Raw genomic sequence first — 1,144,525 nt, 5'->3', positions numbered from 1 at the left:
TATGGAACTGGCTCATGCAATTATGGGGGCTAAGAAGTCCTGAGAGTGTGTGTGTGTGTGTGTGTGTGTGTGTGTGTTATTATATGGAACTGGCTCATGCAATTATGGAGGCTAAGAAGTCCTGAGGGTATGTGTGTGTGTGTGTGTTATTATATGGAAGGGGCTCATGCAATTATGGAGGCTAAGAAGTCCTGAGTGTGTGTGTTTGTGTGTGTGTGTGTGTGTGTGTTATTATATGGAACTGGCTCATGCAATTATGGATGCTAAGAAGTCCTGAGTGTGTGTGTGTGTGTGTGTGTCTGTGTGTGTGTGTGTTATTATATGAAACTGGCTCATGCAATTATGGAGGCTAAGAAATCCTGAGTGTGTGTGTGTGTGTGTGTGTGTGTTATAATATGGAACTGGCTCATGCAATTATGGAGGCTAAGAAGTCCTGAGTGTGTGTGTGTGTGTGTGTGTGTGTGTGTGTGTGTGTGTGTGTGTGTGTGTGTGTGTGTTAGTATATGGAAATGGCTCATGCAATTATGGAGCCTAAGAAGTCCTGAGATCTACTGTAGGCAAGCTGGAGCAGATGTGTAGTTCTAGTCCAAGTCCAAAGGCCCCAGAACCAGGAGATTTGGTGAGCTGATGATGTGAGCTCCAGTCCAAAGTCTGTAAGGCTTGAGACCCAGGAAGAACTGATGTTTCAGTTAAAGTTCAAAGGTTGGAAAAGACTAATGTGCCAGCTCAAAGCAGTCAGGCAGGAGGAGTTTCCTCTTATTCAGTCTTTATGTTCTATCCAAGTCTATAACTGATTGAATGAGACCCACCCACATTGGGGAGGGCAATCTTATTTACTCAGTCTACTGATCCAAATGTTAATTTCATCCAGAAACATCTTCACAAACACACCCAAGGTAATGTTTGACTAAATTTCTGGGTACCCCATGGACCAGTCAAGTTGATACAAAATTAACCATCACAAAGTAGAATGACATGTTCAAAGAGATAAAAAAAAATTTCAACCAAAAATTCTATATTCAGAAAAAATATCATCCAAAAATAAAGATGAAATAAAGAAGTTCCAAGATAAAAAAGCACTGAAAGAATTCATGGCTATCAAAACTGCCTTACAAAAAATAATAAAAAATCCTTCTAGCTGAACGGAAGTGACATCCGATGGTAAATGAAGTCCACAGGAAGAAATGAAGAGCATCAGAAATGTTAAATATATGGGTAAGTATAAAATACTCCATATTTTCTCTTATTTCTCCTCTAAGCTTCTTTAAAAGACATAAGAACAATTAGAACATTATTCTGTAGGATTTATATCATATAGAATTACAATATATATAACAATAATAGTAAAAAAGAAGGGATAGGAAAAGGAGATTAACTGGAGCAAAATTTCTACAGTAAAGATAAAAATAGGATTCAAAAAAATGGCACAGACTCTTCCAGAATATAGAGAAGTAGCCAATACTTCCCAACTTATTGTATGAAGCCAATATCAAAGCCAGAAAAAGATACCACACACAAAAAAGGAAACCACAAACCAATATCCCTCATGAACATAGATGTAAAACTCCTTACAAAATATAATCAAATTTAATTCAGCAACTTGCAAAAAGAAAAACACAAGACGACCAAATGGAATATATCCTAAAATTGCAAGGTGTATATAACATGTTGGAAATCAATTAATTTAATGACCTGTAATAATAGAATAAAAGACAAAAAGTATGTAATCATCTCAATAGATGCAGAGAAAGCATTTAGCAAAATCTACCACCCATTCATGATAAAAATGCTCAGTTAAATAAGAATAGAAAGAAACTTCCTCATTTGAGAAAGGGCACAAAAAAACCCAAAACAAAAGAAAACAAAACAAAAAACCCTATAGCTAACACTATGACTAAAAGCTTTCCCCTGAGATCAAGAACAAAACAAGGATGCACACCCTTGCCATTTCTGTTTACAATTGTATTGGTGGCTCTAGTGGTGCAATAAAACTAAAAAAATGAAAGAAAAAAATGCAGAGTAGAAAAAGAAGACAAGCATTTATCTTGAAATTACATAATTCCACATGTAAAACATCCCAAAGATTACACAAAAAACTACTAGGACTCATAAACAAATTTAGCAATTTTGCAAAATACATGGCCAATATACAAAAATCAACTGTATTGCTATGAACTATCAATGAGAAATCTAAAAACACAATTTTAAAAAATTCATCCACGATATCACTTAAAAGAATAAAAAAACTAAGAGTAAATTTAACAAAAGAAGTGTGACAATTAAAACTACAAAACATTGCTGAGAGAATTAGGGGAAACTAAACAAACAGAAATATTCCATACTCATGACTTGAAAGACATAGTACTTGTAAAATGGAAATTCTCCCTATACCAGTCTACAGATTCAATATAATCCCTATTAAAATCTCACCAGACTGTTTTGTAGAAATTGACAAACTGATTCTAAAATTTATACAGAAGTGCAAAAGACCTAGAAGAGTTAAAAAATATTTTTTAAAAAGGAAGAACAAAGTTGGAGGGCTTACACTACCCAATTTCAAAGCTTACTGTAAAACTGCAGTAATCTAGACAATACGAGATTGGCTTAATGATAGACATGTAGATCAATGGAACAGAATTGAGAGACCAGAAATAAACCCTTTCATTTATGGTCAATTTACTTTCAAGAAAGGTACTGAGACAATTTAAAGTTGTCTTTAAACAAAGACAAAGACAAAAACAAAGACAAAAAAAAAAGTCTTTTCAACAAATGGTGCTGGGACAATTGAGAATCAATAAGAAAGAAAGAAAAAGGAAGGGAGGAAGGGAAGGACGGAGGGAGGGAGGGAGGGAGGGAGAAAGGAAGGAAGGAAAGAAAGGGAGGAAGGGAGGGAAGGAGTGGGGGAGGGAGGGAGGGAGTTACAGGAAAGAAGAGTAATAAGAACTGGGGAAAGCAGAGAAAGGTCAAAATGGCTGATAGGATAAAAGAGGAAATGAAGTAATGGGAGGGCAAGGAAAGAAGACAGGAAAGAGGAAGAAGAAAGTCACAAAAGAGAGAAAATCATCTGGTTCACCCAGCTATCTTCTTACTCGGGTCACCTGACCCTATAGTGCCCTTGCTCCGTGTGGCTGCTCCCAATGCCCCACCTCACATTCCACTTCCTATGATGCCACTTTGTACATGCCTATTTTTCATCCCCTGTATTTATGTACATATCTGTTCCTTCAGTCCTTCTGCTGTGGTGCTGTCTGGCTGCTTTGATAAAAAGAGGGAAGAAAGAGGGAAAGAAAGCCCGATAGTGATAAGATTAAATGGAAAAAGGCATTTGAGCTAAATGGAACAAGATGGCAATAACAGGCTCCCAGAGCCCCTCTGAACTTTCTGAGTGTACTTTTAAATTGCAGTGACCTTCTTGACTTCTGAGAAGCCATTGATTATTCCTTCATTTAAATACCTAGAGCAAGTTTTTTAAAGAGCCAAAAGATGGTAGGGTTTTATTCTTCCAACCCTCCCTTTTTTGGACTTTCTAAGTTCATAAAAAGGAAAAGAAGATAAAAAAGCTACTCCTTGCCTTGTGCTTTTGTAATTGAAAAAAATATGACAGATTTTTTTCTCCTTTTCTCACATTTTGTATTTTAAAAATTGCTGTCAGACTAAGGTTTTGCCAAGTTTCAACTCCCAAGTGAAATCGTACCAAAAAAAACTAAAAGATGTACAAAAAGCAGATAGATTATACGTATAATCATACAGTCTTATGCATTTCTTATGGGTTTCTAAACAAGTGCATTCCTCTTGTGTTAAACATATAATATTGGTTTTAATTATATTTATGTACTGAAATATATGTCCTTTCATCATTCTATTTTCTTACTGGGAAGGTTTCACTTTTGTAAAAATACATATATACTCATCTGGATAAAAACAGACACCCCAGATAAGGGAAGTAATTTGAAGGAACATGATTGCTTTCCATCTTCTGTTACCTTGAAGTCTACTACATAGAAGGAGAAGATATATTCACAACTCTAGAGAACGGAGATTGAAAAAAGAAACACAAGACAATTTTCATCAGGCACATTAAGCTTACTTAAAGAAAAACTTAATATCAGTTAGACCCTTCTAAAACTAGAATAGGCTGCCTTAGGCAGTAATTGTCAAATGAAGGATATTGTCACTGAGGGAGCTCAAGACTGGAGCCCTGGGATTAAGGAGACTCTGAGAAGTCATTGGAGAGCCAATGAAGAACTGGACAGAAGAGTGAACGTAAAGATTCTCACAGGGTCAACCACAAGGAATGAATTGGGGGGCTTGGGAAATCTTATTGACATGGGGAAGACTTCAAAAGCCCCAATGAGATGGGTCGGTTGCCAAATATACCTAAAGAGGTCTGAAGTTAAAGTTAAGCACAGATGTAGGAGGGAGTTCCAACTGGATGGAGAGAAAGGGACTGAGATCCAAGAGAGAACTTAAGGGTCAGCAAAGAGAAGTGTACGAGTCAGGTTAGGCTAGGCTATGTGGAAGTAACAAATTAACCCTGGAATCTCAGTGGCTTAACAAAACAAAGTTTATTCTTACCCAAGATGCATGTCCCAGTGTAGAGGGAGCTCTGTTCCACACAGTCATTCTGGGGCTCAAGCTCACAGAAGCTCTAGTCCCTTATAGTTGCTCCATCTGGACCACAGGGTACTCCAAAATCTCCAAATATAAGAAACAGAAAACAGAAGAAGCACATGGACTCTGCAGTGAGGCTTCATTTCTGCTTATATTCTCATTGGCCAGAGCTCAGGTATATGTCCCCAACCCAACTGCAATGGAGGCTGGGAAATGGAGAGGAGGAAATGAATATTCAGTGAGCTCTCTGCTGCAGAAGGGTGCACTGCCCAAAGCCCAGACAGAAATCTTTCTGTGTCTAGGTGGAGGAGCCAAAATAATTTTCTATCTCAGCTTAGTCCCCTATAAGGCCTTTCTTTCCCCAGCCACTAAATGTGTTCTGAATTTCTGACATGGTGAATTATCATTGTTGGAGCACTCGAAACAAAGTTGAGAATGAACAATATCAGAAACCAAATATTGGCCAAGATGTGAAGCAAAAGGAACTCTCATTCATTGCTGGTGGGAAAGCAAACTGGGACAGCCACTTTGGAGTACAGTTGTGCAATTTCTTACAAAACTAAACATGCTCATCATAGGATGCAGCAGTTGTGCTCCTTGATATTTACCCAAATAAATTAAAAATTTATGTTCACATAAAACCCCGCACATGGACCTGGTAGTTTGCATGTGTCCAGGAATTTATCCATTTCCTCCAGTTTTTCACATTTGTTGGTGCACAGTTGTTTATAATAATCTCTCATGAGTCTTTATATTTCTGTGGTATCAGTTGTAATGTCTCCTTTTTTCATTTCTGAGTTTTGTTATATGGTTTGGGCCTTTTCTTCTTCTTCTTCTTCTTTTTGGGTAACCTAGCTAATGGTTCTTCTATTTTATTTATCTTCTCAAAAAACCCAACTTTTTGTCTCATTGATCTTTTGTATAATTTTTGGGACCCTATTCCATTTAGTTCTGCTCTGATCTTAATTATTTCTTTACATCTACTATTTTTAGGATTGAATTGTTTTTCTAGTGCTCTGAGGTGTAGCATTAGGTTGTTTATTTGAAGTTTTTCTATTCTTTTGATGTAAGTGTTTATTGCAATAAACTTCCCTCTTAGTGATGCTTTTGCAGTATCCTACAGGTTTTGGTATGATGTATCTTTATTTTTCTTAGTTTCAAGAAATTTTTTTTATTTCCCATTTAATTTCTTCTTGGACCCATAGGTCATTCAGGAGCCTGTTGTTTAGATTCCATGCCAGGACTGAACCAAGAAGAAATAGAAAAACTGACAGACCAATAACAAGCAACAAGTTTGAAGCAATATTCAGCAATCTTCCAACAAAGAAAAGCCCAGGACCAGATGTCTTTGCAGCTGAATTCTATCAAACCTTTAAAGAGGAATTAATACCAACTCTCTTCAAACTATTCCAAAAAATTGAAACAGAAGCCATTCTCCCAAACTCATTCTATGAAACCAGCATCACCCTTATACCAAACCAGACAAAAATACAACAAAAAAAAGAAAATTACAGGCCAATTTCCTTGATGAACATAAATGTAAAAATCTTCAAACAAATATTAGCAATCAGAATATAGCAACACATCAAAAAAATTATACACCATGATCAAGTGGGATTCATCCCAGAGGTGCAAGGATGGTTCAACATATGCAAGTCAATAAAAGTGATACACGACATCAACAAAATCAAGGACAAAAACCATATGACTATCTCAATAGATGTAGAAAAAGCATTCAATGAAATTCAATATTGCTTCATGATAAAGACTCTCAGCAAATTAGGTATAGAAGGAAATTATCTCAACACAATAAAAGCCATATATAACAAACCAATTGCCAATATCATCCTGAATAAGGAAAAGCTGAAAGCTTTTCCCTTAAGAACAGGAACAAGACAATGATGCGCACTGTCACCACTCCTACTTAACATAGTATTTGAAGTACTAGCCAGAGCAATCAGGCAAGAGAAAGAAATAAAGGACATCCAGACTGGAAAGGATGAAGTCAAACTGTCCCTGTTTTCAGACAACATAATCTTATATATTGAAAAACCTAAAGACTCTACCAAAAAACTCTTAGAGCTGATTAACAATTTCAATAATGTTGCAGGATACAAAAGCAACACCCCAAAATTAGTAGCATTTTTATACTCCAATAACAAACTGGCAGAAAAATAAATCAAGAAACCAAGCCCATTTATAATAGTCATCAAAATAATAAAATACCTAAGGATTAATTTAACTAAGGAGGTGAAAGATCTCTACAATGAGAATTACAAAACACTATTGAAAGAAATTAAAGAGGACACAAAAAGGTGGAAATACATAACATGCTCTTGGATTGGAAGAATTAACATCATGAAGAATGTCCATTCCACCCAAAGCAATCTACAGATTCAATGCAATCCCCATCCAAATACCAATGACATTCTTTACAGAAATAGAAAAAGTAATCCTAGCATACATATAGAATAACAAAAGACCCCAAATAGCCAAAGAAATCCTGAGACGAAAAAATAAATGAATAAAGGCAGAGGCATAACACTACCCAAATTCAAGTTATATTACAAAACTATTGTAACCAAAACAGCACAGTACTGGAATAAATACAGACACTCGGGTCAATGGAACAGAATGGAAAACCCAGGAATCAACCCATATACTTACAGCCAACTGATCTTTGACAAAAGCAACAAAAACATACATTGGGGAAATGACTGCCTCTTCAATAAATGGTGCTGGGAAAATTGGTCATCCATATGCAGAAGAATGAAACTGGACTTGTACTTCTCACCATATACTCAAAATGGATTAAAACTTATATAAGACCCAAAACCATAAATTTACTAAAAGGAAACATAGGGGAAATACTCCAGGAAATAGGTCTGGGCAAAGACTTTATAAGTAAGAACCCAAAGCACAAGCAACAAAAGAAAAAATAAACAAATGGGATTATATCAAACTAAAAACCTTCTGCACAGCAAAGGAAACAATCAACAGAGTGGAAAGACAACCTACAGAATGGGAGAAAATATTTGCAAACTATACATCTGACAAGGGATTAATATCCAGAACATATAAGGAACTCAAACAACTATATGGTAAAAAAACCAAATAATCCCATTAAAAAATGAGCAAAGGAGGTGAATAGACATTTTTCAAAGGAAGACTACAAACGGACAACAGGTACATGAAAAAATTCTGAGCATCACTAAGCATTGAGGAAATGGAAATCAAAACCACACTGAAATGTCACCTCACCCCAGTTAGACCAGCCATTATCAAAAAGACCAAGAATAACAAATGCTGGTGAGGATGTGGGGAAAGGGGAACTCATCTACACTGTTGTGGGCCTGTAAATTAGCACAGCCATTATGGAAACAGTATGGAAGTTTCTCAAACAATGATAGATAGAACTACCATATGATCCAGCAATCCCACTACTGGGTATACATCCAAAGGAGTGGAAATCATCATGTCAAGGGGATACCTGCACTCCCATGTTCATTGCAGCTCTATTTATAATAGCCAAAATATGGAAACAACCTAAGTGTCCATGCCAAGTGCCGGGATAAGGACAGTATGGTATATATACACAACGGAATACTACTCAGCCATAAAAAAGAATGAAATTCTGCCATTTGCAGCAACATGGATAAGCCTGGAGAAAAATACATTAAGTGAAATAAGCCAGACTCAGAAAGAGAAATATCACATGTTCTCACTCATAACTGGGAGGGAGGGAGGGAGGAAGGAAGGGAGGGAGGGAGGGAGGGAGGGAGGGAGGGAGGGAGGGAGGGAGGGAGGAAGGAAGGAAGGAAGGAAGGAAGGAAGGAAGGAAGGAAGGAAGGAAGGAAGGAAGGAAGGAAGGAAGGAAGGAAGGAAGGAAGGAAAAGACCACAATAATACGTTGAACTTTCAAAAGGAGAGAACAAACATAAGGATGGTAGAGAGGGTGGGAAGGGAGGGAGGGAGGGGGATTAGGGAGTGATAGGTCGGGTGGATGGTTTGGGGAAAGATCATGATTTGTAACGATGAATATGGTTATAATAAAAAAGAAAAAGAAAATGTTCAGAAAGTAATTTTTTAATAACGTGCACACAGATATTTATAGCAGCTTTATTCATAATTGCTGAAACTGGGAAACAACAAAGACGTCCTTCAGTAGGTGAATGGATAAAGAAACTGTGGTACATTCAGTCGATGGAATATTAGCACTAAAAAGAAATGAGCTATGAAAAGACATAGAGGAAATATAAATGCATGTTACTCAGTGATAGAAGCCAATCTGAAAAGCCTACATACTGTATGAGTCTAACAATATGACATTCTGAAAACGGCAAAACTATGGATATAGTAAAAACATTAATGGTTGCCATGGGAGGGAGGGATGAATAGCCAGTACACATAGGATTTCTAGAGCAGTGATACTATTCTGTACATGTCATTATACATTCATCAAAACCCATATAGTGTACAACAACAAGAATGAAACCCTAATGTAAACCATGGACTTGGGGTGATGCAGTGTCACTATAGGTTCATCAATTGTTAACAAATGTACCACTCTGGTGGAGGATGTTGATAGTGGGGGAATCTGTGCTTGTGTACAAGAGTAGAGGATATATGGGAACTCTGTACTTCCCACTCAATTTTGCTGTGAACCTAAAATGGCTCTAAATAATAAAGTTTATTAATTAAAAAAAGCTGAGTATGCTCCTTTTCTATGATCTTCTTCCAATAAGGTAATAGAAGTGATGTAGGGATGTATTTATTTGGTAGGAAGTGAATCAGATGACCTCTTCCTACCCTGAGGTTCCTTGATTTCTATGCCGTGTCTGGTATCAGGAGAGCAGTGACTCTTAGGGGAGGAAGGGATTTTAAAGGTCATCAATGGATGAATTCTTTCCTCTGCAGCACAACTGCTGAAAGGTCATCTAGTCTGTGCTGAAAGATCTTCAGAAAATGGAAATTTGGTATCTCTTTGCTTAACTCTTTCAATACCTCCTCAAGTCCCTTTGTCTGCGAGTCATCCTTGCATTGAGACAATCTGACTCCCCACTAGCCCATTAGATATATCCATGGAAATCAGAAGGACAGTGGGTCTGGAAGCAGGTCTGGTATCTGTTCAACAGAGAATCCCACCAATAAATGTGAAGCCCTTGCCAGAGAAGTGAGCATTGTAAAAAAAAAATGAGGCAGGGATCAGCGACACCCTGACAGAACCAAAGAAGACAGTAAGTGGGCTCAGAGTGACCTCAAGGTCCTGGAGGACAAAGGCGGGGGTTCAGCCTAGGTGCTGGTGAGGTGATCACTGTGCAGGGCCACAGGCAAATGTAGGCAAAGGGCACATTTATTTGCTTGAGTCAGGCTCATCATCTTCTGGATGGATATTGAGTTTATTTCAACTAAACATTCCTAATTTATACCTTCCTCAAGAGGATCTTCTAAACGGTTTGCAGACAGAGAGATCCATCTTCTAAGGAGTTCACAGCCCTGTTTATGTAATATAAGAGAATTTTGCCAAATCAAGTGGATACTTTTCAGTCCTTATTTTATTTAGTATCTGCTATGGTCTGAATGTGCCCCCCAAATTCATATGTTGAAACTTAATTACCAATGTGATAATATTAGGAGGTGGGGCCTTTAGGAGGTAATTAAATCATGAGGGTGGAGCCCTCATGAATAAGATTAGTGACCTGATAAAAGAGGTGCAAGGGAGCTATTCACCCCTTCCACCATGTGAGGGCACAGCATTCACCCCTTCTGCCATGTGAAGATGCAGCTAGAAGGTACCAACTATGAGGAACAGGGCCCTCACCAGACACCAAATCTGCCGATGCCTTGATCTTGGACTTCCCAGCTTTCACAACTGTGAGAAAGAAATTTCTATTATTTATAAATTACCCAGTATAAGGTATTTTGCTATAGCAGACTTGAATAGACTAAGACAGAAATTGGTACCGAGAAGTTGGGTAATGCTGTAACAAATACCTAAAAATGTGAAAGCAGCTTTGGAATTACATAATGGGTAGAGGCTGGACCATAAAGGGCTATGCTGGTGAGGGCTCAGAAGAAGAAGAGCTATAGAGAGAGCCTTAATCTTCTTAGAGATGATCTAAGTGTTTTTAAATAGAATGTTGGTAGAAATATGGATAGTAAAACTCATTTTGATGAGGTCTTAGATGGAAATAAGGAACATCTTATTGGAAACAGGAAGGAAGGCCATCGTTATAAAGCAGCAGAGAACTTGGCTGAATTGTGCTTGTGTCCTACTATTTCGTGGAAGGCAGAACTGAAGAATGATAAAATAGGATATTTAGTGGAAGAAAATCCCTAAGCAAAGTGTTTAGGGTGGAGCACAGCTTCTATTGATTGCTTTTAGTAAAATGTGAGAGGAGAGAAACAAATTAAAGACAGAATTTATAATTAAAAGGGAAGCAGAATGTAAAGACTGGGAAAATTCTCAAACTGGCCATTGTAAAGAATGAGAAAGTGTGTTTGGGAGAGAACACCAAGGGTGTGGCCAAGTGAACGTTTGATAAGATTTTTATGGGTAGAAGGAATCCAGATGCTATTCATCAAGACAATGTAAGAATAATCCTTAAGGCATTTCAGAGATCTTTGAGGCTGCCATTCCCATTATAGGCTCAGAGAGCCAGGGCCTTGATGGTAGAACAGTTTCAAAGGAAGGACCCAGGCCACCTGTGGAACCTCAGGGTTCACTGTTCAGTTTCTGCTCCATGCATTCTAGTACAGCACTCCTTGGCCACCCCAAGTGTGGCTCCCCTGGGCCCAGGTGCGGTACAGTCTGCCAAGGTTTACAACAGAGTGCAAGAACTGTGTGGGCATGGCTACTTCCACCTAGATTTCAAAGGATGTCCTGAAAAGGCTCAGGGTCCAGGCAGATAACTACCACAGGGACAGGGCCACTACAGAGATCCTCCATTAAGGCAATACCCAACAAAGCCATGGGGTCAGGGCCACCACAGAGAGCCCCCACAAGGACAAGACCTAGTGGAGCTGTGGGGGGTGGGGCCATCCCCCAAGACACCAGATGTGTGGACCCACTGGAGTGTGATTCCAGTCCAGAAGAGCCACAGATCAGAGACTCCAACCTGTGAGAGCTGTGGCATGGGCGACGTCCAGCAAAGCCATGTGGGCAGGGCTGCTCACATCCTTGGGGTTCAACCTGCACCCCAGAAGACAGGATATGGAGTCAAAAAAGATTATTCTGGAGACTTAAGATTTAATGTTGTTTGCCTTGGTGGGTTTTTAGACTTACTTTGGATCTATTATCCCTTTCTTTTCCTATTTTTCCCTTTTGGAATGGGAATGTCTTTCCTGTGCCTTTCCCACCATTGTATACGTTTTGGAAGTGTATAACTTGTTTAATTTCACAGGTTCACAGCTGGAGAGAAACCTGCCTTAGGATGAATTGTACCTTGAGTCTTACCCATATTTAATTTAGATGAGACTGTGGATTTTAGACTTTTCAGTTGGTGCTGGAACAAGTTAAGATTTTGGGGGCTATTGGGATAGAATGAAAGTATTTTACATGTGAGAAGGACATGACTTTTGGGGGGCTAGAGGTGGAATGCTATGGTCTGAATGTGCCCCTCAAAATTCACGTGTTGAAACTTGATCACCCATGTGATAGTATTAAGGGGTGGGGTATTTAGGAGGTTATTAAGTCATGTAAATGACTTCTGGTTTTCCAACTTTGGAAACCAAATAAATATGGTGCAGAGTTAGAAATGCACAAACAGGGGAGTGAACAACAGTGCAATCCATTGTGAGCTAACACACTCTTGGTATCGGTGGACTATTCAGGTAAAGATGAGTCTGGGGCTCAGGAGAAAGGCTCTTGGGAGAGATACACATTTGAGGTTCATCAACGTATGAATATAGATACAGCCATGGGAGTGGATAGATTGCTCTGCAAGTGTTTTATGTAAGAGACCATGTCAGGGGATTGGACTTTGGGAAAACCATCAGTATAGATGGGGAGAGAATCCAATGAGAGAAAATGGGCCACAGATAAAGGACATCAAAACAAGGAAGGAGAAAGTGTCAACAAAAAGATATTAGCAGTGTAAGCCTTTGAAGAATACTGTCTTAGTTCAGGATACTATAACAAAATACCTTAGACTGGCTAATTTATAAATAATAGAAATTTCCTTTTTACAGTTCTGTAGGCTGGGGTGTCCAAGATCAAGGCACTGGCAGATTCAGTGTCTGGTTAGTGTTCCATTACTTATATGATGCCTTCTAGTTTCACTGTGACATAACAGAAAGATGAATAGCTCCCTCACACCTCTTATATTATAATGTCACTAATCCCATTCATGAGGGCGGAGCCCTGAATATTCCACAGATACCACGAGTGTGTGAGCTCACAATGGATTTACTTGTTGTCTGCATTCTAACCTCTTCATGAGCCCCCATAATCCAGGCACCACACCCAGGTACTCTACCCCCAGATAGCTCTAAAATCTGCCTATTTCATCCTCATCATCAATGACATGTTTCCTCACCTCTTCTTTAGACTATTATCATATTGTTTTAACTTAAACATTTTTTCTTTTTTAAAAAAAAATATTTATTTATTTATTTATTTTTGATTACACATATTTATGGGGTACAGAGTTGACTATCAGTATTTGTGTACGGTAAAAAACTTTTCATTGTAACATATTATAATTCAGGTGTTTTTATAATGAACAAGTTTCTTGACTCAGTCTAGCACCCCATAGTCACTAACTGAAGCCATCACTGTTTTTTGATCATCTAGTAGTCGCCTTAACTCTTTAGTTGGTATGCTTTATGTCACAATTCCTTGGTTTATCAAAATCAGATATTTCTGTTAATTTTCTGCTACTATAGATGAAGATTTAACCCACTTCTTTTATCCCCAGATTTCCACTAGCCTTTCTTTCCATAATTCTGTATGTACCCAGATATAAGGCAAGGTTTTTCCTCAAAATTATCCCATCAAAAATAAAGTTCTTATTAAGACTTTTGTATTACAGGCAGTCTCTCAATTACTTAATTTCAAACAACAAATTACTATTTGGGAAAGACACATGAACCTGAAATGACCTCAATCAAAGCTAGATTTGGATGCTTATAGAAGTCACCTGCCATTATGGGGGAAGGTAGACAAATTTAACACAGATTGAGTCATTACTTCTGGAGAAATGACTTCAAACTGCACTTCTGGGTGCCACTGCACACAAGCCTTTTAAAAATCACTTTATTAAAATACATTAAATGCTAATGTTGTGGAGATCACTAAATATTAATGTGTATATGTAAATCAGGATAAAATTTCTAATCCTCAGATTCAAAAAGCACTGCAGTCAACTTAGTGGAAGTGAATATGGCACTATATTTTCAAGTGGCTCTAGACAAAGGATAAATAAATGTCAATGAGGGGCATTTGAAAAATATTGTATCATGAAATATAAAAGTGAAAAAGAGCAATTTTGTATAACAATATAGTTTATATAACGTGGTTTTAAATATGCATATATAACTAGAGTTTAAGTTAAAATATTATAGGTAGACATTTGGCCATTTCAACTTTTTCTCTAAATGTTTATTCAAGTTGAAAAAAGAAAGATTTTCAACCTTCTTATTTAGGAAAATGATAGTTTGACTTATATTCAGGGTCCATTAATATACATTTAGGCATACTCATATTTGCTAGTTATATCTCCATATCAACACCTCCGTTAGTCAATGCCACCAGTAAGTACACTTCTATTTCTCTATTTCATGTTCTATCCACTATAGGCAATGGGTCTTGGCTCTCCAGTTTATAAGGGGAAGCAGTAATGTTCTTTCCTTTCCCTCCACCTCTCCTTCTCAGTCCCCGCCAACCTGATTTTGTAACAAGTAGTCTGTGATTTGTCCAGCAAAGTCATAAGCTGTTGGCTCCTGAGTGAAAGATGACATAGATTTAAAGAGAAATTTATAAATTAAATTAGTTTCCCTGTATTTTAAACTGAGAGATTTCACCCATAACAGAGATACTATTTTCCTAATATTTCTATTGTTTTACTCTTTTGCCTTTTCAATGACATGACCTTTACCCTAGAATGCTCAGTCATGCAGCTGTCTGGAGAGAAACCAGAATTCATTTCATAGGAAATTTAAAGAGAAAGTCCAAGAAAATATTTATCTTCTGATCTTCAAAAACAGGCTTATGAAGCAGGACACAAATCCTCCCAAACTAGCTATTTTCTTGAGAGAGGATTTTCTAGACTACTTTATGTTCCTCTTAAGTTTGCCAAGGGCCATGCTTCAAGGACCCAGCCTCATAAATTTCTACAGTGGTGTGACAATAGGTAATCAATTCTTTCATCTCTGCCAGCTGGATATATACTATGGTAGCTGAAGGTTATAAGTAAGGTCACCATATGGCCTGGTTTGACCTGTGCAGTCCCAGTTTACACTTGTCCATGCAACCCATCCAGCCAGTGCCATTTCTCACTCTCAAATGTGTTCCAGATTTGATGATATATTCTGCAGTCATCCTAGTTACAATAGAAGTTAAGGGAAAGCCTTCTGTCATGGTTAATTTTATTTGTCAACATGACTAGACCATGGGATGCCCAAATGTTTGGTCAAACATTATTCTAGGTGTTTCTGTGAGAGTGTTTTTGGATGAAATTAACATTTAAATCTATAGATTGAGTAAAGCAAATTACCCTCCCTAATGTGGGTGGGCCCGATCCAATCAGTTGAAGGCCTGAATAGACCACAAAGGCTGGTCCTCCCTTGAGTAAGAGAAAACTCCTGCCTGACTGCCTTCAAACTGGGACATTGGCTTTTTCCTGCTGATGGAGTTTGGATGTGGTGTCCCCTCCAAAACTCATGTGGAAATCTGATCCCCAATGTGGCAGTGTTGGAAACTGATTGAATCATGGGGGCGGATCCCTCATGAATGGATTAATGCTCTCCCTAGGTGGGGTGAGTAATGAGTGAGTTCTTACTCCTATTAGTTGCCACGAGAACTGGTTGTTTATAGGACCCTGGCACCTTCTTTCTTTCTCTCTTGCTTCCTCTCTCTTGCTTTCCTATTGCCATGTGATCTGCTTGTACCCGCCGGCTGCCTGCCACTTTTTGCCATGAGTAGAAGCAGCCTGAGGCCCGTGCCAGATGCAGCTGTCCCAGAATCATAAGCCAAATAAACCTCTTTCCTTTATAAATTACCCAGTCTCAGGTATTTCTGTTATAGCAACACAAAATGGACTAATACACCTGCCTTCAGATTTGAACTGAAATATCAGGTCTTCCTGGGTCTCGAGGCTGCTGGCTTTCAGACTGGACCCATACCATCAGCTCTCCTAGGTCTCCAGCTGGCCAGTTCATCCTACAGACCTTGGGACCTGTCAGCCTCCATAATGGCATGAGCCAATTCCTTATAGTAAATATCTATATCTATATACCAATCTACCTATAGCTATCTATATCTATATCTATACCTCTCCAATTGATTCTGTTTCTCTGGAGAACCCGGACTAATACACTCTCCTATCTTTTGATCCAAGAAGTTGCAAGGAGAGAAAGAAGCAGGAGAGCAAAGTCGGCAGTTGGGTCTCATGGTTTTCTCTCTTTAGCCTGTATGTGTCTGGAGACACATGATAAGACATGATAGACATATATAAAAGTAAAGGAGAAACATGATAGGAAAATTGGGGAGAAAACAGAGGATATGGAACACTGAGATGAAGCTGGCTCATGCCACTCTACAGTACATTCTTATCACCTTGCCTGACAATAAAGTAATGCAAAAGGAGACCTTGAAATTGAGCTTTCTCAAGTTTCCCTGGGTTCAACGATGGGAAAAATAGCTGAGCTTCTGAACATGAAGTTTGCCAAAGGCCATAGTAGGGGTAAGGTGGCTGTCCACTGAAGACCTCATAGAAGACCACTTGAATCCGAGGCAAATGGAAGTCAGGGTCAGACCTCAGCAGGCTCTCAAGTGACAACAGAAGCAGAGCTGAGGCCAAAGCAGCCACAGCAACAAAAGACACCCAAAAAGCTCAGAACAACCTGATCACCAGTTCTCCCATCAAAGACATGAGCAACAAACACCAGCCGAGCCAGAAGCAACCAAGTAGACAAGTGTAACGGTATAGGGAAGACCAAAATGTTCTACCTACTCGCTACTCTCTAACTCTCACACAGTCATTCAACACTTCTGACACCAGACAAGTGGGGATTTTTTCCCACACAACAAGCAATTCTCCAGATTCTTCAGCAGACACCAGTTGGGTGACCTCTAACTCAATTCAATTCCGACACTATCTACCTGGTGAGGGTGTTGGATCCCACGAGGTGAGGGTTCACTCACAAGACTGCCCACCACTTCAGATGCCAGTCTCAAGTTCAGGTTGGGACCTGTGCTTCTGAACGACCCGCTACACATCAGGGTTCTCATGACCCCTTCTTTGAGTTCGATTAATTTGCTAAAGCAGCTCATGGAACTCAGGGAAACACTTTACTTATGTGTACTGATTTATTAATAAAGGATACAATAAAGGATATAAACAAACAGCCAGATGAAGAGATACATAGGACAAGGTCTGGAATGGTTCTGAGCACAGAAGCTTCTGCCCCATAGAGTTGGGACACGCCCACGTGTTCACCAACCCAGAAGCTTTCAGAACTCAGTCCCTTTCAGTAATCAATTCAATCTTCAACCCCAGTCCCCTCCCTGGAGGGTAGGGAAGTGGGTCTGAAAGTTCCAACCTTCTAATCACAAAGTTGGTTCCCCTGGCAACCAGCTCCCATCCTCAGGCTATCCAGGAGACCCCAGCCACCAGTCAACTCACTAGCATACAAAAAGACAGTATCAGTTTGGAGATTCTAAAAGTTTTAGGAATTGTGTGCCAGGAAAGGGCCTGAAGACCAAATATATATATATAAATCTTATTATAAATCACATTATAACAAGTAACATTGCTTCAGAAGCCAAGAAGACCCAAAGAGCCTGACTCTTCCCTGCTATGAGGAGGTTGCAAAAGCTACCATCTACCCCACATACCTAAGTGCTCTTCTGGTGAAAAAAGAGGATGAGACTAGGTATTTTCATGTTAGTTTGAACCATATTAATTGCCAGTTTTCATCCATTTGTGACCTGCAAAAACTAGCAATCATATATTTCAAACTATATAAAAAGTAAGCATGCAACTCAACAATAAAAAGACAAATTATCCAATTTTTTAAATGGGTAAATCATTTAAGTAAACATTTCTCCAAAGTACACATACAAATGGCCAATAAACACATAAAAAGATGCTCAACATTATTAGTCACTAAGGAAATGAAAACCAAAACTACAATGAGATACAACTTCACTCCCACTAGGATGGCTGTAATCAAACAGACAGACAATAATAAGAGTTAGCAAGGATGTGGAAAAGTTGGAACACTTGTACAGTGCTGATAGGAATGTAAACTGAAGCATTCACTTTGGAAAAGTTTGGCAGTTCCTCAAAAAGTTAAGCAGAGTTCCCAAATGACCCAGCAATCCCATTCCTAGGCACATACTTAAGACAAGTGAGAACATGTCTACACAAAGACTTGTACACAAATGTTCATGGCAGCATTATTCATAATAGCCAAAAAGTGGAAACAACTCAAATGTTCAATGGATGAATGCATAAACAAAATGTGGTCTATCCATACAATGGGATATTACTCAGCCATGAAAAGAAATGGAGTATTTTTACATGTTATACAGACACATCTTGAAAACATTATACAAAGTGAAAGAGGCCAGATCCAAAGAGCCATATTTTATATGATTGCATTTGCTATATATGAAATGTTCGGAGTAGGCAAATCCATAGAGACAGAAAGCAGATTAGTGGTTGCCAGGGGCTGGGGCAGGAGAGGATGGGCAGTGACTGCTAATGGCTATGGGGTTTCTCCCTGGAGTGATAAGAACACTCCAGAATTAGTGGCAATCCTTGCACAACTTTGTGAATACGCTAAAACTACTGAATTGTAAACTTTACAAGAGTTCATTTCATGGTATGTGAATTATACCTTTATAATTTTTTTTCAAAAGTTTCCTTAATTTTCAGAGTGGACTAATACTTAGACACAATTAACTTTTAAGTGATGTTGGTGTTTTGTCATGTTTTTCCTCTAACCAGCAGAAGGGAGATTAGGAGAAGGCTGTGATTGCAGACTAAATAAAGAAATGAGGTGCACATTCACATCTGTAATGTGGTGTGAAAGGAATGCTGTGACCTTGCTCTATGCATAAAGATCCAGCTTCCTGGTTCTCTTGAAATGCTGTATCTTGTAATAGTGGGCTGGCAGTCCTGCAGGAAAACACCCCTCTCAGTTCAACAGCAGCAGCTCCTGCCCACTTTGGATGGGCCCACACTCCAGTTTTTGAGGCCCACCCCCATCAGAATCACTCATTCACATTGCTGGTCTAGTTCTGAATGTATTTGAATTCCTGATTCCTGGTTGATGGGTCAACACTAAAAGTTAAACACCAATATATAGTGTTTGTATTATGTTTCAGTTAGGAATATGTTCATCTGCAAATAACAAACACCTAAATAACAGTACCTTTAACAAGCAGGGGTTTTTTTTCTCATATATCAAAAAGTCTGGAAGTAGGTTGTTGCTGAAGTTGGACCAAGAGCTCAATGATATCAGACCTCGGTGTTGCGGAGGCTACTAGCCATCTACCAAATGTCTATATTCTCTTTTCTGTACAACTTGAACCCTGAGATTATTTGAAGGGACAATGTAACAAGCCACAAGCAAAATTTCCTGCCTCCCTTACAACTAGCAGTACCTGAGATACTCCTGGCCAATGAGATGTTAGTAAAAGTCACAGAAGGGGACTTCCAGGAAGGCAATTTTAAAGGGGTTAACACAGTTGGCATACGTCTTCTTTTCTCTTTGCTCTTCCCTTTCTTCATATCTGAAATGAACATGTGATGGCCGGAGCTCTGACAGCCATGTTGAGAACAGGAGGATTAGGGTCATGCCCAAAATATGACAAAACAGAAAGCCAAAAAAGCATCGGTCCCTGTTTATGTCATGTAACCACCAGGACAATCCTGAACTACCCACTGTGGATTTAATAAAGCCATAATTTTAGCCACTCTTGTATGGTTTTTTATTACTAGAAGCTGAATACAAGGTCTAACTAATACACTGTCGATGTATCCGTAGCTCTTTTGGCCTTTTCATTAAAGTTTTTAAAATGCTACTGCCTTGTTCATGGCAAGAATACAGAAAAGGAGGAAAGGGTCTGTCATGGGCACAGCTTTCCAGTTCCCTTAAAGGCAGGGTAAGCACTGGGCATTATTCAGGCACTATGTGGCTGTCTTGTCCATTTGTGGCTGGAAGTAGGAGCAGACAAATTCTTTATTAAATATGTACTACTATACACCCTATTAAAGAAGTGTTACTAGTCGGTACAAATAAAGATGGCATCTGTGCAAAACATTCACTGGAACTCAGAATACACCACTGATACTCCAGTTCAGGTTCTTTGAGTCCCATGTCCCCAACTATCCTGTGCTGTGGAATGGCTCAGTTCTCTTATCCACTTCCCTTGATTCCAACCAAAGCAAAACACTCATTTGAACAGTGTACACATACACGAAAGTCATATGGACATGAGTAGTCAATAAGATACAGAGTCATCCCGATGACTAGGAAAAAAGACGTGTGTGTGTGTGTGTGTGTGTGTGTGTGTGTGTGTGTGTGTGTGTAATTTCCATCTAAATAAAAACACAAATTTAAATTTTAAATTCTTGCAGCAAACTCAACCTGCCTCAAGAATACATCCTTCCACAGGCCCAGTTTGAGACACACTGTCCTAAACAGTTAATGACATCCCCCACCCCACCATACCCTTCTCTGAGCCTTGCCTGTGCCTCCCTCACTGCATTGCCATTTTGTAATCACTTTTGTTTTCTGTCTCTTTCCTCTTTGTCTGAGAGCTTTTTGAGGTCAGCAACGGCTCTTCTCTATTTCCTTACAGATAAATCTAATTACTTAACACTGGATAAATGCTCTATAAATACTGGGTGATTTGAATGAAGCTCTAGATAAAACATCACACTTTGAAGGAGGCCCATCAGAAAGGCAAATCCGAAATTATCTGTATTTGGCAATTTGCACAATACACAAAAAAGGAAAACCCATTAAAAAGTACTCAAGTCTTTAAGAACTTGATTTTGACGACCTGCAAAGAAGACCAAGGAAAACATCTAGTTCCCCTTGACAGGTGTTTATTATTTATCTTTCCTGTCAGAAATCATAGATTATGTTTATCCTTCCTGTTTAATCATAATGGTTGTGACAGGTCCCTAATGTCTTCGCACCCCCTCCGAGCCTCTTACTTTAAGGCAGAGCTGATGAGCTCATTTGCAGAGAGCCTCGCCAGGTTCTGCATATGGTTTGTAATATAAATAGATCACATCTTAGGCATATCAGCAAGATAGAGGAGGTTTGCCCTCCCCAAAGTCTGCTGAAGTAGAAATTCTCACCTTAAAAAGTAGGCAAGCCACCTCTACTTTCCGCTTCTCAGGGAATTTAGGGATGTGCTGTGTGAAAATTCCAGTCTTTGGCAAACTTAGATGAGTCCTGGACTATCCAAAAATAAAATATGCCAAAACTAAAGACTAAAGGTAGTCCTATTTAATTTCAGACTTTCACTTATCATTGGAGTGAATATTTATTAAGATCAATTTAGGTTCACGATCTGGATTATAACCTATTACATTAGCTTAAACATAAATTAATCAGCTTCTATTTTGTCATTTATAAACAAAACCCGATAACATGGCTTACTTATGATACAAATGTCCATTAAAACAAAAATGAATCTACAAGATGAAGTTGGCCATAAAACCAAATGATCCTGAGCTGCACAGTAGTCAGAATAGTTTTTACTGGGTATAGGTTAAGACTCACAAGAAGTTGCAGAAATAAAAGAGTTCTGTGTACCCTTCACCCAGCTTCCTCAAATGACAACATCTTACATAACTATAGCACATTGTCAAAACCAGGAAACGGATGTTGGTACAATACTATTAGCTCGACTAATGATCTTATTGGGATTTCACTTTTTCTGCACTCCTTTTTTGCATGGAGGAGAGGGAAAGTGCAGTGTATAAGTTCTATGAAATGTTATTACATGTTTAGACTTGTGTAACCACCAGCACAATCAGGACACACACTGTTATTACTTTTAGACATTTATGGAAGTCCAACTATGTACTAGTTACGTAATAGTTATATGCACTGTTAGGCACTTCCATATAACAACCTCATGAGGTAAGTTTATTATCTTCATTTTGGAGTGAGAAGGCCTAAAAAAAAGGAAAAAGCAGTAATTTCCCTTCTTTTGGTCTTTTATTAGGCATGTGGCTAAGAGACACTCTGGTCTAATGACATTAATTTCAATATGAAGAATTCAATTTTTTAACCTTTATATTGGGCCTTTATCAAGCCACAGCTCTTCAATTTTCAAACATATAAAGAGAAAGTTCACACAATCAGTTCACAATGTTTTTTAACTACAATTATGCATCAAGTGAGTGAAGAGACCCCAAAGAAAGAAGGTCCACCCTGCAGCTCAGGATGGTAAAAGCCGCAGGTCTTAAGTCCCTTTTGCTTTTCCTCAAAACTGCAACAACTCTATTTCTGTTCTTGTTTTTCTCCTGCACCCAGACCACAACAGTTTTATCCTCTGTGGATTATTTCTAAAAATAAAATGAGAAAGAATAAACAGATAAAGGTCTCTATCTTTGGATTCTAAATGTTACTTTTAACCTCCTATGTATTTTACTTATCATTCCCTACTAGAAAACACTGTGTCCACTGCTCTACCTTCAGGCTCCATGTAGTTAGAAAAGATAGGATCTGAGTGCTTCACATGGCCCTGTACCCTCTAGCACCACTGCGGATCCACACAGGAAAGATGGTGGCGCACCATGGGCTCAGTCCTGCCGACTGGGGCATTGCCTCTTGTCTGTCCTCCACTGCCGTCTCCCAACAAATATGAAACCGAGCCCGGTATGAGCAGGTGGGACCCCGCATATGAATTTTTCTCCTACTACACTCTCCACTCCTTTTCAGTCTCTTTTCCCATTTCCCCCTCCTCTTTCTGACTTCCAAAGTAGGAGTCATTGAGGACTCAAGACTGGACAGAGGGATGTGACTGGCACCTCGTGCATAGAGCCCAGGGATGCTGTTAAACATCCTACAACATACAGGACAGCCCCCATGAGAAAGGATTATCCCACCCCAAATGGCAATAGTGCCAAAGTTATGATACTCTGCCCTAAAAGATTTTATATAGTGCTACGATAGTCCCAGATACGGTCTATATGCTAATGACTCTCAAATTTGTCTCTAGTCCTCCTTTCTCTCTCAATTCTAGATTCCTCTAACTGTGTCCACTTAGGTGAGTCAAACATAACTTGTTCACAGCTAAACTCGACATTATCCACAGACCTGCTCTTCCCCCAGCCTTCCCCATATCACTGATGGCACCATCCAATTATCATCTTAGATCCGAATTTGATTTTATGAAAATCACTTGGTACAGGTATACTTTGATTAGAATCAAAGAATCATAGAGCTGTTAGAGACCTCATGTGGGAAAGGAGGAGAGCAAGACCCAGACATTTTTGTGGTGTGCCTAAATCTACACATATAATTTGATGGCAGAGCCAGAATGGGAACTATGGTCTCCTACAGCTTCAGTCCCATAAGCTTTCCCATAGCTGACTTGGCTCCCTTAAGTAAAATATGTAGCTCAGTTGCTATCACTTCATTATTTTCATAAGTTATTGTTAGAAAGGCAGTTTTGTATACTGCAGGGGTCAGCTGACTACAGCTTGTGGTCCAACCTGGGCTGCCACCTGTTTTATATGGTCTGTTTTATAAGCAGAAAGATTTTACCATTTTAAATCGTTGGGGAAAAAACCCCAAAGGACAGTAATAATTCATGACATATGAAAATTATATTAATTCATATTTATTGCCTGTGAATAAAGCTTTATCAGAACATAGCCACATTCATTCGTTTACATATTGTCTAGGGCTGTCTTCGTGCTACAGTAGCAGAGCTGAGTAGCTGCAACACACACTGTACAGCCAGCAAAGCTGAAAATATCTGCTATCTGGCCCTTTCCAGAAAAAGCTTGCCAACCCCAGTATACTGACAAGAGCTCATATTTTAGAGTTAGAAAAGAGAAGAAAAACTCAAATTTCAGTTTTGTCTCAGCTTGGCAGGGTAACCTCTGAGTATGATCTATGAGCCTCAGGTTAAATGGGGATAACAATACTTTCCCTGAAGGATTGTTAGGAGTATTAGAAGTAATACCTGTAAAGGTTTAGAATCAGTAGGAATGCAACAGATACTAGCAATAATAAGACTTATTAAAATTATTATTAGCACAAACTTACCCCTCAAAATTGCCCCTTTGGTATGCTTTGAGAGTTCCCATGTCAAATGCCTTTAATTGAAATCCAAGCAAATACACAACTTAGAATGACTGTCTTAGTCCCTTTCATCCATTACTTGGGTATGACAGAACAGGTTTCCATTATGTCATGGGTTGACAGTAAATTGGAAGGAGGTTAATATCTTTATAATTCGCATGTCATCCCACCAGATCGTGAATTCCCACAGTAATTAGTTTCCTAGAAAATTGCCTCCTGAGTGATGAAGGTGACAATATCTGAAATAGGAAACAGTCATGACCTACCCAATCTTCTTTCCAACTTTCTTATCCCAAGAATGTCAGAAAATAAGTTTAGTTAACAGAAAACAGGGGAAACTAGCATTAAACTAGTAAATGGCACACAAAGACAGCTGGACCCAAGCTTCCAGAGCCCACTCTGGGATTTCTTGGACAGCACTTACAATGTCCACTTAGGCAGAGACTGGCTTTCATTTTTGATTGGCCTCCCCATGAACTTCTGAGGATAAGATAAGGGGCATGCCTGACACTCACCTTGCCCGTGGCCTCCATCAGGACCTTGACCTCAGCCCCAGCCACCACCTCCAGTCCTTCAGGAGATCCTGCCATCCCTGTCGGAGCCTCAGCCTCAATTTGCCTTCTGGCTCACATCTCATTCCCGGAGTGGAAAAGAGGTCACCTCTAGCTCTTTTTCTTTGTGTGACCCCAGCCTTTACCCCTCTTGCATGCTGCCATTTTCTCCTGCTCTCTCAGGCAGTTCTTGCTGAGCAAAGAGTCACTTCCAGCCTCCTTAGACTTCCTCTTCGTGCCGAACTGTCCTTCCTATGGCACTTTCTGGGATAATCCATATCCCTCATGAGTGACAAGGCACAAGGCGTCATCCTGCTAATTAACATATGGCCTAATTATGGCTGTGTTACACTTTAGAAGACAGAATAAAAGTCTGAAGTGACCTAAGTAATTAGGAGGGGAAGACAGAGGCAAATAGAAGCAGCAGCGATGACGCTGGGGTGGATGTGGCCATGACCTGCGAGGATGACCACTGGCCATGACTCAGGTGCAGCAACCCCTCCGGATCCACTACAAGCTCTCCAAGCTGCTTTAAAAAGGGAGCTTCAGTGTAGGACAAGATAGGATCGTCTTTCCTCCTCCCTGTCTTTGTCGATGACGGCCACGGCTGAGATTGAGGGTATATGTTCTCTCCTCCACCATCCTGGTGCTCAGGTGGTACTTGGTAAGATAGAGTATATATGAGGGGTCTTCAAAAAGCTCATGGAAAGATTTGTATTATCTTCTAATTCCATTTTCCAAGAACTTTTTGAAGTATCTTCGTCTATAACAATGTCACTAAATATTGGGTTAGTGGGATAGTGAGAGAATATGTTCTATTCTGCTTTCCAACCCTTTCACAATGGCATATTACTCCCATAATCTTTTGCAGACAAAAGAGTGGTGGCCGATGGGGGCAAACCACAAGGAAGATTAACTAAATCTCAGCCTAATAAATGCCAGGCTAGCTCATGAAGGTCTATTGCACTGCCACAGTCCTCGCTTCGCTTTCTGAACATTTTTAGATGCTACCCAGTCCAGGACCTCTAAGTGCATCCAGACCCAATTCTTGCTAAGTAACCCCAACCGTACCCAGCACATGCACATCACCACCATTAATTTTCCCAGGTATTTAAATACATATCTGGAGCTTCCCTGGAACAGCACCCCACAGAGGTGGCACGTTGGCCTGTGGCATACTTGCTGAGGGAAGAGAAAGGGCTCAAAGCTGGCCTGGCTGAGGCAGGGAGTTGAAGGGGTGAGCAGTCTCCTCCAAGCAGGTGGCCACCTGCGTGCAGGGAAACAGGAAGGTGGGCAGATGTTGAGGCATTCACCCTCTTTACATTTTCAATACTAATATTCCAGAGCAGAGACGAGTCGTATTTCGCTTCAGCGGTGTAAAGAAGAGTATTCAAGAGAGAGCAGGTCATACTGAGGCAGGGGACAAGGTCAAGGTGGGGGCAGGCACAATGCTACACCAACAAGGTCAAAAGGAAGACCCAGCTCTAAAGTCTGCCCTCACTTCCAACAAGTTTGGAACAAGAGGAACAACTTCACATGGCTGTCCGACTCTTGCTATTCACAGGTCGTGATCTGCGGACACACAGCACACATATCATGTCATCTGGCATCATGTTAAAATGCAGATGCTGATACAGGTGGTCTGCAGTGGGACTGAGGATCCGTGAGGATCTGCCTTTATAACAAGCTCCCAGGTGATGCTGATGCTGCTGGCCCGTCATGGACCACACTCTGAGTAACAAGAGTCACCTAGGAACTTGCAAGAAATGCAAATATTTGTGACCCATCTTTGACCTACAGAATCAGGAACTCTGGGGGTGGGCCCCACAGTGACTCCACAGTGAGCAGGAGGCAGTCTCAATGCCTTTTAGAACACAGTCTCAGAAGTCATCTGTCACCACTTCCACCTTATTTTATTTAATAGAAGCAAATCGCTAAGTCAAACCCATACTCAAGGGGAGAGGCATTAGGCTTCACTTTTTGAATAAAGTGTCAAAAAATTCGTGGACATCTTTTAAACCATCACATAAGGCAGGAGAGACAGGCAGCCAAGCACGTGCTTCCTGGTTGTCCTAAAACAAACTCCACTTCTTGCAAGAAGCTGATGAGAAGCAGCACAAGCCCTTTCCCATTCGACAACCGCCACGAGGTCCAGGAACAGGCATTTAGAACTTGGGAAATAAATGAGGGATTATCTTTGATTTTAGGAACACTTTTGCTCCACAAATGTCTATCCACCTGCTTCCTGGAGGCTGAAATTATTTTGATATTGAGGCAAAAGCCACAACTGGAGCTAAGAGACAACAAAGGAAAACGGTAATCGAAATAAACACTGACACAGCTGAAAATGGAAAAGTTACCAGTCGGCAGGGAGAATCAGATTATGGAGTTCATCTTCTCAGGTAGGGGGAGGATGACATAAGGGAAGAGGATTAGGAGAAAGGGAACAGAAAGGTTAGGCTGAGAGCAAAGAGGACAAGACTTCAAAGACCCAGCTTTGCCCAGGTGGGGTTTTCAGGGGTTCAGTCATTAATCAGCTACTTCCGTATTTTTGCTTCATATGCTATACAGTGGGGAATCTCCAGCCAGACAGTTCAGATCTCGTGCCCTGGAGCTCCAGGGGTGACACTCTTTGCTTGCTGTGCACTTTAGCAAGCCCTGGAGACATCCCGTGCCTCTCCTTCCTTGTCTGGACAACAGGGAGCACAGTAGTGCCAACTTCATATGTCACTGCAGGGATTAGACAAGTTATCATTTTCTCATCATTAAAATAACACTTCTTGATAGTAAGCAAGATACCCAGAGACTCAAGCTTAACATTTCTGAACACTTGCTGATTAGAAGTAGTCACCAAACTTCTAGAAATCTCCTTCCTCAATCGCTATAGGTATTTGTCCTTCAACTGACTCTGTTGCAGGAGGGTTGGCTTTAGAGAAACTTCTTGTTCACATACGGAGGTTAAGAGCTGAATCATAATCCTTGGATAGCTCCTGACTACTCAAAAATACCAAGGTTAGATGTTAAATGTCAGGGAGTGCTTTTTGCTTCTTCTCAAATCAGTGTTTGCACACAAAAAATATTAAAAATTACTTTTGATATTAAAAAATAACTAATTTATTAAAATTTCCATTGCAAAAACTAGTTCTTCTCAACCTTTTAAGCTCAACTCACTAATCAAATTAGTATATTTATAAATCTACCAAATTTCGATAATCACTCTTGGGGGATATTTAATTAATGTATGTTCCCATTACCAATGTAGTTGATTAGATTCACTCTAGTATGTTAAACAGCATTTAAATTTTTAATATATTTTATTCCTTTTTTACATGCTTCAATTGTGTAAGAAACCTTCCCAAGTACTTAAGTACTGTTTATAAATCTAATAGATTAAATTTGTAAATATGCTGATAAACAAGTTTTCCTAAATTTTCTAATATTGCTGATAAACTTCACAAGATTTCAAGCTAAAATCACAAGTTTAAATCAATGAGTCAAATGTACATTTTATATTAAAATCACAAAACTGATTGGTTGTTTCCATAGGCCAAATTCTCTTAAATATAGTAAACACCTAAAATACCAAATATGTAGAGATTATTGTTAAACACAAAAATATTAATGCTATAGTTTTGATTCTCTTAATATTTTTTTTAAATTCTAATTTTCCTTTGGATTGAAAGATGATTATCCATTAAAGAAACATAACTTTCCTTAAGCATTAGGCATCTTAAAGATTTCATTCAAGAAGTTATGACATCTTTCGAGAATATTGGGTCACCTCCCCAGGTAACATTTTGGCTTGTCTTTTAGTTCCCTGAAAAGGGGACCATGCCTCAGCTCCTACAAGATCCTTGTTAAAGTTTATGTGTGGATTCTGGTTAAATTTTATGTGACAACTTGTCTAGACTACAGTTGGTTGTTTGGTCAAACACCAGTGTAGACGTTGCTGTGAAGGTATGTTGCAGATGTGCTTAATTTAACATCAATTATCACTTGTATTTAAGTAAAGAAAATTACTCTCCATAATGTGGGTGGGCCTCATCCAATCAGTTGAAGGACTTAAGAGCAAAAACTGAGGTTTCCCAGAGAAGAAGGAATTCTGCTTCAAGACTGTAACATACAAATCCTGCCTGAGTTTCCAGCCTGTCCTATAGATTTCAAACTTGTCAGGCCCTACAATCATGTGAGCCAATTCCTTAAAATAAATCTATCTATCAACAAGCACATAAATGAGGCCACTTCGAAAAGCTCATGGAAAGATTCATATTATCTCATAATATCTAATTCATATTATCTATTTTTATAAGTACACTTGTATGCATGTATGTGTGTGTGTGTATGTATATATAACCTATCGGTTCTGTTTCTCTGGAAAACCCTGACTGACAGTTATTTATTCACCCATTTCATGTAGGTAAAAATTAATAAGAGAATTGCATTTAATAATCAAGAAGGATCCTTTGGCTCCTCTAATGATGTGCACTACCCCTGGTACATCAGAGGTGCTTCATAAATCCTTAATGAGTTGGGGGGAGGGAGGAAGGGAGAGAGGAGATTTCATCTGCATACTGAACTTTTCTGGAGTCCTGCTGAATATGGAGAGGGAGTCATCTGTAGCAGCTGGCCTTGCTGCTGTTGAAGACCACCCTCAGCCCTCATGGAGGGCTCATGTGCCACTCATGACAGAAGAGAGCTGATGAGTTGTTATGCAGAGAAGCTGAGGAAAGAGATTTCCAAAACCAAAACTATTTCTAGAGACAATATGCCATTAATAAGAAATTATTTCAAATTGCGAAATGCATCTGTGTAAAGAAATGCATGTGAAAACCTGCACATTCTTTTGTTATCAAAACTGAATTCAGCTAGATAATCTTTTCCATATTATTATAAATGGAGTTTTACATTAATTAGCAAGCTCTCCCAACAGAATGAAAGGCAGCTGATTTTCTAAATCACTCGCTTACTAATACATGATTGCGATTTAATAGGCCACTATGAATAACTTATTTTTAGGACATATGTTTTGCATGCAATTATTTTCACAAAAGGCTGTGTTATCATACAAGGGTACTTCAAAAGTTCATAGAAAATAGAATTAAAAGATAATACAAATCTGTTTATGAACTTTTAGAAGTACCCTCGTATAAATTGTTTTTTCTGTCCTTGACAAATTTGTATATAAGCAGTAAATAAGAAATAACTTCATAGGATCATTGGTGTAAACTAAATGTAAAAGTAAAACTATAAACTTTATTGAGGAAATCATAAAAGTATCTTCTTGACCTTTTAGTAGACACAGATTTGTTTAAACAGGATACAAAAAGCATTATCCATAAAATAAAAAGTGTTAAGATAAAAAGTAATGGATCAGACCAATAGAATGAGGTGAAAGTGGCAGTGTGCTCATTCTGAGCCTAGGCCTCAAGGGGCCTTGAGTGCCTATGCCTGCCCTCTGATGCCTGTGCTGCTGCATTAGAACACACTTGGACTTCATCAAAATGGAAAACTTCTGCTCATCAAAAGACGCCATGAAGAAGCTGAAAAATCAAGCCACAGACTGTGATCATATTTACTACACATCACCTGTGACAAAGTACATTAATGCAGATGATAAGAACTACTATGAATCAATAACAAAAAGACAAAAGACTTCATTTTTAAAACGGGACTTGAAAATACACTTCAGCAAAGAAGACTATAGATGGCCAGTACGATCATGAAAAGATACTCAACGTCATTAGCCATCAGGAAATGCAAATTAAAACCACAATGAGATACTACTGTAAACCCAATAAAATGGTTAAAATGAATAGCCCTTAGCTAGGGTGTACAGCAGCCGAAATTCTCATACATTGCTGGTGGGGGTGTAAAATGGAGCAACACATTTGGAAAAGAGTCTGACACTTTCTAATAAAGTCTCCATACTCTTACTCCTAAGTATTCTGCTCCTGGGTATTTACCCAGTAGAAATGAAAATATATGTCTACACAAAGACATGTATGTAAATGTTCATAGGAACTTTATTCATGACAGCCCAAAACTGGAAACACCTAAATTTCCATCAGTGAGTGAGTGGATAATGAAATTGTGGTGTATTCAGACAATGTTATATTACTCAGCATAAATAGAAATGAACTTGTGATAGATGCAACATGAGTGAATCTCTAAACCAGAATGTTGAGTTGAACAAAGGCAGAAATGAAAGAGTACATATTACATAGCTCTATTTATATGAATTTTTAGAACAAACCAAACTTCTGCAGTGAAGAAATCAAATTGGTGGTGGCCTGGGGTTGGGGGTAGAGGAGTGGAGCACAGGATTCGACTAGAAAGGGACCTAAGGGAACTTTCTGGGGAGATAGAAATGTTCTATATCTTGATTGAGACAATGGATACATGGATGTATATCTTTGTCAAAACTCACCGAACTGTGCACTTAACGATCTTTACATTTACTGCCTGTAAATTATGCCTCAATCGAAATTTCTTCTTCCTAGGTAACATATGTTGTTGCTTCTGTGTTTTTCCCATTCATAAAAAATTTTCCAGAATCATCATAGGACAGTCGAGATTTTAGAATACAAGTTAGATTTTTTCAAAGTCTCCAAATAAAGCAATACCTTAAGAAATTACATCAACTGTTGTAACACCATTTTACTAATATTTACCTTCTATAAAAGAGGCAGAATGTGATAATAATAAGTTATGATTTCATGCTATCTTTCTCTGGGCTATACAGATGGTCCCCAACTTAACGATGGTTTGACTTAAGATTTTTCCACTTTATGGAGCCTGGGGAAGCCCAACCCAGCCACAACCAGACAAGCTGCCGTTGCCACCCCAGGGCCCCACTGGGGTCCCAAGGCATGGAACTGGAGGAAACTGAACCCAGCCACAACCAGGTAAAGAGCACACCAAAAACACCATTTCCATGCAGGTAGCCCATCATCACCACTGCAATCGCCACGGCTGTTGCAAAAGTGGCTAGTTGCTAGAGCAGTAGTCACGGCCACCACGCAGATGGCATGCTAGACACTCGACCGCACTGACACAAGGAGAATTGCCAGCCGAGACCAAAAAAATAAAAAAAGAGCTCCTCTCTACAAAGCACACTCCAGAGTAATAGAAGAAGCATCTGCTCTATGATAATAGTGAAGGATCTAAACACACCTCTCTCAGCACTGGACATCATCTAGGCAACAAGTCAACAGAGAAACAGTTAATCTATCAGAAGGAGAGAACAAATCTACTGTTATTAAGGGAGGAGTGGGAGGGGGATGGGGAGAGATTAGATAAGGGGCGTAAAGAATAAGTATGACTTGTAATAATGAATATGCTAGTAAAAAATAATATAAAAAAATTTTAAAACTTTTCCACTTTACAGTGGTGCAAAAGTGACACATGTTCAAAAGAAACTACACAGCCATCCTGCTTTTCACTTTCAGAACAGTGTTCATAAGCTACATGAGCCAGTCAGCACTTCAGTGTAAAATAGGCTCTGTGTTAGATGACTGTCCAACCGTAGGCTAATTTACATGTTCTGAGCACGTTTAAGGTGGGCTAGGCTAAGCTGTGATGTTCAGTAGGTTGGGTGTATTAAATGCATTTTCTTTTTGTTTTTAAATGCATTTTTGACTTATGATATTCTCAACGATGGGTTTATCGGGACATAACCCCTTCATCCATCGAGGAGCATCTGCAATAGCAGGGTGAGTGTCCAGGTGCCAGGTCTCACGAGAAAGAGCAAACAGCGCTCCTTACAGCCCACCTATCACCTCAGGAGAGCTTATGCTCATCGACGTAGTTACACCGGCGCCCCACCTCACGGTGTGTCACTTCTGTGTTCTCTTGTGACAGCCGTGCAGCTCTCAGTCGTCGACTGTGGGGCTCTGTGTCCAGATGGTGTGCTCTCCCTCTGAGAATGCTGTTGGCTCTGTGGCCCCCCAGGTTTCTGCAGTGACCCTGTCAGGCATCCTAACCAGTCTTTCCACAGAGCATGCGGGCGGTCTCCTTTCCTAGAGCTGCGGCATATATTCAGGAACTGGGACTGGAGGATAATCAAGAACATGCAAGGTGCAGTTCTTACAGCGGTTCCTCCACTCCGCCTTGTCCCAAACCTCCAGTCGTATTCTCACGGGGCTCTGAACTGGGAAGTCTTGAGGACCTGCTTCATCCTCCCCCAACCGTTTGGCTCTGTTTGAAAGGAAACATCAAGGTGTCTGTAGGTCAGCTGCTTCCCCTCAGCATGGACCTTAATAGACCCCCTGACTCAGCATCCCTCTTCCACCCTACAGATTCCAACCCCTATCCAGGTACTGGGTCCATTGCCCAGAGCGGCAAGCCCTGCTCTGCTCTCCATATTTTGTAAATGTAGTTGAAAATATCCAACCACACATAAAACTTTGTGTAGGCAGGTCATACTGGAATTTTTGATACATTGACATGTTTTTTTTTTTTTTTTTTTTCTCACCTCAGTGTTTTGAGGTATAAATCTGAATGGAAATTTTCTTTGAAATGTTGTTATTCCACATACAGGTACTCAGACTTCTGGGACAATAGTAAATTTTCATAAATGAAGGACTGGATCAGGAAAATAACAAGCTTTTCTATTATCTGAGAGAGGCAGTTTCTTTCAGATCCATCTACTGACCCTGAGCTAACTTATTATCTAAAAATAAAGAGGCCTTGTTTTGTTCTCCTACCCATCTATCTGTGTTGGAACCAACCTTAGTTTATAGCCAAACCCAAGTAGCACATCCTTATAGACTGAAATTAAAATATATATATAATATATATATATATATATATATATATATATTATATATATATATGTAGTTTCTGCAATATTAAGTATGCATCACACTTGAAAACACTGGCAGCGAAGAGACTCTAAAGAAACTCCTTTGTCCCAAGCTGAAACGCTACAGACTCAAGTTCACTGTAGAAGGCTGGAACCATAATCTATTATTTTTCACCCTAACCACTGCACTGTTAAAATGGAAAATGTGGCTAATCAATTACAGCAGCTGAGGTGGAATATTGGATAGCTTGCAATCTCTGAAGCTTAAAAGAAAATCCGTTTACAAAAATTCAGAGATGCATCAAAATGACAAGAGGAATAAAAGTTCTTTTGTTTTCAATTAATGCAAGTCCAGATTTTAGACCTATAATATCCTATTCCCCTTTTCCTCACCGCTTTTACGTTCTTCCCATTGGACCATAATCACACATGCCATGGAAAAGAATTGATGAGATGTTTACAAAACAGATGTTTTCAAGGGATCCTAATAATGTATTTAAACCCAAGATATACCTTTCCAAAGGGACATAAATTACAAGTGACAGAATACAAGGTACACAAGAATGCATTAAAATATATACCACAGAGCAGATAAAATTGCAGGAGATGTTGTCTAGTTGGTATTTATTGAACACACACTATATGATAGAAACTTCCCAAATTTCTCCTGAAGAATTAATATTCTTTCATTCTATTGAATTATGTACTATCTGTTAAAAAGATGATTCAGAAAGAAAAGGATAGTATTTTACCCTACTCAGAAGTAACAGTGGAAGAAACAAAAATATTCAGGGTACTATATTCTTATGAATGAATAGATAAACAATAGAAGGAATATATGTACATGTATGTGCACATGCATACATACACACCTCTTAATAATGACGAAGTGTTTTTTCTCAACTTCTTTACAAGTGAGATATGCCTGTGTCTTCCAATGGTGAGTGCCCTAAACAGGGAACTCTGGTTTGCTAGTGGCACAGAAGTCTGCTTGTTGTTGACATTCTGTTCTTCCTAATACTTTCCTTGCTTCTCTGTGTTGAAATCCCTTTTTCATACTACATACAGGTTTTTGACCTGCAACTCTTCACCCAGCACACAGCAGGAGACTATTCTTCAGGTATCCCATATTCAGTTTTGCTATCGCCACTCTCTATGTCAGTAGTTCTCAATCGGGTGTTACTCAGTACTCCTAAGGACATTCAGCAATGTCTGGAGGTATTTGGGACTGACACAACTGGGGAAGGAATTGTACTGGCATCTAGTTGGTAGAGGCCAGGAATTCTGCTAAATGTCCTACAATGCACAGGCCAGCTACCCACCCCCCATGCCACAATCCCCAACAAAGAATGATCCAGTCCAAAGTGTGAATAGTGCTGAGATTAAGAAGTCCTGCTCTAGGCCGGCCCGTGGCTCACTCGGTAGAGTGCGGTGCTGATAACACCAAGGCCACGGGTTCGGATCCTATATAGGGATGGCCGGTTTGCTCACTGGCTGAGCGTGGTGCTGACAACACCAAGCCAAGGGTTGAGATCCCCTTACTAGTCATCTTTTTTTTAAAAAAAAAAAAGAAGTCCTGCTCTAGAGTTAGCTATAACTAGGTCTACTCTTTGATTGGCTCACTGCTAAGCAATTTTATTCTGGGATCTAAGATGCAGAGAGTTGAATTAATCAAACTCCCCAGTTTATAGCACAATTTCATCATCGGAATCTATGAGGCTTTATTTTGTTTTATTTCTTCCTTTTCTATTCCCATTCCCCTACTCTGCCATTCTAATATATTTGATATGTATCCTTTTATTTGTATGTGTCCTTGTGTAACATTTAGGGGTGTCTTTCTGTACATTTGTGTTATGTTACATGTGTGGCATTGGGCTCTAGACCCACATCATTCTGTTTATGCCTTTTTTCTCAGCACTGTTTTTAAGATCTACCCACATTGCTGTTTGCAAATCCAGTATGCTCATTCTAACTACTAAGAGATATTCCAGAGCATGCTTTCACCACAATTTACTAACACACCACCACCACCACCCCCATCCCTGCCGGTGGTGGTGTTTCTAACACCCCACAACTATAAACGTCATGATGGACAGCCTCAGAAATGTTCTTTATGTGAGATCTTCCATGAGACATATATCCAGGAGAGAGAATACTCAGGGATTTTTCAGATATTATCACAATTGATCTTCAAGTAATGATGTCAGACAGGCATCACTGTTTTCCAGTGGTGGAGAAACTAAAGCTTAGAGGGATTATATAGGTTGCCCAAGGTCACCTTGCAGAGTTAGGATTCGACTGTTTATATTTTCTGAAGCTCACACCTCCCTTTCTCCTTAGACTCCTCCAGCTACAGTAGAGAATGAAGCCCAGAGCAGACCTGGCACTGACAGAAGGGAGGTTGGAGGGATTTGTGTGAGTCTGTACTCACATTATAGAGTCTTCCGCCCTTCCCCAGATGAGGTGTCTTCCTCTCCACTCTTTTCTTATTCTCCAGGATCTTCAGGAGCAAATCTCACAGGGACACCTGGACCCATCAAAGGGAGAATGAGGAGCACAAAGAAATTCAGTCCTCTCCTGGTGTGTGAGTGTCTTCACCAATCATTCTTTCATTCATTTGCAGGATTAATAATCAGCTACTATGTCTAGCACACTTCAAGCAAAACCTATCCTCTGGGGAAATGTGCTCCTATCTGTGACCCCACATTACAACCAGTGAGTGCCCTCGCTCGGGCTGCCAGCTGAGCCATCACACACAGAATCCTCAGGGAAAGAAGCCAGATGGCCATGGACCTAAAGGCCGGGACAGATGGCAGTGAAGCTGGGACCAGCTTCTTCCTTACATCCATGAGACCCCACTGCACAGGAGCATGTTGGAGACCTCTCGCACCTCGTGAGGTCAGAACTTGGTCAAGTAGGGACCCCACCAGCACCTTCCACACAACAGGGACACCACGGTGGCTGGGATTCCTGCACTTGACTGAACATAGTTGCCTGGTCCCAAACCAACATGCTAAGAGAACAGGTAAAAAAAAGTCATCTGGAGATGGAAGAAAGCTTGCTAACCTATCATTATGTTTGCATATTTTCAAGTGGAATCATGTTTAGAGGTTTCAAAAGTGGATTTGGCTGTGTCTCTTTGGACCCAGGAAGGCACAAGGAAAGGAGGAGGCTAGTGGAAATAGCTCTGGCCCAGAGGGCCAGATCCCCAGGACTGGGTCCTGGCATTATTACTGATCCGCTCTGTAACTATGAGCAGCTCCGCTTCTCTGAGTCTCCTGAATTCCCCTAGGAAAGAGGTGAGGTTTCAGATTATGTTCTGATGAGCCTTAAGGGTTAGTGAAGGTCCATGAAGGCCACTCGGGATGGGACATGAGGGTACTAGGAATGGGAGCTTGAGCACCTGCCCACTTTGACCATTTTGACCAATTTTATTTTTTAATTAAAAAAAAAAAAAAGATTTTTGGCAGCTGGCCAGTACAGGGATCTGAAGCCTTGACCTTGGTCTTATAACCAATTTTATATATTGACATTGCATACGAAAATTCATCTTTTTACAACAAAACGTTTCAATACTAAAGGAAGATTTCGAAAACCACTAATCACAATGACTGAAACTCAGCTCAGCTAAACATACTCTCTCTGCTTCTGTGATTCATTGCATTTCTCCTGACCCCAAAGCTCTGGCTGCCCTTGACTTTCCCCTCTCCCATAAAACCAAGAAATGGCAGGAGGAACCATAGGAGAGTGGACAGGGCCGACTTCTCCATGAGGCACAGTAAGCCTAGAGTTCAGGGCCCTCAGTATGTTTAGAAGCCCACACAAATAATTTTAATTTTAACCTTTTTAAATCAGAAGAAAAAAGAATAATAATTTGTGTATAAGAAGAAACCCAGCATGGACTACATTCATCGTTATGCCAAAACAATCATAAAATATAATGTTTAGTATATTTCGTGGAGGACAAGGCCCATGGAGACAACAAGGCATCATGGGCTCTGACAGCAGGAAACACGTGGTCTTTGGAGACGCCCAGGTCTGGGTTCAGAGTCCTGATTTAAAAGAACTGTGTGTCTCAGTCTCCCTGTCAGCCATGCAGGGGCACAGATTCCTGCAGGAGTTGCTGGGAGGCTTAAATGAGCACACATACGAAGCTCTGGCCCAGCAGGCCAGCTGGTCCTGCTCCTCCTCCGCGCACCAGCCCCAGCCAGACAGCGAGGCAAGCCTTTTAGGGGCACTTAGCCAAGAGCAGCTCCTTGACCTTGCCTCTAAGCTTCTGAAGTCTCCTGCCAAACGATTCAGCCTGCTTTGTTCTCTCTATACAAGAGAACAGAAATCATATAATAGTCTTATAATTACCTCCTGCTTCTCCAAGGAAAAATCCCAATTTTGACTGAAATAAACTAAGGTAAATGAAGGAGCCATGGCCTGAGCCTTATCCTTTCTCATTTGTATCCCCAAGAGCTGAAAGGTAGCAAGACCTGACAATAGAAAGAGTATTAACAGAATGCATGGTTTGGTTGACATAAAAGCTCTGTCCTTGAAACGGTGCAAATAAATCCAGTTTTCATAAATTGGATGGTGTTTACCTTTCCAAAATGCACAAAAAATTTTACACTTAAATATGATTATTTGAACACAGGTTGCTTTCATATCTTGGCTACCGTGCATAATGCTTCTATCAACGTGGGAGTGCAGATATCTCTTTGACATACTGATTTCATTCCCTTTGGATATGAATCCAGTAGGATTGCTGTATCATAAGAAAATTCTATTTTCAGTTTTTTGAGGAACCTCCATACTGTTTTCCATAATGAAAAAAGAAGGAAATCATGCCATTTGCAACAATATGTATGAACCTGGAGGACATCATGCTAAGTGAAATAAGCCTGGCACACAGAGACAAATACTGCATGATCTCACTTATACGTGGAACCTAAATAAGTCGAACTCATAGAAGCAGAGTAGAATGGTGGCTACTAGGGTCTAGGGGTAGGGGGTGGGCAGGGAAAGGGGAGATGTTGGTATAGGGTACAAAATTTCAGTTAGGAGAAATAAGTTTTAGTAATCTTCTGCACAGCATGGTGATTATAGTTAGTAATAATGTATTGTATATTTCAAAATAACAAAAGAATAGACTTTTAAAGTTCTTACCACAAGGAAATGATAAGTATGTGAGGTGATGAATATGTTAGCTTGATTTAGTCATACCACAATGTATACATATATCGTAACATCATATTGTAACCCATAAATATACACAGTTAGTATTTGTTGATTATAAATAAAAAATAATAAATTAATATAAATATTTGCTGTTCTAATTTTAAAATATGAATATAACACTAGCAAAATCACTCCAAGTTAAGAGCATACCAAAAATAAAGCAGAATTGATAGGATGCTTTAAAGGTGTAGCAGTAATATGAAGAACTCTGTGTCTGGAAGTGAATTAGAATTCACTTTAAAAACTGTGGAAAATATGTGTGTGTAATCTGTGTGTGTGCAGATAGATAGACCAAGAGATATTTACATAGTACATATTATATATGTATATAATATACATAAAATCAGAAGAGAAAAGAACATAGCAATAATGTAAATATAATATACATATGTATATGTAACCAACTGAAAGGACATTAGCATACAAAAGTGACTCCAGGAACCCACACCATCTGGGTCACCTGGACTAAACCCCAGCTGGGATCTTGGTTTGTGTCAGAAGGATGCTTCGGCCCCTTCTCCCCCAGTGAGAGGGGCCTCACCTGAACCCAGCTTCCCAGAGGCCCACTGGCTCAGTTGTGGGGTCCTAGGTAGCTGACATTTGCAGGCAAGTCCTGCAAACAGCTGGCACCCAAACCCAGACTTCTAGTACCAAACTTCCAATGATCTTAGCCTTGACTTGGTCGCTCTCACACCATCCCATAAGAATGAAAACTCACGAGGGGCAAGGTGACCCCACTAGAACATGGACCTCTGGTGCATATACAGCAAAAGCCTTGATGTTAGCACTCCTGCCTGTGGAATGCTGGAATGATGGGTGCCCATGCTGCTCATCTCTTGTCAATCTTGGTCTTATAGGGCCTACTTCTTACTCCATACTATGTAACATACAGTTTATCCCAAATCCTGATGGGTGACCCACAGACAGCCAAAGGAACCACCTGCATGACAAATGGAGGCTGTACGTTGGTGGTGATCGTGTCTGGACGGTGGGACCATAGGCAATGGCTGTTTTCTTCTTTCCACTTTTCTGACTGTCCAAATTTTCTACCTGACCCTTAGAATGTTGGGGGGGGAGGCATAGTTCTTACCTAAAATGAACTTGAAACCACCCAAATAGCAGCCCCTGAAAAGAAACAAATCTACTCAGTGATTTAGTCCACAATTAACCACTAGTTCCTTTAGAGATGAATCTATGAGACACCGATTTTAAAGGAAATCTAATCTCAGCTCTCAATTTATCACTCTAAAAGTTGCTAAAAGAAAAACTAGTCCATGTCTCTCTAGTTTAGGGGATGGCTGTCTCTGCTACTAAGGATTATGTCTTAGAAAATGTCTTGTTGAATCTTTATAAGGTTCCTTTCCCTCCAGGACTTCCAGGGAAAGCTATTCTTGTGAGAAATAATAAATCAAGCTAAATAAAATATGGCCTAAAAAAAGGATTTATGCTTGTATTTATAAGAATGGGTAGTGGCAGGAGATGAATCAAAGTCACCTCATTTAATTCACGGTCCTAACAAGGGTGGTTGTCTGGCTTCTCGGCCTATAGGAAATAAAAGATGTGAAATAGGAGAGGGATGGAGAGAGAAGTTTTGGAGCAGTAGCCAGCAAAGCCGGCAGCAGTAAGCAGATACAAATAAATGCGTGCCTGACCCAGAGGTACAAGAAAAGAGGTATCAAGAGATACTTGGAAAGTAGATAGAAACAATTTCAAACAAAATTTGTGAGGTACTATTGGACCAGATAAATAAAGCTAAGTTTTCTGATTTTGTTTTATGAACAGTACGTGGCACATGACAGGCACTTTACAAATGTTTGTTGAATGAATATTGAATGGATAAATGACACAGAGCTCTAAAAAGAGATAAAGCAAAAAAGCCACAGTGATATTGCTGGTGCTAGGAGAAACTGTATTTTCTTTTTGAAAAGTAATTTAGAAAAATTGCCCATAACTTTGGATTCAACAATTTTTAGGACTCTGACCTAAGGAAATAACCTTAAAGTCAAAAAAACCCTTAGGCAAAAATATTTTTAATTGATAGGCTATTAGCAGTAACATTGGAAACAAGTCAGGTTTCCAACAAAAAGGAAAGGTCAAGTAAATTTAGTGGGGTATTAGGCAAAGAGAACAAAGGATGTTCAGGACAACCTATAAAAATATAAGAAAAATGCTTTAAATTTTTTAATGTATCTATCCATCCATCTACACACACACGTACGTATCATCTTTCAATTCATTTTTCCATGAACTTATTGAAGTACCCTCATATACACATACATTGAAAGAATAAGTATCATTTCCTATACCAACTGTACCATAGGGTAATCAAATAATTGTTAAAGGAAAGTTTCTCTTTATAGAAGGATTCCAGCTAATAAGTGAAGATTGAATGAAAGAATTAGAATAACATTAAATTATTTATCTTTGCTGAGTAACAGATTACCTCAGAGCACAGAGGCATAAAACAACACTGTTTCTGTGGGTCAAGAATTCAGGAGTGGCCAAGCTAGGAGTTCTGGCTCAGGGTCTTTCACATGATGCCATCAAGATGCCAGCTGGGGCTGCAGCCATATGACAACTTGACTACCAGTCTCACTCCCACAGCTACTGGCAGGAGGCTTCACTTCCTCTCCACGTGGTTGTCACGGCATGGCTGCTGGCTTTTCCCAGAGTTAGTGGCCCAAGAGAGACAGGGGAAGAAGCCACACTGCCTTTAGGACCTAACCTCGCATTTCGCTCATATTCTACCAGGATTGGTCATGCAAACCAACCCTGATACAATAAAGGAGGACATTAATCAAGGGCATGAATTCCAGGAGGCAGGAGCAGTGGGGGACATCATCTGGGCTGGCCACCACAAGCACCCCTTTTCAGCCCTCAAAGAATTAATGGATCTATGCTCTAATCAGCAATGGCCACTGACATCAGAACAAGAGAAACCACCCGACACGAAGTGCCACTGATCTAAGTAACAACAGCAGCTATGAAGTCATTTTCCCCCAAATTTTGAGCTTGAATCTGATTAAGCCTCTGGTTCTGTATACTAATGTACAGCAACTAGAGGGGACAAAGGAACCGTGTTAAACAATACCATGTAAATGCAATCCGTGTAAATGCAAACCCAGACTGCAGGCAACTTCACAAGACAAAGAACTAATTTCTTCAAAAAACAAACTGCAAGGGGATTTAAAAAAAGAGAGAGGGAGGAGAAAACCTATAGATTACAAGAGACCAAAGGACATATCAACCATTGCAATGTTTGAACATTATTTCAATCCCAATATGAAAAACCAAATTGTAAAAAAATGACTAAGCATATAAATATAAATAAGGGAGAAACTTTAGAGCAGACAATCAAAGAAGACAACATTCTGAATCATTTGTCTTAAGGGGGAAAATAATCCTACATACCCAATGTCTTAAGAAAACATAGTAAGAACAAACATTCATTTATCCATGAGTTAACAAATGCTTACTGAGTACCCAATCTGACCAAGGCATGTGGTAAATATCCTGGCCAAAATAGAAAAGAATGTATTATGTTTCATAGCCAGTATATAAGAAGGCAGCTAAGCATTTTTGAAAATTGGTATAAAAAATGACTGAGCCTCAGTAATCTGAAAGTTGACTTGTACAGAAGACATCAAGTAAAATTTCATATCTTTCTTGCATGGTTTAATTTTGTAACAGACATTTTCTAAACATTTTACCATTCTACATTAATGATGAACATGCCTACCCTCACCCTTCAAGCTTTTAGTGGCAGAGCACACCTATCTACTTTCCTCTGGTGTGATCAGATATTATTTCCATAGCATATTTTAATTGAGATATGATTCAAATATCATAAAATTCATCCTTTGAAAGTATACAGTTCAGCAGTTTTTTATATATTCACAAAGTTGTGCAAATATTATCACTATTTAATTCCAGAACAATTTCATCACCCCTAAAAGAAACCTCATACCCATTCGCAGCCCCTCCCCAGAATCCCCCCAAACCTTAAAACACTGCTATGAACATTTGTACACAAATTTTTGTGTGGCTGTTTGTTTTTAATTCTCCTGGGTACACACCTAGGAGTGGAACTGCTGGGTCATATGGTAACTCTAGGTTGAACTTTTTGAGTAACTGCCCCATGCTTACAAATTTACATTTATTTACAAAATAAATATTTATTGAACAGTGAGTCAGTAACAGCTTAGCTGGGTATTATTTGAGGTCTCACAAGGTTGTGATCAAGTTGTTAGCCAGAGCTGAGTTCTCATCTGTTGGCTTGACTGGGGAAGGATCCACTTCTCCACTTGAGTGGTTGCTGCAGCATCCAGTTCCTTGTGATTGTAGGATTAAGAGCTCCCATTGGTCAGAGGCCACCCTCAACTGCTAGAGATTTCCCACAGGTCCTTGCCACGCGGGCTTTTTAAACTTGGCTTTTTATTTTATCAAGCAGCAAGGAGTATCTCTAGAGCCAATTGGCTAGCAAAATGGAGTATCACTACATAATCGTGAACATGACATTCCTTCTCCTTTGCCATATTCTACTGGTTAGAAGACAGTCAGTCACAGGCCCTGCTCACATTTAATGAAAGGGTATTATACAAGGGTGTGAACACCAGGAGGAGGGGGATGATCGTGGAACAGTTATGCTGGAGGGTATCCACCACAGTATCTGTCGGGTGTTCAGGAATGTGCCACATACTTTTGCATGTGTTGCCTCATTTAATCACTAAAACCACCTGTAAGGCAGGCATCACCCCATTGCACAGATGAGAAACTTGAGGCTCAGAGAAACAAGAACTTCCCCAAGGTCCTGCCAATGTTCAGACTGAAACTACCCTATCACGGCATGAAGTTAACGTGTGCAGTCTTAGAGGCTGAAGGGTCAGCACCCTTACAGTGAGGAGCAAGGCCTGAGCGAGCCAGGGGTTAGCAAGAGGGGGAGGCATATAGCTCCCCATGAGATGGGAGGCCAGGAGAGAAGGATGGGTGTGGATTACATTTTGAGAAAAAAGAAAACCGAGAGCATATTATGTCTGATGATCCCTATTTTTTCAATGAAGCAGAAAATGAGGGTGTCTCCTGAGAGGGTGGAGGGTGGGCTGGAGGGGAAGCAGAGCCAAGTTGGAATAGCAGCTGTGGGGAATGGGGAAGGGGAATGTTGCCAGACTGAGTACAACAAGGTTACGCGACAGGCTTGGTGGGTGGTCCCCATTCTCTCCCCAGCACTGTGTGTTCACTTTCATCAGCATGCCTGGTAGTGCTGTGATTTATGCCCATGCCCAGCTCTTTCATCAGAAGGAAAGTTCCTACAGGGCAGGAACCTAACAGGAGTCCATGTTGTGCCTCCCTGTACCCAGCACAGCATCTGGCACATGAGAATCCTCCCTAAATGGCTTTCTGATTCTAGACCCTGAATTTCAAAATCACTCCACTATGTTTCCTCTCATTCCCTCAAGGCTCACATGGTTCTAAAGAACTTTTCAAAGATATGTATTTTTACTTGTTTTCAAAGTTAAAATTCAATTGGTGCAGTAGAGTAGAAAGTGTGAGTCCTCCATCATGGAACATCATGGCCAGAGGTAAAGTTAGGGAAGTCTGTTGTATGCAGAACCTGGTGACAAAAGAACAGCTGTGCATTTTGGCCCAGTCTTTCTGATGTCAAGAAGTCAAAAGAACCATTTCAAAATATTCCATTTTGATTTATATTGATTTGCATTAAATATTGCCCTCAGTGTATTATTGCCTGAAAAATCCAGTTACAGTACAGACACTTATAGTACAATCCCAATTTGTATCAAATTATCTCATCAAGTAGCAGGAAACCTAAGTCAAACCATCTTAGGCAAAAAATGAAATGTGTGAGCTCACCTTATTGCCAAAGGGACTCTGCCATTGTGGCCTCATTCAGAGGCTCTGTGAGATGGCATATGGCTGTCAACAGCCTGTGGGGCTGCATGCTGCTCCAGGACTCCTTACACTGGCCCTGAGATCCACTCTGATTGGACCAGTGCAGGTCACACACCCATCACTCAACCCATCACTGTGGCCAGCGGGATTCCATCCTGTGATCAAGCCTTGGTCACAAAAGTGAGTCAAAAAAGGGAAGCAGGGTGCTGTGACCAAGAGAAAGACGAATGGATGCTAGGTGGCCATAAGTTCAGTTATATGTGTTGTTCTCATATCCACAGAAAAATAACTGGGTGCATGGATGCTCCAAGCCTGGGAGCTGCAGTTAGAGGCCCTATTTTTTGGTGACATCAGCCCCTAGCCTGACTAAGCAGCACCACTGGAGTTTCCTCCCGGCCCACTAAGAGCATCTAAGTCTTGCTAGAGGCTTAGTATCTGGAACAGCTAGAGAAACCCTGGATCCTCTCAGGCCCATCTAAACTCCAGCCTGGTCCCACCCACGGCATGAATTCCTGACTCGTGCCTGAAAGGGGAGCGTGAACGGAGCTCCAGGCCTTATGGCCCTGGCTGTATGCCCAGCCCTGCCACCCTCCGCACCAGAGCTTGACCTAGTGTTCCTGCACCTGATCTAAGTACGGTTCTCCAACCTGGATAACCACTTGTAATCAGGATATGCCCACCTCCTTTACAACTGGAAACTTCCACCCACCTGCCCCAACCGAGCCCTCCAGCCCCTGCTGCCACTTCTCCCAGAGCCAGCCACTCCCCAGGATCAGTTTCCCAGCCCCAAACTCTCCTCCTTTACCAAGCCCCTCACTTCCCCAAAGAAGCAGCTCGAATGCCACACACAACACCAGAGACAGGTAATACACCTCAATGGCATTTTATTTTTCGAACTGGATCCATCAGCTCTGGCTGGATGGCATTTTATTTTTTCGAACTGGATCCATCAGCTGTGTGCGGCTCAGCTCCGTCTGCGCGGGTTCCTAGCTGACACGCGGCCCTTCTTCCTGGTGCTGCGTTGTTCACAGTAGGCTTCACGTTCCTTTCGGTACTTGGCCCTTAGGACAGCTGCTCTCTGTTCGTATGGCTGCTTTTCCACATCTGTCATCGTACGCCACATCTTCCCCATGGCCTTGGCCACCTGCACCACGGACCAGTTCGGGTTCTTCCTCTTCAGCTTGGCAGAGTGGTCTTGGGAAAAGAGCAGGAAGGATGACGGAGGCCGTCTGGGTGCATGGGGGTCCCGCTTTCTTCTCTTCCTCCTCTTGCCCACGTAATTCATCATTTCTTCTTGATAGCGGGCTTTGTCAAGCTTGGCCAGGGCTTCGTATTTGGCCTTTTCACGCATTGAGATGGACTTCCATTTTTCTGAACACCTTCTAGATAAGTCTTTAAAGCCAAGGTAGGTATTTGGCTGCTGCTTCTTGAGTTTTTTTCTGTAGTTCAGAAAAAAGTGAATGTAAGAAGAGACATTTGCCTTCGGTCTTTGCTGGATTTCTTTTCCCATCTTCATAAGACCGTTTCTTTTTCCAGACTCAGGAACTTGGACAGCAGGGACTTTTGTCCCCACACCCCAGCAGCAGTCTTGAAGGTGCTCTCCTTGTGGTGAATTTTTCTCACTGCACAAGCTGCAGTCAGGGGCCGGCCTTTTAAATGGTGGTGGCATTGTTGGGTCAGAGGAGGGGATTTTGACATCACCCACAAGCTGGTCAATCCCAGCCAACACCTGTGAGCATTTGCATATAGGCAATTTTATTGGCTGGTTACTTAAGGGACAGTGTTTGAATCTCACAAAAGATGAGGGTTCATCCCCAAAAGACTATGAAACAGTTACTTCCCCTAAAAATACTTGTCCTAGGCTTCCTGGAGGCAGTGGCCTTTGCTCAGTTTGGGGGGCTATAAATCTCTTGGGTGTACTACAAGCCATGGGTCTGCCTTCCTCACTATAGACAGGCAGGATGTCCCCTCATCCCTTCCAAAAACAGGCTAGAAATAAGAATAGGAGGAGTTGGATGGCTCTGGAGCTGTCATAATAAAATGTGAAGTCTTTCTGTTTGCCTTGAACACTGGCAGTCCGTACCGTACAAAGGGTATAGCAGTAACTCTAAAAATAATCAGGTATGACAGCTGTGACTTGGTTCCTGTCAGGACAAAGTTGTCTAATTTAAAACCTGAGTACTTGGGCTACAAGTATGAACTCTTCATTTCTCTAAAGAAATTTGAGGTGGAGGAGGGAGATTTCACTAATTACACTTGAGTCTGTGACGATGAGATAGAGCTTTTAGCACACCAGGAGGCCTCCCCACTCTCATGTAAGGGGAGCCCATTTCTTAGGGTTAGAGCGCAAAGCTATAACAGCTACATTCAAACTAGTTGGCTTCTGGCTTTTTGTAAAAGCGGCTGCAAATATTCCACTAGTCTTTCAATTGGAGGGAAAAGAAAAGACAAGAAAAGCATAGTTTGTTGGACTTTGGATACTGCAAGGTACTTGCTTGTATGTATTGGATTTAATGCAGCTCAGTGACTGAGGATAGTATCAAATTTATAGGACTAGAAAACTGAGTCTCATTAACATAAAAAGTAACGGGGCCGGCCTGTGGCTCACTTGGGAGAGTGTGGTGCTGACAACACCAAGTCAAGGGTTAAGATCCCCTTACCAGTCATCTTAAAAAAAAAAAAAAAGACAGAAAAAGTAACATGTTCATGTTTAAACAGCTCCTACAGGTGGGAGTGTGGATTCTGACCACCAATTGCCTGCCCCAAGCCTGTGCTTCCCCCTGCCTGCACAGAACTGTTTCCAGGGGGGCTGAGGGTCCAGATATGTAGTCTCAGCATCTGAGACTGACAAGCAAACTGGCCTAAGACTAGACCACCTTTTGAAATTTTGCCAAGTTCATTCCCAGGGCTCCATGATTGACTTCAGCTTTTATTTTCTGTTTGTTGGATTTGAGCTGGGCTGCAGAGATGAACGGGACAGAGTTCCTTCCCTCAGCACGAGGTGTCTGTGGTAGGCACAATAATGACTCTCCTGGGGGGTCCACTTGTGTATACTTCATTTTGTCCAAGTTTTCAAAAATGCTTCTTTTTAGAAGGTTCTTTTACATGAGACGGTATCTGGAATTTACTTCAAAATAATGTGAGAGCGGGCTGAGAAGTGGATAAAAGTATAGACAAAGCAAGACAAAACAAGATTGGCTATGAGTCAGTAATAGTCAAAGCTGAAGATCATAGCTGGGGGCTCAGTGTTCTACTGGGTGAACTTCTGTATTCATCCCACATTTCCCATAATAAAACATTTTAAAATAAACATTTTTTACATTAGTTGTATAGATATAAGCCAAATATTTTTTAAAAAACACTGAATTTATACTCATTTTAGCTGAAAAATCATCATACCATCCTTTTCTGTTATAAAACAAGAAATATCTGTCACTGGACAGACCAACTTTCTCTTCTTTCTTTGTTCCAGAGGGACCTGAATACATAGTCTTTGTTTGTTTCCCATTTGACTTGGGAGTCCATGCGGAGAGGATTTCCTTGTTCCACCAATGCAAAATGAATATTGCAGTCATGTAGCACTGTCCAGGTTAAACCACTTAATTTAATGCAACCAAGAGCAGACTACATCTTGACAAATTGGCTACAGAACAGCCAACTGTGAAAATGGTGCTGCAGTTTGAGGGGCCCAGGCAGGGATTATTTGTCCACCTGGCCATTGTGAAACCAGGTTGGGCCCTGAGAGCACATTCAAGCTGACTGTGGGCCAAGTCACGATGCTAGCAAATCCTCAGCAGAAAGAACATGATCACTACTAATTACTAGGTATTATCTGTTGTATTAGTCTGTTTCTGTTGCTTATAACAAAATATCTGGAGCTGGGTGATTTATAAAGAAAACAAAATTTATTGCTTACAGTTTCAGAGGCTGGGAGGGAAGTCCAAAGTCCAGGGAACATATCTGGTGAGGGTCGTGGTGGTGGTAACAGTGACCCAGGGGTCTCACATGGCATAAAATGGCAGAGCAGAGAAAAAGTTTTGCTGCTCTCCTTTGAAAGCCCTCAGAACCACACCCATGACCACTATTATTAATTTATTCACTAGGCACGGTCATCAGAATCTAATTATCTCTTCAAGGCCCCACCTTTCAATTGCCATAATAGGATTTCCCACTCTCTTAACACTGTCACAGAGGGAACTAGGTTTTGGGGGGACATCAATCTACAGCATCTGTGTAATGCTGTCTTAAATAATATCATATTTTAAGGTGACAAAAATATGCTCAGATGCTCTTTGCTTGACTTGATCAAAGTATACAACTCAGTCATTAGCACTAAAAACAGTTCACATATGTCATTCTATTTGCAGACCCTAATGGCAAGCCAATTTTGCAGTACATCACAGGAAAAAATAGTACATTTGATTCAATTAGATACAGAAAATCTGGGAAATGGGGAAGTATCCTTGGGAAAAGAGTATGCTTAAGATGATCATTTGCAATGAGACATTAAAGATAAGATAATCAGGTTAGAAGTATGAACAGCCTATTGGAAGAATAATTTTTAAAAAATACATACTGTGAAGTGTTCATAAAAAGCATCCAGATGTTTCTGTGAAGGCAAGTAGGTTGAGAAGTGAATGGCATGATAAAAACTGTTCATTTTCCACCTGCCAAGACCCAGATCCTATGAGCTGGCAATTTACATGGTAATCTAGGAAATCAAAATGAAATAACTGTCATTTCTAAGTCTTCAACACATTCATTACTGGCACTTGCAAAACACTCTGTGCCTTTCAGAAAACACAGGAAAGGGGTGTGCTGTTTCAAGTTTGCTCCTCAGCTGCCCTCTCAAGACTGAGTCACCAACATGCACATATTTAATGTCTCAGTTTTGGTATCTATAAAGATGTTTCAATAGATGCTGGAAAGGAAATAGGACATGAGTCAGAGGAGATGGTTCTGAAAGGAAGCTTAGAGAAACTAACCCAATGCAAGGTAACTCCATATGTATAAAAAAGTGCCAGTCAGCTGGCTGCTCGGTGAAACAGAATAAAGTCTGTGTTTCTGTGAGATTTTCCTCAAGGAAGCATGAAAGAAAGGGGCCCCTCCCAGACACCCCGGCTCTGTGCTGGCTTCTAGAAGCCTGGTCCCATCAAGTTGGAGGCGAGGAGCCAGCCCCTAGTCTGAGTGCTCAGGGTTGCACAGAAAAGTCACAAAATGAAAAGATAATACAAAGGAAGCATCTGTTTGAAATGGCCGAAGAGAAAGGCAAGACCCACTTCCACACAAAGATGTTAGGGATGGATTCTGTTTCTCTTTATTTTGGAGCCAGTTCCTGGAGAGTCTCATGGCAGGCACAGGAGCTGAGAGAACTTTCTGTGGCAGGAGTAGGAGGTGCTCAGGCACCAACTGCTATTCTAGTGATGTTTACATTTTCAACCTAAAGCACTTAATGCATCATCTGTGGGCAGCCACCGAATGCCCTATGCTATGTGAATCAAACATGAGCTATACGAACAAGGACACACAAGAGGAGTGAATCAGATCCCTCTTTCCCACTTGTAAAGTCAGCACATTGTAAAAGCGACTCCCCAGGGAGGGGTGGGTTTCCCTCCCCTCGGTGCACACCTGGGCCACACACCACTCTCCAAACCTCTGCTGCACCCTCTCAGGAGGCAGAGGCCTGCGACTGTGCCGGTCCCCTCCCTCTGTGGGCAGTGGTGACAACCTAGCCCAGGTGGCAGGCTGCAAACATGAGGCCACCACCACAAAAGGCAGCATTTTCACATTAGCTCTTACAGACTCTTAGTACCTGTCATTCAACACCTGAGAAAACCAAAGCCCAGAGGGCAGTAAGATGAAAGAGTATTTCGGTTCTGGTGTCTCATTTGCAAGGAAAAAAATAAGATATGACCTCATAAAGCACTAATGCATCACGGATGAAATATGAGATGTTAAAAGTTTACAGAAAAGTGCAGAGGTCAAAAAATCATTAACTACTAAAAAGTGGTCAAGAGGGTTTTGAAATCACAACTCTCCTTCTGATTCATTACTCTGAACCCAACAACTCAAATATTTGGAGTCATGGGAACATAAAGCTAGTAAATGTATTTTGCAAATAGCAATGATCCCACTATTTGCCTTTTACTTACCAAATAGGATTTCACATTATCAAACATCCTTTCCCGCAGGGCACTGAGTGATTTTATAGGATCTAAAAGGCAATGGTAATCAGGTAAGGGAAAGCGCTGTGCCTGTATGCATGGCTCTCAAGTAATAAACAGATTCAGTACATGGTGCTTGATGCTATTAGTATGGGCTGATGATGATACAGAAATAACATGTTCAAGCTCACTATGTGCTCATTACTGTATTAACTTCAGTAGCTTCAGATCATTTATGTGGGTATTAGTAGAATCTGAGATCTCATTCCTACATAATTAACTTTAAATCCATTTAGAATGCAGCAAAAGCACTATTTCTCAGACCAGAGGTCAGCAAAACACACCCCCACAAGACAAATCCTCCCCACTGCCTGCTTTTGTAAATAAAGTTTAATTGCAACACAGCCACGCCCACTCACTTACATACTGCTTAAGGCCGCTTTCATGACAGAGATTGTATGGCCCACAAAGCCTGGAATATTAACTAACTGGTCCTCTGCAGACATCATGTGCCGACTAAGAAACGGGCATTTCATTATTTATCCTCACCATCACTATTACACAATAAAAAACAGATATGTAAAATTTCAGTATCTATTGCATTATTTTCCTGAATAAAAGTAAAGGCGTTTACATTAAGTTTTGGTAGATTTCCTGCAAATATGGCTGCCAAGTAGTTCACTCTCGCCATCAGGACACAGAGTTTATTTCCCCTTCCCTTGAATCTGTACTGGCCCTTCCACTTGCTTTGACAGTAGAATAAATATGGCAGAAGAGGTCTGGCAGCTTCTGCTGTCAGGCTTGGAGCTCTGAGTCACATTATGGAGTTTGCCTCCCCGGCTGGAGAAAGAGGCCCAGACAGTCCCAGACACACCAGCTGTGGGGCCAGTCTTTTAGTGAAACCATCTTGGAGGTTGCAGCTGAATACAGCCACAGGAGTGGCCACAGCCAACACTGCAACAATGCACAGAGCAGAGGCCCTTCCCAGCTCAGTCTGGGCAACTGACAGTGCGAGGGGATGAAATCATTGTTGTTTTAAACCACCAAGCTTTGTCATTACCCAGCAATAAAAGAACTCAACTTAAGGTTTTGATGGTCCATTTACTATTTTAAAACTTTCCTTAGGCTATTTAAAAATAATTCTAAATCAAGACAACTCCATCATCTTTTATATCTTAAAAGCAAGAAACATCATTCTATTCAAACAGCAGTGTGAGCAATTTGGATGAAAAATGTCTGTCCCTAAACTATGTGGAAGACACGGGGAATCATCTAAGAAAGAGCAAAATCATCTGGCAACGGCAATTATATCCAAAATATAATCTAAACACTGGGGGAAATTTTTTTTTAAATCCACTGTCTCAGTGATCAGGGGTTTTAGAATCTCATCTTTGAAGAAAGCATTTTTTCCCACTCTACTTGTCTTATTAAACAGCAAGCAGGCAGGAGAAAGAAAAGACTTCATGGATACCGAAAATGTATTGTTAAATTTAAGTCAGCTGATGAGAGGAGACTTGTAATTAACTAGTAATATAAGGATCAAAGTTGATAAACACTCCCAGAAAAAGAGAAAATGGTTAAGGAGAAAAAAACAGTGAGAGAAGAAATTGATGCAGATATGAGAATAAAAGTCTCTTTGGAGTCAGAGACAGTTGGGGCATGCGATTAGATTTCCTGTAGGGTACCAAAAAGGGGGCTCGGGCAAATTTATTTAAATTTTATTTGAAGAAAAGAGTGATTTTAATCACTGAAACATATGTGTTTCAAAAAGTAGACTAAATTGGTCCAGCACTGTGGAAAACAGTATAGATGTTCCTCGAAAAATGACAACAGAATTACCATATGATCCAACAATCCCACTTCTGGGTATAAATCAAAAAATCAAAAGCAGTATCTCAAAGAGATATTTGCACACCTATGTTCATAGCAGCACTATTCGCCATTGCTGGGGGGGGTGGGGGGTGGAAGCAACCCAAATGACTATCAGTGGATGAACGAACAAACAAAATGTGCTATGTCCATACAATGAAATATTAGTCGGTCTTAAAAAAGGAAGGAAATTCTGACACATGCTACAAAATGGGTGAACCTCAAGGACATTGTGCTAAGTAAATTAGCCAGTCACAGAAGGACAAATACTGTATTATTCCACCTGTATGAGGTACTGCAAGTAATCAAATTCACAGAGACAGAAAAGAAAGAAGGGTGGTTGCCAGGTGCTGAGGGGAGGGAGAAATGGGAGTTGTTATTTTACGGGTAGAGTTTCAGTTTTGCTAGATGAAAAGCTCTAGAGATCTGTTGCACAACAATGTGCATGTACTTAACACTACTGAATTGTACACTTAAAAATGGTTAAGATGGTAAATACTGCGTTATGTGGGTTTTTTTTTTTTAAATAACAATTACAAACATAAAAACAATGTTTTAAAAAAAAGAGAGACTAGGGGAAAAAAAATGTCCAAAATGATTATGGTGACTAGCTATGGCACTGGGATGATAAATTTTTTCCTCTCTTTTTATCTGTGCTTTGATGTGTCTGTGCCTTTCAGTTTTCAGTTTATTTTTTGTTTTTGTTTTTTGTGTTTTTTTTTAACTGAAGAGTTTAGCTTCTTGTGATTTGAAAAGAAATGGGGGCTTGGTTGGCTAGCTCAAAAATAATAATCTAAACATTTTTAGAAAGGGATTTTTAAGTCTAGGATAAATAGGATGAAGGAAATGATAATTAAAGCATAAAAATAAATATATTAGAAAACAGAAAAATATAGCATTATTTATAAATTTAAGAACAAGTTTCTTGAAAACAATAAAAATCAAAAGAGAACACCTTTGCCAAATATAATCAGTAAAAAGGGAGGAAAATAATGCCCGTTAAATTGTGTTACAACAACAGCTACAGAAAAAAAAAAAAAGAAAAAAAACCTTTGAAACTATAAGAAATAACTAGGCAGGCACAACTGTAATATATTTGAAAATCTAGATCAGGTCTGGCAAACATTTTCTGTAAAGGACCAGATAATAAATATTTTCAGCTTTGTGAGCCATACAGTCTCTATGGCAACCACTCAGCCTTTGCCATTATGACGTAAATGAATGGACATGGCTGTGTTCTTATAAGACTTTATTTACAAAAGCAGGCAGTGGGCCGGATTTGGCCCACGGGTCATAGTTTGCAGGCTAAGTGATAGAGGCTGGGTCCCTTTTCCCTCACGTTCTCTTTTCCCCTAAAATTTGCCCCCCCCCCCTTACTAATGCAATAAAGATCTAGAGCTATTGTCTTTTTTTTCCTGGGCCACTAACACACTCACCTACTGTACAGCATTCCTAATTAGACACCACTAAACGAACACTTTCTGATTCTAGATGCTCAGAATCCAGAGACATCCCCTTCAACATTTTGCATTTTATATTAAAAAACTAAAGTGTCATAAATCCTAGAGGACAAACAGAGGGAAAATAAAAACTACATCTCCACCTACCAGGACTCACAAGAGCTCTATTTTCAGGAAATATCTCAGGCCCACTCCTTGAGATAAGGAAAACTATGTACTATGAGAAATTGTCTTCCTAACAGCTTTTGAGCACGGGAAGCAAGGTCTTGGAGAAAGTATTAATTAGAATGAGGGACTTTAGCCAGGGCTCAAAGGGAGCACAAATACACAAACCAGGACTTCCCTTTGATATAGCTCTCCAGTGTGGTTACTCAATTCCGGGTGAGCATTTTAAGTCCTATCAAAAAAAAAAAAAAAAAAAAAGCCAACAGGAAGTAAACGATCTGAAAAGTCCCATAACTATTGAAGAAACTGGACAAGTCATACAACTGCCAAAAGAATTCTGGGCCCTGATGATTTAAAGGTAATTTGTTTCCAACTTTCAAGGCCAGGATAATTCCAGATCAACAATTCACAAGTTTGAAAACAAAAACATGAAAAAATTATGCAATTAATTTTGGAAAGCTTAAACAAAATTAGAATTTTTAGATCTAAGATCTGGGAATCTATACTCCCCGATGATTCTGATGCATGTGAGAACCGCTGAATTCAAGAGTTAAACGTAGGCTTGGCCCATTAGCTCCCCTGGTTAGAGTGTGGTGCTGATAACACCAAGGTCAAAGGTTCGAATTCCCTTTACCAGCCAGCCACCAAAAAATAACAATGATTTGTTCATTAACAACTGCATAGGAGAGGGCTTCCTAGAAGCATTTTTGCACATAACCAGTGAGAGTGGGCACCACAATAATTCGTCTGGAAAGCAATCTTACACACGTACCAAGGCCTTTTAAGATGTTTGTGCATGTTGATAACCTTGGAGGAGGGAGCGCTGCGCGGCTGCTGCGGCTGGGCCGGCGGTTTAGAGAAAGCTCCGCGCGGCGGCCCCAGGAGGACGCTCCTGCAAGTGCTCAAGGAAGGTGCGCGCTGCGACCGGCCGCTGCTGCCGGGGCGAGGCGCCACTGCGCGCGGACAGCACAAGCAAGCCCGTCGGGACGAAGCCGCTTCTCTCCCCGTCTTCCTTCTCCGGTGCCCCCTACCGGCAGGGAGCAAGCAGGCAACGGGACAACGTGGTTCAAGCGTACAAACTATGCCGGATACTTAAAAAAAGTCTTGACTCCAAAAATCTTCTCAAATGATAGAGCTAAAAACTAGCATCAGATGTTCCTTTTAAGAGTGATTCCTGGAAACAAGCAGGATTTCACTTTATTGATATCATTATTTTATTATTTGTGTTCATTATGATTTTGTCATCAGTCTGACTTGGGATTTTTGAGGACAAGAATGTAGTGTTCCAATATTTTTATTTCTCCTCATTTTTCTATACAAAATGATAGAGTATTACTTCTATAAACCAGCAATTCTATAGCCAGTTATATGAACTTAAAACAAAGAACATCTACATTATAGGGCATCTATAATGTAACCTGACATAAAACCGAAAAACCTCAGCAGCCCTCAGATATGGTTACAAATCGAAAGAAGTAGGATGATATTGACTTCACCCTGTCATGATCAGCTGGTCTGGGCTGAACCCAAAGAACAAAGGGTACAGACAATTTGTTGAGAAGAACATTTATTATGAGGGTAGGCTTCTTGTGTGCTACTTCACTTTTGACAGGGGATGTATAAAATCTAAGAGCCCTTAGCTACTTACTGCTTAAGCAACAAGAGTAATTGTCTCCTGTTTACAGAGGGAAACTTGATTGACTACCATGATCATGTCTTGGCATGGTTAGATACAGGCCTTTAAACTTGACCTCTCTACTGAGAAAACCAAAACAAAAGAGCTGGTTTACCTTATTGAATCATCTGAGACTCCTCAGAAATGATCTAATGTGGTGTGTTTGCCCCATTCAGCACAATATTTCAAATATTCCTTGGATGACCAATCAACTGCTTTTCTTAATGCCATTAATACTTGCCCTGGAAACCAATTAGCAAGCAAAGTAGCAGGCAATAACCTCCCACTCTGCTTTTTACCACCATAAAGTTATTGTTTTTTCTTTGGTTTTAATTTCTATGAGACCACCAAATAACCACATCCAATAGCTCATAAAAACACTGGGGAGGGGGCTAGATGAAGACACTTGGAGAACATTTCAAAGAGATTTCAAGTCTTCATCTAGTTTTTCTTTTCTTTTAGCTCCCCCTGTTATAAATCTGTCCTACACAAACACCACCCTGAAACTTAACACCTGGGAACTCTTATAAAGCCAGATAACTGTCTGATGGGGTAACTTTAGACTCTAGAATATGCGAAAAAGCGTGTATCCGACCATCCAGAATTCTGGGTCTATAACCTAGACAGAGGCTGGCATTAGAATACAAGGAACCACATACAAGTGCTATTCATTGTAGGACTGTTAGTAATAGGGGAACGTGGAAGCAATCTGAATGTTCAATAGTGGTAAAAGAATTAATACAGGGTATCATATCCATGTGATAGACTCTCAGGCAGCAGTCTCAAGAGGATTAAATGAAATGTGTTTATGTAAAAACACATATTTATGTATTTATGCATATATTTTGGATATATGTATGCATGCATACATGTAGATGCATGTATGAATAAATATACATCTATATGTATGTCACAAATATGATGATGGTGAAAGACTAAGAGGATCCACGTGTACAATATGAGTCCACACTACACCATACTCAGGCTATTATTGCCCCTGGGAGAGGGCAGCAGACTGAGACGCAGGTAATGGTTAAAGGGAACTTTAGCTAAGTACAAAATATTTTTCCTTTTTAAAACAGTGGCTGGAAACAAATATTAAAAAATACTAATAGCTGTTTAATTTTATGGTGAAAATGTATTTTACACTCTCCTTTCTAGTTTTCCATAAGCTTTCAATGTCTTACCAAAAAAAAAAAAAAAAAAAAAAAAAAAAACCCAAAAACCAAAACCCCAAACCTCATGCTAGCTACAAGGTCCCAAAGATGTGTTGCTGTCTTTATACATTTTCCTCCTTGTTACCTGAGTAGTAGCAATGACAGGTATATTGACCCTTGAGTATCTGATGGCTTCTGAATATGCCAGAGTTTCAGCAATTTCAGCCAAGGCAATGAAGTCTGAGCTGTTCCGTAGACAGTGTGTAAAACATACACACCGCAAAAGGCACATTGCAACGTTAGCTTTTGCTGTATAATAAACCACCCCAAAACTCAGTGGCTTAAAACAACAAGCATTTATTATTTATCAACAGTACATGGGGGGGTTCTGCTAACCTGGGCTGGGCGTGACTGATCCTGGCTTGTTTGTGTATGCATCTATTAGGGGCTGGTAGGTAGGCTGGGGGGTGGCTGGTCTGAAATGCTTTCTCTCAAATGTTGGCCAGTAGGCTGGTTGTTGGCTGGGGTCATGAGAATAACTGGGCCATGTGGTTCTTATCACCAGCAGGTTAATGCAGACTTGTTCACATCTCAGCAAGGGTCCAAGGGAGAGAATGAAAGGGAGTCACTTCTGCCATATTTTCTTGGCCAAAGTGAGCCACAAGGCCACACCAATTTCAAGAGGAAGGAAAATAGGCCCTACTTCTTTATTAGAGGAACTTCATACTCACATTTCAAAGGTTAGGGAAAGGGGTGTGGTGTGGTGGTGGTGAGTATAAAGATTGAGAAACATTTTTCAATCCATCTACCATGCCATGGCATGTTATGGACCAACAAATTAACAAAGAGTTTCAGTGCTCTGTTTGGTTAAGCTTTATATGCTACAGAATATAAAAGATAAGATGAAACGTCATACATCAAAAGAAAATCTTACTAGGTTTTTCTCCAATAGAGTGTTTTTGGTTTTCAGACTTTGTTTTATGTACTACCCAAGCACATTTACACAGCCTTTATCCTCTGATACTAATAAGTGTTTCTCTATACAGCTCACAAATCATCTCACCCCAAATTATTTTCTGGATGCTAATGGATAACTAACAGAGGCTGGTGACCTGGAACTGTCTCAAAAGTCACCTTTACAATAGTGAAGATTGAGCAGTAAATAGATCCTGCAAGCTGGTGTAATTTACCTTGTGCCAAAGCATATCTACAGAATGCCTTATTAAATCATTCCACTGAAAATTGTAAATCTAAGCAGGAAAAGTACAAATCAATAGAAAAACACAGTCAAGCACTTTACTACCTATGATTTCCACAACTTTCTGGAAGGATGAAGATTAATGTTGCAAAGAAATTCCAAAACATGGAGACCTATAAAGATTAACTGGCTCTGGTTTGCATTATTCTGAAAAATTCATTTTATTTTTGCTGTCACTAACCTCTCAGTTTATTAACCTTTTTTGCTTACATCATAGTATCAGTATATACTTACTCATTATACCCTGTCTTGTGATGCAGAAGAATTTGGAAGGCAAAGAACTCTGAAGATCTATCAACCCATTATTTGCTGACAAAGGAAATTGTATAAAGGCACAGCACTGGGTTTTCTGACCTTCAGAGGAAGTGTGAACTCAGAGTGACAAGAGGAACCTTGGCCTGCCCTAGGTAACGATGCATAAAAGAAGCCACACCAGAGTATTGGACTAAATAGCCTTTCAGCTCTCAAAAATGGGTTTTCATGGTGTATTTTCTTTGAGTTTTAGGCATAAGCAATCCCTAGATTCCCCTTTTTTTAAAACTGAGATATAATTCACATACCATAAAGTGCACTCTTTAAAAGCTTACAATTTAGTGGTTTTTAGTATATTCACAGAGTGGTGCAACAATCACTACTAATTCCAGAAATTTCCATCATCCCAAAGAGAAACCTCATACAGTTAGTCATTCCTCTTCCTATCCTCTGAAAAGCACTCATCTACTTTCTGTCCCTATTAATTTGCCTGTTCTGGACATTTCATATAACTGGAATCATACAATATGTGGCCTTTTGTTTCTGGCCTCCCTGAAATCCCTTTTGATGAGTGAAAGAACAGGAACCTGATGTTACCAACTCCAGGGGCGGTCTTGCTCTTTCTCTGCCCACTGGAGGCCAGTTTCAGCTGGCAACCCATCTCCACAAAAGCTCAGAAGCACAAACCCATCTCCTCAAACGTTCAGTGAATGGTCGACATTTGGGCAGAGATGAAGGGGCGGCTTACACAGCTGTCACCCAGGGAAAATGCCCCCACTCCCCATTCAAACCTTCTCTTCTTCTGAGGCAGACCCTTCATTGCTTTTCCTTTCCTTTCCTCCTCAGAAATCTCCGCCATCCCCTTGAGTCACAGCTCAACCTCCTCTCCAAATCCTCCTCCAAACCCTCCCTATGTGGATTTCATTTAACAGAAGGAAGCACAGGCCTGTTGTGGGCCAGATCATGTCCCACATTGCTCCCCAATGTCCTCCTGGGAGCTTTCCACTGGCCTCATTCCACACACACCCCAGTCCAGGAGCCATTCAGCTTTTGAGGGGTTTGAAATTTCTATAATCAGGGATGTCCTCTTTAAGAAATAGAGCACAGACGTATGAGTACAAAATTGAGGGCTGGGAAGAGGCACACTCAAGTGAGCGAGGGGTCCTGAGGTTTAAACTTCTGCCTGTTCCAAAGCCAACACCACTGAGTGTGGGGACATCTGAGAAACACAACATCTCCTGGCCTCACCAGGCTTGGACTCTACAGTAGGAAGAATAACAGTCCCCCAAAGATGTCCACATCCTAACCACAGAACCTGTGAACATGTTATCCTATGTGGCAAAAAGAACTTTGCAGATGTGATTCACGTTCAGCACCTAGAGAAGGGGAGGTATCCATGTGGGCCCACTGTAATCATGTGAGTCTTCATAAGCAGAGACCTTTTCCTGGCTGTGGTCAGAGATGGCAGTGTGAGAAGGACTCGACCCCAAATTGTCAGCTTTAAAGATGGACAAAAGGGCCACTAGTCAAGGACTGCAGGAAGCCCCTGGAAGCTTGAAAAGGCAGTGAAACAAATTTTCCCCTGAAGCCTCCAAGTAGAAACACAGCCCTCCAACATCTTGATCTCAGCCCAGTGAGACCTGTGTTGGACTGCTGACATCCAGAACTGTAAGCTAATAAATTCATGTTGTCTCAAGTCAGTGAATGTGTGGCACTCTGTTACAATAGCAATAGAAAACAAATTCGGGCTCAGAAATGTGAAAGTGTTATAATTTGGGCATCAGTGAAGAAGATGCTTATCCCCCTACACATCGGCCCTTGCAGGAACCCAACCCCTTAAAACAGGCCCCTCAGTTTTTTCTGGAAGTCATCACAAACCAGCTGGTCAGCTAGAAGTGCCACACTGTCTGCCAAGTTCTTCCTCTCGAAATGCCTTAGGAGCCTCTTGGGGGTGGTGGCAGGGGAGTAAGTAGGAAGACATGGACGCTGACTTGTAAGCTTCCTGGAGGAGACCCACCTCTCTCTGGGTGGTGACAGGTCGTTGTGGGAGTGTAGTACTATACTGCGGGCTGCCTCCAGATGGTTGCAAGCTTTAGACCTCACAGAGCCAGCCAAGTGGGGAGTGTGGGTCGCCTCTGTCATCTGGGCCTCCCAACAGTTCTGCTAGAGTCTCCCAGTGCTCTTGTGAGATTTCACCAGCTTCTGGCATTGGCCCAGAGGCGCAGGAAGTCCCTCAGGAAACACATCCCTCGGTTTCAGGCCTTCAGGCCTCTACTGTTGGGGGCTTGAGCCATCCTCAGAGGCAGACAGGGAACAGGTCATCCTCTCCATTCTCCTCCTCTGCACTCACCTGCCCTGGAGCCTCTCCTTCCAGAAACGAGCCGGAAATGATCCCATGAGTTTCAATACATACACCTGCCTTCCGGGGTGGGTGAAGACACACAGGAAGTGGTTTTCCAGGACAGCAGCCTCTGGGCCCTGCTTATCACCCAAAAGGCTTTGAGAACTGGGGCAGGGGACAGCAGAGGGAGCTAACTATTAATTAAACAATAATGCAAATGTAGACTTTTCTGATTTAAAAATTAAATACAGGTAGTAAATAAAAATAAAATAAATAATAGATAATTAAATACAATAAAAATTAAATAGTTATAGATAAAGTTAATAATCTTGAGCCCCCATTGCAGTCCCTAACCCACACTCAGAAATAATTTGGTAGATGACTGTCCATTTTTTTTTTTGGTGACTCTTACACATTTACACTCCCATACGAGTAAGTAGTTTTCTTTGTCTTTTTCATGCTTTTTGCTGTGGACGGGGCTGTCTCCTGCTTGCTCGAAACTGAGTAGAGAATTAGTCACAGAGAACTGCACTGCAGCCAGCCCAGAGGTGATCTGTAGACTCAGCACTCTAGATCCCCTGTGGAGGGCCACAGAAGAACAAGCATGCTGGCCCTGTCATACTGGGCTCTGCAGTGTAGACTAAAGCACGCTAGGGGTCGCCTCGGGTTTGAAGGTTATTGTGACCTGTGGGTTTGAGGTTGGTGCTGGGGAAGGTGGCCAGTGGCACAGTAGAGGGTCCTGAGGGCTGTGACAGAGACTGAAACGCTGAGAGAGCCTCTCAATCTTGACTCACAGCTGGTCTGGGAATGAAGTCCAAGTCCAAAGTGGTTTGTACTCAGCTCAGCAATTGAAAGACTTTCTTTGACCTTGCCTTTTGCATTTGGGGTTGCTGATAAGAAATGTGAAGTTCTTTTCTTCTCAGTCCACGCTCTCTCTAGGTGACCTCAGCTAACCTCAGTGTTTGCCACCTGTGTTCTAGTGACTTCCCAAACTATATTTCCCTCGCAGTTCCCCCTCCTGAGGTATAGTTTCCACCTCATGTAAGTCTCAAAATTCTCTCTCCCCATCCCCATCAGTACTTTTGTTGAGTCCACAATCTCCCAACTGGTCTACTTACATCTCATCTCTTTCTAATCCATCCTCCATGCTGCAGCCGAGTGACATTCAGAAAACACAAACTTATTTATGCCAACATTGGAATTCATTGCCCCCAGGAAAACCTACAGAGCCTTAATGAGTCTACATAGCCCTATACAGCCCTACATAGCCAGTGTGATCCTGATCGTGCAGCGGCCACACCGGCCTCCTTGTGCTACCTCCAGAGACGCCAAGAACACTTGTGCCTCAGGGCCTTGGCCTTGGCTGCTCCCTCTGCCTCAAGGCTCTTCCTCCAGATATCTCCACTCCCTTATGACCTTCAGATTTTTGTTAAGTGTCACCTTAGTGAGTGAGGCATCTCCATAGAACTATAACCACTTTAGCTTTAAGTATTAATTTTGACCTTGGAAATAAGGTCTATTAACTACTAATAAATTCACTGGAACTCAGAATAGTTAGATGATCACTTCAGTAAGACTAATAAAAAGGATGAAATGGTTGGAAGATAAAAATGTAAGATCCCACTGTTGTGTCCATTTAGACAGATCCTGTTGGTCCATAGATATCAGTAACTGTAAGCACAGCAGTGCCTTAAAATTAGTTCATGACAGTGACCTGAGTTACTTCTGCTAGGTTAGAGAGATCTATTACCTAGTATTCTTTGAATGTAGCTATGATTACCCTGTCCATGTAGCACTTATTCTATTTTACAGTTCTTATTATACCCTACCCAACAAAGGATTTGGATGCCAGAACTAAGATACTTTGTTAAATTCTCTAGGAAGCCAAACATCAATAAAACTTTTTAAAATGTGATTGGTAACGATGTTGTAATCGAATCTTGGATAAACTCAATATACGTATTTATTCTTTTGCAAATCAGCCCTCAAATTTTAAAACTATGAAAAATAAATCCAGCTTAGATCTAGCTAAAAAAATGAGAAAGCCTTAGACTAGGAACTGCCTATTCATTTAAGACCAGAGTCCAGCAAATGGTCAGGCAGATGGCAGATGAGAACAGTAAGAATGATGGGGACATGTGGGAAGGACGAGGAAGACGCAGAAAGTGAACGCAGAAAACACTTTCTCTACCCCTTCCCTCTACCCTCTTACCCATAAAACTTGCCTATTGTCTTGCCTTCACCTGAGAAAAATTGGGAGAAAATAACTTCAGAATCAAGATAGACCTCAGATTGAATTCTCTCCTGGCTTTAACTAATCTGAATTCTAATTCCTTGATTTATAGAAGAAATAATACCCTTTATGCAGCTGTCCTGAGAACAAAAAGAACAGCATCCAGAAAGTATGCCTGATGTTGTACATCCTATCCCCTCAAATGACACCTGATAACCTCCCCACTCACAGTGTGGGCAAGAGTCAGCAGTCTCAGCTCTTGGGAGCTCAGCCCAGACCTGCTAAGCCAAACCTGTGCTCTAGCAAGACTGTACATCCAAGTGGGAATGGCCTTGTCCTATAGCAAAAGTCTCCGTGGTTTCCAGCAATCCGTCTGTTCAACTACACATGAACGCTTGCTTATTCACCCACTTACAGTAATTGTGTTCCTTGCCATATGACGGAAGATGTAACACTTACATTTTCCACGTATGATGTGTGTTGGCGACACGTCCAGTCTGGAGATGATCTGGGATGGCCTTCCACTTGATGCACCTGTCACCATGCAGAAGGAATGCAGCTGGCCAGGCTCAACATCCAGGGCCTTGCAGACGATTCACTGGGGGCGGACATTCTGCTCACTGGTCAGATGTCCCACTGTTTACACCAATCAGAGGGAAAGCTGAAGCCAAGAAATGGCCATTGATAAATTCATATTGAGCTTAGTAGATGTATTCTAGGGAAGAGGGAGGCAGAGAATAGTATTCTCTATATTTTTACTGGAACTAGGTAAAAACAACACAATTCAATTAGCTTAAATATGCACTAAGTATTTATCCCATATGAACATCTGGAAGAATTTGGCTCATGCATAAGAAAAGCAGCAGCCAGAATAAAAAGGTGTCTCTCCAATTGCATTGTTTAAAAAATAAAAAAAATTTAAAAAAGATTTAACTGGTTTATTGGGGAGTCTCATATCTCTTCAGGGTATAAACGTAATTTCCTCACATTACTGCTCTTAATGTAATCTGTTGAAATCCTCCTTCCTACTGGATATCAAGTCCCTTAACACCATCTGGACCAGATTCTGTAACTGGTGAGAACTTTCAATGACCAAACCTACCTAAACTGACAACCAGGTAAATGAGTAGAACTGTACATTCTTTTCTGCACAATGGGAAGATTAACTTTGGAAACCACCACCCTGTATGGTTACATTATACTTTTGAATATTAAGAACTGGCTAAAGTAACACACTTCCTGAAAACAGAACTTGATTTAGTAAATGATGTTCCATGCCTGCAGAAATTCTCTGAACTGTATTCTTCCAAGGACCAGGCCTTATTCTTCCTCGTATTTCCAATACTTTGCAGTTCTTGGCACCACAGTAGGTCGTTGTCAGCAAACGTTCAGGTAGACTTATCTCTGACAAACTGTATCTTAAAGGGCAAAGGCTACTGAGTTATTAAAAAACAAATGGAAAACAGGGTAATTACACTTGCTTAAAAGTTTAGAGTTGATAATATAATCTAATGACAGATCATAAAACTAATAAATTTTCTTTGGCTTCTTTTGTGTGCCCTGTACCCTGGAATGATTTATATAATCTATTTCTGTTCAGAAGCGTTTTCTGTCTTCACATGTTTTTGTCAAAGACACAGTACAAGGATCTTATACAGAAATTATTGGAATATTATTTTCAACATACCTTTACATCACTACTAAAAGGAAAACATTGACACAATGAATGTGATACTTAAAAACTGCAAGATTTGGCAGTTTAGAAGAGTAATTTAAAAACCAATAAGAACTGATCGATTAGTTCAGTTGGTTAGAGCCCGGCCTTGAAACACCAAGGTCAAGGGTTCGGATCCCCAGCCGCTCCCCCTCCAAAAAAAAAAAAAAATGTGAGAAAACCAACAAAAGGAGGCTAATTTGTAACTTTTAAAAGAATTATCTATACATTTAAATATTTTTATCTGAGGAATGATCTGAATTATTAGTAATATACAATAGAGGGATGGATATTTTGAAGAAAAGTTATTATTTAAATCAACTTAAGCTGCACCTAATCAACTTTTAAAGTTATAATTAAGGAATGCTTTCAGGGGAAGAAAATAATTTTTCATTATTAGAAAATGAATTACCTTAAATTCAATGTATATGACTATTATTATGTTTCGAAAAACAGTGTGCTCATTGCATTGGGGGTATTTAAAGAAGATTCTTATAAGGCCATTTTTTTTTTTCTGTTCTTTCTTTTACAGTTCACAAGTAACCACTGACAACTTTTTCAACAATTCAGACACACTGCAGGTGCACCAGATTTAAACAGGCATTGCACAAACCAAATGGAGATGCAACCTACCATGAACCTGAATGCTACTCCAGATTAGACACCAAAAACTCGAGTCTTACTCAGCAACTAAGTGCACATTAGGGGACATCTACTTGGGAGATTTTGAGGTACCGATTCTCTCTGGTCAGTGTATGTACAAGCCACTTTGATGTAATGTGTTATAGATTCAAAAAAAATCCTTGTGGCCTTTGTTGTTCACAACCAGTGGTCTTTGAAAGTTAAGGTCAACTGAGCTGAGCTACAAGTAAAGACAGGTTCTATCTATATTCAATACTTGTACGGCGCTGGTACCCTTTCTACAGATTCAGAACTTTCTAACACATTCAGCAGGGCGGGGGGCATGTGAAAGACTAAAATGAGGATTAGAGGGGTGGCTGAAGAGGCCGTCAGCTGGTGATGACGGAGGAGGGTAAACCAGTGTTGGCCACAGACGAGCCCACAGTGCAGCAAAGAGACAGAGCAGAACCGCAGTAACTTCTAGTAACCACCATCCAGTCGTGCCATCTAGTGAGGCAAAACTGAAGAAGGAAAGGAAACCAAAAGGCCTTAACAAAAAAGGCACAAAGGTAAAAGAAAACAAAAAGCAAGAGGTCCAGAAGGTAGCCTACTACCGCCGTGCAATAAACAGAGGAGGACGAGGCCAGAGCACAAACTCTCTCCCGCTTCTTTCAAATAAGACAGGCGATGCTTTACAGGCGATGCTTTATTTGGATCACCAAAAATAACATTTTACAGAAAGGGAACTATAACATTATACAACAAAGTATAGCTGTAAAATCTCAAATGAGACAGACAATGCTTTATGTAGACCACCAAAAATAACTTTTCAGAAAAGAAACTGTGACAGGCAAATGTATAGCTGCAAGTCTTCTTCTGCCATCAATACTGATTCCCTCTAAAATACTTTGAGGCTACTTCACAGTTTCCAAGTACAAACTAAAATGTGTTGGACAGAGTTGCTCAGGCTCATTACAAACTTGAAAAGAGTTTGCAAAACAATTTTGTTTAATGCTAACAACTAAACAACCTAGTTCTCATTAATAACTAACTGCATTGTCTACTGGAACAGCCTGACCTACATACACTTTCAGGAACGTTTCACTGCGAACACAGCTGCTCTTTTCCTGCCATCACAGATGGCCTGTGCGGTGGCAGGTGTCATGTCAGAGCATTTTCAGGCACCTAGGAAGTAACTCTTAACAGAAGTAACTATAGAATGTGGGCAACTCAAGTAACAAGGCCACCTCTGCTGGAGCCGCCAGGGTGGGTGTCACATTTGCACTGTGTAAAGCAGACCACCATCTCCTTAGTTCTTCACCTGGGACCCAGAGCACAAAGCAAAACAGTGCAGCTGCTCTTACAGGACCGTCAGTGCTCTAATAAATTGCCCTGGGGTTTTTGGTGCTGTAATGCGCCTCACAGGCGGCGACATAAGCCGATTCTGGAAAGAAGTCATCATGGTATTCTGCTAAAAACCTGGAAAAAGAAAAAAATGGCCCTAATGAGCATCGCACTAAGGACTAAATACCAGTAAGCAAAATACTTTCAACAAACTTAACATTTCAACTCTTTTTTGGTATTAAGAATAAAAAAAAATGACTATAATCTTGATTTCTATATACTGATTACTTTCATTGCACTTATCTGGCTTCTACGTGAATTACTATTTATCTGAATCCCTTCACTATCATCTGGTGCACTAACAGAAATAAAACCTAAACTCCACTAGGTGGCAGTCTGGTTGTACAAACACTTCCGTGAAAAAAAAGCAACACTGAAATTTGTATATTTTCCTGTTTCACAAACGTGGTATGAGCAAACTTACACCAAAATTTAATGGAATATCCAGAAATAGCATTTCTAATTTGCCATGCCAAGAAGTGTTACATTCCCAGCTTACAGTACTGGCTGATTTATGTCTGAAGATAAATATTTAAATGGAGCTGGTCATTCAAGAGTCTGCAATATACAAATAACATCTTGACTCAAACTTCAACTGATTTTGTCATGGAGTGCTAAAATATTCTCAAAAGTGCAATATTAATAATTAGTTTCCTGCTTGTTTTCCCACTACCTCCCACCTGTCCAAATTCCTAAAAATGTACAATACCTTCTTTAGTAAACACTGAGTAAAAATTCATTCGACAGCTAACTCTTTTCTTCTACGATTGTACCCTTTCTACCGTCATTATTGAGTCTGTTGATTCTAGCTAATGTCTGATACATTTTTAAAATCTCTTACTATATTTATTTGTAAATCCTTCTAAGTTACCTCCTAAAATCCTAATTTCTGCTTTGTGTCGGGCGTACTTCAGAGTTCGCAGGCTTTCCTATGCTAACTTGCAGCTGCCTCTTCACCTTTTCTTGGCACTATTTGATTTCAGTTTACAAGGTTCTATGCCAAATAGAGCTGTGGGTTTGTTTGAGGGGGAGGCTGGGAGGGAAGAGGGTATTTTTGAAACTTGTTTCCAATAAAAAGTCTAATTCCACTCACAGACACTTTATTCAAAATACCTACAGGAAAGTATCTTTCAAAACCACAAGACTGATTTCTCTGGATGAGGTGCTATCCAATCTGTGGAAAATCCTTCCTTAGTCAGGGTGGGGCCTGACTACAAGGAAAAGGTTCTCTTGAAAGGTTCTCTTGGAAGGAGCAAGTTCAGGTAGCTAAGATGAGCCGGGTGAGGAGGTGATGACTAGCCTTGAAGGCCAAGGAGAGAAGGGGTCAATAGATGCCTGGATGGGAGAGGGACAGAGCTGGGCCACGGCAGGGGATGGGGGACAGAGCCTTGGTTCTGACTTGTCTTGACTACATTATCATCAACCTCAATTCCTTCTACTTTAGGAAATTCAGTTTCTACTGACAAGGTTATCCACCTGGATTCTAGTGACACAAAAACTTTACCTACGTACAATAAATACCCTTGACTCAGAAACTGAAAAAAGTTATGGAAAAAAGAAATACCAAAAACACCCCTATGTTACATTACAGTTAGAACCAACCATACCTAGGTAATACTGCTACTATTTAAAATACCACAGAGCTGACTTCCACATGCATTAAAGAGAAGTTTAGAAAAGCCACATATATGGTAGCAGAAAAGTTTTGAAAAAGTAATAAAAATACCTCAGAAAGAGATCAAAGTGCCTCAGTAATGCCTTCAGATTCTTCTTAGAAAAGGACATCTTTCCAAGGATTTCTGGAAGTTTTACTGCATTAAAAATAAAAGCAAAACCATTTACACATCAGAATCTGGCAGGTAGGATTCAGGGATTATCTGGATCCCTTTATCTTTAGTGGAATTGAAACTAAATTTAGTCCACATTATCAAACAAGACCAAAAACTCTGACTGAACAAGGATAGGGTAGTAGTACAAATATTACAAACACAATTTTTATGAAATTTAAGATTCATTCAGTGCCTTTTCTTTGAAGAGGTCACCTTTGGATGATTTTTCTTAGACCCCAAAATTTCCACATTAGATACTTACAAGCCAAACCAGAAGATGTACATAAGCTGACCAGAGTGTTGAAAACAAATCAAAATGAAAAATGGAAAGAAAGCAAGAGCCAGGAATTTTACCAAACAATCGCAGCAAATGTTGTGCCCCATAAATATAAGAGGGTGGAGGCGGCTGGTCCCCTGGGGGGTAACTGTCGGGCACGAGCTTCCAAGAGAGGACCTGGGAAAAGCACAAATGGAGCGCTTTCAGTGTTCTTCATGGCTACACTTCTAACCACCTACAAATTATGAAGCTAAATTGTATATAGAGGAAAAAGATATGCCACTATATCAAAATAAGCACAAGCTTATAAAAATAAAAGTGAGGGGCAGAAAGACTTAAAATCAGACTAAGGAAATAATTTGATTTCTTAATTCTCAACAAGCTGTTACTTATAAATAACTGTGACTGTTTTGGTCACTTAGCCCCTTTTCCTTTATTGGAAATCCTGATGTATTAGAGAGAGAATGAAGCATTAAAAAGTAACCAAAACATGTTTTGAGTAATATTACCGTTGTTTCATGATTCCCTAATTTCTTGCTCTTTGATTCACTATAGACACTAATTTGAATCTTTTCACTCCTTGAGTCAACTGAAAATAGACTTCAAAGCTGGTAACCAATTTCTCTGCCCTCCATCTGAATTTCAGAACTGCAAGTGGATTTGGGGCTTTTGTTAAAGTGAGAGCTGCATTTCAAAACTCTCTGATGACTTTCCACAGAAATACTTCAGCAAATTAGAGAACCAGAGCCTGTTCTACGGAGTTTCTACTTTGGCTTTTGGGACGTGTCAAATTTAATACAGAAATAGGCAGGTCAAGGAAACCCTCCATGAGATAAAGCAGAATGGTGCCCCCGAAACCCAGAGATGCAGACATAGTCAATTTGACAAAATGAAACCGCAGAAGCTAACAAGTGACAAGGTGGTTACATAGGACTCCAGGATGAAGGCCCAGCGTCACCTCAGCCCTGCCTAGCCACCTCTAGACCCTCATGTAGCCCCTACCCTCCATCCTGTACAGCACTGAGGGCAGGGATAGGTTCAGCGTCTTCACACCCCCCTGGACACCTAACCCAATGCATGTGGCTGAAGCTGGGAGTTGTTCCAACTGTGACACTCAAATGGAACAACGGACTCGCGATCATCAGAGGCAGGGACCACACAAGGTGTGTGCAAACGTTAGCAAGTGGATCTCCCTCAGACACATTTTATGGGGAAACACAGGAAGTTTCTGGTGGAGGGATTCTCAATGCCGCACGCACTAGCACATCTAGACCCTTCCCTCATGCAGCAGGACAGAGGCTGGTACTGGGAGAAAGAGCCACAGGGATCTGGAGAAAGAGCCCTGGTTAAAAACTCCGTGAGAGAGGCACTGAAGGAGGTGGGGATTCACTAAGGTCTTAGGAGTCCTCGTCCTCCTGAGAGGCAGCTCAACTCCAGCCCTTTACCAGAAAGCATACTTTTTTTTTTTTTTTTTTTTTTTTTGTCGTTTTTTCGTGACCGGCACTCAGCCAGTGAGTGCACTGGTCAGTCCTATATAGGATCCGAACCCGCGGCGGGAGCGTTGCCGCGCTCCCAGCGCAGCACTCTACCAAGTGCGCCACGGGCTCGGCCCTAGAAAGCATACTTTTCTACTTCAGCTTGCAGCTCTACCCATAACCACTAGATGGCAGACTCGCCCCACTGACCAGAAGGGCAAAGGCCCTTGCTTGCCTGATTACTCCCCTTCAATAATAAAACCTGCAGTGCCTTCTTATCTGAAAAATGGGAGTGTTAAGGACTGCTTGTCCTAGGAATTTCCCAATCTCCCCTCAGCAATTATCACAACACAAATCAGGCTCTCTAAGCTTCTATACCAGGGGTCCGTGACCTATAGCCTGTGAGCCAAATCCAGCCCGATGCTCCTGTGCTCAAAATGGTTGAAAAGAATCGAATGAATATTTCATGATATATAAAAATTGTATAAAATTCAATTCCCGGTGTCCACGAACGAATTCTAGGGAGGCACCAAGCCATGCCCATTCATTTATGGAATGTCTATGCTGCTTTCATGCTGTAACAGCCGAGCTGGGTAGTCCTGACCATATGGTACACACTCCTGAAAATACTGACAATCTGGCCATTCACAGAAAGTTTGCCACTCCCCGTTCCCATCATCAAAAGTTCTTTGCCTAACTAGTAAAGCCATCTTCCCCTGTGCAAATCCATTGTAAAGAAAGAAGGCATCCCCACCTCCTAGGGGAGATTCACAGAATACCCTAATGGACTTCTTCTGAACTCCTAAAATACCCACTACCTACATCACCTAACTGGCCTTAAAAATAGTTTTAAAATGAAAAGTTTCCTCAACTCTCAAATGGAAACCTGGTAGCAAGGTTGTTCTCAAGAATTCAAGGTAGGGGAGAGGGAGGGAAGGGTTTGGGAAGTGACAGTTCGGGCAAAGGGCATAAATAAATATCACAATTTGTAAGAATGAATATGCTAATAATAAATTTAAAAAAAGAATTCAAGGTAATCTGGTTCAAGTGTCTGGCACTATGTTGGCATACAGCACACCCTGAAAGGGATGGCTATTAGTGTTACTGTTAATGATGGAGGAGAATCAGATATTAAAGTAGGAGTCAGCAAACTACAGCCTGCTGGTCACATCTCGCCCAACCACCACGTTTATATATTGCCCACAAGCTAAGAATTGGTTTTACATTTTTAAATGCTTGGAAAACAAACAAAAGAGTAATATTTATTATACATAAAAAATATATGCTATTCAAATTTCAGTATCAGTAAATAAAGTTTTATTGGAACAACACAGCACACTCACTTTATTTACATGTCAGCTGTGGCTACTTTTGGACTTGTGTAGTCTTGACAGACATCATTTGGGCCATAAAGCCTCAAATATTTACTCTCTGGCCCTTTGCAGAAAACGTGTGTCAATGCCTGTTCTACAAAATGAAAATACTGGTATTTCAATAATTATTTAAGATATGACTGTAAGTGTAGGGCTGGAATCCTAACAACTTTTTCATTTTAGAAACCAAAAGTAGAATGTTAAGCATAATCCTATAAGCAATTCTGTTAACATTTACAGTAGTAGCGACATGATGCTTCAAGAACTCTGCCTTCCTCCCACAGGACTCAAGCACTTGCAAATGGGGGAGGAGTCACTGGGGATGAACATTAAACACTCACGCTTTACCTCATTTATTTCATTAGTTCTTCTCCCTTCAATGCCAGCAAACACAGCACTCCCTTCCTTGCTAGGAGTCAGAGGAACAGGTGAAGATGATCTGCTGTGCACAGGTGTCTCTTCAAAAGAAAAAGATGTAATCATTCCCCTAGAAGTTACGGAATTAAAGGCTGTCGTCATGACCATTATCAACAAAAATCTAAAATTGTTTCTTGGAATTATTAATCTTTAATAATAAGACTTTCCTCCTATAAAAGATAGCAGCTGGAGTATTATTTGGCAAAAAAAAAAAAACCCACAAAAGAATAAAGTACTGACACCATGCTACGATGTGGATGACCCTTGAAAATATCCTAAATGAAAGGATCCAATCGCAAAGGGCCACTTGTTGTACGATTCCATTCATACGAAATACCCAGAATAGGCAAATCCAGACACAGAAAGTAGATTCGTGGTTGCCAGGGGATGCAGGGAGGGGTGAATGAGGAGTAACTGCTAATGGATGTGGGGTTTCCTTCTTGGGGTGGTAAAAAACGTCTGGAACTAATTTTGGTGATGGTTGCACAACTCTGTGAATGCACTAAAAACCACTTTAAATGGGTGAATTGTACAGTAGTTGAATTATATCTCAATAAAAGCTGTTAAAAGTAGCACTTCATTTTAACACTTGATTATTCAAAAGGAGTTTTCAAAGGTATGTCTTCTTTTACTCTGCCCTTTTGAGCCTTCCCAATCTTGATTCCATCAGCAAATACTTACTAGCACCTAGAACTATGCCCCAGACTCAGAGCTGTGATGGGGGCAACACAGCCAGCAAGTCAGTCCTTTCTGCCAAGGAGCTTATGATGTGGTGGAGATAGAAGGTATGCAAGGAAACAGGCATCGGAACTTGAGAATGTCGCTGTGCTTTGGGATTCAGAGAGGGTGACCCTTAGGGCACGTCCTGAAAGTCGGCAGCAGAGGCTGGGTAAGAACAGGGACAGCAGAGTCCTGCACGAGGTACATCTACTCAGGCCTGATGAGTCGAGTCCGAAGAGTTTGACCCTGCCCTGAGCTGATGAGGCATTTTTGATACTTAGAAGGATCGTCTTGGATGTCACGGCCCAAGAGAAGAAGGCCTGCACCTCTGCAGTGGGGTGCCTGGGGCCTGCTGGTGCAGCTGTCTCCGACTCCACGCAGTGTTCGATGCCGGCCACCAACCCGTCTCCTCGACTGCCAGCTTCTTCCCTGAGCCCGACATCCGCTGGCTGCAGCACCTGCTGGCACTCACCTCTCACTCTAGTCTCTCTGGCAGTACAGGCAGAATTACATCGACACTGGCACCATATTCGGATTTGTGAATGTGGCCTTAGACGTAAAGTGAGTAGCACTAGTAAGAGGGCTCAATTAGCATGGTTAACCAGCCAAATTTTAATTGATTTGGGAAAATGCCTGGTCAGCATGTTATGACAGCTAATCTTAGCTTCCAAAGTAATCGTATCCAATGAACAGCACTTAACTGTTTCAGCAGTTTTTCAAAACTTTAAAGTGATTATTACTGGCTCACACCTAAGTTTCATAATTCACCAAATCAATCTATGTGTACTTTGAAAAAAAAACAAAAAATGTAAACTCTTCCATAATTTCATTTGGCCTTTAAAATATTCCAGCTCAAAAACACGGTGAGCAGATCTCATGGAGTCTGGGGTGGGACTGAGACGAGGTAAGAAGAGATAATGGATAGAAATGTGGATGTTCTCACTTTGATATTTTGGGATAGAACTTTCAAGATTAAACTTTAGAATGGAGAGACTACTGAGACAAAGTACAAAGAAAACCAGGGCAAAGTGACCTGCTAGAACTGCTCATGTGGTCTGATTGGTTAGGACTCTGTACAGAACCCTGGTTCTAATCACTCAATCTGCTCACAGAGAGTGGTAGAGAGTGACGGTGAAGAGAAAAGCAGAGGGGACAGCGCCCAGCCCTGCCTCCGCCGCAGCCTTGCCGTGCCATCTGTGCCAGCTGCTTCATCTGTCTATGCTCAGCGTCCTCTTCAGGAGAGCGGGTGGCGTTCAGTGCTCTGGACGTGTTGTGGGAATCACACGCATCGCACACGCATGCACAGAAACTCCACCCAGAGCCTGGCACCACGTGAGCCACAGGGCTCGGGGCGCCAGGAGTGAACCTACTCTTTTCCAGGTGCAGGAACAGCTTGGGCATGCTGGCGGACGTGTCCTGCTGCCGGCGCTTGGGCTGAGGCGAGGCGCTGCTCTCCGACAGCCTGTCACAGTTGGCAGTGTGGCGCGTGGACCGCCTCAGAGACTGCAGCGCTTCCGGCTCGGCTTTGCGCCTTTTGGGGGTGGCTGGCTCACCTGTGGTCGGCTGACTCTCTGTGGACTGCGGCGTGGACGGATTCAACAAAGGCGGGCTGGGAGAGAGCTCCTCCTGGCTCCTAGGGGAGAAGGAGAGGCCTCTGCAGAGCCTGGAGGGCTTCTTACAGGGCACCCTGAAGACAGAACAGAAAACACGCTCCCCACTCCCAGATGGCTGTAAATCAGCACCTCCAAATGTGCCAAAATACATACTTCCTGAAAGAGTAACACATTAGGTCGCTAAGTCATTTTAATCCTCTCCATGACTCTGTAAGGCATGCTGGCACTAAAAATTGTCATGCCCCTTTAATATTTGACAGCAGCTCTCAATTAGGAGCAATTTTGCCCCCACAGGGGTTGGCAATGTCTACAGACATTTTTGATTGTAGCAACCAAGGGAAGGGGACGCTACTGGCACCTGGTGGGTGGAGGTCAGAGGTGCTGCTCAACATCCTACAGTGCACAGGACACCCCCGCAGCCAAGAATGATCCAGTTCAAAACAAGGCCGAGTTGAGCGGCCCAGTCTAGAGAATAGGAATACCATATAATCCCATCAAAATGTCACTACTGGCAGGACTTGAAAAAGCCACAAGCATCGGGGAGCTTCGTGGAAACAGAGTCCACCCTGGCTATTAGGAATCTCGAGGTTTGGAGTAGGCCACAGGGACTTCAGCATGTCACCAGTGAGTCTCAAGAGCATCTCACCTGGAGTGAAACTGACGTGGGAAAAGGGGAGAGAGAAGCCACCAAAGACAGGCAGGCCAGGAGGAGACAGTGGTGAGGCAGACAGAGAACGAGGACAGCCAGGAGCCATGAAGCAAAGGGAGAAGGGGGGCGGGGAAAGGTGGCCAACGCATAGCACAGCAGGTGCCAAGTAGGAAGCTGCAGTGTCACTGGAGCAAGAGTTTAGCAGGGGCAGTGGTAGATAAAGGCAGCTGGTGCGTGGTTAAGAGAGGAGACAGATGAGTAGAAATCATGAGAAAAGACCTCTCTCTCAGGAAGAGGGACAAGAGGCAGACAGCGTAATAGCTTATAGACATTAAGGGTAAAGACTTTGGGTTAGGTTGGGTTGGGTCCCTTCCCCCAGTCCCCAAAAGGAAATTGGAGCATGCTTAGTCATTGAGGGGAGAAAAGAGGTGACACAGCCGAGAAGAAAGTAACCTTTACTAAAGGCCAAAGGTTGCTGGCCCTTCGCGAACATTCTCATCCAATACTACCAGGGAAGCAGACGTTCACTCCATTGTACAGATGCATAAGCAAGGGGCTCCGAAGGCACGTCCCCGAGTCACACAGCAGCCAGTGAGGGAGCTCCATTAACACCTACATCTTCCTCCTCCCCCACTGTCTCCTCAGAGACAGGGACAGCCACTCACAATCCCGCCTAAGTTCTCTATGCTGGAATCTTCACATGGGAAAATCTTTCAGAGCCATGGGAAAGTGGATGACGACTAAGCTAACCCAGGAAAACAGAAAACCACCAGGATGGGTACCTTCAACCTTTTCCCTCCTCCAAACACGTTGGCCCCCAAGCATCAGACTGAACTTTCAAAAAGAATTTAATTATTTCATCGCTGACATGGGAGGGTGAAGGTGCAGGCGGTCTAACTTACCTATTAGGATTGGTGGCACTCTCCTTAATTGGAAGAAAAAATTTAGACGAAGTCACCTTTTTATACTGAGCTTGTTCATATGGATAGAGCAAAACCAATGGGAGAGTGTAGTCAAAGGTTATTCTTAAACCATCCACCATCTCCTTACAAAGGTCAACACTGGGAGGATTAAAAAGAAGAGATTAGAGATGCAATAAAGTAATAGGTAATTCCCAAAATTTCACAATGAAGTTGCACATTTTTAATAGGGCAGAGTTTTAAACTTAAACATTATACAGCATATTAGACCTACATACATGAAGAATGAAATGAGTTTGTAGCTGCTAACAATCAAGACTTAATAATGAAAATAAGGGCTAGCCAATTAGCTCAGTTGGTCAGAAGGCAGTGTTACATCAAGATCAAGGGTTCGGATCCCCTTTCCAGCCAGCCATCAAAAATGATTAAGTAGATACACAGGTAGGTAAATAAATAAGAAAACAGACCCATAATATAAAGTGCAGAAAGTACGGTACTATCGTAATCTCAACACAAATGAATACGTTCGATGCCACATGAGGAGTCCAAGCAGCCAAAGCTACAGAAAGCGACAGACCACAAGCACTGCAAGCTGAAGTGGGCAGACCTCCATCAACTCCCAACCCTGTCTCAACTCCAACACTCTATCTTTCTGCCTCTGGTCCACCTGGGTCACAGGTGCAAGGCAAAATGTGAGGAAGGCTACTCTGACTGGAATGAAGTCCTGTTTGTAAACAAGCTTTGAGAAAAATCTCATCACCCATTCTGGTGCTTCTCGAGGAAAGAGTTCTCACCCTAAATGATACCACTGAAAAAACTGGTCTTAGCACTGAGACAGTGTACTCTCAATACATCCAGGTCTCATGCGTAAACAATTACTGGAGACTTCATAAAAGTGACAAGATTTTGATAGACTGATTATTCAATGGATTAATAAATTATTAAATAATATATTACATGAATTCAAAATAACTGAATGGAAACAAATGTCACCTTCTCTAAATGCAAGCCACTGCTCTGATGCACAAAGATGACCACGAGACACCACCCATGCTAGTACTCACTTCTTTTCTGCTGGGATATAATGCACATTCATGTGTGCGTGCATCATAGTGTGATGGTGACGAGGCCTCTCGTTGGCTGAAAAGGCTGCATTGATAGCAAAATGCTTCACGTAGGATTCCAAAATAGTGATGATGTTGGTCTGGCATGGAAGTTTCACTAACTGTTAATGAAAAAACAGACATCTGATGTATGCACCCCGTTGTAATAAACCACATAGTCCAAGAAACAGGAGTCGTGACTATATCATTTTTTTTTAACTCAAAAATAAAGTAAAGCCAATTCTGTTCAAATAGAAGTTCTTAGATAAATATGCTCTGAAATTCTTGGATCTTTTCTAACTCCACTGATCATATTCCCATGTTTATTACAATATTAATATTTTGAATGAATGTAAGCAGCGGCTCTTAACTTTAGTGATCCATTAGAATAATCTGGGAGCCTCTAAAAGTATACCCACACCTGGCCCCCACCACAGGTCAATTAAGTCGTAATCTCTTGGTTAAAGCCCAGGCATCAGAATTCTGGACAGCTTCCAGAGGATTCTAATGGTCGGCCAGGGCTGCATGAGTTTTAATTGAATCAGCAGCATAGCACCACTGTCAGAGAACATTAAAACCTGACTCAGTACAAAACTGAAAATATAAATTTCATTCCTCCAGGCTGCTCAATTGTTTGAGTCTGTGATTGCAAAATATGGCTAAATGAAAGTGTTATAACAAATCCATGTTTTACACGCTCTCCCTGTATACCCGTTTCCTCCTGTTAATATAGTAACAATCATCCTCAAGCTGCTTCTTCAGAACTTCAGGGATTTCTATAGTTACTGTTCTTTCTTCCATTTCCCTTTTTCTTTGCAGCTCCGGTTCTTCTTTCTGCAATATCACAATTCCATTTGTAACTACTTAAAATAGTGGGAAAGTCTACACCCAAAGAAGGACGCACACATGAAAGCCTGTTATGAAACGAACACAGTTAAGCCTCAACATTCACATTATGCTACATGATCTAATTAAAAGTATGTTAAAGGCCAAAAGTTAACTTGTTTTAGGGCACTAACCAGGATGCAAATGCTTATTTTGTTTCCTTCCCATTTAATTTTACCACTGGGACTTTCATTAACTTTGGAAGCAGGCAGAAGATGACAAACTCTGTTATGCACCATTAAAAAATTAAGCATCACCATAAAATAAAGTTCATAAACTGACTGGAAAAAAAGAGGTAGCTATAATTTGTGGAAACACTATGAGCATGAAGAGCCACTGAGAAGCTCATATGGTGACTATAAATAAGGGTGGTCTTTCTTTAAATGTCAAGTAAAATTTTATAATATTGGTTTTAAAAAAATGTACCTTTAGAAAATAATTCATGACTGGAGAATTTTACCACTAAAATATGCACCAAAGACAAAGAGTTTTTACAATAAAAACTTTATACCCTTTCGGTCTTTTCTTCAATATCACTTTCTCCACTTATTTCTTCATTTTTTTCTTCACTACTGTCATCAGAGGAACTGCTTATTGCTAGTGAAACAAAAATGTCAGGCAAACCCGGATTACATACTTCACCAACCCTCACGTTTACAAAATTTTAGGTATAGATTATATCCCGGTGTGAACAGTAAACTGCAGTCCTGCATATATTTTAAATGCTGAACACAAATACTGGACCTTTCTGAATAGAAATGTATTTCAACAATCAATTTTGTTTGTTTGTTTTTTTCATTTTGTTTTCTTTGGCAGCTGGCCTGTAGGGGGATCTGATCCCGTGACCTTAGTGTTATAAGGCTGTGTTCTAACCAACTGAGCTAACTGGCCAGCCCCTTGACAATCTATTTTTTATTGGTTATGAATATTCATGAGATACAAAGCTGATTGTCACTCCTTGGGCCCAAGATGTGAAGGCCAGATCCATACTGGCAGCATGCTCATTACCACAAATTGTGTTTGTACTCCATGTCCTCCCCCTTCCACCCCCTCCCCCTTCCACCCCACTCCTCTTTGTATCCCAAGGTATGTTCTCTCCCTCTGCAAGTCCAACCTATTTTAATGGATGTAAAAATCACACAAGCTGATGATCTGAAAGTGTTCTGTCAGTTCGATCCTATGGTTCCCTGTCACATTCACAAGTGGGGCCACGGTGACAAGAAGAGCAAGAGGGGCTCACGTAAAGACCCTGGCTGAGAAGGCAGGAGTCATGAACATGACTCTGGTAAGGTCCTATTACTGACTTATTGTGATACTGACTTATATTGACTGCTACTTTAATTGTCAAAAACAAAAGGGATCAAACATTATACATACTGAGTTTGAAATGTTTCCATGTCTACAATTTCACTGAATCCTCCCCTCAGTCTTAAAAAGACCAGTTGAAAGTTTGTTTAGCCTAAAAAAATGAAGTCAAAGCCACTCACAGTTTTCATCATTTTCATCTTTTTCTTCAACAGGGAGGTTTTTTAAGACAGAGTCAACACCAGGCAACCTGCAGCGCTTCCTCTTTCTTCCTGTGCTTCTCCTGAAAATGATAAACACAACTGAAATAAATTTTGATGTTGACTGATTTAGGTCTTGAGATCAAAACAAGATCTCATAAACAATAATTCTTAAATATCTAAAAAATAAACAGACTTTAGAACATAAATGGTAATCCCCATTTCAGAAAATTATGCAATAACTATTCTGAAAACCCTGCAGTTATTTAGAATACAATAGGAATGCTCTTTCTGTACACACTTTAAATATGTAAAATTATTTAACAAATGATGTTTGTCATTTTATTACTTTTATATCATAAAAATCCAAAATACTAAGAGAAAACGCATTACATAACATTTATGTCATTTTTTGTGTGCTTACAGGCGAGCTACAGCTTTTCTTGCCAATTTACGCTGTAATCTACGATTTTCATCGGTATCACGAAGCACATGATCTTCCGCTGCCCACCTATCCCAGCTAATTGAACAAAAAAAGAAAAGGATGTAAAATTCAATATTTTTGTTTAATATAAAACAAATGCTATAAGCACCTTACAGGTACAGAAGTACTCCAGAATTACATCTTAAAATCACAAAGAGGATGCAAATAAACTAAAAAAGTAACTCAGACACAGAACTGGGGTTTCTAGAATCACCCACAGAGAATCCAAATATAATCAACTTAAAAGTAATCAAACCTCAGAAAAAGCTAGCTTTGATAACAAAGCAAAAACAGGAAATGAAACTTCCCTACAAGTGTTTCTAAAATTGAAAGAAGTTTGCAATGCTCCTGAGCTGCAAAGATGACCAATTTTCAGTACAGTTTCACAAGAACACTCACCTTCTGTTCCAACCATTAAAATGGATCAGATATTCTGGGATCTTTCTGCCTTTTTCGTCTTTTCCAACAATAACATCGACAATCTGAAACCAGGAAATATTGCCCACAAATGATAGACCATACAGAAAATCAGAAGTTAGATCAGTAAAACTACATCAAATCTTTTTTAAAAGAAAAGAAAGCATTCTCTCCTTTTTCAGACCAAGAGCTGGGTTGAAACATTTTTCCTTTTAATACCATTTTTTTTTTCCTGAGTGGACGCCTCAAAATAGGAAACATCCGTCCAACCTCCCCGGGATTGGTCTCTAAGCGTGAGACAGGGTGATGCTTCTGAAGTCACTGGCTGGCCATTTGTCACTAACCACAGAGAGACAAGAGCTGCAGCCCTGAGACCTCTGGGAGTTGTAGTCTCTTGGGCTCCGAGTCCAGTACCAGGAAGGCTGTCAGGAGACTCTGGCTCCCCTCCCTGCGGTGTCCCCAGAGGGAACATAGAAGGCAAATGATGGGGCGTGTCCCCCCCTCCCCGGGAAAACTCAGAGGCGGAGAGAGAAGGGATAGCAGAGGGGGTTAGAAAATTGAGACAAGGGCCGCAGGGGAGGGCACCGAAGGTAGAACAGGCAACAGCCCGGAGACCGTGGGCTGTCCCCAAAGGGCAGCGCCGCCCCAACACTGTCGAAGACGCACCTGGGGGCCGCCCCTGTCCCTGCGGCCAAAGGCTTCGCCCAGGTGGTCCTAGGAACCGGGACGCTGAAATGCACTTTCCTTAGGGCTCCGGGAGGACTTCGGTGCCCACTCCTGCCCGCCACCCAGATCTGAGGAGCTGCACGATGTGGCTCGGCCCCCCGAGACTTAGGTGGACCGGCCCGGGGCGCGATTCTGCTCACACATGGTCAGACCCACACAAATCCTTCACAGGGACTGAAAACGTAAATGCTACAAAGCCCTGACGACCGAAGTCACCGGGCCAACTTTGCCCTCGGGGTGGGGGTCACGACCTAGGGAAGGGATCGGGCCTAGACTCGACTGGGGTGCCAAGGCAACGACATCGCGAGTCGGCGGCCAGCGCCGTGGAGCTACGGATAAGGACCTGGGTCAGGCGGCCAGCGAGCCCACACGGCGCTGGGCAGCACCGGATGAGGAGAGATCTAAGGCGAAAGTAGAAGTGGTTGCCTAGCGGCCTCCTCCGCGCACCGCCCGCGCCGGCCTCCCGCGCGCAAACCACCGGCCCCGCCTCGTTACCCAGCACGCGCGGTCGCAACACGCGCGAGGTTCCCGACCGCGCGTGCGCGACCCGGCAGTCCGGACGGAAGCGGAAGCGCCCCAGCCCCGCCTCCCGCGCGGCGTCCGGCGCGCGCCCCCTGCCGGCCGTGCGGCTCCTCGCAGGCCTGGGAGGCCGGCCGCTCTTTCGTTTCCGTGCCGTTGGCCACCCCTGCCCCTGCTGCCCACCCGGGGCCCCCGGCCCGCGCCTCCTCCCTGGCCCTCCGCGGCGGCACCTTGGCATCGTACAGCACTCGCGCCTTGGTGGGGTCAGGCTCGAAGCACAGCACTTTCTCCCCTGAGTGGAATTTAAATTTCATGCCCTCGCTCGCGCTCATTTGCTCATCGTGGCGGAGGGCGAGGCTCCGGGACGGGCGGGGGCGGGGAGGCGGCGCGCCGCGGCCGTGGGGGCTGGGGGGCCGCGAATGGCGGAGGCTGTGGCCGCTCCGCCCTCGGCCCCTCCTCTGCCCGCCCCGCGCCGCGGCGGGGACCTCGGAAAGGAAGGGCGAGCGCGCTCCCGATCCGGCTCGGGCGCGTCCCCGCGCGTCCCCGCTGGGGCTCCGGGAGGGGTGCGGGCTGGGACCGCGACCCCCGGGCCGAGGTCTTCTAGCGGAACGTCTCCCGTCGCCCCCGTGGCACAGCGTCCCCACGGCCTGCAGGCTGCATCCCGTGCGGGCGTGGTCATCGCTCTGGGGCGCGCTCTCCGGCCGCGGCGACAGGGCGCTTAGGAGACTGACAGCCGGTCTGGGTGGGCACCCTGCGGCGGGGAGGCTGGAGACGTCGGCGCCAGGGAGCTCCTGCCGCGCGCGCCGCTCCGACCCCCTTGGCTGAGCTGCGCGCCCTTGAGTGTGGTCACGCGAGGGGGACGCCGCGCTGGAGCGGGCTGCAGACGGGCATGGCTTTGGGCGAGGGGACAAGGGCATTCCGGACAGTGAATAGCACACTCAGTTATCCCTCGGAGAGGAGAAGCAGGTGGCAGGCCCGGAGTCTCCCAGTGACGGGGTGAGAGGGGGGCAGCGAGGCAGGCGGGTGCTTCAGGAGTGGTCAGCATCTGAAGTGACAGCTTCCAGCAGGGTTTCACAGCTCCCGGCCCTCCTAGCCTTGCTCCCTCGCGATGCCTTCTCCGATAGACCAGAAACTCATCAAAGGCCGCAAACTCCGTTGGGGCCACTGTTAGCAAGGGGCCTGCACGGGGCCGGGGCGGGGAGTGGGGGGGGGGGTGTCCTCTGTAAATGAACGAATGCCAAATGATGGGAGACTTTAAGGACAAAGCTCCAGAGACAGGAGGATGGTGCCGGGCCTTTTCTTCTGAGGAGTGAAAAGCCCTTGCGCAGTTTAGTTACTGGATTGAGACCGGGCCGGAGACCAGCTTCGGGGCTAATCTCTGCAGTGGCAGTGAACCTCCGGTTCTCCCTGCTCTGCCCTTGCCTCCAGAAATTTGCACTTTCCTACCCCTCCCCACTCCTCCTTCCCGGGGTTCCCGCTCTGTCCTTCGCATTTCAGCCTGTGCACTGCTGAGAGAAAACCCTTCAGGCTTCCCAAGATGAATCATGTTCCCCTCACTTCCGTCTCAGCACACTACTTACCCTTTCCTGCACTTACTACTCTGGTGTAGCATGGTTTGTTCATTTGCAAAATGCCCTCATTAAGATGGTAAGCTCGGGCTGGCTGGTTGCTCCATGGGTTAGAGCGTGGTGCCAGCAACACCAAGGTCCGGGGTTCGATCCCTTTGGCCAGCTTCCCAAAACAAAAAAAGACGGTGAATTCCTTGAAGCTGGGGTGGGAGTCTCATCCAGCTCATCATTGCATACTCCTGGCACACAATAAACATTTAATGAATGAACAGATTGCATATTTATGACATAGAATCCACGAAACTCAGGGGCCAATTGGATGTGAAGGGGAAGAAAGGAGGGATATTGGGAGGTTTCCAGGTTTTCTGGCATAAGGAGTTGGGTAAATGACAGCTGTATTGGCCAGAATAAGGACTACAGAGAGGAGGGACAGGTTGGGGGAGTATGGCCAAATAATGACCTGTTTCTGGGGTAAAACAGTGCAGAAGCCAGGACTGGATTCTTTTCCAGGTTGTGGTTTCTGAGGGATGAGGAGAAAAGTGGATGGTGGCGTTCCCCACACATGCAGCGGCAGCGCTGAAGCGCAGGTAATTGTGCCATGCGTCAGCCATAACTGAAGTATTAGCCTTTTTATTTTTCTTGCCCGTGAATGGGGAGTTCTGCTCCAGGCTCTAACCTTCTGGGAGCAGGACTTTCTTTTGTTTCTATTTCCACCCCTTTTCATGTTATTTAGCAATGCCTCTTTCCCTGTCTCCCTAAAAAGCCTGAGAATGCAAAAGCCTTCAGGAGCCTAAAAGCTACAAATCCTGCCAATGATAATATACCTTGCAGCTCTGCTTCTGGATTAGGATCCTTTAGAGAGAGCTCCATCTCTAATGCAGGTAAAGCATCTTTTCCCTCTTGGGTGTAAAAGTTAAGAACATGGTGGGCTCTGGAGTCACTCTCTGGGACCCAGTCCCACGCTTGTCACTTTGTAGCATGTGACCTTGGACAAGTGATTTGTCTCTCTGTGATGCAGTTTTCTTACATTTAAAAGGAAGGGAACAGTGGCTCCTACCCCGTAGGGTTGCTTTAGGAGTAATTCTATTCGGTGTAGATAACTTTGTGTAGTTCCTGGCATATAAGAAGCGCTGGGTAAATGTTTACTATTAATATTAGGCAATTCTCATCCATTTCTCTTTGTCCACCATTTTTTCGTTCGACAAATATTTATTGGGCCTCCTGCGTGCTAGGTGCTAGATACACGAAGTAGATAAAATTCATACCTTGCCCCTGGCCACCAAGAGGACACATTTCAGTAGGGCAGAGCAGCAGGCAAGCAAGTTCGAGCCTTAAGCGTGCTCTGGTAGAGCTGTCCTGGAACAGAAGAGACACTGTGCTTTTCCCTAGGAGGAGGGAGAGTGTCAGAAAAAGCTCCAGGGAGGAAGTTGCTGTTGAACTGAAATGTATAAGGTGTTTTCGTCATTTTTCACTTTTTGCAGGGGATTAAGATAGCCATCAAGTCTCTTATAATAAGGCTTTCTTATTTCTCATTATGGGTCACCTAGTGTGTGAGTGACGTCCAGGGATCCCTTTGCTTAGCTATACATCAAGGTGCATCCACGTGGCAGATGCAGTCAGTTGTGTTCTCTGCTCCTGCTGGCAGAGCTCCAATTTCATTCAGTGTTTACCTTCCCGCATTCTCAGAGCAGACCTCCCACCAGGGCTCAGGCAGGTGAAACCTGATTAGGCTAATATAGTAGAACTGCTTCTGGGTATACATTGTAACAGCTGGGGAACTATTAAAAGATACTGTTGCCAAGCATTGGCATTTTGTTTCCAAAGCTCCCGGCTGATTGCAATGACGGTGGGGGCCGCGCAGGGAACCACAGGTCTAAAGCAGTCATGGTAACCCCTTTCTCTTGCAGTGATTAGTTTAGGTATGGCCATGTGATACACTCCTTGCCAGTGAGAAATTTGACTTTACAACTAGACGACCTTATGATTAGATACTTTTATAAAGGTTGCAGTGCTTCTTAATCCTTAACCCTTTTGGGTGCTTCTCCAGTCAGTAGATGACCTTCATTGCTTCTTGGCTCCCATCCCTAATTCTTCAAATAATACAGGGATTTAGTTCCAAGGCCAAAATAGCCTCTCTACATTGTGCTCCTGTTACGAAGAAAGGGTTCCAGAGTAATACCGTCAATGCCCTTCGGCCAAAGACCACCAGGAACACACTTGTTGAACTTGAGTTGAGCAAGTTGGGTTTCTTGCTCATTTCAGCCAGGGAGAAAGCGCACAGTGGGAAGCCCACTGGGGGGCAGGGCAGCTCAGGGAGGGAGGGTGAGAAACGGCTTAGTGGAGGACTTAGGCAACTTGGGAAGGGTTAAGGAAGCAGGGCTTTGCTCTGGATTGGATGCTGTAAGAGGCAATTTTATGACCTAGAAAAAGGAAAGTCTATATTGAAGCTGAAGCTGTAATTGGTAAAGAATCAGCCGTCACTCGTATTAGCTAGGAGAAAGGACTGTTTCGGATTTTGTGGTTTGGACAGTAGTGGTGTTTTTTCTGTGTTCAGGCATGATTATAGAGTGGTCTTGATTTTGTCCTCATCACAGTCACAAAGTGGTTTTGTCTGATTTTCTGTGGCATTGTTTGTGGTCAGTAGGAGAAGAGCTAGGCCCACCTGTGAGTGCCTGGCCAGCTCCTGGATGTCAGAGGCTGCTTGCTTTGTTTTTCCTCAGTTGTTATTTATTGAGTGTTACTATGTGATAGGCACTGTGCTAATAAGCACATTACATATTCAGATAGAATCGTCCCACAACCTTATGTGGTGGTATATGATCATCCTCATTTAACAGGTGTGGAAATGGGGACCCGCATTGCTGACTTGCCCCAAGTAGAGTGCGAGTTCAGGCTGACACCTGAGCCAGTGGTGCTCTTGATCACTCCTCTCCACAAAACCACATGGCTGTGCTTGGGCAGCAAGACTCAAGACTCAAGTCACTGTCACATTAAAATAGCAAGGGTATAAATACATGTAATGTCTCTCTTGGACTAGAAGCCACTCACAAGTCTTAAACACATTGTAGCAGCACACATATATTATGAAGACATTCAAAATCATGTTGTAGAAAGATACTTACTGACATGGGAAAACTGCTAACAGTGTGGTTTCAAAGCAAAACAAAGAGAAAAGCAGATTACAAAACAGAACTTAGGTCATCTGAAGAGCTTTTTAAAGCTGCAATTTAGCCCAGGGAATCAAAATATCAGGATGGGGTTCCGGCATCTACCTACCTAAAAATTGCAACTCTTACTCTAAGGCTAAGCCTGGTGTTCTATTTGAGGGACAGACTAAGGCAGGTACTGATCAAGCTTTCCTGTTACACAATCAAGAACATTAGTGGCCAGCACTCAGTATGTAATTGGGTTCCAATGTGGTTATTTAGCATTCTCTCACAACACTATACTTAGTCAGGGTCAGTTGGTACTTTTGAAGATGGTGAGGGTGATTATTTACACCCATTGGCAATTCCTGTTGACAAGTTCAAAAAATAACTTTTGGTCCTCAACCTTCTTATTCAAGATTAAATGTTCAAAGCTGAGTCTTACTCAGTGTAGCGGAACCAAATAATAATCATGACTATGTTATCAAGTGGCTACATGTCAGGTTTTCTGTTTGTCATTTTATTTAGCCCCATAAACAATCCTCCAAGATAGATATTATTATCTCCACTTAAAAACAAGAAAACTAAGGCCCACAGATGTCAAGGGGTTTGCCCAAGGTAGCATGTGAATAAATGTCAGAATAACCAGGTGTTTTCCAATCTAATTCCCATGTCCTGCTTTCTCGGTTTACTTGTTAACAACCCAGTGAGTTTTACAAGCTTTGAAAAAGGCTTGTAAAACTCTAAAGAGGTTTCAAATATCTATGTCTTTCTACTGTTATATAATCTGTGCTTTTTGCACCTGTGACATATCAAATTAGCACTAGCACAGAAGATTATTTCCATAAAAAATGGCACTGAGTTTGCACTCATACAACCATTTTAGTCTTCACGATAATGGGAGTCATATCAGCTACAAAAGCCAGATTAGAAGAATATCCTTGCAGTTAGAATTCCAGAAAAATTTACAAATATACTTCTCTAAAAGGTCCAAATATCAAATCAGTTTTTTAAAAATTTGACATAAATAATAATGAGAGTCTCCAAATGCCCCAGCCTCTGAAATATTAAAGCCTAGTTGAAGTTTGGTGTAAGAATTTTATTTTATTTTGGCAGCTGGCCAGTTCAGGAATCTGAACATTTAACCTTAGTGTTATAACATCGCACTCTTACCAACTGACCTAACCGGCCAGCCCTGGCATAAGAATTTTAAAGGGAACATTGAATGTCTTATTACCTGAAATTTGCTCAGATGATGTTTCTGGGTAAAATGACTATATCCTTGACTAATGTCATGTAAAACAGACTTCATATTATGAATAATAAAACTACTCTTAATTGCATATTATAATTGTTGGTGAACCTTGACTGGGGAACGAAATGCACTGTGAGTTTTGCTGTTAACCATATTCTGAAAATTGTTAGTTTTTTGATCATTTAAGTGTTTATGTTCCAGTCAATAAATCTTGAAAACAGTGTTCTTTGGTTTTATCATAGTTGAAAAACTGCTTTTTGGTCCCTGTAATTAATTTGTTTTTTATGTTTTTGAATTGGTAAAGAGATTCAAACTACACTGAGTAATTGTAATTATTCTGCCAGGGACCATGGTGTTACGCACAGTTCCTCTTTACTCAGATCTGTAATTAACATTCGTAAAATGTCATGTTGACACTTTTTAAAACAGAATCTTACGAAGAAATTACCATGTGAAGCAGTGATTAATGGATCATGAAAATGTTAGCTCAGCCACCAAATTAAAAATTGTTGACCTAGATTATCCTTCATTATACTTGGATTGCATGTAGTAAAACCTAAACTAAAAATGGAAATTATGAATGCAAAAAGCAACTGAAAATTATTTTTATATTCTATATTTCAGAGATTAATGATTTCCTACAAATATGATGTTTTAAAAACTTTCTGACTCGTAGGGATGTTTGGTGATATATATGATTCAGCCCCCTACTTATTCTGTCTACATATTCATTTCTCTCCATGAGAATTATCATTCACAGCAATGATTCTGAGATTTTGTCAGGTATTTTTTCATGACACCCAAACTACTGGATTCTCATCAGCACTGTTGTGTGGATTGTATGGTAGTGATTATATTTAGTCTGCCTCACAATATCTGCCATCTTCTTTATTCTGGTAGCAGATCTTTCCTCTGGCCACAGGTTGGGCACATAGCCAGTCCTGGCCCAAAGTAACCTCTCATCTCCTCACTAAGGTGGTTGGGCAAAAAGGCAATCACCTTGGGGGGGTGCAGGGCCAATCAGAATCATTCCCTGTTCTTGCTACTAGGACGCAAGGAGAAAGCACGTCAAGTGGAAAGGAAGCAGCTAATGTTTCAGATAGTCTTCTGTCACTTGCAACCAAGAGTCATTATAAATGTAATAATCAACCTACTGAGCACGTGCCATGTGGCCACTATTTTATATGTAGTGAAGCAGGAAAGTGAACCAAGTTATTTTAGACATTTTTAACAAGGTTTGAAATAAAAAGGTTTACTCCCCAAGATTTGTGCCAAATTTAATTTTTTATTAGTAAACAATAAAAGCTTAATAATGAAAAATAAATAAATTTTAGCTATAGTGAGTATTTTAATCCCACTCTGGGTTTGCAGACAGTTTCCTGAGAATGGTACACACGAGCCTGGCTTGTGTGTACTGCTCTGTCAATGTTGATATGTCACAGTAGGAGGCTACAAAGGATGGTGAAAGACCGGTTCTTGGACAGGAACAGAAAGATTGCAAAAGAGGCTAAAATGTGAAAATAATTCTTCTGCTTTTCCTCACTTAATACTTGGTCTCACTTCATTGGAGGAAAATGGTGACTAGTAAATCTGATTCTTAGTCAATATGCCCCCCACCCTGTATCTTAGTTTGTTTTCTGTCACTTATAACAGAATACCTGAAACTAGGTAATTTATAAAGAAACAATTTATTTCTTACAGTTCTGGAGACTGAGAAGTCTAGGGTCAAGGGGCAACATCTGGTGAGGGCCTTCTTTCTGATAGGGACTCTGTGCAGAGTCCCTAGGTGGCACAGAGCACCACATGGCAAGAGGGCTGAGCATGCTAAAATACCACATCAGGTCTCTTCCTCTTCTTATAAAGCCACCGGTTCCACTCCCATGATAACCCATTAATCCATGAATGGGTTAATCCACTCATGGGGGCACAGCCCCATAATCCAATCACCTCTTAAAGATCCCACCTCTCAATACTGCCACATTTTGACATGAGTTTTGGAGGGGACATGGAAACCATAGCACCCAGGAAGGGCTGTAGTTAAACCTGGTGATGTTGCAGAAAGCTATATTAACATGTAGCTGAAAAGAGGCTGGATTCTTTCATTAATGTGGACTTTCATTAATTGTACTCTTTGCATTAATTGATGCAAGAGGTGGTCAAACCTGCAACCCTATTTCTTAGTGGTGGTTCTTCCCATCTCAACCCTGCTGATGGGGCCAACTGCAACCTGCAAAATGATGCTTTCCCATACCTGCATCTACTCCAGGCTTTTGCTGTGTGTCAGACTTCTGTCTCTAAACTATGTGCTTACCTTGTACCCATGGAAATACCCAAAGTGTCTAAGTGCGACAAGTCCAAAATGGAACCATAATCTTTCTTCCTAAACTTCCTGCTGTGTCTCAGTCAATTGCAGTGGCTGTATCACCATCCACCCTATTGTTAGGCCATGTATCTGGATACGACCCGATTGCTTTTCTTCCTCACCTCCAACATTCAATCAGTTCTGCTTCCTAAGTAGCTCTGAACGTTTAGAGTCATTCTTGACCCTCCCCCCTTTTCTCAGCCCTCTCAGTAATCCCTGATCATGTCCTCTCACGTAAATAGCTTTCCAACCATTCATTTTGCATTCCATTACTGCCACCACCCTGCTCTGAGCCACTGTCCCCCCTCCTGGATCAGCAGAGTAATCTTCTAACTGGATGCCTTGCATCCAATCTGGACTCTGTTCAATCTTTTTCCACATTGCAGGTGGGATGGGCTGTTTTAAAATGTAAATCTGTCATGATATTACACTGCTTTAAATCTCTCAGGGGCTTCCCTTTGCTATTAGAAAGAAATGGCATGGCTCACTCAGCACTGTGTAATAGGGACATGGCCTTCCTCTTGCCACTCTCCTCTCTTTCCTGCACCACCCATGCTGATCTTGTTCCAGTTCCTGTAACACCCTATCCAGAATGTTCTTCCTTCAACCCTTTGCCTGGTTGCCATGTTGATGTTCCCAGACCCCAGAGGTAGGATCCGGTACTTCATTATGTCTGCACTGGTCCCTTCGTTTTATAGCACTCATCACTGATTATTGCTATACATGCACTTATGTGATTGTCGAATTACTTGTCTCTTCTGCTGAATTGTAACTTCTATGAAACCCAGGACTGTGTTATCTGTTACAAACATGTATCCCCAGATCCTGGTATTTTTCCATAGATATGACATAATAGTGATTGAGTGTATTTGAAATAAAATTTTTAATACTTTATTTCACATGTATTATGGGTTAAATTGGCTTTGAGGGCTGGAAGGTAAACCTACCTACCATGTATAATACTGTTTCATTTAGAAACTATAGTCTAAGTTAGAACAATCCAACTATAAATGAATTTCTGAGATATCCCACTCAAAAATTAAAAACTGTCTCTGAAATTATAGCTATTCAATAGACATTGATTTTTTTCTTAGTAATGTAACAATTCTCAGATGGTATATACATTTATATATTTTTTTTTGAAATATAGTTGACTGTATATATCTGTGAGGTTCAGGGTTGAATATCAATACATGTGTGCAATAATGATTATGCAGACTATATTATAAGATGTGTTTGGAGGTTAGTGAATACTTGGACAAAAGGTCTCAAATATAATTTCATAAATCTCTCTTATCCTTAATGTGCAAGTTACTCAGGAGAGCAGGGACTATGCCTATTTTTGCTTATCAGTATCTTGTACCTAATACAATGTCTGTGACATAGGAGCAATCAATAAGTATTTGTTGAATGAATGAATACTGTTTTGTTTGTTTACTTTTGGCCATCTACTCATGATGCAATATTTCTACCTCTATTCCCCTTTGCCTAATTAATGCACATTTATTTCTTCTGCTTCATCTCAGGCATTCATTGCCTCTTATACAAAGTCTTCACAGATGTCAACTGCCCCTCACAAAGGGAGAGCTGGGCACCCCTCTGTATTTCCACATGTGCATGTCTGTCACTGCACCTACCATGCTGTGTGATAAGTATCTGTTTGGTCTCAGTCTGTCCCTTTACAATGGGAACTCCTTAGATCTCCTCCATATTCGCAAGGCCTTGCACGGTTCTAGGTACATTATAATTTCTCAAAAAAATGCTTGTTAAATGAAATAATTAGCTAATGTTCAGCCTTTAAAGTCCCCAGAGCCTAGTATGGTTCTTGGTTCATCATCATTGCTCCAAAACTGCTTGTTGAATGAAAAAATGATTCAATGGATCTTCTGTCTTTAGAAGTCATCTTGATTTCATTTTCAGAAGTTAAACACAATAAGTTGTTTTTTTTCAGAAGATAAAATAGACAAACCATTAGCCAGGCTAACTAAAAAAAGAAGACAGAAAAACCAAATAATAAAAATCAGCAATGAAGAAGGAGACATTACAACTGATACCACAGAAATACAAAAAATAATTAGACTGTTATAAACAACTATAACCCCAAAATTTGAAAACCTGGAAGAAATGGATAAACTTCTGGACACATACAAAGTACCAACACTGAACAAAGACATAGACATAGAAAACCTGAACAGACCAATAACAAGCAATGAGATTGAAGCAGTAATCAGCAGTCTCCCAACAATGAAGCTCAGGACTGGATGGCTTTAGTGCTGAATTCTACCAAACCTTTAAAGAGAGATTAATACCAATTCTCTTCAAACTTTTCCAAAAAATTGAAACAGAGGCCATTCTCCCAAATTCATTCTGTGAGGCCAGCATCACCCTGATACCAAAGCCAGACAAAGATACAAGAAAAAAGGAAAACTACAGACCAATATCTCTGATGAACATAGACGCAAAAAACCTCAACAAAATATTAGCAAACAGAATACAGCAACACATAAAAAAATTATACACCATGTTCAAGTGGGATTCATCTCAGGGATGCAAGGATGGCTCAACATACACAAGCCAATAAATGGGATACAGCACATCAACCAAATCAAGGGCAAAAACCATGATTATCTCAATAGACACAGAAAAAGCATTTGACAAAATTCAACATCCCTTCACGATAAGGACTCTCATGAAATTAGGTATAGAATGGAAGTATGTCAACACAGTAAAAGCCATATATGACAAACTCACCACCAATATCATCCTGAAAGGGGAACCCTTCTGCGCTGTTGATGGGACTGTAAATTATTGCAGCCATTATGGAAAACAGTATGGAGGTTCCTCAAACGACTACAGGTAGAACTACCATACAATCCAGTAATCCCATTGCTTGGTATATACCTAAAAGAGTGGAAATCATGTTGAAGGGATACCTGTACTCCATGTTTATTGCAGCCTTATTTACAATAGCCAAGAGATGGAACCAACCTAAATGTCCATTGAAGGATGACTGGATAAGAAAATATGGTGTGTGTGTGTGTATATATATATATACACACACACACAATGGAATACTACTCTGCCTTTAAAAAGAATAAAGTTCTGCCATTACAGCAACATAGATGAGTTAGTAAAAATTATGTTAAGTGAAAAAGCCAGGCACAGAGAAATAACACATGTGCTCACTCATAAGTGGGAGCTAGAAAAATAAATAAAATTTAAAAAGAAAGAAAGCTATGACAATCACAATAATTAGTTGAACTTTCAAAAGGAGAGAACAGAACTGAGGCCACCAAAAGTGGGAAAGGGGGAGGGAGAGTTAGCAAGAAATTGGTAAAGGGCTACAAAAAATGATTAAATTGTATAGTGTTGAGTATACTAATAATTCTGATTTGAGCATCACATATTCACAGAGGTATGGATATTTAATGCTGTATCCCACAGATATGTGTAATCAATTATGTTTCAATAAATTAAAAAGAAAAGAAAATGAAAAAATGTAGGGATAGGGCTGGCCAGTTAGCTCACTTGGTAGAGGATGGTGCTGATAACACCAAGGTCAAGGATTCGGACTCCTGTACTGGCCAGCCACCAAAAACAAGGAAATTTTTAAAAATTTAAAAATCTGGGGATAAAAAGTCATTGCAGAACATTGCACTTAGCAGTGAATTATGCAAAGCTTTTACCCTGAGATGGGGAATGAGACGAGCGTACTGACTATCCCTCAAATTCTATTCAATATTGAGGTCCTAGCCAGACAATAAGGCAAGTAAAAGAAATGAAAGGCATAAAGATTGAAAAGGAGGGACTAAAGCTATCATTATTCTCAAATGACACAATGATCTATTATAACAAAAAATCCAAAAGCTTTCTCCATAGATAAGCAATAAGAATTATATTTAATAAGGTTGCTGCATAGAAAGTCAACTGTATTTCTGTATGCAAGTTATAAGCAAGTAGAAAATGAAATTTAAAGTGCTATTTACAGCAGCATAAAAATGCCAAATACCAAGAATAAATCTAATAAAATATGCAAAAAACACTATTATCAAGAGAAATTAAAAAGGCCAAAATAAATGGAGGAATATATCTTGTTTATGGTCTGAGAAACTCAATATTATAAAGATGCCAGTTCTCCCCAAATTGATCGATAGATTCATAAATACACTGCAATCCTAAAAGTATTTTTGAAAATTGATGAACAGATTTAAAAATCTGTATGGAAAAGAAAAAGGCAAAGAACATTTTGAAGAAGCCTAGAAGACATTTAAGATATCACCAGATATCGTGACTTATTATAAATCTACACTATTTAAGATGCTGTGGTGTTATCATGAGAATAGACAAATAGGCAAGTTGAACAAAATAGAGTCCAGAAATAGGTGCACACATGTCACTTGAATTACAAGAATGTTCATAATAGCACTCTTTGGAATAGCCCTCCAACTGTCTGCTATCCGAATATCTATTGACAGTACACTGGATAAATAAATTGTAATATATTTATGCAATGAAATATAATATATCTAAGAGAACAATGTAGATAAATCTCTCAAGAATATTATGGAATGAAAGAAGCCACACACTGAGTATACAGTGGATAACTCCATTTATATAAAGTTCAAAAAAGGCAGAAATGATGCATAGTGGTAGGAGCTGGCATAGTGTTTGCCCTTGGAAGGGGGAACAAAAGGAGATATTCTGGATGCTGGTAATGAAAATTTGCTGATCTGTACACTTACGATCTATGTACTTTTCTGTGTGTTATATGTTAATTTAAAATTTTAAGGAATTTGCTTACAGGGGGAAAAGATGTGAAAGAAGAGTTTTTAGAGAATGCATAGAAATCAATAAAATAAAAATAGGCAAAGCAAAAAATAGGCAAGTAACACGGGAGAAAATTACAACGGAGGAAGCATTTGATAATATGTACAATGTTGGTAGTATTTAGGGAAATGTATATTCCAAAAACAATATGTTTCACATTTTCAAATTGGTAAAATGAAAAAGCTGGGTAATACAAAGTGCTGGTAGAGATACCAAGAAGTGAAAATTCCCATCTGCTACTAATGGGAGAGTAAATGGGGACAACTGCTTTGGAGGACAATTTGGCCAAATCTGGTAAAGATGAAGATGCACCTATCCTTTGATCACCAGTTCCATTTTTAGGTATGTGTCTAGACAAATTCTTGACTTTATGTAACAGGAAACAAGTATTAGAATGTTCTTTCTAATAGAACATGATCTAAATATATGATACAAAATGGATAAAATAAGTGTTATATGTTCATGCAATAGAATACAATACATCAAATAAAATAAATAAGGGCTATTGCATCAAAACCTTTGTAGCGAAACATAATTTTTTAAATATGTTTTATACAACTTTCATCTATACAATTCTTATTTTAATTGATAAACAGAAACAAAACTTTTAATAATGAAAACACTAAACATCTTACTATACGTTTTTTAATATCTAAATCTCTCTTTTTAAATTTATTTATTATGAATATTCATGAGATACAACGCTGATTGTCCCCCCTTCTGCCCATGATGTGAGGGCCATATTCATACTAGAGACATACCCATTACCAGAACTTACTTTTGTACCATTTGTCCCCTCCCAATTACCACCCAACTTCCCTCCCCCTCTCCCTCTCCCCTCTACTCCAATTTGTAGCCCTAGGAATGTTCCCTCGCTCTGTTGGATCACGGCCCTGCTGTGGTCTTTCTTTCCTGCCTTCCTTTCTCTCTTAGCTGCCACATATGAGTGAGCACATGCGGTACTTATCCCTCTGTGCTTTGCTTGTTTCACTCAACATAAGTTTCTCCAGGTTCATCCATGTTGTTGTAAATGGGAGAATTTCATTCTTTTTTATGGCATAATTTTAAAAACACACAAAACAATAGTGTATATGATATATGATGTTTGCATTAAAATGCATGGCAAAAATAAACAATACATTCAGAATGGGGGTTGCCTCCAAAAACAGAGAAATAGCATGAGGGAAGGGGTACATATTGGGGAAAGAGTGTTCCAACTGCATAACTATGTTTTACTTAAAAATAACTGAAACAAATAGGACAGAATATAAAGAATTGATAAAGTTGTGTGGTGAGTACACAGATACCTGTTATGTTATTCTAACTTTCTGTGTGTTTGTAATATTTTATAATTAAAAAGTTTTAACAGGAATAAGTGGTCAAACATTGGGCTGTCTTCCACACAAGTAACCCCCCTCCTCAGAGAAAGAGGTAGTTATACATATGTGTATTAGTCAGTTTTCTGTTGTTGATAACAGAATACCTGAGACTGCATGATATATAAAGGAATAAAATTTATTTCTTATACTTTTGGAGGCTGGGCAGTTCAAGGTCGAAGGGTGCATCTGGTGAGGGCCATCGTATTTGTTGGGGCTTTCAACAGAGTCCTGAGGTGATGCAGGATATCACATGGTGAGAATGGCCAAAAAGCACATTAATGTGCTCACTTGCTCTCTTTAGAAAGCCTCAAGTGCCACTCCCGTGATAACCCACTGAACTGTTAACCCATTACTCCATGAATGGATCAATCCGTTCACAAGGGCACAGTCCTCACGATCCATTCACCACTCAAAGGCCTCACCTTTTAAATACCACAGTCTGATTTCCCACCTTCTTAACACTGTCACATGGGGATCAAGCTTCAGTGAGTTTTGGGGGACACTGGATCCATAGCATTATGTATGTGCAGATGACACTTCATTGGATACATCTTATTGATCAATATCTTGTTGCTATATTTAAAGATGTATCCAGAAACATAGAAAATTGTTTTCGGATACTGTGATACTAGCTAACAGTTATATAATGCTCAGTTTCTGCTAGGCTCCTCCTTTCCTGACCCTTCCCTGCCCCACTTTTTCTCTCTCTTTTCTCTCCTTCCTTACCTCCCTCCTACTCTTCCTCCCTCCCTCATTTACTTCTTTTTTCTCTTTCAAACATTTTTTATTGTAAAATATGACACATACAAAAACCACATAAAACCTAAACATAAAGCTTAACGAATTATTGTAAGGTGCATGCTCGTGTAACCACAGCCGAGGTCAAGAACCACAGCAGGGTCAGCGCCCACAAAGCCCCTGTGTGCCAGGTTCTGTTCTAAAAGGCCCACAGAGGCAGTGAGGGGTGGAGCCTGTGTTCCAACCCAGGTCCTTTGGTTCCATGCTTCACATAACATTTGTGTGTGTGTGTGTGTGTGTGTGTGTGTGTGTGTATGGACATGCATGCATGCATGTGCAAACAAACATCTCAATATCTTCATCCATCCACTGCATAAGATATTCATGTGTAACTCATAGGATTGTTGGGAAGATCAAATGATAATATACCATGAAGTACATAGAACAGTGTCTGGTACATGTAATTGTCTGCTATCGTCATCATCATTGTTGTCATCAACCACTACTTTTTTCTGCTCCTCAGATCCCTTCTGAGCTTTGTCAAATATAAGCCCCCAAAGCAGAAATAAATACTACTTTCAAAACTTTCCTTTTCTGCAGCAACGTCTGGGCAGGCGGACCCGTGAAAAAGGTGTAAACCAAGGCACATATAAACTTTCCTTGTCTAATACTGAAATGAGCCCATAAAAGTTTATGGTGGGCATAATTCAGAACTTGCAAGTCTAAAGAGAACTGTACCTTTTCTATCCAGTGGTACTTTTACACTAAGGAGAAAAGTGCATTGCAATGAATCTGTAATAGAAATTCTGCAATTTGAAAGATATGTGTGCCCCAGGAGGAGAAATATAGTGACTGAGAGACACCAAGAATAGGAAAGAGAATTATGCGGTGGAGTCATTTTGAACATTAATTCAGACAAAAAGTATTTAGTAGGTACCAGGCACTGCAGGAGACACTTGGGAGATAACAGCACAAGAGCACACACAGTCCCTGGCCTCATGAAATCGACACTAGTCAGGTAGACAGGAATTTACAACTCAACAAAGAAAAAAACATGCAGTGAAAAAAGGAAGTGCAGAGTGCTGTAGGGGCACAGAGCAGAGGCCAGCAGCTTCAGGTCTGAGGGTCACAGAAGGTTTTTCTGGAGGAGATCATGTGCTGAAAGATCAGAAGGAGCTGGAGAGGAAAAGTTAGTCCTGGAGCTAAAGGGGGAAAGCATGGGCCAAAGTTGAGAAGACATGAACAAAGCCTGCTGTGGCTGATTTCTAGACAGTGGAGGGAGCTTCAGGAGTTGGGTAATGCCCAGCGTGGCCTTTCTGACCACAGCTGACAATGGAAAAATGTGGTCAAGCATGTCACATCAGCTGGCCATGTTCCCTAAAACATGATATGTGACTGATCTAAGTCCCTTATCTTATAAACATACTTAGCATATTTTGCATCTTCTCACTGAGATTGCTAGATTAAATGTGATAACTTTATAGTTTCCTATATTGGATCTTGTCTAACATTTTTTTGTTGTTTATATTTCAAAGGAAAAAATACAAATAATACTGAATTAAATTTAATAAACAGAAAGCTACTAAATTCCCTATAAAGACATTGTCTCTAACCAGATAAATTTGTGCTATTAAACTTCCCTTTTTTGGAAATCTTTTAAAATTTTTATCTAACAATGTTTGAGAAACAATTTTTAAGATTATAATAAACTTATGTTGTAAAATAGCCTTGGAACAAGCCAGGCATTCTTTATTCTCTGTTTAAACTGTGTCACTTAAACTAGACCTAAATATTAATTCGCTTTTATTAGCTTAATAACATTTTTCAGGCAGTTTTTAAGAGTACTGGTGATTTTCCAGATAGGTTTCTTACAGACCTGAGACCAATAGACATCTCAAAAGGAACATGAAAACAGCAAAATGTATATTCTGATTTTTAAATTCTTTCATAAGTAAGGATGATAAAGCCTATGCAATGAAATATATATTTTTTCAACTTGTATACTAATTTAAATTTTATGTTGTCTGTACCAATATATATTCACATCAATGTTGTTTATACTTGATTTTAAGTTTCAGGGGGTAAAAAATGTGGCTGATAAATTACTCTGAGTTATTTAATAAATTACTCTAGAAGACGAATGTGGAAGGATTTCTCATGGATTTAGTGATAGAATTTAAAATAAAATAAATCTAAAACCCATGGCATCATTCTGTCCTTCTAATGACCCTTCCTTTAGCTTTGAGAGCATGTTAATCCTTTGGCTCTCATTTTCCAGATAGAAAGTTGAGGCAGCCATGTGTGTCACCTTCCTGACTGCTAGCACTCATTGACCTTGAAAAGTCTTCATGATCTTCATCCTTTCTAACTATCCTTATGATGGGGAGGTGAAAGGCCAGATCTTGAGGAATAATCGTGTCCTAGGAAGTTATGTTAGCAGGTGTGTTCTAAATGTCATGTAGTGATATTTCATTTAGCAAGAAATGTAGAGGTTTTTTCATCATGACAGCTTATTAAGAAATCTACCAGTATGTGGGGGTCTTCAAATTGATTTGAATTTTTAAATTTATCTGATCATACTCTGAGCATTTGAACAAGCAATACAAACTTTAAAAAGTGTGCTGTGTTCCCTCTTTCAGTGCAGTAACCTCCTCGTGCCCTTCAGAGTGGTGCAGCATGCATTCCATTGAAACTTCTTTCACCAAGACCTCCGGTGACCTCAGTGCTAAACCAAGTGACAACTGAGTTTTCACTCTCGCCCTCCTTGACCCTGTCACAACATTTGTCCAGCCAGTGACTCTTGCTTCCTGAAACACTTTGCTTCTGTGTCCCCGTTCTTTCCTGTCCTTCCTTGAGTTCTCGGGGCGGTCGTTTTCTGTATCCTTTGAACACTCCTCTTATTTTATCTGTGGATGGTCCTTCCTTAGGGTTTTCTTCCAGGCTTTCTTTTCTTCTCACCCTGCATCAGAAGTTCTTTCTAATTTCTTCCATAAACAATTTTTGTTGGTATAATATGCTTTGTTGGTGAAAATTCCAAGGGTACAAAAAGTGTCAAGTGAAGGCGCTCCTTTGCTTTCCACATCCAGCCACACGGTTTCTCTTTTCAGGGGAGTCTCTGCCATGGGTTTCTTGTGTATCATTGTGGAGATATGTTATGCATACACAGGCAAACATACACATAAGACATTGTATAATACTATATGCATGTACTACTGTGCATCTTGCTTTTATTGTTTGATAACGTGTCGTGTAGCTTGTTCCATATATGTACACACAGAGCTGCATCTTTTGTGTGTGTGTGGACATGCAGCATGCCCACATACAGATGTACCATAGTTTATTTAACCAGGCCTCTATTCACTGGACTTCTGGCACAGAGGCTTAATAACGGGAATTAGGTGAGGTGAAGTATTTGAAAGGAACCAAGGAGTAGAAATCATGGGGTTGCCAGCATATTGCTGATTTCAAAGTTACACAACCATAGCTGTCATCCAGAGTTCCAGAAGCTGCTGTCACCATGGCCACAAGTGGCACTGCTATCTCAGGCCATGAAGCTGGTGAGTAGCCCTCGGAAGATGGATGGCCACACACACCTATGTGACTCACACCTATGTGACTTTGTAGGCAGCCAGCATATCAGAGATGGCCCTTGTCTCACTTTTAGTCTAGGTGCTCTTCAGCTTGGACTCAGTTTCCTGTTGTATAAGAGCATGGCAGAACCTAAATAAAATAGAAAGAGGAGTGGAAATGGATACCAAAGGCTGGTTGTCCACCCCTTTGGCTATTCAGCATAAATGCCCAGCCTTTCTCCTGTCCTTAATTGCAACAAAAACATGGTCACACTTTACGTAATGTCATTATATCTTATTCGAGTGAAGATACATTCACCCTCTCCCCATAAAAGAGAACCAATTCCATTAGCTGCAGAATCCGCCTCTGATTGATTTAAATTATTCTTTTAAATTAGTCACAATTGAACTTGTATAGCCTATAACCCAAGAACTAAATGATAAAAATAACTGCTACTTACATACCATGGTATTAATAATAGTAAAAAGAAGAAGGGAGAAAAGGAATTTGGTTAATATATAAAGGTATATGCATAAAATGGCAAGGAAAAACATATGTAGCTATTATACCCTTCAATTTCACAACTAATCCTGAGGTTATACTTGGTGTTTTCAGATTTCTGTCTTCATGTAGCATCCGTGTTTCCTTTGCCTTTGAGTAGTATTTCAGCTGGTCAGGGTAACTTATATGGTGAGATGATACAAACCCGTACAGTGTTGAGGTCATCGCTGCCACCAAATGCAAACAGGTCAGATAACTTATCCTAGCTTTCCATCTTGGTGCCAAATGCTGTTTTATTCAAGGTTACTGCAGAAAACAGAAAATGCTCCACATATTTCAAGTAGAAAGGGTTTCAATAGAGGAAATGAGATGCTTGGAAACTCATTGGAAGCTGTTCTGGAGTAGAATTCAGGGGGTTGCCATTGGGCTAATGGTTTAAAAGTCACATTATAACTGCTGTGATCACAAAGCAAGGAAGCTGCTACTGCTCCTGTTATTACTGCCACCACAAGTGAGCACCACCCTCATGTAGCTAGTGAGTAGACCCTGTAGAGCAGAGTCCAGCTGCTGCAAATGCTCATGTCTGCCTCACTTTCCTTTGCAGACTCCAAAGCATCAGGAAGGTGTCTCATTTCTAACTTAAATTTCATACACATGCAGCTCACTGGTGAAATCTAAATCATGTCACAAATCCTGGCTGCATGAGAGTCTGGTAAATGTAGTTTTGAGTCCTCTAAACCCTTGTAGCTATAGGGTAGGAACAAAGAAGGGTGAGAAAGTGCTAGCACCCTTCTGATGACAGAGATTTATATTGTTTACTGTCTTTTGTTTTTACACCCAATCCCATGAGGAATATCTTTGAGCACACGCCATTTCCCACAAATGTGAGAACATAAGTAGGATAAGCTCCTAGAAATGGTTGATGGTTTAAAAGAAATGTGCATCTAAAGTTTTATTAAGCACTGACAAATTACCGTGGCTTGTAACATATGGTGTGCTCTGCAGATCAGCAGTGTTGGCCTCACCTGGTAGCTTGTTAGAAATGCAACATCTCAGGCCCCACCCCTGACCAGCTGAACCAGAATCTGTATTTTAACAAGATCTCCATGTAGTGTGTGTGCACATTCCAGTTCAGTGAGCACTGGGCTGGAGGCTGTACACGTTGCATTCCCAGTAGCAGTGCATGTATGCAACTCTTCCTCTACCTTCACCAAGACTGTGCTCAGTCTCTTGATATTTTTCAAATCAGTATTTAAAAATGGCATTTCTCTTATGAAATTCAGCATCTTTTTAAGTATTAAAAAAGTTCTTATATCAATTTCTGTGAATTAGCTGATCACATTTGTTGAATTAATCTACTGGTCTTTTTCCTGTCAACTGAAGAATGTGCTTAATATTAAGAAAATTAGCACTTTGTCTTTGATATGAGTTGCAGTATTTTTCTCATTTTGTTATTTGCCTTTTGATTTTGTTATGGTTTTATTTCCCTGCAGAATACACACACACACACACACACACACACACACACACACACACACACACTTCTATGTGGTTGAATTTGTTAGTCTTTTCTTTCATGGATTAGAGTTTTGTATTTTGTTCAGAAAAGCTTTTGTCACCTCAAGATTATTTTTAAAACTCTCTCAAATTTTCTTTTGTAATGATCTAGTCCTTGATGTATCAGAATGTAATTTGATGAGAGGTGTGGTGTAAGAATCCAACTGAATAGTTTTCCTAGGTGACTATACATCAGGGGTTCTTAACCTGACTTCTATGAATGCCTGGAGAGTATTTAAGCCCCTGAAATCGCATGGCAAGTTGTATATGAATGTGCCACCTTCTGAAGTAAAGATCCATAGGGTCTATTAGATTCTCACCACCAACAACAAAAAACCCTAAGAACCATTGCTGTATGCTGCGTCCAGTCATCCAATATGGCTTCAGTTGCTTTTTGTATCTTTATTACTCCCAGGTGCCCAGTCAGAAACTTCTCCTACCTTCAGACTTGGGCATACCAAAGTGGAGGGAGCCCAATTGTATTAGCCCATTTACTGTTGCTCATAACATAATACCTGAAACTGGGTAATTTATAAAAATACAAAATTTATTTCATACAGTTTTGGAGACAGGCAAGTCCAAGGTGCAGGGGGTGCGTCTGGTGAGGTCTTCTTCTTGATGGAAATGCTCTACAGAGTCTGGTGGCAGTGCAGGCAATCACATGGTGAGAATGGCAAGAGCTCACATGCTCTCCTTATAAAGCCACCGGTCCGCACCCATGATAACTTATTAAACCATTAGCCCATTACTCCATGAACGGATTAGTCCATTCGTGAAAGTATAGTCTTCACAATCCAATCACTTCCTAAAGGCCCCACCTTTCAACACTGCCATCATCTGATTTCCTACCCTCTTGACACTGTTACAATGGGGATCAAGCTTCAGTGAGTTTTGGGGCAACATTCAATCTTATAGCACCAGTGTAATCATAAGAGTTCTTAGTAAGAGTGAGGCAAGAAGGTCAAAGAAGAAGGAGATGAAATGACAGAAGCAGCGGTTGGAATGATGCACTTTGAAGATGGAAGAAGGAGCCCGGAATCAAGGAATGCAGGTGGCCTTTAGAAGCTGAGAAAGCCAGGGAAAGGGATTCTCCCCCGGAGCTTACAGATGGAACCAGCCTTGCCAATACCTTGATTTTAGCCCCTTAAGACTCATTTTTGACTTTTGACCTCTAGAACTATAGGAGAATAAATTAGACTTGTTTTAAGCCACTAAGTTTTTGGTAGTTTTTTATAGCAGCAATAAAAAACTAATACATGGTATAACATCTAGAAGGCAGCAACAATCTAGCTCCAGGAACTTTACAAATTTCCTGATCTCATTATAACTACTGGTGCAGACAATACAATATTCAAGCCCATCTCAATGGGATGTATTTATATAAAGTTTTATAAAGTAAAAAAAAAAAAAGAAAGAAACAAAAAAACACAATCTACTTACAGATAAGCCCTCTTCTACTACCTTAAAATTGCAAGTGACTGGAGCATTATTGAAAGAGATGGAAGAACAGCCTGCAATGAACTTGGTCCTTGTGTCCCATTTAGCAATCTTGAATTCATCATGTTTAGACTCTCAGCATCTTTTGACATATAACACCTTTCTGCAAGTACTGAAAAAGTTCTAGCAGTGTCCTATTTCTCAAACAGAGGAAGAATGTAAGGAAGTATTCTCAGGAAAAAGAAAAAAAGGGCAGCAAGCTACACCCAAAGGTAAAGAAACATAAAGTACTAGAGAACTGTAATGGAGTTTAACTTGGGGGGTGGGGGACACTGGCCAACTCAGGTTTGAATTTAGTCACCCAACTCTTGAAACTGAGCACCTAGTATAGCTGAGCCCCATGCCATCTGACTATCTCTCTTCCAAAGCCTGTCCTAAAATAGTGTAGATGAGATAATATGGTCAGACAACCAGACTCCAGCAAGGCAGAACTCTGCAACCAGGGGTCAGCTCATAAGTCCAGCCTATGGATGCTCAGTGAAATCTGCAGAGGTAAGAGTGACAAATTTGCTAAAGGCTATCAGAAAGGAGACACTTTCAGGCAACTCTTAGTTCTAGAGCTATCTCCCCTGATCCCTAACTCCCTGATCCTTCATACAGAGAGTTCTATGATTCTCTAACCACAGTCAGGGAAAGCAATTTGTAGAAGATATTAACAGATAGAAGACATTAACCAAGCCAGCTGTATTTTGGTGTTTGGTGAGATGCACATAGGAACAGACATTGCCAGAGGGATGGTGAAGAGTCTAGAATGACTGAGGACAGTCATCACCTCTGTGGAGGAGCCTTGGACTGGGCACACTTGGCAGGAATATCAAAGGTGACTTTTGATGGAGCAGTATAGGTGACTTACAAATGAGAATGCATTCATGTAGTCATCATGTAATTAAAATTAAATTTGCAAAGTGAGTAGGAAAAACACACAGTCTTTTCTCTCACAGCACAATCACAGTCCACACAGAAGACAGACTTCTGTGACCAAATATGTGGGAATTTCTCCCAACCAGCAAGCCAGCTACCAGTTCCACAGTGGACACCGGCTGGGTGCCCTCAGTTCCCACACTATCTATCTGAAGATAGTTTCAGATCCCACAGATTGAGGGCTTAGTCCCCAAGACTGCCCCCCCACCACTTCTGATGACAATCACAAGCTACAGGTTATTTTACCTGTGCTTCTGACTGACTGGCTATAAATGGGTCTGCGCACCCCCCTCCTCAGGTTCAAGTAGTTTGCTAGAGTTCTTCACAGAACTCAGGGAAACACTTACTTACGTTTACCAGTTTATTACAAAGGATATGCAAAGGACACAGATGAAGAGACGCACAGGGCAGAGAAGGACGCACAGTATGGAGAAGGGGCATGGAGCTTCCATGCCCTCCCCGGGTGCCACCCTCCAGGAACTTCCACGTGTTCAGCTCTCCAGAAGCCCTCCAAACCCTGTGCTCTTGGGATTTTATGGAAGCTTCATTAGGTAGGCGTGACTGAAGCATGGACAACCATGTAGAAATGTGATCGGACAAAAAGGGTCTAATCTAGCACTAACAGACCACGTGGGGAAATCGAGCAAGCCCTGTTCAGATTCTTCTTGGCCTCTCTGTGCAGCATTCCTTCCTTCTGGGCAGGGGGTGGGACCCCTTCTGGAATGGGAGCCTTCTGACCTACAATCAGCTAAAGTAGATAAGAGAATTTCCTGCCACAAAGAGAAAAAGGAGCAGGTGAAAAGAGGGCAGGAGAAGACCAGAGAGTAGCATGAGCCAGGAACTGTGGATGAAAACCAATATGTAAATATCATGATGTCACATACAAAAAAGTGTCTGTACTTGAGAAGTGGAATGTTAATGAATTAAAGGCCAAGAAACAGAACTCTGCTATTCCTGAATCAAATCAGATAAAAGGAAGCAAATGCCTTTACATGCACCTTCATGATCAGCCTGGATGTGGATTAACAAGAGAAAAAGAAACATGTGACATCCAGATGATGAAAGAAGAAGAATCTGGAGCAGAGTCAGGCACATTGTGAATTTCCAGAGGGAGGAGACTCTGGGTTTTTCATCTTTATTCCTCTGGTCTTGGTGCAGTGCTGGTTCCTTGTAGTTGTGCGTGCCCCAAATGCTTGTGGCTGATTGGCTGGGTAGGCAATGGACAGAGGGCACAATCCTGTCCACACCCAGCTGAGCTCTCACGCAACCCTGATGGGAAGGGACATGTAAGCACTACTTGGCCTTTTGCAGTCCTTGTGGCCTCTGTGTGTCTATTCCTATTTGCATACTGTTTATCCATTCACATCCTAGACCAGAATCAGGACTGTCAATGAATCCTTTTGTTTATTTTATAAAAACCCACCTTAGTAGAATCATATTCAGGTATCCTGACCCTAACCCTAGCAAAAAATGTATGGAAAAATCTAAAAAATATTAACTACAAGTAAGGTTTAGCTAAAGAACTTGGAGGATCAAGCACTAGAGAAAATAAGGAAGTATTTCGGGTGCAATAGCACTCCAGGCAGATGTGATCTGTAATGACAGTCATTCAGAACCATGTGGCCAGCTCTTCGAGGCTGGGCCTGTGTCGCTGAGCTGCTCTTGGTGGGGCCAGTGTCTGTAACTGGGTCAGCTGTCCCACACAGCCCACCATTCTGGTTCCCTTAAGCACATCTTGCTTTTTTCTCTTGGTGGTGTTAATGGACGTGAACTGACCCATTATGTTCTCTCACAAGGTGCCCTTTCTCACCAGTGTTGCCAACTTACAAGAAGATAGGAAAACCAAGGTGCCCACCACCATACTGTGATCCTAAGTTTATTGAATTGAACAGAATGAAAAAATGACAAAAGGCCCAACGAGTCAAAATTCTGCCATTAATTTTGCTTTCGTATCAAAGAATTGAAGAATGCTATGCTATCTACCTAAGCAAAGCTATGCTATCTACCTAAGCAAAGCTATGCTATCTACCTAAGCAAATCAGTGTATAGTACATGCATGTATTGAAAAAATACACTGTGCCCCACAAATATGTATAAATAAACAGTAAAACACGATCTTTAAAAAGGAATTCAAGGGCTCTGTCAAACTGCATGTCACTGATGAACCATTACCAGGAGTTAGCCCGTCAGATTTTCTGTGCAGATACTTAACGATGGCATTGAGACAGTGAGGTAATGAACACGTAAGTATTGATAGTGAGGAGTAGGAAAGGAATGTCCAGAATAAGAACAGCAAATCCAAGGCATCCACTTCCCATGGCCATGGCAAACAGCAGACTCTTACCAGCCTAGACCACATAGAGCCCCAGAATCCTTCTCAACATAAAGCTCTAGAAAACCACTGTGGAGTCCTTGGTGTTGGCAAAGGAGTCAAAACCTAGTGGTCTTTTCCAGCCTAGAATATGAGGAAGAATGCCAGAAGGGTACCACAGTGGGGGAATGGAGGCAGGGGCAACAGGAACAGATTGAGCTGCTGGGGAACCTGGTGTTGCAAAGGACACTGCACAGTGACCAATTGGGTGATTATCTTTTCATGTCCATAGAGCTGGGCAGCAGTACTTCTCAACATTTTGTGTGCATAGGAATCATGGGGGTTTTGTTGGAATGCAGATTCTCATCCAGTAGATCCTGGGGGGAGCTCAGGGTTCTGCACTTCTAACAAACACACAGGTGTTGTTGAAGTTGCTGATCTAAGGATCACATTTTGAGTAATGAGGATGGAGTTACTTAATGAGAATTAAAACTCATGCCCTTCCTTCATGTGGTAGAGGAGGGAGACTGGAGTAGGAGTCAGAACACCCAAGTTCAAATTTGTGTCTGCCACTTATCTTGTGATCCTAGTCTCTGAGACCCATTTCTCTTATCTGTAAAATGGGAATAAAAACACATCTCTCATGTGATGCTCATAAAGATCAGATAGATATTGTATGCATGGTACTTGGTAAGGGCTCAGTAAGTGTTAACTCTGAACAAGCCATAGTCAATAGTGTTCCAAGAAAAAACAGAAGCTCTGGCTACACACCACCAACATATCCAGAAGAGAAGTTTTATCAGCCTTCCAGGTGGCTGTTGACATAATGCCAAACATCCAAATACTTGGAATGTCTTCAAAACATATTCAACAAGCATCTTTTTCCCTTTCAGATGGGTATTTTGGCTTGAAGAAGAGAAAGCAAGGGGGTTTTATGTAGAAAGATGTTATCTATCTAACATCACTGGCTTTTTTGTATACTTTGGAGAAGCTTACAGACACATTGGAAAATGGTAATGTGTGCAACATGGATAATCTCAATTTTCAGAAAGTCTTTGATACTTTTCCATATTCTGGGCTGCTTATACCTAAGACAGCGGGGATGCTTGATGAAACCCTGGGAAAAGGGAGAAATTGGCTAGAGAACAAAACAAAAAGTTGAGAAGGAAATGGAATGGAAAATAGATAGAAGATGGGGTTACATTCAAAGAGCGGGAGAGGAAGCCCAGATGTTGCAGTGGTGACTGAGACACAGGTTGTTGCACAAGCCTGAGCAACAGGAGAAGTGGCCATTGGAACTGTGGCTTAGCCGTGCATGAGCACCAGCCTTGACAGTGACCTGAGCTTTATGTGACAATATATTAACGTTAGGAGGGCTGCATATCAATTAGACTAGAAAGACTGTTAAGGACACTTGAAATGATGTGAAAGTAGTTCCAACTTAAGAATAAAGGTATCCAGATGCAGCGCAAGACTTTAGTAGAAATCTTATATTTCGAATTAATTGTATTCATTGTAACTCTGGGGAAATAAGAAATACATATTCTTCTAAATCAGTGGCTCTTAACTGGTGCGGTTTTCGCTCCCCAGCCCCCAGGCATATTTCACAATTTCTGGAGACATTTTTGGTTGTCACATCTTGGGGGGAGGTTGCCGCTGGTGTCTAGTGGGTGGAAGCCAAACATGCTGCTAAACATCCTCCAGTGCACAGGACACAGGGTTATCCAGCCCCAAACTGCACTAGTGCCAAGGTTGAGAAACCCTGGGCTAAACCATCATACCCTGATGTGTGCACAGGAGGGGAAAATTCATAAGGTAAGAATCTTCTACACAAAGCATTTGAAAAATAACTATCATTCGTGGAATGAAGTATTTATTATCACTAAACCGTGATATGATGCTCTAAAACTAGAAAGAGGAGCAAGGAGTAGGGACAGAAGAGAATAACAGAGAAATTTGAGAAGAAAGATAACAAGAGAGAAGAGAGAACAAAGACGTTTAACCTCTGCTGGGACTTCCTTGCCTCCTCATCTCCCCTCCCTCATGGGTCTTCTGCTCAATTCACTTCAGATGAATTCATCTGGAGTTTGCTACAAAACAGGATCTGTGAAAAACATCGGTTCCAATCTGGCACACAGATGTTTGAATTTGCACATGCCAGCTAGTCTTCCAGACATCATTTTCTTTTAGAGAAAAAAGCAGGACCAGGAAGAAAAGGAGGAAGGCAGTTGGAATAAAGAATTTCACGGCTTTTTAAAATGTGTGAAAGTGCTTATTTTCTCTTTCTAATGTAGACATCAAAAAGAAAGTAATTCTTCTGTCTGGATTTTCCTAGAGATACATTAGAAATCAAGAGTCCAACTTTCCTTACGAGGCAGCCCTGGATGGAGTGCATGGGATGGTTTCAGGGGTCCTGTTGTCAACCCTCTCTTGTCGTTTCTCAGTGATGACCTCCACCTTCATAAGTGTTGCCTCCTGTTGTGGCATAAATATTCTCGGCAAGGTTCCGTCTTAAGCAGCTTACTCAGCTAACTCTATTTATTAGTTAATGTGGAAGATGAACCGGAATGGAGCACAGCTTGGGAGAGCAAAAGAAGCTGGAGCAAAGAAATCTTGCTGAGAGTAGAAAGCAGAAAAAGCTTCCTTAATTTATGTTTTCCTCAAAAGTCAGACTTCTTTGTAAGAAGGCAGGGCCCAGAATCATTCAAAATTCCCTCTAATTTAATTCAGTGGGTTACAAAGCACACCTGTGACAGGTTCTTGGCTATCAACATGACACTTACGGGCCGAGCCCGTGGCGCACTTGGTAGAGTGCTGCACTGGGAGCGCGGCGACGCTCCCGCCGGGGTTCGGATCCTATATAGGAATGACCGGTGCACTCACTGGCTGAGTGCCGGTCACGAAAAAGACCAAAAAAAAAAAAAAAAAAAAAACATGACACTTACTAACCTTTGGTGAATTCCATTTAGGACGTGGTAACGTACATCCCAGGAACCTGGTCTGGTGTCCTAGAATGAAAGAGTTCCACAGGACAGGGGTGAATTCTGTCGGAATGATGACATGCTACAACAGCAAGGACCTGGAAAAGCAGCTGGCGCTGAAGACCCTTGAAGCAACGTGAAGAGAACCCTGCAACTAAGCCCATTCATGTGCACAGATGTTCACACACGTGGTATCGCCTTGAGTCTCAGCACCATTGCCATTCTTGGTTGGATTCTTTGTAAACATTAATTCATAGAACTCTTTGAATTCACTCATTTTTTCTTTTTCTTCTTTTTACTAAAGTGAATTTTAAAAATTAAATTGATAAAAATTGTATATGTTTATCATGTACAACATAATATTTAGAAATATGTTTAATCGTGGAATGGCTCAATCGAGCTATTAACATATGCACATACTTATTTTTTGTGGTAAAAATTCTTAAAACTTACTCTCAGTGACAACTGTAGTCACCATGTTGTGCCATAAATCTCTTGAACTTACTGTCCTGTCTAACTGAAATTTTGTACCCTTCAATCAACATCTCTCCAACCCCTACCTCCCAAGCCCCTGGTAACCACATTCTACTCTCCACTTCTATGAGTTCAACTTTTTTACATTCTACATGTAAATGAGATCATGTGGTATTTGTCTTTCTGTGCCTGGCTTATTTCACTTAACATATTGTCCTCTAAGTTCATCCACGTTGTTGCAAATGACAGGGTTTCCTTTTTTAAGGCTGAATAGTATTCCACTGTGTATATATACCACAGTTTCTTTATTCTTCCATTGATGGACACTTGGCTTGATTCCATATCTTGGCTGTTGTGAATAGTGCTGCAATGAACATGGGAGCACAGCTATCTCTTTGACATACCAATTTCATTTTCTTTGAGAATATACCCAGTAGTGGGATTGCTAGACCATACGGTAGTTTTATTTTTAATTTTTTAAGGAATTTCCACACTTTTCCATAATGGCTGTACTAATTTACATTCCCACCAGCAGTGTGCATGGGCACCCTTTTCTCTGCATCCTTGCCAGTACTTGTTATCTTTAATCTTTTTGATAATAGCCATTCCAACAGGTGTGAGGCGATATCTCATTCTGGTTTTAATTTTTCTGATGATTAGTGATGGTGAGCATTTTTCATATATCTGTTGGCCATTTGTATGTCTTCCTTTGAGAAATGTCTATTTAGGTCTTTTGTCCATTTTTTAATGAGGTTATTTGTTTTCTTGCTATTGAGTTGTTTGAGTTTCTTATATATTTTGAATATTAACCCCTTCTTCATCATATATATGATTTGCAAGTATTTTCTCTCATTCTGTAGGTCTTCTCTTCACTCTGTTGATTACTCCCTTTGCTGTGCAGAAGCTTTTAAATTTTATCTAAAATTTATTTGTTGATTTGGTTTGTGAGCTGTGTATGTGCACATGCATACACACACACACACACTGACATACCTCAACAGCTGAATTTGAGCCTTATTTTCATTCCTTTCTTCATATCTTATGTTATAGTTTGTTATGGTGTTAGTGAATTGAAAGGTCTGTATTTGATTTGTTAGGGCCAGGTACACTTTCCTTTATTTCTTACCTGTGGATCCCAGCTCGTCACTGAAAAATTCATACCTCTGGTCACAAGTGGGAAGCAGCAAAAAGAGAGTGATGAACCAGTGACCCCTTGGCAACAGGGGTCAGTAAAAACAACTCTCGACACAATGGGGAGGGCATCTTATATATTTAATAGAACAAAAATGTTCTCAAAGGAAATAGATGCACAGTATGGGTTTATATCAGCCACTAGCACTGAGCAGCCAAGAATCTACCTAGGTGCTCATTGTCTTGCAAATATTTCATGTAGTTCTATTAAAATGATAGTAGTGAGCAATTGGGGTGTCTTAATTATGAAGACATTTCCTTACAGGCCCTCCAAATGCTGGTGGTCTGTTCAGAAATCTATTTTGCATGTACACAAGCTTTGAAACCATTTTAAATCACCACTAAGACTCCATTTTTTCCCCATTCTTTTTCAGAATTCTTAAGGGGTTGCTGAGCAGCACTGATGATATGGAAACTCCAGAATTGGAATCCACTCTGTTTAAATATGTTGGTTGTCATAGTCCATTGTGGCCATACCTCATCATCACCATAAAGCACCTCTTAAGTGTTAGTATGTGACAAAAATTAACTTTCCACATGTGAGAGACTGACTCATGACCTAGAGTCAAGTCAAAGGAAATGTAGAATAGAGAAAACCCACAAGAAAAAAGAAAGAACTACCAGTTTCAAGCAGCTTAATAAGAAAGATTAAATATTTATTTTGTACATTGTTCTTTAACCACAACAGTTATTTGACAAATATGCTGTTGACCCTTTCCCTTATAAACTTTGTTGAAGTTGATGCATATGTTCTATGGAGGAAAATATCAAGGATCTATACCTGGATCATCCTCTAAATCCTCTAATGTAGTGTAATCTTTTTTTTGGCAGGGGGGTGGAGGTGGTTGGCCAGTATGGGGATCTGAACCCTTGACCTTGATTTTATAACACTGCACTCTAACCAGCTGAGCTAACCAGCCAGCTCTTCAGTGTAATGTTAGACAAAATCAAATTCGGTAAAAATTACTAAGCACCTACCATGTGTGAACTTGGAGGGGACAAAGGACTCCTAAAGGAATAGTCTTTACTGTCAAGGAAACTACATCAATAATGGTGGGGAGGAGACATTAACTTGAAAAAGTTAAATGGTAATAAAATGTTTTACTTATACACCAGGACATTAATAGAAGACTTGTCAATGGCAAGTACAACCAGTACTTCTGTGCGAGGCAGAATAATGGCCCCCAAAGATGTCCACATCCTAATCCCTGGAAACTGTGACTATGTTACCCTCTGGAGCAGAAGGAACATTGCAGGCATGGTTAACTTAAGAATCTTGCAATGAGGAGATTATCCTGTGTTATCTGGGTGGACCCATTGTAATCACAAAGGCCGTTGTAAGATGGAGGTGGGAGGGTCAGAGGCAGAGAACTCAGGCAACCTCTGGAATCTGGAAGAAACCAGGAAACAAATTCTCCCCTAGGGCCTCCGGAAGGAATGCAGTCCTGCTGACCCATTTTGGACTACTGACCTCCGCAACTGTAAGATGATAAATTTGTGTTGTTAAGCCACTGAGTTTGTGGTAATTTGTTACCGCAGCCATAGGAAGCTAATACACTTGCTATTATAATCTACCTTATTTCAAGGGGACCCAAAGTCCACTGCTGTGAAAGGGCAGGGCTGAGACTAAATTACTATTTCACCTTTATCCCCTTGACAAATGCAACAGCTAAGTATACTGTCTCCAGAGAAGGGGCAGGAACAGAGAAGAGCACCAGAAGTGCAGAGGAGAGGAGGTGGAGGGCTCCGGTCAGTTTCTCCCTTAGGGCCTCTGCTGGCTCATTTGCAAAGCACAGAGCAAAGACAGTATGCTTTCTAGATCTTAACTCTGTGGCAGGTGAAGTGCAAAAGAGCAAGGCCAAGGAGAATTGTGGCCCAAGGCTACCAAAGCCATCAATTGCTAGTTTGATTCTCAACAATGAACAGAGGATTCTCCTGGTTTCAGTTTGACTCCAACCATGTCCCCATTGTCAACTAATATTGGCATGAGCTTGTTTTTTCTAATTATCATTCTACACAAGTTCAATTGATTTTTTAGCAAAGGAATAATCTCGATTTATGGAAGATATTGTGGGTGGGGTGTGGGCAGACACAGAAGACGGCATCAAAGCAGAGATGCTCATCCAGGGACAACGGCACAGCCACAACGATGGCAGCCAATTCTTTGCTGTGAGCTCTGCACCTTTCCTGCTGAAATGCATGAGGGCGAGTGGCATTAACCCAGCTCCATAGAAGGAAAAAATTAAGAAATTCACTTAAGACTGAGAAAAAACTAGGTGTTCAAAGAAATGTGTTTTTATGTTTATTGCTCTTTATTTTTATTTTTTATTGATCTCCCAGGAATGGCTAAGTGATGATCATACTGAAGGAGGGCAATGAAGAAGTGAGACCAGGGGTCTGCAAACTATGGATCACAGGCCACCTCCCACTTGCTGCCTGTTTTTGCAATGCCTGTAAACTAAGAATGATTTTTGCATCTTTAAATGGATAGAAGCATATGAATAATATTTTTTGACTTGTGAAAATGACACAAAATTCAAATTTCTGTGTTCCTAAGCAAAGATGTACTGGGACGCACCATGCCCATTTGTGTACATATTGTCTGTGGCTGCTCTCATCCTACAATGGCAGAGTTGAGTGATTGCAACAGACATCATATGGCCCACAATGCCTAAAACATTTATTATCTGGCCCTTTGTAGAAAAAGTTTGTTCAGCTAGGTCAACTAATTGAAATCATTCCTGTTAGAAAGTGAGAGTACACTCCATAGCTCTGTGTCAAAATTCTCTGCTTCTATAAAGAAAAACTATATATATGAGCACACAAGATGAAAATGACTGTGATTGCTAATCCCTTAATTCAAGGAAACTTAAAAAAAAAAAATTCCTCTAGTTTTATGAAGTCACACCTCATTTTCTCATGAAAACATGCTATTCCCAACAATGACCACCAGATGGCGAAACCAATGATGGCTCAATGGTACATCAACACTTATGAAGATACCTCATGCGTAATTTAAAAACAATTTGTGAACAGTATGAATTTAGAGATCAGCGACACCATGCCAAACTCAGAACAGCCTTGGCAGGGAAACAGGCTTGGGGCCAAAGCTTAGCTTTTGGGGCGGTGGGAGCATCCCTGGAATAAGTAATCTGTGCTTGATCTTAGCCAGTGGTCTCAAACTGTACTGTGTAAAGAATCACCTAGAGTACTTAATAAAAAGGCAGATCCCAGCCACACTGTTAGAGAGTCTGCCTCAGCAATTCAAAGACTGCATTTTTTATCGACACTACATTTGATTCGGATGCAGATGATCTGAAGACCACAGATTTAAAGATATTCATTTCAGGAGATTTCTTGTCTGTAGGCCTGACTGAAAGGGTGGCTGATTGTCCAAATGACAAAGTTCAGTGAGGTACTAGGACATTGGAGCTCACTTCCTGAGCAGGGGTTCAAACTTGTGGGCAGGAGTGGAGAAAACCCTCTCTTAAATTTTAACACCCAGGGAGAGGGTCAGAAAGGATTGTCAAAGCCCCATCCAAGTGGAATGGCACTCAGACCAGGCTCCCAAAAACATACTATAGCTAGAACCTAACTTGGGGAGATGCTAGAGAGACTGAGGACCTTGATGTGAAGAGGTGCCAAGTGTAGAGGCAGCAAGAGCCATCCTAGATTGCTGTGATGCCAGACTTAGTTACGACTGGCTTAAGTAGGGTGGGCAGGGCTGAGCTGACAGCCTGCATGTTGAAGTTTCTCTAAATCTTCAGGATGAGAAAGGCAGAAAAGAAATTTCCTGGTGGTCTTTTTTTTTTTTTGCTTATAATCTTCTAGTGGATCTGTTTTCTTAATTCACTGACTTAAAGCAATACATCCATTCTGAAAACTATATAACCTCCTGTTATAAAGTGAAGTGTAAATGTAGAAACTCCTATATCTCATGTGTTGATCCTCCTAAGTGCCTTCTCTTTTCTTTTCCAAGTGTAATGTTCAAAGCAGCTTCCAAAATATAAACAAGCCTTTAACAGCCTGGTCTGAGGCATTTTTAAGTGATATTTGGTTGCAGGACCCTAGATGTCCTGTCTTAGAACTACTATGAGCAACTCATACAGGTGCTTAGTAAGTGGTCATTAAATGCATGAATCAAAGAATAAAGTTTAATTTTAAAAGGAACAAAATCCAACAAGTTTCATGCCTCTACGCTCTTTCTTTTTGCATCATTTCCTTCAAGAGCATAGAGAATGAAGAAGTGTACATGACTTCACTGTTCACTTCTTGGTTAAAAACTCCTACATCTTTATTTCCAGCCTTGTCCTTTCTTTAAACCTTCAGTTGCCTGCTAGATATTTCTACCTACGTGGGTACTTCCAAAAGTTTATGGAAAAATGGAATTAAAAGTTAATGTGAATCCTTCCCTGAACTTTTTGAAGTACGCTTGTATATGCCAAAGACTAAAGTCAGCCAAACTAAACTCACCATCTTCTTCCAGCACCCTCATCTCCTAGGATCACCACCATTTTTCTGGCCAAGCATGCACAAAATCTTGAAGTAATCTTCCCTTGCCTCCTCTTTCTCTCTGCTGTCCTGCTGACTTTAAGCACTGTCAACATGGCTCAACTAGGGCCATGTTTTCCAGCATTCCCTTGCCTTTTGGTTCTGGGTAGCACTGACCACCAAAGACATATTTGTGCAACTTGGGAGCTGGAATTGAAGCAGCAGTCACATCTTGCACACTCTGAAGGCTTGTGTAGGGCTTCTGCACACTGTCACCAGTCTGCTGGCATGGGGCAGCACTTGTACCACAGCTCCTCCAGTTCCTGCTGGATGCCCCGCTCAGCTCCCCAAGGCCTGGGCCAATTGTGCAGACAGCTGGCTCTGTTGCAAAGGGCACTGGTTTCACCAAAAGCATTGAGCTTTCCTTCCAGATTGCAGATCTTTGTAGAATGCTCCACTAGCTCCTACACTGCATAAATGTAATACCCCATAAATGCATCCCTTATTCTCTGTCCCTCTGTCTTAGTCTGCTCAGGCTTCCATAACAAAATACCATAGACTGGGTGGCTCAAACAACAGAATTTATTTCTCACATTTCTGGAAACTGGGAAGTCCAAGATGAGGGTGCCAGCATAGTTGAGTTCTAGTGAGGGCTCTCTTCCTGGTTTACAGACAGCCACCTTCTTGCTGTGTCCTCACATGGCAGAGAGCAGAGAGAGGAAGCATTCTGGTGTCTCTTCTCATGGGTGCTAATCCCATCATGAAGAGCCCATCCTCATGACGTCATCTAAACCCAGTTATCTTCCAAAGACCCCACCTCCAAATACCATCACATTGGGGTTTAGGGCTTCAACATATGAGTTTTGGGAGACACAGTTCAGTTCATAGTACCCTTCTAGCTGTTCTCCTTCTGTCATTGAACCCTAATTGTTATGGCTGCTGTCATTACTCAGGAAGTCCCACAGGACGTTGAGATTTTGTCTACCTGCTTTTCACCTCAACTGCTTTTGCCATTGCTCCAGTTCAGAATCTCTCACCTGTATGTGGCTATCTGCAGGACCTTTCTGGCTGAGCCCCCCACTCCTGGCCTCAAAGGCCTCTGACCCATCCTGCCCCTGCTGAATCATGCTGGACTCAAAAACCTCAGTGTCTCTCTATGTCTCACTAAATTCAGTTCAAATGTCTTTGGTTTTCAAGGAAGTTTTTTTTTTTTTCAATTACATATAACTTCCTACTCATTTGTTAATGCACATATATAGGCAAGTTACTTGGCCTGTCTGTGCCTCAGTTTCCTTAGCTATAAAATGGGGATACTAATGGTATCCACCTTAGAGCATTGTTGTGAACATTAAATGAGTTAATGCATGTGAAGTGCTTAGAAGGCTGCCTGTCTGCCACTTAGCAAGAACTCTGCAAGAGCAGGCTATTGGCATGAGCCATTATTATTCTCCTGACATAGCTTCTGAACTAGCCCACAGATATTCCGGGCTCTACGTTTGTGCCTTTACTCAGGTTGAGCAACCACACCATCTCAAATCAGGACTAAAGGGCTGTATTTGTCCAACCAGCTCCCCTCCCCTCAGCCCGCCATTTGCCATGCTTCTTTTAGCAAATATAAAGAATTACGTAAGTGTCAAAGAACAGGGGGCTGAAAAAGTGCTGGCATAACTATTTTGTACTATACGTGGGTATTTGATTGCTTTATTAGTTTTTTTATTTTTTAATTGAAACATAACTGATTGTACAGATCTGTGGGGTACAGCATTGAATATCAATACCTGTGTGCAATAAGTGATGCTCGAATCAGGATAATTATTTTATTTACCATTACTCAGTGGAATCATTTTTTGTGGTCCTTTGTCAATTTTTTGTTAACTCCCCCTTCCCCTTTCCCACCTCTAGAGGCCTCAGTTCTGTTCACTCCTTTTGAAAGTTCAATGAATTATTGTGATTGTTGCATCTTTCTTTCTTTTATTTATCTGGGTTTTGTTGTTGTTTTTGTTGTTGTTGAGCTCCCACTTATGAGTGAGGACATGCAGCATTTCTCTGTGCCTGGCTTATTTCACTTAACATAATTTTCTCTAAGTTCATCCACATTGCTGTGAATGGCAGAATTTCACTCTTTTTTATGGTGGAGTAGTATTCCATTATGTATATATACCACATTTTCCTTATCTAGTCATCCATCAATGGACATTTAAGTTGATTCCAACTCTTAGCTATTATAAATAGAGCTGCAATAAACCTGGGAGTACAGGTACAGGTATCCCTGATTTGACATGACGATTTCCATTTTTTTGAATATATACCCAGTAGTGGGATTTCTGGATCGTATGGCAGTTCTATCCGTAGTTGTCTGAGGAAACTCCATACTGTCTTCCATGATGGTTGCACTAACTTACAGTCCCACCAACAGTGTAGGAGGGTTCCCCTTTCTCCACATCCTCACCAGGATTTCTGTATTAGTTTCTCAGGGCAGCCATAGCAAAGTACCACAAACTGGATGGCTTAAAGCAGCAGACATTTATTGAATCACAGTTCTGGAGGCCAAAAGTCTAAAATGAAGATATCAGCAGGGCTGTGCTCACTCTGAATGCTCTAGGTAGGTTTCTTCCTTGCCTTTTCTAGCTTCTGGCGTTTGCTGGAAATTGTTTACATTCCTTGGCTTGCAGGTGCATCACTCCACTCTCTGCCCCTGTTGTCACTTGGCTATCTTCTCACTGTGTGTCTCTCCTCTTCTTACACGGACACTGGTCATATTGGATTAGGGGCCCACCCTACTCCAGTATGACCTCATCTTAAGTAATTACATCTGCAACAACCCTACTGTCAAATAAGGTCACATTCTGAGGTACTGGGACTGAGAACTTTAACATGTTTTTGTGGGTGGAGGGGCGGGAATTCGGTCCATAACAATTGCTAAATCTTTTGTCTTTTCAAATGGCTTTGAGTTAGAGAAGTCTATTCATGATGGCAGGATGCTACCTGCCCACGGACAATTGTGCTCCTCTTCCATCCTGTGGTGTGGTCACTGTGAGGCAGCTTCCCAGCCCAGCACTGCATTTTCCAGCTGCCCTTATTTTCAGGTATGACCACGTGACTAGTTCTCACCAATGACATGTGAATAGAATTGAGGTTTGTTAGTTCAGTTTGGATCTTCAGAGACACTGGTACCTTTTCTATTCCATATTCCCTGAGGCAGAGATCTTGAGACGTTAGGGGATGGCAGAGCATGGATTGAAATTGCTTGCCCAGTGACCAATAATATCCAAATTGTTTTGTTATGGGAGTAAGAGCTCAGCATCTGTCCTGTTTGATTTAGCCACTGAACTTTCGTGGTTTTCTTGTTACAGCAGCTAGCATCGCCCTAACTCATACATTCAGAAGGCATGACTGATTTTGCTTTCATTATATTCTCACAGAAGTTGATATTCTGCTAAATGCACCTTAAAATTCCAATATGATTTTTAGCTAATAGTGAAAGGAATACAAACAAAATTATCCCAACTTTAGACAAGCTATAAGGATATATACTATATACTAAGTTTCCTGCAAAATAAAAGATCCTTCTGTATTCCAGATATATCGGTTATATTGGTAACTTAATTAAAATGTTTTTTAAATTTTATGTTGCTATTACTAATGGAGCAGCTCATGGTCTTTATACTGCACAAGTAAGGAGAAGATTAAGGAGTGTGTTTTTCAGAATATTGAAGCAGTATGTTCTTCGTGGGTCATTTTACTTTCACTTGTTATTCCAAAATCATGTGGTCCTACCCGGTTTTTGGATGAGAATGGAGGATGTTTTAGTTTCCAAATATACAGTCTTTCAGCCAGATATCTTCATTATGTACCTCTTTGTTAAGTCCTTTTGGTTCAGATGTCTCTGGTGACTATTTCTGGCACCATCCACGTTTTAGGAGCTCAGAAAGAGCATGAAGAAGCTTAAGAGACTTCTCAAGAGAAAGGGCAACTTCACCCTGTACAAAGATTTTAGAATAAAACACTCAAGCTGAAGGCTCAAAGATGGCACAAGGTCTTTATAAAGGAATATTCTTATGGTTCTGACAGATTTATCTAGTGCAGAGGTTCTCCACCTGGAGCACTACCACCCTCCTTCCCACCTCCTAGAGCAGTTAGCAATGCCTGGGAACGTGTTTGATTGTGGTGACGGGGGAGCGGGTGGGGGCGCTACTAACATCTAGTGGGTAGAAACTAGGGATGCTGCTCAATACCCTACAATGAATGGGTTAGTCCCTCAGAAAAAGAATTATGCAGTTCCAAATTCCAGTCATGCAGAGGTTGAGAAACTCTGACATCAACTGACACATGAAAAGAATCTACATTTAGGTTCTCCTTTGATGGAGTTTGCTTCATTCTCAAAGTAGAAGTTTCAAACAGAATAAATCACAAGAATTCTAAGAATAATGACTAACTTTCATTGAAATCTGACTGTGTGCCAAGCACTGAAATAACTGCTTTACATAAGCATCAGTGATACACAGCAAAGAAGGATTTACAAATTCCCAAATCTCAGCTTTGCTTTTGATGCAGAAAATAAAGACAAGAATCGAGGACCTAGAAAACTAGAGACTATTTTTACAGTAAATTAAGATTTAATTTAAAAAATCATAGAAACATTAAATTAAGACATCAAAGAAGCTTAACTCCATAAGTGTCAACATTTCTAGAGAAAAAAGCATGAAAACAGTCAAGCATAATATTACCCAAACATGAATGAGTCGAGAATAATATATCTTTTTGAAGAATATTTAGCACTGTGAGAAAAGATGCGTGCTATAATATTCATTAAAAACAATTCAGATCCCAATCCATACCTATGGTTTTTTGATGAATGAATACATTTATAAAAATATTAGAGAGAATAAATGCTGCAGTGCAATACACTGAAGTATTGTCTCTGGGTATTGAGATTAGTTTTTTCTTTACTATTTCAGTTACTGTGTAAATTTTCCACATTGAGTATGTATTATGCACTACAAAGACAGGGAGGGAGAGAAAGGAACTGGGGGTAGAGAGATCAAATCTCCTTGGATGGAAAATATTTTAACACCATTGGTGAATAGAGATGTGCTTTTGATTAAACTATTCATGATTGTTCATATTGGCTGTATTCATAAATTATATAGAATACCTGTGGTAGGATAAATGACTTTTTTCATATTTAAGTAAATCTAAGCAAAACATGACTGATTAGTTCACCTAACCAAATGTGCTTTGGAAGCCTTCATTTTCGTTGTGCTGTATTTATATCTGTTTGGTTTTCTCTCGAAAACATATGAAAAAGAGAGAAATATTTCAAACATTAGATACAGCTATTTCAAGCATTCTCAGGCTAAATAGAAAACTTTTCTCACTTTTTTGTATTTATATTTAATGATTCCTTTACTAATGAATCTCAAAATCGATTGTTGAGAGAAATTTTCTTTCACCTACCTTTCTTTTTTTTTTATTCCAGTTTGAGAACTTTCACAACTCAAACATGTTAGAATTCTGGCTTCCAACCACAAAAGCCTAAGATAAATAGTATGGAACAGTTAAAAAATTAGCTCAGTAGTTTGAGCTTTGTAGTTGGTAATGCAGTAAGACACACTCAACCAGGAATCCTCTCTGTTCAGTTGCAAGCTTAGATTAAAAGATTCCAGACCAAATATAAAAACGGCTCCCTGAAAGATGAGAAATCAGCTTTTCCAAAATGAAGCCAACAGGATTTTAAAAACCAGTTAGAAATTTTATACTGAGTTACCGGAGAGGCCTTTCTGATTAGGGATGATAAAAATGAAAGGCCCATTTCTCATTTTTCTTCATCATCATTAAAAACATCTAATAAAAATCTGTGCTCATGTGGTGGTAGACCAGTGGTTCTCAAGCAGGGTAATTCTGTCCCCCAGGTGATATTTGGCAATGTCTGGAGCTATTTTTTGGTTGTCACAACTGGGGGCTGGCTGGGGGTGCTACTGGCATCTTGTGGGCAGAGGCCAGGAATGCTAACTTTGAGGCCTGTGTTCAGTAGATAAACATCTCGTCTACACTGATCCTATTCCCAAATTAGATTTAGAATTTTTAAGGCATCTGTTACTGGGAATCACTTGATAGGAGCCCTAAAATAATGAATCCAGGACATTCACACACAAATTATGTAATTTTATAATTAACTTATAATTGTAAAAAGCTGATAGGTTTTTATAGTTTAAATTTGTATACATCTGTTCCTACATGGGAATTTTTCTTATACCTAAACATGGACTTAAATATTACTAAAGCAGGATGCGTGCCCATCAGTAGAAAGACTCTTGTCTCTCAGCACATGGCCAGTCTTCCACACTCTTCTCTTGGATGTTGGGGCTGAGAGTCTGCAAACTTCATTTCTCCTTTTCCAGTTGGCTCCCTGTAAGGTTTGGCCAAAAGGGGTTGGGGGGACAGCTGCAGGGAAACTTTGAGGCTGGAGGAGGCAGAAGGGTCCTGCTTTTTACTGTTTGCTTGTTCCTGTCAGTGTTACTCCAGCAATGGCTCTTCACCTGGCAGTAGCAGCTGGATTAAGTTTCTGAGGGGTTTTATTGTTTTGTTTTGTTTCATATTTCTAGAACAAACCTCCTCAGAGATAGAAGCGCAAGACAATCAGTGTCCCCTCTTCAGAGGTTTGGCTCCCAGTTCTATGTGGTCCCTCCTCTGATCTCTTAGGCTCTGATAATCCCAACTCTTTTCTTTATTCCCTCAGCCCTAGAACAGCTGTTTCTTGAAGTTACTACTTTATCTTACCTCAGTGGGTCCTTTATGTCCCTTTAGTACTCCCATACCTGTTCCACCAATTCCTCATCATAAATTCTTTCTGTTAAAATATTCGATGTCATTTTCATTTTCCTGATTGAAAATTTAAACCTTTTACAAACATTTACCACAGTATAGTTGTTTATCCTGATCTGAAATATGAATTATGAAAAAAATAACTTCAACCCTGTTTGACCTTTGTTTATTAAACAAAACTGCCAGAAAATTAATGAGACAACAGACAAAGCTACAGTTATTGAAACTGCATTCCTGTACCAGCTCAGCACACAGGGGAGGAAGGTTGTGACCTTGAGCACTACAAGAACAAAGTTCCCCATCAGCAGAACCAAAAGGCTGGACACTTAACCGCTGGAGCCGATTCTAAAGAGAGAGAGTTCATACAGGAAGGAAGATCTGGTGTACTGGCCAATCAGACTCTGCCAGCTCGAAACTTCCTTGCTCCTCGGCCCCTTAAAACATGCCAAGACCAGTTTGGAGAGACATTTTTGAGTCTTGCTTCCTGTCTCCTTGTGGGTTGACCTTGCAGTAAAGCCATTTCTCTTCTCAAAACCTGGTGCCATAGCATTGGCTTCCATACGTGTTGGGCAGTGAGCCCTTGCTTGGTAACAGTATTGTTATTTATAGTCTGCTATTTTATACCTGACATCTTCAGGCTGATTTAAAATAATGGCACATGTTTGGATTTGTATTCTTTTGCTCCAGTGAAAGTCTTTGGACAGTCTTCCTTGGTCAGTCTGGTTTTGGTGAGTTTCTCCAGTTTCCTTTCAGACTTACAAAGCACTCCTTCAGGTTCATAAAAGACAAGCAGCCATAATTATTCTATCCTACATCACTAGGTACCCAGTCACTCTGCCCTATTATCTAGAGAGACCAGACACACAAGGAAAGGATATTAAATGATATCCCAACTTTGCTCCTGAATGTTGGGACTTTGGAAGAACATACTTAAGAAAGACTGTGAGAGTTTTGAATCTTTCTGGAAGGGGTCCGATTGCACAGTAGTGTATGTATTGGTGGAGCCTCCAAATAGAGCCCCAGGCTCTGAACTTTGGTCTCCCCATACATAAGATATATAAAGTACACAACTGACTAGATGATCTTGAAGTCATTTCCCACACTGACTTTTCTTCTAAGCCATGATAGTCACTCAAAACCCTCTGTTAGCTTTAGGATTTGCTGGAGTGGTAGGAGGGTAATTTGGAGCCTAATGTCTGGCTGGGTCATAATGAATGGAAAGAAAGATGGGCAAAGAGAAACATCTTCATGTGGTGTTGAGTATGAACAGAAGAGAAAGATGTGATAGGAAGTGGCATAGAAGAGAAAGATGTGATAGGAAGTCATGATGTAGAAACCAGGGATTACTCCAGAAAATTCATTTGCATAGCTCTCCACTGCTCCAGAGCCTTTTGGGAAAGATCAAAGCCTGGCACCTGCAGTTACACCTATATTGCCCTTAAAGGTTGTCTCCTCTGAACCCAGCTTCTGATAGACAGGGTTGCTGTCCTCAAGGACCTCATAGCATGGATGTGAAAGATTGAGATATAACTCAGTGTCTTAGTTTGTTCTGTGCTGCTTCAACCAAATACCTGAGACTGAGTAATTTAGAAACAGAGATTAATTTCCTTACGGTTCTGAGGGTTGAGAAGTCAAAGACCAAGGTGCTAGCATCTAGCCTGGTGAGGGCCTTCTTGCTGCATCCTCACATGGCAGAAGGCAGAAGAGCAAGCCAGCTAAACTCTGCACAGTCTCTTTTATAAGGGCCTTAATCCCATTAACTAGGAAGGAGCCCTCATAGCCTAATCATCTTTTAAAGGCCCCACCTCTTAATGCCATCACCTTAGCAACACCTGAATTAAGGAGGGGACACATTCAAATCATAGCACTCAATAAGAACATGATGTGACACATGCCATAATAGACAAGGATGAAGTAACACTCATTGTATCGGCAATGGTAGTGCATTTCAACCAAGGAGGGAATCAGAGATAATGTATCATTTGAGTTGAGTCTCGGGGAATGAGAGAAAGTGTTCTAGGTATACAGGGGCGGGGAGGAGCTGTTGAGATAAGGAACAGCATGAGCAAGAGGTTGGAGGTCAGATGCAGGGAAATGTCCTGTGTGGGGGAATGCTCGCGGGGAATTAGTTGGATGGGCAGCCCTGGAGGGGAGAGGTATATGTGATGCTCCTGCTAGAAACGTGGGCTATCATTAGGTCTGGAGACCTTATATGCCATGCTAGAAACAGAATTTCTTCTGCAGCCAAGGGGAAGCTACTGGAGGATTTTAATCAGGGAATTGACATAAACAGGTCTGTGCTTTGGAAATTTCTTCTGTAACTGTGAAGAGGAAGGATTGGAGGAGAAAGGGATTTGAGGCTGTGTGAGACCCCAGCAAGGAGCCATTTTATCCAAGTGGGGGAAGATGAAGCCACGAACCAAAGCAGTGGCTGTGGAGATGGAGAATAGGAGTTGCCAAGTGGTCCAGCATTACAGTAAAAAACTCAGTGAGTACCCAGGAGCTGAGAGAAATGGGAAATAACAACTGGATAAAGGATCCTGGAGAAAATGAGAAATACAGGAATAGTGGGTGGGGCAATTTCACTGTCTCTTTTGCCCCCGTGGCCCTCTTCCATTGCTTTCTCACCACGCCTTGCATGTATTAGGCACTCGGTAAGCATTTATTGAGTGATTTCCTTGATTAGGCTAACCTTCTCCCCTTGCCATTCTCACAACTCTATTTTAGTGAGAAATTGTTTTAACGTGGGTTTTATTTATAACATTTAAATTTTTATAGTAGATAAGGATCATTCATGACACATATGAAAATGTTGACATCAGGAATAGGAGGCATTTGCTGTCTTTTCTTTCTCTTTTCTCCAATTTTTTTCTCGCTTTTGGAAATTCACTTTGACATTCTAAGTAAAATGTAAAAACCAAAAGCAAATAGATGGCAGGATTTTTAAGTGTTTATAATAAATATGCAAATTGCGAGGTTTGCCTTCAGTAGTAGACAAGAAGGGAAGAACCTAGTGACAACCTAATGGGTGCTATAGGTCGGGACACTGTGGGAACATCAGTCAGCACTGTGCTTCTGCAGGGTCCGGGTTAGCCTCATAATAATAATAATAATAATAATAATAATAATAATAATAATAATAGTTGGTGGACACTGAGTTAAACAGTAGACACAAACAGCTAGAAATCATATTGTGGATATTGGTCACAAGTGCTGCCATAACAAGTGTTATTTAAAAACCAGTTTCAAGTTTTTCTCGGAATTCATGTTGTGCTTGAATGTTTTATAATATCTTAAAAAAAATAAAAGTGGACTGAGGGAAAGGAGAATGGGGAGTGACTGCTGATGAGCACAGGGTCTCTTTTTGGGGTGATGAAAAATTTCTGGAGTTAGTGTGATGGTTGCGCAACTTTGCGAGTATACTAAAACCCCCTAATTTGAATTTGAATAGTAGTTTTAGCTAATGTTTTAATTGTCATCTGATGTTCTATTAACCAAATCTGAAAGTTGTTTCATTTGATTTTTAATAGATTTTATTTTATTTTATTGTTATTTTTGAATAGTTCATCAATGTACTTGATGCCAAGTATATTGGCAAAATACATAAAACACTACTCCCTGAAAACTTTTACTCCTATAAATAGTTATTTTTATTTCCCATCTTAACTTCACAAAAGTTAGCATTCTATATATATGTCATATACACTGTTAAGTGCCTTGCATTTTTCATTCAACAATACAACCTGGGCATCTTCCTGTATTGGAACTTAGAGAATTTTTAGTCCTTCGATTTGCAGTTGCATTGTATTCCCTTAATGCAAGCAAGATAACTTAATCAGTCCCTTGCTTTATCTGATTTTTAAATATGACGATACAGTTAAATAGAGTTTTCAAATGTCAGTTGAACAGAACACAGACACAACGCACATATACATCTGATTTGAAATATTTTGTCCTATGCATGAGCGGTGAAAAGAAATCTCTTCTTTATAGGTTCCAAAATAATCACATATAGAAAATATCCTATAGAAAACTAATTTTGAATCAAAACACATAGCAGAACAGAAAAGAAAAAAATACGCATAGAGTAATTATTTTTCAATATTTTAAGTGAGGATATGTTTCTCATTAAAGCTTATTAAAAATTGAAATCATGTAATGGAACTTATCTGTAATTTTACATTTAACAGTAAAAGAATTAAAAGTCTGCATGATAGCAAACTTATTTTTTAAAATTTTATTCAGAGTTATCTTGGATTGATGTCAAGATTTTGAAAATAAAGACAGCAAGCTTTTATAGATGGCAGCAAAGTGGAAATATAGTCAAACATCAGATTAAAGTTCAAACTATGCAAAAGGAGCTAATTTTTTATTTTCACGTTTAAGAGGAAAAAAAATCAAAATCCTTTTCTGATAATAAAATTATTTTCTGAAGTCTTATTAAAAGGAATCCTAGATTAAAAAATCCAAGATTTTTATAACAAAGTGAACAGTTTTACATGCATTTGTAAATTGCAGCAAAGTTGAGATATAAATGTCGATCTTTGAAAATGAGCCAAGAGTTTATGTCAGCATATGAGATTCTTTTTCTATTCATCTTATAAAAAGTATTGACTTTGCATCATTTACATATCATGTTAGCCTGTTTCTGTTGCTTATAACAGAATATCTGAAACTGGCTGATTTATAGGAAATAAGATTTATTTCTTACAGTTTCAGAGGCTGGGAATTCCAAAGTCAATGGAATACATCTGGTGAGGGCCTTCTTCACAGAGTGTCAGTCACATGGTGAGAATGGGCTGAGCAAGAGAGCTAAACCTCCTCACTTGCTCTCCTTTTAAAGCCATCAGAACCAAGCCTATGACCACTTATTAAACCATCAGTGGATTAATCCATTCACAAGGGTACAGTCTTCACAGTCTAATCCCCTCTTAAGAGGCCCCACCTTTCAATGATCATAATTTGATTTCCCACCCTCTTAACACCATTATAGTGAGGATTAAGTTTCCAATATATGAAATTTGGGGGACACATTTGACCCATAGCATATATTTACAAATTGTATTCAGCTGGACAGAAAATGACAAAATGTGGGAAGCAATTATTGAATTAGATAACATTCCAGGAAGAACAGTCATTTCAGATATTTGTTAGGTAGCTATTAATGATTTGACCAAGCTAAAACTGGTTTGTGAGATTATTATCTATAATAAAATACATCCTGAGACAAATTCCCTCCAGCTGTGAGCCTGTGAAATCAAAACAAGTTTCATGCTTCCACAATACAGCTGTGGGACAGGCGTAACATAGACATTTCCATTCCAAAGGGGAGAAATAGGTAAGAAGAGAAGGATAATTTGTTCCAGGTAAGTCCAAAACCCAACAGGGAAGACAACATTAAATCTTAGAACACCAGAATAATATTCTTTGATTCCATGTCTCACATCCTGGGAATACTGGGATAGGGTAGGCCCCCAGGGCCTCAGGCAACCCTACTCCTATGGCTTTGCTGGGCTCATTCCACACTTCAGCTCTCTCAGATTGGAGACTCATGCCTGGAGCTCTCCCAGGCTGGAGTTTCACTCTGATAGCTCTATGGTTCTAGGGTTTTGGGGTTGGCCCCACTTTCATGGCTCCACTAAGCATTGCCCTAATGGGGACAGTCTGTGGTAGCCTTGTTTCCATGGTTCCACTAGGCATTGCCTTAGTGGGGCCTCTCTGCAGCAGCTTTGCCCCTGCAACAAGTCTCTGCCTGGGCTCCCAGGAGGTTCAAGATGTCCTCTGAAATCTAAATGGAGGAAGTCATGGCCCCACTGATCTTGCGTTCTGTGCACCTGTAAGATTAGCACCACATGTACTTTTTGGAACGGTGGGTCAAGCTGCACCTGGGCCTGCTTGAGCCACTGCTAGGGAAGTTGAGGAGCACTGCACTGGAATTCAGGGAGCAGAGACCTAAAGCAGATCTGGATAGTGAGTCCATGGAGGGCATCCAGGGCCTGTCCCCCAAAACCATTCTGCCTTCCTAGTTCTCTGGGCTTATGATGAAAGGGGAAGCCTTGAAGACCTCTGAAATGCCTTTGGAATCTTTCTCTTACTGTCTTGATGAATAGCACCTGGCTCCCTTCTATTCACACTAATCTCTTTAGCAAATGGCTGCTTGGATACATCCTTGGTTTTCTTTCCTAAAGCATGTTTAATGCCTTTTCACTCTTTACATGGCCAGGCTGTGCATTTTCCAAATCTTTCCATTCTGCTTCTCTTTTAATTATAAATTCCAACTTTAAGCAATTTCTTTTCTCTGTCATCTTACTATATGCAGTTAAAAGTAGCCACACAGCTCCTTCTGCCAGATTTCCTAGTTAGTTCATCACTCTTAAATTTTGCCCTGCATAAAGCCCTAAGGCACGGACATAATTTAGCAAAGTTCTTTGCCAAATTGTAATAGAAATGACCTTTACTCTAGTTTCAATGCATTATTCCTCATTTTTGTCTGAGACCTCATCAGAATGGCCATTACTGTCCATATTTCTACCAACATTCTGATTACAACCACTTAAATTTAAGAAGACTCAGACTTTCCCTATAGCTCTTCTATTTTTCTGAGCTCTCACCAGAATCACCCTTAATGCTTCATTTATGGCAATACAGACTTTTTCTAGCCTGCTTCTCCAAATTCTTCTGGCCTTTACCCATTACCCAATTCCCAAGTTGCTTCCACATTTTCAGGTATTTGTTATACCAACAGCCTTACTTCTAGGTACCAATTTTCTGTCTTAGTCAATTTTGTGCTGCTGTAACAGAATACCACAGACTGAGTAATTTATAAACAATAGAAATTTATTTGGATCACAGTTCTGGAGGGTGGGAAGTCCAAGAGCATGGTGCTGACATCTGGCAAGGACCTTCATGCTGCACCATCCCATGGGCAGAAGGGCAAGAGAGCATGTGAGACAGAGAGGATGGGGGCCAGACTTCATCCATTTGTCAGGGACCCACTTCCACAATAACAGCATTAATTCATTTATGACAAAAGAGCACTCATGATCTGATCACCTCTTAAAGGTCACACCTCTTAATATCTTTAGAATAGCAACTAATATTCAACGAGTTTTGGAGGGGCACTCAAACCACAGCAAGAGAGTAACACCAATCGTAAGATAATTCTTCTTATATTGCTCTCTTAAAATTCTCCATATGATAGGAAACGTCCTCCTCAGGCCCTTGTCATGATACCTTCTAAGTATTCATTAGCTAATTCAAACTATTATTCAATTAATGTCTTTAAAAAGTCTATTATATGAAAATCCCTGCGCAACTTGTGATTTGACAAAGGAAAAAAATGTGGCTGCTTGGTATACACATATTATAACTAAATAGAAAAACATGAAAATGTAAATAATAAATTTAAGTAAATAAATAATAAAAAGAAAACAAGGGTGTATCCAACACGTGGGCCTCCCCTGGATTCATACAGTGTTGGTGACTGCACAGTGTAGTGTGCAGTGTCCACTACATCCGGCCCCAGATGCTCCCTCATGGACACTTCCGCTGAGCATAAGTGTTTTTAAATAAAGGAAAAATAAATATGCCCTAACGATAGTTCCTTTGAGTCTGTGGGAATCAACGCTGTGTTAGGCAGTTCACATTTGCCCACGTGAGGCCCCTGACCAGATGTGCCATGCTAAGCCACAGTCAGCAAAACTGCCTATGGATATGAAAAAACATGAGTGTTTCAGGTAAGAAATGATCTTCTGGACTTCATGCCAGAAAACAAATTTGTGAGTTTAGAATTTCTGCTGGGGATTTCTGAAGCAAGTCGATTTCATGACATCGCTGGTTGCTTCTTTATCCTTAACAGCTTTAGTTTTTTCATCTGAATTCAGTGTGAGCCTGTAATTTACCATTTAAAATGTAAACTCCCTTCTCCCCCATATTTTCCCATCTTGTTCTCTTTTCCTCCAGGAGTCTTTGATCTCTGTAATCTCCCAGAGATGCAGACCTTAGCAGTTCATTCTATTGGTCCCTATCATTAAAGCACATCTTTCCTCCCCTGAAAAGTCTTATTCACTTGCCACTTCCATTCAACATGTAGCCTGAAAGTCAGTGTGGTATAGCAGAAAGAGGTGGCCTTTGAAGTCAGCAAGACCTAGTTTCCAAAAACAGCACCGACTGCATGGCTCTGGGAATCACTTCACTTTTTAAAGCCTCGTTTCCTCACCCATACCATGTGTATGATTGACAAAGCAAATGCTTACCACATCTGAAGTTTAATAAAATAATGAATATAGACTGTAGATAATATGTATGTATATAAATAGCTGACACACAGAACATGATATACAGAGAAATGTTTGAAATTAAGCCCCTAATCCACCTTCTTCCCCTGTAATTCCTTGTTTGGAAAAATTACTGTTATTCTATGTATGTACACAGGGTATTTTTCTCTCCATTTCCATAATGTCTTAGAACCATAATTTTCAAACTTTAACATGCATACAAATCATTTACGGGTCTCATGAAAATGTAGATTCTGATTCTGAGAGTCTTAGGTAGGCCTGAGATTCTGCGTTTCTAACAAGCTCCCAGGTGACACTGAGGCTGCTGGAGCGTGGACCATGCTTTGAGTGGCAAAGTCTTAGAAGGACAGTTCACAAGCTTAGCGTCAGGAGTGTATTCAACTGCACGTACCAGAACACCAGCTAGGACAGTGCTATTGGGATTTGCTTTCGCACATCCAGAAATCTCAAGGTGGTGGACGGCTGCTAGCACTGGTTCTTGTGTCCATCATAGCAAGCTCAGCATGACTGTGATTGCTTTGCTTTTCCCTCCTGCTTATCAGTGAATGGCCACAGAATGGATGCTGCAGTTTTGGACTTCACGTTCACATTTGCAGCAGTATGAAGAGAGACGGCCCATGCCAGGTGTCTTCTTTTATCTGGAGAGCAAAAGCTTTTTCAGAACCCCCTGAAAGCTTCAGCTTATGTCGTACTTATTATCTTGGTGTCACGTGGCCAACCCTCACCGAAGACACATTGGGAACATGAGTCTTCCAGGAAGAGGGCAGAGTGGGTGCTGAGTGGGCAACCAGCAGTCTGCCCCATCTGGGTTCTTCCTACCTGTGCTACCTAACTTCTATCTAGCTTTCCTCCGATACTCACCTTTTCATATATACTTCAAAGATTCTTAATAGCCCTGTGAAGATTTACTTAGCTGGCCCAATGGACCAGTTGCTTTTTGCAGATCTTATATCACAGAAGACTGATATGATCATCCTTATTCCACAAAATAGAATTGTGAGTGAATAAAGTTGGCTTTCAATTCCTTAAGAAAACATTCAAATACTGAACACAGACCACATCACTTAAGTAAGCTGGACTTTTAAATACTTTAATTTATATTTAAATTAGATCTCAGTGGAGGAATTAGATGTCAAGAATAATAGGTCAAAGAGAACATGGGAATGTTAATCCCCTGGCTATAAATAGAAGAGGAGTGATACACAGTAAACACAGATGAAAATTAAGTTCAAAAGGCATGCCTAAAATAGAATTTTGCAAATGGGGCTTCTAAGAAGGAATTACTTAAGCCAAAGTAACTCTAGCTCCTATTTTAAGACATCATGCATGTTACAGTTATATACTTAACTGGTAAATAATGGTAAATACAATTTTTATTTTTACTTTAATGGTAAATAAAATTTCATTAGCGGATATCTAATAAAATTATTGCCAAAAAAATTCTTAACAGGAAAAAGATAAGCACATTTACTTTGTAACACAGCTGAACAAACTCTGTGGAAATGGAAAATAGAAAAAATTTCCCATATCACAGAGTCAAATTAGAGGTCAATAATAAAATCAAACTTTAATGATTTGAGAGTGTATTGACACTTCCACCAACTTTACTAAATGAATCAGTTCCTCGATATACATGGGATCATTAAATAGTCTGTTAGAGGTTGAAAACTAAAATTTTAAGTCAACATAATTAACTCTATATCCCAGGACGGCATGAACCAAAAAAAAAAAAAAAAAAAAAAAAAAAATCCATTTGCAGAGATGATGTGGGAGGACATGGCTTGGGCTCTAGACACAGCTTTGGGATTAAACCTGCTTCTGCCACTTTCTTCAGCTGTTTGACCCCAGACCAGTCCTCACCGTGATGCCAGTGGTGACCATGTAGAATTGCTGTGAGGGTTAAGTGAGAGGATGCAGCGAAGGTGTCAGGCATGCAGCAGGCCCTCAAAACACTCCTTTCCTCCTCTGCACCCTGCACAGAACTCCCCCACTGCTTTCTGTTGTTGCCTGGTTTTCTGTTATTAGAAATGATGCTTTGAGGCAAAGCGTACTAAGGAAGACCATAAGATCCTACCAGGGTGATTCTGTTATTTTAAAGCATTGTTAAGTCCCCAGGACAGCTCAGATAAAGACAAAAATAACATGTAAAGGCAAATGTAAATGATTTGGCAATTCTCCACTGTTTCATCATGTGGAAGTCTCAACCTTCAGCAACCTTGGCTGTAGTGCAGAGAAGAGCTGATGAATTCCATAAACCATACTTTAAGTACCATCTTTTTAAAATTCATGTCAATTAGCATCTGAACATAAGAAGACTTACAGCAGACAGAACTCGAGCATCAAAAATTATTTTCAAAGAAAGTGGGTGTACCAACAGTATAGAAATGAGGAGCAACTTCCTATTTGATGTTTTGGACCAAAAATGGCACATTCACTGTAATAGCAATAGCACACAGACTGGTTTCTTTTTCTGCCACATGGTGATGATCATTCTTGCCAATTGTTCCTAAGGTTATAAAAATGATTGGTCGTATTCCTGAGGCAGGATTAGAGCAGGCAGGAGATGGAGGTAGGGACAACTAATTCATTAAGTCCTATGAGTGTTTGATCAAAGCTTTGGGGCTTTTCAGGGACTTAAATATATTTGAGACTTGAAATCAAATTTATGAGCTCAAAAATACGAAGTGAGAACTGTAAAATAGAAATGAACAAATGTTTAATCAAATGCCTACAAAGCCTAACATTATGTCAACTTCAATAATTAATAAATTTAGTATCTATAAATACTCCACTACATTTAAAAACCATCTGTAAAGTATATTTTCTCACTTTGTGAGAGTTGGCGTGTATGCATGGTGGCTGCTGAGAAATTGTAACCAATTCATAAATCACAAGTTACTTGTAGCCAAATATCATAAAATATAATTATATAATCTGAACTTTTTTAATAGCAATGAATCATGCTTCCTGTGGGATGTGGGTTTGTTTTAACATGCTTTACATAATGTGGAGGAGCGACCCCAAAATTAAGACAGCATGGGACTACAGCATGTTTAGACCTGCCCTGGGGGTAAAGACATGGCTGTATATTAAAAATTATGAGTTGGTGAGCACCTATCATATATAAATCCTGTAGTTGAATAATATTATTAGTATTTGCTACGCAATTGTTACAGTTTTTGGCAAAAAAAAAGTCTCTAAGTTTTATGCTTTAATGAAAACTTCATCTTTAAAATCTGCTCTTATCACCCCATCCTCTGTCCAAAGTTCTTACTGATTCCATATATTAAGGCTTTTCAAATATAAAATTCTAGGCTTATTTTTCATAAGTGTTATAATTTACTCGTAATTGATCCAGTTCTCCACCCCCCATCAGACTAACACTTTGTCTTCCAGGCCTCAGTGTTGCCCTTTCCCACGGCCCTTCTAGGTACATTCTTCACCTGGAATGACACTCCTTATCCTTAATCCTCCTTCACTCATGAGTTCATGTAGCATTTATCCAGCCTACCATGTGCCAGGCAGTCTGCTAGGTTCTGGGAATGCAAAGGTGAATGAAACATGATCCCAGCCTCAGAGAACTAATAACCCTATGACCTTGCAACTCAGAGTGTGGTCTTTGGACAAGCACCAGCATCTCAGATCCCACCCTGGACCCAGTGAACCAGAATCTGCCCTTTAACAAGACTCCTAGGTGATTCCTAGGCACATCAAAGTCTGAGAAGCACTGTGGAGTAAGCAGTAATAGACAGGAAAACAGCTAACTATTAAAAGACTGGTACTTTATGCCATGGGTGAAGGTGCTACTCATGTGGCTCAGCTTCTACATCTCCCATGAAGCCATTCCTGCCCACTCCAGCTCACACTGCCCATTTCTGAACATCCACAGTACAGCCTTCTACCACCAACTTAGCCCTCAGTCATAGACTTTTCTCTTGTTCACTGTTGCTTTTGCCATGGAATGCTCTTCTTCCCAAATGGAGTTTCCATTGGCCAAGAGCAGGGATAGAGACTTCTGTACTCTATGAAAGCAACCAACTTTGGCTGGGTCTATACAATTAGCAAATACGTTTGTGTCATTAGTTTAGTGAAACTACTAGGATAGAGTAACCTTCACCTGCTGAGGAGAAGTCCAGAGATTATACCAACTGATAGCATTCATGGTAGTTGTAATATCCTCAAGAAAGAGATTATTGGGAATGAAAACGAATAGAAGTCAGATATTTTTCCAACTACCTAGAGTTGCTGTTACGCAAACATGAGCAACCGTCCAAGCAGACATACTCCACGCCTGCTGGGGCACTGCTTACTGGGGGAAAACTCGAGGAAACAGAAACAATGGCCAGCATACAGGTCCGCAATGCACCACCACACTCTAGGGCAGTGCACAGCTGTCTGGAAAGACCAGGCATCAGACCCTAGGAGACGGGAAAAATAAAATAGGGAAGAACCTTAAACAATCCAAAGGACAGAAGGGATAGATAAAAGAAAAAAAAAGAAAAGAAAACCAAAAACTGGGACAAAGCCAAAGCATAAAATAAGATGGAAAAATAAACCCAAATAGTTTTGTAATCACAATAATTGTAACTAAAATCTCTACCTAAAATGGAGTGATCACAGCCTGAACAAAAAACAAACAAACGAAAACCTTCTTGTAAATTGTGTTTCCAAGAAACATATCTAAAACAAAAGAGTACAGAAATGTTGAAGATGATTGATTGGAAGAGTCATCCCCAAAAAACATTAATTGAAAGAAAGTTGGTACATCTATAGTATTATCAGACAAAATAGACTTTGAGGCGAAATATATTACTACTAAGAGGAATGTAGCAATATATTACTAAGAGTTATACATGTGTGTGTGTATACACACATGACACAAAACAATTGGAGAGTACATAATATGCTTTTCAAACAGACGTGGAACTTTACAAAGTCTGACTACATAGTGGAACCTAAAATAATCTCAGCAAACATCAAAACACCGTTATCATACAGTTAATCTCTTCTGATCACAACTATACTGGAAATCAAAACCAAACAAAACAATAGAAAACAAAAACATACCCCATACGTTTGGAAATTAAAAAAAAAAAAAACAACTTTAATATAGTCCAAAAAAGAGATAATATTGAAAATTACAAAATACTTATAACTGAAAGATATTTTTAAAACTACACATCACATTTGGGGGTGTAGCTAAGTGGTATTTGACAGGAAGTTTATAGACGCAAATGCTATTAGAAAATAAGACTAAAAGTAAATTAAACTTCCAAATTAGGAAGTCATAAAAGACACAGAATAAGCTCAAAGAACATAGAGTAATAAAGAAAAGAACATAAATAAAAGATATCATAGAGTAGATTAAAATAAAAGCCAAGTTATTTATTTTTAAAGTCTAACAGTAGTGACAAGCAACTGACAGACTCATAAGACAGAGAAGAGAAGGAAACGCCAACACAATTAGGAATATAAAAATGGAGAGCAACGGGTGCCACAGAGATTTGAAAGACAGTGAGAACTTTACAGTGTGGACGGCTCTTTTGCAAAAGGGTGGCAGAGAGTGTGTGGCATAGATTTAGTGCTGAGACGATTCAAGACAAAGTCTTCTGATTTTCTCAATGAAATAGGATCAAGAACAAAGCACTGTGATTGATCTTCCTTACGTAATTCCCCCAGAATTTACTCCTGTGAGAGAAGGACAAGTATTCCCTTTAACAAAGACCTGGAGGCATTAAACTTACTAGTGATGAAGGCTTTGCCCAAAGCCTTTGGGAACTCATCTTTTGAAATTGTGCTGAGCGCAGCAATGCTAAGTACTTTGAGAATGTACTTTATTTTTTGACTCAGATAAAAGCCACCTGAATCAGGTCTGATAAGGAAGATGAGTAAAAGAGAAAAACATATATTTTGAACCAAGATAACACGTAACTTGAAAGTAAAGAAACACGTGTTATTTGGCTCGAATCTGGCAGTGGAGGCCCTTTGTGTATAGGGCTTTTGCATATTTTAGGTGATAACAACATAATAGTAAGAAGGTTATCACTTTCGTGGGTGGTTATGTTAGAGACCCCACTCAGCTGGCAGGTTTTTAAAAAGAAAATCAAATGACCTTGCTCAAGATAATTAATCATTTAATTGAGGAAACAGATGAATAAACCCGTTGACTTAATACTTCATAGGTGCTCAATAAATGGTAGCTGTTTTATCAATGTTTAATATCTTGAATATAATATCCCTTGTATGTTAAAGAAAACATACGGTTTTTATTCTCAACAGCATATTTCTTTTTACTTTTTTATTGACAAATAATAATTGTGTATATTTATGGGGTACGATGTGATGTTTTAATATACGCTTACAATGTGTAATGATTAAATCGGGCTAATTATCAGATCTACCACCTCACATATTTATCATCTTTTGTGGTGAAAACATCTAAAATTTATTCTTTTAGCAATTTTGAAACATACGATGCATTACTATTTATTATAGTTTCTATTCTGTGCACTAGATCACTAGATCTTATTCCTCCTGTCTAACCAAAACTTTGAGCCCTCTGATCAATATCTCCTTTTTCCCCATCCACTACCTTCCCCCAGCTTCTGGTAACCACCATTCTACTCTCTACTTCTATGAGTTCAACTTTTTTAGATTCCACATATAAATGAGATCACATAGTATTTATCTTTCTATGCCTGGCTTATTTAACCTAGCATAATGTCCTCCAGGTTCATCCATGTTGTCACAAATGATAGGATTTCCTCCTTTTAAAAGGCTGAATAGTATTCCGTTGTATATATAACTACATTTTCCTTATCCATCCATCCAGTGATGGACACCTAGGTTGCTTCCATACCTCAGCTACTGTGAATAATGCTGCAGTGAACATGGGGGTCAAGATGTCTCTTTGGCATACTGATTTCTATTCCTTTGGCTATAGATAGACCCAGAAGTGGGATTAGTGGATCAAACAGTATCTCCTATTTTCAATTTTCTGAGGAACTTCCGTACTGTTTCCCATACTAGCTGTATTAGTTTACATTTCCACCCACAGTCCACAAGGGTTCCCTTTTCCACACTGTTACCAACACTTGTTCTCTTCTGTTTTTTCTTTTATAATAGCCATTTTACCAAGTGTGAAGTGATACCTCATTGAGGTTTTCATTCACATTTCCCTGATGATCAGTGATGTTGAGCATTTTTTCAAATGTGCTCAATGTTGAGCACATTTTTCACCTTTTGAGACGTGTCTATTTAGGTCCTTTGCCCATTTTTTAACTGGATTATTTGTTTTCTTGCTATTGAGTTGTTTGAGTTCTTTGTATACTTCGGATATTAGCCCCTTACCGACTGTATGGTTTGCAAATATTTTCTTCCAATCCGTGGGCTGTCTCTTCACTGTATTAATTGTGTCCTATGCTGTGCAGAAGCTTTTCAGTTTGGTACAATTTGATTTGTTCATTTCTGCTTTTGCAGCTTATGTTTTTGGGGTTACATCCAAGAAATCTTTGCCCAGACCAATATTATGCATAATTTCCCCAATGTTTTCTTCTAGTAGTTTCAGTTTCAGGTCTTGCATTTACGTCTTTAATCCATTTTGAGTTGATTTTTGTATACGGTGTGAGATAAGGAGCAATTTCTTGATGATCCATTAAATAAAGAGAGCAATAGACTGGGATACACACTATTATCTTTATTTTATTATTTAATACTTAATATCTGAGTGATATTTAAAGAAATTGCACACATCTCTAATACTCATAAAAGATCAAGCATGGTTCCATAAGGTGATTAATCCCTCTATTCTTCATCACAATTTTTTTCCGTGCCTGTCTTCCCAGATTAGGTTAACAACTAGTTGGTGGCTTGACCTAAATAGGCTGAAAACTGGAGTTTTAGTTTTCCTCCTACTGACAGTAAGCAATGATACTGGAGCCATCAGATTTATCTAGTTCAATTTATGTTACCACTATTCCTTTCCTGATGCTTTACAGTACAAAACTGTTTTCTGCTGTTGGAACGTGACTGTGTAAATTGGGTGGAAAGTAGGTGGTTTATTAATCACTTTAAGCTTATGGCCTCATGAGATCTGTGCAGAGAAAGAATGAACAGGACACCACATAACTGTAAATTCAGTCTAGAAATTGATTTGACCAAGTACTGTGTGCATGTTGGTCAGATAAACATTTGTATTCCATCTTCCTCTTTATGCTGCTAATAGCTAAAGGAGCAGTGCTTTTCCATTTGGATTCCATCATTTATGATGTTTATCACTTCCTGGCCCTTTCCCACGGGACAACCCCAAACTGATGACTCAGGTTTCAAAAAGCTGTTCAATAGGTCAAAGACAAAGTTACTTTTCTTCTCTAACTAGCCCTCTCCTCCTTGCCTGCTTTTTCTTCATGTGAACAACGTTTAGCTGCATCACAGCACATACACACACTCAACAACAACACATTAACAAACAAGCCTCCTGCCACTTGTCCCTACATCTGCTAATGCAGAGAGCACCACTTTTTTACTTTTAGCCCAAAGTCAGGGATTTTTGTATCGAGGAAAATATGAGGGAACTTCAAAAAGCCCATGGAAAAATTCGCATTTTCTTTTGATGTTGTTTTTCCATGAACTTTTTGAAGTACACTCGTATGCCTTTTTTGTTGTTGTTCCTGCATAGGCAGACTAATTGGTATCATAAAGCAACAAGATTTCTCAGCTTTCTAAGATCAACTCAGAGGCTTGGATTCTAGGCCCAGCTCTTACACTGATCAAATCTTGTGAGTAATTCCACTAGCCAATGTTCTTTTTCCTTCAAGACTTTTTCCATTGGTCACTCACTTGCCTCCAAGGCATGTCATACACTACGTAAGACATGACTTGCAACTGAGCCAAATTCCCAGGAAGAAAGCTAATGAATAAGGCATTATCAGCAGTAGCTCATGAAAAGACTTCAGAGTAAATAAATACTTCTGGAGGAGTTCATGTTTTTAACACAGCAGGTCAAATTATTAATGGTTAATTAAAAATTATAGTGCTCTTTGTCTGGATACAAGTAATTCTGGAGTTCTTTTAAAAATTAATTTCCCACATTTTATAAATATTTGACTTCAGTCTAAACTGTAGGACATGCTAACTATAAATTGTGTCAAAATAGCAATAATATTTAATAAATCCAGATGTGCTGTTTCACATAAAAGAATGAAGGTTTTCATTGTTTATGTTGGCAGATGCTAGAAACAGGTGAGCCTTCCATTTGGTCCCACAAAAGCAGTGAACAGTTTCTCATCCATCAAAGCAGGAAGGAATTTTCAAAGGCAACTCTCCTGTATGGGAACCATCTTCTCTTCAGGCCCTTGAAACATGGATCTTAGGCTGTTACCACGAGACCTCCATCCAACCCCATTTTCCAGAGATGAAATAGGAGTGGAGAAATGTCCAGAAAGTCAGAAGGTCCAGGTATGTTGACCACACATCCCCAGAATCTGGAAGGTCACCCAAACATACACAAAAGGCTGAGTGAGCTTCCACAGACAAAAGCTGGCAGATAGCAGTTAGGTGGACCCAATGGGTGGGCTGCTTCTCTCCCTCCTCCTCCCCCGCTAATTCCCATGCAAAAGCTGCTGGCTTCTGATAATGGGTAGCAGGCAACACTCTCTACCCGGGACCTGGAGTCCCCTCTGTTTGCTTGATGTATTTACTATTTGGAAGGAAAGGGGTCATTTGTAAGGTGCAGACTCTTCTGCTCGCTCCCCGCACAGCCCTCCCTAGTGATGTGTTGGTATTGTTATCTGTGACATTCTGATAAGGAAGCCAGACCCAGGGAAGTGGAGTGGCCTGTTGGGATCACACAGCAAGTTCCAGGCAGAGCAGGCATTAGAACCTTTTTTCCGCCCCTTGGCCTGTTCTACATCATCCCCTTCGCCAGGGCTCCACCCGTTGATCATCAGATGCCAGAGCTAGCCATCACACTACGAAGACACTGCTGTCCTGCAGATCCTACTACTTTCTAAGACCAAACTTAGAATGTTCTCTTGCATTTGTTTCAGCTTCTAATTTCATGATTTAGACCTTAGATCCACAACTGAGTTATTTATATTCTTCAGCTCGTAATATAACATCCCCTACAATACCTATTTAAGACATTTTATTATTTTTCCCTTTTGTTTTCCTCTCATACTACACCACACTAACAGGTTCAATATATGTCCTTAGATAGAAATCACCCTTGAATAATCCTTATTCATAGCGCACTATTATCATCAGTCCAAACAATCAATGTCTCTTTCTTGTTATATTTTGTTAATTTTCTTCTTCATTCTGTATCCCACCTCAGGCATCCAGCCTGACATGGTTAATACATGTCTTTGGCTAAGAATGTATCCTGGAGAAATATTCATTGTGGTTTCATGTTTTTATACTTATGATTTTAACTTACGTAAATGCTATTATAGTCTAGAGCTCGTTCTATTACTTACTATTTTTCTTAACCCTATGTTTTGAAGATCTGTTTATTTTTATGTACAAGGGCATTTCAAAAATTAGTGGGAAAATAGAATTAGAAGATAATACAAATCTTTCCATGAACTTTTTGAAGACCACTCATACTTTTGGTTCATTGCTTCTGATTACTACTTTGTTTTCCATCTTACACTTGTTTTACTAACTTGCTCTCTCAGTGATGGACGACTTTCATTTTGGGGTTTTAAATTCATTTTGAGGTCACTTTTGCACAATGTTTTGAGATAGTGATCCAAATTATTTTTCTTCATAAATTGAGCCAATTTTCTCAATACTATCCAGTAAACATTTTTGTCATTCATTTTGAACAAAATAAACTAGGCTCTTCTCTCCTCCCTTATTTAAAAATAATTAAGTTAAAATGCATTTAAAATGCGTTATTCCTTGATGTGGTTCACCAACCCTAAGTCTATAGAATTCAATTAAACGAATATTTATTTGTAAGCACCTACTCAGAGCTAAGTATGGTGCTGAGTACTAGGAACTCAGATGTATTACAGCTGGTGTTCCTTTTCACTGTGCAGTCTAGTAAGAGAGACACATCCACATGAACATAATGTGGAAACTGCAAAGTGAAGGCATGTACTGATGGTTATGAGAATCAAGAGGAAAGACTTCATAGAAGTGACATTTAAGCTGGGCCTTGATTCTTGTAGCAAGTGTAAGTGTTAGACATTTTTAAGGAGGTTATATGTCACATTCCAGAAAGAAGGAAAGTCCTCTTTAAGATACCAAGGTGTGGAAAGAGAAGATGTGTTTAAATAGCAGCCAGGAGATGCTGTTAGGAGAAGGGTAGGGTGTGAGGCTAAAATGGTAAGTCATCCCTAGATTGTGACTGGTGAAGACCACACGTGCTTCCGAGAGCTGGCGATGGGCACCTTGATGCTTAGCTGGGAGAGTGTCTTGATAAAGTTTGAATATTTGAAGCAAAACTTTGGGGACCAGGTGAATGGCAATTGGCAGAGAAAGAAACTGGTGTCAGAAAGACAAGCGTTAGGAGGCTGTGATCAGAGTCAAGGGTGAGATGGGCGGGCCTGGTCTGTGGCAATGGCAGCAGTGATGCAAAGGAGGGGATGGGTTGGACAGGTACCCAGGGAGCAAAATCATTTTCTACCAGTGGCTCTGAATATTGAGCTTCTGGATTGATGATTGGTTTTGGGTTTTTTTTTTTTTTTTCTTTTTTGGCGACTGGCCAGTATGTGTATGGGTTAGTATTATGGATTGATGATTTTGATAAGTCTGATTTTGACTTTCTTTAACACGGCCATGACCTAAGAAACAAATGGCACTGTATTTAAAAACCACAGTCATATGCGTATGCTAAGAGAAAGAATTCAGGAAAATAACTTCTCTTTGGTTTAGGAAAACACTTAATGAGCCTTTGGGTTTTGCAAAGGCCATGTCCCTGGACCGAGTGGCAGATCAGGAGTCTGAGGAACGTGGAGCTACCTGCTGTGTGCCCTGGGAGAAATGGAATTGGGTCTTAGAACTGTGGGAAGAGGAGGGAGGTGATATTCTGAGAGGCTGAGTCCTAAGGAAAGGGAATCAATAAGAGATTCCTCCATAGAAGTCATGGCTGAGGAAACCCATAGGAGTGTTGCTGTGGTTTGAATGTCCCCTCCAAAACTCATGTTGAAATTTATTTTTCTTTCTTTCTTTTTTATGTTTATTTATTTTAATCGACACATTGTAATTGTACATGCTTATGGGGTACAATCTGATGTTTTGATACATATATATATTCTATAATGATGGGGTCAGGGTAGTTAATGTAACCATCGCCTCATGCATTTATCATTTCTTTGTGGCAAAAACCTCTCCTCTAGCTGTTATGTAATATACAAAACTTAACTGTTAACCATAATTGCTCTACTGTGCAGTAGAACATCAGAACTTACTCCTCCTATCTAATTGTAATTTTGTATCTGTTGGCCAGCCTCTCCCTGTTTTCCCTCTGTCCCTTCTCCTCCCAGTCTCTGGTAACCACTGTTCCACTCTGTCTCTACAATATCACCTTTTTTTTTTTTTTTTTTTTTTTTAAGATTCCACATATGACTGAGATCATGTGGTATTTGTCTTTCTGCACCTGGCTTACTTCACTTAACATAATGACCTCCAAGTACACTCATGTTGCTGCAAATGACAGGATTTCATTCTTTTTTTGTAGCTGAATTGTATTCCATTGTGTATGTATATCACATTTCTTTTATCCATTAACCCATTGTTAGATACTTAGGTTGATTCCATATCTTGGTTATTGTGAATTGTGCTGCAGTAAACATGGGAATGCAGGTATCTCTTCAACATACCGACTTCATTTTCTTTGGGCATATACTCAATATTGGGATTACTGAATCATATGGTAATTCTATTTTTAATTTTTTAGGACCCTCCATACTGTTTTCCATAATGGCTGTACTAGTTTACACCCCCACCAACAGTGTGCAAGTGTTCCCTTTTCTCCACGTCCTCATCAACATTTGTCTTCTTTTGTGTTTTTGATAATAGCCATTCTAAGTGGGGTGATGTGGTATCTCATTGCTGTTTTGATTTCCATTTCCCTGATGATTAATGATGCTGAGCATTTTTTCATATGCCTGTTGGCCATTTGTATGTCTTCTTTTGAAAAATGTCTATTAAAATCCTTTGCCCATTTCTCTATTGGGTTATTTGGGGTTTTTTCACTGTTGAATTCCTTAGATATTCTTGATATTAATTGCTAGTCAGACGTATAGTTTGCAAATATTTTCTCCCATTCTGTAGGTTGTAGCTTCACTCTTTTAACAGTTTCCTTTTATGTGCAGAAGCTTTTTACTTTGATGTAATCCCACTTGTCTAGTTTTGTTTTTATTGCTTGCGCTTTTGAAGTCTCATTTAAAAATTCCATGGCTGGCCAGCTAGCTCAGTTGGTTACCACAAGGTGTTATAACACCAAAGTCAAGAGTTTGGATCCCTGTACTGGTCAGCTGGCAAAAAAATAAAAATAAAAATAAAAATTCCTTGTCCAGCCCCATTTTGTGAAACATTTCTCCTAAGTTTTCTTCTAGTACTTTCATTGTTTCAGGTCTAATATTTAAGTCTTTAATCCATTTTGAGTTGATTTGGGTATACGGTGAGAGATATAGGTCTAGTTTCATTTTTCTAAATATGGATGTCCAGTTTTCCCAGCACCATTTATTGAAGAGGCAGCCTTTTCCCCAATGTATGTCCTTGGTGGCTTTGTCAAAAATCAGTTGGCTGCAAGTATGTGGGTTGATTTCTGTGTTCTCTGTTCTGTTCCATTTGTCTGAGTGTCTATTTTTATGCCAGTATCATGCTGTTTTGGTTACTATAGCTTTTTAGTATAATTTGAAGTCAGATAGTGTGATGCCTACAGCTTTGTTAATTATTTTCAGGATTGGTTTGGCTTTTTGGAGTCTCTTTTGGTTCCATATGAATTTTAGGATTGTTTTTTCTATTTCAGTGAAGATATCATTGGTATTTTGATAGGGATTGCATTAATTCTGTAGATCACTTTGAGTAGAATAGCCATTTTAAAAATGTGATTTCATCCAATCCATAAGCATGGGATATTTTCCCATTTATTTGTGTACTCTTCAATTTCTTTCTTAAAAAGTTTATAGTTTTCACTGTAGAGGTCTTTCACCTCCTTAGCTAATTTTATTCCTAGGTATCTATTTTTTTTTTTTTTTTTTTGTAGTTACCATGAAACGAATTGCTTTCTTAATTTTTTTTTTCCAGATACCTGGCTGTTAGTATATAGAAATGCGACTGACTTTTGTATGTTGATTTTGTATCCTGCAACTTTACTGAATTTGTTTATTAGTTCTAACAGTTTTTGGGTGGAGTCTTTAAGGTTTTCTATATATAAGATCATGGCATCCGCAAACAGGGACAGTTTAACTTTCTCCTTTCCAATTTGGATGCCTTTTATTTCTTTCTCTTGTCTAATTGCTCTGACTAGGACTTCTAGTACCATGTTAAATAGAATAGGTGAAAGTGGGCATCTTTGTTTTGTTTCTGATCTAAGAGGGTACAGCTTTTCTCAATTCAGTACGATGTTAGCTGTGGGTTTATCATATATGGCGTTTAAGGTATTGAGGTACATACCTTCAATACCTAGTTTGCTAAGAATATTTATCATAAAGGAATGTTGAATTTTGTCAAATGCTTTTACTATGTCAATTGAAATGATCATATGATTTTTGTCTTTCTGTTAATGAGGTGTATTATATTTATTGATTTGCATATGTTAAACCATGCGTGCATCTCTGAGATAAATCCCACTTGATCATAGTGAATGATTTTCTTAATGTGCTGTTGGATTCAGTTTGCTAGTATCTTTTTGTGAATTCTTGTGTCTATGTTAATCAGGGATATTGGCCTGTAACTTTCTTTTTTTGTTATGTTCTTGTCTGGTGTTAGAATCAGAGTAATGCAGGCCACATAAAAACAGGTGGGAAGTATTCCCTCCTTCTCAATTTTTTGAAATAACCCAAAGAGAATTGATATTAGTTCTTCTTCAAATGTTTGATAGAATTCGGCAATGAAGCCATCAGCTCCTGGGCTTTTCTTTAATGGAAGTCTTTGTATTACTGAGTCAACTTCCTCAATTGTTATTGGTCTGTTCAGATTTTCTATTTTTCCATAATTTAATACTGGTAGATTGTATTTGTCCAGGAATTTATACATTTCTTCCGTGTTATCAAATATGTTGGCATATAGTTGTTCATAATCGTCTCTTAATGATCCTTTGCATTTCTGTGGTATCAGTTATATTGATTTTTTCCATTTCTGATTTTATTTATTGGAGTCTTCTCTCTTTTTTTCTTGGTTAGTCTAACTAAAGGTTTGTCAATTTGTTTATCTTTTCTGAAAACAAGTTCTTCATTTTGCTGATCTTTTCAAATATTTTTTAGTTTCTATTTCATTTATTTCTGCTCTGACCTTTATTATTTCTTTCTTGGTGCCAACTTTGGGTTTAGTTTGTTTTTCTAGTTACTTTAAGTGTGTTGATAGGTTCTTTATTAGAAATCTTTCTTCTTTTTTGATATAGGCATTTATTGCTATAAACTTTCCTCTTAGAACTGCTTTTGATGCAGCCCATAGGTTTTGGTATGATGTGTTTTCATTCTCATTTGTCTCAAGGAATTTTTTAATGTTCCTTTTAATTTATTCTTTGACCCATTGGTTGTATAGTAGCATGTTGTTTAATTTCCATGTATTTTTAAAGTTTGTGAAGGTTTTCTTGTTGTTGATTTCTAATTTTATAACAATGTGGTTAGTAAAGATACTTGATATGATCTCTATCACTTTAAATTTGTGTAGACTTGTTTCATGGCCTAATATATGATCTATCCTGAAGAATGTCATATGTGTAGTTGAGAAGAATGTGTATTCTGAAGCTATTGGATGGATTGTTCTGCAAATATCTGTAAGGTCCATTTGTCCTATGGTGCAGTTTAAGTCAGATGTTTCTTTGTTTATTTTCTGTCTAGATGATCTGTCCCTTGTTGAAAGCAGAGTGCTAAAGTTCCCTATTATTACTGAATTGCAATCTATCTCTCCCCTTAGGTCTAATAATGTTTGCTTTATATATCTGGATGCTCCAGTCTTGGGTGCATATCTATTAATAATTATATCCTCTTGTTGGATTAATCCCTTTATCATTATATAATGACTTTGTCTCTTTTTACAGTTTTTGATTTAAAGTCTATTTTATTTGAATAAGTATGGCTACTCCTGCTTGTTTTTTGTTTCCATTTGCATGGAATATCTTTTTCTATTCCTTCACTCTCAGTCTGTTTGTCTTTAACAGTTGGGTGAGTCTCTTGTGGGCAGCATACTGTTGGGTCTTTTTTTTTTTTTTATCAGTTCCGCCACTCTATATCTTTTAATTGGAGAGCTTAATCCATTCACATTCAAGGTTACTACTGATATGTGAAAACTTATTCCTGCTATTTTGTTAATTATTTTCTGGTTGTTTTGTAGATCTTTAGTTCCTTTCTTTTTCTCTTGTTATTTTACCTCTATGAAATGATGGCTTTCTGTGGTACTAAGTTTTGTTTTCTTTCTCTTTCTCATTTGTCTATGTGCCATAATTTCTTTTTGTGTGGTTACCTTGCAGCTAACATAAAGATTGTTATAGTTATAATAAACTATTTTAAGCTGATAGCAACTTAACTTTGGTAACACAAAAATACTCTCAACTGCCCTCCACATTATATTTTTGTTGCCTTAATCTACATTTGCATCCATTGTATTTTCCTTAGCCACTAATTATAGCTGTTGTTTTTTTGACCCTTTTGAGTTGAAACCTTCATATTAGAGGATTGAAGGATTTACATAGCACCATTACATCACTGGGGTGTTCTGAGTTTGAATTATGAATTTACCTCTAAAGGTGAATTTTGTACTTTTTTGTGTTTTCATGAGAGTAATTATCATATTTTCATTTCCAGTTGTAGCACTCCCTTAAGCATTTCTTATAAGGCTGGTCTAATCGTGATTAATTCCCTCAGCTTTTTCTTGTCTGAGAAGGTCTTTACTTCTCCCTTGTTTCAGAAGGACAGCTGTGCTGAATAAAATATTCTTGGCTGACAGTTGTTTCTTTCAGGACTTTGAATGTATCATCCCATTCTCTCCTGACCTGCAAGGTTTCTGAGAAATTTGCAGATAGTCTAACGGAGATTCTCTTATATGTGACTTGATGCTTTTCTCATGAAGCTTTTAGAATTCTCTCTTTGTCTTTGACTTTTGACAGCTTGATTATGATATGCCTCAGAGAAGACCTTTTTTGGTTGAGTTTAATTGGGGACCTTTGAGCTTCCTGAATCTGAATGTCCATATTTCTCCCAATTCTTTAGAAGTTTCAGCTATTATTTCATTAAATAGGGTTTCTATGCCTTTCTCCATCTCTTCTTCCTCTGGCACACCTATTATTTGAACATTTGTGCACTAAATGATGTTCCATAAGTCTCACTGGCTTTGTTTATTCTTTTTCATTCTTCTTTCTTTCTTTTTTTCCCTCTGACTGGACAGTTTCAAACAATCTGTCTCCAAGTTCAAAAATCCTCTCTTCTGCTTGATCTAGTCTGTTGTTGAAGTTCCCAATTGTATATTTTATTTCATTCATTGAATTCCTTGGCTCTAAGATTTCTGTCTTTTTGTTTGGTTCTTTTTTATATCTATATCTTTGTTAAATTTATTATTCAGATTATGAATTGTTTTCCTGATTTCATTTAATTATTTTTCTGTCTTCTGTTGTATCTCATTGAGTTTCCTTAAGATTGTTACTTGAAATTCTTTTACAGGTGTTTCATAACTGTCTATTTCTTTGGCATCTGTTACTGCAGACTTACTGTGTTCCTTTGGGGACATCCTGTTTCTTTGCTTTTTCATGTTTCTTGTGTTCCTACTTTGATATCTGCTCATCGAATGGAGTAGTTGCTTTTCCCAATTTTATGGCATAGATTATATAGAAATGACTTTTATCTGTTTGTGTGTCCCAGGGTGTCTGTTGGATATGTTGCATTGGCTTTGGTTTTGGGTGGACTCAGTAGTGTAATCTCTGCACAATTTCTATGGTTGTAATCCTTTTTAGCAATGTCTGAAAATGCTTCATTGGCCTTGCCTGTGGGAATTTGTGCCAACACTGGCTCTGTTTTGCTGGGTCAGAGACTCTAGGCCGGTTGTTAGGCCATGTGTATGTGAGCACAGAGGGCCAACCAGATGTTTGGTAGAATCTCTGAGGCACAGAATTGCTACCTGACCATCTATTAGGCCAGGCAGTGGCATGCAGCCCTGACATTGTCTCTCCCAGGGTGTGGTGTGCTGCCTGACCAGCTTTTGGGCTGGATATAAGTGTGCTTGGGTGCAAGGTGGGGGAAGGGGGTTGAAGCAGCTCTGTGAAGGCCTGCCAGAAGAGTGGATGCCACTGCCTGGCCAGGAGCTGTCATGGGGGGCACAGTAGGGTCAAGTAGCTCTACGGAGGCCTGCCAAAGTTGGCAATATCACTTCACGATTTGCTGTCAAGCAGGGATCAGGCATGCACAGGGGCAGCAGAGTCCAGTAGTTCTGTGGAGGGCTGCCAGATCAGCTCTTGAGCCCAGAGCATCCCTGCATACCTACAAGGATGCAGCAGGGCCCAGCAGCACTGTGGAGGGCTGCTGGGTAGAGGCGGAGCCACTGCTAGATCCATTGTCCAGCAGGGAGCAGGTGTGCACCACTGTAGCAGGGCCTGGCAGCTCCATGGAGGGTTGCCAGATCAACTGTCTAGCCTAGAGCAGACCTGCAAGAATGCAGCAGGGCCTAGAAGGTCTCTAGAGGCCCATCAGGTGGAGGCAATGCTGCCGCCCAGTCGGCTGTTAGACAAAGGGCAGGCGTGCATCAGTACTGCAGGGCCCAGCAGCTCTATGGGGCGCTGCCAGATTAGCTATGGAGCCTGGAGCAATTCTGCAAGGGTGTAGCCAGGTTTATCAGCTCTATAGAGGCCTGCCATGGAGAGGCAAAACCGTGGACTGATCACTGTCAGTCACAGGTATACAGTAGTGCAGCAGGGCCCAGTGGCTCCATGGAGGGCTGTGGGGTAGGTGGAGCTACTGCTGGACTGGCTGTTGAGCTGGCATGGACACCATGGGCTCAGCAGGCCAGCAGGTTGTGCCAGGCAGGGGCATGCTAATGTAGTTTAACACCACTTATTGGCAGCTTCTTCACTGAGCAGGTCTGCCTGTTCTCCTGGAGGTTTAGGGGGTGCCTCATGGATTCAGATGCTGGGGTCTTGGCCTTTCTTTCTGGCCTAGGCTTCAGGCAGCTGGGTTTGTGGTCCTGCCTGCATCCATGTGAACATGGTAGAATGAAGGTGGGGCCTCAGGATGGAGGGAGTCAGTTTTCATCAGCCCCCAGGTCAGGATGCACTTTAGCAGTGGTTTTGGTTTCCAGATGAGGCTGTGCCATAGCTGCTTAGGTCAGGAGGGTGGGGGTTGTTCTCTCTGCACTCCTACTACTGGGTTGTGCAGCTCCACAAACTCCCAGATACTCTTCAAACTGAGTTTGGGGCCTGAGAGGACTGGGGGACTCTCTTGTGGCAGGGATTGCTGGCGTTTGTGGAAGTAGTGGAGAGAGCTGGGGTTTTTCCAGCTTACCATTTCTCCTCCTGACTCGGAGCCAGTCCTGGTGGCAGACAGCAAGGCAGAGGGAGGATGCCTTGCTCTTCTCTTCATGGCTGTCCTGGTCTTCTGTGCTCCACACAGATTTCATCACTCCCCTGGTGCTTTGCAGTATATTTTTTCTGTCATTCCAGTGAAAATATAGTTGTTTATATTTTGTTTTGGTCTTTTTTTGTGAGGGGAATGAGCACCAGACAACTCAAGTCAGGCATCTTGCTCTGCCCTCACGTTGAAATTTAATTGCCATTGTAATGGTATTAACAGGTGGGGCCATTAAGAGGTGATTAGGTCATGAGGGCTCTGCCCTCATGAATGGATTAATGTCATTGTCATGAGAGTGGGTTGTTATGAGAGCAAGTTTGTCCCTTTCTGTTTCTCTGTTTCACATGTGCACTTCCTCACTATATGATGCCTTCTACCATGTTATGATGCACTCAGAAGGTTCTCACCAGGTGTGGCCTCTTTATCTTGGACTTCACAGCCTCCAGAACCATGAGCCAAATAAATTTTTTTTCTTTCTAAATTGCCCAGTCTGTGGTATTCTGTTATAGCAATAGAAAATGGACTAAGACAAGTGTTGATGCCCAATTTTAAGTGATTTCGAGGACTATGTGGAAATTCCTCTCTTTTTTTTTAATCTTTAGTAGACATTGTTATACAACATGGCATGTTTTTAGTTGCACCTTGGTAAGGAAGAGGAGACTCTGTGCATCCAACCTGGCACACAATGATTTGAAGACTATATTAGTCTGTTTCTGTTGCTTCTAACAGAATACCTGAAACAGGGTAATTTACAAATAAGTGAAATTTATTTCTTGTAGTTTGGAGGCTGGGAAGCCCAAAGTCCAGGGAGCACATCTGGTAAGGGTCTTCTTCTTCATGGGAACTCTCTACAAGGCCCTGTGGCGATCAGGGTGTCACATGGCAAGAATGACCTGAGCAAGGGAGAGCTAACCTCCTCACCTGCTCTCCTTTTGAAGCTATCAATACCACTCCCATTATTCCATGAATGGGTCAGTCATTCACAAGGGCACAGTGCTCACAATCCAATCACCTCTTAAAAGCCCTACCTTTCAAATACCATATTTGGATTTCCTACCATCTTAACACTGTCACAATGGAGATTAAGACTTCAATAGATGAACTTTTAGGGGACACATTTGACCCATAGCAAGGACACAGGTAGCAAGAAACTGGAGAGGTAACTTAGGATGGGTGGTGATCAGGACTTCAGGTATACAGTAACAGGTGCCCACCACTACAGTGTAGACACAGCCAGAAAATCTTAAAAATACTGGAACAAGTCTGGGTGTAGTGAAGTGAAAGAGACCCTAGACTCAACTTACTTGATTTGAATATTCAAGGACCAAGCAGGTCAGAAGACTTGGGTACCCCAGTTCTAAGTTAATTAAACTATTTAGACCAGAACCCAAGAGGCAAAGACTCTAAAACCCAGTTTAGGATGACATTCATGGAGTTATATATTGTGTGGCCCCAGCTTCCCGGCTGACTGAGGGAGATGGGTTATACTAGGTCCAAGATAACTTTGGATTCTGAAAGTCTGTTATTCTAAACTAACCTAGTTTTTGGCTGCTTTAAGTGCTAATGTGGTAAGTCTTGTAGATGGTTTCCAGAGTTTTATTTGGGGGCCACCATATTGTACACAAGTATCAAATATGTTTTCTTGGGGTTCCTTCTCATTCCCCCTTTGATGCTTGTATTTCACTTAAATGGGAGAGTGCGCCTAATTAATACCCCAAATCTCCAATCGGTCCTAATGATGTTCAAAAATTAGAAAAAGAAAATACTGAGTTTTGTTTTGTTTTGTTTTTTATAAACCTCAAAATGGCATAAATCATTCACTTTGTCACTGAAGGGGATTTAGTTCTTCTTTTACCAGTGGAGTCATATCTCCGAGTGCTGACGAGGGCCTTGTAAATTCTAAAGTGAAAAACAGATTTGCTCCCTCTGTTCCATTTTATGTGAATCATGCCCTTCCTCCCAAATCGTGCTGGAATTCCTGAGTGCCTTTCTCTAGGCTGAGCCCTTACTCCACTCCAGCCCTTTGGGGCTAATGCTTTTTTTCCCACTTGTGGACCTGAGATTTCTCTTAGAGTAACTTTTATTATGAAGCTTATATCTTACTGTGCCAGAAGTGAGATAGGCATACTTCTTTCCTTTCCTAAAACTTAAAAAAAAAAAAAAAAGTTGTAGAAGGAAAGTATTTTCTTTTACTTTTCTAGCCAGTCGTAGAAAGAAAATATGGCTTTATTTAACATCTGTAATTCTCATTAGTAGTTATAATCCCTAGAATGTGACTGTTGTTATATGCACTGAGGGGTATTATAAGGCCCCATATGTCCAGTCAAAATTTAAGGTCCAAATCAATCCACCTGCACCCCAAACATGCAGTTTGGAATATTTGAGTGAATTCTACAAAGAAAAAATGAAAGAGAATGGTGAGCTCTGTAAGGAACAGGTTACTGTTGATCTGACAAGTGGGAGCTCCTGGGAGCCAAGGGAGGCCGTTTGTTGTGTCCTTGGAAGACCATTCCCGGGCACTTAGTGTCAAGGGCCTGTGTGACGTGCTTCTTAGGTTTCATGCACCAGACTCTTGGCCACAGGCACAAAATAGGAATATAATTGTCTGGAGAAAAGTATACATTTAACCGCGTGTATACGCTAGCTCCCAGCGGAAAGTATGCCTTAGGAGGAAGGGCATTTGGCTAGAGGAGACGCCCCAGCTTACTCTCTGCAGCAAAGTTTATGCCAGCCTTTCAAGAAGACTTTGCATTTTCTGTAAAGTAATATGTTAAAGTGTAAAAACCTGCTTTGATGTCTTATGGCCTTTGGACACGATCGCCTGATATTTACCTTTCTTGTTGAGAGCCAAGGGTGAATTTTTAAAAGTGTCTGCATTGAAGTCCCCTAATATTGTTCACTGAAGAGAAGTTACTTCACCTTAAAAACCATTATGAAAACATTATATACAGAAGAAAGCTAGGGACATATTTATACCATCTATGCTGTATGTATGTGTGTGTGTGTGTGTGTGTGTGTGTGTATATATATATATATATATATATATGAGTATACATGTGTGTGCACATGTAGGTATGAGTATATGTATGTTCAGAAAATAATTTGGACACATTAGGGATTATTATTTAAAAGATAAATCTATTCTGATTTTTTCCTTTAAATAGCCTATAAGCCCAGCATTAAATCTATAAGAAATTATTGTAGCGATACAATTATTTTGGTCTGCCCCTTTGCTGAAATTTAGTGTAACACCATTTATAGCATTTTCTTTGAGGAAAAATTCACATCAAAATATGTTTGAGGAATTAAATTGGCCAAATGTAAGTCAGTTACAGAATATTCAAATCAAGGTTGCAAGAATGCCAGGCAACTAGAATAGAAGTAAAGTGGTGTAAAAACCAGAATCAACTCAAAGAGTAGTATTAACTTTAAACTATGTTTCCCAAAATGTGAAGAATAGTAAAACTGCTATTTTACATTCTGCAAAAACAGTTTTGAGTTAACAAGAGAAGTCTGGCTCCAATAAGGACCACCAGACTAGAAGCTAAAGATAGTGCTGAGGACACATTCAGTTCACCCAACTCACATTCCTGTGGCGACCAGTAACAAAGGGAAAGCTCGATGGCATCTTTTATGTCGTTGTTGAAAGGGATGTAGGTCTGAGCATTGAGGGCAAAGCTCATTTTCCAATATATCCTAACATCTTTGGTGCACATCTCTGGTGGACAAATGTGTAAATATTTTGTCCTACTTCTGAGGATTTTCCTGCTGTTTTCCTGCCAAGTTTACTTTTATTTTCCACAGAATGAATGTATGCAACTTCAAAAGCAGCCCCATACATTAGAAAAGTTTTCGTAAAATCACAAATGGATTCTTTGAAAGCCCCAGTGTGAAAGAAAGGCAGGGCAGTTCATAGCGGAGAAAAAAATCCTCAGTATTTACAATGCATTATTGTACACACGCAATGCAGGAAAAAATTATTGGGTGGCCATGATGGAATGAATCAACTTTCTGAATACCAAATTCATTTCAGAAAAAAAAATTTTTTTGGATAGGAATTTCTATTAGATATTTTTTTCAGAGATTATAAAAATTGTAAAAATAAACCAGTTGCTCTTTATAAACAGAAAAAGTTAGAAAGAAATAGAAGTATGAATTATGAGCCCTCAAAAATGTTCTTGTTTTCTCTCAGCTGCTAAAGTTACCAACGTGGAATAAAGAGTTGGGTGTAATTGTTCTTTCTAGTTTAACAAATGCTCAAGCAAACGCTGTGTGTCAGGCACAGTTTAAGCATTTTACAAGTATTAGCTCATTGAATTCTCATCATAACCCAGGAGCAAAGAATGCTGTTATCCCATTTCACAGTGGGGCAAATGGGGGACACAGAGCTGGGAAGGTGCAGAGCTTGAATTCAATCCTGGCCCTGACCTCAGTCCCGCGCTCTTCAGCCTTGCTCTAGCATCTCTCAGATATACCTTTGCAGAGTGTATTACTTGCTGGATGGTGACTCACAGAAAGAAAACAATGTGAGCTGTCCGGCATTGCAGTACCTATTGAAGGGTGGTGATGCTTGTCACAGGGGAACTGAGAGATTCCTCGTTTGTCACCTCTCATTGCATCCCCCCACCCCCCTCCTAACAGGGCGAAAACCTCTTGTAACTCATCAGCCTCAATTTCTGACCCTCCCCTCTTTCATTTCCCTCCCTTCCCTTGTTTCTATTCCTTAAACTCACTTGGGTAGAGAGGGAACAATCTGGGTTGATGGAGGGCACCCACCCCACTCCACCCCCTGCACTCAGCTCTCGATCTTTATTCTAAACAGTTATCTTTCCAGCAACTATAAATTTATCTCTGAGTGTCTTAGATGATTGGACTGAAAACCCTGGCCCCAGGACAAGTCCACTGATATGCATAAACTTTGTATGTTCCAAGAGCCAGTATCTTCATTAACTAATCCTGCTTGATTCAGCCACACTTTTCAAAAGCATTCTTCTATCATTTCTACAGTGCTGTGATACTCAGGAAATTATTTTTTTCCCAGCTGGCCGGTATGTGGATCTGAACCCTTAGACCTTGGTGCTATAACATCGTGCTCTAACCAACTGAGCTAACTGGCCAGCCAGGAAATTCTTTTAAAAGTTGCTGTTTTTCCATGTGAATTTGTCGTGTAACTACCCAGCTCTCCCGCTTAATTCCCCTTGTGGTTTCTGTGGAAACAGTGAGGCAAAAGGCTTAGAAATTGTGTTCTACAAATTATCCTTCAAAGCCTAACAAGAAATGAAAGTTATGTGTTAAAGCCTTGTTTTGTAAGACAAGTTTATTTTCTTTTAAAGCGAACTGATTCTACTACGAGGTCATTTGATATTTACATAGGTCACTCACTGTGATCTCACCATCAGACTAGCTAGCTCAAGAGGCTGCAATGTTTTAGAGATTTGACAAAGGAACACGGTTAGTTGAGGTCAGGAGTAGTTTCTTGAGTCTTGGATTCATATTTAATTCATCCATTTACTGCTGATCATTTGAGTTCTCTTAGACGTTTATGACCAAGAAATTATGACCTTAGGATTGGCCTTCATAGCCCAAGGTCAAATAGACTCCAGAAAATAACACGAAAGATTTGGGCAGATGAAAGATTCAGGTAATACTCATCAAGAGCTCTGTTATCAATTCCCCTCAAAATAGATACTTCCCTTGAATGTTTGTTTATTTTCCCTCCCCAAAATAGAGCGGTTTATTTCCCCCTTGAGTTATCGGGATAATTGTAGCTCTGTTGACCTGACCTCATAAAACTGGAGAGGATCCTGACTTCCATTTCAGCACCAGTTTCTGGATCTTGTCAAGTCTTATATTTGTTCAAAAGATGATATATTATGAAGCCAAATTAGTCTAAGCACCAAATTTAGGTTTTTGTGGAAAAAATATAAAGCACGAGGGCAAAGGTTTGCAAAACCTAATATGAACAGAAATGTTTGGGTAAAGTTTTTTAAGAATTAGTGAAAACATGGGAGGTCATTTAAACACTGCCCCTGCAGGGCTGTGAACTCAACTGGTGGCAGCGTCTGAATGCATGGGAACTAGAAAATGAACATGCCCTTAAAGGCAGACGTAATGCGGGAGGTCAGGCAATTGCGTACATGCCAAAACTAAATCTAGTTCTGGAAACAACATCTCAAATGTAAGAGAGGTGTTTTTCAAAGTTTTTTTTTTCTTTTGTTAAATCACAGAAGTATTGTCTTTTCAGGGTGATTATAGAGCTGTAGGTTGAGTTGGTACACCTGACCTCCTGAAGGTGAGAGCCACTGGATTAACTCAAGGCAGGTGATTAAGGCCTCTACAGGTCTCTTAAGAGAAGCCAGATGTGGGGAAAATAGGATAATTTAGTCAGGCTCTGTTTTAGTCTATAACAGAATTACCTGAGACTAGGTAATTTATAAAGAAGAGAGGTCTATTTGGCTTAGGATTCTGGGACAGCTGCATCTGGCATGGGCCTCAGGCTGCTTCTACTCATGGCAGAAAGTGGCAGGAAGCCAGCGGGTACAAGCAGATCACATGGCGAGAGGGAATGAGAGAGAGAGAGGAGGTGCCAGGGTCCTTTAAACAATCAGCTCTAGCGGGAACTAATAGAGCGAGAATTCACTCATTACTCCCCCCTACCCCAGGGAGAGCATTAATCCATTCATGAGGGATCTGCCCCCATGACTCAATCAGTTTCCAACACTGCCACATCGGGGATCAAATTTCCACATGAGTTTTGGAGGTGACAACACATCCAAACTCCATCAGGCTCCCTTGGCTCAAGTCTGGATGGGGGTCCAGCAGCACATTTCTTGTAAACAAATTGTGTGTGGGTGGAGTTGGTGCACATGTGCACCAATGTATCTTTTTAGTTTCCTTCCTATTGTGTGTTCTTCAGTTTGTGAAGCAGAGCTTGCCAGCAGAGCTGGCATGTAAAAATAGAGCATGTTTACTCCGCTGGCAGCTGCTCAGTTTTTCTTTGGACTTTGCTGGTAGCAGTTGAGTTTCTGAGTCTCTCTTTGGACTGTTTAGCCTAGACATGTGTGTGCTGAATAAAAGACTATTCCTACTTTAACGAAGGCTCCGAGGACCTTTTTGCCAGTTACCTAGGTCATAGACCTGCGTGTGAAGGGTTTGTGAATGGGCTCGAGGGGTCTGTGAGCTCCGGACCCTAGCTGTAGCTCTACACCAGACTCTGCGTTTCCTATAAGAACAGTGGAGCCAGGCTTTGGGAAAGCTTTAGGGTTATTAAAGCTCATGCTTTACATTTTAGGTTTTTCTTAGTTGCTAAGGGTATTTAGAATTACCATTATTGGCCTTTGGAATTATTTTCTTAGTCTGAGTTTCCCTACAGTCAAACTGAAATCAAATCAACTACCACCTCCTCAGAATGGTCTTTTCTCACCACTGTAGCTAAAGCAGCCCACCAGTCCCTCTGCTTTCTACTGCTCATAGCACTTATCAGTTCGTGAAAGTATACATTAACTTGTTTATGTATGTTATATGCCACCATTCACAATAGGGCAAACTCTCTGAAGGCAGGGACACTTTGTTTCCTGTTTACTGCTGTATTTCAGCACTTAAAAGAATTCCTGGTACGTAAGTGGTTGCTCAAAAAATATTTGGTGACTGTGACTAGGGATATAAAGCCCTGATCACTCATTGTGGGATGAAATATCTCAAGAGATACTTTGACTAGAATTTGGAGGCTCAAATCCACCTACTGAAAACTACCTAATTTGAGTCAGGTCATGTGTGACAAAAATGGGCTACATATTGGGATAAGTTTCATTTCCTTTAGCAATGGAACATAAAAGCTGACCAAAAAAAAAAAAAAAAAAGAAAAAAGGAACAGAAAGGGTCTTTCTCACCAGCATTTTTATTTTCTTTTTGATTTCAATCCTATAAAATGAAGGTTCCATTGTTTTCAGTGCCTTGCTTTAAAAATTTGATGATCTGCATTAGACTAATAATTTGAGCTCCTGGAAGAGAAAGGAACTGGATTAAATCTTCTCAAATAAAGACAGGCACCATCCAAATTGTCCTTAGGGCTCTGGTCTGTCCAGAGCTGCAGAAGGGGCTTGAGGTCACCATTATCCATTACTCTGCCCCTCCAGGGTGGTTTGGAATTATGTTTTATCTGGCCCTTTCATTTCTACTGTTTTTAATTTGCCTTTTAAAACAACAGCAAATGTCAAACCAGGACACTGAAGCAATCTGTGAAAACAAATGCTTTATCTCGCTGAAAATCGGTAATAATAAATCCATCTGGCTTCTCCTTAGAAGTCTGTAGCCTCTGGATCTGGTCGATCATCAGAAAATCCCATGGCTCTCCTTTGGAAGTTCTTCTGTACAGCAAGATACCGACCCAAAAAAGACATCTCCTCGTCATTATTGGGATTTCTACACTGACTTAAAAATGTATATCAAAATCCTCTTTTAGTGATTGCCAACATATATTTTGGAAAACACACTTAGTTCTCATTCTCATTTGGTAGTCTCAAGGGATGCATTAACAAATAAATCAAGACATAGATTCCAAAACTTGTTTTAACTGTGCACATTCACCTCATCTCCCAACAAATCTTTAAGCAGACTTTAAATAAACATATATAACTCACCACTATTTGGCTAAATTGGGTGACAATAAATTGAACTGGAAATAGGGGAATTTTATGGTATGTGTATTATATCTCAATAAAGATGTTTAAAACAATGAACAGAGCCAAATTAATGTCACAAATGCAAGTCAGAATAACATTATGAACAATGACCTTGGTGAATCAGGTGACAAGAATTCTAGTTCCAGAAATCTGTTATTCATTCGCTCACTCATTCATTTACTCATTTTAGTGAGTGCCTATGTTATGCCAGGCATTGTAGAATATTCTGGGAATAAAAACATGAGTAGAACACAATCTCTGATATCATGGGCATGTCACTTGCCATTTCCGTGCCTTAGCTTTCTCCATTTCTTAAATAAATTGACTAGACACTGTGCCTCCCTACTTGTATGTGTCTCATTGCTGGTGGAAGTGCTGACGATTAGGCATAGATTCGAGGACATGATGTATGTGTAAACGATTTCCTTGTCAGTTGCTGAGATGTAAGTACTTACTATCAATAAGGGATATTGTGTTGTTTATTTTTAAAAAATCATAATTTTTGAATAAAACGTTTATGCAATTAAATCAAAGTTTATTACGTATTTTCTCAAAGCAGGCTATCAAGTAGTTTAAACATATTTATTTCATTATCTTAATGACCCAGGTTGTGTCATATGCTCGAGCCAAATAGGTCCTTTCTCAGCCCGTCGCTTTATCTGATCAGTCTCCATTTGGAAAGACACCATTTGCTCCCGCATGCGATTTGGAATTGCTCCAAGTATCATCTGGCTCAAATACACTGACTTTCCATCGATGAGAACTCATTTGGGTAAAAGGAACTGTTCTGAACAATAAAAGGGAATTTAGCATACCTTCTCCTGACTTTGGAACCCAATTTGTCAAGATTGGCCTCCCTTCACTTTACAGATAAGAATGTGATGTACAAGATTTATTTACCACCACCCTAAGGACATCAGGCAAACCGTAAAAGGTAACTAAAAGCCTTTTTTTTTTTTTTTTTTTTTCCGTGACCGGCACTCAGCCAGTGAGTGCACCAGTCATTCTTATATAGGATCCGAACCCGCGGCGGGAGCGTGCCGCGCTCCCAGCGCAGCACTCTACCAAGTGCGCCACGGGCTCGGCCCCTAAAAGCCTTTTACACAACTTATTCAGCACACACAAGTCAAACTAAACACAGCTTGAATATGTCCCTTATAAGAGGACTATGTCCAGTTTGGGGCTTCACAACTTAAGAGGAACGTGCAGTGCATGAAAAATGCCCAAAAGAATGTGTTTAAAGCGCTAGATAGAGATACTGGGAAAAAAGCCATTAAAGATTTACCCTGGAAGAAAGAAGGCAGGAACTCTTTTTAATAAGTGAACATGCACACAGGAAACACAGAACTGCGGCTAATTCCCACTTGGGCTGGGAAAGTACGCAGGGCAAGTACAAGTTAGGGGTATGATGTTCCTGTTTGTGCTCGTGTTTTACGATGACTGTGATATTTCAGCTTTGCTAGCCAGATCCAACATCCAAGTAGTGTAGTGGGAAGCAGAAGGGTCTGACATCAGGCAGACATGAATGCGAGTCACTGATTTCTGTCATGGGAATAAGAGGCCTTACCTGCTAGCAATGTCATGTAGAAACGACGTATGTGAAGTTTTAAGCACAGAATAGATGTGTGGGAAATGCTAAACCCTCCTTCCTCCACACCTGACCACCACACCCCGACACTCCCAGGCCTGGCTCTGTGATCATGTGAATGGGGAGATTAGCATGACCTCTCTATTTGTCACACACTTTCCATAGAAAACATGTTTGCAAAATCGTGTTAGTAGAGTGTATGAGGATTAGCCTGCAGGCACCATCATTTTCTGGCTAACTTGGGCAAATCCTGGCTCCACCATTTACTAGCTCACTTAGTCAAGTTTTTAGCCTCTCAACGATTCAGTTTCCTCATTTGGACAATGAAGTTGATAAGAACTACCTCATGGAGTTGTGGAGATTAAATAAAATAATCCATGTAAAGGACTTAGCCCAGTACCTGATGCATATTAAAGGTTGGCTATTATTACTGTTGATGTTATTATAATTAGGTATTCAATAGATAGACAAGCCTAAACAAGCCATATATGTGCCGTATTTCTATAATTCATGCTAGTAAATGTTATAAATAATAGGTAACAGTTATTTTGTAGTTGTTCTATGCCAGAAAACATACTACATGCTTTACATTTTATAGCTAGCTATCAGAGGAAGAACTGAGCCTGAAAATTAAATAACTTTACCCAAGGTTGGTTGGTCTCTCTCTCTCTCTCTCTCACACCACACACATGCACTTAGGACTCGAGCTTGGAGAGGTCTGGCTCAAACACCATGCATTTATCAAAATATCAACAGTTCTGGTAAGCAGACACCTATGTCATTTGCTCATTTTGGTCCTTCTGCAAGAAGCCAAATCAATAAAGCTACTTCCCACTGATTCCCGAGGATAATTCCAAGGTTTCTGAGACACAGATGGTAAGATCTGGCAAGAGCCTGAAGAGCCAAGTTCCAGATGAGGAGACTGGACTGAGATGTTGAATTACGGTTATTGAGCCCTTCCTTATTCTTATGTGACATGAGCTGTTCCAGCACTAGGAATTCATTGGAAAGCAATCTCTGATGGCTCTTGCTTCATGCCACTTATGGTAAGAGATCGAGCATACGTAATTGCATTTGTGAATCTTATATGCTTACTAGGATGAAGGAAAGGCCTGAGAGCAGCAGAGTACAGTATATACCATGAGACCTAATTTACTGGGGTAGGAGCAGAAGACAGGGACAGCTTAGAATAGTGACGTTTAAGCCAAGACCTGAAAGGTGAGTAGAGGTTTACTTTGCACAATGTTAGTTGACTGAGCTAGTTAGTAGTCAAGCATATACTCAAAGCTGGATATATGATTCTCATTTCTGAGTTTTCCCACCGCTCCATAAACCTCCAACAACTTCCAGCACTTTGCACTTGTCAACTCCATGACATGCTTTATGAAGCTATTTCTATGTAAAGGAGGAAAACCCCTTATGTTTAGATCTCTGATCTACAACCTGCTTATTACATACAATCTTGTTTCTGTGTGTGTGTGTGTGTGTGTGTGTGTGTGTGTGTGTGTGTGTGTGTGTGTGTGTGATTTTCATTCCTATATCTTTAAAGGGGGGGTGGAAGTTCTTTGGTATGTCTCTAATCTGTGTCACGCCACAAAGCAGTGAACTGTGAAAAATACCCAAGGAATTCCCAGTAAATCGTACAGGAGGTAAATGAAGGGCACGCAGCTATGAACTTAAGCAGCTCTGCTTTGTCACTGCATCCCTGGAAGTTTTCCCTGGAGAAAGCCTTATCAGGCTCTGGTTCTCCATGCCTGGTGAGGAGTTTGAGCAGCTCCTAGCTGTCCTTTTAAAGGCATTTTTCTCTGGCCTGCTCTGGCACTCAAACTCATTTGTGTCTCAGGTGTGTACTCAGCCCCTTTAGTGCAGAGTGAATGAAACACCAAAAAAGGCAAACTAAAGCGTCACAGCCCTACAGATTTGAGTGTCTCTTTCTGACTTGAGCCTGCAACACACTTCCGCATGCTGCTGACCAATCACAAAACTGAGCCGAAAACACCTTTCATGTAACAAATGCACAGAAGTGCAGAAGTTTCCCGAGGGGAGATGTGAACTCCATTCTGAAGGAGAACTTGGAGGCATGCATGAGACCAAACTGTAGCTTAGCTGCTGACGTGACAATGACGACACCATGCTTAGCACTAGGCAAGATGTCCCATCCGTCGTACTTCTCCTTTCTTTGAAAATGATCACTTGGGAGAGTGTGGTGCTAGTGATATCAAGGTCATGGGTTCGGATCCCAGTACTGGCCAGCTGCCAAAAAAAAAAAACCCAAACAAACAACAAAACCAAAAAAAAAAAAAAAAGAAAAGAAAAAAGAAAAAAGAAAATGAAACACTGACGGGCATTTCTTAGCCATTCTCTTGCCTTATTTTAAAATTCTTTGGGATTGCTTTTTGCTCAATGAATTTCTTGGCTCTGGGTTTGATTAAATTGTTTGAAAAAACCAAGCTGTGGCATGCTGTGCTTTAAAAATGTCTAATTTTTCTGGGGCTGCCGTAACGAATCACCACAAAGTGGGTGGCTTAAAACAACAGAAGTTTATTTTCTCACAGTTCTGGAGGCTCTAAGCCCGAAATCAAGGTGTCAGCAGAGTTGGTTCCTTCTGCAGGCTCTAAAGGAGAGTCTGTTCTGCCTCTGTCTTAGCTTCTGGTGGCTGCTGGCAATCCTGGGCATTCCTTGGCTTGTATCTCCATCACTCCAATTTCTGCCTCCATTTGCCTAGGGCCTTCTTTCATGTGTGTGTGTGTGTGTGTATCCACATTGCCTTCTCCTTTCCCTCACAAAGACACCAGTCATTGGGTTTAGGGCCCATCCTAACCCCGTCTGACCTAATCTTAACTTGATTACATATGCAAGGATCTTATTTCCAAATAAGGTCACAGGTACCAGGGGTTAGGACTTGGACGTATCTTTTGCAGGAACACAATTCAACCTACAACAAGAAGTAAAAATGTTCTGCTCTCTGTTTTGTCCTTCCCCTCTCTCCCTTTCTCCTACCTCCCTTTCTGTATTGCCTGAAGGCACCATCCAACAATTACATGGTGCAAAATCAGCAAGTCAGTGTTCATCAAACGTTAATAAAAGCCTGCTCAGGAGGTGATGGGAATGTTCTGTATCTTGATTATGGTAGTGGTTTCATGGGTATACATAACTGTCAAAACTCATCTATGCAGTTTATTTTATGTAAATTATTTCTCAATAAAGTTGATGAGAACACACACACACACACACACACTTGTATACACACACCCCAGGCATAGTACCACTTGTTTTTTTTCTCCTCTCTCTTCCATTCCCCACCCCAACTTGTCACCACAATAATATATTGGGCAAAATAGGTCCTCCCATCTCCATTCAGTATAGAAAAGTGAAGATTCTGGAGGAAAAAAATTAAAATTTCAGAGGAAAAAAAATCCCACATTATTTAGTTACTTCTTAAAATTGGAAATATTGAAGAATGTTTAGATTATGAACATTTTAGAGTAATTAACAAATATCTATTCAAAATTGTTTAGATTATGCCATAACTCTATACGTAATGCTAAAACATATGCTGTGGAAGATATTTAAAATGAGTTTAAGTTGCTAGTACAGCTGAACTATATACCAAGTTCAGATAAAATTAACCTGTTTTGAGACTGTAAGTGCACCTTCACCCAAAAAAGATAGAAGAAAGTAAAACTAACAAGGAATGAATGCCGTGGGCACACAGTGTGTGTTCAAAAATGTTTTTTATCAACTGAAATTGAGTTTGGTTGTCAGCCAATTTATATTACTTAAAAGGCTCTTGAGATCAAGTTTCAAAGCCAAAAACAAAAGTGATGATCGTCACCATTTAGGATTTGATGTTTGAAGATTCTTTCAAATGCCTCAGATAAACAGTAACAATTGCTTTTTTCAGGAGCGGCCCCTGGGACCCCGCTAAGCACATCCATGCCTTGCTTTTCACCTGCCCCACTAACTTGGGTACCATGAAAACAGAGTGGTTGAATTTAGGAATATCATACTCACACCACCTCAAGAAATAAACATGCAAGTGAAAGGGCAGAAAATTGTGCCTATGCCAAACTCCTGCTTTTTAAGGTCTAGGAGAAGATAAACATAAAACACCAGAAAACATAGAACATGTTGCTAATATTTGCACGGCAAATGAGACAATGGACAGTGTTGCAAGTGGCTTTTTTGTATGTGTTCAATGCAGATGCTGACACAGACAGGGATTTTTTCTCTTGATTGAATCTCATTTTTTAAAGGTCACAATTGGTGAAGGATGGTGAAATTAAGCACGCAGAGTGGGGAAAAACTAGGAAGGATAAATAAAAATAGTCATTTAAATTTTTGAATATAATGTGAGAAGAAATTGTCTTTATGTCAACTAGATAAATATGAAAACCTCAGTTGGGTCCCTAGAGGGCTCAAGTTTCCAATTCTGGGCAATATGAAATTGATCCAAAATATTGAGCCAAAAAAACTTGCCTGTTGGTATACGAGGGTACTTCAAGAAGTTCGTGGAAAATGAAATTTAAAAATAATATGAATCTTTCCATGAACTTTTTGAAGTACCTTCAAATAAATGTAATAGAAGACCAAAAATTTCTAGTACTCATTGACTTTAGATTTACCTCTGCTGACATTCATCAATTGTAGTTTAAGTGCCTCAGCAGTTATATTTATCCAAAGATATTCTGGAATAGGAATCTAAAGAAATATTCTTAGTTCAGCTGCAAAAAATCCCTTGCTTACAATCAAGAAGTAGTTTAGGTACTGGGGTAGTCTGGCTCTTTAATGTAATTAGTATTCCCTTTATTGTTTTTTGGTTTGTTTGGCTGCCTGGTATGGGGATCAGAACCCATAACCTTGATGTTACAAGGTTATGCTCTAACCAACTGAGCTAACCAGCCAGCCTGTAATTAGCATGCTTAAGCCCTATAAAAGTTCTCTACACATTTCTAATATATTCCACATCACACAGATTAAAACGATGCCCCTTTTTCATGTTTCAGGAACCTGGAGGCAGAACCCTTGACTTCTACAGGTGAATGAGATGCTGTGAACTGTTTACCCACTAAGAACATAGAAATGACATCAGAGAGATCACAATCAGTTTGAGAGACAAGGGCTAAATAAAACAAAAATCAGCAGTGCTGAGAGTTGCAAGCCAATCAGATATAAGTCTTAATTATTATATGACACTCAGTCAGAAAGTTCGATGGGATTAGGGCTATTTAAGCAAAGGGATTATATAACAAACAAGAGTAAAATAGAACGTCCTACCTAGGAATGAATGAATACCCCATAAGCCATGGTGACTGTAATATAAGCCTAGTAGCAGTTAGGTTAAAAATCAAAATAGTTCTTAAAATATTTTTAAAGATCCAAATAATTTTCTTACAAAATCTTTCTTTCTAGAAAAGCCACTACATCCCCCCCCCCCGTGTTTTAAAAGCACACATACTTACATTGAGTTTTTAAGAAGAGCCCAGCTTAATTTAATAAATACTTAAAACGATTTGTTCATTGTTCCCAACATTGAAGCAAGTTCCAGGCTAAGGGAGGGTCAGGACCCATTGGAAACAAGATGATGAATTAAGTGGCACGTGTCTGTTCCAAGCCTAGGAGTGCCTTCTCCTCATTGGCTGCCAACATCCATGGCCAGGAATGTATGCCCTTGTGCCTGGAGGGCATTCATATTAGCCCTACCCAATCGTGGCATGTTGAACCCCGTGGTCATCAAATGGGCTTAGGGAAATAGAACTAATCTGAATCATAAATTACGTTTACTCAACTACCCTAAGTTATAAATGGCCCTGTGAAGTGCCACTTTGTTAACCATCTACCCCAAATGCCAAAACCCAATGAGGCAGAACCATGCAATGAGGCATATAACCATGGTATCCCAGTGGTAGAGACATTGTGTTTTCATTATAGTGACAAGTTACAAGGTATTGTTACTAAAGAAAGGGCAGGAGAGACCTACCCACTTTGACTTCTAATGTGACTTGTTTGAGGAGGAAAGAAAGTGAGAGGCAACCCACCCCCGTCCCCAAATGTAATTAGGCGTGTGTAATCAGGCGGAAGCAAGGGACCTCAATCGCTGCGCCTCTCAGCAGCACACCTCATTGGCAGCCACTGAAAATACTAAGTGATTCAGGGTGATAAGAGATGGACTGCGTGAGGGTGGCAGGAAATTAGAGTCTCACTCTGTCTCCAGGCAGCAGATAGCTCATTAAAGCCACCGGAAGGAACTTCCGGGGTGCAGTCCCGCTGCATTTACAAAAACAGTGCAGCCTAGAGATCCGGGCGTTCGACGCCCTTTGTAGAGGCATTGAATTCCTTTGCTAATTAGATTGTATGACCTGCCTCCTCCTAGATTGTCGAACACCCAGGAATATCGAAAACGCTTTTTAAAAAGGCAAAAATAAATTTAACTCCTGCCTACCCCCTCACCCCCCGAAAATGTCATAAGGAATAAAGGAAGTCTTCCCAAATCAAATTGGACAATTCTGGCACATACACAAGACAGACAACCTGTCAAACACCTGTATTTATACATTCATTGTAAGTTTTTCTTTTTCTTTTTTTTTTCCTTAACGAAGGAAATGGTAAGGAAAGTCACCTCTACAAATCTCCTCACCCTAAAATGGTAAAAGAGGACACACCAAGAAAGTACGCACGCATTTCAAACATTCTGTCCGCTCCCTGCCGAGGGGTTGTAAGATGCGTTGCAAAACTTAAGTGTTACGTACAAAAGCTGCTCCCACACTCATCTCCAAGCCGGGAATACTGACTTCGCTAGCGTTTTCCAGCTTCCCGGGACTGTGACCGCTGCGCTGTGCGCCCAGAGGAGACCCAGAGCGGAACCCGGAGACCGATCGCTTGGTGAGCGCCAATCTCCGCAGCCTCTGCACCGCCGCTGCCCCCGGCGCCAGGCCCCCGCCCAGCCTCATTCACCCCTCCTCCTAGCTTACATTTACACACGTGCCCACGACCCTTACACGGCGAGGATCTCTCCCCCTCCACTTTTCTTAGTATGTAACCATCACCATCCCATTCATCAGCAGCCACTGCATTGGAACTGAATCTCTACCCTTCCTTTCTAAAAACAAACAAACAAACAAACAAAAAAGGGCAGGGGCGGGGGGGGAGGGGAAGAAGAGGAAGGCAGGAGATTTAACTCTAACTTCAGAGCAACCATCCTGGGCTGCCCATCTGACACCAGTGGGTGGGGTGCAATCTGACACTTCCCTTCCTTTCCAGAAACGTGAGTGAAGCTGGAGCTCCCCCCTTCTAGGGGAGGAGAGACTGGGGAGAAGGTCCGCACTTCCGTCCTCACGACTTTCCCCCCAGGAGACCCGGTATCAGTGGCGAGCTGCCCTCTCTCTGCGCAGCTCCCAGGTTTGGCGCCTGGAAAACTTCACGTTCCGCTTTCTCCTGCTCCTGGCTCCGCCCCGGCTCCAGCACCGGCGTCCCTTCGGCCCTCTCCACCCCGGCCACCTCCTTCCCGCTGCCTCTAGCGCGAGCTTGCAGGGACATATCCGCGCCTGCCCTGGGCCCGAGGGTGGGCTGCGAATATCCAGTGTCCCTCTCCTGTGGAACTTGGGCACCCGCCCCTGGGGCTCTCTCCTGAGCTCCCTTCCTTACGAACAGGGTTGAGCGCAGCCGGGAATTCTCTCCCACCGTAGTCACTCCGCCCTCGGAAGGCCCTGGGCGCAGCGCGCTCGGCGTCTCCACTTTGCAGCGAGACGGAGACCCCCCAGGAATCTTGAGCTTGGAGACACCCTTGAGCCTCGCCAGTCGGAAGAGGGGGCGCAGCAGGCGGGCGGAGGCCAGACGCGCAGCCTCTGGCGCCGGGGCACGGCGAGGGTGCACCGAGGGCGCAGCTCGGGCGCAGGAGGAAGTTTCTCTCGCGGCGCAGGGAGCGCGGCGGCCGCGCCGTGGGCTCACGCCCAGGCAGCCTCCTCCCCAGCCCTCGGGACCGTCCTCAAGCCGCGAGGAGGAGCTTGCTGGAGACTTCGAGGCTGTCCAGAGCCAGCGAGCGGGAGCGCGGCGTCTCCTGCCCTGGCTGGGAAGGGGGAGTGGCGCTGACGGGCTGGAGCTGGGAACCAAGCGAGCGCCTGACCTTCCTCCTCCTCTTCCTTACCCTCTTGGCGACTCGAGCCCGAGGGAGGTTCTAGCGGCTTCAGGAGGCCCCCTGACCCCTTTTCCTAGAAGGCTGGTGATGGATCTCCTGCTTCTGCCCCTGCCTGGGCACTTGGAGCGCGCTGGCGGCGCGTGAGCCGGGCACTGCCCTCCTCTGCCCTCGGCTAGCCCCGGGCCGGCCCCGCTTGGCAGCTTGGCCTGAGACCCCTTCCTTTCTCGGCCCAAAGCCGCCAGCGTTCTGGGAGGGAGAAAAAGGTGGCTCTCGGGCACTGCCCCGCCGATATGTCTGCGCAAAGCCTGCTCCACAGCGTCTTCTCCTGCTCCTCGCCCGCCTCGGGCGGCGCGGCCTCGGCCAAGGGCTTCTCCAAGAGGAAGCTGCGCCAGACCCGCAGCCTGGACCCGGCTCTGATCGGCGGCTGCGGGGGCGAGGCGGGCGCGGAGGGCGGCGCGCTGGGGGCCACCGCGAGCCGCCTCTACTCCTCGCCGTCCCCAGCCGAGGGGCTCGGTCCCCGCTTGCCGTCCTCTCCCCGGGGCCCGTCCCCCCGGGCCACCCGGCTCCCGCCGCCCAGACCCCTCTGCTCGTCCTTCTCCACGCCCAGCACCCCACAGGAGAAGTCGCCGTCCGGCAGCTTCCACTTTGACTATGAGGTCCCCCTGGGTCGCGGCGGCCTCAAGAAGAGTATGGCCTGGGACTTGCCTTCTGTCCTGGCCGGGCCGGGCAGTGGCCGCAGTGCGGCGAGCATCCTCTGCTCCTCCGGGGGAGGCCCCAATGGCATCTTCGCTTCTCCCAGGAGGTGGCTGCAGCAAAGGAAGTTCCAGCCCCCACCTAACAGCCGCGGCCACCCCCACGTCGTGTGGAAGTCCGAGGTAGGGACAGGCATCGCGCGTCCTCACGGCCCAGGGCTGGGCACCCGGGCCGTTCCAGGGCACCGTTGTTAATTACATCATATTTACAGAGTCAGGCACCCGCCAAGGGGTTTCTATGGTGTGGCTCTTCCACTTCAGCCGGTTATATGGTACCTGGAAATGGGACGTCCCTAGTGGCCACCCGCGTGTGTGTCTTGTAGGACTCGTTGGCTCCACTTTGGAGAAGTCCTGGGAGCTGGAGGTCTGGTTTCCTGTTTAGGCTGCAGGCAATCTTATCCCTTCACCCAATCTTGATATTTTTCGGAACTCAAGTGATCTACTGCTAAACTGTTGGTATCAATTGGATGAAATATATTTTGACATATGTCTGCCATTTGGTTGTTCTACAGAGAATTCAGGAACATTATTCTGGAGGGTGCTGTTGATTGTGTGTCTGTGTGTTTGGGTGGCAGGGGGGAGTAACTACTAGAATTCTCTAATTTTGATATCTTCTTTTCCTTAAAGTTGTAATTTCAGAAATCTATGGTACTGAGTACTAGTTTAAGCTAGGAGAAGAAGAAAAAAATCGCTGCTTAGGGGCATGAAAGATCATGGAAATATGCTCAAATTCCACTGAGGACAGTTAGTAGTTAGCGAAATATACGTGAATACAGAATCAATTAATAAGGAACTTAGAGGAAGCTATTTGATACCCTTAAGATGTTTACTCCCTGGTTAAGTAGGATGGAAAATAGAGCTATTGGAAAACTGTGGATGATAGGTGCTTGGATAGCAGCACAATTTTAGAGAATAAATAGTAGTTGTTTTAAAAATGAACAACTCTTATCCCTTTCAGTCCACAAACTCTATAGGTTTGCCTTGGATCTGTTCCCATAAGGGAAGGGAGATTCTATCAGTTGTAACTAAATATTTTAAAGTACAGTTAGCATTACAGAAATGAAATGAAATACCATGTAATTGCTGGAGATTTAGGCTAAATAAAGGAAACACAACCAAACAACACAGTTTGCAAATAGCATCCAAGATCATACACAGCTCTGTTAACATGAGATAACTGTTAGATTTTGGCTTTAATATAATAGAACGCCTTAGAAAAATCACCATTATTTATCAGAAATATTAGCCTCACTTAAAAAAAATTCAAACGTATTGATTGCATATATTTGTGGCATACAGAGTTATGTTTCAACACATGTACACAAATGTGTAGCGATCAAATCAGGATAGTTAGCAAATTCATCATTGCAACAATTTATCATTTCTTTAGTATCACATATTATTAATGTTAGTTATTGTGTCAAAGTAATTGTTGCTGTTAGGTGGGTTGGGTATGGATTACAAAAAACCTAACAAACATTGCTAACAATTCTGTCCATTTTCTTGAGGAAGACAGGCAGTAGAAAGAAAAGTCAAGGGGGAGAGCAATATGCTACCTATAAACCAGGGAACTCAGCATTGAAAAGGGGATGGGAAATTGAAACACTGAAATTCTCTTAGTTCCTAGGAGTGGCTGGATTCCCGCTCTGTTTCAGAAGCACACATTATCAGATTAATTTGTAGGAGGTGAGAGAAAAAGAAATGCAAAAGCAAGCCAACTTTTTGGATTAGATAGTCACTGATGTTCAGGTTCAAAACAAATTGCATCATTAAGAATGTTCCTGCTTTTCTTAGCAACCATACCTACTTAGACTACTATATACAGATGCTGTTCATTGGTGTTGTGGCCCAAAGGAATTCAAATGTAGATGATCGCATTTGTTGCAAATGGTCTTCTTAGCCATTAAAATCTCATAATCAATACACAAATATCTGAACTGCAGCAACACTGGGTGGCTTCTAACTGTTCCATAAGGTGTTTGAGCAGTGTGCATGACGCTCACCTACCATGACTTTCACCTTTTTTCAGTGGCTAAATCATAGTACATACCATCTACCAAAAGAACAAAATTTTCTCATAAGGTGTCTATGTTTGGGTGTGTGTTGGGCGGAGTGGGGAGGGGAAATGTGGAAATCCCGTTATGCTCGAGCCAGACATGGAATGATTGGATGGAATCCTGGCATGTAGGTCCAATGCTGGTTTTGTTTAACACAGGCCAAGATATCCTAATATAACCCCTGGGTCTGGAATTTAATGGCCCGGATTACCTTTCAAAGGTTTAATGCCCTGGAACTCTGTCAAAAATCAAGAAAATTCGTTTTATTGGGCACTGCTTGTCCTTCTCATTTGCAAGCAAGCTGAGTCCTTTGTCCATAAAGAGAATCTTTTCTAATGATGTCTAAAGTCCAGCAAATGAGCACCTTGCAAGGCTGCTTGGAGGCCCTGGAGGAGAGATGTGGCGGATACAGATGTGCCCTTCCTGGTTGTTCTGGCTCAGGGTTTCTCACCCTTGGCACTATTGACATTTGAGGCCAAATGATTCTTTGTGATGAGGACTGTCCTGTGCACTGCAAGATGTTTAGTGGCATCCCTGGCCTCTACCCACTAGATGCCAGTAGCACTCCTCTCGACCAGTGTGACAGCAAACACTGTCTCTAGACACTGGGAATACCCACTGGGAGTAAAACTGGCCTCGGCTGAGAACCACTCCGCTAGTGAAGTTGAATGTGGCACCCCGTGCCAGCCATCTAGCGAGTGCCCACAGAAGTGCTTTCAGCTGGCCCGAAGTTTCCCTGGGGCCTTCGTCCAATTCGTAGCCATGAGGATCCATCTGGAGTCATGCTTATGGATTCCACGTACCTCATATGGTTTGTTCCAACGTTCTGTTTCCCTTCCATTGAATCCATAGGAAAGCCTGAGAATTCGCCTTCAGCTTTAGCCAGTGATGGATCACCTCCATTTCCACTTAGTTCTTTCAGCAGATTCTCTGGTTTTAAACTAAATTGTTCACACAACAGCTCCTGCTCCCAAGACTCTCATAAATGCCTGCAGCTCTATTACTTGTGCTCACTCACAGCTCACAAATGGCCGTTTTATGGCTTAAACCTGGGAGGTGTCAGACAAAGTCAGCTACAACTCTGTTAATATTTCCTCACCGTGTGTTTTAGGATTGCTTTAATAAAATCTGATTCATGGACATGCTGGACAGAATATTTGTAGAGTAGAAAAAGGGAGAAGACAAAAGGATAAATGGTCCACGGTGACACAATTCATACATGTTTCTCAGCGTGTGTTCTCAGCAGCCAAGCTCTGCCCTGACTCTGATCAAAGATCAAGGAATAAGGTCTCATTTCAGTCCTAGGGTTCTCCTAATTCTTGTGCATCAGAGCTGGGATTATGCCCATAGCTGACCTAGAGTTTGCCAGATTCTGTAACACATAAAATGATTTCTATATTTCCATGACTTCTATACTTTTCTTCATTCATATCATAAGCATTTCTAGGTACCAGGAATACAGAGAGACTAAAATATAGGGCCGGCCCTTACAGAGCCCACAGTCTAATGAGGGGATGGATGAGTCAACCGATAGGCATGGTGTAGAAGGATCAGCACAGTGAGGGACCACAGGAGGGTGGGTGACAATTCACTGTGCACCTTGGAAGTCTTTGCTGTACAGAGAACATTTGAACTTGATCTTCAAGAGTGACTGCCATTTACAAGGAGAAGAAGGAAGGTGATTCCTTGATGAGAGAGAAAAGAGTAGACATGGTAAGTCACAGAGGTGTTGGTGATGCCAGTTTCCAATAGAGAGGACCTAGAGGGGTTCATGCAATAATTTGTTTGGAGGAGAAGATGAGGACACCTGAACTTTAATATATGCAGTAACCACATGGCTTTGTATGTGGTAACCTAGTGAAAGCAGAAATCAGACCCGTTCGGGGGGTATAACTATGGCATGGACAAAAATGACAGGAGGGCCCAAGCACATTCCCCACACTGCAAGGAGCCCTTTGGTATCCCATCTGCAGAGAAGTGACAGCTGCTGAGTGTTTTCGAAGTGAGGCGTTTGGTGGGGCTGGTGCACAGCATGTGTCTCACTGCATGTTGGATGAGAGTGTTCAACAGGTACGATAGAGGTCATTTACAAGAGCCCCTTGTGCACTTCTCAGAAGTTTGGACTCTATGTTGTGTAGATGGTGATTCTCAGTCTGGAGGTGACTGTGTCCCCAGGAGACATTTGGCAATGTCTGAAGACATTTTGGGATGTCACATTTGGGGGTGGTGGTGTGTGAGTTTTCTATCATTGCTGTAAAAACAATAACCATGAACTTGCTGGTTTAAAGCAACCCAAATTTATTATCTTACAGTTCTGGAGGTCAGTAATCCCAACAGGTCTTACTGGCAGGGCTGTGCTCCTTCTGAAGGTTCTAGGATCTGTTGCCCTTCCTTTTCCAGTGGCCCTTTCCTTCATCTGCAAAGCCAACCGTGTTGCATTTCTGTAACTCTTCCTCTGTATCCATTTCTCCCTCTGACTCTCTTATAGACTCTTGTGAGTACACTGGGCTCACCTGGATAATCCAGAATAATCTCACTGTTTCAAGGTCAGTTGATTAGTGACATTTAGGTCCATCTGAAACCTTAATTATCTTTTGCTATGACATACTCACAGATTCCAGAGATTTGGGCTTGGACATCTTCTGTGGGACATTATTCTGCGTACTACAGAGGAGCTGCTATTGGCATCTACTGGGGAGGCCAGGTTTGCTCAACACCCTACAGTGTACAGGACAGCCCCACAAGGAAGAATCATCTGACCCTCAGTGTCCAGAGTGCCGAGGCTGAGAAACCCTGCCATGGAGAAGGGAAGAAATTGGTGGCTTTTAAGCACGAGGGTGAAACGTGATCAGACATGTGTTTTGGAGGGATTGCTCTGGTGTGTGGGGTGGCATGGGTTATAAGCAGGAAACAAGTGAAGGAAAAATACTCAGAGGAAGTGAGAATGGGGAAACCATGCCAAGTATCCTGGAAAAAAGTGGGAGTTGGTATGTAAACATAGTACTTCTGTATGAGGGCACTTCAAAAAGTTCATGGAAAGATTCATATTATCTTTTAATTCTGTTTTTTTCTCCAACTATTTGTATTTCCTAATTCTCCACTTTAGCACACTGTTTTCTTGCACTGTCGAACTACTTGAAAGTAGAACTCTTCCTTGCCATTATATACTCCAAATCTGGCCCATGCTGCAGAGTTTTAGCAGGATCATTCTACAGAGCAGTGGTTCTAAACCAGGAGGGAGTTTGGCAATGCTTGGTGGCATTTTTGATTGCCAAAACTGGGGCAGGGAGGTGCTACTGGCATCTAGTGGGTGGAGGCCAGGGATGATGCTAAACATCCTACAGTGCACAGGACAGTCCCCAGGACAGTCCCCACAAGAAAATATTTATCCCACTCAAAATGTCAGTAAGTGCTGAGGTTGAGACATCTTGTATACAAGAAACTGAATTCTAGGTTTTGCTTTCTGATACCATTTTCTCTCCGGCTTGTGGCTTCAGTCTTCGTCATTTTCTTCTTCTTATGTCAGCCAAGGCTTTGAATTGGAAAAAAAATGCATTTCAATAGGTATTTATATCTGCGGGAAAAGAATTGAATGGTAAATATATAATGATGGAAACTGGAACTAAAATTTAAAATGTGCCAGAGAGGCACATTGTGATTACAAATAGAGGCTCGCCCACATCCCCCAAGAGGAACTAATTAAAGTGAGACAGCTTCAAACAGGAAATTGACAGAGTGTTGGGTGAGGAATTATGTCTGGAATCAGCATGATGCCTTACGAATTTTTAATTCAGGAAAATAGTTGTTTAGCTCTCATACTGTCTCAGAGTATCTCTCTGCTAGAATCCCTTTTGAAGGTAATTTTAAACTGAAATGAAGAATCATGTGAAGACAACTTCTCAGATGCCTTGGAACTGAGCTTTCATTAGTATTTTGGGATTTGAGGGTTGGAAAGAGCAAATTTTAGACCAGAAAGGACCTTGGGTAACATCTAGCTGCAACCTCCTTATTTTACAGTTAAAGAGAGGGACTGAAAAGGTTAAGCAGCACACACTCGGACAATGAGCAGAGGGCACAACCACCCTGGAATCCTTCTTGGCTCTCAGAATAAACTGCCAAACTTCTGGAAAAAGTAAGCGACCATGACTACTTGCATTTTCCAATGAGTGCTTTTGACCTTGATCTCTTTTCTATCCCCATTACCTGCTGGAAGAGTTCTCTCAAAAGTCCCTAAATCCCAAGACTCATTTTCGACCTCCTATGGCCAGCTTCTGGGCAGAAGAGAGCACCGTCCCTCCGGCCCGCCTTCCCCTCCATGCATTTCCTCTCCGCCTCTGCGTCTCTTCCTGTTCCTCTAGCCGGGCTTGCCTTTGTCCGGCAGTCCCCACGGTTCTGTGTTTTTCCTTCAAGGCATTCTTCCTTGACGATCTCATTCACTTTTCTGACTTCAACCATCATCCCTCTAGGGGAGGCTCCTGGCTCTGTGTCCAGCTGGGTTTGTGTGTGCTCGAGCTCCTGACATAAATGCTGGAATTTCCTGCTGGACATCTGCTCACAGATGCCCGCTGGGCTCCTCTGATTCTACATGTCTGAAGCAGAGCAATTCAGCTCCACTTCCCTCTGGACGTGTTTCATTTTATGTATTCCTTATTTTTGATTGGTGTCACCATTCTTCTGCTCACTTAGGTTTGCCAGAATGTCCTCAGTTCTCCCTCCCTTCTCTTTCTCCTCTACTCTCCAATAAATGATGAAGTCCTGTAATGTTTACTTCTCATTTGCTCCATTCTAGAAAGGGTTTGATGTGCTATGTATCTGTATCTGAGTTCTTTTTTTTTAAATTAACTAAAAGATTTATTGAAGTATAATTTAAATACCATAAAATTCATTCTTTAAGTGTAAATTCCATGATTCTTAGTAAATTTACAGAGTTGTTCAACTGTCATCCCAATCCAATGTTAGAATATTACGCTAAGTGAAAGAAGCCAGGCACATAGAGCTATGTATTGTATTGTTCCATTTAAATGAAATGTCCAGAAAAGACAAATCTGGGTCTGGAGATGCCTGAGTCTGGGGATGGGAACAAGGAGTGATTGCCAACAAACACAAGGAATCTTTGGGGGCTGTAAAAATATTCCAATGTTGTATCTGAGTTCTTACATCTCTCTCAGGCTGTTTGTTCTCCTCGTCGCCACCTAGTTTGGGTCTTCATTTGCTGTGGCCCCTGCTTGGTCACCCTGCCTTCACTTGCTCCCTGCTCCCATTTTGGTCTTATACTCCAAAGACACCACTGTAATCATGTTAACCTCTGATCAAAAACCTCTGATGGGTCTCAATGTGTACAGAATGAAATCCAAACTGCTTAGCTAGTCACTTCAAAACCCTTTACAATTTAATCCTATTCTACTTCCTTCCCTTCTCCCAGGAACTGTGGTCCAGCCAAGCCAAACTGGCCACTCAGCCACGTAGCCATCGTATATTTATCCAGTGCTGGCTATGCTCTGGACACTGGGGCTGTATGTGGGGCAAACACATGGCTCCGCAAGGTGGTTACAGTCTGTGGAATGAATAACTTCAAATCAGTAAATCTCTACACTCATTCAGAGTGCTGTGGCATTATGACAGGAAAACTGAGGTAGACAGAGTAATGGCCCCAAAGATGTTCATATTCTAATCCCCAGAACCAGTGAATATGCCACTTTATGTGGCAAAAGGGACTTTGTAGATGTGAAATGATCCTGGATTATCTGGGTAGGACCAATGTAATCACAAGGGTCCTTACAAAAGGGAGGCAAAAGGATCACAGTTAGAGAAGGAGATGTGAGGACAGAAGCAAGGTGTAGGGAAGAAGATTTTGAAGATGCTGCACTGTTGGCTTTCAAGATGAAGGAAGGAGCCATGAGCCAAGGTGTGCAGCAGCCTCCAGAAGCTGGTAAAGGCAAGGAAACAGCTTCTCTGTTAGATCCTGCAGAAGGAATGCAGCTCTTCTGACATCTTGATCCTAGCCCAGTGGGACTTCTGGCCTCCATAACGGTGAGAGCATACTTGTGTGGCTTTAAGCCATTTGTTACAGCAGCGATAGGAAACTGATACAAGGATTAAGGAGCTCTGGGATGTCTCAACTGAAACCAGTGGATGAGGAGGCTTTTGCCAAACAAAAAGAAGGGAATGGCCCCTGGCAAGAAGGAATGGCTTATGTTTAAGAGAGAAGATAGTATGCTTCAGGAACTTAGAGAAATCCAACCGGAATGGAGTATGGGAGTGGGAAGATGGTGAAGAGGAAGTCTGGCTGGGCTTTGAGCTTCATGACATGGGTTTTACCCATTTAATGTAAAGGTTCCCTGCAGAGATTTTTTTCTCTCCTTCTCACTTTGCTTTTGATGCCCTGGTCCCATATTGACCTGAGAAAGATCCCTCTCTACTCTATGGCTCAACCAGATGCCACCTCCAAATGAATAAGCTTTCACTCTGGTATATGTCATGACACAGGATTTGTGGAAATGGGAGCTCATTTTTCCATAGTGAGATTCCAATTCTTCCAGTCTGGTGCTTGCACAAGGAGACGTGTGTTTCTTATCAGAATCTAGTCAATGACTGAGGGAGTCTGTGGGCTGGCAGCAGTTCTCCCAGATCCCAAAGACATGACTTTGGGACATGACATCTTGTTCTAAAGTTCACTATATCCTCTCTGAGCCATTGCTTAGATAAGGAAAGTGGGACTATAATTGTAACTATGTTACAATACAGCAATAAAAAAAAAAAAGAAATCAAAACTGGAATGTAATGTGTAAAAAAAAAGAAATTAGTTATTGTGTTAGCTGGTAAAGAAAGATGTTTTTATTAGTTATTAGGGAAATGCAAATCAAAGCTACAATGAGATGCCACTTTATACCCACTAGGATGGCTGTAATCAGAAAGAATAACCAGCATTGACAAGGATGTGGAAGAACTAGAACCCTCATACACTCCTGGTGGGAATGTAAAATGGTGTAGGAACTCTGAAATACAGTTTGGCAATTCCTCAAAAAGTTAAACAGCAGTTTACCCAGCAATTCTACTCCTGGGAATATACCCAAGAGCAGTGAAAACGTATGTCCACACAAAACTTATGCATGAATGTTATAACATTATATTATTCATAACAGCCAAAATGGTGGAAACAGCCAAATGTTCATCAATGGATGAATGTGTCAACAACATGTGATGTGTCCATACGATGCAAGATTATTCAGCAATAAAAAGAAATGAAGTACTGATACATGTTACAACATGGATGAATTTTGACAACATTACGCTATGTGATAGAAGCTAGTCACAAAGGATCACATATTCCAGAACAGGCAAATCCACAGAGACAGGAAGTAGATTAGCTGTTGTCAGAGGCTAGGAGTAGAGAGGCATGGGGAGTGGCAGTCAATGGGTCCAAGGTTAATATAATAAAAATCACTGAATTTTACATTTTAAAATTGTGAATTTTATGATCTCTGAATTTTATTTTCACTTAAAAAAAGAATGATGTTTATGACTTTCAGAAAATACACCGAATTTTGTCACTGTGTCGCGTTTTCAGTGAAATGTAAGCATGCATGTGGAAGAGCAGGTATGCAGTCAGTGCAGGCCCAAGGTGTTCTGCACGCCATCCTTGAAGATGCAGCAGGGGAGGGAGTAATGACGCTGGCAGATACAACGGAGCAGTCAGCAGCCAGCCCTGGATTTTCTGAAACAGGTTACCGTGGAAAGTCTATGTCCTACTTACTGCACTTTGTAAGCGAGCACAGAGAAGCCATTAAAAAGATTGTTTTTCAGAAAAGGCAGAGATTTTAAAAGCTACTTACAATCTTCAAAAATTGCCTGGCCATTTCTCACCAGTTATTAATAGCCAAAGATTTTCAGGATCCGTTAAAACTAAAAGCAGTTTGAGAAACTACCTATCAAGTGATGTGCTGATGAACCCACGAGGAGAACGCTGAGCCTAAGAAGGTATCACGTCTTTGGAGTAATTGGAAGTGAATTGAGTTGTGTGGCCTCATGGACCAAGAAAATAACGCTGTGTTTCTGTAGACCTCGCCAGCTCATGGAACCAGGTGACTTAGTACCACCTGCAGGAGCTGAAGTATGAATAGGTGTTGGGTCCATTTTCAGATTGCATTGCTGATAACTTCCTCTCTCGGGGGTGGAGGAAGGGTCGGGTGATCTGGTCCTCTGAGACCGAGATGTGGATGGAGAAGGGGAAAGAGAAGCCCTAGGTGACAACAGCCATGCTGCTTTGAGATTTTTTACAAGCCCTCTTTTATAGCTAATAATTTGTTCCGGAGGAACCCTGGACTGGGCCACTGGATTTTCTGGTTTTTGAACAAAGTATAATTCTGCTCAAATGGGAACTTCCGATTGATTCTTTGCTCACTTCAGTTGAATTGTAGTTGTCAGGTGATGATGATAAGGATAAGTGAAATAAATAGTATTTGTAGAATTCGCACCACTTTTTTGTTATTAGAACAATTATGTGGGGTGATAGTATTAACCTTCATTTTATGGATGAAGATGCCGAGACTCAGATTAAAAGGTAGCCAGACTCAATTGGAGAGAGCACGAAATGAATGGGTTAAGCTTGACTCTGACCCAGACTGCCTGGGTTCAAATCCCAGCTCAGCTCTGTGATGTGGAACAAATTACGAAGCCCCTTTGTGGGCCCAGTTTCCTCACTGTTCCAAGGAGGGTAATGAACTTGCCTACTTCAAAGAGTTTTTGTGAGGATTCTGTGACTTAATTTCTTGGAAAGTACCTGGCACATAGGAAGTACAGAAAGATGCGAAAGAGGGCGAGATTAAATAAAATTGAAGCTGTGCCCAGGTCTCAGAGCTAGGAAGCAACAAAGCTAGGACTTGAATAAGAATTAATTTAGTCAACACTATTAATTGTGGACCTACTATGTGTGTCAGGAGCTTTGGTCTTTCTACCATGCCAGTTGAAGAGGGCTTAGGTGATCAGCAAGTGAATGGGTAGGCCCAGCTGCGTTGGACAACAGCAGATGGCAATTGGGAATTTATTTTGCTAGCTCTTAAGTAAGGTATACTTTTCATGACAGGCATGGGAACAGCAGCAGGCTGTCACCCCAGGCATTTTGGCCTAGTGACTTGGAACACAGGAATTTGCCAGACTTGCATTGTGGATTTGGTGTAACCCAAGAAATGCCAAATGCCAAGGGGCAGCCTTCATTCCAACACACAGTAACTTCATTGCATCAGATGCTTTTTGTTTGTAGAAGACATAGAATGTTGGAAACTGGCAGGCTCCTGGTGCAGCCCTGGTTCTCTAGCTGCTAAATGGCAGTGCGCTTCTCACCTCAAGCCTGGTGTGTTCCCATTTCCTCATACTGCCATTGTCACGTGAAACCAAGCTTGTCTCAGCAACATCTCTCCAGGGTCACAAGGCAACATCACCAAATTGACACAGTACCATCTACACTCAGAGGCTTTTTTGCTCAAAATCTAACTGTAACCCCCATTAGCTTTTCTAGACTGACTTTAGCATTCTATAAACAAAGTAGAATGTTAGGAGGGAAAGTCCTTAAAAGTCTTCCATCTAATCTAGAGATCCTTGTGATACTTAAATCCTGTCCATGACATCCCCAGCCTATGTCCAGACAACCCCCGCAAACAGAGACCTTTACAACTCTACCTTTAGACTATAATGGACATAGAAGCTCTTCCTGGAATTGTGTTAAAAACCAGTCTTCTGGGACTTTCACTGTGCTACAAACAAATTCTGCCTCTCCTGTTATATAGACAATCACCAATACTGAGTTATTATTGTTGGTGAGGAAGTAGAGGTTGACATAGCTTTCTTTCTGAGCATCAACGCAAGTGTTTGGTCATATTTGCTTTTTGGCAGATAAGAATTGTAAATACATTAAACTAGAATTAAAGAATAGTTTAAGCTAAAATTAAACCATTGACCCAAAGACCTCTTGCCAACGACTTGCAGAAATCCAGGATTAGAACTCGCTGGCTTTAGGTTCTCACTGCCAACCCAATGAGTCAGGTTTCCTTCATGATTTATAAGAGAGCTTAAAGACAGGTGCAGTTTTCATGTGATATCATGGAGTGTTGTTGTTCTGGGTCTTTTAGCAAGCTCCCAAGGAGGCATGTGGAATCTGGCTTTTAATGTTGATATATTATCAATGAATGGTGTCATCAGAATGTATTTGTCAAAATGCTGAAAAAAAAAAAAAAAAAAACCATGAAAGGTGATACGGCAATGGTTCGCAGACTTGAAGGTCAAGAAGGGTGATATGAATCCCAGACTTGCTCCAGAAGCTCCGAGGCATGAGCTCAGCAAATATATTGTTGTTCTGTTGCATTGGCAATATTTTAATCTTTTAATGTGTGATTAAATTGGAAATATTTTGCTTTTTCTTATAGAGCTGAAAGTGCACTGTGAAAAGATGGTTAAAGCGTTATAGAAAGAACCAAATATTTAGGTTCTCATTCAGGGTTCTTTTAGCTGAAATTGGTTATTCAGAGTTACAAGCTAAAACACAAAGTGAAATGGTTTAATTCTCTTTGAAATAGTATTCTAAGTTTTGGTTCTCCCTGGAGGCAGCTAGATGCAGGAGAACCAATGAGTTGTGATTGTCTGGTTTAACTTTTCTCATCTCATTGTCCTTTTCACAGAAAATCTTTAAGATCCTGCTGCACATTTTATTCTCTTCATAAGGTTATCACTTCTGATTTATATGACGGTACTTCAAAAAGTTCATGGAAATATTTGTATTATTTTTTTATTCCATTTTTCCATGAACTTTTTGACGTACCTTCATATAATGATATGGTACATGTACCTTATGTAAATGTTCATTAAATGAATCTAAAACCATTCTAAAAAATAGTTTTTATTAAGTTCGTCGAATGACAATGAAAGTTAAATGGTCAAGAAGAAAATTAACTTAGTATACTTACAAAGATTCCTTCCAATTAATTAATTAAATGTTTCTATATAATATTTTCACAATGCAGAAAGGTTAATTTTTTCTTTTTATTTGAAAAGACTTGCAGAGTTTTAGATCACAACCTATTGGTGTGATTTCTCTCTATCTATATGTATATACATACAACTTTTAACTTCATAATAACATCTTGCTTTAGAAATAAAAAATGAGAGGTTGATTATTACCATACATAATTGGAGCAATGTGGATACATTTTTTTTATGAAAATAGAAGTTTTTAAAACTTTGTGAAAAAAATATAAAAGAAGCAAAAGCCCTCTGTCTTAGTTTGAGTTCCCCACAGAGGCAGGACCTGGGTGAATGCAGTTTATTGGACGGTAGTCCCAAGAAGCAGGAGTGAAGAAGGGAGGATGAAAGAGGGAAGGAGGAAATGCCATTGTCAGGTTGTGTCATGGTTGCAGCAGTGGACAGTAAGATGACTAAAGTTCCACCAGGACCACTGTAAAGTGTGTAGAATGCCTTTTGGGATGATCTACCTGTGTTTCAGTTACCTATTGCTTCATAACAAATCAGCCCCAAACTTAGCAGCATGATTCTGTGGGTCAGGAATTAGATCAGGGCTCAGCTGGGCAGTTCTTCTGCTCCACATGGCATCTCCTGGGCTCACTCACTTGGCTGCTTTGAGCTGATTTCTGGGATGTCTGGAAAGTTCAAGATGTCTTCACTTACATATCTGGTGCCTTAGTGCTTCTCCATGTGGCCCCTCCCTGTCCAAGTGGCTAGCCTGGGCTTCCTCACCACATGGTGGTCTCACAGTATTTGGTCAAAGTGAGTCACAGGCCAGCTCAGATTCAAAGCAAGGGAAATAGAATCTACCCCTCAATGGGAGTAGCAAAAATGAGTTTGTGGCCTTCTTTAATCTGCCACAAACTAAGGGGTGGGAAGCTGGAGAATGTCTCCATTGGTTTTCATCCACCATTGGTTGAGATTGCTTCTGGGGTTCTAACTACCTCTTACTTTTTGCACATGACGGACTGCACTACAGGTGGATCACTAGCAGCACAATGTTCATCTGAGCTTCCACAGAGCTGCCCAGCACGGCTGCAGCTGAACTAAAAAAATTTAGAATAGTTTCAGGAGGAGCAGCATTTAGAATCAGTCACCGGCAATCTTAGCTAACCAAAAGCATAACTGAAAAACAATATGATCATAGACTTTGGTGGTGTCTAAGCCTGGGATCAAATCCCATTATGAGGTATGAATTTCCTCAACTTTAAGGGGGAATATAATTGTACGCACTTGGTAGGAGGTTATGAAATCAATTGGTGAGTGTACTTAGGACTGATAGGCTGTGAGGGGTCCTGCAGAGGTGTCTATTGCTTGTTATTTGATTTGGTTCATTGTCCGATGCTGTCATAGGAAGAAGCACATAGATTTTATAATGCCTCCAGGGGGAAAAGGCAACAATACTATGGTAAATGTATATAACAACTATGAGATGCAATTTTAGGTTTTTTAAACTGTTGGGAAAATGTATGGTAGCCGAGGAATAATGATTCAGTGTAGTTTTTCCTCTACATTGAAGTTTTAATATTCGTGTACTATATTTCTAATTGTATCAAAAAGAATGCTATTTAGTTCCTGTCAAATATATGTCCATGAATAAGTGGCAAAAAAAAAAAAAAAAAGCCCTTTTTATTAAATGCAGAGTTGGGGCAGAGAGTAATTAAGACTATACATCCCAGCCCTGTAGTGGTTGCTCATTAGATGAGAGCTATTACTGATTCATGTGTGGCCCTTAGGGTATTTGCACATATACTTCAATTGGCAAGAACTGCAACCCAGACAACCCCCATTTGCTGTAAGAGTATCATTGTGCAAAGCTGCTTGTTCTTAGAACTTTTCATTCTCCTCCATGGAGATCCTTCCAAATGATTAGATATTAACAAGAAACATGGAGCAACACAGACAGGAGTCTTCAGTTAGAACTGGTATTCTAAAGCTTAGAGGCATGGGATGGCAAATGAAGAAATTTAATTTTTGCTATCATTACTTGATAATGGTAATCTATATTAGTGACGAGTATTATTCATCATTCTGTCTGATTGATTCACTCACTCATTCATTTATCAAACAGTTCAGCATATCTTAAGTGTCAAACTCTGGGTTTAGCAAGACCATAATTAGAATAACTAATATGTCCCGAATTCTTGCCTTGAGCTATTTACCCTACTACATGCTTTAAAAGAATTTAAATTAAATACTTGCAATAAATCCTTACAATAATCCAAGGAAGTCCAAAGCCAGTAAGTGGAAAAGGTGGAATTTGAACCCAGCTCTGAGAATTCCACCCAGAAAAGTAACACATATGGTCCTTGTTCCAAAACTCCTCAGAGTCAAGAGCGACATAATAGTAGCTAACAATTATTGGGCACTTACCTGAGCCAAACACTCTTAAAGTTACTTTATTTTCATGAATTAAGTTAGTTCTTAGATCAACTCTATGAGTTATATTGGCCCCAGGTTTTAGACGAGGAAACAGACACAGAGAATTAAGTAATTCACTTGAGTTTACACAGCTAGTAAGGGATAGGACCAGGATTTGAATGCAAGACAGCCTGGCTTTAGATCTCTTGTTTGTAACCATCACCCTATATAGGCTAGATTTGGTACCTTATCACGTGGCTAACACAGAAGTTTGTGGAAGAGTCTCTAAGAATTGATAAGAGGGGATATCTCATTATGCTTGGGGAAGCCAGGGGAGATGACACTGAGGTAAGTCTTAAAACAAGGAGTATGAATTTGTCTAGAGAACAGGAAGGCAAGTAGAAGAAACAGAATGAGCCGGGGTGTGTAAGTATCAGCAAGCAGGCCATAGTCCGGAAACTGAAGGTTGTCTGATATGATGGGAAGGTGAGTCATAAATTCTGGAATTCTGCATATGAGTTAATCTGGTACCCAACCAGCCATTAAGATCCAAAGAACAGGACCAACAATAATTACACAACACCTTTTAAAACTATTTATTTTGAGATAATTTTAGGTTTACAGAAGAGTAGCAAAGATAGTCCAGAGGGTTCTCGGATATCTTTCACCCTGCTTGCCTTAATGTTAACACGTCATATAACTATGGTACACTTGTAGAAACTAAGAAATAAATCTTAGAAACAGGTTCATTATCGAGGTAACCTTGGTGATACTTTTAATTGAAATACAGAGCTTACTTGATTTTACCAGCTTTTCAACTAATGTCCTTTTGCTGCTCCAGGATCCCACACTGTATCTAGTTGGCTTCCTAGTTATCCTCCCATCGGTCTTTGTCTTTCATGATCTTGCCACTTTTGAAAAGTACTGACTGGGTATTTTGTAGAATGTCCCTCAATTTTAGTTTGTCTGATGTTTTCTCATGATTAGAATAGGGTGATGGGAAGAATACAGGAAACATCATTTGAACACCAAGTGTCACTGTTCATCTACATTAGTAAAATGTGATGTTTCTATTAATGGTGATGCTTTCCACCCACTCAGCCACATCCTCCTGCCCTGTGTGCCTGGTTACATGGGCATATGCTTGTTGAGAAGATGCAGTATCGAAGGCATAAACTGTGTCTGAGGGACTAAACGAAGCCACCTTTAACAGTGCTCTCTTTAGCAATCACCTGACTTGACCGGCCCTTCAGCCATATTCTCTTTCTCTGCCCTGCAATTTGGATGGCCTGCCCTTCCCCGTCCCGCGAGATACTCTCTCATGGGCTGTTGCTTTGTCTGTCCTTATTGCCACCCTGGGCCACCAACAGCTTGTCTTTGAGTGCTGCATTTGTTGGTGTGTGAGGCTGGGAAAAATGCAAGATCAAAATGCTTTTTGTCATTTTCCCTATCAGAGGGGGAAAGAAGATCTGGGCTTTAAGTAAGTATTCATTTACATCAGCAGCATTCCTCTGTGCTTGCTGGATGCCTACTTCTCTCTTGTTAATAGTGCTAGAATAAACACATAATTCTAGCAAAATATTACCAGTGTGTGCTGTTTTCTTTCACTTGCCAGGATTGTTTTATAATAAATGCCTTTGGAAAAAATACAAGGGCACTTGAAAATGTTTGGGGGAAAATGGAATTAAAAGATAATACAAATCTTACCATGAACTTTCTGAAGTGCCCTCATACGATTGGCCAGCTTCCTCAGCAATGATGTCAATATCTCGAGAGGACAAAGTGTGGATTTGGGAGGTGTTTTGCAAAGAGAAGCAAAATATGTCTGGTTTATACTGCATTCCTTGAATACACTGATCTTGGTACCTATGAGCTTGATTTGAACTTAAGTATTTCTCTTGGTTGAAAAATGTTGATGTCATTATTTCGCATGATATTCACTAATTAAATATCATTTAGAAGGTAAATCTACCATAAAGTTTCATGTAAAACTGAGTGGTACTAAAACAGATGTTCATAATGTACTTTCATTGTAGGAATTTATAGATTAAATCAGATATTCATGTTTGTCAAAAGTCATTTTAGTCAAATGGAAGAAATGGGTTTTCTTAACAATTTTGTTCATTTGGCTTATATCATGTCTTAGCTTTAACTATCACTTCCATCCTTTAGAGGTGCAATTGTTATTTCCCTCCCCAGTCGAATCCTAGTCCCATATGAGGGGTCTTCAAAAAGTTCATGGAAACATTCACATTATCATTTAATTCTATTTTTCCATAAACTTTTTGAAGTAACCTTATATTTCCATTCACCTACAGAATGTTTCTACTTGTAGATCCTGCCACCACTTCAAACTCTGAATGTTCAAAATAATTAACAGTCCCTTCCCCCAATAAAAGAAAAGTAAATAAATGAATAAACAAACCACAAACAGCTTTCTCTAAACCTCCCTGTTTTGTTCCATGATAACCATTCTCACAGCCTTGGAGCCTTGATTGTTCCTCCTTTTTTCTATTCTGTGTTCAAGTGGCTCTCAAACAAGGACTCTGGGCTTAGCCATGTAACTTGCTTTGGCCATTGGGACATTAGAAAATGAACCCCAACATGGAACCGGGGGAAGCCAAACCCGCCTGCAGCCAGGTAGTGAGCACACCAAAAACACCATTTCCATGCAGGTAGCCCACCATAGCATCCGCAATTGCCATGGCTGCCACAAAAGTGGCTAGTTGCCATAACAGTAGTCACAGCAACCGTGCAGGTGGCCCACCAGACACTCAAATAATGCATTGACATAAGGAGATAAGGAGAGTCACCAGAAGAGGGAAAAAAAAGAAGAGCTCCTCTCTCCACAAAGCACTCTCCACAATAATAGAAGAAGCATCTGCTCTATGATAAAAGTGGGGGGGGGGCCTAAACATACCTCACTCAGCACTGGACAGATCATCTAGGCAACAGATCAACAGAGGAACAGTTAAGCTATCAGAAGGAGAGAACAGATCTATGGTTATCAGAATGGGGGATGGGGAGAGATTGGATAAGGGGCATAAAGAATAAGTATGATTTGTAATAATGAATATGCTAGAATGAAAAAAACAACAGCAAATGGCCCCCAAGACTTGTCTCTCTTTTTATGCAATGTTCATATGTAGCCTTTCTCTCTGTTCCTCCTGGCACTGACACTCATTTCTCAGACTGGGCCTTCTAGCTAGTTTCCTGGGTAATGGGTTCTCTGTGTTTTAATCCATCCTTTTCTCTTCCTTAAGCACCAATATCATCATTTAATTTCATGTTTTGAAGTCCCTGTCACCTACCTATGCTTGTCACCCTCTGGCCCTCCAGTGCCCAGCAGGTCTTCTGGGTTGACATGCCTCTCCTTCTCCTCTCTCCTAACTCCATGCTTCTTCAAAGATCCTATTCAAGTCTCACAGTCATCTTCCCAGCTCTAAAAACCAACAAAATGACAAGCACTGAGATTGAAGTGGTAATTAGCAATCTTCCAACAAAGAAAAGTCTGGGTCCAGATAGCTTTACACCTGAATTGTGTCAAAATTTTAAAGAGGAGTTAACACCAATTCTCCTCAAACTGTTCCAAACAATTGAAATAGAAGCCACTCTCCCAAACTGATTCTACGAGGCCAACATAACTCTGATACCAAAACCAGATAAAGACACAACATAAAAAGAAAATTACAGGCCAGTATCCTTGATGAACATAGATGCGAAAATCATCAACAAAATATTAGCAAACAGAATACAGCAACATATTAAAAAAATTATGCACTATGATCAAGTGGGATTCATCCCAGGGATGCAAGGATGGTTCAACATACAAAAGTCAACAAATGTGATACATCACATCAACAAACTAAAGGACAAAAACATATGATTATCTCAATAGATGCTGAAAAAGCATTTGACAAAATTCAGCATCCCTTCAGGATGAAGACTCTCAACAAATTAGGTATAGAAGGAAAATATCTCAACACAATAAAAGCCATTTATGATAAGTCCACTGACAGTATCACCCTGAATGGGGAAAAACTGAGGGCCTTTCCCTTAAGAACAGGAACAAGACAAGGATGCCCACTCTCTCCACTACTATTTAACATAGTACTGGAGGTACTAGCCAGAGCAATCAGGCAAGAGAAAGAAATAAACGGAATCCAGACTGGAAAAGACAAAGTTGAACTGTCTCTATTTACAGATGACATGATACTATATATAGAAAAACCTAAAAACTCTATCAAAAAACTCCTAGAGCTGGTTAATAACTTCAGTAATGTTGCAGGATACAAACTAAATGCCCCCAAATCAGCTGCATTTATATACACAAATAATGAACTAACAGAAGGAGAAATAAAGAAAGTAAGCCCATTTACAATTGTCACACAAAAAATAAAATACCTAGGGATCAATTTAACCAAGGAGGTGAAAGACCTCTACAATGAGAACTATAAACCATTCTGAAAGAAATTAAAGAAGACTTGAAAAGATGGAAAGATATTCCATATTCCTGGATTGGAAGGATTAACATTGTGAAAATGTCTATACTACCCAAAGTGATCTACTGATTCAATGCAATCCCTACCAAATACCAATGACATTCTTCACAGAAATGGAAAAAATAACCTTACCTTTCATATGGAACAACAAAAGACGCCAAATAGCTAAAGCAATCTTGAGCAAAAAAAGTAAAGCCAGAGGCATAATACTACCTGACTTCAAATTATACTGCAAAGCTATTGTAACCAAAACAGCATGGTACTGGTCTAAAAATAGACATTCAGACCAGTGGAGTAGAATGGAGAACCCAGAAATCACCCCTTAGGCTTATAGCCATCTGATATTGGACAAAGGCAACAAAAATCTACATTGGGGAAACGACTGCCCCTTCAACAAGTGGAGCTGGGAAAACTGGATATCCATATGCAGAAGAATGAAACTAGATATGCATCTCTCACCACATGTGAAAATCAACGCAAAATGGATTAGAACCTTAAGTTTAAGACCCTAAACTGTAAAATTACTAAGGGAAAATATATGTGAAACACTCCAGCAGCTAGGTCTGGGCACAGACTTTATGAACAGGAGTTTGAAAGCACAAGCAGCAAAAGAAAAAAATAAACAGGACTTATCAAACTGAAGAGTTTCTGCACAGCAAAGGAAACAATCAGCAGAGTGAAACAACAACCTACAGAGTGGGAGAAAATTTTTGCTAACTATACATCTGACAAGGGATTAATATCCACAATCTACAAGGAACTCAAACAATTATATAGCAAAAATAAATAAATAAATAAATAAAATAACCCAACTAAAAAGTGGGCAAAGGAGCTGAATAGACATTTTTTCAAAGGAAGACACACAAATGGCCAACAGGTACATGAAAAAATGCTCAACATCACTAGTCATCAGGGAAATGCAAATTAAAACTACACTGAGATACCTCCTCACTCCAGTTAGACTGGCTATAATCAAAGAGATGGTGAATAACAAATGCTGGTAAGGGTGTAGGGAGAAGGGAACACTCCTACACTGTTATTGGGACTGTAAATAGTACAACCACTATGGAAAACAGTATGGAGCTTTCTTAAACAACTACAGATAGATCTTCCATATGATCCAGCAATCCCACTTCTGGCTATATACCTAGAAGAATGGAAATCATCATGTCAAAGGGATACCTGCACTCTCATCTTCATCACAGCTCTGTTCACAATAGCCAAGACATGGAACCAACCTAAATGTCCATCAATGGATGATTGGATAAGAAAACTGTGGTATATACACACCATGGTATACTACTCTGCCATAAAAAGGAATGAAATTCTCCCATTTGCAACAACATGGATGAGCCTGGAGAAACTTATGTTGAGTGAAATAAGCAAAGCACAGAGGGATAAATACCACATGTACTGACTCATATGTGGGAGCTAAGAGAGAAAGATGGAAGGAAAGAAAGACCACAGTAGTGCATTGGACTTGCAGAGGGAGAGAACATTCTGTGGCCTACAAAGTGGAGTTGGGGGAAGGGGGGAGGGGGAGGGAGTTTGGAGATAATTAGGTGGGGGAAATGGGGTACAAATGCAATTTGTGGTAATGGGTATACAGCCAGTATGAATCTGGCTCCCACATCATGGGCATGAAGGGTGACAATCAGCTTTGTATCTCATGAACATTCAAAACCAATTAAAAAAGAAAAAAGAAAGCACCCAAATACTTTATTTGAAAAGAAGCTCAAAGAAAAGTAAAATTAATGTGGTTTGCCTACTTCCTGAGAGGATGACTTAAAACAGTTTTGCAGATAAATTGTGAAAGCATCTATAAAGTTGAGCATTTGGGTATTGCTGAGACCCTTGGTAGCCACTTAATATTATCATATCCATAGTTTCACTTTTTAGAAATAAAGTAATTCCCCCCCCCCAAACTGCTGTGGATGTGATGTTTGGGGTATTGAGTGTCCCACATTAATATCAGGAATAGATAAAAGTTTTAGATTTTTTTCTTTTGGAGTACAGTTCTATGGATTTTAACACATGTATAAATTTGTGTAACCACCAGCACAATCAGGGTACAGAATAGTTACGCCCCTCCAAAAATAAAAAACTCTCTGGAATTATCCCTTCACACTCCCACCCTGCCGCCACTGGCAACCACTGATCTGTTCTCCAGCACTATAGTTTTGTCTTTTCAAGAATGGCAAATAAGTGGAGTTGTACAGTATATAATCTTTTTTTTTTTATTTGATAAACTTTTATTTATTTATTTTTATTTTTATTTTTATTTTATTTATTTATTTTTTAATTTTTATTTTGTCGATATACATTGTGGCTGATTATTGCTCCCCATCACCAAAACCTCCCTCCCTCCTCCCTCCAGTATATAATCTTTTGAGACTGACTTCTTCCATTCGTCAGAATGCCTTTGAGATTCATCCAAGTTGTTGCATTACCAAGAGTTTGTTCCTTTTTGTTGCTAAGTAGTAAATTCCATAACATGGATGTACCATAGTTTGTTTATTCATTCATTCATCAAGATATATTTGGGTTGTTTCCAGTTTTGGGCAATTAGAACGGCTATAAAAATTTGTTTACAGGATTTTGTGTGAACACGAGTTTTTGTTTCTCTAGGGTAAATCCCCAGAGTGGGATTGCTGAGTCATATAGTGAGTGTATGTTTAACTTTTTGAGAAACCATCAAACCATTTTCCAGAGTCGCTTTACCATTTTGCATTACCATCAATGATATATGAGCATTGTAGTCGTCTCACATCCCTGTCAGCACTTGGTATTGTCAGTGGTTTCTATTTTACCCATTCTAATATGCGTGTAGTGGTATCTTATTGTGGTTTTGCTTTGCATTTCCCTAGCAGTTAATGATGTTGAACATCGTTTCATGTGTTTATTGGCTATCCTAATATCCTCTTTGGTGAAGTGTCTGTTCAAGTTTTTTGCCCATTTTTTAATCATGTAGATTTAATTCTTATAAGAGAAAATTTTTCCTAGATTTCTCTAGGTAAGAGCATAATGAAGACATTCATGTTTTAGCAAGGATGGGGGCAGAGTCTTCTAGCTGGGGGCAACAGTGGCAACAAGGTTGAGTTTTTGATGGGAGTGGTATCTGTTTGGTGACAATGTGGTTGCAGCAAAGTTGAAGTTTTGGAGCTAACGTATTATAGCATCTGGATCTTGAAGAGGGCCAGATTCAGTGTAAATACCAGGTCAGCTCTATGATGTGGTTTTGGAAATTGCTCTGGGAAACTTGGTTCTGAGCCTCTCCATGATTGTGTTAACTGCCCAATATCCTCTCAACTCCTTTTTTCATTACTTGGAGTCAGCTTCTAAGAACCTGGGCTACAACATCAAATTATATACTGCATTAGTTATCTATGGCCAAAATAAAGCTGTGTAGCAAGCAACCACAGAGCTTGATTTCATGCAACAATGAATAAGTATTTTTGCACATGGGTCTGTAGGTTGGTGGAGTATTTTCGGCTGAGGTAGGCAGAACGTGGCTGATCTCTACTGGGCTTGCTCGTGCATATGTGGTCAGCAAACATGTTGGCAGGGGATAATTTATCTTGGTTCCCTGCGTTCTCTCATTCTCCAGCAAGCTAGCTCAGGCTTGTGCTCATGGTTGATGCAGGGTTGAAAGAGAAGGAGAGGATGCTCCAAGCCTCTGGAGGCATAGGCTGGAAACTGCACACCGTCACCTTTGCTGTCTTCTATTAGTCAAGCCACAAAGCTGAACAATATTCCGCTATGTGGATATACCACATCTTGTTTATCCGCTAATCAGTTGGTGGACATTTGGGCTGTTTCCACTTTTTGGCTATTGTGAATAGTGCTGCTGTGAACACTCTTGTACAAGTCTTTTTGTGGACATATGTTTTCAATTCTCTTGGGTCCATACCTAGGAGTGGAATTTCTGAGTACCCTGAGGTTTAAACAAATTTATTGCTTAGGGTTTTTTTGGCAAATATGATAGTTGATTTTGCTGGGAACATAATTTTTTGGCCTAAACAAGGTATGAATGTAAGGCATGTTATGAGTAAACATCTTAGGAGAGTTCCCCAAAATCAGCTCTACAGATGCCTCTAAGTGACAGCACCAAAGTTAGGATAGGTGCCTATTATCTTTTTGAAGTGATTATGTAAATTATGCTGTTTATTTCCAAGATGTACTACATATATAAAAATTAAATCTTATATTTAATATTAAATGTATGATATATTGCCTGTACTTGGTATTAACATGCATACATAGGTAAATTAGAAAAGGTGAAATAGATCTGTATGTGTGGCCTAAAAACAAGTAAAAGAAAGGGTAAAGTTACAAACTATCATTGGCCTGTCAAGCAATGTAGAAAAAGCCTGGATGTTTGTTATTTTTCAAAATGGTATTTTTCCATAGGGAGAAAACACATGATGAGAAAAAAAGATGAGAAAGCAACTGATGTTGCCAACCTTTTGCCAGAATGATATGATTGATAATTACATGCAGCTGCACAGAAACAACGTGGGCATGCTTAGAATTTGCTGAAGTGGTTTCTATGTTTCCTTCCCTGGGGGCTGTTAAAATTCTTCAGCATAAGAGCATTTGAATAAGGAGAATGCAGTATTGCCTTTTGCCCCCTACTGAGTTTATTCAAGCATGCAGAATGTATGTGTTGCTGAAATGCTCCAAAGATAGGTTATGGAAATATTTATAATGTACATACCAATTTGTTCATATATTTTCAATACATGCTTTTAAAATTTTTATTCTTCTCTGAAGTTTTTCAATATCTGTATGACCAAATTTATTGCATCATCTCTTAACTTGACCAAGATGTTATGCATGGTGTGGCCTTCTACAGGCTGAAAGTGACAATTCAGCATGTCACAAAAGGTTCTCCTCCTCCAATGTTGAGGTTTCGGTCCACTTGTCACAATTGTCGGTGTGCCAAGTCCCAGGCTACTTGCTGCTCTTGCTGAAGGACAAGATAAATGTCTTAGAAGATATTTTCTCCCATTTGGACAATGTTTTTGGAACCACAAATCCCTCCTCTTCCTTGTGAAGAAATAGATTCTACTCCCTCTAGTCCCTGTGAGTATCATTCAGACAAATCTGTTGTCACTGTTACTTCAAGGGGGCTGTCAATTCGAAGAATGTGGTGAATGTCAAAGTAGGAGGCCACATTTGGCCTATATTTCCCCTGAAGCAGAATGTGACTTTTACCCTGTGATCCTTTGTGAAATCAGGTAATTAAGGGACCGCTGTCTCAAGGACAAGTCTTCTTCCTATGGAAAGCTCCCACTTAGCAGGAAAAAAAATTATCAATCAGTGCATCTACCAGCAAGTATTTGTTAAACACCTGTGCCCCTGTCAGTGTCTACAGCCTTGTGATGTAAAACTGCCTTAGCCCTCATACAGCTTACCATTCTAGTTAGGTTGTACACGGGAAAAATTATAGAATAACATATCAGTATTAAGTTGCTGTAGTTTTTCTGTGTGGGGATGCCTGACAATTCCATTTAAATTGAGGGAAGGGAAAATTTGGGATGGTGGGAGAGATCAAAGAAGACCTCATAGAAGGGGGGACCTTGAGCTGGCTCTGGGGGTGGATAGAATGTCAGTGCAAGGGGTCTTCAGAAAGTTCATGGAAAGATGCATGTTATCTTTCAATTCTGTTTTTCCATGAACTTCTTGAAGTACCCTCGTGTATGAAGTGGAGACTCTTCCGGGTGTTTGAGGTTGGGGAAGAAACAAGCTCCAAGGAAGACTCCATCACTGTGTGTGTGAAATTATGATTTGAGTGCCAGTTATGGGATAAAGCAGCAAAACCAGAAAGTAAGTTCTTAGGCATATTTGGGCAAATTTCTTGTTTTCTTGGCATATCCTTGTTTGCCCCATTGCATACTTTATAGTCGAAGGTCCTTTAAGGCATGCAGCACTGTTCTTCACTAGGTTTGCATTTATGTGTTCAATTTTAAAAACACCATGACTTTTGGAAACAAACACAAACAGAGTTAGGATGAACACCCATTTCCAGTGGAGGGAAACTGTCTTTCTTCAACTCATTGAAAAAAATGAGTATTTTGGGGTTTTCATTATGTTTAGATGGGAAGCAAAATGCAGACACAGCCTTGAAAATAATGCGGATGCCAAATTTATGTGTTCTTGAGCAATGGATGTGGAATCAACAAATGGCCTGATGGGAAGGCAGAGAGGGTGGATTAGGAAGTGGGCATCACTCTTACATCTCCTATGCATTTCATTAGATTTTAAAACTAAGGAAACAGAAGCTGATCAAAAAATACCACTGTAAGAGAACATGTTGAATAAAGCAGTGGAGGGAAGATTCATTTCTCTATTAACATCAGTGGTCCTCCAAACAGATCCTTTTTTCTGGCATAAAATCATAGCTGTAGGATGGACTTCTTGCTTACTAAAAATCACTTAAAATTTTATATGAAAATTGGCTTAAACTTAAAAGCAAACTTTATAAATGTTAAATATGGTTCTCATCTACTTTTTAAAATTCAGTGGTTAAAGCCAGGGGCATGGGGTTGGGAGTTGGTGAGGGTTCAGGTGCAGGTTAGTGATCTCTCTCAATTTCTCTCTCTCTCTCTCTCACCCAAACACACACACACACACACACACACACACACACACACACACACACACACACACACACACACACACAAACTTATATAACAAAATTAAAATCCTATGAAAATTTGTTCCTGAGTCACAATACAGTTGTCTACTCCAGAAGAAATATTTTAAAAATATTTTAAGCTCTTTTTATAATCTGCCCCAATGTCCTTTTTTTTTTTGTTTTAGATGCATGTTTCTGCTCTTGTCCACCCCTGCTGCCTTGTCGTTTTCTTAACGCTTTCACATTCCTTAGACTTTGAGTTTTCATTCCTGATTTTTGGCAGTCATAAATCACTTCAGATGAGACTGTCAATTCAAGCTTCCTGAAACTTCTAATTTCCAGACTAGCTAAATTATAAATGTTCCCATTTACAAGTGTGGCATTCCTTTGAAGCCTAACATTTATCTAAAAATGGTGTTTAGTATTCATTAGATCTTATTTACTCTAATATACAAATTTAGTACTTTGACCTCTTTCTTATTAGCTAATAAACTTATATTTTATAACTTATGACTTTGTAATTAATAGTTTGGTGCTACATATGATTTCTCTTTTATCTGCTAGAAATTAATATTTTCTTCTTTTGGGTTGGGGAATAAAACTTGCATTTAATATGAGGGGTAGTAATTTGGCCCTGTTTTCTCCGTATGCTTGCTGGCTCCTTGTTTTCAGGACAGATACCAGGAATAATTACTGTTGCAACTGAAAACAAGTGGAGACTTTAATGGAGGACATAGAATGAATTTTGGATGACGATAATAACTAAAAATGCCCAAACAGTTCAGTCAAATTAGTTGTGTATCATTTGGACAACTCATCTAAATGCCTGAAGTTTGGTAATGTGCACACAGAACCTGGCCATTATTTCATGCTTTGGTTTTCAATATGGTCCAACTTGCAAATAACTTTCAAAGATTGCTTCTGTCTGCATTTATCAGTGTCACCTTTGCTCTTTCCTGAGTTTACCATTTTTGTCAGTTCAACTGTAAACGTTATTCAGAATTTATTTTACATTGGAATATCTATTCCTAGATACCAAATCCCTAAGAACAATCTCTCCTACTGACTTGTGTTTCTTCTGGTGATATTTGTTTGCATTTTACTTTCAAAAGGTGTCCCACCACTATATTCTGCACTTGTGTTATTAGCGATCTCTATCTGCCAAGCCTCTGGTTTGCTTCTTATTGGACTTAAAAATGGGATTTCTCTTGATTTCGCTGAAAAATTATCATTCTTTTAGCTCTAACCATATTTTTGTGACAGGAAAACAGCCTATTTGTATTATTGAACATTCTTCTTTTTCTTTCTCTGTAAAGAGAAATTCATCTCTATTTATTACCTGAACGTCTATGAAACCACTTAAAAACTAATTTCAGAGAGTCTCAAAAGAATTATTTTAATTTAAGACACACAGTCACTGATAATTAAGAAGACTTTAAAATGCCAGCAAAACCATTATCAAAATTTGCATTTATTACAGCTAATGCTTCAGAAGAAACGGTAAAATCAATTACTGACATATTTAATTAGGTTTGGGAGGAAGTTGGGAAACATACAAACTGATTTAAACTCAGTGAAGTGACTTTTTGAGCTTTTTTTTTTTTTGACACAGACACACTTGAATTCAAACTCTATTATTAATAGTTTTATCTTTGTTTTCTATTAGTGCAATAGGCTTGAATAGGAGCTCTTGAATAGGAGCTCAAATAATTAGGCTAATGGCTTTTGCTTCCATACATTATTTGAGAAATAATCCAGATGGGATGAAAGTGAAAGCAAAGTTTACAATCTTTTTTAAAGCTCATCAATTGTTAAAATTAATTGATGTGGTCCCAGCACAGTCTTGAAAATTGACAGAATTTTACGTCAAATATTATCATTGTTGCCTTTTACCAGATTTTAATGGAATTGCCCTAAACATCAATTTGGCCTTTTTAACTCTCTGTGTTTGAGGTCTGCAGCCAGTAGTCAGACCATGATAAAACCCATGATGTGCTGAGTAATGAATGCTGTATAACAAGGATCTTTTAAAAACGGCTCTTCTTCAAAAAAAATTTCTATTTTGTAACTGTAAACTGCCTATTTATTAATAGATTATTTTCCCCTTTGGGTCAAGTTTTTCTGCTTAAATTTACAGCCTGTAAGTTTATTAAATAAAGTATTACCTTGAAGCAACATTTTATTAGAACGTAGTTCAACGTGGATGTTATATGGCCTCTTAACCTTTTAATTCCACTTTGCACAAAGTGAAATTGTACAAGTATTTTTATCCAGTTGATCATGGCTCAAAATTTTCTGCAGCATGTTCGGTTGACTGAAGTTATTTGGCCTGACCAAAATGTGGATGTCATATCCTATGGTTACCAGTGAACTCTCTCTAACAAGTTGTGCTTTTCTTATGATGGCAAGAATTCTGAAAATTGTGGCTTTTATCTGCTGCCAGCCATTTCATTTGCGCTGAGAAATGACGATGCCCAACTGGAGTCTGATCTGATGACCATGGAGATGGCAGCCCCTCCCCCAAATCTCAGCTGATTTCAGACAAGCAAGTCACTTAGTTCTGGGAGTTTTAAACTCCAGTTCTTAGGAGAAAGCTGGGGAAGAAGCCTCATCTCAATTCCTGTCCTGAAAAATCCTGGAAAATCTATATAACTCTGTTTCCCAGGTCATCGGAGACCTTTGCTCACTCTACAGACTCTAGATGTACCTGTTACAATGAAGCTGTAAGAGTTTTTCTGGTATCTGCTCTAGAATCTTGATAGCTTTACAGTAGAAAAAAGAAAGAAAAAAAAAAAAAACTACGCCAAAACGTGCACTCTCATTTACAGTCCATATCTCTAATTGGCTATTATTCTGCACTGACTACAAAAAAGTTCAACTAACTACCCCTTTAAGTTAAATTAATGTTGAATAAGCGAATGAATAATCTGAATGATCAAATGTTCTCTTGCTGATGCTGATAGGAATTATCATGTATTGAGCAGATTGACTCAATTTAGTGACTATGAATGCCCTCTGCTTAAGGTGTTGATAGAATTTATTATCAAAATCGTGACACTTTGGAAAGTGAAAAGGAGCGCTATTAATAATGACACCCAAGTAGCAGGCATAACCCAGGTTGTCCCTGTGAAATCTCACCTGGAATGTCTTATTCTGCTCCCGTCCACATGTGTTGAAGTGCTACCACTTTGGAAGGTCCAGATCTGGTCTCCTTCAAGAAGAGTCTCTGGAGTTCATTGACTATCCTTTGTTTGAGTTATTAGAGCATCAGTGGTGCGAGCATGTCAGAACTAGGATGCTTGATTTACTTTCAAGGAAAGAATTATATGCTGTTATTTGATGTATATTTGTTCTCTTTTACCAATTAGAATGTAACCTTCTTGAGCACAAGGAATGTGTCTTATATTTCTATCTTCCTGAGCACTGAGGACATTGCAATGCCCAAACTGGAGAGGATAAATCCCTCCTCAGTAGTTGACTTACATTCATAGTAATATTTTCCTCTATGATTGTGACTAAAAGAATGGGTATCAGCACCAAAAAGCTGGTTTTTTAAAGATTTTTTTTCTGGCTTTGTAATCTTATGCAGCAGAAAGAGATAAGAATCAAGCCAAATATAGTTCATCGTGGACTGAGTACCCATTTAGTTACCAGATGTTTGAAAGCGTCCACTCAGATTTAGACAATTTAATCACAACCAAAACTTTACTAGGAGTACTTTATCACGGAAGGGATCATTTGAGAATAACTTAATTATAGAATCCTGAGCAAAATTAAAGTTAAATTTTACTAAGTACTTACAAAAAAGATAAAATGAGCATTTTTCTAATTATAAAAGTATATGTGGTCATTGTAAAAAAAAGACTCATAGAATACAGAAAAATGTAGAAGTACAACTAAAGTCACCATAATCTTTTATTTTAGAGATAATTATTTGTAATATTTTGACCCATTTCCTTGCAGTAGTTGTTCTGTGTTGTGTATATGCTATAAAGGTGCATAAATGTGTGTATTTTAGTGTGGCAGACAGTTTCTAAGATTGTCCCCAGTGACCCTTGCCTTCTGGTATTCACAGCCTTGTGTAATCTCTTCCCTGCCAGTAACGTGGTTACAGTTGATAAGAATATGGAAGTTTTGACAGGATGTCACTTCCATAAGTAAGTCACAAAAGATTGTGCATTTTGATAAAGTAAACTATCATGTTGGCGAGGCCCACGTGACAAGGAGCTAAGGGTGGCCTCCAGCCAACAGCCAGCCAGCAACTGAAGCTCTTGGTCTGACAGTCCTGGAGGAACTGAACCCTGCTGATGACCATGTGAGTGAGCTTGAAGGTGAATCCTTCCCCAGTTGAGCCTCCAGATAAAACCCCTACCTCAGTGACACCTTGATTACGGCCTTGTGAGAATCCAAGCAAAGGACACAACTAAGCTGTGCCTGGATTCCTGACCCACAACACCTATGAGACAATAGCGTGTGTTGTTTAAGCTGCTAAGTTTGAGATACTTGATTACACAGAAATAGATAACTAATATAATTAGGGAATGTCTTATTTATAGTTTCATAGCATTTTTATGTAACATTCTCATAAAAAGTCTCCTATGTCATTAGCAGTTATTGAAAATGTGATTTTTTTCTAGCTGCAAATAATTACATAGTAAGGATATGCCTTATTTTAATTATTCTTATCTCATTGGATTTTTAGATTAGTTCTAATTACTGGCTACTGTAAATAATGCTAATAATAGTGAACATTCTCATACATCCATCTTTGACCACATCTTATTGTTTCAGTAAGATTCATTGCTATACAGTGAATCGATGAATCAAAGGGTATGAATAATTTTAAGGATTAGGAATATTGCTAAATTACTTTCCAGAAAGGTTAGGCCATTGAGATGCCTCTGAGTATTTCACTGTGCCCTTGCCAGCACTGAATGGTTTGAAAAAATTAGCCAACTTGATAAATAGTTCCTCCTCGTTATTTTAATTTTTATTCATTTTATTACATTTTCACATGACTATTACTTGATTAAAACTTAATAACATTTAAATAAAAACAAATTAGCTAAGTATATGGCTTAAATGACTAGATCTATAAGTAAATATATAATGTGTGAGGATTTTTTCAGTGAACGTTTAAGTGCTCCTTATTTACTTTACAAATATTAGCTTATTTGATCCTCACGACAAGTCTGAGTCAGCTACCACAGTTTTCCCCATTTTACTGAAAACAGGCCAAGAGCAACTTGCTGGGAGCAGCACAGTGAGCCCACGACAGAGCTGGGAGGTGAAGACAGGCGAGCTCTTGACTACTGCTGTATGATAGGCCACCAGCCCATCTTAAACAGGAAGTCACACCAGTTCACCACCTGCCAAAGGAGGCATTGCCATCCCTTCATTGTAGATCAGAAAAATGAAACCCAGTACATCATCTCTAGCGAGTGGTTTAAGGTCACGCAGCTGGTCAGTACTGCGACATAGAACTCAAATGCTGGTCCGTCTGAGCCCCTTCCAACTCCATGTTTCCTATGAGGAGTGAGCACACAAAGCAGGGACTCAGCAAATATAGTTGGCCCTCCGTATCCATGGGTTCCGCATCTGTGGATTCCACCAACCACGGACAGAAAACATTCGGAAAAAAATAAATAAAAAATAAAAATACAATGATAAAAATAATACAAATAAAAAATATAACAACTATTTACATAGCATTTACAATTGTATTAGGTATTATAAGTAATCTAGAGATGATTTAAAATATATAGGAGGATGTGTGTGAGTTATAAGCAAATATTATGCCATTATATATGTATGAGAGACCTGAGCATCTGCTGATTCGGTGTATTAATCCGTTTCTGTTGCTTAGAACAAAATACCTGTAAATGGGTAATGTATAAGAAAACGAAATCTATTGCCTACAGTTTAGAGGCAAGGAAGTCCGAAGTCCAGGGAACACATCTGGTAAAGGTCGGGTATCACATTGTGAAATGGCAGAGCAGGGAGGGCAAGAGGACAACTTCCTCATGCATCCTCCTTTTAGGGCCCTCCAAACCACACTCCTGCCCACCATTACTAATCCACTCACTGTGGCATGGCCATGCAATCTGATCGCCTCTTCAAGCCCCACCTTTCAATTACCATAATAGGATTTCCCACTCTCAGCAGTGACAGTGGGGATTAAGCTTCTAATATATGAAATTGGGAGACACAATTCAAGCCTCAGTAAGTTTTGGGGGGACATAATTCAATCCACTACATTTGGGTATCCTCAGGGCCTCCTGGAACCAACAGCCCCTGGATAATGAGCGCAGGCTGTATGGGTTGAGCGAACTCTAACAGGTGACGCTCCATGCAATGGGAGTAGGTAATGGAATGTCGGTGAGTTGGCAGGAGTTCATATCGTGGGGTGATGCTAAGAATGTCCCACCATGGCAGGTCACAGGAGGTCTCCCAGTGGCCTGGCCCTTGGGAGGGGGATATGTAGAAGGGATTGGGGAGGGTGGAGAGAAACCGGGCAAGTGTGAAGTGATCGTACTCATAGGCAAGCTTATAAGTGTTTCTGAGAAAACATTCACGGCACGGGGACAGGGAAGGTGTATTGGTACACTGCCAATACTAGGAAGAAAAACAAATAAAAACCAAAACAAAACAGGTAGCCATAGCGATCACCAGCAATGTTTAGACGATTGTGTTTATCTTACGTTGGGTTCTCCCTGAAGCAGCCTCAGAGTCAAGGGTTCTGGTGCTGCTGATTTATCAGGGAGAGCTTCAGAAAGATGCCAGAACAGGAGTGGGGGAGGAAGGGGAAGAAGCCAAGCAAGGGTGCAGTTTGGGGTAAAATCGCAGGTTCAGCCTGATCCCACAGGATGCTCTGGAGGGCAAGTTATACCTGAGTGCGTTCCACCAGGAGCAGAGGCTCTGGGCTTTTGTATCCCTCATCAGACAGTCAATGGCTCAGTGTCGCAAGCACTTCTGGCTTGAGTGAGCTGGCTTCAGCACCCAAGGGGACACGTGCCAGCCACAGGCGGCAAACCACACAAAAGCCAAAGGATGGGCACACAGAGCTGGTGAACGGGATCTTAGAGTATCTGGTGGGTGCCAGCAGTGTCGCCTACAGCATGTTTCAAACTACATATGGCAATGCATCCACTTAAATACGTGTATTTGTGAAAACTGGAAGGGTATTTAATTTGACAGTTGAACAGCTCAGCTCCTGTTGAGTCTCAGTGTACCAGACACGAGTAGAAATTATACTAAGTTCTTTACCCTGTGATCATTTATTCAGAATCTGTGGGAGTTAGCATTAGGCCAATTAAAAATGCAATTTCCTAAGGGGAAATAAAGGTGAGGACAAATAATTTCAAGTGTCTAATTTACAAGGTTAATGTACAAATCACACTGGAGCTTTGCAAATGGGAACAGTTACACTATGGTTAGGGCATTTGAATTCTCTGTCCCCAAAAGCAGGTTTTAATAAAGTCACAGAAATGCTTGTAGTAATCCCAAAGGCTTTCTAATAGCAGGATAGTAAGTCATTATGGACTATTAGGAAGTGACATACGCCTTTCCAATTGTCATCACTCTAAAACATACTTCAACAATTGATTAAGCAGAAATCGTTTTTTCTTACTTTGTTTTCTTCATCTAATGCCTGCTAGGAAATGCAGGTTTTAGCTAATCTGTGTCCAGCAGCAAATGTCTGCATGTTTTAAGTATTCCCAAACACCACTAATAGAGTAGCTGGATAACAGTTCTTCATTTCTAGGTAAAATATTAAATAACATGTTTCTTGACTTGCACCATCAGAATTAAGAGAATCTCCACATCATATTTAAGGCAAATACTCTAGAGGCATTAAAGCACTCCAGCCAGATATTAAAAAAAACTGGTTGCTGTAGACCAGGGGCCAGTAAACTATGGCCCATGGGCCCAATCTCGCTTTTCCCTCATCTCTGTACATCTTGTGAGCTAAGAATGGTTTTTACATTTTTAAATGGTTAAAAAAATTTTAAAGAAGAAGGATATGTTATGACACCCCAAAATCACATGAAATTCAAATTTCAGGGTCCATAAATAAAGTTTTATAGGAGCACAGCCACACCCATTTATTTAAATGTCATCGATGGCTGCTTTGGTGTTATAATACCAGACTGAGTAGTTGTGATAGAGACTGCATGGCCCTCAAAGCCTAATAGTTATGATTTGATCCTTTATAGAAAATGTTTGCTGCCCCGTGCTCTGGACTTTTATGCTTCCCTTTGCCCATACTTTGTGATCTTTTAAAACAGCATTAGAACACATACAACATGGGGAATCATGCCATGAAGACACTGAAAATAAAGTTCATTTTACCTTTTGGGGGAGGAGTTGAGTACAGTTTATCTTGATGAGCATTTTACTTAAAGATATTCATTCTGCTACAACACAGACACAGCACAAGATCTTTTATCTATGCATATATGAAGTGATTGTAGATTTCCAGAGGCCTGAATCATCTGGAGTATTATCTCTGTTCTGCGTACAGGAGTGACGTGTCCATCAGTGCAGAGGCAATCATCAACTCTCTTCAATTTATCTCGGTCCAGAATTTTAAAAACACAGTGCCGGGTAGCTCTTTTCATTGTTATTTCATTCCATCCTCTTGACATTCCTAAAAATAAATTTTATTTCTCAATTTTAGCGAAGAGGAAATGAGCCAAAAAGGTGACGTTATTTGCATTAATATTGCATAGCTAATCAGTGGTCACTCCAGGATCCACACTTTCATTCATCTGACTTCAAAGCTTTGCTCAGAGTATTTTGTCTCATTGTCAGTCAAAGGAAGGATGTAATTAACATGGGTCAAAAATCCTTCCCAAACTCATCGATTGTTCTTTACCCCTAACTCCTCCTCCACCCATCTAGAGAGTGCATTCATCTGCTTCTCCATCCTTCCATCCATCGATCCATCCTTTCAGTCACCATTAATTCAAACATCAAGTATCTATTGAGCATTTAGTAGGTGCCAGCCATCTTGCTAACCGTACTAGGCAGTGGGCATACAGTTGGGAACAGGAGAGACATGGTCCCTGCCCTCATCTCATAGAGGTTACAGTCCTTTTTCACCTGCCAGAGCCACACAGAGGATGGATTTTATTTGCCCACAGATTTATAGGGCCCAGGCATCTCCATCACATGTGGGGTTTGATGTCTACACAGTCCACAGTCTGCCCTTCCAGAAGCCATTTGATTCAGACATCTTGGATGTTTTGCTTTTACAAATAGTTTGAATAGTGGAATGAAGATGTTACAGTTAGGTTTTTTATATATATAATATTTGGTTTTACATTTTTCTTGATCCTATCTCAAAAGATTATCACCTATGACTCGTCACCTTGAGAGAACAGAGCTGGCAGGAGCTAATTAATAGACTTGACCTCTAGGGTGAACAGACATACACACTCATTGAGAGAGCGTCGGATTCTTTCTGAAGGGTTTTGTTGATGAAACATGGGAGTGCCGTATGGCTGCTAGAAGAAGTTTTGTTTTGGTAGTAGTTACCGGTTAGGCTTTATAGATTTTTCTTTGAGATGTCTGGTTAGGCTTTGTAGATTTTTCTTTCAGATGTCTGGCTGGTTCTCAAAAATTGCCTTTAAGAATTGTATTTTGTAAGTGGAGAGCAGAAGCTATTATTAGCTGTGTGTTTGTGGTTGCAACATGAGGTCAGATTTGGCAGGGAACTCTCCAGGGTGTGCGAGGGCAAGCCTCAGCCCAGCCCTCCCGTGGCCACTTGGGGAGCAGCTTATTCCTGGGCTCACACGGAGTGACTTTGCCTTCCGATTCCTGGGAGTATGTGCTTTAAAAACAGCATGCTGCCTTTGGGAGTCAAGAATGACTTGCAGCAAATTTTTATTCAGGATTCAATGTCCTAAGGAGAATTTACATATGTATGAATATATATGTATAGAACATCCATATTCATAATTGCTTTATTAGTTCAAGAATCATCATTCTTGACGTTGATCATCATCCTGCTTCCAGTTCCAAGTGCAGTGCTTGGCATAAATATCAATATTTTGTTCAATAAATTAAAAATGACAACAAAGAGCAGGTTTGGAAAGATTAAGCACATATTTTAAATTGAATAGAAGTTGGTATTCAGAGAACGTCTGTAGGTCAAGCACTTCCAAATGATGGCAGATATCTAAGGTGAGGTGACTGTGTTCATGAATGGAAATAGAATAAGTACGGAGTCCTCTGGAACGAGGAAATTGTGGAACTGTGATGTTATGGGATTCTCTGATGTCGAAGCCACGAAAGGTAATGGCAGAAAAACAAGGTGGAGATGGAGGAAAGTAGGAAAGTCCTCTTCTTTCCTAGCTTTCTCGGGATGAATAAAGTAATTTTGTATAGATGTATAAAGGTATAAGACCTGCAGGACTTGCCCTCCGGCTCACACTCTAACATCTGAAGCAGCGAGATGAGCACGTGACAATCAATAATTAAACATTTGTTGTAGGCAGATGACCAAAATTAGCTGTGGTTGGAAGCTATGGAATGATGAGTACATGTAATTATTTTCTGCAAACAGCAAAACAGAAAATATTTATACCCATTTGAAAGATTTAAACAGGGAGAAAATTCCAGTTTTGCAAACTATTCTTATCTCCATTTTACAGAAAGGGCTCCATACTAGGGAAGAGGAGTTGATCTGTTCGTTGCCTGTTGGCTTTGATGTAGCAAATTTTTGGCAGCATTTACAGGGGAGCTCTGAAGGAAATGGTTATCATTATTCCAGTTCACAACAGTACCTAAAATTGTGTATGGTTAGCATCTCTTTATGCTTTGATGATCCAACTTGCTTGGAGTATCACAGAAAGCAATATAGTCTTGCTGCCACTTGCACAGGTGATGAAATATATGCAAAAATATAGGAATTTTAAAAGAAAGATTTTGTTACATACTAGTGAGGCTTTCAGTAAAAAATCCTTTAAATCTGCAACAGTAGATAATAATGTAATTCCCTTTCTACAGGTTCATTTATACCTTTACTGAATCAGAAGATGATGTGGGGGTGCAGTTGCTTTTCAAACGTAACAGTGATAGAATTTTTTCTGTAGCTTTCAAATAATCATCTGTGAAATCATTTTGTGATTTCTGTTTCAGAAGTTTAACCATGACAGCACGATCATAAATATTTTTCCCTGCGTCAGACATTTTAGTCTGACGGGTCCACCGGGTACGTTTTGTTTTCCTCTAAAATCTTAAATATTACAAAAACCAGTCCTGCTTAAAGTTGTGGCTTAATACACAGCTTGATAGTGAAATGTTTTGTTGCAAATAGAATGCCTCATCTTTGCTTCACTTTTTTTCTCAAATCTGTAGTGACATTCAGTACACTTTTATATTACATTGTTAATGAAAGTTTACCTGTGGGTCTAAAAATAGAGACAAAAGGCAGTGAATTGACTGGAAAACTAACCATTAGGATATACATTTTGTGGAAATAGTAACTTTATTCTGAATGATGCATGCTACCTGGAGGCTTGAAGTTTGTCTCTGAACTCCACAGGGGAAATGACTTCTACAATAACAATAACAATCCTCATTTAATGAGAACTGATAACTTATCAGACCAGACGCTGAGCGAATTAGAAAGTCATTGCAGATTGTCCTCCTGTTAATCTTATGTAAAAAATGTTAGTCCTCCCCTTGACAGATGTGGACACTGAGGCCCAAAGATTAGATAATATGCTCAGAGCCAAGGCTGGAAACCAGGTGTGTGTTCCTAATCACTTTTGACTTAATTATAGTGTCACTACCACTGTGTTATTATTCACTACAACTAAAAGAAAAACAATAATAAAGACAGTTTTTCGTGGCATGTATACTTATGTATTTGTGACTAAATTTGGCGTTTATGCATGTTTAAAAAAATCCCTATGTGGTATTACTTGACAGGTATCATTCTGCAACATGTTTTCTTTGCTCGTCATAGTTATCCATACTAACTGCTATATAGCATTCCATTTTACAAGTACATTATCAATTCCTTTATCTCTTTTCCCATTGAGGAACAGGGTATTCTTCAAAATTTTCTTGGTTATTCTTTGACACTTTTTCTTTCATATAAATTTTATGATACACTTATCAAGTTCTTGAGCAATCATGTTGGAATTTTGTTTGGAATTGCTTTGAGTGTATATATAAATTTAGGAAAATTGACTTATGTATAATATTGAGTCTTCATATCATAAGTGGCATACATTTGCATTTACTAAAGTAATGTTTTATGTTCTTAGCAATATTTTGAAATTTTCTAACATGCCACGTACTAATTTTATTACATGTATTCCTAGGAAATTTAGCATTATCACCAATCTCTTTCTAATTATACCCCTTAGTTCCTTTATTTTTGTTTTGTTTTGTTTATATTGATTATGGCCTTCAGAAAGTTTGGAGTGAAAGTGGTGATCTAACATATTCTCTTAGATTTTTAAATAATGTTTGTCAAGTTAAACATTGGGGGGGTTCTTCTTTAATTTTTGTTTGCTAAGAGTTTTTAAAATAATGAATGAGTGATTAATTTTATGGATTTTTTTTCCTGCATATAATGAGATGCAGATATGGGTTTTTATCTTTAATTTACTAATATGTTATATTACACTTTTAGATTTTTCTTTTTGATTGAGCCATCCTTGCATTTTTGATGTACATGATGGAATAAAATTTGGGGCTATATTTTCTTTCAGACTTTAGCATCTTTATTCATTGTCATTTATTTAGTTTTTCATACAGTCCTTATCAAATTGGTATAAAGAACATTCTAGCTTCTTTCAGAGAACTGGGTAATTTTTTCCATTTTCTGCAATAGTCTGTACAAATCATAAAACCATCTGGGCCTGGTTGTCATTTTCAAAGGCAGACTTCAAATTGACAATTAAAATACTTTGATGGTTATTTATTTGTTCTGGTTTTATGTTTCCTCGAGCAATTTTCAAAATTTATATGTTTCTTGAAAATCATCAATCTTACCCAAGTTTTAAAATTGATTGAATTACATTCATATTATTCTTTTATGATTTAAATTTTTTACTGTAGGTTTTGCATTTTTAATATTGTGTACATGTATATTTTCTCTTGGCATGTCTTACTTAAGGTTTGCCATTTTATTAATTTATATGTTAGTAATAAACTAGCTTTTTCATATCTTTTATTACACCTTGTTTTCTATTTGATCAATTTCTGCTTTTCTCTTATATTCTTTTTTTATGAAATTTTATCTTATTTATTCATGAAAATGTGCTGAGTCATATCATAGGTTGGACACTGTTTAGAGATTTGGCATACAATTAGTACAAAACTTCAGAGTTATTGGAAATTGTGTAGTTTAGAGTTCAGTGACTCTTGCAGTTTTATCAGTAAATGTTAAAGATAACATAGAACATGTTTCTCTGGCTTATAAATATTAATATTTTACCTGGGCTCTTGATAAATGCTACATTTCGGTTCCATTGTCTTTATTGAATATCTACTCTGAAAAACTTGGCATACAGCCATGGAAAAAATGCAAAATAATTTCTGGGAACAACTAAAAGTTTAATTCCTACATATATTTCAAGGCTAAGATGTTATATTTGTGATTGCTAGATAATCTGTGCTAAATAGTACAGCTAAAAAATACTTTAATGATCTTTTAGATTAACCTACATCTTTGATCAAAGATCAAGGCTATTGATTGCCCTCAATTCCTTATTTTGTAGATTAGCAGTTGAAATGATCAAAGTTATTTTTGTGACACAGCAGGGTCCAGGATACAGCATTTCTCCCCATTCACAGTTTTTGATAATTCTATCCCCTTCACCCACCTTCTTCCCCTCCCCTCCATGTTTGGTACCTATTTCTTTGAAGAGTCTTTCTGGGGTGTTTTTTTGGTACATTGTTTCTGTGTATAATTAATTTATTCTGGTCTTTTTAAGTTTCTATTAAAGTTTCTATATGCTTGTCCTTGCCAACATTTTTCTATCTCTGTACTTGAAAATAGAATTTTCTCCCATAATGAAATTAAAAATAATATATTAAAGTAGGCAGTATGAGGTAAAATATTAAGACTACTGAACTCAGGGGCATTTGATGTTTCTGAGATCAGTGCAGCTTAACCAATGTTACTTGTTTTTCATTGATAAGAAACATAAATACTATTTTCTTTGTCTCGTGCCTTTTTTCTGAGTTCACATTTCTTGCTGCTAAAACTTGAACACTTCTTTTAGTGAGTGCTTGTGGGTGTTAAAAACTCTTAGTATTTTATATTTTATCATATCATTATTTTGCCCTCAACATTCCATGATAGTTTATCTGGAAATAAAATTCGATATTGACAACTATTTTTCCTCATCACTTTAAAGATATTGCTCCAGGTTCTTCTACCATCTTTGGTAGCTGATCAGAAACCTGCTCTGAGTCTGATAGTCACTTCCTTTTAGGTCAAGCTGTCTTTTGTCTCTGCTGAATTTTAAAAATGATATTTTGAAGTTTTACTAAAATGTGTCTAGGTGTAGGATTTCTTTGTACTTACTCTACTGATTAGTTATAGAGTATTTTTCAACTGAGGATTCTCATTTTTCTCTGATTCTGGAAAACTCTCAGATATTTATTTTCAAATACTGCTGTTTTTCTTTTTTTTTTTTTAATCTCATCCCAAATATGACTTTGAAGTTATAGACTCTCAAACCATCTGCCCTGTTTCTTGAATGTTCTCTCACAATTTTATATTACTCTTTCTGTCTTTGCTGACTTCTGCATACATTTCTTCATACCAAATCTAATTCACTAAATGACTTTTCAGTAGCTTCAAATCTAAAGATTATCCTGTCCTTTACATTTTTACTTTTAAAAAGAATAATTTTTTTCAAATTTTAATTAATTTATTTTTATATTTACCTACTCTTTTCACTTTTCTGCCTGATTTTGTGTCATAGTTTTTCTATTTTTGTAGATGTAACTTCTCTTTTATCTTCCCCAATATTTTTTTCTTTTCTTTTCTTTTCTTTTTTTTTTTTAATTTTTGTTTTTGGTGGCCCCTAAACAAGGAGAATTCCTGAGTATTGTAGCCATACATGTTTTAAAGTCTTTGTCAAGCTATTTTATAAAATTAATTTCACCACAGTGAACTTACATTCTGCATATTGCTATTATTGGCTATCTTTTTCAACGCTATTTTTCTTCACGTGTTTTGGAATTTTGTTTCACAGGCTAATTTTGAGTGGAGTTTTTTGTTGTTTTTTTCCTAGTTCTCTGTTGCTCTCTTGTTCTTCCACTTTCATTCTCTCTCTCTCTCTCCCTCCCCCACCTCCCCTCCCCATGAGCATCTCTTTATGTCTGCGTTTTTCAGTTGACTTCTACCTGGGCCCCCAGGACAAAAACACATCTCATGTCATAGTTTGGAGCCCCGCCCTGTTGTGATGTTACAGCTAATGCAGAAACCAGTGTCCAAATCAGCAGCGGCTGGTTCAGACCTTTGTCTAGAGAGAGGCTGTGTGGATTCCTCCTTCCTCAATAGATCTTCAGTTTCATGTAACCCAAGATTTCTCAATAGGGCCACTGTTGACATTTTGAAGCAGATGATTCTTTGTTGTGAGGGACTGTCTTGTACATGGTAGGGTGTGAAGCAGCATCTCTGGATAGAAGTAGCGCCACCTTCCCTCCGGTTGTGACAACCAAAAATGTCTCCAGACATTGCCAAATGTCCTCTAAGGAACAAAGTCATATCCTCCCTGTTGACAATCAGTGGTATAACCTGGAATCAATTGGCAATGTCTGATTTTAGCTTAACAAGTAGAGGGTCCCAAATCCAGTCCAGTTCTAAGCCTAGAGCCCAGCCTGGCTTCAGTCCTTCATGTTAAGTAGATGGCTTTTAATCCCCCACCGGGAAGAAATTTCTTGGTCCCACTGCCTGCTTTGGGCTCAGCACCCAACAGGCTGTGGCTTCAGCCGTGCTCACCACCACTGGTGTATATCTTAATTTATATTCTGGTGTTGTCTTTTAGGGATTCTTTTATCATATTTCACTTATCACAACTACATGTTTGGAGCAGAGGGGACACTATAGAGTATAAACTGAAAACTTTTTTAACCAGAAGTCTCAGGAGAAATTTTACCAAAAAAGTATGAGTTGTCTCATTGCTCATTTGATAGCTCAACTCCTTCAGAGGCCTTTTTTCTTACCTTCCTGCCTTGACTTGATTATGATTTTGTTTCTTCTTCTTTTTTTTTTTGCATTTATTACAAAAGCCTCCATAAACCTGCTTTATTTTTAGCCAAATTCTATATGTGCAGTATTGATCAGAATAATTAAAACATCTAGATATTTTTGAACGACTTCTACAGACATCTCTGTGACTTTGTGTATCATCTCTTTAGGGGTAAGCACAGGCATTGCATGTAGCAAATTAAGACAATGAGGAGACTGTCCTGCAAAGTCAGACACAGGAAGGTGTCACCTGTAGTTATAATGCAGAATGAACAGTGAAGACTGTGAGGGAGAAGAGGGCAGCAAGAGGTTTAGACCTTGCTGGAAACTCTTCAGGAATGAAGTGAAATGTAGCCAAGTTGGAACCTACCCCAGTCCTTTCCCCCCATGTTAAAGTTAGTTAAGTCAATTCCAGTGCCTATTTATAGTTAAGCCTTGGTTTTGATTAATGATGTTGGATAGAGATAGGAAAGGGAGGAGGGGACATCTAGGAGGAAGGGAGGTGGCAAACTGCTGAAGCTGATAGCCAATCTGTTGTTTGGACCCTACTCTTCGTCGCACACAGATTTCTGGCCAAACATAATAAAAATTATTTTTATTAGAGGGCAGCAATCCATGTCAACATTTTCACTGCAAGCCAAGTGAAGACATCAAATCCCTAAACATTGAATAAACTATAAGACAAATCATGCTGCCCTTTTTCATTGAGTAACCTGGCATGAAATGTATTTATAAGTTATGTTTATGTTCGTTAACCAAAACGAACTTAATAAAACAAGCCTGTATTAATGTTTAAGTGTAGATTGTTTTTGAGCTGTAGAGAGCCTTAGAGACACACAGTTGTTCTAACATTTTAATACTGTAGAAGAGAAAAGCAAGATTTGAGAGTCCAAAAGACTTGCTTACAGCTGCATGGTATCCTGGTTGCAGAACCAGGGCTAGATCCTATGTGTTCCCCTCGATCCAAGGCTCTTGCTACTTCTGCCCAAAAGAGAATCAATTTTTATTTGGTAGCTAGCCATAAATACTTTTCTGGTTGACTTATGTTCTCTGCTTTTAAAGTTGGAAATAGATTAAAGTTTATAGTTCTCATAAATTAGCTTCAGTTACTAAGGAGATTAGTGTATTATTAATCTCTCTCTTTTTTTATTTTTACTAAAACCCACCTTCCTTGAAAAGTGATATTTTCCAAAGGATTAACTCTCCAGCTATGCACTCAAACACAGAGGACTGTGAATAGGGATTGTCTTCATTTAAAAAAATCCTCCTTTGCCTGGTAATCTTGTGCGTGTAGTAAATATTTTAGACAACTAGAGGGATGGGCAGTGCCGATGCTTCTACAGGTAGCTAGATAAAGTTTCTTCTTCTTTGTATGTGTAATTTTTGTTTACTCACAGCAATTTGCTTTTATGTCAAAATCTCAATAGCATGGTTTGGATAATGACCATCCATTTATTTATCTACAGGACTCTCAAAGTCAAAGAAAATATAGAGACAAATCTCTAAACAAAATGTTTTATTTGGGAGTTACAGAATTGTAATCGGGGGCATATGGACAGACCGTGGTGATGTCTGATATGTCCAAAGAATGAAGAAAGGTTGGGAGTTTTATTAGAAGGAGGAATGCTACGTATTGTTTTGAAAGAAAGCTCAATGGCATTAGCAAAGGTTTTGGGAGCCGGCAAGCTTTGATTGTTGAGTGATGGTGATACATAAAACTAGCCTTCTAGTCCCAGCAGTTTGTTTCAGCAGCTACTAGGTAAAACTTGTCTTAGGGCTATAATAGTACCTGGGCTGGAGGAAAATTCTTGGAGCAGGTGCTATGTGCCCCAAGTACTTTTACCACCTGGCCCCTTGACTCTGAATTTAGTTTGGATATAACAAGAATGACCCGAATTGTATAATCAACTTTCAGAGGACATGGTATTGTATATGAAGAAAGTCCATTATATAGGACAGTCGAGTTTTTATTTCTTAGCTTCCTCTTCTTTTTCTCTTTAGTGATTTCTATTTGTGGCACCATGTATGTTGTGCAAATCAATTAATCATGCATGAGTTCAGTGCAATTTACAAAGATCCATTGGGTAAAGGAAATGCATTGTATTATAAATGTGGAGATGGTATGGTATAGACACCAGAATATATCAGCTACCAGTGATTGTGTTTAGTTGTAATCATATAGATTTCTACTTACAAAAAGGAAATCATATATTTTAGTAGAATCTTCAATTTTGAAGGTAAGTTGATGTGCAACGTAACCCATCTGTTGCATTAATTTCCTGTTGCTGATTTAACAAATTACCACAAACTTAGTGGCTTAGAACAGCACAAATTTATTATCTTACTGTTCTGGAGGTCAGATGTCTAAAACGGGTTTCACTGGGCTAAAACTAAGGTGCTGGCAGTGCTGTGTTCCTCTGGCAGGTCTAGGGTAGAATTCATTCCATTGCGTATTCCAGCTTCTAGAAGCTGCCTGCATTTCTTGGCTCATGGTCCCTTCCTACATTTTCAAAGCCAGCAGCATAGCATTTTCTAGATTCTCTCTGACACTGCTTCTGTTGACACATCTCCTTCTCTGAATGTCCTGCCTCCCTCTTTCCCTTATAAGGGTTCTTGTGACTATATTGAGCCCATCTAGATAATCCAGGATTATCTCCCCATCTCAGGGTGCTTAAATTAATCACATCTGCAGATTCCCTTTTGATATGTAAAGTAACATATTCATAGGTTCCAGGGATTAGGATATGGGCATCTTTGGGGACCGTTATTTTGCCTATCACGAATGCATATGAAATTGGGAGGCTATTTTGAAGTAGCCTATTCTCATATTGCTTTACATGATGGATATGATGCACACTGTTTAAATTAGATATTTCCTATAGCACAATCTTTGTAGCACCAATGGCCATAGAAATATAGTGTAAGCCACAAATTTGAGCCACATCTGGAATTTTAAATTGACGAGTGGTAGCTATGTTGAAAAGATAACAGGAAATGGGTAAATTTAATTTTAATTATATATTTTATTTATTTCAGTAATCCAGAACATTATCATGTCAACATGTATTTAATATAAAGTATTAATGAGATAATTTATGTGCTCTTTTTACTGTCTTCAAAACCCAGAATGTATTTTACACCTGCAGAATATCTCTATATAGGCTAGACATATGCTATGAGTTAAATGTGTCCTTTTCAAAGTTCATGTGTTGGAAACTTGATCCCCATTGAACAGTGTTAAGAGAGTGGTAAATCCGATTATGGTATTTGAAAGGTGGAGCCTTTGAGAGGTGATCGGATTGTGAGGACTCTGTCCTCATGAATAGTGAATCCATTCATGAATTAATAGGTTAATGGTTTAGTGGGTTATCGTGGATGTGGAGTGGTGACTGTATAAGAAGAGCACAAGAAATAATCTTGCCATCCTCACCACGTGATACCCCGTGTTGCCATGGGACTCTTTAGAGACTTCCCATCCAGAAGGAGGCCCCATCCAGAAAGATGTGCCCTCTGGACTGTGGAATTCCCAGCCTCCAAAACTGTAATAAATAAATTTTGTTTCTTAGAAATTACCCAGTTTTGGGTATTTTGTTATAAACAACAGAAAATGGACTAATACAGACAATTAGAACTGAAACATGGAGCATTGCTATATGGATACCAGAAAATGTGGAAGCAGCTTTAGAACTGGGTAATGGGCAGAGTCTTGAAGAATTTGGAGGAGCAGCCTAGAAAAAGCCTAGATTCTAGTGAGGGCTTAGAAGAGAAGTCAAGAAGGCCTAGGGCAAGTTTGGAACTTCTTAGGGATTTGTTAAATGGTGGTACCAGAAATATGAACAGTAAAGGCCATTCTGAGAAGGTCTTAGATGTAAACAAGGAGCATGAGAATGGAAGAAAGACCCCTGAGGCATTTCGGAGATCATGGGGGCTGCCTCTCCCATCACAGGCCCAGGGGCCTAGAGAGACAGAATGGATTTGAGAAACAGGCTTGGGGCACCCTCCATGGGCTCACTGCGCAGGGCTGCCTTTGGAGGCGGCTCCCTGCACCCTGACTGCTCCAGCTGCTCCAGCTGTAGCTAAAATGGCTCCCAGTGTGGCTGGACCCACAACTTTGGAAGATACAAGCTGGAAGCCTTGGTGGTGTTCCCTTGGTGTTAAGTCTGCAGGCTTACAGAATGTCAGAGCAGTGGAGCCACAGCAGCCTCCACCCTGATTTCAAAGGATATATGGAAAAGCTTGGGAGCCCAGGAAGAGATGTGATGCAGGGATGGAGTCACCGCAGACAGCCACCACTGGAGCAATGCCGAGAGGAAATGTGGTGTGTTTGTTGTAGCAGACAATCCCCAGCAGGGCCATGCCTAGTAGAACCGTGAGAGAGAGACTGCCACTGAGACCCCAGATTTGTGGAGCTACTAGTGTGCAGTGCCAGCCTGGGAGAGCTGAAGCATGGCCTGAGACCAGGAAAGCCATAGGAGCAGAGCTGTCCAAGGACGTGGAGGCCCAGCCCCTGCACCAGCCTGCAGAGGATGCCGGACCTGAAGTCAAGGGAGATTATTCCCCAGCTTTAAGACTTCTTGCCTGCTCTGTGGGTTTTGGACATGCTTGGGACCTGTTATCCCTTTCTTTTGGCCTATTTCTCCCTTTTCGAATGGGAATATGTACCCTACGCTTGTGCCCCCATTCTATCTTGGAAGTAGATAACTTGTTTTGATTTCATTGATGAGACTTGGGACTTTTGAGCTGTTGCTGGAAAGAGTTAAGATGTGGGGGCTATGGGGATGGAATTAATGTATTTATATGTGAGAAGGACATGAATTTTGGGGGCTGGGGTGGAATGCTATGGATTAAATGTGTCCCCTAAAAGTTCATGACTTGATCCCCATTTAACAGTGTTAAGAGGGTGGGAAATCCGATTATGCTATTTGAAAGGTGGGGCCTTTGAGAGGTGATTGGATTGAATAGATTAATTCATTCACAGGTTAATGAGTTAAAAGTTAATGGGTTATCATGGATGCAGAATGGTAGCATTATTAGTAGAGCACATGAAAGAGCTCTTGCCATCCTCACCATCTGATACCCTGGTCACCACAAGACTCTGCAGAGAGTTCCCACCCAGAAGAAGGCCCTTACCAGATGCACCCTCTGAACCATTGACTTCCCAGCCTCCAAAACTATAAAAAAATGTCTCTTTTCTTTATAAATTACCCAGTTTCAAGTATTTTGTTATCAGCAACAGAAAATGGACTAATATAACACATTTCATGTGCTCAGTAGTTGCATGTGGTTCATAGCTCTTATATTGGGAAGCACAGCTCTGTAGCCAAAGGTTTTATGGCTCCTTACCCATTCGTGGACCAAGTTGTCTACTCAAAGGAATGTAAAATGATGGCTAACACATTGGACCAGAATTGGGTTTCTCAACCTTGGCACTATGACATTCTGGAACAGTAATTTTTGGTTATGGGGGCTGTTCTTTGCATTGCAGGATGTTTAGCAACATCTCTGGCCTCTACCCACTAGAGGCCAGTAGCATCCCCTTACCTCCCAGTGCAACAACCAAAAAATGTTTCCAGATATTGCCAAATGTCCCCTGGGGTGGGGGAGGGGGCAAGATTGTCCCTGATAAGAAATCACTACACTAGACATAGAAGGCTTGGGTTTGAATTCTATTCTCCATACATTACTCCGTGACCTTGAAGGAGCCACTTGAACTTGTTAAAATAGTTCCTACCTCTTTAAGATGGGCAAAGTATTATCTAGGCTGCTTGAGACTCAAAAGAGACAGCGTAGATAAAAACTGTAAACTGTACATACTCAGCAAGAGGAACTCAGCATTGTTTATATTATATTTATGTTCAGCACTTGAATTTAAGTACAGCTATTTCAGTTCTGGTGTATTTTCTCATAATGTTTGACTTATTTTAAAATATGCCCTATTTATGACAGTTGGATTATAGTGTGGACAGGGTGTTTTAAATGTTTTGTTTTCCTGGCTGTTGGTGCTCATGGGAGTGCAAAAATAAGTAGAAGTGGGTCTTTTCAGTGGGTAGATCAAATTTTAAATAACTGGGGGTTGCTTTGTGGCCTTCTCAGCTCTCTCAGCATGCAGCCTGCCCAAAGAACTTGCAAAGATGTTCTGTAAATTACATTGGTCCATCTAATAACTATTGAACTTCTGCTCCTGCCGTGAACAGCACTAGGTCCTGGGAGTAGAAAAAAGCATGAGGCGAGGTCCCATCACTGAGAGTGCTTGCAAGAAGAATAGGAGAGAAAGCACAGGGGGATTATTCAGATGCAAGTGGCGCTTGAAAAAGAATCAGGAGGATGTAAAAAGAAAGCTTAGTTTGCAATACACGTTTGGAGAAAGGTCGGAAAAAGCCCTGAGAAAGGTGTGATATGAAAAAGTGCAGGGACTAGCTGGGCATTCAAGGAAGTGGAGCACAGCGTGGAGGGAAGAGATGGAAAAGGAGAGAGTGGGAACATAGCCTCGCTGGGAAAGATGGGTCCCCTCCTGCAAAGGCCGGTTTTGGGAGAAGGAATTAGCTGCGAGTCCCCAGCAGCCACCAAGCGCCCAGAGCTGGGAAGGCCCCCCGCAGTGACGGGGTAGGTGAGGGGGACTGGAGGTGGCACTGCAGCACCCACTGTAGTCTCCCTTGTCTCTCTACCTTTTTTCATTAGCCACCTTAAGGAGTTCTTTAAAACATTTTTCCTTAACCATCCCCCCCCCATAAAATTTCAATAGCACAGGTGTATTGTTTATCTGTTTATGTAGTGTATGTATATCTGTGCTTTAAACATAAAAAGAATGTGTTTTCTTCGCGTCTCCCAAGAATGGCTTTTCACCCCTTGGTGCTGATACGTTCTGTCGTGGATGCCTGCCCTTCACTCCTTGCTGCCAACCATGTTCCTGGCCTTGACTTGTAAAGGTTTTAACAGTCGTTTTTTTTGTTTCAGGGGCTGCCCTTGAGGGAGAAGGCTGGAGTGAGGGGTCCTGAGAGGCACAGGGGTGTGATCCTGCCTTGTGCCATGTGTTGGCCCAGCAGGTCCTTGAGGGAAGGTTGGGCTGGAGGTGGCTGTGCAGCCACGGGGAAGGTCCTGTGTGCTGAATTTAACATCCAGCGAGGTGGGGGCTGCCAGCAAAGCAGCCTGCCCTCAAATGGACCATGTGTGCCCCGGGTGCAGGAGCCCTGGCTTTGGCACCATGACGGCCTGGAGACCAGAGCCCTCCTGTTTCCTGCCAAGTGCTCCTGGCCTCATCGGGACTATTAGAATCAGGCCTGGCTAAAAATAAAGTAGAACTGTGTTTTCTATTATGCTATATTTCTTCTTGCATGTAACTCTCTCTGGAACCTGGCAGTGGGAGACAGAGGTAGATACAGGCAAGACTTAGTCCAGAGCCATCAGACAGCACCAACCACTGACTGTGCCCAATAGTGTGTTCCACTGCCTCTTCTCCAACAGTGACAACCTGGTCACAAACTACATTGCCAGCAGTATGACAGGACTGGTGCTCAAAAGCCTTGCAGTTTAATTATAGATAGTGGGATGCCGGGGAAGAAATGTTGTGGGGGAACCTCCAAATTTGTCCCTTGTCATCTGCTGTAAGAAGCTCGGTCAGGGCTTCTAAGAATTTTCTGTATTAGTTAGGGTTCTGGTTGCTAGTAATCTAGGCTGATTGAACTTGCTAATGGACATTTTGTAAAAGTATGTAGGGTTGTCCGTGGATCTCAAAAGCAGAGATAGAGCCAGATCTCAGGAAGGCGCTGAAGCCTGTAATTGGAATCATAGATGTATTATTTCGAATTCTCTTATCAGTGCGTCTTCTTTGTCCCTCTTCCTCTGTTCACTATTCTCAGATTCTCAGCTCCCCTCCGGCCACTCTGCCCTCAGAGGCCGTATCAAATGGGCCCTGCTCCCCACAGAGCCTGATAACAGCTCCTCAGCCTTACAGTCCCAATTCCCAAATGCAAGAATATGATCGGCCCTGCTTTGGTTGGGTTGATGCTCCCGTTTGGTCACGTGTAAGTGAACAAAAATGGCTGCCGAGGGTCAACCCTTGGGGTGGGGGTGCGGTAGGTAGGTGAGCAGATGGCAGGGCCCAGAGAAAAGACCAATGTATTGTTGGCTCCTGAAGCTGTCTGCTACAGGCAGTGATCATTGATTTTCCCACCCAGGATAAACCATTCAATTTCAGGAAATTATGGGCATTTTGAGTAATGGAAACTTCAGTGTTTAAACAACGTTCTTTTCTTATTTTAAGTCTAGAGCTGGTAGGCTTAGTTGGTTGGTACATAAACAAGGAGTAATAACTTGATTTCATTCTAATTTTTGGTTATAGACTTCATTCTTGACTCTTAAATCAGAATTCTTATAAATATCTACTGTGGATTCAAAGGGGCATGAGTGAGAATGGTTGATAATACTGCTTACTGAAAGAACACTGAAATTGCATTGCTATGGATACCACTACAGTAGACCTCTTCAATGTGAGAACTGTTTCTTCCTCCTGCCTTAGTGAGTTTGGGCTGCTATAACAAATTACTGTAGAGTGGGTGGCTTATAAACAATAGAAATTTATTTCTCACAGTTGTGGAGACTACAAGCCCAAGATCAGGATGCCAGTATGGTTGGGTTCTGGTGAGAACCTGCTTTCTGATTCATAGATGGATGGTCATCTTCTTGCTGTGCTCTCACATAGTGGAAGGGGCAAATGAGCTCTCTGGGGTCCCTTTTTAAAGAATGTTAATCCCATTCTTGAGGGCACCTTGAGGCCTAATTACCTTCCAAAGGCTCCACCTCAAAACATCATCATGTTGGGAAATTGGGTTTCAACATGTGCATTGGGGGGCTGGAGGGGTGCAAAAATTCAGTCTATAACATGTCCCTTCTCAAGTGACAGCTGATTGGATCAATCATAAGTGGACACCTGACCCAAGACGGGCAGTCTGGTTTAGACTTGGGACTGGGAGACCGTAGTTGGTTTGGGGATCTACAATGTGCCAGAAGCTAGAGGTTGGGTGTACAGTGTTGAACAAGAGAGAAGGTGTTGCTCCCATGGAGCTTGCCCTTTGGCTTTATGTCAGTCATGTGCAGACAAACAGATGCATGGAACTATGATGATCTTTACTTCCTCCCAAGGCCAGCTATACATGTGACCCTTCCAATTCTGTGATATTGAGACATCACAGTATCAGTGATTGCATTTGGAAGACTGAGGTGAATTTTTATCACTTACAGTCAAGGGTGTGTGTATCCTTATATATGAAATGTTTTTGATAATTTGTATACTGATTAGCCTCCATCTTTTTGTAAGTTTCTTGAGGGCATGGGACTTATCTTTTTAAAAATATTTTTCTGTCTCCAGGGCCCACCACCAGGATGATTGCCACATTACAGTCGTTCAGTTGCCATTGCATGTCATTTGGTGCCCCCGATCACGCAGTGGTATGGAGTGAGAGAAAGAGTGTGGAGGGGGCATCTCCAAGAAGAATTGACGGGGGAAGTAGACTTGAAGGATGAAAAAGTCTTATGTGGAAATGGGGCAAGGAATGAGGGGGGCTGTTGTGTAGAGGGGGTTTACTGATTGTTGGTTGGAATTGAGGAAAGTCATTCTTTTGGACAGCTTCTTTTGGAAAGCTTTTCTTTGGTTGCTGAGTGAATACTAGACAGGCACATATAAATGATGAGATCCTCACTAGATCCCAACTGACTCTTCCCTTGGAAAGATAAGCTTTAGCAACTACATCTTTCACCCTAGTGGGAGTAATTATATTTATTCCTCATTGTGCTCTATGTCAGGGTAAAGAATGCTGGATAACTTTTTCCCATGTTCAGGAATGTATTTACACTCCATTTCAGCAGGTATACTATGCCCTGGCTTCGTGCTGTTTTTCTTAAAGGTGCAATTTTGTTTCCTTATAAAGGTCATTTTATTCCCTTGTAAAGTGTCTTCTATTATGGGCTCTTATCAATTGTGCCCTTTGTTTGTTAGAAAAGTTTTGTTTTAGAGTCCAAGCTTTAAAGGTCTTTCCTATTTAGGTTATGATGGATTACATGAAAATAATCTGATGGAAAATAATGCGTATTTAGAATTAAAACACAAAAAAATTGCACACAAATGTTCACAGCACCATTACTCATAGTAGTCTAGTAATGGAAACAACTCAAATGTCCATTGACTGATGAGTGGATAAACAAAATGTACTTTACATCCATAACAGGGAATATTATATGACTATATGAATGAGTGAAATACTGACATATGCTATGACATGGATAAACTTTGAAAATATCACACTAAGTGAAAGAAGCCAGACATAAAAGACCACATGATTCCATTTATACGAAATGTCCAGAAGAGGCAAATCCATAGAGACATAAAATAGTTTAGTGGTTGCCAGGGGCTGGGGGGCAGTTTGGGGGTAGGATGGGGTGTGAATGCTAATGGATATATGGTTTCTTCCTGGGGTGATGAAATGTTCTAAAATTCAGCATGGTAATGGTGGCACAGTCCTGTGTATATACTAAAAACCACTGAATTGTATACCTTAAATAGGCAAAATGTGTGCAAATTGTACCTCCATAAAGCTGTTAAAAAATGAAAGATATGGGTATATTTCTGTGTGTGTATGTATGTTTCTGTGGGCATACATTTATATATATTTGTGATGTTTCAGATTCTGGCAAACGTAGCACAGATCATTCGTGCGGGCACTTGCTCTGCATAGCCACTGGAGGAATTCACAATGCTTAAGACAATCCTGGGCTCTGCCGTTGGCTGTGTGAATTTGCATGGCCCATTTCATCTTTCTCAGCCTCAGTTGCTCATCTGAAAAGTGGGGATAAGAAATCATCTTTGCATGGTCCTTCTAAGAATTAAATGAAATCGTCTGAGTCAACTCACTCATCAGGCACAGCAGGCACAGGGCCTGGGGCTCACAGTACTTTAAGGGCTCATGAAAATGTTTTAATTTCTTTTAAACTCAAAAGAAAAAAATGCACTTTTAGGTCAAAGATAATGTTCTCATGTATACTATTAGCATATTTGTCTTTATACCAGTGTGGTCATAGAATAGATTTTGTAATTTTTTTTTTTTTTTAAATGAAGAAAGGGATCCATGAAGCAAAAGCACCTAAGGCTGGCAGAAGACATCGTGGGCATTTGAACAGTAACCAAGCAGCCAGAATTAAGAACTAGATTACATTCCTTCATAGCTATTTTAAAAATATGTATTTACAAAAGAAGATGGAGATTTGAAACCCTGAACATAACTTCGAATTCTCAGCGCCTTCGCCTGTCGTTCTGTTAGAGACAAGGATTTTTCCTCTGGCCAACTCAAACTAGTCTCTGAACTCTGAATAATGGTGGGAATACCTCCTCAGCTTGCTTTTAATTAAACACTTGAGAGTGGAATCAACCATTGTGCTGTAATCACCACCAGTGAGCCATCCTCAGTGATGTAGGCTGAGTCTATCTTATCGCTCTGCAAGCTCAACGGAAGCCTCCTCTAAAATCCTACCCGCAACTTATCAACAGTGCAGGTAGCCTGTGCAGAGCAGCTCACCTGCATACACATGGAGGCAAGAAGGAGCACTGGATTGGCCAGACTGGGTTACTGGCAGTTCTTCAGTTTAGTAGAGCCCATCCTCCTCTTCTAGGGCAACTTGCCCACCAATGCTCCCAATTTTTGAGCCCCTGTTATGGACCAGGCATGTTACATTCCTAGTCTCTGAACCTCACAAGCTCCTGGAAAGGAGTGTAGCAGATGCATAGATGCCTTCCCACATGCCCTCTAACCACTCTACAACACCTGCAGCTACAGTTTTTGGTATGCTGACAGGCTCCCACTGCGAGGGCCTGCCTCCACTGTCTTTGTCCCCTCCTCCCCCTCCATTCCCTCCCCTCCCCTCTCCTTAAAATCTGAGGAGGGCTTTCTGTGGCCTTGCAGGAGCTTGCTTTGTTGCATAGAGAGGCAGCTGGTAGTGCCAACGGGGTTGATATCTCAGAGGAAATCCCTCAGTCAGTGGTGGGTGGAAGTAAGTAGAAAAATGCCACAGCCTCCCCTTTCTCATGAGTGATACTGAGGTGTGTTCCTTGTGGTTTCTCAACAGGAGAAACCTATTCTCAGTTCTCTGCAGGACTGAGCCCCTGGACAGGAACCTATTGCTCATCAATGCACTTGGCTTTTCCTCCTTCTCTGCCTCTCTTTTCCCATTTCCTCTGTTGGAATTCTTGATATTTTCTTCCAGGTAAATTCTGTGCATCCCCATCCTTCTCCAGAATCTTCTTTCGGAGGCACCCAGGTTACGATAATATTTGTAAATGTAAAAACTAAGGCTAGGGAGAAGTTGGGGAAATTGCCCCAGGCCAAGTGGCCATTAGCAATGAAGCCAGGTTTGCCACCCACATCTATCTGGGCCGGGCATTCTGTCTTCAATCTATTGCAGTGACTGCCACTACAGGCCAGGAGTTACTTTCTTAATTATGATGGAATCTGTCATTCACGGTGCCATATATGTGTCCAGCCATGCCCTAGATAGGCAAAGACCACACAGCTGAAAAGACACAGAGTCATGACATCTCACAGCCAGACTTGTTCAGCTCCAAAGCCTGGGTCCCTTCTCTGAGGATCCCATGTTTCTCCTTGGTGGCGATGATGGCGGTGATGATGATGATAACGTTGATGCTAGTGGCAGAGCTTTTGGTGGTCAGAATTTGCTAGGCATTTATTTTGAGCCTGGCACTGTGCAATGTAGTATAACCATGCTCTCAGATTTAATACATTTCACAATCCAAATGCACAGGGAAGAAAAAAATAACATCGTTTTATATTTTGAACACTGAAATGTACCAGAACCATCATTTTCTCATTGGTAATATTGTTCTGTTACTTGCACTTATTTGTATTTGAAGGAAGAGTATCATTTCAGTCACAGGATTACCCTTGAGTTACTTACCTCAGAGTTGTAGCTGTGAACTATCGCTTTGTAAAATTGGAATATATTTATGAAATAGTAGTAAATGGATGATTAATGAAAACCAGGATTATCTATTTTTTTCCAGTAAGGAGGACAAAACAGTCTTAAATAAGTCTGTTGTAGCTGCAAGATATAATTGTATGCAGACTGCTGATTTAATTATTAAATCATGTTTTTGAAGCAAGTACTCAAAGAAGAACCAAAATGTGATTATTTTCCCTTATTTTTCATTGTGACCTGTAGTGTCAGCTGTGCTGTTAAACTTTTGCACTGGTTCACTCCAAACTTTGTTGAAAGAAGCCAGAAGCTTACAAGTTATTTGTTGGCCCAGCCTTTTGGCTACAACTAAACATAAATTTAAAGTAGAACGTAAGGTCACTGTGACAAGCTATACTTTTATACATGTCCTAACTTAACAGTAACCAAGCAGTCAGCATTAAGAACTAGATTACATTCCTTCATAGCTGTTTTAAAAATATATATTTACAAAGGGAGATGGAGATTTGAAACCCCGAACATAACCTCAAATTCTCAGTGTTGGCTTCATGAATTTTTCCTCTGGGCAACTCAAACATCACCTGACCTGTCTCTGAACTCTAAATAATAGTGGTTTTAATCAACGTGCTTTTAATTAAACACATAAGTGTGCAATCAGCTATTTGTTGTGCTTTCATCACCACCAGTGATCCGTTCTTTTATACCCACTGATATCCAGATCTCTCTTTTTCAGGGTGCTCCAGACAGAAAATGCTGCCTATGAATTGATACCTATCAATTGTGCATCGTCACCTTCTGCCATCTCTTTGGGATTCTGTAGATGTTATCACTTGAGGTGATGGAAATTATGATAAGAGAAGTAAAGTTCTTTATAAAGCAGCAATAAATGAAGGAAGAGGTGAGAATTGTGGGTTGTCCAAACACAGAGGGGCAAAAAAGTATAGTCTGCCAAGAACGTATAGATCATTATGTATACTTATTGACTGTAAATAACAGGTGAGCATTCAAAGATTATACTACATGCTTCCGGTGTTTTCAAACTTATAAGAATTGTGAATATAGTTCATGAATTAGGAACTGTAAAAACAAAATCCTACTTAACCATATTCATACTTATAGAAGGAGAAGTATTTGAGCATCTTGTTAAAGAAAATCAGAAGAACAAAGGAAATAAACAGACTGAAGAGAATTTAGCATCGAATGAGGTGGTTTCACAATGTGGCATTTGTAATCACTACATTTTGAGCAACATTTATTTTCTGCTGGGTGGTCTTCCTAATATGAAAGCTTTTAAGTTACTCCTGATAGCTTTCATTTAAAAGTGACAGTGGCACCTAAATTAAACAATGACTAAACTTATTATTGGGTCCAGATGGAGTTTTAAGATTTAAAAAAATAAAACTGGGATCTCTCGAGAGATCTAAAAGTAATTGGAGAAATGGTGTCTTTCACACTAGTAGGATGGTCCCGTGCACTTTCAACCTACATGTTCCCTGGATTATGACTAAGGGACATCTTGGCCATTGATTTCATTTTCACTTTAACTAGTGATGTGACCCCATGAAGATCCATTCATTCATTATCACAGGTTGAATTCATTGATCCTGCGCTCTTGCTCTACAAGGACTGCTAAGAACCTTGGATCTGCATGGGCAACCCTTGCTTCAAAGAGATCATAGTGCATGCACACACTATGAATAAGTGGAAACTGCAACAAGAGAGCTTTCTAGGGGCTCTCAGAAGTAGATAACACAGCAAAGAGCTTAATAAAAATGCAAGACAACCCTTTGAGAACCATCACAATGAAAGCCACTAAGTGTACCATCTCTATTCTGGCAAATCATTATTAGTTCTCTCACTTCATTTGTATTACTTGGATAAAGCTAAGTCACTTTCTATCCAGTCCAAGTAGGTGTCACATTCAAACAAACACAAATCCAGCAACCTCTAAAGTTGAAAAGCAACTTAAATCTTTGTTGCACTCTTCTTTATGGTGACATTAAATTGTACAACACCCAAAAAACCATGCTGCAAATCTTCAGTGATCTAAATCCCCAAATCCTACTCATCACAGCATGGTAACTGCCTTCGCATCTTTTCATTCTCTCCTCCCTGCTCTGCTCTTCCCTCCCCTCTCTTCCTTTTCTTCTCCCTATTCAGCCCACTCAGGATCTTGTCTCTCTCACAGTGATGCCCCTCTGCCCCCAGCTCTCTTTCTGGATCTGTTCTTTTCTCCCTGGGGTGGGATTGCTCTTGGCTCTCATATAGATCATGCTGTCTTCTCTGTGCTTCTTCCAGTTCAACTTTCTACTCGTTACACACATAATGTAGATACAGGCTAGATCCTGTACTCTCCAGTCAAAAAAATACTCTGTCTTCTTAGAGACTGGGGGGAGGCAATGAATATTCAAACATTGTTATTATTTTTGCTCAGTCACATTAGTTTCATGGAGTATTTCTTGGAGACTTAATCTAATATTTCTCAGACCTCCTGGGATATCTGGATTAGAGGAAAAGCTTTTAAAGTTCACAGTTACAGTGAGGCATTTAACAGAAAGTGCCTGGCACCCAAATGCCTGCCTACCTGCCCTCCTCACATGGCAGCAGAATCTGAACAAAGTCCTCATTGTTTTGGGGGAGTGTCCAGAGAGGTGTTGCACAAAAGTAACACAAACTAGTTGGCTGTCATGACCATTGCTACGACCACCTCCACTCACCCTGTTCTTCCTTTCTTGACTCATCTCCAAATCCACTTGGTGAAGCCTCGTCCTAACCCCTGCCCTGTAGCCCAGTGCCAGTGTCTCTACCACTGGGCACTCCTAAATTCCCAGCTGTCTGCCTGCTGGCATGCTGCTGGTCTCCATGTACAAGTGCGGAAGAGTGGACAGCTCCCCAGATCTAAGTTGGGCTTTGTCATCTTGACCTGAAGCTTGGATGCTGAGTCTCTCTTGGAAATCTAAGGGTCTTAACTATACAACTCAAGCCCAATCCTAGGGACCAAGTGGAGAACATTGTCCCCCTTCTCTTTCTGCCCCCTTCTTCCCCTGTGTACAATCAACACTTTTCTCCTCCTTAGTTACCAAGCAGATCAGTGGATACCAACTGTAGAGGATACTATGTGGCTTCCTCTAGAACCCACTTCATGGACAACCCACTCAATCCCAGCTGCTGGGAGCAGTGCCTGCTGAAGGCTCACAGCTATGCCCCTCACTGGATTTGCCCTTTGCCCCAGGGAACTGACTGTCCCAAGGTTACACTCACCCTGAGAGGGCAATCCATTGCCATTGACTGGCTCATTGAGGGATTTAAAGCCCTGGCCTCCTTGCCTCTGAAAGGCCACTCCAGCTCTGGAGCTCCTTGTTGGGACAGCTGAGGCCCCCATTGCAGTTGCATTGCAAGTCCACTCTTCTCTCCACCTGATCCTGCCTTGCTCACTTCCTCTTAGGTTTATCTCCCTAGAGGATTCTTTTAAAAACTTTCTACATGCAACTCCCGTGCTTGATCTTTTTCCAGAGAAGCTAATCTGGGACCTCACAAATACTGCTATTTGGGGAAGATGGGGACTTGGGGGAGGCACCAAAGAGCCTAGGTTTGAGCCCAGTTATACAATAAATAACAGCTGTATCTTGCACGGATGTATGTAGATTTCATGTGGACACTGGGAATTTCTAGATGTCTCTAGAATCCAGCCTCCTATCTCACACATGAAACTTGGAGCTGCTTTGTGATTTAAGTGGCAGTTTCCCAATGTTGATAAATTTAATGACTAAGTCGTTCATATCCACCCTCTACATGAAACTGTCTATCAACATGTGTTTTGGGTGCTTGGGCTGTGCTCTTGTTGGGCCATAGTGATGGGCTCCTTGTACAGTGTAATGGCTTGGTTGTGTTCTTAGTTCTTCATTTCCTCCCATGCAGTATAATTTCCCAATGCACTAGAGTAGGTTTTTGCACCCTATTGGTGTTGGGTTTGGCCATACGACTTGCTTTAGCCAAGAGGAAGTTAGTAGCTGTGATGCAAGTAGAGGTCTTACATACGAGGGTACTTCAAAAAGTTCATGGGAAAATAGAATTGAAAGATAATACGAATCTTTCCATGAACTTTTTGAAGTACCCTCGTATGCTTGCATGCTTAAATGCTTGGCCTCTGGTCTCCTAATATTGCTGTGATTAGAGCATGCTATTACCCTTTTATCCTGGGCTTCATGAAACAGAACAGGACCCAACCTGCTAAAGCCTGAAACAAAGTCACTGCATGGGATTGGATGAGGCTGGTCATTGACAGACACATAGCTGTAACTTAGCATTTTGGGTTAGCATTTTTTATGACTTTATCCATAAAAAAATTTTGAATATTTTTCATTTCTATTTTGATTTATTGTAGTCTTTCATCTTGTTAAATCAGAGCAATATGCACATGGACCAGAAAAGTGCACCTTTAAGATTTTGTTCTTTATGTGTAAACCTAAGTACATTTTTACCCATAATTCTGTTTTCTTCTTTATGTATAAATTGTATTATTTTTCTTAGTAAACTATATTCAGGCTTATAATCCCTCTTTTTCACTACATGAATAAGGCAAAAAAGTCCTATTAATAAATCACAGTGTCTAACATCAGAGTCACAGAAACCACAATCCCTTTGATGTCTCAAATCTGATGTATTTAAAGCCTCCCCCTCCACACACACATATACACAAAGGAAGTTTATAAACATCGCACGTATATTCATGTATTTGTAAACCAAAGCAGCAATCGACTGAGGATAAAACACATTCCAGAACATTATTTTGGACTTCGCTTTGTGTGAGAAACAAAAAGATGTTCACATTGAAGCTCCGTTAATTCAAAAAAACTTTATAAAAACAGAACTGGAATGTTCACATCTAAAGATCCTCTTCATCTAAATAGTTTTGCTATTTTCAGAAAAAAACATTATACGCTCAGTGGATTAAATTGCCTAAGAACTGATGTAGGAATTTCACAAATTCTGCTCAGGGTTTAAACGCCTCTTGAGAGCCACCACCAGCTGGATGGGCTGGACAGCCTTAGTGTTAACTTACCAGGGTGGCAGAAACTCCACTCCATATTTCAGAACCAAGATCATGTTCTTGGCCATTTCTTGAGCACATAGCTCCACTCAAGACCATGATCAAAATTCCTAATGACAATCTCTATGACTTGAGAATAATCATGAAGTCAAATGGGCCAGTTTAGTGGTTCTGTCTTTGGGAATTTTTAATGCCCTGTCATTCCGACACATGCTGATTTTCTGGGTGAAGTGTAAGTCTGTGAACACTCAGGTGAATTAAGCTAACCCTACACAGTGGGAATCCTGATGCTCATGTTTGCATGTAACTACCCTGATTTTCAGTCTCCTCCAATGTCAGGTGGGGATAATGATAATTCACTGCAGAGAAGCTCAGTAAAGCTCAAAGGAGATGAAGAGCATAGAGCTTGAGCATAGACCTAGCAGATGAGCAAAGCTGCAGGCTGAGGACCGCGGGCTGTGCCACATCAGCAGCCCTTTGTAGCTTGGGAAATACCCATTGCATGAGTTGTGATGGAAAGCAGATCCCCACCTCCCGCTGCAGGAGGCTGAGGGGGAAGATAAGCCCTCTCCACCCCCAGGTGGGCAGAGCAAGGGCATGTCACCAAGACTCAGCCAGTCAGGTGCCTGGAGCTTTGAGTGTGCAAGACAGAGACAGAGAGTCCTGGAGATGAGTGGCAGCAGGGACAGGCACTGGGTCCTGTGACAGTGGCAGTATAAGGCACAGTGGCAGTGGCGGGGATTCAGGAGAGACACTTTTGTTGTCTAACCTCCCTTGATTCCTATGCACGGTCCAAGCCTGACTTCCCTGAAAATGCTGGTCTTCTTCCAATATATTGCAATATATCCTTTTCCTCTTTAAGTTAGAATGAGATTTCTGTTGCTTGCCACCAAGAATTCTGGCAGATACTCAGACATATGTTTTGGTTGATAAAGTTTAAAGCACGTGACTAATGGGCAGTGTTACTTCTCTTATTGAGATGTGTCATGATCTAAGGAACAAGTTAGACATATTTATGAAGGATCCAAGATAAGACTTTTTTTTTAAGTATCAGTTACATTTTAATATCTAGTGGTAGGGAATATTTATGATGTCCACATTTATGATATAAATATCTCTAGTTCTTTTTTCATCTTTAATCAACTCCTGAGCTCACTACATTTACATTTTTGCTAAGCACTCCCTGGCACCTCAACACATACAGCAGCATTATGGCCAGTAAAGCCACACTGTTATCATAAGTTCTTTTCAGTCTTCATCTCATTTTTATTTTCTGTACTCGCCTGGCCATTTCTTCTTGGTTTCTTTCAAATGTTTTTCTTCCTTCGTTGTCCCTCGGATGTTGGAATTGCTCAGAGTTCTATTCTCAATGCTCACGCTCTCCCTGGGCATCATATCAGCCACCGTGGCTCCTGCCAACATCAATGGTTGGTGGAAACTGTTCTGTACCATAAGCTCCAAGAGGGAAGAAGCTTCTTCCTTCATAGTCACCACTGCATTTCTCTAGGGACTGACACATGCCTGGCACATTAGAAAAGTGTTTGTTGAATTAGTTTTGTTTCATATATCTGATGATATCAGATCTTTGTCTTCAGCACAGATTGCTTCTGAGTTTCCTACCAGTATTGTCCACAGCTTATCTCTACTTCGTTACACCCTGGGCCTCAAACCAACGTGTTAAAAAGATCAAATTGCGGTGCTCACTCTGGGGCATAAATGGTCTGTCCCTCTGGGTCCCTGGCACAGTGAACAGTAAAGCCATCTGGTTTCTTGAGTCAGACATCTGAGAATTACCCCTTTTCATGATTCTTTACCCTCACATCATTCCTGGCATCCTCTTGAGTCCATCCCTCTCCCCAGCTCTCTTCATGCCCTTCCTTCTGCATCATGGCTGCACCAATGCTCTTTTGGATAGGTTCACCAGCCTCCCACCTAATGAACCACCTTTCAGACGGATTCTCCTCCCACCTACAGCTCCTGTTCTTCTCCCAGAGCCCTCCCCCAGACCCTGCTAGCTCCTCCAGGACTTAGCTAAATCAGCCACTGGGAAGTGCTTGCTGGCACCATCCCTCGGGGCTTGTGCCTTCATGTAGTCAGGGCCCTTTAGCATTTGCCATTCCTGTGCACCCTGTTGACTTCCATGTACCAGTACATGCTACTCTCTGGACATGCCTCTGTAGACACTGCAGTCTGCCTGACCTCTGCACGGTGCAGGCTGGGAGTTAAAGCAGTCTACACCTACCAGGATCAACCCGCTGCTCATGTCCAATGGGCCTTGGTACATAAATGCACCTGCTTCCTTAGGCTTGTTGGGAGAACTCTGAGGTATGTGCTATGTTGAGTGTCCCCTCTAAAATGCATGTTAAAGATTAATCCCCAGTGTGGCAGTGTCGAGAGGTGGGGCCTTTAGGAGGTGATTGGATTGTGAGGGCTATGCCCTTATGAATTGATCAGTCCATTCATGGATTAACAGGTTAATGGGTTAATGGATTACCATGGAAGTGGAACTGGTGGCTTTATAAGGAGAGTAAGGGAGCCTGAGCTAGCACGTGAGTATACTCTTTCCCTCACCAAGTGATGCCCTGCACCACCTCAAGACTCTAGAGAGAGTCCCCGTCAGGAAGAAGGCCCTCACCAGATGTGTTCCCTTGATGTTGGACTTTCCGGCCTCCAAAGCTGTAAGAAATAAACCTCTTTTCTTTATAAATTACCAAGTTTCAGGTATTTAGTTATTAGCAATGGAAAACAGACTTCAGACAGTGTGTTCTAAATAGTCTCCTGCAGGCCCCAGCAGGATGGAACTGTAGTTACCTGCGGTGGCAGTCTGTGCTCCTGGCTCCCCTTCCTTCCCCATCTCACTTCACACCCCTCTACTAGTGTTTCCTGGGAACACCACCAAAATAAACTACCCACACTCACATGCTTGTCTACTCCCCATAACTGGGCTCCATCCTGCCGGAAGACCTTGGGAGACAGTGTAGAACACCCCTCAGAGTCATCCCAATTGGGGGCTAGGAGGTGGATGTATTTGCCCACTGACACCTCATTTGTCATTGGAAAGGGCTGCTTCCAGGGACATTAACTTTCTGGTATTTCCAGCTAGCCCTGCACAGGATGTCTTGCTCCTTCAGCCAGAGAAAAAGCCCTCAGGCAGGGATTTACAGGTGTTCCTGGTAGACAGGCTTCAATAGGCAGAGGTGAAGGTCAGAGGTGGCCATCAACAATATCTGCTCTACAAGTTTAAATATTCTGAAAGATTTTGTTATATTGTTCTGACACTGAGATTTTCCCTATTTGTTTCTGGGTCTGGAGTCTATTAAATAGAATGCAAGGTTGTTTTCCCCCATGTTAAACACCGAGAGCATCTAGTTCTTGACAATCTGGTTGAGCTGGTGTTTTATCATCCAGATATGCTTTGGGATTCTTATATAGTCAACATTAAAACTCCCCTTCTGGATGCTGCTTTCCTTAGGCTTACCTTGGATTCCCAGGAATTCATGCATGGCAGCACGCTGGGCCTTTGGTCTGGTCAAACAGCTTTTGAAAGTGGTGCATGGTATCTTGGCTATCACTGCAGAGCCATCTACCTTGGTGAAAGTTTCCAGAACAGCAACAAAAAGCTACCCCAGAACACAGGGTATTGTACAAATCAACACCCTGTTCCATTTACTCTCTGCCTTCTTTATTTTGCACAAGTGGAAACATTGGTTTTGAAACTATGTATTTGATTGTTCTGCAGTATTTCCTTTTTAAAAATTGCATATAGGTAAGATTTACAACTTGATGATTTGGTATACGTATGCATTGTGAAATAACCACTATAGTCAAGCTAATCATCATATCCACACCTCACATAGTTACCTGTGTGTGTGTGTGCGTGTGGTGAGAACACTTAGGATCTACTCTTTCAGCAAATTTCAAGTATACAGTATAGTATCGTTATCTATAGTCGTCATGCTGTATATTATTAGATCACCAGAATTTATTCATCTGGCATAACTGAAACTTTGCACCCCTCGACCAACATCTCTCCATTTCCCCTTCCCTCCAGCACCTGGTAACTGCCATTCTACTCTCTGCTTCTATAAGTTTGACTATTTTAAATTTCACATATGACTGAGATTATACAGTGTTTGTCTTTGTCTGGCTTATTTCACTTAGCATAATGTCCAAAACAATATGGAGGTTTTTCAAAAAAACTAAAAATAGAACTACCATATAACCCAGAAATCCCACTTCTGGGTATTGATTCAAAGAAATTGAAATGAGGATCTTGAAGAGATAGCTGCATCCCCATGTTCGCTGCAGTAGTGCTCAAAATAGCCAAGATAAGGAAGCAACTGGAATGTCCACAGATAGATGAACAAATCAAGAAAATGTTGTATATGCATATAATGCAATATTATTCAGCCCCCCCCCAACATAAGGAAATTGGCTGTTTCTTAAATGAAAACTATCTATTTGGATTATAAACATGGCATTGTAAACTGGTATTCTTTGTAGGTTTTCAGCTTAGGAGTCAGTGTATGAAAGAGCTGAATTCATCATCTTCCCCAATCCCACCCAGCCCTCTTCCAGAGTCCACTGATTGCTGAAGCCAGGTATTTGGATGTCAGTTTCATCCCATCTCTCTCCCACATCCCCACCTCCTATCCAACCAAATATCAAGGGATGTGTCTTCCACTTCTTAAACATCTCTCCAGTTTCCTTCTCTCCAGTGTCCCATATTAGATCACATAGCAAACTGTGACAGCCTTAGGACTGGACTCTTTGTCTCCAGTTTGACCCATTAACAATGCACTCTCTCCTTTTGTTATCTGAGTGATTTTTTTTTGGAAATGAAAATCTAACGTCTGCTTCTCGGTTGAAATGCTTTGATAGCTCTGCATTGCTCTTACAATCAAGTCCAGATTCCAAGACCTTGTTTCTAAGACCCTCTGGGATCTGAATTCACCTCTCTACTTCATCACTAGACCCAACTGTCTCTCCTCTCCTCAAATTCTATCTCAAAGAAAATAAACTCTTTAGCTCTTTGAATACGCTTTGTGATCTCTCACTTAGACGTCTTTACTCACGCTCTTCCCTCTGCCTGGAACATGATTGCCTACTCTTGATTGCTCATGTTTCTCAAAAGCCAAGTTCAAGCCCTGACCTGCTGTCAGTTTTTGATTAAAAATGTTGATTTTGGCTTTGCTTTTTATATTAACAGTGATAAACTCCATAATTCCTTACAGCTTACAGAATGTTATTTGCTTCCCCCATGGGGACTCAAAGTAATTTTTAATGTAATGTATTTGACAAGGAAAAAGGGCAGATTGAATACCCTACCACTACCCGCAAGAAAAAGGTGGTAGAACAGATGTTAATCAGCTATATTAATTGGTCATAAACTTCAATCCTACTCAAGCATTTCTCAGTGTTCACAGATAAGATGTAGATCCAGATAACAAGGACTTTCCTAGCTCTACCATATTTTTTAAAAACTATGAAACATTTTGGCTTTGAACTTCTCTTTTTCTCTTCGTGTCTAGGTTGCCATGAACTGACAGATCATTTTATGTAATTATAACAGTACTTGGATCTTATGATGAATTCACAGAAAATCACTATTTTAGAAATGGCTGCTTAAAAATGCAGGGACAAAAATTCATGTAATTGAAATAAATCATAAATATCTCCGAGTAAACATTACACATAAATCCCTGTGTTAAGCCTGTAAAAGACAAAGATAAGATCATAATTTACATTGAAGTGTACAGGATGACCAACCATCCCTAGTTTGCCCAGAACTGGGCAGGAGGGGGGAAGTTCTGAGACATAGGATTTTCGGTGGGAAAACCAGAGTCCTGGGAAAACTGGGACAAGTTGATCACCCTAGCTACAATAATATAAAATAATAGCATGAATTGTTTTATGGAAAGTGCCACACTTTAGTTTTAATAAAAATAATTTTTTAAATGCTTGGGTCAGGTGGGCAAAGAAGAGATATGAGAATACTCACAAGCCAGGAAAATGACATGATCAGAGACAATCTGCTATGAAACCTTAAAGAGGATCCCAGGAAGTGATTTACCTGGGCTCAAAGAGAAATGTGAGTCAGGAGACCAGAAAATTTAAAAGAGGCCAAATTTGAACACCCTTCAGATTCCAAGCCTGGGTGTCCAGACCGTATTCTCTAAGGGCTCAGGTGCTAATTTCGGATAATTTGGGGCAAGTTTGACCAAGACTACAGTATTATAATTTTTGAACCTTCATTTTTAAGAGAATGGAGAAATCTGCAGGAAAATGTGTTCATCAAGAAAATAGCATCATTTCAGGCTTTTTTATTTTGTAAACAAAAACAAGTGTTCAGAAACTTGTACTTCCTAAACCATCAGCAATATAACAAGCTATACTGAAAACTAATGGTCTGCCTTATTTTATATAAAGCTACTGTGTAAAAATATAAATTTACATTTACAAAAAATTAGAAGGTTATTTCTTGTATGAAAAAGGTATTTTTTCTAAATTGAGTAGTATTTTTAAATAGTGTTCAAATATTTATAATAGTATTTAGTGTATAATATAAACATTGATTTACTTAGCTAGCACTTCTAAGGTGAACTGAGACCTGCAAGATCAATAGCCGTTAGAGTAATAAAAAAAAATGGGAGACTTATATTCCAGGTAAGGGAAATACATGCAAAGGCCCTGAGGCAAAGAGAGCATGGAAAATTCCAGAAGCTAAAGGAAGCTCTAGGTGACTAGAGCGTAGAGAGTAGGATGGGGGTATGAGAAAGGAATCTAAAGAGGGAAGGGGGGCTGGGTGATCATGAAGGGCATGTCAATCTAGTTAAGGACTTCCAACTTCCTGACTGTTTTACAGGGGGCTTGGCAGGATTTTAAGCAGGGGAGTGGCAACCACATTTGGAGGCCAGAGCTGGCTTCCTCGACATGCAGCCTGTGCAGTCGCACAAGGCCTTGTGTTTAGAGAGGCCCCACACTTGGTTTAGTGCTCTGTTGTCGCCATCTTGGATTCTTAACTTTTGACCAAGGGGATCTGTATTTTCATTTGGCACTGGGCCCCACTGGTTACCTAGCTGGCCCTGGCCAAGGTTCCAGGTAAATGGGGCATAGTGAATTAATGGCTACTGAGAGGACCTTATTTTCCTGTTCACAGCCAAAGTGAGAGGAAGGTACAGAAAGTTCCCATGTAGCCCCTGAGCACACACGTGCACAGCCTCCACCACTGTCAACATCCCACACCAAAGTGGTACATTTGTTGCAATCAATGAATCTGCATTGACATGTCTTTATTACCCAAAGTCTATAGTTTATGTTAAAGCTCACTCTTGGCGTTGTTCATTCTATGACTTCGGGAAAATGTGTAATGACATGTATCCACTACTGTAGTATGATATAGGTTGGTTTCACTGCCCTATAAGTCCTCTGTGCTCTGCCTATTCATCCTTCTCTTCCCCCTAAACCCTGGCAACCCCTGATCTTGTACTGTCTGTATGGTTTTGTCTTTTTCAAAATGTCATACAGTTGGAATCACGCAGTATGTAGTCTTTTCAGATTGGCTTATTCTCACTGCTTTTTTTCCCCTGCTAGCTTTGGGTAATTCTGCAGGCCACTCTGTGAGAGACAAAGGTCACGTTTCTTTTTTTTTAGTTTTTAATTTTTTTTATTCTACACAGTTATAATGCTATTTATTAATAATAAATTCATCTTTGGGAAATTATATAATTTATAAAATGTTGAAATATATGTGTGGAAATCTTTAAATGAATCTGAAAAAGGTCATGTTTCTACTCCTCCTGGAATAATACAGGAACAGGAGGTTTTGCAGGAGCAATCAACTTTAGAGGATGAGAGGACAAATAAACACACCAGTGGCCGTGATGTTCCTAAGTGATAATGTAAAGAAAGCACGGACCGATGTGAGAATTTTTATTCTGACATTTTCTTCAGGCTTTTTAGTATTTCCAGATTAGTTCAAGGTATCTACAGAGTGGCCAGAACTTATCAACTGATTGGTCATTCATTGCAAATCCTAAAGAAAATAACTTTTGAGAAAACAACAAGCCAGTGAAATACATTCAATATCCCTCCTTCAATCCAAGACAGAAAAGTTATTTTGTGTGCCAAAGTTTTGTACTTAGCGGCATCACTTCTGGGGTCTGTCAAGAATTAAAGATGCATATATGCCCAAACAGAATTCTGGTTGGCAGTGAGGGCCATTTTCTCCTGGCCAGAAATTCACCAGACATTCTCTGAACCGTGCTTATAGTGCAGCCCCCACCATCGACAGTTTCCACTGAGCTAATGAAGACCTTGCCTTCTGTGCCATTTTGGACCTAAATTCTCTCTTCTTCAAAGTAAACAGCAACCACATCTTTTTTTCACTTTTCTACAAATTTTATAGACTGTCTAAAGGTGGACCAAGGGTAGATTGTCCACCTAACTGGAAAGGTATCTTGAGGCCAAACAATGAAATAGACCATTCCATGCAATAAAGTAAAGAACCTTATTACAGAGTAACTTACTTATAGAGTAATGGGTCGGGCGGACGGTGACCCAAAGGCATACGCCAAGCTACTCCTTGCTATCTCAAGGCTGAGCTCAGGTTTATATAGGTAGTTTGTAAACAAGCTTAATATACATTACTAGCTCCAAATGTTGATGCAAGTGGCTAGGCTGGCTTATTGGCACACTGGTACTTAACCTTTCCTTCTTCATAGTCAGCATGTTGTTCCTATCTGTTATTGTAGCTACTTTTCTCCTAGCTATTGTGTGACTTTATGGGAAGGACATAAGATGGAGTTAGTTATGCTCCCAGTCCCACAGCAGACTGTCTCAGAAATACTGTCAAACCTTTATTATTACATACCTGTGGATTATATCCCTGATTTACCATATTTTTTGTATGTATTATGTACTGTGAATAATTTTAAGAGTTTTGTTAAAATATTTTGCCTTTTTTCCTGCTTATGTAATTAAAACATGTTTGTTGAAGATGCTGCCAGGGCTTCACCCCCATTCTCTTGCACCCTTGTATTATTTATTGTGTACACCAGCTCCTGGGTGCTTTCACTCCCAACAGCCAGTATTTGTGTCTCTTTTTTGGAGGATCAAGCCCAGGCTATGGGTCCCACTATCAGCAGGAACACAAAGAACCACAAATTCCTGGGAATTTACTTCTCCAGGCAGGGGTGGGGGAGTGGCTGACTGGTGTTGTGTGTGTGGTATTATAAATACTCCAGCTTCCTGATCAGGTGACTCTGACATGGGACCCACTCTGTCTCACCACCCCCTGTAGAATTGGCCCATAGTTAACCTGCCTGATACCACCTCTTTGATTGGCATCTTTACCTTCTTGGTCTCACTTTCTCACTCTGCTTTTTTTTCCCCTGGGAATACTTCTTATGAATCATTTTCATACAATTCTATATCTCAGGTCTACTTTTGGGGAAACCAGTGTAAGAATTTGTTCATGTAGAAAAATTGCAAGTCATTATAAAACTTAAAAAAAAAAAAACCCAGGAAAGAAATTGCACTATTTTTCTACCCCAAGAGACCCACTGTCAGTCTTTTTCTATGAATTAAAATTGTTTTTATTGATGCATGTTTGTGCATCATAGGATTCACCCCTTCAAGTGCACATGTCAATAATTTTCTAGTAAATTTGTTAATCAATCTTAGAAGATTTTCATCACCCCAAGATTAATCTTCATTTTCCTTTATCTCAGCCCGTGGCAACCACTAATCTTTCTGCCTCTACAGATTTTCCCATTATGAATGTTTCATATAAATGGTAATCTAAAATGTGTGGTCTCTCGTGTCTGCCTTAACTTAGCATGATGTTTTCAAGGTTCATCCATGCTGCAGCATGTATCAGTTCTTTATTTCTTTTTATGGCTGAATAATATTTCTTTGTACAGATATACCACCTTTTGTTTATCCATTTATCTCTTGATGGATATTTGGATTGTTTCCACTTTTTGGACCATTATGAATGAGGCTGCTATGGACATTCATGTACAAGTCTTTGTTTGGCTATATGTTTTCATTGCTCTTGGGTATATATCTAGGAGTGGAATTGCTGGGTCACATGGTGACTGTATGTTTAAGTTTTTGAGAAACTGCCTGGCTATTTTGCAAAGTGACTGTACCATTTTACAGTTCATCAATGTATGAGTGTTCAAGTTTCTCCACATCCTTGCCAATACTTGTGATTATCTGTCTTTTTAATTATAGCCACTCAGGTGCGAAGTGGTATCTCATTGTAGTTTATGTTTCCCTGATGACTAATGATATTGAACATATTTTCTTGTGCTTCTATAGATTTTAACATAATTGAGATAGTACTATAAATATGATTTTGTATCCTTCTTTCACTTACTAATAAGACAAAAGTGTCCTCCTATGACATAAAACTACTTATAAAAATATTAAAATATGGTATAGTATTTTGGTGTATTCATGTGATGCATTTTATGTAATGTCTCCTTAGCATTTTTCAATTGTTCCCGCAATCTTTTAAATCAAGTGATTCCACTTAGGTTATTTGTGTTCATGTATTTATTCATTTGTTTAACCATTCAACAATTTTTTTAAAAAGTGTTTGTTGTGCCAGGGATTGTATTTGGTACTGGAAATATATGGTTTTATTTTCTAAGCCAAATTTCAAGGTGCAGCCTGACAACTACATATGTATTTATGGGGATGATAGAACAAAGTTTTGGAAATCAAGACCGGCCATATATATAGGTCATATAAAAGGGGCCAGTATACAAAGAATTCTAATACAGTAATTGGCGTATGGGAGACTCTATTTCTATAGAGTTATGAACTTTCTCAAATCTGAATGAATTTTTAGAACTTCCTTATTATCAGGGCAGTGTATTTAAAAAATATCAGATTACCATTCAGGGCCTCAGAACACAGGAAGGCAGTGTAATTTGTGTCTTCTTATTCTCTCTCTTTACCCTGCCCTTATTCTCGCTTCTCTCTCAACTCGTCTGTTTCTCCTGATATAAGGCTGATACTTAGAGGCATGCCTAATTAGTCTCGACTTTTTTCTTCTCAGGAGCGGCTGCCTAATTACCTAGTAGACTCTAATGGAAGCGTGCTGAGTGTGTGTATCATCTCTGAGTTTCTGGTTTCTCATGAGCTAGCAAGATAAGGTAACAGTTCACATGGACGAGGGGGTACTTGAGAAGTGTGGGCAAAAGTTTTCACAATGAGGTAACTTTTCCTCTGCAAAGTTCGTAGTGAGACGTGACTGCACAAGAGGGATGGTCTGGATTTTGTCACCCTTTAAACCAGCCTGTCGGGTTCCCCAGTAGATAATTTTGTTTTGACTCAGCATTTCAGCAGATAGTAACTAAACAGCTTCTTTTCTTCACTCAGAAAAGCTCCCTGTTTTCATAGAAAACAAGAAGAGCTTGCTGAGATATTCTCAAAGGCAGGCTTTCTCAGACTTTTTATAGTTTAATCGACTCACAAACTTGTAGAAACATAGTGTGTCTCTGCCTGATATCCATGCATGAGAAACTGCAAAAGTGTTTCTATTTCTGATTTATAAAAGTTCTTCATTACTTAAAAGTGTAGTAAGACAAGCCAATATAAATTCCAACGCAGATGAATGTTATCTCATTATCCCACATATAGATACAGACAATAATAGGATTACAGACAAGCAATAGAATATAGGATTATTTTTTAATAGCAGCTTTTTTCTAGATGCAATTCACATACCATAAAATTCACTTTTAAAGTGTACAATTCAGAGGTTTTTATTATATTTGTAGGGTTGTGCAACTATCATCACTATCTCATTTTGGAATATTCTCATCACCCCCCAAAAGGAACCCTGTGTCCTCTAGCAGCCATGCCTCATTCCTCCCACTCTCCCCAGCCCCATGAAACCACTAATCTACTTGGATTTGCCTATTCTGGATATTTCATGTAAATGCAGTTATACGATATGTTGTCTTTTGCGATTGACTTCTTTCATTTACCATAATGTTTTCAAGATTCCTCCATGTCAAAGCATGATTCAGCACTTCATTTCCTTTTGTTGATGAATAATCTTCCATCATATGGATAGAACACGTTTTTTTATCCACTCATCGGTTAGCGGATAGTCAGGTTGTTTCCACCTTTTTGGCTATTATGAATAATGCTGCTATGAATACTCACAAGTTTTGGGGTAAACATACAAGGGTACTTCGAAAAGTTTGTGGAAGAATAGAACTAAAAGATAATACAAATCTTTCTACGAACTTTTTGAGGACAGACCACATGTTCCCATGTTTTCACTTCTCCTGGGTATATACCTAGGAGTGGAATTTCTGGGTCGTGTGGTAACTCTGTGTTTCTAAGCTTTTGAGAAATTGGCAAACCATTTTGCAAAGCTTCTACACCCTTTTAAACTGACAATAATCATGACAAGTGGTGAATATCTACATTTGTAGATCAGGAAGTGATGGCCTGAAGAGCTTAAAAAAAATTTGCCTAAACTAATAAGCTAAGCCCATGATTTTTTAAATGTTGGAACACCGCAGAAGTGAAGCCCTCTCAAATTCCTTTCAGAATTTCCAGTAACAGAGGTGGAAGCCAGGAGCTTGCAACATGAGTAACGGGATGTCGACCTCAAACTCTGAACATCTCAAGGGCAATTCCACAAATGGCAAAACACATCCATAAAAATCACACTTCTGTTGTTAACAACAGAAAATGTTAATTTTTCCTACAATGAGACATCCCATTTTGGAAATTAGGGAGGTGGGGTTAAATATATAGAAAACATCGTGCCACTGAAATCATCATACTCTAAGTATTTGTTTTATTAAATAAGGATAAACCTCCATTTGCTCCTTTTTGCTAAGGGTAAAGAATCCTGTGGCCCATAGATTTCTACAGTGTTCTCCATCTTGCAGCATATTAAGGAGTTAATTCCTTTCAGGATGTCCATTTCTGCTGAAAGACTCACTTTTCCAACCCCTCAACAGCATACATGACCTGCCGCTGTTACTCCTAGCAAACTTCTTCCCAGGGCCGACCTTACGGGAAAATCACAGGTCTATGTTTTTAAAAAAAATCTTTTTAAGAGACTAAACATCCCAAACTCTTTTCCTGTTTTAAATTATTGGGAACTGATGGCTCAGAACCATGCCAATTACTTACCCTTATAACTTCTTTTCTATCTGCCATCCTTCTATGCCAATCTCACTATTCTTTATTTGCTGCCTGTAGGTCTTGGGACCCTGTAACCAATCTTGACTTAGTTTCTTCTTTCGGGTTACCCCCATGCCTATGATTTTCTCCCAAATTTTTATCTACAATCTTTTTTTCTTTTGACATGCATGTATTCTTCATATGCATTACCAAACACATTGCTTTAAAATTTATGTCGACTTTTATGCTTTTACATTACATTTGCAGTCATTACAATTATAACATTTTAGAGCTATACACACACAAAGCAGTTTTGACAGCAAAATGGTCTGAATAGGTAAGAGACCCAGGTGTGCTCTTGCTTAATAAATGTTTATATTCTTTGAAACAGTATGGTAATTCACAATACTCCAACACACAGCAGTCTGTGGACAGACCCTCCTGCTCAAGGTACTTTGTGGGGTACTGCAGAATGCTGGCCTGGAAGGCATCATCAGGGCCTTCTACTCTCAAAGGGAGTGTTAAATAGTCGAGAGGGTGAGGATAAATGCCCAAGGGAGAAGATCTGCTTTTGGCTCTGAAGCTGGCAACACTGGTAAAACATCAATTACCTGGCAAATTAGATTAGTATCTAGTATCTCTCCTCCGTGGAGTTTTAGTAGCTGATATGTTCCCATTTGAGGATAGTTATTCATCCACGTAATCCCCACAATTAACAGTCTTTCATTTCTGCAAGATTTTATAGATCTGACATATTTCTTGTTAATTTTATTCCTCAGTGCTTTACAGATTTATTTTTGTTTGTTTCTTGGTTGGTTTTGCTTATCTGAATGAAATCTATTTTTCCAATGTTTTCAATTTAGTTATTGATAGCATTTAGAAAATCTATTAACTCGTTTGTGGGTCTTGTATATGGTGACCTTATTGCTTTGGTGTTATTTGTAATAATCTTTAAATTAACAGGGTTGGATTTCTAGACAGGAAGTTATTTATTTGCCAATAACAACAGCTTGGCATGGTCTTTTTCCATATTTAAGGCTCCTTTTTTATCTTCTTGTCTTACATATTGATGAAGACTTCTGGTACAGTATGGAATGTGGGCATCTTTGTCTTGCTCCTGAGTTTAATGAGACGACTTTTAACTTAACCAAGATAAAGCAGTTTCCTTCTATTTTGACTTAATAGCTATATTTTCCTTTCAATCTGGAAAGCCTTTGAAATTCTGTGAAATATATCTTAGCATTGGTTGAGATGATCATATTTTTTCTTTCTTCTTTAATATAAATACATAGAGAATTCCATTAATAGCTTTCCTAATGTTGAATCTCCTTGAATTCCTGGGATAAAGCTTACTCGGTCATAATTTATTATTGTGGAGTTCTTTATCTAATTAGCCTTGTAATCATTCTCCATTTAAAAAAATACTTACTGGCTGAGTAGACCAAAATATTTAATAAACCATGAAGTTATTTGAGAATATAGCAAGAGATACAAATAGACTAGCTGGCCATACTGTTTACTTTTTTTCTGAATAATCCCATTCCGTACAGACATGAAAAATACAAATTGATTGTAACAGAGGTATGGCTTCTTGGCTGCATAGGCCATATTTCTCCTGGTAGTTCAATTCATCTAGGGTCTGATATCAAGGAGCCCTCATGGCTTATTTTGTGTGTTTAAAGAACCTGTTCAAGTTCATGTAAGTGGCAGTAAACATCATTGTCAAAATTTCTGAGCCTGTGGCAGTTATTACAATGTGAAATGTACTTGATTTCAATGCACTGCATTAATCTTTGCCCAGTAATCTGTGGTTGCAGAGGCTATAGCGTTTTCTTCCATCAGTCATCCTGGAGAGCAGTTACCAAGATATAGCATTTGAGAATGAGACTGTCTGGTTTCACTTCCCAGCTCTGCCATAACTGGCTGTGAAACCTTAATTCTTCAGTTTTATCACTTTTAAAATGGGACTATACACCTAGAGGAATGGAAATCAAGTCGAAGGTATACCTGTTCCCCAATGTTCATCGCAGCACTCTTTACAATAGCCAAGAGCTGGAACCAGCCCAAATGCCCATCATCAGATGAGTGGATACGGAAAATGTGGTACATCTACACAATGGAATACTACTCAGCTATAAAAACGAATGAAATACTGCCATTTGCAACAACATGGATGGACCTTGAGAGAATTATCTTAAGTGAAACAAGTCAGGCACAGAAAGAGAAATACCACATGTTCTCACTTATTGGAGGGAGCTAAAAATTAATATATAAATTCACACACACAAACCAGGGGGGGGGAAGAAAATATAACAACCACAATTATTTGAAGTTGATACGACAAGCAAACAGAAAAGACATTGTTGGGGGGGAGGGGGGAGAGAGGAGGGAGGGAGGTTTTGGTGATGGGGAGCAATAATCAGCCACAATGTATATCGACAAAAAAATAAATAAATAAATAAATAAATAAATAAATAAATAAACCCCCCAACCATTTGAACTGTGGGGAAAAATAAATAAATAAATAAAACACCTTATGAGTTATTGTGAATATTAAATGAGCAAATATAAAGCACTTTAAGTTGGAACCGGTGCATAGTGAGTGTTATATATGTGCTTGCAATGATTTATTTTATTTTATTTTTTTGTCTTTGATTTGAATGTTATTTATTGTTTTAAAATTTTTAACGTTTTCCCCAGCTTTACTAAAGTATAATTGACAAATAAAAATTGTATACATCTTTGGAATACAATGTGGTGTTTTGATATATGTATACATTGTAAAATGATTACTGTGATCAAGCTAACTGACATATCTATTACCTCACATAGTTATCATATTTTTTTGTGTGTGGTGAGAACATTTAAGCTCTACTCTCTTAACAATTTTCAAGTATACAATACCTTATCATTAACTATTAGCTGTGATTTTAGATAGTCAAGTCAGAATTATCAATTTGCCAGGATTTTTTGGTAGATACAAGTGTCTTAGGATGACGCATGAAATGTTTTATTTTTTCCTTATGTATATACCTCATGGAAACACATCCTATGTAGAATTTGACTAGTCCTTTACTCATTCAAGGCATTTCTGAAAATAGGCAGTTTTGTTTGACTAAGTGTTTTCCAATAAAAAGGGGCTGGCTGATTTTTCCAAAATATTTCACATTTTGGAAAATTCAGAAGGAGGAGATTGTAGCTGGTTACCAGACTAAGAGAATCTATCTACTGATGCAAAAAGAAAACCATTAAACATTGGCCAGCCATAGTCAAAAGGCAGTGGAAGGGTAGGTAACTCCCACCGCTCATTGCTCTGGAGGAGGCTCTTCTACCACCTACATGTTAGCTAGTTCACAATTAGCAAAAGTATCTTGCAGGGGGACTCCAGAGAGAGTGAGCCTGTGCTGGCTCTGCTGTCAGAATCCGTGGGCTCAAATCTGAGCTTCACCGCTGCTTACCAGCCAGTTGACCTTGCGTATGATTCCAATGGCTCAGTTCCTCTATCTGTAAAATGGTGATAACAATAATAATCACCTCGAAGGGCTGTGGGGAGAATGACAAGGGAAAATCTATGTGTAGGACCAGCATAGGACCCTGCATGCAGGATGTGCTCAGTCAGTAATGTGTCAGTTAGCACAAAGCATTTGTTATCTGGAAGTTTTCATTATTGTGGTCTGTAAATCATTATATCTCCTGCTAGGCAACATATCATACAAGAAAGTTTGGGGGGAGGGTGTTCATTTTTTTTTTTAATTCGGTGGTTTTTAGTATAGTCACAGATATATGCAACCGTCACCATAGTCAACTTGAGAACATTTTGATCACCTTAAAATAAACCTCCTACCTTTAACCTCTCATTTACCCCTTCTCCCCATCCACCTAGCTAGCTCTAAGTAGCCACTCATCTACTTTCTGTCTCTGGATTTGCCTATACTGGACATTCCATATAAACTGAATCATACAATATTTGGTCTTTGGTAACTGGCTTCTTTCACGTAGCTTAATGTTTTCAAGGTTCATACATGTCATAGCAAGTATTAATACTTCATTCCTTTCTATGGCTGAGTAATCCTCCACTGTATGGATTTACCACACTTTGTTTATTCATTTATCCATTGGTGGATGTTTAGGTTGTTTCTACCATTTGGCTATAGTAAATAATTCTCCAATGAATGTTCATGTACAAGTTTTTGTTTGGACATTTGTTTCCATTTCTCTTGGGTATATTCCTAGATTATGGCCATCCTGGTGGGTGTGAAGTGGTATTTCATTGTGGTTTCGATTTGTGTTTCCCTGAGGACTAATTAACGTTGACCATCTTTTCATGTGTTTATGGTCCAGTTGAATATCTTCTTCGGGAAAATATCTATTCAGACCCTTTGCCCATTTCTTAATTGGAGTTGTCTTTCCAATTATTGACTTGTAACACTGATCATTTTTATCGAGATCTTACTTTTTGGTAGATGAATGCTGCTCACACTTGACCCTGCATACAAATCCCCTGGGAACCTGTTCTGCTTCACTAGCTCTGTCGTGGGGCCTGGGTGTCTGCATTTCCAATAGTCCCAGATGGTGGTCCATGGACCCTACTTGGACTAGCAAAGACACTCCATTAAATGCTTTATGATCGGCTTCTTATGTGTTACTCACAAAAGTCATTTAAAGAGAGAAACACAAATCCTACTTTTTATTTCTTCTTTCCCATCTACACTTCCCCAAATAGAACTATTAGGGAAATCTAGGATGTATCTACTCTTTTCTTACCATCTTTTTTTTTGTCTTTTTCGTGACCGGCACTCAGCCAGTGAGTGCACCGGCCATTCCTATATAGGATCCAAACCCGCGGCGGGAGCGTCGCCGCGCTCCCAGCGCTGCACTCTCCCAAGTGCGCCATGGGCTCGGCCCTTTTCTTACCATATTTTAAGAGAGCTAACATTTTATTCATGTTTGAAACTGAAGATATATTTAGCATAATATCTTATTTATTTTTATTGTGGTAAAACATACATAAGAATTTCCATTTAAAGCATTTTAAAACATACAGTTGCATGCAATTAATTACATTCACAAAGCTGTGTAACCAGTACCTCTATCTATTTCCAAAACTTTTTCATCATCTTAAACATAAACTCTGTACCCACCAAGTGATAACTTGTCATTATTCCTTTCCCTCTTTCCCCCCCCAACCCCCATTTCTGGTAACCTCTAATTTACTTCTGTCTCTGAAAGGTTTTTTTTTCCTTTTTAATTTATTTTTTCTTAACTGGCCTATGATAATTGTATATGTTTATGGCATATGATCTGATATTTGAGTACATTTATACAGTGTGTAATGGTTATATCAGGGTGTTTAGCATGCCCATCACCTCGAACATTTGTCCCCTCATTGAATTGGGGACATTCAATATCCTCTCAACTAGCTGCTTGAAGTTATACAGTAATTTCTTATTGGCTGTCGTCTCCATATATTGCTATAGAACACTAGATCTTACTCTTCCTTTCTCTCTACAATTTTGTATCCAGTGACCACCATCTCCCCATCCCTCTGACGCGCACCCCCTTACCAGTCTCTAGTAACCACTATTCTATTCTCTACTTCTATGAGGTCAACTTTTTTAGCTTCCATATAAGATTGAGAACATATGGTATTTCTCTCTCTGTGCCTGGTTTATTTCACTTAACATATTTTCTCTAAGCTTATCCATGTTGCTGCAAATGGCAAAATTTCATTCCTTTTATGGCTGAGTAGTATTCCATTGTATGTATATACCACATTTTCTTTATCCAGTCATCTGTTGATAGACATTTAGGTTGGTTCCAATTCTTGGCTATTGTGAATAGAGCCATGATAAACACGGAAGGTCAGGGGTCCCTTTGGCTTGGTGATCTCCATTCCTTTGGATATTTACCCAGTAGCAGGATTGCTGGATCATATGGCAGTTCTATCTGCAGTTTTTTGAGAAATCTCCATACTGTTTTGCATAATGGCTCTACTAATTTAGATTCCCACCAACAATGTGTAAGAGCTCCGAGCTCCCCTTTATCTGCATCCTCATCAGCATTTGTTATTTTCTGTCCTTTTGGTAGTACCCATTCTAACTGGGGTAAGATGGTATCTCATTGTGGTTTTGATTTACATTTCTCTAAACAGTTAGTGATATTAGCATTTTCTCATAAACCTGTTGGCCATTTGTATGTCTTCTTTTGAGAAATGCCTACTAAGCACATTTGCCCATTTTTAACTGGATTATTTGTTTTTCTACTATTGAATTGCTTGAGTTCTTTGTATATCCTGAGTATTAATGCCTTCTCAGATGCATAGTTTGCAGATATTTTTTTCCATTCTGAAAGTTGTCTTTTTGCTCTATTGTATCCTTTGCTGTGCAGAAGCTTTTTAGTTTGATATGATTCCATTTGCTTATTTTTGCTTTTGTTGCCTGTGCTTTAGATGTCTCACTCATAAAATTTGTGCCCAGTCTTGTGTCCTGAAGTGTTTCCCCTGTGTTTTATTTATTGTGAGTTGATTGGTATAGGGTAAGAAATAGGGGTCTAGTATCATTCTTCTGCCTATGGATCTCTGATTTTCCCAGCACCATTTATTGAAGAGATGGTCTTTTCCCCAATGTATGTTTTTAGCTCCTTTATCAAAAATCACCTGGCCATAGGTACATGGATTTATTTCTGAATTCTCTATCCTGTTCCACTGATCTATGCATCTGTTTTTGTGACAGTACCATGATGTTTTGATTGCTATAGCTTTGTAGTATATTTTGAAGTCAGAGAGTGTGATGCCTCCCACTTTGTTTTTTTTTGCTCAGGGTTGCTTTGGCTATTTGGTGTCTCTTACCATTTTATATAAATTTTTGAGTTGTTTTTTCTGTTTCTGTGAAATATGTCATTAGTAGTTTGATGGGGATTGCATTGAATCTGTAGATCACTTTGGGTAGTATAAACATTTTCATGATGTTAATTCTTCCAATCCAAGAGCATGGAATGTCTTTCCACCTTCTTGTGTCCTCTTTAATTTCTCTCAACAGGGATTTGTAGTTGTTGTCATATAGATCTTTCACATTCTTGGTTAGCTTTATTCCTAGGTATTTTATTTTTTTGGTGACTATCATAAATGGGCTATCTTTCTTGATTTTTTTTCTGCTAATTCATTGTTGGAGTACAAAAATGCTACTGATTTTTGCATATTGATTTTGTATCCTGCAAATTTGCTGAAATTGTTTGTCAACTCTAAGGGGTTTTTGTAGTCTTTAGGCTTATCTGTATACATGGCCATGACATCTGCAAACAGGGACAATTTGAATTTGTCTTCTCCAGTCTAGGTGCCTTTTATTTCTTTCTCTTGCCTGATTGCTCTGGCTAGTACTTCCAATACTATGTTAAATAGGAGTGGCAAGAGTGGGCATCCTTGTCTTGTTTCCTTTCTTAAGGAAAAAGCTTTCAACTTTTCCCTATTCAGGATGATATTGTCAGTGAATTTGTAATATACAGCTTTGTGTTGAAGTACTTTCCTTCTATACTTAATTTTCTGAGAGTTTTATTGTGAAGAGATGGTGAATTTTGTCAAATGCTTTTTCAGTGTCTATTGAGATAATCATAAAAAATAAAGCTGGAGGCATGATACCACCTAACTTCAAATTACACTGCAAAGCTATGCTAACCAAAACAGCATGGTACTGGAGTGAAAACAGACACACAGACCAATGGAACAGAATAGAGAACCCAGAAATCAGCCACTATACCTATAGCCAACTGATCTTTGACAAAGGCACCAAGAACATATATTGGGGAAGAGACTGCCTCTTTGATAAATGGTGCAGGGAAAACTGGACATCCATTTGTAGGAGAATGAAACAAGAACTGCACCTCTCACCATATGCCAAAATCAACTCAAAATGGATTAAAGAATTAAATATATGTCCAGAAACTATAAAACTCCTAAAAGAAAACAGAGAGGAAACACTTCAGGAAGTAGGACTGGGCAAAGACTTTATGGATACAACCCCAAAAGCACAGGCAACAAAAGGAAAAATAAACAAATGGGATTATATCAAACTAAAAAGCCTCTGCACAGCAAAAGAAATGATTAACAGAGTGAAAAGACAACGAACAGATTGGAAGAAAATATTTGCAAAATATGCATCTGACAAAGGATTAATATCCAGAATATACAAGGAACTCAAACAAGTTAACAGTAAAAAAACAAGCAACCAGATTAAAAAATGGGCAAAGGAGCTGAATAGGCATTTCTCAAAGGAAGATATACAAATGACCAACAGACACCTGAAAAAATTTTAAACATCACTCAGCATCAGGGAAATGCAAATCAAAACCAAAATGACATATCATTCCACCCCAGTTGGACTGGCCATTATCAAAAAGAGTGAGAATAACAAATGATGGTGAGGATGCAGAGAAAGGGGAGCCATCCTACACTAATGGTGGGACTGTAAATAGTGCAGCCATTATGGAAAATGATATGGAGGTTCCTCAAACAACTACAGATAGAAGTGCCACATTACCCAGCAATCTCAGTGCTGGTTTTGCACCCAAAGGAATGGAAATCATCATGTCAAACGGATACGTGTACTCCGATGTTTGTTGCAGTTCTATTTACAATAGCCAAGAGTTGTAACCAAACTAAATGCCCATCATCAGATAAATGGATAAGAAAAATGAGGTGTGTGTATACAATGGAATCCTAATCTGTGTATAGAAGAATCAAATACTGCAATTTACAGCGATATGAACTTAGAGAAAATTATGTTAAGTGAAATAAGCCAGGCACAGAAAGACAAATACTGCATGTCCTCACTTAAATGTGGGAGCTAATAAAAAAAATAAAAAATAAACTAATAAATTAAGAAAAAAAAGATACAACAATCACAAGAATTCGTTGAATTTTTAAAGAGAAGAGAACAGAATTGAGGTTGCCAGGGGTGGGAAAGGGATAGGGGAAAGGGAGGAATTGGTAAGGGCAAAAATACAAAAATCAAAAATAAAAAAATGGATTATATTGTATAATGACATTGTATAACACAATCAATTACACTATGTGTGTGTGTGTGTATATATATATATATAATTGATATATATATCAATTATCCTGATTTGAACATCACGTATTTCACATTGGTATTGATATTCAATGCTGTACCCCACAGATATGTACAATCAACTATGTACCATTTAAAAAAAAATTCAAATCCTCATTTAATGGAAGGAAGCGATCATCAAAGCAATCTGACTAAGCTCAGTGGCTTATGCGTCCAGTTAGGTTAGAAATACGGGTTGCTGTTTATTGAGGCCCATGTGGAAGGAGGTTAGAAAGGAGAGGATAGGTGTTCAAGTGATGATTCATTATGTAGAAAGAGAGAATGTTAGAGATAAGCCACTACTCCCACTTCATTTTATAAATTAATCATGAGCCATGTACAGCAATTTATTATGAAGCCTCTAAGGGTACCAGAATACCTCACCACTGAACACAGGTGCCCAAAGATACTTGTGTCTTCAAGAAAACCAAACAAGGGCTCAGTCATCATGGGTTAACAGCAGCTTACACAACACACACTAGCTCTTGGAGAATGGGGGAAAAATAAGGACAAAGAAGCTTGCTTTTACTTATGTATTTATTTGTTTTATTGATATGGTAACATTCAAATGTCAACTCCTCAGAAAAGACTTCCCCACAATCCCTAGCTAAAAGCACTGTCCTCTGCCCCACCACCGCCACTTTCAATAACCTCTTCACACATTTAAATGTAAATTACCGAGTTGGACACTTTTTGTTGTTCACTTTAAGCTGAGGACCTAGAAAAATGTTTGACACATAAGAGGCACTCAAGAAGACTTTTGCTTTCTGAAATATTCTTCATAAAGCCATACCCACTTACCTACGAACGCATGTGTGTGTGTATAGTATTAGTTTGTTTTCTGATGCTTATAACAGAATACCTGAAACTGGGTAATGTACAAAGAAAATGAAATTTAATTCTTACAGTTGCAGACTGGGGAGTCTCACATCTGGTGAGATCTCTTTACAGGGTCCTGTGGCAACCAGGTTATCACATGGTGAGGATGGCATGAACTCTTCAACATGCTCACTTGCTCTCCTTATAAAGCCATGAGTGCCACTCGCATGACACCCACTAAACCATTAACACATCAGTCCATGAATGGATCGATCCATTCGCCAGGGTGTAGTCCTCACGGTCCAATCACCTCTTAAAGGCCCCACCTTTCAACACTGCCATAGTCTGATTTCCCACCCTCTTAACTCTGTTACAATGGAGATAAAGCTTCAATGACTTTGGGGGTGACATTCAGTGTGGATTCAATGTGTTACAATGGAGATAAAGCTTCAATGAGTTTTTTTGCTATGACTGCAAGGTATTTATTAGTTACTTATCAGATGGAGTCAGTAATTTCAATAATATGGGTATGGAGGCCTGATGGGCTGGGCCATGACATTAAGGTTATAATAATCTACACTGAGGAATCATTCATTTTTTCCAGGCTTAAGGACAAGCGAAATTTGGCTGCTAAATGCATAAGCAGTGGTGATAATCATGCCTTCTCTAAATAGGTCTTGTATAATGGGTTTCAATCATTGAAGTTTCTATTTTCATTTATATTATGCTTTTTCTTTTAACTAGGAAAGGTGTTGATTATTAACTATTTTAACTAGGAAGGAAGGTCCATAGGGTCCCATTTGTTCAAGCTGATTGTAAGTGTCAAAGACTTCATGTATTACTCATTGCATCAGATTGTTCATGCTTAGTAGGAAATATTTTAGAACAATGAATGCAATGGCTATGAAAAGTTTAGGCAAAGTAATAGTTCCAATGGTTGAGGGTAAGCATATCTATTTGTTTTATTTTATGTTCAGTCACTGCAGCTGTTTTTATCAGCTTGCCCAGATGTGGGGCAGAAGAGGAAGAGGAAGGGATAAAGCTTAAAAGCTTTCAGCAGTCAAATATCAAAAAATGGAACCAGACTCATTGTACATCACCATCCTACACACATCACACCTCTTCCCATCCATGCTCCCACCCCATACTCCCACATATAAACACCAAATCATTTTTCTGGTGGGAAGTAGCTAGGAAGTTAAGCCAGAGAAAAAAGACTCCTAGTGGTAGTGGGTGGTGCCTAAATATCTTTTACACAGGAACAATTGTGTGATAACTTCACAGAGACAAGATGGACTTTATACCCAGAATTTGGTTCGAATGATAAGACTGTGTATTAGTCCGTTTTGTTTTGCTATAACAGAAATACCTGAGACTAAGTAGTTTATAAAGAACAGAGGTTTATTTGGCTCACAATTCTGGGACAGCTACATCTGGCACGGGCCTCAGGCTGCTTCTACTCATGGCGGAAAGTGGCAGGCAGCTGGCAGGTACAAGCAGATCACATGGTGGGAGGGAGGGAGGGAGGGAGAGAGGAGGGGGGAGGTGCCAGGGTCTATTAAACAATCAGCTCTCGTGAGAACTAATAGAGCAAGATCTCATGCATTAATCCCCCCTCCCCCAGGAAAAGCATTAATCCGTTCATGAGGGATCCGCTCCCATGACTCAATCAGTTTCCAACACTGCCACATTGGGGATCAAATTTCCACATGAGTTTTTTTTTTTTTTTTATATTTGTATGTTTTCAGGGGTTTTTTTTAAATTTTATTTTGTCGATATACATTGTGGCTGATTATTGCTCCCCATCACCAAAACCTCCCTCCCTTCTCCCTCCCCCCCAACAATGTCCTTTCTGTTTGCTTGTCGTATCAACTTCAAATAATTGTGGTTGTTATATCTTCTTCCTCCCCCCAGTTTTTTTTTTCTTTTTGTGTGTGTGTGTGTGTGTGTGTGTGTGTGTGTGTGTGTGTGTGAATTTATATATTAATTTTTAGCTCCCACCAATAAGTGAGAACGTGTGGTATTTCTCTTTCTGTGCCTGACTTGTTTCACTTAAGATAATTCTCTCAAGGTCCATCCATGTTGTTGCAAATGGCAGAATTTCATTCGTTTTTATAGCTGAGTAGTATTCCATTGTGTAGATGTACCACATTTTTCGTATCCACTCATCTGATGATGGGCATTTGGGCTGGTTCCAACTCTTGGCCATTGTAAAGAGTGCTGCGATAAACATTGGGAAACAGGTATACCTTCGACTTGATGATTTCCATTCCTCTGGGTATATTCCCAACAGTGGGATAGCTGGGTCGTATAGTAGATCTATCTGCAATTGTTTGAGGAACCTCCATACCATTTTCCATAGAGGCTGCACCATTTTGCAGTCCCACCAACAATGTATGAGAGTTCCTTTTTCTCCGCAGCCTTGCCAGCATTTATCGTTCATAGTCTTTTGGATTTTAGCCATCCTAACTGGGGTTAGATGGTATCTCAATGTGGTTTTGATTTGCATTTCCCGGATGCTGAGTGATGTGGAGCATTTTTTCATATGTCTGTTGGCCATTTGGATATCTTCCTTAGAGAAATGCCTACTTAGCTCTTTTGCCCATTTTTTAATTGGGTTGCTTGTTTTCTTCTTGTAAAGTTGTTTGAGTTCCTTATATATTCTGGATATTAATCCTTTATCAGGTATATATTTTGCAAATATTTTCTCCCACTATGTTGGTTGTCTTTTAACTTTTTTAATTGTTTCTTTTGCTGTGCAGAAGCTTTTTAGTTTGATATAATCCCATTTGTTTATTTTTCCTTTGGTTGCCCGTGCTTTTGGGGTCGTATTCATGAAGTCTGTGCCCAGTCCTATTTCCTGAAGTGTTTCTCCTATGTTTTCTTTAAGAAGTTTTATTGTTTCCGGGTGTATATTTAAATCCTTAATCCATTTTGAGTTGATTTTAGTATACGGTGAGAGGTTTGGATCTAGTTTCATTCTCCTGCATATGGATATCCAGTTATCCCAGCACCATTTGCTGAAGAGGCAGTCCCTTCGCCAGTGAATAGGCTTGGTGCCTTTGTCAAAGATCAGCTGGCAGTAAGTGTGTGGGTTGATTTCTGGATTCTCTATTCTATTCCATTGGTCAGTGTGTCTGTTTTTATGCCAGTACCATACTGTATTGGTTATTATAGCTTTGTAGTATAGCTTAAAGTCAGGTAGTGTTATGCCTCCAGCTTTATTTTTTTATCTCAGCATTGCTTTGCCTATGCGTGGTCTTTTATTGTTCCATATAAATGTGTGGATAGTTTTTTCCATTTCTGAGAAAAATGTCTTTGGAATTTTGATGGGGATTGCATTGAATTTGTATATCACTTTGGGTAGTATGGACATTTTCACTATGTTGATTCTTCCAATCCAAGAGCATGGGATATCTTTCCATCTTCTTGTATCCTCTCTAATTTCTCTCAGCAGTGGTTTGTAGTTCTCATTATAGAGACTTTTCACCTCCTTGGTTAACTCAATTCCTAAATATTTTATTTTTTTGGTGGCTATTGTAAATGGGCAGGCTTTTTGATTTCTCTTTCTGCATGTTCACTATTGGAGAAAAGAAATGCTACTGATTTTTGTGTGTTTATTTTGTATCCTGCTACTGTGCTGAAATCATTTATCAATTCCAACAGTTTTTTTGTAGAGGTTTTAGGCTGTTCGATATATAGGATCATGTCATCTGCAAACAGGGACAGTTTGACTTCATCTTTTCCAATCTGGATGCCCTTTATTTCCTTCTCTTCTCTGATTGCTCTGGCTAGTACTTCCAACACTATGTTGAGTAGGAGTGGTGAGAGTGGGCATCCTTGTCTAGTTCCTGTTCTTAAAGGAAAAGCTTTCAGCTTTTCCCCATTCAGGATGATATTGGCTGTGGGTTTGGCATATATGGCTTTAATTATGTTGAGATACTTTCCCTCTATACCTAACTTATAGAGGGTCTTTGTCATGAATGAGTGCTGAACTTTATCAAATGCTTTTTCAGCATCTATAGATATGATCATATGGTCCTTGTGTTTGAGTTTATTAATATGGTGTATCACATTTATTGATTTGCATATGTTGAACCAACCTTGCATCCCTGGGATGAATCCCACTTGATCGTGATGAATAATTTTACGTATGTGTTGCTGTATTCTGTTTGCTAGTATTTTAGTGAGGATTTTTGCATCTATATTCATCAAGGATATTTGTGACCTAATATGTGATCTATCCTGGAGAATGATCCATGTGCTGATGAGAAGAATGAATATTCTGAGGTTGTTGGGTGGAATGTTCTGTAGATATCTGCCAATTCCAATTGGTCTAGAGTCTTGTTTAGATCTTGTGTTTCTCTACTGATTCTTTGCCTAGATGACCTGTCTAATATTGACAGTGGGGTGTTCAGGTCCCCTGCTATTATGGTATTAGTGTCTATTTCCTTCTTTAGGTTTAATAGAGTTTGTTTTATAAATCTGGCTGCTCCAACATTGGGTGCGTATATATTTATGATTGTTATGTCTTCTTGATGGATCAGTCCTTTTATCATTAAGTAGTGTCCCTCATTGTCTCTTTTTATGGTTTTTAGTTTAAAGTCTATTTTGTCAGATATAAGAATAGCTACTCCAGCTCGTTTTTCTTTTCTGTTTGCATGGTTAATCTTTTTCCATCCTTTCACTCTTAGTCTGTGTGAATCTTTATGGGTGAGGTGGGTCTCTTGTAGGCAGCACATAGTTGGGTCCTGCTTTGTGATCCAGTCAGCCAGTCTGTGTCTTTTAATTGGGGAATTTAAGCCTTTTACATTAAGAGTTGTTATTGAAAGGTGTTGATTTATTCCTAGCATTTTATTGGTTGTTTGGTTGTCTTAGGTGTCTTTTGTTCCTTGCTTTCTGATTTACTGTTTGGTTTCTGTGTTTGTTGGTTCCTTAGGTTGTAGATAGTGTTTTTGTTAGCTTGTTTTCTCTTCATGAATGCCATTTTTATTATATTAGCGGGTTTAGATTTTTCTTGGGTTTTTATGGCAGTGGTAGTTATTTTTCAGGAACCAAACCCAGTACTCCCTTGAGGATTTCTTGTAAGGGTGGTCGTGTGGTAGTGAACTCCCGCAGTTTTTGTTTGTCTGAGAAATATACTATTTGCCCCTCATTTGGGAAGGATAGCCTTGCAGGGTAGAGTATTCTTGGCTGGCAATCTTTGTCTTTTAGTATTTTGAAAATATCATCCCATTCCTTTCTAGCTTTTAGGGTTTGTGATGAAAAGTCTGATGTTAACCTGATTGGGGCTCCCTTATAGGTGATTTGACGCTTCTCTCTTGCAGCTTTTAAGATTCTCTCTTTGTCTCTGAGTTTTGCCAATTTGACTATGACATGTCTTGGAGAAGGTCTTTTTGGGTTGAATACATTTGGAGATCGTTGAGCTTCCTGGATCTGAAGATCTGTGATTTTTCCTATACCTGGGAAGTTTTCTGCCACTATTTTGTTGAATATGTTTTCAATGGAATCTCCATTTTCCTCCCCTTCTGGAATACCCATGACTCGGATATTTGATCGCTTAAGGTTGTCTGATATCTCTCTCAGATTTTCTTCCATGTCCTTGATTCTTTTTTCTTTCTTTTTGTCTGCTTGTGTTATTTCAAACAGCCCATCTTCAAGTTCAGAGTTTCTCTCTTCAACTTCGACAAGCCTGCTGGTTAAACTCTCCGTTGTGTTTTTTATTTCGTTGAATAACTTCTTCAGTTCAGCAAGTTCTGCTACATTTTTTTTCAGGACATCGATTTCCTTGTACATTTCCTCTTTCAGATCCTGTATACTTTTCTTCATTTCATCATGATGTCTAGCTGAGTTTTCTTGTATCTCATTCAGTTTCCTTAGAATTATCACTCGAAATTCCTTATCAGTTATTTCAAGGGCTTCTTGTTCTATAGGATCTAGAGTTTGAGATTTATTAACTTTTGGTGGTGTACTTTCTTGATTTTTTGTATTTCTGGTATCTTTTTTTTGGTGTTTATTCATTGTGGCAGGGGGTTTCACAGTCCACCGGTTTGAGACTAATGACTAACTAGGATGTTGCTGTGGTTGCCAATTTTGTATGGCTCCCTCCGTGACTGCTCAGTTGGCCTCTAGTGCCTTGTGTGTGTGGTTGCCTCGGGTCTTGGGCTTCTCCGAGGATCCACCTTTCTGGTCAGCTTGGACTCTGCTGGGCTGGTGGATCACGTACCCCAGGGTGTGTGATCTCTGTTGAGCTTTCACTTCCTGTGCAGGACTTCTCCCTGTTCTGTGTGCTCTGGCCCAGGCTGTTGGATCGTGCAGTGGCGACCCCACCGGGTGTGTGGTTTCTGTCGAGTCTCCGCCTCCCTGGCCGCTCGTCTCCCCACTCTGCGCACTGTGCTGGGCTGGGGCGTGTCTTCTGCACCCCTCGTCTATCAGCTGGGCCTTCAAGACCCTGCTCAGCACCGCCTCGCCCAGGAAGTCTACCAGGTTTCTGCTGGGCACAGACGTCCGGTCTCTCTGGGTGCCTTTGTAGCACTATGTAGATCTTTCTCGGGTCTTGTTCACCTTTGTATCCCTCCAGTATAAACCGATTCTAGCGCCCACCTGCAGCCTGGTCTCTGGCAGGTTCAAGCGGGCCTGGGAACTCTCCTACCGCACTATTCCCAACCAGAAATTCGTTAGGCTTTTTTCCAAACTGGTGGCCGCAGAGATGGTATCTGCCTCCCAGTAACAGGGAGTTTACCTGGGGCCGGAGTCCAGGGTGTGGTGGAGTGACAGTCGGCCCACCCGTACTTCCTTGCCCTCCCAACACTGGCCGGGGACGCCCCCCGCCACCAGCCCCGCCAGAGAACCGCAGAGGGAGTGCTCCACATGAGTTTTGGAGGGGATAACACGTCCAAATTCCATCAGACTAATAACACATGCACCAAGAGGGTGTGAATAAGCTTATTACTCACATAATGAGGCTTTCTGGGGAGATCAGTGCAGGCTTCCAAGCAGGTACAAGAATGGCTTGAGAGAACAGAGAAAGGAGACTGCCTTGGCTTTTATGGTAGTTAGTAGGTGAAGGTGAGGTGAGTGTTTCCACACATAGGCCAGGGCTTGCATGATTTGAACTTCACACTGGCCCTAAAGAAGAGATCATCTCTTCCAATCCATGAGCACAGGATGCCTTTCCATTTTTTTGTGTCTTCTTTCATTTCTGTTATCTGTGTTTTATAGTTTTCCTCATAGAGATCGTCTGCCCCCTTGGTTAAATTTATTCCTAGGTGTTTTTGTTATTTTTGTTGCTATCGTAAATGGGATTGATTCTTGATTTCTTTTTCTGCAAGTTCATTGTTGGGGTTTAGAAGTGCTACTGATTTACGTATGTTGATTTTGTATCTTGCAGCTTTATTTATCAGGTCTAGGGGTTTTTCCAGTTGTCTTTAGGTTTCTGTTTATATAAAATCATGTTATCTGGAAATAGGGACAATTTGACTTCCTTCTTTCTAATTTGAATGCCTTGTATTTCTTTGTCTTGCCTTATTGCTCTGGCTAGGGCTTCCAGTACTATATTGAATGAAAGTGGTGAGGGTGGACATCCTTGTCTTGTTCCAGTTCTTAGGAGAAAAGCTTTTAGATTTTCCCTGTTCAGTATGATGTTAGTTGTGGGTTTGTCATAAACAGCCTTTATTGTATTAAGATACTTTCCTTTTATACTTAATTTGTTGAGAGTTTTTATCGTGAAAGGACATTGAATTTTACCAAATGCTTTTTCTGTATCTATTGAGCTGATCATATCTTTTTTTTTTCCTTTTATTCTTTTGATGTGATGTATTACATTTACTAACTTGCATATGTTGAACCATCCTTGTTTTTTTTGGATAAATCCCACTTGATCATGCTACATAATCTTTTTGCTGTGCTGTTGGATTTGGTTAGGTAGTATTTAATTAAGGATTTTTGCATCTACGTTTATTAGAGATATTAGCCTGTAGTTTTCTTTTTTTTTTTTTCATCGTGTCCTTGCCTGGTTTTGGTATGAGGGTAATGATGGCCTCATAGTATGAGTCTGGAAGAATTCTATCCACTTCAATTTTTTTTGAAATAGTTTACAAAGTATTGGTACTAGCTCTTCTTTAAATGTTTGGTAGAATTCAGCAGTAAAGGCTTCTGATCCTGGGCTTCCCTTTGTTTGGAGACTTTTTACTACTGATTCAATTTCATTACTTGTTATTGGTCTATTTAGGTTTTCCATTTCTTCTTGGCTCAGTCTTGGTAGGTCAAATGTGTCCAAGAATTTATCCATTTCCTCTAGGTTTTCATATTTATTGGCATACAGTTGTTCATAATAGTCTCTGATGATCCTTTTTATGTTGGTGGTATCAGTTGTAATGTCCCCTTCTGCATTTCTCATTTTATTTATTTGGGTTTTTTCTTTTTTTCTAGGTGAGGCTGGCTAACGGTTTGTTGATTTTGTTTATCTTTTGAGAAAACCAACTTTTTGTTTGATCTTTTGTATTGCATTTTTAGTCTCAATTTCATTTATTTCTTCTTTGATTTTTTATTTCTTATTTTCTTCTACTTATTTTGGGTTTAGTTTATTCATGCTTTTCTAGTTCCTTGAGGTGATTGTTAGGTTGTTTATGTGAAGTCTTTCTATTTTTTTGATGTAGGCATTTATTACTCTAAACTTTCCTCTTAGTACTGCCTTAGCTGTATCTCATAGGTTTTGGTATGTTGTGTTTTCTGTCCACATTTGTTTCAAGAAATTTTTAAATTTCCTTCTTAATCCCTTTTTTGATCCATTGGCCACTCAGGAATAAGGTGTTTAATTTCCATATATCTGTGTAGTTTTCAAAGTTCTTCCTGTTATTGATTTCTGGTTTTGTTACATTATGGTCAGAAGAGATACTTGATACGATTTCATTTTTTTTTTTTTTTTGAACTTGTTGAAACTAGCTTTGTGGCCCAGCTTGTGGTCAGTCCTTGAGAATGTTCCATGTGATGATGAGAACAATGTGTATTCTGCAGCTGTTGGCTGAAATGTTCTACAAATGTGTTAGGTCCATGTGGTCTATGGAACCATTTAAATTTGATATTTCTTTGTTGATTTTCTGTTTTGATGACTTGTCCAATGCTGCAAGTGGAGTGTTAAAGTCCCCAACTATTATCCTGTTGGCATCTATCTCTCCCTTTAGATCTGACAGTGTTTGCTTTATATATCTGGTTGCTCCAGTGTTGAGTGCATATATATTTATAGTTTTTAACCCTTTTTCTGTACTGATCCCTTTATCATTATATAATGCCTTTCCTTGTCTCTTAGTACATATTTGGATTTAAAGTCTGCTTTATCTGGTATAAGTATAGCTACTCTTGCTTGCTTTTGTTTTCCATTTGCACGGAATATCTTTTAAAATTCTTTTACTTTCAGTCTATGTGTGTCTTTGCTGGGAAGGTGTGTTTCTTACAGGCAGCATATGAATGGGTCATGTTTTTTAATCTGTTCAGCCAGTCTGTGTCCTTTAATTGGGGCATTTAATCTGTTTACATTCAAGGTTATTATTGATATGTTAGATCTTAATACTGTCCTTTTTTTGGTTGTTTTCTGATTGCTTTGGGTATGCTTTGTTCCTTTCTTTCTCTCTTATTGTTTATCCTTACAGTTTGGTTGGTTTTTGTATTGGTAAGATTTGATTCCTTTCTTTTTCTAATACCTGAATCTATTCTACCAGTAAGTTTTATATTTTGGGGTATTTTAGGGATGTTCATTGTTCTTCCTTCTCTTCTAGATGTAGGATTCCCCTAAACATTTATTGTAAGGCTGGACCGGTGGTGACAAATTCCCTTAATTTTTGTTTGTCTGAGAAAGACTTTATTTCCCCTTCACTCCTGAAGGATAGCTTTGCTGGGTTTAATATTCTTGGCTGGAAGTTTTTTTCTTTCAGTACTTTGACTATATTATTCCATTCTCTCCTGGCCTATAGGGTTTCTGTTGAAAAGTTTGCTGTTAGTCTAGTGGGAATTCACTTATAAGTGACTTGACACTTTTCTCTTGCTGCTTTTATAATTCTCTCTTTAACTTTAGACAGTTTGACTACAATGAGTCTTAGAGATGACCTATTTGGGTTGAATCAATTTGGGGACCTTTGAGCTTCATGGATTTGGATGTTTGTACCTTTCCCAAAACTAGGGATGTTTTTAGTTATTATTTCATTAAATAGGGTTTCAATATCCTTTTTGTTTTCTTCTCCTTCTGGAATGCCCATAATTTGAATATTGTTTGCTTAATAGTATCCCATACATTTTCTAGGCTTTGTTCATTTTTTAAAAATTCTTTTTTCTTTGTTTTTTTGTCTTCCTGAATTATTTCAAAACAGCTGTCTTCAAGATCAGAAATTTTTTCTTCTGTGTGATTTAGTCTGTTTTCAAGACTTTCTGCTGTTTTTTATTTCATTCAGCGAATTCTTCAATTTCAAGATTTCTGTTTGATTTTTAAAATTTCTATCTCTTTGTTAAATTTCTCATTCAGATCATGAATTGTTTTTCTGATTTCATTGAATTGTTTGTCTGTATTCTCTTGTATCTCATTGAATTTCCTTGAGAGTATTAACTTGAATTCCTTTTTCAGCAGTTTGACAATTTCCAAATCTTTGGGATCAGCTACCAGGACATTATTGTGTTTCTTTGGTGGTGTCATGTTTCCTTGTTTTTTCATGTTTCTTGCTTCCCTGTGTTGATATCTGTGCATCTGGTGGAAGAGTCACCTCTTTGAATACTGCAGAGGAGTTGCGTGGGGAAGGACTTTCTTCTGAAAATGTGTCTTTAGGTAGGGTACAAGGTCACTATACAGGACTGCAGTGGGGAGGCCCAGCCAGCCACTTCTTGGGCAGTGGGCAAGGTGGCTCGTTGGGGCTGCAGAGGGGGCCATCCAGCTGCTTCTAGGGCAGCAGGTGTGGCCACTACATAGGGTCACGGAGAGGGACCACCCAGCTGCTTCTCAGGTAGTAGGTGAGGTTGCTAGGTAGGACTGTTGAGAGCAAGACCTACTGCTTCTCCAGGGGGGCATGGATGTGCTTTTCTTCCACTGGCTTGGGGGGGTGTTCATTAGGGTAGGGACTCGCGAGCTGTTTTTCTGTGTTTGGAGCTTGAGGGCACAGAACTCAACCCACTGGTTGGGGGGTGGTCTGCCTGTTTGATCTCTGGCCAGGGATGTGGGAGTGTGTCAGTTCAGCAGGCCTGTGATTGGCTTCCCAGATGTGTAGAGCTTGAGTCACAGCTGCTCCTGGATCCCTGCTTCAAGCTGCTAGGTTCAGGGCATTATAGACTCTCCTGTGAGTGTGCTGGGTTGACCGAAGAGCCTTAAGGCTAGGGAAGCACCATGACTACTGGCCCCGGGTCAGGGCATGCTCCCATAGCCACTCTGGTGTGAAGATGGTGCCTTACTGCATAGGTTTGAGTCATGAGGGTGGGGAGTGGAGAAAGCACTATGTGTTCCTCTTCTAGAGCGATGCAGTGCATGTATTCTAGGCAGCTCCCCACACTTGGCTCTGGGATTGTAAGGGCTGTGGAATTTTCTTGCAGTAGGAACTCCAGACTTATGTGGTGAGCATGAGGGTTGATGTATACCCTCTGCCTACCTTTTCCCCCTGCAAAGGAAAGTTTCTCCTGCTCTGATCCCAGTGGTGGAGATTTGGTGTCTGAGGCCTTGTGCCTCTCTCTCCTTTCTGAGCTATCATCCTGGGCTTTTATGCTCCACAGGGATCTCACCAGTCTCTTCCTGCACTCCTACGCTCTCCCACAGACACTCCCATCAATATTTAGCTTTTAGTTGTTTTGTCCTTTACTATGAGAAGAATGTGCCCTGGATACCTCTAGTCAGCCAACTTGGCCTGCCTTATTTAACATAATTTAAATTTCCTCTTAAATAATTTGGCTACAGATGTAGCTATAAGTTTGGACTTTCCAGTACTTGTTTGTTAACTTTTGCCCTTTTTGGAATATAGCTTGATGTACAGTTTCCTTCTAATAGAAGAACAGCCTCTCCAGTCAAAGTCATCCTCTTTCTTCATGCTTCATGGGGAGGTACCTGCACTGAAGTGGGGCAGGAGGAAAGGGGGGGACATGGGCTGAGCCAGCCAGGTTCGTAGAATCAGAGGCCAGGACATGTCTCATAGATTTGTGTGGCTATGGTCCTGAAAACATCCCAATAAAATAAAGTTATATTATTTCCAGGGACTTAATTTCTTCCACAGTGTGAAAGAACCAGAGGAAATGCAAGGTGGGAAAAGAGACAGGAAATTAATGATTCCATTTAATGAGATCAACTGTGAGATCAGTTGTGTTTTGTTCAAATGAGTTGTTCGTTTGCTTGTTTTGGTAGCCATCATCCTCATAGATACCTCACTTACTCTACAGGATATATTATCTCACTTCTGAGGGTTTTCTTCTAACGTTTAATGACTCGTGGCTGTAGTTAACACTGTTTGCAGTGGCTGGTAGTATACTTTGGAGGTGCTTTCTGTTCTGTTGTTGAGACATTAAAATGGAAAATATGAGCCCCAAAATTATTTCTCTGGGGATGCACATACATGGTTATAGCTCATAATGGATCTGTCAACATCTTCTTCTCTGCCCTTCCTTGGGGGAGATTTTGTCTCCTGATGCAGTTTTGAATGAGAGTTTCATGAGTGCTGAGTCCCATACCTATTACAGTAAAATATTTGCCCAAATGAAGTCATCCTCCTTTGGAATTTGAGATTTCCCTCTGAAAATACAGCTAAATCCGTAAGCTGTGAAGAATCATAATAATTCATTTAGAGATATATTTTAGGTAGCTGTAACTGCTGCGAATATTCTGGATAACATATTTTGTGAATTTAGGCACACCGAAGAGCTCTGCTCCCAGATAAGTGGCCCTTAGAGAATTTGCCATATCCAAAGGTGAGAGAGATTATGGGAAATGGGTTTATTGACAGAGTTAGTTAATCAAGATATTATTTTGGGGACCTTTTAATAATGAACATTTATTATGCATGCATTGATAAAATTGGAACATCCTCTTGAATAGAAATGGCTTCTTTGATCATGAAAGCAAAAGAGATCCTCCACGTGCACAGAGTGGAAGTGATGACCCTCTATTTGGGAAATAATCCCCTGTATGTAGATGGGGCCATCCCCACGTTGTTGTCCATTGGCCATAGGGCATGTGGGGCCAGGAGTGCCATGCCTGGCTGCTGGACTCTGGAGCCCATGTCTCCAGAGCACAGTACTGCTGCATTTACATCTTTTTCACTCTGGACCACCATTCCTTTAGCTACTGCTTTAAAAAGTATAAAAATACCCTCTTCTCCTTCCTTTCCTCCTTCCCTACCTCTTTATCTTCTTCCCTTCCTTTCTTTTGTCCTTCAAAATTTAGTGAGTACATTCGTCCATGCTAGAGAGTGTGCTAGGCATTAGGACATGTGATCCCTTAAGATGATGACTATGGCATGGTCCCTCAGACAAATGAAGGAGGAAATGCAGGTGTGGGCAGAAACATGACATGTTGAGTTTTAAGAGCTGGGAGCACATGTCGAGCCCCTGGTATAGTGCCTGACACATAATAGCCTGAGATACTAACTAAATGGAAGCCACTGTTAGGGTCTTCTCTGGTCATAAGACCTTGGACTTTGGGCCTGTGATTGCTCTTCTGACAGGGATGTGGTTGGCTAAGATGATTCTGGATGTTGCTTCCCCCAGTAGAGGCTGTTGGTACCTTGTGCGAGTCTCCTGGGCACTCACCTGATGGCGAGTGCCTGCTAAGAACACCTGCAGCTCTTTCTTTCTGGTCATGGGAGCATGCTTGGCCATCACAGGACAAGCTTCAGAAGTGGCAGACAGTTCATGACCCTGGGATCAGCCCTCAACTGGTGATAGATGGGGAGGTGGTGGGCAATTTCACGATAACTCTTCCAGGATAGACCTGACCTCCATAATGGTAAGAGAATAAATGCGTGTCATTTTAAACATAGGAAACTAATACCCCTCCTAAATAAACTCTTCATGAATCTTTGCTTTAATATCTGCTTCTGAGGGAACCCAAATTAAGACACTTCCCAATCTGACATTGTATGCTTATTTCTATCTCAGTTAAAATATCAATTGTTCATTAAGCAACTAGTTATTGTGTACTTCTGTATGCTTGATGTTGCTCTAAGGCTACCTGAAATGAACTCAGCCCTTCCCTGCATTGAGTTTAAAATCTAGCAGTAGAAATAAGAAATGCCACCAAAATTCTAGCATGTGCCTTGTAGTGAGAACTTTTTCTCTCAATCATCAAATAACTTTAAGTATTTATTAATCACCCACTGTGAATTGTGATCAGCATCAAGTATACAAATGTATGTCACACATACATATCACACACATAGTGTATGTAAATATATGTCATGGTCTCTGCCAACAAAAAAAACAAATTCTCAAATCTAATTTTTGATGAGATGACAGTATCTTCCTAAAAGATGCCAATCTCATTTTGTCAGTAGAAGAAAAAAAAAAAAAAGGAAGAAGAACAAGGAGTTCTAAGTGAAAACAATGCTGGGATCCCATTTTAGGGAAACCGAAGCACGGATCTCACCTTCTAGATTTCCATAAAAAGCATGGAAAGTTCATTTTGTTCCCAATGAAATTCACTGTTATTCAGCTCCTGAACCATCAGCACACTTAAAAAACTATAATGAAAACATTGGACTTTCAGGAGGAGGGAACAGACCTATAGTTACTAGAGGTGGGAGAGAGGGAGGAGGGATAGGGAGTGATTGGGTAAGGGACACAAAAAGTGATTACGATTTGTAATGATCAACATGCTGGTCATACCGATTTGACCATCACATACTGTACACAAATACTGATGGTCAACCCTGTACCCCATAAATATGTATTTAAAAAAAAAATCTTTAAAACGAAATGAAACTAAATTACAATGTACTGCAGTGTTTTGGCTGTGAAATATATTGAAAGAAAGTTGAGATCAAATTCACAAGATATGAGTGTGAATCCTGAATCTGTCATTTCATAAAGTCATGTGCTCTCAGGCAAAAACGTAACTGTCCTGAACTGCTGCTGTTGAATAACAACAGCCATGGAAGCCTCAAAAATCAGTCAGCCATGGGAAGCCAGCACACACCGACATCCCAAGCGTTTCTCTATTTTGTATTGTTGAGTATCCACAAGTCCTGCAGAGAGGACAAATGCTGTGTCTTCATAAGGTGGAAGGGACAAAAGGGAAAAGGGGCCTAAGCTAGTTCCTTCCAGCTCTCTTATAAGGCACTCATCCATTCATGCCCTAATCACTTCCAAGAAAGGCCCCACCTCTTAACACCACCACAGTGGGGGTTAAGCTTCTTCTTTTATTTTAATTTTCTTTAATTTTTTAATTTATTCATTTTAAATTGACACATAACATTGCATGTTTTTGTCATGTACAACATGATGTTTTGAAGTGCATATACATTGTGGAATGGTTAAATCTAGCTAATTAAAAAATGCATTATCTCATGTAGTTCTCATTTTTGTGGTAAGAGCCCATAACATCCACTCTTTACATTTTCCGAGAATACAATACGTCATCATTAGCTATAGTCATCTTGGTGGACAATAGATCTCTTGAAATTTATTCCTCCTATCTAACTGTAATTATATATCCTTTGACCATCATCTCCCCATTCCCTCCCTCCCCGCTAACCACGCCAGCCTCTAATAACCACTATTCTACTTTCTACTTCCCAGGGATCAACTTCTTTAGATTCCACATGTGAGTGACATCATGTGGTATTTGTCTTTCTGTGTCTGTCTTATTTCACTTAACATAATGTCCTCCAAGTTCATCCATGTTAGGGGACAAAAACATTCAAACATAGCAAGGCATATAATTTAAATAACTGTTACACTTAAAATTATAGACTTAGTATTTTTAAATCATGCATCAAAGTAATAGTGGCTCTTTCTAAAATGCCAGCACCAGAGAGATGATATGAGTGTGGGCTATGTAGACAGATCTGTATAAATTCCAAGAACTACCATTTACTTGCCCTGATTTCCCAAACCTCAGTTTCTGCAGTATGAAATGGAGCACAGTAATACTATCCATGGTTGCGTCAAAAGACTACAATGATAGCACGTATGTAATCTTTGTCATACTTCCTGTGACACTATAATCAATCAATTGTTAACCACCACCATGACCATCATTATCATCATCATGCTGTCATCATTGCCAGCTGTCAGCCCCGATGGCTGGTATATGTGAGTATTAAACACATTATCAAATATTGATATTTTCATATCAATAACATGAAACATGTTCGTTCATCAGACAAGCAGAAAAATTATTCTATAATCTAAGTTTTAACTTGCATTTGCTTCTGAAATCTCATCTGTAGATTTGTAAGTGCAATACTTGGTAATTTTTGGATCTTTTGGAGACTTCAAAACCAGACATGAGGATGTTTTCTCTGCCCTTTATGTCACTTAGAGTTTGTCCCCTTGGTTCTGATTCTGTCAATAACTTAAATGGAGATACTTTTAATGCCGGAGCTCATGAGACTTCCTGTCACTAATCAGAGCCTTTCTCTCAACTTACCCTTCTCCTTTTTCCTCTCAGTTCAAGACCCAATATCAGAAGGTCTCTAATACATGTTTCGTTTTACTGATACTCCAGACTTGAGCTCGCTGTAAACAAGAAATTTATTTTTAGTTTTTTTTTTCTCTGCATTTTATTTAGAGCTTTTCTCTTTCTGCATTTTTACCACATTCCTAGGCTTCTGCTAAGCCAACTTGTTGAATGTGCAAAAAATAAATGCCATGAAAGGAAGACTTTGTGGCAGCCAACAGAAGTGTCTGTTGAGTCCTCTGTGGAAGGAAGCCTGAGAACCCTAGGTGGCTTAAGCAGAAATTTGGATGAAGAATTATGAAAGACAGAGGTACCAGGAGGAACCTCCAAGACTGTTTATAAGCAGTATATGCTAAAGAATGTGTGAGGCTACTCAGACCTCAATTAGGATGCAGGGTGTGTGGTTGAGAGAGGCCTCCACAGTGCAGACATCCACCTGCCCCAGCTTCTGTGGAAGTCAGCAATAGAAATGCTCAGTGGTCCAATAATGTTACAATTGGTGCTAGAGTCAGAGCTTCGGTTTTATCACCTTATGTGGATTTTATGTGTTATTAAAACATAAACTAGAGGAGAGAAATGTCTAATTAACAAAACCTTCTGAAATCCTTCTAGCACTGGTACTTTCCCCTAACATCTAATCTAGCCACCCACACCATCCTTTACAAATTAATGTGCCTCTTGGGATTTCCATGTCAACGTTTTAGCATCTATAGCATTTCCCTTGCCTAAAACAGGGTTTCTCAACTGTGACACTTTTGATGTTTGGGGCCAGAAAACTCTTTGTTGTGGGGGCTGTCCTGTGCATTATGGGATGTTTGGCAGCATCTCTGGGTTCTACCCACTAGATGCCAGAACCCCCTCCCCAAGTTAGGACAATGAAAAATGTCTCCAGACACTGCCAAATGTCACCTGTGAGTCAGGACTCTCTGCACTTGAGAACCACTGGTCTAACAACCCCTCTTTTCTCTGCTCTACTGACCTTCCTGCTCCCCTTTATAACTCTGCTCAAAACTCACCTGTACAAAATGATGAATTTGCCATAGCTCCCATTTGTAATGTAGGTATTATTTATTCATTTAGTTTGTCAATATACAGTGTAGTTGATTTTCATGTCCCTTTACCAATTCCTCCTTTTCCTCCTTCTTCTCCCCCCACCCATCAACATCGTATCTGCTCACTTAACAAGTTCAAGGAATTATTGTCATTGTTATGTCTTCTTTATTCCCCCCATTTATTTGTTTGTATATTTATTTAATAAGTCAGTATTTATTATTCCTTCTGTATGCAAGGAAAGAATAAGTTTACTTCATTTAAAAGAAATCTCTCCACAGTTTCTTCTAGCATACCTTGCATACCATGGGCTCAGTAAGATTTTGATTCAATGAGTAGAACTACAATTTTCTATTACTAACCTGTTGCATTGTTTGATTTTTATTTATCTATTTTACCATTACTGAATGGCCTCAGGATCCAAGAGAAAAATCTTTAGAATCTCTATTGAGAGAAAGATACAAGGAGTTGTAATTGCTTTCAGTATGCTGAGAACTTCCAATGTATTCATTTGCTGAGGAATACATTTTTAAAGTAAATGTCCCCAACATGTGTTGGATCACTGTAGCTTTCACCTACATGACATGTGCCTGGGTATCTTGACACCACCCCATATTTGGCACAGATTCAGCAGTTGTTTTGTGTGCAATTGATAGGTTGTTCTTCTGGGTCCTTCCTGGGATTTAATTTTGTGATAACTATGTCTAACAGACACTACCAATGTCTTCTCATGTCCCCTCAGCATTCACTCTACACCTGGAAGGCTGCTTACTGGGAACACCTAAAGCTCTGCCCTTGAAGGTTTTCTTTCTGACAGTGAGAAGTGCTGGAGAGTTAATGGCCATGAAAGCAGCCTTCAGCCAGGGATGGATAGGGAGTTGGTGAATAGCAGCTACAGCTTCCTCCTTCTTCGATTGGGACAACTCTGAGACATGTCCTGTACCATCTCCCAGTGTTTACCACTGGGAGTGAGCTCAAGGTGCCCACAGAAGTAACTTGTGTGATGGTTTCTTTCCCTTCTGTCTCACTTCCCAAATAAACTGCTTACGCTCAAATTCATGTCTCAGGGTCCACTTGCAGGAGAACCCAAACCAAGACTCCATGTTACAAACATGGCAATTCAATATGTTTAGAGAAATCTTGAGCTAATTCACAAACATTTGTCCATGAAATGCTGTTGATCAGTGTTGTTACCACGTGCTCTAAGGCCTACACGCTGGGTGGGCCAGACTGTGTCAGGAATGGCTGCATGCTGATATGTATGTCTGTGATGATGTGGACATTGTTGTTTCTTTTGGATTTGTTCTGGGTAAAACTTTGGAAATGGTGTTTTACCACAAGTTCCACAACTGTTTCCACATTTTAGAAATTGTTTGAGCATGATCTAAGCCACAACTTTGAAAGTCAAACAGTTTGGTTAATGATATTATTTTTAAAGAAACAAAACAATTTTGTTTTGTTTTTAATTTTGGCTTTTGCTATGCTCTGCAATCTGTTTCTGCTGTGATGGCCTTAACTTACTTTGTCCAGGGCTTTGCACAGTGTTCAAGGAGGTATTTTGTCAACATTTTTCTATGATATGATTGCAATTAATTTTTACTTGTAATACTTTCTATTCTAAAGCTCTTGTGCATATAATATTTCATTTAATCCTCACAAAACCCCTGAATAATAGGATTATAATCATGGTTTAATGAAAGAGGAAATTGAATTCCAGAGAGTTTAAGCAAGTTTCTGTTCAGCACTTTTATCTCAACATGGATTAACATAAAAGTTTTATTAATGTGATCAGCGATTCTGCAGAGGCATCAAAGCCCGAGAATGTAATCTCCAAGGGAAGCCAGGGGTGGGGAGCTCCTGGATGAATGGGTACAGACCTCAGCAATGGCCCTAGATCTTGTCTTCTTTTAGATTTGTTAATTCACCACATTCTCACATAAGAGAGAAAGCAAACATTCTCTAAATGCTAGCACTCCTTTATAAAATGAACACTGGTGAGTCAGAAACCAAAGCAGCATTTTTCCAGTGCTTTCTCACCTTCCAGGAAATCACCCTCACAATTGCTGTCAGTCTCCGGTGGATTGTCAGCAGCAGCCAGGAGGTCACGGGTACTGCTGCATTGGCTTCCACACAGCTTTGTCTTGCCTGCACTAACCTCGTACCTGAGGCAAAGGGAAAGTGCATTCCTATCTCAGATATCAACAACGGGTGTTGAGGTCAGGTCCAAAGCTCTTAGGCACTGTTGCTTCCAAGAACTAGAATCTTACCTTTCATATGCAGCTCTGAGTCATAGTCCCTGCTGACAGTTGGCATCCCTGATGTTGGACTCAATCTGGTTTCTTCAACCTTTGCCTGTTGCCTGCCGTTGGTACCTGTGCTGCTCCTACGGAGCCATTTGGCCCCTTTGGCCCTTCCACCAACAGTGAACCCGAGTTTTGACTAAGCCTGTCTGTACTATCCAGGATTCAGCTGGGGAAACAGAAAACCCTTAGATAGTTCAAGAAGAAACAGACTTAATATAGGAGTCAGAGGCTTATTAAAGAATTGAAAAACATTGCAACTAGCATTTAAGAAATTTGGAAGATAGTAACAGAAGGAAAGTACCACTTATGGTCTCAGCTACTAGCGATACCTGGAAGCACCTAACCATGCCTCCCACTGGCCATCTGCCCAAGCCCATACATCTGCCTTCACCATCTTACTGGGCTTTGGCTTCTCTTCTGCCTTGTGAGTGTGTCTCATTTGTATAACCTCACCCTGAACCGTGATGGCAAGGAGTCTGGAAAATGTAGTTCCCAAATTTCTAGTCTCTGAGATACAGAGAAGGGCATAAAAGAAAGAACATAGTTCTGAGTAGCCTACTGCTAGTTCAGGCCATATTCTGTCTCTAAAAATTGTCTGCAACTCATTTGTGATCCTGGGGTGCTCGAAGAAGTGGATGTTATTCTTCCAAAACCAAAGGTGTTATGAGAAACATTTTTGATCAGTGACAGGCCAATAGAAATCAGGGAGAAATAGCAACTGGGGACATGATGATCCTAAAAATTAAGATTCAGTAATAGTTGTAACAGTTGTTGATATGAAACAGGAAGAGATTGTGACCTATCCTTTACGCAGAGCTACCAAGAAAATTGGGCAACTCTATACCCACATCTTTACTATGTATAATATAGTGGTACTCTGAGATTTCCTTCCATGCTGGTAAAATATGCTGTGCACTTTAAACAGCTGGCTGAGTGTCTTCTCTACTCCTGGATGCCAAGGTTAGAGTCTTGAGATAAGTCTGCTCCTCCAGAGACAGACCTTAGGAAGAGTCTCCAGGAGAAAGTAGGGATTGGCCCGGTGGTCATCCTTGGACACCCGCACCATCAAACTACTCCCACAGGTATGGGACCTGCCAGGAGTGGCAGAACCACTATTGGTGTTGTTTGTAGTGGCGTATTCTACTTGTCAGCTGATTCTCAACGTTTACTTCCAGAAGATTATGCGTTTGGGTTAGATACAAGAGTGCAAGACTGAAGCATTTGTGAAATTGAAATAATGCTGTATAAAAATGTTACTGCACATTACAAGTCATGAAGTCTAACTTATTCCTCATAGAATGCAGCAGTCAGTTTTCTTTACATCATCACACGAAGTAGTTTTGTATACTCCTTATTAGGTTTTGTGGAGGAATTTTACACTATTTAGACTAATCAGTAGTAATTATCAAATAATGATTTATTTTTCCTCAAGAATACATTATGAGACCAGAACTCTGTAAAAGAAATTGTTCTCTTGGATTAGTAAGATAAAAGGTACATTATACCTAAGCACTTAGGGCTTCTTGATTTAATCCAGCTAAGATATTAACTTCAAATTTTCTTGATACCTTGTTAAATAATGCTTCTATTTCTTTTAGGAAATTTGTATTAGAAATTGTAAAATATTATTTTTTAAAAATTCTGGTTGGAAAATGCTTCAGAAAGATTATATCTAATACTGAAATTTCGTGGGTTTTTAAAAATCTGATTAGCAATCAAACAAAGGCATAATAACCTAATAATTAAAATATTAAATTTTAAGATTATTTTCTAAAGTAAATACGACTAATGAATTGGGAGCTGTGTTCTTTCATCTGTATATACTGGAAATCTCCCTTAGCTGCAATGAACACTGGTTTATCATCTTTTCTTGTTATTTATCGTTTTTTCCTTCTTGGAACAAAAACACTTTTTAGACCTTATCTGAAGTTTTCTGTTGACAATGATAAAATAACGTGTCCACAAAATGTTTTATAAGAGAGTAGTTTTGGGGGCTGCATCTAACTCTTTATGACCTTTAACACACGATGCTTTTGACCTCTGGACTAATAAAAAGATGACAAGTCAATACTAAGAATACTGGGAAACATGTTACCGAAATTAAGGCCTGCAAGAATCATTCTAAGTTAATTAATGAACAATAACTTATCAAAGGGTGTTATGTTTCATACTGTTGGAGAAACTAAGAATAGCAGTATGTGGTCCAGAACTTAACTTCATCTTGATTTTAAGTGTGAACATAAATGTGGGGCTGGCCGGTTAGTTTAGCCGGTTAGAGCATGGTACTGATAACACCAAGGTCAAGGGTCCTCGCACCAGCCAGCTGCCAAAAAAACCCCTGAAAAACATAAATCTATGTGAATTTTATGTGAGTTTCTGCCAATTCCTTCTAGTCTTAAGTGGTGATGTGAAATTAGCAACTGGCAGCGGTGATCAAGTTCCTAATTTTATTAATGATGAATATATGCAAAGTTTGTTTCCAGTCTTTGTCTAACTGTGCTATTGTCCTGGCTCATGGGAGTATCTTTCTGATTAGTCAGAGGATGTGGACTTATATGCATGTGCATGCACGTCAGAGAGAGAGAAATGCTCGATCTTCTTGATTAATGTGCTTCTGATTATACACATCTTGTGATATTTCATACAATTGAAAATTGCTAGAAAGAACAATAACACTCAGTTTTCTTCATGACACATTTCCGTAAATGCCTGCTCTATTACTCATGTTGCTTGTATACCTAAACTTCTTCATTATTATTAAATTGGGTTCTCTTTTGACTTTTTTAATAAGTGGGTATTCCAACTCTTAGCTTACTTAATTGGAGTTGGTAATTACTTTATTCAAGGAATTTTAATATTAAGAAATTACTTATTTCAAATGAATCATCTAATATTATTTTTTGTTTTCTTATGAGTTTTCTAGTAAAAGGGTATTTTTCCTCTCTTCCTGCTCTCTTTTCAGCTCAATGCTTTTGTAAAAAATGTTATTAATATGTGGTTATAATTATCCCAGTTGCTCAATGACCATTATGATTTTTTAAAAATAACTTTTATTTGTTGTGGGTTTTCTCCCCTAAGCAGAAATAGCCCAATACATGTGCCATTGAAATTTCACAATTAGGCAATTAAATTAAAAATATAACAGCTGGCATGTGTTCAAAGTAATAAAGTTCCAAAAATAAAAAGTGAATTAAATTAACATAAAGGCATTAACTTTTTCTGGGAGATGTGAGTTTGCAAAAGTCTTGAGTAATTAGATTTGCTTATTCTCAAAATAGCCAGTGACCCTTGAGTGACATTGCATTTCAAAGGTGGGAGCCAACAGAAAGGTTTCTGTTGGTATTGGAGTGGCAAAATAGAAGAGATTTTGTTTCAAAATCACCTAGGGTAGCGCGTGCTACTCTATTTTGAGATTTTTTAGCTAGATACCATAAAGAAATTATTTCATTTTCTTGGTGGGAATCAGAAAGGTAAATAATCTCTGGATTTGAAACTTCAGATTGTAAAACTCTTTTAAATCTTTTTACAGTTACCTATGTTGCTTAAATCTTCCTAACATTTAAGTAATATTAAAGTCATTTTCATTTTGAAAAGAAACTAAATAATCACCCCATTGTGTGTCATCATTGGCTCTAAGCTTCATGTGTTCTCGATACATCAATTATATGATGCTAGGCTTTAAACAGTCTATACATGAGCATTTTAAGAGCGTATGAATGAATGATCGTGCCATTACTAGCTGCTAGCCTGGTGTTTCACAGACTTCTGATGTAGATCCAAGGACAGTTCCCTAAAGTACTATGGTAAATCCATTGTTTTGAAAGGAAATTTTCATTTTGCATAACTTTTGGCATGTTCTCAAAAAGAATTACACACACACCTTTTACTTAGTTCCCCAGTGTGGCTAATATTCATTTTGTTGTTGTCAACCATCACTGTTGTTATCAAATCATTTTGTTTTTTGCTGTTCAGGTTGGTGCCTGGCCTGGGGCAATCATTACCCCTGTTGCCCTGGCTTTGTGCCCTCCTTTGGAGCTACTGCTCCCTGTTCCTGTCCTCAGGGTGTCACCCACCGATAGAGTCAGCAGGGCCTCCAGCCCCTCCACAGGACACACTGTGTTACCTGCCCAACAGCTCCAGTGCTAGGCCCCTAGTGCACCCCTTGCTGGTGTCACCACTGTCCTTCACCCATTTGTTTCACTGCCCTGGCGATGAATAGACATGCAGATGCTGTATCCTTGGTGTTCATTGGGGACAGCCAGTGCTTCCTGGCACCAAGGAGGCCAGGGCTCTTGAAGCTTCCCTATTTGATGTGAAAAATGGAGGTGGATAGGGAAAGTTGAAGTCACTAGCCCATTTTTGTCCAGAGCTGATAGAGGATTTGAGTTGATCAAATATAATTTTATTTCCTTTGGGGTAATAGCCAAATGTATCAGTTAAAAAAAATACTATTTCATTTTTATATTCCTGTTAATGTTGAAGAGGTCATATATACACGTGGTTAAAAAATTCAAATGGTCCAAAAGTGTGTGCCTTTTGAATATCTCCCTCGCATCTCAGTCCTGAATGTACCATTTTATTTACCCAGGGACAATGAGGGATATACCAATGTCTTACGTACATCTCCATTCTCCCTGTGACGGTGCATGCCTTTAAAAGCATGAGTGTATCCACATCTATGTGTCTACCATTTTTATGCAAATCGCAGTATGCAATTCCTATACTTACCATAACGTGGAGGTAGTTTCGTATCTCTGGGTGTTCATATGCTCCCTTCTTTTTAAGGGCTTCATATTATTCCATTATATGGAAATTAATTATAGAATAGTGATCCCTTAATTTATTTAACATGCCCCTGGTTGATGGATATTTATGTTTTTTAGGATCTTTTACTTTGGATCAAGAGTTAACAAGTATTTCCTGTAAGGGAGAAATAGTAAATACCTTAGCTTTGCAGGCCATGCAATCTCTGTTAAAACTACTCCACGAGAGCAGCCATAGACTATATGTAAATAAATGGGCACAGCTGTGTTCCGGTCAAATTTCATTTACAAAAGCAGGCAGCGGTCTACATGTGGCCCTGCACTGGATGATGAGACAATTTTGAGAAGCACTGTCACAGCACCTAGCTCTGTGTCTAGCCTGTAGCAGGTGCTTAGTAGATACTTGTTGATTGTTTGATGGGTTATTTGTCTGGAAATTTATTAGAAATAAGGAGAATGCTAAACAATGAAAGATTTGAAAAAGACATTGGTATCAAAAAAAGAGCTAAATGGAAAATGTATGACTTTAAGAGCATTCTATCTTTAGTGTTTAAAAATAATTTTTAAGGTACTGCTTTGACTTCTTGTTTAAGTGTAGTAAACAGGAATGAAAAAATGGCATCAGAGGAAGGACCCATCTGACTCGTCCTGGCCCTGTTACTCTGTGAAGTTTTGCTTCCTGCCCTATGGCTCATCAGCCTCACCAGTAAAGTCAGATTCACCCACAGAACTGGGTACGGTGACACGGCTCATGGTTATTGGTTTTGGGTGACGAATGCATCTTCTTGAAAATGAACATCATCCCCATGATGTCCACTTGTGAGTGTCCTACATAGGCCTTTTCCTCCCTCTCACTCTTGTCAGGGGTTCCAGATCTCACATGACCATATTTCCCTTTTCATTAGACAGTGAATTGGATGCTTTTGAATTATTTGAAGTTCTACATCAGGGATTAGCAAAGTAATGCCTGCAGACCAAATCCAACCCACTGCTTATTTTTGGAAATAAAGTTTTATTGGAACACAGTCATGTCCATTTGTTTACATCATATGTTACCATGGTCCGCATGAGTAGCTGAGACAGAGACCGTAGAACTCACAAAGATGAAAATATTTACTATCGGATTCTTTAATAGAAAAGTTTGCCAGCCCTCTTTTAGATCGTACTCTTTTTTCTCTACTTGGACAATTTGGTGTTCTCTGAAGTTGTGGACGTCTTTCATTAGTTTGTAGCACTGACACCTTGCAATCAGCCTGTTTTTTAGCTTTTAAAGAACAGGCGTGATTGGTTGATTTGTCTTTTCAACACAGTGAACTCCTAGTTTGTTCGTTGAGCAGTGTCGAACACCTGTTATGTTCAAGCTGGGAATACAAAGGTAAATAAGATTGAGTTCTGTTCTGAAGAACCTTGGGGGCCAATGGCTGACACAGATGAGTAAACCAGCAATTGCAGTGAGTGACGGAGGGGTGAGAGGCGGCTGAGGGAGAAGCAGCCCTCCTTATTATCGTGGGGACAGCAAAAGCTTGCCAGTGCAGGAAGCTGACGTTTTGAAGGAAGACTAGGAGTTGGATGAAGAAAGGAAGAAGGCGGGATTCCACGCAGGTAGTGGTACACTTAGCATGCGCAAAGGCGCTGAGGCCTTCCACTGCTTTAAACAGCCTGAGATAATGGAAGGAGCAGTGACCGAGGAAGAAAGGGGCCTCATCACGAGGGACCAAGAGCATGGATGATGTAGGAGATGAAGGTGCATGGCCTCCCCCTTCCATAGCACCGCCGGCCAGCAGGGGGCCTGCCCTTGCAACTGCTGGCACATGAAGGCCTCTGGGGTTCTGGAGGAGCTGTTACCATCTCTGACCTCTTCAAAGGAAGAGAGAAAGAGGATCTGTCAATACAGCTGAAAAACAGCTGCAGCCAGAGCAGACAAGTTGAGGCAGAATGACAGGTCCTGGTAAATCCTTAAAGCAGTTAATCTGGAGATAGAGGAAATTTACATGACATCATTCTAGAATTCTCCCTGGGGGAGCAACTGCATGGAACTGGGTAACACTTCTCCTCTTTCAAACTTTAGCTAAAGCTTTTTATCTTGGAAGAGCAATTAGAGTTGATAAAGTCTTCATGACCCTGCAGCCCAGTTCAAGTTAAAGCCAAGAGAGAGGAAAACAAAAGCAAATTAAGTCCGTTCCTCTGCCAAGAAGAAGTGTTATTTGATTTTTATTTGCATCCTGAATGTTCCTTGGAAAAGAACATGACATTTGGCAGTGTCCAAACGGCTGTTGACAACCTTCCGACATCATTTTCTGTTCCCATTGCCTCACTCAGCACCAGGGCTCTTACAAGCTTTCCAGTCAACGATGAAGCCCAGATGTCATGGAGAAACCACAGGCTTTGGGGGAAGCAAGCAAACAGCAGTAATAAATAACGCCTAGATGTCGCACTGCAGCCCACCATTCAAGAGTCACTATAGCCAGACTTCATCGTTCCCCAGACGGAATGGTTGGATTGTAAATTTGACAGGAAATGGCACGGGGTGTACGGGCTTGTGAATGGTAGCTGCATCCCAGTAATTCCTAGGGATGTTCCCATTCCAGCTTTCTTTAACTCGGTGATCTGAGCGTGCATTGTGCTGGATCTCCTCACCATTTCTGTCTAGAATGATTTAGAGAGACCGCTCCCAATCTGTGTTATTTCTCATCAATTGGAGACCACATTAGCTTGTATAACTTATCAGTATAACTTGGGACTTAAGATCTGCTCAGAAGCAAGCCTGGGTTGGTTTAGCAGGTTGTAGGTTAACAACTTCCTTTCCTGTGATTCGATCCCAAATTCCCGTTTTATTTTGTGGCATCTATAAAATTTTTCAATGAAAGATGACTTGGTGGTACGTACGATGGGAATGGGTTTTGGATGAAGTTTCTTTTGCTTCCATGTTTTTCCATGATAATGAGCACTGGGAATCACAAGGGTCATCTTTGGAAAAAGGCAATGTTCCTTCTATTTTTAAAGGATTATTCCTGAAGTGATCTTGTTCATCCTTTGCCTTCTATAATATCTCTACTCATTTCTTTCATAAGTTTTTTTGTTTATATCTTTTTCCATATATATGTATTTATTTATTTATTTACTTTGCTTTTCCTTGAAAGCAAAGAAGACATAGTTGGAGTTCAAGGATTGTTGTGGCTATGGGGGTACAATTTGCAGCTTGTTGATGTCATTTGCAACCATTACTAGATTGTAGTATTTTATTCCTGTTGCAGCTGTGGGACTGCTATCTTTCCCATCACGGGAAATCTAGCCTTCATGCTGCTTTCTATTTGTAATTGTCTTACTGTCTCTGACAGGGGATTTTCAAAACTGATCTGCTTCCAGAAAGGACTTTTACATGGGTCATAGGATTTGTAGAGGAAACTGTAAACTGAAAAACAGGGTATTACCTTCTTGGAAGAAGCAAAACATCAAATACCAATGTCTCCTCCTCCTCCTCCTTTTCTTCCTTCTAATTTTCCTTTTATCAAAGCATGGTTTTCAGTAACTTTGTTTCCTTTTTATTATAATATTTTTGTGCTTTTCAATAGCAATGTTTGAGTGTAAAAAATGTGATTGTGGTTGTAGAGGGAGAAGCAGCAAAAATAACTTAATGCGACAAAGATTTAGTGAGCACCTGCTATGCGCCAGTCCCTGAGCAAGTTGTTGGGGTCCAGACATGGATAAGACATGGTCTGTGTCCTTGGAAATTTCAGGACCTACTAGGGAAACAGTCACACAAACAGAAAATTTCAATATAATGTGGGAAGCAATAAACAGAACCTTCTAGAAGCACAAAAGGCTGAAAGCAGAGTCATTTCTATTTCTGGAAAGGAAATTTAGGTTCTGAAATTAAATTCCTGAAAATAAGGGCAATCCTAGAATCATGCCATAGCACAGTTATCTACAGTTAGTTATCCTAATAGTAATTTATCTCCTGTCCTGGAGGAAACCCTTTCTTTTAGTTCTCATGAAGCCCCACCTTCATGGGGGAACCAAAACAAGAAATTGTGTCTGAGGTGGGGTGTTGGTCTTTTTAAGAAACTCTATTATCCACAAAGAATGGGTCTATTGCAGGAAATTGTCCAACTAAGTGTTGGTAGTCAGATACCTTGCTGTGGTATGGCACAGGTTGGCCAATTTGCACTGGCATGTGGTGTCGCCTCTTGGGTCTTCCTCATAACTCAAATCACCTTGCAAGCCATGCTAACTGTGTGGAAGTCTGATGTACCCTTAACTCTGACACCATGTACCCAGTTCTCCTGGAAAGAAAAAGGTGTTGGATCTTGTCCCACTACTCAGGAATGTGTACTGAGCACTGGTTGTGTGCTAAGTAACAGCATTTTGAGAATGATGATGATGACAGTGATGGTGGTGGTGTTGATGATGATGATGGTAATGAGGATGATAATGGTGCTGATGGTGCTACTGGTGCTGGTGATCTTAATGATAAGGATATGTGCTAGTAACAACAATAGGGCAGGGACCGTATCTTACTTATTCTTGTAAACCTAGTATTTGGCAGAGTAGGGATTTCAAGAAGTTGGTTGATGATGGAATAACCAGTCAGTTTCCCTCTTAAAACTTGACACAGAGCATGCCGTCCCTCTTGTTCAACACCCTCCAATGGACCTCCATTTCATCAGCGTAACACTCACATTTCTGGCCTTGACCTGTGCATCTGATTTCTGATCTCTGGCCTCATCTCTCACAACTCCCTAGACACAATGGCTTCTTTGCTGTTGTTGAAACACCCATACATGTTCCCATTTCAGGGTCTTTGCACATGCTCTTCCCTCTTTCTGGAAAGCTTTTCCCCTAAACATCAATGTGACTCACTTCTTTACTTTCTCAAATACTACTCAATGTCTCTTTCTCAGAGAGGTGGCTCCTGATGACTGTGGATAAGAAAGCATCACCCCTCCCTTTCTCCTTTCTCCCATGTCCCTTTCTCCTTTATCCCATGTCCCTTTATTCAGCTTCATTTTTAACTTGTAATATTTACATATTATGCATTATTTATGTATTTATTTACTGCTTGCCTCTGCCCACTCCATCTCCACTGAATGTAAGTTATATGAGGGCAACTCCTTTGCTTTCCTCACAGCTATTTCCCCAGTACCTAGAACAGTGCCTGGTACATAGGAACAACTCTGTAAATATTGTCAAATGAATTTAAAATGAATTGATGTACTGGCTATACCATGTTTCACAAAATGGCTTGTACTTCTATGTATCTTTCTAGGTTTGTCCTTCTTACCGCTCTTTGGGATGTGCAAGCCCCTTCAAGACAGAGACATCATCAGAAACTTTTTGTTGTCTCAAATGGAGCCTGGCACAGGCTCATTTGCAGAGTAGTTGCTCAGTAAATGCTTATTCATTGGTAGATTGTCTAAAAGTCCCAGTTTATGAGGATTGCCTTTCTTCCTTACTCTGCTTCACCACATTTTTAAATCTTATTTTCCTTCCTATGTTTTTGACGTGTCATCAAGCATTTCTTTTCATTGTGGACATCTACAGGAGGGGGAGATGACACAAGAATGTTTGTATCGTTGTTCTCAAATAAATATGTTGGACTCAAGCTTAATTTTGTGTTATTTATACCACCACACCCAAGACCAACTATTAAGAAGGCTGTAAAGCCAGAGAGTATTATTTCTATTTTTGATGAAATGCAGGTTCTGTATTTTAAAAAACAAAAACAAAAACAAAAAACCCCTCAAATTCCTAACTTTGAAAGACTAAACAGGATGATTCTTAAAAGCAATTTCCAGCTGATTACATTTATGCTATTACATTTAGATTTTGCCATGGCTTTTTAGCATTTTTAGTAACTTTTGAATATAGTACATTTTACTAACTTGATGCTCTTGTAGTATCTTTCTGAGATAGTTAAATCCACGTTGATGTTCACACCAGACTCCGTATCAATGCCTTACTTACCCAAAGGAGCTGGGCCAGTTACTTGCCAGTTGAAGCTGGCCTGGTTCTTGCTGACACATTTTTCAGGAACTGGTTGTGCAATACATGTTGATAGTCTCTGTTCTTCCTTTCCTTATTCATCCATTTGGCTCCTTCCTCCTTTCCCTGACTCTATTCCCTCCCCCTTGGCTTTTTGGAAGCCACGATCTGCTTTAGTAAACTTAACGGTAAATTGCCTCAAGGGTAAAAGCACTCTGCATTTCTAATTAGAAAGGGCTGTTTCCTGTATTTCTTAAGGATTTCATTCCGTCATCGCTCTTCTTTTAAAAAATTCTAAGCAAGTATTTTGTTTACTTGTTGAAGATTGTATTTTCTACCTGTTCACACCTGACTTATCACAAATAAAGTTTTAAAAGTACTTTCTTGCTTGCTTCCTCACAAAACATATTCTCTCCTAATCACTACCATTTTCATCAGTAGTATTGTCCTTATTTTACAACAAACAAACTTCCCCAGGTTTTTGGGTTTTTTGAAATATATATACATTGTGGAATGACTAAATCAAGCTAACTAGCATATATGTCACCTCACATACTTTTTTTTTGTGGTAAGAACAGAACACAAAATCTACTCTTTTAGCCATAAGAATAAAACACATTGTTATTAATGATAATCACATATTGTACCATCAATCTCTTCTTGATCTTCTTCCTCCTGTCTATGAGATCAACATTTTTAGACTCCACATGTGAGTATAAGTGAGATTATGCAGTGTTTGTCTTTCTGTCACTGGCTTACTTCACTTAACATAACGTCCTCCAGGTTTATCCATGTTGTTGCAAAGGACAGGATTTTCTTCTTTTTTAAGGCTGAATAGTATGTCATTGTGTGTACATACCACGTTGTCTTTATCCATTCATCCATTGATGGACACTTAGGTTGCTTCCACAGCTTGGCTATTGTGATAATGCTGCAATGAACATGGGAGTGCAGATATCTCTCCAACACACTGATTTCATTTCCTTCAGATTCATACTCAGCAGTGGGATTGCTGGATAGCATGGTAGCTCTATCTGTAGCTTTTTGAGTCACCATACTGTTTTTCGTAATGGCTGTACTAATTTACAGTCCCACCAACAGTGTACAAGGGTTCCCTTTTCTCCACATCCCTTCCCATATTTGTTATCTTTCAACTTTTGATAAGAGCCATTCTAACAGGTGTGAGGTGATATCTCATTGTGGTTTTAATTTTCATTTTCCTGATGATTAATGAAGTTGAACATTTTTTCATTTATCTGTTGGCCATTTATATGTCTTCTTTTGAGAAATGTCTATTCAGGTCCTTTAGCCATGTTATAATTAGGTTGTTTGTTTTCTTGCTATTGAGTTGCTTGAGATTTTTATATCTTTCCCAACTTTTGATTTCATCTATATTGTTTTCTCTTATAGCTCATTGTATTACTTTGCTAAGGCTGCTATAACAAATGAGCACAAACTGGGTGGCTTAAACAACAGGCATGGATTGTCTTACAGTTCTGGAGGCTAAGAGCGTGAAATGAAGGTGTCAGCAGAGTTAGTTCCTTCTGGGGGCTATAAGGGAGAATCTATTCCAGGCCTCTCTTCTGGTTTCTGGTGATTTGCTGGCAATCTTTGACTTCTCTTAGCTTGTAGAAGTTTCACCCTAATCTCTGCCTTCATCTTCACATGGTGTTCTCCCTGTCTGCATGTCTGTTTCTCTGTCCAAACTTCCCCGTTTTATAAGGACACCAGTCATATTGGATTAGGGCCCACCCGAATGATCTCATTTTAATTTGATTAACTCTGTAATACCCTGTTTGCAAATAAGGTCACATTCTGAAGTACTTGGGGTAAGGACTCCAACATATCTTTTTGGGGGGACGCAATTCAATCTGTATCACTCATCTTCTGAAACATGAAATTCTGGGGTTCATAAAACCATGTTCTTTGTAGCATTGTTAACATTAGGGTTCTCTTCTTTACCAGAGCTTTAACTTTGACTCTCTAGATACAGTAAAACTTCGACTGATTAGAATGGAATGTTCTAATACATAGAATTTCCTAATTTACTGAGAAGCCATTGTGAGATGCCAGCTGTGGTTCCTCCGGTATAATATACACAACTGAAATTTTAATGATTAACAGTCATTTTATTTAGCTTCCATCCTGACCTCGGAACCTTCATCCAGAGCCATTTCAGGTTTGTATCTCCAAAGTATAGTGTAGAAGCTCTTGGCAAATGTTTGAAACTGAATTAAATGTTAACTTCCTCCCAGCTTTCTAGCATTTTTCTCTGCATATTGAAGTCTATACAAGCTTAGGCCTATCTCTTTTTGAAACCTGTCCCTAGTCACAATGAGATTTACTCATTCATTCCTTTGTTAGTTCTACCAATATTTCCCTTGTGGCCTAGGACTGGGCATTTGATAGTTAACACGATGTGATTTCTGCCCTCAAGTTTGATGTCAGTGGAGGGAATTATCCTCTAGGCCAGTGTTTCATAGATTATCTGTGCTAAAAGACCGGATGTTTTGTTCCAATCTGTTTTACTTTGGTAAAATACAAAATTTGGCACTTGGGTGTCTCAGCAACATCAAATTGCCGTAAAACCTTCTAAACAAGTGCTCTCAAATTCTCTACTTGTCATGGAATGGCAGTCAGTCATTTTCAGACCACATTGGTCTGTGGACTGCACTTTGACTGCCTCTGTCTGTTTCAGGGCCTTGCCAGACAAAGTGGGGTCTGTGGACCAGCAGCACCAACATCCCCGTCAGCTTCCGAGAAGTGCAGAAACTTTGACCCCACCCTAGGCCTACTGAATCAGAATATGCATTTTAAGGAGATTTTCAGGTGATTCACATGCACACTACAGACCAAGAAGCACAGCTCCAGAACAGTGACTCTCAACCTTGGCTACATATTAGATTCACCTGGGAGCTTTTAAAAAATTCTGCTGCCCAAGCTGTATCCCAACAAATTAAACAAAATCTCTGGGGATGGCACCCAGGCATCAGTATTATTTTACAGCTCCCCAGGTGACTCTAGCTTGCAGCCCCAAGTGAGAACCAGCACTGAGTCAGTGCAGAATCCATAAGGCCCTGGAAAGTGGCCAACCCGTTGCTCTAGACCTCAAACCAGCCTACATGCCCACAAACCCATTTATCACTCCCTTCTCTTCACTTAAGAAACTCAGGACCAAATCCGAGGTATTGCTCAGTGGGCATTTTTAGGAGTGCTCCTTGAACCAGTGGTTCCCCAGTGCATCTTTAAAGTGCAGTTTCAGGGGCTGTGTCTTTTACATTGAGGGGGACCCCAGCAGTGTGCAGGTGGCTGTGACTTCTGGCTGCCTGATGAGCAGCTGTTTCCTTCCCCTTCTTCCTGATGGTAGAAAAGTGTCTGGAAACACCAGGTACTATCTTTGTCAGCATCCTTTGCAACTTAAATATAGCCCTGTGACCCCATTCTGGCCAGTAGGGCATAAGGGAATTGGGCTGGTTAGCTCTCTTTCTGTTAAAAAGAGGAGCATAGAAATAGAAATACTACTAGAAATAGAATTAGAAGTAGATAGAGGTCCACTCTCATGCCTGCTCACCTGGACTTTGTAGTATCTCAGTTTCTACTAATGTAAGCTCAGATTGCTCAGTGGGCCAATTGGTTAATCAAAGAGAAGGGACTGGAGAACAGACCTCATTTATAAATACTCCACAATCTTACTCCATGTGTGGGCCAGGGGCCAGCAGCATCAGCATCATCTAGGAGATCATTAAAAATGCAGAAACTGAGGTCTCAATCCAGACCTGCAGATTCAGCAAGGTGCTCAGGTGATTGGCATGCCCACTGAAGTTTGAGAAGTGGTGGTTTTTAAGAGACAGTTTTCTTTCTCAAACTCCTTTTCAATTCTCCTGTCGTCCTTCTGCTGCAATGGAAGTCGAGCTTGCCACAAAGGGAAGTCATTGGGTGCCTAGGCATGTACTTCACTTGGGAATTCAAACATCTGTTTCCACAATGCAGTGGAAGTGTTGTGACATGTTCTACTGGAAAGTCACTACCTACATGCCATCTTGTGGAGCCATAAGCTATTTTTAGGTTTTCTGAGCAAGCCAAATATTCTGCTGCCCAAATGACTGGGCAGAAGCATGTGAGGCTGATGTGTCACATTTTCTTGTAACCCTTGCTTTTCCAAAAATGTCCTGGGTGTTTATCGTTGAGTTCAGCCCTGGTTTCCTAACTAATGAAGCCTCTGTATCTACTATGTCCCAATTAGTAGGTTGTCCTTTCCCCTCTTTTCATTCTTCAGAACATGTCACATTACTTGATACTGTTTTATCAGAGAAAGAGAAGCAGAAATTGATTCAATATATATAACACTTTATCAGATGGCCATCTCCATCTCAAATTTTTCTTGGGTTTGAAGTGGGGAGGAACATTGGATGTAGACCTGGAAAAGAGAGGGTGTGGCAGAAGTTCAAGTTCAAGTTTCCTCATTTCTATTACAGGACTTTGGAAGCTGCCAGGAAGTGTTTAACAGATAAGTGGGCAGCCACCAGAGATGGTCCATTGAGATGGAAAGAGCTACTGTAAAAAATAAACAGCAACACATGGTCCTTCCAAGAAAAAAAAAAAAAATGGCCATGGGAGGAAATTACTTAAGTCGAATAGAATTAACTGAAAGTGGTTTCCAAATGTGCATCTTTACTCTTTGCTTTACAACCTTCTGAATGCCAGACAACACTATGATGGAATTTGGAAAAGGAGAGGTGTGAGTTTAGGTTTAACACTTCCTTAATCTTCACTCTACTATTATATTTTGTAGTATTTTAAGAATACAGATTTTAAAGATTCGTGCTACCGTAATTAAATTCTCCCCACTCAGTATTGTGATCAAAAAGGGCTCATTGGATGGAAAAGACATTTACGTACAAGTTAGCAATTTTTTATTTCAAACCCAGTAAGTGCCAGGCATTAGGGATATAAATGTAAATAACTCCCAGCATCAAAAGCAAAAAAAAACAATGTATAAATCAGAAGATCCACAGAAAACAATTAAAAAAAAAACCCTTAAATCATAGCTCATTTCTTAACTCTCCCAGTAGGAGAAGGCTCATTTTTCACTTTTTAAAAAAATTATCTTGAAGGCAGGACTTCAAAAAGAAATAAAAACAGAAGGTCGGCTCCAGGGCAAATCACAGCGACTCCATTCTTGCATATCCAGATGGGTGTCACCCGTGTTTACCTTCCTAAATTGGGAATTTTTATATCCTTTCACAAAAACGTGATCCATAATGGCTTTGTTCCAGGTCCCTTTTTTGAACTAGTAGAAAATATGCTGTTAATGGTAAGATATTTACTCTGAATAATAAAATGATTAACATTTCAGGACTGTATCTTGGGCTGTTCCTCTGAGCCAATATTGTGCCACCTTTAAATACTCATGTGGTCTTCAGAACAACTCCCTGAACTAAAGAATCTTTTATTCTCATTTCAGAGATGTTGAGACTAAAGTTTAAGGTATAATTTTCTCCAAATCTCAGCTAGAAATAAAGAATGGAGTCAGGGTGTCTGCCTGACCGCTGTGCTTAAACTTCTGCATGCTGCCTTGCACATTGTTTTGTGATTTGGAAGTCAGAGTTGGTTGGCTATTTTGAAACCAAAATATGTAAAAAAAAAAAAAAAAAAGAAAAAGAAAAACAAACAAACAAACAAACAAACAAACACGAAACCCAAAGCAAAAAGCAAACAAACAAACAAAAACCCCAGAAAACAAATGTCTGATACCTTTATCTGAGAGAATCACCTTCTACTTTGTAAAACATTGAAAGAAATAAACTATATACCTCCCTGAATTTTTGTGTTTTAGATTTAAGGGTTATTGAAATTAATAGAGTCATACTTCAATCTAGTGTTTACAAATAAGCACGATATCTCATTGAAGTCAATGTTGTTGGAAGGCATTATTGTTTGTGCAATTAAACATTGGTGTATCAGACAGGTCTTTTCTTATTTCTGAGAATTATCTAATAGAATCATGATCCTCTTGTAGTTGCCGAGAATCACTTCTTGTATCGTGTAGAACACCCTTAACCCCCTTCATTGTACAGATGAGGAAAGGCACTAGCCCCAGGTCACACAACTTACTGGGGTTTGACATGAGTTAAACCTGGAGGGTCATCTAGTCCATACCGTAACGGATCTCCAGCTGAACATTGAACGTAATCATGAGCTATCTACATATTGTTTTGTAGGGAGTTTCAGATTGATGAAATCATTTCTTAAAAGGTTTTGTTTGTTTGTTTGAGGTAATGTTTTAATTTTTGCCAAATAGCTTCAGTCCTATTGGAAAACTTGCATTATGTAAGTCTAGCATAAAATATTTATCATGTCCTCTATTGGCTGAAATGTTTGATCTTCTGACCACTTCTTAAGAACAAGCTGAGTTCTGAAAGGTTCATAGAGAATCAAATTATTCAAAAAACAGAAATCACACTATTCAAGTGATGATGACATCAGTGTGACATTTAATTCCACCAGAGAACTGATGATACTGGGGTTGACCCTTGCTTGAAACAGAGAAACAAGATGTATGATGGAGTGAGCTCCATTTCAGACATGGAATCAACACTTATAATGAAGACCTAAAAAGAGACTTGTTCTGGGTGCCATATTTTTCAGCCTCAAAATGAAGTGGTTATGAAGCCAATTTCAAAATGACAGACATAACCTAGCCTGTAGTGTTGTTTGGAACCTCAGTGGTTCTTAAGGCGACTCAGATTTGGGGCATGGTTTGAACATTTGCCACCTTGCCCCACATATGATAAATCTGTAGCTTTTGGCTAAAGTCTGGCCAGTGGAACTTTCTCTGTATGTGGATTTTAAGCTTTCAAACATGTTGCATTCTTCTGAATAAACATTAGGCCAACAGACATCTGCTTTTGATGTAGATCCTGTGGTCACACATTCATTATTTTTATCATTTCATTCATTGTTTCTCTTGATCTCTTACTGAGCATTGCCCACCTTTCACATGTAGGTTTCACTTCATATGCTTCATAATCACCAAATGCCTACAAGCACTTGAACCAGCCTAGATACAAAGAAAGGGCTGTGGGGAGCCCCAAGGCTGAAGGTATCTTCTAAATAATCAAAGATTGAATTATGCTTGATATGGTTTTGGCATTAAGGCAATTTCCTTGTACGCTTGTTCTTTGAAAATTGGGTAATCCATCTATAACAAGTCTTTCACTTCATTGCTCTGTTCTTCAGGGAATCTTGACTTTAACAAGACATTTCAAAAATTAAGAAAATTAACAAATACTGGCTCTTTTGAAACTCTCTCCTTCCCTCTTTCTACACACGCACACACACACACGCACACATACACGTAACACACACACACACGTAATTATTTACTAGGTTTCTGGGCCACGCGTATAGCATAATGTTTAAGAATACAGGCCTTGGACTCAGACAATCTTGGAACCAGATTCATGTTTGTCTAGTGGCAATGTCACTTGTGGACACTGGCAGGCTCCCATTCTCGTGTGACTAACAAAGGAGGGGGGATAATACTTACCTCTTGGAGTTGTTAGGGTCTTAGTGAGATAATTGAAGTAAAATCCTTCTGTATTGTGTAAACTAGGGTCTCTCAACTTTACCTGCCCTACTGACATTTGGAGCTGGATAATTCTTTGTTGTGGGGGTCGGGGACGGAGGTGACTGTCCTGTGCGTTGTAGGATGTTGAGCAGCATCCCAGGCCTCCACCCGATAGATGCCAGTAGCATCCTCCTTCCCCCTTCCGAGTTGTGACAATGAAAAATGTCCCAAGACATTGTCAGATGTCCCCTGCGGGGCAAAATCACCTGCGGTTGAGAACCACTGTTCTAAAATTATACAAAATAACTCCCATAAAAGCAAAGTAATTATTAGACATTCAGAGAACTGAAGAGAAAGAACCTTGAAATAAATCAGGCCACTCAGGACATTTGGACTGAGAAGCTGCACCGAGCAGAAGCTTTTAGGAGCTCCCAAGGGTCTCCTGTCTGTATTTCCCACCCTCCTAAAGTTCCATGAGTATCTCCCGTAAATCAACCCTGTATCCACTATACCAGCTCCATTTCTCAGGTCTTTGCTTCATCTCCCATTTGAAATCCCATTGTAGTGGGTTGAATTATGTCCCCCCAAACTCACTGAAGCTTGAATTTTGTCCCCCAAGTTTTATGTATTAGAAACTTGGCCCCACTGTGACTGTTTAGAGGGTGGGAAATCCTATTATGGTAATTGAAAGGTGGGTCTCTCTCTTGCTCTCTCTCTCTCTCTCTTCTCTCTGTGCTTCCACCATCTTGCAATGTGAGATCCCTGGGTCACTGTCACCACCACCAGATGGACTTTGGACTTCCCAGCCTCAGAAACTGTAAGCAATGAATTTTGTTTTCTTATAAGTCACCCAATTCTGTGTATTTTGTTATAAGCAACATGAATGGATTAATACACCCAAGCAGTAAAAGCTACGCTTCCTGATTACTCCCAAATACAGTATTTTCTTTCCTACCTGAAGGAGACCCTTCCTATCCTGTATTCTCTATGTGTCTGGACCTCCCACCTCATATCCTAATGCGTCTGTGTGTTCTCAATAATGAGGCTGCTAAGAAAATTTCTGTGCACTAGCTGATCTTTGGGTTTACCCTCCTGGGCAATAATCAAGTCTGGAGGGTTTTCTAAGTTTGCATCTTAGACTCACAGACTCTTTGCCTCAAAGAGAGTCTTTCCCCACCAGCCTCAAGTTCACGTCCAGGGTGTGACAGATTGTGTGTACTTGGGGTGAGGGGAAGCAAGCAGACTCACTTTCAGGAAGTGGAGTCAGCCCTCACGCTCATCTATCAGGCTTTTCTGAAGGCAAAGCCCCAAACTCAGACTTGAACTTGGGCAGGTCGCTTGAACTAGGGGGTTGGGGGCAGGGGTGTGGGTATGACATAGCCATAAACTGTAGGAGGTTTCTTCCACCACTCTTCCCTCCCCCATTCCTTCTCCTCTGATTTCATTGGCTCCCAGCGAGAGAGCTGAGAGAAATAGCATTTATTTGAGCAGAGCTGTTTTCTCCCTTTGGGAGAGAAAATAAATAAATAAATAAAATAGTGATTTGCCCAACCATTATTTACAGATCCCAAAATCAAATGCATCGTCTAGATCTAAGTAGGGAAAAATGCGAGCACAACCTTAGAAGACAGAAGTCATTCCCCAAAAACTCTTCATTTCCATTCTGGTGTGTGACGTTGATGTGCCTTCAGTTCTGTTCAACTGATATTTTGAACCAAACACTTACATGGTGTTTGCAATGAGTTCTATAAGTATTAGCCAATCGTTTTCATATCAATCCTATGTGGTTTGTATTATTATCAACACAAATGAGGCATGAGGTAACTGAGGCATGGAGAGGTTTAGTAACTTGCCTTGGGTATGCAGTTAGTGAGTAGTGGCTCCAGGAGTGAAATGTATCGAACAGCTACTAGATTTGCTAAGTCCCGGGTGACAGAGACAAGAAGCCAGCAGTTTTGTAGGAGAGACCTCAATTCGTTCATCCTGTGATGACTTGGTGAATGTTACATTAGTTACTAGATTCATTATACCTTATTTTCCACATTAATGATCATCTGACATCAGGGGCCTTGCTGATTCTGGAGAGACTGTCCCTCCCAGGGCTCCCTAATTCCTCGGAGAGGTAGTAAACAGCTCCCCTAGAAACACATCTTTCATATGCAGATCGCCCCATGCCGGGCCCCACCCCGCCCACCTCCTTTATCAGGCTCTCAAACTGCGGGTCATTATTCTCCTGCCCTAATCACCCCAGGCCAGGCACCAGACTCCAGAGCCGGCCCCACACCCCGGGAGTTCGCTGCCATTGTTCAAACTGACCGAAACCTAAGCCTGCCTACCCTACCTCCCCGATCCTTCCCACGGAAACCACAACAGAGGCTCCTGCTCCGGTTCCCCGGCTCCCTCTGCCTGCTGACCAGTGCTGCTGCTCCGCCAGGTGGCCGTGCGTGGTATGGCATGCGCCTCCTCCTGGGAGCTCTGACAAGCTATCTTTTCAAAGGCAATTGTCTCCTGATTTGTTGGCCCTGTCATACCTGAATACTAACAAAGCCTACATTTAAAAACAGTCGCACGCCCCTGAAGCTGCATACAGGCACTCGGGGCGGGGGGGGGTGGGCGCCGCTGAACCCTGTTCCCAGCTGCTCACCAAGGGCTGCGCCGCACCCCAGCGTGCAATCCTCCCGCGGGAGCTGGGCCGCACAGCTGTCTGGCTCCCGGCTGGCCTGGTTTGTGCGAGTGTAACAGATGACTTGCGTGCTCTTCCTACCAGCCCAGAGAAATCGGTTGGCTTAAACAGTTCCCTTTATGAATCCCATCCACACCCTACAGCTGCTTTGTCCCTTCTTTATTTGCAAGAGCACTGTGCTCTCCTTTAAACAAATGTTCTTCTAGAGAATTTTCTGTGTATCGTCTCAAGCCATCTTGGTGCTAATGAGCTGTCTCAACAGTGACAGCCACTGGTGGCTGCTGGGTGGGACCAGGTCACCTTTGGAGGCCCCAAAGAGGGGTCGAAGACTCTCTGAGTCTGGGGGACATCAGAATGACTAGCTATTTGGCCAAGGACAGACAGTTATCTGTCAGATGGGTAATTTAGCTTGTGGACCCTCCCTCCCCCCACCAATGGTGACCATTTGCCATGATCATTGAAAAGAGGATTCTGGAACTAGGTGAAATAGGAGGAACTTGAGGTCTCTTGTAGAATAGGGCCCCCTCCTTCCTACCAGCTGCTCTCCAAAGCTGTAGTATTGATCCTCATGTTATATTTTCTAATTTAATTCTTTTAAATATTGCATTTGTTGATTTTATTTTCTTCCCTAGATACCCAATAAGCTTAGTGCTAACTGTTCTACCCTGGCTAGTTAGCTCCATTAACTGTATTGATTTTCATTCTGCACAGGTTTAAAAGAGTTGTCTATAGACTCAACTAAAGGCTGGGTGGCTGGGAATGGTGCGGGGGAGGCGTATAGATGTGGGCATTGTAATTTGGAGGTCTGTGTTTGTCTCCTGAGTGAGGATGAAGTCATATTCCTTTATCTATTCCCAGCCCCTCCTAAAACAGCATGAGGCAGCCGTTAGGCACTCTGCTAACATTTATTGAACGTGGTTATTTCCTGATGTTAGATTGTTCAGGCTAGTTCAGAAGTGGGAGTCGTGGTCTGGGTCTCTGTGAAACATTTCCTGAGAGGATGGGGAAAAAGTGTTTGCTCCCGAGTGTCCAAATTTCTGCCCATGTGGATGGCTAAGGTGTCAGTCATCTGTTTAGCAAGGTAGGAAGCTCTGCACCATCACAGGGAAATTACCTTTTATGGAATCCATGCAACAGTTTTAAGTTGAATTCATAATAAGGAAAGTGCTCTAAATTTGCATGTGATGGGAAAGTTAACTGTCTCAGTGACCCGTCTCTCAGATGGTTGAATGGTAAAGTGATTCTCAACCAAGAATGATTTTGCAATGTCTGGAGTCACTTTCAGTTATTGCTACTTGGAGAATGTTACTGGCATCTACTGGGTGGAGGCCAGGGGCGCTGCTCAACATCCTACAGTGCATAGGACAGTCCCCACCACAGAGAATTATCTGGCCCTAAATGTCAATAGTGCCAAGGTTAAGAAATATTGATTTTTATTTACCTAACAAATGGATTAGTTTCAAGGAATCGATGCTAAAAATCAAGAGTCCAGAATATTAAGAAGTGGAGAAAATTATTGTTTAAAAATGACATACTTTAATACTCTAAACATTAGAAACGGTTCCTAAAAAGCCAACTGGTTTGCAGTTACTGATATCTTAACGTGAGACTATGTGTAGTTCTATCTACGAGACATTCAGTATTTGGTTATTATTGTACACAATCTAGGATTTAATTCTTGATCAAATAGATTTTAAAAATTACAAAAATATTGAGTTTCTCCTGAAATCTTCATGAAGAAAAAAAGCCATTCTGGGTCTCCTCTTTGGGTAATTGGCTTATTGGGGTACAACTTACCTTGCTCTTCTCCTATAGATAAATTGTATTGGCAGATGCTTAATTGTGAAGGGCTAGGAAAAGCAAAGATAAATATAATTCAAGATCTCAAAGTCGCTTTTCGTTACCGGCTTTCATTGGGCTTGAACTTGTGAAACATGAAACCATGACCTTCTGATAGTTCCAGATGTCTTCAATTATAAGAAGATTAGAATGACTGGTTGTTTTTCTCCAATGATCTCCAAAATCAATGAGCCAGTTCAATGAACATATTCAGTATTAAAAAGATCAACATTTTCTGTTATCATAATACAGTTAATTTTTATCTCTCTCATTTGTAAACTTTGGGCCATGGAGAAACTTTAAGAGAGAACTCTGTACCTTTTAGAAATGATGGACATATGTTTACAAGGGGAAAGACCCCTTTCTGTCACAAAGGATACTAAAATATTCACTAATATCTAGGCTTTTAAAATGGCATCTTTAGTCCTGTGGTTCTCAAAGTATGATCTGAGGAACCCTTGGGAGTTTCTTATTTTTAGGAGTTTCTTGAGGTCAAAATTATCTTCATAATAATACGAACACATTATTTGTGTTTTTAAAATTCTCATTCAGGAGTCTGCAGTAGAGTTTTCCAGAGACCACATGGTGCGTGATGATATTATCATGCTGATAGCTAATGGAATGTGTTCTTGTGTACTCTTATGCTTTAAAACTTTCTCAGTTTTAATTCCTAATTCAATAAATAGCAATAGATAAAACTCACATAAACGCAAGCTTTTGGAGCCCTCAGTAACTTGTAAGAGTGTAAAAGGGTTCTGAGATCAGGAGGTTCTGAGAACCACTGCGTCAGTGAATGACAGAGAAAATAAATCAGGTTAAACAAAAGTTCAGGACTCGGGATACTTCAAATACCATGGCTAACAGCATGAGCCAGCATCATGTTTTATTGCTTTGTAGATATCAGGGAAGTGAAAAGCACTTGGATTCTGTGCCAGAGCTTGAGAGAATCAGGAGCAATTGTTTCTGAGTTCTTGTTTCGAATCCAATGTCTAATTTGGAGTTTTGCAGTCTTGACACTATTGACATTTTGTTCAGGATAATTCTTTGTCGTGGGGGCCTGTTCTGTGCATTATAGAATGTTTAACAGCCTCTCTGGTCTCTTCTCACTTGATATCCGTTAGAACCTCCAGTTGTGACAACCAAAATCATCTCAAGACATTGCCAAGCATTCCCTGGGTGGCAAATCGCCTAGTTGAGAATGATTATCCCTTAAGGCAGATTCTTTGTTGTTGCAACATGACATTTCTGCTTACATCTCATTGTCCAGAATTTCGTCACATAGCCATTCCTAACTGTAAACAGACTGGGTAATACAATATTTATTCTAGGTGGATATGTGCCAGCTAAAATTGGATGTTCTATTGCTATGATAGAAGATGACAACAAATACAGGGGGATGGCTCCCAGTCTCCATCATGCGTGAAAGGAGAACCTATGCCTGAAGTATTTGTGATGACGATAGGGCATTCTGTGAACTCTAGAAAAACAAAAACAAGTCATGGGATTTTACTGAAGTATTTAGGTATAGAAATTTGGAGGCTCTTCCATTGAAAAAGTTCTACTTGGTAATTTCCTTTTATGCAAAATCCTATTATATGATTACTGGAGAGAGTCCAAGCATACCACTTATCCTTGCTAGATACTGCACGGTAAAAAATTCAGACATCAGAGACAAATATGAAAATAATTGTACAGGCTCTTTGCTTTCTGCAAATCACATTCCTGTCCAGAGATATGTTTTTTGTACATATCATCAAACCACCAGTGAATTTATTTTGCAGCTTTCATGAAGGTTTTAACATCTCTCTTGATGGTCATTATTCACAAAGAAACAAAATATTTATCTTTTAAACAAGGTTAGCATGATTTGGATGGGGTTCTCCCAGCAGCAGGGTCTGAGTCCAGGATTCAAGTTCAAAGCATTTATTTGGGGAATACAAGCAAAGGAGTAGAGGCATAAAGCAGGGAAGGAAGAAATACAGTAACAGGTGTACTATCGAGCTGCAAACCCATTAGAGAACCCTGGAAGCCAATATAGAATATGCCCCAAAGTGACCCTACCCAAGGGACAAGGACATTAAGGTATTTATCTTCCAACTCCTACCTACCATTGGCTCGGGGCTCCATCCAGGGTCATTAGCTAGGTCCTGGGACTTCTGGCCTGCCCTGAGCTCCCTGGCAAGAGAGAGTCCTTCATCAGAGAGCTGCATATGTGTGCAGCAGGACGTCATTGGGATGCACTGGGACAGAGAGTGCTGAGAGGATGGGAGGGGAACCGGCAGCGTCTGTTCCACCTCATGCACTGGTTGACTGGCTCGGTTCACCCACTAGCCTTGCTGTACACTATGTTGTGAGATCACTGAGGTTGGGTAGTCAAAAGGAAAACCAGCCAAAGTAGGACCTCAAAAGGATGCTGACAAAATTCTTGCATAAGAAATAAATAAACAAATTTCATCAACTTGATGGTCGGGAAGACATAAATTTAACAAAAATATGAAGCTTGTTTTCAAGAGCCGTAACGATATAGTTTTAAATTCCAGCCCAAAGAGATCTGCAGAGCAACAATGGGAAATCGAATATTTTGCTGTTGTTTGGCTTGAGCGCGTCACAGATTCATCGTCTCTAGGACGTTAATCAAGGCCATCTTTGAACTGTACTTACTGTCAGACATAAGGCAGACTGCTGCTAATGAGAGTGTGGAATGCAGCCCCAGAATCCGAGTCTGCTGCCCCACAGATGGGCATGGAGATGAGAGAAGGCGGGGCGGGGGGGAGCGGTGGAATATGGAGAAACAATATGGGGACTTAAAGAAGGGCAAATGCCCTAAAAGCTTCCATTTTCAGTACATCAAAGTTGTTGACCATTGAGGAAAAAAGGCTCGAGGTGGTCTATGGTGGCCTGCTGGTTTCAGCAAGAATGCATACTATTTTGAGCATAAGTAAATCAAACAGCCTCAGGTCAGGACCAAGTGCTCATCCTCAGATATTGGTTAGGCCACATCTTTTGCAGAACATCATGTTTAAGTTTGCTGGCTCATTCCATAGATGTAAGCAGTTTTCCCAAGGGGACAATTGGCTGTCTCTGTGTAAGTGGGAATGATTCTAGAAAGCAAATGTTGATCAGCAAACAGAGGGACACGAGGAAGAGGTAAAGACTTCTATGGGCAATGGGGGGGGGCACATCAGAAGTACATGGGAAGGAGGGTGGCGATATTGAAGTTTCATTTTAAGCCAGCAAAGGTAACAGTGGTGGAGGAACTTGAGAGAGGGGCCATTTGTTTATAATTTATTTCTACAATTCCTCATGGCAATAAAAAGGAGCTTTGTAAGGGCTGGCTGGTTAGCTCAGTTGGTTAGAGCATGTTGCTGATAACAGCAAGGTCAAGGGTTTGGATCTCTGTACCAGCCAGCTGCCAAAAAAAAAAAAAAAAAAGGAGTTATGCAATACTTATAGAAACATCTCCAGTATGTGGTTAAAAATATAAAACTAATAAGATGGAGGGGGATGAAGAGGAAATGGGGGGAAGAAAATAAGATATCAGTATATGAAAATGCACACTGTAAGATACTGTACCTGCACTGTCCAGAGTAGTAGCCCCTAACCCATGCAGGTAGCTACTGAGCATGTGTGAAGTGGTGAGTCCGAACTGAGATGTTCTGTAAGAGTTAAGTACACACACTGGGTTTCAAAGACTAATAGGAAAAAGTGTAAACAATATCACTGATAATTCTAGTATAGCTTACATGTTAAAATGATAATATCTTGGCTATTTGGCTATATTGGGTTAGATAGAATATAGTTTAAAAATTAATTTCACTTTTTTGTTTTTTTACTTTTTTAATGTGACCACTAGAAAGTTTGAAATTACATAGTGGCTCTTGTTTGTGGTTCACATTATATTTCTGTTGGGCGGGGCTGTTCTGTACCATGTCCTGTACCAGTGGTTCTCAACTGGGCTGATTTTACTACCCAGGGGACACTTGGCAGTGTCTGGAGACATTTTTGATTGTCACTACCGAAGGGTGCTACTGGACGCCCTCTAGTGGGTGGAGGCCAGGGCTGCTGCTAAACATCCTACAGTGTACACAACAGATCCCGCAACAAGGTGTTAGCCAGCCCCAAATGGAATAGTGCTGCAGCCCTATGTCCTAGCTATAGGGTGCTGGGAGCCCAATAGGGAGCTACAGTATCAGCCTAGGTGTGAAGGTGTAAGGATTTTCTCTAGCACGGAGACAGGGGGACCCACAATAACATCCATTGCTGCTTATGTACGGATCACCAAGCGCCTATGATGTTATTTTACTTAATTCCCATAAGAGCTCTAGTGAGGTGGGCAGGATCTCCATTTTACAGATCGAATTAGCTGCGGCTGGTAGGGCCCAAGGCACTGGGTTGCGCTATTGCGGTAGGGAAGTGGGCAGCCAGATTTTAATCTAAGTCAGTTGATTCCAGTGCTGGTGCTTTATCCACTATGGAGACTGTAACCGTTTAAAGTTCAAGTCTCCTGAGTCCGTGTATTTCTTTCCATTGAGAGGCCCACTACCCTAGACTAGGACACCTGGCTGGCCTCTGCTCTTGACCACTTCACTCCTCAGATTTTTTCTCCACACCTCAGCAAACTTTCCAAACAATTAAAACCTTTTAATATTTCTTTCATTACCCTCAGGATGCAGTCCACACTCTTCATCACGGGCTACAAACTATCAAATTCAATAAACTTTTGTTAAGGATGTACCATGTATTTTGGACCGAATATGGTAAGAATCACAAAATAACAGCAAGATGTTACATGTTAATGACTGTCATTTATAGAAATGTATCTTGAGGTCAGGACTTGTGAAGTTTCCTCTGTAAACAAACCTTTTTTAGGGCAGTATTTTGCTTGTGTAGAATAGGACCCATGACCATTTGGGTAGAAACACGTTTATATGATTTAAATAATTATCAAGCCAGCGAAAAGTTAATTGAAGTGAGAAGCCTTTCATTTGAGAGTAGAACAGGAAGGTGAATGTTGTTTGTTTTCCTTTCAATCGACAAATGATCAGTTCTTTGAGGGAGAGGCTCTGATTTATATCTTTTTCTGTGTCTCAGATAATAGTGAATAAACAGTGGACTTCGATAGTTCCAGCTTAATTAAATTGAAAACCTTGTTAGGATCCTGAAATATATCCGTTTTGAGAGTGTAAAGGCTCTTACATGCCACCTGGTGGACACTAGGGGTATATCACACCGTATATTACAAAATATATCCGTTTGGAGAATGTAAAGGCTCTTACGTGCCACCTGGTGGACACTAGGAGTATATCACACAGTATAATACAAAATATATCCGTTTTGAGACTATAAAGGCTCTTACGTGCCACCTGGTGGACACTAGGAGTATATCACACAGTATATTACAAAATATATCCGTTTTGAAAGTGTAAAGGCTCTTACATGCCACCTGGTGGACACTAGGGAGCATATATAACATATTACAAAATATATCAGTTTTGAAAGTTTAAAGGGTTTTAAGTGCCATCTAGTGAATACTAAGGGACATATTATACAACATATTGCAAAATATGTTTTGAAAGTGTAAAAGATCTTAAGTGCCACCTACTGGGAATGAGGGGATATATTATAAATATTTTAAAATGTGTTGCTGAAAATTTATTCTCTTCTCAGTGGTGGCCCCAGTATAATTTGAGCTCTGTGAATACAAAGCACAAAAATGACATCTCCTTAGAAATACGCCTTCTTGCATCTTCTTTACTTAGTTTATCTGTCTGCTCCCTGGACATCAAATTAAAAACAAAAAATCTCTGTATTAGTTGGGGGACCCTATGTCCTGAAAAGATGAACCCTGAAATCTGATTGGAAGGACAAAATTAGAGTTTATTCCTTTCTTCCATAAGAGTCCAATAAGGATATTTGGTGGGCAGCCTTTCTCGTGGTGATTCAAGAACTCTCATCTTGTAGCTCCGCCAGCCTTTGGGGCAGGGATCCACAAACATTTTCTGTGAAAGCCAGATTGGAAATTTCTTAGGTGTTTGGACTGTCTCATCTCTGTCGCAACTGCTTGGCTCTGCCCTTGTCATGTGAAAGCAGCGGTACACAATATGCAAATGAATGAGTGAGGCTGTGTCCCCATACAACTTTATTTTCAGACACTGAAATTTGAATTTCATGTAATTTTCATGAAATATTTTTCCTTTTTGATTTTTCGTCCATCATAAAAATGTAAAAACCATTCTTAGCTCATGGACAGTATCAAGCCAGGTGCAGGCCACAGCTTGCTGGCCCCTGCCCGAGGGCTTTGAAATTCTTCACTTCCAGCCAGAGGCCCGAGAAAAGATCTTGCATCAGAGGTTTTCCTGGGCCAGCCTGGAATTAGTGCACTGACCCATCGGCCAGAACTCAGTCACATGGCCACAGCCAGGAAGGGGAAGGAATAGGGTTTGGTGAAGACATGGCAGTGCAGCCACAACTTGTAATACAGTTCACCCAATTACTTAAAAAATATGGTTTAATCCGTCCATCCATTCATTCGTTCATCCATTCATTATTAGTTGATGTCATTCCTGAGCCGTGTTCCTTTGATAAGTATAATAACACAAACATGTTCCTGAACAAATCCACTTTAAGTCTTTGTCTTTAAACTCAATGCATATAAAGGGATCATGAAGAACATGGTTCAGAAATGGCATCGACTAATAAAGAATGAATGAATGAATAAAGGGAATTGTATTTTCCAAGAAACAGCATGAACTATCTTAGAGATAGTGGTCACACTGCTGTGGGCTCACTGAATCTTTCTCTAACCCTTACCCACACGGTTAAAAACAACGGAACCTTTGAACTCCAGTTCAGTGTAGCATCAGTGCCTTGATATGTGCTTGCTTGGAGCAGAGCTTCTCAAATGTGAGTGTGCCTGTGATCACCTGGGGAATGGGTGTACAGTTTTCATATCAGAGATGCTGATGTGCTGGTCCAGGGAACACTTTGACTAGTAAGAGTTAGAGGACTGTGCTAAGAAGAGCAAGACCAGGTTTTTCATCTCTGTAATCTTACATACATTTGGCTTTAATGGCTGAGACACCAGGCAGCTGTCTGGATTTTGGACAAAATGGAAATATAAAAGGAGTATGAACTGAAGCTCAAAACTTGGACTTGCTATGGAATTACATATTGGATGCAGTTCAGATGTTAAAAATAAATCTTATAGTCAAAAAAGCAACCCCTACCATTATGCTAAGTTGAGAGACGTGAATGAAAAGTATATCCAGGAAAGAAAGGAAACTGAGGGATGGGGATGAGGGGTGGGTGTGTGGTGGAGGAATGTCCTAGACTAACACGGTTTTGCTTCATGCTGTTTTTCATATTGCCAGCAGAGGGCAGCCAGTCCCCATCTTGAGAACAACTTAAACTAAATTTTCATGGTTGCAGTTACCATTTTCAGAAAGTACACGGTGACTTTTTTAAGCTTACCTCTACGGTCCATTCTATTGACTATAATGGGAAGCTTGATGTACAGGAAGAGCACGGACCAGAAGTCAAACAAACAAATCTGAATTGGAATGTCCTTGCCCTAGATCTCAGCAATTCCATGTCTCCTGCAGGCAAGTTGAACATTCTAGATTTCTTTATCCATAAAATAGATGCAATCGCACCAGACCTGCGTCCTCGAAGGATAGCAAATGATTAATAAACTGATGTCTGTGAAAGCCCTGTACTCATTCACTCATGCATTCATTCATTCACTTACTCAGTCAACACATTTAAGCCTTACTGTGTTGCAGAGCTGCATGCCGAGATATGGAGACGAGCATCACACAGAATCTGCCTGCACACAACCCGTTGCTAACTGAATAAAAATAGGACGGTGTGCCATCCCTGGACTGCAAATGAAGGGGCAAGCCAACAAGGCTTGGTCTAAGCACCTCCCTACTGGCCTACTGGCCTGCAGGCTCCTTGTCTCTGTTCCTCTTCCCTTCACTCACTCCATCGCATCACACAGGCCTCCCCAGATGTTCTGCAGACTCAACAAGTCATGCTTCTTTGGGGATTTATATTTGGTAGTCCTTGCCTGGAACTCCCTTCCCTGAGCTACCCACATGGCTCACTCTTAGGACTTTGTTTTCAGATCTCTGCTCACCTGTACAGCTCTTAGAGAGGCCTCCCAGTGTATGATCTAACATAGCATCTCACTTACTCTCTATTTCACCCTCTCTCAGTCTGAGAATTAAGACCTCATTCCCTAAGGCACTCATTGTTTACAACGGATTAACTTTGCTCTTATGTATGTAGAATGACAATAGCTGCACGTCATCCAGGGGAAAATTGAGAATATACTCACTCAAATCAAGTTCTGTGTTCTCTGGTTTTGATGAGGGAAGCAAGTTGAGTCTGTGTTTTACTTTTCTTTATAATACTTTTCACTTACCAGACACTGTATTATGAATATATTTATTAATTTGTTTTTCTCTCCTTTTCCCCCCATTGAGCACAAGCTCTAAGAAGGTAGGGGCCGTGGTTCGTTCACTGATCCATCCGCAGCTGCTAGAGCCGTGCCTGGCACACAGTAGAGTAGGCAATGTGCCTTTGTTGGATGGATGAGTGTGAATGATGAATAAATGAATGAATAAATGCATGAATGAATGAATCAATGTTGAGAACATACTACGGAGGTAACACTATCTGGATCTTATAAGATCAGGAGAATTTTCCTTGGTATATGGGGATGTGTAAGGTATTCTGAGCAGTAACACAGCATGGTTTAATGGAATGGCCTTGTAAACTTGACAGTGCCATATCCAGGTAAGGGAGTGGCTTTCTGAAGTGGTAAATCCATACCCTTTTTAGCTTTTCTATGGTTTTTGTTCTTCTTTGAGGAGAATTATACACTGTAAGCATTGTATTGTTCACAATACATTTTTGATAGAAATAAGTAGTATTTCCTGAGCAGACACCTCCAACTGTTGACAGTGCATGTGCTAAGGAAAACACATATTTTAACATTGGCCAAAATACTACATAATTAGAAATTTAATCTACTGGGTGAAATATTGTTAGGTAAATTTTCAAACCCCACATATTACTTTGGCTTGTCAAAGTTATCCTGCTCTTATTAATAAAAGAATCAGATATCAACTCATTGATTAAAATAATAATATTCTTCTAGTTCAAAAGTCTATATTTTCCATAATGAAATGCATATTCATGCTACTCAAAGTGTGATCCCTGGACCAGTGCTGGTCCTAGGGCAGTCCTTGCAGGTCAGCAAGGAGATGAGCAAACCAAGCGAGAGTAAGCTTTGAGAAACTTTTACAGAAATTCAACAGCATTATTTTGTATCTGTTGAATAAAATTTTTTAAATTGGGCTTCTGTTTTTGTGCCTTTTTCTTTTTTTTTTGAATAATTTATTTTATTTTGCAAAAGTATGAGTCTGCAATGGATTGGGGAAAAAAAAAAAAAAAAAAGCCAAATCTGTTTTTTTAATACAGGTCGTTTGAGAAGCATTGCTGTAGAATGTGGTTTTGGACTGCCTTTAGTCTGACAATCTCAACTACAGGAACATTGAGAATTCAGCTTGGAGTCACTAGCCTCAAATTTCAGGTGGCAGTGCCTGTTCACGGTGCTGAGAGCTGACATTTAGTGAGCACTTACTATGTTACAGACGTTATGCTAAAGACTTGAAGGATTTCCTTTGGAGCAAGGGACTGAGAAGTGGAAGGAGGTTGGGGGGGATTGTGTATGTGTGACATCAGAAGCTCAGGTTTTTCTTAGTCTATGCCAGACTTCTTTTGGGGGTAACATTTACCTGTAGAAAGTCTAGAATGCCGACCACTCCACTGATAGTTACGCTGATTTGAACATTCATTCTCTTTCATTACTGGGTTGGTTTTAGTAACGTTTTGATAATTCAAACTTCTAAGCTCAGACATGGGTGCAGGAAAGGTTTAGCATTTCAGGCTGTTTGTTTGTTTATGCAGGCATGCCTTGGAGACCTGGTAGAGAACCCAAAAACTTCAAAGGCTTTTGTTTAAGGAAACCTGGCATACTTGACCTAGGGGCAAAGCCATTAGTATCCAGGATCTGGGCCCTACCGCATGAAAATCTTGCTGTAACTGGTTCAGTTCTAGGTGGCTGGGGATGTAGATTTCCTGTAGGTCCTGGAATTCACAACCTCATTGTCCACTCTAGTCTTTTCAGAGAATTCAAAGAATATGCACTGATGACATTATATAGATTAAAAGGACAGGCAACCTCTTCTATAGCTTCCTGTGTTTGGAAACTCTGTGGTCCCTGCTAAGTAACCCTCCTAGTAAAATGCAGGCAGGAAATGCAAGGATCTGTGGAGCCTACACCGTGCCTGGGCTAACTCCAAAGTGTGCCTGAATGGTGTGGAAAGATGTGCTCTAGATAAGCTGGACTTCACTAGCAGAGTTTCATCTCCCTCTGTGCTAAATATTGTATATAATATTTTATATAATCATACCACAGAAAGGTACCATAGACACTGTCTATCAGTAACAAAAATAGCTCACTAAATAGCTTGGTGTAGTCTAAGTGGCATTTAATAATACTTTGGAAGCAGAAGGGCTAAAAGAAATACAAACACAGACAAATACACACAGAATTTGGGGCCTTGGTTCTGTAGTGATTACTTATACAAGAACATGAATCTTTAGACTAAGACTCCTGAAATAAATCCAGCCATGCTTATTAAAAATTTTAACAGAAATTATAAAAATGTACTGCAACTTGTATCCACAAATCCTTAAGGTGTTTGTGCCCATATGATCAGTCATACTCATCTAATGTAGCATTACCAGATTTAGCAAATCAAAATATAGGACAACAATTACATTTGAATTTTAGAAAAACAACAAATATTTTTTAAGCATAAGTCTATCCCATGCAATATTTGGTATTTAGTATGTTTCATGTAGTACTTTGAAAAGACCACAATGCACAATAAGGTTGTGAATTCCAGAGCTTCTAAAAAGCATATTGCCCCAGCCCATCTAGAACCATGCAATATACCAAAAAATATGCATTATTATCTGAAATTCTAATTTAACTGGGCATTCTGTATTCTATCTGGCAACCCTAATCTAGTGACATCAATAAAAGCATGTGGGAGCAGATAAAAAGATGCAGCAGAAGAGTGGTTAAGCTAAGCTAACTACCATGCATTGAGACTTCCTCGTATTATCTACCGTGTTCTCAACTGAGAGCTTCTTGGGTTCTCCTCCCAATTAAACAATTTGCATGCAGATTCTCACCTCACCATCTGCTTCTGTGAGAATCCAGTTTTAAGGTATGGATTAAGAAGGTTTTGTATATTTTCCAACTCTGCCATAGGTGCTAATACTAGAAAAGATTAGCTCTCAGTTCTTTTTCCAATACACAGTGCCTTGAGAATTAGTCCAGCCTTTTGAGAGGTAGCAGGTTGGTGAGCCTGGTTAATATCACTTCTCGACAGAGGGGCCCACGTAGTTACTAACAACATGGGCAAATAGAGCCTGACGTCAATTAATAATTCTGACGTAGATATTTTTCCCCTGTAAATTTTGGTTATTATAAATAGAAAATTGATAGATTTTTGTATACAGTCCATGGTGAATAACTGGTGTCCTTCAGTTTTTCCCTCCTAGCATCTCTGTTTGCGGGGAGGGGGGGGTATTTTCCTTGAACTAAACTATGAAAGGTAAATTAGATGATCTTTTTTGGTGAGAAAGTTGTGTAATAATAAATCAGAACGATGGATGCCCTCAGTCTCCTACCAGGCAGCATGGAGAAGTAAAAGCAGAATTAAACTGCGAGTTGGGAGTGCTGATTCCTGCATGACCTGTGACATCTCTGGGTCCTCTTTTACTTACGGACTGATGCCCTTCACCAATACAAGTGTTAGTGTCAATTGCAGAGTTGGAAGGGATCCTAGATCATGGACAGACTTCGAAAGAGGTCACACACGCAGCATTGTGGATACCTCTGAAGATGAGTATGTGGTTAGATTAGGCTAGACCAGTGGTTGTCAACCAGGATGATTTTGCTCCCCTGGGGACACTTGACAATGTCTGGAGACATTTTTGGTTGCCAACAACTGTGAGCAATGAGGTGCTAGTGGCATCTAGTAGGTAGGGATGCTTCTGAGCACACTACAGTGCACAGGACAGAATTATCCAGCTCCAAATGTCATTGGTGTCAAGGTTAGAATAAGATAACAAATAGACCAAAGCATCTAATGGCTGAAAACCATAGAAATTTATTTTTTGCTTTCATAACTGTCCAGGTAGTTCAAGCTAGACTAGGGTGGGGTCATGGGGTGGGGAGAGGAGTGGGAGGGTAGACCCAGCTGTGCTGCACGCAAGGATACCAGCCGATGGTGTTCTCATTGTACGAATATTGTTTCCAAGGCGACTCCAGGGTCCCCCCATTTCAGCCAGCTAGAACAGGGGAATGGTATGGAGGAACTCGGCTCATATGGGCCAAACCCAGCAATAACACACACCTCTTCCTTTCATATTCCATCGGCCAGAAATCAGTTAATGGCCACACCTATCTACAAGGCAGGCTGGGATATATGGACTAACCAATTAGTCCGAAAGAGGAGGAAAGAATATTTTGCTGATTTGTTAGCAATCTCTGACCTGATAAGTAATGGTGTCACTTCTTTTATTATAATATTAAAAGTGATAATGTCCCCAATTGTTGAGTACTTTTGTTTTATGGATTTTTTGCATTTTGCACATTTAATTCATTTAATTCTCCCAGTAGCTTAATGGGGTACGTCCTGTTATTATCTCCATTTTGCATGTCAGGAAACCGAGGCATGAGTAGTTAAATAATTTCTCCAAAGTACACAACTAGTAAGTGTCAGAGCCCACTTGTGAACCCAGGCTGTCTGGTGCTGAAACCTGAGTTCCACTCATTGTACCACTGTTTGCATTTTCTCAAGTGCCCTGGTTGTTATTCTTTCCATTAAACCCAAATCTGCCTTTTCGTACCCTCCCACTCCATTTACTGGTTCTACTTTTGCCGTTGGGGAAAAACAGGCCAATCTTAGAATTTCCAACACAGGGAAGTAGGGGCATGGGTAGAAGTCAAGGTGATGGCCTTGGGGGAAGGAAGCAGGCAGATGTAAGAGATGTGTTCTCCACAGGAGAATTCTGTGGCGTGCAATTTTTCCCTAAGGTAACTGATGAGATTCCCTAACCATTAAAGAAAATTAAGACAGGAAGAAAAACTGATGGGGGATGTGGGTGAGTGAGTGGGTGATGCAGATGACAATTTCAGATTTAAATGTTAGGTTAAAGTGTTTGAAGGAGGGGTATTTGCATGATGACTTCAAGCCAAACTCATGGGTTTAGAGTTTAGAAGAAAGATGAGGGCTAGAGATAGGTATGTGGACATTATCTTCATAGACATGACAGTTAAACCTATGGAAGTGGACAGTTTTGTGACAGAGAGAAGTGTAAGAAGAAGGTAAGACTGAAAAGAGAAGTTGGTGAGTGCAATTGTGTTATTAGCCCTAATTCCTCACCCATCTGTGGATCCACACCTTTGTAGACTTTGAAGTTCCATGCACTAAGGGGGAAGAGTGTATAATTCCCTGCCCCTTGACTATCAGCTCTTTGGCTTGCTTTGGCCAATAGATAAGGCAGAAGTGACAGCATGCCAGTTCTGAGCCTAAGCTTAAACGGTCTTGCGTGTGTCTGCTTGCTCTCTTGAGCCCCTTCCAAGAAGGACACACCTGGGCTAGCTCGCTTGTCTGGGGTGGAAGATGAATGACACATGGAGTGGAGCCTGGCCTAGATCAGCCAGCCCCAGTTTACCTGCATACTTGTGAGCTAAGTCAATGCCCATTGTCATTATCATGGACCTCTGAGATTTTGTGATTTCTGTTGTTGTTATTGTTATGCAGCATGGATTTGGAGTTCTGGAGAGTGGCCTGCAGATGGGTGTTGCTGATTATCTCCCTAGAGATGTTAGCTGAAGCTGCGAAAGCAGATAGGGACTCCGATGGAGAATACGACCTGGGAAACACCTACATGCAGTTCTGGAGGAAGACTGGAGACGATGTCAAAGAAGAGGGCTGGAGTGCAAGGAGAAAACAAGGATAGCATAGGCTTTGGGCTTGGAAAAGCTATGCTCAAATCATGTCTTTACAATTTAACATGTACCAGCAACATGACTTTGGGTGAGATTTTTAAACTCCCAGGACCTCAGTTTCCTCATCTGCAAAATGGTAGAAAGAAGACCTATGCTGAGTGTTATCATGAGGAATGGATGAACTTATCACAGTTTGTGTTAAATCTAATGTAATACAGTGCCCAGTAAATGTTAAGTATTCTGTAAGAAACTCAGTAATTATGACAGCTACAATATTACATGCATACTCAGCATCAGATACTTGAAATATCTTTTTAAGTAAAAAATGATGAATCTCAAAAGAAAAGAAAAAAAATGAAGTCAAAGCCTAGGGAGAGGGAGGAATGCGGAGTTGGTGTTTAATGGGTACAGAGTTTCAGTTTGGGAAGATGAAAACGTTCTGGAGTTGGATGGTGGTGATGGCTGCATAAGTAAGTGCTCAATAGCTTATTTTGCTAATGAAAACGCTGAGTACAGAGAGAGTCAGGTTCCCCCAAAACAGGGTTAGAAATAGCCACATTAGACTGACAGGAAACCTTGATGGTCTATGTCTACTCATAGATAATCAACTATAACAAGAAAATTGTTGCTTTCCATTGGGGATTTTATGTTTGGGGGTGGTCTGGCAATTCAGAGATTCATAGGGCCTTTTGACGTTATCTGAATAATTTAGTCTTCATTTCTTGTTTTAGAAATACCAGTAAAATATCATAAATCACATGAGGTTTTGAGATAACACTCAACTAAATTTTAGACAATGTTTTGTGCAAATTGTTTACTGCTCCAGAAGAGGATGGATTTCTTCCGTTACCGATTTGTACAAATCACTTTGTAATAAACAAGATGATTTTCTGCCCACGACAATGACACATTTGGTTCTGTTAAAACAAAGTATGTTTTCAAAGAAAAATAAAGTAAAGCATTTAGGAGGCATACATCCCAAAAATATTTTTAATGGTGTGCATTTCCATAGCTTGTAGGTTTTTAACCAACTTCAGAAATTTTGCCAAGATTATTGAGGGGAAGCTTTTGTTGTTGAAAAGGGGGAGGTATATTTCTGTGCTCCAGTAAGTATATAATATATAGCTGCTAATCAAACTCATAATTTGAAGAAACCAAAATAACACTCCCTAACAAAACAGCGTGATTGAGGCAGCACCTAGGGCATGACCACACCCAGATGCAGCTATTTCTTCTTGGTTAATGTATCAGTAAAAGGCTTAGGAAGAATTTCACAAAGTTCTCTGTACCCTTATGACCTATAAACTGATATTTTACTTTCTGACAGAGTTCTTCCCCTTGTGTGAAACATGCACCCTGCTTTTAAAAAGTAATAATGGGACTGGGAAAAGTCAACAGAGAGCAAGGTGAGACAATCTATCTAGGATGGCATGGATACCACTGTTCTGTTTCAGGTCTGTGGCAGACCTCACTAGTCAATCACAGCGCACTGCTGCTGGGCCTGTTACAGTCTCATCTTTTCAACACTGGCTCCAAGCAGTCACTGTCAGTTACTTGCAGGTTTTCTGTGAGGTGAAACCCCTTGTTCCTCCCACATTGGGTTATGTGGCTATGAGAGTTTACAGAGAAGAGAAGCCAGTGAAGGTGGGATTGAAAGCCGTGTGGGGGTGAGTAGCAGGAGCAAACATACAGGGGTGGAAATGCATATGGTGAGAGTGTGTGCGTGTGTGTGCACGCACGTGTGTCATGCATAGACAAAGGAGAAGAAGGCAATATTAGGAAGATTCAGTTGCTGTGCCAGGTAGCAATTGTCAAGAACTTTGGGAAATAAAAGTGGGTCAAATTAAGAAGATGTTTGAAAATCACATAGAGGACTTTACATTTCCAGGGGTAAGAATGGAGATTTGTTTGATACACTAGATGAGAGAAGCCTGTGTATACCAAACAGATCAGAAATGGGGTATATTTAGGCATAATAGACCTGTGGGTCTCAAATAGAGACAATTTGGCCCTCAGTGGACGTTTGAAAATGTCTGAAGACATTGATGGTTGTCACAATTGGGGGTGGGGTGGGGTTCTACTAGTGTCTGGTGGTGGAGGTCAGGGATGCTGCTAAACACTCTGCCGTGTACAGGATAGTTTCCCATAGTAACAAATCATCCATCCCCAAACATCAGCAGTGCTAAAACTGAGAAATTCTGGTATAGGCCAATTGCTGTAATAAATAACCCCAAATCTCAGTGACTTAACTCAACCAAAGTCTATCTTGCTCCTGAAGAGACAAAAGCAAGTGTTTTAGTTCAGGTGGAAATCCTGGGACAAGTAGTCAGTCCAGAATCCAGGCACCTTCTGTCATGTAAAGCCACTATCTTCAATATGTAGCCACCAAGGTGGACAAGGAAGGGGAAGGAGGGTGCATTTATAGAGAAGGCACACCTGCTCTTACCCACCTTGGACCAGAAGTGGCCCATCATTTCCACTCACATTCCTGAGGAAAGAATTAGTCATGTGGTTCCACCTAGACTCAAGGGGCTTGGCAAATGTGCTTTAGCTCTGTGCCCAACAAGAGGAAGAACTGGCCAGTCTCTGCCACATGGGGAGAGATGACAAAGAGCTCAGCTAGGAAACTCTTACAAAGATTTGATGGCAGGTTATAAGCACCTGGGCAAATGCTGGCATAAGGACACAGCGTTTAGTGAGAGACCCCACTTAAGAGGTAAAACAGTGAAAAAGTCCAAAATAAGTCAAAAATGGCAAGTCTGGGATGCTGTGATTCCCACTAAACTATAATCTCCTTGAAGGTGGTCTCGAGTCATATTCCTCTTTGAAGTTTCACCTCACTTGGGCACAGTTCACGACCCATGTTCCATGGAAGAATGTATGGATATGTAGAAATAAAGTCAGTGAGAACAAAATCCTGTGGGGTTTTTTTTTTTGTTGTTGTTGTTGTTGTTGGTTTGTTTGTTGTTTGCTGGGGGGTTCCCGGAGGAGGGAATGATGATTTAAGATTTTGAACATGATGAGTTTTCAGTAGTGGTAAAATATTCTAATGGAGCTGGGCCCTAAACCATTGAATAAGAGAACAGCTCTGGAGATGTGGTTTTGGAGACAATTATCAATTGAGTGGATTTCACTGCTATATCCCTAGATCCCCAGTTCAGAGCCTGACACAGAACAGATGATTAATAATATTTGGTTGAATGCATGGATCAATCTGTATTTGAATATTACAAATGAGGAAAAGAATAATTTTCTCTTTCATTAGAATGGGAAAAACCTGATGCTTATCATTTGTGTATCAGTTAGCTATTGATGCATAACAAACCACCCAAACCTCAGTGGCCTCAAGCAATGAACACTGATTATTGGTCATGTATTTATGAATCAGCTGGGTGGTCCTTCTGGTCTTGACTGTGCTCTCTCATGCATGCACAGTCAACTGTGGGTCCTGGAAGCGGCTCTGCTAATCGTGGCTGCCTGCCATATGTTTGGAAGATGGCTGGTCTAGGGTGGTCATGGCTAAGAAAACTGGCCTCCTTTCCATTTGGTTTCTAATCATCTGCCAGACTCTCCTGGACTTTTCTCATGATGCAGCAAAGATCCATGGGAGAGAGTGGAAGCTCTCAAGACCTCTTAAGGTCTAGGCTCAAAACTGAAGTACTGTCACTTCTGCCGCCATCTGCAAGCCAGAACAATGAACGGGGCCAGCTCAGTTTTAAGGGTGGGAAAACAGACCCAACTCTTGAGGGCAGTAGTTGCAAAGTCACATTTCAAAGGGTGTAGATAACAAGAAGCTATTAATTGGCTCTGTCAATAAAATCAATTCATCACAGCTGGAGGGAGGTTACTACATAACACAGAAGGAGAGAGCACTAGGCTTGATCTGTTCACTTCTGAGCACCCTGATCTCCAGAGTAATTGATACGATTCCTAGAATAATCTCCAGGCCTTCTTTATCACTCTTGATTATTGAAGAGTTTATTTAAAAGTCTTATGGTGTTCCCTGCACTTTCAAAATAAATAGCCATCAAACTAAACTAATCTTCTTACAGGTTAAATCCTAACTCGACTTCCCCCAATTGTATCCTAGCCATTTTCATGTCATGGCATACAGAGAAATGAATTGTAATTTTGTGGCACACTGGGTAAAAGGACAAGGCTGCATGTGGCTGGGTGACTAGTCTTAGGAGTCCTGGTTTCGCCAGGTCTCTCCTGGCTGGCCAGAGGGATGAGCTGATTACCACCTCCACACAACTGTAATGCACCAGTGCGGGGAGGGGGGGGTGCAGTTAGGATGTTCTGCAATGGACCAAAATATCAATGGATCCAATGAATCAGACAACTTAGTTGCAGGGTCAGGCATAGAAGCCAGGCCTCTAGACGCTCAATCCCATGAACTTTCAACAAAACTACGTAGTCTTCTCCAGTATGTCTCCAATCAGCATGTGTTTATCAACTGCCTGCTGTTTGCCTTGAAATGTGCAAGAGGCATGGTCACTGTCCTTCCAGCGGGTAGGGAAGCAACTGTCATCCACCCGTTTTGATCACATCTCTTGGTGCAGTATCACCCAGTATCAAGTCTAATGCAAGATATGGAGGCAAGTGCCAATTTCTTCTGGAACCACAAGCGTTGCCTAAATGTCTCTTTGCTCTGTTTTGGCCACTGTATTTGGATGCACAAGAAAAATAACAATTTGCTACAGAATCCTTGGCAATACGATACATTAGGAGGCTTGTATAACCCATTCAGGAACCAGTAGATCCTCTGATTCTTCTACTTTGGCATTATTTTAAGTATGTTCATTTCCCGTAATCCAATCACTACTAATTATTTACTACTTAATTGTAGGAGAAAAATCACTTGCATATTGCTGCATAGTAAATCACTTCAAAACCTAGTGGCTTCAAGGAGGGTCAAAAAACCTTTTTTGAAAAGAGCCAGATAGTAAGTATTTGCAGATTTGTGGTCTGTATGGTCTCTGACCCAACTACTCAACTCCAACCTTGTAGGTGTAAAGCAGCCATAAGCAATATATAATGAATGAGAGGGCTATGTTCTAATAAAACTTTATTTATGCACACTGTGGTTTGAATTTCATATAATTTTTGTGTCACAAAATATTCTTCTGATGTGTTTTCTACTTCTTCAAAGTATAAAAGCCATTAATAGCTTGCTGGTGAAAGCTGGATTTGGCCTGCAGGCCATAAATTTCCTGGCTTAAAACAACCATCACTCAGTAGTCTTCAGGTTGGTTGGGGGTGGGCCATGTAAGTTAGGCCATGTGACTTAGATCCATGTGGTCTTGGAGTCTTACCCAGGTGGGAATGACTTCCCTCTTGTGTGTTCGTTCTGGGGCCCAGGCCGAGCTGAGTGGCAGCAGCTCCCTGGGAGAGGCTCTTCTGATGGCCAGGGTGCATGGGCAAGAGAGCAGACCCTGGAGCCCAAGCACACTAGTGGCATCACGCAGCTACCATTCCATTGGCCAGAGAAAGTCACGTGGCCACATCCCAAATCAACAGGCAGACTAATATCTTCTTAGTGAGAGGAACTATGTGGGGTGTGAGGTCAGGGGGCTGTGAAGGGCTGGGGCCACCAGTGCCATCTCGCACAACCATCTTCCCTTTTCTTTATTAGAAAATGTAATCATCTCCATCTTGTCTTTCCTCCAACCTTCTATGAGACAGAAAATAAGGGAATAAATAGTCCATCTTAGATTCTCTCCGGAGGGAATAGCTTCCTGTGACCCTTGCTCTTAGTCATTTGTGGGAAAATGTTCATCATTTTGCCCTCACTTGATATCTCTTGCATGGGAAGGTATACTTATGTGTCCTTGACTGGACATTCCATGGCTTAATCTGATACACTCGAGGTCAGCTGAGTGGTTTCATTGAGAGAATTTTGAACTGTCGACTGCTGTCTGTAAATATCTTTTGTTTGGGGTCTGAGGCCCGGGCCTTTTCTGCATACGTCTCGGAGCGAGGGCACTTCTTGCCCTCAGCCCGTTCCCAACACTCGCCATTTGTTGATGCAACTTCAGGACAAAGTATCTTATGTTTTTCTAACCTCTCTCACTTTCTGGATTTCTTTTCTGATAACCTTCTGGATTTTAGACTTTGACTTCCTGAATAGAATGTTTCTTTAAACAACACTACTTCTTTTTTTTTTTTTTTTTTTTTTTTTTAGCATGCACCCTTAGTTTTAAAAGTAATAAGTCAATAAACAGTCACCTCCCTGCAGCAAAACATCAGGGGGACTGAGTATGCGTGCAGGTCACCTGCCAGGCTAGGAGGGTGACTGAGCTTTGCAGGGCCTCAGTGCTCACATCTGAAAAGAAAAGTCACTCCCAACTTGGAAAGCATGTGATTCTGAGGTTCCACAGAAAGCACAAAACCAGAATTCTGTATAGAATTTGAGAAAGAACTCAAGGGCTATTTGTATCATCTGTATATAGGCTATATATTTGGCCATTATTTTGGAGCCCCCAGGCTATTCCTCTTCTTTTCTACCCACACCCCTTCCTGGTCCTAGGTACAAAAGTTTCACATTTTTTGGTTTTTTTTAGCTGATTAAGATGGCGTGGGTCTTTGAGGCGCTCTTTAATATATGGTGAATGGTGAAGAAAGAATTTGGGGGAGTTTTCACAGTGTGATGAACTCTGTTGACTGGCATTGCAGGGATGAGACATTTTGATTGAAAGATCTTCTCATGGAGTTGTGATCAACACCCTAAGTGTATGGCTGGTTTGCAGAGGTTTAGAATCAATAGCATAACTTGTCACCCAAACTCAGATACGTATAATGGAAGTTTTCCTTAATGATTCCAATGTCAAGATTATCACTGTATTTGCAAGGGATGGTAAATACAGATGCCTGGAAGACAAAATGCCAAACAGTGATGAGATTACCATAGAGGTTTCATGTAGGTGTGTGCGTGTGTGTATGTAATGACATGAGTTGGTTCAGGCCTGAGGCACATTTTGGAGTTTCATCAGTATGTGAAATAGTGAAGAGGCTGGGAGCTGAGATTTGAAGGGGCAGGGGCTGATGAAAGACAGCCAGAGAGATGTTCTAGGGGCCAGCGACCATGCCAAGCACGGGAGGCATATGGGGGAGACTAGCTAGGGGCTGAGAGGTGAGCCTATCGCAGAAGGACTCAAGTCCCTGCGTGGGCCCAAAGGCACCTGGAGCCTGTCCTTGTTTGGGGGAAGTGAGATTAGAAGGCTAGGAGGACCCCAGCCGAGCTGACTGGCATGTGGATCTGAAGGAAACAGGGAGGCAGACTCAAGATGACGATCCTATAGCCTTAGTGGCACAGACTGAGGCGCAAGGATAGGGTCAGGGGTCAGGGCAGGCCTGCATCTCTGAGACTGCAGCTATGGCCCTCGTCCCCAGGGTTCCTATGTAGAACACGGGACGCCCAGGTGAATTCGAATTTCAGATAAATAATGAATAATTTTGTCAGTATAAACATGTGCCAAATATCGCATGAGACATACTTATGTTAAAAAATTGTTTGTTTTCCTATGAAATTGAAATTGAGCTGAGCGTCCTGTGTTGTATTTTCTAAATCTGGCTGCCCTGTCCACCCACACCTGTACTAGGTAAACACCCTGTACTTTTCTCTCCTCGCACTTTTCTATTTATTTGGTGATTTCTTCATTTAACAACTGTCCCCCCATCGAGAAACCAAGTTCCGTGAAGGTGTTGTGATTTTTGACATAGTCTATGCAAAACCGTATGTGGAGCTCAAGAAACGTGCTGAATGAGTGAAACTGCTTGATTAGCAATGGGACTCCTTTATAAGCTCCATTAGATGCTCTCTCAGAGGCTTCTGGCAAGAGCTCTGCTCTATAATAAGGGCTTGAGGGCTTTGTCAGTAGAGACAGCTACAACAGGGACCAGACAGGGACGACATTCCCCTAACTTTATCATTATTCTCATAATTAAAAACACATGTCTGCCTGGGGGGCACCGTTGGTCCCAGTTGAGACCCACTGCCCCGGACTGAGAATCAGGTGGCCTACTGTGTCATTAACAGGCTGAAAGACTGCAGGGGGGTCGCTCAACATTTTTGAGCCTCAGTTTCTCACCTGCAAAATAGGAGTTAATCCGCTAACTCATGGGTACTCACAAGGATTGAGAATTTATGTATGTGAAAGTATGTTTGGAAATATGCTTTTTTTAAAGACACCAATGCAAATTTCCGTGCTATAAAAACAATAGAGGCTCAAGAGATGTGTCCCTGTCACCCGAACAGATACCCCTTGTTTTCAAGACGTGGACAGTGAGATGCGGAGCACTTCTCATCCAGGCGCGCCCTCCAGTATCTCCTCAGCAGCTGTACTTCCAAGTCCTTCCCACATGCCCCTCTGAGGTTACATCGCTGACAGTGTAGGCAAATGGTTCACCCTGCAAAGGGAAGCCATCGGCTCTTTCTCCCTAAGCACAAACACTCATGTTCCTTTTTAGAGGGTCACTGAGTCACAAACCTCCAGATATATCTCGGAAAATCCTCTTCCCTGCTGGATGAAGCTTTTACTACTCAGCTTTCTCTATCGAATAGCCAGTAGGCATTCTGGAGTATATTAATAGATCAGGTTCAATTAAACTAACATTTTTGAGTCCTGCAAGGCTCTTTGGTTGGTAAAAACAGCGAAAAAAACCACAGATGATTGAGATGCTATGTACTAGATTAGGGAGAAAAAGCTCACATACAGATGGCACTAATGAAAGAGCCAAGGGGAAGGGCTAAAGAGAAGAGCCAGACGCTTCTGACGGAGAACCAGGGGGAATCAGGGAGACTTCAGGGAGGAGGAGGCATTGAATGTGGGTTTTGCAGGTTGCACAGAATTAATGTAATCCCCACTCAAGCTCTTCTCTGCTCTAACACTCAATAACAGTACAGTATCTCAAGGTGCCATTTACATGTCTGACTTACCCAAGTGTAAAAAGAGGCTAATGCAACCTGTCCAGATGGACTAAGAGAGTTAAATGGAGCTCCCAGGTGACAGTGCACTGCACTGGTGGGCAGTGGTCCTATTTTCTGGCTTGTTGCCTGCCTAGTTTGGACTCCATTACTCCTTCCCCCCACATGTTAAGTTCTTTGCAGGGAAAATTTCAGGGAACCATCCAAGCATGTTCAATAAAAGCCATCCAGACTTCTCAGTCATTTTCTACTTTGAAAAAAAAAAAAAAGATCTAAGCAACAGAGAGATGGTTGACATGCATCAGACTCTGGGACTCTCTCCCTGGATTATCAGATGAATGCAGTGAGTCTTTGGCAATGGCTAAATAGTAATCAATTCATGGTAGCCTTTTCCAATGAGCACCAAAGTGCTTAAGCTCATGCAATAGCGTTTATTTCTGGTCTGCTTTGGCTCAGCCAACGTGGTAGGCTTTGGGCACTCGAGAGTCTAACCCTGGCAAGAAGACATGTAAATAGACATGAATTAGTAGACATAGTAGAGGAATGTGCAGTGTGCCATGGAACTCCGAGGAGGAAGGGATTCATTCTGTCCCAGGGCTGCAGGGAAAGGTTCAGGGAAGAAATGGGATATGAACTGTGTGGAGTATTGAAGAAGTCTTCACAGGTTTTATTTGTAAATATTTTATTGATGTATAAAATGCATGCAGAAAAGTGTACAGATCATAATGTACACCTCATTCCGTCTTCACAAAGTGGACTCACCCATGTCTCCAGCACCACATCAAGAAATAGAGTGTCACCAGAAGAACTCCAGCACCCCCCCCTCTTCCAGGCATGATCTGCCGAAGGTAGCCACTATCCCAACTTCTAACCACATGTTAGTTTTGCACTTTGCGTAAGTGTAATCACACGTTATATATTATTTTGTGTCTGACTTTAATATTATTTTTGTGAGATTCATCCAGGTTGTCACATGAAGTTGTAATTCATACATTTTCATTGCCATGTAGTTTCCATTGTGTGAATAGACTATGATTTATTTATCTATCCTACTATTGATAAACATTTGATTTATTTCCAGTTTGGGGCTACTACAAGTTGTGCATTCTTGTATATGCTTTTTAATGAACACATTTATGTATTGCCATGTGTATACATCTAGAAATGGAGTTGCTGAGGCTTTGTGTATCCACACACACACACACACACACACACACACACACACACAATTTAGCTTTAGTTTTCCAATCTGCTTGTACAAGTTTACATTCTCACCAACAATGCATTAGAGCAAGAGTTGGCAAATTATGGCCGGAAGGCCTGTTTTGTTTTGTAAGTAAAATTTTATTGGAACACAACTGCCATCCTTTTTATGTATTATCTACGTCTGTTTTCCTGTGGCAAGGGCAGAGATGAGGAGTTATGAAAGTGACTGTATAGCCCACAAAGCCGAAAGTATTTACTCTCAGGCTCTTTATAGAACCAGTTGTCTGACCCCGATATTAGAGTTTCAGGGGTTTCCCACAGCCTTGCCAACACTGTGCTGTCTGAGGTGTCATGTCAGCTCTTCCGGTGGGTGTTCTGCTGGTGTTCCATGGGTCGTGCTATGGGTTATTATGCATGCTCCTATTGAAATCTTCATATATGCTAGAATTAGGGCTCACAGGAGACAGTTGTCATTATGATGAAATGTCGACCTCAGCTTGAGGTTCTGTAAGCTCCTCCCCCTCAAAAAAAGACTTGATTATTTTATATGATTTTTCTAAATGGTATATTAGCAGCTTCATTTAAAAAAAACTGTTTCTCTTTGCTTTTGAAACTTAAGTTGTGGGATCTAATGAAAAGTTTTTAAAATATGCTTGGGAATGGGGCATTTTATTCTCAGGAGGGTACAGGGCAGCAGGCAAGTCATAAGGAGAGCAGCCCCATGGGTGACATGGGTAGGTGACAGAGTGACCTGGGAAATGGCCTTCTGAAGAAAGGAAGCATCCATAAATATTTATTAACTGAATAAAATGAAGAAAAGGTGGACCAGGTGACCCTGAATGTCCTTTCAAGTTCTTTCATTTTATAAAATCACTTATAGAAAAGTTTTCACATGTGACTAGGCTATTTTCTCCCTTCTTCAAATATGCTCCTATGCTAAAGACTTTGTTGGAAAATAGTGTTAGTCTTCCAATAAGAAAAATTAAGCAAATAAACAAAACAACCACAATGACCTTGGTATGGGAATCTGTCTTTGAGAAGAAAGCTGGTGCTCACGGTCATAAAACCGCAGAATATGGCTCAGTAAAGTCTTCCTGCCTCAAGATTGTTTCCAGCTGAAGTCACATTTGGCAAATCTGGATGCCTCAGAATGTAAAGAGGGCCCTTGTCCAGGGGCAGACCTCCATGCGGCTCCTTCCTCTGCCCGTTTGCATCCTGCAGTGCCTGGGAGAGGCTGGGATCTGAGTCCCTTCAGGCACTGAGAATGAAATAGATGAAAAACAAGAATGTTAACACTGAGAACCAGGGGTTGGCTCACCTGGAGCCCAGGGTAGCAAGGAGATGCCAGAAAACACATTATTTTATAAATACCTACGAGTCAGAGAAAACTCTGCTCTCTGGAGAGGATTACTGGGAAAAAAAAAAATAATTCAGAGGATCCTTGAGTCTGGTAGCCCCTAGGGAGACATTGAGAGGGAGAATGAGGAGATGCCATTTTGTTTCAGAAAGGACAGGAGTGGAGAGGCACAGGACTACTATTTTGAAGGTAAATGAAGTAATAGCAAAAAAGTCCTATGCTGTGTTTAGAAGGAAGAAAAACTGCTTGCTGAGTTGAGAAAACATTTTCATAGATGTAAACTTCAGAAATATCTTCAGATCAAATGCGTGACTGACTAAAAATGAATGACCTCCAATTCAGCTATGCACACTGAGGTTATGTCTACACAGAAATGTCGGCTTGACTCAACGCATTAGGGGATAAAAGATTAAGTCATTGAAACAACCAGTTCGTAACATGCCGAGTACCTGGTTTGCCTGCATGTTTTAGTTTTCTCTTGTTTTGGCATTCCTTAGACACAGTCAGAAAATATTGCGACAACAGAAACATCGCATTACAGGATGTTATTGCAGTTACTGGGACAGGGAAAGGAGAAATGCTTTCCTAGGTGTAACTCAGTTGATGGGGGCCTCTGGTTCTTAACATCTTCATGGGAAGTTGCCAGAGACCCTGACTACATGCAGCATGTGTGTTCATACTAAAATGCTCCCAGAGACTGCTCTTTTACCAAATGGTTTAAAACATGGGCAGGACTAATTGAGGTCACCTCTTCTATGTGTATATAATTGTTTTATTTCAACCACAAAGAAAAAAACTATCTTGAAAGATAGTTTTTGAGAACTGGGACATTATTTTATCCTTTTTAAAATTCCTCCTCCCCTCTCCCCACGTGCTTTGATATAATCAAACTTTGATTTACTTTGCTGTGTACTCAGTGAGGTGAGTGTTACCCCACTTTCGTTATGGTTAAACTGAAGTTCAAAGAGGTGAAGTGAGCAGCCTAAGGTCTTGTGGCAGGGAGGTTACAGAACAGGTCTTGAATCGGGTCTTAATGTGTTTCTACTCTGACATCCCCACTGGACTGAGGACGTGTTGGGTCTTTGTCAGCATCTATGGAAGGAGAGACTGATTGTACACACAGATGCAGAATGAGGTGAAACTGAGTTTGTGAGTGATTGGAGATACCCCTTTCTCTTTAATCATCCAACACCAGGCACAGGTAAATTTTTGGAGTAAATGAAAGTGTGCAGAAATATTGAGAACAATAATCATTTTCATATCTATGTATCTATATCTATCTGTCTACATATATATACATAAAGTTCTCATCCACTGCGTGTAAGCTCATAAATTGGTGCCACCCCTATAGAGAGCAATATAGTGGTATCTAGTAAGTATCCAGGCTCTTGAATCATAGTCTCCACTTCTAGTTATATACTCTGGGGAAATTCTCATGCACATGCATGAGAATGGTCATTGCAGCATTATTTGTGATGGAAAAAAATTGGCAAGAACTTACCCATATGAGAATAGAGAAATTAATTACGGGGTAATGGTTCAGTAAAAATAAGTTAGCTAGATTAATATATGTCAACATGGATAAATCTCAAATTATGACATAATATAATTTATATATTTAAATTCAAGCAAATTCAAGGTTACATCAACAGTAATGACACAATGACTAATATTCTGATAAGCTTTTTTGATTGCAAAATAAAGAGGTTGCAGATTATTATGCTTGACTTTGGGGATTACACCCTCATGGGAGAAGGTCGTGCGTGCAAACATCATTGTTTTATGTGCTAAAGTGAAAAAAAAGAAGACTGTTGTTCAAATAGTGACCAATTAGGAGGAAAATTTCTCATGAACTCAGTCTTAGTCAGCTCAGGCTGCTATAACAAAATACCATAGACTGGGTGGCTTAGCAACAGAAATTTACTTCTCATAGTCCTGGAAACTGGGAAGTCCAAGCAAGATCAGGGTGCTGCTGGAAGATTTGGTTCCTGGTGAGGGCCTTCTTCCTGGCTTGCAGAGTGTACCTTCTTGGTGTGTCTTCACAGGGTTGGGAGAGACAGCACCCTTGTCTCTCTTTCTCTTTTTATAAGGGCACTAATCCCATCATGGAGATCTCACCTTCATGACCTTATCTAAACCTAATTACTTCCAGAGGCCTCATCTCCAAATATCACCACATTGGGGGTTAGGGCTTCAACATAGGAATTTGACAGGGACACAAATATTCAGTCCATAACAAACTCCCAGTGTAACTTATTCTAACCTTACTGAAATATATATAAAACTGTGAATAAACTCCTTATGTTCAGAACTCTTATCTAGGTAATACAATCAATTTCCTATTAGTATCACACAAACATGGCTGGATGAGTTACATTAGAAAGTTATGTTGGTGATGATCTGACTTAAAATACAGGCTTTGTAACATATCAGAAATTCACTTTGGTGGCTCCAGAGCAGCTGAAGCCAAAGTAGAAGAAAGAAGGTCTGGTGATCACTATACCAATAAGAGATATATTGATAGCAGAGAAAATAAGAAGGGTTTCAAATACAGGCCCCCAAAGAAAGTCACCTAAGTAGTCACTCGAATTGCTGGACTTATGTGTAATAGAACTTCCTCCCATTCAGCAGCTCTGTGGTGCTCTCAAACAGAGGGCAGAGAGATTTATTTATTTGATGGATAATGGTTCTCTGGGATGTTCTCCTACTGTACTGGAACGCCCTGTTACTAAATCTATTAATGAAAACAAGCATGTTATATATAACAATCAGTACTTTCACATTAGCAATATTAATTTAATTTGACAGATGATTTGGCTTTGCTAAAATGGTGAGAAAAGCAGGTCTAACTCTACACTTTGGTTTCAATAGCACAAGTGTAGAAAATGTCTGTTTGCATAAAAATACTGCAAAAATGTTATTAATAAGTATAATAATTCTTTTTTTTGCTAGTACAAGATAATCAGAATGCATTTCATCAAAATGAATCACTCTCAAATGTCAACTTTAATGAGCACAAGATAATTCTGTGAATCTCTCTTATTCGTTTGAACATAAAGTTAGCACAGTAGCTTTTTCTTGAATCTTATAATAGCAGATATATAAGATAAATTTTGTAATAAGCAGGAGCTTATTATTATGCTAATAAAATATTACAAGCACAAAATGGTAGGAATCTACACAAGAAATCTACCTGTGTATGAGCCAGGCTGCCTTTGGCTGCACATAGCAGAATACATGACTGAAAGGTGCTTAAACAGTAAAGCCATTTTTTATCTCACATAGATATTGCATTAGTTATCCATTACTATGTAACAAATTGCTGCTAACTTAGTGGCTTAAAACAACACATAGTTATTATCTCACAGTTTCTGTGGGTCAGGAGTTCAGACACAGCTTACTGATTCCTCTGCTTTCGGATGTCCGTGAGGCTATACTCAAGGTGGCAGCATGTGCTGGGGTCTTATCTGAAGGCTCGAGTGGAGAACAAAGGACCTATTTACAAGCTCACTCTGGTTGTTGGTAGAATTCAGTTACTGAAGGGGTGTTTGACTGAAGGCCTCAGTTTCTCACTGGCAGCTGGCCAGAGGCTACCCTCAGTTCCTGGCTGCATGGGCCTCACCACCATGGCAGCTTATTTTATCAAAGTGTGCAAGCTGAGAAGGCAATAGCAGAGTCAGCTAGCAAGATGAAAGCTACGATCTTAGGGAACCTGGTCCTGGAAGTGACATCCCATCTCCTTTGCCCTGTTCTATTTGTTAGAAGCATGTCAGATAAACCAGCTCGCACTCCAAAGGAGGAGATTAGACAGGGTGTTAATACCAGGAGGGGGATCCTTGGGGCCACAGGCATAAACCTGGGGCACGGTTCCAGAGTTAGTTCAGGGGCTCCGTTACACTAAGTCCCCAGATGCAGCCCATCTCTCTGCCCTGGATCAGGGATGTCTTCCTCCATATTGATGGGTGCCTTCAGCCCACTAGGTGGGCTGGATGTGTGTGCACATAAGGGCACACTCAAGTGGAGAAAAGAGGACATTTCCACCTTTGTTATTTTGAAAGAAAACCTTTTCCAAAAGTTCCCCAGCAGACTTCCCTTCAGGCCTCATTTGTCAGGATTGGGTTCTGTGCCCATTTCCACATTGCAGGGGAGTCTAGGGAAGTAAGGGTGAGTGGCTGGCAATTTTACCTTCAGGGGGAGGTGAGTCTTTGCCAGCAAGGAAAGGTGGCGGGGGAGCTGTGGGGCAGAGGCTGGGAACTTACTGATGGGGAGCCAATAGCATCTACAGGTACCAATCACTAAGGCATGGGCTTTTTTAGGGGCACCTGTCTGTGCTACCCCATGTCACATAATGGCTGAGCTCCTGACTCTTGTCCCTATTCCTTTTGCTTGAGATGTTCATGCATATAGAGCCGTTGGGTCTTATTTGGCTCAAATTTTATTATACAAACGAATACAAATATAAGTCCTGAGCTGCCTGAAATTCTCTCTCATTGTTATGATTATTTTTATTCCAATGTTTCCTAAATAAGTTAAAATTATTAACCTAGTTATAAAATCCTTATTCTCAGATCTCTTATCTGTAAACATTGGTCTTTTTTTTTTTTTTTAACTTCATCAAACAAAAATGACCGGCTCTTCCATGGACCATTGCCTTCCAATGATCTAAGTCATTTCTTTGACATGGAAAAATAATCATGAAAATAAAAATTGACTCTAGTATGAACCTTTGATATACCCTCAGCTCCTATCTTTTCAGCAAAAGTTCCCAGTAAGTACACCAAGGGTGGGTTGGTTACAAAAAATCTCTCTGTAATCAAAACAGGAGCCTGTGATCTTCAGCCCCTTGGGCTATGAGGCTTCCAGACCTCCTTTCAAGTCCCTCAAAGCCTGGGAACCATTTCCCACAGGTGAACCTACCACCAGCCAGCCTCACCGACCACCAGGAGTCTGCGTGAACTGACTCTGATGGTCTCAGCCCCTTTGGCAGCCACGTTGCAGTTTGCTCTTGCAGAGCTCCTTTTCACACTCGCAGGAGCTAAATCACTACTCTCTCATCCTATAATTTACTGTTGGTGGTCTGCACTCATCCAGCTTATATTTATCCTTTTCAAATGGAGTCTGATTTATTAGGCCCATTTGCAACGACCTTCTGAATCCTGCTTCTATAATCTCCCTTAATTACTGCAGTGTGCCGCATGTGTCAGCCATGAGTTTTTAAAGCATGTCCAGGCCTATTTGCTAACCAAGCCAATGCTCAGTTATGTCCCAAACAGTCTGACCCTTTTGTGGGATTTTAATAGAAAACATATTAGAAGAAGCTGTGATTTTTATTCATTCATAATGCACTGGTTCTCAACCTTGGTGCGAAGGGAATTTGCCCCTCGGAGGACATCTGGCAATGTCTGAAGACATGTTCGGTTGTCACAGTGGAGGAGGGAGATATGCTACTGGGCATCTGGTGGGTGGATCCCAGAGATACTAATAAATGTTCTACAGTGCACAGGTTGTCACCCTCCCTGCAACAAAAATGATCTGACCCCAAAGTTTTGTACTGGCATTAGTTTTGTATGGGAACTCTTACACAACCTTTTCTGTCACTTCCATGTAAATTTCTATGAAATAGTTTGTGTAGATGCAGAGCCCAGTCTTGCCACATGTGCACACTTTTGTCCTATTTTTCTACTGAGCAATTCTTTCTGCCATTGTATATGGACCCCCACAGCTGACCCCTCTGCCAACTTGTCTGCGGTCCAGATACCCTCAGGAATCCGATCCCGTTCTCCATACCCCAAGCCATTGAGAGCTGAGCACAAACACAATCCCACAAGGAAATCATCAGGTAAGGAAGCTGTGCCTACGGACACTTGCCACCACCGCCGTTGGACTCTCAGTACTGTTGTCACCACCAGGAACAATCTCTCATTGCCCTAAGATGCTATGTCACTCTCTACAGACTCAAAGTGCTGATCAGGAGCATCTGAATGGCTAAGCCTAGTTCCCATGACTGAGTCTAAGCTTTTGGGATGGACTCTGGACCAGGGAGCTCACGGGCGTTACTCTTTGAATCTACCCAGTAATTCCCACCCCTCACTGCCGTGTCAATTCCCCAGAAATAACCACTCATGACAGTTTATTGAATATCTTTGCCAACATTTTCAGTGCATATACAGACACATATATCGTATGATATACTTTTTATATTATAATGTACATATAAGTTACGGTTGGCTAAGCTGGTATCAGAGGTCCCCATAATTCAGTGGCTTAAAGAATAATGAGATTTGTTTGTCTTCTGCATCATGGCTTGACACATGTAGTCCAGATTGGTAGACACCTGTGCTCCAAGCAGTCAACTGGGGACCTGGGATGACTGTGGCTTTGCTGTCTTTAACATGTGGCCCCCTGGGTGACTCTGGTGCTCACCATTCCATCTAGTGGGAAAGAGTGAGGCACCTATGAGGAAGGCACACACCCTGACCTAAGAGACAGGTTTGGGCTTGATCGTTCTTGCATGGCTATACTTAACTGTACAGGGGCCAGGAACTGAAGTGTAGCTGGGCAACCATGTGCCTAGCTGTGATTCTATTACATGCCAGAAGTTGTGCGCACATTTTGGTGGATAGCTACCTAGTCGTCTAGTAGTCTCTTTCCCTTTCTCTCTCCCTTGTCTTTCCCTCTCTCTCTCTTAACACAAATAGGGCCACATTATACAAAAAATTTCCTTTACTTGAACATTGTCCACATTAGTACAAATAAAGATTCCTTTTTTTTTTTTTTAACAACTATATTAACTTGAATGCATGGGTTATGTATTCTTGACTCTCATGAGGCAAGTCGGTAATGTTTTTCCCACCAGGTTGCCCTTCTGTGCTCTTCAGTCTGTTTAGCTGTTGATTAAATGCTCACACATATAGGACTTGGTAAATATTTATTAGTGCTTTTTAAGGACTAGCTAGGGTTTCCTTTTGTATTTTTTTTTCCAGCCATATTTTTCTGTTAAAGAAGTTTGCATCCTGATATAGGATATTTGGTTTGTAATTCTCCAAAACCATGTATTAAAGAATTATTGATTTGTCCTGTTTATTATTGCACTGTTAAATAACAAGGGTAATTAAAATGATATGCTGCAAATTGTATTCTATTTTTCAAGAACTGGAGGCAAGTCTAAATTCCTCTGAAGTCTGTTACTGGCTTTTTTTACAGTGTTGACATTCCTCAGAAGAGGCGAGGACAGGGAAGAATAATAGGATGTGCTCATAGCGATTCTGACCTCCCGACTGCTTCATTCCACCCCTCATTGTTCATCTCTGGCGTTACAATTCCAGCATTAAATATTCCTCTTTTTGAAAAACTGATAGGGTTTTTGTCTGACCTCTCCATGTTGACATGCTATGAGTGGGTCTTATTGTTCACAATAAAATCAAATTCGTGTTTAAGTAAAATAATCCTGGTATGGTTTCCTTCCACCTCCTGCCCATTATTTGAAAAGCAGCAAGTAAATGTAAAAAGCTGGCAATAACTGAGGCATTTCTAGGCTTGGGACTTCCAAAGAAGTCGTAACCTGGCATAGTCATAACCTGTCAGACAAAAGCAGACCAGGAAACTGACTGCCATCTGAAACAACAGCACCCTCTGCGACATCCTTTTCCTAATCAACTGTATTAGTTTTCTTTTGCTACACAACAAGTTACTTCAAACATAGAGACTTAAGACAATACACGTTTGTAATCTCACAGTTTCCATAGTCAGGAGTCCAGGCACACCTAACTGAGTTCTCTGCTCAGGGTCTCATGAGGCTGCAGTCAAGGTGTCAGCTGACAACATTTCTTTCTAGCGCTTGGGGTCCTCTTCCAACTCATGCAGTTGGTGGAATTCAGTTCCTGGTGGTTGTAGGAATGAGGTCCCTGTTTTTTGCTGGAGGTTGGCCAGGGGCCACACTCAGCTTTTGGAATCCACCCGTATTCCTTGCCATGTGGCCCTTTCTCAGGCCTCTCAACGGGGCAGCTTACTTCTTCAAAGCCAGCAGTTGGCTGAGATGGAGTCTTATATAATGGAAGAGAATTATGGGAGTGGCAGTCCATCTTCACGTTTGCCATATTCAGTTGGTTAGAAGCAAGTCTCAGGTTCTGCCCACACTCAAGGGGAAGGGATTATACAAGGGGGCAGTTTATTGGAAGGTCGACTTAGGGTGTGTCTGCCACTGCTGTTATTGTTTAACTCACGGCCTTCTTTCCAGTTCGTCTCCAGTGCCCCTCTGATGTCTGTCTGGTACCTGGTTTCAAACTCCCACCCATCTGAACCACACATTCTCTGGGCTCTCATATGCTTCCTGACCGCCTTTACCCTGCATTTCCAACACCTGCATGGAATACATCCCCTTCCTGTCTCCACGGTGTTCCCTTCTCTATGGTCAAGCCACTCATCCCTTGACTCCGTTAGCCCCCTCCTTTCAGTGCTCACAAGCAGCATGGGTGAAATGACACTGATGCTGTTATGCTGAATGCCTCTTCCTTCTGGCTTTTCTACCCATCTCAGCATTGTGATCATTCTTCAAGTCACCCAGGGTCAAAACCGTAGCGTCATCTTGGACTTCTCTAAACTGGGGTTGGCAAACTATGGTACATGGAGAAATATGATCCACATGCCTGTTATTGTAAGTCTTATTGGGGCACAGCATTGCCTATTTGTTTAGGCATCTTCTATGGCTGCTCGTGCACTACAATGGCAGAGTTGGGTAGTTGACTGACCTACAAAGCTGAACACATTTACTATCTGGCTCTTAACAGAACACATTTGCTGACCTGTGCTCTAGACTAAAGAGGACCAAGCTTGTTTATTTATTTATTTTTTTAATTTACAAATCCCAATAGCATCCATTCCCTGCCTTCTCTTCCTTCTGCCATTACTCTCCTTAGGCAATTCTTGTTATCATACATTTGAATTAACACAGCCATCTCCTTACTGGGCTCCAGCAGCTCTTTAGAGATTCTCTCCTTTGAAGCCCTTGGTGCATTGCTGTTGTTGGAGCATCTGATGTCCTTCCCTGTCTGGATCTAAATTCTTTTTGTCTCTATCTTTCCCCGTGCTCTTCAACAGAAACCCTTCTCCCCTGGGCAGGCTGACAGCACTCACTAGCTCAAAGACTTCCCCCTGTTTCGCATAAGTTGGCTGTGTGACTCATTTAGCACTTCTCATAAATTATCTGCATTTAATAGTTACCTCTTACCCTACATAAGTTCTAGATCCTCTATATATTATAGATCATTGCACACAAGAATTTTGTCATACGCTTTGTATCTCATAAAATGCTTAGCTTTGGGTTGAGCCAGATGAAGAGGTATAGAAGGTATGGACTGTTGATAGGTCATTGTCACAAACTACTTTACTATTAAAAAATGAAGCTTTGCTGTATTTTATGTTATTTTTAATAGTGGTGACTTTTTAAGAAATTACTTGAAATAAATTCAAATTTACAAAAGGGTTGCAGTGATAATACAAAAAAACTTTTCCCCTAAACCATTTGAGAGTAAGTTTCCAACATGATGCCCCATCACTCCTGATACTTTAGTGTGTAATTCCTACAAACAATGACCACAATACAACCATCAAAGTCAGAAAATTAACATTAGTACATGACTACCATTTAGTCCCCATGTCCTAGCATGTTTCACCAACTGTGGTGATAATCTCTTTTGTATCAGAAAGATCCAGTCCAGGATCATGAGTTATATTTAGTTGTAATGTCTTTTTAGTCTCTTTCAATCTGGAGCAGTCTCTCAGTCTTTTATGACTTGCAAGACCATGACATTTGTGAAGATTACAGGTCAGCTGTTTTGTAAATGTCCCTAAATTTGTGTTTGCCTCATGATTCCTTAGGATTGAGTTCAGGTTATTTGGTTTTGTTAGGAATATCACATTTGAGGAGGTGTAAATATCCCATCCTCATCAAACTTTTACCCATTAATTTCAGCATTCATCGATGTTTCTTGGCTAAATTAATTATTGCTGTGTTAGCTGAGAGATGATAATTTGCTATTTCCATCACTCCTTCTACTATTTGGCATTGCACCACAGGGAAAAGCATTCCCTTCCTCCCATTTGTTCATTTATATTACTATGGACTCATGAAGTTTTTATTTTATTCAATGGGTTATAATCCATTACTCTCATTTATTTTGATGCTCAAAGAGTCCTGCATTTGGCAGTGGGAAACGTTATATCTTAGCCTGAAAAGATATAGAATGCTTAGCTCAATTTGAATTTTAGATAAACAATGAATAATTTTTTAGTATTAGTATATCTAAGAGATTGCCTAGACATGCTTAACGTTGCATGGACAAACATATTTAAATTATTCATTGTTTATCTGAAACTTAAATTTAACTGAGTGTCCTCTATTTTTATTTGCTGAATCTGGCAACCCTGCAGTTGGAGCCCCTTCCAGATGCTTTCTGTGTCCTTTTGATTTGTCGCCATCAGTCTTTGAGTACTGCCTTACTTTCTGGCCCAACAAGATATTCCAGGCTCACCTTGTACTTTTCTTGCTCCAGCTATCAAATAAGCTACTTCTCCAAAAAAACCTGGTTCTGTTAAATATAAAATGGTATCTAGAAACCAAGATCTGGACACAAAGTATCCTCATTGCTATTGAGTGTCAGAACTCTTAGGCCTCCTCAGTGGAGAGATCCAGGGCAATATATGTATGCATCTGTATGCACATATGCGTGAATACATGTACACACTCACACATACCTACATCTACATATGGATTTACGTCTATAGCTATCTCTACATATTGAAAACTGAGTTCACACCAGTGCCTCCGATTCCGGTGTACTACCACATGGGTAATTCTAGTTTTCTTCCTTCTTCCACTTCTCTGACAGAGAGAAATTTAGTTTTCCCACCCTCAGTATAACCATAGTGGGTCACTCACCCCTATGTGCACCCAATGTCCCATTGTCACCACCAGCCCCTACACCCCTACATGGATGCCTTTTTCATTTTTCTTCAGCTCCGGCACCCCACCCTATGATGCCTCTCACTGCCTCGGGCTCCAAAAGCTCAGGCCAAGACACTTCCACTATTACTTTCTCCCACATGGCACATGGGCACCTCATTCACCCAGTTCAGGCTCCACCATCCCATGCCAGGCCAGCACCATTGTCCCCCTGTGTGGATGCCCTCCTCATGCCACTTGGGTTCTGATCTCCAGCAACAGAACACCCTGGGCAAATGTCCTCTCACCCTACTTGGGCTCTGATATCTTCTGCTGGGTCATCACCCCTGCCCCATGCAGACACCTACCCTGCACAGCCCCACCTCATGGCTCTTGCATTGGATTGTTCAGGAAAGGGAGGAAGGAGGGAAGGAAAGTATTCATGTACTTTTTCCCATGTGGAATTATTATTGACTTATTTTTTCATTGTCTGTTTTCCCCTCTTAACCTGACTCATTCACTGGTAAGTTACCATATTACCAGAACAGTGCCTGCCTTGTAATAGGTGCCTAAAGAGTATCCATTGAATGAATGAGTGAGTGAACGAATGAAGAAATGAATACACAGAGATCTAAAGTTTCTCCACCTCCAAAAAATACATTTTAACACCCTTAAAAATTTCTTTTCTCTTGGCCCTTGTACTCATTTAACTTCTGATGTAAAATTCACCCACGGTAACCCAGAGATTGTTTTGCATTTTCTACCTGACCTAGAGTGACGTCTGGGCAAGTTTATTTTCAGGTCATTACAACCCAGACTTTTTCCTTGCTAGAGAATGGCCAAAACATCATTTTTCCTTATTAGGAGGTGGCTCCTGTGTTTGTGTTGGGCTCACATTCCACGCCTCCCAGGCTTCTCCTGCTCCCATCCCCTGTGCAGACCTAATCATATGCCAACGGTGACTTCTTATAAATTGAGATCAAAATCGGCTGCTGCTTCTTATGTTATCAAAGAAGATATCTTTTCCGGAAAGTTACTTCCACACAGAAGAGAAAGAATTGGGGACCACTTCTACAACAGGCATGAATGAGTTGGAGAGTTGTGACAGGGAGGCATCCTGACACACCCTGGGGTCAGGAAGCAGTGTTTGGCATTCTCGCCCTTCCACCAGCTAGCTGAATTCTTGTGGGAAAATCCCTTCCTCTTGAGCCTGCAAATTGGGGCTCACTGGGCTCACTGACCCCCCCTATCATCACAAGAAAAATGAGCAATGTGTGTGTGAATGGGCATTGAATACATAAAATTATATTTTCATTCAGCATTTATTACAGCTGATTCCAAAAGAAGTCACATGAAACTACTACAAAATGCTGCACAGTTTCAAGGTTTATTTTACTTCTGCGTGAAGAAAAGAGACAAAAGTGGATGGGAACTTTAAAAATGATTTTTATTTCATGACTAAGAACTGCCTCCGGGGCTGAGAAGGGCGACCCACATTATGTAAGCTCAGAATATTTTTAGAAGTTAAATGGCATTTTCTGCTCACATCTCCAAAACACTTGTGCCTTGCAGGTCTTTTGGAAGCTTCCTCCTCCCTTCCCTCTTCTCTTCTAAGACTCTTTCCCTGATAAATCCTCACTCATCCTGGAAGACCAGGCATGAAGACTGTTTTCTCTATGGAACTTGCAGTGGCTCTCTGGCGAGTTTATTAGAACAGTGATTATGCATTGAAATTATGTATTTACATTCTGTCTCCACCACAGACTGTGAACTTCCAGACAGGGGAATGTTGTTGCATTGGGTTGGGTTTGGTTTTACTTCTGTTAAGGATCTCACATGTACAGAATTGGCATGACCACTGACTAGCTCGTGACACCCTGGGTGACGTGTTCTGTGTCTCTTCATTCTCAGGAACTGGGCTCAGCGGCATTTAGCATAAGAGTAGCTCAGAGGGGGGCTGTGGACTTCGGCACGCCTGCTTGCGCACTGACCTGTGTGTCTTTGGGTGACTTCTATCACTTTCCTAATCTTCTGCTTTCTCAAATGTAAAATAGGAATAACAAGAGCCCCTATTGAATGGTTTTTCTTTTTGAGTGTCTAATGCAATATTGCAAATTAAAGGCTAAACAGGGTTTTTATGATAAGAAACAGCCAGTAAATTTTAGCTTTTTTTTTTTTTTTTAATGGAATGGTGCTCAACAGATATTTGATGAATGAAAGATCCATGAAGTTTTTCTGAAACTCCAATCGTATACAACTTGTTTTATTGCTTTTCTTTTTCTTTTCTTACTTTCTTCCTTTCTTTCTCTTCCTCCTTCTCTCCCTCCTCTTCCTCTTCTTCTCTCAAATTCTTCTCTCTTCTCCCCTCCCCCCTTTCCTGCCTCTCCCCCCTTCCCTTCCCTCCCCTTTTTTGTTTTTCCAGCTCTGAGCACAGCTGCTGCACGTATTAAGGCAAAGTTGGATCAGATGCCAAAGTCTTTTCAAGGGAAGGCAGTTTTCAAACTCAGGCACACCGACTTCTAAGATGCAACCCAAATACTATCGAATAACAAAGCTTTAAGCTTCTTTGCAGATAAGGCTGGAAAACCACATTCTCTAAGGTTTTTAAATTTAAGGGAAGTGGAACCAGACATTTCACAAATGTTATTCCAAATCATTCTCATAGCAGTCCTGCATGGTGGGAATTATTATTCCCACCTTACTATAAGAGAGTTGAAAAGAGTGTCACTGCAAGAATTAATGTTATTATAGGAGCAGTCTCTCAGCTCTGTTTCTTTCTCTGGTGGGCTCATTTTCTCCCACTACAGATGTCTTTCTTCCTGTGGTCATGGAAGATAATCACTGGCCAACAGAAACATCCATCCTTACAAATCACAGTCCCAAAGGAAGTGGAACCCTTTCTATAACAGCATCCAATTTCTTAACCAATTTCATGGAAGGGCTACGGTCGGCCTTCATCTCAGGATATTTTCATTGGTAAGCAAAAGAGTAATTAGCAGTGGCTTAAGTGAAAAGAAAACATTTGATTATATTGCAGAGCTGGTTCAGAGGTAGGGGGTTCTTGGGTTGATTTTGTGTCTCAGTGATATCAGGAGCTGGACGGTATACTGTGAAGCTCTTGAGTTCATGCTCATGTCTGCAGATGGTTGTTGCTGTACCAAGCATCACTTCCTCACCTCAGTGTCATGGGGGGAAGGAAGGATAGAAAACAGGTCCTCCTTTCCACAACACTCTTAGTTTGGGGAATAGAAGATCTCTGCTCTTTAAAACCCCAATGAACTTCTCTTTTCATCTCATTAGCCAGAAGTTGGTCATGTGTCCAGTCTGAGACCAATCCCTTGCAAGGGCTGATGTGGTTACTAGGAGTGGCTTGGAGCCATCATGACTCAGCCTCTGGGGCTAAGGGAAGACTAAGCTTTTCCTGAGATTAGGGCTTCTCTGCCTGCTACTGAGCACATCACAGGTTCCGCAGGCAGGGCAGGAGAGGGCATGTGTGCAGACAATTGTTGGTAAGGTGATGGTCAACGTCTGTCACAGCCCACTTGGGTCCTATGTCCATCTCTCAGACCTGCTGAGGACAGTAGGATGAGTTCTGCCTTCTGTTGTATCTCCCAGGAGCAGTCCCCGAGACTAGGATTGATACAAAAGGGATTGGTCAGGAAATACTCCCAGAAAAATATGGTAGTGGAAGTGGGATGAAGAAGGGAGGCAGGCTCCACAAAAGTTCAAGTTCTTGTAAGGTCCACCCAGAGGGCAACTTAAGCTCAACCCCACAGAGGAACACCAGGCAGTGTAGTCCCCACTCAGGGCTGCTGTCCCTGTCAGGGTGAATCCCAACACTTTGGGGAGGGGATGTAAATTTCCAGGTACTCCTGGCTCTCCATGTTTACAGGCAAAGATAGTTCTGGAAGCCTGAGTATGGTCTTCCAACAAAGAGATCCAAGGCTGGCTGTTTAGGGTAACAGCCCTCCAGGGCCACTCAGCATAACACTGGAAGGGATTGGTAGGGATATGAGCAGAGCCTCAAAGGCATCTGCCACAGGGTCCATGAGAGGCCGGACCTGCATCAAGACTGCACCCTCACGCATTTTAGCCTTGCTGCTCCTTCCCAGTTTCCTGTCCTTTCCTCTATTCAGTTTTTGCATCTTTCCCCAGACTCACAGTATGGGCTTGGACTAAGGCCTGAAGCGATTGTGTGTGGGTATGCCTGTGTGTGAGAAGAAATGATTACTGTCCATAAGACAAGATCATGGGAATGAGATAATTGTGTAACACAGCCATGGAGCATCCTGGGGAAGGAATTCTGCAGCCTTCCACAGCGGCCCCTGCTTTGAAAATCTCCACTCAACACAGCCAAGAAATGTTAGAAGCAGAGGGAAAAGTCCTCTGTAAATAATAACGCTCCAGCAGACGTCCTTATATTTTGTATTTTTAAGGACTAGATACAGTTAACCTTTGATATGTTGTACATTCTTTAGGATGATTTTTCTAAAAGATTTTGGTTGTTAATACTATCATGGCCTATAAAAGCAGCTGACTTTTGAGTTGTTTGAACAAAGCAAACCAAAAAGTAAGAGAAAAATGTTGCTTATCACATTCCTTAGATTTGCTGACCCTGTGGGAGAAAGGACGGTGGTGAGCATTTGGTGGCCAGAGAACTACAGCAAAGACGCAGGAGAGGCAGCGTCCTGGGAAGCCTAGTTCCTCTGAGAGGCTCAGACATGGCTCATGCCTGCTTATGGTGGCCCGGGGAAATGTGGCTGGGTTTACAGCGTACGCATTGCTGTTCTTCCTGGGTGTCTTGGTTCATTCAACCAAAAGAGATTTGGGGGGAAAGCAGTGAAGGTGCTAAAACTTTGATGATTACTTCAATGCCACATTTTTAAAAAATGGCTTTATTGAGATATAGTTCACCTACCATGCAATTTACCCAATTGAAGTGTACAATCGTTTTTAGCATATTTGCGGAATTGTTACAGCCGTCACCACAATGAATTAGAATTATCTTTATCACATCAGAAAGAAACTCCACACCCCTTAGCCCTCACCCCCCACTCCACCCCTGCTCCCTTTCCCAGCCCCAGGCAACCACAAATCTACTTGCTGTCTCTGTGGACTTGCCTACTCTGGATACGTCCTATCAATAGAATCATACAATCTGTGGGATTTTTCTTGGCTTTTTTCATTTACCAAAATTTTTTCAAGGTTCATTCATGTTGTACCATGTATCAGTACTTCATTTTTTCTATTGCCAAGTAGCGTTCCACTGTGTATACCACATTTTACTAAAACACTCATCAGCTCATGGTCCTCATCAGCATTTGTGGTGTTTGTACTTGGGGCTATCATGACTAATGCTGCTATGAACATTCACGTACAAGCTTTTGTGTGGAGATGCAAGAAGGGCAGAGAAACCAATCAGCAACAAGCTGCAGAAATCCGAGCTAGAATAGTGAAGGGCTTGGCTATATAGTACATTTCTCTTTCCCTTCCTTCCTTACTCTGACTAAATCATTCCCTAACTTTCCTTTCATCCTCGCGTTATCTGTTCCCAACCTAGTTTGTTGCATATTTCAAGGGAAGGCATTTCGTAGAACCAAATCAGATTTGCAAATGCAGAGGCAGCCCAGTACATGGATTCTCCCCCCAAGACAACCCCCAGTGAATTAAAGAGCCAAAAAAGAGATATAGATTGGCTCTTTAATAAAAGCAATAGGACTAAGGGAGCTAAGCTTTAGCTCCCTTTTATTTTTTTATTATTATTATGATTATTTTTTTGTCTTTTGCGGGACCGGCACTCAGCCAGGGAGTGCACCGGCCAGTCCTATATAGGATCCGAACCCGCGGCGAAAGCGTCGCTGCGCTCCCAGCGCCGTACTCTCCCGAGTGAGCCACGGGCTCGGCCCGAGCTCCCTTTTAGACTCAAGGTACGGGTGAGATGAACTTTTGTAGCACTTAGGACTGGCTACGTAACTGACAAGACCTAGTCCAAAATGAAAACGTGAGGCTCCTTTGGAAACATTGTTACAGTTTCAAGATGGTGAAAGCTGGGCGTTAAACCCAGCATAGAGTCCTGCTGAGTATGGAGCCCTGTGCACAGGTCGCACGCCCATGAAGCCAGCAATGAAAAGACTTCTTTTGAGTTTGAGAATTTCTAGATTGCATCTGCCGTAAACTGACCAGACTGTAATCAAAACTTCATATTTGCAGATGCTTCCTGAGCAACTGAATTTACAGCATGACCTATCGATCAGAGGGATGCCCCCTCCAGAAATGAGTGTGCTACGGGCTGTCTCCAGTATGCAGTCTCTTAGGAACTGTGTTCCCATGAGCTGGCCTGGGATGCTGCCCTTGTTTGGGAGGCCCTTGCCGATTGTGCAGTCCCACCGCTTCACATTTCATGATAGTGACAATAAAACGCCACGGACGATGCATTGCTTCTTGTGTGGCAGGCACTGTTTATCCGAAGTCCTATGAGAAACCTTCTGACACACAAGCCCTCAAGCTCAGGACCCCGCAAGGCAGATTAACTGTGACCTCAGAGTACACAGTTGTTATGAGTAACTCTGGGAGAAAGCCGCATTTGTTTAAAGTGGGGGCTGAGTCCATTGGAATACACTCTGAGACATCTGTGATGGCCAGATTGCCATTTCAATAGCCCCGTTGCTTGCCCGAAGCTTCTGCAGGCATGAGTTTTTTGCTAGGAAACAGAAAATGTTTGGGTTCCCAATTTAGAATCCCTCCCTCTGTGAGTTCAGAGAATTTGGGCTTCCACATCTCAGCAGGCTCCTGTTTTTGTTTCTTTGTGCCCCCTGAGGATTAGAGCTCTGTGTCACTTTGCTCTCATAGGAATTTTGTTGTTGGTGAAGAAAATTCTTGATAATTAGCATCTTTGGAATCTCTAAAAAAAAAGTGAGCAAATAAGTACAAATGAACATAGCTCTGAAGAACTCTCCCTCCCTCCCCCTCCCCCCACCCCCACCACCAAATCTTCCTGGTTTCAAATTGTATTTTTACGGGTTTCTTTTTTTTTTTAGGCTTTGTCAAGGTGTAATTTATGTATAGTAAAATGCACCCATCTTAAAGTGTACAGCTTGATGGATTTTGAAAATGCACATGTCCACTGCCCAGATTAAGATATAAAACATCTTCATCACCCCAAGAAGCATCCTCATGGCCTCTTCTAGTTGGTTCCCCTGCCCAGAGGCAGGCAACATTTTTGTCCACATAGGTTAGTGCTGCCTGTTGTTGAAATCTACATAAGTGCAATCACACTGTGTGTTACTCTTATGAGTCTTTTACTTAACACAATCCTTTTGAGACTTGTCTATGTTGTGGGAAACACTAGTTAGTTCCTTTGTAGCTGAGTAGTTTTCCATTGTACGAACACACCAAATTTTTTTATCTATTCTCTTGTTGATGGGTATTTGGGTAGTTTCCAGCCTTTGAGTGTTGTGAATAAACGCTTCTATGAACATCCTTGTACAAGTCTTTTTGTGGCTATGTGTATTTATTTCTCTTGGGAGTAAAGCTAGGAGTGGAATTGCTGGGTCATAGGGAAGCTGTTTGTTTAACTCTAACTGCCAAAAAAGTTTTCCATCAATGTGCAAGAGTTCTGATTGTTTCATATCTTTGCCAACACTTGGTCTTGCCAGTCTTTATAATTTTAGTCATGCTGGTGGGTGTGTAATTGTATATCATTATATTTTTTAAAAATCAACTTTTTTGAAGTATGGTCAGCATACAAGAAAATACGCCATTTTTAATTCTACAGGTTGATGAGATTTGACAGATACATGAGTATATATACTCATGTAACCACCACAAAAATCAAGATATCAAATATGTCCATCTCTGCAAAAGTCCCTTCACACTTCATCCCAGTCAGTGCCTGGTACCAGGAACCACCGATCTACTTTCTGACCCTATAGATTAGTTTTGCTTGTTCTAGCATTTCTTATTATTGGAATCTTATGGTATGTGCACTTTTTCAGTCTAGCTTCTTTTGCTCGACATATTTTTGAGATTCGTGCATGTTCCTGGGATATCTGTAGCTTGTTTCTTTTCATTGTTGAATCATATTCTATTGTATAGACATATCATACTATGTTTACTGTTCATCTTCTGATGAACATTTGAGTTGTTTCCAGTTTTGGGCTATTATGAATATAGCTGCTATGAACAGTCGTGTACAATTCTTTTGGAGATGCATGTTTTCCTTCCTCTTGGGTAAGTACTGAGAAGTAAAATGACTGGGATTGCATTATAGATTGATTTCTTTGTCTTGTTTCTTTTCTCAGTAATATTTTTAATTTTCAGTTTTTAGGTCATGTCTATTCATGAGTGCTTTATGTGCTCTGATTAAATTATAAATTGTAAAATTTTCCTAAGTTCATCTTCCAATTCTTCATTGATAGTAAGGACCTTGCTAAATCCACTTATAGCTCTAGTAGCTTTTTTGGGTAGATTTCTGAATTTTCTTTCTACACAATTAATACATAATTGTGTTTTCTGGGAATAAATTAATCTTTTTTCTTTGTTTCTAAAGTGTATGTCCTTTATATCTTTTACTTGCCTTATAGCACTGTCTTGGATGCCTTATTGACTCTCACTGTGGCTTTAATATGCATTTTTTTGTTGAGCACCTTTTCATATGTTTATTGATCATTTGAGTATTTTATTTTGAGAACTGCCTGTCCTTAGCAGGGTGTTTCTTTTTATTATTTGTAGGAGGTTTTTTTTTTTTTTTTTTAATATATCTGAATACAAGTCCTTTGTTAGATAGATGTTTTTATTCATTCATTTATTTGTTTATTTTTAATTTATCAATATACAATGTAGTTGACTTTTGTGGCCATTTACCAATTCTTCGCTTTACCCCCTCCCTCTCCCCACTCCCATCCCCATCAACATCTTATCTGTTCACTTATCTTAACAAGTTCAAGGTATCCCACTGCTGAATATATACCCAAAGGAATGGAAATCATTGTGTTGAAGGGATACCTGCACTCCCATGTTTATTGCAGCTCTATTTACTATAGCCAAGAGTTGGAACCAGCCTAAATGCCCATCATCACAGGGATGGATAAGGAAAATGTGGTATATTTACGCCATGGAATACTACTGTGCTTTAAAAAATAATGAAATTCTACTGCTCACAGCAAGCTGGATGAACTTAGAGAAAATGATGTTAAGTGAAATAAGCCAGGCACAGAAAGAGAAATAGATAGATATCCTGTAAACATTTCTCCTAGTTTCTGGCTTCCCTTTTTCACATTTTTTCATAAGCAAAAGTTTTCTTTGTTTTTGTTTTCAATTTGATGAAGTCAAGTTTGTCAAATTTTTATATCCTAGGAAATGTTTGACTAACCCAAGGTCACAGAGATATTCTCCCATGTTTTCTTCTAAAAGCTTTTAAGTTTTAGCTTTTACAATTAGATCCATGATTCTTCATTGTTTAAAAAGCTATATATACATGTGTATATATACATATATAGTTCCTTTACTTTACATTGAAATGCCTTGCTTGTTAGCATTTTTTATGGGTAAATTTAATAAAGATGAAAAATGCATGATCTATAATGCTGGTGATGGGGTAGGGAAAGAAGCACCCCAGTATGCTGCTGGAGGTGCAGATGCATACAGTCTTTTGGCACAGGTAGGGGGACAATTCACCAGTAGGAATCAAAAGCTTCAAAAATGTTCATTCCTGAGACCCCCACAGGTTCACACTGCGAAATTTATCCTGTGGTAGTAATACTGATCATGTGACAAAATTTAGCTTCAAGGATGTATTAACACAGCCTTTTTAAAAATAAGAGCAGAGAATGAATGCAAAGTCTATATAATAGTGCTTGGTTAAGTTATCATATAGCACTGTTATGGAACACTGTTTAACCACTGAAGATAATGTAGAATATTCAATACCATAGATGATGTTCATGTGCATTTTTAAATTAAAGGCAAATTGTAAAACTGAGCTTATGGGTTGATTGCCTTTTGATCTCTGTGCACACACGTAAATGCCTACACTCTGACTCCTAGATTTTGTGTTCACCTGTGTGTCTCAACTTTCTTACAATGCACGTGTACTGCAGGAAAAGAAACATATAAACTTTTTGACTTGAGAGGAATAGAGAGTGTGAGGGAAGGGGAGGCATTGAGGTAGATGATAAGTGGGAGTGAATGTTATAATGAGAACTTCTGATCCTTTTTAAATGATGAAAAGACAAATTCAAACATGCTATAAAAATATTTTAAAATTATTGTCTGTTTGCTGCTCTTATACTTTTAATTTGTCCCTTTGATTTCATGTGTTTATTTTTCTGTATGACTAAGAATAGGGGCATCTAGTTCCTCGCCGAAGGTTGAGAGCATGACAGAGAAGTGTCACCATCCAGGACATTTCTCTCACTGTGTATAGCTTCCATCACTGCAGCTGTAATGCCTCGGGTCAGGTATGATTTGGGGAGATTCATACATACACTTAAATTTCCGTTGGCTGGAGCTGGCGGTGGACATAAACAAGAATCATTGATCAGATCTAGGCAAAGAGGTGTGCAGACCCAAAGGAGTGCCACAGGCGAGGCTGTAAATGGCCTTGAGGAAGAAACGTGTGTGTTCCCTGCATTTTGCAGAGGCTGATCAGGTGAGGTGTGAGGGCAACACCTCTGGAACGCTGGGCCCTGGTCTTTCTGGAATGGTGCATGCTTCTGTGGAGCTCACAGCTGTGAGGAAAAGTAATCAGAACATGTAAAGGCTCTGTCAACCTTGCTGAGGCATCCTCAGCTCTAGTCCTCAAGTGTCAGGGCCCAGAGAGTTCATATTGAACTTCACCATGCAGACAACCCAGTGGGAGAGCCTGGGTGCCAGAACCTGGGTCTAGAGGGCAGCAAGGCAGTGTTGAGCAGGCAGTGTAGTCAGGGCACGTGTGCACAGTACCACCTGAGCTCTGCATGGCAGACTGCTGGGAGTTCATCTTGCCCACCTTCATCATCCAAATACTTGGGACTACAGCTTTGCAGCGGAAAATTCACCTGTAGGTAGAATGTACCTTTTGGCCCAGTCTATCCATGTGAGCATTGTGTTAATTTCCTAGGGCTGCCAAAATAGGTGACCACACCCTGTGTGGTTTAACACAACACAAATGTATTATTTTCTCAGTTCTGGAGGCCAGAAGTGGAAAATCCAGGTGTCAGCAGGGCTGCCTTCTCTCTGAAGGCTCTAGGCGTTTCCTTCCTTGCACCTTCCTGCTTGCCAGTGGCTCCTTGCGACCCTTGAAGTTCCTTGGTTTGCTGTGGCGTCACTCCAATCTCTGCCTCTGATGTCACATGGCCTTCTTTCCTGTGTGTGCCTATGTCTGTATCTGTCCTCTCTTCTTTTTGTAAGGACACCAGCCTTTGGATTTAGGGCGTACCCTACTCCAATGTGACCATCTTAACTAATTACATCCGTGAAGATCCTGTTTCCAAATAAGGTCACATACGCAGTTATTGGGGTCAGGACTTAAACATATCTTTTGGGGGACAAAATTCAACCCACTGCAGGCATATACCCTAGAAAAATCACTGTTTACCTGTCCCTCCATGGCGTACAACGTTGCACTGTTAAACGGAAAATCATTCCTCTGTGTCGCATTTCTGACCCCTACGTGGGACACATCTTCCATCCATAAGATGACTCTTAGAAACCCTCTTGGCCTTTCTCTGGAATTCATAATGGAGAGGGTGAGTGGGTTTCCAGATTTGTAGAAACGATGCTCAGCTTTGGCTCCTGAGAGTTAGGATGCTGGCAGTGTGCAGGGAGAGCGGGTGTGAGGGACCAGGGAGGTTGAGGGAAGCTGCTGGACAGGACTGACCAGGGCCAAGGTCAGGGGCGGCCAAAGAGAAGAAGAGGGTGCAGAGGGGACCACAACCCTGAGATGGAACCCAAACAGAAATGCGGCAAGTTTGGCCCAGTGGGAGGCAGGGGTGGATTTCTAGTGGAATACGGAAAATGGGACCATTTTGGTGGACACCCAAAGGAGCAGGGGAACTTGTTGTCCACACCCGATTTGTCAGCAAGGCCTCTTGGCACTACACCACCATGTGACAGCTCTGTCCAGTGTCTCCCATCTTCTCCACTAGAACCTATTCCAGGCCCAGTCCCTCTCATAAACTACCCCTGACTATCCTGCCACCCCAAGGGGAAACTTCCTCTCCAACCCCCTGAAAATTCCATGAGAAATCAACTAATAAACACAGATCGATATGAAGAACAGGTGTAACAAATTCTATTACACCATAGTTCTACGTGACACAGGAGCTTTCCAAATGAAAATGCAAAGATACAGGGAAAACTGTCCATTTTTATGTTTAGGTTCCACGAGGCAGGCACAGCTGTGTAGAAACATGATTGGACAAGAAAACTGTGACCTAATGCTCAAAGACAAGCGGGGGACCCTACAAGGCCTTTCTGCTCAGATTCTTCCTGGCCAACCTGTGCTTCCTCCAGGGTATGGGGCAGGGCCCTTTCCGGAATGGGGGTCTATGACCTATCATCAAACAAGGTGGGTCAGAGAATTTCTTCATGGCCAGTTCCAAGACCAATAGGCAGTGGGGAAGACTAGAGTATAATTTTAGTCTTTATGGCTGACTTTCTATGACCTGCCTTGAGGAAGAGGGATTCAAGTTTCTATGGCTTCCTCGGGGGGGGGGGGGGGGGGAATGAGGCTAAGAAACAGGAGGGCAGGAGAAGGTCAGAGGAAAACTCTGCTTTGGAGGCTGCTTCTGAGGCCATCACTTTGGGGTATCGCTTTCTGAGCCCCAACATTCTCTGCAGAGCAACTGAATTATAGTTTCAAGCCAAGCCACATGCCGTTGTCTCGTCCGAGCCCCTCACTGCCAGGGGACTTCCTCACTGCTGCCCAGAACTCTCTGCCCACTTATCCGTGCCTGCTTCTCGGCCTGCTCTTCTTGGAATGATCATCTGTGACCCTCCACTCCAAAGTGTGTCTGCTCCTCTCTCTATCCATCTAATTTTATTTCCTTCATATTACTTATCAGTGCCTGGAATTACGGAGTTTACTTATTTCAGTGATACTCAACCTGGAGTGATGTCACACCCAGGGCACATTTGCACATGTCTGGAGATAGTTTTGTTGTTACAACTGGGGTGGGAGTGCTCGTGGCATCTGGTGGGCAGAGGCTGGAGGTTGCTGCTAAACATCCCACAGTGCACAGGGCAGCCCCCCCAACAAAGAGTCATCCTGCCCCGAGCGTCAATGGTGCCGAGGCTGAGAAACACGTGTTTATTTGTTGCTTTTCTAGCCTCTGTCTCTACGTTTAACCTTCTCTTTGAATGGACAGCCCAAGAAAGCAGGGACCTGATCTGGCCTGTGTCTGCTTCACTGCTCCATGTCTGATTCCCAGAAGAGTGCCCAGGCCAGGGCTGGTCCTCAAACACTAATTGGTGTATGAATGAATGGATGGCTTCAAGTGCTGGAGCTGCCACTTACTAGCTTTTTGGGTGTGGGGACATTGCTTAACTGTTCCAAGCTTCAGTTGCCTCGTCTATGAAATTGGGGTCATAAAGGTGCCCAGTTTATTAGAGTTACTGTGCTGACGGAATGAGAAAGTGCCTCTATCACTGACGAGCACGCTTGGTAAGCAGCTAGCCCTCCATTCATGGGAGCTCTGTGGCTGTCACAGGCCCCTCACCCCAAACTTTTGCCTCCCTGCACTTTCTCCTTTTCCATGTCTAGAAAAAACAAAGTTCTCCTGGCCACATTGGCTTTTTTGCCAGGCAATTGCACGCCCCCTTTACCTCATCCCTGCAGCCATGGTCAAATTCGCTTTCCTGCCCAAGTGCACATATTTTAGGGACAAAGACAAGGAACATGCACACTGCTATAAACCATAACATCTTTCTTAGCATGAGATACTCAATAAACATGTTTTGAAGGGAATTTAGCCACTGCCAACCTGGTTCAGCTTCTGTGTGAGGCAGGCCCTGTGTCCCTGCATTTCAGGGTCAAACTGTGACCTTGTCCTCCTCCGAGATGCTTTCCTGTCCCCCTTGAGGAGCTCAGAGATTTTTCTTTTTTATGTATTAATTTGGGCAAGACTGATATTGTTACAAAGTTAAATCTTTCCATCCAGAAATAGAGTATAGTTCATCATTTATTCAGGTCTTCTTTAGAATGCTTTAGCAAAATTTTATAGCTTATTTACACACACACACACACACACATATATATGCATATATGTAGTTAATGCACATTTCTTACTAAATTTATCCATAACTGTCTTGTAGTTTTTTTGTGGCAGTTGCTAAGGGTATTTGCATTTTTGCTATAGTTGTGGTCCAAAAGTAAACTATAGATTTTAAAACATATTTTTTCTATATCTAAACATTTTAATTAGATTCTCTAATAGTTCTAAAATTAATAGCATTGGCATTATATTGTCAATTTTACGATTTCTATTTTTAATTTTTCTTTGACCCAGTTATTTTTTAAATAAGAATGTTGTTGTTTGTTTTATTTTTAATTTTCAAGTGTGAAGGCCTTGTTTTTTGTTTTTGCTTTTGATTATTTCACAATTGTCTCCTTAAAAATACCTATTTTATTTCTTAAATTGATAGTGAGTCAGTCTTTTTTGTTTTGGAATAATTTTAGATTTACAGAAAAGATGCAAAGGTTGTATAGGGAATTCCTGTATACTCTGCACCCAGTTTCCATTTCCTCTAATGTTATAATTTTGCACTACTGTTCTTTTATCCTCTTTTTTGTCTTCCTGGTGGGCCAAACCTTTCAAAGAGACCCAGCTATTAAATGATAAACTTTTAATTTAATACAGAGAATCCTGTAAATTCAAGTGACAAGAAGAAAAGATATCTAGAAAGGAGATAGAAGCAAAGTCACTTTTCTATTCCCAGGATTGCTACATAACATGTGAGGCCCAGTGCAAAAGGGAAATGTGGAGCCCCCAGTTCAAGAATTATTAAGAATTTCAAGATGGCAGCATTAGAGCATTAAATTCAGCATAAGGTCCTTCATCGTGCAAAGCCCTAGGCCACCGCTTGGTTGCAGGCCCAAGAAGCCAGCGCTTGCTGTTTCTACCAATCTTTCAACTTCCTCGATCCTCAGTAAGTTAAGGGAAAGTCTCCTGCATGACTGGGTCAAATCTACTCTTATGTGTGTTTTTCTAGAACACTCAAAGTCACAAGCTTTGCAGCTTGCCCGCCTTCTAAATCTCAGTTCAAAAGGCTTTGAGTTGAGGACAATGATATTAGCTACCCTGAAATGGCAGTGAAGCTAATTCTAAAATAACATCCACATTAGCTCACACAGGCTGATATTTTCTTTGCTGAAGACCAGGCAATCGGAGTGTTTGTTTTGAGTGCCTTCCAATAATACTTACAAGTAGCCAAGAATGTTTGGGCTCTTGGAACTGTACCTTATGCCCAGAGGCTCTTGGTGAATGTATTTTTTTAACCAGGTTTACTCATTTAACTTGTCCAAATGGGGCACTTTCACAAGGGAACCCATCAGCCAATCATTTCTGATGAAATCACTAAAGAACCTGTAAGGAAATGAACTGTGAAAGCACTTGGTGTACTGGGATTTTGAAAGTATCTGGGAAATACACAGCTGGAAATTGGTTTAGCTTTCTCATTTATTGATCAACCTTCAACAGCATCGTATTTTGAAATTTGAGGTCACAATGTCCACATGTAGTATTTGTTTAGCTGCACTAGCAGGATAGCTACACACCTGCAACCTACACAAAGCATGTGCTGCACAACTCCAGTTAGGCCCACCTTCCCCTCTGCACTAATGTCTTATTCATGCTGGGTCTGGGGCTGCCTCCTCCCATTTATACAACACAGGCACCAGCACCACTGCAGAACAGACTCCCACCAGATAGGAGAGATGCGTCCACCTGTTCTCCTGCTTCTTGTGACTCACAGGTGGTGTCCACTGGCTTCTGGGACTGACTCCCCCTGAGAGCCAATGGGCAGATGTCAATGAGAATGAACCAGGATAGCCTTTTGTTCTACCGTCACTCCCTTCCCCATGTGTGGGCATTGCATGCAACTCATGTAGGGACCTCGTACTTTCCATTCTCTCATCCTTGGACGTTCCTGGGGTGCAAAGAGGTCATTGTCACTTAGAGTTTTGGGCTATATTTTAGTGGATTAGAGTTGCTAGAAGTCTGCAAAAGATTTGAGGTGACAGACTCCTTAGGGTACTATATCAGCACTCTATAGATACATATGTTTATATACTCGCCCACATATGTAGATAGACACACATTTGAATATATTATGGTATTTGTGTGTTTTTTAAATCAAATTAATTTAGAATAGTACAGAATACGTCAGTTAGAAGAGTGAAATAAGAAAAGAACTAATTAAGTTTCTAGAATTCAAAATAAAATAGAAATAGAATTGCCTTAAAGATTGAACTGATCATTTATTCCTAATAACATTATCACATTTTTTCTCTTTTTCTCAAGAAAGGAAGCCTAATTTATATACAGATCCTCTCCATAGAATGCTTATATAGTCTCTTAGAAGATGCTATCATATTCTAAAAGACTTAATCATCCTTGTGTCTAACCCTGTTTGGACTACTATAACAAATACCATAGACTGGGTGGCTTAAACAATAAACATTTTTTACAGTTCTGGAGGTTGGAAATCCAAGATCAAGATGCCAGCAGATATGGTGTCTAGTGAGGTCCTCTTCGTGATTTGCAGATGGCCAACTTCACTCATGTCACCGCAACCATCTCTCTCATGACTCTTCTGATAAAGGCACCAATCCCCTTCATGAGGGCTCCACCTCATGGCCTAATCACCTCCCTGAGGCTCCACCTCCATATTCGGTATTCATATTCGGTGTTAGGGCTTCAACATAGGAATTTTGAGGGTACACAAACATTCATTGCATAGCACCTTAATATAACTAAATTTTTATTACTTTCTCTTTTTGTCACTTAGAAATTCCACTTAGCATCAATTCTATGCTTGGGATTGAGTTGGGAGAAATTGTCTCAAACTGAAAAACAAAACTTAGAAAATGTTTTCTGGAAGTCATTTCAGATAATTTAAATATTTCTGCTACTAAACAGATTCCATTTGGTTAATATTTTTATCAACCATGTCCATCTCAGATACATTAAAAAAATACATTGCATTCATGAAATATTGAGTAGATACAAAATAAAATTTATGGTTGATAAAGGAAGAAGGCTATGGCAAGAACACTAGAAAGTACCAAGATTTCACAAATGGGTGGAAGAGAAGAAGCCAATGAAAGAGGAAAGGTGGAAGAATTTAGAAAGATTACTGTGAAATGCAGGCCCAGAGGCTAAGCTAAATTCCGCATAATTTCTTCAAATGTATTCTCCAGATGACTGATTTTCTCTTCAGCTGTGCTTAATCTTCTGTTAAAACTGTTCACTGAGTTTCTTTTTTGTTTTCATTTTCTATTGCTACTGAAATACATCATATATAGAAAAAAGTATAAAAATTATAAAAGTGTACAGCTCAATGATGTTTTATCACATTAATAGCAGTCACGTAACTACCACCCTGATAAAGAAATAAAACATCACTGGAGCCCTACCAGCCTCCCTGTGCCCGGTCATGATCTCCAGCCACTCTCCCCAATGGTAAAATATTCTGATCTCTTTCACCATAGATTAGCTTTGCTCGCTTTTGTACTTTGTATGAATGGAAACCTACTCTTGTTTGTCAGATTCTTTTGCTTATCATTATATTTGTGAGTTTCAACCACAACATTGCCTTTATCTGTAGTCTATTGCTTCTTGTTTCTCTGCAGCATTTCATTCGATGTATATATGACAATGTACCCATGCTACTGTGGATGGATGTTGGAGTTATTTCCAATGGAAAGGTTGAGGTAGGAAATTTTCCTGTCCTTGGTTGGAGGAAGGGATCTTCACTCTTACCACATGGATACATCCTTTTGTAGTCCCTGCTTTATGGGAAGGAATGCTCCATTCAACTTGCCACCGTGGGCAGACCTGGAATTTGCATTTTGTTCCCTGAGTCCTGTTAGGCCAGGAAAACCAGAATTTAGGTTCACCAGGTTCAACAAATGACTTCGAGGCAAACCCTGGCTGTAGGGCTGCAATGTCCTTTCTGATTATTTTGAGACCTAAGTGTTTCTTACTTTCTTGCCCACTCATGCATATCTTTAATAGAGTTTTAAAATATGATATCCAACAGTCTTAGTTGTTTTCCATGGAAGGTCAGTCTGAGTATTTATTCTGCCTTACTGCAAGAAACATATATAGACATGTACTTTAAAAATGCCCCTTGGTTTGTCAGACCGATGTGTCTATTATAAAACTTATAAAAAAATGAAGTACACTAATATTTCTTTTCTCCATATTCTTTCTCAACTTACATAAGGACACCAAAGAGACTATAGTTTTTTACTAAAGTTGTTTTCCTCTTCTTCTGGTTTTGTTTGCAGAGAGTAAATAGTTTATTTCAAAGGCTTAGACTTGTCTCATTTTAATACTTTCCTCACAAATCATTTTGGGTGATTCATGCAAAAATTATTTTGGGGGAGCTACTTTTTATACAGTTTTGAGGTGGGCCTTCATGGGTTTCCAAAGATGGTAGTACAAGAAGCAAGAATGAAAGGAAATTTCTACTGCACAAAGAGGAATACAATCATTGCCATTCAAGAGGCCCAGAGAAAGTGATCTGCTAGTTCACAGAAGGAAGCTTGCTTCCTTTTGAGTGAATCAGGAAAGTCTCAGTGTAGGAAGAGGCTTCTGAGCTGGGCCATTGAGGATGGGCTGTTCTCATGGAGGAGGAAGACATATACACATTGCACTAGTTCAGGCAAGAAAATGTAGCTGAGCTTGTCTGGAAGGACACAGCATAGATCTAGAGCTGTTCTGTCCAACATGGTAGCCACTGATCCCTGTGGCTGCTGGGCACTGGACATGTGGTTAGTGCAACTGATGGACTGATTGGATTTTATGTAACTGTAATGAAGTGAAAGTTAATCTTTTAAAATAGAAAAAAAAAAAAAAACCTACCTGATATTGTGTTCAGTTTTTGGAAAACTTTAAAGTATGTTTGGAACAGCTTGGGTATGTGAATCTACTTTTCCAACTGTGCATTTTATGAGATCTAAATCCAGATCAAGTATTTCTAATGAAAATTGGGGATGTGCTGTAACAGTGTAAAATGCCTTATTGATAGTTACTTTCTACATTACTTGCATGTTGAAATACTATTTGGGATATTTAGGTTAAATGAAATATGTAATTAAAAATTAATTTCACCTACTTATTTTTAAATTTTAAATCTGGCTACCAAAACATTTACAATGATATATGTGGCATCATGTTTGTGTTGGACAGCACTACTCTACAGAGAAGGTTGGAGCATACGGTGCGAGGGACTTGGGAACTTTAGCAAGTTATTTAACTTCTCTGAGCCCAATTTACTTCTTTCCTGTGGTTCTCACTTTGTATGAGTATTCAGAGGGTGAAATCAGAGTTGCCTGCAAAGCCCATGTTCACATGGTAGCAACCGGCTCTATAATTGGGTGTCATTACTTTTGTATTTAAAGAAGTAAAGAGTAAGAGAATCAAATTCTGTAGAAAAGGTGGGGGTGCAATGAGACATTGATAAAATATGTGGAGGCATGAATACGTACAAGGTTTACCAACCCAATGACAGTGCAGTAATGAAGAGTGATGTATGATAAGCTTGCAACCAGCACTGAGAAAGCTGGAAGAAGAGGACAGGGCGTGATGAAGGTTGGAGCAGGTGGGAGATTGCTCTAGGCTTGGAAGCCAGTTCTAACTCTGCCATAAGTAGACTGGTTGAACATGGGGAAGCCAGTTCACCTGCGGTGCCTCTGTTTAGCATCTGCAGAATGACATATCTGGAAGAGAGGGCCACCCGGATTCCCTTGGGGCCAATTGTTTAATTTGGTGGGAAGTGGAAGACAAATTGGTCATAAATGGTGTTGCTCTGTACACGAGGGTCATCGTGGTCAAAGAAAAAGAGGCAATTTATCTAAAGATAGGTCTATGGAACTTCTGATGAAATATTGAAGAGAATGAACAGTGAATACAAAGAGAAGCCAAGTCATAAAAGAAGAGATTGGCAAATCTTTGGCTTTGCAGTTGAACTTGCTTAGCAATTACTAAAGGTAAGGAAAAGAAAGAGGGTTTGGCCAAGGTTTGTTAATTTTTATAAACAGGTGGAACATCCTGTGCCTTTTCCTCCTCTAATTATAGTTCATGAATAATTGTTTGAGTGTGAGGATACCTGTTTCTTTGCCTTTTGATATATTGGTATGTGTACTCTTTGTTTATCTGTGATTTTGTTTTGGTTTTCATGTCTATGTGCTTTAGATTATCAGTAAACTTAATCACATGAGCTTAAATGCTGAATGAGAAATGCTCAGCAAGATAGGTTTGTATTGAATGCACGGTGATTTCTCTTAAAATAGTAAATAATTCCTGCTTACTTGGAAGTAATGCAATGGCTTTGTAAATATTCGTCTTTGTGGTAAAATTCCACTGTAGTCTGTTTTCAGCCAGTAAGAAGGCATGGGTCTTATACCTCCAGGTGGAATTCATTTTACATTTAAACAGTTTGTAAATGAGGATGAAGCTTATCTGCATACATCTGAAAACTCAAAATAGCCATAGCTAAAAAAGATAGGAGGTTATTATTTTCTCATTTAAAAAAGGCTGGGATGGTGGCTCCACATTTACCTGGGACTCAGATTCCTTTAGTCTTCCTCCTCCATCTTCCCAGCACAGTCTTTCTCCTCAAAGGTACTTCATGGTCTAAGGTGGCTGCTGCTGGGCCAGCCATCACGGCCACGTTACAGGTGGAGTGGGGAGGAGGTGGCAGTATTGGAGGAAGAGGCAGTATTGGTGAATTTCTGGGAAGGCCCTTTAAAGGGTCAGGCTAGGAGGCTTCTCAAAAATCCAGTCACATTGCTGCTCACATTTCACCAGCCAGAACTTGTAATGCTCAGGGAAAAGAGAAGCTGGAAAAATGAAAATATTTTGGCTGGACACATTGCCCTCCCCAAATGACAGTAAGATTTTCTAACCAAGGAAGAAGGGGAGAGTGAACAAGCAATAGTCCCTTCTGCATAAGTGAAAATCACATCTCATATCTGAGTGTCCTGAGCACATGCTCTGCCCGCATGGGTGCTGGCTATATCTTCTCAATGGCAGGGCAGCAGTTTCCCATGTTCAGGCCCTAACCCAAAGTCAGATGTCTAGTCCACTTACAACCTACTCTTTCTCTGGCCAACCAAGGTGGCATTTTCCATCTCCTCTACTTCTCAACACTCTGCTAACTTATTTTCTGCCCCTGGAGCTGATCTCAGGGTCTTAGTTGAGCGCTGTCTGAAGGAGTTGGCTTATCATTGCAGGCCATGTTGTATTTAAACAATGCATGACTTTGAACACTAAATCTGGTTCAACTTGATGAGATGCTGTCTCTGTGGGAAGCACACAGAGACAGACGCCCACCAAACCCAGTCAATTGTGCTGACTTTGGAGGAATATTTTCTGGGTTATGTGCACTCCTGGAGGGACACACTCATCAAGTGGAATGCAGTGTAGAATCAATATTTAAATTATGATTATGTATTCTCATGGGCTCTGTCTTGCCTATCCTTCCCTCTTCCCTCTCTACACACCCCATCCCCTTCCTTTCTAGTGCACCTAGAGTTGAGTTCAAGGCAGACACATTTGCATGCTATGTAACTTCACTGAGTGCCGAGGTCTCCCCAACTCCCGCAACACCACTTCCGTTCTGCTCAGCTGTCCTGTGGGTGCTACGGTCCTGGACTGGGTGTAGGGAGAGAGAAATTCACGATGCCATTGATGGGAGACACCTAAAAGGCAGTGGAAATTTGACTGCCCAGAATTCTGGCTGGGACAGACCTGGGGGGGGCGTGGCGGGGGGGTGGAAGAATATTCTCACACACTTTCAAGGGCTATTTTAAAAGCCATTTCACTCAGCTGTGCAGTGAATGGAAACACCCATGAGAGTCTAGCAAAGCCCTGGCATAGGTCTAGCTTTTGCTGGCCTGTGTCTTATCTTTCCTTGTGACCTCATAGGTATATTTGTGAAAAAGTTGGGAGCAAATTCATCCTTAGAGTCCTTGTCACACAACATGGTAAATTTGAAGCCTACTCAGGTCTTCCAGGTACAGGCTTCATCACTGATCTGAGGGAAGAAATGGCTGCTTTCTAAGATTTGGGAGATCAGAATGTCATCCTAAATCTCCTTATAAAAATTTACTTAATCAATTTGGAATGAATCCTCAAACACAGCAAGATGGTGTTGTTTTCTTTCTTGATTGAGTCATTAACCTACAAAGTCACTGCCATGTTCCTGGCTGCGTTGTTCCTTAACCATGGCTGAAATAAATTTGGAAAGTGTTTTCAGATGGTTGCAGAGGAAACACAAGGACACCGTTACTACCCCGTTTGATGTTAATCTGGGACAAACACAGTTTGTGTTAGTGTTTTTTTTTTTTTTTTTTTTTTTCATGGAGAGAGCACTGTTGTGGGTGGAGAAGAGATGGGGCAGTTCTTTCCCATCAACCCAGATGTGACTCAGCTTAGGTCACCTCTCTTGACCTTAAATCTCAGAGAGAATTAGATGTGTGTGGTTTTACAAATTGGACTTTCTTCCCTAAACCCATTTCTAAAACACGAGAAGGAAATGTGCACCCTACCTTGTGTTAAAAGGCCAGTAGACACTGTTGCTTTTTTTTTTTTTTTTTTTTTTTTTTGTCTTTTTTGTGACCGGCACTCAGCCAGTGAGTGCACCGGCCATTCCTATATAGGATCGAACCCGCGGTGGGAGCGTCGCTGCGCTCCCAGCACCGCACTCTCCCGAGTGCGCCATGGGCTCGGCCCGACACTGTTGCTTTCTGCATGCCCCTGGTTCCTTTCATGTCTTATAAATAAAAGATTTCTTCAAAAATATGGAAAATATCCTCACCCTAAATTAGGAAAGCAGCTTTGCTTTAACTTCCTTCCCTGCAAGTTGGCAACTGGGTAAGAGAAAAATATTTTGACTTCCAGAGATGCTATCCCCCCCTCCCCACCACACCTCCCTCCTTGCCTGGGTGTCTTTTCTGGCCGGTTCCTGGGTCAGACCTGATCTGTTTCTCCTGGACCTTGACGGGGGTCCCAGGTTCTCGGTCAGCAGAGCCTGCAGCAGGGAAGCTTTGCTGCCTGCAGGAAGTCTCAACTCTGGTCACATGTCTCAGCTGTGTCCCTAGCTTACTAGATAGGAACGTGGTTCACCTGGTAACGTTCTGCTGAGCTGTCCTGTACACATGATAATCAGGTGGTTTCACCCTCCCTGAGATATGTTTGCAAAACCTGGTTGTGATGGTTAAGAAGAAATCCATACCTTGGAGTGGTCTGGGGAGGAACCTTCAGGGGGGCAAATCTGTCTGCCCTACCACCTCACTCCTGCACTCATCCCTAAGCAGAGTGCCTTGAGCTTCTCCTGCGAGTGCAGCACACGTGCCAGGAGCCCGGGGCATCGGAGTGAGGAACAGACACATCCTGCTGTCACGCAGACGCACCTCGGCCTCTCTTGCTCTTGCTTCAGTTCACTCTGCATGATCATGTGCCACCCACCCACCCCACCCCCCAACAACTCTTGTCCTTAGTCACTACACGGCTGTCACACTGGGCTTCTTACCCTTCCTTGAGTATATCAGCCATCCCTTCCTCGGAGCCTGTACATAGGCTCTTCTGTACCTAGAAGGATTTCCACAGAGCGGCCTCCTTCTTTGTATAAGTCTTGTCCCTACCAACTTGAGTGAGGTAGGTTCCATCCTGTGACTGGTTTTGCAGCAGGTGCTGTGAGTGGAAGTAACCTCTGTTACTCCCTGGCCTGGGTGGCTAATGACCCTCAGCTCTGTCCAAGCAATGTGTTGAGATGGTGGCATCTCAGTTTGGGGGACCCTCCATCAGCTGGAGTCCATTGAGAAGCACAGCCAGCTAAAACCCACACTGAACATCTAGCATCACTGAGAAAAACGCTTTCACTGCATTAAGTCACTAAGGCTCCATAGTTACCTTGTTACCCCAGCATAACCTAACCTACCCTGACTCATTTGAATTGGTTAGAAACTATTACGATACCTGTTTTACAAATGAGGAAATTGAGGCATGTAGCAGTAATAACTCACCTACAGTCATGCAGCTAGTAAGCAGTAGAACTAGGGTTTGAATCCAGGTATTCCGGCTCCTGGGACTGTGTTCTAACCCTTGTGGTGAGCTGCACGAGGACCACAGAGAGGAATAGCATAAATATAATTAGGTCCAGGAAATACAATGGAAATTTCCAGCCCACGGAAGCAGCTCTGGGGTGCTACACATATCAGGACCTCACCAAATGTTGAATGAATGAGAGAATCTTTTTAAGGAGCAGTGTATCCAACTTGCATGTCCACATAGTAAAGTACCACGGACTCAGTGACTTCAAACAGCATGCATGAGCTATCTCACAGTCTGGGGTCAGGAGTCCAGGCGCACCGAACTGGGTCCTCCAGTCAGGGTCATGCAAGGCTGCAAAGAAGGTATCAGCCAGGGCTGCTGTCTCATCTCGAGCTCATGTTGTTTGCCGAATCGAGCTCTTCGCCATTGTAGAATGGAGGTCCCTGTTTCTTGCTGGCTGCCAGGCTCGGGCTGTTCCATTGCCCTGTGGCAGTGTCACGAGTCCTCTCACAACAAGGCCCACAGCTAGCAGGAGAATCTCTCCCCAGTCGGCCCCCAGGAGTCTTACATATGTAATGTGATCTTGGGGTGGGGGAATCTTGCAAGCCCCCTTAGAATTCTGCCTAACACAAGCTGTGAACACAGAGAAACTTAGACTTTTCTTTGGTCAGTCAGATTTATTGTCTACTCACTCATTAAATGTAGAACCCAGCCCTGAAGCCTGTGGATAGACACAAATGAAATACTTCATATAAACCACACCTCAAGGAAAAAAAAGAAAGATAAGACAAAGCACATAAATCACACTTGGCCCATGAGTTAGAAACACTGTTAAATAAAGAGAGATGCTCTGTAGGGAACTTGGGTGAATGGAATTGGTGATTTCAATACATGCAAAACTAATCTTTCCAGCACCTTTTAAAATTTTTGTTTATTTACTTTTTTGGTTTTTGGAGGCTGGCTGCTAGGGCATCCAAACCCTTGACCTTGGTGTTATCAGCACCACGCTCTAACCAAGTGAGCTAACTGGCCAGCCTCTAGCACACTTTTTTAAAGTCCACTTTATTGAGCAATAGTTTGTGTATAATAAACTACATCCATTTCAAGTGTTATGAATAGATGAGTTTTGATGATTTTTGTGAAACAACCACCACAAAACAATAGCAACACATTTCTATCACCCCCAAAAGATCCCTCAGGCCCCTTTGCAGTTCGGACATCTCTCCACACCCCTGGCTCCCAGCCCTTACAAACTTTCCAGCATCCCTTTAACTGTCCTTTTAATTAAGAAAGGCATTAAGGTGTAGGGTCGGGCGCTTACTACGTGAGCAAGAACACTCTCTTTGAACCCTCCTTCCCTCACTTACTTGCTGGGTGCCCTTGAGCAATTTACTGATTTCTCTCTGCTTCAGCTTTTTCATCTCAAAAATAGGGTAATGCCTCTCCCAAAGGTAGTACCTATTTCAAAGAGCTGCTGTGAGAGTCAATTTAGTTAGTGTATGAGACACCTAAATAGCGCTCAGCTTGTAATGGACACTAAATAAACATTTACCATATTTCTTCTTATGAGTATTAATACTCTTCTTGTGAGTATTAATGTAGTTCAATTTATAAAAAGCCATTATAAAGATGGCTGGTAGAAGATATTTAATATACATTAAAGTATATTTATGCCTCTTCCTAGAGTGCTCTTCCCTGATATATGAATTTTCCCTCTCCCTCCTCTTCTAGCATTTTCTCTAATCTCACCCTCTCACTGGGGCCTACCCTGGCCACATTGTCTGATACTGCAAGGTGCCCCCCACTCCCCCTCCTGATGCTTCCCTCCCCAGCTATACTTTTCATTTTTCCTTACTGCTTATCACCATCTAATGTTGTAAATGATTTACTTGTGTATTATACTTGCTCTTTAGTGTCTGTCTCTCCTTGCTAGAATGTGGCTTCCTGAGGACAGGCATCTTCGTCTATTTTGTTTGCTGTTGTATCCCAGGTTCTTAGAACAATGCCTAGCACATGAACAAAACTCATTACACACTTGCTAAATGAAAGAAACGGGCACCTGTGCTATGAGCTCTGCATATGTTATCACACATAATCCTCTTGACAAACCCATGAGATGTAGATATTATCACCACCACTTTGTAAGTGGAGAAAGCAAATCTTAGAGAAATGGAGTAGCTTGCCGAAAGATACATGGTTTAATTGGTACTACTCCAAAACACACTCTTTGGCCGTGGTGTACCATGTGGAAGAGCTTGGAGGAGCCCTAGGGCAGATGTGATAAGTCCAGCATTGTTGCCCAGCTCTGGGAACCACAAGCAATTTCTATGTTTACACACGTTGGGTTTTAGATACACGGCTTATGCCAAGCCAATCCCTCCTTCCTGCCCTGCTACATTTCAAAGTACTGGAGTGGCAAGAGGCCGAGGCATATTTTTGAAGGATGAGCTCATTCTCTGGCCTGCAGCCTTGCTGAAGTCTTCAGTAAAGCTATTGAATCTATTGCAGGAAGTTGGACTCCGTCAGATTTAGGATAATCTTGCTTTAATACAACTGGGACTCCAGGAGAGTCAAGATTTGGGCCATCGTGGTAACTCTGAGTCAGGAACCATCCTATCAGAGGAAAGATTTTGTTTTCTATTTATTTATTTATTTGTTTATTATTTACTTATTTATCGAAACATAATTGATTATACATATTTATGTGTATGGAGTTGACTATCAGTATTTGTATACAGTATGTGATGATCAAATCAGCATTTTTAGCATGTTCATCATTACAAGTTGTAATGATTCTTTGTGTCCATTACCCAATTTCTCCCCCTCCCCCTTTAAGATTTTATTTTCATACCAAGATGTTTAAAGTATTTCTTCCTTCCATTTTTGAGTCCATGTCTATGCATCACAAAGTAAAGATGTCAGCTATGGACACTGGAAATTTAGCATAGGTTTATTTCTTTGCTGTGTCTGTCTTGGTATGGGTTTTTCAAAACTAGACCCTGGGGCCAGGAGTCAAGTGCAGGTAGTTTATTTGGGACAGGATCCCAGGAGCGTGAGGAGCGGTGAGTAAGGGAAAGGAGGCAGGCAAGGGAGGGCTGTGTTAGTGAGTCGGTTCTTGCTGCGGGAAGCCCGGCTCACTTCTGCTGAGGGACTATGTGGAACATACCTCACCAACGTCCTGGTGGGAGTGCTGAGGCAGGGCTGTGTGTGTCACCACCTGTAATCTTTCCTGGGCCCTTGCCTCCCCTGCATCTGTCCCATGCAGGTGGCCCAGCACACTCCCATGGCCAGAGACTGCCCTGAGGCAGTGACAGTGTAGGGGAGCTATCTGCAGGCGAGGATGAAATGTCTCACACTTCATCCATCTGTGAGCAGAGGCACTGACACTTCTGCTTTGGAATATCTTTTCAAAAAGATTGATATAGCGAGCAGTCTGGAGAGAGAGGGGGAGCATTGCACTCTAGAGCAAAGGGCAGGTTTTTTCCTGTCCAGTGTAAAAAAGAATGTCTTCCTCAGGAGCATAGGTTAGGCAGGCTGACCACCCATTGTAAAAGATTTAGGTTCTCCTGTAATGCAAGCCATTGTGTGTGCAGGTGTCACCTGACCCTCTTTAGGTCCCCTTGTGGGAACTGGGGCTGGGTGGAACTGGAGCAAATGCTAATATTCTGATATTGTTCTGGGTGATAAACTGTCCTTTGTCTCTGACTCAGGAGACTTCCTGTCTTCTGCCAGCATCCATGAGACTGTGGTAGGATGACTTGTTAGATTGCAGGTAGGGTAAAATCTCAACCCTTTCGCCACCTTTGAGGACCTCCAGGGTGGATCTAGGGGCTCTGGACAGGGTTCTAACTGTGAATGCCACTTGCTGTGCTACCTTCTTTTGACAGGGGTGTTAACCTGATAGTACAAAATCTCAATTGCATCCTGTATGTTGGATTGAGCCTCAGAGCTAAGCATTGTGTTCCTCTAAGTAGCGCTAGCCCCCTTTTAAGGATAACAACTAGAAAAATATAATATTGGGGGAAACTTATGAGAATGTAAAAATATAATGCCTACTGAGCACTCGTGTATTTCATTTTTTCAAGGCAAGACAGCTTTTCTATTTTTGGATAGAGTGGATTCACTAATTAGTGAATGTGGCAATTATTCTTTGTTTGAATTAACTATATTGACCATATCAGAAAATTGCCAGGATTGTCTTCTGTAATGGAGATTCTGTGTTGTCCCCATTTTCAAGGAGTGCTCTCATTTTCTGTGACATGCAAAGAAGGGTCTTCTTCTGCTGGGTCCTGGGAGGTGACATGGGCTTTCCCTACCCCCACCCCTGCCACTGGTCCAGCTGACTGGGTAACTGAAGTTCTTTATTCCAAGAGGCCAGGTCTGTCATATATCAAAATTCCACAAATAGTGTTCTGTTTTGCATTTTTCTTTGTCTATTCTGTCATTCTTGCCACATTCTTTTAATGAGATTGGGCAGGGCAGGTCTCTCTAACTGTTCGTTTTTTTTTTTTCTGCTAAAAGAAAATCTTGGCCATTCTTGACCCTTTCTTATCAACTTTCATGAAAAATAATCACTTGGGATTTTGATTGGAATTGTATCAAATCTGTAAAAACATTGGGGAGAATTGACATCTTTGCTAATATTTTGTCTTCCTATTCATAAAGATAGTATTTCTGTCCATTTACTTCAGAATTCTTTAGTGGCTTTCAATAATTAAAAATGTATAATTTTTTACATAAAAGTCTTACATATTGGGGTAGTTTTTTTTTCTTCAGTATATTATATATTATCTTGCAATTATAAATGACACGCTTTTTAATATGATAGCTTACAAGAGCTGGCTGAACACTTATAGAAATTTGTTTTTGTATATTGAAATTATTGCAGCCACCTTGCTGAATTCACTTGTTAATTCTAATCATTTAGCTGTGAAGTCTGTTGAGTTACCTATGTAGGTGGCTGTACCATCTGCAGATTATGAAAACAGTTTAGAATTTTCAAACACTTTCACATATATTATACCATCTGATTCTCCCAGAGCAAATATGTATTATTATCTCCATTTTGGAAGTGAGAAATAGATCCAAATACTTTAAGTGATTGGAGTGGAAGAATCTAGTCTTCTGTTCCCTATGTCAATTCAACACTGTGCCTCCTATAATTACTCACCTTGAAAAAGTGATGAAAAATACAATCAGAGAGAAGCCACAGACAGTGGGGGTAGATGAAAAAGAGGAAAATAATTTCAGTCACCATGTGAACATCAAAATATCATAAATTGGCCAAGTCTTGATTTATTGACCATAGAGACTTATAAAATCCCTTTCTTTTTTTTTTTTTTTTCCAGTTTGCAAGGTTCAATATCATTGCTATGTTTATAAGCTTTCACATTTCAGTTTTGTCCCAATGCTACTGAGGTAGTGAAGTCTTTGGCTGAGTTTACACAACTGTGGCAAGATCTGGCTGCTACAGTCTCTGATGGTCATCTCAGTAGTGGCAGTAACTGGTCTCAATAACTGTTCTACTTCCCATAATGCTTTGTAGAGTAACAAAGATGTCACCGAAGGGTCTAGCCATGTTTATATCATCCTAACCATCATTTCAAGTGGAAGGTCACAATTTCTTTTTTTGTCTTCACTCTGCAGAATCTGCAAAAGTACTTTAGAGTTGGGATGCAATAAGAGTATGTCCCATTTTTTCCTGTGGTTATTTTCAAAAGAGGCGTGAAAAGCAAATGGAGGAGTTTCCATTTTGTAAATATGGGAATTTCTTCCACAGCCTTGGAGAATGTGTTTCCTCTCCAATGTCAAGTAGATATATTGGAATCTGCTCATTGGATAATAAGGAAATAGAGTCCAGGAAAACCCATAAGAGATTAAGTGTTGGTTTCCATGTTTATAATAAAGATCTGGCATTTCCCCAAGTTGTGCTTGAAAAAAAAAAGTTTTGTCATAAAGCCAAATAGCTCCTATTCCAAGGTAGCTCAGTATTGGTCCATAGTCTGCAGTGATTCCAATCATGAGGCCAAACTGGATTGAGGTTTCTGTACTGAATAACAAATATTTTACATAGTGTATGACCTGTGTCATGAGGTGCCTTCTATGCCAAATGCTATCTAGTGTCTAGTGTGGACCACGAACTGCTTGAGTTCCCAGGTTGAGCCATCTGCTTCACATGGAAGTGGAAAGTGAGGATTTGCAAGCAGGACTTGAAGCTGTGACTCACATGAGCAGGGCTGGACTGGCTGCCCCATCAGTAAATGAAACAGCGTCAGGACCTGCAAACCACGCTCCTTGACCCTTCCCAGCACAACTGCATGTGAAACTTACGGTAGGAAGTATGCCAAAGAATTCAAATACCAGATTGTTGCAAAGCCTCCTTAAGAAAAAATAAATCCCTTTTATTCAGGTAGTTATTTTCTTTTTAAAAATACCCTCAGTTTTATTTCAGGGGCTGAAAATTAGGCATCCTTTCTCTTTTTCTCTGCTCTGAATGCTTCAAGGAAAGTGTTTTAGAGCTTATGTTTCAGAAGTGTGATTTTTATCGAAAAGGAGCTTCATCATGGAAGGTTCCATGTGAGCCCACTAATTTCTGAAATGAGCCTTCAAGAAACATTCCTTCTGATTTCTGGGACAGCATGGGGCAAAGCCAAGGAAAGACGATGAAATGACCATCTGAAGTACGAAAGCACAGGAGATTGCTCAGAAATGTATATTGTTAATGCATCTTAAAATGTAATTATTACCAAAAGTGAGAATGGACATGTGAGCTCTACCTTGCCACTTTGCTTATACTTCTTTTGGAAATACTAAAAACAAAATACAACACAACACAACAACAACAAATATCCCCAAGTGGATTGACAGATTGACAGGCTTTTATGAACCTTGCTGAGCAATAATATACCTTTAGAGGGCTGGGAATATATCATGTAACTCATGTGTGGCTTAGTTTTAGAAGAGTCAAGAGAATACTGTTGGTACAACCAGAAGTAGTTTTGAAATAATTAAAGTCATTTATTTACCTGAACTTCTTGGAGACAATCAGATATTGAATACCCAGAAATACTGCTTACAATGTCTTCTTTCCTCTCTCATCCACCATTTTCAAACGCTATAACCAGATTCATGCCTCTTTCAAGTGCTCAGATTCTCAAGAACCTGTTTTGCAAGACTGGGTCCCCCTTGGAGATCAGGGCAAGTACGTACTGAAGGTGAACAAACCAGAAGATCTTTAACATTCTAGAAAGAGAAGTATCTAGGAAAATTCTTAAAAATTTGCAAAAAAAAAAAAAAAGTGAAGCCAATCCCACATAAAATTGCAGTAAATAAATTTAATACATTCTAAATAAAATTGTAGCTTGCCCACTTCTAGGTTCTGAGCGGTCCACGCTAGTGTTACCTTATTTTGAATAAAGGCTTTTATAAATGCTCATGTAAAGGTGCCTCTAAGTCAACCTTTTAGAGTATAATGCCAAGGAGTAACTTTGGAAAACTTGGCCTTGACATCTTTGCAAGGCTAAGAACAATTGTAGAATTCGTTTAGCTTCTGCTTGGCTTCCCTTAGCTATTTATCTTAATAACTAAGTGAGCTTCCTGCCCTTGGACAAAGCCCAGAGGACCAGTTACAAAGAGAGATTCTGGTGTGCAAACATTACCAGCTTCTGTGACAAAATCTCCATAGAGTCAAACTCCAGTCATCTAGCATGCTTCTTGTGTGAGCTGAATACTGAAATTTTGAAAGTTGAAATTTTGGAAGTTTTAATTATTTGCTTATTGATAAGTACATAATTTTTCAGAGGTGTCATTCTGAATGGAAGTGTTTGTCAAAAAGACGTGAAGTATAGTATCAGTCAGAAGAGCTGGATCTTTCTCTTTCGTATGATCTTAGAAAATGCAACCACGCAACACATTTCTGAATGTCCCTCTAATCAGGTTATGTGAATGAAACTGTTGCATAGACTGTCAAACTTTGTGTAAATATAAAAGATTATTATTCTCACCTGCTGTGTGCCTAGCACATAGTAGACATTCAATAGATATTCCTTGAATGAATCAATCAACAAATGAATGTGTAAACGGCATACATGCTCTAAACCCATGGATGGAATATTTAGGATTTCAGATAGCATCTATACTAACCCTAAATCTCCTACCAGAAGTCTGAGGTCAGGGGTTGATCCATATGTGTGCTTTTTCTTATTTTTTCTAAGTTATTATATGAATTTATTTTGTTATCCTTTGATTTTCATCTTTTCTTAAGTGTCAAACATACAAGGGTCCTCTCAATTCAACAGACATTTATTAAACACTTACTAAATGTCGGGAAAGACATCATCTCTACCTACAAGGAGTCTCCAGACCAGCAGTAAATTCAGACATATGGAAGAATGTCACTACAGTGGGACAGATTACGAACAAGGTGCCCGGGGTCATGGAGAAGGGGTGTTGTATTAGCCTGGGGGATCAGGGAGGTCACGCCTGTGCAGGTGTTGAAGGTGCTATAGACAGAGGGACCAGCAGCAGCACAGCCGAGAGTGCAGATGTGTGAGGGCGAGTCTGCTGAATCTTGCTTTTCAGAACTGTCACTTGCATTGCTAGATTCTGATTTCATTTGGAACTGATCTAAGCAGAATACAGAGCCTCCAGCGCTGGCATATCCCCTTGGAATGGTCTCCAAATGCAAAGCCCCTTTTCGACTTTAGGAACCACATATTTGAATGTCTGTCATCACTTGTACCTGAGGTTTTATTTCTGGAGCTGTAATGCTTGAGTGCTCTGAGTCCTCTGTTAAAGCAATTACAGAATGAAGTCAGGAGGCACCAGGAGCCTGCACTCTGAACTCAGAGGGCACTGGAAATGCATGCTGGCTCTGTTGCCATGGCAACAAGTGGTCCTCCTGCTTTTTGGTTCCAGTACAGACCACACTGATAACATTTTCTCTTTGCGTAATTATGAAAAAAAAAAAAAAAGGAGAACGAAATAAAGGCAATACTTTGCAGTTTGCCCTTGCATTTAATAGGCACATTATATTCCTGCAGCTATTGCAAGTATGGGAATGAACTCTCAGGAGGGGCAGCTATTGTGATGACGCTTCCCCAAGGCTCTGTGTGACATTGGCTGTAAGAGCACTTTTGATGTGCCTGGGTGCAGGGCTCATCATCTCTGGATGAACAATGCTGCCCACTCAGACCCTCAAGTGGGAATGTTCAAGTCTCTCCCCTGGGGTCCCTACTAACAGCCCTCTTGGTAATTCTCCAACCAGAGGCCATCCTTTGGCCCCCTAGTACTCAATGGAGGTGGGAAGGTCGGAGATTTTGCCCCCCAGAGGACCTTCAGTAATGCCTGGAGACATTTGTCATTGTCACAGCTGTGGGGGAGTGTACTTCCGGCATCTGGTGGGTGGAGGCCAGGGCTGCTGCTGCACACCCTACAGTGCACAGGACAGCACCACCCCGGAGAGGTGTCAGGCCACAAGTGCCCTTAGTGGAGAGGGTGAGAACCCTGCTTTGGTCCGTGATTTTCATGTTTTGGAATGGCCGGCATTTGGGAAGGTTCTTGTGAGAATCTGGTGCTTTAAGATGGACTTCCCTGGGGCACGTTTTCTGTGGCTTCTCGGGGGACGTCAGAAGTGCTGGGCCTGGGAGTAATGCGCGTCGCAAAGGGCAGGCTGGCGGGAGCCTGTTGGTGCAGGGCTCCGCTCGGAGTGGCGTGACTCACGGGCCTGGCAGGTGCAGGTGCTCGCTTCCAGAAGGAAATTCCCTTCACTGTTACTTGCTTAGAGTTTCATGGGGGTAGCAGAGCACGTTGAAATGACTCGTTTGTTGTATTTGGTTTGAGCTCCATATGTTGACAGAGCTGCAAGACCAGCAAGCTGTTTTTATGGAATGCAAGCTGTTTTTACAGAATTCCACTTTTCAGCCTTCTCATCAACCTAGAACCAGACACACAGGAGAGAGCAACAGAACACACACACACACACACACACACACACACACACACACACACACACTTTTTGTTCTAGAAAGGGGACTTCAGGCATAAATCAACTTATCAAGCTCCATGCAAATATCAACTAAATGTTGGCTTACTTCTTATGGTTTCTGAAAGCTCTTCCTTAGAGGAGCAGAAATAAACTGCCTTCTTGTCGGTGTCTGGGGGCCGTACTTATGACAACTGTCGCGTGCACAGCTCTGGAAGGTGCTGGCTTGTCAGCCGTTGCTGTCAGGGGATACCTCACCTGTCACAGGGAAATGCCATCACACTTGTGTAGGCGTCTCCCAGTGTTTCCTGGTGGCACTGTGGGACTTGACAGCCTGTCATTTTTTTCTGAGCCAAGACTTTTCTGACACGTCAGTCCATGTGTGTTTACTCCCAGATCTGCCCAAGGCATCTGTAATCACTGATGTCGGTCATACACGGCTCGTCCTGGAAACCTTCCGAATCCCTGGCCTTTCACATGTCACTTCACTGAGCCTTTGCGACTGCAGCCCTGTGGTGTGCCAGACCCTGTGCTGAAGGGTGCAAATCTAAAAATCAGGAAGTTATGACCCCTGCTTTCAGCAGAACTCAGTCAGGGGAGGACAGCACATGGAGAAAATAAATGATGGCTTTAATCCAAGAGAAAACATGTACAGGGACAGGGTAGCTCAAGGATGGAGGGGTACGTTGGCCTGTGGGTGTCAGGGGAGGCGTCACCAGAGGAGGAGTGACTTTAGAGCTCACTCATAAAAGTCTAGTGAGAACGTGCCCAGGCAGGAGAGAAGAGCAGGGCTATAGGCCTGGGGACACAAGCCAGCTTAGGGTCTTCCAGGGACTCCCAAGCAACACACAATGGCTGTCCAATGGCAGGATTCCATTGCTGAAGGGGTGTGACTGATTGAACCAGCATGGCAGAAAGACAGTTCTGGCAGTGGAGAGGAGGATGCATGGATTGGGGCTTGTGAAGGTGGGGAGAGGAGGCTGAAGCCAGGGAGACCAATGAAGAGACTGTTGGTGGTGATGACTGAGAGGAAGTAGTAGACTGGAGACGGATTTCTGACAGGGGTCCCACTGACCTTGGTGCCTTGTTGGGTTGGGGGGCAGGGGTGGCGTCTCATCTGATAGTGACAAAGGAAGGCTAGTGGAGGATCTGGCTTCTCATAACCTTCATAAGAATTTTGTTTCTAGCCACCCCCAGATAACCATAGAAACCTAGTCAAAATAACTTGCTCTCAGCCTCCCACCCCAAACCAAAGAGCTGTATACAAAACTCTGAAGGCGTCACTGGTCCTTGGCTTGGAAAATTGGGTAAAGGTGAGGCATTTCAGTGAAACGGACACGTTATGGTGGGCACGGGTATGGATCATGCCTGGTATATCTCGTGGTAAACTGGAGATACCAGTGGAGTGCCCCTGTCGGGGTGTCCAGGGAGCTGTTTGGTAGGAGCTCAGGAGAGGACTAGGAGGGACATGTTCATTGGGAGGCGTTAAGGTCTAGGTCAGTGGTTCCCAGCCCTGAGTGCATCACCTGTGGAGCCTTTAAGACTTCTGATGCCTGCCGCAGACCAATTGCCTCAGACCCAGACAGCAGCATATTTTAGGGGTGGAGGAAGAGTTCGCAGGGATCACACTGGTTTCTCTGTGAGAGCAGAGGTCCCCTCAAGTGGTGCAAGTTTGGGCCAGGGCTTGAGAAGGGAAGCAGAGCACAGGCTAAGGGCTAAAGGTGCTGGAGGAGGCAGGAACACAGTGGAACACTGGCCAACCAGTGCTCTGGGCCCCTCTGAGATAAGAACTGTGGATTTGTGTCAAGTCTGCATATTTGTGCAATTTTTCCCCGATGCATTTACCATCCAATTTGAGAGAGTAGAGTGTGGTCTTGTGTTGACTGGGAGGTGACTTTGCTGAGTCACAGCCAGGAGAGAAAAGAAGGGCAAGAAAGGTGTGTGCAGCTGCCCTTGGAATCCGGGTTGGATAAGGAAGGCATAGAAGTCAAAAGGGAGCCGATTATCTGGACGAAAATCAAGACAGAAGGAAAGATTGGAGGCTGTGCCCAAAGACCAGAGTATCTGAGTGTAAGATTCCCAAGCGATACTGTTAAGGTAGATGCTTGAGAGAGCGCAGCTGAATTTGCTTGGAAGTGAAAGCTGCTCCGACTGAGGTATAAGGTGTAAGTGTGGAGAAATATGTGTTCATTCTTCCTGCACTCCTTTCTTCTGGAAGTCTCTCTTGGTTATTGCCAATTTCCTTCACATAAGGACTATCTTATGGTGACCTCAAGCATCTCAGTACAGCCTTGTTCTATAGAGGACATCATTATATTTCCGTTATTTAAGAACACTCACCAAAACACATCAAAACCCCTCACCCTTGCATCAGGAATGTACATTTCAGCCAAACTCTTTATATCAATCTCAAATGATTTTTGCAAATTGCGTGGCTTTAAGCTAATGTTTTGCGGGGTCAGCATCCTTTAGATACCCCTTTCTTGCTGGAACCATGTGTTCTTGCTTTGTAGTTGTTTGCATATTTTCTTGCTAAGTCTGTAGATAACATTCTTTCCTGAGGATTATTGATTACGTATACAAATACCCCTGTGTAAAAGTGTCCACATGGAAGAGACCCAGGGATCTAAGGCAGGGGTCAGTAAACTATTTCTGTAAAGGGCCTGAGAGTAAGTATTTTCAGCTTTGCAGTCCAGACGGTCTCTGTCACAACTACTCAACTCTGCAGGCAGACTATACATGAATGAATTGCAGCTGTGCTCCAATTAAACTTTATTTACAAAAACAGGCGATGGATGGATTTGACCTAAAGGCTATAGTTTGTTGACCCCTGATCTAAGATAATAAAAGATGCCAGCGGGTTGTATAATTTTGTGGGAAAGTCTCCAATTTCATTTTAATTGATTTAACTTTTCTATTTTAGCTTTTTGAAAGAACATGTATATCATAGTTCGTTATGACTCTATAGAAATTCATAATTGATGACGGCACATCGAAGGTTCTAGCTACAGAAGAGTTTATGGAAATCTAATATGTCATGACAGTCTGATGCAGACAGTCACCAGGTTTGTCATCTTAACTTCTTCCCTTGAAGACTCAAGTACCTCCTCCCTGGTCTTAGAGAAATTTGAGTGTCGGACACTGTGGAGTCATTTTCTCCAAGCATGCAATTGCAGGCACAGGTGAAACAGCATAATTCAGTGTTTCATGGACAGATGACTGTATTCTAAACCATTTCCTTATGGAAATTCAGTGTCTTCTAGGAAAACTAACATTGGATTGAAAATGTGTTCTGAGCTTTAGAGACGCCTCATTAATAAGCATCCTTTTTTTGATGATAAAATATGTCCTGACCCAAAAGATCTCTGACAAGATATCAAGACTCCATGTTGTTCCTTTGATTTTGAAGACAGACTGAAGGGGGAGGATACTTCTCCACAAATAAATATTCCTTAAAATGACAGAGTTATGCAGTTTCATTGACCCTGTAAAGTATTTACGTATTTACGACTAAGGCCTATTAAATATTTACTACTAAGCTTGCTGCTCTCTGAGGTGGTTTGATGTTTCCATCAGGGCCCAGAGGGTTTGTTTTTTTTTTTTTTTTCCCAGTCAGTCATTCTTTGGAGTTAAATGTGTGTACGCTGGTAGGACAGGAAAGAAACGGAATGTCAGCTTTCTGCCAACAACTCTTCTGGCTGCAAGAAAATTTCTCAATTTTTTCTTTTCAGTGTGAGTCACATGGAGAATTTATCTGAGGAGGGCATCAAAAGAAGTGAAAAGCAATTAAGGAGAAAAAACAAAGCTCCTTCCATCCATGTCGGTCCATATTGGAAAATGGAAACTGATTATAGCATCGCTAGTTATTTTTTTCTTTCTAAAGCATAATGCCTGAATTTTTCACCTGAAATGTGCTCAGATGGGATGGACCTTATTCAGGCCCCATTCTGAAAGAAGGTACCAGAAGTCATGATCTGTTTTCTCACTCTGGACACAGAAATTCTCATGAGAGTGATCAGTTGGGGTGACTTTAGGGAATACTATCTGAAGGGATCCTTTCGTTCTAGATTGTACAGCAAAAGCCAAAGGAAATTTGTAAGAATGATTAGCCCTAGGGTGGAATAAATTAGACTTAATAGTTTATTTGGAAATGTAACGTGAACATTTACAATAACTAGTCTGACACTCACTTCTGTTCCCTTTGCATGAAGCTGCTGGGAACCCTGGCCGAGGTATGATAGGAGGTGAATTTGCTTAACCCTTGAGAATGGATCTCACTTCCGCACCATTCATCGGGCACAACCCCTATGCTGGTGTGCTTTGGAATGGCCATGACCCATCTTAGCTATTGCTCTAGCTTTCACTCGCTCTGATTCAGGGTTTTTCAACCTCAGCACTGTCTGTATTTGGGGCCGGATGATTCTTGGTTGTGGGGGACTGTGCTGTGCACTGTAGGATTTTGAGCTGCGTCCCTGGGCTCCACCCACCAGCTGCCAGTAGCGGCCCTCTACAGGGTCATGACAAACAAAATGTCTCCAGATACTGCCCAATGTCCCCCAGGAGGCAGAATTGTTAAACCACTACTCTGATATTGCACAGCCTTGGGCTTGACATTATTTAACTGATGTTCTAAAAAGCATTGGCTACATTTGCACACGGTTACCCTCGGCTTCTCTCTGTGCATTTGATCTCATCTTTGCATTGAGTCTCAGAGGGAAGGGTTCACATGTGTAGGGTGTCTGCACAGCTAGGTTTGCGTAGGACAATTGGTTTTTGTCTGTCATCTGGATGTATTTATTAAGTACCAACACCGTGAAGAGTGTCCCAGTAAGTGTGAAAATTATCCAGTTCCCTTCTGGCTTTGGAGAATGGGGAAGAGTTTCATGGGCTCTTCCAATCTTAGAAAGCTCTTTTATTCTGCAGAGGTTTTTGATGCCTTCCTGCCCTGTTTGGGGAGCCTGGAAATTTAACCGTTTCATGCTCATGTGGACTACATACTCAAGTCTTGAGCCTTAACTCCTAACAACTTCAGTTTTTGTCTAAGTAGGCAAAGTGAGCTCAGACGGAAAGGAAAAGAAGAGCACATTTAAAAGAATATACTTCCCCCAATAAAAACAGATTCTAAAGTCCTAAGTAAAAAGGAATTACTGCTGAGTTTATAATGGATTTTCTATTTCTTTTAGAATCAAGGTCTTCCTGGGCTCAGGCTTCCTGCTTGGAAAAGTGCTCTGCAGTGCTTCAGACAGGAGAGAACGATTTTAGAACAGACTGGGCTACAACACAAGTGAGCTAAGGAAACCAGAGGTGGTTTGAAAAGCAGTCATTCCTTTGGTCTTAAGAACAGGAAAAACTGTTTCCTCTCCCTATTAAGCCCTGTCACAGGTGAAAGAGATAGCTTGTGAAAGCCTCGAATGGACGTTTGCGTTGTGTCATTCTCTGGCGTGTACTCTTGCTGAAATGAGCCCACTAAAAATCTGCAGGTTGTAATATATAGTCAGAATCGGCCTCCCACCAAGAAATGTGAAGGGAAAATAGTGCAGGCAATATAATCATGTGGGGTCACCCCATTCAAAGGTCAGCGTTAACTTGCAACTCAGCAACCAACTCAGATTTGATTTTTAAAGTGTTACGAATTCATGGAATCTCTTTGAGATGTTGGATGTACAGCCTCCCTTCTTCCTCACCCGTTTCTTCCCTTGTCTGCCTTCTAGAGCCTTCAACTGCTCTTTAACTCAGACACAGCCCTGGTCTGGAGGAGCAAAGTTGAAGATTCCCAGCAGGGACAAACAGGGCCCGATCTCGTTCCAGCTCATCAGTCACCAGGGAAATTTTAATTAAAACAACTGTGGGTTACACTACATGCTCATCAGAGTGGCTATAATCAAGAAAGAGGGAGAGAACCAACAGTACCAGGCATTGCATTAATATGGGGCAACTGTGATTCTCATATGTTGCTGGTGTGGTGTAGGTTGGTACATAGACTCTGGAAAACTGTTGGGCAGTATCTCCTGAAGCAGAACATAGGTACCCCCCATGATGCAGCAGCTCCACTCTCAGGTATATACCCAATAGAAATGCCTACATATATTCACCAAAGGGCATGTTCATATTGGCACTATTCATTAACAACCCCAGGCTGGTAACAACCCAAGTATCTATCAACAATAACAAAGGGAAACAATTGTTTTATTCATACAATGGAATACTTCTCAGTGATGAAGATGAAGTACCACTACATGCTACAACATGTAAAATTGGTGAAATAAGCCAGACATAAAAGACTGTCTACTGCATGATTCTGTTGACCTAAAGTTCAGAAATAGGCAAACAAATCCGTGGTGTTGGAAGTCAGCCTATGGTTACTTTTAGGGGTAGAAACTGGGAGGGGACTCTTCTTGATCTGGGTGGCCATCATACACGGCTGTGCACTTTGACAAAATGCATTGAGTTGTGCATTTAAGAGCCTAGCACTTTTCTGCTTATGTGTCATATTTCAATAAAGACTTTCAAAAACAAGACAAACGAAAAAGGAAAAGAATGCACATCTCTTTAATGATGCAAACCTAGTAGCACTGCTCTCGGCCAGTTTTGTATTAAAAACGTTGCCTATGTTGTGTCCCTCATAAAACAGCCCCACTAGGCTATGCAGCAGCTCTGGCCCTTTGAGTCTATGTTTGGATTCTAGTCTCAGTCACAAATGGAATAAATTTTCTGTCTCCGGATTTTTGCATTCGACGACATCACCCCACCAGTGTGGCTGCCTAGGTGGTCTCCGCTGCAAGTAGCCAGGGCAAGGATAAGAAGGTTCTATCTAAACTGCAGTGGATTAACCCACTGAGTGGACCATGTGCCCATGGGCTTTTTGGCCTAATAAGAAAGTGGAGGCAGCAAGGACAGCTGAACGTGAGATTTATGGACACTAAGAAGGCAATTTGGAAGGATTTTTTTTTCCCCGTTTCTGTTTAGTCTTAACTTTTTGAAATTGTGATGAAGTGCTGGAGACCGAGGGAGCCGTTTGTATGCAAAGTGATGTCTGCCTCAACTGCCCTCTTCAATTCTGGCTGCCTGCCCAGTCTTACATGGGAGGCTGGATAAAATGTGTACAGTTCTCAAAAAAGTCAGTTTTAGATTTTACAAAAGGATTTGAGTATTATTTCTCCCAAGGGAGGAATTAAGACAGTTTTTAAAGAAGGAGGTCAGAAGAAATAGCTTGGTCTTTCTAAAGAATCATCCAAATTTTTGACTGAAGCATTGAGTTAAATTTGTCCTCTCTCATGGGTGCAAGTGAGGAGTTATAAAGGAAAGAAAAATCTTAAATTCTAAAAATGAAGAAAGGTAGTAATTGCATTAGGGTGATCGATGGTCATATTTTAAAAAACACTATAAACTCAATTTAAATAATTAAATAAATCTAGATATTAAATCCAAAAATGTATACATAGACATATATGGTATATACATAAGACATACTATCTTTTATGTTTTATAATTATTCAAAATCTTTCATTTAAAAGCATAACATCATTTTTATGTATCTTACTAAGATCGTGTTTGTATATATATTATTACATATGTGTGTGTGTGTGTGTGTGTATATTTTAATGAATACGTTTAGACATTCATGAGATTTTTAAAATTACCATCCTCCATAGGGAAAAAAAAGAACATCAGGCAAGTGGTTAGGTGGGACTGAAGCTGACTGTTCATAAGAATCTCGGAAGATTTAGATGATCTGGATGTAGACTTCTGGTCTGGTGTGGCACCACAAAGCCCATTCTTTTTTTTAAAAAGGTCTCAAAGGACCATTTTTAAAAAAGAAATCCAAATATTAGTTTATGAGAAATCACAGAAAATCGCACTTTTGTGAAAATTAAGATCTGTCAGTGCAGGGCGAAGTGACACCCACCCAGCTGCTTGGGTCCCGGTGCTTAGGTTACCACGGATCCTAAGGGACTGCCCATTAGGGAAATAACTTCTCTTTTCCTCCTAGTGGTCCCAGAAGGGGAGTGGAGCTGGGGGTCTGGAGACACTGAACAGGGTGCTGTTGCCAAGCTCCTGTGGTCGGAGACTGAATGGGCTTCTCCCTCTGTGGGCCAAGGCATTGTCTTAGGAGAAGCAGATCATTGTGCACCTTGGTGGCCCTTCAGTGTGGAAACATCGAGGAGTTAGTGTGCAATAACAGAGTGAGCAGGGGTGAGTATGCAGACACAGGACTCACAGTTATCAAAGCACAGCCTTTTCAAGGGGTTTTGAGTGGATTACAGTCGTTCTGGTGAGAAAGCAAATCGGAGAGTCCTGCCTCCTCACCCCACGTAGACTAACGTGCAGTCGAGGAGCACCACTGTTCTGTGAGCACATTTGCTTCCTGGTCATGCCAAATCCTCTGTAGGAGGCCCTCTAATGTATTTATTCCAGAACCCAAAGTGGTGGCCCTGAGGTTGGAGAGCACCCCTGTGATTGCCCACGGACTGTTTTTTTCTGAAGAAGTGGTTTATTCTTTCCTAAGGGCCAGAATTCTGATTCTAAAAGGTTTTGCTTTTGAAACACTGCAGTGCCCTGAGTATAACGGCAGGCGGTCTGCAGTGTTCAGCTCCTGGGCCTGACAGTCCAGTCCGGGCCCAAGGAGCAATCCTGCCAGGTACATCACCAGGTGACACCAAGAATAATCACTGCCACTGTAGCTGACTCCAGTTCAGAGACTTTCCAGACTTGCTGCTGCTCTAACCACCGGTGCTGATTGTTTTCATCTCCTGGAATCATATTTAATAATAGTGTTCAACAAATATTCCTTAAGTGGTTGCTGTATAGTAGGCCCGGGACCAGGCTTTGGAGGTCAAAATGACCATGACAGCCCTGTCTTGGAGGGGAACAGTGTCTCAGGAGGAAACAGACAGGATGAAGTATGAATGGGAAGCTCACAGAGCCTCTGATTGGAGGCGGTGCAGTGGGTCAGGGAATGCCTCTCCAGAAAACCCAGAGAGGCTAGCAGGAGCTGTACAGGCACAGCAGAAATGGAAGGGGAGAGGGAAGGGAGGTGATTCTCGTGCTGGGGGAAGAGGGGCGTTACAGGTGGAGGGAAATATCCTCTTGAAACAAAGGAGTCATGTGCAATGTGTGACCTAAAATTTCAAAGGGCATCTCTCTGGGCAAGAAGCCAAGAAGGTGGATGGCCGCATTTTGGAACGTTCTGAGTGCTAGTTGCGGAAAATAGGCTGGATTTCTGAATACCTCCCAGAATCTTGACTAGTCTGAAAATTTTTATATACACACATACAAGGGTACTTCAAAAAGTTTGTGGAAAAATAGAATTACAAAATATATTAATCTTTCCATGAACTTTCTGAAATGCCCTCATATTTACCTATACAGTAGGACATGACCTAGATAGAAGTCACCGCCTATTGAAAAAAAAAAAAATTACACCATAAAAATAAATAACAATTCAAGTTCACTTCTTCTAGGTGACCTAGGGGTTTTAAGACAAGACAGACTCATAGGACTCCAAGGGCCAGATATAGACGTGGCTGATTTAGGGTCTTCTGCTTTTCTGGTCTCAGCACATGCATGTTGTGTGACTGAATCTAGTGCAGGTGGGTACAAGCCCAGTCCACCTTTGGAGTGAGGGATACTGAATACCAAGCATGTGTCTGGAAGGAGGATTAAGCCTGCAAGGCCAGTGAGGGCACAGGGAAAGCTCTGCTTTCAATGACACTGAGAAAACACCAGTCAGTGGGGGGCAGGGGGGATACTTTGTCAGATGGCTTGAGAATAGTAAATACCAACATAACTAAAACAATTTGTTTTTAGTTATGATTTATATTGTGCTAGAAGAAATGGGGGTTGGAGGTGCTTCCTACAGACAAAGTGAATCCAAATACATTTACCTGAGTCTTCTAGAAATAACAAAAAGTGTCTCTAGAAGCTCAGATACATGGAGCAGCAGAATCCACTTTGGTAGTCTGCCTGACCTAAACAGGCCGGTTTCTCTTCAGCAAGTTGTCTGTCTGCATCAAGGTTACAAATAAAATAATTGAAATGTTAATAGAAACAAATGTATGGAAGATATATTATTTTCTTTAGACTAGTAAAACCACAGGAGGAAAAGATGAAAGCCAAAGTAGAAAAGTAAAGTCAAAGGAAACTAAGTGATTTCAGTTTTCTAAATCAGGGGTCGGTGAACATTTTCTGTGAATGGCCAGATATTTTAGGTTTTGCAGGCCATGTGGTCCCTGTGGTAACTGCTCACCTCTGCTGGTGCAGCCACAGACAAATACATAACAAATGGGTGTGACTGTGTTCCAAGAAGGCTTATTTATGGATGCTGAAATGCGAATTTCATATAATTTTCTTGTCACAAAGTATTATTCTTTTGATTTTCCCCAGACATTTAAAATGTAAAAACCAGTTATACCCACCCCTGTGCTAGATCTGAGATGAATATCTCCCCACAAGTTTGCTCTTTTAGAGAATCCTGGTTGAGAAACAACATGCTTTCCTTTTCGAGTTTTCCCAAATTTATTGAACGATGATTTTTCCCCCTTAGTGTTTTCCTGGGTTTTCTAGAATGCTTCATTCTCCTTGTTGGGAAAACAGAATAATTTAATCAGGCCCCCCTTGCCTCAGGTCCGGTTGGGGGTGGTTCAACAAATTGTGGGTGTATGTATGGGGGGGTGGAATTGGTGCAAATGCACTGTGCCACCACCCTGGCTGGCAACTGTCTTGGGTGGATGCCACTCCATGCAGCCATGCTTTCCAACCTACAGCTTTCAAGGACCTGTTTACCAGTTACCTAGCTCATAGACCTGTGTAAGAGGGGTCTGGTGACCCAGCCTGGCATGTGAAGGGTTTGGGACCCAGTCTGTGAATGGGCTTGAGGGGTCTGTGAGCTCAGACCCAGCCCGAGCTTGACAATTGGCCCAGTCAGCAGGATTATGGGCAGGTAAAAGAGCCTGACAATTGGTGTAGTCGGCAGAATTCTGACATTAGCCTAGCGCCACAATTGGCATAGTCTGCGACAGGATTCTGAGCAGTTACAGGAGCCGAAAGCCCTTGGAAGAAGGAGGAAATGTGGCTACTTTTGAATATGCTCTGCCCTATGGCCACCTTCCTGTTGACTGGGATCTGGTTGCTGCTCACTGTATTGCAAGTCAGCATAGATCAGGTACTACAATGCAAAACCCCCTGGGAAGGGAAGGAAATGTGGCTATCCTTGAGCATGTGGTGCCCGGTGGCTACTTTTCTGTCAAACAGAGCCTGGCTGCTGCTCACTACACTGCAAACTGATCGAGATTTTCAGCAGAAAGCAGAGTTGTTGGAAGCACGGTTAAATGTCCTGGAGGATGACATGCAGCAACCGACCATTCCTGCCTCTCACACCAGGGAAGACGACCAACCCAGTAGTGAGTTGGGGAAAACTGTGCATCTCCAGGCACGACCTGTTGTGCATGAGAAATTGAGACAGTAAAGCAGAAGAAACAGGGAGAGCCCCTGGTTGCTACAGCTATGGGACCTAGGGGTGGATGGTGTAATGTGCTTTAGAGATGATGTAGTAAACACATGTTGTGTTTGTCTGAAGGCAAAAGGCTCAGAGGATGCCACTTAAACCCAAGGGCCAGCCAGGTGCCGTATAAACCTGAGAAAAGAGTGCCACATGCAGATGGGCAGATGACCCGAGGATGGGTGCCTCTGCAGAATTTCAAGTATGTTTTCACCTGGTGAAAAGGTGGAAAAGTTAGTCTCCATTACTACACACCTGTCTTGGTGACAGTGGTTACAGGAGAGCAATAGATATGCACAGGGGCAGGGCAGCCACTCCTTGATGGACTGGGCGAATGCAGCTGTTTGAACTGTGGGCGAACGCTGCTGAACTGCCTGAGACTGAGTGAATAGCTGGTGTAAGCCAAGCTGATTGAAGTAATTCAAAAGCCAGAATGTAAAAAGGAAGCAGAGCATAAAGATTTGGAAAACTTGCAGCCTGGCCATGAGGTAGAAAAGTGGAGAGCAGGAGAAAAATGCAAGGGTGAAGCAGATAAACTGTTTGCTAAAGAAATTATCTTTGCAGTGAGGCAGCCAGATGCTAAAAACCAGAACAATGGGAAAAAAGCCCTAAAGGCATTTGAGAAGTCTGGATGGGTTCCCCACCAATCACAGGCCCTGAGGGCATTTGAGAAGTTTGAGAGAGTGCCCCTCCCATCCTAGAAGGACTGAGTTGTCCCAGAGGACAGACCTGAGGTGTCATTGCCCTCAGCAAACTGCTCCCTGCATCCAAGCCGCTCTGGCTGGAACAATCCTGCCTCAGCACCTCCAGAGAGCAAAAGCCAAAAACCTTGGTGGTGTTCACATTGTGTTAAGTTTACAGGCTAGCAGTATGTGAGAACAGTGGAGTTGTGGCAGCCTCCACCTAGATTTCAGAAGATGTATGAAAAAGCCGGGGGGCTCAGGTGGAGACCTGCTGCAGGGGTGGAGCCACTGCAGAGATCATCTATGGAGCAATGTGGAGCAGAAAAGTGGGGTCAGAGCCCCCACAAAGAACCCCCATTGAGGAAATGTCTAGTGGAGCCTGGATGGTGGGACTGCCACCAGGAGCCCAGAACCATGGGGCTGCTGGCAGCATGCAGCGCCAGCCTGGAAAAGCTGCAGGCACCAGGAAGCTCAATGGTCTGCACTTGGTGGAGCTGTAGGAGTGAGGTTGCCCAATGCTTTAGGGGTCCAGGTGCCCCAGTGTGCTTAATGTTTGCCCTGTCTGGGTTTTGGATTTGTTCATGGGCATGTTTTTCCTTTCTATTCCTCCCTTCTGGAATGGGAATGTGTACCCAATGTCTGTCCCACTGTATCTTGGAAGTAGATAAACTTGTTTTTGACTCTTTACAGGTTCACAGCTGGAAGGACTTTTGCTTTTAGTCTCAGATGAGACTTTGGACTTTGGACTTTTGAGTTGGTGCTGCAACAAGCTAAAGACTTTTGGGACTGGGATGGAATGTGTAAAATGTGAATGTAAGGATCATTTATCTTCACTGAGGGAACATCATGGAAGATTCTGAACGTGTAGATTGTATGGTGAGAGACCCTGAAGGGGTGGATTGTTGGGAAAATAGAATAATTTAATCAGGCTCCCCTTGCCTCAGGTTGGGGGTGGTTCAGTAAACAAATTGTGTGTGTGTGTGTGTGTGTGTGTGTGTGTGTGTGTGTGTGTGTGTGTGTGTGTGTAGAGTTGGTGCGTGTGCACGGTGCTGCCACCTTGGCTGGTGACTGCCTCAGGCAGATGCCGCTCCACACAGCCGTGCTTTCCAACCTATGGCTTCCAAGGACCTGTTTGCCAGTTACCTAGCTCATAGACCTTGATGGAGTTTGGATGTGTTGTCCCCTCCGAAACTCATGTGGAAATTTGATCTCCAATGTGGCAGTGTTGGAAACTGATTGAGTCATGGGGGTGGATCCCTCATGAATGGATTAATACTCTCCCTGGGGGATGGGGGATTAATGAGTGAGTTCTCTCTCTATTAGTTCCCGCGAGAGCTCATTGCTTATAAAGACCCTGGCACCTTCTCTCTCTCTCTCTCTCTCTTGCTTCCTCTTGCCATGTGATCTGCTTGTACCTGCCGGCTGCCTGCCACTTTTCCACCATGAGTAGAAAGAGCCTGAGTCCCATGCCAGATGCAGATGTCCCAGAATTGTAAGCCAAGTAAACCTCTTTCCTTTATAAATTACCCAGTCTCAGTTATTTCTGTTATAGCAACACAAATGGACTAAAACAGACCTGTGTGTGAGGGGTCTGGTGACCCAGCCTGGCACGTGAGGGGTTTGTGACCCAGTCTGTGAACGGGCTTGAGGGGTCTGTGAGCTCCAGACCCAGCCCGAGCTCAACAGTTGGCCCGGTCAGCAGGATTATGGGCAGGGAAAAGAGCCCGACACCCCTGTAACACTGTCTAACATCAGTTGTCATGCATATATTAAGTGCTCACCATGATCTGAAATGCTAGGGACAAACGTCTGAAGAAAAGAAAATATTAGCAATAGAGTGGTACAGAAGCTCCTCTATTTATGGAATTTCAACTCATGAGCTTTCAGAGATACAAACAAAACCATACTCCGGAGCAAAGCCTTCTCTGGCTCTTTCCTCACTGCCAAAATATGCGTCAAGAGGTTCTGGGAGCTCTTTTTGTTTCTTCCCCCACCCCCATTTTTTATTTCTCGTTTTTCAGTCTACTGAATATTTGCTATCTTTCTGCTAGGTGTTGAGAAGTTTTGCCATCTGCCCCACCCTATGTGATAACTTCAGAGGATGTGAGATAAGAAAGTGCTTGTAAGAAGCAGCAGATGGGAAGAAAAGATAGAAATAACTTTTTAAATTAAAATAGGTCAGGAAAACTGTTGCAAGTCCTTTGGCAGGAAGAACAATTTTGAGGACAGAGACCCCATGACAAAACCTGACAGAAGTTCTGTACCTACATGATAATAACACTCAGCAATATAGAGCTTTTCTGTGCCCAGCACTGTTCTAAGTGATCATACGATCATATGTATGTATGCATGTATATACGAGGGTACCTCAAAAAGTTTGTACAAAGATTCATATAGTCTTTTAATTCAATTTTTCCATCAGTTTTTGAAGTAACCTCATGTATGTGTGTGTGCATGCGTGTGTATACACTAATTTAATCCCCACCAAGTAAAAGGTGTTAATCAACAAATGACATCATGTAATGACTGATGAAACAGAGAAACTTTAAGTATGTGGTGGGGGGTCAGCATCTTGGGCCTATTTGTGTTAATTCAAGAGAAAGAAACAAATCTGGTAAGTAAAGTAGCCTAGTCATACATAGTTCCAGTGTTTGTACCTTTTGGAATCTGCCAGCCTCAAAATAAGTGGAAAAATGGCAACTGGAGATGTTGAAGCTGCTGTAAAATTCCCTGCAGAGCTCGTAGGCAGGTTACCCACTTCAGAAGATTTTTAGTGTATGAAATGAAACAGGTCTAATGTGCACAAAGATGCCAGATGAATCACTGATCAGCGAGGAGGGGAAGGAAGATTGGTTCACACTTCACCCTGGTGGAAATGCATCTGGAGGCTGCAAGCTTCTACCCTGTTCAGGATCTCTAGAACAGAATCATAAAAAGCCTTTTAACTAGTTTTCAACCCAAAAGTGGAGTGGATGCTGTTGGTGTTCTACTCAGGATATCGCCAATCTTTTAACAGTTCTGTGTGCCTGTCCCATTCCCCAGCTTCTATGTGGTTTGCTTCTAATGAGCTTCTGTGAGCTTTTTCAGAGGACTTCCCTTGGTGTTCTGGAGCAGTTTTCTGTACCCACAAAGAACAGGAAGTGCCTGGGAGTTTACTTCATCCTGGGGAATCCCAAAGCTTGTGACTGGCAGGTGTGAAAATATTAAAGCTCACCTCCTTTGGTTTAAGGTGGGACAGACTCTGGGATGTAATTTACTCTCCAGAGCTCCCCACAGGGTCAGGCTGAGACTATGACTTTTGCTAGAAATCACACACTTGGCTTCCTCCCCTTTCTTACCCTATTATGCCCACCCCTACCGTTTTCTCCTGGGAACATTTACTTAATAAGTTACTTGCATGTCAGTCCTTATCTTAGTATCTGTTTCTGGGGAACTCTGCCTAAAGCAAGAACAGATGAACTGTTAAGGGAAAGAGTAGCACAAGGCCTTGCCTTCAATTAACATTGAAAGGCTAAATGAAAGAATTGACTGAATGAATTAATAGAAGCCAGTTGTTAGCCTTGCACCATCACTTGTGTTGTAGTTAGGGAAACAGGAAAGGGATAAAACATTGAAACACTGACATTTTAGAGTTAGGGGTCCCGTAGTGAAACTTCCCACATAGCGCAGCATCTCCAGCTGATGGCCACCTAGGCTCAGCTTAAATATGTCCAGGGAAGAAGATATCCCCACCTCCTGGGATGGCTGCCTTCCTTCTCCTGTACCACTCGATTTATTATAAGGACCTTCCTTCCTTCTCTCTTTTCTTTCTTCCTTCCTTCCTTTTTTCCTTCTGTCTTTCTGTCTTTCTTTATAGAAGTAGAATTTACATGCTGATGGAGTTTGGATGTGTTGTTCCTGCCAAAACTCATGTGGCAATCTGATCCCCAATGTGGCAGTGCTGGAAGCTGACTGAATCATGCGGGTGGATCCCTCATGAATGGATTAGTGCTCTCTGTAGGTGGGGGTAGTAATGAGTGAGTTCTCGCTCTGTTAATTCCCATGAGAGCTGGTTGTTTAAAAGACCCTTGCATCTCCTCTCTCTCTTGCTTCCTCTTGCTATGTGATCTGCTCATACCCACCAGCTGCCTACTGATTTCCGCCATGAGTAGAAGCAGCCTGAGGCCCATGCCAGATGCAGCTGTCCCAGAATCATAAGCCAAATAAACCTCTGTTCTTCATAAATTACCCAGTCTCAGGTATTTCTGTATAGCAACACAAATGGACTAATACACATGCCATACAATTCACTCTAAAAGTGAACAATTCAATGGTTTTTAGCATATTCAAAGTTGTACAACCATCACCACAATCAATTTTAGAACATTTTCATCATCCCCAAAAGAAACACTGTCCCCTTTAGCTATCACCCCCTAAACTCCTCAACTCTACATCCCTCTAGTTCTAGACAACCATGAATCTACTCTTGGTCTCTGTGGATTTGCTTATTCTGGACATTTCATATGAATGGATCATATATGATCTATTCTCTTGTGACTGGCTTCTTTTAATTATCATAAAATTTTCAAGGTTTATCCATGTTATATCTTGTAACAATACTTCATTCCTTTTTATGGCCAATAGTCTTTGGTCATTTTTCTTGTTTCTACCTTCTGGTTATTGAGAATATTCTAGTATGAACATGCATGTACAAGTTTTTGTGGGCATATGTTTTCATTTCTCTTGGTTATAAACTTAGGAGTAGAATTGCTAGGTCAGATATAGAAAGTTTTTTTCATGTTCAGCCAAAATCTGAGTATTCATAACTTTCCCCCTTGGTCCTTGTCCAGCCTTCTGAAGAAAAATGGACACAACTTTTCTTTCCTATGCATGACATCCCTTCAAGTCATTCATCATTGTCTCCATGTCCTCCTTCAACTTTTGCATACTGAATATCTTCTGTTCTTTTGATTATTCTACTGCAAAAATGGGACTCACAGAAATGCAAACTGATAGGCTTGAAGCTGTCACATTATCAGTCATGATGGACAAAACACCTTTCTTTTGTTCCAGTCTCAGACTTTCCCATCAACAACCAGGAACTAGTGACTGATAACTTTATTTTGCCAAGATGGGGGGCAACAAATCGTTTTCTAAGTAAGAAGGCTTTTCAATAGACTCTGAAGGGGTTTTCCCTTTGGAAAATCAAAAGGACTAATAATTTGTGTAATTTATTTATACTTTTGTCATTTCTTGACATGTTTATGTGAGGAAAAAGAATTCTATGGTTTTGAAAAATAAAATCGAATGGAAATCAGTCATCCTAAGAGCTTTGAAAGAAGTCGTATGCAGCATTCTTTTTACTCTTAGTCACGAAGACAGTGGGGAGAAAACTTGACAAAACCACAGGAAAATGTAGCAAGCTACTTAGCAGGCTCTGGATTGCACTGAACTGGGGCAAATGCTGTGTTCATTTCTTCTTTGGTAGCTGCGAAAGTCTCTGATGCTCACATGTTAGTCACAGACGTGAGGCTATTTCCCATCTTCTTTTCACATTAGATCCAGAGCCAGGATGGCTCCTGGCATTGTTGTGTGCTAGCTGCATGCCCTTGGAAAGTCACCTGCCTTTCTAAGTGTCAGTTTCTGCATCCTACTACCACCAAATCAGTGGTTCTGTTTTGTGCGTGATGACAATCAAGGGATCTTGCTAAAAAATGTCATTCGTGGCATGATGCCTTAAAGGGATTCTGATTCAGTGAGTTTGGGGAGGTCCTCACAATCTATTTTTTTAAAAATCCACCCCAAGTGATGCTGATGCTTGTGGTCCTAAAGACCATACTTCCAGAAACACTGATCAGCCATTTTTTTCTGGTCTCTTTTCCTCTTGTTCTGTCTTTGCTGAAAGGGAGAAGAAATCTTATCATTTTTCTAGGTAATATCTTCCCCTCTCTGCTGTGTGCGTGAATGTGAAGAAAGATTACAACCAAAGGTGAAATAATGGAAAAGTTCTAGTCTGACATTTAGATTCTGCTTTGTTAGAATTATTTTGACCAGAACAATTTTACCCATAATGTAGGGTTGCTCAACCTTTGCACTATGGACATTTGGGGCCGAATCATTCTTAGCTGTGTGTGGGAGGCTGGGGTATAGGGGGTGTTTGTCCTGTGCTTTGTAGGATGTTGCGCAGCATCCCTGGCCCTGACTCACTAGATACCAGTAGCAGTTCCTCCCCTCCCAGCCGTGACAACCAAAAACGCTTCCAGATATTGCCTAATGTGCCCTGGGGGATGAACTTTCCCTGGTTGAGAACCACCTTCATAAAGCATAGTCCCCCCAAAAAGAATCAAGAAATGAGGCTGAGAACAGTTTTATTTGGTTGGCACAACGAGGCAGAGAAGGCCCTGCTAAACTGTTGGTGCTCGACCCTTATGTACCTAGCTTTCCTTGGGGATCTGGAACTCCCAGCCTCATTCTATTTGTTGGATTAATGGGATACAGACAGGTTAAGTGACTTGGCAGAAGAAGGACATTCTGTTTTATTCTCCTCATTTTATTACACTACTGACAACAAATTCTTAACATTTGCCTTATATGTTCTGCTCCCGATCGTAAATACGAAATATGTTAATTGAGGTGGGGGAGGGCACAGTTGTATGTGAAATTGCTTTGAAATCTCCAGGCACCAGAGTAATGCCAGATGTCATCATTCATACTGCTACTGAGCCTCTGGAGCCAGGCAATTTTTGAGTGACTGATCGCGTGCTCCAAAAAACTCCATAGCTGTCAATTTTGATCACACAAATGACCAATTTTTACCCAATCTTTTTATCTTTTGGATAAAATGCCATGTCAGGTGGAGACCCACTGTGTACAAGTCCCAGGGCTCAGCCTTACTCTACTGCTCTGGGGAACGTTTTCTTGGGCAGTGTTTTCTTGGGTGGTACAAGACCCACTTCACTAAAAGAAAATGTGTTGTTGGTGTGAGATGTACTATGAAGTGGAAATTATCAAAGGATGAGTTTCTTATGTCTATGAAAGGTTTTGTTTCTCAATGTTGACACTTGACATTTGGGGTGAGATCATTCTTTCTTGTGGGTGCTTTCCCGTGCAATGTAGGATGTGTAGCAGCATCCCTGTTCTCTACCTACTAGATTCAAGTGTCACCCTCCCCCAGTTGTAACATCAAAAAATAGCTCCAGAGATTGCCAAGTGTCCTCCTGTGGTAAAGTGATCTCCAGTTGAGAACCTCTGGCTTAGGAGATATGGGAGGAGCACTGGCCGTCTATGAATGAATCTGACTTATCAAAGAGAGTCTCCACTTTGCAACATACCGGAATGACGTGCAAAGAGATATCAGTCCAATCTCCATTGATATCTCAACTCGACCATTTACTAGGTGTGCAGGACAAGTTAATTACCCTCATGAACAAAATGGATATAATCAAATTTTCCTCACACTATTTATTGTTCTTAGGATCCATATTTGCTGATTGCAAAGCATCTTGTTGAGCAAAGGTCCTATGACATAGGTGCCCAGTAAATAATGGAAGCAGGGCTGGCCAGTTAGCTCAGTTGGTTAGAGCATGGTGTTATAACACCAGGGTCAAGGGTTCAGATCTCCATATCCGCCAGCCGCCAAAAGAATTCTTTTTTAAATAGTGGAATCATTATCATTTCAAATAATAATTTCAGTACCTACAGTGTTGGCATTGTCATGGGCATGCCGCAGCCTTTAGACACTTGAAACACCAAGCAGACAAAAGGAGGTTCTCACTGGAGGGTGAAGGCAGTAGACTAACATTCGATTGTGGATATAAATGAAAAGTCATTTCTAGACTCTCAAAGTGTTATTTGGAAAATCATAGCGGGGGGATTGTGGCCTCTCCTTTTTGTCTAATGACGTTTGAATAGAAGATCTCTCTGTGGGTACTTTTTAAGGGCACTCTCCCTGGCTCCCTGGCACTGAACAGCAACTCTTCAGTGGAAATATCAATATGGCAAGAACAGGACAAACCAGCGCTATCAAATGGAACCTACTGTGACGGTCAATGTGTCCTGCTCTCCCTCGCTCATCCCCTGCATTCTCGGTTCATCGCATTCTTGACTCTAGTTGGTGCCTAACTAAGGGTGCGATGTTCTTTGTACTTAGGGACTGAGGCCCCAGGCAATAGTACTGGGCTGTGCCAGGGCATTCTCCCCTCTCTTCTCTATCGGTCTTGTGTGACCATGGCTCCAGGCATCTTTCTTGGGACCTCCAGGAAGTCTTCATCCACTGGTCTTTGGCCCAAGTCTGTCTGCAGGCTGGGGGCTGTCCCTCTGACTTACCTGGAGAAAGGAACGAGGTCCATCATTCCTCCTTGGATCCCTCCTTTCTCTGTGTCGCTGGTGGGGTTAAGAGCATGGGAAAAAATGACAGCATAGAGCAAAGTGGCAGTTCCTGAGTGGCACATGTGTGTGCAGTTGGTGCTGAGATTTCCCCAGCATGTTGAGCTTCTGCCTAATGAAATGTCCTCCCTCAAAAGCATCACCAGGGCATCATTGCTCCTGCCTGAGTGTGTGGATGAAGTTAGCAATGGTTTTCCCAGGGCCAGGGCCCCACCAGGGCAGGTTCTTCTTCACTTCCAAGAGATGCATGATTTGGGACAAGGAGAGCTTTAAGCTACTTCCCCAGCTCTCCTTCCTAATCCTGGCGTTTAATTTCCTTAATTTCATCTTTGTAGCTCCACGAAAAAACCTAAAAGAGAAACAACTCTAAACTATGTGCAGTCTTTATATAAACCATGTTCCGTCTATTTATACAGTAGTATAAATAAAGATTGTAATTGGTACAATCAGTTTGGGAAAACTGTTGGGCCTTGTCCCGTAATGCTGAAGACATGCATGCCTCTGACCCAGCAATTCTGTTTCCAGGTGTGCACCCTATAAAATGGCATGCACATGTGCCCAAGGGGATGTCTGCAATGATGTTCAAACTACGTGGTTTTCCGTAGTCCAGAACTGGTGAGGACGCAAAGGTCCATCAGCAGTGAAAAAGATAGACAGTGCTAAACACATACGACGGGGCACGAGGCAGCAACAGGAATGAACAAGCACCACTACATATGGCAGCATGAGTGAACCTTAAAAACATAATGCTGAGCAAAAGAAGCCAGATACAATTAAAACATGCTTATGAGTCTGTTTATACAAAGTTAGAAAACAGGCAACACTAAGCTCTAATATTCATGGATGCATAACTTCCTAAAGAGCATGGCTTCTCAACCTAGGGTGATTCAGCCCCAGGGCATATGTGGCAATGTCTGGAGACATTTTTGGTTGTCACAATTGGGGGAGAGGGAATAACACTGCTATATGGTGGGTAGCAGTCAGGGATGCTGCTGAACATCCTAAAATACATAGAATAGTCTCCACAACAAAGATTTACCAGTCTGCAGGTGTCACAGTGCTGGGGTCAGAAACCCTGCTGTAAAAGGGAAGGGAGGATGGGAAGTCACTCAAAGACAGAACAGTGTCTGTCACTGGGAGGGGGAGGGCGTTATAATGCAGCTGAGGACACCAGAGTCTGGGGTACTAGCAATATTCTACTCCCTGGCCTTGACGAAGGTTGGATGGGTGAATGTTTTGTAATAATTCTTTAAGCTGCCATTATATATTATTGATTTTTCTATTTCAAAAATTTTAAAATATTCTTGGAGCAGGATTGACAGGAGAGTAGGATGGAAGAGTGTAGACATTGGGTTTTGGGGTAGGGGTTCCCTTCCCAAGAGGACCTCATAGCCAGTCTGTTAACAATGGTGGGGCTGGGCCTCCAAGAAGGGCCTTGTCCTCTGTTCTGCCATGGGCCCTCAGCTCCTTCCAAACTGTGAAGTTGAATTTGCTTCACCGAATTAGGTAACGTTTTCCTGAAAAAGGTAATCACCCTTGGGTTGACACTAAATGTGAAATGTTTTAACTCAACCTGTAAGCAGGCAGAGTAAATGCAAACAGGATTTTAATTTAAATGTTCTGGCAGAAAGAGTGGTGTCTGTCATGGAAATGCTGTAGCATTTGGGGACAGGAAGACATGGGAATTCCACTGTTAGCATGGCATGTTTTCTCTTAAAGGGGATACTGGTAGAATAACTCACAGAGGTTATTTTTAAGTCCTCTCTGGGGGGAATTATAAACATCAGAGAAATTTATTTAAAAAAAAAAAAAGGCTAACCAAAAGAGAATATCAGTCAAGCAGGCTCTTAACCAATGAATTGAATGAAGTTCAGCCTCCCCTGAAATGAGGTTTTATGTGTTTCTAGCTCCCTTTTTATCTTCCCCATCACCCCAAAATACCAAACCTGAATTTTGAAACCACATGCCATGTATGTTACCATATAGTTCAATTGACCTAGAATAACACCTGTACATAGTATGCACTTAAAAATATTTATTGAGGGCAGGCCCATGGCTCACTTGGGAGAGTGTGGGGCTGTTAACACCAAGGCCACGGGTTCGGATCCCATATAGGGATGACCGGTTGGCTCACTTGGGAGAGCATGGTGCTGACAACACCAAGTCAAGGGTTAAGATCCCCTTACCGGTTATCATTAAAAAAAAAAAAATTATTGAATAAATGACCAAATGAATAAATAAATAACATGGGAAGGATACTTGGAAGTAGACATGTGCAAATAAGAAATTTTGATTAGAGTGGTGTTTCAAATATACCTTGAAATATGTTAAATAGAAATAACATGTGGAATTCAAATTGTTTAAGATTGAATAGACCTCTTACAGTTCTGCATAATCTTCTAGGTGCCTTGTTGAGCCTTAAGCCTTGAAAAAGAGAACTGAGAATTGAAGGGGTGGGTGACTCATTCTGAGGGGAATTTGAGTCTTGCAGCATGGACTGATAATTTTTTTTTCTTAAATGCTTCGTCCTATCTCACAAAACTTTTCAAATGCAGAAAAAACAGCCCAATTATACTTGAAAATTTCGTTCAACTTAGTGATGACACTTTAGTTAGAAATACTCTAGAAGGCAGAAGTCATTCCTAAAATGTAAGTACAAAGTTAGGGAATGATGGGTTATTTTTTGCTTACATTAATGTCATATTCATAATACATTTTTCAAAGGCAGAATACAAACAAATCTAAGATGGCCCAGTTTTAAGAGGTGACCTACACCTCTTTGATCATTACAAGGGTAATGACCAAAAGACTGTGGTTAAGGTTTTTGGAACCCAGGGGCCTAATTTGTATTGTTTAAATATACGAAACTACTTTGAAGAGTTCATGGAAAAATAGAATTAAAAGATAACATGAAAGATTCCACGAACTCTTTGAAGTGCCCTTGTATTAATAATTAAACAATTTTTGTAGAGAAAGGGACTTTTAGCTTCGGGGACTTAATGGCGGGTGTAACAGCAGAAAAAGTCCTAAGGCTAGAGAGTTCATCTTTGTGAACAGACCACAGTGAAGCAAAAGTCCCCAGACTGGGGCCTGTCAAAGTCATTAAATCTCATTTGCGTACACATGTCCGGCTGCAGTTCTCTGAAAGATGCTGGGTGACAAAGTTCCTGTGGGGTCTCTGCCTTATTCTGAGGATCTTTGATGACTTCGCTCTAAAGGTTGCTTTCAGCAGCTGAACAGAGTGAAAGTAAAGAGGTGACTCTCGTGTGTCCTTTTTCCAGTTCTGCCTGGACATGCAGCAGAGCAGGGAAGGCCCCCAAGGTGAAAGAACATGCTCTGTTCTCCCACATAGCAGAGGAGAGTGGGGCCTGAGCCAGGCAGGCTGCAGGGAGAACCAGAGACTTGGGCAAATAGTTGAATTGACTTTCTCTTAAGACAGGCAACACTCTGCCTGGAAGTTCCTGTTTGAGGCAAGGGATCGATTTTAAATTTATTTTTATTTTTGTTGCAGTATAAATACACAGTGAAAGGTATAAATTGCACCTATCTGAACTGTACCATTCAATGAATGTTCACATATGGGTACCTCAGTAACAGCCATACAGATCAAAAGATAAACCATTTCCAGCACCCTAGAAAGTTCCCTTGTACCCACTTCCCAGCTGATATTACCTCCTCACCTTGGTAACCATTATTCTGATTTCTATCACCATGGATCACATTTGTTTATTTCACTTAAACATTTGAATTTCAGTTGCACAATAAATAAATGGAATCTTACAGTTTGTACTCTTTTGTGTCAGATTTCTTTCTCCCAACACAGTGTTTGTGAGATGAATCCATGTTGTCATGTGTACAGTAGCATCTTCATTTTTCTGCTGAGGAGTATGCCATTGTGTGCATCGACCACAGTTGCTTTGTCGTGCACCAGTTGATGTGCATTTGGATTGTTTCCATTTTGGACACTTATGCCTACAGTTATTATGAACATTCTTGCATATGACAGGGACATTTGCATTCATTTCTCTGTATATCTAGGCAGGGAATTGCTGGGTTAGAGGGTAACATATGATCAGCTTTAGTAGATATAACCATACAGTTTTCCAGGTGATGAACTGTCATGGGATTATCTAGCAGGAGATTCCTCCAAATACCTGCACTCCTAGCTTCGCATTCCTACTGCTAATTACAATTATGCTGCCAATTGTTTTAAAATATTATATGCCAGTGGATGGTCTGTTGAACTAAACTGTAAGGGCTCAAACACATTCTGCTTTCCTCCCCCTTCCCCCAACTCAGGTCAGGTGCAGGCTCACTGGGCAAGTCCACTACAGCGGGACCCTGTAGAATTAGCACAAGCCACGCCCAAACCCATCTTTCACTTTATAGCCACCCTTCTTGGGCTTGGATTGGTTGATGTCCCGGGTCTGGAGTTTCCACTGTTGCCCTAGACCCTGCCTTTATCTGGATTGAGCTTTTGGGAGGCTACACATAAATCAAAGAATGCCAGGGCTGGGGTAGGGTTGGCAATCCTCTTCAAGGTGTTTTAAAGTGCTAGTTTCTATGAGGGGATTGAAGAACAGAGGCAGTTTTAGGTGTTACTGTGAACCTCCAGTGTGTGCTAAAAATGATTTGGTTTATTTGGCAGCTTTTCCGATTAGAATGTACCTTTGTTCTACTTCCAAATCCTTGCAATGTCATTTTCCGATTTGCACCTAAGAACTAAGATACAGAAAAAAGCACCTCGAGTGCCGTGCCCCCTCTCCCGTCCCGCCCCAAGTATATACTCGGATCCAGCCTGGCTCCAAAGCCAGTCCTCACATTCCAGCAGATTCAGGGGGTTCCCCAGACACGCCTGGGTCCTGCAAGGCCTTTGGGACTCGGTTAGCACTAAGTGGCGGGCCGGGCCAGCATCCAGCCCGGCCTCCTCTGCTCAACAGTTCCCCTAGGCAGCATTCCTTGGTCCCTCTCAGTCCTGTCGCTTCTAAGGGTCCCTGGATTTGAGACTCTTGCAAAGGAGGGCTTTCTAAAAACCGAAACTCTGCCCTCCCCGGGAGACGGGTCCCAATCGCCTTCCAGTGTCAGGCCCACACCTCTTTCAAAGTTAGTGGAAGTCTCTCTCTTGGAAACCCAAGCTCGCTTTCTTGCTGGTGTCGAAGGCTTTAGCAGTCCCAGCCCCAGCAGCCCGGGTCCCACGAGCCCGGGGAGGGGCGAGTTGGCAGGAGACAGGAGCGCCAGCCGCCCGACACCTGTCGTGGGCGCGCTCGGTCGCTGCAGTCCCCAACAGCTAGCGGCAGCGGCCGCCACAGGGACCCGCCACGAGCGGAAGGAATTAAACGCCCGCCCATCGCATCATACTCGGCCGTTCACTCCTCCTCCTCCTCCCCCTCCCCCTTCGCCGTCGTCGCCTCCTCCTGGTCCCCACCGGCTGCGCGGCGGGACGCAGTGCCAGGGGCGCTTTGCACTGCGCTCGGCGCGCGCGTACCGAGCGGGGCTCGCGACCGGGGACTGCCCCGAGATGGCGGTGAAGTAGGGGGCCTCGGAGAGACGCCGCGACCCCAGCCTGCGCCCGAGGACTCGCCGCTCCTCCCGGCTGCGACATGGGGGACCAGGCACACCGCGGGAAGCCGCAGCTGCACTACGCGGTGAGTGTCCCAGCACGCGCAGAGGCGACAGGGGGCGCCACTTGGCCGGCCCAGGAGGGGACAGCGCGGGGGTAATGGGATCCCTGGCTCTCCAGAAGTCGTTGGGTGTTGGGAGGAGTGGGTGCCTCACCCCCGAGTGGCACCTGCTTGGGAACTCAGCTGCGCTCCCTCTGATCGCTTAGAAGGGGAGCCCCCACCCCTGGAGTTCACGTTCCTTTGCCCCAGGCCCTGGTCCGGGGCCGGGGCTGGACCCCGCCGCCTTCTCGGTGGCCAGGGCTGAGAAATGGGGCTCCCGGGGCTGGGGCAGCCTTCGGCCAGATATTTGGAAAGGACGGGAATAGAATTGACCGAGGGAGGGCCGCTTCACGATCTGAGCGGGTGGCGAGTGGACTCGCTGGAGAGAGGCTGCAGGGCGCGTCCGGGTGCTGCCGGTTTGCTCCTTGCAAAAGGGGCTGCATTTCCCTCCGAGTGTGCAGCAGCGAGACAGAATGTTGCACATTATCTGATTAATACAAGAAGATGCCGGGGGTGTCTTCTTTTGGACCCTCCACTGTCCTCCTGGCGGCCTCTCTTCTTGTTGACTCAGATATTCCAGAAATATTTATTGGGGACCTACTGTGTGCCAAGCACTGAGCTGGGCTCTGCGGGTACCGCAGGGAACACAACAGACAAAAAGCTTATGGGATTTGTCTCCGTTGAAGAAGGAATCAAGATTTCAAGGTTAATGACAGACCAAATTCAGATTCTCGATCAAGTTTATTTTTTGAGAGAAAAGAAAGAGAAAGAAAAGAAAGATGTGTCTGAGGAGTGAGTACTACTTCTGAAGATTCTGAACGTCCCCTCCAGAACAGGGGCGGGCAGCAGATTTAGCTTACTCTGGGGTTTGGACATTTATTTTCCACTTGTAAGATGTGTCATTTTGAGATGGGACATTGCAGTTGTTCTGTCGTTTGCTAATTTGCTGAGTTTTCCTTGACATGATTTTCACTGTTGGGATTGGACATTCTGACTGCTAACTTTTAAAATTGGAGAGAAGCAGGTAGAAAGTTGACAAGCATCATCAGTATTTATAATAAGGCAAAGAGTTATCTGCCTGGAATTCCTGTCCTCCAAAGTCCACTCCCCACATCAAAAAAAAAAAAAAAATTTTTTTTCAAGAAAGCAGCCGAGGTGGACAGGAGTGGTAGGCTCAGAGGTCCCAAAGCTGCCCCATCTGGTTCCCGGGGCTGCCTGGCTGGTCCTGCATCAACTACGGGGTCACTGGGCAAGTTGGTCACCTTTTTTACCTCACTTTCCTCTGCTGAAAAATGGGGACCCGAATTAGGAAATCGTTAAAGTCTCTTCCCAGGTAAAAGTTCCAGGAAACTGAGACAGCTCTTTCTCTGGTTTTGCCATAGTTACTCGCCTTGAAATGGCAAGTGAGACACTTGTAAGTTACTAATGCGTGTTCATTCCTTTGGAGACACTAGCGGCTCAGTGATTTGCCTTTTAAAGTGGTATTAAGAGTGACCAGTTTCAGCAGAGGTTGCTTTGCACGGAAGGAGCTAGAGTCTATGCTCTGTGCCCATTTGACATCTCCACCCCACCACATTTCCCAGATTTTGAACTGTGTGCTGGCCCCTTTAATTCCTGATCCCAGGTCTCTATGCTATTTACAAGAGTGGGGGAGGGGGAGGAAAGGTGAGAACTGGCTCCTTATTTTTTAAAAAAATCTGTTTATTCTATGAATGGTTATTGTCTCAATTATGCAAATACATTCAGCACATCACAAACAAATTTTAAAGAATTGTTATTTTAATTCAAGTGTCTCATTCTCCTAAAATCATAAACTTAGAGTCAATCTGATGCTAATGTCTCCTCTGGGCTCTGAAGATTTGCTGATGAAATAGCCCTTTATTCTAGCACAGATCATCATGTACATATATGTATTCTGATTTAAGACTGGAAAAAGGAAGATTCCAGAGGGAATTTATTGAAGTTTCGGGGCTGGAAGAAGGTACCACCCCACCCCTGAAGTTTCCTGCACATACTGTAGAATGATAAAGCAGCAGCATCCAGAGGCTCTGATCAGTCATGCATGGAAAGAATGTTCCTTACTAAGTGTGGCCCCTTGTTTTTCATATTAGTGTAACCTTGGTGGCTTAATATCTATTTTAATGCTGCTGTCTTTGTCTGCTTCCCTCATTTGGGTTTCAATAACTGCAGAGCTTGTCTTGCCCTTTAACACAAATATTCCATTTACTTTGTCCAACATGGTTTTGCTCCACCGTGCATTGTCCTGTGGTCCTTGTCTGTCTTCCTGGAAAACAAATTACCCTCCACATGTCCTTAGTACCTCTTGCCTCTTCTGAAATATAATCCACAGGACAAGTGTTTAATATTCTTCCTTCAGTGCTTTTTTCATTTGCCAAGGTGAGGTTGCATGTATGAAACCAGTGGCTCACATTTTATTCATTCAACAAACATTCGTTGAGTGCCTATTGTGTGCCAAGTATTTAGTCCATTTTCCAAAGAGGCAGTTAAATAGTGAAAATGTTAAGAGTTGCTATGGATACCTCACTCATCTTTTTAAATGGCCATCACGGTCACACAGAGTGCAAAATATACACACCAATAGATAAGAGCATCCTGCATTTATATAATCAGCTACACTTTTTCAAAGTAGAGTACAACTGTCGTCTTGTTTTATCATCACAACAAAAATGTGTGTTAATAGCCTTCCTCCCACAGTTTTCCCACATCCAGCTTATGGTGACTCTATCCTTCCAGTTGGATGTTGTCCTTGACGCCTCTTGGTGACTTGATCAGATTTGCATTTTGAAAAGCCTCCTCTTGTCCCAGTATGGAGTCAGTGTGAGGATGAGCCAGGCTGCCTCCTAGTACAGTATCTGGGCCCAGAGAGATGCCAGAAGATGGCCTACACTTGGGTAGCCACTGGGCTGGAGGTTGAGAGCAGCTGGCATATTTGAGAGATGCTTGGGACATCGAACCAGCCGGACTTAGTTTGGATGGGATACAGAGGGACTAGAGTTTGAAGGTCGACGATGACATGAATTAATCAGTGATTTTCTGGCAGTTCTAGAGAAACTGCTGACCATGATAATATTGCCTTCATTGCTACTGTCTTATACAAATTTCATAGTGTTTGGATACAGTCTGGATCAATTTCAGCCTTAAATCCAACTGGTGGGTAAGGCAGGTTTTCTATTTCCTGGTTGAAGAAATCCAAGCTAAGAGCAGTAGAGTTCAAGGTGGCACAGGTGTAGTTGGTGACAGAACTGAGAGCTTTGTCCAGGTGCCCTGATCCCACAGTGCTCTTCTGAGTCATTTAGACAGTTGAGATAGTTGAATTTAATTATTCCTTCCCCAATCTCCTTGGTCATGGTAATAAGCTTTCAAACCAGGACCTGCAGTGACTTAATGCAACCATCCATATTGATGAATTGCATGGCCCAATAGCTATTTAATTTGACTAGTGTAGACAAAAACCAAATTTTTAAATATCCATTAAGTTCAATGTCATCTTTATGTCTTTCTCAAAGACATAAAAAAAAAAAGATTTGGATTAAAAGCTTGGCCTTGTGACTGACTGGGGACCTTAGGAGGCTCATTCTTCTTTCCTGGGGCCTCAGGCTGTCTTTGCCCTCAGGTGGCACAGGGAAAGTTGGATCACAGGTCCATTACAGTCATCATCAGGAGCTCCTGGACTTAGATAATACACTTCTCTTTCTCTTGCAGGTTGAAAACCTGGTGGGGGTAGCACTATATGTATCTTATCTCTGCTGTCACCCCAGGACCTGGCAGAGTGCTGGAAGTGCAGTAGGTGCTTGATAAATGGGTTAAATGACTGTGTGAGTCCAATGGGTGGGACCTATTTTTTGAGGCCCCAAGCTGCTCATTCATGTCCCCAGTACTGGTCCACTTCCGAACTCCTCCATTGCTAACCTCACTTCCTGTCTGATGTGGTCACCCCACCATCTGTGCTTTTAACCACAGCCTCATAATCAGAACCTGACTCTACCCTCGCTCCACTTAACCCCTCCCCAAGGAACCCACCAGAAAGGTGGGCTGAGCCGTCTACCCTGACAGGGAGCCTCTCTTCACCCAGAGCGCTTACGATCTTACAAGAAAGTGCCAAATTTTCTGTCTATGAACGTTCAGTGTTCAAAGACTCTGAAATCATTAAGTTCACTTAATAATTCAGTGATGGTGAATACAGGACATTCTCTGGTAGTTGCAAAGACACGTAGAACTGGGCACTGCTGCAGGGCTGTGCTGATACGCATCAGTTAATCATCAGTCAGTGCTTACAGTGAGGAAATTCAGCAGAACTTGTACTGACCTGTGGCATGGCCCAGAATTCACTTTTATATAGGCATTTTTAGACAACTCTGTTTGTCATTTATCTTCTTCTCAAAGCAAAAATTTTGCAAGTTACAAATAAGTGGGAGATTATTGAATCCCCTTGGTTAACACCTCTACTGATGGGGATGGTGGATACCTTTGCCACCCTCCACCTGCCCCACCACGCTTATTTTTCTTCTCACTCAGAGCTTTTCCTGGATGAGGTCTCTTTGGTCTGGAAGTCCCTTCATCTTAGGAAGCCACATCTCCCATCCTTCAAATCACGCATAAAACGCTCCTGCTAATTGATAAATGACCAGATTCCCATTGGATGTTGCATAGCAGAGATATCTGCCAGTCATTTGAAATTAATACCATCCTTTGCCTAGTTCTTTCTGGTAATGAACTTCTTTTATTTACTTTTCCTGTTTCCCACATTTTGATAACCCTGGACCGGATGCACTTGGCTCTGTACTTCGTTGTGATGTTACAGTCCAATCATCCCAAGTCTTCATTGGGTTCCCTATTCTTCACTTCCCCCTCACCTATATCATTCCCAGACTCTCCTATCTCAGTAAATGGTTGGCCACCCTACGACCAGTGTGGTCTTTTAGAAAGATAATGAAACAGTGACATTTTAGTGCTTAAAGCTCTCCAATTGGTTTCCATTACACTTAGAATAATATCTCACCCATGACCTTGGCCTTCCAAGCATTCTTACCTGATCCTTTCTGCCTCCCACCACCCTCCCCTAGCTTACCATTGACTGGCCACATTAGTAGTGTACTTTCTGTTCCTGAAATGCGACCCATTCTTCCCTGCCAGGGGGCTTTGTACTTGCTTTCCATTCTGCCCAGAATGTTCTTTGTGCGTCAGGCTTTTTTTGCATTCTTCAAATTGCAGGAAAAAATGTCACCTTCCCTGACTGCTCTCTCTGAAGTGCTTCTGACCCCACTCAGTTACCATGGATCATATCACACTAGCTGCTGCCTTCATTGTTTGCCTCGCTACCTAGTGGTATTTCTTATATTCATTGTTGTCTGTCTCCCTCGACTAGTGTGCAAGTTTATTCAGGGCAGGGACCCAACCATCCTCTCCCACCATATCTGCACTGCCTAGAGCAGGCCCTGACACAGGCTAAGGACCAATAAATGTTTATGAGTAGATGAATCTGGCTGCCTGAGCATTTTTACCTAGGTTACACTCGGAGCTTCCAAACTTAACTCTTCATCAGTTGATGATCGTGATCGGAGGGAGGCAGGAAATTTTTAAAAAAATACTGGCTTCAGGGTATCATCCAATTCCTACTAAATAAGAATTTCCAAGGACCAGACTGAGAATCGATACTTTGAAAAAGCGTTGGAAGTGATTCTGTCAGCTATGTTTGGAAACCACTGATTAACTTACAAGGTGAACCACTTACTGCTCAAGCAGCCCCTGCAGAATCTAGGATCCAGCCACAAAGAAGATCTGGAGAGTGTAATACGAAACTTTACCTCAGGTGACTCTGAGGTGATGTAGTACAGGTTTTCAGAGAGATCCTTTGTTTTATAACCTAGTGTTCATTTCAGCTGAACGCTCTAAGGATACAAGAGGTATAGGAATGCTTCCTCCATGTAGTGTGGTCCGGCAATATGTCCCTCGATATCCATTTTCTAGGCCACCTACGCCCGTGATTCTCAACCAGAGGACCTTGGGCAATGTCTGGAGGCGTTTTTGGTTGTCACAACTGGCAGGGGTTGCCACTGGCATCTAGTAGATAGAGATCTGAGATGCTACTAAACATCCTACAATGCACAGCACAGCCCAACAGGAGTTGTCCAGCCCCAGACGTCAGTAGTGCCAAGGTCGAGAAATCCTGACTTAATTGTAGATATCAAAATCTTTAATATTTTTGAGAATCATTTTGTATGGCACTCTCTAAAATATGATCTATATTTCCCTGCTTTTTAAGAGATGGAGTTGACAAAATGCAAGTTAGCTGTTCTGGATGTGACCCTTTGAAGTGAAAACATGTCAGGATTTTCTCTCCTCCTCTTTGACTATTTGACGTATTCTTAGAACGCGTTTTTTAGCATGTTTCATACTGTGTGGGGATTACTCTGGGAAGGGTGTTGGTGGTCCTTCCAGAAGCCTTAGCACCTTGGGCTCTTTGCTTCTTTGCTCCTCATTGCTGATGCCTTTCCTAATCTTGGGTTAAAAACAATATTGCCTGTCTCCTCTTCCCGTAACTGACTTCTAGATTTATGAATGTCTAATAGCCGTCTAATTTGCTACCTCTATTCTGATGTAGCTGGAATAACAATTTATCAAATTTGATGGTCTTGGGTCTAAAATTAGAAGTTCTAATCTCCAAATGAGAATGTGAGGGATACTCAGAAAGTCTTGGTGCATGGACTTGGGATCTGTGCCTGTACACAAGTGAGGAGCTGAAGTGCTTGCCCTTGTCCCACTGGATGAGGATGTGATGCAGACTGGCCTGCTGCGGGGAGATGCCAGAGGCAGTGAAAAAAAGGCAGAAGGAAGGAGGAGGGAGACGGCGGCTCCCAGCTCTTCTCTCCCAATCCCATCCAGGTGGAAAGGCTCCCGAGCAGCCCAGGGCAGCAGGTGGCTGGTGGTGTATCTGCTCTGCCATTGACGGGATTGCAGGCCCTTTCTTAACTCTTGGCCACGGTCACTGAATGCTCGTTAGCATGGCCTGTTTCAGTAAGCTCCAAAATGGTGGGGGTGGGGTGGGGGGGTGTAAATAGATTTAAAGGTGTAGGTGCTTGCCAAATTTTGAGCTGAGATTACCAACATTTAAATATGAGTACGATTAATTTAACATCTTTTAATGTACTTCTCAGATTTTCTAGTTCTAACTGTATTTTCAAAAAATCAAATTTTCTCATTTTATTCTTAAATGCATTCTGAATACTTAAAACCTTAAAGACAGAGCAAATGAAACAGCAAGGACTCCCACCCACCATCATATGGTACTGCTTTCTCTGTCTTCATGGTGACTCCTTAGATATGGGGTATGTCTCAGCACCAGAAAGGTATGCACAAAATATAAGGCTAATTTGTTCATTCAAATATGATTATTGTTCCTAAGGGCTCTTCGACTTCTGATTTCCTTGAAAGATGCCATTACCCTTTGAAATGAAAACGTGTCAGGATTTTCTCCCCTTCTCTTTGGTTGTTTGACATATTCTTAGAACTTTTCTAAGTTTAATAATTTTCATAGTAAGATTTTAGTGTTTGGGATATCAGCTAAATTTAATTTGTGAAATGAAGTTCACAGAAGAATTTGGAGTTGTGGCTTTAGGGAAAAGTTGCCATGGGAACAGCAACAGAAGTTTAGATGAATAAACCTTAAAACTACTTTCTTAAATGACTTCTTTCTGCAGCTGACTTACATATCTGGTAAGGAAATGTGTACGCCAGTCCATGTCCAATAAAGAGGCTCCAGCATCTCTCCAGCTTGTGGGGCACCTTGGCACTGTATTTGCTGAGCAGCCCGTGCAGGTGGCGCCTCTCTACACAGCACAGAGCCCTGGTTATTGCTCTAGGGTCCCAGATTGGTGGTGCCACTTTAATCAGACCACAGAGCACTATAATAATAATAGTCTAGCAAGGGTATGGAATGTTGAGTTTTCTAGAAAAATTTGAAAATGGTAACACAGGGTATTATTCCTGGAAGTATTTATGCACATGACTTTCAACAGTCCCTTTAATGTTATGGTGTCATTTTGATGGTTTGAGCAAAATGGAAAACATAGTCTTAACTTTTATCTCAAAAGATAAGGCATCCTTCTACCTGATTCACAGAGAAGGGCTTCGTGTCATTCAGGACCCAAACAGGAAACAGATAAGACACTCAAAAAGGTTTAACTTGAGGAATGAATTATTACTGATGTGTAGACAGGTTTAAAGGCACCCACAATGGGTGGTGAAGCACCCAGAGATTAGCAACACAGGGAAGCTGTTACCAGGGAGGGACCAGTGTTACCAGAGCCCAGTGACTCCCAGCCTTAGTAGGAAAGGACCCTGGCAGTGTGCCCAGAGAGGACTTAAGCAAGGGCAAAATACAGAGAAGCAGGGAGGGACTGGGCCAGTCAATGCCCTGGCCTCCTGGTCTTCCTGATCTCCCATCTCCTGGTACCAAGCCCAGCCAGTCCAGTGAGATTAGCTGCACAGGGTAGAGCCTTGCACAGAGAAGGGCAGAACATTCTGCTTCACTTTGTTGTTGAGGGGGAAGGTGTTGACAAACAGAATGTATCATCACAAGCATGTTCAGCCTTGTTTGGGGTTTGCTTACATTATGAAAGATCCTAAATTCCTAAGTGTATGAGGATACTTCACAAAGTTCATGGAAAAGATTTGTATTACTTTTTCAACTCTATTTTTCCATGAGCTTTTTGAAGTACCCTCGTATAGAGGATTCCCAAATTGCTTAAAATGTCTCTTTCTCCCCATAGGGGTCATTTTGATTATCACATTTAAATTAGAGATGTGTTAAGCCAACTCCATCCACATATGGTGTACATGCCTTTAAAGATATTCATATTACAAACCTATTAAAGCACTTACTCTTCACTTATTAGAGACTGATATATTTTATATATATATATATATATATATATATATAAATAGTTAATTTAATATTGGAAATCTCCATACTTATTTCAGAAGTGCTCTGGTCTAAATTTATTAATATTTTTCCTCTAAGCCTATTAGGATAGTCTAATGTAATTTATTTTCCAAATAATAAAAAAGGAAGAATAGGTTTAGCTCATTTTCTTTTTTTTTTTTTTTTTTTTGGTTGATGGATAATAGTTTTAACACTGTCACACATCAGCACAAATAGGTTAACCTGTGCTTTATTGAAAAGTGATTCTCATTTATCTCTGCTGGTTAAGGAACAGTTGCAGCTAAAGACAGCAGTTGATGTAACAGAGAGAAAACTCCCATTTCAACCCTGACTACAGAAAGTGACTCTCATTCTTAAGTTAGTTCCTCCTTGAGGTCTCTGTGCATCCACTTTCATAAGGTCCATCTTGCTTGTAATTGCTTCTTTAAAGACCATATTCACAGCATACCCGGAAAATCCAAAAGGGCAGAGGCCAGAACCTGGAACCGGATCATGCCTCTATATCCTTGGCCACTGGTAACATGTGCCTGATGTTTAGTATGTGCTCGAGTGTCAGTGAAATTAGTCAATGACTTAGAAGTCTTAGAAATATTTAGTCTGACTTAGAGTAATAATTATAACGATGGCCAATATTTATCGAATACTTTCTGTGAGTCCTGCACATTCTGCATATGTTCTCTCACTTAATCCTTAAAAGAACCCTATGAGGTAGATCCTATTAATTATCCCCATTTAAAAGATGATGAAACTGAGGCACCAACTTCTTATCTGTTTCAGGGCCACACAGCTAGAAAGTAGGGCTGGGACCCTGTCTGTTCGTTCGACTGCCGAGTCTGAATGCTCAAGCCACCGCACAATGCCTGACTGTTAAATTGTCATTGGTTGAGATGATACCTTTGAGATGATACTTTTTAAAGCTTTTCATTTTGTTATAATTACAGACTCACAGGAAGTTGCAAAAATAGTACTGAGAGGTCCCGCGTACCCTTCCCCCAGCTTCATCTTACACACATACAGTACAATATCAAAACCAGGAAAGTGACATCGGGATGGTACTATCAACTAGACTGCAGACCTTGTTCACATTTCTCCAGTCTTTTATATTCACTCCTTCATGTATGTGTGAGTGTGTGTATGTGTGTGGTTCTGTGTAATTTTATTGCATGCACAGACTGGCATATCAGCCACCATGTTCAAGATACAGAACTGTCCCATCACCACAAAAGAAATCCCTCTTGCTACCTCTTTGTGGTCACACCCACCCTCCCTCCTTCCCTCTTCCCTAATCTGGGTAGCCAGTGACCTGCTCTCCCTAAGATGGCATCTTTTAAATTCCTCCCCTGTCTTTCCTGCACAGCAGGAACATTCCTGTCTCCATTGATCATTTATGCCAAAAATGTCCGGAAACTTAACAGGAGAAAATAAGGTGAATTGATAATGAGATCAAAAAAGATTTTGGTGTTCTTGTTGTCAGCAATATATATACAACCACAAATAAAGAACATTCTCCTTGGTATTTTTAGGTGAGTGTTGTGGTAATTTTATAATTCCAGTGTTTTCACTAGCAAAGTGCTTTTAATTGGAACATGGCAGAGTTTAGCTCCTGTGTGAATGCTCCACACTCCCTCTTTGCATGGCTGTTCTAATGGAACATCCATTTCAGGAATGACAATCGCGTGGTTGAACTTGCAGCAGCCTGGAAAAGGTACAGAAGAGCTGGCACTCCGCCCTTGTCACAGTTTTCCAAAAGTATTTAATGAACAAGGGTAAACACAAATCCTGCATAGATTTGCTGTGGCCATGACCAAGTTGTGCTCTGGATAGCACAACAGTTACATAAACCCTGACATCCATGGCACAAATGCATTTTTATTCATTCATTTCAAAGGGAGTGGCAGTTCAGAGACCTCTCTTGGGGAAAAATTTGAACCTTATCAAGATGAACTGGTTCAAAAAAACCTTAATAGCTGTTTTTATTCAGGATGGCTGCAGAGTGAAACCTTATCATCGGGACACAGTTATAAAGACTTCCTGCATTTATTTGGTTCCCACTATTTAAAAAAAGGTGTCCAAAGTGCTGATGCTGTCTGATTCTGCAAACATAGTCACACTTTTACTGGATACTTCAATTATTGCATAGAAAGGGAAAATATTTTTTAAAACCTACACATACTGAGCTCAACCTAGTGCTTTTAACAGGTAAGCAGGTAATGTCACCATTACCATGAAGATACTTTGTGTCACCCATTGCAAACATTTGTAAAGGACCATTGGCCTAAGACTATAGGTTTCCTTGCAGGGAGCCTAAGAGGAACCCGGATTTGAAAAACCATGGGGCCGTCCATGAGATTTCTGCACTGGTGGGCACTTTTTTTATTTGGGATATCATAGGAAAGGAATGACATATAGAATTCCTGGCATGCATACACATATGCACATAGACACACAAATTGGTGCTTTCCTTCATTGCTGTGCTGTCTCAAATGTAGAATTGTGTTTGTATCAGTTAGCTAGTGCCACGCTAATGCTGTGTAACAAACTACTGTGACATTCAGTGGCTGAGAGCAACCATCATGGATCCTCATGGATCTGTGGGTCACATGGGGTTGGCTTCTCTTGACAGAGCTCAGCTGTTTGTTTGGAGGTCAGGCTGTCAGCTCTAGAGGGCTTGGGCCTTCTGTCACTTCTGCTCTGCATGTGTTTATTCTAGGCCTAGGCTGGTGGGGCCTAGGCTGGTGGGGCAGCCTCTGCCTGGAGAAGTGCAGCAGTGGCAGAGGCACAAGATGGCAAGTGGGAGTGACTGAGGACTCTTAAGGCATAGGCAGGAATGTGGCATCCTGTGGCCTTCACCTGCCTGCCATTGGCCAAGAAAAGTCACATGTCCAAGCCAGACATCAGTGGGAGGGAAAGGCACTCCTGTGATGGGGCTGTGGTCAGAGTGTGAGTGCAGCGAGGGCTGGAGAAATGGGGATTCATTCACTTTCCCTCAGGCTTGAATGAAATTCTCCTGAGAATATTGATGTGTTTAAGAATTGCAAATCTATGTATCCCAATATTTTTTTCTATTTGGTTGGTGAATTCTTTCTGTCATGGACATCAATATATATTTCATCATGACCTAATTAAACAACAAAGGCAGGATTTGGGGGTCCTCCAACTGATATCAGTCTCCATAAATGCCCAGTGATTGGATATAGACTGAATAGATATTAAGGAGATATTATAAACATAGACTGAATGATATTAATGTTTAAACAGAATTGCCTGTTTAAACAGAATTGACTGTTTTACAGTCTTCCCTGTTTCCTTGTGTTTACCAGCTCTGGTCCCTCAGACTTTCAAATGCAAGACATTAGAATCACCTCCCTGCAGATTTTGTTCAATTTATTTTTTTAATTGACAAATAAAAATTGTATATATTTATGGTGTACAACATAATGTTTTGAAATATGTATACATTGTAAAATGGCTCAGTTGAGCAAATTAACATATGCATTCCCTCACATACTTATTTTTTTCATGGTGAGAACACTGAAAATCTACTCTGTTAGCAATTTTCAAGTCATCACATTGTATAATGGATCTCTTGAAGTTATTCTTCAGACAAATTGATATTATACCCTTTGACTAACATCTCTCCGGAGATTTTGTTTTTACCTGCTTCTCTTTACTAGTGTCATTTTAAAAGTATTTGTAAATTTAGCTCCTGTTTTAAAACCTAGAAGAAATTATGGATGAGGTGACTTACAGTCAAAAGAAAAATGCATTAGCTGCTTAGGCCAAACAAACCAGAGGCAACATTTGGCAATCAGATGGTTGATTTGATCAATTTTGACACGTAAACGGACAAGGTAAATTAAAAATAATGTACACACACAAAATCTGCTCTCTTTGAAGTTTGAAAACCTTTGCCTTGTCTTCTTCCCTTATATCAACTTGATTCAATAGTTGCCAAATCCTGTTTTTTGTTTGTTTGTTTTGTTCTGCAGTTTGCTCTGTATCTGACATACCTAGTAGAATGTCTGCCATATTGCAGTAGCTTGGTTGTTGTCAGGGATTAACAAACTATGGACCACTGCCTGCTTTTGTGCATCCTGTGAGCTAAGAGTAAGTTTTACATTTCTAGATGGTTGAAAAAAAGTTAAAAGAAGAATATTTCATGCCACACAACAATTATATGAAATACAAATTTTACACTCACCCCGACATCTGCAACCAGCCCAGCGATGACCACTGAGCCACTGCTGGAAGACCCCTGGTCTCCCAAACTGGGGCAGTGGGGAGCCAAGGGCTTCACCGCAGCCCCCTGACATCTCCACCCAGCCCAGCAATGACCAAGCCACCACTGGAAGGCCTCTGGTCTCCCCTGCAGGAATGAGAGGGTTGCCACAGCCCTCAACCCCACCCCTCCTCCATCCTCCTTCTCCCACCCTATTTCCTTCCCCCTTCCCCTATTCCCCCCAACTGCTCTGCAACATCTTAGAATGTAAAAAAATAACATTAATAAATAACTATTGGAAGAAATCCATGCCAATCTATTTACATATCATCTATGGCTGCTTTCATGTTACAATAGCAGAGTTGAGTAGCTGCAACAGACTGTATGGCCTGCAAAGCCTAAACTATTCAGTATCTGGCCCTTTACTGAAAAAATTTGCCTATTTTTGTTCTAAAGCTATGTCTCAAATGCTATGTCTACACACAGTAGATAGATATACTATTATGTAAGTATGAGGGCAAAAGAGAGGGGACACACATTATTGGTATGGAAGGGAATGCTAGGTACACTTCAGATAAGGGCAAATCATTGAACATCCATTTCTTCTCCAGAATATGTGGAGAACTGGGTATGTGTCCAGCACTAAGGAAAAATGTTTAAAAAAGGATAATATCTAATTTCCACACTAATGCCTCCTCTTGAATAAACAGTAAGATGCTTCTGCATATAGGTTATAGTGTCTGAAACCTATCTGCTTTGTTTAGTCTCCAAGTCACTGGGAAACCCTTTGGAATTTTTAATCTAAAACTAGTAAATTTTTTCATGGTTTATTTTGTAAATATTGTAGGCAAAATAATTTTCATGAGTATTGCTTACGGGTTCAAAGTGGAGAATTAAACTCTGAAAAGTGTCATCCGCTCATTCGTTTAAAATGCTGGCTCCTCCTGTGTATGCAAGTGAGATTTTTACATTACTGTATCCAGAACTCTCTCAGAGCAAGAGTGTAAAGGGCCTCCAGGGGCTTACCCTAAAAACACCACTGCCCTGTTCTTTAAACTCTGTGGCTCGCCAAGAGCTCAGCCACAGGAGCTGGGGTGAGCGAGCTCTTGGTCCTGCCAACGCAGCCCATGTTCTGCCAAGGGCTGTGGCCGCCTTACACTTCGTGATGTTTCTTTTGGCTGACTCTTCCACATTCTTGTGACCCTTTGAATGGAGACGTCTTAACAGCTTTAGCTCTACAACATGGCTTCCCGCTATCATTTCCTGCAGGGCTCGTCTTAGATCTTAGCAGCTTCCTGAGTAAACGTCACCTTGGTGTCTTCTAAAGGGGTCTCGCAGATGCTCACAAAACATGGCTCCCTTCAGATTTAAAGCATAATGTCCATGAGTCTTGTTCTCATTGGACGGTGCAGGAGGATGAGCCTGGAATTTTCTCCAGTTCCAAAGCAAGGCGGTAGGTGGGGCACCAAACAGAGAACCAGGAAAATGTCCCTGAGGGTGGGAATCAAGTGACCCCAGAGGAGGAAATTCCATTTGAAAATAGAAACTGGGTGAGCACACTTGTGTGAGCTACAGCATACTAGACTCAGAAACAGGTAACCTGTGGCCCGTGAAGGCCACTATCAGAAGTCCTCAGACTGGCCCAAAGAAGGGTGCTGTGTTTTATGGAAGTAATTGGGTGGTGCAGACCCAGCTTGGAACGTGATTTATCTCCTCTCACAGTTGTACTGTGCTGGAAGGTTATGTGGAAATGACTCTATTTCATGTATCTGTCATGGTTGACCAACGGCTGTTTAATTCTTGACTAGAAGGCAATTTGAGAGCAATACTTTCTTGAAAACTATGGTGTATGTATATATGGTGGAAGCAACATCCAACTTAGCATGATAAGAATTTTCTCCATTGATTGTTAAGGGACAGTGGGTTATTTTGTAGAAGCTATATAATATCTCCTTATTAATTAAATTAAAATATCTCAATAAGTGATCTTTCCTTAAAATGACAGATCTATAATTAAATTGGAATGCCCACAATATTATCAGGTTGCTAAGAAAACTGGTGGCTTTTTGATTAGTCTGATATAATTCCAGATTATCTTTAAAGAGACTTTAATATCTGGAAAGCTTTTTGTAACCATTAAAAAGCTGCAGAACAGGATGCCATTTGGAGAAGTTTCCTTGCTTGATTCAGCCTGTGATCCAAGTTTGAGGAGACTAAACCTATCTAGGAGTATTGCCTGCAGATAAAATGAAGAATATGTGCTATACGGTGTTTTGGGGAGTGGTCCTGGAGTAGGGGATGATTGACACTTTGGACTTTAATGAGGAAAATTTTCCATGTTGGTAAAATGCTGTCTATTGGTTGGTTGTTGTAAGATTTAAAGTAGTATATTACAGTAGAGAAACATGTCATTTGTGGAACTGTTTTTCAGGGCTTTTGTGGCAACCTTTAATTTATTTGTTACTTAAAAATTTGAAATATCACAGACACTAAAATCTTGGTGTAGAGGTAGGATTTTGTTAAAGGAGAGATATATTTTTGATATATATTTTGTATCTGTGTGTGAAAGTAAAATGCCTTCCACAAATCCATAGAGACAGAAAGTGGATGAGTGATTGCCTAGGGCTGGGGCTGGGAAAGGGGAGTGACTGTTAATGGGCAACAAGGATGTTACTGGAGTGATGGAAATGTTCTAAAACTGGATTATGGTGATGGTTGCACAATGCGGTAAATTTTCAAGTGAGGTTTATGGCATGTAACTTACATCTCAATAAAGTTGTTTTAGGGTATGCGTTAATATGAGAATCAAAAAGTACTTATTTGCAAATGAAGGATTGAAATCAACCTTATGCTCTTTGTATTAGTCTGTTTCTGTTGCTTTTAACAAAGTACCTGGCCTGGGTAATTTGTAAGAAAACAAAATTTATTGCTTACAGTTTAAGAGGCTGGGAAGTCCAAAGTCCATGGAACACCTCTGGTGAGGACCTTCTTTGGTGGTGGCTTTACAGCAATACAGGGGTCTCACATGGCAGAAAATAGCAGAGCAAAGAGAGAGAGACTCCAAGTGCTCTCCTTTTAAAGCCCTCAGAACCAAGCCCATGAATTAGGGCATGGCCCTTACAATCCTATCACCTCCCCAAGGCCCCACCCTTCAATCATCACAATAGGATTTCCCACTCTCTCAGCACTGTCACAGTGGGGGCCAAGTTTCCAATACCTGGAACTTTGGGGGACATTATTTAAGCTGAGTTTGGGAGGGACATTCAAGCTACATCACTCGTACAATCAAACTTGAAATACTTTTAGTTATAGTACATCTTTTTCCTTTCTAGGCCACCCTCTTAGAAAAATCAAAATGAAGTAAATGAAGAAAAACACCATTTTTTACTAGTTATTCAAGATTCACAGTGATCTGACCAAGCATCCGTTTGTGGTTAACACAGAAACATTCCATTGAACTAGACACCAGACTTCTAAGAAGTGAAACTTTCTAAAATCAAAAGCAAAAAGACATCTGAGCAATCATCAGGGCTGTCTTCATAATTTGATGTAAATGTTCTAAAACTGAATTGTAGTTATGGTTGCACACAATTATACTATGAAAATGACCATATTTAGCACAATTTGGTAAATTTACTAAAAATCATTGAATTGTGGACTTAAAATGGGTAAATTTTATGCTGTACAAATTATACTTCAATAAGATTAACGTCCTATAAGTATATATTTGAATATATGTTTATACATATATTTATTTTATATATATATATATAACTATATATATATATATATAACTCTCTCTCTCTCTCTCTCTATATATATATATATTTGAAATGCCTGCCTGTGACACAGGCCCAATACCTACATCCCTCCTCATTCTATTTGGGACATTTTGACCTTGACTGTGTGACACTGAAGTTTGCTTGGGGCTGTTGAAATCATTCCTTTTGTTTAAAGAGGTTCTACTAAAATCAACTTTTTACCCATTTTTTTGCTTCTCTTTGCTTTATTTTCTACCATAATGGTAACACTCCATTTGGGCTTTTAATTTCTTTTCTTTCCTTTTTTAAAAAAACTTTCTTACTTCTATTTATCATTCCCTTGCCCATGCTCAAGGTCATTCAGACCCTGCGGTTTCTTTCAGATGGGGTTTTAGTTTCACAGCAATTAGTAAGACTGTCTTGTGATAGCTGGAAATGTGTTCATTGACCTTGAGGTACCTGCATGCTGAATGGTCTACCACGGACACACAAAGTTATGTTGGGACACCTTATTCTGTAAACCCAAGATATAGAATCATTTGTTTAACAGCTCTATTGAGGTATCATTCACACATGATATAATTCACCCTTTTAAAGTATACCATTCAGTGAGTTTTAGTATATTTACAGGGTTGGGTGATTATCATCACTAACAAATTTTAGGACATTTTTGTCCTCTCTAAAAAAACCCCTGTGCCATTAGCAGTCGCTCTCCATTCACCTCCAGCACCACCCCAACCCCACCCCAAGATCCTGACAACCACTTATTTGCTTTTTGTTATTCTGGACGTTTTGTATAAATGGACCCATACGATATGTGGTCCTTTGTGACTCTCCTTTCACTTGACATAATGTTTTCAAGGTTTATCCATGTTGTAGTGTGTGTTCGTACTTCATTCCTTTTTATCGTCTTATAATATTTCATTGTATGGAAACATCACATTTTGCTTATCCATTCTTCAGGTGATGGACATCTGGGTTGTTTCCACTTGTTTGCTATTATAAATAATGCTGCTATGGACATTGATATGTAAATTTTGTATGGATGAATGTTTTCATTGCTCTTGGGTATATACCTAGAAGTGGTATCTACACGTAACTATTTGAGGAGCTGCCAAGCTCTTTTCCAAAGTGACTGCATCATTTTATCTGCCCACAACAGTGTATAAAGGGTTCAAATTTCTCCACATCTTCACCAACACCTATTATTTGTCTTTTTGATCATAGACATCCTAGTTGATGTGAAGTGTTATCTCATTGTTGTTATAATTTTTAGTTGTAAACAAAAAGCACATTAGAAGGCGATTATTTGCTTTACAAAACTATTTTCTGTAGTGCTTTTTTATAAATCACAAAACCACCTAGGTATTTAAAACAGGATCATTTTCTGTAAAAATAGTTCTTCGCAGCCTGCACATATTCCAGCAGTATCCATTACACAAAGTAACATACACACAAAAGGCTCTCACCTCCTCTCCTTGCCTGGGAATGTGTGTCCCTGACTGTGGAGGCCCTGCCCTACCCGGGCAGTCACGTGGGAGGCAGTGACAGGGGGCCCCCAGCCCAGCAGTTCTCCAGCCCTGGCACTTGGCAGCAAGACTCTGGGAGGCCAGAGGGCATGTGGTCACAGGCCCCTGCTGGTGCTCCTGAGTGGCCACTTGGCATGGATACCCAGTGAATCCTGGGGTGCAATTCAGAGACAGCCCTCCCTCCTTCCCTGCAGGCTGTGGAGCCAGATCTGCCTGGCTGTGGCCCTTGTTATGTCTGTTACGCTTGGAGAAGTGATGTCTAGGCCAAGACCCTTAGGCTGAAGAGGCATTAGGTGGATGAAGACCAGGGAAGCAATAGCGTGTGCAAAGACCCCGAGGAACAAGGAGGCATAGCAGGTCCACACAACTGAGAGAAGCAAGTAGCAGCATGAGTGAGGGAGAGAGTGGCATAAGAGGCCTTTGGAGAGGTGGGTGGAGTTGGCCAAGAAGAGTTGCAGGGTCTTGTAGGCCACAGAGTAAGGATATTGGTTTGTAACTGAGGAGCAAGAGGAAGCTATTGAAATATGTAAGCAGTGTGAGGGCTGGAGGGTATGGTGGGATGATCATTTTCCTGATCTGTAAAAACAACATGCTGAAATTATGTTATAGCCTTTTGGACACTCAGGATTAGGAGGTCCTTTATTGTTGGGATACCCATAGCATCTCTAGCCTTGACATCTTGTTAACCCTTGTAGGAAGAATTCGTGGATGACTACTGTGGGTTCTCATTACCTTTAAATCTTCTTCTGTCTGTTCCTGGCTCCTTCTGGTCCAGCACCCACTGAACAGCAATTTCTACATCTCTCGGCAAACTAAGCAGCACCAAGAATCCTATTGGTTCAATTTGGGCAGCAGCATCCATGCTGGGAAAACTCTGTCATCATGCCTCTTCCTTGGCTGCTATTGATTGGATGACTGTTGGATCAGTCACCACCCAGCCCTGGGCCTATCAAGCTGTGGCTAAGGGTGGTTCTGATATACCTGGAGAGAGTTTAATGCTTAAGGATCCCCCAGTGGCTGCTACCCACAGCAGGAGGTGACTATGTGCATGAAAAGGACTTTGTTGTCCTTCTCAGTTACAAACAAGCAAACCACCGCCAAGAGCAACAATAAAAATATCCCTTGCAGTGTCGTGGCAAGTACAGCAGATATTGGAGATGAAGCTTGTAGAAAGCTTGCTAAACTGATTGTGACAATGCTTGTCACACAGCATGCATTGAGAACCTGGTTGCCATTTTTGTTAACCATCCCATTTCACACACCTTCCTTCCCCCTGCCCCCCACATCCAAGCATCCATATATCACTTCAGTAGACTCTGTTTGACAGAGTACCAGGCTGGGGTCTTAATCTTTGACCCAAGAGCCAGCAATAACACCTTTGACCAATGGACAGATGACTTATAGTTCTATTTTCATAGTTTTTTTTTTTTTTTTAAGTTATGGTGTTGAAGTCATTTGTTTTCTTTAGTTATTAATTTTACTGCTTCCTTCAGGGTTTTGTTGAACAGCATCTCATCATGTTTTGGTCAAGTGATTTATAGTTAGCTCACAAATTCCAGTCTTAAGATTAAAGCTACTCATAAATCCCCTAGGAAATTCATTGTGCCAGCAGAGAGAGAAAAAAAAAATGAACAGTAGGGTTCATTCCTGTATCTGATTCCTCCACTATTCTGTTGAATTCCAGCACATACCGCCTCTCCATTCACCTCTAGATGGTCAGAGTGCATAAAACCTATATACAGGTGACCCGTAAAGACATGAAAGCATGCTCAAAATCATTAGCCTTCAGGAAAAAGCAAATCAAAACCACAAGGAAATGCCACTTTATACCCACCAGGATGGCAATAATCAAAGACAGATAATAACAAATGTTGGCAAGGATGTGGGGAAATTGGAACCTTCATAAGCTTTTGGTGGAAATTTAAAATGGTGCAGCCACTTTGGAAAATACTCTGGCAGCTCCTCAAAAAGTTAAACACAGAGTTACCATCTGACCCAGCAATTCCACTCCTGGGTATCTACCCAAGGGAAATGAAACATGTGTGCACACACAAACTTGTACGTGAATGTACACGCATTATTCATAATAGCGAGAAAGTGGAAACAATCCAAGCACCCATCAGCTGATGAATGGATAAACAAAATGTGGCATACTCGTACAAGGGAATATTCTTGAGCAATAAGAAGAATTAAGTACTGACAAATGCTACAGCATGGATGAACGTAATGAACAACATTACGCTCAGTGAAAGAAGCCAGACGCAACAGGTCACATATTGTACTATTCCATTTATATGAAATATCCAGAATAGGCAAATCCACAGGGACAGAATGTGGATTGGTGGATCCTTAGGGCTGGGAGAAGGGGATGGGGGAGTGACTGCTAATGGGTAGGGGGTTTCTTTACGAGGTGATCAAATGTTCTAAAATTGATTGTAGTGATGGTTGCACAGCTTTGTGAATATGCTAAAAACCATTGAATTGAACACCTTACATGTGTGAATTGTATAGTACGTGAGTTATATTTCAAAAATGTGGTTATAAAAAAAGAACTAATAAAACCAGCCATTGCTAGACTCAAGTGATCTGTTTCACTGTAAGGTAATCATCTGTCCAGGAACATTTACTTCTGAGACAAACGCTCCCCAGCTATCTATTTATATGTTGTTTTGCCATATATGTACTTAAAAATTTTCTCAGTTTACTTACAATATGTATGTGACAGACGGTTTATTTTATGTCGTGGGAAACCAAAACAGAATGAGCAAGGACTATTTACGTGAGCATAGTCTGGCCTTTCGCTGGAGACAGGAACATATTTTAATGCCCCAAACCCACATATCGCACACATTAATCAGGGCCAACATTCTGGGAGCAACCACAATTGCCAACCACAGGAAACTAGGATGCATTTTACATGGACATGTGTAGGCAGATGTCCCATATTCTGTTTAACTGGCTGGCAATGGTGGTGCTTTGGGGGGTAGGGGGGGAGTGGTGCATGTTGTTTGTGTGCATGTGTTTACAGCAAGCTCAGTCAGAATGCTGTAGGCCAAACAGTACTATGAACCTCTAAAAAGGAAGAAAGAACGATATCTCTGAAAATGCATTCTTGCATGCTCTCAACTGTTGGAAGGTTGCTTTGCCCAGCTGAGGGCCAGTTTTAGTCTTCTGTTGCCTGAGGATGAGGAATAAGTAAAAGAAGTCTCTCCCCCAGCACTCACTCCACATCAAATATGGTTCTCAATGTCTTGTGTGTGTACTTTCTAATCTTTACAACAACTCTCTAATGGGGTTTGTTTATCCCATTTTATAGATGAAGAAACCGAAGCTTGCAGAGGCTAAGCAAGTTCCCCAAGGTCACAAAGGTGTTAAGTGGCGGAGTTGGGATTTGAACTTATGTCAGCTGATTCAAAAGACTTCCTCGTGTTAAGCTGTCTTTCATTTTCTCAAGGAGAAATGATTTGCTTTACACTCTTGCTACTGACTTAATTATAATCATTAATAAAATTGAAGCAGAAATCGATTCCTTGACTAGAAATTGATTACACAGCAATTCACTGTTTAGACTAGGAACTAAGGATTTCCAATTTCTGTGCTAGAGCTTTGCCATTCAAATTCTAGAATTAGTTGTGTTTTTTTTTTTTCTTTTTCCTGTGGATATGTAATAATCATAGAGTAAACCCTTAGTTTTTAGGATACCAACCTGCAAGAATGACTAATGATTAAAAAGAAAAAAGGAAGAATAAAAGAAATTCTCTCTAGAGGTAGAGTTGGGATGCAGATGTGCTTTTACCCAGCAGTGTCTTCCTTCATGGCTTTGTCTTATAGAAGGAAAGAGATATTCCAACCCGTTGGTGATAGGGGCATGAGAAACTCATTTTGAGAACTGGAAAGTGTGGAGAAAGCAAAGAGAAGCAGAGTAGTTGAGGTCACAGTGGCCCTGGCATTGGGGTCACCTGGGACTCTGGGGTGTACAACCATGGCCACTTGGTAGTAGAGGTGAGAATCAACAGGGGGATAACAATTTGTCCATACTGTTGACAGTGGAAAGGGGAGAGAGAGGGCAATGAAGAGGTATTGCTGGAAGGGCAGCCAGCAGCTCCTCGGACTTGGCCTATCAGGACACTTGGTGCCACACTGAAAAGACGTTACCAGTTGTAATGTATTGTCAGTGTGGATGCTGGAGACGTGTTCATTTCACGTGGGAATACTGTGAAAGATTCATTCAGCTCTTTGATCTGCATTTTCACCTATAATTATGCCTATAAGACAAACTGGTTCAATGGTTTAAAAAGACAAGGAAATGTCTCCATTAGAGAAATGAAAGCTCTTACAATAAGATGGTTAGAGTAATAACCCTGGGCTATCCAGATGTGTGCTTATCTAAAATGACTTCCCTAATGAGCCACGGACACCACAGATTTACTGTACTGGGCCTTCAGAACAATGACCTGCTCTTTTATTTTTAATATTTTTGGACACATTTTTCCATTCTGAGGTTACCCGCAGCAGTATCCTTTGAACACACTTTCTTTGAGCTCTAGCTTAGAAAAAATCTATAACCACCTACAAACACAAAACTTCTTAAGATGAGGATTTCAGGGGCATAAAACTTAAGAACTGAAAAGAAAATTTGGTTCCTGTGGGCAGACATTGTTACTTTCTTTGAGTTCTAATGACATGGAAATAATTTTCAGCTGAATTAAACAAATGCAAAGCAAAGAGATTATTTGTATGTTTTAATTTAGATGTTACATTAGAAAGACTGAGGATTGACTTGAGTAGATTGCAAGACATGATTGTTAGTACTTCTCACACTCATCTTTGGAATCTCTTGCTTGGCTGGGTTATGTGGAGTCAGATTTTAAGGTTTTGATACAAAGAAGACCTTGATTCTAACCTGAAGGCTGCTTGCTATTGTGGTAGGTTCTTGAGCCAAAGGGTGGAAGGATTTACAATGGTGGGGACAAGAAGATGAGCAATGGAGATGCAAAGCTTGGAGAGGCTCATCAGAAAGACGAGGAAGGTGGCTTTTGCCTCTGTGCCAGGTGCGAAGCAGTCAGGTGGTGGTGGTGAAAGTGGAGAGCAGATGCTGAAAAGCCAGCAGTATCAAGAAAGCAGAGTGGTGGAACTTGGCTATTGATGCCATGTTTGCATTCTCATGTGCAGTGTTTCCTCTCCTGCTCATGCAGGCCTGGCCTTTCTCCATCTATGCGTCTTTTTGAAACATTACAGGATATTCAGCATTAGCACCTAATTATGAGTCCATTTCGATGGTAGAGCCTGTTTCATCTCTGTTTTAACATAGTTTAAATATGTCTGCAAAGGAAGAAAATTGAGTTACTATCCTTTTTCATGTCTCAAAAGAGTAGAAGATTTGTTTATACAACAAATTTTTCCCAGAAAGCAGTGAATGAAATTTCAGTTCTCAATTATGTTTGAAGTTAACATTTTGAGATAGGGAGCCAAGCTCAGTCAAGCAACACTTTCCTATGGAAGCATCTTGAAGCTCAACAGAAATCATGCCTTACAGTAACTTTCAGCCTTCAGACCAGCACTGTGCGATAAAAATGTAATCCAAACCACATACTTAATTTTAAATTTAATCGCCATGTTTAAATAAGCTTTAAAAAAGTAAAAAGAAATAATATATTTTATTTTATCTATCTTGAAATGGTATTATTTTGATATGCAAACAATAGAAAAATTAGTCATGAGATATACGATGACCTTTTTTTTTCATACCAAGTCTTTGAAATACGGTGTGTATTTTGCACTTACAACACATCTCAATTCCAACCGGCTATGTTTCCAGCACTCAATAGTCACGTGCAGCTAGTGGCTGTCATAGTTGACACCAGGGCTTTAGGGGACTGAATTAGGAACCAAGCGATGACAAATTTGATTCAGTCCTCTACCAGGGAAGTTTTCATATCAATTAGTGAGATCCTCAACTCTCCCCCATGCCTACACCCTTCACCCTAGCCCCAGGCACCCCAGGACCGCTTTTCTTCTCTCCCACTGACATAGGATGTCGTAGCTTCACAGGTGGTGTGGGTACAGAGCCATGTTTTCACGTTGTGTGGTAAACTTCAGCTGCTGTTCTCTGCTGGTGTTCTAGTCGGCTTTAAATTTCGACCCCTTGGCTTTCCTGACCAGCCAAGGCAAACTACTGTTTGCAGTGATCCCTGTTTCTTTCTAAGAAGATGAAGACAGTGATCAGATTTATACTCAGAGCAAGGCGTTCAAGTGAAATTACCTACTGGTTTTGGTGATTCCCCCCTCCCAAATTGCTGGGGTGTATCTTCATCTGGAGCTATATAAATAGGAATTGCCCATCTCCTAAATAGAGTGTGTAATAATGGAGGTAACCTAGGCATCCTCCCACGCCCTGCCACAATTGACGCCCAATTATGTCCCAGAACACCTAAGCCTTTATGTAACAGGGCCCCGGGAAGAAAGAGAGGTGGCAGGCAGAAGTGAAATTGATATTTCAAACACCACTCCTGTGTGAAGCCTTTGAATCTGGCATTTAGGTGCAAGGCTCTTTTTGCTTCCACTTCCAGGTCTTGTTAAATTGCAAGCCTGCCTTGATGTGCCCAGGACAACATCTTGGAGCTGATACTCAGAGAGAGCTGGCAATTTGTAGAGCTTTCTATACAAGCGCAGTTAAGGACAAAGCCATCCTAGAAGAGAGGTGATTCCTGAATGAGAGAGTCCAAGTTGTTAACAATGCATTTCCCCATGTGGAACGGAGAGAGCAATCTTCTCTTTTGTCAATTAATCTGCTATATAAAGTTTTGCATGAATTAGGCCTGGGCTCAAAGTGTGACTCATAGACAGTCTTATGTTCTGAAAATGTTCCAAGAAGATGGAACCAAAATGGGTGGAAAGCTTGATGCACATTCGAGCTGTCCTCATTTGTTCATGTTCGTGATTCTTTAAAATGAGATGAACTTAAGACACTTGTGTACTCTCGTGGCCATGAGCTCAAGAATCAGACCCTAAATTTCAGGGCAATGGCAGACTTTAGGTTTGTATTTGGAATTGGGCATGGTTTCAATTCCTGACTCTGCTATTTACTAACTGGGTGGCTCTCGCAAGTCCTTTGTGAGCCTTAGTGTTATCATCTCATAATTGAGTCAGCAGTCCTATCTCACAGGTTAGTAAAACGATGTATGTAGAGTGCTCACACAGTGATTGTGACAAAGTAAAGCCTGACTTAATGATAACAGCACTCGGTTTCAAAATTGAACATGTTATCAGATCTCTTTCAATTACACACACACACTCTGTATAGTGAAAACACACAGTGTTTTTACCTAATTATTCTTATTCTAAAACAGAAAATATGTACAATCACATGTTTTTACTCAAGCTAACAAACATTTGCTGAGTTTGGATAATGTCAAGGAATTTACTGTTAGATGATGAGGGGTACATTATTGTCAAGTTGTAAGTATCCTAGTATCCTGTACATATGAATAGTTGTTAAGTCACAACTTCCTTCCTGTTGCTCTTAAAATTTAGTGCCTCTATCCCTGTGGTCCTCAACTGGGGGCGATTTTGCCCTCCCTCCCTTCTCCGCCCCAGGGAATATTTGGCAATTCCTGGAGACATTTTTGTTTGTCACAACTGAGGCAGGGTGCTATTGGCATCAAGTGGGTTGAGGCCAGAGACACTGTTAAACATCCTGCAATGCACAGGACAGGCCCCACCACGAAAAATTATCCAGCCCCGAATGTCTGTAGCGCCGAGGTTGGGAAACATGCTCTTGACATTATGTATTTTTCTACAGTTCATGATGTCTGCCTTCGCTTGTGGTGTTGGCCAGGCTTTGAGGACCATCTAGATAAAACTGTCCAGTCCTGAGAGGCTGGGCATAACCGTGAGTGCTAAAGCTGAGGTGACACTTACTACGAGGGTTGTCAGAGCGCCTTTGTTTATTGGATGGGAGGCTGGATCAGGCTCTCGGATGTCCTTCCCATCCCCAGAATCCCATTCTCTCCCTCTGTTGCCCCACAGAGCTGTGCTTCAGCAAGATCCCTCCCAAAGTTTGTGCTCATCATGACCAGCTTGTTCTCAGATACCACCATCAGAGCCAAGCAGGGTATTTTGGGAATGTTGATGAATGTGGTGAGAATGTCATTTTTAAATATCATTCTGCTCTGTGGCACCATGACACAGTCTCCTGAATGGAGCTGATCCCAAGTGGAGGCATAGCCTCTAATGTCTGATAGGAAACTACTAAAAACTTATCAAGACAACCAGCACCGGGGTTTCTAATTCCATTGACGTGACTAGAAGCCACCACTGCTGTCCCCTCAGCTACATGGGCATCCTCCGTCTTAAAATTCAGAACCTCAAATATTGGGAAAGTCAATCAGAATACCACAGAGTCATAGAATGAGTATCGTTATACAGTGAAAGGTCAAGCTAGGTCGATGTTAAATGTTGAGTCTAATACTGAAGTATTTCTGGATGAAATGACAGGATGTCCGCGATTTCTTTCAATGTAATCTGGTGGAGCAGAAATCTAAAAGTTAGTGTTTTAAAGAGAAAATGGTAAGCCACAGTCATTTAAGTGGAAGCTTAGATGGTTTGCATTTGGGCTGCCTGTTCCTTAGCTGTGCTTTCACCTGAAGCAGAGGTAGACAACCATGCTTTCTAGCAGGGGATGGAACCAGTTCATTGATAATACTGTTACAGCACATGTTGGTCCTTCTTTTCATGACAGGAATAATGACCAGCCCTCACTTTGTCATCATCTTCCTCTTACCTGAGATGCCTTCCCTCCTCACACCTAAATCCAGTGTATCCTGAAGACTTAGCTTGATTCTCACCTCCCCCTGGAAGTCTCCAAAGGTCTTTTAAATTTTATTAATATTTCTCTCTCCAGGGAATCCATGCAACAATGCCTTTTTCATGTTTTTTATAAAATTGAGATATAATCCACATACTATAAAAGTCACCATTTTAAAGTGTACAGTTCAGTGGTTTTTAGTATATTCACAAAGTTGTACATCTATCACCACATGTTCTGGAGCATTTTCATCCCCTCAAAAAGAAATGCTGTGCCCATTAGCAGCCACCGTTTGCCCCCCACCCCATTTCCTTTTAACACCCCCAGTAAACACTAATTACTTTCTGTCTCCATTAACAAATCTGTCTCCAGATTTACCTATTCTGGATATTTCATATAAATAGAATCATACAATATGTGGCTTTTTGTGTCTGGCTTCTTTCACTTAACATAACGTTTTCAAGGTTTATCCATGTTGCAGCATGTATCAGTACTTCATTCCTTTTTATGGCTGAATAATATTCCATCATATGGATATTCCACATTTTGTCTCTCCATTTATCATTTGATAATCATCTGGGTTGTTTGCACTTTGGGCTACTATGAATAGTGCTGCTGTGAATGCTCATGTACTAGTTTTTGTGTGAACATTTGTTTTCATTTCTGTAAATGAAATATACATAGGAGTGGAATTGAGGAGCTGCCAGACTGTTTTCCAAAGTGGCTTCACAGTTTTACATTCCCATCAGTGGTGTACAAGGGTCCCAATTTCTCCACATCCTCTTTGACATTCTGCTCTGCACAAGTCTATTGATGCCATCATTTGTCTTTGGGATTATTTATGCGGCATATGTTAGCCTCATCTCCCAAATTAGACTGTAAACTGCTTAGGGCAGTGATCCATTCGATCGGTCTTTATTTTAGCCAATGTTTCTTGATTGCCTACTGTACGGCAGGAACTACTAAGTGAAAAAACTCCACTTAGTGGGGGAGGCGCACACAATACATCAGCCCGTTTCCAGGTGACAGGTGCAGTAATGATAGCCTGTTCAAGGTACAGCCTTTCCTTCCTAGAATTTATAGTGATTGTCTCCCTCCCACAATGTCATACTTAAAAACACCACTCAAGCCTATGATTTAGTAAATCCTATTTTAGAGAAAGAACAGATCTCTGTGTGTGTCCTCTTTTTAGTTCTCACTTAGAAGCTCTGATTTTTCTCTTGGGCTTTTGTGTTTCAGTACCACTTAGCAAATATGCTTAAGAAAATAAATGCCAGCAATGTTTCTAGCAGTGACTTTGGATGTACAATGTGAGTTATTTTGAAACAGTGAATCATCAAGAATGTTAATCTGTTGACTTGTAAGTATAAAAGCTGCTGGAGGCTCTAAGCTAAAGAGAGAAAAGGTACCTTCTAAAATTTTAATTCCCTTGTACTCAGAAATAAATTGTCCATATGCTGCTTTCACCTGCTATTAGTCTGGTTTTATGTCTGTCTTTCTGCAACTCTGTCAGTGTTCCACAGAAATTAAGACGTTTGGAATCCTCAAATGATGTCAAAAATGAAAGGACTCGAACTACAACTGTAGAAATGAAAGCCCTGTTATACCATATGAACGTATAATTATATAAATACAAGAATGTGATAATTAAATCACATCTTATATTGTGCCTTTTAAGCAACATAACAGTAGCATCAAATTGTTTTCTTCTGGGTTCTTAATTACCTAATGTAAAAATGTCAACATCAGCCATGCCAAAGCAGGTACATAAAGGAATTTCTTGTACTTAGGAAAAATGATTGATCACCTGATGCATTCCAGAGAAGAGAATAGCACTTTTATTCCAGTTGGTAAATCACGTCAATTCTAACAATTACTTAAAAATCTTTCTGTGATTTGTTTGAACTCTGAAAAGAGGTTTGTTTTCGCTAAAGAAAAACTAAGAAACTGAGAACGAATTGTGTGTTCCTATTAGATATAGATGAGTGAAATTCTTACTGCCTCTGCGAACACTGGAGAACAATGCGAGACTCCCACTGATTCGATTTTTTTTACAAGCACTTACACAACACTTACTATTTGCCAGGCACTAGTTTAAGATTTTTATAATGCTAACTTCTCTAATCTTCACAACAGCCCTACAGGACCCATTAAATTATTATCCCCATTTTACAGATGGGGCCTGCCTAAGGTCACCCAGGTAGTTAGTATAACCCCATGCAATCTGGCACCATAGTGCCTGCTCTCGTCTGTCTCTCAAAGATAGCAATCACTGAGTGGATACCAGTGTGAGGATTCTGTTGGCCTGACGTCATTCCTGGTCTCAGAGGGAACCTGGCTGCACCTTTCTTCATACAGCCTAGGAGACCAAGGAAATTAAATGTGGGAGATAAAATACATTATACTTTGTCACTTATATGTTCTAAGGCCTATATAATGGATTATCCTTGCCATACATTATACATTATAGATCATATATGTTACATTTTCATATTATGTAGACTAATGCTGCATGCTATACACAGGTGCATACATATGCATATATTATACACACATAAATTCTTAGCCCCTCACAGGCTGCCCTTTGCCGTGCACCTGCGTGGCTTGGGAAAATAACGTGGGCTTACCACCGTTGTGCTCCTTTCTCAGACTTTCGGGAACTGCAGTGCTATTAGGATTCTTGGAAGCTGTTACTCTTTCTTCTTGGTGAGGAAGATTTTCTTTTTATTGTGGTAAAATATATGTAACATAAGGATTGCCATTTTAAGCATTTTTAAACATACAATTGCATGGAATTAATTACATTCACAATGTGTGTAACCACTAGTTGAGGACGATTTTGAAAGATCAACGATGTGCATTTATCTCCAGACACTAAGGATGGCTCGTGGAAGAGAGGTCCAAGGACCTCACACGTTTCCACAGCTTTGCAGCCTGACACTGACTTTTCTGCTCCGGGGGCAGGTTCCACCAAAAGGAGCTTCTTGTCACAATTCTTACAAGCAGGGACATCCATCTCATGGCAGTTGCATGTAAACATATCATTTATCCCCAAGAATGACAAACTTCTAGTCATCTACTGGGCTTGCCAGAGATGGAGCCCAATTTAGGGTGGGTGTGCACATGTGTGTGCATATGTGTATTTTAATGAACCAGAATAGTGAGTGTTATCAAACCTCTAGAATTCCATGCCTAGAAGATCTCAAATTAAGTAGGACATTTCATATCCTCATACCAGTAAGTTATCAAGGCAGCGAAGACACTGGATTAAAACCAATACTCTCCATGTAGGCTCTGAGATAAAAAGAGAGGCTGAGTTTATGTTAAACAGAAGTAATGAGGATAATCACAGTTGTATAGGCTTCCCTTAATATAAGTCAGTGTGTCTCTCATCTTGGCATTCATTTCAGAACTTATTTTTAAATAGGCTACAATATGCACAGTATATTATGTTGCCTTCCAAGTACCGTGTCAAAATTTGGAATGGTACCTAACAAGAATAACACAATATGAGTCCCAGAACAGTGTCCGGATGCAATGAGCACTCAGTAAATACTTTTGAAAAAATTAGTGGATTGACTACAGCTTTATCAGGTAACAGAAAAGGATAACTTTAATCCCTTCCCACTTTGGAGAAGGCAGTGGCTGGAATAAGAGGAGACAATCACCCCAGACCTCTCTCTGTTGCCTCTGGGTAACAGAGGGACAACCGAAGAGGCATTTCGGAAACCCAGGGCATGCTGGGTGAGCCAGATGGCTGCCACCTGGAGACCCCGGAAGTGTCTTGCATGGTATCACGCCAGAGCCAGAATTTGAAGGTTTTTAAGTTCTCCTGAGGTGGGAGCTCTTGTTTGGGTTAGGGATTCTCAACATAGCCTATGGTGATTTGAAATGTTTACATTTTAACATCCCATTTACCCTTCTTTTCTACTGGAAGCAACTAAAACGGATAGTGAAGTCTTATGCTTTTGCTGTAAAGAGTGAGAGTTCCATGTCTCTGGTATGATAGTGTGATTCATAGGTTAAACCATTAGAACAGAAAAGAGGAAATATTTTGACTTGGCCATGCCCTCCTTTTTAAAAACAAATATTATGTTTTTTTTGTTTTTTTTTTTTAACCATATCACTGGCATAGTTTTCAGTTGTTTTCACAATTGGTTGCTCTTTAAGCACACAATCTTTAACTGTGAAATCATTCAAAGATAATTATTTTTGGAAGGAAAATGACAAGGGAAATAGTTATATAGTCAGTTTTTGATTATCCAAGATGATTTTGCCACTGGAATTAATATGCTATTTTAGCAAATAGCAACAGTTACCTTCGCTCTTTGCTAGCTCTTGGAACAAAATGTTTTATAAGGAAACAGAACTGAATTTTATTTCTCCTCCTAGGCCTTGGGCCTGTATTTTCACTGCCTGTGAAACCTAATGTTTTCCCATTTCAGCAGCATGCTGGAGCACGCTTGCACTAGCTGGACAACCTATTGTGTGCATCTCTTCCCAACTCCATGTTTCATTTCCTCATCTTGGTACCTTGAAATCTGCCACCCTGGCAGTCTTTATACCATGGAAATTGACATTTTATAAATCAGGGCTTCCCTCTAGAGAACAAGTTGTTAAACATTTTATCAGCATATCACTGTCCCTTTGAGTCTTCACTTTTTTTGGTAAATATTTTTGAAAATGCATTATATGTTGCTCTCTTTGCAAAGAGAGGTTGTAATGGAAAAAGTTACCCTTTCTTGGCCTCATTATAATAATTCATATAACTGGGTCTGCTTTTTGGTGTTTCTTTTTTCACTTTTCCCTTCAGAGAGGGACTTCTTCCTTCTGCAAGCCTCCACTCACTTCTCATTTGTTGACTCTGATTGCCCACAGCCCATGAAATGAGATAACCAAATCCACTAAGTATGTGTATAGAAGAAAATTAAATGAGAGTTAGAGGACTTCTATTACAGAACTAAGTTGTTGAATAAAGTGTGTGGCCTTGGTCCAGAGCATTTGTGGCACCTAGTTTGGTCACCAGGAACAGTTTTAAAGGCATTGGAACTGTGCAGTAACACAGGGCCCCAGGATCAGAAGGACAGCATGGCAAATGCTTTGTCACCATCCTGAAATTCTTAATTCTTTTTGAGCAAGAAGTCCTGCGTTTTCATTTTGCTAGGGCCCCATAAATTATGTAGCCAATCCTGATGATGGTTCAGATGAGTTTTTTTCATCTGATTTTAGTAAGTTATATTTTTTAGAAGTCTGATGTCTAGATCAGTGGAATGTTTCTATATTAACCACCGGATCACTGTGAATCCTTAATACATAGTAAAAAAGCAGAAAAATGAAGTTTGTTCTCATTCATAATATTTTGAATTTTCTAAGAGAGTGACCGAAGAAGGAAAAACATATACCATAATGTTACCCATTTACTTTTTTTTTTAAGTTTGGTGTTTTTTTAAGATTTTTATTAGTTTTATTTTTTGGTGTCTGGCCAGTTCTAGGATTCAAACCCTGGATCTTGGTGTTACAACACCAAACTCTAACCAACTGAGCTAATGGGCCAGCCCTATGTTATGCATTTACTTTAAGTCTATGAGATTGATTTCAATTTTTCACTTTCAAGTAAGTACTTTTTGATTATCTTATTAATGTATACTTTTAAAATAACTTTATTAAAATAGTAATTACAAATCATAAAATTCACCCAGCTTGAGTGTACAATTCAATGATTTTTAGTAAATGTACAGAGTTGTGCAGACATCCCCACAATGTTTTAGAACATTTCCATCACACCAATGAGATTGCTCATGCCCATTTACAGACACCCTCTGCCCCAGACAGCCATTAATCTACTTTCTATTTGAAAAGATTTTTCGGGCCGAGCCCGTGGCGCACTCGGGAGAGTGTGGCGCTGGGAGCGCGGCGATGCTCCCGCCGCGGGTTCGGATCCTATATGGGAATGGCCGGTGCGCTCACTGGCTGGAGTGCAGGTCACGAAAAAGACAAAAAAAAAAAAAAAGGAAAAGATTTTTCTTCTATGGAATTTTCATATAAATGGACTCAAACAACATATGCTCTTTTGTGACTGGCTTCTTTTACTCAGCATCATGTTTTTGAGGTTCATCCATGCTGTAACATGTATATTCACACTTTTAGGCAAAGATGTGAGAGGTTCGTGTACGAGAAATAATGCCCATCTACTTGACTATGAGTACACATTTATTTTACTGCAAATTTCCATTGAGAATGGGAAGGTAACCCCCTTTCATTCTACAGGAACCCTATTTTCAGTATCTGACCATTTCTCATTTGGGCACCTTCTGGATCAACCATTCACCCTCCCTTCTGAGAAAGTTTATGCTATTTCTGAGGGTCTAAATGAACTTGATATTTGAATTTAATTATTACCAAGCACACTTTCTGGAATTATTGCTCAATTGCAGAGATATTCTGGAGGTTACAAAGAAGCTTTTTTGAGTTCATGTTCATCAATATTAAAAGTATTTTTCCCACAGCATTAAAACAAATTAAAAATACATAGATAAGAATTCAAGCTCTGTACTCAGACAGCTCTCGATTGAAATCCTAGCACTGCCTCTCCAAGCTGTCACCTTAAATAAGCTATTCAATCTTTCCAAGACTCGATTTTCTAAACAAGATCATGAAATAATAGTAGACTCTACCTCAGAGAATTGTGAGAATTAAATACATCATGTAACACATTGAACGCAGTGCTTGGCACAATAAATGTTAACTGTTATGATGATGAACATGATGTTTCTATCTGTCATGTAAAGATATATGCCACCATTTGCTAGGGTATCACAACAGAACAGATCATATAATATAATCAAATTTTATTATCTACAATGTCTATGCATATATTTTGGTGTGTGCATAGAAAAATAAAAAAGAATTAATAGTACAATGCGTGTCCCTTATTATGCACTCAATAAATATTAGCTACCATGTTATTATTATCATTATTATTTACAATGGCTTTCTTTGGAGGATGGAACTATACGGGATTTCCTGTTTCAACTGTAAATTTCTAGTGTTTTTTGGTTTTTTTGATTTTGTTTGTTTGTTTTTTAAACAAGCATTTTTTTTTAATGGGAAAAAGTAAAGATTTAAAAAACTTAAATCTTTCTCTAATAGATTTGTAGTCATCATATAATCTCAGATTGCTATTATTCAACTTTTACAATCTTTAGAATAAAGAAGAATTAGAACTTCAATTTCTTTTAAATAAGAAAATAATGATTGTTTTATAAATCACGAATAAAACAAATTAACTGTTTGTTGAATTTGGACATTCCTAGCACTTTCAACCCATGCAAGGGAATGGGCTCCCGTTAAAAATCACGTGGAGAAAGTGGGGTGTACGGTTGAAACACACCCACGAGACCACGTGACTGGCCTCAGAGCCCCTACTTTCTCCATGATGGTGGGCTAGATTTTCTCTCTGAATATGAAGTTCAAATGTGCGCACGTTCTTAGGATTTGAGCCTTGGATCTTAACAGCATGTTGAAAAAGTAAAGGAGACAGCCAGGAAAAGTGGAGAGACTTTAGACTTTAAACCCAGAGGCTTGCCTTCAGTTCCCTGCTTTTATTAGTTTATGCTCTGTGGCATCTGAAAAACTCAGTTTTCCTACCTTGAGAATGTGAATAACCCTCACACTATTTCATGGCTTTTTCCTGGGCATCAAATGAGATAGTCGATGTGAGGTTAATCTGTAAATATAAAGGCTTCGCCAGAATGTCAGCCAGTATAATTTTTATTAAGATTATTTGTTATTTTTCTACCCCTTAGGATTTCTCTCTCCCAACGACCCTCTACTGACCAATAGTCAGGTTTCATTCATGTTTCAGCAGAGGTGGAATTGTTGTGGGTTTCTCTGAGCTCACTAATCATGCACTGTTATTGATTAATTAACTAGTGATGAGAAACCTAGGATGAGGCAATGAGAGTGATGGGGAGGACGCCTGGATGAGGAGAAGGAGCCAGCCATGCAGAACTCTGTTCAAAGAGCCGTCCGAAAGAGGAGCAGTCAATGCTAAGTCTCACTCTTCAAAGAGTCATCCTTAGACCAGCACTGTTGACATCGAAAAATGCAGAAGCTCAGGCACACCCCAGATCCACTCAATTTGAATCTGCATTTTAAAAAGATCCCCAGGCATTTGGGGGTCAAGTTTGAGACGCACGGTCAAGTTTGAGATGTTCTGTACAATACCATGACAAAGGCCAGGCCCCACTCCTAGAGACTCTGATTTATTTGGTGTGGGAAAAAGCCTAGGCATCATTTTTTTAAAAAGCCACAATTCCCAACTGATCAGAATGTAGAGCCAAGTCTGATGACCACAGGCTCGGTCCTTCCCACTCGCAGGCCCTCAGTCACTGATAACTATCAAGCACGTGGAAATGGGCTTCATCAGTTATTTAAATGTCCTGTTTTAAAACTCCCAGGACTGGCCAGTTAGCTTAGCTGGTTAGAGCGCAGCCTTGTAACACCAAGGTCAAGAATTCAGATCCTCATACTGGCCAGCCACCAAAAGAACAAACAAAAAAATAGAACTCCCAGTCATGCATCAATGTTTTCTGACTTACAATAAACAGTCTTAATAATTTGCAAATCTTTCTAGAAAACTATTTTAAGTTTTCCAGTTCCCATTTAACGTTACCATTGTCACACACAGATCAGGAACTAGAGATGAGTGATTCGTTTTTCTTGTCTCTCTAAGCCAGATAAGACTCTTCCTCCAGCTCTAATCACACCCACTTTCTCACGTTTGGGGGTTACATTATTTCTCACTGTCTACTTGCATTGCAAATCTGGAAAACATCTTAATATCCCACCTTTGTTTTGATTTCCATAAAATGAGTAAATTTACTAAGTGGTTTGGAAGAAATGAATATAATTATATAGCTTTAAAAGCCTTTTTTTTTCTATAGATGTATGATTTGGGGAGTTTAACATGTTATTTTCAACACAGATATTTTATTTTAGGCATCATTTATTAAATATTGATGATAAAATGTGTTCTTTAGAAGTCTTCATTTAAAGAACTCTCGATCTGTCTGAGTGTAAACTCAACAGCAACAATCAAATTAAATGTGAAATCCAGTTTTCACTCCAGCATACTGGTTGGCCAAGATTCTAATTCTTCAGTTCCTGATTTCTCATTGTTGTAGACCCACAAGATAATGTTATTAGTGCTTTTATTTTCCGTGAGAGGCCTTTTCATTTTTCTGTAACTCAGCATATAATTTGCACGTTTGAAACTTATTTTATTTGTGTTTCAGTTGAAAGGCAGTGAGTATTACTTATTATTTGCAGAAACATTAACCGTGTTGTCTAGAGCAGGGTTTCTCTGCCTCGGCACCACTGATGTATGGGGCCGGAGAATTCTTTGTTTTGCGGGATGTTTGATGCATCGTAGGGTGTTTATCAGCATCCCTGGACACCACTCACTAGATGCCACTGACAAGCCCCCAGTTCCTACAATTAAAAACATCTGAGACATTGCCAAATGTCCCCTGAGGGGGCAAAAGTGCCCTCATTTGAGAACCACTGATCTGGGCCAGAGATGAAAACAGAAAAAGAGTCTGTAGATATTTTATGATCTAAATCACACACTTATTTCTCAGTGTTGCTAGTTTTTATTTTGTGGCTAGGTGAATTGTTATCAGTGTGAAGAGCATTGGTACATTAGATTTCTATCTAAAGATGGTTCCAAATATTTAAAATAATTGATGTTTTCCAAGCCACCCAAGCACATTTCCCTATTTCCTTTTCTGAGTTTAAAGAAAGTTTGAGAAAACTTTCTTCCTTTCTTCCTTCTGCACTGTAAAGCTTTTAAAGTGAAAAATCGAGTCACTTATCTGTCAAGTTCAAATAAGGAAATGACTTTGGCCACAATTATTGGAGTGCTTCAGGTGCAAGCAGCTGTTTGGGCCTGATCGTTTAGAGATATGGGGCCTCACATTTTCACTCTGTATATGCAAAGCACCCTGGCTGCTCACTGGAATCACCTGGAGCATTAGAAATCTAGTGCTCAAGCCCCAACCCCCAGAGATCCAGCTCAATTGTCAAGGATGGGGCGTAGGTAATTTTTAGAGCTCCCTGGTGATTCTAGAGGGCAGCCAGGCTGACACTGCTGATGTAGGTAGATGTGGCTTTGCTGCCTTTATCCTTCACTGATCACATCTCCACGTTTACTTGCCTGTGGCCTGCTGTCTTCCTGTCTGCAATGTGGCATCAAACTCTTCTGCCTATCCCTTGTTATTATGATTTTTAACCAAATGAGTTTTTCCAAGTGTTTTTCCTTTGTTCAGACCTAGACTAGCAAGGAAACTGCTGGCTCAGTCTAGTCCACTTAATCCATGACCTTCTGACTGCTGCCTTCGTTTCAACTGTTAACCTCATTCCACCTGAAAAAGCCTTTATTGTTTTAAAATGGGTATTTCTTCCTCTGCCAGCAGATCATTGTCACCAGTTCCCATCTATGTTTCCCATCACCACTTGCCTCTCTTTTTTTTTCTTTACTGCGATTTATAGCCTTAATTTCCTTTCTGTTTTTCATGCTCCCTCTTATTCATTTTTCCATCCTTAGATGACATGCTCATATTTTGTGAGTTCTTAAGTGTGTTTCAAGATGCTGGGAGAATATGTTTTACTTGACCTTAATCTGTTTGCTTTTTTGATCCCCACCTACCTGTCATTTTTAACTTTAGACCAGTGTATTTGGTTTTTGTGTTATTTAAATTGCATGCTCTTATGTTCCTTTTTGCCCCACCTGAGCATTTAAATGTGACACCTCATGTCTGCCAGGCTCCAGGTCCCTATTATGGCTGGTGGATCTGGGCCAGACCAACCAGCCCAGGCTTCAGGCCTGTCGTCACGTCTAGATTCACCTCTCCTCTTCCCACAAGATGGGCTCAGCTGCCTTCTGACCATGTAGCCTCTCCCTAAACCTGTGGTCTCTAGCAACCTCTGTACTTCCAAGTAATATCTTGAAGATCTTTATCCTTGGCTTGCTTGAAAGTATTTGTGCTAAGCCCCACAAGCATCTTTCATCTTGTTTCTTCAGATAGTTCTTCCAAAACAAATCGTAAATTGCCTCATTGCTAAAATTTACATCACATTCTCTGAACTCTGGTATCCGAGTCACTGCAAAGAGGCCTCTCAGATTCATTGCAGAGATTCTGCAGTGGAGCTCGCCACAACACAGTGAATGAGTTGTCCCCTTTTGGCCTTTTCATTCAGACTTAACAGCTGGATTCACCCACTCTGTCCTTTTCCCCCTTCTGATTTCCCAGGAATTGTTTTTGTTTTCTTCTTGTCCCCTATGAGATCACAACTCCACACCTATTCCAGAAACATCGCACTGCTTGTATTTTTTAAAGCCTGAGCTTTTGTTTGTGTGTGCACCTGTTTAAGAATATTCATGTTGACCTTTACTTTGTGTAATACTCAGTATATCAATTTATACTTTTAAAGACACTTTTTCTTAAGGCTTTAAGCTCAACTTACAAGTCTCATTTTATTTTGTAATCTTATTATTTTGCTTTAATGTAAAAAAAAAAAGAAAAGAAAAGTACCTTTCTCTGTATTCCTTAAATACCAACCAGACTTTCAAGTCTAACAATTAAATTTATTGAGCATCTAAATATTTCTTACAAATTCTAAACTTTAGATTTAATACATAAGATTTCCTTAAATATTTAAACAGTAGTTACATGCTTAAATCATTAAATCCCAAGTATTTTAATTAAAATCATAAGTTCAACATGTCAAATTCTCCCAAACAATTCAAAGACCTCAAAGAACAAATAAAATTTGTATATTTTAACATGTTGATTCCAGAAGTTATTATTATACCCAGCTCAATAGTATTAATACAAAGTTTGATTAATTTATTTGTTAGCTCCATATATTTTATTAGTATTAGTACTAGCAGCAGCATTAGCATTGGAATTCATAATAGTGCTAGTACTAAAACTAACATTATTATTAGTATCAGCACCAGCACCAGTATTAGCATTAGCATTACGCTTAGTCTTAGAATTAGTATTAGCATGCTTCTCAGAGTTGCAAGGTTACTGACCCAAATAAGAAAAACAGAGATTGTGAAAGTTATTGCTTGAGAATGTGACTTCAAAGTTATAAAGTCAAGGTTTTCAGTCAGAGATTTTAGACCAAAATACCAAGAACTAGGGTTTGCCAACCCAGTTCTTCAACCTCGGTGGACTTTTATTGGGCTATGGTTATTTATACAGTAGCAGAACTTTCTCAGCTTTGACCTTTTCTTGCAGTCTGGTGAATCATGACCACCTATAACCCAATCCTTCTACAGTGTTTTCTTATGTAATTTTTGTTGAAAATTTCTGTGACAACTTTTTATTGTCTGATCGGAGAGGGTGACTAATCATCCTTGTTTACCCAGGACTGAAGGGTTTTCTGGCACGTGGGAATTTCAGTGTTAAGACCAGGAAAGTCCCAAGGATGGCTAGTTATCCTAGATTCCAGATCAGTGGTTCTCAATTCTCATTAGAATGGTGTGGAGAACTTTTCAAATATACCAGGGCCCAAGCCCCACCTCCAGAAATTCTGATTTAATTGGTCTGGGGATAGTGCCCGGACATTGATATTTTAAAAATCTTCCCAAGTGATTTTCATGTGCAGCCAGGGTTGAAAACCACTGTTCCACACCCTCTACGTAGTTTGAAACACCTTGTGTAACATTTTACTGCCCACTTTGACCTACTGGAATTCAGCAAAACTTGAATTTGACAAACATGTATTTGGGTGCATTAATGTTCAGCATTTCCAGTAAATAGTCCTGGGGGAATCAAGTGTACCTTTCCTGAACATATCATGTTATTCGTTGTTCTTGACTATTATTGTGTTTTCATGGCTTTTCACAAAATTATTGGTTTCTTTTTTTAAAAATTTTATTTTATTTTGTCAATATACAATGTGGTTGATTATTGTGGCCCATTACCGAAACCTCCCTCTTCCCCCTCCCTCCCAGCAACCTCATATCCGTTCACTTATGGTATCAACTTCAAGGAATTGTAATTGTTGTGTTTTCTTCTCTCCCCACCCCAGTTTATTTGTGTATTTATTATTTATTTTTAGCTCCCACAAATAAGTGAGAACATATGATATTTCTCTTTCTGTGCCTGACTCGTTTCACTTAATATAATTCTCTCCAGGTCCATCCATGTTGTCGCAAATGGCAGTATTTCATTCTTTTTTATAGCAGAGTAGTATTCCATTGTGTAGATATTGGTTTCTTTTTAATGATTAAATTGTCATACTGTCATCAATGAAAACTGCTTTAAGCTGGTCAATTTGTCCAGTTAGTATCATCCTTGAAAGCATTTGAGCTTCCTGGTGACAACAATGTTCATGACCCATCTTGATTTTTCCTGCCACAAGACATGGAATCAACTACTCTCCAAGGATACCTGGTTCTTTTTAGTGGAGAAAGTTTTAGAGACCAAAATCTCGGCTACAGGAGGCACATCAGGTTGTACTAGTAGTAGGTAGATCTTGGACCCATGATCTCATCTGAAATTGAAATCCTTAATTCTCTCAATGGTCTTCTATGCATCTCACGGTCCATTCTATAGATAATTTTATCATTATTTATCTTTTTTCTGCGAACTGATATTATGATGTTCTTTTTACTTTTTTCAAGCATTAAAGTTCCATCCCTCCTTTATTTACTCTCTCCTTCCAAATTTCAACTGTGAATCGGGAAAACTCTGTGAATAGACTTCCTGTATTTTCTAGTTTATCCTCTTTTCCAGGCCCAAAGTCTATTTCTTTTTATAGTTTGATAATGTCTCCATTTTTCAGTGCTCATATTTCCTGAAGGTTCATCGCTCCTTAGCCTATTTCTTCATACGTCATGTGAATGGAGCTTTACACACAAAGTGGAAAGTGGATATTCCTCTGAAATGAGAAGCAGCTCATTTTGTTGCCATTTTAAGAGAGGTGGAGATGTAAGAGGAGAGCATCCTCTCTGCCATCCTGTTGGCTGATGATTTGTATCTGAGGTTACAGATTTAGGGTATGGGTCAGAAATTGAGATCAGAACAGCACAACCACTAATGTCAAGGGACCACAGACCAAGGCTCAAAAATACAACCCATGTAAATGTTATTTTTAATCCAAAGGATCTCCCTCATTTGGGATCCTGAGTTTCGTCAAGTCACTTTAGATCAGCAATAAAGTCCCCTTGAGAGTTTCCAGATTTTTCTCTACAAGGAACTGTGAAGCATGCTGTTTATTTGTGGAACTCCCAGTCCTGGTTCTTCAGGACTCTTTCATTTGCTGACCTCAAGATGGCCAACAAAAAAGGCTCTTAAAAATACTTGGCTTATTGATTTTGGAATGTTCTGGTAAATGCCAATCAGAATGATGTCATTTAACTAGGAGAGATTTGGGCTCAAGCCCCAAAGTGATTTTACCTAAGAGGAAATGGAGTGTCTAATAAATAATGTGGAGTTTACATATCCAGACACCAAATAATTACTGTTGGTAATAATATGACTAGAGATGCCATACCCACCTCTCCATTGAGGCACGTTTCTAACAGATAAATCCAAGTGAAACTTGATGTCAATATAAGCTGCTTTGGCCTTATTTTTGACTTTCATTACAGCTGCATTTTCATTTGTATTTTTTGTTATTGTTGTTGTTGGTTTCATTTGTGCTTTGACTTATTTGGGTGAAAACAGTGGCTATTTAGTGAATTAGGAAATAGTTTAATCAATACACACACCCATGTTTCTGACTCGTAAGTGCAGATGATATTTATTCTGCGCATATCCTGGGAAGCTACATCTTTCCTTGGTTTTAAGATGACAAAGTTGTATTGGTTTTGGTTATACATATAACGAGTGCTCATTGGAAAGAGTTGCAACTATGCATAAAGAGAGATTATAATAAGAAAAAATTCCAAGTATTCAGCAAGATCTATACAGTGCGTGTATCGTTGCCTTAATTTATCTGTACATCAATAAAAATGGGTCAGTAGCTCATCAGATGAAGAGCAAGCCTTCACAAATCCAGCTCTATGGAATTTTAGCTGAACACAAAAGCATTCTCCATATAATAATCATTAATTTAATATTTAGTTAACAATAACCTTTATATCTTTTTCTTTACTTATTTGGCTTTGCCTTTGAGAGCTTTGAAAGGATTTACAGAATGATCGGGATGCCCAGGCTTTCCCTGACTTTAAAATTTTAATAAGCAAATGAAGAAAATCTCATTCTTTTTTCCTAGGATTAAGGTGAGGTTTTGATGAACGACTAATGTAAATTGCTTAGCCTGGGATCTGTCTTAGGGTGGTAGGCTTTATTAAGTTTAGCTAAAATCTCCATCACCATTGACATCTTCATCATCATTACCATCATCACCGTGACCAACAACACCACCACCACTATTGTCACTGCCATTATCATCAACATTACCATCTTTTAATACTTGGTTTGGAGAAGCTAAAAGGAGCCAAATGGACATTTCTCTGTCAGTCCTTTCGAGTCACCTTTTTCTATCCTCTTCCCAGCAGTCAGTCTGTTGGTCACTGGCCACACGCTTTCTCGTCTCTAAATTGCAGAACTTTCTCTTATGCAACATTAATCTTTATCTCATTTCTGATGCTTCATCTTAAATGTAAAGAAAGAAAGAACACCAAGAAACAGTTAACTTTGCCATCTCCTGCCTCCCGGGATCAAAAATAGCAGTTGCTGCAGGGTTTGGAATAAAAAAGCTCAAAAGAACCTTGTATACAAAAGTGGTTCGTACAGCCTTCTCTCCTGAAATCATGCCAGCAGATATTTTGATCCTGTTAGGAAGCAACTAAAAGCTTTTTTCAACTCTGGTCCGCCAGCTTCCCTGATGCGCGTCTGATAAACGCTGTGTCTGTGAGAAAGTTCTGTCCTCCCCCTGGTGGCAAAAGGGAAAACTAACGACAGTGCTCCTTATGGGAGAGTATTGACAAGATATGGGATATGTAAATACTACCTTACCCTTTTAGCCCATTTCTTGTAAAATTTTTTATTTCAGCCTCTTTGGTTGCTTTTGTTCTTTGGAAAACAAATGATTTTTTTTTTTTTTATATTCTACAGTTACTGGGATGAAAGAGATTTGACAAACTGGCATAACATTTTGCTTCGGAGACAACTTGAGAAACATCTATGTCTTAAATAAAGATTGTCTCAGGATCCTAACAATATGTTCATCATATTAGGCATGAAACTGGGTTTTAAACCTAGTGACCACAGAAAAAAATGTTGGGTTTATTTTATTGTTACTGCCTCTGCACTGAGAAAAGACTAGAATTCTAAATATAATGCACATTCTAATTCCTCTAGCTCAGTAGGCAGAAACTTACCCTTCTAAATGACAAAGAGAGTTTGGAGGACATTGGCTAATACAAAGACTGTCTTTTGACACAACACTCACGAATCCTTATGGAGTGCTGCTTTGGGGCCAGGCCCCATGCTGCATGATCAAATACACCCTCTTTAAATGGGTCCTTTCAACAGTTCTATGATCAAACCCTTGCGTTTAAACAGGTGAACACTGCTACCCTGAATCACATGGACAGGAAAACCATTTGGGCAGATCCCAGATCCAGTCTTTTATTCAGAGCCCTTCCTCCAAACCAGTGGTTCTCAATGGTGGTGATTTGAGATGGGGGAGACAGTTTTGGTTGTCCTCAGGGAGGTGCTACTGGCATCTAGTGGATGGAGGCCAGGGATTCTGATGAACATCCTATAAGGTGCACCACAGCCCCCACAGCAAAGAACTACCCAGCTTCAAATGTCAGTAATGCTGAGGCTGAGAAACCCTGCTGGAAACCAGTGCTGTTCACGGTGGTCTATGGGGCAGCAGCGTCTGCGTCACTTGGGAGTGTGCTGGACACGCAGAAACACGGGCCCCACACTCACCCAGTGAACCAGACTCTGGGGTGGGGTCAGGAATGTGTGTTTTCACAAGCCCCCAGGTCCTCCTTGCACACTCAAATGGGAGAAGCTGTGCTCTAAAACACCAGGCCATTCTGTGTCGTGTTGAGCTGGACCCAAGTGTATGGTTTCCTCATCACTTTCCAGCATTCCATTGTCGAATAGAAGTTTCTCTTCAGGCATCCAAAAGGGGAAAGTCTGGCGTATACTAGGAGAAGCGTGACTCATGGGGAAGTCAGTGCAACTACAAATCCAGGAACCACGCCCAGCTGAAAATCTAGAAAGGTTTTTTATCCTTATTTTCTCTACCTAAGGAGGGAAGTATGGAGACTCAGTCCAAGTTCAGAAAACAAAGGTTGGGTTTGGGGGTTATCTAAAATTAAACAAAATTGAATTTAGTAAAACTCCTCTGGGAAAGAATAAGAGCCACACAATGCAAAATTGCCAATTACATTGAGTTTCGGATTTACTGACAGCCCCCACACCTGAATAAGTCATTCTTTCTATTTGTGCATTTTTCTAATCACAAATCATCTTCTGGAGAGCCAATGGAATAATTATTTTTATCTGGGTCTCTCTTCAAAAGTTGCTCTTCACTTGGTATTTTATGTGACTTATGGTGGGGCATACATTATAGGCAAGGATGCATTGTAAAGGAAGAAAATGTCAGACAAGACATCTGTGTTCAGGTAGCTCGTACTGTAATGCCAAGTCATTCTGTGACTCATTTCTTAAATAACACTGCTGGAACATAAAATAAAATAAAATAAACAACATATTTTGGAGATTTGAAAAAAAATGATATCCCCTAATTGAGTCTTTATATATTGACTCCTTTGACTTCAGAAGGATAAACTTGTAAAACGTAAAGAGGGTTTTCTAACATCTGTTTTTTCTTCACCATCTGTATTATAGTTAGGGAAAAAATGAATATATTTTTTTAGATTATTCCACACAAGATTAGCTGCATTAAAATCATTTGGGTGGTAGATAAATTTCCTGATCTCTTTCTACTGGGATCTAGTTGCAGTAGTTTGAGATGCTCATAAATCATATTTTTAGAAATCCTCCAAGTTTATGAACAAGCATCAACAATTTCTTAATTTGACAGAATCAAACTGATGCATCATAGTGATGGTTTCATTATTTTGAAGTATAAGTCAAAGAACCCACAGGCCAACATTTATGCAGACATTCAACAAGAATTGAAACAATTCAATTTAAACCAGGCCACTTGTATCACTATGACGCTAAGTGAAAAAAAAAAAAAAAAAAAAAGGCCAAACCACGTTGCAGGCTGATAATTGGGGATAGCAGCATCACTAGTGAATTTAATCTAGAATAATCCTTTGTTGATCAGACACTGCTAAGGAAGGCTGGGAAATGGATGCACGAGCTTTCCAGATAATCAAAGTTTTACACTTTAACTATTGACTTCCATTTTCCTCAAAGTTATTAGCATAGAAACCGAGAGTCTGTGAAGTGTCAACATAAGAAGTATGAATCACACATCCGGCCCGTGCCCACAGCTGGCCATGGCCATGACTAAGCTGCACGCTTCTGGCCTTTGCAAGGCCTGCATTCCAGTGACCAGCCTGGTCTGCGAGGCATGCATCACAGGGTAGGGGGTTGCAGGAGAGTTTGCTGCCAATGAGGGCAAAGAGCAAGGAGCCACAGCAGGCTTCCTCGCTTCTGAGCAGAAGCTGCAGAAGATCAGGCCTCTTTTCTCTAGGCATCCGAGTTTCCCCTGTGGATGTTACTTAGCAAACTCTGCCATGATGTGACGGGGAGGCCTTCAGGGAGCCTCGAGGCATGTAGGAATGTTTGCCTCGTCCCAAATGGCTCTAGACAGTCCAGCTCCTCCAACTGGTTTCCTCTTTCCCCTCATCCATCACTGTCTCCATCCCATCTCACGGATTCCTACTGCTTGGCTCTAACTAGGGGCAGAATTTTAGGCTGCTGCAGGAAACCAGATAACCAAGCTCATTAAGTAACCTTAGTTATAAACACAACATGAAGCCCGTCAACTCTGGCCAGAAGGGATCTCAGAGCTTCCCTATCTGGAGAAAAATGTTCATGAGCAAGCTTTGGGGTTACTTCTGGATTTAAGATTATGTTCTGGATAGTCCAAGCCCTTACATGACATAATTTTTTAAGGGGCTGAAGATATAGATATTACTACTTGTTGTTAAAGGATTTTATTTGTTAAATCTGATGCCACATTTTTATTTCTGGTGTGAGTTTCATAGAATTCTATGCTCTTCAATAACCTAATTTGTTTTCAGATTCCTTCTTGTCGTCTTTGAAGGGTTCCAGTGGACTCCAGCTTCTGGAATACTTTACCTTTTCCTATGCCAAAGCAACAGTGACCAAGAGACAATGTTAGGGAGCCCCAGTGACAGAGTAAAGATAAATGTGGAATATTCTTCAGAACTCTTGTCTGCTTGGAGATTATTCCTCCAGTGTGAGCACAACACATGAGCAGGAGGAATCACAGCAATGAAGGAGGACTTCTCCTCGGGGTCTTCATGTGCAAAGGTCATGCAACATGTAACATGGAATTTATCATGAGCACTGCCACTGCGACAGGGGCCACCATTTTCAGGTCACTTGTATTTAGATGGGACATGTTTTAAGGAAGATGATCCATGGAAACAAATTTATCAGAAAAATAGACGAATGTTTTCTCATTTTACTAAAATGAATCACTGACTTTTTTTTTAAGGATAAGTTTTCCCCTCAATTCTCAAGTAATTCACTAGAGATCAGCAACTCATTTGTGTAGTTTAAGAGGCAGGAAATAGGAGTACTAAAACCTTTGCAATGATTATTGATAAATAGCAAAGATACAGTGTTTCTGAATATTATCATTTAAGACAATAGGCCAGTGAATAGTAGCAGGATTTTACTTTGGACCAGGGCTGTAGAGTTTATAGTCTCTACTTGTGTAACGTTCATATTAATTCTTCCTACTTTGTGAGATGGGAGGGCGGGTATTTGTAGCAGAAGAAAGAGATTTAAGGATTTACTGTGATCACACCATCTAGTACAGCAAGTGACAGGGCCAAGATGAGAAGGGAGGTCTTTCATGCTCTTTCACCCTCAATTTCTAAAAACAAAAGGCATACTTAAACACACTTTTTCCCCCCACATACTGTTGTGGGTTTTTTTTGGTGGCTGGCCGGTATGGGAATCTGAATCTGTGACCTAGGTGTTCTACGTCTGCACTCCAACTGGCTGAGCAGCCAGCCAGCCGTACTTTAACATACTTTAAATTCTCTGACCAATTACTTTTTGAAGCTTTCTACTATTTGTAATATGTGTTTGCTTCTTTTCACTCTCAGATGAAGATGGTCTCAATATGATTTTAGTGCTGGGGATTGAAACTTTATGTGAGGCAAGGATCAGGGTTGAAGGCCAGATGAGGAATGGGAGACCATAACATGGATTTGGGGTTCTCCATCAAAACTGTTCCCGTGAATTTAACTTACAGGTGGTGGACGAGCGTAACCAGTGGAGGCAGAATCACAGAGGCAGAAAGAGAGGAATATGGTGGTAATAATAGCTGCAAAATAACTGATTTTAATTAAGTGCCAGGCTCTGGGCTGCAATCCTTCAGAGGCATCACCTTATTTATTACTGCAACAGGATGGAGTAAATGGAGTTTGGAACTCAGGCGCATCTGTGCTAGAAACTCTGCCGCTCTCTGTTGGCCTCTCCAGCCTATTGTTGAAGCTTGCAGCAACCACTGCTGGCGCACCCCTGGCATTCCCTCCACCTTAACTTCTGTGACCCCCGAACAACAGCCAACAGCCAGCACCTGCATTTCTCTACCTGGTGGCTTTCTCTTACTGCTAGAGTTTACTTTACCACCTGTACCTTCCTGGAAGAGCTGTCAACCAGTGACTATCTGGAATTGTGTAGAAATATCCCTGTGCCCTGAGCTTCTGTTTGTGGTAAATCTGGGGCACTGAACAGCATCATTGAAAGGAGATGGGTCCAATGTCTGCCGTGTTTTCTCTGAATTTATTTTCAGCTTTATTCACTTCCTTGGTTCATAGTTACTTCACGTCCATATCTGTTTTTTTTTTTTTTTTTTTCCATATTTTTTTTAATTCAAGGCTCCAATGCCCATACTTAGCAGTTCAGGGGGCTTTATCTCAGGATAAAGTGGAGATGCTTTGTATACACAGGAGAGGATGGTCCAACTGGCCCCACTCTTAAGAATGCAGTTTTTTCCTCACTCCTAAAATGAACTCATGGCCACGCCTGCTCTTGGTGTTGGTTGACTACATCATTGAAGTCTCTCCAGGTCTCCCTTGAGAAAAATCATTGTACCTCTCATGGTTCAGGTCATGATTTTCTCTACTGTGGTTTCTCCTCTTCAAATATATCCCATATTCTATCTTTCTGGAATTTCTGGCCCTCTGATGGCACCATTCTTGCAAATGACTTTTCTGTCATTTTAGTTGGGTCTTGTGAAAGAAGGTAAGTAGACTCATATACTAACATGTCCAGTCTGATATCTTGAATTGGAAACTCTTCTTTCCTGACTCATCTTAACCAATCACTTTGGCAATAATAATAATAACAATAATAATAATGACAAACATCAGCAGCAATATTAACATTCCACTAACCCTTTAACTATATCATTCTTTTAAAAATGTTCCCCATCATCTTTAGTCTTACTCTATTTTTTTCTTATTATGTCATAGGTTAAATCTGCAAAAGGTAGAGATATCTGGTGAGGAGGTACACCACAGTGCCTTTCTCTATTTTATTAGTTATAGCTTTAGGTTGTCGAATTATCCCATTAGGTGATATTGGGGCTCAGAGACTGTTACCCCAAAATATGGTATTTGACATGCTGGAACAAGGCAGCTCCAAGGTCTCTCTGAAGCCCCCTCCCCAATCCTCCGTCACTCTCCAAAGCACAGGATGAAGCTGTTCCCTTATTTGCCTAAAAGTCTGAACCCACCAAAGAAGAAGACAATGACCTCTGGTTCTTTCTGTGAGTTTTCATTAACTTACATATCACAGGAAGGAAGACTGGAGTCTGTCAACACCCCTGGACAGACTTTTGTCACAAACCATTGTCTTCTATTTCAGCCCCATTCATTATTTTGAAAAGAATCATCTACTAGTCATTGTCTGCTCTGCATGCCCAACAGACTTTGTCCTGGGCCATTGTATGTTCTCCAGGCCAATTAAACCCCTCTAAAAATCATTTACTTCTGCACCCCAATCTCTGCTTTCCCTATGAAGAGGGGTATATAAGCATCTGTAACCCACTGGGTTCTCTGCACCCAGTCATTCTGCTGTGTCCCCATGCTGTGCACATAAAAACAAAATTTGTTATGCCTGTTCTTCATATTGATCTGAATTTGTCTGTGATTTTTAGTGATCGGTCATGGGTGACAAGAAAGCTTTTCTTTGATCCTTACAGTGACCTCTTCCTGAAAGCGTGGCAGAGAAGTAAGTTTATATGGTTATTTCAACCCAGCAGTATCTTGATGTGGTTCTGAATGAATAGATAGAAAGGAGTTGTGATTTTAGAATAACTTCTGAGTAATATCAGCTTTCTTTTCATCTACCAAAGATGTTAATCTGCTTCAATGTTGCAGTAGAATTCCTGGTTTTGACAAAAGGAAATTCACATTTCAGCCATATTTTTCTAAATGTGGGTCAGTGGGGAAAAGGACACTTTATCGAAACAGACTGCCTTGGCTATAAATTCCTTTCCGATTCAGCTAGTGAGTGAAAGATAAAAGTATATATACCAAATTATTTTTTAAATATTATTTTATTGTTCTAGAAATAAGAACATGATTGATAATTAAAGAACAAAACATACAGTTTGCATGCAGATATTACCTCTAGAAATGTAAAATAAATGCCTTCTTATATAACCAGCTCTTTAAATATATTTGTCCAGGAAGCAACTTTTTATTTACTTGGTGGGTGTGTCTAGAGGACAGGGAAAAACACTAATGACAAGAAAATCAAGATAAGATAAGAGTGGCTTTTTCTTTGATAGTCACTTTAAATATGGTACCAATCTTGAAAAGTCAACACAATAAGAGATTCTTTCCTATAGGACTTGTGTGGAGTTGAGATTTTACAGGTGAATTCTCTTCCAATGACAAAGACCAAAGGAAATCAAGAGATACTGAGTTCTATCAAATATTATCTCTGGGCAACAAGCTTATTTACCAATAAGAGATTTTTGTGCACTCAGCATTGGGCTTGTTGCTGGGGTCAAGCTGGGAAGGTGGAGGAAGGCTATGAGAGTTTTGGAGGATGCAGTCCCAGCACTCAGAAAGCTGACAGATTATTTGGAGGTACAGAATTAAATACTGAGCTAAGGATGTAATTGTGAGGTCTGTTTACTGCAAAAGAAGTTAAAAGAAAAGGAGGTTATTGTAAGTGGAATAGCACAGGGAACATTATGAAGGAACAGGAATCTCAGCAGGAAATCCATCTTAAGTTTTGGATGGTGTGGTAGCACATATCAATGGACCCAGGTCTTCCCTCATCCCTGCGCTGATGCTCTTTAGTAACATGGCAGTGCCCTCTATCTCTGACTCTGGGGTCAGTCGTTTGACTGGCTTTAGCCAATAGGAACGTGTAGAAGTGGTGGTGTGCCAGTTCTGAGCCTGGACCTCAAGAGGCTTTACGTGTTCCACTTGCCCACTTGTGTTTCTCCCGTGGCCATGAGGAGGACATTTCTGAGCTGGACTGCTGGTCCTAGGAGGGGGATGAGAGGTGTGTAAGGTGTGTGAGGTAGAGCTGCATAGCTAAGCAAATCTACCCAAGCCCAGCCTAGAGCACAGCCTCCTGCAGATGCATGAGCTGGCGCATTCAAGATAAACCCACCTCCAGCCTCTGGGTGGTCTGTAACATAGCAATAGCTGATGGATATATATGCATAGAGGGAAAAATGAATTTTCCAGGTGGAGATAATTGTATTGGCAAAACCATGAAGAGAAGGGTCAATCAACACATTGGATCACGGGGAAGCTGGCTTAGTTGGAGTAGAATATGCCTGTTGAGAAAGAGTCAAAAATAAAACTGGATAGAGAGTGTTAACTCAAATTATAGAGAAGTTTAAAGGCCAGTTAGAAAAATCATAGAATTATATTGTATGGAGGTGTCATAGAAATAATCTAGAGCCAAGTCCTCATTCTATTAAATGAGGAAAGAGGTTATGTGATATGTTACAGAGACAGAGTGAGTTGGTAGCCAAACAATACTGGAACCCAAGTCTTAAGTATTTGTACTTGATGCCATAGGAAAGAGAGAATGGAACAATGGACCAGGGATTTTAAGAAGGTAAATACAGCCATGAGTTAGAAGGAGTGGTTTGGCCATTCCTAGACACATTACTTGTGAGGCTTTTATAGTGTTATGGGACTGAGGGCATGACATTCTGGGGCAGGGAATGCTCTTGGGGAATTCAAACAGGGAGAAAGAATGGATAAAAAAGAATTTAGGAGAAAAAAAAAAACTTCAGGGTATCTACAGATGAAACCCACGTTTCTCTCCTGGTCATACCTGGTCTTTAATGAGGTCTCTTTAAAAGTTACCATGCCCATGAGGGATCTTATTGGAGTGAAGAACATGCTCTGAAACTGATTTATGGTGATGGTTGCACCACTTGGTAAATTTTTTAAAAATCATTGAATCGCACACCTAAAATCGGTGAATTTTATGATATGTAATATGGATATCTCGTCTGGTCAGAAGGTAGTGAATTATCTCGATTGCTCAGTCAGTTACAGATTCATTCCTTGTTCTGCTCTTTCCCTCTTTCTCACTACTGCACCTGACTAGTCTTTAAATAAATAAATATAATGGATATCTCAATAGAGCTGTTAAACAAACAATGAAAATCCCACCAGGTAAGTTTCATAGTCCCCGGAGGGGCTGTTTTCATCTGAACTCATAAACTCACTATGTCAATTCCAGGCAGCATCCTTCCCTTCTTTCTCAGATGGGACTATACACCACAGACCCTTAAGTGTCCACAGGTGCCATGCAGTCTAGAGCCATCACTGTGCCCAAGCCAATGGGTCTCCACCTATATACGGGGAAGAGCTCTTCTTCCCCACCTTGGCTCACACTGCCAGCAAGGAACAATTAGATGCTGCTTGTGTCTATCATAAAAATAGTCCCCTCTTTTCCTAGATCTCTGACGTATGTCCTGGGGCTGGGCCAAGGGGTCAATTCCTGAAGCAGACCCTTATCTTTCCTTCTCAACCTTTCCTTCCAGTTGCCATCCTTCCTGGTTTCTGTCCTACACCCATCCCTCTAACTGTCACACAGCCCCAGCCTCTTTTGAACCTTAGCAACGGTAGACACTAATACCACCACTGAAAACTTGCTCACAAGGGGATTATTCAAAGATGACCCTGAGATAAGTCTTCTGGATTTTAAGCAAGATGTGGTACAACTTTGATGTATTCTTTAAAAAAATTTTTTTTTATAGATATAATTCACAAATAGTAAAGTTAGCCATTTAAAGTCAATGGCTTTTATCATATTCACCTAGTTGGCATCACCACAATCAATTTTAAAACATTTTCATCACCCCAAAAGAAACCCCATACCCATTAGCAGTCACACCCTATTTTCGCCATCACCCTCAGGCCCTGGCAACCACTATGCTACTTGCCTATTCTAGGTATTTGCTTACATCCCACAGGTCTGGCAAGGGTCAGACCAGACAATGTATGGGAAGGGTACTTGCATGTTGTAAAATGACACCCAAGCATGATTTTAACAATTGTGCTGCACGAAGTAAACATTTCGTTGTAATACGTAATTTGTGATCCCGTAATTCGTGAGCCAGAAAGCATGTCCCATGCTCATGGGCTCACGGGTCTGAGGGAGAGAAGCTCAACTGAAAGTCGATGGTGACAGAGCTACCCCAAAGGTTGAACACAGGCAGTCCTCATGTCACATCAGGTCTCAGGACTATTTAGTTTGGCTAAACTAAGTTTTCTATTACTGCTATAACAAGTTACCACAAACTTAGTGTCTTTAAGCACTGCACATGTACTGTCTTACAGTTCTGTAGGTTAGGAGTCTGACAGAGATCTCACTGGGCTAAAATCAAAGAGTCAGCAGGGTTCCTTCAGCAGCCTCTAGGGGAGAATCCTTGCTTTCTGAGCTTCTAGAAGCCACCCACATTCGTTGGCTCTTGGCCCCTTCTTCCATCTTCAATGTCAACACTATTGCTTCTCTCTGTGCCTTTGTGATCTCTTCCATCTCTCTCTGACAGACCCAGCTGGGGAAAGGTCTCACTTTTAAAGACCCATGGGATTAGATTGGTCCCACCTGGATAATCCAGGCTAATCTCCCCTTCTCAAGATCTGTACACTTAAACACATCAGCAAAGTTCACCATGTACAGCAACATATTCATTGGTTCCAGGGACTAGTGTGTGGACATCTTTGGGGGCCATCTACTTGTCAACAGATGAGTCTCTGGGTCACTGTCCCCACTGCACCCCACTGTGTTTGTGAGAGTGCACACAATCATGTCTTTATTTTCTCTCTTCCGTGTTTATACCCATTTTTGGCTTTCTCTTTTCTTGCTACATCACTGTTGATCCCGTTTTTATCTTCTTTTTTTCCTTTGCTACATATTTCTTTTTTCCTTCATTGCTACTATCCTTTTTTTCTCCTTCCCATTTTTTTTTTTTTGTATTTCTTACTCATTCAGCTATTTATGGTTGTTTTGAACTTATTTTATCTTCCCATTCTTTGCTCTCTAATTTAATTTTCTTATCGTTTTCCTTTTCCTTAGCCTCTATTTTTACACAACATTGGCCCAATCTTTTTTTTTTCTGTTTTTCTTCAGCTTCCCCTCCTAACCCTTATGCTCACCCAGAATTCTTATCTCCATGCACACACACTGTTTAACTTTTGTGGCTCTTTCAGCCCTGACTGTGCAGTATATATTTTGAAAAACGGGGGGAGGGGGGTGGGGAGGATGCAGGGAAGCAGACATAACAGGGAGAAAACGTTGATGCTGAAGGCCACAACCTGCTAAAACCTCTTAGGGAAGCCATAAAAGACCAAAGGTATGTGTTTGTTGATTACACGTATGTAGATATATAGGTATGTTCAATAACAAGGGTCAGAATAGAATTTGGAGTGATCTAGATTATCTAGTATGGATATAGTTCTTTTTGGTATAAATATTCCTGCATTTATTGCAACAACAACAAGCCTTTAAAATACAAATGTCCTATGTCATTGCCCTCTCAATGTGTTTGTTTATTTTGTGTGATTCTGATAAAGTGAGCATTTTATCCGTTGCAGAATTTTCATTTGTAAACTTTTCAGAGAGTAATGTTACTGGTAATGAAATGGCATTATATGTGTGTAACTCAAGTTCTTAGTCTTTTTAGACTTCAGCCCTATTCTGTTCAGAATAATATCTAAGTTACACATTTTCTCTCCAGAGAAATGCACATGCACAAAATTTTGCATTCGTCTTCTGGAGGTTCCATTCATAAATTTATTCTACAAGTATTTACTGAGTTATATACAAAGTGAACAAAACAGAGGTACTGTTCTATGCAATATGGATACATCAGTGAATAAAATTAGGTAAAATACTTTCTTTGGAAGAGATTACCCTGTAGAATAGGGAGAGTGACAAACCAATAAATATATAATGTGCCAGGTGGTAATAAGTACGTTAGGATGATAGGAGGGGAGTTGGTAGATGGTTAGTGATGCTTTCTCAGACAGTGACATTTAATCAGAGATATGACAAAAGCAGGGAGCTAATCTTTAAAGGATGAGTCAGCCACTGTTAACAGCTTGCTATCACTTAGGTTCCTGTGTAGGAAGTCAATTAAGATAGACAGACAAAGCCTTTTTTGTGTGTTAATGTGAGGAACAGGTTTTAGTTTAAGTTCTTGTACATAGCTATGAGTAACTAGAAATTAGCACATTCCAGGGAAGGCACACTTTTTAAGATTTATTTGGCTTTTCGGTTTGACTAAGCACACATGTGATTATCCACTGAAATAGTTACTCCAAAGATAGTATTAGATTGCCCGCTTCTGGGGAATTAAGAGAAAAAATGGTTGTGGATAAATTTTTTAAAGGAAATTTTAGAAAGCTGATTCTTTAAATGTGTATAGCATCTAGATATACAGCATCGACCAATACAAATTCTGAGGATGCTGGAAATATGTAATATCTGCTCTGTCCTGGTGAATAATCCCCCTTTGAGGTTTTCCTTTAGAGCCAGCAAGTCCCTGTTGTTTGAGACGCTCCAAGTGCCACAAAGACTGAGAAGGACTGACTTTTGGTTCCCAAGTATCTGGCCAAGTAAGTTACAGTCCTTCTGGATCTTGTTTTGAGTTTTCAAGGCACTCTCTCCCGGGCCTACTCCATACCTACTAGCAGAGAGAGGGTAGCTAGAACGCAGTGTCTCTGTGGAGGAGGAAGGGCCCCTTAGAAAACCCCAGTGCTGTGCCTCAGCAGGCCTAGCCATAGAGGCTCGTGTGTGTATCTTTAGATAATTTCCATGGGATTTTGCTCTTGATTCTTTTATTTTATGTTATGTTATATAGCCAGAAGGCTGATAATTGCTTGGTCTCAATTAATAAGAAGAAATTGCTTCTTTATTGGAGTATTCATCAGAAGGATAGATGCCTCTATTTCTGTAGAGTACTAATCAACTTAATTCTATTTGGATAAATTTTGAAAACAGAGCAAAGAGAAGTTTGGTTACAAACACATTTTATTTTTCAGCACCCTGAGTCCCACTCCAAAGAAAATAAATTACGAATCAAATTTACCTTGCTAATGCTACCTGTACCCATGCTACTTGTGAGTTCACACTTCTTCGATTGTGTACAAAAAACCAAATTCAGTGTCTTCCACTATGTTGTCACAACAAGCTTGTGACACCAGATTTGTTGGGATTTCTTACCACCAGCAAGCGAGTAATTCTACAGCGAACACCAACTGGGTGTCCTCCAATTCAATTCAATTCGATTCTGACACTATCTGTCTAGAGGTAGTGTCAGATCACACAGGCTGAGGGCTCAGTCTCACAAGACTTCCCACTTCCAATGCCAATCACAAGTCCAGGTTGTTTTATCTGTGCTTCTGACCACCTGGCTACCAAATGGGGTTCCCACAGCACCCTCCTTGGCCTTGACTATTTTGGTAGTGCAGCTCACAGAATTCAGGGAAACCGTTTACTGGTTTATTGCAAAGCATATCACAAAGGATGCAGATGAGGAGACACACAGAGCAAGGTATGGGGGAAGGGGTGTGAAGCTTCCATGCCCTCTCTGAGTGTGCCACCTTCCAGGAACTTCCACGTGTTTAGGAAGCTCTCCAAACCCTGTCTGTGTGGGTTTTTATAGAAGTTTCATTCCGTAGGCATGATTGATTAAACCATTGGCCATTGGTGATCAACTTAACCTTCAGCCCCTCTTCTCCTGGAGGTTGGTGGTGGGTCTGAAAGTCTCAAATCTCTAATCCTGCCTTGGTCTATCCAGGGACCAGCCAGCCCTCAGTCAAGTCATTAGCATACAAAAAGACAGCACTTTGGAGATTCCAAGGATTTTAGCAGTTGTACACCAAAAACCAGGGACAAGACCAAGCATATATTTTGCAATACCACGTCAGTCATGCCACACAAATGAAGCCCAAGTGACAAAAGCTGGTTAAGTTGGATCTGTGGCCTTTGCTTAAATTTTATCCCAAAAGTGTGCCCTTCTGAATTTCACATTTTAGGGGGTCTTTAAATAGCTTTTCGAAGTGAAGACACAATTCCTTTATGTTCTCTAAATGCAGACCTTCTATTTTGCAAATCAAGAGAGGCAATGATTTAATTTTCCAGTTAGAAAGTTCTGGGGTTAAATTTTAACTCTTGTGCTTCAGAAATCTGGGGAAACCTTCTTTCTATCTCTCTCTCTTAACAGTCTTCATTAGGAACTTGAGAGGGCTGGTGATAGTTTTGTTTCGTTTCCCCCTAAGCAGAGAAAACAAGATCTCCTGTTCTACATTTTACTTTTTATTTTACTTACCAAGCAGAAATTTGTTCAGCTGATGTCTCACCTACTAACAGCCTGTATCCTGGGACTGAGGATTGGCAACCACAAGCTCTTTAAAAGGCTGGTACTGATAGGCAGAGACTTAGCATCCTAATTTAAAAATCTATATATTGATATGTAAAGAAGTGAAAAAATTAGAAAACATTCATGTTAAAAATTTAGAATTACTAGAACCTTTGTTTTCTTATTTAGGTATTTGTTGAATAATTTTCATTTCAATATTTACATATGATAAGCATCACTTAAGTCATTTTTTTGTACCTGCTAAGGAAGAAAGGATTAAAGCAATATTAATTGTCCTGGCTTTTGAATTTCCACAGTCTTTCCTTACCCTTTCAGCATATAATTTCTTAACTATTATTTAAGATACACATGGAATGAAGAATATGAGATTAATATCTTAACATAAACGTGGAGTTTTTTAAAAATAAAATTTTCTTTATCAGTATGACTCATTAATCAAAAAGTATTGGTACTAAGAAAAATGTCAAGTTTTACATATTGATATCATGTGGGAAAAAATGATGATAAATAAACATAGATATTCAGTATGTACCTCATGTACAAGAGCAAATATAACTGTTGAATCTGCTATCTGATTATAATGACATATCTGGATACTTTAGTAATAAAGCTATAGAGGATATTTGAGGGCCTTTGAAAGGAGAAAGGAGGTTCTATATTTGCAAATTAACATGTATGTAAATTTCAAAATTATTCATGACAGATGATCTTGTTTCCTCTTTCATTTTATCAAATGTAAGTATTCAGGTCTTAAAATTAACTAAAGCAGGACACAAGGATAACTCTCTTCTCCATTTAAATATTTTTCCTTATTGGCTTTATATCCTCAAATAACTACATATCTGCGTTGTTTAAAAAATTGTAATGAGATATGCTAAATCTAAATTAAGATTATGATATACTTTTACAAAGAGATTTTCTATGTTACTCACAGTGGAGTTTTTTGGATCAACTCATCTATTCCAAATTATTATGTAGATACTTAGGATATGAGTATAGGCTCAAGAACTAGTATTTACTTTATGATATGCTTGTAGAAATCAGAGTATTGAATATCTATATTTACTTATTATCTGTCTTTTCCCACCTAAATTCCAATATATAAAATTAGGCATTATCTTTCTCACAAACAATATTTGATTAATTTGTTACTGATTAAGCATATGCCAAAGGGACATTTGTATAGAAATTTTTAGTAAAAACCTCTTCATGCTAGCTTTTTATCACCTCTATTAAGGATTATAATAATTTTAACTTATTAAAGATGTCTGTGAATTCTTCAAAGTAAATAAGTTAAATGTGAAGGCAAGCTTAATGGGTTGTTTTTTGGTTTAGTTTTTTTTTTTTTTTTTTTTTTTGGTAAAGAAACATGGTATTTTAGTTAGGACAAGATAGTAAATATTTTAGGTTTTGCTGGCCATATGGTCTCTGTCACAACTCTGCCATTTGAGCACAAAAATAGCCATAGATAACACATAAATGAATGTGCGTGACTGGTTTCAATAAAACTTTATTTAGAAATTGGGGATGGACTGGATTTGGTCCTTGGGTTGTAGTTTGCTGGCCCCTGGCTTAGAAGATAAATAGCTGTGTGCTTGCAGAACCAATTTGGTGAGAGAAACATTTGAGGGACCATGTTAATTTTAGTGCTGCCTATTCCCTAGCTGTCTATTCTCTAGGAAACAACCATTCCTCCAATCAGATAATGGAAATGTGCTGGAGATTTCTCTTCCTGTCTGCATGGAGGTCTTCTTAAGGCATTTTGAGAGTCATCCACCAAATGAGATCTGTCAGTGCCAAGTGCAACCCTGGTGGAAAAATATAAATTAATTCTACCTACTTTCTCAATAAGCGGGCCCTCTTTCTCAGTCATTGGGATAGTTGGGCCAATCTTTGCTGTGAACGTATTTTCTCTTGTAGGCATACTTTGAAAATGATCTGCCATAGCCTAGGTGCCAAGAATAGTTAACTCAGGACAGAACCATGATTAGCCTATAGATAGTTATGGACCTCAGGAAATATGCCTTAGTAGTTCTATGAGCTCTCACTTAGGAAAGCCATTTTCTTTTGTTCTTCATGCCATAGGTACTGTGGTCCAATCAGGTGTTCGATAAACAAGTCAACGAATGGAAAATAATAGTCTATAGTGAGCTTTGTGTTGTAGGAGGTGAACATACAGTACATTGTCACTTCAACCTCAACATCCAGTTTTACAATGACTAAATAGTCAAAGATAAATTTTCTAGTAAGAAAATTATCCAAGTTTCTGATCTCACTTTTCCCCTTCTATTGTTGACTCTACCCAGAGAGAGAACGTGGGTCCTACATTAGGACTGACATCAGAGGGAAGAAAAAATGTTTATAGCTGGAAAGGACCTTAAAGATGAGGAAGAAGGCAACAATTTTGATGACTACAACAATGATTTTGACCCCATAGATTTACATAGCAAGTTATTGTTTACAAAATGCTATTTCAATCCTATCACTTTTCATCAGTTAAACTTTAGGTTCTGTGACTTTCGAAAGGCTAAAGGAAAGAAAGTGAAACTGAAATACTTGGAATTCTGCTGGAATACCTGATACCCATTTAGGAAAAAGAAGAGGTAAAGTTTAAAACAGGACCTAGTTTGAAAAGTTTGTTCAAATTCCCTATCTTTCTAATACTCCTTCTGTTTCTTCTGCTGTTAATACTGGGCTTTAGAATAGTGTATACGGTTCAATTGCTTCTGACTGCCGCTGTTGACACACGCAAACTAAGGGAGGAGCCTCAGCCCAGAGAGTTGAATCCGGTCAAGTGACAATTAAACATCTATGAACTGGATGGAGTTAGTCACCAACTTTCAGCCAAAAGGCTTGTTCCTGCCTTTCCTGTGGATCTGTCCAAACGTGGACTGTCACTCCTGTATGTACCGACAACTTGATAATTAGCATGCCCAAGTGCCCATTTTAAGGCACTGCTGAAAATCTGGCTCCTACTCATTACCCTCTGATGTTAAGCTTTGGATAAAACATGGAAAATGGCAGGGACGTGCTGGATAGAGTGGACAGGGAAAGAATTCAAACCGCACTTTGATAACTATGATGATGACAATTTCAACAACTTAGGTGCTATAATTGAGGTTACTGTATGTTCCTTTTGGAACATTTACAGGAGGTGAGGACAGTACTGTTTTATATTTATTATCTAATTTAATTGTCACATCATCACTTTGAGATTGATACTATTCTTTCAATTTCATATATGAAAAAACTGGTCTGGCCATCTAGCTCAGTTCGTTAGAGCGTGGTGCTGATAATACTAAGGTCCAGGGTCTGATCCCTGTACCAGCCAGCCATCAAAAAAAAAAAAAAAAAAAAAAAAAATGAAAAAAATGAAAAAAATGAACTTTAAAGAAATCAATACCTTATTTAAGGTCACTTTTAAGCACTAAGCCATATTGTTTCATAATGGCTGGGCTCTAAGTAGTTTGTGGCTAACTAGGAGAACTTGGAGACCCTTGTTACTGAAAGTGTGGTCCTCAGACCAGCAGCAGCACTATCCCCAATCCAGACCTGCTGAACAGAATCTGTATTTTTCACAACAGCCCCAGGTGATACATAAACACACTAAAATTCGAAAAGGACGGTCCTAGACTTTTCCTAGACAACCTCTGCCCAGTGGTCTGAAGGCCCATGGAAACACTTTATTACCGGAGGGGGTGGGGAGACTGAGAAACAAAACACACATAAACTACCACAATGCCCTGTATACAAGGAAGGTTTCACCTGCTTCTGAAATCCACATGTAGAACATTACAGAGGGGCCCCCTGGGGAATAGTGGTTACAGAGTTAATCAAACAGGGACATTTTTGAAAGGGAAAAGGTCACTGATAATAATTACCCCAGAACATCAGGCATAAATCTGAACTGCGCTAAGCAAACTGGGACATACAGTCATCTCAATTATAGCACCTAAGTGTTGTTTGGTGAGAATCTACCAAAACATCAGGATTCTTTAGTCTGTAAAAAAATGAAAGCAGAGAGATGGATAATTTAAAGCCTACAAATTATAAGTTTGACAATTGTTTTTTTTAAATTATTTTATTCCACAAATATTTATCAAGCCCCTTCCTTCTTTGTCAGGTATTTATAAGCTATCAGGATATAGATGCGAACAAAATACAACAGAACTTAACAGGACTTGATAATAATACACTTCAAGCTTGACAGCAGAATATTAGGAAACATTTGTCGAATAAGAGTTATGGAAGTCATATGCTGCAAGCATCTTGATTCTATTTTTATCCTATACTTAAAAAGTGATATAGTCCAACATTTTTTTAATTTGGAAATTTTAAAACAATTTTAGATAAATTCAAGTAAGATGAATCCAAATGTGATAACTAAGGTAAGCCGAGAGGTTAGTGTCAGAGGAGAGATGAGAATGCTGTTTTGGATGATCACAAAATAAACTCTCCCTCCCTAATATGTCACTAAATCTCCTGACAGATATGGAGCCCTGGGCCAAATGAGCCATGATGACAATTAGAACACATGTAAGCTTTGGAGTTCACCATCTTTTGTGGGTTTTAGAATGGAGGATTTATGCTAAGGCTTTGTAGACCCTCAGCTGTACCTCGTAAATGAAAAGTACAGCGTGTGCATCTTCCATGCTGAAAAATAAACAGCACCATCACCCTTTGTAAACAATAATGCAGTGTGCTGAGCGAGATTTACAGACGCATCCGTTTAGATAAATAGTAAAAATCCGTATTAATAATGAGTCCTCATGCAAAACCCATGGCGATCTATACTACTCAGGAAAATTATTCTACGAGCACCACACTTGCTGCAGCACCTGGAATACAGTCTAGTTCATAGCAGGAGATCGGTTAAAATTTGTGGGATGAGGAAATGAATGAGATGGCATTTCAGGGTTTCTGAAAAAAGAACGCATTATAGTTGTTCTTATTTTAATTATTTATTTATTTATTTATGTATTTATTTATTGCAGAGTGCAGAATTGCTCCAAGCAGTTCATTTAGATAATGCCAGGTCAGTGCAGGAAACCAGGAAGGAGAGGGCAAGGATCGACCTTGTGGCTTTGCCAACTCTTCTATTCTGGTTTTGTTTCCTTCATGTGGAGGAGCAGATGTGCCTGTCTGATAGGGCGGAAGCCTGAAAGCCCCATGATCTGGAGGTAACATCCTGGTCTCTCACACTTCCTGGGTGATTCATTATCTGGTCACGAGTACAAGATCCATCACTTCCGGAAACTCAGCCCCATCATTGTTCTTGTGATAGGGGCTTAAGATCCAGAGCAAGTCACAATAATTGTCAAATTATAGATGACCCTATTGCTTATACATAATATTTTGTGAAGTTAAAACAAGCTCATTTAAAGCATTAAGTAGTCCTCTGTTATAGCTAGTTCCATATGAAAGCCCTGGGTCAGTTTGTCCTTGTGGTGGAAGACTTACCACAAATGAAATTTGAATGCAGGCAGCGTGGACCCCATTTCCTCCTATCTCAGAGGCAGAGGTCCTCTTGGCCACATCCCGTGCTGTTCTGCCTCCTCAGGGTCACACCACATAGTTATGGTCTCACTCACCCCTAGCTTCGACTTCCCTTCCACACGCTCAGCTATCTCCTCATGTCAAAACCCTTCCTGGATCAACCCTCTGCTGAAAGCCATCTCTCTTTAACAGCTAAGCCACTCACAAGGATAGTTTACACTTGAAACTAGTTCCCATACTCATCTCTGTCCACTCCTCAGCCCCTCACACTCTTCAGTCTCCTTTCTCCAAGGTTACAGGAGACCTCACTGCCGAACTCGGTAGGGTGAGTCCTTATCGCACTCAACCTCGGTTGCCTTTGAATCCAACTCTGTTTCTTCCTGACATACTGCTTTCCTCCTTTTTCTATAATTCCTTTATTCTCCTTATTTCTTCTCCTGTCTCTCTGAGTAATATGTCTCAGTCTCTTTTACAGACTTCTGATCCCTCATCTGTTCCTTACACACGTTTCCATCTTAGGCCTCCTCTCTCCTCACTGTAGACACATTCCTTTCCCCCTATAGTTGGTTCTGTGGCTTCGGCTACCGAATCATTTTAGGATCTTAATATTGCAAGCAACAGAGACATGCTTGGTCATTTCAGGTAGGAGTTCCTTGTAAAGTTACAAGGGGAAGGATGTAAGAATAGAAAAGCATCTTGGCCCCTGCGAGAACTGGAGCACCACTTCATGCAGGACTCCAAGGGAACTCACCACTGTGCAAATGTGACTCGTGAGCAACACTAAACATTTATCAGGTGGTAGACTCAACTTCTCTAACTAACGTGCTTGCTTGCTTGCTCTCTTTCTCTCTCCTTTTCCTGCTTCTCTTTCATCTACTCTCAAATACCTTGTCTTACTTTCCTGCTCTCTTCCTGCGTGTTTCTGCTCATTCGTGTCATCTGCTGCCCCATGGTTTCTGCTCTCTCTTTGACTACCTACTATGGTTCCTCAGTATATACACTTTATTCTACAACTCAAAACATTGCTATAATTTTTATATTTGCCTCCAGCTGCTTTCTGTGCCTTCTGGGACTAGGGGCCTCTTCACCCCTGAAATTTCACTAAAAATCACTGACAAATTCAGATCGATATGAAGAAAAGGCATAACCATTTTATTTTAACATGCTGAGAGGGGGCAATACACAGGGGAGTTACAAAATGATCACCCAATAACCCAATAGGATACACATGCTTATATACTCCACTTAATAAGGAAAGGGGAGGTGGAGGGGCGTCAGAGTAAATGACTTTTAGCGGGGTTCAATGGGCCTGGAGAACATACAGTGACCTGAGACAAAGTCTGTTGGGCCCACAGAGCAAACAATGACTGGTAGATGATTCTCTTCAAAGTACTGAATGGGACTGAAATAGAAAGACAATGGTCTGTGACAAAAATCTGTCCAGGTGTGTTCACAGACTCCAGTCTTCCTTCCTGGGAAATGAGTTAAGTTAATGAAAATGCAGGGAAAGGACCAGAGGTCATTGTCTTCTTCTTTGGCGGATTCGGACTTTAGACAGGTAAGGGAACAGTTTCATCCTGAGCTTTGGAGAGTGACAGAGGACTGGGGCAGTGGGTAGGTCAGAGTGACCTTGAGTCTACTTCTGTATTCCAGCCTGTCAAAGCACCATATTTTGGGTAACGACCTCTGAGCCCCAACATATTTATTTATAAATGAATGAATGAACGAATTAAACTTTGAACCAGATCTACACTTTTCATCTTTATGCCCTCAGAGGCTGCCCGTGATAGAATAGTTGACAATTGTTAAATACTGTATATCTACCATTATAGCATTTATTTATTTTTTTGACCTTTGCATACTCATAAGAAAAGATGGTGTTATTGACTGAATGTTTGTGTCCTTTCAAATTTCATATGTTGAAACCCTACCCCGCAATGTGATGGTATTTGGAGGTGGGGCCTTTGGGAGATGCTTAGGTTTAGATGAGGTCATGAGGTTGGGCCTCCATCATGGGAATAGTGTCCTTAGAAGAAGAAGAGAGCTATGTAAGGACAAAGAGAGAAGGTGACCATCTGCAAGCCAGAAGAGAGCCTTCACCAGATCTGGACTATGCTGGCACCCTGATCTCAGCCTTCCAGTCTGCAGAACTGTGAAAAATAAATGTCTGTATTTTAAGCCATCCAGTATATGATATTTTGTTATGGCTGTCCAAGCTGACTAAGGCAGATGGTATTCTCCTACCCATCCCACCCCTTTTTTTAATGTGTAAAGAAACTCTGGCTTTCATGGACTAAATTACTTGCCTTATATGACAGTGCCAGTAAGCAGTAAGGCCAGGAGTTGAAAACTGTTATGTTTTTTAGGAAATGTTTGAATACCTTAATGAATGAATGAAATATGGTTTTTTGCATTCATTTTATAATAAAACAAGCCAAAAGATAAATGAACAATTATTTTTTAAAGAATGTGACATGGCAAATTTAATAAATTTTACATTTTTTTTATTGCTTTCCTATTTTGGGCTGGATGACTATAACACATCAGTATATTCATATACATTACTTAATATTCCTAAGGCAGCAATCAAGATATATTTTGATAATAGTGATTAAAACAATTATTGGTTGGTATTTCATGTCTCTAGCATTTTTAGCATGTGAAAACACAGACTAGTATGGAGAAATAACTGTCTTTAAATTTGGAAGGCCTAGTGGGCAGTTTGAATGAATTAGAAGGCATTCAGCTGCAAGTAACAGAATACTCCCCCTGCAACAGAATTGAACAGCAATGAAGTTGCCATCTAACCTAACAAGAAGTCCAGGTGGCATAGATCCATGTACGGAATGTCAGGGTGGCAGGTCTTTCTCCCTGCAAGCTCTGTCCTGCTCTGTGTGTTGTTGATTTCACTCTCAGGCTAGTAGCAAGAGGGCTGCATCAGTTCTAGACTTCACACTGAGATGTGACAGTGACCAGAGGAAGAAGCACAGGCCACGTTTTCTTTGCAGGTGACTTATTTCATTGGCTGGAACTGGGTCATGTGCTGCGGCAATGACTGCTAGTGGCCTCCCTTTCTCCCTGCATCCTCCTTTCCCACATTTTGCTGCTTCCATGCAGCTAATTGTGGCCATGTGACTAAATCCCCACAAATGAGGGCCTCCTGTTGGCTGAGGTACAGATACATTGTCAGGAGCTCAAGCAGCAGGGTTGGACCTGGGACAGCACAGCAAAGTGGCAGAAAAGTAAGCTAGTGGGAGCCTCGTCCCTGGTGCTTTGGGGTGTCCTAGGCTGCTGAACACCTGACTTCTTTCTCTTCCCCATCAGGGAATTACACTTGCATCTTATTTAAAGCCACCATTATTTTTATTTCTTTCTCTTTTTGCAATTGTTATGCAACCTAACTTAATCGGATATGCCTTTCCCTTCCTAAAACATTCCTGGCAAATGAAATGGTATAACCACAACTGACTAAAAATTATGAGGATCTATCTTTAGAGCCAGGATGGGTCGTCTGCCCTTGGTCGCATGGGAGAAGGGTGAACAGCCAAACAACACCAAACCTCTGTTTGGAAAGAGGAGGAAAGAGGAAAGGACTGTTGGGTAGGCAACTAACCAAGTTTGCTAGCAAAGTTAAGTAACTTTCCCAAGGTCACATGGCTATTTATTGGTGGAAAAGTAATTCCAAGTCAAGTTGTCTACAAGCAAGTTCAGTAGACTTATCTTTGCAAGTTAAGCTTAGTTGACAATTTGTCATTGATATTATAAAGGAGATTCATACATGTCTGGGAGATGACACCCCAAATGTTAAACATTTATTGCTTCATTAATTCCGTCCCTCTAAGATAGAAATGGTTAGCAAGCAGTTACCTCTACACTGGTGAGAATCGCATGCATACAGGTAAATGTTATACTCACACAGAGAAAAAGCAGGCGGAGCAGACCACCTCGAAGTTCTATATTTGGCCACAGGTAGTAATGTGAGAACAATTTGCCTTGCTAATAGGGTTGGCCTGAGCCAACACGCATATTGAAATAGCATGCATGTGCCCAGCATGTGAACTGTGCAGGGGAGATTGAGGTGAACTGGGGTTGTTTTGAGTGGTGGGAGAAGGCAATCCAAATGTGTATTCGTGTGCTTTTTAAAATCTGAGGCCAATTTTAAAAACAACCCACAGTGCACATGGGTTTCCTTGTCAACACCATCCAGGTGCTGACTCTAGAAGTTTCACTTCCCTTAACATACTGTGGCTCCACTAGGACATAGGGCACAGCACGTGGATTTCAAGGGTGGTTGGCTTCATTAGCTATTTGTGGAACTCAGTAGCCAACTCAAACAAAGCAAAGCAGCGGGAATGACACTGCTGGAAAATCCTCCACCTCAATTTTATTTTATAAGCCTTTAGTTTTTCCTTCTTGTTTTTAGGGGGCCTTCAAAGTAAAGGATCAGAGGAAAATAGTGACTTTGTTATAATTAGTCAACTGAAAAGTCGGAAAAAACATTTTCTGTTTGTGGACAATATTCATACGAAATTCAATGGCAAATTTTATCTCTGCGACTGATCAATGAATTAATTGCTGATGGCCGTCAACCCAGTGGATTTGACAAAACGATTTTACCAATTCTGTAGGAAGGAAGAGATAGCAGGCAATTCTGAACTCTACAAGATCACTGAAGGAAAGTCTTCTTGGGAGACAAGGAAAGGAATTTCTTTTCAAGTTTGAAACAAACACAATATAGAATTATGGTGTTTAATAATGTTTATGCTAAGATGATTAGGAATTTTGAATGCATTGGAATATGGTGATGGGAAGTTTGGAACGGATACACATTTTTAGCAAGTCTTTTAGTATAGGTTAAAGAAGATTTGGAGATTACGTTAACAATACTTGATTGCAATGATGGTTGCATAGCTGTGAATATACTAAAATTCACTGGATTGTACACTTTAAAATAGCAAATTTTATAGTATGTGAATTATATCTCAATTTTTAAAATAATATATAGGAAAGACTCAAGTTTGAGAAAAAGCAGACCTGGCTGATATTTCTAGCTCCTCTATCCACACAGCAGCTATTTATTAAGAAAATCGATGTGTCCCTGGCACACTGCTTGTCATGACTTGTAGGATACTCAAGATAATCCCTGGGCTTTAAGTGGACTTATTAGCACGGAGCAGAGCTGGGGATGCTATCTGTCACACAGACAGAATCTGTGCAGCTGGCCAGAGACACCCCATATCTGAAAAGTACTGCAAATTTGGGGGAAGAAAGGAGAAAAGAAAATAGAATTAGAATTCTCCTCAACTGACCAAAAATCATATCAGATTTGGAGACCAATAAAGACATGAGCCAAATCATGAGAGTGAAGGATGTGGATTTCTCTAACCCCATTCCTCATCTAACTTAAAAGAGAAAGCATTTGCCATCAACTGAGTGGGAGAGCAGCCAGGATCCTGTGAATCAGGGCCCCTTGGATTTCATTCATCCCCTTTGCTTTGGAAGTGTCTAAGTCCAGTGGTGAACCAGTGCCTGTATGCCTCTGTCATTTTGAAATTAATTATAAAAGGTAGCTAAAAGAAATGACTTCCCAATTCAATGCAGTTTGGGGTTGGTTCATAAGCACAACATCATTGTGATTAAAATCCACAATAAAATAGAGAATGCAAGAGCAAAAGCTGTGGCATTTAAAATTGACCTAAACCATCATCTACGGGCAGGTAGTATGGTTCTGATAAAATTCCCTGACGGAAAAGGTGAACATTTATTAATGAGAGGCTCAAGCCCAAGTAATACTAAGTGTATCACCAACACGGTAACAAAGAAGTAAAGAAAATACTGCATTTGAAAATGCACTCCCTCCAGCAAGGATGCTCTATGATAATGTGCTAACCTTGTTTGAACACTGGAGCACCATTTTCCTCTTTTCTGGGTCAAGGCAATATGAATATTTTGTGCTATTTAATTATGTGATAAATTCTTAATTAGGTTTGGAGTAATTTAATTATATAGTAATTACATGGATGTAAATCTTCTAGAAAGTTTTCTTAGATATTGAAAGATACATATATTATATTTAAATATAATATATGCCATATAGTTTACAATATTATACCATGTAACTATGTATATTAAATCACTTATAGTGTTAAAGCACAGTCTAACAAAATGTATTACTGTCCTATCAGACATAAGAAAGTATAATATTTTTTTTAAAAACAAATTAAAAAATGTAACACTGATCAAAAAGATTTTAGGAAAAAAAAACTAACTGACATACTACAGTGATATTTTGCCACGAAACAGCAAAAAACATATTTTTATCAACTCGATGTAAAAATACTTCAAATTAGGTTAGGGTTATATACCTAGTGAAAGCAGTCAAGCAAATAGCCACTTTGCCCCTTTGCCTTGTTGGCTTAATCATTCCTCATTCTTTAACCTGAACCCTCTGGAGGAAAAGTAGAAAGTTCATCAAGCAGCAAGACGTTGGTGAGCACCTGCTACGTGCTTGGTGTGTAAGGTCTTGTGGGGAATGTGGATAAGCATAAAGCTTCTTTCCAGTCTTCAGAGGGGGTGGATTAGCCCATAGGGCACTGGGGACACTGTCTTCAACTCAGTTGCCTTCAGAATAGGAACAGCATTGAATGAAATTCTATAGTTTCATTTGGGCTTTTATTAGTTAATTAGTGTGTGCTACCTGCTATGTTCCTCAGCCACCAGGAGCCAGCAGTAGACTTCTCTTCTCCCAGTTCCAAGCATTCCCTTATCCCTTAATGAACCCCTTCCTTTTCTTCATATGGCTCATGGAAACTTAACATAGGAGAATTGAATTAGAGCTGTGGGACCCCAAAGGTTATATGTTTGGCCTCTCACCCAGAGCAGGGCTCATTTTCGCTATATGGATAATCAAATGCTTATCTGCACGAACCTCTAAGTGCTCAATCTTCTTCCCCCTAAGTCACTTATCCTTGGGTGAATGTTTTCTTTAGAAAGGGTCTCCTTGAGAGAGGCCCAGGCCTACTCCTTGGAATTCCCCTTTGAAATCTGCTCTCTTGAAAGATAGTCCAGATCTAGTACTGAATCCACCATTCAAATATTTTAAGTCAGTGTTTCTGTTACTGCATGGTCTTTGCAACTCTACAACAAAAAACCTCAATCCCTTTATTGGACTTCAAAAGTTTGTCCAATGATGAAGTTTCCAGAACCTCCCCCTCCCTATCCACACTGCCCTTTTCAGGGCTTGCTGGATGCATCCATGTCTTTCAAAGGTGTGGTCTCCAGAACAGAGTTTAGTGCTACATGTATGCCCTGACCTGGGGGGACCCATTGCATTGTCCCTTTCCTTGAGTTGGATTCTAAAGTTCTTTTCATGCAACCTGAGTTTCCATTACTGGGTTTAGCATTTTTCTCAGACTTTGAGTTCAATTGAGCTTAGCTTAGCAGACAATCTGAAAGTTCTACCTGTTCCTTTTCACATTAAACTTAAGTTGCCTCTCTCTGTCCAATTAATTTTGTTATAATTGGAATGCAAATTTCTCTCTAATTCCTTGAATCTTTGTATTTTAGTATCATTCTAATAAAATTATTATACATATATTAAAACTGTATTTAAAAACTCTGGTTTTCTCTCCTATTATATTATCTACTCTACTTAGTGTAGTATCACCTGCAAATTCAAAAAGCACAACCAAAGTTGGCCAATTAGCTCAGTTGGTTAGAGAGTGCTGCTGATAACACCAAGGTCAAGGGCTCAGATCTCCATATGGGCCAGCTGCCACCCGTTCCCCCACCCCCCCAAAAAAACAAGTAAGCACAACCTATGCCTTTATGTAAGTCGTTGATGAAGATGTTGAGCAAGATGGGACCAAGTACCAGCAATTGTAGATTTACCTTCTTTATTAATTAGTACCTGATATCCATAGTTCTTCAGTCCCTCTGAATATACAGCCATTTTTGCTACATTTTACTGTCTGGTCTACAAAGGTTCCAGAAAAATTTGTCCAATACTCCATTGAAAATGGTCATTTGTCTAAATCTTTTGGGGTCAGGCTCCATGGTATGGAAGAAAAGATGGTCAGGGGCAGGGGGGCTTAATGAACTACCGGGCTATCCTTCTATATAGAATAACTATATATTAACATATTTACCTTTGAGTTTATTCTATCAGAAATCACATTCATGTCCTAACTAAAATTTTATAGTTAGTAGTCTTCATTTCACCTAAATGATGACAGTGATGGTGATGATGTTTATAGTGATGATGGTGGTGGTAACAATGATGGTGATGGTGATGATGGTCATAGTGATGATGATGATGGTGGTGGTGGTAAATATATATAGCAATTTCCATGTGCCAACCACTGTCTTAAGTGCTTTACAATTTTTATCTCATTCAATCATCATAACAACCTTGCAGGTCAGGTGTTGCACACTGACCCTAATCAGCTGGTACATTTACAACTGTTAGGTTCTCTTTAGTAGATAATGGAAACTACTGAAGACATGAGAAGCTGTAAAGATTACCACACCACCATGTCACTACCAGAATGTATGAAGGACCAAATTCTCCCATACAGATAACAATTTACTAGCTAGCAGGCACCAGAAATCCAACTTGTTTTGTTAGCTTGGGGATGATCCGTTTCTCTGTTCTTTCAGGTATTCTTAGTATTTCATAGAATGAAAAGTTTCCCTACTGCAGTCACAAACGATTGTTGGCTCATTAGAAGTCCTAGGCAGTGACTTTTCTAGAATATGGCTGCACCCACTTTATGGTCACACTCTTTTCAATGATGGGGTCAAGGAGAGTGACCAGAAAGTTCTGAAAGAAGACAGAACAATTAGGGAAGAGGGAATTGAAACAGGAATGAGGGATCAGGCAAAAACTCATTTAGGCCACTTGCCACATTTTCAAACTCCTTATCCTAAACTGGGTTTGCTCAGCTACCGAGAAACAGGTGTGGCCCTTGGGACAATTGAGCTCAGATTGACGTATCTGCCACTCTTTTTTTTTTAACAAAGTGTAGCATTACTGTTGCCTGAGCAGGTTGGTTCTGATGAAATAAGGACACCCCAGCAAATACCTTAACACTAAAGACTTCGAAGCACTGGCCAAGATTGGTAAATTTCCTGTAAGGAAGGAGTTTAGTTCTCAGGGTAACTTGAAATGAGAACTTTTTTTTATTTTTCATTTTTATATTTTTTTTGCTGTTTTTATTTTAAAATGCTTTTGCCTGGGAGAGAGCACTATGTAGAATTGATACCCTCTTCTGTCTCCACAGCACTGTGCTGGTCAACTTAATTCACACAGGGAAATTCTTTGTTGCCTTCTCTCCAAATGCTTGTTAGAGAACACTTTTGTCTGGGGCTCACCTCTGTGTGTTGAAAAGTTTCCAAAGGTCTGTGGCTTCTCTGGAGTATATTTCTTTAATAGTGCAAAGGATGATGCTTTTCACAACCAGTGCACGTGTGCACACTTGCAACTTACCTTCTGTTTGGAAACATGTTAGTTAGCAGGAATTTCTAATTAGCTACCCACAAGTGAATGTGGTACTAAGTATCCTGGAACTGGATAATGCACTTTGAAAGCATTTTTAAAGGTCAATAAACATCCATATTGTATGAAGAATACCAGAGATTATATACGTGTTTGTATATGTATATACATATACATATACATAGTATATATACATCAATCTGGGTGAACATAGTATACAAGTACATACATTATATATAGCCTCTATAGGTGTGTGTATGTATATCTATATTTCATATGCCAACTAAAGGTCATTCTCAACATTTATTTTAAGAAATCAACCCAAATCTTTTCTTATGTCATTTTGGACTCCTCATGGGTACTGGAATATTTTATCCTTGCAGATGATTAAGAAAGATACAACACCAAAGCCTAACTATTATTAGTGACTTGGTACTGGATAATTGAGAAGGATTATTCAGATGTGCTAAAATCTCTCTTCTGGCCCCCTCCATAGAGGATAAGTTACTACCCTGGCTCTTTTTTCTGCCCTTGTCTTTTGGTTAAGAACTTTGATCAACTGACTTAAAAAGACATCAGATTTGGGAGACCCTCTGCTCCTTCATGCACTACTTTCGTCTTCAGTGGCTCCGTTGATTTATTTGGATTGGCTAACAGTGTGTGTTCTCAAGGCTTCTAGGCAGTGAATATCTTTCATGTCATAGCAGATTATAATCTGCTAATGTAATCACTCAACATCTCCTCTGTTGCACTGTTGTGTGTGTGTGTGTGTGTGTATAAGTTATTTCAATTTGTAATTCATAACTTGTACCAAACTACCTCTTTGCTATCAGTGAGAACAGTATCCTTTGCACACATAAACTCCACTTATTTAAGAGGACTGTTATGTAATAATAAGTCTCTTAGTTGATTTGGACATGATGTTACTGAGATCCTAGGTTAATCTTGGTTACAAGTTTTTTGATTCCTATGCCATGGCTTAGCATCTCCATACTTTAGCTGGTTGTCCTACAGTTGTCTTTTTGGCCTGGGGAGGGCCAGTTGAGAATGGGGATGAATGAGTATAAGTCAATGCTCAGAACAAGAGAGCAACAATTAAGGCACACGGCCTAAGCCTGGATCATGGTTCATCTTTTCCCCAAGAAAAGACAGACATCTCTGTACAGATGAAAACACGTATTTGCATGGAGCATCATATAGTGGAGTGTGTGTGTGTGCGTGCATGTGTCAGAGGAGGAGCCAATCTGCCGATGCATTAATGATGACAGTAACATATACCCATTACTCGCCATGGAGCTGGTCTTGTGCTGAGTGTTGGATTTGCACTATGTTTATCTGTGTGAGAGTTTACTGTAATGATCTCCCAAGCATTACCAAAAGGGAAAGGTGAGGATTGATTTGTCAATGCCTAAGGCTCTCCCAACTTGTGGTCTACAACCGTATTTGACAGTGAGTTGTTTGGGCCTCAGCAGGAATTTTCCCACAGAAAGGATGTTCTAACTGGCAAGCTCCCAGGACCGCCCACTAATCCATTTAACCATAACAGAGCTGACGGTACTGTCAGGGCTGGAGTTGGCTTCCAAGTGGGAAGTCAGCCTAGTATTAATAGCACAGCTCCAGCTGCACTGTGGGTCCAGCAGACTTCTGATGGACCAGCCTGGGAACCGAGGCACTCTTTGTAACATTTATGGGAAGTGGATTCCTTGGTGAGGGTGGTGGGAAGACAGTACTGCGGTGGTACAAGGACCGTGGCTTCCCACTTCCCCCTTTCACTCTAAGCATGACCCACGCCACTACCTAGCAGGAAGAGACCAAGGTGAATCCTAGGGGAATCCTTGTCTTGCCTTCAACTCTGGGAGCACCTGCCCTGTTCCTGGTCTGGCTCACTTGGGCCGGCTGTTCCCATGTACAGGATATTTGTAAGATGAGTGTTTCCAGGTCACCTGTATTTAATTATGTGAGAGGAGTGTTTATTTTTTCATATAGTAGCTGTTTATCCAGGCAAAAATAAATTGGATTCTAAGGTTTGTTTTTATTTTAAAATCTTTTTATTCATCTTGACTAATTTCAGCTCTGATTATGCTCTTTTGCTTCTCTAATGGTTTAAAGCCATTTTTTTAATGCAAATAGAAAGGGTGTGCATGGTTGCAGTAAAACATTCCATTTTCTGTTTACAAGAAGAAATGGTGTGTGTGTGTGTGTGTGATTCGAATATGACCCAAAGGGGAGTCTTTTTCACAGTGTATTAGGAAGCATTTGAAAATATTTTGGACCTTTTTTTGGGGATCGGAAGTATAAGAATTCAAAGATTTTTCTCCTCTAGTAGCTCTTTGAATTATAATTTTTTTAAAAAAAGATTCTTAAAGACTAGGTAACAGCCAGTAAATTATTTTCATATCTCAAATAAATGTCTCTGTAATGTAAATGATGCATTGAAATGAACTTATGGAGTACATATGATCCAAAGGAAAAATAATTTGTTTACTAACTTGATTTTCTTCCTTTTTTTATAATTCATAAGTTGCCAAATTTATTTGGTTTTGGACAATAGAAATATGGGAACTTGTAAATGAATAACACATTTAAAGTGTAACTCAACTAAAATGTATATGAAACCTTGCTGTATTCTTAGGAGGTCTCTTGATATTTCTAAACCACACTTCTCTTTTCTAATCTATGTTGGGACATAATCACAAACACAAAAGGAAGATTTCGGCACTAAATTATATTCATCTTTAAAATATTGGGCCTCTTCATCCTCTCCCAAACATTGAAAAACTCTCTGGAGTTTCAATCATCAAGACATGGAAAACTTTTCTTCCAGAAAAAATTTTAATACTTAACAACTCTCTGTAGCTAAGTCTAGATTATCTCTAAAAGATCTCATTGTTTTATCCAGCCTCATAATGACATATCTGAAAGAGTAAAACTGAGCATACGGGATTTTCAGAGTGGCAGGCCCATTTGGAATCTTTCTCTTCCAACTTGTACATTTTGTAGGAAAAGGAACTGGAGCCCAGAGGGGTTAAGTGCCTTGAGCAGGGCTGCTGCTGGTGAGGACAGGGCTGGGAGGGCAACAGTGAGACTGTCTGTCACTTATTGGACGTCCTCTGTTTCCTGGGTTTTCTTAGATCACTTTATGTCACCGTCACAACTTTGCAAGGCAGGGGGCCATATTCCAGCTTTGTAAATGGGGAAACTGAAGCTTGGGAAGTTCTCTAGCTGCTTAATGTCAGCAGGCATTAAGAGGCAGAGCAAGAATTCAAATGCACTTCCATGAATCCTGCAGCCTGGTGGCTCCTGGCTCAGGATGTTTCCATCGTACCAGGCATCTCCAGGCCAAGTGCAAGCAGCGTTCCTTCCTTACATGTGCTAATTTCTACTGTGTCAAGAGCTTCTCCATCTAAGCAACCGCTCTGGTTACTAAATTTGATGGGTAGTAGTTTAGGGTATTGGGTCTCCTTACCTTAGTTTTTCTGACAAAAATGATTGTCCCCCCTCTACTGGATTTAATAATATTCCAAAATTTGTTTTCAGTTAATGTCTCCTTTCTCATTTGGAAAATATATACTTTGAAATGTCTATTTTATTGAGATCTGAAGAAGTACACTCCTTTTCTCTCATTCTGTCGTTCATTCATTCACTTATTCAGCAAATACGTATTGAATACCTACTATGTGCAGATGCTATGCTAGGCTTTAGAAATACAGCTCTGAACAAAACAGACACAAATCCCTGTCCTGGTGACACTTTCTTTCTGGAAGATCAAGGGATTGGCCAATCCATAGACTATAAAAAATAACATGAGATGGTGATAAACGCACTAGAAACAAAAAAACAAAGATTAAAAAAAAAAGTAGGGAAAGGAAACACTAGGAAAGTGGGGCATGGAGTTACTCAAAAAAGACCTCAGTGAGAGGGGGAAATTGGGGAGTGCTTCTATAATGTTGTCGGTTCACTGAGAAATGCCAGTGTCTGTTTTCTCAGCAAATTCCTTTCCCAAAACACACTACTCCAATCCCCTACCAGGGGTGAAATGCTTATCCTGACTCTGTCTCCATCATCGTGATATCTTCTCATCCACCCTTTGTGGAACCCACTGTTATCCCTATTATAGAAAAAACAAACAAACAAACAAAAACAGGAATAACAGAAGGTATCCACGAGCTAAGGGTGGCGTGATTAGAGATCAAGACAAGCATATAGCACCTGGTCTACTTACTCTTCCCAAACATCTCATTCACAGGGGAGGAGACTGAGCCTTAGAAACGTTGGAATGACTACCCCAGAATCATAGGGCAAGGTACTCGTTATTTCGTTGATGCAGCAGATGGTGTGCAGAGTTCCTGAGGCGGGCAGGGACTGAGCTGGGTCCAAGGGCTCAGCAGGGCCCTCACAGGAGGTGATCTCTGGCTGGAGGCACAGACAAGGAGCTGACACAGAGAGCTCTGAGCCAACCCAGGGCTCATTATCCTCTCCCACGGGGACTCTCCTCTCTTTCCCGGGGTCTCCCAAGGGTGAGGATGGGGTTCCCATGTGTATTTATACTTCCCACACTATACTTTAAGAGTGTTATGGGTTAAATGAGAGCACGTGAGCTGGCCTGGGAACAGATCCGCGATGTGTCACTGTTTCTATGGGAAAATGCATGTGGACTTGTAAACATCCAGCCATCTGTGCAGACTTTCAGAATTGGGGAGCGTCTGAGTTGGAAAATACGAGCAAACATCATTTAGGGTCCAGGGAGGCAACCTCTGCCTGCCTGTTCTCCAAGATATGGACCATCTCCTGGAGAAAACAAAATCCCCCTCAGACCTGAAGGCAACATCAGATGAGACAAATGAGTAGTCTTAGTTTCCTCAAAATTACCTGTACTTGGGGGAAGAGTTTCCTTCTCTTTACTATGAAGACAAACTGACGGTCATAAATATTCACCATTTTATCTACAAACGGGTCATTTGTGGAGTGTGCATACCAGCCATTCTGTAGAGTTTGTCATAGTTCTCTAGGGCCATGGAGATCTGCAAGGGAATTGCAGCTCGTTTAATCTATGTTTAGTATGTTATCTATGTGCAGAATGGAGTTGTACATGTGCTGCACTGGCCATTCCATGTGCTAGCCAGTGCCGTTTTGCCATCTCTCTCCACAATGGGAGTGCCATGGGCATTTCAGCTCCTGTTCTGCATCCCCCTCATCACCTGCTGGGGTGGAATTATATTGCTGTATATAATAAGGACTTTCAACATATATCAGCTTCCTGAGGAAACATGAACTTGGATTGAATTACAGTGGATGCTTCACCTCAGTTCAAAAAAATATGATCATGGTGGCCTCAGCAATCATAACTCTGCACTCTTTGTTTTATTACTTATTGTTTTTCTATTTGGGGATCATTTTGAGGAGAAATAAAAGAAAGAATATCAGCAAGGTCTCATCAATTTATGCGTCTGCTGGGAATGATACAATTTTATGTAGCTACAAAAGCATGTCCTTTTCTTGAATCTTCCCCAAATGTTGGAAAGTCCAGGCATAGGAAATGAACTAAAAATAGGCTATTACTTATGTCAGAATATAAGTATCATCTTTACTCCCTATAGAGGTAATTATTTTGAAAGAACTGAAGGAAATTATTACTTTTATATTTTTCTCTAGCATACAACGACAGCTCCTATTTTTCTTTTAAAAGGGAAAGATTCTTGGTCAATAAGCTTCTACAAGTATTTTTACCTGTAATGCAGTTATTCAACTACAAATAGCCAAACAAATGAAATAATTTTATTCTAGGAAAGGGCCAGGTGGACAGACTGTCAAACAGTGATATTTTAACGACCTGTTGAATTATTAATCATCAACATATCCTCTGTTAGGTTTCCACATCAGTTTTTTTTAAAGAAAAAAGGTGATAGTTAACATTTGAGTCTTTATAATTGGTTTTTTATATTAAAAGAAAGTTACAGTGTAAATGTATATTACTGCATGACTACAACACAAAAGTCATCAAAAAACATTTTGCCCAATCACTTATTATTAAGTTTCTATAGGAAAATTCTATATGTTAATACTCTAGGACAGGAGTTAGGGAACTTTTCTGTAACAGGCCCAATGATGGGTATTTTAGGCTTTGGGGGCCATACAGATTTTGTCGCAACCACTCACCTCTGGCATTGTAGCTGAAACCAGCCATAGACAGTACATAAACATATGGACTGGGCTATGTTAAATTAATACTGTATTTACAGAAACAGACAGTGGACTGGATTTGGCCCGTGGGCTGTAGTTTGCCAACTCATACTCTCGGAGAGAAATTGTTTTGCTTACTTATCTGTCCACAGCCCACGTGGGAATGTGGTGCTTCAAGCAAGTTGGTTCTCTTAAAAGATATGCCTAAAAGGCTGTCCTCTAACACTGCCTTCTGTCTAAATGTCTCAGTTGGGACAGGATGCAGGAGTTCCACACTTTTGCAACTTATTGAAAAGGGTAGAAGCAGATATTTCATGACAAATTGCTTAGTTTAAAAGCTAGTAGAACATATGAAAGACATAAACTACTAAGATTTCCTTCACGCTGGGCGAATTAGACATGCTCTTGAATGTCAAACGCCTAATGTGCCCTCCCCATGTAAGCCAGCAAGGTAAACCGAGGCAGGCACTGTGGGACGGAGCCTCTTTGTCCCCCGCTGGCTTCTCATCCCCACAGGGTCACCATAGTCACCTGGCACCAACCAGAGCATGCTTTCTTCACTGTTTTCCTCTGCAGTGTTCTCTGGTACTTTGTTCAAACTGATTTTAACATCTTCTTTGTCACTTGGATTTAATAACTTAACATTTGGCATTGTTTGACTTCAGATATTTCAGAAAGAGTACATTACACACGCAGTTGAAACCTTTACCAGACTTTTGATTAAATAAGATATCCCCGCATTTTAACAATTTATAAAGAGGATATTTTCAAAGAAACCAGAATTCTTTCCCACTTATTAAAATGACTTGTTGACAGCCAAGGAGATAGAAAGAATATCAATTTGATTTTATATGTCCAGAGCATCATAGGTGCATAGTATGACTGATTTGATCCGATTTGAAATGGTTTTCTGTCCATCAAGGACTAAATAATACCATAAGTTTAGTAGTCCCGAGAGGGACTTTGAGAATACATCACTGTGAGTATACATCACTCGAATTCATAATAAAGAGCCGAATACAGTTTTTCCTTTCCATGGCAACTTTTGAAAATGCATTATTTTTCTGTGCCGCCTTCAGCGTAGTTATTGCTTTGTGGTGCAGATGCTTTCACAGACATCCCCTCACCCAATCCTGTGTGGTGGGTATCACACCGTTTGCCAGGTAAGGAAATCGAGGCAATGTGACATCAGTACAATGCTTGTCCATCTTTGCTGCAGCTTAGCACCACCTGGAGAGCTTTGAAAAAGTACCCATCCTGAGCCCAGTCCCATATATTTGATACAACCAGGCTGCGAAAGATGACAGGCATCAGTCTTTTTAACTGATTCTATGTGCTGCCAAGATTGAGAACCCCCGCTGGACCAGTGAAATTGGTCCAAATCATTTAATCCTGTGGTTCTCAACTGGGGGCTATTTGCTACCCAGGGGACATTTTTGATTGTCACAACTCGGGTGGGGTGCTACTGGTATCTAGTGGGTAGAGGCCAGGGGTGAGGCTAAAGATCCTGCAGTACCACCCACACCCCTACCCCCACCAACATAGAATGATCTGACCCCAAAGGTCAATATTGCTGATGTTGAGAAACCCTCATTTAACCATCGTGCTTTTCTCGGTCTTAAGTTGCTAGATTATTCAAATTAGTCATCCTCTTATTATTACTGCTAATAAAATGTATTTTAAGTAGGTTGTTCTTCAAAGCTAAAATGTTTAAAATAACTTTTTGCTCTATCAGGAACCAGGTGATCTTGTGTCATAACCACAAGAGGATAGACAGAAATCCTCATATCAAATATTTTCAATTATTTTTGTCAGTATACCAAAAGTAATACAAAACAAAGAAACAGACAAAAAAGAAATAGCAACAAAAAGAAGAAAAGAGCTATTTCTCAACTTAAGCATATGTATGATTCCAAATAAAGAATGTGTATCATATAAAGCAGTGGTTCTCAAGCTTAGGGATACATTGAAATCACCTGGCGAGTTTCCTAAAATGCCAACTGCTGGGCCCCAGACTCAGAGGGTCTGAAAAGTAGGTCTGGGGTGGGTTCAAGCAGTTGCATTTCTAATAGATTTCCAGCTGAGACTGACACTTCTGCCCGGGGATCACACTTTGAGAACAACTGATGTAAAGAATGTTTCTATATTAGCTTTTCAAATGAATATTAACCCTGTGGCCATCGGTAAAGCTCCAAGTTAATATTCCCCCAAATGCAAAAATCAGTTCATCATAGTATACTAATAACTTAAAATATGTTTCATCACAAAGAAGTACAAAGAGACCCATGGCCACCTATGGAGTAGAACCTTTTGTTGCCATTTCTAAGAGCCACAGGAGCTAGCTACAGTGAACTTTCATGAGAACAGCCTTTAATGTTAAGAATGTACAATTCTCCACATGAACGGAAATGAAAAGACACCAGCTCACTGAGATGTTTTTAGATGCATCTGGTCAATGAAAAAGTTGATATTTTCTAAGGTACCTGATATGCATCCTTCAAATTATAAGTAGGTGCTTAAGTGAAAAATGACTTCAACAAAATTCTCCTATCTTTGGATACATTAACATATGATTCTGGAAGGGTGGCTGGAATACTTAAAATTTCAGTGAAATGTATTAGTTCTCTGTAAAATAACACATATTAATTCCTTAACTAATTGGAATATTGGCAGAGGTGGCTAAAATAATGTTAGAGCTAAGTATGGAATCTGAAACCCATTTCAGATATTTCAAGAACAGTTGGATTAATCATCCAGTCTATCAGCCAAAGACACGTGACAGGCAGCAGGGATTGAGATGGTGTTTTGTAAAAGGTATTTCCAAAGTGCCTGTGCTGTCAATTTTTGTCATCCATTAGAAAGAAAGAGGATACATTTGTGGGAAAAAAAAATGCACAAGGGTAATAAAAATGTTAAGTATCAACATTTTCTGAATTTAGATTAACTTTTCCTAAAGTAGTCTAAAGTTAGATATTACAGCCTATTTTGTTAGGAGAAAAATCTAAACCCCAAAGTGGCAAAACTCAAGTGTACCTGTCTCTTATTTTCTACAGCAAGAACTCCTAGAAATTAGAATATGCCCTTATCTCAGCCTCTTAGATTTTTCTGAGTCCCTTGATAGTAAATATTTTGTTATTTCTGTCTGGAATCTGACACACTTCCTAGTACATACCAAGTGATAATTACACTTTCACTGAGTTTACTTAAATAGGTATATAAAAAGTCCATGCATTTCTATATTTCATAAATTTCAAGTCATATATTTCAGTCTCTTAAAGTTAGGATCCTTGTAAAGAGAATCCTAAAGAGGATCCAGCCTATACTTTTCAATGTGCAAACTTTAATTGTGACTTAGAGATTGAGACGAATAAATAGAAACTGTCAGAAAATTTTCCAAGACCTAAGCCTTTCTGTTGTTATGTTGGTATTAATGATATATGTGGCAGTCACCAATAAGACTCCCAAAGGAGAACTAAATAACCTTGTACTGTAAAATATAGTATAAAATGTAAACTGCTAAGAAAACAAATAAAGCCTAAGGATTAAGAATATATATCTATTAGCATCGTTCTGCTGTTTTGTGTTTAAGGGCAAACTGGGAGGTTGCTATGGCATTAATTATGCGTGCATGGCAACACAGTGAACTCAGTGATTCAGCTTGATGAAAGAGGAAATTAGCTCACCACTTCCCTTTCCCAAAATCAAAGTCAGATATCCAAATATTTCATTTTGAAATGGTATATCCATCAACATGTTCTAATGGATGAAAGTCAGTAGTGGGGGCGGGTAGGGGAGAGGTCATAAGATGAAATTCATATGTCTTGTGCTTACTTTAGAGAATGCAACTTGTGTCTAAAGAATCTATTAATATCTCCGCATCCCTCTTTCCCCTGATAGGATGGGGTTTCTCAGTGGCATATGTTGGGCGAGTATACAATGATGAGTAATACTTTGGCAAAAGACAGCAATTTATCAGCCCATATAACTTTGTTCTAATGAAAGTTGATCATCGTGTATTTTGAGAAAGAAACATTGTCTGGCTGTGACACTATAACTCCTTGTGTATAACAGCTCTCCAGGGAAGGAGTAGATTTTGCCAGCATAATATGTGAAGTTTAGTCATTATCAACTGCACAATGCAGAGGTCAGCCGTGGGTGTATACGTAGGAGGCACCATTATGAAATCAACCCACAGCCACTGCACTGCTGCAGTGATCCAACACAAACAGAGCCAAATGTCACAAATAAATACCGACATTTTATCACATGATCATTTTAAATATTATTTTACCACTGTGCCTTTTCTTGTATTGTTTATCTTTCACATCTTTATTTTGTTTCCGGTTTCCTTCCTTTAAACTGATAAAGGAGAAATGGGGAAGTATGGTTTGAGTCAGTACTTGACCATGAACACAGGAAGTTAACCGATCTCCCCCCACCAAAAACAAGAGCTCCAAGCCTATGATACCTTGGATTCTTAGATTTGTCCTTGGTTGACATGGGCTTTGGAAACATAATAATTGTATTCATTTATTTTTTAATTTACATAGAGTAAAACTCACCTTTTCTGGGGTCCAGTTCTATGAGTTTTGACAAATACCTAAAAGTTGCGTAACCACCACCACAATCGGGAGACAGAGTTCCATCATACTCCCTTCAAATTCTCTCATGTTAACCCTTTATAGTCCACCCCTCCCTTTACCCTTAAGCCTTGGCAGCCATTGACCTGTCAGAACTGTTCTGATTTGACTGTTTTTCTCCACTCCATTCATTCATGCAACAACCACCTACTGAGAATCTACTGTGTGCTCTGATTAGGTGTTGGGGATGAAATGGTGATCAAGACTGACACAAAGCTTTTCAAAATGGAGAAACAAAATAATAAGCAATAATAAATTAGTTATTCCAAATTGTGCTAAATACTGTGTAAAAAACAGATTACCGTGATCCCAGATATCAAAAAGGTGAAATCTATTTTGGATAATGTTAGAGAAGGTTGGTCTCAGAAGGTGGCATTTAAGGGTGAGAAAGAACCAGCTATGGGAAGTGGGCAAGGGGTGGGGGCGCCTGGGGCAATCATTCCAGGCAGAGGAAATGTGCAAAATGGAGCCAGGAGTCTGGCAAGAGAGGGGACATGGCATGAGGTGCCACAGACAGAAGGCAGAGCCTTGTGTGGCAGTGGGAAGCTACTGAATTGGGATGAGTCTTTAATTGGGATGATGTGATTGATGCTTTGAGTTCTGTGTAGAAAACCAATTACAGGAGAGCAAAAATGGATGCAGGGACCGGTGGGGCCGTGCCAATCGTCCAGTTCACTGTTGATGAAGGATGGGCGTGGGCAGCAGCTGTGGAAATGGAGAAGGAATGGATTTGAAATATACTTTAGAGGTAGAAGCAACAGGACTAAGTGTTTAATTGGATGTGAGAAAGGGGACTGTTGAAGGAAAAGGAGGAATCAAATGTGACTCCCAAGTTCCTACTTGGGCAACAGGGTGGGTGATGCCATTTGCTGACATGAATAAAATAGTAAGAGAGAAACAAGATTGTGTGGGAGAAAAAATCAAAAAGTTGGCTTTTGAACAGGTTGAAATAGAGAAACCCATTAGACACCCATGAGGAGATGTGAAGCCCCGAGATGGATATATGTGTTCAGAATTCAGAGGAGAGGTTGGAGCTGGAGTGAAAAATTTGTGTCATCATTTAATATTTAATTATTCATTATACCACTAATATAGAATTTGAATATATTTACTGTTAATATATTTTGTTATGTTAACATTAATATAATATGAATCTATATTATTAATAATTTATTCACTGATATTTGAGGGCCCTCTCTGAGCAAGACCCAGAGGAGAAATGGGGATTTGATGGCGAGCACAAGCCTGTGTGCTCTGAGGCTGGCTGCCAGGAGAGAGAGGATTTTACTGAACAGTCACACAGGGCTGTGTAAAAGTAGCACAGCATAAGTTCCACGAAGGAGACGCTTCCGTGAGAGGGCAGAGTAGGGAGATTGGACTTAGTCTGTGCAGAAGTAGGGGTTGGGAAAGGCTTCCCTGAGCACCAAAGAATGAGGAAGGGGAAAGGGTGCAGGGCTGAGGAAAGCACATGGATGAAAGGGTGTGCAGCAGAAGGCCAGGGATTGTGGTTCTCAGATGCACTGTGTCTCCAATTTAGAAGTCTGGAAGTGCATCCCAGGAGCGTGCATTTTCACAAGCACTTCAGGCAATTCATTCTTCGGACAAACGTTTATTGAGCATCCAGAGTGTGCCTGAGATTGTTCCAGATATGGGGGATTCAGCAATTCATGTGCAAAGTTTCCTTCCCTTAGGGGGCCTGTGTCTCATGGGTTTGATTCAGGAGGTGCACAGATCCCAGGCACATCTTGGAAGTATTGACTAAGAGATGCTGGCCAGGAACACAGCGGTAGGGAGCACCATTATTTAGAGCTCTAATGCAGGAAGAGCAGCAGCAAGGACCTGGTGAAGATGAAGGAGAGGACAGCCAGAGCTGGCAGAGGAAGCTGATTCAGGAGGGCAGGTGAATGGCCAGCAGGGTTTGATGCTGCCGAGCAGCCAGGTAGGATAACAGCAGACATGCCCCCCCTTGAGCTTTACCACCCCGCGTCATTGGTGATTTTGACCAAGCCAGTTGTATCTGAATTGTAGACGTAGAAAACAGATTGGGTCATGTAAAAGAGGTACTGGGAAGTGAGAAATCAGAGGGAGAAGATATTGGTAATTGAGAAATGAGAAATTGCTGAAGGCTCTGGAGAAATTTGCCTTCAGTTTGGGACTTTGTTATTGTCCTGCAGGAAAGAGTCTTGGTGGCAGTGGTGAGGTTAATTAACTTCTTTTAGCCTAATTTGGCTATCTAAAGGGAGGAAAGTAATAATACATTGTAAGATTAAGATTGCTGAGGATGAAATGGAGTAGTATCTGCGCAGTGATACTCACTGAAAGTAAGGCTGACATTTGTAGCGTTTTCAGTTTACCAATCACACTGAACCTGATATAAAATTTTAGGTAATTATTGTATTAAATACCAAGTGCAAAGAAAAGTAAGATCAGAATTATTATTGTTAACCGATTTTCAGGGGAGGAAGTAAGCAACTTGCCCCAGTCGCACTGCTAATAAGCTGTGGCCCCTAGAATTTGAATCCACACCTTTGGACTTGGTTCTATGCTGGGCTTGCCACAGTTGATCTTGTAATTTTATTCCTCTACAGAATTGTAATCTGCTTAAGTAGAGACTGAGTATTCACCTATTTTTTTAACTCTATCACCACCACTGCATATAGGCCAGTGCCCACTGCATATAGCCAAAGTTCTTCATCCTGAGTGACATTGATGTGAAATTCCTTGACCCTTGGCTCATCCTTCTTGGGCTGCTCTTGTTTCTGAAGCTCCAGTTTATATTAAGGAGAAATGCTTTGAAATTCAGACCCCTGCGATAATTCATGTACACATTTCAGCAGTGGACAAAATGGGACAGAGTGAGGGGTGGAAAGAGCTCTTGAATGTGATGGTAGAAATGATATAATGTTAGCAGAAAATTAATATGTATGTGTCTCTTATTTTATTGAGAAATAAATACACTAATAGTAAAACATAAGGAAGCAAATAAAATCGACCAATCATTGTTAGGTGTGATATTTTATATATACTCTCTCTATATGTAGTGCACGAAGGGTCTTCAAAAAGGTCATGGAAAGATTCGTATTATCTTTTAATTTCATTTTTCCGTGAACTTTTTGAAGTACCCTCGTATATGTACAATGTAAAAGTGTATATATAATGTATATTGTATATAATATAATATTAACATGAATACGTATGTATGTATATATATCCATCCTGGCTCATTTTTTTTCTTCCAAAAAGAAATACTTGGACCATCCGAGAGTACCGGTAGGAGGATTCCCAGAAAGATCAGAGATCAGGAAGCATTCTCAGGACCCATTAAAGAGCGTGGGGACAGGTGGGCTCTAGAAGTCCTTTGGAGAGCTTGAAAGCTGTCTTTCACCTCTGGAAAGAAAGGACTGTGAGAGGTAAAGCAGGTTTACTCTGTGCATGTCTCCCAGGGATCTTACTCACTGATTCAGAAGAATTACGTATGACAAACATGTGGAGAATATCCAGGGATTGTGCTTGGTTGCATTCTTGCCCTGCAGTGACAAGAGCGGCCTGTGGAAGCTGTGCATTCCAAGTCGTCGCTAGTGCCCAGATGAGTGTCTCCTGGGAACTGGAGAAAGGAAATGGACCCAGACCACCCCCAGATTCTTTCCCAAATCTCTTGGGTCGAATCATTTTACACTGCTATTTGTATAGTTTCGAAATGGTCAAGTAGTAACCATTTCATGTGGTTCAACCAAAAAGTATAATCCTGATACTACATTTTCAGAGGTGTGGATGGTGGAAGACCTGCTTCTTGGTTTAACGCTTGACCAGCTGGTAGGAATCTGGGGCTGTATATTAAAGCCTCTCAATTTTGTGAGCCAGAGCAAAGGCATTCTTGTTCCTGTCTCTATGTGAGTAGTATCTTGGATGAGAGAGTGCCAGCATCATCTATTTATTACCTTCCATGTTCGGTGACTATGTGAAAAGAAAGGAAAAGACCTTTAAAGCTGGGGTGATTGTCTAGACAGTCCTAAAATAGCTGCTCCCAGGTGCAAAGGAAGCCATAAAATGCAGACAAAGCATGAGGGTCTTTTGCCAAAACTACAGTGTGTGTGAACTCTCACAGTCTCCCTGTAAATTCTGAAGGAGAAAATGGCCAGAAGACTGAATTTGAATAATTATGATCACTAGTTACTTTAAATTACCACCACTTATTTCAAAAAGAGTTATTTTCTGTGTGCTAAATTAAATTTTAAAAATTTTGAGATAATTATTTGTATAATTCAGAGCTGAAATAGTCCAGACTGAAGTATTTAACTGGCTGAAACACCCCTGAAAGTTTTAATTAAAATGTACAGAAAATTGACTTCATTTTTCACCCCACTGTGTAGGTCTCACAATAAAAAAAAAATAATAAGGTCATTTATGTAATTCCTTATCAAGTTATATTATACACTGTAGCACTGGTGCAGTTGACAAAATTGCATTGAATCAAGAACACATTTCTGGTTAAATAAACTGTAGTATCACCATACCATAGAATACTATTTAGCAATAAAAAGGAATGAACTATTGATACACTCAATAACTTGGATGGATCTCAAGGGCATTATGCTAAGTGAACAAAGCCTGTCAAAAAAGCCTACATGATTCCATTTATATATCATTCTTGAAATGATAAAATTATAGAAATGGAAAATCGAGTAGTGGTTGCCAGATCTAAGAAGACGGTGAGTTGAGAGGGAGGCGAGAGTAGCTATAAAGGTGTAGCGTGGTGTCTGGCTACTGTGAGGCTAAGGCTACTGCTAAGGCCTGGAATCCTCACAGCGCCAGTCGTCTAGCTCTTAGTCCTGTTTGTGACACCAACTGTAAAGCTAGGCGACCATACTAGTTGTCACGGCTCTTTTACCTGCCAGTAATCCTGCACCGACTGGGCTGATGGTTGAGCTAGGCCTGAGTCTGGAGCTCCCAGGCCCCTCAAGCCCATTCACAGACTGGGTCACAAACCCTTCACACACCAGGCTGGGTCACCAGACCCCTTCATGCAGGTCTGTAAGCTAGGTAACCAGCCACATGGTCCTTGGAAGCTGCAGGTCTAGAAAAATATGGCCGTGCAGGGTGAGCGCCCAAGGCAGTAAACAGCAGCCAAAGTGGCACCATGGTGCAGGCACACGTACTCCACCCACACACACAATGTTTCTGAACCACCATGAATCTGAGGCAAGGGGAGCCTGACCAAATTGTTCCATTTTCCCAACACATGGGAATCCCTTTGGCAATGGAACTTTTCTGTGTCTTGACTGTTGTGGTGGTCACACAAATCTACACATGTGATAAAATTGCATAGAACTAAATACATACACATATAGTTTTAAAAAGGCATTTTTCCAACACTGTTGAACTTTGGTCAAACCACCGGCATTAATGCTGGAAGAGAGAGTCTGTGATGTATTTACTCCGTCAGGTATAGGGAGGGAGGAGACCTCCAGTATCACCAGCAAGCCAGAACACAAGGATTATGGGTGGGTGGACTTTCTGCTGTCATTTCCCCACCCCCATGGCCCTGCACTGTGGGAAAAGGAAGGCATATACCCTTTAGAACATTTTAGTTCACTTTGTGTTTGTTTGCATCAGAAAACAGTTGCAGATGAAGGTGGATATATGAGTACATCTCTAAGATTTATCAGCACGCAGCATACAGGAGCAAACCAGACATCACGGGGAGGCTGTAAATGGAAGTTACAAAAATAGATTGGATAATCTGAGTTTATTCAGAGAAGGTATGTTTCTAGGAGATGGATTTAAGAGGAGAGAAGCTTGTTAATGAAAATGGTAAGAAAAATGCTGCAGAAAGAAAGTCACTAAGTGTAAGCAGTATGTCTAGTTGTTGTGAGAACACTTTAGCTAAACCTTTAAAATCCAATAAAGGAACTGAAATGAATAGATTAGAGTGAGAGGGTAAACATATCATTTGAAAATATATCTGTACTTAAGTAGTGTGCTCTCATTGATTTAGCAATATGCTCAATTTCGTTAGTTGTTCGTACATCGCTTCACAGTTAGTTTTAAAGTAAACACAGCCAGTTACGGCTATGATTTCTCAGTAATCAGTTACATTTGCCCAGGGAAGTTCAATCAACAAATAGTTATCAGTTATCTTAAACACGACAACATTGGGTGAAGTGAGATGCCAGGATCAGAGCAAAAGAACCTCTTTAGGATAGCCTCAGACATCCAAAACTAATAAAGTGGAAGAGTAACACATAATAAATCAGTACCAGATATACAGCATCTGAATTCCCATGGAGGGTTTGGTCAGTGGGCCTGACTAAATGCCTTTACTTGCAGCTTGCAGAGCCTTGTGTTTATTCTGCCAATCTAAAGCATGGTTTTACTCACTTAGTATGAGCAATTGTCTCGTTTCTTTTACTTATTTTATTTAACAAACTCTTCTAAAATGCTGAACATGTGCCAGGCACTATTCTAAAAGTTTTGTAAATGTTAGCTCATTTTAATCCTCATAGCAGACCTAGCTTATTTGCAATTTTCAGATGAGGAAACTGAGGCACAGAAAGGCTAAGTAACTTACCCGAAGTCATTTGAGGTTCAACTCCAGACACCAGTCACTATGATCAAGCCATTAATACCCATCTGGCTAGAGCCCTAAGGCAGGCATGATTGATGAAACTAATTAAGAAAGCAAAGGGGATGCTTCATTCCTTCATTCAGTCCTTTCATCAAATGTCCCTGATATGGCAACCATGCTCAAAGCATCATGGGGTGATGCAAACATGATACAACTTCAGTCTTCAAGGAATTTACTGTCATAGAGATTTTGAAATGTACAGTTCTTCATTATTAGTTACATTCACCACACTGTGCAATAGATCTAAAAAAAAAATCAAACCTTCTCCTTCTTTCTGAGGTCTTGTACCCTTTGACTATCATCTCCCGATTGCCCCCACCCCTGCTTAACCAGCATGTGCTTAGAACAGTAGCTGGTGCTCAGTAAGTGCTAAATAGTTGTTAGCTTTTGTTGTGGTGGTTGCGGTCGTGGTCATTTTTATGAAGTGATGGCCAGAATCTGCTAGTGGATATACATTAACAGAAATGCAATTTTTGAACAACTTGTTGGAAGGAGATGGGATAGATAATAGAGATAAGGGTCAGCTAGTTGGATTATTTAATTATTAAATTACCCAATTCATTAGAACTGCTGTCAAATTCATTATTTAATTTCAGGTAGGTGAGGGGAGAAATGGCTTGAAATTTTCTAATTTGTCACTCATATGTGTTGTCCCTCGCTAAACAAGCTGCTGCTGCTGCTGTTGCTAAGAATGTTAAATTGTTAAACACCCAAACCAGACTTGTGAAATACTGAAAAATGAAAACCCTGATGTTGAGCCATAAAATATTTACCATTTTGCAGAGAGTCAATGAATCACTCTCCAGCACCAGCACCAGGAACTTCCTGTAATAATCTCATACCTTGTGCCAACATTGCCCAGGCTTGTCAGCCTTCATGAAGTTCATTACTAAAGTTCAGGATCTCTTCTTGTGTAGGTATAATGAGATTAATCCAATTAGAAAGATGATAGTGCTGCCATTTAAAGGAAACATTTCTAACACTTGCGTCTTCTGATGAGTCACCGTAACACCTCTGTAATTATCAAATTGATTGTCTTTCACGCAATTTGCTATTTTGTAACCCTGAGAGATTTTGATTAGAACATTCAAGTATTTTGTCTGAAGAATGATCTACCTATGTGGGTTAATATTCTTTTGATTGAACGTGTTGAAAATTAAATAGAAATTACAATTTTTGTACACCAAGACCTCAGGTGCCTTTTGGTAACTTCAGTACACTAAAATAACTCTACACTCAGAAATAAGTTTTACTGAAAAGTTTTTGGTGGTGAAGAAATAAAACACCCCTAAACAAGCTGAAGAAACAAAGATTTCCCCAGAAGAAGTTCTGCAAGGCCAGGCACTTTATGTCATGAACCCTTGACAGAGTTGGTTGGCATCCTTTGGATTTTAACCAGTGTGGTGGAGCACTGGGAGACATGGCAGAAGAGACTGGTGGTGGCCACGCACTGTATTCAGTTAACTCTCAGTTATTGGTTTCTAAGAACTTGTCATGTATTCACATAGAATCTTAGTCAGTCCTCACAAAAATCTTACTAGAGCAAGATTTTTATCCCCATTTTAAAATTGAGCTGGGTAGGTAACTTGCTCTCAAATCATTAAATATTGCATCTGGAATAGACTCTCTCCACCAGGACTTCTCCATGACTCAGTAAGTTCTTCCCATTGTATCCAGTCCCACCCTGGTCCTCTAAGTCAGTGGGACACCCTCCTGAAATGTAGCTATATCTCCCACACAGAATAATGATGATCCGGTGTTTGGGGATGGACCTCCAAAGTTCAGAAATGACTAGACACCCTCTTATCTTCCTTCAGTAAAATGAGAGCAATGAACACCGACCCAATACCAAAACAACAGCATTTACACAACAAAAGTGATTTTCTTGTAATGTAAGGGATTCAATATAAACTATCACTGAATGTTGTTTGAAAGGGTGCCACATTGATGCACATCCAAAGAAGCAGGCCAGGTGCTGACTAAATCAGCAATGGCTGTGTTGTTGCTTTTGACCTTATACAACCCTGTTAAGTGCCTTGTAAGGGAGGAGATTAAAATAATTAAAGATTTGGGGTAACTTCTGCGGTCGCCAAGTCTGTTGTAAATGAAAATTGTCTTTTTATTTTGATAAACCCAGTCTATTTTCCTTTGTAGCACAAGATTATACTCAAAAGCAGCTTGTTTTTGACCCACAATTCCTAGGTACTATTGTGAAGTTAGGCTCAGACCCAACTACTCATATCTGTTTATCCCAATACCCACATTCCTGGCACCTAATACAGGGCTTAGTAAGTAGTCACTAAATGAACCCACAATATCTATATTTAGGTGAAGTGATGTTTCTTGCCTATCTTTTGGAATCCAACTGCCTCTATATTCACTTACCACTGACAGTGCCTCTTTGGATTATGGTACTCACTCGGTGTGCCCTTCCCACAGGTGTTCAACATTTCAGAATTCTTTGGTACTTTGCAAACATTCAGCAGCATCAAATTTCTTTCAGTCTTTAAAGTGCTAAATTCAGTTTAGCCTTAGAACAAAAGAATCTGATTCAAGCAATTCATACTAAAGGGTGGGTGACTGATATAGTTTGTCTTGGACTATTTGACATTTCCGAGGAAATTCTTTTTTTTTTCCTTTCATGCATTTGCAGTGCAAGGTGTGAATAAGATTTTGTTTACTTGCTTAGCATAAATGAATGTCAGATGTCCTTTTCTTACCTCAGCTTCTCTCTCCTACCCCACTCAGAAACTTGAAACCTCTCTCCTGAAGTGTTGATGACCTGTAATCTAAAGGATATCGTAGGCACTCAGGAAAATTAAACACAGGAAACATTGTTTTTCCTTCCTAGCATGAAGTTTTCTGTTTTTCTTTCCTTTGACTGGGATAGAACTTGAGTAACTTACATAGTGCTAGTCCCTAATTTAAAATTATAAAGTAATTTATATTTAGAGATATAGGCTTTTTTTTTTTTACTTAATGTACATTTATCGTGTAATCAGTGGATTAATTGTGTTGTCTGTCACATGATTTAATTAAGTGATCTACCATGGCATTATTTAATAAAGTAGTAAAAAAAAGTTTTATTTGGAAAAGACACGATAAGCCATTGAAAAGAAATTTTCGTCAAAGTTTAACAAGTGTTTGGTTCACGATGAGGTATCTGCAGCTGTAAGCAATCATATTACTGTGCCATCACTTAGTTCATGGAAAATGCAGGTGTTTACTTAAGGCTGTTTAAAAAGTTTGGTTTTAATAGTAACTCGTAAGTAATACAGAATATCACTTAGGTTTGACATCAGAGAGAAAAAAGGACTTATTCAAATTCGTTCAAGCTTTAGCTGTATTGATTTTTATGATGAGTTTTTCTTAGCATGTCAAGTCATTCCGGTGATACAATAAAGACATTACTTTGTCTCAGTATCAAAGTACATGTTCCCCTTCCTTCTATTGTGATGTCAACAATAGCAAGAAAGGATAGTTTCAATTCCACTTTCCATTGAAGAAGAAAATTCCCTTTGGTAAAATATCACATGATCTACAAATAGGGGTCCTCATCACACTGTTTTGAATCGAATGCTTGCTGCTTTGTTGCACAGGTTAAACCAGGAAACACTTTTACCTAGAGCAGGCTTCTCAACCCCCAGCACTATTGACATTTGGGGCCAGGTCATTCTGTTGCGGAGGCTTGTCTTGTGCATTGCAGGATGCTGGGCAGCATCCCTGGTCTCTAGCCACTAGATGCCAGTAGCACCCCCCTGTTAGTTGTGACAACCAAAAATGTCTCCAGACATTTCTAACTATCCCATGGGGTGCAAAGTCGCGCCCAGTTGAGAAAAACTAATCTGGCAAGAGAAACAGAACTATCTTTTAAAAAAACCTTAGTGGAGGATATTTCCTCTTTCAAATGAGGTATATTTTAGATCATTATACTTTCAATAATAAATGTCAAGTAATTACAGAGGCCAAAATTTAGGTCTTAGACGTTTGTTTGTGTAGGCACACGAATAACACAGTGATAATATTTTCTGAAACAATAATTTGTATGCACGGATTTTTTCCTGATTTGGAAAACAAAGATTTATTTTCCTGATTTGAACATTTAATTATGTGAAATGTCTTTTGGTGGTATGGTAATATGATTACATCTAGTGATAAATGAATCATCCTCATTAGAAAATTGTGAAAAGAAATGAACAATTTTAGAAAGAGTGATAGCTTTTATATTTTGTCTTTTATTATTGAAGTAGACATGTTGCTCCCATTTGACTTGCTCAATAATTAGTCTTAAAATTTTCCAACATTTCTTGGTAAATTTGAGTAATTCCTCTGTATTGTCAGTGAATGCATTATAATTTTAATAGCTATTGATAAGCATTTTAATCTCCAGATTTCTTAACCATTGAAAAATAAAGTCAGGTATTTTTGAATAGACTTTGCAGAGGAAAATTTGCCTATTTTCCTTATTTGGAATATTAAATTCTCAGAATATTAATATCACTTAATACCAGTTTTCCCCAGTGAGAATTTTTTCTCAGCTATTTCCTGAGTAATCGATACAAACGATCAATATTTATCTAAGATATTTGGGGTAACTAATATCAAAATTTTTAGAATTTCGGGGTTTACTATGCTCAGCAATATTACTATTTAAACAGAAGAAACAGCTTGTTTTCCTTCATCTAAAATATAATATAAGCAACATCATGTAAAGCAGTGATAACATTTTAGTTTAAGTCCCAAATCACACATTCTGGATGAGAATCCTTGGAAATCTTTATAAGATCATCAGAAGCATTTTAGTGGGGTTTAACAATGTTCATGCCTAAAAAGCAGTCACTCCAGATCTGTCAATCTGTTGTGCTTGTAGGAAAAATTATATACAACACTTTGGCAAAATTCATAGAATGAGCTCTGCTGAATATAAAATTGTGTAGCTTTATAATATTAGCCACGTCAATTGATCAAATAAGTTTATGTAAATGTGTGCTATCAGTGTTTATTACTGGGGCAATTTTGCCCACCAGCACACATTTGCCAGTGTCTGGAGATGTCTTTCTGGTCACATTTGGGAGGGGTGTTTACTACTGGCATCTAGTGGGTAGAGGCCAGAGATGCTGCTAAACATCCTACAGAGGACAGGACAGTCCCCCCACGACAAAGAATGATCCTACTCCAAATATTGAGAATGCCAATGTTGAGAAACCCTGTACTATAGAGGTGATTCAGTAAAATATTTTCTTTATTCTCGAACGATTTTCTTGAGATGTTCCGCAGACCTGGACATTTTACAACTGTAAAGCTGGCTTGGCTATTTCAGTGGGCGTGCCAATGTCGTACTCACATGTGTCTCGTCACGGCACAAAGATAATCCCTTAACTGGCCCTTTATCTCATTTTCCAGAGCTATTACTTTAACTGCAGTCCCTTCACAACGATTTTTCACTAGGATACCGGCAGCTCTGATATTCACGGTCAGTTTCTATTAATGATGACAGTATAAAATTTTACTTCATTTCTGTGACAAATGCTTTTGAATTTTTGATGCATGCTTGTTTTGAATAACTGCTTTGTGCTTTATTTGTGCTTTGAAAATGTGTTCTTTTTGAACAATGTGGAAACTGCTGTAGCGGCTATAGCTAAATTCTGCATTTTCTGGTGTGATGGTTACAATTTCTTTTAGCACAAGCTTATTTTTAATAGGATTGCTATTAATTTGAAAAAGTGTTTGTGTGTGTGTGTTTGTGTGTGCATGTGATATCTGTTGAACTTCTGGGTGCTAAGATCTGAGACCCAACAAAGTTAAAAATAATTTTTATTCAATCATTCATTTTATTGAGAATTTACTTATGAGTAGCACTTATTGCACTCTTCTTTGTATCTAAAATAATACATTTTTAAGAAAAGATATTTATTTTGAAAAATGTTCACTTTTCCTGTCTTTTATACTAAATTTTACATCAAAATTTCTTTTTGCAACTAAATTTGTGCCCAGTCATACAAATTTATAAACTAGTTGGAACTACAGGTCCAATTGTTGCGTCTAAAAACACTTAGAGTCAGCATTTCTCCTATTGCACAGCTTCCAGCGAATTCCTTGTGTGTGGTACAATTTGCTAAAAACATAAATGTCGGGCATGTATTTAGCACCAAAAATACTACAGCTGTAGATGTTAAAATGCAGATTTTTGTGTTATTCCAGCCTATGAGTTCTCTCTTTTGTGACTTTTTTTTTTTTTTTTTTTTTTTTAGCAACAGCTTTATTTCAATGTTTGCTAACTATATCATTCATTCAGGGACTATTTGCTGCAGCATTTGCAATTAGGGGCATTTTGAATGTTTAATGGGAGCAAGGGGACCTTATATATAAATTGGAATTATTCCATAAAGTCTGAGTGTGCGTCTGTGTGTATGTGTGTGTACAGTCATGCGTCACTTAATGATAGGGATGTGTTCTGAGAAATGCTTCATTAGGCAATTTTGTTGTTGTGTGAATATCATAGAGTGCGCTTACCCAAACTTAGATGGCATAGCCTACTACACACCTCTGCAATATGGTATAGCCTTTATAATCTTATGGGGCCACAGTCGTACATGCAGTCCGTTGTTGATCTAAACGTTAAGTGATACATAACTGTGTGTGTGTGTATGTGTGTGTATAAAGGAGGAAAGAGATGAATTGGCCAAAACACACACATTCCCTTTCTCTACTAGGGCGCGAGCTTTTTTCCCATTCCTCCATCTGTCCTGTTCAGATACCATAAAAGTCATTCATGATAGGTTGCAGGTGGTGGTAATTTATAATCATTTCAGTAGTGAAATTCATCATCCCTCGGATTATTCCCTCTCTTGTCACACACTAACTCCTGGCTCCAGACAGTCTCTGCTTTGACTTCATCTGTGTCTCCCTTTTCGATGTCTGCATTTTGCTTTCTGGAGAAATAACCTTTGTTTCACAAGATTTGAACACATGGAATATGAAGTTTTCCTCAACTCTCCTCAGCACAAAGTGACCTCTTTTTTTTTTCAGTCCTGCTGCAGTGTTTCCTTTAAAATTACCAATTATATTTCCTGGTGTAGGTGTCTTGTCTCCCACTGATTGGTACCCGCTGAGGTCTGAGACAGCACAGCCCGTATTCTTTAACTTGACCCTGAGGAGATGCAGGCCTAGCTTTTATTTAGGTGAAGGCTGGCATCGGCAGAACTGTGTTCCCATTGCATGCTGTAAACATGAGCTAATGCAACCCTGAAATCAAGCACTGTCGAACTAGCATGAGGAGGTGGCCATAGAGCTGTCTCTGAGCAGCTTTCTTCATTGACCTGCGTCTCCGAGATGGAGATGAAGGATGCGCTGGATTCAGTGCTGTAGACAGTGATCAGAGAGCTGAAGAAAAGAAGTTGGGAGAATAACATCTGCTTTTCTGGGTGATATTTTCCCCCAGCTGTTTAGAGAATTATAAATTGCTCTGTCAAGAGCTTGTTTACAAAAGCCTGGCCAATTTCAAAATGAAGCTGCCTTTGTGTCGTCCCTGTTTCATCTCACTGTTTGGAAAATAAATCTGAATTGTTAAGATGTAAATACATCAAGTTAAAAGCCAAAGGCGGTGAAAACCAAGTACAAGCAAGAACTGTACCACAATTTAATTATTCTCCTGGGAGGAAAACTATACATGGTAATAATTTTTGTATCTTATAATTTTTATTATTAAATTAAGGGGAGAGTAATTTGAAAGCACCATGATATGTTTTGTGTAGTATTTAACGCTATGGTTTATATTAATGGTTGATGATCATGAATCAAAGTTAAAGTATGTGGGGGTAACCACGTGTTCATTAAAATAGAGATTGATCATGAGATAGAGACAAAGAGAGAAAAATAGAGGTATAGGTGTAATCAGCAGTTTTCAACGTGTAATTCCTGAACCAGCAGCGTCTGTGGCACCTGGGAACATATTAGAAATGCAAATTCCCAGCTTTGTTGCAGACCTACTGAATCAGAGGCTCTGGGGATGGGGTCCAGCAACTTGTGTTTTAAGAAGCCCTCCAGGGGACTCTGGTACACACTCCACTTCTATATAAATGGATGGTTGGAGAGATACACAGGTACAGTTACAGGTGCATATATAGGTACAGGTGTAGCTATAGGTATAAATACAGATACGAATACAAACATAGATGTAGATAAAATACAGATATTTGGAGATATATGAAGATAGATATTTGGAATTGCCAACACAGGATTTTGGGTGGGGGAGCAAATTATTTCTTTTTACTAATTTTATGACTGGGTAAAGCCTGTTCTTTTCTCTAGGCAATGTGGCTCTATGACTTATAAACTGAGCAAATCTGCTTGGGGTTCATTTGCTGAACGTTTGTCCATTAGGTTCCCTTTAGATGTTTGCTGCATCAAGTGCACCCGCTGGGGGGGTTCTTTCCCCATGACACTACGGTGCTCCTCCTGACCCTTTGCCCTGTTCAGGGCTGTTGTCTGCCCTGGTTCTGTCCTGGTGGGTCTGGTTGCTTTGGCAATTGGATCTACAGGTGAATGCTAACAGATTCTAAAGCCACTAATACCCTATGCGTTGGTCTGCTTTTCAGAATTTCTTTGTGTTTGTTTTCCCCTTACATTTTTGTTTCTAAGAATGTATAATTTATCTTAAGCCAACCATTCATATGCAGAGCTGTTTACAATGGGAATTAATTAGAAACAACTAAATGTCTGATAAAAGAGACCTTTTAAATATAATATAGTAGATTGCAAAATAATATGATGCTCTTTGGGAAGAAGATCTCAACATGCAAGAAAAATATTTGGGAGAATACTCACTAAGACATAATCAGTGATTTACTCTGGGATTATGGATGATTTTAATATTACCCATTTTGCCCATTTCTGCATTTCTGATTTTTTAGTTATAAGCTTGCATTGCTCTTATAATAAGCAAAGATAATACAAATTAATATATATGAAACAATAAAAACAATAAAAGAAATGGGTCATAATTCTTTATCTTCTCCCTCTTCCCACTATACCCTGAACTTAATAGTTCACCAATTATACGAGCTCTATTTTTCATCAGTTTTCACATTTAAAACAATATTGCTAGATGGTAAAATTAAATGACAACTCTGCCCTTGGAAATGACAGGAAGTCTGCTGTAAATAAAAAATTGATTTAGATGTTAAAACCACATAGAATTCCCATTTAGGGAGAAGGGAATATTTAAGGGTATGTGGTTAAAAAAAAAAAAAAACATTCCCCTTTGCTTTTTTCACAAGGTGTGTGGTGGCTTGTCAAGCTCAGGAAGTGTGTTGAAGTGGATAATGGTACTTTTCCTAATATTTGGAGGCTTATGGCTTGTTCCTCTTTTGAATGCCTTCCTTTGAAGATAGACAAAGACATAGGTTTTAGCTTAATTCTCCTTCCCTAAAATCCTTTCCTGCTCTAAAACTCTACAAGTGCATAACAAGAGTGTATGAACAACAATTATCAAATGGGAAAACAAGCCATTTTACTTGCCACCCTTCACGTAAAACTGCACCCGTGGAATCTTACTGGAATTTGGGGCCTGGGTCGTTTCTCCCAGCTGTAGGGTACCTGGAATAAACCGAAGTGCAGTGAGCTGTGACAGTGGAACCCAGAGCACTGTGGTGCCTCTGGCTGATAATAACAGCAAAACCTGCTTAAACCGGTTAAATAATTAGGAATTTAAGAGGCACGTGTCACCAAAAATCCACAAGTGTGCTGTGGATGTTACATCCAGTGATTATGGATCCTTTTCCTGCAGTTCTTTTCACTTAATGTTTCTCTATGTGTTACTGGTAGGCTGGTAGCTAGAGAAACTGTGGGAATTTGAGGATAAATCTGACAATGTCTAGGCCAGTGGTTCTCAGCTGGGGGTGATTGCCCCCTCCCCACGCCAGGGGACATCTGGCAATATCTGGAAACATTTTTGATTGTCACAACTAGAGAGATGCCACTGGCATTGAGTGAGCAGAAGCCAGGGATGCTCGTAAACATCCTAAAATGCACAGGACAGCACCCACAACAGAGAATGATCCCACCCGAAATGTCAACAGTGCTGAGGTGGAAAAACCTTGGCATAGAGGAGAAAGGTTTCCTTTGCCCATGTCTCTTGCTTACATTCAAGGAAACATTTTCCAAAAGCCTCCATCCACATTTCCCTCATCTGCCACTGGCTGTGAGTGAGCTTAGGAAAGGCTTTAGGCCTGGGTTTTGGGATCAATCATGGGCAAGTAATGATATTACCAAGGCTACCTCACTCCACACCAAAATGTACGGAGAGTGGCCACTCTATATACTGTCAAGCAGAACAACAAAGGCCCATCGTAACATCAAGTATTATTTTTGTCCTGAGCAAGAGAAGGGAATTCAGGCATCATTACCATTCAGCCCTACGAAAGAAGGAAATCCTATCATTTGTGACAACATAGATGAGCCTGGAGGACATTATGTTAAGTGAAATAAGCCAGGTACAGAAAGACAAATACTGCATGATCTCAATTGCACATGGAATCTAAAAAGTTGAACTCATTTTACAGCATAGAATGGTGATTGCCAGGGGTGGGGGATGGGAGCTGTGGACATGTTGGTCAAAAGGTACAAAATCTCAGTTGGACAGGAGGAATAAGTACAAGAGATCTATGGTACAACATGGCAATATAGTTAATAACAGTGTATTTTATTTTGAAAATCACCAAAAGAGTAGATTTTAAGTGTTCTCACCACAAAAAAAGAAGTATGTGAGTATTACATGTTAATTAGCTCAATTAAGCCATTCCACAATGTATACATGTGTCAAAACATCATATTGTACATGATAAATGTATACAATTTTTGTTTGTCAATTTTTTTAAAAAAAGAATCCTGTGAATTGCTAAAAAAAAAAAATCCATACTCTCCATAGCAATTCAGTTCCTCAATGTGGGATTTTGGGAAGACCTCTGCACCTGTATTTTTTCCTGGGTTATCTGCTTTAATACCTTCCTAGGAAAGGATATGATTGGGAGTGGCTCACTGATGATTTGAAGATTTTCTAAAAGGAAAATTATTTTGAACCAGAACAAATGAGCACTTTAAAGGAGGATTTGGCAGAACTTGTCTTTTTATTGAGTCATTCGACAACTTTATTAATTGAGGGGAGAGATGATGTTAGCTTGGACCAGGTTGGAACCAACAGAAATGATGAGAAGAGGTCAGATTGAGGCATGACTGGAAGGTAGAGCCAACAGGATTTTCCAATGGATTAACTATGGAATATGATATGGAGTCGTTGCCGATATGGAATAAAGGTTTTGGCCTGAGCCACGGGAAGGATTGAGTTGCCCTTAACTTAGATGGTGAAGACCAGAGGGGAGCAGGTTGCGAGGAAGTTGAAAAGACTCATGGAATTCAGAGAAAAAATGTCCCGGTTGGAGATATAAATTAGGGAGCTATCAGTACACAGATGTCATGCAAACCTATAAGATTGGTTGAAATCACCAACAGAGTGATTAATGATGAAAAATAAAGGCAATCAAAGGACAGAGCCATGAGGAATTCCAACATTCCATTCCATTCAGAGAGGTGAGAAGGAAACAACATGGTGGCCAGTGGGGTAGAGTGACACCCAAGAGAGTGTGGTATCCACACAGCCAAGTGAAGAAAGTGTTTTAAAGGGGGGAGCAATGGGCTATGATAGGTAGGTGTGATGTTGCTAGTGGGCAGCTGACAGTAAGTCTCAGTCTACAGAGCCAGATACAATCTAGGTAATGCCTAATCGTCAACTAATATGATTATCAATAGCACCCATGTTTACTCCTAAAATAGTTCGGGACTGGAGAAGTTATGTGGTTACTACCCTGCTGGTGGGTCAAGGAAGGTAAAGACAATCAGAGGACTGAGCAATGTCAAGGTTGTTGGTAACCTCCACAAGACAGGTTGATGAATAGTGGGGCAAAAGCCTGATTGAAGTGGGCTCCAGAAAGACCAGGAGGAGAGGAAGTGGAAGGCCAGGTATATACACACTCTGAAGGATTTTTGCTGTAAGGAGAGAAATGAGGGGGGTCGCTATAAGGGGGAAGTGTGAGCAAGAACTTTTGTTTTGTGTGGTGGAAGATATCACAGTATGTCTTAATGCTGAGGGGACTGATGCAGTTGGGAAGAGGAAATGGATGATCCATAAGAGAACAGCTGGAGCAATGTTCTCGAGTAAGCAAAAGGGGATGGAGCCTAGTGCAGAGGGAATAGAGCAAGATGTAATAACAGCAATTTTACATGACGTAAGGGGGCAAAGGGAACTTCACAGATGGAAAACGATGAAGCTAAGACAGAATCCACAAGGTATGGGAGTGGGTAGGTCTGGGTGGAATGCAGGGTTTGCTGAGAGGAAGGGCAATAAAAGGGTTTGGAGGGGTGGGTTGGAGCCAGGCCTTTGAAAGCCTGAGATCTCCTAATGCAAGGTCACTATCAACTTGCAAAGCCCTGGAGCGCAATGGCAGGGTTTTGAGCAGGGAAGGGGCACATGAAGAGAGGAATGTCACAGCAGGCAAGGGGGGGATATCGTCTCCAGCATCTGTTAGTTGCTGATGATGAATGTTCTGCAGGTGTCAAGGAGGATGAGGGAAGCACATGGCAAGCTGGGGACAAAGCAAGTCCCTGTGAGACCCTCATCAAAGCTTTCCCTTGCTCTTTGGACAGGGCATGGCTTATTACCACATGTGTTTACTTGACATCAAAAACACTACTGGTTGTTTTCTGGTTTTGTTTTTGTTTTTAACTTAAGCTCTTCTTTCATATTCTGGAACTTGGGTATCTTTCCCTAAAAGAGAAAAAACAGCCCTCTTTGTCTTTTGAGCAAGCCAGGAAGCCTCTTCCTGCTTCAATTTTAATTTTCATAACATTCGCCACTTATAACCTAAAAGATCGCCAAGTTGTGGGCTAAGGCATTGATTTACCTTGCTTTTCTTTCCATCTGGCCACATAGCTCATTCTGCCCCTCTGAGGTGAGGAATGCTGGTCTCTTTCTCCCCATGTGTACAGGCAGGCTAACAAAAGATATTTCTTAGAAGTGATTTATTTTACCAAAAAGATTATTGATAATTTGCATTTATGAACACTTAGTGACCTTAGCATAAATTAATATTGTATGTTTTACCTTTATGTGAAACATTATCTTGGATTTCTCAGCATTCAACCACAAATTTAAAGAGTAGACACTGAATATCCATCGTAGATTTTTCTAAAACAATATACATAAATCTTGATAAAGAGAAAAAATAGGTTTCGACTTTTATTTTGCATGAGAGTTTCCTGGAAAGTCTCTTAAAATGCAGATTCCGTAACCTCAGAAGCCCTGTTATGGTTGATTTGGGACTGAACTCCAGCCAGTCCCTTTCATCTGTTCCACACCATTTTCTGATTACAGGGCTCAGGATCCACAGCTCTCCAGGAGCCCACACACGTCTGCAAGCCGAAAAGGAAACTATGGATTCCCAAAGTAATTATGTATATGCCTACTTCTTTATCTAAGAATATGTATCAGTTTCATAGCAAGTTAGTATTTTTAACGGTCTCATCGTATGTGAAAGAAATTTACAATGTACATTTCGTTTTCCTTACAAATATTCCTGAACACGCACAGTTGATTGCTTAAAAATCATGGCCGGACAAGAATAGTATGAATTACATATTGCCAAATCATGTCAAAATCAGAATTGTAAAAATTCTTGAGAAGACAAGGTGATGGGTTTAAAAGGTAAGTGCTTAAAATAGCTCAGAGTCCCAGGACTCTACTTTTGACGAAAAGCATCCCCAGGTGACTCTACATTGGATCCTGCACCCACATTTGGAGAACCTAAGGTCTTGTCTTTATTCAGTCATTTATCAAAATTCTCAGCACTTACCATGTGCAAAGCATGGTGCTAGACCGTAGAAACGCAGGGATAATCTTTACCATTGTGAAGCTTCTAGCCCAGTGGGAGAGACAGTCAGTAGACCGATGTGCAGGCATATGAAAGCAATTGCAAGTTGAGATAAGTGCAAGGAAGAAAATCCACAGGGTGTTTAGATTAAGAAGCTGGGGAATGTTGACTCCAGATTGGGGAGGTCAGAGAGGGCTTTTCTGAGCAGGTGAGATTTAAGCAGGGACCTGAAGAAGGAGGAGCCAGGCCTGAGAAGAGGCCTGGGAAGAGCAGTTCAGGCACACGAAACAGCATAGGCAGAAACCCCAAGCAGGACCAAGCTCACCCTGTCCATGAGAGTTTGGAGACTAGAAGGAGAGAGAGATGCATGAGAGGGGAGGCTGAGCAACTTGGCCTAGACCCTTTGGCCTAGGGAAGCCCTACGTGGATGGTTTTTATTCTGAGTGCAATGGCAGCCCACTGATAATGTTTGCTTGCTTGTTCGTTGCTAGTTTTTGAAGCTTGGGTGTGGCATGGTCTTTTGTGTAGCAGTTGAACCCACAGCTCTGGAGCCAGACTGCTCGAGTGTGAATTCTGGCTTTGCCTCTTAGAGGCAGAGCGATCTTAGACGTGTTCTAACCTCTCTTTGCTCAGTTCTTCTCCTGTCAAATGGAAGTAATAACAGTACGTACCTCATAAGGTTGTTTAGCAGATTTAATAAATATGGGATACGTATCATATATGTCATAAAATGAATATTTGTCTTTAGGAAGATCACTCTGATTTCTCCCATGAACAATTAATTGGGCCAGGGCAAAAGTGGATGGTTAAGTTGGCTAGAAGGCTATTAAATTTGTTCAGGAGAAACACGATGGAGGCTGGAAGTAGGGTGATGATTATGAAGATGGAAGAAGAGTCAGATTCCTGTTTTATTTTGGAGGCAGAATTGGCAGAACTTGGTCGTAGAATAAATGTGGGGCATGAGGTGAAGAGAAGAATAAAGAAAGCTACTTAGTTTTTGGCTCAACTAGCTGAGTGGATAAAAATCATCATCTTCATCATCAATCATCATCATTATCAACAACAACAACATTTATCGAGCAGTTGCTGCATGCCAGGCTCTGTGATGAATGTTTTATAAGCACCGCTAAATATGTGGGAGACTGAGGTACAAAGACATTTGCCAGAAGGGAAAGTCAAGAGTTCAGTACTGGATAAGTGAAGCTGGAGATGACCCTGAGATACCGTGTGGAAGGGTCAAGAAGGCAGTTGGATAGCTGGCCCCATAAAACTCAGAGATGACTGATTTGGAGATAATATTGGGGAGTCATGAACTTTGCAATGGAATTCACCACCGTGTTCTTTTATATAATGACCTGGGCTGTAACAATAATATTTTTATCTCTTTTGGTCTAATCCCTTTTGGAGTTCAAGACCTGCTTTCTAACAACCTTAGTGTCAACTGAATTTTCAGTCAATTTTCCATAGTGTAAAATAAAGGATTACATTAACATTTCTGACTCTGAAACAGAGCTCAACTTGCTTAATTTGAGGTTCGTGTTGTCTGTGAAACATTTCTTAATCAAAATTCAAAGAAACTTTAGTTCAAGTCATGGCCTGAAATCAACAGAATTCTATTAATTCATATGGGTATAGAAAATCACTTATTTACAGTGTTTAAATTGACATTTAAGTAGTTTTTCCAGTCCCACACAGTGAGTGGCATAGGTCTTGAGAAAGCATGAAACATTTTTTCTTTTATCAGCCTCATATTTCTTCAAGCTTGCCAAATGCAGTTCATTTTCCATAGAAATTTGCAAACCTGAGTAGTGGCCAAATTTTCAGAGTTGCTGACTGTAAGCCAGTGAATAAAATTGTTAAACCCTTTGATTTCCCCCACTTTTTTTCCCTTAAAAAGTAACATAGCGTGTGCCTCGGAGTTTTATTATTTGACATCTATTACCCACAGCACTCAAGCGTGTTTGAGAAGAAGCCTGTGTGGATGTTTCAGTACAGAATGAACACGGGCGGGCTCTTTCCGGAACATTCAGTTGCAGCCTTGCTTATCCTCAGACGGGAAGCCTCCTCTTCAGACTTCCATCAACATCCTGCAGAAGGCAATGGCATCACCTTTTAAAAATGGATCATTTCAAGGGTTTTAATGGTTGAAAAATTTTAAGATAAATCCAAAGTCCAGGCAAAAGTTTCATGTTGGTCCAAATGTAATAAGTTCCAGAAGCTATGCATTGCAGCTAATTGGGGCCATTAGCAAACCTTTCTTTTGAGACTTTAGTCCTATTAGCAGAATGCATGAATTCAAGCAAAACCTTGAGCATGAGGCAAGATGGAACTAGATATTATTAGGAAAACAGTGTTCACAAGCATTGGTCCATTGTGCCCAAGAAGAGTTTGGAAAGATGAAGGATATGGAAACAAGCAAGGAAAGAATAATAATAATAATGAAAATTGATAATTAAAATGTGTCAGTAACTCTAATGTAGTTCTCTTAGTGGATGATAAAATTACATAAGAATGTTGGGTTTTTCTTTAACCCAGTGATCACTGTGGCATTCTTTTCATTGGATTGCTTCCTTCATTGGCATCGCCTGCTAATTTCATTTTTAATTATAATAGTGAAAATGCACAATGACCCCTACAAGCAACACCCTAATTTACACACACACACAAAAAAAAAAGTACTCAAAAAAGTAGATACTTTCCCTGCAAAAAAGGCAAAAGCAACGATTAATTACTGACTTTCAACTAAGGGAAGCTCACTGAGCTACAAGGGTCCACTGTGCTTCAGTGACATATAATCTGTTTGGAGATGGTGGCCACATGAGATACAAGAGGATTCTCACAGATGGGAACATGGGCATGCAGAGAAGGGTGCAGGGAGGATGAAGGCGTCAGGGAGGAGCAGGGTGGAACCATGAAACTGGAGCAGAGTCCTTGCCATCCCAGCCTAGATGCAAAGCTGAGAAGGGTCCCAATGTGCTGGGGACTGGTTGTTGTAGTTCCATTCTTAGAGGGAAGCCCTCTCTCACCGTGGCCCCTGCCAAGCCACACAGGTAAATTTGCAGGAGTAATGGTGTCCTTGGAAGAGATCAGTGTTAATTGGGGAAGTGTTGTCACAAGGTTGAATAAAAGCCAGCATTTCATTTTTTAATGTAGCAGCTTTATCGAGATAAAATTTACATACTATACAATTCATCCACTTAAAGTGTACAGTTTAATGGTATATTCACAAAGTTGTGTGACCATCACCACAATCAACTTTAGAACAATTTCATCATCCCAGAAGGAAACCTATACCCCTTAACCATCGGCCTCCCTCATTTCTCCCATTCCTCACATCCCTGTCACACCACTGATCTGTCACACTGTGCATTTGCCTGTTCTGGACATTCTCTATAAATGGAGTCATGCAATATGTGGTCTTTTGTGTTTGGCTTCTTTCGGTTAGCATCATGTTTTCAAGGCTTGTTCATCCATGTCATAGTGTGTGTCAGTACTTCATTCCTTTTTATGCCTGAATACTATTTCATTGTATGGATAGACCACATTTTCTTTATCCTTTCATCAGTTGATGAACGTTTGGATTGTTTCTACTTTCTAGCTATTGTGAACAATGCTACCATGAACATTCATGTACAAGTATTTGTGCAGACATATATTTTCAACCTAGGAGTTGAATTGCTGATGTTTAACATTTTGAGAAACTGCCGTTAACAGTTTTCCTAAGCATTTTGCATTCTCCCCAGCAGTGTATGAGTGTTTCACATCCTCACCAGCACTTTTTAAAAAGCCATCCTAGGGCCAGCCCATGGCTCACTCGGGAGAGTGCGGTGCTGATAACACCAAGGCCACGGGTCCGGATCCTATGTAGGGATGGCCGGTTGGCTCACTGGCTGAGCATGGTGCTGACAACACCAAGCCAAGGGTTAAGATCCCCTTACCGGTCATCTTTTTTTAAAAAAATAATAAAAGCCATCCTAGTAGGCGATTTTTGCTTTACATTTCCCTGATGGCTAATGATGTCAAGCATCTTTTCATGTGCTTATTGGCCATTTGCAGTCTTCTGCAGAGAAGTATCTATTCAGATCATTTGCCCATTTTTAAATTGGGTTACGTGTTTTTTTATTTTGAGTTGTAAGAGTTCCTTACGTATTCTAAATACAAGTCCCCTATATATGTGAGCTAGCATTTCATTCAAATGATTCATTCCCTTCAGTATTCATGTGGCATTTCTGCCATGTAACCATCTACCTCAACTTTCTAACTTTCAGACTTTTTCCCGTAGAGAGTCCTCTGGGTCTCTCAGCCTTGTGTGCCCAGGGCCTTTTGGAGCTGAGAGCTCCCAAGGACATCTGACTCAGAGCATCCTAGTGACCCAAGGTCGTCTCCCTCCCCGGGGCCTCTAGCAGTGCATTCCAGCCAGGGAGCCTGCCTGGCTGCTCCTCTAGCTCTTTGAGCAGTGTCCCTCCTCTTTCCTCCTTCTCTGTTCCCACACTGGACAGGGCTCTACATGGGGCCCATGGGGGGTCAGTTCTGCCTGGAGCTGCTGCTACTTCTGAGATATAAGGACTTCAGAGAGGTAAGAAGATAGACTGTGTGTATGTCAGGCTGAGTGTTTCATGCAGTCCTGTAGGAAGCAAGGCAGGTCCCAAGCCAGTAAGGTGGGAAGACTCTGGGGGGGGGGAATGATCCCAGAGCAGCATCAGGGGAAGGGGACTCAGCAGGAAAGGAGGAGAGAAGGAACAACATTGGAGAGATTCACTTGACTTGCTCCTGCACTTGAGTGTCTTTGAACTTTAAAGTTCAGATGGTTCAAATGACAGTTAAGATGTCTCTGCCTGTTGCTTTAGGAGGTTTGGAGCTTCCCAGCCAGGCTGACTGGAATGTCCCATATCATTGCCAAGATGCTCATATTTTTATTGAAAGCTTGGAGCAAATCTTTGTAAGGACTGACCATTGCTGCACCTTTCTTGCTGGCTATTTTCTCAGTATTTGAAAATCGACAGAATTTGACTTTAACATGCATATTGGCTTATAATGTTACTGCTACATAGGTCTCAGTGGTCTTCCAGTGCAGTGCTGTTCTGCTACAGGTAAGGAAACTGAGGATCAGAGTGGATCAGGCTTTGGCAGGATCACCCAGCTAGTCCAGGACAAAACTAAGACTAAGCATCATTGCTATTGAGTCTCTCTTTAGGTTTCAGTCATTGGGTGCTATATAATGACTGGCAACTGGTGACAAGGGCATATACTACTTTTTCTCTCAATAGGATCAAGATCCTACAACATCTACAAGCAATATGAGTACTAATGCGGACCCACAAAATGTGGTCTGACTCTCTCCTTGTGACCACTCCGTGCAGAAAAGACAGATGGCTGTGTCAGACTGGCATTCAGCAAAGGCAGCCTCTGGTGCAAACCATATTATTATTTGTTTATGATTCCAGTTTTTTATGATTTCATAGAAAGGACCTCAAAATACATATTTCTTATTAGCTTAGAATATTACCAAAGTGTTCGCAAAGCTTAGATAGTTACTGGTTTCATACAGCTACAAGTAAAACTTTGACTCCTTCCTAAAGTAACAGAATAAAGATTAGTTTTTTCTGTGAATTGTTTTTTAACAATAAGAAGGTGAAATCACCAGCTCTTCTACAGATTGACGATCTATTACCTTAAACTACATAATCATGCTACTTCGATTCACTTGCAGATTCCTTCCTCTATGGTGGGCACATGCAACCATATGTATAGAGTAATTTAAACATATAGGAATTATTTAGTTTGTTAAAAGCCAAGTCGCTTTTGAAGAAAATTTGCTGCTCTTAGATTATGATCATTTAAAATTTGTTAAATGATTCTATTTTGTAGGCAAAGACTTTATACTGTGATTCTGATTGTTTACAGTAATAACAACTATCAAATAAATCAACTCATGTTGTAGTGATTGCAGGTTCCTGGACACCTATTACTGTTAATCAGGAACATTTTTTTCTACCTGAATGGGGAAAAAAAGCCACAAAGGCAGTAATCTCTTTATTTTCCAACTGTCTTTGTAAATCCTGACGATGGAGCCGTACATTTTAGCAATGTTTAATAAGTAGTTTAAAAATCGACAACTGGCTTTAAAATATAGATTTTTGAAGATTCTCTGTGGCAGCAATTTTCAGATTAAGAAAAATCATTTATGGAAACCAGGTTGAGCCCAAGTTCTTCATCACAAGGAGAAAATGGGATTTTGTGAACCTGCAGAGCCTGAATTTACTGCATGCAGCTGTGCAAATTTGCAAACATTTCCTTCTCCAGCCAGGACCCCGTGGAAGGAGCCAGTTTGGACTGTTGCCTCGATAGCTAACATTTGTGAAGGCTGCAATGCAGGAAGCTATTGAGATATTTGAACCTTTTAATGTGTTTTTATCTGGGCATTAAATGCCAGGTAGAGAGAGTATGTAAGCCAATTAGTTCTGATTCAGTGTTATGCAAGGAATATATCAGCAGCCTTATTATTCTGGTCATTCTCGGTGAATTTCAGAAAATCACTGGAAATGGCCTTTCTGCATGTGTTGAGGGTGCGTTCAGTGGACTATCTGGGAAGCAAGACAGGGAGAGCCAAGGCCTGGGTGTTCTAAAGGCCGTCGCTGTTTCACATGGTAGCGTTCTCTGAACTAATCAGTGAGAGAAAGACAGGACCGTGCAGTCCCTATGAGCACTGGACTTGCATTTATTTGTTTTCAATCCATCCTTTGGAACCAGAGAAGGCGTGAGGACTGTCCACGCTCAGCTTCACACCCACAGCTGGGATAGATGGGCTTCCCCTGGTTGCCATGGCAATGCTGCCCTGGTGTGGTGATGCTTGGCCCCATTTGCAGAGCTCTCCTCCTCCTCTGTGGGGTTTACCACAAGAGGCCACTGTCCCCATGCACCTGCAGAGCAGTTATTGGGTTAGGGGCTCTTTAGTGCCTAAGGGGAAGGTTAAATGGCAGGAAGAACTGAGTGACAGGAGCAGACCAGCTTTATGACTGATTGCATTGAATTCACATTTGCTATTAGAAATACAGGCTGTTTTCATTAGAATCCTACTGGCAGGTGACAAATTAGCTTACCTTTCAAATGATACTCATCAAAACTGGGACTGTGTGTAACTGGGACTGTGTGTGTGTGTGTGTGTGTGTGTGTGTGTGTGTGTGTGTGTGTGTGTGTGTGTGTGTGTGTGTGTGTGTTAAAAAAGGGCCTCATTTCTTGTTAAATTTAAAGTTTAGACAACTCCTCATCTGTAAATTGGGAATAGAGACAGATCTATAATGCTGCAAGAGTTAAATGAGATAGTACATGTCATGTGCTTAGAACAGTGCCTGAAATACAGTAAGTAAGAGCCCAGTAAATGTTCAATGCTATTATTATCATTACTTTATTATTCAGTATACTGGACTTTTAATGCTAATGATGGTTCATTGAGCAGATATTAAGCACACTGGCCAGTTTCCAGGTGTTTTTCTCAATATGCCTCAAGGAGCCTGCCAGCCAGTGGGGAGACCAAAGTAGAAACAAGTAGTTGCCTGAAATAGGGTCATGCCTGACATATCCTGGGAAGCCTCTGGGCCCACACACTCCAGCCCCATGGTCCAGGGAGAAAAGGTCCTAGAAAAAAGGAGGCATTGAGCTGATGCCCCTGGTGTGTGGTATGGGGGCAAGGAAGGAGGGGTTAGCCTCACTTTGAGGAGGGTCTTGAGTTTGGTATATCCTGGGTCCTGCAGATATTCTAGGCTGCCCAAAGTCCGCATCAATCAATGTCAGTCTCCCCTACCTACAACACTCTGCTTTGTATTCTCCATGCTGTGGGTTTTTGTTTGTTTTGGTAATAATTTTGTAACAAAAACCTTTATTATACTTAGCAAATACTACTTTTGGAGAGTGGTGGTTGTAAAAATCACGAGAATGAAGGCATCCTAAATCCCTGCCCTCTCTATGGACAAAACTATTCATTTGTCATTATTCTGCCAAATGCAAACAAATCCCAGTATAGAACTCTTCCCAGACGAACTAAATGAGCTTTAATTTAGTAGTTACACCAATGGCTAACGGTTTGCTTATTTTTCTCCTCTTTATCACTCAGGTAACACAGCCACTTTTAAGTAGCCTCCAAAGACACAAATAACTACCGTCTTCTAATTTCTGCAGGATGATTTTGATTTACAGACAGCAGCTGACTTCATCCTGAGGCAGCCCTCTCTCTTATCCTGCAAATTCTCTTTAACGTTCTTGCTGTTCCCACGCTGTTTCCATTTTCCTGCTGCAGTAAGTGCAGGAGGTGAAAGCCTGCCGTTTGTGGTCCTGCATCAAGTTTACCAATTTAAGATTTGAGCTCTTGGTTTTTCCTTGTCAATGATGTAAAGAAAAACGGACACAGACTTCTAGATTTGTTCAGAGTCTCATTCTTCTGTGTGTAAAAATTCTGGTCACACGGCGTGACTCAAAGGTGACATCGTTTTCTAGAGTAGGGCTTCTCGTCTTCACCAGTGTTGCTACTCAAGGTCAGATGGTTCTTTGCAGTGGGGGCTGTCCTGTGAATTCTAGGATAATCAGCAGCATCTCTGGCTTCTACCCAGGAGACACCAGAAACACCACTTTCAACCCCAACCCCCCTTGTGACTCCAGACATTGCCAAATGTCCCCTAGGAGGCACAACTGTCCCTGGTTGAGAACTGCTCCTAGAGGAAAACAGTTTGGTAAAAAAAAAAAAAAAAAAAAAAAAAAAGTGGCAGTAGCTGAACTGTGACCAATGCCACAGCTCCAAGGGAAGAGTCTGAGTTGGGAGTCACTGTACACAGGGGCTCAGCCCTAGAGAGAAGGTGAAGGGAACATGGTCAGAGAGAGGTGGTCTCCCGGCCTGGTCTCCACTGAGCCTCGTCCAGCACATGACACCCACCTGGTGGACTTACTCTCCTGTTACTCCCAGGCTGGTCTTGGGGGCAGCAAAGAACTACATCTGGGGAGGTCAGGTGGGAGAAGGCAGAGATCTGGCAGGGTCACAGTCAGTAAGGGAGGTGTTCAAGTGGACGCTGATAAATGACCAGCATGTGTGCCGGTCGCGTGTGCAGGACCCACATCACAACCACGACCGTTGCCTGTCTGTTGCTGAAAACTGGACCAACTTCTCAGCCTCTCTGTGCGTGTTTCCTCAACTACAAAATGTGTTAATATCCTTCTCTGGGTCCTTTCATGTTAACGAGCCCCAAGCTCAATAAATGTTGACTACAGTTCTTTCATTCAGAAAGGGAGCCTTCTCCTGGCTCTGTAGTGCCCCAAGGGAAACACTACAGAGCTGGACACAGGGGTGATACAGAATTTGGACATGACATGGAAGTGTTCTATGCCAAAGGCTCCAAAGTTGAACAGGCCTGTCGTTTATGGGTGTCATCGCTGACATATAGCCACCCGAACACCTCCCTTACTGATTGTAACCTGCAAGCTCCCCGCCTTCTCCTACCTGACAGCCCCAGAGGCTGTTCTTCGCTGCCCCCGAGACCAGCACACGGCGAGGCCACTTTGCACATGTGTGGACCCTGCCCGTTTCCTTTGGAGAAGAAAACAAGATTTGGCTGTTTTGAGGAACTGAGATATTTTAATACTTTTTAAAAGATTTTTAAATTAATAAAAAAATAGTGGGCCTTGGGATGGTTTTGGCTGATCAGAGGACAATGATATTTGTAAGGGGGCTTTACTGATTTAGATTTTTTTGATAGAGCAGTCAGGCATGACTTATTGTAAATGTTTTGAGGCTCCTTACTTCTCAATCTCTTTCCTCCTCACCACTGTCACTCAGTCTTATTCCTCCATTAGTTTATCTTCTAGAAGAGTCAGGTGTTTTAGATGAGGCCAGATGGACTCTTCCCAGGAGGGAAGTATTTTTGAAAAACTAAATGTCAGCCAGTGACCCCTACTGATAAGGCTCCAGATCAAACAGGGGCAAAAGGAATTAGAAGCCAAATCACACACAAAAAAGTAAAAACACCAACTAACAAGAATTTCCCAACAAACATAGGCTGATGGCTATTTTATTAAAGCAATATGGAACAGGACTAGACGCCACCATGTTCTGGAAATGTAGGAAATTGGGTGAAATTGTTTTTTTCTTGTGATTCCCATGTTAAGTTGTTCACAGTAGGATGTCTTAGGTTATTTTTTCAAATTAATAAAGCTGCCTGCTATTTTATATTCTTTTTATAAGTCTTGGCCTTAAACTCGGTCTTGGTATTTTCAGCTATTGTTTACTACCAAGAGAAAAACTTCAGATTTAAAGGAAAATCTGTAATTTTCATTTTGTGTGGAGCTGAGAAAGCAGGAACTGAATTGACATTGCTTTCAAATAAAATAAATGAGCGACTTGACCTCTTTTTCTTTTTCTTTTTCTTTTTGTTTTTGTTTTTTTGTTTGTTTGTTTTTGGTTTTTTTAGTGAATCATAATTGATTATACATATTCTGGGGGGTTCAGTGTTGACATATGTTAATCAAATCAATATTACTAGTACGTATATTGTTACAAGTCATACTTATTCTTTATGCCCCTTGTCCAATCTCTCCTCCTTTCCCACCCCCCTCCCCCCTCTAATTACCCTAGATTTCTTCTCTCCTTCTGAAAGAGTAGTGGTTACCCCTGTTTATTTGTTGCCTAGATGATCTGTCCAATGCTGAGAGGTGTGTTCAGGTCCCCCAATATTATCATAGAACAGAAGCTTCTTCTGTCACTCTGGAATGGGCTTTGTGGAGAGAGACAGCCTCTTCTTTTCTTTGGTCTCTGCTGGTGACTCCCCTTGTGTCAGTGCACTCCAGTGGCTGGCAGACCATCTGTGTGGTGGTTGTGATGTCTAGCCACTTTCAAGGCAGCCATGGTTACTGTGGTGGCTGCAGTGGGCCACCCACATGGAGGTGATGATTTTGCCATGCTCCTTGGTGCTGTTGGTGTGCCTGGTTGTGGGCAGGGGGTCCGATTCCCAGCTCCATGCCATGGGCCCCCAGGTGGGGCCCAAGGCGCTGGTGGTGTGCCTGGGCTGGAAGTAATTTTTTGTCCTTTGCTTACTTCTAAAATGGGGGAACTTCCTGTGGGAACCAATACTTGAGCTGTGTGTTTGAGCTAAACTGCTGCTTTGCTGCTATTTCCCTAGGGAAGACTTTTTGTGCAGCTCAGGGTTTAATGGTTGATCCTATAAGTACTTCTGGCTCTCCACAGACTTGGTGCTCCTGGGTTGTTTAGAAATTCTGATCTGGGCCTGAATCTTTTCATCAAACTGCACCCCATGCAATTCTGCATTCCCAACTAGTCTCCTCTGAGTGGTCCTTGCTGATTGGGGGGGGGGGGCAGATCGGCTGTCCTTTCTGTGTCCCAGCATTCCCACTGCCCATGCCCCAAACACTTCCCATGTGATGGGCTCTGTACCAGTCCCTTGTGATGACTCACCAGCCTCTGAATGGCTCCCTTTTTTAGCTGCTCTGGCTCCTTGCTCCTGCGTGGGTCCACAGGAACCCTATTAGTGGTTTTGCTGTCCTAGGGGCCGCCAAGACCCTCTTCTCCCCTATCGCCTCCAAGCAACTCCATCTGAAGGGCACAGCTATGGCTTCTGCCAGCTCCTGCTCCACGCACTCAGCAGCTCCAGCCTTAAAGCAGCCGTGGCCGAAACACTCGGAGCAGTTTTTTCTTTTTCTCATTGTGGCTTCTCCCCCTTCTTGAACTCCGTAGGTCTCTGCTCCTCTTCCCCTGAGCTCCAGCAGCCCCAGCTTTGCTGATGTTACATTTTTACAGTTGTGAATTGGTTAATTTGTGGGAGAGAGTGATGCTGGGAAATGTCTTTTCCACTATCTTGACCAGAACTCCCTTTTTTTCATGATAGAATTTTCTACTGGATGTAAGAAGTATAATGCAGTTTGGTGATAATAACTAATGCCATAGCCATATATTCTCCAAATGATTGGAATGGAGATAAGTCTTATTTTAAATTTGAAATTGCTCAAATGGTATATGTCTCCACATGTGTTCTTTGACTACAAGGGAGCCCAGTGGGCGTGTGTGTGTGTGCAAGTGTGTACATCCATGTTTTTTTTTTTTTTTTTTGAGAGAGAGAGACATTTATTTTTATAAATTGGTTCACACGATTATGGAGGCTGGCAAGTCCAAAGTCTACAGGATAGGCTTGCATGCTGGAGACCTAGGGAAGAGCCAATGTTGCAGTCCAAGTCCGAAGGCTGTCTGCTGGCAGAAATACTTTTTGCCTGGGGAAGGTCATTCTTTGCTTTATGAAGGCCTTTGACTGATTGGATGTGGCCCATCGACATCATGGAGAGCAATTTGCTTTACTCAAAGTCCACCAATTTAAATGTTAATCTCATTTAAAAAAAACATCCTCACAGAAATATCCAGAATAATGCATGACCAAATATCTGGACACTGGCCCCACCAAGTTGACATATAAAATTAACCATCACAGGTACCATGTTTCACATAAAATTTTAATAATAGCAAAAGCTATATAGCACTTATTAACATGATAGGCACTAATTTAAGCATTTTTATGTTAACTAATTTAATTCTAATTATAATCTTTTAAGGAACTATTATTACCCCTATCTTTCAGGTGAGAACACTGAAGCACAGAGAGATTAATAACTTGACTGAGGTCACATATCTAGGAGGTGGCAGAACTAAGTGGTTGTATCCATAACCATTATGCAAATGAGTATTACCTGATCAAAAAAAAAGTCATGTAGAGTCTATTTTTATATTTTTACTTACAATTTCTCCTTGCAAGCAAAGAGATGTCATACTTACTACCTTTCTCTGCTCAGAGAACTGAGAGGTCCACTCATTGAACATTTCCCACCAGTGACCTTAGCTGATACCAAACATCAATTTCAAACTTCCCCAGACATATATGCCACTTCTCCAAAAACTATTTTCACAAAGGAAAGTTCTCTTACATCCTCAACTGAAATTTTCTCAATTTTCATTTTTATTCTTTTATCACAATCTGTATTAAGACAAATAAAAATAAATATTATCTTGATAATATTTATTCATTCATCCATTCAAGTCTTCAACAAAAATTTGCTGGATATCTATTATGTGTCAGACACATTAAGCTATTGTCAAGTACTTTATCTAAATTATCCCATTGAATTTTTGCAATCAGTTCTATGAGATAGGAAATTCTTTAATAAACTGTATCATCAGGATCTAGTTAGAAACCATACCGGGTGCTTAAAACTTAAATAGAGGGGATTGAATATAGGGATTAGTTAAGCAGACATTGGCATCTGAAAAGCAAATGAAAGGAAGACTGAGGTAACAGAGAAGAGGGATTACTATAATCTAAAAGCTTAGAGGAGAGTCTTTCCAGAGGCAGGACACAGACCTCTAGAGGCTGAAGAAGATGGAAGCTTAAAATCAACTGCTGCTGTTGGGTGGAGAGCTGTTTTCAGAGTGACCTGACAGGAATGGCAGGCAAACACAAAGGCCCAGGTCACTTCTCCTCTCCTCCAGCCTTCCAGTCTCTTTCTGTGGCCCTATTCATGGAGCCTAACAAGAAGCCCAATGGCAAAGCGAGAATAGGAAGGAGGGTTTAGAGCTGAGAGACAGCAACTTAATAACTGGCACATATGAGGACACTTCAAAAAATTGGTGGAAAAATAATAGATAATACGAATCTTTCCATAAACTATCAGAAACTCCCTTGTACATGTCTTACAAGTGCTCACAAGAAGAACAGCCTTTCTCAGTATGTAGAACTATGATAAATGTGTTCAAAACAAGTCTTCAAAAATACTCTATGATGAGGAAACTAATTTCTTTAATAGACAAATTTCCCACTATTCTTTTATGTAACTAGATGGTATAATGTTGAAATAACTGTTTACTTTCAAAGGACATAATTTTCCTGTATCTGATCTTTCTACCAAACTGGAGTGGGTCAGTCCTTTTAGAGCTTGGTAAATGAGATTGATCAAGCAGCTTAAACTCACTGGTGAAAAGTTCAAACTGAGATAGAGTTTCCCTTTGTTTTTCCAGAGACTTCTTTTCAGTCTTGCCACTTTCATTATGGTTTCCAGGAAATAGAAGATTTATTCCTTTGAGAAATTAGACCTCTATTTCCTCCTCTCTGAGTTTGAACTACTTGATAGAATAGTTTCTCTCGTTTGATTTTTCCTTCTCACTGGTTTAAGAACACCAGAATTGCACATAATGCAGATGTTCAAGGCAAACGCACACTTTGGTGGACATTCAATAGCTTACAGCTATTGATCTTGTACAGGTCACCTAACCTATTTAATTCTTAGTTTCCTGATAAGTAGGATGGAAATAATGATATTCTGTACTTAATAAAAGAGATAATACTTGTAAAGTTTGCAGACACAAAATAAGCAGTCAATAAATATCAACTTATGACTTGCTAGTTTGCTTGGTTGGTTAGAGCAAAGTGTTATAATACCAAGGTCAAGGGTTTGGATCACCATACCAGCCAGCTGTCACCAAAAAAAAAAAAAAAAAAATTATATATGTATACACACACACATTAGCTCTTATAATACTTCTTATGACTACAAGTGTACTTCAAAAGGTTAATGAAAAGATTTGTATTATCTTTCAACTCTATTTTTCCACAAGTACCTTCGTGCATAAAATGATAAAAGCAACCAACAAAATGATATATACTATATGAAACTGCTATTGTAAAAATATATACACAGAAAAAAGATAGAAAAGCATAAATGAAAATGCTAAAAACTGGTTTTCTTTGGTGATATGTACAACTATGGGAAAATTCTTTTATAGTTTTTATTTCATTATGGTTTAGGATATTTTCTTGAAGATATGTTTTTTTTTTTAGTATTTCATACAAAATAAACACACACACACACACACATACATATCATTATTCTGGGTCAAAGTCCTTCTGGAAAAATCTAGATTTTTTTTTTTTAACTTCTCAATATACATTGTAGTCCTGTCCATCTTTCTTATGTTGTACTGTTGATTTGAACCACAAAATAGAAAAGAATAGAAATATTTTCTGACATTTTCAGGCAGTAAGTCATTCTTGGGGTTGGACCCCCAAATTTTTTTCTTACTTTTATCTTTTAATCAGCTTAAACTTTGACCCCTTCCCAGTGAAGACTAGGTCAAGGGCAGACCTCGCCTGCTCCCTCCAGTATGCATGTGGTTGGTGGAGGTCTGAAAATAAATGGTCATCTCTTTGGTGCTAAAATAGTTTCTCATAAAAGCAGAAAAATTCATTTATTTGAACTCTGGGTTCATCTGTTCTAGAAAAAAAAACTAGAGAGGAAGATATTTTGGGGTGTGCAGTTTGGGGAAGAGATCAGCACTTTTACAGTTCTTAGAAAATTCCCATCAAGATCATAAGAACTGGCATGCTTGGGAAATAACATGTTGCAAGCGGTTGAGATTTTCACTTTCAACCAGCAAATCTGTTCTGTTTCATCTTTTGTTTAAAATCTTTGAATTTATGGGAACTATTCTTACTTCTCAAAAGTAGTGTATAGAGCACCACTGTTTACTAAAACTGTCAGTGATGATGGAAATGTTCCATATCTGTGTGGTCCAGTATGGTAGCCACCAACCACATGTGGTTATTTAGCACTTAAAAATGTGTCGACTATGGCTGAGGAACTGAATTTTTAATTTTATTATTTTTAATTCATTTAAATTTAAATAGCCTCATAGGACTACCGTATTGGACAATGCAGGTATACAGTATAATTACCAGTTAGTATACGTCTCTGGTTTGAGACATTTCATTGCATTATCACCTTACATATCTATATTTTGATTTGGAAAATGTGGCATCTATTATTGTCTTTGATAAGTGAAGATTACTTACAGGTAATTCTCTGAAACATCCTTAATGCATGCCATCAAGATAGGTGGCTATGGAAATACTGCCTGGATATTAACTTGTATTTTCCTTTGCCTTTTCTAATAAGTGAATTGTGAGCATTTTCTGGTTAATTGGAGTTGTTATTTATCGAGGTTAGCTCCTCAAGATGATTCAGACCTAATGTCATTAAACATAGGAGAGAAAAAAGTACATTTCGGCCAGTTGAAAACCCAAAAGAGAAATTAGATAATTCATGAGTTTAAGGTCAGCAATAGTTCAGGCATTTATTTAAAGCAAAAAAAACCTCATTTAATATGAAAAGTCACTGCAAACCCCCACGTATTGAAGGTTTAGAGCAACCTAGACATTGTGTTCTGCCTGTGACCTGACTGCCCTTTGAATCCAGTCAACCTCCAACAGAATTTCAACAGGAGCAGCCTTAACTATCATTTCTCTATTTTGATTTATTTGTGTTATTTCTAATGGTTCTTCTTTAACTTTATGATGCTCATCTCTTCTTTGTTGTTTGGATTATACTGTCCACTTTTGTTTCTTCTAAAGCCTGTTCTTTTTTCCCTTCACCCTTTTTTGGTCAAAATGCTTCTATAACAAATCGAGTACACATAAACTGATCTCTATTTAGTATTTAGAAGGGGACACATCAAAATCCAAAACTTGCATCAAAGGGAACTATAGGAATAAGATGTGTCTGGACTGAAGCAGAAAAAGGGGAGAACAAAGTTTTAAAAAATTAGGTGTGTCTGTCTTTAAAGAAGTAATTCATGTTTATTGTAGAAAAATTGGATTTTCATACAAATGGCTACACCTCCTTCTTAGCTTTTTTCTGTGCATGTTTATGTGTGTGTGTATTTAAATTATTTACACGTCACTGTTGCTGGTGCTCAGAGGCTGTTATCCCAAAATATTGTGCTTTGACATGCTGGAATACAGAAGCAGCCTCAACGTCTCTCTGACCTCCCTTCCCCCTTTTTTTTGAAGAAAAGACTTAAGGTATCTTCTCAGCTAACTGCCCTCTAGACTCAGAAACTAGCTTATAGACTGCTCCAGACATTAAGCATTGTTTTTCTTCTGTTTTCCTAGAAATGCCTCTTGCTAAAGATCAGGTTGTTTGCATCACAATATAGAGGCCTGTCTTTGAGAACCCATCTACAATCCCATCTTCTAGAATGAGACACAACTGTTTAATTGAACTGACCTATTCCCAAGAATGAAAGACTGGTTGAATGGGATCATTTGCCATTCAGCTACTAACTTGATTTTTCTCTCCACAGCTACTAACTCAGCTTTTATATATGTGAAACTTCTAGGGAAGTCTCAGACAGGTGAATGTTGGGGCTCAGAGGCTGTTACCCAAAAACATGGTGCTTTGACATGCTTTAATAAAGAAGCATGGTCTCTCTGACTACCCGCCCCCCACCCCTTCTCTCAATCCTCTGTCACTCTCCAAAGCACAGGATGAAGCTGTTCCCTCATCTGCCTAAAGTCTGGACTCACCAAAGAAAAAGACAATGACCTCTGGTCTTTTCTTTGAGTTCTCATTAACTTAACTCATATCACAGGAAAGAAGACTGGAGTCTGTCAACACACCTGGACAGAATTCTGTCACAGACCATTGTCTTCTATTTCGGTCCCATTCAGTATTTTGAAGAGATCATTTACCAGCCATTGTCTGCTGTGTGCACCAAATAGACTTTGTCCCAGGTCACTGTAGTTCTCCAGGCCCATTGAGCCCCCTTCCCTAAAAACCACTTACTCCTATACCCCCCATCTCCCCCTTCCCTATGAAGAGGGGTATGTAAGCATCTGTACCCCACTGGGTTATTGGGCAATCATTCTGTGATTTCCTCCTGCTACGCATGTTAAACTAAAATTTGTTATGCCTTTTGTTCATATTAATCTGAATTTGTCAAGGATTTATAGCGAACTTTCAGGGGTGAAGAGGAAGCTTTTTCTTGGCCCCTACACAGCCATGTGTAACATTCACATATGTTACACAGTCTTGGTCTTAAATTTTATTTTATCACATTTTCCCCACGAATAAATTTTCTTCTAAAGCACACTTGTTGATCACAGTATTCTTTCAGATGGATATAAGAAAATTTAAGTGAGGTTCAATTTTTTATTAGTATAGATAATGCTGTAATTAACATCTTTGCACATATTTTTCTGTGCATTTTGAAGACTGTCTTAGGATAATTTGTAGACCTGTGTTTGCACCGTAGAAAAAATTATACGTATTGAAATTCTCACCAACGAAGAGTGAATAAGAGCAAGGCAAATTTCACATTTATTAGTGACATGGAAGTGGTTAGGGTGAGATAAGAGTTTCTTTGAGGTGGTTTACTCAACTCTGATTTTTAAGAGTTTATCTGCCTCTTTCGTGTTATTTCAAAGACATAGCATAATTTTGCAAATAATCTACTTTTGCTTTTTTACTGATTTAAGTATTCTGTAGATATGTTGGGATTTATTAGTGCATTTATGATCAGTGCTGCTATTTATTTCTGCCTGGACTTTTAGTTCTGGTCTTTAGTATCTAATGATTCTCTTCCATATTTAATTCAAATGTGTACAACATTGGGCAGTTGACTAAGCCTGGGTTTTAATGAACTAGAAAAGCTCTGTTTTATTCAATTTGCATCACCTTATGTTTCGCTATGTGGTGACAGACACGTACATTTACATGTCAGAATTTTGTCAGTTGCAGCCATCTGCCAAAGTTGGAGACTCAGGAAATAAAATAGTTTCAAAGTGACTGTGGAACTTCCAGAAAAAGAATCCCAAATCCAATGCACTTATTTGTTAAAGAGAATATGTATACAAAATAAGCTACATATTAGAAGATGTAAATATATATTAACAAACAGAAGTGATAGCCAAGAGCAGACAGAAACAGTTAGAATGAGAGAAAAGTACCAGACAATTTAAAACAGGCATAAGAACCTTATTTCCTCTGAATTTCCAAGGCAACACACCTTGCTAATGAGTGTTCATAAGTCTAATTCGGGACCATCAGCAAGATGGTATACTGTGATTAATACACATTGTTTAATGTGGTGGGACAATGTACATTATAGATGACCATCATGAAAATGATTACATGAGAAGCATGTTTGGGCATTTTAATAAACAAGTTTCAGTTTCCTATAAAATTAATTTATGAAGTACATATCGATCAGTCCATAGTGAATAGATCTTTAGAGTTTGAAGCCTAATATTTTCCCTGTTTTCACACTCACACTCAAAATGTGAATTTCATGTATGTTTATACATGTGTGTGGAGAGAGAGAGAGAGAGAGAGAATGAGAATTATTTTGTCAGTGACTTTCCCAAGTAGAGAACTGTATTAGTCTGTTTTGTGTTGTTGTAACAGAAATACCTGAAACTGGGTAATTTATAAAGAACAAAGGTCTATTTGGCTTACGATTCTGGGACAGCTGCATCTGGCACGGGCCTCAGGCTGCTTCTACTCATGGTGGAAAAGCGGCAGGCAGCCGGTGGGTACAAGCAGATCACATGGCGAGAGGAAGCAAGAGAAAGAGAGAGGAGGTGACTGGGTCCTTTAAACAACCAGCTCTCATGGGAACTAACAGAGTTAGTTAACCCCCCCTCCCCCAGGGAGAGCATTAATCCATTCATGAGGGATCCACCCACATGACTCAATCAGTTTCCAGCACTGCCACATTGGAGATCAGATTGCCACATGAGTTTTGGCCAGGACCACACATCCAAACTCTATCAAGAACCCTGTGAAATCAGAAAAATTGAGAGCAGCCCCAGTCTGATGCCAAAGATTGTGTTATTTCCTCTATCAGTCTCCAAGTAATATCACGCCTGACACCCTTAAAATGTTTCTCAGTAAGGGTAAATGCAGTGGTAGTATTTTCATGAGCTTTGGAAGGCAAAAGTCAGAGGCACATATTTTGGAGTATACACCATGATCTATATATCTATATCTATCATTTATCTATATATCTATTGTCTGTCTATCTTCTAGAGGATTGTGTTCAGGAAAATCTTGCCAAAATAATTCTCTTTAGCCCTATCCAGATAAGCTATACATCACTGAGAGACAGTTTGCTGGTATGGCATAAGTGGTGCGGGTTCTGGAGTTGATGTCACAACTGAAAAACACAAGCATCGAAGAGGAGTGTGTCATACATCTGGGCAGATGGTCCCAGAATTGGATAACTCAGGGGCACGATGATGCCATCCAGAACCTAGGGACTTTCCGTCTTTCCACTTGCTCCTTCTGGTCACAAGACAGCTGACACAGCTCCAGGAGTGGCATACTCAAACAAATAGACCCAAAGATGAAACGGCACTTTTTTTTTTTTTTTTTTTAGCATGTATTTATAAATGTTTTAACTAGAGAGGAATCTTTTTTCCAGAAGCTCCTCCTCTCCTAGGAGACTTTCCCTGCACCTCCTTAGTGTTCAGGTTCCTCCAGAACCCACCCCTAAACCAGTCACTGGTGAGGGAACTAGAGTTCTGGTAATTGATGCTGTGGTGCATGGAGGCAGGAACGGGCACTCTCTGGGGAGGGGAGATGGAAGGCTGGGTGCTGAGACTAATTCCAGCTCTGCCAGCGAGGACGGGGACGATGTGGTGACGTAAGCCGTTGAGCAGCCTGCCAGTGACGTTCGCTATGTGTGCCAGAGCATGGCGAACTGTCATATGCTCCTGTCATAGCATTGATACCATTCGGCCTTCTCATATCATTGTTTGTGAGCTATTTTATCCCTTTGGTAGATTTTAGGTTCCTTGAGGATGGGGACTTACTGTTTTCAGCAGCGCACGGTGTGGTCCCTTGCCCTAGAGGGTGCTTAATAAATATTTACTCAATTGATTAGAATTGGCCCATGCCAATTAGATTAAAAGCTTTCTTACCTCTTTTTATTGAATCTAAATGCCTTCAGATCAAGTTATTTGTTTGAATATCGACACCCTCCCAGTAAAGTTATGTTTATTCATTCCAGAAAATGATTAAGGGGCCTTAATCATAAAGGTACCGGAATAAAGTTCCTGTGGGTGCTGTGTAATATAAACCCTGTGAGACTGTTTACAATTCTGTGTGGGTGTAGGAGGAAAAAAGAATTCAAATATAAATATGAGTGGGAAAGAAAGCTCGTTTTGAGTCCATTTTATGCATCTGTTAACATTTTGAAGACGGCACAATAGAATGTAGCATCTTAAAGATTATGAAGTGCAAGAAATGACTTGTGTATAAAATCATTGTGACTGTCCACGCCAAGCTCCATTAATAAAATGCTACTTAAGAAAACGTATTACTTCAATAATTTTAAATTCAGTGCATTGTTATACATATCACATAATTTAATTTTAAAAATCGTTTTCCATAAAATGAAATCAAAAGACCAGATTTTGATTACTAATGTGGTCTGAAGTAAAAGGCCAGTGTTCCAAGTCCTAATTTGTTTTGTAAAATAAACATTTTTCAAGCGTTCATCTTTTTTAACGTAAAGAATTTTTCTTCTGAACTTCCCATCACTAGGTTCAGGTTCAGTGACTGCACATCTTCAGAATTTTCCACTTTATCAGCCATGATAACCGGTGTATAAACTTCCATGTTTTAAAAGGATTTGAGATAGTATAATTTACATTTTTTCTAAAAAGAAATATAGTCCTTATTTGCCTGCCAAATAGTCAATTTGGAGGTGTCAAAGAGCAGTTTCTACCTTATTCAAAAATACACATTTATAATATGTTCTCTCAAGTGATGTGAAAATTTAAGTTTAATTTAATGCAAAGACATAAATGATTTTTTAAAACATTTTATTGTCTGCTAGTAGTACTCATTTTTAGTTACAGGATTTGCTAAGTAGAGTGATTCGTAGGCACAACTCATTGCGTTCTTGTGACATTCCTGAAAGCAACTGAAATATCTACTTCAGTTCTCTTCTCACGGTCTGATCCTTTAATCCTGAACAAAAATAGCAAAAGGAGCAATTAAGATAATGCACAAACATTCCTAGTGAGTACCAGTTACAATAACATGCACGGCTGCATTTTCATCAAACAACGTACAATCATAAAGTTGAACTCTATAATTTCCGAAGTTCTTTGTTATCTCATTGTCATCAGATACTAGGCCCTACCTTCATGACACTTAAAGCCTATTAGTTGATAATAAAATAACAATTACTAGCTTTTATTGGGTACTTCTTGTATGCCAGGCTCTGAGCTCATCACTTTATCTTATTATCTGTAAACCAGCTCTAAGAAACTATCAGTATTTGTACTCTAATTTTACACAGGCACAAACTGAGTTTTAAAGGGTTCAAACTACCTGCCCAAAGTCACCTTCCCATAAATACCTCTGGCAAAGTGTGAGCACATTATAAAGTCCATGGTGGTAATTATTAATAAAGAGATAAATTTATTTTCTATGCAAAGAGAGAGAACATGTACCTTAGACAAGAATAATCAACGATAGGCACCAGATTATTTGGGAATCAATCAGTTTTCAAAAATTCTGTCCCATATATCCTTCATAAATATGCTCACAGTTGTGAAGCCATATATGACTTATACTGATTTGCTAATTGGGAAATTGTGGTTTATACTTGGACAGAGGCTTGAAAATTGTGATTTAGTCACGTTTCCCTATTTTAAACAAAGGAAAACACCCATAAATTTGAATTAACTCAAGCAATACCGCCTCCTCTTTGGGAGCAAAGCCAGAACTGAAACCCTGGTGTCCTAGCTCCACACCCAGGTAATTCCCACCTCACCGCTCTCTGCTTCTCAGTAGCAAATCATCAATAGCATTTACAAATGGGAATTACATTCGGATACATATGCACAGTAGAATCACATAATGTCATATACGCAGAAGTAAGGGTTTATTGATGTGGATAAGGGTCATTTCATTGACTTTTCTCTTTCATTTATAAGAGCTTCCTGTAGCGGAAGATGATTTTGTGCTAAATTGTGGCAAATTTTTTGCTAAAAGCTTAATCCTAACACTGAAAAGCAATCTAACAGTCTGTCTAGCTGAACCTCATCCAAGTTAGATTGAAAACCACTGTAGACAGGTAATCTTCCTTTAGGTCTTTAAAGAGGTTTTTCACCTATCTTTTGTAGCATGTTCAAATATTTGCACCCCCTCACTCTCAAAAATTACCCCCCCTTTTTATCTTCACTGCAATTCTAGCCTATTTTTGCTAGTCAAATCTTTGAAATGTAAAGAGAACTGATATACCCTCATATTACCCTAAAAATTAATGGGTTTCAGTAATATATATTCTGGTAGGAATTCAGCAATTGTAGAATTTAAACCCACCATAAAAACTTCTGTCTGTGTATAAAGTTACAACATATGCTTGGACTAATAGGATCACACTACACTGTAGTTACTGAACCTGTGGGTGGTTTGAGAACTTAGAACTCTGGGGTCATTTTGCTGTCCCGCATTCAGTGGATTTGTACCGTAGTTGCTTCAAGGCATACTCACCACTTCCTCCCGCTTGGTCTTGTCTGTTGCTGGCCACGCTTCCAGAGGCAGATCAGGAAGCATGGGGGGCAGGGGCTGCATGGGGAACAGCGGAGGCAGAGGTGGCTGTGGCGGCAGGGGATGCATGGGGTGCACAGGAGGCTGGGGCTGCATGGGCTGGTGGGGCTGCATGGGCTGGTGTGGCTGCGGCTGAACGGGCTGGGGCTGGTAGGGTTGCTGGGCGGGCATTGGGAGGTTTGGCTGGTGGTGTTGGGTTGGAGTCATGGAGTGCTGGCCAGGAATTGGCATCATTGGTTGCTGGGGGACCACAGGCTGCTGAGCTGGCACCACTGGGATGTGGTGATGAGGCTGCAGGGTGTGAGTCGGGGGGTGTTGTTGGGACAGCACGGGGATGACTTGGTGGTGCAGCCATCCACCCATGGGTTCGTAACCATAGGAAGGATACTGGTGAGAAACAGAGAATGAGGTTTACCATTGGCTCAGTCGACTTCCAACTGGAGAAGTAGTCTTTTCTTTGCCATTATGACCACAAGAATATCTTATTCATTTTTTTCCTTTGCAAGAATTTCTAACTACGTACACAGATATGACCTTTTACAAACTAAATTTCCCATTAGTGTCTGTATGTGGAGTAGACATGATATTTTACTTAATCTGGGAATTTAAATGCATGCCTAATGTTTTAAGGGAATAAAGAACAAAATATCTACATACCGGTGGCCTTATTATGTTCTGGTACCACTTCAAAGGGGTAAGCACCTTAAAAGAAAGAGACATTAGAATGCATTGGATTTAATTTAGTTTCATCCAATATAGAAACTCACTAATGCAGTATGAAATATAGACTCACTAATGCAGTCCTGCCAGTATGGATAGACTGAGCATGTGAGTTCTACAAAAGAAAGAAGAAGGTAAGCATTTGTGGGGTGCTTCCTGTGTGTCAGGCACCATGTTACATCCATCACATACGCTTTCATGTTTTCTCACATGCTCTGAGGCAAGGTCTTCACCCTCCCTGCTATAGATAAGGTCATGGAGAAATAAGGAGGTTCATTATCTTGACTGAAGTTACAAAAGTAGTAATTCTGTTTAATTCCATAGCTCCTGCTCTTCATTGCAAGAGCAAAACAAACAAAAAATTATGACATAATAATGTGACAACAGTAATTTCATCCTTTTTTATTTGATGTCACAGTAGGGAAAAAGGGAGGTGGAAGCACTGTCCCTCATCATAGAAACACAGATTTACTGGTTAAATAGGTCAGCCTTTTAAGGTTTAATAGAAAATCTTGCCTAAAATATTTACTAGTATTTTTCTTCAGCTTGTAAGTGAACAGACTCACAGATTGTTACCTGAACCTGCGAGAGAAGGAAGAGTTTCATTCCTTTCTGAACAGTATGTACGTGGTTCACCCGAGGTTTGGGGCCAGTAGTACAGCATTTTATCAGCACAACAAAAAACTGTCCACCCTGCTCAAGGTGTGCTTGACAAAGCACTTTTCATATTCATTAACTATTCTACTCTGCAAACAGTATTTTGAAATGTGATTATTATAATTATTTCCCTTCTCCGGATGAGGAAACCAAAGCTCCAGAGAAAGAATATGATTTGCCCAAGGTCTTGTAGTTAGTAGGGTTGAGGAAAACCTCAAACCCGATTTCTGGAACTCTTTTGCTTACCATTGTTCTGCAGAGTCTCTCATACCACTTAGTCACTAATCTTTCAGTAAAGCCAGTGAGAGACACACTAGAGTGTGAATGTCTTAGAATCTGGAGTTTTTGAGCTGGAATGTCTTAGAATCTGGACTTTGAGCTGGAATGTCTTAGAATCTGGAGTTTTTGAGCTGAAATATTACTTATCTTAAGTAATATTTCACCTAACCCCCACATTTTACAGGCTGGGATAGAACAAGGCTGTTCAGCCAGAGTTCACTTTCTGCCCTACTACGGAGCCTCCCTGAGTGGTAGTTCATGATGGATACATGTATAGCCATATTGGGGAGGAGAGACTGAGTCGGAGTGGCCAGGGAGGGGGGTGCTGGGCCAGGGCTGGGAAGCTGGTGCTGGGAACTGTGAAAGTCAGACCATCTGGGAAACACCTTGAATGAAGAATCAACACACTGTCCTTTACAGAGCCCAGGGCATTGTTAACTCAAACAATGGTCAAAATTAGTAAAGAGAAAAATTACCTCATAGCTGAAGTTGATATAACCAGGGTGCCCAGGATGAGGTGGTAGCTTTTATAGGAAGGTGGAGAGGAGGATGGAAAGAGAGAGGGAGTGAGGGAGAGGGGAAGAGAGAGGAAGAGATTAAGTCAATATGCAATTCTTCACATTAAGGAAGACTGAAGCTACTTTTAAAAAAATCTGTACAGTGCAGGATATAATTGAGGTCCACTTTTAGTCTGAGAATGTACGCTGTGTAGGAGAGGAGCCCGCTCATTGTAAAGAGGTCCAGAACAGCTAACTGACTTCCCTGGGGGCTGCAGTCTAAAGGTGGGAAACGTGGAAGCAGAAACCAGCGCACATCTTATTCTCCGGTGATCTTCAGACCACCCCCTGTATTGTTACTGAATCCTACACCATCTCACCCTCTAGTTTACTTGTTAGTGACACTCACTCCATGTTGGGGAGAGAGGTTTGTTTCTCTTACACAATGAAGAAATACCAATAAGAAGAGAATTGTCTCCCAAACGTTCCCTTGTAGGTCAGGAGGTGATACAGTGCTTAAGTATCAGTGGGATTCCTCATAATTGGTATGCAAAGTCGATAACACATCAGCAGCAATGAAAGGAACAACTAGATGCAAATTACTGATATACATGTGGGGCAGTCAAATGGAGACGTGACAAATCCCCTGGAAAATGAAAGGGTTGATTTATGAAGTTTAGGCCAGTCTTTTGTATTATTCTGTCAGTGTTTTATGATAGAAACATTTAAAAGTTCCCAAATAATTATCTGAACAGGACTATTTCCTTCCAAAAGTGGGAGCCAAGTGACTGGGGCCTCCATCATGGAATTCCAGTTAGTCCTGGGGCCCAGGAGAGGCGAGAAAAGAGACAACAGACTCTCCCTGCATCAAGCCACTTCAGGGCCAGCTCCAGTCTGTCCTTTTTAAATGCTCAAATTTCATACAAGGGTTTGCTCACGCTCATCTGAGTGTGAATTATTTTAGTCAGGTACGGCCTTTCCAGTGCTTTCTTGATATAAGCCCTCAGAGTGGGAGTGCTGAATTGAGGAAAGGAAAAAAGGGCTGAATTGGTAATGCAGGGGGCCCTCGGGGACTAGGAGCACCACACACGGTGAGGGGTTTTAGGAAGGCAGAGCACAGAGTCTTGATCTTGTGGGGGAGAGAGGAAGAGGGGAGGCGGGTATGCAAGCTTGCTGGCTTCTGGTTGTATCAACTGCCCTGTATGCCACCAAACAGCAGCTGAACTTGCTTTGTCTGCATGGAGTCTAAGCTCTCTGCTCTTATGTACCTGTGTCCAGAGGCAGTTGTCACACTCCCTGGTCTTTGGTACATTTGAACGTAAAATATCCCAATATTTATTGAGTATAGAGAGGATGCTGGGCAGCCACAAGGGAGCCACGTGCTTAGCAGATGCACCCAAAGGAATGGGGCGACTGAGAACTGGGAGATGGTTCAAGAAGGGAATTCCTAACACAGAAAATACCCCCTCAAGGATAACAGCACTGGTATTTGGAGGGAAGGAAGAGATCTGGAAACTTGTGAGAAATTGGGTTTTAGAGAAAACTGGTATTTTTGTAGTATTTGCCTAAGGCTGATTAAGCATGTTCTCTGTAGATCTTTCAAGGGTCCCTTCTGCAAGCTTCTTCCATCCAGAGTTGGGCAGTGATATTTACAAGCTGATTGCTTCAACAGAATCTCCAGGGCTGCTTGTTAAATGGCGGAGTCCTGGGTCCCACCCCAGCGGGACTGAATCAGAATCTTTGGCCGAGGCATTCTAGAATCAATGTTTCTTAAACTCCATGAGTGTTTCTTCAACACAGAGATGTCTGAGGACATCTGATCTTGTGCTGTTTTAAACCCTGAAGTTTGCCAACCGTGGGGCAGATTTTTATTCCCAAGCTTGTGAAATAGGACTTAAGCAAGGGGTGTTTTACTCACGGGCATAGCGAAAGCTGCTCCCAGAAGACAGGCAAACAGAATCCAGGTCCCCATTTCTCACCGGTTCTGGAAAGTAAGGTGACACCTGCTTTTCTTATCTCTTCTCAAACATGGGCATAATTAATGCTCCGTAAAACATACACCATCCACATTAGTCTGTTGCTAGTAAAAAGGATGGGACCATGCTTTGTGAGGTGACCTCATTCATATGTGATTTCCACTTCTCAGCCCGTTTCACTGTTTCTGGAGTCACAACAGTGGTAAAGATGCTTTTAATTTAGACTGAGAGCTGAAGAAGTTATAGGGACATGAATGATATATCTTTACATGATTCCACATGCCACTTTCCTATACCTAAACAGCCTGTAGAGTCATAGAAGCTAAATGGTATTTATAATCAATCATTAAAATAATAGAGTTGGCTCTAAAGTTTGGGGAGATCATCAAAGCACACAGTCTTTTGTACTTTTAGAACAAGGAGGCACAGAAATGTCTTTTGTACAGTCTACCTGGGCATTGCTACTGTTAAAAACAAAAACTAATCATCTGAGAAAAGGCATTAAGTAATTTGCCAAAATAGATTAAGGAGGGAGTGGGGTTTAGTTCCAGATGTTCCAATATGTAGAACTTCAGGCAAGACCCCCTAGTAACACCTCTGAGCTCCACATGTGGCTGGACCAAAGGAACAGGAAGTGCTAACATTCTGATTCTTCAATGAATTTTGAATGATTTCTACATAAAAGATGCTGCACTGTCATTATTTCACAAATAAGACCCTTGGGACATGAAGCAAAACAAGCCATCCTAAAATATGCACATTATTTTGTAGTGCAAATTATTGACTAACTTGGAAAACTGTCAGAAGAAAGACCTTAAATTTTGTATAGGAAGTGAGTATCACATGTAATAATGCTGACTACAAAAAATACACTGAAATTCTCTACCTCCTAAATCTATTTTTTTGTAAACGTCAGGTTAACGAGAAAAAAACATCTCGTTGATGGTTCTATTTGATGTAATTAAATAAATTGTTTTTCAAAGTAGTGGATCACAGCTTATGAAAGAATAAATTTTATCTTAATTGATAAGTAGTTAAAATAAATATTTTGCTGTAAAACTTGTCCCTGAAAAGAGCTTTGGGATTCTGGAACTAAAATTTTTTAAAATATAGACAAACACTTTGCTGCATTAGAAAGTGAAATAATTCATGTAATTAATCAGACTCTAATTATGGTCCAACTGAAGAATAACTAACCATTGATGGCATAAAGTATTAGAAATGTGGAATACATTTGCATCTTTTAAACATGAAATTTAGAGAAAGAAACAAGCACAATAAAAAAGAATACCAAAATATGAATAAAATCCACATACCTCCAAATGTATTCAGAGTAAGTTTCTGTCTGAAACTCAGAGATGCTTGATCCTTTAGATTTCTTCCAACTATGAGCTCAATTTATATCATTCATGGAATCTAGAACAACCAATCAAGTTTCTGTAGGAAAAAAACGTGTTGAGCATAACTGAAAATCCCTGTATCATGAATTTTCAGAACCCATGATCAAATGTAAGGCTGTATGTTGTGATTAGTGCATATAGAGTCTTTCATTATGGGCAATAATAGGTTTAACAGGCAGAAAGTTTCATCAAGCTGTTTTGAAGTCAGCAAATTAGTTGACTGCACTTGCTGATATATCCAAATTTATTTTTAAGAAGCTGCTATACCATTGTCTATTCTTTGGTTCTAGCAAACCATGTTGTTCTTTACAAATGACAAGCTAGATGGTTGAGTTTCTCTAGTGTAATCACGATGTCCGCTAGGGTTCCCCAGCTCTTTCAGATCAGGAGAAATTAATTCAAACCCCCTTTCTGGTAAAAACCCAAAGCTCTCCCCAGTATGTCTCTGAGGGATTGTAATGTCAGAATCACCACTGCTCTCTTCTCTGCTTGCATGGAAGGTGTTTTTTCGTTCCCTGTGGATGCTCCATTATCACCACTCTGGTGTCCACCATATGAGAGGGGACAAACTTCCTTCTTCTCAGCCCCATCCTGACACCCTTCTGCCATCCAAGCAACCATGAACTCAAGGTTATCACAGTGGCAAAACTTGTACTGACAATCTGATGGACAAGGGAGGGGACACATTATACACCAGACAGCACACCTAGAAGTGCATTTTGATCCTTGCAAACAAACACCTATCACAGGGGATGTTGACCCACCTCCACACCCACAGAGTGACTCAGCCGTGCTCAGCATGGTGGCCTCTCTTTACCCACCACTTCTGGCCCAGCCCCACTTTCTCACAGAGAAATCCCTCTCTTTCTTTTTCAGAGCCTCTTAACTGTCTCTTGAGTTGCATTGTCCCCACGTTCTCAGCAGCCTCCTCTTTGCTTAAACAACAAAGCCATCAGTGTCTAGGAGGACTTCTGATTGAGCTATTAAATGCATATGCGTTCCCCCCCCACCCACCTTAGTAAAACACATGGATTTTTTTCCTTTTATTCTAGAACCTGATCAATTAAAAAGCAAATCTGTAACTAGTGACAGGAGGTAACTAATGAGTTGTCCATCGATATTAGATCAGTGAAGGAAATACTCAATATATATCCAGATATAACTGATGTTATATGCTGGATCTCTTTGAATACTTACATTATATTTATAAAGTTTGTGCATATACATATACAAGGGTACTTCACAAACTTCGTGGAAAAATGGAACTAATAAATAGTACAAATCTTTCCATGAACTTTTTGAAGACCCCTCATATTTTTTATATATGCTCCATATTGGCTGAATTAGATTCAAGGAGAAAATATCCATGAAAGGCAATGTAGTAATTTTTAAGAGCTAGAACTTAGACTTGCATAGATTCTGACCCTAGCTTCACCATGGCTTGAGGGAACATTGACAAGTTACTTAGCCTGTCTGAGCCTCAGTTTTCTCATATGTAAAATGGGGATAATAATAAACCCTTTTAAGAAGATTAGTGTGAAAACTAAACGAGAGACATCCCTGGGGAAATGGGAAGCTATTTATCGCCCTCCCCAAACCTATCAGCTGGCACACAGTAAACGTTTAAAGAATGTTAGTAAATGAAATTCTAAGATGATTGTGGGAATGAGTTAGGGATGAAGAGCTATCCTGAAGAAAGGTAGACTTCAATCAGGGAGAGAGATTGCAAAGAAGAAAGTGGAAGTGGATAGGTAAGATGCATGCGTGAGAGCGAACACAGACTATGGCTCTAAAGGCCAAACGTGCCCAGGGTTTGCCTTTATTTATGAACGTATTTATTGGTGAATTTAATATTAGAGGCAAGAAGGATTCTGTTGCAAAATGGATCTTAGGAGAATTGGCAGGAGTGTACAGCAAGGTGGTGAGGGACAGTAAGAAGGAGAGGAAGGAAAATGTAGATCACATTATGTTTTCTTTCATCTTTTCCCATATTTTATTTAATTACATGTATTAGAGTGCATGAAAGGGTTAAGGACATATTTTTCCTACACAATTGTGGGTAATCTCTACTAATAAAGTCATTGATGAATTACTAGTGGTCTTGTAATTTTACAAAATTGATCTCATAACTTTACCTCACCTTTCAAGAATGAGAGGGTGGTATGGCTGGCCACAATGATCAACAGAATGCTTCCGTACTGTGGCATTAATTCATCTGGCCCCCTGGACAGCGAGTAACTGCTGAATCACCAGGGACAGTTGAACAGACTTTGATGGCCAATTCCATAGAAATGATGTGGTTCTTTCTATTTATTTTCCCCTACTGCATATCCTGAGTCATAGGCTATTAAAATATGGATCTCTGTTTGAAATCTTTCCACTAATGTAGGTTTCACTTACACAGTTTAAGAATCACTGAAAGTTTTGGAGGAAAATAACAAAATTTAAATCAAGAAATTGTTCCTATAAGCAATTACTTCATTTATGAATAAGTTGACTTTATAAAAGAAAACAGAATTTACTAGATTGACTACTTATTTTGTTATATAAAGGCTATAACGTTTCCAGAGCATTTGTGTTCTTGTCTCTCTTGCTCTTGGAGGTCAAATATTTACTTCTCTTTTTTAAAAATTACTCTTTTAAAAATGGATCATAAGCATAAAATATTTTCCACTATGGCAATATCTCTGGGACGAATGCAATGATATGGCCCAGGAATGTGTCTTTATTTACTTCTGTATTCACTGCAAATATGCATGTTGAACCTCAGACTGTGCTTGTTACAACAGGGGATAAATACGTGCATGGATTTGCTACTGTTTCTAAAAGCTTTTCTCTAAAATGAGTGAATAAATGCCCTTACAAATTCTAATTGAGTTATTTTGCTCATTTTGTTGTAGTGTTTCCTCTTCTGGACTCACTGCCCATCACATTTGGCTGTTCCCACGGTGCTTGTGCTAGCAACTTCTCCCCCTCTCATTTGCTGCTTCTAATTTACAGTGTGCTGGAAAACCGCTTGTTAGAAGGATGTGTGGACTGCAACTAAAGCGGGGGTGGCCTGGCAGGGGCTCACCTGGGAGATCAGCTCAAGAATTCCAGTCTTGCACATTGATTTTTGACAGCTGAGAGGGTATCTTATTTTGTTTTGTGGTCCTCCCCTCCCAGCTTACTTCCTCAGCAGGATTCAGGGCATGAGGGTAGTCTTTGGGTAAGTCAGGTATTATGAATTCTAGAAGCCCTTCTTATCTTCTATAGGAGCTCAACTCTTGAGTCTTCTTTTAAAGCAGGTTCGGGATTGTCCAATATTTTGGAATAATTTATTATTTTTATTTAATTTATTTATGGTGGCTTGGTGGGTATGGGTATTCAAATCCTTGACCTTGGTGTTATCAGCACCGGGCTCTAACCAAGCTAGCTGGCCAGCCCCTGGAATAATTTTTAGGAGTGTTTATTCTTAAGTAACTGGAACCAAAGACAGCTTTTAAATGTTTCATCTGTAGACATTTACTTATAAGAAAATATCATTCTCTAGGATGGCTTTTGCTGGGATGGAGATAGAGTTGTACCCTCTTCAGAATTTAGGCATGCCACCACTAGTTGTGTTGATAAACATTCTGACTTCTACCTCATTGCAATCCTTGGAAGCAGGAATTGTGTCTTATACTTCCTGGGAAGCTCTTCGGTACCTAGAAAACTCTCTTATACAAAATCAGTAAATTAATTGATTTTGAAGTATCCTGAAAAAATCTATAAAAATAAATGTGTTGATCAGGTCATGAAAATGTAAGAAAGTTATCCATGACATTATGAAAATATAGAAAATGCCTTTAGTTGACGTGGATTCTCCATAGACAAAGAAATCCTGCAGTGATTTAGATGGGCCTTTTGAAAATGGATAATTCAGCATTGCTATCAACTGTGCTTATGGACTTTCCTGCAAATGACTTCTGATAAGTACTTAAAAAGGGAGATGCTGGAAAAGTGTGAGAATCTATTATCCTAACATCCTTATTACATTTGGCTCTGACCTCTTGGTTCAAATTATGATATACTACAAGCAACTATACTATGATAGATAAATTTGATTTTTCCTTATTTGTGACTAAGTTTATTTGCTTCATATAACAAAGCTTTCTTGTTATTATTATTAGTTGTAGTTTTTTAGGCTTCAAGCATCACTTCAGCCCTAGGAGTAATTTGAAAAGAACCCAACCAAAAACCCTCTCTTACCTATGTCCACATACTTTATTGATTGCAAACAATCAGCACATATTCCAAAATACACTGAAATAAACTGTGTTATGGCTGATTGTTTGAACTTGTGAAAAAAAAGGGGGGGTGATCTTCCACTGGCTACCAACACTTAATAAGTGCATAGACTTGGGATAAGAAGCATAAGGAAAGCAACAACAGAGATGAGGACCAGGAAAAAGAAAGGCACACAGAAGAAGGGAGAAATGCATCATGATGGGAATTTCAGGGGGTGATCAAAGGTGGTGACAGGCTCAGCAAGCCACAAGTGTCCTGAAAAAAAGTGAGGAAATTTATCAATGAAACAACAGGAAAGAGAAGCATTGTGCAGTTCAGGGAGGTGGTCTTAGGGCCACCAGGCCCTAAACATATCCCTCCAAGGTCAAAATTGTGCTATAACTTCAAAAGCCATTATTAAGCACATAGTATATGCCTAACACAACCATCGGTCTGGGAGTACAAAGATGAACAGGACAGTGGCCCGGTTCTCAAACTGTTCAGGGTCTCTAGAAGAATTCTCCACTGTAAGCTGGGACAGAGAATACTGGAGCGGGCACTGGAACAAGTTGCCCTTCTCTCTTTCAGGAACCTAATACACTCTGTGCCTGCATCTGCACTTGTGGACCAGAAAGGGGTGAGGAGGAAAGAGAGGGAGCACAGTGACACTGAAAGGTGTCGGAGGCTATGGTAAAGGTGGGCTGTCCAGAAAGTTCCCATGGTTCTTTGGCCACATCAGGATGGAGCATATTACTTGCATATAGGGCCTCTTCAGTCTTCCAGCCTTAAGTCCCAGACTTTCCACCTCTGCAGTGATTGTGCATTAACTGATACATACACACTGAGTCCTCAGGCAGGGGTTATTATATTCCAGCCAGTGCGTGCTGTTTCAGAGGACATAGGAAGTAGATAGATAGTTTATGTAGTGACATTTAAAACACAATACCGATAAGGAGCTGCTTCCTATCAATTACGGCGCACATAACATTCGGGATGAGGCTGTCCCTCTGTATTTGTCTACACAGAAGGATGTATGTGACACATCGTTGACTAGAAAAAAATAGAGTTTTTAAAATCCCCTTTCTCTAAAATCCTTTTCCCTCCCTCTCCCTTCTCTCCATTTGGGGAGACATTTACCAAAACATTAACAGTAGTTATCTAAGGGACTCATTCCTGAAAGTCTCTGGATAGACAGGATTTTGTTGTATTTCTTTTAAATAATCTGTGAATGCAATAAATTCAGGGGAAATAAAGGAAGTTTGGGGTACAGTATTGCTCATTCATGTTTGGCAAGAGTGACAAGTGATAGTGCTATATCTTCCACAGGCCCTGGGTTTATTTGATGTTCATTGTTAGGGGAAAAAATGTTGAATATAAAATCCAAGACAAAAAAACCAAAACAAAACATTTTTTTTAAAGCCAGAGAGCCCTTTTAGAGTATGAGTAGAAAATATATTAATGTAAGCATTCACAGAAAGAGTTCATACAGCTTGTAATTTGAAAAGTCTGTAGGCATTTGCTAAATATCTGGTGGAACAATTTTCAGTGAGGGAAATTATATGCAGATGGATACTGTGTTTTTTGGGTTATGATTAACTGGTAACTGTCGGGAGTGAAAATGTTACATCTGTGTTAACAGAGGTAGCATGGTAATGTAAAAACATTTATAAGCATTTTTATTTCTGTTTATTGGGCAAAATACACCAAAGTAAGTTGCACTTTCCTACTGGGGTTCAACAGACACACACACAGAATAGTAGTTTCTAAACACAAGCAATGTGCTATGGTGGAGAGAACTCGGTCTTTGCCAGAGGACAGCCTGGGTCAGAATCGTGGGTGGGCCATTGAGCCCTGATGCCTGACCTTATGCATGGACCTGACCCCTTTGTGTACTTACCTTGATACTGGAAAATGGGAAAGCAGCAGTATGGGGAAGCTAGTCATGTCATTAAGTATGCATTTGACTCTTCTTAAATATGATTTCCAGTATCAAGAGTGAGGATTTTAGTAATCACTGGAGAAGGAAAGAAAGCAAATTCAAGGAAACAAAGGAAATAGCGCACCAATCAAAAGTCTGGAAACTATCATACTCACTTATTTGATATACAGGGTTTTCTTCTCTTGTTCTTGGGCAGAAAATTCACAGTTTGGTAGCATACCTTTTGTCTTTATCTCTTAAGGAAATGCCCACAGGGACATAAATGTAAAATGTCAGAATACTATTTTCATATCACCTGCTAATTCCACAGGGAACAAGAAATCCGTGGTGGGACTTCAGTACCAGGGATGTCACCAGTTCCAGCTGTGTTGTCATTCCGGTCCCCATTTCAGCCAGTGTTTCAGCTAATGGCCCCTCTAACATGGACAGAGCCCCGAGGGCTTTCCAGATGGTACCCTCTTCATCACTTCCCTAAATATATAAAATTCAGTGATAGCAGTTAAGAATTATTTCTCTATAAAAAAATCACATCATGAATGGTATGTCTGCTGAGAGTGTAGACTAGACCTGAAGTTGATATGATGCTGAGAAATAAAGCATATCAGGGACAAGACCAGAAATTGATTTAGTTCTGTTCACATACATTTTGTTACGGGGATTGTTTACTTGAAATGAAATTAAACAGATGCAATAGCCTGTTACAGAATCCTGTGGGGGTGGGTGCAAGTTTGCTTGAATTGTAGATAACATTTTTTCCAGTATAATGCTGAGAATTACATTACCTTTAGAATCACATGATCTCTCTCTCTCTCTCTCTCTCTCTCTCTCTCTCTCTCTCTTCTAATCTTGACTGGTGCATCATCTTCATCATTGCTGTGCCCTTAGCACAGTCATAGTCATCTGCTAAGCCTACTCTCAGTAGCGCTCTTCACATCTCCAGAATTTCTAACTCATCAGAATGAAATATTTACTGAGTACCTGTAATATGAAAGTCCTAGGACACGTATTAAATACATGGCATGATATGCATACAATGTGATATTATTCAGCCATAAAAAGGGATAAAGTACTGATAAGTGCTACAACATGGCTAAACCTTGAAAACATCACATTAAGTGAAAGAAGCCAAACATAAAAGACCACGTATTATATGATTCCATTTGTAGGAAATCCCCAGAATAGGCAAATCCTTACAGACAGAAAGATGAGTGGTTGCCAGGGGCTGGGGAAGCGGGGAATGGGAAGTGACTGCTCATGGCATGGGGTTTCTTTTCAGGGTGATGGACATGTTCTGTAATTAGATTTGCACAACCTTGTAAATATATTAAAAGCCACTCAACTGTACACTCTAAAGTGGTGAGTCTTATGGTATGTAAATTATATCTTGATATTTAACAAACATATTAAATATATATATATGACATGGTCTCAACCCTCAAGAAGTTAACAGTCTTTATACGTTATGTAAAATATAGACACCTAAAAGGCTAAACACAGTGTAATGGTGCAGAATAATAGTACGGGGGTTGCCTCGTGATGATAAAATTGATGATGATGACGACTATGATGATGATGGAGCTAAGGTTTATTAAGTGTCGGCCTTAGCCCTAAGCATTGTACATATTTAAACATTTATTGACCACCTTCCAAATGCCAGGCACATTCTAGGTTCATGAACTACATCTGTGATTAACACACGCAAGGATCCCTGCTCTCTGTCTCACAGAAAACAACTATGAACAATAGATAAATAATAAGTATGTTAGACAGAGAGAAGGGCTAGGGACAAGAAGTAGAGCTGCCTAGTGGGGACTGGAAGTGCTGAGCTGCACGTTTCAATGGAGTGGGCAGTTTTAAACAAAGCCTTGAAGGAGGTGAGATGTTCACCTGAGTGTCACTAGGGCCAGCACAAAGACACCTACGTGGAAGTGGCAGGAAGCCTGGTGTGTGGTGGAGGGTGTAGTAGGAGATGAAGTCCGTCTGGTGACATCTGGTAGTGCTTCTATGCTCTTAGCAATTAAATGTAGAGTTTCTTGCCTGAAATAATAGCAATCATTCATCATGAGCCAGAGGCTTTGAGAAAAGGTGGAATGATGTCTGGGCTTTGGGATTGTGAAGGATGTGGATAAACGTAGAGGCTATTCCATCATAAGGCTGAGTCATTGGAAGGAACAGAAACAGGAAAGGGCAGAGCATGCTTGGGTGTGCAGATGGTGACTGGTTGGGCAAGAGTAGAGGTTTGAGATAGAAATCTGGTGGTGCAGATGGCTGGTGGAAAGAGAGAGACCCTGAATGTTGGGGCCAGGAGCTCCAGTTGTGTCCCATGGGCAGTGGGGAAGCACTGAGCGTTTGCTCTCTCTGTCCTTGCTTTCTTGGGCTTCTAGAAGAAGTTTCATCAGGAAGCTGAGACTTATGTCAAGAACGAGGCAGTTGAAGCACAAAGTGGTCAGATGACATGGCCTCTTCACATCACAATGACAGCCAGAGCAGCGGCAAGGCCCCCGCACTCTGGCCTGTCCCAGGCACTCCTGACCATTTGCTCATAGATGAATGGAACACATTCCAGGGCCCACACCAAATGGTAACATTATGGGAACAATTGTGGATGGATTAATTTTAAAAAATGAAGAACATAGTGAATGTCTTTGTTATAAAATGTAGGATTGTAGTCAGAAAGCGTTGCCAGAGAATATTCTTCAGGAAAACCTAGAGCTACTAACAATGCTCTACAATATTAGTCCTTGTTCAGTAAGAAATAAAAAAACTATTTAGTTAAAGATCCATAAAAAAGGATTTTAATAGCTTTATTGATATATAATTCACATACCATAAAACGCACCTGTTTAGAATGTCAATTGAATGGTTTTTAGTATGTCTTTAGTCTTTAGTATCTTTATAAAGTTTGCAATCACCATAATCTAATTCTGGAACATTTTAATCACCGGAAAAGAAATTCTGTACCTATTAGCAGTCACTCCCCATTTCTCCACCTCTTAGCCCTAGAGAGCCAATCAGCTTTCTGTCTCTATGGATTTGCCTGTTCTGAACATTTCTTATAAATAGAGTCGTACAATATGTGGTTGGAAAATGGATTTCTGAGAATCCCTATAACAAGGTTTCTCAATGTTAACACTCTTTGCATTTGGGGCCAAATAATTCTTTGCTGTGGGATGTTTAGCAGCATCCCTGGCCTCTACCCTGTAGATGGCAGTAGGAATAGCCCCTGTCTTAAGTTGTGACAAAACCAAAGTGTCTCCAGACATGGCATATGTACCTTGAGGAAAAGTGGGGAAGCAAAATCGCCCCCAGTTGAGAATCTAAGTTACCTAAGAGCTGCACTGGGTGTCGGGGTGTACAGAGTGGGTGGATGCCTGGACTCAGCAAGCTGTTGTGGAAAGAGCATTATTCCAGGGTCTGTGAGTGACCAAACTTTGGACCCTGAGTTCCAAAATTCTGTGATTCCTTTTAGAACACAGTGAAGAGATGAATAGGGGAAAGAAACACAGTACATATTTAGAAGAAGTTACTGTTCAAAAAATATCTAGTGGGGAAAATCACCCACTTTTCAGGTTATTAAAAAAAGATAGCAATCCTTATTTTAAAAATAAAAATTAAACGGTACATGCCAGTGGTCTTTACCTTCATTATAAAGGATTGGAACCATGGTGTCAATTCAAAAATTATCTAAGTTTGTAGTTGGGCTGTTCTGTGCAACAACTGTAAAAATTAATGGTTTTCAAAGTACTTTACTTAAATCAGCCTTAAAATTATTCTGCAGACTATAAACACCTCTTGAGCAGCAAAAGCAGGCATGAGATTTGATTTACTCCGTGACTAACAAAAGCAAGTGGGCGATCACAGTTTGATCGTACCCTACTAATCTAACTCAGTCTGGGGAACGAAGGAAAAGAGGGAAGCCCATAGGCATTAGAAAGACGTAAATTTTAGAAAGTCAGTTTCTAAGTGTGACCTCTTTTCTGTTCACAAATACATGAGTGAAGAAGGCGCTCATCTCCTTGGTAAACCATTTATGAATAAATGGGCCAAGGAAAATCATGTCTGTGGTCCTTCCTAGTTCTTAGGATCTGTCCTCCTCAGAGTAGGAATCAAAATTATTGAAGTAATAACTGGCACGCTTCTTGCTCAATTTTAAGGAAACGTTTTCCCAAACTGCCTTAGTCTGTGTAACCTTGACCCTCTAGGACTTGACACCCTGCATATGGCGTTGCTATCAGACTAAAGTTAGTAAACCCCGATTGTGTTTACAAGTCGGTTGCCATTACACAGGGGCTTCTCTGTAAAAACAAAATCTAAATTTTCTTCTTATTTCTTGTGGACTATTATAGAGTGTTGCTTTTTAGCTTTTGTTTATATCAGGGATATAACTGAATCCCTTAAAATCAAGCTGGCTTATATTTATTAAAAAGAACATGCTCCAAAGATGTTTCCAAAATTTTTAAAGTGCATGTTTGTAGGATTTTTCCCTTTCCCTATTCTCCCACCCTGCCATTTAGGATGTGGCGTAATAGCTAGAGCATTTGAAGGAGGTTCGGTCTCACAGATCAGCCATAAAACTGGGCGAGAGAGAAGGTCAGGAAAAACCCATGTGGGTGATGGTTCATCTGGAAAGACCTGTTCCCACTCAGCATCTCACAGAAGGCCCAGCTCCGTATGGATTGGCTTGAATTCATCATGTGACCAAACTTTAACTCCAAAATCCTACGTTCTTGTCTAGGGTGTGCTATGAGACTCAATGACTTCTTTCTAAATCTATGACAAAGTCATAATCATCTTCTTAAAAACATGCATGAGAATCAGATAAGCCAGTAGGCCTCGACTAGGGATGACTGACCCCTTCAGGGGACATTTTATAATGTTTAGAGGCATTTTTATTGCCACAATTGGAGGGTTGGGGTGCTCCTGGCATCTAGTGGCTAGAGGCCACTACAATGCACAGGACAGGCCCCCAATGAGGAATTATTCAACTTCGAATGTCAATAGTGCTGATGTTGAGAAATCTTGCTCAACTAAATCCCCAGTGCGTCAGTTTCTCTAATAAGATGTGAAGGATGTTAATGCCCACAGCTGCCTATTGTGCCATATGGAATGCTATAAGGAGAAAATAAGGACCTGCATTTTAAAAAGTCCTTTAAGGTTTTTGGGAGATACATCTATAGATTTGATACCTCGGTGTTCCAAGGTGTGGCTACCTGTGCTAACAAGTGTTGCCCAAAGCCCTGGGGCTCTGTGTCACCTTTTTCACGGAGCGAGTGAGTGAAGTACAGACTGTTAAACAGACCACCCACCTGCTACTGAAATGTCGGCTATGAAGGTGGTACTGTCACGGATTTAGTTTAATGACGTGAATCACTTCTTTCCTCTCACATGTTTATTAGTGTTATCCAAAGCAGTAGTTCTCAAAGTGTGGTCCCTGGACCAGCAGCAGCAGCATCACCTGGGAACTTGTTAGAACTGCATTGTCAGGCCCCACCCACACCTGAATCCAAAACTCTGGGGGTGGGGCCCAGCAATCTGTATCTAACAAGCTTCCCCATGATTCTGACAATGCTTCAATCTGAGAACTGCTGGGGACCAGCGGCAGCCGCAGCACCTGGAAGTTTGTCAGAAGTCACACGACTAGCCTGAGGATCTTGTTAAAAGGCAGATTCTCATACAGTAGATCTGAGGAAGGGACCAAGATTTTGAAGTAGAGATACACGACAGCTTGGGTAAAAACGACAGGGACTAAACTCCTCTTTCCACCTTCTATAGCAGCAATAGGAAACCTACACACTTTGTCTTTCCAATTTTTAAAGAGGGAAAAAGAAGGTGGAAAAAAATTGGAAATGCAAAGTGTACTGGTTTCCTATTGCTGCTATAACCAATGACCACAAATATAGTGGCTTAAAACAGTATAAATGTGTTATTGTTCTGGAGGTTAGCAGTCTGAAATGGGTTTCACTGGGCTAAAACCATGGTGTCTGGAAGCTGTACAGGAGAATCCTTTTTCTTGCTGCCCACATTCCTGGGCTCACGGCGCATTCCTTCAGCTTCAAAGCCAGCAATGGCCAGGTGAGTCTTTCCCACATCACATCACTCTGACACTGACTCTTCTGCCTCCCTGTTCAATATTTAAGGTACCCCTGAATTAATGAACATAATTCAGGACCATCTCCTTATTTTAACACCATTGGATTAGGAACTTTAATCCCCTGTGCAACCTTAATTCCTCTTGCCATGTAGCAAAACATATTCCCATGTTATGGGGATTAGGATGTGGATATTAGGGGGGCCATTTTTCTTTTTTTCCCCACCAAAATTTTGTGTCATAGAGAGAAATCTTGAAGGAAATCCAGTCAGGACAAATCTCCTACCAACTGAGCAATCTTCCTGCAAAATCTTTGAAACGTGACCATCTAATATTGGCTTCTCAGCTAGATTGTAAACTCTGTCCGGCATCAAAATCCATCTTACACTTATTTTCCATCTCCCCAGTGCTTAGAAGAGAATTTAGCTCATAATAGATGCTCAGCAAACACTCTTTGATTGATACACTGCTTTCGAGTGTATATCAATACATAGAATGTGGAATCTTGACTTTACTCTTTGTGAAACTGAGAGATTGCTGCTGAATCTCTCTAAGCCTTATTTGCCTCATCTATAAAATATGGATAATATATATATTTTATGTAAGTGTAAAAATATTTATATTTTTATATGTATATTTTTACATGAAACATCTGAAACTATAACATGGAAGAATATCACATTGTGGTCATTTTGTAGCAAAACTGCACAAGATGAGGACAGGTAGCAGTGAGTGTCTTTACAAAATGCTTCCTGAAGAGCCACCTCCAACTTCTTTTATAATATAAATTTAGAAGCAGTGGTTCTCACTGCAAATGACACTTTAGACCATTTGTGTAGATTATAAATAGTACTTGTATCTGGGTCCTATATCACTTAGTTTCTAATTTAATTGGTCTGATCAATGGCCCCAACTCTTACTGTTTTTGAATCACATGGGGAGCTTTTAAAAACATTAATGACCAGGTGCCACTTCCAGAAATTCTGTTTCAGTTGAGTATAATGTGCAGCCAGAGTTGAGATTCGTGGAACACAACTTACACCTTATGAATAAATTGTTACATCTATTAGACCTTTACTGTATATGAAAAGTTGTACTTTTATCAACTTTGCCCCAATTAGTGGTTTTTTCTCTAAGCGAAATTTCCATTCAGTGCCATGGGTGGAATTAAGAACACTCCACACAATGACATTTGTGATTATAAAAGTGGTGTCACACCCACAGTTTTAGCACAATGGCAGACCCACAGTGAGCACATTACACAGTGAGTAGAAAACATTTGCAGATGATGGGCAAAAAAGTGTTTTTCATGGTCATTTGGTTTATTCCCAAATATTTCATTTCAAGCTGACTCTCTCCCAGAGCCCACAGAGGCTGCTAAGACATTGATTTAGTGAATGGGTGCACTTCATGAACCACCCATCTGAGTGGGCTACTTTGGGTGTAACTGTTTTGATTTTTCCTTCCTGAGTATGTGGTTTTGTTTATTTAATCAAATGTAGTTGTTTTGCCATTTTGTAGAAACATTCTTTGGCCAACAATCCTGTTTATGGTGGCCACACCACAACTAGATTTGAATGTGGAGCAGCCCAGCAAACAAGTGCTAATTTGAATCAATTGTTAAGATTGCCAGCAACAGACCAAAGCGACCTCCATCACTTAGTTCAGTTAGCATCCCTGAAGGCAGGGCGCTGTTTATTCCATGATCATTTCCTTCATCCGTCAAAACCCCTCATCTTTATGGATGATGAAATAATACTGATCTCAAATTTAAGGCATTTTGTGTTCATCTTAATTTTATTTATGTCCCTTTTTTCCTCTGTACAAACATTTGTACCTAAGTTCTGACAGCATAAAAATGCATTAAGCCTATGTCGAAGTCCCTAAGAATCCTGTTCTCAAGCAATAGCCACTGGTAACCTTTGGAGAATATGAGTACAATCCCAGGTCTTTCTGTGAAATTATATTATTTCACAAGATATATTATTTATGTCTGCAACTTCTGTTCTGCAACTTCTTTGTTTAACTTTACATACTTGTATATTGGACATTTTTCCAAGTTTATACAGAGAGTGCTACTTTTTCTTCATGTCTGCACAGAATTCCATTGAATAGATATACCATAGTTTATTTAGCCAGTAGCTCACTGACGGATACTTAGGTTGTGGATGTTTCTTTAAATATATGCATATATATAATTAACACATAATAAAATTCATTATATATAATACATATTAATATAATATGTATTATATATACATTTTTGGTAGAGGGTAATACCCACGTAGAAAAGGCACATATCATCAATTTACAACTTAACCAATTTCTGCAAAGTGAACGCACCTGTGCCAGATGAAAACATACCCTGACCAGCACCCCAGAGAGCCCTCTTAGACTCCCTTCCAGTCATTTCTCCCCAAAAGTAATCAATATTCTGTCTTTTCAAAGCACAAATTTGTATTGCCTGTTTTTGTACATTGCATTAATGGCATCATACAATATGTTCTCTTTTGTGTCAGACTTCTTTTGCTCAACGTGACGTCTGTGGGATTCATCCATATTGTAGGTGGTTGCAGTTTTGTTTTTTTTATTCTCAGGGCTGTATAGTTTCCCATGATGTGAATCTACCACATTTATCCATTCTACTTTGATGGATATTTGAGTAGCTTACAGTTTGGGGCTATTGCAGATAATGCTGCTATGAACATTCCAGCACACATACTTGCATTTTGGTGAACATTTGCATACGTTTCTATTGTTTTTATTGTTGACTTTTTTTCTTGCTATCAGAGATGATGTTGAAGTGAATATCTTCGTGAATGTATCTGATGCATTTTGTAAATATTTCTGTAAAACAGATTATTAGAATTGCTGGGTTAAATGGTATGCGCAATCAGATTCTGAGTAGGTATGGCAGAACTGCTCTCTGAAAATGTTTTGCCGTCTAAGCTAGGTCTGCACCCAAAGTAACCTACGTGGCTGCATTCCTTTGCTTTTGCCATTATCTGTGAGGCAGAAGCTGCTGTTGTGTCGGCTGGAGTACAAGGCAAGGCTAGTGAAAACCAGAATCTTCTTTCTAGCTCTTTTCAGACATTCTCTAGTGAGTTGGTGCCTCTCTCATGTGTCCACTGAAGGACGAAAAGATAAAATGACCTAATGTCCCAAGATGCCAAGGCATAGGGTGAAACTACCAGCTTAAGCTTTTGAGTAAATCGATGCTATGAGAATATGCACCAAACAGACACTATGGCTCTTGGTACTCTCCACCCCAGGTTGAGATAAAGGTTTCTAACCTGGAAATGAGAATCACGTGTCTTACCAAAAAATGTCCCATTCAAAATGCCCTGTCATTGGGAGCCATTAGGCAAGGGCAGTGGTTTCAAACTCGGAACTATTGACATTTAGGGTGGGATTAATCTTTGTTGTGGGGGACTGTCCTGTGCACTATAGCACGTTTAGCAGCATCTCTGGCCTCTATCCACTAGATGCCAGTAGCACCTCCTCCCCACCCCCCAGTATTGACAACCAAAAACGTCTCCAGACATTGCCAAATATTTCCTGCGGGGCAGAATCGTGCCTAGCTGAGGACACCAGACTCATGTTACAGAGGATCCAGGCCCTAAATCAGATTACGTTTTGATTCTGGCTCCACTGCCTGTTGTTGTGTGACCTCAGGCATAGGACCTAAATTTTCTGTGCCTCAATTGGCTCATCTGTAATATACAGATGTTAATAGGAATACTTACCTTAGTCGGTTGTTACAGAGATTAAATAAGATTCTCATTGTGAAGGACTCAGCACAGTCTTTGGCACAAAATAAGTATTCAAAGCTGTTGGCTTTATTAGTCATAATCTTTATTATTATTATTATTTAAAAACTGAGGTGGAAAAAATTTTAAAAATTAAAAACTGAGAGGGTGGAAAAAAAGTTTTCACTTGTGTGTTCTGGAAAAGAATGTGGATAATGTGTATCTGAAAAACATCAAAGGACAGTGGCCTCATAGCTTTTGGAACAGGCAGTAGGAAATGTGGAGAAACCATTATTTAAGTGCTGTGAAGGAAGACAACAGCATTTGGTTATATCTCTCTGTTCCTTCTCAAGTGAGCATTTATGGAAGCCAGAATTTGTAGAAAATGGACTAGATTACTGTGGATTAAATCACTGTGGGGAAATACTTTATTGCACATTATTTTGTTTATATGAAATTAGTAAACTTTCAATAATTGTTGAACATTTTTATTTTAAATAATAAAATATGTTCAGTGCTAAAGCAACTAGATTGCTTTTGATATTATTGAGAAGAGAATTTGATCTGTTAGGAGTTTTGTTGGATTGATTCTTGCCTGAGACCTTCTTATCCCACCAAAGGTCTAACTTTCATAAACTCTGGTTCCAGAACACTGAGTCTTCCTCTTGTCAGTGGGAGAGAGTGGAGTAGGGGCCAAGGGAAACCTTCCCCTTTACCTCCTGAAGTTTCACAGAAAATTAACTGACAACATGCAGACTAGTAGAAGAAAAGGCATAACAAATTTTCTCTTATGGGGGAACTGCAATTTTATTTTAATGTTCATAGCATGGGGGAATCACAGGAGAGTGATTGCCAATAACTCCATGGGGTACAGAAGCTCATGCACTTCTTCATAAGGGAGAGTGGAGATGGGTGGTATATTCGAGTAAATGATTTCAGGGCAAATGAATGAGCCCAAAGAACAATGGCCTGGGACCAAGGTTCTCTGAGCTCTGGGAGAGGTGGCTTCTCAGGTGAAGGGAAGAAAGCAGATGAGCAGAGACTGTCTTATGCAGATGAAAATATCTCAGGTAATCTCAGAACTGCCCTTAGAAACCATAGAATGTAGATAAAGGAGGGGCCTCAGAGAAAGCCTGGCTGTCTGTCTCAACAATTCAGATCTTTTCTCTACAGATGCAAAATCTCCTCCACAAAAGGCAGCCTTAAGCTATTCCTGTTTTTCTAGCCCCTCTGAATAGCCATCTTGAAATATGTCAAAGAAATATATTTCGGGAAGTATTTTGCTTTTCTTCAGTTGTATCCTGGATGGAGCCCCAGATAGAGGGGTGGTGTGAGGCCAGCAATGTGTCTTTGTGTTGCCAAAGTGCCATTTTGGCGAGTCACTACTTCCCTTTGGGCCTCGGGTTCTCAACTGAGCAGGGGGGATTAGTTCAGCATTTCCCTGCTATGTTCTGAGGAATCTGAGTGATGTGAAAAGATGTTCCGAAAATACAAAATAAAAGGAGGTGAGATTACAGCAGTTGTATTTAGGAGTACCCTGAGTTATTATTTTCCCTGTGTGGGACCTCTTCATTATTACTTCGTTTCTGTTTCTTGTGACTATTTAAGGTAGAGCTGGCATGCACAACTTTCTCAAATTCATTTGATTATGGAACAGTTTGGAAAATCCCGCATTAAACATTTTGTGAGTCCCTTACAGGCATAGAAATTTCCTAATTTCTTCTATATTAGTTTTCTTTCGCTGCTGTGACAAATTACCACAAACTTAATGCCTTAAAACAATACACATTTATTATCCTATAGCTCTGTGGGTTAAAAATCTGATATATGTCTCACTGGACTAAAATCAAGGTGTTGACAGAGTTGTGTTTCTTCTGGAGGCTTTAGGAGAGAATTCTGGAGGCTCTAGAAGCCACCCACATTCCTTGGGTCATGGCCTTCTTTCCCCATGTTCAAGGGCAGAGACGTTGCATTGCTCTGACCATTCTTCTATAGTTGCATCTCCCTCTCGCTCTGAACTCTGCTGGAAAAGTTTCTCCTATTTTAAGGGCCCATGTGGTTACATCGGGCCCACCTGGATAATCTAGGATACTCTCCCCATCATAAGGTTATTAACTTAATCACACCTGCAGAGTCCCTTTTGCCTTGTAAGGCAATGTATTCCCAGATTCCAGGAATTAGGGTGTGGACATCTTGGGGGGGGGGCGTTATTCTGCACTATCTGTCCCAGCGGCTTCGTCCATTTTTCAACACTGGAAGATGTGGGATAGTGTCCTGTAGCACCGAAAAGAATCTCGGGTGATTATATTTCTTGTTTATTTGCTTCTGACCCTATGAACTCTCCCAGTATGGAATGACTACCTTGTAAAAGGCATTAAGTTCTTCTGGCTTTTTCTCAGCCATTGAGCAATAAAATCAAAGAACACACGAGTAATTAAAACAAGGCTATTGAACTACTCTGAGCAGCATTTTATTTTTAGTCTCTCTCCCGATACAGGCAAGAATATCTCCCTGTAAGGAACTAGACTCCGAACTGTACTTTATTTTAACGCGTAAAATTGCCATGCCGAATATCAACAATTAGTCTTTGGAACTAAAATAATCATGTCAACATAAAGGATTAAATTACTTTATCTGCTCTTTTTGGTATAGCCATTATGTGGCTCATTTTTCTAAAAAAGAAAAATGAACACTAGCGTGGTGCTGATAGAACCAAGGTCCAGGGTTCGATCCCTATACTGGCCAGCCGCCAAAAAAAGAGGATACTAGAAATCTTTAAATTTTTCAAGCTACTCATGGTCCTCAGACTGTAAAAAGAAAAAGAAACTGAAGAACAGTGTTCCTTCTCACAGCTTAGCAGATCTCCAATGCCAATCTGTATGAAGGAGAAACACCGTATGGATTTGCTCATAGCTGTTGACAATATCTATATCTCACATGAAGGGAATGAGGTGGAAAATCAGTTTTGCACTAAAATATATTTTCTATTCTTGGAGTTTGGAGCCATATTAAGTTCTTTGTTTTTGTTTTTGGATATATAGAGAGTTGCCATATGATCCAGCACTTTCACTCCTGGGTATATATATATTCCCCAAAATTGAAAACATATGTTCACACAAAAACCTGTACATGAATGTCCATAGCAGCTTTATTCATAGTGGCCAAAAGTGGGAGCAACCTAAATGTCCACCAACTGTGGAATAGAAAAACAAAATTTGGTATATCCATGCAGGGACTATTATCCCACCATAACAGGAATGAGGTACTGATCCATGGTGCAACGTGGATGAACCCCAAAATCATGCTCAGTGAAAGAATCCAGACATAAAACAGCCATTTATTGTATGATTGCACTTATGTTAAAAATACAAAACAGACAACCCCATAGACACAGAAGGTAGATCAATGGTTGTCAGGGGCTGGGGAGAGAGAGGAATGCGGAGTGACTGCTCATGGGTTAAGGCTTTCCTCTTGGAGTGATGAAAATGTCGTGGAATTAGTGATGGTGTTTGCACATATCTATGAACACACTACACAGACACCGAATTGCACACTTTAAAATGGCAAATTTTACAGCATGTGAATTTTATCTCCAAAAAATTGCATCCATTAGTTATAAATCTCCAAGTTCCTCTATTATTTTACTAGTTTATTTTTAAATACGTAAGTTTCAGTGTGTTCCATTGCTCAGAGAAAGCATTATTTTCCATATATCAAAGCAAGAGTATTCAGCCAGATCTGTGACACACCATTTAATTTACCATTTTAGAAGTGGCATAGTGAAAAGAAAACATTCCTGAAAACATTCCTGAAAAAAATACCTGAAAAACAGCAACTAAAAAATCAGATCTGTGCCAGTGAGTGCAGATGATTTGTTTTTTGTCGTACCTGGCATTTGGTGTCATTCTGCAAGTTGGCTTCTATTTTTTCAATTTCTCCTCTCACATATTTGACACTTAATAGCAAAAGCCGGGAAGCAAGATTTTTTTTTTTTCTTTTCATTTTTACTGGAACTGATTTTAGCTACTTTCAAACAAATGTCCTAAATATAAATACTCCCCACTGGTCTCATTTCCACGCTAGCAGATGCAATGGTTTTCTGTATAGATGCACAAGTCCTGCTCTCCCTGAGACTTTCTTTCAAAGACCACATAGACAAAAGCAGAAAATGGAAGTGCTGTTTCCTTCCAAGTGCTGGCTCTGCCTTCTCAGCACGTGCGGTCGGCCGGGGAGAGAAGGCACAGACGCAGGGAAGCGAACAGCTTTCCGATGTTTAGATAAGAGTCAAGGGACTAGCTGAGCAGTGAAGGGGGTAGTAAGTGTGATGGGTACAGAGGAAGGACGCATCCATGACGTTAGAGTTTTCTGGGAAAATAGCTGATATTTAAACATTCCCAACCCTCCTCTTCCCTCCCTCAATGAGACATCACAAGTGCTTGTCTACACATCTCAAGTATCTATCTAGGTCATCAAAAGAAGCAGGTTTGCCTTCTTTAACAAACCTGAAGTGGATTTCCTTTGGTCATGTCTTCATGCATTCCTCCTAGCTCCACAGGAAACACGGTTGTGTTCCAGAAGGCACGATTTTCTTGTTCATTTGATGGTCTGTGCGATGGTTCATTTGCAGTGTCCCTGCTAGGGAACCAGAGGGCTTCTCGGAGCAGGTGACACTCGGTAGGCTTTGCAGGGTGAATAGGAGTTGGTTGACCCAGGACGGTGGGGAGGGCCTTCGGGCTGAGGGCACTCCCCTCCCCGGGTGAAGTCCTTCGGCCTCTTCCACGTGGCTGGAATGAAGAGGCGTGAGGCTCCGAGGCTGGGCGAAGACCAGAGCTGCACAGTGGCCAGATCCTGAAACCCTTGCATCCTCACCTTGGAGTTGAAAACTTCATCCGGAAAGCCAGCAGAGTCCTTGATGGCTGTCGGAAGGGGAGGGACAAGGTAAGGCTTACTTCACAGCGAGAAAGAGCCAGCAGGAGTGCCGAGGTGCCTGGGAGCATGTCTCAGAGAAGTGAGGAAGGAAAGGACAGTTTGTAAGGAGGCAGGATCCACAGAAACTGGTGACTTCCCAGGTGTGAGGAGGAGGGACGTGGTAATGGGACAAATAACTTTGTTTCACCCTTCCTGGGTCATTGCGGGAAACCCGTGCCGATGTATTTGAAGCATGAAATAATTGCCCCTAATTTTATGCTGTGTATATTTATAAAATGGGTTTCCTTACAGCAAGATACTCATACATCGTCATATATAGTCCTTTAAATACCCTCTGTGTGTTATCACACACCTATTCTAAGTATTTGTCTATGTAAGATGTAAATATATTACATATCTAATACTCACATATAGTACATACATAATAATTAAAAGATGTATGTTTGTTACTTGCAATACATTAAGTATAATAGATGTAGAGATACTTAAATCAATTTAATGTTGACATAAATTAATAGTGTCTGTAATTCTTAATTAGAGGTTTCTAAGGCTGGCCATAGTGGATTTGGTAGGCACCACTCTATGATGGATATCCTTTCTTTCAAGAATATTTGGAAGAAATACTGATTCCTAATAAGTAGCTCATACCAAATATTGAAATCCATGCTACTGATTTCATTTTTTCCCCCTGATCTTTTTCTCATTATGGGCGTAAGAGAAAATCAGCTACTGTACGATCTCTGTGGACCCACTGGCTCATCCATACATAGATGTTGCAATGATAGTTTCAAAACAATGTGGCTCCTTGGCTGTTGGAAATAGTGAAACACTCTGTGAAACGGGAACACTGTCATCTCCTGTGTCATATGTCTGGTGACTTCTTTTCAGTGGGTCTAGATCCGGGGTCAGTAAACTTTTTCTGTAAATAGTTGAATAGGAAGTATTTTAGGCGCTGTGGGTTTTATAGTCTTGCGATTGCTCGCCTCTGCTGTTGTTATCAGGAAGCAGCCACAGACAACACGTACACGAGTGGGCGAGCTTCTGTTCCAATAAAACTTGATTTACAAAAACAAGCATTGGTCTGGATATGGCTGGGGCTGTAGTTTGCTGACCGCCGCTTCAGGCCAACAGTTACCACTTCAAGGTCAAGGCATGCCTCAGTCAATGTCTCAGAAGTAATCTATTGCTAGTAATGGATGAGTTACACACTTTAGACTTTCACTTTATAAGAAAACTAAATGAGAGAGCCTAGAACCACCTCACATTTTACAGTCCTTCTGAGGAACTTTCTTGAGTAGGAGAGAAAGATGTGGAGAGATAGCATAGGACTATGGTTAAGATCACAAACTCTGGGATGAGGTCCCTGAGTTTGAATCCTAGCCATGCCACTTGCAATCTGTGACATGGGACAAGTTACTTGACCTCCCTATGCCTTGATTTCTTCATCTGTAAAGTGAGTATATGAATAGATCTCACTTCAAAAGATCGTTTAATGATTAAAGCAGCAAGTGAACAATAAAGGCTTGGAATAATAGTGGGCACATACTATATCCACGAGAAATGTTAGTTATTCCCCACACATCTAAATCCGCTGGATTTAGACCCAGAGCATGGCTCTCAGCTTATTCTATTTGTGCCATGTGCAATCCTTACTGTGCACCATTAACAGCTGTGTTGACTTCAAATTCTCATAGTGCTAATGGGCTGTAATTGTATAGTTTCTTACATTAAGAAGAAGTTCTATCCATAGATGAATATTTAACAAGGAAGAAGGCAGCAAAACTCAGTGTACGACATGTGAGCATGCATAAGTCAATAGTGCCCATGAGTAAAAATAACATGGGAACCTGTTGTTAGGCTACAGCAGTTGAAATTCCCAAAAGGTCGACAACCTGATTATGCACTTGAATATTGGACGTTATAATACGTATAGTAAGTTTATAGCACACCCTTCCTTCTCCTATAATATTAACTGGTAGCATGAAAGTCAATAAAAATGAAGACTCATTAAAATAAATAAGTTCAATATTTTAAGATAATCAGATTGGCATATAATTTATTTTTTTTTGTAACTGTTTTCTAAATGGTCTTCCTATTGCCATGTTAATTGATCATATGCTTGGAACAGCTTTTATGGGTTCCGTGACTTCCTTCCCCAAAAGTCTGCCCTGCTATTTGTTTTACTCACCAAAAAGTGGTGTGTGGGGGTGGGGATGAAAATCTGTATCTAGGACAGTGTGGTGTATGTTCCATTCACCATGTGTGTTGTGTGACTCACCGTACCCTCCCTACAGGACTATTTTCGTCTTTGCTTTACAGAGCAGGTAATTGAGGCTTAGAATGGTTAGATACTAGCTCGGCTAGTGTGGGCAGAGCTGGAATTCAATCCCAGATGGCTGGACCACAGAGCCTTCCCTGCAGCCACTGTGCCTCACCCTGCATCCCATTTGAAGGAAACAACCAAAAAATGAGCAGATATGACAGAGGCTGCTGAACTGTGCTGCCATTAGAGCTATTCCCCATCATATCTGTGACAGGACTCTGGAATGTGCCATCTAGAACAAGAGTGTGCAAGTGAAAAACAATTTTAAATTATGGGTGCAGGAGCTTGGGGACTTAATTTCGTAATTAGGTTTTTATTTCTGCTGCCAGTGGCAAAGAAAGGAAAAAGGAAAATCTGAGCTTCGAGGTGAGAATGTCACATATTAAGAGTGTCTCTGCATGTTATGCCCTTGTAAACCTATACCAAGGCCTGAACCCAGCCCCAGAGTCTAATCTATTAGATCTGCACCTGCAGTGTCCAGTACAATAGCCGCTAGTCACCTGTGGCTGTTTAAATTTAAATCAATTAAGATTAAGTATAATTAAAAATTCAATCATTCAGTTTCACTAACCACATCTGAAGTGCTCATTAGTCATAGGTGGCTAGTGGCCACCATATTGGACAGTACAGGTAACAAAACTTTGTGTCATCATATAAGGTTTATTAGATCATGCTGTTTGGCATGGGTGTTTTTGAAAACTACACCAAATAATTCTAATATGCAATGAGGTTAGAGAACTTTTGGTTCTTGTAGAGTTTGTTCTAAAGTGTATCACCACTTGTATCTGAACTTTTTCTGCGGTCTAGAAATGTAGCTATGTATATATATATTTGTTGTTGTTGTTGTTTTGGCTGCTGGCTGGTACAGGGATCAAACCCTGGACCTTGGTCTTATCAGCACCATGTTCTAACCAGCTGAGCTAACTGGCCAAGCCCCATGCATATATTTTTACGTGAGCAGCTCACTCACTCATGTCTCTACAAGTAAAGGTTTAGATGAGTTAATGCCTAGCCTTCGACTGAAAATGCATAAGCTTTTCCCCAATTAGGATGAAGTGATACAACAATTCATGCTGATTTTGAATACTTATTTTAAAAGTTTAAAAGATAAATTATCTTAAATGGAAACTGAAAAGCTCATTATCCACCACTCACATTTTAGGCCACAGATTAGAGGTGATTGATGTTCATGTATTTGGTGATACTCAAGATTAATTCATTAAGGCAATAAGTGTACTGTCTCATGTAATTTTGAGAATTTTTAGGAAATTGTTTTTCTTTCTCATTAGAAAAGAACCCCATTCAGATGAGACTTTGCAAATTGATGAAATAAAATGTTGTCAAATGTAGCATTAAAATGAGAAAGTGGAAAGGAATCCACATGGGCATTTTTTGTTGTTGCCTATTTTGTTTTTTCTAAGAATTTTCAGCATAAAATTTTCCATCCCCTAAATATGATATTCATCTCTCCTTAGGGCTTGTTTTATTTTCTGCTGATTTGTAAATATCTGATTTGGGATTGGGTTCTCCAGTTTGAGGTAACATTACTTTGGCATCCCTGTATCTTTTAGATTATCTTGTTCTGCAATCCGTTTCTTGTTCAGTGAGCAGTGAATCTGCCCATATCGGAATAAATGACCTCCCTTGCAGAGAGTTCACGTTACATCTTACCCATAATGAGATCCCTCTGATCTGAGTGTCCTTCCTGGTAGTAGAAACCTGCAGCATCCAACCCTGTAACTTAGTGTACTCATTATGTGGTAGGCGGATCAGCTACAAAACAAACACCATTCTCTGCAGCACATTGGAACCAGTGATGTCACATCCAGGCTCCTCTGTGAGAAATCAAAAGGGAACAATCTTTTCTGGGTCCATCTTCCTCTCCAGCATATTAAATGAGATGCAAATTTCTCTCTATACTCCAAGGTATTTTTCCAAGTATAGTATTGGGCCTGACTTTATGGGGATGCAGATTTATTGGAAAAATCGAAGACCTCTCATGATGAAAGCATCTCTAGGTCGGCTTGTGTCATGGTGCCTAGAGTCTCGTTGTCCCCTTCCTATCTGTGCAGCACACTCGACCTCGTTCATCTTTCCTAAACACCTCTTTCATAGCATTACACCCCACCCAGAAACTAAAAGTGGATATTTCTACTCATAAAGGATCTGACATTTGGGAGGTTTTCTAAAACACCTATTCCTCTTTCCTTAAAAGCCTCCCCTTACTGCCAGAGGTCCATGCCCCACTGACTGGCTCTCTGTCCTGTTTCCTCCCACTGCCCTGCCTCTGTGCACACTTCTGTGCCTCAATCCCATAAGGGCTTTGGACATTCAGCTGCCCTCCCTGTATTTACCAGATTCCTCCCAGTTGCAGAGAGGCCTTCCAGCCTGTCAGATGTGCTATGTCATACTTACTTTACGCATGTGTCTTTCAAGGGACTCAATGAAGAAAAGACCAGTAGAAAAGTTTAAATTTTTCCACAGAAAGTTCAATAATTTAAATCTATAAACCAAAGAGATAAAAGACAGATTAAAAGGGGGTGGGGGGGAAGTATAACACCTGTGCACGGGAGTCATGCAAAGTATGAAAATTCAAAGAAAGGGCAAAAGAGCTGAAGTTTTTATATCATCTAGAGGTTCCAGAAAGGAAGGGCTTGGAGATGGCAAGACAGGTTATGGGAGGAGGAAGGGAGGAAAAGTGTGGCTAGCAAAGGCACTCTTTGTCATGCAGATGAGACCTCAAGGCTAGCAGCTCTGAGAGCGAATAGATGGCTAGTCTGTGGCAGCAGTTCTCCGTCAGACCTTTAAAGGTGTCATCAGACTCTCAGTTAATCTTTCCCAGATCAGGATAAGGGAGGAGGCCTCAGAGAAAGCCTGGCTGTTGATTTCATCGAGGCAGATTTTCTCTACAGATGCAAATCTCCTCCACAAAAGGCAGCTTTGCAGAGCTATTCTTGTGTTTCCAGCCCCTCTGAATAGCAATCTGGAAATTTGCAGAAAGAAGTATATTTTGGGGTGAAATAATTTTCCTTTACTGGCATGCTGTGATATAGCCTAGGGATTAAATTCATTGCGTTTGGAAACAAACTGCCTGGGTTTGAATCCCAACTTCTCACTTCCCAATTAAGTGACTTCAGGCAAGCTATTTAAGTTTCCTTTGTCTCGGTTTTTTCGTCTGCAAAATGGGGATACTCCTAGTACCTGCCTCCTAGAGTATAGCCAGTATGCATGGTGGCAAGGAGCGCTCACTACATGCTAGTTGCTCTTGATTGTGTTTTAAACCTTTTCAGAGTCCAGGCCTTAAATAGCTTTCCAGTTACCTATTACTTTGTTTTGATGAAAGATTTTAGATCTGAAGGATCTAAAAATTACTCTCCCTGCAACTAGGTCACAGTAGCAGCAGAGGTTGCTAGAAATTTGACCAAAGTCGGGATCCTGGGAACAGGGAGAGGACAGACAGCTAGGGTTCAGGAAGTTGTGGGGGCCAAGGGAAAGCATCCTCTTCTCCCCTGAAGGTTCGCTGAAAAATCAGCTGTCAAGATTCAATTAATATGAAGAAAAGGCATGACAAATTTTATTTTAACGCTGGGGAGGAGCAGGGCATGGGGAACTTGAAAGAGAGTAATTTTCCAATAACCAGTGGGCTACAGAAGCTTAAGTACCAGTCTTCATAGGGGAGAGGGGAAGTGGGAAAGCTACAGGCCCAAGAACAATGGCCTGGGACCAAGTTTCTCCAAGCTCTGGGTGAGGTGGTGTCACAGGTGAAAGAAGGAAGGCAAAAGCTTAAAAAAATAAATAAGCAGAGACTGTCTTGTTATGCAGATAAAAATATCTCAGGTAATCTCACAGTTGCCCTCAGGAAGAATAGACTGCAGAAGGAAGGGTCTCAGAGGAGGCCTGGGTCCTTGAAATTTTTCTCTACAGATGTAAATTTCTTTTACAGAAGATTAGACTGTTAGCTAATCTTGTTTTTCCAATCTCTCTGAATCAGCCATCTTGAAATATGTCACAGAAGTATATTTTGGGCTGAAATATTTTGCTTTCCCACAAAGCAGATGGCAACAGTGAGAGAATGCAGAATCCTCCTTCTGTCCCCTGGAAGTTCTGAGCAATCCAAAGGTAGAGTCTGATAATTAAGCTAAAAGACAACACATTTTCACTGAGCTCTCTAAGGTAGAAGAACTAAAATGTCCTTTACAATCTGTATTTTTTATGTACAGTCTTAAAAAATACTAAGGCCTTAAATGCCAACTCTATGCTAACAGTCAAAAGAGGTTAATGAGAGCAGTGAAAGTAATGACCTAAAAGAAACTGAGGCCAAACATATAAAGCATAGGATTTATTGAGCCAATATGACAATTGCAACCAGGGAAATGTATAGGTCAGGTCACCCTGAGAAATGCTCTCCAAAGGAGTCCAGCAGATCTTAGCATTTTATAATAATGAGAAAGGGGAAGAATCAAAGAAAAGAGAGAAGACAGCCCTACCTAAGCACTTTATTAGTACTTCTATTGGTTGTACATGACTTATGAGTTTGGGATCGTTACTAGGTTACATCCTACACGCAGGGATATAGGGTAAGGGTTACAAAAAGCATTCTATGTTATCATATGACTTTCTGGTGCCATTCTGTCTGCTTCTAAGTAAAAATGGTCTTATGATAATGTTTTCTAGGACAGGTGGATATGGCTACTGACTTATCCCAGCTCTCCCAAGGCACTGCAATTTAGCTGACCTGGTCACAACAGAATTTTTTGTTATCCAAAGGTTTATCAGTAATGAATGTGACCTCAATGAAATTTCACTGTGCCATTTTGTTAGACTCAGTCATGATTCTGAAAGATGAAAATATTACCTATTTCTAACCATTGACTATATATTATTTAAAACCAGAACGATGTCATTAAATATATATTTGTTGTCTTTTTTATAAAAAAACTTTATACATATTCCACAAAATGATGTATAAAGAGCAATTTTTATTTTACCATTCAGTTGATCAGCTACTTTCAATGTGAAAATATGGACAAGGGAAGATTAAGTGGATGTAGTTCAGTGGAGAGAAGCATAGGAGGGGTTCCAGGGGATAGGGCTCCAGATCCAGACTGTTTAGATTTGTTTTCTGTGTAGATATAGGATCTTAATGAAGGTGAGGGGAGCTGTTATATCAGATACATCCCCAGATCTCTCAATACAAGTTAATTTCTCATTCATATTGTCAGAGTGTCCATGATTGGTGGGACAGCTGTGCTCCAAGCAAGGATTCAAAGACCCAGGCTGCTTCTTCCTGTGGCTCTGCCATCTTCAGCACAAGAAGATATTGATTTGATCATCTATGGTTGTGCAACAAACCACCCCAAATGTTATTGGCTTAAAGCAACAACCATTTTTGTTTGTTTGTTTGGCTCATGGTTCTGCAGTCTGGGCTGGGCTCAGTTGAGTAGTTCTTCTGCTGGCCTTGACAGTGGTCATTCATGAGGCTTCATTCTGCTGGGTGATTGTCTGGGACTGGATTTAGCTGAGACATTGGAGCAACTAAGCCTTTCTTACTCTCCATGTGGCTACTCCACATCTCTCTCCACATGGTCTGTCCAACATAGTACCTAGACTTATGACATGGTGGCACAAGGGTCCTAAGAATTCCAAAGCAGAAGTTGTCAGGCCTTCTTAAGTCTTAGGCTCAGAATTGGCTCACCATCACACTCTGCCATTTGATCGGTTAAAGCAAATCTCAGGGCCAGCCAGGATTGAAGGGCAGGGGACTACACTAGATATGAATACTGGAAGGTATGGTTTACACTTGGAACTACCACATGTGGCTTTGCGGGCTACCCAGGTGTTGTCTCCAGGCTTTTATGGGTCAGCCCCCTCCTACTGTAGGTCTTTAGGAAGAGGGTAGAGTAGAAGTGAAGCTTGTCACTTCTTCCCCATTCCATTGTCTACAGCCCAGTCATATGACCACTAACTGCAAGGAGGCTGGGAAGTGTAGTTAACTGGAGTATCCACGAAAAGGGGGCTATGGGCTCGGTGAGCCTCCAGACAGTCTTTCCCTCACCAGGTGCCCTCTGTTTCTGTTCCTCCATCACCTCCTCTGTAAAATGGAATTGTGGGAGTGAGGGCATGATACACATAAAGTGCTTAGCATCTAATACATGCTCAGCACATTTCCATTATCATTATTATTATTCACTATTATGTAGTGACTATTTGAGTTTATTCCTTTTAAGTCAACACACATGGCAGTGGATGCCATGCTAAGGAATTTGGACTTTGTCTTGGAGCTAAAGAGGAGACATCAAAAGGTTTTAAGCAAAAGAATGCTATAATCAGAAATGTGTTCACCCCAAAATTTGACAGAGTGGTTCTATAATATTCTTCCCTCAAATGTGCAAAAATATCACAAATAATAGAAATAATCCGGAATAAGAGTCTAGAAGAAGGTATAGTGAGTGCTTAATGGCATAGATTGTGAGGCTGTAAATTGTCCTTGGCATCCTTGGCTATGGAGGTCAAATGGGTAAAGAAGACTGCTGGTTCTCAGCACTTTTTTTGGTTGGCAAAACTCTCCCATGGATTGGGCCGCTTAATTGCATCCTGATATTTATTTCCATGGCTGTTTGGGCAACTTTGTGGCCTCTTGTTGGTTCTACTTAAAGCATTATTGAAATCTTAAAGAAGATTCCTTATCATCATGCTTTGTTTTTCTGGCTCAAATGCATTTTGCCAAAAAATGCCAAAGACACACAATTTGTCCATTATTTCTGCATTTCCTCTGGAGGCCTGACTTGGTTCCACTCTTAAAACAGACTAGGAATTTCACAAGATGTTGTCTCTTGAGATTATTTGAGATTATTCGCTTAAAGAAATAGTCACCTTCTTATGAAGCAGTTGGTGACCTGACAGTGTATGTCTCTATCAAATAATTGATTTAACAGACCATCCAGTCTTAGGCAATCGTTATTATTTAATCTCTGTGTCTTCCTCATTGGGTACATGGCTCCTACTAGTGCTGACTATGGAACTGCGGCTCTGTCTTCCAGTTCATTTGTGATTGGGACCACAGCTGCATTGCTTATGAGCTGTGTATCTTTGGACAAGTGACTTAACTTCTCTGAGCTTCTGTTTCTTCATCTTTAATAAGAGGCTAATAATGTAACCTACTTCTTAGAATTCTTCCAATGGTTAAAGAAGTCAGTGCCCATACAATGCTTAGAGCAACGCCTGCTAGTAAGCACTCAATCAGAAGTACAGGTTGCTGTCATCTATTCATAAATTAAAAGATCATTTGCCTAAAAGTGAAAATGAATTCATATGTACCAGCTTCATGTGAAATAATATATTAAACAACTTTAAGTGAAGGCCTAACTTCCATTGATGAGTATCCAGCATTATATGAACCATGCTGGCTATCTGCTGGAATTATGAGTATTTTCAACATCTGAGTTTTGGGGGTAGCAGAGGTGGAGGTATATGCAGTAACAGGTAGATTTTACTCTGAGTTTCTCTTTAAGTTTAATTGTTCTAGTAAAGAAAACTATCTGACATATACTGTTGTTTTAAAATTCCTCCCTCAGCTAAATAAATACCAGCAGCCACAGAAGCTATGTGTGGTGTGTGGCTTACATGATTAACCTCACAGAATCCTAGTAAAACCATACCAAATCCCTGAATTTTGAATCAAGTAAGATCTTCCATGAAATCATTTCCCAGTCTGTCAATTATAATCCAGCGATGCTTTTGTTGGAATTTACTTGAGACTTTGAGAGAACTATAACTTCATATCAATTGGAAACAAAGTTGTCTTTTCGGGTTGTATTTGGTTCGGAGCCATGTGGACTATGTGGAGATGAAGGTAATCAGTGATGGGGATATGTTTTGACACTTCCCTGTTCCCCCTGCTCTTCATGGACTGCACCCCCAAGCCCCCACCCCCGCCTGCACCTCTTAAGCATGGCCACATGGCTACATTCGCTGGGACCCCCACACCCTCTGTTCAGGAAATACACAACTTCTCGAGGACTATTGTCCCACAAAGAATGCAACACACAGGGCATGTGTTATGCATCAGTGTAAAAGAGAATGAAACCTTTTTGTTTTTTAATGTTGTGGCTAGTGTAAGAAAAATGAAGTCAGTGATTTTAAAATACGATTTAAGTGAGAATTTGTCCTACATGAAGAAAGCATCTTATGCGCTTTATCACGCTCCTGAGGGTTTTACCAGAGACTTCCAACATTCTTTGGTTGATTCCTAATAAGGACAGTTTGCACAGTTACAATCCAATTACTGTTTGTAGATCCCTGTGGAAAAGGGGACTTTTTTTTTTTTTTAGAGAAATCCTTTCCTAACTCCAGTATATTTCTACAAAATAGTCTTATTAAAATAAGAAGCTGGAAATTCAGTTTCAATTTCTCTTCTTTCTTTTTGTCCCTTTCCTCCCCCTTCCTCCCCAGCTTTCTCTCTCTCTCTCTCTCTCCCCCACACACACTCACTCACTCACTCACTCACTCACTCAGTGACACAGCAGCCTGCCTCCGTTCTGAAAGGACAGGAACTTCTCAATGGTCCAATGAAAAGACTGCATATTTTGGGTCCCAAGATTCACGGTAGCAGAGGGCTCTGGCAACAAAAGGTATCCTGGGAGTCACAGCTATGCCAGCTGGGCCATTTCTCAGACACTCGATATGATCTGCCGTGTCAGGATGTATTTTTCACCAAAAAAAAAAAAAAAAATTTTTTTTTTAAACAGACTCAAGTTTCTACTCCAAGCTTAGTTCAGTTAGATTAGAGAGGACAGCAAGGACGCGGCCGAACACAATTCATGGGTAAGCAATATAAATGTCTATACTCATTACTTCTTTTCTGAAGATGATTGTGATAAAATTCGGTTTCCTTCACATCCGTCTTGTGATTTAGGAAGAAAACTGGATTGATCAGTGTCTGAGATGTGTGCCCGCTAAAAGCTGTCTGTGCCAATAGCGACTTATGAGAACCTTATTTTTAGAGGGATGATATTGGAGCAGCTTGAAATGAGCACACTTGGGCAGGAAGGAGTGTGCCGTGATGAAATGGAACAGCATAATTGGGCTGATTTCTGAGAAAGATTCAGGCACAGGCTGTTTTGAGATCTGAAAGGGGAAAGTCGCTTATCATCTCCTCTTGACCTCTTGAACATGGTGCAACATGTTATTTGCTGTGGCCGTGATAACTACGGGCTTTGGAGAACACTAGATAAGGTTAATAATGAATCTGATGTGCTGTTTCACAAAAGAGGAAAACCTAAGCTTCGGGATTTTTAAGCACTGTCTGGCTTGCCTTATTATAAAGGTATGTTCCCTAACGGTGGGCTTGTGGGTAACATGACTCTCCTGTCCCGCGTCCCACTCTGCCACTGCAGGAGTCGCTTCCCTTAAAGCAGTTGCTTTGTTCATTTGTAAAGTTAGGGGTTTGAATGGGCTTATCATGAGAAGTGCTGAAATACATGTAGTGGTTTATGAGTCTAAATTGTAGAGCCTGAAGCCCAGCTTCAAATCCCAGTGTTACCACTTACTCAGTGTGTGATCTTGGCCAATTACTTAAGCCCTGTGCCTCAGTTTCTTCCTCTGAAATATGAGAGTAATGATGGTAACACTGTCCTTAGGGTTGTTGTAAGAATTAAATGAGATAACATAAGTAAAGGGCTTAGAACAGTAACCAGCAGAGAGTGGACCATCTATAAATGTGAGCAGTATCTTCAAGGTCTGATCCATCCCTGGAGGTCTATTCTAATTTTAGCAAACTAAATTTAACCATAGAAAGACAAGCAAAACTGTCAGCTGATGGGCCTGTTATGGAGAAGTTTCTAATTCACGTGTTTCCATTTTCTGCAGCCCTTGGATCTATGCAGGCTATTTTACCTCCTTCTCATCCAAGATTGCAGCAAAGCTTAAAACTAAGAATTCAACTGGTGGCCAGTAGAAAAATCCACAATTCAACTTGGGATCCGCAGAAATGAAATTTGCCTTTTGTTCTGATGTTTATGCCCCTGGGGACTTCCGGTCTGTGGTTGTGTCCCCTCTGTGCTAACCATTGGAAAGGTTCTTTCCACGAGAAACAAGATGTGACATTTGTCTTTTTAGATGGTATTAGCACAACGCTGGGTTTAACGATGTTCGTTTCTACTTCTTTGGTTTATCAGTAATCCAGATGAACAAGCCATTTGCAGATAACCACTTCTTTCACCTTAGCATTTACATAATTTCCAAATTATTGCTATGTTGTGTGATTTCTTTACAGGCTCTGTGAGATGTTTCCCAGAGAAACAAAATCTTTGCAGAGGAGGAAAATGTTTAACCAAAAGGCAAATGTTAATCATAGATGTGCCTTTGCTTTTAGTCTAGTCCAGGGGTCACACACTTTTTCTGTAAAGGGCGAGATATTAAATACTTTCACCTTTGCAGGCCGGGCTGTTTCTGTCGCCAGCGTAGCATGAAAGCTGCCATAGACAATATATGAATGAATGAATGTGGCTGTGCCCCAATAAAACTTGATTCACAAAACGATCAGTGGGCAGGATTTGGTTCACACGCAGTAGTAGTTTGCCAGTCACTGGCTAGTCAGCTTGTATCAGCAAAATCCTCGTCATCATCTCCATTTCATAGATGAGGAAAGCGAGGCATGGGGAATGCAAGTAGCTTGCTAAAACGCCATGTGGCTGGCAAGTGGCAGAACTGGGACTCAAACCCAGGCAGGAAGGGTTAGCCCAGCTTGCCAGCCCTTGCTCCTAGCTACTACCCCATGCCACCTTTACGTCAACTGGTCCCTGCCTGGGCTGTTCATGTCCTGAAATGTGCCTGGCTCATTTCTTCAGCTCCTTAAGGGTTGGCTCAAATATCACATTCTCAGTAAGGCTGCCCTGGCAGCACTCCCGGGACTCCCGATTCCTCTCACCCCGAGCTACCTTCCTCTGTAGAGCTCTTCACCTTGTACTTTGCTAAGCAATTTACTCATTGTTTATGTTTGTTTCTTATCTGTTTTCCTCCACTAGTCTGGGAGCTCCATGAGGACAGGGCTCTTTGTTTTATTCACTGATGAATCCCAGGGACTTAGAAGAGTGTGTGGCCTGTAGAAGGTGCTCATTGAGTATTTGTTGAATGAGCAAGGCGAGGACACATTTTGACACTCCTGATACAGCAATAAATGGCTCATATGCCAAGGCAAAAGGTAAAAATGCACTACCATTCCTACCAACTGTCCAGAATTTTCTAAAATTCCTACTTTTTTTAAAAAAGACCAGAATAGAAAAATAAAACATAAAAATTGTGCATAATGTAGGAGAAGTGGGAAATCTTCCCAAAGAAAGATCTGTTGAGGAGTGGCTGAAGAATCAAGAAAGGAAGGATTAGCAAATGTCTTGTTGAGTTCATAAAGGAATAACATCTCTTAAGAGTTCAACCAGGGTTGTGACAGCTACACAAATACCCTCAGCTTTCTCTGGAAGCTCGTGAAGAAGGGAGTTAGTTCCTTGTCATTGGAAATGTGTTTATTTTGGAGTTATAAAGAACTAGTCAGCCCTTCTCAGAAATGTTGGTTGTGGGCCTGGTATTTAAACTTATGCCACATTTCAGCAACACATCGTGATTATCTGACAACCTTGGCTTTACTAATTATTGATAAATGACAGCTGGCCACATTAGAAAACAATTAAAAGAAATTAAGCCCCGGCATGATTTATCCAAATGGCATGCTATTTTTCAGACCCTAACCTACCTATCTGATCTCTTCCTCTGTTTCTCACCCACATGGAACCACGATCCAGCTGGCACCTAGAAAAAGTGTCTTACATGTAATGGAACCATTTATTCATGAATTCAATACACATTTCTCAAGAGTTTTTGGCATCACTAAAACTGCCAGGCTTAGGATGGGGATGTAAATGAAGGGTGATCACAATTAATATTAATTACAACTTAAATTGCCACTTATTCAGGTCTTGCTGGGAGCTAATAAGCCCTCTACAAGAAATTCATTTGCATTGTCTTGTATGGTCCCTAGAAACCTGAGAGTTAAGTCTTGTTCATTGCTTCATCTTATTGGTAAGAAAATTGAGGCTCAGAGATGTTCTGAATGCTGCCAAAAACCTCATGTCTATTTCAGCCCAAATCTTCACCACCACACCAGTGGGTCTCAACCTTTATGGTGCAAAAATACGACTCATCTGGGGATGCTGGTTTATGATGGAGGTGCTTGGGTGCCATTCCTTGTGAATCTAATCCCCTAAATCTGCCTTAGAGCCCAGGAACCTGCATGTTTAACAAGGATCAGCTGCCCAGGTGCTTTCAATATGCCCTGGATTGGCAGACCACAGTTTGAGCGGCCCTGCATCACCCCCTGCTGGCTTTCTTGGCCCTGGGGAATTTACAGTTGGATGATGTTAAAGAGATGCTGCAATTAGAGACTAGCCCCAAGGACATAAGAAAACAATGCGGTGGAGACCAAAACCAAAATTGTTTCAATCAATTTTATTTTATGGGAAAATCGAGTCTGTTTGTAAAGATGCAACTTAGCTCAAAGAATGACCTTTATGAGTAAATCATAGATACTTGATTGTTGGATTTTTAGTTTGTCTTTTGCTTCTTTTTTCTAAATGTGGAGACATATACTTCTGGTGGGAAGGAAATTTCTTTAGTTAACGCTTTTGGTGAATTGTTCTCCATTTAATCAAAATTCTATTGTATTGGGACTTTTTTGTTTGCTTTTTTTCTTTTATTGGTTTCTGGTGTTTGTGCTTCTTAATGCTAGTTAGAAATAAGAACGTCTATTATGTACATTCTGTTTATGTACATATAGACAGAATAATACACATATGATATACATAATAATGCATATTACACATAAGAATATATGGTGCATGCTTTTGATAAACAAAATGTATAAATGATTGTTAACATTTCCAGACACCATCATTGTAAGGCGATTCTCTGTTATTTGGACCTAACAGCAGACCTCGCTTATGCTATGCCAGATTTCTCAACCTCTGCCCTATTGACATTTTGGACCAGATACTTCTCTATTGAGGCGGGGGCTGTCCTGTGCATTGCAGGATGTTTAGCAGTATCCATGGCCTCTACTCTCTAGATGCCAGTGGCAACCCCCTCCCCCAGATATAACAACCAAAAATGTCTCCAGATGTTGCCAAATGCCCCCTGGGGGGCTACATTATCACCCAAGAACCACCGTGCCATATCCTTTTTATCATATTGCTACCCTTTATTAATGCTGTCACATAGTACCCCAGAATAAAAGGGTATGTTTACAACTGTCAAGGCTTTTAGTATCCAGAGAGATTAGGTTAGTTTCAATTTCACCTACATGTATAAAATTGAAACAAATTTGAAATCATCCATTTTCAATCCTTAAAAAGATATCCCATGGTGACCACTCAAAAGATTGGATTCAGAAAGACTTAAAATGAGTCATTTATTTATGAGATAAACAGTCACCAAAGAAAAATGCTGACCTGGAACGCACATCTGAGAGTTGAGGACCAGCCAGAAACACGTTCCGGGCTGTGCTGGGGGCTTTGGTGCTCTCCCCGGGTGTTCATCCATCACATCGTGCCCCATGTCATGAGGGTCACAGGGCGACATTGACCTCTGTTTTCATGTCTTACTGCTCCTCTAAGGTCTGATGGGGGTGTCTCATGGAGTCACTCTTCCTGGGTCACATATTGTCACATTTATTTTCTACCCTTGTATACTGGCATTTTTGGTTCATCAATAGGCTCTGTTTCAAAAGACTATTTCTTAGTAATTTATTCAAATCCAGAATACGTTTTTCCACATACATACAGCATTACATGGGTTGCTTAGGTTTCCAATTTCTTAAGTCATCATGTGCCTAATTCATTAGTCCCTGGATTGACACATTTATTCAGTGACAATTAAGTGCCAGGTACTGCCTTGGATACTGGAAACACCAAGGTGAATAAGCCAAACAAGTTTCCCACCCTCCTGAATCTGGCTGATATAGACAGCTCAGATGCAGGGTCCAAAGACTAGGTCTCTGGCACATGGGTGTAGACGCCACGTAAACATTTGCTGGGTACTAAACGACCCTAATCTCTCTATTTTAGGACTCTGCAAATTATAGCCAGCACACCAAATCCAGCCTGCTGCCTGTTTTTGTACAAACTGCAAAATAAGGCTGGTTTTCACATTTTTAAATGGTTGGGGAAGAAACCAAAAGAAGAACAATATTTTGTGACATGTAAAACTATATAAAACTTGAATTCTTGTGTCTGTAAATGAAGGTTTATTGGAATTTTTATTTATGTTTATGTATGGTCTGTGGCTGTCTCACACTATGGTGGTAGAATTGGGGAGCTGCAGGAGAGACCATCTGGCCCACAAAGCCTAAAAGATTCACTATCTGTAATTCTCTATAATTCTATTCTGTGGGAAACGTGCTTTCGGAATTTCAGTCTTGGGGCTTCTGCAGCTCATGGTGTTGGTGGTGTACCCACAGTGTGAAGTGGCACCGTAGCACCAGGCAGCAGGAAGAAGAAGCTACTGGGAGGGCCAGACCCACGTTTTCTCGTGCCTGGGAGCCTGCCCCCATCTGAATTCAGCCTCTTCACCCCACCAACCTCCTTCCTACTCGTGGGTTTGTTTCCTATGGCTGCTGTAACAAGTTACCATAAATGTATAACAACACAAGTGTACTATTTTATAGTGCTGGATGTCAGAAGTCTGATGGGGGTCTCACTGGACTAAAATCTAAGGCCACGTTCCTTCTGGAGACTCCAGGAGAGAAGTTTTACTTTGCCTTTTGCAGCTACTAGGAGCTGCCTGCATTTCTTGGCTCATGATTCTGTTCTTCATCTTTAAAGCCAGAAGCCTAACATCTTCAAAATCACTCTCCCCGGCTTCTGCTTCCCTTGTCCCATCTCCTTTCTGACTCTGCCACACCCCTGCCTCCCTCTTGGTAGGACCCTTGTGATGACATTGGGCATACTCAGTTAATTTGGGATAACCTCGCCCTCTTAAGAACCTTAATTTAATCTCATCTGCAAGGTCACCATTGCCATGTAAACAACACACTCACAGGTTCCTGGGGCCAGGGTGTGGACTGTGGAATATACTATAAAGCAAATGTACTTCACAGGGCCTGGTTTTCCAAAGTCTTGCAGTTTCAAATATTGACCTTGCAAAGGACTGGAAATTTTCCTCAGGCTATAAAGTTTGTGGTGTGAGATAAAGATATGTGGCACAGCAAGGTTGCTGGCTCAAGGACAGACTAGTTACTGATTGAAATGTAAAGATACTGGAAAATGTTGGAGGGAGAAGGAATGTTTCCTAATATCAGGCTTTTGTTGGTGGATCACTTAATTGCCTTACTGGAATGTCATCTGGCCTGTTTCATTGAAAGTTACCAGCCTATATTGTTAAACTATAACCCCACCTATGTCTCTTCCTGTAACTTCCTGGTCTGGAAAATAAATACAGGAAGAGAAACCCAATTCATGGTTCATTTCCCAAGGAAGGGATGCCTCTTGCTGTAGGGTCCCAGGGAAGTTAACCACTTCAGGGTCTCTCACTGCTCAGAAGAGATGGGCTTTGAGTAATCCTTTGCATCTCTGTCACCCAGGGGAAGTGGTGTGACAAATCCGTGGGGGATGAAGCAACACAAAGCAAAACTGGACATCTTTGGGGGAGACATTATTCTGCTGATCTCACCTTCTAGCCAGTAACTCCCTAATGTACTTCTCTCAACCTCTGCAAAACAAAATGCGGGCTGAACAGCATCTCTCAAGCTCGTAACCACCATCTAGGACATTGTAGTGGCTAAGAGTATGGGCTTTAGCTTCTGAGAGTGTCAGGTTCAAGTCAATTTTTTCAATGAGTGAAAAAAAAAATCAGGATTATGTATTATGGCTATCATAGAAATAGTTTTATTTTCCGTGGTGGATTTGCGTCTTTCTTCGGTGATGGAGAACTTCCTGAATTTTCCATGAAGAGCAGACTTACTACAACTGAATTGAAAAATGGTGTGCAGACTCAGACCAGAATCTGATCAAGCCTTAAACTCAGTCATTCTCAACTCTGGCCACATGGGACAATCAGTAAAAGGAACTTGAAAAAAAAATGAATGTTGTCATAGTCAGCTTGGGCTGCCATACGAAAATAACTCCAGATGTTCTCTCTTTTGGCTAATAATTCCAAATATACCAAAGAAGTTTGAAAATCTAAGAAGTTAAGAATCATGGGTTGCAATATATCATGGACTAAGAGAAACATAAAGCCTCACACTTCACATTTCATTATGCTAAGTGTAGTCATTTGTGAATAGTTTCAAAAACCACATATTAAGTGATTGTGTTGGTACTGTTTTAATTGGGGAAACAAAATGAAGGCTCAAGAAAAATGTCGCTTGGCCAGGTTCTGTTTTGCCAGGCTTAGGAATGTGTTTTAATTCTATTTTTTCAAGATAAAATATCATCGTCACCATGTCCAAAATTTGAGCATCTTCCCCCTGTTCCCTTCTGCTGCTCCCCATTCTAGTGATTAGCATTACCATCTGCCCAGTTACTCAAGAAGAACCCTGAGAGTCATCCTAGGTTTCTCCTTCCCTGCCCCCCACTGCATCCAGCTTGTCCCCGAGCATCTACATGGTCCTATGGGTCTCCCATGTCTGTTCATACTGGGATCAGCACCATACCTAGCCCAGCACCTTTTCTCATCTCTGCTTCTTTGACTTGCTCTCGCCCTCAATTCCTTAAGAAATTTGTCTTCAATCATCTTTCCCACATGCAAATCTGATCATGTTCCTCTCTTCCTTGAGGTACCTGAATGACTAGCCTAGGAAGGAAAAGCTAATCTACTTCGCATTGCCTACCGAGAAGGCCCTGCAGGACCTGGCCCCAATGCCTGCTTGTCTTCCCTTCCTGTTATCTCCCTCCTCGCAGCCTCGTGATTTCCTGAACAAACCTTTCTCCCAAGCTCATTTGTCTGGGAACCCACTCTTTTCTCCAAAGTTGCATTTCTGCTGGGCAAACCCTTATTCTCTTACTCAACTTTCAAGTCTTCGCTGAAACACCACCTGCTCTATAAAGCCTTCCTTGATTACCCAGACAGCAAAGCCTTGTCTTCCAGGCGCCCATTGCATTTGGTGCTTATTTCTAGTGTCACAAACTCTTTATTGATTGCTTGTGTTCTTCCTTACCTGAACGTTAACTCTTTGAGGACAAGGACTGTGTTGTCATCTTGATAATCCCAAGCCTACTGCAGTGCTTAGCCTGTAATAAGTGCTCATTAGATATTGTTTGAATGAATTAACCAGGAGGACATAGGAAAGAAGAATAAAATGTTCCTTCTAGGAATTGGTTTATTTCAGTCATAAACTATAGTTCAGAGGTTGGCAAACCACAGCCCACCAGCCAAATTCAGCCTGCCACCTGTTATTGTAAATAAAGTTTTATTGAAATATGGCCACACTCATTCATTTATACATTATCTGTGGCTATTTTCTTGCCACAAAGGCAGAGTGGAGTAGTTGTGACATAGACCACATGGCCCACAAAGCTTGAAATATTTACTATCTGGCCTTTTACAGAAAAAGATTGCCAAACCCTGCTACAGACGATTGAACTTATTGTAAGTCATATTTTTAAATGCTTTTGGAGAATATGTATGTAATTCTATTTTGACACTTCAAGGAGCAATCATTTCCCTTAGGTATGTAAGCTAAACTCATCTGGGACTTCCCATTTGGGGGAAAAAAATAAGCAATTCACTGAAATCTACTAGAGAGTGTGAGTGAGGGACTACTATGTCTTGAGTCCCAAGCCCTAACTGTTTAAACTTGTGTTTAGTATAGTCATACCGAAAAAAGAAAAAGGAAGGAAAAAAATCCAAAATGCACTGGCCCTGAAAGTATTTTCTTCAGTTCACCAAATGTAGCTGCAGCCTACCCACTTGGTCTAGATTGGCTCCTTCCCGTCCCCAGGCCCCTTCCCACATTGTCTTCCTTGAGCTCCTCCCGGGCTCCTGTTAGTCCCTGTCATGATGAGAGCTGGTTGTTGATAGGACCCTGCACCTCCTCTCCCTCTTGCCGTCCCTCTCATTTCCTGTCACCATGTGATCAGCTTGTACCACCAGCTGCCCGCTGCTTTCTGCCATGAGTAGAAGCAGCCTGAGGCTCGTGCCAGATGCAGCTGTCCCAGAATCGTGAGCCAAATACAACTCTGTTGTTTTTACAAATTACCCAGTCTTGGGTATTCAGTTATAGCAACACAAAACGGACTGATACACCTTCTTCCCTTTCAGTTGTCACTGTTTAACACACTACTTTTGCTTACCATGTTCACTTTCCACCCCTACCATCGCATATCTCCCTTTGTTAAATGAATGAATGAAGTCCCAGATAAAGAGGAAAAAATGTCAGAGAATTAACATAGTGCCATTCACTCTTTGGAATGATCACTTGAGGTGGGAATTTGCCATCGATATGGAACAAAAGTGTCTTAATAGTCGCTGAGGCCAGTCTTTCTGTCTCCCTTCTTGAAGGTGAGTGACTTCTTTAAGGTGGTTCTTACAGGTTGCATAAGTGACTCACTCGTCTCAGTGAGTCTCTGGCAGTGCCTGTGTGGGCCAGAATGTCTCCTTCCTCCTGGGATTTTTCTTTTCTGGATTGTAGAGCAGATGGTAGCTGCCTCTTCAAATCTGCTACACCATAGCTGGTATCTGTGATTTGAGTTTCAGAGGATGGAAGTCACTGCATTTCAGAGAATTGGGAAGTACTATTTCTTAGGCCATCGTTTTCTCCCTGTCCACACCGAGGGTGTAGCCACTCACCCTCAGTGTACACTGGGGGTGTGCATGTGTGCACACAAACACACTCTTAGGATTGTGGGAATCTTTGCTTTGACTCTTTGATGTGGAATATGTCAGCATCAAATGTCTCTGTAAATACATCTTATTCTTATTGATATCTCCGTGCTTATTGTGATCAAAATAGCTCATAAAAGTGCTGTAAATAGAAACTCAGTGGTTACAATTTTAGCATAGAGCGGAAAACCATACATTCTTAGCTTCAGTCTCGGTTCCAAATCCTGTAAGCTTTATGATTTCGGGAAAGTTGTTTAACCTTCACCAGCCTCAGTTTTATCACCTATGTTATATTATATTTATACATACTTTATATTACTATAATATTAATATAATGTATCATAAGCATATATTATAATAGTGTATAAGTATATACTCTATCATATATTATAACATATTGTTATATATTATAGTTATACTGGATTATATTATTACATAATGTTATTATATTATTAAATATTATATAAGGTCAAAGATGTTACCTACCTCATCAGGCTGTTGTGGGGATTAACCACAAAGCTTTGGCATGGTCACAGGCACGTGCGCTTTCACTCCTATATCTGGCATGCATGATGGCAATTAGCAGCTCCATTATTCCTGCTTACAGACATACCAAAATATAAAGTTCCTCTGGTTCCCATAAAAGGGAGGAAGTAGGACCCTCACAGCATCTTTGCACATAGTTTTCTTTGGCCTGCTTATGCATCGTTACATGAGATCATGTGACCCAGCAGCTATTCGAGCTTCTGACTTTTGCAACTGGCTGAGAAAATCCCTGGTTAAACCCACAGAGGATTTGATTTGGGGAACCGAGAGCAATTTTGGAACACAAAGGTGAGGTTTGCTTGACTTTCGTACTGAGAGAGAGGATGAGGCTTTTGCAAAGTAGGTGAGCTGTGTAACTCTTGGTGTTTCTCCCTTGGCCTGCAGGGTGACTTCACCTGGAACAGCATGTCGGGCCGCAGCGTGCGCCTGAGGTCAGTCCCCATCCAGAGTCTCTCAGAGCTGGAGCGGGCGCGGCTGCAGGAAGTGGCTTTTTATCAGTTGCAGCAGGACTGTGACCTGAGCTGTCAGATCACCATTCCCAAAGGTAAGGCCCTGCCTGCCTCTACTGGGGCTCTTTTCACTCCACACATTCACACAGGAAGGAAACTACAGCTTCTAGGTCGCTGGCTGGCATCAGTGTCCATCTGAAAAGACATGATCAAGCAGGACGATTTGCACGTCAGCTGACACACTTATTTAAAGGGAAAGTGAACTTGGGGCATTAAAAAGGACAGCCGTGTGTATATCAGTCTACATGGATTCAGAACAGCAAATTAAAAAGAACTTTCAGAAAGGTCAATTTAAGGTATTAGAAGAAAAGCTGTGTTTATCTCGACCTGATTTCAAAATAATCATTTGAAAAAAATGCCTTGACAGTTTGTGAAACTTGTCATTCGACCTTATGCAAACTCAGAATCAGAGATTTTACCGAACGTCACTCATTTTTATCCAGTCTTTCACCTGGCCTGTCTATGTTGGGGTTCACCGCTCTGACCCTGGAACCAGTGCATACCGGACTGGCTGACGTTTTTACGCAGATCCTGACTGCGGTAAAGACAAGACGCCTGTACTGGAATGCTTTCCTCCACAAAAGTCTGCCTTGGAGTATTTACTATCACCTATAGAGGCACTTTACAATTTGTATTAGTATGTAGCAGAAAGGTAATTTGAGGCAGAATGAAAAACTACAGTGTTATACAAATAGAGTAGACCCTGCCATAAAAAGCAACATTGGCCAGTTTCATTTGTCTGAAACTAAAAGGAAAGCAGAAGAGGGATAGCAAGCTTCCAAAAACTAGAAGAAGGCTGTCTCTGGGGATTTCTGTACCCGCAGAACATCTCTTCTACATTGTTCTCTTTTGGGGATGGTTGAGGAGATGCTCCATGAATATTTATTCATAAAATAATTCACATTATGTAAATATATACACACACACACAGACACACGTGTGCATCTATACATATCCACACACACACACTAAGACACCTGATTCTCATCCATGGATGATTTTGCCCCCAAATCTCCAGGGGGAATCCGGCAATGTGTGGCTATACTTTTGGTTGTCACAGATTGGGGGAAGGATGCTACTAGCATCTAGGGGGTGGAGACCAGGGATGCTGCTAAACACCCTACAATGCACAGGACATCCCCTCAACAAGCACGATCAGGCCCAAGTGCCCAAATGCCCGGACACCAAGGTTGAGCAACCCTACCTTAAACACAAACATGTATTCACATTCTGTCACCCACAGTGCTAGCGGTGCTGTTTCCTTGGCTTAGCTGTGCCCAAGGGAAAGAGCACTGGCTTGGCGTCTAAAGACCAGGATTTCAGAACTTGTCCTGTCATCCCCCACACACGCGAGCTTGGGCATTTGGCCTCTGTAGTAGGAGGCTCAGTGCTCTGACTAGAAAGAGTAGCACAATGCATTAGTCTGTTTCTGTTGCTTATCACAGACTACTGAAACTGGGTGATTTATAAAGAAAATATGGGGCTGGCCAGTTAGCTCAGTTGGTTACAGTGCTGTGTTATAACCCCAAGGTCAAGGGTTCAGATCCCCGTACTGGCCAGCCACCAAAAAACAATAACAACAACAAAAAGAAAATAAAATTTATTTCTTACAGTTTTGGAGGCTGGGAAGTCCACAGTCCAGGGGGTGCACCTGGTGATGCCCTTCTCCTGGCTGACAACACAGGGTGTCACATGGTGAGAGAATGGCACAAGCAAAGAGAGCTTACATTCCCACTCATTCTCCTTATAGATCCATCAGACCCATGCCCATGACCACCCATTAAACTATCAACCCATTACTCTGTCAGTGGATCAACCCATTCATGAGGGCACAGACCTGGAGATCCAATCACCTCTTAAAGGCCCCACCTCTCACCACCACATTGGGGGTTAAGTTCCAACACGAGCTTGGGGGGACATTCAAACCACAGCACACAAAAACACTAACCACACAGAGGTTTTCCTTGGATGGTGAGTCTTAGGGCCACGTTTTTTCTTTAATCTAGAATCTAAGATTCTGTTGGAGGTCATGCCAAAGTGCAGAAAGGAGAGGGAGGCAGGCCAGAGGGCTGGCGAGACACCATGTTTCACTGACCTTTCTCTTTGGCTTTCTTGTCATGCTCTGCTCGCCACCACAACTATAGCCAGCTCCTCCTAGGAGGAAATCCCCACCCTGTTATATCTTTTCACACTAATCTCGCACATAGAGACCCTCAACTCAGGTAAGAAGAAAATCACTTGAGCAATTGTGAAAAATGAGTACTAGTGACTGTCAAGCCATGTCGCTGCTTCTCCCTAGGATGGGCCACCCTGCCTCACCTGGTCTTGGTTTGGTTGTAGGGTGGAGATGAGGCCTGCCCTTTACTCCCACTTAACTCACAAGTTGGCCCACGTGGGGCCCCAGAGTCCTGTCTCCCTTTAAGGAGCACAGACATTCTTTTCATTTCTTAAAAACATAAAAATGTTGTTGGCAAAACCAATGGGTAGTGAAGGGAATGATGATTTTGAAAAGTTTTTGAAACCGGGACTAAGTGCACATCAGATAAGATATCAGGGAACAGATATTCTTTGTAGCTTTGTTTTTTAATCCAGCTAATTTGATGTTTTTCTTTGTCCCCTACATAAATAACCTTTAAAAGAGTCCACTACATAAATAACTTTTACCAAACAATTTTATAAAACTTGTCTGATAGAGGCTCTGTCGCCATTGGATATTTCTGAGACTGTGTGGTTCCCAGCACATTCACAGATTCATGCTATCAAGACATTCGAAGATATTGCCAGGCCATGGGGGTTATTTTGATATTTTCTATCAAAATGGGAACGAATGATTTACAAATAATTTCTCACTTATGGAGGAAAGAAGGAATTGTGGGGCTGGATGGGAGAAAAACAGACGTCACCCAAGGGTTTCTGAAGCTATTGTTTGGGGCAGATGATTATAGACATCATATATTTACTGAGATCATTCAACTTGGGGCCAGTGGCGAGTTATGTGACATTAGCTTTGGTCTGAGTGTGGCCACTTGTTCCCCTGCGAACCCCCAAATGGAGGTTCTAAACAGGGTCAGATTCACTGTGTGCATAATTTCCCTGGGAAAATAAATATAGCACCCAGAACCTAAAACCTAAAGAAATGATACCAAGCCTAATAAGATAGTGAGTATAATGAAAGTGGAAACGTACTCAGTCTCACCTTTCTGTTCTCTGTCACTTTAGGATGATCACAGGGATTTATTCATGGGTATCTATTTGGAGAACGCTCTCCTGCTGGTGCTTCCACGGCTCAGATGAATGATATTATAACATAGTCATCAGCTGCCAAGGTTCACCATAGAGAGGGAGGAATTGACGGCGGAGGGGGATTGGGTACATTACTGGGGTGATCTCCTAGAGTAGTCTGCAGGTGCGATTCAGAGCACAAGTGGACGATTTAACCTTCTCTTGAGCTGTAACAATAGGTGGACATCAGTTACATGGGCACAAACGCAGGTGAGTTCGAAGATGGTGGAAGACCACGTGGAATTTTATTCCAGGTTCCTTGTCCATTTCCAGCAATAGGGAGCAATTTCATCCACTGGGAGTGAGCATGGGGAACAGGTCCTGGAGGTTTGAGGAAAGAAGAGAGGAATGGAAGAGGGGGGAGCTAATGAACCAGCAATGTCGTGGGACTGTGGGGCAACCCAAAAGGTCCATTTGAAGTTAGTAGCTGGGAATTGAAAATGCAAAATGAGGGCCGAGCCCGTGGCGCACTTGGTAGAGTGCTGCGCTGGGAGCGCGGCGACGCGGGTTCGGATCCTATATAGGACTGACCGGTGCACTCACTGGCTGAGTGCCGGTCACGAAAAAACAACAACAAAAAAAAAAAAAAAAAAAAAAAAAGAAAGAAAATGCAAAATGAACGTCCTGGCAGCTAAACACTGTGAAAGCAAAACATACCATTTTGTATTTTAAATTCCCCAGCCCTAGTTAATTCAAATCTCCTCTCCTCAGGGTTAGGATTTTCTCGTTGAGTTTAATGGAGGTAAAGAGAGACATGGAGGTTGAGAGTGTATCTGTGGTCAGTAGAATAATGACCCGGCAAGATGCCCACGTCCTAGTCCCTGTGAAATTTATGAATGTGATCAGTTAAGGTCCTTGGGATAGGGAGATTATCTTGGATTGTCTGGGTGGGTCCAAACTAAGCATGTGTGCACTTAAAGGTGGAGACATGTTCCTAGCTGTAGTCAGGAAGCAATATGACAATGGAAGTATGGTCAGAGAGATGCAATGTTACTGGCTTGAAGATGGAGGAAGGGGGACACCGAGCCAAGCAATGTGGGCAGCCTCTTGCAGCTGGAAAGGGCAAAGAAACAGATTCTCTCTTAGAGCCTCCAGAAAGGAACACAGTCTGTGTCAGGCTAAGGCTCACCCCTTCAAACCCATTGTACAGACTGGGTCACAGATCCTCACGTGCCAGGCTGGGTCACCAGACCCCTCATATACTGGTCGCAAGCTAAGTAGTTGGGAAAGATCCCAGGAGCTATTGGCAGAGTTGACAAGTTCATTCCAATGCCAGCTCAGTCCTCAGCTTCCTTAGCAGCAGGAGCAGCAGCAGTGGTGGCCTCCCAGGGCATCCCAGGCGCCCTGGCACAGCAGCAGCAGCATCTTGTAGCAAAAGCCTCCAGCAGCAGTAGTGGCCTTCCCATGCCCCCCCCCCACAGGGAGGTATCCCAGGGGTGGGGGGTACTGTGGATCAGAGCCATTCGTTCTTTATACTCAAGCCCGATAACCCAGGGTGCGAGTCAAACATCCAAACACCACCTGGGCACACATGTGCAATTATATCAGACAATAACCAAGGAACACCTGGGCACATGTGCATATTTACATCAAATGCTCGGCAAGATTCTGAACATCTGAGGGATCCTGACTATTTACTTTCACTTTCCCTACAGTCTGCTGACACCTTGATTTTAGCCCATTGAGACCCATTTTCAGACTTCTGACCTCCAAGAACTGTAAGATAATAAATCTGGTTTGTTTAAGTCACTAAGTTTGCAGTCTTTTGTTACAGCAGCAATAGGAAATTAATACAGTATGCAAAAGAATGATTATAATCTCAGACCATGGGGTCTAAATTGGATAAGAAGGGAAGTTAGGAATAAATAGAAAAGACATATTTTCCTTGAATAAGAATCAATATTATAAAGGTGTCAATTATGTCATTAATTATCTATAAGCTGAATGTGATTCCAAGAAAAGTACCAACAGAATTTTTTTTTTTTTTTGGTAATTTCACTAAATTAATTCAAACATCATCTGGGTGAATAATTATGTGAAGGTAGTCAGTGGAAATCTGATAAAGATGTCTAATGAAGATCATCCCTGTCCATTTATGAAAATATGTCATAAAACTAAAGCAGTAAGAGTATTTTACTGCTACACAATAGATAGGCAGATCAATGGAAGACGATAGAGTGCAAAAATGAGCCAAAATATATATGAGAATTTAATTACACAATAAATATGGTATTTCTTGTCAGAGGAAAAATGATTAGTATTGCATTTGAGATAATGAGACAACCATTGGGAAGAAAAATCTGGATTCACAGATTATCATTCACACAATAAATTGATATGAAAGGAAGATTTGAAGATAATAAATGAAACTACAAATGCACCAGAAGAAAACATAGCTAGATATTTATATTTTTTACACTGGGGAAGGCAGTACCCAGAAAATATAAAGAAAGAGGGACAAATTTTACTAAATTAAAAAAAAAAATCATCTGCGTGACAAACAAATGAAGAAATAAAAATTTATTGCACATTTGGCAAACTAAAGGCTAACCTCTCTACTATATAAAGCTTTATGACAAATTAATATGAAAAACAATCTGATTAAAATATAGACAAATTACAGGTAGGTCACAGAAAAGGAAATACAAATGATGTATTAATATTTGAAAACATGCTCACCCTCACATTTATTAAAGAAATGCAAGCTAGACACCAAGGAATTTTTTTTTTCTCAGATTGGCATGGCTCCAAAAGTTGGATTATGTACTTTATGGGGAAATTCATATACTGGTGGTAGGAGTATAAATTGTTGCAACAATTTATGAGGCAGTATCTATCTAAGTTGTAAGTGGCCCAACAACTCTACTTCTAGGAAAGTATCTCACAGATACATACTTAGTGTATTAGTTGGGGTAGGCTAACCACTCAGTGCCTTAACACTATAAAAGTGTCTTTCTTACTCAAGCACCATCCAATGCAATTTAGCCATGGTGGTGAGGAGGGCAGACTCTGTTCCATGCAGTTACTCAGGGACCCAGGCTTCCCACATCTTGTGGCTTCTCTCTCCTCCATTTCCATTCAGCCAGGAGATGCAGAAACTGAATAACTAGTAAGATTTACATAAACCATATAAGATGACTGATAAGCTTAATTTGTTACTCCTTCTAAACTTAAGATATTTTGAAAAGAGATTTTCGAAGATGCTGTAGAGAATGTAGAGAAAATTTTAGTGGTTGAAATCAAAATCAGTAGAGTTTTACCCTTGAGCCTGAAATTGCCCCATAGAGGCAAACCTGAACTGTTTCTGACTGTTCAGATGACTGCTTTTGGCATAGGTTCTAGATCAGACTATCTAGTCTATAAATGGCCCAATCCTTAGTAACAGGACCAGGAAACAAAGTCAGGAAATGATCAAGAAATGAAGCAAAACCTAATGGCCCGTGTGAACTTTTCACTTATGCAAAACACATCAACAGAGTACTTTTTATATATCAGGTGGTGTGTTAGGCTCAATTAATATTATTTTGATAACATTTTAATATAAATGGTAAAAGTCAGGGGTTAGTGACGGACCATGAGTCAAACCCAGCTTGCCATCTGTTTTTGTAAAGATCTGATTAGAACACAAACATGCTCACCATTTACATATCAGCTAGGGCATCTTTCACTCCATGTCAGAGTTATGTAGTTGTGACAGTGTCTCAAAAGTTTACTATCTGGCCCTTACACACCAAAAAAACTTGCTGGTGCCTGATCTAAGGTTAAATGAACGGAAGTAACTGATTTCTGCCACACTCAATATAGCAAGTTAGTGTAGATAGTACGGCTTAACCTCAATATATTGTAAGCAAGTATTTAAAGCCACATGGTTCTATGAGAAGGAAGTGCATATTCATGTTTTCTTTAGAGCTGTTGTTTTTCATATTCTGTTAATTTCTGATATCACAGTTGAGAAAGGCTTTGTTTATGTACTTTGAAAACAGTATCATGGAATGGTAAATAGTTGATGCTTTGAAAAAATGTGGACAATAGTCTTGTAAAAGAACACCCTGATGCCTCAAAATTGCTCGCTTATAAAGTGGTCCCTCACCCTTATCCCTTAGGCAATGTAAAACCCAAGTAAACAACTCAATGAAAGAAAGAAAATTATGTTCTTGGTCGGCCAACACTGCAGCTGTCTTTGGTTTGTGATTTAAATGTTGTTTTAGAAAATAAGGGTAACCTGGTGGGCAAGGAAATTGAGCTTGGGTGTTTATATAACAACCCTAGACAGAAAACGCAGCTGTCTTCTTTCTATGTTATCCTTGCTGGCAATGCCCACTTGAAGAGGTGATGTGCTAGAACTGCCCATCAAATCTTTTCGTGTAATTATAGATGAAGTTGAAACCTGGGGTAGAACCCGCAAACTCCACTGTTTTAGTCCGTTTTGTGTTGCTGTAACAGAATGCCTGAAACTGGGTAATTTATAAAGGAAAAAGGTTTATTTGGCTTATGGTCTGGGACTGCTGCGTCTGCCACGGGCCTCAGGCTGCTTCTACTCATGGCAAAAAGTGGCAGGGAGCCAGCGGGTACAAGCAGATCACATGGCGAGAGGAAGCAAGAGAGAGAGAAAGAAGGTGCCAGGGTCTTTTTAAGCAATGAGCTCTCGCGGAAACTGATAGAGCGAGAACTCACTCATTAAACCCCCCTCCCCCAGGGAGAGCATTAATCCATTCATGAAGGATCCGCCCCCGTGACTCAATCAGTTTCCAACACTGCCACATTGGAGATCAAATTTCCACATGAGTTTTGGAGGGGACAACGCATCCAAACTCCATCATCCACTGTAGGTAGAAATGCTGACAGGAAGCAAACACCACCAAATGGGGATGATCAGGGAGTAATTAGACCACTGGGCTTAGAGGCCCCTCAACAAAGGTATCTATTGTGTGAGCTGTGGAGCTAATTGTACTTGCTATGTGTCCACAATCACGTTTTCTGTGATCCCCCCACAGGGAATTGTAATTTCTCACGGGGTAGGGCAGATTCTTTGAATCTGGGACCACAGGTACACTGCCCAGTACCCCACTGGCCCTCAGCAAATCTTTGAGAAGTGAATGCACCCGTGCATGCATATTCTTCTTTAAAATTAAGCTCTTTCTTTCACTCTTCTCTTTCTCTCTAAAGAACATCAGCAACCTTTCTCCCATTTCCCCCAGGATCTCCAGTAATGATTTCAAAGCAACCTCAACACTTCCTTACTGCTCCACCCCAGGCTCAGTTTCCAACTTTGATTGATAGTCTCATAGGGTTAATGTGAGTTTTAAATGAAGTAATAACCATAATGAGCTTAAAACATGTTCTGATATCTTCTACGCTCCACATAAGAGTTATCTATTACCATCATCATCATCATTATTGTGATCACCGTATCACTTTGTCTCGTGTCTGCCCTCAACCCTAGGTCACTCCATCGTTATGTATCATCTTAATGAAAGCCAAAGATTCCTACCTGCTTTTCTCAGTTCAGGGCTTGTCCCCCATTCTGCCCACCACACCTAAAACCACCAGAGTAATCTTCAGCCACAGAACTACTCCTTTGTTGGAAAAAACCAACAAAAACAAAACTCCCAAGGCTCCCTATTGCCCATCAATCTCTTTATCAAAGCCATTTAGAATACTATTTCATATAAAATAGTGTGTTTGCTGCAGCCTGTTCTGAGGATGCACTACAGACTTAAGTTTATTTGTCTTAGAATAGTAGGTTTCAAATTTTTTGTCCATAATCCACAGTGAGAAATACAATTTACATCTCATCTTGGGAAACACATGAACCAAATAGTGCTTATCTTTATTAGAGATACACTTGGGTATCATCTATAATATTCTCTCCCATCCTTTTCTGTTTGATTCTGTTTCATTTTCTAAAACATGTTTGCCATGACCCCCTACATTTTCTTGATTCATGAATAGGTTATGGCCCACAGTCTCGGAAGGCAGAGGAATGGAGAACAGGCAATCAAGAAGAAAACAACAAAAAATATCAGTATGGAAATTTTTTGTTCTTTGCTGTGGCTCTAAGGGCCTTGGTTAGGTGGGTGGCACATTCTGTTTCTTTAGGGTTATGGAATTGAACCTAAGACTAGACTCATAACCTAAGCATCTTGTGCCTTCTCTGTTTGGAGCCAAACTGGGGGAGTGATACCCAGAGGGCTTCCTACACTGCTTCCCTGCTCTCTGGATATACAGCCCGGAGGAGATAGATATGCAGGGCTTTCAGCTCTAGCTGCAAGGGAGGACACAGCAGCATGGCAAAAGTAGTCCATATCCTCAAGGGATTACTGGTCAGTCGATAGAGAAAACACAAATATGTCAATTAATGTACAAGACAGAGCAGTGGGTATGATCTGTCCAAGTTACATTTCGTGACCCTTATAGATAGAAGCTGCCTCATCCACCTACTCCAGGAAAAGCCAAAAATAGCAGAGAGACTTTCCTGCGGGTTCTTTTGTAATTTTCTTCTTGGATGCTCTCCTTAACACCCCAGGGCTTGTACCATGTAAAGTTCTCAAGCGTGCGCTGCTGTGCCCATGCTGGTGCTGAGCAGGTATGTGGTTCTTTAACCATGTGCATTGTGCCTTGCCGTTCACAAATGGCTTCCTTTATGTTCTCAGACAGTATAGCTTCCTCTCCAGAGTCTTGTCTCTAGTGGTCACATTCACACATATTTGCATTTCTTTGTTGGAGCAGCAGCCTCTATTGCACAAAGCTTTGGCGTCTTGAACAAAACTTTCGTCACTGCAGTTTCTGAAATATTCTGGCACCTTTCAAAGATTTCAGTATTGCACTATTATCTCTGTTGGGATCGTGGCCCAAAGTAAACTTGGTAATTACAAAGAACACCCCATCCTTGAAATGTGAACAGGAGCTTCCATTTTTGCTTTTTTTCTTGGTTTTCCTATGGGCAAAGTAAAAGTAAATAAGTATTAATTGAAATTAAATACTGAGTGGGATTTTTTGTGTTTGCTTTTTTTGGTTTTTTGGGGTTTTTTGTTTGTTTGTTTGTTTTTTATCCATTTAGGCTTTCTAGATCATTTGAAATCAAGCCCTCAGCATTATTTAAAAATTCAATTATTGAGTATTTATAAAATTTTTACAAGTGGAAAGCTCTGGAAGAGTAGTTGAAGGAGTCTCCACTTAAAATAGGAGTAGGCATACTAGAGCCCACAGGCCAAATCCAGCCCACTGTCTGATTTTGTATATAAAGGTCTATTAAAACCCAGGCATAGTCATTCCTTTCTGTATTGTTTGTGGCTGCTTTAGTGCTACAATGGCAAAGTTGAGTCATTTCGACACACATATATTTTGGCCCACAAAGCCAAAAATATTTACTATCTGGACTTCTGTGGAAAAAGCTTACTGACTCCTGATTCAATAGGTAAATATTAGTTTCATATAGTAATTCATAGTTATCCATGCAGTTGATCAACTGTACTATCACATTCATGTCAATTTCTTCATTACCTTAATTTTATTTTGTAATGATCAGACCTTTGTAACCTTCAAATGTTTTAGTACTTATATTATATGTGGCCAAATATTTTTTCAAATGGGCTAATAAATTCTCTTGGTGGCACTAAACAAGAAAGAAAAGTTAATATTTTTATGAGTTGTTTGAACAAGTGATGTCACCATGTAGTCTATAGGTACATAAGTTATGCATTAAATGGTGATTTTAATAATAAGTCAATATCCAGTATGGGCTGATTATTATTCTCTGGATTGATGACTGAGAAGTTAGCAACATTTATCTGTAAAGACTTATTTACAGATTTACAGCTCTTTGTAATCTGGTTTTCCTCCTTCTCTTACTCTCCCTATCTTAGATCCCACCCAACACACACAAATTCAAAACTTCTATGGATGTCTTTTCTTAAGGATACCTGGCATTATATGACATGTCCAGTGGAAATGAAAGTAGAAAACAATATCCCACGACAGAATTTTGGGTAATCCACTAAGATGCTTTGGATCCAAATTATGGAAGCTCAACCAAAAGTGGCTAAAATAATAAAGACTTTTATTATCTTACCTTATAAGGAGCCCAGAGGCAGGCTACTTTCAGGGCTCATTAATTCAGTGGCTTTCCATCTTTTCTCTCTGCCATCATAGTGGTTCACCTTGTTCTTTAGCTGGCTTCCCTCATTGTCACAAAACAGCTGCAGCAGCCCCTGGTATCACTGTTCCTACAGCAGCATCAAGAGGCAGAGAAGAGCAGTGACTCTGAAGAAAGAATCTTTTTAAGAATAGAGATGCATTTTCACTGCTACCTCCCAGTAGACTTCCCTCCCTTCTCACTCCCTTGAATTGCAACACCTGCCAGTGCCCAAATCAGTGCTGGCAAGCACAAAGAAATCACTGGCACTGGCTTGACCAAAGCTTCCTTTCCTGAGGCTGGGGTGAGGACTCGTACCAGAATGCATGACTGCATGGAGGATGGGCACCTAACAAAATGGGGCAAGGAAGAGTTGGGGTGGTGGGTGGAGGGGATCAGGATGGAGATGGATTTAGATTAGAAACCACTGGTGTGCATAATGGCAATGTCATCTGTCATTGAACACAGGCAGTGGGGAGGAAACTCTTACAATCTCCTATTTATTTGCTTTGGTATCTAGCACAGTGCCTTGCATTTACCTGCTGCTAAACAAATATTTGAGAAATTGAATGGAATACATTAAAATTTTAATCATAGCACATTTATTTATATAGTGTTTCCATGTCATATAGAATTGTTTCAAATGGCTCAAAGGATAACCAAAAACAAGGAGTGGAAAAGGAAAGGATGAGGAGCCTAATTGTTTTCATCTAATTTCATCTTCTGTTCAGTTACTGAATTTGAGAATGCTGTTTTCATGGGAGCAACCAGCAGAAATTTTTAGGAGTTTGCAAGACTGAAAGTCTATGGTTTAAGGATATTTGATTCCCTTCTTATGTATTCGTTATAAAACAGTATCTGTCAAAAGGAAAGCAGTAGAATTTGCCCCTTACATAGGTCAAAAATCATGCCATAGGGAAACACCATTGTCTGACTCTACCTTTTCAACTTGAACTACAAGCTGTAGCTTTAAAATAAGTAATAATGAAACTTCCATAATTTGGGGTTTAATTTTCTTGAGTTAACAATCTAGGGTATTTTCTTGGGAGAAGAGATTTTTGTATTTTTGTTCTCCTACCTACTTTCTTTCCTTTACACTCCAGGAAAGAAGTATAGCTTAAAGAAATGACTTGCCAAAAGCTGTTTTTCCTGCCCTGACATCTGGAAACTTCTGTCTCTGCAAATACAGTGCCTACCTAGACTAAGTTAAAAGTATTGTTTTCCATTTAAGGACTGTGCAATGAGAGATGCAAATTCCGGAACCTGGAAGGACAGACTAGCTCCTAGCTTGTGAAAAGACAATAGCAGGGCTGCCCCTTTAGAATACGTGCTTATGGGGGAGGGGGGGGTTGTTGTTTTTTAATCTTTCTAATTGTTTTTTGTTGTTGTTTTTCTTTCATTTTTTTTCTCATAGCACTTGAATGCAGAAAAAATGACAGCAAGTGACAGATCCTTCTAGGACATAATTTGATCATCACCAGTTATTGCAGCAAGCAGTGATTACTAAGATCACCTAGTTAAGGGAAAACTGTAGTTGAGCTTTTAAACCCATGGCATCCAAACCATGAGATCAGCTTCCCTACCTCACGTTTTGGCAGAATGAGGAGACATACTCAACAAATCAAATATCTTAATGATTTTCTGTAATACAAAAACATTTTCTTTGAGGTTCAAGAATCCAGAAGGTATTTTTTTTTCCTCTTGAAGATGATATAGAAAAATTTTTTAGAACTACTTGCTCTGCCAAAATAATTTACACAAAACAGGAAAGGTTTCTTAGTGTGTAATTTAGCTGGAAGTATGGTGACTTCCAAGAATTGACTCTCTTTACAGCAGTGAGAGATTCACAGAATGTTCTCAGTTTTTGACCACAGCTTTGATAATTTCACCACCACTTCGACATGTAAACTGGGGGGATTAGTACATTTCACAAGTACTTTGGGGAGCCTCAGCTTGAAGGGGAGGCACGTGTATTGCTTAGGAATAGCATAAAGCATTTTCTTTCCCAGAAAAATGTAGACACTTTGAAAATAAGTTTTGGAAATCCTAGCCCACAAGGTGCTAGCAGGATAAAGAAAAAGTGTTTAATTCACTGAGATTTATACCAAGAAAAATGACCTGATCTCCCTATTTCTACCTTCCTTCTTCTATTTTAATTAAGGTTAATGGAAGAACTGCTAAGGATAGGGTGATATGTAAACGGAAACTCTGATGACCTATGGATTTGATTAAATAACCAACAATCTATAACATGGAAGATTTCTTGAAAGTTACACATGCACACACACACACACACACACACACACGCACACACACATATCTCCAAAGTTGACTGAATGGTGGGGCCAGTTTGGGCTTGAATACATTGTTTTCCACTTTTTTATGTAGGTTTTTTTTTTTTTTTTTTCCTTTCAGAATTCCTATTTGCCCCTGTCTTGAACTCTGGTTCCCACTTAAGTAACTATCAATCCACTCCTGAATTTGCATCATTTTTCATCAGTAGAATATTTATTTGATAAACAGTTGGATTACTAAGAATAAAAGATTAAGAGAGTTAGGATAACCAGGAAGAAAGGTTTTCCTAAACTAAGCAGTCACCATGTGATTTATTGGGGGAAACCCCCAGCAAAATTCAAAGGCCCCAGAGAAGGGTAACTTCATTCTTTAAGATTGAACTCAAACATTAGCCTTTGCAAGCAGAGTTGGGGGCAGCTTTCTTTCTTCTGTCCTCATAGCACCTAGTAAATGTCTTCACTGAAGCATTTTTTCATTTTTTTAAAATTAGGTTTCCGCATATCTATCTCTAGCACTAAACTCTGAGTTACTTAAGGACAGAGATAGTGTCCATTCTTCTGGGTTCACAGCACCTAGCTCAGAGTCTCACCTACAATGTGTGTTTAATCAGTGTTGCATGGATGGATGGATGGCGGATGAGCCAATTTTCTAGGGGGAAGATGACATTTAAAGAGATAACTATTATAGTATAAAAAATATTCCCAAAGCAAGGAGATTCATCATGTATTATGGCACAACATCCCCAGACAGAGAATTGCTTACTTTAGGATAAAGAAGAAATCCCTGCTTTTACTCTCCTTCTAAATCTCTGGGATTCATCCCAGGTCAGTTCTTAGACTAGAACATTGCACTAGTCCCACCAGTTTCCCTTTCCTGGATACCTTTTTGATCAGGGCTGCTCTCCCTTTCATTTCTTGGGATGGATTTTGAATATGGAGCAGGCAACTCAAAGGAGAAGGGTGATTTTGAATTCATTCCACTGAAGGTGGTGATGGTAGTAACTGGCTGCTATGTCCAGCTCAGCTTTTCCTAGAACATGATTTTAACTGGGGTACTGGCTCCCTGGCTCCCATAAGTTCCTATCTCTTTTCCATAGTGGCCTTACAGAGACAATTAACCTTATACTGATGAGCTCAATCATTGGAAAAAACCAAGCATAGAGTATGGGCACAATGAATGGCTGCCAAGTGCCAGGGACCATTAATAATAATATTACTTTAACAAACCTCCTGTTCCATACTGGAAATAAAATATGTGGTGTGGTCTTTTTCTTGCCTTATTTCTGGGAGATCTGTGGCTTGAAAGTCCTCAAAAGGACTTTAGATGAGATGAAAGAATGAATTTTAGTTTTAGCAAAGGATAAAATATGAGGGGTCTTCAAAAAGTTCATTGAAGGATTTGTATTAACTTTTAATTCAACTTTTCCATGAACTTTTTGAAGTACCCTCACATGGTATTAGTAGACATTTTTATAGGAGAGCCACAAATTGTATAACTCACTTAATTCATATTCATATTTCCATATATATGTAAATGTATGTTATATTTTATTTTTAAAAAACAATATTTTGGTTTATCAGGATAAGCCTAGGAGCTTAAAAAATAAACAGATTTCTGTAGTAATCAGTATTCTTGGATGCAAATGAAAAATGCCAAGTCTGGATAACTTAAACCAAAAAAGGGATCAGAGAACCTAAGATTTCGGAGAAATCTTAAGACAATCTAATCAGGCACCTATGAAAACATCGCCAGGGCCATAAAAACAAATCTGGCCGAGCATCTTAGCTGTCCACTCCCTTTCCAGCAACGTGCTCCACCAGAATGGCAGCTGCAATGGGTGTTTTATGTTGGCTTAGACACGTGTTTTCTATCAGTTTGGGGAGATGCAAATAGGAAATTTTTTCAGTAGTTTCAGCCAGGTCAGAAACTCTGACTTGTGAGTCACCTCCTTTGTTGCCATAAAGTTGAGCTCCCAATTCTGCAAAGCACTTCAGTGAACAGTGCAGATCTACATTTTCTCACATGCTTGACAAATGAGTTTCCAGACTTTGCTTGAATACATATGGTGCCTGGGAGAAAGAATTTAAATTTTACTTTTAATTTTTGAAATAATTTTAGATTTGCAGAAAAGTTACAAAGGTAGTACAGAGTTTCTTTAAGCCTCTCACCCAGTTTTCCATAATGTTAATGTTTTATATCACCTTGGTAACATTTATCACAGCTAAGAAACCAGCTTCAGTGCATTACTGTCACAAAACTATAGACTTCATTCAGATTTTGCCAGTTTCCCCACTAATGTCCTTTTTTCTGTTCCAGGTTCCCATTCAGGATACCACATTGCATTTAGCTGGGCATCTTTTCTTTTCTTTTTCTTTTTTTTCAAATAACAAACTTTCTCCTCTCACAGCTTCTGTGAAGAGTTTAGCTTGGTCGTTCTGGTCCAGGTACTCTTGTGAGATTGCAGTCAAGCTTATACGGGGCTGCAGTCATCTGAGAGCTTGACTGGGGCTGGAGGATCCATTTCCAGGCTCACTTATGGGGCTGTTGGCTGGAGGCTTCAATCTCTCACCACTTAACATTTTGCATGGGGTGTTGCTCATGATATGGCTTCTCCCAGAGTGAGAGATGCAAGACAGAGAGTACAACCACCATGGGAGCCACGGTGAAAAGTGCTTTGTTTGAAACAGCTCATGCCATTGCTGAACTACTGCATTTTCTGGTAAAAGTGCCTTCCTGTAATATCCTCCTGAATCCTTGTTCTGGCCCATGGCGGGATGGCTAGTAAGTCTCTTTCTGTGTCATGTTTAGTCCTCTAAATAAAAGGAAAGAGCTATGATGTCCCCTGACTCTTCCCTGAATGCTGCACAGCATCCATTCATGCAGCCACCTGCCATCAGATGCTGTTCCACACCCGATCTTGTCCCCCAAAGGGGAACAAAAACACCTGATACAAAGAAATACAAAGTGTTTACTCAAGGAACTTGCTTTATTTCCCCATTTGGGGAAAATAGTCTTGAGGATTTGGTAGAGCAGTAATTATAGGCAGACTCCCATTTCTTTATAAATTGAAGGAAATTGCTATTATGCCCAAAATTCGACCTGATATATAGAGGCTTAATAACTTGTAAACATTTTTATATTGTTCTGTTTAAAATAGAAACTGAGATTGGGTATAAGGTGAGCATCCTGACAGGTGGGGAAATGTGAGTGTTTTGTTCACATTTACATGGTTTGGGCTGATAGCTGCTCTCTAGTTAGAGGTATGCATAGACCAGTGGTTCTCAACCACAGTGGTTTTGCGCACTGGGGGACGTTTGGTGACGTCCAGAGACATCAGTGGTTGTCACAACAAAGTATGTGTGGGTTCTCTTGCATCTAGTAGGTCAAGGACAGGGATGCTGCTAAACATCCTATGGTGCACAGGGAGTCGCACCACAAGGAATTATCTGGCCCCAAGTGTCACCAGTGCCAGGCTGAGAAACCTGGCATGGATTACGTGCAGTTTCTAAAGGACCACTTCCCATTCTGCTACCCAAGTTTCTCTTTTTGTGTCATTTTTTCCTCACTTTTTGGCTGAGCTCCCCTCATTGCCTATGAATTCCTTTGGTTTGCTTTCTCTGAGAGTCTGTTTTTCTGGTCCAAGTAAATACCGAGGCAGCTGTGGCTGGGGAGACAGGGAAGGTGGTGCCAAAAAGCATTCTTTCAAGTTTCTCAGCAGGATTTTTCTGAAGATTTGAACAAGCTGGAACCTTCCTTTTAAGCTAGAAAGGGGTTGCAAACTCCCAGGTAATACATTTCTTCCAGCTAATACAAATGGGCGCAGTGGCCCATGGCCAGGTGCCTGTGCTGGTCTGGACGAGGGTGAGGAGTGTGGGTCCAGGGCTGCTGTCTCTCCCACCTTTCTTGAGAGGCTAGAAATCCAGATATGTTTGTGAACTCGCCAAGCTTTTGCAGTAGGGCTCAAGTTTTTATAAATCACTGTGTGAGATAAATACCACCGGAACAGAAGGGTGCTGGATGTTACCATTTTGCAGCCACTGGGCTAATTCTTTGCCTGTGTCTGTGCCACACCAGAGGTGGCTTTGTCCCCAGCAGACATTTAGTAACTCTTACCTTCATTTGCTATCTCAGTGCATGTGATTTCTTCTCCTTTCCAGTAATGTAATCCTTACTGAGCTCTGCAATGAAGGGATTTGCAAGGGCTTGAATAAATGTTGGTGCCATGTCTTGTATCCACAGGGAATGGGTGTAGATGGCCTCCATTCTCCATGACTTCCTAGCTAAGAAGTGAGCCTCAATGCCTTCCTACCCATCCCCCAGGCTTTAGGGATGGCAGAGCCTAAGTGAACACCATGAATGGATGGCCATTGCTTTGCAAGCACCTCCCAGATGGGAGAGTCCTGGACCACCTCTCCTGCTGCTGAGGCGAAGTGACCTCAAACAAAAGACTTCCACTTCTCCTCGCAGGCATCTGGCTTCTGCTCTCAGCCACACCTGTCGAGACAGAGCCATGCTTATTGGAAAGAGCTGGAATTTGGCTTTGAATCCCAGCTCCATCGCCTACCAGTTCTGTGATTCGGGGAGAATTTGTTTTAATTCTCTGATTTTCAGTTCCCTCAACTGTAAAATGAGTCCATCAAAAAGCTACCTCAGTGGATTGTGTGTTGATGTGGATTGATACTATTATATAAATATAATATTTAATATCATATAAAAATGACTTACGCTGGTCCTGGTGCATATTCAGGGCTTAAAAGTTGTTAGTTTCTCTTTCCCTTCCCTCTCTAACTCTGTCTTACTGTGAGCGTGTCAGTCCACATATCTGGCCCTTCTTGTCACATCCCTCGTGTAGGCACCATGTGTTCTTCACTACATCACAGGTGGAGATTACGAGCACCAGCTTTGGCATTGAATAGCCTGGGGTGCAAGTTCTGAAGTTACCATATCCCAACTTCTGTCCATCAACAAGTTACTTGCCTCTCCTAACCTTAGTCTCTTCATCTGTGTAATGGGGAAAACGATAGTATGGGCTTCATAGAGCTGCTGTGAGGAGGTAATAAGGTTGCAGATACTTAGCACTTAGCTCATAGTACATGCGCAATAACCACTATCTATTCATTACTACTGTATGCCTATGTCACAGGGAAGTCGTGGTGGTCAGAGGAGATCAAAGGCCTTCAGATATTTAGGAAAATTAAACAGGCAAGAACTTTCTTCCACAGGACTTCCTTGCTGAGTTTTCCTCCCCATTCAGTTAATGTAACCTTTACATTGTGCCATTCTGTAAAAATGGTGAAGTCTTTTGTTGTTGTTATTTGTATTGAGGAGTAACATACATGTACATAAATGTGAATGTGTATAAATAAAGCTCAGTGGGCTTTTAATATGTATACATCATGTAACCACCAACCAGATCAAGATATAGAACATTTCTGACACCCCAGAAGGCTCCCTCATGCCTCCTTTCAGGTAATATCCATTCCCCAGAAGTAACCGTTACTCTTCCTTCTGTCACCAAAATGAGTCTTTCCTTGGATAATGTTTTTATTATCTCCAGAATTAATTTAATATGAAAAATACAGTTTTATAACCTTCATTCTCTGAATCTGGTCACCTTAAAATTAGGAGATGTGTACTTATTGCTCCTGGGTTCCCTGGAACCCAACACAAAACCTCCCTCTGACTTCCTGGCCTTGGACAGTGCAGGCAAGTCCTCAGGGCATGTCCCTCCCTGTGCTATTTGCTTGGAGGGAGACAAAAGGCTAGAAGGCATGGTCTGCCCTCAGAGAGCTTCTGGTCCAGCGAGTGAAACAAACAAGCCTTAAAATGGAACACCACCAACAGCAAATGAGGCCACAAAAAGCAAGTCCTAGAAGAACAATCTTGTGTTTTCTTGTCTCAGCCCTCCTGAAGACCCTGTCTATGGTTGGTCTCCCCTAAGGGGATGCCCAGAATAACCACACCCCACATCCATGGCTCCTTTGCTTTGGGGTCACTAGGTCGTGGAAGGCCTGCTGCCTCACCATCTGCTATTGTGTCGTGTGTGTTGTGAGGTCTCCCCTGTAGGACGCCATCTCCTCCGGGCACATTAAGGAGGACTTGGGCAGTGCCCAGTAAAAGGAGGACATGTGGAGGCCACTCCCTAAGTGCTTGTTCCAAGATGCCTTTGGTCAGGACATTACCCAGGTTCTTCTACAGGTCACCATTGTCTGTAAAACAGTGTGCACACTGGGAGCAGTTAGCAAGCACTTGCTCATCACCATTTATACCGTAAAACATTTCAGTGCAATCTTGACAGTTGGGGAGCTTGAATTGTTTTTAAAGACGGAATGGCATTTATCACACTTATTGCTATCCGAGGAACTGGCTGAACATGAACTGTTCATGATGGCTGCAGGTGCATGGTATGGCAGGCTCTTGAGCAGGTTTTCTGTGCTCTATTAATGCATTTTTCACTTACCATATTTTTGATTTACGATGGGCTTATCAGGATGTAACCCCATTGTAAGCCTAAGAGCATCTATATAGAAATCAAAACGAATGATCCACAACTACCTGTGTTGGTGAACGAAATAAACAAGGCAGGAAAGATGACCTACCGTGTGATTCCATTTATGCATCTCAGAACAGGAAAAACAAAACCATGTTCTTTAAAAATACGTTCATAGATGACAAAACTACAAAGAAAAGCCAATAATTGATTATTGCAAAAGTCAGACCTGAAATTACCCAGGATGAGGAGAAGGGCGGCATGTCGGTCATAACCAAGGTACTAGCAATAATCTACACCTTTGGCTGTCAGACATGTCAGAACTGGACTTCTAATTATTATTTAACCTGGACATTTGTATTTATACACATCTACATATGATACATGCCATAATATTTTTAAAAGTTCTTAAAATCTATTTTTTAAAAGAAAATGTCCTGTATCCTGTATGTATTCTGGCTCTTTGATTTATTTGAATTTTAGGATCTGCCCACTCATGAAAAATAAATCTCTTAAGCTTTAATAGACAGTTTAGTTATTCTGCTGGACCAGCTATTTAAGTGAAGGAATTAACGGTTTTAAAAAACTAAAATTTTGGTATTGTCAAATACATTTGGTGATATGAACTAGTGATGCACAAAGCATTACGAAGTGGAAGACGTGTGAGTCCTATTTGGAGAACAGATTAGAATATTGCGCAATTCATGTGCTTGTTGCCTGTAGGTGTAGAATAAGTCATGGTAGGCCCTAAGTAGTTAGATCAGCTGTTAGACGTTGAAGATATGAATATTTACATGATGAAAGAGATTGATGGCTGTTTGCCACGTTGCAACTGATTTACATAATTTCCCCTTATACAAATCTCATGAGTGCAAGAGTGAAGACGTTTTCCACTCTGTGGGAGGAGATTCATTTTAGAAATCTTTGAAAGGGAGGAGGGATTGAATGTGCCTGTTAATTATATTGTGATGTTCTTTTGCCTCTAAAAATTCAGAGAGGAGGAGTTGGGAACATCTGCGACCCGTGCCCAGCAATGCTCATTTCTGTTTCAGAATGCTTACTCTGTCTTTTCCTGATATTATAGTCTTGCTTTTAAATTTTATTAGGCTGAATCTCTTTCTTTACAACATTTTTCAGTGTATCCTGTAAAAAAAAAAAAAAAAAAAAAGTCCTAATCCTCCTTTTAAACATCAGTTTTATTGCAGCATGGGCTGCATTTCCCTTATTTGATCACAGTGTGGATTCCTGATTCACACCTCCCACATGTTAAGTTGACAGCTGCATAATCCCAAAACACATTCTGTCAATGATGAATGCCAATAGTTTATGGTGACATCCCAGGAATTTAATTGCAGCTGCCTGCTGATATGAGTGGTATCTTTACCATTCAGTGAGTTAAACAGACATATTAAGTGCATTTGTTGTGAGTACCAGATGCTAGAATGTTATGTTCTTACTTATTATAGTGAAAAATTAGAAACCACCCAAATGTCCATCAGTGGGGGAATGATTAACTAAATGATGGTACAGCGATACCATGGAATACTATGCAGCCCCCACAAAGAAAGTGGATCTGTATTTATGGACATGTGTCAGACTCCCCATTAAGCACTTTATGTGGATTGTTTCATTTAATTCTCACAACAACCCCATGAAATTTTTATTTTATAGATGAGGACATGGAGACTTGTCCAAAGTTGCACAGTTAGTAAACAGTGCAGCAATAGTTAGACTTGAGTTCTATGGACCCCAAATTCACTTCCTTATCCAGTTACACTCTATGAACTCATGAATATCATAGCTACATGCACTGTTGACTCTCTTCTCAGGGAGATTTGGTTCAAGATGGACATTGGTTTGCATAACCATGGAAAATAGAAAGAGACTTATGTAATAGTAAAAGCAAACATATCTAAATGTCAGAGCTAAATTACTTCCCAAGGACTAAGTTTTCTGTACTTTCCACAACTGAAAGAAGATTTAAGAGCATACACCAAGATTCTGGTTATATGTGCTATCCAAGTCAGGGATTTTCATGTATTCTCAGAGCTGTAACTCCATTTAATATGTCAAATTATGAGCAAAGTAAGAGAGGAGTCATACTTTGGCTCATATGTAATTATTGATAATGTAAAATATCACTTGCATATTTGTTTTTACAAGTTCATGTTCTTTTATTATTTGCAGATGGACAAAAGAGAAAGAAATCTTTGAGAAAGAAACTGGATTCACTAGGAAAGGAGAAAAACAAAGACAGAGGTAAAGGATGAAATAACTAAAGCAAATGCATCTTCCATCGAGCATAATGGTTGCTTTTGGTGGGTTTTTGAATTGCATAGATTTACGTGGTTCAACTCTATTATGTAAAGCTGGATTTCCATGATGGAATCTCATTAAGGGCTGTTTTGGTCTACTCTTCTTTGTTTGAGTAGCTCTTACTGAATTGATGAATTCAGCTGGTTTTAGCAGAATGAGACTTTGGCCAAGTTTATGGTTCCAATTACGATTCTGGCCAATCAGTTATGCATAAAGAGAACCTGGTCGAGTAGCCATGGACAGCATCTCTAACACTAACCAGCTGTCTGGCAAATCCAGACAGTTAGGCAGGGCTAGCTAGATGAGAAAGAGCTTGGATTTGCCTACCATGACTACCGGAAGGGAACAGTCTCATCCTCTTGGGTTCCTGAAGATGGGTCATTCTCAGCATTTTTATGTTAGATCACATCATGTTTATTTTTTGCCCCATATGCTTTCGGAATTGTTGATTATCATCATACTGTTTTGTGTCTCCTTCTATGTCTATTTAGGGAACTGACACTTCAGCCACTCTTTCATAGGAATTTGTGGTCATTTTTAACTAATATTCTTTGAGCTCACATAATGGGCACCTGGGCCCCATTAGCACAGTCCAGTTTTTTGTGTCTTGTTTTTATGGTTCCATATGAAATGATTGTTGAGTGGTGTGGTCATATGAATGTATTTTCATTGTACGTGACATAGTAGATGAGTGTTGAATGAGGACAGTCATATGTCTCACCTTGGAGTTCTTTTCTATAATGATTGAATTTCTGCTTGAAAAGTAATGGAAGACAATGAAACTGGAGGTTGTAAAAATAAATGCATTGTGATTGGTATTGGGCAAGACCTATGCCACACCATTAATCTCAGTTTCTATACCCATACCTTGAACTGTGCCTAAAGTGTCATGACCTTTTGTTCTGTGGGCCAAAAAAAGATAAAGAATTCTAAAGAATCAAAAACCATTGTTTTCAATTAGAGAGGTTTCTCAGCCTTAGCACAACTGACATTTTAGACTGGATAATCCATTATGGTGGGGGCTGTCCTGTGCATTTTGGGATGTTTAGCAGAATTCCTCACCTCTACTCTATAGACGCCAGCAGCACCACCCCCAGCCAAAACACCTCCAGACATTTCAGATGTTTACCTCAGACTGGAGGAAAGGAGATGAAAGTGTCAGTGATCCCCTCCTCTGGGCTGCACAGTAGAACCCCTTGTGGTGCTTTTAAAAATTCCGATGTCCAGACCCCACTCCAGAGAGTCTGCGTCCACCTGTCTGCAGGGGTAGCTTGGGCATGGACATTTTTATGAGCTTCTGATGTGCAACTTCTAGGACAAGAACTCTGGTCTGTATTGACCAGGATACTCAACAGAGCATGTCCTATCCTAGCAGAATCTGCTGCTGGAATAATGAAGGTCAAGGGTTGTCCAGCTATCTATCATTGTCTGATAAATTGTATTATACTTAATTAGTTGATGTGTTCTCACCTTTTTTTTTTAATGACTTGGATATTAGTAGCCAGCATTGCTCTTTTAAATGAGTTCTTGCTCAGTCTATTCCTTCAGTAGAGCACCTTTACCTCTCTAGACTAGAGCAATTCTCCTGTGTATCACTCAGGTGGGTATTAGTCATGTATTATCTTTTCAAGTAGGTTTATTCTAGGGTGATGATATTGATATTGGAATTTAAATACTTATCATGTAGACTTTAGGTGATTCTTTAGCAAGTGCCCGAATAGCACTAGACTAAGCAGAATAAGCATTTTTGCAGGAGATAGTTTTCGTCTCAACAGAAGTAGATGCATGCATGCTTGCTTATATTGCATACAAAATAGCCAGTAGCAAGAGTGCGAATGAGCGGGGAAGGAAGAGCTAGGGAAGTAACCGACCAATATTCAGGGCCATAATACAGTTTCCAGACCAAATCCTATTTACATGAGCTCAGTGAAAACTCGGGAGTGCACTCTACTGCTGCACAGGGAGCTGACTGGGAAAAGGAAGGCAGGTCCTGCTGGTTCTAAAGAAAAGACACGTCGTCCACCCAAGTAAGGGGAGAAGTATCAGGCTTCATGGCAGAAGAGGTTGGTTTTTCAAAAAGGAGCTTTGATGTTGAAAAACAAGGTTTAAATGAAGGTTAATTATGTATATCATCTTTTCTGAACATGAAGCCCTGTGCAGGTCAACTCTGGGAGCTCTTACATGGATGTCCTGGGAACACGGCATGAAAGGGGTGGTGTGCTGGTCTGGCACAGTTGTATTGGTCCACATTATTTCCTTCCAGTGGAATATTAGCATGGGGGTTCATAACAGCTGCACATGTGAAAAATGATCATCATTTGAATCCAAAAGTAAAAGAAGAAAAACAGGAAACTCTAAATGACCTCTGGGGTTAGGTCATTTAAAAATAAACAGGAGCAGCTTTTTAGAATCGAATTGCTCTCCCAATAAAGAGTGATTCATAAATGTTTGATATGCTGCTATATTAGTTGATTCAATCAGAATGAATTATGTCCTGTATGTTATTTAATTGCCTTGGTATAATATACAGCAGATCATGTGACACTCCTGTGTCCCTCCTCCCACTTAAGCAGTGCCCGTGTGACTTTTCATTTCCATATGGAAATTAATTCAGGATTGACACTGGTTCAGAAAATGTATTTTCATACAAAACAGTTCCAAGTCTTTAATTTCTCTTAGTTAATTTACTTGACAACCAAAGTGTTTTTAAAACATTCAGAACTTCAGAAAATTTTTTTCTTGTGTCAAAAAGAAATGAGTTTTTTATGGGAAGGTTTAAAAATAACTACTTTGCTCTAGTTAATGTACTTCCTAATCAAAGCACATGGGGAATAGGTTTTACTGTGTCATAGCTTGGGGAGATAGGCTCCCTCCCACCAGGACATTTTCAGATTATGGCATATATTTATTGCCATAACATCTGGGGATAGTTCATTTCTGGCACCTTTTCTTATGTTGAAATCATATTATGCCATGTTTTACTGTTCCTCACTCTAAGTATGTCACTATTTGTGAGCTGTGAAATAACACTATACAGGAATATTTGATACAACTTTTATCTTTATAAAACAGTAGTAAGAAAATCAAGTACCAGTTATCACTATGAAGAAAATTCTCAAAGAAATTATACTGCATGCTGCCATTGAGTGCTATAAGAGAGAACAAGGGGGAGTGTGGTTCCAGGCAAGAGTAGGAAAGGGCCAGCTCACCAGGACTGTGTGGGCCATGGCACGGCTTTGGGTCTGTATGCTAAAAGCACTGAGATGCTATCCAAGTGTACTAAGGAGGGGCAACTTCATGGTGTCTTTAAACAGATTGCCCTGCTGCAGTGACAGACATGAACTTGGGATGGGAGTGACACAAGAGTGGAGGGAGGAAGGCCAATTAAGAGGCTACTTGGAAGTCCAGGAGAAAGACAATGGTCTCTTGGACTAGGGTGGGAGTGATGGTCGGAGTGGAGAGAGACTCTCTGGAAGTCTCCCAGATGCGGCACTGAGAGGCAGACAGTTGGGTTCATCTGGATTGGGGTGTTGGAGCACTTGAATTTGGAGGGAAGCAAAGATCAGCAGGGGCTAATGGAGCAGAGAAATGTGGAGGAAGGGTCTTTGTAACAAGATGAGCTGACAGAGCATGCCAGAAGGATGGGAGCTGTGGTCAGAGTAGGAGACTAAGTCTAGGGGGGAATAACTTCTGGTGAGGACAGGGTCCAGGGTGGGTCTAAGGGAATGGGTGACAAAGGTGGCATGTAGGAAAAGGAAAGAGGAAGAGGAACAGGTCAAGGAGACATGAGGACAGAGAGTCAGATGGGTCATTTAGGAAGACATCCAAGTCACCAGGAGGATGGTAGTTTGGGGGTGTGAATGCGAGTCAAATCAACGACAATAGAAGATGACAATGATCAAGAGACAAGAAGAAACTTGCAGTAGCAGGCTTCTGCCACAATGTGGGAGGGGGTGAAGGTCTGGAAGTAGCAAAAGGTAGCCAAGAGAATCACCTGCCACCTCCTGACCCTGTGGTTCATGGAGAGTAGACAGTCACTACTAATGAGGACATCAGGAAAAAGGTCTCCTTAGTGAACACGCACCATAGATCAGAACATGATATCAATCATCTCTGGTCCCAGCACAGTGAGTCTTGGGCAATGTCCTTGTGGTCTTTGAACTCGCAGAGAGTTGTGGGTGCTCAACACTTTATTTACACATAAAAGAGGGTTTTGATCAGTAGACCTGTGATGAGTCCTCAATTTCACAATAGCCATATTTTTTAGAAAAAATGCTATTCAGAGTCCTGCCTACATTTTATACAGATTAAGTAGGAACTGCAACACAAGCTTAGAGCATAGAGAGGTCTCCTTTCTGAAGCATGTAAGAGTCCTTAGGGCAAGCGACAAGAAACTAAAGAGGCTACATCAAAACTCTACCACTGAAAGAATAAACTCAGCCAGAAAAGAAAGTCTATTAGAAAGAAATAAAAATGTGTTATGGGTGGCTACATCTCTTGAATGCGAATCAAAGAGAAAGAAAAATTGGGGGAGGACGACTTCAAGTATTTCACCTGTTTAATTTGTATTCAGTTATTCCAATTTACAAATAGGGTGACAGACTTCCAGATATTAAAAAGATCCCAAAGTAAGCAATTTTTCTTCTTTTTTTCAGAGATATTAGAAATCTCTAAATGAGTCTGGTTGGGTTTTTTTTAATACGGAAAAAATGGCTAGGAGAAGACTCAATAGTCCCCACCTTGTAGTAAGTCCCTGCTGTGGGTGTACCTACACGAGCAGACATGTGTCACTTGCTACATTTGTCAATGTTCTTTTCGCTGCTATTATCCGCCATCGATGTCTGTATATTTCATGTAGCTGTCAGCCCTACCATCCACATTTCCAGACTTTCCTGATTTTTTTCTAAGTAAGAATATTTGATTATTTCCACAGACAAGATAGTGTTGATTTATCTAAGAAATCGTCAGGGTGCACAGCAGATGGGTTCCTAATTTTGCTGCTAGTGGAAATGACCTTTTATCAATAGTGAGTAATGGATCTTGCTACACTGTCCATATTCATCACTTAAAGGAGAAATTCCTAATTTCTTTTTAAAATTATTATATGTCACCTAGTTTGTTGATAGAGAATCGCAAGCAGCCTCTGAAAGTAGCAAAATTCTGAAGTTTTTATTTTTTACCTCAAAAAAAAATTGCATGTTTTGATAGAACCAGAGGTATAGGCTCTTCAAGTAGCATTTCTACTTTTAATGTTGACTTGGCCATTATCTCAGTGATGTTACAAATGTTGCCAAGGACCAAGTAGGAAAACCTTTTAAAGCCTGTTTCCACCTGATTTAAATGTTAGCTTTTTCTTTCAAAAAACAAACAACCTTACAATTATTTTCCCTTGTTTATGCTGGTTTTATTCATAGGGAAAAACAAGGGAGAGGCTCCAATTTGCTGCTGCTAGGAGACCGAATTTTGAGTCTAAAAGGAATAATGCATTTCATTAAATTATTAATGATTTTCAGCAGAAATCTGAAATATTGTCCATAAAATGCCTGGCCTTAAAGATGTAATGTATATGTATACAAATGGACTTTGTGTAGGGATCCAGAAAGCAACTGTATATCCACCTCCAAATAAAGCCATAGATTTCTACATTATGCCTCTTCCCGCAAATTGACCTTACTAGAGAATTTAACAAATTGTATCCTGGGCCTCCCACCAGATATTTTGTGGTGGAGTCCACTTCTGCATGTGGCCAGCAGAGTGGCTTGAGTGTAGATCATGAGGGTGACAGCCCCACCCAGCTGGCTGGAGATGGGATGTGGAGAGGACGAACACAACAAAAAAAGAGCAAACTTCTTTCTGAGCTGTTCCCAAGCTGCTCCTCTGCCTCTTGGGTTATCATTTCACCTGCTGCATCTTTTACTGGGAACCCCAAAGTGTGGCCAGTTACTGAATTGCAGCTTTCACTAACGCATCTCTCTGTTATAACGCATGATAGTCACTCGTTATATTTCTTTACGTGTCTGACTCTCCCCTCCTCCACCCCCCACGCTGAACCCCTCAAGAGCAAGGACCGGACCTTTTATAAGTCTGTGCCCCCATTGTGGAGCTTCTCATGGCACATAGTAGGTATTCAATAAATGCCTGTTGGATGAATGGACATATGCAAACTCCTCATGCCTTACAGTCTTTGTGGGCTTCTGAGACATATACATCGAAAACTAACTGTTTATAAAACTGCTCTTCATGAGGATAAAGTATTATCTACATTCTCTCAAAAATGTCATACTTCTCTGTAAAGTTATTTCCTTTAAAACAGACATGAGACATGTGGAGGAAAACTAGAGACCTAGATTTCTAAAACGTGTGTTTATACATATGAGACCTAGATTTCTAAAACGTGTTTAGACATCCTAGCCTTCTTTCTTGAAATGGAAACTTTGGCCATTCTGATCAACACAACAGTCATCGCTGTATTTTGACTGATGAATTAATCCTTTGAAAACATTCATTTGAATACATCTGCCCTTAGGTCTGAAACCTGAATGAGAGTATTCACTGGTTGGGGCAGTCTCTAAAAGTGAACGTCTGTTTTTTGATTCCAGAATTCATCCCGCAGGCATTTGGAATGCCCTTATCCCAAGTCATTGCAAATGACAGGGCCTATAAACTCAAGCAGGATTCGCAGAGAGAGGAGCAGAAGGATGCATCCGATTTTGTGGCTTCCCTCCTCCCATTCGGAAGTAAAAGACAAAACAAAGAACTCTCAAGCAGTAACTCATCTCTCAGCTCAACCTCAGAAACCCCAAATGAGTCAACGTCCCCAAACACCCCGGAACCGGCTCCTCGGGCCAGGAGGAGGGTGAGTTGGCCAGTGTTTCCTCTGACACCGATGCTAGGAAAACTGAAGACGTATAATGTTATTCTTGGAGTCTTTGTTCATGTGAAAACTGGATATGTAGTTTGTGTCCAAGTATCTGTCAACAACTCCATCCAAGGAGAATTTGCACTGGGCATGTGGCACCTGGCACACCCTCAAACCTTTCCCTGACACCTCTCAGAGCTGTTGGGTGTCCCTCCTTTGTTACCCCTGTGCCCCATGGTATCCTAAACATTGTGCAATACCACCATTGAGCCCCATCTATTGTAACCTGTTGTCTTGCCAGACTTTCCCACTAGACTGCCAGGCGCGAGGGCAGGGCCTGGTGTTTTTGTTAATTTCTTAATCACCCTTCTGAGAACACGCCTCACCGAATGAATTGGCCGCAGGTCTTCTTAAACCATTAGAGTTTTCCTGATCAAGGGAGCATTTTTTCCTCCAGGAGAACCACAGAATCCTCCATATATCCTCTTTCAAATCAATACTGTAACCATCTGGTACCAATTCTTAAGTGAGTACTATGTTCTAGGCACTGCGTTATTATTTGGCATTTCAAATTTCAAACCTGGAAAGCTGAGTTTTTCAGACAAATTGGCTGGTGATTAGATAAGCCAGCTGATAAGCATCGCTAAACCTTCCTAGGTTGCTCTCCCTTTCCTCTCACCTGCAAGCCCTAAATCTTTGCCACCTCCAGCCATTGCAGACTGCTCTAGTGGAAACCCCAGACACTTCCCATTCAAAACCCGCATTTCTCCAACAGCCTCCAACATTCAGGACTTATTCAAGGTGGAGGGAGACCTGAATCACTGCTGTTTTTTCAGTTTTGCTGAAACACCAAAACTCTAAATTTGAGCTTTCGGAGAATCTAGGGCCCAAGCAATGAGCCCCCAAGTGCCATCTCCTCTGTCCAGGCCTTGCTAGGACACTAGAAGCCAATTTCCTCTACACTCATTGAGGACAGGTGGCTAGAGCAGACACGGTGGGTTCCCCGCTCCCTTTCCCTGAGCATTTACCGTTCCTAGCACGCCGGCTCACCTTCCACCTGCCAGCACCTCATCTGTCTGATGGCCAGAAGCACCTGGACCATGCAGATGGCAGGCTGTAAGTCTTGAGGAGAGAATGTCACCTCCCTGCCCCTACCAGACACTGCCCTTAATCAGTGATTCTTGAGACTTGGTATATAAATTCCCCAGCTCCCTCACTCCTTCGTAGGGGTGGTCCTGCAACACGTGATCTACATTGTCTCCTAGAGTCCTTCAGGGAGCATGACCATGGGCTTGACTATGCTCCCTTCCCTGGCTGCCCTTCCTTTCCCATCTCATTTCCCCACTCTTCTACCAGTGTTTCCTGGGACCAACCCACTAATAAAGCACTTTGTGCTGCTTCTGGGGGAAACTAAGACCATTTTATAGAATTTTCCTGTTTTTAAAAATCTACTTCCTAGAGCCCCAGGAAAGTGTTTTTTTTAATTCACAAGACTTCTCTGGCTTTACCTCATTCGTTGAGTATGTGATCTTTTTCTTGTTTCAAGCAATGAAGTGGTTGGGGCAAAATGTTTTAATTATATGTTTCCCATCTCTCATCTTCCATTTGGAAAATTTTGTCTATTGTGGAAATTGTAACTGTCATTCCCTTACCCTGTGTTGTGGAGGTTTCCTAACTTTTTCAAAAGGCATTTTAAAAATATATACAAACAGCACAATGAATAAAAATCAAGCAGTATTATTTCAAGTGTGATGAATAGTCATGGGCAAAAGGATTTATTGGCTAGCATCTGGAAGCAGCCGTCTTTCTTTTCTGTCTGTCCTCTGTTCATGTCTGTGTGTCATTTGTAGGGTGCCATGTCAGTGGATTCTATCACAGATCTTGATGACAATCAATCTCGACTACTAGAAGCTTTACAACTCTCCTTGCCTGCTGAGGCTCAAAATAAAAAAGAAAAAGCCAGAGATAAGAAACTCAGTCTGAACCCTATCTACAGACAGGTGCCCAGGCTGGTGGACAGTTGCTGTCAGCACCTAGAAAAGCATGGTAAGTAGACTTGTCTGCCAGCAACCATTCATCCAAGCATCATTCACTGAAGCAACCAATTTCAATTCTGTGTTCATTTACTCGGGCTCTGGACCAAGATCTCCTTTGGGAAGAAAGTGTATGGATGTGAGTGTTTGCTTAGGAGATTACCAGGATAAACAAGATTGTGGGAGGAAAAAAGCCAACTTGATGGTATTCAGACTGCTCAGCCCCTGAGAGTCCTCAAAAGTGACCCTGAAGGCCAAGTAATTTAAAGGAGGGCCATGTCTGTTAGGCTGGGTCTGTCCCCAGGTCCCCCTTCCAACAGAGCAAAGCCATTTTTATTTTTTTTTTATTTATCGAGCTTACTCACAAGGTTTTCTTTTTTCTTTTTCTTTTTTTTTTTTTGACATTTTATTTTATTTTATTTTTTTATTTTTTATTTTTTATTTATTTATTTTTTTAAATTTTATTTTGTCGATATACATTTTGGCTGATTATTGCTCCCCATCACCAAGACCTCCCTCCCTTCTCCCTCCCCCGCTCCCCCCCAACAATGTCCTTTCTGTTTGCTTGTCGTATCAACTTCAAGTAATTGTGGTTGTTATATCTTCTTCCCCCCCCCCCCCGGTTTTGTGTGTGTGTGTGTGTGTGTGTGTGTGTGTGTGTGTGTGTGTGAATTTATATATTAATTTTTAGCTCCCACCAGTAAGTGAGAACATGTGGTATTTCTCTTTCTGTGCCTGACTTGTTTCACTTAATATAATTCTCTCGAGGTTTTCTTTAAAAAATAAAAGTTCAGGTTGGCTGACTAGCTCAATTGATTAGAGTGTGGTGTTATAACACCAAGGTCAAGGGTTTGGATCCCCTTACCAGCCAGTGACCAAAAAACAAAACAAAACAAAAAAATAATAAAAATAACACTTCATTTTCTTTAAAAAAAAAAGATTTGGAAATAATTGCTTAAGTGAATAAAAAATATGTCATTTTTGAAAACAGATTTGCATATTGCTATTTGCATTTTTGTGGAAGATGTCCACTTAAAATTTCTTTACAGTTACCCTCTTGCAGCTCAATCCCAGTTAATACATTGCCTTTAAGATGATGTACAGTTCTTTAAAAATATTTCTGAAATTTAGACTTCTGGCTTATTAAACCGTCATTCCCATAATTTAAATTTGTTTGCTATAGTGTTAGCATACATCTTATGGCCATGTGAAGTTTCCTAATTACTTTTTTACTATAAAAATAATATGCTCATCATAATAAAAAAAAAGGAAACAGAAAAGCAAAGAAAATTCTGAGGATACATGCAGACATAAATACCATTAACATTCTCTTCTATTTCCTTTTAATAAAAATGGGACTTTATAAAAAAATTAAAGGTATATCTAAATTTCTTAATAAGCTTATTATATATGGAAATCACTGGACAATATATGGGTGACTTAATAAAATTAATGTATTGAAACCTTATTTGTTTATATAAAATTTTAAGTGTAGGTTCTTCTATTTTCTTCAGCTTATCTTTCACATGCCTTGTTATTCTTATGCACCTTAAACATACTCCCCCCACCCTCCTTGTTTATCTGTCTGCCTTCTCCTTTGGAAGTAAACTGGAAGTCAAAGAAAATATTTTAGTCATTTTGAATTCTCAACACTTAGCATCATGAATAACACACTGTAAATGTTCAGTAAATGTTATTTGAACAGAATTATTTAAACTGTAGCTCAGCAACTGAAGAATTCAGTACTATGAGTATGTATATTCAGCCTAAATTTCTCTAGGAGGTAGAAAAAGAGACACATACTTTCAGAATTATATTTTTTTCTTATAAAGAGTATCGAAAGTGAACTGTAAGCATTTAAAAGAATTCTAAGCAAGAAGGTTGTAACCCAATCACTCAAAACTCCAGTACATGCTGAGTAACTGCTTTTGTGAACGAAAGCATGGTATGTCTTTTATCTTCTTCTTGAAAATAAATTGTCATGAATTACAATTTATAAAATAGTATTTCCTTTAAGTGTATTCAAAAACAGGGCAGTCCACTTTCTTTTTTGGAAGAGTTAACCTGTGGTTTAGGGCCTAAAGGCAAGAAGATAATCTGGTTGGCCTTTCAAGGCCCTAACTCTATTCCAGGTTTCCATGGTATTTCAATAAATGGCTCCAGAAAACTAAGGGACACCTTCAAATTTAACAGATATTAACCTTGGCCACTTTAAACCAATGAAAAAAGAGGAAACATCAAAAGCATTTCTTTCATATAAGACTTTATTTGCCTGTTTTTGAAATGGGTAGCAGAGGGGCTTGAATCACTTTAGCCTTATAAACATTTGTCAATGGTGTTTACATCCTCTCCCAAACTGGCTGTGGACAATAGACTGGTGCCATCTGTATTCACGTACACAACCCTTCCTTTATTTCACCCACATGCTTTCTGTCCTATTAGGTCAAAATTGCTTAAGCATTTGCAATTTCCCAGAAGCACACATTTCCAAAAAAACAGACAAGAATATAACAGAGTCCAACTATATCTTATTTGACTGGGATTTAGGCTGGTTTGGGGTGAGATCTACCGCTCATTGTGCCGGCCCTGGTTTCTCAAAGACCCCAAGCCTGAGATTCAGACAATTCTGGGTCCAGTTTGCATTTCAGTTTTTGATAAAAAGGGAGAAAAGTGATCACATCAACTTCTGGGACATGACACAGAGTCACATTCCTTTGCCAGATCCATGCTTTTTTTTGATATGCATCTGTTTTTATCAGTGACTATCTTAAGTCATGGTTGCTGAATGCTACGATGTATCTTCTCTTTGAGGAAAACCACTGCAAGGTTATGCCAGAGAAAGGCACTGGCTATCTAAATATTGTCCCTTGCTCTACCTAAAATAAATAAATAAATAAATAAACTACATTAAATTTTAAAAAAACCTTAGAACAGGTTATAGTCAATTGAGATACATAGGAATTAAAGCCATCAGCACTCACTAGTTACTAACTAGTAATTTTTTCACCATAGTCATTGTTACTGAGTGGAGAAGTCCTATAATTGAGGAAATAATATCACAGAAACAGGCATTTCTGAAGAGCCTGGAGAAATTCAGCCAAATGAATAGTCCCACCTGTGTAGAAAATACACTATTTGATATCTGGCTTCTGTAAAACTTCCAACTATTCAAAACCATGTAGAATAAGAAGATAAGTGTAGCCAAAATTAAAATTACTAAGACCTACAATTATATCAGAATTTTCTATTTCACACATAGAAGACTCATTTGGTTCACTGAGGGCCTATTTCTCTCTATATGATAGTATATGCCCAATCCCATACTAAGTAGTCGATTTGCATTAATTAGTTGAATCATTGCTCAACTTTTGAGGTGGGTGCTTATTATGCTCATTTTGCAGATGAAGAAGTATAGTTTTATATTTTACACCAAATGATTGATTATCTGGTTTTCAAGGTCCCAGAGAGGCAGGAACAATAAATTGGGTTGGGGGTTGGCTTTAGTTGTAAGGCAGACAAATTGATGGCCATAACAGGCAGGGTACAGAAGTCCTTGGAGAACAGAGGCAAAGCAACCTTCCCACCCAAGGGTAAAGCACCAATATGTGCTTATGTGAATCAGCGGTAACTAGCCTCTCACTATGATCCTTTCAAATTATTCTGGAAATTCAGGATAGCACTTATACGATATAGAACTGAAAATGGGGTAGTTATGGACTTTTTTTCTAACTAAATACCCATGGAGAATCAACTTTAAAAGGATTATATTTAATTCTAAATGTGGCAAGAGCATAAAAAAAGTATACTAAAAGTATCCATTTCCGGTATAAGAGCAATAATCAGTTATGTACTATAATAATAAAAGAATTCATATTAATATCAAAAATATACCCAGAATATCTGTAATAATAAGAAAAAAATTTCTGTGAAGAAAACTGCAAAGCTTTACCAAGAGATATAAAACATGACTCGGACAAAGGAAGGTGTTTAGTTTGTTTGGGGATGGAAAGAAATAATGTTATAAAGATCTAAACTTTTTCCAACTTAATTATATATTATACTAGTCAGAATTCTTTTAGTGGCAGGAGAGAGGAACCCAAGTAAAACTAGATTAAACAAAGCACCCCCCCCCCAAAAAAAAAACCCAACAATTCTTATTTATTATGGTGGGAGGTGGATTTAGATACAGGCACAGATGGCTCCAGGATTTGTTACGCCATGATTGCTCTCTGTCTGTTTGCGGGCTTTACTCTCAGACCAACCCTCCTCCTGTGGCCATTAGCAGCTCTAATCTGGCATCACTCTTATAACGGATTGTCCCAAATGAAGCCAAAACAAGCCACCAATGAAAGAACAGATATAAATGATGCTCATCAGTGGGATGATTAATGGCTCCCATACAAAAAGGAGAGCCATTCAGACATCTGTGCCCCCTGAAGGCGGCACGAGATATCTTTTATGAAGTATTCTTGCCCCTAAATCACACCTGAATGAGAGAAAACGCTAGCTCTCACCATCTCTTTACAGGACATACAGGGGAGAGAGGAACATTGTAAATGACATATTGGAGTGGCAAATCCAGACAGGGAGATCCTACAGTGGGCAGCCAATGCTATTTCTTCATCTAACCATTTATAAGGGAAAAAAATAAACAGAGAGGAGAAACAGATTAAGAGACTAAAAGGCACATTGACCACATCACAGTTTGTGAGCCTTATGTGGAAGTTGGCTGGAAATTTAATGTTATTAAAGAAGGATTGTTGGAATTTCTCTTATGTAGTAGTGATATTATTTGTACTTTTTAAGAGACCTAATATTTTAGAACTGAGTTTCTCAGCCTTGGCACTAGTGAGGTTTAGGGACAGAATACTCTTTTTTGTATACATTGACCCTATCATTCCACATCTAGGACATGATTCTAAGAAAATCAGAAATGTGAACAAAGATGTGTACACAGAGTGGTTCATAGTAGGGCCACCTATAATAGCAAATCAAGCATGTGTGTTTTGGGGGGACCTATACGTCACTCATGGGGAATATGGGGTAAATTTTGGTTCATTCATACAATAGAATATTTTGCATCCATTTTAAGTGACATTTACAAAGAATTTTTACTGGCATGAAAATTCTTGTGTTATAATATTGAGGGAAAGCAGTAGCATTCTGTCTATAGACAGATATTGTGTGTGTGTGTGTGTGTGTGTGTGTGTGTGTGTAGTGTGATCTCAATTATGTAAATACGTATATATACATGGAGAAAAGTCTGGATAGAAATAAACCAAAATCTTAAGAGTGATTATTTCTGCATCAGGTATTTTTAAAAGTATATTGTTTTTACATTTTTCTACATTTTATAGCTTTTCTCTAAAGCAGTACATTTTAATTATGATCAAACAAGAACTGTCTATTTTAAAAATTCATATGAAATTCACATGGAGGTATTTCTGAATAATGAAGAAAATGTTGCACTATTTTCTTTCATATGGAAAAGGTGTAGAAATACATTACATGGAAAACTTTTCATCAGAAATGTTGAATATGAAACGATTCTGGTGCGTAAAGGGCTAGCCTTTTGGTATCTGGAGAATATAGATACTGTGGGATAAAGAAACCTTCCCGGATGCTGTCAAGTCACTATTGTTCTGCATGTCACAGCCCCACGCTGGCACTCTGCTCTGTTTCTATTTTGATTTCCTCTATTTTGATTTTGCTTGTTTATTTGCAGGACTCCAGACAGTGGGGATATTCCGAGTTGGAAGCTCAAAAAAGAGAGTGAGACAAGTAAGTGAAAAGTGAAGATTAATTGTATATTTCACTTGACTTTCAATTGAATGACATTGTGCAAAGTTAAAGTTTATGCAAATTCCCTTTTGAATGTCTTTTCTTTACCCTCCAGTCAATTATAGTATAATCGAGTCCCAGGAGGTCAAAGGCAACAACTCAGAAGCTCAGAAAGGTTGTTGTAGAGTTAAGATCAAACACTCAAAACATGAACATGTCTGAATGTGTCCACGCAATGTACACCCAAACAAATCTAATCTATAAACATCTTACTGAAACTGTAAAAGCAGGAGATTCGGGCAGTGCCTAATCAGTAAGTGATGGTAAATAGAAAACAATTGTATAGAACCCATTTTTACTAAAATGCAATATAAAAGTGCCATTAACATTCTTTTCACATAAGATGCTGTGTTTATAGCTTTACTTTCTCAAAAATAAATAATTCTTATTAAGTTTCCATGGAACCATTGATCCCCAATTTTTCAGGTAGAGACCGCCCCCCCTTGGCTTCTTTCAGCTCTATGCAACATTTTTGCAACAGAGGTTTAATAGTAGATCTTCAGGATTAGGTTCCTGTGATCAGGCAAGTGTCTGTGTTCATGATGGTTCTATAAAAGGCAAACCATCTTTTGTAAAAAGAGTTCATTTGTTGGTGAAAGAAATTTCCCTCTGTTGGTTCCAACAGAAGGAAATGGACTCAGCAACTTGAAAACAAAGCCAAGAAAATAACTTTTAGTTGGATGAAGCTGAAGAAATTGTATTTGTTTACATTATGGAAAGTAACTTAAATAAATGCCTCCTCATATATCTTTTTTGTAAAAAGGGCTTTCAAAAGAAGTATGTTTTCTGATTGGTTGTTTGGTTTTTAATCTTAATTCTCACCCAAGAGACTATTAAACAATATTTATTGTCCCACAACAGGACTTGCAAGAAGGGAGTACAGTAACATTTCTTAGGCCTCTCACCTGCAGAATTGCAGAATATTTTCAGAAATATTATCTCATTGAATCCACCCACCTGCTGTAAGAGTAGCCCCTATTACCCACTTCTTTCATCGAGGCTTAGAGAGATAAAGAAATTAATTCACAATCGCATAATTTAACCAGTCGCTCTTATTCATGGGCCAAGCTCTTTGCACAGTTCGTCCTTTCGGCATGTGTGTGTGCTCAGGAAAGAAACACAGTGTATCTGAATGATCACAAGTTGGAGTGTGCTGATGGAAGCCTTCTTCTTTCTGGCTGCTTGATGCATGCTGATGGCAAGTTGTTTGAAATCAATGAGCAATGTAAGACCGTGATAGGTATTCATCAGGTAGACAGGTGGCGAGTACCAGAAATTATTCATCAGTTACATCTGAATCCACCAAAGGGAAAACCTTTGCATGGAAATTTATTTAAGGATTACTCAATGAAAGGACAGTTAGTGCTTAGTTAGAATTAGATTTGAAGTATGAAATATATACTGACTCACTGAGCATTTTATTTTGTTACCTCATGTCTTGGCACCCTGCACTTTTTCTTTAGAACACTAGTCACAGTAGAAAGAGCTGGTCATGTGTGGGATTACCTGCTGATCTCCAGTCTGCAAGATGAAGGAGGGGAGGGACTTGGCTTTTTTGCTCACTAGTGAATTCTGAGGGCCTATAGCAGGGCCTGGTACATAGGAAACGTGCAGTGGATCTTTGCTGAATGAATGGATAAATGAATGAACAAATGAACTCATACAGAATTTAATTGCACAGTGTAGACTCATGAATTTACATAGTTATTTCTACAGCAGAGAACAACGCATAAGAGAAGTTGAGCTATTGGAGATGAAAGTAGGGTAGAGAGTTTTCACTCCCTTCTTTCCCCCTGCTGTAAATGCTAACAAACCTAGTGTAATGATTAAGGCAGGGGATCCTGCTGGTAACTGTTAAGAAGGCTACTTTGACAAATCTAAAATAGCTTGTGTTTAGTTATTGTCATCTTTTAAGCCTTAGTTATGAATATCTTATTGGGGTTTTTAATTTCATTGTTTGCAGAAAAATCTCTTGCTTGCTTGTTGAATACCTTAGTGAAATATCAAAATTCCAACATGGCAGGATCGGTGACAGGCAGCACTGCCGTGTAACAGATCAGTTCCTCCCTCCCACATTCATAGTTGATCTAGATTTTCTTCTGCTCCTTAGCTCTTCCTCCCAACCTTCTGGTTGTCATTATGGAACCCTTCTGCTTACATCATTAACAGTAAATGCACAGATAGTTTCATTTGATAATGCACTTAAAATATATATATTCATGGCTGGGTTGTGTAGACTCTGCAGATCAAAGAGACAAGTTGCTTGTTTCTCCTTCCTGGGGTCTGTGCAGCTGGTCTTAATACCAGCTGTTGCATGTCAAAGCACTTCTTCTGCTCGGCACTGAATGTTGGGGTATGGGGTTCTGTGACTGCCACTTGAACTGTTATTTTTCTGTTATATTAACTGTTATAGTTACGTGAGGAATTTGACCGTGGGATTGATGTCTCTCTGGAGGAGGAGCACAGTGTTCATGATGTGGCAGCCTTGTTGAAGGAGTTCCTGAGGGACATGCCGGATCCCCTTCTCACCAGGGAGCTGTACACAGCTTTCATCAACACCCTCTGTGCGTAATACAGCCATCGTGTGTGCAAGTGTCCCTGGAATACTGGGATGTACAACTTACTCATCAAAACTTTGTGACTCTATTTTCTGATAACATTTTTGTCCTTATTTATTGGTCTCAAATGAGTGGGCTATTTGGGGAATTTTTTGAGATTTACCCTGGGGAAAATTAGCAAGAAGAAAGTTGCAATAGAATGAATGGAAATAGTCAAGAAGAATTTGGACTGCTTTCAAATGACCCCAGGACAGTAGAAAGTGCTGTAAATGGATGTGTTGGAGTACCAGGAAGAGTTCACACTGAGTCTGTGCCTAAAAGTGAGTTTATAATTCTGGTACAAGGAAGAAGGGAGCTACAAGAACCCAGAGTGAGAAAAGCAGACAGGTAATATTTTAGGGGAAGCAAGATGGCATAACCCAGTGCCAGGACTTTCAATATAGCTGCTTCAAGACTGTAGACACTGATCCCATGGAGGAGAAAAGGAGGGCACAGAGGAAGAGGGACACAACAGAGAGAAAAGACACTGTCTTTGTGCTGTGTCTTGGTTATTGTCAACAAAAAATCTGTCCCTTGTGTTTTGTTCAACAGAAAAGAGCCTCAAATCCATTCTAAACTCAAAATTTAGAACATTCACGAATTCTCAGCCATTGTTAGTAACTATTTGCCAACAAGGAAAGACTGAAATCCATAAAGTAGGTGATGAGTAATCCCAGGGAAAGGAGGGAGAAGAAAGTAAGGGAGATTTCATTACCTTTCTCACCTGGATTATAATGATTTTTCTAGATGTTACATTTCCCCAAGTCTAATTTTTCTTTATATCTTTCACAGAGCCTCGCCACTAAATTGCTAGTGAGTGGGAGAAGGCATGCCCTGGGACTTGCCTTGATAGCCCCTTCTTAAGACAGCTGGGAGGAGGCCTTTCCTCCGTGCATGAATGGTGCCAGCTCCTCTTTTACTTACGTACAGCCCTGTCTTTGCCTTGCTTAGTGTTGGAGCCGGAGGAACAGCTGGGCACCTTGCAGCTCCTCATCTACCTTCTACCTCCCTGCAACTGCGACACCCTCCACCGCCTCCTACAGTTCCTCTCCATCGTGGCCAGGCACGCCGATGACAACATCGGCAAAGATGGGCAAGAGGTACGACCCTTTGCTGCCATAGATGCAGTGACTCTTCCTTTCTCCCATTTAAAAAGAGCAAGCCACCCATAAGGTCAAACATTTCAGCTGGAGAAAATAACACCTCCCCTTCCCCAACCTATCTGTGTAGGAAGAGAACTAACAAAGGGCCTCTCTGGAGGGACGGTTCCTAAGAGCACAGGGCCCATTAACCTCCCTGTATGTTTCAAGGATGGTTCCAAATGAAGCTGTTGTTTTCCATGATGATGCATGACTTCAGACCTGGAATTTCCATTTGTTAGAACAAGACAAACATTGAGCTACAGAGGTGTTTGCAACCATGCAAGAGTGGAGTAATGAGGGTGGGAGCAGATTGTTGTCCTTGTAACTGCTTTTATCTGCATCTTTAACTTGGAGACCAATTGTGATGTCACTTCTTTATTCTTCCAATTTGTCCCTGGAGCTCCTCTCTGCGCTATTGACAAGAAGTCTAGTATCTCCCTTTTGATGGGTCCTTTCTCTCCTTAACCCTCCCCCCAAAATAGGGACTGGCTCAATGCAATGGAGGGTTAGTCCTTTTTCCAAACCAGGTGTACAGGGAACTAGAAGGTCTGATCTGCTGACCGTTGCTATTGCGTCTCAATGTCACATGGTGTCAACTGCTACAGGCAGGTTCTGCATAGTCCCATGGACCCATTAGGGATATTCTTGTTTGACCTGGTCCCCACTCAGGCCTCAGTGTAACCTCCCCCAAATCTGAGGTCTTGGGCTCTGGTTCTCTTTGGTCACACTCATATGGTTCAAGATGTTTTTTCATCCTTAAAGAAGATGCTGGCCTTAATTTTAAGTGGCCTATTATTTAAACTTCACAGAAGATTAAGTTGCCTGATAATAGAAAGGGGGCCTAACAGAAGCTCCCTTTCCCTCTTTGATACCTCGCAGCCATACTTCTCCCTGACCTTGAATCACCCAGGAGGTCTCAGATCCTTTAATGTGCATTGTAAATCAACAAGAAGGGGCCAGAGGCATTCCAAACTTAACCCCAAGACCTTTTATTTAAATCCTTGCTAAGCAGAACTCAGCTGTCTTGTGGATTCAGTTCTGTATTTGTCAAATTGCTTTCCCAAAGGACCTGGTCCTATATAATTTTTTTTCACTCTCATCCGGAAAGGTGATTCTGCATTTCTTCTGCTCTTCCTCCCTGGGGGGTGTGAGATTGGAACTTTCCTGAGTTAGCCATTTATGTCTATAGTAGTTATAATTAGTGAAACTCCTGCGGCTTCGGGTTTCAAAATATGGCGCTGACACTGTGTTTCAGCATGCATAGCTCTTCGATGGGTATACTGTAATTCTCATAATTGTTGAGTGGTTATATTACCTGTCTGAATGTCAGCCTTTCTCAACTGCACATACAACAGAAGCTATGTGGAATCATCTGCCTAATCGCTGGGTGAAGGCAGAGTCCCATTTTTGTAGGTATTTCAATTGCTCTTCTTCATGTTTCTTAAGTATTATGTGAGGAGAAGTTGAGTCTCAGGTGATGGAGAAGACATTGAAGAAAGCTAACAGTTTGATCGAGCTCACTATTGCCTTTTTAGAGTCATTTTCAGACATTCTTTCAGTCCAAACTCTGAACAAGACTTGGTTGTCTCTGCCAAAAAGAAAATATTCTTGGATAGGTAGAAATGAAACAGCATGCTGGAATACTAGCTGCCATTTACGTCTGTTCTACCATGTGCTGGCTTTGTGCTAGGGGATTCGCACCACCAGGAATGAGGTGGTGGGAAGGCTGATCCTGGGGGCACACAGTGTCACAGCCAGTGGTGCCGAACACTGGAGAGAGGTCTGCGAGAGCCCCCGCAAACCTGTGGCCAAGTGGCACAGTCTGAGCGAGTACTAATCCTGTTCCCCTTGCCTCTAACCCCGGGGCCACGCTGGGGAGGGACGTGGTGGGGAGAGAGATGACAGAGAAGTGGACTCAAAACTTCATGTTAGTTGTAGAAGAAAATTTCTTACAAAACAAACCCCACAAGGAACACCCTATATGATCACAGCCACAGATCAGTTTTAGCAATGATGATTTTTGCAAGGCACTAGAAATTCTTTTTTTTTTTTTAATGGGGGAAAAATGAGAGGAAAAGACCTTTACAAGTCTATATATAACAATGTAACCTTATACTTGCATGTCTAATCAAATTGAAGAAATTAGCCTAACTGCCAATATCAAGATGCTGATTTTAATCCATGAAAATTGTGTTCTGTGCCGATTTGTATTTGCTGCATTCCAATAATCCTCTTCCCAGTCAAGAAAGATAGCACTGTCCCCATGTTACAGAGGTGGACACTGAGGACTGGAAGGGTTAAGTGACTTATCTAGGATCCCCCAGAGAGCCTCCACTCAGAATTGTACGAAGGGCACATTGGTGCATTTCCCAACTCTGGGGGAGGTACCACGCACCCCATAGTCACTGCAGATTTGCACAGTTATTAGGACAACATCCCAGCAGATAATAGTAAAAGACCTTGAGGAAGGCCATCCTTTTTCTAAATTACACAAAGTAATCATATTAGCTAGTGTTCATGTTGGTCCCATGACTAGTCAGGTCCCAACTGTGCCTCAAACTCAAGCCAGTCTAACTTACTGTGAAAAGAAATACAGAATAGAAATTAGAGGAAAGTAAGTAAAACTCCATGGGGGTCTAGTTCAAGGTTTCTCAGTCTCTGCACAATTGATATTTGGGGCCAGGTAATTCTGTGCTGTGGGGCTGTCCTGTGCACTGTAGGATGTTTAGCAGCATCCGCAGCCTCTACCCACTAGATGCCAGTAGCAGCACCAGCCCCTTCTCCCCCCACCAAGTTGTGACAACCAAAGTTATCTCCAAACACTGCCAAGTCTCCCTTGGGGGGGGGGGGTTGAGTCAAAATCACTCCTGGTCGAGAACACGTGGTAGCCCTATAATTCACTGGCCATGTATTCTTGGATAAGTTTATTAATTTTTCTAAACCTGGGTTTCCTCATCTGGACTTGGGGAATAAAACTTCCTCAACCTACACTACACAGTGGTTGAGAGGCCTAGTTTCCTCGAAGGAATATGAAAAGATCCTGGCAACAGCAAAGTTGTACAAGGAAGCAAGGGATTACAAAGGCTTCTGGACACTCTTAACCGAAACCTTGCATTGAAATGAAGGACTAATAACCAAAGACTAAAGCAGCAGGAGAAATAGAAGGAGAGCATTGCTTCCAGGAAATGGTTAAAAGTGAGCAGAGAGCAAGCAGCCCGTGCAGCCACCTTGGACTGGAGTGAAGTGGAGTACTGAGGGGACCACAGGAAACTGGGCCAGGTTCATAGAGTACTGAATGCCTCTGTGAGAGGTAGGTGATTCTTTTAAGCCGTGAATCTTTGGAAGGATTCAATAACAGGTGATATAATCTGTGCTGTAGTTTGGTTAGAGACAGAGGGAGAGTGAGTTAGGCAGCTTTTGTAAAAATGCCAGTATACATAACAATTCCCATTATAAATGTTTCCATGGAAGAATGGCCTTGGTATTTGAATCACATATGTCCTGAGCACCTACCCTAAGTTCTTATAAACCCATGATTGCTGTTCGGGGATTTTCTAATGACTCCGGATGTTCTCAGGATGCTGGGGCATCTAAGAGGTGGAGGAGGTGAGGACATAAGGCAGATATAGAATTAGAGAATGCAGCACAGAGTCACTGCAGAGATTCAGAGAAGTGACGAATATGGACCAGAAACTTTAGGGACAGCTTCATGGAGGAGACTGAATTTAAGCTACACACCAAAGGGTGTACAGAGACTGAGTGAAGGCACCACATAAGCATGACATAGGGATGGGAGCTGGCTCAACCCTTTGTCATAGTAGTTAAGGGTAGAGGGACAGGATGGAGAGAGAGAGTCTTTGTTTATTATTTCTTTAGTTGGTTTGGCACGAACAGGTAGAGAATATAGAATTGGCAGACTGGAGAGGGCGTAAAAATCAAATTATAAAATATAGTCAAGAAACAGAGCATTTTTCAACTTCTCCTACCTATTTGTTAGCTTGTGTTATCTACTTGTTAGGCCATTGTTTTTATGGATTGCAACATAGGAGAAAACTGAATCAGACTGTCAAGAAGCTTGAAGGCGCACACAGGCTCGGCGAGCACCTCGCTGCATGACCGTGACCGTGACTTTAGGATAGAGAAGAAGAGGGAAGGAAAGAGTTGGGGCAGGGGAAGGTCTTTGCTTCCTCATCTCTAAAGTGAACGTCATATTTCCTCTCTACTGGGGGGTTAAAAATAAGCACATCATTAACTAATGAGATCTTAAAGATGTCTAGAAGAAGGGCATGAGAAAAATTGTTGACTAGTCAATCAGTGCTTTTGGGGGAAATAATATGGGTACTTTATTGCATTGTGGTGTTTTGCTATCTTGTGTTTATTTTGTTTCATTCCATTTTGTGTAGTTTGCTCCTTGTTTTGCTCCTTAGGGAAAAGAGAAATTCTAAAATGTAAGAAACATTTCATTTCGTCTAGAAAGAATAGAGCAGAAACAAAATTGAAGCCTTCTGAGCAGTGGTTTTTCAGGCAGTCCAAGCACCCCCTAGCACTGCGTGGGAACGTGGTGTGAATGTGCATTTGTCTGGCAAGAGAGTCCCTAGCTGGCATTAGGTTCTCGAAAGGTCTGTGAGGCAAAAAAGAAGTCACAAACCCCCAACGTAGACTGCGAGACTGGTCTTTGGTCCACGCCTCTAGGGAATAGTGGGTCGGCTTTGGAACTTGAGCAGGACCTGTGGCTTTCAAGCTCGTCTTCCCATTCCCCACGCGTGGCAGGATGAGCCCAGCACGAGGGAACAGGAAGAGGTGCACCCAGGTGCTGTGGGGACAGAGTAGGGCTGCCTGGAGTGGGGCCACCCGCTTCCTAGCTGCCACGCCACCTCTTGGCTCTGGGCTCTGGGTATCACATCCCCCATCTGTAAGATTAGGACATCAGCAGGGGCTTCGTGCACTGGTAGTGAGAAAGTTGAAATAGCCTCTAGCCCAGTGTCTGCACATACTAGACTTCTAATAAGTGCGAGCTATTCACATGAGGCTTAGAAATGATCTAGCATGCTTATTTAGTGAAGACCAAAGATTTCCTTGAATTGGCTGGCTAATTAAGTAATGAAATAATGGCACGGCCTCGAGTGCTCATTATATTACCTAGACACAGCCATATATATATATATGTAAATATATGCTGAAAATGAGGAGCACAGGTAGAAGGTACAAGTCTTCTTTTCAGGTTAAAAAACAATAAAACCAAACCAAACCAAAAAGTGTTAACAAACCCCAATGGCTTGGTCCACAGCTGGAATCTATGTGCAATTTTACGGACGGGTCGTATTGCACTCCCAGAATAGCAACCGGAGAAGAAGAGAACGGAAACAGCTCTGGACTGTCCTTGCACTAAACATTCTTTTAAAAGACAACAAAATCTTCTATTTGTTAATGTTCAAAAAAATTGAGAACACCCTAATATTGCTTTAAAGGGGGAGGGGAAGCACTCCAAGTGCCTCTGGGTTCTAAAGGAGGAGTTTGAAAATGACACGTATTTGATTTTATCCTTAACCATGAATTTCCAGGGAGAGAAATAAAAAATAAAGTGAAAACGTGTCAAGTTTTATATCAGTGAAATAAAACAAAGAAAAAATAATTTAAAGAGTACTTTCTTTCAAATTCCCAGTGTTTACCACATGAGATAATTTTCCTTGGCGGCAAATCATTCACCTGGAAAAGCCTTGCCTTCTAAAAAGAACAAAATGCACGTGTCACCCTGGGATTGCAGGGCAGGGCAGCCACCAGCTCAGGGCTCCACCAGATGAGGGCAGGGCTCCAGGGGCTTTGTGTGGGCCATACATCAGGACTCCTGAATTCTATGCTGGGCACCCACGTGCTTCTCAAAGACTGTGTAGACATTCCCAGGCAAAAGATCCCCACCAAGCAGCCATGGTCCCCATAATTATCCCAGCAGTCCTAGATTCTCAACTGATATTGACAAGAGAAATAAAAACTCATGTAGACAGTGGTTCTCAACAAGGGGCAACCTTGCCTCACAGCGGACATGTGGCCATGCCTGGAGATAATTTTGGTTGTCATAACTTGAGGGGGAAGATGCTCCCGGCACCTAGAGGGTTGAGGTTGGGAATGCTGCCCAATGTCCTCTAATGCACAGGACAGCTCCCACAGCAAGAATGATCTGGCCCCAAATTTCACTAGTGCCAAGGTAGAGAAACCTGGCCTAGAGAAACTTACCCAGACTCTCCCTTCCATCTGAAGAAGAAATAAATGAAAAGATCTGCCAAGCCCTTAAAAAATGCTCATATTCCTTATTACAACCATTTGACTGGAAGGAATTCCTCCTAAGACCATGCTCAGCCAAGCTCACAAAATGTCTTTTCGAGGATATTTTTGTACCATTTCTTATAATGACAGAAAATTGAAGACAACATAAATGCCCATCAGTTGACTGTGGTTAAAACAAATCACGGTCTCTCTGTGCAATGAGATGCTAGGCGCCAACAAAGATTAGAGATAGAGGATTTTTTTGGATGTGGAAAGATGGATGCAACATAGTGTTAACAGATAATAAGCAAGTTACAGAATAACGTATGGAGGATGATCCCAGTTTTAAAAAAGAAAATAATAACATAGGAATAATCTGTGCATAGGAAGGCGTGTGGACGGCAGTGCTTGGCAGTGGCAGAATCGTGGACATTTTTTTCCTTTTTGCTTACCTGTGCTTTCTAATTATTAACGTATTGAACATGAGTAATTTTTTTATACTTCAAGCCAAAAATAGTTCCCTTCCTTCCCCCCCGTCCTCCCCTTTAGCTCTTCCCATTTTCTTCTCCCTCCTTCTCTGTGAGGCCTTTTGAACAAAGCGTGTGCACTGGCCGTTTCCGTGCCTGCACCTGCTTCTCGTCCCTGCCCCTCCGGGAATGGCTGTTCGCTAGGACGTGGGAAGCAGCAGAGAGCCCAGCCCGGAGGGAAGGGCAACGTCTCGGTGAAAACCTGCCGCAGAGGCTCGCTCACTTGGAACTAAGTCCCCTAGCATTCCGTCCCGGATACAGGTTTCTCTTATTCTCCTAACTTCTGACCCATTTTCAGCCTCCTTCATCAGCGGCTCCTTAAGGGTGTGGGAGTTTACAGAACCCCTCCTTGGCCCCATGTGTTCCTCATTTACTTTTCTCCCTTTTTTTGTTCTCTGTGTTTTGTTGTTGTTGCTGTTTAAACATGGAGTCCTCACCCTCAGCATTATCCCCCTCTATAACTTTGGAAGCTGCTCTTCGTCCCTACGTCTCTCGTCTTGGTTGAGATGCTGGCTGCTGTAAGCTAGGCTGTCGTGGTGTGTCCCAGGTGCTCTCACTTCATTGCATCCCCCATCTCCTGGTCCATAGATTGCTCTTTCTAAAATGCAAGTCCTATCTCCGTTCTCCTCTGTTCAGAATCCTCTTGCGCTTAGATCACAACCTAAGCTCATTGGTCTGACACACAGGGACCCTCTCACCTGCCCTCACCTGCTTTTCCTGCAGAACACCTGCCACGCTGAACTTCCTGGGGCTCCTTGACATATTTTACATCTTTCTGTCTTTTCATAAGGTGTTTTCTCCATTGTAAAATTGCCCCCCTACCCCAGATCCTCTGCTTTCCAGCCTAGCAAATTCCACTCTTCCTTCTAGATTTTGTGCAAATACTGCCACCTTTGTGGTAGTGTTCCTGGAGCCTCTGGAGTTGATAGCTTCATACTGAGCACTCACTACCTGTAAATGACAGGTTTGTCCCTCCCCCCCCAGTCCTTTAAAATAAGGACTATGTTGTGATCATCATTAGAAATTTTTTTTTTTATTTTATCATTACAGAGTGTAAAAAAAATTTTGTGGCCCTTTACCAATTTCTTCCTCATCATTAGAAAAATTCAAAAATAATTATCATCCATGAAAAATGCCTAGCCTATGGTAGGTACTGAGTGGATGAATTAATGGAGAGATTATGGATTGATGGATGGAGGAATGGGTGGATGAATGGATGGATGGGTAGATGGAAGGACATCAATATTTCTTAAGAACAGGCAGGATAGAAATTTTATCTGGACCAGTTTCACAGTAGACAATTCGGAACTGCAGATTTTTACTCCATATATTATTGAGATGACCAGAGCAATGAGTTTCAACCCAAGAAATGAAGCAAAGGCCCACGTTGGCACCCTCGTGGATTCCGACAAAGATGATATTAACCTTGCAGGGAAAAAAAATGAGAAGGAAAAGGTTTCATTGATTATTGAGGTACCCAGCATTTTGAAAAGCAAACATACTAACAGTCCTGTGTTCTCGTCTCCCATAGGTCACTGGGAACAAAATGACGTCTCTAAACTTGGCCACCATATTTGGGCCCAACCTGCTGCATAAGCAGAAGTCGTCAGACAAAGAGTTTTCTGTGCAGAGCTCGGCCCGGGCTGAGGAGAGCACAGCCATCATCGCTGTGGTGCAGAAGATGATTGAAAATTACGAAGCCCTGTTCATGGTAGGTGGCCCTTCTGTGGCAGGACGCCTCAGGAAACTGCCTAGAGGGTGCCTCTGGTGGCGTAATGAAGCTCAAGCACGCCACCTTCTGGTCCGCAGTGCCAGCCATTGATCGAATTCACTGGAAGCCAGGCAGTTTCAGAAGGAACAGAAATGCTCATAACTATGATGTCATTGTAAGTTTGTGATTCCATGTGGACCCAAACACACCCGAATTACAAATTTCATTTTGTTGTCCCCTAAACAATGGTCACATTTTGGAGTCATTTAATTATTCATAAAGCAGTGTCCCTGCTCAGAATATTGGTAAAACCCTTCCTTTTGGAATTCTACCGGTGGCCCTCATGAATTCACATATTCATAACCATCCTCAGTGACAGCACCTCCTCCAAGGTGAATCTTGACATTTTACCTCCCGCATGAAGCTTCACCTGCCCTTCCCATGCCACTCTTCTGTCCTCTGAACCCCATTACTGTTCTTATTGATGTTTATATTTCTCAACATTGTGTTATGGTCATTTATGACCAATTCCCCCAGTAGATTATAAATGCCTTTAAAGCAAGTGCTGTGCCCTTGTTATCTCCTCTCTGTATCCTCTGTACACTTTTGGAAGGCCCTCCATCTGGCAGGCACTCAATAAATTTTTTTTTATTTGTACTGAATTACCAGATCCTGTTTTCCTTCATAAAACTGCATTGCTTGCTCCAGCTTCCCTTGAAACATTAGAACAAATGCCAACTCTCTTCTATTTCTGTCACCACTCAGATTGCATGTGAAAATTTACAGGCTCTTTCGCCATGTTTCTTCTCCCACTTCTCTCGTCCATTTGCAGACACCATAAAGCCTACCTATTCCACTAGAGCCTTTTGTGGCCCCTTCAACCAAGAATGTTAGTTGCAGGTCTTGAATCTCCTTAATAGTTTGTCTCTACTTATCAAATGCCTTGCATTAGATTTATTGCCATGCTTGTCTTATACCAATAGTATTTTGTAATTTGAGAGTCAATGGTTTAGAATATTTGCCCTCGGTGTCTTACCTGTATGACTGTGACCAAGTAATTCGATATTCGACAGGCATCAATTTCAGCTTCTGTGAAATGGGTAAAATTAAAATATGACCTAATTCCCTGGATGATCACCAGAATTGTTTGGTATGTGAAAGCATCATGCAAACTGCGAAAGTCTATGCAAGCGTTAATGGTTACATTAGTTAGGCAACACAAGCTGCCTCAGCTGTACACAACAGACACAAATATCTCACTGGCATAAAGTTTAATCAGATATTTGGTGATTTAGGAACCACAGCCCATTGCATCTTGAGACTCAGCCATCCTCTAGGATTTTATGGGCAAACCTAGAAGGGCATCCATCATGTTCACTCAAATCCTGTTGGCCAGAACTTATCCAGAAGCCACACTTAACCTCAAGGAAGGCTGGGAAATGTATTCTGGCTGGATGCACAGGAGGAAAAGAAAATGGACATACCACAGTGAAAAGTTCACTGAGGTAGAATGGTATCTTGCTCCTCTTTGTGTCTCTGAAGTACTGTCCCTGTGTCACACATGGTAAACTCTCCAAACCTGTTGAGTTAGTCATTGACTCTATATAGATTTCACACTTCAGCCAAAATTCTCATAATTAATTACATACTTGGATGAATCAAATATCTGAACTTTTCAACATTTTCACCAAGTTTTAAGTCACATATTATCTTGCCAAATAATCTTGGCATTACTTCATGTTCTCTGGCTTTCTTTTTAACAAAATAACACCTCTCATCAATCTTAATTCTATTCTTTAAATTCTGTATTCTAAGCAGAGTTCTCCTTTATATGAAACCACAAACCATCAGCCATTTCTTTTCACCTCAGATGCTAACAAAACTCATCCTGGTCTCCTTGAAAGTGCAGCTGCTGCCACCTGGATTACTAAGAACAGCAGAAAAACATGTGTTCCACCTTTTCCAGCTTTTTCCAGATCTGATCTTGGTTTGCCATTCTCTGTAGGGATTGATGTCAAGATTCCCTCGGGTAGTAACTTCTATTTGTATTCCCCAGTTATGGTCTTTACTTCTCAAAGAGGCCTTTCCTGGCCCCCTCTCTAAAATGCAGCTACACACACACACACACACACACACACACACACACACACACACACACACACACACACACACGTTCTCACTCCGTATTCTTTTTCCCTGTTTTTTCTCCTTAGCACTTGCCACTACTAATATAGGGTTTTTACTCATTTATCTTGTTTGTTGTGTGTTTCCCCACTAGAATATAAGTTCCATGACAAGATTTGTTTGTTTCCATCTGGTTTCTTACTGCATTACTCCTGTGCCTGGGACATGATAGGAACACGATAAATATTTGTTGAATTAATGAATGACTGGATGGCAGTTCTATGACACATGATTTCCATATTACCAATTATTATTCTTTATAGATATGAAAAGGTTTAGGCACAGGGGAATTAAGGATATCGTTCCCAGAGTAAGTTGATTATTAATGTAATCACTCCTGATCTCTTTAGAAGGATTATGGGAATTATATATTGAGAAAAAGGATAGTGGGAGGGGAGGAAAGGAGGGACAAAGATCCCAAACCTGTTTCTTTAAAAAGAAACTTGCTCTGGAACCAGAAAACTTTACTATAGAGAGGGGTCTCCAAAAAGTTCATGGAAAGATTTGTATTACTTTTTTCTTTTTTTTCAGATTTAAAAAAAAATATTTTAACATTTACTTGTACATATTTGTGGGGTACAGTATGTTGTTTCTTTTTAAAAATTTATTTATTAATATTATTTTTTTATATTCTAAGAGCAGTTGGGGTGGAGGGGGAGAGAGAAAGGAGGAAGGAAATAGGGTGGGAGGTGTACGAAGTGGGGGATTGGTCGAGGCCTGTGGCACCCCCCTCATTCCTGCAGAGAAGACCAGGGGGGTTCCAGTAGTGGCTCAGTGGTCATTGCTGGGCTGGTTGCAGATATTGGGGGGTGTGGCCCTCAGCCCTCCACCACCATGGCTCAGGAGCCCGGGGTCGTATTACTTTTTAATCCATTTTTTCACAAACTTTTTGAGGTACCCTTGTATTTCTGTCTCTGCTATACATTAGCTACATGACCTCATCTCCTCAGATTTCTATGTCTTTAGCTATCAAAGGACTGGGTTTGAGCAAATGATATCCAAGATCCTTTCTAATTCTAAGATCTCCATGGTTCCATGGCCTAGCACTGACTTTCTCTCTTTTATTTCCAAAAAGCACAGAAGAAAATGAATCTCATCACATTTTAGATTCTCTTTGCATATTTGGCATTTCAAAATGTAGTTCGTTTTACCAGGCTGGTGGTCATTTGGCAAAGCTAGTCTGTGTGGGTGAATGAAAATGCAATTGTCTATACAGCTATTTCATTTTGGTTTGTGTTGCTTTTTTAAGAGGTTTTCAGAATTAGTATAATTCCAAACAAGGCAGGATGAAGATAGGCAGGGCCTGGTGGTTAAAAGTAGTTAGGAACTGTGCAGTTTCACAGTCCTTGGAAGGGTTTGTGAGCTCAGAAAGGAAGATGTTGCTTTCGTTGGCATTAGAAAGGAAGACTTGTTAAGTGGCTGTGAGCGTGTCCTTGAAGGCAGAGCGCACCCTGGAGGCAGTGATTCCACAGAAGAACTGGTGGAAGGGATATAGAAGCCCACAGAGGCCTGGCAGAGACCCAAAGTTTGTTCTGAGTGTTCTAATATCCTTCATTTCCTGATGCTGAGACTGCCTCTCCCAAGTGGCCAGTATCCGAGTTAATGAGAAAGGGCAGAAAAGAACCTGGCTTTGTCCCATAATGCAGAAAAGTCACCTGGATTCAGAGGGTGACACCTAATTGAAGAATCTGGCTAGGACAGTCCTTTGCATTGTTTTTTTTTTTCTTTTCAGGCTCTGGTTTGGAAATCCTAGAGCTGGAAAGAGGTCATGATAACAACCATCGTGACCGTGACCGCTCTGTCGAAAGACTGAGACAGCAGATTATAATATTCCCCACCTCAAGCATACAACAGTTGTAAGGAAAGTTGCTAGATATTCAGATTCTTTAGGCCCACCCCAGAGAGGCAGATTGAGCAGCACTGGGATAGAGCCCAGGAATCTGCACCTTCTAAAGAACATCTCCAGGAGGGTCTGATAGTTTCCTAACCACACCTAGGGAAACTACATCTTGGAAAAACCAGTATGGTAGAATGACCATGAGCTTTGGAATGAGCTACCAAAAATTCAAAATCCCTGCTAAGCCATTTATTCACTCTGTGATCTTGCACCCCATGCTTAACTTCCTTAAGCCTTCTTTTTCCTGTTGTAAAAAAATGAGATGAAGTGACCTACTTTACAGGATTGTTTTGAGAATTAGAAATGACATTTTAAGGCACCTAGGACAGGATTGACATACACTAGGCATTCAAAAACAAAAACAATAAAGACTGCTGCTATTATTATGTTAAAGTGATGAAGTGCCTGCTCTATCAAAAGACACTTAAATGCTATCAAAAGACATTTAAATGTTGTCTTAGAAATAAAGCCCACCCTGACCTCTGTGTATAATACTGTGACCTGCTCCCACACGTATTTACTCCTAGCCCCTACGCTACTCTTTTTTCTCTTTTCTGCTACATGTATCACCGTTTAACTAACTATATAATTTAGTTATTAATTACACTTATTGAAGCCTAATAAGATGCAAACCTTATTAAGGCAGGGATTTTTTTTTTTGTTCACTGACATCCATAACATCTAGAAAGTACTTGGCAGAAGATAGGTGCTTGGTAATTATTTGTTGAATAAATACTGCATCTTTATATTGCTAGAAAAATGTATTTTGGTTGCTATTGTTTGTTTTTGGTTCGGTGTCCATATTCCTCAGATTCCCTTACCCTCCATTTCTGATATTAACAATGATTTAGAAACTGGCTAACATAGAATGATACTCTCTGGGAACACTGGAAATAAAAGATAAGAATCACACATATCTAGAAGTGGTCATTGCTATTATCCTAAGCAGAAAGCATTCACCAACTAAGTCACTGACACACTAATTGTTCCGGAAATTGTGGCTTCTGTGATTGATATTGGGAATGGAGCAAACTCATCATTATGGGACTTAAGAACTTCAGAGCAGAGGGGAAAAAACTGTGAGCTCATTCTGAGGGCTGATATGATATGGTTCCTAGTAGGGTTTTTTCGGGGAGAAGCAAGGAAGAGAAGCCATCACCCTTGTAGGCTGATGAAAAGTCAGAGTGCACTGGAGACGTGGGAAAGCCAGCGCGTTCCCACCCCACTGGGGCGTCAGCCTGAGCTGGGGACCACTCAGCACACGTGGGAACTTTCAAATGAGCACTGCTGGGAGCAAGGGTCACAGGCTATGAAGAGGATTCCAAGCTGGGAAGCCGAGCTTTTTGCTTTGTGTTCTCTGTGTTCCCGCGTGCAAATTGCATTTCCCTAAAATCTCTTTTGCACGCCAAGTCAATAGGAATCAAACAGCCGTCCAGATCATCCAACAAGAAACCTACCAATATGTCCAGATAATTATATATGATTTCCATTTCCTTTTTTACATAGCTGTTTATGTGCAGGGGGTTGGGCTAGTCATTACGTACATATCGGCTTATCTAAATTTTACCATTTGATGAGGATTAAGCCAAGTTCATTTACCCAAGTAATGCAGCTACTAAGTGAATCATTTCTTTGATGAGGCATCTCAGATATGGTGTCCACTAGTGGGAAAGAAAGAGAAAATGTATTTTAGCCAATCTGAAAACAGGGAGTGAAGATCTTTTTTTTATTAGTAGTTATGAATATTCATGAGATAAGCTGATTGTCACCCCTCATGCTCATGATGCAGGGGCCAGATTCATACTAGCTGTATACCCATCATCACAAATTACATTTGTACCCCGTGTCCCCCACCCAATTATCCCCAACCTCCCTCCCCCCTCTCTTTCCCCCTCACTCCACTTTGTAGCCCAAGGAATGTTCTCTCCCTCTCTAAGTCCAACGCACCACTGTGGTCTTTCTTTCCTTCCTTCTTTCTCTCTTAGCTCCCACATATGAGTGAGCACATGTGGTATTTATCCCTCTGTGCTTTGCTTATTTCACTCAACATAAGTTTCTCCAGGCTCATCCATGTTGTTGCAAATGGGAGAATTTCATTCTTTTTTATGGTGGAGTAGTATTCCATGGTGTAGATAGACCACAGTTTCCTTATCCAGTCATCCATTGATGGACATTTAGGTTGGTTCCATGTCTTGGCTATTGTAAACAGAGCTGCGATGAATGAACATGGGAGTGCAGGTATCCCTTTGACATGATGATTTCCATTCCTCTGGGTATATACCCAGAAGTGGGATTGCTGGATCATATGGAAGATCTATCTGTAGTTGTTTAAGAAAGCCCCATACTGTTTTCCATAGTGGTTGTACTAATTTACAGTCCCACCAACAGTGTAGGAGTGTTCCCTTCTCCCTACACCCTTACCAGCATTTGTTATTCACCATCTTTTTGATTATAGCCAGTTTAACTGGGGTGAGGTGATATCTCAATGTAGTTTTAATTTGCATTTCCCTGATGACTAGTGATGTTGAGCATTTTTTCATGTGTCTGTTGGCCATTTGTATGTCTTCCTTTGAAAAATGTCTATTCAGCTCCTTTGCCCATTTTTTGGTTGGGTTATTTGGTTTTTTACTACATAATTGTTTGAGTTCCTTGTATATTATGGATATTAATCCCTTGTCAGATGCATAGCTAGCAAAAATTTTCTCCCACTCTGTAGGTTGTCATTTCACTCTGTTGATTGTTTCCTTTGCTGTGCAGAAGCTTTTTAGTTTGATATAGTCCCATTTGTTTATTTTTTTCTTTTGCTGCTGATGGAGTTTGGATGTGCTGTCCCCTCCAAAACTCATATGGAAATTTGATCTCCAATGTGACAGTGTTGGAAACTGATTGAGTCATGGGTGGATCCCTCATGAATGGATTAATGCTCTCCCTGGGGGAAGAGGGGTAGTGAGTGAGTTCTTGCTCTATTAGTTCCTGTGAGAGCTTGTTGTTTATAGGACCCTGGCACCTCCTCTCTGTCTCTCTCTTGCTTCCTCTCACCATGTGATCTGCTCGTACCCACCGGCAGATTTACACTTTCCACCATGAGTAGAAGTGGCCTGAGGCCCGTGCCAAATGCAACCATCCCAGAACCATAAGCCAAATAAACCCCTTTTCTTTATAAATTACCCAGTCCCAGGTATCCTGTTATAGCAACACAAAATGGACTAAAACAGCTGCTTATGCTTTCGGGCTCCTGTTCATAAAGTCTGTGCCCAGATCTAGCTGCTGGAGTGTTTCACCTATATTTTCCCTTAGTAATCTTTCAGTTCTGGATCTTATACTTAAGTCTTTAATACATTTTGAGTTGATTTTAGTGTATGGTGAGAGATGCATATCTAGTTTCATTCTTCTGCATATGAATATCCGGTTTTCCCAGCAGCACTTGTTGAAGAGGCAGTCTTTTCTCCAATGTAGATTTTTGTTGCCTTTGTCCAATATTAGATGGCTATAAGCCTGAAGGTTGATTTCTGGATTCTCAATTCTACTCCACTGGTCTGAATGTCGATTTTTATACCAGTACCATGTTGTTTCAGTTACAATAGCTTTGTACTATAATTTGAAGTCAGGTAGTGTTATGCCTCCGACTTTATTTTTTTTTTTTGCTCAGGATTGTGTTGGCTATTTGGGGTCTTTTGTTGTTCCATGTGAAAGGTAAGATTGTTTTTTCCATTTCTGTGAAGACTGTCAATGGTATTTTGGTGGGGATTGCATTAAATCTGTAGATCGCTTTGGGTAGTATGGACATTTTCACAATGTTAATCCTGGAGTGAAGGAGATCTTTGACAGCATTAATACCTCTAGACTAATCATTAACAAGTGAGTCGCCATTTGATGTGCAGGCCAGCAGATGGCTTCAAGGGCTAGTACTTGTTCTTGCTGGAGCCTGCTTACCTTGTCCCAATCTGCAAAGACAGAGCATGTGTGCTTTTGGCATCACACACCCGTGGAAGGGTGTGCGTGCATATTACTCCCAAGCCATTTCCACTTCTTTCACCTATTGCCATGGAGCAAAGACTGCCAATTTTTCTTCATCTTCCTTACCTGAGTCGTCCCCCAACATAGCTTCATGAGCCCTGTGCTCTTCCACTGTATTCATTCACTAATGTGCCCCAATTGTCAAAAAACACTGCCCGGCATGTATCAGGCACTTGAGAAATACTTGTTGAATTTAATGCATCTTTGGTCCTCCAAATACACCCAGGTCCTCTTCAATTGTTAACACTTTGTCACAACAGAGCCACACAAAATATTCTAGGCTGGGCCTGCCCTCGTTTGAGCTTTTGTTTCCATAAACAGCAAAAGGTTTTTTTCTTTTCTGGTGTGTTCGTTAACTAAAAAAATGTCATCATGATTTCCAATGATATTTACTTTTGCTGTGGAGTGTTAGAGTTTTAAATCCCAAAACATCCTTCCTGGTCAAGTGCAAAGTGGTGGGTTGGTGTGGGACACCCAGTGGCAAGTACAGTCGGGCCTGATCCTGGAAACTGCTCTTCCAGAAGCCCTTATTGGTTTGCTATGGTGACTTACTAAATGGAGAAAACTCATACCATTTTTCCCTCTCAGTGCTTGATGGAATAAACCACCTCATAGCAGTTATACCCTAGGCAGGCATTTAAGGTTTCATTTTTAATTTGAGAGGGTAGATTTTAATTGTGACAGTTTTATTCCTCCACATGTGCAGTGTTTACATTTTTTCTCTAAAGCAGGAGAGTCCAAAGTTCTTTTGATTTTTGGAATAGCATTATGCTTTGAAGGAACGCATTAAAATCTAAGGGGTTGAGTCTCCTGATAAACACAACCATAAATGGTACCCTTAGAAAATATCTAAAATTACTAAGTAGGTGACTAAACCCAGTAGAGATTTTGATGTGAAACAATGACTTGTAAGTGAAGAATGGCTTTGGGCTGGGTTTCATTTCGTCATTTTAACATGCATTATTGCTTTATTTGAATAAAAGTAATACATTTTCTACTCTCTTACTCATTAGTTCCCATTTTGCTCTATACAAAATCCCAGAAGCAGAAAATGAAAAAATGTGCTTGGTTATTGAGGTATACTTTTTATTTTTGGAGTTTTTGTGTGGATGGGAACAATAGCTTAAGAACTTAGAAAAATTCTGATGTTCCTCGGTGGGGAAAGGAAATTTATTTTCCCACCCTAGCAATGAATAGCAAGAAGATTGTGCTGCAGCCTGACATTGGTACTACTTTTAAGTAGAGGGAAGCATCTACGCAAGGGCAACATGACCAGTGTACACCATGCAAACCATCATCCTGGTTGATTTATTATTATTATTTGTAGCCATTCCAACAACACTTACTGAGCATCCATTGGGTAGAAACAGCACCCTAGCTCGTGTTTTGGAGGAGCATCAGATCGAGTGCGTGAGTGAACACGTGGGAGAAGGTCATGGATGTGTGGGTAGGAGAGGAAAGAATAGGAAGGCAAAGTTAGGGGAGGAAAATGAGGCATCATTTAAGAAGCATTTGCCTGGCAGGTGGCCTCAAATATCTGCATTTACTATCTCATGTGGTAAGAGGCCTGGGAGCCAGGGGTGGGGGCGGGGGGCACAGTTTAGCAGTTCAGTGGCACTTTACTCTCTCTGATCTGCCATCTTCAGCTGCAAAATGACTGCAGTCGTTACCAACAATTTTGCAACCATCATCTCAAGTGACTAAGAGAGACATTTCCTCTCATGCATCTCTTTTCAATGTGAAGGAGAACCTTTTCCAGAAGCTCCTACAAGGCCCCCTTTGGGATAACTTGGCTGAGGCTGGCAGACATGATCTTGCCCTAGCCACAAGGGAGGCTATCTAACAGAGAACTACACCTTAGGAGCCTGTATCAGTTCTGGGTGAACAAGTCAGATAATCCCTGGCCAGACTCGAGGTCTAGAGGAAGAGAAAGAACTGGAAGGGGGAGGCTACACAGAGTCTGGCTTCAAGGCCATTGCAGTTGAGGGGCTGAGATTACAGGCTATAACTCTAGAAATTCAGAGAGATGTTGAGAGCCCACATATTGAGAGAAAATCCCGTAACTTAGTTACCCACCAGAAATGTTAAGCAAAACAGAGAGAGTGATTTTTCTTTGTGGGCAAATGGAGACAGAGATGGATGACTATTAGTCAAGGAAAAAACTACAGAACAAATATTGTCCATCTCCACATTATCTGCTTTTATCTTTTAACTATTTAACTTATTTCATCTATTTCTAATAAACCCTTTTGTTACTAGCTCTCTTTGCAATTGGTAAGGCATTTTCAAATTTGTTATACCTTTTGATCCACAGAACAGCCCCATTAAGGAAAATGGGACAGGTAGGATATGCCTGTAGGATTTTCAGATGCAGGAACAAAATCCTAAGGATGATGTTGGATGTGTCCAAGCTTACCTTAATTATAAGCAGCAGAGCCAAAACTGAACCTCAGGGGTTGTCAACCCAGTCGGATATGTTTTTGGCAGCATCCTAATTCCTGAAAAGGTATGGATAAGTGAATGGTCTGCCTGGATATTTCTTTCTTACTTATTTTAAGTTGCTGTTTTCTATCAGTTTATTTACTTGATTTTTGTTTCTCTGTCAGGTATCTACAGAAAATGAATGCTCATCCAATTGAACTGAGCCAGTACTTTAAAATTTTTATTAAGTGATAGAAAATGAAATGTGCAATTATAGATGAAGATTAGAGGAAAGACAGGAAACCAGCACTAGATGCTGTTGTATGAATGTTGAAAAATCCATTCCAGGCATCATTTCAAATTCCCTACCTCATTTTGCCACTGGCCCCAATTTTCTAAACCATTCCTTTATTTTTAAAAAATGTGGTTTAATCATATGAATTTTTGAAGCTGCCATAAATCATTTTGTAACAAAATGGGTTATTAATTAATTAATTAATGATTTATATACATTGTAGTCAGTTTTGCCTAATACGCAGGAAAATATTATCTACCCTTCCTGTAGTACATGGATCTACAGTTTTAACTGTATCTTTTTATTTATTTGTAAATAATGTCTCCAAGCCAAAATGGTAGCATGGGTCTTTAAAAAAGAAAGTAGAGAGAGATTTATAGCCCTGGCCCCTTCTGTTTGCATTGGTTACTGAGTAAGAGTCATATATGCCACGTAAAACAAACATCTATAATTATAATTGCTTGGGAGTCAAGCCTAGTCGAATAAGTAAAAAAATCTGATTTTCACACTAGCTTAGCAAAAATGTATGGAAGGTTATTTTTTAAATAATGATACTTCCTGTAACTTATTCTTCTCATGCATCCGATTGATAATTTATCATTAGGCACACCACACATTCTCAAAGAATTAATACTGTGATGTTTGCACCACTCTAATGGACATACCCTCTAGTTGTCCGTTCCTCAGTGGGAGTGGATTGGTACTTGGAGCAAAATTTTTTATTACAGGTCTCAGCATAGCAAATTTTAATTAAACTAACTAGATGAAGATGCAAGGAATTTTCCTAATTTGCTCATGGAAGTTTCTTTTAAAAAAGAGTTCAAGATAGACATTTGGGGCCTGTATTATTTTTTGCTTCGCTGTTTATTTTTTCAAAAATGAGTTATCTCGCTTCTCATTTTCATTCTTTGGGCATTACTTTTTTAAAAACTGATATAATAGGGCACATCTGCTAGGTCATGATGTTTGAAAAAAAAAGACAGTAAAAATACTGTCTTTTTATTTGTTTATTTTACCCAATAAAGTAAGACAGTATTATTTCTCAGCCTTGACCTAAAAGTTCTGCCCTTTCTCTTCTCTTACCATTTTCATTCCCAGGTCATCACATTTGGTCACAGAGCTTTAAATACCATCTATATGTGTCTCCCTAATTTCTATGTCTTGTCCCTGAACTCCAGATCCTAATTCCTAGATACCTGCTAGATATCTCCTTCACTGTGATGTCTCACACACCTCTCAGTATTATCATATCTAGGCCACATTCCTCAACTTGACCCCCACCTTCTCTTCCTGCAGCTTCTTCAGGCCAGTCAAGGGCAGCCCCTCCTTCTAGTTGCCTAGGTCCCAAACGTTGAAGTCATTTTTTCTTCTTCTCCCTCTCCCTTTCTTTCTCTTTTTCTCCACCAGATAAATTAGCTAATGCTGTCATCTCTTTATTCACTATCTCCCAGATCCAAATATTTCTCACCCTCTCACCGTCCTGATTCAGCACCCATCATCCCTCGTATGGAAAGATCAACAGTTCCTCTCTGCTTTCCCTGCTTCACCCCAGGCTTCCCTGCAATCTACTCTCAACTCAGCAGCCAGAGCCATGACAATTCACTCTCAGAGGACTAGGATTCTTGCATGTTTGGTTTGTAGCTGAGTCTCCAGCATCCAGTGCCTGGCACTCAGTATCAGCATTTGTCAGATGTTTATGTGATGAGCGAAAGGAAGGAGGTGGGAGAAGGGCAGAGCAGGAGGCACAGGGGTGCTGAAGCGGGATGTGGGAGGACAGCTGCTGGGGGAGAAGATGGTGCAGAGTTTCAGCTCTGGGGATAAAAAGGATTTCAAGCGAACAAGTGTCTTGATCGGAGCTTTCTGACGAACATGTAGAGAAGACATTTGATGTACATGGTAAGGAGATAGTGCCCCAGTTAGCAAGCTGTTGCATCAAAGATCCATCAGGTAGGGATTTTACTTTTCAACTAAAAACTCGGACTAGCGTAAGGAATTTGAGGGCTCACACAGCTGAACTGTCCAAAGCAAGCTTCAGGCATAGCTTGACCCAGGACTCAAACAATAGCAAGAGACCCCCTTTTTCTCTCTTCATTTCTCAGCATTGTTTGCTCCATTGTCAGCACGATCCCCAGGTCTTACACAGCTACAGGCACTGTGTCCTCTCTCCGAAGTCTCAGGGGATTCTCACAGCTTTTCATCGCCTCTAATGGAGTCACATGCCATTGCTCAAGCAGCCATGGTGGTCTGGGAATGGATCGATGGATCAACTTAGACCAGGGTACACACCTCAACCTTGAACTAAGGGCTGGAGAGCCATTGGTTTTCCAGAAGGAACTCGGGGTATAACTGTGATAAGAAGAGGGGAATGGAGGTTTGTAATGGCCAACATATGACCACTGCAAAGGAGTAATGAGGGCTCGAACTCGGGTCATTGCAGTTGGAATGGAAGAGGCAGGAAAGAAGTAACAGAGATGAAGCCAGGTAGACCTCCTGGCTCTGAGTAAAAAGAGGCTTGAATACAACTCTGAGGTTTTGAGCTTATGTGACTAGGGTTTGGCAGTGTCATTAAAGAAGATTCAGGATGAAATAGGGGGACAGATTCATGAGACCAGGAAACTGTTTTCTTGCTTTCTCGTCCCTGTTTTTATTAGTAAAATTGTTTCCAGTTTCTCAGAGCTCAGGAACAATCAAGTTCTGCAAGAGGCCAGTTCTTCCACCAATCACTTATTCGCAGAAGACTTGTTCCTGCTATTTTCGAAAGTCTTCTCTCTGAGCCCACGTGTGAAAGAGTCAGACCGAAAATATATTTTCTCTAAATAGTTTGAGTTTGCTTTGGTTGAGCTACCAGCACCTACGGAGTAGAAAACCCACAGTTAGAGCTGGGTTCAGTCCTCTCATAGAACATCTCCATGTGGGTGACTTAGGGTCATGAGGCCACCTTCTAATGTACCATGGATTAGGCTCAGGAAACATGTGACACTCATCTGTAGAACACTAGGGGATGCCTATCAAATGATGAAGCGAGAAACTTGTAATTGGTGATGGAGGGGGTGCAAGAAAGGAGTGAAGGGGAGCACTGAATGATCAAGTTATTTGTGCAAACGTAGTAGCCAGCATTTTTCTCTTTTTTGGGAGTGTTTACTGTTGATCAGGGACTGTTCTAAATTCTCAACATGTAAGTCACTTAATTGCCACAGCAACTCTTTGTGGCAAGCACTGTTGTTACCCTATTTTACAGATGAGGAAACCGAGACCTACGAAGGTTCTTGTCTGTGTACCTCGTGGAAGGCCCCACAGCTAGTGAGTGATAGAGCTGGGATTCAAACACAACCAGTCTGGCTCAAGGGCCTGCCCTCTTAATAAATGATCATATGTTCCAGAACTGCCCAAGATAGTCACAGTTTATGCCTATTATCTTGGCATAACAGCATAGAAAGTGTCCCCATTTGGACAATACATTATGGATACCATTCCTCTTAAAATATCTTAATGATATTTTTCTTATTTAAAGACAAGAGAATCTAATCTTACCAACAGAAGCATCCAAGTGGTTAGGTTGTATCTCCAGGCATACGAGGGATGACATTTTGGATTGAATATGACTATTTGGTAATCACCCAGTTTGTCCTGAGAATTAAACCAGCTGTATGGGTTGGCGTAGGTTTGGTTTTAACCAGCAAATCACTTTGCTGTCTTGTGACTTTTAAGGCTGTGTTTTATGCTATGGTAAAGTTGACAATACCGTATTTTACCTTTCTGGCATGCTTTTCCTTATGCCTCAAAATTTGGCTTCTCCAGGTTCCCCCGGATCTTCAGAACGAAGTACTGATCAGCCTGTTAGAGACCGATCCTGATGTCGTGGACTATTTACTCAGGAGAAAGGCTTCCCAGTCATCGTGAGTATACCAGTTTTCCATCTTCTAAAGCCGTGCTGGGGACTTCTATATCCATTTGTAAAGAATTAGAAAGGTTTGCATAACTCCGTGTGAGGTGATCTGAAGTGGAATTTTGGTAACCTTCCGGCAGCTCTGATCAGGCCACCTAGCTAGAAAATGTTTCAGTCTTACCAATCCACTTCCTGAATTAGAAACCACTTGACAGGATTTTTCTGTTTCATTTTCAGCTTTCTCTAGCCCCCTGAGGTCCTTTTCACTGTGTCTACTGGGGAAAAAAATGCAGTAAATCACTGGCAAGTGTCTCAAGGGACTGTGATGCACATCAGTGGTTCTACTTCTAGAATCCTGATGACTGTGTTCAGGGGCTCCCAAGGCTGTGCCTGGATGTGCCCTACTGGTACAGCTTTACCAGCAGGAGTGACACATTACCATATCACAAGATAGACCTTAGCTGAGGGCTAGGTGCCCTTTTGAAATTAGAGATGTGCACCCTCTTTGGCTCTCCCATTCTTTATCGCTAGGATTCTTTTCATCAAAATGCACACTGGTCTCCACATGCACCCATGTTTGCAGTGTGTAAAATGTAAGCCATGCTATAGGTTGGTTGGCTGCCATCTTTGCCGCCAAAGGAAGAGCACTGAATTTTTGCATTAGTTAGTTTTTCTGGTTAATCCCAGCCTTTGCTACAAAGGCAGAGTGTACGGGGCCACTGAGCATATTGCAGAGCCAGTTAGCGGGATAATATTGCATCATTAACGGGGAGCAATATCACCACCATAACATTGAACCTGAAATTTATGATAGGAAAGTTATTGCTATTCTCTTATGAAAGTATCGTTTGTGTTATACTTGTAATCTACTGAATTTCAACAATCCTAAAACACATTTTTCTCCATGTTTTAATTGAGACTAATTTTATAACCAATGACATGTGCTAGTTTATTTAATTTATAGCATTTTTTCTTTCTTATCATATATAAAATAATGATGTGTGTTATTTGATGGTACTTAGAAACAGTGACACATGTTAACTTATTCCTATATACTGATGTGAATTTGATGAATTAGTTTTCATTTACAATTATTTCAGATTTTAAAAATTTTAAAGAAATTTGGTGAAAAGCAGTTCCACATGGTTCAACTCCCTTCTTTCCCAGGTCATTACATTAATAGCACTGCTAAATCCAGCTTCTTTCCATTTCCAGCTGAGCAGGGAAGACCTTTGAATTGGACCACCCTTTCAAATGCATTTTTGAAAATCCTTGTCTCTTCCAATTATTATCAGGCCAAATTCTGGTTTAAGTAAGACATTCTGCCTGGCTTCAAGCTCCAAGAGCCAGTAGCGTAGAAACATATATTCAAATTGTATAGAAAGTCTGGCATTTCGTGGTCTTGCTTTTTTTATCAGAGAACTGGACTTACTCTTAATTTTTTCCTAAATTTCTAACTCCCATCAAGGCATAAGTTCTAATTTAAACTAACAAATGGCTTTTCTTCCCAGCAGGTCATGTACCACCAGAATTTTAGTGAACTCATTTATTTCCCTCCCGTGTGCAAGAAAACAGACATGGTGACATTCTACTAATGACTCTCTGATTAAGCTGCATTTATGACCTATCACTGGTACTCTGTGGGAGAGCTAGAAAACATACACCTAAAAAAACCACTGAATTTTTACTGGCCAAATTTCTGGTTTTGTATGGCATTATTAGACAGATAAATATTGTAATTTAAAGAATGGTTGATAAAAGTTATTTTTATGTGGTTTTCAAGTATGCTCTTTGCCATATAAATGTCGAGGTAAGAAGTGAACCTTTCTTTCTCTACTATTAGGAAAATGAGGAAGCATACATATTAAGCCCATCTCAAGCTGTCCAGCCTCTCCTATCTCCTGTCCCTGTAAGTGTAAGAAGCAGAATTGTAAGGTCCAGGTGAGCTGACCCTAGACCAAGATCTCCAGTGAGTGTCAGGGCTTCCAGGAAAGGAAAGTGAGCCGTGGGATCTCTGTGGGTGTCAGAGACTAGTGTTATTGGAGAATAGAGAACATCTGGGGAAGATTGACTTAGTAAAGAGGAGAAGAGAGTGTATATTTTCCTCTAGGTGCAGGCCAAGGAAGAGCCCAAAAAGCTGATAACATACATTAATAAATGAATATTGATTTTTAGTGGCCTTTTGAGGCTTGTGAGTCTTACCCCTCAAGCTGTAGGCAGTCTCTTTGTGCCTTAAAACATGCTTCTCAAACTTTACTGTGCATACAGGTCACCAGGAGATCTTGTTAAAATGCTCTTTGTGAATCAGTAGGACTGGGGGAGGAGGTCTGAGAATCTGAATTTCTAACAAGCTCCCAGGTGATGCTAATGCTGGTCCATGATCCACACTGAATAGGGAAAGCTTAAAATATCAAAGCATATTTGATATCAAAATATCAAAGACCAAAAAGATCAAAAATAAAAAATAATAAAATTTTTAAAATACTATTAAAAAATTGTACAAAGCCAAAGCCATTAAGAGCTTTCCGACTTGTTGGAGGAGGCTTGCAAGGAGAAAATATGGGAGGCCTGTTGTTAAGTACGTCAGCGTGGAGTGCAGAATGTAGCTGCTGGGCCAGTGGTTCTCAGACTCACCTATTCATTTGAATCGCCCGGGGAGCTTGAAGAACAGCTATGCCTGGGTGCCACCCTCCAGAGATTCTGATTCATTTGTTCTGGGTTGTGGTCTGGACACTGGGATTTTTAAAAGGTCTTTGCATGGTTCTAATTAGCAGCCAGGACTAGGAACCTCTGGTCTAGAGCCACCACATTGGATACTACATGTTTACTATCACACAGGGACTTGAGGGGGGGGGGGTGATTTTTGACATTAAAAAGGTGTCTTTGTGTTGATGAAGGAAGGGAACCAATGCTCCAGACCACAAATCCTCTTGGAGTTTGAAGAAGGGAAAGAGGTGTGACTTGCTGTCTCAGGTGTGGCTTCTGAGAAGAGGAAGGATTTTCAGTGAGCTTTGAGGACTGGGAAAGGTGTCAACAGGCCTGGATGTTTGGGGAGCTTGGACCAGGGCCTGGCCATAGCAGCTAATATGTTAGCTGGCTGGGGGCACAATAAAGAGACTGGCCAGCACAGAGGGCAAAACCCTTAAATGACAGACTGAGGGGTGGCACTTAAGTCAAGAAGCAGTGATGATGGGTTACAGTGACATTAGATTACTGTGATGGTAGATTACAGTGATGGTAAATTATAGTACCCCAGACGGCCAGATGGTGCTGTATACATCAGCATGTCAATTATCTGTCAATAACACACACTTGTGTAGTTTAACATGCTGGTTATGAGCTTCGGATCCAGAGGCAGATCACCTGAGTTTGAATTCCAGTTCCACTGCTATTAATTATGTGGTCTTGGGTAAATTAGTTAATCTCTTTCTCAGTTTCCTTATCTGTAAACTAGAGATAAAAAGTGGTGCCAACTTTAAAGAGTTGTGTGCTCTTAGAATAGTATCTGGTTTATGATAAGTGTTTATTACTATCAGGTTACTTTGAATTTCACCATTTGTTCTCTTACGATTACTTATCAAAGACTTGGGCATCACTAGATTCTACCTTGGTTTCCACGAGATAGCAACCTACCAGGCAATATGGCACCAGAGAGGTCCCTTCCACTCTTAAGAGTGGCATCCTGTCTAAAAGAAAAGCCCGTTATTGGCTTCCAACCCTTTGATTTTTTTCCTGAAACTTCTTTTCTTTGACACCAGTTCACATACCTAAATAAAGCTTTAGATTCCTGTGAGGCCAAGTGGAAACTGCACATAATTTTATTTGCAAGGGAAAAGAAACAAGAGTGTAAAACCCAGAACATGAAAATATTTGTTATAATTAATGTTTTGAAAGAGCAAACATTTAGTGATATTTGGGAACTTACTGTTTTGTTTTGATTTGGGTTTTTCCCTTCTTTATGCAACATCAGAATTGGAGGAATGAAATAATTCTTTTTTTTTTTTTGTACTTGTCTACTTAAATTTTTAGCTTCAACCAAAACAGATGCCAAAGGGAGATTAGAAGAGATTTTTATTACTAAGGTGCAAGACTTTCAGTGTTTTTAATTGCTTGTCTAATGTATTTATTAGAACTATATGTTCTTTAAAGGTACTTAAAATAGCCCCCCTGCCCCCTTTGATTTAGGGTTGTGAGGAAATAGGGATGAGAACAGAGTGTTAACCACGGGTATGCTGAATGTGGGCATTTGCAACAGAACAGAGGTGTCATAGCCAGGCTGGAACCAGGAGAGACAAGGGAGGCACTCGCCTGGGCCCAAAATCAAAGGGGGTGCCATAAAACGTAGTCATCAAAATGAACTATTCTGTACTGTAATATTTTAAAAAATCAAAGTTAATGCTAAAAATCCATGATGAACAAAATATTAAAAATTTTAAAAGACTTAATGCCATGTTTAGCCATACTGTAACCTGGAGCAAAAGGTACTATGTGCCACTGGCTCACCTGGAAGCAACTCATCGATCATATTATCAAAACCTACTTTGCATATCTCAGCTTCAACTGAGAAAATTGCTATGTTTGACAATTTCTCTTGACTGAGTGACAATTTTAAATAATTTTTAATTAAGTTAACCTAAAATAAAATAATGAAATTCTGTGTGGCATAAATAAAACATTTAAACTTAATATAATGTTGTAAGTTCTAATGTACCTACTTTTCCATATTTTGATATTTTTCAACTTGAATGTTCTGGGGAAAAATTAACCATACATAAAACCATGTTTATAGGGGTATACAGCTTTCTCTGTGCCTCATGTGCCTCCGGTCCCTAGAATTCTGCGTAAGGGATGCTTTGCAGAACTGAGCATGATTGATGTGAAAATCCCCTATAAATCCAGAGCTCAGTAGAGCTCAGATCATCTGTCACATGGTGACTAGTTCCAACAACAGTTCTTGTAATTTTTAAATATAGGCTCGAGAAAATATTCAAGGAAGATTCACTCTTATTTTGTCAAACCTCATAGGTTCCCCAGGAATATAATACTAATTAAACATGGCTAAATAGAACATCTTCCCTACTATGTTCTGGAAATGAGATCAAATAAAACAAATTTAACTGCATTTGGGGAGAAGGCAGATATGAATGAACCAAACCCACAGATACATATTTTTAGATTTCATCATGGTTTATTCTTGGGGGCTTTCACACAGTTTTTACTGAAATTGTCAAAAAATAGCAAAACTGGTGACTAGCTAGTCAGGACTGTGGGTGAAGACTAGTACTTGTCTCAAAAAATAAAATATCAGAACTGGAAAAGAATTGTTTCGTTTAGGTAGATGTTCATTCTATTGAATGATAAGTCTACCTTCTTCATCCTGGAGGAGTGTCAGGATTTCTTGTCATTTAAGGGTATCACATTTAACTTATCAAATAAATATCATGCAGACAATTTATTTTAATCTTCCCAAGATCACCATTAAAAATGTCTTCTTCCACAAATCCATGGAGTGTTATGAGATGGACTATAATTTCTGTTTTTCTTTTACTGGGATTTGTCAACTCAGAAAGGTTTTCAAGAAATTTTCAGAGACAAGAAATCTGACTTTCCCAGTACAATAAAACAGCCAGGAATCCCACTGACTGGCAGTAGCTGGTGTCCTCAACTGTCATTTCACTCCAGTGCCCTGAAAATTATGAAACATTAACCTCCACCTACCCCTCACCCCCGACACACACACACTCCATTCAAGAAAGCCTTTTCAGCCAGACAGTTTCAGGAAAGAATGATGTGGAATAGGGAACTCCATAATGAAAAATTCCAAAAAGTGTCAACAAGCCTGCCATGGAAAGGCAGTTCAGGATGGAGGGAGAGTTGATCACGTCACCCCTTCCTTCTAACACCATTACTGTCATTTACAGCTTCTTGATAAATTTGCAAAATATTAACTTGAAGATGCTTTATCAGGCACACTATAGATAAAATGAATAATGACAGCATTCTTTTATCCTCACCTGTCATAAATGCTCCATATGTCAGGGCAATTAAGAGGGAATTAATAAGGACTAAGAATGAGGGGAGAAATTTCTCCAAAGCCTGATGTCCAGGGTGCTGACTTCATCCCCTGGTGGGGAGTTTAGATCCATGTCAGCTCCTCTTTGGGGTCGGGTGTCTTTTTCCCCAGGATTCTGCATAAGGGAAGTTTTGCAGAGCTGAGTGGGATGAATGTGACAAGCGTCCATAATTCCAGAGCTGCTGTGGCAGTGAATTCCTTCGCCAGTACAATTAATATTATCCAAGGTGGTTATGTAGGGGCCAAGGAAAAACCTTCCTCTTCACCCCTGAAGATTCATTAAAAATCACTGACAAATTCAGATTACTATGAAGAACAGGCATAACAAATTTTATTTTACATGCATAGCATGGGGGAACTGCAGAATGAATGCTAATATCCCAGTGGGGCACAGAAGCTTATACACCCCTCTTCATAGGGAAAGAGGAGATGGGGGTGTAGGGGTAAATGATTTTTAGGGGGATTTAATGGGCTTGGAGAACATACCAGGGTACTTCAGAAAGTTCATGGAAAAATAGAATTGAAAGATAATACTAATCTTTCCATGAACTTTTTGAAGTACCCTCAAACAATGGCCTGGGACAAATTCTTTTGGGTCCACAGAGTAGACAATGACTGGTAAATGATTCTCTTCAAAATACCGAATGGGACCAAAATAGAAGACAATGGCCTGTGACAAAAGTTAGTCCAGGTGTGTTGACAGACTCCAGTCTTCCTTCCTGTGTTATAAGTTAATGAAAACTCAGGGAAAGAACCAGAAGTAATTGTCTTCTTCTTTGGTGGGTCCGGACTTTAGGCAGATGAGGGAACAGCTTCATCTTGTGCTTTGGAGAGTGACAGAGAACTGAGGGACAGGAGAGGGGAGAGGTCAGAGATATACCTCGAGACTGCTTCTTTATTCCAGCATGTCAAAGCACCCTATTTTAGGGTAACAGCCTTGGAGCCCCACAAGTTACATGCTTAGAGTTCCAACAGACTGCAGTTTATCAGTCAAACTCTCCAGCTAAGGGTGAAGGCAATGCACATTTGAAATTTCCGTGGGTGTTTCTCGCTGGGGCAGCTCAGCGAGGGGCTGGGCTGGGCACATCCGGTGATTGAACCGGAGTTTTCCATTTATCTACAGAACAAGTTCTGTGCTTCCGGCTGCAGTGCAGGCCTGCCCACAGTACCCTGCCAGCGTGTTTACACTCTGACCTGGAGGGACCAGCTAAGGGTGAGGACGTGATTCGCTCTCCATGTCCATCCCATGCTTGTTTGATTAGCTGGGACTGGCCATGCATGCTGTGGGGTTTGAGGGTATAGTGGAGAACCCCTCCATGCATGGAGGCAAACCCATCTTGACTGGCTCCAACCTCAATCCATTACACCCTGAGCTAAGAGAGGCCATTGGGCTCTTTCGTTGGATGCAAACCCATGTCAACTGGCAACCCATCCACCCAACGTTCTGAACTTCAGTCCATTAAACTCCAAAACATAAAAGGAGAGCCCACTGCAGGTTTTGAGACTATTCCTCATCTAGTGAATCACTGGTCAGAGTAAATATTTTATGTAAATAAATAGATGAATATTTGAATGCCTTTACATGGGACCCTGAACTCAAAACGGTCTTCTTAGAGTTGGACTATCCTAGCGGCAAACCTGAGAGAAGACATTTCAGAGATACCCAAAAGGTGGTGCGTTTTTCTAGATTTGACACTGAGTGTCCTGTGGAAAATCACTAAAAACTGCGTCCTGGGTTCATCTTCCCACCAGTGTTCAGGAATTAGAGAGTGCTGTTCATTGGAGCTGGTCTGAGCAAGGTAGTGCACACTCAAGGAGCACCCCGAGCTGACTGACGATGGCAGGTTTTAGCCGCCTTCAGGGGACCCTGATCCTGGCTGACAGCCCCTTCTCTGACAGCTGCAGCCTGAAAAGTAGCTTTCATTTTTCTTCTCATTTTTATCTCTAGGTTACAGGCTCAGGGAAATTTTTCCTTTTCTATCTTCTCTTACCATCCAAATTTCCACTGCAGTATACCTGGGTCTATTCACACCCCGCCCTCTCACAGAATTTCTGGATCCTAAGAACTTGTTTTCTGATTGGTGCTTTTTTTATATGAAAAATCTTTCAGAGCTTTATAGATTTTACCTGATATTTATACATTAGACAAACTGCCTTTATTGGAAACAGTAATTTCCATACATTTAATAGTGTTCCAGAAACTTCAGGATAGAATAGATTTAGAAGTGGAAATGAGCAGACACAAAGTGTAGGTACTTCATGAAGGTGTCCACGTGACTGGACGTCAAGCCCCCTCTGCGGGGACGAATGTACTCTGAAAAGCCCTCATAGTTCTGCTTCCAGGTCTCCAGAAATTTCTCCAAACTCCAGCCTCCACTCAGAAAGCCTATTCTCTCTCTCTGTCCTCTGTCATTATTTCCAATTGGATTGCCTAAGAGGGTGGTGTGTGTGCCTGTGTGTGTGCACATGTGTATATAGTTGCATGTGTGTATAATTATGTATGTTATATGTGTGAATATGTATCCATGTGTATATGTGTGTGCATGTCTGTGTATGTGTATTTGTGTATATATGTGTGCATGTGTGTTTATATGTGAATGTGTGTGAATATGTGTTTATGTGTGCATATAATTATGTATGTATATTTGTGTGTGTGTGTGTGTGTGTGTATTGAGTATATGTGTGGGGTGTATACGTGTATAGGTGAGGGTACTTCAAAAAGTTTAATGGAAATATTTGTAGTATCTTTTAATTCTACTTTTCCATGAATGTTTTGGAGTACCTATGTATATGTATATGTGTTTATGTATTAATCCTGGATTTGATTCCAAAAGATTCAATAATAAAGCAGTGAAATGACACTAAATTTTTTAAAATCTCTGAACTGCCTAAGTTGTCATGAGAGTGCTGAGCGGTGAATAAAACAATTTTGTTTTGTTGTTTAATCGGTGAGCTTTCACGTGGAAAGACAATTCTTGGACATGAGTTCTCAGGAAAATTTGGCCACCACCTTTTGACCTCTGCTGAGAAAATAAAATGATAGATAGGAAAATATTTTAAGCATTTAAGAAGGCCACCTACTCTAAGTATAAAATATAGCATGTTACTGTTGACTTGTAATAATGTCGAATTCTATTTATTAAATAAATTTTAGCAGGGTCCCAACCTTTGTTGCCTCTATTGCTGGAAAGACATGGTATTTAGTGAACTCCCTGTTTCTTTTGCTGAGTACTAGATAGAGATCAGGAACAAGAAGAGTTGTTAGCAGTGGCTTAGTACAAGGCCTGCCACACTCTGAACCCTGTGCAAATATCAGCTGTTACTCTTCTTACCAAGGCCAAGAGGTTGTTTGACAAAAGAATATTTCTCAAGCTGCTTGCCATGTGTGCTCATAATGCATCCCTCCCATGGCGGGGACACACTGGGGGCTGGAAAGGAATCTCCTTGGATGGCCCCCTCGGCTTGTGTCTTTGGCTCTTACCCCAGCCACCCTGAGCAGATTCAGGGCCTGTGTCTACCGTGAGACACCGCTTCCACCTCTACCTCCAGGGATTATCTTCAGCCGCCTCCCCCCAGTTTCTCCCCTGATGGGGACCCCAGCTGTGGTCACTTTGGTAGCTTGACTTAGGAGACTGAACCAGCAGAGGAGAGAAACTCAGGTTGGTCCCTCCTGCCCCCCTCTCACCTCAAACATGCCCTGACGCACAACCAGGCTACGTTCAGTCATCTGGACTGTGCTCACGGCAGACTCAGGAGGTCCAGAAGTCAGCTGGGATGCGCACACTGTCTGTCCTTCCCTCAGCTGTGGCCCCGGCCACCCGAAGGTCAGGACCACCACATTCCACCACCCCCCCCACACACACACACACCAGGCCAGCCAGTGCTGCGGTTTTGGTCATGATCTGTGGTTTCTCTCCTGATTTGGCTCTTAGCAGTCTATGGATTGAGGGAGGAAAGGCAGGTTTGGTTATTAGAGGTTCTCCAACATCCCCATGCATCAGAATCACCTGGAGGCCTTCTGTAAATACAGTTTGCTGCCCCACCCCAGAGTTTCCCTTGCAATAGGCAGAGCTGACTTCCTGGGCTGTGATCCTGCACTCAGAAGCAGCCCACATATGGTTGAATGATCTGCTGTCACCATCTTGAAATTCTTAATTTTTCTTTTTTTTATAACATGGGACTCCACATGTTCATTTTGCACTGGGCTCTGCAGATGATGTAGCCAGTCCTGTCAGTAGTTCCAGAGTGGAGCTTGAGAAGTGACATTTCCAGTGAGCTCCCAGGTGATACAGATTCTGCGGCTCTGGGAAGCACACTTGCACGAGCCCGCAATGAGATTTTGCAGAGTCAACCCAAAGAACAGAGGAAAGGGCCAGTGGTCCTCTCCTCCTCTCTCACCTCTGCTTGGTCAGATTCAATCGCAGCTATGAGAATGGAGGAAAAAGTAGTTGGCAACTTCAGTTAATTTCGTCATTGTTATTATTGTCCTTGTTTTATTTTGTTTTGTGTTCACCAAACTAAATGTTCTCATGAAGCATGTTGCCTTTTCATCAACGATTAATGTGGGGATGATTTTCCTGTCTGTACATTCGTCCAAAAATTTTTTTGGAAGCAGCTTGAGAAAATACGTAAAGTGGAATAATATCATAGTAAGTAATTTGAGAGGCTGGGGAAAGGAAAACCTTGAAGTTGGGGTGCAAACACACGAAGGCCTCCCTCAAGCGTTGATACACCAATGCCCGTGGAGCCCCAGTTTCTGTGAGCCTTGTAACGTCCATTGCAGACAGAAATACATTATTTATTACATGACTCATAGTTTCATAGGGTGAAAATAACCTCCTCGCAGTTTCATAGGGTGAAAATAACCTCCTGGCTCGGTAGAATCCCACATCTCCCTAGTACCAAGATTTAAGAGAAGTTTCTTCCATGGGGTATCTTTCGTTATGCACATAACTCCTGGTTGAATCTGCAACTTACAACATTTTGTTTAATATATTCTCCTCTATATGTTTTGTAAGACAGAGGAGCAAGACATGAGACCGAATGAGTGGGTCTCTGTAAACTAACATGACATTTACAAAACTTTCCTCCCAATATGAGGGGGCAAAAACCAAAACATTCATAAGCCTGGGAGTTGTTTTGTTTGGGCATAGGGACCAAGGGAAAGCTTCCTCTTCACCCCTGAAGGTTTACTGAAAAAAATCAACTGTCAAGATTCAATTACTGTGAAGAAAGGACATAACAAATTTTATTTGAACGTGCTGGGGAGGGGCAGTGCATGGGGCGTTATATGTACCAGACTTACATGTACCAGTCTTATATGTACCACTTTTATATACCAGTTACATGTACCAGTTACATACCAGTCTTCACAGGGGAGAGGGGAGGTGGGGATTGTAGGCGATCCTATTGAGGAACAATAAATGATTATTAGGGAATGAGCCTGAGAGGCAGGTAGTATTTTGTGGAAAAGTCTGTCCAGGTGTGGTGACCGCCCATTCTCTTTTCTCAGGGAGTTAATCTTTCCTGGTTATTTGATGAGATTCCTAGGGAAGGGATCTAAAGATAATTGCATTCCTTTTGGACAAAAGCTTTCTTAGTTAGATAAGGAAATTCCAGAGAAAGTCCCTCCCTGCCCTTGATGGGGAAGACAAGGTTAGAGGAATCTTAATTTTGAGGATATGCCAAAGTGCATATTTTGGGGAATAGTTTTCTGCACCCCCACATTGGCTAATGAATTGACTTGCCTCTCTTTAAAACATCCCATACAATAAGTCTTTATGTACTCACTGTTATTGATATAAAACCACGGCTTTTTCCTGCTGAGTAGACATAAGACATTTTCACTAACGACTGGAAAAATGTCAACTGAACAGGGAAAACAAATGAAATTAGCACAGTAGTATGATTTCTAGACCTCGTCGGAATATAGAACCCTGCTTCTGAGCTGAGATCCATGTCAGCTACCAGTTCAACACATTGGATTTTTCTCATTTTTATAGTAAACTTCCTCAAGTGGAGTCAAACCCCATGACAACAGACACATGTCCGTGTTTTGTTTTATGTTCCCTCAGCTAGAATTAAGGAGACTGTTTTCCCCTTTAAGTAGATATGGTGGTTAAATAGTTCCCCCTCCCCCCACTTTCCAGCAGAAATAGTACGATCCTTTTATTTTCCCTTCAAATTCATTGGAGGCCTAAAGGTCTGGAAAATCACCGTCATGGCTGTCCTCTGGCTCCTTCCCATAAGATTGTCCGATATCAGTTCAAAGAGGAGGCAAGGAAAAGACTTATTTATTCCATGTGGGTAGGAAATGTCCTCGGCAAAAGCGCCGAAGCCCTTGGCTGCCCCGGTGACAGGCAGATTCTGGGATGCTTTCCCCTGGACACTAGCCCCTGCTGGAAACCCGAGCCCAGGCTAGACGCCCTATGAGCGCGCCTGCTGCAATCGCGCCTGCTGCAATCGCATGCACGAAACCATTGGGTTGGGGAACAATGGCTTAGGCGTGTTTTTGCCTTATTGAAGACCACAAAGGATTTGTTTTGAAAAATTAAACCAAAAGAAAGCAAAGACTAGTAAAGAGAAGCGAAGAGGGGGTGTGGGGGGGAAACAGAAGCAGGTTCTGGAACTTCTAATCAACCTGTGATTATTTCCCTTTAAGATGTTGTCAGGGCCACTGTTTTGAGGAAGGTAGAAAATAAAGATGTTTTCAGGTAAGACTTTGTGCACTCTTTCCATGTTCCTGAAGTTCTCGTTTTCCTGTTCCACTTACATTTTCATTGTTATTTCTGTTGCCGCGACAACTCATGCACATGTGAATATGCTAACAGATGCTGATGAGTATGTCTGATGTATCAATTCGTAAAAGCACTCCTGCCTGCAGAATCATTTTAGGTGTATTTAAATACAACAGACTCTAGTGATGGTCATATGTTTATCTTTTTGGCCACCATTTTATACATGCAACACTTAATTTCCACCAGTAGCATCAGCGTCTTCATCACAGGAAGGATGGATTTCGTTACACTAAATATTTTTAGGGAGAAGAAAAGTTGTCCATAACGCCAGAATGAACTTCAAGTAAGATGTCAGCAATAGTTTTATCAGAATTATTTTTAATTCAGGATATTGAGGGAGGTAAAAGAGCTATCTACCACTTTTCCTTGCTTGATGGGCAGGGAGCATCATTCAGGCTTTCATTTTGCAGTGGGGACAGGAATTCCTCCGCGGGGATCCAGCTGGGTTCCCGCGCGCCTCCTCGGCCCCATCTGTTGGCTGTTGCTGCCCTCTGCTGGCCATGACGAGGAAACGCTCTCACCGTATGGTTGTACACGTCTGGGGACATTGCTTAAAAGTCTTTGTTTCAGCCCCTGTGTTCCATGCATTCTCCTCCTGTCATTTGTGTAACGGTCGTATTGTTTGACACTGGTCACTAGTGGCTGACACACTCACACACCTGTAATTGTCTCGTTGTGCCAGAAGCCCTGACATGCTGCGGTCGGAAGTTCCCTTTTCCGTGGGCGGGAGGCACTCGTCCACAGACTCCAACAAGGCCTCCAGCGGAGACCTCTCCCCTTATGACAACAATTCCCCCGTGCTGTCCGAGCGCTCCCTGCTGGCTATGCAAGAGGACGCGGGCCCAGGGGGTTCGGAGAAGCTTTTCAAAGTGCCAGAGCAGTGTATGCTGGTGGGCTACTCGCCGTCGTCAAAGTCAAGGGAAAGTTCTCCTGGACCACGGCTTGGAAAAGGTAAAACCGGAGCCTGGCTGGCGCTGACCACAGCAAGTGACTCTCCTCTTGTGGCATGTGGCATGGCGTGGGGCGCTTTGGACCTCGCTCCATCTCTCCCTTGTTTGATGTTTCTGTAATTCAGTGAGCATTTACTGAGTACCTGCTGAATACCTGCTCTAGGAAGAGAAAGGTGTGGTGAACCCAGTCATTGTCTGGGAGGGTCCCTGCAACCCACACACCGATTGTCATATATCTGGGAAGCAAGCACGTGCCCAGAGGAGCCACCTGTAGTCCCAGCCGACTCTTGGCCTCCAGCTTCTTAGGGACTTTATGAGTCCTGGCCGGTGGGTTCGGGTGTTAGTGTAAGGTGTTGCCCAGTTACTGCTGTTACTTTTATAAAGAGAACACGCAGAACCTATATAGCAAGACAGTGTGCCAGAACCAAATAGTGTTAGTGTCCAATGACAAGAGCACTAGACTTGCAGTCACAAACCTGCTGTGCCGCTTTCAACCTGCAGGATCTCAGGGGAGTGACTGAGCTTTTGAGTCCCATTTCCCCGTGCTATGAAGACTAACAGTGGTAACAGTATTCAGTTTATTGGGTTTAACTAACTCATCCATGGAAAGTCGTGAAGGCAGCACCCAGCGTGTGATAAGCACTCAGTGGCGCTACCTGCTGGGTCTCCTTGTGTGCATTTCTTACCCGCTCCTTACGCTAGAGCCACTGAACACATGGAGCCACCCACCGGGCCGGCCTGTGCTTCTGTGAATCGTGATTGTGATCCCATCGCAGGATTGTGGTGAGGATAAGTGGGATGATGAAGGAGCCTAACATAGTGCCTGACTCCGTAGATATGTATGCACAAAGAGATTTATGAATGAACACAGGCGGGCTTGAATGTGTCAATACCAGTCGCGGATATTCCTGAGGGCAGCACCCAAACTGTAACTATGATTCCTCTATCTCTGGGTTAACATGGTTAGAGGAAATCAGGCTGTGGCCACCCGCCACCCTTGTATTAGCTGCCTGCTGCTGCTATAACAAATTGCCACGAACTTAGTGACACGAATTTGTTCTCCTACAGTTCTGGAGGTTGGAAGCCTAAAATGAGCCCACAGGGCTACCTTCCACTCTGCAGGTTCTAGGGAACACCTGGTTTCTCGCCTTTTCCATCTTCTAGAGGTGGCTGCATTCCTCGTCTCGTGGCCCCTTCCTCCCTCTTTAAAGTCAGCACAGATCAGCCTCTTCTCTCCTGCCTCCCTCTTATAAGGACCCTTGTGATTATTTGGGGGCCACCCAGATAATCCAGGAAAATCTCCCATCTCAAGAACCATAATTTAATCACATCTTTATAGGTTCTGGGGATTCTGACACAGTCGTCTTTGGGGGGCCCTTATTCTGTCTACCGCAGCCATGATACAGAAAGAGCCTTTTTGTAAATCCCACGTGGAATAAGCCTCCCGATAGGCAGGTCTGAAGTGTATTCCGGTTTGTATCCAACACAATCGCAAATGTAGTACTTTGCACGGTAGAGATGTTATAAAAATATATACTGACTTTTGTCCTTAAATTTTCATTTTGTGTTACGTGCCTTCTTATACACTTTTTCCTAGATATGTCAGAGGAGCCTTTCAATATCTGGGGAACTTGGCATTCGACATTAAAAAGTGGATCCAAAGACCCAGGAATGACAGGTGAAGTATTATGTAAACTGTATTGCACTTACTTTTGAAAGTAATTTTCTTTAATTTTTGCCTTACTATTATTATATTACATGCTTGTCAAATATTATTTGGGAAATGCTCAAAATGGGGGTGGGGGTGGGAGGATAAAACTAGCCTTAGGCTTTCCACCCAAATGTGCCAATCTTTCACTGTATTTCATTCCATTTCATTTGCAAAAGTTTTCAAACATAGTAACGATCATTCTGTCTGTGCAATTTTGTATTATTTTTTAACTTCCATTTTCCAGTCTTTTCCATTATCCATTTTAAGGGCACGTGTATTCCACAGAGTGCATATTCGTGGTTGACAACCCAATGCGTGAGCAACTAAGTTGTTTCAATTTTGTTGTTGTTGTAGTAAGTTGTGCTGTCAGGAGCCTTTTATGTATTTTTAAAGAATTTTGAAATGATTAATATATTCACAAAATTTTGGAAAGCAAGTCAAAATTTATAAATCCCAAGCTGGAAAGTGGGTCAAATATTATCAGCCTCTCTAAGAACCCAGAGGTACTGTCGCATCGCCCTCCGTGGGGGGCGCGCTAGCCTGTGTTCTGTGAGATTGAAGTGGCCGGGCACTCGCGTGGCTGTCTGTTTCACCTTAATCTCACGGCTATTGCAAATGGCTGGGTTTTCACTTTTGCTAATTTAAAAAAACAAAATTGTATTTATTCGTGTAACTTGCCTTTATTTCTCACCAGTATTTTTATTTGTCTATTAATTAGCTGAATTTCCCCCATTGAACTCTCATTTATGTCATTGGCTATTTATGTATGCTAGTGGTTTTAAAATTGATTCTCATGAACTCTTTATATAATAAAAATGTTAACACTTTTTCCAGATCGTTTGCCACGGATACTATCCCTTGCATTTTTTTTTCTTTTCTTTTTTTTTTTTTTTCTGCTTTAAATATCTGGAAGTTCTTATTTTTATTTTTTTTACATAATTAATTCTACTACTCTCTCTTTTTTGTGAATTCTATCACAAAATTAATCTTTAGTTAAGCGTTGGATAGTTAGACATCTGTATGCTTTCCAATGTTATTTCATTGCTTTAGCCCTTAATTCTTTAATCCATCTGGAATATATGCTGATGTATGGTATGAAGTGTGTAAATTATTTGCTTTATTGTTCCAAAATACATATATACACTCCCCTTCTTGTGGTTTTGCAATACCTCCCATATTACATTTTAAAAGCACAGTGAATTTTGAAATTTAATCCAGCTGACTTTAGTACTAATTCATCATCTAACTATATGTCATTGTATCCTATGAAGTGCTTTCCTGCCGTTTTCCCCAAGGAAAAGCTCTTCCAAGATGCTCTGCTCCATTTTCCTTCTCCCGTTTCGACTCTCCTCTGTCTCTGTGTAAATGCTCGGACCCCCCCACCCTGCCCCCAGCATGGTCTTCTTCTCTTTCCCTGCCTATTTTCTAAGACTTTGGGGGCCATAGCCATAGGAAAATGGCAGCTCGAGGACATATGCACCGAGAACTCATTTGCCTTGTGAAATGCACTGTTTTTTCTTTCCCTTTAATTTCCTAAAGCGAGTTGTATCAGTTAGGGAAAAGTAAATGCTGTTACAAACACCCCCGAAATGTCAGTGGCTTAAGCTATGACAGGTGAATTTCTCCCTGACCTCACAGTCCAGTGTGGATTGTGCACGGTGAGGAGGGTGGGAGTCGGGTAGGAGAGGGAATGCTCTGTTCCACGCAGTCACCCAGGCTCCACCTAACCTGTGGCTGCACCGTCCTCACAGGCTTTGGAGGCCTCCAGGTTTCTCCATACAGGGCTGGTTTTGAGGGAAGGGAGAGAGAGAGAGGAGGAGGTAGGACTGCATTTGTTCTGCTTTTTTATTAGAGCAGGTGTAGAAATGGCTCACATCAGATCTCTCCACGTTCATTGGCCAGACCTAGTTTCTGTGGCCCTCCTAACTGCAAGAGAGGCTGGGAAATGCCATCCATGGAAGGACACGGGAATGATTTGGTGACCGAGAGCCAGTCTCTCCCACAACGGTGGTTGGAGAATATACATAGCGCTGCTGTATTCATTACCTTCAGGCATCGAATGGGGTGTTTTAGATTCAATTCATTTATTCCTACAGCTTTTATTGACGTGCTAAAAACACAAAGATAGAATGTGTATCTCGACTGGATTGCAAGGTGCATTGAGCAAGAATTAATGCTGCTTTCATGTTCTGAGTTCCAAAAAGTTTTCATAGCCATGTAGAGGGGACCTTTCCTGAAACAAAAATGGTGACAAGGCTATTTAGTGCAGCTCCACAGCTCAGCCAACTTAGAGTCTAGGCGCATGTGTTTGGAGTCGCCACTGAATTGTGCGAATAATTAAAAAGTAGTCTTTTTTTTTTTTTTTTTTTTTTTTGCTGGGAAGTGTTTGTGTTTTTTCGGCAGCGGCAGCTGAGAGTGTGCTGTGCTTTTTCAGTTTCAGAAGTCGGCAGTGGCAGTATTGGTCTGGCCATCACATCCTGGGCACCAGCGGTGACTCCATGAATATTCATGACCAATTTTTTTTTTTTTTAAGTCGGCAGTGGGAAGAAAATAACGGGACTCTAACCCCCCACGGGGACTCCCTGCGGACTAACTCCATTTCTCGCTTCTCTGCCTTCCAGGTTCCTATGGCGACATTTTTGAAAGCAGCTCCCTAAGGCCGGGGTCCTGCTCCCTTTCCCAAGGGAACCTGTCCCCGCACTCGCCTCGGTGGCAGCGGAACCTCGCAGAGCTGGACGGCGGCGCGCAGGCCCCTCGGAGGACACAGGCGGCGACGGAGCGCCGGGCGCACGCCCCGGTGTCGCGCGTCGGCTGCACGCCCCACGGCCAGGGCGTCGCCAGCGCAGGGCGGCTGGCGGCCGGGGCGGAGCCGCGCGTGACCTTGAGCAGCGCCGAGGACCTCCCCGGGGGCGGGCTGGACCCGGCCTGGCTGCACAGCCGCGCCCCGCCTTCGGCCCAGAGACTCCCGGAGCGTGGCAGGGGCGACAAGAGACCCCCTCCTCCCTACCCGGGGCCGGGGAAGCCCGCCCTGCAGCCGCCGGAGCCACCCTTGTGGAGGCTCCAGCGGCCCGAAGAAGGCACGGGGACGGCTTCGGAAGAGGGAAGCCAGACGGGCGGGCGAGATCGGGAGGCCTCGGCCAAGAGACTGAGCAGCATCTACTCCCTGGCCGCCAGCGAGCGCGACAGTCAAGGCCTGGGGGGCGCCAGCTGGCTGGACTGGCAGAGGGAGCGGTGGCAGATCTGGGAGCTCCTGTCCGCCGACAACCCCGACGCCCTCCCGGAGACGCTGGTGTGAGCCCCGAGCGCGGCCTCCTCGTCCCAGAGGGGAACACGTTGGTGTTGGACAATCGGGCACTTTCTCACTTTTCCCCTTTTACACTTAAAAAGCAACACGAGACAAACCCCCGTTCACTTACAGACGTAGAGCCCTGGCCCCTGTCCATTTAGAGTAAGGTTCTGTTGCGTAGCCAGCCTTAGGAAAAACAGAAACACACACAAAAACCATGACCACGTCCAATGTAAAAACTACCCACACTGGCCCTGTGTAAGAGCAAACGCTTGCTTTGGGATAGCTTCATTGTATTTATGTGTCTTCAATTTTGATATTGTATATTCTGTAACAGATCATGTATGATAATCGCATAGGATGGATTCACAGAGAGAAAACAGAAGGAACTTAAAAAAAAAAAACAAAAAAAACAATCACTGCACTTATATTAAGCCGTGAGTTATACTAAACAATGAGATTCTATAGAATGATCTAGAATATGCACAAGCGGGTTTCTGTGCTTTTGCCATAGCTTTTTAACTGAGGACAGCCCTTCCTTTCAATGCCTAAGAAAGACACTAACAAAACAAGAAAGAATATGAGAAGCCATATTTTTATATAGTAGGGAGATACAAAAACATATAGTCACTGAATGCTTTTTCATATTGAATAAGTTTTAAGGAAAATATTAAATTTGATATGTTATGAGATATATTTTTAGAACCTGGTTAGAAAGGATTCAGTTAAACAAGAAAAAGGCCGTGCCTAACAAAGAGTAATTAAGTTGTCCATCCCATTTTAGGTCAAATTCAATTTTATATAGACCATATATAATATATATTTATAATGTATAATTTTATGTATTTTTCAGAACTACAAACTGGAATCCAACTATAAAGTGTTTAAGAATCTAAATAGAGTATTCAAATTATAGAAGAACATGGTTTTTCCTTTGCCCTCGAATCAGTATTAACCAAATTGCATGCAATTCTTTGTAAATGAAATATTTGGGGGGGCGTGGAACTACACCTTTGTACTTACATTGTGTCAAAGGCTGAGGAAAAGTTTTCTTCGGTAATTTTATGTGCATTGTAAAATGTCCCCACCTTCAGCAGTAGTAACTTTGAAGTTTTTCAACTGCAAAACCATTTTTGACCAGCAGGTGGCAATTTGCTTCAGTATTTTATGAGTTTTTCACTTCAGAAGGGAAAGTGTATTATAGAAAAAGAATTTTTTTATAAAACATGTTACTCTTAATTTTCATGTTGGCGATGAGATTTTCAGTGGTGTTTCTTAAAGTTCTATCTTGTGCCATTATGAATAAAAGTTAAGCAAAGGCTTTGTTTCCTGTTTAAATCTAATGAATGAACTCACACCCCACTCCAGACATATACTTCACCGTGCACAAGTCCAAGCATAATAAATAATGGCAATTCTATACATATAAAGCTAAAGAGCTAGTTAAAAATTTCAGGTGACTCGGGGACATCAATTCAGTGACACTGAAGCATTTAGAAATTTGTGGTAATTATTTGTTGCAAGTAAAGGCTGATTTCCTCGACTGTCGATGAGGACAGGTGTCACCCAACACAATCCCTGTAAGTTACATCTGCTATATAGGCCTTAGACGCCTAATTTGCTTCAGGGCTGAAATGATATAATCTGGAAGTGGCAGGTCACGTTTCTTATTTGGGGAATGGCTGAGATATGGTCAGGCTCTGCCACCAGGTCAGCACTTCCACTACTGGCTCAGACATGGGAAGGATTTGTCTGCAGACCTCTGGTTCCTCCTGGCTGTGCACATTCAGCCAAAGTTGTAAACATGATCCAAAGCAAGCCCTACTTGATTGTGGATTGCAGGTGGCTTTTCTGTACCCCCTACTCTTGTCCTACTCGTGCTGACCCTGTGTTTTCATGGCTTTGAATTTGACCATGGTCTGACCAATTCTTTGACTCCTTCCTGGACTGAACTGCCTGATATATGGGACCCCCTTCCCGCCACCTTCTTGCTGTGATGGTCCTATTTTTTAAAACTTCCAGATAAAATGTTCCTGTGGTTGATGTCTGTGTCACAAAAGGTAACAAAATTATGTCTATCTATAACAGTCAGATCTAAAATAGGCAGTCCAGAAAAAAGGGCTCAGAATATCTTCTCTCTCTCTCTCTCTCTCTCTCTCTCTCAATATTCAATCTCCCTTTCTGTTTGTACGTGTAAGCCCAGTGATCGTATCTTTAGCTTAAATGAGTGAAGACTTATTTCTTAGATGCCTTTATCATATTGAAAATAAACTGTGTTTAAAACACACAAGAAGAAAAAAAAAGAACCAAAGAATAAAATACACACAAGACCCAAAGACCTGAGTGGAAATTGAAGTCATTTTTAACACCTTATGTAATACATGACAAGAAAAAAATAAAACTCAAACTCTTTCAAGTTGGACAATTATTTTATACCAAATGGAGTTTGTGGGAATCAAGGAAATTTTTAAGTAAGCCCAGCTTACTTCTTCTCTTATGCACATTTTAATACACATCTGCTTGGCAGAGAAACAGCACTGGGATGAAATATAAAGAGATGTCGGAACAAAGTCCAGGCCTGTGGTGTATGTCAGTCTGATAAGCAACCTGCAGGGGGTAGATTATACTGAACCGAGGAGAAAGGAATTAACTGAAGGAGAGTCACACAGAGATTAAAACAGGACAGCTGTCAACCGGACAGAATTTTAAAACAGGACTAAGTCAGCAGCAAATGTTCTTCAAGGAAAAAAAAAATACAAAACAAAGGAAAATTCTGATAAAGGTTGGAATTCTACAGCACAGTCAAGGCGGACGCCAGATGGCGCTGTGGAGGTGCGGAGCTGCAGACTGTGGTCTCCAGGGGGCGGACCCCAGACCCGGCACAGCCCTCAATTCACCCAGGGACACACAGCAGTAGCTCCAACTGAAGGCCTCCAGGAGGTTGCAGAAGGGTCAGAAGACTCTCTAAATTCAATTCAACCCATATCTGTTCAGCCTAGGGTGACCAACTCATCCCAGTTTACCCAAGAATGCCCCAGGTTTGACAATAAAAACCTGGTGTCCTGAGCACAGGCCATGCGATTACCTGGTAGGGTGGAGAAAGGTGGGATGGGATACAGGGCTCAACCTTGGCACCTCTCAAGCAGGGTCACCAGATAAGACACAGGACACCCTGCATCATGGAACTAATTATGTGATAGTATCAGTGTGTGCCACACAATATCGGGGGCATGTTTATAGTCAAAAAATGATTTGTTGTCCCAGATGTTGCATGGGACATAAAAGGAGTCTTCAAAAAGTTCATGGAAAGATTGGTGTTATCTTTCTTTTAATTATATTTTTCCACAAACTTTTTGGAGTACCTTCATTCTTATGTTATTTTTTTAAATTTATTTTTTATTGAGACATAATTGATTGTACATATCCGTGGGGTACAATATCGAATATCAATACCACTGTGCAATACGTGATGCTCAAATCAGGATAATCACTATATTTATCATTACATAATATAATTATTTTTCGTGGCCCTTCACCAATTTCTCACTAACCCCCGCTCCCCTTCCCCCTTTCCCACCTCTGGTAGCCTCAATTCTGTTCTCTCCTTTTGAAAGTTCAACAAATTATTCTGATTGCTGTAACTTTCTTTCTTTCTTATTTGTTTCTCTCTCTCTCTCTCTCTCTCTCTCTCTCTTTTTAGCTAAAAATGGATCTGTTGTCTCTCTGACATTCAAGTTGAACGGAGAGTCTATTTTGCTAAATCTGGCAACCCCAATCTCCAGCCTTGATGTCCCACCCAATCCCCAGTGGCCTGCTTGACATTCTCACTGAATGCCCCATGGTGCCTCTGCCGTCCACGAGGGCCAACTGCAGGCCTGTGCCCGCCCCGTCTGGGCTCCAGCCCTCACCCTGCCCTCCCACGTTACTGTACCCTCCCGCCTCTCCTGCATACCACCGCCGTTTATCGTTCCGAAATCCACATCTTGTCACAGGCACATCACCACTGATGCCCTCCTCCCCTTCTGGTCTACAGGACAAAGTGCACATCCGCCTTCCACCCCTCATCTCTCCCCAGCATGGCACAGAAACCTATGGCCAGACACAGAAGACTCCCCGTTCCCACTCACAGGATGCACTTTCCCATTATGGTTCCTGACACTTGGTTGGCTTTTGATAAGTGTTTGCCTAACATATGCATGGAAATATGAACAAGCAGGTCATCTTGCAATGGAGAAAAAATACATCCAAGCCTGGTAAATGCAGAAATGGGGGTATATTTTCCAAATAAAAAGGATTTTGAAGAAAGGAAGAGACAGTCTGAGGAGAAGCTGATGGCGAGCACAGAGACATTGTCTCTTAACCAGCACTCCCCTGCAAAGACGAGTCAGCCCAGCTCTGTGCTGTATGGGACAGAGAGGGTGGGTGGCTTGTGACAGTTACCTCTCCATTCTTAAGATTAAAACTTGAATGGTAAATGTGGTAAGTAAATGTACATTTCTATGCTCCCAGGTTAGCACTCAATAAATACTTGGTGATTGAAAAAACAATGAAGTTCAAGGTGTGGGCTTCAGAGTCCAAGAGAAGAGGTTTAGACTCCTGGCTTTACCATTTATTAGCTGGGCGACCTCAGGCAAGTTACTTTGACTCACTAACTCTCCATTTTCCCATAGTAGGGGCATAAAAACACCAAACTCCCAGGACTGTTCTGAGGGTTACATGAGAAAACACCTAGAGACAGACACATAATAAATACTCAGCAAATGGCAGTGTAACCGGTGTCCCATGTGAAATCATGTTAGCATCAAAAATTGGGAACCTCTGCTGTGAAATGCAGGTGCTTACGAGCTAACATTTATTAACAACTTCTGCTCTGATCTAAATGTTTTCGCACATTAACTCATTGAACCCCCTCATTTTCCAGAGGGTACAATTGACTCAGAGTGACATCAAATGCGTTGCCCAAGGCTGCACAGCTTAAAAACAGCAGAACCAGGATTTGGTCACAGGCCATCCAACCGTGCAACCTGCTGTTTGGATAATGCGGAGTCAGTGAACAAAGCTCTGTGGTTATTTATTGGAGCCCTGGGTCTCTCTCATAAAGAAAAGGGCTCAGCTGCACTGTCCCCAGGGGTGGGCTCCTGCCGTCAGGATGATCCGAAGCTTCAGGGCAGCACGTGGGGGCTCTGGGCCCCCTGCCAATTTCCCACAAAAGTAAAAGAAATGAAAGCTAAAATTAATAAAGGTCCAAAGAGGATTTGATTTTGGAAGAATTTTGGATAGTAGAACCACACGGGAGAAAAGGCACGATCTAGTAATTGAACTTTCCTGGTTGGATTATAATTAATAATTATATCCATTTACATATTTATTAATTAATTATAATGGCTTGCACTTAATTATAGTCTAGTACTCTCTTTGCTTCAAACAGCTACAACAGCCATGGGATGACTCCATGTGATCAACTGATTGATTGATGGATTCATGCAATAATCTATCCAATCAATATTTACCAAGGGCCTACTGGCCACCAAGCCTGGGTTAGAAAGACAGATAAAAAAAGTTCAGATCTGCCTTCAAGGACTCCTCAGCTAATAAAATGGTCAGTCTTGTGAGCTGTACTGTGAGAATGGCAGCAGACACTGCCAAGTCCCATGGATCCAGCAAATGTCCCAGCTGCTGGTGCCTGGTAGGCAATTCATAAATTGTTGAATAAATGAGTCAATAGGTGAAACCATCCATCCATTCATCCATGCATCCATCCATCTACCATCCGTCCATCTGTCTGTCTGCCCCAAGGTGAAAAGTCAGAGAAATGTCCATGATAGCACAAAATGCTGCCTGGATTCTGAAGTTAAACACCCAAACAGGAAATAGAGTCTTTGGAAGTGGAGCAAGAACTTTAGGGAGAACTGGGTAAAAATCAGGGATGCAATCAGCCAGCTTCACAACATGTAACCTTTGTAGTCGCAGAGGAACCGAGGCTTATTTGAATGTTCTGTTAATGCTGTCTTGAAAGTTTAACATTTTTCGAACAAGTGGCGCCCCGTTTTCATTTTTCACTGGACCCTGCAAATGACGTAACTAGCCCTGGTCATGTTCTTGGCTGAATAAGGAAATGGACCCAATTCCAGCACAGGAATGCCTTTGCAGTACAGGTGAATGATCTGGGGTCCAGGGAGGTTAAAGGGCCTTTGCCTGAGTCCATTTCATGAGGTTTTTGACCCCTCCACAGAGCTCCTTCCCATCTGAACATAATTCTAAAATATAAAATAGAGTAAAATTTCACCTGCTCCATCCCAGCGTGTGTGGGTCGCGCAGAACCCATTCCACTTATTTCTTCCAAACTCCTCTTCTTCCTTTCTGCGTTTCTCATTTAGTCTTCTTTCAAGTGATCAGTTCTCCAGTGTCACCTTTTAATGTGATCTTCTGCTGCTATGATCTGAATGTATATACCCCGTCAAAATTCATGCTGAAACCTAATCCCCAAGATGATGGTATTAGGAGGCGGGGCCTTTGGGAGGTGATGCGTTCATGAGGGTGGAGCCCTCACGAATGGGATTAGTGCCCTTATAAAAGGGACCCCAGAGAGCCCGCCCCTGCCCCTTCCACCATGTGAGGTTACAGTGAAAAGACACCATCTGTGAACCAGGAAGCAGGTCCTCCCCACATACCAAATATGCTAGTTCCTTGATCTTGCACTTCCAGTCTCCAGAATGGTGAGAAATAAGGTCTGTGTGTATAAGGCACCCAGTTTTTGGTGTTTTGTTATAGCAGCCCAAACGGAGTAAGACACTTGCCTAGTTCAAGATCAAAATGTAATGTTGGGCAAATGAGTGAAAAGGAGGACAGAACCCTGAGATGTCCACTAGGGGGCGCCAAAAATGCTTCTTGTTTCCACACAAAGGGGCTGATCACCTTTCCTCAGAGGGTAGATGAATTAGAGAAGGAATTAGAAACAGGCTTCCTCCTGCAGGAAAGAAAAATGGGCGAGCCAGTGTTCAGTGCCTTCTTAAAGTCAAATAGCCTTACTTGATCTAAGACCAAGGATCTGGGTCCAGGTTCTGCTTGAGAAAGGCAGTTACAAGAGGAACAAAAGGGCAGATGAGCCCTTCTTTCTTCTTGATGCTTTGCAGAGGACCAGATGGTTGTCTCGCCCTCCTTCTCACCTCCCACCAAGACACTTCCATCAGAGGCCGGCGCAAGATGCTAGTGCCGTCCGTCCATGCAGAGGCAGACACCGCTGTGGCCATGATTACATCTGAGCTTGGCAGAGGGTAAAGCCTTGCCCGGGACCAAGCTAGCACTGGTTTGCAACATCACGGCCGCGCAGAGCGTGCAAATGAACACAGTGGAGCAATTCAGCAGTGACAGCGCTTGGACGCCAGAGTTGGCCTGGCCCTGGCTGAGTTTTTTCACAGCCATTCCGCAAATGTGAATGTTGAGAGTTAAATTGTGTCCCCCACCAAAGATGTTGAAGTCCTAACCCCTCCTGTACCTGTGAATATGACCTTATTTGGAAATAGGGTCTTTGCAGATAATCAAGTTAAAATGAAGTCATTAGGGACGCCCTAATCCAATATGACTGGTTTCCTAATAAAAAGGGGAAGTTGGGACACAGAGAAAGACATGCACACAGGGAGAATGCCAAGTGAATATTGGGGTTAGGCTGCCACAAGCCAAAGAACCACCAGAAGCTAGGAGAGAGACCTGGAACAGATCCTTTCCTAGAGCCTTTAGAGGGGGCGTGACCCCACTGACACCTTGATCCTGGACTTCCAGCCTCCAGCACTGTGAGAGAATTCATTTCTGTCGTTTAAGCCCCTCCATTTGTGGCACTTTGTTGCAGCAGCCCTAGCAAACTAATATGTCGAGCATAGGTCAAGTAGCAGGGACAAGCCAAGACACTTCTCCAGCTCAAGGTGGCAGCCAACACGAAAGCGTTTTCCTTTTGAGACCATCAGTAGAAGCAGCACAGAATATAAGAGGGGTTTTCTGTGACCCTATTGTCATCCTGCCCTATTGTCATCACCTGAAGACGTCATGTGAGAAGATAAACTTTCAAAGGAGCAGGGGGACTTAAAGGAAGAAATGGGGAATATGCAAAAACAAAAAAGTGGCATTTGCATTTAAGATGAGCTTTCACATCTCCTGCTGGAACTTGGACCCAACGGCTATGCCAATCTGTGCGATTGTAAATGAATTGCAAGACAGGCGGTGGAAGCTGTAAGGAGTCAAAGGCTGCTAGAGGAAAGCGAAGCCCCTTTCAGGGGCAGCGGCAGCCCCTGGGAACTCGTTAGGGACGCAAGTTCTCCGCGGCCCAGGGCCCACCCGGTCAGGAACTCCGGGGCGGGGCGCAGCCATCTGTGTTCTAACAAGGCCTCCAGGGGATTCGGATAAACAACAAAAGTTTGAGAAGCATCTCGCTGGGTGAACCACAAAAGGCGTGGAGGGGAAAGGCAGCAAGATCCAAAGTGCTCTTCCGATGCAACACTTTGCCTGAACGATGTCGAATCGTACTTTTAAAAAAAATCCAGCCGAAACAGGAAATCGTAAAATGATCATGTTACATTTTAATGGAAAGCACGCAAGCATACATTGTTTCCGTTTTATATGAACCGCGTCCACACTGCATCATCTGCAACCTCAGTTCCAGGTTTTTTACCAGCAAGTTTAAGAAATGACAGCAAAGCAGTGAGCAAAGAGCCATAAGGGATTTTTACGATATTTTCCCAACCCTTTCCCAGTTATTCCCAAACTTTGCCAATATTTTCAGTCAGTCTCCTTTAAACCCTTCCTAATCATGCATTTGTATTTATAGACTTGGTTTATGCACTTACATTGCATTGTCTTTTGTTTTGCTTAATTAAAATAATTAAGTTACTGGCTCTTGGTAAAGTGACTACTCAACTAGGCTGGGCAGAGTGGAGTGGGGACCTGCTAGCTGTAAGGATTAGCCGGCGTATTTTTTTTTTTTTTTTCATTTTTCTCTTTTTTATAAACAGCTTTACTGAGCTATAATTTCATACCATACAATTTACCCATTTAAAGTATATGATTCAATGTTTTCTGGTATAGTCACAGAATTGTACAACCATAAATTTTAGGACATCTCATCACCCCCAAAGGACACTCCCACACCTGTTAGCAGTGATTCTCCCTTCGTCCTCCCTTAGTCCTGGCAACCACGAATCTGCTTTCTGTCTCCGTAGATTTGCCTCTTCTGGGCCTTTCATACAAAATGTGCCCATTGTGGCTTCTTTCACGTAGCACAGTGTTGTCAAGTTCATCCACGTTGCAGCACACATCATACTTCATTCCTTTTTATGGCTGAATAATATTCCATCGCATGGATATACTACAGTTTGTTTATTGATTCCTTAATTGAAGGACATTTGGGTTGTTTCCAAACCAGCGCATTTTATAGAGAGAAGGGAAAGCACTGGTTAACTTGGACTAGCTTGAATGTAGGTCTTTTAGGAGTACGTCTATTGATGTACTTTATGTAAAAACCGGTTTGAAATAGGCTTTCAAACCACATTATTTTCCCTTAGCTTAAAAATTCTCAGCCTAAAACAAAGCATGACCCAGTCCATCCTAACATAAGAAATAGGCCACATAAAGCACATAAACATTTTGGTCTGCAAGGAGTATTTACGATAATTTGAGAAAAGTAAGGCTTACAGATCTAAAGTGACATCCCCAATCCCTCAACTGATGCGGAGAATCAGAACAGAAATAAAGCTCTCCAGTCCTGGCTTATGCCATTTCACTAGCTACCACCTCCAGATTTAAAACCCCAGCTTAAGAAATGGGCCCAAATAAGGAAAAAGACTGTAATGAAATGATGACTAAGGATGGAGCTTTAAATGAACAGTGAAGTAATCCTCTAGTGGACCCTGCAGTTCACTCCAAATGATTTGGGCTAATCTAAGCCTGAGGCTCTACCCCAATGTAAAATAGGAGGAGCAGGAGGACATAAGCCAAAGGCTAAATTGGCCCCATTAGATTGAAGAGAAACCTTATTCACTGTAGTTGTGGTAGACGTCCCCCTTCCCACCCCACCTCATATCTACTAGCCGTAAACAAGGGTCATAAAGCTCAGACAGCAACTAGGAGCCATCTAATGCCGATGAAAAGAACCAGCCCTGAAAGGATGAAGTTGAAATTGAACATGGAAGCAAACGGAGTCCAGAGAAAGGGAATGGACCGGGGCACACCCACTCTCTGCACTTCTGGCTATGAGTTCGAGCAGGGACTCAGTTACTTGGAGCCAAAAGCATCCTGATCAAATTCCACACCAAACCGTTGAAGGGTCACAGGAACTGGTCACACTTATCCCAAACGTAGAAGGAAGAACAAAGTGTTTAAATGATGATTCTGCACAAAGCTCCAAAACAGAAAACTTTCAGCATCCTTAGCACTCTGTTGACTGCAAACGTGAAACTTGTTCTTGTCTCAGTTTCTGTTACAGTGCTCAACACTTATCATTCCTATGGCCCTTTCACATATGACCTTGGGTATGTAAAAGCATTAATTAAAAGCTAATTATAAATGTGAGAGCACCCACGTGTACATGCCTCAGCCTCCAACTAGATATAGGCTCCCTGACAAGAAACCAGTCTTAGAAACATTAACGTCTGCTCTAGCAGCGGCTATGATTCCATGACATTGGAATACTTGCTATGTAACGTGAGTCCCAGGTTAAATACTTGGCAGAAAGTGCTGTCGGTTTTTTCTTCAAAACAGAGGAATGCACAAGCATGAACTAGATGCTTTATCACTCATACCAACGGCATGGAATTTTATTTAATCTCCACTGCAGCGATACATGTATTATTTCTGTCCTAAGTGGACAAAGGGATAGCTGATATGCTTCACTTAAATACACTGTATGCCTAAAAAATTATATAATTTTAAAAAGTTACCTTAAGTTATAAGGAACATACATGGCTTTTGAAATAATTTTTGGTACCTTTATATTTGCGGTAAACGTAATGTTGAATTGCTTTAGAAGTTACCTTTCTCTGCAAATGTGGCATTTTGTGAAACACATACAGAAAAATGTATATTACTGAAAAACTGGAGCCTCATCTTTGTCAAAGGAAAGAAAATATTTTAACAGACTTTTACTTGGGGACTTCTAGGGAGTGTACTTGTGGCCCATCACTTTTATGTTACCATAACAGAATACCTGAGACTGGGTAATTTATAATGAAAAGAGGTTTACGGGGTTTGAGATTCTGGGACAGCATCAGGCACAGGCCTCAGGCTGTATTCCTGGTGGCAGGGGGTGCAGAGATCACACAGCAAAAGATGAAGCAAGAGAGAGAAGGGAGGAGGCGCCAGCTCCTTTTACCAACCAGCACTCCCAAGAACTAACAGAGCAAGATTTACTCACCACACCCCCAGGTAGGGTATTAATCTATTCTCTACCCTGCGACCAAAACGACTCCCACTAGGCCCCACCTCCCAACACTGCCACACTGGGGATCAGATTTCAACATGAGCTGTGGGGGAACAAACATCTTCAAACTGTATCAAACCCCTACCTTGTCTGCTAACACTTAGCCTGATGGACAGTAAGTTGTTCTGATTTGAAACAGTGCTATTTCCATAGACAAAAGACTTCGCTTAAAACCCCAGAAAATACCCAAACTGAATTTCAAGTTGTACGTTAGAGAAGGACCGATTCCTTAACACGAGCAAGTGTAATCTAGACACATAGCAGCTTTGAGTATCCAGTAGGTCATAAGTCTTTTCTGGAAGCAGTGAAAGGGTATATAAAACCATTGATCTCATCAAGTCTACTTGACAGCTTGCTTTTGAGGTTGTCTCAAAAAATACTATAGCTCTATAAAAGGGGTGAATCCCTACCTATGGCTTCATTTTCAGTTTCCACTTATGCTTTGTTTCTCATAAGAATACCTTATTTAAACTTATTCAATAGCACTTAGAAAAAAAAAAAAAACAGTAATTATTTTCCTCTACAGTTTTAAAATATGTGATTAACAGATGAGAAAATGCCTGCCTCCAGTAGGGAGACTATGGCATTAATTTTGTAAAAATTATGTGTCTGACGGAACAAAAGTAAAGCTACTCTGAAAAGACTTTCAAAACCTGTTAACTCTCAGCCTTATTTTAAAATACACACGTTTTGAAATGTAGTGTAAGGTTGTTGGATTTTTAAAATTCCATACTGACACAATAAAGAAATCCACACCAAATTAACCATGCAGAGACTGCCCATTCCATTTACTAATTTAACACTACAGTGTTCAGGATAAATTAAATGATTTAATATTATCAACACTTTTAAAAAGAAACAATAGTCATTTGTAACACGTTGCTATAATCAGAACAAGCAGTTTATGGAGGACTGGTACAAAGTGTTTCAACGGCAAACTTAGAGCTTCCTTAAAACAAAAAATCTAAACTGAGACAGTGACTTGATGCAAATATTCTGCATCTGAGAAAAATACCCTTCTTGTGCATTTTAACACTCAGCCAAATATAATCATGTTTTAAAGAGGGACCACCTCTAGAATTGTGACTTGCGCCAGGCTTTCAAGGTTTCGATTAGGCCGACTGGCGGGAAGGCTCCCAACAGGGGCAGGAAGGGAACTTAAAGTTGGGATAACTTGTCAAACACCAGGGACAACAAGGAGACCTGTTTGCTGGGAGCAGTTACATATTAGAACAACAGGAATTAAAAGAAAAATATTACAAAAGTTATGTTCTAAAGTATGCACACCATAAAATCATGGTGTAGTTTGAACTATTCTATAACAAGGTCCTGACTGAAAAATTCATATAAATAAGAATTTGGAGAGCCAAGACATGCCTTAGTTTTGCTGAGTGCATTTCCAGTGTATACCTCTGCATTTGCTCAAGAGCACTACTATATTGTAGGGACCCTGGAATTATTGGTAACTTTTTAAAAAGCACAACTAATTCTTATTTATAATGAACAGTTTTAGTTAAAATATTTGACCAGGTAAAAGCTCCTGAGCATCTCTATTGACTTTCGGGTTTTACATCTCAAGTATTCCTCAGAAAACAGTAAGAAAAAAAAGCAGCTTTCATCACTTTTTAAAAGCTTTCTCAGAGATTGTTCAGATTTTTCTAGATGAAATACACAGGCAATATTGCAGCTAAAGAAAAAACCGAGGGACTGCCTCCTACTTAAGCTAAGTGGGAGGAAGACCTAAAGTGATCTCTATAAACTGCAAAGTAAAATGCGTCAGAAGCGAACGGGGCACGGTGTCCCTTGCTAAGAGAAGGGTAAAGTGTAATCACTTGAAGTTCCTGTTCCACAACAAGTGCAATTCAGTTCGGGGAAAATAGTTTAATGAATCTGTCAGAAAAAAGTAGTTTATATTTTTCCCATCTCAAACAAAACAGTGGTTATGAAGTCCAGCGCCACCAAGCAACCTTCATTCTGTCCCACACTGCTGAAAGCGAATCCAAGGCAGGACGGACGTCCAGGATGGTGAATTGGTAGTCCTTGTTGACTTCGCCGCCATCATAGTAATCGATCACATATCTAACTTCTGTCCCGCAACGGTTGATGATCCAATCATGCCTGTCGAAAGGTAACTCATACCTGAAATGAAAAAGTGTTAGTAACTGCTAAAACGCTTGCTGTATGTTCAGTCCAGTTTAAGGAGTGAGAAAGATTGAGTAGAAGCACATGCAACAACTGCTCTCATTGTCACACATCTAACTGGGCAAGTGGGATGTGGAGAACTGCACTCAGCGCTAAGGGAACATGGCAGTGAAGAACTGTGCTGAGCTCAGATCAGGTGACAGGTCTGTCTACAAAGGAACAAGGTCAGTGGGAAAGAGACCCAGGCCAAGGAGGTCAGCTGAGACGCTGCAGAAACGCATGTGCAAGCTAAGAGTGGAACTACGCTAGAAGAGAAGGGCAGGAATGCTAAGTGGACAGACCCAAAGAGATCCAGCATGGGAGGAGTAAGAGGATGGACCCGAGACCTCAAAAGACAATTCGACTGTATAATAGTTAAATAGAAAGCAGATCACTGCACTCCAATAAATCTGCCCACCAATGGCAAACCTCAGGAAGAGGAAGAAATCTACAGCTGAATACTGATTATGTTTTGGAAGATGGCCCTGCAGTCATTAGATTGCTTGGTTTTGGTGCCAAGAGAAAGCTAGCCTTGACCTGAGGAATGTAAAGCAACACTTTTGCTCTGACACTCACCCCATCCAGGAACGAATTCTTGCCCTTGGGGAATATTCCTTCGCTTTCCCTCCAAACCGGACCAATGATGGGCCACAAGGACACTCCCTAGAAATCCCCAAATAAAAAAGTCTGTTAAACTATTTTCTTTCTTTTGACAGAGATGAAGCTCCAGTTTTTCAACAATATGCATTTTTCTGTATGCATTTCACATCATATCACGTTCACAGAGAAAGGTAACTTCTAAAACAATTAAGAGAAATAATCCCTATTGGTCAAAAACGTCGCTCTTTCCTTCTGGATCGGGTTCCACTCTCTTCCCTTCCTTCCAGATATCTGCACTGCTCTGTGCAGGAGTCAGGACATGAGGCCTTTCTACTCAGTGCAGGGGAACAGGCATAGTCCCAGGAAAAAAAGGAAGTGTTAAGTACTGTGTAGCACACTTCTCTTTTGCACAGAGCAGCCAGGGTTTTTCAGACATAGATAGGAAAATCCTCCACTCTTTTCATTTGAAAGCAACTAACAGCCTTTATGAGGAAAGAAAAATGATGGACTAATCTCTAGGAATTAGTTATAATTAGTGTTGGACCAGCTCCCTAATAACCACATACAGGCTGAGGGGTGGCAAGGCCCTAGCTTGAAAACCACTCCTTCTGCCAAGAGCCTTGCTGAGGACTCCCTAGAGCCACCGCTGCCGGCTCAGGGTACAGCAGCACCAACGAGACCCGAGCCCAGCCCTTGTGGAGCTGGTGGTCCACCTATGCACTAGACATGCAGCTGCTTCTCTGGGGGGAGAGGGGATGGCAGTCTAGATGTGAGGCCACCTGTCTTGTTAGCTTCTCCCAGTGGTAAGACAGTCTTCGTCTTGATATGACTCTAATTAAGCCAGAGGGAGCAAAAGGTCCGAGGGGTAACACTCCCTATTTGAGGACTATACAAGTTACTTTATTCTCCTTTTAGGAACTGCTCCTTAAATCTCCTCTCAAGAGGGTCACAGGCTAAGAAGTAAACTCAATCCAGACAGACTTTCTCCTGGGGACCACAGCATGGGTTTTGAAAAGGCCTACTTAATTCTGACTGAACTCTAGAAAATGACTGGACAGGGAGTTGAAACTAACAAACTGAAATTCGTCTTTCTTCTCTTTGCTCCATAATCACACTACAAGTAATTAGCACGTGGTTTTAATTACAGCACACTTTCAACCTAGGTCACTGCAGACTCTTGTGGCTCTCCTCATCAGCAAACTGGGAGGGTGACTCCTGCAGCCACGGGTTGCTGAGGGGGCACGTGGTTGCAGCATCATTCCCTGCACATGTCCCCATCCCAGCCTTGGGCCCAGCCACACCCAGGGAGAGTTATTAATGAACTGCACAGTGCAAATATCGAAGACAAACAAACAGAACACCTTAAAAAAAATCAGTAAGTGGATTTTAGCCCAGAAATTAATTAACTGCATTCTACAATAAATTTGAAAAGTAAATCGCTGATTAAGACATAATCTGGCTCTTTGAGTAGGCATGCCCTGCCCCTGTACTTCTCAAAGTGGAGTCCTCCAATCAGCATCAGCATCGCTTAGAAACACTACGTCTCGGCCACACCTGATACTGACAGAGCCAGACGCTGTGGGGGGCGGTCAGCACGCCAAGTCTGATCAAACTTTCCAGGTGATGCAGTGCCCCGAACACACTGAGGCCCTGTGGCCGCTAACACACACATGCTCATTTACCTATTCTCCTGGGATAAAAGGCCCTCTGTTAAGACATCTCTCATATGTTTAGTATTAACAGGGATCCAACAGATGCTGTGCAGGGAACAAAAATGTCTTTCTCATCTCCCTTGGGGCAGATAGCATTTTAGTATCTCCCTTCCACAGGCTCTGTTTTCCATGGGCTGGAATACTCCTCCCACAGGCTCCTGATGCTACAAGATTTCTGAGGCTTGGTCAGAAAAGTAGATACACCTTCTACCTGGTGCTTTCTGAAACTCTAGCTCTTGGAACCCAGCCACCAGGAGATGAGGAAGCCAAAGAGGCCACATGTAGAGGCTGTGAGCAGGTGTCCTGTCCACAGCCGGCACCACTCACCAAAGTGAACAGTTGGGCCTTGTAGAGGACTCCAGCCCCCAGCTCTGAAGCCACACTGACCACTGCAACTTGGCAGTCAAGGCCCCATATCAGGGAACAGAGACGAGCCGCTCTGCTCTGTCCTGTTTGCACTCTGTACCCACTGAATCCACAAGCCTAATAAAATGGTTGCTGTTTTTTACACAACTAAGAAGGAGTGGTCTGTCATGCCCTAATCGTCACTGGAACATACCTGCAACACAGAAAGTTTTAGTAGAATAGTAAATTATTTGTTTGTCTTTTTTGGTGGCTGGCTGGTACAGGAGTCGAACCCTGAACCCTGGTATTATCAGCACCATGCTCTAACCAACTGAGCTAACCAGCAAGCCTAAAATAGCAAATTATTTTAATAAAATGGGAAAACTCTAGTGTGGAGTATACTAACATTTATAAAGCAAATGTATTTCACAGGGCCTAGCCTCCAAAGCCCTGTAGTTTCAGGTATAACCTAACTTTTTAAAATTACATATAGAAATGTTAAGCTTGCAAGACACAGGAAACTTTCCCCAGGCTAAAGTCTCTGTTGTAGATAAAGAATTGTAACACAGCAAAATTGTTGGCTCAAGGACAGATGGAGCAGGTTAACCTAAAGTTACTTGATTTTTATGTAAACATACTAAGGAAACTGCTGTAGGAAAAGACAGTATTTGCTAACAACAAGCTTTTGCTGGTGGATCGACTTAACCTTTTGCAATTGTATTATGGAATGTCACTTTGTTATTTCACTGATGTTACCAGCCTCTATCATTAAACTATACTTAGCCATAACTCCATCTATGTTCCTTTTCTGTAGCTTTCTGTAGAATAAATACTGAGACAGAACCCCAGTTCAGGGTTATTTTCCAAGGAGGAATGCCTCTCTCTTGAGGGTTCCTGGAAAATTAACCCCTTTGGGGCTTCTCACTGCTCAGAAGAAATAGGCTTTGAGTAATCCTTTTTGCATCTCCGTCACCCTGTGTAAGGCAAAGTGACATTCTAGGAAGCTGATATGAAATGAGAAAGACACTGGATTTTTTTTCAAGATCTCAAACATACTTACGCAGCATGAAGGGCTTCCCACTTCAAAATCTCCTTCCAAGCCTGCTCATTATTCTGATTATGAATTCTGATGATGTTATACATATCTTTCTGACTAATATCCTCATCTTTCCACTTCCACCTAGGGAAGAACACTTGGTAAAATGTGACGAATGTTACTGATAATGCCAAAAAGTTAATCCACATATTCAGAAGATGACTTATTAAACATTACCCTTCATTAAAGAACTAAGAATGCTTATTTTCTTTGATTTTAATGGATCTAAGACTCATTTTCAAGATTCACTCATGATCACAGAGTAGTGCTATAAATCTGAAGCTACAATATATACACTGGAAACAAAGATTAAAGGTCCACCTTAATCTCACTTCACTGGGTCACCAAAAACCAGACTTAACAGAACCATCTATTTTCAAGGTGATGCTTTTCCAGTTAGTACCACTGATAAATGATTTCCTAACTTTGTCTAAGCATTTTATATAATAGCATTTGTTTGTTTGTTTGTTTCTAAAAACCATTACTGGCTTTGATGGTTAATTTTATGTGTCAACCTGCCTGGCCCATTGGGTACCCAGACATCTGGTCAAACATGATTTTGGGGTTGTGTTCAGCTGTCCAGGTTCTCAGGCCTTCAGACTCAGACTGGAATTATGCCATCAGCTCTCCAGTTTGCCAACTGCAGATCTTGGGACTTGTCAGCTTCCATAATTACATGAGCCAGTTCCTTATAATAAATCCCTTCCTGCCCATGCCCCAGCACCCTCTCCGCCCCACCCCCATCTGTTGGGTCTGTTTCTCTGGAGAACCCTGCCTAATACACTGGCCTTGCACTTATATTCTAATAGGTCTGAAAAATCAGTTGATTTATTACAAACTGATTAACTCATTAAAACTTACTATATGTTTGGGGAGTAAAAACCTCTTTAATATACTCAATTCTTAAAGAAATTTGATGAGCAAATTTATATTCTAAATAATATGCTCACTCACTTACCCTTTCCTTAACATTGCATTCCAGAACATCTGTTCAGAAGGATAAACCCACTTTTTCTCTGAATCTGCTCTTGGAATGGATGACTCCTCTCGGACAGTAGACAGTGTGAATGGCTGATCTGGGGCCGGTGTTTGATTAGGTGGTGGCACCTAAATAAAATAAGTGGATTTGTTTTTTAAATGCTGGAAATATGACGTAAAGTGAAAATGAGCAGTTTAACGAAGTACTTTCTGGAAGGCAATGCACAACACACAAAGCACAGGCTCCTTATTAAACCACTGACATGGATGTTGCAGCCTTCTCAGAGAATGTGCTTTTTTGGAAGAGTCGGGATACTGCAGTTGTTTTTCCTCATCGATTAAGTTCTCCTAAGTGGTAAATAAACATTGTGGTTAAATTTTTGGTCTTTTTCTCCTTTGAACAACTTTAGAAGCAATGTCACCAAAAATAAGAAATAAAAACTAATACTATGATCAGCAGGCATTTCTAAAAATGTTTTTATGACAGGATTTTCACAAATGACTAGTCACTCTTCTGAGGAAAAGTCTCACAGGATATATGTACAATACTACTTTCTTTTTAAACATTTACTCTTAGGATCCTGCTTATGCTTTCATCCTTGGGGCTGAACACGTAATAGATGAGTATATCCACCTCAACACCGCCAGACCAGAAGTGGGGGAAGACTCTTTCTCCACACATGGCTCAGCAATACTACTATGATAACACCTGGCCCAGGCCAGGGTCTCTCATCCTCAGCACCACTGACATTTGGGGCTGGACAATTTTGGGTTATGGAGGGTCTGTCTGAGCATCGGAGAATGTTTAGAAGCATCTCTGGCCTCTACCCAGTAGTATCCCTCCTTTCCAGTTGTGACAATGGAAAATATTTCCAGACATTGCCAACTATCCCCTGTGGGGCAAAATCACTCCAGGTTGAGAACCCTTGGCCTAGAACTTCTTTTTGTATTAGAAGTAGGAAGGATTTTCTAGCAGACACATTAATAATCCAAAGTCTTTGTCCTGACATGGCTCCTAGTTAGAACAACCCCAGCAGAAAGGGCCAGGCGTGGAAGGCACTGCACCAAGTATTTACCTGACCACACTCCAGCGGGTTTAAGAACACAGGTGTGAGGCAGACGGGGTGCAGTTTCGGCTCTGCCACTCCCTAGCTGAGTGCTGTGGAGCAAACAGCTTACTGTGTCACCCTTAGAATCTTCAGCCCTGAAATAGGGACACTAACACTCCTGGCTGCTCAGAGCTGTTATGAGGGTTAAAGAAGAGTGCCTGGTGCTTAGCACAAATGCTGCAGAAAGGACCAAAGAACAAGTCAGCTGTTATTAATAGTCTCATGACACACGACAATCCCATGGGGGAAGAGTCTAGGTCTGTAAGATCCCAGAAGGCCCAAGTTCTTAACCACTAGGCTAGTAGAGATCACCTAGATCAGTGATCTACTAGCTGTCACAACTGAGAGGCAGGTGCTCCTGGCAACTAGTGGGTGGAGGCCGGGCTGCAGCTACACATCCTGCAGTGCAAAGGACAGCACCCACGGCAAGCAATCACCCAGCCTCAAGTTTCACTAGTGCCAAGGGTGAGAAACCTTGATCTCGCCTACCTCCTTCCTCGACATAGCAATCTCCTTATAGTCTGGCACGGTCATCATTAAGGTTTGACCACAACTCCTTTACTCCTTTGCTGTCCTTGAACTCGAAGTCTGGGGTATCAGTCCCTCCCAAATGGCCCTGGGCTTCCCTCCATAAGTGAGCACACCACACTGTTGCCTCTTTTCTCATCTCTCATCTTCTAGAATGTGAATCACTTGAGAGCAAGAGCTGTGCCTTACTCATCTTTGTAACCCTTGGCCTAGAAGAGGCCCCGGCACACAGGGGCACTCGAAATATCTATTAAATAATGCCGGCAGCTTACTACTTCATCCAAGAGCCCATACCGTATGCAGGTAGGTTTCACTGCTACAAAGCTCCTTTGTACATTGCCTCTTATAGTGGATGGTAGAGCACAACCCACCAGTCCTTGGGCACTGTACCAAGACTGTCTTCTACACAGGCCTTCAAATATTTGGACCAGGGGCCATCAGCAAATTATTTCTGTAAACGGCCAGACAGTAAATACTTTCGGTATTACGCGACATATGGTTTCTGTCACACTACTCGACTCTGCTGCTACTTTCCCTGCGGTGTGTAAGTGTAAATAAATGAGTGTGGCCATATGTCAACACACTTATTTTCAAAAACAGGCAGTGGGGCAGATTTAGCTTGTGGGCCATAGGTTGTCAATTCCTGTGGAATATACTATAAAGCAAATATATTTCACAGGGCCTAGTTTCTTGTACTTTCACGTTTAGTCTAATTTCTTAAAAGTACATATAAACTGTTGACCTTGCAAAAACCAGGAAATTTTCCCCAGGCTATAGTCTCTGTTGTAAGACAAGAATTGTACACAGCAAGGTTGCTGGTTCAAAGACGGACAAGTTACTGACTGATATGTAAAGATACTGGGAAGCTGTTAGGGAGAAGGAATGTTTGCTAAGATCAAGCTTTTGTTGGTGGATCAATTAAATTGCCTTATGGAATGTCACTTTGCTGTTTTTTTTTTTTTTTTTTTTTTTTTAATTTTATTATGTCGATATACATTGTAGCTGATTATTGCTCCCCATCACCAAAACCTCCCTCCCTTCTCCCTCCCCCCCTCCCCCCCCACAATGTCCTTTCTGTTTGCTTGTCGTGTCAACTTCAAATAATTGTGGTTGTTATATCTTCTTCCCCCCCCCCCCGGTTTGTGTGTGTGTGTGTATATGTGTGTGTGTGAATTTATATATTAATTTTTAGCTCCCTCCAATAAGTGAGAACATGTGGTCACTTTGCTGTTTTACTGAATGTTACCAGCCTATATTGTTAAACTATAACCCCACCTATGTTCTCTTCCTGTAACTTCCTGGTCTGGAGAATAAATGTGGGAAGAGAACCCCAATTTGTGGTTAATTTCCCAAATGGAAGGAATGCCTCTCTCTTGAGGGTTCCAGGAGATTAACCACTTGGGGGCTTCTCACTGCTCAGAAGAGATAGGCTTTGAGTAATCCTTTGTGGCTCTGTCACCCAGGGGAAGAGGGGTGACAAATCCGTGGGAGGCAAAGCAACAAATTCCTGCTGTGGACACTGCTATTGTATCCCCCGTACCCTTTCTTTTCCAGGCTGAATATTCTAGTTCCTTAAAATGTTCCCTGGTTCACTAAATTTTCCTTAAAATGTTACCTGGTTCACTAAATAATCCTGTGGCCCTCCAAAATAAAGGCCCAAGTCCAAGTCCGTCTGTCTCTCCATTACAGTGTGATTCCAAACATGAAACTACAATTCCCTATGTTGTCTATCACAAAACATACTGAAGCCACAACTACCTTGTCCTCATTTCTCCATGGTGTTAAATTTGCTGGCAGCCACATGACACTGCACCCCCTAGTGATTCCTGTTTTGGCTAGTACCCAATTGTTCTAGAAGAAGCACCCTGATCTTGTAAAGTGCCTACAAGGTTTCCCCAGGCCAAAAACACCTTTACTAAGTCTAGCTACACACCTTAGGAATTTCCCATCTACCACCCAATAATTCTCTCCCACAAGAAAATACTCACTTGGTATGGTTTTATAGTGGGTTAGAAATCTTGATTCTCCTTTGATCTTAGAATAGGATTTTTGGGTAATGCATGAATGAGCCAAAAGGCTCTAGAGTAGGGGACAAAAGTCCATAGATAAGTTTGGCAAAAGCCGTCTAATCAATTCTAAACACTGTTTAGGGATGGTATTGTGTACTTTGACTGTTTTAGGTTGCTGGTTTGATTCCAGCTTGAATGACTATTGACTATTTAACCTACTGATTGTTCTTTACATATTTTTAAAAAACTGCTTGAATGCTGTTTAAATATGCTAAAGAAATGGCTGTAGAAAGTATGTAAAAAAGAAAATATTTACTAAGGGCAAGCTGTTTGTGGGTGGATCACCTTAGCTTTTTACAAATTGCATTCTAGAATACCACATTGTTAATTTTACTGCTATTACTAGTTTTAGTTGTTTAAAACTATACTTAGCTATAATTCCCTTCTGTAACACTGCCTGTTTTTATATCCTTCTTTGATGATTGAATCAACTGATTTTTCTTGTGAAACTCCCTTGTCTTGTCAATAAAAAGAAAGGCTGATTTTGAATCAGGGCTGCTGCTCCCCTGATGGGCGGCAGTCCCTCCAGGCCTCATTCATGTTACCTTGAGTGAATTCTTTCTTTCTCTTTTTTCCATCTCGGTTACACAGAGGAAAGTGTAACATGGTTTATTCCCAGTAAACCTATTCTGGCTCTTTTTAATCACTGTTTTCTTTCCCAGGCAATCTCTGAAACTAAGTAAACACATTCTAGATTTTCACTGTGGATGGAATAAAAAACTTTGTTTTCAAAGGACAGAAGAATCCATCCTAGCAGTGTGCAGTTTGTCTTAGAAGTCTGTAATAGCATCTCTGCATAAAAAGTTCCAGGAAGAAGGGATGAGTACAGATTACCAGATTTGAAGGATCGAGGTTCTCCTGATTCTTAGCCACAGCACCCGTCACAGGACACTCCACATACTCGTACGCTCGTTCTTGGTGGGAAGGCACAGAGTATGTTTTGCTCTCACAGGTTGAGTCAGGTGGTTCCATACTCACTGGACAGCCTGAAATAATCAAGTAAAATAACAGTGCAACCACGAAGGCAGTACATCTGCTTCTCTCAACTGGGGCCATAAAGAGCCAAATTTCTGATTGATGATTAGCACCACAGGAAAAGCTGGGTTTCTTCTGTTTAAAGTTAAGAACTAATCTAGCTAACATTCTAAAATCCTAAAGATGAGAAGGTTCTATAAATTAACTTTTCCTTTGAAAGAGAAATGGGTACCCATTCTCTAATTGTGCCATGCCCCCAGCAAAAATAAACCAAAAATTCTCAGCAGTTGCAAGAGCATGTACTGTCCATGCCACGGTTTCAGTAACAGACTAGAAGGTACCTGCTTCAACTAGCAGCTGGTAGCCATTAGAGGAACCTAAGTGGGGGCCAGGCCACATTTCACAGGGTGCCCTTGACTTTCCATACACTAGCTCCTGACAAGCCCCAGCCCCAATCAGGACAGGGCCACCGTCCAGGCTTTCGTTACTGATGCATTCTCTTAGGCACTGGAGCAGGAGAAGAAAATGAGCAGAGGGGATTCCACAAAGGCTGGTGGAGGAAAACCTGAGTGCCACTCTGCTTGGGCTTTGTTCCAAGACTAAAATAAGGCACAGAAAACTACCACTTGGCCCAGGTGCTATTCCCCATCAGTATTCCCTAAGAGTTGAGCAAGAAAAGGCAGACATCAAAGAAAACATCCTGCAACCTGTGTAGGATCCAGATGCTTCTTAACAGGGAGGGTCTGAGCCTAAAGAGATGAGCAGCAGGAAGGGAAGTGAACTCCTTAAGGACTCAGAGTGCTGGTCAAGCAAGTGTGAGGACCAAGAGGCTAGTCTAAGAGTCAGGAGAGTGGGCAGGCGCCTGGAGAGCTGCAGCCCAGGAGACAGCTGCTCGTGTATCGGAATCCTTGCCTTAGGCAACAGCAGTAACCACAGGAATACACCTGTAGATGTCACACACTGAAGAAGAGTTTCCTTCACTCCCTTCCCTGTGCCTCTCCTCCCAGGCCCTCACTCCCCAGTATGCTGTGCAGCGCTCACTTTAGGGTTGGAGAGAGACTTACTATTCCTTCCTTCTCTACCATTCAAAGCACCAATCCTTTCTAGGTCACTGATTCCAGCTGGATGTTAGAAAGGAAATGCTGTTGAAATTTTTCCCATGATATAACCAGGGGCCCCTTTGATCTCCTACAAATACCCACATTCTTTACAAGGCAAATAAGTCTGACTGACAGCTCTCTGGGATAGACGGCAAGTGAAGTAAAACCAGAGACCAGGACTCTATGATCTCCCCAGGGACACTCAGAGCAGGCGCACACCTGCTTTGTCTGATCTGTCTCAATTCTTCCTGGATGAAGAAACTCCTGAAGAATACTGGATATGTCCTTGTACAAGGTTACAAGTTTACAAATTTTCATTGGCTTTGCCACTTACTAGCTGTGTGACTGGGAGCACAACAGTTAGTTACTCCAAGCCTTAGTTTTCTTGGCTGTAAAATAGGGAGAAAACCTACAACACAGGATTATGCCAACAAGAATGTAAGTACCCACAGGCAAAGGATTTTTGTCTATTTTGTACACTGCTATTGTCTCAGTGCAGAAACAAACAAACAAAATCCAATCCAGCAGTGCTTGGCACAGGATGAGCAATGACCTCCCAGGGTGGGATGGCTGATTGAGGGAATGAATGACTACAGCACACCCATGAGCACTCAGTAAGCACACCACACTGCTTCTACCCCTCATGGCTTACTGATGCAAGCCACACTTTAATTCGAACAATCTAAAGCAGACATGCACCAATTAAAAATGAAAGACAACTTTTCCACTTTCATCTTTGCACCTAAAAAACATACTGTAAGTCCATTAGGTGAGGGCTTATTTTTACATAGAAGAATACTGCAATGGATATGGGAGCAAAGTTTATTTATCAAGACAGCTAGATCTAGACCAAGGTTTCTCAACCTTGGCACTCTTGCCATTTGGGGCCAGGTAATTCTTTGTTGGAGGGCTGTCCTGTGCATTGTAGGAGGTTTAGCAACATCCCTGGCCTCTACCCACCAGATATCAGTAGCACCCTTTCCTCTCAGTTGTGACAACCAAAAATGTTTCCAGATATTAGCAAATATCCCCTGGTGCTGCAGGGGGGATTTGTCCCCCGAGTTGAGAACTTCTGATGTAAGCACAGGTCAACATTTTTTTTTTTTAAAAGATGACCAGTAAGGAGATCTTAACCCTTGACTTGGTGTTGTCAGCACCACGCTCACCCAGTGAGCAACCGGCCATCCCTATACGGGATCCGAACCCGTGGCCTTGGTGTTATCAGCACCACACTCTCCCGAGTGAGCTACGGGCCGGCCCAGCACAGGTCAACTTTGGAGAGTCAGGGCTGATTTATGGAGCAATCACTAGGTTCTCATGCATTGTCTCAACTAATCATCATAACAACCCTGTAAAATAATATTATTATATGCTCATCTTACAGATGATAGACTGAGACATAAGTAACTCGTCTACAGTGACATAACTCATAAATGGCAAAAAAAGGACTGGACCCAGGGTGCCTCACTCCCAGACCTAGGAGCCTCATATTATACCTCACACTATACTTCCTCTTCCTTAAAAACCTTTTGAGTATTTTCTCTTGTCTTTATTCTTCAGACAACGGTCGATTACCTTTCATTTTCCCCTCATGCATTGGGCATCCTGAAGGTGGAGATGCTGTCTGATGATCTGAAGCATTTGAGGTCTGAACTGCATTTGAGGTCTGAACTGCAACAGCAGGAGTAGATGAAGACAAACCCATGGTTGGAATCAGTGTTGACGCCAAACAATTCTAAATTCCCACCTGCCAAAGCAAAGAGACTAACGTTGACGCCTGGACTCAGGCTAATTCCCTTGTTATTCCTAACCTGGCCAATCCTTGTTCTTCATCATCCCATGAGAATCTACTGGACAACATACTCATTTCGAGGACAGCTCTAATGCCAGAGTACTTTAAAAAGTTCATGGAAAGATTCGTATTATCTTTCAGTTCTATTTTTCCACGAACTTTTTGAAGTACCCTCGCAAATTGCCCCCCCTACGGGATATACTTTGAAATCTACGCTACCCTCTGAGGGCACGTTTCTAAGGCAGTGGGGATTTGCCGGTTGAGATGACACGGCCTCTGTGAAACCATGTTACAGCGAGAGGGTGCGGGCCTGGGAGGGAGGGGTGGTGGTCCGGATGGGAGGGGGGAGGAGGCCCACTGAATCCAGACCCGACCCCTGGCCCCGGGGCCTTAGCAAGGGGCTGGGAACCGAGGAAGGATGCGGCGCAGAAGTGGGGATTCCAGGAAGGAAGGAAGGGACAGCGGAGGGCGGGGCGCAGCCAGAGTCCTCCCCGCACCGTTCCCACGCTTCCCACCTGCTCCAGCCCGCGGTCCCCAAACCCCACCGGCCACAGCCAGCCCATCCTACCGCACCGGATTCCTCCCCTGGGCTGCCGGCCCCGCCTCTAACCGTCAACCCGAGCCCAGAGCGGCAGCGACCTGCCGCCGCCACCGCCTCACTCGGTCACCGATGTCACCGCGGTCACCGCCGAAGGCAGGACTTCCTCTTCCGAAGGCGGGACTTCCGGGCGCGCAGAAGGAGGGGCGCGGGCTGAAGAAGAGGGGTCTCCGTCAATCATGGCGAGCGGGTCCCGCCCCCTCCACGCCTCGGCCTATAACCGCGAGGGCGCTCTCTCTGGCCCCGCCCCTCCTGGCAGGCGCCTTTTTCAACACGCCAGGATGGCAGGTGAGTTTAGACTGGTCCGGAGGCTTCCCTAGATTAAATAAAGATCTCTGCTATACTCGTATATGCTTTAAGCAGCAGAGGGGGTTCCTGAGAGGAGTTTTAAAGTATCTATTCTTTTAATGTTATTTAATTATGGCAATGATTCAAGGTGTCCAGAACTGTGGCTGACTCTGGAGATCCCCAAATGAACAACACAGGGTTCTGGCCGCCTTCTTAACTGGGTGTGGACTTGAATATCTGTATTTTCATTTACCTACAACAGAAATTTAGCAGTTTCCTTCATCAGGAATGTAGACAACAAATCCCAATAGTTTAGCTATATGTGGCACTATTAGAAACCCCAGGTAAATTATGTCACGTATGGTTGTTGTGTCTGCCTCAAAATACCATTCATCGCTACTTTGAAATTGAGGTAATTCGATCTTGTTACTTGTACTGGGAGCGTTGGTGGCTAATAGCTCTCAGCTGAGTCTCCAGGAATTGCCCTTTGCCTGAGAGAATTGCCTCATGCAAAATCACATTCCCTCCTTGGGGACAGGCTGCATCCTATAAATGGTCTCAGCAAGGGTCCATAAGCCCAGGCCTTTAGCTTCAAGTGGGATAACTCAGAAGGGCCATCCCAGCTTCAGAGTTGCTCATAGGATCAACTGAGGATTCCCTGGAGACTACAACTACATATCTCAGTTCAACTTCTCTCTTTGCCCACAATTCTCTTCTTCTCCCACAAATCTCTTTCTCACCCACAGGTTTTTTTTTTTTTTTTTCTCCACAAATCCCTCTGTCTCCCACATCAGCTCTGTTCTTTCCCACAATTTCATGTCATTCTCCAAATTCTCTGTTCTTTCCCACAGTTCCCTATTCCTCCCACAATTTATTACTCTCCCACAGTTCTCTGTTCTTTCCCACATTTCCCTGTCTCCCACAGTCCTGTTTCCACAGTTCTCTGTTTGTTCCCACAATTCCTTGTGAATCCCATAATTTTCTCTCCCTCAATTCCCTATGTTTTCCATAATTCCCCATCTCTCCAATAATTCGGTTTTCTCCCACAACTGACCACTCTCCCTCACAATTCTCCATTTTCTTAAAATACTGCATTCTCTTTCACAGTTCCCCTCTCTTCCCTAATTCCCCATTTTCTCATAATTTTGTTCTTTCACGATATTCTATTTTCTTTTAACAAACTCAGGTCTCACCCACAATTCTCCCTTCTCTCCCACAATTCTCTGTCTCCCACAATTCACTGTTCTTTCCACAATTCTTTGTTCTCTCCCATAATTATCTGCTCTCACAGTTCTTCATTCTCTTACAGTAATGTATTCTCTTTCACAATTCCCCATTGTCATCCCTAATTTCCCATTCTCTCATAATTTCTTTTTCACCATTCTCTGTTTTATCCCACAATTCCATGTCTCTCCCATATTTGTTTCCCTTAATTCTTCATAGTTTCCCACAATTTTCTGTTCTCTCCTACAATTCTGCATCTCCCATAATTCCATGTTTCTCCCACAATTCAATGTCTCACCAACAATTCCAGTATGTACTCACATTCTCTGTCTCCCATAATTCCCTGTTAGTTGCCACAATTCCTTTTCTCTCCCACAATTCCATGTCTCTCCCACAATTCCCTTCTTCCTAAAATTCTCTGTACCCAATTCCATGTCTTTTCCACATGTCTTTGTAGTTTCCTACAATTTTCTGTTCTTTCCCACAATCCCAGTTTTTTCCCACAATTCTGTGTCTATCACAATTCCATGTATCTCCCATGATGCCACATCTCTCCCACAATACCCTGTTTACTCCCACAATTCTCTGTCTCCCAAAGTTTGCTTGTTCTCACAATTCACCAAGTCTCCCACAATTCCTTATTTGTTCCCACAGTTCTCTCTTTCCCACAATTCCCTGTCTCCCATAATTTCATGTCTCTCCCATAATCTTCATAGTCTTCTACAATTCTGTTCTCTTCCATGATTCCCTGTCTAATTATTCTACCTTTGTTCCCACATTTCTTTGTTCTTTTCAACTGTTCAGGTTATTCTCAGAATTATCTGTTCTCTCCCACAATTCTCAGTGTCTCCCATTATTCCATGTTTCTCCCATAATTCCATGTTTCTCACACATTTCCTTGGGTCTCCCACAATTCCATTTCTTTCCCACAATTCTTTGTAGTTTCCTACAATTTTCTGTTCTCTTCCACAATTCCGTCCAATGATTCTATCTTTGTTATCAATTCTTTGTTCTTTCCATCAGTTCAGTTTATTCCCACAATTCTCTTTTTTCTCCCACAATTTCATCTTTGTTCTCACAGTTCTCTGTATCTCCCACAATTCTCCGTATCTCTCATAAATCCATGTTTTCCCACAATTCCCTGTTTGTTCCCACAGTTCACTGTGTCTACCACCATTCCCTATTTGTACCCACAATTCCTTGTTTCTCCCACAATTCTATTTCTTTCCCACAATTCTATGTTTGTTCCCGTAATTCTCTGCTCCATCCAACAATCCCATGTCTCTTCCACAATTCTCTGTTCACTGCTATAATTCCCTGTTTCTCCTTCATTTCTCTGTTCTATCCTGCAATTCCATGTCTCCCCCACAACTCGTTGTCTTTCCATTAATTCCTTGTCTCTCCTAGAATTCTTTGTTGTTTCCCACAATTTCTTTTCTTCCACGTAATTCCCTATCTTTTCCACAAATCTCTGTTCTTTCCCATAATTTCCTGTCTCCTCTAATTCTGTTCTCTCCCACGAGTCTGTGTTCCATGCCACAATTCCCTTTCTCATAATTCCCCATCTCTCCCAAAATTCTTTATTCTTTTTCACAATGCTCCACTCTCACTGACAATTTTCTGTTCTCTTACAATATTTCATTTTCTTTTACAATTCCCCACTCTTTCCCCTAATTTCCTATTTTCTCTTATAATTCCGTTCCCTCACAGTACTCTATTCTCTTTCACAACTCCCATGGCTCCCATAATTCTGTGTCTCTCCCACAATTCTCTGTTTGGTCCTACAATTCTCCATGTCTCCCACAAATCTCTATTCTCTCCCATCATTCCCTAGTTCTCCCACAATTCCCCTATCTCACAATTCTCTGTTCTTTCTCACAGTTCCCCAAATCTCTAGTTCTCCTAAAAATTTCCTGTTCTCCCAGAATTCCATATTCTCTGTCATAGTTCTCTGTTCTGTCACAATATTCAATGCTCTTTCACAATTTCTTGTCTCTCCCATGATTCCACCTTTCCTCTCACAATTCTCTGTTCTCTCACAATACTCCATTCTCTCCCACAATTCTCTATTCTCTCATAATTCTCCCTTCTTTCCCACAATTCCCCATCTTTTCTACCATTTTCTATTCTCTCCTACAATTCTCAGTTCCCTTTCACGATTTCTCAGAAGAACCCTGGTTTCTCAGAAGAACCTGCAACTCCAGGGTTTCCCAAGATCAGGCCCAGTGGAGGATACTTTGTGGGCCCATAACCAGAGCACTGGAAGATGTGGCCTGGGCATAAGGGCATAACAGAGAAGGTAGGGTCTCAGCAGGGGTGCACAGCTAGCTTAGCATGGGGGTATGGGAGTGGCCCAGGTGGAAAGCACGGGTGGGGTAGAGGAGCCTGAATGAGTGGTGTATGATCAGGTGGAAGGGGCATGGTGGGAGGTTCTGATTATAATGGAGTACAGGTGTCAGAATGGGTGTGGCTAAGGCAGAACACAAGGGACTAATCCTTGTCTATCCCACAATTCTCCAGTTCTTTCACACAGTTCCCTATCATAGCACTTGACCAAAAAAAAAAAAAAAAAAAAAAAAAAGTATTTAAATGTGTATTTCTCTTACCTCTGTATGGGTTTTCTGAAGTCAGAAAATATATCTTATTAAGCTTCCCCTATATCAGTGCTACTTAAAATGTGTCCTGCCAGTTTACTCACTGTTAACATTCTTCCGTGAGGTGAGGAACATGTGCCAGAAGTTAAAGCAAGGTATTGTTTCCTACATCAAGAAATTCTTGCTTGCAAAATGTGCCATGTCTGCTAAAATTGTGCTTAGTAATATAGAAGATTTACATTCTAGTATAAGCTTCTCATCTCAGTGTGGGCCAATTACTGGCAGTTTCTGGACTGGCACTTGAATATCATTGCACTATCATTACAGTCTAGCTCCTGTTGTTTAAATGAGCAGTCACTGAAGCAATCAGTAAGCAGGCACTGAAGGGATAAAAGAATCAATGAATCATGAACAACATCACTCATTCAACAGCATTTATGAAGCAACTATGATGTGCCAGGTACTGTGGTAAGTGCTGTAACACAAAAGTTCTGGACAAAGTCTTATGGGATTTATAGTCTAGTAAATGTATCTTATGGGATTTACATTCTAGTAAATGAATAGATCAACCAACAAATAATCCAACACACAAACAGGTAAATCAATAATTTTAAAGCATGAGAAACACCATCAATGAAATGAAATAGGTAATGTGACAGAGATTGAGTGTTGGGTGTGTGTATGAGTCAGGGGGAGCTACTCAAAGTGTGGTCCATGGAGCAGCAGGGTTGTATCTCTTGGGAGCTTGTTAGAAATGCAGAATCTCTGTTCTCAATCCAGAACCACTGAGTCAAAGTCTGCCTCTCCAGATGACCTGTGTGCACAGTATGGATTGAGAGCTCAGGATACCATCTCCGATATGGTTTTCAGCAAAGACCTCTCTAAGGAGGTGACATTTTAGCTGAGACCTGTATAATGGTCCAGACAATGGAAACAGCACAGGAAAATATTCTGAGATCACAATGACCAGTAGAAGACCAGTGTGGCTCTCACACAGTGAGTCAGGGGCAGAATGGTAGGGAGTGAGGTTGGGGCTGGATTGTGCCACAGGGAGGAGGTTTTTCTAACTGAAATTGCATTTTTTTCTAATTGAAATGTGAAACCATAGGAAGTTTTGAAGTTTTGTTTGTTTTGAGTTATTTGATCTGAAAACAGGGACAGATTGCTTTTCTCGACTTTGCTCTTCACTACTCTCCGATTATGACTGGTGACCTTCACTTGTCTCCCTGCAAGTACTGCCCACGAACTTCTCAGTGTTGGCTAAGGCCTGAATGAATAAAGGCAAGCTCCTAAACAAAGCCGGGGGGCCCCCTTACAGCTCAGTGTTCCATGGAGTCTGCCAGGATTCACCACATCTTTACTCAAAGGGATCATTTCTATATCAAGGGCCAGGGCTGCCTCCTACTCTTGGAAATGAATGCCACTTTTCTTCAAAGGGATTTGTTGCAAGTAAAATTACAGATTGCCAGAGGTTATCATTTTTAAAAAATATTTTCAAAACTATTGTACTAAGTTCAGAGGACATATTATTATTAATCAGTAAATCCCGAGGTTTTTTTGCTTCTTGATGAAAGTCCAGGGTCTCTTAACATAATCCTCTAAAAAAATGAATTAATTCACTGATTGTGGATATCTACCTTTTATTGTAAGAAAGGGTGAAATGAGCATTGCTCTGGAGGGGAGCTCGGTAGAGCCATGTGAGTCGCCACCCACTCAGGCAGGAAACATCAGTACAGTCTTGCCTAGAGGAGTGGGGGATTTGATAGTTTCTTCCCTGTGGAAATAATTAGTAGTGAATCTGGTTTGCTAATGCTTACCAATGTTAAAGATAAATGGGGCAGCCACGGGGTTATGTTAATGAAATTTCCAGTGGGTATTGGATTTGCCTTTCATTTTTTAAAGCATAAACTGCAACCAAGGACCTTCCAACATGCTTATTCTTTTGAAGCAGAAAAACATGGTAGACTGTAGTTGTCTGAAATTACCATCTCGCTGCATAAAGAGACAGCTAAGGTGAAGTAAGAAAGAAGAAAGGAGTAGAAGAAATGGCTGCTGATTTCGAGAAATATATAGGTTTAGGGGCAAAACGAGTTCAGTGTTGGACACACTGCAGTTCAGGTGACAATGATTATCTAGGCACTGAAATCCAAGAAGCAGTTCAGAAAACAGAACTGGAACTCAGGAAAGAGCTGGTTGCCGATAAGGAAATGTAAGTCATCAGGTATGGTTAGATGTTAAAGCTACAAGAATGGATGCTAACATCCTTCAGGGTTCTTGGTTTTCTTTGCTCTCATTCCATATTTACCAAAGAATCTTCTGGCTTTATTTTGGTTTCCCTACTAGAAAGAATGCTTGACTTGCCAACCTAAATATATTCCTTTCTCCTTGGCAGTTTATTTCTTATTGTAAGCATTTTGAATTAATAAATTGAAGAGAAGAGAAATAAAAATGGAAGGAAAATTGAGAAGGCGAGGTATTAGTGGCTATAGAGTGGTTTGGACTCACTCTAAAGTGGGGTTGAAGAATTAAAACCACAAAAGGCAAGTTGACAAAATATTCTCTACCACCACCAAATGAAATGCAGTGTTCCAAGAAATGTGTTTTGGGGGATATTGAAATTTGTATTTTAATTCTTGAATTCTAGTAGATACAGATGTTTGTGATATTATTCTATTGCATGGCTTCCCTGTGCAATGAAACCCAAAGATATACAGTCTCCAAATGAAGAGTTATTGGTACAGACAAAATGTAATCAGAATGTAACAAACGTTTGGGTTTCTCTCTCTCTCTCTCTCTCTCTCTCTCTCTCTCTCTTCCTTCTTCCCTCCCTCCCTCCCTCCCTCCCTCTCTCTCCCCCATCTCTCTTTCTCTCTCTCTCTCTCTCTCTCTCACACACACACACACACACACACACTACAGCAATAGCAGTATAAGGCTTTTCACCCAAAGAAATACATTTGACATAAACACATGAAATAAATAGTTCATATAAATGCTCAAATATTTTACCCTTGCCCCTCTGCTCTGGGGGCTCTCTGCCAGTTTGTTCACAGTACCTGTGAGTTACACTTCTCTTGATGTTACATCAGAAGCAGAGGCAGCCATGTTTGTAGGAAACCTAATGCATGGGGTTATCCGAGGAGTGCTCTTTTGTCCCTGGATCTCTATCTTACCAACTGTATCAGTCAGGGTTCTCCAGACAAACAGAACTAATAGGGCACACATGCACACACAGATGCTCCTTGATTTATGATGAGGTTACATCCTGATATAACCATCATAAGTTAAAAATATTGTAAGTCGAAAATGTATTTAATACACCTAACCTACTGAGCATCACAACTTAGGCTAGCCTACCTTAAACATGCTAAGAACACTTACATTAGCCTACAGTTAGGCAACATCATCTAGCACAAAGCCCATTTTATACTAAAGTGTTGAATATCTCCCGTAAATTATTGAATACTGTACTGAAAGTGAAAAACAGAATGACTATGGGAACTCAAAGAATGATTTCTACTGAATGCTTTCACACCATCATAAAGTCAAAAAATTTTAAGTTGAACCATCATCGTAGGTTGGGGACCACCTCTGTGTGTGTGTGTGTGTGTGTGTGTGTGTGTGTGTGTGTGTGTGTGTGTGTGTGTGTGTTTGTAATATTTTTAAAAGGATTGTAAGCAATTGGCTCACACAGTTGTGAGGGCTGGCAAGTCTGAAATCTGTGGGGCAGGCTGGCAGGCAAACATTTCCTAAGCTCCTGCCATGTGCTGGATATGATGTCAGTTTCTGAGGCTCTCGGATGAGTAGGGTAGTTCCCTCCAGCCTTACTAATTCTCTAATTAGCAAGATCGACACGCCTTCACATAATTTCATTTTTTGTGGTTAGTTTATAAAGTTACCATGGGGCATAAAAAAGTACTTATCCATAGTCTTTATGCTGAAGGAGATGATCTCTGAAATGACATTTTTTATTTTACCGTTTTAACCATTCTTAAATGTACATTTCAGTGGGATTAAGTACATTCACAATGTTGTGCAACCATCGTCATGAATTCATTTTAAAAGGCTAATAGGGACTATTCCAGTGGTAGCAAACACTGCTAGAAGCTATAGACCAGCTATTCTCTCTCTCTCTGATTCCACTTCTTTTTTTACACAAATGGTAGCATACTTTATATAGGGTTTTAACCTTTGTTCTTCATTTAAAGTAACTTGTAGGTTTTCCCTATCAGTACATACAGTGCTTCCTTTTGTTTTTATTTAACAGATGTACACTTTGCCATTGTAAAGATTAATATAATTTCTGTAACTGCTCCCTTACTAGTGAACTAAATTTAGATTGTTTTCAATACTTTCTTATTACAAACAATACTACAACAAGTAATATTGTACGTGTTGAGTATCCCTAATCTAAAAATTCAAAATCCAAAATGCCAAAATCTGAAACTTTTTGAGCACCTACATGATGCTAATAGGAAATGCTCATTGGAGAATTTTGGATTTTGATTTTTCAGATTTGGGATGCTCACGCAGTAGTGGAATACAAATATTTTAACATGAAAAAAAAAAAAAAGCACCCTGGAATCTGAAACACTTCCGGTTTCAAGCATTTCAGGTAAAGAATATTCAATCTGTACTTACATCATTTCTCACACTGTGAGCATATCTATGTAATGCCTAGAATTGAAATGACTCAGTCAAAGGAAATGTACTTTTAAAACTTTGATAGACATTTCCAAATGACCCTCAAAAGGTGTTTGTGCCAATTGACACTTCTCCCAGGAATGTATGAGAGTACCTGTTTTCCCACACCTTCATCAACACAGTGCATTGCTCTTTTTGTTATTGATTCATAGTCACTGTTCACATAGTAAGGAAATTAACCTTTTTTCTAAAGTGTGAGTTTGAAATATTTTCTTCTTTTTTTTTTTTTTTTTTTTTTGCAGCTGGTCAGTGCGGGGATCCAAATCCTTAACCTTGGTGTTATAATACCATGTTCTAACCAACTGAGCTAACTAGCCAGCCCTGAAATATTTTTTAAGTTTGTTATTTTTATTTTGTTTTTGCTTGTGGTAAATTTTGCTTATAGTAATTTTTATGCATCTTAGTATTATAATCTTTTACAATTCCTGGGCATTGTGGCATAGTTAGAAATACTTTAAGTTCTAAATTAATTTTCTCATGTTTCTTCAATTTAAAAAAATTTTCACTTTTTACTTTAAACCATTAATATATTTGAAATTTATTCTGGTGTAAAGAGTAAGGTATAGCTCCAATGAGAACATTCATTTTATGCTCTGCCATGTTTTGAGTTCTCTTGTCTTTAGTCTTAATTTTTGTTTATCATGGATTTTCCAGGGCTTGTTTCATATAATCTCAACTAATTATAATTTTATTTCTTCATTTCTAATTTTAGTGCCTCTAATTTCTTTCTCCTGTCTAACTGCATGGCCTAGGACTTTCCAGCAAAATGTTAGATAACAGAAGTGGTAGTGGACATTTCTAGTTTTTGTTGAAATGTGTCTAACTTTTAGATTGTCATAAAGTTTTTTGTCATGTTCAGGAAGTATCCACTTATCTCCATTTTGTTATGAGTTTTCAAAAAAATCACGTGCTTTGGTGAATGGGTTTCCATAAAACACTATAAAAAGGATGAGTTTCCCGTCTAGCTCAGTGTGAACCGAGCCAGCACGGACAGAAAGAAGAGTCCAGAGGCAGAAATGACCATGAGAACCTAAGTCCCTGAGGGGTTCTTACAACTTGGGAAACTTGATCTTCCATAGACCGTGGACCTGCAGATTCAAGTGAATCAGACCTTGAGCTTCAGTGGGTAGGAAGGCCAGGTCCAGTGAACAAAGGCTTACACTTTGCTTAAGGGAGAATTTATTAAACAAATATATGAAATGTAGTGAGTCAATAATAAAACATTCCATCATCTTGAATTTATAGGTGTGTGTTTGTGTGCACTAAGGCCCCCCAGACCACTGGAATTCAGGATTCTTGAACAAAAGAGATTAGATAAAGTTTTCCCTCCAAAGGCGAGCAGAGAGGGGTGGCCAGAGGACAGAATTCCGGCCGGAAAGGAGACAAGATCTGAGTAAAGGAAGCTGAAGGACACACACTTCCACTCGGGATTTAGCATTGGCAGGAATGCTTGGTGTGTAGGAGTTTAGAGCTGGGTTAGTATTACCTCAAGGACTGCAAGCCTGGCCTTTAATTTAAAAGGGGTGTGGGGGTGGGGCGTGGCAGGTGGTGAACCAAAGGAATTTACTGTGATCGGAAAAATAAGCTTAAATACTAACTCTATTGTGGGCAGGGAGGCAAGAACCTTCCCTTTTCTGAGTTGAAGATAAGCCTCTTCAGTCTGGATTTACTCTCCTAAATTCTACTTCTTGCTTTTCTAGAAAACAAGGTGAAGTACTTTATGCCAGCCACTAAAAATCATTGACTGTCTGTAGCATAAATTAGTGAGTTTATCATGCTACAAAAGTGTTCCTTGGCTATTTCATATGTATACATGCTCTCTCCCTCATCACAGTTTGTGTTTTGTAGTTTTGGAATCCCACATCATCCACATTTTGTTCTGCAGAGAAGATACTGAATAGCTATAGCTGGCTGAGTTCGCATCTCCACTCTATGCAACCAAGACTATCTGGGTCTCTAGGCCATCTTGCTGCTACCCACTGAGAGTCTGTTCTGGATGTAGTGATTAAATGCTGCTATTTCCACCTTCTGTGAGGATGGAGACTCAGAACAGAGACCAGATTGAAAAACCGAAAGTCTCTTTTACTTTGAGAACCGTGAAAGCAGGTACTACCTCTTATCCATCTACGACCTTGTGACCCAGCAGCTATTAATTCGACATTACCAACACGCCTCTACACAAAGACTTCATAATCTTCAGTGTGAGAATTAAAAAAATAATAATAAACAACTTTGGAGGGAAGGGGAACCATGACTGAAATCTTAGGAGTAAGGAAATGACTAAAAAAATGACCTAAAAAGTTGCCACTGGGGGGCGACAGAAGTTCAGAAACTGCTCTGCTAATCCCTGAGGCAACTGAGCACTTTAGTTGGTTTATTTATTCAAAGCTGGAATTTGGAAGTGCGAACCACCAAGCTCAGGGAAATTCCTGGATGAGGAACACAGTCCTGGGGAAAACCTACCAGAGATGGAATTAGCACCTTGGCGGACCGCCTGCAACACAAAGAGCTTTTCTTCCCTGTGCCTCTTAAGAATTGTTCCCTCCAGTCTGAAACAGAGGAAGCCAAGTTAAACTGCAGAGAAATGGGAAAACAAAGAAGGGTGCTTATTTACCCTTACCTGCAAACACGTGTGAGTGCGTGGTTCAAACAGCATTGAGGCTTCTTACTGCCACTTGGATCAGAGTTTTGGCCGGTGTGGGTGGGCCTCAGTTGGTGCCTTTCCTGAGGAGAGAAGGGAGGTTGTAGAGTTTATCTCAGGAAACTCTGAGTCATAGTTAACACTTCAAGTGACAGTACAAGAATCTAGTGAGGGGGAGTTTAGACAGGTTTAGTAAGATCCTATGGAAAACCAAGGAGAAAAATAAGTGTCTTCTCTGCAGGAGTAATTTTGCAGCCACTTGGTGACATGTTGTGGGCTTTATTTCTCCTTCCTGATTCCCTCAGTGGTGCTCGGTACCACTGGTAGGGTTGGGGTCCAACCCTGGTGCCAGTCTTTGGCTGGCTCGTTCCATCAAGCATGATCAATGTTGAGGGTCCAGTCGCAAATCCTCTTGGTCTTCTTTTCTTTCCCATGATAGCCACCAATAAAGTGTCATCAGCACAAGAATTTGTCCCGTTTGCACTCCAAGAAGGGCCAAAGGACGGGGAGATGTGGAACTGAAGAAAATAAGTCCAGAATGCATGTCTGTGCAGAAGAGAAGACATAGATATATCCAGTAAGTTACGTGGCATCCCATGTCCCATAGGCACTCTACTTCTAAAGTCCTCCAAGCTGGCATAAGGATGACCTGGGGTTCCAAGGTTGCAGCTAGGATGAGGACCCATGGATCCCAATGCTCAGTGCCCTGTGCCTTCTGGAACCTGCTAACACATGTTTCTGAGAGATACTCAGACAATCCGGAACTATGTTATTTTAGTGAAGACATTTTGGATTTTGAATGAGATGTCCAGCTTAAGTTTAAGTAGAAAAAGGCATTTTGGGTTCACATTCCTAGGAAGTCCAGGGTAAAGCTTCAGGAAGAGCTGGATGGAGATGCTGTGCCTCCATCTCTCAGCCCAACGCCACTCTATGTGAAAGCCTCTCTCCCAACTTCTTTAGCATTCTGGGGAATTGGCTCTGACTGGGTCACATTCTTTCCCCTGGATCAATTACTGAGTCTAGGGGAAGAGGGTGGTATAATTGGCCAGGCCTGGGGTGTTGTGATTGACAACCACCTAGGACTACCCGAAATGGGGGAGAGAATGTTCCTAAGAGGGGCTGATGCTGGACAGACTAAAGGAGCATGAATCTACAGGCGAATAATTTGTACGGACAGGAAGATCAACAAGCCGAGTAATAGTAAGTGATCCTTTAGCCAATAGTGAAATTAATCCAATTGCAGTTTTGCTTCCTTAGATTCTACCATAGGCCTAATGAAAAGGCTGTGGATTCTTGTGTAAATAATTTGGGAAATGCCTCTACTAATTCAAAAATGATCTTAGAACTGTTTTCTATTGTCAAATGCCTATAAAAGGAAACCTAAGTTGTAATCGTATGCCTCTCTTATTCCTACAATAAGGAAAGCACCAGGAGTTCAATATTGAATGCTGAAAAGAAAAGGGAACATACTGTCTAATAATGAAAAAGTCCAACAATCGCGTTTGGGACTAAAAGTCCCAAAATTATCCCTGGAAACCCCTTAAGGTCTACATAATTGTTTGCAAGGCTCCCTTAATGTGAATGATCTGCTTTCTGTGTAAATCCTACTCATATAAAACATATGCTCTGACGTAAAACATAAACTGAAACAAACTAAAATTTTAAGAAACAGAGGGCCTATAATAGCTGCAGTCAACTGCTGATAAGGTATGAATGGATACAGTGGGACGTTGGGGCCTGAGTGACCTTGACCTTTGAGGCTGAGAGAATTGTAAGAAGCCATTGTGTGAGTGGGATGACTTATCCAGACCACAGGCCTGGCAGCCACGTCCACACACAATTTCAAGACCTAGGAGAAAAGCCCTAGGCTGGCTGTGATGTGGCCTGGAAATGACACCCTTTCAAGTCATGGAGCTTCTATTCTGGGCTCTCTCCCTGCCAGCTGTGTGAATGTGGATGTTTCTTCACCTCTCAGAGCCTCCACTGCCTCACTGAAGTGACGAGAATACTGACTTTACGGTGTTATCTTGTGGGTAAAATGAACAGTCATATATTGGTCTTACTCAGGAGTGAAGAGCCAGAGAATAAATACTTAGGGCTTTGTGGGCCACATTCCCGGTGGTGACTACACAACTCTGCGTGAAAGCAGCCAAAGACAATGTATAAATCCATGGATCTGGTTTTGCTCCAGTAAAAGTTTATTTACAAAATGAAGGCGGCCCTTAAATTTGTCTCAAAGGCCATAGTTTGCTGACCCCTGGTCTAATGGTTAGTTCCTCCTTGTTCAATAGGTGTGAACCCTCCCACCCCTTGTCAGAGAACATTCCTGTAATGGGCTGAATTGTGTCCCCACCGCACCCCAAATTCATATGGTGGAGGCCTAACCCTAATGTGACTGTATTTGGACAGGGCCTTAAAGGAGGTAATTAAGGTTAAATGAAGTCATTATGAGTGGGGCCCTAGTCACATAGGACTGATGTCCTTTTAAAAGGAAGAGACACCAGAGTTTTTTTCTCTCTCTCTCTGCACGCACACAGAAAAAGCCATGTGAGGACATAGTGAGCTGAGGAGAGAGGCCTCACCAGAAACCAACTCTGCTTGTACCTTGATCTTGAACTTCCTGCCTCTGGAACTGTGAGAAAATACATTTCTATTTTTTAAACCACCCAGTCTGCAAGATTTTGTTCTGGCAGCTCCAGCAGACTAAGACAATTTGCCATTGGCTGTGTGAAAGCTGATGCCACCTTAAATTCCTTTCTTCCTTCTTTTAAAAAATGTTTATATCACTTTTATATAAAAATAATCTTTTTATATAAAAACTTTATTTCTTTTCAACATAGAATTTTACATTTTACATCTCTTTTATAATGGAGATTAAAACATCTGCCTGCTTATCTAACAAAATTTATGTGAGGCTTAAATTAAATAGAAAACACAGGTGCGTTGTAGTGCAAGTAGTTACTAAGGTATTTCTGTTTAGCTAGATCATCCCTATTTGCAAATGTAAACTACCACGTGGGACAGCAAATCTGAACCCAGATGTTAAGGCCTATTTTTTTCCCACAAGGGAGGTTACTTGGTCGATGGAGTGATATTTGTGTTTTATTTGCTTGTTTGCTTTTATTTTTTGGTAGGGGAGATACAAGGAGGCTAAGAAGAGAAAATATGTATGAAAAAGATTCTAACTCTAGTCCAAACAGTGTTTTGCCTCGGCCCTTTGATGGTCGGTGGCATCATTTCATCCATTCGGTAAATTCAGACAAAGTTTCTATGCTGTGTCAGGGGCTGTGCTGGGGACAGTGGACACAGAAGTGACAAAGGCCAGTTCTCTGCCTGCAAGGAACTTGTATTCTAGGGCAGGGGTGGAGGAGGACGGGCTTAGAACAGAGAACAACTGAATGAATAAAATAATTACAGAATCTGAATAACGCCAGGAAGAAAACCAACAGTGTCATGGGACAGAGATAGAAGTCATGTGGCTGGCTGCAGACAAAATGAGCAGGCTTCATGCCCTTTCCTCTTCCCCATCATCCTCTTTCCCCTTGACTCTAATCTCCATGGTTTTCAAGCTCCTAGTTTCTCCTGAAAATGTTGAAAATCAAGGTGGTGGTCTTCTAAGTATCATCTATAATATACAGTTCACAATAATAGTAACTACTATTGTTAACTGTGTACTTCCGGCCTGGGCACTACTATGGTAGGCATATGTTTTTGTAATAAACTTTTAATTTCAGAATAGTTTTAGATTTACAGAAAAGTTGCAAAGACATACAGAAAGTTCCCATATACCCAACACCCATTTTGTCTTATTATTAGAATCTTACATTAGTATGGTACATTTGTCACAAGCAATAAACCAATTTTGATACATTAATATTAACTAACATCCATACTTTATTTGGATTTCCCTAGTTTTTATCTAATGTCCTTTTTCTGTTCCAGAATCCCATCTAGGATGCCACATTACATTGGATCATCATGTCCCCTTGAGCGCCTCTTGGCTGTGACAGTTTCTCAGACTTCCCTTGTTTTTGATGACCTTGGCAGTCTTGAAGAGTGCTGGCCAGGTATGTTGTAGATTGTCCCTCAACTGGCATTTGTCTGGTGCGATGCATTATTTCTCATTCTTGTGGCTGACCTTCAGTGTAGGTATAAGTTACTCATCTTTTACAGGTGAAACACTGAGGCATAGAAAGGTAAAGGAACTTCTCCAAGGTCACACAAGTTGCAAATGGCAGAAGCCATGATTCAAACTCACTGCTGTCCTGACTTCACGCCACATACTTACTTTGCCTCCCTGGTCTCTATGTGCTAAATTTCTGACAATGGGATAGTTCCCATCAAGGCTACCAGGGTGATCTGTTTTGTAGTTCTTGCATACAGTTTTAAACAATATGATGACGTGTTTAATTGGATTAGAACAATTTCCTCAAAAAGTTACTGACTGAACTGGTTATTTGTATAATTTCTGTGGCTATTTTCTTAGGACACTTGGTTAATCCAGAAAGAACATCATTAAAATAGCATTTGCCAGCTTGTGTTTCTAGGAGTGGTTCTCAAACTGTGAAAGTGTCACCTGGACTGCTGGTTAGAAATGCACTTCCCCGGGTTAGGATAACCACCTGTTCTAGTTTGTCCAGGACTGAGCAGTTCCCAGGATGCAGGATTTTCTGTGCTAAAACCAAAATCAGGACAGATCTGGGCAAACCAGGACAGTTGGTAACCCTACCACAGTGCTACTGTACCTTGCTAGGGCCACCCAAAAATCTGCTTTTAAACAAACTATCCAGGTGATTATTCTAAGCACACAGAAGTCTGAGGTCCACTTTATCAGATATGGAAATAAATTGCTGAAAGAATTGGTGTCCAGTTTCTGGGGATATTGAAAAACATCAATTTTCACCTGATTGGATAGGTTTAATTCTGCCTGAAGTTGAAGAAGAATAATATCACCCAAACTCCAGGCCAGATAACATCAGAAGAGGTGCTCATTTTAGTTGCGGAATGATGGGAGCTCCCAAAAGATATACAATCCTTATGAGGCCATTATTTATCAGTTGGGATTACAAATATGTATTAACTTAGGGCAATGGTTCTCAACATTTGGCAGCTCATTGGAATCGCCAGGGAGAGTTTAAAAATCCCAATGCTCAGGCCAACCCAGACCAATCCCATTGACATCTTTGGGGACGGGACCCAGGCACCAGTAATTTTATAGTTTGGAAACCATGGATCAATAGCAACACTGTTCAGTAGAAATAGAGTGTAAGCTGAAATTTCCTAGTAGTCACATTTTAAAAAGTAAAAGAGAAGCACATAGACTTTAAGAATATATTTGATTATTCTATGGAAATTTCATCATTTTAACCTGTAATCATTATAAAATTATCTGTGGCATATTTTGTGTAAATGTTTTCATGGTAAGTCTTTGAAATCTGGTGTGTATTTGACACTTATAGTGCTTCTTGATTTGGATGCTACATTTTCACTAGAAAGACTTCATCTGTATTTAGATTCATACATCCAAGTTGTTCCAAACATATTTAAAAGCATTCCAACAACCAAACTGAGCATGTGGTCTCTCAGTCTCACTAATCACATTTCAATGGCTGAATAGACACGTGTAGCTAGTAGCTTTGATAATGGACAGCACAGATCTAAGGCAGTGCTTCTCAAACTTTAATTTGTGCACAAAAATCACTGGGAAATCTGGTTAAAATCTAGGTTCTGATTCAGGAGGTCTGGGGAGGTATCTGAGATTCTGCATTTCTAACAAGCTCCCAGGTGATGCTGATGGTGCTGGACCAGGTACCATACTTTGAGTAGCAAGGATCTAGAGTAATCTTGAATGAGGGGTAACTCCACTTGCCCAGTGCTATTATCTTATTTCAAAGGCTAAACATGAAAACAATAAGACTTTTTGGTTAGGAAGTGTGTGTGTGAATATGTACATATACATATATGTGTACATACATATTTACACATGTGTGTGTTCTACATACGTATGTCTGAACTTGTCTCGAAGCATAAGTAAGCTCTGTAAATATAGAGGACACATGTATTATGTGTCTTCATTTTAAATTGAACTTATGCTTCTTTGGACCATTGAAACTGAACAGCTGAATGTTTAATCTTTTTGTTTTGTTTTGTTTTGTTTTTTACGTTTATTTATTAGTATATATATTTTTTACATTCTATGATGTTGTTACAGAGCAGTTGGGAGGGGGAGTGGGGAAAGGGGAAGGAAATAGGGTGGGAGAAGGAGGAAGGAGGAGGAGCAGGGTTGAGGCCTATGGCATCCCCTCATTCCTGAAGGGGAGACCAAGGGGCTTCCAGCAGTGGCTTGGTCATTGGTGGGCTGGGTGCAGATGTCTGGGGAATGTGGCTGAAGCCCTCAGCCCCCTACCACCCTGACTCAGGAACCTGGGGTGCTTCCTGCAGCAGCTCGGTGGTTGATGCTGGGCTGGTTTGAATGTTTAGTCTTGATGTAAGTCCCTATATTCATTTGTTTGCTTTATAAAATGAGTGCAGTAGGTTCCTGCATTGTTTCAATGTTTGAAGATCTTTAAAAACTATTTGATGACCCATGCTCTCTGTGGTTTTGTGTACAGTGCAGAGTAAATCCCAGTTCCATTCGGTCCCCTTGCTTGTGGAAATTATATGCCCTAGTATTTGTGTTTCTTTCTGTGAATGCTTTTTCATTCTTTAGGTGTCAATATGGAAAGGAATTGTTACTGAAGTGCTGTTTTGACAGTTATGCAGTTGTTTGATTTTTTCAACTCAATTGGTTCTTCTGCACTAAAGCTGACTTAACTCCTATTGTCAGTTTCTGAAAAACTAACAAACCCTGGAAAACTAAAATTGACTGAGTTCTTTTTAAGAATTTATAATCTGAAGAAGTTATTTGAGCATAAAGAACAATGAAAACCATATTGAAACTGGAGAAATTGGTCATTTTCTCTGTTATCCTTTAGTTTTTAGCGGTTTTTTTAGGGGGGCAAGTTTTTAGAGGGAAACCACTATTATCTTCAGAAGTAATTAAAATCACACAAAGAAAGATATGAAAGACATAGCTATTAAAAACTTCTAGAAAAAAACAGGGAATAAGCCATTAAGATGGAAGGAAATAAAATGAAAGATTGCAGTAGGGTATATCAAAGCAGGATTGAGGGGAAAATATTAATTTTTACTTTAATCCCACTTTTAACTATATTATCTATTATTTGCCATGTGAAGTGGGAAAATTATATTTTTATTTCTTTATGGAACAAAATACTTATTCTGTATCTGGTTAGGGATCCCAATAATTATAAAACCTAGCATCATCCATAAAATGGCTAGTGATTCAATAGCTTGATTTGTTGAGATGGACTCTAGAGGAGTTGAAAGTCCCAAAGGAAATCAAGCTTACAGCTTAATAGTAAATATTCTCTTTCTTTTCTTTTTTTTAATTAAAAGAATAAAAATTTTTATTAAGCACCATAAGTTGCATTCAATAGCCTCTTTTGCTTTAATTTAATGGGTATCTATGGATGAAGTTAGGAGTATAAATTTTGGGTTTTTTTTTTCAGGTGTCTTTTTTTAATTTAATTTAATTTTACTTCTCAAAATACATTGTACTTGATTTTCATGCCCCTTTACCTGTTCCTCTCCACCCCCTCCCAACCCACCCCACATCGTATCTGTGCACTTGACTTAAATAGTTCAAGGAATTTTTGTGGTTATTCTGTCTTCTTCCCCCTCACCCTTTATTTGTTTGTGTGTTTATTTATTTATTAATTTTTAGCTCCCACAAATAAGTGAGAACATGTGGTATTTCTCTTTCTGTGTCTGACTTGTTTCACTTAATATAATTTTCTCTAAGTCCATCCATGTTTTGCAAACAGTAGTATTTCGTTCTTTTTTATAGCAGAGTAGTATTCCATTGTATAGATGTACCACAGTTTCCTTATCTACTCATCAGATGATGGACATTTGGGATGGTTACAGCTCTTGGCTATTTTATATAGAGCTGCAATAAACATTGGAGTACAGGTATCCCTTCAGCAAGATGATTTCCATTCCTCTGGGTATATTCCCAAAAGTGGAATCGCTGGGTCATATGGTAGATCTATCTGTAATTGTTTGAGGAACCTCCATATTATTTTCCATACAGGCTGCACCATTTTGCAGCCACACCAACAGTAGATGAGAGTTCCTTTTTCTCCACAACCTCTCCAGCACTTATCGTTCTCAGTCTTTTGTTTTTTTTTTTTTTTTTTAAATTTTATTTTGTCGATATACATTGTAGCTGATTATTGCTCCCCATCACCAAAACCTCCCTCCCGTCTCCCTCCCCCCCTCCCCCCCAATAATGTCCTTTCTGTTTGCTTGTTGTATCAACTTCAAATAATTGTGGTTGTTATATATTCTTCCCCCCCCCCCCACGGTTTGTGTGTGTGTGTGTGTATGTGTGTGTGTGAATTTATATATTAATTTTTAGCTCCCACCAATAAGTGAGAACATGTGGTATTTCTCTTTCTGTGCCTGACTTGTTTCACTTAATATAATTCTCTCAAGGTCCATCCATATTGTTGCAAATGGCAGTATTTCATTCGTTTTTATAGCTGAGTAGTATTCCATTGTGTAGATGTACCACATTTTCCGTATCCACTCATCTGATGATGGGCATTTGGGCTGGTTCCAACTCTTGGCTATTGTAAAGAGTGCTGCGATGAACATTGGGAAACAGGTATACCTTCGACTTGATGATTTCCATTCCTCTGGGTATATTCCCAGCAGTGGGATGGCTGGGTCGTATGGTAGATCTATTTGCAATTGTTTAAGGAACCTCCATACCATTTTCCATAGAGGCTGCACCATTTTGCAGTCCCACCAACAATGTATGAGAGTTCCTTTTTCTCCGCAGCCTCGCCAGCATTTATCGTTCATAGTCTTTTGGATTTTAGCCATCCTAACTGGGGTTAGATGGTATCTCAATGTGGTTTTGATTTGCATTTCCCGGATGCTGAGTGATGTTGAGCATCTTTTCATATGTCTGTTGGCCATTTGGATATCTTCCTTAGAGAAATGCCTACTTAGCTCCTTTGCCCATTTTTTAATTGGGTTGCTTGTTTTCTTCTTGTAAAGTTGTTTGAGTTCCTTATATATTCTGGATATTAATCCTTTGTCAGATATATATTTTGCAAATATTTTCTCCCACTCTGTTGGTTGTCTTTTAACTCTTTTAATTGTTTCTTTTGCTGTGCAGAAGCTTTTTAGTTTGATATAATCCCATTTGTTTATTTTTCCTTTGGTTGCCCGTGCTTTTGGGGTCGTATTCATGAAGTCTGTGCCCAGTCCTATTTCCTGAAGTGTTTCTCCTATGTTTTCTTTAAGAAGTTTTATTGTCTCAGGGTGTATATTTAAATCCTTAATCCATTTTGAGTTGATTTTAGTATACGGTGAGAGGTATGGATCTAGTTTCATTCTCCTGCATATCCATATCCAGTTATCCCAGCACCACTTGCTGAAGAGGCAGTCCCTTCCCCAGTGAATAGGCTTGGTGCCTTTGTCAAAGATCAGATGGCAGTAAGTGTGTGGGTTGATTTCTGGATTCTCTATTCTATTCCATTGGTCAGTGTGTCTGTTTTTATGCCAGTACCATACTGTTTTGGTTATTATAGCTTTGTAGTATAGCTTAAAGTCAGGTAGTGTTATGCCTCCAGCTTTATTTTTTTTGCTGAGCATTGCTTTGGCTATGCGTGGTCTTTTATTGTTCCATATAAATGTCTGAATAGTTTTTTCCATTTCTGAGAAAAATGTCTTTGGAATTTTGATGGGGATTGCATTGAATTTGTATATCACTTTGGGTAGTATGGACATTTTCACTATGTTGATTCTTCCAATCCAAGAGCATGGAATATCTTTCCATCTTCTTGTATCCTCTCTAATTTCTCTCAGCAGTGGTTTGTAGTTCTCATTATAGAGATTTTTCACCTCCTTGGTTAACTCAATTCCTAAGTATTTTATTTGTTTGGTGGCTATTGTAAATGGGCAGGCTTTCTTGATTTCTCCTTCTGCATGTTCACTATTGGAGAAAAGAAATGCTACTGATTTTTGTGTGTTGATTTTGTATCCTGCTACTGTGCTGAAATCATTTATCAATTCCAACAGTTTTTTTGTAGAGGTTTTAGGCTGTTCGATATATAGGATCATGTCATCTGCAAACAGGGACAGTTTGACTTCATCTTTTCCAATCTGGATGCCCTTTATTTCCTTCTCTTCTCTGATTGCTCTGGCTAGTACTTCCAACACTACGTTGAATAGGAGTGGTGAGACTGGGCATCCTTGTCTAGTGCCTGTTCTTAAAGGAAAAGCTTTCAGCTTTTCCCCATTCAGGATGATATTGGCAGTGGGTTTGGCATATATGGCTTTAATTATGTTGAGATACTTTCCCTCTATACCTAACTTATAGAGGGTCTTTGTCATGAATGAGTGCTGAACTTTATCAAATGCTTTTTCAGCATCTATAGAGATGATCATATGGTCCTTGTGTTTGAGTTTATTAATATGGTGTATCACATTTATTGATTTGCGTATGTTGAACCAACCTTGCATCCCTGGGATGAATCCCACTTGATCGTGGTGAATAATTTTTCGTATGTGTTGCTGTATTCTGTTTGCTAGTATTTTAGTGAGGATTTTTGCATCTATATTCATCAAGGATATCGGCCTGTAGTTTTCTTTTTTGGTTATATCTTTACCTGGTTTTGGTATCAGGATGATGTTTGCTTCATAGAATGAGTTTGGGAGATTTGCGTCTGTTTCAATCTTTTGGAATAGTTTGTAAAGAATCGGTGTCAATTCCTCTTTGAATGTTTGGTAAAATTCTGCTGTGAATCCATCTGGTCCTGGGCTTTTCTTTGTTGGGAGCCTTCTGATAACAGCTTCAATCTCCTTTATTGTTATTGGTCTGTTCAAATTTTCTACGTCTTCACAGTTCAGTTTTGGGAGCTTGTGTGTGTCCAGAAATGTATCCATTTCCTCCAGATTTTCAAATTTGTTGGCATATAGTTGTTTATAGTAGTCTCGAATGATTCCTTGTATTTCAGATGAATCAGTTGTACTATCGCCTTTTTCATTTCTTTTTTTTTTTTTTTTTTTTTTTTTTTAAATTTTATTTTGTCGATATACATTGTAGCTGATTAATGCTCCCCATCACCAGAACCTCCCTCCCTTCTCCCTCCCCCCTCCCCCCCAACAATGTCCTTTCTGTTTGCTTGTTGTATCAACTTCAAATAATTGTTGTTGTTATATCTTCTTCCCCCCCCCCCCGGTTTGTGTGTGTGTGTGTGTATGTGTGTGTGTGTGAATTTATATATTAATTTTTAGCTCCCTCCAATAAGTGAGAACATGTGGTATTTCTCTTTCTGTGCCTGACTTGTTTCACTTAATATAATTCTCTCAAGGTCCATCCATGTTGTTGCAAATGGCAGTATTTCATTCGTTTTTATAGCTGAGTAGTATTCCATTGTGTAGATGTACCACATTTTCCGTATCCACTCATCTGATGATGGGCATTTGGGCTGGTTCCAACTCTTGGCTATTGTAAAGAGTGCTGCGATGAACATTGGGGAACAGGTATACCTTCGACTTGATGATTTCCATTCCTCTGGGTATATTCCCAGCAGTGGGATGGCTGGGTCGTATGGTAGATCTATTTGCAATTGTTTAAGGAACCTCCATACCATTTTCCATAGAGGCTGCACCATTTTGCAGTCCCACCAACAATGTATGAGAGTTCCTTTTTCTCCGCAGCCTCGCCAGCATTTATCGTTCATAGTCTTTTGGATTTTAGCCATCCTAACTGGGGTTAGATGGTATCTCAATGTGGTTTTTATTTGCATTTCCCGGATGCTGAGTGATGTTGAGCATCTTTTCATATGTCTGTTGGCCATTTGGATATCTTCCTTAGAGAAATGCCTACTTAGCTCTTTTGCCCATTTTTTAATTGGGTTGCTTGTTTTCTTCTTGTAAAGTTGTTTGAGTTCCTTATATATTCTGGATATTAATCCTTTGTCAGATGTATATTTTGCAAATATTTTCTCCCACTCTGTTGGTTGTCTTTTAACTCTTTTAATTGTTTCTTTTGCTGTGCAGAAGCTTTTTAGTTTGATATAATCCCATTTGTTTATTTTTCCTTTGGTTGCCCGTGCTTTTGGGGTCGTATTCATGAAGTCTGTGCCCAGTCCTATTTCCTGAAGTGTTTCCCCTATGTTTTCTTTAAGAAGTTTTATTGTCTCAGGGTGTATATTTAAATCCTTAATCCATTTTGAGTTGATTTTAGTATACGGTGAGAGGTATGGATCTAGTTTCATTCTCCTGCATATCGATATCCAGTTTTCCCAGCACCACTTGCTGAAGAGGCAGTCCCTTCCCCAGTGAATAGGCTTGGTGCCTTTGTCAAAGATCAGATGGCAGTAAGTGTGTGGGTTGATTTCTGGATTCTCTATTCTATTCCATTGGTCAGTGTGTCTGTTTTTATGCCAGTACCATACTGTTTTGGTTATTATAGCTTTGTAGTATAGCTTAAAGTCAGGGAGTGTTATGCCTCCAGCTTTATTTTTTTTGCTGAGCATTGCTTTGGCTATTCGTGGTCTTTTATTGTTCCATATAAATGTCTGAATAGTTTTTTCCATTTCTGAGAAAAATGTCTTTGGAATTTTGATGGGGATTGCATTGAATTTGTATATCACTTTGGGTAGTATGGACATTTTCACTATGTTGATTCTTCCAATCCAAGAGCATGGAATATCTTTCCATCTTCTTGTATCCTCTCTAATTTCTCTCAGCAGTGGTTTGTAGTTCTCATTATAGAGATTTTTCACCTCCTTGGTTAACTCAATTCCTAAGTATTTTATTTTTTTGGTGGCTATTGTAAATGGGCAGGCTTTCTTGATTTCTCGTTCTGCATGTTCACTATTGGAGAAAAGAAATGCTACTGATTTTTGTGTGTTGATTTTGTATCCTGCTACTGTGCTGAAATCATTTATCAATTCCAACAGTTTTTTTGTAGAGGTTTTAGGCTGTTCGATATATAGGATCATGTCATCTGCAAACAGGGACAGTTTGACTTCATCTTTTCCAATCTGGATGCCCTTTATTTCCTTCTCTTCTCTGATTGCTCTGGCTAGTACTTCCAACACTATGTTGAATAGGAGTGGTGAGAGTGGGCATCCTTGTCTAGTGCCTGTTCTTAAAGGAAAAGCTTTCAGCTTTTCCCCATTCAGGATGATATTGGCAGTGGGTTTGGCATATATGGCTTTAATTATGTTGAGATACTTTCCCTCTATACCTAACTTATAGAGGGTCTTTGTCATGAATGAGTGCTGAACTTTATCAAATGCTTTTTCAGCGTCTATAGAGATGATCATATGGTCCTTGTGTTTGAGTTTATTAATATGGTGTATCACATTTATTGATTTGCGTATGTTGAACCAACCTTGCATCCCTGGGATGAATCCCACTTGATCGTGGTGAATAATTTTTCGTATGTGTTGCTGTATTCTGTTTGCTAGTATTTTAGTGAGGATTTTTGCATCTATATTCATCAAGGATATCGGCCTGTAGTTTTCTTTTTTGGTTATATCTTTACCTGGTTTTGGTATCAGGATGATGTTTGCTTCATAGAATGAGTTTGGGAGATTTGCGTCCGTTTCAATCTTTTGGAATAGTTTGTAAAGAATCGGTGTCAATTCCTCTTTGAATGTTTGGTAAAATTCTGCTGTGAATCCATCTGGTCCTGGGCTTTTCTTTGTTGGGAGCCTTCTGATAACAGCTTCAATCTCCTTTATTGTTATTGGTCTGTTCAAATTTTCTACGTCTTCACGGTTCAGTTTTGGGAGCTTGTGTGTGTCCAGAAATTTATCCATTTCCTCCAGATTTTCAAATTTGTTGGCGTATAGTTGTTTATAGTAGTCTCGAATGATTCCTTGTATTTCAGATGAATCAGTTGTACTATCGCCTTTTTCATTTCTAATTTTTGTTATTTGAGTCTTCTCTCTTCTTTTTTTTGTTAGCCATGCTAATGGTTTGTCAATTTTATTTATCTTTTCAAAAAACCAACTTTTTGATTCGTTGATCTTTTGAATTGTTTTTTGGTTTTCAATTTCATTCAGTTCTGCTCTGATCTTAATGATTTCTTTCCATCTGCTAACTTTAGGATTGGATTGTTCTTGTTTTTCTAGTTCTTTAAGGTGAAGTGTTAGGTTGTTCACTTGCCATCTTTCCATTCTTCTGAAGTGAGCATTTAATGCAATAAATTTTCCCCTCAATACTGCTTTTGCAGTATCCCACAGGTTTTGGTATGATGTATCATTGTTTTCATTAGTTTCAATAAACTTTTTGATTTCCTGCTTGATTTCTTCTTGGACCCATATGTCATTAAGTAGAATGCTGTTTAATTTCCATGTGTTTGTATAGTTTCCAGAGTTTTGTTTGTTATTAATTTCTAGTTTTAATCCATTGTGGTCTGAGAAGATACATGGGATAATTCCAATTTTTTTGAATTTATTGAGACTTGATTTGTGACCTAATATGTGATCTATCCTGGAGAATGATCCATGTGCTGATGAGAAGAATGAATATTCTGAGGTTGTTGGGTGGAATGTTCTGTAGATATCTGCCAATTCCAATTGGTCTAGAGTCTTGTTTAGATCTTGTGTTTCTCTACTGATTCTTTGCCTAGATGATCTGTCTAATAATGACAGTGGAGTGTTCAGGTCCCCTGCTATTATGGTATTAGTGTCTATTTCCTTCTTTAGGTCTAATAGAGTTTGTTTTATAAATCTGGCTGCTCCAACATTGGGTGGATACATATTTATGATTGTTATGTCTTCTTGATGGATCAGTCCTTTTATCATTAAGTAGTGTCCCTCATAGTCTCTTTTTATGGTTTTTAGTTTAAAGTCTATTTTGTCAGATATAAGAATAGCCACTCCAGCTCGTTTTTCTTTTCTGTTTGCATGGTAAATCTTTTTCCATCCTTTCACTCTTAGTCTGTGTGAATCTTTATGGGTGAGGTGGGTCTCTTGTAGGCAGCATATAGTTGGGTCCTGCTTTTTGATCCAGTCAGCCAGTCTGTGTCTTTTAATTGGGGAATTTAAGCCTTTAACATTAAGAGTTGTTATTGAAAGGTGTTGATTTATTCCTAGCATTTTATTGGTTGTTTGGTTGTCTTAGGTGTCTTTTGTTCCTTGCTTTCTGATTTACTGTTTGGTTTCTTTGTTTGTTGGTTCCTTAGGTTGTAGATAGTGTTTTTGTTAGCTTGTTTTCTCTTCATGAATGCCATTTTTATTGTACTAGCGGGTTTAGATTTTTCTTAGGTTTTTATGGCAGTGGTAGTTATTTTTCAGGAACCAAACCCAGTACTCCCTTGAGGATTTCTTGTAAGGGTGGTCTTGTGGTAGTGAACTCCCGCAGTTTTTGTTTGTCTGAGAAATATACTATTTGCCCCTCATTTCGGAAGGATAGCCTTGCAGGGTAGAGTATTCTTGGCTGGCAATCTTTGTCTTTTAGTATTTTGAAAATATCATCCCATTCCTTTCTAGCTTGTAGGGTTTGTGATGAAAAGTCTGATGTTAACCTGATTGGGGCTCCCTTATAGGTGATTTGACGCTTCTCTCTTGCAGCTTTTAAGATTCTCTCTTTGTCTCTGAGTTTTGCCAATTTGACTATGACATGTCTTGGAGAACGCCTTTTTGGGTTGAATACGTTTGGAGATCGTTGAGCTTCCTGGATCTGAAGATCTGTGATTTTTCCTATACCTGGGAAGTTTTCTGCCACTATTTTGTTTAATATGTTTTCAATGGATTCTCCATTTTCCTCCCCTTCTGGAATACCCATGACTCGGATATTTGAGCGCTTGAGGTTGTCTGATATCTCTCTCAGATTTTCTTCCATGTCCTTGATTCTTTTTTCTTTCTTTTTGTCTGCTTGTGTTATTTCAAACAGCCCATCTTCAAGTTCAGAGGTTCTCTCTTAAACTTCGACAAGCCTGCCGGTTAAACTCTCCGTTGTGTTTTTTATTTCGCTGAATAACTTCTTCAGTTCAGCAAGTTCTGCTACATTTTTTTTCAGGACATTGATTTCCTTGTATATTTCCTCTTTCAGATCCTGTATACTTTTCCTCATTTCATCATGATGTCTAGCTGAGTTTTCTTGTATCTCATTCAGTTTCCTTAGAATTATCACTCGAAATTCCTTGTCAGTTATTTCAAGGGCTTCTTGTTCTATAGGATCTAGAGTATGAGATTTATTAACTTTTGGTGGTGTACTTTCTTGATTTTTTGTATTTCTGGTGTCTTTTTTTTGGTGTTTATTCATTGTGGCAGGGGGTTTCACAGTCCACCGGTTTGAGACTAATGACTAACTAGGATGTTGCTGTGGTTGCCAATTTGGTATGGCTCCCGCCGTGACTGCTCAGTTGGCCTCTAGTGTCTTGTGTGTGTGGTTGCCTCGGGTCTTGGGCTTCTCCGGGGATCCACCTTTCTGGTCAGCTTGTACTCTGCTGGGCTGGTGGATCACGTACCACAGGGTGTGTGATCTCTGTTGAGCTTTCACTTTCTGTACAGGACTTCTCCCCGTTCCGTGTGCTCTGGCCCAGGCTGTTAGATCGTGCAGTGGCGACCCCACCGGGTGTGTGGTTTCTGTCGAGTCTCCGCCTCCCTGGCTGCACGTCTCCCCCCTCTGTGCACACTGTGCTGGGCTGGGGTGTGTCTTCTGCACCCCTCGTCTATCAGCTGGGCCTTCAAGACCCTGCTCAGCACCGCCTCGCCCAGGAAGTCTACCAGGTTTCTGCTAGGCACAGACGACCAGTCTCTCTGGGTGCCTTTGTAGCACTGTGTAGATCTTTCTCGGGTCTTGTTCACCTTTGTATCCCCCCGGTATAAACCGAGTCTAGTGCCCGCCTGCAGCCTGCTCTCCGGCAGGTTCAAGCGGACCTGGGAACTCTCCTACCACACTATTCCCAACCAGAAATTCGTTAGGCTTTTTTCCAAACTGGTGGTCGCAGAGATGGTATCTGCCTCCCAGTAACAGGAAGTTTACCGGGGCCGGAGTCCAGGGTGTGGTGGAGTGACAGTCGGCCCGCCCGTACTTCCTAGCCCTCCCAACACTGGTCGGTACGCCCCACACCCCCAGCCCCGCCAGAGAACCGGAGGGAGTGGGAGAGGAGGCCGGCCCGCAGGGTCCGGAAAGCCCCGCGCCAGGCCAAGCAAATGGGCTCAGTGATGGCCGAGCAGGGCGGAGCTGCCCGCACCTGGGAAAATGGAGGCAGCACCGGGGCAGTGAGTGGCCTGGTGGTGCAGGCGGGAGCCGCGTGGGCATCCACCCCCCGAACAGAGCTGTGCCAGGGATCACTCACAGTGCTGTGCCAGGTCGGGCGCTCGCTCTGTCTCTGGTTTGTTGCCTTCTGTGTTCTCGGCGCTGCCGCCTCGGGCTGTTCAGTCGCGGCGCCGCTCGGGTGCTCCCAGGAATCTTCTTTAATGCCGGCCTGAAACCTCGAATCCTGAATAGGGCAGCTGGCCGCCTTCCGTGCGGCCCCAGCCTCCGGGATCCTGGCTGCATCCACAGCAGCCCTGGCGCCGTGTTCCCTGTTTCAAGACTCGCTTTTGCAGCTAAGAATCAGTTCTTTTCCTGCTCCACACTTCAAAGCTGTTGCCTGTAAATGAGGCAGCCTCTCCTGCCGGGGGCAAAGTGGCGTTGAGCCCCCACGACCGGCCAGCAGCAGCAGTCCTCCCTTAAGAGATGGCCAGAGGAAGGTCCACAAGTTTCCCGGCTGCCTGAGGCCCAGTGGCCACCTTTTCCACCTCAGCTACTCCGCGCCAGCCGCTGCAGCCACGGCCATCTTGAAACTCCCCGTTCTCAGTCTTTTGGATGTTAGCTATCCTAACTGGAGTGAGATGGTATCTCAGTGTGGTTTTGATTTGCATTTCCTGGATGTTGAGTGATATTGAGCATTTTTTCATGTGTCTGTTGGCCATTTGTATATCTTCCTTTGAGAAATGCCTGTTCAGCTCCTTTGCCCATTTTTTAATTGGGTTGTTTGTTTTTTTGTTGTAAAGTTGTTTGAATTCCTTGTATATTCTGGATATTAATCCTTTGTCATATGTATATTTTGCAAATATTTTCTTCCTCTCTGTTGGTTGCTTTTCTACTCCATTGATTGTTTTGATGTGCGGAAGCTTTTTTAGTTTGTTATAATCCCATTTGTTTATTTTACCTTTAGTTGCCTGTGCTTTTTGGGTCCTATTCATGAATTCTGTACCCACTCCTACTTCCTGGAGTGTTTCCCCTATGTTTTCACCATGATAAAGTGGGATTCATCCCAGGGATGCAAGGTTGGTTCAAAATATGCAAATCAATGAATGTGATACACCATGTTAATAAAAGCAAAGACAAAAACCTCATGATCATCTCTATTGATGCTGAAAAAGCATTTGACAAAATTCAACATCCTTTCATGATAAAGTCTCTCTACAAGTTAGGCATATATGGAAAGTATCTCAACATAATTAAAGCCGTATATGATAAGCCCACTGCCAATATCATCCTGAACAGGGAAGCTTTTCCCTTAAAAACAGGAACTAGACAAGGATGACCACTCTCACCACTCCTATTCAACATAGTGCTGGAAGTACTAGCCAGAGCAATCAGAGAAGAGAAGGGAATAAAGGGCATCCAGATTGGAAAGGATGAAGTCAAGCTTTCTCTTTTTGCAGATGATGTGATCCTATATGTTGAACAGCCTAAAGCTTCTATAAAAAAACTCCTAGAGTTGATAAACGATATCAGCAAAGTTGGAGGGTACAAAATCAAGACACAAAAATCAGTAGCATTTCTATACTCTACCAGTGAACATGCAGAAAAAGAATACGAAAGCTAGCCTATTTACAATAGCCACCAAAAAAATAAAATATTTAGGAATAAAGCTGACCAAGGATGTGAAAAATCTCTACAAAGAGAACTAAAAAACACTATTGTGAGAAATTAAAGAAGACACAAGAAGACAGAAAGATATCCCATGCTCTTGGATTGGAAGAATTAACATTGTGAAAATGTCCATATTACCCAAAGTGATCTACAGATTCAATGCAATCCCCATCAGAATTCCAATGACATTTTTCTCTGAGATGGAAAAACCTATCCAGACATTTGTATGGAACAACAAAAGACCACACATAGCCAAAGCAATCCTGAGCAAAAAAATTAAGCTGGAGGCTTAATACTACCTGACTTTAAACTATATTACAAAGCTATAATAACCAAAACAGCATGGTACTGGCATAAAAATAGACACACCAACCAATGGAATAGAATAGAGAACCCAGAAATCAATCCACACACCTACAGCCATCTGATCTTTGACAAAGGCAGGAAAGCTACATACTGGGGAAGAGACTGCCTTTTCAACAAATGGTGCTGGGAAAACTGTTTACTCATATGTAGGAGAATGAAACTAGACCCATATCTTTCAAAAAGTACCAAAATCAACTCAAAATGGATTAAAGAATTAAATATACATCCTGAAACAATAAAACTCCTTAAAGGTATATAATGTATTTTTATTTCTCATGTACCAAACTGCATTTGATAATAGCTAATAACAATAGCTAACATCCATTGATTAATATGTGTCAGGGCCTTATTAATTTCTTTATTTACATTATTTTATTAAACTCTAATAACAACACCATGACATTGAAATATTATACAAATACAGAATGGACACATATCAGAAGCTTAAACTAATTCCAGGAACATTTTGAAGAATTTGGTATCTATAGGCATTTTGAGAAAAAAATATGTTGCAATAAGATTTTAAGGACACATTCAAAACTGGTTAATATCTTTCAGAGCAATAAAATACAGCATTTGGAATTATTTTTTCTACTGGATAGAAATCTGTAAATTAGCATAACTTCAGAGCATCTGAATTCTAATCAAATAGAAAGTCAAACACACATACATTTCCTAAAAATTAAATAACTTTTAGGTAGGCAAGTCATGCCACATCCATTTTACCATATTCAAAGTTTGGATAATTTTTAAAATAGAATTGTAATCACTCACATTTTACCAATGAGGAACTTGATCCTTAGAGATGTTAAATAACATGGTAAGGGAATCAGAGTAAGAGCAGAGCAAAACTGGGACCCCGGTCCATCTGATACTTAAATCCACTCTCTTATACTAGTTGAAATCCCTTTTGATCTGTACTGTACAGTTTTCTGTGTGTGTGTGTGTGTGTGTATGTGTGTGTACTCAACATTGCTTAACATAAATCGAGATTGAGAAACCTTTATTATATGAAAATTTTTACTATGATGGTATCAGTTGCAATGAGATTTGTCCTATCAAGGATTTTTTTGTTTTGTTTTGTTTTCATTGATAAACATGCTTAGAATAGTGAAATGAGGCATTCTTTGCAAGCAAACCAGACCACAGACAGTGGTGGATAAAGGAGACTCAGAGTATAGGAAGTTATGCCAAAGATAAGACTGTAAGCAGGATATGATCTTGGGTTAAAAAATGAAGGAGGGAGATTGACTTTGGCAGCAGTAGCCTGTAGAGGCTTGAGGGAAGAAAGCTGAGAAGGAAAGGACCACAAAGACTGGCGTCTACTCCCACCTCTTCAGTTTGAAGCTGTTTATAGTGAACTCAGCCTGTGTTCAAAATAGACAGACACCAAGAGTCATGTGGGAGCTAGGATATATACTCCGGGAATTCTGAATATTGAGCTGTTTACAGTATCCCAGTATCTTAATAGATGTGTAAAATATTTTAGTACTTGAGATTAATCTGTGATTTATTTGCATTTGACCTTAGCTTTATGATGATATTGTTCATAAATCAGCATGGATTTTGTGTGAATTATTACAGCAAAACTTTACGATTTTAAGTAATTAAGGAAAGATTGACCTAAGTTAATGAAAATTCTGACTAATAGTCATTTTTAAATGTGTTTTTTGGCTTGTTTTAAAAGAATGGGGGTAATATAAAGTAGGTTAAAACAATGTTGCATAGAGAAGGTCCCAGGAGACCTTGTTTATTTTTGTTTAAAACAAAACAAACAAAACAAAACCAAAAATGGTGGACTTGCACTTCAGAGTAGTATGGAGTAACATGGACCAAATTTACCCTCTTACCAAAAACAACAACAGCAACAAAACTGCACAAAATACATGAAGCAGTGGTTTTCAAGACACTGATATTAGACAATAAAGATATGGAAAACGAATGATGTAAGCTCAATGATTTCCCATGCTTACTGCCTTGAAAGAGTTTCAAGGACACCATGCAGGGAAGGTGAACCCAGAGGGAGCTTGATGAAGTCCTTGAATTGAGGAAAAGAAGCTCAGAGTCCAAGGGGAACAAAGAGGCTATAATTCACAGAAAAGAGTACCAGAGAGAAGACAGCTGCCTAGAGACAGAATTCTGGAGACCATCAGAATATTCAGCACAGTACTGATCAGTGTGTGCATACAAGGAAGCTTGCAGATGACGAAGGTATCCAGCACCAGAGAAAGAATCACCTGAAAGAATTACAGGGAACAATATCCAGCACTCACACAAAGGTGGGAATAGTGCCTGTTCCACTAGCAAGACTTAGTAAATCTCATAATTCATGGGGCATTGAATGGAATACTCAGAAGTGTCTTGCATCAGTAGTGGGGGAATAATTACCCCTATACTAAACAGAGCTCTGGCCCCACCTAACAAATCTTAAGAGCAAGATTCAAAAGGATCAAAAAGTTAAGTAGAGACATGGAAGATATAGAAAAGACCCAACTCAAACTTATAGAGAATAAAACTAAAATGTTGGAGACAAAAAATAGACTTCATGGGATTAATGACAGAATAGACATTGTAGAAGAAAAGATTAGTGAATGTGAAGTCATAGCAATAGAAGCTATCCAAAAGAAAACACAGAGAAGAAAATTTTTAAATGAACAGTGCATAAATGATCTATGTGATAACTTCATAAAGCCTAAGATATATTCGCAGTTGGAGTCCCTGAAGAGGAGGGGAAGGATTACAGGAAAAATATTTTAATAAAAATGGTTATAATGTTTCCAATGTTGATGAAACTATAGACACACAGATCTAAGTAGGTCAGTGAACCCCAAGCATTAAAAACATGAAGAAAATGACACTAAGACACATCATAATCAAGTTAATCTAAACCTGTGATAAAGAGTAAGTCATAAAAGCATCCAGAGAAATAAAGATATATTACAGTCAGAGGAACAAAGATAAAGATCACAGCAGATTTCTCACTGGAAACAAGGCAATCAAGAAGACTGAATTAGCATCTTTAAAATATTAGGGAAAAAAACCAAAAAAACAACAAAAAAAGTCAACCTAGAATTCTATACCCAGTGAGAGTATTTTTCAATAATGAAGGTGAAAGACTTTTTCAGACATACAAAGGCTGAAATAATTCATCACCAGCAGCTCCACAGTATGAGAAAAGTTAAAATGTTTTAAGGAGAAGGAAACTGATACCAAATAGAATTATATCTACCTAAAGGGAAAAAAACCCACTGGAAATGGTCACTATATCTTATAAAATATATAAGATTTTTATTACTATTTAAATCTTGTTAGGAGATAATGGAATATTTAAGCAAAAATAGTAACAATGCCATATGGATATTATAACTTAGATATAAGTAAATAAATGACAACAATAGCACAAAGGTTGAGAAGAAAAATGAAAATATACCATTGGAAGGTTCTTATGCTATACTATAAGTGGTATGTATCACTCGAAGTTACACTGTGATTAAGTTAGAGATGTACACTATGAATCCCAAAGCAATCACCAAAATAACAAAAGAAAGTGTTTTAATTAAGCCAACAAAGGATAAAATAGAATCATAGTGAATAATTCATTTAAAAGCTGGCAAAGGAGGAGGAAAAAAGAACAAAGAACAAATGGGACAAATTGAAAAGAAATAGCAAGGTGATATGCTTAAGCCTAACCATATTAAAAATCACATTCAATATAAATAGTCTAAACACTGCAATTAAAAACCAGAGACTGTTAGATTGGGGAAAAAAGCAAGATTCAACTATATGCTGCCTAAGAATTAGTTAGCTTTGAATATAAAGATGCAAATAGGTTAAAAATAAATGGATGGAAAAAGATAACACTAATCAAAAGAAAGCTACAGTGGCTGTATTAATATCAGACAAAGTAGATTTCATAGCAAAGACTATTACCAAAGAGAAATAAGCTCATTTTTGGTAAGCAGAATACTCAGAGGGCCTCCAAGATTTATTCCCCTAGTGTACTAAATGTGGTAGATAATCCTTTACTGGATCCTGGATGATTTTTAAAAGCAGCTATGAAGGACATTATCTGGACAAATATGGAGAATAAATGTGGACTATATTTTAAATAATGTTATTTTAAGTAACATTTAAAAGTTAATGTTTAAATTACATTAAATGTTTAACATAACATTAAATGATGTTATTTTACCAATATTGAATTTCTTAGCGTGATAATGGTGTTGTGGTTAAGTAGGATAATAGGATAATGTCCTGTTCATAAGAGATGCATGCTAAAGTATTTAGAGGTAGAGTGCTGTGGGTCAGCCTCAGCTCATTCTCAGATAGTTCAGAGAGAGAGAAAGAAAGCAAAGCAAATGTGGCAAAATATTAGCAATTGGTAAATTTACGTATGTGTTTCTTGCAAATTTTCTGAAATTTAAAAAACTGTCAAAATAAAACTTTGAGAGAAAAATGGCAATTTAATTGAAAACAACATCTCAAGGGAAAGGAAATAATTTGCTAATCAATTGAAGGGAAGTGTTTAAATCCCTAGTTAACTGCTCAAATGTTCAAATAGGATTGCAGCCAGCTTGGGGAAGGGAGGAGGAGATAAAAAGTAAGGAGGGTAAACTTTAGTAGGCCAATGCATTTTCTCCATCTTTACTTTATGGTGGTTTCCTGTCTACTCAGAAACACAAATCAACCTCCCTGTGTGGTTGACTCTGGCTTTAAGACTCTTCATTTAAGAATTTTAGTCCTAGAATCTGACAGTCAGTTCTGTGATCTTGGCTTTTTCTCTTAGACTCCCAAGCTGACTGATTTTTTTTTTTTTTTAATATATATATATTCCAAGGAACTTTTTACAACCACAGTTTCCTGGGCCCACTCCTAGAAATCCAGATTCAGTGTATCTGGGTTGGAGACTCAAATAGCTGTGTTTATTCCAAAGCTTCTCTGGGGAAGCTCATAACTCCCTCCATCTCATTGCATCAGAATTTCCAGGGGAGGCACTTGAGAAGCTGTATTTTTAATAAGTGTCATTGATGCCTTTTACCGTTGAGAGAATTTGGGGAACACTGGCCTTTAGAAAGTCCTCAAGCAAACAAAAATCCTGGTGCTTTACTCTGATGTTTCAAAGATATTGACACTAAATATCCTCAGACCTTCATTGCACTGAGGTTAAGAAAATGTGTGTGTGTGTGTGTGTGTGTGTGTGTGTGTGTGTGTGTGTGTGTGTGTGTGTGTGTGTACACCTGCGTGTGAAGAGAGGATTTGGAAACTGGTATTCTAACTTTGATATTTTATTGATTAAGCTTATCCAGATGATATTAACATTTTGACTATTTCTTTCCTTTTTAAATAAAGAAGAATCTCATTATCCCTTCCTATTAAAAGTCTATCATTAAGGGAGAATTTTTCTCTATTGGTTTCTTAGGACTAGGGGAGGGATTTCACTGAACCATCACACATATCATCCTTGCCCTTGACCACCAGCACACACTGAGAACTGGCTGGCTAGGAGGGGTTAGACTTTGAAGTCCTGAAATAGGCTTTTCCTCACTACAAAGCAAAATGTGTTCATGCAGAATCTAAATCCATGAATCCCAGTCTGTAATCAACTCAACTACCCAGCTTAGATCAAAGAGAGTTAATACATGCCTATTAGGTGTAATTTGAATTGAAGATATTTTCTGTAAAATCTACTGGATTTCACAGTAAGTGAGAGAGACAAAGAGAGATTACATTAGTTGAAGGCAAAGTTACGTTTCATGCCCATCAAGAGAACCTGGGACCAGATTTGAAGGTTAAAACATGGGGGTAGGAGGTGGGAGGAGTGTGTGGCTATGAGAACATGGCAGCGTGGGTGGGCTCTGCTCCCCTCCTTGGCACTCACAGCTCTAAGCTGTTTGCCTCCCTTAAGCCAGGAAGATGCCAAAAATTGGGTGACTAGAGCAGGTGAGGCCTTGAACTCTGTTGGGAGCCCCTTCAGTTAGAGAGACCTGGGCTGGTCTACTGCAACGAGGGTGTCACCTGGTGAGGACTGGAGGATGGCAGGCTCCAGCTTGGTGTTCAGGATGGATGATGAGCCCACTTGAGTGTTCTGGGTGTCTGTGATCCCCAGAGTAGTAAGAAGAAGAAAGGTATAAATACTAACTATGGCCTTGTGATCAGTTGTCAAAATGTGGATTGTAACAGGTGTATTTTCTTCCTTGTTTCAATATGGATATATCTGTTCATATTAATAAAATTCATACTCCTTTCCTCTGTCCTTTATGGAATGTAAGGGGTGAGTTAGGCCTATATTTCAATATTTAAATTTCAGGATAGTAAAGAGCTATTGTGACTGAACTAGAAGGCAAATAAAAGTAAACATCAACCAGTATGGATAAAATAACAAATAGGACTTTGTGGCTCCACTCTGTGGGGAAGCATGAGTGGGTTTTGGATGTATGAGGAATAGTTGCATCAATAGGACAGAAGCATGATGTTGTTTAGTTTATATGGAGTCTAAAATTTGGAGGTAAAAGTGGTGTGTATGAATACTGTGTTGGCAAAGGGGTGGACCATGGTGGATTATCCATTGTTAAGTAGGCATCACTGCCATCCCCTTCTAAGATCTCTCCTGCATTTTAAGATCTCTAAGATCTCTCCTGCATTCTAAGATCTTCTCCTGAAGATATGTAGGGTGCTACATATCTTCAATCCCCTTCTCTCTATGGTCTTGAGTTAAAGTTTGCCAAAGAGGGTAACATAAGCCATTTTTTTAAAGGTGAAAGTGAAGTAGAAGCTATTAAGCTCAGGGATGGTTACAGCTAGATGTTGGGCAGGCAGGAGACTTACAGTGCTTTTTAGGGAGTGCCTGAGAACACACTTCTCTGTTGCTGAAGATTGAGACAGTTGGTGAGAGATTTCTCAGAAATTCTTGCAAATTGTAGCAGTATTCTGTAGAGCTTTTGATAACCACCCACGTTGGGGTGCCAGGCTGAGATATTCAGTGTCTGCTTCCATCATTGTTTGTAATAACTTTATTGACCCCCAGATATTCCAATATTCATGCAAGCCCTAACTCTTACATTAAATTCTTTATTTCTGGAATACTTAGATTGACTTTATTTTCTTGACTGAATCCAAGCTAATGCAGATAGTTTGATGAAAAAATAGGCACCTGAAAGATGCATTTAAGGAAAACGCTATTGAAAGGCAAATGCCATAAATCCATACAAGAAGTGGAGGTACTGCTAAGCACATTTTAAAATATAGAAAATTTTAAAACACTGTAATTTTCAATTTGACCTTGAGATCTGTATCTTTCCTTAGGCTTCAGTCCGCTTTGGAGCGCCATCTACATATTATCCCAGGGGTCAGCAAGCTATGGCCTGTGAGCAGCTTGCTGCCTTATTTTATAAGTAAAGTTTTATTGGAACACAGGTACATCCATTTGTTTACATATGGTTGCTTTCACTAGAATGGCAGAGTTGAGTGGTTGTGACAGAGACCTTGTGTCATGCAAAACCAAGAATATTTGCTCTCTGGCCCTCTACAGAAAATATTTGCTGACCCCTGTGTTATCCTAATCCCTACTTCCTTCAAAAATTGAGGCTTTCTCTGTCATTATCAGCTTGACTCACTTGGTGGGATTAGACTAAATAAAATTATTCATTTTTTTGGCAAAGAGATTTAGGATGCCTGAAAGAACCTTTTATCTGTCTCAAAGCACCCACTTACCAACACTTCTAACTTGGCACAACAACAAGCCTTTTTTAACGAGCCGAATTCCTCAGTCATTTGGCTACCTTTGCAGTGTTTCCCACCCTGCACTGCTTAAGGCAGATAGAGTTGTTGTTGCCTTACGTGGTTCGCTGAAGTCCACTCACTCAAGAACTTTTCTGAAAAATAGTTCTCCCTCTAATTGGACTTGTGCACGTTACAAGTGCAAAGAGGATTACTCACTTCTGTTGTAATCTTTAAATAATAGAAAGAAGGTTTAGATATAAAAATAGAGCATTTTGCACCTAAGTTCAATGTCTTAGGAGTGACTGAAGAGCAATTTAATACATTACCAGAATACAGAGGAATGATGAATAAAATGATTTAGAAGCAAAACCCCTCAGTGAATCTAGTTGAATTATTATTTTTATCAATTGGCCATGCTACTCTTTTCTCCTTATTAAGTAAAAAAATGGAGCTTACCCTCTCCTCTAAAAAGAAACTCTCTGGAAAAGTATAGTTTAAAACACATAACAGCCAACATAGCATTCAGAGGGTTATGATACTGCTTCTGCTATATTCCAATAAGCCTGCAGATATATAAGACAATGAATCCCTTAGTGAATATTATCCATACATGTTCACATGTCCTTTGTTAAGTCCAGCCCATGTTTATTTAATTCATTAAAAAATGTGTGCATTATATATTTATATTTATTATCTGTCTATACAGTTCCTACTATGTGTTAGGCCCTGCTTTGGTTCCTGGGCTTATGAGGACAGGATGCAAATAATGAGGGAAAGGAAAGTTCTAGAAAACTCTTTTTCACTCAGCTATGGAGAAGTAGCTCTCAAACTAGCAGCTTTATGTGGCTCGGCCAGGTGTCCTCCTCCGCACTTGCCTCTGGCTTGTGTCTTCTTGTGCTGTAGTAGCTCTGTTCACAGAGTAACTGAAAAAACACATAGGAGGATCATTTAAAATGGATCTTTTTTGTGAAGATTCAACTTTAAAGTTTGTATTGGACCAAAGTTAACATGGAGCAGCAGGAAGCCGCTTGTGCTTCTCCTTCCAGCTCCACAGTCTGACATTTATTCTTCTTGACAGGAAGATGGACTGCCAACTTTGTTTTTAATTATTTGAATAAAATCACATACATCATTCTCCCTTTTCTCGTGCCTTCCTCTGAAACCCCATCTTCTGTGTAACTGATGCTGATGAAGTTGCCGGTTTTGGCATTAATGCTTCTGTCGGCCAAGTGAGATGGACTGAGTTAGTCTCCACACCCTGAAATGGAGCCAGGAACATTGAGCCCACCTCTCCCTCTCTCCCCCAGCTCTCTCCCTCCCCTCAATGCTTACCTGCCACCCTCCAGACATACCGCACGTCTCCGTCACATCTAACTTGGCACCTGAATAAACATTTTCAAGTGTTTTCTAATCCCTACCTTCCCACATCCCCCTTTCTTTCTTCTCTTTTCTTTCTTTCTTTTTTTTTCAAAATAGTTGAGTCCTCTCTTTTTTGTATTCTAGTGTAAACATGGAACAAATGTGTAACTCATCATAATGGACATCTGTTACATGAATAGTGGCGAGCCCATATCTCTCAGATTAATCACTGCTTCTAGTCATTTGGAATTAGCAACCTGTGACTTCAAGTAACTCCCTGATGAGATGGAATACACATTCTTTTCACAGATGTATAGAAAAAGGAATAAATCTACAATTTGGCAAACGCACCAGATGCAAAACACAGTGCATGCTTATAATAAGAAAATATAATAACTGTCTTGCACTAATACGTGGTAACCCTGACAAAGAGGAATTTATATAGTTGAAATTTTTTGAAAACAGCCTCACCTGCATAAGTGTTTTCTAAACTCTAGCCCTGGGGACCTGTAGTTTCCTGACAAAATTTTCTCATGTTATTTGCTCTCCTTGGAGACTTGAAATTTCTCATCACTTAGAAACAAAATAGAAATTTGGAGGCTATGAAGCATAACGAAATTATTGTCTGGACGAGCGAGCGTATTACTGGCTACCCTTCCTTGTTGAAGTGTATTTTCAAAAAGAGTGTGTTTCTGTGTGCTAGGACTGTGTATCCAAGACATTTATCATATGCGGACTGTTAAGTAATTGAGTCAGCATAAGCTAATGATTCACAGTTGTATCCCATTGCATATTTAAACAGAGTATTTCACTCAAACCAAAACAACGAGTGTCCAGGATAAAGTATTTGCTGAATATATTTATGCTATGAAATAATGCCAGCTTTCATAACGAAGTCATGTTCACTCAGAAATTGTCTTCTGAGCACCTACTGTTTGGATCCTGGCACTGTTCGAATTTGAGATATAAAGACATCGACATTTTTCTTAAAAAATGAAAAGTCTAATGAAGGGAACAGATTTGTCTATGCATGTGGTCAATACTGTGTATACATTCTTTGATAGGTGCCTGCAGAGAGAAATGGTCAATCTCTCTTCTGTGGGCTGGAGGCAGTGGGAAGAAATCCAGAAAAGACTTGAAGAATGAGGTGGCATTTTAGCAAAGTTTTGAAAGAGAGTTATTTACTAGGGCCTTGAGGGGGAATACTGAATGTAGGGTGGGGACAGAGTGGGAATGTTACTGTCTTCCTTAGATTACATCCTTTTCTATTCTGCTCTAAAGGCAAACGCAGAGTGTGTGAGATGTAAGTAGGAAAATTATACAGTGAGGTCCAGCTTTGAGAGGAAGAGGTAACAGTACAGGTCATTTGATATTATTATAATCTGATGGTGGGAAAAACACCAAATAATTCACCTCTGGTATCGTCTATTTGTCTATGCTGACAATGGACAAAATAATAAGAAAGTTGCAGATCAAAAACAGTCAAAATTGTTAATTCCCTAAGGTTCAATCTAATAAGTGTGACATGCGTGTACACGGTACAAAATCCCAAAAGATAAAAGGGAGTGAAATGTGTGTCTTAACCCCATTCCTCCTCCCCAGCTACTCATTTACCTCCTCAGAGAAGACCACTGCTGGAGTTATTCCAAAAGACATTCTTGCCATATGCAGGTATTTCCATAATGTAACATGTTGTTAAAATGGGGCTCTTCCAGGGTCAGTTTTGGGTGTGGAATGAGGGCAATATTCACCACACTCCACGAGGCCACCCGGACAATAATTCTAAGTAGACCATGGAAAACCTGAGTAGAGGACTTACTGACCTGGAAGAGAAAAGGGTCAAGAGGACAGAGGAAAAAGTAGTTTGTGAGGGAGGTTTCCTTGGAGGAAGTAGCACCAAGAGTCCCACCATTTCTTAACCCTAGGAATAATGAATGACAAGGGAGCTCTTACCCTAACCCTAATCCTACTGACAGCAGTGTCTATGAGGCATGTGAGGTCTGTCCGTTGCAGCTGGGGAGCCCAGAGGGCTGGTGCCTGATTCATCTGAGGAAGCCCAAGTGGCCTATGGAAGAAGGGAGGGGGCCCCATCTGGAAGGAAACTGCTTTCCCTCCAAAGTTGCATGGATTCCAGGGACCAGATGTGGAGCTTGTGATGTGAACATTGGCCCAGGGATGTTTGAACAGGGTTCTTGTAGCAGGGTGTTGTAAGTTGGTTTCTCCAGTAAGCACACCATGAGAAGGAGTTTATTGTCCACGTGTCTTATAGGGATACCCTTGGGGTCAAAACCCGGGAAAGGGAGAGGAAGGAAGCAGGATTGAGCAGAAGGAGAAGCTGAGCTTCACTGCAGGCCCACAGTCAGTCTTGGCCATTCCCATCGGGAGTTCTGGAGTAAAATGACCCATAATAATGGTCCCACTTGGGCCAAGTAGTAGGGATTTTATTCCTTTGCTTTGACTGGTGGTCATTAGGTATAGGCCACCCTGGGAAGGATGTGACCTTGACCATGGTAGCACTCTGCTGCTAAGTTGCTGCCAGCACTCTCGATACCTGGGGCAATAAGCCCTTCCTTGAAGAAGGATCCAGATAACATATTTCAATGTCCATCACACTAGGCAAGGGGATCTCAGCATTAGGAGAGAATTGTCCATGCTGCTGGGGCAGACATTAAGAGGGGACTGGAAACAGTGAGTCAGATGAAAGACCATGTCATGTCACAGGCCCAGAGGGATCTCCCAAGATCATGGGTTCCTGTCTTGAGAAAGCAGCCATCACTGAGACTGTAAATCCATCTCACAATGGTATGAGCTAAGTTAGAGCTTTTCTGACCACTTGTGTGAGTCAAGGTACGAGCAGGAAACTGACAGCTTGTTCATGCTGAGTAATTTGAAAAGACTTTAGTGAGGGTCTAGCTACAAAGATGTGGAAACCACAAAGGAGAGAGCAGTACTTTGGGGCTAGTAAGAGTGGACGCTGTTAATATCTCCAGGCTGAAGGGTGGAGGGGAGAGATCAGTTTCCAGGGCCCAGAGACAAGAAGAGCTAAGTCAAGAGGGTCACCTGACCAGGCTGTGCCCTTCGGCTAACAGAGCCTGGCTGAGATAACCCTGAGCTAAGGTGCTGGAGAATTCCCACTTCAAACTCACCCTCTCACTTCCTCTGATATTATCCTGGGACTCCCGTTGGAGGGCCGATTCACACAGTCCATGTAGGTCAGCCCTCGGGGGCACAGAGCCTGGCCTGCAAGACAAGAGTATGCAAATCCTCTCTTCCCCATTGGATCCTGGATGTGATCCAAAGCTGCAGCTATCAGTTGGCAGAATAAATGAGAGAGAGAGAAAGACAGAGACAGAGACAGAGAAAGACAGAGGCAGAGAGACAAGAGACAGACAGAGAGACCCACTGCCTGCCCTTCCCAAGCAGAAGGCAGCTGGCCACAGCCTGTGCTGGCTGGAGAAAGGTGTGGAGAATGTTTTCAACTGAGAACTGAGACACATTGCATGTGTATACTCTATACCACCCTGAGGTCGCAATACATCACTGTAACTTCTTAGTTTGCAAGTTGAGGCACAGGATAAAGTGAAACTCTTGGGTCTGATTGAATCAGAATGGATGGAGGGAGAAAGGGGAATAGCCTGTCCCTTGGTGTTCACTTTGTAAAGGTGAGGAGCATCATGTGTGGTCCCCCCTTTTATTCCTGCCTCTTCCCTCCATCAAAGCTGATTTTTCCATCCTAGGTCACATGCTTGGGGACAACTTTCCTTTCACTGAGACTTCTGAATCTTGATGAAAGGAATCCTTGGAATTTTAACCCTGGGCCTTAACTGAAGAAATTAGTCTCGAGATATTTGAGCCTTGGGAGAAAAAGACACACCAGTGTTGAAGTTTCTGTGGTTTATTTTGTTGCTAGAGATGGACACTTGATTATCCTTTGTGAATGATTGCTCTTTAGTTGTGGGGCGGAAAGACATTATAATAACCCTTTTGGTTATGCCAAAGGGAAGCCATAACTCTAAGCATAATAATTCTTCATTATAGGGCAGAGATGTATCCTCACAGGAAGGGAACCTGAGGCTGGTAATCAAACATAAACTTTTTTTCCCCTTTTTCATAGGTCCTAGGAGAGTTTGGGTATGGGGGAGGCAATGGTCAAAAGCCCTCTCAGAAAGAGCAGGTAGTGCAATGGGGGGAGGTGGGCTCAGTTCTGCAACATGGTGGGCAGTGGAGCTACACTATCTCACATCTAGTTTTAAATGTTTTCTTCTGCATTACAATTCTCTCCTTTTAGCCTCATGTGGTCAATAAAGTTTTACTAAACTCTATAGCCTGGTCTTAGCAGTGGTTTAGGAAATTAAGAGAGGGCTCAGTGTTTCTGTAAGGGGCAAAGCTGTGAGAAGAGTTATGGCGGCCTACTAGGAAATGTAGTGAGGCACCAAGGTGCTGAATTCCAGGGCGGGCTGTAGCCACAAGGGCACCAGGGTGAACTTAAGGAATAGTCGACAACAGTCTTTAAGAATTTCCGTATCAGAGATACCTGGACAGGAAAACATACTGTGACGTGGGGTGGGGATTTGACCACTTAGATATCTGTAGGCATCTTTTTGTATTGTTGGATGGGCTTTTACTAGAAAATTCTTTCCAATGAAATATAAATCTGTGTTTCCTTCCTAGCTACCTCTTTCTATTGTCTTCCCTTCTGCACTGTTCTCTTCGGTCAAATGTTGTTTTGGTCAAGAAGCATGGCTTATGGTAGAAGCATTGATTTGGAGTCAAGAAAACTCATTCAGCGTGGCTGCATATCCTTGGACAAATGACTGACCTTCCCCCAGCCTGAGTTTCTATAGTTATTACTTATACAATGGGGATACTCAACAACAGTTATTCTTTTAGATGCTCATGTTTTTATAGATTTGACTAGTAGAAGCCTCTTTAACAGGGTTCAAATGTCCTCTTGAAATGACTCTATCTTTGAAATCTTCCTTGATTTCTGGCACTACACAGTGTCATAGGCTCATCTTGTATCTTCCCTGCCATGGCACCAGACCTTAAATTGGCTATCTCTCCAAGGAACCCTGATACCTTTCAGTGGGGGAATGGAACTAGAGGCCACAGTATAGGGACTTGGGCATTTATTTCTACTGGAATGCCATTGCTCCTACGTCATTTTAGTTGACAGAGCCAGAAAGTATATATTTTAAAAACTTATCAGTTCATATTAACATTTCTAACTCAAATGAACAATACCAGTTTTTTACTTCTTTAATTTTATAATCATAACTTTGTTCTCTTATATGGAAAATCTTTTTTATAACACTATTAGCATAATTACTTTTTTGGCTTTATATTACAAAATAAAATATTTCAAAATAACAATGCAAATATTACTGCAAAAATAAAACAATGAGACGAATGCTAACAAAGCAACAGCAAACTACTAATTGAAAAATATCACACTCAAAGTGGTTTTGATTTGCATTTCTCTGATGATTAGTGATGCTGAGCATTTTTTCATATACCTGTTGGCCATTTGTATGTCCTCCTTTGAGAGATGTCTATTCAGCTCCTTTGGCCATTTTTTAATTAGATTATTATTTTTTTACTGTTAAGTTGTTTGAGTTCCTTGTATATTCTGGATATTAATCCCTTGTTGGATTTATTTTCTCCCATCTGTAGGTTGTGTTTTTACTCTGTTGATTGTTACCTTTGCTGTGCAGAAGCTTTTTTGTTTGACATAATGCCATTTATTTATTTTTTCTTTTGTTGTCTGTGCTTTTGGTGTCTTATTCATAATATCTTTGCCCAGCCCTACATCCTGGAATGTTTCCCTATGTTTTCTTCAAGGAGTTTCAAAGTTTCAAGTCTTATGTTTAAGTCTTTAATCCATTTTGAGATATCATCTCACCTCAGTTAGACTAGCTATTACCAAAAAGACAGGATAACAGATGCTGGTGAGGATATGGAGAAAAGGGAACCCTCCTGCACTGTTGGTGGGACTGTAAATTAGTACAACCACTATGGAGGACAGTATGGAGGTTCCTTAAACAACTATAGATAGAACTCCTGTACAATCCAGTAATCCCACTACTTGGTATATACCCAATGGAATGGAAATCACCGTGTTGAAGGGATACCTGCACCCCATGTTTATTGCAGCTCTATTTACAATAGCCAGGCTATGGAACCAACATAAATGTCCATCGATGGATGACTGGATAAGGAAAATGTGGTATGTATGCACAATGGAATACTACTCGGCCATGAAAAAGAATGAAATTCTGCCCTTTGCAGCAATGTGGATGAGCTTGGAGAAAATTATATTAAGTGAAACAAGCCAGGTGCAGAAAGAGAAATACCACATGTCTTCACTCATAAGTGGGAGCTGAATTGATAAATAAACAAATAAACAAGGAAAAAGAGAGAAAGGAAGAAAGAAACAACAATCACAATAATAACATTGAAATTTTGGAAGGAGAAAATAGAACTGTGGTTACCAGAAGTGGAAAGGGGGATGGGGAGGGGAGGAGGGAGTGGCGTTAATGAGAAACTAATGAGAAATTGGTCAACGGACACAAAGAATGCTTATATATTTTAATGATGAATAAGCTAACTATCCTAATTTGACCATCACATATTGTACACAACTATTGATAGTCAACTTTGTACCCCACAAATATGTGTAATCAATTATGTTTCAATAAAAAGAAAGAAAGAAAAAAAGAGAAAAGAAAAATACCAAACTCATAGAGTTTTGATGAGGATTAAATGACCTTCTATGTCATTTTCCTAGAATAACATCTCAGACACAGTACTCAATAATTGTTAATCTTTTACCTTTGCCCTTCCAAATTCCTGACTCAATCCATGTTTTTCTTAGCAATCCTTTCACTACTGGATAAAGCCTAAACACAACCTGGCATTTTGGCCTTCTCCAGACATATTCCTTCCTGTGTTTTCTAATCCCTAAGTGCTCCCTTGTGTTCCTGCTCGAATGCATTCAATCCTCTCAACATGCTGTGCATACTTTGGCCTTCTAGTTTTGCTTGTAGTATTCCAGTCACCTCCTTTCTTCTCTCCCTTCCAAATGTTTCACCTATTCCGTTCCTTTTGAATTGGAATAATTGCTTTAACAGACACTGAATTCTTATATATATATTTGGATCTCTTTCTGGATTTTTTTTTCTGTTATACTGGCATGTTAATACCACACCCTTTTATTATAGTAACTTTATTGTATGTTTTAAAACATTGTTAAGCAAATACTTCTTTATTATTACAGTTCAAAATTTTCTTGCAATTTTTATAAAACTTTGCAATCATTTTTGACCCAATTCAACCTCCTCACCCCCCTATCAAGAAAAAAAAGTCCCACCATCCAAATAAACTTCACTTGGATTCTTATGGAAATAGTGTTAAACCAGTAGGTTGGCCTTTTTATGGGTCTTTTAAGTCTTCCCCAAAAAGAATCTGGTAATTCTCTCCCTGTAGAAGATTGTGTTTTAATTCTGTTAACATAATTTTGTAGTTTTCTTCATGTAGGTTCTGTACCTCCTTTTACATTTTGTAAATTTTGAAAAACTTTCAAAATTGTGAAATATTTTGTAGTTTTTATTGCTATCATGATTTTCTTTCAATTTCTAGTTTAATTGGTATTTTAAAAACTGCTGCTTTTTAAGATAATAATCTATTATCTTAGAATACTTTTACATTTACAGAAAAGCTAAAAAGATTTTACAGAGTTCCCATATACTCCATACTCAGTTTCCCCTATTATTAATATCTTCCATTAGCATGGTACATTTTTCAAAACCAATGAACCACTGTTGAAACATTTTTAACTAAAGTGTATTGTTTATTCATATTTCCTTAGTTTTTACCTAATGTCCTTCTCCTGTCCCAGGGTTCCATTCAGGATACCACATTTCATTTACATGTCATTTCTCTTTAGCCTGCTCTTGGCTGTGACAGTTTCTCAGACTTTCCTTGTTTTTGATGACCTTGACAGTTTTGAGGAGTCCTGGTCAGATATTTCATAGAATGTCCCTCAGTTAGGATTTGTCTGATGGTTCTTATAACTAGTTGGGATTGTGAGTTATTGGGAGGAAGACTGTAGAGGTAAAGCGCCATGTCATCACATTCTATCAGTGGTACAAACTACCAACATGACTTTTCACTGTTGATGTTGAGCTTGATCACCTGGCTGAGTAGTGTTTGTCAGTTTTCACCATTGTAAAGTTACTCTTTTTCACCCTTTTCCATACTACCTTCTTTGAAGGGAAGTCACTATGCACAGATCATGTTGAAGAAGTGGGGAATTATCCTCTACCTCCCTGAGGGCAGAGGATCTACATGAGTTATCTGGAGTTCTTCATGGAAGATTTTTCTGTTCTCTCATTTATTTATTCAATTATTAATTCATATCAGCATGGATTCGTGGATATTTATTTTATACTTTGGGTTATAATTCAATTGCTTTATTTATTTTGTTGTTCAAATTGCTCTAGCGTTAGCCATTTGGAGCTCTTTCAGTCAGCTCCTGTGTCCCATTGACATACTCCCATGACTGTGATTAATTGCTTCTTAGCACTTCTTTACTTCTAGCACAGCAAGATGCTTCAGGCTTATTTTGTATATTTCCTGCCCCGCACTAGGCTTTGCCATTTCTCCAAGGCTCTCTGGCTCCTTTTATTGGAAGTTAATATTAGAAACCAAGATGTGGGTGTTAAGTGGGCTTGTTGCTACTAGGCCTTCTTCACTGATAGAGCAAGGAAATGCACGTATGTGAATTAATCCATATATACGCACATATCTATAAACATTTCTATATGTGAACATCTTTATCTACATTAAGCTAAACATCAAAAATTATTGACGTTTGGCAGTGTCTATTTAATTTTAAAGTGGACATCTACTTACACCAAATACTCCTAATTTGGAGACTTGATTCTACAGAAGTAAAACCACCAGTAGATAAACATATATGTAGAGGGATGTTTATTGCAGCTTAAGAAATAGCCAAGATGCCTATAAAAATGGGAACATTTGCATAAATTATTGTATATTCATACTATGAAGCATTATGTGGCCATTAAAATAGAATAAGTATTTTCATGTATTAATCAGAAGAACATTAATGATTTATTGGTAAATGACAGAAGCAAATTGTGGAGTAATATAATCCTTTTTTATTTTATTTTATTTTTTGTGTGTGTGTGGCTGGCTGGGACAGGGATCTAAACCCATGACCTTGGTGTTACAAGGCTGTGCTCTAAGCAACTGAGCCAACTGGCTAGCCAATCCTATTTTTTTTTTAAGTTAAAAAAATATAGGTATGTGTTATAATGAGCCTAAGAAAAATGTAAAAAATGTTTTCCAAACTGTTAACAATATTGTGGGATTTGGAAAAAGTATTATTTTTTATTTATTATGTTGATATTATATACTTTCCTACAATGATTATATATTACCTTATTTTATATTCTTAAGATCTGCTAAGATATTTTCAATCACATACACAAAAATATGAAGGGATGGATTTGGACCTACGTTAAAAAAGTGCTTGAATGTTATTCTATTTTGTCTACTATAAGCTCTATGTGTTGTTACAGATTATCTTTGGGGATATTTTTGGGGGGAAACATATATAAATAAACCCATAACATACCTTCATTCTTAGAGTTATATAAGTCACAATGGCATTTGAGAACCTTGTTTCAAAAACGTGTTACCCGCTGGTAAAAAGACACCACATTGTAAGTCCAGTGATGGCTAATGTTTTGATCACAGAAGAAAATGCTTATTTATATGTACTTTAATATCTCCCTATTCAATAAAAATAAGTATACTTTTTCAGATTCTTAAGTTGGTGTGCAAGTCCTCCCCTTTTTTCCCAGGTCTAGTTGAAGGACATGTCGTTTTCACTTTTCACCCCTGTGAAATACCAGGAAGTGGAGTGAGGTAGCTAATCCAGCATTTATGAGTTAGGGATACAATGCAGCCACATTAGGTAACACAACTAAAACATTCTCGGCACCTCCCCTGGACCTTAGCAGGGCTGCTGGAGGGGGGTGGCGGGAGAGTGATGATTTAGCCTCAGGTTGAACATGACTCCTTCTCCTCTCTTTCTCAGTTTTGTCCCGTGATAAATTACCAAGTCTTCTCAGCAGTGAAGAGGAAAACAGGCATAAAGACGATGAGGAGAATGTGTTCAATTTCTTGTAGGAAATATTCTTCAAAGCCAATATAAGTATTTTATTGAGAAATTAAAGTTTGTATATACTGTAAATTTTTATTAATTTTATTATGTAGCAAATGCTATATTTATGAAAATGCTAACAAGCAATTAATTAGGATCTAAAAAATATTAAATCTCCAATAATTTAAATGCAGATAATTGACTGATATTAATGACTTAAGATTAAGATGGTATAATTCTAGAATTTTTTTAAGCTCTTGCAGCTAATATTTTAGTAAAAGTCTATCTCTGGCATGATTTATTCTATTCATCCTCACTGAACATTTAGCTGGTGGGCTGGCCAGTTAGCTCAGTTGGTTATAGCGCAGCCTTGTAACACTAAGGTCAAGAGTTCAGATCCCCATAGTGGCCAAAAAAAGAAAAAAGATAGTTTGACATAGTCTCCTTTATGACGGTGTTGGCAACTTCTTTCAGTTGAAAATAGTACAGCATAGTGAAAAGTGCACATAGTGAAGACTGCTGTGGTGTGAGTTCTGGGTTTAAATCCAACCTGGGTCATGTTACTCAACACGTCAGAGACTTGTTTTCTCATCTCTGAGATGGAGATGAAAACACTGTCTTGAGGATTAAATTAGATAATATATAAAGTAGCTAGAGTGCCTATTTCAATAAGTGGTAGTTATTGATATATGCATGTAACAGTTTTATAGTTCTCTGCTTCTAAATAGTGAGCCAATGAATAGATTCAATGAAATACCTGCATACATGAGGAGCAAATGAGGTTCAGAAGCTATGCAAAGGAAATTAAGACCTTGACCTTCAATTAAAGTGGATGTTTGATAAAGAATCCAACTCTCTGTAACACATTTAATTATTATAGCTTAATATTACAAGGGAATATATCAATATTTAAATGAGCACTCAAATGTATCATAGAACTGCCTTTTATGATGAATTATTAATACCTATGGTTCATTTTTGTTTAACCAAAACATAATTGATTTTCCTCTAGAAGTTTCAGAGAAAATATATCCTTCTCAACATTAATCATATTTTCTTCTAACCAATTAAACTTTAATTGTTGCCAATTCCCAGGAAATTTGGTTTGAAGAAAGCATTTATAATTTTGGGATATTATTTATTGGAATGCCACAAAAGTAGAACACAGATTAGAGAAACACTTTCCAAACCAATGTCTGGGATTTTGTTTGGAATTATCCTCAAAACCCAATTCTGGAGCTTTACTCATACTATCAGATGACTTTCCATGTCAATTATTTCTCTGATCCCCTCCATGTCCCTCCTTTTTGCCAAATAATTTTTCCCTCTAACTATGGTATTATTCATTCAACTGAACCACCATGAATGTGAAGCATACTGAAAACCCACATGGTATCAGAAATGGAAACGTCAGTTCATATTTTTGATCGCGTAATAATGAGATATGGACTATACATTGTAGTTCATTAATGTTGCTTCTATTTGGAGTCTTCGATACCACTGACACATGAAGCATGTTGTGTCTTCCCAGAATTGGAAATGTTACATATTTCAAGAAGCACTTTCGTCTGCTAATATCTGAAAAGCAAGCTCTTCTGTGTGGTGTCCCACCCCACCATATTATTGGTTTGAAGCTGCATATTTCAAAATGTCTTGCTTATAAATACCAGGCAGAGAAAGCACCCACATAAGCATTCAGAGAGAGGGGAAAAAGGACTAAACTGGATGAAGAGAAGCATAAATGAACTTTGGAAACCTTGTTTGTTTTTGAATGAGATCCTCTGCTTCCTTTTTCCTTTCCTTTTTTCAACCCTTAAGCTATTTCAGAGCCAAAAAAATGAATCTCAGGGGAAAAATGATATTTCAACTTTCATAATGTTGCAGTATTCCTTTCCTATCTTCTGTTTGCATTTTTCTTTACATGTTGAACAAAAAAATTGTTTTTATTGTATTTTACCTAATTCCCTTTTGAATTTGCATTTTTAGCACTTGGCCACTGTGAAAACACATATAAAAGCAATCTAATCAATTATTGATAATCAGATTTTGCCTATCACAAGTGCTAGTGTCTGCCAATTTGCTTCCCTCCCCCAGACCCATACACGCACATTTATTTTCTCTGTCTTGCCTGTCCTGAAGACTGTGGCATTTCCGTGATTTTTATAACATTTATTAATTATTTGGGGATCTTTTACAATCTTGTCCACCACTCATATTTAAGTCCCTAAGGAAATTCTACAACAAATAATACTTTTAAGCCTACAGTCTGTTTCTTTGCAAATGGATTTATTTTATTTTCTGCTTTATTCTAAATCATATTATAAGCAAGATTATAAGTTAGCCAGGCTTGCCATATGTGCAATTTCTTAGAAAGGGGCAACTGTTGAATTCAAAGTATAATTGTTCTCATTAATTTGTTAAAGGCTAAAATTATCTATCTAGTTTTGCGAATCTTCAGTTGTTTCAATCTATATTTATGTTGTCTGTTGCTACAATTCTTCTTAGCACATTAACCAGAGGAGAACTGTATCTGAAAAAAGTTGGGTTGTGATAGGCCTTGTAATAAACAGCTAAATGAACATATGGAATTATCATGTTTATTCATGCTACTACCAGCTCCTCCTACCTCTCTCTCACTCTCTCTCTCTCTCTCTCTCTCCCCCCCCCCAGAATAAGATTTGATTGATTCCCTGCAAACATTAGGAGTTTAAATAAAACTTTTAGAACCTAAATGGATGTCAACTTCGTTTTTTTCCTCTCTGACAATATTATGCCTGAAGTTATAGGATCTAGAATTCAGTTCCTAGTGACAGAAAACCAATTCAAACTAGATAAAGAAAAAAATAGAATGTATTGATTTATGTAACAGAGTTAAAAGAAACAGTGCTGATTTGGGGCATGGTAGGATCCAGAGAGTCCAAAAATATCATTAGGAGATACATGTCTGTCTGTCTGTCTATCTATCTATCTATCTATCTATCTATCTATCTATCTATCTATCTATCTAATGTTTTTAAAAATTTCTCAATGGTCTTATGGTTTTAAAACATTTTTACCATGATAAAATATGTATAGATAAAACATAAAATGCCATTTTAACCATTATCAACTGCATAATTCAATGGCATTAATTGCATTAACAATGTTATGCTACTATTACCACTATTTGTTTCCAAGTCATTTTCATCATCCCTAATGGAAACTCAGTGCTCATTAAGAAATAACTCCGCATTCTCCCCTTCCCCCAGCCCCTGGTAATCTCTAATCTACTTTGTCTTATGAATTTGCCTGTTCTGGCTACTTCATGTAAGTGGAATCATGCAATATTTGTCCTTTTGAATGTGGTTTATTTCAATTAGCATGTTTTCAAAGTTCATCCGTGTTGTAACGTGTCAGTATTGTATTCCTTTTTATGGCTGAATAATATTCCCTTATGTGTATATACCACATTTTGTTTATCTGTTCATCTGCTGATGGACATTTGGGTTGTTTCCATCTTTTGGCTATTGTGAATAATGCTAAATGGATATTGGTGTATAAGTCTCTGTTTTCAATTCTTTTTGGTATATACCTAGGAGTGGAATTTCTATCATGTTGATTCCTCTTTTCTCTCCATGCTTCATCCTCAGATGGGCAAAGACAACTTGGTCCTCACTCCTCAAGTTCGTTACAGAGGGAGAGATTTTTTCTCCCATTGCTCATATTAACCCCTAAAGAGAAATTCTGATTAGCTGTGTTCTGACCTCAGCCCCTGGGTGGATTACTGAACTTAGGGAGAAGCTCTCTCATAGCTGCGTGACTAACAACCCCACTACGTGGGAGAGCAGTTCTCTATCGTAAATAGATGCTCTCTTTCCAGGAACGGGGGATGCCACAGCACAGAGGTAAGAGACATCTACTGCAGTATCATCCCAGGTGTGGGCAGAAAACTCATCTAGATTGTTTACCAGGGACTTTCGGTTGAGTGGAATAACTTAAGAATGATGTAGTTGGAGTTTTGACAAGAATGAGGAAAAACAGAAACTGTCAATTCTGCCAATGGGAATACCAATTGTTATCACCTCTTGGGATAGCATTTTGATGATATCTAGCAGGGCTGAAAACGTGCAGATGTTCTGATCCAGCAGTTCTGTCCTTGATATAATCCCAAGAAAAACTCTTCCACTAGTGCCTCAGGAAACATGGACAAGACTATTCATTGCAGTACTGTTTGTAATCATGAAAAATGGAAAACACCTGAAGGTTTCATCAGCTGACTAGAAGATCAATTGTATAGCATTCATAGAATGGAATGTTAGGCCACCATTAAAAATGACCTAGACTTATATGTATCAAAATATATTGGCTCAAAATTACAACAAAGAATGAAAAAATCAAGTTGCAGTATCGTAAGTACTGTTTGCCATAGCATCTATGTAGCTATTAGAAAACATGCAAGACTATATTCTGTATTGTTTGGGAATATATGTACATGAAATAAAAACATTGGAAGAGTACAAACGTATCAAATAGTGAGGAGGCAAAGTGAGTATGAAAAGAAAAATCAGGAGGATTTCAATTTTTTTATACTGCTCTTTTTTAAAAAAAATAATAAAATTAGCTAAGTTAAATTGACTAAGTGTGAACAATCATTAATTTAGTTTGATAGATACTAAAGATACTATTTTCTTCACTGTTCTGTTTTTCAAGCTTTTTACAATTAAAGTAGTATATGGTTAGAGTTCAAATGGAAGTTCAAACTTTTTTTATTTTAAAATTTGTGGGTATGCATACAGATAAATAGGTAGGTAAGTAGGCAGATAGATGGATAGATAACATCTTGTGTTTTTTTAACTTAATCATAAGAACATACTCTTGCCAAAATTTCCCTATCATGCTATACAACTTCACACCATTTTATATCATTTATGTGTTAGAGTGCACTTCATCTTTAATCTTCCCTGTGCCAGAGTAATCCCATAACTAACAAAATGCCCAGTGTGTTTCCCATTAACCTCAAAATTCCTACCAACATTCAGTCTTACAACCCTGAAATGCCTCCTATCATTTTAACGAACAATGAGACTGCTCCCCAAACGTTAAAAGCTGGCAAAAATAACTATCCAAATCAGTATTCCTATGAGAAGAAAGTCCTAGGAGGTGAAGATAGATTTCAGAAATCCTATTCATACCAAGAGGGGAAAGTCATTAAATAATTGTGCGTGAGGCAGCTGGTGACAGCCTTGTCTCTTACGGTTTTGAAAAAACGATAGCAGAAAGATTTGCAACATCTTGCTTGATTCTGAAGTGGTTAAAATTTTATAATAGGATTTTTAAAGGCAACAGAAAGAATCTGGGAAAGCATTGCTCGCTGAGACTGACATCACTGTATGGGAATGAATGAGTATTGTCTTACACAATGGAATGTGGTCTATCCCTCCTCTGAGAGAGAATTTGCCTTGGTATGCAAATTAAAATATTGTTTTGAAAAATCTGTTGCATCAGATTACAGAAAAAAAAATTTTCTAAGCTAGTTGTTTGGTCCATTGTTGGCAAAGCACTTGACAGCAGGTTTGTCTAGCCAATTTGTCTGGGCCACGTTCTTAGATTTTGTGATGGAGCCCAATCAAGAATTGTCCTTTGGCAAAGAAGCAAAAGAGCCCTAAATTCTTGGGGTGTCTGTTCAAATGGTTTTATCAGGCATAAAAGAAAGGAAGGATAATTTACTTGAAATACTTATAAACGCTTAAAAGCATTTAGAACTTGAGTGTTATTTTGTTCTCCTTTGTTGGGAAGTTAGCAGGTGAGATACTGCCTAGCTGGCTTATTTTGGTAGGTGGCCCTCCGCTTGTCCTTTGAGGCTTACCTGAAGTAATCTATCCTAAATGAAGCCTTCCAGTTTGAAGTTCAGCAGCCTGGAAATAATCTGAAGCTATTCAGAAATGTTATATGCTTCACAGCTCTGCTCTCCATTGGCATTTGGCTGAGGTTGAGTCTGAGTTCCCTAGTGGGGATTCAGGGAGCAACTGAGTCCATCAGTCATGCTCATGGCTCATGCACCACTCTGAGGCACTGGTTCTTGAAGAGTGGTCCCAAATAGCATCATCAGCACCACGGGGGGGGGGGGGGGGATGGAAATCTGTGATTTAATCAGCCCTCCAGGAGTTGGGATCCACACTCAAGTTTGAGAACCAGTGCTCCAGGATAATCTGTCTCCTTGGATGTAGAGAAACCCAAATCTGAGCTCCTTCAATCTTTCTCCTCCTGTTGTAATAACTGCTCCTTATTGAAAGAGTGCTGTAATTATTAATGGGGGAGATTGAGGAAGAAAACCGGCATTTATCGAACAGCTAGCATAAGCCAAGCGCCTAACATATGCTATCTCATTTAGTGTTCCAAGCAGTTATGAGAATAGGTCATTTGGCCCAATGTGCAGATGAACAAATTGAATATTTAATTACTTATTTTAGCAGATTTAGTTGTTTGGCTGTTCAATGGTGATTTCTTTCTTCTTTTGTTGACAGAGGAACCCAGGTTTACTGTAGGTAGCAGAAAGTTCTGTGTTCAGGGAAGGAGGGCTCAGTGCCAGAGTATGAAATATAGTTGGGTTTAAGTCAAACATGGTTATTTCTTCTTTTTTCCAGTGACTGCTTTGAGGGTGCCCCTGTAACCTGTTTCTGGCCAATTAATTGTAAGGGGAAATTTGTGGAGGCCGCTGGGAAAGCTTATCCTCCCTGATAAAGTAGAGACCTGCATAAGTCGAAATCCTCATTCCTTCTTACATCAGCCTGCTGTCTTGTGAGGATGTGATGCTTGTTTGGAACTGCAGCAGCCTTTTTGCAACCATGAGAAAAAAGTCAAGGGAGAGCTGCTGGGGTTGCTTTGCCTGGTGCCATTCTGCTTCTGGGTTTCTGGCTGTGGGAGTTAACACATCTCTATTGTTTAAGCCCCGTTTTGTTAGGCATCTTGTTAGTTGCTACTGAAAGCGTATATTCTGAGGACACACGTGTTTACCAGGCATTAGAATAGGAATTAGCATCCACGTCTGATGGATGGTAAACATCATCCTGCTTCTCTCTCTCTCACCCACCTATTTTCCTGCTTTTTCCTCTAGCAAAAATAAATTTTGCAAAATCTCTGTACCTTCCTCTTAATTTTGTTGTGAACCTAAAACTGCTCTAAAAAAAACATAGTCTTAAAAATAATTCTAGTTACTTTTCAGTGAGACAAAAATAAATAAAAAAATATCGTCTACCATCCGTCTTCACAATTTGAAGTCCTAGAAAAATGAACAGCAACAACATGAAGATTTTTGAAAGCATTCTTTTAAGTACAGTTTATTCTAGACCAGATTGTGACAAAGAATGCTTCATCAGTACTTTTCAGATAGGCTGATATATTTTAGGTGTACATATGATAAACACATTCTTGTAAAAGTCCAAACATTACAAAAAGCTGACATTTTCCATGACTCACTCAATCCTTCTTTCCTTTCTAGAAGTAACCATCCATCCTGTTAGGAACGTATCTTCCTAGATTATTTTCTATGCATTTATATATTTATATACTCAGATCAAGATAATTTTTAGAAAACAAATCGCATTCAAGCATATATTGCATTGTTTTTTTTAACTTCACAATATGTCACCTAGATTTTTCTACATCAGTTCATTAAGTGGGCTTTATTTTTATTATATGCAGCCTAGTGTTCTGTTCTAGGAGCATACCAAGGCTTTATTTAGTCATCCCTTTGGCTAAAGCAATACCTAGCACATAATAGGCATTTGGTAAACATTTGTTAAATAAATTTGTCTTTAGAGTTACTTAGGGTGTTTGTAATTTTTCTTTGCTTCAATGTTTCTATGTAAATTTTAGAGTCAGTTTGTTAATTTGCCCAAAGTCAATTCTATTGGGACTTTGACTGGAATTTTATTGGCAAGAATTGACATTTTTACGATATAAGCTTTTCCATGCTTTTTCTTTTTTTGGCATGTGCATTTCTGTAAAATAAGAAATTTCTGACTCAAATGGGATATGCATTTTAAAGATTTAATAGTTACTGCCAAAAGTATTTTCAATAAGGCTTCTACAATTTGCTGTCCTATCAATAGCATATGATGGTGGCGATAATGGTGATGATGATGGTGGTGATAATGGGGTTGATAGGAGTGATAAAGGCAATGGGGGTGGTGATGATCAGGGCAATGGTAATGATACCATATTTCAGAAGAATGTAGGGATTTTCTGTGTTAATTTATCTCTGATAATTCTCAGATATCTGATCACCTTCAGATTTTATCACTCTTCATTTTGAGTGTGGAAAGAAATCCTGATCCTTCAGCTAAACCCTTGTTAGGGAAATTTGGCTTGCCTGAGAGTATACATTTTATGGCTGCACCAACATTTTGGACCAGTCCCAGTTAAATGTTTGTATTGCAATGTCGAGTAATGCTTTGAACCACTGTCATAACATGCCCTAGTATGCCCTAGTATTGCATTCTAGAAGGGAATGCAAGCAGTGAAAATAAAATAAATAGTTAACTGTTGGTTCATTTTTATGTAGCTGTCTTTCCAAGTACTAAGTATCCCAGCTGAGCTCCTCAATGCTCCTCTTTTCTAATAAATCCCCAGATCTCTGTGTATAGTTGATTCTTGAACCTTAGTGGGAGCACTTCACTGGCTGCCTCCATTTAGAATTTATTTTCAGGGACTTTCCAGTCAAGATGGCAGAATAAACAGTCCCCAGCATCACTCTCTCCCACAAATCAACCAATTTACAACTATAAAAAAGCAACAATAGCCAAGCTGGGGCTGCTAGAGCTCATGGGAAGAGAAGAAGAGACTTACAGAGTGCATGAAGGTGGGAGAAGCCATGATGAGAGAAAGAAAAAAACCACTCTGATCTTTTCGTGCTGCGGCCGCTTTAAGGCTTTATGCTGCTGAGCGCACAGAGCAGGAGCCGGCAAAAGCCGCAGCTGTGCCCTTCGGATGGAGTTGCTTGGAAGTGGCAGGGGAGAAGAGGGCCTTGGTGGCCTCTAGGCCAGCAAGACCACTAACGGGGTTCCTGTGGATACATATAGGAGCAAGGAGCCACAACAAATGAAAAAAAGGAGCCACTCAGAGGCCAGCGAATCATTGCAAGGGACCGGAGCATGGCCTGTCCCATGGGAAGTGTTTGGAGCGCGGGTGATGGGGGAGATGGGCCCAATGGGGGAACCCTGGGGCACAGCAAGGACAGCTGACTGGCACCCCAATCAGCGCAGGACCACTCAGAGGAAACTGGTCAGAAATATAGAATTGCATGGGGTATAGTTTGATGAAAAGACTCAGGCCCTGATCAGAGTCTCTACACAACCCAGGTACACCAGGTCTCTGGAGAGCCAGAAGTACCTATGAAGTCAATCATTAAAACCTGAGTTGCACAGCCTTCCCTAGGGAATCAGCAGCAAAGCAGCAATTTAGCTCAACCACACAGCTCAAGTACTGGTCCCCACAGGAAGGTCCCTCATTTTAGAAGTAAGCAAAAGACAAAAAATTAGTTCTGGCCCAGGCACACTGCCAGTGCCTTGGGACCCACCCAGGGACCTGAGGCATGCATCCGGGCACTGGACCCCCCCCCTCCCACAACCAGGCACACTACCAGCACCAAGGAGCATGCCAAAAACATCACCTCCATGTGCATGGCCCACCACAGCCACCACAATAACCATGGCTGCCGTGAAAGCAGCTAGATGCCACAACCACCACACAGATGGTCCGCCAGCAACTGGAGTGCATTGACACAAGGAGAGTCACCAGCAGAAACCAAAGAAAGGAAGAGGATGTTTCTCTCCACAAAGCCCATTCCAGAGTGATAGAAGAAGCATCTGCTCTATGATAATATTGGGGGACCTGAACACACCTCTCAGCATTGGACAGATCATCTAGGCAACCAATTGACAGAGTAACCATTACTCTTTCAGAAGGAGAGAAGAAATCTAGGGTAATTAGAGGGGCAGGGGGAGAGAGAGGGAGATGGGGGGAGATTGGACAAGGGTCATAAAAAATAAGTACAATTAGTAAAATATACATACTAGTAATATTGATTTGATCAACATAGGTCAGCGTTGGACCCAAAAAATATGTATAATCAATTATGATTCAATAAAATTTTTTTTTAAAAAAGAATTTATTTTCACACTTTAAGCTGGCTGTGCAAAATCTGGAACTCCTAACCTTCATCACACCATGACTGGGCCATCTTGTTGAACTAGCAAAACTATGAGAAATTTGAAGAGTTCTTCTGCTGCTGCCATGTGTGCATATGTGTTTCAGTTTTTTGTGTTTTTTTGTCAAAGTATTTGTGTGCCTGAGAATTAATGCCATTGACCCAATTAACAATAAACCTGATCAACTGCAGTTACTCATGTGTATATCATACCAAATATGTGTATATCATGCCACATTAACACCTGGTATTTCTTGTTTTACATATAAAGGTTTCATTCTGAATGATAAATTAAATCCTTAAATAAAATAGTTGGGGGATTTTTGGATATTCTGAATTATTTAGATTCAATAATTCAAGTATATTTTTTGTTTATTTATTTTTATTCTATTTTGAGGTAATCATACATTTACATGGAGTTGAAAGTAAAAATACAAAGAGATTCCATGTACCCTTTATCTAATTTCCTCCAAAAGAAATATCTTACAAAACTATGGTACAATATTACAACAGGATATTGGTATTGATACAGTCAAGATACAGAAAAATTCTATCACCATAAGGATCCCTCATGTTGTCTTTTTATAGCCATATCCAAGAATGTTACATGAACGGAATATGTGACCTTTTGAGATTAGCTTTTTTTCACTCAGTCTAATTCTCTAGAAATTCATCTCAATTGCGATGTACCTCTATAGCTTGTTTGTTTTATTATGGAGTAGTATTGTGTGGCATGAATGTATCATAGTTTGTTTTACCATTCACCCATTGAAGCACAACTAAGTTGTTTACAGTTTGGGGCAATTACAAATAAAACTGCCATGAACATTCATATTTAGATTTTTGTGTGAACTCAAGTTTTTATTTCTCTGCAATAAATGCCCAGAAGAGCACTTGCTGGGTTATATGGTAACTGGATGTTTAGTTTTTTTTTTTCAAAATAAACTAGCAAATGATTTTTCAGGGAGGCTGTACCATTATACATTCCTATCAGCAGTGTATAAAATAATACAGTTCCTCTGCATCCCTGCCATTATTTTTTTAATTTTAGCCATTCTAAGAGGCATGTAGTAGTATCTCATTGTGGTTTAATTTGCATTTCTCTAGTGGCTAGTGATATTGAACACATTTTCTTGTGCTTATTTGCCATCCATTTATTCTCTTTTGTGAAATATATCTTCATTTCTTTTGCCTACTTTCTAATTGAATTGTTTGTTTTTTCCATTGAAACATAATTGGTTATATGTATTTGTGGAGTACAGAGTTGAAAATCAGTACTTGTGTATAATATGTGATGTTCAAATCAATATAATTAGCATATTCATTATTACAAAACATAGTCATTCTTTGTGTCTATTAACTAATTTCTTGGTAAGCCCCCTCCTCCTTCTTTCTCACCTCTAGTAACCACAGTTCTGTTCTTTCTTTCTGAAAGTTCAATGCATTATTGTAGTTCTTTTTCTCTTTCTTTCTTTTTTAGTTCCCACTTATGAGTGTGGTCATGTGATATTTCTCTTTATGTGTCTGGCTTATTTCACTTAACATAATTTTCTCCAAGCTCATCCATGTTGCTGCATTCTTTTTAATGGCTGAGTAGTATTCTATTGTGTATATATACCACATTTTCCTTATCCAGTTGTCTGTCCATGGACATTTAGGTTGGTTCCATATCTTGGCTATTGTAAATACAGCTGCAATAAACATGGGAGTGTGGTATCCCTTCAACATGATGATTTCCATTCCTTTGAGTGTATACTCAGTAGTGGGATTGCTGTTAGCTCTATCTGTAGTTGTTTGAGAAATATCCATACTGTTTTCCCTAATGGCTGTACTAATTTACAGTCCCACCAACAGTGTAGAAGAGTTCCCCTTTCTCTGCATCCTCACCAGCATTTGTTATTCTCTGTCTTTTTTATATTAGCCAGTGTATTTTGATTGATTTAAAATGAGATTTGGATTTGCATTTCCCTGATGATTAGTGATGATGAGCCTTTTTTCATATACCTGTTGGCCATTTGATGTCTTCCTTTGAGAAATGTCTGTTCATCTCTTTTGTCCATTTTTTAATTGGATTATTTGTTTTTTTACTGTTAAGTTTTTGGAGTTCTTTGTATATTCTGGATATTAATCTCTTGTTGAATGTATAGTTTGCAAATATTTTCTTCCATTCTGCAAGTTGTCTTTTCATTCTATTGATTATTTCCTTTGCTGTACAGAAGCTTTTTAGTTTGATATAATCCCATTTATTTATTTTTTCTTTTGTTGCCTGTGCGTTTGAGATCTTATTCATAAAGTCTTTGCCCAGTCCTACCTCCTGAAGTGTTTCCCCTATGTTTTCCTCTGGGAGTTTTATAGTTTCAGGTCTTGTATTTAAGTCTTTAATCCATTTTGAGTTGATTTTGCAGTATGGCAGGAGACACAGGTCTAGTTTCATTCTTTACACATGGATATCCAGTTTTCCCAGCATCATTTGTTAAAGAGGCTGTCCTTTCCCCAATGTATGTTCTTGGTGCCTCTGTCAAATATCAGTTAGCTATAAGTACATGGGTTGATTTCTGGGTTCTCTATTCTGTTCTTTTGGTCCATGTATCTGTTTTTATGCCAGTACCATGCTATTTTGGTTACTACAGCTTTGTACTATAATTTGAAGTCAGGTAGTATAATGCCTCTGTCTTTATTTATTTATTTTTTGCTCAGGATTGCTTTGTCTATTTGGGGTCTTTTGTTGTTCCATTTGAATGTTAGGATTCTTTCTTCTATTTCTGTGAAGAATGTCACTGGCATTTTGATGGGAATTGTGCTGAATCTGTAGATATTTTTGGATAGTATGGACATTTTCACTACGTTAATTCTTTCAATCCATGAACATGGAATATCTTCCCATCTTTTGGTGTCCTCTTTAATTTGTTTCAGCAGTGTTTTGTAGTTCTGATTGTAGGGATCTTTCACCTCCTTGGTTAAATTTATTTCTAGGTATTTTATTCATTTGGTAGCTATTGTAAATGGGCTTGCTTTCTAGATTTCTTTTTCTGCTTGTTCTTTATTGGTGTGTAAAAACACTACTGATTTTTGTGTATTGATTTTCTATCCTGCATATTTACTGAATTTGTTTATCAGCTCTAGGAGTTTTTTGGTACAGTTTATAGGTTTTTCTATATATAGGACATGTCATCTGCAAATGGACAATTTGACTTCATCTTTTGCAATTTGGATGCCCTTTATTTCTTTCTTTTGCCTGATTGCTCTAGCTAACACTTGCATTACAATGTTGGATATGGGTGGTGAGAGTGGGCATACTTGTCTTGTTCCTGTTCTTAAAGGAAAATCTTTCAGCTTTTCCTCATTCAGAATGATGTTGGCAGTGGGCTTGTCATATATGGCTTTTATTGTGTTGAGATACTTTCCTTCTATACCTAATTTGTTGAGTCTTTACTATGAAGGGATGTTGAATTTTATCAAATGCTTTTTCTGCATCCATTGAGATAATTAAGTGGTTTTTGGTTCTTGATTTTGTTGATGTGGTATATCACATTATTGATCTGCATATGTTGAACCATCCTCACATCCCTGGGATGAATCCCACTGACAATGGTGTATAATCTTTTTGTTGTGCTGTTGTATTCTGTCTGATAAAATTTTGTTGAGGATTTTTACATCTATGTTCATCAAGGATATTGTCCTGTAGCTTTCTTTTTTGGTTGTGTCTTTGTCTGATTTTGGTATCAGGGTGATGCTGGCCTCACAGAATAAGTTTGGGAGAATGGCCTCTGTTTTAATTTTTTTGGAATAGTTTAGAAATGATTGGTATTAATATTCTTCTTTAAAGGTTTAGTAGAATTTAACAGTAAAGCCATCTTTCTTAGTTGGAAGACTGCTGATTACTGCTTCAATCTTTTTCTCATTATTGCTCTGTTCAGGTTTTTCTATTTCTTCTTGGTTCAGTCCTGGTAGTTTGTATGTGTCCAGAAATTTATCCATTTCCTCCAGATTTTCAAATTTGTTGGAGTATAGTTGTTCATAATAGTCTGTAATGATTCTTTGTATTTCTGTGGTGTCAGTTGTGATGTCTCCTTTTTCATTTCTGATTTTTGTTCTTTGGGTCTTCTCTCCTTTTTTTACTTAGTCTGGCCAGTGGCTTGTCCATTTTGTTTTTTTCTCACAAAACCAACTTTTTTGTTTTGTTGATCTTTTGTATCATTCTTTTGTTCTCTATTTCATTTAGTTCTGCTCTAATCTTAATTATTTCTTTCTATCTACTAATTTTGTGGTTGGATTGTTCTTGTTTCTCTACTTCTTTGAGGTGGGATGTTAAGTTGTTTATTTGAAGTGTTTCTATTCTTTTGATATAAGCACTGATTGCAATAAACTTCCCTCTTAGTATTGCTTTTGCAGTATCACATAGGTTTTGGTAAGTTGTGTTTGTCTTTTCATTTGTTTCAAGGAATTTTTCCTGCTTCATTTCTTCTTTGACGCATTGTTTGTTCAGGAACATGTTGTTTAATTATTTGTATTTGTATGGTTTCCCAAATTTTGTTTATTGTTAATTTCTAATTTTATTCTATTTGGTTTGAAAATAGACTTGATATGATTTCAATCTTTTTAAATTTGTTGACTCTTGATTTGTGGCCTAACATGTGGTCTGTCCTGGAAAATCATCTGTGTGCTGATGAGAAGAATGTATATTCTGCAGTTGTTGTATGAGATGTTCTGTAAATGTCTGTCTTTGTCAAGTCCTGTTTAAATCCAATATTTCTGTGCTAATTTTATGTCTAATGATCTGTCCAATGCTGAGAGAAGTGTATTAAAGTCCACAACTATTATTGTGTTGGAGTCTATCTGTCCCTTTAGTTCCAATAACAATTGCTTTATATATCTAGGTGTTCCAGTGTTGAGTGCACATATGTTTATGATTGTTATGTCTTCTTTCTGCATTGATCCTTTTATCATTTATAATGTCCTTTGTCTCTTTTTGTAATTCTTGTTTTGAAGTCTATTTTAACTGATATAAGTATGGTAATTCCTGCTTACTTTTAGTTCCATTTGTGTGAAATATCTTTTTAAAAAATTTATTTATTATTATTATTATTTTTTACATTCTAAGATGTTTTTGTGGAGCAGTTGAGGGAGGGGGGATGGTAAAAGGGAGGGGGAGAGGGTGGGAAGAGGAGGAAATAAGGAGGGGGGTGTGGTCAAGGCCCATGGCACCCTCCTTATTCTGGCAGGGGAGCCCAGGGGGCTTCTGGTGGCAGCTTGGTTGTGGCTGGGCTGGATACAGACTTTGGGTGGGTGCATGGCTGGGGCCCTCAGCCCCCCACTGCCCTAGCTTGGGAGCCTGGGGTGCTTCCAGCAGGAGCCTGTTGTTGTCACTGGGCTGGATGTGGACATCAGGGGGTGTGACTGAGGCCCTCAGCCCACACCTCCCCAGCTTGGGAACCTGGGGCACTTCCAGGGGCAGCCTGGTGATCATCGCTGGGCTGTATGTGGACACTGGGGGTGTGTGGCTGAGGCCTTCACCACCACCACCACCCCTGGCTTGGGAGACTGCAGGGCTTCCAGTCCTTCTAGGTTTTATAGGTGTTCTTTGGTGGTGTTAGACCTTTACTGGTTAATATCAGAACTTTGTCTCTAATCTGTGGGGTTTTTGTTTTTTCTTCTAGTTCTGTGTTCTATTGTTTGCTATTCCCACCACTTAAACTCTTCACTGGAACTAATTTGTTGTCCTTTGCTTACTTCTAAAATGGGGGAACTTCTCGTGGGAACCAGCACATGAGCCCTGTGGTTGAACTAAATTGCTGCTTTGCTGCTGATTCCCTGGGGAAGCCTTTTGTGCAGCTCAGGTTTTAATTGTTGACCTTATAAGCACTTCTGGGTCTTGTGAGTTCCAGTATACCTGGGTTCTGTGAAACTTCTGGTCTGGGCCTGAGTCTTTTCAGCAAACTGGACCCCCTGCAGTACTATATTCCTGACCAGTCTCCACTGAGGGTCCTGTGTTGATTGGAGTGTACATCAGCTGTCCATGCTGTGCCCCAGTATTCCCCCAGTGAGCCAGTCTCCTCCACCCCCCACACTCCAAACATTTCCCATGGGATGGGCCATGAGCCGGTACCTTGTGATAACTCACTGGCCTCTGAGGGGCTCCTTTCCTCCTATGTAGGACCACCAAGGCCCTCTTCTCCCCTGAAGCCTCCAAGCAACTTCATATGAAGGGCACAGCAGTGGCTTTTGCCAGTTCTTGCTCCGTGTGCTCACCAGGGCCAGCTGTGAAGTGGCCAGGGCTCGAAAAGGTTAGAGCAGTCCATTCTTTCACTCATGGTGGCTTCTTCTGCCTTCATGCACTCCATAGGTCTCTCTTTCTCTTCCCCTGAGCTTTAGCAGCCCCAGCTTGGCAGCCATTGCTTTTTAATAGTTGTAAATTGGTTGACTGTGGGAGAGAGTGATGCTGGGTATCATCTATTCTGCCTATTCAAGCTCATCTTGATCAGAAGTCTCTGAAGACTCTGGGACAGCTGCATCTAGCATGGGTCTCAGGCTGCTTCTACTCATGGTGGAAAGTGGAAGGCAGCCAGAGTATGAGCAGATCACATGGTGAGAGGAAGTGAGAGAACTGTGTGAAATATCTTTTTTCATTGCTTCACTATTAGTCTATGTATGTGTTTATTGGTGAAGTGAGTTTCTTGCAGGAAGCATATAGTTAGGTCTAGTTTTATAATCCATTCAGCCAGTTCCTATCTTTTAAGTGGGAAATTTAATCCATTTATATTCAGGGTTGTTATTGAAAGATATTGCCTTGTTTTTGCAATTTTATTAAATTTTTTATCATTGTTTTATATTTCTTTTGTTCCTTTCCCTTTTATTATTTGTCTTTGCTGTTTGGTATTTTTTGTAGTGATAAAATACATTTTCTCTCTTTTTCTTATTTGTGTATCTGTTCTACTAGCAGTTTTTATTCTTTCTCATGTATTCAGGGTAAAATATATTGCTCTTTTGATTACAGATGTAGGACTCCCGTTAGGATTTGTGATGGTGAATTCCCACAGTTTTTGTTTGCCTGGGAAAGATACTATTTCTTCTTCGTTTCTGAAGGAAAGCTTTGCTGAGTATAGCATTCTTGGTTAGCACGTTTTGTCTTTTAGCACTTTGAATATATCATTCCACTCTCTCCTGGCCTGTAGGGTTTTTGTTGAGAAGTCTGCTGTTAGCCTGATGGGGATTCCCTTATAGGAGATTTGATGCTTTTCTCTTGCTGTTTTTAGAATTCTTTCTTTGTCTTTGACTTTTGACAATTTGACTATAATGTGTCTTGGTGAGGTCCTTTATGGGTTGAATCTGTTTGGTGATCTTTGAGCTTCTTGGATCTGGGAGACTGTATCTTTCCCAATACTTGGGAAATTTTTGGCTATTATTTCATTAAATAGGCTTTTAATGCTTTTTTCTTTCTCTTCCACCTCTGGTATACCTATAATACAAATATTTGTGTGCTTAAGGTTGTCAGGTAGATCTCTTAGGCTTTCTTTATTTTAAAAAATTCTTTTTTTCTTTTTTTGGTCCTACTGTGTTAATTCAAAAAGCCTGTCTTCCAATTCAGAAGTTATTTCTTCTGCTTGTTCTATCCTACTGCTTATGCTTTCAGTTGTATTTTTTATTTCATTGAATGAATTATTCAGTTCCAGGATTTCTGCTTGGTTCTTTTTTATTGTTTCTATCTCTTTGTTGAATTTCTCATACATGTCCTGGATTGTTTATATTTGACTTCATTGTGATTTCTCTCTATTTTTTCTTGCATCATGTTGAGTTTCCTTAATATTGCTGTTTGAGATTCCTCTTTGGGTGATTCACCATTTTCCTGTTGCTTGGGATCTGGTACTAGAGAATTGTAGTCTTCTTTTGGGGAAGTCATGTTTCCCTGTTTTTTCACACTTCTCATATCTGTGCATTGACATCTGGACATCTAGTGGTATAGTCACTTCTTTTAATTTCTGGAGTGGTTTTTGAGGGGAGAGACTCTTACCTGTATTCTATATTCTATATATATTCTATATTGACAGTTGGGTTGAGTGTCACAGGTTTGGTTCTGGGTGAGTATGGTAGTAAGTGCCAGCTTCCTCTCTGCACCGTCTCAGCTAATGCAGGCAGGTCACTGTGTCAAGTGGGACTCTGGGTTCCTGGGGAAGGTGGGCATGGATCTAGGCAGCTTGCACACCTCCTGCATGCTCTCCACTGGTGCTGGCAGGCTCACTGAGTCAGGCAGACCTCTGAGCTCCTGGGGAAGGAGGGAGTGTGAATCCAAGTGGCCTGTATGCTACCCCCTCTCTCCATTGGTGTAGGTAGTTCCCCTATGTCAGGTGGCGCTCTAAGCTCCTGCAGGGCAGTAAGGAGGGCATGTATCCAGGTAGCCAGCACATTTGCCTCACATTCTTCACTGGGGTGTGTGGGGCCACTGGGTCAGTGGGACTCTGAGCTCCCCTGGCTCTTACCCCAAAATATCAACATCCAGTGGCAGAGAGGGGTGGGGATGACACCGTGTGTAGTTTCCCTCTGGAAAAATACAGTTGTATGGGCTCTTAGCTGCTCCACACACTGGGCTCGTTGACCATGAGGGCTACATGGTCACCTTGCTGCCTGATTTTCAGGTGTCTGCAGTGGGAGCACTGGCCACTACCCCTCCCGCCCACCCTATCCCAGCAGTGCAGGGTTTTTCCAGTCTCCATGCCAGTCCTGGTCAGGTGCTTCTCTGTCTTTCTGTGTTGCTGTCTCGAGTTTCCACATCTTGGGGGGTTTTCCTCACTGTTTAGCCAGATTCTCTTGTTTTCTCCTACTCTGCAGTTGACTATCTTTTTGTTGCTTTGACCTTTCTTTCGCAATAAAGACAAGGGATGGCTGCCTCTAGTCGGCCATCTTACCATAGTATTTTTCTTAAAAAAATACTAAAGTTTTGCATAAGATAATATTTTCATTATCTTAAATATTTATTTAAAGATTTAAGACATTCAAAATATGTCTCTATGGGATGTCAAATATACTGTCATTATAATCTTACCATTTCTTGTAATGCTATTGCTCAAACGTCACTTTGGGGCAAAATCTGTTTTCGTTTGTGTCTGCCTGAGGAAGAACATTGCACGCAGCAAAGACATTGATAAAAGAATCCCCTCCCTCCCACCCCCTGATTATGGAAGGAAATTCTGGCCCATTCCAGAGAGGGACTCCCTGACTTGCATCCCTCTCTCCCCAATTATCAGGCAGGGTGCTTTTGCTAACTGATGTGAGCTGAAGGGTTGGCAAGGCTCCTTCATGTGGCCCACTTCCCTGGTCCCAGATAATTCTGGAAGGTCTACTACCTGCCCTGTAGGGGCTGCTGGTCAATGCAAATCCTACAGATTGTTGATGGGAATACATCAGAGGAGATGTACTGATTTTGAGTTAATACATGAACACTAGAATGCCTTTCTAGAATGCGTATTTGAATTCCAAAAGCTATCCTGTGTCCACTGCTGGGATCCTAGCTTGCATGTTTTGAACCTGAAGCAGTCAAATGTCAAAGCCTGGATTATAAATCCACATATGGAGAGAGGCAATTTCTAGAAACAGAACATAACCATAGAGAAAGAATACTTGGTCCTTACATCTCACAGTGTGGTCCATGGACAAGCAACATTCCATCAGACGGAGCTTGTTAGAAATGCAGAACCTTGAGCTCCACTCCAGACCTACTAAATCAGGATCCTCATTCTAACAAGATTCCTGGGTGATTTGTATGCACACTAAAGTATGAGAAGTGCTATTTTAGACAGTGTTAAGACTAGAAGGTATGCTTTTTCAGTCCAGTAGGGGAGGCGGAAGCTCCGCAGAGACCACACGCCCTGTGGTGCCAGCTTGTGACCCAGCAGGTAGGCCTCACATCCACCACCCATCTCCACCCCCAGCCCAGCCAAGTGTGCGCAGAGCAGGGAGACATCCAGCAGGGGAGGTGGAAGCTCCGCAGAGACCACATGCCCTGTGGTGCCGGCGCGTGACCCAGCAGCCCGGCCGAGTGCGCATGGAGCAGGGAGATGTCCAGCAGAGGAGGTGGAAGCTCTGCAGAGACCACACACCCTGCGATGTTGGTGTGCTACCCAGCAGCCCAGCCGAGTGCATGCTGACCAGAAACACGGCTCCCCAGAGAGGCCTAAGACCCAAGGCAACCACACACACAAGGCACTAGTGGCCAACTGAGCAGACACTGAAAATAGCTATACCAAATTGGCAACCCCAGCAACATCCTAGCCAATCGTCTCAAACCAGTAGACTGTGACACCCCCTGCCACAATGACTAAACATCAAAGGAAAGATACCAGAAATATGAAAAATCAAGAAAGTACACCACCAAAGGGTAATACCTCTCAAGCTCTAGATCCTATAGAACAAGAAGCCCTTGAAATGTCTGACAAGGAATTTCGAGTGATAATTCTAAGGAAACTGATTGAAATACAAGAAAACTCAGCTAGACAACATTATGAAATGAGGAAAAGTATACAGGACCTGAGAGAAGAAATGTACAAGGAAATCAATGCCCTGAAATAGAATGTAGCAGAGCTTGCCGAGCTGAAGAATTCATTCAATGAAATAAAAAACATAAGAGAGTTTAACCAGCAGGCTTGCAGAAGTAGAAGAGAGAACTTCTGACCTTGAAGATGGGGTGTTTGAAATAACACAGGCAGACCAAAAAAAAAAAAAAAAAAAGAAACAAATTAAAAGCATTGAAGAAAATCTAAGAGAGATATCAGATAACCTTATGCGCTCCAATATCCGAGTCATGGGTATTCCAGAAGGGGAGGAAAAAGGAGATTGCATTGAAAACATATTCAATAACATAGTGGCAGAAAACTTCCCAGTAATTGGAAAAGACACAGATCTTCAGTTTCAGGAAGCTCAACGATCCCCAACTGTACTCAACCCAAAAAGGTTTTCTCCAAGACATGTGCAGTCAAATTGGCAAAACTCTAAGACAAAGAGAGAATCTTAAAAGCTGCAAGAGAGAAGCGTCAAATCACCTATAAGGGAGCCCCAATCAGACTAACATTAGACTTTTCATCGTACACCCTAAAAGCCAGAAAGGAATGGGATGATATATTCAAAATACTAAAAGACAGAGACTGCCAGCTAAGAATACTCTACCCTGCAAGGGTATCCTTCTGAAATGAAGGGCAAATAGTATATTTCTCAGACAAACAAAAACTGTGGGAGTTCACTACCACATGACCAGCCTTACAAGAAATTCTCAAGGGAGTACTGGGTTTGGTACCTGAGAAACAACTATCACTGCCATAAAAACCCAAGAAAAATCAAAACCCACTAGTATAATAAAAATGTCATCTATGAAGAGAAAACAAACAAACAAACAAAAGTCTATCTAAACCAAGGGAACCAACAAATACAGAAAACAAACAGTAAATCAGAAAGAAAGGAAAAGACACTTAAGACATCCAAACAAAAATCAATAAAATGCTAGGATTAAATCAACACTTTTCAATAACAACTCTTCATGTAAAATGCTTAAATTCCCCAATCAAAAGACAGAGACTGGCTGACTGGATTAAAAAGAAGGACCCAACTATATGCTGCCTTCAAGAGACCCACCTCACCCATAAAGACTGACATAGACTAAGAGTGAAAGGATGGAAAAAGATTTACCATGCAAACAGAAAAGAAAAACGAGCTGGAGTAGCTATTCTTATATCTGGTAAAATAGACTTTAAACTAAAATCATAAAAAGAGATAAAGAGGACCACTACATAATGATAAAAGGATTGATCCTTCAAGAAGACATAGCAATCATAAATATATATACACCCAATGTTGGAGCAGCCAGATTTATAAAACAAACTCTATTAGACCTTAAGAAGGAAATAGACACTAAAACTATAATTGCAGGGGACCTGAACACCCCACTATCAATATTGGACAGATCATCTAGGCAAAGAATTAGCAGAGAAATACAAGATCTAAACAACACACTAGACCAATTGGACTTGGCAGATATCTATAGAACATTCCATCCAACAACTTCGGAATATTCATACTTCTCATTAGCACATGGACCATTCTCCAGGATAGATCACATGTTAGGTCACAAATCAAGTGTCAACAAATTCAAAAAAATTGGAATTATCCCATGTATTTTTTCAGATCACAATGGATTAAAATTTGAAATCAATAACAAATGAAATTCTGGAAACTATACAAACACATGGAAATTAAACAGCATTCTGTTTAAAGATATATGAGTCGAAGAAAAAATCAAACAGGAAATCAAGAAATTTATTGAAACTAATGAAGGGGCTGGCCTGTGGCTCACTCGGGAGAGTATGGTGCTGATAACACCAAGTCAAGGGTTAAGATCCCCTTACTGGTCATCTTTAAAACTAATAAAAACGATGATACATCATACCAAAACCTGTGGGATACTGCAAAAGCAGTACCAAGGGGGAAATTTATCACATTAAATGCTTACTTCAGAAGAATGGAAAGATGGCAAGTGACCAACCTAACACTTCACCTTAAAGAACTAGAAAAACAAGAACAATCCAAACCCAAAGTTAGCAGACAGAAAGAAATCATTAAGATCAGAGCAGAACTTAATGAAATTGAAACCCAAAAAACAATACAAAAGATCAATGAATCAAAAGTTGTTTTTTAAAAAGATAAATAAAATTGACAAACCATTAGCATGACTAACTAAAAAAAGAAGAGAGAAGATCCAAATAACACAAATTAGAAATGAAAAAGGTGATATTACAACCAATACATCTGAAATACAAGGAATCATTTGAGACTACTATAAACAACTATACGCCAACAAATTTGAAAATCTGGAGGAAATGGATAAATGTCTGGACACACACCTAAGCTCCCAAAACTGAGCCAAGAAGACGTAGAAAATCTGAACAGACCAGTAACAATAAAGGAGATTGAAGCTGTTATCAGAAGGCTCCCAACAAAGAAAAGCCCAGGACCAGATGGATTCACCAAACATTCACCAAACCAGCAGAATTTTACCAAACATTCAAAGAGGAATTGACACCAATTCTTTACAAACTATTCCAAAAGATTGAAACAGATGCAAATCTCCCAAACTCATTCATGAAGCAAACTTCATCTTGATTCCAAAACCAGGTAAAGATACAACTAAAAAAGAAAACTACAGGCTGATATCCTTGATCAATATACATGCAAAAATCCTCACTAAAATACTAGCCAACAGAATACAGCAACACATACAAAAAATTACTCACCATGATCAAGTGGGATTCATCCCAGGGATGCAAGGTTGGTTCAACATACACAAATCAATAAATGTGATACACCATATTAATAAAATCAAACACAAGGACCATATGGTCATCTCTATAGATGCTGAAAAAGCATTTGATAAAATTCAACATTCATTCATGACATAGACCCTCTATAAGTTAGGTAGAGATGGAAAGATTCTCAACATAATTAAAGGCATATATGATAAACCCACTGCCAATATCATCCTGAATGGGGAAAAGCTGAAAGCATTTCCTTTAAGAACAGGAACTAGACAAGGATGCCCACTCTCACCACTCCTATTCAACACAGTGTTGGAAGTACTAGCCAGAGCAATCAGAGAAGAGAAGTAAATAATGGGCATGCAGATTAGAAAAGATGAAGACACACTGTCCCTCTTTGCAGATGACATGATCCTATATATCAAACACCCTAAAGCCTCTACAAAAAAACTCTTATAGTTGATAAATGATTTCAGCAAAGTAGCAGGATACAAAATCAACACACAAAAATCAGTAGCGTTTCTATTCTCCATTAGTGAACATGCAGGAAGGGAAATCAAGAAAGCTTGCCCATTTACAATGGCCTCCAAAAAAATAAAATACTTAGGAATCGAGTTAACCAAGAATGTGAAAAATTTCTATAGTGAGAACTACAAACCACTGCTGAGAGAAATTAGAGAAGATACAAGATGATGGAAAGATATTCCATGCTCTTGGATTAGAAGAATCAACATTGTGAAAATGTCCATACTACCAAAGGTGATATACAAATTCAATGCAATCCCTATCAAAATTCCAATGACATTTTTCTCAGAAACGGGAAAAACTATCCAGACATTTATATGGAATAACAAAAGACCATGCATAGCCAAAGCAATGCTGAGCAAAAAAAAAATAAAGCTGGAGGCATAACACTACCTGACTTTAAACTATACTACATAGGTATAATAACCAAAAGAGCATGGTACTGGCATAAAAATAGACACACTGATCAATGGAATAGAATAGAGAATCCAGAAATCGACTCAGACTCCTTCATCCATCTGATCAGTGACAAAGGTTCCAAGCCTATACGCTGGGGAAGACAGTCTCTTCAGCAAATGGTGCTGGGATAACTGGATATCCAAATGAAGGAGAGTGAAACTAGACCCATACCTCTCACCATATAGTAAAATCAACTCAAAATGGATTAAAGAATTAAATATACACCCTGAAACAATAAAACTTCTTAAAGAAAACATAGGAGAAATACTTCCGGAAGTAGGACTGGACACAGACTTCATGAATACAACCTGAAAAGCACGGGCAAGCAAAGGAAAAATAAACAAATGGGATTATAGCAAACTAAAGAGCTTCTGCACAGCAAAAGAAACAATTAACAGAGTTAAAAGACAACCAACAGAGTGGGAGAAAATATTTGCCAAATATACATCTGACAAAGGATCAATATCCAGAATACACAAGGAACTGAAACAACTTTACAAGAAAAAAACAAGTAACCCAATTAAAAAATGGGCAAAAGAGCTAAATGGGCATTTCTCAAAGGAAGATATACGAATGGCCAACAGACATATGAAAAAATGCTCCACATCACTCAGTATTCGGGTAATGCAAATCAAAACCACACTGAGATACCATTTCATCCCAGTTAGGATGGCTAATATCCAAAAGACTGTGAATGATAAATGCTGGCGAGGTTGTGGAGAAAAAGGAACTCTCATACATTGCTGGTGGGACTGCAAAGTGGTGCAGCCTCTATGGAAAATGGTATGGAGGTTCCTCAGACAATTGCAGATAGATCTACCATATAACCCAGCTATCCCACTGCTGGGAATATACCCAGAGGAATGGAAATCATCAAGTCGAAGGTATACCTGTTCTCCAATGTTCATCGCAGCACTCTTTACAATAGCTAAGAGTTGGAGCCAGCCCAAATGTCCATCATCGGATGAGTGGATACGGAAAATGTGGTATATCTACACAATGGAATACTACTCAGCTATAAAAAAGAATGCAATACTGCCATTTGGAACAACATGGATGGACCTAGAGAGAATTATATTAAGTGAAACAAGTCAGGCACAGAAAGAGAAATATCACATGTTCTCACTTGTTTGTGGGAGCTAAAAATAAATAAATACACAAAAAAACGGGGTGGGGGGGGAGGGAAGAAGACACAACAATCACAATTCCTTGAAGTTGATATGACAAGCAAACAGAAAGAACATTCTTGGGAGGGAGGGGGGAGAGGGAGTAGGGAGGGAGGTTTTGGTAATGGGCCACAATAATCAACCACATTGCATATTGACAAAATAAAAAATGAAATTTAAAAAATCATTAAAACATTTTTTAAATTCTGGATAAGTCCAAGAAGTCTGAAACTTAGGAATAGGAAATCCTGTTAGTCAACTATACTCTTTAAAGAAAAAAAAAAAAAAAAAAAGAAGAAGATATGCTTTTTCTCACTTACAGTCACTCATAGTTGGTTCAGAGCACTTCAAAGGAGCCTCACAGGAAAGCGTTTGCACAGACTTGTATAGAGAACTTCAGAACAGTCGTGGTAATAACTAAACAATCAAGCAGTTAATAGTAGAGCTCTAGCAAGCCATACAATTGATAAGCTCTGTGTGATTAAAGTTGGAATCCCCAGTGCTTTAAGGGCTGACCCTAAACAATTATGGGCTGACACAGAGATTACGGCAGTGACACATCAGCAGGTTTTGGGTGAGTCAGCATGAGATAACACTGGCTAGAGACAGATGAAAGGAGAGTACCGCTCATCAGGTTTGGGATCTTGCCTTTTTTTACAGCAAGCCCTGTCCTGTCTGCACCCAACTGTTAAATGTTATGAATAAGAGAGGTACTGTGATCTTTTGTATATTGACCTTGGGTGGCCTGCAGGACTCAGCTTTTAACTCTCATATCATGGACTGAATTTGGAGCTGACTCATTCTCAACATTCATAAATAATGATATTTGACCTTGTACATTTTAAAATTGAGGTATAATTAAGCTTCAGTAAATTGCACAAACGTTTGTTTCAATTAAGTTTTGACAACTGCATGTATTAACCACCCAGAACAAAATAAAAAATTTTTCTATCATCTTGGAAAGCTCCCTTGTGCCCCTTTCTGGTCAGTTCAAATATTTTGATTTCCATCACCATACATTATTTTGTCTTTTCTAGAACTTCATATAAATAGATTCAAACATATGTACTTTTGTTTTTGGCTTCTTTCACTCAGCATAATGTTTTTGAGAATCATCCATGCTCTAGGGTATATCGGTAACTCATATTATTTAATTGCTGAATAGTATTCAATTATATAAACATAAAAAGCTTTATCCTCTTAAATGTTGATGAGCATACAGGTAGTCTCCAGTTTTGAGCTATTATGAATAAGACTGCTCCGATCATTTGTAAACAAGTCTTTTTGTGGACATACATCATCATTCATCTTAGGCAATTACCTAGGAGTGGAATCACTAGGTCTTAGGATAGATATATGTTTAACTATTAGACACCGCCAAACAGCTCTCCAAAGTGGTTGTACTACTGTATGCTCTGACTAGAACTGTCCCAGAGTTAGTTGCTCCCAATCCTCACCAATATTCGATGTTGTCAGTCCTTTTAACTATGGTTTATTTTGAATTTCCCTGGTGTTTAACTGTCTGAAAGTGGAGCAAAAACAAAATGCCTACCAAACTGAGAGGGGATCTTGAGACCAAAAAATGAAGCAGCCACTTCCATGCAATGAGGCAAAGAATTTTAATTACAAGGGTAATTTATTTACAGGGTACTGGATCCGGAAGGCAGCGACCCAGGGGCATAGACAAGTTTCTTCGAGTCACCCCGTAGTTGAGCCCAAGTTTATATAGACATGTCACACAAAGCAGTGGAAAAAGCCAAGAAGCAATTACTAACTAAGAAACAAGCTAACGTCACTACTTATGACAATGATTATTATTTTTGGTGGTCTTGTGATGCAGGTAGCTGGACTGGCTGTTACCATACCAGTACTTAATCATTAGGTACCTTCTCTGTAGTCAGCGAGCTGCTTCTACCTGTTGTTCTAGCTACATTGCCCCTAGTAACTGTATAATGTCTGTGGGCCGGGCTCCCACAAAGGACACGCAGGTGGTGAGGGCTTTCAAGATGGAGTAAGTTATGCTCACGGTCTCACCATAATGATGTTGGGCACTACTCCATGTACTTATTTGCCTTTCCTATAATCTTCTTTTATGAAGGGTCTGTTCAAACAGCTCTCTGCCTGTTTTTATTGGATTGTTTGTCTTTCCATTGTTGACTTGCAGGAGTGTCACAGATTTCTCTCAACTTATCTGCCAAGCCCCGTGCCTTCAGTGCCTCAGACCCAGAGCACTTCGGAGGCACTTTTCTCAGCTCTGCTTTTGGAGGTGTCTGCCTTGCATTTGGGAAAGCCCCAGCTCATGTCACAGGAAAATCCTTTTTCTGCTCATCCCAGCCTTTGGCACAATACCTCAAGCACTTGGTGACAACCATGGGAATGATTTGATGGGTGGGTGCACACTTACTCTGTGGCTGAGCTCCTTGGCATTCTCATCTGTCATGTCAGATCACAGGTGACCATTAAACTTTCTTTAAAATTTTGCCTAGTTTCTCATTATCCCCTTCTCTGGTGGATTTTTTTTCTCCATCCATCGTTCTGCTCAGAAGAGAACAGTTAGGGATCTCTCCTCACCTATGAGGGACTCCTTGTTTCTGAAATTTTGTTCTTTTAGCTTTGCCCCCTCTACTCTCAGATAAATTTATAGAACTTTGATTTTGTACCTTATCAGACTTGTTTTGGTGGTTAGGGTGAGAATGATGATTTCTTGTGACTTTCTACATTCTAGCCAGAAGCAAAAGTCCTGCACATTTTACCCACTCCATTCAGTCCTGAAATCTGCTCTCTATTTAAGCCCGGAGAGAGACATTGCTTTAAACCTAACAATCCAAGAGGTTCACAATAACCCAGTGTAGAAACTCTGGAGTTATGAGATAAACCAAACTATGTTATACTTTTATGTCAATAATTGAAAGGTTAAGTCTGGCTGGTTAGCTCGGTTGGTTAGAGCTCAGTTTTATAACACCAAGGTCATGGGTTTGGATCCCCTCAGCAACCAGCCACACACACACGAAAAGGTTAAATTAGCAACTAGTAAACCGTGGTAGCTGTTGACTCTGAGCACATTACTAAACATCACTGTGACTCAGTTTCCTTGTCTATAAAATGGAAATAGAGTACTTACATCATGGGGTTGCTGGGTGATTAAATGAGTGAATTTATGTAAAGCGCTTAGAAGTGTAATTTTCATACCTAGCAAATGCCTGGTAAATGAAACATTAGCTGTTCTTAATAATAGTATATTACTACTAATGACAGTAGTTCTAGCAGAAAAGATTTCTTTATCCAGTGTTTACTTCTTCTCAACCAATCCTTTTTATGTTCTAATTAAACCTTAAGTTAAAACTTTCTCCAGGTATTTGGTGGGAGTTAACAGATACAGCCAACCAATACTGTAAGCAATATTTCAGTTCCATGGAAAAAAGGTCAGAAAATTATGGTTTATAAGTTGGTGACTGTAGTAGTAGTTAATATTATTCAGCAATATTTCTGGTTCTGCCTTTGGGTGGGATTATACTTCTGTAACCCCTTGGCGTGAAGCTATATGACTTGCACTGGCCAGTGAAATGTGAGTGGAAATGTATCACTTCTGGGCAAGTCTTTAAGAGCTGGTTGGCAATTCAGCATACTTTCTGCCTCCATCTTGGTGACCAGTGATGCTCCAAGAGGAGGAGCCTCTGAGTGAGGGTGATTTGGAGCAGAGTCACAGCTGGCTCATGGTGGGCATGAAGAGTAAACCAAAAATAAAGCTGTGCTTTAGACCCCAGGGAGTTTGGAGCTGTTGGTTACCAAAGCATCACCAATCTTATCCTGACTGACTGATACAGCCCTTCACAGGATATAGCCCAGACTGTTCACTCTGCTCTGGTTGGGCAGGCTTGAGTCTGGTGGGTACACTGGCCAAAAAACTGCTGTAGACCAGGGTTTGGATGAAGGGGGAGCTGGAGGCATGGGCACCAGAGAGTGAGTTCAAACCATACCTAAGACAAGGTGCCAGATATCCAAGTGTCCAAATCTGCCCAAAGTGCTGGTGTGGGACTGGGAGCAGGAAACAGAAAGTAGAGCTGAAAGGTTTGGAGCTGAGTAAAGGCAGGGATGGAGCAGCAACTGAGAAACAATCCCTGGAACCAGATAAAAGGGTTTGTCAATGAGTAGTGAAAGGAGACCCAAAGTACTGTCTTATTGGGGGCAGCTGTTTGGTGTGTGGTGAGCTGGGCTGAGAGTCACGAGGTCAAGTCGACAGCACCTCAGGGCAATTTTTCCCTGTGTAAACCAGTCTTCACACCAGCAAGATTCCTTGGCACCCCAAGGTTTGAAGAACAACTACACAGAGAAACTCTGTTCTGAGCAACTTTTGTGCTTATTCTGAATATTTAGCTTTTGCTGAAGATCTCCCAGACCAGGTTTAAGGGGAGATCATCCTCTGATTAGCTGCAGAATCACACTCACTATGTGAGGGAGAATCACTTCTGAAACACTGAAACACATATTTTTGCTCCCTTTTATGGTGCCTTGTCATTTAAATCACGCAGTATGTTACAAATACAGAATCATTCGTGGATGTTTTTAATTGGGTCAGCGTTGTTAACGCAGCAGCAGTGTAAGCAGAGCATTAAAAAAAATTCTTCTAGTCCTTTCGGAATTTAGTTTATGGGCTTAACAGACATGTATTGACATAAATAACTCGCTCAAAGTGTCTTTCTGTAAGTTATAAGTGAGGAGAGAGTAAAGCTTCACATTAACTAGCAGATGAGACTTTCACATTAGGAATAATACACTAATATGATTCACACTAATGGGATATATATTCCAAAGTGCAGTTACATCATTTAATGCAAAGTTACCTCCTATTGGGAACTGAAGATTATTTTACAGAAAATATAAGTAACATGAAGACTTTCTGAACACTCAGTAATAACCTAGGATGTGAAATACTTTGACTTGTACCATTGGTCACGCACAGTATGTTTTCGTTATGGATGATTATCAGGATTCTATGGAGAATAGATTATCAGAGCTGGAGAATGGACAATTTCTGTTATGATTCACTATGGGCCAAGCCTTGTAAAATATTGTTTTTGTTCTTAGTTGCCCCCATAATAAACTAGAAAGGTAGAAAATGGCCACATAAGTCTATTTCGATTAACTGCAGTGAGGTTGTTTAATGTTATTATTTATTAAAGTTGTGTGATTTTTTCTGACAATTGACATAATGGAATTAATACACATTGACATACACTAGAGCACCCACCTGTATACAGCAGGTGCTTAATAAATGTTTGTCAAAAGCGATCCTATAAATACATTTATAAAGTTTGAAATCTACATTGTCAGAAAGCTGAGAACTCTTCTGTAAGAAAAAAATTTGAAGGGAATCAGACATTCCAATAGTTTGTAATATATATATATGTTATATATAATATACATACAATACATATATAAAGACTTTATAGGAAATATCTAGAAAGAAATGTTATCAAATAATCTTTAGGTGTTTAGAGGGACATTTGTACGGGAAAGGTAGATTCAAAGAGAAAAGCTGCCTTAGCTTATTTTATTGCCTCATTGCTAACGATATTTACTCAGGACATCAGAAGTAAAACTATAAAGTCAAATGTCTGGAGGAATTTAAATATATGTGAATGCATATGTTTAAATTGAAGTAGAAGGTTGACAGAAATAAATCACTTTTAGAGAGAATTCCCAGAACCTGGTCCCTTTTAAGAAAGCTCTCCTGGCCCTTGTGCAAATACATGGTTCTTTAAAGGACTAGCCCACATAATTTATAGGTTTATGTCTGTATGCCTCTGTTTATTTTTGGTGTAAAAACCCTTGCTTATAAAAAAGGTAGTTAAGTATGGTACAACATAGCTGTGATTCCTTTTGCCCGACTTAAGAGTTTGTACTTAAGGAACATAAACTGAAGTCGGAGGTAATTCAATGAGCATTTTGAACACATGAAGATATGCTTGCTACTCAGCTTTAAGGCATCAAGCAGCCACATTAAATTACAGCAGTAATTGCAACACTTGCACCGTTCTTAAAAATTTTATGAATAGCAAGGCCAAGCTCTAATTCGAGATGATTTCTATCTCTGAAGAATCAACTAAAACAGAAATCTGGAAGCCCTCAGAGCTCAACTCCTTGTCCAACTTCACAAAACAAAAATCACCACTTTCTGTTCTGAGACACATACCCAATTCTCCCTATTTTCTTCCCACTTATACCAATTCATCAGCGAACCCTGTGGATATTAATTCTAAAGTAGCTCTTGGATCTGTCCACTTCTGCCCGTTTGCCTTGCCACTGCCCTGGTTCAGTGCTGCCTTCTCTTGCCCATATCAAGCAGTGGCTTACCTGTTCTCCCTGTCCCAATGCTGTCTCCTGTCTCTCCTCCACTCTGCACAGAGGCATCCTTTTAATAAAGTGAAATCTCACCAAGAATGGCTTAAACATCGCTTCCCAGGCTATCCCTAGTTTTATCTCATTTACTTTGCACTCCTGAAGTTCTGCAACTCCTCTGTCATAGTAAGTGCAGCATTTCCTTCTGCTTCATCTAGCAGTTGTCTGTTTCAGTAGATCACAAGTTCTGTGAGGGCAGGGACCCTCTTGCTTACCCTAGAATCCTTGGATTCAAGCCCAGGGTGGACTCTCAAATTCTGAAGGAATTTATCACAACTCTTTAATATTAGAGCACTTTTTGAACCAAGGCAGGTACCAGCACTCTCTAACGTTCTGATATACTATTTTTTTCGTATACTAAAGCCTTTATGGCTCTTCAAGGTGGCATGTCCCAATAGGCTTATTTTACGTCTGAGAATAGTAAAATCTTATAAATTTCTCCTTGAACTAAAGGCATCAACTTAAATTCGTTCTCTCGGCTTTGACTAAAATGCTAGTAATGAGATTTTAAAATATTTTTATTTTAGGCATTGTTTATGATACGTTAATATCACATGACTTATAACGACAATATAAAATGTGATATGAAAATCTGCACATGTGTAGAATGGGTGTGGCCTGCGTTCCCCTACTGTTAACATTTTGGGTGACTCTTCATGTATTTTTCTGATTTCTTTCTTTAACATCTTATTTACAGACTTTTCCCCATGATTGAAAAATCTAGTTTGGTTTAGAAGAATGTGATGTAAGAAGAAAAATTACATGTGTCTTATTGCATGTATTTGTGTGTGTATGTGATGACTGATTAATGAATGTTATTAACAGAAAGAAAAATGAAACGTAGGAGTTCATGGTGCAGAAGTTTATTCATTGCTCTATTGTGAAGGAAAGGTCATTGTCAGTTCAAATAAAATCTCATCTTTATTGTAAATGTCAAAAATGAGTAGTTTTGAATAGACTCAGTCCCTGTTTTAAAAATAGTAGAAATAAATGTAATCTCCTTGCAGAAGACAAAATAAAAATTCACTTTAATTATGGCCACTGATAAATTTGGCATAAAACCTCACACAAGAAATATAAACTTAGACATTCAAGGGTACTTTAAAATTCAATTAAAAGATAATACAAATCTTTCCATGAAAGTTTTGAAGTACCCTTGTATATGTATGTACAGAAATAATTATAAGTGAAATGCGAAGTATGGGATTTGTTTGAAAATAATTCCAGGGTGTGGAGGGGAGGGATGAGTGGGTAGGGGCCTGGAGGAAATTAGAAAGGCCCTGAGTTGGCAGTTGTTGAAACTGAGTGATGGGTACATAGTGAGTTACTATATATTCTCCTGACTTCTGTATGTGTTTGAAAATTTCCATAATACAAAATTTTTATAAAGAAAATAAGAAAACCCGTATGCGGAAGTAGAAACACCCTGAAGCTGAAGAAGCTTAGGACCGAGGTCTCACCACTGGATGAGTCCCTTCCAGAATGCTGGGAGGAGCCCTGGGAAGTTTTCAAATGTTCACATGTATTTGTAAAATGTGCAAAAGTGACATAATTTAACAACAATTGGCTATGACTGCTGTCTCTTCCCCTTTGAAAATCCCCTCCATCACACTTCTCTTCATAGTGAGAGATGTTTGGGCTATGGGGGGATCTAGCTAAGGGAAAGTTGAGTTGGGGATATAAATAACTAACTTTCAATGACCATTACTCATAGATGTAGGATACAGATTGAAAATTCCCAGCAGGGACAGTCACTTTGACACCCCCTAATTCACTGGTGCAATGTATTTATTTACTACCAAGTCCCTTCTGTGTGTGTTACCACTAGTTGTTCTGGTAAGGGAATGGCTTTCAGGAGTACAGGCCACTGTTGTTTGCCACTGTGTTGTGACCAAAAGCACAGGAGAAGCGATTATATTGGGATATGAGTGTGCCACATGGTTCCTGCCACCAAAATAGGTAAGTAGTGGAAGAAAAACAGGATTTGAAATGTTCAAAGCCAGAATCAGTCTATGAACAATTTTCCCAATCATCAGATGTGTGAAATTACATGCATTGGATTTGGTTCTCACTAACGCTTACAAGGGGTCATACAAAAATTTGTATTATATTTTAATTCCATTTTCCTCACCAACTTTTTGAGGTACCCTCATATTTAAACTTGAAGCCCTCTTCAGTCAGAAATATACTCGATAATGCTGCAAATACTATTATACATCGTACCTTTGTTTTCGCATTTTTGATAGAAATCAAAAGAAATAGAATTTATCAAAATGTTGTGTTTATAGGGCACAAACATCTACTTCCAGAAATATGAACTTGAGTATGACTATGTGTAGCTGCATGATTATCCATTCATTGTATCTTAGCCCATCTAATGCAATTTTTGCCCTGAAGTAGTGTGGATTCCAAATAAAAAGACACATAAAGCTGCCTTCAATGCAACAAAATGATCTGAAGCATAAACACACATTCACACACACACACACACACACACACACACACACACACACACACACGAACACACAGTGGATTGAACCATATTGGTGTTGGAAGCGTTCAGACATTAGTAAGTGGACGAAAATGTTGAAGTCTAGCACATACTGTTATGAACTGAAAGATTTTTGGAAACCCCTTTTCAGAATGACTTAAAATATGTAATGTGCTCCTTGAGGATAAAATTTAAAATAAAATAAAGTCAGATGCGTTTCTAGGTTTGAAACCAAAGTTTCTTACGACTTCGAATATGAGCCCTTTGTGAAGATGGTTTCAAAGATAACAATCTAAGCTGTTTTTTTTTTTTAATGGAGTCCCTCCAGAGAACTTAAGCATAGCCAAATCCCTCAACAGTGAGAATAATCACTTAAAAGAGAAAAGCAAGTCATCCTGTTTCACTTGATTATTTTCCCTTGGATTATTTCACTTGGATATTTTCCTACATTCCAAATATGGAATATAGACATCTAGAAAGCAGGGTAGAAGTGAGATAATGTTCATCATGTTTTGTTTATCTTGGCCTTTAAAATACATATTTCCTAAATTTCTGATTTGTATAATTTTTACATTTATCAAACCAACCTTATAGGTCTTCCAATTTTTTGTTTTTTAGTGAAAATCTTAGTCCATTTTCCTCAATTTTTACTTCTCTCCTCCGAGACATTGTTCATCATTTTTGCTAACAGTCTGTCTACCCAGAGCATGTCAGCAGAATATTTTGTTTTTGAAACAAAATTTAAACACATTAACATACAAGCAATGATGTATATAATATGTATGGGTAAATACAATTACATGATCCATTTATATATCCCACAGCTAAGTACAGGATGCCAGTTGTTTGTTGGTTTGTAAGTGGTTATGCCTTTGATTAAATTATCTCCACTTGCTATGCCTATAATGGTATAAATTCCTGAATTCTCTAGGATACTGTAATGTGTAAGGCTTTTCTGAGACAGGGTTTCTAAAACATTCAGGAACCTCCAGCAAATGTAGTTCCTATGGCTGCATTCAAACATAGCTGGAGTCAAGGTGTTAAGGTAAGCAGTACTACCTGAAGTGACAAATGACCCCAAAACCTCTGCAGCATAACCCAAGAATGGTTGATATGGTGTAGAGGAAGGCTCTATTGCATTCAGCCACTCGGGGATGCAGGTTCCATTGATGTTATGGCTCTACACCTGAGGCTTCAGAATTTAACTGCATCACCTACAACCAAATGGTAGAAAAAGAAAAAACAAGAGTATGGAGAAGGGGTTTGGGGGAAGGGAGGATGGTAGGGACCAGGCCTAGAAGTGGCAGAGATTACTTTCACCCACAGCATGCAGGCCAGTATTTGGTCACATGGCCTAGCTGCATCACAGAGGAGGCTAGGAAACCTATAACATAGAGCCTTAGAGGACAAGAAAAAGGGGGGTTGGTGAGTTCATACCATCTGCTACCATACAGTTCAACCTGTTATGGCACTGTGAAGGTCCTTAATGTTCCCCAAATAGTCTCCAATGGCAAGCTGATTCCTTGATACAGCTTGAATCAAGGTTGAATGGCAAACTTAATTCCTTTTAGGTGATACTTTAAAATATTGTCAGTCATTTAAGCTCCCATGTGGATGAAGGCTTTGAGAGAAGGTCTTGTTAGGTGGATGGGCAAAATTCCCAGGGATATGAGGAGTCAGTGGTGCCTGGGAGTGAGATACTGTAGAGTAAGCAAAAAAAGTTGGCCAGTTACTCCTTACCTACTAACAATGGCCTGAAATGCTGACTGCCGAAAAAGGACAGTTTTAAAAGCTGCAGGGCCACATCCTTTCTAATTACCACCAGCACTGGTTGTTTTTCTTGTCCTGTGGTCTTGGGTCAGGTTCTCCAGGAAAAGACTCTAAGATGGAGATGTGCATGCAGATAATTTACTGTGGAGCACTCTCAGCACCTTTGGGGGAAGGAAAGAAATAGGGTCAGACATAGGGCAGAGTTGAAATGGTCATGGGTCAGAAAGCTTTAGCTCTGGGATAGCTCTTCAAAGTTGTTTGTCTTGACTTGAGGCAAGGGGACCAGACCTTTAGATCCCTCTCCATTTGACAGTCATTGGATGTGAACTGTGCTCAGGGAGAGGGTGTGATTGAGGGTAATCATGACCCCTAGGCCTCCACCACTGCTCTTCTGTAAGCTCTCCCCCTCCTTGGAATACTACATGAGAAGTACAAAGAAGGACCTAGTGATGCTTTCAGATGCCATGCTCCTGTTTGGCAGAATTCTTCTACAAAGACCAGCTGTGCTCATGCTCTGCTTTTCACACCCCCTCTCACCAGCCTGGAGTGGCCTCCCCGTTTTTCCTACCTTATACAAAACATCCTCATCCGTTCAGATATAATTCAGTGTTCACTTTTGTGAGGCAGTCTCTGCTTACCTGAATTCTAAGGGAATTCACACTCACCAGAAATCCTTTATAGAGATTACTGTCTGAATTATACATCTGTTACTGATTAAGTACTTTTTTACGTTGCTAGTTATCTTTTCCTGTGTGAATCTTCACCCCAAAATGTAAGTACTTGAGGGCAAAGGTTATGTTTTACATTATGTGAATCATCATCAGTGTTTGGTGCAGTGCTACTCTAAAGTTATTTCACTAGTTTGACAAATATTTATAGAGCACCTGTTGTGGTTGAGACACTATGTTGGGTGCTGGGGAAACTTAGGTAAGCGTTTTCACACTCAAGAAGATTATTTTTGTGTGACAGAGGGAAAGACTTTAAACTCTAATGCAAAGAGTCCTCAAGGAGGTTCAGTGTGATACGGAAGGATCTAAACTGCCTTATGGACAGGTTTGGGTCAGGGGCTTGGCTGAGGACGTGGGTCAAGGAAGGTGTCAAAATGATTAATTGTCATTAATATGATGGTGTGAAGAACTCTGAGGCTACAGATGGTGATTAGGGTGGAAGATTGGGAAGCAGGAACAGAGAGAGCCTAGGACTTTATAGAAGTAGGCACTAATTTGTGGAATTATGGGTCTAGCCCAGGGTTTCTAAACATTGGCACTATTGACATTTTGGACTTTAAATTCTTTGTTGTGGGTGGTGGTCCTGTGCTTTGCAGGTTGTTTAACAGCATCCCTGGGCTCTACTCACTAGATGCCAGTAGCTCCCCCAAAATGTGACAACCAAACATATCTCTAGATATTGCCAAATGTCCCCTGAGGGTCCAAATCACCCCCAGTTGAGAACCACTGGGCTAGACATTTTTGCAATAGGCAACACTGGCCATGATAGCAGCTTCTCTGTGAGCGATGGACATTCGTTTTGTGAGGTGGGAAAGTTAGGAGTGTGTCGAATGCTAATGGAAGTCCAGATGCTGACACTCTCTCTCAGGAATACTACACTTGTGGTGGGTGTTTTACTACCTACTCTTGATGGTCTGTCCACCTCACAAAATATTCCTGCAGTTGAGATCTGGTATATAGACCCTATTTTCCCCAAAGTTAATAGCTCAGCTTTTTCAAGAGCTTCTTATGGAGTACATGGTCGTAGAATAAAAAGATCATAGTTAATAATCATTTGTTTATTTTTTTTTGGAAACCTTGACCATCAGGGAAGTATGAGGATTTCTAGAAATCACCAGGGTACAGTGAAAGTTGCCAATAAAAATGTAAAATAATACAGATGTTGTTATGAAGCAGAGAAATGTTGTGTTTTATATAAATCAGTATCCTTCACTATTAGCAAGAGAACTTGTTTTTTTTTTAAAAAAGAACAATGGTATTGTAACTTTATTATCTTTTTCCTACACATCTGGAATTTTGAAAACTTTTTGAATTAAAAAAAACATTACATTATTTAGGTCACCCTCGAGTTTAATAGTAGTTTTGAAAATATATGGAAAAGTTCAGCCCCAAATATCTTCTCCTCTTACAGAATCTTCTTAATTATTTGAAAATTTATCTGTGAGTTATTGCCTGATACACGTAGGAAAAATCCAGAGAGAGCCTACAAACATTGTTTTTAAATCACACTTCTGATTTTTCTTTTATAAGTATAAAATTTGAAAAATAGAGACAAGTATAAAACAAAATAAGTATAACATAATATTTTGATGTAATTTTTCTGGCTTTTTTTCTTTGCTTATATTATAGTGGCTCTCAAACTACTGAGAATAAGAATCGTAGAGAGAACTTGTTTAAAAAGATGTTCCAGAGCACTACAAAAGAAGGGCATGGGATAAGACCTCGGAAACAGCATTTTAACAGCTACCCCAGATGATTCTGATTCAGATGTTCTATACAAAGCACCTAGAAAAACTGGTATACATTCTTAGGTTGCCCTCATCTTAATACCATCCACTGACTGGTTAGGGGAGAGAAGAAAACTATGGATTTCTAGTTTTGCTTTGTCTATTTTAGAGAGTCCTGTCCTTTGTAAATATCATTCTTTCTACAATATGTAGCTTCTATTTGAGACAGAACATTCATTTTAGTCTTTCAGTAGCCTTTCGGGTGATTTTTCATGGATTGGTAATCATTCTGTGTTTTTTGCCTTATGTTATCTAGAACAAATATGTGAATAGTTCACTTAAGAATTGATAATCTCCTCTGAACTCCCAGCATACTGGGCCTGTGTTTCTTTTGGGATGCATTAGCTCTAGGCATGATGTAATGCTGATGTGAAACACAGTGTCAGTGTGGAAGGATCAGATGAGTGGCACAGACTTGGATAATTTAGGGGGCAGAATCTATAGGAATTAGCATCCGTTAAGGTACGAGAGTGAATGAGAAGGAAATGTCCCAGGTTACCCCAAGTTAGGGAATCTTAGCAGCTTGAGCAAGAGTATCCGTGTTGGGGAGTGTGGGGTTGTGGGTCAGAGAATATAAGAAGGGCAGCCGGATGCAAAGTTTCAAGGGCCAGTGGTACTCTGTTAGTGATGTGCATAACGAGTTTAGAAATTTTAACCATGCTTAAGAAGTTTATTAAGGTTTGTTTGAAATAGAAAAGTAGGAGTCAAAGAGTGAATGGGCTAACCAAAATAGAGTAAATATTAAGAAGAGGGCCAAAAACTAAGCTGCAAAACATGCCCTCATTTAGAAGCCTGAGGAGGGAAAAAAAGAAATAAAACAGATAAGAAAGGGGCAAAGAGGAGGTAGAAACACCAGTAAAAATCTTTCCTGGAATCAAGGGTACATTTTTAAAAGGAAGATGTGTCTAGGAGAGGCTAACCAGGAAGAATTGAAAGAGGGAAAGGATTGAAACAAAGCTGTTGAGTTTGGTGGCCAGTATTTCATTGGCGACCTTTTGTCAGTTACTTGAGCAGACATAAATGAAGTGAAAAGGCATGAGCATAAAAGAGAACTTAAAACTCAGAATCACAGCAAGAACTTGCTTCTTCCAAGTCAACTCATCCTTGGGTTCCTTGTTTTTGTTATTGTGGACTTCTGCCTGTGGGATAAGTACTCGCCTGCAGTCTTCCTCTGTGATTCCTTCAGTGTAATGAGTTCAATAGTTCTGGTGCACCTCTGTGACCCTCATTTGAAATGCTCTAAAATAAGTAGGTCACTTCAGTGAAGTTAATTGGTTCAACGGGCAGTTCACACCCATGGACCTTGTCATCTCCCAGCTGACCTCTTATGGGACACACCAGGGAATGAGAGGTGAGTTGAACTAACCCTTCCATTTAGCATCCACAATACAGTCACTTTCCCTTTTGCTCATCTAACACTATCTCAAATATTATGACCACCTAATTTAGCTTATCAGATACCCCAGATAACTTAATAAAACCATGTGATACAAAATTCTTACATGTGGAAAAAGGCACATGGGGAGGTTGATGTGTATCTGCTTCCATTCCTTGCTAAGTTTCAAAGCACCTTTTTTGCATTCTACTATGCTTCAGTCAAGTCATATAGAATGTCCTAGACTTATATGTAATGTTAACCTTAGTAACATTGTATAGGCACATGTATTCTTAGTTCAGAGCAGCAAATTTATCAGCAAATGTCTTGTCCCAAGAATTTAGTTATGAGTTAGGAACTGCCTTTGGGATTGAGATGATAGAAATTATGGTTCAGTATTTTAACAACTGTTTCTGCTTCAACTTCTCTGACCAGTATTTCATAACCTCCTTTTGGGCTTTTCCTCCTCTTCCCCACCTTTATGAAAGAAATTTCTTCTTATTCTGTACATACTCTTTCTGAGCAATTTTATGTATTCCCCAGGAATCAGTCTTATTCTTTCTGTGCTGAAGACTCCTATTCAGGCCTTCAGACCCAAATATCACCTGCCTCCTGGATATATTTGGATGGCTACAGGCATCATAAACTCAAAATGTGGGAAAACTGAATTTCAGAGATGTGATTTGCCAAAATACCACAAGTTGTAAGTAGTGAAGCCAGGATAAGTATCCAGAAGTCAGATTCTAGAGCCTTTATTATTTTTCTTCTCAGTGAAAAAAAAAATTATTTTATATATTTTTTTTGTGAAACAATATCAAACTTACAGAAAAGTTGGAGTATGTTATAAAGAAGCATGGTTTTCCCTGAACTATTTGAGAGGAGTTTGCTACCTAATGTACTTGAAAATTGGAGTGTTTATTAGGACAATCTTCTACATAACCATGATGTATCCATCAAAATTGGGAAATTCACGTTGATAGCACATGTAGGCTTATTACATTAATGAAACATTGATACATTACTACCATTTAAGTCCATTCAGGTTTTACCAGTTGTCCCAATAATGTTCTTTATAGGAAAAGGATTTGGTTTAGAATCAGGTGTTACATTTGTCATGTCTGTATATTCTACTTCAGTCTGAAATAGTTCCTTGATCTTTCTATGACCTGGCAATTTTGAAGAATATAGATCAGTTAATTTCTAAAATATCCCTTTATTTGGGTTTGTCTGATTTCAAATTTAGGTTATGCATCCTTGGCAGGGATATCACAGAAGTAAGCCACGCTCTTCTCATTGCATCCTACCAGGTGGTGCACAATTTTGATTTGTCCCATTACTCAAGATGCTCATTTCGATTACTTGGTTAAGGTAGTATGTGTCAGTATTCTCAACTGTAAACTTAACTCATTTTTTCCTTCTTGGTTAATCTTTTGTGGGGCAGAGTTGTGAAATTGTGAATATATTCCATTCCTCATTAGACCTTCAATTTGTTCATTTATTTATATCAGTATAGATTTATAGTTTTCTTATTTTATCTAGCGTTTTACAGTCTTTAACTATTTTCATTATTTGTCCCAGATTTGGGCAGCCCCTTCAAGCTACTTCTATTTTCTGTTGATTGTCTCCATAATTCTCTGAACGTTTTATATTTTGTGGCACAGGAAGATGTTCCAGGCTCATTTTGTACTTTCCCTTTTTCCAACCAGGATTCAGCTATTTCTCTCGGAGCCATGCTTCCTTTTAGCAAAGAATGATGTTTAGAAGTCAAAATCTAGGTGCTAGGTATGCCAGTTGCCATTGGGGTGTCATTGCCCCAGGCCCTTTTAGTAGACAAACTTAGGGAATTTGTGCATGTATGTATACACACACACACACGCACACATAAACACACATACACACATACACATTTTGCCTTAGTTTGTTTTGTGCTGCTATAACAGAATACCACAGACTGGATAATTTATAAAGAACAGAAATTTATTTCTCACAGTTCTGGAGGGTGGAAGTCCAAGATGAAGGCACTGGCATTGGTGAGGGCCCTTCTTGCTGTGTTCTCACGTGGCAGAAGGCCAAAAGACAAGACACAAAGTCCCTCCATCAAACCCTTTCATAAGAGTACCCAATCCCATTCACGAGAGAGGATCCCTCATGACCTAGTCACCTCTTAAAGGTTCCACCTCTTAATACCATCTCATTGGCCATTAAGTTTCAATACCTGAATTTTGGAGGAGACACAGTGAAACCAAAGCACATATATACCTTTTCATCTGCATTTATCCATTTAAACTGAATGCATGAATTCATATTAACACGTTCAATCCCAATCCTACAACACGAGATTTATTCTAGTTTCCTCCCTTTCCATATTTGCAACTTTCTTCCCTGATGATGGTGAGAAATTGTTATAGTTATTACTTTAACTTGCAAGCTCTGGTGGCCTTATTATATGATAGCTACCTTTATTAAAGCACTTAATGTGTTGGATACTATACTAAGCGCTCTGCTTTCATTATTTAATTTGATCTTTCAACAACCATATGAAAGCTTTGCAGAAGTGAAAATGGAGACTAAAGGAGATCATATAGTTTCCCCATACAGCTAGTAAATGATAGAACTGGGATTGGAACCTTGGTCTATGTGACTCAAATATCTGTGCTCTTCCCCATTATACTATTTTCAGACAGTGCCACAGTAAACACATCTCTTTAAGATTAACTCCTAGAAGAGGGATTGTTCATTTATAGGGTATACATATATTATATTTTGATAGTAATGATACATTACCCCGCCAATAGGTTGTACTAGTGTATACCTACCGTCATTGAGAGTGTCCACTTTCCTGCATTCTCCCCAGCACTGGATATTATCTATTAAAAAACAAAAACAAAACAAAACAAAATGAAACAAAAAATAAAAAGCAAAACACCTTACCAAAAAACAGTTTTTTTTTTTTTCAGTGAGTCTATTTAATTGTCAGCTTCTCTACTGGGAATTATTTCCACTATGGCAATAAGACTATGTACTTATACTTAGTTCTGAAAAGCTAAATAACTTGGAAGTTGCAGAGTTGAATTTACACCCTGATTGCTCTGACTTCATCGACAATAATATTTTCCACCATACCATGGTACCTTGACAGTTCATCTTTCTCTTCAAATTTTGTCTTGTAAGAATGGATTGCTAACATGTTTTCTTTCTGCTGCCTATTATGGTGCATAAATACAATTAATCAATAAAACCAAGAAAACATACAACATCAAATTGATTTTGTGTGACCTAAATATGTGGAAATGAAAAATTTAGCCTTCTACCTATTCATACCATGTGTGAAGCTAAGACCAAGTCCTAATTCTCCAATGCACCTCTTGATGAGCTAAAAAAGGACCATGATGAACTTATCTTCTATGACACATCTCTAATGTTTATAAATATTTTATATAAAGTCAATTTATGGAGTTAAACTTCTAAAACCATATTATGGGATGTGACAGATCCCATCTACTTAAGGGAAAATGTCTAATTCAGAGGTATCATACATTATTTATTCATATGTAAGTTTAAAATTTTAAAGTTTCATTTTTGGCTTGTTCTCATCTTCTGAGAAAGAAAGGGTTGTTTTAGATCAGATAAGCTGCAAGTATAGCTTTATGAGATATCAACTTATTTCCAGATATTGGGGTGCGGAATACCCCCTTAGTTCTGGATTTGTATGCTCTGAGACCTGGGCTAGTAAGAGGTTGAGGATATTAAGTCTAGGAGAGATGTGGATTTGGTTCTGGATGGTGCCTGTATGTGAGGAATCTGGTTTGGCTGCTGGGTCAGAGTAATAGATGCTAAAAGGACACAACCTTGTGGTGCTAAGTGATGAGTCCTTCAGAGAAGAATCCCAGGCAGTAGCTGTGAGTCTACGCTGGCAGGAGTCACCAATGGAGAGGTCAGTGCCAGCCAAGTGTGGATCTCAGGAGAGCTCCAGGCATTCCCAGGGGAGAACTCAGAGGATAAAGATGATTGCCACACTGGACGTTATAGGAATGATGACAGCCAAAAATTGGATAGCGCTGTCTCCTCCTGGTGGTAGGACTTGGTACTCTGTCGCCACTGTACCTCAGAAATTGATGGCATTGAGCCTATGCTGATAACCCCAGCTACAAAGGGCTGAGAAAGAGGGAAGCTGGCAACTTCCAGGCTATTGGTCTTTGATCCTACGGTTCCATCCTAAGTACTTTATGTGTGTGTGACTAAGTCTCTCAAAAGTCAGCCAAGCACAGACTCCGGAGCCAGACTGCCTAGGTTCAGCTGTGCGCCCTTGGACGAGTTACTTGACCCTTCTGTGGTTCAGCTTCCTCCTCTGTAGGTAAGGGATGATGACCCCTACATTATTAGTTTGGAGGATTAAATGAGTGAATATTTGCTTCACATAGAGTAAGAGTTCTCTAACTATAAAATGGTTAAAACTAAAAATAAAACTTCATCTGAGTTAGTGGGTCCATTTGAATCAGTCTCACATGGGGGCATTGTTAAAAACGCAAATTCTGTCCCAGACTTAGTCACATTCTTAAGGGTGGCCCTAGGAATGTATATTTCTACCAAGCATCCCAGGAGATTCTATTGATCAAAGTCAGATTTGGGAATTACATAGGCCATGTTTCTGGTTCACAATGGATTTGAGGTCATTAGCAAATTATTTCCTGACTCATTCTTAAGAAAACCCCTCAATAGATGCAGAAAACTTGCTTACTTAGTTTAAATCTTATTTGAAACAAGAAAGGATATAAATAAGTCATACTTTCTCTAAACCATCTTTCATGAAAGATTTACTCCTATATCTCCCTCTTTCAACTCCAGATGCAAATACATTACCTATGGATTTTAGAAACTCCTCTCAGGCTACTTTTTGACATGCCGTTTACTAAGACTAACCTGGAATTTGATCTGGATGATCAAGTGTTCATAATACAATATAATAAAATGCAGTTGTTCTGTATGTCAGAAATCTCTGAGCAGATTTCCCAATTCCTAAAGGAAAAAAATCACTGTGATAAGCAATTGTTAACTGTTCACGGGTACGTTTTTAAAAAGTATAGTAATGATAGAAAACCACACAATAAGAGCCTCCACAAAGATTTAGCCAAATGTAACTGCCAAGACAAACAATGTTGTATTTTAACTGTACTATGGTTTGTTTTTAGTTTAAAACAAACACGAAAACATGAGCTGATCTTCTGTGAATGAGTTCAATAGAGTGGTAATGTACAAATGATTTATCCAAAAAGAAAACAGAAAATAAGTTCCTACTCCTATCACTACAAATGTTTATGGCCTGCCCCTTTTTTAGGCACAGAAGATGTTACTGATGTATCTTTAGTAGATCATGTGCTAATGGAAATGGATTTATACTGAGCCATTCTTCTCCTCTTGGGATATGGGTGGTTCCTGGTTGCCCTTGTTTGTAGTAACATTTGTTTTCTAGGTGATTGGCTCCAGTTAGGGAGTTAATTCATGACCTTCAAGCAAAGCAGAGTTAATTGATGCAGCAAAAGATTCATTAGCACTTGTCTCTCAACCATGAAACCAGATGGGCAGGATAGCCTAAATGAGAAATTAACTGTATCTTTCCTTATCTGTAGGTTTTCATACACACAAATAAAGAAAACATTTTTTCTTCGTCCTCTTCTTTTTAATGTAGGAAGCCAGGTGTGGCAGATTATATTTTCTAGAAATTGCCACAGCAGTCTATCCAGTCCCACATGTTCCTCCAGAACCATACCATACCCCATCAAGAGGTGGAATCTATTTCTCCTCCCTCAAACCTGAATGGAACTTTGGGACTGGATCAACAGATAGAATGCAGTGGAGGTGATGCTGCATGACTTCTGAGGCTGGGTCATATAAGGCGATATGACTCTACCTGGCTCTGTCTCTTTGGGACACTCACCCTGGAGACCCAGGAACCATGCAGTGGGGAAGCCTCAGGCCCATGAAAAGACCATGTGTGTTTTGACTGACAGCACTGGCTGAGACCCCCAGATGGCAGCCAGCATCATCCACCTGAAAAGTTAGTGAACTAACCTCCAGATGATTCCATATCCCAGTCTTCAGCCTTTTGAACAGCCCCAAATTGCAGTTTTTTGAGCAAAATAAGTGCCATTGCTTAAGGTGCAAAGTTTTGGCATGATTTGTTAATCAAAATCAGATAAATGTAACACCAGGGCTTCCTATTCTGGAGGTGTATATAGTTTTTTGCTTCAAGGGACAGAGAATAAGCCCTTGTTTTTGAAAGAACAAGATAAGGGCTCAGAGTGTTTAAGCAGTGAAATGTCAGTCACCCCTAAGGAGTAGAATTCGTAAGCCCAGTGGATAAGGGCTGGGAGTTTTGAGAGCAGTGAAGATGGTGCCCCACTCCCAACTGGGCCTTGGGGAAGGGGCAGGACCTCTGACAGAGCTGGAAATGCAGGGGGTCTGTGGACCAATTACTAGGCTCAGTGACTTTGGGAGCTGTGGTAAAGGCTGTCATGATTCCCTGGTGTGTGCATGTATGTGTGTGAGGGGGCAGAGAGAGTAGGAGGGGAGGATGGTGTCAGAAAAGCCAGCTGCCTTCAGAAGGACCACAAGAGCCAGAGCAAAGAATAATGGCTGAGTTGCAACCACATACTGAAAGACACCCTTGGAATCCTTGTTACCTCCTGGGACTCTTGTCTGATTCTAGGAAGTAGAAGAGACCCTCAGACTTTATTCTGATAAGGTTATATACATATTTTAGAAAATTGTTAGCCATTTGTTGTAATATCATTTATCAACTGGTTAATTACCTGGCTATTCCTTTCCTTACTAATTTGAAATATGTTATTGCTGTGGATTGATTGAATTGTGTCCCCCCAGGTCCATGTACAGGAAGCTTAATTCCCACTGGAACTGCTGAGGGTGGGAAATCCTATTATGGTAATTGAAAGGCAGGGCCTTTATGAGGTGATTAGATTGAAGGACCATGCAGTAGTTAATGGATTAATAATGGTGGTCAGGGGAGTGATTCTGAGGGCTTTAAAAGGAGAGTGAATGAGGAGGTTGGTCTCTTGCTCTCTCTGCTCTGCCATTTTCTGCCATATGAGACCCCTGGGTCACTGTCACCACCACCAAGACCTTCACTAAATGTGTTCCCTGGACTTTGGACTTCCCAGCCTCCAAAACCGTAAGCAATAAATTTCATTTTCTTATAAATTAACCAGTTCCAAGTATTTTGTTATAAGCAACAGAAACAGACTAATACAGTTGTCATATGTCAAATACTTTTTATGTATTTGGTTTGCTGTGTTTCTTGTTCCATTAATCTGTCTGTAATCACCAATATGATTCCATTTTTAGTAATTATATATTTAAAATACACATTAATATCTTGCAGAAAAAGTCCCATTATTACTTTTCCCCAGAAGTTTCTTAGCTTTCTCACAAGTGTATTCCTCCAGGCAGGTTTTCAAATCATTTGGTGAGATTCCTCCAAAAATCTCAGTGGGGCTTTTATGGGTATTATCTTGCATATACTCATAAATATGAGTAGTTAAGAATGGCAGATTGAACACAAACTTAGCTCTTCTCCCTCCCAGAATCCCACTAACTGGGAATTAAGAAATGTTTAAAGAAAATATAAATACACAAGAACAAAGTATGAGACATGATATAACAGTGATAAAATTTTGTGAGTTGGTAGACAGATGGATGGGAGTTAAATGATTTAACAGACATGAGAAAGCTGAACCCTAAGCTGGAAGTTGGGAGAGGGGAAAAAGAACCTAATGTACATTGCAGAATCCTCCAAAGAAGCAAAATTTGGCAGGTGGAAGAATTGGTTGAAAGTCTGTTGAAGAATTTAGTTCCTGATTTCTCCACTCGAAATTTAGGCATCTGAGCAAATATCCATCCCCCATCCTGGCAGGAGACTTGAGGTTTATTCTCTAAAGACGATAAGCAGATGATCTTTGAATTAAGCAACACCAGGCACAGCTAAAACAGAGATACCAAACAAAAAACATGGGGATTAAGACAAACTTTATATACAGGACTTGAGATCTCCAGCCACCTTTCCTCACATGGCTCAAGAATGTTGGCAGCTGGACATGGATTTTCTATACAGGCGGTCAAAAGCATTGTCTCTGCAAAACCTAACTTCGAAGAGAAACGAGCACAAGATACTCAAATGAGAGACTTTCCAAACATCATCCTAGAGAGAAGAGCAGCATTGAGAAGCACTCCTTTCACCCCAAGGTCCCAATCTTCTTTTTAGTGCCCCACTCTTAAATATAAGCAGTCAGTCAAGGACTGCCAGGCATTTATGAAAAAAAAAAAAAAAAAAAAAAGCTAATTTGAAATGCCAATATGATGGAAACAAAAACTTTATAATAACTATTAATATCTTTAGAGAAAACATAAATTTATAAAGCATGAAGTTGATACTATAAACCAAAATTTTAAATGAACACAAACCATAGAAATTAAAAATATGAGAACATAAACTGTTGGAAGGTAAAATTCAAGCGAATCCTTCAGAAAGAATAGAAGACAGAAAACAAAATAGAAAGATAAGATTTTTTAAAAACCTAGAGACCCATCTAGAATATTCTAGAATAGTTGAGGTTCTATGAATAGAGGGCACAGATAATAGAGGGAAGAGAATCCGTGATAAATTTTTTAAAAAATTTTCGTTAATTCATGAAGAACATGAATGTCCTGATTGAAAGGGATCACTGAGTGCCCAGAACAATGGATGAAGTAGACCAACTCCAAGGCACATTTTCAAGGAATTTGACAAAGCTGGGGACAAATAATTGATTCTACAAACTCTAATGGGAAAAAAAAAAAAACAGGTTTTATACAAAGTGTCAAGTATTAGATGAGATCAGATTTATCAATAGCAAAAGTGTAAGCTAGCAGGCAATGGAGCAACAACACACCCAAATTCTGAGGAAAAACAACTTCAAACCAAGAACTCCATATTCAGTGTCTAAAACACAACACTTATTTCCCATGCAGGTCTTTTAGGAAGGTCTTCTACAAAATTATGGAGTGAACCAAGAAAGAAGATGACAATCCAGGAAACAGGGACTCCAACTTAGGAGAAAGGCTAAGAGAGTCCATGTGATAGTAATTCATTACACCACACATTACATCACACATCCGGGAGATTCCCAGATGGTTTCCAGTTATTAGTTATAGTGGTAGGTAGAATTCTAAGATGGCCACCAAGATTTCCTCCCCGTGATATACATTCCCTGTATGATCCCCTTCCCTGAGTGTGGGAAGGACCTGTAAATATGATGGGATATCACTCTTGTGATTATGTTATATGATGAAGGTGAAGAGATTTTGCAGATGTTATTAAGGTTCCTAATCAGTTGACTTTAATTGAAAGGGAGATTATCCTGGGTGAGGTCTGACCTAATCAGGTGAGCCTTTTAAAAGAGGGTCTAGAGATCACAGAGGAAGTCAGAGAGATTTAAAACATCACAGATTCTCTCCTGTTTGCCTTACAGCCGTTTATGAGAGGGCCACATGGCAGGGAATAGTAAGCGGTCTATAGAATCTGAGGGCCTTAGTCCCACAACCACACAGAACTGAATTCTGCCAAGAGCCACATAAGGTTGGCAGATAACCCTGGCCAGTACCTTGATTTCAACCCAGTAGGATCCTGAACACAGAATTCAGCTATGCTCTGCATGGACTTCTGACCCAGGGAAATTGAGATAATAAATGTATGCTGTTTTAAGCCATAGAATTTGGCAATAGACAACCAATGCAGGTGTAGGTGATAAACAATCTAATTTGGAGCAGCTCAGGAGACTCTGGAGGGATTTATCCAGAGATGTAAAATTGTCCTAATGTCTTGAAAGATGTACTACAACTTGAGGATAATTGGGAATATATAAATAGTAAGTACACACAAAGCTAAACAATCAAACACAAGACCGTTGCTAACTTAGTTAAGAAAAACAAACTGTTGCATGGGAAAATAGTCATAGTGTGTAATGTGACAGTTATAAATAGGATTTACAGAATCATTATAATGTAAAAGCCAAATGACAGTCTAAGCAAAATTACGTGATAAATACAGTAGGAGGATGGAGGTGGGAAGTGTATGTGGGGATGGGGGTGAGGAGGAGAGAGAGCAAAATCTTCATCTTCCGCTCTAGGAGCGATAGATAATGACAAGAATGGAAAACTTCAGAAGCAGCAATATATGTCTGTCATGGTGCCTCTGGGAAGGAAAACATTGGAATGGCAGAGGCAGGTAACTTTTTTTCCTTCTTAAAACCTTGTAGAAATACCTGGCTCTTTAAAATATGTGAATGAGTAACTTGGACAAAAATGAAAATAAATTTAAAGCAAAGAATTGAAAGTTCAATAGATTAATTTAGAGATATCTAAGATCAGTTCTTGAGATGACATTTTCCTTTAATTGCATTTTCAAATACCTCCCCTTATTGACTGTTTATAAATGAACAAGATTATAAACTCTAAAAGTCAATTAGCTTATTCCACATGTGAACAAATGCCACAAAAAGAGAGAAGAATTTCTTTTTCCCAATCACAAACATTTCTCTTCAAAAAAAAAAATCTGCAAATTTATGGTATTAAAAATGCAATGACTAAAAAAAGAAAAGAAAAGAAAAGAAAAATGACCTTCAGGAAGTAACCTGATCAAATAAATAAGAGCTTCTCTATCTCAATTTCTAGCACATCATACAGTGAGGGTATTATTTCTGTTTACTCTTTTATTTCTAAGAGTAATTAAAATATTTGTAATATATTGATACACGCTGGTGAATGATTGGACTTTTCAGTGTTTGCTTCTTCAACAGTCAGTTTCTCATTTGAAATAGCTGGAATCTAAATTTATTTTTCTCACACTTTCCACTCTCCAGATGCTGTAATTCAGCTAGATTATGAAGGAGGTTTTGTGGTTGTTTCTGTATTTTCTATTGAATAGTAGTCACCTGCAGCAATGTGCCAGAATTCGGAGTGCACTGGCAGTGTGCTCCTTTTGCCGTTTTACATGCACTTACCATGCAAGTTCCTAAATCCTATTAAGCAGCTATTTCCATTCAGTAAAAAGGAGATAGTAATGTCTCCTAGATGGGATTTCTGAGTGGCTTGCATGAGATAAGTAGGCAAAAAGCTTAGCACAATAACTAGCACAAAGTGAGAAGTCAACAAGCACTAGCTGCTATTATTATTGTTATTCAGAACAGAATTATCATTAATAATAAGCATTTATATTCATGTTTAATAAATTTAAGAATAAAATTCTAACTTAAACCCAATAGGAGTTTTCAATTCTGTATATGGAATTTTCTCATCTAATCCAAAAGATAAATGGTTAATTGATCCATTTCTACCCTCTCTCTGAAACGAAATTAAACTTGTAGAGCATGCATGGTAATTCACAAACTCTTTTTTCATACATTTGAATCTATGCAATTCAGAAGAGATTTTGATACCAGGGCTAGATACATGCATGAAAACTTAGAATTCTACAAAACAATTTGTGCAAAATCCTCAAGATCTTTGGGAAATTAGTAAGGAAATTGTGTTTAGATAGCCACTGATTTCTAATTCTCAGCAGATACAAAAGAATTCATCTGACCTTATTTAGAAAACCACACATGATTATTATTTCAGTATATGGAGCAAGAAGGCATACTAAAGATTTATCCTTGTGAAAATTTGATTCTTTAATCATTAAGACTTTTGTCAGAAAAAAACGAGAGAGAATTATGGTTCCCCAGTTCAGACTCTTTCTTCCTTAATCATCTTTACCCATTTATTTCTTGCTCAAAAAAATTCTTTTTAGAGCATAAGTGCCTGCACTTTCACAATTCCAAATGATGAACTATTAAAAATTCACTTTAGCAGTGTGCTCATCATTGCTCAGAAAAAATTCTCAAAACAAATGAAGAAAATAAAAGCCCATAAACACATACTAATCTTTTGATTTGTTTTGTTCCACTGCAGTCCCATAGAGACACATGAATTAAGAACTTTGGGCTTAGGGACTGCTAAATTGAAGATTTCTCTAGCTTTCTTCCTTTGTAAGCCCATGGAAATTAAATGCAAATATTGTTACCACAATATCTATGCACAAAGCCCAAACTTTAGAAAGGTTGTCAGGAAATTCCAAAGGTTCTACAGCCTAATTACGTGGGTGTTGTGGCCTGAATGTAATTTTCTATTGCTTTTTCCCTTGTTAAATTTATACCTTCAATGCAGCTCTATTCATGTGGTAAAAACTGTGTCATGATTTGCTCAGGATATGCAGTATGGCCGAGTTCTCCCTGCTCCTAAGATTGGTAACTAGGCATTCCCTAACTTTTGATTTTTCACTCTTTAAACAATTTTGATTAATGCACACCTTACAGAATATCAGTTTGAGAAAAGAGGAAGATACTGAGGATAAGAATATTTGTAAATATGTGGCATCCACAGAAAACAGTAAATAAGTATGCTTTTTAGGGAAGTCAGCTTGTTCTAAGCACGACAAGAGGAAGAGAAATCCTTATTTAGATTTTGTATAAAAGCTGTGTTAGGCTCGCCTCATTTATCATTCAGTTACAAAATGGAAACTTGGCCTTTGTTCACTTACGACTCCAATTTTTCAAGAAAATGTGCACAGATTTGAGCAGCTCTCACTTCTGAGTGGTCGACATGAAACCCTAAGTTTTCAGAACTTAGAAAAAAAATTTCAACGAGGTGAAAAAAAATACTTTAATTTGGAGATTCAAACTCTTAAATGAGGGGGATTGAAAATCAAGAGAAATCAGAAATCACCACCAACCACAGCTAAAATAAAACTAGTTCTAATGTGGTGCCAAATTAAATTGATATTAATGTAATTACTTAATTGTATAGTGGATTTCAGGAATACGTTTTCTGTACAAGTGTAGGAAACTGTGATTGATATCTAATAGAATGGAATTTTCCCGTTTCTTAAATGAGTTCTTCTCTACTCCCGCTCCTTTCCTCTCCATTCCCCTCTTTCTCCTCCTCTCTCTTTCAATTTCCAAAGAGGAACAGAGTTGGCCAGACATCCTGTCCATCCTCTTTTTCTTGTTATCTAGTTCTTCCTGCCTCAGAACCCTGACTCTGTGGATTCACATTCTGGTGGCTCTTGGCGCACACTTGCCTCTGCCACGTGGCCATCCAACCACTGTATGCTCTCTGATGGCACAGCTTGCAAAAAGAAGAGCCATCACCCCCCTGATTCACAGATCTGATCATTTAATCAGTCATTCAACAATTATTTATTGCCTGTGCCATGTGCCTGGCATGTTGATTGCAGTCCCTGTGAGGGACTGCACTTTTCCAGCTCACTCTCACTGTTTCCCTGCAGCTCCTCAGGGTCCCACTCCACAGCCTGGCATGGTTAGCAGGCTGTCACTTGCTTTGGTGATCCTGGACTCCCAGTTGTGTTCCCTTGACTTAGGACACCATCACATATTCTGCTCAATGTCTCCTCTGCCTCTCAGTCCCCTCTTTTGGACTTGACAGATGTCCCTGAGGGAGAAGGAGCACCCAAATGACAGGTTTACTTCTCTGCAGTTCTGTCTGTTCTGGATTCCTTGAACTTAAAATTGTTTACTTCCTTGTTAGTAGTTCAGTGCCTTAAAGCAACTCTTTTGAATAACTTGTTCAGCTTTCCTCAGAAGAGGGGTGGTTCCAACAATCTAGTCTTCCCTCACCTTTTAAGATTAATTTCCATGTCGCTGCTTTGTGAGGTCATATCTGATATCCCTTCCTTCTAGGGCAGAATTCATCATGCCATCCTCTGTGCCATCAAACTCCTGGGTACATGTCTGTATTAGAGAGTATATCCATTTTTATAATAACTTATTTAAACACCTGTTTCTCCCCTTAAACAATTCATGTGTAAAAGACACCAATTATACCTAACTCATGTGTGTCCCCAGTGCCTAATGTTGATGCATATAGTATAGTAGGTGTTCAATAAATGTTTATTGATGGAAATAGTTGGTATTTCATAAAAATTTTATATTTTTATTAAATTTGGTGTCTCAAATGAAAGGCATTGAACAGCTGTCCCCTCACCACAGGAAGAAAAAAGAAAGTAGGAAACTGGGAAAAAAAGGGCAAAACTTCTGTGTCTCTTTTAAAATGCTTCAGATTGGGAAATCAAAACATCAAGTGTCTTCTTTGGTTTTGTCAAAAAAAAAGGTGGGGAAATAGGAAAAGAAAAGTACAGTAACCACCAAGGTTAGAAATGGGAAAAAAATAAAAGAAATCCTTATACAAAGATTTTGGGAGTGGTTTACCAAGATGCTAGCCTATTTACCTTGTTCAACCTCTTCATGTATCTTTACCCACAAAAGGAGAATCACATGATACCCAAATACCTGCCTCTAACATGATACATTTGTCCAATGCCTGGTAGAATGGGAGTCCAAAAGGCATCTCGACAATTATTTTCAGAGGTATCCATCTCAATATTTAGGTTTTCTGGGTGGTTATTTGATCAATGAATTTTGTAGAAATATTTAAAATTACAGAAAAATAGTATTAATAAGTGCACTTTTGGCACAGGATGTAGAACTGGACAAAGATATTATGAATGAGACCTCAAAAGCACAGGCAACCAAGAAAAAATAAACAAATGAAATTATATCAAACTAAAAAGTTTCTGCACAGCAAACAAAACAATTAACAGAATGAAAAGACAACCTACAGAATGGGAGAAAATATTTGCAAACTGCACATCCAACAAGGAATAAATATCCAGAATATAACTCAAAACAACAGTAAAAAAAAAAATCAGATTAAAAAATGGGTAAAGGAGCTTAATAGACATTTCTGAAAGGAAGACATACAAATGGCCAATAGGTACATGAAAAAATTCTCAACATCACTAATCAGGAAAATGCAAATCAAAACTTCATTGAGATATCTCACACCAGTGAGACCAGCTATTGTCAAAAAGACAGAGAATAACAAATGCTGGCGAGGATGCGGAGAAAGGGGAACCTTCCTACACTAACAGCAGGACTGTAAGTTAGTATAGCCATCATGGAAAACGGTGTGGAGGTTTCTCAAACAACTATAGATAGAGCTAGCAGCAATCCTACTACTGGGTGTATACCCAAAGGAATGGAAATCATTATGTCAAAGGGATACCTGTACTTCCATGTTTATTGCAGCTGTATTTACAATAGCCAAGACATGGAACCAGCCTAGATGTCCATCAGTGGACAACTGGATAAGAAAATGTGGTATATATACTCAGTGGAATACTACTCAGCCATTAAAAAGAATGAATTTCTGCCATTTTTACACATCATGGATGAGCTTAGAGAAAATTGTGTTCGGTGAAATAAGCCAGGTCCTCCCTCATAAATGGGAGCTATAAATAAAGGAATAAATAAATAAATAAATAAATAAATATATATATGTGTGTGTGTGTATATATATATATATATGAAACAAACAATCACAATAACACATTGAACTTTCAGAAAGAGAGAACAAACCTGTCGTTACTAGGGGTGGAAAAGGGGGAGGGAGAGGGGTGTTAGCGAGAAATTGGTTAATGGATACAAAGAATGCTTATGTTTTGTAATGATGAATATGTTAATTTTCCTGATTTGGACATCACATATTGTACAGAAGTATTGATATTCAAGTTTGTATCCACAAATATGTACGATCAATTATGTTTCAATAATAAAAAAAGAGAAATGCTAGAAATTTCAGTTGTCTGCTTCTTTTTTTTTTCTTAATTTTATTTTATTGATATGCAATGTGGTTGATTATTGTGGCCCATTACCGATACCTCCCTCCCTCCTCCCTCGCCCCCCTCCCTCCCGACAATGTCCTTTCTGTTTGCTTGTCATATCAACTTCAAGGAATTGTAGTTGTTATGTCTTCTCCCCCCCCCCCCGGTTTGTGTGCGTGTGTGTGTGTGAGTGTGTGTGAATTTATTTATTTATTTTGAGCTCCCACCAATAAGTGAGAACATGTGGTATTTCTCTTTCTGTGCCTGACTTGTTTCACTTAATATAATTCTCCTAAGGTCCATCCATGTTGTTGCAAATGGCAGTATTTCATTCGTTTTTATAGCTGAGTAGTATTCCATTGTGTAGATATACCACATTTTCCATATCCACTCAACCGATGATGGACATTTGGGCTGGTTCCAACTCTTGGCTATTGTAAAGAGTGCTGCAATGAACACTGGGGAACAGGTATACCTTTGACTTGATGATTTCCATTCCTCTGGGTATATTCCCAGCAGTGGGATAGCTGGGTCATATGGCAGATCTATCTGCAATTGTTTGAGGAACCTCCATACCATTTTCCATAGAGGCTGCACCATTTTGCAGTCCCACCAACAATGTATGAGAGTTCCTTTTTCTCTGCAACCTCGCCAGCATTTATCGTTCAGAGTCTTTTGGATTTTAGCCATCCTAACTGGGGTTAGATGGTATCTCAGTGTAGTTTCGATTTGCATTTCCCGGATGCTGAGTGATGTGGAGCATTTTTTCATATGTCTGTTGGCCATTTGTATATCTTCCTTAGAGAAATGCCTACTTAGCTCTTTTGCCCATTTTTTAATTGGGTTCCTTGCTTTTTTCTTGTAAAGTTGTTTCAGTTCCTTGTGTATTCTGGATATTGATCCTTTGTCAGATGTATATTTGGCAAATATTTTCTCCCACTCTGTTGGTTGTCTTTTAACTCTGTTAATTGTTTCTTTTGCTGTGCAGAAGCTCTTTAGTTTGATATAATCCCATTTGTTTATTTTTCCTTTGGTTGCCCGTGCTTTTGGGGTCATATTCATGAAGTCTGTGTCCAGTCCTATTTCCTGAAGTGTCTCTCCTATGTTTTCTTTAAGAAGTTTTATTGTTTCAGGGTGTATATTTAATTCTTTAATCCATTTTGAGTTGACTTTAGTGTATGGTGAAAGGTGTGGGTCTAGTTTCATTCTCCTGCATATTGATATCCAGTTATCCCAGCACCATTCGCTGAAGAGGCAGTCCCTTCCCCAGTGTATAGGCTTGGTGCCTTTGTCAAAGATCAGATGGCAGTAAGTGTGTGGGTTGATTTCTGGATTCTCTATTCTATTCCATTGATCAGTGTGTCTGTTTTTATGCCAGTACCATACTGTTTTGGTTATTATAGCTTTGTAGTATAGTTTAAAGTCAGGTAGTGTTATGCCTCCAGCTTTATTTTTTTTGCCCAGTGTTGCTTTGGCTATGCGTGGTCTTTTGTTATTCCATATAAATGTCTGGATAGTTCTTTCCATTTCTGAGAAAAATGACATTGGAATTTTGATGGGGATTGCATTTAATTTGTATATCACTTTGGGTAGTATGGATATTTTCACTATGTTGATTCTTCCAATCCAAGAGCATGGGATATCTTTCCATCTTCTTGTATCCTCTCTGATTTCTCTCAGCAGTGGTTTGTAGTTCTCATTATAGAGATTTTTCACATCCTTGGTTAACTCAATTCCTAAGTATTTTATTTTTTTGGTGGCTATTGTAAATGGGCAGGCTTTCTTGATTTCTCTTTCTGCATGTTCACTATTGGAGATTAGAAATGCTACTGATTTTTGTGTGTTGATTTTGTATCCTGCTACTGTGCTGAAATCATTTATCACCTCGAAGAGTTTTTTTGTAGAGGCTTTAGGCTGTTCGATATATAGGATCATGTCATCTGCAAACAGGGACAGTTGGACTTCATCTTTTCCAATCTGGATGCCCTTTATTTCCTTCTCTTCTCTGATTGCTGTGGCTAGTACTTCCAACACTATGTTGAATAGGAGTGGTGAGAGTGGGCATCCTTGTCTAGTTCCTGTTCTTAAAGGAAAAGCTTTCAGCTTTTCCCCATTCAGGATGATATTGGCCGTGGGTTTGTCCTATATGGCTTTAATTATGTTGAGATACTTTCCGTCTATACCTAACCTCAGAAGAATGGTAAATGGCAAGTGAACAACCTAACACTTCACCTTAAAGAACTAGAAAAACAAGAACAATCCAAACCTAAAGTTAGCAGATGGAAAGAAATCATTAAGATCAGAGCAGAACTTAATGAAATTGAAACCCAAAAAACAATACAAAAGATCAATGAATCAAAAAGTTGGTTTTTTGAAAAGATAAATAAAATTGACAAACCATTAGCATGGCTAACAAAATAAAGAAGAGAGAAGATTCAAATAACAAAAATTAGAAATGAAAAAGGTGATATTACAACTGACTCATCTGAAATACAAGGAATCATTTGAGACTACTATAAACAACTATACACCAACAAATTTGAAAATCTGGAGGAAATGGATACATTTCTGGACACACACAAGCTCCCAAAACTGAGCCATGAAGACGTAGAAAATCTGAACAGACCAATAACAATAAAGGAGATTGAAGCTGTTATCAGAAGGCTCCCAACAAAGAAAAGCCCAGGACCAGATGGATTCAGAGCAGAATTTTACCAAACATTCAAAGAGGAATTGACACCGATTCTTTACAAACTATTCCAAAAGATTGAAACAGACGCAAATCTCCTGAACTCTTTCTTTGAAGCAAACATCATCCTGATACCAAAACCAGGTAAAGATATAACCAAAAAGGAAAACTACAGGCCGATATCCTTGATGAATATAGATGCAAAAATCCTCACTAAAATACTAGCAAACAGAATACAGCAACACATATGTAAAATTATTCACCACGATCAAGTGGGATTCATCCCAGGGATGCAAGGTTGGTTCAACATACGTAAATCAATAAATGTGATACACCATATTAATAAAGTCAAACACAAGGACCATATGATCATCTCTATAGTTGCTGAAAAAGCATTTGATAAAATTCAGCACTCATTCATGACAAAGACCCTCTATAAGTTAGGTATAGAAAGAAAGTGTCTGCTTCTAAATTAAGAACAAGGATTATAAATTCTGCTCAGTACCCAAAATTAAGATAATTTTTGCTAACTTATGTAACTTTTTGTTTGTACCTGGCACTATTCTAAGCATTTTTACATATATCGATTTATTTAATCTTCACGAGAGCCCGATGTAGTTAGTAATATTATCATTTCCATTTTATTTAAGGTGCATGATATTTCATAAATAAAACATATCTCAGTTCTATATTACTACAGTAGATAATGGAGAAAGATAGAAGAGGGTATAGGAGAGAAAGAGAAAAAGGAAGAAAAGTAGAGTAAGGAGAGATGCTGTGTGAAAGGATTAGGAATAGAAATTTAGTACTGAAGTATTGTAGGAGAACAGAGAAGTCACAACTGTGTGTAGGCTGTGGCCCCCATAGCTGTAAAAACACAATTCTGCTATTTGCCAAAGCTGCAAGCATTAACAGATTAATCATTTTAAGAGAAAAAAAGAATAAACTCTTAGATTAAAAACATGTATAGACACTGTCAAAATTTATTAGGAGAAGTGTTTGAATTTCAGCCTAATATTTGGAAGCACAGACATTTTTGAAATGTTCTTTTCTTCATCTGAAGGAGAAAATCTTTATTCATGCACTGTGGAAACAGGCTGAGAAAAGAGTAGTTTTATTAAATAAACATTCATCTTCCACATGGTCTTTTGGACTTTAATTAATGGTCACTCATAGCTCACTCTGCATATTGGTGAAATAAAGCCAAAACTGTATCAAGACCACAGATGAATGCCAATTCATCCTTCCTTGCTTGCCAAGTCTACCATGAAATTAAACCTGGGCTGTCATAATTGGAAAGCAAATTATCTATATTGTGCTGGAATGCTTTCAGTATGTTTAAACTAGCCCTGTATACTACCTTTGACAATAGACATACTATTGTAGGAATTTAAACTGGATTCTTCCTGCTATTTAATGAAAAACTCATGAATACAGTAAATGCATTTAGCATGGGAAAGTTCTTTATGATTTTCCCTTCAAATTAAAGAAGGTTCGTTACTGGGGAGGGAATGGATGATCTAGGATCCGTGTCATTTTTTATTTACTTTGTATTTTTTTAATCTTTAAAAATATGGAGAGAAGAGTGGATTCCAATATGAAATCTGTGATCAGGGTGGACCTGAGATGTATCTTTTTCAAGCAAGTGTTTTCTGGTATATTTGGTATTTGTTGTGTTATACCTCCCCTACCTCATCCTCATCCCCTGCCGTGGATTGAGTGTCCCCCTAAACTCACTGAAGCTTAATCCCAACTGTAACTGTTCAGAGTCGGAAATCCTCTTGAAAGGTGGGGACTTGAAGAGGTGATTAGATTGTGAAGACCGTGCCCTAGTAAATAGATTAATAAGTTGATGGTTTAATGGTGGTTGTGGGCATGGTTCTGAGGGCTTTAACAGGAGAGCACATGAGGAACTCTCTCTCTTTGCTCCTGCTATCCACCATGTGACACCCTGCTTTGCTGTGAAGAGTCACTACCTACCAACAAGGCTCCCACCAGATGTGTCCCCTGTACTTTGGACTTCCCAGCCTCCAAAACTGTAAGGAATAAATTGTTTTTTTATAAATTACCCAGTTTCAGGTATTTTTGTTGTAATCAACAGAAATGGACTAATACATCCCCCACATACATTGTATGCTCTAAAAGACTGCAGGGCCACAGGATTGCACAATTTGGGGGACACTGGTTGGGGGAGCCACCACTCAGGCTCTATGTGAATTGTTCCCCTCACAGAACTAGTGAATGGATTTATGACAATTAATTTTGACTAAGTACCTATTAAAGATGGACATTAAATACCTTGAATTGGTTCAGAATAACTAGATTTTCTTTCGAAAAGTTAAGCATGTATATTTCAAAGATAGAAAGGGAATTTGCTTATTTACTGTTCTCTTTATGTTCAGTTATAAAAATACATACTCCCCACTTGCCTGTACCTTTTCATTGGACATAGACTGTTGTCACAATCAGCTCATGAAGCTGTCAGCAGGTCCACGGAGACCACTTTATGATGGCAAAGTAAAGACAAAGTAACATCGATGCAAATCCCATAGTTATTAACAAAACAAACAGAACTCATTTAAAATGACTTTTATAGTTGAAGTCCCCTTTCTGAACTCTTTCCCGCTACTCTGTTTCCATTTTAAAGTCACATTTTTGTTAATGACATCATGGGATCCTGAATTCAAATTGCTTGTGTTTTGTTAAGTCTTGGAAAGACTCATGCTAGAGTTCCTGTTTCTCTTGGGCATATTAGAAAACCATACACTATTTAAAAGGCTTTTAGTATTGATTAAACACTTTGTGCATTGCAATGCTATATTATTGCAGTAGAATTTAAATTCCACCCTTGAATTGGGGGTATTTAGTAAAAGAGAATTCAGCTAAAGGTATATCACTGAAGTATTTGCATATAAAGAACATTTGAATTAAGATTTCTTCAATTTTTACTCATTCTTCCAAAAAGAACATTTATTGAGTGCTTGCTATAGGCCAGATACTGGCTACATGTTAATTAGGGAGAAGAGAGTATTGCAAAGAAGGATCGCGTACACCCATGAAGCTCAAGGATTTTACAGAGTTTACGAATGAGGGAATCACAAAGACAGAATCCCAATACAGCATGCTAATGGCCATGGTAGAAATATGCTCCGTGAGATCAGAAGCCCAGTGCCTGAGGATATATAATGATGAGTCCTGGATGTGGAGTATGAATTTGGTCATCAAAGAGAAAAGGTGTAGTGGATAGTTGCCAGATTGTCTAGCTGCCTAGACCTTTTAAATGCTCTTGTAATAATTGGGAAACATCTGTCCTCTCCAATATAGAAAGCAAAAAACCCTCCTCCCCAGCTTCACTTAGAGCTAGACATTTGTCCATGACCTAGATTCCAGCAGTCAGATGCCCATAGGAGACATTGATATAGAAGTGAGCAATGGAGGTCGTAGGTGTGTGGGTTTTGCCTTCCAGAGACAGAAGTAGAGCTTTGGTGTGAGCTGTGCAGGGGTGGGGAAAGCTGCGATGTTGGAGTCACATTGAGGAGGCTAGCATAGTTGGGTATTGTTCTTGGCAGCAGAGTAGACAAGCTGGTCCCTGGCTCTCCTGGAGATTTTGTTAAGTTTCCTTATACCACTCAATACATTGTGTGAGCCAGTAATATACTATAATAAATGCCCTTTTGCTAGAACGAACATGGGTTGGACCCGAGGCCCTTGACCATTAGAAATATGTAGGTATTTGTGATCTGGACAAGGCAGAGAAGAGGGTATGCAAAGAAAAGGAGTTAAAGAAGAAGATCATGTTTGGTGTATGACAGGTATGGTTTTGATAGGACCACTGGTGGTGCGGCTGAAGTAGGAAGTAACATAAGGAGACAAGATTAAGAGAAGTTAATATCATAGGAGAAACACTTCAGGAAATAGGACTGGGCACAGACTTCATGAATACGACCCCAAAAGCATGGGCAACCAAAGGAAAAATAAACAAATGGGATTATATCAAACTAAAAAGCTTCTGCACAGCAAAAGAAACAATTAAAAGAGTTAAAAGACAACCAACAGAGTGGGAGAAAATATTTGCAAAATATATATCTGACAAAGGATTAATATCCAGAATATATAAGGAACTCAAACAACTGTACAAGAAGAAAACAAGCAACCCAATTAAAAAATGGGCAAAAGAGCTAAGTAGGCATTTCTCTAAGGAAGATATACAAATGGCTAACAGACATATGAAAAAGTGCTCAACATCACTCAGCATCCGGGAAATGCAAATCAAAACCACATTGAGATACCATCTAACCCCAGTTAGGATGGCTAAAATCCAAAAGACTATGAACGATAAATGCTGGCGAGGCTGCGGAGAAAAAGGAACTCTCATCCATTGTTGGTGGGACTGCAAAATGGTGCAGCCTCTATGGAAAATGGTATGGAGGTTCCTCAAACAATTGCAGATAGATCTACCGTACGACCCAGCTATCCCACTGTTGGGAATATACCCAGAGGAATGGAAATCATCAAGTCGAAGGTATACCTGTTTCCCAATGTTTATCGCAGCACTCTTTACAATAGCCAAGAGTTGGAACCAGCCCAAATGCCCATCATCGGATGAGTGGATACGGAAAATGTGGTATATCTACACAATGGAATACTACTCAGCTATAAAAACGAATGAAATACTGCCATTTGCAACAACATGGATGGACCTTGAGAGAATTATATTAAGTGAAACAAGTCAGGCACAGAAAGAGAAATACCACATGTTCTCACTTATTGGTGGGAGCTAAAAATTAATGTATAAATTCACACACAAACACACACACACACAGACACACACAAACCGGGGGGGGGGGGGGAAGAAGATATAACAACTACAATTATTTGAAGTTGATACGACAAGCAAACAGAAAGGACATTGTTGGGGGGGATGGGGGGAGGGAGAAGGGAGGGAGGTTTTGGTGATGGGGAGCAATAATCAGCCACAATGTATATCGACAAAATAAAATTTAAAAAAAATAAAAATAAAAAAAAAATAAAGCCACATGATTGTCATCTCAAACCAGTTATAGAGCATTTCCATCACCCCAGAAACTAAAAAAAAAAAAAAAAAAAAAAAGAGAGAGAAGTTAATATCAGATTATTTGGACAGAACTAAGATGTAGTTCTAAATAATTTAGACTTTACTACATAGGCAATGGGAAATTTTTGGAAGGTTTTAATTGAAAAATCGGCAGATATTTTGATGTCTGTATTTTCAGGCAAGAATCCTGGTGACAGTGGGAGGGGACATGAGTGAAGAGTTGCTCATGGCAGGAAGACCAGTTTTGGAAGCTGATACCATAGTGCATGTGAAAGATAATGAGACCCTAATGAGACAATCACAGTGAAGATGGGGAGGGTGGCTTGGATTCGTGAGATCTTTAGGAGAGAGAATCTGTAGGACTTTATAACATTGAAAGTGATGGGCAATGAGGAAGGAAAATAGAGATATCTCAAATTGTCTAATTTTGTTATAAGGTGGATGGTAATGACATTTATTGAGATGAGAAGTGTAATGGAAAAGGAGAGTCCTGAAATGAATGTGGGAGCATAATTTAGTTATAGATATATCAAATTTTAAGTACTTCAAGAAAAGAGATAGTTAGGAATACACATCTGAATTCTATAGAGTAGTCAATATTGCAGACAAAATCTGGAATTATTAGTAATTAAGTGGTAGTCAGAGTCATGGACATGGATATAATAAATAAGGGAGCATACAAAGGGACAAAAGGAGCAGAGATCTGAGTAGGGACCTGGGGAGGTGTCATTTTAAGGGAGCAGAAAGAAATCAGTAAAAGAGACAGAAAACTGGGGAAGGCTCATGGGAGAGGTAGAAGGAAATCTGGAAGTGATTCTCAAACAGAGTTGTCTCCTAATATTGGAAACTAATGTCATTATTTTGTCTCATCTTAACATGATGATCCTGCTATATTATTACCTTTTAACATATTTTCTTTTCACTGGAATATTCTACACTGCATACATTGGAATATCAACTATATTCAGCGGGTACTGCTACTAATTCATCTTGCAAGCACCATGTTCAAGGCTTTAGAAGAAGGTACAATGTACATAAAATAAATACAATAGAGCAAGCACTAAGCACATGGGTTGGGTGTTCTGTAGAAAATGGGTAGTCTTCATGTCCATTTACAGATTTCTAAACAGTAAAACCCACAAAAAAATTCCATATGGTAAATGACAGCAGACAGCCTGAAAAGTTTCCTTATGTAATTACTACCCTCAAGTATTTTTGGTAAGGCAACGAAACAAGCATAACACTCATGATGCTCTAGACACCTTGGTTTGAGCACTCAACAGGTGATCAAAATAAGAACATTCAAGTATATGTGTTCACATGAATTGAAACATTCAGCACATGTACAGAAACCTTTCTTTCCAGAATTAGAAATTGACAATTATGTTTTCTCACCAGGGAATTTTAATTACAGTGCTTCAAGTAATTTTCAGCATTAGCACTAGCCTCAAAGACTAGAGTCAGCTTAGCCCCTACTTGTAGATATTTAGCTCTTGAGTTTATGGACTCCTCATCTGTGAGTTTTGAATATTCAATTCCCCAGATTCTCCTACTGGCACATAATATTTCTTCATCTTGGAGAATGCCAGGAGGAGGAATCATTCTCAGTTCCTTTAGTGTGCTGTTACTGTTTTGTATCATCCTACCTGGAATCATCTCTACTCTCTTCTTCTGCCTTCTTCTAGAATCCAAAGAGGGAGGGGACCCTCACTCCAACTGCTAGTGCAGTATGAAAAGTCACCATCAATATCAAATCTCATGGCCTTTCATCCTACATTTACTTGGTATTTCCCACAGTGCCTTATGCAATGAATCCCAAGAAGAATTACCTTGGATTGCATACAGGTTTGTAATGGTAACCAATAGCATTTATGTAGTTTTTTAGCAGCCCTCAGTGCAAATCTAGGAGTGGGGAAAATAAAGGACTACTACACGTTGGAGGTTGACAGAAGTGGACATAATGGACAAATTAAAGGTTTCTAGGAGAGTTCCTGGACCCTGCAATCCAAATTGGGAAGGGAAATTTATGAATTTATTTATTCCTTCAGCTGATTATTCAGTGCCTGTTTTTCACCAGTGCCCCATTACTCTTCTGTCCCCAGGTTTTTGCTTTTTTTAAAGAAGGATTTGGGAAAAGAAATGGCAAGGTATCTCATAGATGAGGAAACGGAGGTTCAGAGAAGCTAAGGACTAGGCAGTGGTGGACTCGGGAGCCAGGCTCGTCTATCTGCCTCAAAGGCCCATTCTCCTTCCCCTACACCATGAGGGACTGCTTGTGCCCTTCATGAACTCATTGCCCTCAGCCACTCCCTCTGTTGTCTACGGCCAGGCATCCCTGAGAGTGGGTTGGGTGCCACCATACAGAGAGGTCAAGGGGCCTTGGACTCAGAACATATGTCTCCCTGTCCAGGAAGACAGAACCATGGGACCAAGGTTTATTGCTCCCCTATCATTGTTCCCTGATGGAGGAATGCAGGCGGGGAGTCTGACAGCCTTCACGCCCGGCTCCTTGAGCTCTCTGCCTTCCCAGACTCCCTATCCCTAGGACAGTCTGCAATCTCGGGTCTCTGAAATGCATTTGGTTTTTCTGGCCCCTTTCCGCTCCCTGGTCCAGGAAGTGCTGTTGCTGTTCCCATGCCTTCTGTGTTGGTCAAAACGGAAACTTTCTTCCCAAATTTATGTCATAGCAGGTGCTCCACTTAATAAAGAAGAAAAACAACAATTCCAGTAGAAACTAATGGGGGGGGTGGTGCAGACCAGGTGGATGAGAGAAGGGAAGAAGGAAGGGAAAGTGGGGAATGAAGACAGGGACAAAAAGAAAAAGGAAAAATTTTTAAAAGCTTGACACATAAAACAATTGGAGAAGGTGCTTATGACTGAAAGGCTGTGAGGAGAGGTCATTAGGAAGTCTTTAAGATTAAGAAATGATAATACCCAATTCTGGAGAGGTGAAAAGGGCATTAAGCATTGCCAGAGGCAGTGTAAATTAGCATGGCTGTTTTGGCAAGACTCTAGAGTTTGGCAAGAGCTTTAAAAATGTTTATACCCTTTTGCTCAGTATTATACTTCTGGAGATTGTAAAAAATACTTCTGAATTTTGAAGAAAAAAATTTATGTACTAAAATTTCTTCTCAGTAATGTTTATATAACTAAATAATTGGTAACAACCAATGTGAATAACAATATACAAGTGGTTAAATAATTCTAGCCATTAAGTAATTCCTGTCACTTGATTGAATATTAGGTAGCCATTGAAAATGGTGATTTTGAAGACCGTGTAATATAGAAAGCGCTTATATTTAATTGTTATAGAAACAAGCTACAAGAAGACTATAAGATCCCAATTATGTTTACAAATAGAGGGGAGAAAAGTCTATAATAAACAGTGTTGGGAAACACCAATATACGTATTGTTAGTGATTGTGTTTAAGTAGTGAGACTACAGAGGGTTTTTTTTTTCTAACAAAGCACTTTTTAAAAATTAAGGAATTATTTACACGCAGTAACATTCATCCATTTTCAGTGTACAGTATGATGAGCTGTGGTGTTGAGTACAATCGGTTACCAGCATCCCAATCAAGAAGGTCCCCCATGACCTTTCACAGGGAATCCCCTCTCTCCACTCCTGGCCCCAGACAACTGCTGGTCTTCTTACCCTCACTCAAGTTTTGCCTTTTCTAGAATTTCACATAAATGGGATCATATAGTATATGAGGCTGTAGCTTTAAGCTACCTTAGAAATGTTTCTTCAATGAGCACATTTTAAAAAATGATTTGAACCTAAAATGTAGATTTCAATGGTTTTTTTTTCCCCCATTAAAGGCAAAGTGGGAAAAAGGGAAGAAGTGAAGAACTTTGATTACTTAAGAGAAGATAGTCAAAGCAGACCTGAGTTATCAGGGAGCTCATAAAATCTCCCTACTTAGAGGCCATAAATTGATGCATAGGCACCATGTGTTGGTGTAATCCTGACCCTCATTCAAGGCTGAGATGGAGCAGAAGATAACGTTTTTAAAGTTTATTTCCAACCTGATAAGAGGATAATGGGAGGAGAAGAGAAGGATAAGCAGAGATGTTTGTCAGTAGAAAGTAGGCATACTTCTTCATCGCTTTGTATCCTGAACATATGCTATTATAAATTCAACATTCTGGAACATTCCATTTAAAGAACACAAAGCTCCTATGACCACCCAGCTGTGTTTCTTTTTTTCACTTTTAATTTCTGCACATTAGTCATTTATGTTAGGCCGTATAATTGTAAAGCAAATCATGCTACGTTAAGTATAATTATGGCCACCAGAAACTTAAAGCCATTTTTAGTAAGATAACAGTCTGAGTTACCATTTATAGTCATGTGATTATCTGCATGAAGACCTATCCACTTTATTCTTTTTGTTGTTTTTGTTTTTTACTGAAATATAATTGATTATACATATTTGTGTGGTACAGAGTAAGCTATCAATATTTGTGCAGAATATGTGGTAATGAAGTCAGGATAATTAGCATATTCATTATTCTTTGTGTCCATTAACCAATTTCACCCTAACCTCTCTTCCCCTCCCAAGACCTATCCACTTTAGATCAGTATGAAGTATGGACACAAAGTTAAATATTGAATGAAAAATGCTATGTACACATATATGTGTTTTTATGTATGTATACATCAATACATATGCAGTTGAGAATGCTAAATAGAAGTTTTCTTACATTCTTTTCTTTTTTTTAGAAAAGAGAAAAATTTTAATATTTGACTTACCAATAACTCCCTACTACCTTATTTTTAGAATTTTAATTGTGGTAAAATATACATAACAAAACATTTTTAATTTATGATTTTAACCCTTTTAAGTGAACAATTTAGTAGCATTAAGTACATTCACATTGCTGAGCAACCATCATCACCATCCATTTTCAAAACTTTTTTCATCTTGCAAAACTGAAACTCCGTACCCACTAAACACAACTCCCCATTCTTCCCTCCCCACAAAGCCCAGTCAACCACCATTCTACTTTCTGTCTCTATGATTTTGACTACTCCAGGTACCTCATATGAGTGGAATCATAGAGTGTCTGTCCTTTTTTTATTGTGTGGCAGAACATTCCTAGAAGAGTTCCCCATGGTGACAAGGGGAAGTTGATCCTGTATAAGTTGATCCTGGGCTGTTTTTCCCATGTATCTTTATGCTAGGCTGTTAGTAGCTTCCTGCCAACAGTATCTATATCTGTATTTTTACTGGAATATGATTAATTAGTTAATGGCATGCTATGTTAGAGCCATATAATGAAACAGAGCAGTCCTCAACCTGACTGAAGGACTTAGTTGTGTTGGGTACTTGACAGGAATTTTTAATATGGAAACTTCTTAAATTCTGGGAAATTTATTTTCGTATTATTTTTTACATAGTTTTCTCCCCACAATATTCTCTGCTTTCTCTCTTTCTGAAATTTCTAATTTGGATTTTAGAACTCTTACACTTATCTTCTAATATTTTTATCTTTTTCTTCAGTTTTCCCAGTATTTTGTTCTCTTTTTTGGGCAATATTGTCAACTCCAACGTCTAATCCTTCTCCTAAGTTTTAATTTCTGTTATCATGATTTTAATTTCTATGATCTAATATTTCTTTCTTTCTTTTTAAAAATACCACCCTGTTCTTTTTTTCCTGAATGCCATCTTTCTTTGATCTTTTAGTTTTTTGAAGTGTTCTTCTGACTGACTTCTCTGTTTTCTTCGATTCCTCTTTGGTATTGATTTTTGATGTAAGAGGCTTTGTGGAATATGTGGGGATCCTTTGCTTCTAGCTAAATGATAGCTCTGGATTCCTGTGTGGGTGGTTGGGGAAGGAGGGCCTTGGAGAGTGGTGGGCTTCAATGTAGGATCTATTGGGATGAGTTATTTGCGGGGGGAGTGGTGCAAATCTCAGTGTCTGTGGGTCTTTTCTTTGAGCTGACTTTTCTCAGAGTCCACCATATCCTTCCTGGAGATGTAATGCTGGCTATGAAACTTCTCAGTGGGATCTCACTTATCAGTCAGTAGACTTTTACTTAATTGCCCATTCTACAGCACCCTTTTTTCTGACCAACCCCGAGTCCAGAGTGCCTTTGACTTGTCACTGCTAGAAAATGCGAGGGTACCTCAAAAAGTTTGTGGAAAAATAGAATTAAAAGATAATATGAATCTTTCCATGAACTTTTTGAAGTACCCTCAAATACCTGCAAACTTTTACCTGAGTGGGGGTTGTTTCCAGGTTACCTGAGTTAGGGGAGAGATACATGCTCCTGACCATTTTTTTTAAACACAACTAATTGTTCTATTTTCTACTTTAGCCGTAAACCCAATTTTAAAGGTAACCAGTGGCTCCAATCCCTGAGGGATTCCGGGGCTCTGTGTTATGAGTCACTTTGCTTTTAGGTTTTCCCCATTGCCATTGTAAATTCCGCCTCCATTTCAGCTTCCAAAACGTTGTGTGTGTGGCCCTTTTTCCTATTCCTTTATCCTTGTGAATTTGCCCCTTTTATATCCCTGTAATTTTACTGGTGTTTGGGGAGGGAATAGAGGTAGATACGTGTATATGGGCTGATATGTGTAATTGGAAATTCGATATGTGGTTTTTAGATTCCTACTGTATTTTTTCTATCATTTGAAAATTAATTTCTAGCTATATCTTGCTGAATTGTGCTTTAAAAACATGGGCTGTATGATACTGATTCTTTAGTAATGAGATTGAAAGAAAGTGAGCCAGTGTGCCAGGTACCGTTCAAGCTTTATTAAAGGAAGAAAATCTGCTGGGCTCTGCTCAAAGTAGCAGGCAGCCCAGGGCTGCCCTGAAAAGGGGACAGCACCAGGTGTGGGGGTGGTAGAGCTTATATAGTGTGCCAGGGGCTGGGTGATACCATCAAGGAGGGTCATTATGTTAATGTGGATGGGGTGGAGAACTGCGTCCTTTCAGAAGCAAAAGGGGTTTCTGTTTAAGTCAGGAGGCTTCTCCTAAAGGGAAAGGGGGGGGAGAGGGGAAGAGGTGGGCAGCACCACTTTGCACTTGGACTTGTCTAAAGTGGTGCTGGTTATGTTGCAGACCTATTAGAGATTTTCTTTGTGAACTATTACATGGTCACTTTTATAAATGTTCCATCAGTATTTGAAAAGCTCTATTCTCTGATGTGGGTATAAGGAATTTTCTATTTCGATTAGTTCAGACTTGTTAATTATGTTTTAATGTCTCTTATTTCCTTGCGATGTACTTGGGCTCTTATTTTCTTGCTATGTCCTTGGTTTCTGAGAGAGTTATTTTGCATTCTACTACTGTAAATATCACTTTCACAATTTCTCCTTGTATTACTTTTAATTTTTGCTTCATATATTTTGAGGCTATTCTGTCGAATGCACACACATACAGGATCTTTACATATTCCTACTGATTTTTTCATTTACCATTTTATCAAGAGCCTCTTTAACCTAAAACATGTTTTGCTCTCAAGTCTATTCAATTTCGTGTGTGCCAGCTTTCTCGCAGAATGTGACTGTTAAATCTTTTTTGTTCTTTTGCTTTCATCCTATGTCATTATATACTTTTTAACAGCTTTATTGAAGTATACTTGACATACACAATGAACTCCACATATTTAAAGTGTACAATTTGATAATTTTTGACGTATATGTACACCTGTGAAATAATCATTAAAATCAAAATAATGAACATATCTGCACCTCCAAAATTTACCTTGTGTTCTTTTTTAACACCTCGCTCCAGTTCCTCTCATTCCCCTATCCATAAGCAACTGATCTGCTTTCTGTTATTATAGATTAGTTTGCATTTTCTAGAATTTTATATAAATTGAATTACACAGTATGTACTCTTAGTCTGGCTTCTTTCAGCGTGATTGTTCTGGGTTCATCTATATAGTGGCACGTGTAAGTAGTTCATTCCTTTTTTATTGCTGAACAGCATTCCATTGTGTGGACACACTACAATTTGTTTATCTACTCATCTGTTGATAGACATTTGGGCTGATTCCAGTTTTGGACTATTACAAACTGGTCTGATAATTTATGTGCAAGTCTGGATATACAGTTCCTTTTCTCTTGGAATGACTGGAGTATATGAGTGGTACATAATTAACTTCTTAAGGAACTACCAAAATGTTTTCCAAAGTGATTGTGGCCATGTTGCGCTCCCACCAGCAGTCTAAGAGATTTCCAGTTCCTCTGCATCCTCACCAACACCTGCTATGATTAATTTTTTAAAGTTTAATCATTTTAGCAGGTGTGTAGTTTTATCTGAGATTTAAATTTGCATTTCCTTCAGGACTAATGATATTGAGAATCTTTTTTTTTTTTTTTTTTTTTTTTTGCCATCTGTGTATCTTTGAAGTGTCTGTTCAAATCTTTTGCACATTATTTTTTTTTCTTATTGGGCTCTTCGTTTTCTTATTTTGGGGTTTTGAAAGTCTTTATATATTCCTGATACACATCCTTTATCAGACATATGATATGCAACAATTCTTTCCAAGTTGGTGTCTTGTCTTTTAGTTGTATATCTTATAAGCATCACAAAATTAATTTTATGTTATCCAATTGGAGAATATCCTTTTAAAAGTAGGCTTAATTTGTTCATATTTTATGATTATTGTGATATATAAACTTATTTCTGTCCTCTTATTTTACATTTTCTATTTACCAATTGTTTTTCACTTTTCTATTTGGGTTTTTTAAAACTTATTTTCTCATATTACTCTTGTATTTGGAATTATTGCATTCCATTAATTTGGTGCTTAGCCTTAAAATTATAAAAATATATGAGATTTTTGTGCCAGGTGAATTTCCTCTGGTTCGCCACTGGTACTTACAGATTTGGGACAAAGTGCACACTGGCAATCAAAGCAAGAGACTAGAAGATGCAGGTCTCCCAGCCCACCAGCCCACAGAGAGACATCCTGTGGCGACAGCACTTCTGGGGCTGCAGTGTGCACCTGCGTTCTATGGCAGGAACCTGCCCCATTGCTCTCCCTTTCTACAGGGCAGCATAGAAAGCACCAGAAACAATGACAGGAACACACAGGCTGCTTTCAGCTTGCCACCCAGATTTGGGGTGCCAGATGTTTATAGAAATTCTGGGGCCCCCAGTCGTCCAGTACCTGGAGAATTGGTTGCCCAGTCCCAGCCAGCTGCCTGTCCAGCAACCCAGATGAGCTTCTGTGCTCTCTCTCAGGTAATGCTGCTGATCATGCCTCAGTGATTCTGTAAAAGGGCTCAAGTCACTTTATATATTTGACCTCTTTCCAAACAACACGGTGACCTTAGCACGATTTAACTTTGATTATTCTCCTTCCCATAGCCGTGTTATTGTGGTCTATATTTTTAGTTCCAACTTATTATTAATATGCCCATTAGTCAGCATTATTGCAATTATTATTGTTATTATTTAGTCAGTAATTATTTAGATTTATTATTGTTTTCCCACTTGCTCACTATTTTTAAGGGGTTTATTTTTTAATGGAAATATATTGATTGTACATATTTATGGGTTCCAGAGTTATATTTTAATACATGTATACAGTGTGTAACGACCAAATCGGGGTAGTTAGCAAATTCATCATTGCAAAAATTTATCGTGTTTTCTGTGTGTGTGGGTGATGAGAACATTTGAGCTCCTCTCTTCTAGCCATTTGAGAACATACAATAAGTTGTTGTTAATTATAAATGCCTAGCACTACTGTACAGCACTAGAACTTATTTTTAATATCTAGCTGTAATTTTGTGTCCATCAACCAACCTCTCCCTACCCCTCCTCCCTTGCCCTTCCCAGCTTCTAGTAACCACAATTCTACTCTCTATTTCTAAAAGTTCAACTTATTTTTTTAGCTCCCACATGAGTGAGAACATGCAGTATTTATCTCTCTGTGCCTGACTTATTTCACTCAACTTAATGTCTTCCAGGCTAATCCATGTTACCACAAATGACAAGATTTCACTTGTTTTCATGGCTAAGTAGTATTCCATTGTGTATATATGCTACATTTTCTTTATTCATTCCTCTGTCAATGGACACATACCTAGATTGATTTCATGTCTTGGCTACTGTGAATAGTGCTGCAATAAGCATGGGGGTGCAGGTGTCTCTTCGGTACACTAATTTCCTTTCCTTTGGATAAAAACCCAGCAGTGTGATTGCTGGATTGTATGGTAGTTCTATTTTTAGTTTTCTGAGGAACTTCTGTACAGTTTTCCAAAATGGCTGTACTAATATACATTCCCACCAGCAGTGTATAAGAGCTCCCCTTTCTCCATGTCCTCACCAGCATTTGTTATGTTTTGTCTTTTTGATAATTCATTTGCTCTCTATTGATTCTTGTGTGCCTCTTCTTCCTGTGTTATAACTAAGTTTTAGAAGCTCTTTTATTAAAGGTGTAAGAGTTAGAAATTCTCTTAGTCTTTTTTGGAAAGTGTCTTTGTTTTCCTCCTACTATTGAATAATGTTTTTTCCTTCTGTGTATAGACTTTTAGGTTCATGCTTAATCTGTACTAGATTGAAGATGTTATACTGTTGTTTTGGGCTTCTATTTAGAAGTCTGCTACAAGTCTAATTATTGGTTTGCTAAACATAATCTGCCTTTTTTCTCCCTGTTTGCTTTTAAATTTTCAATTTGTCTTTGGTGTTTTGCAGTTTCACTATGATATGTCTAGGTATGAATTTACTTTTTCTTCTTCTTAGAACTCACTACTGTGTGAGTTTCAACAATGAGGCTCATGTAATTTCTTGGACTGGTATTCCCATAACGCAGGTTCATGTAAATTCATACCCAGATCACCTAGATGGCAAGGATGGACAGACCCCACTCTAGTTTATAATAGGGTCTATAACCTCTTGGGATGCTCTAGTGTCAGTTTACTCTGACTTGGGTGTCCTTTTTCCCTAGTACCTGAGAATTTCCCTCTCTCCCTCCCTTCTTCTCTTCCTCCTTCCCTCCCTTCCTTCTTTCCTTCGTTCCTTCCCTTCTTCCTATCTTCCTTCATTTCTTCCTTCCTTCCCTTCTTTCAAGGTCAGCTGTTCACTTAAAAATTTTATTTTGTCCAGCACTTATATGTGTTTGTATTAGCACCACCTCAGTGCTACTGCAACTGGAAGATTCCTACACTTAAATCTTTAATTCTTCTGAAATTTACTTGGGAATATAATAGTTATGAAGATATAATTTGTATTAATAGTCACAGTACTATTCAATGAATTCTTCCTTTTATAACTAATATGTTATAATATCCAGTAAATTTAATTGTACAAAAATATATAAATTCTCATATGTATTTTATAAATTTGCATATGTATAATTTAATATCAGATAGATCATACTTTCTAACACTTCTGAAATATTTTCCTCTTTCAAAATTTTATTTTTAGATGATACCCACTTAATCTTCCTGATACAATTTTGAATCACTTTTTTTTAAATCACTTTTTAAAGACTCCTCAAATGTCCTGGTGAAATTTTGATTGAAATTTTATAAATCTTATCATTGGAAAGAATGGACATCTTACCAGTTAATTAGTCTTTACATCCAGGAAAATGGAATGCCTTTTCATGTTTTCAAATATCATTTTATGTCTCACAACAGATTTTAATAATTTCTTTACATTTCCTATTCAGATAAAATCTAGGATTTTTTTCCCCATATTAAGCCTATAATATTGATGCCATTACATATTACTAGAAGTATATAGAAAAATATTTTATATTCCTGTATTTTTTTATCATGTTACTTTACTATACTCTGTTATTTGTGCCGGTACTGGTTTTCCCTTTTACAGTTCCTAAGCAGATAAATTTTCCCTCTCCTTAGTTATAACTATATTCTTTCATGTCTTAGTACATTGGCTACAGTTTTTAGGACAATGTTAGAAAATGTGGTTTTATTGGGTGATGGAGTTTGGATGCTTTGTCCCCTCCAAAACTCATGTGGAAATTTGATCTCCAATGTGTCAGTGTTGGAAACTGATTGAGTCATGGGGATGGATCCCTCATGAATGGATTAATGCTCTCCCTGGGGGAGGGGGGATTAATGAGTGAGTTCTCACTCTATCTATTAGTTCCTGCAAGAGCTCGTTGCTTAAAAAGACCCTGGCACCTTCTCTCTCTCTTGCTTCCTCTTGCCATGTGATCAGCTTGTACCTGCCGGCTGCCTGCCACTTTCCACCACGAGTAGAAGCAGTCTGAGGCCCGTGCCAGATGCAGCTGTCCCAAAATCGTAAGCCAAATAAACCTCTGTTCTTTATAAATTACCCAGTTTCAGGTATTCTCTTATAGCAACACAAAACGGACTAAAACATTGGGCACCCTGAATTGCTCTTGATTTCCTTGAGAATTCATTTGTGCTCACAGTAGACTGCTTTCCTAACAGAGAAGTTATTTATCATGTTGAGAAAATAGCATATATTTGTGAATTTTAAGATTTTTAAAAATTCAGGATGAGTGTTGAATTTAACAAAATGCCCCTTTAACATCTATTTGAAATAAAAACATTTCTCTTCTTTGATATATTCAAGTGATTAATCAAAACAGTAAAATGTCTATTAGTAAATCCTAGGTAAATTTCATGTTTTCAAGGTGTGTCATCCTTTTACAATACAGCAGTTGTTTTAATATACTGTTTTGATTTGCTTCTATTCAATCTTGCTTTTTGCCTATGAATTTAAGAATGGTTTAGGCTATATTTTTTTCTATAATCTTTTCTTGTAAGATTTTTAAATCAGCTTTACGTTTCCACATTTCTTGTGGTCTTATGTTTCCACATTTCTTGTGGTCTAAAATGTTTTTAGAGCATCAGTATTGTGTCTCTTGAAAACTTGATAAAATTCTGTAAAACTCTATGAAAATGTAGATATTTTTGAATATAACTTTTGATAATCATACAAGTTTTTAAAATTATTATTATAACCAGAATTTTTCTTAATTTTCTTACCTCAAGTTAATTTTGGTAATTTTGCTAGAAATAATTTACTTATTAAGATTTCAAAATGTGTTAGCACATAATTATATTTTAACATTTTAAAAATCATCTCCATGACTGTTTTTTATATCCCCTTTATTGTTTCCACATTTTTGTGTTTGATACTTCTCAATTTTGTTTACTAAAGACTGAGGGTTTTCCTTGTAGTATTTTCTTTCAATTGCTCAGGTATTTGGTTTTGTAACTACTGCTTTCTTCTATTTTCTAATTTATTAATTTTGCCTTTTACCTTTATTATTTTCTTTCTTGACTTTTTAAGTTATTTTGTTCTCTTCTTAAGTAATTAAGTTAACTCATTTATTTCCGTTGTCTTCTTTTATTAATATGAATAAAATTTAACACTATGAGGTTACCTTTGGGTATAATTTTCACCCAGCCTGTATATCTTAGTATGTTGTAATTATATTTAATTATAGAGCTTATTTCCATTATAAATTCATATGAATTTAGATTAATGCCTTAAAATCCAACTTGTTGATTTTTGTGTGTGTATTTGACTAAAATTTTGTTGTGAATTTCTACTTCACTTCATTGTAGCTGGTAAAATTTCTACTTGAGGGAAATCTAAAAATAGTTTTTTTGTGGGTGACCATCTGTAAACATCCCTTGATGTGAATACACATTTCTTGTAGAGGGCAAAATTCTATATGTAGCTATTAAGTAATTTTAGCAAATTAATTAATCAGTTTATCTGTATTCTTATTTGTTTGAGGGCTGTTTGATATTTCAAGACTGTTTTATAATCTAACAGTAAAGTATACTTCTCTTAAACTCTCCTTTCAATTGTAGCAACATTTACTTCATGTGTATTTATACTAAGACCTAGACATGCACTGTTCAGTATGGTACGCACTCACCACATGTGACTTTTTAAATTTAAATTAATAAAAATTAAATAAAATTAAAAGCTCAGTTAATCTGCTATCTACTTGCACTTCGAATGCTCAATATTCCCATGTGGCTAGTAGCTACCATACTGGACTGCACAAGTATAGAACATTTCCATTGTCATAGGAAGTTCTGCTGGACAGCATTGATCTAGACTATTATATGAGGGTACTTCAGAAAGTTCATGGAAAAATAGAATTGAAAGATAATGACTCATTCCTTGAACTTTTTGAAGTACCCTTATATTTTATTGTTTATTGTACATTTGATTAGTGTAGTGTTGCTGTATTTATTATTTATTACAATCAGCATTTAATGCTTTCTATTTTTTCTTTTAATTGCCTGATACATATTTGTCCCTCCTTTTATTTTTAATACTTCTACATCACTTTGTCCCGTGCATTAAGTCTCTTGTAAATAATATATAGTTCTGTTGCTTAAATATTTTAAAATTTAGTTTAACAGATTTATGTTTATTTTCATGCACATATGTTTGGTCTTCTGACATCTTCATTTACGTTTTTTTAAAAATATTTTCCTATTGGTTTCCATCTTTCGATGTATGTGTAGAATATTGGTTAAGACCATAAGCTCAAGCATATGCCTGCCTGGGCATGGATCCCATTTGAACATTTCAAGAACCAGCAGCTCTCAAATTCTTTGTGCCTAAGTGTTCTCATTTGTAAAATTTGAAAAATGGAGATAAAAATAGTACCCATTACACAGGATTATTGAGAGAGCTATATGAATAAATGTTTTGAATGTGCCTGATACATAGTAGGTGCTCATAACAATTACTATTTATTTCCTCTAGAAACATTGAATGTATTTTTATTAAAATGGATACTGTCAAATTAAAAAATACACACAGCCTGTATATGTCTAATTGTCATTTTCACAAAGGAAATAAAATTATTTGAATCCCATGTAAGATGAGGTCATTAGCTTGCTTTTTATTCCTTTCCCTTATATATGCATTTCATTATTTTTGTTGTAATTATCTGAAATTGTACAGCCATATTATTTAATGTTAAAAACTATTTTCTAACTCAAATGGCTTTGCTTTCAAAAATGATTAACTATTTTTGCATTCTGTAATATAACTGTAAGTATTTGACGCACCTTGGATCTAAGTGTTTTCAGTGTTCACCACCAGACCTTTCTTATGTTCTGTTTTCTTTATATACTTACATTTTTTAGCCAAAAAGTATCACACTGTATAAATTTTGAACCTATTTCTGTTTCCTTAACAATCTTTTTGAGAGACAGAAAGATTCATCCCAAGAGCAAAAAGTAATTAAAGTTCACTTGATACACCAAAAATTGTGAAATATAGATGTCTAATTTCCTCTGCTCATTCACATTATTTGGACCATATAGTTCTGTATGTGTGGGTGGTGTCCATTTGGCCATTTCATTTTGGGTGTGTAATTCTCTACCTGCTTTGCTTGGAAGCTGAAATACATCTCTTCCCTCTGTATTATCATATATGATTTCAATTACTGCTTGTACCTAGACTACTCCTACGTCTTCATGTCCATTTCTGGACTCTCTCCTTCTCTCTAGTACAAAAACTGTCAATTTTAATAGGTTTAATAGATTATTTCTGCAGCCTTATTATTCATAAGATGTGCATTTCTTCATCTGTAAATAATGAAATTGGATTAAATGATCTCAAAGGCTTATTCTAGGAATAAAATCTATGATCTACAGCTGCTATTCCTTTATTATTCCATCAGCAGTGCTATTTAAAACTCTTTTAGACTCCTCCCTCTGAATTTGTCCTTTTTTCACTATTGGTGTGGAAGCTGGCCATTATTTCTCTATCAGATTGAACTGTCCTTTAACTGGAGCACAGAGCCTTCGTAAAACATCCATCATCTTTGATCCTCTCAAACCTGCTCTGCTACAGGTAGTGGCTCCAGTGTCCAGAGAGAACACAGTCACCACAGTGTCTGCAACATGCGACTGCTCAGCAGCTCCCTTCCTACTTACACATCACGCATGCTTTCAACTTTCCAAGCCACACGATAACTCACCTTTGGGTGCCGCTCAGAAAGCAGGGTCATAAGAGCCAGTACCTGACCACCTCATCTCTTTCTTGGTTGAGATTCACTTTACTCCAAGAGCCCAAACCACAATCTTCACCTCACTAGTATCAGCACAGTTTCAGTCCAATAGATATGACATGTGCCACACTACTGAGAGCACCCAAGAGAGAAGTGCAAACCTCTCCAGGGCTAAGAAAGTCACCTCAGTCAGAGGATGACTACTTTTGGGCCATGAGCTCCAGTGATGGTTTCTGGTCTCAGTTTCCTTGGCTAGTCAGAACACATCTCTCCCTCCTCTCTTTCTCTCTCTCTCTCTCTCATTAATTTTCATGTCTAATCCATGCCAGAAAAATTTCAGGTCTATGTCCTTAAACTATTGCTAATGCTACTCTTGTTACTACTGTTAGTGCTGTTACTTCTAATGCTACATAGTTGTCATCCTGGTAGCTGTTACTCTATGGCGTGAAATTGGCAAACTTCTTTCCATACATTATCTCATTTAATCTTTACATTAACCCTTTTGGGTAATATTAGTTATCTCTACTTCAGAGAGGAGGAAACAGAATCTTAGGGAGGTTAAGTAAATAACGCAATGTGGCAGAGATTGTAAATAGTGGAGCTGTGGTTTTTCATCCTAGGTCTAGTTGCCCTCAAAGCCCACTCTCTTAATTGCTACAGGACCCCAAGCTGGGAAATTCCTGCCCATGAGCTGACAGCCTCTCCTTCCAAAGTACTGGCAAATACTGCTAATATATTTTAACCCTCTTTCTGCCTAAGCCCATATACAATCTCAGAATCCTTCTCCAGAAAGGGCCTGGGCAGCCACTAGGAAAAATACATTGTATTTGGCATATGAGCCTGTTTGTGAGCATTGTACTACATGACATAAAATAGCGCGCCCCCCCCCCCCGCCCCGCCTTTGCTCTCCAGTCCATAGTTCTCCTCTGGTACTGAGATAAGGAGCTGAATCCAAAGCCCATTCACTTGGGAGATGCAATAATTTGGAACCAGAGGCAGAGTTGAAGTTGTTGCCACTATATATTCCTGTCCCTTTTCTTGAATAGCACATATTGATGACAGCTCCATATACTTGAACATGGAGCATTTGATTGTGAGGGCAATAGTAACCCGAACATTTTGGATATATTCTCCCTTAAATTTTTAGAGTGCAGGCAGACCTGTCCTTCCCCCACACGACTGACCGCATCAACTCTCCTCACTGAACTTCATTCTTGTTATTTGGAAAATGTAATTAGAAAGTTTTCAAATCAAGAAATGTGCATGTATGAGCACCACCAGGAAGTTCGGAATAAATAGAACTGATGCAGTGAAGCAAAGTCAAACTAAAAATGTGTACCCATATGTTCGCACCCTCAGATATACAAGTGTGTTCATTTATTCATAGTGTTGGTAAAAAATGTGTAAATTCAAGAGAAAGAGAAGATTTCTTCCTGTTATTATGAAGCATTGCCAAAAAGAAAAGATCAATTATTCTCAAGACACATTTAGTTGAGCCTTCCTCCTACATCCTAAATACTTATGTTTATGTGAGTTGCACATCTGTACAATGCAGCGATTGTTTCATCCTTCCCAAACTAATAGCGATGCTAGAAACATCTGGTAGTTGATAGTTAATTCATTTGTTCATTGCACCTTTTCATAGGAAGCAGGGAACGCAATTCAGTATATCCCCTGGGAGAGTCTTGCGTTTATGACAGGTGTGTATTTCTTAATGAGTCGTTGTTTGACACCACTGCTTCTCTTAAGTCCAGCTGGAAGTACATTCATCTGGCAAAAAGAGAGGGGAGGAAAAGTGAAATTTGAAAGAAAGGTGGAGTGTCAGGTGGTTGTTGCATAAAGCATCCAATTCACTCCAGTAATATTTATTCTGCTTATTTCGTGCAATTTCCTGCAACTGCCTTTTACAAGTCTGTCACTATGATGACTTTTTCTGTTTTGAGCTCTTTAGCTGCATACTACTAATTTATCTGAGACCTAAAATGAATTTTCTATTCAGCATGGAACTTGAAATTGATTCAGCATACAGCTTACTTGTGGGACAGACATCCCCATCCCAGCCCAATCTGAGGCTTAGAAAGAGAAGAAGGATATAAGATGAGTCACTGTACTCTGAATTTTCTGACCTCTTCTTGGTATAACTCTTTCAACTCTAAAGACTTTTTTAGCTCCTTGTGACCTCACTGAGATTATCTCTATCCTCCCTATCAGTTATGATTAGCTAAGGTTATTTTTACTGAAAACATCTCAGGGCTTGAAGTGGGAGGGTGAGGATGCTGCATTCTTGGTGGAGGGCTCAGTGTTTGGAATTCTTCCCCTGATGTGACATGATGAATCTTAATTGGCCTGCCCTTGGGCCATGGCACAGCAACCCCAGCTGGCTAAGCCTGAAGGACTGGTGTTGCCTAGGGAGGAGTTCAGAGCTGGCCCAAAGAAATGTCATTAGTTGGCAGAGGGTCAGTGCAGACCCATCTTGATGACCAGGAACATGGCATCTACTCTACTGGCTCAGCGACTTCCTCATTTGAAGACTTGATTTGCTAGATAGCTATAGAATATTTACTCTAAAAGACTCAGTGCTAATGGTGTTTATGTCACTCTCGCTTATCTCAAACTTCTCAGATTCCTAGGTGCTGTTGACAATCCAGCCTTTTAGTTGGCTTAAAGTACTCTTTCCTACACACACACACACTCACTCTCCCTCTCTCTCTCTTTCACTCTGAATGAAGAAAAGCTCTGCTGTTAATAGAAACATTTGTTTGGTCTCCTTTTAATGTTGGATGTTAGGCAAAATATAATACTTGCCCACCAGTTCGATGATTTCCCCATTTGGTTTCAGTGAGGGCCTGGAATATGGACTATTTCTAATTTGTTCTTCAAAATAAAAATAAAAACCCATGCAAAGTTGTAGAATACAGTACAGCAGAACCCAACTCTTTTCATCCATTTCTCTCAAGAGTTTTCCAGTAATAAGTTGGCAATAATATTCCCATTGGACTCATGAGGTCACTGCAGCAATGAGAGATTTAATAATTTGACCAAGGTCAGTGCTAATGAACAAAGCAGCTGTGCCTCCATGTTAAATTACCCGGTTAGTCCTGGTCGTATAATTTCACTTAGTACACTAAATTATGTTGATTTCCTCAAAGCATCTATCGTAAAGTGGCAGAGCTAATCCAAATAAGCAATTGGATTTACACAGGACCAGGACATAGTGGGGCAGTCTCCTGAGTGCCGATGACCTCAGTGCCCAGGCATCTCCATCCCCTCAAAGCCTTCTCCTGCTGATAAGTTCAAGAAGGATCTTGCTCTGCTCATGCTCTTCCATTGACTGGCATGCCTTCACTTATCCTTACTGCCACTTGACTATAAAGAAATGTGTTTTCATAGGATATCCACTTGGAAATGGCTTTGATAATTACTGTTTGTGCTGCCTCCAGTCAGACTTCTTTTCTCTGTCTTTAGGGGTGGTCTCCTGATGGTCTCAAGAATGCTACAAATGTGAGGAATGTGCAAGAGTCTGGGACTCCAATTTCAAGGCAATTTCACCTGAACTCTCTTCCCCTTCCTTTGTGATGGGACTGAAGAGAACTTCAGTAATTAGGTTAATCTCTTTAGGAAAATGTCTTGTTAGAAGTTGTGTGTCAACACTGGAAAAGTCACTACAGGAAGGTATTCTCATTCATCTTGGTCATTCTGTCTAAAAAGTTTTCTTTGTCTTAAAAACCAATGCAACAGATTTTGGAATGACCTAATAATAAATGTTATATTTCTTCCATAGCAGGAAAGAGAGAGATTTCTTTTCCCAAGTATGGTCTTCTATTCCTCTTTTGTTTAAGTCCCAAGAGTGGTATTTAATCTTTGAGAACATTATACTTTGCATATGGTAAAGATTGTTAAAACCTTTGGGGAAATTTACCAGGAAATTGGTGCATTTTTTTCCTCCTTTCTTTTTTTCACAGAAGTAACAATGATTCTAACACTGTTTTCTATGATCTAAGACTCATGGTAACAGGATAAGCTTTAAAGATTGCATCAAAACCTCTACAGACCAGCTTTACCCATATCTACTTGGCTATATGATTTGCAGTGGGGCTCCATGTGATGGAGATATGTCAGAATCACATAGAGAGTTCTTTAAGATTCAGATTGCTGACTCTCACCCCCAGAGTTTTTGATTCAGTGTGTCTGGGGTGAGCCACAAAAATTTGCCTATCTAACAAGTCTCCAGGTGATACTGATGCTGCTGGGCCCAGGACCACAGTTTTTGAGAATCCCTGAAGAAGGGAGTAAGAGGCAGCAACAATTGCCCTATGGCCAGCATCTGAAACTACTATTCCATGTGCTAGGGTAACCACTAACCTGTGGACTGGGTATGCTGAAAGTGTTGGAACCACCTATGCTACTACCAGGAAGCTTCTGGCCCTGTTAGGATGCTTGAGAAAGGGACCGATGATATGTTTGCAAAATATGACTCTGGTTTCTTAAGAGATGCCCAAGTACCATTATTTTTGTTCTTTTTCTTCCAGATTTTTGTTTGTCACTGTGTTCTTGCAACCAGCTGCAGGCTATGTGGTTTGGGTTATAAGAGAGAACAAGGTTTTAAATTCAAAGGTTTAACAAAGTGGAGTCACTTCTGTTCAGGCTGTTATATTGGAACTGTTGTGTTGTAAGAAAAATGACTGTAAAAACCACCAGAAAGGGAAGTTCTTAGTATTATATTCAGCTTGACACCTTTTAGAGAAAGATTTGTTTTTCCCATGTCACGTGGCTTAAAACGTTAGTTAAACCAGGACAAGCCTCGATGTGTCAGGACCAAGCTAATGAGTAGCTGCATAGTTTACCCATAAGTGCAGAGTAATCCTTGTGACCATATGATATAATATGGAAAGTAATCAACAGTTTTAAAAACTGACATCACTTGGCCTATTGTTTTCATTTGACTTAACTGATAGTTCCTATATGCCTTAAAGGGAAAACCAAGCTAATTAGTGAAGGAGAGAGAAACCACCTGGCAAAGAGGCACAACTCTAATTACATGTGCGAGCCCAGCCACAGTTTTCAGCTACAGCATGTGATGATGGGTGAGAAAACAGGGCAGTAAGAAGCCAGTGTGGGGCAAGGATTAGAGATAGAGCCTCCAGCCAAGGGACTTAATGACAAGTTCCAACAATGTCACAGATGCTTTGTGAAAGGAACAACCAGGTTATAATAGACCAACTGTCATAAATGAAGTTAATGATTGTGTCTTCCTCTTCTAAATGACCTCTTGAGAGGCTAATATACATATAAATATATCACTCCTGACAAGTTAGTGATGAATCAGTAGCTTCTAAATGAAAAAATGTAAAGCTTTTAAGGTGAAAATTAGTTTCTGTTATTTAGTGACAGGAAATGGTACAGAATTATAAGGTGATAAAAATAGACTAACAAATTACTTTTTGATGGAGAAACATAATTTATGATCTCCCAGCTCAGAACCCTTGTGTTGCATATCTCCAGGGGCTCCATTAGATAGGCTGGGTATTTGGGACACCTTACAATTATCCAATGGGATTATCCCTGTTGAGTTAAAGAACTGGGGGACAATTATACAGAATTTGGGCTCTGGATGGCTCCTAGCATGAGGCACTTTCTTAGACTGTTCTTCAGGATACGCCTAAAAAGGAAAGCCTGGCAAACATTTGACTAGGAGGTCTAAAAATACTCTTCTCCTGTCATTTCCTGTCTCTTCTCCTTGGCCACTGTCACTTCCTAATTCTACCACCCTCGTTTTGTTAACTGGTGCTGTCACCCTTTGGTCTTCTCCTCTACTGCCACTGCCCACATCAAAGTCAGAGTATTTGGAGAATCCCAAGTCTGGCCTCTAAGTGACCTCAGTTCTTTTGGGCTCTCCCACCCAAAGGAATTTTGCCATTTCCGTGGTTTTTTTTTTGCCTATTGCCTCAGGCTAGGCTGGAGAAACTTAGTGTACTCTGTACCTTACAAAAGCATCTGCCTCCCAGTCCCTGCCCATGAATATAAAGTTAAAGATAATAAAAATCCTATCTGACACCTATCAGCACTTAGCATGGTAGGCATTTTTCTTTTTTTTTTTTTAAATTTTATTTTGTCGATATACATTGTGGTTGATTATTGTTGCCCCTTACCAAAGCCTCCCTCCCTCCTCCCTCTCCTCCCTCCCCACCAACGATGTCCTTTCTGTTTGCTTGTCCTATCAACTTCAAGTAATTGTAGTTGTTATATCTTCTTTCCCCCCCCCATTTTTTATTTTGTGTGTGTGTGTGTGTGTGTGAATTTATATATTAATTTTTAGCTCCCACCAATAAGTGAGAACATGTGGTATTTCTCTTTCTGTGCCTGGCATTTTTCTAAGAGCTTGAATGCATTCATTCATTTGACCTGTGTGACAACCCTATGATGTAGTTACCCAGTTTACAGATAAGGGAACTAGGCAGCTGAGGTTAAGTAACTTATACAAGATTCCCCAGGTAGTAAGGGCAGAGCAAGGATTCAATTCCGGGCAGCCTGCTTTCAGAGTCTGCATTTCTAAACATCTGCATGTGCTGAGATTCTTGCCTCCCAAGAAGTGAATTCTCCCTCCTGCAGGGATATACACCACCTACCTTAAATACTGACCCTGCTCCCACTAAGATCCAGGTGGTCTCATCTTTCTACTCCCTTCTGGTATCACAGGATCATCTCTGGCCTCCCAAGACATGACCACCAAACACAAAGTCTTCTGAGAGACCAGGGATGGGCCTGTAAGGAGGGCTCACGCAAAAAAGCACTTCGTGTTTTTTTTTTTATCTTGATTTCTTTACTTAAAAAATGATTGAGATATTTCAATATCAGTAATAAGAGAATTTTCTCACCACCACTCCCACTTTCATCATCAAGATCCCACTCCTTTAAAGTAAAATAGTCTGAATTAATCTGAATTTATTAAACAGGTAAATTGGAAGGGAGGGGTGTTTGTCTATAAGATGACTCCACTCCATTTGAGTTGCTAAATTCAACTAAAATACAAATGAACATGGAAATAGAAATTAATTTTCACATACTCAAAATATATACAAGCTATATTCAAGGAAGGCATGCAAATATATACAAGGAATATATTTGTGCCTGTATAGCACTTTATTTTTAAAAAGATGTATAGATAAGAAATCAGGATTCAACAACTGATGTTCTTAAGCAGGAAACAAGTGAATCTGGCTAACTTTTTAAAAAATTTTATTTTATTTTGTCAATATACAATGTGTTTGATTATTGTGGCCCATTACTGAAAACTCCCTCCCTGCTCTCTCTCCCCCCTCCCTCCCAACAACCTCCTTTCTGTTTGCTTGTCGTATCAACGTCAAGGAATTGTAATTGTTATGTCTTCTTCCCTCTCCACACCCCCTGGTGTTTTTGTGTATTTATTTATTTATTTTTAGCTCCCACAAATAAGTGAGAACATGTGATATTTCTCTTTCTGTGCCTGACTTGTTACACTTAATATAATTATCTCTAGATCCATCCATGTTGTTGCAAATGGCAGTATTTCTTTCTTTTTTATAGCTGAGTAGTATTCCATTGTGTAGATGTACCACAATTTCCATATCCACTCATCTGATGATGGACATTTGGGCTGGTTCCAACTCTTAGCTATTGTAAAGAGTGCTGCAATGAACATTGGGGAACAGGTGTACCTTCAACTTGATGATTTCCATTCCTCTGGGTATATTCCCAGCAGTGGGATAGCTGGGTCATATGGTAGATCTATCTGCAATTGTTTGAGGAACCTCCATACCATTTTCCATAGAGGCTGCACCACTTTGTAGTCCCATCAGCAATGTATGAGAGTTCCTTTTCTCCACAACCACACCAGCATTTATCATTCACAGTCTTTTGGATATTAGCCATCCTAACTGGGGTGAGATGGTATCTCAGTGTGGTTTTGATTTGCATTTCCTGAATGCTGAGTGATGTTGAGCATTTTTTCATATGTCTGTTGGCCATTCGTATATCTTCCTTTGAGAAATGCCTATTTAGCTCTTTTGCCCATTTTTTAATTGGGTTACTTGTGGTTTTTTTTTGTTATAAAGTTGTTTCAGTTTCTTGTATATTCTGGATATTAATCCTTTGTCAGATGTATATTTTGCAAATATTTTCTCCCACTCTGTTGGTTGTCTGCTAATTGTTTCTTTTGCTGTGCAGAAGCTTTTTAGTTTGATATAATCCCATTTATTTATTTTTCCTTTGGTTGCCCTTGCTTTTGGGGTTGTATTCATGAAGTCTGTGCCCAGTCCTTCTTCCTGAAGTGTTTCTCCTATGTTTTCTTTAAGAAGTTTTATTGTTTCAGGGTGTATATTTAATTCTTTAATCCATTTTGAGTTGATTTTAGTATATAGTGAGAGGTATGGGTCTAGTTTCATTCTCTTGTGTATTGATATCCAGTTATCCCAGCATCATTTGCTGAAGAGGCAGTCTCTTCCCCAGTGTATAGGCTTGGTGCCTTTGTCAAAGATCAGATGGCTGTAGGTGTCTGAGTTGATTTCTGGATTCTCTATTCTATTCCATTGATCAGTGTGTCTCTTTTTATGCCAGTACCATGCTCTTTTGGTTATTATACCTTTGTAGTATAATTTAAAGTCAGGTAGTGTTATGCCTCCAGCTTTATTGTTTTTGCACAGATTTGCTTTGGCTCTGTGTGGTCTTTTGTTATTCCATATAAATGTCTGGATAGTTTTTTCCATTTCTGAGAAAAAAGTCATTGGAATTTTGATGGGGATTGCATTGAATTTGTATATCACTTTGTGTAGTATGGACATTTTTACAATGTAGATTCTTCCAATCCAAGAGCATGAGATATCTTTCCATCTTCTTGCGCCCTCTTTAATTTCTCAGCAGTGGTTTGTAGTTCTCATAGAAATTTTTCACATCCTTGGTTAACTCAATTCCTAAGTAACTTTTTTTTTTTTTGGTGGCTATTGTAAATGGGCGAGCTTTCTTGATTTCTCCTTCTGCATGTTCACTGATGGAGAATAGAAATGCTACTGATTTTTATGTGTTGATTTTGTATCCTGCAACTTTGCTGAAATCATTTATCAACTCTAAGAGTTTTTTTGTAGAGGCTTTAAGCTGTTCAATATATAGGATCATGTTATCTGCAAACAGGGACAGTATGACTTCATCTTTTCCAATCTGGATGCCCTTTATTTCCTTCTCTTCTCTGATTGCTCTGGCTAGTACTTCCAACACTATGTTGAATAGGAGTGGTGAGAGTGGGCATCCTTGTCTAGTTCCTGTTCTTAACGGAAATGCTTTCAGCTTTTCCCCATTCAGGATGATATTGGCAGTAGGTTTATCATATATGGCTTTAATTATGTTGAGATACTGTCCATCTGTACCTAACTTGTAGAGAGTCTTTATCATAAATGAGTGTTGATTTTTATCAAATGCTTTTTCAGTATTGATAGAGATGATCATATGGTCCTTGTGTTTGATTTTATTGATATGGTGTATCACATTTATTGATTTGCATATGTTGAACCAATCTTGCATCCCTGAGATGAATCCCACATGATCATGGTGTATAATTTTGCGTATGTCTTGCTGTATTCTGTTAGCTTGTACTTTATTGAGGATTTTTGCATCTATATTCATCAAGGATATCGGCGTATAGTTTTCTTTTTTAGTTATATCTTTACCTGGTTTTGGTATCAGTGTAATGTTTGTTTCATAGAATGAGTTTGGGAGAATTGCCTCTGTTTCAATCTTTTGGAATAGTTTGTAGAGAATTGGTGTCAATTCCTCTTTGAATATTTGGTAGAATCCTGCTAGAATCCATCTAGTCCTGGGCTTTTCTTTGTTGGGAGCCTTCTGATAACAGCTTCAATCTCTTTTATTGTGATTGGTCTGTTCAGATTTTCTACTCTTCTTGGCTCAGTTTTGTGTGTGTCAAGAAATTTATCCATTTCCTCCAGATTTTCAAATTTGTTGACATATAGTTGTTTATAGTCATCTCTAATGATTCCTGGTATTTCTGAGGTATCAGTTGTAATATCAACTTTTTCGCTTCTAATTTTTGTTATTTGGGTCTTCTCTCTTCTTTTTCTAGCTAGCCATGCTATTGGTTTGTCAATTTTATTTATCTTTTCAAAAAACCAAGCTTTTGATTCTTTTTTTCTTTTGTATTTTTTTTGGGGGGGGTTCAATTTCATTAAGTTCTGCTCTGATCTTACTGATTTCTTTCCATCTGCTAACTTTGGGTTTGGATTGCTCTTGTTTTCTAGTTCTTTAAGGTGAAGTATTAGGTTGTTCACTTGTCATCTTTCCATTCTTCTGAAGTAAGCATTTGATGAAACAAATTTCCCCCTTAGTACTGCTTTTGCAGTATCCCACAGGTTTTGGTATGATGTATCATTGTTTTCATTAGTTTCAATAAATTTCTTGATTTCCTGTTTGATTTCTTCTTGGACCCATATGTCATTAAGTAGAATGCTGTTTAATTTCCATGTGTCTGTATAGTTTCCAGAATTTCATTTGTTATTGATTTCAAATTTCAATCTATTGTGATCTGAAAAAATACATGGGATAATTCCAATTTTTTCGAATTTGTTGAGACTTGATTTGTGACCTAATATGTGATCTATCCTGGAGAATGATCCAGGTGCTTATGAGAAAAATTAATATTCTGAGGTTGTTGCATGGAATTTTCTGTAAATGTTTGCCAAGTCCAATTGGTCTAGTGTGTTGTTTAGATCTTGTATTTCTCTGCTGATTCTTTGCTTAGATGATATGTCCAATATTGACAGTGGGGTGTTCAGATCCCCTGCTATTATGGTATTAGTGTCTATTTCCTTCTTTAGGTCTGATAGAGTTTGCTTTATAAACCTGGCAGCTCCAACATTGGGTACATGTATATTTATGATTGTTATGTTTTCTTGATGAATCAATCCTTTTATCATTATGTAGTGGCCCTCATTATCTCTTTTTATGGTTTTTAGTTTAAAGTCTATTTTATCAGATATAAGAATAGCTACTCCAGCTCGTTTTTTCCATTTCTGTTTGCATGGTAAAGCTTTTTCCATCCTTTCACTCTTAGTCTATTTGAGTCTTTATAGGTGAGGTGGGTCTCTTGAAGGCAGCAGATGGTTGGGTCTTCCTTTTTAATCCAGTCTGTGTCTTTTGATTGGGGATTTTAAGCATTTTACATTAACAGTTGTTATTGAAAAGTGTTGATTTAATCCTAGTGTTTTATTGTTTTTTGTTTGGATATCTTAAGTGTCTTTTGTTCCTTTCTTTCTGATTTACTGTTTGTCCTCTGTATTTGTTGGTTCCTTGGGTTGTAGATAAACTTTTTTTTTTCTCTCTTCATTGTTGGCATTTTTATTTTACTAGTGGGTTTTGATTTTTCTTGAGTTTTTATGGCTATGGTAGTTTTTTTTCAGGTACTCCCTTGAGAATTTCTTGTAAGGGTTGTCATATGGTAGTGAATTCCTGTAGTCTTTGTTTGTCTGAGAAATATATTATTTGCCCTTCATTTCAGAAGGATAGCCTTGTGGGGTAGGGTAATCTTGGCTGGCAATCTCTGTCTTTTAGTATTTTGAATATATCATCCCATTCCTTTCTGGCTTTTAGGGTGTGTGAAGAAAAGTCTGATGTTAGTCTGATTGGGGCTCCCTTATAGGTGATTTGATGTTTCTCTCTTGCAGCTTTTAAGATTCTCTCTTTGTCTTTGAGTTTTGCCAATTTGACTATAACATGTTGATGGAGTTTGGATGTGTTGTCCCCGCCAAAACTCATGTGGAAATTTGATCTCCAATGTGGCAGTGTTGGAAACTGATTGAGTCATGGGGCCAGATCCCTCATGAATGGATTAATGCTCTCCCTGGGGGAGGGGGGATTAATGAGTGAGTTCTCACTCTATTGGTTCACACGGGAGCTCATTGCTTTAAAAAGACCCTGGCACCTTCTCTCTCTCTCTCTTGCTTCCTCCCGCCATGTGATCTGCTTGTACCTGCCGGTACCTGCCACTTTTCGCCATAAGTAGAAGCAGCCTGAGGCCCACGCCAGATGCAGCTGTCCCAGAATCGTAAGTCAAATAAACCTCTTTCCTTTATAAATTACCCAGTCTCAGGTGTTTCTGTTGTAGCAACACAAAATGGACTAAAACACATGTCTTGGAGAAGACCTTTTTGGGTTGAGTACAGTTGGGCATCTTTGAGCTTCCTGAATCTGAAGATATGTGTCTTTTCCTATACCTGGGAAGTTTTCTGCCACTATGTTTTTGAATATGTTTTCAATGCAATCTCCTTTTTCCTCCCCTTCTGGAATACCCATGCCTTGGATATTGGAGCACTTAAGGTTGTCTGATATCTCTCTTAGATTTTCTTCAATGTTTTTAATTCTTTTTTCTTTTTCTTTTCTTTTTTTTTTTTTTTTTTTGTCTGCCTGTGTTATTTCAAAGAGCCCATCTTCAAGGTCAGAAGTTCTCTCTTCTACTTCTGCAAGCCTGCTGGTTAAACTCTCTGTTGTGTTTTTTATTTCGTTGAATGAATCCTTCAGCTCAGCAAGCTCTGCTACATTCTATTTTCAGGGCATTGATTTCCTTGTACATTTCTTCTTTCAGGTCCTGTATACTTTTCCTCATTTCAATGTGTTGTCTAGCTGAGTTTTCTTGTTTCTCATTTTGTTTTCTTAGAAATATCACTCGAAATTCCTTGTCAGACATTTCAAGGGCTTCTTGTTCTATAGGATCTAGAGCTTGAGAGGTATTACCCTTTGGTGGTGTACTTTCTTGATTTTTCATATTTCTGGTATCTTTCCTTTGATGTTTAGTCATTGTGGCAAGGGATTTCATGGTCTACTGGTTTGACACTATTGTCTGGCTAGGATGCTGCTGGGGCTGCCAGTTTGGCACAGCTGCCTCACTGTCTGCTTGGTCGCCCGCTGGTACCTCATGTGTTTGGTCACCTCGGGTCTTGGGCCTCTCCAGGGAGGCACCTCTCTGGTCAGCGTGCACTCAGCTGGGCTGGGGATGGAGTCCAGCGCCAGCGAGCCCTACCTGCTGAGTCATGCACTGGCACCATGGGGCATGTGGTCTCTGTGGATCTTGGGCCTCTCCAGCAGGGCACCTCTCTGATCAGCGCACACTCAGCCAGGCTGGGGATGGAGTCCAGCGGTGGTGAGGCCTACCTGCTCGGTTGCGTGCTGACACCATTGGGTGCGTGGTCTCCACGGATCTCAGGCCTCTCTGATGGGGCACCTCTCTGGTCGGCGCATACTTGGCGGGGGATTCTGGCTAACTTTGATGAGCATAATGAAGAGGTATAATAAATCCAGAAAAAATCTTTAAAAAATGAGATTTGTTGGTTTCTATATGAATTTTGGGATCATTCAAGTCTTTATCTAACTAATATTTATTGAGTTCCTACTGTGTGTTTGGCAGTGGAAACACAGCCCTGGAAGTGAGAGAGAGATGTTTCCTACCCTAGTGGTATTTAAACTCTAGTGGGAATGACAAACACTGAAATACAGAATTTGGTAAAATCAGATATGAATTGATGGTGGGTGGAGGATGGGCTATGGAAGCCTTCATTCAGTAGGGAACCTAACCAAGGTAGAAGTGAAAGCCTTCTGAAAGAGCTGGCATTTATGCTGAGACTTGACGGTCGTGGAGGGTCTGCCTGATCATGAGTGAAGGACAAGCCTTCCGAGTAGAAGCAATAGCATGTGTGAAAAATCAGAGGTAAGTAAGTATGTAATATATTCAAATAACTGAAAGATCATCTAGAGCCAAATTTTATTTCACTGATGAGGACATCCAGACTTGGAAGGGTGAAGAAAACTGTCCAGTAGTGCTGGGTGTAGAATGCAGGTCATCTGATTTCAAGAGCTGACCTCCTGCCATTACTCCCCATGGCCTTCCAAGGACTCAGTAGACCTCGGGGCAGGGCTGCTGGTAAGTCATATGGCACTTTTGCATGAATTAGAAATGTAATATATTTCTAGATTGTTATAATATAAAAATTTTGTTAGAAAAAGTCTGCCAGAAAATTATGTCAATAAATATACAAATCTACCATGTCCGCCGTCTTAAATGTGTCCCTTTACATGTACAACATGCATCATCATGTTGGCTGCTGAGAATTCAAATGAATCAAACCTGAATTAGTGATCTTTTAAGCATCTGTTGGGGAAGAATCACCCCACTCCATGGCATTTTAATGGTTCCTGATGAGCTGCCCAGAGTGGAACCATTGACCTTGACCTCCTCTCAGGTTTTTGTGTTCTCTTAGCTCCTGATTTATGACTCATTGCCTGCTGTGACCTTCAGCATTCCTCTTTGTTCTCCCACCTGCCTACCTCCTGGTTTCTGATTTATTACTTTTCATGAATCAGGTTCATTTTCTCAGTCTGAAATTAATGTAACCATCAAATCATACAATTAGACATTTAATTTTGAACTTTGGGTCCTATTGGGTTTCTCCACCTCTCCTATTTAGTCCTTTTTTTAAAAATTTGTGGTTGGCCCTAACCCTTGTGGCCTTGTTTGGGAAGGTCATTAGATTCTCTTCTATAAAGGGCAAGTTGGAGAAAAGAACAGAAGCCGGGCTTGGGTTAGAAAAGATTTTCCCAAGTGCGTAACACACTAGGAAACACTAGTTTTGCATGATACACACAGATGTACAATAAAAAGAGGGAAGATTCATTAGTTAAATAATCTTGGGCAACTGTGGGATTAAAAAGGGCAAGCATTTTTCTACACTGCAGAGCCTTCAGAGTCTTTATTATGCTATTGTGCTTGGGAATATGCATGTATATGCACCATTTGTAAGATTTAGTTGTCTGTGTATGTAATGAGGGTCTTGAATTCCACTTTTGCCACCTGGGCTAGTGCTCTAACCAGGCCATAGAGGGCCCTTGTTGAGAAGAGGGAGACAGTGGTAGCCCATTCCTTGATGCCCAAGGAGGCATTGCTAAGGGAGGCTTATTCTGGGTGGGCTGCCCATATCCCAGGCAATATTTAGTGGCAAGGGAGGGACGGGCCAGGGAAGGCCAGAGGCAGAAGCCCACCTGGAGAAAGAGAAGTGGTGAAGTCTGATGATCACTGTTACTCTTAGCTGTTTAAGGCAAGGGTCCTACCGCACTGAGAAGTCAGAGTGCCCATCTGCAAACAGCAGCTGGAAGATCATGGTGGGGGATAGGTATAGTGTCCCTGATAGCTACCTCAAGGCCATGGTCAAAAGCCCTGACTCCAGAGTCAGACAGTTTTTTTTCTATTTTACAATCAAGTCTGAGGGGCCATTTTGAAATACATGCGCACCTTTTTTTTTACACAAATGGTAGCATATTTGTACACTGTTCTACTTGTTTTTGAAAACTTGGCACTCTGTGAAATCATTCTAGGTGGACATGCTTCATTTTTAAAATAGCCACACAGAATTTTATTGTATAGGTGTGCTGTAATCTATTTATTAGTCCTATATTGGTGAGCATATATGTGGTTTGCTGTCTTGTAATGCTGAAATGAATATTGACCACCCATTAGTTCACACACATGAGAGTATTTCTGCAGGATAATTACTTAGGAGTGGAGTATCTGACTTGAAAAGAATGCACATTTTTAATTTTGATGGATATTTCCAAATTACCCTCTATAGAGGCTGAATCGATCTTTGCACACTCCCATAATATATGAGAGTACATTCCTCATTTTAGGTATTTTTTGTTTGACCTACTGAATTATTAAAAATGAGAGTGTGTTATTTTGCTAGAACTACCATAACAGAATACCACAGACTGGGTGGTTTAAACAACAGAAATTTATTTTCTTACAGTTCTGGAGGATAGAAGCCCAAGATGAAGGTGTTGGCAGGGGTGGTTTTCCCTGAGGTCTCTGTCCTTGGCTTATAGGTGACTGCTTTCTCACTGTGGCCTCACATGGTCTGTTCTCTGTGCATGTACATCATTGGTGTCTCTTTGTGTGTCCAGACTTTCTCTTATTAGGACACCAGTTGGATTGGATCAGGGTCCACCTGAACGGCCTCATTGTAACTTAATCATCTCTTTAAAGGCTCTATCCCCGGGGGCGGGGGGGATGAAAAAAAAAAAATAAAATAAAGGCTCTATCCCCAAATACAGTTACATTCTGAGGTACTAGGGTTAAGACTTCAAGATATAAATTCTAAGGAGAAACAATTCAACCCATAACAGGGAGACTTAAATTAAAAGTTCAAATTTTTGTGTTTTCTTAAAAAACTTGACGTTGGCCCCACAAACCTATAGGCATCAATGAGCTGAAGTAAGTACTGAAGCCATACTTTAGGTGCCATTTATTACTATGTATCTATAAAACGTGCATGGGTGTTTGTATGTATACATATGAGTATGCACACGCATATGAGGGGACTTCAAAAAGTTCATGGAAAAATAGAATTAAAAGATAATATGAATCTTTCCATTGACTTCTTGAAGTACCCTCGTACATACATGTATGTATACATACTTAATAAATATGTATTATATAAGAGATTTAAGAGGAAAGGGTAATATATATGCATATGTATGTGTGTATATATATATAAGTTAGGGGAAAGTAAAGAGGGAAATATGTGTTGAATGTAGACGTTTAAGATATCAAGTTCAAACAGCTCTTTGCTCAGTACCCCAACACATAAGAAGCACTGAATAAAATTTTAATTATTAATGTTTGGAGTCAAGATTCATTGGGGTTGGACTAAAGTGAGCTTGCCTCTTTGGGGACTTTAGTACCTACAAATGAATGGAGTTGGGAACTCATGGGCTAATATTCGAGACATGTTTATTAAACTGAACTGAAAAATCTAGTTTTAAAAATCATTCTTAAACTCTAAAATTCTTTTGTTAATCATGCATATATTGTAAATGGTTTAGTTTTACAATCTTGATTTAGGATTAACATCCTGTCAGAAAAAAGACATAAAGAATAAGAAAAGGAGCTTTAAATACAAATAATGGAATGTAAGAGTTTCAATGTGAATGCCTTAGGTCTAATATTTTGCATTCCTCTATAATATCATAGAGACCCAGGATTTATTTCTCTCCTTGGGTCTTTATTTATGCTGTATATATTTCAGGCTGTCTGATTCCAAGGGAGACTGTGGGCGGTGATGGTCAAGGTGAGCGAGTGATCTGGGCCCTTTTTTTTTTTTTGTCTCGTAGCATGCAGTAAGGCCACTTGAGTGGCCTCAGCTTTACTTTCCTTCACCATAAGCAGAAAGATTTGGACTTAATATATTTTCTTAATTGAAGTGGGGAAGTGAGGATACAGTGACTTATAAGCATCAATTGAGGATCAGCTAAGTTATAAGAATAGTAAGTCCCTACCCCCCACCCCCAATGCCATTGTGTGCTATGGTAGACCTGGCCTGTCAAAGGTTTGTGACCTCATGTCGAGGCTCTGCAGTATTGGGGTGGCTCCAGGGACAAAGCAGATTTCCTAATGCTACTGCTGAAACCCAGCGTTAGGATTTTTAGTGACATGAAAGCAGACCCACCGGGCATTCTGGGAGAGTACATCATTCACTCTTTATAATATAATTTGGGCCACACCTGTTTAAGTATGAAAAGGATGCCAAATGACAACCTCCAAAAGTATTTCTCTGGCTACTCTGCCTCCATTGCTCAAGTTTTTCCTCCACAGTGTTGGAGGTCTCCAGGGGACATTCCCCTGTACTGTCATGATGTGTCTTCCCTGTGCTGTGGGAGGGCGTGCCATCTCTTTTCTCCCCTCCTCTGGGTCTCTGTAGGGAGGAATTTGATTGCGTTCAAGGAGCTACTTCAACTGCTAATGTCTCTTGAGGATATTGCTGTTGCAGTGGCAACCAATATCCTCTGTCAAGATGGTGGGTAGAGCCCACCATATCACCACCAACCTGGTCATCAGAATGAAGTGGGCAGCTCCTGTCAGCAATGCCTCTGCTAATGGCAGCTCCTCCTCCACAGTCACAGGTCTGCTGATCTTTATGCTTTCAGTAGCCCTTGGCAATTTGCGGAAACAATTTTGGTTTTTAATATTTATTAGATTTTCCTTGTCCAGAGACTCAGGGTGCATCCATAGTGGTTGGGTCAGGGGATAAGTCTAATGACGGGACCTATACTGTGCTCAGAATGACCCCTTTCTTTCAAAGCTCACCTGTTGTCCTTGAAACATACTTTTCTTGTTGATTCGTTCTCTCAGGATGAGTCATTCTCCATGAGGCTCCTTGGTGTCTCGTGTGCATAGATTCCTGACGAGCTCACCCTACTGTGCCTTCTGGAGTCACAAGGTGAAAAGACTTGCATGTCAAGCCCCTGCCCAAGTCTGTGGTTACTAATGGATGGGAAATCTAATTCTCAGAAAGAGGTGGAATAGAAAAAAAAGAAGAAGAAGAAGAAGGGAGGGAGGGTCAAGGAGCCCTGAAAATGTCAGGCTGTGGAAAGATCAAACCATCTACTTCCTCTACCTTGATGATGTTCATTCTAGAAGTTACGCAGAGCAAGAAAAGAGAAGGGAAGTTCTTGCTATTTTCCAATTACTGGTGAAAAGTACTTCATATTCAATATCTTCTTTAAACCTTGCAAATTCCTATGGAACCAATATCAGGACCCCGGTCTTGTAGATAAAAAAAATTGAGACTGGAAAACGTCAAGTAATTACCAGAATCTGATTCTGACTGTGAAGCCCTTGACATTTCAACAAGATTCTGACTTCTCGTTCATTTATCGCCATGAGTTAGAAGTCCTTCTTTTTTTTTTTTTTTTTTTTTAGAAGTCCTTCTGAAGCCCAGAGATATCCCATGCCTGCCTCTGTCTAACTCTGTCCTTCTTGGCCATGAAATCCAGCTACTTCTGCATCACGAAGCTGACCGTTAGGGGTTACTTTTTTAGGCCAGGGTTTCTCAACCACAGCACTGGTGACATTTGGGGCCACACAATTCTTTGCTGTGGTGGGCTGCCCTGTACGTTGTAGGATGTTTGGAAGCATCCCTGACCTCTATTTGCTAGAAGCCAGTAGCATCCTCCCTCTCCTCTTCTCCTGAGTTGTGACAAGCACAAATGACATTGCTCAATGTCACCTAGGAGTCAAAATTGCCCCTGGCTGAAAACCACTGATTTAGAGGGTTCCAGTCCTAAGGCATCTCATCACAAATGATTCCACTCCTCTGCTTATTGCCATAAACACTTCCTTATTACTCACTGTAGCCACGTTTGTCATGCTAATAGCTGGCTCTTCTCAGATGAGGATGCAGAGACCTGTGCACAGAATGAGCTAGACTGAGCAGGATACCTGGGCTCCAGACAGAGCCTGGATGAAAGTGATGGCCCTGAGAGATGAGAGGTGGGCCAGATGGGGATGGATGGGGGGAGCCCCTGGGTAGAACCAGCTGATGCCCCAGTGCTGTTCTTCCTGCTTCCTCTATCCTAAGTGGGAAAGATGGGGGCGGGGAGCATCTGAGGCCCTGCCCATACCTGCACCTCTCTCATCCCCATCCTTGATAGATTTTAACTTTTTGTCTCAGGTTGCTGTGTCTCCTCAGCCCTGAGTTTCCTGTTTTCCTCACTTTTTCTTTGCTTTCTACCTTTTTCATGGAGAGTTTTGGCATACCAGGTAAAAGGAGAGACTCAGCATGAGTTGAATTCTGTGTTAGAGGAAGCATTACATCCTTTACATTGTCCTCACTCTCTCCCAATGATACCAACTCTTCTTAGCTCAGCAAATTCCACAGCAGCACTTGCCAACTGTGATTAGATGCATCACGGCACACATGGACACATGTGCCTAACACCAACACAGATAATGATACTTTTGCTCCCACTGGAATGGTGTATTTTTGCTCCTCTACTCTGTTGTCTTATCTACACACCTCTTAATGTGGGACAGCTTCAAAAGTCACCTTATCTTTGATCAGGTCCTTACCAACTGCAGATGGCACCCCTGTGTCCCCTTGGCTGTCTTTAAAAAACACCAGAGAAGGATAACTCAGTCCCGATGACTGGGCTGGGTGGAGGACAGAAAGAAGGGCATTTGAGTGCTCATTGGTCGGCCAAAAGAAAATGATTGGCCAACGTCTTTTGCAGGGTGGCCAGTGTTTCCTGGAGCAGGCGTGCAGCAGCAGTTGGTGCCTCTTGTCATCTCTTCCTCCAAGAGAACTCCTGTTTTGCTAGTTGGGAATAATGATCTCAGGCACTACTTGCATTGTTATCACTGATAGTTTTATTGTTGTTATTTTTTATTTTTTATTTTTTAATTAGGTGTGCAATTACTTAAACATTGAGAGTCAAATGCACACATTATGGTCCGAGGCTTACGTGCACGATACATAACTGCTAGGAAAGAGTAGAGTGTGCAGATAGATAACCATGTTAATGACAAATTTAAGGGCTATTTCCTTGTTATGTTATAACAACTTGTGTTAAATATTGACATGATTGGGTTCATTTTAATGTGACTTGGTGTTATTTTAGCATAATTAGGTTTAATTTGGGTGTGAGAAATACATAAAAATCTTTTCCCTTTGATAATAATGGTGATTTCATTTTTTACTTATGAGAATTCACCCTAGGAAGGATTTTTTTTCAGGAGGTAATGACTTTCAAAAGACAGGGGAAAACTGTGTGTGTGTATGTGTTCAGATATAGATGTGAGTATAGATTTTTTAAAACTTTCTACTTTGAAATAATTATAGATTTATAGGCAGTTACAAAAACAGTACAGAGAGATGTCAAGTACCACAGTATATCCAGTTTCCCTTAATGGTTGTATCTTATGTTAACTATAGTACAATGTGATATGATAATATTAAGAGGTGGAGCCTTTAGGAGGTAATTAAGTCATGAGGATAAAGCTCTTGTGGATGGAATTAGGGCTCTTACAAAAGTGTTTGGAGGAGAGGGTTCATACTCTTCTACTCTTCCACCATGTGAGGACACAGTATTCAAGGCGACATCTTGAAAGGAGAGACTGAGGCCCTCATCAGACACCAAACTTGCCGGTGCCTTGATCTTGAATTTCCCAGCCTCCAGAACTGTGAGGAAGTAAATTTCTGTAATTTATAAATTACCCAGTCTCAGGTATTTTGTTATAGCAGCACAAATGGGCTAAAGCACTTTATATAAGCAGAATCATATAGTGCATGACCTTTTAAGATTAGTTTTTTTCATTCAGAATATTTCCCTGGAGATCCATCCAAATTGTTGAGCATATCAAGAGTTTATTCCTTTCTTATTGCTGAGTGATATTCCATGGTATAGGTATACTACACTTTGTTTATCCATTCATCAGTTGATGGATGGTTGGGTTGTTTTCACTTTTTGACTTCTACAAATAAAACTGCTATGAACATTTGTGTACAGTTTTCTATGTGAACATAATTTTCCATTTCTCTGGGATAGATGCCCAAGAGTATGATTACTGGGTCATATGTTAGTATAGATGTAAATTTTAAATACAAAAATGCAACCACATTGGTTAACTTTTGAATATTGACTAGAAGATATAGACCCAGATAAAAATGTCTTATACTTTGTTTGAAAAGATGAACTTAGCATTAAGATAATGATGGTTTTACAAAACAAGGATTTGCCCACAAAAAATTCATGTTATAAATATTATTTTAATTTTTTGTTATTTTATGCTATATTTCTAGTCCTTGTTCTAACCTGTAAATGTGTAATAGGCTATGACTCTCAATGAATTTACTTGGAATGGCTGTTCTTCTGTACTATGAAATACAATGTCCTTAATATATCAGATCACTGTTATTTCACTTAAATTTACCCTTTCTGTGCAGCTAGTTATTTCAATGCAGTGAATCTGGAGACATTCTAAAGGTAACCAGTATACATTGTTTTCCTAATGAGGGACACAATTTTAGTTTTCCATTTTCTATCTCTGTTGTTTGACAAATGTAATTTTAAGTGTCTGCCCAAACTGGCAGTCCCTCTTATTCAAAGGCATTGCTGCTTTATGGTTATTGCCTTGTGTTGCTTTTTAAATGTGGTAGAAGTAAACCATCATTGTCCTCCCATGTGAGCCTAAGAACATCAGCTTTGATGAAGTAACTCCAACCCCCTCCCACCCAATATCAAGAGTCAGCTGATGAAACAATTTCATGGTATTTGACTTAGTGAAAATTTCAGGGACTGTCGCACTGGGCCTCTGGGATTCTCATCACACAGTAAGTCCAGTGACCAAAGCATGAGAAAGAAAGATATTGCCAAATGTGTTGCAACCACTGATGTAATTTGCAGTTCGCTTCTTTTCAGTGAAATAACATAGAGCATATGTGGCTAGCTGAAACTTATTTTAAGTCAGAACTGGAAGAGAAAATGAAAGGGAAGAGAGAACTCATAAATTAATTGAGTGGCACTTTAGATGCAGGGATAGCCAGGCTCTTGAAAGCATACATCTCAACCCTGGAAGTCTGCATTCCAGTTCTCAAACCTTCCTGGACAGCTTTACTGGCTTTGAGGTTTATGATTTATGACTTTCCATTTATGGACTTTTTATAAAATTTCAGTAGAAAAGATTCTGACCAATGTCATGATGAAAGGATATTGGTTTAAACAAGTTGGCTAAGGTCAAAAAGGAACTTAATTCTGAAGTTGGCTTTAGACATCTGCCCTAGCTTCCATCTTCTCAGTCAGAATTAGCTTGAGTGACCATAAGATCCAGTGCTCTCAGCAAAGTCCAGGTTAAATGGTTCCAATGTAAATATTAAAAGTGCCCCTTTCACTCTGGAAGTCTCCCAGTTTCAGGAGAAATTCTATATTCAGCCTACTGGTAGGTTGTGTTAATATATTTTTCCTGATTCATTAATGAAAAATTTCATCTATTTTCCCTTTGTGTAAAATAAATGGGTGAAAATCATTGTGTTCTTTATACCAATATAAAAAGTTCAGTTTGATGATGATTGATATTTTCTGCTTCTTTAATATTAGAATTTCCCTTCTAGTTTTATATCCAAGGGAAACAAGTGCATATATCCGCACAAATATTTCTACACCATTCTCTCTGCAGTTTAATTCATAATAGCCCATCCACACATGTACCCACACGCACACATGCACACACATAAATATCCCTCATGAGGAGTCTGTGTGTGGTTTCTTTAGATGAAGGAATACTTCATAGCAACAAAAAAACAAACAACTACTATATAAAATCATTTGTATGAGCTTTAGAAACATGTTGAGTGGGGCAAAAAGACACAGAGTACATATAGTGCAAATAAATTTATAAGCTAAAAAACAAACAAAGCTAATCATCATTGGTAGAAATCACAATATTGCTTGCCCTGGGATGGGGGTGAAGTAATAACTAGGTGGAAGCAGGAAAAACCTTCTAGGGTAATGGAAATGTTCTATATCTTGACCTGGGAGGCAGTTGCATGAATGTATACATATGTAAAACTTTATAGAGCTTTCCATTTCAGATTTGAGCATTTTATTGTATGTAAATTATATCTGAATGTATAAAACTCCAGAGAAGAAATTGGAAGAACTACATTTATTAGACATTTCTATTAAGTTTCTACAGCATGGCTATCATTGCTATATTCAGAGAAGTAACACAAGCTATGAATGCAATAAGATCATAACTCATTTTGATTAAGAATAGGTATCTATCTCTTTCTTCCTCCCCCACGCTGCCTTTGAGTGCTGGCTATCTCTCACCAAAGTTCTGTGGTCTCGGGTGAAAATGCTGAGCAGATGAGAACCTCGTGTGTCATGAAGTTGGGGCAGAGACAAGGTGGTGTTTGAAGGCTTGGTTGGCAAGTCCTGGAGGTTTGTGCTGAGTGCAGGCATCAGGGTGAGGACATGAGACATTCTTCTCTCTTTTCTTCCCCCTCTCTGAACTCCTGGCTGGGAAAGGGAGATGAGGAGGAAGAAAATTTGAGTTTGGAAGCGCACCAACTGGCTCTTTCCAAAATTTGCTGCAGAATAATATAATTACAAACAGGCAGGCTCTGTTTTCATGGCAACAAAAACATATTTTAAGGCAGAAATGTGGTGGGAGTGAGGAAAGGCATATGGTTGGTTATAACAACTTTCCTTTTTTTCACCAAAACACTTAAATGGCTTCAGAGCCAAGGAAGGTTCACAGTCAAAGGTGCCGGTGAGTTCCTTTCTACCACTTTTTCATCCTTTCCCACTTTTTCATCTCTGTTTTTCTGCTATTTTGTTTTAAGTTTTATATAGGTGCTGAAAGGGTTTAGACCAGTGGCTCTCAGTCTGGGGTGATTTTGTCCCTCAGGAGACATTTGGCAATATCTAGAGACACTTTGGTTGTCACAACTCAGGGATGGGGTGCTACTGGCCTCTTAGTAGGTAGAAGCCAGGGATACTGCTCATCGTACAAGACACAGGCTGACAGTCAGCAACAAAGAATTATCTGGCCCTAAAAGGCAATAATGCTAAAGCTGAGAAACCCAGGTTTAAACTTAACCTCATGTCTGGGACTAGGGGTAAAGGTGGAAGCGTTAAGATCCAGAATCCCATCATGAAACTAGTCTCTTAGAGATCTTTTCATTTTACAATTCAGTTGGTTAGATTTGAATTGCTACCAAAGGGCTTGGGTGGACCCAACCCTCACAGCATTTCTCAGTGACTCTGTGGGGCATTAACACAAGTAGAGCCACAAGAATCAATTCATTCCTGCTATTTGTTCAAGATACATCAAAGCACATTACAATAGGGTTATAATGGAGGAGCAAGTTAATACTATACAACAGTAAAACATAATCTTCTTGAGGAGTGGATGATAAATGGAAAGATTATTGGATGAGTCATTAGAAAACCAGGGTCCTAGTCCTAAATTGCATGTATCTTTGTTTTTGTGACACTGGATGGCTTTGGGACTCTTTCTCGGTCTGAATTCATTCCTGAAGTGAGAAGCCAAAGTAGATTATTTCTCTTTAAATCTCTTTAACATCAATATTCAATGATTTGATGGGAACTAATATATTCTTTAGTAAGAAAAATTGATACCATTAGTTCTGGAATATTTCAGACAATGAAATGACTAGAGGAATGTAAAAAAGTTATTTTACAAATTACTCGTCTTTAAGAAAAAAAAATCTCTTATTATGCCTGCCACATAAACGAAGTTCCTTTGTCTCTATAACATCAAGATGTGTCTTTCTAAATTGTCAGTTTAACTGTTTGGCAAAATGTGCTTCAGGTAAAGAAAAATAACTGTGCAGAGCTGTTTAACATTTGTTCCTAATGTTAACTTTTAAACTCTGCTTAGAAAAATAATTCTGTTCAGAAATGTGATCTGTCTGCCTTCCTTTTGTATTGCTTTTGGCTCTTCCAGAACTTCAGAAATGTCAATTTGTTATTCATTTTGGCCTTCACTAATCCTTCCAAAGAATGTGAAAAGACCCACAGTCTTTTATATTAGGAAATAACTGAGATTAAAACGGATTAAGTCTAAGCTCCTTTCCCTTGCTCTGTATTGATGTAATGAGTTATCGCAGCATTTATGAAGGCAAGGGGGGTTTTCACACTAAACTATCATTTCTTTGTATGAGCATTCAGTAGGGGCATTGATACAGTTAGACCTGGCAACTTTTCACAAGTTAAATGCCAAGATCTTGTGGTGTCCTCCTGAAGTGCTGGTGGATGGGGAGGGGTTAGAGAGACAGAAGTATGCGTCAAGTCAAAGTCGTGAAGGGGGAAGAAAAGGAGATGGACAGACTGAGGGCTGTTGACTTGCAAAACTAGTGGGGAGTCATGGCATGGTGGGAGCAGCCAGCTCAAGTGCTAGTGAACTGGAAGCAGAATTGTTTATGTAAACATCTTCTACATAGCATCTGCTGTTATCACCAAGAACAAAAGGATATTCTCCCTTTACGTGGAAGGTGCTACAGGCCTCACATCAGAAGGATGGTGTCTTTATTTTCTAGTAGTGACAAAGAATATGCTGTTCTAGCCACACCCCTTCAAGCAGACCTATTTAGGATGAGACACTGTGACACTGGGCAAAGCTAACCAGCCCACAGAGGCTGAAATGCATATGGCATTGGGCTTCAGTTCTACCCCTGAGCTGGCATGTTACAGTGAATACATTATGGTCCTTGTGAGTTATTTATTACTCAGCTAGATTTTCCAACCCAAAGCTAAGAGAATGCTAGAACCAAATTCTCTCAAGGGTCTGGGCAAAAGCTTTCCCTTTTTAGACACCGGATGAGAAGATTCCCTCGCAGAAATCCGAAATCTGTTATTGTCTCCTGTACTTGCACTTCTCCAAAGAGAGAAGTTCTCATTTGAGGGACTCATATCTGCTGCTCTGTAATGACTTCCTGGCTCTCACATCCATTCCAGGGAGCCACAGAGCATGCCCTTCGAGTGCTGTGTGGGGCAGCAGGAGCAGGCCTGGGTTCTGTGTGAAGGAATGGCTGTTCAGGCCCCGAATGACAGCTCACAGTCTAACATGGCAACCAGCAGCCCCGCGTGGAGGAAGCAGGCAGTCAAATAGATTATGTAGTAAGGTTTACTCAAAGAAATAGGGGTCATGTCAAACCCATTTAGGCCTTCAGATGGGAAAATCAGGCTTAACCTCTCTATATCATTCAGAAAAAGCAGCCGAAAAGTGCAAAAAATAAACCGTTTACTGACTGGCTTAAGTCATGCCAGACACAAATGGAACCAGTGCTGTCCCCTTCTATCTGCATTCCCTTTGCCCCAGGTGACCAATTGTTTAGATTGAATTGACTTTTGCTTTTTTGATATTTCATGAACTGGACTTTACAACTGGGTATAAGAGGAACAAGTAGGGAAGAATATCTTCTTTGTGTTGGATTATGTCTCTTTTTTCACAAGACAGTTCCTACCTCACTTTTAATGTCATATATGATACATGCCTCTTTAAATGTTGTGATTGCTTGAAATTCTGAAAATCTTAAAAAATTATTGAAATACTAATTATTTCAGAAGAGAATTTTTAGCACAATGATATCTTTGAGTCTGCTTTGTGACCATTTTATCAGCATAATCACATTCTTCATTTTTCTTGTCTTAAACAAAAAAGCAAGAAAACAAATAAAATGAACATAAATAAATAAAAGCAAACATATGTTTCTGCTACCTGAAGCCTTGAAATCTCTAAAATTCATCTGTTCATTTAAAGTTTATATCTCAGAGATCACCTATGATATCCTAGTATGAAAGTCATGGACTTTCCCAGTGCTCACTCAACGCTCCTGCTCCATAGCAGTCAACTTTGCTGACCAAGTCTTCTTTAGAACTGTCTCCCTCCTTATTTTTGTGATGCTCCATTATCCTTGTCTTCTTATCTCTCTGACCACTTGCTTTTTGCCTCCTCCTTTGGGGCCCTCTTTCCCTTTCCTTAATATGGGCATTTGTCAAATCTCTCTCTCTCTCCCTCTCTTCCAACAATCGTGCACTAACATGGCTTTCACTACGTCCTCTAAATGGAGAACCCCACATCTTTAATCATTACTGACCCATCTCTCTAGATCCATGTAGAAGAGGTTTTCTCAACCTCAGCACTATTGGCATTTGGGAGCCAAACAGTTCTCTGTGGTGGGGGCTGCCCTGTGCACTGTATGATGTTGAACAACATCCTTAGCTTCTACCCACTAGATGCTAATAGCACACCCCCAGTTGTGACAGCCAAAAAAACTCTAGACACGACAAATGTGCCCTAGGGAGCAAAATCTCCCTTGGTTGAGAGCTACTGAAATAGATATTGACCTGCAGTGGGTAGCAGGAGGTGAAAATACATCTCAGAGGAGGAGTGATGGTTTTGAAAATAAGTAGAGATTAATTGGTAGGTTTTTCTCAACATTAATTAACATTAATTAATTTAATTTTTCCAATAAATTAGAAAGGAAAAAGATTATTGCCTTTTCTCATGATAGTTAGTCAATTTTGAAAGGCTTTTGTTTTCATACAAAGTATTTAGCTATAAAGAGTTAAATGATAATAAAAGGAAATGTTGTCCTTAGAACTTTCATCTTTATTCTGTATTAAAGATCATTTATTTGACCATTTCTTTCCATTGTAAGAACAATAAACTCCTTTAGCAAAGCTCTGGAACATACCCAATACCAAAGGGAAGAATTGTGTAGTTAAAGGTTAAACAAAGTGCATGGTTAACCTTTAGACATTTCAATTAGGCAAGGAAAACGTTCTCCTTTAAGCCAAGTGTCTGTCTCTTTAGAGCTCATCAATTAAATTTTTGTCAGTTTTAACTAACTTTCTACGAATTAAGGAAATCATGTTTATATATTGGAATTTTAGTATTTGGAGAAGGCTCTAGATTTAGGTGACAAAGAGTATTGGGAAAACAAGCCTGCCATTCACATTTTACCAGACAGTCTTGCTGCCCGGGGGATTTTTGTCAAAATTGCATTTTTCGGACTAAAATTATTTAAGTGTAGGTGCACAAAACAAAGAAAGCTGCCATGAACTTTTGACTAGATAGTCATGCTACTGGAAAATTATCCTTATTTTCATCTATCTTAGTGTGGTCTGTTTGGATTTTCACTAGCTTTAAATCTTCATTTATAATATGAAGACAAATAGCACAGTCATATATGTATTAGTTTCCTATTGCTGTGGTAACATATTACTTAAAATAACACAAAATCTCACAGCTTTGTAGGTCAGAAGTCTGAGTAGGCTTGTCTGGTTTCTCTGCTCAGAGGCGTACAAGGCTGATAATCAAGGTGTCGGCCAGATGTGCTCTCCTCAGGAGGCTTTGGGAAAAATCCGCTTCCAGGCTCATTCAGATGTTGGCCAGTTTTGTGGGGTTGCAGGCCTGAGGTTCCTGTTTCCTTGCTGTCTGTCAGTCAAACCCACTCTGCTCCTAGTGGCTGCCTGCATTGTTTCTCTTGCTTTCCCCGTGGCCCCCTCCCACAAGGGTGGGTCGAGTTCCTTTTACCCTTAGAATCTCTTCAACTTCCCGTTCCCTCATTGCTATAGACAGAATGTTTGTGTAACTCCAAAATTCATATGTTGAAACCTAATCCCAATATGATGGTATTTGGAGGTGGGACTTTTGGGAGGTGATTGGGTAATAAGGGTGGAGCCCTTTTCAATGGGATTAGTGCCCTTATAAAAGAGACCCCAGAGAGCTCCCTTGTCCCTTTCACCATGTGAGGACACAGTGAGAAGACAGCCATCTATGAGTTGGGAAGTGGGCCCTTACCAGACACCACATATGCTGGGGCCTTGATCCTGGACTTTCCAGCCTCCAGAACTGTGAGAAATAAATTTCTATTATTTACAAATTACCCAGTCTCAGGTATTGTGTAATAGCAGTTCAAATGGACTAAGACATTATCCTTCCATAGTTTTCTAATGCATATCTATAAAGTAAATATATATATTCTACTTTACTCCTTTCTTTTACAAAACATAGCCTTCTATACATAGTGTTCTGTACCTTGTTCTTTCAGGTATTAATATACCATAGAGAACTTTCCATATTGGTATGTACAGAAATTCCTCGTTCACTTTTTTTTTTTACAGCTTTAGAGTATTCTACTGTATGAATGTACCATGATTTATTTAACCCATTTACTACTAGTAGGCTGTATAGTTTCTATTGCTTATAATGGTATAACTGAAACTGGGTAATTTATAAGAAAATGAAAATTATTTCTTGGAGTTTCAGGGGCTGGGGAGTCCAAAGTCCAGGAAACACACCTCATGAGAGACTTCTTCTACAGCAATTCAGGGTGTCATATGGCAAATGGCTGAGCAAGACAGAGCTAAGCTTCTCACTCACTCTCCTTGTAAAGCCATCATAACCATGCCCATGACCACCCATTAAACCATCAATGGATTAAGCCATTCAGGAACCTATAGTCCTCACAATCTGATTACCTCTTAAAGGCTCCACCTTTCAATTACCATAATAGGATTTCCCACCCTTTTAACACTGTTACAATGGAGAGCCTCTCCAATATATGAACTTTGAGGGGACACATTTAACCCATAACAGACTGTAAGATAATTTCCTATCTTTTGTTACAAAAAATGATGTTGAAACAAATGCATTATTTCACATATGTGCAGATGTATCTACAGAATGAATTTCTAGAAGTGGAATTTGTATTTTTAATAGATATTATTAAATTGCCCTTTATTGTATTGTACACTGGAAATTTGCTAGCAGAGTAGAGTGTAGGTAAAAAGATAACTATATGAGATGATGGATATGTTACTTTACTTGATTGTGGTAATCATCTTCCTATGTGTATGTATATCCAAACATCATGTTGTTCACCTTAAAAATAAACAATTAAAAAAATGAATGAACCAATTTGTCAACTTCATTCCACCAATACTTGGGTTTCCTATAGCCTCACTGGCACAGAGTATTGTTAAGACTTGTATATTTTTGCCAATCTGATAGTTGAAAACTGGTGTTTGCATTTTTATATTTTGCTGCAACATATTTGAACTTTATGATCACAAACATTCTTTGTCTAACAATATAATGCTTTCAAAGTATATGTTTTCTCATAATGGAATATTATTAAGCCATAGAAAGAGAACAAAGTACTGATCCATGCTACAACATGGATGAACCTTGAAAATGTTATGCTAAGTGAAAGAAGACAATCCCAAAGGACTATATATTGTATGATTTCATTTGTACAAAAAGTACAGAATAGATAAATCCATACAGACAGCAAATAGGTTGGTGGTTGCCTAAGGCTGGGGGTGGGGTAGAGTGAGGATTGACTGCTAATGGGAATGGGGTTTCTTTTCAAAGGGATGAAAATGTTCTCAAATCACATAGTGGCAATAGTTGCACAACATTGTGAATGTACTGAAAACCACTGAATTGTACTTTAAAAAGGTGGATTTTATGGTATATAAATTATATCTTTAAAACAAGACTGTGTCTAGTCTTTATTTTTTGTGTATATGGACATATGAATTAATGAAACTGGTTGAACCCAAATGTCTCTCTTCTGTAAAGTGGAGGAGGGGTTCCCCACAGGGATGTTGGAAGGATGAAAGTTGATGATGTTTGTGAAGCCCCTGCACATGATCTGTCCTCTGTACATGGGAGTGTGCTGCCCCCCATCACTCACTCCCCAAATCCCAGAAAGGGGCCCCATAAGGACACTAAGGGATTGGTGCCTACAGAGAAACAAGGAACACCAAGGAGAAGGACTGGGAACTGCCCAACCACCCTTCCCCAATGGGGCTCTTTTTCATAAGCTGGTTCTGGTCTTCTTGGGAAAGCCGTGCTGGGTGTTATGGACTGAATGTCTGTGTCCTCCAAAATTCACGTTAAAGCCCTACCTCCCAACACAATGGTATCTGAAATGGGGCTCTTGGGAGATAATTAGGGTTAGATGAGGTCATGAGAGTGGGACCCTCATGATAGGATTATTGCCATTGTAAGAAGAGACACCAAAGAGCTTTTGGTCTCCCTCTCCACTATGTGAGGACATAGCGTGAAGGTGGCCATTAGCAAGCCAGGAAGAGAGGCCTCACCAGAAACTGAAGTGGACTGCACCTTGATGTTGGGCTTCTCAGCCTTCAGAACCATGAGAAATAAAGGTCCGTTTTTTAAGCTACTCAGTCTACGGTATTTTGTTGTGGTAGCCTGAGCTGATGAAGACACTGGAGTAGAATCAGGAATAGCTCTTTGAAGAGATATGTTCCTCAAAGGTCAAGTGTATGAAACCTTCTGCAGCAATAGCACAGCTAAAATGATGCCTGTTTCTTTTTCTTAAATCTTAGTGGCTTGTTTCTTTTTAGCCACATGGTCGCCAAGTCCCACAGAAGACACGTAATTTATTTATTTATTTTTTATTTTTTACTTTTTATTAGACATACATGTGAGGTACAACGTTGATTTTCAATAATTGTATAAAATGTGTAGTGGTTAGATCAGTATAGTTAGCTTTTTCATTGTTGCAGTACACAATCATTCTTTGTGTCCCTTGACCAATTCCTCATTAGTCCCCCCCCCTCCCTTTTCCACTTCTAGTTTTCTAAAAGCTCAACTTATTGCTGTGATTGTTGTTTCTTTCTTTCTTTCTCTAGGTCTCTCTTTATTGTTCATTTGTTTATTTATGGATTCAGCTCCTAGCTATGAGTGAGAACATGTGGTATTTCTCTTTCTGTATCTGGGTTGTTTCGCTTAGGAAAATTTTCTCCAGGCTCATCCATATTGTTGCAAATGGTAGAATTTCATTCTTTTTTATGGCTAAGTAGTATTCCATTGCATATATATCCCACGATTTCCTTATCCAGTCATCCATCAATGGACATTTAGATTGGTTCCATCACCTAGCTATTGTAAATAGAGCTGTGATAAACATGGGAGTGCTGGTATCCCTTTGAACTGATGTTTTCCAATCCTCTGGATATATCCCCAGGAGTGGGATTGCTGGATCATATGGAAGTTCTATCTGTAGTTGTTTAAGGAACCTCCATACTGTTCTCCATAATGGCTGCACCAATATAGAGTCCCGCTAACAGTGTAGGAGGGTTCCTCTCTCTCTACATCTTCGCCAGCATTTGTTATTCTCTGTCTTTTTTATAATAGCCAGTCTGATTGGGGTGGGGTGACATCTCAAAGTGGTTTTGATTTGCATTTCCAGTGATGCTGGGCATTTTTTCTTATACTTGTTGGCCACTTATATGTCTTCCTTTGAGAAGTGTCTATTCAGCTCCTTCAACCATTTTTTAATTGGATTATTTGTGTCTTTTTGCTGTAAAGTTGTCTGAGCTCTTTGTATATTCTGGATATTAATCCCTAGTCAGAGGCATATTTTGCAAATATTTTCTCCCATTCTGTAGCATGTCTTTTCACTCTATTGATTGCTTCCTTTGCTGTGCAGAAGCTTTTTAGTTTGATATAATCCCATTTCTTTATCTTTCCTTTTGTTGCCTGTGCTTTTAGAGTCTTTTTCATAAAGTCTTTGCCCAGTCCTACTTCCTGAAGTGTTTCCCCTATGTTTTCTTCTAGGAGTTTTATAGTTCCAGGCCTTGTATTTAGGTCTCTAATCCATTTTGAGTTGATTTTGGTATATGGTAAAAGGTATGAATCAAGTTTCATTCTTCTGAAAATGGATAGTTTTCCCAGCACCATTTATTGAAGAGGCAGTCTTTTCCCCAGTGTATGTTCTTGGTACCTTTGTCAAAGTTCAGTTCACTGTAAACACATGGGTTGATTTCTGAGTTCTCTATTCTGTTCTGTTGGTCCATGTGTCTGTTTTTATGCCAGTACCATGCTGTTTTTGTTACTACAGATTTGTAATATAGTTTGAAGTCAGGAAGTGTAATACCTCCAGCTTTACTTTTTTTGCTCAGTATTTCTTTGGCTATTCTGGGTCTTTTGTTTTTCCATGTGAATGTTAGGACTGCTCTGACAAAATTCAGCAGTTCTTCATGATAAAGACTCTCAACAAATTAGGTGTAGAGGTAAGGTATCTCAACATAATTAAAGCCATATGTGATAAACCCACTGCCAATATCATCCTGAATGGGGAAAAGCTGAAAGCTTTCCCCTTAAGATCAGGAACAAGACAAGGATGCCTTCTCTCTCCACTCCTTTTTAACATAGTATTAGGAGTACTTTCAGAGCAATCAGGTGAAAGGAAGGAAGAAAGGAAGGAAGGAAGGAAGGAAGGAAGGGAGGGAGGGAGGAAGGAAGGAAGGAAGGAAGGAAGGAAGGAAGGAAGGAAGGAAGGAAGGAAGGAAGAAAGGAAGGAAGGAAGGAAGGAAGGAAGGAAGGAAGGAAAGAAAAGAAAGAGCATCCAAATAGGTAAAGAGAAAATCAAATTGTCCCTGTTTGCAGATGACATGATTCTAGATATAGAAAACCCACGAGACTCTACCAAAAAACTCTTAGAGCTTATAAATGAATTCAGTAAGGTTGCAGGATACAAAACGTACAAAAATCGGTAGCATTTTTATACACCAGCAACAAACTAGAAGAAAAAGAGATCACGAAAGCAAGCCCATTTACAATAGTCTCCAAAAAAATAAAATACCTAGGCATAAGTCTAACCAAAGAGATGAGAGATATCTGCATGAGAACTACAAATCACTTCTGAAAGAAAGTAAAGCAGACACTAAGAGATGGAAAAACATTCCTTGTTCCTGGATTGGAAGAATCAATGTAGTAAAAATGTCCATATGACCCAAAGCCATCTACAGATTCAATGCAATTCCCATCAAAATACCAATGACATTCTTCACAGAAATAGAAAAAGACGCATAATTTAAAAGAAACTCATAGACTCAAAATGTAAGGTTCTCTGAAAGAAATTAAGGAGCAGTTCTTAGGTGAAGGGAAACTTGATTGATTTGGGGGATTCTTTCTCAGTGTGGAGGAAAGTAGATAATGTACATTGCCAAATGATTTTCAAAATATTAATTTACTTAGCAAACACTTATTGAATGTCTACTTTGTTCAAAGCAATGTGTTGGTCATTCTTGGGGGAAAGAGAATTAGACACAGTCCTTGAACAGAAGGAAAGAGGGAAACACATTTTTGGAGAGTCTGTGATTGATTTAAGCCTCACAATATCCTGAGAAGATAAGAATTAAAATATTATGATATGCATAATATTGTACTCCATGTTGCTTCTCTTATTTGAACATTTCCATAATTTCTTTAAGATATTTTCATAAATTAGGATTTTAAATCGATTCTGGTACTATCATTGAAATGGTTCATATATTTCACATATATGTAAATTCACAGATTGAAAATATAAATTTTGAGAAAGTTAGTTTATTTAATATGCTTTAAAAATATAGGTTTGTGTACTTTACATACACATGTGATTAATTTAAACAAAAAGAAAATAGCTATATAAAAATATCTATATCTTTTCCACAAGGATTATATTTCTGCAAGATCTTGGGTCTTTATTTGTCTAGAATAATGATAAACACTTTAAAATAAGCAATATCGTTCCCCCAAAATGTCGACAACTTTAACATCTACGTAATGTCAGATATATATAAATTTTCCCTTCTTCCTCTTTATCCATGGGCTTCAATTGTCAGCAAAAATTGTTGGGACCATTACATGAGGTTTTTGAAGCTTATAACAAGCATGTATTAGTGTCAGCAGTAGAAGGCATATAATTCTGTTTTCACAATTGAATGCCACATGATAAAGGTTATACATTGATGAAATATTATTTTGTAACCAATTTATGGGGACAGAGATGGAGGGATTCTTACCTGAAGGCAAATCCAGCTCTTTGGGGTAAGAGTTATTTTGCCCATGATAATGCAGCTCATGGAAAATTTCCATTTCAATGCGCTGTTTTGACTATTTAATTCAATAAAGTGTCTATTACACAAAAGACAAAGTTCTTTAGGTCTCATGGGAAGAGTGATCCTATTTTCCAAAACAAAGTAAAACAAAAGAATCATTTTATATTTATGGGGACCATGGTATAGAATATTTGCAATCTGCATGATCTCAGATAATTCCTATTAGTGTCATTGTATCTATTATTTTTCCTGTGTGCCTCTGAAAGGCAGAACAATGAAATGTTGTCTCCCACTTGAGAACTTCTTGATTTTTAAGGCAAGGAAACACTTCAAGGGGAAACAAAATAAGGATTTGGCTCTGGAGATCTTAAGGAAAAAACTAGAGAATGATTTATCCTGGATGGCTTAGATGTTGTTTCTCTGCACCCAGGAGTAGAGCTAATGACCACTCTTTCTGTGTTCCAATGATAGAAACTAGTGAAAGGATTGAGGTCCAGGAAGATATGGAATAGCATGGGATCCAGGGGACATGGAGAAGATGTACATAGATCTGAGAAGGAGAAAAGACACTGATTTTGAGATGAGAGGGAAGAAAAGAAGTAGCTAAAGATAGAAGAAAAGCTGAAAGGCTATAGATGATCTGTCTTCTCAGAAAAGGTAGGTTCGTTGAAGAGTTAGTGCGTGAAGGTGGATTTGAGATCCCCAGCAGAGAGAAATATTTATAGCATCTGCTACTGAGCCACTGTTGAGAAGTCTTCAAGGAAAAAGAAAATTTTCTAAAATCTGGCAATTTATAAATAATCCTAATTAACTTAGTTTAGAATCTGCTCTAACATCACTCAAAAACTCATGAGCAGAAATGAAAAAAATCCATGATTGGGATAGAACCCAGTTAGGGTCAGGTGGTGTTTGGCAAGGCAGGAACCCAGAAAGGTACTGAATGAGAAGAATTCTAGGGTGCAGATGAGGGCAAAACTGAAATGATTGACCGTCAGCAGTTTCAGAACTAGGTCAAGAGCCACTCAGCTACATGGCTGTGTATTAGTTTCCTATGGCTGCTATAACAAATTATCACCTACTTGGTGGCTTAAAGGGTCATTAACTTATTATCATACAGTCTGGAGGCCATTAGTCCAAACTATGTTTCACTGGTCTGAAATCAAGGTTATCAGCAGGGCTGGTTTCTGTGGAAGCCCCAAGGGAGAATCTTTCTTACCTTTCCCAGCTTCTAACATTATTGGATACCGGTGAGGCAGGAACCTAGAAGCTGCAGAGGAGAGTAGGGGATATTCCATCTCCTCCTCGTCATTCTATTACCCCCATCCCCAAGTCATGGGACGTATGAGAAGGAGCAACCTATCTTCCATTGGAAAGGTTGGAAAGGGAGGTGGAGCCTTAAGAATGAGTGCCAGGGGAGGATAAAGCGGGGGCAGAGACATCAGAGAATATGGAGTTGTGGGGAGATGGTACCAGGAGACTGTGAGCTCCAAAATGATGGGAGTGGAGTTCCCTTCTGGGGACGAGGCCTGGGATAGTTCTGAACTGTGAGAAGGAGAGTGTTCTGGAGACTGGAGTGGGAAGACGTTTGCACGTAGGGCTTCGAATGCTGATCCCTAGAGGGAGAAGGTGAAGGTCAATGCATTCTTTTGCCAAATATTCCACATCACAAAGATGTGTCTGAATAAAAATATCTATGCAGAGCCTCTTGGCACTTACAAAGCTTTTTTGCAAACTACCATGTCTTTGAACCCTCCACTAGTGCGGTAGGTATTTATATCATTGTTTTACAGACAAGACCACTGGGCTCAGAGGGATTCCAGGACCAGCCACAGGTCACATGGCTAATAACGGGCAGAGTTGGGGTTGATCCCAAACTTCTCTAATCCAAGTCCAGTCTTTCGTTTTTTGGCTTTTTTTCTTTTTACCCCCTGCATCTAGAAAGAAGAGTGGCTTGAAAAATACTGGCACAATTGAAGGCAGTGTAGAAAAATAAGGGAAGTTTATTAAACCACCAGATAATTTAAAAATTGGTATTCCACAGAAAAGAAGAGGAGTGGTTAAGAGAATTTTTCAAACTTAGAAGTCAATATGAAAGTGATACCACAAAACCTTAGAGGAAAAATGTGTTGCCTTGTGAGCCACCATTTTGTTGACTTGTTGTTCATATTGTGGTGAACCCTGAAAGAGCTGGCTTACAAATTTTCCATGTGGTGTGGACACTGCAGTCCTGGTTTCCGAAATGACCGTATCAGTTTGGAATTTCAAGTGACACAAAGACGGGACAAACTCCCACGTGAAACAGAACTGAAGTCATCCGTACATATTCCTGAATGGCCAAAAATGCAGAGTGGTTGAATAGCGTGTGGTTGTGCATGTGTGTGCATGTGCGTGTGTGTGTGTTCTTTGGGTCTGTTTAATTAGGGGCCCTCAAATCACTCTTCTCCCAAATTAATGTGCCCTGGTTACAAAGCTGATAATCGAGTCTGTTCTTAGGCCAACTAAAAGGAAATTCAGATGGGCAGAATGGAAATATAATACTCCCTCTTTTTAACTTAGAAATTATGTACATGCATAATCTTTTTCAGCCAGACTTTGAGAGGCTACAAGTTAGCTAAAAGTTTAAACATTTTCTTAATGTTTCATTCCCAGTCTCTGGTAAAGATATAGAAAAAGAAGGGAGGCTAAAAAGAGTTAAAAGAAGAGAGGATTTTACATGAATGTAATTTTTTTTCTGTAATTATCACGAAGAAAATTAAACAATGTCAGAGATTGGGAAAACAAATTCCTTCAGGTGACTTTTTTTTTTTTCTCTCTTTCAACAAAATATTTTACCTCAACTCAATTAGTCTGCTGATGTTTATGTGATGTGCTCTGAAGGAATTTTAGATATTATTTCTGCCAGTAATTTAATTATATGTCATAAGAGTTAGTTTATTTTAGCTCAACTAGTGATGAATACTTTCAGCTTTGGAATAAATCAGAGTTAAAAGATTGTCAAGTAGAAGGCAATTACTCAGAACATTTCTAACTTTTTCCTGTGTCAGATTTAGAATACGTACCTCCAAAGGAGACAAATGCAGTAGCACCTGTAATGGATTTTGAGCATGAAGAAAATTCACTCTGTGTTGCTGGAGGAAATTAGGAACCCAGTAGAAAGGTTGCAAATCTTATTAATGTTGTAATTTCGTGTTCACAAAAATGATGCTTGACAAGCAATCAGAGATCATTACCAAACACTTTAAACCTGCAATTCTTACTGAATGCATGGGTACTCTCTTTAATGGAAAATAATGCATCAATTGCCAAGGGACTGGTTTCCAGAAATGCACTTTCCAATTGCTAAAAGGATGAAATGTCATATATCATAGAAGACAGGTTGCTAGGAGGGAGGGAGAGATACCCTGCTACACATTCCAAAAGGAATATGGAGCTATTACACGGGGAATCACTTTTTCAGGCTAGGAAATAAGAAGACTACATAAAATGTTGTTAGACACTCAAACCAATCTGAATGATAACACTATTCTTTCAAAAAAGCAAAGCATGTTCTCAGTTTAGTGTGGGTAACTGCAATAACAGAAAAGAGTGATGCGAACTAACTGGTTCTCTTTTAGGTTTGTGGAAGCAGATAACAACGTTAAATACTTTTCAGTCTTGCGGTCTCACCTCTTCCACATTCTTACTCACCTTCCCCTGCCATCACCATCTTAGCTCGACAGTTACTCCACTTTGGAGGTGCAATCTATTGTCTCCACTTCCCTTTTCTCCAATGACATAGCTAGCTGTAGTTAGACAAGCCCGGCTTTTAAGGTTGACTTTTTCATGCCCTATGTGTGGGAGCTTTGGCATTGTACATAAACCACTGGAGCCTCGATTTCTCTTTTTAAAGAGAAGGAAAATTGTTGACTTTGCAGGGTTGCTGTGAGCAGAAAATGAGATAAAGTTATATAAACTGCCTCTGTATAGAGAGGTTGGTGTATTTGATCAATAATATCTGCTGATGCTGTTAAAATTTCAAATGCCACCAAGAAAGACTTACCATCTTCCTTCCACTCTTTCTTATCTTCACTCTCCTTTACTTTAGCATTCAGTTGAGGACATTCCCAATATACTTTCTTCCAGTTTCTCAACTTCTAGCACTTCATGGGCCTCCGTCTTCACCTCACCTCTGGTGTCTGTTCCTGCCACCACCAGCACTCAAAGATGTCCAGTCTTCATAATCTCCAGCTCTGAGTGACCATTTCTCTTCTTCTACGTCTTCTATATATTACATACATTATTGCACTTACTCCTCACAGCAACACACAAGCCACTGTTGGTATTGCTGTTTTAGTGAGAAGGAAACTGAAACACAGAAACATGGTGTGATTTGTCCAAGGTCATGCAGCAAGGAAGTAGCAGAGGCAGAATTCTAAAACAGGTTAAATGGTGGCACAGACTGTAGTCTTAACCATTACATCATACTTCCTCTCCTGGAGTAAGGCACTCTTGGAACAGATTCTTCATTGTTCAGTGGGAATCCCCTGTCCCAATCATCTCATCCGATACTGTCATCCAGGCCTGGCAGCTTTTTCCAAGACCTAGAAACCTCCGAGAGTATCAGTCCATCTGTGTGGTTGCTCCCTGCCTCATCTCTTGCGCCTTACTTGCTCTCCTTCCTGTCTGCCTTATCCCTCCCAGTGAGATCTCCAAATTCTGTATCACTGACCACCAAAGTTGTGTTCCCCATAACCCACTTCTCCTCAAATCCAACAAAGTCCCACCCCACCCCCAAAGAAGCCAGCTCATCCCCCACTATTTTTACACCAGTGACTACGCTACTTGTCTAGTCACCTACTTTAAAGCCTCCATCCTGTTTTTCCTCCAGTTTCCAATGTGTTTCCCACCCGATAATGCTATGATGCAACCTCTAGTTGTTGACACACCTCTGCCCCAGGCCTTTCCATTCCTGCTGCTATCAGCTGAGTTCCAACATTCGGTAACTCTCCATTGGCTCGTTGTCAGGGCCTCCTGCTGATTTTTCTCCTCAGCAGGATCCCTGCACCCACCCTTTTCTCCAGTCCTCACCTGTTAGTCTTCCACAGCCCGTTGTATTCAGAAACACAGCTATTCCCAGCTCCTCCCCTTGGGGAGCCACAAAATGTTGTGATTAGGGACAATGGAGGATGTTATGGGACCTAGAACAAATTCTCAGAGGTCAGCGCTCAGTGCTGATTCAGAGGCAAGTGGACCTCATGGCTTCAGAAAGAGCTCACGGGTCAGAAGTGACTCTCTGAGTGAACTATAAGGGACAGAAAGAAAAATGAATCTCCATACATTTACTGTTTATATAACTGGAGATAAAATAAGTATTCTGAATAGTAATTTGAAAACCAATGTTTAGAATGATGAGAGAGAAAAACACACAAAGTAGGGTGAAATAAAATTGTTTTGGTATTAAACATTCAACAGCAAGCTAGCAGATATCCAATTCAAATTGGCACATGGGTGTTTTTGTATTATGTATTTAACATAAAATTGTGAGTTATAAATCCTTCTGGATCAAGTGTGAAGTGAGTGATTCAAGAAAGGTCCTGTGTGTGTGTGTGTACACACAACAAATATGCTTGATGCAAGGAAAAAATGTATAAAGTGAACTAATGAATGGGAGATGGTTAAATTGATAAAATAGAGTATGCTATTTTTATGACAAGGTAAAATATTCAAATACAATTTTTTAACGTCAGAGAGACATAAAGTGAATTCAGTCATTGACTTCTCTTTGTCCTTTAGGACCTTGTTCAGTGGTCAACTTTCCTTAGATGTATTTTCCTGTCCTGCCCTCTAGCCACAGGCTGAATTACTTAGGCGCTGTTCCCCTGGAGTCCTACTTTGTAGAGTCCTGTGTATCTCTTTTGTGGTACTGATCACAGTATATCATCACCTTTGATTGTTTTGTCTGCTTTACCATCTAGACTTGCATATCCAATATGGTAGCCACTAGGTACATGTGGCTATTTAAATTTAAATTAATTAAAACTAAATTCAGTTAAAAATTCTGACCCTAAGTTGAAATCGCCACATTTTAAGTACTCTTTAGCCACAGGTGGCTAGTTGCTACTGTACTGCACAGTACACATATAAAACAATTCCAGCACTGCAGAAAGTTTAACTGCATGGGGCTGATAGCCTCTGATCCTCCTTAATGGATTGATTTTGCCTTTTTTATTTTTATATTCCCTACACCTAGCACATAATAGGAGCTCAATAAATAATATTTGTGAATGAATGAATACAGGAAGCTCAAACACTGAGTTTGTTATTGTGAAGCCATAAATTTAAGTTTCTCTTATTTGTTTAGTTTCCCTGGTGAACATTAGATTGTAATCAGAAATGATAGATTAAGACCAAAATTCTTTGAATTGTGTGCAAAATTGGCAAATATGTGTGCATTCAAGTGGTCTGAACTCCAAAGACATTGCTTTCCTTAAAGATTGATGGATATTATCTCTGGGTATATTGCCATCCAGCTGTGAGATTTACCTGTGGAAGTTTGTTAATAAAGGACATTTCTCTTCTAAAATCTTCAAAATGCCAGACTATTTGCATTCCTTGTGAAGCATTAGGTTACCAAATGTTGCAGTACAGCTATTGTATACTCTTTTATGTTTTGAAATAGTAATTTGAAAACTGATTTTAGAAGAGATGAGAGAGAAATACATCCAGGAAGGGACATCAGATAAAAGGCTTTGGTAGCAGGCTTTTGGAATCAAGACATTTTCAACCAAACTGACTTAAGCCAGAAGGGGAGGTATTAGCTCACATAAGGAAACTTCCATAGGTGGAGCACATTCAGGGTGGGTGATTCCATGACATAATGATGTCAACAATGATGACACCCCTCCCCAAGGCCATCTTGATCATTGGTTTAACTTCAGGTGAGATGATGGTTCTAGGCATCACTTACAGACACAGTGCATTTCAAAGAAAGAGGAGAGATAGTCTTCCCAGTTGCCCTCCCAGAAGAATTAGGAAACCTTTGCCAGAAGCCCCTACCTGATTTTCTCTCATCTCTCATTGGCCAGAATAAGGTCACCCACCCAGTCTCTATCCAATTGCAGGTGAGAGGACTAATATAGTACCCCTACATCAATCAGGTTCCCGGGTGGAGGTGAAGATAGGTTCAGCCTTTCCTGCCTGAAACTCATGACAGCATGGGAGTAAGGGATGTTTGAATGATACAGGGATCCCTTAGCAAGGAAGAAAGGGAATGGATGTTTTGCAGCCAACCAGCAATTCCTCCTCATAGGAATTAGTATCTCAGTATTTTAGAATATATGACACAGAAACCTTCTACACCTCAGTGGAAAGATAGGTAGCTTCATAGTCAGCCTGGAATATTTTGAAAACACAATATATTCACTAATATCAGTATAAGTCAATCTCATCATGTCAACTAAACCCCAAATGCATACTGTGACTAACACTGTCTCTTATATTTAATGAAAAATAATGAAAAATGAGATTTAGATTCATATTCAAGCAATCAGGTTTAAGAGGATGCACAGAACAAACCCACACCCCATTTCTCATATCTCTGATTGAAAAATATAATCTTCACACTCTCTTCACCTCATCTCAACTTCTGGGATGCTGGGAGATTATCCAAAATCTAGGCCAGTGATTCTCAATTGATGTTGTGGTTGGACAGGGCCATGACAATCAGGATTTCCTGGAGGAGCTTCTTCACATGCCTCCTCTACCCTTCTTCCCATCTCCTTTCCAATACAGCCCGCTCCTCTCTCTGATTCTGAGGGCAAATTTTGGTAAAATATATAACTTTTACAATACTACAGTTTAAAAAAAAAAATTTTTTTACATAAAAGTGTATAAAGCATGCATCTTAAAATAATAGAAGTCCACAGGTGGTAGAATCAATGTTTACCGAGCAATTACTATGTGCAATTACTGTTATTTAGTCCTCATTTAATCCATGCAGAAATTCTCTGTGGGGAAGTTCATCCTTGAGTCATAACTGAAGGCACCTAAACTCAGAGGATTTGAGGGAACTGCAGGAGGTTCCCCTGGTAGTGATTGGCAGAGCTGGGACTCAAAAGCACAGCTCTCTGTGTCGCCTTCCCACTAAATGATTGATACATTATTCTGGAGTACTGTTTTAAGCTTGTGAAAAGTAAACAGCATGTCCAAAGTCTCTCCCCATGAGACAAAGCTGGTAATGGGACCACAGCAGGCCAGTGGGCAGAAGAGCAGAGTCCTAGCCTTGACTTTGTCATTGATGAATGATGAGGCCTTGGAAAAATATTTAACATCTCCAGGCCTCTCTTTCCACAGAAAGGTTCTACTACATCAGGGGTTGACAAATCTTGGCCTTCAGGCCGAATCTACCCTGTTGCCTGCTTTCGTAGGTAAAATTTTATTGGAACACAGCCATGCACATTTGTTTACACATTGTCTAAGGATGCTTTTACCATGCAGCAGTACAGCTGAGTAGTTGTGACGGAAACCATGCGGGCAGCAAAGCCTAAAATATTGTCTATCTGGCCCTTTACAGAAAATATTTACTGACTCCCGTACTAGATCAGGGATTCCCAACTTTGGTGGTACCTTAGAACACTTAAAAATTGCTGATATCTGAGTCCTACTCCCAGAAAATTTTATTTAATTGGTCTGGGGTGGATCCCAGGCATAGGTACATTTTTTAAAAAGTATTTCATATAAATCTCATGCAGAGCCAGAAATTCTCTGAGCATAACATTCTTTGAGTTCACAAAGATGTAGATGTTCAGAGAAAGTTCTTTCTCAAGCTAGTGATTGGCCAAATAAGAATTTGAACTCAGATCTACTCATCTCCAAAGCTTGGGCTCTTTACCACTACTCACTAGCCAATTCAGTTCACTTCTCTGAACCTCTGTCTCTTTGTCTACAAAATGGGGATAATAATAAATGTTCTTGCCTCCCTCGGTGACCAAATTGGGATGGAGTATCCAAATGTACCTTGAAAACTGTAAAGTGTTAAATAAATGTAAATACTTATATTCTCAGAAACATTTTCTGGAACCACTGGAAGAAAATCTAAAAACACAGATATTAATATTTTTATTCTAAACTCTGGTAGGAAAACTTGGCTTAAATATGTATTTTCCAAATTTCATTCTATTTCATGTTTTCAGATTCTCAGTTAGAATAACAGCCTATACAAAGGTATATGGGGTTATATTAAATTAAAAAGCTTCCGCACAGCAAAAGAAACAATTAACAGAACGAAAAGACAACCTACAGAATGGGAGAAAATATTTGCCAACTGTGCATCTGACAAGGGATTAATATCTAGAATATACAAAGAACTGAAACAACTCAACAGTAAGAAAACAAGTAACCCAATTAAAAAATGGGCAAAGGAGCTAAATAGATATTTCTCATTGTGAAGATATACAATGGCCAACAGACACATGAAAAAATGCTCAAGATCACTGAGTATCAGGAAAATACAAATCAAAACTACACTGAGATATCATCTCACCCCAGTTAGACGGGCTATTATAAAAAAGATAGAGAATAGCAAATGCTAGTGAGGATATGAAGAAAGAGGAACCCTCCTACACTGTTGGTGGGACTGTACATTGGTGCAGCCATTATGGAAAACAGTATGGAGCTTCCTCAAACAACTACAGATAGAACTGCCATATGACCCAGCTAGGTATATACCCAAAGGAATGGAAATCATCATGTCAGAGGAATACTTGCACTCCCGTGTTTATTGCAGCTCTATTTACAATAGCCAAGAGTTGGAATCTACCTAAATGTCCATCAACAGATGACTGGATAAGGAAAATGTGGTATATACTCAATGGAATACTACTCTGCCATAAAGAAGAATGAAATTCTGCCATTTGCAGCAACATGGATGAACTTAGAGAAAATTATGTCAAGTGAACTAAGGGAAACACAGGAAGAGAAATACCGCAGGTCCTCTCTCATAAGTAGAAGCAGAAAGAAAGAAAAAGAAAGAAGGAAGGAAGGAAGGAAGGAAGGAAAGAAAAGAAAGAAAGAAAGAAAGAAAGAAAGAAAGAAAGAAAGAAAGAAAGAAAGAAAGAAAGAAAGAAAGAAAGAAAGAAAGAAAGAAAGAAAGAAGAAAAGAAAAGAAAGGAAGGAAGGAAAGAAGGAGGGAAGGAAGGAAGGAGGGAGGGAGGGAGGGAGGGGAGGGAGGGGGGGAGGGAGGGAGGATCACAAACATACATTAAACTTTCAAAAAAAGAGAACAGAACTGTGGTTATTAGAGGTGGGAAACGGGGAGGGGGAAGGGGGTTGGTGAGAAACTAGTCAAGGATCACAAAGATTGATTATGTTTTGTAAACATGAGTATACTAATTATCCTGATTTGATCACTACAGATTGTACACATGTATTGATATTCAATTCTGTACCACACAAATATATATAATCAAAAAAAATTAAATAAAACAGAAAAAAATAAAAATAAAACAGAACACAAAATTCTAAATACGAAATTAGGCACAAACTCGAATACTTATTTAAAATGAGGAAAGAAGGCACCACAAATTACAAATTGTCCAAAGTTGACAAGTACCATAAGCCCCACAAAGTCCAGAAAAAATACAGTTTTTTTCCATCGTAAGATTTTCTTACATTCTTTAGCTGAGTAATATGGTTACCTCTTCCTTATCCCAATGATTTTGTAATATCATTGTGTATAGAAAGAATAGAAAAATAAAATTTGCTGCTTATTAAAATAAAAAATAAAAAAACATATTAATATTTTTATTCTAAACTCTGGTAGGAAAATTTAGTTTAAATATGTATTTTCCAAATTTTATTCTATTTCATGTTTTCAAATCTTCAGATAGAATAAACAGAGTCTAGAAAGGTACTTTAAAAAGTTCATGGAGAAATAAAAGATAATATGAATCTTTCCATGAACTTTCGAAGACCCCTCCTACCTCTTCTTTCTACAGAATGTGCAGTGTTCTTAAATAAACACTTTTGAATGTCCTCTGTAGTCTTCATTTATCCCACCCTATTACATATCTTAGGGGCTTTTTAATCATTCTTCAACCATTAGCCTCCCAAGCCTTCTTTCTGGCTGTGTGCCTCTGAATACATGCCAGTGACTTTAAATGCTTCCCAATTTTTTTGGACTTTTTTTTCCATTTTCTCCTTAATGAAGTACATGGACCTGTCTACATTTTTCTAAGTGTGATCTCATCAGCATGTTCTAGAGATAGGGTTATCTCTTCACAGTCATGGAGTGAAGTCTGTGAGTGTGGCCCAAACCATGATGTGGCCATTGGCATTGCTGCCATTTGGTTTTTTCTTTTTATTATTCTTATCATGGCTTCAATTTTTTTTTTTTTTTTTTTTTTTTTTTTTTTTAGACATATGAATTTTCACTCCAGTGTTCTGGATTTTTAACATTGATTTTTTTTTTGTTTATTTGTTTTTACTTTTAACACCAACTATTATTGTCCTCATACTAACTGTAATCTACATGTTATATTTGCAGTTGGTAAACTACGGCTTGAGGGCCAAATCCGATAGCTGCTTATTTTTTTAAATAAAGTTTTATTGAAGCACACCCATCTGTTTATGTATTATGTGTTGTTGCTTTTGTCCTACAATGGCAGAGTTGAGTAGTTGAAAGAGAGACTGTATGATCCACAAGGCCTAAAACATTTACTCTCTGGCCCTTTACAGAAAAAAGTTGCCAACCCCTGCATTAAATAAATACACTGATTTGGACATTAACTAGATAGTTTGGTAAAATAATGAACTATGATATGTTTACATTTCTCTTTAATTTTATACATTTTTATAATAAAATCAGCTTATAATATATATTTCATTTACTGATTTGTTCATCACCACCATGTGTCATGTGCAGCTCTGGGGGGAGGATAGAGAGGGATCGAGTTATATACTCTTCTCTTGTGGGTTTCTGTGCTACTGTCATGGTGCAGAAAAACAAGCAAACAAAGCCAGGCTCCAGAAAAACAAGCAAACAAAGCCAGGCTCCAAGCTTACTTCTGTGTAGTGAAGAAAGTACTCATAGGACCTGGTAATGTTATAAAAAGAGATGTGTAGACTGGTTCTGTGGTCATCAGGAAAGCACTTCTTGAGAATTTAACATCTGCATTTCATCTGAATGAATGAATGAATGAATGAAAGAGCAAGTCATGTGAAAATCAAGGGAAGAGCTTTCCAGGCAGAGGGAAGAGCAAGAGCAAGACCTATAAGAGGGAATGAGCTTGGTGTGTTCCAGAAATAGACCACAGTGCTCAAAGCAGAGTTGAGATAGAGAAAGGGAGATGGAAACTGAGGCAGTGACCAGATTTTGTAGGATTGTATGGGTCAAGGTACAGGAGTCTAGACTTTATGCTAAATGTGATGGAAAGTCTTGGGAGGGTGCAGAGCCTGTGAGAGAGCTGCTCTGATGTATGTTTGTGAGGGATCACTCTAACTTCTCTGAAGGATGGATTACTGGGGGTTGGGAGGGAAGACAGCCATTCCAGTTATTAGATATGATCGCAGTGCTGCCTTCAATTACAGAGGAAGCTTGGTAAAACGTAATGGAGCCTGGATCGCCACTTGGCAATGGAGATCTAGCTTAACAAACTGGGAAGCAAAGATGAATAAACTACCATCTGATCTCCAAATGAGGAGTTTAGCTAAGGAGAAAACACAAATATGTGGTCCATTCTGATAATGAAATTTCAGTTACTGGTCATTTTTCTCTTTTTGCCTTAGTCAACGGGAAGCTCAGAGTTAAATTTGCTGTTTAGTCCCATCAAATGTATCAGTGTACATTTTCTTTCTACTTCATTCCATGGCATCGATTTCCTCTTTTTATTTGGAATTTATGAACTTACTGGTATGCTGTCTAAAATCCTGCTTCGAAAGAACTGGCCAAGATGTAAGGTAATGATGGAGTCTGTAATTTCCAGAGTCTACTGAAAGGTTTTTTTCCCCTTTGCTCAAATGTTAGTGTATTGGTCTACACTGGCTGTAGGAAGAGGTCCTCATAAGAGTTTGTTATACAAATGATGAACTGACAATTAGAGTTAGCACCAAGCACTCAAACAATTGTTCTGATTTGTTCAAGGATGCCATGGACATGTCTCATCCCTGCTGAACTTGGTGTACTTTGTGAAATTAACTCATTCTTATATATAAATATAAATATAAGAGGTTCTAATTAGTTTATTAGTGGAAAAGAACTCTGGCTGTGACAGATCTCTCCCCTATTGTTACGTCTCTGAGCTACATAATTAATGAACAGAAGAATTCAGGGGGAAATGGCATGTTTGAACAACAGTTTCTTTCACTGGCTTATGGAATGCTGGGCTCATGTAAGGGATACCTCTTTCTCAATAGAAGCACCATTCTGTTTGAAGTGCAATTAGCTATTAGATGCTAAATGCCAGGCTGAAATGCAGGATTTCTTTCTGTTGGTTTTACAGTCTTAGGCTACACTGTAGCGATGGTAAACAGCACTTTGTAAACTGGAGTCTGCAGTTAGACTTAGTGGACTGGACACAGCAGCATTATTCATTGATATATGTAACATAACAAAGACAGCAGCTGCTTGCACAAGATTGCAGTCCTGAGGCAGACTTTATTTCATATTACTCTCCCTGTTTTCAGAGACCAGAATGGTGGTTGGCACAGTAGCAACACCAAAAGTTTATTTGTCAAATCAGTAAATGAGTGGATGAATGATTCTCTAAGGGTGGAGGATATGTAACTAGATAACCAATTAGGCTAGAATTGGATGAGTTCCCTAAGAGAGTTACAAACACCAACCTAGGGTAGCAAACAAGTCTTCATGGGGGCAGGGAATGGGATTAGGAGAATGGAGTGGCATATGAGGTGGGGCTTGGAGGCTGGACAAGGTTTGGCAAGTTGGAGACACTGGGAAGAGTCATCCTATGATGGAAGAAAAGCATGGACAAGTACAGTGTACGCTCCCAGCATGTAGTTGTACTTGGCAAGACCTACAAATCCCAACAGTTAGGAAATATCAGAATCTTTTTGTGATAATATATTACTTTTCACATACTCTTAGGAATTAAAAAATACATATTTTTTATAGTGTAAACTAATTAGTTTTAAGTATTTAATTTTAAGAATGTATTTCATTTTAAGTAGATACTTATTTTAAGACTTTAATGGCTAATAACTTTATTAATGACATATAAAGACGAATTTTGTCTTTTTCCTCTTAAAAAGTTCTCGTTTAGCAGTTATTTAAAATTTACTTTTAAAAAATATCTAAGGTCCATGGGGGAAAAAAAGAAGTGGGTGTGGTGGGGAGAAGCATGATTTGTTGGCAAATACATTACTAGCTGTCGGACACTGAGCTAATTGTTTACTTTCACTGTGACTTCATCTGTGTACAGAGGCCATAGTACCTAGTCCGCAGAATTGTCACAAGCATTAAATGTTATGTTGGAAGACATGTTAGCAGTTATAAAGTGCCATACACATGCGTTACTGGATAGGGAGTTCAGAAACATCTCTCCACCAGTATGGAGCCTATTGCACAGTGAAAGAGAAAGAAGTAATGGTAGTGATGTGGAGGTGATCCAATGGGTGTGAGCATCATTCCGGGAACAGTGTGAATCCAATTCAGTGGCTGATTAAATGAGCAAAGTTCACAGGAGGAGGATGTAAAAATGCCTAAAGTCTTGAACCTATCTGACTAGGCAAGTGACGGTATTAGCACAAGCACACACAAATATATAAATGCACACACAGAGAGATACATATGCATGTGTGTGCATTTTTTTTAAGGTGGGATAGAGATTAGACTCCAGTGACTATCCTTCTTCTGATCATGCATCAAGAAAAATCTTGTTCTTTGGTATTTTTGCCAAAGTGTTAGGGCAAAGTACGGTTGGATTTGACACATCCAGGGAAATGGCAACCAACTTTCAAGTGCCTTTAGGACGACTGCACAAGGTAGAAGGTGTGACTGAGGTTGATTTTAGTAGTGAGTGTCATTCAGCTCTGGAACAGAGCACTAAGGATGCCTTGGAGTCTCTTTTACTGGGGTTTGTAAAGATAAGAGAGTTGATCATTCACCTAATGTAGATAGCTTTCAGACTGGGGACAAACAACAGACTAAATGTCCCCTCTGGTTCCTGTATCTACAGATTCCCATGATCATCTGTGAAAATGATGATTGGAATTGTAGAGAGGAAGGCGGAAATATGAACGCTTAGCCGAATGGCCAAATCTGGTGATCACTGACTCACTGAGACACTCTGCAAACATTCATTGGGTGCACAAATGTGCTGGACCCTGTATTAAAGCCCAGGGCAACAACTGGGAACAATCTGGTTGCCACTCAAGGTAATCATAGCATAGTGGGAAACAAAAGGATTGCTTCTATTTGTAATTCACAAACCCTAAATGACACAGTTAAAATTTCCGCCTGCTTTCTACATTGCCTCTCATGTAGTCCATCATCCCTGAAATCATTGCTGTCACTCCTAGATGTGTGACAATGTAACTAGGTCACAGAGGAGTCCATTATCAGGGCTGAAATTGGCAGCCACTTGTGTGGTGGGGCCTGACATGTGCCAATAGCTCCATTTATTTAAAAATAGCTTCCCTGACAGCCATCTGAGAGGCCTGCATACGCTACTTGAGACCCATTTCACTGGAATATAGTATTAGATCTTGAGAAGGTCCTTTAAATCATTAACATTCATAGTATTTCCCAAAATGAGTTCTTTCGTGTGTTTTTCCTATAGGACACTCAGGAGAAAAAGAAGAGTTCCATATTTAAACACATTTAAAAAAAAATCTGTACTCTACTGTCCCATCTAATACATTTACAATGAACATTAACATGAAAAACTCTGGGCATAAAAGGTTTTGAGAACTTTTGACTTCCCACCCTTTGGCCATGGAACCTTTCTTTCCATGGGATTCTTGTTAACAGCAGTAAGACACGTGTCTTTGGGAAATGCTGGTTCATCAGATTGGGTGGCATTAGCAAAAGCAGAGAGTTGAGTCTCAAGAGAATGGAACACAAGACAAGCAAATTCAGGTGGAAAAAGGGGAAGAGAAGATTCTGGATCATGCATTTTCCCAGCAGCCTTCTGCCTGCAGTTGTTGGCCTTGTCCACACTACAAGAAATGGTGCAGAGTTCCATTCTCAGCTGCCTTGTTGCTAAGGAATTTTTAAGAGACAAGGGTGAAGGATTCCAACTGCAAACATATATACATGTGGGTGTAAGAAACATAAACAGAATAGAGCACTTATGGGTAACAGAAGTGCCAGCTGGGACTTTAGAGCTGGGTGGTTTGTGTTTGCACAGTTTTGTTTTGGTTTTTTTTGTTGTTTTTTTCTTAGTCAAGAGTAGTTCTTAGAGTACATAATCCATATGGTGTGTTTAAAACAGACCACATAGTTTGAAAATGGAGCTCCTGAGAATTTCACAGATAAAAATCTCAATTGCTATTTTCATATGTAAATGTTGGAACCATCTTGTAAAGATAATTCAGGATGAAATATTTCCATTTCCATTTGAACACAGAATTCTTTGGTTTCCATTGCAAAAATATCCAGCCAGAGCCTCCTAATAAAGTCACATGCCTGACTCCAGGCATTTTTGAAGTGTCTGTTACAATACTTTAATATCTAGCTCATAGAAAAAGATATAAAGAGAAGATAGGCAAAGAGAATAAAGGAAGATCTAGAATCAAATGTTTTAGTAATTTATTCTACTGTGGAGCAGGGAGAGGTAACCCATAGAATTACAACTGTAGAGAGCGCTTAACTATTCAACTTTAAGATAAAAATCTCAGATCACTTTTAACTTTATGCTTTGCTTGATAACTTTAAATCTTTCCTAAAAACCATTAAATGACCCAAAAAAGATTTCATTAATTACATTAAATAGATAATAGATACTAAATAGATAAATACACAAATAGATTTTGTGCCTAAAATATAATGTTATGAAGGTTTGTTATGTCATTTTTTTTCCTGACCCATTTTCTTTATCAACTTTTCAACCTTTTGGGGATCATGGTTGCATTAGTCTCAAAATACACTTACAAATAAAGCTATAGCACAGAAATATACTTTGGGGGCAACATGAAGATTAAATGCAATTGTGTTTGAAAATGTGGAAATAGTACATGTGGCCAACAGCCATCGACCTTTACGTCCCTGTTGCTTAACATAAGGACCAAGTAAAATCCTTTCGGTTCATTCAAACGTGGTATATGTAAAACTTATTCTATATTATTGTATTCTCTGACTAAAAATTGTTGTGTCAAGTAAATTGGTGAGTCTTTGCCTAAATTAATAATATTAATTATTAATAAGTATCACTTATTGTAGTTTATTTAGAGTGTTTTGGAGTGGAAAAGTTGAAATTCTGGGGGAAAAATTGTGCCCAAAGTTACCTAACTCTTCAAAAGCCATTATGGAAAAAAAAAAAGTCATTAACTGCACAGTATTATATATTAAGTATTATGTATTACATATTACATTTATTAAGTCTGTATTATAATGCATTTTAGCTCACCTTAGAGAAAAAAGTTTTGTGCTGTGTGCTTAGTGAAAGGATTTTCATTTCAGACAAAACGAAGGGAATAAATAACTTGCTCCGGGACTTATACCAAGTTCTTAGACTCACAATAAATTACCCAGCACAACTTAACACAACAGTTTTGGAAAGTTCGATTCCAAATAAGTCAAGCAAAGAAAGATTAGTCTGTTGGAAAAATCCCAAAAAATTTTAACAGAAGATCAGCACTCCCGTCCAGGATTGGCCACTTACCAGCTCTGAGGCCTTGGAAAAGTCTTGTGTCCTCTGAGATCCTCTCTTTTCTCATTTGTAATAAAAGGGGAGGAGGTTGCACTAGATATTCATTAAAGCCCTTCAAGTATCCACATTCTGGGAAGCTAATATTTTAGTTAAGCTTTTAAAGTAGAGAATACAATACATGTGGGATTTCTAACTTAATATGTTCCCAGTGGTTACAGGGTTTTACCTATCCTATTCCTATACCTATGCATATACATGTAGTAGAAGGAGAGAGAGATTGATTTGAGTGTTTTGGAATCAAAGAATACTAAGCCGTCTCACACCAGCTTCATTTATAAAAATTGTGGGACCATACTGGACTCAAAAAAGTTTGAATGCTGTATCAAGTTGATAAATGTAGACCCTAACAAACCATCCAGAAACATGAATTTCAAACACATTCTGAGCTAGAGTCAGTAAGTCACCAGATAGAGTTCACATCTACTATGTGCAATGTGCTTTGCTTCATGCTTTTTATTCCTCTCCGGGGCATCGTTTTGATACCAGATCAGTGTTCCAGGAAATTAGTTGTTGCTCAGTTTTTTTCAGAATAGTTCCAGAAGTCACTTTAAGGCTACATGGGTGACTTTAAAGACGACATGTGTTGATTTATAAAACATGCTTAGAAATGAAAATGTAAAAGCTGTGTCTTCAATGAAAGGCACCAAACGTCTGAAATCCAAAAGTCTACTTATAAAATTTGAATCTTTTTAAATTGGACTTACAGCCTATGTTCCCATGGAACAATAAGTGTTGTAACTTTAAAGCAGAGTTTCTCAAACTTGGCACTTTTGACATTTGGGGACAGGTAATTCTTTGTTGTGGGGGCTTGTCCTATGCATTGTATGATGTTTAGCAGCATCCCACTAGATGTCAGTGGTACCTCCCACTGTGACAATCAAAAATATTTCCAGATATTGCCAAATGTCCCGAAAGACAAAATTGCCCCCAGTTGAAAATCACTGCTTTATGACAAGATAAGTTAGCAGTGATATTACATCACAGATTTTGTTTTCGTGAAAATAATGCGGGTGTAATTGTATATTTGACAAGAAAAAATAGTTTGGTGCTAATTGAACCCTAATTTAAGTTTTCAGTGCTCCTATGCTGACCTCTGTTTATGAGTGGGGTTCAGCAGAGTTAATTTACTACCCTTTTAAGTACTTAGGCAACATGGAGCTAATTCACATAGGTGGAATGGAAGCTGGACAGGGAATCGGGAGTTAGTCCATATATTAAAATGCATGGAGGGAAATTACTGTCGAAATTACACAAAGCAGAACTTGTTTCTTTCCCTTGGAGTGAACCTGAAGAACTTAATTTATGTTGTTGTTGTTGTTTTTTTCTGTAAGAGTTGAAGCAAAGAAAATAAAGCCAGAAAATAAGCACATTTAAAAATAAGTAAATCAAAGTCAATTTTTCCATACTTATTTCAGTAGACAATGTTCTCACCAGATGATAATGGATATATTTAAACTTGTCCTGGAAGGTCATAATGCTTTTGCCTAAGAAACCTTTCATAATCAGATGCAGGCTTACAATTTGTGAAAGCACCCCAAAACACAGAATCCTGAGGAATTGTTGTTGGGAAGTGTGTGTGTGTGTGTGTGTGTGTGTGTGTGTGTGTGTGTGTGTGTGTGTGTGTGTGTGTGTGTGTGTGTTTCTTTTTGTATTTTATAACCCAGCTTTGTTTTTTAAAATTTTTTTACCATACTCATTGTTACAAATCATACTTATTCTTTATGCCCCTTATCCAGTCTTTCCCCTTCCCCTTTCACCTTTCCCCTCCCCCTTCCCACTCTAATAACCATAGATAGTTCTCTCCATCTGATAGATGAACTGTTCCTCTGTTGTTTTGTTGCCTAGAAGATCTGTCCAGTACTGAGACAGGTGTGATCAAGTCCTCCCCTATTAGCATGAATCACATGCTTCTCCTATTACTCTGGAGTGTGCTTTGTGGAGAGGTAGGACCTCTTCTTCTTTCTTTCTTTCTTTCTTTCTTTTTTTTTTTTTTTTTTTTTTTGGTCTCTGCTGGTGCCTCTCCTTGTGTCAATGCAGTTGAGAGGCTGGTGTGCCATCTGCATGGTGGCTATGACTGCTGCTATAGAGACTAGCTGCTTTTGCAGCTGCCATGGCAATAGCAGTGGCTATGGTGGGCTACCCACATGAAAATGGTGTTTTTGAAGTGCTCTTTACCTGGTTGCAGCTGGGTTCAGCTTCCCCCAGCTCCATGCCTTAGGACCCCAGCAGGGCCCAGGGCAGTGGAGGCAGCTTGCCTAGTTTTGGCTGGGTTCACCTTCCCCTGAAACCATGCCTAATTCTAAGATGTTGTTGTGGAGCAGCTGCAGGGGAGAAGAAGGGAAGGGGGAGGGGAAATAGGATGGGAAGAAGGGGAAGGAGATGGAGTGTTATCAAAGCCTGTGGTCCCCCCATTCTGGCAGGGGAGATCAGGGGGCTTCCAGTGGCAGCAGGGTCATTACTGGGCTGGATGCAGATGTCAGGGGGTTGTGGCTGAAACCCTCAATCCCCCACTTCCTGCAGCAGCTTGATGGTCGTCACTGAGCTAGTTGTGGATGTCAGGGGGGCATGGCTGAGGCCGTCAGCCCCCCACCTCCCCAGCTGGGGAACCTGTGGCACTTCCTGTGGTGGCTCAGTGGTTGTCGTGGGGTTGGTTGCAGATGTCAGGTAGGTGTGGCTGAGCCACTTAGCCCCCCGGCACCCTGGCTCGAGAGCCTAGGGTGCTACCAGCAGCAGCTTGGTGGTCAATGCTGGGCTGTATAACCCAACTTTGACAGAAGCAGAGAGACCAGTCAAGTGACCATGTGATAATCCAGAAGAGAGTGATGGTAGTTTGGAGCTGGATGGTCGGAGTGGAGGTGATGAGAGCAGATGACAGGATTTTCTGATGGATCAAATGTGAGTATGAGACGAGTCAAAAGTTTCTCCAAGGTCTTTGGCCAAATCATACAGATGGATGGCACTGTTATTAACTGCAATCGAGAAGACTGGGAGGAGCAGGGTTGGCAAAGGGCAGGTGGGGGAAACATCAAAAGCGCAATTTTGGACATGTTGCATTTGTCGTGCCTATTAGACACCCAACAATGGATGTTGAGCTGGCAGTTAAATATAAGAGTATAGAGTTTGGGAGAGAAGTGTGAGAGGTCTGAGTTGGAGATATGTGGCATATAGACATTACATAAAGTCATGTGACTGGAAGAGACCCATTAAAGAGTGATGTGGAAAGGAAAACAGAGAGAAACGGCAGTAGTGCTGAGCCTCAGGGCATGCTGATATTGAAAGGTCAGGGACAAAATAGCCAAAAAGTGTAAACAACCCAAATGTCCATCAGTTGCGGTCTATCCATATAATAGAATATTACTCGCTGTGAAGGAATGAAGTACTGACACATGCTACAACATGGATGGACCTTGAAAACGTTATGCTAAGTGAAAGAAGCCAGACGCAAAAGGCTATATATTGCATGACTCTCTTTATATGAAATAAAAATCATATTAGTGGTTACCAAGGGTTTGGTGTAGGGGAGAATGGGGAAAGACACGCTCTGTGGGTATAAGGTTTTCTTTAAGGGTGATGAAAATGTTTTGGAACTAGATAGAAGTGATGGTTGCACAACACTGGGAATATACTAACTGCCATCTAATTGTTCATTTTAAGTGGTTAGTTTTATATTATATGAATTTCATTCCAACTTTTTAAAAAAGAAAAAAGTCAGAGAGAGGAGAAGGCACCAATGAAGGAGCCTGAGAAGAAGCAGCCAGAAGGGCAGAAGGAAAACCAGGATAGTGTGGTGTCCTGGCAGCAGTGATGAGCTTTGTAAGATGCTGCTATTGAGCCATGTGTAGTGAGAACTCTGGGGAGTGACGTTGGATTTAGTAATGTGGAAGTGACTAGTGAACCTTCATTAGAACAGCTTTGGTGAATGATGGCTGCAACAGCTTGGTAAGAGGAGGTTTGTGAGATTATGGAAAACTGGGAACTGCAAGTAGAAACAATACTTGGAATGACTCGTTGTATAAGGAAGTTGAGAAATGCAGCAGTACTGAAGAAAAAAATGTGTGATGGGAGAAATAACTGCATGTTTTGAAGGTGATTTTAAAGCTCTGACTTATTCCTCTCCCCACCCCATAATTACTGAAAAGTTGCTGGCATAGTTTACCATTGGAGAGTGAATACACTTGTAAACCAATCCATCGCCCTAGCCTACAATTATCATTTAGGGAAGCAACACATTCGGTGAGCACAATTATAGAAGTGCAAGATGATTGAATGACATTTGTGTACTTAAAGAGTACACAGCACATATGTGCATGCAGACTCTATTTACTGGCCCTGACTAAAATGGGTGGAAACAGTATTTTAATTGCGTGTCATGATGCTTTTTTTGGCATTGTACCAGATTTGGACAGGCTTGTTGATACTAGAAAGTACTGCCGCCTGCAAATAATAACTGACAATAGATTAATATTTGTGCTGCAGAATAAAGTTGTAGACAGTGTTTTCACTATGATTTTATTGCCCTTTTTAAGAACCCACCATGGAAGTGTATAGCGAGGAGCTAATACAAGAAGCCAGCTTGAACTGATGTGCAAGCCTAATTAGAATGTGGTCCTAAAACTAGAGAGTGGAGGACTGGAAAAAAAATCAGAGTTAGCTTAGAAACAGAGCTGATTTGTTGTGTGTTTGGAAGGTTTTCATGTGAATGGGTTTTATAATGAGATAAAGAAATTGAAGTAGCATAAAATGCATGGGAAAAGAAAAATCAGCCTCAGGGAGTACAGGCAATTCTTTCGAGGAGTTTTGTTATAAATGACAGGAAATAAAGGACATACTAGCTGGAGGGGGATTGGAGGAATATAAGTTTTCTTTTTCTAACATAAGAGAAACTGTAGGATATTCGTAAAGGTGAGTTGTAAAAGTTTAACCTATTTCTTTTCCCACTCATAATTTCTCAAAAATTACTGTTAGTAGGTAAATGCACTGCCAATCAACATCTGTCATCCTTGTCTAACAGCATGAGGGAAGCAACATGAGGGAAGCAACATTCACTCTTTCTCTTCCCTTTCATGTGAAAATGGACATTTGTTTCCCAAAATAACAAATAAGAAGACAGCTTAAAAAATCTGCATTTCACAAATTTGTGAGTTTTTCCATGATCATTCCTCAAATAAAAAGGGACACCACTGCTGCATTCATTGGCAGGGACAATGGCTGGGAGAAGCAATAGGCAATATGGTGGTGACTGATGGATTCACGGAATGACCAATGAATTTCAGATGATTGTATAACAGCAAACTACACAGGCATGTTGTTGATGAGTACGTAGGCCCAGCATTAGGGGTGTCCTGAATCTGCTCCCCTCTCCGTAAGAGGAAAAACACAAAGAGCGGGATGCATGGGGAGGCGACCCGCCAAACATCTGTATTTAATTTTTCAGCAGCAGTGACCACCCAGGGGGCAGCGGCTTCTTCCCAGGGAAACTCGATTACACCAGCATGAGGTGCCTTAACTTCCTGGAGGAAAAATTATACCTTTGGTCAAGCAGAAAAATCTGCTTTGGAAAGAGTTTCCCAAAATGTTGTCTCTGCTTCAGTTCGAGAAGGAGCACTGGAAAGTTTTTTGTAGAGGAAAAATGCACTAAGCCTAGTACTTTCCTCTATTCTGTCACTGGCAAGTTTGGGAGGAAGTAGAGGGGTTCACTATGGGGCACATCAGTGGGTCGGGAGCTGATGGGATCATGTATTTTGTGCCCAGTCTGCTGAAGTTGTTATTATTTGAGACGAGTATATGAATTGGGTATGTTCACAGAAGAATTTAGGTGCTAGTATGTGCTGGCAACATCCTCGAACATTCTAAGAGAAGCCTTGATGGATTTGGGTAGAGACTCAAGTGGTCCTTAGGTGCCATTTTCCAGCCCAGCAAGTTGCCCTGCCCTCTGCTCTATGGAACTCTTCCTATGCAATTGCATTGCCCTTCCATTGGCATCAACTATCTTTGGACTGCATTCCTTTCTCCTCTTTGTGCAACAACCTATTCTTTACCAATCTTTGCCCACTTATGTTTTATGAAATTTATCTTTATTAGGTCCACTGCCGAGCCTGAATTTTCTTTCCGTTATTTTGAATGAGTTTATTTGCTGGAATATGTCCTGTTCTTCTAATATTCTCTCCTGTTAGAGTCTGAGCACCCAGAAGGCAAAGTCCATGCCTTATTATTGCATTTCCATTTTCATCAAATGGCAGCCTGCCCACTGTCCTGCCTACGCCATTGCCTTAAGGGTAGAATTCTAGGGCCTTGTCTCTTTTGTCCTCAACCTTATCTCCATGCCTGGCATACAGTAGCATTTAGTAATATGTGTTGAATGAATGAATGAAGAAGTGAGTGAATGAATGGAATGAACTGGGAAAGTCATTTGTGATCTGATGCATGCTCTGCATACCAGTCTGGTAGAATTTAATTGTGAACGCTGGCTCCAGGCTGCCTGAGTTTGAATCCCAGCTTTGTCCCTTATTGGGCACTGTGAACTTTCTCTTTCTTAGTATTCTCATTTCTAAAATGAGTGATACCTACCTCCCAGGAGTTGTGAGGATTAATAGGAGTTATTCAGCAGGAAGAATTATGAGTGGCACATAGTAAGACAAAATAGGGATTAGCTATTTTTATACCTCTTCACTCCATCCCCCACAATCTATGTTCAAATTACATCCACTCTCACAACTGATGCTTTGGGGATGCCCTCCCGTCTCCTGGAATGCAGTTGTCCCTCTTCTTTACTTGTCATGTCTCACAACCTCCAGTAAAAAATCTTCCTTGGCCTCCGCAGTCTGTGCAGCTGCCTCAATCATGGACTTAGAGAGCACCACATACCGTACCTCTGTTGGAACGTTTATATTATTTTGTAACTGACTGTTGTCTGTCCTTGCTACAAAAATGTGAGCTCCTGTAGGGCGGGGACACTCTTTCATCTGTAGATCCCCAGTGGGGCCCGTGCACAAAATTGGGCCCCCCAAAATGTTGGACATTAAGGAGTTTCTGGACAACAATGACATTTTGGGGTAGGAATATATCCCTGTGTTTGACTCTGACTACATTTTTGAGGCATTAAATGTATAAAACACTAAAGCAGCTTTTCTCCAAGAGTAACTAGAAGATTCGAAGAACTGAAAGCTGAAAGATAATATGTGAATTACGAGGATGTGAAAGAATGTGAAAGCTAGCCAGGAACTTATCAAATTCCAAGTGCAGTAAATTAAATAAAACCAGAGGCTACTGAGAGAGACGGTTTTGAAACTGATATGGTTTAGTCGGTGGGAGGAGATGGCAAGCCCAGGCTGCACTGTGCTGGTAAACTTTTAGCAAGCTTTTCAACCTTCAGAACTCCTCCCAGACTCAGGGCGAAGTTATCCTATAGGATGCATTATAAGAATCCCCATCCTCAGATCAGACAGGAAATATTTATGTCCATCATGGGTACAGGGGAAACACATCTTATGCTCTAGGGTCAGGTTCCAAACATAGGTTTGGAAGCCAGACATCTGAAATTTTCTGATATCAGTATTTATTTTCTTAGCACCTTTGGCCAAATTTCAAAATCTTTGGTTCATTTCTCACCAGTGTTTTGTTTTGTTTTGGGTCATATAGAGTACTATGTTTGGTGATATTTTTGCAGTACAGTTGACACTTGAACAAGGCAGAGGTTAGGAGCACCAACCCCCCAAGCAGTTGAAAATCTGCGTATAACTTTACTGGGTGGGAGGTGCCACATCCTTACGTAAGTAGTATTTAAATAGTTAATTAGCCTACTGTTAGGTGCACTCATGACATACCTAACCAAAAATTTTCCAATATATTTATTGAAAAACAGCTGCATATAGGGGGACCCTCATGGTTCAAACATGTGTTGTTCAAGGCTTTGCAGTAATTAAAATGAAGAAATATTTCCCATCATTGTTGAAATTGTTATTAGAATATAGTCAATATCACATATCAGTTAAGACTGAGGACTCTGAAGTGGGACACTCTCAGTTTGAATCCTAGCTCCACCACTTGAGGACATTGAAAATTCTAAAACTCTCCAAGCTTTAGAGTTTTCATCTGTAAAATGGGGATCATGACCATCACCACGTCTGAGGGTTGTTGTGAGGTTAACAGACAATAATGTCATTCTTTAAGTCAAGAAAGGGGATGGGCACTTACTTCCATGGTTGTACGCTAGGCACCAAGGGACATGCTGGCCTATAATGGTCTCACCATGCTTCAAAGACAAATTGAATGCTTTGTCAGGGAACTGTGCATCTTTACTCTGCTAATGTACAATGTGGCCACGAAGGGACAACGCATCCCCAGTCTAGTGTAGCCAGTTATTTGTCTTTATCAGCAGTAGGGAGTTTGACCTCAGCTGAAAGCTCCACAGACCTGGAATAATATACAGTGGAATGTGATGGTTCTCAGTCTCAGCTTCCCAGTGGAATCCACTGAGAGCTTTGAACAGACACTGAGTGTCTGAGCCCCACCTTAGGCCAATTAAATTAAAATCTTGCAGGTTGACATCTGGGCTTCAGTATTTTTAAAGGTGTCCAGGTGCTTAGAGTGTGCAGCAAAAGTTGACAGGAGCTGCGATAACCGCTTGATGTGGTTGGAAGAATCTTGACAGACCTTTGTTCAAAACTAGGTCTATGCAGTTCCTCAAAAAGTTAAACATAGAATTACCATATGAGCCAGCAATTCAACTCCTAGGTATATACCCAAGAGAAATGAAAACATATGTCATACAAAAACATGTACATGAATCTTCATAGCAGCATTATTCATAACAGCCAAAATGGTGGAAACAATCCAAATGTTCATCAACTGAGGAATAGATAAATAAAATATGGTATATCTATACAATGAAATATTATTTAGCCATAAACCAGAATAAAGTATTGACATGCTACAACATGACTAAACCTTAAAAATATTATGCTAAATGAAAGAATCCAGATGCAAAAGACAACATATTAAATGATTCTATTTATATGAAATGTCCAAAATAGGCAATTCCATAGAGACAGAAAGTAGATTAGTGGTTACCAGGGGCTGGAGGAAGGGAGGAGTGGGGAGTGACTGCTAATGAGAATGGGGTTTCTTTTGGGGCTGATGTAAATGTTCTGAAATTAAATAGTGATGATTGTTGCACAACCTTGTGCATACACTAAAAGCCACTGAACTATATACTTTTAAAGGGTGAATCTTATAGTATATGAATTATACCTTTAAAAAACTAAGTCTAGTCCTTACTTTTTGTGTGACATAGACATATGAATTAATGAAACTGGTTGAACCCAAATGTCTCTCTTCTGTAAAGTGGAGGAGGGGTTCCCCACAGGGATGTTGGAAGGATGAAAGTTGATGATGTTTGTGAAGCCCCTGCACATAATCTGTCCTCTGTACATGGGAGTGTGCTGCCCCCCATCACTCACTCCCCAAATCCCAGAAAGGGGCCCCATAAGGACACTAAGGGATTGGTGCCTACAGAGAAACAAGGAACACCAAGGAGAAGGAGTGGGAACTGCCCAACCACCCTTCCCCAATGGGGCTCTTTTTCATAAGCTGGTTCTGGTCTTCTTGGGAAAGCCGTGCTGGGTGTTATGGACTGAATGTCTGTGTCCTCCAAAATTCATGTTAAAGCCCTACCTCCCAACACAATGGTATCTGAAATGGGGCTCTTGGGAGATAATTAAGGTTAGATGAGGTCATGAGAGTGGGACCCTCATGATAGGATTATTGCCATTGTAAGAAGAGACACCAAAGAGCTTTTGGTCTCCCTCTCCACTATGTGAGGACATAGCGTGAAGGTGGCCATTAGCAAGCCAGGAAGAGAGGCCTCACCAGAAACTGAAGTGGACTGCACCTTGATGTTGGGCTTCTCAGCCTTCAGAACCATGAGAAATAAAGGTCCGTTTTTTAAGCTACTCAGTCTACGGTATTTTGTTGTGGTAGCCTGAGCTGATGAAGACACTGGAGTAGAATCAGGAATAGCTCTTTGAAGAGATATGTTCCTCAAAGGTCAAGTGTATGAAACCTTCTGCAGCAATATCAGGGCTAAAGTGACGTGTTTTCTTTTTCTTAAATCGTAGTATCTCTTTTCTTTTTAGCCATGTTGTTGCCAGGCCCTAACGAGGACAAATAATTTAAAATTGTGTTATCTTTTTCTAAGTTGGGAAGATTCACAGTTGAAGCCTGTACGACGTGATTATGTTCCGTATTATGAAGAAGCAGTTAAAGCAGACTCTCAGAGCATGAGATCAAAGGTCTGATTAACTAAGGGAATTGAATCCTGATTGGATAAAGGGGAAGGCAGCACGCTTATTCTAGTCCTCACCATTTCTCTACTTAATCCTGAAGAATTCTCAAGCTTTATCTCACAGTATTTTCAGTCTTCAGGACTAAGAATGAGAAATTGGAATTCTTGGGAGTTTCATCAGTTATTCTCTGTCGCACGTTAGTCTTAAAATACTTCTACCATTCTTCCTGCTCTATATTAATTATTATGGATGTTAAAAATTATTTAATAAATAAGTAATTTTCAGTTTAGTATTATTTACCAAGAATTGCGGCCTATAACAAATATTCAAACACTGGAAAATGCTGGCGAATATTACTGGGTAGTATCAAAATAACCTCACGTTCAGATCTCCTAATAAGATGAACCCAGAGTCACATGTGGTAATTGCCAATTGAGGAACTTATTTTGCTTCAAAAACTTTTTTCTTGGAACAGCAATCACATGATTTTTAAAAGTATACTATGCAAATAAACTTATTAGTATTCATTTTATTTGCAACGAACATACACATGTAAATATGACAACAGCTGTAAGCAAGGCTGACGGATTAGCTCATGACCGCTTTTTTGTACTCCTGACTCCATCTGCTGCACTCTGGAATCCATTGCCGTTTTTGCTCCCGCAGGCTGCTCCCTGTTCATGGCTAGAAGTGACGGGGGGATTCTAAGGCAGGCCCTGAGAGACATGGTTACCCCTTTGATAGGTGACTTTGGCTGAGATGCCCTGGTAGCTTTCCTGAACCTTCCTAAGACTGAAGGACAGTCTAAGACTTTCCACTTTCTCCCCCTCTCTCTTTTACTGGAGGTCCATGTGCATCACAATCTGAATGTTCTCCCAGCCTTCTCCACTTCCCATCCTAGTTCCTTTCATACAAGCATGTCTCCTAATGAAATCCTTGCACATTTCATCTTGTCCTGGCATCTGCTTCTCAGAGGCTGTGAACTAACACGCAGGTAGATCACAATATCCAGTCATCGTCGCTACAGAAAACTGGGGTTAGGTGAACCAGTGGAGTGTCTGGCAAATGGAAGGAGCATGTTGGCAAGAAATGCAAGAGTCAGTGGTGGCACTCAGCAATCCCAGTAGTTAGCAGGCAGGAGATTCAGGAAGGTTCTTTCCTGACCTAGTACGGAGCAAGGGAATACAGCCCTCCATCACTGTAGGGAACCTACAAGGGATAAAAACAGTATGGTCCTGAGGTGGCTGAACTGATTCTAATTCTGATAAAGATGGAACCCAAGAGATGAATGAGGAGGCTACAAGGTGAGGCAACTGTCCTGAGAACAAAAAAGAAATCCAGTTATAAGACCCAGAAGCAAGATCAGAGCCAAAATGGCAGTCAGGAAGGTATGAAAGGATGTTCTGCATATTAGACCATACGTCCTTTAAATCCTCCCAGTGAAGATAAAAGTTGGTTCTAGAAACTAGCACACGATTTAACCTTCAGTCATGGAAAAAGATTTTTGTAGGAAACAGGAGGAATCAGCCATGGGAGAGAATGGAGCTATTGATGTCCCTGAAGAGCAGGGTAAATACACGTGGCCTGGAGAATGGGGCCACCCACTGGGGTGACCCTGGCACAGTCACTTTACTGACTATTCCTCGGACCTGGGCTGGCCCTTACGACAACATTGACCCGGGCACCAGAGAGGTCCCAAAGGGACTGAAAATGCTGAGTGGTTTGAACTGCACTTTGCAATTGGAAGTATGTTACTTGAAAATTATCCAAGTCACAGTCTGGCCTTAACATATTTTGGCTGATTGATATGGAGAAATAATTATAGAAACATTCATTTTTTTCAAAATATATTCACTGGACAACTATGTGCAGAGCAAATATAGAAAGATGTTCAATTATAATGATATTTATATCTATGCTGTAACATAACAATTATTTGCACCTGAAACGTGCATTTGTTTTGTTGAAAATCTCAAGAAACCATGAAAAATTAAGTGTTGAAATAGCCCAATGTAATCCAATATCATCAGAATCTAAAGTAATGAGAATATACAGTAAATGAGAGGCTCTTAAATAGGTAAGTTTATTCATTTTTATTGAGTATCCCTATAGGTGAAACCAAAGATTCTAACGTATTTCTCCCAAGAAATATGGGGTATTGGCAGCATTAAATCTGAATTTGTTTTCCAAAGAAATCTGGAGGCCAATGTTTCTCTAACTCATACCCCTGTCGTCATGGATGACCAAATTTGGCATAGCTATGTTGGAACCAGAGCTTATGAGAAATTAAAGTGGTCCAAAGTCCAGGAGAAAATTGGAAGTAAAATCTCCTAATTTAAATACAAGCTAAAAATATAAGCCAAATTATAAAAGCCCACTTTTTTAGGTCACCTTTCCTCACTGTTGCTGGCCACATTGTTATTAATAAGAGAAAGGAATGGTGCAATTGAGTGAGGTCAATGCACATTTTTGCAATCTAAGTAAAACATTTTTAAGGTGACTGAAATAACATGAGAACTTTTTCCACCGTCATTGCAAACTTATTAGTGGAGATACGAAGATATTTTATGAGCTTTCAGAAAAGCTACTCCCCTAGTGTCAAGGCAAAGGTTAACCTTGTTAGTGGGTTCCTGGCTGTCTGTCTCTATGGTCTTCTCCATACTAGGTAAGAAACTGCATGCCATTGTCATGCTCTGGCTTCAACATAACGCCATATATATGGGTTATAACGATCACCTTCAGTGTCTCAATGATATTACCAAATGTTATGCCCAAACCGATGGCCTAATGTTGCATTCTGAAAGGCTAGCCTGATTTACTGCCGTGTCTGAAACTTTTATTGGAACAGGATACTGTGTTTTCTTTCCAATGACTGCACAAGAACTATATGCTCTCTCAGAGGTGTCTTAACACCAGACACCTATAAAGCTACTTTCAAGTGTTTATAAGATTGGAATAAAAACATGAGATCATGAGTCTTTTGCTGCAAATATCATTATTTGTTTAATGTCCTTTTCTGTCATATTACAATATAAGGAAACCACTCTTTATGTGTTCACTAACAGCACAATTGAATCAGAAAAACAGGCTCAAATCCTGCTGGCTTAGATATCCATGTTGGTTTAACTTAATTGAAAGGTTGGAAAAAGGAAAAAAAAATGCCAAGTCCTTATTTCACTTTGATTTAACTTAAATTAGATGGTAATTTAATTATTTTCTAGCAATATTTATTGGGCACCTACCACATGCAAAGACTGTAACAGGACATCAGGAACTTAGATACGCTTTGTTATCAGTGGGCTCCCAAAGTTGAGTGAGAAGTACCCCAATTACTTTGAAACAAAGCAGAAGATTAGAGACACATGTCACCAAGCAGGTGCAAAGTACAGCTGTCCATGTGACTACATAGGGATGACATCTTCTTCAAGCATGACCTATGGCTTGGCTTTGCCATGGACACTGACACAACAAGCACACTTGGCTCCAACAAAACTGGCATCAGGAAGTACCTGATGACTCAGCGTGTTACACATCATTCAGTCCTTTTCATGCATAATGTTCTTCCTGGAATGTTCTCTCCTCTCCATCCCCTACCCCTAACCATATCACTCACATGACCTAATTTTTATTTGTTCTTAATATTTCAAAATAACTAGCAATTCTTTTAGGAATCTCTCCTGACCCCTTCCCAAAGGTTCTGTGCACCCTGTATTTCTTGTATGATAGCAGTTATGCTTTAATCATGACTGCTTGCTTAATTCTTTGACTCTCTTAATGTAGTATGAGCTCCATGAGGACAGAAACTTTATCAGTCTAGCTCACCAGGTTCTCATACAGAGTCTAACATATGATCAGCACCCAATGAGTACCTAATTGCATGGACAAATAACCTATGACAACTACGTAGAAAGCCTATGACAATTATGTAGGGCTGCCGTGAACAGTTGAGCAGGTTGTACAACTCCAGGGGACACTATTCACATCAAGGACTTTGTGAATGTCTTTTTCTGTAGTCGTGCAGTGTACAGCCAGCACATCTTACATGATGGTCTTGCCTCCCATCTGCAATGTATTGCACCCTAATTTTTCTTTGCTGAGTTAGTTGAAACAGACTTTTTTAGTGTGTAATAAAAACCAGAAATTGTATTTTAGCCTGCATGTCCAATGAAACTCAATAAAAATTCCTTAGAAAACATCATATGACTTACAAATCTAACATTTGCATGGCCATTCACAAGGATTAAAGTCTTGGAATCTGGTGCAGCAGGAAATTGTTTGTCGTTAGAGAAGGCATTCTGATAGTGGTGAAGGGATATGTTCAAATAAAGGAAATTAGGACAGCCTTGAGTGAACCAACATTCTTGCTCTTTACCTGCTTTACACAGTTAAGAAACAGTGAACCCGTTCATCACCAATCTTTAAAAAATCAAGAAAAAAAGGAAGGAAAGAAGGAAGGAAGGGAAGGAGGAAGGGTTTGCAAAATACCAGAATAGATGGACAAAAAAGAAATCCAAGCTGAGGATGGAGAAGTTAAAATTTTAATAGTTATGTGCTTTTTAGGCTACAATGTTATCAAAGTCAACTACAAACTTAATGTCAATTTCTCTGGTTTTGCTCAACCACAGGAAGGGTGTCCATCATGCTGGCCCGAGTCAATCAGCCGTTGATGTTAAAGCCATTATTGCCAAGGAATGGTCTTGGAGATATCTACTGACAGTGTGCACTCAGAAAGTTACTTACTGGCTAAGACTCTCAGTATTTTTGTCATCTGATAAGTGCAGCATCTTGGAACATAATTTTGTCAGATACTCTCAGCTTTATATATTGTATCACCAGAAATGATTTTCTGTATTCCAAAGTTGTTCTTTCTGTAAAAAGTGTGTTCTTCCCTTAATGATTGCTGATTCGCCTGAACTAATAGCTTGAAAAGTATAATAGATGACTCATCTGTCCCCAAAGGATTATCTATATTGTCTTCTAGTTTGGCATAAGGCCCTGGAGACTTCGGGACTTGGTTTCCCTGTTAATTCCATTCAGATCTCACTAAGTCCTGAGCTCATTTTCCTACTCAAGGATTTAAATTGTTCTTTTGGTGTTTAAAGATTCAAAAATGAATCATAATCAGCCCCATTTTGACAGTAATCACTAGTTAAGTTACTGAAATCATTTGATCCAAATATTTGTGCCAGAGCTAGTTTATAAATCCTCTTTCTCTTGACCTCCACACCAATGCTCATTCTCCTATACTACCCTGCCTCTTTGTATCCAACAGCCCTCTTGCAGGTATCTTTCTGTATGAAGGAGGTACGTGCCTGATGCTGGAAGCTTCTCCCAGAGCCAGCAAATATGCCTGTCTGGGGATGGGGCTGGAACATCTGCATTTTTAACAAGGCAATTATATGCACAACAACACTGGAGACCCATGCCCTAGTTTATACCTCACCCAACGTATCTATTTTTCCTATCTCACCTTATAGTATTGTCCTGGTCTTACGTGTTCTGTCAAATATGTCCCAGAGCGGGCATCCAAATTAACACTTGTTGTGTTGAATTGTGTTGAATGTATATTTGAGAGATGCGTAGACAAATAAATCAGGCCACATTTGCACTGCATTTCAGGGAGAATTCTAATTCATCAACAAAGCAAAATTACTTGCATCACTGGCCATTACCTTTTGGTTGTCCATATTCTATGAATTTAGGTATCCATGGAAGGGTAGGGAGAAGTACAAGTTTGATCTTAGAGCAAGTTCTAGAGCAGCACTGTTCAATAGAACATTCTACAATGATTAGAGAGGTTCTAACCTGTGCTGTTCAGTGTGGTAGCCACATATGGCTATTGAGTAATTGAAATGTGCCTTGTGTGACTGAGGCACTGAGTTTTAAATTTTATGTAATTGTAATTGATTTTAATAGAAATGGCCTCATGAGGCTAGCAGCTTCCTTCTTGGACACAGCTGCTCTAGGGATAAGTGGACCACGTTTGGCACCTAAGAAGGTGGCCATTTTTACTGCTCTCTCTTTTTTTTCTTCATCTACATAATGTCTGGCATTTTTTATTTATTCATTATTTGGTGTTTGCTAACCTAAACTGACAAGTTTTTACTCTTTTTCCTTCTTTTCCTTGGCTCTTCTCGTTTTTTTTTTTTTGTTGTTGTTGTTGTTGTTGTTGTTGCTGTTGTTTTACTACATTTAAAAACTTATTTTCCTTCCGGAGTCTTAGATCTGTCCCATTGGTCCTGTTGGTAACCCTCATGGATAAAGTAGAATCTGACCCAGGATATAAGACTTCCCATCTCCCTGAACTTGATAGAAATTTATGAATATACAACTTCCTTGGGTAAAAGAATCAGCAAATACCCACTGAAGGTTCTGGATGATTTCTATATGGCTCTTCACTGTTCTTGTCCAATTGGAGGCTTTAATCTCAGATCCCATATGGATCGACCATACATTTCAAGTGTCACTTCCTCTCCCCTTGGCCAAACCTGGGGCTTGACACCTTTGCTAATTCAACTCTCTCACAAAGTAAATTGTCATGCCAAGATAGGTACAGAGATTGGCCCATCTGATTAAAAATCCAGTCATGCAGCTTAAAATGTCAGACTGTTAAAACGTAGAACTAAATGAAGCAAGTAATCCAGCGATTTCCTAGCCAGGCGCACCAGATGCACACACCTGGAGACCGTTTGTAGATGTTGACAGTAGTGCTCAGTTGTAATCCTTTCCAGCTGAGTCCTCTCGTAATGGACTGTGTTGGGCAGTCTTTAGTTTGGATGGTTAACTTGAATGACATCTAGGAGAAGGAGATCATACAGGTTTCAATTTTCAGGGATGTTTAATAGACACACCATCTCTTCCCAAATACGATTTAAGCACTTTGCAGGAAGGGGCATTTCAAATATTAGGGCAGTGGTTCTCAAACTTGAGTGTGCCCCAGAAGACTTGTTAAACTCAGATGCTGGGCCTCTCCTCCAGAGTTTCTGAGTTGTGCGTGGGGTGCCATGCTGATAATTTGCATTTCTAGTAAGCTCTTGGGTGATGCTGCTGGTCCAGGGACCACGCTTTGAGAAACATTCTCTTAAGGGATGTATACTGCATAGCCATCATAAATCCTGAATTTTCCAGGATTGTTCCAATATCTGATCATTTAATTTTTTTCAATAAAGCTGATTTTAAAAAATCTGTGGCTTACTTTATGTACATTTGTCAGACATTTTATGTAAATACACATACAAATTAATTCACTTGACATTAAGTTCCCACTGTATGCCAGACACTATATTAGCTTCTGAGGATGCAGACGTGAAGCAGACAGACCCTCTCTTACAGGGACTATAGTAGTGGCTGTGGGCAGGGAGTGTACCATGAAGTGAACAATAAATATGGTAGCGATAAAGTGCTATGAGGGATGGAGCCCAGGGAGTTATGTCAGTACCTACAGGACAGCTGATGTAAACTTGGGTGCTGGGAGGTCTTCCCAGAGCAGGCGACATGTAAGTTGAGATGTAGTGAACAGTAAGTAGGTAAGCATGAAAGAGGAGGGAGAAAGTGGGAGAGGGGAGAGAGAACAGTAACATGGAGGACTAGGGAGGAGCTACATCTTGGAGCAGGAAATGGAAGAAGCTGCGTGTGGCCAGAGTGTGTGCTTGAGGAAGAGAGTGTCACGTGGTTAGCAGGGGTGAGCGGGCTCAGGGGCACATCGAGCCTTACCAGCAGTGGTGAGGAGTTTGGATTCACTCTTGTAGCCTCAAGCCAAGCTTTCTGTCTGCCTCAGCCTTCACTGCCTTTTTCATTTTGGAAAATGTGATCCCCCAAACCGAAAAAAAAAAAAAAAGAAAAGAAACATGTAGGTCAAATAAAGACAACCAATGCTGCAATCACAATGCAACTTCATTCCTTACCTTCCACACCCCTGATAGGGCTGAATGTCCCCTACCCCAAGATGGTTTTTTGTTGTTGTTGTTCCTTCTTAGGTAACATGTAGCTCTTGTGGATATAGATAGTCTTAGCTTTCAAAACACTGTCCAATCTAAGATACAAAGGAAAATGGTAAATTTGATTTAAAGGCAGCACTTCTTCCCTTTCCCAGGCTTGATGCCTCCAGTGAAGAAAGGGGGCATGAACTTGGATTTCTTCTCCTCCCCAGTCCTCCAGCATGTTGGCCAGAACCTTCAAAGGTCTGGGTATAGGAAGAAATGGCAAAGGGAAGGGGAAGAGAATGGAGTTGGTTTCTTCTGAGCTGGCTTCGCCTTCTCCATGCCTGACAGATGTTTAAAACTGGTCCTTTGTCATGTGAGCCTTTTTGAAAGCTCCTTGAAGGATCTCTGCTTGAACCCTCCAACCTTGGCCTTCTTGAGCTAAGCAGGTGCTTCTCTCTTCTGTTTGGTCACTTATGTCAGCTCCTTCCACCACCCCCTTGTAGCAGATACTCATGTTGTCTTTCGCTATGTGCTCTTAGCCTGACTGATCTCCCTGCAGCTGGGATGGACATTCCATGCATCCTGCCAACTTACCACATCTCAGTATCAGCATCTCCTTGCCTGGTTGCTTGGGCTTTCTCCAAAGCAGAGGGAGATCCTTTAGGCCTTGAATGGCTATTGCCCTGAAGTGTGAGGGGGATGTTAATGCCCCAAGGGTGACCATCAAGAAAAGAGGCAATGAGAGTCAATAGATAGATGACTTCACTTCCATTCAGTTTGATGCGACAATTGTAAGATCTGTTCTATTAGTTCCCCCAATGGTCCTGAATGGGCTTGAGCACCAGTTGCCCACCCTATTTACCAACTCAATAACTCACTCTTTTGTGGCTTTTTCTCCCTCCCTTCTCTCCCTGGCCTTGTTCCTCTCACTTCTGTTTCTGGGTATCACCTCCCAGGTCAACTCCATTGCAGTCATTGTCTCAGGCCTTTTTCTCAGGAAAACCCCAAAGTGAGACACCCTGGCAATCCAGTTTATCTTTTACTTCTTGTTGCTGGTGTCCTTCTACCCTATACAAAGCCAACTAGATAGAACTCTAAACCAAGCCCCACTTACTGTCTCTCCTGTGTTAGCCACATCTTGGCCAAAAGAACCACTAATATATTACTTGACCTTGGGAGTGAGGGCCATTCCAATCAGCCAAACCTGCTCTGCTTCCATGACCCAGTCTTAACTTTCTTATCAGGTAATTATTTCTCCCCAGCCCTTGTAATAAGGTCAAGAGTCTTATGCCACACATACACTGACTAGCGAGGCTCGGGACTTGGGGGACACCTGGCACATCTAAGATGGAGGTGAAGGTGAAGTGCAAGTAACATGAAAAATTATGGGAACCCCACTCTCCACCTCTACCCAGCCCCCTTCCTCTGCATGGTTCTCAGAAAATCGGGGCAAAGTGGAGAATCCATGGTACATAATTGCCATAATATTTTAAGATATGAGAAGAATTAGCCATAGGTAAAAAGACTACTACACAAAGGAAAATGGGACAGTTATCAGCACTAGGGAAAAAAAAAAAAAAAAAAAGACAAGAAAATTAGTGTAATCATATTACACACTTGGCTTATATTTACCCAATAATACTGGATACCAATTTAACAGAGTCATGATCTACCCATATTTGGATGATGGGTTGAGGTGCAGAGGGATGTAAGAGAACTACATAATTATATATCAAAATGGCTAATAAATAGATGATGTCACCTAAAAAACTGGTTCAATTATGAAATTAATTTAATCTGAGCTAATTTGGGGTTTTGCTGCTTGTTATCATATATAAACTATTTTCCCCAAGTGTTTCCAAACGATAATTAAGAAAAGTTTAGATTTTCCACTAAGATGGCCCAGTAAATTCATGCTTTGGTGCACAGTTTCTGCTCCCAATGCATAGCAATGAGATACCAAAAAGATAAAACAGAGCTCATGATGACAGTAAGTATTTCTGAGGTCCAGAAATATAACAGAAATGGAAAATGGTAGGCAGAGCTGAGGCCGGTGGCCTCTTGGAATCTGGGCATGATAGCAAACAGTTGGGCTTCTACAAAGTAAGGAAGACTCATGTGCCCTCTGATTTTCCATGCACTGGGACAGGCTCATTGCTTAAAGCTGGGGCTGAGGTGGGGCTTCCTCTTACCCCCCTAATGAAAACAGGCTGAAAATCCTACTGCTGCTTACTGTCTGGGGACAGACCTCACAGTTAGCTGGGGGCCAAGCCAGTGGGAGAACTCAGGCATTGTTGGTCAACTAGGAACTCAGCCAAATTACCAAATGGCTTGGGGCCCAGGTCTGTGATAAGTCTAGCTCACTGAAAACGGCAAGGGCCCTGAATTACATTTTAAACCTGGTTCTAGAGTTGAAATCTAGTGTCTGGAGAAAGACACAGCAAAATTACTAGAAAGAGACAAGTAATCACTGGGAGAGAGAGAAAAAGCAAAATTTCCCTCTTGAAATGAGCTTGCAAACCAAATACAGTAACAGGTGAAGAAATCCAATGCAGGAAACATAGCCAAAAATATTCATTATTTAAGTTCTTCCCACTTAAAATTAATTTGTAGAGAAATCTGACAAAGACATTAAAATACATAGGCTTTGCTTCTAGGAAGATAAAGTAGACATACCTTTCCCTATTTCTCCACATAAATACAACGGAAAACCCTGAACATTACACATGAAACAAATATAGAAAGCCTCTGGAAGGTGAAGAAAAGAAGGCAGACTAGCTAGGGATCTTAGGACCTCAGGTTTTCTTTTCGCATCAGATATTTCAGGCTGGATACCTGGTGTATTGGAAACGTGATCTCCATTGTAACAGTGTTAAGAGGGTAGGAAATCCTATCATGGTAATTGAAAGGTGGGGCCTTTAAGAACTGATTAGACTGTGAGGACTGTACCCTTGTGAATGGATTGATCCATTCATGGAGTAATCGGCATGGGTCTGATGGCTTTACAAGGAGAGCGAGTGAGCAGGTTAGTTCTCTGTTGCTCAGCCCGTTCTCACCCTGTGACACCTGCATTGCTGTAGGTGTGTTCCCTGGACCTTGGACTTCCCAGCCTCTGAACTGTAAGAAATAAATTTTGTTTCTTTATAAATTACCCGGTTTCAGGTATTCTGTTATAAGCAACAGAAACTAATCACCTGGAAATGCCAATAGATATGGACAAAAAAGCCTGAGAAAAGCCAAGTCTCTCCAACCAAAGGAGCAGGAAAAGGGCAAACGTCAATACAAAAAACTTTTATACACTAATCACTCTACTCAAGCCAAACCTCACAAAAAAATAAAAGTATATAAATAAAACAAACTGCATCTGCACCTCTGCCCCCACCAATGACGGCAGAGTGCAGAGCCTAACCTTCCACCCTGGCCAGGCTGCAACAAGTGCCCCCCACCGGACTCTGTTTGAGTGGTATTAGAGAAGTGGGAAGCTGACCATGGAGGAAATGACTTAGAGTAGCTGGAAAATATCTAAATTGGAGAAGTACATCAGTCCTCAATTTAAAAGGATGCCCCAAGTACCAAGGAGCATAAATAAAAATAAATACACATCTAGACAGATTGTAATAAAACTACAAGCATTAACCTTCAAGTTGTTAGAAAACACTTAAACTTTCTATGTATACTAACATGTATGAGTAGCCACTAAAGGTATACAAATGCAAACCTTATATTTTTAAAAGAAGAATAGATAAAAAAAAAAAGTTATTAATCCCACAGAAGTCAGGAAAGGAAAACAAAAATAGCAAAAAGTAAAGACAATAAATAGAAAAAAAAAAAGACAGTATAAATAACTTGGTCTTATCAGTAAAAATAAATACAAAATGATTCATATATTTATTAAACATGGAGATTATCAGATTGGGTAAAAAAATAAAATGTACTCATATGCTGTCTCCAAGAGAAACACATAAAACAAAAGGACACAAAATATTTTAAAATAAAGGGATTTTAAAAATCCAGGAAAAAGACCAATTACCAAAACAAAACAGGCATACTAGTGTATTATAAAGTGGAATTTTAGAAAAATGTATTAATAGGGAAAAAAGAGATAGTAAAATAAGTTATGGGTAAAGAAAAGGTAATGATTTTATAAGACTATTAGAGGGTTTTGGTATTGGTAAAGTGTGTGACTAGGAGCTGATTGCATCAAGAATCTCTAAGATATCCATATATTTCAAGTATTTTCTTAACAAATTAAAATAATTTCTTAAAAAGTGGATTGATATGCAGACTAAGAAGCATAATATTTTATTTTATTTTATTAATTTATTTATTTAATTATTTTATAAAGAAAACAAAATTTATTGCTTAAGGTTTCTGAGGCTTGGAAGTCCGAAGTCCAAATTCCAGGGAACACAGCTGGTGAAGGTCTTGGTGTTGGTGATAATGATGTAACACATTGCGAAAATAGCAGAGCAGAGAGCAGAGCAGAGACAGACTCTTCTCTTCTTTTAAAGCCCTCAGAACCATGCCCCTGACCACCATTTTCAATCCACACACTACTGCACGGTCCTACAATCTAATCACCTCTTTAAGGGTTCACCTTTCAGTTACCATAATAGGATTTCCCACCCTCAACAGTTACAGTGGGGATTAAGCTTCTAATACGTGAACTTTGGGGGACACACGTCAATCTCTCCAGACCATAGCTATCAAAAAGAATTGATATGGAGGAATACCGTTCCATCAAAAAGGCCACTGCTGAGAAATGTGTATAAAATGCTATTTTTCTAACAAGGAAAACCCAAATTTCTAACACTTGGGTGGGAGGGACGAAAGGCTGCACACCAAATTGCTAGCATTGTTAACATGGGGTTGGTGGGACTGGAGAGGAGATGGTGAGAAGTCTGTTACTTTTGGAAAATATATCTGTATTGTTTTTTTTTTTTTTTTTTGGTTTATAAATCTATTTTTTTTAAAATCTATTTTTTTAAAAATTTTATTTTGTCGATATACATTGTGGTTCATTATTGTTGTCCCTTACCAAAACCTCCCTCCCTCCTCCCTCTCCTCCCTCCCCCCAACAATGTCCTTTCTGTTTGCTTGTCTATCAACTTCAAGTAATTGTGGTTGTTATATCTTCTTTCCCCCCCCCCCCCGGTTTTTTATTTTTGTGTGTGTATGTGAATTTATGTATTAATTTTTAGCTCCCACCAATAAGTGAGAACATGTGGTATTTCTCTTTCTGTGCCTGACTTGTTTCACTTAATATAATTCTCTCAAGGTCCATCCATGTTGGAGAAAAGAAATGCTACTGATTTTTGTGTGTTGATTTTATATCCTGCTACTGTGCTGAAATCATTTATCAATTCCAAGAGTTTTTTGTAGAGGTTTTAGGCTGTTCGATATATAGGATCATGTCATCTGCAAACAGGGACAGTTTGACTTCATCTTTTCCAATCTGGATGCCCTTTATTTCCTTCTCTTCTCTGATTGCTCTGGCTAGTACTTCCAACACTATGTTGAATAGGAGTGGTGAGAGTGGGCATCCTTGTCTAGTTCCTGTTCTTAAAGGAAAAGCTTTCAGCTTTTCCCCATTCAGGATGATATTGGCAGTGGGTTTGGCATATATGGCTTTAGTTATGTTGAGATACTTTCCCTCTATACCTAACTTATAGAGGGTCTTTGTCATGAATGAGTGCTGAACTTTATCAAATGCTTTTTCAGCATCTATAGAGATGATCATATGGTCCTTGTGTTTGAGTTTATTAATATGGTGTATCACATTTATTGATTTGCATATGTTGAACCAACCTTGCATCCCTGGGATGAATCCCACTTGATCGTGGTGAATAATTTTACGTATGTGTTGCTGTATTCTGTTTGCTAGTATTTTAGTGAGGATTTTTGCATCTATATTCATCAAGGATATTGGCCTGTAGTTTTCTTTTTTGGTTATATCTTTACCTGGTTTTGGTATCAGGATGATGTTTACTTCATAGAATGAGTTTGGGAGATTTGCATCTGTTTCAATCTTTTGGAATAGTTTGTAAAGAATGAGTGTCAATTCCTCTTGGAATGTTTCATAAAATTCTGCTGTGAATCCATCTGGTCCTGGGCTTTTCTTTGTTGGGAGCCTTCTCATAACAGCTTCAATCTCCTTTATTGTTATTGGTCTGTTCAAATTTTCTACGTCTTCACGGTTCAGTTTTGGGAGCTTGTGTGTGTCCAGAAATGTATCCATTTCCTCCAGATTTTCAAATTTGTTGGCGTATAGTTGTTTATAGTAGTCTCAAATGATTCCTTGTATTTCAGATGAATCAGTTGTAATATCACCTTTTTCATTTCTAATTTTTGTTATTTGAATCTTCTCTCTTCTTTTTTTTGTTAGCCATGCTAATGGTTTGTCAATTTTATTTATCTTTTCAAAAAACCAACTTTTTGATTCATTGATCTTTTGTATTGTTTTTTGGGTTTCAATTTCATTAAGTTCTGCTCTGATCTTAATGATTTCTTTCCGTCTGCTAACTTTAGGTTTGGATTGTTCTTGTTTTTCTAGTTCTTTAAGGTGAAGTGTTAGGTTGTTCACTTGCCATCTTTCCATTCTTCTGAGGTGAGCATTTAATGCAATAAATTTCCCCCTTAATACTGCTTTTGCAGTATCCCACAGGTTTTGGTATGATGTATCATTATTTTCATTAGTTTCAATAAATTTTTTGATTTCCTGCTTGATTTCTTGTTGGACCCATATGTCATTAAGTAGAATGCTGTTTAATTTCCATGTATTTGTATGGTTTCCAGAGTTTTGTTTGTTATTAATTTCTAGTTTTAATCCATTGTGGTCTGAGAAAATACATGGGATAATTCCAATCTTTTTGAATTTGTTGAGACTTGATTTGTGACCTAATATGTGATCTATCCTGGAGAATGATCCATGTGCTGATGAGAAGAATGAATATTCTGAGGTTGTTGGATGGAATGTTCTGTAGGTATCTGCCAAGTCCAATTGGTCTAGAATATTGTTTAGATCTTGTGTTTCTCTTCTGATTCTTTGCCTAGATGATCTGTCTAATATTGACAGTGGGGTGTTCAGGTCCCCTGCTATTATGGTATTAGTGTCTATTTCCTTCTTTAGGTCTAATAGAGTTTGTTTTATAAATCTGGCTGCTCCAACATTGGGTGCGTACATATTTATGATTGTTATGTCTTCTTGATGGATCAGTCCTTTTATCATTAAGTAGTGTCCCTCATTGTCTCTTTTTATGGTTTTTAGTTTAAAGTCTATTTTGTCAGATATAAGAATAGCTACTCCAGCTCGTTTTTCTTTTCTGTTTGCATGGTAAATCTTTTTCCATCCTTTCACTCTTAGTCTATGTGAATCTTTATGGGTGAGGTGGGTCTCTTGTAGGCAGCATATAGTTGGATCCTCCTTTTTAATCCAGTCAGCCAGTCTGTGTCTTTTGATTGAGGAATTTAAGCCTTTTACATTAAGAGTTGTTATTGAGGGCCGAGCCCGTGGCACACTCGGGAGAGTGCGGCGCTGGGAGAACGGCGACGCTCCTGCCGCGGGTTCGGATCCTATATGGGAATGGCCGGTGCACTCACTGCTTGAGTGCCGGTCATGAAAAAGACAAAAAAAAAAAAAAAAAAAAAAAGAGTTGTTATTGAAAGGTGTTGATTTATTCCTAGCATTTTATTGGTTGTTTGGTTGTGTTAGGTGTCTTTTGTTCCTTGTTTTCTGATTTACTGTTTGGTTTCTGTGTTTGTTGGTTCCTTAGGTTGTAGATAGCGTTTTTGTTTGTTTGTTTTCTCTTCATGAATGCCATTTTTATTATACTAGTGGGTTTTGATTTTTCTTGGGTTTTTATGGCAGTGGTAGTTATTTTTCAGGAACCAAACCCAGTACTCCCTTGAGGATTTCTTGTAAGGGTGGTCATGTGGTAGTGAACTCACGCAGTTTTTGTTTGTCTGAGAAATATACTATTTGCCCTTCATTTTGGAAGGATAGCCTTGCAGGGTAGAGTATTCTTGGCTGGCAATCTTTGTCTTTTAGTATTTTGAAAATATCATCCCATTCCTTTCTAGCTTTTAGGGTTTGTGATGAAAAGTCTGATGTTAGCCTCTCTTGCAGCTTTTAAGATTCTCTCTTTGTCTCTGAGTTTTGCCAATTTGACTATAACATGTCTTGGAGAAGGCCTTTTTGGGTTGAATATGTTTGGAGATCGTTGAGCTTCCTGGATGTGAAGATCTGTGATTTTTCCTATACCTGGGAAGTTTTCTGCCACTATTTTGTTGCATATGTTTTCAATGGAATCTCCATTTTCCTCCCCTTCTGGAATACCCATGACTCGGATATTCGAGCGCTTAAGGTTGTCTGATATCTCTCTCAGATTTTCTTCAATGTCTTTGATTCTTTTTTCTTTTTTTTTTTTTGTCTGCTTGTGTTATTTCAAATAGCCCATCTTCAAGTTCAGAAGTTCTCTCTTCAACTTCGACAAGCCTGCTGGTTAAACTCTCCGTTGTTTTTTATTTCGCTGAATAATTTCTTCAGTTTGGCAAGTTCTGCTACATTTTTTTTCAGGACATTGATTTCCTTGTACATTTCCTCTTTCAGGTCCTGTATACTTTTCCTCGTTTCATCATGATGTCTAGCTGAATTTTCTTATATCTCATTCAGTTTCCTTAGAATTATCACTCGAAATTCCTTGTCAGTCATTTCAAGGGCTTCTTGTTCTATAGGATCTAGAGTTTGAGATTTATTTACTTTTGGTGGTGTACTTTCTTGATTTTTTGTATTTCTGGTATCTTTTTTTTGATGTTTATTCATTGTGGCAGGGGGTTTCACAGTCCACCGGTTTGAGACTATTGACTAACTAAGATGTTGCTGTGGTTGCCAATTTGGTATGGCTACCTCCGTGACTGCTCAGTTGGCCTCTAGTGCCTTGTGTGTATGGTTGCCTCGGGTCTTGGGCCTCTCCAGGGAGCCACCTCTCTGGTCAGCTTGGACTCTGCTGGGCTGCTGGATCACGGGGCAGTACCGCAGGGTGTATTGTCTCTGCTGAGCTTCCACTTCCCGTGCAGGACTTCTCCCTGTTCTGTGTGCTCTGGCCCGGGCTGCTGGATCATGCAGTGGTGGCCCCACAGGGTGTGTGGTTTCTGTTGAGTCTCCGCCTCCCTAGCCGGACATCTCCCCACTCTGTGCGCTTTGGACTGGGCTGGGACGTGTCTTCTGCAACCCTCATCTATCAGGTGGGCCTTCAAGACCCTGCTTGGCACCACCTCGCCCAGGAAGTCTACCAGGTTTCTGCTAGACGCAGACGACCGGTCGCTCTGGGTGCCTTTGTAGCACTGTGTAGATCTTTCTAGGGACTTATCACCTTCCTCCTGGTATTGCGGTTCTTTGTGTACTTGTCTTATCTCCCACACCAGAGCATGAGCTCCTCGGGGGAGAAGCCCGCAGCACACGGATCACCTTTGAATCCCCCCCGGGCATGGACTGACTCTGGTGCCCACCCGCAGTCAGCTCTCCGGCAGGTTCAAGCGAACTCGGGAACTCTCCAACCACACTATTCCTAACCAGAAATCAGTTAGGCTTTTTTCCGAACAGGTGGCCGCAGAGATGGTATCTGCCTCCCGGTAACAGGAAGTTTACCGGGGGCCAGAGCCCAGGGTGCGGTGGAGTGACAGTCGGCCCAGCCCGTACTTCCTTGCCCTCCTGATGCTGGCCGGGTTTGCCCCATGCCACCAGCCCTGCCAGAGAACCACGGAGGGAGTGGGAGGGGAGGCCAGCCAACAGGCACTGGGAAGCACCACGCCGGGGCAAGCAAGTGGGAAAGCTCAGTGAGGAGCCGAGCCTGGCGAAGAGGACAGGCTTGGCTGAATCAGGCCGGAGCCGCCACCACCTGAGAAAATGGAGGAAGCCCCGGGGCCGGTGAGTGGCCTGGTGGGGCAGGTGGAAGCTGGGCAGCTGTCTGCCCCCTGAGTGGGGCCAGGCTGGGGGTCACTCACGGGGCTGTGCCGGGCCGGGCGGCTCCCTCTCTGCCTCTGCGTCATCGCCGTCCCCGTCCTCAGCCGCCGCCGCTGCATCGGGCTGCTCACTCGGTCCCGCGGCGCGGCTTGGGCACTCCCAGGAATCTTCTTTTATGCCGGCCTGAAACCTCGAATCCTGAATAGGGCAGCTGGCCTCCTTCAGCATGGCCCCGGCCTCCGGGATCCTGGCAGCATCAACAGCGGCCCGGCGCCGTGTTCCTTGTTTAGAGACTCGCTTTTGCAGCTAAGAAACAGTTCTTTTCCTGCTCCATACTTCAAAGCTGTTGCCTGTAAATGAGGCAGCCTCTCCTGCCAAGGGTAAAGTGGCAGTCAGCCCCCACGACCGGCCACCAGCAGCAGTCCTCCCTTAAGAGACAGCAAGAGGAAGGTCCACAAGTTTCCCGGCTGCCTAAGGCCCAGTGGCCGCCTTTTCCACCTCAGCTACTCTGCGCCAACCGCCGCAGCCACCGCCATCTTAAGATCCGCCTGAAGCATAATATTTTAAAAGAGGTAGTTCAGTGAATTATTTACAAAGAATGAAGAGCACGTTTTTGCATATAATTTTTTTTACAATTTCCTGAATATCAGAAAACAAGTTGAATAATGATGCAGTCAGATTTATTAAGCTTTTATTCTCAGTTTTTAGTGTCTATAGAGAAATACAGACCTCTTAGAAGAGAAATTTAATTTTTAAAAAGTTCCAAATAAAATATTAAATTGTGTATATATTAGAAAATGGGAAGATATTTAAAATGCTATTCACTATGTAATTGATTAGGAAATAAATATTTATTTTGTACAAATATTAAAGGTTTTGGTACAGATATAATTCGTTTGACCTGGTAGTTGGATATGTCAAGTCACATTTTCAAGGATAAATTATAGAAAAAATATGGCAGCAGATTGACTCCATGGATATGAATGATTACATTAGTAATACTTTTTTTGTAAAGAACGCTGATACTCCGGTATGCTCACTTCCCCAATCTACAATTGTGAGTAAGTCTTGAAAATAACCAAAGAGAGTTGTTCTTGTTGAGTTATTTGTCACAAAGTTTTTATAACTTGTCATTTTCATATCCAAAGGCTCACACATTATTAGCCCTTACATGTTAATTTTGTACAGATTTGATTGCTTTACAAAGCCCCTGTCAGTGTTAGCACAGCCTTAAAAGCAGGTATTATCAATCTAAATGTCCCATCGATGGCGGGATGGTTAAGTAAATTGAGGTAATGTCACTCAGGGGAATATCCAAACTAATAATTACAAAGGAGAATTGTGAATATGAAATCATATTGATAAGATAATGTGGGGTGAAAGATATTTAGAGCAGATTCTGTACACACTCTGTCAGTATGGAAAATGCAACACATATTAATAGAGAATAAATCAAGAGCTATTGCAATGGGGCAGTAATTTTATAAATGATTTTCTTCTGTCCAAAATTGTTCATAAATTATTACTTTTATAACTAAATTATTTTACTTTTATTAATCCAGTATAACTGTAGTTTAGAATAACGGAGTAATTTGAACAAGATGGGGAAAGACAAAATTTTATTTCTTTTCTTTTTTTTTTTTTTAAAGATGACCAGTAAGGCGATCTTAACCCTTGACTTGGTGTTGTCAGCACCACGCTCACCCAGTGAGCCAACCGGCCATCCCTATATGGGATACAAACCCATGGCCTTGGTGTTATCAACACCGCACTCTCCCGAGTGAGCCATGGGCCGGCCCGAAAGACAAACTTTTAGAAGCTTAAAAATATGTCAGAGAAAGGAGAATGAACACAACATTAAAAGGAATGTTCACAATGGCACATTTGGTGTTAAAAAGAGTGAAAGGGTTTAAGCCAAGAAGCAAATCAAATACCATTGCTCAGAAGAAAAGCAACACTTGAGAGTTAAGCACTTGAGATTTTTTATTAGCTCTTAGCAAATAAAGTAAGATTAAAGGAAAGCATCAGAGACAGCCAAGAGATCCTCACTCCTCACCCTCCTCTTGGTCTTGGCAGTAAGCATGAAAGAACTAAATAAAGACCATATGTTCTATTATTTTACCTGGCCAGCAGACTGTAGGGTTTTGAAGGAAAATAAAATAAGGACAATTTTCCAGAGCGTTCAGGTGCACAGCTCAGTTTGGGGAGCTGAACTTTGCTTCATTAGAAGTGGCCACTTAAAGCAGCCAAGAGGACTTAGTGCTAGAACAGAATCACGTACAGCTTGATTTCTCACGGGGCTTAAGAATTCTATTCATGACAGCCTGCAGCACTGGCTTGCCCTTTTTCCCTCTATTTTTCTTATTGACTTTTTTAATGAATATTCATGAGATACAAAGCTAATTGTCACCCCACGTGCCCAAGATGTGAGGGACAGATTCATACTGGGAGCATACTCTTTACCAGAAATTACTTTTGTACACCGTGTCCCCCATCCAATTATCCCCCAACCCCCCTCCCCCACCCCCTTTCCCCACATTCAACTTTGTAGCTCTAGGAATGTTCTCTCCCTCTGTAAGACCAACACACTAGTGTGGTCTTTCTTTTCTTCCTTCTTTCTCTCTTAGCTCCCACATATGAGTGAGTACATGCAATATTTAACCCTCTGTGCCTTGCTTATTTCACTCAACACAAGTTTCTCCAGGTTCATCCATGTTGTTGCACAGTTTCCTTATCCAGCCATCCATCGATGGACATTTAGGTCGGTTCCATATTTTGGCTGTTGTAAACAGAGCTGCAATGAACATGGGAGCACAGGTATCCCTTCGACATGATGATTTGCATTCCTCTGGGTATATACCCAGAAGAGGGATTGCTGGATCATATGGAAGATCTATCTGTAGTTGTTTGAGGAAGCTCTATAATATTTTCCATACTGGTTATACTAATTTACAGTCCCTTTTGATTGTTTCCTTTGCTGTGCAGAAGCTTTTTAGTTTGATATAGTCCCATTTGTTTATTTTTTCTTTTGCTGCTTGTGCCTTCAGGGTCATGTTCGTAATGCCTGTGCCCAGACCTAATTGCTGAAGTGTTTCACCTATATTTTCCCTTATTAATTTTACAGTTTGGGGTCTTACACTTAAGTCTTTAATCCATTTTGAGTTGATTTTAGTGTATGACAAGAGATGCATATCTAGTTTCATTCTTCTGCATATGGATATCCAGTTTTCCCAGCACCACTTGTTGAAGAGGCCGTCTTTTCCCCAATGTAGATTTTTGTTGCCTTTGTCCAATATCAGATGGCTATAAACCTGAGGGGTGATTTCTGGGTTCTCAATTCTACTACACTGGTCTGAATGTCTATTTTTATATCAGTACCATGCTGTTTTGGTTACAATAGCTTTGTAGTATAATTTGATATCAGGTAGTTTTATGCCTCCAGCTATATTTTTTTTGCTCAGGATTGCTTTGGCTATTCAGGGTCTTTTGTTTTTAGGTCACAAATCTAGTGTCAGCAAACTTAAAAAAATTGAAATAATTCCAACTCTTTTCAGACCACAGTGGACTAAAATTGGAAATACACAATAAGCAAAACTGTGGAAGCTATACAAATACATGGAAAGTAAATAATAGGCTCCTGAATGATGTATGGGTCCAAAAAGAAATTAAACAGGAAATCAAAAAATTTCTAGAAACTAATGAAAATAAAGATACATCATACCAAAACCTGTGGAATACTGCAAAATCAGTACTAAGAGGCAAATTTATTGCAATAAATGCTTATATCAAGAGAATGGAAAGACTTCAAATAAACAACCTAACACTACACTTCAAAGAACTTGAAAAACAACAACAATCCAAACCTTAAGGTAGTAGATGGAAAGAAATAATTAAGATCAGAGCAGAACTAAATGAAATAGAGACCCCAAAAACAATAGAAAAGATCAACAAAACAAAAAGTTGGCTTTTCGTGAAGATAAATAAAATAGACAAACCATTAGCTAGGTTAACATAAAAAAGAAGAGAGAAGACCCAAATAACAAAAATCAGAAATGAAAAGGGAGATACTACAACTGATACCACAGAAATACAAAGAATCATTAGAGACTATTATAAACAACTGTATGACAACAAATATGAAAATCTGGAAGAAATGGATAAGTTTCTAGACAAATACAAACTACCAAGACTGAACCAAGAAGAGATAAAAACCTGAACAGACCAATAACAAGCAAGGAGATTGAAGTGGTAATTAGCAATCTTCCAACAAAGAAAAGTCCAGGTCTGGATGGTTATAGAGCTGAATTCTATCAAACTTTTAAAGAGGAGTTAGTACCAATTCTCCTCAAACTATTCCAAACAATTGAAACAGACGCTACTCTCCCAAACTCATTCTACGAGGCCAACATAACTCTGATACCAAAACCAGATAAAGACACAACAAAAAAAAGAAAATTATAGGCCAATATCCTTGATGAACCTAGATGCAAAAATCCTAAACAAAATATGAGCAATCAGAATCCAGCAACATATTAAAAAAAATATACACTGTGATCAAAAGGGATTCATCTCAGGGATGCAAGGATGGTTCATCATATGAAAGTCAATAAATGTGATACACTGCATCAACAAACTGAAGGACAAAGACCATATGATTATCTCAATAGATGCTGAAAAAGCATTTGACAAAAGTCAACATCACTTCATGATAAAGACTCTCAAGAAATTAGTTATAGAAGGAAAATATCTCAACACAATAAAAGCCATTTATGACAAGCCCACCACCAGTATTATTCTGAATGGGGAAAAACTGAAGGCCTTTCCCTTAAGAACAGGAGCAAGATAAGGATTCCCACTCTCACCACTTCTATTTAACATAGTACTAGAGGTACTAGACAGAGCAATCAGGCAAAAGAAAGAAATAAAGGGAATTCAGATTAGAAAAGATGAAGTCAAACTTTGTCTATTTGCAAATGACATGATACTATATATAGAAAAACTTACCGACTCTATCAAAATACTCCTAGAGCTGGTTAATAACTTCAATAATGTAGCAGGATACAAAATAAATGCCCCCAAATCAGTAGCATTTATATACTCAAACAATGAATTAACAGAAAGAGAAATAAAGAAAGTAAGCCCATTTACAATTGTCACAAAAAAGTAAGATACCTAGAGATCAATTTAACCAAGGAAGGGAAAGACCTCTACAATGAGAACGATAAACCACTTCTGAAAGAAATTAAAGAAGACACAAAAAGATGGAAAGATATTCCATGCTCTTGGATTGGAAGAATTAACATTGTGAAAATGTCTATATTACACAAAGCGATCTACAGATTCAGTGCAATCCCCATCAAAATAAAAATGACATTCTTCACAGAAACAGAAAAAAATAATTTTTCCCTCTTTAAAGCATGCTATGCATACTGCTATGGTTTTGATGTGGTTTGTTCCCACCAAAATTCATGTTGAAATTAAACTGCCATTGTAATGGTTTTATGAGGTGGTTCCTTCAAGAGGTGATTAGGTCTGTAAGATAGATTAATGTCTTTCTTGAGGGACTGGATTAGTTCTTGGGGGAATGGATCAGTTCCCGCAGGAATGGATCAGTTTCCATGAGAGCAGGTGTTATAAAGTGAGGTTCTCTGCTTCTCCATCATGTTGTGATGTAGCATGAGGCCCTCATCAGAAGCTGAGGGGATGACAGCACCCTGCTTCTTGGACTTTTCAGCCTCCACAATTTTGAGTCAAATAAACCTCTTCTCTTTATAAATTACCCAGTCTCAGGTATTCTGCTATAGCAACACAAAATGAACTAAGACGCATACTTACCATTTACTTAATCAAACCTCCATTCTGCCTCAGAAGTCTGTTTCATATATGGAGGAGACTAAGGTAGACCAGTAGGCATGTTTCCTAAATTTGAAATGGAAGTGAAATCAGAACAGGATTTTCCAAGTCACATCCCTGACTAAGGGTTGGGTTTAGTATCTTGTTCTTGAAAAACTCTTATCTAATTCTTTTTTAAATCTAGGTGAGACATAAATGAAAAATGGGCGCCTAGTCGAGAATACTGTGTAGAGCCTATTGAGTCTCTGTCTGTCGCCCCCTCTCCCCAGCCCAGGAGTAGAAAGGTAGGGCCATCCCAACAACAGAGGCACTGACACCCACCCTCTAGTTTGCACAGAGCATCCGGAGATGGGACATTCATGTATTTCTAGTCCTGGGTCTTAACTTCCTGGACTTTTCCTTGTAAGCAGGGCTCCAAGAGCCAACTGCGTAATTCAGCTTGAATGTGTAACCACACCACTTTATTATTTAACGGGGAGTCCACGCTGAGTCCAGAGAGGAAGCAACATAGCAACAGCACTCAGTTGAAAGTAACTTTTAATATTCTTCCTCACAATGACATCAAACCTAACCTTCTGCTCAAGACTTTGTTGAGATGGATGATGTACTGCTCCACCCCCAATTACTGTTGTCCTCATTAGCATGTGAGTTTCTCTATGTTATTGAAATAAGGTGGGAGTCTTAATTCCTGTGCAACAAGAGTGAAAAATGTGCAGAGCAGTTGTGGCATCAACTGTTGCAATATCTAGTCAGTTTCCCATGATTCTCTTGGTTCCTCAAATTCTTGTGGTTAAAAGAATGCAAATCATGTCACAGCTTTGCCTGTTTTCTCTCCCTGAATTGTCTTTCTCCTGCCCAAAGGTTTGGCTGACCTACACAATGTTTATGGAATTTATTAATTTAATTCCTGTAGCTGATCATGAGGCTTTTCTCCTCATCCTACGCAATTGAAGCCCCCTTGACTGATTTGATTGATCATTTCCACTCAACAATATTTTTTAATAAAAGCTTGAAATTACAAGGACATTTAAATGTATTCTTTGCCTCTGGTTTACTACCACAGATTTTGGAATAGTGTTAGTAAGAACTTCTTCTAAAACTGCCAACATTCTTGGTTTCAATAAGAAATTTTCTTCATTTCAATAGACAGTTACAGGACTTCAACAGGCAAAATAGCTCTGCTCTAGAATGGGATTGATATTTGTCATGTTCCCTTTCTCCTCAGGGATTTCCTTGGAATCTTTGGTACTCATCATAGAAAAGCAATAAAATTACCTCTGGCAATTCTGATCATATCCAAGAAAATCCAAAGCAAAAGTACCAACCAAATTTGCTGTCAGATAGTTTAGCATTTCAAAGGAGGTTTTTGCTGAGAAAAACAGCTAGAGCCAAAGAAAGCTCAACACTGTTATATCATAAATTCATCATTACTCAGTTTTTTAGCTGGGTACCATGGACCCTATGATCTTTAGAAATATTCTTTAGAGTCTGCAAGTTCTTCCATGAAATTTTTAATTTATGTGTTTTCATGTCAATGATAATTTTAAAACAATATAAATATTTTCTGGATCACAAGGAGGATGATAATATAACCACAAATTTCTTATCCTTAACCCCTGGAACCAGGTGTATTTTAGAATCCACAGTTTTTCAGATTTTAGGAATATTATATGGTACATATGCTATGTATTGTCTAACACCCACAGTGGAGGTTGGAACAGCCCCAAGAAATTGATCATATGAATATTTCTGTAGTGAAACATATGAATATTCACTAAGTGGGATGAACATTGAATATAAATAGACCGTATTCTGGGCCACAAAATAAGCCTCAACAAACTTAAAAGAATTGAAAATATGCACAAAATACTAGCAAACCAAACTCAACAGCACATTAAAAGGGTCACATGCCATGATCAAGTGGGATTTGACTATGGAACCAGGGAGTGTTCAACATATGCAAATCAATAAACATGATACACCACATTAGCAGAATGAGGGATAAAAATCATAATGAGCATCTCAGTAGATACAGAAAAAGCATCTGACAAAATTCAACATTTTTTTATAATAAAAACTCAACAAATTGGGTGTAGAAGGAGTGTACCTCAACATAATAAAGTCCGTATATGACAAGTCCATACCTAACATCATACTCAGTGGTGGGAAGCTGAAAGCTTTTCCTCCAAGATCAGGTGCAAGAAAAGGATGCTCACTCTCACCACTTCTATTCAACATAGTACTGGAAGTCCTAGCCAGGGCAGTTAGACAAGAAAAAGAAATAAAAGACATCTAAATCAGAAAGAAAAAAGTAAAATCATCTCTGTTGGCAGATGACATGATCTTATATACAGAAAACTCTAAGGACTCCTTCAAAAAAAAACTATTAGAACTAATAAACAAATTTAATAAAGTTGCAGGATACAAAGTCAACACACAGAAGTCACTTGCATTTCTATTCACTAACAATAAGGTATATGAAAAAGAAATTAAAGAATCCCATTTATAATAGCATCAAAATAATAAAATACTTAGGAATAAATTTAACCACAGAGGTAAAAAATTTGTACACTGAATACAATAAAACATTGATGAAAGAAATTGAAGACAAGAAAATGAATATATCCTGTGTTCATCATTCAGAAGGATTAATATTGTTAAACTGTCCATGCTATCCAAAGTAGTTTAATGCAATTCCTAACAAAATACCAATGGCATTTTTCACAAAAATAGAAAAAAAAATCCTAAAATTCTTATGGAATCACAAAAGACCTGGAATAGCCAAAACAATGTTGAGGAAAAAAGAACAAAGCTGGAGGCATCACACTTCCTAATTCAAACTATATCACAAAGCTATAGTAATCAAAACAGTATGGTTCTGGCATAAAAACAGACATATAGACTAATGGAAAAGAATAGAGAATCCAGAAATAAACCCTTATATATGTGATAAACTAATATTTGACAAGGGTGCCAAGAATACACAATAGAGAAAAGATAATCTTTTCAATAAATGGTGTTGGGAAAACTGGATATCCACATGCAAAAGAATGAAATTGGACCCCTATCTTACACTACTCACAAAAATTATTAACTTCAATGTAAGACCTGAAACTGTAAAAATCGTAGAAGAAAATATAAGGAAAAGTCTTCTTAACATTGGTCCTGGCAATGATTCTTTGGATGTGACACCAAAAGCACAAGCAACAAAAGTAAAAATGAACAAGTGTGATTACATCAAACTAAAAAGCTTCTGAGCACAGCAAAGAAAATAATCAACAAAATGAAAAGGCAAATTACAGAATGGGTAGTATTTACTGATGAAGTTTGTTTATTAAAGATAGAGCTGAAATGAGGAGTGCTTCAGGAGAAGCTCGAACAAGAGCAGAGACCTCAGTTGTTAAAGGATGACTGTTGGGGGGGAGGGGGGGAGGGAGAAGGGAGGGAGGTTTTGGTGATGGGGAGCAATAATCAGCTACAATGTATATCGACAAAATAAAATTTAAAAAAAAATAAATAAATAAAATAAAATAAAATACTATAATTTCAAAAAAAATAAATAAAAAAAAATAAAGGATGACTGTCCTTGACTGTGTCAAGGCTCAGAGGGCAATGAGCTGATAATCATAAATCCCCTGGAATTCCCCAAGGAGTCATGTCAAATGGAGCAATGTTTGAAAGCACAGTATTTGCGAAGATCAGGAAACAAACCAACCCCTGTGAAAGAGACAGAATTTAAAATATACAGCTTGGTTGGGTTGTTTTAAAATGTGGTGTGTTATGCCTTCCTTTCAATCTTTAGTTCTAAATATCTCTCACTTGAAAAAAAAGACCTTTCCTTAGCCCCATTCCCCACCCCACTGCAACTCCCGGGACCATGTCTCTGTCCTCTTTATACCCATTGTCTCCACTCCACTCTCTCCCAATCTCTCCTGCACCCATTCTAATGAGGCTTTTGTCCCCATCACTCCATTGAAATGTCTCTTGTCACGGTCATGAACGACCTCAGTGTTTTCAAATCCAGTGGTTAGTTCTCTGTCCTTAATTGATCTCAAAGCACCATTCAATAAAGTTGATTACTTACTCCTTGAAACATTTTCCTGGTTTGGCTTCTAAGGTACCGCACTTACCTGGGTTTTCTTCTCCTTGCTACCTGATCCTTTGCATTCTCCTTGCTGGACATTCAAGTATTGGGATGCCTAAGGGCTCATCCCACCAACTGTCCCTCTTCTCTCCCCAGGTGGTCTCATTCAACACCATAACTGTAAATACCATCGATATACCAATGGCTCCCTGAAGCAGATATAGTAAGTTGACTTATTCAACGCTCATTCCAAACCCCTCTAGCTTGTCTTCCAATATTACAGAGACTGTAAAGCTAAAACTGTATGCTTTTCTTGTACTAGAGTGGAGACATATGACTGAATTTCCTTAACTCAAATGCACAGGTGCAAGATTTGGGCACAGTCATTACTAGGAGAGAGAGGGTCATCTAACTTGATGTTTGAGACACCTGCTTTGTCTGAGGCAAGTCAGGTACATCTCCAATGTCTAGTCCTTAATGTCATTGTGGATTGTAGCAACAATGGTGTTTTTACTAGAACTTTCCTTTGGCATGAGTGGACATTTACCCTAGCTGCATTGTTTCTGACTGAATAACATCAGATCTTGTTCTATCCTACTCAGAGAATCTAGGAACATAACATAACGTACCCTTTCTATTTAAACTGGCTAGAGTGGGTTCTTTTGTCTGCAATTAATAATGCTGTGCAATACCACTCCCAAATTTATATTTGCAGCCACAAACCTAACTTTAGATCCATATTTCAAAATGGCTGCTTAACATCTACATTTGGATATCTAACAAGTTCCTTGATGTTAATATGTTCAAAAATGGATTTTTTTGTATTCTCCCAAAGTGATTGTTCCCCCTAAGTTCCTCAACTTGGTAATTCGTGGCAGGAAACTTGCACTCATTCTTGAGTCACCTCTTATACTTAATTCATCTACAGATTCCATTGGCTTGGTCTTCACAATGTACCCTTAATCTGAGCACTTTTCACAATCCTGCCCCTGACACCTGGGTCTAATGCAATAGAGTGCTAATTGATTGCCCTGCCCTAGCCCCGTTTTCTTTACAGTCGTAGAGGGATCCTGTAAACCAGGGTTTTAGCCATGGCACTATTGACATTTTGGCCCAGAAAATTCTTTGCTGTGTGTGTGCTGGGGGCAGGATGGTGGTAAAAGAGGGGCTGTCCTGTGCACCATAGGATGTTTAGCAGGAGCACTTCTCCTCAGTTGTGACAACCAAATGTCTCCAACTGTTCATTGTCCAATGTCCCCTGAGGGAGGGGCCGGGGGAGGGAGGAATTATCCCTGGTTGAAAACCACTGCTGGAAACACTGAATCAGATCATTTCATTCTCTACTCAAAACCCTCCAATGTATTCTTCCCATCACATCTGGAAGAAAAACCTAAAGTTTTTCCATGGTCTACAAGGCCCTCAGTGAACTAGCTCTTACTCCCCCTTGACTTCATGTCCTTCTGTCGCTCATTTTGCTGCAGCCACCCGGCCTCTCTGTTGTTTTCCTAACAGGCCAAGCACTCCTCCTTTCCGGGACCTTTGTACCTGCTGTTTCCTTTGCTCAGAGTGCTCTTCTCCAAAATACTTGCATGGCCTGCTTCTTGCTCTTCTTCCAGTCTCTGCTGATGTGTCACTTCTCTAATCAAAAATAGCACCTCCATCACCCTCGATTCCATTACAGTGCTTTACTTTTCTTTACTGCACTTACCACTACATGGCATATTACATATTCGTTTCTTTATCTGTTTATTATCTGTCTTTCCTACTAGAATGTAAACTCTAAGAGGACAAGGATAAGGACTTTATTTTATCAACCACTCTATTTTATCACTTTATTTTATCAACTTCTGGGGTGCCAGAACAGTATCTGACATGTAACAGGCACTCTATATTCATTTACTTTAAAATTAGTGCTTGAGATGATTCTGCGCATTATATAAATACTTGAAGGTTACTAATAAGGAGGACATTATTAAAATAATTGGCATTTCTAGAAATATTACATCTTAAGAAAAACTTCACATGTGTCAGCTGCTTTCTGCACAGTGAGGAGAAGGAAACGTGGGAGAGCAGTGAGCTGCAAGTAATGCCGTGCGAGGCTTGCCCCACATCACCCAGAGCCCAGATTTATTGACTCCAACTCCAGGCCTTTTTCTTCCCATATTGTGTTGCTTTTCCCATCATTGCTTTACATGTGATATTGTTCCAAAAGTGAATCATCCCACCTCCTGATTTGGTGGCTCTTCGTTTACTGCTAAACTTAATGTAAGAGTACAAAGTATATAAAAATATTACTTTCAAATGAAGAAAGTTACATGAAGAATGATGACCTCAGTACATCAGCATATCCCTGACTTATCTCAATACTTCTATTTGTGTTTAATGCAGAAACCATATTTTCAGATCCCCACACGCTGAACTTCAGAGTCCTTTGACTTTCAATTCCTCTGTAATGATTGTTTCCTCTTCCAAAATCTTATTTATTTTTTTCTTTGAAGTGGTTCTCCTTTTTGTTCCTTTGTTCCTCATTCACATTGCCACCACTGTACTTTATTGATCCATAGGAGGAATATGAAATCATTTCATTATTATCTCCTTGGCTTCAGGCTTTCCTTTCTCCAAATATTTCCAGCATAATGACACATGGATGATATTACTAATAGGTCATGTCATTCCCATACTCAAAAAAAAGAATTCCTCCAAACTCTTTAGCTGCCAAGGTGTGCCACACTAATACAGTAATCAGCCCAATCACCCATCCAGGCAGCCAGCCAGGCATCTATATTAGGGAGGTGCTAGTCATTAGGAATAAGAAGATGAACTCTACATAGTGTCTGGAAATCAAGAGGTAGTAATTGGTGGTACAAATCCAATATCCTGGAAGACGTCAAAGAGAGCAGGATCACTCCCCTTGGAGTGCCCACCAAAGCTACACAGGTGCTCTGGTCTGGGGATTTGAGGGCAAGTAGGGAGGTCATGAACCAAGGCAAAGTGTGAATTCACAGAGTGGGTACTAGCCTAAACCGACCGGAATAAGGTGAGACATTGGGCTTCCTAGGCTAATCTGTAAGCTCTGTAAGGACAAGCATTGTGCAAGAATCATACCGAATACTGCCTCATGTCTAGCACCACTCCTTGCATGGTAGTTGACTGTGGAATGTATTAATGAATAGATAATTCAAAAGACTGAAGATGAGTACCTGTCTTGCTATTTGTAAAACTGGTTCTCAACAGGGAGTGATTTTGCCCCCCAGGGGACACTTGGCAATGTCTGAAGAAATGTGTGGTCTCACGACTTGGTGGGGGGGGGGTGCTATTGGCATCTTGTGGGTAAAGGCCAGAGACGCACCTACAAAGAATTATCCAGCCCTAAATGTTCATAGGGCCAAGGCGTTTGGAAAACCCCAGTTACAAAAGATCACTTTGTCTCTCATCTGGCAGTAAAAGAACACTGATAAGTAGAAGGAAGCAATGCCATTGCCAAAATGTTTATTCTAAAGAATTTGATAAATAACGTGATATCTCCTTGGCTTTGGCATATGGGTCCATTATGCAAATGAAAAACCTGGCATTGTCCTTCCACTGGTGAAGATCTAAAAAGACATTCTAAATCCCAAAAGGAGAACTTGGCAGAAACCAAATGTAACTGGGAAAAGACACAATGCCCTGGGAGAAACCTACCTTGAGCACAGGCAACTAAGTAGAAACTTAGGTCTTCTGGTTCTAATGATGACTAATTGAATTCATGAGACGCTGGGTGTGTAAGTATCTCAAGTCCCCTAGTGATTAAAATGCTGTGTCTTCAAGAGTTCCCTTGAAAGTGAAACTATAGTATTTTTTGAAGCTGGGAGCAATGCAGTTGGCTAACTTTATGAAATCAAAAAGTGAGCAAAACTGCTAATGTATACTTTTTAGCTACTATGAAAAGCAAATATGTGAACTGTGAAATTGCACCATGGTTTAATAAGAGAGATGAATATTCTCCATGATGAAAACCCATTGTTGCCCTCATGAAGGGGGCATTCCCCATGATGACTCAGTGTTCTTAAATATCCTGGCAATTGATGGAATACATTCCAGAGTAATGTACCCTCCTTTCAGGATGCCCTTGGATTTTCCAAGTTTTCTTTATGTCAATTTTTCCCCCAGGAATAAAACCCACTACCTTGGCTCAGGTCACTCAATGAAGGCAAAACAAACAAACAAACAAACAAACAAACAAAAAACCCCAAACCCCACCACTCTTTTAAAAGGCTCCTCCTGGATACCAAAAACAAGGGTTGTAGAGTGAACTGAATTCAAAACCAATGCATTTTCCTGACACAGACTTAGAAGTGCACCTTTGTTCCTGCCACATAAAAGAAAAGCAAACCTTTGTTTAATGGTTAACAATTTTTGGCAGCTACTACCTTTTAAACCACTCCAGAGCCAAGATGACTATCTGGAGAGGCAAATTGCAGATCATTTAGACAGGAGATCATGCCATGTTGACCCGCTCTGAAGTTTGATTTTAAACAGTGATTATATTCTTATTGTGCAGGCTACATTTACTTGAGCCTTGTTATCTGTACTAAATGGTAATAGAGCAAGCAAATACATTTGTGCAAATGTTGAAAAAGAGCTCAGGGGTTGTAGGGATTCACAGAACACAGCACGAAAATTTGGATTAAAGGAAAGTCTTATTCCAACTAGAAATTTAAACTGGATTTTTTTAATAAATAAGGGCAGAAAACACCAAGTTGCTGGTCATCAAATCTACATATTAATTTCTTGATTTTTGTATGACTCAACTGTGAACTAAACAAATTTTAAAAGGACAAAGGCAGCAACAGAACCAATTCACAATAAGGTTTTGTCTATTTACTAGCTAAAGTGAAAGAAAAAACTGGCATGACAAAAAATTATTTTAGCGAAAATAAAATCAAGATTTCATTTGGCTGAAGCCCCTGGTCCAAAACACACACACACACACACACACACACACACACACACACACTCCCTTCTTTATAGTATATTTCATTAATTTTACAGTTGTGTTGCAGACCTACTATGAAAGACCTTGTTTGGAACAATGCCAGTTGAGACAAGCAAGTCCTTCCATCTGGTGGTCAAATAAAGATCCCTTTTCACTCCCCCACCATTGCATCTGTCCTCTCCCCACAACCCTGGGCTGATAGTGCTAACCCATGTATCCACTGCCAACAGGATCGACTGGCTGCACTGTCCAATAATGACAGGCATCTTTTCAGTGTTTTGATGTGGATTAAACGATATACCAATTCTGTATTCTTAATATCTGCCTATAATCCCCAATTGCCATTGTGTAATAAAAATATAGTTTGGAATAGATAAACTATAGCTTGGGTAAAATCTGAACTAACTTCAAACTGTTTCTGAAAATTGAGTGGAACCACAATCATTTGAAGAAACTAGGACCTCGGATTTTTTAGCTTCCACTTCGTGTCCTGAGCAAATTAAATTTTTAAACAAAGCAATTTTTAGAAAGACACTTTTGAGGCAATTGGGGATATTTGAACACAGACTGGACATCAGAGGACATTAGAGAATTATTGTTAATTTTGTTATATGAGAGGATTATTGTTAATTTTGTTGTATGAGATTACATCTGATTTATTTTTAAAGTCCTTCAAGGGATCCATGTTGACATATTTACTAGTGAAATGAAATAAAGTATGAGATTTGCTTTAAAAGACTCCAGAAACAAATAAAAAATGGTGGTGGTGATTGATGAAACAAATTGGCAAATATTGATAATCATTGAATCTGGGTGATCAGTCCACACAGATTTGTTATATTATTCTCTCTACTTCTGCACATTTTAAAAATGCTAAAAACCAAACAAAAAACAATAACAACAAAACAGTTTACTTTAAAGGATCAAAAAATAAACAAGGTTTAAAAAAACCTAGGATAATTTAGAGCATCAAAACAAATGGCCCACAATGAGATACCACTACACAGAATGGCTAAAACCAAAAGAAACAATCCAAAACACCTGGCGGTATTAAATGCTGGCAAGTACGTGGAGCAACTGGAACTTTCATATATTGCTGGTGGGAACGCAAGATAGTGGGGCCTCTTTGAAAAGAGTTTAGCAGTTTCTTATAAAGTTAAACATAAAATTATATGATGCTGCAATCCCACTCCTAAGTATTTACCCAAAAGAAATTAAAATTCATATTCACACAGAAACCTTTTTGTGAATGTTTATAGTGGCTTTATTTATAATTACCAAAAACTAGAAAGTACCCAAACGTCCTACAACTGATGAATGAATAAACAGTGTTATCTCTATACAATGGAATATTATTCAGAAATAAAAGGAACAGACTGCAAGTACATGCAACAACATGGATAAATCACAAATTCATTATGCTCAGTGAAAAGAGCTTACTAGACTCAACAGTCTGCTTATTTGACATTCTGGAAAGTCAAAGCTATATGGACAGAAAAGAGATCAGTGGTTGTCTTCATGTAGGGGAAGGCTTAACTACATAGGGTCAGCATGAGTGAATTTTGGGGCGTGAAGAAATTGCTGTGCCTTGATTGTGGTGGCGGTTACACAAGTGTGTGTTTGTTAAAGTTCAGAACAGTACACAAAAAGGAATAAATTCCCCTCTATGTAAATGATACCTTAACAAAATTTTTTAAAACTTAACAGAAATTTTCAATATGCACCAGTAAAATTGTTGCAATTGATTCAAACTGTAAGGCTCTTATGTAACATAGTACTATTTTTCTTTTCTTATCCTTCCTTCCTTCCTTTTTTAAAATAGTAGGATTAATCACATAAAATTTTATATCTATATTGTGGTGGGAAGAAGTGTGTGATAAGGTAGTATTCTTCTTGGCTTCACCTCCTAGCCTTACCTTAGAGAGATCACCACTTCATAGGTGTCTCAACCCTGGCTGCATATTAAAGCCACCTGGGAACTAAAATAATCAAATGAAATGCTGATGCTCAAGCGCCAACCCCTGAGAGATTGTTTTCATTGGGTAATCATCCTAGGTGATTCTAATGTGCAGCTAGAGCTGAGAACCCTAGACCTAACTAACTACACTCAGGAAAGATGAAATATTTATAATAGGCAAACCTTCTAGTTGATCCCACCTGCGGATCTTGTTAAAATGAGATTCTGATTTAATAGATTTGTGGCAGGGCCCAAGACTCTGCATTTCTAATAAGCCTCCAGGAGATGCGATGCTGCAGATTCTCATGAATCAACTTTGAGTTGCAAGAACTAATCCAGTGTTTCCCAAACTCAACTAATGATGAGAATCAGTTGGGAGGCTTGTTCAATATACAGATTTCCAACCTGCTTCCCTGGAAATTCTAATTCAGTATACCTGTTTTGGGGCTCATGAATATGTCCTTTAGCAAAGAACATAGTAACTTATCTTCAGAATAATTAGAGAATATTACAATGCCAATTGATTGATTTACAATAGGTCATTTACTGTCTTTGGCACAATGCTAACTGCCTTCCCAACTCTTGCTTTTCTTTTTTTCTAAGTTGACTATATCAAAGGAACATGTTCACACAAAAACTTGTACACAAATATTTATAGTGGCATTATTCATAATAACCAAAATGTGCAAACAACCCAAATGTCCATCAACTGATGAATGGATGGACAAAATGTGGTCCATCCACACAATGAAATATTGTTCAACTATAAAGAGGAATAAGGTAGTGGTTGATGCTACAACATGGATGATCCTCAAAACCTTATGCTAAGTAAAAGGAGTACATCACAAAAGACCACATATTGTATGATTCCATATATATGAAATGTCCAGAAGAGTCAAATCCATAGAGATAGAAAGTAGATTAGTGGTTGCCAGGGGCTAGGAGGAAAGGAAAATGAGGAGTGACTGCTTAAAGGGTACAGAATTTCTTATTGGGATGATACAAATGCTCTGGAATTAAATAATGGTGATGATTACAGAACTCTATGGATATAATAAAAATCACTGAATCATTGACTTTAACATGGTGAATTTTATGGTATGTGAATTATATAGCAATTTAAATAAAAAGACTGAAGCTTCACTAATAAAAAGGAAGAACACTTTCTTTTGATGCATATATTCTATAGGTCAAGTGCCAGTCAGGCTTTTGTCTTCACGGTGACTTGTATATGCAGTCGATCAAGGCCTTATGTGTCAATCTCATCATTCTAACTGTTGAGGTTCTGAGTCTAATTTGTGTTCACTTCCATGAATTGCCTTTAAGAATAGCAATCATTTGCCACTTTTATAAAAATATAAAATTACTGAATATCTTTTATGGGTAGGAATCAGTCTTAATAAATTTTGTATTCTGATGCCTGGCATGTAGCAAGGGTTTTATATTCATTAATGTTTCCTGAATGAATAATTCTCTTAGATCAGAACAAGCTCTGTTTAGTTTGAAGAGATTATCAAACTTCCATTTCTCAGTTATTCAGTTCTTTAATAAAAGGAATTTTATCTGCATGTTCCTCCAATTGGACTAAGGAGCCCACATTAGAACTGAAAACTTTTAACCTTAAAAGTATTTTCCATTTGCATGCAACTCTTTGTGAATTCCTTCCAGCTAAATATTCCATCACTTTTGTTCATTAAAAGAAATGTATTGCAGCAGCTTAGCCTTGTAAACAACTTTGCAATAAAAAACAAGTGTTCACATTCAATGAATGAAAACCATTTTAGACAGGAAATGGGCTTCAGGTTCCAAATTTGGTGTCTATGTTCCAACCAGGAATGTGATTAGGAAAATATTGGAGTGGGGATTGGAAAGCCTTTTCTCTAACTGAAGACTTTTCTGTTCCTTCAAAGTTGAGAAGAATAATGAATTTCGAAACTTTTTCCCCTCCTGTGGTCAAGGAGGGATTCTTATATTAGGTATTAAGGTAAAAATGAGAAGAGTTAAATATTATCCTTTATTTACTGGGATGAGAAGCAATTTTGAAACTACTACTGTCCACTGAATACTTTTTCAAGCAGTTGATGGGGGTGGAGGCAATAAATTTGAAATAAGAAACCCTGGGTTCTAATCCCAATTCTTTTGCTTTCCTGCTATATGACCTTTGAACTTTGTAAAATGAGAATAATATTGCCTAACTGTAAAAGTCATTGTGAAATTTAATTGCTAAGTAGAGGAAACACATTGCATAGGGGCTGATAACTCCAGATGTAATCAATCAAACTAAAATATTTATTGGGTCCCTGTATTATTTGCAAACCACCATGCTAGTGCTAACGACACTCTGAAGGATAAATACTTAATGTCCCTACCCTCACAGAGCTTACAGTCTAGTGAGGGAACAGATGACTTCTTAGGCAATGGAAACAGGACTTTTGCTCCTCCTAGTCTTCACTCATCTATGTATATGAGTGAGTGCAGTGAGGTTTTGTATGGTCACTTTCAAGGACACTAAAAGAGGAACATTTAAAAATAAATGTTGGGGAACCAAAGAGTCTTAACTAATAAAACCAGTAAATGATCCTCTGAATATTCCATGAGAAAGTAATAGAGAAACTGGATGAATCAAGAGGTTTCCTGGGCTAAGTTTCACCCAGTAGGAATTATCCCCCCAGGTGGTGAACCAGCACCCATTGAAGAAATGATACTGCGATCCTACCTTATTTCAGAAGTGTTCTTTGCAACTTTGGGACATGTTAATTTCATCAGCCCTTCCCATTTTAAATGCTAGATTGTAACTCAACAAGTTTCATAAATTTAACCACAATTTCTAAAACCATTGAGGAAGTATGTCAGCATTTTTTAGATTTTTTTTTTTCTTTCACAAAGAGAAATATGGAAATTCACTTTCCTCTCACAGCCAAGAAATAGAGTGGGAAGTTTTGATCTAGATCAAAGTAGGACCGCTGGTCTGACTCAATTTTTATTAAGCCAAACCTTTGAAGCATGAGGTGACTAATGTGTTTCTGAAGGTCCTTCATCCTTGTTCTCCTGTTTCTGTGCATTTCATGATTTTATGGAATCTCTCAGTGTACCTTATGGGTGACAATATTCAAATCCGCAAACCAGGAAATGATCGTGGCTATGATATTTCCTCTAAAGTGTCGAAACATTTTAATAATCCTACATTTACTGAAGAATACACATATTATTTTACTAATCAGAGAATACACTGTTCAAACAATTTACTCAAATATTGAGCTGATCTTTCAAAGTGAATGCCCCCCACGAAGACTTCTGATATATACACCAAGAAAAGCCCCTGGGTATCTTGAAGTCGACAAAAAGAAACTGAAATAGGGTCATTGCATGTGCTGAAAACCTTTCTCAGCTTATGACTTGCAGATTTGTAAAATATTACAATCCGAAATACTCAGTTGATTCACATTATTGCTTACTTAAGACAGCAGAACATTTCTGTATCCCAAAACTAATATGATGGTAAACCTACCCCTTTTCTATTGGAAATTCCAACTTCTTAAATCAAAACCTTAGAGTCGAGCCCTCAAATTGCTTAGTGGCGAATATTTTTCAGTGAAGCCATATCTTACAACCACATCTGCTGAAGCATAAGGTTTGTGGAGCTGTGGTCACTCTCCAAAACTGCCCTGCAGCCTACTTAATTTATGCCCAAAGGAGTGCATGAATATAATAATCCAAATTGTTATAGCCCTAAGACTCAAATGATAGTTTACTGGTTTTTAGGTGTGAAACTTTTTTTTCCATGGGGTAATAGCAAATTGCTGACAACATTTTTAGATGAAAAACAATTTGCTCTATATTTCATCTCCAATGTTACTAACATCAATATTCAGCCTAATGAAATTTAAAATGTGAAAACATCTTTTTGATATTTTAGTGAAATTGGTTCTTTCACTTCAAGTCAAATCTGTAAAGTATAGCATGGGTTTAAAATTAATTTTCCAGGTAACTAATAGAACATTTTGGGAACTAAAAATATTGAAAGGTATTTTTCGTTTTTTATTCATCTCCCAGATGAATGGTCATGTATTTTGCCTATCTTGCATTACGTTTGTTTCTATATAACTTTGTTAAATTTGTACAATATTATAAAATTAAGTTAGCAATGAATTCTAAAGTGTTTTTATGCTACTTGAGAATAAATATACAGAAATACCTTCACAGGAATTCCAGTTATAGGGAAAGGATTTCAAAGATTCAAGAAAAGCCCAGAGGGTACAAGGAAAATAGAATTTATATCTCATTCCCAGAAGGGTCAGTTTAACGTTTTCTATATATTTTAACCCTCCTGGAGTGAAATAATTTGAAGTTGTCCGCTGGTTCATCCTCCCCTATTTAGCCACCATTATGTTCTAAAAGCTTGTATTTCAAAGGTATAATGTTTAAGGGGAACATTAAACAAAACACCAGGCCAGAGATGAATGAAAGGATGGAGTGAATGTTAGTGTTTCCTTTATTTCAACTTACTGAAATAATTTAAGGCAAGAACTTGGGTCAAATTACTCATATCATAAAATTCCAAGTTAAGAGGCCATTGAACAATAATAGAGGCTTAAATTCAACTTTGGTTCAAAACATCGCAAGAAACATAAAATGATTCTAAAATCTAACTTCCAAATAAAAGTTGTATCTAATTTGGGGGAATGTGTTATAAGCAATTTGGTTAAATTCCAAAGTAATGCTTACCCCTCTGTAAGCATAAAAAGCAATAACTAAAGAAACTCAATTACCCCTCATTAGGAAGAATCCCCTAAATCATCGTTCCTCATTTTAAGTGTCTATAGTCATTTTTTAGTTTCCTTCCCCTTGGGAGGTTTTTAAGTCAAGACAGGACCAATCAAGAGGTAAATTGTATAATGCCCAAATGGCATCCTGGCTTTGAGGGCACTATTGGCTTTCTTTGTTCGAGTTGGCAGACTATGGTCTACAGGCCAAATCTGACTTCTACAAGTCCAATCTTACCGTGCCTGTTCCTTTTCATATTGTTTATGGCTGCTTTCATGCCACAGCTGCAGAGTTCAGTTGTTGAACAGAAACCGTATGGCCTGCAAAGCCCAAAATACTCTTTGGCCCTTCACAGAGAACAATTCTGACAATACCAGCTAATCTTTTCATTTTGTGGGTCCATCACATTTGCCTGGCTTCCTTGCTGTTACCCAGACTCCTCTGTGCCCAGTCTTAATCCCTATGAGATCTTGGTTTATGTTCCTTCTAGAATTTCTTCACTAGAAAGGTGGCCCTGCCACCTTTTGCTTGGACTCTTTTGGGGTGACTTGTGTTTTGACAAAGCATCCAACTGCCACCCACCTGTATAGCCTTTTTCACCTATAGACTCTGAACCCCAGAAATTCTTTCGTTCCTTGCTTGCATGTCCATCTTCTTCAGATGGATACCACCAGGAACAACTCCTCCTCACATTCTCTTCACCTTGCCAGCCCTGCCCTAGCTCTATGTTTAGGTTTAAACTCCAGGGCTTTCCATGTCCTGTGCGTGTTTTGCTTGCCTTTAGAGTAAGACACCATCAGGGGATGGTGGTGTAGCATCATGTTCTGAAGACCCAGTCAACTATGCATGCTGTCCTACTAGTCTGCCTCCAATTATGTTGCCTGTTTCTGTCCTTTCAACAATTAAATGGCAGAGAAGCAACAAATCTCACTTACAGAAGAATCCCAATGAATAAAAGTAGAGAGAATGATGGAAACAGAAAATAGGATTTCTGAATTAAATGGTTCAAAAATAGAATTGGAAACCCACAGTGATAATTGTCTCAGGAAAAGTCCACCAATGGATGTTAAAATGAGTGGGTGATATAGTCTAGGCAGAAACAGGATACTTGCTTAACTAGTATCTGTCCCAACATATTTAGTAATTACAAAGGGAAAAATAGTAAGTTTATAGCAGAGAATCCCAACAGACACCACCTTACATCACTAGTAATAGCTTACGGGCACCATGCATGCCCAGATATGACACACTGAGAAAGCCACATTACTTCTGTATTACTTTTGCCCCAGATGCATAACCCCAGTCGAATCATGAGAAAACATTAGACAAACCCAAATAAGGGACATTCTACAAAAGAAGTAACCTTTGCTCTTCAAAAGTGGCAAGGTCCCGAAAGACAAGGAAAGAAGGAGGAACTCTCACAGATCAGAAAATACTGAAGACACATGACAAGTTAATGGAATGTGGAATCCTGAATGGGAGACTGGAACAACAACAAAAAATGGACATCAGTGGGAAACTGACGAAATATGAACAAGTTCTGTACTTTGGTTAATAGCATTATGCTAAAGTTAACTTCTTAGTTTGGATAAAAATTCTATAGTTACATAAGATGTTAAGGATGGGGGAGCTAGGTGAAGGGTACATGGGAACTCTCTGTACTATTTGAAACTCTTCTGTAAGTCTAAAATTATCTCCAAAAAAAGGGGGCGGGGGAGAGATTAACTGTTAAACATAAATTGTGCCTTGATTCCGGAGGGGTGTCTTGTGAGTATCATGTTGACAAAATTAGCTCCAGAAGTTCCCTTTTCCATGTCCCTCTACCGTTTTTGCTAATTCTTCAAATAAAAGCTCCCAAGTTTGACAGTATGATAAACTAGGCCCATAACTATGTTGAGATTGCTTCTTCTTCCTAGCATGAAGTGTCCAGAGTCCAATAGCTGATGATTCTTTTCCTTTTTAGCAGGGCTCATTTTTCACCCAGAAGGACATGTTTCCTTGTGCACAGCTTGTTCTAAACAGACTCAGGCTCGTGGGGGTGTCGGACAAAACAGAAATGCAAATATATTGGGAAATCACATCACCAGTCTGAAAACTGCTTGGTGACGTTTGGGAAGGTATTTCATGTCACATGCAGAAAGCCTAAGGAGGTATTTGCCACTGTAGAAAATACTGATACTGGAAGGTAAAGGGGAATTGATCATATCTTCTAAAGAAGAGCATCTTGGTCAAATCATGTTGGGGCTTTTTGGACCAATTCCCTGCTCTCAACTCTGCCTATTTTCAGAGAAAAGTATTTGTTTATTTTGGGGTATTACTTTTGACATTTATTTCTTCCTCATTCAGTATATTTGGGCTCCTCCCCTGTTTAGGGTGTTGTGCTGGTCAGTACCTCATGGCCAGTATTAAGTGGTCTGATAAAAGAAACCTGGGACTCTGGGTTGGAGGAGCTGATTTCCACGCCCATTCCTAGCTCTGTCAGTACATCCCTGGGGTGTAGAGCCATGGTTCTCCTCAGAGACTGGCTCTCTGAATTTCTTAGATCTGTAAAAAATAGAGATACCCAAGCCACCTTTGGAAATTTTGATTCAACTGGTTTTGTTTAGGATTCTGGTGTTTTGAGAAAAGTAAAACGGTGTAATGTGCAGCCAAGTTTGAATGTCCCAAAGATGACTGATCATAAGCCTCACCAGGGGAGCATTTCAAAACATATGGGCCTTCTACCTAGAGATTCTGCATGGCTGGTAGAACCCAAGATTCACTGTTTTTCCTAAGTTCTGTAGGTGATTATTATGATCCTAAAGTTTGAGGAACACTGACCAAGAAACTAACTTGTAATGTAAGCTGAAATGACTGTGGACAGTATGATACAAATGTAGATTTTGTTGTCTTTCACTGTATCCACTGATGATGTGTTCAGCAATAACACACATCCCAAACAAGCAAAGGCTTTGCCTGGACACAGTCCTGCATTCATCTTCTGAAGAATTTGGCTTTTCTGAGCTTACAAGAGCAGGAAGAACCACATAAATAGAGTGGTGCGAGTGGAAGGAAACACCATCCCAACCAGTAAAATCAGCAGGATCAACCTTGGGGATCAGGTCACTGACATTTTATAGCTCCTGTCGCTTTACATGTAGACCATCTGAGTAGAAAAGAGATGGTGTTCTCATGAGACGGTGACCCCACTTTCCAGGGTAAAATCAGTAGTTTTTTTTGCAGCTGGCCAGTACAGGGATCGAACCCCAGACCTGGGTGTTATCAACACTGAGCTCTAACCAACTGAGCTAACCAGCCAGCCTAAAATCAGTAGATTTTAGGTTGTCCCTCTAACATGGGATGTCCCAGAGTGTCTACCATAGAGCGTTAGTTCTGAGAGTCATAGTTCTGTGAGAGAGGTAATTTCATTAAAAAAGGAGTTGTGTGAATAAGTAATTTGGGGGAAACATAGCATTTTATATTCATCTTTTGAAGATCCATGATGCAGATTAGCATATTTAAGGCCCTGATAAGTCCTGCATGCCTGGTTAACATTGTTTTCTTCAGCATCTTTCAAATTAACTTTAATACAGAATTTTTTAAAAATAGGGATATCTGTTCACATCTGGAGAATGTGCTCCTTGGAGAAATGTTGAGAAACATTGTTCTAAGTACTAATTTTGTGCTGTCCTCTAGGAGAATTATTTATCAAATTTAATAATGACGACAAAGAATAGGCATTTACTCTGTTCTAAGAAGTTGAAATTAAATTTAAAAATTGGATAAACTGAAAAAAATGTGTTTGTTTAATAACTGATAGGAATAATCACACAGAACAAAAAGAAAAGAAAGTTTTTGTTTTATATGTCACCATTTATATTGTGGGGTTTAGGAAATCAAACAAATTATAAAGCTGTAATTTTTAATCAAGCAACAGGCATGTATTAAATGCTACTCTTACTCTTTGTTAGTTGCTGTAGATACCACAGAGGGATATGAGGCACAGAGCTTGTAATAGATTTTGTGATATTAATAATGAATATTTGTCAAGTCCCTAATATGTGCTAGGCTCTAGTCTAGTACTTTACACATATTATCTCACTTAGTCCCTGCAATAGACTTTTAAAGTAGGTGCTGATACTATGCCCACGTTCTCTGAGGTCTTGTCAGGTACTTTTGTAAGTCATACCAATAGTTAGTAGTAAAGCTGGCATCAAAGGCCAGCCAGAAAGTTTCACTCCAGAAACTCCCAGCTTGACCATTATGCTATGTGGCCACCAAACTGCATGCCTGGGTCTTCCATAACTAGGCATGCAGAAGAAAGGACTGCCAGGCTTGAGAGCTCATTTAAAAATTGCCTACTTGCTGTGGTTTTGCTCAACTTAAAATCCGTGTGTGTGTGTGTGTGTGTGTGTGTGTGTGTGTGTGTGTACATATATAAATATACATGTATGGTATGTATTATTTGATTTAATCAACATATACACAATCCATACACGATATACATCCACTGTACCCCACACATTTACTTTCACATTTCTACCTCTTCGAGGAAGTGCCTATCCCTTGCTTTTATAGGAACTTTTGTGGGTTTTTTTGTTGGTTTTTTGTTTTGCCTTTTGAAAAACATAAAAATAAAAGCTTGGCTGAGTTCATTTTTACAGTCCGACTTCAATGGCAGATTTCGTTTGACATTTCAGTCTTGTTTGGGCTCTGTACATGGACAAATTTCGTAGTCTGTCATTATTTCCCAGCAACATGGAATTAAAGGCTTTCCTTGTGTTTGTCGGTAACTTTTGGCTCTTTGGTTGCACTGAGGCATTATGAGCATGAAGCAAGCCTGCTGGGTTACCAGGCGTTTGCATCTAGCATGCCAGATATTATTTCAGGCAAACCCTACTTTTCTTTTCTCTTGGTTGACTTTGGTCTTCTCCTATCTCTTTGGGCTTCTATCTTTGGATATTTATTTATGTGTCTGTTGTTTTAGAATGCGGGCTTCCCTCTTTCACAGTATGCTTTCAAACTATCAAGTCAACCATGAAGACGACAAAACATCCTTATCGAATTATCTTTTCTTGTGCCACCTCATCCCCGCAGTTTCGTGGTGGGGGGTTAAGGGCAAGACTTGCTACTGACCGTGTGCCAAGCTGTTGCGCATCCTCGATAAGCCACTTCCCTCCAAATCCCTTCTAGGATGACTTTCCCATTTCCTGTCCTGCTGATTGCACCCTTGGAGGGGATTTGAAGTCTGGAGTGTCTTTGATGTTTTCTTCTGGCCATGCCAAAGCCTCCCCAGGAGACAACAGGCTCTCTCAAGTATGTGCAAATGGGTTTTTAAGTCAGAAGCGGCTGCCAAGCTGCTGTGTTTCATAGTTCTCTCTTTGATGTCCCTCTAGCATGGTGCCTTGTATGCCTCACCCGGTGCCTGGCATGTAGCAAGTCCTCTTTACCATTGGCTTACTATGGAAACTTGCATGGAAAATATTTCTGGAACTCTGCCCCTCCTTCCTCCTTCTACCCCAAGTTTATTTCTTTTTCCCATTCCATCTCCTTCCCTTTCCCTCTACCATGCAGACATTTGCCAGATGTAAAGAAACTTCAGTAAACTGAAAAAAACCAAAACAAAACAAATAAAACCAGGATGAGATAAGAATGTGGTTCCTTTAAATGGCAGACTGAAGGTCTGGAATACATGTTAGTGTCACTTCACTCATATACTGAGAATTTATAGTTTCAAGGCTTCAGAGCTTCTGACAAGGCTTGGACTCATCTAATAAGCCCAGTTTAAATATATTCTGTTCTTGATCTTTCTGAGGTTTGAGAAGGGTATTTGTGGAGGGGCTAATCCAAAAATGAAGTGTTAACAAATCAGACAATCCCTTTCACCACCTGTGGACACAGACATGGATGTGTACTGACAACCTTCACCACATTCATTTTATTTTGTGCTTACTAGTTGGTTTCTGAATGAATTTTTTTTTTTTTTTTTTTTTTTTTTTTTTGCTTGAAGAAACTAGTGACATAAAACACAAGCAGTGCAACTTTAAAGGATGCTATGTCAAATTTAGAATTTAGATAAGGCACTGATGGCGTTCAAAATATACATGCATACACTTCAATTCATAGACATTTAGAACTAAAAGGACACCAGAATTTTCCAGTGTAACTCTATCATTGTACAGAGGAGGATGCTGGGATGTGGAGAGGATGTGGGACTTGAATCCAAGGCTGGTCATTAATTCATTTTTCCCCTTAGGGCTTTCTTTAAGCATTCCCTTCTCTTACCTCCTGACTGATGATTTGGAAACAGTCTCTTCTGTGTCCTTGCTTGTCTCCGTTGATATCTAAAATGAGTGACTTGCCAACTGTAGATTAGTAAGACTAGCCTTATGTTGGCAGACTCTAGCCCTGGGAGTATTTCCCAAGGGACAGGTCAGGCTGTACACAATCGTAGAATTGGCAACATCACATTGCTTCAAACGATAATAAATAATGCAACAAGAGGGAGATAATGGCAGAAATGTTACTTCTGTTGGCTCTTTATTAACTATGGAATGAGGAAAGCAGAGGCACAGATAATCCACATACCTAAACATGATATTTTTATGTGATTCGAGACTACTTTTACAATGAGAGTTGAATGTGAACCTTTTGGCCTTCCAAACAGTCACACTTTAAACACCATGGGTGTTTAAACATTAGACTGAGGCACTTGGCGAGTTGTCTGGATTGCTTCTCTTGAAATCCTCCCTCCAAACCTCATTTGCTGGAAATGGGCAGCATCCCATTCTCTACTGCTTTTTGTGGTCTAAATTGTTCTGGTTGTCTTTTCATGGTGCAACCTGCTTTCCAAGTGCAAGAGAGAAGGACATTATTAGAAATGTCAGCTCAGCATTTCCTCCATTCTATGCTTCCTCCTTCCAGGGGGTCATAGCTCATAAAGTCCTGCCAAAGTAATATTCAACACACAGATTGTGGTCTCTGGTAATGCCTTTCTTTCATGATTATAGCCAAGTATGTTCTCAGAAAAAAAATAAATAAATACAGATATAATACAAACAAATAAATATATTGTGATACCTTAAATACACAATTTTCCTAATTCTTTATAAGTATTTATGGAAATTTTATAAGGTGTCTTGCATTATCTTAGATATATTGGTTTCTAAAAGTAAATAGGACTGCAAACAAAGGACTTACTATTTTAAAAACAGAAACTTTGCATTGGGCTCCCAGGTGGCATTCAAAAAAAAAAAAAAATTGTTGAATGAAAAATGCTCATTGACTTAAAATTATGTTGGTCATAATAAAAGGAGGGGAAAATGCTTCATTTTCATGTAATGCCAGAACCAGTATAAATTTAGAAATATTTTCTCATGAGAAATAGCTCAGAGATTTTTTAGCAATATGTCCTGGTCAGCAAAACCTCTGCTAACTTACCTTCCTATCTTCCCCCAGAATATAATATTGACAAATAGAGAACAAGAGAAGGAAAGAGAGAATGAGGCTACCTGTAGGGCTACGATTTATTTTTAAAATGTGCATCCACTCAACCACGGCTGAAGTAGATTGCAAAATATTAGATTAAGTTATAGACTCTTTTGAACCCTAAATGAGGTCATTCGAAGATGGCCCAAAGACAGATGGGAAGACCAAACAAGCCTGCCTGGCAGGTACTTGAGACTACCAGAATTAAATTGCTACCACACCCTGAATGCTTCAGCCTAGGACTGAATGTAATTATAAACATCCAAGGTTCTTAGACACAAATGTACCAAACTTAACGTTTTCTAAACGGCGATTTTAGATTAGATTACATTATACCTTATGGTGCAACAGATGGGCCCCTCATGTACCCACAAACATGAGTTGGTTCTTTTTGCGGTCTCCCTTCTCCCAGGCCTCCTATTATGCAGCTGCGTGGGGGCAGCTGTCTAGCTGTTGCTATACAGTCTGTGGTTGATAACAGAAGGGACTACTTTTCCTTTCCGCTAGGGCACTAATCCAGGAAATGTTAGAAGGTGGTGACACAAAGGACTAAATGTGAAGACCAATTTGGCTCTTACATCAGGTTTTCCCTAGTTTTGCTTGTCGTGTACGAAATGGTTAGACGGTTACAGGTATTGGGCTTACAGATATTGGAATTTCCATAACTTGTCAATTTGCATAACAGCCTTGTTTACCTAAATTGTGAATTGGTTTTATTGTGTGCTCAAGGGTGAACGGATCTCACGTGTGAGGATTAACAGAACATAATATATTTGGATGGGCTCCCCAGTTCTCTCTACTGGAAGGCTGTCTCCTCTGTCCTGTGTATGTGAAGGCACCTTATTAGCCATGGTTTTTTGATAAGTGCGGTTTTCTGCTGCTTGTATAAGTCTGAAACTGAAAATAGAAAGCCAGAAAGAAATTTGGGATTGCAGGTAAACCCTCAGCTTCAGAAACTCTTTGTTACAGACAGGAAGGGACATGTTCTCATTATTTTCATGTAGTTAAGAAGCAGAAGTTCAATTTAAGTTTAAATGTAATTTAATCTAAAACCCTATGACAACTCCTAACAGGCTAATTAAATTTGCCCAGGTGCTTAAGTGCCCTACTGGGCTTTTTTTTTTTTTTTTTTTTTTTTTTTTTTTTTTTTTTGCCGCTCTGTTCATCACACTCCAGAAACACAGCAACTGTAGAAGAGGTATCCAACATTTACAGGGAGAAGACATTAATGTTTCTTGAATATTTAATATGTGCTAGACAGGGCTTCTCAAAGTAAAATTCCAAATAAAATTTTAGCAAATCACATCCAACGATACATAAAAAAAGATAATACATCATGACCATACGCAGTTAGTTCCAAGAATGCAGGTTGGCATAAAATATGAAAATCAATCAATGTAATTCACTATATTAACAAACTAAAAAAGAAAAAAAAAAAACCTCTGTGATCATCTTAATGTACACAGAAAAATCATTTGTCAATCTCCAACATTCATTCCTGACACAACCTCTCAGCAAATAGGAATGGGAGGAAAATTCCTCAACCTGATAAAGGGTGTCTATGAAAAACCCACAGCTATCGTCATGCTTAATGGTGAAAGACTGAAAGCTTTCTCTCTAAAATCAGAAACAAGTTAGGATGTCCATTTTTACCACCTCTACTTAACATTGTACTGGAGAGTCTAGCCAGAGAAACCAGTTAAGGAAAAGAAATAAAGGCATCCAGATTAAAAAAGAAAAAGTAAAGCTATCTATATTTGCAGATGACATGATAGCCTACATAGAAAATTTGATGGAATCTATAAAAAAGCTTCTAGAGCTAAGAAGTGAGTTTAGCAAAGCTGCAGGATACAAGATCAATGTACAAAAACATAATTGTACTATATACTGGCATGAAACAATAGGAAGTTGAAATAAATATCATTTCATTCACAATAGCATAAAAGCATGAAAAGCTTAGGGATAAATTGAACAAAATATGTAAAAGACATATACAGTTAAAACTATAAAATATTGCTGAGAGAAATTAAATAATTACGTACATAAATGGCTATATACACCTTGTTCAAGGGTCAGAAGACTCAATATTGTTAAGTTGTCATTTCCCCAAAATTGATTTATTCAATGTAATTCTAATCAAAATTCCAGCAGGCTCTTTTATAGAAATTGACAAACTGATTCTAGAATTTATATGGAAATGCAAAGAACTTAGAATTGCCAAAACAACGTTTAAAAAGTAGAACAAAAGTAGGCTAACACTACCCAATTTAAAAAATTATTATAAAGCTACCATAATTGAGACAATGTGGTATTGACTCAAAGATAAGTATATATATCAATGGAACAGAATAGAGAATCAGTAATAGACCCACATATATATGGACAACTGAATTTTTGCAAAGGTACAAAAGCAGTTCAGTAGAGGAAGCATAGTCTTCTCAATTGATGATGAAACAATTGGATGTCCATACACACAAAAAATTTAACTTTGTATCTTACATGACATACAAAAGTTAACTCAAAATGGATCATAGATCAAAATGTAAAGCCTAAAACCACAAAAATTCTATGAGAGAACATTTTTTTATCTTAAGTTAGGCAGAGATTGCTTAGATACAACACCAGAATATGATCTATAAAAGAACAAATTGGCAATATGGACTTCATCAAATTGAAAAAAGTCAGTTAAGAGAATCAAAAGACCAGCACAGACTGGGCTTAAATATTTGCAAATACGTATCTGATAAAGGACTTGTATCCAGAATATATTAACAACTCTGAAAACTCAATAATAAGAAAACTAACTGCCCAATAAAAAAATTGGGAAATTCTGGATAGGTAGGATATTCTTCTCCATGCTTAATTTCAGGGACCCAGGATTCTTCAATCATGTGGCTTTGCCATCTTCAATGATTGTTGAAAAAGGGGGAAGGAGTATGGAGAATTCACAAATTGGGGATTCTGTGAACCAGGCCTGGTCGTACTATGGTGTACATTACTCCCAGCCATATTTCATTAGCTACAACTCCATCATGTGATCTTACTGAACTGCCCAACAATAGAGGGAAAGGGGTTTAGCAAACAGCTAGTTTACCTCTTCTACATTCTGCATCATTTGAACTAGCGAGTATCAGTAGATGCTTAAAGATGGTGATAGAGTTTGGATGTGTTGTTCCCCAAAACTCATGTGGAAATCTGATCCCCAATGTGGCAGTGTTGGGAGCAATTTGGGTCATGGGGGAGGATCTCTCAAGAATGCATTAATGTTCTCCCTGGGGGGTGGGGGTAGTGAGTGAGGTCTCGCTCTATTAGGCTCTATTAGCTCCCGTGAGAGCTGGTTGTTGATAGGACTCTGGCACCTCCCCTTTCTCTCTTGCTTCCTCTCGCTTTCCACCATGAGTAGAAGTAGCCTGAGGCCCACACCAGAAGCAGCTGTCCCAGAATCATGAGCCAAATACATTTCTTTTCTTTATATATTGCACAGTCTCAGGTATTTTGTTACAGCAACACAAAAACAGACTAATGTGAGTGGTTTCATGGTAAATAAGAGAATATCTACAATAAATCCCAAATGCATAAAATCATTGCCACAATAGCATCAGTTTGACCCAATTTAGCTCTTTTTCCTTCCTATTTTTCTCCTGACTTCATAAGGTAAAAAAATAACTTTTCCTGGTTGGATAGTTATGGACATTATATCTCCTTTTTCACCTGTAAATGTGAGACTTGTGGTTCTTTATCCTTAGTTATGCATAGTGGGGTTTGAAAAAACTGTTTGTTTTTTTTACCCTGGCCTGACAAGTCCTTTTATGAAGAGAAATGATAGATTGCTTGAGCTGTGGCAGGTGATATTCCAATGGCATAGTCTGTAAAAGGGAAAGTTAATGAGAATCTAGGGGGCATAGCAAATATTGAGTGCAGAGTGGAGACTGCAGAAATGAGACAACACTGGGAATGTGAAAGATGTGGCAAAAGGTTGGAGCTTATGGAGAATGAGTTTATGAGAAATTCCAAGATGGGCTTGTGAGCAGAGTATTCTAAGGTGAAGATGCTGAAGATTCAGTTCCACATCACTTGGTGTGCTACAGGGTAAATGCTGCCCTTTGCCTCCAACCTTCAATGGAAAGGTTCTGCGCACAGAGCCTTGTGTCACTGGTACTTTGAGTGGCGTCTAGCATAGGTCAATAAGAAGATGATGAATTATGTGTCAATTTGGCTCCTCCAAAGAGCAGATAATGCAGATGGAGGAAATACCAGTGAAAGATAAGAGAATGAGGGAACAGGAGTAGGCAGGCAGAGCCTTTAATTCATGATGCAGCTCTGACACCTGTGAGGGGGAAAAAGGAAGGAAGGAAGATGAGGGCAGATGCCTTCCAGCGTGCAGTACAGCTCCAAGAACGTCTCAGCCTGGCTTATGGGGAGCTCCTAAGCAAATTTGCCTATTAGAGGAGTCCACATTAGACAGGGGCCTGACTCTGGTCCCCTGTCATGCTCTGTCATTGTCTGAAAGTGGCCCCAGGCCAATGTAGCATTGGCATGAACGTCACAGGGGAGCTGTAGATACAACAGCTGGTGGCTGTCTGCTAATCACACTCTTGGCAGCAGTTTCTCTTGAAGGGAAATCTGAGTGGTACAACCCCGTGGCCACCAAAGATGATATGCTCAGCAGGATTAGGTGATGCAAACACTGAACTAATTCATCAGAAGTAGGGACTGGAGTCGGAATAACCAGAACAAATTCAAGCCCCACCCAGCCCCATCAGTCCCTGGAGGACCTCCACTGCAGCTGGGACAGAGATACCAACCCATTTCATGAGAATCAAAAGGGAAAGCATGGGTGGGCTGATACCTCAATTATAACCTGACTCTTCTTATAGAATAAAAAAGAAAAAGTTCGGCCAGGTCCCTCTCATGCCTCATCTGTGCATATTGTCTAATGGTGCCATCAACTCAAAAGTAAATGGAAAAGTTCTCAACCAAACATTTCCTACAAAATGGTCAATTGCAAACAAAAGATAAGAGAGGTGTCCAGTTGTTTTTAAAGTACTTAATATTTTACCTGCAAGGGTAAATATCTTTTTTTCAGAGGTCTTTTCTTCATAACAGATGCATTTAGGTAAGGTCACCAATTCTGGGCACAGCTGAATGTGGACAATAGTGGCAGATTCAAGTACAGATTTTTTGAAAGTTGCCAATATTAGCCACTGGTGACTTTTTCGCATAAAATGGGAATCCTGTTATTTTAGAGAATTCAGGGATCATAATGATGAAAGAAGCTACTTTCTAAATTTCTTTCTGAACATAATATTGAATTTTCACCCATATTATAAACATCCTTCTTCCCCTATAGCAGAACACTAAGTTGATGTGCATTTTTAGACTTGACACATATTAGGGAGAGTTGATTTTCTCTAATTGAGTGTGTTTTAGAATACATTGTGTTTATATCAATATCTTGACCACTCTGGAGACATTCAACTACAAGAAAAATTCATTTTAACTTTTTAAAATATTTAAGGTTTTATTGTGGTTTCAGGATTTTTTTCCTCCCTTTGGACATTTATGAACATTTCCAGGGATGATCTCAGTTCTGGGCATTTGAAGGAGAGTCATGTGTTCCAATATCAAACCCAGATGGGTGTAATTTGTAACACCCATGACAGGTTTCCCTGCTCTAGGCTAACCAGCTCATCGTGGTTTGCCCAGGACTTTCCCAGGCACTAAAAGTTCCACATCTTGGAAACATCCCCAATCCCAGGCAAATGGGATGGTTGGTCACCCTACCCTTCTCTTACTCTCAAACAAAAAGACAGAGCGGACTTTCTTGGCTGGCAAATTGCATTTCTGTTTACTTTCAAAGGTAGTAAAAGAGTGGGATCCCTTTGGAAACCTTGGATTTCTGTCACATTACTTCAAATATTTGAGTCACATTGATATGGGGTACCCAGTGGATTTACCCAGAGCTATTGATTTAACGGAATATGTTCTTCTTAAAATTAAATACTAAACATATAAAAATATTGCTTATTTCCCAGAAGCAACAAAGAGATGGGGAAAAATGTGTTTTCAAAAATCCACAAATATATTTACTTTTTGTTCTCTCTCTTGAATTTGCTTTTTCTCAGCTTCTCACTTGCTGGAGCTGTCCTGTATGAAGAACTCAAGTTAACAGTAAGCTCAACCATGCATGCAACTCTTGCTTTATTTTAGCTTCAGTTGTGTGCATGCACACACATATATACATATACACATATATATTTCTATATTTCATGGAACATCTTGAAAATCAATAAATCATAAGGGAGGAAAAATGCAAAAGTGGTGGTTTATTCCTCAAAGCAAATTTAGTGCAACTGAATTACTATTTCAGTTCACAACATGATAAAGCCAGTCAGGAATTTTCAGATGCAGAAGAGGTAAAAACATCAACTTTATTTAAATGTAAGCCAAAGCAAAATCACAGTCTAAAATGGAAGTGGGATTGAGAAAAACGTCTGATTTTGTTTGGCATGTACTGTAAAATTCTAATTTCATGACAGTTAAAAAAAAAATGAAACCCCACCCTTGTATTGCCATAGAGGGAAAGACAAGCCCACACTAAGCAGATTGTCTATGGTTCTTAAATTTTGTGTTCATAATAATTTAAAATGTTGATAACATTTTGGAGCTCAATTGATATTGGCATTGGAAGATTTTATAAACTGAAACAAGTTATTTTAGTAGAGACCATCAAAAGGGTGATACAATTTGATCTTGGCAGACAAACTTGGACCTACCATGTATCTATATGTATCCTATGGATGAAATCATAGAGGAGCCACATTTTTAGAAAAGATTGGAAATATGAGTGCAATCTTTCCATAAACTGAAGAAAGCCAGATTTTTTTCAGTGCTCTAGTTATGATTTTTTTCAGTGCTCTAGTTATGCTTTAGGTATGGTGCACATATCTGTTCATAACCATAAAGCCATAGGTGAGCCACATTTTCACAAAGATGGAGGTATGAGTACTGAAGAAAGCAAGTCTTCTCTGTCACTTTAGGTATAATTTCCCTTAGAAAGATGACCTAAATACCGTGCACACCATGGACTGAGAGAGCAAATAATCTGCAGCATTTGAAATATTTTGATATGTAGTAGAAAGATCATGGGGTTTGGAGTCAGGTAGACCTGGGTTCAAATCCCAGCACAACTTACTAGCTGCATAAACTTGGGAACATTAATTACACTCTCTGGACTGCACTCTCCTCATCCACAAATTGAGGGTGATGGTACATATCTAGTGGTGTTGCATGGATAACAATTACAGGTGACACTTCTTGGGTGCTTTGTGTGTACCAGGAGAGGCACTGTACTAAGTGCACGGCATAATCTTATTCAATCATCACAATCACCTGATGACATAGGGACTCATATTTATGCTATTTTACAGAAGAGAAAATTGAGGCTTATTGAGTAGGCAAGTAACTCCCCCAAGGTCATCTAGCGTAGAATGTAGAGGAGCTGAGACTTGAATCCAGAACAATCCGATTGCAAGCCTATGCTCTTAATACATATTTACAAAGTAATCAGTATAGCACTTTGCAAATAGTTGTGACTACTCTAATTGTCTTACCTGACTCAGGCGTTCCCACTGTGTGGTCCTTCGAGGCTACTGCTACCTGGGAGGATAACTAGGGCATGCTTCCCTTCCCATGTTCAACTAATTACCACATACCCCTCATTTCACTTTATGAGAATCTACCAGTCAAACAGCAAATATTTCCCAAGACTTTTTGTGCTCACGTCTGCTTCTTGAACCCAAGCAAGTTCCCCGGTCACTGGAAAGCCTAGGGCCTCACGTTTTTGCACGCCATTCTAACCAGCTACAATATTTCAGGTGAAACCATTTCCAATATCTATCCCTCCCTAGTCTACCATCCAAAGAAAAGCCTTTTTATTCCTCTTGCTCTTTGCCATTTACACTTCTGTTCTTTAACTGCAACAAATTTTTCCCCTATGGTAATTTTTAACAGCTTTTAGAAATCATAAAAGAAATATTCCAAAAAATTTAAATCATAATTTTATAGTTAAAATGGGTTTCCAAGCAAGGCACAAGCTCCAAAACACATAAAGGGAAACAATTGGAATCTTAATAATGACATAAATAGCATAATTGTTAATTATAACAGTGGCAGCTCACATTTGCATGCTTGTTATTTGCAGACAATAATATAATGTCATGCATGTATTAACTCATTTTATCCTCAAAGGAACCCCAGGAAGAATTCTCCCCCTGTATTAAAAGTAGATAAGTGAGTATAGAATAGCCCCTGAATCATAGAACTAGTAAGGAGCAAAAATAGCATTTGAATATAGGACGTTTTGTTTCAAAGCACATTATATAAAAACTAAAAATTCTGACCAGCAAACAACCTACCATACACGAAGTTGAGAGACAGATGGTGAATATGACAGATGAAGAGCTGATTTTATTAAGATACAAGGAGTTTTTACAAATCATTGCCCAAAAGATGTATACAGACACATCACAGAAAAGACAGTGAATAGCTTTTAAGCAAATGAAGTTTCAGTTTCAGTCATAATTAAGTAAACGTATATGAAACTAACAAAATACTGAACATAAAAACCATGCAGTGCATTGGAAGCAATGAGAGGAAATAGGCGTTTGTGCTCACCAGGGCTGTCAGCGGCAATGCTCTTTTGTACTGCTTAAATGAATCATGAGAACGTGAGGAATTTTAGTCTGATATCCTGGGGCCAATGGCTTAAATAAGCCCAGGTTTACTTTTCTCACATAATCAGAGGGTTAGAGGTAGGTGGCTGCTGGTTTGGTGCCTCATTGTTGCCATCCCCTGCTGTGGTTCTCTTGGCTTTTCCCTCATGGTGGCAAGAAGCCCACCACTGCACCAGGAACCATGTATGCATTCCCTTCAGTAAGGAGTGAGCGAGGAGGGAGGAAGCAGTGCTGGCACATCTGTCCCTTTATTAAGGAAATCAAAGCTTACGTAGATAGGTGCCAGGAGACTTTGATTTACACACTATTGGCCAGAACTGTGATGTATTGAACATGCATAGCTGCAAGGGAGACTGGAAATGTGTTAAACAGCAAGAGGTGAGGGGGAAAGAGTGGTTCAGACAACCAACAGTGTCTGATACACATTTGGAGAACAATATTTATCAAAGTGTACAGCCCAACTAACTATATCAAATATTGGCAAGGATTTGGAGTAACTGCAACTCTCATACATTGCTTTGAGTATAAAATGGCACAACCACTTTGAAAATCCATTTGGCAGTTTCTTATAAAGTTAAGCATTCACCCAGAAATTCCACCCCTGGCTATTTTCCCAAGAGAAATGTACACTTGTGCCCATGAAAGATATTTTCAAAAATATTAATGGCAGCAATATTCATAATAGTTCCAAACTAGAAATAATTTAAATGTCTATCAAAGGTGAATGTACATATGATCCAGCAATCCCACTTCTGGATATATACACAAAGGAATGAAAATCATCATGTCAAAGGGATCCCTGCACTCCCATGTTCATCACAGCTCTATTTACAATAGCTGAGAGTTGGAACCAACCTAAATGTCCATCAATGGATGACTGGAAAAGGAAAATGTGGTGTATATATACACAATGGAATACTACTCAGCCATAAAAAAATAATGAAATTCTGACATCTGCAGCAACATGGATGAACTTGGAGAAAATTATATTAAGTGAAATAAGCCAGGCACAGAAAGAGAAATACCACATGTCCTCTCTCATAAGTGGGAGCAAAGAATGAGAGAAAGAAAGAATTAGAGAATGAGAGAATGAGAGAAAGGAAAGGAAAGGACCACAATAATATGTTGAATGTACAGAAGGAGAGAACAGATCTATGGTTACTAGAGATGGGAAAGGGTGAAGGGGGAGGGGAGTTAGGATGAAATTGGGTAATGGACACAAAGAATAGTTACAATTTGTAATAATGAACATGTTAACAATACTGATTTGATCATCACATATTGTACACAAATACTGATAGTCAATGCCATATCCCATAAATATGTATAATCAATTATATTACAATTTAAAAAGAAATAATGAGTATTAATTTTTTAATTAAAAAAATTTTTTAAAGATGAATGTATAAACAAATGTGGTATATCCATACAGTGGAATACTACTCAACAATAAAAAAATTAAAAATTACTAATAACAAAACAACATGAATAAATTTCAAAAACATCTTGAAAAACAGAAGCCAGACACAAAAGTGTGCATACTATATGATCCCATTTATATAAAATTCTAGAACAGGCAAAACTATGGTGACAGAAAGCAGGTAAGTAGCTGCCTGGAGCCAGAGGTTGGAGAGGGATTTTCTGCAAAGGGTTGTGAGAGAACTTTTGCAGTAATGGAAGTTGTATTTGCCATGTTTCTAGCTTCTGTAAATTTGATGTTTTAACATCTGCCCTGCATGCATATGCTGCACACGCCTTGTTCTGGACAACTTAATGATGTACCTGCATCACCTCAAATACAAACCAACTAATACAGAGTACTCCAGGGGAGTAAACCAATACCCCCTCCCTAATAACCAATAAAGGTCATTTCTTCTCCCCTGTGCTTCCTGCAGAAACCATGGTAAAGGCTTGGGCCCACTGCTCCTCTCTGTCTTGCCCTCTGGCTTCACTGTCCTACCCTCTATGATTCTCCATGTGGCTCCTTCATAGTGCGATGTGTACTCCTTCTCTTGGGAACTTTGAGTATAATAAACTATCTTTTCAACAGCAGTCACCTCCTGATCTGTTGGCCTTACCATACCTAAATAATAATGAAGCCTATTAAAACAGAAAGATTCTATATCTTAACTGTGTTGATGGTAACATGGGTATACACACACTGCACACTTAAAGAGGGTGCATTTGGTTGTACATAAAGTTTGTTAAAAATAACAAACTTTACTCTTTATGTTATACTTTTATGTCAGCAACTCTATTGCTAAGACTTTTCTTTAGATATACCTGCATGTGTATGCAAAGGTAAAGCAAGATCTTCATGGCATTGTCTGCAATAGCTTCAGACTGAACATAAATGTCCATTATCTGGGGATTGTTTGTTAATGCAGCATAATTGTGTTATCAGAATGGGTATTCTACTGCATCCATGATTTTGAGTCAGACCCACCTACAGCACTCCAGCTTGGCCACCTACACCATTAAATCAGGTCCTAAATGTACAATGCAGTATGATTTAGCCATCAGAAAGAGTAAGTCTATTTGGACTAATGAGGAACAACGACCAAGATAACATTGTTAAGTAAAAACAGCAAGATCAAAAATAGTGTGTACACTCTGCTCCCATTTATGGTGATATATATGGGGGGTAGGTGTTAAACATTTTATATATACATGTGTATATATATATATATCATATATTTGTATATGCATAGAATATGTACTGGTAACAAGGGTTGCCCCTGGGGAGGACAGGAACCTGGATGCCTAGGGTGGAAATGAAATGTAGTTTTCCCTGCATATCCTTTTATAAGATTAATTATTACTTTAACATTGCATAAATGTATTAATGTTTTCATAGAAAGTGCCCAGTTACTTTATGAATAAAATAAGAAAAGTTTGGGCCGAGCCCGTGGCGCACTCGGGAGAGTGTGGTGCTGGGAGTGCGGTGACGCTCCTGCCGCAGGTTCGGATCCTATATAGGACTGGCCGGTGCACTCACTGGCTAAGCACCAGTCGTGAAAAAGACAAAAGAAAAAAAAGAAAAAAGAAAAGTTTAAAATTAAAGCATTTAGAAATTGCTGCAACACCAATTTTTATTACCTCTTCAGGCTGATGTAAGAATTGTCCTCCTTCTTATTGGATTGGCTACTGTTCTTAAATCAGTAAGTAAGTGCAGCAAGTTTGTATTTAGCTACCTACTGCTGGGGCCAGATATCTCAATGGGGAATGGACAGCCAAACAGCTTTAGCAAGTAACAAACGTGGGAAAATAGAAAACAGATTCCAGCAGGCTCTGGAGATCTATAGTTCTCCCAACTGCTCCCTTAGAATGAAGTGCCTTTTTCAATTATACCTCACTTTATGCAAAATACACCACATTTCTCCTAACACCCACCCACCTATACCCACGCACACTCATTCTCATAACCAACTAGGGGAATATCACTCTTGTCTTTGCTTTACAGAGTAGCAAGAGGAAACCAAAGACGATGGTGGTTTGCTCAAGTTATAAAGAAACATTGGAACTCTGAGTATGTGGATATCATCATCAGTTAATTTTAGGTAGTTGAATTTTATGTCAAATATGTCTCTTTTGAGAGAGAAAGAGAGAGACTGAGACAGATAGAACGAGAAAGAGAGAGAATGTTAGTTAAATATGGTATGGTCATAGCTTCATGTGTTAGTGGGAGCATCAGAGGAAGAGAAAAAAGTGTATGAGCTCCTTGCCTCCCTCCACTGAATCCCAAATAAGCATGAGGATGCTGATGAGTGTGACATATGTGGTCAAAATGGTGCAGGTGGCCAATCCAGAAGAATGTAGGTGGGTCAAGCTTAAAATCATGAGATGAAGTAAGATACTAGTCAGGATAGTGCAAGTTATGCTGCATTAACAATCAACCCCAAAATCTTAGTCACATAACACAATGAGATTTATTTTTTCATTATGCCTCATAAATAGCAGATGTCTGTGAAGGATGCTGCTCTACGTCATCCTACCTCTGGGACCCAGGCTAACAGAGATACCAACATGTGGAACATCACAAGTCATAACATCAGTGAGAAGACATTGCTGTGGGGTCTCACAATGACAATAAAATCTCCCAGTTGGAAAATAACACAAGTTACTTCTGCTCACAGCCATTGGCCATTACTAGCCAAGTGTCTCTGTGCAATGTCAAGGAGGTTGGTTACATGTATGCCCTTTCATAGTTTCAGGGGATAAGAGACCCAGATGCGGGTGAACAGGAGAAGTCTCTACCACCAGAATAAATGCAAAGGCGGGCAGGAAAAATGGTGAGCTGGGACCCGATGGAATGACAGCCGGTGTGATCTCTTTACCTTGGAGTCATCCTTCAGGACCTGCCAAAAATTTGTGTCTTGGGCTAAGTTTTTGGCTAAGAAAGCAATCCTTGTTACTGAACTTTGAGATCTCTAGAGCATTCACACCAGTTTCACAGGTTGACATAGAGCTCTATTCCTTTTCTCATTCTCTGTCAAACTACAAGAAGGAAATGCGTCATCCAAGGAAAGGAACGTGTGTATTTATACTGCATATATCTATATGCGAATTATATTACACACAACTATATGCCAGTCAGGCTGAAAGCTGAGGGTGTCCAAGAGGAAGTGTGAGTGACAGCAGCAAGTTGAAAGATGGAACGCCAGGGCCTTGATTCCATTATTGGTCATTAGGGAGCCAGGGACTACTTTGGGCAGACCCAGAAGAGGTCTAGACCTGTACTTCAAATGCAACATGAAGCCATTTTTAAGAGTGAAAAGTTTAATATGGTGAGAAAATCGCAGTTCAAAATTTTTGTGGTGGTTGACTGCAGAAGTATAAACATGACACTAGTTAATGAATTTGCTAATCATTGTTTCTTCTTACCTGTGAGTATAAGCTGCTGTCTCAGCAGGACCATATGAATGAAGGTGAAGAGTATTGTTTGCTTCTGAATAACAGAATGAAACCAGGTATGTGCTAAGCATATGTAACCAGCTGTTGAAGGGGTCCATTTCTCTTGTGTCAGTTACTGTTAAAGACCTCAAGGTGGAACTAAATGTCATTAAATATAGTAGAGGAAGGACCTTCAAAAATTCTTTCCTCCATAACAGAATGACAGTATTAGCAAAGTATGGTCAGAATCAACTTTTTCAGGACTGGAAATTAACCGAAGGCTTGCAGGAATCCAGAGAGCATCTATTCAAGAAAAATGACTTAATAAGAATAGCAAGCTTTGTGCAAGCTTTGTGGCACTTTAATTTGCACAGTTCCTGATCCCTCCCCCTACCCCATTCCCCCAACATGCCCCCAGCTTTGTGGTAACCTTGAAAACCAGAAGTCTATAATCATGGTGAAAACCAGCAGCTACCAGCCAGTGGAGGAGAAAGAACAGAGTTAGATCTCCTTCAGATCTTCATTTTCATAGACCTATCTACTCGAACTGTCTGGTGGTTTCCTGGAAGATTCCACTCCCAAGACTGTCTTTATTTGACCTGACTAGGCACTCACCCAGTGCTAACAGCATTTTCCTTGGGGGTGTTTCTCTAAAACAATTAGAGGCAATTGTTTAACACCTCAGCTACATCAGGCAATGGATAACAGTTCAGGCAAATAACAGAATAACCTCCCTCTAAAAAAAATTTTAGAGAAAAGCTAGAGAATGAGATGGTCATAGGGACAGTTGAAAGACTCGGACATATTATTGGGAATCTAGCCAGCTACATGCATGTGAAAGCCTGTGTGTATGCCCAGGACTGTGCACATGCTCAAAAAAGACCTGAGAAGTCACTAAATTCTCACCTTTGGCTAACCGTGAGGCTTCGTGCAAGCAGAAAGTAAAAGCTAAGGCCAAGTTGTAAACTGCTTTGCTAAGTATTGATGATATGGCCCAACATGCACACAGCATCCCTCAGCAAAGACTTGGGAGACTTATTGATTCCAGGTATTTAAGGAAATCTGTCTAATCATTAGCTGACCACTAAGCTAACTGAGCAGAGACTCTAGTGGCCATGCATGACAAAGAATACACACTTTAAACAATTAGTTCCAAAAAGTCACTAAGAAAAAATAAAAAAAAAAACCACCACCACAACAAATAGCAATAAAAACAACCCTAGAGAAGAGGGAGAATCTGAATTCCAGAGTTGCCATGCTATATTATTTAAAATATTGCTACGCTATTTATTTAAAATGTTTAATTTTCAACAACAAAAAGAGAGACATGCAAAGAAACGATAAAGAGTTATCCATGCACCAGGAAAAAAAGTCAGCAGAAACTGTCCCTGAGGAAGCCCTGATTTTGGCCTCACTAGACAATGACTTAAGTCAGCTATTTTAATTAGATATTTTCAAAGAACTGAAGGAAACCAAACCTAAAGAGCTAAAGGAAAGGATGAGAACAATGTCTCGCCAAGTAGAAAATATTAATGAAGAGATAGGAATTAAAAAAACAAAAACAAAAAAAAAAAACGCTAAACAGAAATTCCGAGTTGAAAAGTCCAGTAACTGAAATGAAAAACTCACTAGAGGGGCTCAACAGCAGGTTCGAGCAGATGAAGACCACGGGGTAAAATAACAGGCCCCAAATGTTCCCATGTTCTATTCACAAATTTCCTTGAACTTAACGAGAGCTGGGAGGCCCCACACAGCTGCAGTCTCCTCACTATGTCCCTCGAACTTTATAGGCAGAAGTCTGGAAATGAACTGGAGAATCATCAAAGGACACCTAAATTTTGAATGAAGTGATGGGAAAGATTCTAGAGAATCATTCTTAGAGATGGAGAGTGGCATCCCGTTCTGTAGTTGGCTGTTTACTTACATAACAGACTCGCTGCTCTCTTCTCTGGATCTAGGGACAGGAAAATCACTGGAGAGAGACAAAGACAGAAACCAACAAGTCGTGCACTCTGGGTGTGGCCAGGATGTTTGGATTTCCCACGAGTCAGATGGACGTGAAGAAAGGTACTTGGGCTTGGGCCATTGCCCCACCCATGACAGCTGCCTCTTGAGCGAGGGGACCCTGGCTATAGAGGTTGTGTGGTCCATCACCAAGGGCAGTAGTTGCATGTGGCAACTGTGGGGTGGGAAGACCCATCCCTGGGAACCTGTGGAAAATTATTTCCATGAGCCACAGGACTGAGGGGGAACTTGTGTTCATGTATGCACAGGGCCTCTAGGGAGGAGCAGGAAGAGTCAACAGAGAGGACTATAGAGGCACCTCTTCGATCAGAGATGTTCCTTCTTTCAGGCTCTGACACAACACAGAGAGAAAGGCCCCCCGAAGAGGGCAGTACGGAAGAGCAGACATAGCTCTGTACCCTTCAAACTCTCAGGCCAAGGCCCAGCACTGGGGGCCCGGAGGAGAAGTTGCTGCTAAACTGAGTATGAGATTGAAGTTTTAAACTGGATGGACCCAGTCATTTTCAAATCTAAGAATAGCAGGCAACTGAAGGATCTGCCTGGGACATCTTCGAGGGAGTGAAAGGGAGCTGAAACAGAATGCTTGAAGGCAGAGGTCTGGAGGAAAAGTATTCCTGTTGTGTTCTATAATCTGGTTCCACACAGACATCGTGGGAAATATTATAGTGAGGAAGCACACAGTCAAATCATACTTGTTTGTGTCGTTCTTGTGTACCCTGAACACACACCCACTGTGTAACCATGAGAAATGTTGAGTTTCTTCTCTTCTCTGTGCCTCAAATCACTCATCCAGAAAATGAGCTGGTTTACCAAGTAATCTCTAAGTACCTCTTTGCTCTTGCACACAGTAACCAATCACTGTATTCCAATAAGTAACCCAAGTGTAGCCCTTTACAAATAATCTGACTCTCACAAACATCCTGTGAGTAGGCAGGGCGATACTTTGGGCCCCTTTTAAGATCGGGATGATCAAGAGATTGAGAGAGGTCAAGTGGCTTGCCCAGGTTGCCCCACTTGGTGAATGGCAGAGTAAGGACCATGAATTGAGCCTTCTAAATGAAAAGGATATATCCTCTTTCCAGTCAATGACACTGTTTCATGCTCAGTCCAGTTCCTCCATGTCATCCAAAACATGCCATTGTCCAGAATGGCATTTTCATCTCTTAATGTTTCGTGCATTATGACAGGATCATATGAGTGAGTGAAAAGGGGCATTCTGGGGCCGGCCCGTGGCTCACTCGGGAGAGTGTGGTGCTGATAACACCAAGGCCACAGGTTCGGATCCTATATAGGGATGGCCAGTTTGCTCACTGGCTGAGCATGGTGCTGACAACACCAAGTCAAGGGTTAAGATCCCCTAACTGGTCATCTTAAAAAAAAAAAAAAAAAAAGGGCATTCTGCAAACATTTCCTAAGTGCTGGAGCAGGTCCCTGGTGGTGGTGGAGGGGACAGTGCTGCAAGTTTGCTGTCCCTGCAGTGCCTAAAGTTGTGTGTCTGGACTGGCCAGGAAAAGAGGCAGTGGGCTTCAAGGAAGTGAGCAGTCTGAAAAAGTCATCTAAGAAGTTTCTCCCTGTTTGCAGATGACATGATCCTATATATCGAATAGCCTAAAGCCTCTACAAAAAAACTCTTGGAATTGATAAATGATTTCAGCACAGTAGCAGAATACGAAATCAACACACAAAAATCAGTAGCATTTCTTTTCTCCAATAGTAAACATGCAGAAAGAGAAATCAAGAAAGCCTGCCCATTTACAATAGCCACCAAAAATAAAAAATAAAACACTTAGGAATTGATTTAACCAAGGATGTGAAAATCTCTATAATGAGAACTACAAACCACTCCTGAGAGAAATTAGAGAGGATACAAGAAGATGGAAAGATATCCTATGCTCTTGGATTGGAAGAATCAACATAGTGAAAATGTCCATACTACCCAAAGTGATATACAAATTTAATGCAATCCCCATCAAAATTCCAATGACATTTTTCTCAGAAATGGAAAGAACTATCCAGACATTTATATGGAATAACAAAAGACCACACATAGCCAAAGCAACACTGAGCAAAAAAAATAAAGCTGGAGGCATAACACTACCTGACTTTAAACTATACTACAAAGCCATAATAACAAAACAGTATGGTACTGGCATAAAAACAGACACACTGATCAATGGAATAGAATAGAGAATCCAGAAATCAACCCAGAAACCTACAGCTATCTGATCTTTGACAAAGGCACCAAGCCTATACACTGGGGAAGAGACTGCCTCTTTAGCAAATGATGCTGGGATAACTGAATATCAATATTCAGGAGAATGAAACTAGACCCATACCTTTCACCATATACTAAAGTCAACTCAAAATGGATTAAAGAATTAAATATACACACTGAAACAATAAAACTTCTTAAAGAAAACATAGGAGAGACACTTCAGGAAATAGGACTGGACACAGACTTCATGAATACAACCCCAAAAGCATGGGCAACCAAAGGAAAAATAAACAAATGGGATTATATCAAACTAAAGAGCTTCTGCACAGCAAAAGAAACAATTAACAGAGTTAAAAGACAACCAACAGAGTGGGAGAAAATATTTGCAAAATATACATCTGACAAAGGATTAATATCCAGAATATACAAGGAACTCAAACAACTTTACAAGAAAAAAGCAAGCAACCCAATTAAAAAATGGGCCAAAGAGCTAAGTAGGCATTTCTCTAAGGAAGATATACAAATGGCCAACAGACATATGAAAAAATGCTCAACATCATTCAGCATCCGGGAAATGCAAATCAAAACTACACTGAGATACCATCTCACCCCAGTTAGGATGACTAAAATCCAAAAGACTCTGAATGATAAATGCTGGCGAGGTTGCGGAGAAAAAGGAACTCTCATACATTGTTGGTGGGACTGCAAAATGGTGCAGCCTCTATGGAAAATGGTATGGAGGTTCCTCAAACAATTGCAGATAGATCTACCATATGACCCAGCTATCCCACTGCTGGGAATATAGTCAGAGGAATGGAAATCATCAAGTCAAAGGTATACCTGTTCCCCAATGTTCATCGCAGTACTCTTTACAATAGCCAAGAGTTGGATCCAGCCCAAATGTCCAACATCGGATGAGTGGATACGGAAAATGTGGTACATCTACACAATGGAATACTACTCAGCTATAAAAACGAATGAAATACTGCCATTTGCAACAACATGGATGGACCTTAGGAGAATTATATTAAGTGAAACAAGTCAGGCACAGAAAGAGAAATACCACACGTTCTCACTTATTGGTGGGAGCTAAAAATAAATAAATAAATTCACACACACACACACACACACACACACACACACACACACACAAAAAAAAAAAAAAAAAAAAAAAAAACCGGGTGGGGAAGAAGACATAACAACTACAATTCCTTGAAGTTGATATGACAAGCAAACAGAAAGGACATCGCTGGGTGGGAGGGAGGAGAGGGAGGAGGGAGGGAGGTTTCGGTAATGGGCCACAATAATCAACCACATTGTATATCGACAAAATAAAATTAAAAAAATAATAATAAAAAAATAAAATCTATTGAAAAAAAAAAAAGAAGTTTTTTTTCCACTCGGGCTGACATAAGAAGGAAGTGGGCCGGTAGGTGACCTAACAACTAGATCAAAAGGAAGAGAAATGCTAGAATCTTTTTTGAATTTGCCTTCATAAAAATAAGAAGCCCCTCCAGTGATTCCAGGTTTAAATTTTGTCCAAATAGATGGTGCTAGAGGATGACAAATGTCCAGGCTTTCCATGTGACAATATTTTTGTAAAAGCATTTGGAACCACGTTTATTATGCTGAGAATGACATCCTGGGGAGAGTGCATGTTTCCTTGGATTTTAAATCTACTAGCATCTATCATTATGTGAGGCTGGCTCTATTTTCACAAAGGATTACTTTCCAACCTTCTGTCCACTCGGAATTCTTGAAGCACTCCATTACATTATTTTATCATGTGGTCATTTGTTTTGGGTTACTCTCATCATAAACTGCAGCTGCATGAAAGAACTGTGTACCCAGTCTACTTTAAACTTAATAAAATCTTCCACATGTAAAATAAATTAAACCATCCTATTGTAGTACATGTTTATTGTGACAACAAGAGGGGAGTGGTGGGCTTCAGTTTCTGTGTTTTTAGTTTAGGACATGGGGCTTTGGGAATCCCCTGGGAAGTTGTCCTCTCCAGAGGAAATCCATTAGGACCTCAATATGGAAAGACTGAAGTGATTAAATGGGTCTCTGCGGAGAGAAAAGAGGTGGCCAAAGTGATCACGAGGCTCCGTCCCCATCCCTTTTCTTCCCACTGCTGAGCAAAGCTGCCAGGTCCCACTCTGAACTGACCGCCTCACCCAGATAGAGGCTAGCTTGTCGCTGACCCCCAAATTGGTCAGAACTGGAAATGTTTTCACTAAAATAGATTTGGAACTCACAGATTCCCTGAACCTTCAATCCAGACTCTACCTTCAGGGCAGATTTGGTAAAAATAAGAAAGGGATAGAAGAGATTTTCCAAGGAACAAATAATTGGGTCCAAATGTACAGTCCTCATGGATCCTTCAAGCCACTTGCGTAAGTTTCATGTGCCTGGAATGGGCCCTCAAGTAGTGTTGGCTTAGTAATTCAAGAGGCTTCAAACCCACCTTCTTTCCCACAGTATGGGAAGGATGGTTTTCTATGAAAGCCTATTTCCTCACCCTCTGCCAATGTACATGCATACACACACACACACACACACACATGCACACACGTGTGCATACACACACACACACACACACACGTGTGCATACACACACAACCCACCACCACCACCACTCAGTGCCTGGATAACACTTAAGAACACTTCCATGAAGTTATCTACCTCCTGAGAAAGATAGGACACCATAATCTAAACACACAACGCATGCACATACTTTTACCTACACAAGATTCTCTTATTTGTGACCTTTATGTGGCATTACACTTCAAAGCATGGGATGGTATAGAGATAGATGAAAAACGGGAATCAAATGCACCAAATCTCTGAAAACACTGAGGACTGGCTGAGTCTTCAATAACTCTACCCTGCTCTTGTTTCTGAGATGTATTAGTCTATGTTCCAAGAAGTGGTGTGTGTGCCTAGCTAAAGAGGGCACAAAGGGAGCAGGAAAAGGGAATGGAATGGGAGAAAAATCCTTTGATAGGACAGTTACTACTTTGATAAATGTGGGATATAGGACACGGAAGCCTTGAGGTTCCACTGGCCCTTTTCTCCTGGGAAGACATTCTGTTGTGCGTGTTGAAACATTCCCAATCTAGTCCCCAAGAAATCCTTAAGGATTACCAATTGCTGTTTACCACAGGCACTTGATAATGTTAGAGCATCTGAAAAGCTGCTGCATTTAATGCCAAACTTAAGGACAAATTTTTATTTTAAATTATTTTGTCAATGCTGCTTAGAATAACACATACGCACACATTTAATACATTTAACTCTTTTAATTCTAAATATCCTCATAGTTACATTTTGTATTTTCTTGGCTATTGACTAAAGAAAGTAACAACGTCTTTTATGAAATACTTTATTCAATGTTAAAATAAGGCAAGCATCCAAACAACTAAAACGAGTTTGAAATCACAAGGCACCCACGGAAACCATGGTTGGTGTCACTTTGGCGCACGCGTGTGCATGCATGCACACATACACACACAGTCACAAAACTTGTCGCTGACAGGACCCTGTATAGACTTAGGAAACTCTACTTTCAGGGATGGATTTGCAGAGGAATCTTGACCATCATCACCTTGTATGAACTAAAGACACAAGAATTACAGTCCTGCCTCAGGGATGGGCACAGATTCCCTGCAGCTTCTAGTTGGAACTGGAATGTTCCTTCCAAAGCATAAGGGAATTGCCACCTCACCTAGATTCTGTGGATTGTGATTCTTGGCACCAAAACTTTACACTATCTTTGAAAATTAGTTTCAGGGGTCAGAGCTGGGTTGCCCCATATATGGTTGGTGACAGTTGATGACAAGGGCCAAAACTGTCAAATAGTTTAGAGCAACGATTGAAAAGTGTGTTTGATTATGCACGCCTAGAAGTAAAAATAAATGCACAGGTATCCTAAATATACATATATCAGTTTATAAATTATATACATGAACCAGGAACCAATTCCTTTTATATATTATAAAACATGCAGAAGTGAATAAAAAATATTTTTAAATGTGTTGCTCACTGTGCTGACATCATCCTATGGGGTAACAATCACTCTTGGGGTAACATTTGTCTATAATGGAAGTAGTTGTCAATACAGGCTTTATATGGCTTTCTTGATAATGTTAAATATTTGTGGCTGAGTTCTCTTCGACTCTGAATAGAGAATCGTAATGTGGCTGATGATGGCCTACTTGATGTAGGAAAACAGTTGCTTCTGACATTTTCTTATTACCAACTTGAGATTGCCGTAATAGTATTCCCTCTGAAGACACAGGGGCACAGAGAAGAATCTGAACAAACAGGCCTTGCTAAGTTACCCCCAGTTTATAACCACTAGATCATACTCTTGTTCTCCAATCATATTTTCTCATGTCTGTCCATTCTTTATCAAAACTAAGCATAATAATACACAAGTTTACCTGTTTCTTTAGGCCTTCATTTCTGAAGGGTCCTGTGTCACATAAAACTTAAATTAAATAAATTTGTATGTTTTTCTCTTGTTAATAATCTGTCTTTTGTTATGAGGGCCTCAGCCACAAGCCTCCCCTACATTAGAAAGGTTTGATTTCTTTCTTATTTCCTAGATAAAAATAAATATAAATACAAACTCTAATCTTTTCTCCATGCACTTCAATAAAGTCTCTTGCTCACCCTTGGTAGTGCACATACCCCACTTTGGAGATGAGGGATTTGGACTCTTTAAAGACCTGCAGGATGAACCGCTTATCATCAAGTAACAGCTCAAATGTCCCCTCCCCAGCGACATCTTTCCTTAGAGTATCCTCTCCTGTGGCACAGACACAGCCTAGCACATCACTGTCACCATAACATTTACCATTTTCTGGATTTATATTGTTTGCACACTAGCTCACTTACCAATTGGCGGATAATTTCCCTCTCTCCCCCATTAGAATGTAAGCACCACAAAAGCCAATGCCTTACCTGTCTGCGTGGCCCCGTTTCTTGATCTGGCAATCAGTTATCTTTGCTTTTTTTCCCTCAGAGCTGTTAACATATTTATGCTCAAGAATCTTCATTGCATATAAGCACGAAAAAATCAAAACAACCTAAATGTTCACCAACAGGGAAAGGGTGAATAAATTATGATTGTAACCATTAGATATTTATATTTTCAGGAAGTATTTATCTACCTTTTAATGTTAGTTATTGATTTTTAAAAGAACATATTTATTTTTTAATTGACACATTGATTTCATAGCTAGGTAGGAAAAATAAGTTCTGGGGGTGTACAGTAGTGCTAGGCATCTATAATTAACAATAATTTACTGTATATTCTCAAATGGCTGGAAGAGAGGAGCTCAAATGTTTTCAGCACAAAGAAATGATAAGGTTTTGTGATGATGAATACTCTAATAACCCTGGTTTGATCACCACACATTGTATGCATGCCAACTATATGTTTTGTTGGCAGCCGTTTACTTTACTGTCATCTCAATACAGTGGCGCGACTGTGATACTTTACGGTGCTAAGTACAACCTGGCTTTCTTCAAACTTTCCAATTATCTTCTCAGTTGTTGAAATGAATAATCACATTTGATAGTTATCATGTGAATTTGGGGAAGAATTCCTAGCTTCCACCGCAGAAACCAAAAAATGTTTCTAGTTCCTATCTTGTAAAGAGCCAAACCCCAAACTACTTAAGTAAAAATTATATGTAGGCTCAAAAAATGTGTTTCTTCTGTATTAATTTTGTAGGTGAGATGATACAAACTGTGCAATTATTTCACAGAGCTTTCCAAATCACAAAATGACATCTGAACCCTAAACTGTCATAATTATTACACTGAAATATTTACTTTTTCCTAACTCAGGGAAAATAAAATGTATGAAAATGGTATGCAATGAACAGGGGATTATTTTTGAGCACTTTCTCTACATCAGTAATTTGACCTTTATTAGTCACCTAAAATTCAAAAATTTAAACTCCTTGAAGTGGTTATGTTTATTCCCATTTAAAGACATCAAGGCAACAGAATGTGTCTAGGTATTTTTTTTTTATGGCCTCAGGGGAAAAATTAAAAGCACCCATAGAATACTTTTTAGCTTTTATTCCCACCCTTATTTATTGTTTATAACAGTAAACACAAAAATTTCTAACATTTTAGGTAATTATTTAATAGGTATTGTGGTAGGTAAAATGATGGCCACTAAAGATGTCCCCATCCTAATCTCCGGAACCTATGAGTCATGCTGCCTTACATAGCAGAAAGGACTTTGCAGATGTGATTAAGCTAAGGATCTTGAGATGCGACGATTATCCTGGATTATCCAGGTGGGCCCAATATCATCAAAAGAGTCTTTTTAAGTTAAAGGGGAAAGCAGGAAAGTCAGAGGAGGAAGCAGTGTCAGAATGATGCAGTGTGAGAGAGACTCAGCCAGCACTGCTGGCTCTGAAGCTGGAGGAAGGGCCATGAGCCAAGCAACGTGGGCAGCCTCTAGTAGCTGGAAGAGGCAAGGAAACTGATTCTCCCCTAGAGCTTCCAGAAAGAACACAGCCCTGCTGACATCTTGATTTTAGCCCAGTGAGACTCATCCGGGACTTCTGACCCCCAGCATTGTAAATTAATAAATTAGCTTTGTTTTAAGCCACTAAAATTTGTGGTAATTAGTTACAGCAGCTGTAGGAAACTAACATAGCTATCTTCTTAAAACATGCACTTTTAAAAACTCATCAATTCCTCTGTGTAGCTTTTTGCATTTTGCTCATGACAAATTTTAATGGCCTTAACAAAGTAGTTAGATTAGAGCTCTTGAAATCTGAGCTTTGATGATTAGAGAATCATTTAAAATCATGCAAATTGAATAATAATGCCAAGTTCTTGTGGGTGACTGTTTATAGCTCTCAGTTCATACGCAAAAAGACAACTATTTGACACAAAGCAATTACATCATAAACCACCTGAAGGTTCAGTCCAAGCCTCCTGTTTCTTGGAAACTAAGCAAATAGGACTATGCTCTATAAAGAGCATATGCTGACTAAATATTGACAGACCAGCACAAGAAACACAGATGTCCAGGAGTGGTCTTTGGACCCATAGATCTTTCCTGGTTTCAGAGTCTAGTGATTGGCTGTCTGAAACCTATTCCTGTAATGGAACTTATGGGATCACACATACAGCATCGTTTCTCAAAGAGAGCTACAAATAATAGCTTGAGAAATGTACCATTAACTGGAACTGGAAAGAACTGTATTCTTGAAGAGTCTTAGCACTCTGGGCGAGGGGGAGCCACTGGGGCCAAGATCATGCCTGACAGGGAGAGGTTTCCTGGGCAGCCGAGGACGCTAGGCTTGGGATGAAAGAAGCAGGACAGATGAGAATCTGGAGAGCTTGGGGGTGGGTGGTCGTTCAGCACTCAGACTGGCAGCGTGACCGAAAATGAAGAGCGAAAGCATGGACCCTTAGGAGGTAGTGAAGAAATGGCCAGAGTATCCACTGACCAAAAACAGGTGAAGAGAACTGGTCTCGTGGTGGTGGAAAGCAGGAAATCGTTGATCTCCACTGCTCTAGTGAAGATTTGCATGCTGGGCAAATTGCTTATTAAACACGAGTCAAGACTGAAAAACCGTGATCCTTATTTATCCAGAAACCATGTTCTGCTTGTTTGAAAAACGATTGTAAATGCTAGAGTTAACTGAATTTCGTATTGGCCTGCTCATCCAGAAATAAGTGCTTACTAAGGCTTCTAGTCCTGAAGATACAAAATTAGATGCAAAAGCAGTAGAAAGATTGAAGTCAAACAGTCGGGCTCACGTATGTGTCTTCCTTCACCCTTTGGTGTGTTATTTGGTGCCTTTTGAAGAGGAGACCTCTTCCAAATATGGCTTTATTAAAAAAATTACAAAAGCATTGCCGATGATAGCATTGACTTTTATTCTGAATGTAAACAAGAAAGAATTTTTAAAAATGAAATCTTAGTTTTGATTTTAAATGAAGAAATGTATAAGCAGATTCTGATGACTATAGGTTTGGAGAACCTGTGTGAAAATCCACACTAGCAATCTAAGGCAAAACATGAAAGACCTCATCCTACTTTTGGCCACAGTAGTTTCCAGTGTGCCCAACTTTAAACCCTTCGGATTTTATTGCAGCAATCCAGAACAGATTATTGAAATTTACGATCAAAATGTGCCACCAGAAATGTCAAGGCACCGCGTGCTTCAGGCCAGGTCACGGGCATATCGAACTGGTGAGTTCTGTGCATAGTTCATCAATTGGGGCTGATCAGTTGGGTCGTATTCATTTCAGAAGTAAAGTCGTATTCATCTCATCTATGGCAGCGTTCATTTACTCTTAGATACGAAAGTTTTGCTGTTCATACAATAGAGAGAAATTAATAATGCCCTTGAGTATACAACTCTTTCTTTGAGCAGTTTTAGGATTCCTTGTGGCCTTATATTCAATGCTCCATTTATAAATCAGTGCCTGATTATCTAGGCCCTTCTTTCTGCTTCTTGCTTTTATGATTTCACTGTTGAGCCCTTCACTAAAGATGGGGCAAAAAGAAGAGAGAACCAAAATTATTCTTTTTTTTTTTTTTAACTTTTCAATATTTTGTATGTTTTCAATATTTAATGAAAACCTTTTAAAAATCTTTTTTGAAAAAGAGTGTTAGCACTCTGGATGGACTATGATATTCTATTAATCAAGTCAAGCACTGCTTCCCAGTCTTTACTACAGAGTGCACTGGAAAGAATAATCCAACAGTAAAATGGTTAAGAACAATCCATATGGAACCATTGGTTACAACGGATCCTAGCATATAGCAAGTGACATGTATACATATATAAATAAGTAATAGACACATTGCAAGCTATTTTAATAGTAATATCATATTCTTTCCCACCACCACCCCTCCAACAAAGCATACCAAAGAAAACCCCTCTCTGCCATCCGAAACCCCTAGCAGGAATGTGAATTGTACAATAATAGCCATGCTCAGTCATTGTACCACTCAGGGTCCCAACAAGAAGCGGATGGCACACTCAAATGGAGGGAAATTAATGAACTTTTTACAGATGGTTGGGTAGGTTGAAGGACTGATGAGGCATGGTAGAGCATCAAGAGATTAGCAATAATGGGAAGTTGTTGGCACCACTCCTAGGTCTGAAGGAGCAAGGGAAGGGAATATTCTTACTGGCACCAGAGAGAGCTAGAGCTATGGAAGCAGGGTGTCCTGATAGGAGCCACAGTTATAGAATAATGCAGCCACTTGCAGAGCCAAGGCAGGAAGGAAGTGGGAAGAGTAATTACCATGACCTCTTCGTCCACCCACCCATCTGCCTCTTGCCAGAGCCTTCTCTTGGCCAAACTTAACCGAACTACTAATCGTAGCTTGTAAGTAGTCTGGATGATACAGTCCATGGAGGGCTTTCTGGGATAGACAACTGGGCAAAGGAAGGTGGGAATGAATGGAACATAGAGACTATCTAGTATAGTTTTTCAACTCAGCAAACATTTTAATGAGCACTTATTGTGATTTGTCTCTTTGTTAGATGCCAGGATAGAAGTGCTCTGGTTTGCCTCACAAGACTCAAAGACTGCCAGGGGAAGAGGGACAAATAAACTGGTAATAACAATATGATACAACAAGAACAGAGTATTATGGAAACACTTAAAGGAGCAAGCCCACACTTAATAGGTCAGCAAAGGCTTCTAGAAGGGAGTTAAATCTAAGCCAAAACATGAAGAATTCATTAACCATCACTAACTTTTATTGAGGACTGATTTAAGGACTTCACACATTTTAACACATTCAATCCCTCCAGTGACCCAATGAGTCAAGATCCATTGTTAATCCCTAATTTAAATAAATTTGATATACAGAGACATGACTTGCCCAAAGTCATACAGCTCTTAATTGGTAAATTCAAGTGTCTAACTTCAGAGCTGCCCTGTTAACCACTACTCTAAAGGTAAGAAGATTTTTAGGTAGAGACAGCAGCCCAAGCTAAGACCTTAAGAGAACACAGTCTGTTAAGAAAATTAAAATTTAGTCTGGTTGATATAGAGAAGGGGGAGGAGCCAGGTGAAGTGGAAAAACAGGACTAGAGGCTGCAGAAGTGAAAAGAGCTCGTGCAAGTCTCCATAAACAGTGTTGCAAAGTTTTGGGTTTAACTCAAGAACAATGAGAAGCTTATGGAAAATTTTAACCAGGCAAAACTATGCCTGGTTAAAAGATCATTCTAGTCTTGAAGTGGGTCAAGATGTGAGACGAGTAGGAGGGTCAAGAGACTGCAGCACATAAATTTACCATACTACCCAGCTATTCTAGAAATAAAATATATGTCCCCTTAAAGGGTGTATGTGAATGTTCATAGCAACATTACTCATAAGGGCCAAAAAGTGAAAACGACCCCAAATGTACATCAGTGGGTAAACCGATAAATGTGATCTATCCATACAATGGAATATTATCTAGCTACAAAAAGGAATGAAGTAGTGGTTCATGCTACAACATGGATTAACATTATACTAAGTAAAAGGATCCTTTATATGAAATATCCAGAAAAGGCAAATCTGTAAAGACAAAGTAAATTAGTGGTTGCCAGGGGCTGGGAATGGGAATGGAGATTAACTACAAATGGGCTGAAGTAATGTCCTTTTTCCGAGAGCAGGATCGATGCCATTTAAGATAACCCCTCCATTTTGTAAAAACTCAAGCGGGAAAAACCCAGGTGGGAAAATGTGGGAGGGGCTGGGAGGAACCATGCTAACTGCAAAATTAGCTTATGTACTGTTGGCTTGCTTGCATTAGCTAATAACTCCTAGCATAGTGATTGGGCGACTGAGTTGCCACGCTTGCAGCTTTAAAAAACAAAAGTAAAAATGGCTCGGGGCTGCACTCTGAATTGGCTGGTGCAGTCCCAGCTGCTGGCAATAAAGTTTTATTTTTTTCCATATTGGTCTCGGAGGGTGATTTCTCCCAACGCCTATAACAGGGCATAAGAGATCTCTCTGGGGTAATGGAAATATTTTAACACTGGGTTAAGGTAATGGTTGTACAACTCAGTGAACTTACTAAAAATCATTGAAATGTACATATAAAGGGGATGGATTTTATAATATGTAAATCACACCTCAACAACTTTTACCAAAACAAAAAACAACACAAAACAAAAAAGGTTGTTGCAGTACTGCAAGGAAGACAGGATGGTGGCTTGAACAGAAGAAGGGATGACAGGGGTGGAGAGGAGAGAAGTGATTGAAGCTGATCATACCACTTGTGGTTTGGAGTGAGGACTGGATAATTTCACACCTTGACCAAGAGGCTTTGAGAGAAGAACTATGGTTCTTTGCCATTTTGGCATTGGGTGTTTACTTTGTTGGAAGACAGAGATCTTCAGCTTTGGAAGGGAGGTTACCCCAGCAGGCAATGGCTTTAGATTGAGCACTAGTTCTCTGCTGGTGATAATGTAGAGAATTCATGCATACAAATTTTCTGGCATGAGAAGACAGGCTTTGAATATTAGTTCAATATTTTGGACTAAACCCAAAGAAAGCACTAAGAACAAGTGTAGCACGATGTCTATGTTGAATATGGCTGTCTTCATATTGTCAATCAATTTTCAAAACTAGCTTAAGAATATATGGGTTCTTCAGTTAATACCTCTTTCCACATCAAGTATAGTGAGATTTGGTATCCCTTGAGGAATGTTTGGGTTTTGAGGTCCCCCTAAGTTAGCTTTAGAGCCAAGAAAATGTCAGTGGTCTTTCTGCTTTCCTCTCAAGCCACAATAAAATCCAGGCTCTGATTAGTTGTTTGGGCGACACCTAGTCTTGTTTTGATGGAGTTCAGTAAAACAAGTAAGAAGATCCATTTTTCCCAGGCCCGTGAAATGTGTGTAGTGGTAAGAAAACTGGGTTAGACCGTGTTTCCCCTGCCAGGACACAAAGTTCTTCATGTAGTTCGATACCCCCTAAGGGATGGTGGTACCTTTCAGCACATGGTTAGTTAATCTCTGTTATGCTAGGTTATCAGTGGATCGACAAAAAGGTCAGAAGCCACAAGAACATGAGAAGTCTGAGTTTGGAGTTCTGAATTGTAAGGTGGGTTTTCAGAATTTGGGATGGGGGTGAGGGACAGTTAGGGCAGGGTAATAAAGGGAATGCTCTTAAAGTACTGTTTCTTTCCTTCTCTATTTTATCAGCTTTTTCTATGTTGCCTTTTCTCTTCTAAGAGATCAGAATTACATGCCTTTCTGATATAAAAAGAACTCCATGTATGTACATCTCTGGCAGCTGGTAGGCAGATAGAGTGGAGTTCTGCAGAAATGTTCTTAGCACATCACCAATTTTACGCTGAGACCTAGGACACTCAAATTCAACCAAGGTGTTTCTTCTGGTTAAAACATCTTCAGGAAAATGATCTGAACCAACAATCTGAGCTAAAAATTTTGTGCAGAAAAGAAAAATATGAGGGTATGTCAAAAAGTTCATTGAAAGATTCGTATTATCTTGTTTTTGCAGGAACTTTTTGGAGTGGCCTCATATATGCTGGCACTCTGATGTAGCTTTAGCTGCGAGGCTGAATAACACAAGCAAGTTGCGGTGGTGAGAAGGAAGCTTTTGCATTAACTGCTGATCAATACATCCCTAGTATTACATGTTATTCCTTCCATGGAGCACCTGAGAAAATTTATTTACAAAAGCTTTTTTATGTTCTACCTTGTATTGAAAAGTCATGTTCTACTGCCCTTTAAATAAGGAAAACTTAGAGATCACATTATTTTATAGGGCCTCGTTTCCTTTCTTATCCTTTTGATTCCTTATAAGTCTTCAAATCACATTGTTTGCTTAACAATAAGGCATTTTTCAGCCCAGGCACTTGGTAAGCAAGTGGGCAAACTGAATCCCATGCCGCCTGCTAGAGCACTGAGTAAAACACAAGCTAGAATTGGATTACTGGGTTGTTATTAAGAGAAAAGAGTTAAGAGGCGGATGTAAGCCAACCCAGATTTCTCATGCTGGGTTTGAAGACTTTGCAGCTTGAAATAACATAGCTTCGTTCCAAATAAACTTATTAGGGAATTACCAAGAGAAGATAAGCATAGAATGTTATGTTGAGAGGACTTTGCCGACAACAGCATTTGGAAATCTGGACACAGAAACTTACAGAAACTTGAGTCACAGTGAGGAAGCACTTTAGAGCGAATTGGAGGACATTTCTTTTTGTGTAGAGGCATAGTTGTTTGCATTTCTTTGTTTAAACCACACCTGCCTACTTACCACATAATGCCTTTATTTTATGGAAGTTCATACCTGATATAACTCACAGGGAGCATCAGTGAAAATGAGTTCTTGGTAGCAAATTCGGGAGTTGACTCCATTTGTTTCTGAGAAAAAGAGAGGTTCTTCAGTTTATCTCTGGGCTGCAATTCTAACCTTTAGGGTTTGTAATTAACGGTTTCCCTTTAGCAGGAACGTGTTGTTGGAAGCCTTATTTTCCCTGAGGAAAACTGATGCATTCCTGTAGCACTGAAAATGAAATGTAAATATTGCTACAAATCTTATGGAGATCTTAATGAAACATTATTAAAACCTCATCTAAGCGTAGGCAAAAGAGATTGTCTCCTTGGGAACCTTTGTTGAGAAAAAAGATACATGTAAACATATATGCTTAGGTTGTTTTTTTAATACCTGTCAAATGTCAACAAGGTGAAATGCATCAAGTTTAATGTCTATTCCTATCTAAGTAATTTAAAAAGTAGCCTGTATAATAGCACATTCTTTCTGAAGTAGCTCCACCAGATCCCAGAATTGTCTGGTGAGAATTAAACTTTAAACTTTAGTTATTCTAATGGGAAAAAAAATGTACTATCCACACGGCCAGAATTTAAACTGGATGGGGAAATTGGACAAGGTCATGGATTACTTTCAGGATACCTCACAAAGAAGAGGCATGGAGCCAACTAAGAATTGAAAGGAAGGTCATCCAGGGCAAAAGTTGATAGTTGCAGCTGAGTCCCAGTCATGGGTTACAGCTCTCTGCTGAAGGCCCAGATTTCGCAAACGTGCCCCTGCCTTCTTCCACACTAGTGGTTCTGCAGCAGGGGATTGAGCCCCCAGGGGAGAGGTGGCGATGAATGGAGACATTTTTAGTTGTCCCAACTAGGGCAGAGGCTGCTGGCGTCGTTCCCTTGTCATTCATTCATTCAGTAAATAAATAAACATTAGTTGAATACTAACTAAGAAAATTTTCTACCCAAGTCCTAAGTATTTTTATCAACCTTTTTCATAGCTGATTTAAGAGATGATATCCCAAAGCTCTGTACATGTTCAAGCTAAGTTAAAGATGATGCATATATATTTTAAAACTTTCTATATCAAAGAAATTTAAGAATTGTACTTTAAAAAATGTTGTACACATTAAAAAATAAATTTCACAGGTTCTAAATTTGTCATATGAGATATCATGTGTTCGTGTTTTAAACCAGGCATTTCAAATACAGCATATAATTCTAGAAATAAGTTTTAAAATTATTTTAAAATTCACAGCATACCCCAGGCTTACACAATCTCATGGCTATTCAATTAGCATGATGCAGGAGGTGTATATTTCTGGCCCTTTGCAAAACATTTCAAACATATGCTGAAATTGTTAGAAGCTACCCTGGAAGAAGGTAACTGCATGATTGCAAATTGAGATCTTTACTGTTTGATGACTTCTAAGTATTTTTTTTTCTTTTTAAAGACGTAAGTCTTGGGTTTTGACACGAGACAGGCTAGTATGTTACTGGCACACGCTAGAGTGTTAATGTAGAAACAAGAGTGGGCTGAGTAATCACCGAACCCTCAAGTGTTAGCCAGCATTCCACTTACATGGTGTCCACAGGGTGTAGCCAGCTCTGCTTGGACCAGGCTGGCATCAGTACAAAAGCTCTCTGGTCTGGGGGCACAGGTTGGCAGCAGGAGGTTTCAGCGGTGTCATTATTTTTAGTCAGATTGGAAGGAGTGTGGCAATTCCAAGCAAGTAGCCCGCTTAGAATCAGTGTCTGAGTCTGAATAGGAGGCCTGCCCTGTCTTACGGACGCACTGAGAAAAGACCCCAATTTCCATACATAGAGATTTGATGTCAAGAATGATCCACACTGATGCATAGATTAGAGGAGAAGAACACAGATGTAATATGCCCCCAACGTCGCCCCTTGACCTATTCAACTACAATGTGTCTCCATGCCCAGCATGTGACATCTGTCTCACAGAAGGAAATAATGCAGCTGTTTTAGTCAGGGTAAGTAACGTCGGCTGCTGCAATGCATAGTGACTTCATACAGCAATTGTCCATTTCTCACTCACATTTGACTCCAGAGCAGTTGGCCAATGACAGTGCAAGAGTTCACGTAGTTGTCGGGGGCCCCCGGCTCCTTCATTCTAGTGGCTGTGACATCCCTAGGGCCTCAGAGGCCTTTGCTGTGCTCTCAACATCTGGCCGAGAGATGAGTGAAGAGAAAGTTTCAAGAACCATGTAGGAAGCTTCAGGAGCCAGGCCACTTTCCACAGGCCAACTCCTCTCCCTGGCTTCACTTAACTGCAAGGGGCTGGGAAATGTTTAGTTTTGTGCCCGGGAGGACTTGGCAAGCACATGCCAATGTCTCTGCCAAAATAACATTTCAGTATCTGAGGAAAATATGATGGAGCTTGAAATAGGCTAGTATTTAAAATCAGCTGTGTAAATTGTGTAATGAGTTCTCATATTGTGACAGGGCAAAATTTACATTTTTTGACAAGAAACGAAAAATAATCAAAGCTCATGAATTCCACAGAGACCCACTCTCACCACATCAATTTGCCCTCCTTCTGTCCTATAGCACTCTCTCCCCAAGCTGCTCTCCTGAGATGTTGAAGTCAGCTTGGGGACAGTGAGCAACTGAGCTGATAGCAGAGAGGGGCCTGGGAGTAATGATAATGATTATCTCCAACTTCTAGACACCGTGCTAACCCGCAGCAGTGTTATAGAAAGGGCATGGCTGCGACATCACCAGAACCATGGTCTCAAATTGTTTTGCAAGCATTACCTGTCAAAAGTCCAACTGAAGTAATTCATTCCTTCTAATCATTATTTTCCTAGGTTGGTGCTTCCCAACTTGGTTGTACACAGGAATCATCCGGGAGGCTATGGTAGACAGACTCTAAGATGAGCAGATGAGCCTCTCCTCGTGCTGTTCTCACCATTGTGTGATCCCCTTCCTCGAATGTGGATGGGACCTGTGACTTGCTCCTAACCAGTAGAATACGGCAAAGGTGATGGGATGTTATTTCCAAGATTACGTTACTAAGATTGTAATCCCTGTCTTGCTAGCAGACTCTCCCTTTTGCTGGCTTTGATAAGGCAAGCTACCATGTCAGAAAGGCTCACCTGATAAGAAACTAAGGGCAACCTCTAACCAATAGCCAGCAAGGAATCTAGGCCCTCAGTCAAAAAACCATTAAATAACTGAATTCTGCCAACAATAGGCAGGAGCTTTAAAGTGGATTCTTTCCCAGTCAAACCTTCAGATGAGACTCCATCCCCAGCCAGCTACTCAACTGCAGCTATAAGAGATGCTGAAGCAGAGGAGCCAGCTAAGGCATGCCCAGATTTCGGACCCACAGAAACTGAAATAGTAAATGTGTGTGTGTTGAGGTGCTAAGTTTGTTTGATAACTAATGCAAGTGTTTGTTAAATACAGATTCCCAGGTCCTAGCCCCAGAGTTTGTTTAGCAGGACTGGGAATCTGAATTGTTCACCATCTCCTCAGATGCTTCTGATGTAGTGGGTTTTTACATCTAGTCAGCCTGGCCAGAAAGTTAAATAACTTAGCCATATTACTTTTACTCTCGACGGAAGTGACCTAACAGTTATATTTAAATGATTTATCTCACAGTCTATTATTTTTAAAAGATCTGTATTTGTTTTCTATTGCTGCTGTAAAAAATGGCTGCAAATTTAGTGGCTTAAAACAACATAAATTTATTATCTTACAATTCTGGAGGTCAGAAGTCTAAAAATGGGTCTCACTAGGCTAAAATGTAGGTGTCCTTAGTGTTGGTTCTTTCTGGAGGCTCTAGGAAAGAATCTGTCTTCTTGCCTTTCCCAGGTTTTAGAGGCTGTCTGCCTTCTCTGGCTCATGGCCCCTTCCAGCAATGGCATCACTCTGACCTCTGCTTCTATCATCACATCTCCTTCTCTGACTCTGACACTCCTGTCTCTTTCTTTCCCATATTAGGACCCTTGTGATTACATTGGGCCTGCCATAAATGTTTAGAATAATCTCTCCATCTCAAGATCCCTAACTTGATAGTATCTGCAAAGTCCCTTTTGCCATGTAAGGTAAAATTCACGGGTCTGAGGACTAGGACATGACCATCTTTGTGGGAGACCATTATTCGGTCTACCACAAGACCACTGAATAAAATATCTATATTTCGAGGCTAGCAAAATGTTTGTCTCTTTCTTTATATCATGCAAACTGTGTCATTTGTCTTGTTTTCTTCCTGCCTTGGCTGCAGTGGCTCTCAGAACTAATCATTGTGTTCAGTTCTAATGACTCTGCTGCACTTGCTTTCTAATCCAACTGCTTCCCTTGGCTCATTATATTGTTCCTACTCTTTTCTCCTTATTGTAATGGTTTGGTTTTGTTTGTGTCACTTATTATACATTAATTTTGAACCATAACAAGAATATACAAATCTCCACATTTAGGCTTAATCCCTAAGTATCCTGATTCCTAATCTCTCACCTTTCAAGGCCTCCTACCAGTGAAACATTTTCTCACATGGTACCTGGACTTTTTGTCTTCTACATCTCATTCCATCTCTCCTTCTCCATCCTTCCCACAGCCATCCCTAGCCCTCCAAGCCATTTGCCAATCTAGTTGTCAATTTCCCTCAAGGGACTGTGGGTGGAGAGTTTGCCCTCTACCCATGGGTAGATTCTGCTAAGGCCCTTTATGCTGTGATGGATGAACTAGTCTCTGAACGCCTTGGTCAGCCTGCCGATGGAAGAAAGATCTTCTGAACTGATTTCAAATACACTGGCTCATTAAAGTACTCAAACAAATTGCCCTAGAAACTCCCATAATCGCCACTCACCTCAGGGAGATGAATAATACTATCCAAAAAGCACGGGCAACCAAAGGAAAAATAAACAAATGGGATTATATCAAACTAAAAAGCTTCTGCACAGCAAAAGAAACAATTAAAAGAGTTAAAAGACAACCAACAGAGTGGGAGAAAATATTTGCAAAATATATATCTGACAAAGGATTAATATCCAGAATATATAAGGAACTCAAACAACTGTACAAGAAGAAAACAAGCAACCCAATTAAAAAATGGGCCAAAGAGCTAAGTAGGCATTTCTCTAAGGAAGATATACAAATGGCCAACAGACATATGAAAAAATGCTCAACATCACTCAGCATCTGGGAAATGCAAATCAAAACCACATTGAGATACCATCTAACCCCAGTTAGGATGGCTAAAATCGAAAAGACTATGAACGATAAATGCTGGCGAGGCTGCGGAGAAAAAGGAACTCTCATCCATTGTTGGTGGGACTGCAAAATGGTGCAGCCTCTATGGAAAATGGTATGGAGGTTCCTCAAACAATTGCAGATAGATCTACCATACGACCCAGCTATCCCACTGTTGGGAATATACCCAGAGGAATGGAAATCATCAAGTCGAAGGTATACCTGTTTCCCAATGTTTATCGCAGCACTCTTTACAATAGCCAAGAGTTGGAACCAGCCCAAATGCCCATCATCAGATGAGTGGATACGGAAAATGTGGTACATCTACACAATGGAATACTACTCAGCTATAAAAACGAATGAAATACTGCCATTTGCAACAACATGGATGGACCTTGAGAGAATTATATTAAGTGAAACAAGTCAGGCACAGAAAGAGAAATACCACATGTTCTCACTTATTGGTGGGAGCTAAAAATTAATGTATAAATTCACACACAAACACACACACACACACAGACACACACACACACAGACACACACACACACAAACCGGGGGGGGGGGGGAAGAAGATATAACAACCACAATTATTTGAAGTTGATACAACAAGCAAACAGAAAGGACATTGTTGGGGGGAGGGGGGGAGGGAGAAGGGAGGGAGGTTTTGGTGATGGGGAGCAATAATCAGCCACAATGTATATCGACAAAATAAAATTTAAAAAAAAATAAAGAAAATTAAAAAAAAAAAAAAGAAAATATTGAGTCAAAGAATACAGAGAGAGCCATAGATTCTATTTCTTAGGGAAAATTATCTTGGTTTCAGGGTTTTAGATGACTTAGATGGATGAATCCCAATCCTGGTTTTCCATTTCATCAGTATACCCCAATTATTGTTAGAAGTGGTGCGACAAAATAATTTTGTTAGCCTAATTAAAAAATATATTTCAATACATTTTGGCATGGTCAGATAGCAGAGAACATAGTGCGAACTTAAGAAACATGATAATTAAAGTGTCTGCCAAAATGTTTTGAAGTTAAGCATATATGTGTAGCTTAACAAATTTTTATAAAATGAATACCTGTATAGCTACTCTGTCCTAATGCCCAAATTCTGTCCACGTCTTAAAGACCAGCTCAGATGACCTTTAGCACAGACTTGCATGAGCCCCTTATTTGTCATTTTTTTCTCATCAAATTCTAAGAGCACCTTAGTTGGATTCTTCTTATGCCATATGTCATCTGTATTACATACATACTTATGCACACGCACATATATAATATAAATTAGGAGTACAAGCATGCCTATAAGTTTAATACATTTGTAGTACAAATGCATTAGTTATCTGTGTGAGATTATCTTCTTTCCCCTTCAGACTCTAAGATGTGTGAGAGCACACTGAATCCCTGAATCGTCCTTTTATCTTCTACAAGACTCATTATCACTGCTTAACTATAATTTGAATATAGTTCATCAGTGAAGGAATGAGTGAACGAATGAGGAAGTGAGTGAACGAAGGAGGAAGTGAGTGAACGAGGCCATACAGGTCACTTTAACCAGGGGTCAAGTTCATGGAGGTCACTCAACGCAGGATGGAGCAGTCATGCACCATGTTGAGAGAGTTAGACAAGGGTCGGTAGGGCAGGGTCAGCCAGGGAAGCTCGGAACAAACAATACAGTACTGACTTTAGGCTGATGCCAGTCTCCACCTTGTCTGCCTCCTGGGATTAGGTGGCTTGGTGGCCCTTAAACAATGGTCAGGGTTAAAAGGGAGTTGTTCGACATTTTCAAGTGCACCCTGCTCCTGTTTAAAGAGAAATAGGGTGGGAAAATTTCCTCAAAGGGTAGGACACACCCTGCCGCCTCCATTTACATCACGTTTTACTCTTGTCAGCAGGCTTTCACATACATGCTCTTCATTCAATCACAAGGAGAAATCAGTTTTGCTACTGCATTTGAAGCAGTTGGCCACGTAAGCCAGTCTCCAGGGGCATTAAGCAAATGCCTGATGAAAGTTCATTATAAGGCACTTGCTCTAATTGAGCTCATTTTATTCTCAGAGAAAACTTAAGTAAAAATTAATATCCCTCCCTTTATACAGATGATGGAATCAAAGAGCCTATGAGTTTTTATGTCCTGCCCAGGGTCATTTGTCTACTTCTGAGTCTAATGTCTATGTTCTACTCTTCACAAGGCAGTTATAGCACAGAGGGGTCCGATACATGATGAAAATACAGATCCAGGGATTCTGATTCAAAGAAAGTGACTCAAGTTATTCTAATTAGGATCTTGCTTAAGATTAGAGTTTAGAATAAAGTGATACCCATTATGTATTCTTAAAAATGTGCTGTGATTTATTTTCGATGATCATGACTGAGTACCTACAGTGTGCAAGCCACTGGGATGAACATTTGACATATAGTCTTTTATTTCATCCACATAAGAATACTAGAGGTGGGTGTAAGTCACCTCTTATTATAAATGAAGAAACTAAGTCTCAGAATTATTGAATGACTTGCCCCAAATCATCAAATGAGCAGTAGAGACAGAATGTGAACACATGTCATCTGACTCCAGAGCCTATACTTCTGCTATGCTCAATGGCTTTCTCTTAGTATTGTGCCTTCATTCAGCAAAATGTATTGAAAACTTCCAGTGTGGCAGGCACTCTTAGGTGCTGAAGGTATAACTGTACAAATATGGGTTATCTTCTGACTGTGTTATTCTTCAATATTTTGGGACTTAGCTATTTCTATACATTCTATACTTGGAGGAAATTTAAAACTTACAGTCACATCATTAAGGTGCAAAAGTATATACTTTTATATTTCTCTATGATTAAACTTAACCGAATCCCCTGTGTCCACTTAGCATGAGAATCCTTTGTTAACTCAATGAGAAAGGTTACTTCTGGCTCAAAATGTGGTCCATTCAGAGCTAAAACCCAGTCGACTTGAGAATTTCTCTTCTACTGAACTATGCAGTTATCCTAGGAAGGGTGCTCTAAGTGTAGGGAGGCAGTGAGGGCAAACTAATTCATTGGCATAGCGTGGGTAGAGGTGGGATGGGCAATGCCTTTGACCTTCATTTCTGCTAACTGGTTCCCCACTCAGGCCCACAATTTAGCCTCATCCTTTCACTGGTCCCAGCCTGAAATGTTCCCCTTATAACAACCTCTGGAATGGAACCCCTTGTCTGGAGTTACACGACACACACACATCTTTTAGCAAGTTCCTAGCTCTCAAATTCCAGCCACTCTATCCATACCACTCATAGAGACGCAGGAACATCTCCAATTTCTTCCTCCTCAAGGAGTAGCCAAGAAAAACTTGAGGCTAGCCAGCTAAGACCTTTCCTTCATTTCTGTTCCACTCTGGCTGCCCTCTAATGGGGCAGGGCACCCGACAAAGCTATTTCTTCCCAGCCTTCCAGATGGGAAATAGAGCACAACTCTCTTTGACTTCAGAAACCAAATCTCATTCGTCCATTTTTTGAATTTCCATAGTCTGAATCAGCCGGGGCTCGGGCTCTCGATATTTAAAGAAAAGTTTTTAAATTAAAAAAATTCCATTCCCCCCCTCAAAAAATTCCTAGTTCTTGTGTATCAAACAGGCTTTGGGTTTCAAGTTATTATGATCTGCTATGGATTTACAAACTCAATTCAGCACAATTGACTTATGCATTTGAGGTATTTGAAAGCAGTGTGCATAATGTTGCCACCTGGTAGGCCGGAGAAGAGCAATAAGTAGAAGGCATGGGGAAGAAAGCATGAGAGATCTCAAAATATTATATTGCATTTATTACATATTATTATAGCTTATTATTATAATATATTGTGCATATTATCATATGTAATAAATCCCACTAATCTCTCTCACCTTCCCAGTTGATCAAGCCAGGTTGAAGCTTGGATGTTTTACTATAAAACCCATTCACTCATTTATTCCTTCTATAGGTAGATACATGCTGCAGTGCACAGGACAGCCCCCCCCTCCACACACACATGCATACACACAACAAAGAATTATCTGATCTAAAATATCAATAGTGCTGAGGTTGACAAACTTTGAGACAGATAGATAGATACATAGAAATAAAGCTAGATATATTCTAAGTGCCAAACACTGTGCTGGGCAGAGAATGACTGGAGCATCCCTCGTTGACAGCTTAACTTAATGTAAAGTCATTGTGTGACTTCACACCTCAGAATCCTAGTCTTGTTTCCAGCCTATGTGCAAACCGAATTCTTTATCAGGAAAAATGAAGTTTGGCTTCTCCCAGGATTTATTGCCGTTGTAAGCAGCATTTATTTTTTAGGAATAAAACCACCAAAACATGCATTTCTAGGTGAAGTTAATTTTCTGGACAGAGTACATATTTCCTAGCGCTGATAACAGCAGGCTTAATCGGATTCAGATTTGGTATGCCGTTAGAGTGGAAAAGGAAAACAAATATAAGAGGGTACTTTAGAACTTTGGCTCTTGTTAAAGAGTTTATGCAATTTGCCGTCTTAAAGTTTAAATCCAAGCTCGCATGGACTTCGTATTTATAATATAAAACTAATTCAAAAGGAACTATGCATCCCCCTGAGATGTCTTCACAGATCCATCTTCTTACTCTCCCAATTCCAACACACCAACCATTACCAAAATCACAGTTTCTAGATAAGGATTTCTTTCATGTAATATGGTATGTGGATTCTCTGATTTATAGCACATATTTAACCTTGTCAAGACTATCGTGATTTATGTTTAATAGTATTTCAAGTCCCTTTGTCGAAAACCACCATGGAAAGTGTGAGTGAGTGCACGCTGGTCTGCAGAACTGCTTAGCACGTGTTAATTGCAGATTGACTGTGGGATTAAATGATCAGGGAATCTGCTGTGAAATACTGGGACTCTTCTTTTAAGAGGAGAACCCCTGAAGATTTCATATGTGTAACTGTAAAAACTTAAACTAACTTACAAATATTTTTTAACTATCTTTTTTTTACTTCCCATTATATCTGTTCTCAGGTATACCAAAAACTAGATTAATTTCTAAATAGAACTGCCCAGTAGAACGAAGTCAAGGCCAATTCTAGATATATCCTGCTGGCACTGAGATACTAGAGAGTGTGGGTTTCTCAAAGAACAACTCTATGGCACATGGCAGCTTTCAATGCAAAAGCTTGGTCTCTCCAAGGCTCCTGAAAAACTTGCTAAATCAAAAAAAATCGTGCATTCACCCATGTGCAAAAGCTTCAGAATCACATAGAAAAAAATACTTAACATTTGAAAATAGAACAAGGCAGAGAAGTTTCTGTACTCTTTTTTTTTTTTTTTTTTTTAATTTTATTTTGTCGATATACATTGTAGCTGATTAATGCTCCCCATCACCAAAACCTCCCTCCCTTCTCCCTCCCCCCCTCCCCCCCAACCATGTCCTTTCTGTTTGTTTGTTGTATCAACTTCAAATAATTGTGGTTGTTATATCTTCTTCCCCCCCCCCCCGGTTTGTGTGTGTATGTGTGTATGTGTGTGTGTGAATTTATATATTAATTTTTAGCTCCCACCAATAAGTGAGAACATGTGGTATTTCTCTTTCTGTGCCTGACTTGTTTCACTTAATATAATTCTCTCGAGGTCCATCCATGTTGTTGCAAATGGCAGTATTTCATTCGTTTTTATAGCTGAGTAGTATTCCATTGTGTAGATGTACCACATTTTCCGTATCCACTCATCTGATGATGGGCATTTGGGCTGGTTCCAACTCTTGGCTATTGTAAAGAGTGCTGCGATGAACATTGGGGAACAGGTATACCTTCGACTTGATGATTTCCATTCCTCTGGGTATATTCCCAACAGTGGGATGGCTGGGTCGTATGGTAGATCTATTTGCAATTGTTTAAGGAACCTCCATACCATTTTCCATAGAGGCTGCACCATTTTGCAGTCCCACCAACAATGTATGAGAGTTCCTTTTTCTCCGCAGCCTCGCCAGCATTTATCGTTCATAGTCTTTTGGATTTTAGCCATCCTAACTGGGGTTAGATGGTATCTCAATGTGGTTTTGATTTGCATTTCCCGGATGCTGAGTGATGTTGAGCATTTTTTCATATGTCTGTTGGCCATTTGGATATCTTCCTTAGAGAAATGCCTACTTAGCTCTTTTGCCCATTTTTTAATTGGGTTTCTGTACTCTGATATATGTTTCCAACCCATGGCAAGTTTCTCAGTTTATTTATTTATTTATTTATTTTTATTAAGAATATTCATGAGACACAAAGGTAATTGTCACCCCTCGTGCCCAGGATGCGAGGGCCAGATTCATACTGGGGACATACCCATTACCAGAAATTGCTTTTGTACCCTTTGTCCCCTTCCAATTATCCCCCAACCTCCCTCCCCCTCCCCCTCTCCCCTCCACTCCAATTTGTAGCCCTAGGAATGTTCCCTCCCTCTGTTGGATCACGGCACTGCTGTGGTCTTTCTTTCCTGCCTTCCTTTCTCTCTTAGCTCCCACATATGAGTGAGCACATGTGGTATTTATCCCCTTGTGCTTTGTTTATTTCACTCAACCTAAGTTTCTCCAGGTTCATCCATGTTGTTGCAGATGGCAATATTTCATTCTTTTTTATGGCAGAGTAGTATTCCATGGTGTATTGATAACACAGTTTCCTTATCCAATCTCAGTTCTTTTAAAGAATTTTTTTTTCTGATTCCTATAGTGAAAGAGAATAGCAGAGAGTTGCATAGCAAGGCCACTGAGCTCTAACACCCTCCTGGAGCCTGCCAGTCTATTTCTGTATCTGTTCCTTTTTGCATGTCCCTGCCTCTGTGTCTTTATCCTTCTTGCTTTACCAGATCTTTTCTCCATATTGTTTTTCCTTCCCTGGCCACAATGTAAAACTAACATGGTATATTGTTTGATTGTACTTGTGTTTTTTTAAAAAATAACTCTTTAATTTTTAAATAACTTTAGATTAATAAAAAAGTTACAAAGAGTACAGAGAGGTCCTGTATACCTTCATCTTGTTGCCCCTAATGTCAGCATCTTACATTACTGGGTACATGTGTCAAAACTAAGAAACCAACATCAGTACATTACTATTAACTAAACTCCAGATACTATTTGGATTTCTCCAGTTTTTCCACAAATGTCCTCTTTCTGTTCCAGAATCCCATCCAAAGTACCCCATTGCATATAGTCATCATGTCTCCTTGGGCCCCCCTAGGCTGTGTCAGAGTGTCTGCTTTCCTTTTCAAGACTTTGACAGTTTTGAGGATGACTGGTCAAGTATTTTGTGGAATGTCCCTCAATTTACGTTTATCTGTTTTAACATCATTAGACTGGGGTTAGGGTTTGAGGAAAAATACCACTGAGGCGAAGGTCCCTCCTCATCATATCAAAACAGGGATATATGCTGCTAACATCACTGATCACTGGGTGATTGATGTGTTCTTGTTTTTTAATACCACTAAATGAACATTGCTTTTAATTTAAAAACAAGAAAAAGGAATGCTTTATATGTTTCACTAAAACGTAAATTTAGAAATACTTCCAAGCATTGATTAAGTTGCTTTTATCTACCCTAATATATAAATGTGTATCTGACAATACTATTTGTTGAATGAATGAATGACTGTCTATATATCTGTATCCTGATCTATACCGTGGATCAAGGTCGTTGGGTGGGAAACAGAGAAGTAATAGGCTGCCTAGGTGCTAACCATTTGATATTCCAGCCACTGTTATCGATTTGGATTTTAAAGAGTTCATTAAAAATAACTTTGGAAAACTAATATATTTTTGTCTTCCTAAAAGACCATTCTAAGTTTTCGTGTGGTTTTGATATTCAACTCTGATGTTTTAAACAGTGCTAATGAAGTGAGAGCTAAGCATCTAGGAGTTAAGAAATACAGACCTTGGGAAATGAGGAGATGCTTTAGAATTATTGGAAAATTGCTCATTTTTATTGCTTTTTAATGATTTTCCCACCCACATGGTTATTTGCCATCTCATTAAAAAAGAAACTCCCAGCGACATCATCCTGAAACACCTGCCTAGCCAAATGGAAATAGGCAGCCATTTAGGAGATGTGGCTTTATTTTCTCTGTAGCTTGACAAATATTCATGCTTTACCCAAAGCAGTGAATTTTACGCTGTTCACAGAAATATGCAAAATAAAGTGATTTGTTTAAAAATTCAACTTGCTTTATTTTGTAGAACATGCATTCCCTCAAAGCTAAGTTTAAAAGGCCCAAATAGTTGCTAGTCTTTGCTGGTGGCATTGGTGGCTTGGGGAATGTTGCATAAAAAGCCTGTTTCTCTTGTGCCAACACATTCAGAAAACTTAGCTGCCACTATGGGGAGGTGAGGGGAACAAGGCTGACCTGGGGGAATGAGTTTCTTTTATTCCCCAGTCTTTCCTACATTGCTTGTTAATTATTTTAAACTGTGCTGGCATTTTGCAAGCAATTAAAGGCCCCAAATCCCCTTTTTGGGGGGACTTTTGCCTTTTGGGTGGAGCGAGAAATCTGTAATTCTAGTGTTTTGTTTTGAGAGCAAACATTCTTCACTAAAAAGAAAGTACAAACCACCTTCTCGCCAAGGCTGACAATGGGTCCAAAATTCAGATAATAGGTCCTAGAGGGACAGATGAACAATTTCTGGCCTTTGCTCCTGTTTGGATTCAAAAAATATTAAGAAAACCATGGGTGACAAGAAAAGCTTTTGCAGGAAATCAAACACCTACAAATCAGCTTTAAAATAGAATTTCGAAAATAGACTCCTCAGGACAATTCAGAAATGACGGCAAATTTGGTGCTTGGGTATTTGTATACTGAACTGCAAAAGAGAAGTTTCTTAGGATAAGCATTTGTGTTTCGAGTTTCCCCCACTTGGCTCTTTATGATAACAGCTTTCATAAATAGCATAGCAGTTGAAACATTTATTATTGGAACAGAAATGCAATTACATGCAGATGTTGTCCTGTGATTCATTGCTTTGTGTTACATACATTTTCAAGCTGGAGGAGGAACAAGCAGGTCGTCGAGAAAATGCTGTAGGCTGAGCTCCACTTATTCTCTTGACTTGAGTTATCTAATCTCTTCCATGAGTGTTGCCACAATCTAGGCCTCTGTGGCCCTTCTTGGCAGCCTGTTTCATTGTGAAATTACTCCAACTACTGTCAAAAATTTCTTTTTATCCAACATAAACGTTCTTTACTTAATCCAAACCTGGTTCTTTCTCCAACATTCCTGATCTGAGGCATATGAAATGACCACCACATTTATTTTCTTTTTTCAAGTTTGTCATTGTTTTCTACTTTTTGTCTAGGTGGATTTTGTTGTTTTTGTTTTTGCTTTGCAATGAATGAACTATGCTAATGTCAGATAGTGATTAAAGCTATGACAGAAATGAAATGAGGGTAAAGTTATATGGAACCACTGGTGGTGTGGGATGGATGGTGGCATCAGTCGTGGTCGTCAGGGGCATACACTGGAAAAGGCGTTTGCATAAACTCAGGGTTGTGGCATTAGCAGTGAAGATGGCAAGTGTATTAGTTTTCTATAGCTTCTGTAACCAATTATCACAAACTTAGTAGTTTAAAAGAGCCTAAATTTATTGTCTTACACTTCTCGAGGTCAGAAGTCCAACACAAGTCTCACTGGGCTAAAAGCAAGATGCCGGCTGGGCCGTGTTCTTTCTGGAGGCTCTAGGGGAGAATCTGATCCCTTGCCTTTCCAGCTTCTAGAGGCCTCCCACATTCCTTAGCTCGTGGCACCTTCCTCCCTCTTCAATGCCAGCAATAGCTGCTTGAATCTTTCTCACATCACATCACTTTGACACTGATTCTTCTGCCACATTATACACATTCTGTTCCACATTATAATGACCTTGTGATTACATTGGGCCCACCCAGATAATCCAAGATAATCTTCTTATCTTGAAGTCAACTGATTAACAAACTTAATTCCATCTGCATCTTTAATTCCCCAGTGCCATGTAACATAATATATGCACAACATCCAGGAATTACAATATGAGAACCTTTGGGAGGCCATTGTTCTGCCTACCCCACCAGGCACTGCATTTCAGGCAGTGGGAAGAGCATGTGCAAAAGTCCTGAGGTTTGAACAAGATGAGTATGTTGGAGAAAGAGAAGGAAGGCCAATGTAGCTGGACAGTGCTGTGAGATTAGTTTGAAGGAGCTGGCAGAAGCCAGATTGTGGAGAGATCTGTGGGCTGTGGTAAGAAAACTAGATTGCATTCTAATTGTAGGAGGATACCACTGGAGCTTTTAAGCAAAGAAGTGGAATGATCTGATCTATATTTTTAAATATGATTTTGGCAGCTCTGTGAAGAATAGACTGTAGAGAGGTGAGGACCGAAGTAGGAAGGACAATTAAGAAGCTATTGTAACAATCTAGTTCAGAGATTCTCAACCAGGGATGATTTTGCCAGGGCCCTCTCACCCCCCAGCCAGGGGACATTTAACAATGCCTGCAGACACTTCTGGTTGTCAAGACTGGTTGGGGTGCAACTGGCATCTCATAGGTAGAGACTTGTATTAGTCAGGTTTTCCAGAGCAGCAGAACAAATAGGATATGTATATAAATATATGAGAGGGGATTTATTAGGGGAATTGGCTCATGCAATTGTGAAGTCTGAGGAGTCTCACCACAAGCCGTCTGCAAACTGGGTGCCGGTAGCATGGTTCAGTCCAAGTCTAGAATCCTCAGAATCAGGGAAACCAATGCTGGGGTTCTCAGCCCAACCAAACGCCTGAGAGCTGGGATGCCACTGGTATAAGTCCTGGATCCCAAAGTCTGAAGAGTCCATAGACTCTGGATATCCATAAACGGATAGATGTAGAGACCAGAGGTCAGCAAACTACCCAAGATCAGGTGCCCAGTTTAGTAAATGAAGTTTTACTGGAACACAGCCATGCCCGTTCATTTATCTATTGTCTATGGTTGCTTTGGACCACAACAACAGAGTAGTTGCAACAGAGACCTACAGCTGGGCAAAGCTGAAAATATTTACTGTCTAGCCCTTTGCAGAAGTTTGCTGACCCCTGACCTAGGGCAGTTAATTTTTTGAAGATTTCTGCTTTTGCTTCTGAATGTGCTCTGATTTACTTATTTGTTAAAATGTGGATCCCTAATTAAACAGTACTCCGAGAAGCACCTGTTTTCCAGTGTTTACGTGGTTAATACCACCATATTTTTTAATGTATCCCAAGAGCCTTTACAAGTAAAAGTGTTAAGCTGCCAGTATATATTCAATTTACAGGCTAGTGTTAGGTTAATATAGTTTTTTTTTCTACGACATATTTTCTAGACCTTTAATTCCAACCCTCTATTTCATCACTATTGAACACAAGCTCCTTTCTTAACATCATTTTTTTCCTGCTCTTCAAGTTCTTTGAATTAGAATACAATTCTCTGAATTAGCTATCCATTTTGGAACCATCTGCAAATTAAATCAACTTGACTTTTATTTCATCACCCAAGTCACTGATAGAAAGGGTCAATTAAGTAGGCATACTCAACACCCCTTATAGCACAATGACTGGCATTTTAAGTTCCAAAATGACTGATTAGATCCAATTTCCTAAGAGCTGGGACTTAAAGGTGGACTCAAAGATTATCAGTGGTTCTGGATGAAACTTGAGGGAAACAGTGACATTTAGAAAGGATGTCCTGGGCTCTACTTTGCAGACCCCTGCTCTCTCTCTCCATTATAAGAAGTGTCCCAGAAAGGTAAGGTACTCAAATTGATTGTAAGTCCCTTTAAGAGTGCTTGCCACACAGGTGCTAGTGAATAAATTGGTGGAATAAAATTAAATTAACTAAAATGTTACTTCCTCCAGCCACATGATTTGCCATATCCGTCACATCTTCATTCTTCATGTATTCTGGTTTTCCTCTGTTTCTTTGAAGTTAAGCAGGGCCAGAGGACTTGCTCTGGCCAACGAGAGGTAAGTGGAAGTTTAAGTGTCACTTAAGAGGTGAAGTTTTGAAAGCCAGTGTGTGATTCACCAAGTCACTGTTTCCTGTCTCAGCAATCGTGGAAGTATGTGTTGAAAAGACCCTTCGGCAACCCAGGTTCCTGAGCGGCTGTGAATAGGCGAGCCTCCCTGCAGGCCTGTGTAAACTTGTAGCATGAATGAGAAATACGCCTTTGCTGTTCTAAGCCACTGAAATTTGGGGGTTGCTTGTTACCAAAGCATAACCTCACCTATCCTGCCTGATACAGCTATTGAGCGCTGTAACATTTTTCTAGAAAGCTTTTGTTTTGGGGTTTTTTGTTTTTTGGTTTTTTTTGTTTTTTTGTTTTATAAAGATGACTGGTAAGGGGATCTTAACCCTTAGCTTGGTGTTGTCAGCACCACGCTCAGCCAGTGAGCAAACCGGCCATCCCTATATAGGATCCAAACCCATGGCTTTGGTGTTATCAGCACCACACTCTCCCGAGTGAGCCATGGGCTGGCCCTAGAAAGCTTTATTAAAGCAAGAGACCATTCATTTTCTCTGTGTATCTTTTCTATGTGTATTCTTCATAGACCCTTATCTATAGTATGCACCAATTCAGTGTTTCTTGCACAGAAGTGAATTAACAGTAGATTGGTCATCTGGTAATTGGCTACAATATTTAGAAAATCTTACCTGTGCTGTTCCATCACTTCTTTATGTACAGAATTAATGATAAAAATCATTCTACTGAACATCTGGTTTCCTGAGCACCTTCAAGATGCTTTTTGATTGAATGTACTGGTCTACATCAATTGTTAGATAAAAAGACATTGTCATGATATGACTAATGCATCAAGTTTTACCTTTCCCTGGTGTACACCTTATTGGGCTCAGCCCAGATCCACCAGCAAAGGCTGGCCTCTGGTTAGTGAGAATAACTTGCACTAGCTACAGTGAGAGCTATAGCTCAGACAACATTCATCTGTTAGTATTCCTATATTGATGTGGAACTTCTTGTGAGAAATTTAGGAAAACATCCCACACTATAGATGTACACAGTCTTTCCTGTAAGACTGTAAGTTCCATGAGTGGGGGGACGTGCCTAATTTGTCTTTGGTTGTGTTCCTAGGACGTACCAGAATGCCTGGACCATAATAAGCATCAACAAATATATGTGGAATGATTGAAAAGAAACCTCATTAGGTACTTTTAGTAATCTGAGATATGTGCAGCCATTTTTATTTCCACTTTGGAAATCAGGCTCAGAAATGTCAAATAATTTACCTAAGATCACACATCCAGAAGATGGAACCAGAACTGGAGCATCTTCTGACTCTAAGGCATTTGTTCTTTCTTGGGTACTGAGGTACACTCAAGGTACAGTAAAAAATAGTGAGCGTTCTGGAGTCTAATGGGCCGAGGTTTGAAGTATAGTTCAACTGCTCATTACTTATGTATCATTGAGAATTTCTATTATCTATCCCCTGATGTTTTCCTTAAACCACAATGATATTTTCTCCCCTTCAAGCAGGTCTTGTATGTTATTTAGTTTCCCATAGTGCTATTTTTTGGCATGGTATAATTATTCTACTGTAAGTACTCTCTCATTGGGGTCCTCTATGGTTAAATTGGATTCATGCTGCTTCAGTGGCCCAGGCTTTCCCAAACCATTTCATGAGGCATCCAAAGTGGATTTAGTAGAGGGTTGTATTCCCTTTTTGAAATATGCTGCTTTGTGATCCAAATTTCATTTTGACCTTTCAATTCAATAATTATAGCCTATGATATTCTGTGTTTAAAACTTAAGTGATCGTTTGCTTAGAATTGTAAGAACAAATTTGGAGGCCAGCTTAAAGCATTTAAAGGTTTAGCCTGCCCTGGAAAAAAATGCATTCTTTGTCTTGCAACAACATGTTAATAAAGTTTAAAGTTCCTGCATAAACAGAACTTGCTTCAGTGGGAATTATGGGGACATAAAAGGTGGAGGATCATAAATGGACTATATTAGTGAAAGCCATTTGCCTAGCATGGCACAGAGTTTTATTTAAGATTAATGAAAACCCACTAAGTTGAAAACACTAATATTCCTTCCAGTTGGGGAATCAAGATGAGTCTTAACTTGATGCTATAGAGATGTGTGCACTGTGAACAGAAAAACGTGTGCAATATTTGCAAAGTTATTTTTCATAATATTTTATAACCCAAATTTATATTCAATAAAAATAAACTTCCTATCTCATTTTATGATCTTCCTGGAGACATTTAAAGGCAGTCATTTTAGCAGTAAGTTATGACTTTATAAAAAGTATTTTAATCAGTTTGTATATTGCATTTTAACTCTTTGGACATATGATTATTAAAATTATATTTGAACATGGAAAACTGCCATTTTAATGTTCTTCTCTGTCTCTTAACATTGGTTCTATTTTTGGAAATGCTATTGGAGTTAAATTCTCGAAGATCTGGGATTTTGGATCTGCCACAAACTGATCATGAGACTTTGGACCAATCACTTTATCTCTGTGAAGCAATTTTATTATTGCAAAAAGGAAATAATACATACTTTACAGCATTCCTGTGGCCATAAGAAGAGAAATTGTATGCAAAAGTTTTTGCCCAATGTAAAATGCTATTCAGAGTTTAGTTACCCTTTCTGATAGTGCAATTTTTGTGCTTTACTACTCTTGGCAGAAACTCTTGGAGACTGTTTTGTGTTGGTGCTGGCTTAGATGGCCTGTAAACATTCACTCTCCCCTTTCCCAAGCAGAGACCTACGACAGCAATAAGCTATTTTTAATAAGGTTGTCACTGCTCAAGGAGCAGTCAACTGATGGATGAAATAAGAACAAATGATTCATTTTAAGATAGGTCTGATTTAGCAGGCAATCTTCATCTCCAATACATAGAAAAGTCTCACTTCTCTACATCATTTTAAGTCTTCAGTGGAATTGGTTAGAATTAAAAGAAATTATTACTTTACTTTAGATAAATGTAGAGGAAAAGAGCCAATTATTAGACATTCAACATAAGTTATGTATTTACATTTAAAAACAGTTCTGAACCTAGAGTTAACCCTTCCATAGAGTTCTTTTAAAGACGTCTGCTCTTGTCTTCTTAAACCCAGGAAGTTGTTTAAAAATTTTTGCATATAATTATGCAAATTCACAAGTCCTAGATTTCTTTCCTGAACCATAAAATAACACGTCAACATGTGGGTTTAGGAGGGTTATTATGGGAATAGATGTCATTATCTGTCATTTTGCCCATCAAAAGATACAGTAGCAATTACTGCATTGTAAAAGGAATAAATGCAAAATGATCACATTGCATTATCTACTGAAGGCCTGGGAAAGTTGGATAACTATTAGTCGCTATGCTCAAATAAGGCATTTGAGCCTTATTCAATGGAGGTTTATTCATATTCTGCTCCTATCTCATGTTCTATTCATTTCTTTGAAAATAATCTCAGGACCAGTTACCCTGGTTTTAAAAACACGAAGGACAAATTATAATATCCTATGTTTTGGTTTTTCTCCCTTCAATGCCTTCAGATAATATAAGGTTGGTCACGGCTCATGATATAAAATACTAGCTGTTGACTCACAGTTACACTAGAAGGGCCAATTTTACAGACTGCCGGGGTAAAGATGATTTTAATTAACTCACACAGATCCCCTTGTACTGCAACCAAACCCCACGCAGGCTGACTGACTCTGTGCCATTCTGGCGTGTGTAGAGTTAACCAGGTCACCAGGATTCCTAGTTAACTTCTTTCATCAGGAATGCAATTCATGTTTACCTATATAAGGAAACCTGTTCGGCTGACCTGAGTTTGGCGGATTTTTGCGCTGACTGAGAGGCATGTGAGCACACACCCTGGAGAGGGGGAGTGATTCCGAGCTGGACAGAGCAAGCTTCCTGAACGCCCCAGCCATTCAGCTGATCCCAGGCAAACAGCCGGCACTTGCCCCAGAGCAGCCTGCTTGAAGGACCTACAGGTTTGCCTCTTCCAGATCACAGTTGAGGAACAAAAACCCCATCCTGGGAAAAATGGGGAAGCCGGTGAGTCTTACTGCTCTCTCTCTGCTCGCTTCTCTCAAGTGGCACGCCTTCTTGCTCTCACCCAGAAGCAAAGTGAGAGGCGTTGCCCAGCCTCTAACCCCACAGCCCCTTCCCGAGCAGATACGATGCTTCGCGAATACCTCCAGACAACTTTTTCTGCCTGTTTTGCACACCAAAAATCTGCAGAGGCAATGGTTTGGGCACCTTAGACATTCCAGAGAGTATTTGTACTAGGCAAGAGTTTCTCTGCCCTCGCGATGAGCCAACTTTCTCATCTTTGTTGCACTCTAAAGCGGTGGAAATGAGCCTTGGGGTGCCTTGCGAGAAAGGCTGAGTCCCCAAGGAAGTAATAGTAAATCTAAGTGGGGTTCTTAAAACCACAGGCAGTGTGATAGTCTGCAGAAATGTAATTTGTCACTGAAAAGGCAGTCTGGAGGTATCATTTTTCACTCACGCAGCAGCAAAATCCTTGCATTCTGCACATGTAATATAGGACACCTTCTGAGACACCGAGGAAAGAAAGAAGCTGAGCTGGCCTCTTTGTTCTAGGCAATGTCACGAAGATTGCTCTTGCATTTTGACAAGTAGTGTATGTCTATTTACATATAAGGCGAGAACAATGAAAAAAGGCTTTATGTCAAAGGCATTGTGGTCAATTGAGCTAAAATTTGGCTGTATTCGTATGTATACAAAAATCCCGATCTGAATGTAATTAAACATGGAAATGTGAAAGTGTTTAACAGACTTGCCAGGAAATTTTAGTTATACTTGGGAACAGCCAATTCTAAGAAGCAACTGGGAAAGGGAAAAAAACAAAACAAAACTATTTTCACTGAGTTCTGGGGCATAGGTAACACTTTTAAAAGAAAGTTGATTTTTTTATAGCTGTCAAAAGTGATGTGGAATCAGGTACAAATTTTTATTTTTATTTTTTCACAGCAAGGTGGTTTTTGGAATTGAGTTAGCCTGAATCATTCATTGTGTTGAATGATTTGACTGCTCATCTTTAAAGGAATATTGTCATTTTCCATCGGCACAAAGATTTAACCCTAAGTGTTCGGGGAGCAGAATTGTACTAATGACTGCAACAAGTGGCGTGAGGACCCAATTTCAGATTTCTGACGTTATGAGATTAATTTCTTAAATTAATTTTGAGAAAAGCAATCTGTGCAAACAAGCAGATTTGAGAGAATAACCACATTTTTTAAAAATTACAAGATATAGTCCATTCCCTAGTGAGACTATTGATTTAATACAGGGATTAGCAACTGCCTATTTATAAGGACAGAAGCTATGGCCAATTTTATTTAGGGTTCTTGATTCTAAAAAGCATAACTATCCATGGTAACACAGTTTAAATGAGAATTAAACACCTCCATGAGAATAAAACATAGAAAAGCAGTGTGTATAATGCAGTAGACATTTTAGTAAATGAAATTCTTAATAGCCCAAGCAGCAGAACAGAGAGACAATGCAAATGTTTTAAAGCTTGTTATCTCCTTGGTGCTGCTCGGAAAAATAGGAGTCTTTATATTCTGTTGCTGTCAATGGGAGTCAGTAACCCAGGAGACACAAAACACTATTTTTAAATATACAGTTAATAACAGATGGTTTAATACCAAGTTGTCTCACTCTGCCGATGAGATGGCCCCAAGCCAAGTCAACCAGCACAGCACGTCTGCTGTTTTTCCTATGAGTTGATATGTACATAGTTATTATACACTAATTACATTAACAGCCAAAGGAATATATAGCCAGAAAGAGACAGATAAGTCTCCTGGGGTGGAGAGGGTGGGAGTCTGCATAGGGTTTTTGGATCTCATGTTTAGAATTCTCTTTGCCAATGGCATATGAATTTCTGCTGGTGACTGAGAATCCCGGCTCTAGAATCTACTCATCACTGGTTCCTCGGCAACTCATTTGGGGGTAATAATATTGATTATGGTATTTAACACTTTGGCATTAACAGAGTTCCAGGAAGATTTCTTCTTGAAGATTAAATTTCTTTTAGTGTCCGAACTAATTCTCTAATGAAAGATAGTTAGGACACTGTATTGTTGCCTTAACCCTTTTGAATCACTGGTACTGTGTTCTTGTGTGGAGGATCTAACCATTTGGCAGCCTCCTTAGATCTGAGAAATGTTAGTAGGTTTCCTGGTTAAAAGAGGTTTAAAAATACTGGGGGATCAGTTGATTAGAGCACAGCCTTATAACACCAAGGTCATGGGTTCGAATCCCCGAACCAGCCAGCTGCCAAAAAAAAAAAAAAAGAGGAAGAAAGAAAGAAAAAATACTGGAATACTGGGAGGGAAAACAAACAAACAAACAAACAAAACAAAAAAAAAAACAAAGGGAAATAAGCCTTCTCAGAGCCCTGATATACTCATTTGCTAATATGTGCTGTGACTCCCCAAGAGAGGTACAGTGTGCACTGTCTGAAGTATGGTTTGCTGCACACTTACTTGAGGGCTTGTGTTTTGGCTGTTCATCCTGAAGAACATCCTTTAAGACAAAGCTTCCTGATGGAAGGGCCACGGAGCACTGGGAGATGTGAGTAGGCTGCAGAAATGCCCAGTATGGGTCCCTCTTGGCTGAGTGCATCTCTTGAAGGTTATCTCTGCACCATGTAGCTCCCTCAGTTTACCCCAGTATTTCATACAGATAGGATTCATTTCTATACCTGTCATAATGTGTAAAAGTTAGGAAAATGCCATTGACAATCCAGGCCCAGAGTACTGACCAAGCCAGTCAAAACGCCACTACACTGTTAACCTGGGCCTTAGGGCTCAATGAAAGAAAAATTTACTAATTTTTATCATCTTTCATGCAATTGTGGGAGGGTTAAGGCCCTCTGTATGTCATGCATTTTGTCCTCTTTGTTCTGTAAAGAATTTAAAGAGATGTTCTATGGTTTGGTTTGGTGTGTGTGTGTGTGTGTGTGTGTGTTGTTCTGTTCTTAAAGATCTCCTGAAAGGGTAATGACAAAGTGTTTCTTCATGGGATCCTTTCTAACTGTTAGTTATCGCTTATACTTCCCTTTCTCAAACTGCTATCAGGGTTTGTTTGGCCGGAATTCTCCTGACACAAGTGTGGCTCAGTTCAGGGGCAATGGAGATAAAAGAATCTGGCTTCAAAGGTTATTTATTAAATGCAAACTCTTTCCGTGGACACTGTACCAGATCTGTACACAGCATTTCTATCCCTGGTGAACTTTCTTTGGCTTTCTCTGCCTACCATTTGACATCAATTACTTTTCAAAAACATTTTGTGTTATTAATTCCTGTTACATTCATTCAGCAAATATTTATTGAGTGCCTTTTGAAGTCCTATGCTAAGTACTCTGGAGGAAAAGTGGGTACATAACAGACAGATTAATTTAAACTGAGTCTTTACGCAACCGATAGCATTTCTGCAAAGAGAAATCTCGTTGCCTGAATAGTGTGCAGCATGTGAAGCATGATTTGCTGCAAACTTACTTGATCACCCAGTTTTGTTGATCATCCGTTAAGTTACAGTTTCCCCACTGGTGTACACAAAACACTGGTGGATAGTAAACAGGTAAATGACATGTGAAAATGTTCATGCTTTCATTGCCCAGATGATTTCTGGCGTGCTTACTCAGGAAAGACACCACCTGACTCTCCCTGCGGAGAATCTATAAATGACAGAGAGCTGGACGATGCCTCTTTATATTTTGTTAATGTAATTTTCAAGACCACTCTCTCTTGGGTTGTCAGGGATTCCTAGCATGACTCACGGAGAAGAGATATTTCCAGACTACAAGGTAGCTTGAGAGCTTTTATGCTAGCTTGTGACCCCTGAAAATTATTAAGGTGCAAGTTCCAGTAACAATTCTCATGAAGCTGACAAGAGCAGCTGCTGTTACTTCTAAGGTTGTCTATGTAAGGCTTAGAAATAGGAACCATGAATTAATAACTGGTTTGCACCAGCAGGATTTTCCAGGTACCTAGGGCATTAGTAAAAGCAATTTAAAATATATTTATATTTGAAGAAAGGTTAGCTGTTGAGATGATAGACAGGACTAGGACTTCTAGTTAAATGTAAAGGTACATTTCCATTTTTTAATTAATTGCTGCAATCACATATAAGGAAATCCTCTGTGAATGAACCTTTCAAAGCCATTGAGTTAGTTTATATATTAATGCCAAGGGTTCAGTTAATGTTATTTTTTATTTAAAAAAGCAAAATGGATTGCAGTGCTTTGGGGAATATAGCATTCTCAGATATGCGTGGTACTTAATAGCTGAATGTGCGTAAAGAAAAGCTTTAACCATGTGGGAACGAGTACGCTCTCTTGTGAGTTGCTCTTCACTTGTCTAAACTTGAGACAGAAATGAAATTAAGCAGAACCTCCTCAATTTGACAGTTTGAGTTTTAACACGTGACAATTGGAATTCTGGTCAAAGAGCTTGGGCCAGGAAATGCTGCATTATTTATAGGTATTGTTCTGCAACAGAGACCTTGGTTACTTCAACCAAAATTATTTTCCCCCTTGAGTATCTAATTGTGCAGTTATTTATATCTGTACTGACATGCTCATTGTGTATTGCCTTGGGGAACAAAACAGGATATAAACTACCAGAGAACAGATAACGAGTTTACTCGCACTGATATCCTTGGCTTAAAGTTGGGAAACAAAAGAACAGTAGTGTTGCCCAAGCCTCTTCCAAAGCAGTGGGTGGTGGGTTTGGCCAAGTCATCTTAAATTTCTCGGGAATTTTCCTTCCTCACCTATCAATAGAGACATAAATACACACCTCATTGGACAGTTATGAAGACTGAAAATGGTCATGTCTGTGAACACACCGGGCACAATGCTGGACATGAGGCCAATCAGTAAATATTGGTTGGATCTGAAATAGGTGACAGAGGATGAGGCATCTTCAGGTAAACAACTCAAGGGTTGAAAAAGTAGGAGGAGATGCACACTGATGGCACTTATGTAACTTTGCCCACTTGGTGACTTAACATGTGTGTTTCAGTAAAGCATAAATGTACCTTTTAATGTCTTGTACCACATCCTCTTTGCTTATTTGTGTTACCTGTTTATCCCCTGTAGGTTTTTGTGCTAAAGCCTTCTTTCTGTAGTAGTCCATGCTATCTCAATGTAGGCTTTCCCCTTTTAAGGTGTTTTCCCAAAAGTAATGTGTTTTATAAACAAAGCAAAAAATGGTCACTTTATACGTATTAATTTAACAGCTTGAAAGCTTTTCCAACAGCAGTGGTGGGAACTGAGCTAGTAAATTCATCGATAAAAGCCACTTTGTTTTTTAATAAGTAGAACATCTCCCTGGCTTCAGTTAATAGTTCACGGTTTCATGGTTGTTTTGGGGGGGGTCTTGAAGGTGGACCTCTCTCAGGGTACTATGTCTGCAAGGTTACCCTTGGACCCCACTTTCTTTCTCCACCTCCCCACCCACCACACCCCACCCCAGCAGAATGTAACATTTAATCTGCTGTGGCTCCTAAGACATGGAGAGAATGTGTCCCGTGGGCTGACGTGCCCTGGCAAGAGTTCACTCCCTGCTAAGGAAAGTGGGGACCATATGGTGTTTGTGTGATGAGGAAGCAGGGTGGCTTTATCAACTTGTAAATCAAATCTCTATTTCTGACTTATTTTCACTAAATCTCAGATACTATCTATTGTAAGATACAACACTAAGAAAGAAAAAAAATCCTTCCAATTAATCTATAACACAATGTTTTATTAGCACTTAAATATTTTATGCTACATTTATTTAAAGAACTCCTTTTGGCTTATTTAGACCAATTATTTAAAAATCATATATCCCTCTTGGGCATACATAAAATGGATAATATAGGTGAGATAAACTTAAGAGGTATCATTTTCAGTTGAGAGTTGTCATGTCACCATGCATGTTACTTTGTGCCAAAATGCAGTATTTCTTTAAATAGAGCATCTCTACTATCTCTGAGTTTCCACCAGAAGGTAGCAATCAAGACTATATTCTTTCCTCAAATGTTCTTATAGGGGAATGCAGTTGCCTATCCGTACCCCAAGGAATGTCCACCAAGTATACTACGCTTTCCAGTGGGCTCATTCTTTAACCCTTCTGACACACAGCCACAATGCATTAAGACTCAGCACACTTGCTGGGTCCCATATGTTTCCTGGGTATCTGTCCAGACAACTTTCTGCCAGTCCCACCTAATCCCTGAAAGGATCTCTCTCTTTCTCTGACCTGGGGGAAATCCTTCCTCCTTCCTTTTTCTTTGAGAGGCTTTGCCAGTTGTATGACTTCTCTTCTCCTAATGGGTAAGGCTTGTTTCAAATAATGCTTATAATTCAACTGAAGTGACAACAATATGAACTGCATGGTCAAGAAGGGTCATGGGCAGGCAGTGACAATTATATCACCACTGCAGCCTGGACTGCAACAAATGCGACACCTCCCAATATCAGCTAAGATTAAACTGGGAAAGAATTTCTTCTGATAACTCATGAAGTAGGCTGTATCTCCCCACCCCCCTGTCTCATAGGGATGCCTAAAATCTCAGCATTAGAGAGTGATTTCATTGTCTTTTAAGACATCAGGAGTGTCATAGTAGAAATCAGATGGCTTTAAGGAGAACAACACCTGTAATTGTCACGTTTATTGCTTTGGCATAGATTTCTTTCCAATTAAGACTAAGTAAGAGAGCAAGGTCCTGTAAGGACGGAACAAAGAATGGGATAAGAATGAGGGTAGAGGAATGGAGAGAGGGCAGGAAGAAGAGAAAGACAAGGAGAAACTCCACATTCATTCAACAATATTTATCAAATGCTTGCTCTGAACCAGGCGTCATCCTATGTGCAAATGCTAAAGTGGAACCTACATTCAAGTAGTAACAGTCTAGTGTAGGAGACAAACATTGATGAAATATCACACAAACAATTGTAAAGGTATACCTGGAATAATAGCTAAAAAGTGGAGCTATCTGTTGCCACGGATTTGGCTAATCAGGAGGGAAATCAGAGAAAGCTTCCCTGAGAAAGGGATGCTTGAGCTGAGCGCTAAAAGGAAAGGACCTGAGTCAGTGTGTTGGGAGGGATAAGTAATTGCCAGGCCCTATTAGGGAGTTTTCAACAAGGGATAACATTTGTCTTTCGAGAAGTCCACATTGACAGCAAGCTGGAAAATAGATCAGATTGGTGTGAATGTTGGTGGACCAGAAAGGAGCCTGGAAAGCGGCCCAGTGATATCTACCTGTACTAATATCGGGGTGGTAGAGATGAAGGGACGCGGATGGATTTCAGTTATATTTCAAAGGTGAAATGAACAGGAATGAATGGTGAATGTGGCATGGGAGGTGCTGAGGGACCAGGGGGTGTCAAGGCAGACTCCCAAAAATTTGGTTCACATAGCTGGAGGGATAGTGCTGTAGGGAAGAGTGGAACTTGACCTGGTTTGGGGAAAAAAGGGGAATCATTTGTAGCCTGATGAAGTGAAAAATGCACAAGCTATGAGGCTGAGTCATGGTGTAGGTTCAAATCCTACCTCATCCATTTACTAGCTGTGTGATGCTAAGTTTCTCTGAGCCTCAGTTCCTCCATCTTTAAAAATTAGGCCATAAACATCCACCTTAAGGGTTGTTGTGACAAAGGAGGTCTGCATAAACGAAAATCACTTCATATATGGTCAGACGACCTACACATGAGTTTCTATTATACCTCCACAAATTCTCCAGCAACAAAGCCTGGAGAGAGAATAGCTATTTTCGATAACTTCCTGGGGGTGAGGGTGGGTGGTGTGTCAGGGTCTCAACAGCTGAGATCTCAACACTCTGTAAGTTTACCTAAGTGAGGTTTTCTCCTTGTTGATAATATACAGAGCAAGTATTAGCTTCAGTTGTCTGGTGCATTCCTTCAATTTCATTGCAACCCCCTTTCCCTACCCCCGCCCCTCAACCTGGATTAAGGGATCCCATATAGGAACAAGTTGCATTGCTTTTCTCAGCTGAGATCCCTTATCACTTGTAAGAGGACTATAGGATTTAGGAAAGTGTAACCCGAGAGTTTGCACTAACAGATGAGCACACTCGATTAACTTCACACTCCCTGTAGGGTTTGGGTGAAGGTTTTACCATGCTGTTTTTCTAGCATCAATTTAGCAAGAGCGTTTTATATGACATGTGTAATTCCACTGCCCTTGAGTGACCTCAGCAAATTCCTTTATGCCTTCCAAATATTGTCTCAGTAAAGCGAGTCATTAGGAGGTGAAAGCTGCAGCCATAGGGTTAGGAAAACCATGGAATGGGTAGGTGAGGGGGAGGAGAGGGTCCCACCCTATGGAATCCAGGTATCAGATTCCCTCTGTGCAGGTGTTCTGGCATTGTAGGATCCACATCATCACCAAAATTCTCTTCCCATTGCCTTGTTCTATTTCTTTCCCTTTGTTCTTGGCATGCACTATTTTAGGCTCTTTATTTTAGAAGTGAATTGTATGCCCACAATTTGGGTGTATGTATATAAAACCACATTTATCTTTCACTGAATTATTATAAGATTAAATTTCCCATCAATTTAATCTTCCCTATCTCCCATCTGTTTAACAGACCCTATTATTTTTTTCCCACACAGTAAACACTTATTTTCATGTAGAAAAACGTGTGGGAGAGAAAGAGAGGCATCCCATTCTGTCATTTCATTTGTGTAATGTTTGGGTAGAAGATTGTGAATCGTTTGTATAAACTTTCAGATAACTAGATGATTGTGCTTGGTTCTTAGTCTGGATAGTTGAGATTTTACTGTATACACCCAGACTGGGATCTGGGTGTATGGGAGGGATGGGGAAGGAAGTGGAGTGGAAGCCATTATCGAAGCAGAAGTCTTACACATGTTTTTAAGAGCTTCCTCTTTCCGCTACTTTCCCCTGCTCTCATAATTTTTTCTCTACATGGCCCATTTTGGTGCAAATGCATTTCAAGATATAAGGGTAGTTTTAAAAGTCAATTTTAAATCTGAATTGTATCTCCCAGAGGGATTGCTATTTTCACTTCATAAAGACCCACTCGGCTGTGGCTTTGCTGAGTTCAAAGCAGGAACATTCCATAGAAACTTCCAATTAGCATGTGCAATAGTAGTTGCTCCAAGCCTGAACATTTTAGGAGTCACGATGCAATAGAAGGAAACCAGATCCAAGCTCAAGGTGCTGACAAAAAAAAAAAAAAAAAGAAGGAAGCCAGAGCTAGACAGTGTCAAACCAGAGAACGAGTTCACTTTGTCCATGAATGTAGCTACCTGCCAATAAATCATTTGCCAATAGTTTGAAGATAATGAAGGAACCTGGTAGAATGATCCAGAGTGAAGGTCGTAGCAAAGAGAAAACACATCAAACGTTACAATCAATGAAAAATTATGAGAACAACTGTTTCCAGACCCCCAAATAAAGCTCTTACAGAGATAAAGATGTGAGCTTTGCACACTATCAAGCTTTCTGGTCTGTTTATCCTGTTCAGAAAGACTGAAAGTGGGGAGGAGGAGGAAGGTCTCTGCCAACAGACTGTAGGTCATAAATTAGTTAATAAAATCTGTCCCCTGTTATCTCTGAACAGCCTATTTTATATATACTTGTCTGTTTGATTTATTTGTTTCTCTTCTTGCTCCAGGCTATATTTTGGTAGCATAAGTCAATATATGAGTTTTAGATCATACAAAAGTTTATTTATAGATGACCTGCCTTCTGTGAGGAAAATAATACGGGGTGTGTGTGTGTGTTGTGTGTGTTATATAATTTATTGCTGTTGATCAGGAATTTCAAAGTTAAATTTAGATTTCAATATATATTGCTAGTGATTCCAATGAAATGTGCATATTGGCATATTCCAAAATGTATTTATTTTTATCAAAAAATAATTTTAATTAATGTTTCCAAGATCTTTTCAGGGCTTGTGTAGTTCTAGTAGATTATTTCCATGTATTGGTGTTAGTACATCCAGTTCTTTCTTCTTTTTTAGTACATCCAGTTCTTATCTACTAGAGTCACTATCAATGATAAAGCAGCACTGCTATATGCATCTATGTACATTTCTATGTATATTACATATGTACAAATGTATGTGTCCATTAGAAAGTTTCTCTATGTTAAAGAGATAAGCTTTAGCCATTGCTTACTGACTTTTCTCAAAGTCAGATGAAATATATAAGAAAAGATCAGAATTTTTTAAGACCAAGTATAATGATTTAGAAGATAAGTGGAAGACCAAAGAAGTCGGGGGGAGGCGGGGAGAGAAAAGAGAAAAGCAAAGAAAAGAGGAGCAGGAAATATCAGAGGAAGGGAGGATGCAAAGCAACAAAAACCTACTTTCCCCTATGCAGCCAAGTCTGCCCTCCAGATACAAACAAAAGCCCAGCAGACAAACAGGTGCAGGACCAAGGGATCAAGGAAAGAAGGGACAAGCCGCAAATTGCTAGAAAATACCAGAGACAGAACAACAAAGAAAGAACAAAAGAAAGGGTGAGAAAAATACTTCAGGGAAATGCATGCAGTTAAAAAAAATGAGCAAAAAAGGGAAATAAAGGAGACAGTAAGAAATGAAAAGGTAGCGTTAACCACTCAAGAAACATGAAACCAAAATGGACATCATGCTTGAGTTGGTGGATGGCTGAGAAAACACTGTTCTCTGGGTATCTTGATGAAAGAAGGAGTGGACAGCACAAAAAGAAGGTGGGCAATTAGAAGAAAGCAAGGATGAGGTGAAGGGGGTGCTGTCAGCCCACTTGCGGAGGCAGCCAGCCAAGTCATGGGTCCCCGAAAACAGCTTAGTAATAACGTCTTGGTGGGATCCAACCCAGTGAAACTGACCCCTGAAGGTGACAGGGCTTGTCTAATCTCTGTAATTAGTCCTCTCCTACAGTAGCAGTGCAAATGCAATTTGCTTATTAAACGTCCCTACTGGAAAAAGCTTGAGTGGCAGGATCCAGAGGTGATCCAGAGGAGGGTGGCTCTTCGTCACTTAAGAAATGATTATTCTTGGGCAGTGAATGACAGCTTGGTGGCCTGAAGAGTTAATCCTCCAAATGCCTTGCATACTCCCAGGACTCATTTATTGAACCAGCAGTACCTGGCTTAATATTTATAAAACACTTTGAATTTCTGCAGGGGAGAAGGAAGGAAATGCTGTAGTATCTGAATCTACTTCTATTGTCAGGCTTTACCGAAGTACCCAATGCTTGACTCGGTAACTGCCAGGCTTACAGCCTGCACTTGAAATTCCAAACCCAATCTCTCATGGGTATGGTCTTGCTCATTTATTTTTACTGTGATTTTTCTCATAATAACTTATGTTTGTAATTCAGCAACCCGAGAATTGTTTCTCTGGCAAATTTGCATCTTACAGTCAATCACACATTTCAAGGCCCATTTCAGAAAACTGATGTGACACAGTGTGTTAACAGTGAATTATTAATTCCTACCTGCAGCATGGAACAATGCTCAGAGCAGGCAGGGAAGCTCACCAGCTGACTCGATGTTATGCAGCTGTAGCTAAAGCTCCAGTGGGCAATTCTGAAGATGGCAAACTTTACTTTGATACGGTGCCATAGCACCTCCATTAGTGCCCTGGTTAGAATGCAAACATCTGCTTGCTTTTATTGCCCATGTGTTACTTCAGATAGTCTGTTTCTTTATGACGTAAATCACTGGAATCTACTGACTGTTTTTAAAGACTCTTTTAGTGTTTCCCTGAAACGATCACTCTTTATGATTGTTTAATTGATAATTGGCCCTTTAGGTACACAAAAATTATAAAGATCATATTTCCACTTTCCTGACCTTTTCCAAGGATGCCATTATGACTAAAGTACCCTGGCCTGCTGCGGAATACAGTGTCTTTGGGGGCTGTGTGAATTGGAGGTTCACGTTAGCACGTTAGGTCAAAACAAACTTCGCCTTTCCGCTGACTGAGTAGGAGGCAGGCAGCCTGCTGTTTTTTGTTCACTGATTACAGCTTTGAGGATTTGCCTAGTTCAGAGTGCCCTGCCCTGCAAGGGTTTGCTCTTTCTGTCCCTGCATATATATCTCATGCTGGCAAGCTTCTGGGCAATCTGTTTGCCCTCCAGGCTGTGCACGTGTCCAGTGCAGATAAGCTCCAGGGTAGAAAGCACCATCATTTTAATTCCACTGGATTGGCTGTATTTCAGTGCCTCTGGATGGGCGATATTATCTGACTTTTATGATAAGGAAGGGCTTCAAGCCAATGGGACTGTTCAAGAACAGGAGAGCCATGAAACAAAGATTCTACCTGTGGGAAACACAAAACCCATCCATTATGATCTCAGATTTGAGAAAAGATTGGCATAAGGTATAATGGATAGTGAAATGGCTCTCCTTTGCTCACTGATTAGAAAAGCTTGTGGGGACATGTCTATACAAACTGGGTCCTGTAACTTGTAGAATTACAAAAGAGGCCATCTGGAAGAGCACTCTCACGGTATTCCATAAAATATGGCTCTTACTCAGGTTCTAGGACTGCATGGAGACAGGAAACTTCCAGGGAATTCCCAAGGGAAGAATACTGGAAGATGATAATTTGAGGATTATGAGAGTACGTGAGATTTGCCAGAGAATTAAGACAAGGACTAACTGGAAGACTGAGAGACCAGAGTGATTTCTTTCCACTTAACATCTATTTGCTTCTTGCTCTCTTTGGGTTCTGAATATTGAATTTGTAAAAATGGAAGGGAAGAAAAAAGTGAGTACCGAAGAGAAACAGTTGAGAGGTGAAGAGAAAGAACATTCACTGCCTTGTGACTGGGGAGAGAAAAAGAATGCAATGGAGAAATCTGAACAATTACAAGGTAGTGTTTAAGAAAAAAAATATAGTATTTCGTAAGTCACAAATAGAGGAGTGTGAGTGAAGGAGATAAATTACAGTTCCAATTAATCTTATTTAATTAGTTGAAAAGACTAGATAAATGGTCTTGAAACTTTTTCAATTTTTCCAAGCATTCTTTCTCTCTCTCATGCATGCACACACACATACACGTGCACACGTGCACATGTGGTGCAAACTATCCCTGAATAAATAAACCAAAATAAAAGTGATATATATGTGTTGCTTCTCGTCCCAGCTAAGGAAAAATGCAGAAAAGAAGTCGCCTTGTTTTCATAGCCGTCAGTTTGCCATGGCCACCATCACTAGCTATTTAGTGCCGTGTAAGAATATGCAGAATGGCACAGAGGTTAGGAGGACAAGGTTTGGAGCCACAAGGACCTGACTTAGAATCTCTGTTATGTCGCTTGCTAGCTGGACTTCCTGGTCTTAATACTTAACTCTCTGACCTTGGTTTCTTCCACCACCTGCCTTCCTCCCAGGGCCATTTGGTAAGACTAAATTAGAAGTAGTATGTGCTGGTTAGTATCATTCCCCTCCAAGCTCCTTGGGAGTGATGGCCCAGTATTTGATAAACATGTGAACCATGGAACTGTCACTGAAGGGCAAATCATGCAAAACATACCACCTCTAGGGGAGAGGTTGCTTACCAAAGGCTTTTGAATTTGTTGGTTATTATTGCTTTTACTCCAAATCACTCAGAATTGTTTAGACTTCCTTCAGAGGCCTGTGGACTTAGGCAGGACTTAAGATGTCTGTGTTAATATAGCTAATGAAAAGGATTGATGGCATGTAGAAACAATGTCCTGCCAAAGTTGAAGGTGGACATTTATTTTCTACCACCCTATTCATCCAGTTCACAACTGACAGCTTTATACCTTCAAAGACTCTTTCTGAGACTAGATCAGCCTGAAGCTTTGCATGTAAAATATTGTTCAAATGAATTTGAACTAACACTACTAAGATATTCAGTACTTTTTAGGCAACCATGGTAACATATGTTGGCTCGAAACTAACTTTTGAGTTTTTCCTGGAAACACATTTTCTGTAAAATACTTGAACAAATTAAACACAAAGTTAAAATTTGTTTGGAAGATATTTGACCCCGTCTGGTTTTACATATCCTCTTGGATCAGAAATGTGTTAGACATTTTAGAAATATACATGTCCTAAAGACATATTTTGATAGGGCAAAAATCCTAATCAACAACACAATTTTATTTCTACAAATATACAGAATGGCAGCAATATAGAATGAAAGAAATTAATATCCATAGCCATTTCTTCTTCATGTCACTCTCAAGGAAGTGTTCTTTGGATGGAAAAGAAAATCATGTAGAAGTCATTCTAAGGTTATTAATAATTGTAGGAATAATAATCATAGGAATAAATAATTTTCCAAAGTATTTCATTGCTAAAGTCTATTTATGATAAACATATCTAATTTTACTTTTTCCTCCACTTAGATTCCAAATATAGACAAATTATTTATTTGCTTGTTTTACTGAAAGGTCGATTACAAAACTTGCATCCCTCTATAATGTTTTATAACAAAGTCCACTGAGAAAAACACATTTCCCATCCTTCAGATGGGCTATATGAAAACTAGAGAGCACAGATCTTTCTTGCTAAGTTATCTTAGATTCCTGAGCACAAATGTGTTTTTCCTTCACACATATCTGATCCTTCAAAGGGGCTTATTTATCATAATACCTTTCTATGCAAGTGTCAATTATTCTCAGTCTTACAGAATAACTAACAAGGCAGAAAATCCTAAAAGTTCAACATCAAAGGGCTTGAGATGTCCCTACCTTAATGCTGGAATTCAAATCATCCCATGAGACCGTGTTATTTGGTTTCTTAACTAGAAAAATTGTGTGGAAGCTGGAGCCCATCAGCTCACCTGGCTGGGTATTCATTTCCTTCTTTTTTCTTCACTGTTCTATGAGGGACCCTTTTGAAAGAAGGTACCTCTACCACAGGTAGCTTTGTTCACCCACAAATCTCCCCAAACGTGCTCTCAAGGTCCATTTTTGTAAGTAATGATGTTTGTTAATATTCAAAATGGCACATACTAAATTGGTCTTTCCCGCATGCACATGAAAATAATGTCCATAGTAAAATTATTTGGAGTCTATGCAGTAGCAGCAAAGATGCAATTTACTTGGTGGTGATGGTTGTACATTCAACAACTTTTGTCAACCTATTGTGTTCAGGGAAGTCTGATGAATACTTAGGAATAGTGAGAAATTTTTGAGAATGCAGAGGAACAAAACCCACATCTTCTCCAACCTTAAAGTGCACTGTTTAGCGCAGGATGAAGCAAGTGTAATATAAAACACAATCCATTCATTTGTTCAGCAACCATTTATTAGACACCTATTTATTAGGCTATGGAGACACACGTTTCCTGCCCTCAAGGAAATTACAATTTGATAAAGAATTTTAAATAGGTACTAAGTAGAAGCACAAACCAAACATTTTCATTAGAAACATAACTTAAATATTGCACACACATGAAGAAAGCTACGATCTGTTGAATATCAGAAATAACAACTCTGGTTTATGTTGCTATCAATACTGACCTCATAAAGACTGTGTAATTGACAGAAAAGGACTGAAACTATTTTGTCGGCTGGGCTTTTTTATTATTAATTATTTGCCAGCTATGATTTTCATTTCTGTTGTCTACTTGAAATAATTATGAAGTGGTTGAAGACTGCTGAAGCTTTAGTCAGCTTCAGAATCTCCAGCTGAGGGCGAGAGAAGAAGCAGATTGCTTGGCTTCAGCCACAGAAATTCTTTCATCCCGTCTTGGGATGGGGCCTGAAAGTGTGCATGTCTAACAAGTCTGCAGGTGCTGCTGCTGCTGCTGGTCTGCAGACCCCACTTTGTAGCATTTGTCTAAGATATGGACTCACTGACCATTCTGTGACTTATGAATGACCCTCTGGGGTCAGTTAAGTTCTCTAGTGTAGAGTTTCTGGGTCTATAAAATAAGAATACACGATAGCAGGGAATTTTTAAGGGGTCTTCACCATAATGACATTTGTTATGGAATGTTTTTGTGATAATGTTTAAAAAAGCATATTTTAAAAATGTGCAAAGGGAATATTTAAAAAGTAATAAGTATGCAATTACCATGTTGCAACATCTCCTGGATTCTGAGGAGAGGTTGAAAGATAGGATTTCTGCACTTCTGGTCATGGCCAGTGGAGTGAAAAAAACCAATTGCCAAGCCTAATGTAGAAATGAAATAAATTCTTCTTTGGACCATTCGGGAAACTTGTCTGGTAAGGCTTTAGTTTTGAGGAATTGTAATTTACCAAAATTAATTCAACCCTCTCCAGTCAGTATAGTCAACTTGTTAATAACCAAGCAGCTGCATAACCCCCGGGGACCTGATGAAAAGGGTTTGTTTGCTGTAGCCACAGAGCTTTTGAGTTTTCAGTTCCCGTGCACACCGTGGAGAATTATTAAACATCTTTTGCATGTTTGCACTTTGCTGTTCCTGATCACTTGCCTGTGCTGTGATGCAATTTCAATTTCTGAGTGAAGAAGCCACACAAGACTCCATTGAGGGAGGCTATGGCAAGGACAGGCCACAGGATGTGAGCTCACAAAGTCCCTAAGAGCCAAGTAAACCATGTTCTTTCTTCTGTGATGAGAAACACCATGTCGTTGGCTGCTTCAGCCCGTAATTTGACTGGAGCAGCATGTTGGGATGAGAACATTAATGGGAGAGACAGAAGAAGTGATTGCTTGTCCTGGCTCGGCACACACTGACCATTCTGTGACTTATAACTGACCCTTTGGGGTCACTTAAGTTCTCTAGTATAGAGTTCCTGGGTCTATAAAATGAGAATACATGATGGCAGGGAATTTTTAAAGGGTCTTTACCATGGTGTCATTTGTTATGGAATGTTTTTGTGATGATTTTTAAAAAGCATATTTTAAGATATCTGCAAAAGAAATTTTTTAAAAGTAGTAAGTATACAATTACCATATAGACCCAAAATTGTACTCTTGGGCATTTATCCAAGGGAAATGAAATGTTCACACAAAAACCTATACACAAACATTGATAGAAGCTTTATTCATGTTAGTCCAAACCTGGAAACAACCCGAATGTCCTTCAACAAGTGAATGGTTAAACAAACTATGGTATATCTTTACTATGGAATACTATGCAGCAATAAAAATGAATGGACTATTGATACATGCAACAGCCTGGATGTATCGTCAGGGAATTATTGTGAGTGAAAAAAGTCAATGCTAGAAAGTTACATTCTGTATGATTTCATTTATACAACATTCTTGAAATGACAAAATTTTAGAAATGAGGAACAAATTAGTAGTTGCTAGAGGTTAGGAATGGGGAAGGAAGGGAAGTAGGTATAGTTATAAAAGGATCCTTGCGGTGATAAAACTAAATACACATACAAATGCATGCACACGCACACACACACCCCTGTACAACTAAAACTGGAAAAATCTGAATAAAGTCAGTAGATTGCATCAATGTCAATATCCTGGTTGTGATATTATATGATAGTTTTGCAAAATATTACCATAGTAGTTAACTGGACAAAGGGTACAAGAGTCCTGTCTGTATTATTTCTTACAAAGAAAGCTTTTTTAAAAAGTAATAAGGAACACTGCTTATTGTGAGCCACCCTGGTGACCAAAATTTGGTGCTAATAGGACTTAAATATCACGTTGTACTCAGTAGGCTTCACTAATTAATTATCAGTGGATTTTCTACTTTTCTAAACTTTCTGAAAGTAAACCATTGAACATATAAGTAAAAATAAAGTGTGACTCTCTATAGAAGGGACTGGCAAACTATGGCCTCGGGCTAAATCCAGATCACCACCTGCTTTTTATATGTCTCACAAGCTAATGTTTTCATATTTTTAAATTTGAAAAAAAAATTAGAAGAAATAATATTTTGTGACAAGTGAAAATTATATGAAGTTCAAACTTCACTGTCCATAAATAAAATTTTATTACAACACAGCCACACTCATTCATTAAGGATTATTGTCTGTGGCAGCTTTTGAGCTACAACAGCAGAGTTGAGTAGTTGAGACAGAGATGGTCTTGCTCATGAAGCCTAAAATTGATTGTCTGACCCTTTACAGAAAGTTTGCCCACCTCTGCACTAGAGGCTCAGAGGCCTCCCATTGTCACTTGGGTTTCCTAAGGTAGCACTGATGAGTGATTATCTTGGTTTCCAGGTATTCCCTGAAAAATAATGAGGAAAGTAATGCTAGCAGTTCATAGCATAAATCCCATAGGAACATGTTCTAAGTGTCACTGCCTGAATCAATAGCATGTGTCCTTGGTTGTTTTGCTCATATACTCTGATCTTTTGGCAGAGGCATCACACTTTATAAACTCAGTCCATCGGACAGTGGGTGTCTATTTAGAGAAAGAGAGAGGGTGTTTCATGTGGAGCACAGTAATGAATATAGTGTCAGAGCAAGATAGTCTTGGGTTCAAGTTGAAATCAGCACTCGGTCATTTGCCAGCTATGTCACATGGGCCAAGTTGCCCATCTTTCTGGACTTCCTTTACTTTTCTTTAGAAGAATAGAGAACAAACTGCAGGGATGTTGAGAAGACACATGAACTCAGAAGGCAAGTCCCTGGCATGTCCCAGGACGGGAGGCCACTCATTGCTCTGGTTTTGTGTCTGGGCTCTCCACGCCTCACATCCCTCTATCTAACTTCAGGATCTATGAAGAGGCGTTGGAACCCTTTTATAAACATCACTTGAGCTCCATTTTTGCAGTTTCTCCATAAGTGTCTTTTTTCAAAACTAGACAATCTCTCTGCTGCCCAGACCTGTCTGCCGAGATCCAAGTGGAGGCTCTGACACAATGGAAAACAAATCAAATCTATTTTTCAATTATAGGATGAAATATGTCTTCAGTGCTGGGAGAAACCTGAAGATTGATGTTATCCCAGTAGGCTCACCACTACTCTCCAGGAATAGGCCAATCCAGGTATTAAAATGCTTCCAGGTCTTTAGGTAATACAGACAAGCTTCACACTGAAATCTTACAGTCTGAACGGAAACCCACAGGGAGACTGGCTTGCTAGGTCATCATGGATGAATGTTCAATTCAAAGTGCCATGGCTTGTGATTAACTCTCTAAATTGGTTCAATGGGGACTTGGGCATGCTTGCCACCCAACTTCTCCCAGGGTAAGTCAGACTGGCAGCCGGGAGGTTGGTGTTCCATGCTGCACACTCTCTCTGGAAAGGACATAAAATCCAGTCTCAGGTACCCTCTCGGTCTGGGAGTTAAGGCAGAGCAAGACTGGAATGACTCGAATTCACCCCTGATCATGACTTTGATCCCTCCTAGAGATGCTCAGAGAGAAGATTTTTAGGATGCTGATATATATCCACTTTCCGATCTAGGAGGATGTTGGTCTGACTGAGAGAGAGAGAGAGAGGAAAAAAGTTGATGAATGATTTTTTTCTCCAGGTCAAATAGGTGATTTTGGAGTTTGTCCGTCTTTTTACTTAAGAGCTATGGCTCAAATTACTTAGTTTCTTTGTCACCCCTCTTTGCCCAACTGTCTTAAAGATGTAGCAACCTAACAACCAGCAGAACACAAACACGTGTATGTAATGGAGCCAACATATATGTTTTTTGGTGTGGCCACTCAATTTTGGTTGCCTAAAGATAAATGAGAATTGTCCATCCACACCGTAGCCTGCCTCCTACTCCCATCACCCTGCCAACATTGCTCCCAAATAATGTTGCTGTGGAGCTCCTGTATTCGTCTGTTTCTGTTGCTTATAACAAAATACTTGGAACTGGAGTAGTTGCAAAAAAAGCTCCAAAATTTATTGCTTAGTTTCAGAGGCTGGGAAGTCCAAAGTCCAGGAAACACATCTGATGAGGGTTTTGTTTGGTGGTGGCTTTACAGCAATGCAGGGGTCTCACCTGGCAGAAAATGGCAGAGCAGAGAGAGAGAGAGACTCTCACATGCTCTCCTTTTGTAGCACTCAGAAGCATACCCATGACCACCATTATTAATCCATTCATTAGGGCATGGTCCTAAGAATCTAATCACCTTTTTAAGGCCCCATTTTTCAATTACCATAAGATTTCTCACCCTCAGCAGTTACAATGGGGATCAAGCTTCTAATACATAAAACTTGGGGGACAAAATTCAATTCATATCATCTCCTCATGGCTGAATCTACTCAGCACTTTAGCTTTACTGTAATTGACCTCTTAGTAAAACTTTGTGTTGCTTTATCTTGATGTTCCCTTATGGCATTGCTTTCCAGATCTTCAAATTTCAGGGACCAGTATGATTGAGTTTTTTAATGGCAGGAGATTAATACGAGTTGTCAACTTTAAATGTTCCCATTAATGACATGACAAAAAAAAAAAAAAAACCTTCTTACATACAAAATATCAAAAGAATGGACATTTTACCATCAAAAAGTATAAACAAAATGTAAACATAAATAAAGGGAAATCTTTTCTATTAAACAAATTTAGTTTTATGAAAAAATTATTAAATTGTCTACATTTCTTTATTTCACTACCCCTTGTTGGAAACTTTATCATGGATTAGTCCTAACCTTATCCTTCATAGTTCCAAAGTCCAATATTGCTGGCAAGCCCTCCTTGATGATCTAGCCCTTGCCTTCCTTCCCAGCCATATTTCTCACCACTCACCTTCATGCATCCTCTGAATCAAAATCACTATTGATAGAAGCATCTCTCCTCCTCTGGACTTGACTCCTCAATAAGCATAAGAACTGTATCTTTGTCTTGAACCTAGCATATGTTCAATCTTCAAAAAATATTTGTTGACCTTGCAACTCAATCCTTAACAGCATAGATTCTGAGTCAGACAGTCTGGGTTTGAATTCCAGCTTCTCTACGTACCTGCTGTGTTACCTTAGACAAGTTTTTCAACTTCTCTGGTCTCAGTGGAAATTAAATGGAGTCAATGTGTCGTTAGTATTTATAAAGTGCTTACAACAGTCTTTGGCTCATAGTAACCACAATACAAGTGATGGATAAATAAAAACCATAAACCAAGTTGCCTGGTCAAAGGCAACAACCCAAACTGCACCCAGTCATTTTTACATGGGCTGTGCCAATGGCCATGGGGAGGGACAGACACAGAAGATGTCTGACATTACAACTGATGCCACAGAAATACAAAGAATCATTAGAGACGATTAAAAACAACTATATGCCAACAAATTTGAGAACCTGAAGAAAATGAGTAAGTTTCTTGACACATGCAAACTACCACAAGTGAACCAAGAAAAAACAGAAAACCTGAAAAGACCAATAACAAGCAACAAGATTGAAGCAATAATCAGGAGTCTCCTAGCAAAGAAAACTGCAGGACTGGATGGCTTTACTGCTGAATTCTACCAAGCCTTTAAAGAGATTCCTTCAAGCTATTCCAAAAAATTGAAACAGAAGCCATTCTCCCAAACTCTTTCTATGATGCCAACATCACCCTGATGCCAAAACCAAAGGTACAACAAAAAAAGAAAACTATAAGCCAATATATTTAATGAACGTGGATGCAGAAATCCTCAATAAAATATTAGCAAATAGAATATAGCAACACATCAGAACAATTACAGAACACAATCAAGTGGGATTCATCCCAAGGATGCAAGGATGGTTCAACATATGCAAGTCAATAAATGTGATACACCACATCAACAAAATCAAGGACAAAAATCATATGATTATCTCAAAATACACAGAAAAAGCATTTGGCAAAATTCAACATACCTTCATGATAAATACTCTCAGAAAATTAGGTACAGAAGGAAAGTATCTCAACACAATAAAAGCCATATATGACAAACCTACCAACAATGTCATCCTGAATGAAGAAAAACTGAAAGCTTTCCCTTAAGAATGAGAACAAGACAAGGATACCCACTCTCACCACTCCTATTTAACATAGTATTGGAAGTACTAGCCAGAACAATCAAGGGCAATCAAAGGGCATCTATATTGGAAAAGACCAAGTAAAATTGCCCCTGTTTGCAGATGACATGATCCTATATATAGAAAAGCCTAAAGACTCTGCATACACACACACAAAACTCTTAGAGTTCATAAACAATTTCAGTAAAGTTGCAGGATACAAAATCAACATGCAAAAATCAGTAGCATTTTTATACTCCAATAACAAACGAGCAGAAAAAGAAATCAAGAAAGCAAGACCCTTTACAATAGTCACCAAAAACTAAAATATCTAGGAATCAATTTAACCAAAGAGGTGAATATCTCTACAACAAGAACTATAAATTACTGTTGAAAGAAATTAAATAGGACACAAAAAGATGGAAAGACATTCCATGCTCTTGGATTTGAAGAATTAACATTGCGAAAATGACCATACTGCCCAAAGTGATCTACAGATTCAATGCAATCCCCATCAAAATACCAATGAAATTCTTCACAGAAACAGAAAAAACAATCCTAACATTCATATGGAACAACAAAAGACCCCAAATAGCCAAAGCAATCCTGAGCAAAAAATAAATAAATAAATCCAGAGGTATTACACTACCTGACTTCAAATTATATTACAAAGCTATAGTAACCAAAAAAGCATGCTACTGGCATAAAAACAGACACATGGACCAATGGAACAGAATAGAGAACCCAGAAATCAACCCACATCCTTTACAGCCAATTGATCTTCAACAAAGGCACCAGAACACACATTGGGGAAAGGACTGCTTCTTCAATAAGTGGTGCTGGGAAAACTGGACATCCATATATAGAAGAATGAAACTAGACCCGTACCTCTCACCCTATACCAAAATCAACTCAAAATGGATTAAAGACTTAAATACAAGACCTGAAACTTTAAAACTCCTAAAAGAAAACATAGGGGAAACACTTCAGGAAGTAGGACTGGGCAAAGACTTTATGAACAAGACTCTAAAAGCACAGGCAACAAAAGGAAAGATAAACAAATGGGATTATATCAAAATAAAACACCTGTGCACAGCAAAAGAAACTATTAACAGAGTGAAAAGACAACGTATAGAGTGGGAGAAAATATTTGCAAAGTATGCATCTCATAAAGGATTAATATCCAGAATATACAAGGAACTCAAACAACTTAACATTAAAAACAATAAGTAACTGAATTTAAAAATGGGCAAAGGAGTTGAATAGGCATTTCTCAAAGGAAGGTATACACATGGCCAACAGACACATGAAAAAAATGCTCAACATCACTAAGCTTCAGGGAAAGGCAAATCAAAACCACACTGAGATATCATGTCACCCCAGTTAGACTGGCTATTATCAAAAAGACCGAGAATAACATGCTGACAAGGATGCAGAGAAAGGGGAACCCTCCTGCACTGTTGGTGGGGCTCTATATTGGTGCAGCCATTATGGAAGATGGTATGGAGATTCCTCAAACTACAGATAGAACTGCCATAAAATCCAGTAATCCCACTGCTGGGTATAAACCCAAAGGAATGGAAATCATCATGTCAAAGGGATACCTGTACTCCCATATTTATTGAAGCTCTATTTACAATAGCCAAGAGTTAGAACAAACCTAATGCCCATCAACAGATGACTGGATAAGGAAAATGTGGTATATATACTGAATGGAATTCTACTCTGCCATAAAAAAGAATGAAATTCTGCCATTTGCAGCAACATGGATGAGCTTAGAGAAAATTATGTTAAGTGAAATAAGCCAGGCACAGAAAGAGAAATACCACATGTCTTCATTCATAAGCAGCAGCTAAAAAAAAGAAAGATATAACAGTCACAAGGATACACTGAATTTCAAAAGGAGAGAACAAAACTGATGTTACCAGAGGTAGGAAAGAGGGAGTGGTAGGGGGGTAAGGGAGGAATTGGTAAAGGGCCTCAAAAAACAATTACATTGTATAATGTTGAATATACTAATTATTCTGATTTGAGCATAAAAAAAAGAACAGAAAAAAAAGTGTTTGGATGAGTCAGTCCAAATACATTCTCAGATGCTGGAAAACAGCTCAAAGCCACACAGCAAAGATGATGACTTTGTTGTCATAAGCTAGAGTCATAACTTACCTCAGAAGTCTCTTCTATGGTGCCCCTGACTGCTGGCCATCTTGCCTCTGTTCAAATGCCTCCAGGAAAGGGAGTTCATCCCCAAGAGGACAGTTCATTCCACTGATAGGGGCACCATAGAGAGCAGTACTCTAGAGATGGAAAACTATAGAGGGGGATTACAACAAGGGGAGTGCAGAGAGGAGCACCATAGAGAGGGACAGCACAGAGAAGGGCATCAGAGAGGAGTGTCACAGGGAGGCATATCATAGACAGGAACGTCATGGAGAAAAGCATCTTAAAGAGTGGCTTCTCAGACAAGACCACTTCACAACCATTAGCATGGCTATTATTGAAAAAATAAAAAAACAAGCGTTGGTGAGGACATGGAGAAACTAGAAACCTCGAGCATTGTGGCTGGGAATGTAAAACAGTACAGCCACCATGGAAGACAGTTTGGCAGTTCCTCAAAAAGTTAAACGTAGAATTACCATGTGACCCAGAAATTCCTCTCTAGGTATATACCCAAAAGAACAGAAAGCAGGGACACAAGCAAACACTTGTACGCCAGTGTTCACAGCAGCATTATTCACATCAGTCAAAAGGTGAAAATGACCCAAGCGTTCACCAACAGATAAATAGATAAACAAAATGTGGTATACCCATATGATGGAATTTTATTCAGCATTTAAAAGAAATGAAATTGCAGCACATGCTACAACATGGATGAACCTTGAAGACATTATGCCAAGTGAAAGAAGCCAGTCACAAAAAGACAAATACTGCGTGATTCCACTTACGTGAAGTTCTTAGACTAGGTAAATTCGTAGAGACAGAAAGTAGAACAGAGATTACCATGAGCTGGGGGAAAGGGGGTTTGGGGAGTTATTGTTTAATGGGTATATCAGTCTGGGATAATAAAAAAGTTCTGGAAATACACAGTGGCGACAGTTATACAACATTGTAAATGCACTTAATGCCATTGAATTGTGCAGTTAAAAAGGGTTCAAATGGTAAATTTTATGTTATGAATATTTTACCACAGTTGAAAAAAAATACTTTAAAAAGAGTGGCTTCTCAGAGAGGGGCTTCTTAAAGACAGGCCTCTTAGATGAAGGCTTTGTAGAGACAGACATAATGGAGCATTGAACCATAGGGAGGAGCACTGTAGAAAGAAGCATCATAGAAAGGGGGACATCATCGACAGCAGCCACAGAGAGAGGGGCACCTTAGAGAGGCTGAGCACGGAGAGGGAGAGTATAGAGAGGGGCATCACGCACTGACTGCATCACAGAGAGGTTCATCACAGACAAGGGCACCGTACAAAGGAGCATCACAGAGAGCTGTTACAGAGACGGACGTCATAGGTGGGAGATTTGATGGTTATTATATATAATTTCATCATCGAGAAGGACAACAGAGGATCATACTAGAGAAGTCTGTCAGACAGGCACATCTTAGAGGCTTTCATGTCACCCTCTCATGTCTGGACACCAGATTGTGAGCTTCCTGAGAGCAGGGGTGGATCTTACTCATCTTTATGTTTCCAAAATCTGACACATGCATTGGCACCTAACAGGTACCCAATCTTGTTTGTGGGGTGAATGCATGTAGAACATTTCTTCTACATGTAGCCATTGAAAATTATAGAACCTGTTACCCCTTTCTTCTTTTCTGCGGACCAAACTGGAGTTCTTGGAAAAGTGTCCAATGTGCTGGATGTTCTTGACTTTTCCACATCCTAAGAGTCTTCTGGATACCCATTTGTAGTAGGCAGAATTTTTAGGATGGCCCTCTAAAGATGTTCCACTTTGATCCCTGGAACCTGTGAATGTTATAAGATACTGTTTTGTTATACAGCACAGTTGATCTTAACACTGGGAGATTATCTGGGTGGGTGTGATATGGTCCCATGAGCCCTTAAAAGCAGATAATATTTTCTGGTTGGTGGCAGAAGAAGTCAGAGAGATTTGAAGCATCAGAAAGAACTGATGCACCATTTCTGGCTTTGAAGATGGAATGGGTCATGTGCAAGGCTGGAAGAGCAGGCTGTAGGAGCTGAGCAACCCTTCACTGACAGCAGCAAGGAAACAAGAACCTCAGTCCTACAAATTCAAGGAGCTAGATTCAGCCAACAACCTGAGTGATCCTGCAAGTGGATTCTTTCTCAGAGCCTCCAGATAAGAGCCCAGGCTGACCAACACTTTAATTTCAGCCTTGTGAGACCCTGAGCATAGAACGCAGTTGAACCTGTCCAGACTTCAAACCTACAGAACTGTGAGCTAATAAAAGTGTTAGGGCCGGCCTGTGGCTCACTTGGGAGAGTGTGGTGTTGGTAACACCACGGCCATGGGTTCGGATCCCTGTATAGGGATGGCCAGTTGGCTCACTTGGGAGAGCGTGGTGCTGACAACACCAAGTCAAGGGTTAAGATCCCCTTACTGGTCATCTTTAAAAAATAAAATAAAAATAAAAGTGTTTGTTTAATTCACTAATTTTGTTGTAATCTGTTACACAGTAACAGAAAAACAATATGCTATTTGTCACTGTCTTTCTTAAAAAGCTCCCATAACTGATTTTTTTTTAGCATTCTAGTTAAATGTTTCTTTCAATTCTGAATAAGAAAATAATTTCCTCCCCATTCCCCCATTTATCTGTCGGAACTTTGTCTTTACTAGTTCAGATCATTGATTCCAGTTAGATTACTTGAAAGGAATATTTACAAAACGAACTACAGTAACATTTGTACTTACCAAAAAGGAGCAGCTGTTTGTCTATTTCTGATTTGTTTCATATAATAAGATCTGATTAATAATGTGAGGAACTTAAGTGCCACGATAGAAACACATTTGGACAACTGGACTTCTAGATCTCTAGGTCTGTAGAATTCTCTAGTTGAGAAGAGTGTAACTTGTTCATAAAATTAAAATATAGTAACATCATAAACATCTGGTTTCCACTCCACCATGTAAAGAGTGTGGAAACCAACACTCCTGCCCTCTCAACTCAAGGGAAAAACAGAACAAACTGAAAACCAATGACTTGTCTTAGATCCAGCAGAAAATTGAGGTCACAGGACAAACTGCCACCCCAAAAACTGGACAGGCAGGCAGATCCGGAGAATATAGATCAGTTTACCTGAAGCAGAAGCAACTGGATCCAGTAGCCAGCAGGAAAACTTAACTGGTAACTTCAGTGTATTACTGGTGGCTGAATATGGACTAACTTGAGAGTTAAAAACTGGGGCTGGCCAGTTAGCCAGTTGGTTAGAGCATGGTGCTGATAACGACAAGGTCCAGTATTGGATCCTTGTACCAGCCAGCTATAAAAAACAAAACAAAACAAAACTAGGGGGGGCCCAGTCTAAGTGGGGCCCCAACACTTCCATGGGTTTTACCTCTAGGATCCCCATCAGGCTCTCATGGTAAAAAATCACCTAGTGCTTGGCCAGGGCAGGGGGAAAGTAACTATTTTTAAACATAAAAGTAACCATTTTGAAACACACATGCACCAAAAAAAGTCTAAGCAGCAGGGGAAAAGAATTTACCAGGGCCTTATCTGATTTAGGAAAAGGGAAATTACCCAGTTCTAGCCCTCTCTAGGCTTCCTGTCTCACCTGAAGGGAAAAATAAACGAGAAGCACTTGTGAAGGTCACAGCCCGCGGCACAAGTACAATAAAAGATTAAGACCTAATAACAGGGTTATGAAATGCTTCCCCTCCCACCACACCCTATCACCCATCAATAGGGCTCCTGTATAATGGTAGTGGATTGCAAGTGAAATAACTGCAGTGTTCAAATTCTATTTAAGAAGAAGCTTCTAGGGAAATATAAAAACAACAATGCGGGGGGTGGGGGGAGGGGCAAGGATACTTGAGAAACTTGATGGCGAGGCTGCGGAGAAAAAGGAACTCTCATACATTGTTGGTGGGACTGCAAAATGGTGCAGCCTCTATGGAAAATGGTATGGAGGTTCCTTAAACAATTGCAAATAGATCTACCATACGACCCAGCCATCCCACTGTTGGGAATATACCCAGAGGAATGGAAATCATCAAGTCGAAGGTATACCTGTTCCCCAATGTTCATCGCAGCACTCTTTACAATAGCCAAGAGTTGGAACCAGCCCAAATGCCCATCATCAGATGAGTGGATACGGAAAATGTGGTACATCTACACAATGGAATACTACTCAGCTATAAAAACGAATGAAATACTGCCATTTGCAACAACATGGATGGACCTTGAGAGAATTATATTAAGTGAAACAAGTCAGGCACAGAAAGAGAAATACCACATGTTCTCACTTATTGGAGGGAGCTAAAAATTAATATATAAATTCACACACACACACACACACACACACACAAACCGGGGGGGGGGGGGGGAAGAAGATATAACAACCACAATTATTTGAAGTTGATACGACAAGCAAACAGAAAGGACATTGTTGGGGGGAGGGGGGAGGGAGAAGGGAGGGAGGTTTTGGTGATGGGGAGCAATAATCAGCTACAATGTATATCGACAAAATAAAATTAAAAAAAAAAAAAAAAAGAAACTTGAAACCTCTGACACCTACAGCTACAGCAAATAATAAACACAGCCCAAATCCTAGCCAGATCTACATGAAACCTCACACTAAAGGCCTATCTACCTCAGTTCCTATTACCCCATACATTATGTCCAGCTTTCAACAAAAAATTAGAAGCTATCCTAAAAGGTAAGGATAACCACAATATGAAGAGCTGGAGCAAGCATCAGATCCAGACTCAGATACTGTAGGGATTTTAGAATTATCAGACCAGGAATTTAAAATAACAGTGATTAATGTGCTAAAGGTTCTGATGGAAAAGTGGACAATGTGCAAGAACAGGTGGGTAATGCAAGCAGGGAAATGAAAACTCTAAGAAAGAATCAAAAGGAAATGCTGGAAACTAACAACACTGTAACAGAAATGAAGAATGCTTTTAATCAGCTCATCAGCAGACTGTACATGGCCCAGGAAAGAATCAATGAGCTGAAAGATATGCCAATAGAAACTTCCCAAGCTGAAATGCCAGGAGAAAAAAGAATTTTTAAAAAGGGATAGACTATCCCAGAACTGTGAGTTAATTACAAATGCAAAAGGTATAACATACACATAATGGGAATACTATAAGAATAAAGAGAGAAAGGAGTAGAAAAAACATTTGAAGTAATAAAGGCTGTGAATTTTCCAAAATTAATGGCAGGAACCAAACCACAGATCCAGGAATTTCAGAGAACAGCAAGCAGGATAAATACTAAAAGTCTACACCTAGCCATATCATATTCGAACTACAGAAAACCAAAGACAATAGAAAAATCTTGAAAATATAGTAACAGCTATTTATTACGTGTAAAGCATAATATAAGCATTTTACTTATGTTATTTAATTTATGTGTAAACCTCTGTCTCAAGGACTTTATATTTATCTCCATTTATAGATTATGAAACTTAGGGTCAGGGAAATTAAGGTCACTTGGTTATTAAGTGAATTAACCAGAATTCAAACTCAGGACTACTTAACCCCAAAGGTTGTGTTTTAAGTACTAAGAAATAGTGTTAATAGGGCATAACTTTGTATAATGAATAAGTGTTTACCTCAGAATAGGAAGTTATAAATCTCTGTATTTTTTTTTTTTGATAAAGTTTAGAGTTGTGATTTCCATTAGTGTGGAAATTGTCAAACATACATTGTCACTTCATAATATTTATACAAAGGAACTGACATTGAACATAAAGATCAATGAGTAAATGAAGAAAAAAACAAAATCAAACAAATAGGAGTAATTTTTTAAATTCCAAATGAGCTTTAACTAATTTTTAAAGCAAAGAGAAATAACACAATTTCTTGTATTACTAAATGTAATTGGGCCAGAATTTTTTTTTTAATCTGAGTCTTGACTATTCATTTATTAAAAATAAAAGCACTGCAAAAGATTGAAACTTCCTAACCCAAAGAACTGTTCCTGATGATATTGCTAAGCCAAATACAGATACCCAGCCAAGATACCAAAATGGTGCCTGAGGGGATCACTCAGTCATCTCCTAGTTTTAAATCTTAATTTAGGTTTGAATTCTCTCTGACTCCAGCCTGGTTAATCAAGTGATTTCTAAAATTCCTCTCACTCAGTATGTACTTGTTCTGGGTTCATTTATATTAGTTTATTGCACTTATGTATTAGCTCACTGTTTTCCTGACTAGGGGTTACACCCCGTCTATTTTACCCATTTGACACAGGAATTAAGCAAAGCTGTTAGGCTCGGGAGCAATGTGTTCACCTGTGTTGTTTTTAGCCTATTTTCTGACTATGATGTAGTGAGAGAGTTGAGATACCTGTCACTTTGAAAATTAGCATCATTATCTTCCATGGGTTTCACACTGATGGCTACATGTGGCAAGCCAACTGGCTTTATTTGGCCTTTCTGCAAGGCCCTTGTATTAGTTATCTATTGCTGCATAACAAATTACCCCAGAACTTAGAGATTAAAACAAACAAACAAACAAATTTATTACCACACGGGTTTTGTGGGTGAGGAATCCGGGCACAGCTTAACTATATCCTTTGCTCAGGGTCTCACTGAACCTGAGATCTCATCTGGAGGCTCAACTGGGGAATAATGTGCTGCAAAGCTCACTCATGTGATTGTTGGCAGGATTCAGGTCATTGCGGACTGTTGGACTGAGCACTCAGTTTCCTTGCTGGCTGGTGGCCAGAGGCCATTCTCAGTTCCTTGCCGCATGGGCCTTTCTGACATGCCAGCATGCTTCATCAAAGCCGACTAAAAATAGGGTCTACTGATAAAATAGATGTCACAATCTTTTTTGACCAATCATGGAAGTGACTTCCCCTTAACATTGCCATATTCTGTTACTTAGAAGTTACTTATGGGGAGGGAAATACAAGGTCGTGAATACCAGACAGACAGAGACCATTTGGGGCCATCTTTGAGGTGCACTTGTGGTGGTTTGAAAAGCAATATAATTAGGTAACTATTGTGCCTGGTTAATCAAAAAGACTAGACAACCAAAAAGATTTCTAGAGCCAGAAATGAGTTTAAACCCCAGTTCAGCCACCTCTAATAAGTCTGGTCTTTGGTAAGTTTATTGAATTCTTTATGTGTCCTTTGAGAAATTGAGGGATGAAAATACTGGCTTTGCCTAACAGTTGTGAGGATGTAGGAAAAGCACCTGCTGGTCTCCCATAGGGTGGGTGTGAGTGTCTATTGCATGTTAATATCCCTTCACCTCCTTCAAGGGTATATTGAGATTTAAGTCAGCCTGTTTGTTATCCCAACCTTGTTGTAAATCTCCTAAAAGTCTGGAAATATGTTAAATTGTCATGATTTTTTAAATATCTCACCTGAACCACATATTGATTAACTCAGTAATGAATGCTGTTTGGTAATGACAGCTTCCAATCAAAATATTTTTGTAAAATAAACCAAGGGATTTTATTCTTTTTGTTGCTGTCATCGTTGTTTTGTTTGTTTCTTTGTTTTTTAATTTTATTAATATTATTTTTTACATTCTACGATGTTGTTGTAGAGCAGTTGGGAGGGAGGGGGAGAGGGGAAAGGGGAAGGAAATGGAATAGAAGAAGGAGGAAGGAGGAGGGGTGGGATTGAGTCCTGTGGCACCCCCACATTGCCACAGGGGAGACCGGTGGGCTTCCAGTGGTGAGCTGGGTGCAGATGTCAAGGGGGTGTGGCCATATCCCTCACCCCCCACCACCCCAGCTCAGGAACTCAGGGCCATTCTTGCGGAGGCTTGCTGGTCGTCACTGGGCTGGTTGAGCATTGGGAGAGCATGGAGAAGGCACTCGGCCCCCCACCACCCCAGCTCAGGAAAGCCTGGGGTGCCTCCTGCAGCAGCTCAGTGGTTGCCGCTGGACTGGTTGCACTTGTTGAGGGGTGTGGCCGAAGCCCAAGACCCCCATTCTTGGGACTGGTTGCAGGTGTCAGGGGCATGCATGGCTGAGGCCCCCAGCCCTCCCCCTTCCTGGTTTGGTAGCCCAGGGGACTTCCAGTCCTTCTAGGTGTTACAGGTGTTCTTTGGTGAAATGAGACCTCTACTAGTTAATATGAAACTTTGTCCCTGGTTGTGGGTACTTTGTTTTTTCTTTCAGTTCTATGTTGGATTTTTTGCTGTTCCCACAACTTAAACTCTGCACTGGAACTAATTTGTTGTCCTTTGGTTACTTCTAAAATGGGGGAACTTCCTATGGTGACCAGTACTTGAGCTCTGTGGTTGGGCTAAATTGCTGCTTTGCTGCTGATTCCCTAGGGAAGGTTTTTTGTGCAGCTCAGGGTTTAATAGTTGACTTTATAGGTTCTTCGGGATCTGGTGAAATCTGGTGCACCTGGGTTGTATAGAAACACTGCTCTGGGCCTGAGTCTTTTCATCAGACTCCACCCCTTGCAATTCTATATTCCTGACCAGTCTCCTCTGAGTGTCCTGCACTGATTGAGGGGCAGATCAGCTCTCCTTGCTGTGTCCCAATGTTCTCCCAGTGGGCCCATCTTCCCCACTGCCCGTGCTCCAAACACTTCCCATGGAATGAGCCATGCTCTGGTCCCTTGTGATAACTCACTGGCCTCTGGGTGGCTCCTTTTTTCAGTTGTTGTGGCTCCTTGGTCCTATGTGGGTCCACAGGAACCCTGTTGGTGGTACTGCTGGCCTGGGGGCCACCAAGGCCTTCTTCTCCCCTGCCACCTCCAAGCAACTTCATCTGAAAGGCATAGCTGTTGCTTTTGCTGGCTCCTGTTCCATGTGCTCAGCAGCTCCAGCCTTAAAGCAGCTATGGCACGAAACAGTCGGAGTGGTTTTTTCTTTCTCTCATCGTGTCTTCTCCCACCTTCATGAACTCCGTAGGTCTCTCCCCCTCTTCCCCTGAGCTCTAGCAGCCCCAGCTCTGCTGTCATTGCTTTTTAATAGTTGTAAATTGGTTCATTTGTGGGAGAGAGTGATGCTGAGGACTGTCTATTCCGCCATCTTCTCCGGAAGCCTGCACCACAAAGGGATTTGATTCTGACCTTATACAGTCACAAGATTTTTCTGCTATCTTCATTCCATAGCCTACATGCACAATTAGAAATCTAAGTTTCTTTCAAACTGTAGAGTATTTGTTGTCCCTTGTTGCCCTCTGCATGCTACTCAATAATTGATCACTTTGTCCCAACTCAATGCAATTCTTTTTAAAACAATTTTTGGGGAGCCTGTTTTGTGATTAGAATATGTTTAAGTCTGCTTGTTAATTATTCCTCACTAACATTTGCTTCAGGGGGAAAAGGAAGACGGGCAAGTAAAATTTGTGTTCGCACTGTCTGCAGAAACCAAGGTAGAGATAGCTGCATCATAGAAATATTAGCATTGGTGGCCTGGCAGGTGAGAGGGGCTGGAAGAGTTTATCCCTTAAGTGAGTATTGATGTGATGATTTCAACTCAGTGCTGCTTCCTATATTAGGCATTTTAGAAGGTTGATCCTAACACCAATAAAAACTAAACATAGTACAAATCACTTTATAAATAAAAACTCCAATGACATTCAACAACAACAAGAAGATTTCACCACAAATACCATTGTGGTGACCAAAAAATCAAAGAGCCAACTTCTCTTACCCCAATACGTGGTGTGTCTTCTATTTGGCCCCAGAGCATACACAGTTAGACTCAGGAGCACAAAACAAATGGCTACCATCTAATAAATACCTATTAAATGCAAGGTGCTTACAAAAAACAGTCTCTAAAATTCCTACAACGACTGTCCAAGACTGACTTTCTTGCTTTCTTTTTTTCCTTCCCTTCCCTTCTCCCACCCCCCACTCCTTAGAAATAAAATGAGGACCCTGATAAGCTCAGAAGAGTTAAAGAGGCCCATGGTCACACAGCTGGCTAGTGACTCCAGAGCCCACATGGTCTTTCTTCTTCATCTTTCTGACTTGCAGCAGAAAACCAAGGGAAAATAGATCAAATAATGGAAGCAAAGTGGAGTGAGAAATCAAAGTAGTAAATTGCTGTTGTGAAGTTGGGTAGATACTTGAATCAATGACATTTAAAGAATTCAGATGAGAAATTCCAGATGAGAAATTTCAGAGGATATAAACAAAATAGGAGAGGGAAGGGGCACATCAACAGGTACCAGGCACAGCTGCCAGGCTCTTAGGAAATCCAAAATAATGAGCAGGCTCGAAGTCCTGTGGACAAGGCAGACTAGTCAGGTGATGTTTTAATGCAAGGGGACAAGCATTACAGCAAAGATGGAAGCTAGTGGGGAACAGAACAAGGAAGGATCCTGCAGGGACACATTTTGGGGAGGAGAGCTTCACAGAATAATTGCTGTAAAGGAGAACATAGAAACTCTACAGGTCACAGCCACAGCTTGCAAGGCCCCACAGCAAAGCCCCACTGCAGATGCAACACCCTGCCATGGCCACTGTAGTGTAAGCACTGATAACACAACAGAACTACTGTCAGAACAGCAACACTTGACTTTGCAGCTCTGTTACTGTACTTGGAGGCACTTTCAAAGGCCAGCCCCCTACTCAGTGCCTGCTCTCTGTCCATTTAAAGAGCTGGTAGAATAAAGAACAGCTGATGGGCAAAGTCTGGGGAAGAAAACAGCATTGTATGAAATGCACTGGGAGATTTTGCAGGAGTAACGATGCATCAAGCATAGGTTTTTGTATATTTGCTTGTCTCATAGTGGGACATGTAGGAACCATACTTGGTAACAAGTACTGCTATTGACTCATGATTCCCCAATGCTTTAGTGTCTATCAAACATACATCTGATTGGACACTGGAACATGGCAAAACCTATCCAACAATTCCTGGATCTAATTTCAGTGGTTTCATTCTCCATGTCCTCACAATGGGAGCCAACAGCTCTTGGGAGCCATGACTTGCTCTTCCAGGTGGACTGGGAAAAGCACTGCCTAGGATGTGCTGGGACAGGGCTGGCTTCAAGGCCTGCTCAACCCCTTGCTGGCTACTTGACTCTGGCAAGTCCCTTATCCTCTCAGTAAAATGGGGGACATTGCATCTACCTTGCTCGACAGGTGAGTGGAGGACTGAATAAAATAATGCACATAGTAGCTAGCGCTCATTGCAGAGCTTCTATCCTGGTGGTGATGGTCAATTAGCTCTTTAAGTAAAGGGACTGATACCAACACTGAAGATCACGAATGGCTTGTTAAACTCCCATGAATTGCTCTATGAGCAGTTAGGCAAGCCAAACAAGACTGCTCTGCTGGACAGGCCCAGAGTATTAGGTCTCACTCTAAACATGACTCCCAATGGCCTCATACTTCTCAAATAATTAGGTTTGAAGTATTTTACATCTGAAAATAGAAGATAGAATATGGTGAATGCCCAGCTCTCCAAGACATTCACTGTCTTTGAATGGATTGATTTATGTTAGGTCATCTTAATATTAGCACCCAAAGAGGGTATATTGATAGCTGTATTTTCCTTTACTAGGGGTAGAGGGGTGGAGAGAGAAACAACAGCACACTTTATGCAAGTAGTATTCAAAGCATTAATCTCCTTGACATACAACTACAAGATGCTCATTATTCATGATCAGTTATTTGAGAAATTACATTAAGGTTATTTGGGAGCATTTACAACCTTCTCCGAAGACTAAGCCATGATATGATTTATGTTTTGCAGAGTTAAGGAAGTGATTTAAAAAAAAAAATAGAACCTCCTCCTAAACTGAATCCATAATGTCAACATGTCCCCAAGCAGGTGTTAAATTAGTTGATGGGAAACCTAAAGAAAGAAAGAGTGTCTAAATTGTCATTAATATTAAAGCTCAAAAGGCCCCTTTAAGTGTTGGAGTGGGAGCCCAGGCTTCCCACACACCCCACCCTCCACATTTGTGGCGAGCCACACGGTTCTTAGAGAAGAATGCTAGGTACGTGCCACCATCTCGTATGAGCCATGTTCTTTCCAGCTGGTCATCCTGAACATGGCCTAGTTTTGGTTTTGTTAATAAGAAAGGCAAGATATTAAACAGATCACAAGGCACAGGCTACTAGTAAAGGTTTTAAAGCAAAACCACAAGTTAGATTGAGATGCACTATGTCAACTCTTTTTCTCTTCAACCCAAACAAAAATGTGGGGCTTGCAAGAAACAGGTCATTAACCCATCACAAAGAAAAATATATAAAAAATTATACTAATTGATTTTTTCATCTCTCTGCACCCAGCCTTAAAAAATTATACCATTTATGCCAAATGTGCATCTGGTGTGAAATCAATAACTGTAAAATATCCCACAAGAAAATCATGAAATCAAACAAAATCACACGATGCTGTGACTATTCCATGGAAGTGTGTTTCATTGGCCAGCTTCCTGCACAATATCAAATAATCCACATATGACTGTCGACAGCTTTCAAAATGCACTTTTTCAACTACAATAAATTATTCCTGGGCAAATAATAAAGTTTATGAAGTAAACACTTTTTCTAAATCCATATCAGTTTTACACGAGAAGGCGGGGGAAGATGTGCATTAGATTTCTTGCTTATTCTCCCTTCCCACCTAATGCCCCTTGGTAAACAAACTTACAGCCTCATTCCTCCATGGGAATGTAGAGTGTTGTAGAGATTTGGTTGATGGCCTTTACCGAGTAAAGACAGATAAGAAGTTTTATGGGTAGTGAGATTTAGACTTGAAGGATTTTCTCTTGGATTATAACCAAGACAAGGGAATGAGGCAGTTGGAACGCACTTTCTTTAGGTTGTCTTTATGGATTGTTTGCTGATTAATGGCCTTTTCAGGGTTGTAAAATCTTACAAGGCCAATACCAGGACTAGTTCTGCTCTTTCTGTTGCTATTCTAAATACATTGTCATTAAGGTTAGTTATTTTAGCGAAAGGCAGACACAAATGACTTGTTTTTTCATTGGTTTCAAACTAAAACCAGCTCTCTTTTTTCTCTTTAAAGAATTCTTCATACAAATATTAGGATCTTTAAATGTCTGGTTTGAAACTAGTTTTAAGATTGTTTCACCAACTGCAAATAATGCCGTCTCATAGGCAATTATTTATAGGCCCTGATTGTTTTAAAAAAGTGTAATCTTGGCATGCAGTGCTTGATGAAAGCATGAAATTCCACAATGAATTTCAGGGAGTCTCCCTACAAGAGCAATCCTGGCCTTGTGTCATTTCAGTGAGAGGCTGAGCAACACCTGCAACTTAAACACAGCAACAAATATTAAAGGGGCAATGAGTGTACATTCTGGGTTGATATGTCCAACAAATAAAATGTGTCAGCATGTGTTGAAAGAGAAAAATAATTAGAGAGTACGAGCTGATCTTTTTTCTTATTTTTTACATTATAATGTCTTGCACAGTGGTTTTTAACTTGGTCTGGTTTTTCCCTCCACAGAACCTTTAGCAATGTCTGGAGGTGTTTTTGGTTGTCACAACTGAGGGTTGGGGGGAGGGCAGCGCTACCAGCAGCTACAGGGTAGAGGCCAGGGACACTGCTAAACATTCTGCAATGCTCAGGACAGCCCCTCACAGCAAAGAATGACCTGATCCAAAATGTCAGTTGTGCCTAGGCTGAGAAATCCCACTCTCGAATCATCACCGAGTCCATCACTGAGTATTCATTGTGGGGAGATGTTTTTATTGGCTCTGTATGTATATGAATTAGGGTCAAAGGCTTGACATTTTTCACCTTCGAGTCTCTTAATGGACCAACTGTTATTTCAGAGATTAAAAAGGAAAAAAGCGCTAGGTAAGTGCTGAATTTATAATGAAGTCATGTCCCTTCTTGTTTCTTGATCAGTTTCCAAAAAGAAAAGAAAGGAAATAACCCACAGACTTAAGTTAACACTTATTTTGTGCTTGGGTTAATTAAACAGCAAAAGAAAGGCAGTCACCACTTGGGGAGGGGGAGGTATCTATGTCTTAATTATGGATTTTCCCCCAAAAGCATAGCTCTCTGGGCAGTGTGTTGCTTGCTCTGAGATGCTGGTGCAAACTGTGATCTTACTCTGTGACTTATAGGGTGTGTCGCCTTCAGTCACTCAGTTCAAGTTCCTTAGCTATGTGCCTGCTGACTGGTTTCTATGCAACAGTTGATCTTGTGTTGGGAGCAGCTGGTTTCTCTTAAATGCTTGTGTCTATGTTTGCTACATTTCTATGACAATGTGTTCACACCAATATAATTATGACTGCATTAGTACTTGCCCTGTAAACCACATGATTCAGGGGTTTATGAGTAGGTAATAAAAACTAACTTCAGGCTGAAACTTGTCTCAGACATGGAACTTCGGGGATGGGGGCAGTTGTAAATAGTCGGTGCTGGTTAGAGCCTTCTGATGTTTGTGGTCATTAGTCCCATTTATGGGTAACCCCTCTGCAGAGCCAAGACTATGTGCTGTGGGATTTAGATCTTTAATCATTTAGCAGAACATAGGACCTTTGCCAAGTTTCATCAGCATTCATTAATTCTTTCAACAAATATTTAAGTGCCTAAATGGGCCAGGCACAGGTGAACAGCACCGAGTTCATGTTCTCATAGAGCTTATATTCCAGTGGCAAGAAAGGAGGCAGGGAGGGAGGAAGAAAGGGAGCAAGGGACGAGGGGAAGGGGGAAAGAGGGGAGGAAGGAAGGAAGAAGGAAAGGATGGAGGAAGAGAGGCAGGGAGTGAGGGAGGGAGAGAGAGAGAGGAGAAACTGTCAGATGCGAAGAGCTTTGCAAAGGATTAAAATAGAGTGAGCTGTGGCTACTTTAGAACAGTAGACAAGAACATTCTCTGGGGGAGTCAGCCATATGCAGGGCATTCCAGGCAGAGACACCAGCTAGGATAAGGCTTTAAGGCTTGATGGGAAGGCAGGACCATAGGCTGGTGTAGGGAGGGCAAGGGGAAGGGCAAGATGCAGCAAATGTGCTGGCAAGTGGAACTGGGGCATCGAAGCCCTTTTAAACCAGGGTGAGGAGCTTGGCTTTTTAAGCAGAGGGGCATGGGATGATTTAAGTTTTAAATAGATCCCTCTGGCAGTTGTGGACAGGAGAAGAAGCAGAGAGACCAGCTGGGAGGCTATTGCTGAAATCCAGATGGCGATGTTGTGACCTTGTTTGCAGGGCTTCCCTAATACACAACCTCCCTCCGGGGAACCGAAAACAGCTAAGGCACGTCCGGGGAGTGAGGTGCATGCAGGCTGACGCCTCCTCCTGCGAGAGGGACCTTCCACATGAGATCTGTGGGATCAGGAGGGATGGGGGAAAGAGCATGGCCTTTGACAATCAGTTTGCTCATCTGTAAAATGGGCTTTACGATGCATAATCTGTAGAACTGTGTGGTAAAGTTCAGCAGTGTATGAGAAGCTCCTAGCCCGGGGCCAGGCAATGATCATTTTATGTCCAGGCAATCTGTTTGTTAACTCGTATAAACAGATCGAGTGTCCATGGGCATTTTGCACAAATGTGGAAAGACAAAGTGTTGCCTTTTAATTGCTCTCAAGTCCTGAGAGGCCCCTTTCGTGTTTGAACCAATGAATATGGAACTATTCCAGTTGCTGAGTAAGTTTTTTGCTGTACTTCAGTTTCCACATCTTCTTAGCCCCTCTTTTTCTTTTGCTTTCCACATTTGTAGGACTTTTAATATGCATTGCCTCCAATTGCCTTCCAGAAAGATGGTACCAAAGCATTGTATGAGAATGTCGTGCTCCCTTTTTTAAATTGAGATGTCGTTCACATACTGTAAAAGTCACCCTTTTTGAAGTGTACAATTCAGTGGTTTCTAGTATATTCAAAGAGTTGTGCAATCACCACCACTAACTAATTCAGAACATCTTCATCACCCCAAAAAGAAGCCCTGTGCCCATTAGCAGTCATTCCCCATGCGCCCTCCTCCCCCCAGCCCCTGTCAACCATTAATCTGCTTCCTCTCACTATGAATTTGCCTCTTCTGGACATTTCATATAAATGGCATTATACAACATGTGGCCTTTTCTGTCTGGTTTCTTTCACTGAACATAATGTTTTCAAGGTTCATCTGTGTTGTAATTAGCTCCTATTTCTGAGTGATATATTTATTGGTATTTTTCAAAATAGGATTTTTTTTTTTGCAATCATTATAGTAGGTAGGAAATTCTACCAATAAGTTTTACGTTATCACAAGGGAGAATGTTTTCTGTCACTCACAGTTAATTGACTTGTTGTCATTACCTTATTACATCTTACAACTAGAATATTCTCCTCTTGATACCACTGTGGTCTTACCATCAATGGTTTTATTTTTTCCACCTGTTTGGAGCTGTCTCCCTTGTTCTTAGTTCATTTTTCCTTTCCTTCTCTGTAGTCTGGTGCTGGGCTGGCAAACTACAACATATGGTCCAAATTTGGCTTGCCACCTATTTTTATAACCAAAATTTTATTGGAACGTGGCCACGCCCATTCATTTACATATTACCTACGTCTGTTTTCACATTACAACAATGTTGAGTTGTCACAACAGAGATCATATGGCTCACAAAGCTGAAAATATTTACTATCTGGCCTTTTATAACAAAAGTTTGCTGACCCCTGGTCTAATGTCTGACCGAGGACAGGACCTCAGTGTTTATTTGGTTCTAATCAGAATGATTTGCGACTCATCATGACTTCTCTGGGCCAGAGCAACTCATCCACACAACCGTGAAGATGATAAAAGCATGTGTTGAAATAAGTCTTTTCCTTTATACAGGAGGGTTAAAAAAAATCTTCCTTTTTTTTTTTTTTTTAAAGATGACCGGTAAGGGGATCTCAACCCTTGGCTTGGTGTTGTCAGCACCACGCTCAGCCAGTGAGCCAACCAGCCATCCCTATATAGGATCTGAACCCGTGGCCTTGGTGTTATCAGCACCACACTCTCCCAAGTGAGCCATGGGCTGGCCCATAAAAAAAAAATTATTTCAATGAAAAAAAGATGTTAGAATATTTCTTAATATCCCGAGACTGTTGGTGAATGTAACTGTTACCTTGAGGATTATAAATGTCATATTGTAACCACACACACTCAAACATACCGCCCAGTGGCACACACACATGTCAAACTTGACAGCAGGTAAATTATTTAAACCTTCCTGAACTCAGAAATTGCCAGGCTCCTAGTAGATCTAACTAGAAACTTTAGTGATCTCCCTGCTTGGGCTCCCATTATGATCAGGACGCACATGTCTGAAGCCTTGTAATAAAAGCCAGGCAATTTTTTTGTCATTGCCTCTTTTCTTGCCAATGCCAACTGTACCCTTTTCCTGGCCTGAGACATTACTCTAAAGCAATCTATTTGGCTTGGATGCTGCTTCCTTCCTTCCCTCCTTAAATCTGAGGGGTAACAAAGACTTTACAGTCATATTAGCCATTGTGTTTTCTGAACAAAATTGAAACATGACCAGAAAAACTGATTTAGATTGAGGAGTATGAACACCAGGGTATTGACTGGAAACAAAATTCAGTTCAGATGGTTCAAATGAAAATTTGTTGATGAAGAGGTTACTTCCAGAGGTAGGAACAGAGTTAAGGGAACACAGGAGAAATGCTGACTTACCCAGAGACTAATGTCAGATGGAGGGACAAGGGGACAGAATGTGGCACCAGAGCTTAATGAGAGCTGGGATTCTGATGCTAGTGAACTTGAGTGGTATCCTAGTAGGAAAGAGGGTTAAAATACCTGGACATCCATCACCCGCAGCCCTCAGATGCTTCCCAGTAGCCAAATCCAACTCAGAGCCAGCCAGAAAGGGTGCGGAAGTCACACAGACACAGGGAGGTCAGGGGTACAGAGCACAAGAGAGAGGCGTGGAGGATGGATAAGGAAGTGGAGCAGAAATGGAAATGAGAAGTTAGGGAAAGCCTTTTCTAGGGTGTGATATTTAAGTCATAATATGAAACATAAGGGGTTAGTGGTAGAAGAAGGAGATTTCCAGTTGGAAGAGATCATGTGAAGTCTCTGGGTTGGAAAAAGGACTTAGAGATTATTGTGGCTGAAGCAGAGTGAACAAGGTGAGGGTGTGAGGTGGGCAGGGTCCAGGTTGTGTTGCTCTGTAGGTGTTGAAGCAAGTTTGAATGTTATCCCCAGTGCAGTGGGAATCTGTTAAAGAGGGATGAGCAGGAGACAATCTGACCCTGGTCTGCAGCAGTCTGGGGAGGGAGAGATGATGGCAGATCAGTCAAGGGTGGGGCAGAAGAATGGAAACTCATTTCCTTATAATGGAGAATCCTCCACCCTTCCTAATTATGTATTATTAGTCCACTTCTAGAAAAATTATGCTTTGTCTTAATCTCACAGGTAGATATAAAGTAGGATTAGAGCATTTACTCAAGAGTAGATTACTTATATTTTTAATCTACTCACTGGCATGGAATTGTAAATTCTTACTAGTTTATCCAGCATAAATTTCTCCATTTAAAATCTGGAAAGGATGATATACCTTAGCAAAGGATTTCTAAACTTTCGGACTATTGGCATTTGGGGTCTGATAATTCTTTGCTGTGGGGGTTGTCCTGTACATTGTTAGCAGCACCCCAGGTCTTTGTCCACTACATGCCAGTAGCACCCTCAAATCATGACAACTAAAATGTCTCCAGGTATTATTGAACATCCCTGGATGGTACAATGACCCTTGGATGAGAACCACTGCAGCTTAGTACATATGCTGGTGTTGGTCTTCTTTATGCCACATAGATTATCATTTTACATCTGTTTTCCCATGGATTTAGGGTTCCCTGAAAGGAGGGATGTTTTTCCCTGACCCTATTTCCTACATACACAATAAGCAGCATATTAGGAGATCAACACATATTTGTGAAACAAGTGAATGAGCAATGAATAGACCTTAAATGTGATACAAATGTAAGCATGTGATTCGGATTCAAGGAAATTTTAGTCATTCTCTAATTAAGAAAAGAATCAGTAGAAAGTGTGGAGAGAAGTTATTAGAGACCTCCTAGGCTGTATAAAATAATATTACTATTTCATACATAATTCAAATAAACCCATTAAACTTTACAGAGTCATTAATTGTCTAGATGGTGTTGTTTAACTTCTTTCATCAGATTCAGCTAATCAGTTTCTCTAATATGTATCTCTTTGAGTTGAGGGAATGTGCTGGCTGATACCCAGGCTTTGGATTCAGAATTTGGATCAGATTCTGGCCCTGCCACTTACAGCTTTGGTGATAGCAGTCCAATGGTTTGGTGTGCCTGAATTTCAGTTTCCCATTCTGTAAGATGATGATGATGGTGATACCTCTCTCACCATTAAATTAATAAATGTGATAATGAATGTAAAGTGCAAATTCTAAACTATAAAGCATTATATAAACATTTATTATCATTAATGATGGTTAATCAGAGGTCATTAGGGACCCCTAATAAAATGATTTTCTATTATGTTTTCCTGAAAAATATTTTTTTTAAAACATGCTTTTATTTATATTACATTTTAGAGGAAAAAATCCTGTTAGGAAAAAATATTTCTTTTGTTTTTCTTTATATAGAATGGTTTTTGTTTTCTTAAAATAATTCTTACTTTTGGCTATACAAAAGTACATGGAAATATTCTTGTTATAAAAGATTTAAACTAGCAAAAATACACAAAGTTGATTTATGAAAAATATATCCGTCATTATCCCCACTACCATTTCTCACTCACCCAAGGGAAACCAGTTTCAACAGTTTGGTGTTTGAGTTAATTTTCTTTGCTTTGACGTATATTTACTTTATTTTCTGCATAACTAGAATTATACATTTTATACTGTGACATCTTTCTTTTCAGTTATCCATATGTCTCAAAAACACTTTTTTTGCCATTATGTTCTAATAAATGGTGGATTATTGAGATAAATATGGGGTCTTTTCTTAGACTTACCAGCCTATTCCTTGTCTAAGTTAAGCGCCCACAATAAACCTGCATCTTTTCCAACCGTCTCAAAACAGATTGAAAAGAACATCAAATGTGTCATGTGTGGACTCTTGGAGCTTGTTGAATCATGCACTTTTCCACCGTGGCACGATCAGACACCCTAAAAATTTTGAAAATACAACTTGTAAGAGGAATTGGCATTGATGTTAGTTGGTGAGTTCCCATCATGAAAGGCACACAGAAAACTGTCAATTGTATTTGACATTCAGGTTTTCAAATCTAACATGAATGCTGCCATTGCCCATTGTTAGAAAGTAACATACGTTTCCCATTCACTTTTGTGTGGAAGCTTTGTGAAGTGTAAGTTCTTTGGAGTGCTGTATTTGTGAGTCAGTGTGGGTATGTAATCCTCATAAAACTCTAATGAGGTTTATTACATTGGTGGCAGAATATATTTAACTATTAACCACCTTAGTGTTTGGTTTGGTGTGGTTAATTTCATGTATTTTAATTTTATAGCTATGTAAAAATAGCATCAAGTATAGAACTCTGAAATAAAACAGAATGAATTATATTTTCTTCTCACCTTTTCTATAAAAATAAACATTCTTTTTTTCTTATTTGTGACAAAATACTGATCCATTCAGAAGTGTAAGATCTTTCACAAAATTGTTGGGAAAACTGCTTTTATATGACCAAGAATATGTTCCTGCCAATAAGAGTGCCATTAGAAGGAGCTACAAGTCTGTTTTTAATCTCACATTTAGTTAAGAAACAATTCTGATGGAGGTAAAGGATTGCCAAAGGAAAATGCTTTCCTGCTGCTAAAGAAGTGATGAGGCAGGCACTGTGTTTATTTTTATAACAATGTATTTTGATCCTGTGACAAATGTTTCACCATAGTTTTAACATTTTTCCTATTCTAAACTAAATTGTGTATGTTAGCATTCTGATCTGTCTTAACTTCTAAGAACACTAGGATGTATTGTTGGTGTTGAGGACTTTTCTTTCTGGTTTCCTGTAGGTTTAATTCAATTACATGATTGTTGCATGTTTCCCATTTGCAAAGTACCAGCTCGGTGCTGTCTAGTGATGGAAAGATGATTAAACCAACAGCTCCCCATGGGGGTGGGGGGGCGGAACCCATCCCTAAGTAATTTGGGTCCAAAGAAGAGGGTATTAAGTTCTATAAGAGAATTAGAAAAATGCTGGGGGGGGGGAAGAAAAGTTAATTTAAATAAGGAAGATCCTGGGGGTCTTCTTGAAAAAGGTGAAAATAGAGCTTTACATTGAGAGATGGGTAGAATTTAATAGATTGCTATAAAAGTGCTGGTGTTGGAAAACAAATATTCCTAGGTGAACTGGAAACTGAAATGCAGCACAGAGATGACACTGGCTATCTATTTAAGGATGTAGTATAGGGAGCAGATCTGTGCTGTCCAATATGGCAGCCACTAGCCACATGTGGCTATTTAGATTTAAATTAAATTAAGCAAAGCTAAAAAATTAGTCTCTCAGTCACAATAGCCACATTTCAAGTACTTAATTGCCACCAGGGTCCACAGGGGTGGGAGTGGTGGGAGTGGTGGAAAGATTGTTAATCAGTGGATCTCGTGCACCTGGAGGGCTTATTAGAACACCGATTGCTGGGATGCACCCCAGAGATTCTGCATTAGTTGGTCTGGAGTGGAACCTGAAATTCTTTTCTGACCAGCTCCCAAGTGTAGTGATGCTGATGCTGCCAGGCCAGGGACCACACTTTGAGTAGCACCGTCATAGAACAGTGATTCACACATGATTACTGTTTTAAATTTCCGATTTATCAATACTGATAAAATTTTTAGCAGTAAAAATAAATGACTAGAAAAGGGGTATTAAAAATTATTTTAAAAGGTACAAAACTAAGAACTATATTAGTAGATTCAACAGATGTGTAATTACATTTCAATAAATATAATCAGAAAATATAGGAAAAAAGAAAAGAATGCCTAGGGAGGTTTCTAAATGGTTGCTCCCTATTTCTCCATGTATCTCAATCATAAACCATACCAAGGGGTTCAAGACCACACTAGTCCATTGACCACACTGCTGTAGTTTGAATATCAGCTTGAGGATCTTGCACTTCATGCTGTTTATGATAGCAATTTCTTGTGGCTTTTGAGCAAGCAAATGATATAATCCAAATCATAAGAATAGAAATATGGCAGCAATGGAGAGAAGGATGCTGCCTTCCAATTCCAAGGCCATGACAAAATCCAGGCAGAAGGAACTAAGGGTACACAGGAGGGGTCAGATGCCAAACACACAGAGGTCATAGAATGAACAGGATGTGAGGTGTGAAGAGGAGGAGAGTTTTAAGGATGACTTGGAGTTTTCGATCCTGAGTAACTGGAAGGGTGGCAATGGCATTAACCAAAATAGGACACACAAGAGCACCTGCATTAGCTTACACTGAGGCGCACAAGCAAACCCTTTTGTTATCCCTAAGAGCAGACCTGTGTGGTTTTTCTTAGGATATTAATGGACTCTTGTTTCAGGGGTGTACTTTATGTCATAGCACACACATCAGAAAAGCATCCAGTTCAGTGAGTGACTCATACACAGATTGCGTGTGAGATGGACATTTAAAATAGCACAGATAAATAATATTCTAGCAATTCAAAGTACTAGGAAAGGTACTGTACTACTCTCAAATTTAGGAGTGGGCCAGACTTCTTGAACCACCTTGACAGCTTTATAAAACAACTTAATCTCTTGATATTGGAAAATGTATTGTTTTATATATACAAAATCATATTTCAAAGAACAACATATAACATTGATCAAACTTATTGGAATGTATTACCAATTATCCAAAAGATTATCCTAAATACCATTTATTTACATATGGAGGTCTAGTGATGGAAGTCGTTAGATGGTACTATTTTAAACCCATACAAGCAAATGGTAAAACGACCTTTGAATTTGACAAGAGTTATGGAATATTTGGGAACTTCAGCAACAACAAATTAATGTCATACGATGTACTAGAAAGGCTCTGGGAAATATCCTCAGGTCACTAAAAGGAATTTGATGTTTTTCTTTCTTGTTCAGTACCCATAACACATCTATCAGATTTAAAGCTGCAAGCAGCAGCTTTCTTTGAGGAGGCCATCTTGAAAATACATCAGGGTATACAGTGGAGGTATCACTTCCACAGGTGTTTGGGGAAAATTCCTATGATGACAGGCAAGATTTTATTTTCAGATATTACTTTTGCTCCTTACACTTGTAAAAAAGTAGAAAATGCATTCTTTATTTCCTACATCACCGAAAACTCATATGTTCGCAACTGAACGAAATTTGATATTTTATTTATTTATTTATTTTAAAGATGACCAGTAAGGGGATCTTAACCCTTGACTTGGCGCTGCCAGCACCATGCTCTCCCAAGTGAGCTAACGGGCCATCCCTATATAGGGATCCGAACCCATGGCCTTGGTGTTATCAGCAGCACACTCTCCCAAGTGAGCCGCAGGCTGGCCCTGGAAATTTAATATTTTAAAAAGTTGTCTCAATTAACTCAACAAAAACATGATTCTTTTTTTTTCTTTAACTTATCTATGCCATTTTAATCCTCAGTCTTCAGTTTAAACTGTAAACACCCAACCTGTTGTAAAGGAACTCAGAAACTCATTGTCACTTCCTTCAACCATGTTTCTTTGAGCATGGTGGTTTCCATTGCTTCTCTCCTCCCAAACTTTATATGAAAATATGCTCCTGGCTGAAATTAATGTTTCAACAATTAGTTTAGTTTAACTCCCAAAACAAATTAAAAGATTTATCTCTCTATCTAGGGCCAAGTGCCTGGATTAAGCTTTTTATTTCTTTCTAATGCTCCCTGCAATTTATACAAATACAATCCCTACTTTCAATTCTCTACCCCTCCCACCATCAGAGACCTGGTGATGGATAGAAATTAATGAGATAAATTGTGAAAGCCACAGGATTGAGAAGACATCTAATATTCTCAGCTAATGGACGCTTGAAAGACTGCTGAGATCTGGGCTCATGTTATGCATTCACACTAAACACATGAATTAAGAAAGGTTCCCTTGAAATTGTTACTCCTAACAATTCCCGAGAACCCAGCCTTCATCCACCATCCTTCCTCCTTCTCACACTTTAATGTCTTTACTCCTCATCCTACAACATGCTTAGATAACCCCCAATTCAGAAATAAGCAAACAAACAAGTACTCAAATACTTCTCCCTCAATACATCTAGTCTTAGCCATGTTGCTCACCCAACTTTCAAGAGAAACTCCTAGAAATCATGGACCAGTATTGTCTTCACTTCCCCACCTCCTGTTCACTCTTCCACGTGATCTGGCTTCCAACCCACAGGTTTACTGGAGCTACTTTTGACATTGCCAAAGCCCTGCCATATTGTCAAGTCCTATGTCCTCTTCTCTGAGCTCTTTCTGCTTGGCCTCCAATAGACCTAACTTCACTGACCATTCCCTTTTAATGTGTCTCACCCAGGCTATTATGATGTGGCACTCTGAAAGTTTCCCTCCCATCTCTTGAACTGCTCCTTCTCATTTCTTTTGCTCATCTTTTTTCCTTTGTGCAATTCTTTAAAGTTGCTGTTTTTCAGGGTGTGACCCCAGCTGCTTTCTAGTTCTCACTCCAGTTGGTAACCCCTTGAATCCCCTTGGATTCAATGTGTTTTACCCTAGCTTCGGTCTGAATTCCAAGTAGGTGCACCACAGGCACTCAAAATTCCACTCTTAACATTTAATTCTTTATGAGTATTTCCCTGTTTGCTCCCTATATTAGTTGTCTACTGATGCTATAGCAAATAAACACAAAATTAGTGACTTAGAACAACACAAGAAATCAAAAATGTCTTGGCATTACTGCCTTCCTTCTGGAGGCTCTAGGGCAGAATCTGTTTCCTTGCCTTTTCCAGCTTCTAGTGGCCACCCGTATTCCTTGGCTCATGGTCCCATCCTCTATCTTCAAAGCCAGTGAAGTATCTTCAAGTCTTTCTTTCTCTCTCTCTCTGATTTCTGCTTCTGTTGTCATATCTCCTTCTTGGCATCTGACCCTCCTGCCTCTGTCTTCAAAGACCTTTGTGATGACATTGGGCCCACCTGGATAATCTAGGACACTCTTCCCATCTCAAGATCCTTAACTTATAAATGTCTGCAAAGACCCTCTTACCATGTAAGGTAACATAAAGGAGAGGGGAAAAAAAAAAAAAAACCTTTTCCTTTTACCCTTTAGATTCCTGGCTGGGGCCCTGTTATAGAAGACAGATTAATGAGAGAAAAACCAACACAAGTTTATTAACATGTATATCTCATATATACATGGGAGAAACCACTGAAATGGGTAACTGAAAGAGGGGCTTACAATTTGGGCTTAAATATCATCTTCTTCTAAAACAAAGGAAGAAGAGTGTGGGGGAAGCAAGTTATGGGAAGGTGTACAGAAAAAGTACAGTATATGGTAAACAGCAGTAGAGTCTGTTACGCATATTTAAGTTGGCACCTTCTCCGTTAATAAGGGTTTCTTGTGATTTAGAGTCTTTCTTCTCTTCCTGGATCAGAGGTGAAGACACCCTTACAAATGATGTAAGGTGTAAATTTTCTTTATAAGTGTATTTATTTATTTATTTATTTTTAGCTCCCACAAATAAGTGAAAACATGTGGCATTTCTCTTTCTGTGCCTGACTTGTTTCACTTAATATAATTCTCTCTAGGTCCATCCATGTTGTTGCAAATGGCAGTATTTCATTCCTTTTTATAGCAGAGTAGTATTCCGTTGTGTAGATATACCACATTTTCCGTATCCACTCATTTGATGATGGACATTTGGGCTGGTTCCAACTCTTGGCTATTGTAAATAGTGCTGCAATGAACATTGGAGAACAGGTATACCTTTGACTTGATGATTTCCATTCCTCTGGGTATATTCCCAGCAGTGGAATAGCTGGGTCATATGGTAGATCTATCTGCAATTGTTTGTGGAAACTCCATACCATTTTCCATAAAGGCAAGTAAGGCACAGAAAGAGAAATACCACATGTTCTCACTTATCTGTGGTAGCTATAAATAAATAAATAAATATACAAACAAAGGGTAGGGGGGAAGAAGACACAACAATCACAACAATTCCTTGAACTTGTTAAGACAAGTGAACAGGTATGATATAATTGGGGGGGCAGGGGAGAGAGGGAGGGGGAGAGAGGAATGGGTAAAGGGACACGAAAATCAACTACAATGTATATTGAGAAGTTAAAATTAAAAAAAAAAAAAAAAACATTTCCCAGGTCCTATATGCTCTACATCTGAACCTCCCCATAACTATACAACCTCTTCACCCTAATAATCACTGCCTCTATTTATGCCCTCTAGTTTTCCACCCTGGCCTCATAAAATGCCATACAAATTTGCTTTCCTGACTCTTTTCCTACTCTATTCCAGTCTCGGATTCTCTGTTTCTACAATTCCCCAAGACCAATTACCATGCACGTTCATGCTTTTGTGACTTTGCTTAGGAGAGTACTTCAAAAAGTTGATGGAAAAATGAAGTTCAAGGATAATAAAATCTTTTCCATGAACTTTTTGAAGATCCCTCATATATGTGCCTGTCTGCCTGGAAGGGCTTTCTCCTTTCTCTACCTGATAGACTTTTGTTCGCACTCCAAGGGCCAGCTCGGTGCTCAGCACTGCCACACCTCCTCACGTGCTTACTCAGTGGGGTCACTAGAAGATGTGCTAGTGCAGCACTTCCGGTTTATAAACAGCACACTTATCACAGTTCCCTGATTATGTGGTTATTGCTCTGGCTAAATGATAAGTTCCACAAGGGCAAGATAAGGTCTCATGTAACTTCTTGAGTCAGATTCCTCCTCAGGGAAACCTTGCCTCACTCCCCAGGTAGACTTTACAGCTCCTTCCTCTGTGATTTTGTTGTTCCTGTATGCACAATTCTTTACCTTAGAAATAACCTCATTGGCTGTTTGCGTATGTATTTATTTCCTAGAGATTTGGGAGAGAAAGAATCATGTACCTTTCCATCTATGTGTTCCCAGCTGGGTAGCACAGTGTATGGCACATAGCAGCTACTTAATATATATTTATTGAGTAAACAACTGGAACTAAGTAAGCTGGTATACCAGTAGCCATATTCTCGACCTGAGAAAACCTAATTCATATAACTGTTTACTTCCCTGTTTTCTTATCTTCCAGGCTGGGCAGTAAGCTTAAAGTTAGGGACTGTGCCCAGTTCATTGTAACCTAACTTTAAAAATAGCATGTAGAACACTCTAGGTGTGCAATCATTGTGTATGGTTGAATTAGGTGCTCTTTTTTCCATCACTGTTAAACGTACTTAATTTAAATAAAATGAAATAAAAATTTATTTAATTCAGATAAGAAGCCTGACATTGGATATTCTGGCCATCATGAATACTGAAATAGACGTCGAGCCTTCTATGCTCTGTCTGGATTCTGTAACTTACTTGTTCAGAGTGAACTGGGGTTAATCACTTAACCTTTTAGAACTTCTGTTTCCTCATTTTTAAAACTTGCCTGCCCCTACCTTGTAATATTATCAAGATCAAACAGGATAGTAGAACAGCATTTTTTTAAAGCACAAACTGCTATATGACTGCAATTTATTATGATGATTCTGCTTTAAACAAAATGGTCTTTTGCTTTGTTTTGTAGGTTAAAGCTCTTAGAAATCCTTCTTCATGCTGATGGATAAGGAATAGAGGGCAAGCCTTAATGTCTTTATACACATAATCTGGGCAGTTACTCTAGGAATTTAATCTCTTCTCTCCAACTGGCTCTTCTAATTCACGACCAGGTATTCAAAAGAGAACAGGCTTCCTCCATTATCTACCTGGCAGGCGCTGTTTGTATAGGAATCTAAGGTTTAAGAGCCTTTGATGCTATCACTGATTGAATTAGCAAAAGAAATGCCTTTCTCCCTGAGGTCACCTGGTTTTCAATCAACCTTAATATACATGCTGACATTCTTGGGTCCCATTACCCACAACAAAGAATCCATGTGATCATTGATCTTCAGGGAGGCCAAGGCAGCTTGTAGGGTCCCATGTGTTACAATCCCTTGACAGGTGCCAAGAAATTGACAATATCTCTGTCTGATGCGGGGGATTTATTACTGCTTGCCTTATTCTATTTTATAATACTTAATGCTATGCTTCCATCGTGAGGCTTCTTAATGTGATTTCTGAAAACAAATAATTTATTCATGACTCAGTTAATGAACGTTGGACTTGACCAGTGTACAAAAATATATGGATACCTGCTGCCTCCTTTCCCCTCTCCTTTCCAACGCTAAGAAGCAGCTGAAGTTCATCTGGGTTGTGTGGTCTTGGGTATCCAATGTGGAGAAATGTCTAAGGTGAGCTTTCTTGGCCCAGGTTCTCCATGTTCCTCTTTTTTAATCTGCTTTGCTCTTTCCTCCCCACCCAATTGGCCCTTCTTGCAGCTCCGTTAATTATAGACAATTTCTTCTCATATGCATCCTCTATAACCCCATTTTCCATCCTTTCTCATTCCCAGCTCCTGCCTGATGACCTTAATAAAACCTTCATTGGTGAGCTCTCTCTCTCTCATTCCCTTCACCCCCATCCTCACCCCCTGTGCTACTGTCCAATGCCATTCAGGACCTCCAAAAAAACCCATTAATTATGTAATTTGCTTCCTACTACAAAACAAAGCATTCTAGAGCTGGAGGAAACTTTTAAGATTATCCACACCAAACAGAAGAGGAGTTAAAATTATATCATTTCAGCAAAGAAAATAAATGTCGTTGAGATTTGAAGTGGGCTTAGACGTAATTAAGAGCCAAGGATGCCAACCTCTAAAGCCCTTGAAAGTACTGACAAGCCCTTTCAGAATTTGACAAAAGCCTTTGACCACCTCCATATTCTCTTCTGATTAAAGCTGCTTTTCCTGGAGACCTGAATTCAAGTTACGTTCATTTTAGAAAGTATTCCTGATAAATTTTATTTTTCTGTTTTTCACGGTATTGTTCTTTATTTTCTCACAACAGAGGCGAATTTTATTGTTACTTGTTGGCTCTAGAGGAACTTTTAAAAGAGTGACTCTGAAACTCTTGAGCGAGTTTTGCTTAATTAGAATTTACATTTAAGCTTCCAAAATGCCTCTTCCCAAGGCCCAATGTTCATTTAGAGGTGTAGATTCCAGCGTGTACATTAATAATCACTCTTCGAGTTCACATCTTTATTATTATTTGTGTCTCATGCAACATGTGCTCCCTGCTCCAAGAAACCAATTTAAACCTCACTTTTGGCCTGTGTGTGAGCTGGGCCTGCTTATATCATCTGTCCACTCTAAACTCTTCTTTCCAACTTATTTCTGCAACATTATCAGGAGTTTCTTTTGGTTTTATGCCTTCATGCCTTCTGTGATCCCAAATGATGCATGTTAAATTAGATACGGAGACACCTGAAGTAAACCAAGACAGAAGTGAGAAAAAGAATAAACACAGACAGATGTTTTAATGCCATGGGCATTGGCTTTGGAGAAAGAGTTAAGCCCCAGGGTGGCCATTTCTTAGCTCTATGTCTTGGAAAATTTACTTAATTTCCCTGTGCCTCAGTTTACTTACTCATAAAAATGGGGTGGGAAATAAGTAATTAATCCAGTTGTCATGTTAAAATGAGCGAAAACAGATAAAACATCTAGCATGGGGTTTTTATAACTCACTATTAGCTTTCTTCCTCTATGGCATGAATGGTTAGTGTTAGTCCAGGAAATTGGAAGAAAAGCCCCCCAAGATATGTGTATGATTTTCTTTGATAGACTTATGCTATCATTTCCTAGATAAGCTATATTACATTATCTTTATGGATTCTGATAGCTAGAAGTGGTTTTTATTTTTTCTGGTTGCTATTCTGAATGACATTACTTTTTCACTGTTTTCAGAATTTCAATATTACTATTGTGCATCAACACTATTGATTTTTGTAAAGTTATCTTACATCTCTCCCCTTTACATAACTCTAAGACTAGCTTTTTTTAAAGGTAACTCCTTTTGATTTTCTAGATAGAAAATTATAGTATCTCCACAAAGGTACATCTTTATTTTGAAATTTTATTTACATCTTTATTTTGAAATTTTATTCTTTTATAAAACATTTCTTAGTAACTGATTATCAGTAACCACTAAACCATCAAAAATAATGTTTAAAATGTACATTATTGTGCCCTACCCCACCCCTCCAACTTGAATAAAGAAACACCATTTAGGGCTGTGTTGTACTATGTAGCTGCCACTAGCCACATGTGGCTTTTTAAATTTAAATAAATAAAATTTAAATAAAATTAAAAATTCGGTTTCATAATCACACCAGCCACATGTCAAGTGCTCAGTAGTCACACGTGGCTAGTGGCTGCCATATGAGACAGCGCACATAGAGACCATTTCTGTCATCACAGAAAGTTCTACGGGACAGTGCTGTTCTAGAGCGTCACTGTTGGCTTTCAGTGTAAGATGGATCTGTGATGACACACTAAGGGGCGCTATTTCTACTTCTATTTACTTCTTTGAGGAAGTGTGTATTCACTTTTATCAAATAGCTTTTGTTATCAATTGAAACGTTCATACGATTTTTCTTACTAGAGTATAGAATGCTGTATTAGTTGATTTCCATTTATTGAGCTATCCTAATATTTCTGAAATAAATCATGCTGGATTTGGAACAATTATTATTTCTAAGCATTGCTAGATTCCATTTATTACTTTATTGGAATGTTTCATCTCTAAGTTCATGAGTGACCCTGGCCACTAAGACTTTTTCTTGTTAAGTTTATTGGATTTTAGAATTGAGGCCATAATTATCCCCAAGAAAGATTTTGCTAACACGGGGAATAGCTACTCCAGAGAATTTAGAAGAATTCACCAGTAAATCCATAATTTCTCGGTATCCTTTAGAATTCTGAGTTTGAGATGGGAAAGGTCACTTAAAACTTTTGATTTCTTCTCTTATTCAACATTTGAGGTTTTCTCCTCTTTATTGTCTGATTATCTATTATTATCTTGTTTTGATTTGTAGTGAGTTCTCAGAATGCTGGGTATACGCAAAATTGAAGTACACCCAAATCTCCAATAAAATATAAATAATTTAAACTTTTTTTCAGCTATTTAGATAATTGTCTAAAACTTAAAGAGTTGATTATGTAGATATCAGTGTAACTAAGATATTTATGACATTCATGTTAATGAATTTATACTTTATGTTTTAACTAAACACTTTCAGGAAGATTAATAATTTTATCAGATTGTTTTCATTTAAGTTTTTAATTAACTTGTCATGATTTGTTGATTAAGTTTTTACCAAAATGCCATTTATACGTGTATTTTTTTTCCATTTCAATAGTTCGACTTTAAATAAGTGAGGGCAGAAGAAATGAAAATAGTAATTTTAAAGGGTTGGGTAAATGGAATCTTGGAAGGTGTTGGAGTTAATTGCTCTGGGGAGAGGACAATTATGACACACACCAGTCCTCAGCGAGGGATTTGTGACATAGCCTATCTGGGTCAAAATGGAGCAAAAGACTAAGGGGTAGCAGGGAGGTAGAAGCCATATCCTTGATTTGCCAAGAGATTTCCGATAAAGCAGAGAAGACTTAACTAATACACAACAAACAATACAACATAGTGTATAAAACAAGATAAAATATAACCGGGAAAAAAATCTAGTACTTAAGTTCAAAAAAGATCAGCTGCGCAACAGCAAAATCAGGGAGATTTGCATTAACATCAGTTCTAGTGAAAAACACTTGGCAGTATCAGTTGACTGACTGAAAGCTCTAATGCAAGGCACAGTGTGACTTGGGGACCAAACAATGCACTCTGAGGCTGTGTTAATAGAATCAGAGTATCTAAAATGGAAAAATCATTAGAACTGCTGTTCTCCACATTGGTCAAAACACAATGATTAAGGGAGGAAAGGTAGGAAACAGCCAGATTTAAAACACATGCACACATACGTACACATGCACACATCCGTGCACATACACACAATGGCTGTATCAATTCACTGGAGGTAATACGTAAATTTCCTGATTTATTAAAAAGTGTCCCAGGGACTATTTAATCAGCTGTAACAGAGCTATTCCACCTTGGTGTCTGATGATGGGTTACATGTACATTTCATATACAACCAATTTAATAATTAATAAAGCACACTTAATAAATTCAGAGCTACATATTTTATTACCAATGATCAAAATATCAGAATTGATTGTTTTTCAGTTTAAACTAAGTTTTTAAAATACTTTTTAATATACTTTGGTTTTACAGTCATTTTTCAGCATTTTTAAGGGTTCTAACCAGTTAATGTCTTTAATCCTTTGTGTCCAATTACATATTTATGGTTAATGTATTTCAAAGATGAACTACCATTAATTTAACCCTTCACACGTCCCTTCTGGGCTTCCAAACTCCCTTTCCACTCTTTTGTATGATTGTACCCTTCACATCAAATCGTTCCACATATCTCAATTACTCTTTTTAAAAAAATAAATACACACACACACAAGGGGTCTTCAAAAAGTTCAAAGATTCATATTATTGTTTAATTCCATTTTTCCATAAACTTTTTGAATTTTTTACATACACGAGTATATACGCATATACACAATCAAACCATATGATAGAATTGTTTTGTCAATTTATGATTTTTTGCTTTTGAATTTAAATTTAAATCTTTAATTTCAATTAAATTAGCTTAATATTTTATTTTAAATGTCGATTATCTCATCTGTTTTAAAATTTGTATTTAAAATTTTACTTGTATTTATTTAATTAAAGTTTAATTTAGTTTAATTTCATTTCTATTTAATTCACTCATAAGTGGGAGCTAAGAGAAAAACAAAGAAGGAAAGAAAGACCACAGTGGTGCGTTAGACTTGCAGAGGGAGAGACCAGACCTAGGGATACAAAGTGGAGTGCGGGGGGGGGGGGGGGGGGGGGGGGGAGGGAGGGGGAGGGAAGTTGGGGTTATTGGGTCGGGGACCAGGGGTACAAACAGAATTTGTGGTAATGGGCATGCTGCCAGTATGAATCTGGCTTTCACATCTTGGGCACAAGGGGTGACAACCAGCTTTGTATCTCATGAATATTCATAACCAATTTTTTAAAGTTCAAAAAAGAATTTTGAATTGCTAGATATACTAGGAAATGACTGATAATCCACTGAAAAAAAATGGATACGTGGTTTAAATTTGAAAAAACAGGGAATGTCATTCAAAATTATCCAGACAATATCAGAAGTAACTGAAACAATCCTGTTACATATAAAATGCCAATTTGGGGGGATAAAAATTGTTTTCCCTGTGAGAAGTTAATACTTGTCTTTTGCCAAGATATTAGCATTTTTAGGATTCTTCTGCTACCTTAGTTTACTTAACTTACAGAAAATATATATTAGTCACTAAAATCCAACATTCTACTTAAAATCATGAAAGTGATTAAACCTACAATAGGTAAATTTGGTTAATCTGGCATCTTGGAAAATTAGCTTTTGTCCAATTGGCCTTCTGGCCTGAAAGCTGAGTAGAAACCCTAATTTAAGCTTTTAAAGTTTAAAAAGAATCTGAAGGAAAATACTTCTGAGCCATTTGCTGCAATTTTAAGAATAAAATAAAAAGAATTGATGAAAAAAAGAAAGAAATGGTTACTTATGATGAAATGAGGGATTTCAACTAGCTGTGCAGATTAATTTTCTCTCATAAGGAGCATATTATAATTGATGAAAAGGACATTTCTCCTGGGTTTTAAAACCAATTGGCTGCTTACATAAACACTGGTTTTGAAGAATTTACTCAGAAATCTATATCATATTTTTCAACATGTGACCTTGCAATGAATAGAGAATCTCATGCATGCCTTCTTAATATGGTCAACCCAGTCCCCTGGTATATACACTAGACTCACCTTCTGCATTGCATCACCTCTCTGAGATTTGCCCAGTTTGGGGTCCAAAGTGCAAATGATCACGGTCATCTCCCAGAACAAAGGGCTCAACAACATGGCATCCTTCTAGAAGCACAGGGTGAGGGAGTGAGTGAGTGAATCCATTGTGTGAAGCAGGTCCTCAGAGGCTAATTAAACTTGGAGAAGGAAAACTAATAATAAAATAGAATGTTACAGAATGGAGTCAATCTAAAGATGTTTCTTCAGAGCCCAAACCTCCCTGTTTTTAGTGTTTTTTGCCACATTAACTCATTAGCAATGGCAACGTACACAGTTTCCAGTCTGAGGGACGAGATGAGGGCGGACCCTGGCTGATACGTTGCCATAGTGATGACATTTGAGCTTCTTTGGAGTGGTGAATCTGATTAGTCAGTTCAGCATCTTCCTTCATTTCACTTTGTTACACCGAAAAAGAAACTCCTAAAAGGACTGTATTTGTATTTGATTAAAATATAAATATTCTTCATGACAACTCATTTATGGAAATGGCAGGACAGTCAAAAGCTTAGCTGTATTGTCTCAGCTAAGAGTTTGCACAAAAATCGGTTTGCCCTGATGCCATAACGAATGGAAACATGAAAGCCAGTGAGTAGAAACAAACAGCATGCTTCATGCTAGAGTACCCCTAACTCATTTATCTTTCCTACTTCTGTCCAAGCATTTGGAGCTTCAGTACAAGGTTCAAAGTCTCCATATATTTGCCCTGGTGCATTGGCAAGTTTGTAGTTAGTTAATCTCTTTACTGAAAAGGACAGGAGTGGAAAAAGAAAATGAGGAGTTAAATGTCATCCTTGTTTAAACAGCTTAGAAATGTATTTGTTGATGGCCAAGCCAAATCCAAGATATTTTTGATTCTTTTGTGCTAGAAAGAAAGGGGTCCCAATTGTAATGAAAGTGCGTTCTCATAGAAGGAAGACTTGCCATCTCTGTGTTTCAGAGGTCGCATGGCTGAGAGTCTAGGACACAGAAGAAAGAGTGAGGATAGAGCCTGCTTCTCCCTTGTCGCCAATCAAATGCCTTTGTTTGGTGGCCCTGATTGGATAACACCTATTAGCAAAAAGCCAGTAGATGGCGCTATTTGTTTTAGCGCTGAATCGTCTCGGGTTTTTTTTGTTTTATTTTTAACAGACAGTAGGATAAAGAGGGTTTAAGCTTTTATTTTCAGCTTAGTAGCCTATCATAAGAGCAAGCAGTATAAATACCAGTTGTAGATGTTATAAAATGCCATCATGTGTCATTTGAATATATTTTCTAAATAGGAAGAGCAGGGGAAAAAAGAAAATAAAGTAATATGCCTCTTTCAACAACTGCATGCCATGATCAGTCTTGGTATCATTTTCTACTTTTTGAAGATGATAGAAAATTCAAGGAAAAAGTAGATACCACGCCGCCTGCACGTTCTTCTCTTGCACATGCACGCACACATGTACTCACACATGACTGTTGGATGGTTCTCAGAAGTGTGTCGTCTCGGTATACTTAGCTTCGTGGCACGCCATTGCTCATCTGCTCAAACAGAAAAGGAATTCTTGGAGGTTTGTAGCCGTTGCTATGTAAAAACTGGCAAATATTGTGGAATGAACCCTAACAAATTAACAGGGGGGGAAGAATGTATGGGGAATCCTGCTGGAAACGTTTTCTACAGTTGATGCCCTGGATGGAGATTTGGCACCGCTCCCAGGGACCAGTCCTGGCCATTTCACCCCTAGGGAAGTGTTCTTCATTTGGAAGTGAGAAGGGGGGTGAGACCAGTGATCGCTACTGGTCCTTCCAGAACTAATATTCTTGTATTCTGTTTAATGGTAATTGAGCTCAGAGGAGAAGGAACTATAGTCTGCACCATGGTTTTATCTGCCCAGAGCCACAGAGTCCTTTGTGGTTTCCTCAAGGTAAACAGGGCACACAGAGGTGGCACTAGAAATCATGTGACTTTGAAACCAGTGACACAGGATGATACAGTAGGGATCAATTCTGCGTCCTTAGCATCTTACTGCACATTGATGTGACTCGCCTTTCTGACACATCCCCTTTGCTCAATAAGAACATTATTTCTTGATTGCTAAAAGATAGGTGTGGGTCTGATTGGTTTTTTTTAATGTCTAAGACTGGCTTTTCTTTTTACTTTTCTCATTCGTTCTTTCTTTTTGGTGTAAAAAGGGCTAGTTACAGTTATATAGGCTTTAAAATGATATTAATTTATTGAAGTTATAAAATCAAAATATTCCTCAAGCTTTTAAATTCAACTTGCAAGTCTTATTTTTCTGCTTATAATTCTAGTATCTTTTTGTATATAATAAAAATAAATAGTTTCACAGAGGGTTTTGATTAGCATTAAATCAATTTAAGCTGAACAATCTAAACTCAAACAATTGCTCTCATTTATAAACTTAATTAGCTAAAATTCTTTATACATTTTAATCTACATTTATAAAGTTAATATGTTCAGTTTTCTGTTTAACCATTCAAGTATCTAACTGGGCAAATTTACAACCCCAACAAGCAAAATCTTTTTAGAAACTTAAACAAACAACTTTTATAAATCTAATAAAGCATTCATTTATTTAATAAATGTGTATATTTAATCTCATTACTATTTAAACTTTAAATATTTCAACTTGTGACCATTGAAACTCTTAAATATTTAGGCTTTTACTATTAACCATTTAAACTTTCAAATATTTTAGTTTATTAAATATTTTAAATATCCGCACTTACTTAGAAAATTGAAAGGTCATCTGAAGAGTCCAATATTATTTACCAAATGGTAAAATCCTGCCATACGTTTCAACTTACAATCACAAGTCTAAAATCAATTTCACATTTAAAATTGGAACCAAAAGGCTAATACATTTAATCATTTGACATGTATTTTTAAGTGAATATTCCCATTTTCTAATGTGCCATAATCTCTTAAACATTATAAATGTTTTCAATCACATACCCAGATTTTCCCTATGATTACTAAATGTATTCCTAAACTGAAAACAATAGAATTAACTCTGTGAAATTCTGTTATTATCCCTATAGAGTTTCCATCACAGGCTGGCTGAGAATGCTAACATGGTGGTTTAGGGGTTACAGGTTTGACCTAAGATATGGCGTGGAGGCTACTGTCATCCAGGATGTGTGCCTTGAACCCCAAGTGACATCCTTTTATTAGAGTCACCGTGTCAACTCATGACTCCAAATCCATTTCTTTATCCAATTCTTTAATCTTATTTGGGTTGAAAGAAGTCAGCTTTCTTTGTATTGCCTTTCTGGCAAAAACGCTTAAGATATTTTAATTCTTCTCATCTGTCTCCAAAGATAATTTGAAGTCATTCTGAATAAGTCTCAGGTCTTTGTTTGGTTCTGTTCCCGCATGGAAGGGTCCCACATGACCACATCACCCGGAGCCTTGAAACTGCTGCTCCTGTAGAGAGGCCTGTGCTCTCTAGTTCACCACAGATCCCCCAACTCTCCCCCGCCCCCAGGCCAGGCTTGGAACTTGTCCTCTACACTGTAGGATGTGGAATCTGTAGTAGCCTTCTGCACGTCCTCTACCCACTAGATGCCAGTAGCACCCCCTCTCTAGTTGTGACAACCAAAAATGTCTCTAGACATTGCCAGATGTCCCCTGGTGAGCAAAATCATCCCCCCCACACACACACACATGTTGAGAAACACTGGCTCCAGAGAAACAACTGTCCACCAAAACAGAGGCAGAGCTATGGGGCCATTTGGGGCACGATTGTGTTCTTCTTATATCCCATCAGTGCCCTCTTGTCTGCCCTCTGTCTCCCTTTGGGTGTTTGAGCCTATGCCCCCTGCTCAGACCCCAAGGCAAAATGCTCTGCTTCTGGGAACTAAGCATTGTTTTGTTTTGGGGAGGTGGGTGTTGTCTTTGTCTTTCAGCATCTATGACATTAGACAGCATACTTCCTAGATACAAGGGTTCTGTGTCAGCTTTTAGCTTTTTATTAACAATTGTTACACAAATTGTTCTTTTGAAAACATCCGTTTATTTTCATATGGCATCGGGAAGTGCGCTTTTAAAAACACTGATGTTTCTACACAGGCTGGTTGTCCAAACCAAGACTCCAGTTTAATATGAATTTCCTGACTCTATCTTTTTTTACATTAACAGTGATGAAGTGGAATTTTAAAAAGCCCACATTGGCAACATTTTTGGCTATAGTGGTTTGAAACCAAAAATAATCAAAATCTGGGCAGTAAAAGAAAATAGAGTCTTAAAAACCAGGAATACAGACAGACTCAGAGATGAAAGGGTATCCTGTGGCTTGATCAATCGCATGCTACATGATAAATCATTTCTTCTTGAAGACTGGAGGAACCTACATCTTGCCTGACAAGAGGAATATACTTCGCAGTCTAGCTTTATCTCAGAATACCACCCTTTGAAATTAAGGACAGATTAAATTACACTATAAAATCAATGTCACACTGTGAAATTGCTGAAACTCATCTTGGTAAATGAAACATTTTTAACGATGGAAACCTGAAAAAAATGCATCTTGAGCTAATTTGCTCTGTAGCAGGCTTGATGCTATCATGGAGGTCTTCATGAACCATTCGCAAACATCTGCACACCAAACAGAGCTTGTACATGAATGCTTCCTTAGCATGTCTGGGCAGCTGGGTGAGTGGGAACCTGGAGAATGTGCATGCCTTTCCCTAACTTGTTTCTTATGGGCTGAGTGTGTTAGTTAACCAGTCTTCACGAGGGTGAACCACAGTGATTACCGGGTTTGTGCGAGAACCTGTTAACATAATGAAGGCTAAATAAAAATAGTGTTAAAGTATGCCTGCATGATGAGCTTTGAGAAGCCAAGGAGAGGTTCCACATGGAAGTCCCTGGGGAAAACATATATAGTTCCGTTGTTATTCCTGTTGATTGCTATTTGGAAAACAAAAAGTGCATTTTCCAATATGGTCACCATCAAAATAGGATGGAGTAGCATGCAAATAGGTGGAAATATGATTATATCGGTGCTACACTTACCCAGTGTTGATTTATGATGAAATAACAGAATAAATGTCCTAAACAGAACACTTAGATAAAAATTGAATTAAACCAGCCTGCCAGGCAGACTTTGTGTTAAGAAATTCTGTCCTGCAAATGCTGGGAAACTTTGGACCAGGAGGATAGATACAGTAAATAAAATGCAGCCCTAGGGCTGCCCAGTTAGCTCATTTGGTTAGAGAGTGATGCTGATAACACCAAGGTCAAGGGTTCAGATCCCCATACCAGCCAGCTGCCCACTCTCCCCCCCAAAAAACCCTTATACATACCTTTTTAAAAAATCTAATCTCTTTAAAAAGTAAGCCCAAGAAATATTTACATATAGTGTAGATATTATATTTTAAAATATATTTGAACTAGACATTGCCAGATGTCCCCTGGTGAGCAAAATCTTGTAGTTTATTGTCTATTCCAGCTGTCTGCAAACTATAGCCCACCTGTTTTTGTATACGAAGTGTTACTAGAACACAACCAGGTAAATTTGTTTACACATTGTCTATGGTTGCTTTGCTGCTACAAGTGGCAGAGTTGCATAGTTGCAACAGAGACAGTATGGCACCCAAAGCAGAAAATACATACTAGCTGGCCTTTTTCAGAAAAAGTTTGCCCACTCCTGGCAAAATCATTTGACAACCCTTTCCAAACTAAGATTACTTCTGTAGCTGCAATAGAAAGGAAAGCAAACACTTGCTTGCTGGTTTTTGTCGTCATTGCTTTATACACAGTGGGTCGTCAGTATAAATTGAAAAACATCTCACTGATATCCAATACTTACCTAATGGGGTTTCTGGAGGACAGGGGAGAGAAGAGAACTTTCACTATTTAGGAAAGACATTTCATGATCTGCTATGCTTGATCTTCTTTCAAAAGAAGTTTGTGCTTGGAAATTTGTCCATAGCATGAAACTTGTATCTAGAGCAATATATATACTCAGTGAGACATACCATTTTGGGTAAATCATCACTTTTGGTCCCTGGGCAAAAGGAATGGCAGATTTTATACTTGAAATTTTCAAAAGACTTAAGGCAAGGAAAAGAGAGGAGCTATGTAAGTGAAACCAGAAGAAAATGAGCAAAAAATTAAAAGAAGTTTTAAAAAATGGAATACAAATAATGACTATGTTTAAATAGACTTTCTCTTGTACATTGTACTGAATAAAAATAATAGCTAATAATTATTGTTCAACCATATGCTGGGTAAACTACATACTTTATCCATTGATTCCTACTCTTCAAGGTAAGTATTGTAATTCTTGTTTTACAGATGCACAGACCGAGGCTCTGAAAGATGAGGGAACATTCCCTCTCTGTGAATATAGTCATCTGACTCTGTGTGAATATAGAGACAATCTGTTTCTATTAAGATTCTCTTAAGATTATACTGATTAATATTAATGTATTGTTATATCAAATTTAAAACTAAGCTAATCAAATGGACCAATCAGTGCTGTAAACCAAGCCCACCTGATAGTGATTTAATGATACCTCGGTTAGCTAATGCGCATGACAAACCACCTCCACACATAGTGGCTTTGAACAACTATCATTTATTATATCTCCTAAATTTGCCAGTCAGCAGGGGATTGGCTAATCTGGGTTTGGCTTCGGGAGGGTCTTCTTTAAGTGCCTATCAACTTCCTCTTGATACTGGCAGGCAAGTCTAGGCATGTTCTTCTCATGGCAATAGCAGAGTTGAAAGAGAGCAAGTGGAAATACACAAGACCTCTTGAGTCCTGGGCTCAGGACTCATACACCATCATTTCTGCTTCATTCCATGGGTTGAAACAAGGCATGTAGCCAAGTCAACAGGCAGAGAAGTACACCCTGTGCACAGTGCACTGCAGTGCACTGTAGCAAAGGGCTGAGATCCAGGGAAAGATGAAGGATTGGTGCCAATCTTCAATTCATAGATTTGGTGAAAATTAAAAGTACTTTATTCTGAACGTTGCGAGTTGGATTATCTGAAAGCCAGGACCGGAATTGTGCTTATTTTCCATTGTAATTACCCTGTAACCAAAGAGGCAGCCAATTATTGTTCTCCACTAAGACCTAATGAGAGCAGCACGTGAGGTCCACATGGAAGATCCTGGACAGACGACATCACAAAAAATTCCTTGGACCCTTTTCCACCACCTGAGTCCTATTTTGTACTAAACTCTACTCTGAGAGTAGCCAGCACTCCAGTGTAGTTGGTTGGAGAACAAGACTCTGTTGCTGCCTGGTTAAGTACATTATCATTGATTGAATAAATAAGTCATTACCAGTTAAAGAAAGCAACATCTTCACCCACAGGAAATTCAATAGTGCATAGGTGTGTGTGTGAGAGAGAGAGAAAGCATGTGTGTATAAAATGAAGGAACTGAACACAAAATTCCCATAATTAGACTCTCGTAACAATTTACTTAAAAGTATTAGTCTACATTTTGCTAAAAGGAATCATCTCCTTGCTGTCTGTTGCTCAGAGTGAGAGATAATGGTGGATCCCAGCTGTGTGATAAGATAATAACTTCCTGCTGTTCTCAGGCACCTACACAGTCATTAATAGAAAATAAAAGTGATATTGAAGCTGGGACCATTCGTTGCAAGGCAGGAAGTATTGATTGGTGTAAATATTCTGCAGATTCTACTCATGCTGGGAGAGCAGACAAGGCAATTATGGACTTTTCCCGGTGATTAACACTCAGGGCAACGCAAGTTTTTGCAAGATAGTTTTCTTTTTGTTTTGTTTTTTGACAAGACAAAGACAAGTCCATTTGAACGTTCCCCCTCCCAAGTAATACTGCTGCAAAAGCACATATTTATGAGATGTTTCTGGGAACAATATAAAAGAGAAATATACATTTTTCATTTTCTTTGCTATCCGAGGCACATCCAAGAAAAATAAGTCATTTTACAGTTTTGGAATGAAGAAGGTGCATGATATTACATCCTTCCTATATCTTTAAGGAGAGGGGGACTCCACGAAGTAAACCAGCAGAAGAATGAGGAGAGGGTGAGCTGTATTCACAGCAACCACTGTGGACACGGTGCCATCACAGATTTCTAAAAGGTGGCACACACTGTTCGTTCCCCCGAATGAAAGCCTTCACAGGCCCTCCAGCAGCCCGGACTTCACGTCGCTGTCGCGCACTGAGCATTCATCTGTCCGAGCCGTAGCGGGTGGCTGACTTGACGCATGTTCCTCGTGTTCCTCGAAGGGGTGTCGCGACTGTGGTTGCACCTTAGGAGGGGGCTGGCATCCTCGGGAGTCAAGTGACACCTCCACCCCGGCTTCCTGTTTGGCGTCTTTTTGCATAATATGTCAAGCAACCGAGCTCACTTGCTTAGAATCATTTTGATGTCTTTTACTTGTGTTTTACAAACCACACAGACATGGCGTGTGCTAGAGAACTTGAGAGCTGAGTTGTCCCCGAAAAGAGGGGTTGAGAAGGGGATCCTCTGCAATGAAAGGGGTGCAGAGATTCGTGTACAGAGCAGGCAACACAGTGAAGTAAATGACAAAGGTGGCTGAGCAAAGAAAAAGAAGCAGGCCAGGGCAGTCCCTGGAGAAGGGAGAGGACGGAGAAGGTGCTCCGGGTGGGCAGGGACAGCATCCTGCGGGCAAAGGCGAAGATGGCATCGCAGGGGGGGGGGAGGGAGAATGGGAACCAGGTTGTCTCGCTGGCCGGCATCGATCGCCAGAAGCGTTCCTTATCTCACATCACTTCAGAAATCAGATCTGGTGCGTCTATGGGATCCCATTTCCAACCCCTTCCCACTGCAGGAGAAAGTTCTGAAAATAATTAGTCTCTTGCCCCGCAGCCTAGAGGCACCACATAAAAGTTGAGCCTCCGCCCCGCATGGCCAGCGTCTCCTAGATCTCCTTCAAATATAACACTGTTGTACAAAATGCAGCAACAGCGCTTGCTGAGGAGTAGGATGTCTTGGGAGGCTCGTTCTATGGGACAATCTTGTCACCTATCTCCAAGGTGAAATTACTAGAGAGGTTGCATGATTTGAGCCATACCTTCGTCGGCACGTAATAAGGATAATGTGCATGTGTGTTGTCAGTGTCTGTTGAAAAAGGAGTATTTTCTATCTGGGAGCTCCTGAGAAGGAAATGAGCGTTTTACAGGATAAAAGACTCAAAAAGGTTACATTGTGGGAACATCTGTAATCCTTCGCCTGCCAGTGCAAAATTAATTAACTGTGTACAGATTTTAAATAGTTCACTTCATCTGCTTGTTATATAGATGTAATTTGTGATTTGCATTCTTTAAATTTTTACAGCTTTTAAAACTTGAGAACAAGATGTTAAATCTATTTGAATTACACTTGGAGGCAAGTGACATAGTAGAAAGTACTACTTGAAGATTGTTTGTAGGAAGACGTGGAGCCATTTGGGGGTCTGACAAAGCTCTTTGTCAGTGGCCTACAGATTCAGATGAGGGTATTAAGTAGAATAAATAAATCAATTTAGAAGAAGGAAGCTTTGTGTCTTGTCTTAATAGATAAACTGGTCTTTAATGCAAAATACGAAGTGAATTGTGAAAGCAATTAATGTACATTAATATGGTTTAAAACAATTACCAGGAGTAATAAATAAAATTTTGAGTTGACCTCAAATCCGTATTTAAATTATTATTTTTTCTTTCTCGTACATATTAAGTTAATCAAAAAGAAACTTCCCTTTATAAATAACTACATTGTTCAGAATAGCACACTTGAGCAGAATATTTATTTCCTCATTTTACTAGAGCTCCGTCTCCTGCTGAAAAGTAAAATCCAAGAATAAGAACATCCAGCTTAAACTATGTAATACTTTCTTTAAAAAGTAAGAGTTCAGATGTAAACTTTTAATAGTGAAAAAGTTCTTTTCTAATGAGATAGTTTCAGAAGTACTTAATTTGACCCAAAAATGACTTATAAAACTTCCCCACACTTCTTGAAACTGTATGCATGAACCTCAACAATTGCAGCAATTATTCATTTTAGCTTTTATTGCCGAGACAACTTTTTTTTAAGGCATTCCATCCCATTGATCTTGCATACGGAGATCATTTAAACCCCTCATTGGAAACTTTTTCTAACGGATGCTTGTTGATATTTTCCTGATGGCAGTGCTAGAAACCTCACGCTTCGCCCCACTTTCATCTGCAGGTGACGGACACACACACCCATTATGTGATCCAATGAAAGAGCATCGTTTGCATTCATCAGCTCACTAATCCAATTTCAGCAAACCCAAATAGTGCTAATGCCGTGTGCTAGATCCGAGCGTGATCTATGCACCAGCAGCAGCAGAAGCAGCACCTGAACACTTGTTAGAAATGCAAATTCTCAGGCCCCACCCAGCCTTACTGAGGAGGGAACTGTGGGGACAGAACCCAGCACTCTGTTGTCACAAGCCCTCCAGCTGATGCTGAGGCTGATGCACCCCAAGTTTGAGGACCACCACGCTAGGATGTCCGGGTGCACGCAGGCAGCAATGAAAATGCTATGAGAGACTGAGACAGAGTCTTCCTGGTATTCATGGAAAAGAGGTGATTTTCATTTGGGGGGCTTCAGGGAAGAAGTGGTTTTTAAAAAGGGAGAGAGCGCCTCCAATTTCTGAGGACAGCATAGAGATAACCTGATGATGCAATTTGGGGCCAGTGCCCTGAGAAACTGCTGGCAGCCTTTGCAAGTGTATTCGGCCCCCTCGGCACTTTCACTTTATCTGGAAATCCATATCTGCCACCTGAGCTTTCAGCCCACGACAGCGAGGCTTGACTTCATATCTGATGAATTCCTCTTCCATGCAAAGCATGTGTGTTTTCCTCCCGAAGGAGACTGCATAGCCACACTGCACGCTGCGCTCTTTTTCACATTCTTTCTTTCTCTGTGTGTCTGAATGCACGTCCATCTCCCCCTTCTGATGTGCACATAAATGACTGGATGCATAGCCTTGACCCGAACTTGTGCGAGTGACTTCACGTGGTAGGAATGCCCGTGATCTCAGGCTCCCGTCTGCGAAGCGAGGAGCTGTGGAGACTCCCGAAGGCCCTCTCTCTGCCTGGAGAGTCCACGGACCTGACATGCTTGTACCTATCTTTCTTTGTTCACTATATGATTTAGCATATTAATTAGATAAAATCTATCCTATTATTCTATTCAAAATGTTCTTCCCAGAGTTAAAAGCTCCTTATGAAATTGCTCTACTTTGCTGCAAACATGCAATGCCTTGACTTTTAATTTCACCACTTGCTTGCATGAGTATTTGATTACATTACACTTATCATCAAATAGTCTGAGAAACCTGTTTGAAAACACTTGCATAAATAAATACCGTGGGATTTTTTTTCTCCTTCTAAAGGAGCTTAATTTATATGGACTATAGAAACCTCCTGTGTGGTCAGTGGCTGTTTGCTATATGCTCTTGACTTTGCTTCTCCATATGAGGCTGTATGTGTGCATGTGTGTATACAGAGAGAAACATGATAATGTCCTTGACATCTTGTTCGTTTCATTTCTTAAGGTGGTGTCACATCACCATGAAATTTGGTGACAAATTCACATCATAAAGTAGAAGTCTATTCATCAGATTTTTTTTTACAGGGTGCACCTTTTCCTGCCTCCTCGTGAGTTCTGGGTGGGTGGGCGTGCATTCACAGGAAAGCATTTAGCAAGAGAAAATAAAAACAAGCCATGTCTCCATCTCACCAGCTGTCCCACCTCGATTTGGCCCCTGAATTTCTTTACCTCAGTGGGCTGTCTCTGACATTCTGAAATTTCTGGAACTCTTTCTTAGTTCCCCCGAGCTGTTCACGCACTTCTGTTTCTCTGAAGACTAGAAAGAGATGTGCTCACAATGCCCTCCCAGGCGTCCTCTGGTAAATTGTTGACATTCTTTCCCGCTGAACTAGGCTGGCCCAGTCCACATTATTCGTTCATCTGGAATTCCACAGCTGCCACCTGAGCTTTTATGCTGTCGATAAGGACCCCTGGCTTGGGGGTTGGTGAGATTCTGTTTTAGCCATGCTGTAGTCTGCCTTTTACCAAACGTCTTTACCATCAAACAGGGGTAAATCTGCTCTTTTTCTCAGGCTCCATGCAAAATGACAGATAACCCCCCTTGCTACAGTTAGTTTGTTGGTTTTTAAAATTCATTTTTCCATGCTCATTGCCAGGTTAGTTACTATCTTTCGTCAGCAACTCAAACAAAATTTGTACACCAGACAATAAAAATGTTTCAGTTTTCTTCTTTTTTTTTCATTTTTCATTTTTACTGTTTCAAGGAGGGAAGTAGACTTTTGTTTTCTACAATCTTTTCTAGGAATACCTTTCACTGCTCTGTAACCTAATGGGGGGACATATTTGGATTTGCATTGCTTATTTTTCCAATGCATCTCTGTTTAAATAATCAATCTACAAACAAACATCAACCATAGTCCAACTTATAACTAGCTAAATAGAATTTACACTAGCATTTTCATGCTTATCCCCTTATATCAATGTTACTTTAGGATGAGTTTTTCAAACTTTTCCTACAAGTTCTCTGCTGTCATAATTTTGGTATAAGAAACAGCCTAGTAAAAATCACATATCTTAGATTCAAACTTATTGTATAACAAAAAATATTTTGAAGATAATATATAACCCAACATTTTCATATCTTTGGTGCCAATTTCACTTGGGACACGAATACAAGATAAAGCAAAAGGGGAGGTTTTATTGATCAGAGTCTCTCTCTGCTTGGGAATTATTTATTTTAAAAGATAGAATTCCATTTCAGGGGGGTAAAGACAAAATTTGAGATAAAGTTCAAATAGAAAAATGTCTTCATCGCTTCAACAATTTATTTGTGTTAAGGTATTTATAAAAGCTTTTTTTTTTTTTTTTTTTTTTTGGCTAAAAAATATTGCCAAGTTCATTTTTCAGTGGGAAAAGCTGACATTTGAACCCACTAGTCCCGAAAACTTTCTGTACATTTTATCTCTGGTGGTGGCTCACGTAGCAGCAGGCCAGTAGATGACAACAAAATTCTTATCTATTCTTTTCTAAGAAGATAATTCAGTGTAAATAGACCTCAGAGAACTCACCTGATATAAAAATGTTTGAGTTCAACGGTATCTCTCCTTAGGAACTCAGCACTCAGGCAAATATCTCATTTGCCCTCAAAATATATAAAACAAAAAATAACTACTCTGTTCTGCCAAGCTTTTGACAACTTAAATATCTCTTTCAAACTTTTTCATACACTTATTCACATTAAGCTAAAACTATACCATTTGTACAGATTTTCAGGAGATTTACAACAGGTCTAAAAAGGATTTGAGTTTCTTCCGTGGAATTTTAACAGCTCCTACTAAGAATATATTGTCCAGATTATGCGGCTTAGTAGCCTAAAATTCCAAACGGCTTTACTTAGTCAAAAATTACTTAAATAACTTCTTTTTGTCTTTTTATAATTGTGGTTCTTAAAAGGAGATTAATAAAAATTTTTTGCCACATTCTTTTCAGCATCCAGCTTGCCACTTACCAATAGATTCATCCATATTTTCTAAATATGTGTATCTTTTGGGCACAATATAGAAATAGTTTACAATTCTTTTGGATTTTCCCCAAAATTCATTTTCAAACTCCAGACAAAGAAAAATGTTTCAGATGAGTCATTTTTAGATTTTTTTTTTTTTTTGAGCAGGGCCATATTTTCCCAACATTGCATTTTTTATCCTATGAGATTTTAAACACCTTTCATTTAAATGTTTTTGAAAAAGTGTTCCCTGGATACGTCTAATGAACAGTCCTTGAAAGCAGAGTCAACTTATTTATAAATTCAATTCTCTTTCCATTCATATGAGGAACTTTATCCTTCCTCAGGGCATATATTTAATAACCATTAATGAAATCTGAAATTATATATGAGCATGGAGACCCGAATTTGCTACTCATTTTTTTTCCAGTGGAAATTTCATAAGGGTTTTGGCATGGGAACACAGCAGGCATTTATGGCAGATGGAATAATACAGTTGGCCACAATGGCTCCGAAGGAATCATAACAGTTTATAATCAATAATTTGCTTACTAGGGAAGACAGTCTTTTCAGCCAAACCAGCACATAGCGTACCGGTCACCCTCCCAGTTAGACAGCCAACTACCGCCACCGTCTGCAATCTTGAAACTTTCGTGGATTTACACATGGAAGCTGGGGGCTCAGTGCTCATTTGTTTTGTCTTTTAAGATTTCCATTTCCACCCTCCCCACACATGTTCTATTCCCATTTCCGCTTAATATTGCAGAAGCCATTTGAGCAAAGAAGGGCAACGGGGCCAGATTCAGCAGGCACCTGCAGATAGGCAAAGGACTTGCCGAGAAGGAGGATCCATCCCAACTGGTCCTAGGCCAGAGACTGTCAGATGGAAGGGGACTTGGGGGGCAGGTAGGGCAAAGCCTTTGGAAGTTCAGATTATTATGACTGGGTGTATTAGAGGGAAGTCCTTTCAGGGTTTTCTTCTGAAAAGAAAACAGAGAAAACTGTAGTGGGGTCATGACTCAGAAGGGTGAGGTTAGCAAAAGAAAGGCAGAAAAACATGTCCTCACCTAATAGTCTAAGCTACAGAACAAAGTCCTCACTTGGGTATCAGTTTCCCTGCAGGGAATGAAGAAATCTGGATAGCCCGAGGCCAAGAAAGAAGGTGTCTAGGCGATTGGTTTCCATGGGTTCTTGCAAGGTTCTAGGTGGAGGGGTTATTTGGGGAGCATATTGACAATGCCATCTACTAGATATATAGCCCTGCATTTTCTCATTTAATCCTCTCAGCAGCTCTGTGACACAGTGTTGGGAAAATAGAATAGTTTGGTCAGGGCCCTCACCTCGGTACAGTTGGGTGTGGTTTTAGCACATCCTTTGTAAGCAAATTTGTGTGTGTGTGTGTGTGTGTGTGTGTGTGTGTGAGTGTGTGTGTGTGTGTGTGTGTGTGTGTAGTGAGTGCACATGCGCACCAATGTATCTTTTTAGTTTTGTTGGTATTCTTGTGTTCTTCAAAGAGAGAGAGAGAGAGAGAGAGAGAGTAGAGAGAGGAGTTTTACTGAAGCAGGTGGGTGGGTGTCTGCCTCGGGCATCTGCCCTGTGCAGCCATGCTTTCCAACCTGTGTTTCCAAGGACGTTTTGTCCAGTTACCTAGCTCATAGACCTGCGTGAAGGGGTCTGGTGACCCAGCCTAGCATATGAAGGGTTTGTGAACCAGTCTGTGAATGGGCTTGAGGGGTCTGGGAGCTCCAGACCCAGCCCTAGCTCAACAATTGGCCCAGTCAGTGCAGGATTACCAGCAGGTAAAAGAGCTTGACAACTAGTATGGTCATGTAGCTAGACAGTTGGCATCACGAACAGGATTAAGAGCACTACAATTGGCGATGTTGACAGGATTCCGTATATTAGCAGTGGCTCCACACACGGGTATTATGATTATCCTATTTTCTAGTTGCCAACCTGAGGCACAGGATTCTGTGTAACTTGCCCAAGTTCTCATAGCTTGTAAGAGGGTAGTAGGATTTGAAATAGGTAGACTGACCCCAAAATTCACACTCTTGGCTCCTGAATTATACTTCTTATGTAGGCATCTTTGGAGAAAAGAAGACTATTTCCAAACTCTGCTAGTATGCAAAGCAAGATCCTTTGCTGGAGAAGCCAGCTGGCTTCCTATGACTCAAAGAAAGGAGTGGACACTCTGTGGAGAGCTGCATTGCTCTTCTGAAGCCTCAGGAGAGGCTAGAGAAGGCAAATGCTGACAGTTGACCAATTGTGGGGCCTGAAATCTCCTCTTTATTTCACACAGTGAAGACCCTTGTTGTAAGCAAAAAAGTTATCTGAGTGAAACAGTGTACCCCTGCATTGATATTTTATAATTTTCTGATGAGGTCACAACATACAACCAGCATGACTGTGATACTGAGGACACAACCTATGCTCGCCCCACATTCTGAATCATTGGCTTTTCCCCTCAGCAAATGTGTGTCCACAAATGTGCTTCTGAAAAAAGACTCACGCCTCATCAGCTGTCTTGAATAACTCTAGTCAGGGCAACATCAAATGTAGGTCTGTAACTTTGGTTCTTCATGGTCAATAAGTCTGAAGACGGCCATGGATTCTAGAATGGAATCGTGTTATTCATCAACCAAATCCTGATGGTGATGGCCAGGAAGTTATAACGGTGGCTCAGAACCAGTGGTAGTTCCTTTCAGGGCTCACCTCCTTCTGATTTTTATATGTCAAGGTCTTTTCTAATCTTAAGGAGGTTTGAAAACTTCTCTAACTGCACAGGAGGCTGAAGAGTAGCTAGTTGGGACACAGAGTGATTTATAGGGGATCCAAAAACCTGTTTTAGGAGAATCATCCAAGTGCTTGCTAAAAATGAAGGTTCCTGGGCCCCTCCTCAGATCAGTGGACTCTTACTCTCTGGGATGTGATCTGGAAATGTATATTTGTAAGCAGTGAATCAGATGCCCCAGCTGCCTTGGGAACCAGTGAGGAGAATATTGCTCCACAAGAGTCCTAGAGGCAAAATAGCCTATTTATCTTTAACCATCTCTTGGGTCATCTCGGTTTGACCATTTCTGTTCCTAACAGCACTGCTGCTCTTTCTTCAACGTCAGTACAAACTGTAATGTGCACATAGATCATCCTGTTAAAATGCAGACTCTGACTCAGCAGGCCTGTGCTGGGGCTTGAGATTCTGTTTTTCCACCAAGCTCCCAGGAGATGCCAACACTGCTGGTCCATGGTCTGCACTTTGAGTAGCAATGTCCTGGTTTTCTCTTAAGGCTCACTCCTTTCTGATGACATCTCTGCTTGGACCCTTTGTGCCTTCCTCTTCCAGGTAATGTCTGCAGTGTATCAGTGCCTTAGAGACAAAGCTATTTCATATCTTGTCAAACATCAGGGAGGAGCTTCCTTGATGGAAATTTCAGACAAGAGCGGAAGAAAGGATGGGGAGATAAGTGCACTATTAGCAGAGACATTTCTGACAATGAAGATATACAAAATACTCGACATTATATAGTGCTACTATGCATAGGGATGGCCTTAGAAACTTCCAGAAATAACCCAGTCTGAAGAAATGAGAAATATGCATCATCCCAGATCTGACTGCACAGGAGCAGTGGAAAGAAGGGGTCCTTGCAATGGTAGCAGCAAAGGCTATCTTGCCTTCTTACTTGTGCCTCCCACTCCCGTTGGTACTAACATGCCATCACAGATTTCTCTGGCACAGATTTAATTAATGAGGCTTAAAGTACTAGGGGCCAGACCCCGGCGTAGCTTACAACCCACTATCTGCTGCCCACTGTAGATGAGTCCATTCTTCTTTGGGATGACGTCACATAATTGCTACACAACCACCAACATGTGTATTGATAACCTTGAAATTGGTTTTACATCTCCCCAAATCCTACTTTGTTTTCCATTCAATCGCTTTATTATATGATTATAGTTCCCACTAGCTTTCAGAGATGGGTTAATTTATAACAATAAATATCTCAGGTGATGTTTACCCAGTGTCATGGTCAATTCATATAAATTCATAGAAAAGTTTGTCTCAATGTAAAAGCATCAATGACTTATAAATATGCACTTCTCTATAGCTCAGAGCTTTTTCTGAGTTGTTCGGGATAGTGTATAAATCTTTAATGCTAGCAATATCGACTTGCGCTATCTTGACTTGCTTGTTGTTTCATTTCAGACTGCACAAAGTGCACCTAATAAATCAAAGGTGGGTTTTCACATTTAATTGTTTTCTATCCCATGGGAGAGTGCTAGAAATTGAGTGAAGCCCTGGCCCTGCTGCTGCTGTTGGCTCTGTGTCTTAGCATCATGACAGCCTACTAGATGAGCCAGGGCCAAAGAACAGTAGAGCTGCTTGGAGGGAGGCCCCGTGGACAGCAAAAAGGAGAGAGGCCAGCTGGGTGGAAGAAGCTGGAGCCAGTTGTCAACAGAAATATATGAGTCCCAGGGTAGCAAGACTATATAGGCTTCTAATGATTTGGGCCACTAGAATCTCATGAGCTATTATCGTCTCCAGCTCACTAATTGGATCCCAGAAGCTTAAAAATTGATATGTCTAAAAAAGAAAAAAAAAAAATCCCTTCTCTTTCCCTTGTAAAATCAAGCTTTGTGTCTGCAGATTGTGGTTTTGAAGGACTATAGATATTATGGGAGAAATTTTTAGAAGGTGTGTGCAGACCTTAAATGCATAAACATGTATTTTTATAAAATAACTCTCACAAATTTGGGATTGGAAGGAGGGAACACATAATGGGTAGATCACGAATACACATAACAGGGAAGTTAACGAGATAGAAAGACTTCCATGCAGAAATGAGTATAAGGCCTAGAGAAAATTTTAAAAACACAAAACACAATCAGGTAAATGGTAAGGTATATCTGTAATAAATTAATAGGCCAAGACAAAGATGCATTTGAGATTTTAAAAAGACCTAAGAAAGTTCTAGTCAAATCATATATGCTTCTGAAAAAAATTAATGTGAAATAATGTTCAAAATGGATTTCAAAACTTACTAGCCATCATTTGATTTTCTTACTACCTATCTGTCTCCCTTGCTCTGATTAGGAAAATTTATACATCACTTAAATGAGGACATGAGGTGTGAATTTCAAAGAGTTGCTCTCCCTTGAAATTCACAAATATTTGAGTCAAAACCGGGCTATGAATGTTTTTGAATCCTCTGACTCATAGATTTCTAAAGAACTCATATTCCAGTTGCCACTGTATTAACTGTCACTGTCATGCTAATCCTCATCAACTATGTCCTCAACTATTATGACGACCTTAGAATGTTTTTCCTTCCTCTAGTCTCTCCCCTATCACATCCACCCTTCATCCTGTCCCCAGGCTGACCCGACTAATATCCAGACTGAGCACCTAACCCCGAGGCTCCAGAGCCTTCAGTGGTTCCCCTCCCTCTGTATAGCTGAGTATCAACAATATTGACAGTGTGACCACGACGCTATCCCAAGCCCTTTTTTCCTTCTTTCCATCACCTCTTTCTCTCTCTCTCTCCATAGCAACTCTCATTATTTTAATTTAGTAAATTATGGCTGGTCTGTAAAGTGATGGAAAAATTATTATTACCCTTGTAGCTGGTCTCAGAATTCTTGTTAGAGAAGTATTTTTAATTAGCCATGTAGGGTGGACAGTGAGATACGGCATCCCTGTCCAGGCAACAAAAATCAATTTCTAAACCACTGGGTATGAGAGAAGTGGAGGGATAGGTTTTGCCCCTAGGTGGATGGAAGATCATTGCTCTGCCTTATACAGGAAGAGGAATTTGGGTTCCCAACGAACTCTGTAAAGGAGGAGAGAGAGTGTGGCTAGGAAGGTGGTAGAAGGTGGTATAATTTAACCAACCAAAACCTTCAGAAAAGATTCCTAAACTCAGGAATGTGAGTTTAGGTGTGTGAATGATTTTGTTGCCATGTAAACTGAAGGGGCAGAATTTCATGCAAAACTGAAAGAGGCAATCGCCAAATGTGCAGAATCCAGGAGGCTGAACAACCTTGGAAATGGTAACCCACTGGAAATTCTTCGAACTCATGGCTTTGGATTTACACAAACCTAAATACTGGTAGTGAGTGTGGCCATGGGGTGTCAGGTCAGTTGTACTGAGATCTTGAGGAACACAACAAATTCATCTACGAGGCTGAATTTTAGCTACATCTAGATCATTCCAAAAAAAGGTTAAGGCTGTTACACCAACACATCTTGTGTTTTAGCCACAATTCATGTTGTCTCTTTGACTCTTCCCAAGCATGCCCTGTACTCTCCCATCATCCTGACTCCTTGAGTATAATTCTCTCTGCTCAGAAATGTCTCCTTCCTCTCTTCTCTGCCTGGTGAACGTCAAAGCCCAGATCAAATATTATCTCTCTTGTGCCTCCTTCCCTGGCCTCCTCCCAGATGTAAATCAATGCCCCTTCTTCTGGGATTTCACTTTTCTCTTCGTGCTCATGCCTGGGTCAATTGACATACTGTAACACCACAAGAACAGTGGTTGTGTTATATTTCTTTAACTTCGGTATAAACACACAGAAGATACTCAATACAGTAATCAATGGGCAACATCTTTGCTTCAAACTGACTCTTTACATGTATGGAAATAGCCCTTGTCACAATACCAATTCTTCTCTGCCCCTCTAGGAAAATGTTAATGATTCTCTCATATATTTTCAAGCTCTCTGGAGTTTATACATGTCAAAGATAGAATCTTCTCAATAGTGCTGTAAGCATGCAGGGAAAACTCGATTTCCACCCTTTCCCAAAGTGATGCTTTACCTTAAACTTACAAATGCCAGGACCTAGTCTTTGTAATGCTTCTGTCCAGCCCTTTTCTTTTTGCTGCTTGCATTTAACTTGGTGAAAGCTAGGGACAATTTTGCCTCTACGAATGAGTTCATTTGGAGGCTAGAACATGGGGGCAGTTAAGCAACTTGCTTCAGTGAGTCAGGTGGTATGACGTGAGCAAGCTCTGTCAGCAATACCACTTGGCTGCAGAACATCACTCTGTGGTCACATTTTGCCCCCTTTCCTCCATCCTGGGCACCCCACTTTCTGCGGGGTTCAGTTAACAAATGGGGCGAGAAGCAGCTCTTCCAAGAACTTCTTCACCCAAGCATGAGAGAGGAGGAATGATTCTTCCCCACTCAATAGTAATAATATAAACATTTATTCAATCCTCTGTACTAAGCACTGTACTAAAGGCTTTACATTCATTTTTTCATTTAATAGTCATCTAGACCTTTGGAAGACAGGAACCAGGATAGTCCCAGGGAACTCAGGAACTGGAATCAGGTATTCAAATGATCTTGGGAGCTTCTTTCTCCCATCTCTGCATGTCTTTACTTGTCAGTGTCATTCTCTTCTTCTGCAGACCAGCTTTATCCATGTGATGGAAAATGTAGTTGACAACAGCTCTGCCGGTTTCACCACCGCAAAGAAAGGATTTCTCCTGGTCATAAATGAGCTCTTACCCTAATCTAGTTTTTACAGTTCCAATGGCAGGATTCTGACCAGTCTGTTCTGAGTCATTGTTCACCCATTGAACCAATTACCATAGGTGATATGGGGTAGGTTTGGGGGATGCTGGGATTCCGATGGGTAGCCCCCTCTAGAGCCATATGCTGGCTAAGGATTTCCCCAAAATAAGAGAGGGGAGTCTGTGGCTAGAAGAAAAGGGGGAAATGGCACTGGGCTGAAAGCCAGCGTGCATCAAGCTCATATTATTCTGCCCATTAAAAACAATGAGGATTCCAAAGCTTAAAGAATGTTTGTAACTTGCCCAAGGTCACCGGGTGGAAAAATCAGGACTTGAACCTAGGTTAGCCAGACCCCAGATGCTGCACTCTGGACTTCTGGGCTGTGCTGATCATGTCAGTTGCATAATATGCCTGTTTTATGGCTACTGGGGGCTTGTTAGCTCAGTTGGCCAAAGCTAAAGTCTCTTTCTCCTTTTGATGGAGCTGATTAAGTCAGGAAAGAGCAGGGGTTGACTCACTGAGTCCTGATAAATGAACTCACAGGACCCTGATCTTTCAAAGAAGAGCTGTTGGCTTCCAGGTGAGCAAGCAGCAGAGTGTGAATCACTTTTAATCCCATCTACCTTCGTTACTAGTAGAAAATAACACAGAGCATGACTTTTCCCACAGGGCGCCTGCAGCACCATCTCAGTGTGGGAAGGGCCTTGGGCTCTCATTTCCCTTTCCAGGTCTTCTTACATTTTCCCTAACAAGACTGCCTTCCTTTTCATTTTACCCGCATCAGTGGCCCCTGCTGGCAGAGCTATCATAGCTGATGTTATCACAGCTCACCCCCCCTCTGGCCATTATTAAGTGGCAGCCTGTGTTCAGTTGCATGTTTCTTAGCAACCACCATGCGCCATGTCCTCTCCTTTCATTTGTGTCTTCCTTCTCTAACCTAGGGGGCAAATTTACTAAGAAATAAACCCCTGCCTTCTCAGATTTCTAAGCCATGGAAACCAGAAAATTGACAATGATTGCATTTTCAGTCTCTCAAAATGATGACCAATTTCAGGGGCTGGAGGAGGGGAAGAACAGAATCCTCTTCTTACATATTGACAATGGCTTTGCAAAGCACTGTGATTTACAGCATGTATAAACTCATCTTTAGGGAAATTGATTTAAACCGAGATTCTTTGTAAGATCAAACATGTCTACTGTGTTGTAACTTGCTGAAGTGCCAGACATGCATTTAAGCCTAAGCATTTAAAAACATGAAGACTGCTCTCTTACAAGTTTCTATCAATAACAGCCAGTTCCCCCAGCCTATTCGCTTTCATATGGTATAGACTCAGTAGGGTTCTGTTTGGGAAGAAGCTTCCCAAGGCAGATGCTTAATTTCTTATAACCAGCCAACGGCTTGCTCTTATTCCATGTACATGTGAATAAATAACTCTACACCCCCCTCCCCGCCCTAAACATAGTTGTTAGGATCTTGGAACATGGAACAAAGGCTAGAATTCTTTCTACCACAAAGCTTGGACTCTTGGCTTTAATTTATATTAATCTGGTTTTGTTTGTTTGCTTTTATTTTGCATTTTTAATGCTGCTGTTTCATATTTATCTTTGGCTTATGTGTTTTTCTCCCATCACCACCACATCACTGTAATTTAACCTCATTTTGTTTACAGCTATAGCCATTGAGGTTGTTCATACCTACACACATTTGGGAAGCTGCAAAATAGTTTATCACATGGTGTTCCCGACAAAGATCATAAAAATGGTCACCCAGCCCAAGAATCAGCCACTGCAGCGCATCATGTTCCTTCTAAGCCACAGCAGTATTCTTCTGTCTAGACGCAGTCTGTTCTCTAGAACAGATGACTGTAATTGAATATGTCAGTTTGCAGGGAAGACTTGCTTCTAATAAGCTTTTAATTCCAAGTAACAAAATTTAGCAAAATGAAAAGACAGTATATTGTTTAAAGAAAGGGTTTTGGAATGGATATTTTTGGCTTGACTTTAATAAACTGTTGGGTAACCTTTCTTCTGAATGTAATCTAAAAGGACCAGAAAAGTCAAGTCCACCTCATTTGTTTGAAGTCCCCAATAGACTTACCTGTAGACCAAATATTCAAACACACTTGGTTTTAGTTCATCTGATAAGCTGGAGTTAACACATTAGTCATGGAGACTGCCAAAATCAACCAATTGTTCCAATGACTGGAGATTTGAAATGCCACAGGGCCACTTATGTTAGAATGCGAACGTGAAAATCTCGCAGACTTGTGAAGAAAATGAGTCTAATTTTTCTACTGAGGATAATTTGTAATTATTTGGAGAAATCAAGAAGTTGGGGATAAAGTATCTTGCCCTTTGAATGTTTAAACCACAAGCAATTTATCTTTTACCATTTAAAGTGTTTTTAAGGTACTAACAAAGAAAAAACCATAATCAGGCATTGCAGAATATCCTTTTTTTTGCTATTTGAGAAAAGTAGATTTTGTTTGGTTGGTTGTTAGAAAGGCTAAATTCTACCTTCTAAAGTAAGTACATAGTGCCTTTGGCAGGTCAGTGGTGCAAGTATGTAGAAAAGGGATTTGTTTTTTAATGTAGTGTTTTTATTAAGGCTCTTTTGTTGGTTCTTCCCTTCTCAAATTCCCTTTTCTCTCTCTTTCCACTTTCTGGCCACAATCTTCAATGTCATATGAAATCATTACTTTAGCATTAATATTTGATCTCTATTAAAATGCATTTCTGGAAAGGAGGAGGTAAAACATGGTTATCTCATATCGGTTTTTATAACTCGATGTCGGAGTTTCAGACTCTCGCCTGAGTTCAGGAATTAATAATGAATACATCAGGGAGGGAGAAAATGAAGGCATTGAGCCACAGAGAGAAATGGGATGAGGAGGGGCTGTGATAGCAACATGAACAGAAAAGGAGAAAAAGGAAACAAGTTGGAAGATAGAGGCCTCAATATCAAATTCCTCTTATTTCAAAATGTTTCCTAGGTTTGCTTGTGTCCTACTGATTTTTGTTACCAAGAGCTTTACAGAAACATAACATGCATTTTTTTATTCCTTTAAATCATCTAATTTTAGTCACTTATTCTCTAGACATGCCACTCAATTGTAACCTTGAGTATCACTTACTCATAAATTAATATTCCTAGAATGACAAAGCATCTACATTTCCTAAATTAAATATCACTTATTATTTTTCCTCTTTTCTTCTTGAGACACGATTTTACGTGACTCATTCTGCAAGTTCCTTCTTCTGTAGAATGTATCTCCATCTCCAGCAGTGGAATTAATCTTCTTGGTTGTTTTTCTGATGGTGCTCCTATTGCAAACTCAGCAAATGAACAACTGTCTTCCCCCAGGATAGGCTTAGAACAACTGCCTTTCTCCTCTAGATTGTTAATAGGTGTAAAAAGAACAAAGATTGTTTTCAAAGACTGACAAAAAAAAATCTTTTTTTGACCTAAGAAGAAAAGAATGTATTTAAAAAGAAATGAAATGAAAGCATGCCCTCATCCTACTTTGTTACCACTTACCTTAATTTAGGGTTCAGCTGAGAGCCCAAAGCTACTGTCTTAATCCGCACTTCCTGTCTGCACACAGATCCCTAGTGTGTAGACCTCTCAGGATCTTAAAACATTTCCAAAATTCCTCCTTGATCTGACCTTCTTAGTGTTGAAATTGGTAGTCTTAATTTATTTCCAAAGTCTATCTTTTCTCTCCAAATTAAATAACAGCGTCATAAAATGCTTCATCAACTAACAGCCTATCAACAAAATTCTAGCTTTAATAGTCCAAGGTTATCTCCTGGGCTTTAGAAATTTGGAGGCATTTAAGCAAAATTAATGTTGACAAAGCACAGATACTCCTTTGCAGGATCACAGTAAACATTTTCTCTTCTTTGCACATTCCTGCAAGCCAAGCTTCATCAGTTGCTAATATGCTTGGTTCCACATTTCACACTTGATTTCTGATCATTTTGCCCACTTCTCAGAAATGGTTAGGAAATATTTATATGAATTTCTTTGACCAGACTTTAAGATCAATTACTTTTTGGTGACATTCTTAATTCTTTCAAAATTCTTGATTTTCTTAGAGCAAGCCCACAAAACTAAAGTCGACCAAGCAATATCCTAGACTGATGTGCAAGTCAGCACTCAAGAAAAGAGTTATAATTCACACCTTGAGACACACTAAGGCTGAGAAAGGAAAGAAACTTGTCCAAGGTTGTACAGCTAGTAAATGATGGAGTGGGGATTTGATTCCATGACTCGAATTAATCACTGTGCTACGATTCTTCCCTCTTTTCATTAGCCTCTGTAAGTTGTCTGGGGACAAATTAAGGTGGTAAAGATCAGTTGACTTTGTATCAGGCATATGGCACCATGGAAGTTACCTCTCTAGTGGAGTGAGAAAAGCATGGAACCTGAAAATTGGGAGCCCTGATATTGGTTCCTGGCTGGGTCTTCACTTCTTGAGTTACTGTTTCCTCATCTCTAAAATGCCATCAATAATTCCTCCCTCATAGCAATGTTGGGACGATTCCATATGAACATGTGGCCAACCCCAAGTGCTATGTAAAGTCTAAAGTGCCAAGCAAATGTAAGGTAATATCTGTCCATGTATTGGATTTTCTCCACTTAGCCTTCCCTTATATGCCATATTGCTACCCAGTTCTCAAAAACAAGAAAAAAAATGTGATGTTGGGGCAGTTCTAGAATATCTTTAACTTATGTGCCTAAGGCAGAGAAGATTTATTTTCAAGTATGTAAGCATGTGTATAAACATTTTCTAGATCAATACATCTTCTTGGGTTGCAGTTGGAGCCCTCTCTGACAGGAGGTCAATGCCCACACGTGGGGCGTTGAAAGTATTCAAAACAGATGCAGCCCATTCTCTAAGGCCTAGGCTCTGGCTAATTCTTTTCTGAGTTCTAAAATGTTGTGGCTATGTGCTCAGCAAAGAGAGTCCACATTTTGGGGAAGGGGGTGGCTCGCATGGCGCTGTACGTTGAACAATGCCCCATTCAATTTGAGTTGGTTTTCTGTTTCTGCATGGTGTCAGAATGTTCTTTGCCCAGTTATTTTTTTTTCAAATCTTCATTTTATATACTCACTCTTCCATTGATACATTTCCATAACTTTATCCCTCTACTTGTAACCTCCACATTCCACCCGACCCACTGGCACTGCACCAAGAGATAATTGAATCATTCTAAAGCACATATAGTGCCCTGAAATTCTCTAAGAATATTTGATAGGAAGCATAAAATTTTAGCTGAATCATTTTCTTTCATTCCCAGGTTTCCTATGCTAATTCCTTTTGAGGGCGGATGGAGGTATTCCACAAAATGGTGAGGCTCTGTGATAGAGTTTTTCACTGGATTTGAGAAGAGCCTCTTAAGAATGCACATGGACTCATTTTTAAAATCAATGCCAGAAAAATCTTAAAGTTAAATGGAATCTTAGAGGTCATTCTTCTTGCTTCCCACCTACCACTCCAACAGGAAGGCAGTAATATAGCTTCCTCTGGGCGTTTGCAGAGACAGGGGATCCGTGCTACCCACACACAGGAACAGGGACAGGATATCTAATTGTGCGATTCCATCTCCTCACCTGCCCCTCCCCAATCTGATTTTTGCTCTCCAAATTTTACTCAACACTTTACCCAGCCAGCTGACACCCTTCCCAACACACACCAGGTTTTCTGCTACTCGAAGAAACAAATGCATTGCTTTTCCTCCTGACAAAATATCACTTGAATCAAGGAAAATGCTAGAATGAAAGAAAAATAAAACAAAATAAACCCTGGCACATAGGACAAGAGTTTAGGAAACTTTTTGCATTTAGCAGAAAATTGCTATACTGTGAGAGTGAATCCTAGTATCTATCTTTAACCAGTAGAAAGAAAAGGTGGGAGAGGGGGGTGACACTGGAATTAGTGAAAATAAGTTAGGAAAATAACTTAGGTGGAAAAAATAGACCTGAAACTAGAGTTGCCAGATAAAATATAGGTCATGCAGTTAGATTTGTATTTCAGATCAACAAGGAACTTTGTAGTGTCATTATGTCCCAAAGACTGCATTTGTCTTTGTCTCTGCCACTGCCTCTCCTCCCCTTTCCTATTTCACCCCCCTTTTCAGAGTGTTCTGTCTGTCCCTCCCTCTCATCCTTAAAAAGTATTACATCTACGAAAACCTTATTTATGGTTTATCTGAAATTTAAATTGAACTGGGATTCTGTATGTGTATTTGCTAAACCTGGTGGTTGTAGCTGAAATTCCCACAGACTGCCTGTGGAAGGAAGGCCCCAGAATTCAGACCCCAGAGCCCGGATGCCAGAGCCATTGTCATTTGGTTTGGGGGGTCTGTTTCTTACTTCTTCCTGGGCAGGGCTTTCCTCCATTTACCAAGGGGAGTGATGCGACTGGTAAAAATCCATCTATGACCATATCAAAGGCAGTAAGAACTGCTGTGGGCGGTTCTGCTTTAGGGTTGCAAATTCTCTTTCCCTCCCTGGCTTTACTGGAGCATTTCCTGTCATGCATATGCTTCTTCTGGAAATCTGAGCCTTGGCAGGGGAAGGAAAAGAGAATGCCTCTTGCAATTCATCAAGGCAGCAAGAGAGCCTTTGCTCTGAGCTCAGGACAGCTGCCTGGTGATTAGAGGGGTGACCCCAAGCTCCCCGAGATTTGCATTTCACCTACAGGAGCAGCCCCAGGGATGGATCACAGGGGTATCCGATCTCACAGTGCTGGCCATGCCAGTGCTGCTGCTGGATGCTGCCCCGGTGGTGGCGCCACTGCTGGCATGGGCTGCGCTGGTGTGTGCAGCCTCCCGCCACTCCTCTTTTCTGTCCCTCCCTTTGTCTCTGCCATTCTGCACCTCTCCTCCTCTTTTTCTTTCTATTGCCCTCTCTTTAAGAGTGAGTGTCCTTGTGTCTCTGTCCCTCTCTCCTTTTTTTCTGTCTCTCTCGGTCCCTTCCTACTTCTGCTCTCTTGCATCCCTCCCCTCCCATCTTTTTGCCAGCCCTTTTTTTCCTCCAGCATTCACTTTCCCCTTCCCTCCACTCTGGTCCTCGTTTCTCCCCTCTCCTTTTCTCTTTTCCGTCCTTCTCTCCCTCCCCTCCCACTTTCTTCTTTTCTCCCTCACTTTTCTGCCTGTCTCATGTATTCCTATCAGTGGCACGCAATAGAGGTGGCATTTCTAAGACTGTTACAGGGACCTTCTGTGATGTTTGCCCTTCCAGGTTCTGCCGTTGGCCACAGCGACATATTCAGCATGCGGTTGGCCCATTTGTACGCACCGAACCTGCTTTATGGCAGCAAGATCCATCCAGAGGGCAGGAAATTCAAGGACACAAAGTCCTGAGTCTTTTCTAGCATCCCTTGAATATCAATAGTGCCTTGTTTACGAGGGTCCTATTGGGTATGTTTGATTCATTTGCTTGGTTCTGCGGAAACCAGTTTTGCAAAAATTCTGAGAAAGTCTGTCAAATCACTCTTATCCTTGCAGCTTATGTTTGTTCCTAAGCATATTTTTGAAGGAATCAAAGTAAGGTTTTCATTAGCTCTTTCCAACTTCTTTGTTGAGAATGAAAAATAATATTCTAAGACTCTGTATTTCCCAACTTTAGAGGGGAAATGCAGAGACTATTTTGAAATAATAATGTGCATAATGTGCATATGTATTTGTGTGAGAATACACACACACACAATGTAAATACGGTAACTCTATAAATGTGCTTCCTTGAAAATATATTTTATATATATAAACCATATCTGAATGTTCATCTATATTGTGCGTATATACAGACAAATCTGCTACAGCTTGCGATTGTATATAAACTCCTGATTATATAAAAAGAATGTTTAGCATGTTATCATGAACCATGGTTAGGGGTGAAAGAATGAGGAATTTGGGGGTTTCTGATGTTATTTAAAAATACTATGCCACTTCTTGGTTTAAATTTAAATTAGGTTTAAGCACTTCCATAAAAAGAAATATCCTAAGTAGATCTTACAAATAAGTGATAAAGGAAATGAGCCATAGCTCAAAGAATCCTTTAGTTAGTATCAAGGAAAGGAAGCCAGGCCAGGCAAAGCAGGAAAATTCAGAATCCAGAAGTTTGTAAGTTCTTGTCATGAACGTACTAAGTCCACATGTCAACGTGTCTTCCGCTGTCTGCCACATATCCCAGGGCTGAAGACTGCCTGGTGACCTTGACAACAACATTTCCCCTCCATCGTCAAACCATATGTTTGGTTCTCCTTGGGGGAGGGGAGAGTTGCAATCTTTCTTGAACAAAAAAACATGGCTTATGAACATCATGGGCAAAATGTTTCTCTCCTTTTAGCAAAGAAAAACTCAATAATACAGACATTGTGAAGTGTTGCATTAAAAACAACCCTTCTCATCCAATCCCCAAAATCCCTCTGACTTGAAAGTCAGTGCGAGACTTGTAATTAGGGTAAAAACAATTTTAGATTAAGGATATCATAACTAAGCCTTTGACAACTGATTTTAATTAATTTACAGTATTCAATCCACGATAGAGGTTAGAAAGATGTTAGAAGTTAACACACCCTGTCAATGTACCTCAAAAATTATGAATAAATATATAGAATTATATGGAGCAATTTTTTTGTCTTTAAAAGCAAAATATTTTGAAGTTTGGACAACAAGAAATTTAAACACTACTTCGACTTGATACTCGCGTATACATAAAATTCAACAAAAATTCCCTAACGTTGTTCATAGAGGACAGACACTAGATTTTTCTTTTAGTAGAAGAAAAAAGACATACAAAACAAGCAACAACAAGAACAAATAAAGGAGAAACTATGTTGTAATTGGATGCCACTACCTTACTGTGTAGTGCATGTGTTTTAAAATCCCTATTATGTCTGATGCACTTTTGGTGGAAAATGGAGGCAAAGAGATACCAAAGGGAAGTGGTTTTTATTAACAGTTGACCCTTGAGCTTGCTGTGTTGAATTTCAAATAAGCAGGCAGCAACTGACAAGTCACCACTATGAGAAAGATGCCCCCAGCAGCCACCCTGAGCTCAGAAGAACAAAGAGTCTAGTAATCCTCAAAACTTGTTAATTGCGGTAAAACTGACATAAAGTGAAATGTACAGATCCTAAGTGCACAATTTAATGAGTTTTAATGAAAGTGTTCGCTCATGTAATCACTGCCCCAACCACTAGGACATTGCTATCACCCCAGAAAAGTTCCTTTGTGCCCTGGCCTTCCCACTTTTACCACCGTAAAAATGGAATCGTGCCTTGTACTCTTTGCATCTGGCTTCTTTCACTTGGCGTGATGTTTCGAGAGTCATCCATGTTGTTGCCTGCACCCATTGTCTGTTCTGATTTATGGCCAAATAGTATTTCATTGTACAAAACTACCACAATTCGTTTATTCATTCACTCTTTGATGGGCATTTGGTTTGTACACAGTTTGGGGCTATTATGAATAAAGCTGCTCTGAACATTTGTGTACAAGTCTTTGCAAGGACATTATGTTTTTATTTCCCTTGGGTCAGCATAATTTCTAGGTCACAGCATAAGTGTATGTTTAAATACAGTAGAAACTACAAAATAGTTTTCCAAAGTACTTGTACCATTTTACACTTTCACCAGCAATGTATGAGAATTCTTCTGGTTGCTTCACAACCTCACCAACATTTCTACCTTTTAAAATTCCTAATTTACAGAGAGTTTTATATCATTCAATAAATGTTGAATTTAATAAAATTCCTTTTCTGCCTTTATTGAAATGATCATCTGGTTTGTCTCTCTTTTTCTATTAATGTTGTGAATTATACTGATTGATTTTGAAAGTTAAACTAAACTTACATTCCTGGTCATGATGTATTACGCTTTTTACATGTTGCTGGACTTGATTTGCTAACATTTAGTAAAAACCTTTAATATCTATCTTCATGCATGATATTAATTTGTGACTTTCTTTTCTTATACTCTATTTGCTTTGTCAGATCTTGTTATGTAATTCATGCTGGCTTCATAAAATTAGTTGGGAAAACATTTCTTCCTCTTCTATTTTCTGAAAGAGTTTGTGTAAAATTTGCACTATTTCTTCTTTAAATGTATGATAACAGTCACTAGTGAAACCCTCTGGGCCTGTTGTTTTCTTTGGGGGAAGAATTTTTATTTCAATTCAATTGCTTTAGTAGATATAAGGCTAATAATATTTTCTATTTTATCTTATGTCTGTTTCGGTACTTTGCGTTTTTCTACAAAGTTGTCCCTTCCAACTAAGTTGTCAAAATCATTTGCATAAAATTGCTTGTAATATTACCTTTTTATTCCTTTGATGCATGTAGGACCTGTTATAATATCCCCTTTTATTTCTGATACAGGTGATTTGTGTTTTCTCTCTTTTTCTGCAATCAGTGTTATCAATTTTATTAATAAGTTCAAAGAATCAACTTTGGGCTTTGTTAAATATCTATTGTTTGTCTGCTATCTATTTCATTGTTTAATGCTTTTGTCTTTATTTTTTTCTTTCTTCTATTACTTTGAGTCTAATTTGTTCTTCTTTACTTAGCTACCTAAGGTGTAAACTTAGACCATTGATTTTAAACTTTCCGTCTTTCCTTCTTTTGCATTTAACTCTACAAATTTACCTTTAAGCAGTGCTTTAAGCTACAGCTCATAAATTTTGGTGTATTGAGCTTTCTTTTTCATTCTGCTCAAATTATTTTTAATTTCCCTCATAATTTCTTCTTTTACTCATGGATTAGTCAGGAGCTGTTGCTTACTTTTCAAATACTTGGAGCTTTAAAATAAACCTAATTTTTTTGTTTAGTTGTTTTATCTATTGCTTAAAAGGAGGTATAAAAATCTGCAACTATAATCATGGATTTTTCTTTTTCTTCTTTAGTTCTGTTGGTTTGGCTTCATTTACTTCATTAGGTACACACACATTTATTATTGTCATATCTTCCTGATCATTTACCCTTTTGTCATTATGTTATAAGGCTGTGCTCTAGCCAATTGAGCTAACTGGCCAGCCCTCCCTTTTATCATTATGAAATGTTCCCATTTGTCTCTGGCAAATTTCATTGACTACCTTACCTGACATTAATATAGCCCTGCCAGTTTTCTTATGCTGAGTATTTGTGTAATATATCTTTTCTATCTTCTTACACCTAACCTATTTTGATCTTCATAGTTAATGTCCATCTCTTGTACACAGAATGTAACTAGGTTTTGTTTCATTCTGTTTTGTTTCTTATCTGGTCTAACACTCTCTGCCTTTCAACTGGAGTGCTTAGTCCCTTTATATTTAATGTAATTGTTGGCATTGTCAAGGATTAGGTTTACTATCTTGCTACTTGTTTTTTATTTGTCCTCTCTGTTTTAGATGGTTTTTTTTACCCCTTTATTGCCTTCCTTGGGGACTAACTACAAGTTACAACTACAAGTATTACTTTTGTCTCATATATTTTCAGGATTTAAATTTAATATTTTTTCTATGCTGTTGTATTCTTGAGACATCATATAATTTAAAGTTATGTTAAATGTATATAGATAAAATAACTTTCAATATTAAAGGTTAGTAATAGAGTAATTGTTATTCTAATTTTAACCAGATTTAAATTATCTAGATTCCAATGAGTGATTTTTTTCTCTCAAGTATCTCATCTAAAAGTTTAGTTGGAAACAATTTTGGTCACCTTGATCTGGGCATCACATGCTTTTATTTGATGCTTTTTTTCTTGTAAGAGCAAAGTAATAGCTTTTGAGATTAGATCTCGATTTTTATTCATGTACATTTACATGGTCTCATATTCTTTCTACCAATATTTATTTATTTATTTATTTATTTATTTATATTTTTTGAAAAGATGACCGATAAGGGGATCTTAACCCTGGACTTGATGTTGTCAGCACCACACTCAACCAGTGAGCTAACCGGCCATCCCTATATAGGATCTTAACCTGTGGCCTTGGTGTTATCAGCACCGCACTCTCCTGAGTGAGCCACAGGCCGGCCCTTTTCTACCAATATTTAAATTGCATGATGTACTTTACAAAAATTAGATGTCAAGCATTGTATTCAAATATACACTCTACCCGCATAACAAATATGTGTATTAGGCTAATTGTATTATATTGTGTTAAATATAAAATGTAAGAATTTTTTAAATGTTTAGAAATATTTAAAGTCTCTAAAGTGCCATTTCTAGATGAGGAAGTCCTACTAGGAAATCTATTTTAATTTTTTGATAGAGTTTATGTCCAAGTTCCACATTCAGAGAGAGTTACATTTTGAAATTAACAGCTTGAAATGAACAGTTGAGCGATATGGAAAAGAGTGCATTATTTTATTAATAATCACAAATACCTTATGCAAGCTGGATCGGGATAGCATCTGGAGAAGGTTTCATTATTATAGCTCCACTTACTAATTAAAAGGATAAATACTTAATTTTTTAAAATGCTTAATTTTTAAGTGAAATTTTTTTCCTTTTCAAAATTCATAGAATGGTATATATTTGGATAAACACATGACTGCTTGAATTTTTAATTTATTTTTCAGTTTATTTTCCCTTTATAATAACAATTTGAGTAAGGATTAGCATTAAATAACCAAGTTTTAAGAATGCACCATTGATCCACAGGAGCAAGCATGGTTTTGAAATTTAATTTGGTCAGCTCCTTGTTTAGCAGGACAAAGAGAGAGGAAGGTGATAGCATGCCTTGCTTCTGCTGTGATTGGAAACATGACCCTCGTTTCTTGAACCATTCCCAGTTTGTCTACAGGAGCAAGCCTCTATGACACAGGAGAGCAGTCAGGAGAGGACAGTGAGTGAACATGGATGACAGAAGTGTCTGTGCCACCCATTCATTAGGGACTCACAAAGGTGCATAGAAATTCAGAGCTTTTGTGGGGATTGAGAGCTTCATATCGAATGTCTGTCGGGTAATTTAATTACCTGAGCATGGTAGGAATGACACAGTAGTTACATTAATAAACTGAAGCATTAAAGAATAATAGCCCAGTTATTGCTGAATTATGGGAAACACGCTGCCTATTCATTCCTGGTGATATTAGAAGGAAGGAGGGGGGGCTTCCTACTTCACCCTCACAATCCATAAAGAAACAGTTTCTTGCCTCTCCAGACCTGTGGAAAACTGGGTACAGTGGTAGGCCCAACATCACACCCAATACCATAAATCTTGCTTTGTTTAAGAGGCTTAAAATATCATAAGCTAAGTCTGTTTTTATGGTGCTAACTAAAATTGACTTGGGCCAGATGTAGTAATGAGCATGCACTGCACAAACATCTCCCAATAGCCTTTCCAACAGATCTCAGGCCTGATAGTTCCCATTCATTGTCCTGGGCCTCTTGTTAATAGAATCCATTTTATACAATCATAGGCTACTAGGTTAGTAGCTCAAAAGAAGTAGCCTGTTATTTAAGAGAAGCTAAAGTAATTTTTCATTTTCACTCATCTCTTCTGGCAGACTGGAGGAAAATACCTTTTTCCCTCCTGCAGGAGCAGGCAAAAAAGGAACACTCATTTGATTTTATATCATTTTTCAAGAAACATTGGTTGAACTGTGCCAACACTGTTCCTGGCAAGAACTGTGATGTGGAAGGAGGAGGGAAGAGATGAATAAGATACGGTCCCTGCTTTCAGATTCCAGAAGAGGAATTCATGGCTTAGCAGCTGGCCACGTACTCCCATTAAACTCATGAAGATCCCTCTGTGAAAACTCTCACAGGCATTGCCTGCATTTCTTCCTGAGTTAAAGAAAAGAAAAATGTTGACGATTTTTTAAGATCTAAAATTCTTCGAGCTTCTGAAAACTCTATTTCTAGATGACAATAAGCATCTCGTTTGCACAGAAACTAGTTACAATGTACAGAGAATAGCCCAAAAAACACTGTTCAATATGACAAATTATATTTTGTGCTTTGAGGTTTTAGGAAAATCTTTTGAAATGCAAATTCGAGCAAGTAAAATAATAGAATTTGAGGAAGCGGTGCACTTATTTTCTTCACTAAACTAGAGTGCTACATTTCATGGGCAAAATGCAAAGTCGAAGTGTTCCTGGTAACACGTAGTATGCTGCACATCTCCCAGGGGAGGCCAACACTGCTTACTCTCACAGAAGTCACCTCCACAAGGATTGTTTAGATCAGTCGTGCTCAAACTGAGCATGCCAAAGCATCCCATGGAAGACTTGTTAAAACACAGGTTGCTGGGTTGGAGCCTAAGGATCGGCATCATATCTATTCACCTTTCTCCTCCCCTGCTGCTGCCGGTCCAGGGACCACACTTTGAGAATCACTGCTTTAGACATTGGAATGACGATGCTCTCAAGCCTTGAAAGAAATTGCAAAGTTCCCTCTAATTTAGCAGAGTTAAGACAAATTTTCATTTCATTTGCATCTACACATGGTTCTGATGATCTAGTCCTTCATAATTGAAAGGGCAGAACTTAAAAATAATAATGGTGAAATAGAAACAGCATGGATCTTCATTCTGTCACATAGCAGACACATTGCATAAATGGAGATTTGACTGCAGACTTGGTTCTTTGTTTCAGCTCTTCTGAGCATTCCATTGGCATCAAGAAAGTAGTCTTGAGAGACTGGTTCATTCTACCCCTTCCTAATCCCACTTTGTTATGTGCTGCAGGCAAAGAAGAGGAATCCAACTTTTGCCCACTGGTTCCTGCAGAGCCACAAGCTCCAGAAAGAGTTTAGTCAGCAGCTCATGGCTCCCTGGCCCACACTAACCACAGTATGGCCACCAAAAACGTGGGGGCAACGAGTTGGCAGAATGCCGGGTGTGGTGGTTCTAAGCACCAGGCACTCACACTGGGAACATGTGCTGCCAGCCGCGTTGTTAAGATAGGAAATGAGGGCAAAGGTAAACCCTGCTGTTCTTGGACTCAGTTCTGTTATGCCATGCTTTCCTAAAGCCAGCTGCCACTTACACTATTTTATTTTTCTCATAAATTCTGCCAGACAGTGGTTTCATCCAACCAGACCTGGCTATCATTTTTAGTCAGATGTATCTATTATTCTGTTCTCCTTTTCTCAGGGAAAGAAACACTCAACTAAATTTTATATTACAGACTGAATACCTACAATCCCCAGCTTTCAGTCTTCACTTGAGTCATAAAAACCTCTATTGTTAGAAATACAATATTGTATCTGTTTTGATTTTGTCACAAAGGACAAGGACAGAAAATAATTTGGTTTAAACATTTACTGTTTTGCCCTCACAAGGAATTACATTATTAGTTTCTTAAAATAATAAGAGATTTGTATTAATTTTATTTCCTGGGTCATGCCAAAATTATCAGTTTGTGAAGCACAACATATGCTGCTTAGTTCATTCCAGAGTGTCTGTTTGTTGGTTCTGATCTGAATATCTAAGGAGGGCTGGCTGGTTAGCTCAGTTGGTTAGAGCACAGCCTTATAACACCAAGGTCAAGCGTTCGTGTCTCCATACTGGCCAGCCACCAAAAACTAACTAACTAAATAAATAAATGTCTAATGAAAAATATGGCTTAGATAAGGTAAGGCTAAAGGAAAACTTCAGAACATATAATTTATGTACGCCTTGCTTACAGAGTTTTATCCACAGAGGCTTAAAAACACATAGTGGCTTTTTTTTTCTTCTTCTACCTATTCCATTAAGAATTGAGGGGGCTAAGTTCTAGAAATGCAGAACATATTAGAGTAAGTATGAGACAGTGCAGGAAAGAAAACATATCGGGGTACTCTAAAAGTTCGTTGAGTGTATTATTTCTTTCGGGCAACAAGTTCTTCTTTTTCTAACTATATTGACCCTAAGCGTGGCATGCAGTTATGTTCACTAATGTACAAAGATGTTTTAAGGTCACTGTTATTTTAACATGGAATGCTTAACATGGCCAATATATTTAAAAAATCAATTTTTAAAACATTGCTTAAATGCAGCTTTTCCCCTGTTGAGTAGAATACATTTATAATTTTTACATCGGAGAATCTCTTTGCTTTCCTCAAGAACAAATCTCCAAAGGAAAGCCCTTGCAGAAATTGAAAGATGCTATCTTGACCTCTGCGTGCAAAGAAGTATGGCTTTTGGCTGGAGCTTGATTTTCCTCACTGAGCATCTTTAGGACCCTGAAGTGGACACAGCTTGATTTCTAGACAGGGCTTTGCCACCTTCAGTGTCACAGTGACATCATCCCTGGGAGGGGAAAAGTGCTATCTTTTTCTGTATTCAGATGGTGTGATTGACCCACTTCGAGGGGAAATGTGCCCTGAATCGCTCACGCAATGCTGCAGGTTCGGAGTTCACAGGCATTGTCTACTAGCTGTGAGGCTGTAACACAATGGAGCGACCTCCTTAGAAAACGAATACCCCCACTGGTTCCATCTGACACCTTGAATGACGCTTGCAGAGAGGCACAGGAATTGAACCTGTCCCCTGACTTTTCACAGTTAGCCTTCTTTCTTTAGGATCTCAAGTGTTGCAGGAATATACTGTACAAATCAGTCTCCAAACAATTAAACTATTTTCTCTATGGAAGACCACATTTTCCAAGTAAAAGAGCATTGTTACCCTATGATTAAAACCATGAAATCAACTAAGGTTACTCAGAAAACCAGTGAAGCCACAAGGTGGGCCAGATGGCAAAAAGGAGAAGCTTATCTATTTATTTTTCTATTTTCCCACAGAGAAATAAGTATTAAAAGATCTATCTGAAAGTCCCAGCTGATGTGACACCACATCCAGGAGGTAGTTAGGGTTTTTCCCAGTTGGAAAAAAAATTTGTCCTCATGTTTTGAACTACAAAGCATCCAGGCCTCTTTTAGTGAATTATTGTATTTGGCTGTATGTTCTCACCCCTCCCGTACATATCTCATCTCCTCCTTAAACTGTAGGCTCTTTCGACATGAGCACTGTACTTTAGACATTACTGTCTTCCCTAGAAAGCCCAGCAGTGCCCAGAAACAACACGCTGAATAAGCATGATATAGGACAGGTGCCATAATTTACAGAACCCAGTGCAAAATCAAAACGTAGAGCCCTTTGTTTAAAACTTATGAAGAATTTCAAGATGGTGGCAGCAGAGCATTAAACCAAGCTCAGGGACCCTCATGGGGCCCGGTGCAACTTCACAGGTCCCACACCTGTAAAGTCGGCCTCCCATACATGTAAATGAATGAAAGAATCCATCAGTCATTCAGTTCACCAATCAGAGCCATGGGTTTTGGTTGTCTAGTCATGGCTTGGATTTAAAAACAAACAACAAAAAAAAAAAGAAAAAAAGAACCATAAGCAGGAGCCAACTTTTCTGATGCCTTGAGGCAACTGTATTTTCATATTTTGTCCTCTTTTGCTTCTTACTTCTATTGAAACATATGTTTCCTTACCATCTTATAAGTTAGTAGACACCATTGAAGATGCTCCAGCCAACGGTGTGCTTTTTACTAGAAGTCCAATCAGCACGCCACGTATGTCTACAGGCATCTTTTACTGCCCCGTAGTTATTTTTTAGCTGTTTTAAGTGACAGGCAGTTTAAATACTTCAGCTATGGATTCAGAGCTCTTAAGTGAGGTAAAGAAACTATACCTTTAATCAAATAGCACAGTTTTCCCAAACTTTCTCAAATGACTTTTTAAAAATCAACTTTTAGCCTTACTATGTATTTCTAAGAAGACTTAAAATGTCAGTGTGTGCTTTTTATGACAAATTCCTTTTATGATTTTTTAATGGTGGAATCACGGAGTGTTGCACGGGGGCTCAACCTTGTAGCCTCTTTCTTTCTTGAGTGAGGCTTATTTATGCAGGTCTGTGAGAGGGGAGTTCTACGAAAGGGAAATGGGAGAGCAAAGACTGCCCTGGAAAAATTCAGTCTCTGGAAATGTGGTCTTGTCCAGATAGTGAGAAAATAATTGTCTCCAGGTTTGATGAAGGGTTTATAGTGCTAACATTTTAGGATAAAATACAGCTGGTTTCAGATTCCACTGTCAACTCAGAATCAAGCTAATTTCATGTGGTTTGGGGTTTTGCAACTACTTTTTTTGCAGAGTATTTCTCGGAACATTTTGTTCCAGAGACACCCTTGACACCCCCCCCTGCCCCCAAATTACTTCAGCCCAGTAGAAAACCTAATGGGTATCATTACTGAATCTGCCCAGCAGAGGGCACCATTGTCCCTCCTTCGGTTCTGGACATACCCTTAACTTCAGCAAGCCCCTCCAAGAGATTCTTTAGATCCTCAACCTGGATGCACAATCTGTCTGATAAGAGAGTAATAATAATAATAATATTAAACCTAGCAAGAAAAAGACAGTTAAACTTTCCAGAGGCAGTGCCTTCTGCAGTTCTGAGGGGGCTCCCAGTTTCAGCAGGAAACTTACCCCTAGGACATGGTTTGGGTTTCTGATTGACTATAGCCTCCTTTAGTTCTTGTCCATATTCTGATCTGGTTCTCCAGTCATCTCAGAAATTCCTTCTCTGTTTAAATACACACATGCACTCATACACACATACATAAACTAGTATAAGATAAATTCCAGTTTTCCTCTTGAAGGCTGACATTTATTAACCCAGCAATTTAAATGACAGGATGTTTCTCAACAAGGGAAGGTATTTTTGCTGTCTTCATCTCTGTTTTGTGGGAGGACAACAATTGACTAATTCCTGTTTGTCTTAGATTTTTGTTTTCCCCCATTGGAATGGTCATTTGTGTCCTTGGGGACTATTTAAAGATTTATCAGCTCCAGTTAATGAATAATACATAAGTGGCCAGCATTGCTAAACATCCAGAGCATATAATACCTCCTTAGAGGCATTTTTGAGAGTCCAAATTCAGTAATTTGCTATGTATTTATAATAGCAACATGCACACCAGTAGGATAAGGTAGTGGAGTGGATCCTTTTACATGACAAAAAAAAAAAAGTTAGAACCAGAAAGAACTTTCGAGAAATTTACATCTCCTGTCTCCCAACTTCTGGACAAGTAGCATCATCTATTATGCAATTTTTATGTAGCCATATACTTACTTTTAAAATTATAGTTAGCATAAAAAACATCAAAATGATTTTTCTAACCATACATTTACTCAGAAGTATAAAGAGATGGCCAAAGAACCATGTGGGTGGCAATTTGGAAATATTTCTACACATAATCCCCCAAATAGCAAGCCTGTGTCCTGCAAAAGAAAGTATTCTTTATTGCATGCAAAACTATTGATGTGGCCTTATTTTTCATAAAGGTGTGTTTTTAGATTTAATTATCTTTGCCCAAGAAAACAATTCTTGGTTTTTGCTAGCATCATTTGTTAAGGAAGCTTTTTGTCCCCACAATCCTTACATCCCAGGTTGTACTTTGGGTGAGAGGAAATTCCATCCTGTGTTTTGGGCACAGAATGACCATGCTTGTTGATTGAGGGATGCTGCTGAAACATTAGCAAAGAATGCTATATCTGATAAGCCAGAAACTCACAAAATTACAGTTTATATAAATTTATCTCTGAATTTCAAACAGACAAACCTTTTACATCTGTCATTACTCAGCTCTGTGGATTATGGTATTGGATTAATTGCTCTTTAATTCACGCCATAGAATGCTGTCCTGTAGTTCTGATTACAGAGAAATATATCTATTACATGCACACATATATATGAAAAATATCCTATAGCACAAGAATACCCTTAACACCCAACTCTTTTTTGAGAAGAGACTAACTTTCTAGTGCATGCTATTAAATTATTTCTGTAAAAGTCGCACTATGTACAGCAAACGAAAAGAGAATATTGTGTCTTGATTGGAATGAAATTAGAACAATAAACACTTTTTTGAAATTGTCATATGTTAGTGATAGAATTTTATTTTTTTGAACAAAGCTTGGCATTCTGCATATTGTCACTAATTGCTTTAGTAGTTATTTTTTCCCCTTTTGTCTGACGATATTTTTCCCTTATGCTAACATTTTGGCAGGCTCCTTGGACGTAAAATATTTTCAAGCTCTACCAGACATCTCTTCACTTTCATTCTCTTTACATTGTGTTTGGAGTATTATCAGACGAGGCTATTGGCATGTTACATGTGACTTACTTTTTTAATTTAATTTTATTTTGTCAATATACAATGTGGTTGATTATTGTGGCCCATTACCCAAACCTCCTTCCCCCCTCCCTCTCCCCCCTCCCTCTCAACAATGTCCTTTCTATTTGCTTGTCATATCAACTTCAAGGAATTGTGATTGTTGTGTCTTCTTCCCTCCCCCCCAAGTTTATTTGTGTATTTATTTATTTATTTTTAGCTCCCACAAATAAGTGAGAACACGTGATATTTCTCTTTCTGTGCCAGACTCATTTCACTTAATATAATTTTCTCTAGGTCCATCCATGTTGTTGCAAATGGTAGTATTTCATTCTTTTTTATAGCAGAGTAGTATTCCATTGTGTAGATGTACCACATTTTCCATATCCACTCATCCGATGATGGACATTTGGGCTGGTTCCAACTCTTGGCTATTGTAAATAGTGCTGCAATGAACATTGGGGAACAGGTATACCTTCGACTTGATGATTTCCATTCCTCTGGGTATATTCCCAGCAGTGGGATAGCTGGGTCGTATGGTAGATCTATCTGCAATTGTTTGAGGAACCTCCATACCATTTTCCATAGAGGCTGCACCATTTTGCAGTCCCACCAACAATGTATGAGAGTTCCTTTTTCTCCGCAACCTCGCCAGCATTTATCGTTCAGTGTCTTTTGGATTTTAGCCATCCTAACTGGGGAGAGATGGTATCTCAGTGTGATTTTGACTTGCATTTCCCGAATGCCGAGGGACGTTGAGCATTTTTTCATGTGTCTGTTGGCCAGACATGTGACTTACTTTTATCTACAGCTATCTCTAAGCATGAGCTACAGATAAATAAGCTACACCGCTAACACAATTGAAACACGAACCATGTTAGAATGTTCCAGATTCCATTAACAAAAATAGATCTTACATGAATTTTAAAGAGGCTGTACTGGTGCTACACTAGATCAGCAACTGTCAAAGATGAATATGTGGTACTTCTTTCAGAAGAGGGATTCTTGATTTGGGCATGAAGGCACTGTGAGCTGTTTAGGTTTCCTTGCTCAACAGCCACATGACTTAGGGCTCCCTTTGGAATTGAGGGTCTTCCATACTGTCTCCCATTAAACTTTAACCCAGGCTTCATTTCAAGCTGTGCCTCCAGGAAGGCATGCTTTTTCCAGGGGCCTGGGCTTCCAGCATGCTAATGAATGTTTCTGGTTGTTTGGTTTCCCAAGTAGGTACAAAAGGAGGCTTTCCCCCACCCTTTAATTGTATTTTTGTTCTTTTGTAAGAGTAGTCTTTTCAAGATGCAAAAGGGAAGCATCTTGCTACGGAGCCTGTAAGAGGGAATTCTGCCACAGTGTAAAATTCCAAGTGTTCTGAATACAGTGGTGCTCCTGGGAAGAATGAATGATTAAACCAAGGCTGTGCTGTGACAGTAACTGGAAACATGACATTTGCTGTCCTCCACATTCCCAATCACGTTGTCATGAGGCAAACATATGCCAACTTGCATGATGACATTTTCTCAAAGCTTGAGATTGAGATGAATTCAGAGGTGACAGGGAGAATTTACTACAGCCCTCTTTATCCTGAAAAGGCTGAACATACCCAGGATATTTCAGCAACAGAGGTACCCCATTTCCCCCTGGCCTGACACTAAATGGCAACACTTAGGTTCTGAAGATCTTTGGGCCATCTCAGCTAGTGGTCTTGAAGTGTACACATGCAGGAGATCATGGGCTATACCGGAAACAAGACTCCAAGTGAAAATCCCAAACCAGATTTTATATTTTTAAATAAAGTTGTTGAGGTTAAAGGATTATCTTGATTTATTCTTGAGTAACACGAGCCTGGAACTTCCTTAAGAAATTCTCTTTCTCTGTTTCTCTGTGTCACTCTCTATCTCTTCACCAGTTTTTAGCTAAAACAATGGTTTGACCTTGGACATGTTATCGGCATCTCCTGGAAGACTTGTTAAAACACAGTGAGCCTACCTCCAGAGTTTCTGATTCTGTAGGCCTGGGCTGGTGCCCCAAAATTTGCATTTCTAAGAAGTTCCCAGATGATGATGATGACAATGACAGGACTACATTTTGAGAATCACTGAGCTACAGTCTCATCATATGGCAGTCTCTTGTTCTTTCAAGGCCCTGCGGGGGATTTTGGCTGAAGGAATTACTTTTAGTAGAAATCCTCCTTAACCCCTCATCTGATAATTAGAGTGAGTTTACAAAGGAAAGCTTCCTAACCTTACATGACTTTTTCTAGAACACACAGGTGTATCCAATGGTTCCTTGCAAAGAAAAGGCACGTGTCTCATTGATCCTCTTTACAGTTTCTTTTCTCAGCTATTACCCATACGAACTCAAATGCTACTGGCGCACTTCCCCCTACAGAAGTTTCCTGATGTGAAAATGAAGACTTCTACCTAACCTAGGCTAAAGTGAAATCTTATTAGGATCTCATGTTGTCACAGCTGATAATGCTTGAAATGATGATTCAAATGTCAACTTTAAATCCAACAAACTGAGTTTGAAGTACATTAAATCAGGATTTCTCAACCTTGGCATTACTGACATTTAGGACCAGTCGTTTTTGAGTGTGGGAGGCTGTCCTGCATAGTGTGTATCGGCATCCGTGGCCTCCACCCACTAGATGCCAGCAGCACCTCTCCCCCACCCTAGTTGCAATAACCAAAAATGTTCCAGACATTGCCAAATGTCCCCTGCAGGGAAAAATCACCTCTGGTTAAGAACTGCTATATTAGATCATTCACAAGGTCACTAAGATGTAGACAAGAATCACAAGGCACATTCATGAGGGCATGACCCCGTAACTCACCCAAGCTTCCCTTTCAGCATTCGGCCAGCTCAAGCCTTCACACACTGCTATGACATCTTAATGCCTGGGCCCATCAATTGGATAATCCTAATATTTGGTCTTTCTCTTTCTTTCTAAAGAGGGAAATACATAAAAAGAGAAGAAAACCACAATTCAAGTGCAGTGTACTTTTACTTCAGGCCACTTGGGAGAGACACAGCCAAAATTCCTACACTCCTAATATTGTATATGGGGTCAATACAGCTGGGAGTGTTTTAATAGTGTTTCATGTAATGTACACCGCAATGTGTTTTCTTAACTTACAATTATTGGAGTGGTGTGTTTGACTGGAGTAGTCACTGTAAAAGCCCAAACATTACAAGGGCTTGAAAGAGGTCCATTAAAGATTGGAAACTTGTCAGACTGTTCTGGGCCTAGGGTGGGCTCTGAAGTTCCTCTCACTAATTGAAAAGCTAGTTGGGAGCTTTCTACTTAAAACAGTATAGCAAACCCTCATTAATTGACTGTCACTTTCCTTGAAGAGCAGACTGTTTGTCATCCTGGCTTCTTCAGACACCATGAAAATGGCTCATTAATATAACACAGTATGAAGTACGGGAGGAAGGGTACTGAAAGGTTCCACTGCATAACCCATGCACTCTTGTCTCTCCACTGCTTGGGACCTGAGGCTGGGGAGTGGGTTGTGGAGAGGAGACACCATAGTACCATCATTGAGGAGAAAAAAAAGAGGAAAAGCTACTTAATGAGTTCAGCAGCCGGCCTAAAGACGGCACATGGCTGGTTTCTGTCTCCCACATTTATGGTGACAGTATTTCCAGAGCAAAATCAAGGAGCACGATCTGACACAAGAATTTGTGTTAATTCCAGATGTAAAAAGCATCTGGGAAAGGGAGATTGAAAGTTGACATGTTGGAATTTTCCATGATATTTGCATCGATTATATAAGAAGGCAAAAGGAGAGAACATATGAAATCATTACTCTCCCACACATGCTAGCTAATGTGATCGAAGACTCTGTGGCCAATGCCTGAATGTGATCAATCAATGTTTTTCAGAGGGAGGGAGGGACAGAGAGAGGAAGGAAAGAAGGGAGAAAGGAAGCTAGAAAATATGCACTGGTTTCCTCCAAAGTAAAGAATGGCCTGGCTAGGAACTCTTAAAACAAACTAATAATTCTCATGTGGTTGGTGGAATTGCAAATAAGTACAAGTTTTAAGGAAAGTAATTTCACCATCTGTATTTAAAACCCCCAAAAAACATATCCCATAACCAATCACTTCTTCTAGAAATTTATCCTAAGGAAATTAATCTGCTAACAGAAGTATAAAATGATGTTGATAACAATAGTCCATATTAGAACCAAAAGATCGTTAACCATGTAAAGGATCAACAAAAGTGGATTGGCTCAAATAATGCATGGTACTACCATACAATATAATGTAATACAGTAGTTAAAAATGATAATGACAATGTAAATTACTCATGTAAATGAAATGTAAATATTTTAGAGTGTTACCTAAGAATAATCCCACTTTACACACATACACAGAAGTGAGATTTCATCACCCTATTCACTTTAAATACATACCCATGTGTGTGTGTGTGTGTGTGTGTGTGTGTGTGTATTTACATGGGAAAAACTCTCAAAGTTTGCACGATAAATTGCTAAATTGCTACCAGTGATTCACTTTGGAAGGTGGGCTAGCTCATAAGCTGTTTTGATTTGCTTCCGGACTTTCTAATAGTTCAACAATGACCATGAATACTTGAGTAATTTTAAAAGAAGAAAAAGTGTTTTAAAAATAATTCGATGGGTGTCTAACTCATTCATTTCTCCTGATCACTAACTGGTTAATATAGTAACAGCCTTTTCTCAAGAGTTATTCTAAAGGACTCATGCATTTGTTAGATGTGTCATTTCATTATACACAGGTTTTGTTTGCAAGGACATACTTGTTGACCAATAACCAATATACTTATTAATTTGTGTAATTTATTAATTACATGGTCATTTCATTTATAAAACTTATTAATTAATAGAAAGAGGAAAATGTTGGTTGCTTCTTATTTTAGTGTAACTTCTGGGAAAAATAAAGTCAATGGATACATAAAATAAGGCATGCATTTCTGTAAAGAAAGAAATAATGGATTGTTGCATGTTTCTAAATTACTAAGCAGAAAATGCTAGCTTCAGTAGCTACCCAAACCTGTGACTGGCGTAGGGCTGTGGCTGCCACCCGACCACCCCGTCAATGAACCAACCCCCTTCTGAATTTCCTTCCCTAGGAATTCTCTTATTGCCAGCAACAAGTTCTCACACCTGTAATAACAATTGACCCTGAATGTTGGACCGCCAGGTAGCTTCTTTCCCCAGAGGACCCAGACACATAATCTTTCCCAATGGTCAGACCCATAAATTCAGAGCCGTTAAATTGAGCTGTCTCATTTGGAAGTAAATAATCTCTTTTTAAAAAAGAAGAATCTGCTGTCTTCCTCTCTCCCCACATCCTCCATACACTCCTCCTCCAACCTTCTCCAGACTTTCTGACTTTTTCACTTCCTTTTCTGAAGTTTGTCTTTTGAATCAAAATCGTTATTGCAATTAAAGATGGGTATACTGAGTTAGAACAAAATAAGAAAGTTTTAACTGGCTCTTATAACCTGTCACAAGAGGATTACAACTTCCAAAATGTCATGCCATCCAAAAATGTACAGGATTCAGAAGAAAGGACCCAGTGATAGTTAATAAATAGCATGTGAATTCTGTACCGTGTAAGTGAATCCACTTGTATAAATTTTGACTCAAGTTTCAATTTCAGTGGATGACAACTGTGATGGTGGTCGGAATTTGCTAACTGCCTCTGTCTGCCTTCAATCAAATAATTTTCATCCACTTCTAGAAACTTGTCAAGTCACCAAATTCTTTCTTAGACAAATGAGCCAGAAAGAGCGAGACTTGCCTAACCCACCTGAAGCATCTGTTTCATCTCTCTCAGATATTAAAAGACCCAGAACTCTATAATATCAACCACGCAGTTCATTGCACACGTGAGACTTCCAACAGTGGAAATGGAAAGACGCCATCAGCCAACAACTTATTTTTCTTTTGGGAAGCCAATGACTGACCTACCTTTTTGGTAATTGCTTTTGTTGCAAATTGGCACAATCAATCACTTAATTGTTAGACAATGTCAGCTTTTAGGTTAAAAACTTCTTGAGTATCCACACCTAAGAGTGTTGAAGGTCAGAATGTTGGAGATTTTAATTACCTTAAAATAATACCCTTTGAATTATTGTACTCCATTAAAGTGTTTCCCCATCAAATTTATTGTAGGGTTTCTTAGCAGAACATATCTTACTTTATACAAGGATATGTTTCTAAAAAGCTAAATCTTAAGGTTAAACTTTAAGAAACTGCCATTTTTCCAGGTCAAAATGGTCAGATCCAATAGAACAGAATAGAGAACCCAGAAATCAACCTTATATCCAATTGATCTTTGACAAAGGCACCAAGAACATACATTGGGGAAGAGACTGCCTCTTTGATAAATGGTGCTGGGAAAACTGAACATCCATATGTAGAAGAATGAAACTAGATCCATACCTCTCACCATATACCAAAATCAACTCAAAATGGATTAAAGAATTAAATATAAGACTTGAAACTATAAACTCCTAAAAGAAAACATAGGGGAAACACTTCAGGAAGTAGGACTGGGCAAAGACTTTATGAATAGGACCCCAAAAGCACAGGCAACAAAAGAAAAAAATAAACAAACAGGATTATATCAAACTAAAAAGCTTCTGCACAGCAAAAGAAACAATTAACAGAGTGAAAAGACAACCTACAGAATGGGAGAAAATATTTGCAAACTATGCATCCAACAAGAAATTAATATTCAGAATATACAAAGAACTCAAATAACGTAACAGTGAGAAAACAAGTTACTGTATTAAAAAATGACAAAAGAGCTGAATAGGCATTTCCCAAAGGAAGATATGCAAATGGCCAGCAGACACAGGAAAAAATGCTCAACTAGACATCAGGGCAATGCAAATCAAAACCACATTGAGATATCTTCTTATCCCATTCAGACTGGCTATTACCAAAAAGACAGAAAATAACAAATGCTGGAAGGGATGTGCAGAAAGGGGAACCCTCCTCTACTGTTGATGGGACTGTAAAGTAGTGCAGCCATTATGGAAAACAGTATGGAGGTGCCTCAAACAGCTATAGTACTACCATACGATCCAGAAATTCCACTGCTGGCTACATATCCAGAGGAATGGAAATCATCATGTCGAAGGTATACCTGCACTCCCACATTTATTGCAGCTCTGTTTACAGTAGCCAGGAGTTGGAACCAACCTAAATGTCCATCGACAGATTACTAGATAAGGAAAATGTGGTATATGTACTCAATGGAATACTATACCGCCATAAAAATGAATGAAATTCTGCCATTCGCAGCAACATAGATGAACTTAGAAAAAATTATGTTAAGTGAAATAAGCCAGGCACAGAAAGAGAAATACCACATGTTCTCACTCATATGTGGGAGCTAATAAATAAATAAATAGAAAGATAGAAACAACAATCACAATAATACGTTGAACTTTCATAAAAAGGGAAAGAGAACTGTAGTTAGTAGGGGTGGGAAAGGGGGAGAGAGGTTAGGAGAAATTGGTTAAGGGTCACAAAGATTGATCACATTTTGTAAACATGCATATACTAATTATCCTGATTTGATCACCACATATTGTACACAGGTATAGATATTCAAATCTATCTACCTCAAATAAGTATAACCAATTATGGTTCAATTAAAAAAACTTTTAAAAAAGGAGTCAGATATTGACAATTTCATATGGTTCAACCTAAATACGTGAAAATAATTTTTTATAAGTTGAAAAGGGGTTTTTTTTTGGCTCCAGGAAAATTCACTGGTTAAATATGTTTTATAGTGAATGTCGGGGTAAAGAGTGAAATCCCTCTCTAAATTTAATAATGACCAATGAAGTTATCCCTCTGGTTCCATGTTCTGTTTGCTTCAAGCGGGGTGTACCTGTGGTCTCTGAGCACCAGCAAATGGAGAAAAGGAAAGGCAGTGTTGGCCCTCTGTTCAAAGTGAGGCCTGCAGGTTTTCGTTCCACAAATGCCCCCGGGATTGCTTTGGAAGTATCAATCCCTTTATTTGCACTTTTGTCTTGTGTCTCCCAGGAATTTCTCTTTCCTCTCTAACAGGAGTCAGGATTCGAGTTAAGTGGTCTCGGGAGAAATTAACCAATGTGTGGCTTAGCTCAGAGACCCTGAACTTCCCTCCTTTTCCTTTTTCTTTCTGGCCTGCTAAAGTCCTTCTCTGCTCCAAACTTCCATCAAGCTTGGAAGGAACTGAATTTTGCAGAATGCACCCTGTCTGCTTCAGAGCAGAAGGTATTGTGTTGCCATTTAGTTAATTCTTTTCTTACTTAACTGGTTAAAAATTAAAAACATGAATTACTTACATGTGTCTGAACCACCAGCCCACATTTTACTCCCCCCAAATAAAATTAATTTTATAGAATATACATTTTGAATAACTAAGAAATGTTAATATGTTGACAGACAATACCCAAACATTCGTTTTTATGATTTGAATATATACTAGAAGAATAGAACCTAATATATTCATCTATATCTGTAAAATGACCAGATAATTTTCACTAACCATTTTCCCTTTAGCTGATTTATGATTATATCTCTTTATTCAATAGTAAGGTCTTGACATTGAGAGATTCATTCACATAGCTCTAGCAATACAGTGCATTTATTTAAACCACATTTGACTAGTGGTATATAAATAATCTCCCCCAAACCATGTTGATTTCCCAAAGGGAATATTAAATGCTAAATAACTTCACAGATTGGAAGCAGTCCTGTCTCTGCCTTCATTTTTGATATAATCAAAAATGATGACATTGTAGCTAGCTTATTTTTAATAATTCACACATTGAAAGCAAAAGAAAATATTCCACCATCGCTGGGGGACATAAACTCTGGACTGCAAAGCACATTCTCCTTTCCTTAACAAATGATAGCAGACTGACCACATCATGATGTCTGCCACAGATTAAGAATGTGTCTATTCATCATGGGGCTATAAATTAGCATAGTGTATTCTCTAGATACCAGGTACATACATAGCACAAAGTCTTTTGGAGGAATGTAACTTACACATCTTTCATTAGTCCTCACAGAATCTTTCTGAAATATATAATAACCTGATTTTATAAATCAGAAAATTAGACAGTGTAAGGCTGTTGGACAATAAAAACGGCTTTGGCCATATCGGCAAAGTATGACAAGATGTTCACCAAACAGTTTTTCTTTCCCTCCTGGACACACAGCCAGACACCATTTCCCAGTCTCCCTTATATTTAATGGTACTCATGTGACTGAGTTCTTACCAGTGAAGTGTCAGAATGCCAGTCATGGTCTATAAAAGGTCCATTGCCATCCCCACACTTTCTCTTCCCCTTTTTGATGAAGGCGAGAACACCAAGTACCGAAAGGAAGGCTGAGCCATAAAATTGTTGAAGCCTGGGTTTCTAAGTCTCCTTGTAAAAGGAGCCTCCCAGAAGATCTGTAAAACCAGGATCATCCATGTGAGACTATTGTGTGAACAAGAAATTTTTGTTGTGTAAATTTTGGATTACAATACTTAACCTACCAGGACGAATAACAGAACCAGCAACCTGAACACACTATGATAAACCTGGGTCAGGTATTACCACGATCGAACTTAGCAACCTTTGATTCTGGCCTCCCTAAGTTCAATGCTTTCTTCACCTACCCAATTATAGCACTATAATTAGCCCCATCCATATTATGAGTCGCTATGTCTTTACAATCCTTTAATTTTTTTTGAAATAGTAATTTATGGTACACCCTGTTTCAGGTGAGCTGACTATAAAACATATTTCTATAGAGCAAATTTTACTGACTTCCTTTTTCAAACTAGAAGTAGTTCCACCAAAAAAAATTTCAATAGAATAATGTGAAACCTTCTTGTGAGGTGGTAATTACATGTCAGACTCTACATTATGGCATATGACTATTATTTTTGTTTTTTACAGAAAGAAACAATATATCTTAGAAGAGCCCCAGGCTGAGTAGTGATTCCCTAATTTCTTATGCACAAGACTCTCAATATTGTATTCACAAGAACAGTGGTTCTCATTCTGCCCCCCAGGACACATTTCACATTTGACAATGTCTGCGACATTTTTGATTGTCATAACCTGGAGGGAGGGGTGGCACGCAGGGGGTTGCTACTGACATCTCGTGGGTAAGAGCCAGAGATGTTGCTAAACATCCTGCAATGCACAGCGCAGCCCTCGGCTACAAAGAATTGTCCAGACCCAAATACCAATAGCACTGAAGCTGAGAAACCCTAGGCTAGATTATGAGCTCCTGAGGGTGAGAGCTGTGTCTATTTTACTCATCATCACATCCTCAGCAATTTGTAAAGTGCCTAAAACATAGTGAGTCCTCAATGATACTTGTTCAACGAATAAACTGAATGACCCTCTCCTGATTTGCAAATCAGCCAGTAGGGCCATACTTGGGCAATGGGTAAGGCAGGATTTGGAGTTAGAACCTTAGCTCTATAGCTCAGTAGGAATGCATTCTCGACTCCACCTTTTTAGGCCTTAGTCTCCTCATCTGTAAATTAAGGACAGTAATAGTACCAACTTCACGGAGCTGTTGTAAAGATTAAATGAGATGAACCATGTGGAATGCTCAGCACAGTGGCTGGTGACCTTAATAAATATTAACTTTTATTGTTACTAAAAGAAAAGGAACCAATGTTTCCTGTGTTTTTATTATGTGCCAGGCACAGAGTTAAGGATGTACATCATCTCATTTAATCTTCTCAACTATATCTATGGAGTAGGACTTTTGAAACAAAAGAGGAAGCTGAGTTTTAGAGATGTCAAGCAACCTGCCGATTGGTCACACCCCTATTGAGAGGCCCAAACAGCATAGGAATCATAAGACCCCAAAGCCCAGGATCTCTCCATCACAACCCACTCGCTTCCTCATAAAACTCCTGAAACCTCACCATCTGCCACAGAATCGAAGGCTTTACAAAGCTCTTTTTTATGTGGTATTGACAATATTTATTGAGCTAGGTGGCAATATCCCACTTTCTGGAGCTTTCATCTAGCGTACCTTGCATCCGGCCAGCACATTCAGCAGATTATAAAATCGCTGTTCCCATACTGTACCATTCCTTGAAAATCAAAGTTGCAAATATTAGATTTACTAGAAAGGAAGAATGCTTATTATTTGCCTATAATGTTGTGCTTTCCCTATTTTATCTACTGGATTTTAAGCTTTTTATAAGCACACACTGTATTCCGTTCCTTTTGTGATAATACCTGACCCAGACTTCCTAGCTAGAGTAGTATAGATTTCTCAGAGCAAACCTACTGCCATACTGCACTGGGAAAAATGGGAGAAATCAAGTTTACTCGCCTACATATAGTTTTCATAGTTGTCTCAATTTTTAAGATGCAAAAAACTAATCCCAGAATATCGTATAACTTACATTGACTTCATAGTAACAAAGGGATTTAATAAAGTCTCAAATTTCCTATTAAAGCTTATCCAACATCCATCTAATGCTTAACAAGATTCAGCAAATTAAATGTAACAGTGTTTTGAGAATCAAAATAAAATCAAGGAAAAGGAGGCTAGGTGATTATAATCTTTCTCTTTTTTCTTTCGTTTTTTAAGTTTAATATTTCTTAGCTCATCTCCTTTTCCAGTAATAATTTGGATTCTCTTGTAATTTTTAGTGATATTTCACATGCTCTACCAACTTGATGGAGCTTTGCTGGTTTTAAAAAAGCAAATCACAACAACATTTAGAAGAGTCTGGGGACCCATAAAGGCTAGGGACGGGTGGGAGGCCATTTTGAACATTGCCACTCCGTTTGATGCGTTTCTAACAACCACCGCACAGTAGCAGTGCAGTGGTCCCTGAGCTCTCATTGAACTGTGTTTGTCTTTAGAAAAAATTTATATGAAAACTTTGATTTGCTAACGACATAATAAGTGAAGCTTAAAGCTAAATTTGCCTTTAAAATATAACAATTAAGTAGAAGAATTAAACTGTAAACAGGAAAGACTATAACCACTTCAAAACATGAGTGACTGACAGAGAGGTTATTGGGTCTACTGTACCAGGCACTGGGTGGGGAAAGAAGTCAGGCTAAGTACTTCACTATGCATTGTTTTGAAAGCATTCATTTACGTCTTCTTTTCCTGCGAAACTAACTTCATGTGGTTTCAGTGCAACACACAGTAACTAGTCTATCAACAAAAATTATATTCTAACAGCTCTCCAAGAGAAGTTTTGGCAATAGATTTGTTGGAGTGATTTATATTAGGATAAGTTTCATTCCCACATCAGACCTTGGAGATGAAACAGAACTGGTATTTTGTCATTACATATTCATTTTATAAGAAAAAATAACTATTTTGAACTTTTTGGTTTACTTTTTGGTCTTTCCCCCCTCCTCCCCCATCCCACTTTTTGATGCTTCTCATATTTAAAATGAGAAAATTGTATTGGAAAGGAGAATTCAAAGAACGTGTAAAACTCTTAGACAACATCTTATTTTGTTTTAATAATTGCCTATTGCCTTTATTTCACGTTCCAAAAAGGATGTACTAAACATGGCTTCAATGGCTAAAAACCTGACTCTAGATATAATGAACCTAATGACTATCTGCTTATATTTTGCTGTTTCTTATATGCCGGTAGCTAAATGTCACGTTTAATCATGTGGATATTGCAAACTATATCATTTAAGCAAGAAACAGTAACAGTACTTGAAGGTTAAATATGCTGATGGCATGATTTTGGGTTACTTTTCCTTCTCTATCCCAGCACTCTTTGTGCTTGCTCCCAGAACACTGAAGTAGTGACAGGTTTCCAGATAAACTACATGTGCAAGACTAAATTGCGTTCATTATATTAGTCATCTCAGGCTGGCATAACAAAATACACAGACTGCGTGGTTTAAACAACAGAAAATTATTTTTTCACAGTTCTGGAGGCTGGAAGTCCAAGATCAAGGTGCCTATCAATTCAGTTTCTGGCAAAGGTCAACTTCCTGGCTTGCTGTGGCCTCAAATGGCTTTTCCTCAGCATGTTCTTATAAAGAGAGAACAAGCTCTCTGTGTCTCTTCTTATAAGGACACTAATACTATCAGATCAGAGCCCCACCTTATGTCCTCAGTTACCCTTCCACAAAGGCCCCGTCTCCAAATATAGTCACATTGGGAGTCAGGACTTCAGTATATGAATTTGGGAGGGGAGGGGATGCAAACATTCAGTCCATAATATTTATTAATTGCAGAAAAGAGTAACCTGTCCAATAGAATTTTTGATAACTATCAATTAACTTTCCTGGGAGATAAGTGAGCATTGGGAAAGAATTTGTATTGATGCAAACTTGGGCCTGCCTTCAAAAAAAACACAGTGGTATTTATTGAGCTCGCTTATGGATTCTTTCTGATAATGATGTGCACTTATAGGTAAATAAGTAAAATAACTAAAATATGTGTTGATATATACGTGATTTAAATTATTAAAAAGAGCTTTTCATATGTTTCTTCTTCGCTTTGTACAATAAAACTATTCATCAGACTCAGTTTGAAGAAGATATGTCTTTCTGAATAGACTCTCCACAATTTTTGAAGACATGCTATAATAAACAATTTCAACCTAGAACTCTTGACAGCTTCATTTTTAAGCCAGGCAGCTAGGATGAAAATTGAACTGCCCAAAGAGAGTTGGCAACATAGTTTACTTGCTGTAATTAAAAAAAAAAGGAAATTTCTAAACCACAGTCATCTTCAATGCTAATGTGAACAGCCAAATGTTATTTCCAGTGGATTTTATATTTCCTCATTCTTGGCAGGCTGGTACAGCTCCATGCAGCTGGGAGTCAGAAAGTTTTACTTTGAGATAGAAATGCTCTCTGGGTTAAATGTGGAGTAGTATACTTATCTTATATGTTCACTGTACACATTCAGTACAGAAACCTGAGTTCAATAATTTTGAATTTGAACGCTTACCTTTAATGAAAAAAAACAAATCATAGCGACAATGTACTTCTGGCAGAATATTTCATGTGGTCAATATTATTTACTTATACAATTGGAAAATGACTTGATTGCAACCATGTTGAAAATCTTTGCCAAGGTATGAGCTTTTCTTACATTGGATTTTTCTTTAGAGAATAGGTAACTTCATTTTGTGATTTTGTTTGGTTTTGCTCAGTGACACAATCTGGCTTAAGAGACATACTTGACAGATCTTGATATAGAGAAAAATAAATGCAAGCATTTGGATCACAGATCCTTGCAGATGAACTGTTGTAATAAACAATCTATGTCCTTTTGACTACAATATTAAAGTTAGTATATCACCTTGATATTGGGCACACAAAGTCATTGATAACTTCCAGATGTTTTACTTTTTTCACTGTTGCCGTGTCTCCTCTACTTCCCCTTTCTTCTTTAAATGGAACAAAGTTTAAATTCTGAGCTCCCCAAAGAAACTTTTCCAAGTACTTCTTTTCTAATTTACCAATCACGGAATGGCATCATTGTGTATTTGGGAAGAGACAATAGGGTTCTCAGGGAAGCTGGGAAACTGGGGGAGGCCAGCTTCCTATTTTGTCCCCATAAGCATGCTAAAGGGGTATTTGGGCAGACTTTGGCCACTACCTATTGTGTTTATGTCAAAGTCTTATATGAAGACGAAGATGCCTTTTGAATGGCTTCACCATTTTTGCACATCTCTATGGGTCCTATTTACCAGCCTTGAGATGCAGATGGAAGCGAAATCTTGAATCTGTTCTGGCTGAGATGTGAGGACGTAAGGAGGGGATAACACTTCGACACTAATGGGATTCACACTTTGTTAGAAAACGGCTTTGTTGCTCTAACCTTTGCTTGCATCAACAGCAGCTGCTTTACACTGAGTATTTGCTTTTCCTCTTGCCTGTGAGGTTATATTAATTTCTTTTTCCAGCTTGATGGTCTGTCTGTTCTGGATTTTACATTTTAAAGACAAAGAGGAGTTTTCCAGCCCTGCATTCTCAATGGTTTGCGGCCAGACTTGCAAGCCATTCTTTAGTTATCTAAAGAAATGACTTTTTGTTTTTATAATTTCAAAGAAGTTTGTTTGTAGATGTCATTTAAAAATAGCAATGCTAAAGTCTACGAATTCATTTTTTCCCACTGGTATTACAAAAGGACATTACCATTGCACATGTAAACTTCACATCATCATAGAGTAGCGGTGCCCTGCTCTTTTTTCCCCAATCGTTTATTCAAAAAATATTGATTCTGCTTTAATTCTACCAATCCAAGGCAAATCCAGTTTTTCCCTAAGGATGTCTCAAAGCTGCCTCCCTCTTTCTTTGCCCTGCCATTACATAAGATTGTGTCCCTTAATCTATCATATGAAATTGTGCTTTCCTAAATGTAAAGAAATTTTTGCAAATTTCTTTTTACCCCATCGTCTATACTCATATTTTTCACAGTTGTCTGGCTAGGCTAAGGCCTGGAATCCTCACAGTGCCAAGTGTCTAGCTCTTAATCCTGTTCATGACGCCAATTGTAAAGCTATTCAACCATGACTGCCTGCACCGACTGGGCCGATGGTTGAGCTAGGGCTGGGTCTGGAGCTCACAGACCCCTTCAGCCCATTCACAGACTGGGTCACAAACCCTTCGTATGCCAGGCTGGGTCACCAGACCCCTTCACGCAGGTCTGTGAGCTAGGTAACTGGCCAAAAGGTCCTTGGAAGCCGTAGGTTGGAAAGTATGGCTGCTCAGGGCAGGTGCCCGAGGTAAACACCCACCCGCCTGCTTCACTGAAACTCTCTCTCTCTCTCTCTCTCTCTCTTTCTCAAGAACACAAGAACAGCAATAAAACTAGAAAGATACACTGGCCCACATGCACACTAACTCCACACACACGCGCGCACGCACACACACACAATTTGCTTACAAAGGATGCTGAACCACACCCAACTGGACCAAGGCAAGGGCCCTGACCAAACTATTCTATTTTTCCAACAACAGTCCATTAAGTATAAAATATATTAAACACAAGGAAAATTTTGACAGTTTTTTGCTATGTCGTAAGATAACTTTACTTTTCAACTGCATTACAGTAAGCTTTTATTAAAGTAAAAAGCCAGCCACTTTCCCTAATATACATACAAATGTCTATTTAAAAACTGCATGTTGTGAAAAGATCTAGACAGTTCTTTAACATATTTGAAGAGTATATCTGTGATCAACTGACTTAAATTGCAGACTCTGTGATGCCCAGAAATTTATTTTGCCACATGGAGACTGAGGGTGGCACCAACAAGAAGTGCAATATAATTCCTCAACAGTGCAATATAATTCTTCAAGAAGAAGGGGCAAACTCAAGTAACTGCACTAGGGAAAAATCAGCCACTTCTATCAAAACAGGGCCACAGAAAACAAGGAGTCCAATGTGGGCCCCCAAGAAGAAGTCACAGAGGCAAAGCTCCAAGCTGTAGCCTTCAGTTTGCAATGGAGCTGCTTCTCAATTCCTTGTAGAGGGCAAGGGGAGAGTTGCCCGGGAATTTAGTTATTTAGTGATGTTAAAAATTGGTGAGGCCAGCTGGTGGTATAAAAGTGTTTGTAAAGTTTTCCCTAGATGGGAGATATCAGCCCCACTTACTTGCACACCCGCAACACATCCTGTCAATTTGGTTGGTACTGCATCCACCTGAGAGGCCTCTTCCATGTACCAACATTATATTGAAGAGCAAAAAAACCTTTTACCTCTAACCTCTTAGGTCTAGTGGCTGAGGCTTTGCAAAATGAACTTAACAAAAGACAGATTAACAGGAAAAAAAAGGTTCATTTTATATGTGTATTGGGGGGCCTTGCATAAATGAAGTGAAACCCCCAAAGAAGGGGTCAGACCCAGAGGCTCATATACTATTTTAACAAAGAGCAATAAATTTGTGGAAAAGTGACAAGACAAAGGAAAAGAATTTTGGGCTGCTAGGCATGGCACATTATGGGAAGGTAAATATATGAGGGAAACTAATGAAAGAAAAGTGTTATTTTAGTAAGGTTTGTTTATGTAGATTTAAGTCTGCCATCTCTAGTGATAAAAGTTGTCTCTTGTTCCTGGCACAGGAGAGGGGAGAGGGGACACCTTTGCAAAGGGAAGTGTATTCCCCACCTTTAAGCAGATAGGGGGAGGGTAGAGAATTTTTGTTGCTGTTGTTGTTTTTTACTTCTGCCATTTCTCAATTGTCTTTGTAGGAGCAAAGTCCAAGCTTCCCTTTTGCCCACTGAAGGTTCACTGGAATGAGCTGACAATAGATCAGTAGAAGAAAATGGCATACAAAATTTATAAATGTGCATAAGCATAGGAGTCCCACAAATATGAGACTCAAAGAAAGGGCAGATGATTGAAGTGTATATACCCTTTTTATAGGGGAGAGGGAAGTTGGGGAGGAATAAGCACTTGTGGGGGTAGTAAATGATTTTAGAGGAAATGAATGAGTCCAAAGAACAATGGACCGGGACAAAGTCTCTCTGAGCTCTGGGGGAGGTGATGTGGAGGTGATGGGAAGGTGAGGGGTGGAACTTCACTGTGAACAAAGGTTGCTGTATGCAGATTAAGTCTCCCAGGTAATCTCTTGTAGCTGCCCTCAGAAGAGTAAGTCTGTCTGGATATGGTGACAACTTTTATCTTCTTTGGTGGTTAATCTTTCCTGATTATTTGATGATAATCCCAAAGAGGGAGTTTTAAGACAATTGCATTTCTGCTGCAGGAACTTACTTTAGTCAAGTAAAGGAACTTCAGAGAAAGCCCCTCCTAGTGCTTCAGGAAAGAAAGGGGATCAGAGAGACAAGGTGGGGAAGGGGGAAAGCCAGGGAGAGTCCTTGTTTCTGAGGCTTATTTCTGAAGGCTTTTAATTTCCTTTCATTTAAAGCGCTCATCATGCCAAAGCACCATATTTTGGGGTATGGTCTTCTGAGCCCCAACACTTTCAGCTCAAAATAATCCTAAACCAAGGTGGCATATTTTGGGGTGGCATATTCTGATTCCTTTCAATAGGGATATGATTACAGAAGTGAGAAATCGAAACACAGAGAAGATTGAACCCCTCACCATTACCTCTTCTGAATCAGTTTTAGTACAGCATTCAGAATAGCATGTTCACGTATATTCAGTCTACCTTACTATCAAATGTGTACACACTGCCCAGAACCATGTGCTCATCAAGACATAAACTGTGCATTTAAATAAGATCTGTTTTGGGAAAACTAAGAGGAACCATTATTTACATTTTCTTTAATTCAAGGGTGAACACAAGTTGGTGTTATAAGACTATTTCATTTCTCTGTTTCTTCCGGATGGTTACAGAGATTGGGGCAGGTGTCATCACATCTAAATGTCAACATGTGACCACAGCCTCCCCAGTAAATGGTCCCTCAAGACCATGGCTGAAATGTCAGCCTACCTGACGGGGTCATGGCTCACTGGCAAACATGTTCTCTCCATCATTGTCCAACTTGCTAGAAAGATTTTAGAAACACACTAATATATGCATCATAGCATTGAGGAATAAGAAACAACTGGGGAAACCCACATCAATACTTTGAAGTCTATGTCTCTATAAATACTATATTTCAAGGGATTCTCAACAGAGTGGGAGGTGTGGTGATTCTGCCCCACAGGGGACATTTGGGAAAATCTGGAGACATTTTTGGTGTCACAACTGGGATGTGGGGGATGCTACTGGCATCTGGTGGGTAGAGGCCAGAGACATTGCTAAATATCCTATAATGTGCAGGACAGTCTCCCACACTAGGAATTATCCAGCCCCAAATGTCAATAGTGCCATAATGGGGAAACCCTGCTTTCGATCACCACACACCACATGTCTGTGTGCAGCCACCCCCTGCCTCCCAACCATGGCTCCAAAAACAAACCACCACCAGCAGGACACCCGCAGACACCATGCCAGATGCTTAGAAAGAGACCGAAACCTTCAATCAATTCATAAGAGTCTTTGTGTTTTTAAACAACCACATTGAATCATGAGTAAAGATATTCGAGCTTTTCTTTTTTATTAGATTCCGTTAGAGTGGATTCTTCATGGAAAAACTGTCATCAGTGATGAGTGGACACAGGCAATCATGTATAAATCATCTCCATCTTCCCTTACTCTGAAAGCTCCTGCTAATTGACAGACAAGTCTTATCCCCCAGTTCCCCTGTTCCAAGCTTCTTTTGGTTTCTCTCAATATTTCTTTTGGTTGTGTTTGGACTAATTTGAGTTTAGGGAAATGTCCCCCGAGGCATTCTGAGATCCAGTCCTTTGAATGTTGATCCTTGGATGGATCGTTAAAGAGCCATTAAGAGCTGGCAGTGGTGTTTCTTTGTGGAATAAAGTCAGCATTTTCACCCACTGAGAGCAGCCCCATGAATCCTTTGTTTCTACTTCTTGGAGGAAGCAGCAGATTTTTGTAACTGAAAAGCAAAATCACCTAGTCGATTTCTGAATTAAAGGGGGTCTCCAATTTCCCAATTCTTTTATAAATGGGAAAAAATTGTATTGGGATCCTGGGGATGTCCTTGCTTGAAATGGATGAAGAAGGGTAGAAGTGTATTAGAAAGTGAAGATTTCTTACTGTAGAGTAGAATTGTACTACTAAGGACTTATAAAAAAAAAAAACAGTTGGGTTGATGATGGACAAGGGTTTTTTTCACTCTATCTTGTAAAATTCACAATTCAGCCTTGGTGAACTTCTTTCAACTCATTTGCCCCAAGTGTACTCATTTCTCCTCTTTGTACAAATCTGTCCCTGGAATGCTCTCTCTCCACTATCCCTCCAACTCTACTTGGCTAATTCCTACTTATTCTTCACAAAAGTTCATTCCTCTGGAAAAAACTGCCGGGGAGGAAATGCTTTTCCTCTCCCCTCTTACATTCAGTGACCGGGGGGCTGCAAGTGTAAACTGATAAAGCAGCTTACCAAGAGACACGACACGATTTACTGACACATGCAATTGTAAGACTGGCCCGAAAGCACGAATCTTACTTGTTGGGAAAGCTCATCTCACAAAGACCAGGAGACAGAGATTGCTGCAATCAAGCAAGAGGTTTTTTTATTCCAGCATGCTGGGGTCACTCCGTCTTCAGGACAGAAGCGGCCCCGAGCCCTTAACACAGGTGCTTTTTATACAGTTTTTAGTCAGACTTTGGCAACAGGATAAGTTGTACATAGCTCATTGGTAATCTGAGGCGACCTTTAAATTCATTGGTAAGGAACTGGTCAGTCTTTCCTGGAACTGGGTGTACTTTCGGTGGTTACTCCCTTCCTGGAATCTACCATACCTGGGCCCGCCTTGACTATGCTTATCCTCTACATGACCCCTTAGAAGCTGCCTTACTTAAAATGGCTGATGTACTTAAAATGGCACTAATTATGTTCCCCGTCACAAGCAAGCAGTAGTACAGAAGCAAATCGCGTATGTTAGAGTAATAAAATTTCCTTTACACAATGAGCATGCAGGAGCGCTCAGTGATGTGTAGCTCCAAGGGATAGTTAGAATTTGGGGCTTATAACTTGTTGAGGGAAGGGGAGGGTGAGGAAAAGCCTTCTGTAAAAAGAACAAATAGGCTTCTTTAGGAGAGACAAATGGATCTTTAGGAAAACCAAAGGTAGATAAGAAAGTTTGTGATAATGTTTGTTTATGCAGGTACAATGAAACTCCCACACAGAGGGGATTTAGGGTAGGTTTACTCATGGTCTCTCTCCTGGGAGTAGAAGCCACCCCAATAAAGGACTTTATGACAGTTCTTATTACTCAGAAGTCTCTTCTTTTTGTCAGATAAGGGAAGCTCCAAGAAGACTTCTTTCTGCATCTGTTGAATCTCAAATGTCTTTAGCTTAAAATAATCTTTATGCCAACTTTGGGGAGAGGTTAGGTTTTGCTCATCCGGTCTCTAATGCTACTTGTCCCTCCCATCCCATAATTATCCTGCATTTTATTGTCCTCACAAGTTTAGTGTCTGTTTTTCCAAATAGACTATAACCCCTGGGAAGGCAGGAACAGCTCTGCCTTGCCTATTTATGAATGTGAACTCATCATCTAGAACAGGGGACTAGCACATAGGAGACACTTGATAAATATTTGTGGAGTAAATCATCAAATATAGGTATCCTACAAAGGCACACACATACATACATGGTAATACTCATTAAGACATCAAATATCAATATGTTTGGTCCTAAAAATAGATATATGTGAGCTCATGCAATTACTTATAGCCACATGTATTTGATAGTCATTTAGCCTCTCTGAGTCTGAATTTCCTTTTCCAAAGCTAGGACTGATTATACCTGTCATCTCTATTTTAAAGAATTCTCTGAAAGTCAAACAAATAATGTGAAAACTAATACCCTCTAAATTAATTAAAGTATAAATTCTGTTTAATCAAACTTACTGCAACCTGCTTCTAAAGTTTATTTTTTATAAACGTGTGAATCAGAGGAGGCATCATAGAATTTAAGGGCAGGAAAATAATGGAATGTGTACAGTGTAATATATGAAAAAGGTAAGTGGTGGGAGAAGTAAGGATGGTTAGAAATTGGGAGGTGAGGTTGGGGGAAAAGCTGGTGGGAGAGAATACGGGATTTGGTCACTACTCAGCATCAAGGTAGGAGAGGAATTCAGTTACTTCCCAACTACCTATTTCTTTCTTTCTTTCTTTCTTTCTTTCTTTCTTTCTTTTTTTGGTGGCTGGTGGGTACTAGGATCTGAACCCTTGACCTTGGTGTTCTAACACCGTGATCTAACCAACTAAGCTAGCCAGCCAGCCCCTACAACTATCCTTTTGTCTCAGCCAACTAAACGCTGAAGGAAATATGAAGCTCAGGGAAGACTGTGATGAAGGTGAGCCATGTACAAACCACCATAAGATACCTGAAGCTATACTTTTTTCTGAATTATAATTCTAGACTTGTCCTGTTCAATATGGTAGCCACTAGCCACATGTGGCTATGGAGTATTTGAAATGTGGTGAGTCCAAACTGAGATGTGCTGTAATTGTGAAGTGCACATCTCATGCCATAAACTAGTAGGATGAATTCAATAGTCAAATTTTAAAAATGAAGCTATAAAAAAGGACAAAAATTGATTTATACATTTATCTGGTCACTAAATATGGAAAGACAGTCTAGGTAGAAATGCACTGGACAAAATAGCAAGATAATTAATGATACATCTGTGAACACGATTTTCTGCTTTCTGAAAGATCAAAAATGTTAAGAACAAAATAAAAAAGCAAGGAACAAAAAGAAAGAAAATACTTATCAGAAATAGGACAAAATTAATATCCTTATATAAAGAGCTCAAACTAATAAGAAAAGTACCAAAAGTCTGGTTACAAAAAGGACTTGAATAGACAATTTAGAGAAAAGGAAATAGAAATATTTTACAACCTCATAAGTCATCAAAATATATAAATTTTAAAAATACAATTTTGTCCCCTTTCTCCTAATAAGAGACTTTTTTAAATGTTTAATGCTAGTATGGTTTAGTAAGAAAATCTCACATCCTACTGATTGAAATTAAATTTGTAAAAAACCTTCTGTAAGGCCATTGCAATAGGCACAAAGAACTTTAAAAATGTTTTGACTCAGCATTCCCACTTAGGCTCAATCTTAAATAATCACAAATGCACATCTAATTTAATGCCAACATATTTAACATATTGTACCAGTCAGGATTGCATTTGGCTGCACGTAACAGAAACCCTACTATAGTGGATTAACCAATGGGGTGGGGAGCTTGGGGGAAGCCATTTTTCTCATATAATGAGAAGCCAGGCAGTAGGCAGTCCCAGGCTGATACACTTATTTGAGAAAGTCATCCCTGTAGCTTTTTGTTCTGCCTTCCTTAAGCTATGATATTTGTCTTTGTGGTCTCAAGTTCCAGGCAGGGAGGAAAAAAAAAGGTTGAAAGACAAAAGTCTTCCCCTTGGGAGGCTTTGCCTTTTTATTTAGAAGTGATGTCGTCTCTGGGAATCTCTGCCTCTATCTCATTGGCCCAACTATGTTGCTTGGTCCTTCCTATCGTTGAGGGAGGCCAGGGCAGAAAATACTCAAAAGGGAGGCACACTGCAGCTGCAGATGAAATGGGGTTATGTTAGTCAAGATAGGGGTGAGGAAGTTGGCCAGTTGGTTAGATTGTGGTGCTGGTAACACCAAGGTCAAGGGTTCCATCCCTGTACCAGCCAGCCACCAAAAACAACAAAATAGGGGTGAGAATGGGTAGAACATGAGCAGTCTAAGGGTTGGGCAGACACAAAGATGCACTGCCCAATCCCCTTCCAAGGAAGGACTTGCTGTCCTGCTCCTGGAATGGAGTGGGCTCTGCAGACGCCTCCACCTATGGGGTCGCAGCGAGGGGCTCCAAAACTGTGGAGAGTCACTTCTCCCAGTGCCTCCTTCCTCCCAGAGCAGCCTGCATCTGGGGCCGGAGAGAGGCAGGGATAGGAAAACTCAACCTTTTACATGCAACATGAGACAGTTCTGGCTGGCAATATTTGTTCCAGGGCTCTCTGCCAGGATGGCCAAGAATTTGTTGGGCCTGCATCACAGTTCAGCTTCTCTCTCTGCCCAATCCTGCTTCTGCTCACTTCTTTTCACAGATGTGGATCACTAATAAACATCTGCACCCCAAATTTTGTCTCAGCATCTGTTTCCAGAGAACCCAACCTTAGACAACATAGTATTTTTTATGATAGTAAATATGCTCATATACAGCAATTTTTTTAAAAAAAGGATTAATAAATTATGGCATGACAAACTGTTGGGAAAATAGAATAGTTTGGTCAGGGCCCTCGCCTTGGGTCCAGTAGGGTGTGGTTCAGCATTCTTTGTAAGCAAATTGTGTGTGCATGCGTGAAGTGACTACACATGCACACCAACTTATCTTTTTAGTTTTGTTGCTATTCTTGCGTTCTTCAGAGAGAGAGAGAGAGAGAGAGAGAGACAGGAGACGGGGAGAGAGAGAGAGAGAGAGGAGTTTTAGTGAAGCAGGCAGGCAGACATCTGCCTCGGGCGTCCACCCGGCACAGCCGTGCTTTCCAACCTGTGGCTCCAAGGACCTTTTGGCCAGTTACCTAGCTCATAGACCTGCGTGATGGGGTCTGGTGACCCAGCCTGGCATGTGTGGGATCTGGGGACCCAGCCTGGCATGTGAAGGGTTTGCGGCCCAGTCTGTGAATAGGCTTGAGGGGTCTATGGACTCCAGACCCAGCCTTAGCTCAACAATCGACCCAGTCAGTGCAGGATTACCAGCAGGTAAAAGAGCACCACAACTGGAATAGTATTTGAGTAGCTTTACAATTGGCATCACGAACAGGATTAAGAGCTAGACAATTAGTACTGTGAAGATTCCAGGCCTTAGCCTAGCAGTGGCTCCACAAATTGGCATAGTCATGCAGGATTATGCCACACAAACTATTATGGTCATTGAAATTATGATCTGCATGAAAGTTAATAACATAAAATATTCATGACATAATATTTAGTTAAAAAGACTAGATAGAAATTGTGGCATATCTATATAATAGAATATTAGTTAACAATAAAAACCAGTAGAGTAATGATACATGGTACAACATGGATGATGCTCACAAACAGTTTATTTAGTGAGAGAAGGCAAGCACAAAAGACCATTTACATGAAATGTACAGAAAGGCAAATATATGGAGACAGGACGGAGTTGCCTGGGGCCAGGGGTGGAAATGGAGATTAGCTGTAAATAGGCACAAAGGATTTTGTTGGGATGGTGGAAATGCTCTGAAACTGAATTTGAGCGATAGTTATTACATAACTTGGTAAATTTACTGAAAGTCATTTAAAATGGGTGAATTTTACGATATACAAATTTCATCTTAATAAAGTTGTTAAAGATTCCAAAGTAGTGACACTTAAAAAAGACACAATGTAAAAATATGTACATCTCCACTATAAACCCAACTAGTTGATTTTCCTATCTATCTATCTATGATGGATTTTGGACGTAACCGGTGCCATTGTGCATGCAATAAACACAAAGTAGGCGCTGGCCTCGTCTTGCACTCCAACACCAAGCCCCTCCCCCCTTCCCTTTAGGAGAAGCCTCATGACTTAAACAGAAGCAACTCTCCAGCTTCTGCATGGGCGCAGTTCTCCACCCAGTTACATCAACGTAATGGCCCCTCCCCACGTACATTTCATGCCCAACAGCTAATATAAACTCTTGCAATCCCATTGTTGCTGCTGCCCTCTATTTTGAGGGCAGCCCCGGGCTGCTGCCCACTTTGGGTGCAACCCGGCAGATTCTTTTCCTTTAATAAAGCTTGAACGGTATGTGGCATCTTGGCTCACTTTCTTTCAATCTATCTATCTATCTATATGTGTATCAAACTGTTAATATTGGTTATTACTCTGTTTTTAAATTATAGGTGATTTTTATTCTTAGATTTTTTAAATATCCACATTTTCTACATTGAGAATTTATTACTTAAAGCAATCAACTTACAAACTAAAAAAACACAAACCAAAACAAAGCAAAACCTTTTTAGAAAGATGAAGTGCAGAGCAATCCTCTGCAGAGCATCGCCTGACCTTCCAGAATGGCTGGATCTGAGTCTTCAACACTCCTACAAGCACATGTCCCATCAGAGAGTACTTGCTTGTCAGAGATTAAATTTCCCATTGAATGATTGATTCTTTGGCTGACTAAAGTCTACCGAGTGTTGGGGGAGGGCAAGGGGATTCAAGTAAATAATGAAAGAAGATCCAAATCCAAAGAGGAGGACCAGAGACCCCAGCTTCCAGAAACAAGGGGAACTGTGTTTATTTGGGATGTTAATGATTCTGTCATTAAGAGTTGATAAAAAAGTTTGAAGTGGAACTCTTTTTGTTTCTGGAGAATCAAGGCTGAGTTCATCCATGCATTCTTTCAGAAGAGTGACCTTTCAAGGGTTGAAGTAAGCTGTAGCATAAAGTATCAGAGACTTCATTTGGAATCAAGGAAAAGAAAATGACTACAATTGAATATAGCATGCCAAAATTGACTAAGAAAGCTGATTATTGTTAAACTAGTTTATGAGTTCAGTTAAAGCTATAATCTCCTTCTAAGTGTCATACAAATGGCTCTCATTATTTCAGGATTGTTTGTTTAATCCACTTTCACCCAGTGCCCCAAATTCAACACTCTGGCTATGGATTGCTCTCTTACCTCAAGAGGTAATCCTACATTCAAGTTTGTCCATGTATCACTTCTGACATCTTGGTTAAATAGCACTTTCAAAGTATTCGTTATAGGAGAAGTAATTTTGCTCCCCAAATTAAGTTGTTTTTTAATATATTTTTAAAATATTAATATTTAGGAAAAAAGCAATGACGGTGCTACATAGTAGATTACATGAACACATGCTTTTTCTTTCCTGATATCTGGGTCTCCACTGAGCTCTATTCTATTAATTCTGTGATTAAAATTTGAATTTATTATTATTATTCTCACCCAGGAATGACTAACTTGGAGACAAATTATATTTATTTTGATGAGATATCTTTTTATTTTTTAATTGCATTTTATGTTGCTGGTGTTCTTTTGTTATTACAAATGAAAAAGAAAGTTCTTATTTTTATATCCCTTAAACACTTTGCATCCATTAAATGCTTACAGATAGCTGAACAATAAATTCTTCCAACAAGCAGAAAAAGAAGTGCTTTACCAGGGATCATTCTAATTAGCTTTCAATTATCTAAAAAAAAAAATTAGGTCAACCTTTCTGACAATCAATTCAAGTTATTGTCCTCTGAGGTTCATTTGAAATGCTTTTTAATTTTCTATGCATGTTCATTATAAGAATATTATAAACTCATTATCTTAAAAAAGTTAAATTGCAATCCATCACAAAAATATAATCAATATTAATAATTTGGCATAGATTCTCTCAGAATGTTTTCAGTATAGACACAAACATAAAATGTAATTTGTTTTTACACAAAGATTTATTCAGCAAATGATTACTGAGTATCTATTAAGAACCAGTGTTATTTACACTGAATGGTACCATATTTGCTACTCTGCCACCTCAGCATTCCCCATCCTTTGGATGTCCTTCCATATCAATAAATTTGGATCTGCCATATCATTTTAATGGCTGCATAATTATGACAGGTTGTATTTTCTCAAATGGCAGCAGAAACCTTTCCATTCACCTCACATACCTCCTGAACCTTGCCATGCCCCGTCAAGAGGAAGAATCTATGTCACTTACCTTGAAGCTGGGTGAAGTTTTATGATGGCCTCAGTCCAGCAGAAGTTTTTCCATATGACTTCCAAGAGAGATTGTAGAAGGTGATATAGCTTCTGCCTAGCCCTATCTTGGGACACTAGCCCTTGGAACCCAGCCAGAATGTTGTTAGGAATCCCAAGCCACATGGAGAAACTGTGTATGGATGTTCCAGCTGACAACCCCAGCTGAGGTCTCAGGTGACAGCCAGCATCCACCGTCAGCCATGTGATGAGTGAGTCTTCAGATGACTCCAGCCTCTAGCCTTCAAGCCATGGCAGCTGATGCCAAGCAGAGCAGAGGCAGCTGTGCCCGCTGAACCCTTCCAAAATGGTAGATTTGTGAGCAATATATACGTAGCTTGTTTTAAGCTATTAAATGTCCAGATGGTTTGTTACACAGCATTTACACAGTCATAGCAATATGCCTTTGAACGATCATACCACAATTTTTGTAGCCAGTTCCTTATTATCAGACATTTATATTGTTACAAAGTGTTTTGATGTTGTTGTTGCTTTGCTAATACAAACGTCACTTATGTATACATGTCTGAACACAATAGTATGTGTCACATTGTTTCCTTCAATGTTTTTCCCAGAAGTAGAAGTGCAGGTCAAAGGATATGCATGTTTTAAGAGATTCTGATGTAAGTTTTGGGCACTCCGATTTAATGTAGTTTTGTGGCTCACACAGAGGTATGATTTAGAAATAGTTAAACCTAAATACTCTGGCAAAATCAATCACTACAAATTCAATAATTGTTTGAAAGGGAAAGATTACTGAGTATAGGAAAAACCACTAATAGTTTTATCAAAAAGAAGTTCTGTCTTTTAAGTTAAAGACAATATGTTCAAATATTTAAATTGAGAAAAAAGTGATTATGCAAACATGAATTTCAAGGGTGAGAGCCTTACTCAAGTCTGATTCCATATTTGTCACATATAATCCCCAGATGGATCCCAGATACACTTGTTCACTTAATATGCCATTCTTCATAGTAAAATAACCTTTATTCAATGTATTCAGTGAGTTTTAGCTGCCAGAACTTCAAGATATCTCCAAGTCTAGAAATTTCCCTTGAGCTTTCTGAAGACCGATGATTCTAGTGCAGTCTAAAGACCTTGTCCTGAGCAGTGTTTTACGTCTGAATCAGTATTGTCAGGTGACCAGATGCAGTGGCTTCACTGGTTGTGGAGAACAGCTGACAGCTGATAGTTACCATGTAAGCATAGCTGAACTAATCATTATCTAAAAATGTTAAGCAGAGAAAAGTTTAAAGGCAATGTTTTTGTATTAAGTGCTGCAAAATTTTTAAGTGCCATGGCTATTCTAATATCTATGGCCTTTACTAATTATGTGTGTGCATATTACCTGTCACCTTCCCGTATAATAATGTCAATAATACTAATATCTGAGATTTGTTAGTAGTTTTCAAGGTGCTTTCACATTCACTTTTATTGTTTTATTTAAATCTTCATAACAAAACGAAGGGGTCAGCATTATTTTCATCACTCTGTAGACGAAGAAAGCAAGTCCAAGGAAGTTACGTAACGAGGCAGAGACACCCAGGACATGAACACAGTGTTGTGATCTCAAGTTAAGTAGAAACCAGGGAAGTCTACCCCATCCTCTTAAGTTTGTCTCTCGCATTATGCTAAAACTCATCACACAGTGAAGGGGTCAGCAAACTTTTTCTGCAAAGGGCCAGATAGTAAACATTTTCAGTTCTGGGGGCCATATGGCTCACTACTGCCACTACTCAACTTTGCCATCGTAGCACAAAAGCAATACGCACAGAAGGATTAATACCTTATGTCCTCTCTCACAAGTGGGAGCTAAGAGATAAAGAAGAAAGGAAAGAAAGACCACAGTGGTGCATTGGACTTGAAGAGGGAGCAAACATACCTAGGGATACAACGTGGAGTGGGGGGAAAGGGGGAGGGGGAGAGTGGTAGGGGATAATTGGGTGGGGGACACGGGGTATAATCACAGTTTGTGGTAATGGACATGCAGCTAGTATGGATCTAGCCATCACACCTCGGGCACAAGTGGTGACAATTTGCTTTGTACCCTGTGAATATTCATAACCAATAAAAAGAAAACAAAACATTAAAAAAAAAAAAGCAGTACGCAAATGAATGGGCTTGGCTGCGTCCTAATAAACCTTTATTTACAAAAGCAGGCTGAGGTTCGATATGGCCCTTAGGCCATAGTTTGCTAACCCTTGACATAAAAAGATCAGTAAGCCCGAAGGAATCTCGTTTCTATTTCTGCCCTTTCCATCCTGTTCACTCCCTCTCCCTATAAGAAGCTATTTTTATTAGATTCTTGTTTATCCTTCCATGCATCCTTTTTTTGCAAATACAGGCACATACATATGTAGACTTTTCATCTTCCCGCTGCACCTTTCTTATTTCCCTCGCCCTATGCCCTCTTTGGCACTTTGTTTTTATTTTCTGGGCATCTGGCCATATTAGTACATAGAGATGTGCCATTCCTTTCTGCAGTTGCTTAGTACTTTACTATGTAGATATACCACAGATTAATCAATCTACTGCCGGGCATTTGTGTGATTTCCATTGTATTGCTTGAACACATAACATGTTACACTTGTCCTGGTGATTGGGTGGAATAGGTGCCTAAGAGTGGGATTGCTGGGTGGAAAGGATCACACATCTATAAATTTCTTGCAGATTGCCAAATCACCTCCATACTGGTGATGGTATATTGTACTCCTACCAGCAGCCTATGAGAGTGCCTGTTTCTCCAGAGCCTCACCAATGGCATATGGGCCAAACTTTGGGGTTTAGTCCACTTCGTTAGGTGAGAAATGATACTTTGGTGTAGTTTTAATTTTCACTGATTTTACTGCAAGTGAGAAAAAACGTTTTTTCCGACATTTAAGGAATGATTATATGTCTCCTTCTGTTTTATAACCACCCATTTTTCTTTAGGGTGGTAGGGTTTTCTCTTTTCAAAGTTTAAGTATTCATCACACATGGAGGAGATTGGCCCTCTGTCCCAGTTCATTGTTTCTTTTGACTTGACTTATGTTGTTTTTTGCCATGCCAAAGGTTTTAACATTTTTTATGTAGATTTATTGATCATAGATGAATAGACAGATATAGATGTAGGTATAGATACAGGCATAGAGGTAGATATCTTCTGATTTTTTACTCTTCTTGAGCTGAACATTTGAGATGAAAATTGGTGAAAAGGATAAAGGCAATGATGAGAATCATAAAAACACTAGAGCTTTTATTTGCAAGTAAGTTTGGATCAGAAGTTCAAATGGATTTACCAAATATTACTTTAAATATTAAGACTGGAGGTGTGTACTGGTACAAAGAACAACTGAGTCATGGAATAGAGCAAAATGGCCAAGGTTAATTCAAGAGCTATCTATTACTTGATAATGAGGAAAAGGAAAATCTTTTATAATCAAGAAAAAAAATGGGATATTGAATGAGTTCCAGTAAGTCTGAAAGTCCTTATGCAGACACCTTAAATATCTCTGCTGTTGCTTGCATGTAATTTTATTGTAAAATGTCTTAAGTTGCGTGTAACACAAAGACATTAGTGTCATTGTGCGAGTGTTTAGTAGTGAAATATAAAACAAAATGCTCCGTTTGAAGGTTATTATTCTGTTGTCAGGTGACAAACTTTTAGAATATTGAGTTCTGCACTTGTTTTGTTTTGTCTGAATTCTCTCCCCAGTACCTTCAGATCTCATCCTACTTCCATTACCCCAGCAAAGAGGAGTCAGCAAATCAAAGTTAAGAAGGACAGATAAGTTATAGCATTTGCTAGGCACCCCGGGCTCATTTTTTGCTGTTGAGATGGCATTGTCACCAAGCAGAGACAATTTTCTTTCCAGAGAGGAGAGGAAGGATGGGGGCCTTGGGTGGGGGTGCAGCCAGAACTGTGATGTCACAGACTGCATTGTCTCTTGGGAAACTCATCCATCAAACCGTCACCTCTGATTCTATGCAGGGTCACCAGGGAAAGAGGCGGCATGCCCCAGTTTGGGCATTCTGAAGTGTTAGTATGTAGTTGAGCTGGTGGTGGGAAGCCAATTCATTCAGTTTCAAAGACCCACATGGCATGCTGCCGAACACAGGCACAAGCACAGCAGCGTCTCCTTAGAAATAACGACTCCAAGGCAGACAGCCCTCACTGCAAAACGTAGACCTGTGCCATCTGCTTGTCTCCGCTTTGATTTATTCATTTCAGGGTTTTAAATGACGTAGTGAAAAGGTAAGTCTTCTTTTTAAAAACGGGGTGGGGGGGAGAAAGGGGATTCCAGATTGATAATAGCATATGTATGTGTAAGATATTCAGCTTAAATTAGAAGGGGATGTGAATTTAAAAGGTGTGAATATCATTTTGAAATAATGCAAGTGTGAATCCTGTCCTAGGAACATAAAGTAAACTTTATATACTAAAAACAAAGGTCACGCCTTACAACTTATCTAATGTTTTAAAACATGACTTTTTAACAAATGAATTTTTGTAAAAACAGTAATTTTCAGGATCTTTGATAGGGCATATAGATTCACAGTTTCGTATTTGATATTCCACCTCGTCTTGATGCTTTGTTTATTTTCCGTTTTTGGATGAATTGAAAACAAGCAGCTGCTATAAATTGTCAAAGGCTCTTAGAATAAAGTGCTAGGTAGATTTGGGCACCTTCTAGCTGATTTCTACATCACATGTTGGAAATTATTCTGCTCTGGGGGGGAGTCTAAAGGGGTCTAAAACTCAGATGAAGTTTTTGAAGCTGCAGTGTCCCCTTTCTCGTGCCCGAGGGGGTAGAAAGGAGCAAATGCACATCTCCATGCCTTGTCGTGGCCTGTCATATTCCTGGGCTTGGTACATTGTGTTCCAATCGATGAGGAGTCCAGAGGGCTGAGTTCGATGTCTCTCTAAAGGATTGGCCTGGCAGAAATTAGCTCTAGCAAACACCGCCTTCACCCCTCCCCTCGTCGCTCCCCAGGAGAGGCGCTTCTGCAGAAGTCATTTGGTGTGTGTGCTGGTTTTCCTTGTGAGAGGATTAGAGAATAGGAGACTGCTTTGTGAGAAAAATCCTGGGAAAGGTTGCTGGGGAGAAACCACACAGAGGAAAGGAAGATTTCAGCTTTCATAGTCCCCTCAGTCAAGTGACGCTAAGAAACCCAGTTGCCTGGCCTAGAGCAGCTGGGGGTTGCTTGCTTTCGTCCGTGGTAGGAGAAACTGGTAAGGCGATTTTTTTTCCTACTGCTCTCTGGGATGCTACTGCAATTGTTTTATTGAAGCGCCGGGTCGGAAGGAAGGGAAGTTGGTTAGCAATTCTGGGGACATCCTACATTGTCTCTGCCCAGTATACGAAAAGGGCGCTGTTTCCTGCACAAAGGGCTGGTAGCCATGGGACAATTTTCCTTTTCCCAAACTTCATTAGCATCACTTTTGAGCAACTGACTTAAACAAAACACATGCACATGCAGAAACTGTACCCCATACAGGAATGCACTTATCTCTACGACAATCATATGTTTAAAGCATTTACCCTTAAATTTGATTTGTTTGGAGGCACAGCTGCATGGGGGTGAGAGAAAAATTGGGACTTTCTGGAAAATCCCCAATTGTCTGTTTCCTGTGAGAATGTATTTTCCTGTTGTGTGTTTCACCTGTTTTGCAACTAGGGCTGTGCGGACCCAAACCACTGCTAATCAACCAAATAAGTAAGTTCTAGACAGTGCGAGAGAAGGGGAGAGCGTTCCCATTAAAATGAGGACAATGGAATTTAAAGTTAGTCATGAAGAACTTTCTATTCTCTATTTGCTATGCAGCGCGTGCTCTAATCAGAGAGAAGAAATGAACCCGCCCCAGAGTCAGAAAGAATAGGCGCCACGTCGCCCTCAGCATTTTCAAGAAATCAGTTTCCTGACACAGTAAACTGGCAAGCGTGGCTTCTTACCCCTAATTCCATCCTATTATTTTTAGAATTGTCTTTGGTATTTGTGTGAAGATATATATACATTATTTATATTATTTATACATATTATTTATGTGTGTATACACACACATGCACCTACACATATAGACTCTTAGTAGATCCTTGGAAACTTGAGCCTGAAATGTTTAGAAATACATTAATTCACTTTGAGGCAAATTATCCCTCAAGCAAACTACAAAAGTCCTTGTGAGGGGTGTGTTTGGAGTTGGGGGGGGGTGTGTGGAGAAGAGAGAAATAGCAGACAACGGTTGTTTCTGTGATGGACAAGTCCAGAAACCTTTCCTGATAGCTGAGAACTAAATTCCTGAAAACCCTGCCCACCCCTCCCCCACCCACAGGACAGGGAGGTAATCTTTGTTGGTTCTTCCCTGAGAAAGTTTGGGTGCCGCCTAATTTACGAGGCTCTGCATTTTTTTCTGTCCTCATTAAAAGAAAACTAAAAGCCTTGCTCTATGCAAAGTTTTGATGGTAGATGTTTTGTTTCTAAACCTAACATATACCAAATAATACATTTATTATCATTCTAGTTGAATCTGCCCATCCTGAAAACACTGATCAAGTAAAATGATTCAACACTAATTGCCCACGTCTGCAACTTTTATTTCAATCGAAACTAGGTCCGTAGGGATTTTTCCACTTAATTCTGTAGTCTTCAAATGACCTGATTATTAGATTATTCAAAGCTTAAAAATGTGTTCCATTTATTTTGTTAATAACAATCAGATTTTTAAAGTATATATCTATATCATAATCTCTCTATATACTTTTATATATGTATATATTAACGATGTAAATAAAGTTTCTTTGCATTCATATTCATATGAAAGCCTGAAAAAATATATGCTCCTTCTTTAAAATGAACTAATTATTTGCCTGAGGTATCCTTTGCAAAAAAAATGAAAGTCAATTCCCTTTCAATTTCAGTTTTCAGTCTTTTATCAACTAAAAATGCTAATTCAACCAAACGGTTTTATCTTTGCCTTTAGGAATTGTTTACGGAATGCTGGCAGTTAATTTGGGGGTCCTGAGTGTGAGATAACAGTTAATTAATTTATCTGGGAACTGTGAGGACGCCTGGAAGGTTTTCTGGTTTTGATCAATGTTTTTCGCTATTCTCTGCCCCAGGCTCATTCTAGTTTCAAAGACTATTTACCTTCATAATATTTGAGCCTGAGAGCATCGATTTTATTAGAATTGATTTTTTTTTTTCCAGGCTGATCTTTTGAAATACTTCGGCTGGTCATTTTTCACTACTGCCTCATGAGATTTTCATTCATCTGGCATACATTTATTGCATAGCTGGGTGTCACTAGTATGGCCCACATTTGCTGTTAGAGATAGAAACTGTTTCTGTGGTATCAATGCAGAGGCAGACAAGGCTAGAAGAGAAAGACCAACTTTTCCTGTTCTGACAATTGTTTGCCTGCTCACATGGTTCCATTGCAAATGTGGTTTCAGCAACAACAGAGTACGCTAATTCTTCTGAATTATTGATACATTAAAATATATTACTGACTACTTAGAACTTGGGAACTGAGTTAATCAATAATCCTCTCACATTGTACAAAACCTGCTGTGTGTTATTCTCATTGTTGGGCATTTAAATAATTCAAAAGAAAGGTTTCTCATGAATTAATCTGGCCATTGCACAAGTTGGAAAAGTATAGACCAGAACATTTCCACAAGCTTAATCTTTACAGGTTATGAATTACTGTTTCTTCTCATTTTCACCTTAATATATTAGTTATTTTTTGATAAATGGTTTTTGTTAAATGTTATGATATAGCACAATAATATACATAATTGGCAATAATATTTGGAGGAAAACTGCTCTAGAAAATAAAGTTTATTAAAAAATTGGCAATATTATCAATAAGAAAACAGAATCATGGAAAGAGAGAAACATTTCTTGAATCCACCAGGTACCAGACTCTGCCCTGGCCCCTCTACAAGTATGTTATCATTTACTCTTCTCAGCAATACTGCCAAATAGGCATTATTGTGCCCGTTTTAAAGATGAGAAAACTGAGACCCAGAGAATTTAAGAATGAAATCATGCCATACAACTACTAAAGTAGCAAATCCAGATTTGTCCCGCTCCACAAAAGCACATTTTAGCACACTTATGCATTGCTCTCTCGCTACCTTTGTATTCTTTCCAGATCCCATATCATTTGGTAATTCCCCACAGCTTATCTTAATGCTTCCAGAGAATCTCCCCTGACAATTTCTGCACGTTCCCTGACTTCTGTTATGAGCAGAGGCAGCATACGTAAGTATGAATCAGACAGGCGCTGTACCTAGTTATGTGTAAAAAGTGCTTTTGAAACAAGGAAGAAACAACATATTAGATTTAAAAAACAGAAGAGAGCATATCAGATTTTCTCGGTTAGAGGAAATAAGTGAGTTTGGTTTGGTTTTCTGCCACTCCCGCCCTGGTTTGCGCCGGGTATCCAGGACAGGGCCCCTGTGTGCCTGCGTGCTGAGATGTACTTGTGTCTCCTCCTGTATTTGTGTAGAGATCTAGGTTTCCTTACCCGCCTGGCTTCACTTTCTGCCTCCAGCAGGTGAGTGGAGGAAACCATGGGGTTGTAGAAACCTGGGAAATGCATCCCCTGTCCCCATATTAAGCTACCGGTTAAAAGAAAGAAAATCATGGCACGTCATTAATTAAAAAAAAAAAAAACAACTTCTAAATGTATCGAAGCATTAGTCTGCTACACCCGTAGTATAGTTGTTCACTGACCTCAACACATTTATTTAATCAGCACTATCTATCCAATTGCCTTGTCTACTGGTTTCCCATTGCTGCTGTAACAAATTACCACAAATTTATTAAAAATTTAAACAACACACATTTCTTTTCTTACATCCCTGAAGGTTTGAAGTCTGATTGGATATTTAGTATGAGAACTCTCCGTACATTTCCATGGGGTGGAGAAGCTACAGGGATGGCAATTACTGCTATAAACATGAACTGTGAATATTTCTGAGGCAAATTCCTGTAGACTCCTGGCCATCAGGAGGGTGTAATCCATAACAAAAGAAAACATTTATATGGAGCACCAGACTGGGCATAAGGGCAAAATTGGACAGAGGTCTTATTTTCCTGCTCTCTAAAAATTTATATCCACACGGACACAACCATATTGCAATCATAAAAAATAGATGATCAAAAACTAAATGGTTTCAGGTCCCTCTGGATAAATCTGAAGTGAGCATATAGTCGTTTCCTAGAAGGGAGTAGGAAGGAGCGAGACATCGAGAAGGGCCAGATGACGGGATGCAGGGCCATCCCGTGCGCACCTTCAGTGAGTGACCCACTGCGCGGTGCACTGGCCCTGCTTTCTCCCGTCTAACCCGCGCGACAACGCTGTAAAGTAGGGGCGCAGCGAAATCGGGACCTCGAGGTCTCTCACTCTGCTATGTGTGCATTTAAAGAAGGTTGAGTTAAACATAACAGACAGAACTTTTTTACATTCTATTTTTCTCTTTTTAAAACTGTTCTATAATCTTTGTAGAAGCTATCATGTGAAATTATAGAACATTTGCCTCTGGGCTCTAAAAGAAAAACTATAGTTATCATTAGGTAACAAATTCCCTACCAGGAGATATTGCTCATAGAAATACGGTTCTTTTGTTGTAGCTAGACCATCAGGAAGATATGAGACCTTGCCATGGAAGTTTGCTTTTTAATTTGTGTAGCAGAAAGATTTCGATTTGTTTAACCTTTTCTACTGGACATATATTTAACAATTATTTGGTGTCCACTGTGTTTCTTGCAATTCTTGTTAGGAAGGACCCTCTTTACAGTGGAAGGAGAGTCTCAGAGTGGCTTTTGCCCCTTAGCCTAGAAGACTTGCTTCCGTGCTCCTTACCTACTTAGCTGGGACAGGTGTTCAGAGCCACTGGGGAAGGACTCCATAATATTTCTCTGTTCGGAACAGCAAACTAGGAGACTTTAACTACATCCCTATGACCAAGGGTAGTCATATTTTGCAGGCAATTATCTATATGTTACGCAAACCAGTTTTCCAGTGTATCAAGATAATCTGCGGCTTGCTTTAATGATAGAGGATTTCAAAGTCTAGTTTTGAAAAAGGCGAAAGATTTATACGATCTGAAGAGAAACCAGAGTATCAAAGTCTAGTTTTGAAAAAGATTACTCTCTGAAATTGTATAATGTGCTTCAAAGTGAGAATTCTAAAAAATGTAAGATTTATCTCATAACTTGCTAGCCAGTCCCTGAGAGATTTACATTCCTGATGACATCTGTTCAGATTTACACACAGCTTACCTCTGTGTTGGCAAAACACTTTCTGTGAACCCTCCAAATGTTTTAACCCCACGTTGATTTCTCCCAAAACTCATGACAAGAAGGGGACAGAGCTGAAATAATCATCCCAGAGTTCCTGACCCTGGGTTCAGTGCTTAGAGTAGGTCACAATTAGTTTTAATAGTAAATAATATATAATTACTGACAGGTGCCTTTGGGCACAAGGAAACTGGCATTTAAAATAATGTCTTTAGTGACATACTGCCTGTAGGATGATGTCATCATGCAAGCTTAATGGCAATGCTAAAAGGTGAGAACTGAGCATCATATGGAAAGGGAAAGTTTGTTCAGATTTATTCATCCACTATCACAAAATAAAACAGCTCCTGGTGTGTCTTAGATTTTTAAGAGTAATGAAAAAAGAAGCTAAAATCCACAGTTGAAACCTAAATAATAGAGTTATCAATGCACCAGTAAGATCTGCAGAGAAAAATAGCATGAGCCCTCAATTACAAATTATTTTGTTCAGTAAATTTCCAATACAAAGTTTGGATAGCCTAACATCACAGTAACACTGTATTATTCTTTCCTATAGTTCTGTACCACAAGGATAAATGAACACTTTATTTTGGCTAGTTCACATTAAAGTGATCAACAAATTTAATTTCCAAATCCATGTGTAACTTCAAATGTATAGAGGCTTGAAGCTACTGCAAATACAAGCTTCTTCGCTCAATTTTACTGGATAGTATCTATTCCCTCGCCATATCACAGCAAGAGCAAACATTCTAAAGCTCCTTATAAGTAAAAGGAAATCTTTCATCTTTGTTAATTATGTAAACTTTCCCTCGTTTATAATGCACTATATGGGCCCAAGAAAAGTGTGGGAAATTGGAACATAATTGGGACATAATAGGCATTTAAGCCTTATATTTTCATAGCAAAACTATCCCAAATTAAAATAAAAAATAATATGCAAATGAGATTTGTTTAGCTAAATGTGGGCAGAAGGGCTGTAAAGATATCAGTATGCATTATAATGATATGAATAATTTATTTTATAATGTAAAACCTAATAAAGATTTAATGATCACCCATAAGCGTACAAAATTATGTGGGTAATAGCAGTACGGCAGGCACATACAGGCAGCTACTACAACTCCATCTTAAACTCTGTTTTTATCTCTTTGTATGTAACTTTTAAAAGGGGGGTGGGTCCCAAAATGATGTAATGAATGGTTGCGAAAAAGTTTCTGTCTCAGTGAATTCTAGAACTCAAGCTGCTTTTCTCTAAAACCATGCAGTCTATGCTCTTGCTTCAGAATCGGACTAACCATTTTCTGATTTATAAATTAAATGATTTCAATATTATGCAATAATTTCAGTGAAGAAAAAATATTTTAGGGGCTTAATTTCCTACAAATATTGTTGGCCCGTTGCTTTTAAATTCCATCTGAATGCCTGTGATGGAGTAGTTGAGTTAAATCCATGGCATCTTGGTTATTCTTCATGGATGAGTTCCAGTTCTTTTGGTGATAGAACTAAAAGCTCACAAGATGCTGTGTATCAGCAATGAAACAATTAGTCTTTGAGAAGCTTTGGGGAAATTACTCAAGCAGCGAATTAATCATTGTGAATCTGGTCCCCCTTCACAAATGCTAGTTCTCCAAAAGGACTCCCTCCACCCACCCCTGTTCCTGGTGCTCTTATTAAAGGTGTAAAATTTCATAAACCTTTAATAAAACATGAATTCTCTTTTTGTGTGATGCAACTGGTATTTTTTCCAGACATATATTTCCATAATTAAACATCCTAAAATACAAATCCCATTATTATTTGTTATGTCTAGTCAGTAATTAGACCTCAGCTGGTAGGGCAATTTCAGAACAGAGTTTACCAATTTACATACTAATCCAGCAGAGTCTGGTGGGGCATGATTAGCATAGATTCAGTCAACATCTTAATTAGCCCTAATCCCAGCATGCACTCCGAAGTGCCTTACCCCACCCCCACCCCTGTGGGTCTTTTTTAGTTGACTTTTTTTTTTTCTTCAACAAACTCCCACTCTTCAAAAGATGTTTTCCAGTGCTCTTTTTCAGATGAAATGGTTACATCTCGAAGTGGTACGCTAGGGATGACATTTTGTGTAAAGCCCAGGAAATATGATCAATTTGACCAGACAAGTGATGCATACATGAGTCTGAAGCAATACCAAAGTACCAGAGTGTATTTTTCTAGAATGTTAGAATCTACTCACGCCCCTGCCCCACCCCCAACTCTAGGTAGCAAGGTCTGTAAACCATCCCAAACCAATGAGAATCTTGCCTATTTTCTAAGACCTTTTTCTTATTGCTGTCCATGACCAGGAGCCCATTTCATTTATGTACCAACTCTCATGCCAGGAAATTCCTTGTACCTAACTGAAGTCCCCCATATTGCACACTGAAGCCCCCTGCCTTTCTATCCATCTATAGTGCAAATGGAGAATAGGTGGCCACCTATGAAAAGCTCATCATGTAGCTGAGGACCATGATTACATTGTCTTCTTAAACGTCTCTTCTTCAGGTTAGATTTTTCCAGCTCCTTGACTCTTTCCTCTGAGGTTTCTTTTCTTCAACTCTTTGATCTTCTTTGTGGTTTTCCTCTGAACGCCTTCCAAGTTCTCCACACCCCTCTGTAATTGTGGTGCTCAGAAGTAGGCCAAGTACCTTTGAAATAGTTTGAATGGCCAGATTTCCTCAGGATAAATATCTAATTCTTTAGTGTAGCTCCATATTCAATGTCCTTCTAGAATCAGTGCTTGCTATTAGTTAGCTAATTAGCTTTGCTTATTCCTCTTCCATTTTTAAAAAAATAATAATTTGATTTTTCTATCTGTGTGCTGTTTCATAACCTAGAAGGTATTTCTTCTATTTGCTTTGGAAAATATTTTGCAGTTCATCAAAGGCATTTTGAGTTTTGATTTCAATTTGCAAAGCTATAAACTACTGACATCTCCTGCTAAGGTATGAAGTCATTTGCAAACTCAACTTGTGCGTTACCAGTGAATTCTTGCACAATCCATGGGGATAAAGACCTCAATAGGGATTGGAAAGATCCCAGGAGAATACCGCTTGCAAACACTTTCCACCCAAAAAGTCATGACTTGTTTTATTGTTCTCTGCCCCTCCCCCACTTTTGACCTGTGTCTTGTGGTATACTCTCAATTCTTTTTTCTTTTTACTCATTACTCCTCCCTTTTCGTCTCTTCCATTTTCATTCAATTCCTTCCAGCTATTTCTACTTGAGACTGTTCCCCAGCCAGAAAATTTGTCTGGTTATAGGGGTTGGGAGTGAAACAGGGAAAGACAATGGAATAAGAGAAACATCCCAAATAATTTTTCTTTCTGCCTTTGTACAAGCTTATCTGAAATCGGGCCACGTGGGTCACAGATAAGAACAAGACAAAAGTACTGACTAATGGATATTAGAAAAACCAGGATGAAGAAGTAAAAATGACCACTTCAGCCCCTGCCACCTAGCAGTGCTGGCCCAGGAAACGTTTGCATCCCTCTTCCAGCTCAGACCTTTCTGGCCACATAAAGACAGCTAGTCGAAGTGTTGCTAGGTTTGTGTGGAAAAGAACCAATCGAATTCACCTCCAGATTCTTACTTGATTTGTGTTTTAAATTTCAGAAGGTGTTCCAGCTTGTCTTAAAGCCAGAGTCTGTGTTGATCTCCATCTAAAAGCTTAAGAATCCTTGAGATTACACAAAGTTTGTTCATATGCCTTTGGAGATGTTTTAAAATAGTTGTGCATCCATGGGCAAGAAGCAGGTGTGACAGCTTTAGCATGGATGTCTTTATAGCCCAAAATATCTCTTAATATTGAGAGCTATAAAAACAGTTCCTGGATCCCATACTATCTCACTAGTGCTTCAGGGGCTACTGACAGAAGGTCAAATGCCGAAGATGATACTGGGGGCCTCTGTTTGAATGGTTGGTTGATTTCGTTTGTTTTTTATTTTCGTATGGCCAATTGATTTTTTTTTTTTTTTGGTATATTTGATGCAACCTAAAGCATTAAATTTCCTCACCAAAAGGTGGCTCACATTCTCGATGTGGAATTCATAAGCACACCCTTAATTTCCTTGTTTACCATTCTAATTCCTGATGGCTTTTCTGAAATCGTAGTTATTTACATGGCAGATACTCTCCCGCCTTTCACCTGGCCAGACACAGAAGTATGTGAGAAAAAGGACATTGAAGTTTAGTCACTGCCAAGAGCCATTGGAGTGGCTTTGTCAACTCAGGTTAAGAAAAGGTATCATTGGTGGGAACGTAAAATAATAATGCAGCCACTTCAGAAACAGTCTGGAAGTTCCTCAAAAAGGTAAACATAGAGTTACCCCATGACCCAGCAAGTCCTCTCCTAGGTACATGAAAACATATACATGAATGTTCATAGCAGCATTATTTATAATGGCCAAAAGGTAGAAACAACCCAAATGTTCATCAACTGATGAATGGGTAAATAACGTGTAGCATGCCCATACAATGGAATATTACTCACCAATAAAAAAGAATGAAGTACTGATACATGCTACATTATGCTTGGTGAGAGAAGCCAGTCACAAAGAATCACATATTGTATGATTTCATTTGTATGAAATGTCCAGAATAGGCAAATCTATAGAGAGAGGAATTGGTGGTTGGGGCTGGCCTGTTAGCTCAGTTGGTTTGAGCGCAGCCTTGTAATACCAAGGTCGTGGTTCGGATCCCTGAACTGGCCAGCCTCCAAAAAAAAAAAAGGAAAGAAAAGAAATTAGTGGCTGCATAGGGCTGGGGGTAGGGGATTCTTTTATGAGGGATACAGCTGTTCTAAAATTAGATTGTGATGATAGTTTGCATAACTATGTGAATATTCAAAAAAACTTGAATTGTACACATTAATGGATGGATTGAATGGTATGTGAATTGTATCTCAACTAAGCTATTAAAGAAGAGAAAAGAAAGAAAAGGCATTAGGATGTGGAGGCAAGTGTTCCTAGGTCATTCACAAAATGCTTTTAATTGTTACAGTTTAAAGAGATAACTAACTCCTGTTACTTTAATTAAACTTTTCCTCCAAGTGGCACTATTGGAGATATTATACAAGACAATGTAAATGCATTTGTAGCTTTAGAGAATGTGGGCTAGAATAAAGTACCTCGAGCAGGGATGTGCAATCTGGGTTTTAATCCCCAACTTCACCATTTGCATGCTGTGCAGGATTATGACAAAGGCTGGACCACTTTGGAATTTAGCTGCCCGTTTTCTTAGTGAGAATAATGGTAGTGATCTCTAGCAAACTCACAGAATTGTTAGGATAAAGTTAGATGTGTGCTATAGTGGCCACTTAAAGAGTACCATGGAGATGCAAAGAATTATTACAGAATCAGCAGTATGTATTATAAATATCAAGCACATGTATATTTAATGCATTAATATTGAGGTTGCATTAGGAGATTGTTATGGTCCTATTGATCCTGACATCATATGGTTACACACACACATACACAATCACACCCAAATGAAAAATGAAAAGACAACAATACATTAGGTATAATTTTGGTTTGTGTTATGTTTCATATTGTCACCTCTCACAGGGTGACGGAGATGCAAAGGATGACTCAAAGCCCATTTCTTCTGAGCAGTGAGAAGCCCTGAAGGGGTTAATTTCCAGGAACCCTCAAGAGAGAGGCATTCCTCCTAGGAAAATAACATGGAACTAGGGTCTTCTCTCAGTATTTATTCTCCAGGCCAGAAAGTTACAGAAAAGGAACATAGGTGGTTACAAAAAAGAACAGTAAGATAATTGTCATGGCAACAATCATTAGGTTTAGCTGCACCAAGGACATCTGCCCTTAGAGCCAGAAATTTTGCTGTGTTACAATTCTTTATCTACAGCAGAGACTTTAGCCCGGCAAGAATTTTGTCTTTTGCAAGCTTAACATTTCTATGTGTAATTTTGAAAAGTTAGCCTTATACATTTGCTTTATAAATGTTAGTATATGCCATACATATTACTTTTTTAATCTGTGAATTTCACTCATGAGGGGGAGGAATGCAAAACTATAGCTTTAACTATGGAGAGTTTTTAATAAGAGAACAGAAAAGATAAAGTAAGAGATCCAATCATGTTACCAGATTTATAGGAATTGTAAATACAGTTTTAATAACTCCTGAAAGAGCATCTTGAAGCAGTGAGAGCAAATAGATCTCTCGTTTACAATTGTTTACAGGCTTCTTTTCTGAATGAATTGAAAATTTGTGGTAAATAGAATTTTCATGAAGAAAGTTAACGCGTTGTTCAAAATTCCTTTGATGCCAGATACCAAGACAAGTTCTGAGAATAATGTAATAGTGATAGGAATTCTCTAATCCCTACTGAGTAATAGTAATTCTCCAAGATCTGTAACAGTAATTCTCTAAGATCTACTGAGACAGCACATTCCGCTACAAGTAGGAAAAATACATTTATATTATGCATCAAAAATCGATTCATGCTATAACATTTTTAATTTTGAAATAGTTTAAGATACACAAGTGTTTGCGAAACTAATGCAGAGTTCCCATGTGCCATTCACACAACTTCCCCTAATGATAACATCTTTCATAACCACATTATAGTGTCAAAAGCAGGAAATCGACGTTGACACAATACTATCAAAACCAGATTTTCATAGTGGTGAAATTTCCCTTAGAAATTGGCCTACAAATTATCACAGCATTTCAAGTCTCAAGTGTCACGATTCAAAGTGTTTTCATTGGATCAAGCTTTTATTATTAAAGGGTGTGATTCTCCATGTAAACAAATGTTACCCTAAGTGTTTATTTTTTTTTAATTACAAGCATTAAAATCTGGATAATAGTGCATCTTAGCTTACATTTGTATCCAAAAATACTAATAAGCTCCATTTCAAAATATATTACTATTTTTTAAATTCTCTGTTGCTTTCAAACAACACTTAGATCATTAAATTAGATCCTCATTGTTCCCTTAGAGGTGGCAGGTGTTATTAAAATGTCTTCTGCATATTTTGTTTCTGTAATTATGTCTAATCAGTGTGAATTGATGCTGTAGTAAAATAGTTAATTAAAAACACATATTTGAGATATAAGTGGGAAACAAAGGAGAAATTCTAGTTTGCTTCTAAGTGACAGAAACTGATAGAAAGTTGAAATACTAGACAAGACCAGCAGCTGAAAAAGAAAAATGTGTTAATAAGTAGAAGATGCAAAATTTTCTTTAGAAATGTCCTGGCCTTAAAACAAAAGAAAGGGCTTCGTCATTGTGTGTTCTTTTTCCCCTGCAGAATCGATTCTGAAAGACGTGGAGATCGCATAAATGTCTCCAAAGACTAGTTCGCAGCACCCAGGGAGTGAGGCTTTCTGAAAGAAATGCCTTCCCATGCCGGGTAAATGGCATGTGTCAAGGGGGAAAGACCCCAGCACTGTGGTGATTGAGCAGAGGCTGCTGCGGACGGCTCCCTTTGTGTCCCGATCATTTACATGACTTAAACACAACAATGTGCTCCATAGTCAATAACACAAGACGCTTTGCCATAGCAACAGTTTCAGAATGTGGCACAGCCTCAGTGGTGTCCCTGAGACATAGAAAAGTTCAATAAAGAAACACGCCTTATGAATATGTTCAGAGATTTCTTTATCCCACTAGTACTTGTTTCAAATTCCACCGGGTTGAGGTTTTATTTACGCCTCTCATCTTTCCCTTGCGCTATGAGAACAAGCTTTGTGCAGAAGTTGGGAAAGACACAAGGGGTCACAGGGTGGGAATACATACTTGGCAGCAATGGAAATGGAATCCTTGAGAACATTTTCAGAAAACTATTAATGCCATCCAGGAAATCATGCAAAACTCAGGAATGTAATATACATCCCAGAGCCGTTCTTGGTTTCCTTGAAGGTATGTATTCAATGGTCCTTTTAGTGTTTGCACTTTTTGCTTCTTTCTGTCACATCTCAACATGTGCATGTACTACAACACACTTTAGATAATCATAAGGATGTGAACCTCACATTCAATGCTGTTGTCCAAAAGACACAGCACATGTTCTCAAAGCTGTGATGAGCTCCAGTATTTTCCTCTTCTTTCAAGGTCCTGTTAAGAAAGTCACCCTTCCCTCCCCAACCCCTTTTTAAAGCAATAGTACGTTCTGCAAGTTTGAATCAAATACAGTTGTTCTGGTAAAAATTTCACTGAAGAAGGTATAGCAGAGAAGAAAAACATAAAAAATTTTAATGACCAGTGATAACAGTTGAGTCATATTTTGCTATGCAACATACAGTGCAGCTTTACCTTCAGGAAATAATTAGAGAACTTTATAGTTTGTCTGGCTCGGTGGGAAGGACATTCTTTACCTTGATATGCTCGTGCTTCTGAAAGATATGTCTTCTGTGGCATTTGTGTGATCTTGTTCCCTTTCCTCATCTTTGTTCCCCTTCGCTGGTTTCTGGGAAGTAGCCATCTCTTAACACTGGGGCTGCCTATAGTGATAGATGAGACTCTGAATCTGTGCACCTGACTCCATAGTAATCTATAAATTAGTGATGAGCTGGTAATAAAAAATCCTAAATACTCCTGCTTCTCAGGGAGCCACAGACCCCAGGGGTCGCCAAGCAATGAAAGATCAAACTGGACTCACCAGTGAAAACACAATTAATTATTTACAGACATCAGCATCTGACACTGTTATAATTTGAATCAGGAGATCCTTTGTTTGCTACACTGCCACACTGATTTGTGCTCTGAAGACTAAGTTTGGACGCACTCTTGTTCAGGCCAAAGGGAGATGAGTAGCTAGAAACTGAGTGGTGAAAAGCGAGCTTTGAGTGTCACATTTCATGCACATGTTGGTATACAGAAAGTGACTTTGGATATTACAGTGATATCTTTTAAAGTTTTGGAGACACAAGGGTTGTGTGTGGAAGGGAAAGGGGTAGAGAAACACTTATAATTCTCTTATCTCAGTCCAGTAAAGGTAGATTAATTTAACCAGAGCTAGGGAGAAGTCTCAAGGGAAAAGTCCTTCCGAGTAAAGCTCCAGTGGAGAACACTCAGTGACACCAATGAAGACTACTGGGTCCTGCTCACTTCTCTTGGTTACTCTGTCGTCCTCTTAAATGATTTCTCGAGTGTACCAGGGCTGGTGAGTTTCACTGCAGAAACTTCAGACCCTACATCATAGGCAGTTTACACGTTAAATTGCACAATACGAGAATAAAACACATCCTCCTGAATTGGGATGCCTCTAGTATTTAACCTACTCAAAAGGCTGAGCAGATTCAGTTCTTTTTGTGAACCTGGGAAAGAGAAATAAAAATCTTTATTTTTGTATGTTCTGTAATTTTCCAGGCTTTTTACAGTCGAAGGGCTGCCATTTGAATGCTGCGGATTTGGTGGGCTGCTGCTCAGCAATGGGGAAGTTTCATTAAGCAGAGCCAAAGCGAATTTTGAAGTAGTTCTAAGACATTCCCTATTAAGTAGAGACAGGATTAGATTTCCTATCTTTCTTTCATGCTTGAGGAATCTCAGAACGCTTGACAAAGCAATGACTGCAATACTGGTGGCAAGCAAAGGAAGCTTTATTCAAATAATCAGCATTGCCTCCCAGATGCTAAAATCACAATTTTTTTTCTTAGAAAGTTCATCTTTCAGAACTATTAAGAATTTTTCCACTCTGTTAGAAGAATAGGTCATACATTTATATAGAGGTCTTTCCCCAATCAGTTCAGACACCTCGATTGCTCACTGTCCCAAAAGATGAAGACTAATCATGTGTAATATTTAATTCATATGTACAAGTAAAGACTCATAATTTTCTGGACCACACAGAATCCCTGTATAAGTTTTTGATCTAATCTCTGTTTTTGTACTAATTCCAAAAAAGTCAATGAAGTCTGAAGGCATTTGGCAATAGAACTAACCAATTTAAACTCTCTGCTTTAGCCTACCACCCAAAAGTCAATGTTTCATAAATATTTGAACATAGTTATTGGAATATCACTGGTTATCTTTTTAAGTTGTACTTTGCTCTTAGACAAAGAGCCATATCAGAGTATCATTCTCCCATAAAAATTTGCAAAATAATGCTTAAATAGCCCTACATTACAAGAAATTATATTCCACAAATTTATTGCCCTGTGGATATTGGGCAAAATAACTAATGCCCATGTAATAGATAAATCAGGTTATAACCAAAAATTTCCCTTATGTTTATCCTTAGTTTAGTTACTCTACTATCAAGAAAGTCATCCAAGACTCTCAGATAGAAGGCAGATGAAGCCCAGTAGCAGCTATTATCCTATTCACAATACAAGTGGCTAGTTCTGATCATCATCACATTGTCATGCTGTTTTCTCTCCTAAACTGTTGTCACCACCTTCATAGATACAGCTCTTGTTCTTTAAGGTATTCAGTGGGTGGGTTGTTATCTTTGTTTGGGTTCTCCTGGATACAGATCTTCAGATAAAATTTCAAGGGCATGTAATTTATTTGGGAGAGAGAGACAAAGGAGGGAAGGAAACCAATACAGAATGTATGATCAAGTAAGTTGCCACTCTGGGCAACTGGAGGGTAATCCTGTTGGGGAACTCTGAGAGCCAGTGGAAAACATACTCGTCAGAAGTATCCCATCTGAAAGATGAGGGAGCTGGGGTATTTATACACCAACTCTGGGCAGTCTTTGGATGAGGACTACACAGGGTAGGAGTGGGACACTTTAATTCTCCAGCACTTCTGACCCGCCATGTGCAAGCAAAGTTGGCTCCAGCACCAGAGAAATGTCTCTGGTAAAAAGATGTAGAGACTGGTAGTTGGATGTCAAGCTACTAAGCATAGAAATGGAAAGGCCTAAGGGAATATGAGCAGATCTTTGGCCTATTTGGTCAATATTGCTAAGAACCAACTTTTTTGTCTACAGCCCCAAAGGCAACAAACACACTCCATGAGTCTCTGAGACAGCCTTGTCAGTATTCTTTTACCAGGAAGAGACATAACTTCCCCATGACTTGTCTTTAAAAAAAAATCACCATCTACTTCTACTGCATACAATTTTTCATGTGGATGTATGAGTGCTGCTAGAGATTCACCTACCTTTTCAGGCCCAGCTCTGTCTCAGACAGAGGATAGACCAGAAGGGCAAGAGCGTGGGAATCTAAACCTAATGACACAGAACAGCCCAGAGAGAGTCCAGGCAGGAAGTTGACTGTTGGCATCTGGCAGGTGAATAGCTCTCCTATTTGCAGGAGGAAGTCTGCAGCACAGACAGGTGAAGAGTGGTGGCAGTAAGTCTGGCAATTAGTAACAGATGGAGAGTTACATTGTCAAGCTGTTGGCATTGAAAAGAGCCAACAGGAAGTGGCAGGTATAGGACCTTGGCAAAGGCCATGGGAAGGGGTCCAACCTGGCAGGTGTGGGCATGGAGAGGAAGGAGGAAAAAGTTCTTTGGCAGTTTTTGAGGACAAAGCATAGGCAGGTAATGGTAACATGGGGGTTGGAAGGGGAAGCTTGGGATTCAGGGGCCTAGTCCAACTCACAGAATAAACTAAATTAATAAACAAGGCACCAAGTCCATGACACAAGCACAAGAAGCCCTATGATTTTAGTTAGGACTTCTTTTGATGTAAATGGCAAAAAAGAAAAAGGAAAGAAAAGAAAAGAAAAGAATACAAAAACCCACTACTTTATTTCAGAAAAAAATGCAAAGTTTAATTGCATTGGATGTGTGTGTGAGAGGAGCATATCAGTTACCCAATGCTGCATAACAAGTCATCCTAAAATTTAGTGGCTTAAAAGAACAATATTTAGGCCATGATTCTGTGGGTCAGCAATTAGCTAGACTCAGTTCGGTGATTCTTCTGCTCATCTTACCTGCAGTCACTCTTGTGTCTGCAGTCAGCTGGCAGGTCACCTGGGGTCTGGTTGGTTTAGGAAGCATCAGCTGCTATGCTTCTACATGGTCCATGTGATCTGTGCGCCACCTGTTCTCTCATCGTATGTTCATGAGGGTTCCTAGCAGAAAGGGCAAGCCCCAAAGCACAAACACTTTTTAAGCCTCTACTTGCTTCATGTTTGCTAATGTCCTATTGGCCAATAAGAGACATATGGCCACACCCAGGTTCAAGGAGTGGATAGGTTTCACTTTTTGATAGAATTTGTGGCCAATTTGTGTGATCTACTATAGGAAGACATGCAAAATTGGGAACACAACAATGGTAGAATCACCTCTCTGCTTCTCACGTTTTCTGTTCTCAATCTCTACCACCTTCAGTGTCTTGGGCCAGCTGTCTCAGCAAGACAGGGGCTCTGGGTCATTCTTGGGTCTTAGGACCATATCCTCACTGCATCATAACCTGAGAGGAAAGTACTCTTTTCTGTTAGGCAATTAAGAAAATCCTGAGAATAAATCTGATTGGCCTGACTTGAATACTGGGAGATGAAGATGGATGGCCCTTATTCAACCCAGATGACGGAAGGGGAGGAGGAAAGAACTGTTCCTCCATTGTTTTCTTTGCCTTTCTCTGGCTTAATTTCCATGTTTTCTAGATTCCATTTTTTCTTTCAGTTTTCACTTTCATTTTTTTCTGGAACACATACTGAAAAAGGTGACATAGAAGGTAATTTTTTTTTTTAGATTTTGCAAATCCATTCTTGCACCCTCCAACTTGAAAGAGAATTTATCTGGACATAAAATTCTATAGAATTTGCCTCAATTTTAACTTTTATTAGTTTTTTTAAATTCCTGTTCTTATATTTTTAATTTCCAGGAGATTTTTCTGATATTTGGAATGTAGCCCTCATCTGTTACCCTCATCCTCTTTCATGGAATATTTGCTCTTATATCTTACTCTGAAAATACTGGTACTAATTATAGTACTTTCAGAGTGTTTCTCTGCACTCCGACTTTCCACTTATTTTCTTTTTTCCGCATCTTTGGTCTATACCTTTCATAGTGCCTTTCTAGAAACATGATCATGTTTTTTGTAATTTTTTTATTTTGATACAATTTCAAACAGCAGAAAATTTGTAAGAATAGTACAAAGAACCCCCATACATCCTTTACCCAGATGTACCAATTGCCCCCATACATTTTATCATTCTTGTCAAAAATAGATAAGTTTTCCTGAACTCTTTGAGAATAAATACTTTAGTATTTCCAAAAAACAAGGACATTTCATTTATGCAAAGTCCAATGATCAGAATCAAGAAATTTTGTATTAGCATATTCATTATTTTAAATCGTAATTATTCTTTATACATCTTACCCGACCAGTCCTTCCCTAACCCCCCCCCCCCGCCATCTCTAGTATCCTTAGGTTTGTTCTCTCCTTCTGAAAGTTCAACGTATTATTGTGGTCTTTTCTTTCTTTCTTTCTATCTTTCTTTCCTTCTTTCTTAGCACCCAGTTATGAGTGAGGACATGCAGTATTTCTCTTTCTGTGTCTGGCTTATTTCACTTAACATCATTTTCTCCAGGCTCATCCATGTTGCTGCAAATGGCAGAATCAAGAAATTTTAAATTGACGAAATGTTATTATCTAAAGTTCATTCGAATTTTATCAATTGTCCCAGTTATCTCAAACAGTTCCTTAGCTTTGTGTTTTTGGACTTGACATCTTCTTAAGAGTACAGACGAGTTTGGAGTTGTCTGCTGTCTCATGATTAGAGTCAGGGTATGCAATTTTCGCAGGAATACCAGTGAAGTGAAAACAGCTCATGTTTAAGAGTAAGACACTGAAATCTGGTGGGAAATGCTGTGTGCATGGGCAAGGCTCGACGAGCTGTGAGCTACACCATGGGACCCTGGGCAGAAATTGGCGTCATTTGTTGTGGGGCTTTTAGCTGTCTTTTTTCATTTTTAAGTAGGTGTTTTGCTTTGTTTTGCTTTGGATTGGATTGAGGGCATAGCCTGGCATTTGGCATTTGAGAACTGAATGAGAGAAGGCTTCTAAAGTCATATTTTTTTTACTGTGAACTTAATTCCACTATTTTCGATTCTAAATTCAATTCTATTTGCTCTCAGCTGTGTCTGCTGGCTTTAAGTCCAAAGTTCTGGTTTAATTCCTCCAGGAAGTAAACTTTGAATATTCTGTCACAGAGTGGAAAGGACAGTACCCTGTCTGGACAGGTTTGGAGATCCAACTCCCTCTTAGATAGATTTTCAAGTGACCTTTTTTTCCAGCATCCACTCATACCAGCATACCCCATTATATTGGAGGCATAGCTGTGCCTCCAATTCCCAAGATTTTAGCTGGCTTCTTAACTCCCGTCAATTTAATTTTAGCTTGCCAACAGGATCATCTATTTACTTTTCAGCTTCCAAAATTTTGTGGGACCTTTACATCTACTCTTGTCACCCTTTCTGCCTCCTTGTCTTTGTACTTGTAGGTATACATCCCCTTTATTCCTGGCATTTTTAGTGGGGGTTTGAAGACAGAGGTAAACAGGTGCTCAGTCTGCCATGTTTCGGTATCTATGCATTTTCTTTTCACTTATTCTTTCAAAGATAATTGTTTTGTTATGTGCTGTGGGAGGATAAAGGTGAATCAGAGTCACATCCAGAACTGAGAGCAAACAGATGTAAATCATACAGGGCCCGCCATCACGTGGCCCTTGACTTAACACAGGCCCAGGGTCTGAATCGAGTGAGTACTTACTATAGATCAGGCACATGTAAAAAAAAATGGTTTGGCAAGTATTTCAGTCTCTTCAACAACTTGTGATGGAAGTGTTATTGTTCTCATTTTGTTGAGGAGGAAGTTCAGGCTCTGATTGTTAAATAACATGGAACAAGATTTCAATCCAAGTCAATTAGACTCTAACATCGAGGTTTTTCTTCTACATCCTGGTGTCACCCCACAAATGTATATTATGTGAGTTGAGAGATATGTATGTCACCTTCCTAAGAGGTCTTCTCTGACTTTTCATGTAAATTACAAATTACACTTTGCCACCAATACTTCCCATACCATGTTCTATTTCCCCGCAGGGTTTATCTTCTAAGATACTATGTAATTCCCTTGTTTATTGTGTTTCTTGTCTATTGCTTTTCTATTCTTCTGTGGAAGCACATCAAAGGCAGAGATTTTATCAGTTTATGTCACTGATATGCCCCAAGCATCTAGAGCAGTGGCTGGTACATAGCAGGCACTCAAATATGTGTGAAATGAATACATTAATCAGTCTGAGTCTTGTGTAGCACATACTCCTGCTGTCGCACTTCGACTGTCCCCTGCCCCCACTGCACTGTGAGTTTTCGAGGTTTTATACATTTTCATATCCCCAGTGCCGCCTTGCCCACGCGGGCATGTGTGGGAGCCTCATAAATTGTCCTTGAATTACTGAATTACCAGGCAAAGAAAAATTAGCTAATGCCATTGGGAGGGAAAGGTTTTTCTCAGGACAAAAGTGCTTTCTCTAATATTTGAATTATATTCTCAAGGTAGAGGAAGTAAATGAATAAATTTATGACACAGACTAAGACCAAATGCCTTTTGCTTGCTGCTGTATCTACATATAACTAAATTAATGTCTCCATCTAGATGTCCTAAAGATTCAGTTGACCAGCTGAAACTCTATCTTTACCAGAACTATCCCTTTTATGAATAATTTTCTTCTCTTCTCAAACCCTGTGTATAAAACATGTTCTCCATAAACACCTGTTGTCTGAATGAACACAGAAACAATGCATAGATCTTTCTAACGTTTCACATAGGAGATTAGTTAACTGAAGCTAAAGGATAGTTCTTTTAAAATATTGGTAGAAAATTGTTATTTAAGTAGAATGCTTGGCAGGAAGAAATTTTATGACATAAACTTTTTGGCAATTTTCTTTTGCTTGTGAAGCGAAACCTTAAAAGGTATTGCTGAGAAATATTTTGTTTTCCAAAAGTGACACAAGATTTCGGCAAAAGACCGTAAAACTTAATTTTTTTAAACCTCCATCAACAAAATAATTTGATTTTGTTATGTTTTTAAATTTGAGAGGACTTTCTGAAAATTTCCTTTTTCATATTTCAACTCTTGATTTTTCATTAGAAAAGCAATGTTTTCCTTTTTTTTTAAGAAATGCGAGTTTTTATTTCTACCTTTTTGATCAATGATGTATAGGAAAGTTTAAGGTGACGTAAACTCCTTTCCCAATTATTAAGAGCAGATATTTTCAGAGAAATGTGCCATGGATGATTTTTGTATTAACAATACCTGGTGCTGACAATATTGTGTTGGAGAGAACTTTGGTTACTGCACAGGAGTTGATTTCTAATTCAGAAGGCAGGAATAAAAGATAAGACATGGGAACTGCTGAACTGATCTTGCCTAAGTTAACTTAGAGTCTAAACTAGTTGGTGCCTTAATTAACCTTACGTTTTATGTATTAATTTGCATGTTTGAAGGGTAATACCTAAAGCTGGGAAAACAGCTAATACTTTGAAGCACAAATTCAGGTACCAGGGGGTAACCTCTCTGTGAAAATAGCTCAGGAGGCTACGAGGAAGTGTGTGAAGCCAGGGGTGAGGCAAGGAGCTGAGGACAGTAAAGCATTCCTGTCTTTTGCAGCCAATCTTTATTGAGCGCCAACAACACACCTAGCAGTATTCAAGATACTGAGGCTACAGAAGTCAATTAAACATGTCTCTGTCCTCATTGTAATGGAGGGACATGGACAATAAACTAGTAAATGTCTAATACATCAGACAGTGAGAGCTAGTATGAATTTGGACCATTATTTGTAATAAAGCAGGTTATGGGAGCTTAGGCCCTCCAGAAAGGAGAGGAGCAAGGAGGTTGCCTTTTCATATAAAGTGTCTAGGAAGGCGTTTTGGAAAAGACTAATTAAGCAGAGACCTGAAGAAACCAAGGGTACAAATCGTTCTGTTATCCTGGAGGCAAAAACTCCAGGCAGAAAGAACAGCTCGTGCAAAGGCCCTGAGATAGGAGCACATGGTGCCTGTGAAGGACAGACAGGGGCTCAGAGGGGCTAAGGCAGCGTGGGTCAGGGGAGACTGTGCAAAGACGAGATCACAGCAGAGATGACCTTTTAGAGCCTTGTAGGCATTGCAAGGACTTTGGCTTTTACTCCATGTGAGATGGGAGCCATTGAAGAGCTTTGAGCAGAGGAGTTCAAAAGAATTACAGCTTTTAAGTAGGCTGGGAAAGGGGTGCAGGGAAATGCAGGGTAGAAGCAGGCACCCCATGGGAGTCTACAGCTATAATGCAATCAAAAGATGATGGTGGCTTGGACTGGAGCAGTAGGACATAAGAAGTTGTCAGATTCTGAGTGTTTTCAAGGTGAAGTCGACAGAAGTTTCTGATGGATTGAATATCAGGTTTGAAAGACAGAAAAAAACCATGGATAACTAAAAAGATTTTGGTCTGAGCATCTGGCTGTCTTTATGGCTAGATCTTAAATGCCCTTTCTTCTAGGCATGGTCACATGTGTTTAAAGGGTCAGAGATGGGACAGACAGGAATAAAAGTGTTCTAATTCAGCTAGTCGTAGTATTCAAATTCAACAAAATGAAATAAATAAAATATCAAGCCTTTTATCAATAAACTAAGTGCAAAAAGGAAGAAGTGTAGCTTAACAGCCATGTGTAAAACAAATCAGAAGGAGTAAGTTCAGTGTGAGTTAACAGAACCTAATGTGATGGTAATTTACAGTAATAAATTTACAATATCTCAAGCTGGGATCACTACTTGAGTATCTCATTTAGTTTTCATTCAAACTATGGAGCAATTGGAGCTACAAAAAAAAAAAAAAAAAAAAAAAGATCACGGAGGGGATGTGAAAACAGATGGTATGAGAACAAGTCGACTAATTAGATGAATAGCCCAGAAGCAAGTGGCTGTCTTCGAATATCTGTGGGGCTGTCGTGCAAAAACAGAATTAAACTTAGGCAGTGTGACCCAAAGTTAAGCTGGGTCCTGTAGGTAGAAACTACTGCAAGAAATGATTGAGCTCAGTGGGAAAACAGCTTTCCATGACAGACACTGCTCGTACTCTCCAATATCTGTGAGCTCATCTCCAGCCTTGGCACCCTGACATACCACATGGCCCAGCCCACTTGTTATCTAAGTGGGGCTGTGTGCCTATGTGAGGCCACTAACGTGGGTGGGATTGGTGTATGCTACTTCTCAGCCTGATCCCTAAAGCCTCCTGTAAGCTCCTCCACGTTCTCTCTGTTCCCTGGCCTGTCGTCAGATACAGAGGGTCCTGGGCAGGACTCTGAGGCCCTAGAAGATGGTGGGTGAAAGGAGCCTCGTTCTATTAGAAGAGCCAGCTGAACAGGAACTCTATGTTGAATGGTGACAGGAACATAAAATAAATCATTATTGTGTCAAACCATGGTGATTTGGGGGTCTTTTGATATACAGCTAGAGTCACTTACCCTGACTAATACATCTTCTAACTTTTATTTGTTTGTTTTGGGGTTTTTTTTTTTTTTTTGGTTGCTGGCTGGTACAGGGATCCGAACCCTTGACCATGGTGTTATAACACCTCGCTCTAACTGGCTAGCCCCTATCTTCTAACTTTTAGAACTATCCAGCTGTAGAGAGGATGACAAAGAAAGGCATGAGTTTCCTGTCCCTGGATGTGTTCAGGAACACCCACTTAGATGTGAAACTCTTGAAGTAAAATCAAGCTAGAGATAAGTGACATGACCAATAATTTGTACAGTGCTTTTGAAAATTTTCCATTAAGGTATCCTTATCGACAAAGAGGTATATATGGCTTTTTACCCCCCAAGTGACAGGGTATACAGCTTCCAGTAAAGTTTCTTTGAAGTCTTTTGTTTTCATAATCTTGTTTTAAATATGAATGCAGTTTCTGTATTCTTCTCTACAACCTATCAGTTTATTTAATATACATTAAATAATTAATAATTATAAGTATAATTAAAATTTAATATATTATTTAGTTTAATATTTAATATACATATTTTAAAGTTATACTATTACTGAATAGAACTTTTCCTTTTAAATCTTCCTGTAAGGTTGGCATATTACATGTTCAAAAATTGATATTTTCAAAGTCAAGCTCTACCAAAAATCAATAAATTCATATTTAAGCACTGTTTCAAGGGAAATATAAAATCAAAGTTCAAATGAGCATATACGTTATTTTTCATTGAGCTGAAGTTTGAAGATCATTTCCCACATCTAAGTCAACAGTATTCCATATTGCGTGGTCCACATTGAAAATTATAATGGCAGCTAGGGCTCTTTGAAAAACACTAAAGACTTCTTTATCTTTTCGGGTACTTATATAGAAATGATTTTCATGGCTTTTTTTTTTTTTTTTTTTTACTTAGTTAGATAAAAATTGTAACTCTGCTATTGTGCCTGCTTACAAAAGGAAGAGGTCGCTATAAACATGACATGAGTCACAAAAGAAAGAACAATGTTGACATTAGCGGGCACACACATTTTACTTGCTCACATCTTGTAATATGATCCAACAAGAAGGAGAGGTGGATTTTTCCTTTGGCATTTTCCCATAACCCCACATCTTCCTTTAAACCAGCCCTGCCAGATGGAATGGAAATGCAGAGATTGTGTTAAAAGCTGCAGGAGAAGATAAGATGTCTAAGCTGTACTTGAGAAAAAGAAAAAAAAAAAAAAATGTAGGCGCCTGCGGACATCATTTTCTTTAGTAGATGTTTAGGCATAAATAATACCGAGGGGCCACACGTGTTCTCCAAGGAGTAGCTGCTTTGCCTCCCAGGAGTAAATTTGCTCATGGGTTTTGCAAGCTTTATCTAATATTTTAAAGTCTTTTCTTCATATTTATTTTAATGCAAATTTTGAACTAGCTTTTTAAATGATTACTTTATGTTTCCTTTTTGAATGGAAAGCAGGAAATATGAGTGAAAAGGAGATAGTTGTAAATTTAAGTAAATCTTATTTAATATTTTAATAAAATAAACCTACTCTATGTCCATCTAGTGGCCAGTATGAAGACTTGGTCTCACGCCCGTCGTGGCTAGACTTCCGTATTCAAATGAAGCAGTAATATGACACTGGGAGAGCAGGCAGCAGGATCACGTGGGATAGTAACATGAACCAGGCCACATGTGGCTTTCATCACTTTTTCCCACAACCCAGAAATTCAGTCACATGATCACAGCCTAACTGCATGGGAAGCTGGGAAGAAATAATGGTCCTCCTGGGTACCAAGGAAGAAAAACAAAACACAGCAGGATTTAGTGGACATATAGCATTGTTTCTTCCGTCCCAGCCTTCTAACCTATGTATAAGAAAATAATCATTAGTGAATCCTTGCTATGCACTTATGATTTCAATGAGATAGTTATACTTCAGGTTCTATTTAGCAGATGAAGAAACAAGATCATATATGTTAAGGGGTTTTTCTCTCTGTGCCACTCATTCTCTTATTGGTCTGAAATAAATTTGCTTTCTTACAATATTAAGTTTGGCTGGTGGATGAGTTCACAAACATTTGAAAGGATCATAATTCAGCTTTTTGAATTGCATGTTTTAATTGGCTGATTTTGGTGGCTTGAACAACATAGATTTTCTTTAAGAAAGAAAAAAAAAAAAAAAAGGAAAAAAAATCCTCACACACACAAGTTCAAATACAATGAGTTCCAGGATTGAATATTTCCTTGGCATAATAGTGTCATCAAGAATACTGGTTACTTTAGCTCCAGGCATCACCTCTGCACCATCCATATCCAAAGGCAAGAAGTAGAGTTATTCTTCATACACCCTTCCCCTTTTTTTCCTTTTAATCTAATATGAAACCTTTCCTAGAAACCTACCAGCAGAATTATTTATTATTCCATTGGTCAGAACTGATTCCCATCGCTAAACCGATCACTGGCAAAAGTCAATGAGATTGCCATGGCTGGTTTGACAATCCTAACTCACCTCTTGCGGTTGGAGAAGAGCATACCTTCCCCGAGTATTTTGCTGCCCTAGACCTGAGAAAACTTGGAGGGCGGTGGCATGAAGGGACAAGGGCTCTTGGGTGGTCAAAAAACAGTCTCTGCCACAGATACAGTTTCATCCCTTTATAAGTATTAGACATGAGCCATAAGATGAGAAATTCTAGAGCATGGATTTGAATCAAAGGATATTAAAGCTATAAGAAACCTTGGAAATGATTTCATTCAACCGTCTCATTTTACAGATGGATAAACTGAGTCTCAAACACATTAATTGCTTTTTCCAGGTTACACAGCCAGATAAGGGCAGAGGTGGGACTAACACTAAATTTTGTGATTGTCAGCTCAGTGTATACCTATAAGTGTTGTGGCTTGATAGTCAATCAACTATTGAATACAATACAGGGATACATTGTGCTTGCTTACTTGGGTTTTGGTTTTTGTATGGTTTTCACCTAATAAATTATGAACTCTTCAAGGGAAAAGAGTGCCTTATTAAGCTTTGAATTTTCAGTGCCTAGCACAATGTCTTATATACAAGAATAGTGACCTCACCATGTTTAACATTTGGTCATATTTAATTCTCACAACAACCCTGGAGCTAGGAGAAAAAACTGAAGTAGAGGTGTCAAGAAACTTCCCCAAAGTTACACAGTGACTGAGGCATTGTAACAACATCATAGCTACAGAAATAGATACTAAAATATACAGATAGAAGAAAGCTTCACAGAAATCATTCTAATTGTTGCTGTTCATGTGTAGACATATGAAATCTGTAAAAACTGGACTTACGACAGCAGAATCTCATATTTTTCTGCCAGAGATGATGGTAAAAAAAATTAGAACCAGAATAGTTAGAGCCTGTGGCTGGAGAATATTGAGGAGATTTGTTCAATACTTTTTGATAAAGATGATGGTCACACTGTGATCTGTATAAGATGAAAGGAAAATTAATTTTTGACAACTGGAGGAAATGCCTAAAATGAGAAATGAAAAATTCTCATTCTAGGTAGTTTGTGGTAGTTCTGTTCCTCTTTTACTTGCATGTCCGACTATTCTGATGCTCGAGGATTCCACCCAAACCCTCCCTTGAGTGGCAATGACTGCGTTTTCCATGATTTCTCACACAAATGGATGGAGTTGTTCTGGGTAGGCTCACTATGTGCTAGGAACACTTGGAATCAGGTGCATTCTTAAGCCTATTCCTAACCCCCAAATTATAACCTATCCATTTATTTGTGGTACTGTGACCAAGATATGCCTTTTATTCTTCCATTTCCAAGTTATCATGTTCTCCTTTCAGGTTTTTTGTTTAATTTTTAGAACATTTGTGTGTCAACCCTCTTGAGTTTGATGCTTCATTTGAAGTTCGAATTAAAAGACGAGCAATACTCTCAACAGTTTTCCAGTGATGATTTTGACCCTTCCCAAACTCATAGATTTCATTTGGTGGGAGTAGCATTGGGAAATGACCAAATCACAACTGAAAATAAAAAGTGATTCCTCTTTTATAGAAAAGTACACTAAAAAAAAAAAAAAAACCCAAACTAATAAAAAAGTCAAAATATAGATGTGGTGGTGGTCAAAATACTTGGTCGGGAACTAGAAGACCTAGATCTGATTTCCTGGCTCTGCCTCCTGTATCATTGAAAAGTAGGCAAATGCCAAACTGTTTTCCTTTACTGAAGAGTAAGGATTCCTGTTGTGCCCACCACCCGGATTGTTGTTTAGATTGAAGCATGTGGGTGAGATGGGACATCGCCATATAAACTCTAACTCATCATGCAAAGATTAGGTCATTTGTATATTTTATCCAAAAGCACCAAGTCGAGATCACAGTGAGAGGAGAAGCCTCAAGTGTTTACCTTTAACGTCCTCAATTAAGACATTATTCAAATCTTGCAAAAAAAAAAAAAAAAAAAGGACAGCCTTCTCTTCATTTCTCTAATGCAATTAGAGAAATTCTTGTTTCACGCCTTCTCCTTCGGCAAAATGGCCTGTGGAAAAGTAAATTAGATAAATGCTGCTTTCTGAGACTCCCTCTCAAAGAATCACAATATATATTAATACTTTAAAGGCTCAGAGAAAACTTGCAGTTTACTTAAAAATAGAGATTACTTACCTTACTTTCCAAACTTAACTGACCAATAATACTCTTTCCCCCCTAACAATTGTTAATGTCTCTTGGCTCTGTATGTTTTAAAGAGAGAAATGACATATTTCTCTCATTTTTGGCAGCATGTAAAAATATGTTTCTCAGAAATTTTTCTCCGAAGCTTTAAAATTTGTTTTGAGCAGAAATGGAGGTGAAAATTTCCTTCCCCTAAAATTTTCCTTAATGTCAGGGACTGAAAAGAGAGAACAGTTTTGGGGTCTTTCTCATTAGCCTATTTGTGTTTAAATGACTCTCTGTTTTATTTCCTTTCCATTTATATTAGGTTGCCGAGTGATATAGTCAAATATACCTCGGGACTATACCAGAACCTTATCCCCAGTGGCCTCTTGAAATTAGGCAAAAAGCTGGAAGTAATTTTCAGTTATCCTGGCCACTCAGCCTCTTCCCAGCCTGTTCTTATTACAAGGACCACTGGTCAGAATTGAACTCTGCCAGCAAGCAATTGTAGAACCCTCAAAATTTAGAGAGTGAAAGGATGAAAATGTCTGATATAGAGTAGGTGCTTGTCCTAGGCTGTGTCCTCCCACAGCAGATCCTGAAGCAGAGCTTCCTTGGAGGAAGTTTGTGTGGGAAGTGGTCTCAGGGAGCAACAGTGTGGGACAAGGAGGGGACAGCAGAGAAACAGAGACAGCTGGAAAGCCAGGCCTAGGGCATTGTCAAGTTGGCTCCTGCCATGAACAACTGAGGTTCATCCCAGGAAGTGTTCTGAGGAGCTTATCAAATGTGTCTCAGAACTCTCCTGTTCTGAGGGACAAGAGGTTCCTGTGCCCATCAGTCTCAGGTGGCCCTATGAGAGTCAACTCCCTGCCTTCCGGGTTGTGAATCCAGGAGAGTTCAGTGAGATTCCTAGGCCCTGTCAAAAAAAGCCTGAGATAGGAATCAAGAGGTCTTGGTACAGCCAGAGGCAAGAAACTGTCAGGTTGCACCCAAGGAAAACTGGTCCAAGTCCATGTGGAAAGGGTCACCACAGTGATGGCTGAAAAGAAGAGGTGGCAGTGAGAGGCCTCGATCTGGCGCCTAAGAGGCATCCAGTATGGTACTTGATAAACCCTAGAGGCTTGTCTGCATGAAATGCAACCCCTCACTCCCTACCCTGAGGACTTTGAGACACTGAGAAGTCAGCTGGGTTGCCCGAGGACACAAAGCTTGCTGGTGACAGAGAGAATCGATGACAGCTCTCTTGACTCCCTGTTCACTGGGACTTTCGGCCACATTCCACTGCCTCAGTTCAACAACACTCATTGTACCCCTGCTGTGGCATAAAAGCACGAGAGCAAGGTGCCATGCTGTTGTACCCACGAAGTTTGGGAAGAAGTTCAAAAGAGATGTCTGGCTTCAATAATGGTAATAACAGAGAAGCGAATGCAAGATAGAACAGAATCAATAATTAAGTGAGTGACGCAGTGAGTCTCAGTGGAATTAAAAAGGAGACAGAGGTTTAAAAGGAAACTGGCCTTTGGATACCTCCTCTTTGAGCTTGTAATCTGTGCGCCATACTCCCTTTCAAACTCAGAATGTGTAGGGTTTTTGTGTCACATTTGGAAATTGTGCCGCATGACTGTCATCATGGGAACTTCAGACCCTGTTCTGGAGCTAAGAATAGCTGAGATACTAATTAGGTTACTTGAGGAGTGCTGAAGAGGAAATGATCAAGTCCAGGGAATTTTCAATGGGACCGCACGGCAGACTGAGGTTGGCAGTGACACGGGTTCCTGTGTTGCCACCGGCATGTCAACTGCCCCTTGCTTTCTTGTGTGGAAAATAACTATGAGCTCTAAATGCAAAGATCTGAGTACTGAAATGTGTTGATCTCTAAATTTAAGTATTTAAGTATCGGAATAGTTGTACAGCCAATTATTCCGATACTCAAACATATGATCAGTGAGGAAGGAATGTCATGGTGGGAAGCATTAAAGACAGGGTGTGGAGTGGGCTAAGACCCTGGGCAAGGAGAAAAGGGGGAGATGGCTCTCAGCCAAACCGAAGTCTCCTATTGAAATCGAAGCACCACATTTCTGGGTTTTTTTTTTTTCTTTATGAATTGGTTCTTTTTGTTAATCCGAGTAGGTAATAATATTCCTTTATTAATGCACTTAATGGCCACCATTTTAATAAGTCGCTGTTGTTAAGGTGTGTGGTTAAGTGCCTGGTGCATAACAAACAACAGTGAATGTTATTGAGCCTCTTTTTTCTACAAGAGAACTTGGTCCATCCTCTCCCACTTCCCCTCCGTGTCATCACTCATACTACTCTTTGTACAATTTTTTAAATAAAGCTTTTGATTTTGGAATATTTTAAGATTTATAGAAAGTTACAAGGTAGAAGAGAGTTCTCATATGCTTTTCCCCCAGCTTTCGTTGAGGTGAACATCCTACATAAATGTACCTATGGCACATTTGTCCAGACTAAGACATTGACATTGGCATATTACTGTTGATCCCTTGTGCTGTACTTCTAAATAGCTGCTGTCTCTTTTTCAGGCATCAGTTAGGAACCCAGATCATTCTAATGTTGGTATTTAACTGAACTGGGATACTTCTTTGTGAATGAGCAGTAAGGGGGCTTTTTTTATTTTTTTTCTTTTTTTCGTGACCGGCGCTCAGCCAGGGAGTGCACCGGTCATTCTTATATAGGATCCGAACCCGCAGCGGGAGCGTCGCCGCGCTGCTAGCGCAGCACGCTACCGAGTGCGCCACGGGCTCAGCCCGTAAGGGGGCTTTATAAATTCAACATTGTACACACAGAAATGACCATGTGTCTTTCGTTGGGTCGATGTGGTCCTGTCCGAATTCCATTGTCTCTGGAAGCCCCAGCAAACTGCTGGTTTATGACTAAAAATAAGTAAAGCTGACCCCTATTGAAACCAATTTTAAAATATGTGTTTGAGTATTCACAAACCAACTTTCACTTTTGGAAACATTCAAGTTTTTTCCGAGAACATAGAATACCTGTTTTTAAACAACAACAAAAAAATTTCTAACCTGATGTTTAACTGGGTGATGCTCAGAAAGAGGGAACTCTTTTGGACATGACATTTGACACAGGTGAGATTATAAGCGTAAACATTTTGAACAGGGGCCCTTGGAAATATCCCAAATGAGATGGCTCAGTGGGGAACCTACCAGATGGAATTTGTGGGCCTCTGTCCTAAACAGATGTTTTCCAGCTGGGAAAGCTGTGACAAGAAAATGCCCCCAAATGTTTCAAATGGATGGATCTCAGCACACACTCACATGCACACAAGCACACACATACACACAGCCTTTTAAGAAGTGAAAATATTTAGCTTGCTTACAAATTAGAATTTCAGGTATCAGGCACCACTGGTCCATCCTTTATTTGAGATACTTGGAAAGTTAGAGATAATTTTATATTTATCTGTTTAGCTGTTGAGCAAGTTTAAGGAAAACTCTACCCATTGTCAGAATGGCCTAGTTTGTCAACATCAAATCTATACTTCAGCTGTGACTGTCCTGGAGACTGATGAATTCATTTCATTTCCAAACAAGTCAATTCTGGGCTCTTGCCTTGAAGTCATCTAATAGGAACTTCCATTTGCACAAAATCTTAAAACCGTGGAGAGTGAAGGTCAAGAGAACACTGGTAAGGTGGCCTCTGACTTTTTGAGCTTTTGACATTCGGCCACCAGAGGCTGCTCTGAGACCATTATCCTCTCTTCACTCCGGGTCCAAATCCCAACGGTGAAACCTGTAAGGACTGATTTTGCTTCTATTGCTTTGAATTTTCCTTGCTCAGTGCAGTTCCCTGGTGGTCTGCCGTTTGGAGTAGATGATTAATTATAGTTAAAGAGGAACTACTGAAAGAAGAAAAAAACCTACAGATTACTGTTTTGCCCTCCTCTCTATTTTTAAACTCTTAATCTTGTTATATTTCTTTTAAGTAAAAGAGAATTGGTCAGGGTAGAAAGAGGGTGCTTTCATCCTGGCACGGGCTAATTTTTCATCATTTTTTTCCCCTCTGTTTTGCTGTATTTTCAAAGAACATTTTTGAAGGATTTTTTTAAAAACCTTTATTCCACAATACTTACTTCCACATGGTTTCGATTCTTCCACATTTTACCAGCATTTTATAGTTGCTTTCATGCTGTTCCCTCTGTTTTATGTTTTTAAATCTTTGCTTTTCTCCTTTAAGTCTTTCTCTTTATCTAACAAAACAAGCCCAAAATTAAACGAAGGAGTATCTGTAGTTAAGTAAGAAGGATTAAAAATGGGTTTGATGCCTGTAATGTATTTAATCTTAGACAACTAAGCGCTGATTTAAATTGTTAATTGAAGAATGAAACCAGTTTCTTCATGTAAAATTGCTTTCAGTCTTCTCAAGAGAAGGCATGATTGTGGTAGACAACAACCAGCCAGTCCATCAAAAACAACTGTTTTTATGTTATTGTTACATACACCACCCTAATTAGCATACTTTCCATATTTATGAAGTAAGTTACTATGTAAAGAAGTAAAGTTTTAAAGCCATGGTAAATCCCAAGTTTATAGTTTTGCAGCAAAGTCATCAGTATATGGATGACCTGGAAAGCTTCAACACTGCAATTCTTTAATTACAGACTTATTACTTTTCAACATTATTTTTTTGGCAAAATACCACATCTGATTGAAAAGGTATAATTTAAGTGTATGTCTTCTTAGATGTGCTTCATTTTCGATAGGTTACAGAAAAATCAATCGATCTGGAAGGAAAGTGAATACCTATTTTATTAATTTCTATTTTTAGTAAGAGATGAACATTTAAAGATTTCTTTTTGCTCTGAAAAGAAATTCTTGAGATACCATGAAACATTCTGAAATGTTTGGTGTCATTATATTCATAGAGTGGAACTATCATTAAAAGCATTTGGAATGTTCGATATGTCACCTCAAGTCTAACCATAATGGGAAAGATCCTGACTAAAGTAGAATACACGGTGCCTTATATTTTCAGATAGAATAATGGCAGCCATAGTATGTAAATTGGAGCATATTTCACTAAATGCTTTCACAAAGGTGGAATGCCAATGAAAGTGCTAGATCCCTTCTGTGTGGCAGGTTATGCTTTTCAACTTGCCCCTACTAAGGAGAGTACCAGAAGCCATTTGCCCATGAGTAATACCTTATTAAATCGTCATGATTTAATGTGGCATATTTTTCTCTTGATTTGCATGCCTGACAGTCTACTTCCTAAATATCACATTCAAGCTGAGCCACAGAAGAAAAATAGACCCTCTGAAGTAGCATTAGGTCAGCTTTGTGGGATGCATTAGCGACCTGTCTGAACAAAGACGGGGGACTCAGGCGCAGAAAATCATAACGTGGCCCTGGGCCCTGGGAGGTGGCCTTACTGCCTTGCAAACGCATGGCATGACTCATTATGAAACATGCCAAGAAGAGACAGATTCCAGGCAAGTGAAGCATCCACTGATTCGGCTGCAGTGAGGTGGTCGTGTGATATTTGTCTTTCTGCTTTTCCTTCTCCTTAAGGTGCTCCCATGCCATTTCCAGTCGCTCTTGAACACCACATGTCAAATGCATGGAGCAACTGTATCAAGATAAAATTGTTAGCGTTAAAGACAGGCGCTTAAATTAATATAACCCTCAGGCCAGATACACTTCACTAAATTGCACAGACTTTAAAATACCAGCACTCAATTAAAAAAAAAAAAAATGTATCCATAGCAACCTCTTTGTTAAGGGAGTAGTTACCTGAAAGGATACACATCTTTCCAAAGAAACAGAAAGAGAGAAAACCATATCAGTTAACTGTGGATGACATTACTTGGATTTCAGTTTAACTAGGGGTGTGATTCAGGAGGAGAAGGGGCTTTTAAAAACTTTTACAACTTATGTGTTTATTTCCAGTAAAATGTGTTTTCGTGCCTTCTTTCTTACCAAAAGTTTCTTACATATGGGACTTTTATTAAAACACCATAGAATAAAGCTGGGTTTCAGATATCCAGAATAAATATCAGGCCTCCTCTTCTTCCTGCCCACATCATGCCTCCCATTTTCTTAGAGAGATCTGTCATTTAGCATACACGATGGGTGTCGCTCTGCAGTTTTTGCCATATATAGATCTTTGGTGGTTATTTCATGGGTGTTTGTTATCAGAAAGGGCACATGATCAGGTAATAATCCACAGTCCTCCTATCATGAGGCCCCCTGACTTAAGTCATCCTGTTTCCAAGAGGCTCTCTGGGATGGAGTGGCCTTTCCTGCGATCATGTCATGTGACATGGACTGCAAAGAAAAGCCAGGATTAGGGCTTTTAATAATATCTGGTGGCAAATTGAGGTAAGGTAAAGGAGCACTTTAGAACTAAGGAAGCTGCAAATAACAACTTCTCTTGTATTCAATACCTGGGGGCCTGCAAATTAAACTAACAAAAGACAGATTAACAGGAGAAAAGGCATACAATTTTTATTAATATTTACATGTTCAGGGGTTCACAGAAAAGGAGTGAAACTCAAAGTAGTGCTTTGGCGTGGGGCTTATATGCCCTTTTAACAAATGAAGGAGGGTTTGGACTTCAAGGGACTATCAGTTGTGGGGCAGTGGCTAGGAAATATATGGGACACTAGTAGAAGATAAGGACTATTTTAGTAAGATCTGTTTATGCAAAGTCATCTTGGCACCAACTCTGCATCTTTAATGATAAGAGGTGCTCTTTTCTCCCTGGTACTGGGAGACGGACACCTTTCTCAAAGCAAAATTTGTGCTCTGCTTTTAGGCAGATAAGGGGACGGTAGAGAACTCAGTTGCCTTTAGCTCAAAATAATCCTTATGCCAAAGTGGCGTAATTTGGGGTAGTACGTCCTGATCGCCTTCGGGAGGTAAACACATCAAGTTTGGAGCTTACATTAGTTAGTCAGTGTCAGTCAGGGCTGGCTTCATGAGCATGCAACCTGTGCGGGCCCCATGCTTGGTTTAATAATCAGCTAAATGAGCATGGCTGTGTTTAAATAAAAGTTTATTTATGAACACTGAAATTTGAATTTCGTGTACTTCTCACACATCATGAAATATAATTATTTTAATTTTTTTCAACTATTTGAAAATGTGAAAAGCCATTCTCAAGCTGGTGGGCCATACAAAAGCAAGTGATGGGCGGGCTTGGGCTGGAGGGCCAGAATTTGCCAACCCCTGGTCTAGAGAAGGGTTTCCCAAATCAGCAGCATCAGCCCCACCTGGGAACTTGTCAAAAATGCACATTTCCAGTCCCTACCCTTGACCAGCTGAATCAGAAACTGGGGTGGAGCCCTGTAAGGGTGTGCTTTAACAAGACCTTCAGGGGATTCTGATGCCCACTCCAATTTAAGAACCACAGATCTAGACCTGTGGTTCTCAAACTTGGCTACTCATCAGAATTCTCTAGGGGTGCTTTTTAAAAATCTCCATGCATAAGCCCAGCCCAGATCAATTAAATCAGAAGTCTCTGGGGGTGGGACCCAGTCACCAGTATCTTTTAAATCTCCAGGTAATTTCAATGGGCAGCTAAGGCAACTAATGCTTTCATTGTACAAATAAGAAAACTGTAGCCCAGAGAGTTTAAGTGACTTGCCCAAGATATACAACAAGAAAAAATAGATATGGCATAGCCCATTTACACATTTTTTTAGATACATGAGGGTTAAAATTGTACATATGGTTATGGAACGTATTTGCCAGAAGCTCCAGGAGTCAGGTTATCTTTTATTTAGCACTGATTAACTTAAAAACACATCTGGAAACATGCCCTAAATAAAATGAAAACCAATTTTAGAAACTCATTACACCAGACAATGCAACCATAACTGGAAGAAATAAGGTGCAAAGTCTCAGGAAAGTCCCATCTGAAAGCACTTTGGGGCTGAGGAGAGACCTCTAGGATTCAAAGGGAGGACAAATCCTGAGAGCTGATGTCAGGCATTGTGGCCTGCCCTGGAGCTACCTGCAAGTATATCTGACGATTGTTTTCTGTTCCATATCTGAAACACAGGTAAATAAGTTACAGTCTTAAATATCATTCACAATAGTGAAAAACCAACATTTGCATGCTTGTGATGGATTTTATGACTCTTAAGGATTCCTGTGCCTTGGGCATTTTTACAGGGAACTGTCAAATGATGAATGCTTTCTTTTGATTTTTCGGCAAAGGCTTCACCACATCTGTGCATCCCAAGGAAGGAAGAACACAGGCTGTGTACCCAAATAGAGCTAGAGAAACTGAGGCACAGATGAAAACCAAGTCATGCAATAATTACAAGTGGAGTTGTACAAACATACAACTGACTGACATTTTTATTGTTTTATTAAGTACCTGATCATAATACAAGCTACTATTCTTGAGTGTTCACTATATGCTGCATTTTTGTGTGTGTGTGTTTTGCAGCTGGCGGGTATGAGGATCCAAACCCTTGACCACGGTGTTACCAACACTGCGCTCTAACTAACTGAGCTAACCAGCCAGCCTGTGCTGTGTTCTTATAGTGCTGTAGTTAAGAGCATGTTTTCAGGGGTCAGTCAGCCTGAGCTTATAAACCAGGATCTATGGCCTCTTAACTGTGTGACCTTGGCAGATTACTTTGCCTCTCTGTGCCTCAGTTTTCTCTTCTGGAAAATGGGGGTAATATTAGTACCTTTTCTCATAGGGTGAAGAAGGATTAAACGTGCTCACAACAGTGGCATCTAGTAAGCACACAATAAATGTTAAATAACATTATTATTATTATTTTTTTTTTTTGTCGTTTTTTCGTGACCGGCACTCAGCCAGTGAGTGCACCGGTCATTCCTATATAGGATCCGAACCTGCGGCGGGAGTGTCGCCGCGCTCCCAGCGCAGCACTCTACCGAGTGCACCACGGGCTCGGCCCTAAATAACATTATTATTTTTAAACAAATCACCTTATTCGATCACACAATAACTTTGAGGGTGTTTAAGCAGATGGGCCAAGTTCACACAGCTATTAAGTGACGAGGTTGATACTGGACTGAGGCTGTTTCCAGAATCAGTACTACTAGCCACAGTGCTGTACTGCATTGATTGGGAATAGTAGATATTTGTGTCCAATTTTTTCCATGTATAGTATAAACTTTGGGGCTTGATTCACATATCCCTGGGCCTGCTCTTTACCTGGACAATTTTACAATGCCACCAGACTCCCCCTCCCACAGGAAACTGAAGCAAGATAGTGGCCTCTCCTATCAACAGCTCTTCCTGCACTCATCCCCATCTCAATAAATGGTGACTCCATTCTTCCAGCTGTTCCAGCAAAGAACCTGGAAGTCATCCTAGTCTCCTCTCTTTATCTGACACATCCATCCTGTCAGCATATCCCACTGGTTCTACTGTCAAGATCTATCCAAAAACTCTACAAATCACCCCACCTGCAGCACGACCCCCTTCTCAATTCATCATCATCTCTTACCCATTTGGCTGAGAGCCTCCTCAGCCATCTTCCTCCTGTCCTACAGGCTGCTCTCCATCCAACAGTCAGACTGAGCTCTAAAAAAGCCATTGAATGTTGTCACTTTCCAGCTTGGAAGCGTCCAGGTCTTCCCATCTTGCTCCAAGGAAAACCCAAAACTCTTCTGGTAGTCTACTAGACCCTACATCACTGGCAAACACTGTCCCCCCAGCACATACAAACACATAGACACACATATACACACACTCAGACACATTCCTGAGGCCTCAGCTCCGACTACTGTAGCCCTTCTTCACCCTGCTCCAGCCTCCATGGCTCCTTGCATTGGTTGAGTTGCCCTGGCCTCAGAGCTTCTGCAATTGCTGTTCCTTCTGCCTGGGTAACTCTGCCCCCATCCACCACCATAGCTGAAAGTCTTGCTTCCTCACTTCCTTAGAACTCTGCTGAAATGTCACTCTATAAAAAAATCAACTTCACCACCCCACCAGCACTCCCTACCCCCCATACCATAGCCCCTATCACCATCAGACTTTATATCTATTTGTTGATTTGTCTATCTCCCTCCACTAGAAGGTATGTTCATGAGGGCAGCGCTTAGCACCAGTAGTTAGAACAATGCCTGACACATAGTAGGCACTCAGTGAACACTTACTGAATGAATGGTTGGTCATTCTAGCATAAGGAAGGTAGACCATTGCATTTTTGTTAGCACAAGGTTAAGGCATGAGAATCCCTTAGACTCTCTTATAGGAGGCACTTATCTCTATGCTTAAGATCTTTGGATGCCCTGGGAGTGATGAAAATCAATTTCTAGAGATCTACAGATGTCTATATGTTGCTAATGAAATCAATGGCTAAACCACAGATGCATCAATTAGCTCTGAATAAAGAAAAATGCTGTAAGGTTGCATTCGTAACTGTGGAAATGAATCACATGAATGTATTCCATTGGGAAAGCTATTGAGAAATTCTGAATGGGAAAGTAAAACCTCATTCACAGACCTAGAGAAATAGCCCTAAAGTGAACATCCTGCCCTGCATAGCACAACACTGACATCTTTCTCCAGGAGAAATACCCCATTAATAGGCATATGCATTTTTTCCTGCCTACAATTGATCAGATGAACACAGCCCAAATTTGGAGAACCATTTAAGGTAAATAAAAATCATTAAAGTGCTTTAGTGTGTTTTCAAATGTAAATGGAAAACTCCTGGATTATCTTGAATGTGCAATGTGAAAGACTTTTGGAGGTGGATTGAGGTTGGGGATTTCAGAACCATATCAAAATCTAAGTCTTAAATCCCAACCGCTCAGTATGAGGCACAGGGAATGAGGAAGTGTTTGTGTTGAGTCACAAGTGTGCTGGGTTTTGATGCCTTGTTCTAAAGGGGAACTGCATCCGGATAAGGGTGGCAGCACCACGTGCTGAAAAGAGTCCAAGAGATGGGTTCCAATTTCCCATATACCAACCATGCACTTGCTGCGTCTTCAAGAGGACTTGATGGGGTTCCTTTCATTGCCTCCATTTTAATTCAGCACAAATACCTCCTGGTGGGTTTTCTTGTATTGAATAGCACATCTCCCTAATGTAAGTATCCACATTTTAATTTTGTTTGACCTCTTAGTGTGTGGTCTATTCCTGGTTTTGAATGTCCTTAATTGGGCTATATTAATTTGCCTGGTTGAAGATAACCTATCTGCCAATTGGTTGGTTTCTAAAGATGATCACAACAAAATTATCTTTTGTCCCACACAGATATAGTTCAGGACAAATATCAGTAGGGCTTTTTGATACAACTTTGATAAAGGCTACAAACAAGAGTACAGTTATTTTGTTCATTGTATGATGCTATTTAAACCATTCACATTAAAATAATATTAAATAGCATTGCTATTTATAAAGTAGACAGGCAACATAAGCCCTTCCGTTTGTAAATTAATAACTCAAAGGAGAAATAAAATAAAGCTTCATCGAATACAGTTTTTCAGACATTTAGATCTCTTCAATAAACATGGAGAAAGCTAAGGCACTGATACTCAATATTTACATTTTTTTTCCTTGCCACAACTCAATATATTTATCTTGCATCAGGGAAATAGTATAGGAAAGCCTATTTCAGTATGTGTGAATTTTCATAAGTGGTTCCCAGCAGAAGAAAAGCTCATGACAAGCTATCTAGTTACAAGGAAATAAGGGCAAATATTATTTCCTTGGCTATTAAAAGAAAGTAAAAAGCACCCAGATCTGTGTCTAGCAAAGGAAAGAGACAAATAAATCATGATTCATAAGTACTTTTTATCTTTACCACCATCTTAAATTCAAGTATAGGTATTATATGTGAGGTGGGAGAGGATTTTTGCCAATCAGAAATAACACAACTATCCTGGCAATCTTCTGTGCATTTGAGAAGTGTCAATCTAAAAGATAATGCATTGACCTTTTATAAAGCAAGGAGTGCAAATCCTATTCAAAGCTTCTTTTGATTAAAATTTCTATTCACCTTCTTATGTCCACATGATTATCAACAAACCAGCCTGATTTGCTCATTTCTAACATACAAAAAATGAAATCTGATTCACAAAAGTTAATTTTTTGTTAATCTCTAAGACTAATTTAAAAATCATCTTTGGGCATTAAAATATTAAAGCTTTGAGAGACTAATCCTTCTCACATGTAAGGAAAGTGAAATAAAAGAATAAGTATAAGAAGTAAAACGGTTGTCATATGAAGAATAGTAACCAGCTATTCCTAGCCATACTTAAACACACAAAAAAAATGGATTTAAATCAAGAATGATACCAATTAGGACTAAGAAGAAAAAGGGTTTTTTGATTACTCTAATTAATTATTAAGGTATCTGGGCTATAGAGTCTTCTTTCCTGGAGATCTAAAAGAATGTTGTCTAAAACAGTTTGGATCAGTGCTAATATATTTCTGGCTATAGATGGCAAATGAGTCATAAACCTTGTGCAAATTAAAACTGTGGTGGGGAAAACACAAAACATCAATCAAATCATATGTGCATGACATGGTGACAGTGCACTTGAGGTTCAGAATGGGCCATCAGGTATGTAATTTCTCTAAAGCTCTGCCATGATTCTTTGGTCATCTATGGGCCAGATAATCATAAAGCACTGCTAGATCACAGGAAGTGAATTTAAGGACAAGAAATTGATTTAATAACCAGCAAGTATCTTT

At 40.0% G+C, this 1,144,525-nt stretch overlaps 5 protein-coding genes and 1 pseudogene across 10 annotated transcripts; 2 read left to right on the top strand and 4 right to left on the bottom strand.

Annotated features, from left to right (window-relative positions):
* Nucleotides 1-45,568: 45,568 nt before the first annotated feature.
* On the bottom strand, nt 45,569-46,114 carry LOC134367780 (high mobility group protein B4-like). Its single transcript, XM_063084485.1, has one exon. It carries the CDS (start codon nt 46,112-46,114, stop codon nt 45,569-45,571), a length of 546 nt encoding a protein of 181 aa, XP_062940555.1.
* A 20,102-nt stretch (nt 46,115-66,216) lies between these two features.
* Nucleotides 66,217-82,185, bottom strand: MSL3 (MSL complex subunit 3). 2 transcript variants are annotated; one of them, XM_063083352.1, is made up of 13 exons: nt 82,060-82,185; nt 80,567-80,649; nt 80,108-80,203; nt 79,666-79,766; nt 78,690-78,775; nt 78,005-78,127; nt 77,255-77,415; nt 76,173-76,331; nt 74,379-74,641; nt 72,220-72,329; nt 69,101-69,200; nt 68,644-68,728; nt 66,217-66,992 (listed from the first exon to the last, which is right to left on the bottom strand). In XM_063083352.1, exons 1-13 carry the CDS (start codon nt 82,159-82,161, stop codon nt 66,893-66,895), a joined length of 1,569 nt encoding a protein of 522 aa, XP_062939422.1. In that variant the 5' UTR covers nt 82,162-82,185; the 3' UTR covers nt 66,217-66,892. The 2 variants fall into 2 exon arrangements, with proteins under 2 accessions (XP_062939422.1, XP_062939423.1); XM_063083353.1 differs by lacking the exon at nt 82,060-82,185 and adding an exon at nt 80,804-80,849.
* An 87,955-nt stretch (nt 82,186-170,140) lies between these two features.
* On the top strand, nt 170,141-653,219 carry ARHGAP6 (Rho GTPase activating protein 6). Its single transcript, XM_063083843.1, has 13 exons — nt 170,141-170,725; nt 570,081-570,240; nt 592,594-592,665; nt 599,322-599,578; nt 601,432-601,627; nt 607,340-607,395; nt 609,869-610,019; nt 611,004-611,152; nt 619,514-619,693; nt 634,306-634,403; nt 647,946-648,214; nt 649,811-649,891; nt 652,546-653,219. The coding sequence occupies exons 1-13, from the start codon at nt 170,141-170,143 to the stop codon at nt 653,217-653,219; spliced, it is 2,928 nt and encodes a 975-aa protein (XP_062939913.1).
* On the bottom strand, nt 436,963-525,606 carry AMELX (amelogenin X-linked). Its single transcript, XM_063083668.1, has 7 exons — nt 525,553-525,606; nt 523,614-523,661; nt 522,275-522,316; nt 522,139-522,183; nt 521,425-521,868; nt 518,405-518,630; nt 436,963-437,096 (listed from the first exon to the last, which is right to left on the bottom strand). The coding sequence occupies exons 1-7, from the start codon at nt 525,604-525,606 to the stop codon at nt 436,963-436,965; spliced, it is 993 nt and encodes a 330-aa protein (XP_062939738.1).
* A 12,215-nt stretch (nt 653,220-665,434) lies between the features above and the next one.
* On the bottom strand, nt 665,435-679,846 carry LOC134366884 (holocytochrome c-type synthase). 5 transcript variants are annotated; one of them, XM_063083404.1, is made up of 7 exons: nt 679,770-679,846; nt 678,943-679,114; nt 676,127-676,278; nt 671,567-671,715; nt 670,573-670,692; nt 667,432-667,518; nt 665,435-666,813 (listed from the first exon to the last, which is right to left on the bottom strand). In XM_063083404.1, exons 2-7 carry the CDS (start codon nt 679,070-679,072, stop codon nt 666,615-666,617), a joined length of 837 nt encoding a protein of 278 aa, XP_062939474.1. In that variant the 5' UTR covers nt 679,073-679,114; nt 679,770-679,846; the 3' UTR covers nt 665,435-666,614. The 5 variants fall into 5 exon arrangements, with proteins under 5 accessions (XP_062939474.1, XP_062939472.1, XP_062939473.1 ...); XM_063083402.1 differs by having other exon boundaries at nt 679,728-679,835; XM_063083403.1 differs by having other exon boundaries at nt 679,733-679,834.
* Nucleotides 679,847-945,077: 265,231 nt separating this feature from the next.
* LOC134367631 (cytidine and dCMP deaminase domain-containing protein 1-like) lies at nt 945,078-945,988 on the top strand (annotated as a pseudogene).
* Nucleotides 945,989-1,144,525: the final 198,537 nt, after the last annotated feature.

The sequence above is a fragment of the Cynocephalus volans genome, chromosome X (genome assembly GCF_027409185.1).
Source record: "Cynocephalus volans isolate mCynVol1 chromosome X, mCynVol1.pri, whole genome shotgun sequence".
Lineage (NCBI taxonomy): Eukaryota > Metazoa > Chordata > Mammalia > Dermoptera > Cynocephalidae > Cynocephalus > Cynocephalus volans.
This window is presented reverse-complemented; position numbering and strand designations above follow the sequence as displayed.

Bases quoted from the DNA above. Each gene is read 5' to 3' on its own strand.
- ARHGAP6 (XM_063083843.1), top strand. From the start codon at position 170,141: ATGTCTGCGCAAAGCCTGCTCCACAGCGTCTTCTCCTGCTCCTCGCCC. The intron at 570,241-592,593 runs GTAAGGCCCTGC...TATTATTTGCAG, and splicing joins TCAGATCACCATTCCCAAAG to ATGGACAAAAGAGAAAGAAA. The intron at 619,694-634,305 runs GTAGGTGGCCCT...TGGCTTCTCCAG, and splicing joins ATTACGAAGCCCTGTTCATG to GTTCCCCCGGATCTTCAGAA.
- LOC134367780 (XM_063084485.1), bottom strand. From the start codon at position 46,114: ATGGGAAAAGAAATCCAGCAAAGACCGAAGGCAAATGTCTCTTCTTAC.
- AMELX (XM_063083668.1), bottom strand. From the start codon at position 525,606: ATGGGGACCTGGATTCTGTTTGCCTGTCTTCTGGGAGCAGCTTTCGCT. The intron at 522,317-523,613 runs GTAATTTTTCTC...TTTCTTTTGTAG, and splicing joins ATATCAACTTCAGCTATGAG to AACTCACATGCTCAGTCTAT. The intron at 518,631-521,424 runs GTGAGTATGCCT...ATGCTATGACAG, and splicing joins AGACCAAGCGGGAGGAAGTG to GAGCATATGACAGTTCGCCA.
- MSL3 (XM_063083352.1), bottom strand. From the start codon at position 82,161: ATGAGCGCGAGCGAGGGCATGAAATTTAAATTCCACTCAGGGGAGAAA. The intron at 78,776-79,665 runs GTGAGTGGCTTT...TTGTTTCACTAG, and splicing joins AGATGAAAATGATGAAAACT to CAATAAGCAGTTCCTCTGAT. The intron at 78,128-78,689 runs GTATAAAGTTTT...GTGATATTGCAG, and splicing joins TTGAAGAAAAGACCGAAAGG to AAAGAAGAACCGGAGCTGCA.
- LOC134366884 (XM_063083404.1), bottom strand. From the start codon at position 679,072: ATGGGTTTGTCTTCATCTACTCCTGCTGTTGCAGTTCAGACCTCAAAT. The intron at 676,279-678,942 runs GTAATCGACCGT...TGATTATTTCAG, and splicing joins GCATGAGGGGAAAATGAAAG to GCTGTCCAGTGAGTATGGAA. The intron at 667,519-670,572 runs GTAAGTATGTTT...GGGGATTTCTAG, and splicing joins TGGGAAGCCCTTCATGCTGC to GGAGTGTCCTTGTGGCCCAT.